Source organism: Apodemus sylvaticus, chromosome 1 (assembly GCF_947179515.1).
Source record: "Apodemus sylvaticus chromosome 1, mApoSyl1.1, whole genome shotgun sequence".
NCBI lineage: Eukaryota > Metazoa > Chordata > Mammalia > Rodentia > Muridae > Apodemus > Apodemus sylvaticus.
Window position 1 is genome coordinate 165,507,275 of NC_067472.1, and position 1,145,000 is coordinate 166,652,274.

Consider the following 1,145,000-nt stretch of genomic DNA (forward strand, 5'->3'; position numbering starts at 1 on the left):
ATTTATGTTTCTATATATTGAGTTTTCAAATATTATTGGTGCTTAAGAGTTGGCTTGCAAAAATTCTGAAGGTTTAATAATCGGCTGGCCCAACCTGGTACTTCTTCTCGGAGGCAGATGTCCACTGGCTGGTCATGTCCAGTCTTCCCTATGCCAGCATGGCACCCTCTCTGTGTGAAACCCAGCTGCCTACCCTTAAAGCCAGCACCCCGTCACATATGAACAGCACACACTCTACCATGACAGGTGCTGCTCAGTCTTCTGAAGATTTCAGTTGATGATATTCCAACCCATGGGAAGAGACTTGCCACCGCCATATTTTCCCAAAGGAGTTGTGGAGTTTTTTGGTGTTTTGATTTTGTCTAACAGTCCAGCCAGCACAAGCAAGAATGCAGTGTGTTAAGTGTTCACAGGGCTTCTGATTGGCTGAAGGGCCCCTGGATCAAAACTCCCACACGTGTTGGGGCTCTTTCCACCTGACCAGTATGCTAGACAGCAGAGCCACATGACTACAGGACAGTAAAGCTCTCAGCATTGACCATGCTGATGGAGGAGGAGGATGTTTGTGAAGCACTTACTATATACCATTCTTTTCCATGTGCTTTATGTGAATAAACCAAATTCATCCTGTGGTAGGTACATGCTGTCATCATCCTAAACCCACAGAGAAGAAAAAGAAGAAAGGCTCAGAATAAGTAGATTTAACTTCATCAACTCTAGTATCCAACCCAAGAAGGCACACTGTGAGTCATCAAGTGTCTCACCACAGTCAGGCGGAGGCATGGCCACACGAGTGAGCTGAGAAGATGTGTGTGTGTGTGTGTGCGTGTGCGTGCGGGTGCATGTAAGCTCACTAGAGTCAGAGAAGAGAGGAGAGATAGAGTTTATCAGAGCCATGACTTCTAGACTGTTTCCCGGTACCGTATGTTACCCATCCCCATGCCACCCCCTTTCTAGTGTTGTTCCGAATCCACAATTGTAGGAGGATCCTCAGAGCTGGACCCTGAGCTCTGCACGCAGAAGCACACACTGTGAGCTGGGCTGATAGTGCCTGCAGATGTCTCACAGCTGTGCTAAAGGGAGTGCAGGAGTCTTCCTCCCAGATCTATAACCCACAGTCTAATGACAAACCCCGCAGGCTCAAATTAAGGGATGCCAGTGTTATTCAAGGTGTCATAGCTAAGGAAAGACAGAGATTGAGACTGAGACAGGACACCCCCCCACCCCAGCCCACCACGTGCAGTGTGGAGTCCCAGATAGAATCCAGAAGAGGATGGTGACATAGGAACAGAGGCTGGAGTTTAGGAACTACCAGCAACACGTTAATATTTGTTTGTTCAAGTTGTGGAAGGTACCCTGATGACACAGATGCTAACACCGGGGAAAACCAGTAGAGCTTCCTCATACCCTGACATTATGACCCAGTTGTCTAGAACATTGGTGGCAGTAGTATATGCTCTCCGGCCTACTTCTGAATGGTCTCCCAAGAAATAAAGGAGAGGCTTCCCTTTCAATCAGGATAATCAAATTTTGGGTCAAGGACAGTAACCTTTTTGGACTCACAGATGACCACACAAGGCACTCCAATTGTTATTTCCTGGGTTTTGGGCACCATTGTTATGTCCATAAAAAGAGAAAGAGGTTTAGAGAATATGGTATATGGCAGTGTGGGGAAAGGGGCCCCAGCGGGCGCATGCCAAGGCATCTCTTCCCCCGAGGGACCAGACACACACACAGACATGGTATAGATTAGAGTTTATTCGGGGTAGAAGATGGGAGTTAATGGAGTAGTGGAGGCAGAAAGAGGGAGAGAGTAGAGAAGTGGAGGCTGGCCATGACCACGTGGAGAGAGGGGGGAGGGGAGGAGAGCCCAAGAGGGGCAGAGAGAAGAGAGGTGACAGTGCCAAGAGGTAAGAGAGATAAGAGAGAGAGGAGGGAGCCCAGCGCCCTCTTTTATAGGCCAGGCCTACCTGGCTGTTGACAGGCAACTATGGGGAGGGTCATATCTGGCTCTTGCCAGGTAATTGTGAGGTGGAGCTTAAACAGAATCCTAACACCAATGGTGACTCACAAGTTCCTCTCACCAGAGCTCCTGCCTTCCCCCAACTGGTATGGTAAAGCCAACTGGTCACATTGGAATGCACCTGATGGTCAGACTCAAGGTCAGAGGGCAAGGGCTGCTCTTAGAGCCTGACTAGGTGGGTCTGCTTGGACCACTGCTTAAGGATAGATTGCAAAAGATCATTTCATCTGAGGCCAAGTGTGTCTCGTGTGTGTGTGTGTGTGTGTGTGTGTGTGTGTGTGTGTGTATGTGTGTGTGTGTGTGTGTGTGTGTGTGTAAGAGAGGCAAGTGAGAGGGAGAGAAAGAAGAGAGGAAAGAGGAAAAGGGGGAGGAAAAAGGAAAGAGAAAAAGAGAGGCAAACAGAAGGAAGGGAGTTGAGGGGGGGATGGGATCCTGAGTCTGAAAGACAGAGTTTCTGGAAACACCCCAGCAGGGAGGCGCGAGTCCTTTTAGAAACCACCGAAGCAGGAAAGTGGTGTTGACCTACCTATTGTGCCTGCCCTTTCATTATCAGCAGGTAAGGCAGGGACTGAAGGCTTCCCTCAGTACCCAGGCTAATAGTCTCTGTGACTCCTGTCCCCTCCCCCTCCTCCCCTCCACTCCATTCTGTCATCTTTGGATACCAACTTTCTACTTTTCTTCTGTCAGTGACATCTGCATGCAAGTTTCTCGACGGTATCCAAGAACCCTGGTCTTTCTTTCTCCACCCGGCTTTAGTTCTTCTCTCTCTCTTCTCTCATTCTCACAGGACTGACTATTCTGTTTCCAAAATGTAATCAATCACTTGATGCTTTTTAGCCGTGCCTGTGTCCATGGTGGCACCCACAGCCCCCAAGGCACAGCCACTAGGTGCCAGACCTCCCGGGCATCTTCTGGGCCTGGGATGTGGTCGGTCAGGTCGAGTGCAGCAGTGAGTCAGTCCAGAGCCAGGGGACCAGCAAAGCACCCTCATCCTTCCTTCAGAGCAAATTTTGGTCCTAACATTAACATTCCTTTCTCTGCTGGCTCACTCGAACAGAGAGAAGTTTGGACAGGATATCAAAGAAAGCGTTGTCAGGAAACGGAAACCACATCAGGAATTTTAAGAGATTATTTGACCTGAATAGTTTTTCACCAGGAATCAGACAAAGGATGCTGTAGCTGCAGGGAGACAGGTTCAAAGGGAGAAGGAGCCACTTGTGGGAAAGGATGCTCACAGGGAGGGGAAGGTGGGGGGAGGGGGAGTGTCTTGAGAATGCTCTGAGGGGGGGAGGGAGGAAGCCAGAGCTACAATACTCTCTCCTGACGTGAGAGGTCACTGCCAAGATGAAGCACCAGGGCCTGAGTGACAGGGAGGGTCAGAGGGCCGACTGGGGTGACAGATGAGGCTAGGATAATGGTGGTGGTGACCAGAAACAAACAGGAAGGAGCACATATCCTCTCCCTCCTGCTTCCACAGCAGGTAAGCCCACTACAGCTCCAGCTGGCAAAGGAGAAGTGGAAAAGCAGAGTACCAAAGGGTGTGTGCAGTGATGGGATGTGCCTGTAATCCAACACTCAGGCAATGGAGACAGGTCAATATAGGCTGCACGGCAAGTCTGAGGCTAGTATAGGCTAGTGAGAGAGCCCTGCCTCAGAGAAGAGTAAGATTAAAAATAAAACAAATTGTGAAATGGAAGCTTATTACCCTGCAAGGAGGCAATAGAAATAGAAAGGGGAAAGGTATACACTTACGACTTACCAAGTGACTGCCGCAGCAATAAACTATGAGAAGGTATAGCCATGATGTGTGTGTCCCCGCACGTGTGTGTGTGTGTGTGTGTGTGTGTGTGTGTAAAATGCTAACTTTCAAGTTCTAGTAACAGCTAATGTTTGTAAAGACAAAAAAAAAAAAAAAAAAAAAAAAAAACCCTAATTCTTCTCTTGTAAGGACCCAAGGAGGTTCACACCCAGAGAATCTTCATCTCCAAGATCCAAACAGTGAAGACTGCAGACATTAAGGGGGCTGCTTGTGATGCCCATTAAAAGACCAGAGATCAGGCCCCATAGAGCTCACGTGCGGCCTCAGCATCCCTTGTCTGCTAAACACCACAGGTAAGAGTCTGCTCTCCCTTCCCACACTCCCAAGACCCCCCTTCCTTTCTGCTCTCCGCCCATGTGCAGTAAATAGCTCTAGGTCTGAGTTTCATCAAAGCACCACATTAAACACCGCAACAACCAAAGGGAAAGCAAAGAAAAGGGCTTACAAATTAGCGCAGCAGTACAATTCACACCCAAAGCAACTGTGCCTTAGATAGAAGCGATAACCCAGAAAGATAACAAGGAGGAACAGCTAATTACAGGGCCATGTGCTGGGCGAGGCACTGAGGTCTATTGTCTCTTTAACATACTTTATTGTCGTAAGAAACTAACCTCAAGGATCTTATCGCTGACAGCTCCACTTCACTGAGGAGGATTCCACAACACCTGAGAAGCTGTAAAACTCCAGGTGAGAGTGCTGTTCACCACTCACTGACAGGATCGCATCTGGTGCAGAATCACTGGGCAGAGCATAGGCCATGCACCACACTACCTCACCCCAGGAGAGTGAGAGACCCTCACGGTATTTAAGTCACTAAGAATGCAGTTTATAAATTAGTGTATACAGTACTTGGGAGGCAGAGGCAAGCGGATTTCTGAGTTTGAGGCCAGCCTGGTCTACAGAGTGAGTTCCAGGATAGCCAGGACTACACAGAGAAGCCCTGTCTCGAAAAAACCAAAAAGAAAGAAAGAAAGAAAGAAAGAAAGAAAGAAAGAAAGAAAGAAAGAAAGAAAGAAAGAAAGAAAGAGAGAAAGAAAGAGAGAGAGAAAGAATAAATTAGTGTATATAGTCTACCTTGTGCATATATATATGGTATGTATACTTCCGTATGTGTGTGTGTGTGTGTGTGTTTAATTTCAGTCCATGGGAAAAATTCTGGGAGGGCTTAAGATACTAATAAAGGTTAACTCAGTGAGGTGATTGATATTTTTAGGTAACTATATGGCTTTTTTACACTAAAGTTTTCATAATGACATTTTAAAGACTCTTAAAGAGATGAGTGTCTCCTTGAGCAAGCAGTCTGTCACTTGGAACAACTATAATATTTGGGATAAAAAGGAGAGGATACTTGTGTCCCTGGTAGGCAAGCACAGCAGAAATGAGACTCCAAAGTGTGTGTGTGTGTCACCTGAACAAGACAAAGAGCTGCACTAACAGCCCCCGCCCCTTACCCATGGATAAACCAGGAGCCACAGCCTGTACCCTGTTGTCAGCCTGCTCACATGAAGAAAGGTTTTCAGGTTTCCCGAATGGAAACGTGACCACTGTACTTTGAAACTCAAGCCTCCCCAGCCCTAATCATGAGACAGCTGGTTCCCGCTGGATACTGACATCTGTGCATGGATAGCATTGTCTGCTGGCTGGATGTTACCCTCTGCATCGGGAATATTCTCCGATTTCCCCCAAGCCATGTGTTGCCTTGGAAACATCATGATTCTCACAGAGATCTAAGCAAAGAGAAATAATAAAAATAATAAAGTCTCACACTTAAAAGTCTAGTTTTCGTGCCACCAAGGTATTTCGCTAACCTCTTCCTCTGGATGAAAGGACAGGCCGGCAGCGAGGCTCACACTGAGAGGCACCCAGATAATTACTAATTAGAGAAAACACACTGTTCTCTGTTCTCTGGGTAATTCGGGTCAAAGTGGAATGAGGCAGACTGGAAAGGCCAGCGCTTCTGTGAACAGATTCCGCCCCACATCTAATACTGAGACAAGAGAGACAGCTAGCTCTTCATAAGAAACCATGAAACAGCTTACGGTCTCCATGCCAACTGACACGGAAGGAAGGATGTCCAGGGATCTCCCCTCTGGGTGACTGTCCACAAACGTGTTTTGTAAAAAGGCAGATGTGGAATACCCCAGCTTTGCAGGACCCACGGACTTTGGCAGAACCACTCAGCTATACTGTAGATGATATGTAAGAAGGGATGATCTGAACAAAACTTTATTCGTAAAAACAGACCATGCCATGTTTGACCCACGGGCAGTCATTTGCTGAGCTTTCTCTAGAACAGAGGCTGGGGATTCCCTGTGGTGCTCAGGGGCGAGGCTGAGGGAAACAGGCAGGATGGTAATGCTGTCCTCATTGGCTTCTTGTATCCTGTAAGGCTGGCTCTGGCCTAAGCGTGAAGTGAACTCCCTGGAGTTTATACTTAAGACAGGGAGGCATAGTAGACAAGCGAGAACATTTCTAGTAGCGATATGTGATGTAAAGATGATAGATTAATGCAGTAGGGGAGGGGAGACAGTTTGTTCAGCACGGTCAGTGACCACTCCTATTCCAACTACCCACTAATGTGAGAGTAAAGAACAGTTGTGGCAAACATGAATATTTAGTTATCAAGTATCAAGAATCCAAGCGCAGAGCCTCAGGCAGGGGCCTGGTGAGTACCTCTACAGAACAGCAAAACCAGTCCGGCTGGAACGAACGTAACAAACAGGGAGAGTCGGTCAAGGGTTACTGCTGATGAGACCTTCCAAGTCGGAGGACAATTCTTTGACCTCACCTGGCTTCCACGGGACCCTCACCTGCAGCTCTCAGGGCCCTGAGTCTTGCTTGATGGTCCCTGTACCAGGTATGGTTAGTTCTGGGGGAGGGCGATTAGTAGGACACAATCTGTCAAATAAACACAAGAACTTTCTCTCCAGGGAATTGAGCATTCATTTAAGTAAAATAAATTGACGTGGGAATAAAATTTGAGGTTCCTACCATGAGTTATCTTATTGTTTCCCTTGATGAAAATCAATGTTGAGACCAGGAAGAAACTAGCTACCTGGTTCAGGGTCATGTTCACAGAATGAAAAAAAAAAGAAAAATCTGCTCTTATGTCCTTCAGTTTCTATTTTCACTGCCAAGGCAATCATCTTCAAAGTAGAAATCATGGAATATACAGGATAAGAAGACGCTAAAACCTAGGTAAGATGATCTTAGGCTATGTACATGAGAATACCAGGTCAGGTCCACACTGTGGTTAACCCCAGGCAGAAAGGATGCTGGAGACAATGTCCACGTCAGAACTGTGAGAACAGAAGAAGGGCCTGAACAGGCAATGCTGTTTTCAAAAAGTATAATGGGGCAAATTCCAAAACCACCACCTACCAGTTGAACATCCCTCTCCAGACAAATGAGAAAGCACCGAATGACTTTTAAAACTCAACGTTTAATGAGTGGTAGGGAAAGGTGGTCATGGCAAGCAGTTCAGTTAATGGGGACAAAAATTCTCGAGGTCACTCTATCATACTTTTGAAGGAGTGTCATGTTCAACAGAAGCTGACTGTCCCAGTGTTGAGCTTGAGCACCAGGTTACCTACTGCACAAGGCAGACACACTGTCTGCCTTCATTAGTTCAGGGAGAAGCCTTAGTCATATGACATCTGCTCTCCCCTTGGCCCTGCTCAATCCCAAGTTTCTCCCACTTTTTATCAGTGAGTTGGATAAAGACTTGGTATCCCTACCCAATTATACATTGTGTGGTGAGGTCTGGGTTTGGCTGAAACTAACAGATAAAAATGGTCAACTGGGCTGGTACATGTTTTTAATCCTAGTATGCCTGAGAGGTAGAGACAGGAAAATATCTGTGGATTGAGGGCAGCCTGGTCTATATAGTGAGTTCCAAGCTAGTTAGGGTACATATTGAGACCTGTCTAAAGATAGATAGATAGATAGATAGATAGATAGATAGATAGATAGATAGATAACTAGCCACAGATATTGATCTTTCTTCTTTTTCAGGAGAAAAGAATTGAGAAGGGGATATCAGTAGATATGATTTCAATAATTGATTGCCTGTCCAGCCCTAGAACCTTGGCAAAAAAATTAAGATTTGATCAAAGCAGCCATGTTGACAGCCAGACAGAGCCAACACAGGAGCCCTGAGCTGTCTTTCTTACTGGACATGCAGAATATAGCAGCTAAATGCTTCTACTGCCGCACCTGTCACCACCTTCCCCACAGGAAAGTCTTTTCTGAAGAAATTGAACAATTCCAAACAAAAGAATCATAGTGAAGGCTAAGTTTCCCCAAGTGCCAGCTTCCTTACCAACTGCCCAAGACTGCGGGCTGCCACAAGACAAACCATGGTGACAGGCAAAATCCATTGTGATGCCTTATTTTAGATACAGAAGGACAACCTGGAAACTCTTTGAAAATAGCCAATATGAAAAAGAGATGACGCTAAACCAACAGAAAGAAGGCAGGTGAAGAATATGGATACAACAAAGGAGTAAGAATCGGAGGAAAAAGTACACCCAGTAATTTCCTTTTAAGAAACAAACAAACAAACAACAACAACAAAAAAAAAAAACAGAAAACCATTGCAGTCAGGCACACACTTCTAATCCCAGCACTGAGAGGCAGAGGCAAGTAAAATTCTATGAGTTCAAGGCCAGTCTTGTCTATACAGTGAGCTCCTGTCTCATTCCATCCATCCACTCATCCATCCAACAAACAAACAGCTATTGCATGTCAAAAGGAGCAGAACACTATATATGAAAAAGGATCAGAGAGAGAGAGAGAGAGAGAGGGAGAGAGGGAGAGAGGGAGAGAAGGAGAGGGAGAGAGAGAGAGAGAGAGAGAGAGAGAGAGAGAATTTTAGAATTAATCATACGACACAAACAGTTAGTGGATAAAGTTGACACCTAAGAAGAAAAGAAATAACAAAAACTGAGGATCCAGCAGAGGACTCAACAAGGAGTGAGAAGGTCCTGAAGAGGAGATCAGATATTAAAGGGATGAGTAGGAAGGACAGTAACTCAAAGATGAACCACCTGGATGAAGGAGCCACATGGTCCCATCCCTGGGAATCACAAAAGATCGCACCAAGGCTTTGAAGTCCTTGTATTCAAAACCAACACCTAAAAAAGCTTGAAAGAAACCACAGGAAACTACTTATAAGAACCAAGCTGAATGGACAAAGACTCAAGAGCAAAGTTGTGTCTTCGAGACAGTAGTTTTCATCCTACATCCTAAAATGTGGCCAAGGACCAGACTCTGTTCCCAGCCTGCCAGAGAGTGCTATAAAACAGAATACAGATGAAAGACCGACACCAAAGAATTACTAACAAAAACAAATTCTGAGAAGATGCATAAATTAAAAGCCCAGCGTTATACCATCAGTCTCCGTAGACAAAATAAAAAAGGACTCAATCAAATTAACCTAAAAAGTCTTGAACATTTCTGCTTCTGTACTCCCCACAGCAGATAGAGGGCATACAGCTGACAGACAGAGCGGGGGCCAGCAAGGGCCACACTGAGCAGCGTGTGAGAGCAGAGACATCTGCAAAGATGCTTTCAAGATTCTAGTTCTCAACCTAGAGTTCGGGACTCGGATGATGGTTTGAATTGATCAGAGCAGAAAGAAAGTTAATGTTGAGTTTCAAACTAACGTAAGCCATTCATGGCTCTTCTCTCAGGACAGTACTAAAAGATATTCCAGCATAACAAAAGGGGAAAATCAGAAGTCAATGCCGACAAGCACAGGTTAGAGGCAGATGAACTGATGAACTAAGGGATCCAACTGCCTAGTTGCGCAGGCCTAAGCGACAGGTGTGAGGCCCGCCCTGTCCCCAGTGCAACCTTTCTGCCTTTCGTCTGTGCAACCTCCCTCCAAAGCCACAAGTATAAGTCTGTGCTGAGGCTTAGAGAAATTAAGATGGCCCTGTGAGCAAGGTATCAGAAAGAGGCCTACTGCCTCCGCCTTCGAGGGGCCCTCCCTGGTAGATGAGGCTCAGTCATTCTCAGGTTCAGTATCAAGGCTGCCCCTCCCTCTCAGACTTCCGGAAGACAAAGGCACAAGTGGCAGAGAGTGGGAAGGCTTGGTGCCTGTTCCCCTGAGGGTTGCTCCGTCTTCCCGTCTTTGCACACACTAGTGGTCCTACGAACAATAAAAATTGGAAAATATTTAGATTCCATTCAAGTGAACGCCATATTTTCTCTAATTATCCCTGCTGCTAAAATCATTTTGTTGTGTGCTTTTTAAGCAGGAGGAGAGGGTGGAGAACCAAATTAATTCCTTGGCAACAAAAACCTAATTAATCAAAGCCAGTTCTCATCTGTTCGGAGCCTCTGTAGCCTGTGGAAGCAGCAACCAAAAGGGAACAGGAACATTTAGCTTGACAGAAAATGGAGACAGGCGTGTCCTGGGATACCGTAGGCTTCTCAAGATGTTCAGTGGAGGCAGGGCAGCTTACAGAGAAGAGGATGTCCCGAGACTGCCTGGGATAGGCTGGAGCCCCAGATTGGTGAGGCCTGGATCCATGACTTTGAGCAAGTCTGGTTACCCATCTTTGGTGGATAATCTGCCCTGTCAGTTGATTGGGTTTAGAATCACCATGGAAACAGATGCCTGGGTGTTTCCAGAGAGCTTTAACTAAGGTGGGAGGAATCATCCCAAATACAGGCAACACTGTCCCTTAGGCTGGAGTTCCAGGGCTGTATAAAAAGAAGAAAGTGAACTGAGGACCAGCTTCTGTCTCTCTGCCTCCTCACTGCAGACAAAACGAGACCAGCTGCCTTCAGCTCCTGCAGCCACCTTCTCTACCATGAGGGGTTTGGATGTCCTTGAGCTATGCGTGGAAAAAAAAAATCCTTCCCTAAGATGCTACCTGTCTGGTATTTGGTCCCAGCAACAAGAAGTGCAACCGATATACCACTCCCTACTGCCCATTTATAAAACAGGAATAACAGCACACTCTCATGGTGTCAATCAGTGGAGAGGTGTCAGCGGCACCTTTTTGGTGATTGACACATCTCAAGCCTGGTGCTGGTGATTATTGTTATTTACCTACAAATCTGGCCGCAGTTATAGAAGTTGGCTATTTTGAGAACATTTTAAAAGTTTTCCGGGAGCCTTTTCTTTTAATTCCTTGTGTTTTTTAGACATATACTCTGAAGAAATCAAAACGGATGCACAAAGAGATCAAGCTGAAGGGATCTCCCCCATGCTGCTCACTACAACTGAAGCAAGGAAACCATCCAAGTGCTGTAAACAGGACCAGACAAGACACATCCTACTGCCCCCACAGCGAGCAAGCGCTTCTTGCTGCTCCTGGCATCCCTGCCAGGCTGGGATGTTTACTGATGAGATGTGTTTCTTATGTCTAAACAGAGATGCACAGCCAGCCAGCCACCAGCCTCCAAAGCACAGCTCCCATTTATTTTGTCAAGTATCTCCTACCTGTATACACACAGTTAGAGAAAACTTCGGGAAGGGGGAATGTCTTGTTTTGCTTTGTTCTTTGTATGGTTCCCCTTTTACTTTTAGACTTCCCTGTAACGAGCACAGTCTATGGCTCGAGAACCAACGTGTGGGTTTCAACATATGAGTGTTGCCAAAAGAGCCCTGAGCACTCGTGGAAGGGGCTGGCATTCGCTGTCACCAGGACTGCTTTACAAGGATGCTCCCTGCCTGGCCTCTAGAATACTAACTTTTCAACCCCTGTCTTCAGGATTCTGATGCCAGTGAAGACTTCCTCAGACATGAGGAAGCTTAAAGAGCTCCCTACAGCGCCCTTCCAGGACTGCCTTCACCATTCGTACAGGAACCTGGTCCTGATGCTGGCTCTCTCCTGTCAGCATGGCTGAGAAGTGTAACCAGTAAACTTTCTCTTCCTTTCCTTTCTGTCCCCACATCTCCGCTCTCCCATCTCTGGCACTCTCTCTCCTCTCCCTTCCTTCCCTCCTCTTCATTCTCAAGGTCCCAGATCAGTTAGACAAGGTATCAAGGTGACGGTTGCCCGGTGGCTTATCACCGTCACCTTCCACTTTCCTGACATCACAGAGCACCACATAGCTGCTAAGAGTTGCAGAAACCCTCTCCTATCTCGTTCTATCTTCACAGCAGCCCAGAGAGAGAGAGACAGAGAGACAGAGACAGAGACAGAGAGACAGAGACAGAGAGACAGAGACAGAGAGACAGAGAGACAGAGACAGAGAGACAGAGAGACAGAGAGACAGAGAGACAGAGAGACAGAGACAGAGAGACAGAGACAGAGACAGAGAGAGAGAGAGACAGAGAGACAGAGAGACAGAGACAGAGACAGAGCTGTCCCTACACTGTACACATGACTGGTGTGAAGCGAGGCTCGGGTAGGTCATGAGCAGGTTTTTATTCCAGCTCGGCTGTAGCTGGGTGCAGGCTCTTCCCTCAAACTGGGCTGCAGGTCAGAGTTCCTGAGGCAGCAACCTGAGCAGGAAGTGAAGTCTAAACTGTAATTGTTCTCATACCTGAGGAATGCTGGGGAATGCTGAACTGCACAGAAAAGCAGAACTGTGAATGAAGAGAACAGGGAGAAAGGGAAGAGAAAGAAGGAAACAGAAAACACATATATAAGCCACAGGTCACTACTGAAGCTCTGCCCATGTTTCCCTATGTGATTGGAGCCTAAAGTAATCCTGTGATTAAGCCTCAGGAATACAGTTTCAGGGCAGCTTGGTGACGCAGGCTTTTTATCCTAGGACTTGGAAGGCACGTGCAGGCAAGCCTCTGTGAGTTTGAAGCCAACCAATGCTATATAGTAAGACCTGTCTCAACCATCACCATCATCATCATCATTATAATAACCACTACCACCACCACTACCACCACCACCACCACCACCACCACCACCGCCATCTAGTTTCAAGATCCCCTGAACCTCCATGAAGAGTCCATGGAAAGTTCCAGAAAAAAAAATGTAAAAGCCATTATTTGAGCATAGCTAGACAAAGCAGAGAGAGGGCAATAATGTCCTAGGAATTTTTGGCTCTGATGGGGGCTTCTAAATCACACCTGAGAGCCTTTCTAATGTGTTTCCACAGACTTGTGCCAGGTAAGAAGCAGACATTGATGGTAGAATGCTATTACTGTTTGGCAACGCTGAGAACCCAACCATGCTTTACACAAGGTGGGATGTTCTATCTGTAAGAGTAAGAGAGAATACAGTGAGAAGTCAGAAGAATAATCACAGAGCCCTCAAATCAGCTAGACTCAGTTATTCTACATTTATCCATTTGATTCAACAAATGCTGCATGGATTTCAGAGTGCTGAGTGATAGATCAGGTTACGGCCGGGCCGAACTCATGAGCTCACCCTCCAGCCATAAGTTTTCCTCACTTATGTGGTGTATCAGAGTTCCTGGAAGTATCCAGCTATAGTAATAGTTGTGGTCACAGATCTTTCCAAGCTCTGCTTCTCTTCTATCCAAATCTCTCTCTCTCTCTCTCATTTTGGCTCCAGGTGAGGAGATGACAGATGAGTAGAGCCCCCATGGAACTGACGCTTCCTGTCTTCTGGAGCTGAGAGAGTGAGGAGGGCCAGACATCCGGTTTCCTTTGGGGATCTCATAATTCACAGGTGGGAAGGAAATACAAATGAGTCCATGCAGAGAGACCCCTTGGAAAGGCCGGTATAAAAAGGAAGGGAAGCCCCCAGTCCCAAGCCAGCCTCAGATGCTAGACACGGGAGTGAATGAATAGTCAGTTGTCATGGATCTTGTAGAGACTCTGGACACTCGGGATTGGACATGAGTCATTCTTCCTGTGCCTTGTCTGTGACCCATGGAGTCTGAGAAACTGATCAGTGAATTGTCCCTATGTCCCTAAGTTGTGGGGTTATTTGTTACTCAGCAATGGAAACTGTTACATCTCAGTTCTTGAGCAGAACATGGCATTGTAGAGCTCGAAGACCGTATTTTAAATCCTGGCCCTGCTGTTTCCCAGTTATGAGGTCCTAGCAAAGTTATTTCACTTGCCTAAGCCTCACTTTTCCTTCCTGTAGGAAGTGACATAGTAAGTATAACATTAACCTCACATGGCCGATTTAGAAAAAATCACCACCCTGTGCATTATGCAGCAAGGCCAGAGCTGTGGAAACAGAAGTTGCTGTGGGTAGCCTGGGAACATTCTGCCCGTTCATGGACACTGAAGTTGTCAGATAAGCATTTTTTGAAGCAATGAGATAGGTGAACCTGTCTTCACTTGGACCAGCGAAAGGAAGTCCTGGAGGCCAATGAGCCTACAGGAATTCTACCCTTGGGCTCTTCGTGCCAAGGCCAAGCCTGCACAGGGCAACCTTCTCTCTGCTTCACATACCAGCAGCACTGTCTGGGCATTACTTAGGGTCATCTGGAGTCTCTTGTTTGCTCTGGAAACCATCCTGTCCCAGTGACCTAACTTCTGCCCACTCCAAAGTCCTAGAAGACAGCTCATCAAGACAGCTCTGAGAACCCAGGAAAAGACCAGGTCATAGCCTAGGGACTCTACCTACACCTCTGGCCCCACAGCCCTCTAGCTTCAGCTTTTCCAGACAGCCATTCTCATATCTGTTCTTTGTATCTTCCAGGTTGCCTTAGCCTGAGCTGCAATGCTCTCTGATGCTTCACTCTGGTTGCCATCTGGTGGTTCCTTATACTTGATCTCAACTAAACTCTAGCATCAATAGGCAGCTAGACCACATGTCAATCACCCACACCAGACACATTCTGCATTATCTCATGTAAACCCCACAAGTCTCTGAAGTTGGAATTATTGGTCCTTCTCAAGAGGAAGAATAGATGCTACTTGGAGGAAGGAGATGATTAGATGGAGGTCATCAGCAAGCTAATGGGGAGATGCCAAAATCAGCACATTCTTTTTGTGTGTTTCTTTGTGGGTCTAGGGGTATTTTTGTTTTATTTTGAGACAGGGTCTTGTGTAGCTCATGATGTCCTTCAACTCTCTGTATAGCCAAAGTTGTTCTTGAACTCCTGATCTTCTCAGATGTTCTGATTACAGGCATGCAGCACACCCAGCTTGCTCAGGACATTCCTAACTCTGCTTTCTTACAATGAGCATGCACATTGTACCCACCCCATCTCCACAGACAGCCGTCTCAGTTATCATCATGGTCAATCTACTTCTCTCTGGCCTAGGGTCTTTCTCAAGAACTTTCAGAGAGCTGTCTGGTCATAGGCCTTTCCAGTGTTGCCTTCATGACTTTAGCTCACTGTGTAGACACAGCCAGGACAGCCAATCCCAGGATCCAGGCTCGCTAGGATGATGCAGATACTTGAAACAGAACAGCTACAGGTAATAGGAATAAGACAAGCTACAGTGAGAGAATTTTCAGCATCCGAAAGGCACAGAGGCAAGCTCTGGGATGGCTTCCCTAGCTCTGGACTTACTGTGGTGCACCTGGTCATGAGTTAGATTCATAGATAAGGTCCTACCCCAGAAGCTCTCTAGTATCTAAGGTAGATAGTGTGAAAAAGAACGTTTTTCCCAGCAGTAAATCTTTCCATTTACTGCTGCTAATTATCAAAGCAATTGCCAAGCCCTCCCCTTCAGTGCATCTGGGAAGAACTTATCTCCACCTGTCATGGAACTAACCTAACCAGGCAAGGTAACACTGTAGGTGCTAAGTAAGCACGCGCCCATGAATGCATGTGTGCACACTCTAGCTCAGCATGTGTTCCACGAGGAAGGACCAGGTCTGAGCTACCTGTCAGTATTCTCTTGAAGCCTGGCATTATTCCTTGCATAAACCTCCCCTTTCTCTTCTTACTTGGACCCTCTCCATAGTCTCTGCATGCTCCTGTGTTGCGAATATCCCTAATGCATCATGCCACATATTTTACACCCACAGCAAGGCCTTCTGTTGGCTGAAAGTAGCCACCAGATGCCAGCTAAGCGTCTTTATCTCCAGGCTAAACATGCCCAACTCCCCAGCATCCCGGTCCACGATGGGGATTTCCTCTCCTCTCTCCACTGGCTTCAATTATCACCTTTGTAGAAGGGTCCTCAGAGGATGGTTTCTTGTCTAGCTACCCCCAGACATTGTCTTGTGGTGATGCTGCCAGTCCCCTGGGATGGGGAATATTATGGTCTAGGGGTGATCTGATGAAAGTGTGGTTCTGGATCATGACAAAAGATAAGATACCCTGCTAAGAAAACCTTGGTGGACTAGACGACAGGTTTGCTTAGGAAGTAGAGAAGAGAGAACGGCTCCATATGGGCCTGTGCTTAGGCTCAAAGTAGACTCTGACCCATCAGATAAAGGACAGGAGAAGATGGTGTCTGGAAAAGGCTCAGACCTACTGTCAGGCCTGAATGGATGACTTTTAGGCAGGAGGAAAGGCTAAGGCAGGAAAGTGGAAAGGGATGTTGTATTTAAGAGATACTTAGCAGTATTGTCTCTGGACAATGTCTAGCAGTAGCTATAGGAGCCATTCTCTGGGGAACCCTCTACAAAGGGCACTGAAGAGAGGAAAGGAACTCCCCAGAACTGGATGGGATACTAGGGAGGTGGGCATGTTTAACTTAGAAATGAAGACACTTGGATGGTATCTGACAGCCACTTACAGTCATCAGAGGGGCTTGCCATGTGAGTGAAGACTGTGGCATGATGCAGCGGGAACATCAACATGGTAAGGCGTTAGGTAGGACATCTGACTGGGATACAGATGCTCAACAGCCCAGAGGTAAGAACCAGGACCAACGATGTATAGCCATAGGGGTCAGTTGGCAGTCCAGCAGCGAACATTTTCTTCTAAATATGAAACAGAGTAACAGAGATATGGATTGCTTATCGCCAAGAATCTTCCATCTGAGGTAGAAATACTGATCTCAGCAAACCTTCATCATCTGGAGTGCTCACCCCCTCACCAGCCACCCCAACTTCCAGTTACCCATCACCCTCACAACAATCAGCAGCACCTTGTCGTCAACTGCCTTTCCCTTCTTTGTATATTAACGCATCATCTCTTTCTCTCCTACCCTTATCCCTACATTATTATCAATTGTCACAAAAACAGACTGTATGGACACTGTACTGTGTCCTCCCTAAACTCACATGTGAAAGTTCTGATTCCTATGTGATGCCTTATGGAGATGGGGCCTGTTTGATCTCAGGTAGAGTCTCAGGGACAGGATTGGCATCCTGAGAAGAGAAAGAATCTGGGACTCCTGTTTTCCTCTTAGTGAAGAAGCCAGAAGGCAATGTCTGATCTGGCACAGTGACCTTGGACTCCTCAGCCTCTAGAATATGAGAAATGCGTGTCTTAGTGGTACCACCTGCAGTGGTCTGCTTCAGCACCCCGGACTGACTATTGAGAACACTCGGTGGCTCACAATGTCTGGAGCAAGAATCTGGGAGATGCTACCTGGGTCTCTCTCAGCCTTGAGTCTCCCAGGCTGTGCTGGAGATTCTGGCTGGGGCGACTGTCCTCCAAAGGGTAACTAGGTGAACCTTCTTCATGTTCTATCCCTGTGATTATTGTAGCAGTGATCCTCTGCTTTGCCACAGCCTGCTAGTCAGAGGCTGCCACCAGCTGCTTGTGCATCCGTTTTCCACCCCAGACTGTCTTCCACCATGCCAGCTGCTTCATCAGAACAAGCGAGATAAGAAGAAAAGATGCATTCCACTTCTTCCCATCAGAAGGGGGTATCCTTTCGCTCTGTGTCTAGTGAGTCACCAGGTCTGGACCACAAAGGAAAGCAGAGAATTATATTAGGCTGTGGTCACAGCACACTTATGAGCCATGTTATGAGCATCTGCACACTCTTTCCCTCATCATCTCCCAATACAAGCTTTCTGACAGCACTTCAAGTAACAGGGGCCCCTTCCATGCAAACAAGGGCTGCAGTGAGCTCGCAATGTCTCCTTCGCTTTCCTATTCAAGTGCTTGGCACAGTATATGTCCGATATACATTTAAGGAAACAAAGTAAGCTATAATATCCTCATACTACATATATATATATATATATATATATATATATATATATATATATATATATATATATATATATATGTTTGGCTTCTTTATTTTTACTTTTAACTGAGAAATAATCAAATATACTTTGGGGGGTAAATGTCATGTTTTAATATATGTGTAAGCATGGGATTATTAAATCAAGACAATAAATAGATCCACAATCCCATATACTCAACATTTTTGGCAAAGAGAAAACATTTAAAAATTTCCCTTATATTAAAAAAAAGTTTGTTTTTATTACGTGTGTGTGTGTGTGTGTGTGTGTGTGTGTGTGTGTGTGTGTGCAGTATCCACATAGGCAAGAAGAGGGTGTTGGCAGCTGGAGTCACAGACTCTTATGAGTTACCCTATGCAAGTTCGGAGAACTAGGCTAGGATCCTCTGCTCTCGCAGTACACACTCTTAACAGCTGAGCCCTTTATTTCTTCAGCCTCTGCACTATCTTAGAGGTTTTGAAGTATACGCCTTATCACCCGCTCATCGGACGAATGAGTACCCGTTGGGGAATGTTGAACTAATGCAATACCTAAGCCACTATAAAACAATTTACACAGATGAGTGGCTTTGTGACTGCCACAAACAAACAAACAAACAACCCCTCCCAAACAAACAAAAACCCCACAAAACACCAATAACACCTAAGAAACTTCAAGCAACTTAACCCCAAATCCTGTTTCCCAACCATGTGTGGAGGGGCGACATTGCAGAAGCTTAAATAACTTAGGAATCCCCCTAGATTTGTGGTGAGAGACTGCTGTCCCTGGAAAAAGAGATAGAAAGCAGACCTTTATCCTCTCCCCTGGCTGTGGTGGGGATGGGGGGGGGGGAACTCCAGAGAATTTAAATTTTAAATTTGCATAATTGTTTCCCCTTGAGTGGCTCCCCCTACCCTGCTCGGGTGATGTCCTAGAAATGCATTTCCCGGTGACAATTGTCAGCGTAGATCAGATCTGTGCACTGCAGCATGCTGATTGGCAGGCCTATTAAAAACAAAAACAAAGAGCACCCAAAATGAGCAACTTTGGGGATCAAAATGGGGAAGCTGTAAGAACACACCCTAGCCTTCTCCCACCCCCAACCCAGGCTATTAATTGTAAAGCAGTGTGTCTGGATAAATTATATGGAACAGATAAACAATTTGAGCTGTGTTTATTAAAAGAAAAGCGAGTGGCTCAGGCCTTCCTGGCTAAGCCTCACTGTGATCACTGTATTTATTTCACCCCCAAAAAGCCTATCTGGGTTTCTTTTAAGCCCGATAAACTCATTGTGTTAAGTTTCAGCCTCCATAAGAATGAAGGCTTTTCTATATGTTAATTTATTTTAGTAAATAATTATTCTGTTTGGGTGAGGGAATACATGTCTCTATAATTTAATAATTGGGAGGCTATTAACGTGTGATTAATAGGAGTCATAAATGAACACTGATAGTTTAAAATTACTTTTTTCACTCTGAATCAATGTGATAAAGAGAGCTGGTGGGGTGAGAGGGAGAGTTTCCTCCCTCCGCCTCTCACTCTGGAGAACAGATTATATTATTTCTTCTTGGTGTGCGAGCTGACTCTGACACCTACTGTGCTTCTCAGTGCACTCAGAGGTGTTCATGTGTGTGCGTGTGTATGTGTGTGTGTTTGTGTGTGCACGTATATGTGTGTTTGTATGTATGTGTGTATGTGTGTGTTTGTGTATGCGTATGTATGTGTGTATGTGTGTATTTGTGTGTGCATGTGTATGTGTGTATGTGTGTTTGTGTGTGCATAAGTATGTGTGAGGTGTGTGTGTTTGTGTATGCATGTATATGTGTGCGTTTGTGTGTATTTATGCGTGCATGTGTATGTGTGTGGGGGTATGTGTATGTGTGTGTTTGTGTGTGCAGTGTATGTGTGTGTGTATGTATGTGTGTTTGTGCGTACATGTGTTTATGTGTATGTGTGTGTGTGTATGTGTGTGTACATATTAAGAAACAGAAGAGCTAAAGAAAAATGGCAAGGTGGCAGCACAGAGTGGCCAGATCTTTCTAGGCTAGAGATCACACACACACACACACACACACACACACACCTCACCCCCATGCCCATCAACTCGTTGCCCTGGCTCTGAGGGCCAAGAAAATGGCAAATGCTGGTAAGGATATGGAGAGCCAGAATCTCTCATGTGCCCTTGGCAGATGATGAGTCAGCACAGCCTTAATAGTGTGGTGTAGACAACCCTCAGAAAACTACACTACACTGCTCGTAAGACTCACTACTCAACCACTGCGAAGCCAAAGGAGATGAAATCAGAGAAAGCCACACTGCAGGATAGTGCGGACCACAGCTCTAGTCACAGCAGCTACAGCGTGAAATCAGGGGCCAGAGCGGCTCAGGGATTTGCACCTGCTTGCTGTGCAAGCGCAAAGACCTGAGTCTGGAGCCCCAGTGTCCACTTAAAGGTCTCATCTGAAGTCTCAGCTTTGGGGCAGGTTGGGGGTGTGTCTAGACAAAGAGCTAGTTGAGGAAGAAAAGGTTTGTTTGGCTTACACTTGGAAGTCACTGTTCCTGACTGAGGAAAAGCAAGGCAGGAGCTCAGCCGGAAGTGAAACCATAGAGCAGCCCCCGACCGGCTTTCCTGTTTCATCTCATGCTCAGCCTGCTCCCCTCAACACCCCAGGCCCGCCTGTCCAGGGCTGGGCCGGGCCCTTCCACATCAATCAGCAATCAAGAACATGCCTCAGAGACATGCCAGAGGTCAATCTGATGGAGGCAGCTTATTAACAGAGATGACTCTAGTTTGTATTGGGTTGACAATAAAAAACAAATGAACAACAACAACAACAACAAAAAAAAACCAGTATAGTATATGATATCACAAAGCCTGTGTCGGGTGAGAAACAAGCTTGCAAAGAGCTATACAATACTGCAGGTGACTGTCCTCCTGTACCAGGAATAGGATGCAGAGCAGTTGCAGCAGCATTAGGGAGGGCTCCCTGCAGGAGCTATCTTCCTGGGGACCCTTACTGCATTCTCTGCCTTTCTTGTGTACTAGTAGATATACTTATTTTCTGCACTTAGATGTGGGTGTCACACCCCTACACGGAGAGAGACACACACAATCTATTATTAACCATGTCTGGTTCGCTGCTAAACTAAACAGAAAAACCGGGTGCAAAGCTGGCGTTATATTCTTCCTCCCCACAGGCCAAGGTGCTGAACCAGTCTCCAGTGACATTACAGAACCAGGGACACCATTTTTACTGGACATTTAGTATGTTTTAGTTAGTGACATGAGTAAGTGAAGTTCATTTCAAACACTGAAAGGATAGGGCCAGGAGCCTCAACAGCCAAGTATCCAGAGGAAATGGAAACCTAACCCCTTAGCATCACACCTGTGACTTCTCGGGAAAGGCAATGGCGCACTGAGTCTCTACACAGCAACTAGCCAGGAGCCATGCGGCAAGAAAGCTGTCACAGTGAGCTTGGGTGATCAGAGACGGAGGCACAGAGGAGGGGGCTCAGACCTTTTGGTTCCGCCAAGTCTGGGGTGAGGGGGTGCAGCGCATTCACCGGCCAGTGGCCCAAATGGCTCTGAATGAAGATCAGGTTTGCACAACTGTGCAGAAAGCAGAACACACCCAAGGAAGACTCACTGTGGCTTCAGAAAAAGAGGCGGAAAGAGGAGAAGGCAGACTGATGTGGATTCTGTTCACATTCACAGCCCAGAGAAGCCCCCTCAGGAAACAGGATGGTAGTGACTCAGTCATTTATTTACCCCATGAGAACTAAGAGAGAGGTGCTGTTCCAGGAGAGAACTCAGTCCCGTGAGAACTCATAAGAGGCAAAGCACAGCCGAGACTGAGAGTTCAGGTGGCACAGGTGTGTGTGTGTGGGGGTGGGGGGGCACATCCAATGAGCAGCTGCTATCTTCTCATGGAAGCCATCAGGTTGAGAACTGGGCTCTCTAACTGTTCTGAGACAATGGCACCAGATGGACCTGGCTATGTTACCCAGAGGAAGAAGTCACCTTCAAGGGGGTAGAGGAAGCGTGACCTCTGCTTACACACATCATGGTTTCCGCTGATTTGAAGCAAATCCTGTGATCTATTTTGTGGTCCAGGACCGCTTTGATCCTATTTTCCTCTCTAAAAGATCGGCCAAAAATTTGCCCTGGAAACAAGAAGAAACATTGTTACATTTTTATTGCTGTGGCAAAACACCCTGACCAGGGCAACTTACAGCAGGAAGGCATTATTTTAGCTTATTGAGGAATAAATACATGGTGGTAGGGCAGAGGCATGGCGGCAAGCTGTAGTTATGTCAGCAGGAGCAAAAAACCCGAGAGCCCACAGCTTCAAACACAAGCATGAAACAGAGAGGGCAAACTGAAAGTGGGGCATGGCTTTTTAAATCTCAGAGTCTAACCCCATGATGTCCTAGCAAGGCCACATCTCCTAAACATCCCCAGACAGCACCATCAACTGTAAGCATGTGTCTGAATACCTGAGTGTAGGGGGGCCAGGCTCAGTCAAACTGCCACACATATCCACCCTCACCTGGAATCCAGAAACACTTGACAGGGTTAGAGCCATTTTGTCTACCAAAAGGACTATCAGGACTCTTTAGAATCCTGAGATAGGATGCTGACAAGTATGCAAGAAAACTACCATCCCTATACAGCCATTGCCAGTGTACTTCTGTGGCAGAACATTTGGCCCTGTGTAGTCAGTTTTTATAATTCTGGTTACCTGTTTTCCATAACGCCACCAACCGTGATTCAGAACCACCGCTGAAGTCCAGGGTTAAGATCCTGACACAGTCCAAAGCCTCTGGTCATATTTTCATCTGCCAATCGATACATAACCCTGTTTGATGTGTTTCTGTTCGAGGCACCTTATTCTATATATACCTTCATTAAAATCGATCCTCCTCTAACAGCATTGCAGAGCTGAACAGAACCTGTCAAACACCGAACTCCTCAACTCCTCGGTAAAGCACGCCACAGCTTTGTAGGAACACTGGAGACCATGCAGCCCGTTCAGGAATGTTTCAAACAGCAGACTCGAGAGTGCACAAGTATGGAAAAAAAAATCCAAAAAGCACTGCACTAAGTCGATCACACAAAAGGCGCTTGTTTGCGACAACTGAAGCACAAAGGAAGCCATCGCCTGGCTTCACATCCCCCCTGGGAACGCTCCTGAAGAGTGACTAGAGTTTTTTTTCCCGCTGCTGTGTACATGTCTAAAACTGACCGGAAAGCACAATCAACATTGCTTGATGGGTGACCAATGCACTCCAGCAAGTGAGCAGACCCACGGATTCAGAAGCCATAGCACACAGGGGTCCAAGGTGTTCACGTAGATCCCCTGCCAGACACTCCTGTTGAAAGGCAGGGGTTGGCTTCCTGAGACTGAACAGATTCTGTTTTCAAAAATGATATGTCTGACACCCACAGTGAGGCCTGACTCTCAGAGCCACTGTGCATCTCAAGCTAAGCACTGTGGGAAGGAGAGTTAAAGGCCTCATACTTAGACCCGGGTAGAAGCCATCCCGGGTCCTCAAGCTCCCTTGTTGTGCCAGCCACCTGGGAGGAAATACCGCTGAGTTCAAACCCTCCTGCAGCGTGTGCTGAGCCCCTGGCGATGGAGTTGGCTGAGGAGCCAAAGCTCCCACCACTCTGCCTCATCTCCCCCACTCTTCCCGCTCTGACTCACTCCTAGCTGGCCTCCTTGATGTTTCCTGGAACTCCCCAAGCAAGGACAGTCCCTCCTTAGAGCCTTTGCACCTGCTGCCTGCTCTACCAAGAGGCCCTCCTAGATGGCTGCCTCCTTCCCTCTCTGCCCCACCCCACCTCCCCACTCCCTATTTTGCCTCAGTCGCACCGATTGCTACCTGTTAGAGTACCACTTTCTTCATTTTTTATCCCGCCAACAAAGGGGGGGGGGTGACGTTGGACTTTTTAAAAATGGTACCTATGTTGTGCATTTTTACCTCAGTAAGTTCTCAAAGGGCATCCGAGGACACCAGGGTCCTGGGGTCCATTATGCGATTTAGTTGGGCATTTAGATGGAAGCTGGCCTTTCCTCATTTGAGAGTCACCACACCGGTGCTTTATTGTGAGGAATCTATGGTGTCTTCTCTCCTCTCCTCTTCCTCTTCATCCCTCTTCTCCTCCTCCTCTGGCAATTGAGGTTGGTAAAAGAAAGATAACAGTAGAACATTCCAGAACAAGATCCACGCTCATGATGCCACGGCAGCATTAAGGTGCTCTCTCTATCTGTCCTACTGACTGCCCCAAGCAGGTGGGAGGCACTGAGGGTGCAGGCTTTCGCCCTAAACCTAAAGCACTGAATTGCGCTGGGTGGGCTGGATTGGAAGGGATGGGCCAGGAGAAACGTTTGGGGGAACTTGAAATCCTCTCTCTCTCGGTGCTGTAGAGGGTAAGTCTCCTCTCTTCATTTTTAGGTAATAAAATATATTCTTCCTCTGTCTAGAATGTGGTTTCGTGGCATCTCATGGAGTGACTCCTAGTGAGCTGTGGGGTCTCCTCCCTAGAGTGACCCTCCCTAAGCATCCTATCAGATGACACTGCCAGCCTGTCACCACCATGTTACCTATCACTACCACAAATAGATTGTCCTCTCTCTCTGTCTCTCTCTCTCTCCCTCCCCTTCCTTCCTTCCCTTCCTCCCTGTCTCTCCCTCCCTCTCTCTCTCCCCCCTCTCTCTCCATCATGTGTTTGTGTGTGTGCGTGTGTATGTGCTGTGTGTGTGGTGTGTGTATGTATAGTTGTGTGGTGTGTGTATGTGTGGTATGTGTGGTCTGTATGTGTGTGTGGTATGTGTATATGTGGTGTGTATTTGTGTGCGTGTGTGGTGTGTGTGTAGTATGTATGTGTGGTATGTGTTTTGTGTGTGTATGTGTGGCGTTGTGATATATGTGTATCTGTATGTGTGTGGTGTGTGTGGTGTGTATGTGGTGTGTGTGTGGTATGTATGTGGTGTGTGTGTGGTATGTGTGTATGTGTGGTGTGTGTATGGTATGTGTATGTGTGGTATGTGGTGTGTGTATATGTGTGTGTTTGTGTGTGTGTGGTGTGTGTGGAATGTATATGTGTGGTATATGTTTGTGTGTATGTGTGTGTGTGGTGTGTGTATGTGTGATGTGTGTTTGTGTATATATGTGTGTGTATGTGTGTGTGGTGTGTGTGGTATGTGTATGTGTGGTGGATGTTTGTGTGTGTGTGGTATGCATGTGTGGTGTGTGGTGTGTGTGTGGTGTGTGTGTGTGGTGTGTGTATGTATGTATGCGTAAGCATGAACTGCAATTGCAGGGCCTCTCACATGCTAGACAAGCTCTGTGCTGTTGAACTGCATCTCAATAAGGATACTTTGTTTCTATTTGATTTCTTCCCGGACTCTGCCTGCATCTAGGACCATGCTGCGTCTCTGCAGGACTGCATGGAAGAATGCGGTGAGGAGGCTGAAGAGGAAAGGGGGAAACTGACCTGAGATCAGTGCAGGACAGGGTCCATGCTGGACACCAGGTCCATGCAGTCCCTCAGCAGATGCCGTGAGCATCTCCCTCAATCAGCTGCCATGCTGGGTGCCTGGGCAGCCGGGGAAAGCCCCTCCCACAGCGGGTCCCAGCTCAGCTACAGACAGGCGTGGTCCTCCTTGTCTCCCAGCCCTTTCTTGTTGCCTGCACATTTTCCCAGCCACAAACACTCTCAGGTGGCTCTGCTGTCATGAGAGCAGATGACACCTGCTCCTGAGTTGCCAGGAAAATGCAGAGGAGTGGGACACGGAAGGGAGGGACTAGCAGGACTTCTGAGTTGTGCTAAGAAAGTAATCTATTGTTTGTCTGAAGCCTATAGGGAACGGAGCCTTTTTCTTTTCCCTCTCTTCCCTGTTTTCCCCAGTTCTAGCAATTCCATTTTAAGATGAGAAAACTGGGTCATTGAGAACAAAACAAAGAAACAAACAAAAAAACTTAAAACAGCAACAAATCTGCCGCAAAGCCCAACTGAGGAGTGAGACACCCCACCCCCCACCCCCGAAATGTAGCCAGAGAACGCGGACAAGCCCCACCCACTATTGAGCAACGGACCAAAACTTGTAAGTCGGGTACACCTGTCCTCTCCTGCTCGCTCTCTGTTCCCGTGTCAAAGGCTCTGGTGCTGCTAGGCCAAGCCAACCCACCACAGCGATTAGACCCATGTCTGGAACACTGTTGGTACTGGAGTGTCTCTGGCCTCCAGCAAGAAATGATTTCCCACATATTTCGGCATTTTAGCACTTCTGTTTACAAAGACGCTAACTCGCAAGGTTGGAGCACTGGCTCTGAGCTCCGGAGCACTGGCTCTGAGCTCCGGAGCACTGCTCTTTCAGAGTTCCGCAAATATGATTCCCAGCTCCCACACAGAAGCTCACAACAGTGTAACTCCAGTTCCGGGGGATCGGAGGATGCCCTTTTCTACCCTCTGTGGGCGCCAAACATGCATATGTGGGCACATAGACACACATGCAGACAAACACACAGGCAAAGTGCCCTTTCCCTACCCTAAATCAGATGAGTACAAAAAAATAAAACCATCAGGAGTTCCACCCTGAGCCGATATCTAACATTCTTCCAGGTCTTTCCCAGACAGTGTTAGCTCCTCACAGCATTTGGTAATACCATTCACTGGAGGTGCTAACTTATTTAGGAGGCTAATTTCCTTGGCCAGGCCTCTCACTTACCAGGAAGCCATAACACAACCAGATTTAATTCGTCCATTTATTTGAAAAGCATGGAACAATTAACATCACTAAACGGAATTAAAATAAAAATTAATGCAGCCTTTCAATGTGTCTTAGAATTTGATTTTAGGCACAGTAATGGATATGAAAATGAAAGCTTTGAACTGTATAAAAGGTTGGATCTTCTGGAAACCTGAGCGCCACCTACTGGCCACAGTCTGCAGTGATGTGCCACCTTCGCTCTCTGAGGTCTGCCTTTCTGAAAGCCAGAGCCATGGTAGCCCCCTTTCCTGTGTGGATGTGTATACTCTCCCAGGAGCTTTCCAAGCCCTCCTTTCCCCCTTGCATTTCACAGTTCCTGGAACACAGGAGTGAATTAATAAATGTTAGCTGAGTGAAAGCAAAATGGATGGATGTATGGACGGACAGATTGACGGAGGGACGGATGGATGAACACCTTTGTTCCTTATTGTTCCTTATGAAAAATAAGGGGATAATTCCTGTCCTCCCTGTTTTACAGGTTTTCCTGGAAGGGATGAGTGCTTGCCACTGATCATTGACCTTCTATTGTGACATGGTATTCTGACAAAACAGTGTGAGGATGCACCAGAGTCAAGCAGAGGCTGCCCAAAGAAGTTTCTATGTTAAACATAAGAAACCAGGACAAATGTACAATGTCTCCAGCCATGCTCTTAGCAGGTACCTGGAAATGGACAGGTGGTTCCCCTGCCCTTCTCCTACCTCACAGATCCTTCCCAATATTTAAAGCATAGAGACATGCCTCTCCTGGGCTCACTCAGAGGGAAAGTGATATGCAGTGCTTGTTGTCAGTTCTGAAAGGGTCACTGTGCTCTGGGATGTGAGCTGGCCCATCATATGCTCTACCCTCGAGTTAGGAAAAGTGGTGTTTTGAACCATGACTGTCAGCCAAACTGGCAGTGAGGTACCCATCTGAACATACCCACCATTGATGACGTTGCTTGACAAAGTGTAGTTCCAGTTTTGCTTTTAGATCCTGCCAGCAGGAGCTGTGGTCTGAATAAAAGCAACGCGATGTGGCAGAGGGGGGCCAACATGCGGTCAGAGGGCTGAGCTCCGTCACTCACTGCCTGGGTGACCTTGAACAAGTCAGCTTGTCCTTGGCCAGACACAAACTATTTCAGTAGGACAATGGAAGGGGAAAATGACCATGAAAATCCTTTGTAAAAATAAAGCTTGGGGTTTGGAGTAAGATATAGCTACCAGTTCCCCAATCAAACATCATGCTGGGGTGTGACTTGACCCCATGCAAAGGCTACATATATATATATATATATATATATATATATATATATATGTATATCCCATTCTACAGTTGTGAGAATTCAGCCATGACCCACTATGTCCTCCCCTGCTGGCTTGATAAATAGGCATACATCTTATTCATTCTTTGTCTTTAACTTAAATGTAGACATTAGGTTGCATTTCCACTAGATTTTGTGTACACACACACACACATCCTTCTGGTTTTCATGAGGCAGTTTCATTCTTTAACACTGTAGACCAGGCTGGCCTTGAACTTTTGTGCACCTTCCTGCCTCTGTCTCCCAAGTGTTGGGATTAAAGGTGTGATCCCACAACTAGCTATTAAAGTACCGCAAAAACTTCTTTGTCTGGTCCATATGTCATCTCAGCCTGCAGACGTGGTGAGGACTGAACAAGTCACCAGCATCCAACCCACTGAGGAGGTATTCCTATATCCAGAATTTACCACGATCTGGCGTGTCTATGTGACAGAGGGCAGTGAGTACCTTGACAGAAGCACCCCAGCTGCTACGGTGAGGGTGTGGGTGCATATCCAGTGGCAAGCACACAGGTTTTCCAGCTCAGGGGATATGGCAGAGGCTAACATCCAGACTGTTTGTTTTGTACACCTGTATATGTATGTGCACGTGTTTGTGTGCATATGTGCATACAACTGCATGTGCACATGTACCTAGGAGCCAGAAGTTCCTTGAGTACCGTTGCTCATACGTGGTCTGCCTTGTTCGTTTTGTTCATTTGTTCCTTTGCTTTTCACCAAGGCCTCTCATTGGTTTTGAACTTGACTAGTACCTGGCCAGGGAGCCCTGTGGGCTTATCAGCTTCCACCCAGCCAGCACTGAGATTATACATGCTTGCTACCAGGCAGGGTAACAAGGAGTTCCTGGGATCAAACTAGGGTCCTCCTGTCTGCAAGGTAACCACCTTACTTTCTGAGCTGTCTCCCCAGTCCCTGCACACCTCGGGACTGCATTTTCTGGCCACAGTGGCTCTTAATGCTTCCCTTGCTGACCTTGCTTTCTGTAAACAAACAAACAAAAAAACCCAAACAAATAGCAGTCCATAGCAGAAGGTGTCACATATCCACATATCTTCCCTGGCACAGAAACTTCAGGAGCCAGCAGCTAGGTTGCTAATGTCATTAAAGACAACATTATTTTAATTAAAATATAACATCATTTGGACGTCTTGATGCCCTGACTAAAATACATGTTCACCCACTAGGTAATGTCCCTTCCACTGGCCAGGTACTATATAGCAGGCTCCAGGGCATGTCTTAAATCAGCAGTGCAGAATCTCCTTCCCAGGGGGCGGTGCCTTCTCTATCTTGGTGGATCCTTCTTTGCTGGCCGGTCTATCTCTCAGTCAAGATCAAGGCCTGAGACTCTGCATCTCTCCACTCTGGGCTGTCCTGGGTATTCCAAACACTGGCAAGTTGCTGAGGCACAGAGTCAGGGAAAACCCAGGCCACTGGACTGTCCATGAGGTCATTGCAGTGACCCAAGCCTGGGGTCAAGAGGCATGGACTCCAGTCCAGGGCTCGTAGCTCAACAAATTTGCAAATTTGAATAAACCCCCTCTGAGCCTATTATTAAAAAGCCCAATAAAGAAGTAAGCTGAGGAAGCCGCACTTAGATTCACGTCAGCACAATATTCTATGAAGTAGGGCGTCTGTTCTCTTCTAACCTACCTTCCCGGAACAGCAAGAAAAATTCACAAAGGGGTTGGGGGGAAAGAAGAGGAAAGAACGCAGCCTGCCTTACAATGACACATCTGCCGGCAATGAACAGCCCAGAGCCTTAAACAGTAACTGAAGGATACAATTTCAAGAGTATCCTGGGACCCTTCCTGGCCTGTCACCTGATTTCTTTTAGACCCAGACTAATTTTGTCCAGACTCAAGCTCTGAGTTAATTGTCAGGCCTCATTTGAATTATTCATGAGCCTTCATACTGAGTAGTGTGAGTGCTGTTCCCTGCAGATGTGTTCAGCCTTCCACATCTTCCCTGACTGCTAATGGTGAGCCATTTGGAGAGGCGAAAACCCTTTGACATCCTTGTTTGAGTTTCGTCACTACACAGGAAGACAGTTCCGCCCTTACCTTTGACTCTAGAAGACCTTTTAGGTATGTGACTGCAGATGCCTCAAGCTGAGATTCTACATGCAGCTCGTGACAAACAGAAAGATCACACAGACAGTTAAAATGAAAATAATGAAGGCTGCCCTGCCATGTGATGACTGCACTCAGAAGGAATTATGCAATTAGCAAAGGACGTTGATCATACAACATGTGAGTCTAATTGCAGTGCAGGAAAATCTTACTAAATGAGATAAAGACAGGGTTCGCAGTCGCTCTGGTTCGCAGATTGAGTTGTAAAGTTGAGGGAAATATAAAAGTTAATTATAAGACAGGCGTGATAAGCACTGGGTGTGTGTACACGCACTGGGAGGATTAGGATTATTAAGCAAAGGCGCCAACTCATGCCAAAGGTGAAGAATGATAGAACTGCCAAGCCCAAAATCTGACTACTGCATAATGGAGACAGGACACTTTATAGGATGTGGAAAACGTGTTTTCCCTTCACACAGCACCTGCCACCCTGGGGACACCAACACTTGCAAGCAGGCCATGCTGGCTCACCAGTCTGCCTGCAGATAAAGCACATCTCAGGTTGGTCTGCACGTTTCCTTTCTGCCCTTCTTACCCAAATCCAATTTTGCAGCCATCCCATGGTTGTTATTCTTGCTCTGAGCATTTCCTTGATCTTGTGTATTTGTTGCCCAAGCTGACAGGTGTATGCTGGTACCCGAGTCTATGAAGTAGCCATTTTGAGAGTGGGTGTATCAATCTGCTGGGCTTTTCTATGCAGAGGCAAAGCCCAGGAAAGGTAGTGAGATGTTTAATCCAAATGGTCAACTTCACTACATTTGGAATCACCTAGGAGACACAGCTGGGGGTGGTGGGGGTGGTGGTCGTTGATCTGTGAAGGAAAAACTCACTCCAAATGTGGGCAGCACTTCTGGACTGAGGCCCTAGTGAAGAAAAGAGAGAGCGCAAGTGTTTATGCCCTGCTTGATAACTGTGCACACAGTGTGACTAGATGCTCAAGCTCCCACTCCCATGCCTCCCTTGGACTATTTATTCCCTCACTCAGACCAGGAGCCAGAATAATGTCTTCCTCCCCGCAAGTTTTCTCTAGTCAGGTACTTGGTTGCAACAATAAGAAAAATAACAGAGAAAGCCACAGTGGGACCTGGGGTTCTGGGGGCAGAAGACCTGGACTTGAACCCCAAACCCATCACTAGTCCTTTGACTGTTTATGCCATGGAGTCACAGAACCACCTACCTGTCAAGGCTGTCTCAAGTGAGTGATGCCTGCTACTAGGACTTTCTTAGTCATGGTCGGCAGCGGGAATCGTGCATGGTATTGTGACTGTTTCTCACTACCGTATTTCCTTCAACCATTAGTTCAGTCATTTCAAAAGGGACCACCATGTTGTTTGCACCATGAAAATGATCAGACTGGTCACATGCACAAACACAGACACACACAGACACACACATACACATACACATACCAGAGATACACAAAAACTGGAGAACATGTCCACTGGGACACACACAAACACACACCCACATTCGCACACTGGGATATACACACACCTCATACTCACTTTGAGATAAACTCTGGCATACACTGAAGCAGCATATAAGGTGTACTACTTACATATTACAACATGTTGAAGGAAGATCATTCCCCTAAAGCAGCTACAGGAAGCTTCTCTAGAGCAGTAGCTCTCAACCTTCCTAATGCTTGACCCTTTAATGCAGTTCTTCATGTTGTGGTGACCCCCAACCATAAAATTATTTTTGTTGCTACTTCATAATTAATTATGCTTCTGCTATAAATCATAATGTAAATCTGTGATATGGGACTCTTGTGAAATGATGATTCCACCTTCCAAAGGGATCACAGTCCAGGGGTTGAAAACTGTTGCTGTAAAGCTTGGCCAGGAGATTCTGAACAGAGAAGGCTGTGGGGCGGGAGGGTGTGTAACATTTTAAGAAAGGATACCACATAAGCAAAAGATTCCAAAATAAAAAACAAATAAACCAAATCACCACTAACAACCAAAAAAATAAACATTAAGAAAAAACACACCAACAAAACAAAGGCAACTATAAATTATCAGAGATTGGGATGGGTAAACCTGGGAAAGAGCTCAGAGGTGGTGAGGACATGGGAGAGTCCACATCAAGACTTCCCACTAGGTACAGTGTACCTGGCACATGCAGGGTTATAGGAAGATTGATCTGACCAGGCTGGGGGGACAGGACGGAGAACCTAGCAACAAGGGAACAGGCTTCTGCACTGGCCCAAAGTGTGCTAGTGAGGTTAAGAGTGAAGACAGGATGTAGGGACACCGAGACCAACGGATGTGACTCAGGAACCAGATGTCTATACAGGGAAAGATAGCCCCGGCCTAGTGCTACATACCTTCAAGTCCAGTATTCAGGAGTCTGAGGGAGGAGGATTGCTGTGAGTTCAAGGCCAGTCTGAGCCACACAGATTTAAACCACTGGACCTATGACAAACTCTATAACCTCTCCCTGGAGCTTAGGGGTGGGGCTGTGGCAAGACACTGCCTAGGGGTGGGGGAAAGACTGTGTGATTTTGAACCTAGCCCTCTTTTCTTCCTAGGGGAGGAGGTCAGCTGCTCCCTCCCCAGGTTCTAACCTCCCAGAGCTACTCAGCTTCTCTGGGGCAAATGAGAGCAAATGGGTGAGCCAGCTGGAGCTGACGTGACATGCCTGCAACAGGGAACACAGGGAACATTTGAAGAGAATGTCCTAAAATGCAGAATGCCCAAAGTATAATAACAGCTAAAGTTGCCCTGCTCCTGTCTGTTCATGTTTTGATGACTCAGAGGATTTTCCGGGATCCTGATGGCCATCAGCACTGTCACCCCCTGCTTAAGTCTTAAAGAAATGCTTCTCTGGGCCATAATGAAATAAGCCAGATGACTGTGTAGACCTGCAGGCAGACCTTGGGGTGGGGGCGGCCGGCAGGCACACCCCCGTGGAATGGATCTGCAGATCTGGGTAGGTTTTGGCTGTGTTCTCATCTGTCTGTCATTCTTCTTTCCCAACTCCAGCAAAGCTTCCTCCCACACGCCTTCTACGAATCCTCGCAACCGAGTTTGCGGTGACAATCCCAGGGGCTGCTGACCAGTCATCCGGTGTGCATGTGGACTTCAAAGGCCTGTTGACACAGCTGCACACCCGAGCCTGGGGTCAGAACAGCCTGAAAGGTGGCTGCTGCCACTCCCTGAGCACAGCGGAGCCCACCCAAGGGGACTGATGCTCTACCCCAGTTCTCAGAGCTTTGTGGTTTCGTCACTGGAAATTCCATACAAGGGACCTACCACAGAATCTGCAAATTACAGACAAGAATCCTGACCTGATACTTTCCAATTTTCCTTTGTCGCTGGAGACTTTTGTCCTCAAGCTGATCTCTCATTGCAGGCAATTTCCCACTTGAGTTGAACAGCTGCTAGTCACGACACCCATGGGCATACCACACTGCATAAGGAAAAGCCCATGAGCTTTCAATTCTATACAAATAAGTACAGGCAACTGAGTAAAGCTAGAAGAGAGAGAGGTGATCCTCCTCGGGGAAATGCATGCCAAATGGTTGTCTGCCAAATGGTGAGCCCTAAAATATATGTACAAGTAACAATAGATGGACCCAATGAGTTACATTTGGGAATATATATGTATAAATGCAAATACACACGTAATAACAATCGATGAAAGACAGCATAAATTTGCAGGAGAGCAGAGATGAGTATATGAGGGGGCTAAGAGAAATTCAAACTATAATCTCAAAAATAAAGAAAACCATCAAGAACAGTCTGAGGCACTCCTCTACTGGCCTGAAGGGTGTCTATCTGTAAGGCAAGGGTAGATCCCGGTTGTTAGGCTTCAGAGCCTAGCATGTTCTGGTTCCCAAGGGAGCCTGACACCAGAACCGAATTGAACAAGGTCTAGGGATTTAACTCATCAGTCTTGCTCGTGTCAGAGGCAGAAGACGGCAGCTCAGTGGGGTCTAAGATCACACAAACGCTAGCTCCTTCTGTGGAACTAATGAGCTAGGAAGGGACTTGAGCAGACTGCTAAGATTATTTCCTTATCATCAAGTAACAAGTAAGGCTTCCAAACAGTGATTTCCTCCCCCCCCCCACCCCCCCACTGTCCACCCCCATCCCCCACTGTCTGCTTGATTCCCACACTGCCGAAGAAGCTGCCTTCGCAGAGAAGATACTGAGGCTCAGAGTGGTCTGGAGCTTTCCTGGTAGGTGCTGAGGCGAAGTTGGGAGCAGGGGTCTTTGGATTCTGAGCCATTTAATGAGTTGCCAGGGACTCCAACTCCAGGGCCAGAGTTGTGCTTGCAGCGTTTAAGTGTCTGTGTTCTGGGAGCATGGACAGAGCCACACCCAGGAGAGGAGGATACTGACTGACACACAAATGAGCCAGGCAAGTTCAACCCACTCACTCACTCTGGTAAGAACACGTTATCTTAAAGCGTTCTTCAGCCTGTCTTTCTGAGGCCTTCCTAGATATTAAGTCCTTCAGACGTGTAACGAAAGCCCCTGGGCGCCAGGCTTCGAGACACTAGACACCCTCCCACCACGGGGTACCTACAGCAGACAAGGCAGGGGGAGGGGAGGGCAGAGAGTGCAGAGGCAGCCAATCAGAAGAAACAGTTTCTGGGCCAAATCTCCATGGACGTGATCTATCTAGTTACAAGGAATCTCGCTGTGGTGATTAGAACATTAAAAAAAAAAAAAAAAGACAAATCCAGATATACACATGTATGGATTGTTTTGGATTAGATTACACATGGCAATATATAATAGCTTTGAGTATTTAGCATATGCTAAACACTACTGTTTTTCATGCACCAACTCAGCTTTTCCTTAGAAGACCCCCTCAGGGGTATATTTTAATTTACCTCTTAGTATATGTATATGGAGGTTGTTGAGAAAGTGTTCAAGTCTGCAAAGTTGCAGTATTATCATGGGGCTTTAAATGCAAGGTCTGTTTTACTCCAAATCCTATGCTTTGTTTTTTATATGTGTGTGTGGGGCCAGTGACCTTGGAAGACAGAGCTGGAGTTGTTGGGAATTGAACCCAGGCAAACAAACATCTTCCTCTATGAATAAAATTATTATTTAGGTATTTGGGATGGAGCCCACATACAGTCTCATGCATGCTATGCAACCACTCTGGCCCTGATCTATCGTACCCCAGCCATCTTGTATATAATTGCATCTAACAATAAAATGGTGCAGTTTGTTCCAACGATTGGATTTGTAATAAAGCGCAGCCCATTCCAAAAGCACACAGGCAAACCCAGATGCGGCTCATCTCTGACTGCGGCTGCGAGACCATCCGTTTACTCCCAACCAGTTTCCACATTGACCAACCCCTTGAGCTTTCCCTGAACATCAGCTAGGATGCAGAGCATGACCGTGAGTGTCCTGTCTACAGAAGGAAGGATAGAACCTGTTCTGTTAACCGTAGGACAAAGTGACACAGAGAAGAGTAAATTTCTGTAACACACCTGATCATTTGGGAGATGATGGTCAAATTGGATCCTCAAATTCATACCAAAAGGGGTATTCAGAAGGTTTGGGGAGCGAGAGAGACCTGCTCAGGACTCAGGAATAGGTTGTTAAAGCTCTTGGTGAATGCCTAGAATCTCATTTGGGAAGGGCCATGATCATCATTTGGGAAGAGCCATCAGAGCCACCACCCTCCCCCATTCCCCAACTTCCCCCATGCCCCCAACCCCCATCCCGCAGCATTCAGGTCCAAGGCCAGAGAGAACACACTCAGGCTAAACAGCCTCATTTGTGCCAATGCCAGCAATGTGGGGGGTGGGGCACAGCGGCCTCCAGCGAAGCAGAAGCCACAATTCTGAAGAACCCAAACAAGCCATCGATTTGTACAACACAGGTTCACATCCCCAGAAAAGAAAAGAGAAAGGGGAGGCCGTTGAGTAAGTGGATCTGGATCTGGTGTTGGGATCCAAGGGAAGCCAGTTCGTTGATCCTGAAGCAGATGCTGAACACAGGTCCCAGTGTCCGAGCAAGAGGCAGACATCCAGATATGTTTTGTCGAGTGAAGAAGAAGCACCTAGCTAAGGTGTTTGTGTGCACACATGGACGCTCTCTCTAGCGTTTTTGAATCAGGTCGTTGTGAGAGTCACTTTTCTCACTGTGCCGAGCCCTTGGTGTGTGTTCGCAATTGCTCTTGACCCTTCAGGCAGAGAGATGAAGGGGGAAGAAGAGCATCCTCGCTACTTGACAGGATAACATTCTAAGGTAGAACCTTAACCAACCGATGTTCACTGAGCCCCTTTTCTCAGGCAGGGCTAGATGCTGGGAAGACCAAGTGAGGACAGAGTCCTCTCTCCTGTTCTCTGGGAGCTCACAGTGGGGCCAGAGGGAGGAGTCCATAGCAAAAGGCCAAGGACAGGATAGGGATTCTCTGCTCGACAGGATGTGAGGCATCTGCCTGGAGGGGATCCACACAGATCTCCCATCATGCTTCAAGCAAAAGCAGCAATGGCTCATCGGGGAGGTTACGGGGATTCTGCTCTGATTAGGGATTTTTTTGTGTGTGACCAATCCCTACCCCTACTCCTCCCCAGAACCTGTACACATACTTCTGCAGCGTCCTGGCACAAGAGGGCGTGACCTCAGTTCTATAACAGTTTTAGATTCTATGCACATTCACACAAAGACAGAATTCAGACTCCGGTTCTGTAAAAGGGGCCTTTAGAGTTTTATGTTGTTTCCTTGAGACATCTTAAAACTTTAAGGGCAATAATGGCCCAATAAACAGCAGCAACGGCAGTCCCTAGCTGCAGATATGTGCCCAGGCCCAGGGAGGAGCTGCCCACAGCCAGTATAATGGGCAGGTTTTCAGCTCTAGCTGGGGCAAACTTTGACCAAGCCGTGCTTCCACAGTCAGCAGGACCAGTGCCAGCTGTCCAATCTCCTGGGTCCCTTGTCCCTGTCCATTGTCTGGAAACACTTTCAGTCTGACTCTGACACCATTTACTCACAGATTAGCCATTTTTGTTCAAGGGACAAGGAAGGGCTGAGGTTTGGTTGTGAATAGTTGTGATTTGTATAATTTAATGCTCCCAATAGCTGGCTTTGGGTAGATATGTCAATGCGTATGACAAAGGCTAAACCCCAATCTCTACACAAAGCCGGAAATACCTATTAGGGCTAGTCACTGAAGGACCCGGGAGGAAGGGACTGTGAAAAAGAGAGGCCTCAGAACCCACCAATAGAAAACCATTTCCTTAGCCTTTCATCCTATCCTGACCTTGGGGGAGGGCTTGCCTGCCCCTCTCCCACCCATGATGATGAGAAGGAATATGATTCAGAAACCCCAAAGGTTACCATTGAATCTAGGTGCCTCAGATGACATCCATCATCTCCCTACCTTTGAAATCCTTTTTTTTCATAATACCTTATTTATTGTTGAATATGTTATACAACCTTCTGAGTTGAGCAACCCAGAAGAGTGACAGAGGGTTGGAAAAGCTAGCCCGACTCAGTGAGATACAAGCTATTGTGCAACTCAAGATGACCACACGCAAAGGCATGGAACTCTTCTTGGGTTATATAATCAATAACAGAAAAATAAGATCTGAAGGGAAAGTAAGAAAAATGACTTCAAGCTTGTCCCCCGACCCTTTGTTCGCACACTAAGCACGGAGGTTTTCCATGATCATGTTTCCTTTATAATCACACCAAACTTCAAATTGACACACTGTAATTGTGCATGATGCTGGAGATGACCCCTAGGGCCTTGAGCCTGTTAAGTCATCCCTCTGCCCTGAGCTAAATCCCAAGATTCTTGCTTCCTTTTCAAGGTCTCATGACTGACGACGTCAAGACTTCAAACTTCTCTTCGAAGCACCGTATTTTGTCCTGTCCCACGACTTTGATTACAGCTGACGGGGTAGCAACTATTAAACAAAAATGATGTATCTCACCTTCCTTCCCATGTTGAGGGAGGGCTTGAAATGACTGTGACCTGGACGACAGGTCACTCACTGACTTTGCTGTCCTGAGAATTTTCTGAGGCAAGGCACTAGGATATATGAAGTGACAAGGGGTGGGGGTTGGCGATAGGGTGGAGGTCCTGAATTCTGGCTCTAGATATAAGCTTGGGCATTACTTAATCCTTTGGAGCATTACGCGCCGATAGGTGAAAGATTTGACAGGTGACCTGACAGAGAGTGGCTTAGACAGAAGCCCACACACTACTTCTTGGTGATATATTTAAACTTAGTGCCTGCTCCGTACAGATTTATCTGTCCTTTGAGCATCCTGTCCTGCCTCATGGCGGGGCTTTATTTTACATCCAATGCTACAGCCAGTCAGCCTCTTGTACACAGAACCTGAACATCCAGGTCCAATCCTGGTATTGGGGAGCACTTGGGTGACCCTGAGCACCAGAGCTTCTGACAGCTACTAGAACTGAACAGAGACGCGAAGAAGACGTGACAGCATCTTGGAAGCCACCTTCAGGAAGAAGAGCCTGGCTCATCACCTAGACCTCCGCCCAGTGTGCATTCCCTTTCCACTTGGATACCGCGGCAGCGCTATGGCATCCATGCCCTAACCACTGCCAGGAAAACACAGTATCTAGCTTGGAGTCAGCAATGGATAGTTTACTGATGGCCAAGCTCAGTGATGGGACTTGGACAGCATGGCCCCGAGCCCTTCTGGAGGCTTAAGACACAAAGTTAAAAGCAGGAAGAGGCCAAACCACAATCTTAGATGTAAGCGGGTTGGGCAACATGCGGTCCAGGCGACCTCAGGAGTGATCAGAAAAGGGGAAATGTTGTACAAGGCAAAGGCGGGTGCAAAAGAACTCGAGCACGAAAAGGCAGAGCTGAGGTGCCGAGCTTCGTTTTCTACTTCTGCAAAATGAGAATTTTGGACCGAGATGGTCTCCTCACTCTAAAGTTCTCTAGATCTGTTCGATATACCAGGCCGATGTCAGAGGCTCATAAAAGGAAAAGGAAGAAAAGCGGGAAAGAGGAAAGAGAAGGGATCGGAAGACGCAGGACACTAGGGACAGGCTTGGCGGGTTTTCTGAATTTCTCTGCCTCCTCCCACACCTGCGTGTTCAGAGATCCGCCAACGCCCCGCATCAGTGGGCTTCGGACAACGAAGCTCTTTCTCCTCGCGTTTCCCCCCCCTGGCAACCGTGGGGCAGAAGCTGCTGAGCAGTCATGCAAAGGATGGCAGAGGGAAGAGTGTCTCTAGGGTCCAGAGGGCAGGTGAGCAGACCCGGTTGACGTGGCACCAAGCTGGGGATGGCGGGGAGCCCTCGAGTCCCAGCCGGGCAGCCCTGGACAAGCCAAATTTCATTCCCCTCAACTTCGATCTCAGATAAAGGGTGTTTGCAAAAGGAAAATAGAAAAAAGAAAGAAAAAAAAAAAAGGAAAAGTTTTTGAGGACTTTTCCCCAAGTCTGGCTATGGGCGGGGTCGGAGGGTGGTGCCTACAGCCTGATTCGCCGCGGAGGCAGTGCAGAGGCGCGGATTGGCGCGCGGGGCCCCGGGCCGGGAGAGCGGGCGTGGGGGAGGGGAGGCTCCGCGCCCGCGGGAGCCGCTCGCGCCGGGAGCGGGTTAATTTCAAATCGGGGGCTCGACTGCTCCTGGACGGCCACGCTCCCGCGGCCCGCCAGCCGGCTCCCCGCAGCCCCGGCCCCGGTGCCGTCCCCGGCACCCACCTCTGCGCGGCGGGGCTAAGCGAGTCTCCCTGAGACGCGCTGGCTCCCTGAGACGCGCAGCTAGGATTCGGGGCCACCCCGGATTGTCAGCCCTGGAAGAGGATTGACAGGTGAGCGGGAAGCAGACTGTCGCGGCGGGACTGTGGGATCCCAGGAAGGCCAGAGTGAAGGCGGCCGTTTCCCGCCTCCCGCCCCGCCGGGGCCCGTGGGGAGGAGCCGAGCTCCTGCGCAGAGGGCGGGGGAGGGGCTCGCCCGCGCTCCAGCTCCGCGCATTCGGGGGCGGTACCAGCTACGGTCCAGCTTTCCGCGCCAAATTTTTAAATCGAAGGCGGAAGGTCCGGCCCCGCCTCGGGGACCTCTGGCCAATCACAGACCTTCGCTGGGTTTACTGATTGGCTGGGAGCCGTCGCCCTGGAAACCGTGAGATGCTGTCTGGCGGCCCCCGGGGGCGGTGCAGTTGGTGGGGAGGTGGAGCCAGTGCTTGCGCCCGGCGGGAAGCGGGTTACAGCGGGGCACTGTACCAGGGACTCGGAGCGCAGCTTACCGTGCGCTTTGGCGTCACGGTGATTTCGGCACCTAGGGAACCCCTCCCTCGTCCCAGTACTTCGCGTATTGAGAGAAGCCTGAAAAAAAGGGGTCAAAATCCCAAAGCTCTCTGTAAATGCCCGGTCGTGCGCTTACAGCGCAGAGGCTGAATTGGAGGGTTGTTCTCCCGCTACTTCACAAGTCCTTCCTTCTGAGCCTGTGCACGTGTGTGTCAGGCGAGAAACTTCAGCATCTCCCTCGATGCAGGCTCGGTGTGTGCTCCATCGGAACCCGGGCTCGTGCGCTCCGTCCGCAGCCCGGATCAGTGCGCAGGTGGGTGCTTGTTACAGCCATCTCTGAACACGAGAGAGGACTGTCACTGCAGATTCTGTGTTTGCTTGAAGTCTCGTGACAGAAGGGTTTGATGGAGGAATTTACTGCTGTCTGTTGGCGCGGTCTGCCTAGAGGCGCTGCCTGCCCTCGATGGGGCAAAAATAAACCTGGTTTGTCATTTTTTTGTTTCTTTGTTTCCGGAGGCTCTTGTGTACGTGAATCATTTTCTTCAGCTCTTAATTCTCGCTTTACTCTTTTTTCCTTTTAAGGATAGTAAAAAGATTTAATCGATTGGACTTCTTAAACCACTGGAATCTTGGGAGGAACTTCATGTTTTTCGTTTTTAAAGATACACTAAATGTATGAGGAATTGACAAAATGGAGAACCAAAAGGTATTTTTTAAAAGTTCAGTCTATACTGTTGTAATGCCAAATGAAGTATCATCCTGAGTTTTTCGTTATTAAGTTTTTCGTTTTATAGTTATGAATGCTGTATCCTTTTGGTTAACTTTTACAGAAATCAAGAAGGAAATTTTAATTTTTGACGAGGAATAGGGTTGCCCAGGGTTAAAGTAACCTTTTCGTTTTAAACGTTTAGTATAAATTTCATATGGATGGGAGAAGTTGTTTTTTTTTTTTTTTAGTACTTAAAAAAGAGCAAACATGTATATGTTATTTACATGAACCATTGGAATTCAGAAAGGTAATAATTTGGTAATGGATTTCTTTGTAAGATAACATTCAAAAATGCCAACCTTTTAACCTACTGGGCCTCAGGATGCTGTTTATGACAAATCCCCCGGAAGCATTTAGATATTAGCTAAATATTGTCCTTGGCAGTTTTTACTGAGACCCCATCAGTACCTCCTGAGGGCACCATACTGAAGTGAAAATTCAGGTGCCAGTCCCATGTGACCTCCCTCTGCCTGGGGTCCTCTTCTGCTAAGTAGTAGATGCAGCAGAAATACACACTGGAAAACACTTGATGAGCCCTTAGTTTCATAGATGTAATAGAGGATAGTTAACCCATGCTCCTAAAGTTACTGTGGAAACAGTGGGTATCTCTGTTCTCTGAGTTGTTGCCTTCCAAGTTCCTTTCTTTAAGAATGGTGCACTGCCTGGTGTCTAAGAGTGAAAGGAGCCCAGTCTCTACCAGCCTTATGGCTGGTAGGCTATTAACTTACCATTGTAGCTAACTTACCTCAGCAGGAACAAGCTGTGAGGCCTTAAATGCCTAACTTTACTTCCCTTGGTCCCATTTTCTGCATTTGCACCTCAAGAGTTGGTGTTAAAAGCAGGTTTTTCTGGTCAGATGTCCTGCTGGTAGGCAGGAGGCCCTAACCACAAGGACACCCTCCCCTTGGCTGCTTGAGCCTGTTCCTGGTCATTGGCGTGTCAGTGAGCATCCATTGCATACAGCCGCTCCACTGGGTGGAGCACGGTTTGGGTTGTGAAAGCCTTAACTTGATGTACCATTAGTAGAGGCTGCTTCTAGGAATTTAAAGTGATCAGTTACTTGGAATGATTGGTTCTAGTAAGGAAAGGGAGTGAGCTCTAAACTATCTTTACAACCCTCCTTTCTCAAAATAGAATTTAAAAATAAAACCTGGAGTTAACGTGATTTATTAATTTAAATTCTTAGATCAGAGGATGAAGACATTTAGATCCACAATTTCTGCCAAGTTAAAAAAAGTGGGAAGCTTAACTATTAAATAGACAGTAGTGGCAAGGTATCGTGGGATATGCATGTAATCACAACACTCTAGAGGCTGAGGCCTCTAAATTGCAAATTTAAATTTTAAATTTAAGGTCAACTTGTTGCTATATAGTAAGTTCCAGACTGGTTGGAATGGATAGTGAGACCTTGTCTCAAGCAAAAAAGGAAAATACTGTCAAGAGATCGCTGTGATATTCTTACCCTACTTGATCAGTAGTAAAGGCAGAAAGCTTTCTGATAGGTTCTGTTTTACAATGAACTCAGTTATTAATTCCTTCTACCCAGGAAAACCTCTTTTCTGAGCCACATAAAAGGGGACTGATGAAAAGCCCCCTGCAAGAGTCCTCAAAGGCCAACGTGGTGTTGGCCGAGATCCAGCCGGACTTGGGCCCTTTAACCACACCAACCAAGCCCAAGGAAGTCTCGCAAGGAGAGCCATGGACACCCACAGCCAACCTGAAGATGCTTATCAGCGCCGTGAGCCCAGAGATCCGAAGTAGAGATCAGAAAAGGGGCCTGTCTGACAGCCGAAGCGGGTTGCCTGAAGCCAGAGACTGTTTGCACGTAGGTTTACATGCTGGGTGGTAGCTGGAGCCTTGTAGAGGAAGGGAAGGTCCGTATAGAAGCCAGAGCCGCTTGGGAAGCTGCTGTTGACCTGCTGAGCACGGGGAGTGTTTGTACCTTTGGAGCACAACACTGGGAATTGTGAACTCGGAATGAGTGATCTTTATCCCAGGCTTCCTTTAAGACCCTTCTTGTCCCCCTCTCGCTGTTGCAGCTGTTCAGACCGTGTGCATGTGTGGGTCAGAGGAGTTAGTCATCTAGCACAGATGCCCCCCATAAATCCGTCCGACTTCATTTCAGAATGAGACGTTATTTACCTCTTCCTTTGCAGGAACACTTATCTGGAGACGAATTTGAGAAATCCCAGCCAAGCCGGAAGGAGAAGAGCCTGGGATTGCTGTGCCACAAATTCTTAGCGAGGTACCCCAAGTACCCCAACCCTGCTGTGAATAACGACATCTGCCTGGATGAGGTGGCCGAGGAGCTCAGTACGTATGCCAGCCGCCGCGGCCGGCCGTTAATGATTAGAGTGAGTCTGTGGACTTAACTCTTCAGAATCCGACGGAGCTCATAGAGTCAGTCACATTATCACAGATTCAGATAAGGCCGTGTGGAAATTAGAAACCTTGCAAGCCCCGTTAATTTGAGAGTAACTCAGTCTCAGAAGCAAACAAATGTCAGTGGAGAGTTTCTGGGTTCAGGCTGTCCCTGAAGCTGTACAGGAAGGAAGTGGTGTTTTACGACTTGTTTCACAAACAGCTGTAGCTCTGACGTTCACCTTGACCCTGTCCCTGAGGACCTAGTGCATCCACAGTTGCATAAAGGCATGGTTTCTGTGACTCTGCCTCTCCGCTGTTTGAGACTGAGGATGGAATAGTTAGGTGGTTATTCTGTCTTTGACATAAGTTATGGGTGTTCTCGCTTTACCACTCTGTGAAGACCTGATTTTAGAGCTAAAGAGGAGTCTAGCAGATAGAAAGTAGCTTTGAAGTCATTAAAATACATTCTTGTGTACATGTGTAAGTATGGGCGTCTGTGTATGCCCCTGTACGTGCACAGGGCCAGAGGTCAACTTTGGGTATCTTTCCTCAGGAACCTTGGTTTCTGAGAACAGGGGTCTCCCTGGGACCTGGGGCTCACCAGTTAATCGAGGTTGGCTTTTCATTTGGGTGTCGGGGAATCAAACTCAGGCTAGCACTTTCCCAGGGGAGCCATCTCCCCAGCCTGAACGTATCTTAGTATTCAGGCTAGTGAATTAATGCGTAGCTGTCACTCCATAAAGAAGACCGCCTTTCTAAGCTGGAACGTTAATTCATGGTTTAAGAGTATGCCGCTTGGATCCGCCTGCCCTGCACAGCACGTACGCTCTCTGGCTAGGTGGCACGTCTGCTCTCTGACTACTCAGCAGGAGCTTGTCTAGATCCATAAACAGAAAGTGCAAAATTCCCATGTCAGTGGAACCTATCTTCAGTGGATCAATGGTTACCGAGGAAAGGACACAAGGCAATATATGTTACAGAACAGGAGGGGGAATTATCTAGAACATCATGAAAGGGCCAGGTGTGTGGGAGCGGTGCTTTCTGACCATAAACTGAAGACTCAGTTCAGGCCTGGCTGTCATGCAGACATCCGGTCCAGGCCTTGTAAGAAGAGAAGCAGGGGTCTGTGAGGACTGGTGGGGAAGGGCTCTTGTGGGGGGAAGGACCAGGCGGGGAAAGAACCCCTTAGGCTGGTTCTCAACTGGTAGTCACCAGGAACAGCCAGAGGTCACTAGGGGGAGCTCTATTAAGCACATTTCCAGAAAGCTTAAGATTCTGTTCAGTAATGAAATGAAATCAATAGTAAAGGTAAATTTCTGAAATAAGGAGACTCTCACCATGCAGAACACTGAACCCCCCTCTGGATTTACAAGAGCTGTAGAACTACTAATCTCGGCATCCCTGGTGGTAGGTAGAACGTGGGCCAAGTTAGACCCCAAAGAAATGTACCTTTCTGCTCTTTCATTGAGGTTTTTAAGAAATGGCATCATGGATTTTATACTTTTTTTTGAAAAAGCGTTGACTTCCTTGTAGCTGGAGTTACAGGTGACTGTGAGAGCCACTCACTATGGTGCTAGGAACTGAACTCTGGTCTCCTGGTAGAGCAGCATGCGCTCTTAACCACTGAGCCATCTCTCCTGCCTCAAATCTCAGCACTTTGTGTCTGTGATATGGGTATAGCAGGCAGGTGTGGGTACTAGCAGGGAAATAAAGGAATGGGCTCAAAATTGTGGCAGTTAGACTATTAGAGGCTTGGTCTTCCTACTCCCTAGCTATCTCTGAGGCAAGTCTGGACTTCCGTGTCTTCACCAGTAAAATACAGGTAACAATGGTCACCACTCGTGTTAGAATGCAATTGTCCTGGATGCTGCCATTTAGATCCTCCTTAGACGGCGACTCTAAATGAGCTCATTTCTGTGAGAGAGCCGTGCCTTTCTGGCCTCCACACTGCTTGCTGTGTGTATTGTATTACTGTGTTATTCAGATGCACCCGCCAACTAGTAGGAAGGGTGATTCCATTGTGAACGCACGCACAGTGAAAGTCTGTACCTTCTTGGCAGATGTCGAGCGCCGGCGGATTTACGACATCGTGAATGTACTAGAGAGCCTGCACATGGTGAGCCGCCTCGCCAAAAACAGGTACACTTGGCACGGCCGACACAATCTCACCAAAACCCTTGGGACGCTGAAGAGCGTCGGGGAAGAGAACAAGTACGCAGAGCAGATCATGATGATTAAGAGGAAGGAATATGAGCAAGAGTTCGATTTTATTAAGAGTTGTGGCATAGAGGACCACGTGATCAAGACAAATGCCGGCCAGAATGGGCATTCAGACATGTGTTTCGTAGAACTCCCTGGAGTGGAATTCCGGGCAGGTGAGAGGCGATATTGCAAGGTGCTCCTCGCTCGCAGGCTGAAAAAAAAAATGCCATGGAGACTCTGGGCAGCTAATCTGCAGCTACCATAACTTGTTCCAGGGTTGGGTTAGGTTTGAGGAGACCGTGTCTCCGTGCTCCAGTCTGGCTTTGAGTTCCTAATGGGCCTCTTGTTCCATTTTCACCAGTACTAGGGATCTGGGCGTGTGCCTCCATGCCCAGCCACCCCTGCAGCTGTTCGGCTGTGTGGGTCCAGTGGTGCTATTTTTAAGGCTTGTTACTTTTCCCTCCTTGAATGTTAATTCTCTAATCCCCATCCTTCTCCAAAGCTTCCGTAAACAGCCGCAAAGACAAGTCCTTACGCGTGATGAGCCAGAAGTTTGTGATGCTGTTCTTGGTGTCGACGCCTCAGATAGTGAGCCTGGAAATTGCTGCCAAGATTTTAATTGGGGAGGACCATGTGGAAGATCTGGATAAAAGCAAGTTTAAAAGTAAGTGTCACAACTGCCCAGGAGGCTTGGGAACCGCTCACGAACAACAGAGCTGCTTCTCGTATCGTTTGATCGGGCGCCGTGCAGATTTCTGGGTCCTTGTCTGTGTTCCATCTCTGTCCACCTACCTCACCCTACCCACATCATCCCCACCCCTCCAACGGTGCTACTGCTAACCAGTGGAATTCAGCAAGACATACAACCTTCTTACGGTCTGACACTTTGGTGCCACCTGATACTGCAACTGTGCCCATTTTACGTGGTTAGAAGCTCCCAGGACTAAAACGAGCCATCGGTTGTAAAGTAGATCCAGCTCCTGGATCTTATGTTTCCACTAAAGCTGATACGTGAGGGTGTAAGTAATTCCCAACAAATCGTCCCCTGATGGCCTTGCAACACAGATGGCTTGCCACTTGGAAAGAGTTCTAGCCAGATGGCTGCTGTGGATTTAGCTGGTTCCTAACCAGCTCTGTCTCCCCTGGTTGTGGAAGGCACTGAAGGAACCTCCCCGGGAAAAGGTGTGGGAAAGAGCTGAGCAGACAGGAGTGAGCTTCCACACGCTTGTATCCACGGGAAGATAATGCAGACAGAGCTACCGGGAGAATCAATAAAGCAGAGCTGTCCTGAGAGAGCTTGTAGGTTGTCCAGGCCTTGCCCTGAGATGCCATATCCTGTAGAGCTCTACTAGTGTGTAGAAGCAAGCCAGGCCGTCCCTGGGTTGGTAGTTCATCCACAAGATAGAATGAAGTGGAGAGTAAGGCACTAATACTGGCGGTGCTTGGAAAAAGTGTAATCCGAGGAGACACATCCTGATACTGCCAATGGGTCCCCTGCTTTTCTGAGTCACCAGGAGCTTTTCAGCTCGACACTTGCCACTGTCACAGTCACAGCCTTGGAAGCTTTTCCAAGAACTAGAGATGTGCCATTTGCCGAATCCTTGGGGGAAATAAATACAGAACCCTTTGGCAGGGCTGTGAGGCAGGGGACTCAGTTTGTAACCCCCGGACTCTGGACACTGACATAAAGGCAGACTTGTTTAAAGGCAAAGTTTTTCACCATCAGTGCGGAGTCTTTGCATATCTTTCAGGCCTAGTATATGTGTTTGTGGTATAGAACTTTGCAAGCCTGTGATACTGTGTAAATTTCATTTTAAACTATCATGGTTAGAAAAGCCATATGTTTCCAACTGCTGCGTTTCTGATTCTTCCCATTCTGACTCATGAGAAGACACCTAGGAACATGGCATTTCACAAACAGGATCATCTCACCAAGTCACTTCCAACGGAAAGCTGGACCTCCGCCCTTTCAAAACTCAAGACCAGCAGTCAGTCACTCCTGAAATATTAAAACTCCTTTTTTTGTTTGTTTCAAGCAGTGTTGCTAGAAGTTATAGTTATTTTATACATACACACATACACACACACACACATATATATATACATATACATATATATATATATATATTACAGTTATTGTTTGACTAACTTGAAAGGAGTCAGGAGTTTCTGCCTGATGCTGGCAGGGTAGCTCTTGGATACACCTGACTTTCTTAGGAGACAAAATCCTGTGGTCTTTCATTATCCTGTTTAATGCTATATATGCTTTTGTTTTTCCTCCAGCAAAAATTAGGAGGCTGTATGATATTGCTAATGTTCTGAGTAGCTTGGACCTTATCAAGAAAGTTCATGTTACAGAAGAAAGAGGTCGAAAGCCGGCTTTTAAGTGGACAGGCCCAGAAATCAGCCCAAACAACAGTGGTGTGTATGCTTTTTGTTGTTGTGGTGGTGGTTTTCATTAGTTGTTTGTCTGTTTAATCTAGAGGGATTCTCTCCCCTCCTTCCTATGTAGCCCCAAACATGTGGGAAGACCATACATAGATAATTGGAAAAGCAGTTCAAGATAAATACTCCTATAGAAAGTGGCTTCTGTGACTTTGGACAGATTTTCAGGGCGAGGTCCCTCAGTGTAGGAATTTGGAATGAAGGCTATGGATCGATAGTGATGGCTGTGTAACCCAGGCCTGAGATAGTTTCATAAAAGTGTATCCTTGGCCAGTGTCTTCTCTGGCTGGGCCCACAGATGTATTGTGGAATGCATTTCTTAAGAGGGGCCTCCCACGTGGAGCAGCCGTCAGGGTCACCAGCTTCCACCAGCCCTCACATTCCCCTGAAGAGAAAATAAACAAGATTTTTATACATCACAAGAGAGGAAAATCAATAGTGGATGCACACCAGCATTTCTCTGGTCTTGAGATACAGTCCACTCTCCATAGCCACCTGCTGAATATTGACCGTGGAACAAAAAAAAATTTTTTTGGTCTGTACTGAACATGTGCAAATGTTTTGGGGGCACTGCTCCCTAAAGAATATGTAGTGACAGCTCTTTGTAAACATGGGCGTTATATTAGGTATTTCAGGTCACCAAGAGAAGATTCAGCATAGACTGGAAGCTGTGTTTGGCATCCGTGCCATTGTATATGACATTGTATGCACTTCTGTGACTCTTTGCACGGAAGAGGCATTCCGGGACACGTCCTCCCTCAGATGTGGAGGACCAGCTGTGCAGGGCAGGGTCAGAGATGGAGCATGGAGAACTGTCTCTAACTGAGAGGTGGCCGATGCAGAGCGTTGAGAGCAGGTGCACACAGCGGGCCCCCTATGCCATTCCCCTCTGCTGCGCTTTGATTTCCTCTGTTACCGGGAAAGCAGGGTCCACGGTGCTTTCACACACCGGCCTCTTCCATTTCAGGCTCCAGCCCAGTCATGCCTCTTACCGCCTCCTTAGAGGCCGAGCAGTCTGCAAAAGAGAACTGTGCCAAAAACCTCTTTTCTACACGGGGGAAGCCCAGCTTTACTCGACACCCGTCCCTTATCAAATTGGTAAAGAGCATAGAAAGTGATCGGAGGAAGATCAGTTCGGCTCCCAGCAGCCCCGTCAAGAGCAGCAAAGGTACGTTTTTCCCAGACAATCAAGGCCCCACTCGGTATCGTCTCTGACCTGCTTTCTTTTAGCCTGCTCGATCCCTCATACATACGAGTTAAGGGTAAAAAGCGCTCTGTGGGGTTTAACTGCTGGGCGTCTAGGCGGCAGATGCATGCTTTCTGTTCCCTTGACGCCAGGATTTGCTTCCACACCAACTACTCCATCTTTACCATTGTCCATTCTCTCCCTTCTCTATTTTACCAGCTGAGAGTTCTCAAAATTCTCCACCCATCCCAAACAAAATGGCTCAGCTCGCTGCTATTTGCAAGATGCAGTTGGAAGAGCAGTCAAGGTAGGCTGGCAACGCAGCTGGAGATGAGATGCATTGCCATCTTGGTGTGGTCTTAGATGGGATCGCTTTCTGCAAGGGTAGGCATTACCCTTGGAAACTGGAGAGATGGCCTGTACAGCGTCTGGCCTCAGCCAAAACAGATCAAAAAGCGGCTGCTATTGGTATGAAAGTGTGGCTTTAACTGGGACGAAAAGTGGTAGGATGCAGGGATTGGGAAATGGTTTGGTGGGTAAGGTGCCTGGTGCTCAAACGTGAGGAGCTGAGTTGAGATCCCTGATGCCCTCATAAAAGGCCCGGCATGGCAGCCAGCACCCGTCTCTAATCACACAGCAAAGGTGTGGCCGCTGGGGGGCTCCATCGGGTTCATTATCACACCACCTCAGCTGAACTGATAACCACACCCATCTTTAACTCCCACTGTGGAGTTATGGCCCGCTGAAGGATCCTCGGAGCTCATTGGCTGGCCAGTCCAGCTAAACTGATGAACTCCAGGCTCACTGAAAAGCTGAAAGTCGCTAAGGAAGACATCTCATGTCAGCCTCCGGCCTCCACATGCCTGCATGTTCACACACATCCAGACAAGAATGCTTAGGAGCAGTGTGGTTCCATGACGTTCCATAAATCTTCTCTTTCAGTGAACCCAGGAAAAAAGTAAAAGTGAACCTAGCAACATCTGGGCACTATAAACCGCTGGCTCCCCTGGACCCTGCAGTGACCACTGAGCTGGAGCTGCTTGCACCGTCCCTTATCCAGCCCCTGGGCGTGGTCCCCCTGATCCCTAGCCCACTATCATCTGCAGTGCCTGTGATCCTACCTCAGGCCCCTTCGGGCCCATCCTATGCCATCTACTTGCAACCCGCCCAAGCCCAAATGGTGACGCCACCCCATGGCCCGAGCCCAACAGGCTGCCCCACCCAGTCCTCTAATGCTACTGGATCCAAAGACCCTACAGACGCCCCCACTGAGAAGACCACCACAGATGCCACAAAGTCCAGTGCCTCCTGCAGACCTGGAAACTTGCAGCCAGCACCAGAAAGACAAGGTGCTAAGAATCGAAGCAAGGAGACGACTGGAGACTGGAGCACCAAGAGGACGATCACCGCGGAGGACAGCGGTCCCAGTTTACTAAAGAAACCTAAAGAGGACCTGAAAGCGCTCGAGAGCATCCCCACCCCCACGGTGAGTATAGCCTCAGATGGGGTGGAGCTTTTAAGTTCTAGCAATCCCAAGGCTGACTCCACAAGAATTTGGTGGCTTGTGAAGTTTTTGCCAGAGCAAAGAACGGTCAGAAGACGAAGGATTGTCCCTTAACATCCCCTATCCAAATGAGGTCCCAGACAGCTAATCCGCACACGGATGACAGCAGGGACATTTTTAAACCTAGAGAGGAAAAGCTGACTTGCTGTCTTTTTAAAGCGTCACAAGTGGCTGTCCCTAAGTCCATTTCTCCATTCCCACACTGGAACACAAACACCTGTCGTGAGAGTCATAAATAGTTTATAAGCAGTTGTCACCACAACTGCGGGGGGATACAAAGGCCTCCCTCCCATAACTCACGCCTTCTGAGTCATTCCTCAACGTTTGCTTGATGTCATGTACCTGGCATCTGTTGGCCAGAAGAGAGTTTGCCTACCCTATCTCTTTCTTCCTCAAATTTGCCATATATTTTGTGTAAGTTGAAAGGTCAAGCTGTTCTTGTCAACCCAAAAGGTACAGTGGATGCCTTGGCTTCTAGAGATGTTGCCCTCTAGGTGATTTTTCTTTGGTAACATTAGATCAGGAAACAACTAATATTTATTGTACGACTACCCACACATTGTGTGTCGTAGACTTGAGCATCTTACTCAGAAGTCCCCCTTGGGTCACAGGACAATGGCCCATGAAACGAAGTATTGTTAACAGATACAACTAAGCACAGAAGCAGAACTCAATCTCTTCTTTTGCCCCTGCTATTAAGTTATTTGGCTTCTCCACATCTTGTTTTTTCTTTATCTGTCATGAGTTTATTCCTCTAACACCCCAATCCCTCCCTGCCATTAGAAGAAATTGCCCCAGGTCAAGTCTAACCCAGCACCCTCCTTTGATATCTGCTTCTGTGTACTCACCCCAGTTTTTGTGGGACTAGGTGAATTTATTACATGAAGAGATATACAAAGGACTTTGTGATCCCTTTAGGACACCGTATTGGCAGGATGGCATTGTCTGCCACTGCTTGTTGAGGCAGCTTGAGTCTGGAATCTTCCCCAAGGATAGCCTCATGGGAAACATTCAAATCATCAGCTATCTCATGTATTATTTTGTACTTAATGTACATGCTAGGAGGTGTGCATTGGCCCTGGCTTGACTCCAGCTTGATACCTTGATTGGTATTCCAGAAGGGTTGTAATTTCTCTAGGCCAATGTGTGTAATTTTGCAGTGCTTTCCTGGTATTCCCTGGGTACCCCAGATCAGAGGTTTTAGATTTCTCATGTTCGCCAGTTCCCATCTCTGTTGAATTCATTTTGACTCTTTAGTGAGGACCGAACAGGAAAAGAAAATGATTCAGGTGCTAAATTCATCCAATAAGCATGTTCTGAGAACCCAGACCTGTAGGGATAGAGCTGAGTCGGTATGCAAATAAATGCAACCATATCTGATAGTAGATCATAAAGACAGAAAACAAAACAGGATAAGTGATCTGGAGGTAGGGGTGCAGAGGCTGTAGGAGGCGACATTCAAGAGGAAAAACAAAATCCATTCTGCTAACTTCAAGAAATGGTATTATAGGCTAAAAGAATTATAAATGTAATTTGTCGAAATTAAGTCAGTAATCACAGTAACTTGTCCATCAGAGATGATAACTCTCAGTGACATTAGCAGCCCCATGTAAAATGCCCAAACCCAGCTATTAAGAGTTGTCAGTGCCTGCATCTTTCAAGGCACCAGCTCCCAATGACTTTGAACAATACCTGAGAAACAGTTTACATCTTGCAACCCTGGATTCTGAGTTTTCTGGTTCCCAAGAAAAAGACTGATCAAGAGCTAGGGCTCAAAGTGTTGTTTTGACAACAGAGAGAGAAGAAGGATCTGAAGGAGGATGAGAGCAGGTCCCTGCATCTAAGAGATGCTTTTAGAGTCCCCAGTCTCAGCACAGGAGGTGGGGGCAGACTTTGGGGTCACCCCAGCCACTCAAAACCCTTTGTGTTTAGGAATGTGCAGCAGTCTAACAAGGTGGGAATCACATCAACAACCGTAGTGGAGCTTGTGCCTATTGGCCTCCAGGCCTCTAATATGTACCGATTGGTGCTTCTTTTCTGCCTGTCAGCTTTGGCCTCTGGCACAGTTTGCTTTTCGTGTGAGGAGACTGCTGGGTCAGTTCTTGTAAATATTTTCCTTGTAAAAAGTACAAGGAAATAGCCTGTTTGTGCAGTTCTTAAGTTCTATAGCAGGAGTCCGAAAACCTGGAAGGTCACCTAGTACATGTGCTGGATTCCCTAGGATGTAGGTTTTCGTTTGCACCCACTCAACTCTGTCCTTGTTGGGGGTACAAACAGACCCTATACAAAGGGTGTGGCTGCATTCCAATGAAGCCTGGGGGGGGGGGGGTGGAGAGGTCGGACACGGTCTTGGGCTGTATTCAGTCACTCCTTTTACTTAACGGAGTACCTGACCCCATGTTCTTCTAGTGTGCATGTGTGTGAGGTAAATGCTTTCTCCTTATTTCATAGACCCTGTTCCCGTCAGGATACCTCATCCCTCTTACTCAGTGCTCATCCCTGGGGCCAGACTCTGTGCTGTCTAACACAGAAAACTCAGGTACACCCTCCCCAAACCACAGGATCTACGGCTCCCCAATTGCAGGTGAGTAGACACTATATCACCATTAAGAAATGAGCTGGCCTGTAGTTCAGTTACACGACGTCAGCTTCCTGAACAAATGCCTGATTTAAGACATCACCTCCGCCCCCTGTCTTTTCCAGGTGTGATCCCAGTGGCATCGTCTGAACTCACTGCTGTGAATTTTCCCCCATTCCACGTGACACCTCTGAAACTTATGGTCTCCCCAACGTCTATGGCAGCCGTACCTGTTGGGAACAGCCCGGCTCTCACCTCCAGCCACCCTGCTCCAGCCCAGAACCCAAGCTCAGCCATTGTAAACTTTACCCTGCAACACTTGGGACTCATCTCCCCTGGTGTGCAGATGTCTGCCAGCCCAGGACCTGGAGCTGGCACAGTCCCTGTGTCCCCACGTGTAGAAGCAGCCAGTGTCATACCAGATAACTTGAGCTCTCGGCAAGGGAGGGCCACCAACCATGACTCGCCAGTCCCAGGCCAAAGCCAATTAAATGGACAGCCAGTTGCTGGGACAGGGGCACAGCAGGTAAGGGTATTTGCGTATTAGGCCTAAAACTTGAAGATGACCTTGACCTTTTGAACCTCTGGCTTCTGCCTCCCAAGTTGCTGGGACTGCCATTTTATTCGATTATCTGTATCATGGGAGAGCTCATGTTTGCCTTCCTTCGTTGGAGAGGGAATTACAACAGGATGAATGACTGAGGGCAAACTTTCCTTCCAGGCCTAAGAGTGCCCAAGGAATCCATATTACTTTGTTGTCACAAGATTTTTGTCTCTTAGCAAGAGTAATTGAGAGTTCAAAGAAGTGCATTGAGGCTTACCTTGCCCATATAGGATATATTAGTCTGCCAGCAATCCAGATATCATCCAGCCCTGTCTGTGTCTTCTGGAGAGCATGGGTCACCATGTCTGATGCCTTTCTTCCTTGTTCTCTCCAATCAGCCTGTTCCTGTGACACCCAAAGGCTCCCAGTTGGTGGCTGAAAGCTTCTTCCGTACTCCAGGTGGACCAACCAAGCCTACCAGCTCATCCTACATGGATTTCGATGGTGCTAACAAAACCTCCTTTGGAACCCTCTTTGTCCCACAGCGCAAACTGGAAGTCTCAACTGAGGATGTCCACTGATTGACAGATGGTGGTCTAATTTAATTTTCTAAAGAGCTATTTCATGAGACGATATACACATACAGATGGAGAGAACACCACCTTTAAAAATACTGTAAATATTTGGGGTTTTACTCAATATCACAGCGGATATTTGTCATGCTTACATGCACGCAAACACACACATACACACACACACACATGCACACACACGCACACACATGCACATACATATACATGCGCACACATTTGTACAAGGCCAAATTCAGCCTTCAGTACTATAAAATAAAATGTTGGACTAAGGTACATTAACTTCTGGGGGGGTTCATCTTTTCACCTGTGCCTCTATTATTATGCAAAGTAACTTTATTAAAGTTTACTTCCCTTTCAGCAAATGTTTGACTTACTTAACACAGCACCTGCTCAAACTTTTTGCACAAAGGAAATGCTGTGTGATGTATTTTTACATAGGCGATAGCTATATATATATTTTTTTCTTTTGTAATTTCTTTAATCCTTTGCTGTTGCAGTCTGTCTTTTTGTAGAGTTTACAACCCTCCTCAATCAAGTCTATGGAAAAAATTATTTATAAAATGTATTTTTAATCATAAGTTGTTGAAATTAAAACTCTTCTAAAATGCAGTCAACATTTTCATTTGGCCACACAGGGCCACTCTGTGTTGGGAGAAACCGACTTCTCCCAGAGGCAGGTTCTTGGGAAGGGCTTCCTTGGATACTTGGGGGTCATAGGAAGCTTTCATGTTCTCCCAGCTCCTTTCCCTGCCACAATCCGGAGCATTGCTAGCATAGTGAACGCCCGCTGTGGAGTGGAGAGGGTAAGAGAGCAGGTGAAAGGCAGGCCGAGCTAAGGCAGGCCTGGCTCTGCCAGCATGCATCGCAGGCAGGCCTGCTCTGCAGAGAAGAGGGGAAGCCATTGTCCTTTGCCTTCTCTATGGCCCAGCTCTAGGGAAGGAAGAACAATACGGATTCTTTCCTCTTGGCAGGGAACCAAGACTTCCTACACCCCAGTGGGCTCTAGAGGGAAGACTACACTACCGTGTGCTCAAGGTGCATCTTCTTGATCCCTTAAGGGACAGGCTTCATGCTGAGAAGACAAGAGCGGCCCCTGGCCGGCATCTTTCAGGAACATACCTGTTTCCTAAGTGCTAATGTTGGCAACTACAGACATTTGGATTGGTGTATTATGAGCCCAGATCACAAAGCCACTGAGAATTTAAGGCAACAAGTCCATAGTCATTGCTAGGACTTTAGTCTTCCCATCCATCTTGGTGAATCTGAATGGCTGTGGGAGGCTCTGCACTGCTTTGTACATTCATAGGGTCACCTGTCTTTAGATAGGTACTCTGCATGGCCAAGCCCAGGTAAGATGGCAGATTTTCCTTTTGGTCTAGAGAGCCTTCTTCCTCTGTGCTAGAGAACCAGTGTAAGGAATTTCCTCCAAGAAACAACCTTTGTTTTCTATTTGCAGAACTCACAAATGATCCTGTAAGAATGACCCCTGCTTTTCTAGCATTTGAATGCATACCTGAGAAAGACATAGATCTATAAAGCATTTCCATGCACTAGGATTTCCACTGGAGATACGGAGGAAATAGTCACACAAAGGCAACTAGACTCAACTGCATACACAGCGCAGACACTAACCTGGATAGACACTGGAGCTCTCGGGGGTGGGCATCCTACACTCCCTTCCTTGGCAGCCCATGTAGACAGGGTGGCAACCAATGTTCTGCTCTGATCTTGTTATCCTCCATGTGAAGAAACTCCCTGGAAAAATCAGATGCCTGGGTAGAAAAGAGGTATGTTAGATGATATCAAGACAGCTCTAGGAACAAAATCTCTCAGTTGTTTCACTCACAGAATTGTGAGACTTCCCCCTTCACCACCACCTCCTGGTCTGCGCCCTTCTTGAGTGTGGACAGGTCCTATGCCTTGCTTCCAATCAAGAAGTCCTGAATGAGTGGAGTAGATGTAGTCTTGTGTGTGGTTATCTGCTCCTATCGGACTAGTTCACATCTTAACTTGAATCTTTCCCACTTGCTGGCTTTGAGGACTTAACTATAAGAGTCCAACATTGCAAGGACCTAGGGGTGGCCTCATGGACCTAAAGGTAGCAGACAGCTAACACAGCCAGAAGGAAACAACTCTAGTTCTGTCAGTAGCCACAAAGAAATGAATTCTGCCAGCACCCTGACGAGGTATGAAGCAGGGTATGAAGGGTCCCCCAAAGGCTCATGTGAGCTTGGTCCCCAGTGCACCAGTGTGTGGAGGGAGGGAACTAGCAGATGAGCGTGAATGATTAAACCATTGACAAATTCGTAATTTGATGAAATATGAGGAAGTGGTAGAAACCTTAGGAGGTGGGGCCTGTTTAAGAAAACTGGTTCTTTGGGTGTGTGTGTGTGTGAATGTGGTCCTTCAAAGGTACATCTGGTCCTGACCCCTTCAGCAATCCTTGACCCATGGCTGCCATGCAGAGAGCAGTTTTGCACTAGACAGCTTGCTCTCTCCTCCCGCCCTCCCCCCCAAAAAAACCAATAGTCAGCTGGGCATTGGTGGCACACGCCTTTAATCCCAGCACTCAGGAGGCAGGGGCAGGCAGATTTCTGTGTCCGAGGCTAGCCTGGTCTACAGAGTGAGTTCCAGGAAGGCCAGGGCTATACAGAGAAACCCTGTCTTGAAAAAACCAAAACAAAAAACAATAGTCAAATAAATGGCCATGTACAGGGACCGCTGAAGCTGTTAGTATCTTTAGATTTTTTTTTATTATTATTATATGAGATATTTTGTCATCGCAATAGAAAGCCAGCAAGAATCAGTCCATGGGGGAGCCTCCGAAGGACCCCGGCCCCAACAGCCACCTTGGCTGCAGCCTTGAACACCGAGCAGAGGTTCCTGGGCCCTGCCAGGTGGCTGGCACATTGACGCAGATGGTGCATGGGTGCTGTTCTAAGATACTAAGTTTGTGGTGACTCCGTTGAACAGCAACAGATATGTACAGCCACAGAGCCCGCCAGCGCCCATAAACACCCTCTTCCTGTCAGAGGATGGCCATTGTTTTATGGGCCTTGGCAGAAGGAAACGTGACTCTGTGGGCTTCTCCAGAAGCACACTCCATTTCCTCGGCTGGGAACAACTGTCAAGATACGAGGCACCACACTAATAAAACTTCTCTGAACAACATTTTTCCACTAAACTACCCTCCTATCTCTCTCCCCATTTTCCCCTTTTGAGACAGGATTTAATATAAGTCTAGGTTGGCCTCAAACTCACTATATACTGATTCTTCTGCTTCTACCTCCTGAATGATGAGCTTACAAGCCTGTCAGCACTCTTCCTTTATGCAGTGCTAGGGATCGAACCCAGGGCCTAGTGTATGCTAACCTAGCACTCTACCAACTGAACTGTATCCTCAGATCGTTTCTCCTTAAGGAATTTTATTTCCTTAGGGATGGAGCGCAGTGGCCCATAGCTGGAGGGCCACCTCATGCCTAACCAAGAGTGAGTCAGACATCCAGCCTACTCTGAACCAGAGTAGGCTGCTGAACTTCTATCAGTCGCCTTGCCATTTTGATTCCTTAGTTCACCTTGGCTGCCTCCGCAAGTGCACGCGTCACACCCTCTGCAAAGGCTCCCACCTATGTGTAAATCTGCCAATCCCCTGAGCCTTTGTCACCTGTCTAGTAAGGATTTCTTGCTCAAAGCCAAGTCATCATTTCTGTGACCGGAAAAAAACAAAGGACACCAGATCACAGAAAACCTGTGCTGAGGACTTCAGAATATCTACCTCACCAGGACTTTGTCACAATGGTCAACTTGTAGAGAAGCAGGTAGGAAACAACATCCTGCTCCAGTCAAGACATCTGAGATATGCTTAGATACTGTAGACTGTCCTTGGTTAGTGCTTTGCATTATGACTGTGGGACTTCACTATAGCATAAAAGTGGTAGGCACTCATGGGAAACAGGGCTTTAGGTTTTTGAATTTTGGTCATGTCCTGGGCCAGTGATATGCCTTGCAGTGATCTCTTGTTCTGGTCAGTGCTTGCTGCTCCTCCCAGGCTCCTGGTATTGTGAAGGAATTCAGATGTTTTTCCCCAGAGCATTCCTCTGCTGATTGATGATGCTGTTAGAAGCTTTAATGCATTACTTATTTTCGTCGTCAGCTAGGATATAAGCAGAGGCATCTGTGTGTGCAACTTTTTAAAGTCTGCATTTGACTTTACACATAGACATTTTGGTCCTGTTGTAAGAAAAAAATTCATTTATTTCGCTGTTTCATACAATATTCTCTATGTGAAAATTCTTCTGAATGGCAGTATTTTTAGGACTGGGAAGTACCTTGGTAGTGTGCTTGGCTGGTATGCACAAAGCTCTGGGTCTGATTCCTGAGTCCTGCACAAAAAAGAAATGATGGTACATATTTGTAACCCTAACACTTATGAGGTCCAGGTGAGGGGAGGATCAGAAGTTTAAATACTTCTGATGGTGACCTGGAAGCCACCTTCAGCTAACAAAACACAAGAGAAGAAAAAACACTCTTTAGATACAATAGATTAGGATCTTTCTAAAATGATAATGTAGTTCCTGGATTCCTAAAGAAGACTGCAACACAGTTTAAACTTCTCTTCACAGCTCCTAGGCTCCTGGCTACTGTTTAGGAACACAGATGCAATGACTAACACTTAGGCAACTGAAAATACCGAAGTTATTAATTGGGCAAATGAGCCTCCTTCTGAGATTTATATCCCAGGATTTTATGCTTTTCCAGTTCTATATTTTAATTTTTTATTATGTGTGTCTACTTACTAACTGATTCATTTACTTATTGTGTCTGTGTGTCCTCGCTATAGCATACTTGTGGTCAGAAGACAACTCGCAGAATCAGCTCTCTTGTTCCACCATGTGGGAGCTGGGATTTGAACTCAAGTCATCAGGCTAGGTGTCGAGTACCTTTCCCTGCTGAGCCGTCTACTGGCCTGTTGGTCCATGGTTTAGAATCTTGGTCTACAGCTTTGATGTCAGCTTCTACTTGCTTTGGCCTTCTTCCATCATGACAGATATCTTTCCTGACCTCGACACTCTGAAGACTTCCCAGGGAACTCATGCTTTCAAACTTGCTTTTATAAACCACTTCAAGAGGGGGGCTGGAGAGATGGTTCAGTGGTTAAGAGCACTGATGGCTCTTCCAGAGGTCCTGAGTTCAATTCGCAGCAACCACATGGTGGCTCACAACCATCTGTAATGGGATCCTATGCCCTCTTCTGGTGTGTCTGAAGAGAGCAACAGTGTACTCATATACATAAAATAATAAACCGCTTCAAGCTAGTAGATTACTTTCTGACAACTTAGGGAAGCTCTTTTCCTCTCTGGTGGGGCACAGAACCAGACCTTAGGTGAGACTTCCCCTGACAATCAGTGGTCCTTTTCATTATTCCAGAGGCCCAAATATGTTAACACTGGAGAGCTATAAACCTCTGTAGTACTGCAAGTATGGCAAATAATAATTTTGTATCTATATTTACCTCCAGTTCAAACCTTGGACAGGACACTCATGTCGACATAGAGATATTCTGAAAAAGAAAAAAAGTTTTAGAAGTGGGCAGACGTGAGGTTGGAAGTTGTAAGAAATAAATGTTGTTGGGCTCCTGCTGTTAGCCAGTCTGAAAGCAGCATTGCAAGATAATTATTACCAAGCCCATTTGGGGAAAGCTAATTTCGGAAAGGTAAAGGTGCCATTCTCCCTCACACAGCAGGCATGCAGGGCCAGTGTATAAGTGCAGATGTGCCTGGTGACAACATCTGCACTGAGCCCACCATATCACTTGCAGACTGTGGAGAAATTGTCTGACTCCAAGTTGCTCGTGACAAATGAGAACAGCACTGAATTTGCATTCCCCCATGGGAGGCAGCCATCGCTGCTATCTCAGGCTCCCCATCAGAGGCCATTTACTCTGTATCAAGTTACTTACTCCAGAACATTCCATCAATTTTTTGTTATGCTACGGCTGAGGTTTGAGTTTGTCCAAATGAGAATTTGCACAAGAGGTTGAAACCAGAAACAAAGTCACCATTGCTCTCTGAAGGTCACAGACATTTAATTCAGTGACAGACTTGAAGGTATCCAGGGGCTCCAATTTGCTCTCCTCTACTTCTTCAAGTTGCCAGGTTCTGCTTGGAGCAATAGCTTCTGCCTATCACCAGAAATGCTTGTTTCCCTGTTGCTGGCCCTCTTGCTGTTCTCTTCACTACCTAGACATCGTCAACTTCTCAGACCAGTATGTAGCTATGGTTTCACTGATCAAAGCAACCTGATACTTCAAACCTCCACTTCCCTCTCTCCACCCTTGTGTCAAGGTTTACGTCCTTTAAGAAGTTATTTCCAACTCACAGTAGTTCTTCTTTCCTTACTAAGTCCCAGATATATCATGTGGGGCTTACAGAGGAAATGGGTTGCCGGAGGCTGTCTGCTTCCCACAGCCCAGAGAAGAGGATGTACCTACAGGTCACAGCTTGGCAAGCTGTAGGCCATTTTACTGGCCAGTACTTTCAAAGCTGCAAATCCCAGAGCTGAAGTGTTCTTAGATCAAAGCGCCCTTTACAAATGCATCACATGGGGTTTAGTCACCTCCCAGCAGCCTCTGACACAGCCGGTGGAATTGCCTGGAACTCCCTTACCCAGGAGATGTTTGGCCAAGGAGCTGAAGTCTGGTTTTCTTGTGCTGCTTGGTGCCCTGAATAAGGAAGTTAACCTCTCAGAACGGTTGTTCTCCCCAGGAAGCAACCTCAGTGAAGCTCACTGCCTACCCCCCAACCCCCGCCACACACACACAAAGACATGAACATAGAAGAGTGACTAGTTAAGGGGAAGGGCATCAGTGGAGTAAGGGCATCAGTGGAGTAATTGGGGTGTTGGATGATGAAAACAAGATACACGTGATTGAAAATACAACAAAAGTCACTACCGTGCATGATGATTACCATATGCATAATATGGTGGTTTAAAACAAAACAAAACAAAAAGTTCCAGAAAACGAAATTACCTTGACTTTTAAAAAGTATCTCGGGCCGGAGTGAACAGGCGTGGGGGAGTCAGAGCAAGGAGGACCCGAGTCAGCCGGACCCAGAGCGATCAAGCGAGGCCCAGAGCGAGCAGGGCCAGAGCAAGAGGGAGAAGGGAAAGGGATAAATAAATAAATAAATAAATAAATAAATAAAATTAAAAAGTATCTCAAGGAGTTGTTTTTGAGGTCCTTTATGGAAAGCAAATTTATTCAAACTCACTAGAGATTCAGGGTACATAAGCAGAAAGAGCATTCAGGCAATGGTGCCAAGCAGATGAGAAATGGCCGGTCCTTAGGAGGAAAGGGGGCTCCAGGGAAACCACTAATCCTCCGACTTCAACAACAGGGCGTTCCTCTTGGCTAATACCACACAGAGCAGATTTAGAGCTGACGGCTGCTACTATTGCAGGAAGCGGCTACTTCCACCAAAGAATTCTGACACACGGAGATCCCTTTCATGCTCCTGTTGGGTTTACGCCTTAACTTTACTTCTTAGTCCTAGGCCTGCCCGCCCTCTTTGTCATATCGTCCGTGCTGTGACCCTGTAATCTAGAGCTTTAGATGGGGATTGAAGGGAGTCAGCAGCCTAGCACTTGGGGAACAAGAAGCTGTGTGAGTCGTTCTGGGTCATAGGGTCCTTCAGGTTCTGGAGATCCTACTTTGAAAGCTCAAAAGCTTCCCATTTCAACCTTAATTTTGGGTCCCCAAACCAGTGCTAGGTTGGCTGTATCAAAACCATCCAGAAGGCATGAGTAAGATGTGATCTACATTTGGGGGGTTGGGGGGGGGGAGTCTTTTTTTTACTGAGGCAAGTATAGAGTTCTTGAACCTATGGGGTTTTTGCTTGCTTGCTTGTTTGTTTGTTTTTGTTTTTTGGGTTTTTTGTTTTTATTTGTTTTTTAAAAAGATTTCTAGGTTATGTTGCTAGCTATGAAGATTAGTACTCTAGGAAAACCTTCCAGTGTCCAAATTGTCGCTGAAGACTTCTGATATTAGTCAAGACAGAGTAAAACCCCATGACCGGCTCTTTCCATCGAACGATTGCAAATATAGCTACCTGAAAGTCTGAGCAGTGTGCAATGAGCTGGGAGGATCTTTTTCTGTCACCTAGGAGACTGGAACCTCCACCCTCAGGTGAGACATCAGGTCGATTGGTGCCCAAACACACAACAAGCAAAGCAAGGTCCACTAGAAGATTTTTAATGGGGCTCATAGATTTCGTACATAATATTCAAAGTTGCTGGGTGTATCTGGAAATTAATTTGCCAACATGGAGGTAAAAGAGAAACAAAACTAAAGGAAAGGAAAGGCTGGCCAGTTCTGACAGGAAGAGATAATCAACAGACACCAAACTGAATTGAAAAAATTTTTGAAGTGAATGCTATGGTGATGCTTTTGCCAATAAAGATGAATTCTCCTGAACCAGAAACAGCCTCTCTTTAAGATACTAAAACTCTAAGAAAAGGAACAGTGGGAATTTAGACTTTAAGATACACCTGAAAAAATTGTCCATCTGGGGCTCAATAGGACAAATAGGATAATGCATTATTTTCCAGAGATATTATTAGTCTGGTCCAGAGTCAGTAGAATGGACTAAAGAGTCCAGAGATAGACTCACAGTAACTGCAGTCAGTTTTTCAGTCAGTGTAGTGCTTCAGGGGAGGAGGGACAGTGCTTTTCATCAAGTAGGGATAGAACTCTTGTGTAGACACACTCTTCAAATACAAGTACGAGCCCCTATTTGCAACTACATAAGCTTTCTCCAGAGTCTTCAACATCAGGCCAAGAAGCAAGGTAAAAGGGCGCTGCTGCTGGAGAACACCTCTATACAGTATCCCCTAGTCATCTGTGCAGGGGGGGGGGGAGAGGATAGATTCTCCAATCTCTGGGTAGTGTCTGTGTTTCCTGTATCTCTTAGTAAGTATCAGTACTGCTCTGGTTAAACAGTCAATAGGGCAATAGGAGGATGCCTGCAGCCATCTGGTTACCTGCTCTCCCACAGAGTCTGGACAAAGAAAGAAACTGATAATTGAGGGTAAGATGTGGGTGCTGTGTAACACAGAGGTCAACTCTAGCCTTCCTAGCCATGTGTAATTTAGACTGGTCTCCAGCTCCTAGCTCTGAGTGCTGGAACTACAGGTGCACACCAGCTTCTCAGCCTCACTCTTTTGACTCCTCAAAGGAATAATCCCCACTGTGAGGTGGCTTTGAAATTGAGCAAATTAATCTTACGAAATTCCAGTCTTTAAGATTAAGACATGGTAGGGAAGCTGGGGAAATAGCACACTTAGTTCACTATTTGCTATGAAACGATGAGGTCCCAAGTTCAACTCCCAGCATTTGTGTTAAAGAATCAGCCCAGTGGCGTGTACATGTAATCCTATCCCTGAGGATCTGGAGACAGTTGGATCCCTGAGATTCATTGACAAATCTGTAAGGTTTGGTCCAGTGTCAGACCTATTCCAACACAACAGGGCAGATGAGTCCTAAGGAACGATAATCATAGTTGTCCCCTGGGCTCCATGTGTATGTTAGTTAGTACTGACAGCATATAGTAAGAACTAAATAGTAGCTCTTAAGTTAGAAAATACTGGGGAGACAGATAAAGGGATCTACAAATAGTAAGGAAGAGCTAGTGCAAACCAATTTTCCTCTTAAAAAAAAAATCTACTTGTTAGGGTTTAACAACCAACCAATGGACAAGTGTTTGTTATAGTTTCATTTCCTGATGCTGGGATGAAACATCCTAACAGAAGCAACTTAGAAAAAAAAAAAGGGCAACTCTCCATGCAGTTCCACATCACAGCTCATCACAATGGAGAAATTCCAGGGCACAGGGGAGCTGGTCACATCACAACCACAACCAGAAGCAGAAAGCGACAAACACAAAAAAGAAAAAAAAAAAAAAACAAAAAACAAGTACAACCCCAAATCTTCACCCTGCAAAAATCTGTTCCATGTAGACACAGACCTAAGTATAAAACATAAACTTAACCAACATTTAGGAGAAATGCTACATTGGGTTGAGTAAAAATGTTTATGTACAACCCCAAAAGTATGACCTATGAAATTGGACGTATATAGCCTATAACCTGGACTTCAAAACGAATTTTAAAATGCTCATAAAGGATACTGTTTAAAATAGAAAAAGAGAAAGCTGGGCAGTGGTGGCACATGCCTTTAATCCCAGCATTTCGGAGGCAGAGACGGGTGGATTTCAAGGCCAGCCTGGTCTACTGTGTGAGTTCCAGGACAGCCAAGGCTACACAGAGAAACCCTGTCTCAAAAAAAAAAAAAAAAAAAAAAAAAAAAAAAAAAAAGAAGAAGAAGAAGAAGAAGAAGAAGAAGGAAAATTTGACTCAAAAGGCTGGTCTGTTGTAAAATCTGATTTATATGAAAATCTGGAAAGGGCAAAAGTTTGGGGTGGACAACAGATTAATTGTTACAGGTGATTAGGAGCAAAAGTAGATGTGACCATAGAGGAAGAGGAAATCACAGGACAATCTGGGCTTCTATTAGGGTTTCTTAGAGGAGCAGAACTAATAGAATAAATACACAAATTCAAAGAGAATTTATAAGATTGGCTGAATGATATGGTCTGGTCTTCCAACAACGGCTGTCTCACACTAAAGAGAATCCAACAGTTTCTTAGTACAGAAGACTGATTGCCCCTGTACTCTCAGATTGGTGCTGAATGCTCAGAGACTTCTTGGAGAGTGTCTGATCTTTATTACAATATAATACTACACTAATATCAGTACAGAAATGCAACAGTAACAGCCAGCAGGATAGAGGAACTCTCTAGTAAGATTGGAGGAAGACAAGCAGGCAAAAATCCAAACTTTCTGGTTCTGTCTCACTTTTATGTGGCAGAAGGGACCACCCACGTCTAGGGTGAGCCTTCTCATTTCAAATAATACAGTCTGGGAAATTCATCACAGACCTTTGCAGCAGCTTGTGTTTTAGTTGATTCCAGATCTAATCAATTCGACTAGAGTTAATCATCACCGGGGTGGTGATGGTCACCTGGGTCTATGCATTCATTAGAAATCATAAAACAATACATCAAAAGGCACATGCAGTTAGATATATTTTTAAAATTGCTGTGCCATACTCTGGGTTGTTGCCAGACCTTACCTGAAGGTTTCCCATGATAAAGCATATTCACTGATTTTAAAGATCACTGATCCCACTAAAGTAGGTCTTCTTTCCAGTTGAACTGCCAGCAATGGGTGCAGGCTCCCAAGCTGTGTGTCCTTCCAGTCTTGGGCAGGTGGAAACCACTGCACTGCCCTCCCACAGTGGGCTGTAAGAAATGCTTCATTTTCTATCACTGTTACAGAGTGGGAAAGAAACCGTTACCCTGTAAAATAGCTTACCATTTTTCCTCTATGTTAAAATAAAATCAACTCATTAGCCTCTCTGTACTCAATGGTTTTAGTTTTGTTTTGTTTTCCCCTGAAACAGAGTGCCTCTGTGTAACTTTGTCAACCTGTAACCCATTTCCAGCCATCTGAGAACAGGTTCCGTAGAACAGGCTGGCCTTGAACTCAGAGGTCCACCTACTTCTGCCTCCTGAGATCTGGGATTAAAGGTTTGGGCCACCACCACTTGCCAGTTTTCTTCCCCTTTCCCCTAGGTTTATTGTTTATGTATTTTATGTATGTGTGCTCTGTCTGACTGTACACATGCATGCCAGAAGGGGGTGTCAAATACCATTATAGAAGTTTGTGAGCCACTATGTGGGGATTGAACTCGGGACCTTTGGAAGGATTCTTATTCCCTACGCCATTTTCTTTCAGCTAATTCTCTCCAGTTCCACTTTCTTGAAAGAAATCAATTCCTTCCTTTATATGATAGTTCATCATATATTTGAAGATTTCTTGTAGGTTTCATCTCCAGGTCTTCTCTGAGTATATGTGTCTGGTTCATCAGGCTTTTCCTCTGCAATTGTCTAAGATCATCACTTCTCAGAGCATGGCCTTCATTCTCAGTATTTCTTCCCAATCACCATAATAGACTATGATATCTAATTTCCAATTACCTTCTACTTTACAAAGATAAAATGTGTCAATGTTTGTGGTCGGCCTCTACTGGCTCCAGGAATTCTTAGAGAGCTTGGAAAGCCTAGGATTGGGAGACAATCCACAATCCAAAGGAATTCATAGACATGAAATATTACCAAACAAATCAACGATAACTACTGCTCCACTCCTATCACTGTATCTCAGCAGCTATAAAAGAATCCATAGCTATAAAATGATCTGCAGCTGTCACAGCGCGTGTTTAGCCCTTTCTCGCTGTGATCCGTTAGTGACATGACCACTTTCTTTCAAATGCTATGGAGGCAAATACTTCTCATCTTCCAGGAACCAGGATGTCTTTCTTATGTCCCAGCTGATCTCAGAACAGTGTCTCTCGCCCGCATAGCTTCTGACTGTATTGGCAGTCACACCATAGCTGATAGACACTGCACTATATACAGACTCATTAAGAAATCCATTTTCTGAGTGCTGGGTCCCCAATGGAGGAGTTAGAGAAAGGACTGAAGGAGCTGAAGGGGTTTGCAACCCCATAGGAAGAACAATATCAACCAACCAGATCCCCCAGAGCTCCCAGGGACTAAGCCATCAACAAAGGAGTATACATGGAGGGACCCATGGCTCCAGCTGCATATGTAGCAGAGGATGGCCTTGTCAGGCATCAATGGGAGGAGGGGTCCTTGGTCCTATGAAGGCTTGGTCCTATAATGCCCAAGTGTAGGGGAATCGAGAGCCGGGTTGTGAGAGTGGGTGCGTGGGTGGAGGAATACCCTCATAGAAGCAGGGGGAAGGAGGATGGGGTAGGGTGTTTCCGGGAGGGAGGGAGGGAGGGAGGGAAACTGGGAAAGGGGATAACATTTGAAATGTAAATAAAGAAAAGATCCAATTTTAAAAAAAAAAGGAAATCCATGTTCCCCTCTTGGTTGGTGGAATATGAGTTGAAATCCTTTGGCCTGTGACCTAAGTAAGACACAGCAAAGCAGTTCAGAAACAAGTTTAAATTCTGCCCTCCCCACGATATCTGGTCCTCAGTGAACTTTAACAACGCATTGAATTTGATCACAACTGGTTTCTCTGAGGCTTTCAAGGAAATACAAACAAAACAAAGCCCAATTTTACTAGCACTGGTACTCATGCCGTAGTCCTAGCATCCAGGAAGTCAAAGTAGGATTACAGTAAAATCAAGGACAGCCACAGCTGTAAGCCCGAGCTACAGAGGAAAACACTGTCTCTAAAGTAAAACAAAACAGCAACAAAACAAAGGCTAGACATGTGGCTCAATTGGAAGAGTATTTACCTAGCATGCAAGGGGTCTTAGGTTTGATCCCTACCACCGCATAAACCTGGAAATGATGGTACGAGTCTGTGATCCCAGGATTTTTTTGAGGTAGAGGGAGGTGAATTACATGTTCAAAGTTATCTTCAGCTACATAGGGAGTTCCAGGCTAGCCTGGGGAACATGAGATCCTGTCTCCAAAGGAAAACAGACAAAACAAAAGACAAAACTTACAGGTTATGAGAATATAAGTTTCTATAGGGTTTCTATAGGGCACTTGGACCTTGCCACCAGCGAAATAGGCATGAGACTGGTGAGGTGGAACATGCTGAAACCTAGAAACCTCAGAGTTTGGGGCAGCAGAAGTAGAGCTAACTCCCTCTCTATTTTCATGCCTGCTTTGGGGCACATAACCTTGCCTGCCAACTAGATGATCACAGGCAATCAATTATGTAATGTAGCCCTGGAAATTCTCCCCCATGCAAATAGAGCATCACCAGCATCTTAGTCTCAGCCAATGGAATGTATTTACTCCCCAAATCCAATACCACTCCCCAAGGTTCATATAGTCCCTGTCCAGAAGAAATAAAGCCCACAATTTATTTCACCAAGGATCATCCAAAACTGGCTCTTCACTCATTCTCTCCCAGTGGGGGTGGGGGTAGGTGGAGGGGTGGGGGATGGGGAAGTGGGGGTGGAGGCTAGGGGAGGGGAAGGAATGAATGTATATCCATACTAATCAGGGGTATATGGAAACCCTGTGACTTCTACCCAGTTCTGCTGTGAATCCCAATATTTACTGAAACACAAGGACTACTTTTAAGAAATAGAAACATCAGGCATCCTTTTTATTTGTATGGAAAGGCTGTCACAGTATCCATTTGGAGCCAGACACAGTGTTTCATAACACTTTGGAAGTTTCAGCTTTAGCTGGGCGTGTGTCAGTTTCAGGCAGCTTTTTAGAAGGACCTGCATTTTAAACTCAACATCAAGTGTTTATCAGGTGTGGCAGGTGTAGACTGTCTGCCATTTTTATCTCATGAATTACCTAATATTTATTTGCTTGCTTGTTTATTAACATGTTCTTACTCATAACCCTCAGATATCCTGGAAGTCACCTTGAAGATTAGGTTGGTATTGAATTTATAGCAATCTTCCTGCCTCTGCCTCCCAGGACAGCCTCACACTCACCACGGTCGAGCTATTTCTGAAGTCTTTTCTTCTCCTTGGGTTGCTACCATCCAGCCCTAAAGCAGAAGAGGCTATTCTAGCAATACAAGAAACTTCTGTGGAGGGCACGGGGGCTCTTGATTTTACTTCTTTCCACATCTAGAGCTCCTACTCCATAAAATACCCTGTGCCTTTCCTAACACCGCATCTAATTAATAGGGCCACCAATGACAAATGACAATGTCGATTGACCACTCCTGTTGAGAAAGATCATTCACACTCAGAGGGAAGTGAAGGCTTAGCTTACATGGCTGGAAAATAAGGATGATCAAATTATAGACTTAGAGGTCTTGTCATATAGCGTGCACATCCCACAGATAACAAAACTATAACTAGAAACCCATAGCTGAGGAGCTAGGGGTGTACCTCAGTGGGAGAGCACTTCTGTACCCAGCATGGAAAAAATACACACACACACACACACACACACACACACACACACACACACACACAATGTTGTCTATTCTAATCCAGTGTTCTTGCACCATCAACACAATAAACTTAAGTAAAGCCAATACAAGCCCTCCAGCTGTTGTGAAAGCTCATTTTACCATTATTTTAATATTTTAAATGAAATGACTACACCCTTACCTAATGTTTTTGACTGAATTTTTTACATTATCGGTTGCTGCTCATCTTAGAGATGGTGGGAATTTGGCTCCTTCAGATCACTCAAAATCAAGCCTGTGAGACGGGCCAGCAGTTAAGCTGATTGCCACACAAGTTTTATGAGTGGTAAAAGGAGAGAACTGACTCCTTAAAAGTCCTCTGATCTCCACATGTACATAACTGCACACATACATACATCTCACACATAGAAATAGTAGAAATTAGCTTACAAAATTAACAAAAGCATTCAGTTATACAAATACATTTATTATGCTTTTTTTTTTTTTTTTTTGGCCAGGGAGGTACAAAGTCTTTCTATGCAATAGCCCAGGCTAGCCTCAAGTTCCCATTCCTTCTGCTTTGGCCTCTTGAATATTGAGGGTTTAACAACAACAACAACAACAACAACAACAACAACAACAACAACATCAAAAATCCAAACAAAAATCTCTAAAAACATGCTAGGGATCAAAGCCAAGAACTCATAAGTGACTAAGATCCTAACGAGCCCTTAACAAGCTCACTGAAAAATGTACCCAAAGAGGCACATTCTGCCTAGAATGGGGATGTGTAAAGGCCTAGGGGAAAAAGAATCATGTGAGTTGCTTTCTGAAGGATGAGGAAGCGCCCACCAGGGACGACGTGAAGGTGGAGGACATTCCAGGCAGAGCACAGAACATGAGCAAAGCGGAGAGGCATGAAAGCCCTGGCTATTTTGGGAGCACAGCGATTAGACTGGAGAGGCTGAAAGATAGGCTAAAGGAAGGGCCGAGGAAGCTGGAAAGCTGGTTTGGAGTAAGATGAAGAAACCCAAATGCCATGTCAAAGTTTTGAACATGACCTCATAGCAGGGGACACGAACAGAGGTCTTCCAGTTCAAAGTAGCCATGGTCATATCTGCTTCAGATGACCCTGGTGAGGAAGAGAGATGAGAGGAAGGTGGGAAAGATCTGTGAGGGCTTCTAGAAAAGTCTATCAAGACATCATAGTGAAGGCAAAGAGAGGAGCCACAGGAAGAGAGAGAAGGAACGGGCTCAGAAGACACTGAACATTTTTATTGGCATAAGTGACCAGTGCCTATTCAATCTACTGAAGTATCCCCCAAGACAGTTTCACAGACTGAATGATAGTCACATGATTTGCCTTGGTCAGTTTGCTGGCCTGTGGTAGCCACTTCAGGACTGTATTGCTCAAGAGTTTCAATATAGAAGCAGCCTCTCCTGACCACGAAAAATGGATTAAACAAAGCTTTGCTAATTTCTAATGTAAGCTGAAGTTACATTTCTCCTTTTTCTGTGCAGGCATCAGACCTAGAGTCCTCTAAGACATCGGTGTAATAACACTGTAGTGCGTTTCCCTCGAGCCACGGCCTTTGGGGTGGAGGTCCTGGGTCCAAGCTTTGACTTACTAGCAATATGCTTGAAGCTCTCAAGCCAGATTCTTCATCTGCAAAGAGGGGGTGATGGCACCTGTATTTCCCCTCTGCTTCAGAGAGAGAAAAACAGACATAAAATGACAGAGACAGAGATGAACCCAAGAGAACCCATTGCAACAGAGAGCTCTGCCGTTGAAGAGCATTGTGTAAGAACACTGTTATCACAGAACTGACCAATTAAAAATGCCCGAGTAATGTGAACAGTTGAGCTATTTTCTTTTCCTATTCTCACCTCGTTTCAGTAAAATTGACAATATTGTTACCCAGCTTTGGTGGAAACAGCCATTATAACACACTCAGGTATCTGTCCATCTGTCCATTTCTATGCCTTTCACAGACAGGATACAGGGCCAGGATCAACCTCTGAGTGGAAGGCTAGAGTGAATTCTCTTTTTGAAAGAAGAACCAAAGGCAAATATCGGACCACTGGTGCATAGAGACAGCCTCAAGCCCTAGTTACTTTAAGAACGCTGCTGACATTGAATACATCAGGGCCCAATTATGTTTCTTTTCAGAGGAGACTGGATGAGTGGATGGAAGCAGACTCCTTGTTGCTAGATTCTTCTTCGTTAAAATATTCCTTCTTTTGTGTGTCACCATTCAGAGCGGTGATTTCTAAAGTCAGGAATTGTGAGCAGCAGCCAGGGGAACGTGTGAGATAATGCAGAATGAGAAAAAGGATTAGAGATGCTATTTCATTTCCTTCCTTCCCAGTGCATAGCTTTAACATGCCTCACAACACGCATATTATAGGGATGTGTTAATAGCTTAGATATACATAATATATATGTAAATGTGAATGTTCGCATAGGCAATGTTGGTGTGTTGCTCAAAAATGCTTGCTGAATGGACCAAGATCAAGCTAACATAAGGATCATTGTGTCAAGGGCTTTGGAGTTAGATTGCCTTTGTTCCTTTGTGACTGATGTGTTCCAATGACTTGCTAAGGGTTAGCTACTTCAGGCACACCCAGGAGGGGAAGATGTGAATTCTCAGCACAAGGCTGCCGGACTCATATGTGTATTGCAAGACTGACTGCCTTAAGGAGCAGCATCTTCATTGCTCACCAATACAGTGGATGAAATAATGATACCTTGTTGACAAAGTTATTGTGTGCATTAAATAAAGACCTTATGACAGAAAGTGTTCCCCCCTTTCTGATTCCTCGTAAAACACATTTCTCTTGGTGGCTCACTCTCTCATGGGGCTTCTGTGGGAAGGACACGGCAGCAGCAGTGGGCTCAGATCTTAGCATTTCCCTTCATTCACTACTGTCAACATTAGTTCCTGTTGTCCAGGTGCCTTGCTGCATATCCCAGGCAGGCTGCATATTCTTTTTTCCCTATTGTATCTCAAACAGGACACAGGCACTTCTGCATTCTCCACATGGAGAAATTCTACAGAAGAGCAGCCCAATAGAACTGTCTATAGAGATGAACCTTTCCTCTCTACCTTATCCTCTATGTGTAGGCACCTGACACATGATCTGCAAGGAATAAGAAACCTCACATCTTATTTCAATTTAAAATGTTTCAATCTGATGGCCAAATGTGGCTACTGGCTACCCTGTTGAAGGGCATATTTAAAGACTATGGGATTCCAGGAAGCAATTTAATATGAAAAAAATTAAAAACCCCAAAATGTCGGTCATAGAGGAAAACACAGAGTGTCCATCAGAAGGTGAGGAACACAGAACGCAGAAGCTGTGGATTGCTGGGGAACGAGGACTCAAGCACAGGGCAGAGCCCAGTGCTGAGCAGGAGGGCTGCTCTGGGGAAAGTTCAAATGGAATCAGTAGAAATATAGGAGAGAAACTGTGAGGAGCACCATCACAATGAGCAAGGGAACAGGTCAAGGGCCGGTGTGGCCCAAGCTGAGGTGTCAGGAAGCCTGGGGAGATTCACAGAGAACTAGTGACCTTGAGAGCTGCTGGAAATTTCCACCCCATACCTAGATGACACAGCACAGCACTGTTCAGCAGGATCCATCCCTGCTCCACAACTGAAGTGAAATTCCATCAATTGGAAATGCTGTCTCCCAGGAAAAAAAACAAAAACAAAAACAAAAGCAAAGCAAAGCAAAACAAAAAACCAACCCAGGACTTCTCAGAATTATAAACAGACAACCAAGAGCCCTGAATACGTTAGAAAGCCAGCATTATAAGGAACCCTAAAGTCAAGGCACAAAAGAAACAACAGCCAAGAAAGCAGAGTAGAGAAAATAGACTGGTCCTCAGTGTCACTAATGTCTGTAGAGACTCGGGATGATATGCTAACCATAAAGCAAGCATGGGCTGGGTTAAAAAAATAAAAAATAAAAAAAAATTAAATGTGCTAACAGTTATATAGAGCCAAGTGCAATCACACAAAAACTTTGAGTTCAAGACCCAGCTGGGTTATGCAGTGAGACAAAATTTTGAAAAACTTACAAATGGAATTATTTTTAAATTAGCAAATGAATAAGTGGGTGGATAGACTCGGGTGTAATGCAAATTTATTTTAGGTCACTGGCTGTCAGTCTTCCTAAGGTTGTAACCTTACAATACAATTCTTCATGTGGTAGTAACCAGCAATCATAAAATTATTTTTGTTGCTACTTCATATCTGTAATTTTGCTACTGTTATTGATCAAAATGTAAATATCTTTGGTTTTTTTGATGGTCTCATGTGACCCCTGTGAAAGGGTCATCCAATTCAAAAGGGGTGACTACCCATAGGTTGAGAACCACTGTTCCAGTCAATGTTCAGCTAAGAAAATTTTGAGTAAATAAAAAAAGACAAATGTCCTAATTTCTAATGGTCATTAGAGGGAAAGAATTAATTTAAAACATTGAAATTTTCCAAAGCTTAAAAAAAAAAACAACCAAACAACCAAACAAAAAGTGGAGTTTCCAGACTGAATGACCCTCAAAATTTCAAATGATATATACTTTAAAAGACAAAAAACAAAACAAACCATGAAATTTAAGAGGTCCTAAAAGTTTCGAAAGGAAACAAATTAAGTTAATGAGGAACCCGAACAAACTGACACTATCACTATTGGCCACTACAACCCTTCTGGGCTATTACAGACGGTTCCCGCCCAGTTCTGACTAAAGGTCATTTTTGAATATAGATTTTCAGATGTAAACATGATAATCGCCCGAGTGCAGATTGAATTGGGTCCCTCTAAAATACACATTTCCATCCTTCCGACCTCGATATCTCAGAATGTGGTATTGTATTTGGAAATAGGAGCTTCAGAGAAGGAACTGGGTCATATGAGGAGGCTCTTAGACAATACAACTGGTATCCTTATAAGAAAACATGAGACTGACCACACGTACCAGAAGGAAGAGCACAGAAAGACATACGAGAGAAGACTTACCTACATGCCTGTGGTTTCAGAGAAGCCAGTCCTGTGAAATGATCACCCGGGACACTTAGATTTGTCACAGCTGAGATGCTTTCAGTTATGTAAGAAGTTGGTAAAGTTTGTACAGACTCTATTAATGAATTGACTCGGAACATTCTAATGCCCAGATTTTAAAATGTAACATTAAAACGTTTCATTTTTAATCTTGTTTTATTGACTTTATGTGTTGATGTCCCGTTTAACATTAATTATGTTAAAATATATTGAGATCAAAAACACACAAAATTTTGAAGGGTTTTGTTTTATTTCAATTTTTTTGACATGTTCATTTTTTTTTTTTGAGGCAGAATCTTATGTAGTTCTGGCTGGTTTTGAACATGTTTTGTGGCTGAAAAGGGTAACTTCCAATCTTCCTCTTCCTCCTCCTCTTCCTCCTCCTTTTTCTTCTTCTTCTTCTTCTTCTTCTTCTTCTTCTTCTTCTTCTTCTTCTTCTTCTTCTTCTTCTTCTTCTTCTCTCTCTCTCTCTCTCTCTCTCTCTCTCTCTCTCTCTCTCTCTCTCTCTCTCTCTTATCCTATAAGAATTCTTAAGATCCCCCAATCTTGTAAGGCTCTCATCACCGCTTTATTTCTCAGGCGAACAAGATATGCTGTTTTCCAAGAGAACATGGACGGAGTATATTTCATATAAAGCAATGCTATGCCCATCTTTGTGAAATTGCCATACGCCCTAATCTAAACCACGAAATAGTCCATTAGTCAGTAAAGTGACTCAAACCTTGAGAGAAAACATTTCTTAGTCAGATACACAGGCCTTTGATGATTAGCTGATGTCAACCCCACCTCTCCTGCATGCCTCCTTGAAGAGATTAGCTAAGTGTGCGCCAGGCCCCCATCACTCTTATTTTTAGCTCCGAGTTCTCACAGTGCAGTGACCTGGGTCTTGGAATTCCAAAGGGCTCCCAGGCATGGCTCATAATCCATTTGCAGGTAGCCTGCACTGATTTCCAGAACAGGCAGGGCACAGGGGGGAGTAGGGGTAGGGTGGGGAGGGGGATCGTGCTGCAGAAATGATTTTAAATATAAAACCCTTTGTACAAGTCTAAGTCTTCAGTCAGAAACTGTACACTTCACAAATGCATCCCTTGGTGCCTTAGGCAAATGGCAATTAAAATAGAACCCAACTGATTTTGTTCTCCGGGAGGCTCCGGCTGGCATGGGGGGGGGGCAGGGAACACAACTGAGGGCTTTGGTCACGGGCTATTTTTGGCAATTGTGTTACTCGTGTCTTATTCACCCCCTCTCCTCAGCCTCCCCACTGCCCTTCCCTCAGCAAGCCAAGGCTGGTGACAGCCTCTATATATTAAAGAGGACAAGAGTCCCCTTACTCAGTCCAGCTGACAGAGACCACACAGGCAGGTAAGTGGATCAAAACAGGCATTTGGGGGGGATGGTTGACTGACCGGGTGACTGGATGGGATGTTACGGAGTCCTATAGCATGGAGGTATATTTTACAACCAAGTCCCAGCATCCACTTTGGCTACATATGAGGAGGATCGAGTTATATACTTGACCCATATGTGGATCTAGCAGTTGTTTTGAACTTCCTAAAAGCAAGATTGATCCTGGGGGGGGGGCAAGACTTGGGGAGCATTGTGAAGGTGATTTCCTGGCACCCTAAAAACCAAACAACACAAAAATCTGGGAGCAATAGGCATGGGGTTAATCTAGATCTAAAGTTGTTGTCCTGATGGAATGGCCTCGTCTTCTGAGTCAGACGGCAGGAAAGCAGAGGAAAACGAAGTTCAGACGTACATCGCAGTCTCAGATTGGCCACACAAGACACAGATGAACAGCTCTAAGGAGGGTCTTGGTTACTTTTCCTCCAAGGGTTTGGTGCAAGCATAGTGACATTTCTTAAACCCACAGTACTATAGCTTCCAAGGCCCAGCGTCAGAGATCCGACAGCGTAGAAGGAAACTTTTCCCACCTCAGTTCATGAAGCGTTGCTGCTCACAAGGTGCAGGGGATACATGAGATCCCAGATTGTTTGTTTTTAAAATAGATACACACCGAAGGTGTTCAGCCACAGGCGTGTGTTTAGCCGTTTAAAGTTAATCAAAACTGGTCCTTAAAAAAGACCATCGTGATGCTGAACATTCATTAAAACCTTGTTTAATGGGAAGATGAATTCCTTGCCCGAGATGAGGGTGATTCCCAGTATTTTCTCCAGGTCTCAGTCAAGGGTTTCTTTTCGATATCCAGTCAATGAGAACAAGACATGATTTTAAGCGATGGCCTGGATGCTGTGCAGATCAAAACTGTCACCTCTGATGTCTGTTCTGGCCCTTCTCCAGGGCGGTGACTCCTCCACGGAGGAGCTGGGTGGCCATTAAAGGGGCTCATCTAATTGTAGTGTGGTTCAGAGTCAGTTAATAAGCAGTATGGACTGCCTCCTGTCTCAGGGCTGGGGACGATGGAGGCATAAGTCATGAGGTAGGGTAGGGGCATGTGGGTAGTCTGCGTCCTCAGTTTACCTTAGGGACTGAAGGTTAAGGGAAACGAGGAACATGCTATGCTGTTTTTTTTTTTTTTTTTTTTTTTAGCAAAACAAATACCAGGGGTATCTCACATGAAGCAAGGCTATGGTTATCTGCATGAAATTACCACAACCCTCTCAGTTACAAAATGCTCCATCATTTAGCCAGCTCATTACAATGTGTGTAAAACTGTCTTAGGTCCCAGAAAATGTGGAGATTTTTTTTTCTGATTTGGCTTTGGTTTATTTCTGAATAACTCTCTCATCGGTGTTCAGTGTTAGTGCCCCACACCCCACACCCCACCCCCGCGGTTAGGAGGAGATATAGCTGAGCCAGGGTTTAGTGTCTGCCCGGACATACAAAACATCTGTCAGAGGCGAGAGAGCACTGGACAGGGTGAGAGGCTGGATAGAGGCAGAGGCAGCCTGGGGGCGGAGGCTGGATGGGGGCGGGGCTGGGTGGGGGCGGAGGCTGGGTGGGGGCGGAGTCTGGGTGAAATGAGAGGCAGCCTGGGGGCAGAGTGAGAGGAACAGTGGCAGCATGCAACAGGCGGACCAGAAGGGTTCTCCCAGAAAATGGAAACAGAGCGTGATAGATGCAAACGCTTGGGAACTGTTGTAAGGAGGGCAGAGTGAACAGAGTCAAAGGCTCAAATCCTAACTCTGACTATTTCTTAGCTTCCCAGCTTTCACTTTCAGAACAGGGAAATGTAAGGATGATCACCTATCTCCAGGAGATTCATGTGGCTAACTTCCCTAACTAAGATTCAGGGAAGTACTTTACGAATTCAGTATGGCTGTAGGCACAAATGAAGCCTTTCAGAGAGGGTGCAGGGCCTCCTCTGCATTAGGAAGGATGCCCTGAGAAGTACGAGATGATGACAAAGTCTGGCAGTCAGAGTGGCTAACAAGCTGGTCGGCGGTGAAAGGCGATTGATGTGTTTGTCAGGAGAATGGACACAGGCCTAGGAGTATCGTTCACAGGAAATACAACACTAGGCAGGCAGCCTTCCAAACACATCACGCTGCCCGGATGTCTGAGAGGACTTACTGTATACAGGGTTGGTAGTCAGGTCCACAGAGAAACAGGATTCCTGCCTAGGTGGAAACTGAGCGTCTCTCCCAGGGAAAGAAGCAGCAAGAGCAGCAGGGATTGTCTACCAGCCCTGAAGCCCAGGGCCTATGCAGAGCTCCTCACAGGTCATTGTTGGACACAGCGACAGCAGCACCGACTGCTGCTTACCCGCTCTCATGCCATCTCAGAACGAGGAAGGGCTTCTTTATTCTCTAGGGGAAGAAACTGAAGTTCAGGGACTGCCGCAATCACACTGGGACACATGGCCAGAAAGCAGCAGAGCCGGGATGTGATTGGTGTACGGTGTGGTCTTTAAAGCACAAAGGTCAGAAGTAAGCATGCTACAGAGATAATTCCAGAGCAGGGCACTGCAGTTGCGCATTGCGGTCTCTCTGATCACATGTCCACCATGCCTGAGAGCCAACAGTCATGGGTATTTCTAAGCACCAAGAGCTTCCAAGGTTTTATGAAAGGTGGTAGTGGAGAGATCTCACACATACACCTGTCTTATAAGATCTGGAGGATGGGGTAGGGTGTTTCCGGGAGGGAGGGAAACTGGGAAAGGGTTATAACATTTGAAATGTAAATAAAGAAAATATCCAATTTTTTTTTATAAAAAGGAAATCCATGTTCCCCTCTTGGTTGATGGAACATGAGTTGAAATCCTTTGGCCTGTGACCTAAGATCAGAAGGAAGCCACCCACTGTCCTTGACTCCTACTGGAGGGGCAAAAAGGGTGAGCTTCTCCTCAGCCACAGGGACTCTGTATGGGCATGCTTACCTTCAAAGCTTTGGTGATTGACAAGGCAAACCCAGCAAGAGCTTCAGAGAGGTAGAGTAGGCCAGAGGCCAACACACACACACACACACACACACACACACACACACACACACACACACACACACACTGTGGGTGGGTGAGATTCTAAAAACTGGAGAGACACTTGGTTTGTGGTCTGAAATAGATTCAAACACTGTATAGCAAATCACACCAATCAACCATCATGATAGTCTAAAGGCCACAGAAAGCATTGGATCCCGGTTTGCACCAAGAATGGATATGCAGTCACTGTTATTACCTTCAGCCTTCTGAGACAAAACTGCTCATTTTGACATCCACGGGGCTGTGCTCAGGACTCTGAGCCGTGTGTCCCAGATCAGACTGTTAATGTTCTGAATGTGGCTTTAGTTCTCTCAAAAGCCTGTGCCTTTCCACACTCCATTGTCTGCCTTGCTGAACTAAGAGAAGAGATGGCACTCAAGAGGGGACACTGCTGAACAACGCTTCTGCAAAAGAGGCATGTATCGTTCATGGTTCTGGTCTTTAAATTGGTCTCAGGGCTTGAAGGACTCTGGAAGATGCTTTGCAGCATTTTAGTCACATAGATGTCCATCCCCAAAAGAGATGAGAATCAACAGTGAAAGAGACTTCCAGCTCTGGAGGAGCGGTTTCTGTGTTTGAATACCACTTATCCCTGAGATGTCCCTCATGTTACCAAGTTCAAGCCCCCAGGACTCCTCTCATCAATGCTTTCTTTTCCCCATAAAGAGATTATGGATCTGTAAGACCTCAGTTCCCACCAGATTAGATACTTGGCCACTGGACGTGCTCACTCATGTCTGTCTCCTGGAAGACAAGTTGGAGAAGCTTGCATAAGGGCACGTTAATTTGCCTTTTAAATGCAGCTCTCCCATTTATTGACTGTACGATCTTGATTGAACTATCTAGCTATCTTTCCGTATAGTTTTCTTATTTCCAGTTTAGGACCAGAACAATTTACTGTGTTGGGCTGCTATAAGTATCAAAGATAACATATGAAATGCATTAATGCAAGCACAAACAATGGTTGTCATCAGTATCAGTAGGGAACACAGCTCTGGAGGCAGAGAGTGGAGTTGCATCCTAACCATGGAATCTAGGACAGAGATGGAGACTCCCCAAGTGCGCATTTCCCTGCCTGAAAACTTGGTTTCAACAGCATCTGCCTGGAAGAGTTACCAGTCATAAATTACTGCAGTGCCTACTTCAAGGGCTGTGCTCTAGAACCTTTCACATCAGTGACAGTTTCTGAGATAGTACCAACTTAATCATAAAGTTGGTTCCTATGAGAACTGTCTCAGCCCGTGTTGACAGTTCACCTCACCATGTGGAAACTTCTGTTAGAATTGGCTGGTGAGCCAGCAGTTACTGAACAAGTTACTGAGCTGTTGGAGGTTTCTTAATCTTCTTGGCTTAAGCACCACTCCCAGATTTCTATGTATGTATGTATATATGTATGTATGTATGTATGTATGTATGTGTGTATGTGTATGTATGTATATATGTATGTATGTATGTATGTATGTATGTATGTATGTATCTATCTATCTATCTATCTATCTATCTATCATCTATCTAATTTTTTTTGAGACAGAGTTTCTTTATGTCCAGGACATATAAGGCTATCCTGGAACTCACTCTGTAGACCAGACTGGCCTCTAACTTAGAGATAGCCTCTGCTACCTTAGTGCTGGGATTAAAGGTATGCACCACTGCTGCCTGCCTGTTTCCCAGATTTTAAATGGACTCTAAGAAGAAGTAACACAACCAGTAAGTGGCTATTTTGTCTACCCCACTTTGTCCTAGGATACCACATTTTAGTCTTATGGTTTCCTGGGGTAGGTAGGAAGAGAAAGAGAGAGAAAGTAGGAGGAGGTAGAGGAAAAGGATGAAGGGAAGAAGAAAGGGAGGGAGGGAGGAAGAAAGGAGGGGAATCCAGAATATTGTCCAATGAGTGGTTTGGATTTATTTTAGAAAGTTCTGATGACTGGTGAAGGTTTAGAGTGGTAGCAGAACCAATAAGAACTTACATCTGTCACTGAGTACCATACAGTTTACAGTATGGCAGCACCAAACCTGAAGCAATTCTCTGAGCACTTCCCAAAGAGCCCTCACTTTGGAAAGGATACTAAAGGTCAGAGAGGTTAACGGCTTTCCTGGACCACAAAGCTTAGAAGAAGCTAGAAAGTACGAGATTGTGGACCCACGTCTGATCCCACTGATTCATGATAGAGAATTCCCACATAGCAACAATTCTCTTTCACAGTACTATTATTTAAGAAGCCCATTCAAGGCCATCTATCAGTGGGATCAGAGTAGCCGAGGCTGTCCAATCTGTCCTCAGCTGGTATGGTAGCCCTCACCTTCTACCCCATCCTTATAAATTCTTGTCTCTTTTTTAAACTCTGACACATGTCTTGTCTATGGCAACAGCAACCTCAGGAATAGTCCCAGAAAGCAGTGCCAGGGGGTGCGATGGTGACCCAGGTGACAAACAGCACTGACTGGCAGTCAAGCCTATATTTGGTGTCCTACCTTCAATGACCCCTGCCAGTTCCAAGTAATGCTGATAAACAAATGGCCCATCTCTTGGTGCTGTGCCAAGGTAAATACTCATCCTGAGCCCAGTTCTGGGTGTTGAAACACAGCTATTCCAAAGCAATGCAGAAGCCAAAAAGGCCATTTATAAGTCAGGACCTAAATGTACTTTCAAATCACAGTGACTTAATTAGCACACTGGAAGTGTTTGAGAAATCTGCAATAGAGAAAATAATCACAGTTGCCTTAGAATAGCTCAACACTGCTTTAAATTCCCACCATATTTCCACAGCCTTCACAAAGGTCCTGTGCACAAGAAGATATTAACATTTATTTTCCTTAAGTTCAAGTGGTAAATGGCAGTCAGAACCCATGTTTTCTGATTCAGGATATATGATGATATCTCTACCTTTTGGGCCATGTGCATTGAAAGAGGAAATCAAAGATATTTCTCTTTGGGTAGCTTCCATTGCTGTGTTTGTTCCCTTCCGGAGTGGATGTACATCTCTTAAGTGAATCCTTATGTGTTTCTATTTTGAGTTTTGAGTCCTGAGTAAGTCATAGATCTGTGATTACTTACAAACAAGGTTGTTGAGATGCATTAGTTGGTGAGGAGGTATTATATGTAATCTTACCCTCATTTTGTAAAATATACCTAGACAACTAGACAAATGCATGAACTCTCTCTCTCTCTCTCTCTCTCTCTCTCTCTCTCTCTCTCTCTTATATACTCTCCCAAGAAGCATATCAGTTTCCCATTAAATTTGCTGGGCATGCCGATGAAATCACTGGCAATAAGAAATGAGAAATGTGACCCAGGGCTGTTTGCACGGAGAGTTTCCACATCATTCATTCCACAAGGTCACTGTCATGTTCTCAAATGAAATGTATTACATTTCTTCTGTTTGGATTACGTTGAAACTCACGATCAAAATGAACATGAGCACAACTACATGATTCTGCTCTTTTCTAGAAAATGTATTATCTTTCATGAGTGAAGGATGGATCCAGGAAAAAGAAGTTAGCTAAGAATTAACCTTAAGTGTTTGCTTCTTGTGTATCCATCTTGGCTAGAGATGAGTATGCTAGACAATTTTCAAAATTCATTCCAAATAGAATCCAGTAGAAATACATAGGCTCTTTTTGGAGATAAGAAGTTACTGAGCCTTTTGATTTAATTCTTACATTTTCCTAAAATGTTCTCCCACCTTTTTGTTCTGTATCTGCTGGACTCTTGTTCACCCTTAAAAGCTATCTGAACATGGTCTCTTCTGTGTCCTGCGACTCATGGCTGTTCTCTCGCCTGAGTTACCGTAACAGTCTGGCCCAAGGTGTTCCGGCTCCTGTCTGCTCTCCTCACAGAACATGGTCTTCTCAATGCCAGGGGGCACAACTCACCATTCTTCATTTCTGTCATCTATATTTACCACTAAGTACCCAGCTACAGTGTATGGGAGAGGCAGGTAGTAAGCACGTGGTGAATGAATGAATGAATGAACGAATGATGACTTGATTCCAGCCTTTCCTCTCACTCTTTCCATTCCACTGAATCAATTAAATGGCAGAACAGAAACTTCTACAAAATGTTTTCTTTTCCTTTGAAGTTGTTTCCTAAATTTTTATTTTTTTTTAAATAGACAGAAAAGACAGAGAAGAAGCTCGGGCTGTTCTCTGACCTGATGGGAAAGGCATTTCAGGGGACTCAGATAGGGACTGTCCCTCAGCCCAGTGTCAGTTTCGGTGGTCTGTTTTCTGTTTACTCTCTGTTTCTTAGCAAAAGCTGTCATTGTTATGAGACTGCGAGACACAACCCAGAGAGCTGGCCCTAGAGGGCTTAGTGCTAATCGCAGCTATTATAGGAAGGCAACTGTCTTCCCAGAAGGGAAAGGGAAGGCCAGAACGACCTCGAGAGTGGCATGGAAGAGCTTAGTGTCCATGACATCACAACATACCAAGCTTCTAGAAAGCCAAAGGATCCTGGGAAAGTCCAGTCACCTGGCAGACAGGCAGGGCTTTGTACGTGTACCGAGTACCAACAGCTTAACTCAGCTTCGCTCTAAGGAGACTAAACCCTTGCACTCACACTTACAGGCCCACACATGAAAATTGTGGCTTACTCATTATTAACATCTCTTAAACATCATCCTCCAGTAAAAAGCTGAGAGAAGAGAGGTGTGGCTATAGGCAGAGAGTGTCTCAAAGGTACAGGAGGACAGGTCAATGCTATGAGTCTGCTGAGCTCTGAAGTCCCTTCCCACACACTGAATCACATTGTCCCCTAACAACACTGTGACACCCCAGAGAGAAGATTCTGGGATGAAGAAGAAAAAAAGCCCTGAAGCCCCTCTAGATGCACATAGCATGCTGAGGGCAGCTGAGAGAGAGTACAGCTCATCTTGCCAGAGTGCTGAGCTACTAGAGTGCTGAACTGTACGGCTGGACATGGTATTCTTTGACAACAGACATGGCACTATTTAAACAGTCTATGTTTTTGCTAACTGGATAAGCTAAGACCATAAGCCACTGTTGCAACATTCGCACTGCCTGCTCCGAGGTATTCCAAACCAGAACCTTCTCTGTATCTATCCAGATGTACGGTGGTTTGGGGAGAGTCAAGGCAGACAAGAACATCAGGTCATGTTCAGACACTAAGCCCACTTCTGGTGAGACACCTTTCAAATGCTGGATGGCAAAATATAGTATTAGCATATAATTTTATGTACACAAGACTAGCTGTCTATTCCCTCCATGAACCCAGAGAGATACACAGAGATGGATGTCACTGACATTTAACAGAGATGGAACTGAGCTGATTTGATTAATGGATTTCTCAAAGGCTCCAGGGTCGGAGCTATTTGTCCAAGGTAGCTGTTTGTTGAACAAGTGAATGAAGGCATGACTGAATGAACCGGGCTGTCCCTGGTCCTCAGATCACTGTACTTCTATGTCATTTTTTTCCTTAATGCCATCTAAACCTAGGGTATTTGCTTTAGATCCTCTTAGATTGACCTTGACCCGGAGTCTTCACCATGCCGAACTGGGGCGGAGGCGCAAAATGTGGAGCCTGTGAAAAGACGGTTTACCATGCAGAGGAAATCCAGTGCAATGGGAGGAGTTTCCACAAGACCTGCTTCCACTGCAGTGAGTTGGACAGAGCCCCTATGGGGGGCACAGGTGCCATGGGGGGGGTGTTCAGAGTTCTTATTTAGTCCCACTGCTGCCTGTCGGTGGTTCTCACGCTGTGGGCAGTGCGTGGGAGAATGACCAGGAAGCTGTGAGAAATGCTGCCTGTGGGCTCCACAAGTATTAGGCATAGTGCTCCCTGGAGCACTTTCTCTATCCCTGCACCAGTTCAGAGGTGCTTTCACCAGGCTCGAAGTCAGGACAAGTGGGTCTGGCCCTGCTCTCTGTGACATTTGCAAAGTCAGAGAGACTTAGCAGAGAAAGGAGACAAACAGTTTTCTGGAGCTAGATTAGATTTGGCTCTTGGAGTGGCCCCAGTCAGCTGTCACTGAAGCCATCTGAGACTGGTCTTCCCTAAGAAAGGACTTAGGTCAGGCAGTGGGCAGCAATTCCATTTCTGTGAATTTTGGGCTTAGGCCTCAGAACTTCTTGGAGGAAGTCTTTACCATCAGCTGCCAGACAGATTTATAAATGCCCAAACGGAGGGAGCTCTGAGCTACTGTGAGCTACCCCAGGGTCTGTCACTTGACTCTGGTCAAGTCATTTGTCATCTCTAATCCCAGGTGCCTTGCAGAGTGAGGACTAGACCCTCTAAGGGCTAGTACTTAGTCCTTTGCTGGGAGAAATGCGCTATGGCTTTGAGATGGCCACTTACGGTCTCTGCTTCTAGGTTAGAGTGATTGACAGCTCACAGGTTAGCTTTCTTCAGTATCTGGCAGAATCCATGAGCTAGGTCAGTTCTAACCCATATGTACCAGCCTAGTGGTTACACACAGAACTTCAGTGCCCAAGTTCCAAGTATGAGGATGAGAGCCATATGCTCCAAATGTATCCTCCAGAAACAGTGACCTACTGTTCTCAGCTGCAGGTCCATGGTCCTCCCCGTCTCAGCAAACAGATTTATAGAGGGAAAGGAGGGTTGGTGATCAGGTTGACAAACTTACTAGTGCTTTGGGTTTTAACAATGGGCAATTATCTTTTAAGCCATCTTATACATCCCTCATATTCATGGTTCATTTACAACTATCTAGAACTTATTATCCATTCCACAAGCTTTTCGGTCTTTCTTTAAAAATAGTTAGTGTTCTTTAAAGTGAATAGAATTGGAAAGAATACTGGAATTAAAGAAGAAATAAGGTTTGAAACTAGGACTTTTCATTCACAGTGTCACTTGGGAAGGTGTTTTACCATGGTGGGCCTCAGTTTCTCTGTCCGTAAGATGAAGATGGATCTCTCCCCATGGTTTGTTACAGGAGAAAAATGGGGCCCTATTCCTGGAAATTCAGCCTTCCAGGTTTTGTCTTGCTGTTATTAATTTTGATGCTGGTATAGGAGGTGTTGTGGATGAAAGCTTCCCACTGGGGATTGTCTTGACTTCTGTCAAGACAGATGCTGGCTATGCTCAATGGAGCCACAGGAGAAGGCTCTGAGCACTTGATAGCACATCCCACTTGCCCCGCCCATGGGTGGGGTGAGGGATGAGCAGTGTGGGCTTCAGCTGTGGGGCTCTGGGGAGAGGCACACCTTTCTATATTATCTCCAAGAGATTTACCAGACTCTAGCCAAGTGTATGCTGGCAGGAAACAGGGCTCAGAAAGGCAACCCCTCAGTTTATCCTACCAGTGTTGTTCTGACTTCTAGATAAACTCCAGAGCTGACTGAGGCTTCCATTTTAGTCTATCCAAAAGACATACATGCAAACCATATAGCATTCCATAGTACTCCCCTTGTAACCGTTCATGTAACGTTCTATAGCACTCATTGTTTTATAAGTATACTGAGAAGGAGCTAGGTAAAATCAATATTGAAATGTCTCATTTAACACAATATATAGGAGATATTTGCCCAATATATGTCTCATTACTTGTGAGATTATTTTATATTCTGTTAGTGTTCATAACATTTGAAGTTGGGTATGATTTTGTGAGCATATTAGTATATCACCCATAGCTGGTACACACACACACACACACACACACACACACACACACACACACACATACACACACACACACACACACACACACACACACACACACACACACACACACTATTTACATTTCAAATGATTTCCCCTTTCCTGGATCCCCCTCCCAATAAGTTGCTTTTAACAAAAGCTCTTTGGAAGCCAGAACTGGCCAGGACTTGGGAGCTTCTCTTCACAAGCTGTCATGGAGAGCTGAGAGTGAGAACTAGGTAAGTCACAGGAAGTGACGTCAGTGCCAGCTCTAGAATTCAATGCTAGAGGGAGTCACTGATATCTAACGACAAGTAAATTCACTCCATCGGTCACTCACCAGACATTTGCAGATCTGTGTCCTCTGTTACGGCCTGGACATGTTATGGTCCTCCGGAATTCAGCATCTAAACCATTAGCAAATGTGTTAGCAACTGTGGAGGGTAGAGACTGATGGCAGCCAAGGCAGACATGGGTCTCTGCCTCTTGTGCCTCAGTGTAAGACATTTCCTCTAAATTATTCTCCAGAGACAAGTCTGTTCTTTATTCAAAGCATTTTAAAGTCTCTCATGCTATTGGACACTCTCACAACTTGATTTTTTTTTAAAGCAAAGAATTTTTAACCAATAGGTACTTGAGTAACTTCTCTCCCCGACCCCCTCTTCCAAGCGCTATAACCTCTAACTGCTGGCCCATTCTACTGCATTGATAGCCTCAGCTTCGTCTTTTATCCCTGTTCACTTGCACTAGTTTTTAACATCAAACTGCCACTTCGGAAATACTTATAACCTACAACAACCTCACCTGTGCCAGACTGCTTACAAAGACCACTTGGAGAAACGGTTGTTGTTTTTTAAAGAAAAAAAAAATAAAAAGAATACACATGTCTTCTTATTTCTAATTTTATGATCTCATTTAAAGAGTATTACTATAAGCACTTAGCAGTCATAATTGCAAAGCACTAGAGCGTTTTGCTGAGTTGTGGAAGTTCTTTACACTGTCTTAGTGTTATGGTGTGTAAGAGGCTGTACATGTTGAGACTGTTTTCATGCTGTAGCCTCTAGTTCAGGGAACAAGCAAGGGCTGCCTGTCCAGGGCTCAGCTGTAGAATTTAGTGAGCATGAGCTGTTCAGGGAAGCTAGCTACAACTAGCTGTCCCAGATGAATGGGTAAAAGCAGGATGCCAAGAAACAATGGAATCCCTGAGTCTGTGTGAGATTAGGAACAAATAGAATTTCCAAATCAATTTATTCCTCATGTAAACTGTTAAATATTATTCAGTGATTTAGCATTTTTTTATTTACATCTTTAAGAGCCCTACCTTCAGGATTGCCTTGGTAACTCAACAGTAGATAGCTTGGTTAGTATGTCTGGCCCTTGGTTAAATTACTAGCACCATATGCACACACACACACACACACACACACACACACACACACATGCACATACAAAGCCTTTTCAAGTTTGAAACGCAATCTTTCTGTAAACTCTGTCTTTTGTTTAGTTACGTCATATTTGGAGACAAATGACATGAGGTAAGAGGTACACAGTGGCAAGGTAGCTTGAGCCAATGGTAGACTGAGGGGACCAGTGAGCCCACCTGTATCCTCCCCTCTCGCCCCTAATTCCATAACTGGACACAGTATTGCAGTGTTCTCCAAAAGCTTTGATGAAGGGTGGTAGTAGTACATTGCTTTAATCCCAACACTTAGGAGGCAGAGGTAGGTGGATCTCTGTGAGTTCAAGGCTGTCTAGTCGATAGTTCTTTTTTTTTTTTAAAGATTTATTTATTTATTTATTTATTTATTTATTTATTTATTATATGTATGTACACTGTAGCTATCTTCAGACACTCCAGGGTGTCAGATCTTGTTACAGATAGCTGTGAGCCACCATGTGGTTGCTGGGAATTGAACTCAGGGCCTTTGGAAAAGCAGTTGGTGCTCTTAACTGCTGAGCCACCTCTCCAGCCCCCTTTTTTGCTTCTGTTTTTTTGGATTTTTTTTTTTTCGAGACAGGGTTTCTCTATATAGCCCTGGCTGTCCTGGAACTCACTCTGTTGACCAGGCTGGCCTCCGAACTCAGAAATCCGCCTGCCTCTGCCTCCCAGAGTGCTGGGATTACAGGTGTGTGCCACCACTGCCCGGCTGACAGAGCTAGTTCTAAGAGAACCAAGGCTATACAAAGAAATCCTGCCTCAAAAAAAAATCTGGATAGATAGATAGATAGATAGATAGATAGATAGATAGACAGACAGAAAGAAACTTTGGTCCATAGCTCCCAACTTCCCTGACATCATTCAGCATGATTCATTTGTTGGTCAGTAGCACTGTTATGAGCAGGCCCAAGATTATACACTTTGGTGGTAGTGTTTTTTGCACCTTTTCCAGCTTGCCAAACATAACTTGTCTCTTCTCTGAGCCTCTTTCCCCATCTGCAAAATGAGGACTCTCTTGAGAGTGACTTGGAACAAACACTCTGAATATTTCTGGAATCACAGATGTGCTCTTGGCCTGGGGCTCTGAGCATCAGGTACAGAAGAGAGAGATGGGGAGCTCACCTCTAACTCCCAACCCTTCCATTCCTCTGCAGTGGCCTGCAGGAAGGCTCTGGACAGCACCACAGTGGCAGCTCATGAGTCAGAGATCTACTGTAAGGTCTGCTATGGGCGCAGGTATGGCCCCAAGGGGATCGGGTTTGGACAAGGCGCTGGCTGCCTCAGCACAGACACCGGTGAGCATCTTGGCCTGCAGTTCCAACAGTAAGTTACTGCCATGCTTCTTCTTTCTCTGTGACTCTCCAATTATCAAGACAGTTCATTCTGTTCCCATAGCAACATTTTCTAGAAGTGGGAGAATGGACTCTATTGTTGACTTGCCAACAATAGGAACACTCACTCTGACCAAGTCCTAACAATGCGTTGTCTCTCTGAAGACTTTCTTTAAATTATCTGTCTTTCTAAAGGGCAATTACTTTTACATGGCGGTTCTTGGTTTGCATGTCAAGAGAAAACCAAGACTGTACAGATGTTTCATTATTTGGCCTTTGTAAACTGCATGGAGTCTCTTTGCTTCACCCTCGAGAGCTTCTGTGTAAATCACACAAATGCAGCAGGAAAGCAATGGCCATTCTCTGTGTGCACACCATTAACGATTTCTTCCTTAGGCTGTAAGATGAGTAATGTCTGCAATGTAAAGGAAAGGGTCTGGGGATGAGTCTCTGAAGGAAAGAATCAATTCCAGTGCTTTTCGTGGTCATCCTTGACTGAAGCCCATACAGTGCTGATGCTCCCCAACACACTCCTAAAGGTGTGGGAAATCACAAGGACCACGGCCAGCTCAGGCTTCCCACCCCAAACTCCTGTGTTACTGTTGATCACCACTGACCACGAGCCAGAACTGAAAACAGTCTGAACAGCGCTGAGCCATAGCTGCTGTCTAGCCAGCTGGTGTCTGTCTGGGCTTAGCCCTATGGTGGTCGGCCAGAAAGATTAGCTCAACTGTGTTAGTCCCCCAGAGAGCAGTCCCTTAAGAATAGAGTCATCCACCATGGAGCCTGGAAACGTCTAGGGATGCTATGCTCACTGTCAACTAGGGACCTTTCCTCCTTTATTTTTTCTCATTACTCGACATCCCAGCTGGAGGCCTGTGGTTAAAGACAAGGATGTGATGCCAACTGCACTCTGTCTTAAGTCATTTAAAGTCCATTTTCTGCTATTGGGAAAACAGTGAAAAGTCTTTGGAGACCAGGGTTTCTTCCTAGATCCGCCAGCAGGAGACGGTGACCCTTATCATTGTCTGTTGGTCCCTCTTTCCCACTATCCATTTCCACTTCAAACACTGGTAAGGTTCAGGGGATACCAAGGATAAGGGAACATCAAAGAGTACATACGCAGGGCACTGAGTCTTTCCTCTATTTTGGATACTGCTCTCAAGGGGACAGGCGACTTTGGGATGAATGACAAGGGGTAAATTGTAGTAATAGGTAACAGATTTCACCACTCAGATAGTCAGCTGGCTTCATGATCATACAGAAAAATCTGAAGTAAAAAGCAAACCAACAACAGCACAACAATAACAACACATGAACATGTACAGAACACTCACCCAAGTGTGAAAGCAAAGGCGTAAAAGTTGACCCACATTTGCCCACCCACAGCAACAGGGTCTGAGTTCAGTGCTTTAACACAGTCATCATACTTAACCTGCTCAACAACTGAGGCAGGTCTCATGATTGCCCCCATTTTCCAGATGAAGAGAAAGAGGCACAGTAGAGTGAGGTACGTCACACAAGACACAATTTTTATACTGCGTGCCAAGGGAAGTCTTCATTTAATTTATGCTTTCACCAGATCCCCAAAGCCAGCGCGAGCAGCCACCACGAGCAACCCTTCCAAGTTCTTGGCGAAGTTTGGAGAATCAGAGAAGTGCCCACGATGTGGAAAGTCGGTCTACGCTGCTGAGAAGGTCATGGGAGGTGGCAAGGTGAGGTGATAGTGAGGATGCCTGGGTGAGCCAGAGCTCAGATTCTCATCTCCACTGGATCTGGGGAAGAACTGAAAGTGGGGTCCCTGGGTGGGGGCCACCCTTCATCCTCCTTAGCTCCACAACCCATTCAGAAACCACACACTTCCCAATTTTGTGACTGTTACCTAGGGCCCTTTGAAAACTACAACTAGTGTATTTTGTCACCGTAAGAATTAGTGTACTGGGGCCGGGGGAGGCATACAGTTATCTTCATGGGAACAAAGATGCACATGTCTCTCTTCCTCCTCCAATTCTGCGTCCACTCCCTCTGGAGGTATCAGCTCTGGAAATCTGTCAACACTGTCTACCTCAGCCTGGTTCTGCTGCCATACAAGTTTACTGGTACTCGTCCTGGCTTGTGGGAAAGTCATTAAGCATACACAGAAATGTGCACTGCCCTGAAGGTTCTGCTTCAAGCCTTAAGTCAGGTGGTCACCAAAGAATTGGACCAGGGTGGGGGAATGTGCTTTTTTTTTTCTAAATATGGAGAGGGGAGCCTTGAAGGGATCTAACTTGAAGTTTAGGGCTGTTCCCCCACAAAGACCTACCATTTGTAGACACACAAGAACCAAGGGCCATGCATGGCAGACGATGATGTAGCAGAGAGAGAGGCTGGAAGGCTAAGCCATGTACCTCTCTGCCATCATAGTTACAGACAGTGGAAACAAGATTGGCTTGCCTGGGTAACTGCCTGGCTCCTCGCCTCTCACTTTCTGGAACTTTGTATTTAATATAAACATCACCACTGCCTCACGGGCAAGTCTTTTTTTAACTAGTTTGTCCCCTGGACCTTGTCACTCAGGGGAAGCCCTTTTCTGTTGAGTTTATTCCCAAGAATCACACATGAAAATAGTCATAAACCCACTAGCATGATTCTAAGAATTGCTGGCTAAAGCCATTGCATCTTATTTTCTTGAAACCCCTGGGCTATTAGATGAGGGCCCCTTACATAAGAGAAAGGCTAGGGCAGTGGTATTGTGTTGTGTGCTGCTGGTCAGTGGACTTGAAATGGAACCACAGTGTATGATGCTTGCCTCCCTGATAATAACTCTCTGTGGCTCACAGCCCTGGCACAAGACCTGCTTCCGCTGTGCCATCTGTGGGAAGAGCCTGGAGTCTACAAATGTCACTGACAAGGATGGGGAGCTTTATTGCAAAGGTAAGTGGTTGTACAGACTTTTTTTTCTTTTTTTTTTTCTTATTTTTGTTTTAAAGATTTATTTATTGTTATATGTGAGTACACTGTAGCTGTATTCAGATACACCAGAAGAGGGCATCAGATCTTATTACAGGTGGTTGTGAGCCACCATGTGGTTGCTGGGATTTGAACTCAGGACCTCCGGAAGAGCACTCAGTGCTCTTAACTGCTGAGCCATCTCTCCAGCCCCTGTACAGACTTTCTTGAAGCTTGCTTTCCAAGGGTCTGAGGGGGAGAGGAAGATGTGTCACACTTAGAGGCCTGCCTGTGTCTGCCATGAATGAGGAAACTCAACTTGGCCATTTGGGCTCTTGGAAGGAAGCAATATCACCCAAGGGAGATTGTGTAGCCACTGGCTCCAATTCTGGGCTTCCCCACTGGAAGTTTGCAGATGTTCAGGGGTTGAGGACCACAGGTCCCTGGAAGGGAGAATGTTCTGCCTTAGGGCTAGAGAAACAGCATGGTAATCCCTTTGAAAACTCAAACATCTTCTTGTGGGGAGGCATATAGGGGTGCCTGGCTAAGGGGAAGGCACCCTGTCTCATCTGTATACCTCCATCTCTCCTCCTAACATTTGCTTCTGATGTTGCAAGTCATTTAGCAACCACAGGAACCAAACTGTCTTTTGTCCTGATCCTTGCAGTCCTGCCCCTCAACCTCTTCCACAACCCCTTGATCCGGTGCAGAGATGGCAAAGCCTAGCTCCCTCCTGACACCTAGTAAAGAAAGGCCATACTAGGGAACAAAGTTAATTTGTCCTCAACCCTGCAGCAGCTCTGTTCTACAGCTCAGAGGAACATCATCACCTAAGGATGGTGTTCAAATGCTTGTGGTGGACTGAGAGGAGAGTCTGTGGGGTGGGTGTTGGTGGGGGGTGTAAAGAGGGATTGGTAATTGAGACAAGGTACCAGAAATGGCAGCACATACCTGCAATCCCTACACCTGAAAGGCAGAAGCAAATCATAAGTTCAAGGCCAGGATGGATGTCTCAAACAGATCCAGAAACAACAGATTGCCAAAATTTTCTCTATGACACAGGGCAGGAATTCACGTGCTGTCTAACATATATACATATATTAATGTATTAACTTTATATTCCTATCGCAGCAGCACTCCTCTCCTCTCAATCTCCTCATCACACCACCCCTCCCTCATCTCCCTTTTCCTTCTACCCTGAGAAGGGAGAGGCCCTCTCTGCGTATCACCCTACCTTAGCACATCAAGTAGCAGCAGGACTAGGAACATTCTCTCTTATTGAGGCCAGACAAGGTAGCCCAGCTAGGGGGCTGGGACCCAAGGCAGGCAACAGATTCAGAGACAGACCCTGCTGTAGTTGTTGGGGACCCACATGAAGACCAAGCTGTGCATCTGCCGCATATGTGTGGGGGCCTAGGTTGGAGCCCAAGGGTCCAGGCTGGTTGACTCTGCTGGTCGTTTTTGGAGTTCCAATCCCTTTCAGATCCCTTGATCCTTTACCCCAACTCTTCCACAAGACTCCCAGAGCTCTGTTTAATATTTGGCTGTGGCTCTCTAAATCCATTTCCAATATCTATGTCTGTATGTCTGTCTGTCTGCCTGCCTGCCTGCCTATGGACATAGATACATATTTGGGCTTGAAGGGTAATATGGGTGTGGGACAGGCCATTCTAGGAAGAGGGAACAGCAACCTCTTAGGAAAGACATTATAGTACATTACAGGAGCTGCAAACATTTCTGAGTGCCTGATGGGCATGGCAGGGTACAAGGCTGGGCAGCAGCAGGGCAGAAGGCCGGGCAGGTGATTCTAGCTGGTTTACGTGTACTATTGTACAAGAAAGTGTTAGTAATACTGGGAAGTACAAAGACGTGACCGAAGACATGGTTATTAGCAGATCTAAGTACAGCTTTGTTTCTTTAAATGTTAAATTTACCCAAAGGTTACCACTGGCAAGTAGAAAGGATGATGTTCAGGCAGGACCTAAAATAGCAATGCTAATCAATCTATTCTCTCTTATCTTCTGTTTTCAGTCTGCTATGCCAAAAATTTTGGCCCTACAGGCATTGGGTTTGGAGGGCTTACACAGCAAGTGGAAAAGAAGGAGTGAGACAGCATGCTTTCTCACAGCCTTGCCCGTCAACAGCAGTGCTGAGTGACCCCACAGATGTAGTTTGGCCCCACAGCCTCCTTTGTAGCTGGACAGCATTTCTCTTCAGAAGCAGTCACAGGCTGCACAGAAGTAACAAGAGACCACCAGAAATGAAATCTGCAACAGATGCTTCATTATTTACTATTCTTGGGGTGGGAGAGGCAATAAATGTTTTAGTGGTACCATCTCTATCTCTGTCTTCTTTGTAGAGGGAAAGGTGAGAGAGAGAGAGAGAAAGAGAGGAGGAGAGAGAGAGGGAGGGAGGGAGAGAGAGAGGAGAAAAAAGAGGAGGAGGAGGAGGAGGAAGACGAGGAGGAGGAGAGAGAGGCAGAGAGAGAAGCAGAGAGAGAGTAGCAGAGAGAGAGAGAGAGAGAGAGAGAGAGAGAGAGAGAGAGAGAGAGAGAGAGAGAGAGAGAGAGAGAGGCAAAGGAAGATGGTGTCCCAGTGTTGGTTATGGAAGCATCTTCTCTTCCTCATAACAGAGAAGAAATCAGGAAGATACAGAGAACATGAAAGCAAATACTAAGAGGAAAAGAAAAGCTAACAGAATGCCCGAGAGGTTGATCCTTTAGTCCTAAGGCTTTCCAAACTTGTGGAAACTGGGAAATAACAGCAAGGCCTGGCTTATGGCCCTGTTACAAATGACAAGAGGATGGTTTTCTCTTACTCTTCAGTTATTTGGGGTTTAGCGAGTTTTTTTAAAACTTCTCTTACATCAAATTGCTGGCCTCCCTAATGAAACACAGGCAATTAGAAACGTCTTTCTCTGCTTCCTTGGTAGCTTGGATCTTTAAGCAACCACACCATTTTTCCTACCTCTCTGCAATTCTTTAATTACTTGAAAGCAATTAAAAATATATAAATCTCATGATAAAAAGCTATGAACACTAGGCAAATCTATCAGTTTCTCTATGCTCCAGGTTCCAAGAAAGGTTATCTTTAAAACAAGCAGTCATGTCAGGGTGGTAGCACATGACTTTAATCACAGCACTTGGGAAGCAGAGGCAGATAAATCTGAGTCTGGTCTACAGAGTGAGTTCTCTGACAGCCAGAGCTACAAAGAAAAACACTGCCTCAAAAAAAGAAAACAAAGCAATGTCCCTGCCCCAACCCAAACCCAAACCCAAACCCAAACAATAAAACCCAAGCAGTCATATACCTTCTGTGTTGAGTAGGACAAGGTTCTCTGGATTTTAAGAGCATTACACTCTTTTGGCTTGTCATAGACTCCAAGCTTGCCCAGGAGTCAAAGTCACATGTGCCGTAAGTGCAGGATAATGCAACTTCCTCTTCCTCGGCTGCAGTTCAGACACCAGCCCCACCAAGTATGTGTTCAAGAGATGAAGATAAAACTGTCACCCGTTAGCTTTGGCCTACCTCTTATCTTCTCACCCCACTTCTCAAAGTCTCTTTGCTTCAGACTCAAGGGTACTTTTAGAACACATCTCTCCATTCCCATTTGGTCTATGTATGAGTTCACTATGGCTGCTGTAATAAAGTATAACAGATAGGATGGCTCAACCATTAGATAATTTCTCCTGCACTGGAGGGTGAAAGTCCGTGATCAAGAGGTCACCATGGTTGGCTTCTTTTAAGTCTCATTCTTTGGTTTATCTGGGCTACCTCCTGTCTTCATGTGGTCTTCCCAGCCAACTGTCTAAGTCCTAAAGCTAGCTTTTAATCCTTAGGACTCTAGAGTGAATCAGGGTCTATATATCATACGGATATATGATCTGCTCCAACGCTAATTACTTCTTTAAAGGCTTTGTCTCCAAATACACTCATATTCTGAAAGATCAGATCTGAGGACTTAACGTGAATTCTGGGGAGTCAATTCTACTCAGTAAGTAAAACAGCCTGTTATTTATGGACATTCACAAATTAGTCTCAGTCTGGTCCTTCAATTTATACCTACACTCAGATTTAAATCTGTTATAACATCCCCTCAGGTGGGGTAGTCTCTGGGTGTTCTTTCCTTCAGTCTCTGCTCCACACTTTGTCTCTCCTGTATTTTCTCCTGTGAATATTTTGTACCGCCTTTTAAAGACCAAAGCATACACACTCTGGTCTTTCTTCTTCTTGAGCTTCATGTGGTCTGTGAATTGTATCTTGGGTATTCCAAGCCAGCATACAATCTCCTTGCACTGAAATTTAAATTCCAAGGGTGTTTCATCTGCCAAAGTTTCTTGGAAGAGTCTTCATGCTCTCTTCACCTCTAGACACAGAAGGTCCATTAGACATGGAAACATTCAGTAATGTTGGGTCTCAGAATGGAAAGACACCTGCTAAGAGCTAAACAGGACACAAGAAATGAGGCTTATGTTGTGTTTAGACATCAGTACTGAGAATATTTATAGCCACTGAAGAGTTACCACATTATTCCCTTGACTAATGCACACTTGACATACCAAATTCAGTACAACCATGTTAACCTATTTCCTGTTGCTTTGGTGCACTCTGTCCTTTGTAATAGTACCATTCACAAGCAATCCCTTGAAAGTATCCACAAGCCCCTCCTTGGCCTCTAAATTCTGATGTCCTATTTGCATTCCTCTGAATAGCTTTTAATGTTTGCTATATTATAGTACAGTTAGCTTCTCCTGTCTTTTACAAAGCTCTATGATTACAACAGCTCAACAAATCACTGTGGAATAACTTACAGATACATGAACTATGCTTTCCATCTGTGAATACCTGGAATATGGAGGAAGGAGGGATCCTTGAAGAACTGACCAGTGGCCCAGAGTGACATCGGTACAACAGAACAGTATCAGTTCAGGGGTGGACAGGCCATGAGGAGAAACTTAGCTTTCCCCCATGAAGAGAACCCAAGGAAGGATACAGTGAGAAAAGTAACTGGGAGAGCCATGCAGTCTACACCAAGAGCTAGGTGGATGCGGCATTCCCTCTAGAACAGGAAATTAGTAGTTACAATCACTGACCGATTGATATTTTAATGGTGCTGGACTTCATGCATTCAAAATCTAAGGGGGAAATTAAGTGAAATACTGCTTATTGGCATCAATAGTAATTTCTTTTTTTTCTTTTTTTTTATTCGATATATTTTTTATTTACATTTCAAATGATTTCCCCTTTTCTAGACCCCCACTCCCCAAAAGTCTCATCAGCCCCCTTCCCTCCCCCTGTTTTCCCACCAAACCCTTCCCACTTCCCTGTTCTGGTTTTGCCCTATACTGCTTTACTGAGTCTTTCCAGAACAAGGGGCCACTCCTCCGTTCTTCTTGTACCTCATTTGATGTGTGGATTATGTTTTGGGTATTCCAGTTTTCTAGGTTAATATCCACTTATTAGTGAGTTCATACCATGATTCATCTTTTGAGTCTGGGTTATCTCACTTAGTATGATGTTCTCCAGCTCCATCCATTTGCCTAAGAATTTCATGAATTGTTTCTAATGGCTGAATAGTACTCCATTGTGTATATATATACCACATTTTTTGCATCCACTCTTCTGTTGAGGGATACCTTGGTTCTTTCCAGCTTCTGGCAATTATAAATAGGGCTGCTATGAACATGGTGGAACATATATCCTTATTACATGCTGGGGAATCTTCTGGGTATATGCCCAGGAGTGGTATAGCAGGATCTTCTGGAACTGAGGTGCCCAGTGTTTGGAGGAACTGCCAGACTGATTTCCAGAGTGGTTGTATCAAATTGCAACCCCACCAGCAGTGGAGGAGTGTTCCTCTTTCTCCACATCCTCGCCAACATCTGCTGTCTCCTGAATTTTTAATCTTAGTCATTCTGACTGGTGTAAGGTGAAATCTCAGGGTTGTTTTGATTTGCATTTCCCTAATGACCAATGAAGTTGAGCATTTTTTAAGATGCTTCTCCGCCATCCGAAGTTCTTCAGGTGAAAATTCTTTGTTTAACTCTATACTCCATTTTTTAATAGGGTTATTTGGTTTTCTGGAGTCTAACTTCTTGAGTTCTTTACATATGTTGGATATTAGCCCTCTATCTGATGTAGGGTTGGTGAAGATCTTTTCCCAATTTGTTGGTTGCCAATTTGCCCTTTTGATGGTGTCCTTTGCCTTACAGAAACTTTGTAATTTTATGAGGTCCCATTTGTCAATTCTTGGTCTTAGAGCATAAGCTATTGGTGTTCTGTTCAGGAACTTTCCCCCTGTACCGATGTCCTCAAGGGTCTTCCCCAGTTTCTTTTCATCAATAGTAATTTCAACTCATTACTAATCATGAATTAACTTCACTATGTCAACACATTTTTTTCAAGACACTAAAGATGTTAAACATTAGAAACTAAGTCTCAAGTATAAAAATGTTTTTATTAAGTGTGAAAGCAAAACAGATACATCTATTTAAATATTCTTTACATATTTATAGATACAACAGACAAATAACTTATCAAAAATTACACATTTAAAGAGTACTATTTTTAAAAAGCCAATATAGTATTTGAAAATACTTTATTTTAACCATAATCAGTGACTATTAGGTTTTTTAAAAAGTAACTCATGTTCTTGGGGAAAATATTTCCATATTTTTTAAAAAGATGTTTGCCAGCTTGCTCAGTAACAGGCCATCTTTCTAGGTCTGACAGAGGGTACACTTTTGCTGTGGACTGTATTCCCAGATCCTTTGACTGTGGCAAGCTGAATATCTCACTTTACTTTCAGATTTCAGAGCACCAGCATAAACAAAACCAAGTCAGAGTGCATTTCCAGGTGCTTTTGTCATACAGAGCGAAGGACTTTCTCTTTGGCTGGGTGGAAAACCATGGTGTATTGGGATGTCCAATCTATGATGCAGGGCTTCACTAAGCCAAAGCAGCCACACTGAAAGAAATCTGCCAGGTTCTGTGTGAATCCAAGGCTGTAAAGAAAAGAAGACAGGACAGCTCAGCATCTCTTGTGCTGATCCTGACAACTGTTCACCCAAATCATAAGCATTCACTGAGTATCTGCAAAACCACACTCTGAAAGGACCTTTGGAAGGTAAGAGGTGAGCAGTCCAAAGCCTTAAAGCTGAAACCTAGTTCCATCTATGGACCCAAATTGCTATTTTTAGACCCCCTGACAGCAAGTCAACAACTGCAATATATGTTTCTTCATCACCTGTCTTCACTACCAGTCACTGCCATTACTAGCTGTACTCCTTCTATTCTCACTGGAATTTATCTGAGAGTTCACATAGGCTAGAGCTGTAACCAGGAAGGTGGCTGTTTCCTAAGCTTCTGAATGATGTCCCTGTCCCAGTTCCTTCCAGTTTACCTGACACACTGGAGACTGTCTTGTCCTATAGAACCCTTAATACATCCACACCCTCTTACTTTCCAAATTCAACCTTTTCAAGATACCTCTCTGCTCAGGATCCTATCCAACCTCTTCATTTTTGTATTCCAGACTATACTCAATGACACCCTTAGAAATTACTTCCCCAAACCCAGCTCTGCAAACTTTTCACTCCTATGTCAGCTGTCTTTTCATGATTGTGAACTGTGAGACTTGAACACACTCACTCACCATTATCTCTGGCTGATTCTCAAGATCTAGCCAATGTTCACAATCTTTTAGAGCCTCCATTACTGTAACTATCTTGGCATCACTTTTTCTCCATCAAAATTCCTGAAACAGTTCTATCTTACTCCAGCACAGGGAATACTTAACTCTAATGCACACACCTATGTCCTATCTTTTACCCTAAAGCCAATCTATATGCACAAAACTGTGTATGCACCTCTGGACCATCTGCTGTTAGAATGGCTTTACATGAGCATCATGCTGCTGCCTGTAAAGGATTAACCTAACCAGAGAACGTCTTTCCAGGAAGAGGGCTGCAGGTGTGGAACTGAGTGACAGTGGGGAGACATGCTGGCAATCACAGGGTCAAGCTCAAGAAATGTTACTGACTGAGCTGACAAGGGGGCAAAGGAGTAGGATCATGATTTGGACAGGAATTTGGAGGTTAGCCTCAAAGTGACTCTAAGGTCTTTAGTTCCTTCATCTCGTGTTCTTATCCTTAGCAAATAAGATTCAGCTCTCACCTGTGCTGCTCCATGGAGGCTTCTCTAGGCCTCAGCCTGCCCTCCCTCCCTTCTCTATCAGACCCTGCCTGATACAAATCTCTTCTATCTCTATCACGAGACTTCTGCATCTTAAAAATGTTGGGATTAGAGGCATGCATGCCTACCTCTGACCTGATTCTAGACTTCAATAAAGTAAATATTCATTCTTCTAGCTAAACCACCAAGACACAGACTTCTGACTGCCAGTTTGAAGTGACCATCATCAACTTTACCCTACTCTCCAGTCCTGGTCATAGTCACCTCTTCTCTCTTCCATAAATCCATGCTGTAATCTCAAACCAGTCTCTGATTCCTTTGTCTAACAGCCAAACACTAAGAGCAGGCTTTGAAACAAACTGCGCATGAGATCCGCAGTGAGTGCTCAAATCTCGAGGGCTCTGGGTGACCTCTGCCATATGCCCAACCTCCAAGACACTGATGTAGGTGGCAGGAAGATAAGCTTCAAAATCTGTTCTTTCACATCACAAGGCCAGAGTTCCTACAAAGCACTCTAATGTTCAAATTGGGAACAGGTTTTACAGAGCCCAAGTTCTGAGGAGACATATTCCAAATCCAAAAATGTAGCATTCCCCTGACCCAGGTGGGCACATTACAAAGAGAAAGAAAAGAATCGCTGGCGCTAGAAGGCCATGCTGAAGCACACTACCTGATGCTTTCTGGGAGAGAACACTGAGGGTGGCTTGTCAGACACATGCTTAACTATCTCACACTGACTCCTTGCCAGCAACACACAACCTTGTGATCACTTGGTTCAACTGGAGAATCCTCATCTTGGCAAAACTTCAAAGTAACTTATACTTGCACTGAGTCCAGTAGACCGAATTCCTGACCCTGTACACCTAACGTTGAGGCTTCCAAGAAAAGATGGGCTCAGTTCCATGAGATAGGTTATAAAAAGGAACTGGGTCGGGAAATCGCAGCTGGGAACTCTCCAAAGACTTGGTGACCAGATCAGAATTCACTTACTTGTATGGTGTTTTCCTGAGGGACAATGTCTGTTTCATGTGCCTGCTTTGCTTTAAGAGGCTGAATCTCTCATGGGAGGTTAGGCCCAGAAATGCAATCTGAAAAAAGATGGAATTTTAAGAATTACAATGTAGAATTAAGAATTATAATATCATGGCTCTACTATTCTTAAAAGTGCATTATAAGATGGTTGTAACCGGTTAGTATTCTATAAAGACAACACCCTCAGACCCTCAGCAAAAGATCACATTGAGGACCAAGAGTCACAACCTTACCCTGTATTTCGCCATGTAAATATAATGGCTAGACTTATTGTCTGGATTTTATTAACACTCAAGAAAGCACTGCACATTGACTCAGAATTATAAAATACCTTTTCATTAATTTTAGTCATGTCTTATGACCATATTTAGATTTCAACACAGGAACACACATTTGTTAAACAACCGAAACAGGGCAAGGTAGCATCAGTGCAATTATCACAGTTTTGAATTCTGAGCTTTTCTTTAAAAAGGTTAATACACCAAAGTGAAGAACATCCAAAGTCATAAATTTGAAGAGTAAGGACTATGGTGATTAAGAAACTTTGAAATCATTATAGACCATAGTAGTTCACAGGGTTAGCTAATCTAAACCTTGAAAAACTCCAAGTATCAATTTCCAATCTGTATAATGGAGTTATTAGCCACCCTCAACATACTATGTTAAGGGTCAAAGATAAATATGTAAGATGCATGCTGAGGATCAGAGGCGATGAGAATGCTCCAGGGCTGCGGAGCTAAGGGACAGGCAGGTCAGTGTGAGGACACAGATTCTGCCCCCAACCAGCAGCCTGCCTGTTCAGTTTGCTATAATGCAGATAAAAGTATCTTAAATCAGAATATTCAGGAAATCAAAGTTTTCAAAGAACCAGACTGTTCCTTAAATAAACAATTGTGCAATTCTTGTTTGTGAAAATTACCTGAAACCTTTAGTCCATTTTTCTTCCTCAGTACAGACAAATATATCAATCTTTCTTTAAATATTAATGGTATCTATCACCTGTTTGTTTTGAAGTCAGGTTTTGCTATGCAGGCCAAACTGGTCTTGAATTTATCATGCTTAACCTCTTGAGAGCTTGCATTTCTGGTGCTGAGACTCCATGCACACCTTAGCTATTGAGGATGTCTGAATATATATAGCTCCTTATCACTGGGCCTCTGGCTAGAAGCAAGATCTTGGTTAGACGCTACTTCCTCATCCATAAAATAGAGCTACTACTATGGTTTGTTCCCTATCTCGTGTGCTTGATGTGTAAATGTCTTGGAAAGTGTGCTTATAAATGATAGTATTAACTATGAGCACTTCCTGATGACACTGACTCTCACTCACTACCTGAGCAGCTAATGCCAGGAGGACAGGGAGGGCGCTCATGTTCGTCAGGGTTAATTCCTTTCCCCAGCATTTTCCTGACTTCCTTCTCTTGTCCTCTTAGGTTTATCATTATTTCCCCCATACAAGTGGGATCTGCTCTGTTTTTGCTGAATAATATTCTAAACCTCGGTATTAATAACTGATTAAAAATGATCACTGTTGCCCATTCCACACAGGCAGACCATAGTAATGGGACACAGGACAGGGAAGGAAGCTCTGCAGAAAACAGGTTGTTATTGCCCGTGTTTGAACCTTTTCAACTCATGTTCACTCATGAACCTCAGACAGGTCCACTGGTTAGTGACCTGTCTTTTGTCTTCTCTCTTGCATCTACCTAAGTGTTATATAAGGTAACAGAATCAGAAGAATTGAAGGCAATAACTGCTTTTCATGTGCATAATACTTTACAGTTTATATCATGTTTTCACACACTATATAGCTTAAACATAAGGTGACAAGAATCCTGAATGGGACTGTTAGAAGAAGCAAGTGTCCACTTGCTGGGTGACTCTGAGCAACTCAATTCCCTTTTCTGTACCATAAAATTAAAAGGCTAGATCAGACCATTCCTGAGTGGGTACAGCCTCAGCAACTTATTATTCTAACCTTTTAGCTGCTGGTGAGAATAGATGGACATTATTATCCTCATCTTACAGACAAGGAAACTGACCATGAAGAGTGGGAGATGGCACGCTAGACTACAGAAGGAGCCCTGGAGGTGGAACTGGACGCTGGTCTTCAGATCTTAAAGCCAAATCTTTCTACCCAACTATTAGTCACTGAAAATGTCATTCAAAGCCACATGAGAAATACCTGAAAGAGTTGATTTATTAATAAAAATGTTGACCATGAGAAATGGAAAGCTGCTAGCATGAAGATATACAAAACCCAGGGAGAACAGGCCACTATCTGATTGAGATAGGTCCATAGTCCATCTTCCTTGAACGTTGTGGCACAATGATTTGACCAGTCTGTAAATCCACACAGGGAAAAAGAAAGCATTATTAACAATGGCAAAAAATTAGTTATCCTCCAAGAAGATAAAATTATACAGTTCTATTTAGGGAACAATAATAGCATAGATCTAAATTCAACTTTAGGGGTGGGGAGAAAGTTCAGGGTAGAAAGTATCCTTAGCATTCATGTGCTCCTGGTCCAAGACCTAACTAAGCACAAAAATAAAACAAAAGCAGAAATCCAACTCAGAAGTTTACTTTCTAAATGCCAGCTCAGCTACTGGCAATGAGAGCGGGCCTGAGTGATCGTGAGGCTTTGATGGTACTCCACCAGCAGTCGACATGAAAAGGAATACAAATAAAACGGGCCCAGAAAATTACATTGGCCAGTCCAATGGTTGGTTGCAAGCATCTGCCTCTGTATTTGTAAGGTTGGCAGAGCCTCCCCGGGGAAGTCATATCAGGTTCCTCTCAGCAAGCATTTCTTGGTATTCATGATAGTGTTGGGGTTTGGTGTCTGTATATGGGATGATGATCCCCAGGTGGGACAGTCTCTGGATGGCCTTTGCTTCAGTCTCTGCTCTACACTTTATCTACTTATTTGCTCCTATGAGTATTTTGTTGCCCTTTTCAGAAGTACCGCCAAAGCACCCATACTTTGGTCTTCCTTCTTCTTGAACTTCATGTGGTCTGTGAATTACATCTTGGGTATTCAGAGCTTTTGGGCTAATATCCACTTATTAGTGAGTATATACCATGTGTGTTCTTTTGTGATTAGATTACCTCACTCAGGATGATATTTTATAGTTCATCGCGGGGTCCCCAGTGCAGGAGTTAGAGAAAGGACTGAAGGAGCTGAAGGGGTTTGCAACCTCATAGGAAGAACAATAATATCAACCAACCAGATCCCTCAGAGCTCCCAGGGACTAAGCCATCAACCAAGGGGTACACATGGCTCTAGCTGCATATGTAGCAGAGGATTGCCTTGTCAGGTATCAATGGGAGGAGAGGTCTTTGGTCCTGTGAAGGCTTGATGGATGCCCCAGTGTAAGGGATTTGAGGCTGGGGAGGTGAGAGGGAGGGTGGGTATAGAACACCCTCATAGACGCAGGGGGAGGGAGGATGGGATAGGGGCTATTCGAGAGGGAGGAACTGGGAAAGGGGATAACATTTGAAATGTAAATAAAAAATATATCCAATAAAAAAGAAAAAAATACACTGGCCAGGAATTTTTAAGGGCTTGACACAACTGCAAATGATGACATCTAAGCTATCTTCTTTAAGGAACGTTATGGATTAAACGAAGGATTGAATATAAACACTGAATGTTCAGATGAACAGGGACTGCTGTGGGCACAATACATAATATACAATCCAAACACATTCAGGACACAACCTGTGATGGAGAGCAGCCAGGTTTGGGGTACCTCTGATACCAGCCATAATCCTCTTAGAAAGAAAGGACAGGATAAAGGGCCTCACAAGGTAGATTTGTCTAGCACAAGGATAGAGAGCAAGATTCAAATACTAACTGCCCATTTTCTCCTCCTCCTCAAAGTCTACATGCCAACTAAAAGAGTGACCCATGAACTGAGAGCAGCTGCAAGGAGAAAACAGGTAAGAAGCAGTAGAAACAAGGAAACAGATCTTCAAGGTCATGGGCTCATGGGCACTGCAACAGTACATAAAGGGTAGATGCCTCTGAAGTGAGAATCTGCAGATTTGTACTCTGATGATTCTCCGACAATCTGTAAGCAGTTTCAGACATTCCACCAAAGCAGCATGTGCATCTCCTGGGACAGGAGGAAAATGAGTCCAAGACTGTCCATTTTAGCTTTGAATATCTATTTCTCCTTTTCTGAATTCAAACCATCTTTTATGAATACATGCCTAAAGCACCCTAAGAACCGAGTAACAATCAGTGCAGCACATTAAAGCAAATGATATATTTTAGAGCTTCTCATTAGTGTAGCAAAGGAAGAGGCATCCTATGCACCTGATGGGAGAAAGAAAAAGCAAGAATTTCCACAGCAGGTGGAAGAAACAGCTGTTGAATGGGAAGAATAGCTAGCTTCTTTTAGCTTATGGCTTTCTTCTGCTTCCTCCTGGGATGATTATTATTATTATTATTATTATTATTGATAACAGCACCATCAATAGTGACTTCACACTTAGTATCAAAGCTATGGCTGCAAGTCTACAGTATCTTATGCAAGGTAACAATAACAATTTAATCTATGCTAATGCAGCCTTCCCAGGTAGCCAATGGCTCATGACAGGGAACTCCCCCAACCCCTTGCTGAAAAGAGATTCTTTTCCTCACATAATATATCCTTATTATGTTTCCCCCTTTAATTCTCCTCTATGTCCCTTGCATTCAAATTCACCTCCTTTCATGACAGAGAATTCTTACTGCTCCACACCCATTATTCTCATCTTTAGGGAGCTCTGACACTTACACACTCCTTCCCGATATGATCTAATCCCTTTCTCCCTGTAACTTTTAGGATGCTGACTTTCTAATTCACCATTCTACTCTTAAAAAGGACCTCACAAAAGACGAAGTGGATAGAGGCTATGCTGAGACAGAAACAGCTAAGAGTGAGGGGGTGATATAGCACGACTCTAGTGATAACAACATGAATGGTAGACAAAGGAGGAGGGCAGGCAATGAGGCCTTGTTAAGAGAAACAGAGCACAAACTTGTGTTTACTGTCTAGAGAAATGATAAATGACTTAATACCTTCATTAGTGACAAAGCATGCTCAGCTGGGCTACAGAAGTGTAAGTAACTCCTCACAAAATATTGTATGAAAACTGGTCAAAGCCAGAAAAAAAACAAAGAAGGGGAAAAAAAATGTCTGTCATAAAACCACTGTATATTATGGAAAATTGCTTCTATCCTTGTCAGCATGGTGTTATGCTGGACCTTGACACCAAATAATGAGGTTATTTTTAGTAATGAGAGACAAGGGAGGTGCGAAGTCTGGCTCCTTTTGTCTTGTCAAGTCCAAGAGACAAGGTGGTTCATGGGCCAACTTAGAAGGTTTCCAAGAACAGGCTTCATGGTCAAGGCTAAGAAGGCAGCTGTCGGAGAAACTGTTAAAATCTTGAATGTTTCTGCTATAAGACAATCAATCTAAGATGGTTAAAAATGCTCAGGACTTCTATGAATTCAGACAAGGACTGAGCTCACTTTTGAGTATATTAGATCTGTCGGAGCCAGCCATGGTTATGTTTCATAAAGCATTCCCTAGAGAACAAACACCCAACCAACACATCAGGAGGAAAAGGGTCTGGCAGCGGCTGAAGCCTGAACTATGACTATATCAGAGTACAAAGCAACCCAGTCCACAGAGATACTAGCAACCTCCAAATAAGAAAACAAACAAAATAGACTCTGTAGCTGTGACTGCTTGTATAAAGGGAAGTGGGAGTTAGGGAACATTGTACAACGAGCTGTCTTAGTGCTGGTGACTGGCTTGTTTCTTAAGGTTGTTGATGCCAATTGCGATGACCCGAGTTTGGCCCCTGAAGCTTACATGTGGAAGGAGAGAACTGAGTCCTGCGAGTTATCTCCCTCCTAGCCCACCCCCACCCCACAAACAAACAGTAGATAGAAGACAACAACCCCCTGTTCCCCCACCCAAATCCCTACATTTAAACAAGGAAGAGACAGCATGAGAGGACAAGAGTGCTAAGGTTTGGGAGGTGGAAGCAAAAAGAAACACTGTGTTTCTGAGGACTTCAGCTCACAGCAATAAGCTAGGACACTAGGCCACAAGCAGAGGGGAAAACAGATGTGGAATGATCAGGAGTCAAGTCCATGACTAAGTATCCTCTGTCTTCACAATACATAAACAAATAGTTAGACCTCAAGTTCTAAATACTTAGATAAATAAATGCCAGCACTACGGGATTCTTCCCTTAGGAATCTACTTCAGGGTGTAAAGAGTGTAGTTACACAATTCTTAAGAGTTCACCAATATCCTTCAGGCTTCAGCTAAACCCTGTACTTCACCAGCCACCTCAGAACAGCCCTGCAGAATACCTAGGCACTTTTATTAAATGCTACTGAAGGTTGACTTCTGTTCCTGGACTGCAGAACAAGTGAGCCAATAATTTCTTTTCAATTGCTCCACTGTGGCAGCTTCCCCCTCGTTTCTTGGTTTTGATTCTTCTCTAATGGCCTACACTCTCAGAGCTTTGCTCTTTAATTCACTGTGACCACTATCCATCCCCATTACCTGCCCCCTTTTTTCCTCTCTTCTTTATTCCCTAAAGTGTTTTGTACTCCAGCAGCTGTTTCTCTTCACAGGAGGGTAAGCCTGTACTCAACATAATCAATTTCTGTTTTAACCACTCAGATTTATCCAGGTATTCTTTCTAAGTACTGCAGAGTTACCTCTTATTATACTTCTTGCAGTTTCCTAGTGTGAAGAGCCTTAAAGGCCTCCATTTCATTCTTTCACTAGATAGAGGTATGGTTCACACACTGGCCAGAGTGTGACAAACAAGGACTCACAAGGACAAGAACTGGATATGGGTGTGTGAGCTTATAAGAAACATTTATACTTACAGACGAAAGATCCATATATGATCCAGTCACATACCATGGAAAGGGAAAGCAAGAAGAAGATGTAATGATGATGGTTGCCAAAACCTGAGCCAGAAAGAAAACATTTGATATTTTATTCTCCTAATGACTCCCTAGACAATACTACTTTTCTGTGAAAAAATTTCCAAGTAAACAGAAACAAGGCTTGCTTTGCTTACTAAATGAGACAGCTCTGATAAGAGTCCGATGTCCATGTTAACTAATATTCCCTACTAGCCTAGAAAAAGGCAGTTTGCATAGAGCAAAGTTAATTAGGCAAAACCAGTTTTGGACTGGCCTACACTGCTAGTGGGAAGTAGCAGGCCAAATCACATCTGGTCTCTTTCCCATGGAATGCATTTAAGGACATCAAAGCCTAACTTGAAAGGGAACAGAAACAGCAAATGTGAGGAGCAGCAAGTACACATCATCCTTGGTGGACACTAGAAACAGCAGAGGAAACCACAGCCTACAAAAAGGCTGTACAAGGAAGGGGTGATGGGTAACCAAACCCCTTTCTATAATATGTTAAATGCTTGGTGGTAAATGTGGGAGCATTTTGCTGCTAACAACATAAATGGCCTTCAGTTACCACCACATCGATCTCACTTTCCTTAGAAGCAGGAATATTCAGTACTATCAATACACACTGCAACAAGTATCCCTTGTTTATGGTTACTAGCTGTGTTACTGTGGCAAAGTCATTGGTTTTCTCTGATCCCACAGTCTCAATTGTAATAGCAAGAAGAGATAAGACCCCTCTCACTTCTTAGGCCTGTGGCAACCAAACAGGACTATAGAGATGGAAACACTGTCAAACATAATTTGATAAACACACAGTAGTTGGCCCTTTATGACGGTTTCCCTATTGTCATTCAATTTAACCAGCAGAGTATCAGTCATTTCACCTTTATGACAGAATGGGGCCCAGGAAGATCGGGACCCCATTCCCAGAAGAAAAGAGGAATCTGCCTGATCTATAGCCTCAGGTTCCTCAGGGGGACAAAAGCAAATCCTTAGTGAATACAATCACAGATTAACATCTCCCATCTGAGCACTGAGTGAGGCAGGTGGAAAAGGTAAGAAAGTTAAGTCACAACCTAAGCAAAGAGTGTGACACTTGGCGTGGAGAACTAATATGACGAAGATGATCTCAATTATTTATATCCTTTGCTCTGAAATGCAGACAGTAATAACAACCTCACAGGTGTGTCCCTATGATCAAATCAGATACCACATATTAAAATACTTCATAATCTCCAAAATACTACCTGATATGACTTCTGTCATTAGCAATCTATTAGTTACTTCCCAAGTCTTTACTATAAAGATTCTTGAAGAGCTACAAAGTGGAGACCTTGGATGGCTTTTCATTTCTTTCTGCATCACATTCATAACTATACATGTGCTTAATTTCACCACAGAGGTTAAGTAAAACATTAAGTCTCTCACCTATGCAGCGTCCAGTCCAAAAGCAGTGCTGATCAAAGCGAGCCACACAAGAGTTGCACACATGACAATGGAGTGATCTTAAAGGCTTCCTTATCTGAGGACAGTTAAGAGAGGCCTAAGTAAAAATGGTCTTGGGCAGCAACAGATCATAGTAAAACTTTAATCTTACATCATAGAAGACCGGCACAAATAATTCTAAATAGATGATTCAGTCACTCAGAAGCTCTAGAAGGCCTTACTAGTATTTATTTCTGTACATGACAGGAATGAGCCTGCATTGGGATCTGAATTCAGTCTTTTCATATTGGCTAAGGAAAACACAGGCAGTGCCACATTCAGCATGGGCAATGGAGTAAGAAAATGGAGATCACAGTTCTACTTCATGTTTTTCTCATCATTTACTCCCTTCAAAGCCTCAACTCATCTGCCAAATAAGAGGTTTCAATATGTAGTTTTGAGATGATAAGGTGCTTCTGACTAGCAGTTAATTTTAACATGCACTTCTTGTCAGGAAAAGCAAATGAAAAGCACTATGGATAAGTTACAGAGATTAGCCATAGAGAGCGCCATATAATATAAATATTATTTCATAGAATATAAATATTCTTTTATATGCTCATAGTGGAAAACTGGTCTGACAGAAATATGAAATTAGAACCAGGTAAAAAGGAAAGTGCATGCACATGTCATGAGGATCGAATAAATGCTTACATAACTAATGCTACTAAGAATTTGCCTTTATTATGGAAAAGAAAGTATTAACAAAAGAGACTCACAAGACACGATGTGCAAAACGTTCTGAAGTCCAGAGAACCAGTCTCTGCAAGGGTAACAATATTCTGAAAGACAAATATGTACCTGGCCTTAGGGTACATTTAACCGGGCAGTGTCATCCATGTGCCACTCACACAGCTCTGATGCCCCCTCCAGCTTTAGAAGGAGCCAGAATAACAATGGGGAATACACCCAATCTAGTCACCCTCTTTTTGAAATAATATAACTTTTCAAGGTGTTCTTCTAGGCAGTGGCCAAGAAATCTGACTGCAAAAAATTATTCTTCTATCCCCCTTACCACCTTCTTACAAATGGCATGTACCTCCCACTTACAGCTTGCTGGGACAAGGAAAGAAACACACACACACACACACACACACACACACACACACACACACACACACACCACTTATCAAAAAAGGAACTAAATTCATGGTTAAGCACCCAAACTGAGGCTGCAAGCACAGGTCCGGGCCTTTAGGACAGGCCTTATGTGTGGAAGACAACTTCTAGATCCCAGGAACAGCTGCAAAGAGGCCATGTGTCTGGCAACTTCACACCTGAGAAAGCAAAGGGGGTACCTCCTCAGCTATTAGGGAGCAGGAGCCCGCTAAGGCACATTCTTATCACTCGGGCATGCAGGCAGCAGCCAAGACTAGAACTGTAATGAAGAGGGAGGTCCGATAACAAAACTCAAGTCTAATACAGTTTAATGAGGGATCACTGTTTACAGAAAACAGGTGTTTCTAAAACATCTTGAATACAAATGAAAATGTATAACTGAGAAATGTATAATCAAAATGAGAAATCTCATTCTGATGATCTAATCGGCCCACACTATAGATGTAGCTGTGCCAAAGGCCAGCATGGCTGTATCTCTCAGAAAAACACAAGAAGACTCACCACTTTCCTTTCTTCCTCTGAAGCCTTAGTGAAGCCTGGATCAGTTGCCCAAGTCTTGTAGAAAAAATAGAGAAAGGCCATGATGCTGAAAATAAAAGCAAAATAGAAAGGGCTGCCTGCTGCATGTTGAAGCCACGTTAAGGAACACAGCTGACTTCTACTGAGAAAAGCATCGTGTGCAAAGCAAGCAAATGTTACCACTGTCCCTGTGAACCTCTCTCCTTTATCTACCTGACTTCCCTATGTTCACACACCACCCCAAGTATCCCTCTCTCATGTTCTAATCCTACAGAAGTCTGATCCTGGTTATTCAGTAACTAAAGCTTCTTCATTATTGAAGCCCATTTTAAATACTAATGAAAGCCAGCAACCATCCTGAGGACTGAAAAACATCCAAGCCTTCCAAATATAACTTCTCAAGGTATAACCGCAACTTTCCTCAGACCATCCAGAAAAATATTCTCTGCTTTTTCACAAGACAATTCAAAGAAATGCATTTGGGTCTGAGATTTCAATGTACTTTCCCTACATGTAGAGAAATGCCTACATGAGTTTCTTACTAGAGTTTTAGTAGCCTGCCCTTGTAACTGTTCTGAATTAAAACTTGTCCTCCTGATGGCCAGATGGTGATGAAAATGGATGGGAATCTGTAATTGACAGGGCTGAGGAGGTAGGAGGCATCTCCAGGGAGAGACATAGACCTGGGATATGGGAGCCACCCAAGAATCAATGGGGGTGCCCATAGCACTGGGAATATGGGAACTGAAAAGGTCACCTCCTGTAGCCAGGCAGGAACCCCAAAGGAGCAATAGGGAAACTAACCCACCCACAAAACTTTTGACCCAAAATTTATCCTATCTACAAGAAATGCAGGGATAGGGGTGGGGTGTAGGGATGGAGCAGAAACAGAGGGAATGGCCAAGCAAAAACTGACCTAACTTTATACCCATCCCATGGTCAATCACCAATCCCTGATACTATTAATGACACTCTGTTATGTTTGCATTTGAAAGATAGAGCATTAAGTATCATGACATATTTTTTTCACTTCCAGTAAATCTATACCAATACCTGGGATATAATATAAATATTGCATCTGTTTTTGTGTTGGATAAGAAAGCAAGTAAAATTTCTATGGACAGATCCATAGCATACATTTTGTGATGCAAAAAGCTCATGTGACTGATGATGCCAGGGACTGACCCTCTGGAACCACTGAAGCACGAACCTGAAGACCATTCTTTTCTGTGTTTGTTTTCAGGCAATGAGTAAAGTGAGGTGGGGGTAAAGCTGGGGGAAATTGAGACCATACCATTATGGACATGTCTGCATTTCTGAACCTTTTCTATTAAGACAGCAAATTTTTCTGACTTTTTCCTCACAGGTACCAAACTTGTACCAGGGTGTGAAACACTGGCAGTCCACCTTCTGTTTTCTCTCTAAGTAGGATTTAGATATAATGTCTGTTATGCTTGCAGAAAGGAGTCTAGCAAGGCTGTCAGCTCAGTAGCTGACTTAAGACAGATGCAGAAACCCATAGCCAAACAGTGGATGGAGCTTGGGGACTTTTATGGATGAATAGGAGGAAGGATTATGGCCTCTAATAGGAGGAAGGATTACTGCTTTGATGTGCCTGGGTAGGAGGATACCCATGCAGGGAGAAGGGGAGGAGGGATGGAGGGATGGAGGGAAAGAATGTGGGTGGGGTGACTGGGAGGGGGGAAGTGAGTGGGATATAAAGTAAAAGAAAATACTAATAAAGAAGGAAGATCAACCTGGACCCTTGGAGCTCTCAGAGAGTGAATCACCAAGCAAAGAACACACACAAGTTGGACCTAGGCCTCCCCCAATACATGTAGCAGATATGCAGCTTGGTCTTCATGTGGGCCCAGAGCAACTGGAGTGGGGTTGGGCATGGGGCTATCCCAAAAGTGGTCACCTGTATGTGGGATATGGGTTTTTAGCTGGGCTTCCTTGTCTAGCCTCAGTGGGAGAGGATGTGCCTAGCCTCACAGAGACTTGATGTGCCAGGGTTGGGGGATACCTGGGCAGGGGGAAGGGGAGAAGGAATGGAGGGAAAGAATGTGGGAGGGGTGACTGGGAGGAGGGCAGTGAGTGGGATATAAAGTAAATAAGTAAAAGAAAATGCTAATAAATAAAAAAAATGCCCTCCTTGCAAAATGAGTATATATTATATACTATTTGGGAGAGGCTGTTAATGAGTAGGTTAATGCTGAAAAAGATTATAAGGATTAAAAACTGTTTACTTTAAAATGTTTTTAAAGTGGTACTTTTAAAATATCAAGTACCACTTTGCTCCAGAGAAGAAATGAGTGTGTAGTAGTAAGTCAATGAGACAGTAGTAAGCCTGACTTTCCCCAATGTAAATATCACTGGCCTGACACAGTTAAGTATTGCCTGACAAGGTACTACCAAGCTACCTTCTATTAACCTCAGAACAGAAACCTCAGAGGCCATAAAACAGATGTTCACCTCTTACTACTCCAAGTTGGAAACTGAACTTTGAGCTGAATGTCAACACCTGGAAGGCTAAGGCAGGAGGTTTATGAGTTGAAGCCAACTTGGGGTACAGATGGAGTTCTAGGCTAGCGTGAGCTACTTGTAAATACTATCTCAAAGATTAAACAAATATAAAGTGAAACTAAACAGCAAAAAAGTGGAGAGGAAGAGAAATAGGGAAGAACAAAAGGATGGACAGGAAGGATGGGACAGAAGGCAGGCAGTAAGTTCAACTTCAGATCTCACTCCACACCTACTGCACTACACTGGATTCAAGGAGCTCTCCCCAAACTTCTACAATGAAGTTTGAGAAACACTGACCTAACCCAGAAACTAGCACAAACACAGCTGGTTTAGACAGGCAGAATGAATCCTGCTGGCTTACTGTGCTAGCTAGTTTTAGATCAACTTGAGACAATTTCCCTCATTTGGGTAGAGGGAACCTCAAATGAGAAAATACTCCCACCAGACTGCTGCAGTGTATTTTCTTGACTGATGATTGATGCTGCAGGGCCCTGCCCTCTGTGGTGCTAGCCAGAGCTAGGTGGTCCTGGTGCTGTAAGAAAACAGGCTAAGCAAGGCAATAAACAGCACTGCCCCATGGCCTCTAGATCAGCTCCTGCCTCTAGGTCTACCCTGACTTCCCTGGAAGACGGACAACAAACGAAAAGCTGAAACATAATGTTTCCTCCCCAAGCTACTTTTGGTCACAATGTTTTATCACAGCAATAGAAACCCGGACTAAGACACTTAGTTTAGTACAACTAATACATAAATGAGACTAGTTTTAAGAAAGAGATAGAGACCAGATAAGTTGTATGAAACTGAATTGTAACAAATCTTATTTTGAATGAAGAGGAATACTTCTAAATGAGATATAAGAAAAGACTTTCTGTTAAAAAATTAGATCTAATCATCCTCCACTATGTCCCAATAACTTATACAGTACTCTTAAAATTCATTTGGTTCAGTCACAGAGCTTTCCTGCACAGTAACCTGACTCAACTTGGTATCTCCACTAATTAAGACAACTCTTAGAAACATCACTAGATTCCCTGTCCCAAATAAAAGGCTCTGTACCTCCTCACTCATCACATGAAAGGCAAACAGACTGCTTGTTTCCATGGTAATTATAAATACTTCCTACTGCCTCTTACTTCCAAAGCCAGATGTTCAAGTCCTAACTGCCTTCAAGACTCACCTTTGCTCTCTCTCTTGCTTGTCTTTTCAGATTTGTAGAAAGACTTCATCCTTTCCTGAACCCAGGGATGCTCTCTATGGCACTTAGACTTCAAAGTAAAAGTGTCTGTAGATGTGCTGGCTTCCCTGTAGGCTGGGAAGTAGGCTCTACTGCAGATGCTGGACTAATGCCTGCTCTTCTAGAACTTGTCTGACTGGCTTCATTCGTTGGATTCTGTAGTTGACACTACTGCTCTCCTTTAGATCTACCCTACATAAGCTTATTCCTCCATATGAATGGCTCTAGAGTGACAGTGACTCTCCAAATGACCCTTTCCTAGCATCTGAACCTGGGCAGCAGTGCTCTCGTTAGGACAGCAGCAATACTGTTCCCTACTAAGCAGTTTTCCAGTCATGCTCCTTTGCTTGTGTTATCGACCATTTTCTCCAAAAGAACAGAATTCTAGAGAGCAACACACTTTGGGTACATACTGACCAGTTGAGAGGATAGTGACAGGCTGTTGTCCTCTGCATGGACATATAAGTTCTTGTATTAAATCAGAGTAGGACAGCTTTCTTGAAAGCTTAGTCACAAGCCACACCAAAACCTTCATTTCAATTCTCTCTTCCCTCTTTTCCTCCTTTTTGGTATCAGACCTAGGGGTTTATGCTGCACCTGAACTCACTGGGTAGCTCAGGTTAGCCTCAAGCTTTTTATTGTCCTACCTCATCTCCCAAGTGCTGGAATTATAGGCATGACCTAAAAACTAAGTCATATCTAAGTCAAAACTAAGCTAACTCTGAAATCATATAGGGCTTTATACCTACTTATCTAGCACTTAGACTTAAGTATAGCCAGGATCATAAAGGAAGCACTCAGGGGCTCATCACTTCTTACCAAGTCTTAACTGTAGCTTGAGTCATTACTAAGGTCCTCTTTTCTTTCATCCAGTCTGTCTCATAAAATCCAAATACATTACTTACTGCACACATAAAAAGAAAATGATCACTGAGTTGTCCCTAAAACATAAAGTATTATTTATAAATACCAACTGTGCAATGAGGACTGTGTACAGCTCTTTATACATCATAGCACAATAATCCTTGCAGCTTCCCAAAGAGTTTGGTACTACTGTCCTCAACTGAAAAACAGACATGGTGAAGTTAAGTAACTTTCCCAATGGCACATTAACAAAAAGAAAAGGTCATCTTTGTTAGTGATTATCCCTGCCTATCTTGTGGGAAACTTGGGTTCAAATCCCTGACAGGGAGGAAAGCCAGCCTTTACACTGGATGCAGTAGTGCATGCCTGTAATTTTAACACTCAGGAGATGTATCTCAGTGAGTTTTAGGCCATCCTGGCCAATACAGTAAGTTCTCGGGTAGCCAGCACTACAAAGTGAGATCCTATCTGAAACAAAGTAAGAAAAAGGTCATGAGACTCAGAACTATGCTGCCTGATGGGAAGGATAATATGCTTCCACGGTGCTTTTGACCCTCTTCCCATAAGAGATCACAGGTTATGGGACAGAAGCCCTGGGCCAATCCTAATTGGTAGTCTGAGAAAAGCAAGTCTAAATATTTAGGCTATGTCTTTACAAGCAAAACAGCAGCTAATCCACGGGTTGGTTCCAGCAGCATGTAACACGCAGCCTGGAAAACACTAGCCTTGAGTGAGGTGTGCCACCTACTGGCTCGCACGCCTTTAGTCTAGCATTTGCGTTCCTCCTGACACTTAAGATTCTATCTAGCTATGAAAATCAATTCTCCTAACATAATACACCTTTACAAGTACCAAGCAGTTCCTAGTTTGCAAACAAGTGAGAATTTCTGCAAATGAGGTTAATAAACTATGATAGGATTTTATGTCTTGTTAAGTTTTGATTCTGTAAAGTCAATAATCTGATGTGTAAAATCTAGAAGTTGTTTATACTTAAAAAAATTCATCAAAACTTATAATTTCAAAAATTGTTCGTAACATAAAAGTATCAACCATCCCTTTTCAATACAATGTCCACTGTCCTAGCCTCTATGAATACTGGGTTACCAGTAAATGATCTGGTAGGAACTGTGCTAGCCTTAAGTGGAGATAAGGATGCTAGTGTTATTTAAAACCGTCACCAAATCAGTAATTATGGGACAAAGGTTAGAGGTATTTTTTTTAAGCCCAGTGATACCTATGTTACTTATACTTTCATTTAGAGTAACGAAAACAATCTATATTAGAAACAAAGCTTAGAAATAGTAAAACAGTATTAAAGCAAAAACATGGCACAAGGGCTGTAGATGTCTGCACTCTGAAAACTCACATGCCATCTTATTTGTCCCTATGGGAAAGATCCTTAAGTTCCCCTCATGCATTTCCTCGATAAACACCCGCTTTTTTTCAGAAATACCATTATTAGAAAGAGACTCAGAACACAGAAAATAAGGCAGTAAGCTAAAAAGCACATTTCTTCCCGCCCTTCCACCCTTCTTCCTGTCATATAAGCAAAGCGGTATTTCAATGGCTTCAAAGCAAGGACAAAGAAGGAAGTCTGGAAAGAGATAGAGACTGGACATGTGTATGCTATTACAAATGGATAATATTTTGTTTTGTTTTGGGTTTTGGAGATGGGATTTCTCAATGTAACCACTCCTGACTATCCTGGACTCGCTTTGGAGCCCAGGCTGGCTTAGAACTCAGAGATCTGCCTGCTTCTGTCTCCTGAGTGCTGGGATTAAAGGTATGTGCCACCATGCCCAGCTGGCATTAGTGATTTTTGAAAGTAAAACAAGATATGCATTTCATCTAAGCTTAAAGGATATCAGGAAAGAATAAGATGAACCAAGTCATAAATATCCAAAAAATGGAACTTAGTAGAAAGACTGATGGTAAGTACACAAGGTTCTTATAGCCAACCAAAAACCTGGAAAGAAAAGGGTAAAGTATGTTAGTGAAGTAAGGCACTGGTATGATTCATGTTCATTTAGTTCTAATTCCCCCAAAACAATGACAGTTACACCAGCAGCAACTTTCTTCCCTGTCAGTTTATTCTTGCACAAGAAAACTGTATAATAACCTTCCAAAATTACACATTCCAGTTCCTCTAAGCTACTCATAACTACTTCATTCATAGAAACAATACATTTCAGTGAACAGTATTTCTATTGTGATATATATATATATATATGCTTTCATATAATTTTTAAATATACCAAAATATAAAAATGTAAATACATGGAAATTCACCTTCATGGTAAGAAAGTTTTTTGGTAAGAGGGTAGCTCTATGTTTATGAACTAGCCAGTATTCAGAACCTTAGCACTGACTCTGAGCTGGTGTCAGAAGCAGTCACAACATGAAAATACACAACAGCTAGAAGGACAGTGGTCACCTCAGCAGTAACAACCTCACTCCTACAGCAGGCCGCCTGATGATCTGTATAATTTGTTCAAAAGATCAGTACTATAGTTTCAAAAGTAAAACATAGAAATGCCTTCCATATCAAAATCAATATAGTCACCTTATAAACAAATATAGTTCACCCAGATACATCTTACAATTTCCATCAGAAATGGCAAGTGGTGGATTTGAAAAAAGAGAGTGGAGAGGAAGCAAGGGCTGGCAACTGGTGCCTATAACAGGGCATTTAAAATGTTTAGTTCAAAGAAAACATGCTATGAGGGCCATCGTCATAATTATGAGAACAGCATATCTAAGAAGAACCAAGGACCTTAACCTGGCACCAGGTGCGCGCTGCAATAGGAAAAAATGGTTTTGCTGGCTGCAAGCCCCAGGTCTGAACTAGGATTTTACAGGAAAGAGTGCATCTGGTCTAACTAAATGGCTCAATTTCCAACCCTACAATAGCTCGTTATTTGTGACAGGCGTCACACAGTATGGATCAAGCAACAATCCCTGTGGCTGAGTAACAACAGAAGTGTGCAGCTGCTTACCTCCATAAAATTGAAACTCTAGAAGAACACAAGAAAAATAAGGCAGGGGACCAACCTGCCACATGCACCAGGCTTATACTTGAAATGTATTCACATGCCAATCACAGCAATTAAAGATCTCATGCAGTTCTCAAATCAAAGTTATTTCTATAGTTATTTTTTAATAATTTGGATTTAAATAAAAACATACAAATAACTAAATAAATGGTCCTGTTATGGGTGAGTTTAAATTACTAGCTAGCCCTTAGTATGTTTCAAAAACCCAGAAAAACCTAATGTCAGGTTCCTGCTATTTAGCTTAAAATGTATTTAAAAATCCAGGGGAAATTAAGAATTTTAAGTCATGTTTCTTAATCAGTTGTAGGTACTTTGCTATTTTTTTTTAGAAATTTGAACTTTTATTCCCCATTTAAATTCTGTTTGTCTGTACCTAACTCTCCTGGTCTTTGGGTGATTAAGTAAAGATGTCTCTATTACTGTTTTTCTTTCTTTCTTCTTCTTCTTTCTTTTTTTAAATGACAAAAAATAGTACATGCTTATTCCAGAAAGTACATCAGAAGGACTCTGGGATACCCACTCACAGGCGCAGACCTCAGGGTGCACGTCCTTTTGGATCTTCCCTAAGGATCATTTTGTTACATTGTGTTTCTGTGAATGAAAATGTTCGGGAGCAGGGACAAGGCCTACTTTAATAGGCTTTATATATCAGGAAGCAGCTAGTTAGACAGTAAAATGGATGATGTAGCAGACTTGCATCAGGATGTCTGAACCCTGGCCTGGGTGGGTCCTCCAGTTACAAAATGGCCCGGTGTCAAACACTTGAGGCCGGGCCACCAGCAAAGCTCAGGTGGGATCAAGGTTGTGTTCCAGAAACAGAAAGAAGGTGGAGTGCAATGTGGGAATGGAGAGGGGAGATGAGGCAGTAGGGAGGGAATGTGGTTTTAATTCTGAGCATAACAAGAAGCCTTAAGGAGACTTTAATAAGAATATGATGCAGAAATGGATCTGCCTGAGTGCTATGTGGGTACATAGAGCGGTGAAGGCAGGAGACCAGCTAGGAGGCTTGGCAGGGTAAATGTTGGGAGCGAAGGCAAGAGGAGAACCAAGGATGCAAGGGACTCAAGGATGATGCTCATGTGAGGAGCTGACATCTTATCAATAGGACAGGGAAGGGACTGCGATATGACAGGATCGACTATAAGTACAGATCACGTACCAGATACTGTTCTAAGCATTTATATGCATTAGCCATGAATTACTGCAATTATCCTCACTTGCAGATGAAACTGAGGCATAGAGAGAAATAGCAGTTTGTCTGAGATCAGACTGGTATGTGTTACGGCTAAACCTAGATCCAGGCCACACGATCCATCAGTATAATCATGCATATTTCTCTGTATGTTAGCTTTAAAGAAAACTACAATGTGTTTATTGTTTCATTACCTCCCCTCATTATAATCAGACTGCTTTACCTAAAAACAGTCAAGTAGAAAAATAACTAGTGTAAAATGAATTTAGAGATAAAAGGGAAAAAATTGCAAAAAAAAATGGGTAAATGTTTCAAGACATAAAATGGTTACAGAACTCTCTCCATCGCTGACAATTGACTGATAAAAATGTGTGGCCCACATTATTTACTTTCTATCAATTGTCAGTTCAACCACACTGCTGGGTTGAACAATTTGATTTTAGCCCAAAGCTCTGCCACCAGAGCTGAACCCTTTCTTCCTACCATCCTGAGGATGCTGACACATAGTTCAGTAATATTTATGCTTAACATCAATTTGAGACTCCAGCTGATAGAGAACAGAAGTAGGTAGTCACATTGGGAATGCAATAACCAGCATTGAAAATACTAATATACACACCTTGGAAACAAAGATGTCAGGAAAAACAATGCTGCCAGAAGACATCCTTTTAAAAGCCAAGAATCTGAATTGAAGTTCAGGATGTATCCAACAGCCCACAGGGTGACCATAGAGAGTATCAGCAGCAGGAAAAGCTATTGAGAAATTAAGAGTTTTAGAATTTTATGACTGCACTCATAACAATGATTAATTCAGTATAAGAACTACTTTGTAAGTACAGTACAACTAGTACAGTTAGTTAATGAAACTAACTTTTTTTTAAATTGCTATCAAATTTAAAAAATGATTTATACAATAGAGACAATCTTACAAATTTTGCTTAATGATATTTTGCATTGTTTTTTCCCTCAAAAATGGCATCTTAAAAAGGAAAGTGGCGGCTGGGCGGTGGTGGCGCACTCCTGTAATCCCAGTACTCTGGGAGGCAGAGGCAGGTGGACTTCTGAGTCCGAGGCCAGTCTGGTCTACAGAGTTCCAGGACAGCCAGGGCTATACAGAGAAACCCTGTCTCGAAAAAACTAAAGCCAAAAAACCAAAAAAAAGAAAAGTGGTAATAAAAATTAAAAGTATTTCCTTTTAGTTAGTATTCTACATCACCAAGAAAGCAACTGAAGAGACTATCAAAATCAATACAATCCAGACTAAACTGAAGGGCTATAGTAACTGTACCTGAGCCCTAGCTAAGTACAGTTTGACCCCTTGCTAAGAATGCCAGAGAGATAGTTCTGAAAGGCTGAGTATGGTGTGGAGCATGTGGAACTGTGAATGACTATGGACACCCAGGGCAGATCAGGAGGCAATCTGCACAATGGGCCTAGCTTTTGGCAAGTCTTGAGAGAAATCTGCAAATAGGTGGGAAAGCAGTAAATGAGGAACTTCTTCAAGACTATGAAGGCAGAAAGGAGCAGGAACCCAGAAAACATAGTCAAAGTTAGGAACGAAGCCTAATACAACTAAGAAAGACTGATCTGAAAGCCAGGCTAAAAACCTGGGAAAGGTTTCAGAGAAGCAGGAAACAAAGGAGGGGTCTTGGTACTCAGGGGGGGCAAAGACTAAAATAGTTTTTTAGAATGCTAATGCTTCAGCTTACTTTGACAATGTTAAAGGAACGAAACTGGGAGCCAACAGGCCATGGGTAGTGGTACTAGGCTCCACATTCAAGCCTTTCGGTACCTTCTTTTGAGGAAGGACTGTAAAGTTACGAGAATAAACTTATCCCACCTCAAGTTGCTTTCGGTTATGGTGGTTTTTTTTTTTTTAAAGATTTATTTATTATTATATGTAAGTACACTGTAGCTGTCTTTAGACATACCAGAAAAGGGCATCAGATCTTATTATAGATGGTTATGAGCCACCACATGGTTGCTGGGCTTTGAACTCAGGACCTTCGGAAGAGCAGTCAGTGCTCTTAACCACTGTGCTATCTCTCCAGTCCCAGTTTCAGTGTTTTATTACAGCAACAGAGACCCTAACTAAGACAGCAGGTGGCTGTCAGGATTTAGCTTTTACTCCAGAAGAATGGGAAGATACCTGGGAATCTGAGGTAAATATGACTTACATTTTCAAGGACTCATCTGCTGTACTAACATGGCATTGGAAGCGTGTGTGTGTGTGTGTGTGTGTGTGTGTGTGTGTGTGTGTGTCAAATTCTATCTATAAATGAAAGGTAGGACCAACCAGAACCACACCACTGTGAATATGGGGTAGACAGAGTGGACATTTGGAGTGTTCCTCCTGAGTTGTGAGATGAGTAAAGGTGGGAAGGAAGAAAACAGGAACTCTGGTTCTATGAGCTATCTACAGATGCCTACCGGACAACTCCTGAAGTGCTCGCTATACTGCAATGTCTATCAGATACCGAGTTGAATATGTGATTGAGTTTAGCAATCTAGATGGTCTATGCTGAAGATAGAAATCTGGGCGATGTCAAGATGCAGATGCTTCTTAGTGAACTAATAGGTAGAAAAGAAGGACTAGGACAGAATCATGGCATACCGAATTTGAAGAAGTTGGGGGAGTCTGACTTTACCCCAAGTGACAGTTAAGCACAGCATTCATAGCAGCTTTCTATGTAAAAATCTTGTAAGTGCTAATTAGTATTATTCTGAAAGTATAACTATTAATGTTACTTGAAAAGACACTATTGTATTTGAGAAAAAAACATTAATCAACCAAGTATCCATTTTATCAATGTAAATTATATTCACACAATTATGGTTTAGTTTTCTTAGCCATTTATGAAAGCTGAAGTTCCTAAATTTTTCTTTTTTTCTCTTTTCTTCTCTTTTTTTCTTTTCAACTGTTTAGCTCACTTTAAGTTTGGAACACAATAGAGAGGAATTACTAAGATTTTAAAAAAATGTGATCTTTCAATAGGAAAATAAATCTACATGAAGACTAATGTGGCATTTGTGAAGTGATGAGGTCAGGGACTAGAGACATACTGATAATAAGTAGGACCATGACAGACAGACAGGAAGAGCTAAGGAGAGGAGGAGGCTCAGTCACAGGCAGGCAGAACAGAAGGCCAGTTTTTTTTCTTTTTTTCTTTTTAATTGAATATAATCTTCATTTACATTTCAAATGCTAAAACCTTTTCCAGTTTTCCCCCTCCCTGAAAACCCTCAACCCCTCTTCCCATCCCCTTCCTCCAAGTATATGCCCCTCCACCCAACCCACTCCCCCATTTCCCTTTGTTGGGGCATCTATTGAACAGAAAGCCAGTTTTGATACTTCACATTGCAAATGTCTACTACACACTTAACTGTGCTCAAGTAGATGCTCCTCTAACAATCAAACCTATATTGCACTTCAGTCTATTCCTTAATTAGCAAATATCCACCAGGTAATACACAGTTCAGCGGCATCTACCTGAGAATTAATGTTGAACAACCAGTGAAATGCCCTATTTCTTACTTTGGCCTGTGCAAAGCATAGAAAAATGCTATTAGCAAAAGTTTAATCTTCAGTCTCCTCTGCTGCCTTAAAGACGAAGGCTAACAATTCCTATCATACACAATACCTCGCATTTTTGCAGCCATCGCCAAAGCCGAAACTTTTTGTTGGCTCTCATCTTCGCCTCTGTTCTTAGCATGTGAGTAATGAGCTGGTTTTTACTTTGTAGAGCCATATCAAGAGGTGTTTCTCCCTAAAAAAAAAATTATAAAATTATATTTATATTTTAAAATATATTACAGGTATTAAAACCTTTTTTCACCAGAATCATAGACTCAGCACCTTTATTCTAAGAGTAGTTATTATTGTTAATGTTTATCTCATGGTACTAAAACCCAAATGAATAGGTAGCTACCAGTACTTTAAATACACATCTTTTACTTGAAGATATAATGAACTAAAGAAGAGAATACCAGGTCATACCTTAGCATTTCGGATGTCTAGGCTAGAACCAGCTTCCAAAAGCTTATCAACTGCACTGACATTTCCTGCTGCAACTGCCCAGTGAAGTGGAGTGTTCTGATGTGTTTTATCAACAGCACTGAGAGAGGGATTAAACTTTAAAAGAAATCCAGTTGGTTCGGGCCTGTCTCAAAACAGTAGCAATATCACAAGGCATCAGTAAGGATGAAGATACAAGAAGAAATTGTTGAGAGAAATTTTAAGATTAGTGTATCGTTAACCAGCAAGCACTCTGAAGAACTAAGGGATCTCTTTAGAGTTCTAGTTTAGTTAACAGGAAAGATCAAAAAACCAAGAAAGATAGCCCTTAAAAAATGGCAGCTAACTGTATCCAAGACACAATTTAGATAGTAATACAGGGGATGAGAAAAATGTTCTTCATGTTGGTGTTTTATTTAGTGATTAATCTTTTTAAACTGTCTATTTAACCTTAGCCCATATGAAGTGTTGTACAATTAAGCACTAAGCATATCTCTCACTGAAGCAGATATGCATCTGACCGCAGCCTCTAATACTCTCGTTATGTACCAGCTCTATCAGTGTCTTCAGAGCAGTTAGCAACAGCAGAGCACCTCAGATTCACTGCTGCTAGAAAAGTGGGTTTATCAGAGAGATCTGTGATTATGACAACATTTAAATTTGTCATCTCTTCAGGTACAAAGGAAGAATCAGTCAATTAATCAATGAGCATATGCTAAGGAATATGAACTCAGTAAATTTTCAAACTTATACATCAAAGCTACCAAGAGAAAATATACTCAATGGTGTATTCTAAGTACAGCTCCTCATGCCCACGTGGAAAATCTTCAGCATCTCACAGACCAAAATACTTGAGAATATATTTACAGAAATCTCATAGGAACCAAGAAGCAGACCGAGAGTATCCAGTAACACTCACCCAATTACTTTGAAAGCTGACAGCATGAGAGGTGTCTGTCCGTTGACATCTGTCATATTCACACTCTAGTCAAAAAGGAATCAATTAGCAGAACTGTGAATACAGTATAAAGACTTACATTTCTTAAATACTTCTTTAACACCTTCATCTCTCTAACTGCTCAAAAATGGTTCTAATATTACTGAAGTCAAAAAAAGTGCTTTGTTCAGGGTAAAAATCCATAGATTGCTATAAAATATTCTAAAGGGAGAATATGAATGTAAAGTGTATGATGTGAAAGAAAAATGGAGGACAGCTGACAATCACCACTGAAAATGACAGAGATCCTGAAGTCATCTAGCTTAAACCCTGCTGCATTGGGTTCACACTACCGTTCATCCAATAATAGTGTATTACCTATTTTCAGAGTCACTTCTTTTTTTGCACTTGCTTTAAATAGTTAAACAAGAAAAATTCAAAGCTCTTTTTATATTTTCTGGAAGAAAAGGAAAAAGGGAATCATATCCTGATTAGGATATTGTCCTTTTATAAAACACAGTCAGTGTGAGGTACAACAATGCTCTGATCAAGTGAAAGAGTATAAGTTACTATGGATTCTTATGGCCCTGGAGAAAAAGAACTTGGGAAAAAGCACAAGGGTCTCTTTCCTCATAAATTTTAAAAACGGAAGCCCAAGAGGTTATAATTATTCCACTTCACTGAGCTGTCTGAGAGAAAGTGCTTATAGAGGGAGAATAATCAATCCAATGGCATTTGTGCAAACATGTTTCCGCACTCATTCCAGACAAGACCGTGAACACACAAACCACCTTGCTGTCAGAGCACACTCCAGCAAGCACAGTTGACAGCAGAACTCCCACTGCCGACAGCCTATAATTTAATCTGTGCTCTGAAGAACGTCATTTTCATGGAATTACTCAGAGAACAATAAATGAGATGCTCACATTCAAATTGGCCTCCCATTTGAGCTCAAATAATGAAAGCAAACGATGGGTTAATAGTGATCTGACAACCATTTCTACACTCAAGCAGAAGGAAAATACAGGCTTTGAGGTCATGTTTCTGAAAAAAACCTGAAAATTACTGGTATCATAAGAAAAACCATTACAGGCGTACAAGTTTCAGAAACATTAAATGATGTTGAGCTAAAATAACCTGTCTTTCTCCCTCTAATGAAGCCAAAAAAAAAAAAAAAAAGTGCTCAAGAGCTAAGTTGGCTTACTAAGGTAAGTTCTGAGTATCTGGATAGTCATTAACTCCAATTTAAAACTGAGGGTAAACCAGGGCCAATACACCCCCCCCCCAATATCTTCAGATTATGTTACCTGGAATATAAGATGCATGCCAAAACATACCTGTCCCTTTGAGATGAGATATGCTATGATGGGCATGTGCTGAAACAGGACTGCCAGATGGATGCTGCTGAATCCCTCTCCGTCAATCAGAGTGGGGTCTGCACCGTGCTGGAGCAATAATATGACCATAGGCAAGTGTCCTTGTCTGTGAACAGGAAATTTTCCAATGTGCTTTATTCTGTAGAAGCAGAATTCATGCAGAGAACCAAAAACTACCCAGGAAGAAACGATATGAGGGATTCTTGCTGGACAAAAGAACATTTTTTAGTAGGAAGGTGTTTTACATACTGGCAGCTGTACAAGTGACTTCTACTTGTTAAAAAAAAAAAGAACTATTTTTACTATATAGAGGTGTGTATATGTGCCCATATGTGTGCATGCCAGAGGAGGCCACAAGAAGGTGTCTGATTCCCTGGAGCTGAAGTTGCATGCAGGGAGTTGTGAATCCCCTCACAGTGGGTTCTAGGACAGAATTCTGGTCTTCCACAAGAGCAGCAAGTGCTCTTAATCACTGAGCCATTTCATGAGCTGCAAATGTCTTTTACTTAAATAGTCCAACTCAGAATTACATGACCATGCTTGAGGCAAATGGTAAACCTTGCAATCTAAATTAAGCCCTATGCTTATGTGCAAACAGTAATAGCAACGACTAATGCAAACAGTGAAAACCGTAAAACCCTACAGTCCTCACTGTCAGATTTGAAACCAAAACATGATCTTGAGCCAGAAATATTATAGCATAATATTAGGACTATGGGTACATTATAAAAGATGGGTACATTATTAAGATAAGGACCATATATATTTATAAATATTATTAATAACCATATATATAAAGAATCATATATATGAAGAAACATATCACATACATATATACATATATATGATATATATATTTCCAAACATAACTCATTTTCATGGAAACTACCTTCAGTATCTTGAAGGACCAGGGTGATGCTTAGGTTCTTCAGAACTTTTGCCTATGGCAAAAAGATTCAGCTCTCTGCTTTACCGAAACAATTTCACTTGAATTACAACCTCAGCAAGCAGAGCGAGTTAGGCAGACAGACTTAGACCCTCAGTTTCAGAGGGTCAGTGCACTTCATGGCAAAGAAAAAGATACCATAAATGCCATGTTAAGCCAGCCTACTCAAGATTATCCTGTATCAATTTCAAAGGCGTTTACTCATTTGATCTTAAGAGACAGAGATATACTTTAAGGAGATTGAGGGATTCAATCTCCTTAAAACAGCACTACACTGAGTTTCCAAATGAGTAGCTAAGGTTGAGATTTGAGATTGACTTTATAGTTGAACTACTGCGTTCATTTATACAAACCAAATAGATATTTATTCCAGTTTCAAAACAGAAATTCCAACACATTTGAGTCTGATAATCAAACGGAGCATAAGATCAAAGACTAAAACAACTCTTCTAGAAACTCCAAAGCCCTACTTTATTTTGAAAACAAACAAACAAACAAACAACCTAGGGAATGAAAGAAAACAAAAAACAAGAAAACCCACTCCCTTGCCTGCTGCTGGGGTTATGACATGCTGCCACTAGTCACATATGTCAAAACTTTGAAAGATATCTTACCGGATGGCCCAGTGAAGAGGAGTTGAATTTAAGTCACCACCCAACTGATCTATCACAGCACCTTTGGAAATATAAAACCTGTTAAAAGCAATGAAAATAAGACATGAAATATAAGATTCACATTGGGAAAGAAAAGGCTTTCTTTTATCCTCCCAGTCCCTTACAAGATAAAGTCTCATGTATCCCAGGCTGGCCTCAAACTCACAAGGCAGCCAAAGATAACTTTGAACTAACTTCTGATCCTCCTGTCTCCACTTCCTGAGCACTGGGAATGCAGGTGTGCACCACCAGACCCAGTTTTTACGTGATACTGGGTTTTAACCCAAGGCTCCGTGTCTGATAGGCAAGCACTCTATCAACCCAGTCCAACCTTTTCTTCACACTATATTATAAAACAGAAATTATAGTAACTCTCCTGAAGGGTCCTGATCTATGGAAGGCTCAAAATGATGTATGACAACATCAGACAAATTTCTGGTGAAACACTTAATAGTAAAATCAGATGTATTTTTGCTATAATTAGCATTCCTCTATCACCTACAAGCTCAACACATGGTCACTTTCCTGAATATTCTAATGACTATAGCATTCTTAAATAGCTTCAAAGTAGAAAGCAAAAGGTGAGATTATATCACTTTTAGCAGTTCATAATTAGAAGTAGCATATGGGAATAAATTCTTAAAGTAGTAAAAAATGAATTTAAAACCATTTTAGACAAATTAGAAATTATGAATGTTTCATTGTGGAAACAAAGAGTATAAGGTACTGTATATAGATAGTGAACCTATAATGTAATGAAAACAATTTTCTTCTCTACTTTAGAGTAATTTATTTCCTTACTTCAAAGATGTGCTTCGCATACACTAAAGAATATACCAAAGTCTGGCTGTTTGTATGATGTGTTAGAAAATTTTAAACTAGTTCATTTTAAGTTTTTGAAGCCTCAAGAATTTAACACATATAGTCTTCTAATTTGAAACATATGCATTCAAATCCTCACTACCCACTAGCATTTTACACACTAAATTAGAAACTGTTATACCAAATAATGTGTAGGCAGCAGGGCTTTCTTTTTGAAGAACTATATAAACCATTATATGCTCATTTCAAACTATATTCCACTTTAACTTTTTTCAAAGTCTAATTCTCTAAATATCAATTCCTCCTGATGTTATAACCCAAAATATTTCATTGCTTCTTCTAGACTTAAACTTCTATCCTGAGAAAATAATCTTATTGTCTTTTCAAAACACACCCTCTTTATCTTTATGATGGGTCTGATTTATGATTGGCCTTCTCCAATGCTATGGTAAATAAAGTATGGCAAATTCTAGGCTTTCACTTACAATAGAAGACTATAGGTTGCCTAACCCATACAAAAACAAAACAAAAGAGTTCTAGAACCATAAGGATCAGTACATGTACATAGAAGTACAAGTCTGCGTGCGCGCGCGCGCACACACACACACACACACACACACCATCTTACTTTACAAGCTCCAGCCTGTTGTTAATGGCAGCCCAGTGAAGAAGAGACACATTTTCTTTGTCTGGTTGTCTGACATCATATCCTGCTTCTACCAGCTCTTTACATCGTTCAAAAATTCCATATCTTAAATAAGAAACAGAAAAGCACAATTAATACATTAATAATTTTATGTCAAAATTTCATCCTTTTACTATGACTTTTATTTATTATTATTTTTTAAATTTTAATGCAAACAACTTTTTAGTCAACATGGAAATACAAAGCAGGTGTCCCTGGTATCCTTGGAGCCCTATATCCTGGAATCCTTCCAGATCCCAACATCTGTGCATCTGTTCAAAGCCCTTATAAAATAAGGTGTCATATATAGTAATTATGCATATCTTCCCACATACTTTATGTCATATAGGTTACTTATGCAATTCAGATACCATGTAAATAACTGCCATAGTGTATTATATAGGCAATTGCGACAGATTTAAAATTCTATGAGTGTACAGTACAAGTTTAAGTGTATTTCTTTTTTTTATTTTTGCCTTTTTTATGTTTTTTCCATTATGTTTAATCATCCATCCATCCATTCATTCATTCATCCATTCACTCATTCACTTTACATCCCAATATATGTCCCAATAATTACCCCCTCCTCTCTGTTCCTCTCTTACAGATCCTCCCCCAATTTCCCTCTCCCCTTCTCCTTTGAGAAGGGGGAGGACAACATTTTGAATGCAAGAATGACTGAAGTTGTGATTGCTGAATTCCACAATGGAGAATTCTTAGACATGGTCTAACTCTAACGCACAAAAGGAACACAGTGTAAAGCCAAACAAAAGTAAGCTCAGTGCACTCACTGATTAATTCATTCACGTGGAGCAGAAACAAACTTTCTTAAGCCTTAATCCTCACATCTGCTCTCCTTTAATAAGTTCATTTGTCTAAAAACATACAGTGTTGGCTCCTGACTACAATCTTATCTCTGAAGCAAAACACACCTAAGCAACTACCTTACAATGTAAGTGAAACCCTAAAAGCAAACTTGGGATGCGATAAATTCAACAAGAAATAGCCAGGATGTAGAGCCAGGAAAGAGTCTTTCCTTGAACTGAAACATGACACACACGCTAAAATTTAAGAAGGGAGGACAGGAAGAATAGCGCGTACAAAAACTGAGATGTGAAACACTACATAGATGTTCAGAGAAATAGAAGCAACTCAACAATGGTGAGTGTAATACAGTGGAGAGGCAAGGGCAAGGGCAAGGGCAAGGGCAAGGGAAGGGCAAGACCACACAAGGTGGCGAAGACTGTGAGTTCATCTTCAGTTCAGTGGGAAACCAAGAAAGTCATTAGAAAAGGAAAAGTGCTGAGAATCTGAGTTTTCAGAAAGATTACGTTAGTGGCAATATAGAAGAAGCAGCTTAGATCAGCATAAGAATAGAATTCAGAGACCAGCATGGGATGATAACTGTGAGTATAGATGAGAACATTAAGTGTGAGATGGACAAAGGGAACAGAAAAGGGGAGTCTAGAAGATAATCTGCTGAGTTATTTTCTAATGCTTTTATAATTTTAAAAATCATACATTAGCAACATTTCTTTTTAACAGAAACTAACCACACCATACATTTTTAGCAGTTTTTCTGAAACTTATTTCTATTTAGAAGGACCTGAGAATTGCAACTGGCCCTCAGAGGTCAAAACTCAAATCAACTGGCAAAAAGATCTTACTTTTTCACAACTAAATACAAATGTTTTGCTTGATAAAAATATGTATGTCTAAACAATACATGGAAGTTTCTGATAATGGCACATCGTCATAGAAGGACTATCCATCTTTTAAAGGTCACTTTGGACATTTTACTGGAAAAGAATATCCCTTTTATGTGAGAAATGTAGGAGAACACATTATTGGTTGCATATAACGTTTGCCTCTCTGCTTCTGTCTCCTTTCCAAATATCTATCTAAAGCATCAACCTGCGGGTAGTGACCCCTTTGGAGGTTAAACAATTCTCTTACAGGGTGTGGGGTGATGGGCTGTGAGAGGAAGTCTGGTAAGGTTGAGGTAAGGTTTGAAGCCCTGGGGACCCTGAAGTGGTGGTAGGAGCTTTGCCTGCTCCGGGAACTAGGCCCGTCAGGTAGCCACAGTCCCCCACAGGCCCCCATAGAGAGGTTTGTGGCCATCAGTCATGTAGGGGCACTACCTCAAGCACTCCCATATGTAGATAAGGTATCCCCAAGCTCTCAGACCAACCCAATAGGAAACACCTACTGTTAGACCCTGACCACCCCAAAACTGTAAATAAGGATCCTATCCAGAAGGAATAAAGGTGTGTGAGAACACATTTTACTCTGTTGTCTGAGCTGCTGCCAGGGAAGAGACCTGCTCTCCCGAAACAACGCCACAAGAAGCACCCTCAGCCTTGGTAGATCATATATAGCTGGATGGTTAGTCAGCCTCCAGCTGGCTCAGCTGGGCTACACTCAGCGCAGAGCGACCTGTGTAGTACCTTAGAGCAACAAAAGTGACGGTAGCAGCAGAAGTGGAGGCAATTCCTACTCCCTGCTCATATTCTTCCTACTTCACCTGAACCCCAGCACCTGGCCGGGCCAGAGACCTCTGTGTAAAAGCTTCCAGTACACAGGCCCATAACAGGGGACACTTAGGACCATCAGAAAACACAGGTATTTATATGACAACTCATAACAGTAGCAAAATTACAATTAAGAAATAGCAATGAAAATAATTTTATGGCTGGGGTCACTACAACGTGAGTACTGTATTAAAGGGTTGCAGCATTTGAAGGGTGAGGACCATTGGTCTAAAGATATTTCCACAATCACTTAAGAAGGTCTAATACCTAAAGGAACATCAAAGATGAGTTCTTACTGAGCTTCTCTGTGAATGTGGCTTATGTCCAGCATTTGGCACAACCAAGCTTTCCTGATGACAGAGACATTTCAATGTTCCCATTCTGATTAAAGACAATGTTCCCCTTAAGAATACTCTCATCTTCATAGCAACATAAATTATCAAATAATATTCACCCAAAGCAGTAGACCCAGGGTCTTTAAACTAACATTATATAAGTTGGTAATCAGAATAACCCACTATGGTGACTGTCAGTATATGAATAATGAACATGAACATTAGTTAGCGCAAAAGCCAAACAGGGTTTTAACACGGATGATACCAAGAGAGACAGGTAATCCTAGTTCTTTTATGGTGATTAGATGACTGTGAGTTACATTAAATGGACATTATAATGTTTATACTTGATTACTAAAATATAAATTACTACTTAATGTCTGATAAACAACATATTTCAAAATATGCTTAAAAGCAAGAGGTGAGATGGTCCCTGAAATGAACAGGTTCTATGAAGATGGCCCTGGCAATCACTGACATCATGGATATCCACACAATGGTCACTGTAAGAAGAACATTTTTAAATTCATTTCTATTTTCAGCACAAGAAACAGATCCATTAGAATATACTTCTACCTACCTGTTCTGTGTTGCCAGCAAACAAAATGCAGGAAATATATAATAATTAACGATTAATATCAACAAATGTTAGCTGCTATTCCCATTCCATTCCTGTATTAGGTTGTAGCACACTTTTTTTTTTTAAAGATTTAGTTATTTATTATATGTAAGTATACTGTATCTGTCTTCAGACACCCCAGAGGAGGGCATTAGATCTCATTAAGGATGGTTGTGAGCCACCATGTGGTTGTTGGGATTTGAACTCAGGACCTTTGGAAGAGCAGTCAGTGCTCTCAACTGCTGAGCTATCTCTCCAGCCCAGGTTGTAACACACTTTAAGTGCAGATTAGAGCCTTGTTTTAATCTTGTTCCAAATCACTCATTTTGTTCCGTAAACATTTTACCAAGTAGCTAATAAAAGACAGAAAGTGCAAAAGGCCTGGGGCTACAAAGATAAAGGAGATAAGTTCTACAGAAAAGTTGTTCACAATCTAATGGAAGTGCTGGATCTACAAACAGCCAAGGTATACTGCACTAAGTACTTCCATGCTGGAATGGCAAACACATTTGGTGCTGGTATGGAGCTGTTTGGATACAGTAACAAAGTGCCCACAGAGTGCCATCAACTGCACACCCATTATCATAACTGAAGAGACTCTAAGGATAAAACAGAGAATCCAATAGACTTACTGTGTAGCTTTGACAATGTCACAGTTACTGGAGTCCTCTATAAGAGGAAGAATTTCTTTTGCTTTCGCAAGTTCTTTGTTGTCATGCACACAGATGCCATGTCGACCAAATCCTGGAACATGGGCACCATGGCTGTGATTCCTGCACTGAAGAGTAAGAGCAATTGACAAAGCATATAGAAGAATTAATACCATAATTCAATCATGTAAATGAAGCATTTTATACCATCAACAATACCTATGCTAACAAATCAAATTGCTTTAATCTCTTACAGAAGTGTCTTAATGAAGATTTTTGTCTTCAAAGATGCTTAAAATGAGAAAAATCCAAATTATAAATGTTGTCGTAAAATAGGTCATATGAAAAGGCACAAATGTGCCTTGGTAGCTGCAGTAATAGAGTAGAGGGTCATGGACATTGACACTGAAGGCACATTACCAGGATCTTGTTTTCAGAGTTGTGGAAGCACACCCTAAAAAATATTCTCACATCCTAATGATCAAGTTGTTGCAATTTCCTGTCCCTTTGAAGATGGAAATCCCTGTGGCAAGGAATATGACAAAGGTGGTGAGATAATGTAGTCTATGACAGGGTGAATAAGACTGTCTTAGTAGCAGCCCCTATTAGTTTTACAAAAGCAGGCTGCTATGAGACAGAAGGAACTGCAAAAAGCCCAGGTGGCGAGGGCTGAGAGTAGCTTCTAGAAGTGAAAGTGAGAGACATCAAGAAAATGAAAACGGTGTATCAGGCAGCTGCAGAGACTTGAATTGTATTACTAGCTGCATGAGCTTGAGAAAGAACTCTAAGTTATATAAGGGAACACAGCTCAGCCATGACCCCAGCTTTTGAGACCCTAAGCAAAGGATCCAGGTAAGCTGTGCTTGGACTTCTGACAAGCACAAACACTGAGCCATTATATGTGTGGTCATTTGTCATGCAGTGACAGTTGGTATAGAAGTGACCAGGTTGATGTAAAATGACCCAACATTATCATACCACATCAATTTATTTATGTGGCCACTTGCTGGATCTCCCTAGCTTGGGGTTACTGCTAACAGTACTGCTGTGGTGCACACTCTTGTATATGTCTCTGAGTATTCATGCATAAACAATTCTTAAGAATATATAGCCCAAGTTTAACTGTCTGGCATTTAAGGCATGTTAAGCCCATCTTAAAATGGCCACATCAATTATGCTTTCCAGAGCAGGGCCTGGAAACTTTCATGGCTCTCATCCTCACAAACTGTCGGTATCATCAAACTCTGCTTGCTGATGCTTTAAGGGACTTCTAGCTTGTCTTAGATGGCAGCACTTAAACACACGAGTGCAAGTTCTTTTTTCAGCTATTTATAAAGTAGGGCCTTTTACTTTAGTGTACAATGTACTAACCATAATTAGATCTCACCACTGACTGTCCTTTTAAAGAATACATAGAAAACTGGTCAAAACACCGGAAATAAACGATTTTAACTATGAACAACAGGAAAGTATCCAAGAAATGAGAACTTAAGAAAGTTTGTCTTGGAGAGGGTGGGCAGCAGAGGGAGCATGGCACACATGAATGAATAAAAGGACATGGAATTGGGTAGGTGGGGAGATAGGAAAGATCTGGAAGGCATTGAGACAAGGAAAACCATGATCAGAACATAGTATGTGAAAAATGTTTTTCAATTAAAAAAAAAAAAAGCAAGGGAAGTGAGTGAACCTTACCACGGAGCCCACAATGTCAGAATTTGAGAAAATACTTTCAATATGACCAGCCTGTGGCCACTAGCCTCATGCATCTAAAGACATACAAGATGTGGCTCAAGATGACCAACAGAACACAGTAAACTTACTTAATATATTGAGATTGTTGGTGATTATTTTAGGCAACTTTGAAACAATGCTGGATTATAATGTTAAAAGGGATGCTAGAGCCTCAGGGCCTCTCTGTATAAATGAGAATGCAGAAATAATATATGCAACAGGCCGAGGTGGCTCAAGGTGGGAGCAGAGTTCAAGAGAGAAATAAGCTAAGCAGGGAAGAAAGTGTGTATGAGTGTGAGTGTGAGTGTGTGTGTGTGTGTGTGTGTGGCGGGGGCGCTGAAACTTAAGATTTGGGATAAAGTTTTGCAATGTTTCTTAAAAACAAGGACATTATTTACATATATTTTAAATCAAAAAGATTAAAAATAAGGTATTGTATGCAGGCATGTATGGTATAAACTCTACAAGGTTGGAATACCCGACTGTCTATGGAAAACTCAACTGAAACATAAAAACACACACAGATATACACAAACATTAAGCATAAGGAATGCAGTAGTTATTGGAAGATATGACAAAGCAGTGTCAACAGTAAGGAGACTTCATAATATTATAGAGCTAATTATATAAGAAGATGTAACACTGGATGTATATAGAATTCAAACGTTTAAATTCATTAAGTAAAAACAGACAGAACTGGAAAAAGAAATCAGTTCATAATTATAGGGATTATAGAAGTTAGTGAACTTCTTTCACCAACTGTAGCATGAGAGGACACAAAATAGCACAGGACAGAAAAAAACAAAAACAAAAATAACCAAAAACAATCTCGGAACCAGAAAGAGCACTATCCATCAACTGTTAGCACAACAGATATACAGTATATTTCATAAGGGTCTTAAATTACATATCCCTAAGGGCGAATGATGCTAAGCACTATTTCATGTGCTAATCTGTCTTCTGCATATCTTCTATGAAGTTTCTGTTCATGTCTTTGCTGTCCTCTCTTTTTGAGCCAAGGTCTCACAGCTAGCCTCTAACTTGTGATCTTCCTGCTTTGGCTTCCTAACAGCTGGGTTAACAGTCATGCTAGCATGTCCACCTGCTATTTTTCATCTGTGACTTTTGTTTTCTTACTGTTAAGTTTTAAGAGTTCTTGATATTAAACAATCTAGATTAGTACAAGAGACATGTGACTTTCAAAATATTTTCTCCTGGACTGTATGCAGCTTTCCTCTCCTTAAAAGAATTGTTCATTGGGTAAGTTTAAAATTTTGTTGTCCAGTTTATCAAGTTATTTCACAGATGGATTTTGGTTTTGTGCTCAATTCCAGAAATTACACTTGAAATCTCAATTATTCTGGCTACTGAGGAAAGTTCTAGCACTCAAACTGCCAAAAGATCCCTTTCTTGCTTCTTGAGTGAATTACAGTGCTCATGGAGTTCTGTCTATAGGAATGTCCTCTTCCAGGGCTCAAGTCTGTAACAGGGGCAAACCAGAGGTGACAAAGGTAAATTATCTGCTGAGATCATAAAATTTGATTTCTGGTCATCTGTAATATGATTTACCATTTACTTTTCCAAGGTCCTTCAGATGTTTAAAGTCTGTCAGACTTCATATCTACGTTCAATGGGAGAGAGAGGTGTGTTTTTATCCCTTCATCTCTCCCAGAATGACACCCATAATGCTCTTTTGAATAGGTTTGTTTGGATCTATCTGCTAAATAAGCAAACACAGAATCATATATAGCCAAAACCAACAGGTACTTACCTACATTCAAAGGAAAGTAAGAACCTTTCAGGATTCTTTCTATATCATAGTAATTATAATCTATTCAAATGGAAGAAAGCTAGCTTTAAATAGTCTATGATTCTGATCCATTTGATTTTCTCTAGTCCACCTAGGATTCCAGTTCACAAATGATTCAAGGGACCAGGAAACCATGTTTTGTTGTTTTGTTTTTATAAGATACATGGGTTGTTGTAGAGAAGAAAAAAAGGAATAATAAGAAAGACATATATAGCTAAATAGTTCTCCAGGAAGAAAAGGGTCAAAATTGAACCTTATGTATGATGTATAAGGTTACACCAGTGGCAGTTTTTGTAAGTCCCTAGTTTTCTTTTTCAAGATCAAGAGTTAGCCAGGTGGTGGTGGCACACGCCTGTAATCCCAGCACTCTGGGAGGCAGAGGCAGGCGTATTTCTGAGTTCGAGTCTAGCCTGGTCTACAGAGTGAGCTCCAGGACAGCCAGGGCTATACAGATACAGAGAAACCCTGTCTTGAAAAACCAAAAATCAAGAGTTGAAGGTCTATGTCACTCTCTCTTGACTCTAAGCTCTGTGAACTGCTTCACTAATAACACATTGTAGAAGAGCTGCTGTGCCAGTTTGCAAGCCTAGGCTTTAGAGTATGGAAGCTTCCTCTTCTTGTCTCTTAAGACATACTTCTTTTGGAATCCAGCTACCATGCAGTACAGAAGATCAGGTATTTGTTGAGAGTCAGCATCAGCTGCCAGATCTGGGAGTAAAAACACTCCTAGATAATACCAGTCCTAGCTAGCAATTCACATCTAGCTTATAAGTCTTTCCTGCTGAGGCTCTAGACACAATGGAACAAACCAACCTGAACCAGTATATTTGAATGTCTGATGCACAGGTCCGTGAGTTAACAATGGTTGTTTTCCATGCCATCACACTTTTGAGTGGTTTGCTACACATCAACAGAGCATCTTCAAACTATACAGTAATTATGGTGCAATCAAATTATTTTTAAAATAGTAAGCATTCTTGAAGTTACAGTGGATTCTAAGGGGAAATCATGATCTGGAAAACTGGCAAGGCTGACTAGCAAATAAAATGGGGGTAAGGAGGTATGACGGAAAACCACTAAAATTTGTCACAAAATTAACAGAAATATCAGAGTTAAGTTTCTAAGTTCACTATTGGGTGAACACTAGTGTTAGGTTCTTTTTTTTTTTTATGCTTGACATAAAGCAATGATTAATGCATCAGATACAAATCACTACCTTCGTGGCACTTATACTCAGCAGAGGGGAGCGAGCGCATCATCAGGATCAACAGCATATTGCATGATATCAAATGCTGGGGAGAAATATGAAACCAGGAGGGAGGTCAGGGAGTGTTACTGTTAGTGATGACAATGAGAAAGGTCTGCAATTTATAAGTATAAGGGCTCCAAAATGCTACACTGTGGTGAGATTTGTCTGAAGACATTATTGAAACGGAGGAATAAGCCACATCAATACTCAGGAGAGACTCCAGATAAAACATTCCAGCTAGAGCAAGTAAGTATTATGGCCTGCAGCCCAGTGTAGCTGGGAGTTTCTTGAGCAAACAAAACTGTAAAAGATGAGGTATTAAACACAACTGAGAACCAGGCTGGGTAGGAAAATTCTGACCAAAAAACAAAACAAAACAAAACAGCCAAAAAAAACCCAAAACCCTATCAGCACTAAGAAGCAAATTCAACAAAAGGGATGCTTTGTCTGTTTTGTTCATAAAGAATAGAGCCCAACTACCAGAAGACATTCAAAATGCATTTACTAGATGAATGAACGGAATCTTGGCTGCACCACTCAGCTTAGTTGCTCTCTAGCATGTGACTACATTTTCTTTTTTCTTTTTTTTTTTTTTTTCAAGACAGGGCTTCTCTGTGTAGCTCCAACTGTCCTGGAACTCACTCTGTAGACCAGGCTTGCCTCAAACTCGGAAATCCGCCTGCCTCTGCCTCCCAAATGCTGGGGTTAAAGGCGTGCGCCACCACCACCTGGCGTGACTACATTTTCTTGAGTGTCCATTCTCACTTTTAAAATTAGAAATAATTATTCTTACCTAGCTCACAGGTAAGTAGTAAAGACTAGGACCGGGGAATTTCTAAGAAGTGTAAGCTCTTCCCATTATAACTGAAGAAAGTAGCAACAGCAATTATCATTAACAACAGTCTATCCTGCCCCACCAACTTCAACCTCTAAAATCATCCTCTCCCTTCTGATGTCATGGAACTTGAGCAGGGTTATTTTCCCTTCAGCATGGAGGAGTAAAACCTAAGCTCTCACAGGCTTTTATTAAGGAGTGACAGTAATTAAGAAATGAGGCCTACTCTTACCAACGATTGAGCCTGAGAAAAATAACGAGACCCTGTTTCATGTAAAGAGTAGCAATTCAGGCTCCCTGCACATCTTTTTTATTTCTTTTAAAATGCAAGAACTCCCAATAAAAACACCTCAGCATGTTATTTTCCACTTAAACCTATACCAAACTGGTTGAAGAAGAAAATAGAGAGATATGAAGAACACTCTTGGGATTGGAGAAAAAAATTTTTTTTTTACAGTCCAAGCAATGTGAAGAAACTGCTTGAACTTCAAAATGCTTGAAGAAAAGCATACACACACACACACACACACACACAAACACACACATATATTCTTTTGCTTAAGGATTTTGATACTGGAATAAGAAGGTGCACATAAAAACATGCAGCACATGTTAAACATTTGCTACGATTGAAGAAGCCTGAATTAAAATATTAAGTGGGTATCTATTCAATGCCAGTGATTTAGTTTTTAGAGGTCACAATCAAAACGGACAAATTCTTAGTTCTCTTGGCTTTTATAGCTTCCCCTATGGCCTCCTCTGTCTTCGGGGACTAATCTAACCCTTCTCAGAATAGAATCCTTTGGGATTTTGCAGATGGTACCACGACGGAGCTCCCTTCCTCCTGCCTCCACAGCCTCGATGCTTTCAAGGAGTAGGAAGGATGTGGATCGGAACAAGAACTAAGACAGCATAAGGTGGAGGGAAGGCAGCAACCTAGGCGCTAGGGCTGGACATTTCTCAACAGAATCTCTCAGACTCCAGGCTCAGGTCTGCGGCTGGCTGTGCTATCAGGTGTGTCACCTGACACCTTACAGGTCCGGGCCGACTTAGGCGCTGGTGCGAGACGCCCTGTCGCCGGATGGAGGCGGGAGCAGCGCCCGGCCTCGCTTGGCGGCCACCGCAAAGGACAAGCAGCATCTTTCCCAGTGTGGTCAAGGCCCTAGGTCCCGCCGTCCTCGCGGAACCACCTCACCTGGCCGCAGCTTAGGTCCCCACCGCCGCCCACGTCCAGCCGCGCTCACCTGCGAGCCCAGGCCCGGGCCCTCCATCACAACCCGAGCCCGCCCGGCCGCGGCTCCAGCGCAAAGTGGCGACCGCCGCTCTGCGAGCACGCCTCAGCCGCCTCTCGCCCACTTCCGGCTTTCGCCCCGCCCTCCTAACTGCGCGCATCTCAGCGCTGCCAATCCGCCACGAGAAGCCAATCCCAGGCTTCTCTCTCATGGGGGCGGGACTTTCTCACCTCTAGAGAACAGCGGGTCATCTCCGCCCTCTGCCCCGCCCCCGCTAGGTTCTTTCCTTCAGCCTCTCCCTTGGCACCCCTTCAAGTTCCCACTCTGAAGGCTCTACAGGTACATGTTCAGGCTGTTATTCCAACCTCCCGAGTGGGCTTCTCCAAAGCTAGATGTCCTCGTGGAAATCTCTCCCTCACATCAGTCTTCTCAACCGTGAAATGGAGTCAAGAACAACTTCATGTAAACGTTCTGAATATTAATTGAGGAAAAGTATGCACAGTTCTTCAGCATGGTTTTTGGCAGATGAAGAGCATCCTGTCTCCTGGACAGCCTCACAGATGTTAGCTGTTAAAATGTCTGCTGCTCTTCAGTCATGTGCTCTTGAGCAAGGCACTTCTACCATCAGGGCCTGGTTCCTCATAGAAAGCAGAAGACATGAGCAGTGGTAAAGGTAGTTGCCAGCAAGTCTCACGACCTGAGTTTGTTCTCCAGGATCATGGTGGGAGGGAAAAAGTCTCAATGTTTTCCACGGATCCTGACAGAGAGAGGCTCACTCACTACACCATTCCCCACACACAAATAAATTAATAAATGAGACAAAGTAAGTTTTAAGAAAAAAGAAAGCAGGCCGGGCGGTGGTAGCACATGCCTTTAATCTGAGCACTTGGGAGGCAGAGGCAGGTGGATTTCTGAGTTCGAGGCCAGCCTGGTCTACAGAGTGAGTTCCAGGACAGCCAGGGCTACACAGAGAAACCCAGTCTCAAAAAACAAGGAAAAAAGAAAAAAAAAAAAGCAGAAAATATGAGAGTTCCACAGGGAAGATTCTACCTTCCTAAAGGACAAACTGGGCAAGTCTCACCTGTCTCTTTTGGCAGAATGTGTGGAGGAGCTGTCATGTAAGTCTTGCACAGATTGGTGGGCTATGATGAAACTAGAATACTCTTGGTTCTTACCAGTAGGGGTTCTCTCCCATCTCAGAGTCCAGAAAACAACGGGACTTTCCTGAGCCTGCACTCAACACAATTCTTTGTGATAATTCCGTGATGTGTCTGTTACCAAGCCCAGCTTGGTTAGATCCTTAGAGGCTAATTCATTATAGAATTAATATTGTGACTCTACATTCTATAAACCCTGAAATAAGTGTCTGGAAATAAAGTGCTGGGTTTACCCATGAAAAAAAATACTACCCTGAAACAGTAAAATTATAAGTGTATTATTATTGTCATTGGCACTACTTATTGGGCACACCATAGGCTACCCACAAAGCCTACACCCACTGAGAATGGGAAACATTGTGTTTGTCTAGGAACTCCCAGTGGCCAGAACAGCACTGAGACCTGGAAACATTTACCATAATTACAGTGAGTAGAAGGGCGGATGTATGAATGTGTCATGAACCTTTATAATGCTACTCAGAGCAAACTGAATGACAAATAGAAGGATGGGCAAGTGACTTCCTCCAGAGCAAGAGGAAAAAGCAGGTGATTTGGATAGCGTAGGAAGAAGCCTGGGGAAGCTTTCAAAGAGGAGAGAACCTCCTTGTAATGTGGTCACTCCCTGATCACTACCTAACCTGATGTCTGTTTATTGATCATTGATCACTTAGCGTGCATTAGCAACTGTACCGGTGCTCTGCATACATTATATCTAACCCAAGGGATGGTTTTAGCTGATTCCATAAATTCCCATTCACTTGTTTAATGCTTGGCAGAGAGAGGGTTCAATCTCATTTCTTTTATTAGTCAGTGCTTCAGCCGACGCAGTTTGGGTCTTTTGTCTTTAAGGACTCATTAAGGTGTTGTGGAGCTCAAGGGAGGCTTGAAATCTGTCTCATGCTTTGGTTTAGATGTCCTAACATACTGGAAGAGTCTGCACTGAATACATTCTGACACCCACTTCTTAGTCAGACTCTTGAATCAATGCTGCTCATTAGTTTTATCCCTCCAAGAAGTGGCTCGAGTTTAAGATAAGCATATCTGTGTCTAATTCCACTATGGAAGGGAGCCTAGTGACACAAGGGGCTGTCACCTTTGAGAGAACCTTTGTAGACATGCCCCAGTAGGCAAGCATGAGTGTGTGTGTGAGTGAGCTCCTGAAGCTGCCAGGGATTGACGCACAGCCTCAGCCTTTAGTGATTTGGTGATCTTCAAGATGCTGCTGTATCTTTGTCCTTCAGTTCTCTCATCTGTAAAGAGGACATTCAATCATGTTTACTTCATGGTACTGTTGAAAGAATTAAATGAGTTGATGTGAGTGACCTGTGTAGAGGACAGCTTGGTACACTGTAAATGGGTTAGCTACTATCGTAATTGCCTTGCTCCTCCTCAGAAGTGGGATTGGGAGAGCATTGGTTGGCACCAACTGGGTGCTGTTGTATAAAGAAGATAGGATGGAGATTCAGCGAGCCTGGCTTCTAGTTTACGTTCTGCATGTATTAGATTTTCAGGGCTGCTATAAAATAAGCAGCACTGACTGAATGGCCAAAGGGCTGTTGAACTATTGTCCTGCAGAGCTGAATGCTGGAAGCCTTAGCAGGTGTGGTCTCTTCTGAGGCTGGTCTCCTTAGCTAGCAGGTGGCCATGTTCTCCATGTGACTTCTCAGATCTCCGTTGCATGTATTTGTTTCTTAATTCCTTCTCCTTGTATGGACAGGAGACAAATTGTTTTAGAGCCCACTCTGGCCATATCTTACCATTATTACCTTATAGAAAAAGCCCTATGAAGGGGAAGAGGCAGGGCATTTGTCTGCCTGAAACACTGTGATTCTGAGCAAACCATTTCCCCTTTTTGTAGGTGTCCTCATATGTAAATTTGCACAGAAGTTGAAGCTGAAAGCACTCTTTTTTAGGTTCCTCTTAGCTTTGATCATGCAGCTTTCCTAAGATTAAGTCTTTTCTCTCCTTAATACTCTTACGTAGGTGGAACTGTCCTTACCCTACGAGCGCAGATTAACTTTCTCTTGCATACCAGATACTGCTAGGGATTGGGAAAGCATTTGAGCAAGAAAGAGGCCTGTTCTCTTGGTTCCCATGGCTTACTGTCTAACGCCAAGAGAAAGACTCTAAAACTAGCTCACCAGTACTCACCTATTAAACCCAGCCTTCTAGTTCTTGCAGAGATCGTTATCCTTCTTCATGGCTGTGGGCTATTTGTGAACATCCATTTTTATCTTCCCTCTACCATGCTTTGTACATCTGGCAAACGGGGAAGCCTAACAAGACATGTCCAAATACATAAACAAGTAACCAACCACAATGTAGAAACTGGTCTGTAAGGATGACGCCAAAGTTGGCCCAGATCCACAAATCATACTAAGTGCTTTTTTACAATGCTGAGAAATTATTTGAGTATTTCCTACTAGGATCTCCTAATGTCTGCTGTCACAGTATGGGTGACGACTGACTTTGTTCTGATTAAATTTTTGATTCCGGACTTATTTATTGCTCCTTATGGCCAGGCCATGGGCATGTTTTGAAGCAGAGGACTGTGATTGTTATCATAGTGACACCAGAATGTCCCTTTGGAATGTCAAACAAAGCAAACAAACAGTGATGATAATCAAAACAACAAAGCCCACACATTCATCTGTGGACAGCGCCTCACACGCACCAGGTAGAAAAGTGCCAATGCTCTGTGCCACAGGCTGGAGGCTGGGAAGAGAGGAGTGCTTGCTGAGACAAGTGTTGGCTGGCATCCTGATTTGTGCCAGGTACAGGCTAAGACTTTTAGAGGCTAAACGTAGTGGACAATGGTTACTGCTCTTCTGGGGGCAGTAGATAAAGAGAGGCAGAGATGGCACACACTAAAAGGAAAAAGTTCCAAGAGGCCACGGGGACCCACTTTCCTGGAAAGCAGGGTGCAATGGAGAGTTACCTTCAGAAGGTCGTGGAGCCTGCTCAGATGTCTTGCTCAATCCTTTGTCTTCTGCCTGTGGACAAGTCTCACTTATAAGTTAAAAACCTTTTATTTCATTTGTGAAACATCAAGATCTAGTCATGAGATATGAGCTATTTTAAACAGCGCCATGACTGTGTGTGTGGGGCGGTGGACTGAGGGAGGAAGCCTGGTAAGGTTGAGCTGGTTTGGAAGTTCCAGATACCCAAAGGGGACAACAGGAACTTCATCTGCTCCTGACACCAGTTCCCTGTCACATAGCCACAGCCCACCATAGAGAGAGTAATGACCATCAGTCAAGTAGGGACATGACCCCCAAGTCCCTCCACATGTAGATGATGCATCCCTAATGTCTCAGACCAAGCCAATAGGAAGCACCTGCTGTCAGACCCCCATTCCACCCCTAAACTGTATATAAGATCCTATCCAGAAGGAATAAAGGTGTGTGAGAATTACTCTATCACCTGAGAGCATCTGTCCTATAAGAGCTGTAACACTTGCTGGGAAGAGAACTCTTTTTCCTCTAGAAGTTCCCCTGCACCTTGCTTACTAACCAATGGTTGCACTTCCCCCTCCCTGCTCCTTTCCCCTTCGTTTGAATGCTCCCACCGGGCCAGGCTAGAGACCTCTGTAGATAGCATCTGGTGCACAGACTGGCAAATGTGTGCTGAGTTAGGAGCCCATGTGTGGCTTATATTTTATGTGCTAAATTAGCCAGAACCATGCATGTGTGTGTAATCATTAGTGAGTGTGGGTATGTGTGGCTGTGTGTGCACTCATGCAAATGTATGTGTATCTATGTCTATCTGTGTATAGGAGAGACAGAGATTACTGGAAGGAAAATAACAGACACAAAGTATTCTGCTATGGGCATTAAGTCTGCCTTGACTGATGGAGCTATGGCAAGACTCCCATCTCTACCTTCTAAACACATGATCATCACTAAGCATTATTTGTGGACCCAGCTTCTCAGTCTAGGTGCTCCTCAAAGACACTTAAATATCCACTCCCTGGGAGTGACCTTCCCAGATCCATAGTCCAGGTTAAGATGGCCCATTAAGTATACTAATAGCACCCTCTAATGCTTCCATTACAGCCTCAATAGAACATGAGGGCTCATTGCATTCACATTTAGAGCATCTATCTTTCTTACATATGGCACACAGTTTTGTCAGCACAGAACCTGACTTGTCTCAACATAAATTTATTCCCAACACATGACACAGTACAGGGCCCATGGGAGCTGCTACTGAAGGGTGCTTCAGTTGTTGAGTGCAAAAATAGATACCAGTCATATTTGTTTGTATCTCTGGCAGCTAGCACAATTCCCAAGTGCTCAAAACATTGATCTGTATTAAAGAATCCCATCTCTGGCTCTACAGTTAGCAAACCACATTACTCCCACTTTGCCATTTTGGTTTAGGTTTAAACAAGACTATGGGGCAACAGAGCAGGGATCAGCACCTCCCCATGACCTCAGAGTTATGCACCTCAGTGGGATAATCAGTTGTGTAAGAGCATCCAGCAAGACAATATCAAAGAGTGAAGACCAAGGATACCCAACGAGGAGGGCAGCACTGTTTCCTACTTGTAGCGCCGGCATCACAGGCACCAGGGAGAATTAAGTTCAGAATCCAGGAGCTTGCTCCAAGTTGAGAGCATTTCAAAACTGTATCCAGGTGCTTTCAGCGGCTTCTCAAGCTCACAGCTGCTCTGGAGAATCAAAGTGGGACACAGGTCACAGAGCTTCACTCTAGAAAGGCCCAACCACCCTGAGGTTCTATGATCTAATCAGTCAAGTGGCAGTACTAACAGCAACCACTTCACAGAATACAAAACGAAAGCAAAGAATGTTCTCTTAGCTCTCAGTGGTTCTCAAGCTTCCTAATTCTGGGACCCCAGAATTAATTAATTAATTAATTAGTTAATTATGTTCCTCATGTTGTACTGACCCCCCAACCATCAAATTATTTTTGTTACTACCTCAGAACATACGTTTGCTATGATTATGAATCATAATGTAAGTATCTGTGTTTTCTGGTGGCCTCAGGTGACTGCAGTGAAAGGTTCTTTCAACCCCTAAAGGGGTTGCAACTCACAGGTCGAGAACTGCTGTCCTAGAACATAAAGATAGCTCTGACTTTACGTTTCATGAGCCCATGGCCTGCTTGCCAGTCACTGAATCTATGCATTTTTATTCAGAATCTTTAAAGAGAGAGAGAAGCCACTTTGTAGTTATTTATTCAGTGGCTTACAGGTTCTCTAGTTATTTATTCTATCTTGTCCATGCAGCTGTGCTAGAGTGTCTTGTTTCTGCCAGAATCTTCAAGGGCTTTAAGTAGGAACAATTTACAGAAGAGAGAACCTACAGTACATGCAATTCTAAGCACTGAAAGTCATTTACCCCCAAATCTAAACACACCTAGGACCATTTATCAATGATCTAGGCCACGATAGAAAAATACCACAATGAGTCACTTGAAAGAATATATAATCATCACCTCCCAGCTCTATAGGCTGAAGGCCCTAAATTAGAGTATGAACAGAGCTGTGGTCTCTCTAAAGTGCTAGGGAAGGTGCCCCTGGCCATTTCTTCACGTCTGTGGTCACGAGCAAGCCTTACATACTATGTGAGTGTAGCCTTTCAACTTCTGCTTCTTCCATGCCATTTGTCCCATTTTCCTCTCTGAACTATTCTTCCCCTTTTTGTAAAGGTAGCAGCCCCTGGTTTAGGTCTCATCTTTGCCCAATGCAAACCCTATTTCGATTATTTCTATAAAACCCTATTTCCAAGTACAGTCACCTTCACAGGCACCAGGATTTAAGACTTGAACATCTGTTTTTAGAGGGAAGAATTCAACCCGCAGTAGAAAGTGAGGGGAGGAAGTGAGATCTCTCCCCATTCCTGTTGATCTGAGAAGTTTGATGTTGGAGTAATGAGAAATGAGCTAGAAATCAGTCTGAGATGAAAAGTACTTTCTAGAGAATGAGGGCAAGACAGAATGTGTATAAGGGGCTTGGAGATTAACGTGATCTGAATATGTTTAGCCAGGGAGTGGCACTAACCAGGGTTAGGAGGTGTGGCCTTGTTGGAGTAGGTATGTCACTGTGGGGGTAGGCTTTGAGACCCTAGCCACATGGGAGACAGTCTTCTTCTGGCTGCCTTTCCATCAAGATGTAGACCTCTCAGCTCCTCCTGCCCATGTCTGCCAGGACCCTGTCATGTGTCTTGATGATAATGGACTGAACCTCTGAACCTGTTAAGCCAGCCCCAATTAAATGCTGTCCTTTATAAGAGTTGCCTTGGTCATGGTGTCTCTTTACAGCAATGGAAACCCTAACTAAGACAGATACTCAAGAGACAGTAAAGGCCACTGAGATCAGAAAATTGGGAGGAAATGGATTGTCCTATCTTGGCCACGTATGTACTGTGCGAGTCACAAGGAACCAGAGTCAACTTCTCACACCATCTAGGAGAGCAGGAAAATGATAAATATTCAGAGGGAAGAGAGCCAGATGGTGATGGGAAGAACAAATGAGAGGGAGAGTGAAGAAAAAGACTTAGGGGGAGCTGGGTCCTGGGTCCTGGATAACTGCCACCTCTGTCCCACAGCAGAGCACTCTGCAATGTGTTTGCCTCAGTGTATTATACCTGTCTGTCACTGCCTCCAGTTGGTGAATAGAAGAGCCTAGGTCTCAATAAATGATTGCTGAGTGAAAAGGGTAAAACTTGGCAGACACTCTACCCTAAAGACATGGTTGAGGAAGAACAGTGGAGAAAGATATATATGCTAGAAGTTAACTAGGAGCTCCCAATGCAGCTAGTCACATGACTTACTTTGAAGAGCTGCTTAGGTCCTAGTCCCTAAAGGCTGCATTAGGAGAAGAATGGCTTACCTTCTTCCCCCTTTGCTTCAGGTTGCTGCAGGCTTCTGGTAGAAGCCCATTGTACAGGTGCTAACACCAGTCATATGATGAACTCAACTGTCTGCAAGCTTCAAATAACACAGCTGTGAAGAGCTCACAGGGCTAGTATGTCCCCAGGGTAGAGCAGTTCAGACCAGAGAAAGATACTGTGTCACTGGGTGATCTGAATGGAGGACCCTAGAGGCCAGGATTCCAGTTGTGATCAAAGCTGAGCTACTTCACAGACCCATAGAGTGTCTTTTCCTAGGTCATTTTCCTTCTCTAGTGATGTAGAAATTAAACCTGGGGAAGGAGTTGTGCTGGGCAGAGGAAGAAGAGTCAGGCAAGAGTCCCAATATCCTTCAGATATACACCAGCCATCACCTGCACAGGGCCTCAGACAAGACACTCAGTCTCTGGTCTTAAATTTCCTTTCCTGCAAAATGAATCTGTGGAGGCAGCATACCTGAGTGCATATTGCAACATGGTACGATGGGAAATCTTCCTGTGTTGTTCATCTTATGGACCAGATAGGAAAAAGAAAAAGAAAATTACCAGCTACAAGGCCAAAATAGTTTGATCCCAGCCCCAAACACCCATGGTGAATTGTCCTTCAATGAAGGAGAAGCAGGAGTCCTGGGTCTGAAAGAGATAAACACTTCCATGATGCTATTGTGCAGAATCTGGGGTGAGGGACCCATGAGCAAGGCAGAAGGAGGAAGTGCACAAGGAACACCTGCAGAAGTCTGAGCATTCTGTCCTCACTTCCTTCAGGTAGATCAAAATACTATGAGGAAGAATATAAAAATTGGTAAATAAAAAATCCCAAATAAGCAGAATTATTCTAATTGTATAAAAATGATTTCTTTTAAGCAATAAAGATAAAACTAAGAATTCTGGGAAGTCCTGTGTAGGTTAGAATAGTTACAGATTCATAGATGTTTACAAAAAACTGTCAACACAAAATTGATCATTTTTAACCAATGGGTAATTGTGATTTACAGATTTGTTTATTTGTTGTCTATTTTATTTTGAGGAATCAGTTTGCCAGCTGGGAATGACTCAGAATCATAAACCAAACTTACAAAGATATAAATCCAGGGAATGGGGTAGGTAGAACTCAGGAAGTAATTTAAGGGCAAATGTGATACCACAATGGGTAGTCCCTCCTGCCAAGGCTAAGACTGGAATTCTATTCCTGGAAAACATGTGGCAGAAGGGAAGAACTGATTTCTGCAAGTTGCTCTCTGATTTACAAATGTGTGTTTTGGCATGGCTCCTACAATCAGTCAATTCATCAATCAAGAAATGTAAAACAAAAATCTTAAAAAAAGAAATAATCTTTTCATATCTATATGGCCATTAAAAGTTCTGTACCCAGAGCTTACAAGATGGTTCAGTAGGTAAAGGGGATTGCTGTATAAGGCAGATGATCTGAGTTCAAGTCCCTGAGTCTACATAAATGTGGAAAAGGGGAAGCAACTCTACAAGGTTTCATCTCTACATAGGCACTGCAGCACCCCCACACATGCACATATGCACACATGCACACATGCACACATACACATGTACATGCATGCATGCTAAATTGCTCACTAATAATACATTTAAAGACATATGCTAGAAGTCCTCTCTTCTATATGTTCTCTGAGTCAGGGTTCTTTTACTCTGTCACATCTAGTAGAAGCTATCATCATTATCTCCAGAACACCTACAGTAATGTGTGTACGCTCTCTACCATCCATCCTTTCAGTTACATTAAGCAGAGCTCTGTATCACTATCAGTTCTGATTGTCTTCAAGGGGGCCATGAACATTTTCAGTGAAGTTTCTTTTACAGTGAAGCCTATTGATAATTGAAAGAATGATGGCACTGCCCCTTTCCAGTGTGTTGTCTTCCTGGTTAAACATCTTCAGTCGGCTCAGCCATCGGTTGTTATGGAGACAAAGGGGACTGCTGATCTGGGAGACAGATGGAGCTAGCTCTTTACTGGGGACTCTTGCCCAGGAGCTGGGTCTCCTTAGCCAAGTCACAGGTCTGCTCCTATTTTGTGAGGGGTTTTAGAAGCCTAAATGAGAGAACCATATGGCATGGTATGATACTCGGGGATGAGTGTTTTGGGTGATTGGTGGCACCAGAATCATGACTGAATTAAGGATATGTTAGTTGAAATTACTTCTTTGTCAGGAGGCGTCTATGTAAAAAAAAAAAAAAAAAAAAAAAAAAAAAGGAAAGGTATTGAAACTTCTGTGAATTAAAAAAAAAAATGGGGATATGTGACCTGGCCAGGATGAATAACAACAATGCTAGAGTCACAATGAGAAAATATGAGTCTTGGAGTCCAAAGGAGTCTGTAAAGTGAGGATGACAGGGCCTCCCACCTTCCTGGTGACTGGCATTGTAGGAACAGATTGTGTGGTATCTGTGGTTTGCAGAATGAACATTCCCCTTGCTCCCAGCTACCTTGGGTTTCCCCACATTCACGTTTATATTTTGAATTATAGACACATGTGTGCTCCACATTGCAGAGGGGATTACACATGTATATGTGATTATAACCTAGTATTACATACTATGACTGATTGGATTGTTCTGCATTAACCTTCTCCCAGTCCATGTGCCCCAGGAGTGAGTACAAGGTCGAAACGAGCAGATGTAAGTTGATTTTGACTTTCCAGAATTGCCTGAACATCAACAGAACGAGGAAAGGAGAAAGCGATGGTAACTGGGGAGGCAGAGACTTCGCAAGTCTCAGAAACATTGCTTATCACCTGACCAGCTCGCAAATGATTGATTGCCTTAGCCCCCTCTCTTCTCAATATAACCTGTCACCTAGAGATTAGATGGAAGTCAGTTTTCTAGGATGTGAATCCACTTTTCTTGCATCACTAATTTTCTGAATAAAGCATAAAAGATTCAATTTCCGTCTCTGCTGGTTGGCATCTGAGTGACAGGCAGCAGGCAGCAGGGAATGTGGGCACTCTAGTTACATGATCACGATTTGTCAATGTGTCTGTTTCTTCCTGCAGACAGTAAGTCACTGTGTTGGGGGAAGTGTTGATTCTGTCTATCAGCTTTCCCTGTCCGTGGAAACGGGCCCGCCCTTCATCCTCAGTGGTTTCAGGGGACTGCCATTCACATTCAGTTCACGTCTGTTGTCTGTTGTGAGCACTGGGCTGAGTTCATTGTCAGCCTGAACAATGAGGATTCTCTATGCCTTTGTGGTCAAAGCAAAGCCATTCAGAGTCCTACTGCTCAACTAACTCTGAAGGCTCATGAACAGGCAAGTTTCTTTCTTTTGAATTATGAATTTTGAGAATACAAACTTGGGACAAAATTGATTTAGCTAGCATATTTTGCGGGCCTAAATGCTATTACAGTTTTGGGAGGCCTCCTCATGTCAGCATATACCTCTTTAGATATTTTCAACTTAGTGAATCTAGCAGAGGTAAATGGTTATGTGGTGGTAGAGGGGCTGAGAGGAAAACCAAGACTGGGTTGATGTCAAACTTCATAATTGCTGGGGAGGCTGTCACCCCTACAGCTGGGAGGTGAAAGGCTGGAAGCCACATTGACAGATCTTGGGCCTCAGGAGAGAAAGCTTGGGCTGGACTTTCAGACACAGAGTTTTCCTAGAGGTGCCCAGGCTGAGACTGCAGTGAGTACTATGAACTGTGGGAGAACTGCTGAGGCTCTGAGGAGGTAGCTTCATGTGTAGGTGCCAGAAGTACACAAAACGTCTGTTGCTTCCCACTTCTGTGGGAGGGAGGCTAAGAGAAGCCTTTAGCTTTATTCCTGGAGAAAGCCTCTTCTTTCTTCCCCTATTCAAGTTCCATCAGAGCCATACTGGCAACGACTCTCAGAAGGCGATTTAGTAAGAAAGTGTGGGGCTTGCCTGAAGTTCTACAGTCCGAGCCTCCTCTAAACCTGAGAGAAATTAGGCAAAAGACCATCTCAATGTGTGACATACTAGGGCTCGATCTAGGGATTGGGATAACAGTAGACATGAGAGATATATATAAACCTGCTGTATAGCAGTGTGGAGGATAGAAATTAAAAAGAAAGACCATATTCAAAGAAATTTATGTGGCATTATATAAGGGAGTAGTTTTCAACCTGTAGGTCACAGATATTTACATCAGAAAATACAGATATTTACATTACTATTCAGAACAGTAACAAAATTACAGTTATGAAGTAGCAATGAAAATAATTTTATGGTTGGGAGTCACTGCATCATAAGGAACTGTATTAGGAAGGCTGAGAACCACTGAGACAAGGTATCATTTGACCTCAATTTCTAGAAACTGCAGATGAGATGGAGGTCACTTGAAGAGTGAAACTGATTGTTGACTATATGTTACCTGGGCTGAACTATAGTGATCAATTGCTTAGTCAAATACTAATTGATATATTGCTATAAAGTTATTTTTAAGATGTAGATAACATTTAAAACCAATAGACTTTAAGCCTTTGGCCATATGTGGTGTGAACAGGCTTCATCCAATCAGTTTAAGGACTTAAGAGCGAATATTTAAGCTTCCCCCACCCAAACAGAACACTCTCTTCAGCTAGCAACATAGAAATTCTAATTTTTGGATTGAAGATGGTGATATCAGCTCTTACCCAGATCTCTTTCCAACCTCTGACTTGTGTACGGCTTTCAGATATGTCATTCCAAAACTATATGAGCCACTTCCTTAAAAACCTACAAACTATGGACTCATAAACCAATGTATGTATCTCTATCAGCTATCTACTTATCTTTCATCTTCCTGTCTATCTTCTAATCATGGATAGATTAGTCACCTATCATTTACCCAGTCCTTCCTATTGGGTCTTTTTCCCTGGAGAGTCATGACTATTTCAGGCCAGGAGAGGAAGCAGAGTAGAGATGGAGTTCCAGCCAAAGCTCTCTCCACATTAAAAAAAAAAGCCATGGAGAGCTTGGCAGTGCAAATTATACTGTGAAGTTGACAAAAGAGTGGTGTTCCTAGCCGTGGGCTCAGCCAGTCCCTGGTAGTAGGCTGATGGTGCAAGTTACACCACACATACTTAGCCATTTGATCTCTCTGTCTCTGCCTCTCTCTGCCTCTCTCTGTCTCTCTCTGTCTCTCTCTGTCTCTCTCTCTCTCTCTCTCTCTCTCTCTCTCCCCCTTCTCTCTCATGTTCATTCGTGGGTACCTATATACCTATATATGGAGACAAGATATACCTATATCTATCCTGAGTACTGTTTTCCAGCTGCTGCCCACTTCTCTTGAGAAAGAGTCTCTTCATTGGCATGGATCTCACAGATGAGACTGAGCAGGCTGGCGTGAGTCCCAGCCCCAGTGATCCACCTGTCTTCAGCTCCTCAGCGTTGCAGTGAAAGCAAGAACAGCCACACTTGGATTTTTAATGTAGGATCTGGGCATTGAAAGGTCTTTCTGTTTACATGACAAGCACCAAGCCAACAGATCTAGGTACCTAGCCTGCTCCCTATTGTTTTAAGCTGTAGTAGTTTCATTCCAGAAAGTTACAAATACTTCAGGGAGAAAATAAAACAAAAATAATATAGAATGCCTTCATCATCTATTGACAAATTGAAGGTTATTTATTTATTTAGAAAACAAGCTTCAGGTCTCATATTAAGGACTTGGGGTCCAATTTATGGTTCTGGGCTTGTTAACTCTTAAAGTGACCTTCAAACATGTATGCTTACTTTTAACTTGCTTCCTGGATATTCTGGAGAGCTAGTCAAGGAAATAGCTTACTGGGCTCCACCCACTACTACTTCTGCCCCCAAACTCCTACCCTTCACTACCAGGAAAGTGGCACTTCCTCTCCAAATTACCTTTCTTCCCAGGAAGCCTCAGTTTTCTTTATGTTCCCCTTCAGGGTTCTGGGTGCCTCTTTATTATTGCATCATTGGAATAATATTGCAAAGACTTCACTTTGAGATGAATAACCACCCTGTTTTCCCCAGGTCAGAGTCTTCTTGGCAGGCTAGTATATGTGTTTGCTTCTCTTTTGTTGGGATAAACACCATAAACATAAACTTTAGGGAGGAAAGGGTTTATTTTATTTTATAGCTTATGGTCCATCATGAAGAATTTCATGGAAGACTGCTACTTACTGGCTTGCTCTCCAAGGCTCACTCTTTTATTGTTTTCTTTCTTTCTTTCTTTCTTTCTTTCTTTCTTTCTTTCTTTCTTTCTTTCTTTCTTTCTTTCTTTCTTTCTTTCTTCCTTCCTTCCTTCCTTCCTTCCTCCCTCCCTCTCTCTCCCTCCTTCCCTCCCTCCTCTCTCTCTTTCTCCCTCCCTCTCTCTCTCCCCCTCCCTCCCCCTTCTTCCTTTCATCTTTTTCTTTTCACTGAGACAGGGTGTCTTAGTCAGGGTTTCTATTCCTGCACAAACATCATAATCAAGAAGCAAGTTGGGGAGGAAAGGGTTTATTGAGCTTACACTTCCACACTGCTGTTTATCACTAAAGGAAGTCAGGATTGGAACTCAAGCAGGTCAGGAAGCAGGAGCTGATGCAGAGGCTGTGGAGGGATGTTTCTTACTGGCTTGCTTCCCCTGGCTTGCTCAGCCTGCTCTCTTATAGAACCTAAGAATACCAGCCCAGGGATGGTGCCACCCACAAGGGGCCCGCCCCCCTTGATCACTAATTGAGAAAATGTCCCACAGCTGGATCTCATGGAGGCACTTCCCCAACTGAAGCTCCTTTCTCTGTGATAACTCCAGCCTGTGTCAAGTTGACACAGAAAACCAGCTAGTACACAGGGTTTCTTTGTGTAGCCCTGGCTGCCCTGAACTTGATTTGTAGACCAGGCTGACCTTGAACTCACAAGAGATCCTCCTGCTGGGATTAAAGGCATGTGCCACCATGCCTGGTCCACTCATTCTTTTAAAACACAACCCAAGACCACCTAACCAGTAGTGGTACCACCCACAGTGGCCTGGTGTGACACCACCTGTAGTGGGCTGGGCCCTCCAACGTCAATCATCAATAGAAAAAAATTCCTCATAGTTTGATTACACACCCATTAGATAGAGGGAATTTTTTTCAATTGAAGTTCCCTCTTCCCAGAATACCCCAGTTTGTGACAAGTTGACAAAGGCCGAACCAGTACAACTGCACTTTCATTGATAAATATAGGACAAATCATCTTCAGTTTCTTTGTTTTGTCCTGACCGTGAGTCACTGGGGATATATGCTCCTGTCCTACTCAGCCTGGTATTTGTACATGCCCAGTTCATACACAGTTAAAAGCTTAACTGCCATTGGAGTTGGGAAAGTCAGGAAGCAGATAAGCTTTCCTTCTTAGAAATTCAGAACTCATTAAGCAAGAGGCGCAGAAAAGCCAGGTGGTCTGACTTTATTTGTGATAAAAACTGACAATATTAGAGAGGGGGCTTAGATCTTCTTGCTAATGACTTAATATCTCACCTCTTCAAGTATAAGTTTAGCCCATTGCAATCTTACTCCTTCTGGATCACTTCGAGCATCTCAGCACCATTCCTGAATACAGAAAATGGGATGTTCCAGGGACACAGGCAGATCCCCAAGAGGAGAATGAGAGGCTGAGTGGAGTATGCAAAGCTTGCTTCCTAAACTCTTACATGGTAAGTCACTTCTGTATTTGAGATGAGGTGAGAGAGGTGGATGGAGGCGCGGGAGACAGAAATTAGAGAGGCGCGTTATTATAGGCTTCCTCCACAAGGAAGGATGAAGCCAAGGAGAGGAAAATTACCAAAACTGCTTGAGTAAATGAATGAATGAGTGAGAACCACGGATGCTGATCATCCTCCCCTGGCCATTTGTCATGGAGACTGGATCCTGCATGCTGTAACCATCATCATCATCATCGGCATGTCTCCAAGTAGGAGAGCCTCAGCTAAATGCACTGTGCTGCCTGGAATAGTTAAGGTGCCACATTAAGAAAGTAACTCTTGTTTTCAGTTTTTTTTTTTTTTGCAGCTACTGATATATATCATTCAGTTTCAAAAATAGAACACTCATCTGTTTGCCGGATAATTTTTCTTTGCTCAGGCTGGAGGGGCTGATCTTGTTAGGATGCTTAGTGAAGTTGTATGAAGTTTTGCCTCAAGTGAGTTCCCTGTAGGGTGTGTCCCTGTGAGTACAACAGTGATGTGAGGTTATGTTAAGCCAGAGAAGATTTGCCTTGACTGAGGACTGTAGCTGTCCTGCTTCCTTCCCTGTATTCAGGTGCCCCGACTCAAGAGGAACCTCATTTTCCAACAGTAGTCAGCAGGGTCAGGTGCGAAGAGGCCAGGATCTCATAAACACCAGCTATAGATTAACTTGGTGCAGCAGGTGTTTCAGCAAGGCTATAGATGAGGCCTGGCCAGGCTCTGATGAGGAGTGTTGCCCACATACATGATGTCCAGAATGGCAGTGTGGCAGATCAAATGGTAAGGCCAGGAGTTGGGTATATATTTGTATGTCATTTGAGGCAGGGTAGTCTATGTAGCTTAGACTGGCCTTGGACAAGTTTGTGATCTGCCTGAGTGCCTGAGTGATAGGAGGGTATCATCACTACAGGGCTTAACACAAACATTTTGTTTCATGTTAGTTCATTATAGTTAATCTATCTGATGTAGGTCTTCTGAGTATTAGTCTCCTCACCTGTGAAATAAGTTGAAGAATGTTAAATACTTTCCTGAATCTCTTCCACTATAAACCACCACACCCCAGGCACCTCTACCCTTATAGAATCTTCGTTGAGTGAAATGTTTTTGTTTTTAGATATGGTTCCACACCCTCTGTGTCTTCCTGGGGCAGACATTGTATTCTGAGTGTATTAGATGAAGAATATTAATAAAGCACAGGGCACACTGACTTGAGCTGTAGTATTTGCACTGTGGTTTTCCATGATGGACATCTCCTAGATCCTGGATACTAGCATCCTGGGCATTTCTACATCATATTTCACGATGTCTCCAGACACACGGCTCCAGAAATTCCAGAATTCCATTTCTCATAATGGCTTTTTGCCCTAATTGTACTCAAAAGGCAAGGAGCTGATATTGGTTGGTTCATTGCCTCTATTTTGCTGGCCTTGGACTTTCTGCCTGTGTACTGATTTTATAGCACACCAAAGCTCTGCCTCATTTGCCAACTTCTTCCCAGAGGAGAGAACAAAACAAAAATATGCAGCCCTAACACCTTCGGAAACTAAGACAAAGCGTGTGCTGTGATGCAGAGACAAAATCTTTCTCTTAGGAAAGTGCCATTAGCTTAAAATGCTAGCATTGTGTCCATGAGCAGAAGGAAAGGCTGGACAAAACACTGTATTGACAGGATGTGGACCAAGTGGGTTAATCATTAATATAGGTACCGTAATATGTTTATGGTACGGTATTAATAAGCTCTATATTATAGTTAGTATATCTGCTTATAATAGAGACCTTTCACATTTTTAGATTTAATTTTTAAAAATTTATTTATTCAACTTTACGTCCCAGTATCAGCCCTCCCCCTCTTCTGAGAAGGGGGAGGCACCCTGGGTATCACCCCCTGCCCCCCATGGAGTCACTGCAGGACTGGGCATATCCTCTCCCACTTAGGCCAGATAAGGTGGCCTGACCCAGTTAAGGTAATGGGATCCAGGCAGCAGATTAAGGGGCAGCCCTGCTCCACTGTTGGGGAACCCACACGAAGACCAAGCTGCACATCTGCTACCATCCAGCCCATCCTCACTCTTTGGTTGGTGGTTCACTCTCCCAACCAAGAGTATAGGTTAGTGGACTCTCTTGTCTTCCTGTGGAGTCCCTGTCCTCGTTGAGTACCTCAGTCCTTTCCCCAACTCTTCCATAAGACTCCATCAAATGTTTGGCTGTGCGTCTCTGCATCTGTATTCATTGGCAATTGGGTGGAGCCTCTCAGAAGACAGTTATGCTAGGCTCCTGTCTGCAAGCATAACAGAGTGTCATAAATAGTGTCAGGGATTACTTCTTGCATATGGGATGGGTCTCAATTTGGGCCACTCATTGGTTGGCCATTCCTTCTGTCTCTGCTCTGTCTTTGTCCATGCACATTTTGTAGGCAAGACATATTTTAGATTGAAGGTTTTGTGGGTAAGTTGTTGTCCTTATCCCTCCACTGGGAGTCCTACCTGGCTACAGGAAGAGGCCACTTCAGGATCCATATCCTTTACTGCTAGGAATCTCAGCTAGAGTCACCTCTATAGACACCCTAGGGCCTCCTCTGTACCAGGTCAATAGGGATCTTTCTTGTTGGCAATGTGTCATGCATGAAAATTACATGTGTATGCACATGTGTGTGTGTGTGTGTGTGTGTATTTTGATTCACAAGGTTTGGAAGAGAAAGGAAATTAACACTTAATGAGGGTATTAGTTTCCATAGTTACTACAAACTTGATACATTGATCATTCTTCTCCAACCCAGTATCTGACAGAAAACAACAAACGTTTGTCTGGGCTTACAGATTCAGGGTATAGTTCATGGTGGGCAGGCATGGATGCAGGAGCCTGAGGTATCTGGTCATGTTTTATTCATATGAAGAAACACAGAGAGATGAAGGCTTGCTCCTATCTTCTTTTCTATACAGACATGGTCCCCTGCCCTTGGGATGGTGCCACTTACATTAAGGGTGGGTCTGCCATCCTTAATTAAATGTCTCTGAAAACATCCTCATATACATGCCTAGGTATCTCCTAGGTAATTTCAAATTCAGTCAAGTTGACATGAAAATTAATCATCATAGTTGATTAAATAAGTAAATAATTAAAAATAACAGAAACATTTTCACTCAGTCTTAGAGGGAAGTCAGCATCCTTGTGTCAAAATCAAGGCGTCAACAAGGCACAAGCCTTCTGAAGGCTCTGAAAATGAGACTTCCCAACCTCCCTTGTCTATTCTTTGAGGCTCCTAGACACACTGATCTTTGTTATATTCTGATGCTACCTTCTCCTGAGTGTGTAGAACCTATTCACCTGCCTTCCACAAGTATATACATGACTGTATTTAGGGAGCACTCTCTATAATCCAGAGTAATACCCCAATATCAAGAGCCGTAGCTTAAACGCACTGCAAAACCACTGTTCCTTCCTTTACCATATAAGGTAAAGCTCACGGACTCCAGGATTAGGACTGGAATTTCTGTCAGAGGTCACATTTTACTCCAGCATTTACTCTGCCTGACTGTAGCTCCTCTGGGAGCTTTTTGTAAGGAAAGTGCAGTAAGAAAAGACCTTGAGTTGGACTTTAAGGCCCTGAGCTTTTAGGTTACCAGCATAAGTGCCAGTACCCGCCCTTTTCTATGCCTCTCAAAGATATTAATAATTGATCACAGTGTGAATTTTTTGCCAAACCTCTGGTTTTGAGCTCAGAACTCTCAACAGGGTCTTCCAGGAATTCGGTGTCATTTGAAGCCTGTTTGATACCTCTGTTTTGAATGTTGTTTTCAATCATCTATAAAATTCTGTGCATATCTACCTCTGCATAGTGGAAGGCTCAAACAAATGTAGTAAGTTGGGGAAACAGTTTCTGAGTGCTAAATGTGAGCAAACACAGACTAAGCAGTCAGTAATGATAGCTTAAAAATAACGTCATCATGTCTGGAGAGTGTGTGCTCATGTCTTGCCTGGCTCACAGTAGCCATCTGCTATGTGTTAATTTGAAGTCAGTCCTGTACACTTGCCAGGCGTACAGCCATCAGCAGCTCTGTCAAGGGCTAGTAGCTATGCGCCCCACTAGGTAGTCTTCCTGAGCATAACAGCAAGTGCTCTCTTGTTCTAAACTCCAGCATCCCTTTGTATATCCTCCTCAAGGCTCCATGGGATAGACCCAGGTCTCTGTCTCTTCAGAGGAATACTGAAACCTCTTCTCCAAGTTTCTGAGTGTCTCATTTTTTTTCTTTCCTTCCTCTTCCTTGGCATTTTGGTGTCTTAAAATGGTTTTGATAGGGCTTGTTCTGAGATCCAGCTCCTAGTTTGCTTCTATTGCAGACCAACTTACTGTGTGATGCACTGACATGACAAAGCTTTCTCTGCTATAAAACAAGAAGTGTCTAGAACTCCTGTCCTTTCTGACTTCTAGGGATGTTGGCAAACACCCTGAACACAGGCTTGTCACATGTAAACCGTTTCAAACTTGGCTTCATTCACGGTCTAGTTGAACGACCATGACAGAGTCGTTGAAACTTGCTGGTCCACTTGCTGGTTTTTGTTTTGCCTGTAACATTAGAATGTTAATCTAAAATGGCTAGTGCAGGCAGTACGCATTGAATGCATAATACCTTCTAATGAGGCTCAGGCTCCTAAGAGCTGTTACTTTAAAGGGCTTACCCTAATCCAAAGAGATCATAAGGTCAAGCAGGAGGCACAAGCAGGCAGGGCAGGGAACTGGGATCCTACAGGAAAGCCAAGAGCAAGCACATGTGAAGTCTTTGCAGTTGGCTCAGGAAGTTGAGATCTTACAGCATGAGGGTGGATTGTGTTGAGGTAACCCTAGTGATAATGGTTACCATCTAAGACCGAATTATTCTGTGTATTTGCATGCACAAATATTGGTCAAGTATGACTTCCCTTTATAGATATGGAATAAGAAGACCAGAGAGGTCAAATGACTTAGCCAAGATCATGTAGAAGATGAAGAATTTGAAACCAGGCCTGAGTGTTGTCCTGCGCTTACCTGCAAGGGTAAGGCATCCGTGAAAGCCCCAGCACTGTGCGGGTCACAGAGTAAGGTAGTTAATGCTGTGGGCTTCTCTACTGCATGAGCAGGAGGAGCTCTGGGTCCACTGCTGGATAGGGACCTGGAGGAGGCTGGAGACCACTTCTTCAGGTTTCTAAACTGTCACTGCTCAGGTCCCTGGCTTAGGAACTAAAAAGGATAGAAGAGATTGGGAGTTTGGACTTGTTGGAAATGGTCTCTATAGACTATGCATTGCCCCTGCAGGTAAAGATGTCTGTGGAGGAAGTGTCATCTGGAAAGAACTCTGCTTTCTCACTAATCCTCCATGTTCTACAGCCTTGTTTTGAATGATTCCTTCCATCCCTACCGTGGATATAACCAGCATCTTGTCATCATAAACAACTTCGTATTGAGGATTGCAATTCTGTCTCCATTGCCTGTGTACCCAGTCCTGGCCACAAGCTGGGTTCCTGTACCTGGCTTCATACAAATTGAAACCCTGGGCAATGTGATTAAGTCTAAGGTAAGGCCACTATTATAGGAAGGAGTCATTCTTAGAAGCTAAACAGGGCCTGGCTTATGACAGTAGAAGCCCAAGGTTGGAGCCTTTCGTGTTGCAGGGCAATAGTACCTTGGAGAGAGTCAGGCTGGAACATGCCTAGCTGCTGATGCTATTTTTAAAAAGGAAGAAACTGAGGCTTGGAGACATTAAGTGGCCTGCCTGAAGGGTGCACACCTGTAATGACAGAACCATCTGTCACATCCAGGCCTTTGGTGTTGTCTTCTGTGGTCAACTCTACCATACTCTGCTATGCAACAGTCTGATTACACTTATCATTTTCTGTCTCTGATGGGTTTATCCCCCTTGGTACCACTGTTCAGCCCATTCTCTGTGTCTATAGAGGAGCCTTGCCTTATACACTATGTCTTTCCCTCCTGGAGTTCTCAGGCTCACCAGGAGGCTGGCTGAGGAGAGGAGTAGAGGCCAATAGGGGTATACAAATTGCTACACATCTTCCAGAGAGTTGGTAATACATGTCAAAAGACTTAATAACATAGGTGCTCTGAAATGCAAAAATTCCAGGACTAGAATACTGTTCTGTGGAACAACCACACAAAAAATTCAGACAACTACAAAATGGAACAGATCTTGGAAGGGACTATTGACAGTACACTTGTGAGATAGAATACTGGACTGTCATTCACAGCAATGATGTCAGTTTACATATATATATATATATATATATATATATATATATATATATATATATATACACTCTGTGGAGAGGAGTTATGTGATAAACTGAAAAATAGAATGTATCTGTAGTATGATCCTGTCTTCTGTAAATAAATTACACCGGTGTGTGAATGTGTTTACAGAGAGTGTGTTCTCTCCTACTCAAGTGCCAACCTCTCACTTATCTGACAGGTGAGTGAGTCCTCCTGTCCCCACATGGGAAGCCTCAGGCTGGCTGAGACTTCTGAGTGGAAGGCTCTGAGGCTTTGTATCCCCTCACCTGCCTTTGCTCCTGGCAGACAGCTGTGAGTTGCTTGTAGAGTTGTCCATGCAGTTATCTGCATACCAGTTTGCCTTTATTGTAATTTCACAATTAAATACTATATAAGTAGAAAACCCCCAATGTCACTTTAAAACATGAAGATGAATAATCAAGAGAAGGCAAAGGCTATTTTGTTGTGGGTAGGTAAGGTGACTATGAAGGAAACAGGGGAAGCCCTGGAGAGCCCAGAGCATCACTTCAGAATGTTTCACAGACAGTTTTAGGCTCTCTTTCTTCTTGCTTTAGTGTATCATAGACACCAACATCCTTGGTGTCCATGAGAAAGACAGCCAGACTCCCTTCAGTCGCCACTCAAACAGCAACCTTGAAACGTTGGCATGCTGTTAACAGATTATATATGAAAAACATTCTCATTATTTTCATTTTTTATTTCAGCAAAACATTTATCTTGTTAATGTTTTCAACTAATTCTTTTGCTTAGCTACCTTGACTACAGACCTCAGCACCGTCAGATTCAGTGTAGGCCTAGGAAAGGCAAGTAAAGGATATATCTAGAAGAAAACAGATGTCAATTGGATCTTACATTTTTATATCTCTCTATAATCTCTTAAAAGAATAAGGCTGTCAGTTACTTTAAGGACCAAACAATACCACCATGGAGGACAGGGCAAGCAGAAAGAAGTCCACGGTTAAAGGAATGACATGTTTAGTTTCCAGGGTGCCCTGGGCAGACTCTGCTCATCTTTGCTGGCGACAGGCAGTGTTGGGATTACTTTGGGATGCATTTAAGCTGGGATAATAAGCTTGGCTCCTTGGTTCTGCCCTATCCTGAGGGCCAGGTGATGTCAACACTCAGACATCTCAGGACTCTTAATTACTATGGGAAGAGGATACCACTGTGATGGGCATTCCTAGGTAACGATATGCCAAGGGAGCCATGAGTCAGTGAGGTCACAGCCGGGATAGACAGCGGAGAAGAACCGCTTAAATAACTCAAATTATCCTCTTTTCCCATAGGATTGCTAAGGTGTCAAAAGGTCATATTCATTAAATACACACACGCACACACACTCACTCACACACACACACACACACACACACACAGAGTCGATATTGTTTTCTTTCCTTGAAACATTTAAAGTAATACAATTCCTTTAAATTACTTATTAAAAATAACCATAAAAAATTAAAAACTGACTTCAGCTATAATCATTAATTCTAAAATTTAATAAAAGTGCTCAAAAAAAAAATCCAAACGAAACTAAACAAATTGGAGGTAGGAGATGACTTGATGGGTAAAGTACTGGCATGAAAGTGTGAGGACCTGAGTTCAAATCTCTAGCACCCATAATAATTGGACACGAAAGTACGTGCTAGTAACCCAGTGCTGGGGAGGTGGAGAAAGAGGATCCCAGGGCTTGCTGCATACCTAGTCTAATAAACTGGTGAGCTCCCAGTTCAGTGGGAGACTCTATCTCAAAAATAAGGTAGAGAACCACAGAGGAAGACAGCCAGTGTTAACCCTGACCACCCTACCACCACATGTATACACACATGTGTGCACATACACACCCTGAAGTGTACACATATGAACACACAGGCACACTTCCCCCATCCCCACACAACTAAAAGAAAACTAAACCAACTATTCCAGTGCCTTCCCATAATACCTACTGCCTCAGTTCTGGAAAGACTGGGCCTGTCTGAGATAAACAAAACAAAACAAAGTCAAATCCTAATAAGGTTGAAGTCCTACCCTTGGAAGTAGGATTGCTAATTGTCCAAGGACCTTTAGGGGCTCTGGAATTTGGAACGGCTCAAAGAGAAAAGGGAAAGGAGAGCTATGGCGGGTGGTGGGGTGGTGGTGGGGTGGTGGACACTGTACCATTTTAGTGACATCATTGTCTTTCCGAGGGCAGGGCCACAGGTTCAAATCCTATTTGCTTAACCTTTGTAATCTAGTCTGTAACAGCAAGAAGACTGTAAGCATTTGCTTACCTAGGTATTCCCAGGCACAGTGCTTATTTGAACTCTATTCAAATAAGTTGAATAAATGAACAAACTAAAGGCTTTACGTACAAGATAGAATCCATCGACTACAGGCTCCTTTACCTCTTCCTTCTCAGTCACTATTTAACATACTATGCTGAACTAATTGTGTATTCACAGGAAGTTTTGAAAACAATATAGGGAAGTCCCTTATACCTGTTGCTGAGCTACCTGCAATAGTGATGTCACATGTATTCACTTGTTTATGCCTTTGCACAATCAATACACAACTGTCCATCATCACAAAGGATCTCTCTGCTAATATTCCCACACCTCACACCCCATCTGTTTCTCTCACCTGATCCCTTGGGAGTTCCCCATCTCTACATACTGTCATTTTGTAAGTAGATTCACATAGTCTCTCACTTTTTGAGACGATCTTTTCCCATTTGCTATAGTAATTTTACAATCCATCCACATTGTTTTGTTTATTAATAATTCAGTCCTTTTTATTGCTGGGTCATTTCATGGTGTGGTCATTTTCATAGCATGTTAACCTCTACCCACTGAGTGACATATGGGTTGTTTGTGATGTTTCTCTGTTATAAATGATGCTGTTATGAACATTGTTTATCAGATTTTATGTGAAGAGTCATTTCTCTGAGACGAATGTCCATTACTGTGATTAGCAGGTCATACACTACAAACATCATTAACATTTTAAGAAACTGCTGTCCATTTCCAGAGTGTGGATCTACCACACTACATGTTCACCAAGTATCTTCAAGATCCAGTATCTCTCTCTCCTCAGCCTTTGCTTCCTCAGTATTTCTGCCATTAGCATTGTATCAAGCATTAGAATTTGTGTTTCTCTGATAGCTAGCAATGGTGGCCAACCACGTGCCTTCTGTAGGACAGCATCTGTGTTCTCTCATTTTCTAATTGCATTGCTTCTTGAGTTTGAAAGTTATTTATCTTGGATATGGCCCTTTGTCAAATACACCACTTGCAAATATTTTTTCTTCAGTGAATACTTTTCGTTCAGTCCTCTTAATGTCTTTCATAGAACAGAACAAATCTTGTTTTAATGAAGTCCAATTAATTTCCCCCTATTGCTGTGATTTGTTTGGAATTGTGTCTAGGAACCCTTTTTCTGACTAAAGACTACCAACATTGTTTTGCAGGTTGCCAGTTAAAAGTTTCATGGCTTTCCTTTTTTCCATTTAGAATCAGGCTCTAATCACATCCATGTACACTGTGTAAGAGAAGGCCAAGTCTCATCCTATTGACTGTTCACTTTCTGCCCTTTGTTTCTGCCAAGAGAGGTGTCAACATCAATTTCCTCAAGAGTCTCAGAAGAAAGATAATTTGTAGAGAGCCAGGATGTGTAAACAGCCCCTCACAAGTAACTAATTGTCTTTCCATGTTCCAGAAGGAGCTGGATGCTATAGAAACCAAACAATTGGGTGAGTCTTTTTTCTGTCATCACATTGTACAACCAAAGCTGTCAATCCTGGGTGCCCAGGAAACTCCTGCTTCCTGATGCATCATGGTGCAGCCTAAGAAAAAGGTCTGTTGGAAGTAGAGAGCAAGCACTGAAAACTCCTGTTGTACACGATAACGTATCATTTAAAGTTTGGAAATGGTGACGCTACAGGTAATTACAGACACATGCGTTATTGATTGACTCGAATTATGAGATCTGTGATAGGATGCTAACAGAGATGTGATAGGGACACCTCATCCAGATGTGGGATCCAAGAATGCTTCCTGGAGAAGTGACATGGAATCTTAGGCCTAGACAATAAATAGCAGAAAGGTAGGTGGCCTGAAAGAGGTGTGTCAGTAGTAAGAAGACCTTTCAAGGTATTGAAAGCAACATAAACAAAGGCCAACAGGCCAGAGCAAGCATGGTTGAACATAGGTTCTTAATTATCCAGTGTCCCTGTCTTATGATGTGCAAGGGAGGCAAGGTCAAAATGCAAAGACCCTCAAAGGTCATGGTTTCCCATTACTTGGGATATCAGCAATCCACTGGATGGCATCTAGATCTGTATTTCAGTGATCTTACACTTGAAACCTGGGGGCCGACCCATGGGACTCTGGGCAGCAGGTCTGGGCAGTGCTTAGGAGACTGTTGCCAGAGACATTGGAACCAGCTGGGGCATTGGGAATAGAGCACAGCTGATACATTTACAACAAGGTAGAATCATGTAGGAGGGGCATTTAGTGAGTGCTTTTAGAGATGAGAAGCTGAAGTCATATTACAGTTAAAAACCAGACACTGTGTTAACGGATTTGCTGAGGCTGGTACCTCTGACTAGACATTCCCAGTGAGAAAGTCAGTTCATCCTCCACTGTTAGATGGCCCTGCTGAGTAGAACTCTGCATCCTGTTAAGGAAGCTGTTCCTTATAAGGACAGCTACCTCTTCTATAATCATCTGGGCCACCAACACAACATTGTCCCACCCGGGAAATCTCTGGTCACCCTGGGCATTAGGAACAGGTCTGGGCCAAGAGCCTCAACCAGGGAAACAGGTTTAACAAGATTCTCTCTGACTCATCCTTTAACGCCAGGCAAGCTGGATTTGGAACCTGTGACCCAGTCACACCAGGAAGGATTTCCTGCCTCTTCTCTAGTGAGAATCAAGGGATCAGTAACTCAACATATCAATTGATCAGAAGGAAAAGGACTTAATATTGGGGGTAGAAAAAGGATCCTATAGGGTGTGGGGGATGAAGATGGGGATGGGAGGGGCATAGCAGCTAAGAAGAATCCAGGAAAGGAAAAGAAGACACTGTGGTCACATCAGAGACTATATATATGAGAAAATACTGCACAGAAAATATGGAGGATCCCAGCTCTAGAGGCTGGATTCTAATGGCTGGGAGAGTCACCAAGAGTTCATCAACTAGAGGATGAGACACAATGGCAGATGCTTTGGTGTCTGGGTGTGATATACTCTGCTATTTACAGGAGAATAGTATTCCATTGCGTCTAGAAAGGTAAAAGCCCTTCCAAGAAATGGTCCAGGAACTCTAAAGAGGACTCTTACAAGCTTTGCTTCAGTTCATTCTCAGGTCATGTCCCCATAGCTTTTATAGAGGGACACAGAGAAACACAAACTAGTCACACGAACTGGAACATTTTGAGTAGCACCAATGAAACCTTGAAACCTTGGATTTGAAAACAGAACTGACTATATGATTTTCAGGGCCCCTTGTTAACTATTAAGAATTTTAAGTTGACCACACAAAGCAAAGCCCACATCACTCACCTGTGATCCTGGTCCTGACTTGGAAAAGGATGAACACAGGTTCCTATCTAAATGCTTATGATGGATCTCAGTGAGAGTTTTATCTCTCTGTTCCCAGCAGGTGAGAGCTCAGCATTCTAGTGACCACAGTACAAGAAAAGAACAATAAACAAGGGACAGGGAGCCTAAGTTCTAATCCTGGCTTAGGTTCCAAGTTTATAAGTCATTTAACTTTTATATCTTGGTCTTCTGTCTCATTGCAAGGGTTCAGGGCTTCCCTCTCTGTCCTTTCCATAATGAAGGGCGGCTCTAGATGATGCAGCAGGGTGTGTTGTTGAGTTATCTGCAGGAAGACAGGCTTTCAATTGCATAATGGGCTGAGTCAAATGTATTTATACCCCCAAGCAACCCTTCCCCTAACCACCAAATGTGTGTGTGTGTCTGTCTCTGTGTGTGTGTGTGTGAATGTTTGGTTGTTTTTTTTTTTTTTTTTTTTTTTTTTTTTTTTTTTTTTTTTTTTTGAGACAGGGTTTCTCTTTATAGATCTGGCTGTCCTTTAACTCACTCTGTAGACCAGACTGGCCTCGAACTCAGAAATCTGCCTGCCTCTGCCTCCCAAGTGCTGGGACTAAAGGCGTGGGCCACCACCGCCCGGCTGTTTGTTTCTTTGTTGTTTGTTTTTTAAGTTACAAGAAAAATCATCTTAGGTCATCTCAGATGAATGTATTTGAAGAGAGCTCATGCCCTAACACTTTGTAGGCCAGGGGCAACTGACTTTCTATGTGCCTTAATTCCCTCTTCTCTACAATGTGAGAACTAGATCTGAAGATTGCCAAGGTTGTTTTTGTCTCTCTGTTCTGTGTTTCCTTGCATTTGTGGCCCAGCACTTAGTACCACATGGTGTTGGGATAAACGTACTTGTCTATGTCAACCAATCGTAAGCTCACTGAGCTCAAAAATGACATGTGATCCATATCTGCATCTCCAGTTTTTGGCATGGTGCCTATGATTAGGTAAGTGTTTAATGAAAAGACCAATGCACATACAGGGTCTCAGGGTGTGTATGTGTGTGTGGGACTAAAAACAAATATGCTATGGAAACAAAAACAAATATAATGCTTCGATACTGAAGAATAAGACAGTTTCTGGCTTGGCAAAGCTTCCAGGCTTCATTATTAATCCATGTGATCTCTGGGAGAATTTATCCTACTAAAGCCTAAAGGTAGGTATATCATAATGAAGAGTGGACAGCTGGCACAGATGGATCTTTCAAGAAATTCTGTGTCAAAATGTAGTATAATAAGCTTGCTACATTTGTGGTAGAATAAAAGAAAGACTCTATTTACCAGTATAATTGTTTTAAGGAGTTTCTATATTTATTAGCTAAGAAGAAAGAGGCAGGGAGGAAAAGGCTGGGGATTTTATAGAGGGAGGGTAAAAACAGCTGCTGTATTTATGTCCTATGGGGGTCAGGAAGGTGAGGGAACCAAGAACACAGCTTCCCGTTCCTGCCAGTCTCTTTTAGCTGAAAATCTGGCAAAAGTGTTCTGTGACATGCAGAGGGAACACAAACATCACTCAGGGGTTGGACAAAGTCACTTTTAAGTTTCCTTAAAATTCTGCGACCACCTTGTTGTCGGGGCACATAGCTCACAATCAGATGACAGTAGACAACATAAACCCCGAGGGAGACCAGTACTCTCAGCATGTACTCATCAATTTCACTAGTAGCTGGTGAGAGAAGATGGACTTTTGAGACAAGACTTCCCTTGTTTTGTATGGTATCCCTAGGAAGGAGTGACATATGTGGAGTGCCTCAAATGGGGGTCATAGGGCTTCAGATCATTCTCTTGTAATTCTTATGTGATCTTAGGTACAACCCATCATCTCTGTGGGTTGCAAATTTCCTTTGAAAAGCAAGAATATGAACAGGGTGACTGGTATGTTTCTGCTTCTTGGGTATTGCAGAACCATCCTGGAGGAATTAGCACTCACATAACCTCTGTGCCTCCCAGGCAGTTCCATGCTTAATGTAAATCATCCCAGTACAAGGAGAAAAACAGGTCCTTTTCAAGTCTCACCCATGTCACCAGGGAGTCACAGTGTCAACACCAGCCCCAACAGGAAAACCCACATGCCTGCCAATGACACACAGACCCTCCCATTTGGGCTACAATATGAGAAGACCATGCTTGGTAAAGAAAGGCTTAAGTCTTGACTAAGTGCACCTCACATCCTGGGGGTGGGGAGAGCTGATCCCAACTCATCTCCTAGTTCTCAGTTCATAATTTGTCCCACAATTTATCAACTAATATCCACATAGGATTATTGAGGTGAGTGATCTTTTTCACTGAGTCTGTCATGGCACATTAGCCATCTATTCATTCAACAATGTGCCTTGAACTTTTGTATACACTGACAATGTTATCGGGAATGAATGCATGGTTGAATGGATGATGGATGAGGAAGTTCATTAGGAAGGAGTCGGGCAATGCTCTGGCAGACCCAGGATCCATCCCACGGCTTGATTCGTCTGTTAGGCACAAAAGAAACTTACATCAAAGTGGTTTATGAACGGATGAAAAGGAAATGTGTTAAATCAAGTAACGGCTAAAAACTTAGCACTAGATTGCAAAATGCCCCCTACTCTGCTTAAGCTTTGTTTTCATCACCCTTAGTCTTTCCCATCCAGTAGCTGAAGGGGTCCCATGCTTGTACCCTTCTAACTTGGTAATCCCAAAGAAAAGATTGCTTTTTCCCTTAGGAGCTCCAGCAAAGTCTTCAAGAGGCTTCTTACTGGCCCAGCCTGCGCCACTTGCAAACAAATACTGTGGTTAGGAGGGGTTGTGTGCTGACTGGTTGGACTTGTTGTGGCCGTCACTGATGCACCCACAAAGTATAGAGAAAATGGTACACAGTGAAGCTCAGGGACTGAACTTGAGTGCAGGGTGACTGGCAGAAAAGACAGGGTTGGACGCTGAGCAGGAACAACCCTTATGCGTGCTTTCCTTGGACAGCTTTCTATTCACTGTCCATTTGCTATTTGCATGTTTACAGCTCTCTCCCCTGTGTTCACTGCACAGCCCTCTAGTGATCCAAAGCCCCTCTAGGATGTGGAGGTTAGCTTATTTTGCTCACTTGTGCCTTTCAGGTTACCAGCCATAGGTCTGTCTGTTGGGGACCAGCTCAAAGCTCAGGTGAGGACTAAGTTGAAGTGAAACTGTTGTGGGGTGCCAGGCTAAATCACTGTCTCCTGCATAGCTGACTAAAAAGGAGGCACACTTCCCCATCCAGTCCCTCCTCCTGACAGTCCATGAGCTAGCTCAGCAGTTGGGCACTTCCAGGCATAGGTTGGTTCTCATCTATGAACGCCAAGGTAAGAAAACTCCAGGGATTTCAGTTACCTCCTTTTCCAACACCTTATTTCTGACATTAAAAAATCAACCTCTGCCTTTCACATCCACACAGGGAAGGGTGGGGCCTGACTAATGAATGTTTGAGAAGTCCTTTGAGATCTTAGATGAAAGGCACCTTGTAAAATACAATTAAAAATAATAGGGGTAATTATTAGCCAGGTTGGTCCCTGCAGGATAATTACAGAGCTTTGGCCTGGCAAATCTTGAATTCATGCAGAAAAACATGGGTTCAACGAAGAGACTGACTTGAGATTTGGGGTCTGCTGGCTTCAAAGATGGAGTTCTTTAGTTCCTTCTGAAATCTGAGGAGCATGACAGCAGGTCAGAACTGAGACAGGACTTAAGGGTTGTCTGGACAACATATTTGAATGGCAGATGAAGCCACTGGGGCCCAGAGAGGAGATGTGATGGTTTCAAGTGACATACCAGGCATTGCAAAGGTTGCATCTCTGGAGGTTCAGCTATAGGTCATCTGAGTTCAGGGCTTTGCGTCACCACATCCCATTCAGTCCATGATCTTCGGTGGCATCAAAGAATCTTACATGAAAGTCACCAGAGTGGAGCCTATATGGTGGTAGCTCTGATATATGCGAAAGATGATAGCTAGCTAGTCAGTTTTGGGTGTCACACTCCAATAATAATATCCTCCCTGGGCTGCCACGAGGAGCCTAGGAGTGCTGTAAAGGGAAGGCTGCCTCGGATCCGCTCTATGCTGAGTGTGGGCCTCTCTGAGATTAACCTATTGATATTTCTCCATAGCCACTCCATGGTTAGTAAACATCTGTCATGAGTCAAACATTGTGCTAGGCTCTCCAGGGCTGTGATTTCTTTCAGCTGTTACCATCTTTCCCCAAGGTCAACTGTTCAAACTCAGGTTCAGGTTGATTAGTGAATTTGTCCAAGACCGTGCAGCTGAGAGGGAGGCAGGGCTTGAACCTGGGTCATACGTCACACTGCTCTCTCTTGTGAAATGAGACAGACATTTGATTGTCACCCAACTAGAACCTCACAGGGATTATCTGCTGGGGAAAGCTGGGAGACAAGGTGTGGTATTGGCCTATGAGGATGTCATGATTATTTAATTTTTCTGAAGGTCTGTTTTGATGAAAGAAGTTAAAAGACTCTCCCAAGAGGATCTGTGGGCCCCTTTCATTAGCTTTAGATTGAAGAATTCTAGAGCAGGACCTAGAAAAAGGGTTTAGTGACTAATAGCAATTGCTACTTTTTCAGAAGACTAAGGTTCTATCACTAGTTGCCGTACAGCAGCTTACAGCCAACTGTAACTTTTAAGTCCAGGGGACCTGGTGCCCTCTTCTGGACTTCAGAGACACCAAGAACATATATAGTACATATACATATATGCTAGCAAGACATTCAGAAATCTAGATCAGAGATTGAGAGGTAGCTTTGTTGCTAAAATTTTTGTTGTATAAGCATAAGGAACTAAATCCAGTCCCTAGAAGCCTCATAAAAATCCGGGAGTGGTTGTACCTATTTGTAATCCCAGCAGTGTGGAGGTATGAAGAGTTGGCTCCCTGGGGCTCATCAGCCAGCCAGTCAGCCTAGTCAGTTGACTAGTTCTAAGTGACTAGATGGATGGATTCCGAAGAATGATACTCAGGGCTTACTTACCTCTGGCCTCCAAGCACATGTGCACACAAAATGCACACAAAATACACACAAAATACACACACAGAGTGGACACACACACACACACACACACACAGAGAGAGAGAGAGAGAGAGAGAGAGAGAGAGAGAGAGAGAGATCTGGATGAGTTCCTTAGAAACTAAGAACCTCTGCATTGCCAGCACCTTAAAACATGATATGTGGGTTGTGGGAGAGGGGCCTCCAGAACCTCCTTCCATATTGGGCCTCCCAGCTTCAGTGGGGGCAATACTGGTAAGCATTTTATCCACTGGGATTCCATACCAGCATAAATCGTTGCTCTTGACATTCCAGCTTGAGAAGATTCTAGCATGAAAAATAGGTGGCCGCGCTTCAGGCTAGTGAACTTTGGCTCAACTCACCGTGTTTGCAGAGGCCAAACACAAACAGGCTGGAGCATTCATGGCTATGAGCTCAGGTTACATGATGAGAGATTGGATTTCAGGGAGGCAGACCTCTGACATTCAGTTGTAAATCCCCAGTGTGTTCCATCTCTTTCAGGGTTCCCTCAACAATGAAAGTGAAGATTAGAACCTACCACATACATGTGGAAGGGACCAGGCCTCTTCAACTGGCTAAGGTTGGCAAAGGAAGGAGAAAGCTGACTGGAGAACCACTAAGCACTCTCTGCAGATCTCCTCCACAGCTCAGACTTTCCTCAATACCTTCTAGGAACCTGGAGAGGGAACCTGTGCTTCTGAACCACTCGGATTATGTATGTTTAAGTCATTCTGGAGGATGCGCCCAGTAAGGGAACGGCAGCATCTGACACAAGCAACGGCAAAGGTAACCCAGAGGTCACTGTGCTAGCTGCCCCGGGCAGGTATTTCTTTGGGCTTTTCTGGTGATACGACATCCAGGTAACGAGTATCTTCGTATCATTGGTCCCTTGTGACAGAGTAGTATCCTCTGGTTCCAGCCATTATCCATCTCTGAGTAGGTCTCACCTACTGCTAAGGGGTCTGTCCAACTATTGGGATGAACGTGCCTCTCCTCAGAGCCACTGGTGACGGCAACTTTATTCAAGATGAAATCCTCCACGTTAGAGAGGCACGAGAGAGTGTGTTGATTTAGGCATCAGAATGACTTGGCTTTAAACGTTATCTCAACAACTCATTTACTCTGTGACTGAGAAACTCAGCCTCTCTGAGCCACAGTACAGCCATCCATAAAACAAGTCCACTTTTTTGGCATTGTGAAACTGTCACACATAGAAAACCCGTTGTCAATCATAGGCACTCAAAACCCAATAAAACATGTATTTAGTACTTATTCTTTTACTTATTTTTGCCAAGTACTTTGCTCGGTGCTGAGGACTGACTAGAAGATGAAATGTGGTATCGCGGACATGCCCATTCTCACCCGATCACTGACTAGCCTCCTGACTGAGCTAGCAGACTGACTGTGGATCCCAGGACCCTACCTCTCCAAGCCTTGTGCCCATCATCACCCCACCTCTCCTCTGTGCAGGGATGTTGTGGGACAGCGTGAGATGAGGTTTATGTGGGTATTATCCCAGTTCCTTCCTGGTGCAGATTGAGCTTGCCTCAAGAAGCCACACTTCAGGAGGTAGGGATGCCGAATACAAAATGAACCTTGTAAGGAGCATAAGGTGGGCACTTGACCTTGGGATTTTAAAGCAATCTTCCTTCATTTTATAGTTCTAAATGCTACACTCTTCATGGCTTCCCCTGTTCTCCTTCTTCCCAGAGAAGTAGACTCAGTACGGAGAGGGACGAAGTCCCATCCCTTTAGCTGGGCCATGGGCACTTAACGAAAACAGTCCTAGTGAGAAATTCTTACACACAGCCAAAGAAAGTCCAGTCCTGTCTCTGGCTCTAAGGAAGCTTCGTTAGATCCATGATGGCTTTGATAGTGCAAGCACTCAGCCTGCAGCTGGGAGATATGGAGTGTTTGACCTTCCTTGAGAGTTAAGAAGGGCGGTGATGGGGCTCAGAGTCAGCACATCTTCTGTCCTCAGCATAAGTCTAAGGCAGCCACACAGCCTGGAGGGGGTGAAGGAAGCTGTTGGCAGGAGACAGCTCAGGAGGTACAAGGGCACCTTGAAAGCTCCAGGCAGAACAGCACCAGGGCTCTGAACGCACTTCCTGGTGGCCATGCCTGCATCAGGAACTGCTCAGAACCCATTCAGTTGTGCTCTCTGATGGACCAAAAGGCAACAGTTGACAGAGTACTCAAAAATGGGTCCTCATCTTTCTCTTAGAGCAACTGGACCTTGAGAGAGGCTGGTGGAAGGAGTCTCCTTTGGTCCCAGTCTCAGACACCACAAAAACTCTTACCCCATTCCAGCTTTGGATCATGGAGACAAAGCTGTGCTTTGCAACAGGGCTAAGTCCCAGGGCGCTGGGAAAACCATGGATCCTGATGCAGGGACGTGGGAGGGGCCTGAGATTTTAATGTCTTATGAGCTACTAAGTGATGCTGAGGCAGTCTCTGAGCTCTCAGCCCATGAAACGCAGACACACAAGAAGAACATCTTTAGGGATACACTTTCCAACACCCTGGACAGACTTTAAGTCAGGAGAGCCATGCCAACATGAAGACAGATCCAACGTGTGAAGAAACTAGCAAATACTGAGGAGCGTTATGCCATTGCGTGGGATGGAACAGTTAAGCCAAAAATTTGCTAGGAAAAAAGGGAGGGCTGATACCCTCCATTAATCCCCATCTTGAGGCATGGTACAGAATTTCATTGGTGATGCTTCTGCATGAAGCAGTCCTCAGGAGTAGCTATGCCCTGGACAAAAAAGAGGGTGATCAAGAAAAAAGAAAATAAAAATCCATGTCTGCCATGATTTGGGGTAGGTGGGGGAAGAAGACTCCTCAAAACCTCCAAGATGGTCAGTTAAAAAGAACAAGTGCAGTCTGGCTGTTATCAGTGTATGTCCTGATGTCTGGCAGAAGCAATTTCAATCCTCTGCATAGGACTGTGCCTTCAAGGTAGCCCGATAAAACCACAACTCTAGAGGCTCAGAATGAAAAGCACACAAAGACACATCACCATGAGCCAGCCATAACAGAAACAGCACACTGTTGTGATGGGGAGATACCTCAGCAGGATAAGGTACCTCCATCATGTTCATAGCAGCCTTATTTGTAATAGCCAGAAGCTGGAAACAACCCGGATGTCCTTCAACCGAAGAATGGATACAGAAAGTGTGGTACATTTACACAATGGAATACTATTCATCTATTAAAAATGAGGACATCATGAATTTTGCAAGCACATGGATGGAACTAGAAAATATTATCCTGAGTGAGGTAACTCAGACCCAAAAGGACATGTATGGTATGAACTCACTGATAAGTAGATATTAGCCAAAAAGTACAGAAAACCTAAGATACAACCCACAGACCATAAGAAATGTAACATGCAGAAAGGCCCAAGTGAGGATGCTTCAATCCCACATAGAAGGGGGAATGAAATAATCATGGGAGGCAGAGGGAGGGAGGAACTGGGATGGGAGACGGGAAGGGGAGAAGAAAAGGGGAACAGGATCAGGTATTTGAGGGGGGCAGGAGAGAAGCACAGGGGGTCAAGAGAATGAATAGAAATAAGCAGTCTCAGGGAGTGAGAGGTGGGGGAACCCTCTAGAAATTACCAGAGACCTAGGAGATGAGAGACTCTAAGGACTCAGTGGGGGTAACCTTAGACAAAATGCCCAACATTGGGGAGAGGGAATTCGAAGAGTCCACCTCCAGTAGATAGATAGGGCCTCAAGTAGAGGGACAGGGTTACTCTGTCCAATTTTCTGACCCAGAAGTGTTCCTGTCTGAAAGAACTGCAGGGACAAAGATGGAAGAGAGAATGAAGGTAAGAGGGTCCAATGACCAGCCCAATTTGGGATCTATCTCACAGGAGAGCACCAAGGTCTGACGCTATTCTTGTTGCTATGGTGTGCTTACAGACGTGACCCTAGCATGGCTGTCCTCCGAGAAGCCCTACCAACAGTTGAATGAGACAGAAGCAGATACTTACACGCAACCATTGGACTGAAGTTGGGGACAACTGTGGTTGAATTAGGAAGGAAGCTGAAGGGGAGAGCGACCCCGTAGGAAGACCAGCAGTCTCTACTAACTCAGGGCCCAGGGAGCTCCCAGAGACTGAGCCACCAACCAGGAGCATACACGAGCTGGTCTGAGGCTCCTGACACATATGTAGCAGAGGTCTACCTGGTCAGGCCTCATGGGAGAAGATGAGCTTAATCCTCCAGAGACTTGAGCCCCCAAGAAAGGGGGAGGTCTGGTGTGTGTGCGCGCGTGTGTGTGTGTGCCCTCTCAGAGGCAAGAGGGGAGGAGGAATGGGGTGAGGAAGTATGGGATGGAGGACTGAGGTGGGGACAATGACTGGAATACAAATAAATAGTCTACACTCAAGTTTGATTCCTAGTACCCACCTCAGAAGCTGGGTTTGGCGCATGCCTTTGTAACAGTACAGGGGAGGAGGAGACAGGAACATCTCTAGGACTCACTGGCCAGCCGCCCAGCTGAACTAGAGAGCTCTGGACCAAGAGAGAAACCCTATGTCAAAAAATAAGGTGGATGGCACCTAAGATAATACAGGAGATTGAACTTTGGCCTCCACACAGGGGCATCAGGCATAAAGTTTGACTGGTAGGTAGGTAGGGAGGGCAGAAGGAAGGAAGATAGGTAGGTAGATAGATAGATAGATAGATAGATAAGGCATAAAGGTGGGTGGGTTGGGAGGTGGTAGAGATGGAAGGAGATGGGGGAGGGAAAATATGATCAAAATATATTGTATTAAAAAAATGCTGGGTGGTGATGGCATACTCCTTTAATCCCAGCACTCCCAAGGCAGAGAAAGTTAGATCTCTGTGAGTTTGGCTTTGGCCTTGTCTACAGTTCCGGGACAGCCAGAACTACATAGAGAAACCCTTAGTGAGCCTGTCTGAGTCTGAGGCTGGGTTAGACATCCACGGGTGGATCGTCCTTCAGTGACCCCTCTGCCTAACTCTCCCGGTCTAGTAAACCCATCTTGCTCTCAGTTTCCAGGCTCCTTCCCCAGCTCGCAGCACTGACTTCTGGTCCTCCTTCTTATTTAAGGGACACATTCAGGGACTCCCCAGGTCCTCTCTCAACTCCACATTGCACAGAGGGCACCGTCAGTACAAGGGTGTAGTGGGAAGGGGTCTCAGGTTAACCACCCTGGCAACAGTTAGGATCACAGCCCACTTTATCTCTGCCCTCTGCGTGCCCACTGACCGCTGACATTGTGAGCTTAGCTGAGACAGGCAGACACCATACTCAGCTGGAAACTGCCGGCGCCTGGGCGTACACAGCTGTGCTCGGTGGCTGCCCTTTCTCCATTATGCCGCAGCTTCCTCGAATTAGAGCCAAGTTACTCACCAACCCTCCCTCCCTTTTATTGTGCTAAATAAACCCCGACCAGCCTTTTTCAGTCTTCCAACCTTAAGTTTACCCAATGGGCTGAGAGGTCTATGGGGTCATTGCCAAGTGTAGTGTTATGATCAAGGAAATATTAATGCATGTTCCCTTAGATCAAAGGTCAGTGGAGACAAAAGTCAACCCAATACCGCAGGGTACAGGGTGCTAGGTACCAGAAGAGATAGGGCCCCTGTGAGTGCAACCTTCTTCCACCTTCATCTTTGATCAATAGAAACACACTTTTTTTTTTTAAAACGCGAAGGGCAAACACAAAAGGCCCCACAAACATGACCACAGGCACACACAGCTGGGCAGATGGAACTTTAAGGTGGATCCCCGTGAAAGAGGTCTATCAGCGCCCTCTTGTGGGAACGTTTAACAGTGCAAGGCCACACAGGCCATCGCTGCCCTTCAGAACAGTTGAGCAAGATCAGGGTCAGCAAGATCCAGTTAGACCAGGAACCCGAAGTCTTGAAGCAAAAAACGAGCCCAAGGGATCTTGGCACAGAGAAGTTCTCTTGGCAGGTGGCAGGAGCAAAAGAGGTGTTCCAGTAAGAGAGGCTATCAAGGAGTCATCCCTAGTAACACCCACATTATACTAATGGGAAGCAGGTCTATTACACTCTCCGTAACTTTGTCTTTCTTATCCCACGCCACCCCATCTATTTCTTCAGTAAGTGCACCCAGCTCTGAGCTTTTCCATGCACCTGATCTCCAGAGCCGGTTTCACGCAGAAGCCACTCAGCCTCTTTTATGCAACAAGTCAAGCCCAGACCACATGGAGCGCCTGGGAGCTAGTCATTCAATTCCTGAGCCTAAGTGGAGCTCAGATGTGTGCCTGAACCTTGGTCCTCCAGCTCTGTGGCCCAGCCCTGTGCCAAACCGTTCAGACACGCCCTGCCCCACCGCAGCACCATCTCCACCTCTCCCATACCCACCCAGGGGCCGTTAATACGCTCCCTGCCACACCCTGGCCCCGTGCTTGCTCGGAAAACCTAGGCTGGCAGGCTTCTCTAGGTGGAGTCGCTTCTGAAGGTTTCTGGGAAGAGAGTGACATGGAGGTCTCTGAGGCGTCCTGAGATTCAGAGACAGTGCGTGGTGAACCACCTGTTGAGACCTGTGGGCAGCCAGTGTCCATGGTTTGATTCCAAAAATGACAGAATTCCAAGAGCCGTGATGGTTCCTCTCTGACCTCCGTCAGAGAAGCAGCAGCGGAGGTGCAGTCTGGGGGCTTCCCTCAGTCGCAGGCCGTCAGGGAGCCTTAGCTTATTTTGCTTCTGGTGTCAGCCCTCCTCTCTGCTCTACCCTAGACTAAGCCTCAGCTGTATGCTGCATGGTCATGGATATTTGTACCCTCAAACCAGGTTTCAGAGGTTTTGGAGAAGCTCAGGAAGAAAATGGGGCAGTTAAGATGAAGAAGATGAAGGCCGCACGCTTGATGCAGTGTGATTGTTCAGTTAGCATGTTTCCCTGCACTCTGCCAAAGCTGACCAGTTAAGGATTACAAGATTTTAGCACCATTGACTGCCATCTAGTGGTCAAATATGGTAGTGTCACATTGCTTTTAGATGCCTTGGTCTGATGTGATAAGAGCTTGGTCTGTTTTACTAGTGTTAGGATCCCTAAAAGTAAGTAAATAATCAACCAACTAACCAATCAACCAACCAACCAACCAACCAACCAACCAACCAACCAACCAATCAACCAACCAACTAACCAATCAATTCAATTATTACTAAAATGAAACAGACACAGAAACACAAATACCACGTGATCTCATATGTGAACTCTACAAAAGCTAATCTCTTAACCATAGAGAGTCAAACGGGGAAGTAACAAGGATGGAAACTTACTACCAGTAGGTACTAAGTTAGTTAGATAAGAGTGATTGTTGGTGTTCCAGCACACAGTAGGATGGTTATAGAAAATGATAATACATTTTTCAAAAAATATAAAGGAATTTTTTTCATAAAGAAATGTTTTCATAAAGAAAAGTGTTTCAAAACACTTATCCTAATTTGAGCACCATATAAAATATCCATATATTTGGGTGTCATATGGCACCCTATAAATATGTACAACTTTTATAGGTCAATTAAAATACAATAATAATGTGTTTCTTACTCAGCTCTACACATGATGGTGAAACTTTTGGTGGAGGTCTTAAATATAACCTGAAACTTGGCAATGAAATTTGAGGCAGAATAACAGGACTTACCCAACATCTGTGAGACAGCTGTTCTACCAGGTAGTTTTCTCTGTATCATGTACATTTTTTGAAACTTTATTTTTTACTTATTCATTTTACATCCCACTCACTGCCCCTATGCTGGTCACCCCCTCCCACAATCCTCCCCATCCCCTCTTCTCCTCTGAGTGGGTAGGGGTCCCTGGATATTCTCTCTACCTTGACACCTCAAGTCTCTATGAAGCTAGATGCTTCTCTCCCCACTGAGGCAAGACAAGGCAGCCCAGCTAGAACATAATCCACATACTGGCAACAGCTTTTGGGGCAGCCCCACGCCCAACCTCCACTCCAGTTGTTCTTGACCCACATAAAGACCAAGTTGCACATCTGCTACATATATGGGGGGAGTCCTAGGTCCAGCCTGTGTATGTTCTTTGGTTGGTGGTTCAGTCTCTGAGAGTCCCAAGAGTCCAGGCTAGTTGACTCTGTTGGTCTTCCTGTGGAATTCCTATACCTTTGAGGCCTGCAATCCTTCTTCGAATTCTTCCATTAAGAGTCCCCAAGCCCCATCCACTGTCTGGCTGTCAGTGTCTGCATCTGTCTGAGTCAGCTGCTGGGTGAAGCCTCTCAGAGGACAACATCGAGCATAATAGAGTATCAGTGAGAGTGTGGGGGATTGGTGCTTGCCCTTGGATGGGTCTCAAGTTGTGCCCTTGTTGGTTGGCCATTCACTGGAGATGCTCCCCACCTCCTCACCCCTCTTAGTTGCAGATTTCCTTTAATTTTGTTCAGGGTGATGACTATGGATTTGTTTTCATTCTTCTACATGCAGACATCCAGTTAGACCATCACCATTTGTTGAAGATGATTTCTTTTATCATTGTATGGCTTCTTTATCAAAAATCAAGTGTCCGTAGGTCTGTGGGTTCATTTCTAGATCTTTGATTAGATTTCTTTGTTCAACGGGTCTGTTTCTTTACCAATACCAGGAAGTATTTTTTTTTTTTACCTCTGTTGCTCTGTAATACAGCTTGAGGTGAGGGATGGTGATTCCCCCCTGAAGTTCTTTTATTGTTCAGGATTTTTTTTGGCTATCGTGAATTTTTTGTTTTTGCATATGAAGTTGAGAATTACTCTTTCAAGGTCTATAAAAATGTGTTGACATTTTGATGGAGATTACATTGAATCTATATATTGTTTTTAATAAGATAGCCATGCTCACTATGTTATCATGGGAGATCTTACTATTTTCTGATATTTTCTTCAATATCTTTCTTTCTTCAGGGACTTGAAGTTCCTGTTATACAGATCTTTCACTTGCTTGGTTAGAGTTACACCAAGATGCTTTATATTCTCCATGGCTATTGTATAAAGGTGCTGTTTTCCTAATTTCTTTCTAAACCCATTTATCATTTGTATAAAGGAGGGATACTGATTCCTTTGAGTTAATTTTGTATCCAGCCACTTTGCTGAAAGGGTTTATCAGCTTTATAAGTTTTCTGGTAGAATTTTTTTTTTGGGTCGTTTATGTATATGATCATTTCATCAGCAAATAGCCATACTTTTTTCCAATTTGTACTCCATTGATCTCCTTTAGTTGTCTTATTGTTCTAGTTAGAACTTCAAATACTATATTGAATAGATAGGGAGAGAGTGGGCAGCCTCATTTGGTCCTTGATTTTATGAAACTATTTTAGTTTTTCACCATTTAGTTTGATGTCAGCTACTGGCTGCTGTATATTGTTTGATTATGTTTAGGCATGTGCCATGTATCCCTGATTTCTCTAATACCTTTAACATGTTGGGGCCTTTTACCAAAGGCCTGTAAGAATCCAATGAGATTCTGTGTGGTTTTTTCCCTTTCAGTTTGTTCATATGCTAGATTACCTTGATGGATTTTCATATACCGAACCATCCCTGAATCAACTGGAATGAAGACTACTTGTTCACAATTGATGTTTTTGTTGTGTTCCTAGATTTGGTTTGTGAGTATTTTATTGAGTGTTTATGCATCAATGGTCATAAGAGAAATTGGTTTGAGGTTTTCTTTCTTTGTCGAGTCTGTTTTAAGAATCGGGGTGACTGTGGCCTCATAGAATGATTTTGGCCATGTTCCCTCTGTTTCTATTTTGTGGACTAGTTTGAGCAGTACTGGTATTAGCTCTCTGAAAGTCTGGCATAATTCTTCATGAAAACCACCTGGCCCTGGGATTTTTTGACTGGGAGACCTTTAATGACTGCTTCTATTTCTTTAGGGGTCATAGGGATGTTTAAATAGCTTACCTGATCCTGATTTAACTTTGGTAATTGGTATCTGTCTAGAAAATTATCCATTTCCTTAAGATATTCCAGTTTTGTGGAGTATAGGCTTTTGAAGTAGTTGAATTTTCTTAGTGTCTGTTGTCATGTCTCCCTTTTCATTTATGATTTTGGTTATTTGGATACTGTCTTTCTGTCTTTTGGTTAGTTTGACTAAGAGTTTGTCTGTCTTGTCGATTTTCTCAAAGAACCGGCTCTTGGTGTCATTGATTCTTTGTATTGTTTTCTTCGTTTCTAACTGATTGATTTCACCCATGATTTTGATTATTTCCTGCTTTCTACTCCTCTTTGGGGTGCTTGCTTCTATTTTTCTAGAGCTTTCAGGCTTACTTGTAAATTGTGAGTATGCAAACTTCCTAATTTCTTTATGGAGGCACGTAGTTCTATGAACTTTGCTTTTAGCACGGCTTTCATTATGTCCCATAAAATTGGGCATGTTGTGTTTTGCTTTTCATTGATTGTAGAATGTCTTTAATTTATTTCTATATCTCTTCCCTGACTCAGAGATTGTTGAGTAGAGAGTTGTTCAATTTCCAGGAGTGTGTAGACTTTCCGATGTTTCTGTTGTTGTTGAAGTCAATAATCCATGATGGTCTGATAATATCCAAGGTATTATTTCAATTTTCTTGTATATGTTGAGGCTTGATTTGGGATTAACTATATGATCAAGTTTGAAGAAGGTTCCCTGAGGTGCTAACAAGAAGGTATATTTGTGTTTGGGGAAATATTCTATAGATGTCTGTTATGTCCATTTCATTTATAATGTCTGTTAATTTCATTATTTCTCTGTTTAGTTTTTGTCTGGATGATCTGTCAGTTGGTGAGAATGGGATATTGAAGTTAAGCTTCAGCAATGTTTCTTTTTACACATGTGGGTGCCCTTGTGTTTGGTGTACTGATATTTAGAATTGAGATATAATCTTGGTAGATTTCTCCTTTGATGAGTATGAAGTGTCCTTTCCTTTCTCTTTTGATTAATTTTGGTAGAAAGTCTAGTTTTTTATATATTAGAAGGGCTACTCCAGCTTGCTTCTTGGGTCTGTTTGCTTGGAAAACTGTTTTCCACTCCTTCATTCTGAGGTAATGCCTACCTTTATTGCTGAGGTATGTCTTTTTATATGCAGCAGTAATGGATCCTGTTTTTGCACACATTCTGTTAGTCTGTGTCTTTTTATTGGGGAATTGAGTCCACGGATGTTGAGAGATATTAATGACAAGTGATGTGTGTGTGTGTGTGTGTGTGTACACTTCCCTTTTTATTCTGGTAAAGAATTATTTATTTCCTTTGTTTTCTTGGTTGTACTTATTTTTGTTGGGTTGGAGTTTTCCTTCTAGTATTTTTTGTAGTGCTGGATTTGTAAATAGATATTGTGTGAATTTGGATTTTTTTGAAATATCTTGTTTTCTCTATCTATGGTGATTAAGAATTTGGTTGGGTATAGCAGTCTAGGTTGCCACCCATGGATTTTTAGATTTTTGCAAAATATCTGTCTTGACCTTTGTAGCTTTTAGAGTCTCTGTTGATAAGTTGGGTATAATTCTGATATGTGTTACCTGGCCTTTTCCCCTTGCTGCTTTTAATATTCTTTCCTTGTTCTGTAGATTTGTATTTTGATTATTTTGTGGTGGGATGATTTTCTTTTCAATTACCAGTCTAATTGGTATTCTATAATCTTTTTTTATGTTTATTAGGCATCTCTTTCTTTATGTTGTAAAATTTTCTTCTATGATTTTGTTGATAATATTTTCTGGGCCTTGGAGCAGGGACTGACTCTTCACCTTCTTCTATTCCTATTACTCTTAGGTTAGGTCTTTTTATGGTATCCCAGATTTCCTGGATGTTTTGTTTCCGGAATATTTAGCTTTAATATTTTCTTTGCTCGATGTATCAGTTTTTTCTATTGCATCTTCTATGCCTGAGATTCTCTCTTTCATTTCCTGTATTCTGTTGGTGGTGTTTGCATCTATTGTTCCTGCCCTCTTCCCTAGGTTTGCCATTTCTAGGATTCCCTCAGGTCGTGTTTTCTTTGTTGCTTCTCTTCCCACTTTCAGCTCTTGCACAGTTTTATTTATTTCCTTCACCTGTTTAATAGTATTTTCCTGTATGTCTTTAAGCAATTCATTTGCTTCCTCTTTGAAGACCCCTGTCTGTTTGATTGTGTTTTCCTGTATTTCTTTAAGAGATTTATTCATTTCCTCTTTAAAGGCCTCTATCATCTTTATAAAATTGAATTCAAGGTAATTTTCTTGTGTTTCAGTTGTGTTAGGATATCAGGGTTTGCTGTAGTGGGGTAACTATGCTTTGGAGGTGTCATATTGCACTGACTTTTGTTGATGGTGTTCTTTCAAGGGCCTTTTAGCCCTTTGGGAGAAGAGAAGCTTACCTGCATGTTTCAGAATCTGCAGGCCCCATGAAGGTTGGAGGAAGGGAAGAATGAAGGTCTCCTTGGGATACAGGCTGCTCAGGGAAACTTGACTTGGCTTAGAGATCTCAGAAAGCAGCTAAGATGATTGAAGGATGGGAAGCTATGGCTCAGGATCTGCAGGTCTGATGCAAGTAGGGAAAAAAGTGGTAGGAGAATGGAGTTCTCCCTGGGGTAGCAGGCTGCTCAGAGAAGGTTGGTTTGGCCGCACAGTGCTCAGTAAGTAGGGAAGATGAAGGGGCAAAGGAATACCTGTATGGTTCATGAATCTGATGAAGCTAGAGGAAGAGATGGTGGGAGAACAGAGGTACCCCTGGGAAAGTGGGCTGATCAAGGCAGCCTGGCTTGACGCAGAGGGCTTAGCCAGCAGGGAAGATGGATGGGGGAAGTGGCTTGAACCTGTATGGTTCACAAGTCTCAGGTCTGGTGAAGGTAGGAGGAGAGGTAGCAGGAGAATGGAAGTCTCCTTGGGAAAGCAGGCTCCTCAGGGCAGATTGGCTTGGCCCAGAGGGCTCAGAACAGGGAAGATGTGCAGAAGGGATGCCTACCTATATGGTCTAGGAGTCGTCAGTATGTTGATGGTGGATGCGAGATTGTGGGAGAATCTTATTCACATTTTAATTTGACAATTCTGAAAGGCACATATAATGCTGATATAATTCAAAATCAGGGCTTACTCAGATAGGTATCACACAGGATTGACAACAGCCTGGTTTGTAAAGCACAAAACTTCACTAAATGATCCACAGGGTACAGTTTGGGAACTACAAGGAGATGTTATTAGTCCAACTTTATGAAGGAGGAAAGGAGACTAAGGGGAGTGAGTCCTGCACGGCCACTTAGTACTTAGTACTTAGTACTGCTGTGAGCCACATAGCTCTGGGGTTTGTGATTGGACCATGTGTAGTATTGTGTTTGAAGTATGGTCATGAAGAAACCACTTTGTAATTTGTTCCTACAAATTTGTTCCTATCTTCCTGTAATATTATTTCCTCTTGGTTTTTTAAAAAAGCTCTGTCCTTTTCTGTGTCATTAGCCAGGCTGCCTCTATCACATGCTGAAGCTTGATGCATGAGTGGTTTATTTCCTTCACCTTCAAATGTGCTGGTTAGCATGTCTTACCCTAGATCTGTACCATATATTTACTTTTTAAATTTAAAATTAAATTAGTTTTTTTTTGTTTTAGATAGGATGCATAGCTCTGGGTGACAAGTCTGGACCTCTCCATGTAGACCACACTGGCTTCAAACTCATAGAGACCCTTCTGCCTCTGCCTCTGGTGCATTTAAGACCTGCATTACTATGCATGGCCTTGTTCTTAAAATTACAGTTTCAGGAGAAAGTGTGGGTCTTTTCTTCTCCAGAATTCTCTTGAATCATATTTTCTCTATCTGATGATTCTTTTTAATTTAAAAATCAGCTTGCCACACTTAAACATAAAACTTGTTGAAAATCAGGGGAGTAATATTGAATATACATGGAAAAATGGAAAAATTTTAATTTTCAGAATGTTTTTCCCTCTATGGACATCTGCTATCACTTCATTTATTTAGCTATTCTTTGAATTTATTGTTATTATTATTATTATTATTATTATTATTATTATATTTTATGTGTATGAGTGGTTTTGCCTGCATGTACATCATCTATGTGCATGGTGTCTACAGAGACCAGCAGAGGGCATCAAATTCCCCGGAATAGAAGGTTACAAATAGTTGTGAGCTGCCATGTGGAAGCTGGGAATTGAACCCAGGTTGTAAGAGCAGCCAAAGCACTTAGCCACTGAGCCAGATCTCCCACCTTTAAGTGGGTTTGGGGGATTGAACTCACATTGGTAGGCTGGAGATTAATTGCCTCTGCCCAATAAGACATCCTGTGGTTGCACTTTCTTTCTTTCTTTCTTTTTTTTTTAAAGACAGGTTCTTACTCTACAATCAAGGCTGGTCTGGAACTCACTATGTAATTCAGATTGACCTTGAACTCATGACAATCGAGGTTCATTTCCAATACATTTATGTTATCTTTTAAAATTATGCTTTTGATATTTTTCTTACATAGAAAATACAATAACTATTTCTTAATAAGAACAGTAACCTGTCTATCCATTTTACAGCTGTACAGTGTCAATACCACTTTATATCTCTGTTTCATATTTAGCTCAGGCTTGTTACCTGACAAGTAGCTTCCCTTTGCTTTTTATCTTTCCATTTAAGTCAATGTCTAATATATGGCATATTTTAATTCAAAAATTTGTTGAGATTTCTCCTTTTTTTGCACACATTTTTATTCTTGTTTTATTTTTTGAGTGCAGTTTTTAAGATTAGAATTTAGTTAATTTCATCTTGAACTTTTCTCTACTTAACTAAATTTCAAGCATTTCACTTATTTTAATTTCTTAGTATTTTCTTTTTTCACTGGGGTAGAGCTGGGAGTAAAGGCTACATCTTCTAAATCCACAGTGACTTCAGCACACTCTGAGATAGCCTTTCCTCTTTCATTTCATACATTCTCACTGTCCTGAATTGGCATGAGACATGGACTTGGGAGAATTCAGGAATGGAAAAGTAGGGCAGACGGCACTCTCTTTGTCCTAGGTGAAGCTCCCCTCCTTCTTTTCCCTCCTCCTTCCCCTTCCCCCTTTCCTCTTCCTTTTCTTTCTCTTCCTCTTCCTTCTTCCCCTACCACTTCTTCCTCTTCTTTTTGTTCTTCTTAAAACAAACACCACACACATCCATTTACATATACTTACTTATTAAATGCTAGCATGTGCCAGGCTCTGTTCTTCATGTGTTCATGTGTAATAATACAGAATAAGTGGTAGACATAGTAAACATTGAATTAAAAGTGAATATGTCAGCTATCGATTACCAACAGTTCCTCTGCTGAGTGGGAGGGACTTTGTATAGCTCCCCTCTCTGGTCTCCATGCTGGGATTTTTGTCTTCTTGTATGTGCTTTCAGGGCTGCTATGAGCTTATATAAACAACTCTGCTGTGTCTGGAAAACTTTTACTCATAGTCATCCACTGCTTCTGTCTCTTAAACCCTTTTTGCATCCTCCCTGCAATGATCCCCAAACCTCTCTTGAAGAGTATGGCTCCTGCAAGGTGGATAAGATGTTCACAAGAAGACCAATAGAGTCAACTAACCTGGACCCTTGGGGGGCTCTCAGAGACCGAACCATCAACCAAAAATAGCCATACCCCCACATGTAGCAGATGTGGTCTTCATGTGTGTCCCCCAGCAACTGGAGGATGGGCTGTCCCTGAACCCGTTGCCTGACTGTGAATCTCATTCCCCTAACTGGGGCACCTCATCTCTCCTCAGTGGGAAAGAAGCACCTAGTTCTGCAGTGACTTGATGTCCAGGGTAAGATGCTATTGAGAAGGGACCACCCCCTTCTCAGGGGAGAAGGGAATGGGACTGGGGAGAGGATTTGTGTGAGGGGAGCTGGGAGGAAGGGGTAGATATTAGGATGCAAAATGAATAAAGAAGTAAATTAGTAAAAAAAAAAAGAGTGTGGTTCCTGATAGGTCAAGCATGCTTTAGAAGATGATGTCTAGATACCCAAGACTATATGGGCAGCCCAAATTGGATTGGATGGATTAAAAAAGAGGACACATAGTTGGGAGGGTAGGGAAGGAGACTACCTACATCTTGGAGGAGTTGAGGGAACTGAGCATAATCAAAATGCATTCTATGGAATTCTAAGAGTTAATAAACAAATAAAAACAAACAAATAAAAATCAAAACAACAAAAAGTGAGCATGGCAGCTTAAAATCCAAATGCCTGACATATTTATTTCCACTAAACAGAAATCCATAAATATACATATAAAACAAGGCTTGGTGTAGTTGAATGAAGTTCCAGTTGATTGTTCTGCTTGGTAAGTTGATATTAAATTCAAATGCTTCCTTGTCTACATTTTCAACATTGCTAGCACCACATCTTTCTGCTTCCAGATTACTGACGATCTGGAGAAGTTCAATTACCTAATGCACTTCTATGCATCTACATCTTTGGGTCTTCATTGCCTTATAACCCTTTGTCTATGATGCTGGCTGGAACATGCTCAGTGCCATTACCTCTGAGCACAGCCTGTCCATCTAATGACACTGCGCTTCCTCCTCCTCCCCCCTCTTCTTCTCCTCCACCTCCTTTCTCCCCCCCCCTGCCCTCCTTCTCCTTCCTCTTCTCTCCCTCTACTTCTTTTTCTTCTTTTGTTTTTGTGTCTTCAGAAAGGTCTGTCTATGTAGTCCCAACTGTTTTGAATTCACTATGCAGATAGACCTTGAATTGAAGGAGATCCATCTTGCCTTTGTCTTTCAAGGTCTGAGATTAAGGGTGTGTAGTGGTACTTCTGATACAGCCCAAGATTTATATCAGACAACATGTGTGCCTTAGTCTGCACTTCCTCCCTGTGGCTAGGCACCTCAGAAGGGGACAGCCACAGCTTCCTGATTAAGGATGTTAATCAAGATTGGTGTTGAGAATTTAATTTCATCACTACTGCATGACTGATTGTTCCATCTTTGGTTTTCTGCAGGCATGGTCCAGCTCCACTCTGCAGGGTCCCACTAACCTGGCTGCAGAAGAGCATCATGCTCTGGTGTTGGTTTTCCTCCTCTTTGGACTGCCAGGATCATTCGATGTCTGCTGAGGAAAGCTACAGGGATGGGGTACGTTTGGCTCTCTTGTATCTGCTACTTCTTCTTTGGATATTATCACGAAGCATCTCTTTTTATCTTTATCTGGCGACAGTTTTCCTGCCCTGTGATAACTGTGGTGTCAGCCCTGTTACTCAATTCTCTGTTGGTTTCTTTAGGCAGTAGAAGTTGATGTGGCAGATCTTTTGAAGGCTTCTCCATGTATAGTGCTGGACCCTTTGGGGAGCAGGCTTTCCCAGTCTGGTAAGAGCCTCAGTTTTGGACACATAGATATGGCTTCAGTGTTTCCTCAATCAGTTTGGGGGAATATTTCTTTGTCTTGTTCAGTGGGTTCAGTTAACTTGAAGGCAGTTAGGGAAAGAATCATCCTCATGAGTTATGAGCTATGAAATGCCAAATAAACAACCAATCTAGCGTTTCTGCAAGTGCCTGTCTCAAGTAGAAGCAGGGAAGACCAGAATAACCAAAACATTCTGAAAAGTATGGCAGGAGGTCTCACCATACTGAATTTCCAGTTACATTACAGAACCACAGTAATTAAAAAAAAATCACAGTACTCTCACAATATAGACAAGGGGGATCAACAGAATAGAAGCAGGACTGGATGAATGGTTTCCATCTCCAGTATAAAATATAGTATGCATTGTGAGGTGGGGATAATTGTCCCGCCCATCTCTCTCTCTCTCTCTCTCTCTCTCTCTCTCTCTCTCTCTCTCTCTCTCACACACACACACACACACCATATATTATTTGTAAACTGCTGTTCAGGCTTTAACGCTTCCCAGAGGTTGACTAGCATAGCATTTGGTTTTCTATTAATTTCTCTAGTAACTCTGTCTCAACTCATATTTTGCCACGCTTGCCTTGGAGTATTCTAGGCACAACCCTTTGTCTGCTTTCCCTTCTCTCATCTCCATATCCACTCACTGCTGCTTATTGACCTGGGTGCTTTTGAGGGTTACTATGAGTTAATATAAACTGTTTTCCATTATCCACTAAGGTCCAAGGATTTTGCAGATCAATAGGAAACCAACAAATCTGTGATTTGACATGTGGCCCTAGGTCACAGTTTATGGCCTCAACTTGTAGGAAGCCTTGACTACTTAATCAGAAAAGGTCTTTGGTCCTTCCACCCAGGATGACTTCCACAGCAGAGTATAGAGGGAACTTTTTTTTTTTTATCTTCATACATTTTGCTGCTTTGAACATTTTGATGAACCACTGACCTGGACTGCTCATGACTGCCAAAGCCTCTCTGACCTTCTAATGGTCAGCTCACCATAGGACTCAGCAAAGGCACTAAAGCCTCATACCAGTATCATGGTCCTTGAAGGATCAACTTCTTTCCTAACCATTTCTATTGTGTGCACAGGGCATCAGACACCATCTCTCTTATTCCCAGTTTCTTCAGTAATTCCTGTTCTTCCTCCATTGGTAGTCATGGGAATCTCGGCCTGCTGTAATCAAGTGTTCTTGATGTTTGTGTGAGCCAACCCTTCTGGGACTGATTTCCTTCATATCATCTTGGGTTATACATCCATTTTCTTATGATGAGATGGGTAGTTAGTTATATTATTCAGTTTTTCTGCTTTCCCAGCATTCAGAATGATCCAACCCAAGCCTGGTAAGTAGGCCGTTTCAGTGATTGTTCTAAATTATTTTCCATTATAAGCAGTGCATATGCTAGGATTATATCACTATCATAGTTTGCTCTAAATCTTCAATTATTCTTAGGTGTCTCTTTACTCATGGGGAGTCCTACTTATAAAGAGGAATGCCACTCTATATTACAAAGAATGCAGATGACTTTCCCACACAGACACTTTACCTTGGAATGGCTTATCTAAGTTAACTATCTTACATTCAGGCTCATGCAGCCATCATAAAAGCAAGAATGCACACTACCACACACTACATGGGCAACCATATAATGATTCTTTTTGCAGATCTCCTCCCTCAGATGGTTCAGTTTCTGTTACATGTCTCAGCCACTATCAAAAGGGGCTTTTTTGCACTATGCAGCAGACTCATCTCTGCTTTTGTAGGTCCCTGTTAGAGTTAAAAACTTGTGATTTTTCTGGAGAATACATTCATAAACATCTTCATTAGATGATACATGTACATAAACATCTAGATCAAGATGATAAATTTGTTAACAGATGAAAGTAACAATTCCACTGAATTCAGTCTTAGCAAACAAAAATATTTATTGTGGTAACTTCCAAAAGTCTGGGACTGAGTGGTGACTAGTGGAGTATGAAAGAGGGGTTACTTACAGGAACATGGGTGACTCAGGGGCAGCTGTATCACCAAAGGCCACCCCAACATGGATGATGACTATTGAAAACTTCAGTCTTAGACTTTTGCAGGATCTGACAGCATCTGGACATGTTAATTTGAAAGAGCTCCAGTTATCTGCAGCTGACCATAGAACATCAGGAGCCTCCTTCTTCCCTTTAGAAGGGAATGCTTCAGTTAGAAGGGTCTTGGTTTACAGAAGCTCAGAGCTGTGTAGCAGCAGAATGCCATTTCTTGACACTAAAAATGAACCACTGTTTTCAAACTGAGGATATTCCTACAGAAGATGCTGTCTTAATCTGGTATCCTCAGGTACCACAGAAGCTCATGTGCTGTCCTGTGGTAAGAAAAGGTTTCACATCTACTAAGAACGACATGACAATGTTATGTCTCATGGAGAAACAGGATCCTTAACTCATTAAGAGTGAATTCCAAGTGTTCATGACATGGTTTCATTTTTTTTTTTTAACCTCCTATCCTCTTCCAATCTCTACTTCTGTTTTTTCTCTCCTCCTGTGAAGGCTGTAACTGTTCTTTACCTCTAGCTAGCAAGCTTAAATGAATTGCTTCATTTCCTCCAGCCATAATGAGAGTGTCCACAGTGACATTGTCCATACCTGGTTTTCTGGTACTGGTTATAAGAAGAGAAGAAGGTGATGGAGCTACTTCCCAAACTGTTGTTGATACCCTTAGGCTTCATTGATATTGTTACTCATGGCCATTTATCTTTGGTTATACGTCTATTTTCTTATGGTGAGATGGATAGTTAGTTACATTATAGTGATCTATAATCACCCCTCAGAAACAGAAGGCAGGAAATAAAAGGGGAACTGAACTCTCTTAAATACAAAGATGTAGGGAGAATTGAGAGAAAGATGTAGCATATTTTAGTGGACAAGCATTCCTACTGTCAGGACTGAAGGGACGAAGAGAAGTTATAAGGATCTTGAATTGGCTGTGGTTGTGGGAAAGGATTGCGTGTAAGATAGTATTGCTTTGGTACCTGTACACACACACACACACACACACACACAGACACACACACACACAGAGGGAGGGAGACAGAAAGAGGGAGAGAGAGACAGAGACAGAGGGAGAGGAAGAGGAAGAGAGAGAGGGGCATAGTCATAAGGAGAATTAAAAGCAAAACAATAAATACGCTATCAAGGTATTTTTATACTGACCACTGTAAATGAATGGCTTTACCTATGTTCAGTGAGAAGTCAGTGTGGATGAGAACCTATTGATGAGACAGACATGGTGATGTCTTTCCCTAAGATAAAAAAAAGAATATGAAATGGACATATAAGATACTGATTGACCAGCCTGACTCCATCTTAAATGATGAAAACCATTATGTTATGAGATCAGATTAAGTTCATGTTTGTTGGCTGAAAAAATTAATGCTTGACTGTGCTTTAACCTGTTTCTCAAGTTTGACATGTTCCCCACCCTGTGGAGTTTGACTCACACTTTGTATGCGCCCTGATTAGATAAGATGTTCTGCCACATAATTTTGAAACATTCAGCGAAGTTTCTACATAACCACAATTCCCCTTGAAATCTACCAAACCCTGAAACCACTCTACTCTTGCATTATATAAATCCTTTCCTATGTTTGATGCTATTTTTCCAAACACCACTTTAGGAGGATAGTCCTGTCTGACAGAAAGTCAAGCTTGGCTTAATTTGGGTAATGGTCTTTATTTTCAGTCAGTAGGATTAACCATACTAATGAAAAATTTGTGTCTTTCTGACTTTGTATCTTTCTGTGCCCATACAGTTTGTATTTCCAAGAATGTTCTCTATCTCTGTGTGACAAATTGGCTTTTCCTATTATCTTTTATCATTTTAACTACATCTTATGTAGTGTCACATCTGTGGAATGATCATATGGCCACTACAGCATTTCTAAGAATAGAAGGAAGTAAATAAAATTGTAGTACACTAGTACTTGTGTTTTTAAAACTTATTTGGTTTGGTTCTGTACAAAGGAATAGTGACTTAAATAGAAGAAAAAATTTGTAAGGTCTTGTTGCACCTGGGAAGGACTTCTTAGTCACTAGTTATCTAGTGACTAAACATGTTGTCATCTAGTATCAAGTAAGGTTGAGAATTGTCATCACTTTTTAGAGCTCGAACTCCAAGAATCACTATGCTGCAGAAGAAGACAGATGAGGAGAAATTGCAAATGTCTATAAGCTTCTGGTTGACAGTTATTTTCTATATGCATGTGAAGGTTTTTCTCAGGAACACTATACAAGTACCATTTCTCATAACTGTGTAATGGGTAAATTTATGAACATGGATCCAGGTGGCTGAAGCTGTTATTGAAACCACTCTGGACCTTGTGATTTCAGCTACATCACTGTATGCTAAACCTCAGAATCCCTAGTGCTGATGTGCTGGAGACTGGAAATACAAACACAAATACCAGACAATTCTAGACTTCATAGGGTTTTGAGTTTAATGCAGGACCTAGAGAAAGAAACCACATTCATCAATAGAGCTACAAAGTCTGTTCATTGCAAGGAATAAAAAGTCAAAGTTGTTCTGAGAGAGGATAAGAGACCTTTAGTTCCTCTACAACTAATTAGCAAGCCGAGAATCAGGACTGGAGGAGCATGGGACAGATGCATCAGCCCAGTGCTGACACTCATCTCTGATCAAAAATGCAACTTCTTTCCATTCAGAATCTTCCAGCTCAGGTGAGTCCTCAGATGTGGGTGATTGGCAGTTGAGTTTTCTGAAGCAAGAAAAAGCTCATGCATTTAGCTGTATATATCAGTTGGTCTTATTTACATTTCACTTTTTTATTTGATTTCTTCCTCTTCTTCTATTTCAGAAATTTGCTGAAACTTATCATGTGTGATAGTCCTGTTTAGATTTGAGTTGGCCATATTTTACTGTGTTCTTTCCTCCCTGTATAGTTGGCCACGAATCCTGGAAATTGATATGCAGGAGTAGTAGTAAAAGACAAGGACTCTGACATAGCCCCTTGGATACAAGTTTATATCCTTGGAACATGGTTTCAACACCTCTGAGCTTCTTCCTCCTTACCAGTAAAATGAGAATATTAAACAACAATTACCTCAATGGACTCTAAAATAACTCAGTCACCTAATATACATACTTTAATGACTCATTACTCTTTCCCAGGATAAAATTCACATGAGTATCTATGTTACCACCTACAGTCTTGCTCAGCAAACTAAGTTCCTTTTCTGTTTCCTTTCAGTTTTTTAATGAATTCTCTAATATTTAAATTGGGAGCAAAATTCTACTCTCTTCACATAGGGAAAGTAATGGGTCAATTTTATAATGAAACTGTAGAGAAGATCATTTAATAATTGCCCTCAATATTGCCTTGCCTTACCTACTTCAGCTGCATTGCCTTCCTCACATTTGCTTTAAGCTAGTGCCAGAAATACAGCTCATCATTGAACACATTCATAAAATATTGCCTTAGGTTTTCAGTAGCACCATCTACTGCACCTCCCTGTTTGGGAGACATGCTTATAAAGGATATTAGCCATATTAGCAAGTATAAGGAACTCTTTACATCTGTGGTGGTTTGATAAACTTGTCCCAATGGAAGTGGCATTATTAGGAGGTGTGACTTTGTTGGAATAGGTGTGGCCTTGTTGGAAGAAGTGTGTCATGGTTTATGTGGGCTTTGAGGTCTCCTAGTTGTCAATCTTCACTCATTGTGGAAGAGACCCTCATCCTGGCTGCCTATGGAAGAGAGTCCTATTCCTGGCTACCTTCAAACTAAGATATAGAACTCCTGCCTCCTCTAGCACCATGCCTACCTGCATGCTGCCATGCTTCATGTCATGGTGATAATGATTTTAACCTCTGAAACTGTAAGCCAGCCCCAATGAAATGAATTTTTTTTTTTTATATTTCTTGCCTTGGTCATGGTGTTTCCTCACAGCAATGAAGCCCCAACTAAGATTACAACTAACTAGAATTTTCCACAGATAGAAGCATAAAGAGTGATTTCTCATCTAGCTAAGAACTATGTGAACAACAATTCCAAACTGCTAACCAGGATGTGCCTGTTGGTGCAATAGTGGTATGACCATTATGAGAGTAATCAACTGCTCCCTGGTTGGATTTGAGGTCTGTGCCACAAGATCAAACCCAAGCATAGAACTGTAAATTCAATCAAGAATGTATGGTTGATGAGGGCTTAAGCCCTAGGTAGGAACTGGTGTATGTTATCTCTTTTGACATAGCATCAAAACACCCTCAAGTATGGATATTTACAAACTTGGTCAAAGGCTACTCTTAGTCTTATCCTGAGAAGTGCCTTTTTGAAGCGAATGCTGAGAATTAAGAGATCTATGGCTGTCCAAGGTATTCAGAATGAAGGATCGTCCATGGTTCAGCCCTAAACACCTTTATACCATCACCCTTAATGCTCAGGAAATATTACCAAAGAGGGACCTGAAATGATGTAAGAGAAGAGAGAGAGAAATACCATTTTCTAAGCATGATATGGTCAAGGTAGTCATGAACTTACTCACAGCTGTCTTGTTTACTGACACTGGGCTTGTGCAAGTTGGGTCCATGAGAAAGTCAGCCATGGATAGAAAGGGGTTTAGGATGGTCTTATCGGGCATCAGTGGGAGAGGAGGCCCTTGGTCCTGTGAAGATTCAATGCCCCAGCATAGAGGAATGTTAGTGCAGTGAGGTGGGAGTATATGGGTAGGATAGCACCTCATAGAAGCAGGGATGGGGGAGAGGAGGGGGATGGGATAGGGTGTTTGCAGAGGGGAAACTGGGAAGGGAGATAACATCTGAAATGTAAATGAATAAAATAACCAATAAATATCAATAACAGCAAAAACAATGTATGTGCATCACAAAAAAGAAGAAAATAAAAAAGAAAATAAAAGAAAGGGGACCAGAGAAGCCTGCTGCTTGCTGCTGAAATACTAGCAAATAACAGATTCTGGAAGAAAGAAAAACATTGTATCCCACCAGTAAGTGATAGATAGTTCAAAACCCATTGTACACAGATGATTCTAATTTAACTCTCTGTCTGTCTGTCTGTCTGTCTGTCTGTCTGTCTGTCTGTCTCTTTCTCTCTTTCTCTCTTTGTCTCTTTGTCTTTGTCTCTGTCTCTGTCTCTCTGTCTCTGTCTCTGTCTCTGTCTCTGTCTCTCTCTCTCTCTCTCTCTCTCTCTCTCTCTCTCTCTCTCTCTCATACACACACACTTTTTCTCCCTCTGGGAGTTATAAATATGGAAGAAGATAGTTATAAGAAAGAACTGAGACTGACAAGTATGTGAGGAAAAAGAGAAAGGGTGGAAGAAAAGAGTAACCAGAGGCATTATAAATATGTGTGATCTTGTCAAAGATCTAAATTTATTAACAAAAATATTTATGTGACAGTGACTAAAATTTTCAACTACAATGATGCTATTATGTTTTTGTTCCTTCCCCCTTTTCTTCCTGGCTTTTTCTCTTTCATTTCTTTCATTATTCATTTGTTGATCCTATATTTCATGACAACTCACTATAACCTCATATGGACACAGACTTCTGCAATTTACAATATATGTGAAAGTCTTGTCTCTATTGTCATTTCATAATTAGGAAGTATGGCCATCCCCATATCTGTCTTAGCAATCAGTTGTAGGGACAGGAACCCCAGAAATTTTGTCCTGAGATTGGCAGAAGTAGGTTTCCCACTTCACCTGGGCCTGAATGTTCCAGTGCACAAAGTCCTGACTCTCACCTTTACCTGTTACCAAAGGAGGTCACATAGCATGGAACTTCCCCTCTCCTTATAAGGTCATGTTTGGCAGTACCTGGAATTTCTCCTTAAACAAATGAGACATTCTCAGCATCGTGGCCCTGCCCAATGATGTACACCTAGCCCCATATTTCCTTCTTTTCCCCAAAGGTTTAAAAAGACTGCACCACTGTTGATAGGACAGAATGGCAACCTACAGATTTAGAAAAGATCTTCACTAATCCTGCATCCAGCAGAGGGCTAATGTCCAACATATATAAAGAACTCAGGAAGTTAGACTATTCCCCCCAAAAACCCCAAACCCAAACAAACAAAAAACTCTAAAAAACAAACAAACAACCCAATAAAATGGGGTACAAAACTAAACAGAGAATTCTTTTTTTTTTTTACTTTTTTTTTATTCGATATAATTTATTTACATTTCAAATGATTTCCCCTTTTCTAGCCCCCCCACTCCCCGATAGTCCCGTAAGCCCCCTTCTCTTCCCCTGTCCTCCCTCCCACCCCTTCCCACTTCCCCGTTCTGGTTTTGCCGAATACTGTTTCACTGAGTCTTTCCAGAACCAGGGGCCACTCCTCCTTTCTTCTTGTATCTCATTTGATGTGTGGATTATGTTTTGGGTATTCCAGTTTTCTAGGTTAATAACCACTTATTAGTGAGTACATACCATGATTCACCTTTTGAGTCTGGGTTACCTACTTAGTATGATGTTCTCTAGCTCCATCCATTTGCCTAAGAATTTCATGAATTCATTGTTTCTAATGGCTGAATAGTACTCCATTGTGTAGATATACCACATTTTTTGCATCCACTCTTCTGTTGAGGGATACCTGGGTTCTTTCCAGCATCTGGCAATTATAAATAGGGCTGCTATGAACATAGTAGAGCATGTATCCTTATTACATGGTGGGGAATCCTCTGGATATATGCCCAGGAGTGGTATAGCAGGATCTTCTGGAAGTGAGGTGCCCAGTTTTCGGAGGAACCGCCAGGCTGATTTCCAGAGTGGTTGTACCAATTTGCAACCCCACCAGCAGTGGAGGAGTGTTCCTCTTTCTCCACACCCTCTCCAACACCTGCTGTCTCCTGAATTTTTAATCTTAGCCATTCTGACTGGTGTAAGATGAAATCTTAGGGTTGTTTTGATTTGCATTTCCCTAATGACTAATGAAGTTGAGCATTTTTTAAGATGCTTCTCTGCCATCCGAAGTTCTTCAGGTGAGAATTCTTTGTTTAACTCTGTACCCCATTTTTTAATAGGGTTGTTCGGTTTTCTGGAGTCTAACTTCTTGAGTTCTTTATATATATTGGATATTAGCCCTCTATCTGATGTAGGGTTGGTGAAGATCTTTTCCCAATTTGTTGGTTGCCGATCTGTCCTCTTGATGGTGTCCTTTGCCTTACAGAAACTCTGTAATCTTATGAGGTCCCATTTGTCAATTCTTGCTCTTAGAGCATACGCTATTGGTGTTCTGTTCAGAAACTTTCTCCCTAAACAGAGAATTCTTAACAGAGGAATTTCGAATGGCCAAGAAGCACTTAAAGAAATGTTCAACACCCCTAGTCATCAGGGAAATGCAAATCAAAACTGTCCACCTTACCCCACTCAGAATGGATAGGATCAAAAACTCAAGTAACAACTGATGCTGGCAAGGAAGTTGTGAAAGGAGAACACTCCTCCATTGCTGGTGGGATTGCAAACTTGTACAAATACCCTGGAAATTAACCTGGTGGTTTCTCAAAAAAAAATTGGAAATAGTTTTACCTGAAGACCCAGCTATACCAGCCCTGGGCATATACACAAAAGATGCTCCATCCTAATACATGGTCTACTATGCTTTATTTGTTAGATACAGAAACTCGAAGCAACCCAGATGTCCCTTAACCAAAGAAAAGATATAGAAAATATGGTGGATTTACACAGTGGAATACTATTCAACCATTAAAAGCAAGGACATCATGAATTTATCAGGAAAATGGATTAAACTAGAAAATATCAGCCTGAGTAAGGTAACCTAGTCCCAAAAGGACATTCATGGTATGCACTCTCTTTTAAGTGGATGTTAGCCATAAATTACATGATGATCATGATACACCCCACAGACCCAAAGAAGTTAAACAATAAGGAAGGCCCAATCGAGGATGCTTGAATCCTACTTAGAAGGGGGAACAAAATAGTCATGGGAAACAGAGGGAGGGAGGGATGTGGGTTGGTGAGGGAAGAGTTAGCAGAATAGGGGTCCAGTATCAGACATAGGGAGAGATATGAGAGAGTCCCAGAAAGCCAGGAAAATGAATGGAAATATGCAGCTGCTAGGGATTGGGGATGGGTGGATTCTCTAAGTCCCAGAGACTGGGGATGAGGGAGGTTCTCAGTAGTCAGAGAAGGTGATCTTAGCAGAAATGAGCAACAGCTGGGATATGGAACTTGAAGGGACCTCCTCCAGTGGCCTGACAGGGCTTCCAGTGAAGGGATAGGGACACAGACCCACCTATAAACTTTTAACCCAAAATTGGCCCTGTCGTAAACAAGTGTAGAAACAAAGATGAAACAGAGACTAAAGGACTGGCTGACTAATGACTGATCCATTTTGAGACCCATCTCACGGGTAGGCACCAATCCCTCACACTATTAATTGTTGTGGATTTGATTTAATGCTTATATTATGTTAATTGCATAAGAATCCTGCATGTAAGATGCTGTGGGTCCCTGCCCCAGTTGGTTCTGATTAGTAAATAAAGTTGCTGGAGGCCAACATCTGGAGAGGGAGATAGAGGTGAGACTTGAGGATTTGTGGACAAGGGAATCAGGAGAAGAAGCAGAATTGCCATGGTGAAAGAGGAATAAGATCTGGGCTTGAATGCAGCAGGAAGAGAGGTATACCAATCATGTGAGAGCCAGAGAAGAGTGGCTCCCAGTCCCTCCACCCCCTGCCTTGGATCTGAGGTAGCAAAGATGGAATATAGATTTTAGTAATAATTCAGGAGTATCAGAAGGGAGGCATTAGCAACATGGGAGTTTGGGAGTGGCCCAGTCATTGAATTGATTAAGGTGTATTAAATATAAGGCTGTGTGTGTGTGTGTGTGTGTGTGTGTTTGTGTGTGTGTTTCATTTGAGAATCCAGAGCATTGAGGTGGGTAGCCAGAATCCAGACCATTGGGGCAGGTAGCGAGAATCCAAAGCATTAGTGTGGATAGTGAGGAACTCACACTGCTGGGGAGAGTAGAGTAGATTAATCAACTACAGCCAGCACCCACGATACACCCCACTTACCCAAAGAAGTTAAACAAAAAGGAAGGTCCAAGTAAAGATGCTTGAATCCTACATAGACAGAGGAACAAAATAGTCATGGGAGGCAGAAGGAGGGAGGAATCTGGGTGACTGAGGGGAGGACTAGGAGAATAGGCAGGCAGGATCAAGTATGAGGGGAGACAGAAAGAGTCCCATAGGGCCAGGAGAATAAATGGAAATATGCAGCTCTCAGGGTTCCTGGGATGCTCTAGGAAGTCTCATAGACCCAGGATGAGGGGAGGCTTCCAAGATTTAGTGCAAGTGATCTTAGTAGAAATGCCGAACAGTTGGGAAATGGAACTTGAAGAGACAACATCCAGTAGCCAGACTGGACCCCAGATGAGGGATGGGAACACCAACCCACCTATAAAACCTTTGACCCAAAATTGGTCCTGTCTTAAAGAAATGCAGGGACAAAGATGGGGCAGAGACTGAAAAATGGCTGACCAGTGACTGGCCCATTTTGCGACCCATCCCATAGTCAGGCAACAATCTCTCCCTCTATTATTGATGCTATGCTGTGCTTGCAGCTGACTGAGACAGATGAAGAAAACCCACAGACAAACATTGAACTGAGGTCAAGAACTCCTATGAAGAAGTTAGGGGAAGATTTGAAGACCCCCAAGGAGATAGTAAACCCACATGAAGACCAACAGCGTCAACTAACCTGGAGCCTGGGGAACTCCCAGGGACCGAGACATAGCTTCGAGACCAAGCAGTCCTGGCTCCTTTCTCTCTTGCTTTTTCAGAGGTCACTGCAACTAAATCTCTGATTTCTTGGTTTTGATTAATTTTCTTTTTTCCTTCCTTCCCATTCTAGTTGCAAGGTTTTTATTTTCTTTTTTCTTTTTCTTTTTTTATTCACTTTACACCAGTTCACAGTTCCCTCCATCCTCTCTTCCAAGTCCCACCTTTACAAATCCCTATCTACCTGTTACCACCTCTCCTTCTCCTTAGAGAAGGGGAACTCTCCCCGCTTGGGTACCATCCCACACTGGAATATTTCATCCCAGAAAGACTAGGCACATACTCTCTTACTGATGTCCAACCAGGCAGTCCAGCTAGGGAGAAGGGGATCCAGAGACAGGGAACAGAGGCCAAGCCAGTGCCCACTCTACTTGTTAGGGGACCCACATGAAGACCAAGTTGCAAATTTCCTACAAATGTATAAGTGGTTTAGGTCCAGCTCCTATATGCTTTCTTGTTGGTGTCCCAGGCTCTATGATCCCCCATGGTCCCAGGTTAGTTGACTCTGCAGGTCTTCTGATGTCCGACTTAATCACTTCCATTCACTACTCTTCCACAAGGCTCCCCCGGCTCTGCCTGATGCTTGGCTATGGGTTTCTGTATATGTTTCCACCTGCTGCTGGATGAAGCCCCTCAGGAGACATGTTAGGTTCCTGTCTGCAGTATCATCAATCAGATGATATCATCAATAATGTCAGGAGTTTGCTCTCTCCCATGGGGTGGGTCTCAAGTTGGGGCAGTTGGTTGGCTGTTCCCTCCGTCTCTGTTCTATCTTTATCCCTGCATATCTTGTAGGAAAGACACATTTGTATTAAAGGTTTGTGGGTGGATTGATGTCCCCTTCCCGTCTCTGGAAGTTCTCCCTGGCTAGAGAAGGTGACCATTTCTGTCTCTATATTTTCTTCTTGTAGAAATCTTAGCTAGGGTCACCTGCATAGACTCTTGGTATCCTCTCATGTTCTAGGACTCCAGTTAGTCACCAGAGATGCTCCCCCACTGATTTCCATTCTCACTACAAGATTTCTCTTACCTCCTTCTCCTCACATCTGAACACCTGAACTGGGATGGTCTAGTTCCCCTTCTCACTTCCTCTTCTACCCAGTTATCTCTCTCCTTCCACCTCTGATGACTATTCAGTTTCCCCTTCTGAGTGAGAGCTGTGCATCCTCCTTTGGGACCTTCTCATTACCCAGTTTCTTTGGCTCTGTGGATTGTAGCATGGTTATCGTGCACTTTATGGCAATATCCACTTCTAAGTGAGTACATACAGTGTCTTTCTGGCCCTGAGTTACCTCACTCAGAATGGCATTCTCAATTTCCATCTAATTGCCTGAAAAATTCATGATGCTTTTGTTTTAAATAGCTGAATAGTATCTCATATTTCCTTTACCCATTCTTTAGTTGAGGGACATCTAGTTTTTTTCAATTTATGGCTATTACAAATAAAGATGCAATGAATATAGTTGAGTAAATATCTTTGTGTGATGTTGGAGCATTTTTGGGAATGTGCCCAGGAGTGGTATAACACTCTACAAACTACTCCACAAATTAGAAACAGAAGGAACACTGCCAAACTTATCCTATCAGGCCACTGTCATCTTAAACCTGATACCTAAACCACAAAAGCAAATATTCAACAACAAAAAAGAGAATTTCAGACCAATTTCTCTTATAAACATTAACACAAAAATACTCATTAAAATACTTCCAAACCGAATCCATGAACACAACAAAAACATCATCCACCATGATCAAGTATGTTTCATTCTAGGGATGCAGGGATGGCTCAATATATGAAAATCCACCAACATTATCCATTACATAAACAAACTGAAAAAAATCACATAACCACCTCATTAGATGTTGTGAAACCCTTTGACAAAAGTCAATAGCTCTTCATGTGAAAAGTCTTGGAGAGATTAGGTCTACTAGGCACATACCTACACATACTCAAAGCAATATAGAGCAAGCCAATAGTCAACATCAAATTAAATGAGGAGAAACTTAAGACAATTCCACTAAAATCAGGGACAAGACAAGGCTGCCCACTCTTTCCCCTTCTATTCAATATAGTACTTGAAGTTCTAGCTAGAGCAATATGACAACTAAAGGAGATTAAGAGAATACAAGCCAAAGTATCTCTATTCATAGATATAGTATACACAAGTGACCCCCAAAATTCTACCTGAGAACTCCTACAGCTGATAAACATCTTCAGCAAAGTGGCTGGATACAGCATTAATTTAAAAAAAATCAGTAGCGCTCCTTTATATGAATAATAAATGGGCCAACAAAGAAATTAGGGAAACAACACCATTCACATTAGCTACAAATAATATAAAATGTCTTTTTGTAAGTATAACCAAGGAAATAAAAGGCCTATATGACAATAATATCAAGTCTCTGAAGAAACAGAAGAAATATCAGAAAATGGAAAGATCTTTTATTCTCATTACAATTAAGAATGAAAAAAGTTATCTCTCCAAAAGTATGATTTTAATTGAAGGTATATCCTTTCCTGCTGCCTTTTTGGTTTCCTTCATTTCTACCATTGCAAAAGAAGGTTTAGCCAGCACTCCTGCCGACCACATCTTGACTTATTTTTCATTGCCCTGCTACTGAGTGCTCCTTCTCGACCAACATAGCAGTAAGGAGGATGCCCCAGGAGTCTGCAGGCAGTACATTCCATAGATCCTTCCCTACATTTCTAACAGAGGAACTCTTCTAGTTTGAAAACTGAGAGTCCTATCTGATGTATGTTCAAATCACTGTTCTGCAAATTCATCAGATTTTATCATAATCTTTATGTTTATTGCTTTATCATTGTATAGCTTTGCAAACATAAAGGTATGCCTGATGCTCAGATAATGCTATAATCATTGGCTTACATTCCTTGGCATTGCTCACCTTCTGGATTCAAGAAATTAAAACAACAACAACAACAACAACAGCAGCAGCAGCAGCAACAACAAGAACAAGAACAAGAACAAGAACAAGAACAAGAACAAGAACAAGAACAAGAACAAGAACAAGAACTAGAGGCATTAAGAAGGAAGAGGAGCCACAGGGGTTGGTGTGAGCAGAGAATGAGAGATAGGAGCCAGGCCAAATCTTGAGAACAGGCTTGTGAAGAGCATGACTCAAAAGAGAGACATGCAAGGCAGATCCAAGTACAGTAAACTACAGGTCTTTCTTCCCCTGTTGGTCATCTTCCCACAAGCACCAGTTTTCTCTGCAGTCTCTGTGCTACAACTGTTTCCTATTGACAAATGACTCAGGGGACTCTTCTCTTTGCAACAGACCAGTTTACCACCTCTCATAAGAAGATTGGCAAAAAGGTAAGATGCTTCTTGAGACATTCTTTAAGACATTTTCCTTAGTCTGTGACCATATAACTACACCTTGAGGTGGAGAATCCAAGGAGCCTCCATGTGTTTCTGCACAAAAAGCCATAAAAAGTCCTTCATGACAGCATTGTAGGTTGGCAGGCTGGACTTCTGGAAGTCAGTGAACCAAGGTAGTTTCTATCATTTTGTACTGTTTCCCATTCTTCATTAATCATAACTGCTCAAACATGTTGCTATTGTGAGAATTCTCCCACTCTCCTTGACTAGGCAAGCATGTGGGGACAGGCAATATCTCTAAAAGCATAGTTTTAGTCAGTACCTCAGTCACCAATGTTTTCTGCAATGGAAAGTTTCCATTTCTTTGGGCATTTCTGTGTCCGTAGGAAACAGATGGCCTAAAAATGAGTGACTCAGAGGATCACAATTAATTATCATTTATCATTAACGTACATACTTAGGGAAAGTTACATTATGCATTTATGCCATTTCTGACCTTCCCTAATAATACAGACTATGGATCATTATCAATTGTAGTAGAGGTCATCTGCACTCAGAGCTGGCTGTTGCTGTGATTGCAGGGTCCCAGTGCCCTGTCTGACATTTAATACTGATTAATTGCTTTCTTTGATAATTCCATTTATGCCACAATATACCCTGATTACTCTACCTACTTCTCTCAACTATCCCTCCCATCTATGTCAATTTCCCCCTCCCAGTTCCTTTTTAAGATTATGATTTTTATTTTTTATTTTGTAACATTTGCCAGTTGGGTCATTTGAACTACCTTATTGTCATGTGATTTGATTACTAGTAGGTACCTGATTGAAGGCTATTATTTCTTTTCTCCTTTAATGTATTCTCAATTAATTATTCAGCTGGGAGAGGTATCCCTTCCAGAATCCATCCTACAACCATGCCTAGATGTTTATGGGACCTTTTCGTGCATGACCTGTGCAGATATTAACAACTGTTCTGATTCTGTGACTGGAATGACTGTCTTTTGCTGAGAAGATGTCATTTTGAAGCTTTTTTCCTTATTTTTTCTTTTCTCAGATTCCTTCTGCTTTTTCTTCTGCAATGTTACCTGAAGCTAAGGGAAGATGATATACATGACTTTCTTAGAACTCAACCATTACTTACCCTCAGTACCTTGTGCTGCCATGAATCTCTTTTTTAATAAGCATTTTCTTAAAAACAGAAGCTTCTCTGATTAAGGTTGAATTTAGTGACACGAGTAAATAGACATATTCAGAGAGCTGCTTAATTCTAGGGCAATTTAGTTCAACAACTGAATTCCATATCACTATAGTCCATATGATCTCTCTAATGTTAAATTTTTGATCTGATTTCTAGCACTAAGCAATTATTCCTTCATATGGAGTGAGCTTCAAATCTAATCAAAGTGCAGTTAGTTACCTTCATTACCATCTTACCACTCTTTGACAAGTGCGTACATGTTACCTGACTGGGTGGTCTCATAGATTACAGAATGCACAGCTGAGTAAGGATATTCAGTTTGTTCTACAGTAGCCTGCATAACACTTTCTGGGAGTGTGAAAGCTGGCTACCAGGGAGAGTTGATATACATTTATGATGGGGAAACAAAAGGAGTGACAAGTGTCTGCATTGTTTTGGGAGCCTCTGGACACACACACACACACACACACACACACACACACACACAAACACATAGCTCCTCAAACTAGCTTCCCCAGGTCCATAAAGTAGCTCCCAACAAACTAATTTTTTAAAATATAAATTATGTCTTAAAGTTTAGTTACAAGGTAGTAGGTTTGTCTATACTCTTTGTTCTGATTAATCTTCACAATCTCTGATTATTTATCTGTTCTTCCACCACTCCCCTGTGTAAATCTTTTAGTTCTCAAATTCATCTTTGTACTTTCACACTTTCTTCATTCCATTCTTTTGCATCCCTTAAGGCATCCCCTTCCAAAGACCTCTTTCTAGTGCCCTTGTTTTCCCTGGTAATCCTAGAAGAACACAAAAATTAGAAATTTGAAGCTAGCATTCACATAAGGAGAATATATGGCAGTTGGCTTTTTGTTGATCTTGGGGTTTCTACCTTAATATAAAATTTTCAATAATAACCCTCTACAAGAAAATTTCACAATATAATTTGTCTTTACAGTTCAATGAAGTACCATTGTTTATATGTACAATATTTCATTGTCCATTCATCAGTTGGTGGACATCTAGGCTGTTTATCTATCCTAGTTATTGTGAACAGAACATCAATAAACATGGCTAATAATAAAGGATTATAAAGGATTTTTTATTAGGATATAAAGCCTTTAGGATACATACCAAGACATGACATTGTCAGATACTCTCTCAGTTAGAGTTACTATTGCTGTGATGAAATACAAAGAACAAAGTAACTTGGGGAGGAAAGAATTTATGTGGTTTAAGCTTCCAGATCAGAGTTCATCATCAAAGGAAGTCAACAGGTGCTCAAGCAGAGCAGGGGCATGGGGAAGAGCTTGTACAAAGGCCTCAGAGAAGTTCTGCTTGCTGACTCAATCCTTTCAGCTTGCTCAACCTGATCCTTATAGAACCTAGGACCATCAGCCTAGAGATGGCATCATCTTTAACAGACGCTTAAGAGGCTTGTATACAGTCTGCTCTTATGGATACATTTTCTCAATTGAAGTTCCCACCTCTTTGGTGACTCTAGCTTATGTCAAGTTGACATAAAACTAGTATAATTACCAAAAGAGTTCTACTGCACTTTCTAAGGAATCATCATACTGATTGCTACAGCGGTAGCACAGCACCACTATCTATATCTATATCTATATCTATATCTATATCTATATCTATATCTATATCTATATCTACATCTACATCTACATCTACATCTACATCTACATCTACATCTACATCTACATCTACATCTACATCTACATCTATATCTATCTAGTCTATATATTTATACATATACATATATATCTATATATCTCTATCTCTATCTCTATCTCTATCTCTATCTATATCTATATCTATATCTATATGTATGTATGTGTGATTCTCACCAGCAACAGTACATTAGTGTTCTTCGTTCCCCATATCCTTGTCAGCATTTCTTGTTCTTTGTGTTCTCAATGTCCATTCTGCCTGGGATAAGATAGAGTCTCAGGGCAATTTAATTTACCTTTTCCTGATGGCCACTGATGTTAAACACTTTTTAAAATGTTGGCAGATATTCATATTTCTTCTTTGGTGATATGTCTTTATTTTTTTAATTTTTCTTAAATTTTTGAGATCTTTACTTTTTCTAGATACCAATCTTTTGCTCTATATAGAGCTGGCTGATTGTGTTGTTTTTACTTCAGTCAGGTATTTATTCCTGTCTTCTTTAAGTTCATTCAGGTGTTTATTCAAATTATCTCCTGAACATGCTTGTAGTTGTTATTTTGAATCCTGTATCTTGAGCTTCATCTAAATTATACTCACAAGGGATACATGCTATAAGATTCATGATATTTTTGTTTTTCATATTGTTTATAATTTTGTGATAGGACTTGGGCATTGATGTTTGGTTCTTAGTTATTTCTTTTGGCATACATTCTTGGCCATCATTTTGTAGTAATAGACTACATACTTTTGGGGGAATCACAAAGGAACAAAATTTTAGGAAGGGTCTCTTTTTTAATTAGTTATTTTCTTTATTTACATTTAAAATGTTATCCCCTTTCTAGTTTCCCCTCCGAAAGCACCCTATCCCATCCACCCTTCCCCTTGCTCACCAACTCCCTCCCTCCCTCTTCCCTGTCCTGGTATTCCCCTATACTGGGGCATCAAGCTTTCTCAGAGCCAAGGGCCTCTCCTCCCTTGTCAAACAAGACTATCCTCTGCTACATATGCTGATGGAGCCATGGGTCCTTCCATGGAGGAAGGGTCTCTTATCAGAGACTAAATTCCTACAGAGGAGACCTAGGAGTATCTGGGTTGATAGCTAGAGAAGTCCCAAGAGGGTGTAAACAAGGACTGTGGTTTCTGTCAGGATGGGTGTGACACTGGATTGGCAGTTATATTCTTTCAGGGTGTGGAACATACCTTTCCCTGCTCTTCCAGCTCTAAGATGTTTACAGAGAACTCTCATTTTGCTAATAGGTTTACTTTGCAAGTAAACTGCCTCATGCTCCTTCAGCATTTGCTGCACATCAACATTCTCCACTGTTGTAATGTCCATATATTTCTGTAGATTAACAGAAATCCTTAATAGTATAACATCATGGAATTTGTGTTCTGTGCTTTAGTCTGCATCTCAGACCTATCCTTTGCACAAATGATACCTAGGTCTCCAAAATTGAGGGTTTTTTTGCTTTTCTTACATCCCCCTCTATCCCTCCTTCCCCCCATCCCTTCCTTCCTTCCTCCCTCCCTTCCTGCCTTTACTCCCTTTTTCTTTCAGCCCAGGCTTTTCTGGAACTCACTATGTAGCTTAGACTGTCCTTGAACTCATCAAAATCTTCCTGACCCAACTCCTACAGTCTGGTATTCCACAATTGAGACACCACGTCTGGCAGATAGTTTCTATCAAGCTATTTTCCCTGCTTGATGTTTCTGTGTCACAATGCTCTCTATTTACCACAGTTGTTACCCTCTTCTCTCTTTTTATCTTCCTCCAAATTTGTTGTTTTATCCTTCAAGAGTGTCAGAAATTCAGTTAATCTCAGAATCAATGCCTAAATTCTGGGCTGAAACTTTTCTATGCCATCAATGTAGCCATTTACTAGATAAATGTAGCCATTTATTCTCCGGGGTTGGAGAATGACGATTGGCCATCTTGCAGCATAAGCCATTCTTCCAAACACACTAGAATTTCCTCTGTCAGAGCCATCAACATTGATATTTTCCTTGTTTTTCTATGTGTTTTCTGGTACTAAACATGCTCTAAAATATTTTCAAAGACATTTAGTCTAAATTTGTAGTGACTGTTGGGTTTATCACTAATCTATTCATTTGTGAATAATATTACATATATAATTTGTATGTGATATATGATATACATATATGTAATATATATGCATTATATATAAAATTTGTGAATAATAATAAATGAGTGAAAATTCTCAGTTACTCACTGTGTCTCAGTAGAGAGATGGACACTGGTGATACAGCAACAGACAACAGAAAAGTGCTTAGTGTCTTCAAAGGCTTCCCTTCTTTCTAGCTTCAAATATGAAATGGAGACCAAGTCATACTTGCCTACAGCTTTGGTTCTTTTCGTATTGGTCTTAGTATGACTTCGGATTTCCTTCAGGACTGTCATTCATGATTTTCATGTTTTCCCATTTGATAGCCTCTTCGTTGCCAGGACTATTGGCAGACAGTAGCTGTTGAACATACTTCTGGCTTCTGAGTTTCTGCAGTAGAGAAGAACCAGCCTTAGGACAGAAAGAAAGTTGGGTTCCGAGTTCTTTCTTTCGGACACAATCTGAGACAATGAGTGTTTATTGGGGCCACCAACTACTCTCATATCAGCACAGAACATGGGCTGCTGATAGACTATGGATTTAAATTAAATTAAGGCTCCAGAAATACTGGTTTTGATAAGTACTTAATATCTATGATCCTGTTTCTTTCCCTCATATATCAAGTCAGTCATTATCACATAGCAGTGTAGTTCTGAGAATCAGAGAGTACACAGACAGCATGTGCTCATGTCTTTATTTATTTATTTATTTATTTATTTATTTATTTATTTATTTATTTATTTATTTATTTATTTTGTTATTGCTGTTTCAGGAGCATGCATTTCCTAAGCATGGATACAAACATCTCAGCCAACATGAAAGGCTTTAAAATGTCAAAAAAAAAAAAACCCAAACAAACAAAAAACATCTCAGCCCTGGACATTAGCATCATAGCACTGAATGGAAGTAACTACACTAATACTGATGGTTGTTCCATCAAGATCCAAGTCATGAGTTTGCTTTCCCTCATCATTTCCCCTGTTGGGATGGTGCAAAATGCCATAGTGCTGTGGTTCCTGGGCTTTCAGATATGAAGGAATGCCTTCTCTGTCTACATCCTCAACCTGGCTGGGGCTGACTTTCTCTTCCTGCACTCTCAATTTTTATTTTACCTTCTTGCTATCATTTCCTCCACCTACTCCATTTTTTCCAGACCCCTTTCATTTTTGAAGTGTTGGCAAAATTTGCTTATCTTTCTGGCCTGAGCATTCTCAGCACCATCAGCATTGAGTGCTGCCTGTGAATCATGTGGCCTATGTGGTATTGCTGCCAAAGACTGAAACACACATCATCTGTCACCTGTTTCTTGCTTTGGGTTTTGTCCCTGTTGTTTGCTCTTCTGCAGGGGAAGGGATATGGCTTACTGTTTAATAGTTTTGACAAGTTTTAGTGTCTGAGATTTGATTTAATCACTTTTGCATGGTCAATTGTTTTATTTGTGGTTCTCTGTGGGTCCAGCCTCATCCTACTTGTCAGGATCTTCTGTGGCTCACAGAGGATTCCTGTGGCCAGGCTGTATGTGACCATTGCACTCACAGTGTTATTCCTCCTAATCTGCTGTCTTCCCATTGGAATCTCCTGGATCATTCAATGGAGTAAAACTTTGGAATATGTTAGAGTTTGTGATTATTTTCATGAGGGACTATTCCTATCCTATATTAATAGCTGTGCCAACCCTGTCATTTATTTCCTTGTTGGCTTTATTAGTAAGCACAAGTTCCAAAAGAAGACTCTGAAGCTGCTTCTTCAGAGAGCAGTGAAGGACACAGCTGAAGAACAAAGTGAAGACGGGTTCTTCATGAAATCCAGAAGAACTTGAAACAGTTAAGTGTAGTAACTAAGAGCTGTTTTGATCAGACAGAAATTGTATTTTAGAGAAAATTTTTTTCTTGTCTTGTGGGTCATTTTCACAATTTTGTTCAGTTTGTTTCTTGAAATTCAAACAGTTAAGAAATTAAGCATTTTTGTGAAAGTTGATAGATACAAGATTTGTCATACAAATACCGACTGTAGTATTTTTGGAGCCGTGTTACTCAGATTTCACCATCTACTTTTGATGGGACTCCATGTAAGTGTTCTGAGGTTAAGGAGATCTGTTGACCACTATTGATAACCCCCTCATTCATCTAAAGTATGTGCAGAGAAGGACTGCATTTCTTATAGTGCAAAACAAATATTTTTGCACTAAAAGATCCTGTAAAAATTCTCTGTCCATTTGGAATGCCTCCATTGTTATAATGTCCCTACATTTTTGTTTCAAGAGTTAAATAGATACACTTTATAATCCTAGTGTTTAACAATTTCTCCAGATTATAAAGAATATATGAAATTATGGTCTTTCTTATATAAATTGCTTAGTAAATATACATTCTCAAGAGAAGTCTGTTAAATCTCTATTCTCCCAGTAGAGTCCTTACCTTCAAGTTCACTGTGTCTTTAATTTTCAGCATTGGATGAGAGTTGTCAGCTTTTGTAGTGAGATCTGTCAACATCTATGTGCATATGAAGGTGGAGAGAGACTGTCCTCTGTGGCTTGCTTTACAATGCTCTGAGTATCATCTTATGGTCCAGCCTCATTTCTTTCTTTCTTGACATTGTCATGATTGCCTTTCTCTCTAGTTGCTCATGACAAATTTTCAATGAGCTCCTTTAGTCTAAGTCATTTTTAAATCAAGACTGTCAAATTTACATCATTCTTTAGTGTCTCCAGCACTTACTTCTTGAATCATACATATTTTAGAAACATTTTCTTTTCTTAAGTTAAAAAATACGAGCATTTTTCTATTTATTCATTGACATCCCAAATACTGTCCCCTCTAAGTCTCCCCTTCCTGAAACCTTCCTCCATCCAATTTACCTTTCTCCTTTGAGAGGGTGGCCCACACAAGGTAGCCCTTGTTGGGGAAAGGATATACCAGAGTTAGGCTATAGCTTTAGGGTGACCCTCCATTCCAGTTGTTGGGAGTTCCACATGGAGACTGAACTGCACATCTACTACATCTGTGCCTGGTTCCGGACCATGTGGTGTGTGTTCTTTGGTTGGTGGCTCAGTCTCTGAGAGCTCCCAGAAGTCCAGATTAGTTGACTCTGTTAGTCCTTTTGTAACGTTCTCATCCCCCTCAGGGCCTTTAATCCTTTCCTGATCTCTTCCAAAAGAATCCCTGACTTTCGTTCAATGTTTAGCTGTAGATCTCTAAATCTGTTATAGTCTACTGCTGGACAAAGCCTCACAGAGGACAGTTATGCTAGGTTCTTGTCTGCAAGCATAACAGCGTCATTGACAATGTCAGGGATTGGTGTTTGCCCATGGGATGGGTTTCAAGTTGGTCTAGTTATTGGTTGGTCATCCCTCAGTCTAATCTTTTAATAAAATAATAAAAGTATTTTAATTTTAAAGCTGCACTATGTAATATTTTCAGTTGAAGCACAATTAAGAGAGCATATGTGCAGACTGAAGAAAACTTTTGAACAAAAATTATTTTCTTAATTAGTTATTTTATTTATTTACATTTCAGATGTTGTCCCCTTCTCAGTCTCCCCTCTGCAAACCCTCTATTCCCTCTGCTTCCCCTTTGCCTCTATGAGGGTGCTCCTCCACCATTCCTGCCTTAACTCCGAACAAAAATTATTAAGTGAGTGTGCTTACAGGACTCAGAAGCAATCAAGACACAAAATTATCTTTTATCTCTACTCATTTCCATTTTCTTCCATCAAACTCTTTGCCTCAGACATCAGTACTGTCCATATTTCTGTTCTAAACTAAAACTTAGAGTGAACATTCAAAAAGTGTAACATGAAGATTATTATATATTAGGTGAAATCCTTGATTATAGTTGAACAAACTAACCGATGCATCACTTCATGCAAATACCAATCTTTTTCCTTTATTTCACATTCAGAAAAACTCCTGTGTATAGTACACTGTTGTTGCAGAGATCTCACACAGTTTTTTACTGTAATGATTTGAATGAGAATGGCTCCAGGAGGCTCATGGATTTTTACTCTTGGTTCCCATTTGGTGGAACTGCTTGCCAAAAATGAGGTGAGGCCTCTATGGAGGAGATATATCGCTGGGTGTGCAATTTGAAATTTCAAAAACACATATTATTTCTATCAGACCCTATGTATGTACAGGTGTGTGTGTGTGTGTGTGTGTGTGTGTGTGTGTGTAAGTGTGTGTGAGTGTATGTATTGGAGTGAGTGTGAGGAGTAGTGCTGTCCTATGTTTGTGGATCAGATGTATGCAATCAGCTACAGCTACAGTGCCATGCCTGCCTGTTTGCTGGTCTAATGCCATGCTCTCTGCCATGATGGTTATAGATCATAACTCTCTAGAATAATAGGATGCAATTAATTTTTTATTAGAAGTTTCCTTGGTCAGGAGAAGTAAAAATGCAACCAAAACGTAAGTCAGTACCAGAATTGGGATATTGCTTTGGTAGGTCTGACTTTAAAATGCTGATTTCAGAGGAATGTGGAAGATCTGGGAACTTTGGAATATGAAAGCACTTGAATGCTAAAAGTGGGCCTTAAGTAGAATCCTGGAAGAGAGTAATGATTCTAATAGCATGGTCTATTCAAGCGGTGTCAGAAGGGAATGACGTTAGCAACTGGGCAGAAACTATTTTTGTGATACTTTTGTACATATTGTAATTGCTTTTTTCCATTGTGCTAAGAATCTATCTGAAGCTAAACTGAAATTAAACTGCTGGGAAATTAATGGAAGAGCTGTCCCAGGGTAAGACCTCACCCAGCTCAACTTCCATCTTACAAAAGGGAAATGCCTATAGACTGCTGAAACAAAGGAAAACATATTCAACAAATGAAAGGAATGAATCAAAATTTATGGAAATGTAATTCAAGGAAGAAGACATGTCCCATACTAAGCAGGTGGCAGAACTTGGCAGCATAAGCCACGTGTTTCTGGCCTTTGACTCAAGAAAGATGTAGGAGTAAAGGGACTGTGGAATCTTCCTCCAAGGTTAAGGAAAGCCACCAAGGCCAGGCATATAGCTGGGGAGTCCCTGTATAGTGACCTGGAGAGGTCCTTGAGTGAAGCTGTGAAAATAAAGCCTAGATTTCACTGAAGACATCCAGATATTGAAGAAGCCAGAACTATGGGATACCTGCTAAGGAGAGCTGCATAGAATGAAATCAGCCTAAGAGAAAAAAGTATATTTGCTGTCACAAAGCTGAAAGTGCAGAGTCATCTCAACCTTTTGACACCAAGGCAGAGAGCTACAGAATTTGAGTTTGCCTGCTTGGTTTTGATTTTCTTTTGGCCCAGTATTTCCTCACTATGTCCTCATTCCTCTCTTTTGAGATGGTAATGTATAATCTATGTCTTTGTATGTTAGAAACATGTATTTTGCTTTTTGATTAGACGAGGGCTTCCAATGAAGAGATTGCCTTGAGTCTCAAAGGAGAGTTTGGACTTTTAAACAGTGTTGAGGCTATGTTAGACCATGGAGACTTTTGAAGTTGGCTGGAATGCATTTGATTAAGATAAGTCTATGGGGGCCAGGCAGTGAATTTGTAGACTTAGATTTTTCAAGGCCTATTTCAATAAGGGTTCTTAAATGCTTTAACTTCCCTTTTGGCCACCATCCACCCGAGGTAGTAGAAGGGAAAAGTTGATAGGGCAAATAGGGATGTGGACCTGCTTAGAAATAGTTCTTTTGGATAATTCCAATTTTCGTTGTCAGGGCATCAGCAGTTTAGTTCACATGAATCAGCAGTGGTAGCTCAAGATACTCACAAACCCCACTCATGAATAAGCAGTGGCAGTTTGATTCAGAAGAAACTGCAAAGCTCTGTTAATCTGCCTGAGTCTGCAGAAGTGGCAAAAAGTCTCTGGAACATCATGAGAAGTTCTTTGGTGCATTTATCTCTATGAAGTCATGACAAATGATGATTTGAGAAGAAGGAAAGGCAAACTGATGCCACAGCATCATCAGTGAAGACCAGCATCCAGCAAAGCCCAACAATAACCAGGAAAGAATTGGAAGGCGAATCAATGCAATAGTGTCATCATATACTCTCTGTTGGGTTATACTTATACTCTTTCCAAACATCACTTTCTTCTGAAACATCAGCTGTAGAAAAGCATCACATGCCCTTTCATTAGGCTGCTTTCAGAAAAACACCATGTTTCTGTTCTTAGCAAAACATCCTTTCATGTGTCTGCTTTAGCAAAAAAAGTCCTCTCATAAGAAAGTTTCCAGAACCACATCACGTGATACAACTGAGTCTCTAGCTAAGCCAGAAATTTCCACTTCATAAATTGTTCTTATTTGAATAAGAATAGTCCAAATAGGCTCATGTATTTGAATGATTGATTGGTCCAAAGTTTGTGAAATGTTTTGGGAAAGATCATGAAGTAAGGCCTTGTTGGAGGAAGTTTGTCACTTTAGGTGGGACATTGAGATTTTAAAAACTTGTACTGTTCCTAGTCAGTATTCTGTCTTTCTGTTTCAGTCTCTCTGATTTTATCTTTGTGTCTTTCTTTGTGTCTGCCACTGTCTCTGCATCTCTGTCCATGTCTGCCTCTCTCTGCCTTTCTCTCTCTTTCTCTTTATCCCGTTCTCTGCTTTATACTTGTGGATCAGATGTGAGCAGTTACCTACTGCTCCAGTGCCCTGGTTGCCTGCTGCTATGCTCACTCCCATGGTGGTCATATACTTTAACATTCTGGAACTGCTTGCAGTCCCGTGATTAACTGTTTTCTCCATGGTGTCTCATCACAGCCATAGAAAATGAGCTTTATCTCACACTTATGTTGCTCATTGTTATTGATCTATGCTTTTTGTTTTCTGTTCCTTACTCACCAAATATTTGTGAACCATTATCATATTGTTACTCTGTGCATATTGACTCTAAAATACACATCCCACTTGTAAATGACATTTTATGACCTTTATCCTTATATTAATTTTATAAATCATAGCATAATGTACATTAAATTACCCACACTGCAACAGATGAGCAGGTTTCCTTGCTCTCAACAGTTAGTTGAGTAATCATGTTTTGCATGTGACTGCCAGAGTTTCATGACCAATTCTTCCATTGTTCCTTGTCTGGGTTACTGCCTGCATTGTATATTAGGAATTATTCAATAAACATGCAAAAGACACTTTTTTAAAAAAAGAATTACACATCTTTGTCCATCATTGTAAGCTGAAATGGCTTTATTTATTTATTTTTTTTTATGGCAATTCTAAGGTTTTATTTTTTTTTATTCGATATAATTTATTTACATTTCAAATGATTTCCCCTTTTCTAGCCCCCCCTCCACTCCCCGAAAGTCCCGTAAGCCCCCTTCTCTTCCCCTGTCCTCCCTCCCACCCCTTCCCAGTTCCCCGTTCTGGTTTTGCCAAATACTGTTTCACTGAGTCTTTCCAGAACCAGGGACCACTCCTGCTTTCTTCTTGTATCTCATTTGATGTGTGGATTATGTTTTGGGTATTCCAGTTTTCTAGGTTAATAACCACTTATTAGTGAGTGCATACCATGATTCACCTTTTGAGTCTGGGTTACCTCACTTAGTATGATGTTCTCTAGCTCCATCCATTTGCCTAAGAATTTCATGAATTCATTGTTTCTAATGGCTGAATAGTACTCCATTGTGTAGATATACCACATTTTTTGTATCCACTCTTCTGTTGAGGGATACCTGGGTTCTTTCCAGCATCTGGCAATTATAAATAGGGCTGCTATGAACATAGTAGAGCATGTATCCTTATTACATGGTGGGGAATCCTCTGGGTATATGCCCAGGAGTGGTATAGCAGGATCTTCTGGAAGTGAGGTGCCCAGTTTTCGGAGGAACCGCCAGACTGCTTTCCAGAGTGGTTGTACCAATTTGCAACCCCACCAGCAGTGGAGGAGTGTTCCTCTTTCTCCGCACCCTCTCCAACACCTGCTGTCTCCTGAATTTTTAATCTTAGCCATTCTGACTGGTGTAAGATGAAATCTTAGGGTTGTTTTGATTTGCATTTCCCTAATGACTAATGAAGTTGAGCATTTTTTAAGATGCTTCTCCGCCATCCGAAGTTCTTCAGGTGAGAATTCTTTGTTTAACTCTGTACCCCATTTTTTAATAGGGTTGTTCGGTTTTCTGGAGTCTAACTTCTTGAGTTCTTTATATATATTGGATATTAGCCCTCTATCTGATGTAGGATTGATGAAGATCTTTTCCCACTTTGTTGGTTGCCGATCTGTCCTCTTGATGGTGTCCTTTGCCTTACAGAAACTCTGTAACCTTATGAGGTCCCATTTGTCAATTCTTGCTCTTAGAGCATACGCTATTGGTGTTCTGTTCAGAAACTTTCTCCCTGTACCGATGTCCTCAAGGGTCTTCCCCAGTTTCTTTTCTATTAGCTTCAGAGTGTCTGGCTTTATGTGGAGGTCCTTGATCCATTTGGATTTGAGCTTAGTACAAGGAGACAAGGATGGATCAATTCGCATTCTTCTGCATGCTGACCTCCAGTTGAACCAGCACCATTTGTTGAAAAGGCTATCTTTTTTCCATTGGATGTTTTCAGCCTCTTTATCGAGGATCAAGTGGCCATAGGTGTGTGGGTTCATTTCTGGATCTTCAATCCTGTTCCATTGATCCTCCTGCCTGTCACTGTACCAATACCATGCAGTTTTTAACACTATTGCTCTGTAGTATTGCTTGAGGTCAGGGATACTGCTTCCCCCAGATTTTCTTTTGTTGCTGAGAATAGTTTTAGCTATCCTGGGTTTTTTGTTGTTCCAGATGAATTTGATAATTGCTCTTTCTAACTCTGTGAAGAATTGAGTTGGGATTTTGATGGGTATTGCATTGAATCTGTATAGTGCTTTAGGCAAAATGGCCATTTTAACTATATTGATTCTACCGATCCATGAGCATGGGAGGTTTTCCCATTTTTTGAGGTCTTCTTCCATTTCCTTCTTCAGAGTCTTGAAGTTCTTGTCATACAGATCTTTCGCATGTTTGGTAAGAGTCACCCCAAGATACTTTATACTGTTTGTGGCTATTGTGAAGGGGGTCATTTCCCTAATTTCTTTCTCAGCCTGCTTATCCTTTGAGTATAGGAAGGCCACTGATTTGCTTGAGTTGATTTTGTAACCTGCCACTTTGCTGAAGTTGTTTATCAGCTGTAGGAGCTCTCTAGTGGAGTTCTTTGGGTCACTTAGGTAGACGATCATGTCGTCTGCAAATAATGATAGTTTGACTTCCTCCTTTCCAATTTGTATCCCTTTGACCTCTTTATGTTGTCGAATTGCCCGAGCTAGTACCTCAAGTACAATATTGAAAAGATAAGGAGAAAGGGGGCAGCCTTGTCTGGTCCCTGATTTCAGTGGGATTGCTTCAAGTTTCTCTCCATTTAGTTTGATGCTGGCTACCGGTTTGCTGTATATTGCTTTTACTATGTTTAGGTATGGGCCTTGAATTCCTGTTCTCTCCAAGACTTTAAGCATGAAGGGATGCTGAATTTTGTCAAATGCTTTTTCAGCATCCAATGAAATGACCATGTGGTTTTGTTCTTTGAGTTTGTTTATGTAGTGGATTGTATTGATGGATTTCCGTATATTGAACCAACCCTGCATTCCCGGGATAAAGCCTACTTGATCATGGTGGATGATCGTTTTGATGTGTTCTTGGATTCGGTTGGCAAGAATTTTATTGAGTATTTTTGCATCGATGTTCATAAGGGAAATTGGTCTGAAGTTCTCTTTCTTTGTTGGATCTTTGTGTGGCTTTGGTATCAGCGTAATTGTGGCTTCGTAGAAGGAATTGGGTAGTGTTCCTTCTGTTTCTATTTTGTGGTATAGTTTGAAGAGTATTGGTGTTAACTCTTCTTTGAAGGTCTGGTAGAATTCTGCACTGAAACCATCTGGTCCTGTGCTTTTTTTGGTTGGAAGACTTTCTATGACTCCTTCTATTTCTTTAGGCTTTATGGGACTGTTTAGATGGTCTAGTTGGTCCTGATTTAATTTTGGTATTTGGTATCTGTCAAGGAAATTGTCCATTTCCTCCAGATTCTCCAGTTGTGTTGAGTACAGGCTCTTGTAGTAGGATCTGATGATTTTTTGGATTTCCTCAGTTTCCGTTGTTATGTCTCCCTTTTCATTTCTAAGTTTGTTAATTTGGATACTTTCTCTGTGCCCTTTGGTCAGTCTGGCTAAGGGTTTATCTATCTTGTTGATTTTCTCAAAGAACCAGCTCCTGGTTTTGTTGATTTTTTGTATGGTTCTCTTTGTTTCTACTTGATTGATTTCGGCCCTGAGTTTGATGATTTCCTGCCTTCTACTCCTCCTGGGTGAAATAGCTTCTTTTTGTTCTAGGGCTTTCAGGTGTGTCATTAAGTTGGTAATGTATGCTCTCTCCATTTTCTTTTTGGAGGCACTCAGGGCTATGAGTTTTCCTCTTAGCACTGCTTTCATTGTGTCCCATAGATTTGGGTATGTTGTGTTTTCATTTTCATTGTGTTCTAAAAAGTCTTTAATTTCTTTCTTTATTTCTTCCTTGACCAAGGTGTCATTGAGTAGAGTATTGTTCAATTTCCACGTGTATGTGGGTTTTCTGTTGTTTCTGTTGCTATTGAAGACCACTTTTATTCCATAGTGATCAGATAGGAGGCATGGGATTAGTTCTATCTTCTTATATTTGTTGAGGTCTGTCTTGTGACCAATTATATGGTCGATTTTGGAGAAGGTACCATGAGGTGCTGAAAAAAAGGTATATTCTTTTGTTTTAGGATAGAATGTTCTATATATATCAGTTAAATCTAATTGGTCCAAAGCTTCAATTAGTTTCATTGTGTCCTTGTTTAGTTTCTGTTTTCCTGATTGGTCCATTGAGGAAAGTGCAGTGTTGAAGTCACCCACAATTATTGTGTTAGGTGCAATGTGTGCTTTGAGTTTTAATAAAGTTTCTTTTATGAAAGAGGGTGCCCTTGCATTTGGAGCATAGATGTTCAGGATTGAGAGTTCTTCTTGTTGTATTTTTCCTTTGACAAGCAAGAAGTGTCCCTCAGAGTCTCTTTTGATGACTTTGGGTTGAAAGTCAATTTTATCTGATATTAAAATGGCTACTCCAGCTTGTTTCCTGAGACCATTTGCTTGTAAAATTGTCTTCCAGCCTTTTACTCTAAGGTAGTGTTTGTCTTTGACCCTGAGGTGTGTTTCCTGTAAGCAGCAAAATGTAGGGTCCTGTTTACGTATCCAGTCAGTTAGTCTGTGTCTTTTTATTGGGGCATTGAGTCCATTGATGTTAAGAGATATTAAGGAATAGTGATTGTTACTTCCTATCATTTTTGACGTTATTTTTTAAATTTGATTGCTTAACTTCTTTTGGGTTTGATGAAAGGTTACTATCTTGCTTTTTTCAGGGTGAAGTTTCCCTCCTTGTATTGGTGTTGTCCTCCTATTATCCTTTTTAGGGCTGGGTTTGTGGATAGATATTGGGTGAACTTGGTTTTGTCGTGAAATATCTTAGTTTCTCCATCTATGGTGATTGAGAGTTTTGCTGGATATAGTAGTTTTGGTTGGCATTTGTGTTCTCTTAGAGTCTGCATGAGATCTGCCCAGGACCTTCTAGCCTTCATAGTCTCAGGTGAAAAGTCTGCTGTGATTCTGATAGGTCTTCCTTTATATGTTACTTGGCCTTTTTCTCTTACTGCCTTTAATATTCTTTCTTTGTTTAGAACATTTGGTGTTTTGATTATTATGTGACGGGAAGTATTTCTGTTCTGGTCCAGTCTGTTTGGAGTTCTGTAGGCTTCTTGTATATTCATGGGCATCTCTCTCTTTAGGTTAGGGAAGTTTTCTTCCATAATTTTATTGAAGATATTTGCTGGCCCTTTAAGTTGTAAATCTTCACTCTCATCTATGCCTATAATCCTTAGGTTTGGTCTTCTCATTGTGTCCTGGATTTCCTGGATATTTTGGGTTACAAGCTTTTTGCATTTTGCATTTTCTTTAACTGTTGAGTCCATGGTTTCTATGGAATCTTCAGCATCTGAGATTCTTTCTTCTATTTCTTGTATTCTGTTGTTGATATTTGCATCTCTGTCCCCTGATTTCTTCCCAAGGCTTTCTATCTCCAAAGTTGTCTCCTTTTGAGTTTTCTTAGTTGTTTCTACTTCTGTTTTTAGATCCTGGATGGTTTTGCTTAGCTCCTTCACTTGCTTGTTTGTGCTTTCCTGTAATTCTTTAAGAGATTTTTGTGTTTTTTCTTTCATGACCTCAGCCTGTTGACCAAAGTTCTCCTGTATTTCTTTCAGAGATTTTTGTGTTTCGTCTTTCATGACCTCAGCCTGTTGACCAAAGTTCTCCTGTATTTCTTTAAGTGTTTTTTGCATTTCCTCCTTGTTGGCTTTTGTATTCTCCTGGATTTCTTTCAATGATTTTTGTGTTTCCCTTGCAAGGGCTTCTAACTTTTGATCCATTTTCTCCTGAATGTCCTTCATGTGTTCCTGTACCAGCATCATGACCAGTGATTTTAAATCCAAATCTTGTTTTACTGGTGTGATGGGGTATACAGGACTTGCTGGTAGAGGAGAATTTGGTTCAGATGTTGCCATATTGCCTTGATTTCTGTTAGTGACGTTCCTGCGTTTGCCTTTTGCCATCTAGCTCTCACTGGTGTTACTTGGTCTTGTCAGTGCTGGACTCACCAGTGCAAGCTGCCCCTTCCCCGTTGGCCTCTGGTGCACAGCTTACACTCTGCACTGCCTGTAGACAGGGTGCTGTTGTCCAGGCTGTTCAGATCCCGAAGCAGGCACCTGAAGGCTCCCGCTGGGGCCCGCAGGATTTATTGGAGCACACCAACTTCTCCCAGCTGGCCGCCCGGAAGCCCCCACTAGCCTCTTGAGGGACCTGTAGATGTGGCGGCCACCCAGGCTGATCTGAAGCGGAGAGAGTTGAGCTGGGGGCTTCTGCCTGAGGCCTTGCCCCAGATTGTGTCTGTGGACCAGGTGGAACCTGTGTGCACCCCCAGGGAGCTCCGAAGGTGAATGTTGCTGTGACCTCCCCTGTGCTCCGCTCACTCCGCTGGGCAGCCGATTTCCCCAACCGGGCTGGCGCACACTAGGTTAGCCTTGTCGCCCGGGCCCTGAGTCCAGGCAAACGCCTGGGAGGCCAAGGTCCGAGCAAAGTTCCCCTAGGGCTATGTCTGTTATTTGGGTCCGCCAGGTGACCCGGATGGCGGGCGTGCGCCTCCGCGCTCCCCGAAAGCACCGGGAGAGTCTGTTGTGCTAATAACCTCCTGGGCGGGTTGACACACAGATGGCCCACCAAGCCGCCCAGTTCTTGGGGTCAGTCCTGTGCCTTTTGGGGCCTAGACCCCCGTTTTGTTAGCCTCAGGCTACGCTTGTTAGCAGTCTCTGCCCTCCCGAGCACTCTGGCTCCTGTAGGCAAAATGGCGGCGCGTGCGCCGGCCGGGGCAAAAAAAAACTCCTGGCTGGGTTGGCGCCCCGATGGCCACTCGAACAGCCCAGGGCCTGGGTGCAGGCCAACACCCATCTGGCTCAGACCCCTGCGGTGTTGGGCCTAGAATTATGTTTGTGTACCTCAGTCTGACCGATCTCTGGAGCCCGGGATCAAGATGGAGGTGAGTCTCTCCTGACTGGTGGGAAGCCGAGTTCTGAAGTGGCTTCTGTGCAGCGAAAGGCTCCGCAGAACCGCAGTTGCTTGCCGCCCGGCTGGTCAGCGAAGGTCAGTGGTCGTGTGCGCAGGGCCTAACTGGACCCTGTGTCGCCTTGGTTCCACCGCTGATGGCCCTTCAGCTGGAGCAGCCACTGCTACCGCCGCCGCCGCCGCCGCCGCCGCCGCCAATTCTCATGGCTTTATTTTTAAATAACTAGCTGGTGTCATATGTAGGTCTTTATAATTATTTTGTTTTTCTTTCATTTTGAGATTACTATTTAATAAAATATTTTCCCTTCCATTTCTTCCCTCCAAACCCTCTCATATCTCCTTTTTACATTAATCATGCCACCTTGATCAAAAATTACTGTTACATATACATATATGCATATATATCCCTAAGTATAATGTGCTCAGTCTATGTTACTTGTTTTTAATCCCTACACTGTTGTATTTTATTACCAGTTGGTGTGTTTTTCCTAGGGAAGACTATTTCTAGCACTCTTAGCATTCCTTCGTTGTATATTGTTGCTAGTGCAGGGTTTAGATCTCGTGGTTGTACCTTATTCAGATCAGCATGTTCATTGTGGCTACCCTTGTTCAGCTCATGTTTAGGTAGTCATCTTGTTGAGATATTGTGCGTGTAGCTTCTGATATTACTTGAGACACAATCTCACAGCAAATGTCTAGATCCACTTGCTCTTCAAATATTTCTCTCACCTCCTCCACACCTTGTCTTATCTCTTTTGCAATGACATTAAAGCCTTGGGTGCAAGAGTTGCATTATAGATGTATTCATTGGTACTGGGCTCCATAACTGCATTTTTGTTGGTTGTGGTTTTCTTTATCAGTCCCTCTCTGTTGAAAAGAGAAAATTGCTTGATGAGGGGTCAGGAGTATACTCATCATCTAGAATTAAGAATTATCCTTGTTTAGTAAAGTTGAGATTGGAGGTTTTCTTCCAAGATCAATGACTAGCTGTTGGTAGATGGCTAGGGGTTTACTGTCAGGCATGAGTTTCTCCTTTTTGATCTCATCTTACGTTCAATTAAAGAGCTACTGATTATTACCAAGGCACGTGTGCCACTATTCACCACTATGGTTATAATAATATCCAGGCCATTATCATGATTATAGCTAGGAAGGATTGTTGGTTGTTTCCATCCTTTGGAAGTTTATATGGTTCCTTTTCATCCCATAAAGCTAGTTCCCATGGAGAAGGCCTTCAACTCATTTTCAGCTAAGGGATTTCTGGGTTTCATGTCTAAACTGAATTGAACCCTTAGCAATAGGACCTTACCTTCCAACTATGTGAGGGAAATCAAGAGAAATATCTTACATGTTTTATTAGTCTCTTAGACAACCCTGTTTTTTCTTTACATTTAATTGCACTGCAAGTCCCTCTCTTTAGTTTCTGTATTACACAATGAATATTAAAGTGCATATTTATATAGGTAGATTACTAGTGAACAAATACACATCTCTTGGGACTTTTAACTCATTTATGTTTGTACTTCTTGGTACTGACCACAGGATCTCATGCAAAACGAGCTACATTCTCATCTCTATTCAATGTTTTTACCTTTCACATTCCAACATCTTTTGTTCCTTTTTGGCTCTACTGAATATTTTTTAATCAGTACTTTTTTTTTCTGTCCTGGCATGACATTCTTCAAAATATTCATGGGCTGGCTCAAGGGCAGAGTATCTCATGTGGAGCTTGATGACCAGAGCTCAACCTCTGAATTCCATAAGATAGCGGTAGAGAATTAACTCCTGAGAGTTTTCTTCTGATCTTGACACCTAATCTGCAGGATATATGTAGTTACATTAATAAAAATACACAAGCACATGCAAAATAAAAATTAAAGACTTTAAATATTCATTTATTTATCATCCCAGGGCTCACGATGTGTATTTGAAGTTAGAAATGAGAAGTAGAGCAACATTTTAGCTCAGTATGATTCTGAGTCACATGAAGATGTTCATTAACAACAGATTAGGAAATGGATGAAAAAGTGAAGTTTCTTATTGTAGTATAATTACAATACAGGGCACATTAATGGAGCTGGAAAGAATGGCTTGTAATACTTTCCCTAACCCTGAGCAGCATGGTGTAGACAGATATAGTAGAGGCTTGGGGAACCAACAGAAACTTAAGTCTGTTTTGAGTAGAGCTTAGTACCAGACCTTCCTTATAAAGCTCAGTGATGGTCAGAGCCTCTCTTGAATAGCTCCAAATCAGTGTTCATTGATTAGCCAATAAAGTAGCAAAAAATCTTTATCTGATACCCATCGTCCGTTGGTGTGTGGAAGTATGTGGGAGGAGCAAGATTTTACCTGCTAGAGTGTTGTAGACATCCCATGTTAAGTTTGAGATGCCTTGGACCCCCGATGATAAGAAAGGAAAACTGGCCTGGGGTACCATGTTTCAGAGTGCCAAGCCATGGCCTCTTTTGGGCCCCAGGATGAGTCTGAGAGGCCCCAAGGTCTGCTTCTTTGGAGCAAGCACCTTGTAATGCCATCTCTGCAACTATTCTTAGTACTTATCATTATCCTTATCTATTTACCATATCTTCTCTTTCCTCCTTCCTTGATTAAACTGGTATTTGGTAACCTGGCAAGATGTTGATATCCATGAAACAGATGTTACCAATAATACAAAAATGAAAGCTGTTCAATAATTCAAGAGAAATGTAACTGTAGAGGAAACTCTACAAATTTTGGAAACTTGCACCCAGGGTAAAATTGGATATGGTGATAGTATCAACATCTTTGGAAAGTTTGATATGTTATGATCATAAGGTGAAAATGAAAGTAGCCAAGAGCCTTGGGCAGACATGAGTAAATTTGTGGCTGTTCCCCAGTCTTAGTCTCAATTCTGTATAATAAAACAGGACATTTTAATTATGATACTGAGGATAGAATAACATACAGATATTTCCCACAAAGTCAGCAATAGATTCCTTGGGTTTAGGAATGGTGGTGGCAGCCTCCTCAGAATTCTCCATACAGGTTAAGTGAGGATGTTTTTGTAGACAGACAGATGGGGTACTGAGTGTTTGATTGTAGATCTTGTGGGATTATGGTATGGGACCCAGTACTAGAAAGGAATATTGGCAAAGGAACATGCCCTTTGCTATATTTTTAAGATCACCTTGGAGCACATTGCCATGGGACTGTATTCCCAAAGAAAATAGAATTAAATATCTACAAGAGGACATGGGCATAGGGGAAAAGTTCCTGAATAGAACACCAAAAGCTTACGATCTAAGATCAAGAATTGACAAATGGGACCTCATAAAACTACAAAGTTTCTGTAAGGCAAAGGACACAGTCAAAAGGACAAAATGTTAACCAACAGATTGGGAAAGGATCTTCACCAACCCTAAATCCGACAGAGGGCTAATATCTAATATATACAAAGAACTCAAGAAGGTAGAACCCAGAGAACCAAATAACCTCATTAAGTGGGGTACAGAGCTAAACAAAGAATTTTCACATGAAGAACTTCAGAGGGCTGAGAAACACCTTAAGAAATGTTCAACATCATTAATCATTAGGGAAATGCAAATCAAAACAACACTGAGATTTCACCTCACACCAGTCAGAATGGCTAAGGTCAAAAATTCAGGAGACAGCAGGTGTTGGCGAGGATGTGGAGAAAAAGGAACACTCCTCCACTGCTGGTGGGACTGCAAGATGGTGCAACCACTTTGGAAATCAGTCTGGTGGTTCCTCAGAAAACTGGGCATGACACTTCCTGAGGACCCTATTATACCACTCTGGGCATATACCCAGAGGATTCTTCAGCATGCAATAAGGACACATGCTCCACTATGTTCATAGCAGCCCTATTTGTAGTAGCCAGAAGCTGGAAAGAACCCAGGTGTCCTTCAACGGAGGAATGGATACAAAAAATGTGGTATATTTACACAATGGAGTACTATTCAGCCATTAGAAACAATGAATTCATGACATTCTTAGACAAATGGATGGAGCTAGAGAACATCATACTAAGTGAGGTAACCCAGTCTCAATCATGGTATGCACTCACTGATAAGTGGATATTAGCATAGAAACTTTGAATATCCAAGACATAATTCACATATTAAATGAGGTCCAAAAAGAATGGAGGAGTGGCCCCAGGTTCTGGAAAGACTCAGTGCAACAGTATAGGGGAATTCCAGAACAGGGAAGTGGGAAGGGGTAGATGGAGGAAAAGGGTGAGGGAAGAGGGCTTATGGGACTTGTGGGGAGTGGGGACCCAGAAAAGGGGAAATCATTTGAAATGTACATAAAAATATATCAATAAAGAAAAAAATTTAAAAAAAGAGAGAAAAGAAAAGAGAATCAAAAAAAGAAGAATTAAAATGTAGAAAATTAGAACAGCCAGGAAAATTAAATAGATGGTGTACAGATCGGTCCCAGGAAGAATTACAAGGGTTAGCAGTATGATCTCATGTTTGCCCTTTTATAAAACTGTTTTGTCTCACACATATGTGAAAGATACTGACTTTGTAACTGTAGTACTGCTTCCCTCAATCTCACTGGAGACTGGTGGTCAGGAAATATAAAAAAAAATGTACTTGCTATAAAACTTTTATGTTTGAGATTTTATAGTTCCCTTTTTCTGTTCTTAAATCTGTACTACTCTGAACCACAAGTAAATGTTGGCATAGGAAAATAGAGAAGCATTTGCCCACCTCCCTATGAACTTTGTAATCCAAATTCCATATATGATTTCAATAAAAGACTGGGGCTAAGCCAAGTTTAGAAAGCACCCCTACTACAGAGTTCAGGAGTTCTCACTGCAAGAACAGCCTGTCAGCTTGTATCTCAATTTTCTGTCTTCTTATTCATCTACCAAGTATCTCTCTTATCCTTGATGACACCTGACTTGTTTTGAGGTTGGACCCTGACACTAGAGGAACAACAGAGGGGTTTGTTGACAGCTCAGTGCCAAGCCTTTCATAAGATTGATCTACCTCTAGTAGAGAAACAAGCTCTGAACACAGGCCAGGACTGGAAACACAGCTGCCTGAAGAAGCATCTGATTGAAATCTAGGCACTCACTGGACAGGTTTGAGTATCTGCCTACATCACTGTCAGTTTTATTGTAGGCACATGTCCCTATGCAAAAGATGTATAATGGCTGTGATTATGAGAATCAAGCACATATTCATTTGTTATTAGTATTGGTGTCCTTCATTATCAGGCAATTTAACAATGACAAAGCCAATGACATAAACCAAACTTTAAAAGTGTTTTGCTCCAGTGACACAAACCATTATTTTGATTCACACCATTACCAAGTTTCTTTTGAGTTTTGGGACAATCCTAAGACTGTAACAATTCTTAAAGTCTTTTGACTTAGTACCCTCTAGGTCAGAATCAGTTAAGGTATTTAAGGGGACTGTTGTATTTATTAATTAGACTGTGATCTTGGGCTGTATACTATGTGGCAAGGCCTAATTTATTGGAGCTAAGGCATAAGAACAAGCAGACCCTTTGTCCTGGAACTTTGTACAGAATAGATAAAACCTTACACTGAGAAGATCTGTAGTATAGTCCATAGAATTACACAAGGGCCCATTCCATATAATAACTATCTGAGCCAGGGCTCAATCTAGTATTCTTGGTTCACAAGTCCATTTCAACAATTGACATCACATATTGTGGCCTTTCACACTATTTCATACTTTCATACTATTTTAGCACTGTGCTTATTTTGATGGGCTGTGACTTTATGGTGTGTTACTCTTGTTGTAACTCTGGAAATTCAGTATACTATGGGAGTTGGGGATAGTTTGTGCTTCAGGAGAAATGCTAAAGTTTGTTACTATAGTATTGTTATGAGACACAAATGTGAGACTACCCTGGTACCAGAGAGAAGCATATGTGTGTGAGAAACCTCCTATAATACCAACATCTACTTGACATCACAAAAGACATACTAGAAAGGGAATTTCTAACATATACCTAAAGAAAAAAAGTAAAGAAGGTGTCAAAGAAAAATATAGGCTAACAAGAAAGTGCAGTAGAAAGAATAAAAGAATGGGAAAACAATAATCAGTTTGGGAAAAAATGCTTCCCATTGTCCATGGCATGGATATTAAACACATGAATTTGTAGCAATTCTGGATACTATAGAAGAGCAAGCTAGTTAAAAATTGCACTTGGTCCCCATTCACTGTTAGTAGGATTGCAAACTGTTTTAGACACTATGGAAACTAGTGTGGAGGAGTCTAAAATATCTGAAAGTGATAAGTTGTATTCCCTGCTCTATTGCTCTTTGGCACATGCCCACAGAATTTGACATCCTACTACACAGATACCTTTTCAGCCATGTGCAATTAACTCTATTCACAATAGCTAGGAAATGGAAACCACCTAAATGTCCTTCAACTGGTGAGTGGATAAGTCATAGTGGAAGTGTTCTACTATAAAAAAAATGAAATTATGGAATGTGGAGTTAAATGGATGAGACTGACAGAAACAACACAGATCAAGAAATGTTTAACACAGTTAGGCTACATTTCCACCCACCTTCACCAGACTGGCTAGCCAGAACCATACAAGTTAGTTTTCATTCCTATACTAACTGCTACTGCCCACCTAGTCCTACAGGGCACACCTAGCTGCCCTGTGTAGCTTACTGTTCCCATAGGACCTTTATTGTCCAACCATCTCTCTACCTGCATTCTTCTCCCCTACAATCACCTTCTCTTTCTGTCTCCAGGGCACACCCACCTGCTAGGGGACTTGCAGTGTCCCCTGAGTTACATTGTACAGCCCCGTGTTATGCACCAGAGTCCTTCTGCACCAGCTTCATCGAGGGTAGGCCCCATCCCAATGTCTGCTACAAAAGGAACATCTAGCGACAGCCAGATGGATAAGAGACATCTCAAGAACACAATTAACAAGAACTGGGGCAATATGACACGATCAGAACACAGCTATCCTTCTACAGCAAGCATGGAATCTCCTAACACAACCAAAACAAAAGAAAATGACCTTGCATCCAATCTTATAAAGATGATAGAGGCCTTTAAAAAATGAAAAGATCCCCAAAGAAATACAGGAAAATACAATCAAACAGGTAGAGGTCATTAAAGAGGAAACAAATCCCTTGAGACTAAAGAAAAGGCCATATAGAGACTGTCCAACCTGGGGATTCATACCATATACAGTCACCAAACCCTGACACTATTGTGGATGCCAAGAAATGCTTGCTGAAAGGAGACTGATATGGCTGTCTCCTGAGAGGCCCTTCCAGAGCCTTAAGAATACAGAGGTGAATGCTCACAGTCAACCATTGGACTGAGCGTGGGGTACAAAATGGAGGAGTTAGAGAAAAGACTGAAGGAGCTGAAGGGGTTGGCAACCTCATAGGAAGAACAACAATATCAACCAAGCAGACCATCCAGAGCTCCCAGGGACTAAGCCATGAACCAACGAGTACACATGGCTCCAGCTGCATCTGTAGCAGAGGATTGCTTCTTCAGGCATCAATGGGAGGAGAAGTCCTTGGTCCTATGAAGGCTGCACATCAATGTGCTGCATACAAGGAACATACCTCAGTACTGAATATAGACATTACCTCTGAGTAAAGGGCTGGAAAAAATTTTCCAAGCAAACAGACCCAAGAAGCAAATTGGAGTAGACATTCTAATATCTAAGAAAATAGATTTTCAACCAGAAGTAATCAAAAGAGAGAGAAGGATACTTCATACTCATCAAAGGAAAAAAAATCTACCAAGATGATATCTCTCTTTTGTACATCTATGTCCCAAACATAAGGACACTTACATTTGTAAAAGAAGCAATTCTAAAGCTTAAATTACACATTAAACTTCACACATTAAGAATAGAGTGGCCCCTGGTTCTGGAAAGACTCAATGAAACAGTATTCGGCAAAACCAGAACGGGGAAGTGGGAAGGGGTGGGTGGGAGGACAGGGGAAGAGAAGGGGGCTTACGGGACTTTCGGGGAGTGGGGGGGCTAGAAAAGGGAAATCATTTGAAATGTAAATAAATTATATTGAATAAAAAAAAAGAATAGAAGGCTTAATACCCTACTCTCATCAATAGACAGGTTACTCAGACAAAAACATAATAAAAATAACCAATGGAATAATAAAAATAGCCAATGTTATTAATCAAATAGGCTTAGAAGTTATCTGCAGAACATTTCACACACACACACATACACACACACACACACACACAAATACCTTCTTCTTGGCATCTCATAGAACATTCTATTAATTGGCTATATAGTTGGCCACAAAGCAAGCCTCAACAGATACAAGACAATTGAAATAATGCCTTGTATCTCATCAGACCACCCTGGATTAAAGCTGGATTTCAACAATAACAGAAACACCAGAAAGCCTACACACTCATGGAAAGTGAACAACTCTCTACGCAATGATCTCTGGGCCAGTAAAGAAATAAAAAAATCAAAGACTTTCAAGAATTCAATGATAGCAAACACACAGTATACCCAAATTTTTGGGGCTCAATGTAAGCAGTGTTAGGAGTAAAGTTCGTAGCACTAAGTGCCTTCATGAATAAATTATAAAGTTCTCATATTAGCAATTTAAAAGTACATCTGAAAAGTGTACCAAAAAGAAGCAAACATACAAAAGAGGAGTAGAAGTCAGGAAATAATCAAAATCAGGGCTGACACCAAGCAATTAGAAACAATTCTTAGGCAAATGGATGGAACTAGAAAGTGTCATCCTGAGCAAGGTCACAGAAGAATGCACATGGTATGCACTCACTAATAAGTTGATGTTAGCCCAAAAGCTCAAAATAAACAAGTTACAATTCACCCAGCACAGGAAGCTCAAGAAGAAAGAGGACTTAAATAAGAGTGCATTGGTTCCTATGAGAAAGGGAACAAAATACAGGAGCAATACAGGAGACAATGTGTGGAGCAGAGACTGAAGTAAAGGCCACTCAGAGACTGCCCTACCTAGGGATTCAGCCTATAAACAGTCATCAAAGCCTGGCACTACTATGGACAAAAAGTGTATATACCAAAAGGAGCATGTCATGGTTGTCTCTGGAGGGGCCCTGCCAGAACCTTGCAAATACAGAGGCAGATGCTAGCAACCAACTATTGAACTGGGCATGGGGACCGCAATGGAGGAGCTGGAGGGTAGTCCGGAGGAGCTGGAGGAGTTTACAGTTGCATGGGAAGAACAATGATTTCGGCCACCCAGTTGCCCCAAGACTCCCAGGGACTGAACCAACAACCAAGGGATACACATGGTTCCAGCCAAAAATGTGGCAGAGGAAGGCCTTGTTTGGCATCAGTGGGAGGAGTAGTCCTTGGTCAGGTAAAGGCTCAATAGAGTCCTCAACAAAGGGAAACTGAGGGAGGGGGAGGTGGGAGTGTGTTGGGTGGAGGAGCATATACGTGGAGGCAGGGGAAAGTAGAATGGGTTGGGGGTCTTTGGGGAGGAGGAAAATTGGGAAAAATTCTGCCATTGGCAATGTAAATGAAGACGATATTCAATAAAAAAAGAAACAAAGAGAAGAATATAAAGAATCAAGGAAATTAAGAGGTGGTTCTTTGAGAAAATCTACAAGATAGACAAACCCTTAGCCAAAGTAACTAAAAGACAGAGAGACAGTTTACAAATAACCTAAATCAGAAATGAAAAGGGAGAGATAACAATGCACAATGAGGTTATTCAAAACACCATCAGGTCATACTTCAAAGGCAAATTGAAATTGCCTTTGGAAATTGGATAATCTTAAGGAAGTGGATGATTTTCTATACAGATACCACTTCCCAATGCTAAATAAGATTAGGTAAACTATTTAAACAGCTCTATAACACCTAAGAAAATAGAAGCAGTCATTAAAATTCTCCCAATCAATAAAATCTCAGGGCAAGATAGTTTTAGCACAGAATTCTGCCAGACTTTCAAAGAAGAGTATAATAATACTCCTTAAACTATTCCACAAAATAAAAATGGAAGGACCACTGTCAAACTCATTCTATGAAGCCTGATTCACCCTGGTACCTAAATCATACAGGCTCAACAAAGAAAGAGAATTTCAGACCAATTTCTCTTATGAACATTGATGCAATAATATTGAATAAAATACTTGCAAAACAAATACAAGAACATCAAAAACATCATCCACTGTGAGCAAGTAAGTTTCTTCCCAGGGATGCAGGGATGATTCTACATATGAAAATCCATCAGCATAATCCACATGATCATTTAATGATGAAAACTCATTTGACAAAATCCAACATGCCCTTATATTAAAAGTCTTAGAGAGATCAGGGATATAAGGCACATACATAAACATAATAAAAGCAATATACAGCAAACCAATACCCAAAATCAAATTAAATGGAGAGAAACTTAAAACAATTCCACTAAAACCAGGAACAAGACAAGGCTGCCCACTCTGTCTATTCAAGACAGTACTTGAAGTTCTTTCTAGAGCCATAAGACAAAGGAGATCCTGGGGATACAAATTGGAAAGGAAAAAAAAAGTCACAGTATCACTGTTTCTCAATGATATGATAGTGTATACAAGTCATCCCCAAAATTTTACCAGAGAACACCTACAGCTGATAAACACCTTGAAAAAAGGGAATGGAAACAAAAATAACACAAATAAATATGTAGGCCCTCTTTATCATTATTTTTATGTTTATTCCTTTATCATTGCTAATTCTGCCAGCATAGAGTCAGGTCTGATATCCAGATAATGCTACATCACTGGCTCACATTGCTTGGCATTGCTCACTTTCTGGATGCAAGAAGTTAAAAAATTGCAAGTACTACCAGGAAACAGGAGACATAGGAGTTGGTTCAACCAGAGGATTAGAGATAGGAGCCAGGCCAAATAGTGAGAACATGTTTGTGAAGAGCATGACTCAGAAGGGTGGCATTCAGGGCAGATCTGAGTATAAGAAACCACAGGTCTTTCTGCTTCTCCTGATTATCCTTCCATAAGCACCAGTTACTCTGTAGTGCTACCACACTGACTGTCTCAGGGGACTCCACTCTTTTCCACAGAGCAGCTTACCACCTCCTATAAGAAGAATGGAAGACAGGTAAGATGCTTTTGAGACATTCCTCCCAAGCTATCATCTACTTTTCTTAGTCTGTGACCATACAACTATATCTCAAGATGGAGAATCCAAAGAGCCTTGTGTTTCTGTAGCAAAAGTCATAAAAAGTTCCCCTCATGAATGCATTGTAGGTTGCATACTGGACTGTTGGAAGCCAGTGAACCAAGGAAGTGTGCTCCCTTTATAATTTTCCCCAATCTTATCTAATTATACTGCACAAACATGGTGCTATTGTGAGAATTCTCCCACTCTCCTTGACTAGGCAAGCATGTGGAGACAGGCTATACAGAGAAACCCTGTCTCGAAAAAACAAAAACAAACAGACAAAAAACACAAAACAAGGCACTATCTCTAAAAGCATAGTTTTAGTCAGTACCTCAGTCACTTTTGTTTCCTGCAATGGAAAGTTTCCATTTCTTTGTGCATTTCTGTGTCAATAGGAAACATGGTCTAAAAATGAGTGACTGGGAGGATTTCAATTAATTATCATTTATCAATAGTGTACATACTTGGGGCTGGTGAGATGGCTCTGTGGTTAATAACACTTACTGCTCTTCTGAGGAGTCCTGAGTTCAAATCCCAGCAACCACATGGTGGCTCACAACCATCTGTAATGAGATCTGACACCCTTGCCCCCTTTGGTGTATCTGAAGACAGCTATAGTGTACTTACATATAACAATAAATAAATCTTTTAAAAATAATGTACATACTTAAGGAAAGTTACATTATATGTTTAAGCCATATAACCCAATAACACGGAGTGTGGAGCCTTATTAATTGTAGTAAAGTAGAAGTAGTTTGCACCATGCTATGTTTGCATGGTCTCTGTGCTCTGTCCTGGGCATTCAATATTGATTAATTGCTTTCTTTGATAATTCCATTTATGTCACATTGTACCCTCACTACTCTTCCCCAGTTCTCTCAACTAGACCTCCCATCTTTGTCAATCTCTCCCTCTTCCAGTTCCTTTTTGAGATTAAGATTTTTATTTTTATTTTGTAACATTTATTCTGTATGCCAATTGGGTCATTTGATCTATCTATTGGCATCTGACTTGGTTACTTATGGGTACCTGATTGAAGGCCATAATTTCTGTTCTCCTTTAGTCCCTTCCATGTTAATTATTCAGCTGGGAGAGGTAGCTCTTTGAGAATTCATCCTCCATCCATGCTTGGCTGTTCTGGGGAACATTTTTTTTTTTGTGAATAATCTGTATGGGTATACTCACCTGATCTGTGTCTGTGACTGAAATGAATGTGTCTTGGGGGAGATGCCATTTTGAAGCTCCTTTCTTTCTCATATTCTTTCTGACTTTTCTTTTGTAGTATTATCCAAACTGATTTCTAACACTAAGCAATTACTTTGTATGGAGTGAGTCTCAAATCCAATCAGCATGCAGGTTACCTACATAACTATACTGCTGCCCCTATTGCACAAGTATGTACATCTAACCTGGCAGGCTGGTCTCATAGACTGCAGAATTCATAGCTGAGTAAAACCATAGATATAGTCTGTACCAGAGGAAGCTTCATAATTTTTTCAGTTATACCTACTTACATGAAAATATCACAATTTCATTTTTATAGCTGAATAAATTCTTATTGTATATATGTTCAATGTATATTGATATTACATATATATATGTTATTGATGGACTTCTAGGCTCATTATCTGTTCTAGTTTTTGTGAATAGAAGAGTAATAAACATGAAAATGAAAGATTATTTTTATTAGGGTATGAAGTCTTTAGGATACACACCAATTCATGGTATAGTCAGGTGCTATCTATACATCACTGTTGCTGTGATAAAATATCATGACAAAAGTAACTTGCAGAGGAAGTTTATGCATTTAGTTTATGCATCCACCTTCAGTTCATCACAAAAGGAAGCCAGGATAAGAACTTGGAGCCAGAAGTTCACACAGAGACCACAAGTGATGCTGCTCTCTGGCTTGCTCCATATGGACTCCTTAACCTGCCTCCTTGTAGAACCTGGGGCCACCAGTTCATTGATGGTACCTCAGATAATAGACTTGGCCCTTCCCTGTCAATCACTAAAAACATTCCCTTAAGACTCATATACAGGCTGATATTATGGAGAACTTTTTTCAACTGAGTCTCTCTTCTCTTTGACCACTCTAGTTTATGTCAAGTTGACACAAAACTAGCCAATACAATTACTACAAGAGTTCTGAGGAATCGCCATATTTGTTTCTAGAGTGGTAGCATCAGGTTGCATTCTGACAAACAACAGTAAATTAGCATTCTTCTTTCTCCATATTCTCATTAGCACTTCTTGTTCTTTGGATTCTTGATGTTACTCTGCCTAGGATAAGGTAGAATCTCAAGGTGATTTTAATTTGCATTTCCCTGATGGTCACTGATGTTAAACACTTTTCAAAATGTTTCCGATATTCATATTTATTCTTTGTGGATGTTCAAATCTATGGTACTTTCCTTGACTGGTTTGCTTCTTTATACATACACACACACACACACACACACTCACACACACACACACACATACACACACACACATACACACACATATATATATATATAGTAAAATATATAATAAAATATAATATATGTAATTTTAATATATTATATATACTTTAATATGCAATAATTATATATTAACTAAACTACATATACTAATATAAATTAAATTATAAATACTTTAATATAAATTAAATTATATATAATCTAATGTTATATATATATATATATATGTATATATATATATCTTTGGGATCTTTATGTTTTCTAAACACAAATCTTCTGCCTTATGTATAGTTTTTAAATTGTGTTATATTTACTTTAGTCAGGTATTTTATCTTACTTTCTTTCAGTTCACACAGTTGTTTTTTTCAAATCTTCTTTGAATCCCCTGAACTCCTGAACATGCTTGTAATTGTTCTTTTAAATCTTGAATCTCTAGTTTCATCTAAATTACACTCACTGGGGATACATAGTATAGGATTTATAATGTTTAGGACAGCCATATTGTTTTTATTTTCATATTGTTTGTAATTTTGTGACAGGACTCAAGCATCTGAAGTTTGGTTCTTTATTATTTCATTCAGTATAAGTTTTTGGTCTCTATTGGTGTCTAAGAATGATCTCACAGACTATCCAGACACCAATCTCAGTCAAACAGGCATGGCTTATTCATGCACATTAAAAGACTGTTTGATCAGGGAAGCAATCCAAATTCAGAAGCTGAGACTATGGCCATGAATAATTCCCTGGGCCTGTTTATAAAAGCAAATCCCACAAAAAACACACTGAAGCTAAATGCAGGTACAGAAAGCACTGCAGGGTGATTGGCTCTGACTCAAGCTATCTAAGCAAAACAGTTATAACTGGCCGTTAATTACATTGGTTTTTTTTTTTAACACATGACTTTTTGTTTATTTTCCAAAGAATTTTAATAAAATACACCTAATATAGATTACTGTGTGCTTTTAATACATTATGAACTTCAAGACAGATGACACTGTCATTATTAACACATATCTATTATAGTTGAGACTAAATGTACTGCAGAATACGGATTATACTACAAGTTATGACATGATTTTAATCTTTGTCCATACATTTCATTTTTTTATTCTTTATTTTATTTTATTTTTTATTTACATTGCAAATGATTTCCCCTTTTCTGGGTCCCCACTCCCCGCAAGTCCCATAAGCCCTCTTCCGTCCCCCTATTCTTCCATCCACCCCTTCCCACTTCCCTGTTCTGGAATTCCCCTATACTCTTGCACTGAGTCTTTCCATAACCAGGGGCCACTCTTCCATTCTTTTTGGATATCATTTAATTTGTGGATTATGTCCTGGGTATTCAAAGTTTCTAGGCTAATATCCACTTATTAGTGAGTGCATACCATGATTGATCTTTTGAGACTGGGTTACTCACTTAGTATGATGTTCTCCAGATCCATCCATTTGTCTAAGAATTTCATAAATTCATTGTTTCTAATGGCTGAATAGTACTCTATTGTGTAAATTTACCACATTTTTTTTATCCTTTCCTCCGTTGAAGGACATCTAGGTTCTTTCCAGCTTCTGGCTACTACAAATAGGGTTGCTATGAACATAGTGGAGCATGTGTCCTTATTGCATGCTGAAGAATCCTCTGGATATATGCCCAGAAGTGGTATAACAGGGTCCTCAGGAAGTGACACGCCCAGTTTTCTGAGGAACCGCCAGACTGATTTCCAAAGTGGTTGCACCATCTTGCAATCCCACCAGCAGTGGAGGAGTGTTCCTCTTTCTCCACATCCTCGCCAACACCTGCTGTCTCCTGAATTTTTAATCTTAGCCATTCTGACCGGTGTGAGGTGAAATCTCAGGGTTGTTTTGATTTGCATTTCCCTAATGACTAATGAAGTTAAGCATTTTTAAAGATGCTTTTCCACCATCCAAAGTTCTTCAGGTGAAAATTCTTTGTTTAACTCTGTACCCCATTTTTTAATAGGGTTATTTGGTTTTCTGGAGTCTAACTTCTTGAGTTCTTTGTATATATTAGATATTAGCCCTCTGTCGGATTTAGGGTTGGTGAAGATCCTTTCCCAGTCTGTTGGTTGACGTTTTGTCCTTTTGACGGTGTCCTTTGCCTTATAGAAACTTTGTAATTTTATGAGGTCCCATTTGTCAATTCTTGATCTTAGAGCGTAAGCTCTTGGTGTTCTATTCAGGAACTTTTCCCCTGTGCCCATGTCCTCCAGGGTCTTCCCCAGTTTCTTTTCTATTAGTTTCAGAGTGTCTGGCTTTATGTGGAGGTCCTTGATCCATTTGGATTTGAGCCTAGTACAAGGAGACAAGGATGGATCAATTCGCATTCTTCTGCATGCTGACCTCCAGTTGAACCAGCACCATTTGTTGAAAAGGCTATCTTTTTTCCATTGGATGTTTTCAGCCCCTTTGTCGAGGATCAAGTGGCCATAGGTGTGTGAGTTCATTTCTGGATCTTCAATCCTGTTGATCCGCCTGCCTGTCACTGTACCAATACCATGCAGTTTTTAACACTATTGCTCTGTAGTATTGCTTGAGGTCAGGGATACTGATTCCCCCAGAATTTCTTTTGTTGTTGAGAATGTTTTAGCTATCCTGGGTTTTTTGTTATTCCAGATGAATTTGAGAATTGCTTTTTCTAACTCTGTGAAGAACTGAGTTGGGATTTTGATTGGGATTGTGTTGAGTCTTTACATCGCTTTTGGCAAAATGGCCATTTTAACTATATTAATCCTGTCAATCCACGAGCATGGCAGATTTTTCCATTTCCTGAGGTCTTCTTTGATTTCCTTCTTCAGAGACCTGAAGTTCTTGTCATATAGATCTTTCACTTGTTTGGTTAGAGTCACACCAAGATACTTTATATTGTTTGTGGCTATTTTGAAGGGTGTCGTTTCCCTAACTTCTTTCTCAGCCTGCTTATCCTTTGAGTATAGGAAGGCAACTAATTTGCTTGAGTTGCTTTTATAACCAGCCACTTTGCTGAAGTTGTTTATCAGCTGTAGGAGTTCTCTGGTGGAGGTTTTCGGGTCACTTAAGTAGACTATCATGTCATCTGCAAATAGTGATAATTTGACTTCTTCCTTTCCAATTTGTATCCCCTTGACCTCCTTATGTTGTCTAATTGCTCTAGCTAGAACTTCAAGTACTATATTGAAAAGATAAGGAGAAAGGGGGCAGCCCTGTCTAGTCCATGATTTTAGTGGGATTGTTTCAAGTTTCTCTCCATTTAGTTTGATGTTGGCTACCGGTTTGCTGTATATTGCTTTAATGATGTTTAGGTATGGGCCTTGAATTCCTGTTCTTTCCGACTTTTAGGGTGAAAGGATGCTGAATTTTGTCAAATGCTTTTTCTGCATCTAATGAGATGATCATATAGTTTTTCTTTGATTTTGTTTATGTAGTGCATAGCATTGGTGGATTTCCTTATATTGAACCATCCCTGCATCCCTGGGATGAAGTCTACTTGATCATGGTGGATGATCATTTTGATGTGTTCTTGGATTCGGTTGGCAAGAATTTTATTAAGTATTTTTGCATCAGTATTCATAAGATAAATTGGCCTGAAGTTCTCTTTCTTTGTTGGATCTTTCTGTGGTTTTTGTATCAGTGTAATTGTGGCTTCATAGAAAGAGTTGGGTAGAGTTCCTTCTGTTTCTATTTTGTGGAATAGTTTGAAGAGTATTGGTTTTAGGTCTTCTATGAAGGTCGGATAGAATTCTGCACTGAAGCCATCTGGTACTGTGCTTTTTTTGGTTGGGAGACTTTCTATGACCCTTTTTATTTCTTCAGGTGTTATGGGACTGTTTAGATGATCTATTTGATCCTGATTTAGTTTTGGTGTCGGATATCTGTCTAGGAAACTGTCCATTTCCTCCAGATTCTCCAGTTGTGTTGAGTATAGGCTTTTGTAGTAGGATCTAATGATTTTTTGAATTTCCTCAGTTTCTGTTATTATATTTCCCTTTTCATTTCCAAGTTTGTTAATCTGTATATTGTCTCTGTACTCTTTGGTTAGTCTGGCTAAGGGTTTATCTATCTTGTTGATTTTCTCAGGTGAGAAGTCTGGTGTGATTCTGATAGGTCTTCCTTTATATGTTACTTGGCCTTTTTCTCTTACTGCCTTTAATATTCTTTCTTTGTTTAGTACATTTGGGGTTTTGATTATTATGTGACGGGAGGTATTTCTGTTCTGGTCCAGTCTGTTTGGAGTTCTGTAGGCTTCTTGTATATTCATGGGCATCTCTCTCTTTAGGTTAGGGAAGTTTTCTTCCATAATTTTATTGAAGATATTTGCTGGCCCTTTAAGTTGTAAATCTTCACTCTCATCTATGCCTATAATCCTTAGGTTTGGTCTTCTCATTGTGTCCTGGATTTCCTGGATGTTTTGGGTTATAAGCTTTTTGCATTTTGCTTTTTCTTTAACTGTTGAGTCCATGGTTTCTATGGTATCTTCAGCCTCTGAGATTCTTTCTTCTATCTCTTGTATTCTGTTGTTGATATTTGCATCTATGTTCCCTGATTTCTTCCCAAGGTTTTCTATCTCCAAAGTTGTCTCCCATTGAGTTTTCTTAGTTGTTTCTACTTCTGATTTTAGATCCTGAATGGTTTTGCTTAGCTCCTTCACTTTCTTGTTTGTGTTTTCCTGTAATTCTTTAATAGATTTTTGTGTTTCCTCTTTCATGACCTCAGCCTGTTGACCAAAGTTTTCCTGTATTTATTTAAGTGATTTTTGTGTTTCTTCCTTATTGGCTTTTGTATTCTCCTGAATTTCTTTCAATGATTTTTGTGTTTCCCTTGTAAGGGCTTCTAAGTTTTGATCCATTTTCTCCTGAATTTCTTTAAGTATGTCCTTCATGTGTTCCTCTACCAGCATCATGACCAGTGATTTTAAATCCAAATCTTGTTTTTCTGGTGTGATGGGGTATCCAGGATGTGCTGTTTAAGGAGAATTGGGTTCAGATGCTGTCATATTGCCTTGATTTCTGTTAGTGACGTTCCTGCGTTTGCCTTTTGCCATCTAGTTCTCACTGGTGTTAGTTGGTCTTGTCAATGCTGAACTCACCAGTACAAGCTGCCTCTTCCCAGCTGGCCTCTGGTGCACAGCTGACCTTCTGCACTGCCTGGAGACAGGGCGCTGTGGCCCAGGCTGTTCAGATCCCGAAGCAGACACCTGAAGGCTCCCGCTGGGGCCTACTGGACTCACCAGAGCACATGACTCCTCCCAGCTGGCCTCCCGGGTGCCCCTCTGGCCTCTTGCAGGGCCTGGAGATGTGGTGTTGTAGCCCAGGCTGTTCTGGATCCTGAAGTGGATATCTGAAGGCTCCTGACAGAGGCCTCAGGACTGGACTGGGCTGTGACTCTTAACTGACTTTTCCCGCTAGAACTCTGTGGCGTCCTGTAGTCAAAATGGCGGCATGCGCGCTGGGCCGGGAAAACAACCTCCTGGCCAGGTTTGCACACCGATTTTCCCCACCACCCCCAACATCTCTGGGCCTGGGTGTAGGCCAACGCCCTTCAGGCTTAGATCCCTGCGATGTTGGCCTTGGGTTATATTTAAGTACCTCAGTCTGTCTGATTTCTCTGGTACCCGAGATCCAAGATGGAGGAGAGAGTTTCGTAACTGACTGGTGGGAGTCAGAGTTCTGATGTAGCTTCTGTGGGGTGAAAGGCGCTGTAAATATGTCACCGCTTGCAGCCTGGCTGGCCAGCGAAAGTCAGTGGTAGAGGGCACAAGGCCTGCCTGGACCCTGTTACCTTGGTTCTACTGCTGACAGCCCTTCTGCTGGACCAGCTGCCGCTGCTGCTGGTGCCGCCCATATCCTCATTCCACTCTTTAGGAATAATAATGTATGATCTGTGACTTTGGATGTTGGAAACATGTACTCGGCTTTTTGAATTGACATGGGGTTACATTTAAGAGATTGCTTTGAGTTTCAAAAGATTGTGCTTTTAAACTATGTTGAGACTGTGATAGACTGTGGGGACTTTGGAAGTAGGGCTAAATGTATTTTTCCATTATGATTTGGCTACAAACCTATGGAGGTCACTGAGTGACTTGTGCTGATCTCTATGAGAATGGTCCAAATAGACTCATGCATTTGAAGTATAGTTCCAAAGTTGGTGGAATGTTTTGAGAAAGATCATGAAGTGAAGCCTTCTTTTAGGAAGTATGTCAGTGGGATGGGCTTTGGAGGTTTTAAAAATCTGTGCTATTTTCAGTTAGCACTCCCTCTGCCCCTCTGTCTTTGTCTGTCTGTCTCTCTGTGCCTCTCTGTTTCAGACTGAAGTTCAGATGTAAGATGTCACTTACTGCTCCAGTGCCATGTTTGCATGTTGCCATACTCTCTCCCATGAAGATTACGAACTCCAACCCTTTGGAACTATGAGGTCACAGATTAAATGTTTCCTTTCATAAGTTTCTTTGTTCATCGTGTCTCATCACAGCTATAGAAAGCAAACTGCAATGATTTCACTTCATCTTACATTCATGTTAGTTAATATTGTTGATCCATGCTCTTTTTTCTCAGCCCCTTACTTTCCAAAAGACTTGTCAACCATTATCATATTGTTGCTCAGTATATATTGACTCTTTCAAATACATTCCTCTTGTAAATGTGATTATATGATTTTCTTTTTACATTCATTTTATATAAAATAGCATTATGTAAACTGAATCACCCATACTGTAGCAAATGAGGATGATTCCTCACTCTGAACGATTGAGTAATCATATTGGTATGTGACTAGAACAGTTTCATGATGAATTCCTCCATTGTTTCTTGTCTGCATTATTCCCCTGCATGAATATTGGAATTAATTATTCAATAAACTTGGAAAACAAATATTATCTTTGTATAGAATGTATATCTTTGTCTATCATTTATCATTTTAAGTTGAAATATTTTTCTTTTCTTTTTTTTATTGAGTATCTTCTTCATTTACATTGCCAATGGTAAAACCTTTCCCAATTTCCCCCTTCCCAAAAGTCCCCTCCCCAAAGATTTCCTACCACTCCTTCCACCCCCTGCCTCCATATATATGCCCCTCTACCTGACACACTCCTCCCCCCCACTCCCCCACCCCCACCCGTTTCCCTTTGTTGGGGCCTCTATTGAACCTTTACCTGACCAAAGACCACTCCTCCCACTGATGCCCAACAAGGCATTCCTCTGCCACATTTCTGGCTGGAACCATGTGTACTCCTTGGTTGATGGTTCAGTCCCTGGGAGTCTTGGGGTGTCTAGGTGTCTGAACTCATTGTTCTTCCCATGTCCCTTCAAGACAGGGTTTCTCTGTGTGGCCCTGCCTGTCCTGGAACTCACTCTGTAGACCAGGCTGGCCTCGAACTCAGAAATCCGCCTCCCTCTGCCTCCCAAGTGCTGGGATTAAAGGTGTGCACCACCACCACCCATCTTTATTTTCAAGTAGGCACAAAGTGTTATTTTTAGATCTTTATAATTGTTTTATGCTTTTCTTTTTCTTTTATTTTTGGGATTATTATATAATGTCATAATTTCTCTTCCATTTCCTCCCTCCAAATATTTCCATCTTCCTATTCTTGTATTTTTTTTTTTACATTGCTACTTTTAACACTAATTGTTGTTACATTCATGTAGACAAATGTTGTTAGGGTCCTAGAAGTGCTAAATGAAGACTCCAGACTCAAATAATATGCAAAGGCAAAGAGCACTTATTCTGCAGAAATTACTGTCATGCAGGGATCAACTATTTCTCAAAATGTTGACAAAGGCACACAAACTTTTTTATAGAAAACTAGAGGAATTTTAGCTAGTGCTAGGTAATCTAAAACTTCATTGGTGGGTGCTGGTAGAAGTTACATATGTAGAGTTTTGATTGGTTACTATGTTAACATTACTATATTTGGTGAGGCCTTGAGAAAATTCTAGGAACCTACTCAGCTCCAAGCCTATAAGGCATCAGTGATTAACAGCCCACTGTCAGCTCCTTTGAGAAGTCCAATATGATTTCCTGGAAAACTCAAACTTTTTTAATTTTTATGGGGATCTCTCAATAATATGCATACACACACATATATTTATATATTCATTTTTCTTTTTTAATTAATCATTCCATTCATTTTCATCTCAAATGATATCCCGCTTCTTGGTAACCCCTCCACCAACCCTCCATCCCACATCTGCTCTCTCCCATCTCCTTTGCCTATATGAGAGTGCTCCCCCACCAACTCATACTCCACCCCACCACTCCAGCATCCCCTTATACTGGGACATCAAACCTCCCTGGGACCAAGGGCCTCTTCTCCCATTGCTGTCAGGCAAGGCTATCCTATGCTACATATGTATCTGGAGCCATGGTTCCCTCCAGATACACTCCTTGGTTAGTGGTCTAGACTCTGGGAGGACTGGATAGTCAGGCCAGCCTATGTTTCTCTCCCAATGGGGTTGCAATCCCTCCTCTGCTCCTCCAGTCCTTCCATCATCTGCCCCACCAGGTTCCCTGAGCTCAGTCTGTTGGTTGGCTCTAAGCATCTTCATCTACATTGGTCAGTTGCTGGCTGGACGTCCTAAGGAACTGCCACTCTAAGTTTCTGTCAAAAAGCACAGGTTTGGTGTCTGTAGACATGATGGATCCCTGAGCAGAACAGTCCCTGGTTGGCCCTTCCTCCAGACTTTGTTCCATTTTGTCCCTGTTCTTCCAGTGGACAGGAACATTTCTGGGTTAATAACTTTGAAATGGGTTGGTAGCCCCATCTCTAGAGCAGGAACCATGCCTATATTCTGGAGGTGGTCTCAACAGGATCTATATTCCCCTTTTCTGCTCATTTCAGCTAAAGTCATCCCCATTGGGTCCTGGGAGCCTCACTTTTCCTTGGTGTCTGGGATCCTCCAGTGGCTATCTACAGTTCCTCATGCCCCCTGTTACATATTTTTGTTTGATTCCCTGATCTTCCATACACCTCTGACATCTCCTCCAGTTTCTGATACTGCCCTCCATATTTTCTCCCCCTCTTCTCTCCATCCCAGGTCTCCCTCTCCCTCTCCCTCCCACAATAGTCCTGTTTCCCACTAAATGCAAGACTGTAGCATCTACTCTGATCTTCCTTCCTTCCTCCATGTAGTCAGTGGGTTGTATCATGGGCATTGTGAGATTTTGAATTAATATCCACTTATTAGTGAGTACATACCATGTGTGTTCTTTTGTGTCTGGGTTACCTAACTCAGGATGATATTTTCTAGTTCTATCCATTTGCCTAAGAATTTCATAAAGTCATTGTTTTAATCACTGTGTAGTACTCCATTGTGTATATGTACCACATTTTTTGTATCCATTCTTCTGTTGAGGGACATCTGGGTTGTTTCCACCTTCTGACTATTATAAGGCTGTTATAAACATGGTGGATCATGTATTTTTGTTATATGTTGAAGCATCTTTTGGGTATATGCCCAGGAGTGGTATAGCTGAGTCCTCACATAGAAGTATTTTCAATTTTCTCATGAACCACTAGAGTGATTTCCAGAGTGGCTGTACAAGCTTGCAATCCCATCCACAATGGAGGAGTATTCCAGTTTCTCCACATTCTTGCCAACATCTGTTGTTACCTGAGGATTTTTTGAAGATAGCTATCTTTATAGCCCCCCATCCCTGTGTCCTCTTTAATTTTTTTATTTTTTGATTGCATATTTTCTTTATTTACATTTCAAATGTTATCCCATTTCTTTGTCCCCCCTCCCAGAAACCCCCATATTATCTTCCCTCCTCCTGCTTTTATGAGGGTGTTCCTTCACCTACCCCACTTTCACCTCCTGCTCTCAATTCCCCTACACTAGGGCATCACAGACCACATGAAGATCAAGAAGAAGGAAGACCAAAGTTTGAGTGCTTCAGTTTTTCTGAAAAGGGGAACAAAATACTCACAGGAGCAAATATGGAGATAAAGAGTGGAACAGAGGCTGCTGGAAAGGCCATGCACAGACTGTCCCATCTGGAGATTCATCCCATATACAGTCACCAAACTCCAACACTATTGTGGATGCCAAGAAATGCTGAAAGAAGCCTCATATGGCTGTCTCCTGAGAGCCCTTTCAGAGCCTTACAAATGCAGAGGTGGATGTTCTCAGTGAACCATTGGACTAAGCACAGGGTCCCCATTGGAGCAGAAAGGACTGAAGGAGTTGAAAGAGTTTGCAATCTCATAGGAAGAACAACAATATCAACCAACCATACCCTCCAGAGCTCCAAGGGACTAAGTAATGAACCAAGGAATACACATGGCTCCAGCTGCATATGTAGCAGAGGATTGCCTTGTCAGGCAGGGGAGTACTGCTGCATTGCTGGTGGGCATTCAAGCTGTAAAACCACAATGGTGCAGGTTCTAAGTTCAACAATTGATAAATGGGGCCTCATGAAAATTAATTTTTTCTGTAAGGCAAAAGATACCATCAGTAGGACAAAATGGCAACCTACATATTGGGAAAGGATCTTCACCAACTATACATCCAGCAGAGGATTAATACCCAAATTATATAAGGAACTCAACAAGTTAGCCACCAAAAACCCAACTAAACCAATTAAATATGTGTATAGAGCTAAATAGAGAATTTTCGACAGAGAATGGCTGAGAAGCACTTAAAGACATGCTTAAAGTTCTTAGTCATCAGGGAAATGCAAATCAAAATGACTCTGAGATTGCATCTTACAATGTTCAGAATGGCTAAGATAAAAAAATCAAGTGATAGAACATGTTGGTGATTATGTGTAGCAAGGTAAACACTCCTCCATTTCTGGTAGGAGTACAGCCTTGTAAAAACACTTTGGAAACCAGTTTGACAATTTCTCAGAAAACTGGGATAGTTTACAATACCCTGAGTATATACCCAAACTATGTTCTACTGTACCCCAGTAATACTTGTTCAACTATGTTCATAGCAGCTTTATTTGTAATAGCTATGAACTAGCAATAACCTATATGTCACTCATCTGAAGAATGGATAAAGAAAATGTGTTATAACTACACAATGGAATACTATCCTGCTGTCACAAACATCATCAGTTTTTCAGGCAAATGGATGGAATTTGAGACTGTCATCCTGAATGAGTTAATCCAGAGCTAGAAAGACATGTTTGTTATGTATTCATTTATAAGTGGACATTAGCTATAAAGTACAGAATAAGCATTCAACAGACCCAGAGAAACTGGCTAATAAGGAGGTCCCAAAGGAGGCTGAGAATTTCACTCAGAAGGGGACACTACATAGTCACTGGAAGTGGATAGAGCAAGAACTCTGTAGGAGGGTGTGTGTTTGAAGAAGGGCACAGAGATGGCAATAAGCTGTGGGGTAAAAGGGAATGAGAGAGTCCTGGAAGGGGTGTGTGGGCATCTCTGGTGACTAGCTGGAGGCCTGGGATGGGAGAGAATATGGAGAGTCTATTGTGTTGAACCTAGCTTAGATTCCTACCAGAGGGAATCTAAGCTAGGTCCTGAAGTGAGGCAAGACTTCTAGAGGAGGGAGAGGTAATCAATCTACCCATAAACCATTGATCCCAAATGTATTTTGCCTACAGGATATGAAGGGTTAAAGATTGAGCAGAGCCATGAACAACCAATGACTGGCCCAACCGGAGATACATTCTGTGAAAAAGAACCAATCTCTGATACTATTAATGATTCTCTTTTATATTTGTAGCCAGGAGCCTAGCATAACTGTATCCTGAGAGGCTTCATCCAGCAGCAGATGGAAACAGATACATAGACCCACAGCTGAATATCAGGCAGTACTCAGGGCATCTTGGGAAAGTGTGAACAAGAGAGGTTAAGGACACCACAAATTCAACTATCCTGTGCCCATGGGGGATCACAGAGACTGAACCACCAACCCGAGGGCACTGGTCCTGGAAAGGCTTGATGCAGCAATGTAGGGAATTACCAGGACAGAGAAGTGGGAGGGGGTTGATTGGGGAATGGGCTGAAGGAAGAGGGCTTTTGGGACTTATGGGGGGGGTGTAACTGGACTTATGGTAAAAGGGGAAATCATTTGGAATGTAAAAGAATTTAGAAAATAAAAATCATATCAAAACTAAAACAAAAAAAAAACCCCAAAAATAAAAACAAACCCACAGGTCATGATGCTGATGAAGGGCATCATGGAGGGCTTCAAGAAGGACATAAACAACTCCCTAAGAAATACAGAAGAACACAAGTAAATAGGGAGAAGCACCTGAAGAACTAAAGGAAAACACAACAAAACAGGTGAAGGAACTGAACAAAGCCATCCAGGATCTAAAGAAGGAGGTTGAAACAATAATGAAATCACAAAGGGAGACAACTTGGGACATAGAAAATCTAGGAAAGAAGTCAGAAGTCATGGATCCAAGCATCAACAACAGAATATAAGAGATAGAAGAAAGAACATCAGATGCAGAAGATACCATAGAAAGCACTGATGCAACAGTCAAAGAAAATGAAAAATGCAAAAAGATCCTGACCCAAAACATCCAGGAAGTCCAGGACAAATGAGAAGACCAAACCTAAGGATTATAGCTATAGAAGAGAGTGAAGATTTCCAACTTAAAGAGCCAGTAAATGTCTTCAACAAAATTATAGAAGAAAACTTCACTAACCTAAAGAAAGAGATGCCCATGAACATACAAGAAGCCTACAGAACTCCAAATAGATTGGATCGGAAAAGAAATTCCTCCCTGCACATAATAATTAAAATACCAAATGTACTAAACAAAGAAAGAATATTAAAAGCAGTAAGGGAAAAAGGTCAAGTAACATATGAAGGTAGACCTATCAGAATTATACTGGACTTCTCACCAGAGATTATGAAAGCCAGAAGAGCCAGGGCAGATGTTATACAGACCCTAAGGGAACACAAATGACAACCCAGACTGCTATATCCAGCAAATATCTCAATTACCATAGATGGAGAAACCAACGGTATTTCATGACAGAAACAAATTTACACAGTATCTTTCCACTAATCCAGCCCTTCAAAGGACATTGAATGGAAAACACTAACAAAAGTAGGGAACCTGCATACTAGAAAAAGCAAGAAATTAATCTTCTTTCAACAAACCCAAAAGAACATAACCACTCAAACATAAAAATTACATAAAAATAGAAGGAAGCAACAATCACTATTCCTTAATATCTTTTAACATCAATGGACTCATTTCCCCAATAAAAAGACATAGACTAACAGACTGGATACATAAACAAGACCCAACATTTTCCTGTATACAGGAAACACATCTCAGTGTCAAAGAAAAACACTACCTCAGAATAAAAGGCTGGAAAACAGTTTTCCAAGCAAATGGCCCCAGGAAACAAGCTGGAGTAGCAATTCTAATATCCAATAAAATAGACTTTCAACCAAAAATCATCAAAAAAGACACAGAGGGACACTATATATTCATCAAAGGAAAACTCTACCTGGAAGAACTCTCAATTCTGAACATCAGTGCTCCAAATATAAGGGTGCCCTCATTTGTAAAGGAAACTGTACTAAAGCTTAAAGCACACATCGCACCCCACCCAATAATTGTGGGTGACTTCAACACCACACCCTCCTCAATGAAGTGATCAGGGAAACACAAACTAAACCGAGACATAGTGAAACTAACAGAAGTTTTGGACCAAATGGACTTAATAGATATGTATAGAACATTTCATCCTAAATTAAAAAAATATACCTTCTCAGCACATCATGGTACCTTCTCCAAAACTGACCATGTAATTGGGCACAAAACAGAACTCAACAGATAGAAGATCAAACTAATTCCATGCCTCCTCTCAGATCATGATGGTGTAAGGGTGGTCTTCAATATAACAAAAATAACAGAAAGACCACATACACACGGAAACTGAACAATGCTCTACTCAACCATACTTTGGTCAAGGAAGAAATAAAAAAAGAAATCAAAACCTTTTTAGAATTTAATGAAAATGAAAGTACAACATACCCAAATTTATGGGACACAATGAAAGCAGTGCTAAGACGAAAACTCATAGCTCTGAGTGCCTCCAAAACGAAGCTGGAGAGAGCATTCACTAACAGCTTAATAGCACACCTGAAAGTTTGAGAACAGAAAGAAGCTAATAAACCCAAGAGGAGTATGAGGGAATGTTAAACCCTCTTGGAGCAATATTCAGCAGGAAATCATCAAACTCAGGGCTAAAATCAACCAAGTTGAAACAAAAAGAATTATACAAAGAATCAACAAAACCAGGAGCTGGTTCTTTGAGAAAATCAACAAGGTAGAGAAACCTTTAGCTAGACTAACCAGAGGGCACAGAGACAGTATCCAAATTAACAAAATCAGAAATGAAAAGGGAGAAATAACAACAGAAACTGAGTAAATTAAAAAATTATCATACCCTACTACAAAAGCCTATACTCAACACAACTGGAAAGTCTGGATGAAATGGACAATTTTCTAGACAGATACCATCTACCAAAGTTTAATCAGGATCAGATAGAACATCTAAATGGTCCCATAACCCCTGAAGAAACAGAAGTAGTCATAGACAGTCTCTCAAACAACAACAACAAAAGCAAAGGACCAGACGGTTTTAGTGCAGAATTCTATCAGAACTTGAAAGAAGACCTAACACCAATTATTCTTCAAACTATTCCACAAAATAGAAACAGAAGGAACCCTATGCAATTCATTCTATGAAGCCACAATTTCACTGATACTAAAACCACACAAAGATCCAACAAGGAAAGAGAACTTTAGACCAATTTCCTTTATGAATATTGATGCAAAAATACTCAATTAAATTCTTGCCAAATGAATCCAAGAACACATCAAAATAATCACTCACCACAATCAAGTAGGCTTCATCTTAGGGATGCAGGGATGGTTCAATATATGGAAATCCATCAATGTAATCCACTACATAAACAAACTCAAAGAAAAAACCACATGGTCATTTTATTGGATGCTAAAAAAGAATTTGATAAAATTCAGCATCTTTTCATGTTAAAGGTCTTAGAAAGAACAGGAATTCAAGGCCCATACCTATACGTAATAAAAGCAATATACAGCACAATAGTAGCCAACATCAAACTAAATGGAGAGAAACTTGAAGCAATCCCACTAAAATCTTGGACTAGAGAAGGCTACTCTCTCTCTCCATATTTATTCAATATAGTTCTTGAAGTCCTAGCTAGAGCAATTAGACAACAAAAAGAGGTCTAAGGGATCCAAACTGGAAAGGAAGAAGTCAAATTATCACTATTTTCAGATGATATGATAGTATACTTAAGTGACCCAAAAAACTCCACCAGAGAACTTCTACAGCTGATAAACAACTTCGGCAAAGTGGTTGGATAAATCAACTCAAGCAAATCAGTAGCTTTCCTATACTCAAAGGATAAACAGGCTGAGAAAGAGATTAGGAAAATGACACCCTTCACAACAGCCACAAACAATGTAAAGTATCTTGGTGTGACTCTAACCAAGCAAGTGAAATATCTGTATGACAGAAACTTCAAGTCTCTGAAGAAAGAAATCCAGGAAGACCTCAGAAGATGGAAAAATCTTGATGCTTTTGGATTGGCAGGATTAATATAGTAAAAATGGCTATATTGCCAAAAGAAATATACAGATTCAATGTAATCCCCATCAAAATCCCAACTCAGTTCTTCATAGTGTTAGAAAGAGCAATTCTCAAATTCATCTGGAATTACAAAAACCCAGAAGATCTAAAAGTATTCTCAACAGTAAAAGAACTTCTGGAGGAATCAGTATCCCCGAACTCAAGCTGTACTATAGAGCAATAGTGTTAAAAACTACATGGTATTGATACAGTGATAGACAGGTAGATCAATGGAATAGAACTGAAGGCTCAGAAATGAACCCACACACCTATGGTCACTTGATCTTCAGCAAAGGAGCTACAACCACCCAGTGGAAAAAGATAGCCTTTTCAACAAATGGTGCTGGTTCAACTGGAGGTCACCATGCAGAAGAATGCAAATCGATCTATTCTTATCTCCTTGTACTAAGATCAACTCCAAGTGGATCAAGGACCTCCACATAAAGCCAGACACGCTGAAACTAATAGAAAAGAAACCGGAAGACCCTTGAGGACATGGGCACAGGAGAAAATTTCCTGAACTGAACACCAATAGCTTATGTTTTAAGATCAAGAATTGACAAATGGGACCTCATAAAATTACAAAGTTTCTGTAAGGCAGAGTACACTGTCAAAAGGACAAAATGGCAACAAACAAATTGGGAAATGATCTTTACCAACCCTACACCCAACAGAAGGCTAATATCCAATATATACAAAGAACTCAAGAAGGTAGACTCCAGAGAACCAAATAACCACATTAAAAATGGGGTACAGACAATAAAGAATTTTTATCTGAAGAATTTCGAATGGCTGAGAAGTACCTTAAGAAATGTTCAACATAATTTATCATTAGGGAAATGCAAATCAAAACAAACCTGAGATTTCACCTTCCACCAGTCAGAATGGCTAAGATTAAAAACGCAGGAGACAGCAGGTGTTGGCGAGGATGTGGAGAATGAGGAACACTCCTCCACTGCTGGTGGGATTGAAAGCTGGTACAAGCACTCTGGAAATCAGTCTGGCGGTTCCTCAGAACACTGGGCATGACACTTCTGGAGGACCTTGCTATACCACTCCTGGGCATATACCCAGAGGATTCCTGGCATGTAATAAGGACACATGCTCCCCTATGTTCATAAGCAGCCTTATTTATAATAGCCAGAAGCTGGAAAGAACCCAGATGTCCCTCAGTGGAGGAATGGATATAGAAAATGTGGTATATTTACACAATGGAATACTACTCAGCTATTAAAAACAATGAATTAATGAAATTCTTAGGCAAGTGGGTGGAACTGGAGGATGCCATCCTGAGTGAGGTGACCCAATCACATATAAACACACATGGCATGCACTCATTGACAAGAGGATATTATCCCAGAAGCTTTGAATACCCAGGAAACAATTAACATATCAAATGTTGCCCAAAAAAAGCAAGAAGTGGCCCCTGGTCCTAGGAAGGCTCAGTGCAACAGTGTAGGGGAATACCAGGATGGGGAAGCAGGAAGGGCTTGATTGTAGAACAGGGGGAGGGAAGAGGGCTTATGGGACTTTTGTGGAAGGGGGACCCAGGAAAAGAGAAACCATTTGAAATGTAAATAAAGAATATATATAGGAAAAAAAAGATTTCTGGGTTTTATCAGAAAGGAGAGTGTATATGACTAAGTTTTATCAATGAATGGAGGATGGGATCTGTATAGGATTTATTAATCTTATTGCAGGGTAGGTTTTTGGAGATTTAAAAATTTTTTTTACTCTAAAGAAAATACACTAATTTAGGATGCAAGGACTCTGACTGAAGGCTTTTTCCTTCTCGTGGTCATCTGTGGAGAAATAGAAAGTGAAAATGTGCTTCTATTATTTGAAAAGAAACTTGGCAGAAAGACAAGAAAAGCAATTTAACAGGGTTTGGGGTTTATAATGAATAATTCCCTTGCTGTGAGATAGCGCATATTGTAATAAAAGTATTGAATAAATTTATTTGAATTAAAAAAAGAAATTAAGTAATCAATAGGTCATATGTCAAAAGCCCATAAACCATGAAACTGGAAAATCTAAACGAAATGGATGAATATCTAGACAAATACCACTTACAAAGTTTAAATCAACATCCCATAACACTTAAAAAAATAAAAAGTCATTAAAAGTATCCTAATCAAAAATCAAACAAACAAGCAAACAAGCAAGCAAGCAAGCAAGCAAACAAACACAGAGCCTGAATGTTTTAGTGCAGAATTCTACCAAACTTCCAAAGAAGAGCTAATACTAGTACTTCTCAAAGTATTCTACAAAATAGAAACAGAAGGAACACTGGAAAACTCATTTTAAGAAACCACACTCACCTTGATATCTAAACTACACAAAGACTCAACAAAGAATGTGAAATTCAGACCAATTTCTCTTATGAACATTGATGTAAAAACATTAAAATACTTGCAAACCAAATCCAGGAACACACCAAAAATGCTCATCATGATCAGATAGGCATGATCCAGGCATGCAGGGATGGTTAAACATGAAAATCCACCAATTTAATATACCATACAAACAAACTGCCAGAAAAAATAATATGATCACGTAATTACATGCTGACAAAAAAATCTAATACCACTTCATGTTAACAGTTTTAAATCAAGGGTAAAAACTCTAAAGGTAATCAAAGCAATATAGACCAACCCAATAGCCAACATCAAGAAAAGGGAGAGAAATATAAAGGAATTCCACTAAAATTAGGAGCAAGACAAGGTTGCCAACTCTCTCCCAATATATTCAATAGTGTAGTAAAATTCTAGCCAGGGCAATAAGACAACTAATTGAAATTGAGGGGATAAAAATTGGAAAAGAAATCAAAGTATTGCTATTTGCAGATGACTTGATGGTATACATAAGGAACACCCCAAGTTCTACCAGAGAACTCTTACAGGTGATAACCAACTTCAGCAAAGTGGCAGGGTACAAAATTAACTCAAAGAAATCAGTAATGCACTTCTGGTCTGTGCCTTCGGCTGGGGCAGATCACCAGATTGTCTGCTCCTCTGAAGACGTCACAGTCTGAAGACCTCCCAGGAGTTCTGCTGCATGCAGATCAATAGGTAGGGCACCCTTCCAAACAACTACAGCAGCTGGGAGTCCCAAAGAGCCCAACATACTCAGGAGCCATCACTCTCCAAACACTCCCTACCCCATAATTACTCTCCTCTTTCAGACTGCACCTTCTGATGGGGAGAGCACCAGCTTGTCTGTTCTTCTGAAGAGTCTGAAGGCTTACAAGGAGTTCTGCTGCATGCAGGACAACAGGGCAACTGACCCCACAGTCTAAAGGCCTCCCTGGAGAACAGCTACACACACGGTAACAGTTTGATTGCTCCTCTGAAGACCCAGCAGTTTGAGGACCACCCAGGTAGTCTGCTACAGCCATGGCCACAGGCCTCCCAAGAGACCTGCAGCAACCCAGAGATACAGAAGGCAGGCTCTGGACAGAGACACCAACACCAGTTAACATCAGTGATAGCCAAATGGCAAAAGGTAAGCACAAGACTACAATCAACAGAAGCATCTCCAAAACCTAGTTCTCCCACCACAGCAAGTCCTGGATACACCAACACACCTGAAAATCAGGAAGCTGACCTAAAATCCTGTCTCATGAAGATAATAAAGTCCTCAAGGAGGATATAAATAGCACACTGAAAGAAATACAGGAAAACACAGGCAAATAGGATAGAATCCCTTAAAGAAGAAGCAAATAAATCCTTTAAAGAAATACAGAAAAACACAATCAAACAAGTGAAGGAAATGAACAAAGCAGTTTAAGACCTAAAAGTGGAAACAATAAGGGAAACACAAATTGAGGCAACCCTGGAAAGGGAAAACCTAGGAAAGAGGTCAGGACCTACAGATGCAAGCATTAACAACAGAATACAAGAGATAGAAGAGAGAACCTCAGATGTAAAAGAAACCTTAGAAGATACTGACAGAATGGTCCAAGAAACTTCAAAATATAAAAAACTCCTAAGCCAAAACATCTAGGAAATCTAAGAGTGCGAAGATTCCCAGCTCAAAAGACCAGAAAATGTCTTCAACAAAATCATAGAAGAAAACATCCCCAACCTTAAGAAAGAGGTGGTAATAAGTACACAAGAAGACAAATAGATTGGACTAGAAAAAAATCCTCTCATCACATAATAATCAAAACACTAAATAAACAGAACAAAGAAACAATATTAAAACCTTCAAGGGAAAAATGCCAAGTAACATATAAGGCAGACCTATTAGAATTACACCAGACATCTCAACAGAGACCCTAAATGCCAGAAGAGCCTGGACTAACATCATAAAGACCCCAAGAGAACACAAATCCTAGCCCATGCTACTATACCCAGCAAAACTCTCAATGAGCACAGCTGGGGAAACCAAAATATTCCAGGACAAAATCAAATTTAAATAATATGTATGCAGAGGATTCTAGAAGGAAAATAATAAAACAAGGAATATACCTATACCAAAGAAAAAACAAGATAATAATCATCTCAACAAAACCAAAAGGAGAGAATCACATGCACATAATGCAACCTATAACAAAGCACATAATAGAACTAACAATCATCTTACTTTAATATCTCTCAACATCAACAGATTCAATCCCCCCCAAAAAACCCCCACAAAAGCTAACAGACTGGATAAGCAAACAGAACTCAGCATTTTTTAAATCAATTGTTTTTTATTAGATATTTTCTTTATTTACATTTTGAATGTTATTCCCTTTCCTCGTTTCCCCTCTGAAAACATCCCATCCCATCCCCCCTCCCTCTGCTCACTAACTCACCCACTCCCAGTTCCCGGTCCTGGCATTCCTCAACATTCACACATTGAGCATCCATAGGACCAAGGGCCTCTTTTCTCACTGATGTCTGACAAGGCCATCCTCTGCTACATATGCAACTGGAGCCATGGGACCCTCCAGGCGTACTCTTTGGTTGGTGGTTTACTCCCTGGGAGCTCTTAGGATACTGATTTGTTCATATTGTTGTTCCTCCTATGGGTCTGCTAACCCCTTCAGCTCCTTGGGTCCTTTCTTTAGCTCCCCCATTGGGGATCCTATGCTCAGTCCAATGATTGGATGAGAACATCCACCTCTGAATTTGTCATGCACTGGCAGAGCCTCTCAGGAGACAGCTATATTAGGCTCCTGTGAGCAAGCACTTGTGGGCATCCATAGTAACATCTGAGTTTGGTAACTGTATATGGGATGGATCTCCAGGTGGGGCAGTCTCTGGATAGCCTTTCCTTCAGTCTCTGCTCCATTCTCTGTATCTCCTCCCATGGATATTTTGATCCCCCTTCTAAGGAGGACTGAAGTATCCACACTTTGGTTTTCCTTCTTCTTGAGCTTCATGTGGTCTATGAATTATGTCTTGGGTATTCTGAGCTTCTGGGCTAATATCCACTTATGAGTGAGTGCATACTGTGTGTGTTCTTTTGTGATTGGGTTACCTCACTCAGCATGATATTTTCTAGTTCCATCCATTTGCCCCAAAGCTTAGAATACCCAAGATACAACTCACAGACCCCATGAAGCTCAAGAAGAAGGAAGACCAAAGTGTGGATACTTTGATCCTTATTGGAAAATGGATCAAAATACCCATGGCTCACAGCCAAGCAATAGAATGAACACAGGGTCCCCAATGGAGCAGCTAGAAAAAGGACCCAAGGAGCTGAAGAGGTTTTTAGGTCTATAGGAGGAACAATAATATATACCAACCAGTACCCCCAGAGCTCCCAGGGACTAAACCACCATCCAAAGAGTACACATGGAAGGACCTGTGGATTCAGCTATATATGTAGCAGAAGATGATCATTTCAGACACCAATGAGAGGAGAGACCATTGGTGCTGTAAAGTTTCAATTCCCCGGAATAGGGGAATGCAAGTAAGGAAACTGGGGGAGGGGATGAGCAGGCAGAGGTGGGATGGGATAGGGGATTTTCAGATGGGTAGCATGGAAAGGGGATACCATGTGAAATGTAAATAAAGCAAATAGTTAATAAAAAATTAAAAAAGAGATATTAAGGAAAAGTGATTTGTACTCCTGTTACTTTTGTTGTTGAAGGTGGAATTATGTTTGTGTGGCTATCTTCTTTTTGGTTTGTTGAAAGAAGATTACTTTACTGCTTTTTCTAGAGTGTAGTTTCCCTCCTTGTGTTGGTATTTTCCACCCATTATCCTTTGCAGAGCTGGGTTTGTGGAAATATATTGTGTAAATTTGGTTTTGTCATGGAATATCTTGTTTTTTCTGTCTGTGGTAATTCAGAGTTTTGGTAGGTATAGTAGCCTGGGCTGACATTTAGGTTCTCTTAGTGTCTGTATGACATCTGCCCAGGATCTTCTTGCTTTCATAGTTTCTGGTGAGAAGCCTGGTCTAATTCTTATAGGTCTTCCTTGATACATTACTTGACCTTTTTCCCTTACTGATTTTAGTATTCTTTCTTTGTTTTGTGCATTCTGTGATTTGATTATTATGTGATGGGAGAAATTTCTTTTCTGGTCCAATCTATTTGGAATTCTGCAGGCTTCTTGTATGTTTATGGACATCTCTTTCTTTAGGTTAGGGAAGTTTTCTTCTATAATTTTGTTGAAGATATTTACTGGCCCTTTAAGTTGGGAGTACTCACTCTCTTCTATCCCCATTATCCTTAGTTTTAAACTTGTAATTGTGCTCTAGATTTCTTGGATGTTTTGGGTTAGGAGCTTTTTGCATTTTGCATTTTCTTTGACTGTTGTTTCAATGTTTTCTTTGGTATCTTCTGAACCTGAGATTCTCTCTTCCATCTCTTGTATTCTATTGTTGATGCTTGCATTTATGACTCCTGATTTCTTTCCTAGGTTTTCTATCTCCAGTGTTGTCTCTTTTTGTGATTTCTTTATTGCTTCAACTTCTATTTTTAGATCATGGATTTCAGCCCCTCCCCCTTCAGTCACCTGTTTGGGTTTTCCTATAATTCTTTTTTTCTATATTCTTTGTTTACATTCCAAATGCTTTCCCCTTTCCCAGTTCCCCCTCCCTATAAGTCCCATAAGTCCTCTTCTTTCTACCCATTCTCCAATCACCCCCTCCCTTTACTCTGTCCTGGTACTCCCCTACAGTGCTGGATCAAGCCTTTCCAGGATCAGGGCCCTCTCCTTCCTTCTTCATGAGAATCTTTGTTATGCTAATTGTGTCTTCAGTATTCAGAGCTTCTGGGCTAATTAATATCCACTTAGCAGTGATTGCATTCCATGTATATTCTTTTTTGATTGGGTTACCTCACTTAGGACGATATCTTTCCTGGTTAAATTTTGGTAATTGGTATCTGTCTAAGAACTGTCCATTTCCTCCAGATTCTCGTTGTGTTGAGTACAGGTTTTTGTAGTAGGATCTGATGCTTTTTGAGTTTCCTCGGTTTCTGTTGTAATATCTCCCTTTTCATTTCTAATTTTGTTAATTTGGATACTTTCTCTGTGCCCTTTTGGTTAGTCTGGCTAAGGGTTTATCTATCGTGTTGATTTTTTCAAAGAACCAGCTTTTGGTTTTGTTGATTCTTTGTATGGTTCTCTTGGTTTCTACTTGATTGATTTCAGCACTAAGTTTGATGATTTCCTGTCTTCTTCTCCTCCTGGGTGAATTAGCTTCTTTTTGTTCAAGGGCTTTCAGTTGTTCCGTTAATCTTCTAGTGTATGCTCTCTCAAATTTCTTTTTTGGAGGCACTCAAAGCTATGAGTTTTCCTCTTAGCACTGCTTTCATTGTGTCCAGTTCCAAGCATTTGCCTAAGAATTTCATGAATTCATTGCTTTTATTTGCTGGGTAGTATTCCATTGTGTAAACATACCACATTTTTTTGTATCCATTCCTCCACTGAGGGACATCTGGGTTCTTTCCAGCTTCTGGCTATTATAAATAAGGCTGCTATGAACATAGTGGAGTATTTGTCCTTATTACATGCCAGGGAATCCTCTGGGTATATGCCCAGGAGTGGTATAGCAAGGTCCTCCGGAAGTGTCATGCCCAGTTTTCTGAGGAACCGCCAGACTGATTTCCAGAGTGGTTGTGCCAACTTGCATTCCCATCAGCAGTGGAGGAGTGCTCCTCTTTCTCTGCATCCTTGCCAACACCTGCTGTCTCCTGAGGTTTTATTTTTTTATTTTTTATTTTTTGCTTTTAATCAAAAATTCTTTTTATTTACTATTTATCTTATTGCAAAAGATTTTTATACAATATATTCTTTTTTAAAATTTTCTATATTCTTTGTTTACATTCTGAATGCTTTCCACTTTCCCGGTTCCTCCTTCCCCATCAGTCTCATAGGCCCTCTTCCCTCTGCCCTTTTCCCAATCACCCCCTCCCATTTCCCTGTCCTGGTATTCCCCTATAATGCTGGATCAACTCTTTTCAGAACCAGGGCCCTCTCTTTCCCTGTTTTTGGGTATCATTTGATATGCTGACTGTGTCTTGAGAATTCAGAGCTTCTGGACTAATTAATATCCACTTATCAGTGATTGCATTCCATGTGTATTCTTTTGTGATTGGGTTACCTCACTTAGGATGATATTTTCCAGTTCCAACCATTTGCCTAAGAATTTCATGAATTCATTGTTTTAATTGTAGTACTCCATTGTGTAAATATACCACATTTTCTGTATCCATTCCTTCATTGAGGGACATTTAGGTTCTTTCCAGCTTCTGGCTATTATAAATAAGGCTGCTATGAACATAGTGGAGCATGTGTCCTTATTGCATGCTGGGGAATCCTCTGGGTATATGCCCAGGAGAGGTATAGCAGGGTCCTCGGAAGTGTCATGTCCAGTTTTCTGAGGAACCGCCAGACTAATTTCCAAAGTGGTTGTACCATCTTGCAATCCCACCAGCAGTGGAGGAGTGTTCCTTTTTCTCCACATCCTCGCCAACACCTGCTGTCTCCTGAATTTTTAATCTTAGCCAATCTCAGGGTTGTTTTGATTTGCATTTCCCTAATGACTAATGATGTTGAGCACTTCTTAAGCTGCCTCTTGGCCATCCAAATTTCTTCAGGTGAAAATTCTTTGTTTAGCTCTGTACCCAATTTTTTTTTTTTCTTTTTTTTTTATTTGATATAATTTATTTACATTTCAAATGATTTCCCCTTTTCTAGCCCCCCCCACTCCCCGAAAGTCCCGTAAGCCCCCTTCTCTTCCCCTGTCCTCCCTCCCACCCCTTCCCAGTTCCCCGTTCTGGTTTTGCCAAATACTGTTTCACTGAGTCTTTCCAGAACCAGGGACCACTCCTGCTTTCTTCTTGTATCTCATTTGATGTGTGGATTATGTTTTGGGTATTCCAGTTTTCTAGGTTAATAACCACTTATTAGTGAGTGCATACCATGATTCACCTTTTGAGTCTGGGTTACCTCACTTAGTATGATGTTCTCTAGCTCCATCCATTTGCCTAAGAATTTCATGAATTCATTGTTTCTAATGGCTGAATAGTACTCCATTGTGTAGATATACCACATTTTTTGTATCCACTCTTCTGTTGAGGGATACCTGGGTTCTTTCCAGCATCTGGCAATTATAAATAGGGCTGCTATGAACATAGTAGAGCATGTATCCTTATTACATGGTGGGGAATCCTCTGGGTATATGCCCAGGAGTGGTATAGCAGGATCTTCTGGAAGTGAGGTGCCCAGTTTTCGGAGGAACCGCCAGACTGCTTTCCAGAGTGGTTGTACCAATTTGCAACCCCACCAGCAGTGGAGGAGTGTTCCTCTTTCTCCGCACCCTCTCCAACACCTGCTGTCTCCTGAATTTTTAATCTTAGCCATTCTGACTGGTGTAAGATGAAATCTTAGGGTTGTTTTGATTTGCATTTCCCTAATGACTAATGAAGTGGAGCATTTTTTAAGATGCTTCTCCGCCATCCGAAGTTCTTCAGATGAGAATTCTTTGTTTAACTCTGTACCCCATTTTTTAATAGGGTTGTTCGGTTTTCTGGAGTCTAACTTCTTGAGTTCTTTATATATATTGGATATTAGCCCTCTATCTGATGTAGGATTGGTGAAGATCTTTTCCCAATTTGTTGGTTGCCGATCTGTCCTCTTGATGGTGTCCTTTGCCTTACAGAAACTCTGTAACCTTATGAGGTCCCATTTGTCAATTCTTGCTCTTAGAGCATACGCTATTGGTGTTCTGTTCAGAAACTTTCTCCCTGTACCGATGTCCTCAAGGGTCTTCCCCAGTTTCTTTTCTATTAGCTTCAGAGTGTCTGGCTTTATGTGGAGGTCCTTGATCCATTTGGATTTGAGCTTAGTACAAGGAGACAAGGATGGATCAATTCGCATTCTTCTGCATGCTGACCTCCAGTTGAACCAGCACCATTTGTTGAAAAGGCTATCTTTTTTCCATTGGATGTTTTCAGCCTCTTTGTCGAGGATCAAGTGGCCATAGGTGTGTGGGTTCATTTCTGGATCTTCAATCCTGTTCCATTGATCCTCCTGCCTGTCACTGTACCAATACCATGCAGTTTTTAACACTATTGCTCTGTAGTATTGCTTGAGGTCAGGGATACTGATTCCCCCAGATTTTCTTTTGTTGCTGAGAATAGTTTTAGCTATCCTGGGTTTTTTGTTGTTCCAGATGAATTTGATAATTGCTCTTTCTAACTCTGTGAAGAATTGAGTTGGGATTTTGATGGGTATTGCATTGAATCTGTATAGTGCTTTAGGCAAAATGGCCATTTTAACTATATTGATTCTACCGATCCATGAGCATGGGAGGTTTTCCCATTTTTTGAGGTCTTCTTCCATTTCCTTCTTCAGAGTCTTGAAGTTCTTGCCATACAGATCTTTCGCATGTTTGGTAAGAGTCACCCCAAGATACTTTATACTGTTTGTGGCTATTGTGAAGGGGGTCATTTCCCTAATTTCTTTCTCAGCCTGCTTATCCTTTGAGTATAGGAAGGCCACTGATTTGCTTGAGTTGATTTTGTAACCTGCCACTTTGCTGAAGTTGTTTATCAGCTGTAGGAGCTCTCTAGTGGAGTTCTTTGGGTCACTTAGGTAGACGATCATGTCGTCTGCAAATAATGATAGTTTGACTTCCTCCTTTCCAATTTGTATCCCTTTGACCTCCTTATGTTGTCGAATTGCCCGAGCTAGTACCTCAAGTACAATATTGAAAAGATAAGGAGAAAGGGGGCAGCCTTGTCTGGTCCCTGATTTCAGTGGGATTGCTTCAAGTTTCTCTCCGTTTAGTTTGATGCTGGCTACCGGTTTGCTGTATATTGCTTTTATTATGTTTAGGTATGGGCCTTGAATTCCTGTTCTCTCCAAGACTTTAAGCATGAAAGGATGCTGAATTTTGTCAAATGCTTTTTCAGCATCCAATGAAATGACCATATGATTTTGTTCTTTGAGTTTGTTTATGTAGTGGATTGTATTGATGGATTTCCGTATATTGAACCAACCCTGCATTCCCGGGATAAAGCCTACTTGATCATGGTGGATGATCGTTTTGATGTGTTCTTGGATTCGGTTGGCAAGAATTTTGTTGAGTATTTTTGCATCGATGTTCATAAGGGAAATTGGTCTGAAGTTCTCTTTCTTTGTTGGATCTTTGTGTGGCTTTGGTATCAGCGTAATTGTGGCTTCGTAGAAGGAATTGGGTAGTGTTCCTTCTGTTTCTATTTTGTGGAATAGTTTGAAGAGTATTGGTGTTAACTCTTCTTTGAAGGTCTGGTAGAATTCTGCACTGAAACCATCTGGTCCTGTGCTTTTTTTGGTTGGAAGACTTTCTATGACTCCTTCTATTTCTTTAGGCTTTATGGGACTGTTTAGATGGTCTAGTTGGTCCTGATTTAATTTTGGTATTTGGTATCTGTCAAGGAAATTGTCCATTTCCTCCAGATTCTCCAGTTGTGTTGAGTACAGGCTCTTGTAGTAGGATCTGATGATTTTTTGGATTTCCTCAGTTTCCGTTGTTATGTCTCCCTTTTCATTTCTAAGTTTGTTAATTTGGATACTTTCTCTGTGCCCTTTGGTCAGTCTGGCTAAGGGTTTATCTATCTTGTTGATTTTCTCAAAGAACCAGCTCCTAGTTTTGTTGATTTTTTGTATGGTTCTCTTTGTTTCTACTTGATTGATTTCGGCCCTGAGTTTGATGATTTCCTGCCTTCTACTCCTCCTGGGTGAAATAGCTTCTTTTTGTTCTAGGGCTTTCAGGTGTGTCATTAAGTTGGTAATGTATGCTCTCTCCATTTTCTTTTTGGAGGCACTCAGGGCTATGAGTTTTCCTCTTAGCACTGCTTTCATTGTGTCCCATAGATTTGGGTATGTTGTGTTTTCATTTTCATTGTGTTCTAAAAAGTCTTTAATTTCTTTCTTTATTTCTTCCTTGACCAAGGTGTCATTGAGTAGAGTATTGTTCAATCTCCACGTGTTTGTGGGTTTTCTGTTGTTTCTGTTGCTATTGAAGACCACTTTTATTCCATAGTGATCAGATAGGAGGCATGGGATTAGTTCTATCTTTTTATATTTGTTGAGGTCTGTCTTGTGACCAATTATATGGTCGATTTTGGAGAAGGTACCATGAGGTGCTGAAAAAAAGGTATATTCTTTTGTTTTAGGATAGAATGTTCTATATATATCAGTTAAATCTAATTGGTCCAAAGCTTCAATTAGTTTCATTGTGTCCTTGTTTAGTTTCTGTTTTCCTGATCGGTCCATTGAGGAAAGTGCAGTGTTGAAGTCACCAACAATTATTGTGTTAGGTGCAATGTGTGCTTTGAGTTTTAATAAAGTTTCTTTTATGAAAGAGGGTGCCCTTGCATTTGGAGCATAGATGTTCAGGATTGAGAGTTCTTCTTGTTGTATTTTTCCTTTGACCAGCAAGAAGTGTCCCTCAGAGTCTCTTTTGATGACTTTGGGTTGAAAGTCAATTTTATCTGATATTAAAATGGCTACTCCAGCTTGTTTCCTGAGACCATTTGCTTGTAAAATTGTCTTCCAGCCTTTTACTCTAAGGTAGTGTTTGTCTTTGACCCTTAGGTGTGTTTCCTGTAAGCAGCAAAATGTAGGGTCCTGTTTACGTATCCATTCAGTTAGTCTGTGTCTTTTTATTGGGGCATTGAGTCCATTGATGTTAAGAGATATTAAGGAATAGTGATTGTTACTTCCTATCATTTTTGACGTTATTTTTTAAATTTGATTGCTTAACTTATTTGGGTTTGATGAAAGGTTACTATCTTGCTTTTTTCAGGGTGGAGTTTCCCTCCTTGTATTGGTGTTGTCCTCCTATTATCCTTTTTAGGGCTGGGTTTGTGGATAGATATTGGGTGAACTTGGTTTTGTCGTGAAATATCTTAGTTTCTCCATCTATGGTGATTGAGAGTTTTGCTGGATATAGTAGTTTTGGTTGGCATTTGTGTTCTCTTAGAGTCTGCATGAGATCTGCCCAGGACCTTCTAGCCTTCATAGTCTCAGGTGAAAAGTCTGCTGTGATTCTGATAGGTCTTCCTTTATATGTTACTTGGCCTTTTTCTCTTACTGCCTTTAGTATTCTTTCTTTGTTTAGAACATTTGGTGTTTTGATTATTATGTGACGGGAAGTATTTCTGTTCTGGTCCAGTCTGTTTGGAGTTCTGTAGGCTTCTTGTATATTCATGGGCATCTCTCTCTTTAGGTTAGGGAAGTTTTCTTCCATAATTTTATTGAAGATATTTGCTGGCCCTTTAAGTTGTAAATCTTCACTCTCATCTATGCCTATAATCCTTAGGTTTGGTCTTCTCATTGTGTCCTGGATTTCCTGGATATTTTGGGTTACAAGCTTTTTGCACTTTGCATTTTCTTTAACTGTTGAGTCCATGGTTTCTATGGAATCTTCAGCATCTGAGATTCTTTCTTCTATCTCTTGTATTCTGTTGTTGATATTTGCATCTCTGTCCCCTGATTTCTTCCCAAGGCTTTCTATCTCCAAAGTTGTCTCCCTTTGAGTTTTCTTAGTTGTTTCTACTTCTGATTTTAGATCCTGGATGGTTTTGCTTAGCTCCTTCCCTTGCATGTTTGTGTTTTCCTGTAATTCTTTAAGAGATTTTTGTGTTTCCTCTTTCATGAGCTCAGCCTGTTGACCAAAGTTCTCCTGTATTTCTTTAAGAGATTTTTGTGTTTCGTCTTTCATGACCTCAGCCTGTTGAGCAAAGTTCTCCTGTATTTCTTTAAGTGTTTTTTGCATTTCCTCCTTGTTGGCTTTTGTATTCTCCTGGATTTCTTTCAATGATTTTTGTGTTTCCCTTGCAAGGGCTTCTAACTTTTGATCCATTTTCTCCTCAATGACCTTCATGTGTTCCTGTACCAGCATCATGACCAGTGATTTTAAATCCAAATCTTGTTTTACTGGTGTGATGGGGTATCCAGGACTTGCTGGTAGAGGAGAATTTGGTTCAGATGTTGCCATATTGCCTTGATTTCTGTTAGTGACGTTTCTGCGTTTGCCTTTTGCCATCTAGCTCTCACTGGTGTTACTTGGTCTTGTCAGTGCTGGACTCACCAGTGCAAGCTGCCCCTTCCCCGTTGGCCTCTGGTGCACAGCTTACACTCTGCACTGCCTATAGACAGGGTGCTGTTTTCCAGGCTGTTCAGATCCCAAAGCAGGCACCTGAAGGCTCCCGCTGGGGCCCGCAGGATTTATCGGAGCACACCGACTTTTCCCAGCTGGCCGCCCGGAAGCCCCCACTAGCCTCTTGAGGGACCTGGAGATGTGGCGGCCACCCAGGCTGATCTGAAGCGGAGAGATTTGAGCTGGGGGCTTCTGCCTGAGGCCTTGCCCCAGATTGTGTCTGTGGACCAGGTGGAACCCGTGTGCACCCCCAGGGAGCTCCGAAGGTGAATGTTGCTGTGACCTCCCCTGTGCTCCGCTCACTCCGCTGGGCAGCCGATTTCCCCAACCGGGCTGGCGCACACTAGGTTAGCCTTGTCGCCTGGGCCCTGAGTCCAGGCAAACGCCTGGGAGGCCAAGGTCCGAGCAAAGTTCCCCTAGGGCTATGTCTGTTATTTGGGTCCGCCAGGTGACCCGGATGGCGGGCGTGCGCGTCCGCGCTCCGCGAAAGCACCGGGAGAGTCTGTTGTGCTAATAACCTCCTGGGCTGGTTGACACACAGATGGCCCACCAAGCCGCCCAGTTCTTGGGGTCAGTCCTGTGCCTTTTGGGGCCTAGACGCCCGTTTTGTTAGCCTCAGGCTACGCTTGTTAGCAGTCTCTGCCCTCCCGAGCACTCTGGCTCCTGTAGGCAAAATGGCGGCGCGTGCACCGGCCGGGGCAAAAAAAAAAACTCCTGGCTGGGTTGGCGCCCCGATGGCCACTCGAACAGCCCAGGGCCTGGGTGCAGGCCAACGCCCGTCTGGCTCAGACCCCTGCGGTGTTGGGCCTAGGATTATGTTTGTGTACCTCAGTCTGACCGATCTCTGGAGCCCGGGATCAAGATGGCGGTGAGTCTCTCCTGACTGGCGGGCAGCCGAGTTCTGAAGTGGCTTCCGTGCAGCGAAAGGCTCCGCAGAACCGCAGTTGCTTGCCGCCCGGCTGGTCAGCGAAGGTCAGTGGTCGTGGGCGCAGGGCCTAACTGTACCCTGTGTCGCCTTGGTTCCACTGCTGATGGCCCTTCAGCTGGAGCAGCCACTGCTACCGCCGCCGCCGCCCCCCTTTTGCACCTCTGTACCCCATTTTTAATGGGGTTATTTGGCTCTCTGGAGTCTAACTTCTTGAGTTCTTTGTATATATTGGATATTAGCCCTCTGTCAGATGTAGGGTTGGTAAAGATCTTTTCCCGATTTGTTGTTTCCCATTTTGTTTTTTTTGATGGTGTCCTTTGCCTTACAGAAGCTTTGTAATTTTATGAGGTCCCATTTGCCAGTTCTTGATCTTAAAGCATAAGCTATTGGTGTTCTGTTCAGGAACTTCTCCCCTGTGCCCATGTCCTCAAATGTCTTCCCCATTTTCTTTTCTATTAGTTTCAGTGTGTCTGGTTTCATGTGGAGGTCCTTGAACCTCTTGGAGTTGAGCTTAGTACAAGGAGATAAGAATGGATCAATTCACATTCTTCTGCATGCTGACCTCCAATTGAACCAGCACCATTTGTTGAACTCTCTATTCTCAACATCTATGCTCCATATGCAAGGGCACCCTTATTCATAAAAGAAACTTTACTAAAGCTCAAAGCACACAATAATTGTGGGTGACTTCAACACCCCATTCTCCTCAGTGGACCAATCAGGAAAACAGAAACCAAACAGGGACACAGTGAAACTAATTGAAGCTTTGGACCAATTGGATTGGTCCTTTTTCTCAGCACCTCATGGTACCTTCTCCAAAATCGATCATATAATTGGTCACAAGACCGATCTCAGCAAATATAAGATCGAAATAATCCCATGCCTACTATCAGATCACTATGGAGTAAAAGTGGTCTTCAATAGCAACAAAAACAACAGAAAGCCCACTTACACGTGGAAACTGAACAATACTCAAAGATACCTTGGTCTAGGAATAAATAAAGAAAGAAATCAAAGACTTTTTAGAATTTAATGAAAATGCAGGCACAACATACCCAAATCTATGGGACACAATGAAAGCAGTGCTAAGAGGAAAACTCATAGCCCTGAGTGCCTCCAAAAAGAAAATAGAGAGAGAGCATACACTAGAAGCTTAACTGTACAATGGAAAGCCCTGGAACAAAAAGACATGTGATTTTAAATCTAACTCTTGTTTTTCCAGTATGTTGGGGTATCCAGGACTTCCTGTGGTGGGTTAACTGGGTTCTGATGTTGCCAAGTAGCCTTGGTTTCTGTTGGCAGTGTTCTTGTACTTGCCTTTCATCATCTGGTTATCTCTGGTGTTAGTTGGTCTTGTTGTCTCTGGCTGGAGCTTGCCCATCCTGCAGGCCTGTACACTTGTGCCCTTACTTCCTGGAGAACAACTCTCTTCTGGCAGGGTCTGTGAACAAAAGACTGTGGAGCCACCTGACTCTCTGGTGCAAATGGCGACCTTAAGGCTCCTGACCCAGCTGCTCCACTGATTGTATGCTGTGTGCTCCTGGCTGTTCCCCTCTAGAGAGGTATTGGAGAGAGAGAAAGTAGAGGTCTTACTTCTGTGCTCAGAAGTGAATGCACTGCTGGGAGATCACTCTCTCCTGGCAGCCTTTACACAGAAGGCTGTGGAGCCACTTGTCTCCCAGGTGCCTGAGTTTTTTTTATTGATATTAAAATTAGGATTAATATTTACTCTTACATAGGCCTTGTACCTATAGAACACATTTAAGAATAGAAACTTAGATCCAGTCCTTCTATAACTGCTATTACAAATTGTTTTTAGATGATTATGTAATATGTGTTAAGGGTCAGATAACAAACTCATGGTTCTGAGTTAATTAAAAGGGTGTTTTTGAGATATTTCAATTATAAATGACTGAGAGTAGTCAAGGCTTAACAGTTCAGAAATGCTATGTGTAGATAGATAGCCTTCAATGGCATCAGAAGTTCACAGATTATAATGTTTATGGCCATTTCTTTATTAAAGTTCGTTTGACTAGAGACATGTCTGCTCCCAACAGCACCCCTTTCTTGGATTCAAAGAAAAAAATGAAGATCAATAGAGTTGCTCTAGTTGTGTTAAGACAACCACTAGACAAGAATTGTCTCAATTCATCTACAGACAAAATACTATCCAGAAAAATGACACACTATGTGAAACAGTTGACTGACCATCTCTGCCAAGACAGAGTAATCAGTCCTTCAAAGTTCTTAGTTACAAAGGTATGAGATGATCTTGGGCCAGAAGGCTAAAGACTGATCCTCCAATGTTTTAAGGAATGAGGGACTGTCCAGGTGATCAGCAGTCTCTATAAATTGGCTAAGTTTTAGACATTATGGTTTATGTTCCTTATATTTTCAGGTAATAATAGTCACTCTCAGATTTCTGATGGAGTTAAAGAATGGTTGTAGTCTCAAGCTAACCCAAGCTGTTTAATACTGAGAAAGATGATATAGATTTTAGAGGATGTTTTCAGATGGTATAGAATTTAAAACCAGGACATACTTCAGGTGTAGAATTGTAAGCCTTTTAAGTTAGGATAGATTGTAGAGTGCTTTATCTAATTGACAAAATTAATAACTCCTTTTTGTTAAGAGTATCTTATACTTTATAAATTACAAAATGGTAATAGTTTTGCTCAATTTATATCTGAGAGAAAAGAGCCTTTTAATTGGGCAAAATGGGGGAAATGTGGATTACCCTGGTCCTGTTTGTATTTTTATGATAATTCTGCTTCTCCAAGAGGACTGCCTTGGACTAGGAGTAAATCATGTACTCAGGTGACTTCATGTGAACCTTCTCCACATTTTAACAGGTAAAATGAAGGCTAGAACCTGTGATTGGGCAGTGAAATGGAAAGGTGGAGCTTGAAGTTTTAGAGAGGGTGAGAGAGGAAGAAGGGAAGAAGGGGGAGAGATGAGGGGAGGGAGGAGAGAAAAAGACAGAAGGAGAGGATGTGGAAGGAAGATGGAACAAAAGCATGTGGCCTGGAGGAACTGAAAGTAACAAGGGATTTCATAGACGGGGCACAGAGTAATGTAGCGCTATATCTGCCAATCTAGGCATGCCGCTTGTATTCAGATTGAGTTGTATTTTCCTTGCATGGGCTTATTGGGGTTAGAGGTTTACCACAACAACTGATTATATGGTCAATTTTGGAGAAAGTTCCATGAGGTACTGAGAAAAAGGTATATTCTTCTGTGTTTGGGAGAGTTCTATACACATCTCTTAGTTTCATTATTTCTTTGTTTATGTTTTGTTTCAATGACCTGCCCATTGATCAGAGTAGAGTGTTGGAATTTCCCACTATTAATGTGTGGGCTTCTATGTACAATTTAAGCTTTAGTGATGTTTTCCTTTATGAATGTGGTTCCCTTGCATTTGGGGCATACATATTTTGAATTGAGATGTCTTCCTAGTTGATTTTTCTTTGATGAGTAGTATGTATTCTTCTCCATCGGTTTTGACTACTTTTGGTTGAAAGTATATTTTATTAGATATTAAAAAGGCTACACCAGCTTGTTTCTTGGCTTCATTTGCTTGGAAGACCTGTTTAGCCTTTTATTCTGAGGTAATGCCTGTCTTTGCTGCTGAAGTGTGTTTCCTTTATACAGTATGATGGGATCCTGTTTATGAATCCACTGTGTTAGATGGTTTCTTTTTATTTAGAAATTGAGTTCATTGATGTTGAGAGATACTAATGACCAATGATAATTCCTGTTATTTTGATCTTGGTGGTGGTAGGATGTATGCTTGTGTGTGTGTGTGTGTGTGTGTGTGTGTGTTTGTGTACATGTGTGACTCTTTGGTTTTATTGTTGTGCAATTATTTATTTCTTGTGCTTTCTTGGATATAGTTAGACTCATTGGCTAGGAATTTTCCCTCTAGAGTCCTCTGTAGGGCTAGATTTGTGGTAAGATATTGTTTAAATTTGGTTTTGTCATGGAATATCTTCTTTTCTCCAGGAATGGTCACTGAAAATTTGGCTGGATATAGTACTCTGGACTGATAACAAAGGTCTCTTAGGGCCTACTAGCTATCTGCACAATCCCTTCCTGAATTTGGATTCTCTGCTGGGAATCAGGTATAATTCTGTTTTGACTAACTCTTTAATTTCCCCCTATTTACCTATTTCACCATTGCTTCTCTATGTAAATATTCTACCCAACATCCATCTGTACTTTCATATTTTCTTTTCTTTTTTTTCTTTTTTTCTTTTTTTATTCAATATATTTTTTATTTACATTTCAAATGATTTCCCCTTTTCTAGCCCCCCACTCCCCAAAAGTCCCGCAAGCCCCCTTCTCTCCCCCTGTCCTCCCACCCACCCATTCCCACTTCCCCATTCTGGTTTTGCCGAATACTGCTTCACTGAGTCTTTCCAGAACAGGGGGCCACTCTTCCTTTCTTCTTGTACCTCATTTGATGTGTGGATTATGTTTTGGGTATTCCAGTTTTCTAGGTTAATATCCACTTATTAGTGAGTGCATACCATGATTCACCTTTTGAGTCAGGGTTACCTCACTTAGTATGATGTTCTCTAGCTCCATCCATTTGCCTAAGAATTTCATGAATTCATTGTTTCTAATGGCTGAATAGTACCCCATTGTGTAGATATACCACATTTTTTGTATCCACTCTTCTGTTGAGGGATACCTGGGTTCTTTCCAGGATCTGGCAATTATAAATAGGGCTGCTATGAACATAGTAGAGCATGTATCCTTATTACATGGTGGGGAATCCTCTGGGTATATGCCCAGGAGTGGTATAGCAGGATCTTCTGGAAGTGAGGTGCCCAGTTTTCTGAGGAACCGCCAGACTGATTTCCAGAGTGGTTGTACCAATTTGCAACCCCACCAGCAGTGGAGGAGTGTTCCTCTTTCTCCACATCCTCTCCAACACCTGCTGTCTCCTGAAGTTTTAATCTTAGCCATTCTGACTGGTGTAAGGTGAAATCTCAGGGTTGTTTTGATTTGCATTTCCCTAATGACTAATGAAGTTGAGCATTTTTTAAGATGCTTCTTCGCCATCCGAAGTTCTTCAGGTGAGAATTCTTTGTTTAACTCTGTAGGCCATTTATTAATAGGGTTGTTTGGTTTTCTGGAGTCTAACTTCTTGAGTTCTTTATATATATTGGATATTAGCCCTCTATCTGATGTAGGATTGGTGAAGATCTTTTCCCAATTTGTTGGTTGCCGATTTGTCCTCTTGATGGTATCCTTTGCCTTACAGAAACTTTGTAATTTTATGAGGTCCCATTTGGCAATTCCTGATCTTAGAGCATATGCTATTGGTGTTCTGTTCAGAAACTTTCTCCCTGTACCGATGTCCTCAAGGGTCTTCCCCAGTTTCTTTCTTTCTTTTTTTTTTTGATTTTTTTGTTCGATATAATTTATTTACATTTCAAATGATTTCCCCTTTTCTAGCCCCCCCACTCCCCGAGAGTCCCGTAAGCCCCCTTCTCTTCCCCTGTCCTCCCTCCCACCCCTTCCCAGTTCCCCGTTCTGGTTTTGCCGAATACTGTTTCACTGAGTCTTTCCAGAACCAAGGACCACTACTCCTTTCTTCTTGTATCTCATTTGATGTGTGGATTATGTTTTGGGTATTCCAGTTTTCTAGGTTAATAACCACTTATTAGTGAGTGCATACCATGATTCACCTTTTGAGTCTGTGTTACCTCACTTAGTATGATGTTCTCGAGCTCCATCCATTTGCCTAAGAATTTCATGAATTCATTGTTTCTAAGCTGAATAGTACTCCATTGTGTAGATATACCACATTATTTGCATCCACTCTTCTGTTGAGGGATACCTGGGTTCTTTCCAGCATCTGGCAATTATAAATAGGGCTGCTATGAACATAGTAGAGCATGTATCCTTATTACATGGTGGGGAATCCTCTGGGTATATGCCCAGGAGTGGTATAGCAGGATTTTCTGGAAGTGAGGTGCCCAGTTTTCGGAGGAACCGCCAGACTGATTTCCAGAGTGGTTGTACCAATTTGCAACCCCACCAGCAGTGGAGGAGTGTACCTCTTTCTCCACACCCTCTCCAACACCTGCTGTCTCCTGAATTTTTAATCTTAGCCATTCTGAGTGGTGTAAGATGAAATCTTAGGGTTGTTTTGATTTGCATTTCCCAATGATTAATGAAGTTGAGCATTTTTTAAGATGCTTCTCCGCCATCCGAAGTTCTTCAGGTGAGAATTCCTTTTTTTTTTTTTTTTATTATTCGATATAATTTATTTACATTTCAAATGATTTCCCCTTTTCTAGCCCCCCCACTCCCCGAAAGTCCCGCAAGCCCCCTTCTCTTCCCCTGTCCTCCCACCCACCCCTTCCCACTTTCCCGTTCTGGTTTTGCTGAATACTGTTTCACTGAGTCTTTCCAGAACCAGGGGCCACTCCTCCTTTCTTCTTGTACCTCATTTGATGTGTGGATTATGTTTTGGGTATTCCAGTTTTCTAGGTTAATATCCACTTATTAGTGAGTGCATACCATGATTCACCTTTTGAGTCTGGGTTACCTCACTTAGTATGATATTCTCTAGCTCCATCCATTTGCCTAAGAATTTCATGAATTCATTGTTTCTAATGGCTGAATAGTACTCCATTGTGTAGATATACCACATTTTTTGCATCCACTCTTCTGTTGAGGGATACCTGGGTTCTTTCCAGCATCTGGCAATTACAAATAGGGCTGCTATGAACATAGTAGAACATGTATCCTTATTACATGGTGGGGAGTCTTCTGGGTATATGCCCAGGAGTGGTATAGCAGGATCTTCTGGAAGTAAGGTGCCCAGTTTTCGGAGGAACCGCCAGACTGATTTCCAGAGTGGTTGTACCAATTTGCAACCCCACCAGCAGTGGAGGAGTGTTCCTCTTTCTCCACACCCTCTCCAACACCTGCTGTCTCCTGAATTTTTAATCTTAGCCATTCTGACTGGTGTAAGATGAAATCTTAGGGTTGTTTTGATTTGCATTTCCCTAATGACTAATGAAGTTGAGCATTTTTTAAGATGCTTCTCCGCCATCCGAAGTTCTTCAGGCGAGAATTCTTTGTTTAACTCTGTACCCCATTTTTTAATAGGGTTGTTTGGTTTTCTGGAGTCTAACTTCTTGAGTTCTTTATATATATTGGATATTAGCCCTCTATCTGATGTAGGATTGGTGAAGATCTTTTCCCAATTTGTTGGTTGCCGATTTGTCCTCTTGATGGTGTCCTTTGCCTTACAGAAACTTTGTAATTTTATGAGGTCCCATTTGTCAATTCTTGCTCTTAGAGCATATGCTATTGGTGTTCTGTTCAGAAACTTTCTCCCTGTGCCGATGTCCTCAAGGGTCTTCCCCAGTTTCTTTTCTATTAGCTTCAGAGTGTCTGGCTTTATGTGGAGGTCCTTGATCCATTTGGATTTGAGCTTAGTACAAGGAGACAAGGATGGATCAATTCGCATTCTTCTGCATGTTGACCTCCAGTTGAACCAGCACCATTTGTTGAAAAGGCTATCTTTTTTCCATTGGATGTTTTCAGCCTCTTTGTCGAGGATCAAGTGGCCATAGGTGTGTGGGTTCATTTCTGGATCTTCAATCCTGTTCCATTGATCCTCCTGCCTGTCACTGTACCAATACCATGCAGTTTTTAACACTATTGCTCTGTAGTATTGCTTGAGGTCAGGGGATACTGATTCCCCCAGATTTCCTTTTGTTGCTGAGAATAGTTTTAGCTATCCTGGGTTTTTTGTTGTTCCAGATGAATTTGATAATTGCTCTTTCTAACTCTGTGAAGAATTGAGTTGGGATTTTGATGGGTATTGCATTGAATCTGTATAGTGCTTTAGGCAAAATGGCCATTTTAACTATATTGATTCTACCGATCCATGAGCATGGGAGGTTTTCCCATTTTTTGAGGTCTTCTTCCATTTCCTTCTTCAGAGTCTTGAAGTTCTTGTCATACAGATCTTTCACATGTTTGGTAAGAGTCACCCCAAGATACTTTATACTGTTTGTGGCTATTGTGAAGGGGGTCATTTCCCTAATTTCTTTCTCAGCCTGCTTATCCTTTGAGTATAGGAAGGCCACTGATTTGCTTGAGTTGATTTTATAACCTGCCACTTTGCTGAAGTTGTTTATCAGCTGTAGGAGCTCTCTAGTGGAGTTCTTTGGGTCACTTAGGTAGACGATCATGTCGTCTGCAAATAATGATAGTTTGACTTCTTCCTTTCCAATTTGTATCCCTTTGACCTCCTTATGTTGTCGAATTGCCCGAGCTAGTACCTCAAGTACAATATTGAAAAGATAAGGAGAAAGGGGGCAGCCTTGTCTGGTCCCTGATTTCAGTGGGATTGCTTCAAGTTTCTCTCCATTTAGTTTGATGCTGGCTACCGGTTTGCTGTATATTGCTTTTACTATGTTTAGGTATGGGCCTTGAATTCCTGTTCTCTCCAAGACTTTAAGCATGAAGGGATGCTGAATTTTGTCAAATGCTTTTTCAGCATCCAATGAAATGACCATGTGGTTTTGTTCTTTGAGTTTGTTTATGTAGTGGATTGTATTGATGGATTTCCGTATATTGAACCAACCCTGCATTCCCGGGATAAAGCCTACTTGATCATGGTGGATGATCGTTTTGATGTGTTCTTGGATTCGGTTGGCAAGAATTTTATTGAGTATTTTTGCATCGATGTTCATAAGGGAAATTGGTCTGAAGTTCTCTTTCTTTGTTGGATCTTTGTGTGGCTTTGGTATCAGCGTAATTGTGGCTTTGTAGAAGGAATTGGGTAGTGTTCCTTCTGTTTCTATTTTGTGGAATAGTTTGAAGAGTATTGGTGTTAACTCTTCTTTGAAGGTCTGGTAGAATTCTGCACTGAAGCCATCTGGTCCTGTGCTTTTTTTGGTTGGAAGACTTTCTATGACTCCTTCTATTTCTTTAGGCATTATGGGACTGTTTAGATGGTCTAGTTGGTCCTGATTTAATTTTGGTATTTGGTATCTGTCAAGGAAATTGTCCATTTCCTCCAGATTCTCCAGTTGTGTTGAGTATAGGCTCTTGTAGTAGGATCTGATGATTTTTTGGATTTCCTCAGTTTCCGTTGTTATATCTCCCTTTTCATTTCTAAGTTTGTTAATTTGGATACTTTCTCTGTGCCCTTTTGTCATTCTGGCTAAGGGTTTATCTATCTTGTTGATTTTCTCAAAGAACCAGCTCCTGGTATTGTTGATTTTTTGTATGGTTCTCTTTGTTTCTACTTGATTGATTTCGGCCCTGAGTTTGATGATTTCCTGCCTTCTACTCCTCCTAGGCGAAATAGCTTCTTTTTGTTCTAGGGCTTTCAGGTGTGTCATTAAGCTGGTAATGTATGCTCTCTCCATTTTCTTTTTGGAGGCACTCAGGGCTATGAGTTTTCCTCTTAGCACTGCTTTCATTGTGTCCCATAGATTTGGGTATGTTGTGTTTTCATTTTCATTGTGTTCTAAAAAGTCTTTAATTTCTTTCTTTATTTCTTCCTTGACAAAGGTATCATTGAGTAGAGTATTGTTCAGTTTCCACGTGTATGTGGGCTTTCTGTTGTTTCTGTTGCTATTGAAGACCACTTTTACTCCATAGTGATCAGATAGGAGGCATGGGATTAGTTCGATCTTCTTATATTTGTTGAGGTCTGTCTTGTGACCAATTATATGGTCGATTTTGGAGAAGGTACCATGAGGTGCTGAGAAAAAGGTATATTCTTTTGTTTTAGGATAGAATGTTCTATATATATCTGTTAAATCCAATTGGTCCAAAGCTTCAATTAGTTTCATTGTGTCCCTGTTTACTTTCTGTTTTCCTGATCGGTCCATTGAGGAAAGTGCAGTGTTGAAGTCACCCACAATTATTGTGTTAGGTGCAATGTGTGCTTTTAGTTTTAATAAAGTTTCTTTTACGAAAGAGGGTGCCCTTGCGTTTGGGGCATAGATGTTCAGGATTGACAGTTCTTCTTTTTGTATTTTTCCTTTGACCAGCAAGAAGTGTCCCTCAGGGTCTCTTTTGATGACTTTGGGTTGAAAGTCAGTTTTATCTGATATTAAAATGGCTACTCCAGCTTGTTTCCTGAGACCATTTGCTTGTAAAATTGTCTTCCAGCCTTTTACTCTAAGGTAGTGTTTGTCTTTGACCCTGAGGTGTGTTTCCTGTAAGCAGCAAAATGTAGGGTCCTGTTTACGTATCCATTCAGTTAGTCTGTGTCTTTTTATTGGGGCATTAAGTCCATTGATGTTAAGAGATATTAAGGAATAGTGATTGTTATTTCCTATCATTTTTGACGTTATTTTTTAAATTTGAATGCTTAACTTCTTTTGGGTTTGATGAAAGGTTACTATCTTGCTTTTTCCAGGGTGAAGTTTCCCTCCTTGTATTGGTGTTGTCCTCCTATTATCCTTTTTAGGGCCGGGTTTGTGGATAGATATTGGGTAAACTTGGTTTTGTCATGAAATATCTTAGTTTCTCCATCTATGGTGATTGAGAGTTTTGCTGGATATAGTAGTTTTGGTTGGCATTTGTGTTCTCTTAGTGTCTGCATGAGATCTGCCCAGGACCTTCTAGCCTTCATAGTCTCAGGTGAAAAGTCTGCTGTGATTCTGATAGGTCTTCCTTTATATGTTACTTGGCCTTTTTCTCTTACTGCCTTTAGTATTCTTTCTTTGTTTAGAACATTTGGTGTTTTGATTATTATGTGACGGGAAGTATTTCTGTTCTGGTCCAGTCTGTTTGGAGTTCTGTAGGCTTCTTGTATATTCATGGGCATCTCTCTCTTTAGGTTAGGGAAGTTTTCTTCCATAATTTTATTGAAGATGTTTGCTGGCCCTTTAAGTTGTAAATCTTCACTCTCATCTATGCCTATAATCCTTAGGTTTGGTCTTCTCATTGTGTCCTGGATTTCCTGGATATTTTGGGTTACAAGCTTTTTGCATTTTGCATTTTCTTTAACTGTTGAGTCCATGGTTTCTATGGAATCTTCAGCATCTGAGATTCTTTCTTCTATCTCTTGTATTCTGTTGTTGATATTTGCATCTCTGTCTCCTGATTTCTTCCCAAGGCTTTCTATCTCCAAAGTTGTCTCCCTTTGAGTTTTCTTAGTTGTTTCTACTTCTGATTTTAGATCCTGGATGGTTTTGCTTAGCTCCTTCACTTGCATGTTTGTGTTTTCCTGTAATTCTTTAAGAGCTTTTTGTGTTTCGTCTTTCATGACCTCAGCCTGTTGACCAAAGTTCTCCTGTATTTCTTTAAGAGATTTTTGTGTTTCGTCTTTCATGACCTCAGCCTGTTGACCAAAGTTCTCCTGTATTTCTTTAAGTGTTTTTTGCATTTCCTCCTTGTTGGCTTTTGTATTCTCCTGGATTTCTTTCAATGATTTTTGTGTTTCCCTTGCAAGGGCTTCTAACTTTTGATCCATTTTCTCCTGAATTTCTTTATGTATGTCCTTCATGTGTTCCTGTACCAGCATCATGACCAGTGATTTTAAATCCAAATCTTGTTTTACTGGTGTGATGGGATATCCAGGACATGTTGGTAGAGGAGAATTGGGTTCAGATGTTGCCATATTGCCTTGATTTCTGTTAGTGACGTTCCTGCGTTTGCCTTTTGCCATCTAGTTCTCACTGGTGTTAGTTTATCTTGTCAGTGCTGGACTCACCAGTGCAAGCTGCCCCTTCCCAGTTGGCCTCTGGTGCACAGCTTACCTCCTGCACTGCTTGTAGACAGTGTGCTGCTGCCCAGGCTGTTCCGATCCCAAAGCAGGCACCCGAAGCCTCCCGCTGGGGCCCGCTGGATTCACTGGAGCACACTGACTTCTCCCAGCTGGCCACCCGGAAGCCCAGCTAGCCACTTGCAGGACTTGGAGATGTAATGCTGCCGCCCAGACTGATCTGGATCCGGAAGCGGAGAGAGTAGAGCTAAGGGCTTCTGCCTGAGGCCTTGCCCCAGATTGTGTCTGTGGACCAGATGGAGCCTGTGTGCACCCCCAGGGAGTGCCGACGGTGTATGCTACTGTGACCTCCCCTGTGTTCCGCTCACTCCGCTGGGCAGCCGATCCGCCAACCGGGCTGTCGCACACAAGGTTAGCCTGGCCGCCCAGTCCCTGAGTCCAGGCAAAAGCCTGGGAGGCCAAGGTCCGAGCAAAGTTCCCCTAGGGCTATGACTGTTAATTGGGTCTGCCAGGTGACTAGGATGGCGGGCGTGCGCGTCCGCGCTCCCTGAAAGCGCTGGGAGAGTCTGCTTTGCTAACAATCACCTGGGCGGGTTGACTCACAGATGGCCCACCAAGCCGCCCAGTTCTTGGGGTCAGTCCTGTGCCTTTTGGGGCCTGGACCCCTGCTTTGTTAGCCTTAGGCTATGCCTGTTACAGATCTGCCCGCCTGAGCTCTCTGTCGTCCTGCAGGCAAAATGGCGGCGGCGCGCTCGCAGGCCTGGGCAAAAAACCTCCTGGCTGGGTTGGCACCCCGATGGCCCCCCGACCCGCCCAGGGCCTGGGTGCAGGCCAACGCCCGTTGGGCTCAGACCACCGTGGTGTTGGCCTTGGATTATGTTTGTGTACCTTAGTCTGTCCGATCCCTGGAGTACAGAACCAAGATGGATGCACCTCTCCTGACTGGTGGGAGGCCGAGTTCTGAAGTGGCCTCCGTGCAGGAAAGGCGCCGCACAACTGCAGCTGCTTGCTGCCCGGCTGGTCAGCGAAGGTCAGTGGTCGTGGGCGCAGGGCCTAACTGGTCCCTGTGACGCCTTGGTTCCACTGCTGATGGCCCTTCAGCTGGAGCAGCCACTGCTGCCGCCGTCTCTGCCGCCGCCACCGCCGCTCTCTCCTTGATCTTCTTTCTTAAGCTGTATATTGTTTGTAGGTTGTATTGTGAGTATTCTAAGCTTTTGGGCTAATATCCACTTATCAGTGAGTACATACCATATGTGTTCTTTCGTGTCTGGGTTATCTCACTCAGGACGATATTTTCTGGCTCTATCTGTTTGCTTGTGAATTTCATGAAGTCATTGTTTTTAATAGCTGAGTAATACTCCACTGTGTGAATGTACCACACTTTTTGTATCCATTCTTCTGTTGAGGGACATCTGGGTTGTTTCCAGTTTCTGGCTATTATAAACACAATGAAGCATGTGTTCTTGCTATATGTTGTTGCATCTTTTGGGTATATATCCAGTAGTGGTATAGCTGGGGTCTTCAGGTAGAACTATTTCTAATTTTTTGAGAACTACCAGATTGATTTTCAAAGTGATTTTACTAGATTGCAGTCTCATCAGCAACAGAGAAGTGTTCCTCTTTCACCACATCCTCGCCAACACCTGATGTCACAGTTTTTTTTATCTTAGCCATTTTGATTGCTGTGAGGAAGAAACTAAAAGCTGTTTTAATTTGCATTTCCTGGTGACTAAGGATGTTGAACATTTCTTTAAGTGCTTCTCAGTCATTTGAGATTCCTTTTTTGAGAATTCTTTGTTTAGTTCTATATCCCATTTTTAGTAGGGTTATTTGGTTCTCTGGAGTCTAACTTCTTGAGTTATTTGTGCATATTGGATGTAAGCCCTCTATTGGACATAGGATTGTAAAGATCTATTCCTAGACTGTGGGTTGACGTTTTGTTCTATTGACAGTGTCCTTTGCCTTACAGAAGCTTTGCAATTTTATGAGTCCTATTTGTCAATTCTTGATCTTGGAGCATGAACCATTGGTGTTCTATTCAGGAACATTGATCCCATGTGTCTAAAATTTTACAGAATATGAAAAATTCCTTTTGCATTTTGCATTTTCTTTGACTGTTATGTCAATGCTTTCTATGGTATCTTCTACATCTGAAATTCTCTCTTCTATCTCTTGTATTCTGTTGTTGAAACTTATATCCATGGCTCCTGACTTCTTTCCTAGGTTTTCTATGTCAAGATTTGTTTCTCTTTGTGATTTCTTTATTGCTTCTACCTCCATTTTTAAATCCTGGATGGTTTTGTTCAATTTAAAACCAAACCTGTTTGGTTTTGCTTTCCTGTAATTCTTTAAAGGCTTTTACCTTATTAGCTATGTTTTGTATTTCTTTAAGGGAGTTATTTATGTCCTTCTTGAAGCCCTCTATCAGCATCATAAGCTGTGATTTTAAATCCAAATCTTACTTTTCTGGTGTGTTGGGGTAGCCAGGACTTGCTGTTGTGGGAGAATTGGGTTTGGATAGTGCCATGTTGCCTTGATTTCTGTTGGTAGCATTCCTATGCTTGCCTTTTGCCATCTCGTTATGTCTGGTGTTTATTGGTCATGCTGCTTCTGGCTGCACTTGTTCCTCCTGTCAGCCTATAAGCCTGTCTCAGCACCCCTTGGTGACCAGCTCTCCCCTGGCACAACATGCTGTGGTGAATTTTGCATTTTATTTGACTGTTGTGTCAGTGCTTTCCATGGTATCTTCTACATCTGAAATTCTCTCTTCTATCTCTTGTATTCTGTTGTTGAAGCTTATATCCATGGCTTCTGACTTTTTTCCTAGGTTTTCTATGTCCAGTTCCTGGGCACAGGTGGAGCCCTGTCTTTCCCAGTCCCAGCTGTTCTACAACTCCTGTGTTCCCTGCACTCCTAACTGTACCCACCTACTCAGTCACTGGAGAGAAGATGATGGTTTCACCTCTAAACCTGGAAGTTAAATCACTCCCTGCAGAGCATTTATTCCCTGGCAGGCTCGGTGCACAGATGGCTGTGTTACTGCCCAGCTCCTGGGTGCAGGTGTCCCCTGCACCCCCTGCTACTCTGCCACATCTGTGTTCCATGCAGTCCTGGCTGTATCTGCTTGCTCAGTCACTGGAAAGAAGATGGCACATTTAGTTATTTTCATTATAGAATCACACACCTTCCTTTCAAGCTCCTCTTTGAGTCTTTTAAAAATTTTTATTTATTTTTATTTCAAATGATATCCCTTTCCAATTGGTTTACCTTCCACAAACCCACCATCTTATCCCCTTTTCCCTTTGCCTCTATGAGGGTGCTCATTCACCCACTCCTGCCTCACTTCTCTAGCATCTCTCTACACTGGGCATCAACCTTCACAGGATTAAGGGCCTTCCCTCACACTGATGCAAGGGAAAGCCATCCTCTGCTACGTATGTAGCTGAAGCCATGGATCCATGCATGTATACTTTTTGGTTGATGATCTAGTCCCTGAGAACTCTGGGTGGTCTAGTTAGTTGATATTGTTATTGTTCTTCCTCTGGTTGCAATTCCTTTCATCTCCTTCCCCTAGCTCATCCACTGAGGTCCCTGGGCTCAGCCCAATGCTTGTCTGTGAGTATCTGCATCTGTATTGGTCAGGTGCTTGCAGAACCTCTCAGAGGACAACCATTCCAGGCTCCTGTCAGGAAGCACTTCTTGGCATCAGCAGTAGTGTTAGAGTTTGCTGATGTGAATAAACATGTACTCACCCAGCAAACCTATGAAGAGCAAAGTAACAATTCTACTAAAGTTTTGCAAGATGAACCAATTCATTTATTGGAGTGTCTTTAAGGATATGAGTGAGGCATTACAGTGGAGTATGTATGAGGGACTACTTAAAGGTGCCTGGATGACTCAGGGACAGCTGCACCTTAAAAAGGCCACCCTATCATTGCTGACAATCCATGAGAGCTGCAGCCTCACTGTTCCCTGAAGGACTTAAAAGCAGAAGGATATATTAATTTCAAGAATCTTCTCCAGGCAAACTCATCTATTCATAAATTCACAGGAAATTCCTTTTTATCTCTAGGAAGGGATTTACTTAGACAGGACTTGATTCACAAGAGTAGCTCCAAGATTCTCAGAAGCAGAAGGACATTAGGCAGGCCTACAAAAAAGGTTGCCCTCATGCCACACAGAAGCCCATGTGCCCTTCTATGGTAGGAAAATGCTCCACAGTCAGTAAGAACCTGATGTTGATATCATGTCTTAGGCCCCTTAATCAGTAATACTGGGCACTGTATGCTCATGATATTGTTCCATTTTTAATCTCTTCCTCTATGCTTAATTTTTATCTTTCTTTCCTCAGTCTCAATATTTGCTTTCTTCTCCTTCTATGGGGGTCTGTGGCTGTTCTTTACCCACAGTTAGCAAGCTTAAATGAGTTGTTCCATTTCCTCCAGCAATATGTGTGAGTGTTCACAGTTAATCTCACAATGGCTAATTTTCTGGCTCTGGGTTTAGCAAAAGGTATGGCTACTGAAGAAGAATTTCCAAATTACTGTAATATCCTCAGGCTTCTGATTTTCTTGTTATTTATAGCAAAAATTGTTTGAATTGGATATTTCTTGTTTGAGAAGTTAATTATGTCAAATAATGTTTTAGTGAAGCAGGCATGCAATAGGATATATGATATTTAGAAAGACTATAAATATGACCCCACAGACCGTAGGGGAGGCTTGGAATTGGCCACTCTAACATGAATGATGACTCATAAGAGCTGCAGCCTTGGTGTTCACTGCAGAACTGGAAGGCAGTAGGACATGTTAATTCTAAGTCTTCTCTAGTCAGCTTCTTAAAGTCAGAATCTCAGCATTTTCCTTTCCATGTCTAGGAAGGAACATTTCAGTTAGAAGGGACTTGAATCACAATAGTAGCTCTGAAATGTCTAAAGGCAAGATACCATTCTTTGACTCTAAACTGGACATATAGTATTTAGTGTGGAGCCAACTCTATATAAGAGGTTGCCTTATGTGGTGTCCTCAGGCTCCACAGAAGCAAATATTCTGCCATGTGGTAGAAAATGGCTCCACAGTCAATAATAACAAGGTGACTGGCCTTAATGTAGTAATAGTAGATTGCATGTGTTCATTACATGATTTCATGGATTTTTTAAATTTATTTTTAATTTTTATGTATTCAAGTGGTGAAGGAAATGAATAAACTGCTCAAGACCTGAAAATGTAAATAGAAACAGTAAAGAAATCACAAGCAAAGGCAACCATGGAGATAGAAAACCTAGGAAAGAGAACAAGAACCACAGACACAAGCATCACCAATGTAATACAAGAGACAGAAGAAAGCATCTCAGGTCTAGAAGATGCAATAAAAGAAATTAATACATTGGACAAAAAGTCAAAACTAAAATGTTTCTAACATAAAACATGCAAGATATTTGTGACACCATGAATAGACCAATCTAGGAAAAAATAGGAATAGAAGAAAATGAAGATTCCCAGTTCAAAGGCATTGGCCTGTGTTTCTGCCTTGCTGCTGGGATGCCAGAGTGCAGACAAATTGCTCAGGGAATGCATATTGCATGGATGTTAGGCTACATTTCTTCCTTGCTTCTAGGAATCACAAGGAGTTTAGAAAGGTGGTTCCAATTCTCCTGTGTACTCAGATGATACTGAAAACCTTGAGGAGTTTGGAATGGGGCACATGAACCCGAGACAGAGGTGGAATCTGGCGTGGCTCCAAGTGAGTGCCTGGAGTATGGAAAGGCTGGAAGAGTGGCCTTTTACAGGAGACTTAGACAGAGCTCTATATATGAAGGCCTCCATTGCCTTTCCCCTTACCCCATGGCAGACCTTGATGAAGGAGACAGTATTTGTTTATTCAAACTGTTTTATTCATGGTGGATAAAGATACACACCTCTTACTCAGTGCAGAACAGAGATTAAGTGCCTCTGTAGGAAGGAATTCACAGGAAGCTAAGCTCATTGGCTAAATACTCAGGACCTATATAGACACCTCATTAGCATGGAGAACTCTAGGTTTTTATGCTATTTGACTGGCTTTCATGGTCTTATTATTGGGGTTTCATGGGCACATGCTCCAGGCCAGGGACATGGTCAGTAGATAGTTGCAATTTTTGTTGCTCTCAATATGAGATCTACCAGGGTCCTGTAATTGCTTCAACATTACCAGTTCTTCTGTATGGTGGCACAGTTCACTGTCCCACACAAAGAGCTAGAAAATGTTTTTAACAGAATCATAAAAGAAAATCCCCTAATGTAAAGACAGAGATGGGTATAAACTACAAGAAACTTGGACCAAAAGAAAATCCTCCTAACATATAATAATCAAAACACTAAATGTATTTAACAAAGAAAGGATATTTAAATATCCAAAGGAAAAAGGAAAGTAACATATAAAGGAATAATTCTTGGAATTATACCTGACTTCTTAACAAGACCCTAAAAGCTAGGTCTTAGACAGATGTCTTACTGACCCTAAGAGTGACCACATGATTTTGTTTTTATCTCCTGTTCTCCTAAGTTTTCACATATGTATTTTTGCTCATTCTGTAGCTCTTTTCTCCTTCTCCTTCTTTCTCCTTCTCCTTCTTTCTCCTTCTCCTTCTTTCTCCTTCTCCTTCTCCTTCTCCTTTCTTCTTCTTCTTCTTCTTCTTCTTCTTCTTCTTCTTCTTCTTCTTCTTCTTCTTCTTCTTCTTCTTCTTCTTCTTCTTCTTCTTCTTCTTCTTCTTCTTCTTCCTCCTCCTCCTCCTCCTCCTCCTCCTCCTTCTCCTCCTCCTCTTCTTCTTCTTCTTCCTTCTTCCTTCTTCTCCTCCTTTTCCTTCTCCTTCTTCCTTCTTCTCCTTCTCCTTTTCCTTCTCTCTCCTTCTCCTTCTCCTCCTGCTCCTCTTCCTGCTCCTCCTCCTCACCATCCTCTTCCTTCTCCTCCTCCTTGTAATAGGCCTAAATGAGTTGTTTTATTTCATCCTACATCCTGTTATACATGTGACTGTCCAGTTAATCTAATCATGCCAGGTATTGTTGTCCTAGTTTAGGAAGAGATGTGATTGGTGAAACCAAATTTCCAAAGTATTGTAATATCTTGAATCTTCATGGAGTTTCTTCTTATTCATGGTTATTTTCTTCAACATTTGTAATATCTATCACCCCATCAGACACAGAAGGCAGGAAATAAAAGAGGAACTAAGTTAACTTCAGTGTGAATTCTTTACCAAGATGTGAGGAAGGCTGAATGAAAACATGCAGCATACTTTAGTGGAGAAATATTCCTATTATTAGCAGTGATAAGACAGAAATAATTTAAAATACTTCAGAATCGGTTTTTGGTACTTATGGGTGTGGGAATGAGTTATTAGAAACATAGTGTTTCTATGGCACTGACATTTTACAGCCTAACACACACACACACACACACACACACACACACACACACACTCACACTCACACACTTACACAGATGCACACATAGAAAGAGTGAGGCAGAGACAGATACAGAGAGATACAGATGCATAGACAGAGATTGAGGCAGAGAAATAATTATTGAGAGACATGGTGAGATAGTGAGTGAAAGAGAGAAATCTGAAGCAAAGAAAACAATAAAAAAAAAAAACTACCAAGTTGCTCTCTTTCTGACTGCTATGAAGGTCTGTCTTGACATATGTAAAATACAGATTAATTTGGCCAAGAATACATTGATGAGAAACAATCATTTCCTAGGCTGTAGAAAAGAATCAAGAGAAAGTATAAGATATGAATGGAAAACGAAAGTATTTTATGTTTTTCTGGAACCCACACCGATTCTGTACTTCCAAGGACTTTCTTTATCTCAGTATGACAAACTTTTTTTCTGTTTCCTTCTGTCTGTTTGCACGACTCTTTTAATGTAGTGTTATATGTGTGAAATTATTTTACTGCCAACACAGCTGCCATAAAAATTAGGGAACTGAAAACAATTGGAAAAAGTTGATATTTGTGTTTTAAATTAATTAAATGATGAAGTATGTTTCTTTACATATGAAGAGTGACTTAAATAATATAAAACAGTTTCTAAACCTTGACACATATGGGGAGAACTCTCATCTTCATTGTCCCATCTCACTTTGTAACATATCGGATTTTTTTCTTTAAGAAAGTGGAATCTATGTTTTTCATATAGTCACCAGGACCCAGAAGATATTTCAAAGCCTCTTGCCACCTGTATTTGTCATTATCATATTACATGATGTCATCCAGTATCAAGAGAATTTAAAAAATGGGATAATTTTTCTGAGTTTAAATGCTAAAGATTGACATTAAGGAGAAATTGGGAGTATATACAATCTTCTTGTTCACTGTCATTTTCTACATGCATGTGAAGATTTTCATACAAACACTGCACAAATATAATTTTTTTATATCTGTGTAATGGGTAAAACTAGAACATAGATCCAGGTGATCTCTTGATTTCAGCAACATAACTATATGCTGAGCCTTAGATTCTTTAATATGTTGGTTTGGGTTTAAATTGGGTTAAATGAAGGACAAAGGGAAAACAACACATTCATAAATAGACCTGTAAAATGTGCACTGCAAGGAATAAAAAGACAATATTGGCCTGAGAGGATAAGAGAACTTGTGGTTCTTCTACAACACATTAATAGACCACGGCGAAGGACTAGAAGCCAGTATAGGAGATACTTCCACCAAGAACTGACACGCATCTTTAATAAAGGGTATAACTTCTTTCTTCATATATTCTTTCACCCAGGGAAGTCTTAACTTGTGAATTACTGACAGTTGCATTTTCTGAAGCAAGTAAGAGCTCATGCATTCAGCTGCCTATATCAGTGAGTGGATAGGCATTTAGAGATCCAAGACTGCCAAGATATTAAGCACAAAGGATAGTACAGAGCTCAGCCTTAAGAAGACATTTGTACCACTCCTTTAAGTCTCAAAGAATGTTGCCAAAGAGTAGACTGAAATAATATAAGGGTGGAAGATTTGGAGTAGGGCTGTAAAATGCTATCCTATAATCATATGGTGATGTCAATATAAACTCTCAGAATCGTGCTACTGGCACAAGACCAGTGCAAGTTGGTCCCAATGGACATCCAACTTTGGATACAAAATTGGCTATCATGGCCCTGCTGCTGAATTATTGGAAGATATCTGATTCTAGAAGAAGAAAAATCAGCACATCAAGTTATGTAGCTCCTTTGAACCTATGTGACTATGATGACTAGTTCCAAAACTGTGGTCACACAAATCATCCTAGATTAATTCTGGGACACATAACAAAACATCATGAATAACAAAAAGATTTTTGTAACAAAAAATGGGGCTGACAAGGTTGAGAGGGTAGGAAAAGAGGGTGAGAAAAGACCATAGCCAGAATGAGTAACTATGTATTAACTTCTCAAAGAACTAAATTTATTAATAAAATATTTGTGTGATTTTAACTCAAATACTTAACCACAGTAAGACTCCATCTTTTTCTCCCTCCCCTTTGCTCTCTGTCTCTCCCTCCCTTGCTGTAGACCAGCTCCAGTGGAGGACAGGGCCTGAGTAGGGTGGATGTAGCTTACAGGATACTAATTAGATTGGGCCAGAAAAAATATTCCTGCAACATAATAATCAAAACACAAAGATTCATTCTACAAAACATAGAATGAATATCAAAAGCTCCAAGGGCAAAGGCCAAAAAAAAAAAAAGCATATAAAGGCAGACCTATCATAATTTTACCTGATTTCTCAACAGATACTATAAAATCTAGAAGGGACTGAATAGATTCCTTACAACCTCTAAGAAACCACAAAGTGTAACATAGACTACTATATCCAGCAAAACTGTCAATAACCATAGATGGGGAGAAAAGATATTCCAGGACAATATAAAATTTAAACAATATTTATCCACAAATACAGAAAATACTTGAAGGAAAACTTCAATCCAAGGAGGTTAATTACAGACAAGAAAACACAGGAAAAAATAATTTCACACTAGAAGATATAAAATAAGGGAAATACACACAGACACACACACACATGCACACGCATGCACACACACATGCACACACACACATTCACACACACACACACACACACACACACACACACAACCAATAACAGCACCAAATAATAACATGAATTTGAGATCATTGGTCATTATTACTCTCAACATCAAAAGATTCAATTTCCTAATAAACAGAAACAGGTTAACAGAATGGATTAAAAGAAGGGATCCATAATTGTGCTGCATGAAAGAAACACTCCTCAGAGTAAAGGGCTAGGAAAAAATACCTAGTAAATGGACCTAAGAAGCAAGCTTGAACAGCTCTTATAATATCTACTGAAATAATTTTCCATCAAAAACGAATCAAAAGAGATGGAGGAGGACACTTCATATTCATGAGAAAAGTCCACCAAGAAGACGTCTCAATTCTGAGCACCTATGCCCCAAAGGCAAATGGAAACACATTTGTAAAAGAAATATCAGTAAAGCATAAATCACAATCAAACATGAAACATTAATTGTGGGAATCTTTTTTATTGGTTATTTTCTTTTTTTTGAAAAAATTTTTAGATACATTTTTATTTACATTTAAAATGTTATCAACTTTCCCAGTCCCCCCCCCCCCACACACACACCCTGGAATGCCCTATCCCATCCCCCATTTCCCTGTCTCCACAAGGGTGTTCCCTCACCCACCCACCCACTCCTGCTTCCCCACCTCACATTCCTCTAGGGGGATCATTCAAAGGGTCATCAAATGTTCACAGGACCAAGGACTTCTTTTCCCACTGATGCTCAACATGCCACCCTCTGTTACATATGAGGCTGGAGCCATGGGTCCACCATGTGTACCCCTTGGTTAGTGACTCAGTCCCTAGGATCTCTGGGAGATTTGGTTGGTTGATATTGTTGTTCTTCTTATAAACACTTCAGCTCCTTCAATCCTTTCTCTAACTTCTCCATTGGGGACCTGGTGCTCAGTCCAATGGTTGGCTGTGAGCATCCACTTCTGTATTTGTCAGACTCTGGCAGAGCCTCTCAGGAGACAGCTATATCAGGCTCCTGTCAGCATGCACTTCTTGGCATCTACAATAGTGTCTGTGTTTGGTGACTGTTTATGGGATGAATCCTCAGGTGGAGCAGTCTCTGGATGGCCTTTCCTTCAGTCTCTGCTCCTCACTTTGTTTCTGTATTTCCTCCCATGAGTATTTTGTTACCCCTTCTAAGAAGGACTGAAGCATCCATACTTTGGTCTTCCTTCTTGAGCTTCATGTGGTCTGTGAATTGTATCTTGGCTATTCCAAGCTTTTGGGCTAATATCCACTTATTAGTGAGTGCATACCATGTGTATTCTTTAGTGATTAGGTTACCTCACTCACGATGAGGACAGAAACCAAACAGAGAAATAATCGAGGTTAAGAATCAAATGGACCTAACATATCTAAAGAACTTTGCACCCTAACACAAAAGAATACACCTTCTCAGCAACTCAGGAAATCTCCAAAATTAATCATATATTCAATCACAAGGCAAGCCTCAACATATACAGAACAATTTAAATGACTCCTTGCAGATTATCAGACCACTGTGGATTACAGTTAGATTTTGATAACAACAGAAACAATGGAAAACACATAAAATCATGGAAATAGAACAACTTTCTAAATTATATATTTAAGCCAAGCAAGGGAATGTCTTTTATGAAAAAAAATTACCCAGAAGAAAGAAATTGAAGAAATTGAATGCTCATGCATCAGTACAGAGATTGATTATCATACCATAAGCAATCTACAACAATGCAATTCCCATTAAACTTGCAGTACAATTTTTACAGAACTTGAAAAAGCAGTTCCTAATGTCACATAAGAAACAAACAAACAGAGTGAGGGCGGCGGCGGCGGTGGCGGCGGTGGCGGCGGCAGTGCAGCAGTGGCTGGTCCAGCTGAAGGGCCATCAGCAGTGGAACCAAGGCGACACAGGGTCCAGTTAGGCCCTGCGCCCATGACCACTGAGCTTCGCTGACCAGCTGGACTGCAAGCAGCTGCGGGTTTGCGGTGCCTTTTGCGGCACAGAAGCCACTTCAGAACTCGGCCTCCCGCCAGTCAGGAGAGGCTCACCTCCATCTTGGTTTCGGGCTCCAGAGAGATCAGACAGACTGAGGTACACAAACATAATCCGAGGCCAACACTGCGGGGGTCTGAGCCCGACTGGCATTGGCCTGCACCCAGGCCCTGGGCTGTTCGGGGGGCCATCAGGGTGCCAACCCAGCCAGGAGGTTTATTGCCCTGGCCTGCGTGCGCGCCTCCATTTTGCCTACAGGACGACAGAGAGCTCTGGTGAGCAGAGCCGTAACAGGCATAGCCTGAGGCTAACAAAGCGGGGGTCTAGGCCCCAAAAAGCCCAGGACCGACCCTAAGAACTGGGTGGCTTGGTGGGCCATCTGTATGTCAACCCGCCCAGGAGGTTGTTAGCACAGCAGACTCTCCCGGCGCTTTCGGGTAGTGCGAGCATGCACGCCCGCCATCCTGGTCACCTGGCAGACCCAATTAACAGTCATAGCCCTAGGGGAACTTTGCTCGGACCTTGGCCTCCCAGGCTTTTGCCTGGACACAGGGCCTGGGCGGCCAGGCTAACCTTGTGTGCGCCAGCCCGGTTGGGGGATCGACTGCCCATCGGAGTGAGCGGAACACAGGGGAGGTCCCGGCAGCATACACCGTTGGTGCTCCCTGGGGGTGCACACAGGCTCCATCTGGTCCACAGACACAATCTGGGGCAAGGCCTCAGGCGGGAGCTCAACTCTCTCCGCTTCCAGATCCAGATCAACCTGGGAGGCGGCACCACATCTCCAGGTCCTGCAAGAGGCTAGAGGGGCTTCCAGGCGGCCAGCTGGGAGAAGTCTGTGTGCTCTGGTGAATCCAGTGGGCCCCAGCGGGAGCCTTCGGGTGCCTGCTTCAGGATCTGAACAGCCTGGGAGGCAGCACCCTGTCTCCAGGCAGTGCAGGAGGTAAGCTGTGCAGCAGAGGCCAACTGGGAAGGGGCAGCTTGCACTGGCGAGTCCAGCACTGACAAGACAAACTAACACCAGTGAGAACTAGATGGCAAAAGGCAAACACAGGAACGTCACTAACAGAAATCAAGGCAATATGGCAACATCTGAACCCAATTCTCCTCTACCAACATGTTCCGGATACCCCATCACACCAGTAAAACAAGATTTGGATTTAAAATCACTGGTCATGATGCTGGTACAGGAACACATTAAGGACATACTTAAAGAAATTCAGGAGAAAATGGATCAAAAGTTAGAAGCCCTTGCAAGGGAAACACAAAAATCATTGAAAGAAATCCAGGAGAATACAAAAGCCAACAAGGAGGAAATGCAAAAAACACTTAAAGAAATACAGGAGAACTTTGGTCAACAGGCTGAGGTCATGAAAGACGAAACACAAAAATCTCTTAAAGAATTACAGGAAAGCACAAACAAGCAAGTGAAGGAGCTAAGCAAAACCATCCAGGATCTAAAATCAGAAGTAGAAACAACTAAGAAAACTCAAAGGGAGACAACTTTGGAAATAGAAAGCCTTGGGAAGAAATCAGGGGACAGAGATGCAAATATCAACAACAGAATACAAGAGAGAGAAGAAAGAATCTCAGATGCTGAAGATACCATAGAAACCATGGACTCAACAGTTAAAGAAAATGCAAAATGCAAAAAGCTTGTAACCCAAAATATCCAGGAAATCCAGGACACAATGAGAAGACCAAACCTAAGGATTATAGGCATAGATGAGAGTGAAGATTTACAACTTAAAGGGCCAGCAAATATCTTCAATAAAATTATGGAAGAAAACTTCCCTAACCTAAAAGAGAGAGATGCCCATGAATATACAAGAAGCTTACAGAACTCCAAACAGACTGGACCAGAACAGAAATACTTCCCGTCACATAATAATCAAAACACCAAATGTTCTAAACAAAGAAAGAATATTAAAGGCAGTAAGAGAAAAAGGCCAAGTAACATATAAAGGAAGACCTATCAGAATCACAGCAGACTTTTCACCTGAGACTATGAAGGCTAGAAGGTCCTGGGCAGATCTCATGCAGACACTAAGAGAACACAAATGCCAACCAAAACTACTATATCCAGCAAAACTCTCAATCACCATAGATGGAGAAACTAAGATATTTCATGACAAAACCAAGTTTACCCAATATCTATCCACAAACCCAGCCCTAAAAAGGATAATAGGAGGACAACACCAATACAAGGAGGGAAACTTCACCCTGGAAAAAGCAAGATAGTAACCTTTCATCAAACCCAAAAGGAGTTAAGCAATCAAATTTAAAAAATAACGTCAAAAATGATAGGAAGTAACAATCACTATTCCTTAATATCTCTTAACATCAATGGACTTAATGCCCCAATAAAAAGACACAGACCAACTGACTGGATACACAAACAGGACCCTACATTTTGCTGCTTACAGGAAACGCACCTCAGGGTCAAAGACAAACACTACCTTAGAGTAAAAGGCTGGAAGACAATTTTACAAGCAAATGGTCTCAGGAAACAAGCTGGAGTAGCCATGTTAATATCAGATAAAATTGACTTTCAACCCAAAGTCATCAAAAGAGACTCTGAGGGACACTTCTTGCTGGTCAAAGGAAAAATACAACAAGAAGAACTCTCAATTCTGAAAATCTATGCTCCAAATGCAAGGGCACCCTCTTCCATAAAAGAAACTTTATTAAAACTCAAAGCACACATTGCACCTAACACAATAATTGTGGGTGACTTCAACACGGCACTTTCCTCAATGGACCGATCAGGAAAACAGAAAGTAAACAGGGACACAATGAAACTAATTGAAGCTTTGGACCAATTAGATTTAACAGATATATATATAGAACATTCTATCCTAAAACAAAAGAATATACCTTTTTCTCAGCACCTCATGGCACCTTCTCCAAAATCGACCATATAATTGGTCACAAGACAGACCTCAACAAATATAGGAAGATCGAACTAATCCCATGCCTCCTATCAGATCACTATGGAGTAAAAGTGGTCTTCAATAGCAACAAAAACAACAGAAAACCCACATACACGTGGAAACTGAACAATATTCTACTCAAGGATACCTTGGTCAAGGAAGAAATAAAGAAAGAAATTAAACACTTTTTAGAACACAATGAAAATGAAAACACAACATACCCAAATCTATGGGACACAATGAAAGCAGTGCTAAGAGGAAAACTCATATCCCCGAGTGCCTCCAAAAAGAAAATGGAGAGAGCATACATTACCAGCTTAATGACACACCTGAAAGCCCTGGAACAAAAAGAAGCTATTTCACCCAGGAGGAGCAGAAGGCAGGGAATCATCAAACTCAGGGCTGAAATCAATCAGGTAGAAACAAAGAGAACCATACAAAAAATCAACAAAACCAGGAGCTGATTCTTTGAGAAAATCAACAAGATAGATAAACCCTTAGCCAGACTGAACAAAGGGCACAGAGAAAGTATCCAAATTAACAAACTTAGAAATGAAAAGGGAGATATAACAACGGAAACTGAGGAAATCCAAAAAATCATCAGATCCTACTACAAGAGCCTATACTCAACACAACTGGAGAATCTGGAGGAAATGGACAATTTCCTTGACAGATACCAAATACCAAAATTAAATCAGGACCAACTAGCCCATCTAAACAGTCCCATAATGCCTAAAGAAATAGAAGGAGTCATAGAAAGTCTTCCAACCAAAAAAAAAAAAAAAGCACAGGACCAGATGGTTTCAGTATAGAATTCTATCAGACCTTCAAAGAAGAGTTAACACCAAAACTCTTCAAACTATTCCACAAAATAGAAACAGAAGGAACACTACCGAATTCCTTCTACGAAGCCACAATTACGCTGATACCAAAGCCACACAAAGATCCAACAATGAAAGAGAATTTCAGACCAATTTCCCTTATGAACATCAATGCAAAAATACTCAATAAAATTCTTGCCAACCAAATCCAAGAACACATCAAAACGATCATCCACCATGATCAAGTAGGCTTTATCCCGGGAATGCAGGGTTGGTTCAATATATGGAAAGCCATCAATGCAATCCACTACATAAACAAACTTAAAGAATAAAACCACATGGTCATTTCATTGGATGCTGAAAAAGCATTTGACAAAATTCAGCATCCTTTCATGCTTAAAGTCTTGGAGAGAACAGGAATTCAAGGCCCATACCTAAACATAGTAAAAGCAATATACAGCAAACCAGTAGCCAGCATCAAACTAAATGGAGAGAAACTTGAAGCAATCCCACTGAAATCAGGGACCAGACAAGGCTGCCCCCTTTCTCCTTATCTTTTCAATATTGTACTTGAGGTACTAGCTCGGGCAATTCGACAACATAAGGAGGTCAAAGGGATACAAATTGGAAAGGAAGAAGTCAAACTATCATTATTTGCAGACGACATGATAGTCTACCTAAGTGACCCAAGAAAACTCCACTAGAGAGCTCCTACAGCTGATAAACAACTTCAGCAAAGTGGCAGGTCATAAGATCAACACAAGCAAATCAGTGGCCTTCCTATACTCAAAGGATAAGCAGGCTGAGAAAGAAATTAGGGAAATGACCCCCTTCACAATAGCCACAAACAGTATAAAGTATCTTGGGGTGACTCTTACCAAACATGTGAAAGATCTGTATGACAAGAACTTCAAGACTCTGAAGAAGGAAATGGAAGAAGACCTCAAAAAATGGGAAAACCTCCCATGCTCATGGATCGGTAGAATCAATATAGTTAAAATGGCCATTTTGCCAAAAGAAATATACAAATTCAATGCAATACCCATCAAAATCCCAACTCAATTCTTCACAGAGTTAGAAAGAGCAATTATCAAATTCATCTGGAACAACAAAAAACCCAGGATAGCTAAAACTATTCTCAGCAACAAAAGAAAATCTGGGGGAATCAGAATCCCTGACCTCAAGCAATACTACAGAGCAATAGTGTTAAAAACTACATGGTATTGGTACAGTGACCGTCAGGAGAATCAATGGAACAGGATTGAAGATCCAGAAATGAACCCACACACCTATGGCCACTTGATCCTCGATAAAGAGGCTGAAAACATCCAATGGAAAAAAGATAGCCTTTTCAACAAATGGTGCTGGTTCAACTGGAGGTCAGCATGCAGAAGAATGCGAATTGATCCATCCTTGTCTCCTTGTACTAAGCTCAAATCCAAATGGATCAAGGACCTCCACATAAAGCCAGACACTCTGAAGCGAATAGAAAAGAAACTGGGGAAGACCCTTGAGGACATCGGTACAGGAAGAAAGTTTCTGAACAGAACACCAATAGCGTATGCTCTAAGAGCAAGAATTGACAAATGGGACCTCATAAAATTACAAAGTTTCTGTAAGGCAAAGGACACCATCAAGAGGACAAATCGGCAACCAACAAATTGGGAAAAGATCTTCACTAATCCTACATCAGATAGAGGGCTAATATCCAATATATATAAAGAACTCAAGAAGTTAGACTCCAGAAAACCAAACAACCCTATTAAAAAATGGGGTACAGAGTTAAACAAAGAATTCTCACCTGAAGAACTTCGGATGGCGGAGAAGCATCTTAAAAAATGCTCAACTTCATTAGTCATTAGGGAAATGCAAATCAAAACAACCCTAAGATTTCATCTTACACCAGTCAGAATGGCTAAGATTAAAAATTCAGGAGACAGCAGGTGTTGGAGAGGGTGTGGAGAAAGAGGAACACTCCTCCACTGCTGGTGGGGTTGCAAATTGGTACAACCACTCTGGAAATCAGTCTGGCGGTTCCTCCGAAAACTGGGCACCTTACTTCCAGAAGATCCTGCTATACCACTCCTGGGCATATACCCAGAAGACTCCCCACCATGTAATAAGGATACATGTTCTACTATGTTCATAGCAGCCCTATTTGTAATTGCCAGATGCTGGAAAGAACCCAGGTATCCCTCAACAGAAGAGTGGATGCAAAAAATGTGGTATATCTACACAATGGAGTACTATTCAGCCATTAGAAACAATGAATTCATGAAATTCTTAGGCAAATGGATGGAGCTAGAGAATATCATACTAAGTGAGGTAACCCAGACTCAAAAGGTGAATCATGGTATGCACTCACTAATAAGTGGATATTAACCTAGAAAACTGGAATACCCAAAACATAATCCACACATCAAATGAGGTACAAGAAGAAAGGAGGAGTGGCCCCTGGTTCTGGAAAGACTCAGTGAAACAGTATTCAGCAAAACCAGAACGGGGAAGTGGGAAGGGGTGGGTGGGAGGACAGGGGAAGAGAAGGGGGCTTGCGGGACTTTCGGGGAGTGGGGGGGCTAGAAAAGGGGAAATCATTTGAAATGTAAATAAATTATATCGAATAATAAAAAAAAAGAAAAAAAAAAGAATTGACAAATGGGACCTCATAAAATTACAAAGTTTCTGTAAGGCAAAGGACACCATCAAGAGGACAAATCGGCAACCAACAAACTGGGAAAAGATCTTCACCAATCCTACATCAGATAGAGGGATAATATCCAATATATATAAAGAACTCAAGAAGTTAGACTCCAGAAAATCAAACAACCCTATTAAAAAATGGGGTACAGAGTTAAACAAAGAATTCTCACCTGAAGAACTTCGGATGGCGGAGAAGCACCTTAAAAATGCTCAACTTCAGTAGTCATTAGGGAAATGCAAATCAAAACAACCCTAAGATTTCATCTTACACCAGTCAGAATGGCTAAGATTAAAAATTCAGGAGACAGCAGGTGTTGGAGAGGGTGTGGAGAAAGAGGAACACTCCTCCACTGCTGGTGGGGTTGCAAATTGGTACAACCACTCTGGAAATCAGTCTGGCGGTTCCTCTGAAAACTGGGCACCTCACTTCCAGTAGATCCTGCTATACCACTCCTGGGCATATACCCAGAAGACTCCCCACCCTGTAATAAGGATACATGCTCTACTATGTTCATAGCAGCCCTATTCATAATTGCCAGATGCTGGAAAGAACCCAGGTATCCCTCAACAGAAGAGTGGATGCAAAAAATGTGGTATATCTACACAATGGAGTACTATTCAGCCATTAGAAACAATGAATTCATGAAATTCTTAGGCAAATGGATGGAGCTAGAGAACATCATACTAAGTGAGGTAACCCAGACTCAAAAGGTGAATCTTGGTATGCACTCACTAATAAGTGGATATTAACCTAGAACACTGGAATACCCAAAACATAATCCACACATCAAATGAGGTACAAGAAGAAAGGAGGAGTGGCCCCTGGTTCTGGAAAGACTCAGTAAAGCAGTATTTGGCAAAACCAGGACGGGGAAGTGGGAAGGGGTGGGTGGGAGGACAGGGGAAGAGAAGGGGGCTTACTGGACTTTCGGGGAGTGTGGGGCTAGAAAAGGGGAAATCATTTGAAATGTAAATAAAGTATATCGAATAAAAAAATAAAAAAAGAAACAAAAAAACAAAAAACAGGATGGCTAAAACAATCCTGAAAAATAAAAGAACTTCTAGAGGAATTATACTCTTTGATCTCAAGCTGTACTGCATAGCAATAATGATTAAAAATTGCTTGATATTGCAGAGAAATAGAGAGGTTCATCAATGGAATCTAATCAAACACCCAGAAATTAACCAACATATCTTTGGACACTTGATTTTTGACAAAGAAGCCAAACCCATACAATGGAAAATGGTATTTTCAACAAATAGTGCTGGCTGAACTGGATGTCTGCATGGAGAAAAATGCATAGATCCATATTTATTTCCCTGATTAAGTTCAAATGGATCAAGGATATCAACAGGAAACTGGACACACTAAATCTAATAGTAGAGAAAATGGGAAATAGCCTTGGGTACATTGATACATTGGTGTTCTTCCAGAAAAGAACACCTATGGCTCAGACTCTAAGATCAGACGTGGAACCCCCTGAAATTGAACAGATTCTGTAAGGCAAATGACAATGTGAATTGGACAAAAGTGCAGCCTACAAATTGAGAAGAGAGTGTCACTGACCCTACAACCAACAGAGGGCTAAAATCCAAAATGTATAAAGGACACAAGAAGTAAGACACTAAAAACAAAATAACCCAAATAAAAGTGGATGCAGAGGTAAATAGAGAATTCTCACAAGAGGAATCTCTATAGGCTAAGAACCATTTAAAAGGAACATTCAATGTTTCATCGGGAAAATGGAAATCAAAATGACCCTGAGATTCCAACTCAGTTGTCAGCACATGCTGGCAAAGATATGGAAAAAGTGAGAACTCCTCCATTGCTGGTGTCAATCTAAACTTGTACAACCACCCTAGAAATCATTCTAGTTCTTTCTCAGAATATTAGAAATAGTTTTATTTGAACACCCAGCTATACTAACTACTACTTGGCATATACCCAATAGATGCTCCACTATAACAAAAGAACACATACTCTACTATGTTCATCACAGCTTTATTCATAATAACCAGAAACTGGAAACAACCCAGATGTCCCTCCAGTGAAGAATGGGTACAGAACTCACTCAAGAAGTTAGACCCAAGGGAACCAAATAACCCTATTAAAATGGGGTACAGATCTAAACAAAGACTTTTTACCTGAAGAAATTCGGAGAAGCACCTTTAGAAATGCTCAACATCATTAGTCATTAGGGAAATGCAAATCAAAACAACCGTGAGATTTCACCTCACACCAGTCAGAATGGCTAAGGTTAAAAACTCAGGAGACAGCAGGTGTTGGCAAGGAGGTGGAGAAAGAGGAACACTCCTCCACTGCTGGTGGGATTGTAAGATGGTACAACCACTATGGAAATCAGTCTGGCGGTTCCTAAGAAAACTGGACATGACACTTCCGGAGGACCCTGCTATACCTCTCCTGGGCATATCCCAGAGGATTCCCCAGCATGCAATAAGGACACATGTTATACTATGTTCATAGCAGCCTTATTTATAATAGTCAGAAGCTGGAAAGAACCCAGATATTCCTCAATGGAGGAATGGATACAGAAAATGTGGTACACAATGGAGTACTATTCAGCAATTAAAAACAATGAATTCATGAATTTCTTTTAAGCAAATGGTTGGAACTGGAAAATATCATCCTAAGTGAGGTAACACAATCACAAAAGAATACACATGGAATGCAATCATTGATAAGTGGATATTAATTAGCTCTGAAACTCTGAATACTGAAGATACAATTAGCATATCAAATGATTCCCATGAAGAAGGAAGATTAGGGTCCTAATCCTGGAAAGGCTTGATCCAGCATTGTAGGGGAGTACGAGGACAGAGAACAGGGAGGGAGAAAGATAGGAGAATGGATGGAGAGAAGAGGACTTATGGGACTTATGGGGGGAGAACTGGGAAAGGGCAAAGCTTTTGGAATATAAACAAAGAATATAGAAAATTAAAAAAAAAAACCAAATATGTCATGAATTTTTCAAACAAATGAATGGAACTAGAAAATATCACCCTGAGTGAGGTTACCCAGACACAAAATACATGCATGGTATATACTCATTGGTAAGTGGGTAATAACCATAAAGTACTGGATACCCATGATATGCCTCACAGACACAAAGAAGTTAAACAAGAAGAAAGACCCAAGTAAGGATTGGGGATGCTTGAATCAAACTTAGTAGGGGCAATAAGATAATCATAAGAGGCAGATTGAGGGAGGGACCTGGGTGTATAGAGGATAGCTAGGGAAATTGGGGTTGGTGTCAGGAAAAGGAGTAGGGAGAGACAGGAGAGACTGACAGAGAGTCAGAAGAATAAGTAATAATAGCTAATCTGCAGATGCTGGAGTTGAGGCAGTGGAGGAAATTCTAGGAAGTCACTGCTGGGGTTTCAGTGGTTCCCAGGAGTCAACGCAGATGACCTTAGCCAATTTTTCTGACAGTGGGAACACAGAACCTAAAAAGGCAAGTTCCTGTAGCCAGGGAGGATCCCCAGTGGAAGGTTAAGGACACCAAACCACCCTCAACCGTTTGAACCAAATTTGTCCTTTCTAAAAGCAATGCAGGGACAAAGATGGTGCAGAGTAAGAGGACAACCAGTAATAGGAACAACATAAAACCCATGCCATGGGCAAGCACCAATCCCTGAAACTATTAATGATACACTGTTGTACTTCAAGACAGGAGCCTGGCATAACTGTCCTCTGAGAGGCTCTACTTAGAAGCTGCCTGAAACAGATACAGATACTCACAGCCAAACATTGGATGGAGTTTGTGAACTCGTACAGAAGAACTGGGAGAAATATTAAAGGCTCTGAAGAGGATAGGAACTCTACAGGAAGACCAATAGATTTAACTAATGTGAACTAATAGTAGCTCTCAGAGACTGAGCAACCAACCAAAGAGCATAACATGGGCTAGAACAGGGATCCCAGCACATACATATCAGAAGTGCAGTTCAGGCTCCATGTGTGTCCACCAAAAACTGGAGCAAGGGTTGTCTCTACAGCTGTTGCCTGACCAGGGAATCACTTCACTAACAGGGCTGCCTTTTCTGGCCTCAGCGAGAGAGGACAAGACTAAGCCTGCAGAGACTTGATTCACCAGGGTAGGGGAATACCCAGGGGTCCACACTATAGGGGGAGAAGGTGAGAGGGATGGGTAGAGGGACTCCTTGAGGGGGCAATGGAGGGACAGAGCATGGGAAGTAAATTAAGTAATTAATTAAAAAACAAGGCTTATAAAATAAAGGGGGTGGTGGTGAGTGCCTTTTTCATTAATATATTTAGCTATTCACTTTACATCCTGATTGCTGCCTCATCTTCTCTAGGTTCTCTGCCTCCCAGTCCCTCCTACCATGACCCCACTCCTTTGGCTATGAGATGTGGTATCAACCCCTGGGAATCACCCTACCCTGTCACACCAAGACTGCACTACTAGGTACATCCTGTCCCACTCCAGCCAGACAAGAAGAACAGGATCCTCAGGCAGGTAACAGATTTAGTGATCACCCCTACTCCAATTGTTGGGGACTTGCATGAAGACTGGTCTACACATGTGCTACCTATGTGAGGGAGGATAGGTCAGTTGCCTGTATACTCTTTGGTTGGTGTTTCAGCCTGGGAGCCCCCAATGTTTCAAGTTAGTTGACTCTGTTGGTCTTTTTGTGGAGATCCTGACCCCTCTGGGACCCTCAATCCTTCCCCCAACTCCTCTACAGGACTCTGAGATCTGTCCATTGTTTGGCTGTGGGTCTCTACATCTATTTTAGTCAGCTTCTGGCTGTATCCTTTCAGAAAACAGTAAGCTAGGCTCCCGTATGCAAGCATAACAGTATCATTTATAGTGTCAGAGTTTGATTCTTGCTAAGAGGATGCTTCTCAAATTGATCCAGCTATTGGTTGTCCATTCCCTCAGACTCTGCTCCATCTCTGTCCCAGCATCATTATAGATAGGTCACAAATTTTGAGTCAAAACTTTTGGGGATAGGTTGGTATCCTTATTCCTCCACCGGATATCTTGCCTGGCTATAGGAAATTGCCAATTCAGGTTTAATATCCCACACTGCTTTGGAGTCTCAGATGAAGTCACTACCAGAGACTTCTAGAAGTCTCCCCATTCCAGGTCACTTATGTCCTAGAGATATTTCAAACCCCTCCATCCCCTATCCCCCCATCCCCTTTATTTCCCCTATCCCCCTTCCATTCCTTCTGCTACACACTGATTTCTGTTCACTCTTTTAGCCCTCTAGCTCTCTTTCTTGTCTCTTCCATCACCTGATCCTTATGCCACCCTATTCTCCAGTCCATCCCCTCTCCTATCCAGTTCTCTCCCTCCATATCTCTCCTATGACTATTTTATTTCACCTTCTAAATGAGATTCAAGGGTCCTCATTTGGACCTTCCTTCTTGTTTAGCTTCTTTGGGTCTGTGGACTGTAAAATATGTATCCTGTACTTTATGACTAATATCCACTTATAAGTGAGTACATACTACCCATGTTCTTTTGGGTCTAGATTACCTCACTCAGCATATCTTCTACTTGCTATTCATTTGATGGCAAAATTCATGATGTCCTTGTTCTTAATAGCTGAATAGTATCTTGTTATGTAAATGAACCATATTTTCTTTATTCATCCTTCAGTTGAGGGAGATCTGGATTATTTCCTATTTCTGGCTATGATGAGTAAGACTTCTATGAACATAGTAGAACATGTGTGTACTTGAGTCTCATAAGAATAGTAACATTCACATTTTTTGCAATTATGATTGTGTATAAAATAAAATGGGCTATGTGTTAGGCAGATGCTCCATCCTGTCCTGTGAGAGCCTCTATCTGAGTTAGATGCTTTATTAGGCATCTGTGCTTCCAATCCTGCCTGTATTCCAAGATTACTTTACTACTAGTATTAGATAATTTTGTGAAATGCATTGCATTGAACTCTAAACAAAGCCCTCTCCTGTTCTTGTATTTTCAACAGTAGATTAGGTCCTGCCTCTCACTCACACTGCAACTCTCCACTGGAGGCTGGGTATTAGATGAAGATTTTTTTCCTTTTTGCTAATGCTATTTTAGTGGCTCACCTGTGAATGTTGATTTGGAGAAAGTCAAGAGGGTCTTTGTCTAACACTGAGCTTCAGAAGGAAGGCCAGGTAATGGGCTCAAAATCAAAATACATACTTAAATTTCGGTTGGTTATCCAAGCTTGTAGTATTACTGCCAATAGGATGCTGTTCTAAAATGGGGAGTGGTATTACAAGCCACTTGTTCCTTACCATCTCCACTAATAGGCAGTGCATTTTAATCATACTACAATGAGAAATTGCCTTTCCACACATTTCCTTAGTTGTTTAAATAGCTGTTTGTTTTCATGTCACTAAGGGGAAATAGCTACTAAGTTTCATACTGAGCCAAGATACTGCTCTAGTTCTCACCTTTTAAAACTCCAAACATACATTATAAATCCTAGGATTGTACATAAATGAATGTTTAAAGTTTTTATTTATTTTTTGTTATGTGTGTGTTTGAGTATATTTGTTATGACAATCACATTGATACTATGGATAATGTGTGGAGTTCAGAAGAAAACTCTCTGTAGTTAATTCTCAACTGTTATCTAATATAAACAGGAGGTCAAGTTCTGGTAATCAGACTGCAAGAGAATCTTTTGCACTTGATCCAGCTCACAGATGAATATTTTGAAGAATATCATGCTAAGACAGAAAAAAATACCAATGAAAGTATTTATTTGAGCCAAAGGATGACAAAAGACATTGTAATGCAAAAGATCAAAACATTTTATATACATGTGAATGTACTCACTATGCATGAGAACTTGTACTCAATACCCAGAAATACAAACATAAATGAATGAATGCTCCCAAACACATAAGAGCTATGTATTTGTTCAATAATTAACTATATAAATACATACTTAAATATCCATTGTCTAATACAGAAACTAAATATAAAGACTTGTAGTACCTTTAAATATAATAAGCAGCACGGTTGTCTAAGCTACTCCTAAAACATATGAAATATTTGAACTGATTTCCCTCCCAGAGACAGAAGGTAACACTATATTGCTGAGAACTCAATTCAATTTAGGCATAATACTCAGAGGTACCTAGGCTGGAACTAACTTTAATTTCTCCTCCCTAAGAACCAGGTTTATGGTATGAAAAGAAACCACAGAGAAGAGTGAAAACAACTGACAGTTCTACCCAGTTATAATTCACAACAATGTCTGACATGTCATGATAATCATAATGGTAAGTAGTGGCATGCGCATCTTGGTCTTACTCAGTACCTCTTTAATTGGAATTAAGATGAGCTCAACAAAAAGGAAATCATGCCTAACATGACTGAAAACTTAGCCATCTATTCAAGACTATTGAAGTCATAGATCTTGGAAACGAGCCTCTACCACAACGTTACTAATCCAGGATAATTCTTAACTACATTCTAGATTTTTGTGCTTATACCCACTGATGAGGATGCTCTTCTATGCCTACCCTCATCAAATAAACTTTTCTTTGCAGCAGAGGAAGACTAATATGGAAGACCACAACCAATCAAAATGCATATGAGTACATCTGGAATGCACCTAATGCTTTGATATAATTGCAGAGAAGGTGGGGTAGATGGAGTTGCCAGAAAGATTTTAAGACCAAGAAGATCAAGAGTTTTGCTATGAGATTGTGTATCTAAGTAAAATCAGAAGTTACACCCATAAACTCTCACAAATATGATTACATAAATTTGAGTAGAACAAGTACAGCAGCAATAGACAAACTTGATAGAAGACCTCAGCTCCACATAAGAAACAACAGGCAACCAAAGAATACTCAGAGTGGCAGAAATAGTCATTTGCTAGGATGCCAACTATTAATACAACAGCGTCAACTGAAAAACCAGTAATATGGACTGAGTATGTTATATTTGAGTGTGTGTATGTGTGTGTGTGTGTGTAGGACATCAATTGGTGATAAAAAGAGGCAATTAATGTGAAACAAAAAAGCAGGGAGCCATGGGATGGTTTGAAATAAGGAAAATGAAAGTAAATTATGTTATTATATAATAATCTCAAACTTAAATAACCACATAAAATAATCAAATAATTGTAATGATTTTAAAATAGCACCAAATGCCTATTCAGAAAATGAAGCCATTTAAGCTTAAATATAAGTGATGAACAAAGATATGTCATTTTATAAAATTAGTATGTTTTGCATGTTTATAGAATAATTTTTCCCAATATTTATGACAGGAAAATAACCCAGACAATGAACATTGGAGGAATCAGTCATGAAACTGTGGCAGTCACATACAAAACATATCTACTCAACTGTTAAGAGCAAGGACTCCTGGTGATTTGCTATAGTATGGGTGATTTAATGTACATTATGCCACAATATAGAAGAATGTAAGGAGAAAACTTTCACATAATCTCATTCAGAAATGGAGTGTAATTTACAGTCAATATATACAGAAAAACATGATAATGGTTAACATGTCTTTTGGTGAGAAGAGGATAGAGAACACAAAGCAGAGATCAATAATATTGTGAACCATAAATGTAAGATGAAGTAAAATCCTCATGTTAGATCATTTTCTATGGCTGTGATGAGACTGCATGAACAGGGCAATTTATCAAAGAAAACATTTAATTCGGGAACTGATAATCCTAGTGTTAGTGTACATGACTATCATGGGTGAGAACATGGGAGCAGACAAGCATGACAGTGGAGAAGTAGCTGAACCCTGACATCTATTTACAAGCATGAAGCAGAGATATAGTGAGAGAGAGAGAGAGAGAGAGAGAGAGAGAGAGAGAGAGAGAGGAGGGGGGGGAGAGGGAGAGAGACAGAGAGAGACAGAGAGAGAGAGACAGAGACACAGAGAGAGACAGAGAAAGAGACAGAGACAGATAGAGAAAGGGACAGAGACAGACAAATAGGCACACAGAGAGACAGAGACAGTGATAAAAACCACAGAGTTACAGAGACAGAAAGAGAGACAAGGCAAAAACAGGAAGATAGACAATGAGAGTTCTAACTGGAATGGAATAGATTTTTAAATCTCAAAATCTCACCCCAGTCATAGACTTCCTCTAACCAGGCCTCACATCATGATCTTTCTGACAACATTGACCCAACTTTGAACTACCCATTCAAATACAAGAGCCTCTTTGGAACATTCCCATTCAAACCAGCACTATTGACTCACTGACACATGTCCCCATACTTGTAGCTATGTCATAATTGTAAGCTGTGCTTAGTCTAACTACAAATCTTCCTGTAGTCTAACACAGTGTCAACACTGTTTAAAAGTCCAAAGTCTTTTCTGAGGCTAAGGCAATCTTTTAAATGTAACCCATTGCCAAAACAAAAGCAAAGAAAATGTTACCAAAATACAGGGGCACAGATCACACATTACCATTCCAAAAGGGTGAAATAGGGGCAAGTAAGGATACACTAGGTGAGAGAAAATAAAAATCTAGCAGGGCAATCTCCAAATTCTGCAACCCCATGTTTGCATGTCAATAGGCTGATAGGATTTCTGTACTTTCAGCTCTAGGCTTGCAGCACACTTCTCTCTCTTGAACTGATTTCACTTTCTTTTTGCAGCTCTCTTCGACAGTTCTACCATCCTGCTGACTTCTTCAAGCCATACTTGCTCGAATTTAGCTTCACTAACATTTTAGGATGGGGCAAAAAGTAGTCACATTATTTGCAAAATATTATAATAATGTACTTTAGCCTAAGGATATCTTGTTCTCTTAGACATCTCTTGAGTTTATGCTTATAGTCCATACTGTATGCAGCACAACTATCTTCCAAGCATCAACTTAAGACCCACTTATAATATTCATCTGCTTTCCTAGTCCAATATCCTCAATTCTTCCACATTATCCCAAAATTCAGCATAGTTAAACCTATCACAGCAATATCCCAATATTTTGTAATAATTTTTGTCTTGGTTTAATTTTCTACTTACCCTGACCAAGGAAACATATAAAAAACTCAGTCAAGTGCTCATGACTTCCGAGGGTCAGGATCTATGACTATTATAACAGTGAACATGGCAGTAGGGCAGAAAATATGTAAGGATGACATTTTAGCAATAGCTAATTGAATATGTCTGATCCACAGCATAATATAGACAGAGATAGAGACACATGTTCACAGTCACAGGCACACACCCACACACAGAAATATAATCACAAACAGGACAAGGTATGGATGAAATTAGCATGTGATTTTGAAGCTTAAAATACAATCCCAGTTATACATCTCCTCCAATGAGTCTTGTCTCTTTATCACTCTCAAACGGCCCACCAAGTGTGAACCAAAATTAAAGTAAATGAGCCTATGTAGGCTATTCTTACTCAAACCACCACTGAAATGAACAGCATGAAATTTCTATGAAATAACAGTGTATTCCATATAGGACTGCTTCTAATTATGATTTTTTTTTGCCACACGAAAAAATATTAGTTTATAAGTGAAATGGTATTTTAGTTAGTTTGTTCAACAATAGCAACCTTTTCACCACATCCATACCAATCTTCATGATTCACTCCTTTAATTTTCACTCTAAATTTTAGTTTACAACAGAAATATGGACAGTGCTGACCTCTGAGGCACAGAGTTATGACAAAAGGGAATGGAAATGGGGAGAGATATCTTTTTGTGTCTTGATTACTTTGGACTCTTACAATCACTCGCTTAAGAAAATATATTGAACTGTTCTGCTTTGATTAACCCATACTGTGTTCACTTAATTTTGCTTCAATTGAAATTACCACATAGTGTAGCTTTAAAATTGGAATAACATTTCACAGAAAATGTTATTAAATGTGTACACTTTAAGTAATAAATAATGTTGGTCGAAGAGAGTGTTGTAAACTTGACACAGGTTTGATTTTAAGGGAACCTAGTCTAGAGGACCTCATTGGAAATTTGTCATGAGGGAATTAGACATTCAAAGAGAGGGCTCATCATGGCAAAGACAAGAGAGGAAAGAGACAACACTCTACCATGGGATGCTAAGCATGGCACTGTGAAGAGAGAAAACCACAGAAGACAGTCTTTCTCTACCTTCAGGTGCTCACAGATGTTGGTGTATCTCATTACAAAACCTGACAGCCATCTTCCAATGTTGAAAATAAAAGATAAAGTGAACTTGAAGGTTAGTACTCCACTAGGTGAATAGAGATTCTCTTGGGAATATATATTTTATTACTAAGCAACATATATAAGAAAGACCATCACTATATATTCTTTGTAATCTGCAGAAGTCAATAAGGGCTAAGATTATATAGTGTATCTCTTTAAATCTTGAAACACTGACAAAAAATCATTTTTCTGAAATAACTTTTACAACATCTAACCATTCTTTAAGCACTATAAATTTCAGTAATTCAGGAAATGCAGCTCTTCCCTGACCTTCCTTTTGCATTCTAGTGAAGAATGGTTTTATCAACAATGATTAACAGCACCTATCATCCCCAGAATACTTGGAAATAATCCCATCAACATGGTAAAGCCCTCAATAATACAGCAACAGAAATGGCACAGTTAGTATTTGTATGACAATTCCTGTAATTTTCAACTATCACAAAGATGATGGTAATTTTTTAACTGATTGAAAATTAAGTAACAAACTGAATAATGTTCTTAAAATATCCCACAAAGATAGGAAAAACAAATTCTCTCTCAAGATCATTCTCTCTAACCAAAGCAGTTGTTATCTGCTTCACTGGACTGTCTCCAGTTCTTCATGATTTCCTTAAGAACTGCTCTCAACACCTTCATCTTCCTCAGGAGTGTCTTGCATGGCTCTCTCCAGAAATAGCTTGAGAGTCTTCATCTTGCATCTACTACGGTGTGTAATGGAGCCAACAAGAAAGTAAATGATGGGGTTGACAGAGCTGTTAATACAGGATAGAAATATTATTTCATCATAAAAATCACAATGTCTCTTAATCAAGTCAAGGAACCAGTATATCCCAAAGGGAAGACCAAATATCAGGAAGAATAGCACTGTGAGTTCAATGGTCACATACAGCCTGGTCATAGGGATCCGCTGGGAGCCACAGAAGATCCTGACAAGTAGGATGAGGCTGGACCCACAGAGAACCACAAATAAGACAATTGTCCATACAGTAAGTATGATATCAAATGTGTTACACCAAATGGAGTGAGGATCAGAAAACTGTAAAAAACATGCTTTCTGGTCCAGAAACGCAGTCATCAGGGACAGAGCCCAAAGTAAGACACAGATGACAGCTGATGTGTGTCTTGGACGTTGACAGCGATACCAGATGGGCCACATGACAGACAGGCAGCATTCAATGCTAATGGTTGTAAGAATGCTCAGGCTTGAAAGATATGGAAATGTTGGCACAAAAATTAAAAATGATAGGATATCATGGGAAATGGAATCGATGTTGTAAATGATAACAAGAACACAAAATACAAACTGAGAGAGCAGGAAGAAAATGTCAGCCACAGCAAGGTTGAAGATATAGACAAAGAAGGCATTCTTGTATATCTGGAAGCCCAGAAACCACAAAACTATGGCATTTAGTACCATCCCAAACAGGGAAATGATGAGGGAAAGCAAAATCATGGTTTGGAATTTGATATCACAATCTGAAGTATCATTGGGTTCATTAGATGCTCTGAAGTTAGTTTCCAAAGTTGAGATGCTTAGATCCTTGCTTAGGAAATCTCCAATACTGTTCCTGGAACAAAATAAACAAAATACATGAGCACATATTATGTTCTTTCTGATTCAGGAACACCCTGCTAAGTGGTAATTACTGACCTGGTTTATAAGGAGGATAAACAGGATTAGAGTGATTAAGTAATTTATCTAAACCAGTATTTCTGGAGCCCTAATTTATATTCAGATTGCATTTATTTGCATATTTATTACAATCTATGTCTTGTATGGATACCAGTATAGTTGTGTCTCTGGTATGGACACTCAGTTTCTCATGTTGTGTCAGAAAGAGATCTCTGAACCCAACTTCCTTTCTGTCCTAAGGCTGTTTATTCTCTGTTGCTTGAACTCAGTAACCAGAAAATTGACCCTCAGCTGCTCTCAGTACTGGCAGGAGTACACTATCAAATGGAGAAATATGAAAACCATGAGTGACAGTCATGAAGGGAATGCTCAGTCCTGCTAAGACCAGAATGAAAAGAACTAGTTTTATAGGCTAGAGCAACTCAGCCTCCAATTCATATTTGAAATTTGAAAGCAGAAAAGTCTTTGATGACATTAAGGATTTTTCTATTGTCTGTTGCTACATCACAAGCATAACTTTCTCTATTTGGTCATATTGAGTAACTGAGAATTTTTATTGATGTATTATTATATGCATATGTATATATGTATATATACATATAATCATAAATTATATGTGTGATAATTATTCACAAATTAATAAATTAATGATAAATCCCATGGTAGTTACAAATTTAAATGAAATGCTTTTGCAAATATTTTAGAATAAGTACCAGAAAATATGTAGAAGAATGAAAAAAATATCATTATTGGTAGTTCTGTCTAAGGAAGACATAGTAGGTTTGAAACAATTGTTTATGCTGAAAGATGGATAATGAAGGAATTTTTCATTTCCCAACACAAGAATGCTTATTAAATGGCTCTATTGATGACCTAAAAGTATTTCAGCCCAGAATTTAAGTTTTGGTTTTGAGATTAAGTGAATTTCTAACATTCTTGAGGATGAAAAACACATTTGGAGAAAAATAAAAAAGAAGGAAGAATGTAACAACTTTGAATACCCACGATTCAACTCACAAGAAGACCAAAGTGTGGATGCTTCAGTCCTACTTAGAAGTGGGAACAAAATAATCTTGGGAGGTAGAGTGTAGTAAGGACTTGAGAGGAAGAGAAAGGGGGAGGGAAAAAGGGGCAGGATCAGGTTGGGGAGGAGACAGGGGAGATGTGCAGGTTAGGAAATTGAATACAGATATGTAGCAATGGGGGATGGGGAACTGGAAGTAGCCACCAAAAAGTCCAAGATGGCAGGGAAACAAGAGTCTCTGAAGATCCAAAGGGGGTGATATTGGCTTAAATATCCAACAAAAGGGAGAGAGAACCTGCAGAGACCATATCCAGAGGTTAGGCATGGCCCCCAGTTGAGAAAGGGGGCCATCCACCCATCTCAAAAATTTTAACCCAGAATTGTTCTTATCTAAAGGAAATACAGGGACAAAATGTGGAACAGAGACCGAAGGAAAGGCCATCCAGAGACTGCTCCACTTGGAGATCCATCACATATGCAGCCAACAAACCCAAACACTATTGCTAATGACAGAAATGTTTGTTGACAGAAGCCTGGTATAGTTGTCCCCTGAGAGGCTTTGTCAGAGCCTGAGCAATACAGATGCAGATGCTTGCTGCCAGCCATTGGACTGAGCACTGGGATTCCAATCGAGAAATTAGAGGAGGGTCTGAAGGAGCTAAAGGGGTTTGTAACCCCATAGGAAGAACAACATTACCAACAACCAGACCCTCCTTACCGAGCTCTCAAGGACTAAACAATCAACCAAAGAACACACATAGAGAGATACATGGCTCCAGCTGCATATATAGCAGAGGATGGCCCTATCAGGAATCATTGGGCAGGGAGGCCCTTGTTCCTGTGAAGGCTCGATGCCCCAGCATAAGAGAATGGTAGGCTAGTGAAGTGAGAGTGGGTGGGTGGTGGAGAAACCCCCTCATAGAAGCATGGAGCGGGGAAGGAGATAGGAGGTTTGCAGAGGGGAAATTGGGAAGGGGATAACATTTGAAATGTAAATAAATAAAATAACCAATAAAAGTTATTAATGACAAAAAAAGAAAAAAAAGAAAGATGAGTTTGCAGGTAAATACTTTATGTGCCTGTGGGAATTGACTTTGAGTAGCCATGGATTGTTAGACAGATATTTTGTGATACAGGCACACACACACACACACACACACACACACACACGTATGTATGTATATATGTATGTATGTATTATGTATGCATATATTTATGTGTGTGTAAGTGTGTGTATATGTATGTGTGTGTGTGTGTGTGTATGTATGTATGTATGTATGTATGTATGTATGTATGTATGTGTATATCAGGGAGTACCTAGAGACCCAAAATCTGCACAAGTGCTGCACATTCCCTTTGTTTCCCCATCAAAACTATATGTTCAGACCCTATTGCTTAAGACACTATACATACACATTGTAAAAATTATATAGAATAATCGGGTACTGATATGAATGCATCTTGCCCTGCTGGCTAACTTTCTTAGTCCAAAAAATACTATGAAGACTCCCATGAGACAAACCATATCTATGGTCTTACTTAGCTATGAATTATGCACTCTATGAGACAAACTTGCCAGGAAAGATATATACCCTTGTGCAATTGTGGCAGTATAGTTTTGTAGGCAACTAACTGCATTTGATTAGATTTCAAGCCATAGGAAGTAGTATTTACTTACTGTTGGAAATCAGATACAAAAGGCAAGATTGGGAAAATCATATGCACTATAGTGAAACTGAATTCACATTTTGAACTAAATAGACATAACATTGAGTTGCTCTCTGAATATTTCTCTTTACACTCATGTATAAACATTACATACAGCATTAATCAGAGAAGTTTCTTTTCCAACAAGATTGTTGTAAATAAAGAGATTTATGAAACCAAAAGTTGTTGAGGACAATTGCTGTAGTTTAGCTCTAAGAAAGTAATTTAAATTATATTCCTTTAGTCTCAGGAAACTTTGCAGAAGAAAAAAGAAAAAAATATGGAAGACCAGGAAAAAGAAGGAGAAGAGTTTCAAAACGATACCTCCCCACCAAGATACACTTATTCTAGTCACAGACTCAGAGCTCTTGGGAATAGCCACAAAGGCTGTGCACAGAAATTTTCTCATTAATAGCCAGACATGAATTTTATCTCTCTCATCTAAATAATTGACTAACATCAGTCTCAAGGATAGGAGAAAGCATTGCCTTCATTCAGGTTCTCACTAGTAACCAAAATATGTCCTAATAGTTCAAATCATCCAATTGACATACATGATAAATATTAGAAAACAAAACTAGAAATCATAATCTAAAATGGAAATAATGGGAGGATATTGACAGATATGGAGGTATACTTGAGAGAGCTGGGGAGAGCAATCAGAGTACATTGTGGTCTAAATAAAATGATCAAAGAACAAAATAAATCAATATTGAATGTCTAGAGTAAAATACAGGTTCTGTGCAATCACAGTAAAAGCCAGCTCTGGGTTTTACAACATGATAAAGCTCCACACTACATGTCATTTTTTACAGTTTGGATGTAAGTTACACATGCCATGTAACTTTTCATAAATATGTACATTATTCATAAATTATATTATTTGGATTGCTTGTAATCATTCATTTTTTAAAAATGTTTCTTTTTTATTAATTGGTTATTTTATTTATTTACATTTCAAGCCTTGTCCCCCTTTCCAATCCCTCCTCCACAAACCCTCTCCCTTTCATATCTAATAGGGTGACCCCCCACCCACTCCTGCCTCACCCCTCTATTTTTCCCCTATACTAGAGCAACATGCCTCCACACATATGTTTCTTACTGAGACAGAAATCCTCAAAAACAATGTACTCTTTCCACTGCAGAAAACACAGTTGACTTGGGTAGTGGCAGAACTGAGCTTTTAAGAACAGTGCCAGTACCCATATTGGCATGTGAAGGAGAGTGGCAAAATTCTCACAATAGCAGCATATCTGAGTAGATGAGATTAGGGAAGACTGGGAAAAGCACAAGGGAGAATATTACTTTGATTCACAGGCATCCATAAGTCCAGTCTGCAACCCAAAATACTGTCATGAAGGACATTTGATGGCGTCTTCTGGAGAAACAGAAGAGACTTCCTGAATTCTCCACCTCAAGATGTAGTTATACAGTCACAGAGTAAGAAAAATACATAACAGCTTTGGGAAGAATGTCTCAAAAAGCATCTTACCTGCCCTCCATTCTTCTTATGTGTGGTGATAAGCTATCTGTGGCAAACAGATACGTCTCCTGAGTCAGTTGTCAATAAGAATTATGCTTAGTAGAGAGACTGCATGGAAGTTGGTTCTTGTGAAAGATTTCTCAGGTGAAGAATGATCTGTGGTTTCTTGTACTTGGATCTGCCCTGCGTGTCACTCCTTTGAGTCATGCTCTTCACAAGCCTGTTATCAACAATTGGCTAGTATCCTATCTTTAATTTTCTGGTCATACCAACTCCTATGGCACCTCTTCACTGTTAGTGCTTTCTTTTTACTTCTTGTGTCCAGAATGTGAGCAGTTCAAGCAATGTGAGCCAGTGCTGTAGCATTGTCTGAGTATCACATCTAAATTTTTGTTTGTATGACTAAACAATGAAGAAGCAATTAACTATGAGGATAATGATCAAATAAGGTGGAATTGCAGAATAGTGATTGAAAAATACATCATATAGGGGGTTTAGGTTTTGAAACTAGAAGATTTCCTTCTCTAAGAAATCTAGCCTAGGCAAAGATCCAGGGGATGTGTGGCTTGAAATCTCCTAGGACATCCTCCTTACTGCTAAACTGGCCAAGAATGAGGTCAACTAAGCAGTGGGCTCAGGAAGAAAGAACTCAAGATGCTGTTTCAGAGAACTGGCTAAATTTCCTTCTCCAACTGTAGAAATTAAGGAAACAAAAAAAAGCAGCAGAGAAGGACACATCTTTAATAAAATTCATGAAACTAGAATAGGAAGGGAGAAAAAGGGAAAAAAGTCAAGTCTTAGACAATGATAATTTAGTTGTAATGACTCCTGAATAGTAATTGGTGTGCCTGGCTTCTGAAAAAGCAAGGGAGAAAGGAGCCAGGTTGGCTTGGTCTCTGAGCTATGTCTTCTCAGTGAGTCTTACATCACTTTTTAAATGATGCAATATATTTTCATTAACTATTTTGCAAAGGCGAGATTAGTAGCTATAGGACATATTAAATATTTCTTAAATTTTGTTCTGTGTTTGTAGGCTTGGATTGTACTGATAAAATGGAATCTCTGACAAGTATTTATACATGTATGTGCATATGCCAATTAATACTAGACCTAGATGTCTAGAGTCTTTCTCTATCACTCTTCATCTTATATCTTGAATCAAGGACTTCAACAGGAAATCAAAGTTAACCATTGAGCTATACTTCTTAACACATGAATTTCCCTTATGAATATTGATGCAAAACTAGTCAATAAAATTCTCACAAACCAAATCCAAAGACACATCAAAACAATCAGCCATCATGATCAAGCAGGCTTCATTCCAAGCAGGAATGGTTCAATATACATAAATCAATCAATGTAATCCACTACATGAACATATTCAAAGAAAACCACATGGTCATGTCATTAGATGCTGAAAAAGCATTTGAGAAAATGCAACACCCCTTCATGATAAAAGTCTTGGAAAGATCAGGAATTCAATGACCATACGTAAACATAGTAAAAGCAATATACTGCAAAACAGTAGCCAACATCAAAATAAATGGAGAGAAACTTGAAGCAATTCCATTAAAATCAGGGACTAGACAAGGCTGCCCACTCTTTCCCTACCTATCCAATATAATACTTGAAGTACTGGCCAGAGTAATTAGACAACAAAAGGAAGTCAAAGGGATACAAATTGGAAAGGAAGAAGTCAACATATTACTATTTGCAGATGATGTGATAGTATACTTAAGTGACTCTATAAATTTCACCAGAAAGCTAATAAACAACTTCAGCAAAGTGTCTGGATATAAAATTAACTCAAACAAATCAATGGCCTTCCTCTACTCAAGGACTAAAGAGGCTGAGAAAGAAATTATGGACACAACACCCTTCACAATAGTCACAAATAATATAAAATAACTTTTTGTGACTCTAACTAAGAAAGTGAATGATCTGTATGACAAGAACTGAAGAAGTCTCTGAAGAAAGAAATCAAAAAAGATCTCAGAAGATGGAAAGATCTACCATGCTCATGGATTGGCAGGATCAGTATAGTAAAAATGGCTGTCTTGCTGAAAGCAATCTACAGATTAAATGCAATACCAATCAAAATAAATTATTCACAGTTAGAAAGAGCATTTTTCAAATTTATCTGGAATAACAAAAAACCCAGGATAGTGAAAAGTATTCTCAACAATAAAAGAAGTTCTGGCAGAATCACTATCCCTGACCTCAAGCTGTACTACAGAACAACCGTGATAAAGTCTCTGCATGGTATTGGTAAAGAGACAGGCAGGTAGACCAATAGAATAGAATTGAAGACCCAGAAATGAACCCATACACCAATGGTCACTTGATTTTTGACAAAGGATCTAAAACCATCAAGTAGAAAAAAGACAGCATTTTCAACAAATTGTTCTGGTTCAACTGGCAGTTAGCTTGTAGAAGAATACAAATCAGTCTATGCTTATCTCCTTGTATAAAGTTCACATCCAGGTGGATTAAGGACCTCCACATAAAACCAGATAAACTGGAACTAATAGAAGAGAAAATGGGGGGAAAGCCTCAAACAAATGGGCACGGGGAAAATTTCCTGAGCAGAATACCAATAACTTGATCTCTAAGATCAAGAATTGACAAATGGGACCTCATAAAATTGCAAACATTTTGTAAGGTAAAGGACACTATCAATAGGACAAAATGGCAACCAACAGATTAGGAAAAGATATTTACTAACCCTATATCTTATAGAGTGCTAATATCCAATATATACAAAGAACTCAAGAAGTTAGACTCCAGAGAACCAAAAAACTCTATTAAAATGAGGTACAGAGCTAAAGAAAGAATTCTCAATTGAGTTATACCGAATGGCTGAGAAACACCTAAGAAATGTTCAACATCCATAGTCATCAGGGCAATTCAAATAACAACAATCCTGAGATTTCACCCCACATCAGTCAGAAAGGCTAGGATCAAAATCTCAGGTGATAGCAGATGCTGGTGAGGGTGTGGCATATCCTCCATTGCTGGTGGGATTGCAATCTGGGATTGGAAATCAGTTTGATGATACCTCAAAAAAAACTGGACATAGTACTATCTGAGGACCAAGTTATACCACTCCTGGGCATATACCCAGAAGATTCTCCAACATGTAATAAGGACACATGCTCTACTATGCCAATAACAGCTTTATATATAATAGCCAGAAGCTGGAAAGAACCCCGATGTCCCTTAACAGAAGAATGGATACAGTAATGGTAGTACATTTATTTAATGGAATACTATTTATCTATTAAAAACAATGAATTCATGAGAGTTTTAGGCAAATGGATGGAACTAGAAAATATCATCCTGAGTGAGGTAACACAATTATGAAAGAACACACATGGTATGCACTCACTGATAAGTGGATATTAGCCCAGAACCTTGAAATAGCAGAGATATAATTCACAAACCACGCGAAGCTCAAGAGAAGGAAGACCAAAGTGTGGCTACTTCGGTCCTCCTTAGAAAGTGGAATAAAATACACATAGAAAGACATACAGAGTGTGGGGCAGACACTAAAGGAAAGGCCATCTAGAGACTGCCCCACCTGGGGATCCATCCCATATACAGTTATCAAACCCAGACACTATTGTAGATGCAAACAAGTGCTTGCAGACAGGAACCTGATATAACTGTCTCCTGAGAGGCCTTGCCAGTGCCCGACAAATAGAGCAGAGGATGCTGAAAGACAAATATTGGACTGAGCAAAGGGTCCCCAGTGTAGGAGCTAGAGGAAGGACTGAAGGAGTTGAAGTGGTTTGCAGCCCCATAGGAGGAACAGCAATATGAATCAACCAGTAACCCCAGAGCTCCCAGGGACTAAACCACCAATCAAAGAGTACACATGGAAGGACCCATGACTTCTGCTGCACATGTAGCAAAGGATGGCCTTGTCAAACATCAATGGGAGGAGAGGAACTTGGTCCTCTGAAGGCTTGATGCCCCAGTGTAGGGGAATGCCAGGACAGGGAAGAGGGAATGGTTGGGTTGGTGAGCAGGGGGAGGTGTGATGGGATTAGGGGTTCTCAGAGGGAAAACTAGGAAAGGGGATAACATTTAATATGTAAATAAAAATATCTCATAAAAATAAAAGAGATGAACACCTCATCTCCAGGTCCTGCAAGAGGCAAGAGGGGCTTCCGGGCAGCCAGCGGGGAGAAGTCGGTGTGCTCCGGTGAATCCAGCAGGCCCCAGCGGTAGCCTTCAGGTGTCTGCTTCGGGATCTGAACAGCCTGGGCAACAGCACCCTGTCCCCAGGCAGTGCAGGAGGTAAGTTGTGCACCAGAGGCCACCTGGGAAGGGGCAGCTTGCACTGGTGAGTCCAGCATTGACAAGACCAACTAACACCAGTGAGAACTAGATGGCAAAAGGCAAACGCAGGAACGTCACTAACAGAAATCAAGGCAATATGGCAATATCTGAACCCAATTCTCCTTTACCAGCATGTCCTGGATATCCCATCACACCAGTAAAACAATATTTGGATTTAAAATCACTGGTCATGATGCTGGTACAGGAACACATGAAGGACATACTTAAAGAAATTCAGGAGAAAATGGATCAAAAGTTAGAAGCCCTTGCAAGGGAAACACAAAAATCATTGAAAGAAATCCAGGAGAATACAAAAGCCAATAATGAAGAAATGCAAAAAACACTTAAAGAAATACAGGAGAACTTTGGTCAACAGGCTGAGGTCATGAAAGAGGAAACACAAAAATCTCTTAAAGAATTACAGGAAAGCACAAACAAGCAAGTGAAGGAGCTAAGCAAAACCATCTAGGATCTAAAATCATAAGTAGAAACAACTAAGAAAACTTTGGAGATAGAAAGCCTTGGGAAGAAATCAGGGGACATAGATGCAAATATCAACAACAGAATACAAGAGAGAGAAGAAAGAATCTCAGATGGTGAAGATACCATAGAAACCATGGACTCAACAGTTAAAGAAAATGCAAACAGAAGAGTGGATGCAAAAAATGTGGTATATCTACACAATGGAGTACTATTCAGCCATTAGAAACAATGAATTCATGAAATTCTTAGGCAAATGGATGGAGCTAGAGAATATCATACTAAGTGAGGTAACCCAGACTCAAAAGGTGAATCATGGTATGCACTCACTAATAAGTGGATATTAACCTAGAAAACTGGAATACCCAAAACATAATCCACACATCAAATGAGGTACAAGAAGAAAGGAGGAGTGGCCGCTGGTTCTGGAAAGACTCAGTGAAACAGTATTCAGCAAAACCAGAACGGGGAAGTGGGAAGGGGTGGGTGGGAGGACAGGGGAAGAGAAGGGGGCTTACGGGACTTTCGGGGAGTGGGGGGCTAGAAAAGGGGAAATCATTTGAAATGTAAATAAATTACATCGAATAATTAAAAAAATGCTATATAAAAATAAAAAGTAAAAAGTAAAAAAAAACAAAACAAAAAAAACAAACAAACAAAAAAAAAAAGAAACCATGGACTCAACAGTTAAAGAAAATGCAAAATGCAAAAAGCTTGTAACCCAAAATATCCAGGAAATTCAGGACACAATGAGAAGACCAAACCTAAGGATTATAGGCATAGATGAGAGTGAAGATTTACAACTTAAAGGGCCAGCAAATATCTTCAATAAAATTATGGAAGAAAACTTCCATAACCTAAAGAGAGAGATGCCCATGAATATACAAGAAGCCTACAGAACTCCAAACAGACTGGACCAGAACAGAAATACTTCCTGTCACATAATAATCAAAACACCAAACGTTCTAAACAAAGAAAGAATATTAAAGGCAGTAAGAGAAAAAGGCCAAGTAACATATAAAGGAAGACCTATCAGAATCACAGCAGACTTTTCACCTGAGACTATGAAGGCTAGAAGGTCCTGGGCAGATCTCATGCAGACTCTAAGAGAACACAAATGCCAGCCAAAACTACCATATCCAGCAAAACTCTCAATCACCATAGATGGAGAAACTAAGATATTCCATGACAAAACCAAGTTTACCCAATATCTATCCACAATCCCAGCCCTACAAAGGATAATAGGAGGAAAACACCAATACAAGTAGGGAAACTTCACCCTGGAAAAAGCAAGATAGTAACCTTTCATCAAACCCAAAAGAAGTTATCCAATCAAATTTAAAAAATAACATCAAAAATGACAGGAAGTAATAATCACTATTCCTTAATAACTCTTAACATCAATGGACTCAATGCCCCAATAAAAAGACATAGACTAACTGACTGGATACGTAAACAGGACCCTACATTTTGCTGCTTACAGGAAACACACCTAAGGGTGAAAGACAAACACTACCTTAGAGTAAAAGGATGGAAGACAATTTTACAAGCAAATGGTCTCAGGAAACAAGCTGGAGTAGCCATTTTAATATCAGATAAAATTGAATTTTAACTCAAAGTCATCAAAAGAGACTCTGAGGGACACTTCTTGCTGGTCAAAGGAAAAATACAACAAGAAGAACTCTCAATCCTGAACATCTATGCTCCAAATGCAAGGGCACCCTCTTTCATAAAAGAAACTTTATTAAAGCTCAAAGCACACATTGCACCTAACACAATAATTGTGGGTGTCTTCAACACTGCACTTTCCTTAATGGACCGATCGGGAAAACAGAAACTAAACAGGGACACAATGAAACTAATTGAAGCTTTGGACCAATTAGATTTAACAGATATATATAGAACATTCTATCCTAAAGCAAAAGAATATACCTTTTTCTCATCACCTCATGGTACCTTCTCCAAAATTGACCATATAATTGGTCACAAGACAGACCTCAACAAATATAAGAAGACTGAACTAATCCCATGCCTCCTATCAGATGACTATGGAGTAAAAGTGGTCTTCAATAGCAACCAAAACAAGAGAAAACCCACATACACATGGAAACTGAACAATATTCTACTCGATGATACCTTGGTCAAGGAAGAAAGAAAGAAAGAAATTAAAGACTTTTTAGAACACAATGAAAATGAAGACACAACATACCCAAATCTATGGGACACAATGAAAGCAGTACTAAGACTAAAACTCATAGCCCTGAGTACCTCCAAAAAGACAATGGAGAGAGCATACTTTACCAGCTTAATGACACACCTGAAAGCCCTGGAACAAAAAGAAGCTTTATCACCCAGGAGGAGTAGAAGGCAGGAAATCATCAAACTCAGGGCCGAAATCAATCAAGTAGAAACAAAGATAACCATACAAAGAATCAACAAAACCAGGAGCTGGTTCTTTGAGAAAATCAACAAGATAGATAGATAAACCCCTAGCCAGACTGACCAAAGGGCACCAAAGGATACTTTGACAAAGTATCCAAATTAACAAACTTAGAAATGAAAATGGAGATATAACAACGGAAACTGAGGAAATCCAAAAAATCATCAGATCCTACTACAAGAGACTGTACTCAACACAACTGGAGAATCTGGAGGAAACAGAGAATTTCCTTGACAGATACCAAATATCAAAATTAAATCAGGACCAAATAGATCATCTAAACAGTCCCATAATGCCTAAAGAAATAGAAGGAGTCATAGAAAGTCTTCCAACCAAAAAAGAAATCACAGGACCAGATGGTTTCAGTGCAGAATTCTATCAGACCTTCAAAGAAGAGTTAACACCAATACTCTTCAAACTATTCCACAAAATAAAAACAGAAGGAACAGTACCCAATTCCTTCTATGAAGCCACAATTATGCTGATACCAAAACCACACAAAGATCCAACAAAGAAAGAGAACTTCAGACCAATTTCCCTTATGAACATCGATGCAAAAATACTCAATAAAATTCTTGACAACTGAATTCAAGAACACATCAAAACGATCATCCACCATGATCAAGTTGGCTTTATCCCGGGAATGCAGGGTTGGTTCAATATAAGGAAATCCATCAATTAAATCCACTACATAAACAAACTCAAAGAAAAAAACCACATGGTCATTTCATTGGATGGTGAAAAAGCATTTGACACAATTCAGCATACTTTCATGCTTAAAGTCTTGGAAAGAACAGGAATTCAAGGCCCATACCTAAACATAGTAAAAGCAATATACAGCAAACCGGTAGCCAGCATCAAACTAAATGGAGAGAAACTTGAAGCAATCCCACTAAAATCAGGGACTAGACAGGGCTGCTCCCTTTCTCCTTATCTTTACAATATTGTACTTGAGGTACTAGCTTGGGCAATTCGACAACATAAGGAGGTCAAAGGGATACAAATTGGAAAGGAAGAAGTCAAACTATCATTATTTGTAGATGACATGATAGTCTACCTAAGTGACCCAAAAAACTCCACTAGAGAACTCCTACAGCTGATAAACAACTTCAGCAAAGTGGCAGGCTATAAAATCAACTCAAGCAAATCAGTGGCCTTCCTATACTCAAAGGATAAGCAGGCTGAGAAAGAAATTAGGGAAATGACCCCCTTCACAATAGCCACAAACTGTATAAAGTATGTTGGGGTGACTCTTACCAAACATGTGAAAGATCTGTATGACAAGAACTTCAAGACTCTGAAGAAGGAAACGGAAGAAGACCTCAAAAAATGGGAAAACCTCCCATGCTCATGGATCGGTAGAATCAATATAGTTAAAATGGCCATTTTGCCAAAAGCAATATACAGATTCAATGCAATACCCATCAAAATCCCAACTCAATTCTTCACAGAGTTAGAAAGTGCAATTATCAAATTCATCTAGAATAACAAAAAACCCAGGATAGCTAAAACTATTCTTAGCAACAAAAGAAATTCTGGGGGAATCAGTATCCCTGACCTCAAGCAATACTACAGAGCAATAATGTTAAAAACTGCATGGTACAGTGTCAGGCAGGAGGATCAATGGAACAGGATTGAAGATCCAGAAATGAACCCACACACCTATGGCCACTTGATCCTCGACAAAGAGGCTGAAAACATCCAATGGAAAAAAGATAGCCTTTTCAACAAATGGTGCTGGTTCAACTGGAGGTCAGCATGCAGAAGAATGTGAATTGATCCATCCTTGCCTCTTTGTGCTAAGCTCAAATCCAAATGGATCAAGGACCTCCACATAAAGCCAGACACTCTGAAGCTAATAGAAAAGAAACTGGGGAAGATCCTTGAGGACATCGGTACAGGGAGAACGTTTCTGAACAGAACACCAATAGTGTATGCTCTAAGATCAAGAATTGACAAATGAGACCTCATAAAATTACAAAGTTTCTGTAAGGCAAAGGACACCATCAAGAGGACAAATCAGCAACCAACAAACTGGGAAAAGATCTTCACCAATCCTACATCAGATAGAGGGCTAATATCCAATATATATAAAGAACTCAAGAAGTTAGACTCCAGAAAACCAAACAACCCTATTAAAAAATGGGGTACAGAGTTAAACAAAGAATTCACACCTGAAGAACTTCGGATGGCAGAGAAGCATCTTAAAAAATGCTCAACTTCATTAGTCATTAGGGAAATGCAAATCAAAACAACCCTGAGATTTCACCTTACACCAGTCAGAATGGCTAAGATTATAAATTCAGGAGACTGCAGGTGTTGGAGAGGGTGTGGATAAAGAGGAACACTCCTCCACTACTGGTGGGGTTGCAAATTGGTACAACCCGTCTGGAAATCAGTCTGGCGGTTCCTCCGAAAACTGGGCACCTCACTTCCAGAAGATCCTGCTATACCACTCCTGGGCATATACCCAGAGGATTCCCCACCATTTAGTAAGGATACTTGCCCTACTATGTTCATAGCAGCCCTATTTATAATTGCCAGATGCTGGAAAAACCCAGGTATCCCTCAACAGAAGAGTGGATGCAGAAAATGTGGTATATCTACACAATGGAGTACTATTCAGCCATTAGAAACAATGAATTCATGAAATTCTTAGGCAAATGGATGGAGCTAGAGAACATCATACTAAGTGAGGTAACCCTGACTCAAAAGGTGAATCATGGTATGTACTCACTAATAAGTGGATATTAACCTAGAAAACTGGAATACCCAAAACATAATCCACACATCAAATGAGGTACAAGAAGAAAGGAAGAGTGACCCCTTGTTCTGGAAAGACTCAGTGAAGCAGTATTCGGCAAGAACAGGGAAGTGGGAAGGGGTGGGTGGAAGGACAGGGGGGAGAAGGGGACTCACTGGACTTTCGGGGAGTGGGGGACTAGAAAGGGGGAAATCATTTGAAATTAAATAAAAAATATATCAAATAAAAAAATATCAAAAAAATAAAAATAAAAAATAAAAAAAATAAAATAAAATGATGAAAAAAAATAAAAGAGACAACCGAGCTGCGGGCTGCTGCCTGCAGCTAGGATCTGGGAGAACAGTGGTACCTCCGTAGGCCACCAGAAGTACGCAATCCGCCCTGCAGCAACGGCAGAGTTGCTATCTTTGTCCCCAGCCAGAGGAGACAGGCCACCCCAGGTACTCAGCTATCCTGAGTGTAAGACCTCATGGGACACAGACAACCGAGCTGCGGGCAGCTGTCTGCACCTAGGAACTGGGAGAGCAGCAGTTCCTCTGAGGGCCAGCCTGATGCGGGTACTTTGCCCTGTGGATAAGGCAGAGTCGCTGTCTTTGTCCCGAGGAGTGGAGACAGGCCACCCCAGGTACTGAGTTATCCTGAGTGTAAGACCTCAGGGGATGCAGGCAACTGAGCTGCTGGCTGCCGCCTGTGCCCAGGAACTGGGAGAGCAGTGGTTCCTCTGTGTGCCAGCCAGGTGTGGGGCCAGTGCCCTGAGGGATCCCCGCTGCCATCCTCACTCTCTGTCAGAGCAGATGGGCAGAACCAGGTTCAGTCCACAGAGACAACCCAAGCATAACATTGCTCGAGGCTGGACACACCAGGGATCCAATGGCACCCAAGAGGAGGGCAGCACATCAGCAACCTGTGACAGGGGAAACCTAGCCATCCAGTGTTGTAGAATTAGACTTATAGGCTCAAAGGAGGTTGAAGCGCCAGCCAGTGACTAGACCAACTAACACCAGTGAGAACTAGATGGCAAAAGGCAAATGTAGGAACGTTACTAACAGAAATCAAGGCAATATGGCAGCACCTGAACCCAATTCTCCATTAACAGCAAGTCCAGGATACCCCAAAACACCAGAAAAACAAGATTTGGATGTAAAAGCACTGGTCATGATGCTGTTACAGGAACACATGAAGGACATAAATAAATCTCGTAGAGAAATTCAGGAGGAAATGGATCAAAAATTAGAAGCCCTTACAAGGGAAACACAAAAGTCATTAAAAGAAATTCAGGAGAATATGGGTCAAAAGATAGAAGCCAATAAGGAGGAAATACAAAAATCATTTAAAGAAATACAGGAGAAGTTTGGTCAACAGGCTGAGATCATGAAAGATGAAACACAAAAATCTCTTAAAGAATTACAGAAAAACACAAACAAGCAAGTGAAGGAGCTGAGCAAAACCATCCAGGATCTAAAAACAGAAGTAGAAACAACTACGAAATCATAAATGGAGAAAACTATGGAGATAGAAAACCTTGGGAAGAAATCAGGGCCATAGATGCAAGTATCAACAATAGAATACAAGAGATAAGAAGAAAGAATCTCAGATGCCAAAGATACCACAGAAACCATGGACTTAACAAAGAAAATGCAAAATGCAAATAGCTTGTAACCCAAAACATTCAGGAAATCCAGGACACAATGAGAAGGCTAAACCTAAGGATCATAGGCATAGATGAAAGTGAAGATTTACAACTTAAGGGCTAGAAAATATCTTCAATAAAATTATGGAAGAAAACTTCCCTAACCTAAAGAGAGAGATGCCCATGAATATACAAGAAGTCTACAGAACTCCAAACAGACTGGACCAGAACAGAAATACCTCCTGTCACATAATAATGAAAACCCAAAATATATTAAACAAAGAAAGAATATTAAAGGCAGTGAGAGAAAAAGGCCAAGTAACATATAAAGGAATACCTATCAGAATCACACCAGACTTCTTACCAGAAACTATGAAAGCTAGAAGATCCTGGGCAGACCTCATGCAGTCTCTAAGAGAACACAGATGCCAGCCAAAACTACTATATCCAGCAAAACTCTCAATCACCACAGATGGAGAAACCAAGATATTCCATGACAAAACCAAGTTTATCAAATATCTTTCCACAAACCCAGCCCTACAAAGGAGAGAAGGAGGAAAACACCAATATAAGGAGGGAAACTTCACCCTGGAAAAAGCAAGATAGTAACCTTCCTTTATCAAACCCAAAAGAAGATAACCACTCAAATATAAAAATAACATCAAAAATGACAGGAAGTAATAATCACTATTCCTTAATAACTCTTAACATCAATGGACTCAATTCCCCAATAAAAAGACATAGACTAACCGACTGGATCCATAAACAGGACCCTACATTTTGCTGCATACAGCACCTCAGTGTCAAAGACAAACACTATCTTAGAGTAAAAGGCTGGAAGACGATTTTACAAGCAAACGGTCTCAGGAAACAAGCTGGAGTAGCCACTTTAATATCAGATAAAATTGACTTTCAACCTAAAGTTATCAAAAGAGACACTGAGGGACACTTCTTGCTGGTCAAAGAAAAAATACACCAAGAAGAACTCTCAATCCTGAATATCTATGCTTCAAATGCAAAAGCACAATAATTCATAAAAGAAACTTTACTAAAGCTCAAAGCACACATTGCACTTAACACAATAATTGTGGGTGACTTCAACACTCCACTCTCCTCAATGGACCGATCAAGAAAACAGAAATTAATCAGGGACACAGTGAAACTAATTGAAACTTGGATCAATTAGAGTTAACATATATATATATAAAACATTTCATCCTAAAGCAAAAGAATATACCTTTTTTCTCAGCACCTCATGGGACCTTCTCCAAAATCGATCATATAATGGGTTACAAGACAGACCTCAACAAATATAAGAAGATCAAAATAATCCCATGCCTCCTATCACATCACTATGGAGTAAAAGTGGTCTTAAATAGCAACAAAAACAACAGAAAGCCCACATACACATGGAAACTGAACAATACTGTACTCAATGATACCTTGGTCAAGGAAGAAATACAGAAAAAATCAAAGACTTTTTAGAATTTAATGAAAATGAAGACACAATATACCCAAATCTATGGGACACATTGAAAGCAGTGCTAAGAGGAAAACTCATAGCTCTGAGTGCCTCCAAAAAGAAAATGGAGAGAGCATACACTAGCAGCTTAATGACACACCTGAAAGTCCTGGAACAAAAAGAAGCTAATTCACCTAGGAGGAGGAGAAGACAGGAAATCATCAAACTCAGGGCTGAAATCATTCAAGTAGAAACCAAGAGAACCATACACAGAATCAACAAAACCAGGAGCTGGTTCTTTGAAAAAAATCAACAAGATAGATAAGCCCTTAACCAGACTACCGAAGCGGCACAGAGACAGTATCCAGATTAACAAAATTAGAAATGAAAAGGGAGATATAGCAACAGAAACGGAGGAAATTAAAAAAATCATCAGATCCTACTACAAAAGCCTATACTTAACACAACTGGAGAATCTGGAGGAAATGGATAGCTTTCTGGACAGATATCAAACACCAAAATTAAAACAGGTTCAAATAGACCATCTAAACAGTCCCATAATCCCTAAAGAGATAAAAGGGGTCATAGAAATTCTCCCAACCAAGAAAAGTACAGGACCAGATGGTTTTAGTGCAGAATTCTATCAGACCTTCAAAGAAGACCTAATACTCTTCAAACTATTCCACAAAATAGAAACAGAAGGAACACTTCCCAACTCATTCTACGAAGCCACAATTACGCTGATACCAACACCACACAAAGATCCTTTTTCTCTGTCCTGGTACACCCCTACAATGCTGGATCAGGCCTTTCCAGGATCAGGGCCCTCTTTTTACTTCTTCATGGGAGTCTTATGATATGCTATGAACATAGTGGAGCATGTGTCTTTATTACATGCCGGGGAATCCTCTGGGTATATGCCCAGGAGTGGTATAGCAGGGTCTTCCAGAAGGGTAACATTCAGTTTTCAGAGGAACAGATTAAAAGGAGGGAGGTGATTGGAGTATGGGTGTAGAGAAGGGTTATGGGACAAATGGGGAGGGGGGAACTGGGAAAGGTGAAAGCATTTTGGAATGTAAACAAAGAATTTAGAAAAGAAAATAAAATAAAGAAAAAAATAAATAAATGTGCAAACAGGAAAAAAATCACTCCTGCTCTGCTCTAAGCTCAATATATTTCCCAGGACAAATTGACAATCATTATCCTCACAAAAATTGGGACTCTGCCCTCCCTTTGTTTTGATGACCACCCTCCAAACTATTTAAAAAAATATCCCATAGTGGGATCCCTCTCAATATTTACCAATTGGGCAAAGTGTGTAGCTGCAGCAGTAATATACTACTCCCCTGAGGGTGAACTCCGTATTCTCTGATTCAGAGAGCTGTCTCATCAACCACCACCAAATATAAAGAAATATATACTATCTTGCTCTCAAAGAAGTAAAGAGTCCTCTTAATGTCTTTTCAGACAGTATTTGCTGTCAATTTGCTACCCTGGCTGTCAAGATCCTTTGTCAAACTAAATGCCAACCCACTTTCCCCTTACTCATACAGGTTTCCACCCTCCTACAGGAAAAAGCCTCCCTCATATACATCCAGCATGTCATATCTCACAGAGCCCTGCCAAGTCCTATATATCTGAGAGAAATGCACTCACTGACCAAACTGCCTCAGCAGGAACAGTCATAACCTCCACTGAGCAAGCAGATAAATTCCATTTGTGTGCACACACAAATACAAAGGGGCTTCATGCCTGCTTCTCTCACATCTACCTTGCTCAACTCCAAAGAATAATAAAAACATGCTCCACTTGTGCATCCCTCATTATCATTTACAAATGAAGGGCAGCAATCCCAAGGTCTCAAATCCAATGCCTTATGGCAAATTGATGTCACCCACATTCCCCAATTTGGTAGACAGAACTATGTTTTCATTACCATAGATATATACTTGCATTTTATATGGACTACAGCCCAAATGAGTGAAACCTCAAAAGGGTTGAGTCACCATATGCTCTCTACATTTGCCATCATAGGCATTCCTCAACAGATAATAGCTAATAATGGCCTTGCATTCACTAGCTCTCAATTTAAAACCTTCTGCACACTTTGGAAAATTGCCCACTGTATAGGGATTCCCCACAACCTTCAATGCCCAGGACTAATAGAAAGAACACATCAAATTCTGAAAGCCCAAGTTCTAATACAAAAGATAACTTCCTACCCCCTAATGTACAATTAATGATGGCTGTGACTACACTAAACAGTTTTAATGCCTGCAAAAACTCTTAACACTCTCCTAGTTCTCTCTATTGGCACACACTAAAGTTAACACCCCTATCCTAATACAATGGAGTGATCCTTTTTATGGAATTTGGAAGGGACCAGACCCTCTCCTTATAACTGGGAAGAGTTTCATTTGTGTTTTTCCACAGGTACACACTAAGCCTATCTGATTCCTGCCAGAAATGTCCAACACCACCCCACCAATCAAGAAGATGACCAACCTCTCACTGGCAGATCAAGGACAGAGGAAGAGGAGGAGGAAGAGGAAACACCACATCCAGAGGGACAGCAAAATCTCCTGGAAGTTAATCCATGACCTGGTGACTGCTGCCCAGGCCATTTGTCCTCCACAAGCTCCTCTTTCCTCTATTCTTATGGCTGTTTTTGTCATTTTCTTACTAATTCTGCTACTACCCAGCCTCTCTCTAGCCTTCCCAACACTTTCCACTAGAGATTCTTTGCTAGGGAAACTTTCAATGGACCCAACAAAGTCATAGGAACTCATGATTATCCACTAGAAGGATGTCAGCCCAGGATTGAGATCCCCTGAAACCCAGGTTCCATTTCCACTACCCCCAGCCCTTTCCTCTGCTCTCCTTACCAGAACACAGGTGAATGTCTCCAGGTCATCTCCCACATATGGAGGTTGCAGATATTGGAGTTGCAGAAGGGAAGCTACCTGCCAAGGTAGCACTATGCTTGCCAGCCTCAAAACTAATTTCCATAAGTGATCCATGGGATGATCATTGGTGAACTGGAGTCATGGGTAAACTTTACACTAATGGCTATGCCAAATACCTCATAGTTGACCTACATGTCTTCTGTGAGCTTGTTCTTGCCTCCAAATCAGTCTTTACCCTTGTTAATATTCCCCAACATGGAAAATAAGCCTCAGAAGGAACTCCAAGCAACCCTCTTCTGGTTACAGTATATCCAACATGCAGCTGACCTCCCACTCCAACTCCTCCCAATGCATTTTCTGTGCTTCTCTCTCCAGACCATTATTATCAGCCATTCCTATCAACATTTCTATTCATGAACTCCATGGAGCCTTAGCCACAAGGAAAGCACAAGACATTCTTCTCTTTGACCTATCTCACCACCTCTTTGCCTTATAGGGCCCTCCATAAAACCTCAACTTAATGTGCTGGTGACATCACTATCACCAAGTCAGTATGTGTTAAAACTGCTCTCTTCTGATGCAAAGGCACTACAGGTGCCTGTATTAATGCCCCTTCCCACGGCTACTGCACCCCCATGATAATTGTTCCCAGTTTTATCTATAAGAACCTTAAGAACTCACCTTGCAGATGGGGGAAGCTAAAATAAGAGAGAGATCTTCATCCCTCTGCTCATTAGACTGGGGCCTCGCTGTCTTACTGGGCATGACAAGAACTGCTGGAGCAGCCCTTGTTTAAACACAACATCTGTACAGTGCCTTCCAAGACAAGCTTGACCAGGCAATGGCCTCCGCTGTAGACAGTCTTGAATCTCTTCAGTACCAGATAACTTCCTTAGCAGGAGTTCCTCTCCAAAACCAGAAAGCCTTGGACATACAGGGAGTGAGTTGCATTTTGCTGTGGAGAGGAATGGTGCTTCTATGTCAATGAATCTGGGCCGGTAGAACAAGAGGTACAGATAGTTGAAGAGCTCTCAGGGAATATCTGGGCACACTATGCTCCCAATACCCCTAACCTTTGGTACTCTAATCCGTTGGTAGCTTGGATTCTTCCCCTCCTCAGCCCCATATTAGCCATTGGAGCTTTTCTTCTTTTTGGCATCTTGCTTCATTCAGTTTCTAAAGCAGCTGATAAGTAACATTACAAAGATCACTACTAAATAGGTCTTGGTTCAATATAAAACTGCTCCCAGCATAGGAGACAGTTTTTCTGATGACTTCTTTCATAAAAAGAAAAGGGGAAATTATGGGCCAGTGGACTGTGAGAGGAAGCCTGGTAAGGAGAAACTAACCCTTGAAACACTGGGGATCCTGAAGGGATGATAGGAGCTTCACTTGCTCCTGGCACCAGGCCTCTGTCACATAGCCACAGCTCCCACAGAGAGAACTGTGGCCATCAGTCATGTATGGGCAGTCACCTAAAGCCCCTTCTCATGTAGATGAGGCACCTAAGGCCAAGCTAATATGAAGCATCTGCTGTCAGACTCAACCCACCCCCAAACTGTATATAAAATCCTACCCTGGGCGGCGGTGGCAGCGGCGGCGGCGGCAGCAGTGCAGCAGTGGCTGGTCCAGCTGAAGGGCCATCAGCAGTGGAACCAGGGCGACACAGGGTCCAGTTAGGCCCTGCGCCCACGACCACTGACCTTCGCTGACCAGCCGGGCGGCAAGCAGCTGTGGTTGTGCAGCGCCATTCGCTGCATGGAAGCCACTTCAGAAAGCGGCCTCCCGCCAGTCAGGAGAGACTCACCTCCATCTTGATTTCGGACTCCAGAGATCGGACAGACTGAGGTACAAAAAGATAATCCGAGGCCAACACCGCAGGGGTCTGAGCCCGACGGGCGTTGGCCTGCACCCAGGCCCTGGGCTGTTCGGGTGGCCATCGGGGTGCCAACTCAGCCAGGAGGTTTTTTTGCCCTGGCCGGCGCACGCGCCGCCATTTTGCCTACCGGACCCAGAGTGCTCGGGAGGGCAGAGATGGCTAACAAGCATAGCCTGAGGCTAACAAAACGGGGGTGTAGGCCCCAAAAGGCACAGGACTGACCCCAAGAACTGGGCGGCTTGGTGGGCCATCTGTGTGTCAACCCGCCCAGGAGGTTGTTAGCACAGCAGACTCTCCCGGTGCTTTCGGGGAGCGCGGACACACACGCCGGCCATCCGGGTCACCTGGCGGACCCAATTAACAGTCATAGCCCTAGGGGAACTTTGCTCGGACCTTGGCCTCCCAGGCTTTTGCCTGGACTCAGGGCCTGGGGGACCAGGCTAACCTTGTGTGCGCCAGCCCGGTTGGGGAATCGGCTGCCCAGTGGAGTGAGCGGAACACAGGGGAGGTCACAGCAGCATACACCATCGGCGCTCCCTGGGGGTGCACATGGGCTCCATCTGGTCCACAGACACAATCTGGGGCAAGGCCTCAGGCGGAAGCCCTCAGCTCAACTCTCTCCGCTTCAGATCAGCCTGGGCGACCGCACCACATCTCCAGGTCCCTCAAGAGGCTAGCGGGGGCTTCCGGGTGGCCAGCTGGGAGAAGTCGGTGTGCTCCGGTAAATCCTGCGGGCCCCAGCGGGAGCCTTCAGGTGCCTGCTTCGGGATCTGAACAGCCTGGACAGCAGCACCCTGTCTACAGGCAGTGCAGGGTGTAAGCTGTGCACCAGAGGCCAACGGGGAAGGGGCAGCTTGCACTGGTGAGTCCAGCACTGACAAGACCAAGTAACACCAGTGAGAACTAGATGGCAAAAGGCAAATGCAGGAACGTCACTAACAGAAATCAAGGCAATATGGCAACATCTGAACCCAATTCTCCTCTACCAGCATGTCCTGGATACCCCATCACACCAGTAAAACAAGATTTGGATTTAAAATCACTGGTCATGATGCTGGTACAGGAACACATGAAGGACATACTTAAAGAAATTCAGGAGAAAATGGATCAAAAGTTAGAAGCCCGTGCTAGGGAAACACAAAAATCATTGAAAGAAATGCAAGAGAATATAAAAGCCAACAAGGAGGAAACGCAAAAATCACTTAAAGAAATACAGGAGAACTTTGGTCAACAGGCTGAGGTCATGAAAGAGGAAACACAAAAATCTCTTAAAGAATTACAGGAAAGCACAAACAAGCAAATGAAGGAGCTAAGCAAAACCATCCAGGATCTAAAATCAGAAGTAGAAACAACTAAGAAAACTCAAAGGGAGACAACTTTGGAGATAGAAAGCCTTGGGAAGAAATCAGGGGACAGAGATGCAAATATCAACAACAGAATACAAGAAATAGAAGAAAGAATCTCAGATGCTGAAGATTCCATAGAAACCATGGACTCAACAGTTAAAGAAAATGCAAAATGCAAAGAGCTTGTAACTCAAAATATCCAGGAAATCCAGGACACAATGAGAAGACCAAACCTAAGGATTATAGGCATAGATGAGAGTGAAGATTTACAACTTAAAGGGCCAGCAAATATCTTCAATAAAATTATGGAAGAAAACTTCCCTAACCTAAAGAGAGAGATGCCCATGAATATACAAGAAGCCTACAGACTGGACCAGAACAGAAATACTTCCCATCACATAATAATCAAAACACCAAATGTTCTAAACAAAGAAAGAATATTAAAGGCAGTAAGAGAAAAAGGCCAAGTAACCTATAAAGGAAGACCTATCAGAATGACAGCAGACTTTTCACCTGAGACTATGAAGGCTAGAAGGTCCTGGGCAGATCTCATGCAGACTCTAATAGAACACAAATGCCAACCAAAACTACTATATCCAGCAAAACTCTCAATCACCATAGATGGAGAAACTAAGATATTTCACGACAAAACCAAGTTTACCCAATATCTATCCACAAACCCAGCCCTAAAAAGGATAATAGGAGGGCAACACCAATACAAGGAGGGAAACTTCACCCTGGAAAAAGCAAGATAGTAAACTTTCATCAAACCCAAAAGAAGTTAAGCATTCAAATTTAAAAAAATAACGTCAAAAATGATAGGAAGTAACAATCACTATTCCTTAATATCTCTTAACATCAATGGACTTAATGCCCCAATAAAAAGACACAGACTAACTGACTGGATACGTAAACAGGACCCTACATTTTGCTGCTTACAGGAAACACACCTCAGGGTCAAAGACAAACACTACCTTAGAGTAAAAGGCTGGAAGACAATTTTACAAGCAAATGGTCTCAGGAAACAAGCTGGAGTAGCCATTTTAATATCAGATAAAATTGTCTTTCAACCTAAAGTCATCAAAAGAGACTCTGAGGGACACTTCTTGCTGGTCAAAGGAAAAATACAACAAGAAGAACTCTCAATCCTGAACATCTATGCTCCAAATGCAAGGGCACCCTCTTTCATAAAAGAAACTTTATTAAAACTCAAAGCACACATTGCGCCTAACACAATAATTGTGGGTGACTTCAACACTGCACTTTCCTCAATGGACCGATCAGGAAAACAGAAACTAAACAAGGACACAATGAAACTAATTGAAGCTTTGGACCAATTAGATTTAACAGATATATATAGAACATTCTATCCTAAAACAAAAGAATGTACCTTTTTTTCAGCACCTCATGGTACCTTCTCCAAAATCAACAATATAATTGGTCACAAGACAGACCTCAACAAATATAAGAAGATCGAACGAATCCCATGCCTCCTATCTGATCACTATGGAGTAAAAGTGGTCTTCAATAGCAACAGAAACAACAGATAACCCACATACACGTGGAAATTGAACAATACTCTACTCAATGATACCTTGGTCAAGGAAGAAATAAAGAAAGAAATTAAAGACTCTTTAGAACACAATGAAAATGAAAACACAACATACCCACATCTATGGGACACAATGAAAGCAGTGCTAAGAGGAAAACTCATAGCCCTGAGTGCCTCCAAAAAGAAAACGGAGAGAGCATACATTACCAGCTTAATGACACACCTGAAAGCCCTAGAACAAAAGAAGCTATTTCACCCAGGAGGAGTAGAAGACAGGAAATCATCAAACTCAGGGCCGAAATCAATCAAGTAGAAACAAAGAGAACCATACAAAAAATCAACAAAACCAGGAGCTGGTTCTTTGAGAAAATCAACAAGATAGATAAACCCTTAGCCAGACTGACCAAAGGGCACAGAGAAAGTATCCAAATTAACAAACTTAGAAATGAAAAGGAAGATATAACAACAGAAACTGAGGAAATCCAAAAAATCATCAGATCCTACTACAAGAGCCTGTACTCAACACAACTGGAGAATCTGGAGGAAATGGACAATTTCCTTGACAGATAGCAAATACCAAAATTAAATCAGGACCAACTAGACCATCTAAACAGTCCCATAATGCCTAAAGAAATAGAAGGAGTCATAGAAAGTCTTCCAACCAAAAAAAGCACAGGACCAGATGGCTTCAGTGCAGAATTCTACCAGACCTTCAAAGAAGAGTTAACACCAATACTCTTCAAACTATTCCACAAAATAGAAACAGAAGGAACACTACCCAATTCCTTCTACGAAGCCACAATTACGCTGATACCAAAGCCAGAAAAAGATCCAACAAAGAAAGAGAACTTCAGACCAATTTCCCTTATGAACATCGATGCAAAAATACTCAATAAAATTCTTGCCAACCGAATCCAAGAACACATGAAAACGATCATCCACCATGATCAAGTAGGCTTTATCCCGGGAATGCAGGGTTGGTTCAATATACGGAAATCCATCAATACAATCCACTACATAAACAAACTCAAAGAACAAAACCACATGGTCATTTCATTGGATGCTGAAAAAGCATTTGACAAAATTCAGCATCCTTTCATGCTTAAAGTCTTGGAGAGATCAGGAATTCAAGGCCCATACCTAAACATAGTAAAAGCAATATACAGCAAACCGGTAGCCAGCATCAAACTAAATGGAGAGAAACTTGAAGCAATCCCACTGAAATCAGGGACCAGACAAGGCTGCCCCCTTTCTCCTTATCTTTTCAATATTGTACTTGAGGTACTAGCTCGGGCAATTCGACAACATAAGGAGGTCAAAGGGATACAAATTGGAAAGGAAGAAGTTAAACTATCATTATTTGCAGATGACATGATCGTCTACCTAAGTGACCCAAAGAACTCCACTAGAGAGCTCCTACAGCTGATAAACAACTTCAGCAAAGTGGCAGGTTATAAAATCAACTCAAGCAAATCAGTGGCCTTCCTATACTCAAAGGATAAGCAGGCTGAGAAAGAAAATAGGGAAATGACCCCTTCATAATAGCCACAAACAGTATAAAGTATCTTGGGGTGACTCTTACCAAACATGTGAAAGATCTGTATGACAAGAACTTCAAGACTCTGAAGAAGGAAATGGAAGAAGACCTCAAAAAATGGGAAAACCTCCCATGCTCATGGATCGGTAGAATCAATATAGTTAAAATGGCCATTTTGCCTAAAGCACTATACAGATTCAATGCAATACCCATCAAAATCCCAACTCAATTCTTCACAGAGTTAGAAAGAGCAATTATCAAATTCATCTGGAACAACAAAAAAACCAGGATAGCTAAAACTATTCTCAGCAACAAAAGAAAATCTGGGGGAATCAGTATCCCTGACCTCAAGCAATACTACAGAGCAATAGTGTTAAAAACTGCATGGTATTGGTACAGTGACAGGCAGGAGGATCAATGGAACAGGATTGAAGATCCAGAAATGAACCCACACACCTATGGCCACTTGATCTTCGACAAAGAGGCTGAAAACATCCAATGGAAAAAAGATAGCCTTTTCAACAAATGGTGCTGGTTCAACTGGAGGTCAGCATGCAGAAGAATGCGAATTGATCCATCCTTGTCTCCTTGTACTAAGCTCAAATCCAAATGGATCAAGGACCTCCACATAAAGCCAGACACTCTGAAGCTAATAGAAAAGAAACTGGGGAAGACCCTTGAGGACATCGGTACAGGGAGAAAGTTTCTGAACAGAACACCAATAGCATATGCTCTAAGAGCAAGAATTGACAAATGGGACCTCATAAAATTACAAAGTTTCTGTAAGGCAAAGGACACCATCAAGAGGACAAATGGGAAACCAACAAATTGGGAAAAGATCTTCACCAATCCTACATCAGATAGAGGGCTAATATCCAATATATATAAAGAACTCAAGAAGTTAGACTCCAGAAAACCAAACAACCCTATTAAATAATGGGGTACAGAGTTAAACAAAGAATTCTCACCTGAAGAACTTCGGATGGCGGAGAAGCATCTTAAAAAATGCTCAACTTCATTAGTCATTAGGGAAATGCAAATCAAAACAACCCTAAGATTTCATCTTACACCAGTCAGAATGGCTAAGATTAAAAATTCAGGAGACAGCAGGTGTTGGAGAGGGTGTGGAGAAAGAGGAACACTCATCCACTGCTGGTGGGGTTGCAAATTGGTACAACCACTCTGGAAATCAGTCTGGCGGTTCCTCCGAAAACTGGGCACCTCACTTCCAGAAGATCCTGCTATACCACTCCTGGGCATATACCCAGAAGACTCCCCACCATGTAATAAGGATACATGTTCTACTATGTTCATAGCAGCCCTATTTATAATTGCCAGATGCTGGAAAGAACCCAGGTATCCCTCAACAGAAGAGTGGATGCAAAAAATGTGGTATATCTACACAATGGAGTACTATTCAGCCATTAGAAACAACGAATTCATGAAATTCTTAGGCAAATGGATGGAGCTAGAGAATATCATACTCAGTGAGGTAACCCAGACTCAAAAGGTGAATCATGGTATGCACTCACTAATAAGTGGATATTAACCTAGAAAACTGGAATACCCAAAACATAATCCACACATCAAATGAGGTACAAGAAGAAAGGAGGAGTGGCCCCTGGTCCTGGAAAGACTCAGTGAAACAGTATTCAGCAAAACCAGAACGGGGAAGTGGGAAGGGGTGGGTGGGAGGACAGGGGAAGAGAAGGGGGCTTACGGGACTTTCGGGGAGTGGGGGGGCTAGAAAAGGGGAAATCATTTGAAATGTAAATAAATTATATCGAATAAAAAAATTAAAAAAAATTCAGGAGACAGCAGGTGTTGGGGAGGGTGTGGAGAAAGAGGAACACTCCTCCACTGCTGGTGGGGTTGCAAATTGGTACAACCACTCTGGAAATCAGTCTGGTGGTTCCTCCGAAAACTGGGCACCTCACTTCCAGAAGATCCTGCTATACCACTCCTGGGCATATACCCAGAAGACTCCCCACCATGTAATAAGGACACATGTTCTACTATGTTCATAGCAGCCCTATTTATAATTGCCAGATGCTGGAAAGAACCCAGGTATCCCTCAACAGAAGAGTGGATGCAAAAAATATGGTATATCTACACAATGGAGTACTATTCAGCCATTAGAAACAATGAATTCATGAAATTCTTAGGCAAATGGATGGAGCTAGAGAATATCATACTAAGTGAGGTAACCCAGACTCAAAAGGTGAATCATGGTATGCACTCACTAATAAGTGGATATTAATCTAGAAACTGGAATACCCAAAACCTAATCCACACATCAAATGAGGTACAAGAAGAAAGGAGGAGTGGCCCCTGGTTCTGGAAAGACTCAGTGAAACAGTATTCGGCAAAACCAGAACGGGGAAGTGGGAAGGGGTGGGTGGGAGGACAGGGGAAGAGAAGGGGGCTTACGGGACTTTCAGGGAGTGGGGGGGGGCTAGAAAAGGGAAATCATTTGAAATGTAAATAAATTATATCGAATAAAAAAAAAGAACTACTAATAACACTCTATATTAATAAAATACAGAACCAGAAAAAAAATTCAGGAGACAGCAGGTGTTGGAGAGGGTGTGGAGAAAGAGGAACACTTCTCCACTGCTGGTGGGGTTGCAAATTGGTACAACCACTCTGGAAATCAGTCTGGCGGTTCCTCCGAAAACTGGGCACCTCACTTCCAGAAGATCCTGCTATACCACTCCTGGGCATATATCCAGAGGATTCCCCACCATGTAATAAGGATACATGCTCTACTATGTTCATAGCAGCCCTATTTATAATTGCCAGATGCTGGAAAGGACCCAGGTATCCCTCAACAGAAGAGTGGATGCAAAAAATGTGGTATATCTACACAATGGAGTACTATTCAGCCATTAGAAAAAATGAATTCATGAAATTCTTAGGCAAATGGATGGAGCTAGAGAACATCATACTAAGTGAGGTAACCCAGACTCAAAAGGTGAATCTTGGTATGCACTCACTAATAAGTGGTTATTAACCTAGAAAACTGGAATACCCAAAACATAATGCACACATCAAATGAGATACAAGAAGAAAGGAGGAGTGGCCCCTGGTTCTGGAAAGACTCAGTGAAACAGTATTCGGCAAAACCAGAACGGGGAAGTGGGAAGGGGTGGGAGGGAGTACAGGGGAAGAGAAGGGGGCTTACGGGGCTTTCGGGGAGGGGGGGGGGCAGAAAAGGGGAAATCATTTGAAATGTAAATAAATTATATCGAATAAAAAAAAATCCTACCCTGAAGGAATAAAGGTGTATGAGAATTACTCTGTTATCTGAAAGCATCTTTCACAGGCAGTGTAACACTGCCTTGGAAGAGAATACTTTCTCAAAGATTTTGCTGTGAGAAACTACCATGTACTTGGTTCACTAGCCAGCTCTGCTCAGTGCAACCAGTGCACTATCTCACAGCAGCAGTGGTACCAGAGGGTCAGCAGCAGCAGAGGAGGCAGCAGAGGCACTTCCCCTTCCTGCTCATGTCCTTTTCCCTTCACTTGAACCCTCTAATAGGGACAGGCCAAAGGACTTCACAGATAGACTCCAAATACACAGACTGGCATTTTCCCCTGTGCCAAAGCATTACAGGTTATGTCTCTTCAGTTAGATTCAGTGTATCTGGTTTTATGTTGAGGTACTTGATGCACTTGGACTTTAGTTTTATATAAGGTGATAAATATGGATAAATTTTCGTTCTCCTAAGTACAGACTCCCAGTGAAAACAGCACCATTTGTTAAAGATACTTTTCTTTTTCCTATGTATGGTTGTGGCTTCTTTATAAAAAATCAAGTTGTGTATAGGTATGTGGTTTAATTTCTGTGTCTTTAATTCTCCTCCAAGGATCAGCCTCCCTGTCTCTGTACCAATACCATGTAGTTTTTTTTTTTAAAAACCACTTTTATTAGTACAACTTGAAGTCAGGGATGATGATTCCCCTAGAAGCTCTTTTATTGTTGAGAATTGTCTTTGCTATACTGTTTTTTCCATATGAAGTTGAGAAATGCTCCTGTGATGTCTGTGAGGAATTGTGTTGGGATTTTAATGGAGATTGAATTGAATCTGTAGATTGGTTTTGAAAAGTCTGTCATTTTTACTATATTAATCTTACCAGTTAACAAGTTTGGTAATTTTTCCAACTTCTGACATCTTCTTTGATTTCTTTCTTCAGGAACTTGAAATTCTTGCCATACAGATCTTTCACTTGCTTAGTTAGAGTTACATTAAGGTATTTTATATTATCTATGGCTATTTTGAAGGGTGTTGTTTCCCTGATTTCTTTCTCAGAACATTTATCATTTGTACAAAGGATTTGTTTGAGTTAATTTTATATCAAGTCATTTTGCTGAAGTTGTTTATCAGCTGCAGGAATTTCCTGATAGAATTTTTGGGGTGGCTTATGTATAGTATCATATCATCCACAAATAGTGAGACCTTGAGTTTTTCCTTTCCAATTTGAATCCATTTGATCTCCTTTTGTTGTCTAATTGCTCTAGTTATTACTTCAAGTACTATATTGAATAAATAAGAGAGAGTGGCCAACTTTTTCTTGTCCCTGAGTTTAGTAGGATTGTTTCAAGTTTCTGTATATTTAATTTGATGTTGGTTGTTGTTTTGGTACATATTCCTTTTCTCATGTTTAGGATTGTGTAATGATTTTCTGATATTTCCAAGACTTAAAACATGAAGGGGTGTTGTACTTTTTCAAAGGCCTTTTCAGGAGCTAATGAAATAATCATGTGATCATCTTTGAGGTTACATATATAGTTTATTTTCATTGAGTTTCTTTATGTAGTTTATTAAGTTGGTGGATTTTCATATATTAAACCATCCCTGCATCCCTGCAATGAGACCAATTTGGTTGTGTGGAGTGATGACTTTAGTGTGTTCTCAGATTAGGTTTGCAAGAATTTTATTGAGTATTTTTGCATCATCATTAAGAGAAATTTGTCTGAAGTTCTCTTTCTTTGTTGAGTCTTTGTGTGCTTTAGGTATAAGATTAACTGTGACTTCTTAGAATGAATTAGGAAGTGTTGTTTCTGTTTCAATTTTGTGGAATAGTTTGAGGAGTATTGGTATAGCTCTTCTTTGAAGGTCTGGCCAAATTCTGTAATAAAACAAACTTCTGCCCTTCCCTGGCTTTTTTTTTATTAGTTTGGAGGTTATTTGGACAGTTTACCTTATCTTGATTTAATGTTAGTATGTGGTATCTATCTTGAAAATCATCCATTTCATCTATATTTTTCCAGTACTTTGAGTGTAGGATTTTGTAGTAAGTTCTGATAATTTTTTTTAAACTTCTTCAGTTTCTGTTGTTATGACTCCCTTTCATTACTGATTTTGTTTATTTGTTTATTTGTCTCTGTGCCCTTTAGTTAGTTTGACTACAAGTTTAAATACGTTGTTGACTTTCTCAAAGAACCGGCTGTGGATTTTGTCGATTTTTAAATTGTTTTCTTTGTTTCTAATTGGTTGATTTTAGCCCTGAGTTTGGCTATTTACCAGCACCTACTTCTCTTGGATAAGTGTGTTCACTTCTTTTTGTTCTCGAGCTTTCAGGTGTGCAGTTAAGTTGCTGGTGTATGATTTCTTCCCTTTCTTTATCAAAACACTTAGTGCTATATTTTTTCCCCTTAACACTGTTTTCATCCTGTTTCATCAAACTTATAGATGTTTATACCCATCTATTAGTTTGGTTATGCTGTACCTTCATTTTCATTCAATTCTAGAAAGTCTTTAATTTCTTCTCTGACCAAGTTATCATTGAGTAGAGTTCTTCAGTTTCCACGAGTATATGGCTTTTTGTTGTTTTTTTTTCTGTTAATGAAGTCCAGTCTTAATCTGTGGTGATCTGAGAAAATGCATGGGATTATTTCAATCTTCTTGTATCTGTTGAGGCTTGTTTTGTGTCCAATTATATGGTCAATTTTGGAGAAGGTTCCACGAGGTGCTGAGTATAAGGTGTACTTTTTATTTTTGGTTTTATGTGATTGTATCTGTAGATACTTGTGAAATTCATTTGGCCAATAAAATCTGTTAATTTCTTTAACATTAAACAAATTTAGTTAGTGTGATACTAAATATAAGAATCATTTTTTGAATATTATGTACATAGGGGTTTTGTGTGCATTTATGTACATGTAAGCACATACATATGTATATATGTATGACACGTGTGCAATGCTCATGGAGGACAAAGTAAGTATCACATCCCATGGAACTGGGACTATTGGCTGTTATAAACTGCTATGTGGGTACTGGAAATCAAACCTATGTCCGTTGAAAGAGCAGCCAGTGTTCTTGTCTACTAGGTCTTCTTTCTACACTGGAATAATTTTTTATGACCTCTAGGCTTTTAGATACCCTTGGAAGGACAGGCACACGCAACTCCATCTCATTGGTTCAAAATAGCGTTTCCTCATGAAGCCCAGGCTTAACTCAAACTTACTGTCCTGGTTCAGCTGTCTATGTGCTAGGATTCCAGGCACAGGCTACAATGCCTAGCATGGCCTTATTTCAGTTTTTTGTCCAGGTTCCCCTTGTTGTCTCTAAACAATATTCTCTGAAGACAATGCCAATTAACCATCCCCAAATACTAGGGGGGAAGAGTCACCTGGGTTACTCTGATTTGATCCCACATTTTTAGGGGGAGGATTAAGTGTCTGATATCAATGAGCTAGTATCAATAACTCTTTAGGCCCAATTTTAAGTATTTGAGGTATAGATGTGACTTTCATGTCAGGCATACATGCCATGAATTCTGTTTATCCTGTGAGTAATGTCCTAGAATCTAAAAAATGTTGTTCAGTTTCCTTTGTCAGACTATTTTCTATAGACTGTTCAGTTGTAAGGTCTTACAAAAATACAACTCCTGAGTAACAGACAAAATAGTTCATTATAAAGTTTTAAAACAACCAACAAGAGTAGAACTGTTTTGAAAATTAAGCAATTGCATTCAGATTTACATCTATCTAGTTCATTTAGAAGGCTTAAACAGTTTAAGTGGCCTCTTACGTAGAGACCTAGCAAGAATTACCATGACACAGAATTATATAAAAGCTATTTCAACAGAAAAACTTAGAAATTGTGACAGAATAAGTTTATAGCACTAGCAATCAATAATTCCAGTCTCTTATAAATATTGTATACGGTCTTGTTCATCTATTTCTTTTTATTGGGGAATTGAGTCCATTGATGTTAAGAGATATTAAGGAACAGTGCTTGTTGTTTCCTGTTATATTTATGTTTCTATGGTTACTTTCTTTTGGGTTTGTTGGAAGACGATTATATTTTTGCTTTTTATTGGGGGTAGTTTCCCTTCTTGTGTTGGCATTTTCAATCTATTATCCTTTGTAGGGCTGAATTTGTGGAAAGATATTGTGTAAATTCGGTTTTATCATGGAATATCTTTGTTTCTCCATCTATGTTGATTGAGAGTTTTGCTGGGTATAGTAATCTGGATTAGCATTTGTGTTCTCTTAGGGACTGTATAAGATCTGACTAGGATCCTCTAGCTTTCATCATGTCTGGTGAGAAGTCTGGTATAATTCTGATAGGTCTGCATTTATAAGTTACTTGGCCTTTTTCTGTTACTGCTTTTATTAATATTTCTTTGCTTAGTGCATTTGGTGTTTTGATTATTATGTGATGGGAGGAATTTCTCTTCTGCTCTAGTCTGTTTACAAATCTGTAGGTTTCTTGTATGTTCATGGGCATCTCTTTCTTTAGGTTAGGGAAGTTTTCTTCTGTAATTTTGTTGAAGATATTTACTGGCCCTTTAAGATGTAAATCACCAACAGAACTCAACAGATGTATTCAGCCACAGAATATACGATAAAATAAATTGATACATTGGTAAAATAAAATGCTGAATATAAAACGTTTCTAACACAAAACATCCAGAAAAATTGTAACAGCATAAAAAGACCAAACCCAAGAATAGGAGAAATAGAAGAAAGAGAAGATTCCCTGATCAAAGTCCCAGAAAATAACTTCAAAACAATCATAGAAGAAAACTTCCCTAACCTAAAGAAAATATGGCTATAAATGTATGAGAGTGTTAAGGAACACTGAATGGATTGAAATGAATGAAATCCTCCCACCACATAGTAATAAAAACACTAAGTGTTCAGAATAAAGAAAGAATTATATTAGATGTAAAGGATAAGTGTCATATAAAGGTAGGCCTATCAAAATTATACCTGAGTTCTTAACAGAGACTTCAAAAGAAAGAAGTGCCTGAAGAAATGTCATACAGACCCTAAGAGACCATAGATGCAGCCCAGACTACTATACTCAGGAAACTTTCAATCACTATAGATAGAAAAACCAAGATATTCCATTACAAAGCCATATTTAATAAGTATCTTTCTACTAATCTAAACCTACAGAGGATACTAGAAGGAAAACTCTAACACAAGGAGGGTAATTACACCCAAGAAAACAAAAAAGTAATGATCTCATAGCAAAACCCTATGGAGAAACACACACACACACACACACACACACACACACACACACACACACACACACTACTACCAATATCCAAATAACAGGAACTAACAATCATTGGCATTAATATCTCTCAATATCAATGGACTTATTTCACCAATAAAAAGACACAAGTTAACATAGTAGATGCATAAATAGGATCCATCACTCTGTTGCTTGCAAGAAAGACACCTTGCCTCTCCATGTTCCAGAGACAGATACACATAATCATATATAGTGTCAACCTCATCCTTTAGACACAATGATGAATGTCATAGTGAATGGATTTGGCTGCACTGGGAGCCTGATTACTCAGGCTGCCAACTCATCTAACAAAATGGAGACTGTTTCCAACAATTACTGCTTCATTTTCCTCCACTACATGGCCTACGTGTTCCAGTTAATAGAACAAAATGATAGCCTACAGACTGGGAAATTAACTTCACAAACCCTAAATCTGGCAGAGGGGTAATATCTGAAACATATTTTTAGAAACTCAACAAGTTAGACCCTGACAACCCTAATTACCAAAAATTTAACAATGGGATGCAGAGCTAGCCAGAGAATTCTCAACAGAGGAATGTTAAATGGCCAAGGAGAACTTAAAGAAATGTTCAATGTCTTTATTCATCAGGGAACCCCAAATCAAACAACCCTGAAATTCCTCACTTTATGTCTCAGGTTGGCTAAGATTGGATCATTAAACGACACCAAGTGGTGTTGAGGATGTGAGAAAGGAAATAGTCCTTCGCTGCTGGTGGGAGTGAGAACATGGACATCCACTCTTGAAATCAATTTGGTGGTTTCTCAGAAAATTGGGACTAGTTCAATGTTATGACCAAGCTATACCACTCCTGGGTATATACCCGAAAATGTTCCACCATGCCATAATGACACTTGTTCAACAGTCTTCATAGGAGGAGCTTTATTTTTAATAGTCAGAAACTGAAAGCAACGTAGATGTCACTCAACAGAAGAATAGATAAAGATATTATGGTCTATTTACAGAATGAAATACTACATAACTATTAAAAGCAAGGACATTATGAATTTTGTAGGCAATTGGATGAAACTAGAAAGTATCATCCTGAGTGAGGCAACTCAGACATAAGGATATACATAGTATGCACTCACTTATAAGTGTCTATTACCCATAATGCACTACAATCCACAGACTCAAAGAACATAAATATCAAGGAAGGCCCAAAGGAGGCTTGTTAAATCTTTTTTCAGAAGGAGAAATAAAATAGATAATGAAGGTAGTAGGAGGGAGGTCAATGGGTAGATAGGTAGGAGAGGATCAGGTGTAGTGTGAGCAGGTAAGAGAGAATGAGATCAGTGGGGTGATTGGGGAGCATCTTTAGGAGCTGGGATGCAGTGAGACTCCAGATTGTCTATGGTGTTGACTCTAGCTGAAACTTCTAGCAGTTGGGGATATGGATCCTGAAGTGACCACTTCTTGTAGACAGGAAGGACTCTCAGTGGAGGGATAAGAATAGCAACTCACCCTCAAAACTGTCTACCTAAAATGTGTTCTGCCTACAAGAGTAGAGCACAGGTGGGGGGAATGTCAAACCAACAACTGGCCCAAATTAAGAACTATCCCATGGGCAAGCATCCATCACTGGCACTATTCATGATAATCTTATGCTTACAGATAGGAGCCTAACATCACCATCCTCTAAGAGACTTCATCCATGATCTGAACAAAACATATGAAGAAGCCCAAAGCCAAATAAATATATAGAGCTTAGGGTGTCTTTTTGAGGAGTTGGAGGAAGGGATAAGGGATCTGAAGAGGATGGGAACTCCACAGGAAGACCAGCAGAGTTAACTAACCCAGACCTTTAGGGGTTCCTAGACATGGATCTACCAACCAAATAGAGAACATGGAGTAGATTAAGGCTCACTACACATATATAGCAGATGTGCAGCTTGGTTTGCATGCAGCTTCACCAATGAGGGGAGTAGGGGCTATCCCTGAATTTGCTGCCTCCCAGTGGATGCTAGTCAGCTAACTTGGCAGTTTCAGTGAGAGAAAATGTGCCTAGGCCTGCAGTAACTGATGTGCCAGGTGCGTGAGATGCAATGATACCCAGGGAGTCTCCCCATTCTCAGAGGAGAGGGAAGAATGGGAGGAAGTGTTGCAAGAAGTAGGGACTGGTAAGAAAAAGGTAAGCTGATTTTGGAATGTGAAATGAATAAATTGATTAAATAAAATGAAATAAAGTAAAATAAAATAAAATCAGAATAGTTTTCGGATACCGACAACCAAGGAATCAGCCCTAACAAGGTCTACCCCTGAGGGTGGTGAGATAGCTGATCCTGCCTCAGACTGCTTCCATGCCATTCCTCAGGAGGCTTGCTTTCAGGACAAGTTTAAAACAGCTAACACACTTAGTCCAGCATTACAGATTGTTACAGTCAGATATCCAGTAAAGCTCCAAACTTTTTCAGCACATACAGGCTGGACAACAAATGATACAGCAAGTTTTATTAATGCAACCAATTTTTCTAATTTTTTTGATCCCCAATTGTGGGGCAAATGGAACTGTTGCCAGAGAGAAAAACTGGAAACTTCAAGCATATATTTTTAAAGCTGAAGACATTTTCTCTTTTTTTTTTATTTCAAAGCTATTTATTTTAGTTTTTAAGATTTACCATTAAATAGTTTTTATTGGTTATTTTATTTATTTAAATTTCAAATGTTGACTCCTTTCCCAGTTTCTCCTCTGCAAACCCATATCCCATCTCCCCTCCTCCTGTCTCTATGAGGGTGCTCCCCCACCTACCCAGTCCTGACAAATCATCCTAGCATGCCCCTATGTTGGGTTATCAAGCATCCACAGGACCAAGGGCCTCCCCTCCCAGTGATGCCAGATAAGGCCTCTGATACATATGCATCTAGAGCCATGAGTCCCTCAATGTGTACAGTTTGGTTAGTGGTTTAGTCTCTGGGAACTCTGAGGGGTCTGGTTAGTTGGTATTATTGTTCTTCCTATGGCATTGCAATCCCATTCAGCTTCTTCAGTCCTTCCTCTAACTTCAACCATATTAAGAAACCCCAGAAAATCTCATGATTGAGGATGGTAGGCATTTGAATCTGCTCTTGACCCAGTTCCTGTTTTGTTGCACATGACCACAGCATCCCACTAAGAAAATAACTACTACTGGTTAGGTAGAATAAAGGCTAGAGTTCTCCATGTTAATGAGGTATTTAGATGGGCCCTGAGTGTTTAATCAGTAAGCTCCCCTTCCCACCCATTCCCTTCTATGAAAGGTATTTAATCTCTCACCCACCCTGAGTAGTATGTATGCATCCATTTTCTACTATGAACAAACAGTTTGGACAAGAAAGGACTGTCTTTCTCACTAAGAACCAAGGTGGGGAGGGGAAGCCTTTGATATTGAGCTGTACTGCCTAAGTGTCCCACAGAAAGCCCCTCCTCGATACTCATCCCTGAGCTAAGCTGGATTCTCCCCGACCCAAACCCTGGACCCATCACAGGACTGCTGCCCTTTTCCCAGCTCCTTACAGTTGTCAGAGGCTTGTGAGTGTCTGGGAGTATGAGAACCCCAGACTTGGCCCAGGCCTATGCCATTTCTCATCTGGGCAGAGGCCACCATTTAGGCTGCCTTCTTCCTCCTCTGAGTGGGGTGTTGACATTTTACAAGCCTACTATCCCAGTGGCAGTGAGGATGGAAAATATCCTAGTGCTCCTTTGCTTTGTCTGCCCAAGCAGTGTTCACACATGCCACTGGCAAGGCAGAATGTGGACCCACACCCAAAAAGAGAGTCTATGTTCAAAATCAGGGGGAAAAATTATAAGAAGACCATTGTCCCAATCTCTTAAGTTGGTTTTTGTCATTTTGTAAGTTATAGATATATTGCCATTTAATTGGACAGTTACAAATAGTTATTGTCTTGGACAGGGTCAAAACAAAATAAGGTTGTTAGAGCTGAGGTTTTCTATCTTTTCTTTCCTCCTCTCTTTCTGTTTAATTGATCAATCCATGGAGTGTTGAAGTCATCCACAATTATTGTGTTAGATGCAATGTGTGCTTTGAGCTTTGGTAAAGTTTCATTTATGAATGAGGGTGCTTTTGCATTTGGAGCATAGATGTTCAGAATTGAGAGTTCTTCTTGGTGTATTTTTCCTTTGATCAGAAAGAAGTGTCCCTCAGTGTATCTTTTGCTGATTTTAGGTTGAAAGTCAATTTTATCTGATATTAGAGTTGCTACTCTGGCTTGTTTCCTGAGACCATTTGCTTGTAAAATTGTCCTCCAGCATTTTACTCTAAGATAGTGTTTGTCTTTGACACTGAGGTGTGTTTCCTGTATCCAGCAAAATGTAGGGTCCTGTTTACAGATCCAGTCGGTTAGTCTATGTCTTTTTATTGGGGGAATTGAGTCCATTGATGTTAAGAGATATTAAGGAATAGTGATTATTCCTTCCTGTCATTTTTGATGTTGTTTTTTATATTTGATTGGTTATCTTCTTTTGGGTTTGATGAAAGAAGGTTACTATCGTGCTTTTTCCAGGGTGAACTTTCCCTCGTTGTATTGGTGTCTTCCTCCTACTATCCTTTGTAGGGCTGGGTTTGTTGAAAGATATTGGTTAAACTTGTTTTTGTCATGGAATATCTTGGTTTCTCCATCTATGGTGATTGAGAGTTTTGCTGGATATAGTAGTTTTGGCTGACATTTGTGTTCTCTTAGAGTCTGCATGAGGTCTACCCAGGATCTTCTAGCTTTTATAGTCTCTGGTGAGAAGTCTGGTGTGATTCTGATAGGTCTTCTTTTATATGTTACTTGGCCTTTTTTTCTCTTACTGCCTTTAATATTCTTTCTTTCTTTAGTATATTTTGGGTTTTGATTGTTATGTGACAGGAGGTAGTTCTGTTCTGGTCCAGTCTGTTTGGAGTTCTATAGGCTTCTTGTATATTCATGGGCATCTCTCTCTTTAGGTTAGGGAAGTTTTCTTCCATAATTTTATTGAAGATATTTGCTGGCCCTTTAAGTTGTAAATCTTCACTCTCATCTATGCCTATGATCCTTAGGTTTGGCCTTCTCATTGTGTCCTGGATTTCCTGGATGTTTTGGGTTACAAGCTTTTTGCATTTTGCATTTTCTTTGACTGTTGAGTCCATGGTTTCTATGGTATCTTTGGCATCTAAGATTCTCTCTTCCATCTCTTGTATTCTGTTGTTGACATTTGCATCTATGGCCACTGATTTCTTCCCAAGGTTTTCTATCTTCATAGTTGTCTCCCTTTGTGATTTCTTAGTTGTTTATACTTCTGTTTTTAGATCCTGGATGGTTTTGCTCAGCTCCTTCACTTGCTTATTTGTGTTTTCCTGTAATTGTTTAAAAGATTTTTGTGTTTCCTCTTTCATGTTCTCAGCCTGTTCACCAAACTTCTCCTGTATTCCTTTAAATGATTTTTGCGTTTCCTCCTTATTGGCTTCTATCTTTTGACCCATATTCTCCTGAATTTCTTTTAATGATTTTTGTGTTTCCCTTGTAAGGGATTCTAACTTTTGAACCATTTCCTCCTGAATTTCTCTATGAGATTTACTTATGTCCTTCATGTGTTCCTGTAACAGCATCATGACTAGTGATTTTGCATTCACATCTTGTTTTTCTGGTGTTTTGGGGTATCCTGGACTTGCTGTTAATGGAGAATTGGGTTCAGATGCTGGTATATTGCCTTGATTACTACATTTGCCTTTTGCCATCTAGTTCTCACTGGTGTTAGCTAGTCTAGCCACTGGCTGGGCTAGTGTTTCCACCTCCTTTGAGCCTATAAGGCTAATTGTACAATACTGGATGGCTGGGTTTCCCCTGTCACAGATTGCTGATGTGCTGCCCTCCTCTTGGGTGCCGTTGGAGCCCTGGTGTGTCCTGACCAAGCAATGTTATGCTTGGGTTGTTTCTGTGGACTGAACCTAGTATGTCCTGTCTGCTATGTCAGAGAGCAAGGATGACAGCGGGGATCCCTCAAGGCACCGGCCCCATGCCTGCCTGGCATACAGAGGAACCACTGCTCTACCAGTTCCTTGGCATAGGCGGCAGCCAGCAGCTCAGTTGCCTGTGTCCCCCAAGGTCTTACACTTCGGATAGCTCAGTACATGGGGTGGTCTGTCTGGTCCAGCTGGGGACACAGATCTACTTTCCATTAATTTATAGAGAGCTATATTTGTGCAAAATATTTTTTAAATTTGATTTTTTTCTTGGAATATCTTTTTTCTCCATCTATGGTGATGGAGAGTTTTGCTTAGTATACTAATCTAAACTGGAAGTTGTGGTTCCTTGAAGGCTGTAAAACATTTGTCCAGCCCCTTCTATATTTTAGAAACCACAATTAAGAAGATCTTAGACCCTAGGTAAAATTTTTCTACTGTTTCTTATCTCATTTGACAGTATAAAAATACCTCCAAATATTGATGTTTGTACACTTAGACAATGGTTATACACATCCTTAAACTGAGATGTTTCACTTGGGATTCAGAATGGAAGGATATTCAGAAACCCATGACTGTAATAGATATTCAGAATAAAGATAGCACAAGGCTCAGCCCTAAACAAGGCATAAGTATCACTCCCTTAACACTCAGCAAGGTTGCCAAAAATGAAATTATCTTAGAGTTGAATATAAGAGAATTGCTGTAACATCCCATTCTATAAGCATGATATGGTGATGTAAATGTAAACACAGAGCAATTGTGTCTACTGGAACAGTTGGATCAAAATACATCATGGTTTGCATAGAGATGGGGCTTACAAGACCCTATACTTCTTGCTGAACTATTGGCAGATAACTGATTCTGAAAAATTCAGTGTGTCAAGATATGTAGCTCCTTTGAGCTTCTAGAGATGGTATGGCTAGTTCAAACACTTGGTCCATAGATAATCCTATATTAACTGTGGAACACCAACCCCCAAAAAGTAATTATTATGGAAAAATGTAAGGTAGATATGGGACTGGCCACAGCGAGGGAAGGAATAGGTGGTAGGAAAAGAGAATAACCATAACATGTTTATGTATAAACTTCTCAAGAACTAAATTTATTAATTAAATATATTTACATGATATTGACTCAGCTTTTCAATTACAATAAGTCTCACTATATCTATCCTTCTATTACTCCATCACTCTTTCCCTCCCTCCTTTTCTTCTTTTTTTATTCAATATATTTTTATTTACATTTCAAATGATTTCCCCTTTTCTAGACCCCCCACTCCCCGAAAGTCCCATCAGCCCCCTTCCCTCCCCCTGTTTTCTCACCCAACCCTTCCCACTTCCCTGTTCTGGTTTTGCCCTATACTGCTTCATTGAGTCTTTCCAGAACAAGGGGCCACTCCTCCGTTCTTCTTGTACCTCATTTGATGTGTGGATTATGTTTTGGTATTCCAGTTTTCTAGGTTAATATACACTTATTAGTGAGTGCATACCATGATTCATCTTTTGAGTCTGGGTTACCTCACTTAGTATGATGTTCTCCAGCTCCATCCATTTGCCTAAGAATTTCATGAATTCATTGTTTCTAATGGTTGAATAGTACTCCATTGTGTATATATACCACATTTTTTTCCATCCACTCTTCTGTTGAGGGATACCTGGGTTCTTTCCAGCTTCTGGCAATTATAAATAGGGCTGTATGAGCATAGTGGAACATGTATCTTTATTACATGCTGGAGAAGCCTCTGGGTATATGCCCAGGAGTGGTATAGCAGGATTTTCTGGAAGTGAGGTGCCCAGTTTTCGGAGGAACCACCAGACTGATTTCCAGAGTGGTTGTACCAATTTGCAACCCCACCAGCAGTGGAGGAGTGTTCCTCTTTCTCCACATCCTTGCCAACACCTGCTGTCTCCTGAATTTTTAATCTTAGCCATTCTGACTGGTGTAAGGTGAAATCTCAGGGTTGTTTTGATTTGCATTTCCCTAATGACTAATGAAGTTGAGCATTTTTTTAAGATGCTTCTCCGCCATCTGAAGTTCTTCAGGTGAAAATTATTTGTTTAACTCTGTACTCCATTTTTTAAATAGGGTTATTTGGTTTTCTGGAGTCTATCTTCTTGAGTGCTTTATATATATTGGATATTAGCCCTCTATCTGATGTAGGGAAGGCGAAGATCTTTTCCCAATTTGTTGGTTGCCAATTTGCCCTTTTGATGGTGTCCTTTGCCTTACAGAAACTTTGTAATTTTATGAGATCCCATTTGTCAATTCTTTTTTTTCCCCCGTGTCCTGAGGGTTCCAGGAGGATCCCTCTTAGCAGTAGTGGTGGTTTTACCTGCACTCACATGCTTGTCCACACTCCTGGAAGGCTAGGTTTCTCCCAGTGCTATTTGGTTATGGATAGACCTTTTTAAATGTACACGTGTGTTAACCTGCTGTTTTGTGTGACTCTTTAAAAATGAATTTTACTTTTATAATTGACGTATACTTTGACATACAATTTTGACATATCAGCATTGAGTCATGGTATAAAATTTTAAGACTTATCCATTAGATAGAATAGTCTCATTTAAATTATGTTTTAAAATTATAAATATGCATTTTGTTTTTAACTTACCACACCATTCTTTGATTTTAAGGTAATTGACATGTTTAGTTTAGTAAGCATCTGTGGTTTCAAAAATGCTAAGCCTGCTCTTTGTAGTTATTAGTTGGATGCTTAAATCAGTTAGCTCTGTCTTTCTTTTGTTATTTTTTTTAGTGTCTTTTAAAAATTCGATATATTTATTTATTTATTTATTAATTATTATTATTTAATATTTTTATTTTCTATATTCTTTGTTTACATTCCAAATGATTTTCCCTTTCCTGGATCCCCCCTCCCCATATGTCCCATAAACCTTCTTCTCTCCATCCCTTCTCCAATCACCTCCCTCCTTTTCCTCTGTCCTTATATTCCCCTCCAATGCTAGATCAATCCTTTCCAGGATCAGGACCCTCTCCATACTTCTTCATGGGAGTCATTTGTTATGCAATTTGTGCCTGTATTCAGGGCTTCTGGGCTAATTAATATCCACTTACCAGAGATTGCATTCCATGTGTATTCTTTTGTGATTGGGTTACCTCACACAGGATGATATTTTCCAGATCAAACCATTTGCCTAAAAATTTTGTGAATTCATTGTTTCTAATTGCTGAGTAGTATTCCATTGTGTAAATATACCACCTTTTCTGTATCCATTCCTCCTTTGAGGGACATCTGGGTTCTTTCCAGCTTCTGACTATTATAAATAAGGCTGCTATGAACATAATGGAGGATGCGTCTTTATTGCATGCCGGAGAATCCTTTGGGTATATGCCCAGGAGAGGTAAAGCAGGGTCCTCCAGAAGTGTCATGTCCAGTTTTCTGAGGAACCTCCAGACTGATTTCCAAAGTGGTTGTACCATCTTAGAGCCTCACCAGCAGTGGAGGAGTGTTCCTTTTTCTCCACATCCTCGCCAACACCTGCTGTCTCCTGAGTTTTTGACCTTAGCCATTCTGACTGGTGTAAGGTGAAATCTCAGGGTTGTTTTGATTTGCATTATATATTGGATATTAGCCCTCTATCAGATGTAGGGTTGGTGAATATCCTTTCCCAATTTGATGGTTGCTGTTTTGTCCTTTTAACAGTGTCCTTTGCCTTACTGAAACTTTGTAATTTTATGAGGTCCCATTTGTCAATTCTTGATCTTAGAGCATAAGCTATTGGTGTTCTGTTCAGGAACTTTTCCTCTGTGCCCATGTCCTCAAGGGTCTTCCCCAGACTTCTAACCAGAGACCATGAAAGATACAAGTATAAAATTAACATAAAAAATGATAGGAAGCAATAACCACTACTCCTTAATTTCTCTTAACATCAATGGGATCCATGCCCCCCAAAAAGACATACACTAACAGACTGGATACATAAACAGGACCCTACATTTTGCTGCATACAGGAAACACACCTCAATGTCAAAGACAAACACTACCTTAGAGTAAAAGGCTGGAAGACAATTTTACAAGCAAACGGTCTCAGGAAACAAGCTGGAGTAGCGATTCTAATATCAGATAAAATTGACTTTCAACCCAAAGTCATCAAAAGAGACTCCGAGGGACACTTCTTGCTGGTCAAAGGAAAAATACAACAAGAAGAACTCTCAATCCTGAACATCTATGCTCCAAATGCAAGGGCACCCTCATTCATAAAAGAAACTTTATTAAAGCTCAAAGCACACATTGTACCTAAAACAATAATTGTGGGTGACTTTAACACTGCACCTTCCTCAATGGACCGATCAGGAAAACAGAAACTCAATAGGGACACAATGAAACTAATTGAAGCTTTGGACCAATTAGATTTAACAGATATATATAGAACATTCTATCCTAAAGCAAAAGAATATACCCTTTTCTCAGCACCTCATGGTACCTTCTCCATTTGTCAATTCTTGATATTAGAGCATAAGTTATTGGTGATCTGTTCAGAAACTTTCCCCTTGTACTGATGTCCTCAATGGTCTTCCCCAGTTTCCTTTCTATTAGTTTCAGTGTGTCAGGTTTTATGTGGAGGTCCTTGATCCATTTGGAGTTGGGCTTAGTACAAGGAGATAAGAATGGACTGATTTGCATTCTTCTGCAAGCTGACCTCCAATTGAACCAGCACCATGTGTTGAAAAGACTATCTTTTTTTTCACTGGATGCTTTCAGCTCCTTTGTCGAAGATCAAGTGAACATAGGTGCATGGGTTCATTTCCGGGTCTTCAATCCTATTCCATTAATCTGCTTGCCTGACATTGTACCAATACCATGCAGTTTTTTTTTTATCACTGTTGCTCTGTGGTAAAGTTTGAGGTCTGGGATACTGAATCCCCCTGAAGTTCTTTTACTGTTGAGAATAGTTTTACCTATCCTGGGTTTTTTGTTATTCCAGATGAATTTGAGAATTGCTCTTTCTAGCTCTATGAAGAACTTAGTTGGGATTTTGATGGGGATTGCATTGAATCTGTAGATTGCCTTTAGCAAGATGGCCATTTTAACTATATTAATCCTGCCAATCCACGAGCATGGAAGGTTTTTCCATTTTCTGAGATCTTCTTCGATTTCCTTCTTCAGAGATCTGAAGTTCTTGTTATATAGTTCTTTCACTTGTTTGGTTAGAGTCACCCCAAGATACTTTATGCTGTTTGTGGCTATTGTGAAGGGTGTCATTTCCCTAATTTCTTTCTCAGTCTTCTTATCCTTTGAGTATATAAAGGCTACTGATTTGCTTGAGTTGATTTTATAACTTGCCACTTTGCCGAAGTTGTTTATCAGCTGTAGGATTTCTCTAGTGGAGATTTTTGGGTCACTTAAGTATATTATTATATCATCTGCAAATAGTGCTAGGTTGACTTCTTCCTTTCTAATTTGTATCCCTTTGACCTCCTTATGTTGTCTAATTGCTCTAGCTAGGACTTCAAGAACTATATTGAAAAGATATGGAGAGAGGAGGCAGGCAACCTTGTCTAGTCCCTGATTTTATTGGGATCGCTTCAAGTTTCTCTCCATTTAGTTTGATGTTAGCTACCGGTTTGCTGTATATTGCTTTTACCATGTTTAGATATGGGCGTTGAATTCCTGTCCTTTCCAAGACTTTTAGCATGAAAGGATGCTGAATTTTGTCAAATGCTTTTTCAGCATCTAATGAAATGACCATGTGGTTTTGTTCTTTGAGTTTGTTTATATAGTGGATAGCATTTATGGATTTTCTTATATTGAACCATCTCTGCATCCCTGGGATGAAGTCTACTTGATCCTGGTGGATGATTGTTTTGATGTGTTCTTGGATTCAGTGGGCAAGAATTTTATTGAGTATTTTTGCATCGATATTCATAAGGGAAATTGGCCTGAAATACTCTGTCTTAGTTGGATCTTTGTGTGCTTTTGGTATCAGCATAAATTGTGGCTTCGTAGGAGCTGGGTAGTGTTCTGTCTGTTTCTATTTGGTGGAATAGTTTGAAGGGTATTGGTGTTAAGTCTTCTTTGATGGTCTGATAGAATTCTGTACTGAAACTATCTGGTCCTGTGCTTTTCTTGGTCGGAAGGCTTTCTATGATCCCTTCTATTTCTTTAGGGGTTATGGGTCTGTTTAGATGATCTATTTAATCCTGGTTTAATTTTGGTATTTGGTATCTTTCTAAACAAATTGTCCATTTCCTCCAGATTCTCCAGTTGTGTTAAGTACAGGCTTTTGTAGTAGGATCTGATGATTTTTTGAATTTCCTCAATTTCTGTTGCAATATCTCCCTTTTCATATCTAATTTTGTTAATTTGGAAACTTTCTCTGTGCCCTTTCGGTAGTCTGGCTAAAGGTTTATCTATCTTGTTGATTTTTTCAAAGAACCAGCTCCTTGTTTTGTTGATTCTTTGTATGGTTCTCTTGCTTTCTACTTGATTTATTTCAGTCCTGAGTTTGATGATTTCCTGTCTTCTCCTCCTCCTGGGTGAATTAGCTTCATTTTGTTCCAGGGCTTTCAGTTGTTCCATTAAGCTTCTAGTGTATGCTCTCCCCAATTTGTTTTTGGAGGCACTCAAAGCTATGAGTTTTCCTCTTAGCACTGCTTTCATTGTGTCTCAAAGATTTGTGTATGTTGTGACTTCATTTGAGTTAAATTCTAAAAAATCTTTGATTTCTTTCTTTATTTCTTCCTTGACCCAGGTATCATTTAGTAGAGTATTGTTCAGTTTCCATGTGTTTGTGGGCTTTCTGTTGTTTTTATTGTTATTAAATACCACTTTTGCTCCATAGTGATCTGATAGGAGGCATGGGATTATTTCAATCTTCTTATATTTGTTGAGGTCTGTCTTGTGACCAACTATATGATTGATTTTGGGAAGGTACCATGAGGTGCTGAGAAAAAGGTATATTCTTTTGCTTTGGGATGAAAAGTTCTATATATATCTGTTAAATCCAATTGGTCCAAAACTTTAATTAGTTTCACTGTCTCCCTGTTTAGTTTCTGTTTTTCTGATCGGTCCATTGATGAGAGTGGAGTTGAAGTTAGCCACAATTATTGTGTTAGGTGCAACGTCTGCTTTGAGCTTTAGTAAAATTTCTTTTATGAATGAGGGCGCCCTTGTATTTGGAGAATAGATGTTCAGGATTGAGAGTTCTTCTTGTTGGATTTTTTTCCTTTGACCAGCAAGAATTACCTTCCATGTCTCTTTTGATGACATTAGGTTGAAAGTTAATTTTATCTGATATTTGAATGGCAACTCCGGCTTGTTTCCTGAGACCATTTGCTTGTGGAATTGTCTTCCAGCCTTTTACCATAGGTAGTTTTTGTCTTTGACACTGAGGTGTGTTTCCTGTATGCAGCACAAATGAAGGGTCATGTTTATGTAACCAGTCTGTTAGTCTATGTCTTTTTATTGGGTAATTGAATCCATTGATGTTAAGAGATATTAAGGAGTAGTGGTTATTACTTCCTATCATTTTTAATGTTAATTTTATACTTGTGTGCTTATCTTCTTTTAGGTTTGATGAAAGAAGCTTAATATCCTGCTCTTTCCAGGGTATAGTTTCCCTCGTTGCAATGGTGTTTTCCTTCTATTATCCTTTGTAGGGCTGGGTTTGTGGGAAGATATTGTGTAAATTTGGTTTTGTCATGAAATATCTTGGTTTCTCCATCTATAGTGATTGAGAGTTTCACTGGGTATAGTAGTCTTGGCTGCCATTTGTGTTCTCTTAGAGTCTGCATGAGCTCTGTCCAGGATCGTCTAGGTTCATGGTTTCTGGTGAGAAGTCTGGTGTAATTCTGATGGTCTTCCTTTATATGTTACTTGCCCCTTTTCTCTTATTGCCCTAAGTATTCTCTTTGTTTAGTACATTTGGGATTTTGATTATTATGTAATGGGAGGTAGTTCTGTTCTGGTCCAGTCTGTTTGGAGTTCTGTAGGCTTCTTGTATATTCATGCGCATCCCTCTCTTTAGGTTAGGGAAGTTTTCTTCCATAATTTTGTTGAAGATATTTGCTGGCCCTTTAAGTTGTAAATCTTCACTCTCATCAATGTCTATAATCCTTAGAATTGACTTTCTCATTGTTTCCTGGATTTCCTGGATGTTTTGGTTTACAAGCTTTTTGCATTTTGCATTTTCTTTGACTGTTGAGTCCATGGTTTCTATGGTTTCCTCGGCATCTGAGATTCTTTCTTCTATCTCTTGTATTCTGTTGTTGATATTTGCATCTATGATCCCTGATTTCTTCCCAAGGTTTTCTATCTCCAAAGTTGTTTCCCTTTGTGCTTTCTTAGTTGTTTCTACTTCTGTTTTTAGATCCTGGAAGTTTTTACTCAGTTCCGTCATTTGCTTGTTTGTGTTTTCCTCTAATTCTTTGAGAGATTTTTGTGTTTCCTCTTTCATGACTTCTGCCTGTTGGTCAAAGTTCTCCTGTATTTTTAAAGTGATTCTTGCATTTCCTCCTTATTGGCTACAAACTTCTGACCCATATTGTCCTGAATTTCTTTAAGTGATTTTTGTGTTTCCCTTGTAAGGGCTTCTAGCTTTTCATCATTTTTCTCCTTAAATTTCTTTAAGAGATTTATTTATGTCCTTCATGTGTTCCTCTAACAGCATCCTTACCAGTGCTTTTAAATCCAACTCTTGTTTTTCTGGTGTGTTGGGGGTATCCAGGACTTGCTATTGTTGGAGAATTGCATTCAGATGCTGCCAAAATGCCTTGTTTTCTGTTAGTGATGTTCCTATGCTTGCCTTTAGCCATCTAGTTCTCACTGGTGTTAGATGGTCTTATTGTCACTGGCTGGTATTTCAACCTACTGTGGACCTTTAGGGCTCTTTCTGTGACTCTGGATGACTGGGTTTCCTCTGGCACAGATTACTGATATGCTGCCTTCCTCTTTTGTGCCTTTGGAGCCCTGCTCAGTCTTGCCTCAAGAAATGTTATACTTGGGTTGGCAATGTAAACCAGGTGTTCTCAGCCTGCTCTGTTATGCAGCAAAGATGGTGTGTGTGTGGGTCACTCCCTCTGTTGATTCTCACATAGGACAAAGGCCCCAGGACTGACCAGCTTGCAGATAAACTGCCTATGTTCTCAGGTCCTGGGCGCAGGCAGACCCCTGGCGATTTGCACCCCCAGAGATCTTAAGCTCAGGATAATACTGTACCTAGTGGTGTTTTTCCTCCCAGGCAGGCCACGAAGATGGCCACGGGGAGTTGCTCCCTCTGCTGTTCTCTGAGCAGGAAACAGGCCCCACGAACCCCCAGCTGGGAGATGAACCACCTGTGTGCTCAGGTTCTGGGCACAGGCAGACCTCTGGTGGTTTGCACCCCCAGAGATCTAAGGCTTGGGGTGCTAGAGTACCTAGTGATGCTTCTGCCCCAGCAGGCTGGGAATATGGCTGTGGGGATTGTCTTTCTCTGCTGCTCTCCAGGCAGGACACAGGCCCCATGCCTGGCAGACTGGCAGATGAACCACCTATGTGCTCAGTTCTTGGGTGCAGGCAGACCCTTGGCAGTTTGCACCCCCAGAGATCTAAAGCTCGGGGTGATACAGAACCTAGTCGAGATCTTTGTTTTCTAGACACAAATTTATGCTGTATATATAGCTGGCCAATTGAGATTTTTTTCAGTCAGGTATTTATTTGTTTTCTTTGGGCTAATTCAGATTTTTCTTCAATTCTATTTAAAGGCCTTGAACTAATCAACATGCTCTAAATGTTCTTTTGAACTTTTTAAAAAGGAAGTAAAAATATTTTATGATAAAATTAAAGATTTTCATGGAAAATATTTCTGATAAAATTGAAGAAATATGTAGAAAAACATGTTAAAATTGATCAAGTGTAAGAGCCCATTGTGGTTGTTGCCATCCTTTGGGCTGGAAATGTTGAGTTCTATAAAAGATCAATCTGAGCAAGGCAGAGAAAGCCTGCCAGTAAGAAACATCCCTTCATGGCCTCTGCATCAGGTCCTGCTTCCAATCCTAACTTCTTTTGGTGATTAACAGCAATGTGGAAGGTATAAGCTGAATAAACCCTTTCTTCTCCAACTTGCTTTCTTGTGCAGGAATAGAAACTGACTAAGACAAGAGGGGGTTAGCATTTGATGATTATTTATAGAAGAGAATAAGTAGGTTCTGGTTGCTAGGACCACAAAGGCTTCCAGAGTGCTGTGGTTGCTGTGGCAAGGGAAAATATTGATTGAAGTGTTGTAAGTACAAGAGAGACATGAGCTAAACTCTCACCACTGGAAAATGAAGAGTGGGGACTGTCAGCTGAAGGCCTCACAGCCAGTAACACAAGCCATCATCTGTTAGCGAAACAGGAGGTATAAAGAGGACCAGGAAATCAAAACTAAATATTTCTGATATTATACATGCTACAGAAAGAAGTGCAGCTTTGGATCTGTGTGCTAATGCCTTCCTTACCCTATCCCTAAAACGTGAATTTTACAAGTTAACCACTGGTGTTTATGGTTCATTACCTTTATGGAAAGTATGACAATAGGAATAATCTTGGGAAGAAGTGGGTTAAATTCTTAAGAATGTATTGTGGATCCAAGTATAATAGATGGGGATAGAAAAGAAGAAACAAAAATCATGGCATATGTGGAAATGTAGATGCCAGTTGTTACAGGGCATTGAATTGCTCAGCAGCTTTTGTTTCCTCATATCAAGGGCAAGGGCACTCCAGTTGAAACAACAGTTTTATTTTTATTTTATTTTATTTTATTTTTTATTTTTTATTTTTTTTGTGATTACTAGAAATCATGTGGTCTGGCATCAGAAGACACAACCCGAAAATTCCACTTCAGATAAAAGTCTACATTTCTCACCAATTCAGCTTTTTTTAATTCAATACATTCATTATTTACATTTCAAATTATTTCCCCTTTCCTTGATCCCCCCTCACAGAAAGTCCCACAAGCCCTCTTCCTTTCCTCTGTTCCCCCATCCACCCTTTCCCACTTCCCTGTTCTGGCATTCCCCTGCACTGCTGCACTGAACCTTTCCAGAACCAGGGGCCACTCCTTCCTTCTTCTGGAACATCATTTGATATGTGGATTGTGTCTTGGGTATTCCAAGCTTCTAGGCTAATATCCACTTATCAGTGAGTGCATACCATGAATGATCATTTGAGACTGTATTACCTCACTTAGGATGATGTTCTTCAGCTCCATCCATTTGTCTAAGAATTTTATGAATTCATTGTTTCTAATGGCTAAATAGTACTCCATTGTGTATATATACCACATTTTTGTATCCATTCCTCCACTGAAGCTGGAAGACAATTTACAGTTTTGAATCATATATAAGGCACACTTATATTTTCTTTCATATCCCTTTAACAAAAGCTAGCAGATTATAATACCAAAGGCACTACAGAGGTCATAAAACTTTGACAGAACTAAGATCAAGAAACAGTTTTTCTTTTCTTTCCTTTCCTTTTCTTTTCTTTCTTTCTTTCTTTATTTTATTTTAATTTTATTTTTGTTTTTTTCAAGACAGGGTTTCTCTGTGTAGCCCTGGCTGTCCTGGAACTCACTCTATAGAGCAGGCTGGTCTCAAACTCAGAAATCCGCCTGCCTCTGCCTCCCAAGTGGTGGGGTTACAGGTATGCACCAACATGCCTAGCAAGAAACAGGTTTTATAAGTAAAAAAACATCTATCAAATTATCATATGGGGATAGAAGTAGCTTCAAATATTTTTGACTGAGTAAATACAGTAGTTGAATTTAAGTTGCTACTTAGTATGTATCATATTTTATTTTATTTTATTTATTTTCTAAATTCTTTGTTTACAATCCAAATGCTTTCCTCTTTCCCAGTTCCTCCCTCCCCATATGTCCCATAGGCCCTCTTCTCTCCACCCATTCTTCAATCAGCCCCTCCCTTTTCTTTGTCCTGGTACTCCCCTACAGTGCTGGATCAAGCCTATCCAGGATCCAGGCCCTCTCCTTACTTCTTCATGGGAGTCATTTGATATGCTAACTGTATTTTGGGTATTCAGGACTTCTGGGCTAATTAATATCCACTTATCAGTGAATGCATTCCATGTGTATTCTTTTGTGATTGGGTTACCTCACTTAGGATGATATTTTCCAGTTCCAACCATTTGCTTAAAAATGTCATGAATTCATTGTTTTTAATTGCTGAGTAGTATTCCATTGTGTAAATATACCACATTTTCTGTATCCATTCCTCCATTGAGGGACATCTGGGTTCTTTCCAGCTTCTGGCTATTATGAATAAGGCTACTATGAACAGAGTGGAGCATGTGTCCTTATTGCATGCAGGGGAATCCTCTGGGTATATGCCCAGGAGTGAACTCTTTCTTCTATGTAATGTAAAGCTGATGATGCAAACAATGAAATCATATTGTAATTGATATCTTATTGTATCCTGGTTAAAGAAAATCAACCAACAGATTGAAAAACCAACCAAACAATCAAAGAATAGACTAACTAATTAACAATCCACTCAATCAATCATCCAACTAAACATTCACCCAAACACATAACTAACCAGAGAGTCACTCAACCAGGCAAAAAACTAAACCAACCAAACAATCTAATATAAATAAACTTGCCAACCCAGTAAATAATCCCATCTATTAAAAATCATTTATAATTAGAATACATGGAAGTAAGACTTTTTCCTTCAGAAAACCTAATTAAATTTGGGAGATGATTCAGAGAGGAAAACACTTTCTGTGTGATTCAAGAGTCTGAGTTTAAACCCTCATCTCCATATTGCTGCAGATTGGCAGTCTGCCATTTTATCAGCATATGGGAAACACTGAGGAAAGAGAGTTAAGGAAAATAGCTTAACAGGTAAGTTATGGTTTCAAGTGGAGATGCCTGATTCAATATATAAGGTGAAGAGGGTTAGAGCAACAACCCAGACTTTGAGCTCTGGCCATTACCAGCATGTGCACACATATGTGTGAATATTTACAAGAGCATCTATTTTACAAATATACATGAAATCCATATAAAAGTAACATTTTTTTTTAAATTTTAAATGTCCTAGAGCTACTAAATTTGCCTTCGCAAAATAGTTTATAAAAGAATATAGCGTCATAAAACAGTGAGGCAGGAATTACTAAGGAGATATTGCTTTGACATCAAGCAGACATGGCTCCTTTCTCTCCTGTTTTATCCTATGCCAGTCACTCTATATTACTATTCAACACTCTCTGCAACTAAATAAATTTGACTCTTTGATCTCTTTTTCTCCCTTCTCATGCTAATAGAATCATTCATTTCTTATCAAAGCTTTATTCATTTCTGCTGTCTCTTTGTTTTCCTTCATTATTAACTTTGTAGAGGCATGTTTGTCCAGCCCTCCTGAAGACCACATTTTGAGTTATTTTTTAAAGCCCTGTTGCTGAGTGCTGAGTTAGCCTCATTCTTGGTCATCTTAGCAGTAAGGAGGATGTTCCAAGAGCCTAAAGACTACATATTCCTGAAATCCTACTCTGGCTGGGTTTCTGACTCAAGGAATGCTTCTAGTTTCAAAGCTCAAACTCCTAACTGCTATATTTCAAGTCACTATTCTGCAACTTTATCAAATTTGCTTATTATCCCCATGTTTATTGTTCCATCATGGTCCAGATTTTCAAACATGTTATGTCTGAAAAAAATTCAGAACTGGCTCACATTGTTTGAAATATCTCACCTTCTAGATGCAAGAAGTTAAAGAAAACCCAAGCACTAAGAGGAAAGAGGAGTCATAGAATCCTTATGACCAAAGGGAAGGAGGTAGGAACCAGGCCAAATGTTCAGAACAGGCTCATGAAGAGCATGACTCAAAGGAGTGACAGTGCAGTTACAATTACAGGAAACCACATATCTTTCTTCCTCTTTTGAATATTCTTCCTCAAGCACCAGTTTCTAAGCAGTCTATGTGCTAGAACCTATTCATATAGTTGACAGCTGATTCAGAGGACTCTACTCTTTGCCACAGATGAGCTTAATATCTAACATAAGAATAATAGAACAAAGGTAAGATTTCCTTTTGAGACCTTCTTTCCAAAGTATTATCAATTGTTTATAGTCCATAACAATGTAACTATCGCCTGTGGTTGAACCCCCTCCCCCAAATGTCATGTTTCTGTAGAAGGACCTACAAAAGTTTCATGACAGCATTGTAGACTGGATTGAGGGGCCACTGAACCAAGGCAATGTCCTATTGTACTTTCCTAAATTCTTCTCTTATCCCAACAACACAATCGTCTACTGTTGTGGTAATTTTGACCCTTTCTTTGACTTAGCAAGTACATGTGATCAGGCACTGTCTATAAAATCCTAGTTATGTCAGTTCCTCAATTACCTGTGATTTCTTTAACAGAAAGTTTCCATTCCTTTGTGCATTTCACTCTCAGTAGGCAAGAGCTGGTCTAAAGTTGATTGACTGTGAGGAACACAATTAATTATAACTTATCAATGATGTACATATTTTGGGAAAGTTGCATGAAGTGTTTAACCTATCTACAACTCAAAGAAAGAACATGGGGTGTGGAGCTCTTTCTGGACTCAGAAATGGCTGTTGCTGTGATGGCAATGTACCAGTGTTCTGGCCCAGTCATTAAATATTGATCAATTCTGTTTTGTGAATATTTTATTTAAGCATAGAGTATACTCTGATTACTCTTCCAAGCTCTATCAAATATTCCTCTCATCTCTGTCAAATTCTCTCACTACCAGTTCCTTTTAGAGATTATGATATTTAGTTTTGTTTTATAAAATTAATTAGGTATGCCAATTGGGTGAATTGAACCCTCTATTGGCACTTGATTTGATTACTATTGGGAAGTTGATTGAAAGAAATGATTTCCCTTCTTGTTGAATCTGTTGTTAGTCAACTATTCAGCTTCCAGAGGTAGCCCTCCCAGAATCCACCCTTCATCAATACCTGGATGTTGATGTGAACATATTTGTGCAAAACCTGTGTAGGTATTCTAGGTTATAGTCTAGGTTCTCCCCATCAATTGCTACCCAAAGAAATGCCCTAAAGACTGGTGTACAGTCTGCTCTTATGAAGGCATTTTCTCAATTGTTGCCATTTCCTCTTTAATGACTCTAACTTATGTCAACTTGATATAAAACAAACCAGTACAGGTACTATAACAGATCTATCTCATTTTCTGAGGAATCCACATAATATTTTTTATACTGGTAGCACCAGTTTGCTTTCTCACCAATAAGAGTGAATTAGTGTTTTAATGTTCTTCTTTACTCATATCCTTATCATTATTTCTTGTTCTTTAAATTCTTGGTAATATGCATTCTTATTGAGACAAGATAGACAGTCATGGCAATTTAAAATTTCTTGATGGCCCTGATGATCATTTTTCCAAATGCTAGCATTTGAAACATGGGTATGTATCTTTTTTGTGTCTGTCTAAATATATATTTCTTCCTCTGATTGGGTTGCTATTTGATGTTTTACTCTTTGAGATATTTATGTTTCTAGAAACAATCTTCTGCTATATTGGTAGCTAAAACATTGTATTATTTTTTCTTTTATTCTGCTATTTATTCCTGTCTTCTTTATGTTCATTCATGTGGCTATTCAAATCCTTTTCGAATTCCATGAACTCCTGAATATGCTTGTATTTGTTCCTTTGAACCCTGCATCCTGAGTTTTGTTTAAATTATTCTTATTGGTGATTTATACTCTAGAATCACTGATCTTTATGGAGAGATGTATTTGTTTTATTTTTCATATATAATTTTTAGTTTGGTGATATGACACAAGCAGCTGAAATCTAGTTCTAGGTTATTTCTTTTGGTTTAAGTTTTTGCTCACCATTTTGGAGGAGTTCCTAGATGATTCATGAAATACATAATTTGGGGGAATTGAAAGGAAAAATCTTTCAGTGGAGGAGAGTTTCTTATCAAAGAAATCCGAGTTGATGCAGAGAAGATCTAGGTTGAGTATACATCCTGATAGGTAGAATAGACCCAAAGAATTTGCTTTCTGTCAGGATGGGCATAACACTTAATTTTTGAAGTTAGATTCTTTTATGGTATGAAATGGTATCTTTCCCTGATTTTCATGATCAAAGACATTTACATAGGACTGTTGTTTTGCTGATAGGTTTTGCTATGCAAGTAAACTGTCTCATGTTCATGCAGCCTTTCAGGTCAGCATTGTTCATGTGTCATTTACTTCTGACACTGATCAGCACATTTTTGTTATATAGAGGTTCATTTTTTAGCATGCTCATTTGGAATATCTCTGCATTTGTTGGAATGCCCCTATATTTGGTGGAATATCCCTATATTTTTATAGATTAAGAAAAATTTGAATCCAAGCTTAGACTATCCTTGAACTCAATGAAATCTTCCTGACCCATCTCCTAGTATCAGGTATTATTTAAAAAGCTACCATGTCCAATGGATATTTACTACCAAGTGCTGTCTTGCTCTGTAGTTGTTTCTTTCACACATGACATCTATTTAGCAGTTGTTACCTTTTCCTTCATTTTATATTACTCCAAATTTGCTTTTTAATTTCTCAAGAGTCTTAGAAATGAAGTTAATTTTAGAATCAATGTTTACATTCTCACCTGAAATATTTCTAGGTCAACAATATAGCCATTTATTGGACATTAATCCATTGCAGAATTAAGAAGTTCATCATTAGCCATATTGTAGCATAAGACATTCTTTAAATCACACTAGAACCTCACCTGAAAAAACCATAAGTAATGATATTTTCTTCATCTTTTCTCATTAACCTTTTTTTTAACTTTGTTTTAGAATAAACAGAAATGCTGATCATTAAAATAGGTGTAGATTTTTAAAATTAGGTTCGTGTTTTAAAGTATTGCCACTATGTCCTGTAATTACTTCCTTTATTTACAAGAAGTGTGTTCAAAGTGTTTTCAAACTAAAGTAATTCTGATATATAAGACACAAATGTTTGCCCTTAGGAGTTAGTTAGACTTGACTACTTGCAATGAACCACAACTGGTTACATCTCTGATTTGCATTTATTTGCATAAGAAAAAGTGATCACTTTATCATACCAACTTCTTTTATAATTTAAAACAAAAACACCACAGATCTAAAATTTTTTATAATAATTCAGTTATTTGCTTTTTTTCTTCCTTCTAAAAAGTAGAAGATAGATTTGAGGTTTTTAATCCTAAGCAAAGCCAGTAGATCATTTTAGGCAAATGGAGCAAGTTGTGATACATAATTTAATATACATTTATAGTTTTGAAAAAATTATTCGTAAAGTCTAGGACAAGTGAATTATGTCCTCATACTTTCTTTTTTTCAATGAACAACCTTATATTCTAGAGAAAAATTCTTTTCCTTTTATTGTCAATATTCAGTGCCTAATTGTAATGCCCCCTACATCATACAAATCAAGAACAAGTTATAATGTCTTACTCTCTAAAGCTGGTCATGATTGTACATGCCTGTGGTTCCAGAAAAGGAAAATAAGGGAGACAAAAACATCAGGTATTCAAGGTCATCTTTAGCTACATAGAGAACTGGAGGCTGGCATGAGCTACCAAGACTGTCTCAAAAGGAAAAGCAGAAAAGGATTTGCTATAAAGTTTTTAAATTAAATCTTCAAAGCATAAGTAAATTACTGAGCAATACTACAGAGCAATAGTGTTAAAAACTGCATGGTATTGGTACAGTGACAGGCAGGCAGATCAACGGAACAGGATTGAAGATCCAGAAATGAACCCACACACCTATGGCCACTTGATCCTCGACAAAGGGGCTGAAAACATCCAATGGAAAAAAGATAGCCTTTTCAACAAATGGTGCTGGTTCAACTGGAGGGCAGCATGCAGAAAAATGCGAATTGATCCATCCTTGTCTCCTTGTACTAAGCTCAAATCCAAATGGATCAAGGACCTCCACATAAAGCCAGATACTCTGAAGCTAATAGAAAAGAAACTGGGGAAGACCCTTGAGGACATCGGTATAGGGAGAAAGTTTCTGAACAGAACACCAATAGCTTATGCTCTAAGATCAAGAATTGACAAATGGGACCTCATAAAATTACAAAGTTTCTGTAAGGCAAAGGACACCATCAAAAGGATAAATCGGTAACCAACAAATTGGGAAAAAATCTTCACCAATCCTACATCAGATAGAGGGCTAATATCCAATATATATAAAGAACTCAAGAAGTTAGACTCCAGAAAACCAAACAACCCTATTCAAAATGGGGTACAGAGTTAAACAAAGAATTCTCACCTGAAGAACTTCGGATGGCGGAGAAGCATCTTAAAAAATGCTCAACTTCATTAGTCATTAGGGAAATGAAAATCAAAACAACCCTGAGATTTCACCTTACACCAGTCAGAATGGCTAAGAGTAAAAATTCAGGAGACAGCAGGTGTTGGAGAGGATGTGGAGAAAGAGGAACACTCCTTCACTGCTGGTGGGGTTGCAAATTGGTACAACCACTCTGGAAATCAGTCTGGCGGTTCCTCCGAAAACTGGGCACCTCACTTCCAGAAGATCCTGCTATACCACTTCTGGGCATATACCCAGAGGATTCCCCACCATGTAATAAGGATACATGCTCTACTATGTTCATAGTAGCCCTATTTATAATTGCCAGATGCTGGAAAGAACCCAGGTATCCCTCAACAGAAGAGTGGATGCAAAAAATGTGGTATATCTACACAATGGAGTACTATTCAGCCATTAGAAACAATGAATTCATGAAATTCTTAGGCAAATGGATGGAGCTAGAGAACATCACACTAAGTGAGGTAACCCAGACTCAAAAGGTGAATCTTGGTATGCACTCACTAATAAGTGGATATTAACCTAGAAAACTGGAATACCCAAAACATAATCCACACATCAAATGAGGTACAAGAAGAAGGGAGGAGTGGCCCCTTGTTCTGGAAAGACTCAGTGAAGCAGTATTCGGCAAAACCAGAACGGGGAAGTGGGAAGGGTGGGTGGGAGGACAGGGGGAGAGAAGGGGGCTTATGGGACTTTCGGGGAGTCGGGGGGGGCTAGAAAAGGGGAAATCATTTGAAATGTAAATAAAAAATATATCGAATAAAAAATGTGAAAAAAAATTACTGAGCACAGGTTTGGGTAAAAACGTAAGGAAGATTATTTTTTCAAATACAGTATTCCAGTATCTAAATTAATCTTCTTTTTGTTCTAATGGCTAGAAGAAACTTGTTCTTATTAGTTAGTCTTTCCTTAATCATGTGGACATAGCAACTTGTATACTGAAAGTACTTCTGATACCTGTGAAGTATATCCCAAAGGAAAACTGAGGCACTACTAGTTTAAGAATCCAGACTGTCATTTCCACTTGTAGAAAAAAGGATTTTCATGCTTTTGTTGCCTTACTGAAAACAGTATATATAATTTTCATTTTATTGCAAAGCACCCTATGAAGCAGACCATAGATATCCACACTTAAAAAAAATTAGTTATATCTCCGCTTCAGGATTCAGAACAGCCTGGGCTGCAACACCACATCTCCAAGCCGTCCACGAGGCCAGAGGGGCACCCTGGAGGCCAGCTGGGAGGAGTCAGTGTGCTCTGGTGAGTCCAGCAGGCCCTGGACAGGAACCTTCAGGTGTCTGCTTTGGGATCTGAACAGCCTGGGCCACAGCACTCAGTCTCCAGGAAGTGCAAGAGGCCTGGTATGCACCCGGAGGTGGACTGGGAGGACACAGTGTGCTCTGGTGGGTCGGCCTCACAGAACTTAGGTTCCAGTCCTGAGGCCTCTGGCAGGAGCCTTCAGATCTCCGCTTTGGGATCCAGAATAGCCTGGGCTACAACACCACATCTCCAGATCCTGCAAGAGGCAAGAGGGGCTTCCGGGCGGCCAGCGGGGAGAAGTCAGTGTGCTCTGCTGAATCCAGCAGGCCCAAGCAGGAGCCTTCAGGTGTCTGCTTCGGGATCTGAACAGCCTGGGCCACAGCACCCTGTCTCCAGGCAGTGCAGGAGGTCAGCTGTGCACGAGAGGCCAGCTGGGAAGAAGCAGCTTGTATTGGTGAGTCCAGAATTGACAACTCCAACTAACACCAGTGAGAACTAGATGGCAAAAGGCAAACGCAGGAACATCACTAACAGAAATCAAGGCAATATGGCAGCATCTGAACCGAATTCTCCTTTAACAGCATGTCGTAGATACCCTATCACACCAGAAAAACAAGATTTCGACTTAAAATCTCTGGTCATGATGCTGGTAGAGGAACACAGGAAGGACATACTTAAAGAAATTCAGGAGAAAATGGATCAAAAGTTAGAAGCCTTTACAAGGGAAACACAAAAATCTTTGAAAGAAATTCAGGAGAATACAAAAGCCAATAAGGAGGAAACACAAAAATCACTTAAAGAAATACAGGAGAACTTTGGTCCACAGGCTGAGGTCATGAGAGAGGAAACACAAAAATCTCTTAAAGAATTACAGGAAAACACAAACAAGAAAGTGAAGGAGCTAAGCAAAACCATCCAGGATCTAAAATCAGAAGTAGAAACAACTAAGAAAGCTCAAAGGGAGACAACTTTGGAGATAGAAAGCCTTGGGAAGAAATCAGGTGACATAGATGCAAATATCAACAACAGAATACAAGAGAGAGAAGAAAGAATCTCAGATGCTGAAGATGCCATAGAAACCATGTACTCAACAGTTAAAGAAAATGCAAAATGCAAAAAGCTTATAAGCCAAAACATCCAGGAAATCCAGGACACAATGAGAAGACCAAACCTAAGGATTATAGATATAGATGAGAATGAAGATTTACGACTTAAAGGGCCAGCAAATATCTTTTCAATAAAATTATGGAAGAAAACTTCCCAAACCTAAAGAGAGGGATGCCCATGAATATATAAGAAGCCTACAGAACTCCAAACAGACTGGACCAGAACAGAACTACCTCCTGTCACATGATAATCAAAACCCCAAAATGTACTAAACAAAGAAAGAATATTAAAGGCAGTAAGAGAAAAAGGCCAAGTAACATATAAAGGAAGACCTATCAGAATCACACCAGACTTTTCACCAGAGACTATAAAAGCTAGAGGATCCTGGGCAGATCTCATGCAGGCTCTAAGAGAACACAAATGCCAGCCAAAACTACTATACCGAGCAAAACTCTCAATCACCATAGATGGAGAAACTAAGATATTCCATGACAAAACCAAGTTTACCCAATATCTATCCACAAACCCAGCCCTACAAAGGATAATAGGAAGAAAACACCAATACAAGGAGGGAAACGTCACCCTGGAAAAAGGAAGATAGTAACCTTTTATCAAACCAAATAGAAGATAACCAATAAAATTTAAAAAATAACATCAAAAATGACAGCAAGTAATAATCACTATTCCTTAATATCTCTTAACATCAATGGGCTCAATGCCCCAATAAAAAGACATAGACTAACCGACTGGATACGTAAACAGGACCCTACATTTTGCTGCATACAGAAAACACACCTCAGGGTCAAAGACAAACACTACCTTAGAGTAAAAGGCTGGAAGACAATTTTACAAGCCAATGGTCTCAGGAAACAAGCTGGAGTAGCCATTCTAATATCAGATAAAATTGACTTTCAACCCAAAGTCATCAAAAGAGACTCTGAGGGACACTTCTTCCTGGTCAATGGAAAAATCCACCAAGAAGAACTCTCAATCCTGAACATCTATGCTCCAAATGCAAGGGCACCATCATTCATAAAAGAAATTTTACTAAAGCTCAAAGCACACATTGCATCCAACACAATAATTGTGGGTGACTTCAACACTGCAATATATATAACATTTTATCCTAAAGCAAAATAATATACCTTTTTCTCAGCACCTCATGGTACCTTCTCCAAAATTGACCATATAATTGGTCACAAGACAGACCTCAACAAATATAAGAAGATTGAATTAATCCCATGCCTCCTATCAGATCACTGTGGAGTAAAAGTGGTCTTCAATAGCAACAAAAACAACAGAAAATCCACATATACGTGGAAACTGAACAATATTCTACTCAACAATACCTTGGTCAAGGAAGAAATAAAGAAAGAAATTAAAGACTTTTTAGAACTTAATTTAAATGAAGACACAACATAACCAAATCTATGTGACACGATGAAAGCAGTGCTAAGAGGAAAACTCATAGCCCTGAGTGCCTCCAAAAAGAAAATCGAGAGAGCATACACTAACAGCTTAATGACACACCTGAAAGCCCTGGAACAAAAAGAAGCTATTTCACCCAGGAGGAGTAGAAGGCAGGAAATCATCAAACTCAGGGCTGAAATCAATCAAGTAGAAACAAAGAGAACCATACAAAGAATCAACAAAACCAGGAGCTGGTTCTTTGAGAAAATCAACAAGATAGATTAACCCTTAGCCAGACTAACAAAGGGCACAGAAACAGTATACAGATTAACAAACTTAGAAATGAATACATTTAATAATAACAGAAACTGAGGAAATTAAAAAAAACCATTAGATCCTACTACAAAAGCCTATACTCAACACAACTGGAGAATCTGGAGGAAATGGCCAGTTTCCTAGACAGATATCTGACACCAAAACTAAATCAGGAACAAATAGATCATCTAAACAGTCACTTAACACCTGAGGAAATAAAAAGGGTCACAGAAAGTCTCCCAACCAAAAAAAGTATTGGACCAGATGGCTTCAGTGAAGAATTCTATCAGACCTTCATAGAAGACCTAACACCAATACTCTTCAAACTATTCCACAAAATAGAAACAGAAGGAACTCTACCCAACTCGTTCTTTGAAGCCACAATTATGCTGATACCAAAACCACACAAAGATCCAACAAAGAAAGAGAACTTCAGGCCAATTTCCCTTATGAATATTGATGCAAAAATACTTAATAAAATCCTTGCCAACCGAATCCAAGAACACATCAAACGATCTTCCACCAGGATCAAGTAGGCTTCATCCCAGGGATGCAGGGATGGTTCAATATAAGGAAATCCATCAATGCTATCCACTACATAAACAAACTCAAGGAAAAAATGATCATCTCATTAGATGCAGAAAAAGCATTTGACAAAGTTCAGCATCCTTTCATGCTAAAAGTCTTGGAAAGAACCGGAATTCAAGGCCCATACCTAAACATCATTAAAGCAATATACAACAAACCGGTAGCCAAGATCAAACTAAACGGAGAGAAAGTTGATGCAATCCCACTAAAATCAGGGACTAGACAAGGCTGTCCTCTCTGTCCATATCTTTTCATTATAGTACTTGAAGTTCTAGCTAGAGCAATTAGACCACATAAGGAGGTCAAGGAGATACAAATTGGAAAGGAAGAAGTCAAATTATCACTATTTGCAGATGACATGATAGTCTACTTAAGTGACCCGAAAACCTCCACCAGGGAACTCCTACAGCTGATAAACAACTTCAGCAAAGTGGCTGGTTATAAAATCAACTCAAGCAAATCATTTGCCTTCCTATACTCAAAGGATAAGCAGGCTGAGAAAAAAGTTAGGGAATGACACCCTTCACAATAGCCACAAACAATATCAAGTATCTTGGTGTGACTCTAACCAAACAAGTTAAAGATCTATACTACAAGAACTTCAGGTCTCTGAAGAAGGAAATCGAAGAAGACCTCAGAAAATGGAAAAATCTGCCATGCTCATGGATCGGCAGGATTAATATAGTTAAAATGGCCATCTTGCCAAAAGCGATCTACAAATTCAACACAATCCCCATCAAAATTCCAACTCAGTTCTTCACAGAGTTAGAAAAAGCAATTCTCAAACTAATCTGGAATAACAAAAAACCCAGGATAGATAAACTATTCTCAACAACAAAAGAAATTCTGGGGGAATCAGTATCCCTGACTTCAAGCAATACTACAGAGCAATAGTGTTAAAAACTACATGGTATTGGCATAGTGACAGACAAGTGGACCAATGAAATAGAATTGAAGATCCAGAAATGAATCCACAAACCTATGGTCCCTTGATCTTTGACAAAGGAGATAAAAACATCCAGTGGAAAAAAGATAGCCTTTTCAACAAATGGTGTTGGTTCAGTTGGGGGTCAGCATGCAGATGAATGAGAATTGATCCATTCTTATCTCCATGTACTAAACTTCACTCCAAGTGGATCAAGGACCTCCATGTAAAACCAGACACACTGAAACTAATAGAAAAGAAACTGGGGAAGACCCTTGAGGACATGGGCACAGGGGATAATTTCCTGAACAGATCACCAATAGCTTATGCTCCAAGATCAAGATTTGACAAATGGGACCTCATAAAATTACAAAGTTTCTGTAAGGGAAAGGACACTCTTAAAAGGACAAAATGGCAACCATCAAATTGGGAAAGGATATTCACCAACCCTACATCTGATAGAGGGCTAATATCCAATATATACAAAGAACTCAAGAAGTTAGACTCCAGAAAACCAAATAACCCTATTAAAAATGGGGTACAGATCTAAACAAAGAATTTTCACCTGAAGAAATTCAGATGGCCGAGACACACCTTATTTATAATAGCGAGATACAGAAAATGTGGTATATTTACACAATTGAATACTACTCCGCAATTAGAAACAATGAATTCACAAAATTTTTAGGCAAATGGTTTGATCCGGAAAATATCATTCTAAGTGAAGCAACCCAATCACAAAAGAATGCACATGGAATGCAATCTCTGATAAGTGGATATTAATTAGCCCAGAAGCCCTGAATACCCAAAGCACAAATCCGATAATAAATGACTCCCATGAAGAAGTATGGAGAGGGTCCTGATCATGGGAAGTATTGATCTAGCTTTGGAGGGGTATATAATGACAGAAAAAAAGGACGGAAGTGATTGGAGAATGGATGGAGAGAAGAAGGTTTATGGGACATATGGTGAGGGGGGATCTGGGAAAGGGGAAATCATTTGGAATGTAAACAAAGAATATAGAAAATAAAAATATTTAAAAAAATAGTTATAAAGTATTAAGTATACCTGGTTAAATTAAAATCTGATTAACCATCTCTAGATTTGGAAGACACTTTACACCTACATTAGGCCTATTCTTCATGATTTCCTTCATCAAGTTAAGTCTGTTTAGTGAATCCTTTGTAAAAAGGAAGCACAGTACAAGGACGATGATTTTCTGAGTTCCCCTGAGCAAGCCAGGGAAATCAAGCCACTAAATAAAGTCCAGTCTTCTGTACAGACCACAAAGAATGTACAGGATTCTTCTGTCAATTTTCTGCTTATTAGCTGACAGTTCAGTGAATGATTAAAAAAATGATTTATCCTCATTCAAAAGCCACTGTTGTTTTTGCATTCTTAGGTTTAATTTAGAAAAGTAAAAAGTATAACCTTTTTTCTCATAATTGGAGCTATGCCATAGAAATGAAGCTTGTAATTTTTATGGGAGAAAATCAGGTCATCCTTAATGATTTAATAACTTAGTCCTTCAGGCTCAGAAAGAGTAAGTCTATAGATGCTATTTAAAATCTAGTGCAGATTGATTTTTCAAGAATCAGCAATATTAGCTTTAAAATGTTACCATTTGTGTACTGTAATAAATATTAATGTATGTAAACCAAACTACTAGACAAAAAAATGTAATCATCAAAACTGAGATTTTTTTTGTCATTTCTACTTTATTTCCAATGCATATCTTAGGTCATCCATGCCCAGCAATCTTCTTGAGTCAAAGGCCATTTACTTAATTTAGTTTTCTTCTTCCTCTTTGATAATACAAATGTAACTAATATGTGATATATATGTATGTGTATCCTTAATGTCCTCAAAGACTTTTCTTCTTTTAAGTTTCAATCTGAAATGAAGACTAGGTCACACTAGCATATAAGTCTGGTTCTTTTCAAACTGGTCTTAGTATGACTTGGCATTCTATTTATGACTGCCATTCACGAATTTTACTTTTTCCCATTTGATGATTTTTCCCCCTGCCCAAACTAGGAGCAGCTGTTTGTCATGTTTCTGGCTTCTGAGTTCCTGCGGCAAGAACCATCCTTATGAAAAAAAGAAAGGTTCAGAGTTGTGTTTCACTCTGACACAGCCTGATACCCTGAGTTCCTATATGGGTGTCATGAACTACTCTCATACCATTAAAAATCATAGGCTATAGAGGGCCCAAATAAATACCAAGTTCATTTTAATTAATGCTCCAGAAAATTAAATTAATAAAGGCTCCAGAAATACTGATGTAAATATATTACTTAACTTTTAGAGTCCTGTTTCTCCTACTTATAAACCAAGGCAGTTATTACCACATAGCTGCATCTTCCTGAATCAGAGAGTCCAAAGCATGTTCTCATGTATTTTTATTTTGTTTTACTGTTAGGAACATGAGTGGAGATTTCCTAAGCAAGAATCTAAGCATCACAGCCTGGAAAACTAACATCACAATGCTGAATGGAAACTACTACACTAATACTTCATATTGTGACATCAAGAACCAAGCCATGAATTTGCTTTCCATCATCATTTCCCTGGTTGGGATGGGACTCAATGCCATAGTCCTGTGGTTCCTGGGCATCCGTATGCATAGGAATGCCTTCTCTGTCTACATTCTCAACCTGGCTATGGCTGACTTTCTCTTCCTGTGCTCTCAGTTTGTATTTTGTCTTCTCGATGCCATTTACTTCTTCTACTCCATTTTCATTGAATTCCCTTTGGTTTTTCATATTGTGCGCATATGTGCTTATCATTCTGGTTTGAGCATCCTCAGCACCATTAGCATTGAGCGCTGCTTGTCTGTAATATGGCCCATTTGGTATCGCTGTAATCGTTCAAGACACACATCAGCTATCACATGTTTTGTGCTTTGGGCTATGTCCCTATTATTGGGTATCCTGGAAAGAATAGCATGTGACTTAATGTTTAATGGTTTTGACATTTATTGGTGTAGAATGTTTTATTTAATCGCTAGTGTATTTTCAGTTGTTTCATTTGTGGTTCTTTGTGGGTCCAGTCTCATCCTGCTTGTCAGGATCTTCTGTGGCTCACAGCGGATTCCTGTGACCAGGCTGTATATAACCATTGCATTCACTGTCTTGGTCTTCCTGATCTTTGGTCTTCCCTTTGGGATCCATTGGCTACTCCACCAATTGATGGGTGATTTACATTATTTAAACAATTGTGATTCATTTTTTTATGATACACAATTCTTATCCTGTGTTAACAGCTGTGCCAACCCCATCATTTACTTCCTCGTTGGCTCCATTAGGCACCGAAACTTCAGGAGGAAGACTCTCAAGCTACTTCTGCAGAGAGCCATGCAGGACAACCCTGAGGAAGAAGAATGTGGAGATAACAATTCTTAGGAACACTCTGATGCACTGGAAAGAGTTCAGAGCAGGAGCTGAGAGCCACTGGAAAAAAATCATTTTTGGGGAAACATTTTTCTTATTGGCATGGACCATTTTTTTACAACCTTTTCAGTTTGGTACCTCTTCTTCAATTGGTTAATTAAAGCATTAATTTTTGTAAAAATTTGAGAGAAACGGGTCTTGTCATACAAATACTGACTGTAGTATGTCTGAAGCTGTGATACTTAGGGCTTTACCATCTCCTTTTTGGGGACTCATTGTGTAAATGTTCTGTGGTAGAGAACTGCTCCTTCTGTTGACAAACTCTCCTTAATTAGAAGGCAAATAGAAGAACAAGGAAGAGCTGCATTTCTTTCGTCACTGAAATTTATAATGCTTGCACAAATGTTGTATCTTGCAAATATTCTTTTTAAACACTTTTCTCAGTGTTTAAGACTTAATTACATACACTTTAAAATCCTAGTTCTTATTAATTTCTTCAGGTTATATAAATTGTTTACTAAACAAATAAACCTTCACAAAAGAAGACTGCTAAATCTCTTTTCAATTAGCTGAGTCCTCACTATGAATATCGAGTTCGCTGTGTCTCTAAATTTTAAAATTGGATGAGTGCACTTAGATTTTGCAACGAGATCTATCAATGTCCATGAGCACATCAATTTTGAGAGTCTGACTTTTGTGTTTCTCTTCAAAATGCCTTCTTTTTCAAATTTTATTTTATTAGATGTTTGCTTTATTTAAATTTCAAGTGGTATCGACTTTCCTTGTTACTCTCCAAAAACCTCCTATCCTATCCACCCTTCCTGCTTACCTCCTCTCATCCCACTTTCCTAACCAAGAATTACCCTATAGAGTGGCATTGAGACTTCACAGGACCAAAGGCCTCTCCTCACATTGATGTCTGAAAAGGCCATCCTCTGCTACATGTGTAGCTAGAGCCATGTATCCTTCTATGTGTATTTTTTGGTTGGAGTTTTAACCCCTGTGAGCTCTGAGGCTACTTGTTGGTACATATTATTGTTCTTTTTATGGGGATGAAAAACTCTTCAGCTCTTTGGGTCCTATCTCTAGTTCTTCCATTGTGGGCCCTGTTCTCAGTCTATTGGTTGGCTGTGGGCCATGGGTATTTTGATCCACCTTCTAAGAAGAATCAAGGTATCCCACACTTTTCCTTCTTTCACTTCATGTGGTCTGTGAGTTGTACCTTGGGTATTCCGAGCTTTTGGGCTAATATCCATTTAACAGTGAGTACATATGGTGTATGTTCTTTTGTGATTGGGTTACTTCAATCAGGAAGATATTTTCTAGTTCCATCCATTTGCCTAAGAATTTCATGAATTTATTGTTTTTAATAGCTGGTTAGTATTCCATTGTGTAAATGTACCACATTTTTTTTATCCATTACTCTTGTGAGGGACATCTGGGTTCTTTCCAGCTTCTGGCTATTACAAATAAGGCTGCCATGAACATAGTGGAACATGTGTTCTTATTAAATTTTGGAGCATCTTCTGAGTATATACCCAGGAGTGGTATAGCTGGGTCCTCAGGTAGTACTATGTCCAATTTTCGGAGAAGCCACCAAACTGATATCCAGAATGGTTTTATCAGCTTGCAATCCCACCAGCAATGGAGGAGTGTTCCTCTTTCTCCATGTCCTCTCTAGGACCTGCTGTCCCCTGAGGTTTTGATTGGAGCCATTCTAACTGGTGAGGTGGAATCTTAGGGTAGTTTTGATTTGCATTTCCCTTATGATTAAGGATGTTGAGCTGATACTCTCTAGAGAACCAACAGGAGCAGGGCATTAAGTAAGAATCACCGCCAACCCCTTGAGGCCCAGAGGTGCTCTGCTCTGGGGCTCACTGCCCAGCAACCTCCAGCTCACCACTCCCTGTCTGCCCCTTCTAACCCTCCCTCCTCTCCTGTCTCTGCCCCTTTCCATCTGATGTAGAAGACCTGTACCACATCTGGCATGGAGAAGATCCTACATCCTGATACTCTCTGGAGAACTTACAGGAGCAAGGCTTTCTAGAATTGGTAGGAGCAGGGCACTTGAGAACCGGCAGTAGCAGGGCATTTGAACAGGCAGATGTGTAGCATTCGAGAACCATCATCAACAGAGCATTTGAGACCTGTTACCAGTAGATAATTTGAGAACTAGCAGCCTGCAGAACATTTGACTCTTGCCAAGTCTGCCAGAGGGGAGACCCCATCACCTGATAATTCCTGGAGAATCAGCTGTTTTCAGGGCATTGGAAAGAAAGAGAATACCAAAAGTACAGAAATACAGGCCTGCAGGACAGAGAAGATAGAGACAGCAAGACCAGCTAACATCTGAGATAACTAGGTGACCAAAGGCAAATGCAAGATTATTACCAACAGAAACCAAGGCAACATGGCATCATCAGAACCCAGTTCTCCCACAACAGAAAATCTTGCATACTTTATCACATCAGAAAAGCAAGAGCTAGATTTAAGATCACATCTCATATTGCTGATGGAAGACATAAAGCAGGACATAAATAACTCCCTTAAAGAAATACAGGAGAACATGGGTCAACAGGTAGAAGCTGTTAAAGAGGAAGCACAACAATCCTTTAAAGAAATACAAGAGAATGTGGAATCCCTTAAAGAAATACATGAGAACATGGGTCAAGAAGCCCTTAAAGAGGCAACACAAAAGTCCCATAGGAATTATGGGAGAACATGTGTCAACATGCAGAAGCTCTTAAAGAGGAATTGCGAAAATCCCTAAAAGAAACATAGGAGAACATGGGTCAACAGGTAGAAGCCCTTAACAAGGAAACACAAAAACTCCTTAAAGAATTTTAGGAAAAACACACAAACAAGTGAAGGAACTGAACAAATCTATCCAGGACCTAAAAATGGAAATAGAAACAAAAAAGAAATCGCAAAGTGAGACATCTCTGAAGATAGAAAACCTTGGAAAGAATTCAGGAGTCATAGATGCCAGCATCAATAACAGAATACAAGAGATAGAAGAAAGGATCTCGGATGCTGAAGATTCCATAGAAAACATTGACATAACAGTCAAAGAAAATAGAAAATGCAAAAATCAAAATGCAAAAAGCATGTAACCCAAAACATCCAGGATATCCAGGGCACAATGAGAAGCCCAAACCTAAGGATTATAGCTATAGAAGAAAGTGAGGATTTACATCTTAAAGGCCCAGTAAATATCCTCAACAAAATTATAGATCAAAACTTCCCTAACCTAAAGAAAGAGATGACCATGAATATACAGGAAGCCTACAGAACTCCAAACAGACTGGACCAGAACAGAAATTCCTTCCGTCACATAATAATCAAAATACCAGATGCACTAAACAAAGAAAGAATGTTAAAAGCAGTAAGGGAAAAAGACCAAGAAACATATAAAGGCAGACCTATCAGAATTACACCAGACTTCTCACCAGAGACTATGAAAGCCAGAAGATCCTGGGCAGATGTCATACAGACCTTAAGAGAACAAAAATTTCTCTTTTTTTGTTTCTCTATATAGCCCAGACTACTATACCCAGAAAAACTTTCAATTACCATAGATGGTGAAAACAAGACATTCCATGGCAAAAGCAAATTTACACAATATCTTTCCACAAATCCAGCTCTTCAAAGGATAATGTGTGAAAAATACCAATACAAGGCAGGAAATCACACCATAGAAAAATCAATAAGGTAATCTCTCAACAAACCCAATAGAAGATAGCTACATAATCAGAATTTCACATTTAACTAAGAAGATAACAGTAAGCAACAATCAGTTTTCCTTAATATCTCTTAATATCAATGGTCTCAATTCCCCTATAAAAAGACATAGACTAGCAGACTGGATACATAAACAGGGCCCAACATTCTGCATACAAAAAACCCACCTCAGTGACAATGATAGTCACTATTTAAGAGTCATAGGTTGAAAAACAATTTTCCAAGGAAATGGTCCCAAGAAACAAGCTGGAGTGGCCATTCTTATATCAGATAAAATTGATTTTCAACCAAAAGTTGTCACAAAAAATAAGGAAGGACATTTCATACTGGTCAAAGAAAAGTCTACCAGGATGGACTCTCAATTCTGAACATCTATGCTCTGAATGCAAGGGCACCCACATTCATAAAAGAAACTTTAATAAAGCTCAAAATACACATTGCACCCCCACACAAAAATAGTGGGAGACTTCAACACATCATGGAATCAGAAACTAAACAGAGATACACTGAAACTAAATGAAGTTATGGACCAAATGGATCTAACAGTTATTTATTGAACATTCCACCCTAAAGAAAAAATATACCTTCTTTTCAGTACCTCATGGTACCTTCTCCAAAATTGACCAAATAATTGGTCACAAAATGGGCCTCAACAGATACAGAAATATTGAAATTATTCCATGTATCTTATTAGATGACCACAGCCTCCTAAGACTTGTCTTAAGCTCAAACAAAAACAATGGAAAACACTCATAAATGTGGACAATGCTCTTCTCAATGATAACTTGGTCAAGGAAGAAATTAAAGACTTTTTAGAATTTAATGAAAATGAAGAAACATCATACCAAAATTTATGGGACAGAAAGTAGTGCTAAGAGGACAACTCATAGCTCTGAGTGCCTCCAAAAAGAGAATGGAGTGAGTTTACATAAAAGCTTGACAGCGCATTTGGAAGCTCTAGAACAAAAGGACACAAATACCCCAAAGAGCAGTAGATGTCAGGAAATAATCAAACTTAGTGCTGAAATCAACCAAACAGAAACAAAAAGGACTATACAAAGAAGCAACAAAACAAGGGGGTGGTTCTTTGAAAAAAAATCAACAAAATAGATAAACCCTTAGCCAGACTAACCAGAGGGCACAGAGAAAGTATCTGAATTAATAAAATCAAAAATTAAAAGGGAGAAATAATAACAGAAACTGTGGAAATTCAAAAACTCACCAGATCCTACTACAAAGGTTTATACTCAACAAAGTTTAAAATCTGGATGAAATGGACAACTTTCTAGATTCATACCAGGTGCCAAAGTTAAAACAGGATCCGATAAACCATCTAAATAGTCCCATAAGTCCTGAGGAAATAGAAGCAGTCATTAATAGTCTCCCATCAAAAATAAAGCCCAGGACCAGACCAGTTTAGATCTTCAAAGAAGAGTTAATACCAATACTCTTCAAACTATTCCATGAAATAGAAACTCAAGGAACCCTACCCAACTCATTCAATGAAGCCACATTAATGCTTATACCTAAACCCAACAAAGACCAAACAAGGAAAGAGAACTTCAGACCAATCTCCCTGATGAACACTGATGCAAAAATACTGAACAAATTCCTAGCCAACAGAATCCAAGAATACATCAAAACTATAATTCACTATGATCAGGTAGGTTTCATCCCAGGGATGCAGGGATGGTTCAATATACAGAAATCTGTCAATGTAATCCACTACATTAACAAATTAAAGGAAAAGAACCACATGGTCATTTCATTAGATGCTGAAAAGGCTTTTGACAATATCCAGCATCCCTTCATCATAAATGTCTTGGAGAGATCTGGAATTCAAGGCCCATTCCTAAACAGTGAAAGCAATATACTGTAAACCAGTAGCCAACATCAAGTTAAATGGAGAGAAACTTGAAGCAATCCCATTAAAATCTGGCATCAGACAAGGCTGCCCACTTTCTCTCTATCTATTCAATATAGTACTTGAAGTCCTAGCCAGAGAAATCAGGCAACAAAAGGAGGTCAAAGGTATACAAATTGGAAAGGAAGAAGTCAAACCATCACTATTTGCAGATGATATAATAGTATACTTAAGCGACCCAAAGACTTCCACCAGAGAAATCCTAAAGCTGATAAACAATTTTAGTAAAGTGGATGGATATAAAATTAACTCAAGCAAATCAGTAGCCTTCCTCTACTCAAAGGATAAACAAGATGAAAAAGAAATCAGGGAAATGACATCCTTCACAATAGTCCCAAATAATATTTCATACCTAGGTGTGACCTTAATGAAGCAAGTGAAAGATCTGTATGACAAGAACATCAAGCGTCTGAAGAACGAAATTGAAGAAAGTCTCAGAAGATGGAAAGATCTCCCATGTTCATGGATTGGCCAGATCAATATAGTAAAAATGTCCATCTTGCCAAAAGCAATCTACAGATTCAGTGCAATCCCCATCGAAATCCCAAATCAATTCTTTATAGATATACAAAGAACAATTCTCAAACTCATCTGGAATAACAAAAAACCCAGGATAGCTAAAACTATTCTCAACAACAAAAGAAATTCTGGGGGAATCAGTATCCCTGACTTCAAGCAATACTACAGAGCAATAGTGTTAAAAACTGCATGGTATTGGCACAGTGCCAGACAAGTGGACCAATGGAATAGAATTGAAGATCCAGAAATGAATCCACAAACCTATGGTCACTTGATCTTCGACAAAGGAGATAAAAACATCCAGTGGAAAAAAGATAGCCTTTTCAACAAATGGTGCTGGTTCAATTGGAGGTCAGCATGCAGATGAATGCGACTTGATCCATTCTTATCTCCATGTACTAAACTTCACTCCAAGTGGATCAAGGACCTCCATGTAAAACCAGACACAGTGAAACTAATAGAAAAGAAACTGGGGAAGACCCTTGAGGACATGGGCACAAGGGAAAAGTTCCTGAACATATCACCAATAGCTTATGCTCTAAGATCAAGAATTGACAAATGGGACCTCATAAAATTACAAAGTTTCTGTAAGGGAAAGGACACTGGTTTAAGTACAAGGCAATCATTTCCTTTATGGATTTTGCTTCAAATCCAGCCAGAAAACTCTGACTTACCTCCTTAACTCTGCTGCCACTATTGCACAACTATGTACATTTTGCCTGCAGGTTGTTCTCATAGACTACTGAATTAATTGCTGCTTAAGATCATAGACATCTTTAGTCCCACAGGAGCTTTCCCAGTAACTTTCGGGACTGTGAAAGTTACCCAAGAGGGAGTACACTTGTCCCATCCCGCAGGACCAACTTGTTCTATGTAATTTGTACACTAAACTTGTGCAATGTCTTGAGTAATAGGGTCTGAACATGTAATTATTATTTGAAAAGAAAAGGGAATAACTAGAGTCTATAATTGTTTTGGGAGCTCTATGGGCACTCCCTGATACGCATGAATATACCACATGCATATATGCTATCTAAGTACATTTACTAAATACATATGTATATAGATATATACATACATATATGTCTGACAATGTAATTTGTTTAACAACCCAGTAGTCATCAATGCAGCCTTTCCAGACACAAAAATTAGTTCCCTGAAAACTCATCTTCCGAAAATAATCATGTCTTCAAGTTCAGTTACAAGGTTGTGTATTTGTGTATGACTTTCATTTTGATTAATAATCTTTACCTTGCCTTATTTGCCTATTTTCACCCCTCTTCTATGTGAGTCTGTATACCACAATATCCTTATATCCTTGTTTGTACATACATATTTCTTCATTTCATTCTTTTGCCTCCCTAAAGGCATTCCCTCTCAATAGACAAACTCTTCGGTGGACTCTCATCAGCTCCTGCCTTCAGGTTTCAGACCTACTTGAACTCCTGTCTTAAGACACTTTCTACTGTCCTAGCTTTGACAAATAATCCTAGATGATAAAAAACTTAGAGATTTGAAGTTAGGATTCACAGATGAAGAATATCTGGTATTTTCTTTTAGATGTTCCTGGGGTTTTCTCTGAATACTATTTTTTTGTGATAGCCATTTATGTGAATATATATTGGAGTCATCAGTTGATTCATATCTAGGCTGATTCTCTATGGTAGGTATTGTGAATAGGACAAGATTAATGTGGATAATATAAAGTTGTTTTTTTACTAGGATAGAAAATATTTAGGAGACATGCCAAGGCACAATGTCGTCAGGTATGATCTTAGGTTTACTGTTGCTGCATTGAAATAACAGTATAAAAGCTATTTGGGGGGAAGTAAGGATTTTGTTTTGCCTTATGCTTTTATATCACACTTCATCCATCAGCAAAGGAAGTTAAGAGAGGAATTCAAGCAGGGCCAGAACCTGAAGGCAGGGGCTGATGAGAGACCTCTGAAGGGTGTGCTTATTGGTTTGCTCCTATGGCTTTCCCAAGCTGCTTAATTATAGAAGCTAGAACCAGCTGCCCAGAGACAGCACCACCTATAATAGTCTAGGTTCTCCCCATCAATTTCTAACCAAGTAAATGCCCTACAGACTTGTGTATAGTCTGATCTTCTGAAGGCATTTTATCAATTGATACTATTTCCTCGTTAGTGACTATAGTTTATGTCAAGTTCACATAAAACAAGCCAGTGCAAGTACTATAACAGATCTATCTCATTTTTTTGAGAAATCCACATAATAATTTCTATAGTGGTAGCACTAGTTTGCATTCTCACAAACAAGAGTGAATGAGTGAGTTTTCTAGTGTTCTTCTTTACTCATATACATATCATTATTTCTTGTTCTTTAAATTCTTGGTAATATCCATTCTTATTGATACAAGACTTATTCTCATGGCAATGTACTTCTTGATGGCCTTGGCAATCACTTTTCAAAGTGCTAGCATTTGAAACATGGGTATGTATCTTTGGGTGTGTGTCTGTCTAAATATATATTTCTTCTCTTGATTGGATTGCTGTTTGTTGTACTCTTTGAGATATTTATGGTTTCTGAAAACAATATTCTGTTGTATGCATAGCTAGAAAATTGCATTATTTTTTCTATTATTCTGGTATTTATTCCTTTCTTCTTTATGTTCATTCAGGTGGTTATTAAAAACTGTTTTGAGTTCCACAAACTCCTGAACATGCTTGTATTTATTGCTTTGAACCCTGTGTCCTGAGCTTTGGTTAAATTATTGTTATTGGTGATATATACTCTAGAATTCCTGATGTTTAGGAAGAGATGCATTGGGTTTATTTTTCATATATATATATATATATATATATATATATATATATATATATATATATATAAAGTTTGGTGATATGACCCAAGCATCTGAAATCTAGTTCTTGGTTATATCTTTTGATATAAGGCTTTGCTCACCATTTTGGAGGAGTCCCCTAGTGATTCATGAAATAGATACATTGGGTCAATTGAAAGGAACAATCTTTCAAAGCAGGAAAGTTTCTTATCAAAGAAATCTGAATTGATGCATAGAAGATCCAGGTTGAGTATATAGCCTGATAGGTAGAATAGACCCAAGGAATGTGCTTTCTATCAGGATGGGTATAACACTTGATTTTTGATTCTTTCTGGATGTGGAATTTTATCTTTCCCTGATTTTTCTGATCAAAGACATTTACACAGAACTGTGTGGTTTTGATGGTAGGTTTTCCTTTGCAAGTAAATTGTCTCATGTTCATGCAACCTTTAGATCAGCATTCTTTATGTGTCATTTACTTCTGACACTGGTAAACACATTTTTGCTACATATAGGTTCATTTTTAGCATGTCCATTTGGAATGTCTCTGAATTTGTTGGAATCCCCCTATATTTGGTGGAATAGCCCTATATTATGTAGATTAAGAAAAATTCTGAATTTTAGCTTTGACTATCCTTCAACTGAATGAAATCTTCCTGATTCATCCTCTAGAGTCAGGCATTACTTAAGTAAGCTTACATGACTGATAGATATTTTCTATTAAGTGCTCTCTTTCTCTGTATTAATTTCTTTGTCACAATGACTTATATTTAACAGTTGTTACCTTTACCTTCATTTTATTTTTCTCCAAATTTGCTTTTTTCTTTCTCAAGAGTCTTAGAAATAAATTCATTTAATCTCAGAACCAATGCCTAAATTCTGGCCCAAAATATTTCTAGGTCAACAATGTAGCCCTTTATTGGACATTCCTCCACTAGGCAATGAAGAAGACCATCATTAGTCATATTGCAGTATAAGAAATTATTTCAATCACACTAGAACTTCATTTGAAAGAACCATCTGTAATGATATTTTCTTCATTTTCTCATTAACCTTTTATTTATTTACTTAAATTTAGAATAAGCAGAAAAGCTGATCATTAAAAAAATATCATAGCTGTCTATTTTTAAAATTAGGATCGTGCTTTAAGGCACTGCCACTATATCCTGTACTTACATCATATATATATATATATATATATATATATATATATATATATATATAAGTGTGTGCAAAGTACTTTCAAACTATAAAATAATTCTGATATATAAGATACTAATGCTTGCCCTTAGGAGTTAGTTAGACTTGACTACTTGCAATGAATCACAACTGGTTATATCATTCATTTGTATTCTACTTATGTAAGAAAAAAGCCATCACTTTACCATACCAACTTCATTTATAATTTAAAACAAAAAATCCTCAGGTCTAATGTTTTCTATAATAATTTAATAAAATTAAATAATTTGAAAAAATAAAATTATAGCTTTAAAAAATTTATTTACATTAGGGTCTGTGACTATAAGGGAACACAAATGCCTACCCATATTGCTATAGCCAGCAAATCTCTCAATTACCATAAATGGAGAAACTAAGGTATTCCATCACAAAAACAAACTTACACAGTATCTTTCCACAAATCTAGCCCTTCAAAGGACAATGAGTAAAAAACACCAACAAAAGGAAGGAAACTGCACACTAGAAAAAGCTAGAAATTAATCTTCTTTCAACAAACCCAAAAGAAGATAACCACACAAACATAAAAAAAAATACATCAAAAATAGCAGGAAGCAACAATCACTATTCCTTAATATCTCTTAACATCAATGTACTAAATTCCCCAATAAAAAGTCAAAGATTAACAGACTGGATACATAAACAAGAACCAATATTTTGCTGCATACAGGAAACACATTCTAGTGTCAAAGACAAACACTACCTCAGAATAAAAGGCTGGAAAACAATTTTCCAAGCAAATGTTTCCAGGAAATAAGCTGGAGTAGCCATTCTAATATCCAATAAAATAGACTTTCAAGCAAAAGTCATCAAAGAAGACACAGAAGGATGCTTTATACTCATCAAAGGAAAACTTTACCAGAAAGAACTCTCAATTCTGAACATCTATCCTCCATATACAAGGGTTCCCTCATCCATAAAGGAAACTTTACTAAAGCTTAAAGCACACATCATACCCCAAACAATAATTGTTGATGACTTCAACACCCCACTCTCGTCAATTGACAGATCAGGGGAACACAAACTGAACAGAGACACAGTGAAACTAACAGATGTTTTGGACCAAATTGATTTTAGTTTAATATATATATATATATATATATATGTATATATAACATTTCATCCTAAATCAAAAGAACATACCTTCTTTTCAGCACCTCATGGTACCTTCTCCAAAACTGGCCATATAATTGGTCATAAAACAGACCTCAACAGATATAAGAAGATCAAACTAATTCCATGCCTCCTATCAGATCACTATGGACTAAGGGAGATCTTCAATAGCAGCAAAAGCAAAAGAAATTCCACATATACATGGAAACTGAACAATGCTCTACTCAGTGATAGCTTGGTCAAGGAAGAAATAAGGAAGGAAATCAAAACCGTTTTAGAGTTTAATTGAAATGAAGGGACAAATTTATGGGACACAATGAAAGCAGTGCTAAGAGGAAAACTCATAGCTCTGAGTGCCTCCAAAAAGAAGCTGGAGAGAGCATACACAAGCAGCTTAACAGCACACCAGAAAGCTTTAGAACAGAAAGAAGCTAACACATCCAAGAGGAGTAGAAGGCAGGAAATCATCAAACTCATGGCTGAAATCAAACAAGTTGAAACAAAACAAACTATACAAAGAATCAACAAAACCAGGAGCTGGTTCTTTGAGAAAATCAGCAAGATAGATAAACCTTTAGCTAGACTAACGAGAGGACAATGAGATAGTATCCAAATTAACAAATTTAGAAATGAAAATGGAGAAATAACAACAGAAACAGTGGAAATTCAAAAAAAATTTTCATATCCTACTACAAAAGCCTATACTCAACACAACTGGAAAATCTGGATGAAATGGGAAATTTTCTAGACAGATACCAAGTACCAAAGTTTAATCAGGATCAGGTAGACCATCTAAACAGTCCCACAACCCCTAAAGAAATAGGAGTGGTCACTGACAGTCTCCCAACCATAGACTTAGAAAGAGCAATTTTCAAATTCATCTGGAATAACAAAAAACCCAGGATAGCTATAACTATTCTCAATGGTAAAAGAACTTCTTGGGGAATCAGTATCCCTGACCTCCTCAGTACTACAAAGTAATTGTGTTAAAAACTGCATGTAATTGGTACAGTGACAGGCAGGTGGATCAATGGAATAGAATTGAAGACCCAGAAATGACACTTATGGTCACTTTATCTTTGGCAAAGGAGCTATAGCCATCCAGTGGAAAAAGGCTTTTCAACAAATGGTGCTGGCTCAACTGGAGGTCAGAATGCAGAAGAACACAAATTGATACATTCTTATGTTGTTGTAGTAAGCTCAAGTCCAAGTGGATCAAGGACCTCCACATAAAACCAGACACACTGAAACCAATAGAAAAAGAAACTGGGTAAGAGTCTTGAGTACATGGGCACAAGGGAAAATTTCGTGAATAGAACACCAATAGCTTATGTTCTAAGATCAAGAATTGATCAAATGGGACCAATTTGATCAAAAGAACAAATGGGACCTCATAAAATTATAAAGTTTCTGTAAGGCAAAGGACACTATCAAAAGGACAAAATGGCAACCAACAAATTGGGAAAATATCTTTATGAGCCTTACATCTAACAGAGGGCTAATATCCAAGATATACAAAGAACTCAAGAAGGTAGACTCCAGAGAACCAAATAACCCTATTAAAAATGGGGTACAGAACTAAACAAAGAATTTTCACTTGAGGAATATAGAATGGTGGAGAAACACCTAAAGAAATGTTCAATAACCTTAATCATCAGGGAAATGCAAATCAAAACAACCCTGAGGTTTCACCTCACACCAGTCAGAATGGCTAAGATCAAAAACCCAGGAGAAAACAGGTGCTGGTGAGGATGTGGAGAAAAAGGAGCACTACTCCACTGCCAATGGTGTTACAAGTTGGTATAACCACTCTGGAAATCAGACTGGTGTTTCCTCAGAAAACTGGGCATGATACTACAAGAGGACCCTGCCATACCATTCCTGGTCATATACCCAGAGGATTCCCCTGCATGTAATAAGGACACATGCTCCACTATGTTCATAGCAGCCCAATTTATAGTAGCCAGAAGCTGGAAAGGACCCAGATGTCCCTCAATGGATGAATGAATACAGAAAATGTTGTATATTTATACTATGGAATACTACTCAGCTATTAAAAACAATGAATTCATGAAATTCTTAGGCAAGTAGGTGGAACTGGAGAATGTCATCCTGAGTTAGGTGACCCAATCACAGAAGAACAGACATGGTATGCACTCACGGATAAGCAGATATTAGCCCAGAAGCTCGGAATAGCTAAAACCAATTCACATATCAAATGATGCCCAAGAAGAAGGAAGGAGAAGCCCCTGGTACTGTAAATTCTCAGTGCAGGAGTATAGTGGAATACCAGGACAGAAAGCAGGAAGGGGGTGATTGGGGAACAGGTGGAGGTAAGAGGGCTTATGGGACTTTCAGGGAGGGGAGATCCAGGAAAGGGGAAGTCCTTTGAAATGTAAATAAAGAGTAAATTGAATAAAAAATAAGAAAAAAATTATTTTCAAAGTCTAGGACAAGGAAATGATGTTCTCACACTTTTTTAAAAATTTTTTTTCTTTTTTTTCTTTTTTTATTAGATATATTTTTTATTTACATTTCAAATGATTTCCCCTTTTTAACCCCCCACTCCCTGAAAGTCCCATAAGCCCCCTTCCCTCCCCTTTTTCTCCCACGCACCCCTTCCCACTTCCCTGTTCTGGTTTTGTCCTATACTGCTTCACTGAGTCTTTCCAGAACAAGGGGCCACTCCTCCATTCTTCTTGTACCTCATTTGATGTGTGGATTATGTTTTGGGTATTCCAGGTTTCTAGGCTAATATCCACTTATTAGTGAGTGCATACCATGATTCCATCTATGCATAGATGCTTCCATCTATGACTCTTGATTTCTTTGCAAAGTTTTCTATCTCCAAAGTTGTCTCCCTTTGTGATATCTTCATTGTTTTCTACTTCCATTTTTAGATCCTGGATAGTTTTGTTCAGGTCTTCACTTGTTTGTTTGTGTATTCCTGAAATTCTTTAAAGGATTTCTCTGTTTCCTCTTTAAGGGCTAATACCTGTTTACTGATGTTTTCCTGTGATTATTTAATGGATTTTTGTGTTACTCTTCAAGGGCTTCTGCCTGATGACCCATGTTCTACTGTAATTCCCTATGGGATTTTGGTGTTGCCTCTTTAAGCACTTCTACCAGTTGATGCATTTTGTCCTGTATTTCTTTAAGGGATTTTTCTGTTTCCTATTTAAGGGCTTCTACCTTTCTTTTTTTTTATTAGATATATTCTTTATTTACATTTCAAATGATTTCCCCTTTCCTGGTTCCCCCCTTCAGAAAATTCCCATAAGCCCTCTCCCCGCTCCTCCTGTTCCCCAATTAACCCCCTCCCACTTCCCTCTCCTGGTATTCCCCTAGTCTGCTGCATCGAGCCTTTCAAGGACCAAGGTCCTCTCCTTTCTTCTTGGACATCATTGGATATGTGAATTGCGACTTAGGTATTCCGAGCTTCTGGGCTAATATCCATTTATCAGTGAGTGCATACCATGTGTGTTCTTTTGTGATTGTGTCACCTCACTTAGGATGATATTTTCCACTTTTACCCATTTGCCTAAGAATTTCATGAATTCATTGTTTTTAATAGCAGATTAGTATTCCATTGTGTAAATATATGGCATTTTCTTATCCATTCTTCCGTTGAGGAATATCTGGGTTCTTTCCAGCTTCTGGCCATTATAACTAGGTGAGCTATGAACATAGTGGAGCATGTGTCCTTATTACATGCTGCGGAATCCTCTGGGTATATGCCCAGGAGTAGAATAGCGGGGTCTTCCAGCAGTATCATGACCAGTTTCCTGAGGAACTGCCAGACTGATTTCCAGAGTGGTTGTACCAGCTTGCAATCCCACCAGCAGTGGAGGAGTGTTCCTCTTTCTCCACATCCTCACCAGTACCTGCTGTCTCCTGAGTTTTTGATCTTAGCTATTCTGACTGGTGTGAGGTGAAATCTCAGGGTTGTTTTGATTTGCATTTCCGTGATAACTAAGGATGTTGAACATTTCTTTATGCGCTTTTCAGCCATTCAATATTCCTCAGGTGAAAATTCTTTGTTTAGTTCTGTACCACATTTTTAAGAGGGTTATTTGGCTCTCTGGGGTCTAACTTCTTCAGGTTTTTTTTGTATATCTTGGATCTTAGACCTCTGTCAGATGTAGGGTTGTTAAAGGTCTTTTCTCAATTTGTTAGTTGCCATTTTGTCCTATTAACAGTGTCTTTTGACTTACAGAAACTTTGTAATTTTATGAGGTCCCATTTGTTAATTTGTACCAATTGTCAAGAATTTGCCAATTCTTGGTATTAGAGCCATAGCTATTGATGAGCTGTTCAGGAGAATTTCCCCTGTACCCATGTGCTCAATGCTCTTCCCAATTTCTTTTATATTAGGTTCAGTGTTTCTGGTTTTATGTGGATGTCCTTGGTCTACTTGGAGTTGATCTTCTTACAACTAGATAAGAATGGATCGATGTGCATTCTTCTGCATGCTGACCTCCAGTTGAACTAGGACCATTTGTTGAAAAGGCTATCCATTTTCCGCTGGATGGTTTTAGCACCTTTGTCAAAGATCAATTGACCATAAGTGTGTGGGTTCATTTCTGTGTCTTCAATTCTTTTTATTTTTTTCATTTATATTCTTTTTTTATTCAATATATTTTTATTTACATTTCAAATGATTTCCCCTTTTCTAGCCCCCCACTCACCGAAAGTCCCATAAGGCCCCTTCCCTCCCCCTGTTCTCCCACCCACCCCTTCCCACTTCCCTGTTCTAGTTTTGCCCTATACTGCTTCACTGAGTCTTTCCAGAACAAGGGGCCACTCCTATGTTCTTCTTGTACCTCATTTGATGTGTGGATTATGTTTTGGGTATTCCAGTTTTCTAGGTTAATATCCACTTATTATTGAGTGCATACCATAATTGATCTTTTGAGACTGGGTTACCTCACTTAGTATGAGGTTCTCCAGCTCTATCCATTTGCCTAAGAATTTCATGAATTCATTGTTTCTAATGGCTGAATAGTAGTCCATTGTGTATATATACCACATTTTTTGCATCCACTCTTCTGTTGAGGGATACCTGGGTTCTTTCCAGGTTCTGGCAATTATAAATAGGGATGCTATGAACATAGTGGATTATGTATCCTTATTACATGCTGGGGAATCCTCTGGATATATATATGCCCAGGAGTGGTATAGCAGGATCTTCCGGAAGTGAGGTGCGCAGTTTTCTGAGGATCCGCCAGACTGATTTCCAGAGTGGTTGTACCAATTTGCAACCCCACCAACAGTGGAGGAGTGTTCCTCTTTCTCCACATCCTCGCCAACACCTGCTGTCTCCTGAATTTTTAATCTTAGCCATTCTCACTGGTGTAAGGTAAAATCTCAGGGTTGTTTTGATTTGCATTTCCCTAATGACTAATGAAGTTGAGCATTTTTTAAGATGCTTCTCCACCATCCGAAGTTCTTCAGGTGAGAATTCTTTGTTTAACTCTGTACCCCATTTTTTTAATAGGGTTATTTGGTTTTCTGGAGTCTAACGTCTTCAGTTCTTTATATATATTGGGTATTAGCCCTCTATCAGATGTAGGGTTGGTGAAGATCTTTTCCCAATTTGTTGGTTGCCGATTTGTCCTTTTGATGGTGTCCTTTGCCTTACAGAAACTTTGTAATTTTATGACATCCCATTTGTCAATTCTTGATCTTAGAGCATACGCTATTGGTGATCTGTTCAGAAAATTTACCCCTGTACCGATGTCCTCAAGGGTCTTCCCCAGTTTCTTTTCTATTAGCGTCAGAGTGTCTGGCTTTATGTGGAGGTCCTTGATCCATTTGGATTTGAGCTTAGTACACGGAGACAAGGATGGATCAATTCACATTCTTCTGCATGCTGACCTCCAGTTGAACCAGCACCATTTGTTGAAAAGGCTATCTTTTTCCATTGGATGTTTTCAGCCCCTTTGTCGAGGATCAAGTGGCCATAGGTATGTGGGTTCATTTCTGGATATTCAGTCCTGTTACAATGATCTGCCTGCCTGTCACTGTACCAACACCATACAGTTTTTAACACTATTGCTCTGTAGTATTGCTTGAGGTCAGGGATACTGATTCCCCCAGAATTTCTTTTGTTGTTGAGAACAATTTTAGATATCCTGGGTTTTTTGTTATTCCAAATGAATTTGAGAATTTCTCTTTCTAACTCTGTGAAGAATTGAGTTGGGATTTCGATGGGTATTGCGTTGAATCTGTATATTGCTTTTGGCAAAATGGCCATTTTAACTATATTAATCCTGTCGATTCATGAGCATGGGAGGTTTTTCCATTTTTTGAGGTCTTCTTCCATTTCCTTCTTCATAGTCTTGAAGTTCTTGTCATCCAGATCTTTCACATGTTTGGTAAGAGTCACCCCAAGGTACTTTATACTGTTTGTGGCTATTGTGAATGGTGTCATTTCCCTAATTTCTTTCTCAGCCTGCTTATCCTTTGAGTATAGGAAGGTTACTGATTTGCTTGTGTTGATTTTTATAACCTGCCACTTTGCTGAAGTTGTTTATCAGCTGTAGGAGTTCTCTAGTGGAGTTTTTTGGGTCACTTAGGTAGACTATCATATCATCTGCAAATAATGATAGTTTGACTTCTTCCTTTCCAATTTGTATCCCTTTGACCTCCTTATATTGTCGAATTGCCCGAGCTAGTACCTCAAGTACAAAATTGAAAAGATAAGGAGAAAGGGGGCAGTCCTGTCTAATCCCTGATTTTAGTGGGATTGCTTCAAGTTTTTCTCCATTTAGTTTGATGCTGGCTACCGGTTTGCTGTATATTGCTTTTACTATGTTTAGGTATGGGCCTTGAATTCCTTTTCTTTCCAAGACATTAAGCATGAAAGGATGCTGAATTTTGTCAGATGCTTTTTCAGCATCCAATGAAATGACCATGTGGTTTTTCTCTTTGAGTTTGTTTATGTACTTGATTGCATTGATGGATTTCCGTATATTGAACCAACCCTGCATCCCTGGGATAAAGCCTTCTTGATCATGGTGGATGATCATTTTTTATGTGTTCTTGGATTTGGTTGGCAAGAATTTTATTGAATATTTTTGCATCGCTGTTCATAAGGGACATTGATCTGAAGTTCTCTTTCTTTGTTGGATCTTTGTGTGGTTTTGGTATCAGCATAATTGTGGCTTTGTAGAAGGAGTTGGGCAGTGTTCTTTCTGTTTCTATTTTGTGGAATAGTTTGAAGAGTATTGGTGTTAGGTCCTCTTTGAAGGTCTGATAGAATTCTGCACTGAAACCATCTGGTCCTGTGCTTTTTTTTGGTTGGAAGACTTTCTATGACCCCTTCTGTTTCTTTAGGGGTTATGGGACTGTTTAGATGATCTATTTGGTCCTGATTTAATTTTGGTATTTGGTATCTGTCAAGGAAATTGTCCATTTCCTCCAGATTCTCCAGTTGTGTTGAGTATAGGCTCTTGTAGTAGGATCTGATGATTTTTTTTGATTTCCTCAGTTTCTATTTTTATATACCCCTTTTCATTTCTAATTTTGTTAATTTGGATACTGTCTTTGTGCCCTTTGTTAGTCTGGCTAAGGGTTTATCTATCTTGTTGATTTTCTCAAAGAACCAGCTCCTGGATTTGTTGATTCTTTGTATGGTTCTCTTTGTTTCCACTTGACTGACTTTAGCCCTGAGTTTGATGATTTCCTGTCTTCTCCTCCTCCTGGGTGAATTGGCTTCTTTTTGTTCCAGGGCTTTCAGGTGTGTCATTAAGCTGCTAGTGTATGCACTCTCCATTTTCTTTTTGGAGGCACTCAGGGCTATGAGTTTTCTTCTTAGCACTGCTTTCATTGTGTCCCAAAGATTTGGGTATGTTGTGCCTTCATTTTTATTAAATTCTAAAAAGTCTCTGATTTTTTTCTTTATTTCTTCTTTGGCCAAGGTGTTATTGAGGATTGTTCAGCCTCCATGTGTATGTTGGCTTTCTGTTGTTTTTGTTGCTATTGGAGACCACTCTTACTACAGAGTGATCTGATAGGAGGCATAGGATTAGTTTAATCTTTTTATATTTGTTGAGGTCTGTCTTGTGACCAATTATATGGTCGATTTTGGAGAAGGTACCATGAGGTACTGAGAAAAAGGTCTATTCTTTTGTTTTATGTTATAATTTTATATAAATATGAGTCAAGTCCAATTGGTCCAAAGCTTCAATTAGTTTTATTGTGTCCCTGTTTAGTTTCTGTTTTCCTGATCGGTCCATTGAGGAGAGTAGAGTGTTGAAGTCACCCACAATTATTGTGTTAGGTGCAATGTGTGCTCTGAGCTTTAGTAAAGTTTCTTTTATGAATGAGGGTGCCCTTGCATTTGGCACATAGATGTTCAGAATTGAAAGTTCTTCTTAGTGGATTTTTCCTTTGACTAGCAAGAAGTGTCCTTCTGTATCTCTTTTGATGACTTTAGGTTGAAAGTCAATTTAATCTAATATTAGAATGAATACTCTGGCTCGTTTCCTGAGACCATTGGCTTGTAAAATTGTCCTCCAGCCTTTTACTTTAAGGTAGGTTTTGTCTTTGACATTGAGGTGTGTTTCCTGTATGCAGCAAAATGTAGGGTCCTGTTTCCTTATCCAGTGTGTTAGACTATGTCTTTTTATTGGGAAGTTGAGTCCATTGACATTAAGAGATATTAAGGAATAGTGATTATTACTTCCTGTCATTTTCGATGTTATGTTTATATTTGAGAGGTTATCTTCTTTTGGGTTTGATGAAAGAAGGCAACTATCTTGCTTTTTCCAGGGTGTAATTTCCCTTCTTGTATTGGAGTTTTCCTCCTTATTATTCTTTGTAGAGCTGGGTTTGTAGAAAGATATTGTGTAAATTTGGTTTTGCATGGAATATATTGGTCTCTCAATCTATTGTGATTGAGAGTTTTGCTGGGTATAGTAATCTTGGCTGACATTTGTGTTCTCTTAGAGTCTGCATGAGATCTGCCCAGGATCTTCTAGCTTTCATTGTCTCTGGTGAGAAGTCTGATATGATTTTGATAGGTCGTCCTTTATATGTTACTTGGCCTTTTTCTCTTGCTGCCTTTAATATTCTTTCTTTGTTTAGTACATTTGGCATTCTGATTATTATGTGATGAGAGGTATTTCTGCTCAGGTCCAGTCTGTTTGGAATTCTGTAGGCTTCTTGTATATTCATAGGCATCTCTCTCTTTAAGTTGGGAAAGTTTTCTTTCATAATTTTGTTGAAGATATTTGCTGGCCAGTTCAGCTGTAAATCTTCACTCTCATCTATACCTATAATCCTTAGGTTTGGTCTTCTCATTGTATCCTGGATTTCCTGGATGTTCTGTGATACCAGCTTTTTGCATTTTGCATTTTCTTTGACAGTTGAGTCAATGGTTTCTATAGTATCTTCGGCATCTGAAATTCTTTCTTCCATCTCTTGTATTCTGTTGTTTATATTTGCATCTATGGCCCCTGATTTCTTCTCAAGGTTTTCTATCTCCAAAGTTGTCTCCCTTTGTGATTTCTTGGTTGTTTCTACTTCTGTTTTTAGATCCTGGATGGTTTTGCTCAGTTTCTTCACTTGTTTGTGTTTTCTGTAATTCTTTCAGAGATTTTTGTGTTTCCTTTTTCATGTCTTCTTCCTGTTGACTCACTTTCTCCTGCATTTCTTTAAGTGATTTTTGCATTTCCTCTTTATTGGCTTCCATCTGTTGAGCCACATTCTCCTGAATTTCTTTAAGTGATTTTTTTGTTTCCATTGTAAGGGCTTCTAACTTATTCATATTCCCCTGTATTTCTTTAAGAGATTTATTTATGTCTTTTTTGTCATCCTCTAATTGAGCAGTGATTTTAAATCCAAATCTTGTTTTTCTGGTGTTTTGGTGTATCCAAGACTTGTTTTTGGATAATTGGGTTCAGATGCTGCTATATTGCCTTGATTTCTGTTAGTAACATTCCTACATTTGCCTTTTGCCATGTGATTATCTCTGGCATTTGTTGGTCTTGTTGTCAGTTGCTGGTGTTTCAACCTCCTTTGAGCCTGTAAGGCTATTTCTGCACCGCTGGATGACTGGGTTTCCCCTGGCACAGATTGGTGATGTGCTGCCCTCCTCTTGGGTGCCCTTGGAGTCCTAGTGAGTCTTGTCCTAAGTACTGCTATACTAGTGTTGTCTCTGTGAACCTGGTGCTTCCAGGTGCTCCATCAGGGAGGGAAGATGGCAGATGCTGTGGGGACCTTTTCCAAGAGCTGATCACCCTGCAGGGCAAATGACCCCTTGACAGTGTTGGCACACAGATGGCTCACAGAGCTGCCCAGGCCCTGGGTGCAGGCAAAAGCCTGACAGGCTAAGACCAAAGTGATGTTAGCCTTGGGCTATGTCTGCATCACTGGTGCTGTCTGTTAGATCTCTCTGGCCTCCGGGAGCCAAGATGGCGGAGTACCCCTTCAGCATTAGTTCTTGATCTCCTGAGTTTTTGATCTAACTGGTGTGAGGTGAAATCCCAGGGTTGTTTTGATTTGCATTTCCCTGATGACTAAGGATGTTGAACATTTCTTTAGGTGCTTCTCAACCATTTGATACTCCTCAGGTGAACATACTTTGTTTAGCTCTGCACTATTTTTTTATAGGTATATTTGGTTATTTGGAGACTATCCTCTTGATTTCTTTGTCTATATTGGATATTAGCCCTCTGTCACATGTAGGGTAGGTAAAAATCTTTCCCAAATTTGTTGTTTGCCATTTTGTCCTATTGACAATGTCCTTTGCCTTGCAGAAACTTTGTAATTTTATGATGTTCCATTTGTTAATTCTCGATCTTTGTGCATAAGTCATTGGTTTCTGTTCAGGAAATTTTCTTCTGTTCCCATGTGCTCAAGGCCCTTCCCCAGTTTCTTTTCTATTAGTTTCAGTGTGTCTGATTTTATGTGGAGGTCCTTGATCCACTTGGAGTTGAGCTTAATATAAGGAGATAAGAATGCATTGATTTGTATTCTTCTGCATGTTAGCTGTCAGTTGACCCAGCATCACTTGTTGAAAGGTTATCTTTTTCCACTTGATGGTTTTAGGTCCTTGACAATGATCAAGTGACCACAGGTGTGTGGGTTCACTTCTGGTTCTTCAATTCTTTTCCATTGATCTACCTACCTGTCACTGTACCAATAACATGCAGTTTTTTTTAAAAAAAAGATTTATGTATTTTATGTAAGTACACTGTATCTGTCTTCAGACACCCCAGAAGAGGGAGTCAGATTTTATTACGGATGGTTGTGAGCCACCATGTGGTTGCTGGGATTTGAACTCTGGACCAGCAGAAGAGCAGTCAGTGCTCTTAACTGTTGAGCCATCTCTCCAGCTCCACAGATGTTTCCATTTACTAATCTATGTCTTCTAGGGGAAACAGTCATTCATACATGGTATATATGTTCAAACCCTTTTTTCTCCTCTAAAATGATATTTTAAACTATCTTGCAAAGAAGTAGGTTTCCAAAAGTATTTTCCATATATCTTTAGTTGTGGTTAACTTATTTCCCACTGTATTATCGTCTTCTTTAAACCTTAGTATTGCCCCTTGTACTATCTTATCACAGGGGAAGGGGAAAGTAGAATGCATATGACTTGAACAGGCCATCTTATATGTCTAAAGCCAGAAGAATAAAAAGTTAAGAAAAAGTTCGTTAAGATTGGTTTCATGTCAGAATACTTTTTCAATGCGTAGGTAGGCTGCTTACAATATTCTTTTAGTATTTGTTTTTACTTTTTATCAAATCAGGGCCAGACAGTGGAAAGTGGTGGTTTGAACAAAAACAAATGTTCTACATAGGGTCATATATCTAAACACTTGATCCCCAGTTGGTAGCACTGTTTGGAGAAGTTATGGAATTTTAGAATGTGGAGCTTGCTGGAGGAAGTACTGGATGATTGGAGAACTGGCAGCTTTTTTAAAGGTATTGCTCTGTAGTACTGCATAAGGCTCAGGGATACTGATTCCCCCAGAAGTTCTTTCACTCTTGAGAATAGTTTTAGCTATCCTGGTTTTTTTGTTATTCCAGATGAATTTGAGAATTGCTCTTTGTAACTCTATGAAGAGTTGAATTGGAATTTTGATGGGGATTGCACTGAATCTGTATATTGCAGATTCAAAATTCACAAGATGTCCATTTTCACTGTATTAATTCTGCCAATCCATGAGCATGAGGGATCTTTCCATTTTCTGAAATCTTTGATTTCTTTCTTTAGAAATATGAAGTTCTAGTTATACAGATCTTTCACTTCCTTTGTTAGAGTCACAACAAGGGATTTTATATTATTTTGTGACAATTGTGAAGGGTGTTGTTTCCCTAATTTCTTTCTTAGCCTGTTTACCTTTTGAGTAGAGGAAGGCTAATGATTTGTTTGCGTTATTTTGATATTCAGCCACTTTGCTGAGGTTGTTTAATCAGTTTTAGGATTTCCCTGGTGGAATTTTTGGGATCACTTAATTATACTATCACATCACCTGTAAAAGTGATATTTTGATGTCTTCCTTTTCAATTTGTATCCCTTTGACTTCCTTTTGGTGTCTAATTGCTCTGGATAGGACTTGAAGTATTATGTTGAATATGTAGGGAGAGAATGGGCAGCTGTGTGTAGTCCCTGATTTCAGTGGAATTGCTTCAAGTTTCTCTCCATTTAGTTTAATGTTGGCTACTAGTTTGTAGTATGTTGCTTTTACTATTTTTAGGTATAGGCCTTGATTTCCTGATTTCTTCCAAGACTTTACCATGAAGGGGTGTTGAGTTTTGTAAAATGATTTCTCAGCATGTAATGAGATAATTATGTGTTTTTTCTTTGAGTTTGTTTATATGGTGCATTACATTGATGGATTTCTGTATCTTGACCATTTCCTGCATCCCTGGGATGAAGCCTACTTGATTGTGATGGATAATTTTTTTGTTGTTGTTGTGTTCTTGGATTTGGTGTTTGAGAATTTTATTGAGTATTTTTGCATTGATAATCATAAGGGAAATTAGTCTGAAGTTCTTCATGTTATTGGGTTTTTGTGTGGTTTAGGTATCAGAGTAATTGTTTCTTCATAGAATGAATTGTGTAACATTCCTTCTGTTTCTAGTTTGTGGAATAGTATGAGGAGTATTAGTATTAGGTCTTCTTTGAATGTTTGATAGAGTTGTATACTAAACCCATCTGGTCCTGGAAAATCTTGGTTTGGAGAGTTTTAACATCTACTTTGTTTTTTCTGTTACTTAAAATATGCATTTATTCATTTTTCTTTTTATTTATCATTCCATTCATTTATATCCCAAATGATATCCCATCTCCCAGTTACCCTTTCCACCGACCCCTCTTCTGACATCTGCCCTCTCCTCTCTATTTTGCCTGGATGAGATTGCTTGCCCACCCACCTACACTCTCCCAGCTCACCCACAAAAATCATGGCATATGTTGAAAAGGAGATGCAAATTGAAACAGAGCATTTAATGGCTCCACTGTTTTTCCTTATATTAAGGACAACAGTGTTCCACTAGAAACAACAAATGCTTTGGGATTACTAGAAATTATGTGGACTGGCATTAGAATACACATCCAAAAATTTCTACTTCAGATAAGACTTTACATGTCTCATGAATTCACAGTTTTACATCATCTATTGCACACACTCATATATTCTTTCATATTCCTTTAACACAAAATAGCAAATGGGAGACTACTATGACACCAGAAAGATGCTTATGAGTGTAGGAAATCTTCTAACATACTAATACCTAGTTGATATGAAAGGCATACAATTTCTGGAATTTCTAACTTAAACCTAGAAAAGAAGTCAAGATTTCAAAAAAAACATATAGGCTAAAAAATTGGAGCAGTGGAGATGAAGGTATTTGATAAAATGATACCAACTCTCCATGGCACGGCTGTTAAACACATGAACCTGCAGCAGCTGAGGATACCTACATAAGATCAAACCAGTTAAAAATTCTACTCAATCCCTATTAACTGTTAGTAGGATTGCAAACTGGTCCAGCCACTATGGAAATCACTTTTAAAAGTTCTGAAAAAATTCTGAAAGTGATCATTTGTAAGATCCAGCTATACTACCTCTTGGCCCATTCCCATCGGACTCTATATTCTACTCCAAAAATAATTGTTCAACCATGTTCAGTGACATTCTATTCACAAGAGCTAAAAATGGAAACAACCTAAATGTCCTTTGATTGATGGATGAATAAGGCATACTTGACTGTGTTCAAGTATAAAAAAAATGAAATCATGAAATTTGGCCTAAATGTGTGGAACTGAGTGAAATAGCCCAAATCAAGAATAATTATCACTACATGTTATTTCTTATTTGTGCACCATAACTTCAAATCTTTATATTTGAGTAATTAACCTGAAGGAACCATGGAGGCTAAATGTCCTCCTTTAGTTTCTATTGTTGTGGTAAAAACCACCACCAAAAGCAACATGTGAAGAAAAGTAATTATTTGACTTACATACCCTGGTTTTCGTTCATTGGGGGAAGTCAAGACAAGAACTCAGATCAATAACCTGCATTTCAAAACTGGAACAGAATGCATGAAGGACTGCTGCTTATTCCCTTGCTCTGTATGACTTGCTCTGGTTTCTTACGCTACCCAGAACCATGTTAAAAGAAGTCTCAATATCTACAGTAGTTTTACCTTCCTACACCAAATGTTTATCAGGTAAATTCCACCAAAGACAGCCTATAGACTAGTTTGATTAAGGCAATTCTTCATTTGAAACTCCTTCCATCAACATATGTCTAGGATTTTGTTAAGTATACAAATACTGATCCACCTATTATGAAGGTAGAAGGTAATCTTAGGAGTAGGGAGAAAAGGGGATCAAGAGAGGCAGCAAGTAGAACACAAGTCCTATGAAGAAGAAAATTTAAAGATGGGAGAACAATTGTAATGCATATGAGAGTTCTGTTTTCATTAGTTTGCAGGTTTTCTGTTGATTCTGTTCTTGTTGAAGTCCAGCTTTCCTACATGATGATTTGACAAGATACAAGAAGTTATTTTAATTTTCTTATATCTGCTGAGGCTTGCTTTGTGACCAACTGTATGGTCCATTTGAAGAAGGATCCATGAAATGCTGAGAAAAAGATATATTATTTTCTTTTCTTTTCTTTTCTTTTTGTTTTTTTTTGTTTTGTTTTTGTTATTGCTGTTGTTGTTTTCGAGACAGGGATTCTCTGTGTAGCCCTGGCTGTCCTGGAACTCTCACTGTAGTCCAGGCTGGCCTCGAACTCAGAAATCCACCTGTTTCTGCCTTCCAAGTGCTGGGATTAAGGGGCCACCATCGCCGGACTGATACATTCTTTTCTATTTGAGGAAAATGTTCTACAGATTCCTGTTAGGTCTCTTTAATTCGTAATCTTTTGATACATTCATTATTACTCTTATTAGTTTCTGTTTCAACAACCAGTCCATCAGTGAGAGTGAGATTTGAAGTCCTTTTTTATTATGATTTTATTATTATTATTTAATCCTGTTTTACACTCCAGCCTTCATCACCCTCTTGGTCTATCCATAAATCCCACCCTATCCCACACCTTTCCCCCTTTTTTCCAAAATGATGTTTCCCATTTCTCACACCTACCACACAAAGACTTCTGGCCTCAAGTCTCTTCAGGGTTAGGTATATGTTTTCTCACTGAGACCAGACCAGGCAGTCATCTTCTATATTTGTTGGGGGTCTCATATCTTATGGTGCATGCTCCCTTGTTGGTGGCTCACTGAAATATCTTAAGGGTCCAGGTCAGCTGAGACTACTGGTCTTTCCATTGGGCTGCCGTGGTCATCAACTTCTTTCAGCTTTTTCCCAATTCAGTCCCAGGCGTCCCCAACTTCCTTCCATTCACTAGGTGCTAGTATCTGCATCTGACTCTTTCAGCTGCTTGTTGAGCCTCTCAGAGGTCAGCCATGCTAGAATCCTGTCTGCTAGCATATGACAGCATCACTTACAGTGTCAGGGACCCAGGCCTTTCATTGAACTGAATCTGAATTTGGGCCTCCTATCTTTTGTGCTCCTCTCCATTTTTATTTCTGCAATTGCTTCAGACAGGAACAATGCTGGATCAGAACTTTTGACTGTGGGATGCCAACCATATCTGTCCACTTGATGTCCTGTCCCTCTACAAGTTTCCCCCTCCCCACTTTAGAACATTTCCTCCAGGTCCCTCCCTTTGAGTACTGAGAATATCTCACCTCTCAGGTTTCTGGTATATTCTAGAGGGTTCTCTCTTCTACTTCGTCCCAAAGTTGCCTTTTTCCATTCTTTCTGCTGGCTCTCATAGCTTCAATCCTGCTGCCTATCCCCCAATATCTGATTATGTTGCCCCCAATCCCCTCCCTGTTCCCTCCACCACACATATCCCTCCATCACTCTGCCACTGTGACTGCTTTCTTCTCCTTCCCAAGTGGGATTGAGGCATCCTCACTTGCGTCCTTTGGCTTGTTAACCTTCTTGATTCCCGTGGGTTGTGTTCTAGGTATTCTGTAATTTTTTGGCTAATATACATTTATTAGCGACATGCATGACATACCATGCATGTCATTTTGAGTCTGAGTTTCAGATTTTCTAGTTCCATCCATTTCCCTGCAAATCTCATGATATCTTCATTCTTAATAGCTGAGTTGTATTCCATTGTGTAAAGGAATCATATATTCTATAGCCACTTTTCCATCATGGGAAATCTAAGTTGTTTGCAGCTTTTAGGTATCACAAATAAGGTCATTATGAACATAGGTGGAAAACATGCCCCAGACACATAGTTGGGTATATACTCGAGTGGTGTGGTTGGGTCTCTGAAGAACTTCCAGATTGATTTCCAAAGGGGTTGTACCACTTTGATGTAGAGAGCCTTAATTGGGATGTCATGCCACCTGTCAGGAATTGTGCCCTACCCCAGCCTTTGTGTGATATTTTCAAACCTCAGGGCTATCTACTACTTCTTTGCCTTAGAAGTTCTGGCCCATTGTTCTCCAAAGAACTGGCAGCTTCCTCTGAATACCTGAGAGCCACTAGTAAACACCTGATGCTATTCTGGGGCTGAATGCTGGGATCAAGGTGAAGTCCTTTGATCTGCCAGACCTACAGTTTCTATAATCAAGCAGTGTGGCACAGTGGAGCCAACACCCTTGGAGCAGACTTTCGACGTTGGGAGGAAGAGACTTGCCCCAAAACCTTAAATTGTCAGACCCCAAATAAACTTTGAGCCTCGTGCAGGAATCTTGTCTGGTCACTGTTTCCTATCCCCAGCTTTCCTTCCAGGGAACCTGAACCATTAGTATGTAGCCACAGGCAGCTACACTTTGCAATCCCATGAACAATGCAGGAGTACTCTTCTCCACATCCTTGCCATCATGTGCTGTCATCTGAGTTTTTGATCTTAGCTCTTCTGACTAGTGTAAGGTGGGATCTCAAGGTCATTTTAATGTGCAAATCCTTGGTCATTAAGAATTTTGAACATTTATTTAATAGCTTTCGGCATTTCAAGACTCCTCTGTTGTGAATTCTTTGCTTGGTTTTATACTCATTTTTTGATTGGGTTTTTCAGTGGTTAGCTTCTTGAGTTTATTACATTTTTGAATACTAACCCTCTATTGGATGTGGGGTTAGTGAAGAACTTTTCCCAATCTATATGTTGTTTATTTGTCCTATTGGCCATGTCCTTTGCCTTACAGAAGCTTTCCAATTTCATGAATTCCCATTTATCAATTCTTGACCTTAGAGTTGTGCACATGCTTTTATTATGTTTAGGTATGGGCCTGGATTACCTGATCTTTCCAATACGTCTAACATGAAGGGGTGTTGTATTTTGTCAAATGCTTTCTCAGCATCTAATATGATGATCATGTGGTTACTTTCTTTGAGTTTGTTTATATAGTGGATTACATTAATGGATTTTTCATATATTGAGCAAATCCTGCATCCCTGTGATAAAGCCTACTTGATCATGGTGGATGATGGTTTTGTTGTGTTCCTGGAACTGGTTTTTTGAGAATTTTATTGAGTACATTTGTATGGATATTCATAAGTAAATTTTTTCTGATGTTCTCATTTTTGTTGGGTTCTAGTATGGTTTAGGTTTCAGAGTATCTATGGCTTCACAGAATGAATTAGGTAGTGTTCCTTCTGTTTATATTTTATGGAATCATTTGAGAAATATTTGTATTAGGTATGGTAGAATTCTGTACTAAAGCCACCTGTCCCTGGGCTTTCTTTGATTGGAAGGTTTTTAATGATTGTTTTTCTATTTTGTAGGGGATATGGTCCTGTTTAGATAGTTTACCTGATCTTGATTTAATTTTGGTATGTGATGTCTGTCCAGAAAATTATCCATTTCATCTAGATTCTCCAGTTTTGTTGAATATAGGTTTTTGTAGTAGAATCTGATGATTTTTTTGAATTTCCTCAGTTTCTGTTTCTTTTGTCTCCCTTTTCATTTCTGATTTTGTTGACTAGGATACTGTCTCTGAGCTCTTTAGTTAGTTTGGCTAGGGTTTTAATCTATCCTGCTGAGTTTCTTAAGAATAAAAGCAACAGTTTTTGGTTTTTTGATTTTTTTGTATAGTTCTTTTTATTTCTATTTGGTTGATTTTGGCCCTGAGTTTGACTGTTTCCTACCTTCTACTAATGTTGAGTGTGTTTGCTTCTCTTTGTCCTAGAGCTCTCAGGCTGCTGTTATGTTGCTAGTGTACGATCTCTCCAATTTCTCTACTGGGGCACTTAGTGCTATGAATTTTCCTCTTAGCATTGCCTTTTTTTGATGTATTCTTTATTTACATTCCAAGTGATTTTCCCTTTCCTGGATGCCCCCTCCCTGAAATTCCCATAAGTCCTTTTCCCTCTCCCTGTTCCCCAATCCACTCCTTCCCACTTCCCTATCCTGGTATTCCCATACACTGCTGCACTGAGCCTTTCCAGGACCAGGGGCCTGTCCTTCTTCTTGGGAATCATTTCATATGTGTATTGTGTCTTGGCTATTCCAAGCTTCTAGGCTAATATCCGCTTATCAGTGAGTGCATACCTTGAGTGTTCTTTTGAGACTGGGTTACCTCACTTAGGATTATGTTCCCCAGTTCCATCAATTTGTCTAAGAATTTCATGAATTCATTGTTTCTAATGGCCAAATAGAACTCCATTGTGTATATATACCACATTTTCTGTATCCATTCCTCTGTTTAGGGACATCTGGGTTCTTTCCAGCTTCTGGCTATCATAAATAGGGCTGCAATGAACATAGTGGAGCATGTGTCTTATTGCATGCCAGGGAATCCTCTGAGTATATGCCCAGGAGTGGTATAGTAGAGTCCTCTGGAAGTGTCATGCCCAGATTTCTGAGGAACTGCCAGACTGATTTCCAGAGTGGTAACCAGCAGTAGAGGAGTATTCCTCTTTCTCCTCATCCTTGCCAGCACCTGTTTTCTCATGAGTTTTTTATTTTAGTCATTTTGACTGGTGTGAGGTGAAATCTCAGGGTTGTTTTGATTTGCATTTCCCCGATGACTAAGGATGTTGAACATTTCTTTTGTTGTTATACACCCAGCAGCCAGCGAGGAGGAGGAGGCAGCCTCTAAGCACTGCTTTCATTGTGTCCCATAAGTTTGGGTATGCTGTCTCTTCATTTTCATTGAATTCCAGAAATTCTTAAATTTCTTTTTATTTTTCTTCCCTGACCTAGTTATCATTGAGTAGAGTTGTTCAGTTTTCATGATTACGTGGGTTTTCTGATTCTCTTTGTTGTTGTTGTTACTGAAAACCAGCCTTAGTCCATGGTGATCTGAAAGAATGCATGGGATTATTGCAATCTTCTTGTATTGGTTCAGGCTTCTTTTGTGACAAATTATATGGTTATGTGTGGGATTCGATAGGTGATTTAAACTTTAATTATGTTTTTTTTTTTTTTTTGTGAATGTGGTTACCTTTGTATTTGGGACATAGATGTTTAGGTTTGAGATGTCATCTTGGTGGATTTTTTTCTTCAAGGAATATGTGTCTTTCCTCAAAATTTTGATTAATTTTTGTTAAACATCTATTTTACTAGATATTAGAATAGGTAATCTAGCTTTCTTCTTGTGTTCACTTGCATGAAAAATTCCGTTTGAAGACCTTTACACTAAAGTAATTACTATTTTTCCAAAGTTTGTTTCTGGTATGCAGCAGAATGACATATCCTGTTTTCATGCCCATTCATCTAGCTGGTATCTTGATTGTGTCTATTGATTTTGAGAAATTATAATGACTACTAATTTCTATTAATTTAATGTTGTTGGTATGTGTGTATATGTGTATTTGTGTGTGCTTCCCTCATTTTGTTTTTAGTGGTGTGCAATTATTTATTTTCTGTGATTTCTTGTGTGTTATTTACCTCCTTGGAGTATAGTTTACTTTCAAGTTATGTATAGAGAGCTAGATTTGTACAAACTATTTTATAAATTTGATTTTTTTCTTGTAATATCTTTTTTCTCCACCAATGGTGATGTTTTACTTAGTATACCAATCTAAACTGGAAGTTGTGGTTCCTAGAAGGCTGTAGCACACTTCTCCAGCCCCTTCTATGTTTTAGAAACCGCAATTGAAAAGATCTTAGACCCTAGGTAAAAGTTTTCTACTGTTTCTTATCTCACCTGCCACAGTATCAAAATACCTTCAAATATTGGTGTTTGCATGCTCAGACAATTGCTACATATATCTTTAATCTGAGAAGTTTCACTTGGGATTCAGAATGGAAGGATATTCAGAACCTATGGCTGCAATAGGTATTCAGAATAAAGATAGCACAAGGCTCAGCCCTAAACAAGGCATTAGTATCACTCCCTCAACACTCAGCAAGGTTGCTAAAAATGAAATTATCTTAGAGCTGATTATACGAGAATTGCTGTAATATCCCATCCTATAAGCATGATATGGTGATGTCAATGTAAACACAGAGAAATTGTGTCTACTGGAACAGTTGAATCAAAATACATGCACGTTTGGATAGAGGTGGGCTCATAAGATCCTATACTTCTTGCTGAACTATTGGCAGATAACTGATTCTGAAAAAAAAATCAGTGTGTCAAGATATGTAACTTCTTTGAGCTTTTAGAGATGGTATGGCTAGTTGAAACACTTGGTCCATAGATAATCCTTTATTAACTGTGGAACACCAAACCAAACAAAAGTAATTATTATGGAAAAATGTAAGGTAGATATGGGACTGGCCAGAGCAAGGGAAGGAATAGGTGATAGGAAAAGAGAATAGCTATAACATGTTTATGTATAAACTTCTAAAGAACTAAATTTATTAATTAAAATTATTTGCATGATGTTGACTCAACTTTTCAATTTCAATAAGTCTTCTTATATCTACTCTTTTATTACGCCATCACTCTTTCCCTCCCTCCTTTCCTTTGTTCTTTTTTCTTCCTTCATTCAATTTTTCCTTTCTTCCCTCATTCTATTATTTATTTGTTGAGTGTATATTTCATGCCCATTCAGCATATCCTGTGAATGGAAATTGGCCTATGCATTACACAATATATAAAAATGATTTCATGTATATATAGCCCTCTTGTACACAAAGTATGGCTGTCTTTTATGTGCTTTATCAGGAGCTAACATTATGATAATGAATCTTCAATATTTCTTTATTATATCTTGGATGAACCTACTAAGTCACTAAGAGTAGGCATGCATAATGATTGAAAGCTCCAGATTTTCTGCCCCTGCTCCAGGACAGAAGCAGAGAGAAGGCCAGAGTTCTATCCTTATCCCATACACCCTGCTTGGGCATTTCTCCTGCTTTCAGCAGATATTATGTCTTAGGGCATTGAGTTAGAATTTTGGGACTACTCAAAGTTGTAAAGTCATTAGAGGACTTTTGTCAAAGTATACAGAACTCAATCTAAGGAATCTCTTGTGCTTACCATCAATGCCTTAGTAGAGCTGGCAGGAAATGTACTGTTCTCTGCTATTAGGAAATGGATTGTTGTCTGCTATTAGGAAGCAAGATGGAGTGGCCAATATAATATTCAAAAAATAGACTTTCAACTAAAATTAATCAAACAAACGGGAGATAACAGTTCATAAATATCAAAGTAAATATCTACCAAGAAAAATTCTCAATTCTTAACAACTATGCCACAAATGCAAGAGGACCAACACTCAACATCAAGACAGAAACTATAAAGAGAAACAATAAAATTAACTGAAGTTATAAATCAAATGGACCCAACATATAGACATTAAACATTTCACCCAATCACAATAAAAATATAAACATTCTTCTCAGCACCTAATGGAAGCATCTCCAAAACTGAACATGTACTCAGTCAGTCACAAAGCAAGTACAAACAGACAATAGAAAATTTAAATAACCCCTTTTATATTGTTAGACCACCATATACTAAGCCTGTATTTCAACAACAACAAAAAAGAAAGCTTACAAAGTAATGGAAACTGAATGATTTTCTACTGAATGATTATTGTATCAGAGAAGAAATAAAGGAAACAATAGACTTTCTACTACTCAGTAAAAATAGAGGCGAAACATAACCAAAAATTATGGGACATAATGAAAGAAGTGCTAACAGGGAAGCTCACAGCATTAATAGCCTTCACAAAGAAATTGGACAGATCTCATAATAGCCACTTAAAATGGGGTATTATGAATTCCAGTTTTATGTTTGATTCTAAATTCTTTACAAAATGATATAAAGTTGTTGCCAGTATAAGCTGGCCCATTATCTGTCTTAATGAGTTTAGGTAATCCCATAGCATTAAAGTCTTGTAAACAGTGACCAATGATGTGGAGAAAGAGGAACACTGCTCCACTGCTGGTGGGATTGCAAGATGGTACAACCACTCTTGAAATCAGTCTGGTGATTTGTTAGAAAACTGTGCATGATACTACTGGAGGACCCTATTATACCACTCCTGGGCATATACCCAGAGGATTCCCCAGCATGTAATAAGGACGCATGCTCCACTATGTTCATAGCAGCCCTATTTATGATAGCCAGAAGCTGGAAAGAACCCAGTTACTCAATGATGGAATGGATACCGAAAATGTGGCATATTTACCCTATGGAATACTACTCAGCTATTAAAATCAATGAATTCATGAAATTCTTAGGCAAATGGGTGGAACTGGAAAATATCATCCTAAGTGAGGTAACCCAATCACAAAAGAACAGGCATGATATGCACTCACTGATAAGAGGTTGTTAGCCCAGATGCTCGGAATACCCAAAACCCATTCACATATCAAATGATGCCCAAGAAGAAGGACGGACAGGCCCCTTCTTCTTGGGTCCTGGAAAGGCTCCATGTGACAGTGTAGGTGATTACCAGGACAGGGAAGTGTTAGGGGGTTGATTGGGGAACAAGGGGAAGGAAAAGGGCTTATAGGACTTTCGGGGAGTGGGGATCCAGGAAAGGGGAAATCGTTTGAAATTCTCCACAGTGGGATCTCATGGAGGCACTTCCCCAACTAAAGCTCCTTTCTCTGTGATAATTCTAGCCTGTTTCGAGTTGACACACAAAAACCAGCTAGTACATTGAGGATAATGATTATCTATAGTTCCTTTAAATCCTATTTGAGCAAGCAACTAATCCCTACTATGCTTCTTCATCCAAGTATCTTCATCTACATTAAAAGGCCGAATAATGATATCTGGTTCTTTGCCAAAATAAGTCAGCACCTGCTTCCTTCCAAGTATATACACCAGGGCTACTGTCTCATACTACGGCAGGACATAACACATAGGAGATATCCTCAAATGTAAGCACATAAGATGAGCCCTTTGATACAATAATCCTGTAGGCATATGAGTCATATTAAAAATCAAAAGACGTAAAGTCAAAGAATAATCCATATAGGTAACAGATTTTCAATAGCTCTTTCTACTTGTTGTAAGGCCAGTAATCCCTCTGAGGTTAAAGATCTAGGGCATATAGGATCAGGACTCCTTTTTAGAATATCAAATATAGGTTTTAGTTCTCCTGTAGTATGGTTTAAATAGGGGTAAATCCAATTTATATCACCTAACAAATTTTGAAAATAATTTAAAGTTTTTAAACTGTCCCTGAGAATAATAAACTTCTGGGGGAAAAACAGCATAATCTATAAGTCTAAAACCCAAATAATTATAAGGATCCTGTATTTGTACCTTTTCTGGAGCTATTTGTAGTCCTTTATCAACTAAAGCCTGGTATAAATCTCTATAACATAAAAGCAAGTCCTGAGGGTCTTTTCCTGCTAGCAGGACATCGTCAGTGTAATGAATAATGTATATCATTGGACATTGCTGTCTTACTGGCTGAATAGCTTGTGCCACAAACTTTTGACATAAGGTAAGACTATTAGCCCATGCCTTGAGGAAGAACTGCCCACTGATATTTTCTCATAGGTTTCACGAGGTTAATAGAAGAAAACAAATCTTTCACAATCCTCAGGGTGCAAAGGAATAGTAAAGAAAAAATCTTGAAAATACACCACTATTTTATAATATCCTTTAGGAACAGCCACTGGAGATGGAAGCCCAGGTTGTAAAGCTACCAAAGGTACCATGGTTTCATTAACCTTTCCTTAAATCTTGTAACAATATCCATTTACCAGAGTTTTTTCTTGATAACAAATATTGTATTATTCCATGGTGACTGAGATTATCTTAGATATTCTACCTCTAGTTGCTCCTACACTAGGGAAGAGGTAGCTTCTATTTTTTCTTTAGATAAAGATCACTGACCAATCCACACTGGAATTATTAAGCCATTGAATTTTAGCAGCATGGGATGCAGGCAAGATAGTGGCCATTATGGAAAATGCCCCAAACCTCTAGTGTCAGAGTGAGGCTAAGGACTTTCAAAATTTTAATGCCCTTTACTTTTTTCCCTAGCCCCTGAATAGGTAAAAATCCTTGTTCTAGCATGTACTAAGCCACTACTTCATTAGGCCCACACTTTATAAGAATTATCTGTGACAAGAAATCTCTTCCCCAAAAGGCAATAGGTAAATTTGGCCTAACATAAGGCTGAATTTGTCCTGAATTGCCCTCCTCCTCTCTCTAGGTTAGAAGTTTAGCACTTTGCTTTGGGTTATTGGCATAACCAATCCCTTGGAGGTGAGTGAGTGTTGAAGTCCCCCACAATTATTGTGTTAGGGGCAATGTGTGCTTTGAGCTTTAGTAAAGTTTCTTTTACGAATGAGGGTGCCCTTGCATTTGGCACATATATGTTCAGAATTGAAAGTTCTTCTTGATGGATTTTTTCTTTGACGAGCAAGACGTGTCCTTCTGTGCCTCTTTTGATGACTTTTGGTTGAAAGTCATTTTTATCTGATATTAGAATGGCTACCCCTGCTCATTTCCTGTGTCCATTGACTTGTAAGACTGTCATCCAGCCTTTTACTCTAAGGTAGTTTTTATCTTGGACACTGAGGTGTGTCTCCTGTATGCAGCAAATTGTAGGGACCTGTTTCCTTATCCAGTCTGTTAGTGTATGTCTTTTTATTGGGGAATTGAGACCATTGATATTAAGAGATATTAAGGAATAATGATTATTACTTCCTGTCATTTTTGATGTTATTTTTATATTTGAATGGTTATCTTCTTTTGGGTTTGATGAAGGAAAGTAACTATCTTGCTTTTTCCAGGGTGTAGTTCCCCTCCTTGTATTGGAGTTTTCCTCCTATTATTCTTTGCAGAGCTGGGTTCGTGGAAAGATATTGTGTAAATTTGGTTTTGTCATTGAATATCTTGATTTCTCCATCTATGGCGAGTGAGAGTTTTGCTGGGTATAGTAGTCTTTGCTGACATTTGTGTTCTCTTAGAGTCTGCATGAGATCTGCCCAGGATCTTCTAGCTTTCATGGTCTCTGGTGAGAAGTCTGGTGTGATTCTGATAGGTTTTCCTTTATATGTTACTTGGCCTTTTTCTCTTACTGCCTTTAACATTCCTTCTTTGTTTAGTGCATTTGGGGTTTTGATTATTATGTGATGGGAGGTATTTCTGCTCAGGTCCAGTCTGTTTGGCGTTCTGTAGGTTTCTTGTATATTCATAGGCATCTCTCTCTTTAAGTTGGGAAAGTTTTCTTCCATAATTTTGTTGATGATATTTGCTGGCCCTTTCTGTTGTAAATCTTCACTCTCATCTATACCTACATTCCTTAGGTTTGGTCTTCTCAATTTATCCTGGATTTCCTGGATGTTCTGGGATACAACTTTTTGCATTTTGCATTTTCTTTGACAGTTGAGTCAATGGTTTCTATGGTATCTTCAGCATCTGAGATTCTTTTTTCCATCTCTTGTATTCTGTTGTTTATATTTGCATCTATGGCCCCTGATTTCTTCTCAAGGTTTTCTATCTCCAAAGTTTTCTCCCTTTGTGATTTCTTAGTTGTTTCTACTTCTGTTTTTAGATCCAGGATGGTTTTGCTCAGTTCCATCATTTGTTTGTTTGTGTTTTTCTATAATTCTTTAAGAGATTTTTGTGTTTCCTCTTTCATGACTTCTGCCTCTTGACTCAAGTTCTCCTGCATTTCTTTACGTTTTTTTTTTTTTTTTTTTTTTTTTTTTTTTTTTTTTTTTTTTTTTGCCATTCTACTTTATTGGCTTCTATCTCTTGAGCCTTATTCTCCTGCATTTCTTTAAGTGATTTTTGTGTTTCCATTATACGGGTTTCTAGCTTATTTATGTTCCCCTGTATTTCTTTAAGAGATTCATTTATGTCCTTTTTGTGTTCTTCTAGCAGCATCATAAACAGTGATTTTAAATCCAAATCTTGTTTCTCTGGTGTGTTGGCATAACCAGGACTTGCTGATGTTGGAGAGTTTGGTTCAGATGCTGCCATATTGCCTAGATTTCTGCTAGTAGCATCCTGCATTTGCCCTTTGCCATCTTGTTCTCTGGTGCTAGTTGGTCTTGTCTCTGGCTGGTGTTTCAGCCTCCTGAGAGGCTCTAGGGCTATTTCTGCAACACTGGATGGCAGGGTTTCCCCTGCTGCAGATTGCTGATGTGCTGTCCTCCTCTTGGGTGCCCTTGCAGCCCTAGTGTGCTTTGCTCCAGATTGTGTCTGTGAACCAGATGGTGTCCGTTTGCTCCTTCAGGGAGTGCTGAGGGTGTATGCTGCAGGGACCTTTTCTGCGTGCTGATCACTCTGCTGGCCAGCAGAACTCCCAACTGGGTTGGTGCACACAAGGCTAGCCTCACTGTTCAGGCCCTGAGTCTAGGCAAAAGCCTGGCAGGCAAATGTCCGGGCAAAGTTCCCCTCAGCTGTGAGTGTTAATTGGGTCTGTCAGGTGGCCAGGATGCATGCTCCCTGAGAGTGCTGGGAGAGTCTTCTGGGCTTAGAACCTCCTGGCCAGGTCCGCACATAGATGGCCCACCGAGCAGCCCAGGGCCTGGGGACAATCCAGGGCCTGACCGTCTTAGAACCCAGCTATGTCAGCCTTGGGCTAGCCTGTTAGCTGGTTTTGCCTGCTAGGACTCTCTGGCTTCCCGTAGGCAAAATGGTGGTGGAGCCCTCACATGTGCGCGCAGACCCGGGCAAACAACCTCCTGGCTGGGTTTGCACACCGGTGGTCCCCCAACCAGCCCAGGGCCTGGGTGCAGGCCAACGCCTGTCGGGCTTAGATCCCCTCGATGTTGGTCTCGGGTTGTATTTGAGTACCTCAGTCTGTCTGATCTCTCTGGCGTCTGAGAACCAAGTTGGAGGCCAGTCTCTCGTAACTGACTGGCAGGATGCAGAGTTGTTGAACATTTCTTAAGGTGCTTCTCAGTCATCTGAAGTTCTTCATGTGAAAATTCTTTGTTTAGCTCTGTACCCCACTTTATAACCCACTTTATAATAGGGCTATTTGGTTCTCTGGTGTGTACCTTCTTGAGTTCTTTGTATATATTAGATATTAGCCCTCTGTCGGATTTAAGGTTGGTGAAGATCCTTTCCCAATCTGTTGGTTGATGTTTTGTCCTTTTGACAGTGTCCTTTGCCTTACAGAAACTTTGTAATTTAATGAGGTCCCATTTGTCAATTCTTGATCTTAGAGCACAAGCTATTGGTGTTCTGTTCAGGAACTTTTCCCCTGTGCCCATGTCCTCAAGGGTCTTCCCCATTTTCTTTTCTATTTGTTTCAGTGTGTCAGGTTTTATGTGGAGGTCCTTGATCCACTTGGAGTTGAGCTTAGTACAAGGAGATAAGAATGGATCAATTCGCATTCTTCTGCAAGCTGACCTCCAATTGAACCAACACCATTTGTTGAAAAGGCTATCCTTTTTCCACTGGATGTTTTCAGCTCTTTTGTTGATGATCAAGTGACCATAGGTGTATAGGTTCATTTCTGGGTCTTCAATCCTATTCCATTGATCCACTTGCCTGGCATTGTTCCCATACCATGCAGTTTTTATCACTATTGCTCTGTAGAAATGTTTGAGGTCTGGGATACTGATTCCACCAGAAGTTCTTTTACTTCTTTTACTAGTTTTCTATTCTAAATGAATTTGAGAATTGCTCTTTCTAACTCTATGAAGAATTGAGTTGGGATTTTGATGGGGATTGTGTTGAATCTCTAGATTGCTTTTGGCAAGATGTCCATTTTAACTATATTAACCCTGCCAATCTATGATCCTGGAAGATTTTTCCATTTTCTGAGGTCTTCTTTGATTTCCTTCTTCAGAGATCTGAAGTTCTTGTCATAAGTCTTTCACTTGTTTGGTTAGAGTCATCCCAAGATACTTTATGCTGTTTTTGGCTATTGTGAAGGGTGTCATTTACCTAATTTCTTTCTCAGTATGCTTATCCTTTGAGTATAGAAAGGCTACTGATTTGCTTGAGTTGATTTTTTAACCAGCTGCTTTGCTAAAGTTGTTTATCAGTTGTAGGAGTTCTCTGGTATAGTTTTTGGGTCACTTAAGTATACTATCATATCATCTGCAAATAGTGATAGTTTGACTTCTTCCTTTCCAATTTGTATCCATTTGACCTTCTTATGTTGTCTAATTGCTTCATTTAAGACTTCAAGAACTATATTGAAAAGATATGGAGAGAGGGGGCAGCCTTGTCTAGTCCCTGATTTTAGTGGGATTGCTTCAAGTTTCTCTCCATGTAGTTTGATGTTGGCTACCAGTTTGCTGCATATTGCTTATTACTATGTTTAGATATGGGCCTTGAATTCCTGTTCTTTCCAAGACTTTTAGCATGAAAGGATGCTGAATTTTGAAAAATGCTTTTCCTGCATCTAATGAAATGATCATGTGTTTTTTTTCATTGAGTTTGTTTATGTAGTAGATAGTATTGGTAGATTTCCTTATATTGAACCATCCCTGCATCCCTGGGATGAAGCCTACTTGATCCTGGTGGATGATCATTTTGATGTGTTCTTGGATTTTGCAGGCAAGAATTTTATTGTGTATTTTTGCATCAATATTCAGATATTGGCCTGAAATTCTCTTTCTTTGTTGGATCTTTATGTGGTTTTGTTATCAGCGTCATTGCGGCTTCATAGAATGTGTTGGGTAGTGTTCCTTCTGTTTCTATTTGGTGGAATAGTTTGAAGAGTATTGGTGTTAGGTCTTCTTTGAAGGTCTGGTAGAATTGTGCACTAAAACCATATGGTCCTGTGCTTTTTTTTGGTTGGGAGGCTTTCTATGACCCCTTCTATTTCTTTAGGGCTTATGGGTGTGTTTAGATGATCTATTTGATCCTGATTTAATTTTGGTATTTGGTATCTGTCTTAGATGCATAACTTTCATTATAAATTACATTATATATTATATTATATTATAAATATACTCATTGGAATTGGGCTCTGTCTCTAAATAAAGTCCTGAGCATTAGGGTCTTACTATTTGCAACCATGCCCCTCCATGGTCAGTCTAATGGGTCCAGAGACAACAGGTCATGTCATCAAGAGCTGCCTAGAGGCAACACATTCCCATTGTTGCCTCATTCCACATGTCCTCATGTACATACACTACATTCCTTGATAAAAGACCCCATTACTCCTCCCACCTCTTTTTTCCTCTACCTCCATCAGAGACTGCCTCTGTATCACCTTCTCCCTTCTCAAACAAACCTCTGACATGAGACCAATTCTATGGTGTAACTTCAAGGCTGAGGTCTCATGTTTTGATCCACATCCAATTTAACATGTCTATTTTTGTTGTCCTTGTTCAGATCATGTTTGGGTGTTCATGCTAGTGAGAGTTTATGTGTGCAGATTCTGATATTAGTTGGAGACACAACCTCACAGCAAACATCTAGATCTTCTTGATTCTAAAATCTTTCTGCCACCTCTCCCATGCCACCTCTTCTGCAATGCTACCAAAGCCTTAGATGCAAAATTTGCATTATAGATGTACTCATTGGTATTGGGCTCTGTGTCTAAATAACGTCCTGAGCAATAGAGTCTTACTATTAGCAACCTGCCACTCCATGGCCAGTCTAAGGGGTCTGGAGACAATAGGATATCTCATTACTAGCTGCCTAGAGGCAACACACTCCCACTGTTGCCTCATTCTAAATATGCTCCTGCACATACACTACATTCTCTGATAAAAGGACCCATTACTCCTCCCACCTCTTTTTTCCTCTACTACCATCAGAGGCAGCCTCTATATCACCTTCTGCTTCTCCATGCAAACCTTCCACCTGAGACCAATTCCATGGTGTGACTTCATGGTCACACCTGGTCTGCAGCATAGATCCAACACTTACCTTCCACCTCTAGGAGGAAAGTCAAAAGAAATATCCCCTATGTTTTAGGAGTCTCTTAGACTTCTGTTGATCTTTGTATTTAAATGAATTTAATTTAATTCTGCATTTAGTTTCTGTGTTAGACAATGCATATTTAAGTACATATTTATATAGGTAGAATATTATTAAAGAAATACACAGCTCTTATCTGCTTATCTTTCTCTTATGTGTGCTTGTACATCTGTCTATTTAGCTTAGGATCTCATGCAAAGTGAGCTATATTCTTAATCCTATTCAATATTTTGACCTTCTGCATTACAGTTTCTTTTGTTCTTAATTGGATCATTTGAATATTTTAATACCTCATTTTCTGTCCTGTACTGACATTCTTTAAAATATTAATATGTGGGCAGGACCAGGGACAGAAAATCTCTCATGCAGCCTGGTGGTTTGAGCTCAACTTCTAGATACCACAAGATAGTGATGAAGAATTAACTCGTGAGTGTATTCTTCTGACTTCTGCACTTTATTCATAGTATCTATGATACTGTATTAGCAAAAGAACAAAAGCACACAAAAATCAAAACTTTAAGATTTATTTATTTACCACTAGTATTCGCAATGTGCATTTGAAGGTAAAAATGAGAAGTAAAGCAGTATTTTAACTGAGCATGATAATGAGTTACTATTTACTCACAATCACATGAAGATGAATAGCTATTTGTTAATAATAGCCATTAATTTGTTAATGAATAGCTGTTGTTATAGCTAAGGAAATGGATGAAAAATCAACATTACTTATTGTAGTATGCAGTGCACATTAGTGAAGATGGAAATGAAAGAGTGTCTTGTAATACTTCCCCTAACTCTGTACAGCACAGTGTGGACAGGCTTATTACAAAACTGGGGAAAAATAGAAAGTTAAGTCTAGGTTTTGATTTGGAGTCCAGGACCAAGACCTCCCTCCTCATAAAGTTCAGTCAGTATTGGGCAGAGCCGCAATTCACTACTTCTAATCAATGTTCACAGGTGAGACACTAAAGTAGCATTACAAAAAATAAAATACCAGAGGGCTTTGTTTAGAGCTCAGTGGCAAGCTTTCACCAAATGATCTAGCACTAGTAGAAAAACAATATCTGAACAGAGGCCAGGGCTGAAGAGGAAGGAAGTTGCCTACAGAAACATCTGAGACCTAGGCAGTCACTGAAAAACCTCAAGTATTGCCAAACATATTGTAGGCACATGCTCCTTTGCAAAGATATTGTGTATGGTAGTGGCTATGAGACTCAGTCACATATACATTGTTTTTATTAGTCTTGGTGCTCAATGGAATGTCTCTATAATTTATTTACATTCTATCCCAGAATATCACAACAATGACCAATTCAGTGGTCATAAACCAAACTCTAAAAGTTCTTTCAAGCAAGCAAATCTCTTCTCCAGTCACAGTGATCAATTTTGTTGTACAACATCACCAGGTTTCCTTTGAGATTTGGGAAAAATCCCAAGACCTTGAATATTTATTTTTCATTTTTAATTGTATATTTTATTTATCTACATTTCAAATGTTATCCCCTTTCCTTGTTTCCCCTTTAGAAATCCCCTATCTCGTTCTCCCTCTCCTTACTTCTCTGAGGGTGCTCCCCCAACCAACCACCCACACCTACCTCTTCAGTCTGGAATTCCCCTTACACTGGTACATCGAGCCCTCCTAGGAACAAGTGCCTCTCCTCCCAGTGATGTCCAACAAGGCCATCCTGAGCCACATATGTGGCTGGAGCCATTGTTCGCTCCATGTGTACTGTTTGGTTAGTCATTCAGTCCCTGGGAGCTCTGGAGTTCTGACCAGGTGACACTGTTGCTCCCCCCTATATGGGGCTTCAAACCACCTCAGTTTCTTCAGTTCTTTCTCCATCTCCTTCCACAGGGACCCTGCACTCAGTCCAAATATCCACCTCTATATTTGTCAGGCTCTGGCAGAAACTCTCAGGAGATAGCCATATCAGGCCCCTATCAGCAAGCACTTCTTGGCATTTCCAATAGTGTCTGGGTTAGTGTCTGTATATGGGATGGATGCCCAGGTGGGGCAGTATCTGACTGGCCTTTCCTTCAGTCTCTGCTCCATGCTTTGTCTCTGTACCTCGTCCCACAGGTATTTTTATCTTCTTTTGAAGGACTGAAGCATTCACACTCTGGTCTTCCTTTTTCTTGATCTTTCTGTGGTCTGGAAATTATATCTTGGGTATTCCAAACTTTAGGGCTAATATCCATTACCACTGTGTGGGTACCATGTATGCTCTTTTGTGACTGTGTTACCTCATTCAGGATGATCATTTTTAATTCCATCCATTTATCTAATAATTTCATGAGGTCTTTTTTATTAGATATATTCTTTACTTACATTTAAAATGTTGTCCTCTTCCTGGTCCCTGCCCCTGAAAATCCTATAAGCTACCTACCATTTCTCTGTTCCCCAATCAGCCCTCTCCCTCTTCTCTGTCCTGGTACTGCCCTACACTGCAGTATTGAGTCTTTCCAGGACCAAGGGCCTCTCCTCCCTTTCATGTCCAACAAGGCCATCTTCTGCTGCCTATGTGTCTGGAGCAATGGGCAGCTCTGTGTGTACTCTTTGGTTGATGGTTTTGTCCCTGGGAGATCTGGAAGTACTGGGTGGCTCATATTGTTGTTTCTCCTATGGCGCTACAAACCCCTTCAGCTCCTTGGGTCTTTTCTCTAGCTCCTCCATAGGGGACCCTGTGCTCAGTTCAATGGCAGGCTGAAAGTGTCCCCTTATGTATTTGTCATGCACTAGCAGAGCCTCCTAGGTGACAGCTATATCTGACTCCAGTCAGCAAGTACTTGTGGGCATTGATAATAGTATCTGGGTTTTGTAACTGTATGGGATGGAGCCCTAGGTGGGGTAATCTCAGCATGGTCATTCCCGCAGACTCTGCTCCACACTTTGCCTCTGTATCTCCTTCTCTCTGTATTTTGTTCTCCCTTCTAAGAAAGACCAGAGTATCCATACTTTGTTCTTCCTTCTTCTTGCACATCATTTGATATATTAATTGTGTCATGGGTATTCCAGGCTTCTGGGCTAATGTCTACTTCAGTGAGTGCATACCATCTCTGTTCTTTTGTAATTGGGGTGCCTCACTCAGGATGATATTTTCCAGTTCTACCCATTTGTTTAAGAATTTCATGGATTCATTGTTTGGAATAGCTATGTAGTATTCCACATTTTCTGTATCCATTCCTCCATTGAGAGACATCTGGGTTTTCTCCAGCTTATGGCTATTATAAATAAAGCTGCTATGAACATAGTGGAGCATATGTCCTTATTCCATGCTGGAGAATCCTCTGCGTATATGTCCAGGAGTGGTATAATGGAGTACTCCAGTACTATCATACCCAGGTTCTGAGGCAGTGCCAGCCTGATTTCCAGCGTGCTTATACCAGCTTGAAGTCCGACCAGCAGTGGAAGAGATTCCTCTTTCTCCACATCCTCACTAGCACCTGCTGTCTCCTGAGTTTTTGATTTTAATCTTTCTGACTGGTATGAGGTGAAATCTCAGGGTTGTTTTGATTTGCATTTCCCTGATGACTTAAGGATGTTGAACATTTCTTTAGGTGCTTCTCAATCATTTGATATTCCTCAGGTGAAAATTCTTTGTTTAGCTCTGCACTATTTTTTTAATAGGGATATTTAGTTATCTGGAGTCCAACTTCTTGATTTCTTTGTATATATTGGATATTAGCCCTCTGTCAGATGTGGGGTTGGTAAAGATCTTTTCCCAATTTGTAGATTGACACTTTGTGCTAATGACACTATCTTTTGCCTTGCAGAAACTTTGTAATTTTATGAGCTTCCATTTGTCAATTCTTGATCTTTGTGCATAAAGCATTGATGTTCTGTTCAGGAAAATTTCCCCTGTGCCCATATGCTCATGATTCTCCCCCAGTTTCTTTTCTATTAGTTTCAGTGTGTCTGGTTTTATGTGGACATCCTTGATCCACTTGGAGTTGAGCTTAGTACAAGGGGATAAGAATGGACTGATTTAACGCTATTGCTCTGTAGTATTACTAATTCCCCCAGATGTTCTTTTCCTTTTGAGAATAATTTTAGCTATCCTGGGTTTTTTGTTATTTCAGATAAATTTGAGAATTGCTTTTTCTAATTCTGTGAAGAACTGAGTTGGTATTTTGATGGGGATTGAATTGAATCTGTATATTGCTTTTGGCAAGATGGCCATTTTAACTATATTAATCCTGCCAATCCATGAGCATGGAAAATTTTTCCATTTTCTGAGGTCTTCTTCGATTTCCTTCTTCAGAGACCTAAAGTTCTTGTCATATGGATCTTTCACTTGTTTGGTTAGAGTCACACCAAGATACTTTATATTGTTTGTGGCTATTGTGAAGGGTGTCATTTCCCTAACTTCTTTCTCAGCCTGCTTATCCTTTGAGTATAGGAAGGCAACTGATTTGCTTGAGTTGATTTTATAACCTGCCACTTTGCTGAAGTTATTTATCAGCTGTAGGAGTTCTCTGGTGGATTATTTTGGGTCACTTAAGTATACTATCATGTCATCTGCAAATAGTGATAATTTGACTTCTTCCTTTCCAATTTGTATCCCCTTGACCTCCTTATGTTGTCTAATTGCTCTAGCTAGAACTTCAAGTACTATATTGAAAAGATATGGAGAGAGAGGGCAGCCATGTCTAGTCTCTGATTTTGTGGGATTGCTTCAAGTTTCTCTCCATTCAGTTTGATGTTGGCTACTGGTTTGCTGTATTTTGGTTTAACGATGTTTAGATATGGGCCTTGAATTCCTGTTCTTTCCAAGACGTTTAGCATGAAAGGATGTTGAGCTTTGTCAAATGCTTTTTCAGCATCTAATGAAATGATAATATGTTTTTCTTTGAGTTTGTTTATTTAGTGGATGTCAGTGATGGATTTCCTTATATTGAACCATCCCTGCATCCCTGGGATAAAGCCCACTTGATTGTGGTGAATGATTATTTTGATGTGTTGGATTTGGTTGGCAAGAATTTTATTGAGTATTTTTGCATCGATATCCATAAGAGAAATTGTCCTGAAGTTCTCTTTATTTGTTGGATCTTTGTGTGGTTTTGGTATCAGTGTAATTGTGGCTTCTTAGAACGAGTTGGGTAGTGTTCCTTCTGTTTCTATTTTGTGGAACAGTTTGAAGAGTATTGGTGTTAGGTATTCTTTAAAGGTCTGATAGAATTCTGCACTGAAGCCATCTAGTCCCATGCTTTTTTTGGTTCGGAGACTTTCCATGTCCCCTTTTATTTCTTTAGGGGTTATGGGACTTTTTAGACGATCTATTTGATACTGATTTAATTTTGGTGTTTGGTATCTGTGTAGGAAATTTTCCATTTCCTCCAGATTCTCCAGTTGTGTTGAGTATAGGCTTTGGTAGTAAGATCTGATGATTTTTTTGAATTTCCTCAGTTTCTGTTGTTATATCTCCCTTTTCAATTCTAATTTTGTTAATCTGGATACTGTCTCTGTTCCCTTTGGTTAGTCTGGCTAAGGGTTTATCTATCTTTTTGATTTTTTTCAGAGAACCAGCTCCTGGTTTTGTTGATTCTTTGTATGGTTCTCTTAGTTTCTACTTGATTGATTTAAGTTCTGAGTTTGATGATTTCCTGCCTTCTATTCCTCCTGGGTGAATTCGCTTGTTTTTGCTCCAGGGCTTTCAGGTGTGTCATTAAGCTGCTAGTGTATGCTCTCTCCAGTTTCTTTTTGGAGGCACTCAGGGCTATACGTTTTCTTCTTAGCACTGCTTTCATTGTGTCCCGTAGATTTGGGTATGTTGTGTTTTCATTTCCATTAAATATTGGCACAGGGACAGGCAAGTGGACCAATGGAATAGATTTGAAGACCCAGAAATGAATCCACACACCTATGGTCACTTGATTTTCGACAAAGGGAGGGGGAAAGATAGGAGAATGGATGGAGAGAAGAGGACTTATGGGACATATGGTGGGGGAACTGGGAAAGGGGAAAGCTTTTGGAATGTAAACAAAGTATATAAAAAATAAAAAAAGAAACATGTACTAAAAACAGGCATTATAGAAAAACAAATCCATAGAAGAGTCACATTGTTCACTGATACAGATTCAATAAAAACAAGCTTTGCTTTATGGACAAGTTTATTAAATAAAGTTACTGTGCTGTTAATATGCAGGTCCTTTTGGATTAAAGTAATGCCTAAAACTATGAATTGCTATTACTAATTTACATAAATAAACAATGTACAAAGCAAAAAAGAAATGTAAATAAAGAATATATTGAATAAAAAAAGATTAAAAAATAAAAAAAATAAAGAATGGATTGATTTGTATTCTTCTGCATGTTAGCTGCCAGTTGATCCAGCATCATTTGTTGAGAGGCTATCTTTTACCACTGGATGGTTCTTAGGTTCTTTGCCAAAGATCAAGTGACCATGGGTGTGTGGGTTCGTTTTTGCCTCTTCAATTCTTTTCTATTTTTCTACCTACCTGTCACTGGACCAATAACATGCAGTTTTTAACAGTATTGCTCTGCAGTATTGCATACGGCTCAGGGATAGTGATTTCCCTGGGGATTCTTTTACTTTTGAGAATAGTTTTACCTATCTTTGGTTTTTTGTTATTCCAGATGAATTTGAGAATTGCTCTTTGTAACTCTATGAAGAGGTGAGTTGGGATTTTGATGGGGATTGCATTGAATATGTATATGGCTTTTGGCAAGATGGCCATTTTTTATTACATTAATCCTACCAATCTACGAGCATGGGAGATCTTTCCATATTCTGAGATCTTCTTTGGTTTCTTTCTTCAGATACTTGAAGTTCTTGTCATACAGACCTTTCACTTGTTTGGTTTGAGTCACACCAAGATACTTTATATTTTTTATGACTATTGTGAAGGGTATCATTTCCCTAATTTCTTTCTCAGCCTCTTTATCCTTTGAGTATAGGAAGGCTACTCATGTGCTTGAGTTAAGTTTATATCCATTCACTTTTCTGAAGTTGTTTATCAGCTGTAGGAGTTCTATAGTGAAGATTCGTAGATCGCTTAAGTATACTACCATATCATTTGCAAATAGTGATAATTTGAGTGCTTCTTTTCCATTTTATATCCCTTTAACTTCCTTTTGTTGTCTAATTGCTCTAGCTAGAACTTCAAGTACTATATTGAATAGTTATGCAGAGAGAGGCCACCGATGTCTAGTCCCTGATTTTAGTGGGACTGCTTCAAGTTTGTCTCCATTTAGTTTGATGTTGGCTACTGGTTTGTTGTAGATTGCATTTATAATATTTCAGTATGGGCCTTGAATTTTTGATCATTCCAAAACCTTCAACATAAAAGGATGCTGAATTTTGTCAAATGCTTTTTCAGCATCTAATGAAATGACCATGTGTTTGTTTTTTTTTCAGTTTTTTTTAATGTAGTGGATTACATTGATGCATTTCCATATATTGAACAAACCCTGTATCCCTGTGATGAATCCTACTGGATCGTGGTTAATGATCATTTTGATGTGTTCTTTGATTCGGTTGGCAAGAATTTTATTGAGTATTTTTGCATCAATGTTCATAAGGAAATTGGTCTGAAGTTCTCTTTCTTTGTTGGATCTTTGTTTGGTTTTGGTATCAGCAAAATTGTGGTTTCATGAAAGGAGTTGGGTAGTGTTCCTTCTGTTTCTGTTTGCAAATAGTGATAATTTGAGTGCTTCTTTTCCATTTTATATCCCTTTAACTTCCTTTAGTTAATAGTTTGAAGAGTATTGGTGTTAAGTCTTCTTTGAAGGTCTGATATAATTCTGTACTAAAACCATCTGGTCCTGTGCCTTTTTTGGTTGGGAGATTGTCAATGACCACTTGTATTTCTTTAGGGGTTATGGGATCATTTACAGGGTCTATCTGATGCTGATTTAACTTTAGTATTTGGTATCTGTCTATGAAATTGTCCATTTCATCCAGATTTTCCAGTTGTGTTGAATATAGGCTTTTGTAGTAGGATCTGTTATTTTTTTGAATTTCCTGTTTATGTTGCTAAATCTCTCTTCATTTATCATTGTTTTCATTTGGATACTATCTCTGTGCCCTCTGGTTAGTCTGGCTAAGGGTTTATTAATCTTCTTGATTTTTCACGGAACAAGTTATTGGTTTTGTTGATTCTTTGTGCAGTTCTTTTTGTTTCTACTTTGTTGATTTCAGCCCCGACGTTGATGATGTTTTTCCTTCTACTCCTCTTTGGTGTATTAGCTTCTTTTTGTTCTAGAGTTTTCAGGTGTGCTGTTAAGCTGCTAGTGTGTGTTTTCTCCAGTTTCTCTTTGGAGTCCCTTAGAGCTATGAGTTTTCCTCTTAGAACTGCTTTCATTGTGTTCCATAAATTTTGGTATGTTGTGCCTTCATTTTCATTGAATTCTGAACAGTCTTTGATTTCTTCCCTTATTTCTTCCTTGACCAAGTTATCATTGAGTAGAGCATTGTTTAGCTTCCATGTGTACATGGGCTTTCTTTTGTTTGAAAACCACCTTTACTCCATAGTGGTCTGATACGAGGCATGGGATTAATTCTATCTTCTTATATCTGTAGAGGTCTGTTTTGTGACTGATTATATGGTCAATTTTGGAGAAGGTATGATGAGGTGATGAGAAGAAGGTATATTCTTTTTATTTAGGGTGAAATGTTCTATATATACCTGTTAAATCCGTTTGTTCCAAAACTTCTGTTAGTTTCACTGTGTCTCTGTTTAGATTGTGTTTCCCTGATCTGTCCATTGAGGAGAGAAGGGTGTTGAAATTACCCAAAATTATTGTGTGAGGTGCAATGTGTTCTTTAAGCTTTTGTAAAATTTCTTTTACGAATGAGGGTGCCCTTGTAGCATAGATGTTCAGAATTGAGAGTTCTTCTTGGTATATTTTTCCTTTGATGTGTATGAAGTGTCCTTTTGTGTCTTTTTTGATGATTTTTGGTTGAAAGTCAAATTTATCAGCTATTATAATGGTTACTCCAGCTTGTTTCCTGAAAACATTTGCTTGGAAAATTGTTTTCTATCCTTTGCCTTGAGGCAATGTTTGTCTTTGACACTGAAGTGTGTTTCTTGTATTTAGCAAAATGCTGGGTCCTGTTTACATATACAGTCTGTTAGTCTATGGGTTTTTTTTGTGAATTGAGTCCATTGATGTCAAGAGATATTAAGGAATAGTGATTGTTGCTACCTGCTCTTTTACTGTTATTTTTATGTTTGTGTGTTTATCTTCTTTTGAGTTTGTTGAAAGAAGATTATTATTGTTTTTTTCTAGGGTATAGTTGCCCTTCTTATATTCATATTTCCCATCTATTATCCTTTGTAGGGCTGGTGTTGTGGAAAGATATTATAAATGGGTAAATTTAGTTTTATTATAGAATATCTCTTTTTCTTTTTCTATGGTGATTGAGAGTGCTAATGGTTATGGTAGTCTAGGCTGGTATTTGTGTTCTCTTAGGGTCTGTATGAGATCTGCTCAGGAACCTCTTGCTCTCATGGTCTCTGGTGAGAAGTCTGGTGTAATTCTGATAGGTCTTCCTTTATATGTTACTTGGCCTTTTTCTCTTACTGCCTTTAATATTCTTTCTTTGTTTAGTGCATTTGGGGTTTTGATTATTATGTGACAGGAGGTATTTCTGTTCTGGTCCAGTCTGTTTGGAGTTCTGTAGGCTTCTTGTATGTTTATAGGCATCTCTCTCTTTAGGTTAGGGAAGTTTTCTTCCATAATTTTGTTGAAGGTATTTACTGGCCCTTTAAGTTGTAAATCTTTGCTTTCTTCTATACTTATAATTCTTAGATTTGGTACCTGGATTTCCTGTATGTTTTGGGTTACAAGCTTTTTACCTTTTGAATTTTCTTTGACTGTTAAACAAATGTTTCCTATGTTATCCTCAGTATCTGAGATTCTCTCTTCTGTCTTTTGTATTCTGTTGTTGATATTTCCATCTATGACTCCTAATTTCTTTCCAAGGTTTTCTATCTAGAATTGTCTCCCTTTGTGATTTCTTCATTGTTTCTACTTCCATTTTTGATCCCGTATGGTTTTGTTCAGTTCCTTCACTTGTTTGTGTTTTCCTGTAATTCCTTAAGGGATTTTTGAATTTCCTCTTTAAGGGCTTCTGCCAGTTGACCCAAGTTCTGTATTTATTTAAATGTTTTTTGTGTTTCCTCTTTATGAGCTTCTATCTGTTGACCCATGTTTTCCTATATTTCTTTAAGGGACTTTTTGTGTTGCCTTTTTAAGGGCTTCTACCTGTTGACTCATGTTTTCTGGTACTTTTTAAAGGGAGTTATTTATGTCCTTCTTGATATCTTCTATTAGCATCATGAGATGTGATTTTAAATCAAGATCTTGCTTTTCTGGTGTGTTGGGATAATCAGGGCTTGCTGTTGTGGGAGAACTTGGTTCAGATAGTGCTATGTTGCCTACATTTTTGTTGGTAATGTTCTTGTGTTTGCCTTTTGCCATCTGGTTATCTCTGGTGTTAGCTGGTGTTTCAGTCTCTGACTTTGGCTTATCTGTCATGCAAATCTCTGTATCAGTGCTCCTTGGAAACACATTTTCTGTGCACACTCGTGTATAGGTACTCCTGCGAGACCCACTCTCTTGTGGTTGTATTTGGGTATGTAGCTCTGTGGCCCAGATCAGCTCTGGGTGCAGTCGGAAATTGGAAGACTCCTGTCCCAGGCTCTTCCTAGGCTCTTGTGTCCTCAGCATTTCTGGCTGTTTCCTCTGAGCAGGAAGGATGGTCATATCTGTGCTGTCTGGCCTCTCTACACTTCTGAGTAGTTAGCTACTTCTGTGCATCACTGGGATATGGTGCAGAGTGACAGAGGGTGGTCCCAAGCTTCCGCCAGAGGGTTCCGGGTGCAGGAAGATTCCTCCACATTTCTGGGTGGTTAATCTGCCACCCTGTGCCACTTGTATATGGCATGGAGTGGCAGAGGGAGAGGTAATTGTTTTTAATAGTATTACATTGTATAAATGTACCACATTTTCTTTATCCATTACTCTGTTGATGGACATCTGGGTTTTTTCTATCTTCTGGATAATATAAATAAGGTTACTATGAACATAGTAGAGCATATGTTCTTGTTATACATTGGAGTATCTTTTGGGTATATGCTCAGGAGTGGTATAACTCGGTCCTCAGGTAGTACTATATTCAATTTCCTGAGGAATCACAGACTGATTTCCAGAGTGGTTGTACCAGCTTGCAATCCCACCAACAATGTAGAAGTGTATCAGCATCTTCTGTCACCTCAGTTTTTGATTTTATCTGTCTTTCTGGTATGAGGTGGAATCTCAGTGTTGTTTTGATTTGCATTTCCCTGATGACTAAGAATGTTGACAATTTCTTTAGGTGTTCCTCAGGCATCTGTCATTCCTCAGTTGTGAATTCTCTGTTTATCTCTGTACCCATTTTTTAATAGAGTTATTTGGTTCTCTGGAGTCTCACTTCTTGAGTTCTTTGAATATATTGGATATTAGCCCTCTATAGGGTGTAGGATTAGTAAAGATCTTTTCTCAGTGTGTTGGCTGTCATTTTGTCCCATTGAGAGTGTCCTTTGCCTTACAGAAACTTTGCAATTTTATGAGGTGCCAGTTGTCAATTGTTGATCTTACCACATAAGGAAATTTTACCCTGTGCCCATGTATTTGAGGCTTTCCCCCACTTTCTTTTCTATTAGTTTTAGTGTACCTGGTTTTATGTGGATTCTCTTGATCTAATTGGACTTAATGTTTGCTCAAAGATATAAGGATGGATCATTTTGCATTACATTTCTACATCCTGACCTCCAGTTGAACCAGCACTATTTTTGAAAATAAGCTCATTTTTCCTCTGGATGGTTTTAGCTCCTTTGTCAAAGATCACGTGATCATAGGTGTGTGGCTTCATTTCTGGGTCTTCAATTCTATTCCATTTATCTACCTGTTGGTCACTGTACCACTGCCACACAGTTTTTATCACTATTTCCCTGCAGTCCACCTTGATGTCAAGGTTGGTGATTCTCCTAGAAGTTCTTTTATTGTTGATAATAATCTTCGCTATCCTGGATTTTTGGTTTTTCCAAATGAATTTGCAAATTGCTCATCCTATAGCTATGAAGAATTCAATTGGAGTTTTGATGGGGATTGCATTGAATCTGTAAATTGCTTTTGGCAAGATGGCCATTTTCACTGTATTAATTCTGCCAATCCATGAGCATGATCTTTCCATTTTCTTAAATCTTTGATTTCTTTCTTTAGAAACATGAAGTTCTAGTCATACGGATCTTTCACTTCCTTGGTTAGAGTCACACCAAAGTATTTTATATTATTTGTGACTATTGTGAAGGGTGTTGTTTCCCTAATTTCTCTCTTAGTCTGTTTATCTTTTGAGTAGAGGAAGGCTAATGATTTGTTATTTTGATATTCAGCCACTTTTCTGAGGTTGTTTATTCAGTTTTATGAGTTCCCTGGTGGAAATTTGGGGATCACTTATACTATCATATCACCTGAAATAGTGATGTTTTGACTTCTTCCTTTTCAATTTGTACCCCTTTGACCTCCTTTTGTTGTCTAAGTGCTCTGGATAGGACTTGGAGTATTATGTTGAATATGTAGGGAGAGAATGGACAGCTGTGTTTAGTCCCTGATTTTAGTGGGATTGCTTCAGGTTTCTCTGCATTTAGTTTAATGTTGGCTACTGGTTTGATGTATTTTGCTTTCACTATATTTAGCTATGGGCCTTGAATTCCTGATTTTTCCAAGAGTTTACCATGAAGGCGTGTTGAGTTTTGTCAAATGATTTCTCAGCATCTAATGAGATGCTTATGTGTTTTTTCTTTGAGTTTGTTTATATAGTGGATTACATTGATGGATTTCTGTATATTGACCCATCCCGGCATCCCTGGGATGAAGCCTACTTGATTGTGATGGATGATTTTTTTGTTGTGTTCTTGGACTTAATGTTTGAGATTTTTATTGAGTAATTTTGAATTGACATTCATAATGGAAATTGGTCTGAAGTTCTTCATGTTATTGGGGATTTTTTTTTGGCTTAGGTATCAGAGTAACTGTTTCTTCATAGAATGAATTGTGTAGTATTCCTTCTGTTTCTATTTTGTGAAACAGTATGAGGAATACTTGTATTAGGTCTTCTTTGAAATTTTGTTTTTTTTAAAATTTATTTTTTTCCTGTTTTCCTTTTTTTTTAAATTTTTTATTCGACATAATTTATTTATATTTCAAATGATTTCCCTTTTCTAGCCCCCCCCACTCCCCGAAAGTCCCGTAAGCCCCCTTCTCTTCCCCTGTCCTCCCACCCAACCCTTCACACTTCCCCGTTCTGGTTTTGCCAAATACTGTTTCACCGAGTCTTTCCAGAACCAGGGGCCACTCCTCCTTTCTTCTTGTACCTCATTTGATGTGTGGATTATGTTTTGGGTATTCCAGTTTTCTAGGTTAATATCCACTTATTAGTGAGTGCATACCATGATTCACCTTTTGAGTCTGGGTTAACTCACTTAGTATAATATTCTCTAGCTCCATCCATTTGCCTAAGAATTTCATGAATTCATTGTTTCTAATGGCTGAATAGTACTCCATTGTGTAGATATACCACATTTTTTGCATCCACTCTTCTGTTGAGGGATACCTGGGTTCTTTCCAGCATCTGGCAATTATAATTAGGGCTGCTATGAACATAGTAGAACATGTATCCTTATTACATGGTGGGGAGTCTTCTGGGTATATGCCCAGGAGTGGTATAGCAGGATCTTCTGGAAGTGAGGTGCCCAGTTTTCAGAGGAACCGCCAGACTGCTTTCCAGACTGGTTGTACCAATTTGCAACCCCACCAGCAGTGGAGGAGTGTTCCTCTTTCTCCACACCCTCTCCAACAGCTGCTGTCTCCTGAATTTTTAATCTTAGCCATTCTGACTGGTGTAAGATGAAATCTTAGGGTTGTTTTGATTTGCATTTCCCTAATGACTAATGAAGTTGAGCATTTTTTAAGATGCTTCTCCGCCATCCGAAGTTCTTCAGGTGAGAATTCTTTGTTTAACTCTGTACCCCATTTTTTAATAGGATTGTTCAGTTTTCTGGAGTCTAACTTCTTGAGTTCTTTATATATATTGGATATTAGCCCTCTATCTAATGTAGGATTGGTGAAGATCTTTTCCCAATTTGTTGGTTTCCGATTTGTCCTCTTGATGGTGTCCTTTGCCTTACAGAAACTTTGTAATTTTATGAGGTCCCATTTGTCAATTCTTGCTCTTAGAGCATACGCTATTGGTGTTCTGTTCAGAAACTTTCTCCCTGTACCGATGTCCTCAAGGATCTTCCCCAGTTTCTTTTCTATTAGCTTCAGAGTGTCTGGCTTTATGTGGAGGTCCTTGATCCATTTGGATTTGAGCTTAGTACAAGGAGACAAGGATGGATCAATTCGCATTCTTCTGCATGCTGACCTCCAGTTGAACCAGCACCATTTGTTGAAAAGGCTATCTTTTTTCCATTGGATGTTTTCAGCCTCTTTGTCGAGGATCAAGTGGCCATAGGTGTGTGGGTTCATTTCTGGATCTTCAATCCTGTTCCATTGATCCTCCTGCCTGTCACTGTACCAATACCATGCAGTTTTTAACACTATTGCTCTGTAGTATTGCTTGAGGTCAGGGATACTGATTCCCCCAGATTTTCTTTTGTTGCTGAGAATAGTTTTAGCTATCCTGGGTTTTTTGTTGTTCCAGATGAATTTGATAATTGCTCTTTCTAACTCTGTGAAGAATAGAGTTGGGATTTTGATGGGTATTGCATTGAATCTGTATAGTGCTTTAGGCAAAATGGCCATTTTAACTATATTGATTCTACCGATCCATGAGCATGGGAGGTTTTCCCCATTTTTTGAGGTCTTCTTCCATTTCCTTCTTCAGAGTCTTGAAGTTCTTGTCATACAGATCTTTCACATGTTCGGTAAGAGTCACCCCAAGATAATTTATACTGTTTGTGGCTATTGTGAAGGGGGTCATTTCCCTAATTTCTTTCTCAGCCTGCTTATCCTTTGAGTATAGGAAGGCCACTGATTTGCTTGAGTTGATTTTATAACCTGCCACTTTGCTGAAGTTGTTTATCAGCTGTAGGAGCTCTCTAGTGGAGTTCTTTGGGTCACTTAGGTAGACGATCATGTCGTCTGCAAATAATAATAGTTTGACTTCTTTTTTTCCAATTTGTATCCCTTTGACCTCCTTATGCTGTCGAATTGCCCCAGCTAGTACCTCAAGTACAATATTGAAAAGATAAGGAGAAAGGGGGCAGCCTTGTCTGGTCCCTGATTTCAGTGGGATTGCTTCAAGTTTCTCTCCATTTAGTTTGATGCTGGCTACCGGTTTGCTGTATATTGCTTTTACTATGTTTAGGTATGGGCCTTGAATTCCTGTTCTCTCCAAGACTTTAAGCATGAAGGGATGCTGAATTTTGTCAAATGCTTTTTCAGCATCCAATGAAATGACCATGTGGTTTTGTTCTTTGAGTTTGTTTATGTAGTGGATTGTATTGATGGATTTCCGTATATTGAACCAACCCTGCATTCCCGGGATAAAGCCTACTTGATCATGGTGGATGATCGTTTTGATGTGTTCTTGGATTCGGTTGGCAAGAATTTTATTGAGTATTTTTGCATCGATGTTCATAAGGGAAATTGGTCTGAAGTTCTCTTTCTTTGTTGGATCTTTTTGTGGCTTTGGTATCAGCGTAATTGTGGCTTCGTAGAAGGAATTGAGTAGTGTTCCTTCTGTTTCTATTTTGTGGAATAGTTTGAAGAGTATTGGTGTTAACTCTTCTTTGAAGGTCTGGTAGAATTCTGCACTGAAGCCATCTGGTCCTGTGCTTTTTTTGGTTGGAAGACTTTCTATGACTCCTTCTATTTCTTTAGGCATTATGGGACTGTTTAGATGGTCTAGTTGGTCCTGATTTAATTTTGGTATTTGGTATCTGTCAAGGAAATTGTCCATTTCCTCCAGATTCTCCAGTTGTGGTGAGTACAGGCTCTTGTAGTAGGATCTGATGATTTTTTGGATTTCCTCAGTTTCCGTTGTTATATCTCCCTTTTCATTTCTAAGTTTGTTAATTTGGATACTTTCTCTGAGCCCTTTGGTCAGTCTTGCTAAGGGTTTATCTATCTTGTTGATTTTCTCAAAGAACCAGCTCCTGGTTTTGTTGATTTTTTGTATGGTTCTCTTTGTTTCTACTTGATTGATTTCGGCCCTGAGTTTGATGATTTCCTGCCTTCTACTCCTCCTGGACGAAATAGCTTCTTTTTGTTCTAGGGCTTTCAGGTGTGTCATTAAGCTGGTAATGTATGCTCTCTCCATTTTCTTTTTGGAGGCACTCAGGGCTATGAGTTTTCCTCTTAGCACTGCTTTCATTATGTCCCATAGATTTGGGTATGTTGTGTTTTCAATTTCATTGTGTTCTAAAGAGTCTTTAATTTCTTTCTTTATTTCTTCCTTGACCAAGGTATCATTGAGTAGAGTATTGTTCAGTTTCCACGTGTATGTGGGTTTTCTGTTGTTTCTGTTGCTATTGAAGACCACTTTTACTCCATAGTGATCAGATAGGAGGCATGGGATTAGTTCTATCTTCTTATATTTGTTGAGGTCTGTCTTGTGACCAATTATATGGTCGATTTTTGAGAAGGTACCATGAGGTGCTGAGAAAAAGGTATATTCTTTTGTTTTAGGATAGAATGTTCTATATATATCTGTTAAATCTAATTGGTCCAAAGCTTCAATTAGTTTCATTGTGTCCCTGTTTAGTTTCTGTTTTCCTGATCGGCCCATTGAGGAAAGTGCAGTGTTGAAGTCACCCACAATTATTGTGTTAGGTGCAATGTGTGCTTTTAGTTTTAATAAAGTTTCTTTTACGAAAGAGGATGCCCTTGCATTTGGGGCATAGATGTTCAGGATTGACAGTTCTTCTTTTTGTATTTTTCCTTTGACCAGCAAGAAGTGTCCCTCAGGGTCTCTTTTGATGACTTTGGGTTGAAAGTCAATTTTATCTGATATTAAAATGGCTACACCAGCTTGTTTCCTGAGACCATTTGCTTGTAAAATTGTCTTCCAGCCTTTTACTCTAAGGTAGTGTTTGTCTTTGACCCTGAGGTGTGTTTCCTGTAAGCAGCAAAATGTAGGGTCCTGTTTACGTATCCATTCAGTTAGTCCGTGTCTTTTTATTGGGGCATTAAGTCCATTGATGTTAAGAGATATTAAGGAATAGTGATTGTTACTTCCTATCATTTTTGACGTTATTTTTTAAATTTGAATGCTTAACTTCTTTTGGGTTTGATGAAAGGTTACTATCTTGCTTTTTCCAGGGTGAAGTTTCCCTCCTTGTATTGGTGTTGTCCTCCTATTATCCTTTTTAGGGCTGGGTTTGTGGATAGATATTGGGTAAACTTGGTTTTGTCATGAAATATCTTAGTTTCTCCATCAATGGTGATTGAGAGTTTTGCTGGATATAGTAGTTTTGGTTGGCATTTGTGTTCTCTTAGAGTCTGCATGAGATCTGCCCAGGACCTTCTAGCCTTCATAGTCTCAGGTGAAAAGTCTGCTGTGTTTCTGATAGGTCTTCCTTTATATGTTACTTGGCCTTTTTCTCTTACTGCCTTTAGTATTCTTTCTTTGTTTAGAACATTTGGTGTTTTGATTATTATGTGACAGGAAGTATTTCTGTTCTGGTCCAGTGTGTTCGGAGTTCTGTAGGCTTCTTGTATATTCATGGGCATCTCTCTCTTTAGGTTAGGGAAGTTTTCTTCCATAATTTTATTGAAGATATTTGCTGGCCCTTTAAGTTGTAAATCTTCACTCTCATCTATGCCTATAATACTTAGGTTTGGTCTTCTCATTGTGTCCTGGATTTCCTGGATATTTTGGGTTACAAGCTTTTTGCATTTTGCATTTTCTTTAACTGTTGATTCCATGGTTTCTATGGAATCTTCAGCATCTGAGATTCTTTCTTCTATCTCTTGTATTCTGTTGTTGATATTTGCATCTCTGTCCCCTGATTTCTTCCCAAGGTTTTCTATCTCCAAAGTTGTCTCCCTTTGAGTTTTCTTAGTTGTTTCTACTTCTGATTTTAGATCCTGGATGGTTTTGCTTAGCTCCTTCACTTGCTTGTTTGTGCTTTCCTGTAATTCTTTAAGAGATTTTTGTGTTTCCTCTTTCATGACCTCAGCCTGTTGACCAAAGTTCTCCTGTATTTCTTTAAGAGATTTTTGTGTTTCGTCTTTCATGACCTCAGCCTGTTGACCAAAGTTCTCCTGTATTTCTTTAAGTGTTTTTTGCATTTCCTCCTTGTTGGCTTTTGTATTCTCCTGGATTTCTTTCAATGATTTTTGTGTTTCCCTTGCAAGGGCTTCTAACTTTTGATCCATTTTCTCCTGAATTTCTTTAAGTATGTCCTTCATGTGTTCCTGTACCAGCATCATGACCAGTGATTTTAAATCCAAATCTTGTTTTACTGGTGTGATGGGGTATCCAGGAAATGTTGCTAGAGGAGAATTGGGTTCAGATGTTGCCATATTGCCTTGATTTCTGTTAGTGACGTTCCTGCGTTTGTCTTTTGCCATCTAGTTCTCACTGGTGTTAGTTTTTCTTGTCAGTGCTGGACTCACCAGGGCAAGCTGCCCCTTCCCAGTTGGCCTCTGGTGCTGGCGCGCACACCACCACCATTTTGCCTAAGGGAAGCCAGGGAGACCTAGCAGGCAAAACCAAACCAGCTAACAGGCATAGCCCGAGGCAGACATAGCAGGGGTCTCAGACGGTCAGGCCCCGGACTGCCCACAGGTCCTGGGCTGCTCGGCGGGCCATCTGTGTGCCGACCCAGCCAGGAGCTTGTTTGCCTGGGCCGGCGCGCACCGCTGCCATTTTGCCTATGGGAAGCCAGAGAGACCTAGCAGGCAAAACCAAACCAGCTAACAGTCATAGCCTAAGGTGGACATAGCAGGGGTCTCAGACGGTCAGGCCCTGGACTGCCCCCAGGCCAGGACTGCTCGGTGGGCCATCTGTGTGCCGACCCGGCCAGGAGGTTGTTTACCGGGGCCGTTTGTGTACCACCGCCATTTTGCCTATGGGACGCCAGAGAGACCTAGCAGGCAAAACCAAACTGGCTAACAGGCATAGCCCAAGGCGGACATAGCAGGGGTCTCAGACGGTCAGGCCCTGGACTGCCCCCAGGTCCTGGGCTGCTCGGTGGGCCATCTGTGTGCCGACCCATCCAGGAGCTTGTTTGCCCAGGCTGGCGCTCACCGCCGCCATTTTGCCTACGGGAAGCCAGAGAGACTAGCAGACAAAACCAAACCAGCTAACAGGCATAGCCCAAGGCGGACATAGCAGGGGTCTCAGACGGTCAGGCCCTAGACTGCCCCCAGGCCCTGGGCTGCTCGGTGGGCCATCTGTGTGCCAACCCGGCCAGGAGGTTGTTTATCCGGGCCAGTTTGCGCACCACCGCCATTTTGCCTACGGGAAGCCAGAGAGAACTAGCAGGCAAAACCAAACCAGCTAACAGGTATAGCCCAAGGAGGACATAGCAGGGGTCTCAGACGGTCAGGCCCTGGACTGCCCCCAGGCCCTGGGCTGCTCGTTGGGCCATCTGTGTGCTGACCCAGCCAGGAGGTTGTTAGCCCAGCAGACTCTCCCAGCACTCTCAGGGAACTCGCGCACACCACCATCCTAGCCACCTGACACACACAATTAACACCCACAGCTGAGGGGAACTTTGCACCGACATTGGCCTGCCAGGCTTTTGCCTAGACTCAGGGCCTGAGCAGCTAGGCTAGCCTTGTGTGCACCATCCCGGTTGGGAGTTCTGCTGCCCAGATCAGCCTGGGCGGCAGCAACACATCTCCAAGTCCTGCAAGTGGCTAGCTGGGTTTCCGGGCGGCCAGCTGGGAGAAGTCAGTGTGCTCCAGTGAATCCAGCAGGCCCCAGCGGGAGCCTTCGGGTGCCTGCTTTGGGATCTGAACAGCCTGGGCAGCAGCACCCTGTCTACAAGCAGCGCAGGAGGTAAGCTGTGCACCAGAGGCCAACTGGGAAGGGGCAGCTTGCACTGGTGAGTCCAGCACTGACAAGAAAAACTAACACCAGTGAGAACTAGATGGCAAAAGACAAACGCAGGAACGTCACTAACAGAAATCAAGGCAATATGGCAACATCTGAACCCAATTCTCCTCTAGCAACATGTCCTGGATACCCCATCACACCAGTAAAACAAGATTTGGATTTAAAATCACTGGTCATGATGCTGGTACAGGAACACATGAAGGACATACTTAAAGAAATTCAGGAGAAAATGGATCAAAAGTTAGAAGCCCTTGCAAGGGAAACACAAAAATCATTGAAAGAAATCCAGGATAATACAAAAGTCAACAAGGAGGAAATGCAAAAAACACTTAAAGAAATACAGGAGAACTTTGGTCAACAGGCTGAGGTCATGAAAGAGGAAACACAAAAATCTCTTAAAGAATTACAGGAAAACACAAACATGCAAGTGAAGGAGCTAAGCAAAACCATCCAGGATCTAAAATCAGAAGTAGAAACAACTAAGAAAACTCAAAGGGAGACAACTTTGGAGATAGAAAACCTTGGGAAGAAATCAGGGGACAGAGATGCAAATATCAACAACAGAATACAAGAGATAGAAGAAAGAATCTCAGATGCTGAATGTTCCATAGAAACCATGGACTCAACAGTTAAAGAAAATGCAAAATGCAAAAAGTTTGTAACCCAAAATATCCAGGAAATCCAGGACACAATGAGAAGACCAAACCTAAGGATTATAGGCATAGATGAGAGTGAAGATTTACAACTTAAAGGGCCAGCAAAAATCTTCAATAAAATTATGGAAGAAAACTTCCCTAACCTAAAGAGAGAGATGCCCATGAATATACAAGAAGCCTACAGAACTCCAAACACACTGGACCAGAACAGAAATACTTCCTGTCACATAATAATCAAAACACCAAATGTTCTAAACAAAGAAAGAATACTAAAGGCAGTAAGAGAAAAAGGCCAAGTAACATATAAAGGAAGACCTATCAGAATCACAGCAGACTTTTCACCTGAGACTATGAAGGCTAGAAGGTCCTGGGCAGATCTCATGCAGACTCTAAGAGAACACAAATGCCAACCAAAACTACTATATTCAGCAAAACTCTCAATCACCATAGATGGAGAAACTAAGATATTTCATGACAAAACCAAGTTTACCCAATATCTATCCACAAACCCGGCCCTAAAAAGGATAATAGGAGGACAACACCAATACAAGGAGGGAAACTTCACCCTGGAAAAAGCAAGATAGTAACCTTTCATCAAACCCAAAAGAAGTTAAGCATTCAAATTTAAAAAATAACGTCAAAAATGATAGGAAGTAACAATCACTATTCCTTAATATCTCTTAACATCAATGGACTTAATGCCCCAATAAAAAGACACAGACTAACTGAATGGATACGTAAACAGGACCCTACATTTTGCTGCTTACAGGAAACACACCTCAGGGTCAAAGACAATCACTACCTTAGAGTAAAAGGCTGGAAGACAATTTTACAAGCAAATGGTCTCAGGAAACAAGCTGGAGTAGCCATTTTAATATCAGATAAAATTGACTTTCAACCCAAAGTCATCAAAAGAGACCCTGAGGGACACTTCTTGCTGGTCAAAGGAAAAATACAAAAAGAAGAACTGTCAATCCTGAACATCTATGCCCCAAATGCAAGGGCATCCTCTTTTGTAAAAGAAACTTTATTAAAACTAAAAGCACACATTGCACCTAACACAATAATTGTGGGTGACTTCAACACTGCACTTTCCTCAATGGACCGATCAGGAAAACAGAAACTAAACAGGGACAAAATGAAACTAATTGAAGCTTTGGACCAATTAGATTTAACAGATATATATAGAACATTCTATCCTAAAACAAAAGAATAAACCTTTTTCTCAGCACCTCATGGTACCTTCTCCAAAATCGACCATATAATTGGTCACAAGACAGACCTCAACAAATATAAGAAGATAGAACTATTCCCATGCCTCCTATCTGATCACTATGGAGTAAAAGTGGTCTTCAATAGCAACAGAAACAACAGAAAACCCACATACACGTGAAAACTGAACAATACTCTACTCAATGATACCTTGGTCAAGGAAGAAATAAAGAAAGAAATTAAAGACTTTTTAGAACACAATGAAAATGAAAACACAACATACCCAAATCTATGGGACACAATGAACGCAGTGCTAAGAGGAAAACTCATAGCCCTGAGTGCCTCCAAAAAGAAAATGGAGAGAGCATACATTACCAGCTTAATGACACACCTGAAAGCCCTAGAACAAAAAGAAGCTATTTCGTCCAGGAGGAGTAGAAGGCAGGAAATCATCAAAGTCAGGGCCGAAATCAATCAAGTAGAAACAAAGAGAACCATACAAAAAATCAACAAAACCAGGAGCTGGTTCTTTGAGAAAATCAACAAGATAGATAAACCCTTAGCCAGACTGACCAAAGGGCACAGAGAAAGTATCCAAATTAACAAACTTAGAAATGAAAAGGGAGATATAACAACGGAAACTGAGGAAATCCAAAAAAATCATCAGATCCTACTACAAGAGCCTGTACTCAACACAACTGGAGAATCTGGAGGAAATGGACAATTTCCTTGACAGATACCAAATACCAAAATTAAATCAGGACCAACTAGACCATCTAAACAGCCCCATAATGCCTAAAGAAATAGAAGGAGTCATAGAAAGTCTTCCAACCAAAAAAAGCACAGGACCAGATGGCTTCAGTGCAGAATTCTACCAGACCTTCAAAGAAGAGTTAACACCAATACTCTTCAAACTATTCCACAAAATAGAAACAGAAGGAACACTACCCAATTCCTTCTACGAAGCCACAATTACGCTGATACCAAAGCCACAAAAAGATCCAACAAAGAAAGAGAACTTCAGACCAATTTCCCTTATGAACATCGATGCAAAAATACTCAATAAAATTCTTGCCAACCGAATCCAAGAACACATCAAAACGATCATCCACCATGATCAAGTAGGCTTTATCCCGGGAATGCAGGGTTGGTTCAATATACGGAAATCCATCAATACAATCCACTACATAAACAAACTCAAAGAACAATACCACATGGTCATTTCATTGGATGCTGAAAAAGCATTTGACAAAATTCAGCATCCCTTCATGCTTAAAGTCTTGGAGAGAACAGGAATTCAAGTCCCATACCTAAACATAGTAAAAGCAATATACAGCAAACCGGTAGCCAGCATCAAACTAAATGGAGAGAAACTTGAAGCAATCCCACTGAAATCAGGGACCAGACAAGGCTGCCCCCTTTCTCCTTATCTTTTCAATATTGTACTTGAGGTACTAGCTCGGGCAATTTGACAACATAAGGAGGTCAAAGGGACACAAATTGGAAAGGAAGAAGTCAAACTATCATTATTTGCAGACGACATGATCGTCTACCTAAGTGTCCCAAAGAACTCCACTAGAGAGCTTCTACAGCTGATAAACAACTTCAGCAAAGTGGCAGGTTATAAAATCAACTCAAGCAAATCAGTGGCCTTCCTATACTCAAAGGATAAGCAGGCTGAGAAAGAAATTAGGGAAATGACCCCCTTCACAATAGCCTCAAACAGTATAAAGTATCTTGGGGTGACTCTTACCAAACATGTGAAAGATCTGTATGACAAGAACTTCAAGACTCTGAAGAAGGAAATGGAAGAAGACCTCAAAAAATGGGAAAACCTCCCATGCTCATGGATCGGTAGAATCAATATAGTTAAAATGGCCATTTTGCCTAAAGCACTATACAGATTCAATGCAATACCCATCAAAATCCCAACTCAATTCTTCACAGAGTTAGGAAGAGCAATTATCAAATTCATCTGGAACAACAAAAAACCCAGGATAGCTAAAACTATTCTCAGCAACAAAAGAAAATCTGGGGGAATCAGTATCCCTGACCTCAAGCAATACTACAGAGCAATAGTGTTAAAAACTGCATGGTATTGGTACAGTGACAGACAGGAGGATCAATGGAACAGGATTGAAGATCCAGAAATGAACCCACACACCTATGGCCACTTGATCCTCGACAAAGAGGCTGAAAACATCCAATGGAAAAAAGATAGACTTTTCAACAAATGGTGCTGGTTCAACTGGAGGTCAGCATGCAGAAGAATGCGAATTGATCCATCCTTGTCTCCTTGTACTAAGCTCAAATCCAAATGGATCAAGGACCTCCACATAAAGCCAGACACTCTGAAGCTAATAGAAAAGAAACTGGGGAAGACCCTTGAGGACATCGGTACAGGGAGAAAGTTTCTGAACAGAACACCAATAGCGTATGCTCTAAGAGCAAGAATTGACAAATTGGACCTCATATAATTACAAAGTTTCTGTAAGGCAAAGGACACCATCATCTGGACAAATCGGCAACCAACAAGTTGGGAAAAGATCTTTACCAATCCTACATCAGATAGAGGGCTAATATCCAATATATATAAAGAACTCAAGAAGTTAGACTCCAGAAAACCAAACAACCCTATTAAAAAATGGGGTCCAGAGTTAAACAAAGAATTCTCACCTGAAGAACTTCGGATGGCGGAGAAGCATCTTAAAAAATGCTCAGCTTCATTAGTCATTAGGGAAATGCAAATCAAAACAACCCTAAGATTTCATCTTACACCAGTCAGAATGGCTAAGATTAAAAATTCAGGAGACAGCAGGTGTTGGAGAGGGTGTGGAGAAAGAGGAACACTCCTCCACTGCTGGTGGGGTTGCAAATTGTTACAACTACTCTGGAAAGCAGTCTGGCGGTTCCTCTGAAAACTGGGCACCTCACTTCCAGAAGATCCTGCTATACCACTCCTGGGCGTATACCCAGAAGACTCCCCACCATGTAATAAGGATACATGTTCTACTATGTTCATAGCAGCCCTATTTATAATTGCTAGATGTTGGAAAGAACCCAGGTATCCCTCAACAGAAGAGTGGATGCAAAAAATGTGGTATATCTACACAATGGAGTACTATTCAGCCATTAGAAACAACGAATTCATGAAATTCTTAGGCAAATGGATGGAGCTAGAGAATATCATACTCAGTGAGGTAACCCAGACTCAAAAGGTGAATCATGGTATGCACTCACTAATAAGTGGATATTAACCTAGAAAACTGGAATACCCAAAACATAATCCACACATCAAATGAGGTACAAGAAGAAAGGAGGAGTGGCCCCTGGTTCTGGAAAGACTCAGTGAAACAGTATTCAGCAAAACCAGAACGGGGAAGTGGGAAGGGGTGGATGGGAGGACAGGGGAAGAGAAGGGGGCTTATGGGACTTTCGTTGAGTGGGGGGGCTAGAAAAGGGGAAATCATTTGAAATGTAAATAAATTATATCGAATAAAAAAAATTAAAAAAAAAAGAAATAATGAATTCATGAAATTCTTAGGCAAATGGATGGAGCTAGAGAACATCATACTAAGTGAGGTAACCCAGTCTCAAAAGGTGAATCATGGTATGAACTCACTAATAAGTGGATATTTACCTAGAAAACTGGAATACCCAAAACATAATCCACATGTCAAATGACGTACAAGAAGAAAGGAGGAGTGGCCCCTGGTTCTGGAAAGACTCAGTGAAGCAGTATAGAGCAAAATCAGAACAGGGTAGTGGGAAGGGGTGGGTGGGAAAACAGGGGGAGGTAAGGGGACTGATGGGACTTTCCGGGAGTGGGGGTTCAGTAAAGGGGAAATCATTTGAAATGTAAATAAATACATCAATAAATTAAAAAAATTGAAGATTATCATGAAAAATTTTATAGAGAAGCTGATAGGAATAAAATTATTTCTAAGTTGATTGAAAGTGGAATTATAAATATTTTCTCATAAAACCAAAGATTTACATGGAAAATATTTCTGATAAAATTCAAGAAATATGCAGAAAAACACATTAAAATCGACTCATTAATGGGATATTATAGAGACAAACTGGTAGGCATACAAATATTTCTAAGTTGTTTGAAACTTAAAGGATAAATAGGCTGAGAAAGAAGTTAGGGGAATGACACCATTCACAATAGCCACAAACAATGTAAAGTATCTTGGTGTGATTCTAACCAAACAAATAAAAAATCTGTATGAGAAGAACTTCAGGTCTCTGAAGAAGGAAATTGAAGAAGACCACAGAAAATGGAAAATTCTTCCATGCTCTTGGATTGGCAGGATTAATATAGTGAAAATGGCCATCTTGCTAAAAGCAATATACAAATTCAGTGCAATCCTCATAAAAATCCCAACTCAGTTCTTCATAGAGTTAGAAAAAGCAATTCTCAAATTCATCTGGAATAACAAAAAACCTAGGATAGCTAAAACTATTCTCAACAGTAAAAGAACTTTGGAAATCAGTATCCCAGACCTCAAGCAATGCTACAGAGCAATAGTGTTAAAAACTGAATGGTATTGGCACAGTGACAAGCAAGTGAACCAATGGAATAGAACTGAAGACCCAGAAATGAAATTATACACCTATGGTCACTTGATCTTTGACAAAGGAGCTGAAAACATCCAGTGGAAAAAAGATAGCCTTTTCCACAAATGATGTTGGTTCAACTGGAGGTGAGCATGCAGAAGATTGTGAATTGATCCATTCTTATCTCCTTGTACTAAGTTCAACTCCAAGTGCATCAAGGACCTCCACATAAAACCAGACACACTGAAACTAATAGAAAGAAAACTGGGGAAAACCCCTGAGGACATGGGCACAGGGGAAAAGTTCCTGAACAGAATACCAATAGCTTATGCTCTAAGATCAAGAATTGACAAATGGGATCTCATAAAATTACAAAGTTTCTGTAAGGCAAAGGGCACTGTCAGAAGGACAAAATGGCAACCCACATATTGGGAAAAGATCTTCACCAACCCTACATCTGATAGAGGGTTAATATTCAACATACACAAAGAACTTAAGAAGTTAGACCCCAGGGAACCAAATGACCCTATTAAAAATGGGGTACAGATCTAAACAAAGAGTTTTCACCTGAAGAAATTCGGATGGCCGAGAAGTACCTTAAGAAATGCTCAACATCATTAGTCATTAGGGAAATGCAAATCAAAACAACCCTGAGATTTCACCCCACAGCTGTCAGAATGGCTAAGGTTAAAAACTCAGGAGACAGCAGGTGTTGGTGAGGATGTGGAGAAAGAGGAACACTCCTCCACTGCTGGTGTGATTGCAAGATGGTTCAACCAGTTGGTGAGGATGTGGAGAAAGAGGAACACTCCTCCACTGCTGGTGTGATTGCAAGATGGTTCAACCACTTTGGAAATCAGTCTGGTTGTTCCTCAGAAAACTGTACATGACACTTCCATAGAACCCTGCTATACCACTCCTGGGCATACCCAGAGGATTCCCCGGCATGCATTAAGGACACATGCTCCACTATGTTCATAACAGTTTTATTTATAATATCCAGAAGCTGGAAAAAACCCAGATATTCCTCAATGGAGGAATGGATATAGAAAATGTGTTATATTTACACAATGGAAGCTACTCAGCAATTAAAAACAATAAGTTCATGAAATTGTTAGGGAAATGGTTGGAACTGGAAAATATTATCCTTAGTAAGATAAACCAATCACAAAAGAATACACATGGAATGCAATCACTGATAAGTGTGGATATTAATTCGCCCAGAAGCTCTGAATTCCCAAGATATAAGTAGCATATCAAATGATTCCCATGAAGATGTAAGGAGAGGGCCCTGATCCTGGAAAGACCTGATCCAGCATTGTAGAGGAGTACCAGAGCAAAGGAAAAGGAGGGAGGTGATTGGAGAATGGGTGAAGAGAAGTCTTATGGAACATATGGGTAGGGGGGAACCAGGAAAGGGGAAAGCATTGGGAATGTAAACAAAGAATTTAGAAAATAATAATAATAAAAACCCAAAAGATAAAAAACAGAACAAAACAAAAAAAGAAAGTGAAATAATAAACATTTTCTGATAAAACTGAAGATTTACTTAGAAAATTTATCTGATAAAATTCAAGAAGTATATATAGAAAAACACGTTAAAATTGACTATATCATGGAAAATAAAACAGATAAAATGGTATTTAAAAATATTTCTAAGTTGATTGAAAATAATTATAAACATTTTCTAATAAAATTGAAGATTTGCATAGAAATATTTCTGATAAACTTCAAGAAATATATAGAAAAACATGGTAAAATTGGCTATTTCAAGGAAAATTATACAGATAAGTTGGTAGGTATAAAAATATTTCAAAGTTGATTGAAAGTGGAATTATAAATATTTTCTGATAAAATATGTAGAATTGTAGATTTGAAGATTTGTAGATATGAAAATTTGAAGATTCATATGTAAAATATTTCTGTTAGTCTATGTCTTTTTATTGTGAAATTGAGTCCATTGATATTAAGAGATATTAAGAAATACTGATTATTGCTTTCTGTTATTTTTGTGCTTGTGTGGTTACCTTCTTTTGGGTTGTTGGAAGAAGACTGAAAGACCCTCAAAATGAGGACCCCCATGCTCCAGCTCCGGAAAGGCAGCACCCCAAATAACTCACAAGAAATGGTCTTGATGCAAACCACAAGAGGATTTTTATTCCAAGTGTGCTGGGACCTACAATCGTACACCACACAATGTAGAGGACTGCAGATCCCGAGTGCAGAATCAGGACAGCTTTTATAGGGTTTACAACAAAGGCTGCACATCTGCAAGCCAATCAGTCCTTAGCATTGAGAGCCTGGGCAGTGCAGGCCAATCGATTTGTACCACTCTATAGTTTCTAGGCCAATTATTTCAAATCATCTAAGCCCGTGCTCCATGGACCAATCAGTTTCTTTTAGTCTTGGAAGTCTGCATTTGCGCAGGGGTCAGGGGTGACAGATTGTAGTTAAGATAGGTCACAAGGACTTTCCTTCTATGGCGCAAGCAGTTTATAGAAGCCAGATAAGTGGTCAGCTCATTTCCTGTTATCTTACTAGGCCAGAATCACATACACGCTTTCACTTAGTTCCATACAGAGAGCAGGCTCTGGAACAACAAGAAATGTGACCTTTTACCTGTTTACTGGCAGAGAACAGGGTCTGGAATTTGAGGTATTTAGGGCTTCATAGGAGTGAGATAGCATTTCTAAATTTCTAACTTCTTGGAGTCATTGGAGAGTTAGGCAGTATTTCTCATCCTTTCAAGACATCTTTCTTGCTTTTTCTAAGGTGTAGTTTCCCTTCTTGTGTTGCAATTTTCCATTTATTATCCTTTGTAGGGCTGGATTTGTGGAAAGATTTTGTGTGAATTTGGTTTTATCATGGAATATCTTGGTTTCTTCATCTATAGTGATTGAGATTATTGCAGGGTATAATAGTCTGGGCAGGCATTTGTGTTCTCTTAGGATCTGTATGAGATCTGCTCAAGATTTTTTAGCTTTTATCATCTCTGGTAAGAAGTCTGGTGTAATTCTGATAGGTCTGCTTTTATAAGTTACTTGACCTTATTCCCTTGCTGCTTTTAATATTCTTTTTTTGTTTGTTTAGTGTACTTGGTGTTTTGATTATTATGTGCTAGGAGGAATTACACTTCTGGTTCAGCTTGTTTGGAGTTCTGTAGGCTTCTTGTATGTTCATGGGCATCTCTTTCTTTAGGCTATGGAAGTTTTCTTCTATAATGTTTTGAAGATATTTACTGTCCCTTCAAGTTGTAAGTCTTTGCTCTCTTCTATACTTATAATCCTTAGATTTGGTCTTCTCATTGTGTCCTGAATTTCCTGGATGCTTTGGGTTAGGAGCTTTTTTATATTTTTCATTTTCTTTGACTGTTGAGTCCATGTTTTCTATGTTATCCTCTGCATCTGAGACTCTTTCTTCTATCTCTTATATTCTGTTGTTGATCTATGACACCTGATTTTGTTCCAAGGTTTTCTACTTCCAGAGTTGTCTTCCTTTGTGATTTCTTTATTGTTTCTAATTCCATTTTTAGATCCTGGATCGTTTTGTTCAGTTCCTTCACTTGTTTGTTTGTGTTTTCTTTAAGTGATTTTTGTATTTACTCTTTAAGGCCTTCTATCTGTTGACCCATGTTCTCCTGCATTTCTTTAAGGGAGTTATGTATGTCCTTCTCAAAGTTCTCTATCAGCATCAGGAGATGTAATTTTAAATCCATCTCTTGCTTTTCTGGTTTGTTGTAGTATCCAAAACTTGCTGTGGTGGGAGAACTGGGTTCTGATGTTGCCAAGTAGCCTTGGTTTTTGTTTGTAGGATTCTTGTGCTTGCCTTTTGCCATCTGGGTATCTCTGGGTTTAGTTAGTCTTCCTGTCTCTGGCAGGACGTTGTCCCTCTTGTGGGTCTATAAGCCTTTATCTGTACTCCTGAGTGACCAACACTCTTCTGGCAGGGTCTGTGCACAGAAGACTGTGGAGCTGCCTGTCTCCCTGTTGAAAATGGTGACAGGAAGACTCCTGTCCCAGCTGCTGCTCCCCTGATTGTATGCCCTGTGTGCTCCTAGTTGTCCCCGCCAGAGGGATATTGGAGAGAAGGTAGAGATCTCACCTCCATTCTCAGAAGTGAAAGCATGGCTGGGAGATTACTATCTCCTGGTGTCCTGAGCAGGAAGGCTGGGGAGACACCTGGCTCCCTGGTGCCCTTCTTTTGCATTCTGTGTCTTTTAAGTTCATCTAAATTATACACATTGGGTAGGATTATGAACTTTAGGAGTAAAAAATATTTTCTGTTTTACATATTTTTTAATTTTTTTAATTGAATCTGGACATCTGTAGTTTGGTTTTTTGTTATTTATTTTGGTATAAGTTTATTGCCACGATTTTGGAATTGCCAGATAGATTATGGACTACATACTTTTCAGGTCCCTATGAGGTCCTAAAGAAAAAAAAAACAAGATGGAACCTCTAATTGATTAGATAGATTAGTCAAAAGTGCATAATCAAGGAGTGTAGTGTCTATCAGGGCGGTTTTGACAGGTGCACTGGCTGGCTTTGTGTGTCAACTTGACACAGGCTGAAGTTATCATGGAGAGTGGTACTTCATGTGAGGTAATGTCTCCATGAGATCCAGCCATAAAGTATTTTCTCAATTATTGATCAAGAGTGAGGGCTCATTGTGGTTGTTGCCTTCTCAGGGCTAGTAGTATTGGGTTCTATTTAAAAAACAAGCCGAGCAAGGCAGAGAAATCCTGCCAATAAGAAACATCCCTTCATGGCCTTTGCATCAGTTCCTGATTCTAGTCTGGTCTTCCTTTGGTGATCAATAGCAAAGTGGAATGTGGAAGCTGAATAAACCCTCCTCCCAAACTTGCTTCTTGGTCATGATGTTTATGCAGGAATATAAACTCTGACTAAGACAACAGGGGGTTAGCATTTGATGAGTATTTGTAGAAGAGAATAAGCAGGTTCTGGTCTGTGGTCTGCTAGGACCACAAAGGCTTCCAGAGTGCTATGGTTGCTCTGCTAAGAGAAAATATTGGTCAAAGTGTTGTAGGTCCGAAAGAAACATGAGTTAATCTCTCATCACTGGAAAATGAACAGTGGGTCTGTCAGCTGAAGGCCTCACATCCAGTAATACAATCCATCATCCTTTAGTGAAACAGGAGGTACAAAGTGGACCAGAAAATCAAAACTAAATATTTCTGATATTATCCATGCTACAGAAAGGAGTGCAGCTTTGGACCTGGGTGCAAATAACCACTGGTGTTTATGGTCCTTTATCTTTATGCAAAGTAGGACAAAAGGAATAATCTCGAGAAGTATGTTAAATTTTTAAGAATGTATTGTGTATCCAAATATGGTAGATGGGGATGGCAAAGAAGAAACAAAAATCGTAGCATATGTGGAAATGGAGATGCAAGTTGGTACAGAACATTAAATTGCTCAGCAGCATTTATTTCCCTATATCAAGGGCAAGGGACCTCTAGTTGAAAAAAACAGTTTTTTTTTTTTTTTTTGTGATTACTAGAAATCATGTGGTCTGGCATCAGAAGACACAACCTGAACATTCCACTTCAGACAAGAGTTTACATGTCTCACCAATTCAGTTTTGCATCATATATAACACACATTCATATTTTCTTTCATATCCCTTTAACAAAAAAATAGCAGATTATAAAACTGAGGGCATCATGGAGGTCATAAAACTTTGACAGAACTAAGATCAAGAAAGAGGTTTTATAAGTAAAAAAAATCTATCAAATTATCATATGGGGATAGACGTAATTTAAAATATTTTTGACTGAGTAAATACAGTAGTTGAATTTAAGTTGCCACTTAGTGTGTATCATATTTTGGACTATGAAATAAAACTCTTTCTCCTATGGAACATAAAGATGACAATGCAAACAACCAAATCATATTATAATTCATATCTTACTGTATCCTGGCTAAAGAAAGTCAACCAACAAATTGAAAACACAACCAAACAACCAAAGAATAAACTAACTAATCAGTAAACCCACTCAACCAACCATTCAACTAAACATCCAGGCAAACATCCACCCAACCACACAACTAATCAGCCAGCCACTCAATCAGCCAAACAACTACACAACAAAACAAACAACCTAATACAAATAAAATTGCCAACCTGGTAAATAATCCCATCTCTTAAAAATCATTTATATTTAGAATACAGGGAAGTAATGCTTCTTAATTCAGAAAAAAATATACCTAATTAGATTTGGAAGATGATTCAGAGAGGAAAACACTTGGTGTGCAATGTAAGAGTCTGAGTTTCAACCCTCATCCCCATATTGATGCAGATTGATAGTCTATTTTATCAGCATATGGGAAACACTGGAGAAAGAGAGTTAAGGAAAATAGCTCAACAGGTAAGTTATGGTTTCAAGTGGAGACAACTGATTCAAGATATAAGGTAAAGAGGGTGATAGGAATACCCTAGACATTAAACTCTGGACTTCATCAACACATGCTCATGTATGTATGAATATTTAAAAGAGCATCCATTTTACTAATGTACATGAAATCCATATGCAAAAACCATTGTTTTTAAAGTTGAAATGTCCTATTGCTACTAAATTTACCTTTGCAAAATAGTTTATAAAGGAATATAGCATCATAAAATAGTGAGACAGGAATTACTAATGAGACATTGCTTTGACATCAAGAAGACATGGCTCCTTTCTCTCGTGTTTTATCCTATGTCAGTCACTCTACATTACTATTCAACACTGTCTGCAACTAAATAACTTTGTCAATTTGATCTGTTTCTTTTTTTCTCCCTTCTCATGCTAGCTGATTCATTCATTTCTTATCAAAGCTTTATTCATTTCAGCTGCCTTTTTGGTTTCCTTCATTATTAACTTTGCAGAGGCAGGTTTGTCCAGCCCTCCTGCAGACCTCATTTTGAGTTATTTTCTAAAGCCCTGTTGCTGAGTGCTGAGTTAGCCTCATTCTTAGTCATCTTAGCAGTAAGTAGGATGTTCCAGGAGCCTGAAGACTACATATTCCTGAAATCCTACTCTGGCTGGGTTTCTGACTCAAGGAATGCTTCTAGTTTCAAAGCTTAGACTCCTAACTGGTATATTTCAAGTCACTATTCTGACAATTCATCAGATTTGCTTATTATCCCTATGTTTATTATTCCATAGTGGTCTAGATGTTCAAACATGTTATGTCTGAAAAAATTCAGAACTGGCTCACATTGTTTAAAATTGCTCACCTTCTAGATGCAGAAAGTTAAAGAAAACCCAAGAACTAAAAGGGAAGAGGAGCCATAGGATTCTTATGACCAAAGAGGTGGAGGTAGGAAACAGGCCAAATGTTCAGATCAGTCTCATAAAGAGCATGACTCAAAAGAGTGACAATGCAGATACAAGTACAGGAAACCACAGATCTTTCTTCCTCTTTTGAACATCCTTCCTCAAGCACCAGTTTCTATGCAGTTTATGTGCTAGAACCTATTCATATTTACAGCAGATTCAGAGAACTCTACTCTTCGCCACAGACAAGCTTAATATCTACCATAAGAATAATAGAGCAAAGGTAAGATTCCCTTTTGAGACCTTCTTCCCAAACAATTATCTATTGTTTATAGTCCATAAAAATGTAACTATATCTTGAGGTAGAAAACCACCAAAATATGTCATGTTTCTGGAGAAGGACCCACAAAAGTTTCATGACAGCATTGTAGGTTTATAGACTGGGTTGAGGGGACACTGAACCAAGGCAATGTCCTCTTGTACTTTCCTAAATTCTTCTCTTATCCTAACTACACAATCTTATACTGTTGTAATTTTGACACTTTCCTTGATTTAGCAAGTGCATGTGTTCAGGCACTATCTCTTAAATCCCATTATGTCAGTTCCTAAATTACCTGCATTTTCTTCAACAGAAAGTTTTCATTCCTTTTTGAATTTCTGTTTCAGTAGGCAACAGCTGGTCTAAAATTGAGTGACTGTGAGAAACACAATTAATTATAACTTATCAATGATGTACATATTTTTGGAAAGTTACATGAAATGTTTAACCTATCTATAACCTAAAGAAAGAGCATGGAGTGTGGAGCTCTATCTGGACTCAGAGATGGCTGTTGCTGTGATGCAATATATCAGTGTTCTGCCCCAAGCATTAAATATTAATCAATTTTGTTTTATAAATATTTTATTTAAGCATAGAGTGTACTCTGATTACTCTTCCAAGCTCTATCAAATATTCCTCTCATCTCTGTCAAATTGTCTCACTATCAGTTCATTTTAGAGATTATGATATTTAGTTTTGTTTTATAAAATTTATTCTGTATGCCAGTTGGGTGAATTGAACTCTCTATTGGCACTTAATTTGATTACTATTGGGAACTTGATTGGAAGAAATGATTTCCCCTCTTGTTGAATCTGTTGTTAGTCAATTATTCAGCTCCAGAGTTAGCCCTACCAGAAACCACCATTCATCAATGCCTGGCTGTTGATGTGAACACATTTGTGCATAACCTGTGTTGGTATTCTAGGTTATTGTCTAGGTTTGACCCATCAATTGCTACCCAAAGAAATGCCCTACAGACTGGTATACAGTCTGCTCTTATGAAGGCTTTTTATCAATTGTTGCTATTTCCTCTTTAATGACTCAATCTTATTTCAAGTTCATATAAAACGAACCAGTACAGGTACTATAACAGATCTACCTCATTTTCTGAGGAATCCACAGAATAATATTATAGTGGTAGTACCAGTTTGCATTCTCACCAACAAGAGTGAATTAGTGTTTTAGTGTTCTTCTTTACCCATATCCTTATCATTATTTCTTGTTCTTTAAATTTTTGGTAATATCCATTCTTATTGAGACAAGATAGACACTCATGGCAATTTAAAATTTCTTGATGGCACTCATGATCATTTTTCAAAATGTTAGCATTTGAAACATGGGTATGTGTCTTTGTTGTATGTCTGTCCAAATATATATTTCTTCCTGTGATTGGGTTGCTATTTGATGTTTTACTGTTTGAGATATTTATGTTTCTAACAACAATCTTCTGCCATATGGGTAGCTAGAAAATTGCATTTTTTCTTTTATTCTGGTATTTATTCCTATCTTCTTTATGTTCATTCATGTGGCTATTCAAATCCTTTTTGAACTACATGAACTCCTGAATATGTTTGTATTTGTTCCTTTGAACAAATCCTGAGCTTTCTTTAAATTATTCTCATTGGTGATATATACACTAGAATTACTGATCTTTATGGAGAGATGTATTTGTTTCTAGGTTAATATCCGCTTATCAGTGAGTGCATACCATGATTGATCTTTTGAGTTTGGGTTACCTCACTTAGTATGATCTTCTCAAGCTCCATCCATTTGTCTAAGAATTTCATGAATTCATTGTTGTATACCACATTTTTTTATCCATTCCTCCATTGAGGGACACCTGGGTTCTTTGCAGCTTCTGGCTACTACAAATAGGGCTGCTATGAACATAGTGGAGCATGTGTCCTTATTGCATGCTGGGGAATCCTGTGGGTATATGCTCAGGAGTGGTATAGCAGGGTCCTCTGGAAGTGTCATGCCCAGTTTTCTGAGGAACCTCCAGACTGATTTCCAAAGTGGTTGCACCTTCTTACAATCCCACCAGCAGTGGAGGAGTGTTCCTCTTTCTCCACATCCTTTCCAGTACCTGCTGTCTCCTGAGTTTTTGACCTTAGCCATTCTGACTGGTGTGAGGTGAAATCTCAGGGTTGTTTTGATTTGTATTTCCCTAATGATTAATGATATTGAACATTTCTTACGGTGTTTCTCAGCCCTCTAAAGTTCTTCATGTGAAGATTCTTTGTTTAGCTCGGTACCCCACTTTTAAATGGGATTATTTTATTTTCTGGGTTCTACCTTCTTGAGTTCTTTGTATATATTAGATATTAACCCTCTGTCAGATTTAGGGTTGGTGAAGATTCTTTCCCAATCTGTTGGTTGGCGTTTTGTCCTTTTGACAGTGTCCTTTGCCTTTACAGAAACTTGGTAGTTTTATGAGGTCCTATTTGTCAATTCTTGATCTTAGAGCATAAGCTATTGGTGTTCTATTCAGGAACTTTTCCCCGTGCCCATGTCCTCAAGGATCTTCCCCAGTTTCTTTTCTAGTAGTTTCTATTAGATTTTCCATAGAGATATGTACACATTTGTTGTAGCAACAGATATTAGAAAAGTGCTTAATATCCTCAAAGACTTTTCTTATTTTAAGTTTGAATCTGAAATAGAGACTAAGTCAAACTAGCATATAGGTCTGGTTATTTTTGAACTGGTATAGTATGACTTGGCATTTCATTAACGACTGCCATTCATGATTTTTATTTTTTCCCATTTGATGATTTCTCACACTGTGAAGACTAGGATGCTGTCATGCTTCTGGCTTCTGAGTTCCTGCAGCTGAAAGAACCTTCCTTATGAAAATAAGAAAGCGCCAGGCGGTGGTGGCTCACGCCTGTAGTCCCAGCACTCTGGGAGGCAGAGGCAGGTGGATTTCTGAGTTCGAGGCCAGCCTGGTCTACAGAGAGAGTTCCAGGACAGTCATGGCTATACAGAGAAACCCTGTCTTGAAAAAAACCCAAATCCAAAAAAACCAAAAACAAAAACAAAAACAACCAGCCCCCCCCCCAAAGAAAATAAGAAAGCTAGCTTTAGAGTTGTGCTTCATTCTGACACAGTATGAGATGCTGAGTTTCTATATAGATGTCATCAACTAATCTCATACCATTAAAAGTCTTAGGCTATAGACTGCCTCCCAAAAAATACCAAGCTCATTTAAATTAATGGTCCAGAAAATTGAATTAATAAAGTCTCCAGAAATACTGGTGTAAATATATCACTTAACTTCTAGAGTTCTGTTTCTCCTACTTATGAACCAGGTCAGAGATCTGTGTATTCCTGAATCAGAGTCCACAGCATGTGCTCATGTATTTTTATTTTGTTATCTTTTTTAGGAACATGAGTGGAGATTTCCTAAGCAAGAATCTAAGCATCTCAGCCTGGAAAACTAACATCACAATGCTGAATGGAAGCTACTACACTGATTCTTCATATTGTGACATCAAGATCCAAGCCATAAGTGTGCTTTCCATCATCATTTCCCCAGTTGGGATGGGACTCAATGCCAAAGTGCTGTGGCTCCTGGGCATCTGTATGCACAGGAATGCCTTCTCTGTCTACATTTTCAACCTGGCTATGGCTGACTTTCTCTTCCTGTGTTTTCAGTTTGTGTTTTCCAGTTTTATTGTCATTTACTTCCTTTACTCAATTTTCCTTGAAATACCTTTGTTCTTTTATTTTTGGAGAATATTTTCTTATCTTTCTGGTCTGAGCATTCTCAGCACCATTAGTACTGAGCGCTGCTTGTCTGTAATATGGCCTATCTGGTATCACTGTAATCGTTCAAGACGCACATCAGCTATCACATGTTTTGTGCTTTGGGCTATGTCCCTGTTATTGGGTCTCCTGGATGGGATAGCATGTGGCTTACTGTTTAATAGTTTTGATATTTATTGGTGTGTAACTTCTGATGTCATCATTAGTGTATGGTTAATTGCTTTATTTGTGGTTCTCATTGGGTGCAACCTCACCCTGCTTGTCAGGATCTTCTGTGGCTCACACCGAATTCCTGTGACCAGGCTTTATGTAACCATTGCATTCACAGTCTTGGTCTTCCTGATCTTTGGTTTTCCTTTTGGGGTCTATTGGCTACTCTATCTATGGGTTGGCGATTTTCATTATATTAGCCATTGTGATTTTTTTTATGATACACAATTCCTATACTGTATTAACAGCTGCATCAACCCCATCATTTACTTCCTCGTTGGCTCTATTAGGCACCGAATGTTCAGAAGGAAGTCTCTGAAGCTACTTCTACAGAGAGCAATGCAAGACATCCCTGAGGAGGAAGAATGTGTAGATAACAATTCTTTGGAACATCCTGAAGAACTGGAAAGAGTTCAGAGCAGCAGCTGAGAGCTGCTTGGACAAAAAAAGGTTTTGGGGGAAACATTTTTCTTATCAGCATGGACCATTTTTGCAACCTTCTTGAGTTTGTTACCTTATCTTCAATTGGTTAATTACAGCAGTAATTTTTGTAAAAGTTGAGAGAAATGGGTCTTGTCATACAAATACTGACTGTAGCATTTCTGAAGCTGTGTTACTTAGGGCTTTACCATCTCCTTTTGATGGGACTCCTTGTGTAAGTGTTCTGTGGTAGAGAACTGCTCCTACTGTTGACAAACTCTCCTTAATTAGAAGGCAAATGGAAGTACAAGGAAGGGCAGTATTTCTTTAGTCACTGAAATTTATAATGCATTCACAAATGTTGTATCTTGCAAATATTCTTTTTAAACACCCTTCTCAGTGTTTAAGACTTAAATACATACACCGTAATATCATAGTCCTTATTAATTTCTCCAGGTTTATAAATTATTTAGTAAACAAATAAACCTTCTCAAAAGAAGACTGTAAAATCTTTCTTCATCGAAATGAGTACTCACTATGAACATCAAATTCACTGTCTCTAGTTTTTAATATTGGATAAGTGCACATAGGTTTTGCAATGACATCCATCAACATCCGTGTCCACATGAATGTGGAAAGAGTCTGACTTTTGTGTTTTTCTGCACAATGCCTTCTTTTTCAAATTTTATTTTATTAGATATTTGCTTTATTTAAATTTAAATGGTATGCCCTTTCCTTGTTACCCCTCCAAAACCCCCTATTCTACCCCCCTCCCCTTATTAACAACACCCTTCCCACTTTCTTCACCTGGAATTCCCCTACTCTGGGGCATCAAGCCTTCACAGGACCAAAGGCCTCTCCTCACATTGACATCTGAAAACGCTATCCTTTGCTACATGTGTAGCTAGAGCCATGGGTCCCTCCATGTGTATTGTTTGGTTGGAGGTTTACTCCCTTAGAGCTCTCTGGCTACTTGTTGGTATGTATTATTGTTCCTCCTATGGGGATGCAAAACTCTTCAGCTCCTTGGGTCCTATTTCTAGCTCCTCCATTGGGTAACCTATGTTCAGTCTATTGGTTGGCTGTGGGCCATGGACATTTTGATCCACCTTCTAAGAAGAATCTTAGTATCCCCATTTTCTCTTCCTTCTTGTGCTTCATGTGGTCTGTGAGTTGTACCATGGGTATTCTGAGCTTTTGGGCTAATAGCCACTTATCAGTGAGTACATACCATGTGTGTTCTTTTGCGATTGGGCTACTTCACACAGGATGATATTTTCTTGTTCCATCCATTTGACTAAGAATTTCATATATTTATTGTTTTTAATAGCTGGTAGTATTCGATTATGTAAATGTACCATATTGTCTGTGTCCATTCTTCTGTTGAGGAACATCTGGGTTCTTTCCAGATTCTCACTATTACAAATAAGGCTGCTATGAACATAGTGGAACACGTGTCCTTATTACATGTTGAAGCATCTTCTGAGTATATGTCCAGTAGTGGTATAACTGGGTTCTCAGGTAGTACTGTGTCCAATTTTCTGATGAACGGCCAAACAGATTTCCAGAATGGTTTTACAGGCTTGCAATCTCACCAGCAATGTAGGCATGTTCCCCTTCCTCCACATCTTCTCTAGCATCTGCTGTGCCCTGTGTTTTTGATCCTAGACATTCTGACAGGTGTGAGGTGGAATCTTAGAGTTGTGTCCATTTGTATTCCACTGATGCTTAAAGATGTTGAATATTTCATTATGTGTTCCTCAGCCATCTTGTATTCCTCAATTGAGAATTCTTTGTTTAGCCCTGTACCCCATTTTTAATATGGTTCAGGAAATTTTCTTCTATAATTTTGTTGAAGATAATTGCCCTTCAAGTCCAGAATGTTTACTCTCTTTTAAGGGCTTCTACCTGTTTACCTGTATTTCTTTAAGGGAGTCATTTATGCCCTTCTTTAAGTCCTCTATCATCATCATCAGATGTGATTTTATGTCAGAGTCTTGATTTTCTTGTGTTGTCATATATATGCCTTGCTGTGATGGGGGAGCTTGGTTCTGATGATGTCAATAGCCTTGGTTTCTCTTGCTTAAGCTCTTGCCCTTGCCTTTTGCCATCTGGTTATCTCTGTTTTAGCTGGTTTTGCTGTCTCTGACTGTGGCTTGTTCCTTCCATAATTCTGTGTGTGAGAACTTCCTGGAGACCAGCTCTCTCACAGTGGGATCTAGGTTTGGAGGGCTGTAGCAAAGGTTCAGCTCCAGGTGCCGATGGAAACTGGTAGGATCCTGACCCAGGCTGCTCCTCAGTTCCAATATTTCAGGGCTCTGGGGTGGGTACGTTGGAGTAGAAGTTATGGTTCTAACTGTTCTCACAGGTGTGTCAACACTCGTAGGAGACAAGTTCTCTCCTGGCAGGATCTGGGTATAGAGAGCTGTGGCACAGGTTCAGTTCCAGGCACAGATGGAACCTGCAAGGATCCCATCCCGTCTGCTCCTTAGCTCCCCTCTCCTGAGGTTTCCAAGAAGGTCCCTCAGAGCAGAAGTGGTGGTCCTACCTGTACTCAGAGGTATGCCAGCACTTTTGGGAGATCAGTTTTCTCCCAGCTGAATCTGAACATGGAGAGAGTTCAACAAATTTTTATAGCCTAGTGTGGCTACAGGAGTCAGAAATAATCAAGACACAAAATAACTTTTATTTCTGTTCATTTCCATTTCCTTCAGTCAGCACTCTGTTTCAGGAGTTAGTATGATTCATATTTCTGTTCTAAACAAAATTTAGAGTGAAACATGAAAATTCAAATACATGTGGTGAAATGAATACAGTCTATAGAACTCAAAAAGTTCAACAAGCTGAATGGCCCAAGTGAGGACACCTAAGTATCACTTTGAAAGGAGAAGAAATATAGGGGAAGACAGAGAGGGACCTGGGAGGGACAGTGGATAGGGGTGAGGGGATAGGAGGAACATAATCTGGTATTGGGTGGGGGAAAGGGACTGAAACGCTGAGGTCCAGCAGAAAACTTGGAAATGGGCAACCTCAGGAAGCAGGAGGTTGGGATACCCTCTAGAATATACTAGAGACCTGAGAGGTGAGAGACTCTCAGGACTCAAAGGGAGGAACTTTATATGGAATGCCCTACAGTAGGGAGAGGGAACATGTAGAGCCTACCTCCAGCAGAAAATAGAGCATCAAGTGAGGGATGGTGTTGCCATCCCACAGTCAAAACTCTGACCCATAATTGTTCCTGTCTGAAAGAACTACAGAGATGGAAATGGAGAGAAGCCTGAGGTAAGATGGTCCAGCAACAGGCCCAAAGTGGCTTCCAGGTCAGGGGGAGGTTTCAAGACCTGACAAGGCATGGTCATAAAAACGGACCTATCATAACTGCCCTCCAAAAGACCCAACAAGCAGCTGAGAGACTCTAATGTAGATCTTTGCACTCAACCAATGGACAGTCATTGCTGATCCCTGTAGTTGAATTAGGGAAAAGCTGGAAGAAACACTGGAGGACGGTGACCATGGAGGAGAACCAGCAGTCTCAATTAATCTGGACCCCCAAAGATCTATCAAACACTGGACCACCAACCAGGCAGCATACACTAGCCCCAACACATTTAGAGCAGAGGACTTCCAGGTCTGGCTTCAGTGAGAAAAGATGGCACCTATAATCCTCAAGAGACTGGAAGCTCCAGGGAGTTTAGATGTCTGGTGAGTTTGGAGGTGTGTGGTGGGTACATTCTTTCTGGGACAGGGAATGTAGAAGAGGTATGGGATAAGGAAGTCAAAAGGTAGACCAAGAGGGTTATAAAATATGGATTGTAAAATAAATAAATGAATAAATAAATAAATAGATGAATAAATAAATAAATAAACACATACATGCCATATGTACATATGTACGTACATAATACATACATACATGCATACATACATACATACATCAACAAGTGATTAAATAAAAGAAAGAGTGAAACCAACACAAGAGAAGTATGCTGTAGTAGCAAAGCTGAAAGTAGAGTCATCTCAGCCTTTTTTCACCAGGACATGGATCTACAGGACTTAGTGTTTGTCTTATTGGAGTTTGATTTTGCTTTGTCCCAGTATTACCTCATCATGTTCCATTCCTATGTTTTGTAATGGTAATGTATGATCTGTGCCTTTATGTGTTGGAGACATTTCTCACCTTTGATTTGACCAGGGGCTATAATTAACAGATTGCCTTAAGTCTCAGCAAAAACTTTGGATAATTATGTAGCCATGAGACTGTGATAGATGATGGGGACTTTTGAAGTGGGACTGAATGCATTTTCCGTTATGATATGGTTACCAGTCTATGGAGGCCAATGTGTGAATCTTCAGATTTGAATGAGAATGGCCCAAATGTTCTCATTTATTTGAACAAAAAGTCCAAAATTGGTGAATGTTTTGAGAAAGAGGCCTTCTTGAAGGAGGAATGTCATTTGAGATGGGCTTTTGAGGTTTAAAAGTGGTGCCACTCCCAGTTGGTACTCTCACTATCTCTCTATCTCTGTCTTTGTCAGTTGCTGTATTTTTGTCTCTATCCCCCTGTCGCTGTCTGTCTCTGTAAATCTCTGTCTCTGTCTGTCTCTGTATGCCTCTGTCCTGTCTCTGTCTCTCTATCCCTTTCTCTCTTCTTCATGCTTGTGCATCAGATGTAAGCTGTCACCTACTGTTCCAGTACCATGATTGTCTGTTGCTATTGTCTTTCTCAAAATGGTTATATACTATAACATTTTGGAACTATGAGTCTCCAGATTCACCATTTTATTTTATAAGTTGCCTTGGTCATAGTGTCTCATGACATCCATGGAAAAGTAATTAAGATTTACTTCATCTTACATTTATGCTGCTTAATATTATTAATCTATGCTTTTTTCTTTCCCTTACTCACCAAAGACTTATCAACAATTATCATGTAGTTGTTCTGTATATATTGACTAAAAGATTCTTTCTATTTGTGAGATTTTGTGACTTTTTCTCCTTTCATTCATCCTATCTAACATAGCATAATGCACATTAAATCACCTATACTACAGCATATGACCAGGAGTCCTTGTTATGTATGTGACTACCAAAGTATCATGACTAATTCCTGCATTTTTCTATGTCTGGATCATTCCTCTGCCTTAACTCTTGGGAATAATTATTAAATAAACTTTGAAAACATGTCATTTTTTCAATGATATATACTTGACTATAGATTAATTTTAAGTTGATATGACTTTTCTTTCAACTAGGCATCTGGTCCCATTTGTAGGTCTTTAAATTTGTTTTTTGCTTTGTGTTTGAAATAATTAATAATAGCATAATTTCCCTCCCCTTTCCTCTCTTCAAACATTTCCATATTTCATGCCTTCTATTTTCACATTAACTATGCCACTCCTACAACTAATTTTTGTCTATCTATCTATCTATCTATCTATCTATCTATCTATCTATCTATCTATCTATCTATCTATCTATCTGTATGTCCGTCCGTCCGCCTGTCTGTATGTCTGTCTGTATGTCTGTCTGTCTGTCTATCTATCTATCTATCTATCTATCTATCTATCTATCTATCTATCTATCATCTATCTATCTGTGTGTATGTGTATATATAGTATGTCTGTGCTCAGTCTATGCAACTTATTTTTATAACCGACAGTTTTGTATTGTATAACCATTTGGTATGTTTTCCTAGTAGAAATCTTTCTTCCTCTCTCAACATTTCTAAGTTGTCTGTTGTTTCTCATGTAAGGCTGAGGTCTCACGTTCTGATCCACAAATAATTTAACATGTCTATTTTTGTTGTACTTGTTCAGCTTATGTTTGGGGATTTGTGTTAGTGAGAGTTTATATGTGCAGATTTTGATATTAGTTGGAGATGCAACCTCATAGCAAACATCTAGGTCCTCCTGATTTAAAATTTTTTCTGCCACCTCTCCCGTGTCACCTCTTCTGCAATGCTACCAAAGTTTTAGATGCAAAAATTATATTATAGATGTACTCATTGCTATTGGGCTCTATGTATAAATAAAGTTCTGAGCAATAGGGTCTTACAACAGCCAAATGGGTCCAGAGACAACAGGACATTTCATCATTAGCTGCCTAGAGACAACCCACTCCCACGGTTGTCTTATTCCACATGTCCTCCTGTACATACACTACGTTCCTTGATAAAAGGCCTCATTACTCCTATCACCTCTTCCTCTACCTCCATCAGAGGCTGCCTCTGTATCACCTTCTCCCTCCCCAAACAAACCTCCAACATGACACCCATTCCATGGTGTTACTTCATGGTCACACCTGGCCTGGAGCATAGATCCAACACTTACCTTCCACCCCTAGGAGGAAAATCAAAAGAAATATTCCCTATGGTATAGCAGTCTTTTAGACTTCTGTTGAGCTTTGTATTTAAATGAATTAAATTTAATTCTCTATTTAGTTTTTTGAATTAAACAATGCATATTTAAGTATATATTTATATAGGTAGAATATTATTGAAGAAATACACAGCTCTTATCTGCTTAACTTTCACTCATGTATGTTTGTAATCTGTATATTTTGCATAGGTTCTTATGCTAAGTGAGCTATATTCTCATTCCTATTCAATATTTTGACCTTTTGCATTACAGTTTTCTTTTGTTCTTAATTGGATCAATTGAATTTGTTATCATTTCCCTGGTGACTAAGGATGTTGAACATTTCTTCAGGTGCTTCTCAGGAATTTGGAATTCCTCAGTTGTGAATTCTTTGTTTATCTCTGTATTCATTTTTAATAGAGTTATTTAGTTCTCTGTAGTCTAATTTCTTGAGTTCTTTGCATATATTGGATATTAGCCCTCTATTGGGTAGTTTTATATGTCCTTGATCCAACTGTACTTAAGCTTTGTGTGAGGGGATAAGAATTATTAATTTGCATTCTTCTACATCCTGACCTCCAGTTGAACCTGCACCATTTGTTGAAAATGCTGTCATTTTTCTACTGGATAGTTTTAGCTGCTTTGTCAAAAATCACATGATCATAGGTGTGTGGCTTCATTTTTGCATTTTCAAATCTATTCAATTGATATAACTGCTTGTCATTGAACCATGCAGTTTTTAATACTATTGCTCTGTACTACTGCTTGAGTTCTGGGATACTCAACAGTAAAATAACTTCTACGGTTAATACTTTTCGCTATCCTGGGTCTTTTTCTCTCTTTCTCTTTCTCTGCTTTATACTTGTGGATCAGATGTAAGCTCTCACCTACTACTCCAGTGTCATGGTTGCTTGCTGCCATGCTCACTCCCATGATGGTCATGTACTATAACACTATGGAACTATGAGTACCTCAATTAAATGTTTTCTTCATGGTGTTTCATTACAGTCATAGAAAATGAGCTTCATCTCACATTTATGTTACTCATTGCTATTGATGTATGCTTTTTGTTTTCTGTTCCTTACTCACCAAATATTTGTGAACCATTATCATATTGTTGCTATTATATATTGACTCTAAAATACACATACCACTTGTATGGGATTTTATGACCTTTCTCCTTACATTCATCTTATAAATCATAGCATAATGTACATTAAATTATCTACACTGTAGCAAATGACCAGTTTTCCTTGCTCTTAACAGTTGAGTAATCATGTTTTGTATTTGACAGCCAGAGTTTCATGACCAAATCTTCCATTGTTACTTGTCTGAGTTACTTCCTGCATTGCATATTGGGAATTATTCAATAAACATGAAAAATACACTTTTTTTAGAATTATATATCTTTGTCCATCATTGTTAGCTGAAATGGTTTTATTTTCAAATAACTAACTGGTGTCATTTTTGTTTTTATAATTACTTTGTTTTTCTTTCATTTTGAGATTGCTACTTAGATTAATATTTGATAAAATATTTCCCTTCCATTTCTTTCCTCCAAACTCTTTCACATCTCCTTTTTTACATCAATCATGCAACTTTCATCAACAATTACTGTTACATATACATATATGCATATACATCTCTAAGTATATTGTGCTTAGTCTACGTTACTTGTTTTTAATACCTGACACTTTTGTATTGTATAATCAGTTGGTGTCTTTTTCCTAGGGGAAGTCTATTTCTTCCACTCTTAGCATTCCTTCGTTGTCTGTTGTTGCTAGTGCAGGGTTTAGGTCTTGTGGTTGTACCTTATTCAGATTGGCATGTTCATTGTGGCTATCCTTGTTCAACTCATGTTTAGGTAGTCATCTTGCTAAGATATTATGGGTGTAGCTTCTGGTATTACTTAAGATACAATATCACAGCAATTGCCTAGATCTTCTTGTTCTTAAAATCTTTGTGTCACCTTCTCCACACTGTGTCCCATCTCTTTTGCAATGAGACCAAAGCCTCAGGTGCAAGAGTTGCATTATAGATGTACTCATTGGTACTGATCTCCTTAACTGCATTTTGATTGGTTGTGGTTTTCTATATCAGTCCCTCTCTATTGAAAAGAGAAGCTTACTTGATGAGGGGTGAAGAGTATACTCACCATCTAGAATTAAGAATTATTCTGGTTTAGTAAAGTTGAGGTTGGAGGTTTTCTTCCAAGATCAATGACATTTCTAGCTCTTGGTAGATAGTTATAGGTTTAGTGTCAGGCATGAGTTTCTTGTTTGTTTGGTTTATCTCATCTTAAGTCCAAATTAAGAGCTACTGGTTTTCACCATGGCATGTGTGCCACTATTTACCACTATGATTATCACAATATCTGGGTAATTATTATTATTATAGCTGGGGAGGATCGTTGGTTGTTTCCATCCTCTGAAAGTTTATATGGTCCCTTTTCATCCCATAAATCTAGTTCTCAGGGAGTAGGCCTTCAACTAATTTATAGCTAAGTGATTTCTGCATTTTGTGTCTAAACTGAATTGAACTCTCAGCAATAGGGCCTTACCTTCCAACTATGTGAGGGAAATCAAAAGAAATATAGGTTTTATGAGTCTCTTAGACATCTCTGTTGTTCTTTACATTTAAATGCACTGCAAGTCTCTCTCTCTATCTTTATATTCTGTATTAGGCAATGCATATTAAAGTGCATATTTATATAGGTAGATTACTACTGAACAAATACACAGCTCTTATCTGATTGTAACTTTTAACTCATTTATGTTTGTACTTCTAGGTATTGACCACAGGATCTCATGCAAAATGAGCTATGTTCTCATCTCTATTTAATGTTTTTAACTTTCACATTCCAACATCATTTGTTTCTCTTTGTCTCTATTGAATGTTTTTAAATCAGTATTTTCAATGTTTTTTCCTGTTCTGGCATGACATTCTTCAAAATACTCATGGGCTGGCTCAAGGGCAGAGTATCACATGTGGAGCTTGATGACCAGAGCTCAACCTCTGGATTCCATAAGGTAATGGTGGAGAATTAACTCCTGAAAATTTTCTTCTGACCTTGACATCCTATCTGCAGGATATATGTAGTTACATTAGCAAAACTACACAAGCACATGCAAAATTAAAAATTAAATACTTTAAATATTAATTTATTTATCATCCCATGTTTCATGATGTGTAATTGAAGTTAGAAATGAGAATTAGAGCAGTATTTTGGCTCAGTATGATTCTGAGTTACTATTACCTCATAGTAACATGAAGATGTTCGGTAGCAACAGATTAGAAAATGGGTGAAAAAGCAAAGTTTCTTATTGTAGTATAATTACAATGCAGGGCACATTAATGGAGATGGAAAGAATGACTTGTAATATTTTCCCTAACTCTGAGCAACATGGTGTAGACAGATATAGTGGAGGCCTGGGGAACCAACAGAAACTTAAGTCTGTTTTGAGTGTTGCTTAGTACCAGACCTTCCTTGTGAAGCTCAGTGTCGGTCAGAGCCTCTCTTGAATAGCTCCAAATCAGTGTTCATTGATTAGCCAATAAAGTAGCAAAAAAATCTTTATCTAATACCCATCCTCTGTTGGTGTGTGAAAGTTTGAGGGAGGAGCAAGATTTTACCTACTAGAGTGTTGTAGACACCCAAAATTAAGCTTGAGATGCCTTGGACCCCTGATGACAAGGAAGGAAAGCCTTTCGGGGTACCATCTTTCAGAGTGTGAGGCCATGGCCTCTTTTGGGCCCCAGTATGTGTACTGAGAGGCCCCAAGGCCTGCTTCTTTGGAGCAAGCACCTTGTAATCTCATCTCTGTAACTATTCTTAGCACTTATCATTATCCTTATCTATTTACTATTCCTTCTCCTTCCTCCTTTCTTGTTTAAATCAGTATTTGGTAACTTGGCAAAACCTAGTAAGAGCCCAATTGATATGCAGGAAGTAGATATTACCAATAAAGCAAAAATGAAAGCTGTTCAATAATTCAAGAGAAATGTAACTGTAGAGGAAACTCTACGAATTTTGGAAAATTGCACCCAATGTAAAATTGGATATGGTGATAGTATAAACATCTTGGGAAGGTTTGATATATATTAATCACAAGGTGAAAATGAAAGTAACCTAGAGTCTTGGGCAGACATGAGTAAATTTACGGCTGTTCAACCAGTCTTATTCTTATTTCTGTATAAAAAAGCAGGACATTTTAATTATGATACTGAGGATGGAATAACATACAGATATTTTCCAGAAAGTCAGCAATGGGTTCTTTGGGTTCAGGAACAATGGTGGCAGCCCGCTTGGAATTCTCCATATAGGTTAAGTGAGGATGTTTTTGTAAACAGACGGATGGGGTCCTGGATGTATGAATCAGGTTGGAGATCTTGTGGGATTATGGTATGGGACCCAGTACTAGAATGGGATACTGGCAAATGAATGTGTCCTTTGCTATATATTTAAGATCACCTTAGAGCACATTGCCATGGGACTGTATTCCAAAAGAAAATAGATTTAAATATCTACAAGAAGAATTAAAATGTAGAAAATTAGAACTGCTAGGAAAATTAAATAGATGGTGCACAGGTTTCTGGGTTTAACCCAGAAAGAATTACAAAGGCTGCAGAGTTGGCAGTATGATCTCATGTTTGCCCTTTTATAAAACTGAATTGTCTCACACATATGTGAAAGATCTTGACTTTGTAACTGTAATACTGCTTCCCTCAACCTCACTGGAGACTGGTGGTCAGGAAATATAAAAAAAATTGTACTTGCTATAAAACTTTTATGTTTGAGATTTTATAGTGCCCCTTTCTGTTCTTAAATCTGTACTACTCTGAATAACATGAAAATGTTGGCATAGGAAAATAGAGAAGCATTTATCCACCTCCTATGAACTTTACAATCTTACTTCCTTGTATGATTTCAATAAGAGACTGGGGTTGAGCCAAGTCTAGACAGCACTCTGGCTCCCAAGTTCAGGAGCTTTTACTGCAAGAACAGCTTGTCAGCTTGTATATCAATTTTCTTTCCTCTTATTCCTCTACCATGCATTCCTAGTTCTTGATGATGCCTGACTTGTGTTGAGGCTAGACCCCAGCACTAGGGGAACAGCAGAGAGATTTGTTGACAGCTCAGTGCCAAACCTTTCACAATATTAATATACCACTAGTAGAGAAACAAGCTCTGAACACAAGCCAAGACTAGAGATACAGTTACCTGAATAAGCATCTAATTGAAACCCAGGCACTTACTGGACAGGCTTGAGTATTTGACTATATAACTGCCAATTTTATTGTAGGCACATATCCCTATGCAAAGGATGTGTAATGGCTATGACTATGAGAATCAAGTACACATCTATTTGCTATTAGTATTAGTGTCCTCCATTCTCAGGCAATTTAACAACAACAAAGTCAATGACATAAACCAAACTCTAAAAGTATTTTGGTCCAGTGATACAAATCATTATTTTGATGCACACCATAACCAACTTTCCTTTGAGTTTTGGGATAATTCTAAGACTCTAATTATTCTTAAAGACTTTTGACTTAGTACCCTCTAGGTCACTTCTAGGTTTAGGTGTTCAAGGAGACTGTTGTCTTTAATAATTGGACTATGATCTTGGGTTGTATACTGTGTGGTAAGGCCTAATTTATTGGAGTTGAGGCATAAGAACAAGCAGACTCTTTGTCCTGGAACGTTGTACACAGTAGATAAAACTTTATACTGGGAATACCTGTAGTATAGCCCATAAGATTATACAAGGGCCCATTCCATATAATAACTGTCTGAGCCAGGGCTCAATCTAATATTCTTGCCATTTCAACAACTGACATTACATATTGTGGCCTTTCACACTATTTCATACTTTCATACTATTTTTTATCACTGTGCGTATTTTGATGTGCTGTGACTTTATGATGTGTTACTCTTGATGTCACTCTGGAAATTCAGTATACTATGGAAGTTGGGCATAGTTTGTGCTTCAGGAGAAATGCTGAAGTTTGTTGCTATAGTCCTGTTATGAGACACAAATGTGAGACTACCCTGGTACAAGACAGATGTATTTGTGTGTGGGAAATCTCCTAAAATACCAACACCTACTTGCCATTGCAAAAGACATATTAGAAAGGGAATTTCTATCATATAAATAAAGAAAAAATAAAGAAGGTGTCAAAGAAAAATATAGGCTAACAATAGAGTGCAGCAGAAAGAATAAAAGAGCATAAAAACAATAAGCAATTTGGTAAAATGCTTCTTATTGTCCATGGCATGGATGCTAAACACATGAATTTATAGTAGCTCTGGATACTATATAGAAGAGCGAGCCAGTTAAAATTTCCATTTTGTCCCCATTTACTGTTAGTAGGATTGCAAACTGTTGTAGCCACTATGGAAAGTAGTGTGGAGGATTCTAAAATATCTGAAAGTGATCAGTTTTATTGCCTGCTATACTGCTTTTGGCACATGCCCATAGAGCATTAGATCCTATTAAACAGATACCTTCTCAGTCATGTGCAAATCACTCTATTCACAATAGCTAGGAAATAGAAACCACCTAAAAGTTATTCAACTGATGAATGGGTAAGCCACAGTGGACAGTGTTCTACTATAAAGAAAATGAAATTATGGAATATGGAGTTAAATGGATGGGACTGAATAAAACAACACAGATCAAGAAACTTTTAACACAGTCAAGGTACGTTTCCACCCACCTTCACCAGACTGGCTTGCAAGAAGCATGAAGGTTAGTTTTCATTCCTGTACCCATTGCAACTGCCCACCTAGTCCCAAGGGTTACATCTCACTGCCCTGAGCAGCTTACTCTTCCCATGGGATCTTTATTCTCCAACCATCTCTCTACCTGCCTTCCTCTCCCCTACAATCACCTTCCCTTTCTGTCTCCAGGACACACTCACCTGCTGGGGGACTTGAAATGCCTCTGGAGTTACATTGTTCAGCCCCATGTTATACACCAGAGGCCTGCTGCAGCAGCTTCATCGAGGGTAGACCCCCAACCCAATGTGTGCTACAATAGGAACGTCTAGTGACTGCCAGATGGATAAGTGATAGAACAAGAACACAATTAACAAGAACTGGCACAATATGTCCTGATCAGAACACAGCTATCCTTCTATAGCAAGCATGAAATCTCCTAAACCAAAATACAATAAAATGACCTTGCATCCAATCTTAGAAAGATAATAGAGGCCTTTAAAGAAAAAATGAAGCCCTGCAGAGTGATTGGCACTTGGAAAGGGTCCATGCTGCATCCTCCATCTTCACTCCTGGTTAAACTGGACAAACAACACCAGGTACACAGAGATATGCCATGTTTGACGTCGCTCAGGACACAGCCCGCCAGGCTTCTGCATGCGGCCAAGGTCCGGGCAGCTCTGCAGGCTGTCTGTGTGCCAGCCCTGTACTGGGACATTTGCCCTGAAGAGTAATAGGCACTTGGAGGGTGTCCTCACAGCATCTGCCATCTTAGCTCCCAGGCAGACCTGACAGGCAACACCAGGTACACAGAGAAAACACGAGTATAACATTGCTTGGGCCAAGGCACTCCAGGGCTCCAATGGCACCCAAGAGTAGGGCAGCCCATTAGCAATCTGTGCCAGGAGAAACCCAGTTATCCAGTGGTGTGCAAATAGCCTTACAAGCCCACAGGAGGTTCAAGCACTAGCCAGTGACAACAGGACCAACTAACTAATGCCAGAGATAACCAGATGGCAAAAGGCAAATGTAGGGACGTTACTAACAGAAATCAAGGCAATATGGCAGCATCTGAACCCAATTCTCCTACAAAAGCAAGTCCTGGATACCCAAACACACCAAAAAAACATGATTGGGATTTAAAATTACTTATCATGATGATATTAGAGAATTATAAGGACATAAATAAATCTCTTAAAGAAATGCGGGAGAAAATGAATAAGGTAGAAGCACTTATGAAGGAAACACAAAAATCACTTAAAGGAATTCAGGAGAATATGGGTCAACAGATAGAATCCAATAAAGAGGAAACACAAAAATCACTTAAAGAAATGCACGAGAAATTGGGTCAATAGGCAGAAGTCTTGAAAGAGGAAACACAAAAATCTCTTAAAGAACTATGGGAAAACACAAACAAGTGAAGGAACTGAACAAAACCATCCAGGATCTAAAAACAGAAGTATAAATGACTAAGAAATCACAAAGGGGCAATTTTGGAGATAAAAAATCTTGAGAAGAAATCAGGGGTCATAGGTGCAAATATCAACAACAGAATGCAAGAGATAGAAGAAAGAATCTCAGATGCCGAAGATACTATAGAAACCACTGACTCAACAGTCAAAGAAAATGCAAAATGGAAAAAGTTTGTAAGTCAAAACATACAGGAAATCCAGGACACAATGAGAAGACCAAACCTAAGGATTATAAGTAATATATGAGAGTGAAAATTTACAACTTAAAGGGCCAGCAAACATCTTCAACAAAATTATGGAAGAAAATTTCCCAAACCTTAAGAGAGAGATGCCTATGAATATACAAGAAGCCTACAGGACTCCAAACAGACAGGAGCAGAACAGAAATAACTCCTGTTACATAATAATCAAACCCCCAAATGTACTAAACAAATAAAGAATATTAAAAGCTGTAAGAGAAAAAGGCCAAGTAACATATAAAGAAAGACCTATCAGAATTACACCAGACTTCTCATCAGAGACCAAGAAAGCTAGAAATTCCTGGGCAGATCTCATACAGACTCCAAGAGAACACACATGCCAGCCAAAACTACTATACCCAGCAAAACTCTCAATCACCATAGGTAAAGACAGCAAGATATTCCATGATAAAACCAAATTTACACAATATCTTTCCAGAAACCCAGCCCTACAAAGGATAATAGGTGGAAAACACCAATACAAGGAGGGAAACTACACCCTGGAAAAGTCAAGATAGTAACCTTTTTTCATCAAACCTAAAAGAAGATAGCCACTCAAATATAAAAATAGCATCAAAAATAACAGGAAGTATTAATCACTATTCCTTAATATCTCTTAACATCAATGGCCTCAATTCCCCAATAAAAAGGCATAGACTAACAGACTGGATACATATACAGGACTCTACATTTTACTCCATACAGGAAACACACCTCAGTGTCAAAGACAAACTGTACCTCAGAATAAAAGGCTAGAAGACAATTTCATAAGCAAATGGTCTCAGGACACAAGACGGAGTAGCCATTCTAATATCAGATAAAATTGACTTTCAACCTAGAGTCATCAAAGGAGACACAGAAGGACACTTCTTAATGGTCAAAGGAAAAATCCACCAAGAGGAACTCTCTATTCTCAACATCTATGCTCCAAATTCAAGTGCATCCTCATTCATAAAAGAAACTTTACTAAAGATCAAAGAACACATTGCACCTAACACAATAATTGTGGGTGACTTCAATACTCCACTCTCCTCAATGGACTGATCATGGAAACAGAAACTAAACAGGGACACAGTGAAACTAATTGAAGCTTTGGACCAATTGGATTTAACAGATTATATATATCATTTCATTCTAAAGCAAAAGAATATACTTTTTTTCACAGCTCCTCATGGTATCTTCTCCAAAATCGACCATATAATTGGTCACAAGACAGAACTCAATAGATATAAGAAGATCGAACTAATCCCATGCCTCCTATCAGATTACTATGAAGTAAGAGTGGTTTTCAATAGCAACAAAAGCAACAGAAATCCCACATACACAGGGAATCTGAACAATACTCAATGAGACTTTGGTCAAGGAAGAAATAAAGAAAGAAATCAAAGAGTTTTTAGAATTTAATGAAAATGAAGGCACAACATTTCCAAATTTATGGGACACAATGAAGGCAGTACTAAAAGGAAAGCCCATAGCACTGAGTGTCTCCAGAAAGAAACTGAAGAGAGCATACACTAGCAGCTTAATGGCACACCTGAAAGCCCTGAACAAAAAGAAGCTAATACACCCAAGAGGAGTAGAAGACAGGAAATCATCAAACTCAGGGCTGAAATCAAACAAGTAGAAAAAAAGAACTATACAAAGAATGAACAAAATTAGGAGGTGGTTCTTTGAGAAAATCAACAAGATAGATAAACCATTAGCCAGACTAACCAGAGGGCACAGAGATAGTTTCCTAACTGACAAAATCAGAAATAAAAAGGGAAAAATAACAACAGAAACTGAGGAAATTAAAAAAAATCAGATCCTACTAAAAAGCCCATAGTCAACACAACTGGAAAATCTGGATGAAATGTACAGTTTCAGATACCAACTAGAGAGATACCAACTACTAAAGTTCAATAAGGATCAGATAGATCAGATAGACCATCTAAATGGTCCCAAAACCCCTAAAGAAATAGAAGTGGTCATTGACAGTCTCCCAAATAAAAAAAGCACAGCACTGGTTTTAGTGCAGAATTCTATCAGACCTTCGAAGAAGACCTAACACTAGTACTCTGCAAACTATTCCACAAAATAGAAACTGAAGGAACCCTACCTAACTCATTCTGAGAAGCCACAATTTTGCTGATACCAAAACTACACAAAGATCCAATAAAGAAAGAAAACTTTAGAACAATTTCCCTTATAAATATCAATGAAAAAATACTCAATAAAATTCTGGCCAACTGAATTCAAGAACACATTAAAACAATGATCTACCATGATTAAGTAGGCTTCAACCCAGGGATGCAAGGATGGTTCAATATACGGAAATTCATCAATGCAAGTCACTACACAAACAAACTCAAAGAAAAAATCCTGCATGATCATTTCATTAGATGTTGGAAAAGCATTTGACAAAATTCAGCAACCTTTCCTGCTAAAAGTCTTGGAAAGAACAGGTATTCAAGGCCCATAACTTGACATAGTAAAAGCAATATACAGCAAACCGGTAGCCAACGTCAAGCAAATGGAGAGAAACTTGAAGTAATCCCACTAAAATCAGGGACTAGACAAGGCTGCCACCTCTCTCCATATCTTTTTAATATAGTAGTTGAAGTTCTAGCTAGAGCAATTAGACAACATAAGGAGGTCAAGGGGATACAAATTGGAAAGGGAGAAGTCAAAATATTACTATTTGCAGATGATATCATACTATAATTAAGTGACCCAAAAATCTCCACTAGAGAACTCCTACAGGTGATAAACAACTTCAGCAAAGTGGCTGGTTATAAAATCAACTCAAGCAAATCAGTAGCCTTCCTATACTCAAAGGATAAGCAGGCTCAGAAAGAAATTAGGGAAATGATAACCTTCACAATAGCCACTAACAATGTAAAGACTATTGGTGTGACTCTAACCAAACAAGTGAAAGGTCTGTATGACAAAAACTTCAGGTCTCTGAAGAAGGAAGTCAAAGAAGACCTCAGAAAATGTAAAAAATCTTCCATGCTCATGGACTGGCAGGATTAATATAAGAAAAATGGCCATCTTGCCAAAAGCAATATACAGATTCAATACAATCCTCATCAAAATCCCAACTCAGTTCTTCATAGAGTTAGAAAGAGCATTCTCAAATTCATCTGGAATAACAAAAAACCCAGGATAGCTAAAACTATTCTCAACAGTAAAAGAACTTATCGGGAATCAGTATCCCAGACCTCAAGCAGTACTACAGAGCAATAGTGTTAAAAACTGCATGGTATTGGTACAGTGACAGGCAGGTAAGTTAATGGAATAGAATTGAAGACCAAGAAATGAACCCACACACCTATGGTCACTTGATCTTCGACAAAGGAGCTAAAACCATCCAGTGGAAAAAAGATAGCCTTTTCAACAAATGGTGCTGGTTCACCTGGAGGTCAGCATGCAGAAGAATGCAAATCGATTCATTCTTATCTCCTTTTACTAAGCTCCACTCCAAATCGATCAAGGACCTCCACATAAAACCAGACACACTGAAACTAATAGAAAAGAAACTGGGGAAGAGCATTGAGCACATGGACACAGGGGAAAATTTCCTGAACAGAACATCAATGCTCTAAGATCAAGAATTGACAAATGGGACCTCATAAAATTACAAAGTTTCTGTAAGGCAAAGGACACTGTCAAAAGGACAAATCAGCAACAAACAAATTGGGAAAAGATCTTTACCAATCTTCATCCTACAGAAGGCTAATATCCAAGATATACAAAGAACTCAAGAAGTTAGACTCCAGAGAGCCAAGTAACCATATTTAAAACTGGGGTACAGAGCTAAACAAAGAATTTTCACCTGAAGAACTTTGAATGGCTAAGAAACACCTTAAGAAATATTCAAAGTCACTAATCACTAGGGAAATGAAAATCAAAACAACCCTGAGATTTCATCTCACACCAGTCAGAATGGCTAAGATTAAAAACTCAGGAGCCAGCAGGTGTTGGAGAGGATGTGCAGAAAGAGGAACACTCCTCCACTGCTATTGGGATTACAAGCTGGTAGGCCCACTCTGGAAATCAATCTGGTGGTTCCTCAGAAAACTGGGCATGACACTTCCAGAGGACCCTGCTATACCACTCTTGGTCATATACCCAGAGAATTCCCCAGCATGCAATAAGGACACATACTCCACTATGTTCATAACAGCCTTATTTATAATAGTCAGAAGCTGGGAAGGACCCAGATGTCCCTCCAACGGAGAATGGATACAGAAAATGTGGTATATTTACCGAATGGAATACTACTCAGCAAATAAAAACAACGAATTTATGAAATTCTTAGGTAAATGGTTGGAACTGGAAAATATAATCCTAAGTGAGGTAACACATTCACAAAAGAACACACATGAAATGCAGTCACTGATAAGTGGATATTAGTCCAGAAGCTCTGAATACCAAAGGCACAACTCACATATCAAATCATTCCCAAGAATATGGAAGGAGAGGGCCCTGGAAGAGGCCTGGAGGCCTCCATCTCCCTGGAGGAGATGGAAAGGCTTGATGCAGCATTGTAGGGGATTACCAGGTCAGAGAAGTGGGAAAGGGTTGATTGGGGAAAGGGTGGAGGGAAGAGGGCTTATGGGACTTATGGGGAGGGGGGAACCGGGAAAGGGAAAATCATTTGAAATGTAAGCAAAGAATATAGAAAATAAAATAAAATGAAACAAATGAAAAAATTCTCTAAAGAAATACAGGGAAATACAATCAAACATGTAGAGGTCTTTAAGGAGGAAAAAAATCCCTTGGGACTAAAGGAAAGGGTATCCAGGGACTGTCCCACCTGGGGATTTATCCTTATTAAGTCACGAAACCCCAACCCTATTGTTGACGCCAAGAAATACTTGCTGAAAGGAGCCTGATATGCCTGTCTCCTGAAAGGCCCTCACAGACTCTTACAAATACAGAGGCAGATGTTCACAGCCAACCATTGGACTGAGCATGGGGTTCACAAAGGAGGAGTTAGAGAAAGGATTGAAGGAGCTGAAGGGTTTGGCAATCTCATAGGAAGAACAACAATATCACCAAACGAGATTCCCCAGAGCTCCCAGGGTCTAAGCCATGAACCAACAGTACACATGGTTCCAGCTGCATGTGTAGCAAAGGATTGCCTTGTCAGGCATCAATGGGAGGAGAAGTCCTTGGTCCTATGAAGGCCCCATTGATCCCCCAGTGTAGGGGAAGTGAAGGTGGGGAAGGTGGGAGTGGGGTGAGTGGAGGAACACCCTGATAAATGCAGGGGGGAGGATGGGATAGTGGTTTCTGGGAGCAGGGGTAGGGGAACTGGGAAAGGGGATAACATTTGAAACATAAATAAAGAAAATATGTAATAAAAATACAAAAATATACAACTAAGAGCCTGGGCTACAACACCACATCTCCAGGCCCTGAAAGAGGCCAGAGGGGCACGCGGGAAGCTGTCTGGGAGGAGTCAGTGTGCTCTGGTGAGTCCAGCAGGCCCCGGGCAGGAGCCTTCAGGTATCTGCTTTGGGATCTGAACAGCCTGGGACACAGCACCCTGTCTCCAGGCAGTGCAGGAGGTCAGCTATGCACCAGAGGCCAGCTGGGAAGAGGCAGCTTGCACTGGTGAGTCCAGCATTGACAAGACCAACTAACACCAGTGAGAACTAGATGGCAAAAGGCAAACGCAGGAAGGTCACTAACAGAAATCAAGGCAATATGGCAGCATCTGAACCCAATTCTCCTTTAACAGAATGTCCTGCCTACCCCATCACACCAGAAAAACAAGATTTGGATTTAAAATCACTGGTCATGATCCTATACAGATCCCATCCTCCATTCATTGATAAAACTTAGTCATATACGCTCTCCTTTCTGGTAAAACCCAGAAATCTTTTTTTTCTCCATATATTCTTTATTTACATTTCAAATGATTTCTCTTTTCCTGGATCACCCTTCCATAAAAGTCCCATAAGCCCTCTTTCCTCCCCCGTTCTACAATCAAGCCCTTCCTGCTTCCCCATCCTGGTATTCCCCTACACTGTTGCACTGAGCCTTCCTAGGACCAGGGGCCACCTCTTGCTTCTTTTTGGGCAACATTTGATATGTTAATTGTTTCCTGGGTATTCAAAGCTTCTGGGATAATAGCCTCTTGTCAATGAGTGCATGCCATGTGTGTTTATATGTGATTGGGTCACCTCACTCAGGATGGCATCCTCCAGTTCCACCTACTTGCCTAAGAATTTCATGAATTCATTGTTTTTAATAGCTGAGTAGTATTCCATTGTGTAAATATACCACATTTTCTATATCCATTCCTCCACTGAGGGACATCTGGGTTCTTTCCAACTTCTGGCTATTATAAATAAGGCTGCTATGAACATAGTGGAGCATGTGTCCTTATTACATGCCAGGGAATCTCCTGGGTATATGCCCAGGAGTGGTATAGCAAGGTCCTCCGGAAGTGTCATGCCCAGTGTTCCGAGGAACCGCCAGACTGATTTCCAGAGTGCTTGTACCAGCTTTCAATCCCACCAGCAGTGGAGGAGTGTTCCTCGTTCTCCACATACTCGCCAACACCTGCTGTCTCCTGAGTTTTTAATCTTAGCCATTCTGACTGGTGGAAGATGAAATCTCAGGTTTGTTTTGATTTGCATTTCCTTAATGATTAATGATGTTGAACATTTCTTAAGGTGCTTCTCAGCCATTCAAAATTCTTCAGGTGAAAATTCTTTATTGTCTGTACCCCATTTTTAATGGGGTTATTTGGTTCTCTGGAGTCTACCTTCTTGAATTCTTTGTATATATTGGATATTAACCTTCTGTTGGGTGTAGGGTTGGTGAAGATCATTTCCCAATTTGTTTGTTGCCATTTTGTCCTTTTGACAGTGTACTCTGCCTTACAGAAACTTTGTAATTTTATGAGGTCCCATTTGTCAATTCTTGATCTTAAAACATAAGCTATTGGTGTTCTGTTCAGGAAATTTTCTCCTGTGCCCATGTCCTCAAGGGTCTTCCCGTTTCTTTTCTATTAGTTTCAGCGTGTCTGGCTTTATGTGGAGGTCCTTGATCCACTTGGAGTTGATCTTAGTACAAGGAGATAAGAATAGATCGATTTGCATTCTTCTGCATGGTGACCTCCAGTTGAACCAGCACCATTTGTTGAAAAGGCTATCTTTTTCCACTGGGTGGTTGTAGCTCCTTTGCTGAAGATCAAGTGACCATAGGTGTGTGGGTTCATTTCTGAGCCTTCAGTTCTATTCCATTGATCTACCTGTCTATCACTGTATCAATACCATGAAGTTTTTAACACTATTACTCTATAGTACAGCTTGAGTTCGGGGATACCGATTCCTCCAGAAGTTCTTTTACTGTTGAGAATACGTTTAGCTCTTCTGGGTTTTTTTTTAATTCCAGATGAATTTGAGAATTGCTCTTTCTAACACTATGAAGAACTGAGTTGGGATTTTGATGGGGATTTTATTGAATCTGTATATTTCTTTTGGCAATTTAGCCATTTTTACTATATTAATCCTGACAATCCAAAAGCATCAAGATTTTTCCATCTTCTGAGGTCTTCCTGGATTTCTTTCTTCAGAGACTTGAAGTTCCTGTCATACAGATCTTTCACTTGCTTGGTTAGAGTCACACCAAGATACTTTACATTGTTTGTGGCTATTGTGAAGGGTGTCGTTTCCCTAATTTCTTTCTCAGCCTGTTTATCCTTTGAGTATAGGAAGGCTACTGATTTGCTTGAGTTGATTTATCCAACCACTTTGCCGAAGTTGTTTATCAGCTGTAGAAGTTCTCTGGTGGAGTTTTTTGGGTCACTTAAGTATACTATCATATCATCTGCAAATAGTGATAATTTGACTTCTTCCTTTCCAATTTGGATCCCTTTGACCTCTTTTTGTTGTCTAATTTCTCTAGCTAGGACTTCAAGAACTATATTGAATAAATATGGAGAGAGAGGGTAGCCTTCTCTAGTCCAAGATTTTAGTGGGACTGCTTCAAGTTTCTCTCCATTTAGTTTGATGTTGGCTACTATTGTGCTGTATATTGCTTTTATTATGTATACGTATGGGCCTTGAATTACTGTTCTTTCTAAGACCTTTAACATGAAAAGGTGCTGAATTTTATCAAATTCTTTTTTAGCATCCAGTGAAATGACCATGTAGTTTATTTCTTTGAGTTTGTTTATGTAGTGGATTACATTGATGGAATTCCATATATTGAACCATCCCTGCATCCCTAGGATGAAGCCTACTTGATTGCGGTGAGTGATGATTTTGATGTGTTCTTAGATTCGTTTGGCAAGAATTTAATTGAGTATTTTTGCATTGATATTCATAAAGGAAATTGGTCTAAAGTTCTCTTTCCTTGTTGGATCTTTGTGTGGTTTTAGTATCAGTGAAATTGTGGCTTCGTAGAATGAATTGCATAGGGTTCCTTCTGTTTCTATTTTGTGGAATAGTTTGAAGAATAATTGGTGTTAGGTCTTCTTTCAAGGTCTGATAGAATTCTGCACTAAAACCATCTGGTCCTGTGCTTTTGTTGTTGTTGTTGGCGAGACTGTCTATGACTACTATTTCTTCAGGGGTTATGGGACCATTTAGATGGTCTATCTGATCCTGATTAAACTTTGGTAGATGGTATCTGTCTAGAAAATTGTCCATTTCATCCAGACTTTCCAGATGTGTTGAGTATAGGTTTTTGTAGTAAGGTATGATAATTTTTTAATTTACTCAGTTTCTGTTGTTATTTCTCCCTTTTAATTTCTGATTTTGTTAATTTGGATACTGTCTCTGTGCCCTCTGGTTAGTCTAGCTAAAGGTTTCTCTACCTTGTTGATTTTCTCAAAGAACCAGCTCCTGGTTTTGTTGATTCTTTGTATAATTCTTTTTGTTTCAACTTGGTTGATTTTAGCCCTGAGTTTGATGGTTTCCTGCTGAATATTGCTCCAAGAGGGTTTAACATTCCCTCCTACTCCTCTTGGGTTTATTAGCTTCTTTCTGTTCTCAAACTTTCAGGTGTGTTATTAAGCTGTTAGTGTATGTTCTCTCCAGCTTCGTTTTGGAGGCACTCAGAGCTATGAGTTTTCCTCTTAGCACTGCTTTCATTGTGTCCCATAAATTTGGGTATGTTGTACCTTCATTTTCATTAAATTCTAAAAAGGTTTTGATTTCTTTTTTTTTTGATATAATTTATTTACATTTCAAATGATTTCCCCTTTTCTAGCCCCCCCACTCCCCGAAAGTCCCATAAGCCCCCTTCTCTTCCCCTGTCCTCCCACCCACCCCTTCCCACTTCCCCATTCTGGTTTTGCTGAATACTGTTTCACTGAGTTTTTCCAGAACCAGGGGCCACTCCTCGTTTCTTCTTGTACCTCATTTGATGTGTGGATTATGTTTTGGGTATTCCAGTTTTCTAGGTTAATATCCACTTATTAGTGAGTGCATACCATGATTCACCTTTTGAGTCTGGGTTACCTCACTTAGTATGATATTCTCTAGCTCCATCCATTTGCCTAAGAATTTCATGAATTCATTGTTTCTAATGGCTGAATAGTACTCCATTGTGTAGATATACCACATTTTTTGCATCCACTCTTCTGTTGAGGGCTACCTGGGTTCTTTCCAGCATCTGGCAATTATAAATAGGGCTGCTATGAACATAGTAGAACATGTATCCTTATTACATGGTGGGGAGTCTTCTGGGTATATGCCCAGGAGTGGTATAGCAGGATCTTCTGGAAGTGAGGTGCCCAGTTTTCGGAGGAACCGCCAGACTGCTTTCCAGAGTGGTTGTACCAATTTGCAACCCCACCAGCAGTGGAGGAGTGTTCCTCTTTCTCCACACCCTCTCCAACACCTGCTGTCTCCTGAATTTTTAATCTTAGCCATTCTGACTGGTGTAAGATGAAATCTTAGGGTTGTTTTGATTTGCATTTCCCTAAGGACTAATGAAGTTGAGCATTTTTTAAGATGTTTCTCCGCCATCCGAAGTTCTTCAGGTGAGAATTCTTTGTTTAACTCTGTACCCCATTTTTTAATATGGTTGTTTGGTTTTCTGGAGTCTAACTTCTTGAGTTCTTTATATATATTGGATATTAGCCCTCTATCTGATGTAGGATTGGTGAAGATCTTTTCCCAATTTGTTGGTTGCCGATTTGTCCTCTTGATGGTGTTATTTACCTTACAGAAAATTTGTAATTTTATGAGGTCCCATTTGTCAATTCTTGATCTTAGAGCATACGCTATTGGTGTTCTGTTCAGAAACTTTTTCCCTGTACTGATGTCCTCAAGGGTCTTCCCCAGTTTCTTTTCTATTAGCTTCAGAGTGTCTGGCTTTATGTGGAGGTCCTTGATCCATTTGGATTTGAGCTTAATACAAGGAGACAAGGATGGATCAATTCGCATTCTTCTGCATGCTGACCTCCAGTTGAACCAGCACCATTTGTTGAAAAGGCTATCTTTTTTCCATTGGATGTTTTCAGCCTCTTGGTCGAAGATCAAGTGGCCATAGGTGTGTGGGTTCATTTCTGGATCTTCAATCCTGTTCCATTGATCCTCCTGCCTGTCACTGTACCAATACCATGCAGTTTTTAACACTATTGCTCTGTAGTATTGCTTGAGGTCAGGGATACTGATTCCCCCAGATTTTCTTTTGTTGCTGAGAATAATTTTAGCTATCCTGGGTTTTTTGTTGTTCCAGATGAATTTGATAATTGCTCTTTCTAACTCTGTGAAGAATTGGGTTGGGATTTTGATGGGTATTGCATTGAATCTGTATAGTGCTTTAGGCAAAATGGCCATTTTAACTATATTGATTCTACCGATCCATGAGCATGGGAGGTTTTCCCATTTTTTTGAGGTCTTCTTCCATTTCCTTCTTCAGAGTCTTGAAGTTCTTGTCATACAGATCTTTCACATGTTTGGTAAGAGTCACCCCAAGATACTTTATACTGTTTGTGGCTATTGTGAAGGGGGTCATTTCCTTAATTTCTTTCTCAGCCTGCTTATCCTTTGAGTATAGGAAGGGCACTGATTTGCTTGAGTTGATTTTATAACCTGCCACTTTGCTGAAGTTGTTTATCAGCTGTAGGAGCTCTCTAGTGGAGTTCTTTGGGTCACTTAGGTAGACGATCATGTCGTCTGCAAATAATGATAGTTTGACTTCTTCCTTTCCAATTTGTATCCCTTTGACCTCCTTATGTTGTTGAATTGCCCGAGCTAGTACCTCAAGTACAATATTGAAAAGATAAGGAGAAAGGGGGCAGCCTTTTCTGGTCCCTGATTTCAGTGGGATTGCTTCAAGTTTCTCTCCATTTAGTTTGATGCTGGCTACCGGTTTGCTGTATATTGCTTTTACTATGTTTATGTATGGGCCTTGAATTCCTGTTCTCTCCAAGACTTTAAGCATGAAGGGATGCTGAATTTTGTCAAATGCTTTTTCAGCATCCAATGAAATGACCATGTGGTTTTGTTCTTTGAGTTTGTTTATGTAGTGGATTGTATTGATGGATTTCCGTATATTGAACCAACCCTGCATTCTCAGGATAAAGCCTACTTGATCGTGGTGGATGATCGTTTTGATGTGTTCTTGGATTCGGCAAGAATTTTATTGAGTATTTTTGCATCGATGTTCATAAGGGAAATTGGTCTGAAGTTCTCTTTCTTTGTTGGATCTTTTTGTGGCTTTGGTATCAGCGTAATTGTGGCTTCGTAGAAGGAATTGGTTAGTGTTCATTCTGTTTCTATTTTGTGGAATAGCTTGAAGAGTATTGGTGTTTACTCTTCTTTGAAGGTCTGGTAGAATTCTGCACTGAAGCCATCTGGTCCTGTGCTTTTTTTGGTTGGAAGACTTTCTATGACTCCTTCTATTTCTTTAGGCATTATGGGGCTGTTTAGATGGTCTAGTTGGTCCTGATTTAATTTTGGTATTTGGTATCTGTCAAGGAAATTGTCCATTTCCTCCAGATTCTCCAGTTGTGTTGAGTACAGGCTCTTGTAGTAGGATCTGATGATTTTTTGGATTTCCTCAGTTTCCGTTGTTATATCTCCCTTTTCATTTCTAAGTTTGTTAATTTGGATACTTTCTCTGTGCCCTTTTGTCAGTCTGGCTAAGGGTTTATCTATCTTGTTGATTTTCTCAAAGAACCAGCTCCTGGTTTTGTTGATTTTTTGTACGGTTCTCTTTGTTTCTACTTGATTGATTTCGGCCCTGAGTTTGATGATTTCCTGCCTTCTACTCCTCCTGGGAGAAATAGCTTCTTTTTGTTCTAGGGCTTTCAGGTGTGTCATTAAGCTGGTAATGTATGCTCTCTCCATTTTCTTTTTGGAGGCCTTCAGGGCTATGAGTTTTCCTCTTAGCACTGCTTTCATTGTGTCCCATAGATTTGGGTATGTTGTGTTTTCATTTTCATTGTGTTCTAAAAAGTCTTTAATTTCTTTCTTTCTTTCTTCCTTGACCAAGGTATCATTGAGTAGAGTATTGTTCAGTTTTCACGTGTATGTGGGTTTTCTGTTGTTTCTGTTGCTATTGAAGACCACTTTTACTCCATAGTGATCAGATAGGAGGCATGGGATTAGTTCTATCTTCTTATATTTGTTGAGGTCTGTCTTGTGACCAATTATATGGTCGATTTTGGAGAAGGTACCATGAGGTGCTGAGAAAAAGGTATATTCTTTTGTTTTAGGATAGAATGTTGTATATATATCTGTTAAATCTAATTGGTCCAAAGCTTCAATTAGTTTCATTGTGTCCCTGTTTAGTTTCTGTTTTCCTGATCAGTCCATTGAAGAAAGTGCAGTGTTGAAGTCACCCACAATTATTGTGTTAGGTGCAATGTGTGCTTTTAGTTTTAATAAAGTTTCTTTTACGAAAGAGGGTGCCCTTGCATTTGGGGCATAGATGTTCAGGATTGACAGTTCTTCTTTTTGTATTTTTCCTTTGACCAGAAAGAAGTGTCCCTCAGGGTCTCTTTTGATGACTTTGGGTTGAAAATCAATTTTATCTGATATTAAAATGGCTACTCCAGCTTGTTTCCTGAGACCATTTGCTTGTAAAATTGTCTTCCAGCCTTTTACTCTAAGATAGTGTTTGCCTTTGACCCTGAGGTGTGTTTCCTGTAAGCAGCAAAATGTAGGGTCCTGTTTACGTATCCATTCAGTTAGTCTGTGTCTTTTTATTGGGGCATTAAGTCCATTGATGTTAAGAGATATTAAGAATAGTGATTGTTACTTCCTATCATTTTTGACGTTATTTTTTAAATTTGAATGCTTAACTTCTTTTGAGTTTGATGAAAGGTTACTATCTTGGTTATTCCAGGGTGAGGTTTCCCTCCTTGTATTGGTGTTGGCCTCCTATTATCCTTTTTAGGGCCGGGTTTGTGGATAGATATTGGGTAAACTTGGTTTTGTCATGAAATATCTTAGTTTCTCCATCTATGGTGATTGAGATTTTTGCTGGATATAGTAGTTTTGGTTGGCATTTGTGTTCTCTTAGAGTGTGCATGAGATCTGCCCAGGACCTTCTAGCCTTCATAGTCTCAGGTGAAAAGTCTGCTGTGATTCTGATAGGTCTTCCTTTATATGTTACTTGGCCTTTTTCTCTTACTGCCTTTAGTATTCTTTCTTTGTTTAGAACATTTGGTGTTTTGATTATTATGTGACGGGAAGTATTTCTGTTCTGGTCCAGTCTGTTTGGAGTTCTGTAGGCTTCTTGTATATTCATGGGCATCTCTCTCTTTAGGTTAGGGAAGTTTTCTTCCATAATTTTATTGAAGATGTTTGCTGGCCCTTTAAGTTGTAAATCTTCACTCTCATCTATGCCTATAATCCTTAGGTTTGGTCTTCTCATTGTGTCCTGGATTTTCTGGATATTTTGGGTTACAAGCTTTTTGCATTTTGCATTTTCTTTAACTGTTGAGTCCATGGTTTCTATGGAATCTTCAGCATCTGAGATTCTTTCTTCTATCTCTTGTATTCTGTTGTTGATATTTGCATCTCTGTCCCCTGATTTCTTCCCAAGGCTTTCTATCTCCAAAGTTGTCTCCCTTTGAGTTTTCTTAGTTGTTTCTACTTCTGATTTTAGATCCTGGATGGTTTTGCTTAGCTCCTTCACTTGCATGTTTGTGTTTTCCTGTAATTCTTTAAGAGATTTTTGTGTTTCCTCTTTCATGACCTCAGCCTGTTGACCAAAGTTCTCCTATATTTCATTAAGAGATTTTTGTGTTTCATCTTTCATGACCTCAGCCTGTTGACCAAAGTTCTCCTGTATTTCTTTAAGTGTTTTTTGCATTTCCTCCTTGTTGGCTTTTGTATTCTTCTGGATTTCTTTCAATGATTTTTGTGTTTCCCTTGCAAGGGCTTCTAACTTTTGATCCATTTTCTCCTGAATTTCTTTAAGTATGTCCTTCATGTGTTCCTGTACCAGCATCATGACCAGTGATTTTAAATCCAAATCTTGTTTTACTGGTGTGATGGGGTATTCAGGACATGTTGGTAGAGGGGAATTGGGTTCAGATGTTGCCATATTGCCTTGATTTCTGTTAGTGACGTTCCTGCGTTTGCCTTTTGCCATCTAGTTCTCACTGGTGTTAGTTTTTCTTGTCAGTGCTGGACTCACCAGTGCAAGTTGCCCCTTCCCAGTTGGCCTATGGTGCACAGCTTACCTCCTGCACTGCTTGTAGACAGGGTGCTGCTGCCCAGGCTGTTCAGATCCCAAAGCAGGCACCCGAAGGCTTCTGCTGGGGCCCACTGGATTCACTGGAGCACACTGACTTCTCACCGCTGGCCGCCCGGAAGCCCAGCTAGCCACTTGCAGGATTTGGAGATGTGGTGCTGCCGCCCAGGCTGATCTGGATCCGGAAGCGGAGAGTAGTGCTGAGGGCTTCTGCCTGAGACCTTGCCCCAGATTGTGTCTGTGGAGCAGATGGAGCCCGTGTGCACCCCCAGGGAGTGCCGACGGTGTATGCTGCTGTGACCTCCCCTGTGTTCCACTCACTCTGCTGGGCAGCTGATCCGCCAACCGGGCTGTTTCACACAAGGTTTGCCTGTCCGCCCAGTCCCTGAGTCCAGGCAAAAGCCTGGGAGGCCAAGGTCTGAGCAAAGTTCCCATAGGGCTATGACTGTTAATTGGGTCCGCCAGGTGACTAGGATGGCGGGCGTGCGCGCCCGCGCTCCCTGAAAGCGCCGGGAGAGTCTGCTGTGCTAACAATCACCTGGGCGGGTTGACTCACATATGTCCCACCAAACCGCCCAGTTCTTGGGGTCAGCCCTGTGCCTTTTGGGGCCTAGACCCCCGCTTTGTTAGCCTCAGGCTATGCCTGTTACAGGTCTGCCCGCCAGAGCTCTCTGTCGTCCTGCAGGCAAAATGGAGGCGGCGCGCACGCAGGCCTGGGCAAAAAACCTCCTGGCTGGGTTGGCACCCCGATGGCCCCCCGACTCGCCCAGGGCCTGGGTGCAGGCTGATGCCCGTCGGGCTCAGACCACCGCAATGTTGGCCTCGGATTATGTTTGTGTACCTCAGTCTGTCCGATCCCTGGAGTATGGAACCAAGATGGATGCACCTCTCCTGACTGGTGGGAGGCCGAGTTCTGAAGTGGCTTCTGTGCAGGAAAGGCGCCGCACAACTGCAGTTGCTTGCCGCCCGGCTGGTCAGCGAAGGTCAGTGGTCGTGGGCGCAGGGCCTAACTGGTCCCTGTGTAGCCTTGGTTCCACTGCTGATGGCCCTTCAGCTGGACCAGCTACTGCTGCACTGCCACCGCCGCTACTGCCGCTTCCACCGCCGCCGCCGCCGCCGCTGCCGCTGCCGCTGGAAGTTGATTTCTTTTTTTATTTCTTCCTTGACCAAAGTATGGTTGAGTAGAGCATTGTTCAGTTTCCGTGTGTATGTGGTCTTTCTGTTGTTTTTGTTACATTGAAGACCACCCTTACACCATCATGATCTGAGAGGAGGCATGGAATTAGTTTGATCTTCTATCTGTTGAGTTCTGTTTTGTGACCAATTACATGGTCAGTTTTGGAGAAGGTACCATGATGTGCTGAGAAGGTATTTTTTTTTTTAGGATGAAATGTTCTATACATATCTATTAAGTCCATTTGGTCCAAAACTTCTGTTAGTTTCACTATGTTTCTGTTTAGTTTGTGTTTCCCTGATCAGTCCATTGAGGAGGGTGTGGTGTTGAAGTCACCCACAATTATTGGGTGGGTGCGATGTGTGCTTTAAGCTTTAGTACAGTTTCCTTTACAAATGAGGGCGCCCTTATATGTGGAGCACAGATGTTCAGAATTGAGAGTTCTTCCAGGTAGATTTTTCCTTTGATGAATATATAGTGTCCCTCTGTTTCCTTTTTGATGATTTTGGTTGAAAGTCTATTTTATTGGATATTAGAATTGCTACTCCAGCTTGTTTCCTGGGACCATTTGCTTGGAAAACTGTTTTCCAGCCTTTTACTCTGAGGTAGTGTTTTTCTTTGACACTGAGATGTGTTTCCTGTATGCAGGAAAATGTTGGGTCTTGTTTATGTATCCAGTCTGTTAGTCTATGTCTTTTTATTGGGGAAATGAGTCCATTGATGTTAAAAGATATTAAGGAATAGTGATTGTTGCTTCCTTCTATTTTTATGTAATTTTTATGTTTGAGTGGTTATGTTCTTTTGGGTTTGTTGAAAGAAGATTAATTTCTTGCTTTTTCTAGTATGCAGGTTCCCTACTTTGGTTAGTGTTTTCCATTCATTGTCCTTTGAAGGGCTGGATTAGTGGAAAGATACTGTGTAAATTTGTTTTTGTCATGAAATACCATTGGTTTCTCCATCTATGGTAATTGAGATATTTGCTGGATATAGCAGTCTGGGTTGTCATTTGTGTTCTCTTCGAGTCTGTATAACATCTGCCCAGGCTCTTCTGGCTTTCATAATCTCTGGTGAGAAGTCCAGTGTAATTCTGATAGGTCTACCTTCATATGTTACTTGACCTTTTTCCCTTACTGCTTTTAATATTCTTTCTTTGTTTAGTACATTTGGTATTTTAATTATTATGTGCAGGGAGGAATTTCTTTTCTGATCCAGTCTATTTGGAGTTCTGTAGGCTTATTGTATGTTCATGGGCATCTCTTTCTTTAGGTTAGTGAAGTTTTCTTCTATATTTTGTTGAAGACATTTACTGGCTCTTTAAGTTGGAAATCTTCACTCTCTTCTATAGCTAAAATCCTTAGGTTTGGTCTTCTCATTTGTCCTGGACTTCCTGGATGTTTTGGGTCAGGATCTTTTTGCATTTTTCATTTTCTTTGACTGTTGCATCAGTGCTTTCTATGGTATCTTCTGCATCCGATGTTCTTTCTTCTATCTCTTGTATTCTGTTGTTGATGCTTGGATCCATGACTTCTGACTTCTTTCCTAGATTTTCTATGTCCCAAGTTGTCTCCCTTTGTGATTTCATTATTGTTTCACCCTCCTTCTTTAAATCCTGGATGGCTTTGTTCAGTTCCTTCCTCTGTTTTTTTGTGTTTTCCTTTAGTTCTTCAGGGGCTTCTCCCTGTTTACTTGTGTTCTCCTGTATTTCTTTAAGGGAGTTATTTATGTCCTTCTTGAAGCCCTCCATGATGCCCTTCATCAGCATCATGACCTGTGGGTTTGTTTTTGTTTTTTGGGGTTTTTTTTGTTTGTTTTGGTTTTGATATGATTTTTATTTTCTAAATACTTTTACATTCCAAATGATTTCCCCTTTCACCATAAGTCCAGTTACCCCCCCCCCCCATAAGTCCCAAATGCCCTCTTCCTTCAGCCCATTCCCCAATCAACCCCATCCCACTTCTCTGTCCTGGTAATTTCCTACGTTGCTGCATCAAGCCTTTCCAGGACCAGTGCCCTCAGGTTTTTTGTTCAGTCTCTGTGATCCCCCATGGGCACAGGATAGTTGAATTTGTGGTGTCCTTAACCTCTCTTGTTCACCCTTTCCCAAGATGCCCTGAGTACTGCCTGATATTCAGCTGTGGGTCTATGTATCTGTTTCCATCTGCTGCTGGATGAAGCCTCTCAGGAAACAGTTATGCTAGGCTCCTGGCTACAAAATTGCAAAGTTTCTGTAAGGCAAAGGACACCATCAAGAGGACAAATTGGCAAACAACAAATTGGGAAAAGATCTTCACCAATCCTACATCAGATAGAGGGCTAATATTCAATATATATAAAGAACTCAAGAAGTTAGACTCCAGAAAACTGAACAACCCTATTAAAAAATGGGGTACAGAGTTAAACAAAGAATTCTCACCTGAAGAACTTCGGATGGCGGAGAAACATCTTAAAAAAATGCTCAGCTTCATTAGTCATTAGGGAAATGCAAGTCAAAACAACGCTAAGATTTCATCTTACACCAGTCAGAATGGCTAAGATTAAAAATTCAGGAGACAGTAGGTATTGGAGAGGGTGTGGAGAAAGAGGAACACTCCTCCACTGCTGGTGGGGCTGCAAATTGGTACAACCACTCTGGAAAGCTGTCTGGCGGATTCTCTGAAAACTGGGCCCCTCACTTCCAGAAGATCCTGCTATACCACTCCTGGGCATATACCCAGAGGATTCCCCACAATGTAATAAGGATACATGCTCTACTATGTTCATAGCAGCCCTATTTATAATTGCCAGATGCTGGAAAGAACCCAGGTATCCCTCAACAGAAGAGTGGATGCAAAAAATGTGGTATATCTACACAATGGAGTACTATTCAGCCATTAGAAACAATGAATTCATGAAATTCTTAGGCAAATGGATGGAGCTAGAGAACATCATACTAAGTGAGGTAACCCAGACTCAAAAGGTGAATCATGGTATGCACTCACTAATAAGTCGATATTAACCTAGAAAACTGGAATACCCAAAACATAATCCACACATCAAATGAGGTACAAGAAGAAAGGAAGAGTTCCCCCTTGTTCTGGAAAGACTCAGTGAAGCAGTATTCGGCAAAACCAGAACGGGGAAGTGGGAAGGGGTGGGTGGCAGGACAGGGGGAGAGAAGGGGGCTTACAGAACTTTTGGGGAGTGGGGGGCTAGAAAAGGGGAAATCATTTGAAATGTAAATAAAAATATATCGAATAAAAAAAAACAAATATAAAAGAGAATCATTAATAGTATCAGAGATTGGTTCTTTTTCACAGAATGTATCTCCGGTTGGGCCAGTCATTGGTTGTTCATGTCTCTGCTCAATCTTTATCCCTGCATATCCTGTAGGCAAAATACATTTGGGATCAATGGTCTATAGGTAGATTGATTACCTCTCCCTCCCCTAGAAGTCTTGCCTCGCTTCGGGACCTTTATATACCCCTCTGATAGGAATCTAAGCTAGGTTCAACACAATAGACTCTCCATATCCTCTCCCATCCCAGGCCTCCAGCTAGTCACCAGAGATGCCCACACACCCCTTCCAGGACTCTCTCATTCCCTTTTACCCGACAGCTGATTGCCATCTCTGTGCCCTTCTTCACACACACACACCCTCCTACAGAGTTCTTGCTCTATCCACTTCCAATGACTATGTAGTGTCCCCTTCTGAGTGAAATTCTCAGCCTCCTTTGGGACCTCCTTATTAGCCAGTTTCTCTGGGTCTGTTGAATGCTTATTCTGTACTTTATGGCTAATGTCCACTTATAAATGAGTACATAACATACATGTCTTTCTAGCTCTGGATTAACTCATTCAGGATGACACTCTCAAGTTCCATCCATTTGCCTGAAAAACTGATGATGTTTGTGACAGAAAGATAGTTTTCCATTGTGTAGTTATAACACATTTTCTTTATCCATTTTTCAGATGAGTGACATATAGGTTATTTCTAGTTCATAGCTATTACAAATAAAGCTGCTATGAACATAGTTGAACAAGTATTCCTGTGGTACAGTAGAACATAGTTTGGGTATATACTCAGGGTATTGTAAACTATCCCAGTTTTCTGAGAAATTGTCAAACTGGTTTCCAAAGTGTTTTTACAAGGCTGTACTCCTACCAGAAATGCAGGAGTGTTTACCTTGCTACACATAATCACCAACAAGTTCAATCACTTGATTTTTTTAGCCATTCTGAACATTGTAAGATGGAATCTCAGAGTCATTTTGATTTGCATTTCCCTGATGACTAAGAACTTTTAGCATGTCTTTAAGTGCTTCTCAGCCATTCTCTGTCGAAAATTCTCTATTTAGCTCTATACACATATTTAATTGGTTTAGTTGGTATTTTGGTGTCTAACTTGTTGAGTTCCTTAAATAATTTGGGTATTAATCCTCTGCTGGATGTAGAGTTGGTGAAGATCCTTTTCCAATATGTAGGTTGCCATTTTGTCCTACTGATGGTATCTTTTGCCTTACAGAAAAAATTAATTTTCATGAGGCCCCATTTATCAATTGTTGAACTTAGAACCTACACCATTGTGGTTTTACAGATTTAATTCCCACCAGCAATGCAGCAGTACTCCCCTGCCTGACAAGGCAATCCTCTGCTACATATGCAGCTGGAGCCATGTGTATTCCTTGGTTCATGACTTAGTCCCTGGGAGCTCTGGAGGGCATGGTTGGTTGATATCGTTGTTCTTTCTATGAGACTGCAAACTCTTTCAACTCCTTCAGTCCTTTCTTCTCCAATGGGGACCCTGTGCTTAGTCCAATGGTTGGCTGAGAACATCCACCTCTGCATTTGTAAGGCTCTGAAAGGGCCTCTCAGGAGACAGCCATATGAGGCTACTTTCAGCATTTCTTGGCATCCACAATAGTATTGGAGTTTGGTGACTGTATATGGGATGAATCTCCAGATGGGACAGTCTGTGCATGGCCTTTCCAGCAGCCTCTGTTCTATACTTTATCTCCATATTTGCTCCTGTGAGTATTTTGTTCCCCTTTTCAGAAAAACTGAAGCACTCAAATTTTGGTCTTCCTTCTTCTTGATCTTCATGTGGTCTGTGATGCCCTAGTGTAGGAGAATTGAAAGCAGGAGGTGGAAGTGGGGTAGGTGAAGGAACACTCTCATAAAAGCAGGAGGAGGGAAGATGATATGGGGGTTTCTGGGAGGGGGAATGAAGAAAGGGGATAATATTTGAAATGTAAATAAAGAAAATATGCAATCAAAAAATAAAAAATTAAAGAGGACACAGGGATGAGGGGGCTATAAAATAGCTATCTTCAAAAAATCCTCAGGTAACAGCAGATGTTGGCAAGAATGTGGAGAAACTGGAACACTCCTCCATTGTGGATGGGATTGCAAGCTTGTACAGCCACTCTGGAAATCACTCTGGTGGTTCCTGAGAAAATTGAAAATACTTCTATGTGAGGACTCAGCTATACCACTCCTGGGCATATACCCAAAAGATGCTGCAACATATAACAAAGATACCTGATCCACCATGTTTATAACAGCCTTATAATAGCCAGAAGGTGGAAACAACCCAGATGTCCCTCAACAGAAGAATGGATACAGAAAATGTGGTACATATACACAATGGAGAACTACACAGTGATTAAAACAATGACTTTATGAAATTCTTAGGCAAATGGATGGAACTAGAAAATATCATCCTGAGTTAGGTAACCCAGACACAAAAGAACACACATGGTATGTACTCACTAATAAGTGGATATTAATTCAAAATCTCACAATGCCCATGATACAACCCACTGACTACATGGAGGAAGGAAGGAAGATCAGGGTAGATGCTACAGTCTTGCATTTAGTGGGGAACAGGACTATTGTGGGAGGTATAGGGAGAGGGAGACCTGGGATGGAGAGAAGAGGGGGAGAAAATATGGAGGGCAGTATCAGAAACTGGAGGAGATGTCAGAGATGTATGGAAGATCAGGGAATCAAACAAAAATATGTAACAGGGGGCATGAGGAACTGTAGATAGCCACTGGAGGATCCCAGACACCAAGGAAAAGTGAGGCTCCCAGGACCCAATGGGGATGACTTTAGCTGAAATGAGCAGAGAAGGGGAATATAGATCCTGTTGAGACCACCTCCAGAAGATAGGCATGGTCCCTGCTCTAGAGATGGGGCTACCAACCTATTTCAAAGTTATTAATCCAGAAATGTTCCTGTCCACTGGAAGAACAGGGACAAAAATGGAACAAAGTCTGAAGGAAGGGCCAACCAGGGACTGTTCTGCTCAGCAATCCATCATGTCTACAGACACCAAACCTGTGGTCCAAAGGTGCTTTTTGACAGCAACTTAGAGTGGCAGTTCCTTAGGAGGTCCAGCCAGCAACTGACCGATTTAAATGAAGATGCTTAGAGCCAACCAACAGACTGAGCTCAGGGAACCTGGTGGGGCAGATGATGGAAGGACTGGAGGAGCAAAGGAGGGATTGCAACCCCACTGGGAGAGAAACATAGGCTGGCCTGACTATCCAGTCCTCCCAGAGTCTAGACCACTAACCAAGGAGTGTATCTGGAGGGAACCATGGCTCCAGATACATATGTAGCATAGGATAGCCTTGCCTGACAGCAATGGGAGAGGAGGCTCTTGGTCCCAGGGAGGTTTGATGTCCCAGTATAAGGGGATGCTGGAGGGGTAGAGTATGAGTTGGTGGGGGAGCACTCTCATATAGGCAAAGGATATGGGAGAGAGCAGATGTGGGATGGAGGGTTAGTGGAGGGGTTACCAAGAAGTGGGATATCATTTGAGATGAAAATGAATGGAATGATTAATTAAAAAAGAAAAATAAATAAATAAATATATGTGTGTGTGTGCATATTATTGAGAGATCCCCTTAAAAATAAAAAAAGTTTGAGTTTTCCAGGAAATCATATTGGACTCCTCAAAGGAGCTGACAGTGGGCTGTTAATCACTGATGCTTTATAGGCTTGGAGCTGAGTAGGTTCCTAGAATTTTCTCAAGGCCTCACCAAATATAGTAACGTTAGCATAGTAACCAATCAAAACTCTACATATGTAACTTCTACCAGCACCCACCAATGAAGTTTTAGATTACCTAGCCCTAGCTAAAATTCCTCTAGTTTTCTATAAAAAAGTTTGTGTGCCTTTGTCTGTCAACATTTTGAGAAATAGTTGATCCCTGCATGACGGTAATTTCTGCAGAATAAGTGCTCTTTGCCTTTGCATATTACTTGAGTCTGGAGTCTTCCTTTAGCACTTCTAGGATCCTAACAACATTTGTCTACATGTATGTAACAACAATTAGTGTTAAAAGTAGCAATGTAAAAAAAATACAAGAATAGGAAGATGGAAATGTTTGGAGGGAAGAAATGGAAGAGAAATTATGATATTATATAATAATCCCAAAAATAAAAGAAAAAGAAAAACATAAAACAATTATAAAGATCTAAAAGTAACACTTTGTGCCTACTTGAAAATAATGATGGGTGGTGGTGGTGCACACCTTTAATTCCAGCACTTGGGAGGCAGATTTCTGAGTTCGAGGCCAGCCTGGTCTACAGAGTGAGTTCCAGGACAGGCAGGGCCACACAGAGAAACCCTGTCTCGAAGAGACATGGGAAGAACAATGAGTTCAGACACCTAGACACCCCAAGACTCCCATGGACTGAACCATCAACCAAGGTTCCAGCCAAAAATGTGGCAGAGGAATGCCTTGTTGGGCATCAGTGGGAGGAGTGGTCTTTGGTCAGGTAAAGGTTCAATAGCGGCCCCAACAAAGGAAAACGGACGGGGGTGGGGGGTGGGGGGTGGGGGGGAGGAGTGTGTCAGGTAGAGGGGCATATATATGGAGGCAGGGAGTGGAAGGAGGGGTAGGGAATCTTTGGGGAGGGGGCTTTTGGGAAGGGGGAAATTGGGAAAGGTTTTACCATTGGCAATGTAAATGAAGAAGATACTCAATAAAAAAAGAAAAGAAAAATATTTCAATTTAAAATGATAAATGATAGACAAAGATATACATTCTATACAAAGATAATATTTGTTTTCCAAGTTTATTGAATAATTAATTCCAATATTCATGCAGGGGAATAATGCAGACAAGAAACAATGGAGGAATTCATCCTGAAACTGTTCTAGTCACATACCAATATGATTACTCAATCGTTCAGAGTGAGGAATCATCCTCATTTGCTACCGTATGGGTGATTCAGTTTACATAATGCTATTTTATATAAAACGAATGTAAGAAGAAAATCATATAATCACATTTACAAGAGGAATGTATTTGAAAGAGTCAATATATACTGAGCAACAATATGATAATGGTTGACAAGTCTTTTGGAAAGTAAGGGGCTGAGAAAAAAGAGCATGGATCAACAATATTAACTAACATGAATGTAAGATGAAGTGAAATCATTGCAGTTTGCTTTCTATAGCTGTGATGAGACACGATGAACAAAGAAACTTATGAAAGGAAACATTTAATCTGTGACCTCATAGTTCCAAAGGGTTGGAGTTCGTAATCTTCATGGGAGAGAGTATGGCAACACGCAAACATGGCACTGGAGCAGTAAGTGACATCTTACATCTGAACTTCAGTCTGAAACAGAGAGGCACAGAGAGACAGACAGACAAAGACAGAGGGGCAGAGGGAGTGCTAACTGAAAATAGCACAGATTTTTAAAACCTCCAAAGCCCATCCCACTGACATACTTCCTAAAAGAAGGCTTCACTTCATGATCTTTCTCAAAACATTCCACCAACTTTGGAACTATAATTCAAATACATGAGTCTATTTGGACCATTCTCATAGAGATCAGCACAAGTCACTCAGTGACCTCCATAGGTTTGTAGCCAAATCATAATGGAAAAATACATTTAGCCCTACATCCAAAGTCCTCATAGTCTATCACAGTCTCAACATAGTTTAAAAGCACAATCTTTTGAGACTCAAAGCAATCTCTTAAATGTAACCCCATGTCAATTCAAAAATCCGAGTACACGTTTCCAACATCCAAAGTCACAGATCATACATTATTATTCCTAAAGAGTGGAATGAGGATATAAGTGGCACCGGCAGCAGCGGCAGCTGATCCAGCGGAAGGGCTGTCAGCAGTGGAACCAAGGTGACAGGGTCCAGGCAGGCCTTGTGCCCTCTGCCACTGACCTTCGCTGGCCAGCCAGGCTGCAAGCGGTGGCATATTTACAGCACCTTTCACCCCACAGAAGCTACATCAGAACTCTGCCTCCCACCAGTCAGTTATGAGACTCTCTCCTCCATCTTGGATCTCGGGTGCCAGAGAAATCAGACAGACTGAGGTATGTAAATATAACCCAAGGCCTACACCCAGGCCCAGAGCTGTTGGGGCAGGGGACATCAGTGTGCAAACCTGGCCAGGAGATTGTTTTCCCAGCCCAGCATGTGTGCCGCCATTTTGACTACAGGACACCACAAAGTTCTAGCAGGCAAAGTCAGTTAAGAGTCATAGCCCAGTCCAGTCCTGAGGCCTCTGGCAGGAGCCTTCAGATCTATGCTTCAGAATCCAGAATAGCCTGGGCTACAACACCACATCTCCAGGCCCTGCAAGAGGCCAGAGGGGCACGCGGAAGGCCGGCTGGGAGGAGTCATGTGCTCTGGTGAGTCCAGTAGGCCCCAGTGGGAGCCTTCAGGTGTCTGTTTCAGGATCTGAAGAGCCTGGGCCACAGCGCCCTGTCTCCAGGCACTGCAGAAGGTCAGTTGTGCACCAGAGGCCAGCTGGGAAGAGGCAGCTTGTACTGGTGAGTTCAGCATTGACAAGACCAACTAACCCCAGTGAGAACTAGATGGCAAAAGGCAAATGCAGGAACGTCACTAACAGAAATCAAGGCAATATGACAGCATCTGAACCCAATTCTCCTTAAACAGCACATCCTGGATACCCCATCACACCAGAAAAACAAGATTTGGATTTAAAATCACTGGTCATGATGCTGGTAGAAGAACACATGAAGGACATACTTAAAGAAATTCAGGAGAAAATGGATCAAAACTTAGAAGCCCTTACAAGGGAAACACAAAAATCATTGAAAGAAATTCAGGAGAATACAAGAGCCAATAAGGAGGAAACACAAAAATCACTTAAAGAAATACAGGAGAACTTTGGTCAACAGGCCGAGGTCATGAAAGAGGAAACACAAAAATCTCTTAAAGAATTAGAGGAAAACACAAACAAGAAAGTGAAGGATCTAAGCAAAACCATTCAGGATCTAAAATCAGAAGTAGAAAAAACTAAGAAAACTCAATGGGAGACAACTTTGGAGATAGAAAACCTTGGGAAGAAATCAGGGGACATAGATGCAAATATCAACAACAGAATACAAGAGATAGAAGAAAGAATCTCAGATGCTGAAGATACCATAGAAACCATGGACTCAACAGTTGAAGAAAAAGCAAAATGCAAAAAGCTTGTAACCCAAGACATCCAGGAAATCCAGGACACAATGAGAAGACCAAACCTAAGGATTATAGGCATAGATGAGAGTGAAGAGTTACAACTTAAAGGGCCAGCAAATATCTTCAACAAAATTATGGAAGAAAACATCCCTAACCTAAAGAGAGAGATGCCCATGAATATACAAGAAGCCTACAGAACTCAAAACAGACTGGACCAGAACAGAAATACTTCCCATCACATAATAATCAAAACCCCAAATATACTAAACAAAGAAAGAATATTAAAGGCAATAAGAGAAAAAGGCCAAGTAACATATAAAGGAAGACCTATCAGAATCACACCAGACTTCTCACCTGAGAAAATCAACAAGATAGATAAACCCTTAGCCATACTAACCAAAGAGTATAGAGACAGTATACAGATTAACAAACTTAGAAATGATATGGGAAATATAACAACACAAAATGAGGAAATTCAAAAAATCATTAGATCCTACTACAAAAGCCTATACTCAACACAACTGGAGAATCTGGAGGAAATGGACAGTTTTCTAGACAGATATCTGACACCAAAACAAAATCAGGATCAAATAGATCATCTAAAGAGTCCCATAACACCTGAAGAAATAAAAAGGATTATAGAAAGTCTCCCAACCAAAAAAAGCACAGGACCAGATAGCTTCAGTGCAGAATTCTATCAGACCTTCATAGAAGACCTAAAACCAATACTCTTCAAACTATTCCACAAAATAGAAACAGAAGGAACTCTACCCAACTCGTTCTATGAAGCCACAATTACACTGATGCCAAAACCACAGAAAGATCCAACAAAGAAAGAGAACTTCAGGCCAATTTCTCTTATGAATACTGATGCAAAAATACTTAATAAAATTCTTGCCAACCAAATCCAAGAACACATCAAAATGATCATCCACCATGATCAAGTAGGCTTCATCCCAGGGATGCAGGGATGGTTCAATATAAGGAAATCCATCAATGCTATGCACTACATAAACAAAATCAAAGAAAAACTATATGATCATCTCATTAGATGCAGAAAAGCATTTGACAAAATTCAGCATCCTTTCATGCTAAAGGTTGGAAAGAACAGGAATTCAAGGCCCATACCTAAACATCGTTAAAGCAAGGCAGCCCATACCTAAACATCGTTAAAGCGAGGCAGAAAGACCTGTGGTTTCTTATGCTTGGATCTGCCCTGAATGCCACCCTTTTGAGTCTTGCTCTTCACAAACATGTTAATATTTGGTCTGGCTCCTATTTCTAATCCTCTATCCCAGCCAACCCCTTTGTCTCTTGTTCCCTGTTAGCATTCATTATTTTTTAACTTCTTTCATCCAAAGGGTGAGCAATGCCGAGCAATGTGAGCCAGTGATGTAGCAGGATCTTAGTATCAGACCTGACTCTATGCTGGCAGAATTAGCAACGATAATGAAACAAACATAAAAATAATGATAAAGAGGGGCTACATATTTCTTTGAGTTATTTTTGTTTCCATTCCCTTTTTTCAAGGTGCTTATCAGCTGTAGGAGTTCTTTAGTAAAATTTTGGGAATGACTTATATACACTATCGTATCATCCACAGTGATACTGTGACATTTTTCCTTTCCAATTTGTTTCCCCTGAATCTCCTTTGTCTTATGTCTCTAGCAAGAACTTCAAGTACTGTCTTGAATAGGGAGTGGGCTGCCTTGTCTCATTCCTGGTTCTAGTAGAATTGTTTTAATTTTCTCTCCACTTTGATGTTGGGTATTGGTTTGCTGTATATTGTTTTATTAGGTTTATGTATGTGCCTTGTATTGCTGATATAAGACTTTTAATATAAAGGGGTGTTGGATTTTGTCAAAGGCTTATTCAGCATTAAGTGAGATGATCATGTGGATTATTTTGATGGATTTTCATATATAGAATAATTACTGCATCCCTGGGAAGAAACCTATTTATTCTCAGTAGATGATGTTTTTGATACTCATGTATTTATTTTGCAAGTATTTCATTCAATAATTTTCCATCAGTGTTCATAAGAGAAATTGGGCTGAAATTCTCTTTCTTTGTTGAGCCTGTGTGATTTAGGTATCAGGGTAAATCAGGCCTCATAGAATGGGTTTAAAAGTGGTCCTTCCATTTCTATTTTGTGGAATAGCTTAAGAAGTATTATTATACTCTTCTTTGAAAGTCTAGCATAATTCTGTGCTAAAACTATCTTGTCCTGAGCTTTTATTGATTGAGAGAATTTTAATGACGACTTCTCTTTTCTTAGGTGTTATACAGCTGTTTAAATAGTTTATCTGACCTTGATTTAATGTTGGGAAGTGGCATCTGTATAGAAAACTATCCACTTTGTTCAGAGTTTCCAATTTTGTGGAGTACAGGTCTTTGAAGTATAACCTGATGATTTTTGAATGTCCTCATTGTGCATTGTTATCTCTCCCTTTTCATTTTTGATTTAGGTTATTTGTAAACTGTCTCTCTGTCTTTTAGTTACTTTGGCTAAGGGTTTGTCTATCTTGTAGATTTTCTCAAAGAAACACCTCTTAATTTCCTTGATTCTTTATACTCTTCTCTTGTTTCTAAGTGCTTGGTTTTGTCCCTAATTTTGATTTTGCCCTGACTTCTACTTCTCCTTTGTATGTTTGATTCTTTTTTTCTATATCTTTTCAGATATACTTTTAAATTGCTAATATGAGAACTTAATAATTTACTTATGAAGGCACTTAGTGCTATGAACATTACTCCTAGAACTGCTTATATTCTGTCCCAAAAAAATTGGGTATACTCTGTGTTATCATTGAATTCTTGAAAGTCTTTAATTTTTTATTTCTTCACTGGACCAGAGATCATTGAGTAGAGAGTTGTCCAGTTTCCGTGAGTATGTAGGCTTTCTGGTGTTTCTGTTGTTGTTGAAGTCCAGCTTTAATACAGGGTGGTCTGATAAGATACAAGGTGTTATTTCAATTGTCTTGAATCTGTTGAGGCTTGTTTTGTGACCAAATATATAGCCAATTTATAGACTGTTCTATGAGATGCTGAGAAGAAGGTATTTTCTTTTGTGTACGTGTGAAATGTTCTGCAGATATCTTCTAAGACCAATTGATTAATAATATTGGTTATTTTTATTATTTTTTCTGGATGACCTATCTATCAATGAGAGTGGGGTATTGAAGCCTTCCATTCTTAATGTGTGAAGTTTAATGTGATATTTAGGTTTTAGTAATGTTTCCTTTACAAATGTAGGTGCCCTTATGTTTTTAGCATAGATATCCAAATGTGAGATATCATTTTGGTAGATTTTTGCTTTGATGAGTATGAAGTAGGCTTCTCTCTCTGCTTACTTCTGGTTATAAATCTATTTTATTAAATATTAGAATATCTATTCCAAGTTGCTTCTTGGGTCTGTTTGCTTGGAAAGCTTTTTTCCAGCCCTTTACTCAGAGGTAATGTCTATCCTTAGTACTGAGATATGTATGCTCTTTGTATGCAGCACATTGAAGCATCCATTCTGTCAGACTATGTCTTTTTATTAAGGAATTGAGTCTATTGATGTGGAGAAATATTAGTGACAAGTAATTAATGATTCCTGTCATTTTGATGTTAATGGCATTAGTATGTGTGTATTTGTGTGTGATGTGATATATGTGTGTGTTCATACATGCATGCTTTGTGAACACCTGTTCTTCCCTTGTTTTCCTTTGATGGTATAGAATTACTGATTATCTGTTTTTGTCTTGGGTGTAGATATCCCACTTTGGTTGGAAATTTACTTTCAGTATATCTGTAGTGCTGTATTTTTGGATATAAATTTGATTTTGGTTTTGCTTGTTTTCTCCATTTAAGGTAATTGACAGTTTTGTTGAGTATAGTAGTGTAGGTTGGAATCTGTGGTTTTCTTAGAAGTTAAAAAATATCTGTCTAGACCATTCTAGCATTTCAAGTCTCTATTTAGAAGTTGAGTGTAATTCTGATAGGTCTGCCTTTTACTCTTGGAGCATTTAATATACTTTCATTCTTCTGTATATTTAGTGTTTTGATTATGTGCTGGGAATATTTTCTATTCTGGTCAAGTCTAATGTATTTGTATGTTGCTTAGCCTTTTCCTCTTGCAGCTTTTAATATTTTTCTTTGTTCTGTAGATTGGGTGTTTTGATTATTAAGTTGTGGAATGATTTTCTATTCTAGTCCAATCTAATTTGTGTTCTGTATGCTCATAGGTATCTCTTTCTTTAGGTTGGGGAAATTTTCTTCTATGATCTTGATTAAAATATTTTCTTGTCCTTGGCGTTTGACTCATCAACTTCTTCTATTCTTTTTTTTTTAATTCTCATTTTTATTGATGTATTTTTATTTACATTTCAAATGATTTCCCCTTTTCTGGGTCCCCACTCCCCGCAAGTCCCATGAGCCCTCTTCCGTCCCCCTGTTCTTCCATCCACCCCTTCCCATTTCCCTGTTCTAGAATTTCCCTGTACTCTTGCACTGAGTCTTGCCAGAACCAGGGGCCACTCCTACATTCTTTTTGGACATCATTTAATTTGTGGATTATGTCCTGGGTATTCAAAGTTCCTAGGCTAATATCCACTTATCAGTGAGTGCATACCATGATTAATCTTTTGAGTCTGGGTTACCTCACTTAGTATGATGTTCTCCAGCTCCATCCATTTCTCTAAGAATTTCATGAATTCATTGTTTCTAATGGCTGAATAGTACTCCATTGTGTAAATATACCTCATTTTTTGTATCCATTCCTCTGTTGAAGGACACCTAGGTTCTTTCCAGCTTCTGGCTACTACAAATAGGGCTGCTATGAACATAGTGGTGCGTGTGTCCTTATTGCATGCTGAAGAATCCTCTGGATATATGCCCAGGAGTGGTATAACAGAGTCCTCAGGAAGTGACATGCCCAGTTTTGTGAGGAACTGCCACACTGATTTCCAAAGTGGTTGCACCAGCTTGCAATCCCACCAGCAGTGGAGGAGTGTTTCTCTTTCTCCACATCCTCGCCAACACCTGCTGTCTCCTGAGATTTTGACCTTAGCCATTCTGACTGGTGTGAGGTGAAATCTGAGGGTTGTTTTGATTTGCATTTCCCTAATGATTAATGATGTTGAACATTTCTTAAGGTGTTTCTCAGCTCTCCGAAGTTCTTCATGTGAAAATTCTTTGTTTAACTCCGTACCCCACTTTTTAATGGGGTTATTTGTTTCTCTGGGTTCTACTTTCTTGAGTTCTTTGTATATATTAGATATTAGCCCTCTGTCAGATTTAGGGTTGGTGAAGATCCTTTCACAGTCTGTTGGTTGACGTTTTGTCCTTTTAACGGTGTCCTTTGCCTTCCAGAAACTTTGTAGTTTTATGAGGTCCCATTTGTCAATTCTTGATCTTAGAGCATAAGCTATTGGTGTTCTATTCAGGAACTTTTCCCCTGTGCCCATGTACTCCAGGGTCTTCCCCACTTTCTTTTCTGTTAGTTTCAGTGTGTCAGATTTTATGTGGAGGTCCTTGATCCTTATATTGAACCATCCCTGCATCCCTGGGATGAAGCCTACTTGATCATGGTGGATGATCGTTTTGATGTGTTCTTGGATTCGGTGGGCAAGAATTTTACTTAGTATTTTTGCATCGATATTCATAAGAGAAATTGGCCTGAAATTCTCTTTCTTAGTTGGATCTTTGTGTGGTTTTGGTATCAGCATAATAGTGGCTTCAAAGAAGGAGTTGGGTAGTGTTCCTTCTGTTTCTATTTGGTGGAATAGTTTGAAGAGTATTGGTGTTAAGTCTTCTTTGAAGTTCTGATAGAATTCTGCATTGAAACCATCTGGTCCTGTGCTTTTTTTGGTCAGAAGGCTATCTATGATCCCTTCTATTTCTTTAGGGGTTATGGGTCTGTTTAGATGGTCTATTTGATCCTGGTTTAATTTTGATAATCGGTATCTGTCTCAGAAAATGTCCATTTCCTCCAGATTCTCCAGTAATGTTGAGTACACGTTTTTGTAGTAGGATCCGATGATTTTTTGAATTTCCTCGGTTTCTGTTGTAATATCTCTGTTTTCATTTCTAATTTTGTTAATTTGGATACTTTCTCTGTGCCCTTTGGTTAGTCTGGCTAAGGGTTTATCTATCTTGTTGATTTTTTCAAAGAACCAGCTTTTTGTCTTATTGATTCTTTGTATGGTTCTCTTGGTTTCTACTTGATTGATTTCACCCCTGAGTTTGATGATTTCCTGTCTTCTTCTCTTCCTGGATTAGCTTCTTCTTGTTCCAAGGCTTTCAGCTGTTCTGTTAACCTTCTAGTGTATGCACTCTCGAATTTCTTTTTGGAGGCACTCAAAGCTATGAGTATTCCTCTTAGCACTGCTTTCATTGTGTCCCATAGATTTGTGTATATTGTGCCTTCATTTTCATTAAATTCTAAGAAATCTTTGATATCTTTCTTTATTTCTTCCTTGATCAAGGTATGAGTAGAGTATTGTTCAGTTTCCATGTGTATGTGGGCTTTCTGTTGTTTTTACTGTTACTAAAGACCACTTTTACTCCATAGTGATCTGATAGGAGGCATGGGATTTTTTCAATATTCTTATATTTGTTGAAGTCTGTCTTGTGACCAACTATATAATCTATTTTGGAGAAGGTACCATGAGGTGCTGAGAAAAAGGTATATTCTTTTGCTTTGGGATAAAAAGTTATATATATATATATATATATATATATATATATATATATATATATATTAACTCCAATTGGTTCAAAGCTTCGATTACTTACATTGTCTCCCTGTTTAGTTTCTGTTTTCTTGATTGGTCCATTGGTGAGAGTGGAGTGTTGAAGTCACCCACAATTATTGTGTTAGGTGCAATGTGTACTTTGAGCTTTAGTAAAATTTCTTTTATGAATGAGGGCACTCTTGTGTTTGAGGCATATATGTTCAGGATTGAGAGTTCTTCTTGTTGGATTTTTCCTTTGACCAGCAAGTAGTGATCTTCCATGTCTCTTTTGATGACATTAGGTTGGAAGTCAATTTTATCTGAAATTAGAATGGCAACTCTGGCTTGTTTTCTGGGACGATTTGCTTGTAGAATTGTCTTCTAGCCTTTTACTCTAAGGTAGTTTTTGTCTTTGACACTGAGGTGTGTTTCCTGTATGCAGCAAAATGTAGGGTCCTGTTTAAGTAACCAGTCTGTTAGTCTATGTCTTTTAATTGGGGGAATTGAGTCCATTGATGTTAAGAGATATCAAGGAGTAGTGGTTATTGCTTCCTATCATTTTTTATTTTTTATTTTTTATTTGATATAATTTATTTACATTTCAAATGATTTCCCCTTTTCTAGCCCCCCACTCCCCGAAAGTCCCATAAGCCCCCTTCTCTTCCCCTGTCCTCCCACACACCCCTTCCCACTTTCCCGTTCTGGTTTTGCCGAATACTGCTTCACTGAGTCTTTCCAGAACAGGGGGCCACTCCTCCTTTCTTCTTGTACCTCATTTGATGTGTGGATTATGTTTTGGGTATTCCAGTTTTCTAGGTTAATATCCACTTATTAGTGAGTGCATACCATGATTCACCTTTTGAGTCTGGGTTACCTCACTTAGTATGATGTTCTCTAGCTCCATCCATTTGCCTAAGAATTTCATGAATTCATTGTTTCTACTGGCTGAATAGTACTCCATTGTGTAGATATAGCACATTTTTTGGATCTACTCTTCTGTTGAGGGATACCTGGGTTCTTTCCAGCATCTGGCACTTATAAATAGGGCTGCTATGAACATAGTAGAGCATGTATCCTTATTACATGGTGGGGAATCCTCTGGGTATATGCCCAGGAGTGGTATAGCAGGATCTTCTGGAAGTGAGGTGCCCAGTTTTTGGAGGAACCGCCAGACTGATTTCCTGACTGGTTGTACCAATTTGCAACCCCACCAGCAGTGGAGGAGTGTTCCTCTTTCTCCACACCCTCTCCAACACCTGCTGTCTCCTGAATTTTTAATATTAGCCATTCTGACTCTTGTAAGGTGAAATCTTAGGGTTGTTTTGATTTGCATGTCCCTAATGACTAATGAAGTTGAGCATTTTTTAAGATGCTTCTCCGCCATCCGAAGTTCTTCAGGTGAGAATTCTTTGTTTAACTCTGTACTCCAATTTTTAATAGGGTTGTTTGGTTTTCTGGAGTCTAACTTCTTGAGTTCTTTATATATATTGGATATTAGCTCTCTATCTGATGTAGGATTGGTGAAGATCTTTTCCCAATTTGTTGTTTGCCGATTTGTCCTCTTGATGGTGTCCTTTGCCTTACAGAAACTTTGCAATTTTGTAGCCAGGAGCCAAGCATAACTGTCTCCTGAGAGGCTTCATCCAGCAGCAGATGGAAACAGATACATAGACCCACAGCTGAATATCAGGCAGTACTCACGGCATCTTGGGAAAGTGTGAACAAGAGAGGTTAAGGACACCACAAATTCAACTATCCTGTGCCCATGGGGGATCACAGAGACGGAACCAAAAACCTGAGGGCACTGGTCCTGGAAAGGCTTGATGCAGCAATGTAGAGAATTACCAGGACAGAGAAGTGGGAGGGGGTTGATTGGGGAATGGGCTGAAGGAAGAGGGCATTTGGGACTTATGGGGGGGGGTAACTGGACTTATGGTGAAAGGGGAAATCATTTGGAATATAAAAGTATTTAGAAAATAAAAATCATATCAAAACCAAAACAAAAAAAACCCCAAAAAACAAAAACAAACCCACAGGTCATGATGCTGATGAAGGGCATCATGGAGGGCTTCAAGAAGGACATAAATAACTCCTTTAAAGAAATACAGGAGAACACAAGTAAACAGGGAGAAGCCCCTGAAGAACTAAAGGAAAACACAACAAAACAGGGGAAGGAACTGAACAAAGCCATCCAGGATCTAAAGAAGGAGGGTGAAACAATAATGAAATCACAAAGGGAGACAACTTGGGACATAGAAAATCCAGGAAAGAAGTCAGAAGTCATGGATCCAAGCATCAACAACAGAATATAAGAGATAGAAGAAAGAACATCGGATGCAGAGGTTACCATAGAAAGCACTGATGCAACAGTCAAAGAATATGAAAAATGCAAAAAGATCCTGACCCGAAACATCCAGGAAGTCCAGGACAAATGAGAAGACCAAACCTAAGGATTATAGCTATAGAAGAGAGTGAAGATTTCCAACTTAAAGAGCCAGTAAATGTCTTCAACAAAATATAGAAGAAAACTTCACTAACCTAAAGAAAGAGATGCCTATGAACATACAAGAAGCCTACAGAACTCCAAATAGACTGGATCAGAAAAGAAATTCCTCCCTGCACATAACAATTAAAATACCAAATGTACTAAACAAAGAAAGAATATTAAAAGCAGTAAGGGAAAAAGGTCAAGTAACATATGAAGGTAGACCTATCAGAATTACACTGGACTTCTCACCAGAGATTATGAAAGCCAGAAGAGCCTGGGCAGATGTTATACAGACTCGAAGAGAACACAAATGACAACCCAGACTGCTATATCCAGCAAATATCTCAATTACCATAGATGGAGAAACCAATGGTATTTCATGACAAAAACAAATTTACACAGTATCTTTCCACTAATCCAGCCCTTCAAAGGACAATGTATGGAAAACACTAACCAAAGTAGGGAACCTGCATACTAGAAAAAGCAAGAAATTAATCTTCTTTCAACAAACCCAAAAGAACATAACCACTCAAACATAAAAATTACATAAAAATAGAAGGAAGCAACAATCACTATTCCTTAATATCTTTTAACATCAATGGACTCATTTCCCCAATAAAAAGACATAGACTAACAGACTGGATACATAAACAAGACCCAACATTTTCCTGCATACAGGAAACACATCTCAGTGTCAAAGAAAAACACTACCTCAGAGTAAAAGGCTGGAAAACAGTTTTCCAAGCAAATGGTCCCAGGAAACAAGCTGGAGTAGCAATTCTAATATCCAATAAAATAGACTTTCAACCAAAAATCATCAAAAAAGAAACAGAGGGACACTATATATTCATCAAAGGAAGAATCTACCTGGAAGAACTCTCAATTCTGAACATCTGTGCTCCAAATATAAGGGCGCCCTCATTTGTAAAGGAAACTGTACTAAAGCTTAAAGCACACATCGCACCCCACCCAATAATTGTGGGTGACTTCAACACCACACCCTCCTCAATGGACTGATCAGGGAAACACAAACTAAACAGAAACATAGTGAAACTAACAGAAGTTTTGGACCAAATGGACTTAATAGATATGTATAGAACATTTCATCCTAAATTAAAAAAAAATACCTTCTCAGCACATCACGGTACCTTCTCCAAAACTGACCATGTAATTGGTCACAAAACAGAACTCAACAGATAGAAGATCAAACTAATTCCATGCCTCCTCTCAGATTATGATGGTGTAAGGGTGGTCTTCAATGTAACAAAAACAACAGAAAGACCACATACACACAGAAACTGAACAATGCTCTACTCAATTATACTTTGGTCAAGGAAGAAATAAAAAAAGAAATCAAAACCTTTTTAGAATTTAATGAAAATGAAGGTACAACATACCCAAATTTATGGGACACAATGAAAGCAGTGCTAAGAGGAAAACTCATAGCTCTGAGTACCTCCAAAACGAAGCTGGAGAGAACATACACTAACAGCTTAATAACACACCTGAAAGTTTGAGAACAGAAAGAAGCTAATAAACCCAAGAGGAGTAGGAGGGAATGTTAAACCCTCTTGGAGCAATATTCAGCAGGAAACCATCAAACTCAGGGCTAAAATCAACCAAGTTGAAACAAAAAGAATTATACAAAGAATCAACAAAACCAGGAGCTGGTTCTTTGAGAAAATCAACAAGGTAGAGAAACCTTTAGCTAGACTAACCAGAGGGCACAGAGACAGTATCCAAATTAACAAAATCAGAAATGAAAAGGGAGAAATAACAACAGAAACTCAGTAAATTATAAAATTATCATACCCTACTACAAAAGCCTATACTCAACACATCTGGAAAGTCTGGATGAAATGGACAATTTTCTAGACAGTTACCATCTACCAAAGTTTAATCAGGATCAGATAGACCATCTAAATGGTCCCATAACCCCTGAAGAAATAGAAGTAGTCATAGACAGTCTCGCCAACAAAAACAACCAAAGCACAGGACCAGATGGTTTTAGTGCAGAATTCTATCAGACCTTGAAAGAAGACCTAACACCAATTATTCTTCAAACTATTCCACAAAATAGAAACAGAAGGAACCCTATGCAATTCATTCTACGAAGCCACAATTTCACTGATACTAAAACCACACAAAGATCCAACAAGGAAAGAGAACTTTAGACCAATTTCCTTTATGAATATCAATGCAAAAATACTCAATTAAATTCTTGCCAAACGAATCTAAGAACACATCAAAATCATCACTCACCACAATCAAGTAGGCTTCATCCTAGGGTTGCAGGGATGGTTCAATATATGGAAATCCATCAATGTAATCCACTACATAAACAAACTCAAAGAAATAAACTACATGGTCATTTCACTGGATGCTAAAAAAGAATTTGATAAAATTCAGCACCTTTTCATGTTAAAGGTCTTAGAAAGAACAGTAATTCAAGGCCCATACCTATACATAATAAAAGCAATATACAGCAACATCAAACTAAATGGAGAGAAACTTGAAGCAGTCCCACTAAAATCTTGGACTAGAGAAGGCTACCCTCTCTCTCCATATTTATTCAATATAGTTCTTGAAGTCCTAGCTAGAGAAATTAGACAGCAAAAAGAGGTCAAAGGGATCCAAATTGGAAAGGAAGAAGTCAAATTATCACTATTTGCAGATGATATGATAGTATACTTAAGTGACCCAAAAAACTCCACCAGAGAACTTCTACAGCTGATAAACAACTTTGGCAAAGTGGTTGGATAAATCAACTCAAGCACATCAGTAGCCTTCCTATACTCAAAGGATAAACAGGCTGAGAAAGAAATTAGGGAAACGACACCCTTCACAATAGCCACAAACAATGTAAAGTATCTTGGTGTGACTCTAACCAAGCAAGTGAAAGATCTGTATGACAGGAACTTCAAGTCTCTGAAGAAAGAAATCCAGGAAGACCTCAGAAGATGGAAAAATCTTGATGCTTTTGGATTGTCAGGATTAATATAGTAAAAATGGCTAAATTGCCAAAAGAAATATACAGATTCAATAAAATCCCCATCAAAATCCCAACTCAGTTCTTCATAGTGTTAGAAAGAGCAATTCTCAAATTCATCTGGAATTAAAAAAAAACCCAGAAGAGCTAAACGTATTCTCAACAGTAAAAGAACTTCTGGAGGAATCGGTATCCCCGAACTCAAGCTGTACTATAGAGTAATAGTGTTAAAAACTTCATGGTATTGATACAGTGATAGACAGGTAGATCAATGGAATAGAACTGAAGGCTCAGAAATGAACCCACACACCTATGGTCACTTGATCTTCAGCAAAGGAGCTACAACCACCCAGTGGAAAAAGATAGCCTTTTCAACAAATGGTGCTGGTTCAACTGGAGGTCACCATGCAGAAGAATGCAAATCGATCTATTCTTATCTCCTTGTACTAAGATCAACTCCAAGTGGATCAAGGACCTCCACATAAAGCCAGACACGCTGAAACTAATAGAAAAGAAACGGGAAGACCCTTGAGGACATGGGCACAGGAGAAAATTTCCTGAACAGAACACCAATAGCTTATGTTTTAAGATCAAGAATTGACAAATGGGACCTCATAAAATTACAAAGTTTCTGTAAGGCAGAGTACACTGTCAAAAGGACAAAATGGCAACAAACAAATTGGGAAATGATCTTCACCAACCCTACACCCAACAGAAGGTTAATATCCAATATATACAAAGAATTCAAGAAGGTAGACTCCAGAGAACCAAATAACCCCATTAAAAATGGGGTACAGACAATAAAGAATTTTCACCTGAAGAATTTCGAATGGCTGAGAAGCACCTTAAGAAATGTTCAACATCATTAATCATTAGGAAAATGCAAATCAAAACAAACCTGAGATTTCATCTTCCACCAGTCAGAATGGCTAAGATTAAAAACTCAGGAGACAGCAGGTGTTGGCGAGTATGTGGAGAACGAGGAACACTCCTCCACTGCTGGTGGGATTGAAAGCTGGTACAAGCACTCTGGAAATCAGTCTGGCGGTTCCTCGGAACACTGGGCATGACACTTCCGGAGGACCTTGCTATACCACTCCTGGGCATATACCCAGAGGATTCCCTGGCATGTAATAAGGACACATGCTCCACTATGTTCATAGCAGCCTTATTTATAATAGCCAGAAGCTGGAAAGAACCCAGATGTCCCTCAGTGGAGGAATGGATATAGAAAATGTGGTATATTTACACAATGGAATACTACTCAGCTATTAAAAACAATGAATTCATGAAATTCTTAGGCAAGTGGGTGGAACTGGAGGATGCCATCCTGAGTGAGGTGACCCAATCACATATAAACACACATGGCATGCACTCATTGACAAGAGGATATTATCCCAGAAGCTTTGAATACCCAGGAAACAATTAACATATCAAATGTTGCCCAAAAAGAAGCAAGAGGTGGCCCCTGGTCCTAGGAAGGCTCAGTGCAACAGTGTAGGGGAATACCAGGATGGGGAAGCAGGAAGCGCTTGATTGTCGAACAGGGGGAGGGAAGAGGGCTTATGGGACTTTTGTGGAATGGTGATCCAGGAAAAGAGAAATCATTTGAAATGTAAATAAAGAATATATGGAGAAAAAAAAGATTTCTGGGTTTTACCAGAAAGGAGAGCGTATATGACTAAGTTTTATCAATGAATGGAGGATGGGATCTGTATAGGATTTATTAATCTTATTGCAGGGTAGGTTTTTGGAGATTTTAAAATTTTTTTTACTGTAAAGAAAATACACTAACTTAAGATGCAAGGACTCTGACTGAAGGCTTTTTCCTTCTCATGGTCATCTGTGAAGAAATAGAAAGTGAAAACGTGCTTCTATCATTTGAAAAGAAACTTTTGTATTCTACAAAATAGAAACAGAAGGAACACTGGAAAACTCATTTTAAGAAACCACACTCACCTTGATATCTAAACCACACAAAGACTAAACAAAGAATGTGAAATTCAGACCAATTTCTCTTATGAACATTGATGTAAAAACATTAAAATACTTGCAAACCAAATCTAGGAACACACCAAAAATGCTCATCATGATCAGATAGGCATGATCCAGGCATGCAGGGATGGTTAAACATGAAAACCCATCAATTTAATATACCATACAAACAAACTGCCAGAAAAAATAATATGATCATGTAATTACATGCTGACAAAAAAATCTAATACCACTTCATGTTAAAAATTTTAAATCAAGGGTAAAACTCTAAAGGTAATCAAAGCAATATAGACCAACCCAATAGCCAACATCAAGAAAAGGGAGAGAAATATAAAGCCATTCCACTAAAATTAGGAGCAAGACAGGGTTGCCAACTCTCTCCCAATCTATTCAATAGTGTACTTAAAATTCTAGCCAGGGCAATAAGACAACTAATTGAAATTGAGGGGATAAAAATTGGAAAAGAAATCAAAGTATTGCTATTTGGAGATGACTTGATAGTATACATAACGAACACCCCAAGTTCTACCAGAGAACTCTTACAGGTGATAACCAACTTCAGCAAAGTGGCAGGGTACAAAATTAACTCAAAGAAATCAGTAATGCACTTCTGGTCTGTACCTTCGGCGGGGGCAGATCACCAGATTGTCTGCTCCTCTGAAGACGTCACAGTCTGAAGACCTCCCAGGAGTTCTGCTGCATGCATATCAATAGGTAGGGCACCCTTCCAAACAACTACAGCAGCTGGGAGTCCCAAAGAGCCCAACATACTCAGGATCCATCACTCTCCAAACACTTCCTACCCCATAATTTCTCTCCTCTTTCAGACTGCACCTTCTGATGGGGAGATCACCAGCTTGTCTGTTCTTCTGAAGACACCAGAGACTGAAGGCTTACAAGGAGTTCTGCTGCATGCAGGACAACAGGGCAACTGACCCCACAGTCTAAAGGCCTCCCTGGAGAACAGCTACACACACAGTAACAGTTTGATTGCTCCTCTGAAGACCCAGCAGTTTGAGGACCACCCAGGTAGTCTGCTACAGCCATGGCCACAGGCCTCCCAAGAGACCTGCAGCAACCCAGAGATACAGAAGGCAGGCTCTGGACAGAGACACCAACACCAGTTAATATCAGTGATAGCCAAATGGCAAAAGGCAAGCACAAGACTACAATCAACAGAAGCATCTCCAAAACCTAGTTCTCCCACCACAGCAAGCCCTGGATACACCAACACACCTGAAAATCAGGAAGCTGACCTAAAATCCTGTCTCATGAAGATAATAAAGTCCTCAAGGAGGATATAAATAGCACACTGAAAGAAATACAGGAAATCACAGGCAAATAGGATAGAATCCCTTAAAGAAGAAGCAAATAAATCCTTTAAAGAAATACAGAAAAACACAATCAAACAAGTGAAGGAATTGAACAAAGCAGTTTAAGACCTAAAAGTGGAAACAATAAGGGAAACACAAATTGAGGCAACCCTGGAAAGGGAAAACCTAGGAAAGTGGTCAGGAGCTACAGATGCAATCATTAACAACAGAATACAAGAGATAGAAGAGAGAACCTCAGATGTTTTCTGAGGAACCGCCAGACTGATTTCCAGAGTGGTTGTGCCAACTTGCATTCCCACCAGCAGTGGAGGAGTGTTCCTCTTTCTCCGCATCCTTGCCATCACCTGCTGTCTCCTGAGGTTTTATTTTTTTATTTTTTATTTTTTGCTTTTAATCAAAATTCTTTTTTATTTACTATTTATCTTACTGCAAAAGATTTTTATACAATATATTCTTTTTTTAAATTTTCTATATTCTTTGTTTACATTCTGAATGCTTTTCACTTTCCTGGTTCCTCCCTCCCCATCAGTCTCATAGGCCCTCTTCCCCCTGCCCTTTTCCCAATCATCCCCTCCCACTTCCCTGTCCTGGTATTCCCCTATAATGCTGGATCAACTCTTTTCAGAACCAGGGCCCTCTCTTTCCCTGTTTTTGGGTATCATTTGATATGCTGACTGTGTCTTGAGTATTCAGAGCTTCTGGACTAATTAATATCCACTTATCAGTGATTGCATTCCATGTGTATTCTTTTTGTGATTGGGTTACTTCACTTAGGATGATATTTTCCAGTTCCAACCATTTGCCTAAGAATTTCATGAATTCATTGTTTTAATTGTAGTACTCCATTGAGTAAATATACCATATTTTCTGTATCCATTCCTCCATTGAGGGACATTTAGGTTCTTTCCAGCTTCTGGCTATTATAAATAAGGCTGCTATGAACATAGTGGAGCATGTGTCCTTATTGCATGCTGGGGAATCCTCTGGGTATATGCCCAGGAGAGGTATAGCAGGGTCCTCGGAAGGGTCATGTCCAGTTTTCTGAGGAACCGCCAGACTAATTTCCAAAGTGGTTGTACCATCTTGCAATCCCACCAACAGTGGAGGAGTGTTCCTTTTTCTCCACATCCTGCCAACACCTGCTGTCTCCTGAGTTTTTAACCTTAGCCATTCTGACTGGTGTGAGGTAAAATCTCAGGGTTGTTTTGATTTGCATTTCCCTAATGACTAATGATGTTGAACATTTCTTAAGGTGCTTCTCAGCCATTCGAAGTCCTTCAGGTGAAAATTCTTTGTTTAGCTCTGTACTCCATTTTTAATGGGGTTATTTGGCTCTCTGGAGTCTAACTTCTTGAGTTCTTTGTATATATTGGATATTAGCCCTCTGTCAGATGTAGGGTTGGTGAAGATCTTTTCCCGATTTGTAGGTTCCCATTTTGTCCTTTTGATGGTGTCCTTTGCCTTACAGAAGCTTTGTAATTTTATGAGGTCCCATTTGCCAGTTCTTTTTTTTTATTCGATATAATTTAATTACATTTCAAATGATTTCCCTTTTCTAGCCCCCCCACTCCCCGAAAGTCCCGTAAGCCCCCTTCTCTTCCCCTGTCCTCCCACCCACCCCTTCCCACTTCCCCGTTCTGGTTTTGCCGAATACTGTTTCACTGAGTCTTTCCAGAACCAGGGGCCACTCCTCCTTTCTTCTTGTACCTCATTTGATGTGTGGATTATGTTTTGGGTATTCCAGTTTTCTAGGTTAATATCCACTTATTAGTGAGTGCATACCATGATTCACCTTTTGAGTCTGGGTTACCTCATTTAGTATGATATTCTCTAGCTCCATTCATTTGCCTAAGAATTTCATGAATTCATTGTTTCTAATGGCTGAATAGTACTCCATTGTGTAGATATACCACATTTTTTGCATCCACTCTTCTGTTGAGGGATACCATAATGCCAAAAGAAATAGAAGGAGTCATAGAAAGTCTTCCAACCAAAAAAAGCACAGGACCAGATGGCTTCAGTGCAGAATTCTACCAGACCTTCAAAGAAGAGTTAACACCAATACTCTTCAAACTATTCCACAAAATAGAAACAGAAGGAACACTACCCAATTCCTTCTACGAAGCCACAATTACGCTGATACCAAAGCCACAAAAAGATCCAACAAAGAAAGAGAACTTCAGACCAATTTCCCTTATGAACATCGATGCAAAAATACTCAATAAAATTCTTGCCAACCGAATCCAAGAACACATCAAAACGATCATCCACCATGATCAAGTAGGCTTTATCCCGGGAATGCAGGGCTGGTTCAATATACGGAAAGCCATCAATACAATCCACTACATAAACAAACTCAAAGAACAAAACCACATGGTCATTTCATTGGATGCTGAAAAAGCATTTGACAAAATTCAGCATCCTTTCATGCTTAAAGTCTTGGAGAGAACAGGAATTCAAGGCCCATACCTAAACATAGTAAAAGCAATATACAGCAAACCGGTAGCCAGCATCAAACTAAATGGAGAGAAACTTGAAGCAATCCCACTGAAATCAGGGACCAGACAAGGCTGCCCCCTTTCACCTTATCTTTTCAATATTGTACTTGAGGTACTAGCTCGGGCAATTCGACAACATAAGGAGGTCAAAGGGATACAAATTGGAAAGGAAGAAGTCAAACTATCATTATTTGCAGACGACATGATCGTCTACCTAAGTGACCCAAAGAACTCCACTAGAGAGCTCCTACAGCTGATAAACAACTTCAGCAAAGTGGCAGGTTATAAAATCAACTCAAGCAAATCAGTGGCCTTCCTATACTCAAAGGATAAGCAGGCTGAGAAAGAAATTAGGGAAATGACCCCCTTCACAATAGCCACAAACAGTATAAAGTATCTTGGGGTGACTCTTACCAAACATGTGAAAGATCTGTATGACAAGAACTTCAAGACTCTGAAGAAGGAAATGGAAGAAGACCTCAAAAAATGGGAAAACCTCCCATGCTCATGGATCGGTAGAATCAATATAGTTAAAATGGCCATTTTGCCTAAAGCACTATACAGACTCAATGCAATACCCATCAAAATCCCAACTCAATTCTTCACAGAGTTAGAAAGAGCAATTATCAAATTCATCTGGAACAACAAAAAACCCAGGATAGCTAAAACTATTCTCAGCAACAAAAGAAAATCTGGGGGAATCAGTATCCCTGACCTCAAGCAATACTACAGAGCAATAGTGTTAAAAACTGCATGGTATTGGTACAGTGACAGGCAGGAGGATCAATGGAACAGGATTGAAGATCCAGAAATGAACCCACACACCTATGGCCACTTGATCCTCGACAAAGAGGCTGAAAACATCCAATGGAAAAAAGATAGCCTTTTCAACAAATGGTGCTGGTTCAACTGGAGGTCAGCATGCAGAAGAATGCAAATTGATCCATCCTTGTCTCCTTGTACTAAGCTCAAATCCAAATGGATCAAGGACCTCCACATAAAGCCAGACACTCTGAAGCTAATAGAAAAGAAACTGGGGAAGACCCTTGAGGACATCGGTACAGGGAGAAAGTTTCTGAACAGAACACCAATAGCGTATGCTCTAAGAGCAAGAATTGACAAATGGGACCTCATAAAATTACAAAGTTTCTGTAAGGCAAAGGACACCATCAAGAGGACAAATCGGCAACCAACAAATTGGGAAAAGATCTTCACCAATCCTACATCAGATAGAGGGCTTATATCCAATATATATAAAGAACTCAAGAAGTTAGACTCCAGAAAACCAAACAACCCTATTAAAAAATGGGATACAGAGTTAAACAAAGAATTCTCACCTGAAGAATATCGGATGGCAGAGAAGCATCTTAAAAAATGCTCAACTTCATTAGTCATTAGGGAAATGCAAATCAAAACAACCCTAAGATTTCATCTTACACCAGTCAGAATGGCTAAGATTAAAAATTCAGGAGACAGCAGGTGTTGGAGAGGGTGGTCAGCCTGTTGACCAAAGTTCTCCTGTATTTCTTTAAGTGTTTTTTGTGTTTCCTCATTGTTGGCTTTTGTATTCTCCTGGATTTCTTTCAATGATTTTTGTGTTCCTTCATGTGTTCCTGTACCAGCATCATGACCAGTGATTTTAAATCCAAATCTTGTTTTACTGGTGTGATGGTGTATCCGGGACATGTTGGTATCATGAGCATACAGTGCCCAGTATTACTGATTAAGGGGCCTAAGACATGATATCAACATGAGGTTCTTACTGAATGTGGAGCATTTTCCTACCATAGAAGGGCACATGGGCTTCTGTGTGGCATGAGGGCAACCTTTTTTGTAGGCCTGCCTAATGTCCTTCTGCTTCTGAGAATCTTGGAGCTACTCTTGTGAATCAAGTCCTGTCTAAGTAAATCCCTTCCTAGAGATAAAAAGGAATTTCCTGTGAATTTATGAATAGATGAGTTTGCCTGGAGAAGATTCTTGAAATTAATATATCCTTCTGCTTTCAAGTCCTTCAGAGAACAGTGAGGCTGCAGCTCTCATGGATTGTCAGCAATGATAGGGTGGCCTTTTTAAGGTGCAGCTGTCCCTGAGTCATCCAGGCACCTTTAAGTAGTCCCTCATACATACTCCACTGTAATGCCTCACTCATATCCTTAAAGACACTCCAATAAATGAATTGGTTCAGCTTGCAAAACTTTAGTAGAATTGTTACTTTGCTCTTCATGGGTTTGCTGGGTGAGTACATGTTTATTCACATCAGCAAACTCTGACACTACTGCTGATGCCAAGAAGTGCTTCCTGACAGGAGCCTGGAATGGTTGTCCTTTGAGAGGTTCTGCAAGCACCTGACCAATACAGATGCAGATACTCACAGACAAGCTTTGGGCTGAGCCCAGGGACCTCAGTGGATGAGCTAGGGGAAGGAGATGAAAGGAATTGCAACCAGAGGAAGAACAATAACAATATCAACTAACTAGACCACCCAGATTTCTCAGGGACTAGATCATCAACCAAAAAGTATACATGCATGGATCCATGGCTTCAGCTACATACGTAGCAGAGGATGGCTTTCCCTGGCATCAGTGTGAGGGGAGGCCCTTAATCCTGTGAAGGTTGATGCCCAGTGTAGAGAGATGCTAGAGAAGTGAGGCAGGAGTGGGTGAATGAGCACCCTCATAGAGGCAAAGGGAAAAGGGGATAAGATGGTTGGTTTGTGGAAGGTAAACCAACTGGAAAGGGATATCATTTGAAATAAAAATAAATAAAAATTTTTAAAAGACTCAAAGAGGAGCTTGAAAGGAAGGTGTGTGATTCTATAATGAAAATAACTAAATGTGCCATCTTCTTTCCAGTGACTGAGCAGGCAGATACAGCCAGGATTGCATGGAACACAGATGTGGCAGAGTAGCAGGGGGTGCAGGGGACACCTGCACCCAGGAGCTGGGCAGTAACTCAGCCATCTGTGCACCAAGCCTGCCAGGGAATAAATGCTCTGCAGGGAGTGATTTAACTTCCAGGTTTAGAGGTGAAACCATCATCTTCTCTCCAGCGACTGAGTAGGTGGGTACAGTTAGGAGTGCAGGGAACACAGGAGTTGCAGAACAGCTGGGACTGGGTAAGTCAGGGCTCCACCTATGCCCAGGAACTGGACATAGAAAACCTAGGAAAAAAGTCAGAAGCCATGGATATAAGCTTCAACAACAGAATACAAGAGATAGAAGAGAGAATTTCAGATGTAGAAGATACCATGGAAAGCACTGACACAACAGTCAAATAAAATGCAAAATTCACCACAGCATGCTGTGCCAGGGGAGAGCTGGTCACCAAGGGGTGCTGAGACAGGCTTATAGGCTGACAGGAGGAACAAGTGCAGCCAGAGGCAGCAGGGCCAATAAACACCAGACATAACGAGATGGCAAAAGGCAAGCATAGGAATGCTACCAACAGAAATCAAGGCAACATGGCACTATCCAAACCCAATTCTCCCACAACAGCAAATCCTGGCTACCCCAACACACCAGAAAAGTAAGATTTGGATTTAAAATCACAGCTTATGATGCTGATAGAGGGCTTCAAGAAGGACATAAATAACTCCCTTAAAGAAATGCAAAACATAGCTAATAAGGTAAAAGCCTTTAAAGAATTACAGGAAAGCAAAACCAAACAGGTTTGGTTTTAAATTGAACAAAACCATCCAGGATTTAAAAATGGAGGTAGAAGCAATAAAGAAATCACAAAGAGAAACAAATCTTGACATAGAAAACCTAGGAAAGAAGTCAGGAGCCATGGATATAAGTTTCAACAACAGAATACAAGAGATAGAAGAGAGAATTTCAGATGTAGAAGATACCATAGAAAGCATTGACATAACAGTCAAAGAAAATGCAAAATGCAAAAGGAATTTTTCATATTCTGTAAAATTTTAGACACAAGGGATCAATGTTCCTGAACAGAACACCAATGGTTCATGCTCCAAGATCAAGAATTGACAAATAGAACTCATAAAATTTCAAAGCTTCTGTAAGGCAAAGGACACTGTCAATAGAACAAAACGTCAACCCACAGTCTAGGAAAAGATCTTTACAATCCTATGCCCAATAGAGGGTTTACATCCAATATGTACAAATAACTCAAGAAGTTAGACTCCAGAGAACCAAATAACCCTACTAAAAATGGGATATAGAACTAAACAAAGAATTCTCAAAAAAGGAATCTCAAATGACTGAGAAGCACTTAAAGAAATGTTCAACATCCTTAGTCACCAGGAAATGCAAATTAAAACAACTTTTAGTTTCTTCCTCACAGCAATCAAAATGGCTAAGATAAAAAAAAAAAACTCAGGTGACATCAGGTGTTGGCGAGGATGTGGTGAAAGAGGAACACTTCTCTGTTGCTGATGGGACTGCAATCTAGTAAAATCACTTTGAAAATCAATCTGGTAGTTCTCAAAAACTTAGAAATAGTACTACCTGAAGACCCCAGCTATACCACTACTGGATATATACCCAAAAGATGCAACAACATATAGCAAGAACACATGCTTCATTGTGTTTATAGTAGTTTATAAAAGCCAGAAACTGGAAACAACCAAGATGTCCCTCAACAGAAGAATGGATACAAAAAGTGTGGTACATTTACACAGTGGAGTATTACTCAGCTATTAAAAACAATGACTTCATGAAATTCATAAGCAAACAGATAGAGCCAGAAAATATCGTCCTGAGTGAGATAACCCAGACACAAAAGAACACATATGGTATGTACTCACTGATAAGTGGATATTAGCCCAAAAGCTTAGAATACTCACAATACAACCTACAAACAATATACAGCTTAAGAAGGAAGATCAAAGTGTAGATGCTTCAATCCTACATAGAAGGGTGAACGAAATAATCACAGGAGACAGAGGGAAGGAGAAAGGGAGGGAAGGAGGGAGGGACAGGTGGAGGAACCTAGGAGGAAGAAAGAAGTGGGAGGGGGAAGGGGGAGGATCAGGTCCTAGAAGGGATGGGAAAGAAGTACAGAGAGTCAGGAAACTGAATAGAAATATGTAGCAGTGGGGGATGGGGAACTGGAGATAGCCACTAGAAAATCCCATATGCCAGGAATTGCTGTTGTTGGAGAATTGGGTTCAGATGCTGCCATATTGCCTTGATTTCTCTTAGTAACATTCCTGAGTTTGCCTTTTGCCATCTGGTTATCTCTGGCTGGTGCTTGAACATCCCGTGGGCCTGTAAAGTTATTTCTACACCCCTGGATGACTGAGTTTCCCCTGGCACAGATTGCTGATGTGCTGCCCTACTCTTGGGTGCCATTGGAACCCTAGTGTGCCTTGTCTGAAGCAGTGCTATACTCGGGTTGTCTCTGTGTACCTGGTGTTGCCTGTCTGGTCTGCCCTGTAGTGAAGATGGTCAACGCTGTGAGGACCCCCTCCACGCACTGATCACACTGTAGGGCAAACTGCCCAAGACAGGGCTTACTGATGGATTTCAAATGCTGTGCTGATGCTGGTTCTCGAGTGCCCCTGCTTCTACCAAATATCCTACTGTTGTACTTTCTCTAGAGAGTATCAGGAAGTAGGATCTTCCCCATGTCAGATGTGGCACAGGTCTACCACATCCAGTGGAAAGGGGCAGTGGCAATTAACCTGCTCCTTCTGGTTCTCTAGGGAGTATTAGGAAGTGGGATCTTCCCCGTGTCAGATGTGGCTCATGTCTCTGGCTGAGCTGGCAGCTTGGTCACAGGAGCCAAAATGGTGGTGAACTCAGACAACAGGGCTCTGTCTAACCGCGGGACTCCCTGCAGGTCAGGTGTTCCCCTGGCTGAGCTGACTGCTTTGTCACTGGATCCAAGTGAAGTTCCCTTTTTTGATGAGGGTGTCATTTAGGTGTCAGAGTGACAGTGGTCTAAAACAATGGATTTGGTAATGTTACTTCCGTTTCTATTTTGTGAAATAACTTGGGGAGTATTAGTTGTAGTTCTTTTCTGAAAGTCTGGTAGACTTCTGAGCTAAAACCACGTGGTTCTTGGCTTTTGGAGTCTGGGAGACTTTTAATGACTCCTTCTGCTTTTATAGGTTACAGGAATATTTAAATATTTTACCTGCTCTTGATTTGACTTTAGTATTTATCTATCTAAAAATGCATCTGTTTTATCTAGATTTCCCAATTTGGGGGAGTATAGGCTTTTGAAGTAAGACCTAAAGATTTTGTTCTAATTTCTTCAGTGTCTGTTGTTATGTCTCCCTTTTCATATCTTATTTTATTAGTTTGAATACTGTCTCTGCATTTTTAGTTAATCTATTTTGTTGATTTTCTCAAAGAACCAGCTCTTGGTTTTGTTGATTCTTTGTATTGTTCTCTTTTTTTCTAAGTGATTGATTTCAGCTTGAAGTTTATCTATGTCCTGCCGTTTACTCCTCTTGGATGTATTTGCTTCAATTTGTCCTAGAGCTTTCAGATGAGTTTGCAAGTTGCTAGTAAGAGATCTGTCCAATTTCTTTATCAAGGCACTTAGTTGCTAGTAAGAGATCTGTCCAATTTCTTTATCAAGGCACTTTTTTTTTTTGTTTTTTTTTTTGTTTTTTTTTGAAGTCTCCAGAAATAGTTTAATCTCCTTAAAAGGTGAAGAGAAATTGCCTTTAATAATAATGTGGCTGAATAATTAATTATTTTTTTAGATCTCAAACATGCTTACATGTATAAACACACAAAGTAACAAACACAAAACCTTTAAGCTACCCGACATGCATGGTAAGAGTGTTATCATAATAACAATCTGGAAGCTGGTAACTCACCTTTCTTTTTTTTTTTTCATTCTTTTTTTTTTATTCGATATAATTTATTTACATTTCAAATGATTTCCCCTTTTCTAGCCCCCCCCACTCCCCGAAAGTCCCGTAAGCCCCCTTCTATTACCCTGTCCTCCCTCCCACCCCTTCCCAGTTCCCCGTTCTGGTTTTGCCAAATACTGTTTCACTGAGTCTTTCCAGAACCAGGGACCACTCCTGCTTTCTTCTTGTATCTCATTTGATGTGTGGATTATGTTTTGGGTATTCCAGTTTTCTAGGTTAATAACCACTTATTAGTGAGTGCATACCATGATTCACCTTTTGAGTCTGGGTTACCTCACTTAGTATGATGTTCTCTAGCTCCATCCATTTGCCTAAGAATTTCATGAATTCATTGTTTCTAATGGCTGAATAGTACTCCATTGTGTAGATATACCACATTTTTTGTATCCACTCTTCTGTTGAGGGATACCTGGGTTCTTTCCAGCATCTGGCAATTATAAATAGGGCTGCTATGAACATAGTAGAGCATGTCATCTTAGGATTCTTTTCACTGTGTCCCATAAAGTATGAATGTGTTGTGCCTACGTGTTCATTGAATTCTGGAAAGTGTTTGCTTTCTATTTTTATTTTTTCTTTGATCCAGAAGTCAGATTCTCCAAGTATAAGGTTTTACCTATTAGGTAAATTTCCAGGATGAAGAACCCTGCTTAGTCTTATGTCTTAGCTCCAATAAATTAGATCCACCACATACTATATAAGCTAACATCACAGTAATATTAATGAAGACAACAGTACCCTTGGTCATGTAGTCTGATAACGGCCTACAAGGTACTGAATACAAAAGCTTTAAGAATCTTCAAAGTTTCAGGATTGTCCCAAATTTTAAAGAAAACCTGGTTGTGATGCTGTTCATCAAAACATTGATCCTTGTCACTGGAGTAGAGATTTTCTCCTGGCCCAAAGGACTTTTAGATTTTGATTGTGACTATTTCCTTGGTTCATTGTTTTGTTACTTCAAGATGGAGGATAAGTAATAGAGACAGTCTCTTGGACACCAAGACTAATAACAAATGGATGTGTATTTGAGTCTTACAACCACAGCCATGTACACATTCTTTGAAAGGGAGCATGAACCTACAATAAGATTGGTGATGATATAGGCAGATACTCAAACCTGTACAGATAGTTCTTACTTAGGTCTGTTACATGGTTCTGCAGACATCTGTGTCTTGAGCTGCGTTCAGAGCTTAGGCTTCTGTAAGTGCTAGAACATTTTGTAAAGGACTTGGCACTGAACTCTGAAGAAAGCTCTCAGTTATTCTTGTCTTTTTCACAGAAGATAAAATCTTGCTCATTTATCACCGTGTCACTCACCACTGGAGTATGGGTATTAGATAAAGATGTTTTCTTTTGAGTAATGATATTTTAGTGACACATCTGAGAACATTGATTTGCACATATTCATGAGGGGTCCACCTAACACTGAGCTTCAAAATGAGGGACTGGCACTAGGCTCAAAATCAAAAAGTAGACCTAATTTTCTGTTGGTTACCCCAAGCTTTTAGTATGACTGTCCACACTGTACTGCTAAGACTTAGGGGAAATGTGACAAGCCACTTTTTCCTTTCCATCTTCACTAATATATCTTACATTTTAATCATATTTCAATGAGAAATTCTCCTTTTCCACCTACTTCATTAACTGTTGTTAGTGGCTGTACATCTTCATGTGACTATGAAGAAATGGTCAGCATGATATGGGGCCAAAATACTGCTCTACTTTTCACGTTACCTTCACATTTACACTGTAACTTTTATGATAGAAAATAAATTAATACTTAAAGTTTTTATTTTATTTTGCATGTGTTTATATATTTTTACTAAAGCAACCTCATAGATGCAGTGAATAAAGTGTGAAGGTCAGAAAAAGGCAAACAGGATGTAATCCTCCACTGCTATCTTGTGGAGTCCAGAGGTGAAGCTCAGGTCATCAGGCTTCATGCAAGAGTCTCTGTCCCTGAGACAGACCATAAATGAGAACTTTGGAGAATATCATGCTAGTACAAAACAATGTAATGATGAAAATATTCAATTAAGCCAAGCAAGAACAAAATATATATTGGAATTTAAAAGGTCAAAATATTGAATAAGGACGAGTAAGGATCATGCATGAGAACCTGTGCTCAATATCTAGAAGAACAAACATAAATTATTGAAAGGTTCTAAGCAGATAAGAACTGTGTATTTGTTCAATAATTATATACCTATATAAATATGTGCTAAATTGTGCATTGTGTAACACATAAGCTAAGTAGAGATACTTGTAGAATATTTAAATATAAAGACCAAGAAGATGTCTAAAAGACTCCTAAAAATATATTGGATATTTCTCTTGATTATATCCCAGAAGTAGAAGGTGGATATTCCTCTTGATTATATCCCAGAAGTAGAAGGTGAGACACTACTGCTGAAGACTTATTTCAATTTAGGCACTACATCCTGAAGCTCCTTTATTGGAACTGACTAGAATGCCTAGTCCCTGAGAACTAGACTTGTAGAATGAAAAGGAACCATGCAAACCTCCAAAGGAGGGAATAGATAACAGTCTTATTCATCTATAAATCAAAATCATGCCCAACATGTCAGGATAACCTTAAGGGTAAATAGTAGCACACATTCCTTGGTGGTAATGAGTAGCTCTGTATTTGGACTTAGGATGAGCTCAAGAAGAAGAAAATCATGCTCCACACTGAAAACCTAGTTATCTTCCCAGGGCTAGTGTTGTCATCAATCTTGAAGGAGAAGCAACAACAACAACTTTTCTAAGCCATTTGAGATTTTTGTGCCTTTTACTCACTGATGAGGATAGTCTTTATTCCTTATCAAATAAACTTTTTTTACAACAAAGGTAGACAAATAGAGAAAACTACAATGACTCAAAAGACAGTTATGCAACCCAGTCCCAATTAGTGCAACACCTGCCCTTAAGGCTTTGTTATCATTGCAAAAGGAGAGGGACTGGAGTGGTGGCAGAAAGGGTTTAAGAGCAAGAGGATCAATACTTTTGGTGTTAGATTACGTGTCCAAATAATATCAGTAACTTGACCCAAAAACTCTCAACAACCAGACTGCTTCAACATGAGCAGAACAAGTACAGTGACAATAGACATGACAAAATAGATGGGTGTAAGACTAGAAGACCCCAACTATGTGCAAAAAACAACAGGTGACTAAGAAATGCTGAGAATGAGAACAATAGTTTTCCCCTAGAAAGACCAAACAAACTGGCTATAAAATAAAGCACTGTCAGCTATAAAAACAAGTAACATAGACTGAAGTGTGTGTGTGTGTGTGTGTGTGTGTGTAAAACAACAGTTGGTGATAAACATGGTGATTAATGTAAAACAAAGCAATGAGGGAAATGTTGGAGGGTTTCAAGGTAAGAAGAGGAAGGAAAGTCATGTTATTTTATAATAATCTCAAAAAAAGTCAAACATAAAATAATTATAAAGACTTTAAAATGTCATGAGATGCCTATTTGAAAATAAAGCCATTTCAGCTTAAAATTAAATGATGGACAAAGACCATATTACAAAAAAGGGTGTCTTGCGTGTTTATTGCTCCCCCCCCAAAAAAAACTTGTAGTCATATCACATTGGAAAATCCATTCAGTCTACCTTCGGAAGTCCCCATAATCTAATGCAGTCTCAGCACTGTTTAAATGTCCAAAGAATCTTCTGAGACAAAGTCAGACTCTCAATTGTAACCCCTTCTCATATCAAAAAGCAAAATACATGTTTCCAACATACAAAGGCATGGATCATACATTACCATTCCAAAAAGATGGAATGGAGCAGAGCGAAAAATACTGGCCAAAGCAAAAGCAAAATCCAGAAATGCAAACTACATATCATGAAGCCTCATATCTTGGTCTCAAAAACTTGCTAAGAATCTGAAATTTGGGACAGCAACATGCACATTATCTTTTTGTCTCTGCCCCCCCCCCCTCTCTCTCTCTCTCTCTCTCTCTCTCTCTGGCTAGTTTTGCTTTAGTTATGCACTTCTCTTTAAGGTTATCCCATACTTATGGCTTCATTAATACCTGGTGTTCCCAGTGAAATCAACAGAGCTTAATACAGTGACATATCCAGACCATTCCACGTGTCTCGACTCAGTGTCTTTCCTTAACCTTAGAGGAAAATTCTGCAACCCCTTTACTCCTGCATTCTCTTGACTTGAAGGCCAGCTTGATCATGTGGCTAATGCTGCCAAGTTCTGATACCTGCTTACTATGGGATCTGACCTCTTCCTTAGATTAGAGTTGCATAACTTTTGATTTATTGCTTTAATTTGTTCAGGAAATATTCATTTGTTTAAGTAGACTATTTAGACATTTACTTTTCTAAAATTATCTTTACACTGTTTTTACAGTCCAGTCATTATCCCCCTCCTGGTCTGCCCTCCGACAGCTCTTCATTCCATTCTTTCTCCCCCCATCTCTAAAAGAATGTCCTTACATCCACTGCCTGGGACCTCATGTCTCTAGAGAGTTAGGTTCCGCTTCTCTCATTGAGGCCAGACCAGGTAGTACTCTGCTGTATATGTGCTAGGGGCCTCAGATAAGCTAATGTGTGGTGTCTGGTTGGTGGTTCAGTGTCTTAGAGGTCTTGGAGTTCCAGGGTAGTTGAACTTCTGGTTTTCCCATGGGGTCACCCTCCTCCTCAACTTCTTTCAGCCTTTCCGTAATTTAACCTCAGGGGTCCTCTACTTCAGGCCATTGGTTGGGTGTAAGTATCTGCATTTGGGCCTCTTGAAGAGCAGCCATGCTAGGTTCCTGTCTGTAAGCACACTGTAAGCATCAGTAATAGTGTCGGGCCTTGGAGCTTCTCCTTGAGATGAATCCCAATTTAGGCAACTCACTGGACCTCTTTTACCTGTCTCTTCTCCATTTTTGTCCCTGTACTTTTTGTAAGTTGTAAGTTTATCTAGGTAACGTCTTTCCCTGGGCCAGCATTCCAGGTATTCCTTTTCTCATCAGGCCTTGCTCTAAACTACTCATCTATTTGAGCACAGCACTTAGCACCAACATTGAATTTTCTGGTGATGTTTTGCTCTTCAAATTGTACATATTGTGATTCTTCTTGTTATGCTTGCTCTATTTCACACTTGACTTAATCCCCTCTATAAATAAAAAAGAAAATGAGACCAAAACTTTTCAATTAGTTTTAGGCACATTCTTAGGAAAAAAGGCAGCAAGTAGCCACATTGTTGGCAAAATATCACAATAATGGTCTCTAGCTCAGTTGCTATAATTTTCCCTTCAAACATATCTTGAGTTAATATTTTTGTCCATGCCATTTGCAGCATGATTATCTTTCAAGTATGTACTTAAGGCTCACGTATAACATTCAAATCCTTTCCTATTCCAATAGCTCCAAGTCTACATTCCTCCAAAAAAGCAGCAGTCAGGCTAATAATAGCAATATCCATGTCTCCTGTGCCAACTTATGTCTTGGTCAACTTTCTAAGTATCCTGGTCAAGGAAACTACTTAAAAAAACAGGGGCTCATGGTTCCAGAGCTTTAGGGTCCATGACCATTGAGGCAGAGAGTATATATTTAACAGACTTCTCTTGAGAATGTATGTTTGCTTACAAAGCAATTTACATAAGAAATATCATCACTTCATATATTCTTTATAACCTATGCAAATTAATAATGACTAGAAGTATGTCTATAGAATGGTTGAAATACTGAAAGGGGGTAAATTCTTAAAAAGAACTTTTGCAATATTTAACATTTGTTTAAACACTGTAAATTTCAGCAACTCAAGAAATGCAGCCCTTCCATGAATTTTATTTAGCCTTATGATGAAGAAAGGATTTGCCAGTTATGGTCAATACTTCTCCTAGACTGCAGAAACCTTTCAAGGAGTCCTACCAAAAGGAGATGGTGAAGGCATGGATACCATAGCTTCAGAAATGCCACAGTCAGTATTTGTATGACAATTCCTGCATCTCACAATTATCAGAAAAAAAAGACTGCTTTTTTTTTTAACTAATTGAAGATCAGGTACTAAATTGAACAAGTTATAAAAAGAGCCCACACAGAGAAGAAAAACTCTTGAAAAACCATTTCTGTTTATCAAAGCAATTGTCAGCTGCTGCATTAGACTGTTTCCAGCTCGTCACTATTTCCTAAAGAGCACCACTATACATCTTCCTCCTCATTTGAGTCCTGTATGGCTCACTGCAGAATCAGCTTCAGAGTCTTCAGCTGGAAGTTACAGTGCCTAGTAAAGCTAACAAGGAGGTAAATCAAGGTTTTGGCACAGCCATAAACACGCAATAGGAATAGTATCTCATAAAAATCACAGAGTCTAACATCTCTAATCCATTGGTGGAGCGTCCAATTGATCCCAAAAGTCAGACAGTGGGTCAGGAAGGTCTACACTATGAGAACAATGGTCATGGGAATTCTATGTGAGCCACATAAGATTCTGACAAGTAAGATGATGCTGTAGCCACAGAGAATCACAAATAAAATAACTGACCCTACAGTCATGATGATATCTCTGACACCAAATAGATTAGAATACCTAAACAGTAACAAGCATACCTTCCCCTCCAAAACTGCAAGCACAGGGACAGAACTCAAAGCAAGATACAGATGATTACTGCTATGTATCTCAAATGTTGTAAGTGAAACCAGATGGGCAATATGACAGATATGCAGTGTTCTGGTGGTGAAAATGCTCAGGCCTGAAAGATAAGAAAATGTTTCAAAACACAAAAATGATAAAATGTGGTTGGAAATCGTATCAATGGTATTAATGGCATCAAGAATGCAAACTACAAACTGAGAGCACAATAAAGGAAAGTTAGCACAGCTGGGTTGAAGATTTAGAAGAGAAGACATTCCTGTGCATCTGGAGGTCAGAAACTACATTGAAACCAGAGAAATGATGAGGAAAAACAAAATCATGGCTTGGAACTTGATGTCATAAATTGAAGTATATTTGCTTACATTCAATGCTGTGATATTAGCTTTCCAGACTGAGATGCTTAAATCCTTGCTTAGGATTTCTCCACTAGTGTCTATACAATAAAACAAAGAAAAAATAAATGAACACATGCTGTGCACTGTCTGATTCGGGATCAGACAGCTATGTGTAAAGACTGACATGGTTCTTAAGGAAGAAAAACACATTTGTAGAGATAGAGGAAATTATCAAAATGAGTAATTCTGGACTCTGAATTTGTATTTATTTGGGCTACAGGAGAGTGGTTGATGGTCCCAGTATGGGCACTCAGTGTATTAGACTGTACCAGACTGTCATAGAACTCTGAACTCAATCTCTTTCTATACTATGGCTTATTCTTATCTGTTACAGTAACTTGAAAGACAGAAGCATGGCCAACAACTTCTCAAAGACCTGGGCAGGGTTGGGAGGGTATCAAATGGGAAAATAAGAAAGTTGTGAATGACAGCCTTGAAAGGAATGCCAAGTCATACCAAAACCAGTATTCAAACCACCAGATCTATAGGCTGCTGTGACTCAGTCTCCATTTCAGATTTAAAAGTAGAAAGTAGAAAAGTCTTTGAGGACATTAAGGACTTTTCTGTTGTCTGTTGCTATAGAGACATGATGAAAAATTGAGAATTTTCACTGATTTATAATTGTGCACAAATCACATATATTATATATAATTTATATGTGTGCGCATGTGTGATAATTATGTGACATTTGATAATATTCACATATGATAAATTAATGATAAACCCAATAGTGTCTACAAGTTTAGGTTAAATGTATTTAAAAATATTTTAAACCAAATTTAGTACCACAAACACATAGAAAAATGGAGAAAATAGTATTACTGATGGTTCTGTCAAAGGAAGACCCAGTGTGTTTGAAAGAATTGTTTGTGCTTCAAGATGAATGATGAAATTTGTCATTTCCTGACAAAAGAATGTCCAATAAATAGCTATATTGATGACCTAGAAGAGTTTCAGCCCACAATATAGACATTGATTGTGAGACTGTCTGAATTTCTAACACTCTTGAGAAAGAATAAATCAAATTTGGAGAAAATTTCCAAAAGTAAGAGAGTAACAACTGCTAAATAAAAGACATTGTGACACAGAAACCTCTACAGTGGAAGAGAGGGCCTAATAGAAACTGTCTACCATACAAGGCAACTCATTTGTGTAATAACAGACTCTACAAGTTGGGCCAGAAAATTGTTGATGAGCTCACAGACAATCTAAACTATAATGAATTCCAGAAAGGCCTTGGCTAAAGGAAAAGAAAGCAGTAAATTAAGAAAAAAGTAAGAAGGAACTAAAGTAGAAAGGAAGGAAGAAAACATTTTAAATCTCAACTGTGGAGACCAGAGGTATCATTTGTCCAAAGGATGGGTCTCAGATACAAAATAAAGCACAGTAAACTAATTCCATGGCATTAGGACATTAAGGAATTTCATTAATTTAACAAATATGAACATTCCAACAATAGAGGCATTCCAAATTTAAAAAGAACCTTACATGGCAAAATGAAGTGACTAGTGTCAGAAGTAGATGACATAAAATTGCTGATGTTAAGGTTGCTGGAACATGTGACAGTCTCCAGGCAAAGTAAAACCTATCATCAAAATAGCAGAGTTCTATATCATCATCTTACAATTGAAAGAGCATGGAAGGATAATACAACACACCCTGAAAGTATATAGCTGCCAATTAAAGGTCACACCCATCCTGATAGAAACCATTTCCCTTGCTTATACACTCTAGTTATCTGGCTAGACAACCCAACTTGATTTCTCTGTAGGAACTCACTGGTCTCTGATAACAAATACTCCTGAATTTTGTTACTTTTATATTCCCCCAATGTGTGTAGTTCATGACTCACCTGGGGACTCCAAAATAGTTACCAAAAACTTATACTGAAAGAAAAAAACCCAGAACCAAACTACAGATATCTGGTCCTTTCACAAAATTCCAAATAATTTGAAAAATAAGAACAGTATGTCTCTTCTAATATTATGAATTGTGTAGTATGTATTCCCAGTGAGTATAATTTAGAAGGGGAAGACACAAATTTTAAAAGAACAATTCTAAGGATGTTTAAGAACTTAAGGGATTGAAAGAGGATTTGAATGAAATTAAAGAATACTACAATTTGACTAAAGTAGAAACAATACAATTAGCCATCTAAACATATACAGCAGAAGATTGGTGTTTACAAAACATAAAAATCTCAAAAAGTAAAAACATGATAAAAGAAAAAAATCTAGGAACAAACCATAGGTTTGAACAGACACATCCCCAGGGAAGAAATATGATTATCTGCTAATATCTGAAATGTGTTCAAAGTCACTGACCACTGGGGAGATAAAAATTAAAGTTGCCTTCAGATTTCATCTTATCACAGGCAAAATTGTATATCACCAAGAATCCAAGAACAAAAAAATGCTGATGAGGATGTAGGGAAAGAAAACCACTAATTTAGTGCTGTTGGTAAGAATGCAACATTTTGGTACCACTGCAGCAATCAGGATGGTGATTCATAATAAAATGTAATAACACAGGTATAGTATCTATACTGTCTAGTGGTATGTCAATTTGACATAATCTAGAGTCATCAAAGATAAAGGATCCTTGATTGATAAAATAAATACCTCTATAAAATCAGATTACACACAAGTAAGACATTTTCTTAGTGATTGATGGAGAAGTTCTCAGCCCATTATGGGTGGTGCAATTGCTTGGGGGGGGTCCTAAGTTATATAGAGATGAAGGTTGAGTAAACCATAAGTAGCAATCCAGTAGGTAGCACTCCTTTGTGGCACCTAAATTCCATGTCCAGGTTCCTGTCCTATTGACTTCCTGTCTCCGTTCATTTTATGATAAACCATGATGTGGAAGCTTAGGCCAAATAGCTTCCTATGTAGCTTTGATAATGGAATTTTATCACAGCAAGAGTAATCCTACTTATAGATAGGATTATATATCCTACTGATATAGTAAGATAGTACCTTACTATATCATGCTTTGGCATGTATCCTAAAGGTTTTATGTCCTAATAAAAGTTATCCTTCATTTTCCATGTCAATTGATGCTCTAGTCACAGTAAATAAGATAGATAATCAGCCCTGATGTACATCAACTGATGGCTGAACAATGAAATATTGAACAAACGTACAATGAGATTTTATTCAGAAAGGTGAATTATATTGTGAAATTTTCATAACTATAACTATAACTGAAAAAATTAATTTGAGAGAGATGCACTAGGAATAGCAAAAAAGGCAATTGCCACATATTCTCCCTCCTCTGTAGAAGCTTTGAAATTCTAATTTTATGTTATCTAAATTACCAGTGGAAGCAAGGACACTAGAAAAACTTTTCAAGAAGAGCTTCCTTAAGGAAAGCAAAATAATGGAATGAAGAAAAAATGGAAGAGGGGCTTCCGGGCAGCCAGCAGGTAGGAGTTGGTGTGCTCTGTGAATCCAGTGGGCCCCAGCGGGAGCCTTCAGGTGCCTGCTTTGGGATCTGAACAGCCTGGTCCACAGCACTCGGTCTCCAGGAAGTGCGAGAGACCTGGTGAGCACCCAGAGGCAGTCTGGGAGCTCACAGCACAGTTTCCTCCTGTGGCACAGAGCTTAGGCTCCAGTCTGGAGCCTCTGTCTGTAGCCCTCAGACCTCTCCACTTCCGGATCCAGATCAGCCTGGGCAGCAAAACCACATCTCCATGTCCTGCAAGAGGCAAGAGGGGCTTCCGGGCGGCCAGCGGGGAGAAGTCGATGTGCTCCAGTGAATCCAGCAGGGCCCAGCGGGAGCCTTCAGGTGCCTGCTTTGGGATCTGAACAGCCTGGGCCACAGCACTCAGACTCCAGGAAGTGCAGGAAACCTGGTGTGCACCCAGGGGCCACCTGGGAAGCTTGGTCTGGTGAGTCCAGCATTGACAAGACCAACTAGCACCAGTGAGAACTAGATGGCAAAAGGCAAACACAGGAACGTCACTAACAGAATTCAGGGCAATATGGCAACATCTGAACCCAATTCTCCTTTATCAGCATGTCCTGGATACCTCATCACACCAGTAAGACAAGATTTGGATTTAAAATCACTGGTCATGATGCTGGTACAGGAACACATGAAGGATATACTTAAAGAAATTGAGGAGAAAATGGATCAAAAGTTAGAAGCCCTTGCAAGGGAAACACAAAAATCATTGGAAGAAATCCAGGAGAATACAAAAGCCAATAAGGAGGAAACGCAAAAAACACTTAAAGAAATACAGGAGAACTTTGGTCAACAGGCTGAAGTCATGAAAGAGGAAACACAAAAATCTCTTAAAGAATTACAGGAAAGTACAAATAATCAAGTGAAGGAGCTAAGCAAAACTATCCAGGATCTAAAATCAGAAGTAGAAACAACTAAGAAAACTCAAAGGGAGACAACTTTGGAGATAGAAAGCCTTGGGAAGAAATCAGGGGACATACATGCAAATATCAACAACAGAATATAAGAGATAGAAGAAAGAATCTCAGATGCTGAAGATACCATAGAAACCATGGACTCAACAGTTACAGAAAATGCAAAATGCAAAAAGCTTGTAACCCAAAATATCCAGGAAATCCAGGACACAATGAGAAGACCAAACCTAAGGATTATAGGCATAGATGAGAGTGAAGATTTACAACTTAAAGGGCCAGCAAATATCTTCAATATAATTATGGAAGAAAACTTCCCTAACCTAAAGAGAGAGGTGCCCATGAATATACAAGAAGCCTACAGAACTCCAAAAAGACTGGACCAGAACAGAAATACTTCCCATCACATAATAATCAAAACACCAAATGTACTAAACAAAGAAAGAATATTAAAGGCAGTAAGAGAAAAGGGCCAAGTAACATATAAAGGAAGACCTATCAGAATCACAACAGACTTTTCACCTGAGACTATGAAGGCTAGAATATCCTGGGTAGATCTCATGCAGACTCTAAGAGAACACAAATGCCAACCAAAACTACTATATCCAGCAAAACTCTCAATCACCGTAGATGGAGAAACTAAGATATTTCATGACAAAACCAAGTTTACCCAATATCTATCCACAAACCCAGCCCTACAAAGGATAATAGGAGGAAAACACCAACAAGGAGGGAAACTTCACCCTGGAAAAAGCAAGATAGTAACCTTTCATCAAACCCAAAAGAAGTTAAGCAATCAATTTTAAAAAATAACATCAAAAATGATAGGAAGTAACAATCACTATTCCTTAATATCTCTTAACATCAATGGACTTAATGCCCCAATAAAAAGACACAGACCAACTGACTGGATACACAAACAGGACCCTACATTTTGCTGCTTACAGGAAACACACCTCAGGGTCAAAGACAAACACTACCTTAGAGTAAAAGGCTGGAAGACAATTTTACAAGCAAATGGTCTCAGGAAACAAGCTGGAGTAGCCATGTTAATATCAGATAAAATTGACTTTCAACCCAAAGTCATCAAAAGAGACTCTGAGGGACACTTCTTGCTGGTCAAAGGAAAAATACAACAAGAAGAACTCTCAATTCTGAACATCTATGCTCCAAATGCAAGGGCACCCTCTTTCATAAAAGAAACTTTATTAAAACTAAAAGCACACATTGCACCTAACACAATAATTGTGGGTGACTTCAACACGGCAGTTTCCTCAATGGACTGATCAGGAAAACAGAAAATAAACAGGGACACAATGAAACTAATTGAAGCTTTGGACCAATTAGATTTAACAGATATATATACAACATTCTATCCTAAAAAAAAGAATATACCTTTTTCTCAGCACCTCATGGCACCTTCTCCAAAATCGACCATATAATTGGTCACAAGACAGGCCTCAACAAATATAGGAAGATCGAACTAATCCCATGCCTACTATCAGATCAATATGGAGTAAAAGTGGTCTTCAATAGCAACAAAAACAACTGAAAAACAACATACACGTGGAAACTGAACAATATTCTACTCAATGATACCTTGGTCAAGGAAGAAATAAAGAAAGAAATTAAAGACTTTTTAGAACACAATGAAAATGAAAACACAACATACCCAAATCTATGGGACACAATGAAAGCAGTGCTAAGAGGAAAACTCATAGCCCTGAGTGCCTCCAAAAAGAAAATGGAGAGAGCATACATTACCAGCTTAATGACACACCTGAAAGCCCTGGAACAAAAAGAAGCTATTTCACCCAGGAGGAGCAGAAGGCAGGAAATCATCAAACTCAGGGCCGAAATCAATCAGGTAGAAACAAAGAGAACCATACAAAAAATCAACAAAACCAGGAGCTGATTCTTTGAGAAAATCAACAAGATAGATAAACCCTTAGCCAGACTGACCAAAGGGCACAGAGAAAGTATCCAAATTAACAAACTTAGAAATGAAAAGGGAGATATAACCACAGAAACTGAGGAAATCCAAAAAATCATTAGATTCTACTACAAGAGACTGTACTCAACACAACTGGAGAATCTGGAGGAAATGGACAATTTCCTTGACAGATACCAACTACCAAAATTAAATCAGGACCAACTAGACCATCTAAACAGTCCCATAATGCCTAAAGAAATAGAAGGAGTCATAGAAAGTCTTCCAACCAAAAAAAGCACAGGACCAGATGGTTTCAGTGCAGAATTCTATCAGACCTTCAAAGAAGAGTTAAAACCAATACTCTTCAAACTATTCCACAAAATAGAAACAGAAGGAACACTACCCAATTCCTTCTACGAAACCACAATTACACTGATACCAAAGCCACACAAAGATCCAACAAAGAAAGAGAACTTCAGACCAATTTCCCTTATGAACATCAAAGCAAAAATACTCAATAAAATTCTTGCCAACTGAATCCAGGAACACATCAAAACGATCATCCACGATGATCAAGTAGGCGTTTTCCCAGGAATGCAGGGTTGGTTCAATATACGGAAAGCAATCAATGCAGTCCACTACATAAACAAACTCAAAGAACAAAACCACATGGTCATTTCATTGGCTGCTGAAAAAGCATTTGGCAAAATTCAGCATCCTTTCATGCTTAAAGTCTTGGAGAGAACAGGAATTCAAGGTCCATACCTAAACATAGTAAAAGCAATATACAGCAAACCAGTAACCAGCATCAAACTAAATGGAGAGAAACTTGAAGCAATCCCACTGAAATCAGGGACCAGACAAGGCTGCCCCCTTTTTCCTTATCTTTTCAATATTGTACTTGAGGTACTAGCTCGGGCAATTCGACAACATAAGGAGGTCAAAGGGAAACAAATTGGAAAGGAAGAAGTTAAACTATCATTATTTGCAGACGGCATGATAGTCTACCTAAGTGACCCAAAAAAACTCCACTAGAGATCTCCTACAGCTGATAAAAACTTCAGCAAAGTGGCAGGTCATAAAATCAACACAAGCAAATCAGTGGCCTTCCTATACTCAAGGGATAAGCAGGCTGAGAAAGAAATTAGGGAAATGATCCCCTTCACAATAGCTACAAACAGTATAAAGTATCTTGGGGTGACTCTTAACAAACATGTGAAAGATCTGTATGACAAGAACTTCAAGACTCTGAAGAAGGAAATGGAAGAAGACCTCAAAAAATGGGAAAACCTCCCATGCTCATGGATCGGTAGAATCAATATAGTTAAAATGGCCATTTTGCCAAAAGCAATATACAGATTCAATGCAATACCCATCAAAATCCCAACTCAATTCTTCACAGAGTTAGAAAGAGCAATTATCAAATTCATCTGGAACAACAAAAAACCCAGGATAGCTAAAACTATTCTCAGCAACAAAAGAAAATCTGGGGGAATCAGTATCCCTGACCTCAAGCAATACTACAGAGCAATAGTGTTAAAAACTGCATGGTATTGGTACAGTGACAGGCAGGAGGATCAATGGAACAGGATTGAAGATCTAGAAATGAACCCACACACCTATGGCCACTTGATCCTCGACAAAGAGGCTGAAAACATCCAATGGAAAAAAGATAGCCTTTTCAACAAATGGTGTTGTTTCAACTGGAGGTCAGCATGCAGAAGAATGCGAATTGATCCATCCTTGTCTCCTTGTACTAAGCTCAAATCCAAATGGATCAAGGACCTCCACATAAAGCCAGACACTCTGAAGCTAATAGAAAAGAAACTGGGGAAGACCCTTGAGGACATCGGTACAGGGAGAAAGTTTCTGAACAGAACACCAATAGCGTATGCTCTAAGAGCAAGAATTGACAAATGGGACCTCATAAAATTACAAAGTTTCTGTAAGGCAAAGGACACCATCAAGAGGACAAATCGGTAACCAACAAATTGGGAAAAGATCTTCACCAATCCTACATCAGATAGAGGGCTAATATCCAATATATATAAAGAACTCAAGAAGTTAGACTCCAGAAAACCAAACAACCCTATTAAAAAATGGGGTACAGAGTTAAACAAAGAATTCTCACCTGAAGAACTTCGGATGGCGGAGAAGCATCTTAAAAAATGCTCAACTTCATTAGTCATTTGGGAAATGCAAATCAAAACAACCCTGAGATTTCATCTTACACCAGTCAGAATGGCTAAGATTAAAAATTCAGGAGACAGCAGGTGTTGGAGAGGGTGTGGAGAAAGAAGAACACTCCTTCACTGCTGGTGGGGTTGCAAATTGGTACAATCACTCAGGAAATCAGTCTGGCATTTCCTCCAAAAACTGGGCACCGCACTTCCAGTAGATCCTGCTATACCACTCCTGGGCATATACCCAGAGGATTCCCCACCATGTAATAAGGATACATGCTCTACTATGTTCATAGCAGCACTTTTCATAATTTCCAGATACTGGAAAGAACCCAGGTAACCCTCAACAGAAGAGTGGATGCAAAAAATGTGGTATATCTACACAATGGAGTACTATTCAGCCATTAGAAACAATGAATTCATGAAATTCTTAGGCAAATGGATGGAGCTAGAGAACATCATACTAAGTGAGGTAACCCAGACTCAAAAGGTGAATCTTGGTATGCACTCATTAATAAGTGGATATTAACCTAGAAAACTGGAATACCCAAAACATAATCCACACATCAAATGAGGTACAAGAAGAAAGGAGGAGTGGCCCCTGGTTCTGGAAAGACTCAGTAAAGCAGTTTTCGGCAAAACCAGAACGGGGAAGTGGGAAGGAGTGGGTGGGAGGACAGGGGAAGTTAAGGGGGCTTACTGGACTTTCGGGGAATGGGGGACTAGAAAAGGGGAAATCATTTGAAATGTAAATAAATTATATCGAATAAAAAAATTTAAAAAAAAGAAACAAACAAACAAAAAACAGGATGGCTAAAACAATCCTGAAAAATAAAAGAACTTCTAGAGGAATTATACTCTTTGATCTCAAGCTGCACTGCTTAGCAATAATGATTAAAAATTGCGTGATATTGCAGAGAAACAGAGAAGTTCATCAATGGAATCAAATTGAACACCCAGAAATTAACCAACATATCTTTGGACACTTGATTTTTGACAAAGAATCCAAACCCATACAATGGAAAATGGTCTTTTCAACAAATAGTGCTGGCTGAACTGGATGTCTGCATGGAGAAAAATGCATAGATCCATATTTATTTCCCTGATTAAATTCAAATGGATCAAGGATATCAACAGGAAACTGGACACACTAAATCTAATAGAAGAGAAAATGGGAAATAGCCTTGGGTACACTGATACATTGGTGTTCTTTCCAGAAAAGAACACCTATGGCTCAGACTCTAAGATCAGAAGTGGAACCCCCTGAAATTGTACAGATTCTGTAAGGCAAATGACAATGTGAATTGGACAAAAGTGCAGCCTACAAATTGAGAAGAGAGTGTCACTGACCCTACAACCAACAGAGGGCTAAAATCCAAAATGTATAAAGGACACAAGAAGTAAGACACTAAAAACAAAATAACGCAAATAAAAGTGGATGCAGAGGTAAATAGAGAATTCTCACAAGAAGAATCTCTATAGGCTAAGAACCATTTAAAAGGAACACTCAATGTTTCATCGGGAAAATAGAAATCAAAATGACCCTGAGATTCCAACTCAGTTGTCAGCACATGCTGGCAAAGATGTGGAAAAAGTGAGAACTCCTCCATTGCTGGTGTCAATCTAAACTTGTACAACCACCCTAGAAATCATTCTAGTTCTTTCTCAGAATATTAGAAATAGTTTTATTTGAACACCCAGCTATACTAACTACTACTTGGCATATACCCAATAGATGCTCCACTATAACAAAAGAACACATACTCTACTATGTTCATCACAGCTTTATTCATAATAACCAGAAATTGGAAACAGCCCAGATGTCCCTCCAGTGAAGAATGGGTACAGAACTCACTCAAGAAGTTAGACCCAAGGGAACCAAATAACCCTATTAAAATGGGGTACAGATCTAAACAAAGACTTTTTACCTGAAGAAATCAGAGAAGCACCTTAAGAAATGCTCAACATCATTAGTCATTAGGGAAATGCAAATCAAAACAACCGTGAGATTTCACCTCACACCAGTCAGAATGGCTAAGGTTAAAAACTCAGGAGACAGCAGGTGTTGGCAAGGAGGTGGAGAAAGAAGAACACTCCTTCACTGCTGGTGGGATTGTAAGATGGTACAACCACTATGGAAATCAGTCTGGCGGTTCCTAAGAAAACTGGACATGACACTTCCGGAGGACCCTGCTATACCTCTCCTCGGCATATCCCAGAGGATTCCCCAGCATGCAATAAGGACACGTGTTATACTATGTTCATAGCAGCCTTATTTATAATAGCCAGAAGCTGGAAAGAACCCAGATATTCCTCAATGGAGGAATGGATACAGAAAATGTGGTATATATATATATACACAATGGAGTACTATTCAGCAATTACAAACAATGAATTTATGAATTTCTTTTAAGCAAATGGTTGGAACTGGAAAATATCATCCTAAGCAAGGTAACACAATCACAAAAGAATACACATGGAATGCAATCATTGATAAGTGGATATTAATTAGCCCTGAAACTCTGAATACTGAAGATACAATTAGCATATCAAATGATTCCCATGAAGAAGAAAGATTAGGGTCCTAATCCTGGAAAGGCTTGATCCAGCATTGTAGGGGAGTACCAGGACAGAGAACAGGGAGGGAGAAAGATAGGAGAATGGATGGAGAGAAGAGGACTTATGGGACTTATGGGGGGAGAACTGGGAAAGGACAAAGCTTTTGGAATATAAACAAAGAATATAGAAAATTAAACAAAAACCAAATATGTCATGAATTTTTCAAACAAATGAATGGAACTAGAAAATATCACCTTGAGTGAGGTAACCCAGACACAAAATACATGCATGGTATATACTCATTGGTAAGTGGGTAATAACCATAAAGTACTGGATACCCATGTTATGCCTCACAGACACAAAGAAGTTAAACAAGAAGAAAGACCCAAGTAAGGATTGGGGATGCTTGAATCAAACTTAGTAGGGGCAATAAGATAATCATAAGAGGCAGATTGAGGGAGGGACCTGGGTGTAGAGAGGATAGCTAGGGAAATTGGGGGTGGTGTCAGGAAAAGGAGTAGGGAGAGACAGGAGAGACTGACAGAGAGTCAGAATAACTAATAATAGCTAATCTGTAGATGCTGGAGTTGAGGCAGTGGAGGAAATTCTAGGAAGTCACTGCTGGGGTTTCAGTGGTTCCCAGGAGTCAATGCAGATGACCTTAGCCAATTTTTCTGACAGTGGGAACACAGAACCTAAAAAGGCAAGTTCCTGTAGCCAGGGAGGATCCCCAGTGGAAGGTTAAGGACACCAAACCACCCTCAACCGTTTGAACCAAATTTGTCCTTTCTAAAAGCAATTCAGGGACAAAGATGGTGCAGAGTGAGAGGACAATCAGTAATAGGAACAACATAAAACCCATGCCATGGGCAAGCACCAATCCCAGAAACTATTAATGATACACTGTTGTACTTCAAGACAGGAGCCTGGCATAACTGTCCTCTGAGAGGCTCTACTTAGAAGCTGCCTGAAACAGATACAGATACTCACAGCCAAACATTGGATGGAGTTTGTGAACTCGTACAGAAGAACTGGGAGAAATATTAAAGGCTCTGAAGAGGATAGGAACTCTACAGGAAGACCAATAGATTTAACTAATGTGAACTAATAGTAGCTCTCAGAGACTGAGCAACCAACCAAAGAGCATAACATGGGCTAGAACAGGGCTCCCAGCACATACATATCAGAAGTGCAGTTCAGGCTCCATGTGTGTCCACCAAAAACTGGAGCAAGGGTTGTCTCTACAGCTGTTGCCTGACCAGGGAATCACTTCACTAACAGGGCTGCCTTTTCTGGCCTCAGCGAGAGAGGTCAAGACTAAGCCTGCAGAGACTTGATTCACCAGGGTAGGGGAATACCCAGGGGTCCACACTCTAGCGGGAGAAGGTGAGCGGGATGGGTAGAGGGACTCCTTGAGGGGGTAATGGAGGGGCAGAGCATGGGAAGTAAATTAAGTAATTCCAGTCAGAATGGCTAAGATTAAAAATTCAGGAGACAGCAGGTGTTGGAGATTGTGTGGAGAAAGAGGAACACTCCTCCACTGCTGGTGGGGTTGCAAATTGGTACAACCACTCTGGAAAGCAGTCTGGCGGTTCCTCCGAAAACTGGGCACCTCACTTCCAGAAGATCCTGCTATACCACTCCTGGGCATATACCCAGAAGACTCCCCACCATGTAATAAGGATACATGCTCTACTATGTTCATAGCAGCCCTATTTATAATTGCCAGATGCTGGAAAGAACCCAGGTATCCCTCAACAGAAGAGTGGATGCAAAAAATGTGGTATATCTACACAATGGAGTACTATTCAGCCATTAGAAACAATGAATTCATGAAATTCTTAGGCAAATGGATGGAGCTAGAGAATATCATACTAAGTGAGGTAACCCAGACTCAAAAGGTGAATCATGGTATGCACTCACTAATAAGTGGATATTAACCTAGAAAACTGGAATACCCAAAACATAATCCACACATCAAATGAGGTACAAGAAGAAAGGAGGAGTGGCCCCTGGTTCTGGAAAGACTCAGTGAAACAGTATTCGGCAAAACCAGAACGGGGAAGTGGGAAGGGGTGGGTGGGAGGACAGGGGAAGAGAAGAGGGCTTACGGGACTTTCGGGGAGTGGGGGGGGGGCTAGAAAAGGGAAATCATTTGAAATGTAAATAAATTATATCGAATAAAAAAACTATAAAAAAAAGAAAAAAAACAAGGCTTATAAAATAAAGGGGGTGGTGGTGAGTGCCTTTTTAATTAATATATTTAGCTATTCACTTTACATCCTGATTGCTGCCTCATCTTCTCCAGGTTCTCTGCCTCCCAGTCCCTCCTACCATGACCCCACTCCTTTGGCTATGAGATGTGGTATCAACCCCTGGGAATCACCCTACCCTGTCACACCAAGACTGCACTACTAGGTACATCCTGTCCCACTCCAGCCAGACAAGAAGAACAGGATCCTCAGGCAGGTAACAGATTTAGTGATCACCCCTACTCCAATTGTTGGGGACTTGCATGTAGACTGATCTACACATGTGCTATTTATGTGAGGGTGGATAGGTCAGTTGCCTGTATACTCTTTGGTTGGTGGTTCAGTCTGGAAGCCCCCAATGTTTCAAGTTAGTTGACTCTGTTAGTTGACTTTTGTGGAGATCCTGACCCCTCTGGGACCCTCAATCCTTCCCCCAACTCCTCTACAGGACTCTGAGATCTGTCCATTGTTTGGCTGTGGGTCTCTACATCTATTTTAGTCAGCTTCTTGCTGTTTCCTTTCAGAAAACAGTAAGCTAGGCTCCTGTATGCAAGCATAACAGTAACATTTATAGTGTCAGAGTTTGATTCTGGCTAAGAGGATGCTTCTCAAGTTGAGCCAGCTATTGGTTGTCCATTCCCTTCGACTCTGCTCCATCTTTGTCCCAGCATCATTATAGATAGGTCACAAATTTTGAGTCAAAACTTTTGGGGATAGGTTGGTGTCCTTATTCCTCCACTGGATATCTTGCCTAGCTGTAGGAAATGGCCAGTTCAGGTTTAATATCCCACACTGCTTCGGAGTCTCAGATAAAGTCACTACCAGAGACTTCTAGAAGTCTCCCCATTCCAGGTCACTTATGTCCTAGAGATATTCCAAACCCCTCCATCCCCTATCTCCCCTATCCCCTTTATTTCCCCTATCCCCCTTCCATTCCTTCTGCTACACACTGATTTCTGTTCACTCTTTTAGCCCTCTAGCTCTCTTTCTTGTCTCTTCCATCACCTGATCCTTATGCCACCCTATTCGCCAGTCCATCCCCTCTCCTATCCAGTTCTCTCCCTCCATATCTCTCCCATGACTATTTTATTTCACCTTCTAAATGAGATCCAAGGGTCCTCATTTGGACCTTCCTTCTTGTTTAGCTTCTTTGGGTCTGTGGACTGTAAAATATGTATCCTGTACTTTATGGCTAATATCCACTTATAAGTGAGTACATACTACCCATGTTCTTTTGGGTCTAGATTACCTCACTCAGCATATCTTCTACTTGCTATTCATTTGATGGCAAAATTCATGATGTCCTTGTTCTTAATAGCTGAATAGTATTTTGTTATGTAAATGAACCATATTTTCTTTATTCATCCTTCAGTTGAGGGAGATCTGGATTATTTCCTATTTCTGGCTATGATGAGTAAGACTTCTATGAACATAGTAGAACATGTGTGTACTTGAGTCTCATAAGAATAGTAACATTCACATTTTTTGCAATTATGATTGTGTATAAAATAAAATGTGCTATGTGTTAGGCAGATGCTCCATCCTGTCCTGTGAGAGCCTCTATCTCAGATGCTTTATTAGGCATCTGTGCTTCCAATCCTGCCTGTATTCCAAGATTGCTTTACTACTAGTATTAGATAATTTTGTGAAATGCATTGCATTGAACCCTAAACAAAGCCCTCTCCTGTTCTTGTATTTTCAACAGTAGATTAGGTCCTGCCTCTCACTCACACTGCAACTCTCCACTGGAGGCTGGGTATTAGATGAAAAATTTTTTTCCTTTTTGCTAATGCTATTTTAGTGGCTCACCTGTGAATGTTGATTTGGAGAAAGTCAAGAGGGTCTCTGTCTAACACTGAGCTTCAGAAGGAAGGCCAGGTAATGGGCTCAAAATCAAAATACATACTTAAGTTTTGGTTGGTTATCCAAGCTTGTAGTATTACTGCCAATAGTATGCTGTTCTAAAATGGGGAGTGGTATTACAAGCCACTTGTTCCTTTCCATCTCCACTAATAGGCAGTGCATTTTAATCATACTACAATGAGATATTGCCTTTTCACACATTTCCTTAGTTGTTTAAATAGCTGTTTGTTTTCATGTGACTAAGGGGAAATAGTTACTAAGATTCATACTGAGCCAAGATACTGCTCTAGTTCTCACCTTTTAAAACTCCAAACATACATTATAAATCCTAGGATTGTACATAAATGAATGTTTAAAGTTTTTATTTATTTTTTGTTATGTATGTGTTTGAGTATATTTGTTATGACAATCACATTAATACTATGGATAATGTGTGGAGTTCAGAAGAAAACTCTCTGTAGTTAATTCTCAACTGTTATCTAATACAAACAGGAGGTCAAGTTCTGGTAATCAGACTGCAAGAGAATCTTTTGCACTTGATCCAGCTCATAGATGAATATTTTGAAGAATATCATGCTAAGACAGAAACAAATACCAATGAAAGTATTTATTTGAGCCAAAGGATGACAAAAGACATTGTAATGCAAAAGATCAAAACATTTTATATACATGTGAATGTAGCTCACTATGCATAAGAACTTGTACTCAATACCCAGAAGTACAAACATAAATGAATGAATGCTCCCAAACACATAAGAGCTATGTATTTGTTCAATAATTAACTATATAAATACATACTTAAGCATCCATTGTCTAATACAGAAACTAAATATAAAGACTTGTAGTACCTTTAAATATAATAAGCAGCACGGTTGTCTAAGCTACTCCTAAAACATATGAAATATTTGAACTGATTTCCCTCCCAGAGACAGAAGGTAACACTATATTGCTGAGAACTCAATTCAATTTAGGCATAATACCCAGAGGTACCTAGGCTGGAACTAACTTTAATTTCTCCTCCCTGAGAGCCAGGTTTATGATATGAAAAGAAACCACAGAGAAGAGTGAAAACAACTGACAGTTCTACCCAGTTATAATTCACAACAATGTCTGACATGTCATGATAATCATAATGGTAAGTAGTGGCATGCACATCTTGGTCTTACTCAGTACCTCTTTAATTGGAATTAAGATGAGCTCAACAAAAAGGAAATCATGCCTAACATGACTGAAAACTTAGCCATCTATTCAAGACTATTGAAGTCATAGATCTTGGAAACGAGCCTCTACCACAACATTACTAATCCAGGATAATTCTTAACTACATTCTAGATTTTTGTGCTTATACCCACTGATGAGGATGCTCTTCTATGCCTACCCTCATCAAATAAACTTTTCTTTGCAGCAGAGGAAGACTAATATGGAAGACCACAACCAATCAAAATGCATATGAGTACATCTGGAATGCACCTAATGCTTTGATATAATTGCAGAGAAGGTGGGGTAGATGGAGTTGCCAGAAAGATTTTAAGACCAAGAAGATCAAAAGTTTTGCTATGAGATTGTGTATCTAAGTAAAATCAGAAGTTACACCCATAAACTCTCACAAATATGATTACATAAATTTGAGTAGAACAACTACAGCAGCAATAGACAAACTTGATAGAAGACATCAGCTCCACATAAGAAACAACAGGCAACCAAAGAATACTCAGATTGGCAGAAATAGTCATTTGCTAGGATACCAACTATTAATACAACAGTGTCAACTGAAAAAAACAGTAATATGGACTGAGCATGTTATATTTGAATGTGTGTGTGTGTGTGTGTGTGTGTGTGTGTGTGTAGGACATCAATTGGTGATAAAAAGAGGCAATTAATGTGAAACAAAAAAGCAGGGAGGCATGGGAGGGTTTGAAATGAAGAAAATGAAAGTAAATTATGTTATTATATAATAATCTCAAACTTAAATAACCACATAAAATAATCAAATAATTGTAATGATTTTAAAATAGCACCAAATGCCTATTCGGAAAATGAAGCCATTTAAGCTTAAATATAAGTGATGAACAAAGATATGTCATTTTATAAAATTAGTATGTTTTGCATGTTTATAGAATAATTTTTCCCAATATTTATGACAGGAAAATAACCCAGACAATGAACATTGGAGGAATCGGTCATGAAACTGTGGCAGTCACATACAAAACTTAGCTACTCAACTGTTAAGAGCAAGGACTCCTGGTGATTTGCTATAGTATGGGTGATTTAATGTACATTATGCCACAATATAGAAGAATGTAAGGAGAAAACTTTCACATAATCTCATTCAGAAATGGAGTGTAATTTACAGTCAATATATACAGAAAAACATGATAATGGTTAACATGTCATGAGAACATGTCTTGGTGAGAAGAGGATGGAGAACACAATAATATTGTGAACCATAAATGTAAGATGAAGTAAATTCCTCATGTTAGATCATTTTTTATGGCTGTGATGAGACTGCATGAACAGGGCAATTTATCAAAGAAAACATTTAATTTGGGAACTGATAATCCTAGTGTTAGTGTACATGACTATCATGGGTGAGAACATGGGAGCAGACAAGCATGACAGTGGAGAAGTAGCTGAAACCTGACATCTATTTACAAGCATGAAGCAGAGATATAGTGAGAGAGAGAGAGAGAGAGAGAGAGAGAGAGAGAGAGAGAGAGAGAGAGAGAGAGAGAGAGACAGAGAGACAGAGAGAGACAGATACACAGAGAGAGACAGAGAAAGAGACAGAGACAGATAGAGAAAGGGACAGAGACAGACAAATAGGCACACAGAGAGACAGAGACAGTGATAAAAACCACAGAGTTACAGAGACAGAGAGACAAGACAAAAACAGAAAGATAGACAATGAGAGTTCTAACTGGAATGGAATAGATTTTTAAATCTGAAAATCTCACCCCAGTCATAGACTTCCTCTAACCAGGCCTCACATCACGATCTTTCTGACAACATTGACCCAACTTTGAACTACCCATTCAAATACAAGAGCCTGTTTGGAACATTCCCATTCAAACCAGCACTATTGACTCACTGACACATGTCCCCATACTTGTAGCTATGTCATAATTGTAAGCTGTGCTTAGTCTAACTACAAATCTTCCTGTAGTCTAACACAGTGTCAAAACTGTTTAAAAGTCCAAAGTCTTTTCTGAGGCTAAGGCACTCTTTTAAATGTAACCCATTGCCAAAACAAAAGCAAAGAAAATGTTACCAAAATACAGGGGCACAGATCACACATTACCATTCCAAAAGGGTGGAATAGGGGCAAGTAAGGATACACTAGGTGAGAGAAAATCAAAATCTAGCAGGGCAATCTCCAAATTCTGCAACCCCATGTTTGCATGTCAATAGGCTGATAAGATTTCTGTACTTTCAGCTCTAGGCTTGCAGCACACTTCTCTCTCTTGAACTGATTTCACTTTCTTTATGTAGCTCTCTCTGACAGTTCTACCATCCTGCTGACTTCTTCAAGCCTTACTTGCTCAAATTTAGCTTCACTAACATTTTAGGACGGGGCAAAAAGTAGTCACATTATTTGCAAAATATTATAATAATGTACTTTAGTCCAAGGATATCTTGTTCTCTTAGATATCTCTTGAGTTTATGTTTATAGTCCATACTGTATGCAGCACAATTATCTTCCAAGCATCAACTTAAGACCCACTTATAATATTCATCTGCTTTCCTAGTCCAATATCCTCAATTCTTCCACATTATTCCAAAATTCAGCATAGTTAAACCTATCACAGCAATATCCCAATATTTTGTAATAATTTTTGTCTTGGTTTAATTTTCTACTTACCCTGACCAAGGAAACATCTAAAAAACTCAGTCAAGTGCTCATGACTTCCGAGGGTCAGGATCTATGAATATTATAACAGTGAACATGGCAGTAGGGCATAAAATATGTAAGGATGACATTGTAGCAATAACTAATTGAATATGTCTGATCCACAAGCATAATATAGACAGAGATAGAGACACATGTTCACCGTCACAGGCACACACCCACACACAGAAATATAATCACAAACAGGGCAAGGTATGGATGAAATTAGCATGTGATTTTGAAACTTAAAATACAATCCCAGTTATACATCTCCTCCAATGAGTCTTGTCTTTTTATCACTCTCAAACGGCCCACCAAGTGTGAACCAAAATTAAAGTAAATGAGACTATGTAGGCTATTCTTACTCAAACCACCACTGAAATGAACAGCATGAAATTTCTATGAAATAACAGTGTATTCCATATAGGACTGCTTCTAATTATGATTTTTTTGCCACAAGAAAAAATATTAGTTTGTAAGTGAAATGGTATTTTAGTTAGTTTGTTCAACAATAGCAACCTTTTCACCACATCGATACCAATCTTCATGATTTCCTCCTTTAATTTTCACTCTAAATTTTAGTTTACAACAGAAATATGGACAGTGCTGACCTCTGAGGCACAGAGTTATGACAAAAGGGAATGGAAATGGGGAGAGATATCTTTTTGTGTCTTGATTACTTTGGACTCTTACAATCACTCGCTTAAGAAAATGTATTGAACTGTTCTGCTTTGATTAATCCATACTGTGTTCACTTAATTTTGCCTCAATTGAAATTATCACATAGTGTAGCTTTAAAATTGGAATAACATTTCATAGAAAATGTTATTAAATTTGTACACTTTAAGTAATAAATAATGTTGGTCGAAGAGAGTGTTGTAAACTTGACACAGGTTTGATTTTAAGGGAACCTAGTCTAGAGGACCTCATTGGAAATTTGTCATGAGGGAATTAGACATTCAAAGAGAGGGCTCATCATGGCGAAGACAAGAGAGGAAAGAGACAACACTCTACCATGGGTTGCTAAGCATGGCACTGTGAAGAGAAAAAACCACAGAAGACAGTCTTTCTCTACCTTCAGGTGCTCACAGATGTTGGTGTATCTCATTACAAAACCTGAAAGCCATTTTCCAATGTTGAAAATAAAAGATAAAGTGAACTTGAAGGTGAGTACTCCACTAGGTGAATAGAGATTCTCTTGGGAATATATATTTTATTACTAAGCAACATATATAAGAAAGACCATCACTATATATTCTTTGTAATCTGCAGAAGTCAATAAGGGCTAAGATTATATAGTGTATCTCTTTAACTCTTGAAACACTGACAAAAAATCATTTTTCTGAAATAACTTTTGCAACATCTAACCATTCTTTAAGCACTATAAATTTCAGTAATTCAGGAAATGCAGCTCTTCCCTGACCTTCCTTTTGCATTCTAGTGAAGAATGGTTTTATCAACAATGATTAGCAGCACTTATCATCCCCAGAATACTTGGAAATAATACTATCAAGATGGTAAAGCCCTCAGTAATACAGCAACAGAAATGGCACAGTTAGTATTTGTATGACAATTCCTGTAATTTTCAACTATCACAAAGATGATGGTAATTTTTTAACTGATCGAAATTAAGTAACAAACTGAATAATGTTCTTAAAATATCCCACAAAGATAGGAAAAACAAATTCTCTCTCAAGATCATTCTCTCTAACCAAAGCAGTTGTTATCTGCTTCACTGGACTGTCTCCAGTTCTTCATGATTTCCTTAAGAACTACTCTCAACACCTTCATCTTCCTCAGGAGTGTCTTGCATGGCTCTCTCCAGAAATAGCTTGAGAGTCTTCATCTTGCATCTACTACGGTGTGTAATGGAGCCAACAAGAAAGTAAATGATGGGGTTGACAGAGCTGTTAATACAGGATAGAAAAATTATTTCATCATAAAAATCACAATGTCTCTTAATCAAGTCAAGGAACCAGTATATCCCAAAGGGAAGACCAAATATCAGGAAGAATAGCACTGTGAGTTCAATGGTCACATACAACCTGGTCATAGGGATCCGCTGGGAGCCACAGAAGATCCTGACAAGTAGGATGAGGCTGGACCCACAGAGAACCACAAATAAGACAATTGTCCATACAGTAAGTATGATATCAAATGTGTTACACCAAATGGAGTGAGGATCAGAAAACTGTAAAAAACATGCTTTCTGATCCAGAAACGCAGTCATCAGGGACAGAGCCCAAAGCAAGACACAGATGACAGCTGATGTGTGTCTTGGACGTTGACAGCGATACCAGATGGGCCACATGACAGACAGGCAGCATTCAATGCTAATGGTTGTAAGAATGCTCAGGCTTGAAAGATATGGAAATGTTGGCACAAAAATTAAAAATGATAGGATATCATGGGAAATGGAATCGATGCTGTAAATGATAACAAGAACACAAAATACAAACTGAGAGAGCAGGAAGAAAATGTCAGCCACAGCAAGGTTGAAGATATAGACAAAGAAGGCATTCTTGTATATCTGGAAGCCCAGAAACCACAAAACTATTGCATTTAGTACCATCCCAAACAGGGAAATGATGAGAGAAAGCAAAATCATGGTTTGAAACTTGATATCACAATCTGAAGTATCATTGGGTTCATTAGATGCTCTGAAGTTAGTTTCCAAAGTTGAGATGCTTAGATCCTTGCTTAGGAAATCTCCAATACTGTTCCTGGAACAAAATAAACAAAATACATGAGCACATATTATGTTCTTTCTGATTCAGGAACACCCTGCTAAGTGGTAATTACTGACCTGGTTTATAAGGAGGATAAACAGGATTAGAGTGATTAAGTAATTTATCTAAACCAGTATTTCTGGAGCCTTAATTTATATTCAGATTGCATTTATTTGCATATTTATTACAATCTATGTCTTGTATGGATACCAGTATAGTTGTGTCTCTGGTATGGACACTCAGTTTCTCATGTTGTGTCAGAAAGAGATCTCTGAACCCAACTTCCTTTCTGTCCTAAGGCTGTTTATTCTCTGTTGCTTGAACTTAGTAACCAGAAAATTGACCCTCAGCTGCTCTCAGTACTGGCAGGAGTACACTATCAAATGGAGAAATATGAAAACCATGAGTGACAGTCATGAAGGGAATGCTCAGTCCTGCTAAGACCAGAATGAAAAGAACTAGTTTTATAGGCTAGAGCAACTCAGCCTCCAATTCATATTAGAAATTTGAAAGCAGAAAAGTCTTTGATGACATTAAGGATTTTTCTATTGTCTGTTGCTACATCACAAGCATAACTTTCTCTATTTGGTCATATTGAGTAACTGAGAATTTTTATTGATGTATTATTATTAAAAAGTATATATGTATATACATATGCATATGTATATATGTATATATACATATAATCATAAATTATATGTGTGATAATTATTCACAAATTAATAAATTAATGATAAATCCCATGGTAGTTACAAATTTAAATTAAATGCTTTTGCAAATATTTTAGAATAAGTACCAGAAAATATGTAGAAGAATGAAAAAAATATCATTATTGGTAGTTCTGTCTAAGGAAGACATAGTAGGTTTGAAACAATTGTTTATGCTGAAAGATGGATAATGAAGGAATTTTTCATTTCCCAACACAAGAATGCTTATTAAATGGCTCTATTGATGACCTAAAAGTATTTCAGCCCAGAATTTAGGTTTTGGTTTTGAGATTAAGTGAATTTCTAACATTCTTGAGGATGAAAAACACATTTGGAGAAAAATAAAAAAGAAGGAAGAATGTAACAACTTTGAATACGCACGATTCAACTCACAAGAAGACCAAAGTGTGGATGCTTCAGTCCTACTTAGAAGTGGGAACAAAATAATCTTGGGAGGTAGAGTGTGGTAAGGACTTGAGAGGAAGAGAAAGGGGGAGGGAAAAAGGGGCAGGATCAGGTTGGGGAGGAGACAGGGGAGATGTGCAGGTTAGGAAATTGAATACAGATATGTAGCAATGGGGGATGGGGAACTGGAAGTAGCCACCAAAAAGTCCAGGATGCCAGGGAAACAAGAGTCTCTGAAGATCCAAAGGGGGTGATATTGGCTTAAATATCCAACAAAAGGGAGAGAGAACCTGCAGAGACCATATCCAGAGGTTAGGCATGGCCCCCAGTTGAGAAAGGGGGCCATCCACCCATCTCAAAAATTTTAACCCAGAATTGTTCTTATCTAAAGGAAATACAGGGACAAAATGTGGAACAGAGACTGAAGGAAAGGCCATCCAGAGACTGCTCCACTTGGAGATCCATCACATATGCAGCCAACAAACCCAAACACTATTGCTGATGACAGAAATGTTTGTTGACAGAAGCCTGGTATAGTTGCCCCCTGAGAGGCTTTGTCAGAGCCTGAGCAATACAGATGCAGATGCTTGCTGCCAGCCATTGGACTGAGCACTGGGATTCCAATCGAGAAATTAGAGGAGGGTCTGAAGGAGCTAAAGGGGTTTGTAACCCCATAGGAAGAACAACATTACCAACAACCAGACCCCCCTTACCGAGCTCTCAAGGACTAAACAATCAACCAAAGAACACACATAGAGAGATACATGGCTCCAGCTGCATATATAGCAGAGGATGGCCCTATCAGGAATCATTGGGCAGGGAGGCCCTTGTTCCTGTGAAGGCTCGATGCCCCAGCATAAGAGAATGGTAGGCTAGTGAAGTGAGAGTGGGTGGGTGGTGGAGAAACCCCCTCATAGAAGCAGATTTTGTGTACACTATACATACACATGGAGCGGGGAAGGAGATAGGAGGTTTGCAGAGGGGAAATTGGGAAGGGGATAGCATTTGAAATGTAAATAAATAAAATAACCAATAAAAGTTATTAATGACAAAAAAAGAAAAAAAAAGAAAGATGAGTTTGCAGGTAAATACTTTATGTGCCTGTGGGAATGGACTTTGAGTAGCCATGGATTGTTAGACAGATATTTTGTGATACAGGCACACACACACACACACACACACACACACACACACGTATGTATGTATGTATATATGTATGTATGTATTATGTATGCATATATTTATGTGTGTGTAAGTGTGTGTATATGTATGTGTGTGTGTATGTATGTATGTATGTATGTACGTATGTATGTATGTGTATATCAGGGAGTACCTAGAGACCCAAAATCTGCACAAGTGCTGCACATTCCCTTTGTTTCCCCATCATAACTATATGTTCAGACCCTATTGCTTAAGACACTATACATACACATTGTAAAAATTATATAGAATAATCGGGTACTGATATGAATGCATCTTGCCCTGCTGGCTAACTTTCTTAGTCCAAAAAATACTATGAAGGCTCCCATGAGACAAACCATATCTATGGTCTTACTTAGCTATGAATTATGCACTCTATGAGACAAACTTGCCAGGAAAGATATACACCCTTGTGCAATTGTGGCAGTATAGTTTTGTAGGTAACTAACTGCATTTGATTAGATTTCAAGCCATAGGAAGTAGTATTTACTTACTGTTGGAAATCAGATACAAAAGGCAAGGTTGGGAAAATCATATGCACTATAGTGAAACTGAATTCACATTTTGAACTAAATAGACATAACATTGAGTTGCTCTCTGAATATTTCTCTTTACACTCATGTATAAACATTACATACAACCTTAATCAGAGAAGTTTCTTTTCCAACAAGATTGTTGTAATAAAGAGATTTATGAAACCAAAAGTTGTTGAGGACAATTGCTGTAGTTTAGCTCTAAGAAAGTAATTTAAATTTTCTTCCTTTAGCCTCAGGAAACTTTGCAGAAGAAAAAAAGAAAAAAATATGGAAGACCAGGAAAAAGAAGGAGAAGAGTTTCAAAACGATACCTCCCCACCAACATACACTTATTCTAGTCACAGACTCAGAGCTCTTGGGAATAGCCACAAAGGCTGTGCACAGAAATTTTCTCATTAATAGCCAGACATGAATTTTATCTCTCTCATCTAAATAATTGACTAACATCAGTCTCAAGGATAGGAGAAAGCATTGCCTTCATTCAGGTTCTCACTAGTAACCAAAATATGTCCTAATAGTTCAAATCATCCAATTGACATACATGATAAATATTAGAAAACAAAACTAGAAATTATAATCTAAAATGGAAATAATGGGAGGATATTGACAGATATGGAGGTATACTTGAGAGAGCTGGGGAGAGCAATCAGAGTACATTGTGGCCTAAATAAAATGATCAACGAACAAAATAAATCAATATTGAATGTCTAGAGCAAAACACAGGTTCTGTGCAATCACAGTAAAAGCCAGCTCTGGGTTTTACAACATGATAAAGCTCCACACTACATGTCATTTTTTACAGTTTGGATGTAAGTTACACATGCCATGTAACTTTTCATAAATATGTACATTATTCATAAATTATATTATTTGGATTGCTTGTAATCATTCATTTTTTTAAAAATGTTTCTTTTTTATTAATTGGTTATTTTATTTATTTACATTTCAAGCCTTGTCCCCCTTTCCAATCCCTCCTCCACAAACCCGCTCCCTTTCATATCTAATAGGGTGACCCCCCACCCACTCCTGCCTCACCCCTCTATTTTTCCCCTATACTAGAGCAACATGCCTCCACACATATGTTTCTTACTGAGACAGAAATCCTCAAAAACAATGTACTCTTTCCACTGCAGAAAACACAGTTGACTTGGGTAGTGGCAGAACCGAGCTTTTAAGAACAGTGCCAGTACCCATATTGGCATGTGAAGGAGAGTGGCAAAATTCTCACAATAGCAGCATATCTGAGTAGATGAGATTAGAGAAGACTGGGAAAAGCACAAGGGAGAATATTACTTTGATTCACAGGCATCCATAAGTCCAGTCTGCAACCCAAAATACTGTCATGAAGGACATTTGATGGCGTCTTCTGGAGAAACAGAAGAGACTTCCTGAATTCTCCACCTCAAGATGTAGTTATACAGTCACAGAGTAAGAAAAATACATAACAGCTTTGGGAAGAATGTCTCAAAAAGCATCTTACCTGCCCTCCATTCTTCTTATGTGTGGTGATAAGCTATCTGTGGCAAACAGATACGTCTCCTGAGTCAGTTGTCAATAAGAATTATGCTTAGTAGAGAGACTGCATGGAAGCTGGTTCTTGTGAAAGATTTCTCAGGTGAAGAATGATCTGTGGTTTCTTGTACTTGGATCTGCCCTGCGTGTCACTCCTTTGAGTCATGCTCTTCACAAGCCTGTTATCAACAATTGGCTAGTATCCTATCTTTAATTTTCTGGTCATACCAACTCCTATGGCACCTCTTCACTGTTAGTGCTTTCTTTTTACTTCTTGTGTCCAGAATGTGAGCAGTTCAAGCAATGTGAGCCAGTGCTGTAGCATTGTCTGAGTATCACATCTAAATTTTTGTTTGTATGACTAAACAATGAAGAAGCAATTAACTATGAGGATAATGATCAAATAAGGTGGAATTGCAGAATAGTGATTGAAAAATACATCATATAGGGGGTTTAGGTTTTGAAACTAGAAGATTTCCTTCTCTAAGAAATCTAGCCTAGGCAAAGATCCAGGGGATGTGTGGCTTGCAATCTTCTAGGACATCCTCCTTACTGCTAAACTGGCCAAGAATGAGGTCAACTAAGCAGTGGGCTCAGGAAGAAAGAACTCAAGATGCTGTTTCAGAGAACTGGCTAAATTTCCTTCTCCAACTGTAGAAATTAAGGAAACAAAAAAAAAAGCAGCAGAGAAGGACACATCTTTAATAAAATTCATGAAACTAGAATAGGAAGGGAGAAAAAGGGAAAAAAGTCAAGTCTTAGACAATGATAATTTAGTTGTAATGACTCCTGAATAGTAATTGGTGTGCCTGGCTTCTGAAAAAGCAAGGGAGAAAGGAGCCAGGTTGGCTTGGTCTCTGAGCTATGTCTTCTCAGTGAGTCTTACATCACTTTTTAAATGATGCAATATATTTTCATTAACTATTTTGCAAAGGCGAGATTAGTAGCTATAGGACATATTAAATATTTCTTAAATTTTGTTCTGTGTTTGTAGGCTTGGATTGTACTGATAAAATGGAATCTCTGACAAGTATTTATACATGTATGTGCATATGCCAATTAATACTAGACCTAGATGTCTAGAGTCTTTCTCTATCACTCTTCATCTTATATCTTGAATCAAGGACTTCAACAGGAAATCAAAGTTAACCATTGAGCTATACTTCTTAACACATGAATTTCCCTTATGAATATTGATGCAAAACTAGTCAATAAAATTCTCACAAACTGAATCCAAAGACACATCAAAACAATCAGCCATCATGATCAAGCAGGCTTCATCCCAAGCAGGAATGGTTCAATATACATAAATCAATCAATATAATCCACTACATGAATATATTCAAAGAAAACCACATGGTCATGTCATTAGATGCTGAAAAAGCATTTGAGAAAATGCAACACCCCTTCATGATAAAAGTCTTGGAAAGATCAGGAATTCAATGACCATACGTAAACATAGTAAAAGCAATATACTGCAAAACAGTAGCCAACATCAAACTAAATGGAGAGAAACTTGAAGCAATTCCATTAAAATCAGGGACTAGACAAGGCTGCCCACTCTTTCCCTACCTATCCAATATAATACTTGAAGTACTGGCCAGAGTAATTAGACAACAAAAGGAGGTCAAAGGGATACAAATTGGAAAGGAAGAAGTCAACATATTACTATTTGCAGATGATGTAATAGTATACTTAAGTGACTCTATAAATTTCACCAGAAAGCTAATAAACAACTTCAGCAAAGTGTCTGGATATAAAATTAACTCAAACAAATCAATGGCCTTCCTCTACTCAAGGACTAAAGAGGCTGAGAAAGAAATTATGGACACGACACCCTTCACAATAGTCACAAATAATATAAAATACCTTTTTGTGACTCTAACTAAGAAAGTGAATGATCTGTATGACAAGAACTGAAGAAGTCTCTGAAGAAAGAAATCAAAAAAGATCTCAGAAGATGGAAAGATCTACCATGCTCATGGATTGGCAGGATCAGTATAGTAAAAATGGCTGTCTTGCTGAAAGCAATCTACAGATTCAATGCAATACCAATCAAAATAAATTATTCACCGTTAGAAAGAGCATTTTTCAAATTTATCTGGAATAACAAAAAACCCAGGATAGTGAAAAGTATTCTCAACAATAAAAGAAGTTCTGGCAGAATCACTATCCCTGACCTCAAGCTGTACTACAGAACAACCGTGATAAAATCTCTGCATGGTATTGGTAAAGAGACAGGCAGGTAGACCAATAGAATAGAATTGAAGACCCAGAAATGAACCCATACACCAATGGTCACTTGATTTTTGACAAAGTATCTAAAACCATCAAGTAGAAAAAAGACAGCATTTTCAACAAATTGTTCTGGTTCAACTGGCAGTTAGCTTGTAGAAGAATACAAATCAGTCTATGCTTATCTCCTTGTATAAAGTTCACATCCAGGTGGATTAAGGACCTCCACATAAAACCAGATAAACTGGAACTAATAGAAGAGAAAATGGGGGGAAAGCCTCAAACAAATGGGCACGGGGAAAATTTCCTGAGCAGAATACCAATTACTTGATCTCTAAGATCAAGAATTGACAAATGGGACCTCATAAAATTGCAAACATTTTGTAAGGTAAAGGACACTATCAATAGGACAAAATGGCAACCAACAGATTAGGAAAAGATATTTACTAACCCTATATCTTATAGAGTGCTAATATCCAATATATACAAAGAACTCAAGAAGTTAGACTCCAGAGAACCAAAAAACTCTATTAAAATGAGGTACAGAGCTAAAGAAAGAATTCTCAATTGAGTTATACCGAATGGCTGAGAAACACCTAAGAAATGTTCAACATCCATAGTCATCAGGGCAATTCAAATAACAACAATCCTGAGATTTCACCCCACATCACTCAGAAAGGCTAGTATCAAAACCTCAGGTGATAGCAGATGCTGGTGAGGATGTGGCATATCCTCCATTGCTGGTGGGATTGCAATCTGGGATTGGAAATCAGTTTGATGATACCTCAAAAAAACTGGACATAGTACTATCTGAAGACCAAGTTATACCACTCCTGGGCATATACCCAGAAGATTCTCCAACATGTAATAAGGACACATGCTCTACTATGCCAATAACAGCTTTATATATAATAGGCAGAAGCTGGAAAGAACCCCGATGTCCCTTAACAGAAGAATGGATACAGTAATGGTAGTACATTTATTTAATGGAATACTATTTATCTATTAAAAACAATGAATTCATGAGAGTTTTAGGCAAATGGATGGAACTAGAAAATATCATCCTGAGTGAGGTAACACAATTATGAAAGAACACACATGGTATGCACTCACTGATAAGTGGATATTAGCCCAGAACCTTGAAATAGCAGAGATATAATTCACAAACCACACGAAGCTCAAGAGAAGGAAGACCAAAGTGTGGCTACTTCGGTCCTTCTTAGAAAGTGGAATAAAATACACATAGAAAGACATACAGAGTGTGGGGCAGACACTAAAGGAAAGGCCATCTAGAGACTGCCCCACTTGTGGATCCATCCCATATACAGTTATCAAACCCAGACACTATTGTAGATGCAAACAAGTGCTTGCAGACAGGAACCTGATATAACTGTCTCCTGAGAGGCCTTGCCAGTGCCCGACAAATAGAGCAGAGGATGCTGAAAGACAAATATTGGACTGAGCAAAGGGTCCCCAGTGTAGGAGCTAGAGGAAGGACTGAAGGAGTTGAAGTGGTTTGCAGCCCCATAGGAGGAACAGCAATATGAATCAACCAGTAACCCCAGAGCTCCCAGGGACTAAACCACCAATCAAAGAGTACACATGGAAGGACCCATGACTTCTGCTGCACATGTAGCAAAGGATGGCCTTGTCAAACATCAATGGGAGGAGAGGAACTTGGTCCTCTGAAGGCTTGATGCCCCAGTGTAGGGGAATGCCAGGACAGGGAAGAGGGAATGGTTGGGTTGGTGAGCAGGGGGAGGTGTGATGGGATTAGGGGTTCTCAGAAGGAAAACTAGGAAAGGGGATAACATTTAATATGTAAATAAAAAATATCTCATAAAAAATAAAAGAGATGAACACACCATCTCCAGGTCCTGCAAGAGGCAAGAGGGGCTTCCGGGCAGCCAGCGGGGAGAAGTCGGTGTGCTCCGGTGAATCCAGCAGGCCCCAGTGGTAGCCTTCAGGTGTCTGCTTCGGGATCTGAACAGCCTGGGCAACAGCACCCTGTCCCCAGGCAGTGCAGGAGGTAAGTTGTGCACCAGAGGCCACCTGGGAAGGGGCAGCTTGCACTGGTGAGTCCAGCATTGACAAGAACAACTAACACCAGTGAGAACTAGATGGCAAAAGGCAAACGCAGGAACGTCACTAACAGAAATCAAGGCAATATGGCAACATCTGAACCCAATTCTCCTCTACCAGCATGTCCTGGATACCCCATCACACCAGTAAAACAATATTTGGATTTAAAATCACTGGTCATGATGCTGGTACAGGAACACATGAAGGACATACTTAAAGAAATTCAGGAGAAAATGGATCAAAAGTTAGAAGCCCTTGCAAGGGAAACACAAAAATCATTGAAAGAAATCCAGGAGAATACAAAAGCCAATAATGAGGAAATGCAAAAAACACTTAAAGAAATACAGGAGAACTTTGGTCAACAGGCTGAGGTCATGAAAGAGGAAACACAAAAATCTCTTAAAGAATTACAGGAAAGCACAAACAAGCAAGTGAAGGAGCTAAGCAAAACCATCTAGGATCTAAAATCAGAAGTAGAAACAACTAAGAAAACTCAAAGGGAGACAACTTTGGAGATAGAAAGCCTTGGGAAGAAATCAGGGGACAGAGATGCAAATATCAACAACAGAATACAAGAGAGAGAAGAAAGAATCTCAGATGGTGAAGATACCATAGAAACCATGGACTCAACAGTTAAAGAAAATGCAAAATGCAAAAAGCTTGTAACCCAAAATATCCAGGAAATCCAGGACACCATGAGAAGACCAAACCTAAGGATTATAGGCATAGATGAGAGTGAAGATCTACAACTTAAAGGGCCAGCAAATATCTTCAATAAAATTATGGAAGAAAACTTCCCTAACCTAAAAGAGAGAGATGCCCATGAATATACAAGAAGCCTACAGAACTCCAAACAGACTGGACCAGAACAGAAATACATCCTGTCACATAATAATCAAAACACCAAATGTTCTAAACAAAGAAAGAATATTAAAGGCAGTAAGAGAAAAAGGCCAAGTAACATATAAAGGAAGACCTATCAGAATCACAGCAGACTTTTCACCTGAGACTATGAAGGCTAGAAGGTCCTGGGCAGATCTCATGCAGACTCTAAGAGAACACAAATGCCAGCCAAAACTACTATATCCAGCAAAACTCTCAATCACCATAGATGGAGAAACTAAGATATTCCATGACAAAACCAAGTTTACCCAATATCTATCCACAATTCCAGCCGTACAAAGGGTAATAGGAGGAAAACACGAATACAAGGAGGGAAACTTCACCCTGGAAAAAGCAAGATAGTAACCTTTCATCAAACCCAAAAGAAGTTATCCAATCAAATTTAAAAAATAACATCAAAAATGACAGGAAGTAATAATCACTGTTCCTTAATAACTCTTAACATCAATGGACTCAATGCCCCAATAAAAAGACATAGACTAACTGACTGGATATGTAAACAGGACCCTACATTTTGCTGCTTACAGGAAACACACCTAAGGGTGAAAGACAAACACTACCTTAGAGTAAAAGGATGGAAGACAATTTTACAAGCAAATGGTCTCAGGAAACAAGCTGGAGTAGCCATTTTAATATCAGATAAAATTGAATTTTAACCCAAAGTCATCAAAAGAGACTCTGAGGGACACTTCTTGCTGGTCAAAGGAAAAATACAACAAGAAGAACTCTCAATCCTGAACATCTATGCTCCAAATGCAAGGGCACCCTCTTTCATAAAAGAAACTTTATTAAAGCTCAAAGCACACATTGCACCTAACACAATAATTGTGGGTGACTTCAACACTGCACTTTCCTTAATGGACCGATCGGGAAAACAGAAACTAAACAGGGACACAATGAAACTAATTGAAGCTTTGGACCAATTAGATTTAACAGATATATATAGAACATTCTATCCTAAAACAAAAGAATATACCTTTTTCTCATCACCTCATGGTACCTTCTCCAAAATTGACCATATAATTGGTCACAAGACAGACCTCAACAAATATAAGAAGATTGAACTAATCCCATGCCTCCTATCAGATGACTATGGAGTAAAAGTGGTCTTCAATAGCAACAAAAACAAGAGAAAACCCACATACACATGGAAACTGAACAATATTCTACTCGATGATACCTTGGTCAAGGAAGAAAGAAAGAAAGAAATTAAAGACTTTTTAGAACACAATGAAAATTAAGACACAACATACCCAAATCTATGGGACACAATGAAAGCAGTACTAAGACTAAAACTCATAGCCCCGAGTGCCTCCAAAAAGAAAATGGAGAGAGCATACTTTACCAGCTTAATGACACACCTGAAAGCCCTGGAACAAAAAGAAGCTTTATCACCCAGGAGGAGTAGAAGGCAGGAAATCATCAAACTCAGGGCCGAAATCAATCAAGTAGAAACAAAGAGAACCATACAAAGAATCAACAAAACCAGGAGCTGGTTCTTTGAGAAAATCAACAAGATAGATAGATAAACCCCTAGCCAGACTGACCAAAGGGCACCAAAGGATACTTTGACAAAGTATCCAAATTAACAAACTTAGAAATGAAAATGGAGATATAACAACGGAAACTGAGGAAATCCAAAAAATCATCAGATCCTACTACAAGAGCCTGTACTCAACACAACTGGAGAATCTGGAGGAAACAGAGAATTTCTTTGACAGATACCAAATACCAAAATTAAATCAGGACCAAATAGATCATCTAAACAGTCCCATAATGCCTAAAGAAATAGAAGGAGTTATAGAAAGTCTTCCAACCAAAAAAAAGCACAGGACCAGATGGTTTCAGTGCAGAATTCTATCAGACCTTCAAAGAAGAGTTAACACCAATACTCTTCAAACTATTCCACAAAATAAAAACAGAAGGAACAGTACCCAATTCCTTCTATGAAGCCACAATTATGCTGATACCAAAACCACACAAAGATCCAACAAAGAAAGAGAACTTCAGACCAATTTCCCTTATGAACATCGATGCAAAAATACTCAATAAAATTCTTGACAACTGAATTCAAGAACACATCAAAACGATCATCCACCATGATCATGTTGGCTTTATCCCGGGAATGCAGGTTTGGTTCAATATAAGGAAATCCATCAATGCAATCCACTACATAAACAAACTCAAAGAAAAAAACAATATGGTCATTTCATTGGATGGTGAAAAAGCATTTGACAAAATTCAGCATACTTTCATGCTTAAAGTCTTGGAAAGAACAGGAATTCAAGGCCCATACCTAAACATAGTAAAAGCAATATACAGCAAACCCATAGCCAGCATCAAACTAAATGGAGAGAAACTTGAAGCAATCCCACTAAAATCAGGGACTAGACAGGGCTGCCCCCTTTCTCCTTATCTTTACAATATTGTACTTGAGGTACTAGCTTGGGCAATTCGACAACATAAGGAGGTCAAAGGGATACAAATTGGAAAGGAAGAAGTCAAACTATCATTATTTGCAGATGACATGATAGTCTACCTAAGTGACCCAAAAAACTCCACTAGAGAACTCCTACAGCTGATAAACAACTTCAGCAAAGTGGCAGGCTATAAAATCAACTCAAGCAAATCAGTGGCCTTCCTATACTCAAAGGATAAGCAGGCTGAGAAAGAAATTAGGGAAATGACCCCCTTCACAATAGCCACAAACTGTATAAAGTATGTTGGGGTGACTCTTACCAAACATGTGAAAGATCTGTATGACAAGAACTTCAAGACTCTGAAGAAGGAAATGGAAGAAGACCTCAAAAAATGGGAAAACCTCCCATGCTCATGGATCGGTAGAATCAATATAGTTAAAATGGCCATTTTGCCAAAAGCAATATACAGATTCAATGCAATACCCACCAAAATCCCAACACAATTCTTCACAGAGTTAGAAAGTGCAATTATCAAATTCATCTAGAATAACAAAAAACCCAGGATAGCTAAAACTATTCTTAGCAACAAAAGAAATTCTGGGGGAATCAGTATCCCTGACCTCAAGCAATACTACAGAGCAATAATGTTAAAAACTGCATGGTACAGTGTCAGGCAGGAGGATTAATGGAACAGGATTGAAGATCCAAAAATGAACCCACACACCTATGGCCACTTGATCCTCGACAAAGAGGCTGAAAACATCCAATGGAATAAAGATAGCCTTTTCAACAAATGGTGCTGGTTCAACTGGAGGTCAGCATGCAGAAGAATGCGAATTGATCCATCCTTGCCTCTTTGTACTAAGCTCAAATCCAAATGGATCAAGGACCTCCACATAAAGCCAGACACTCTGAAGCTAATAGAAAAGAAACTGGGGAAGATCCTTGAAGACATCGGTACAGGGAGAAAGTTTCTGAACAGAACACCAATAGCGTATGCTCTAAGATCAAGAATTGACAAATGAGATCTCATAAAATTACAAAGTTTCTGTAAGGCAAAGGACACCATCAAGAGGACAAATCGGCAACCAACAAATTGGGAAAAGATCTTCACCAATCCTACATCAGATAGAGTGCTAATATCCAATATATATAAAGAACTCAAGAAGTTAGACTCCAGAAAACCAAACAACCCTATTAAAAAATGGGATACAAACTTAAACAAAGAATTCTCACCTGAAGAACTTCGGATGGCAGAGAAGCATCTTAAAAAATGCTCAACTTCATTAGTCATTAGGGAAATGCAAATCAAAACAACCCTGAGATTTCACCTTACACCAGTCAGAATGGTTAAGATTATAAATTCAGGAGACAGCAGGTGTTGGAGAGGGTGTGGATAAAGAGGAACACTCCTCCACTGCTGGTGGGGTTGCAAATTGGTACAACCCATCTGGAAATCAGTCTGGCGGTTCCTCCAAAAACTGGGCACCTCACTTCCAGAAGATCCTGCTATACCACTCCTGGGCATATACCCAGAGGATTCCCCACCATTTAGTAAGGATACTTGCTCTACTATGTTCATAGCAGCCCTATTTATAATTGCCAGATGCTGGAAAGAACCCAGGTATCCCTCAACAGAAGAGTGGATGCAGAAAATGTGGTATATCTACACAATGGAGTACTATTCAGCCATTAGAAACAATGAATTCATGAAATTCTTAGGCAAATGGATGGAGCTAGAGAACATCATACTAAGTGAGGTAACCCTGACTCAAAAGGTGAATCATGGTATGTACTCACTAATAAGTGGATATTAATCTAGAAAACTGGAATACCCAAAACATAATCCACACATCAAATGAGGTACAAGAAGAAAGGAAGAGTGGCTCCTTGTTCTGGAAAGACTCAGTGAAGCAGTATTCGGCAAGAACAGGGAAGTGGGAAGGGGTGGGTGGGAGGACAGGGCGGGAGAAGGGGACTTACTGGACTTTCGGGGAGTGGGGGGCTAGAAAGGGGGAAATCATTTGAAATTAAATAAAAAATATATCGAATAAAAAAATATCAAAAAAATAAAAAATAAAAAAATAAAAAAATAAAATAAAATGATGAAAAAAAAATAAAAGAGACAACCGAGCTGCGGGCTGCTGCCTGCAGCTAGGATCTGGGAGAACAGTGGTACCTCCATAGGCCACCAGAAGTACGTAATCTGCCCTGCAGAAGAGGCAGAGTTGCTATCTTTGTCCCCAGCCAGAGGAGACAGGCCACCCCAGGTACTCAGCTATCCTGAGTGTAAGACCTCATGGGACACAGACAACCGAGCTGCGGGCAGCTGTCTGCACCTAGGAACTGGGAGAGCAGCAGTTCCTCTGAGGGCCAGCCTGATGCGGGTACTTTGCCCTGTGGATAAGGCAGAGTCGCTGTCTTTGTCCCAAGGAGTGGAGACAGGCCACCCCAGGTACTGAGTTATCCTGAGTGTAAGACCTCAGGGGATGCAGGCATCTGAGCTGCTGGCTGCCGCATGCGCCCAGGAACTGGGAGAGCAGTGGTTCCTCTGTGTGCCAGCCAGGTGTGGGGCCAGTGCCCTGAGGGATCCCTGCTGCCATCCTCACTCTCTGTCAGAGCAGATGGGCAGAACCAGGTTCAGTCCACAGAGACAAGGCAAGCATAACATTGCCTGAGGCAGGACACACCAGGGATCCAATGGCACCCAAGAGGAGGGCAGCACATCAGCAACCTGTGACAGGGGAAACCTAGCCATCCAGTGTTGTAGAATTAGACTTATAGGCTCAAAGGAGGTTGAAGCGCCAGCCAGTGACTAGACCAACTAACACCAGTGAGAACTAGATGGCAAAAGGCAAATGTAGGAACGTTACTAACAGAAATCAAGGCAATATGGCAGCACCTGAACCCAATTCTCCATTAACAGCAAGTCCAGGATACCCCAAAACACCAGAAAAACAAGATTTGGATATAAAAGCATTGGTCATGATGCTGTTACAGGAACACATGAAGGACATAAATAAATCTCGTAGAGAAATTCAGGAGGAAATGGATCAAAAGTTAGAAGCCCTTACAAGGGAAACACAAAAGTCATTAAAAGAAATTCAGGAGAATATGGGTCAAAAGATAGAAGCCAATAAGGAGGAAATACAAAAATCATTTAAAGAAATACAGGAGAAGTTTGGTCAACAGACTGAGATCATGAAAGATGAAACACAAAAATCTCTTAAAGAATTACAGAAAAACACAAACAAGCAAGTGAAGGAGCTGAGCAAAACCATCCAGGATCTAAAAACAGAAGTAGAAACAACTACGAAATCATAAATGGAGAAAACTATGGAGATAGAAAACCTTGGGAAGAAATCAGGGCCATAGATGCAAGTATCAACAATAGAATACAAGAGATAAGAAGAAAGAATCTCAGATGCCAAAGATACCATAGAAACCATGGACTCAACAAAGAAAATGCAAAATGCAAATAGCTTGTAACCCAAAACATTCAGGAAATCCAGGACACAATGAGAAGGCTAAACCTAAGGATCATAGGCATAGATGAAAGTGAAGATTTACAACTTAAGGGCTAGAAAATATCTTCAATAAAATTATGGAAGAAAACTTCCCTAACCTAAAGAGAGAGATGCCCATGAATATACAAGAAGTCTACAGAACTCCAAACAGACTGGCCCAGAACAGAAATACCTCCTGTCACATAATAATGAAAACCCAAAATATATTAAACAAAGAAAGAATATTAAAGGCAGTGAGAGAAAAAGGCCAAGTAACATATAAAGGAATACCTATCAGAATCACACCAGACTTCTTACCAGAAACTATGAAAGCTAGAAGATCCTGGGCAGACCTCATGCAGTCTCTAAGAGAACACAGATGCCAGCCAAAGCTACTATATCCAGCAAAACTCTCAATCACCACAGATGGAGAAACCAAGATATTCCATGACAAAACCAAGTTTATCAAATATCTTTCCACAAACCCAGCCCTACAAAGGAGAGTAGGAGGAAAACACCAATGTAAGGAGGGAAACTTCACCCTGGAAAAAGCAAGATAGTAACCTTCCTTTATCAAACCCAAAAGAAGATAACCACTCAAATATAAAAATAACATCAAAAATGACAGGAAGTAATAATCACTATTCCTTAATAACTCTTAACATCAATGGACTCAATTCCCCAATAAAAAGACATAGACTAACCGACTGGATCCATAAATAGGACCCTACATTTTGCTGCATACAGCACCTCAGTGTCAAAGACAAACACTATCTTAGAGTAAAAGGCTGGAAGACGATTTTACAAGCAAACGGTCTCAGGAAACAAGCTGGAGTAGCCACTTTAATATCAGATAAAATTGACTTTCAACCTAAAGTTATCAAAAGAGACACTGAGGGACACTTCTTGCTGGTCAAAGAAAAAATACACCAAGAAGAACTCTCAATCCTGAATATCTATGCTCCAAATGCAAAAGCACAATAATTCATAAAAGAAACTTTACTAAAGCTCAAAGCACACATTGCACTTAACACAATAATTGTGGGTGACTTCAACACTCCACTCTCCTCAATGGACCGATCAAGAAAACAGAAATTAATCAGGGACACAGTGAAACTAATTGAAACTTGGACCAATTAGAGTTAACATATATATATAAAACATTTCATCCTAAAGCAAAAGAATATACCTTTTTTCTCAGCACCTCATGGGACCTTCTCCAAAATCGATCATATAATGGGTTACAAGACAGACCTCAACAAATATAAGAAGATCAAAATAATCCCATGCCTCCTATCACATCACTATGGAGTAAAAGTGGTCTTAAATAGCAAGAAAAAAACAGAAAGCCCACATACACATGGAAACTGAACAATACTGTACTCAATGATACCTTGGTCAAGGAAGAAATACAGAAAAAATCAAAGACTTTTTAGAATTTAATGAAAATGAGGACACAATATACCCAAATCTATGGGACACATTGAAAGCAGTGCTAAGAGGAAAACTCATAGCTCTGAGTGCCTCCAAAAAGAAAATGGAGAGAGCATACACTAGCAGCTTAATGACATACCCGAAAGCCCTGGAACAAAAAGAAGCTAATTCACGTAGGAGGAGGAGAAGACAGGAAATCATCAAACTCAGGGCTGAAATCATTCAAGTAGAAACCAAGAGAACTGTACAAAGAATCAACAAAACCAGGAGCTGGTTCTTTGAAAAAAATCAACAAGATAGATAAGCCCTTAACCAGACTACTGAAGCGGCACAGAGACAGTATCCAGATTAACAAAATTAGAAATGAAAAGGGAGATATAGCAACAGAAACGGAGGAAATTAAAAAAATCATCAGATCCTACTACAAAAGCCTATACTTAACACAACTGGAGAATCTGGAGGAAATGGATAGCTTTCTGGACAGATATCAAACACCAAAATTAAAACAGGATCAAATAGACCATCTAAACAGTTCCATAATCCCTAAAGAGATAAAAGGGGTCATAGAAATTCTCCCAACCAAGAAAAGTACAGGACCAGATGGTTTTAGTGCAGAATTCTATCAGACCTTCAAAGAAGACCTAATACTCTTCAAACTATTCCACAAAATAGAAACAGAAGGAACACTTCCCAACTCATTCTACGAAGCCACAATTACGCTGATACCAACACCACACAAAGATCCTTTTTCTCTGTCCTGGTACACCCCTACAATGCTGGATCAGGCCTTTCCAGGATCAGGGCCCTCTTTTTACTTCTTCATGGGAGCCTTATGATATGCTATGAACATAGTGGAGCATGTGTCTTTATTACATGCCGGGGAATCCTCTGGGTATATGCCCAGGAGTGGTATAGCAGGGTCTTCCAGAAGGGTAACATTCAGTTTTCAGAGGAACAGATTAAAAGGAGGGAGGTGATTGGAGTATGGGTGTAGAGAAGGGTTATGGGACAAATGGGGAGGGGGGAACTGGGAAAGGTGAAAGCATTTTGGAATGTAAACAAAGAATTTAGAAAAGAAAATAAAATAAAGAAAAAAATAAATAAATGTGCAAACAGGAAAAAAATCACTCCTGCTCTGCTCTAAGCTCAATATATTTCCCAGGACAAATTGACAATCATTATCCTCACAAAAATTGGGACTCTGCCCTCCCTTTGTTTTGATGACCACCCTCCAAACTATTTAAAAAAATATCCCATAGTGGGATCCCTCTCAATATTTACCAATTGGGCAAAGTGTGTAGCTGCAGCAGTAATATACTACTCCCCTGAGGGTGAACTCCTTATTCTCTGATTCAGAGAGCTGTCTCATCAACCACCAGCAAATATAAAGAAATATATACTATCTTGCTCTCAAAGAAGTAAAGAGTCCTCTTAATGTCTTTTCAGACAGTATTTGCTGTCAATTTGCTACCCTGGCTGTCAAGATCCTTTGTCAAACTAAATGCCAACCCACTTTCCCCTTACTCATACAGGTTTCCACCCTCCTACAGGAAAAAGCCTCCCTCATATACATCCAGCATGTCATATCTCACAGAGCCCTGCCAAGTCCTATATATCTGAGAGAAATGCACTCACTGACCAAACTGCCTCAGCAGGAACAGTCATAACCTCCACTGAGCAAGCAGATAAATTCCATTTGTGCGCACACACAAATACAAAGGGGCTTCATGCCTGCTTCTCTCACATCTACCTTGCTCAACTCCAAAGAATAATAAAAACATGCTCCACTTGTGCATCCCTCATTATCATTTACAAATGAAGGGCAGCAATCCCAAGGTCTCAAATCCAATGCCTTATGGCAAATTGATGTCACCCACATTCCCCAATTTGGTAGACAGAACTATGTTTTCATTACCATAGATATATACTTGCATTTTATATGGACTACAGCCCAAATGAGTGAAACCTCAAAAGGGTTGAGTCACCATATGCTCTCTACATTTGCCATCATAGGCATTCCTCAACAGATAATAGCTAATAATGGCCTTGCATTCACTAGCTCTCAATTTAAAACCTTCTGCACACTTTGGAAAATTGCCCACTGTATAGGGATTCCCCACAACCTTCAATGCCCAGGAGTAATAGAAAGAACACATCATATCCTAAAAGCCCAAGTTCTAATACAAAAGATAACTTCCTACCCCCTAATGTACAATTAATGATGGCTGTGACTACACTAAACAGTTTTAATGCCTGCAAAAACTCTTAACACTCCTAGTTCTCTCTATTGGCACACACTAAAGTTAACACCCCTATCCTAATACAATGGAGTGATCCTTTTTATGGAATTTGGAAGGGACCAGACCCTCTCCTTATAACTGGGAAGAGTTTCATTTGTGTTTTTCCACAGGTACCGACTAAGCCTATCTGGGTTCCTGCCAGAAATGTCCAATACCACCCCACCAATCAAGAAGATGGCCAACCTCTCACTGGCAGATCAAGGACAGAGGAAGAGGAGGAGGAAGAGGAAACACCATATCCAGAGGGACAGCAAAATCTCCTGGAAGTTAATCCATGACCTGGTGACTGCTGCCCAGGCCATTTGTCCTCCACAAGCTCCTCTTTCCTCTATTCTTATGGCTGTTTTTGTCATTTTCTTACTAATTCTGCTACTACCCAGCCTCTCTCTAGCCTTCCCAACACTTTCCACTAGAGATTCTTTGCTAGGGAAACCTTCAATGGACCCAACAAAGTCATAGGAACTCATGATTATCCACTAGAAGGATGTCAGCCCAGGATTGAGATCCCCTGAAACCCAGGTTCCATTTCCACTACACCCAGCCCTTTCCTCTGCTCTCCTTACCAGAACACAGGTGAATGTCTCCAGTTCATCTCCCACATATGGAGGTTGCAGATATTGGAGTTGCAGAAGGGAAGCTACCTGCCAAGGTAGCACTATGCTTGCCAGCCTCAAAACTAATTTCCATAAGGGATCCATGGGATGATCATTGGTGAACTGGAGTCATGGGTAAACTTTACACTAATGGCTATGCCAAATACCTCATAGTTGACCTACATGTCTTCTGTGAGCTTGTTCTTGCCTCCAAATCAGTCTTTACCCTTGTTAATATTCCCCAACATGGAAAATAAGCCTCAGAAGGAACTCCAAGCAACCCTTTTCTGGCTACAGTATATCCAACATGCAGCTGACCTCCCACTCCAACTCCTCCCAATGCATTTTCTGTGCTTCTCTCTCCAGACCATTATTATCAGTCATTCCTATCAACATTTCTATTCATGAACTCCATGGAGCCTTAGCCACAAGGAAAGCACAAGACATTCTTCTCTTTGACCTATCTTACCACCTCTTTGCCTTATAGGGCCCTCCATAAAACCTCAACTTAATGTGCTGGTGACATCACTATCACCAAGTCAGTATGTGCTGCTCTCTTCTGATGCAAAGGCACTACAGGTGGCTGTATTAATGCCCCTTCCCACGGCTACTGCACCCCCATGATAATTGTTCCCAGTTTTATCTATAAGAACCTTAAGAACTCACCTTGCAGATGGGGGAAGCTAAAATAAGAGAGAGATCTTCATCCCTCTGCTCATTAGACTGGGGCTCGCTGTCTTACTGGGCATGACAGGAACTACTGGAGCAGCTCTTGTTTAAACACAACATCTGTACAGTGCCTTCCAAGACAAGCTTGACCAGGCAATGGCCTCCGCTGTAGACAGTCTTGAATCTCTTCAGTACCAGATAACTTCCTTAGCAGGAGTTCCTCTCCAAAACCAGAAAGCCTTGGACATACAGGGAGTGAGTTGCATTTTGCTGTGGAGAGGAATGGTGCTTCTATGTCAATAAATCTGGGCTGGTAGAATAAGAGGTACAGATAGTTGAAGAGCTCTCAGGGAATATCTGGGCACACTATGCTCCCAATACCCCTAACCTTTGGTACTCTAATCCGTTGGTAGCTTGGATTCTTCCCCTCCTCAGCCCCATATTAGCCATTGGAGCTTTTCTTCTTTTTGGCACCTTGCTTCATTCAGTTTCTAAAGCATCTGATAAGTAACATTACAAAGATCACTACTAAATAGGTCTTGGTCCAATATAAAACTGCTCCCAGCATAGGAGACAGTTTTTCTGATGACTTCTTTCATAAAAAGAAAAGGGGAAATTGTGGGCCAGTGGACTGTGAGAGGAAGCCTGGTAAGGAGAAACTAAGGCTTGAAACACTGGGGATCCTGAAGGGATGATAGGAGCTTCACTTGCTCCTGGCACCAGGCCTCTGTCACATAGCCACAGCTCCCACAGAGAGAATTGTGGCCATCAGTCGTGTATGGGCAGTCACCTAAAGCCCCTTCTCATGTAGATGAGGCACCTAAGGCCAAGCTAATATGAAGCATCTGCTGTCAGACTCAACCCACCCCCAAACTGTATATAAAATCCTACCCTGGGTGGCAGCGGCGGCGGCGGCAGCAGTGCAGCAGTGGCTGGTCCAGCTGAAGGGCCATCAGCAGTGGAACCAAGGCGACACAGGGTCCAGTTAGGCCCTGCGCCCATGACCACTGACCTTCGCTGACCAGCCGGGCGGCAAGCAGCTGCGATTGTGCGGCGCCTTTCGCTGCACGGAAGCCACTTCAGAACGCGGCCTCCCACCAGTCAGGAGAGACTCACCTCCATCTTGATTTCGGACTCCAGAGATCGGACAGACTGAGGTACACAAACATAATCCGAGGCCAACACCGCAGGGGTCTGAGCCCGACGGGCGTTGGCCTGCACCCAGGCCCTGGGCTGTTCGGGTGGCCATTGGGGTGCCAACTCAGCCAGGAGGTTTTTTTGCCCTGGCCGCCGCACGCGCCGCCATTTTGCCTACAGGACCCAGAGTGCTCAGGAGGGCAGAGATGGCTAACAAGCATAGCCTGAGGCTAACAAAATGGGGGTGTAGGCCCCAAAAGGCACAGGACTGACCCCAAGAACTGGGCGGCTTGGTGGGCCATCTGTGTGTCAACCCGCCCAGGAGGTTGTTAGCACAGCAGACTCTCCCGGTGCTTTCGGGGAGCGCGGACGCACACGCCGGCCATCCGGGTCACCTGGCGGACCCAATTAACAGTCATAGCCCTAGGGGAACTTTGCTTGGACCTTGGCCTCCCAGGCTTTTGCCTGGACTCAGGGCCTGGGCGACCAGGCTAACCTTGTGTGCACCAGCCCGGTTGGGGAATTGGCTGCCCAGTGGAGTGAGCGGAACACAGGGGAGGTCACAGCAGCATACACCTTCGGCGCTCCATGGGGGTGCACATGGGCTCCATCTGGTCCACAGACACAATCTGGGGCAAGGCCTCAGGCGAAAGCCCTCAGCTCAACTCTCTCCGCTTCAGATCAGCCTGGGCGGCAGCACCACATCTCCAGGTCCCTCAAGAGGCTAGCGGGGGCTTCTGGGTGGCCAGCTGGGAGAAGTCGGTGTGCTCCGGTAAATCCTGCAGGCCCCAGCTGGAGCCTTCAGGTGCCTGCTTCGGGATCTGAACAGCCTGGACAGCAGCACCCTGTCTACAGGCAGTGCAGGGTGTAAGCTGTGCACCAGAGGCCAACGGGGAAGGGGCAGCTTGCACTGGTGAGTCCAGCACTGACAAGACCAAGTAACACCAGTGAGAACTAGATGGCAAAAGGCAAACGCAGGAACGTCACTAACAGAAATCAAGGCAATATGGCAACATCTGAACCCAATTCTCCTCTACCAGCATGTCCTGGATACCTCATCACACCAGTAAAACAAGATTTGGATTTAAAATCACTGGTCATGATGCTGGTACAGGAACACATGAAGGACATACTTAAAGAAATTCAGGAGAAAATGGATCAAAAGTTAGAAGCCCTTGCTAGGGAAACACAAAAATCATTGAAAGAAATCCAAGAGAATATAAAAGCCAACAAGGAGGAAACGCAAAAATCACTTAAAGAAATACAGGAGAACTTTGGTCAACAGGCTGAGGTCATGTAAGAGGAAACACAAAAATCTCTTAAAGAATTACAGGAAAGCACAAACAAGCAAGTGAAGGAGCTAAGCAAAACCATCCAGGATCTAAAATCATAAGTAGAAACAACTAAGAAAACTCAAAGGGAGACAACTTTGGAGATAGAAAGCCTTGGAAAGAAATCAGGGGACAGAGATGCAAATATCAACAACAGAATACAAGAAATAGAAGAAAGAATCTCAGATGCTGAAGATTCCATAGAAACCATGGACTCAACAGTTAAAGAAAATGCAAAATGCAAAAAGCTTGTAACTCAAAATATCCAGGAAATCCAGGACACAATGAGAAGACCAAACCTAAGGATTATAGGCATAGATGAGAGTGAAGGTTTACAACTTAAAGGGCCAGCAAATATCTTCAATAAAATTATGGAAGAAAACTTCCCTAACCTAAAGAGAGAGATGCCCATGAATATACAAGAAGCCTACAGACTGGACCAGAACAGAAATACTTCCCGTCACATAATAATCAAAACACCAAATGTTCTAAACAAAGAAAGAATATTAAAGGCAGTAAGAGAAAAAGGCCAAGTAACATATAAAGGAAGACCTATCAGAATCACAGCAGACTTTTCACCTGAGACTATGAAGGCTAGAAGGTCCTGGGCAGATCTCATGCAGACTCTAAGAGAATACAAATGCCAACCAAAACTACTATATCCAGCAAAACTCTCAATCACCATAGATGGAGAAACTAAGATATTTCACGACAAAACCAAGTTTACCCAATATCTATCCACAAACCCAGCCCTAAAAAGGATAATAGGAGGGCAACACCAATACAAGGAGGGAAACTTCACCCTGGAAAAAGCAAGATAGTAACCTTTCATCAAAAAGAAGTTAAGCAATCAAATTTAAAAAAATAACGTTAAAAATGACAGGAAGTAACAGTCACTATTCCTTAATATCTCTTAACATCAATGGACTTAATGCCCCAATAAAAAGACACAGACTAACTGACTGGATACGTAAACAGGACCCTACATTTTGCTGCTTACTGGAAACACACCTCAGGGTCAAAGACAAACAACACTACCTTAGAGTAAAAGGCTGGAAGACAATTTTACAAGCAAATGGTCTCAGGAAACAAGCTGGAGTAGCCATTTTAATATCAGATAAAATTGACTTTCAACCCAAAGTCATCAAAAGAGACTCTGAGGGACACTTCTTGCTGGTCAAAGGAAAAATACAACAAGAAGAACTCTCAATCCTGAACATCTATGCTCCAAATGCAAGGGCACCCTCTTTCATAAAAGAAACTTTATTAAAACTCAAAGCACACATTGCACCTAACACAATAATTGTGGGTGACTTCAACACTGCACTTTCCTCAATGGACCGATCAGGAAAACAGAAACTAAACAGGGACACAATGAAACTAATTGAAGCTTTGGACCAATTAGATTTAACAGATATATATATAGAACATTCTATCCTAAAACAAAAGAATATACCTTTTTTTCAGCACCTCATGGTACCTTCTCCAAAATCGACCATATAATTGGTCACAAGACAGACCTCAACAAATATAAGAAGATCGAACTAATCCCATGCCTCCTATCTGATCACTATGGAGTAAAAGTAGTCTTCAATAGCAACAGAAACAACAGAAAACCCACATACACGTGGAAATTGAACAATACTCTACTCAATGATACCTTGGTCAAGGAAGAAATAAAGAAAGAAATTAAAGACTTTTTAGAACACAATGAAAATGAAAACACAACATACCCACATCTATGGGACACAATGAAAGCAGTGCTAAGAGGAAAACTCATAGCCCTGAGTGCCTCCAAAAAGAAAATGGAGAGAGCATACATTACCAGCTTAATGACACACCTGAAAGCCCTAGAACAAAAAGAAGCTATTTCACCCAGGAGGAGTAGAAGGCAGGAAATCATCAAACTCAGGGCCGAAATCAATCAAGTAGAAACAAAGAGAACCATACAAAAAATCAACAAAACCAGGAGCTGGTTCTTTGAGAAAATCAACAAGATAGATAAACCCTTAGCCAGACTGACCAAAGTGCACAGAGAAAGTATCTAAAGTAACAAACTTAGAAATGAAAAGGGAGATATAACAACGGAAACTGAGGAAATCCAAAAAATCATCAGATCCTACTACAAGAGCCTGTACTCAACACAACAGGAGAATATGGAGGAAATGGACAATTTCCTTGACAGATACCAAATACCAAAATTAAATCAGAACCAACTAGACCATCTAAACAGTCCCATAATGCCTAAAGAAATAGAAGGAGTCATAGAAAGTCTTCCAACCAAAAAAAGCACAGGACCAGATGGCTTCAGTGCAGACTTCTACCAGACCTTCAAAGAAGAGTTAACACCAATACTCTTCAAACTATTCCACAAAATAGAAACAGAAGGAACACTACCCAATTCCTTCTACGAAGCCACAATTACGCTGATACCAAAGCCACAAAAAGATCCAACAAAGAAAGAGAACTTCAGACCAATTTCCCTTATGAACATCGATGCAAAAATACTCAATAAAATTCTTGCCAACCGAATCCAAGAACACATCAAAACGATCATCCACCATGATCAAGTAGGTTTTATCCCGGGAATGCAGGGTTGGTTCAATATACGGAAATCCATCAATACAATCCACTACATAAACAAACTCAAAGAACAAAACCACATGGTCATTCATTGGATGCTGAAAAAGCATTTGACAAAATTCAGCATCCTTTCATGCTTAAAGTCTTGGAGAGAACAGGAATTCAAGGTCCATACCCAAACATAGTAAAAGCAATATACAGCAAACCAGTAGCCAGCATCAAACTAAATGGAGAGAAACTTGAAGCAATCCCACTGAAATCAGGGACCAGACAAGGTTGCCCCCTTTCTCCTTATCTTTTCAATATTGTACTTGAGGTACTAGCTCAGGCAATTCGACAACATAAGGAGGTCAAAGGGATACAAATTGGAAAGGAAGAAGTCAAACTATCATTATTTGCAGACGACATGATAGTCTACCTAAATGACCCAAAGAACTCCACTAGAGAGCGCCTACAGCTGATAAACAACTTCAGCAAAGTGGCAGGTTATAAAATCAACTCAAGCAAATCAGTGGCCTTCCTATACTCAAAGGATAAGCAGGCTGAGAAAGAAATTAGGGAAATGACCCCCTTCACAATAGCCACAAACAGTATAAAGTATCTTGGGGTGACTCTTACCAAACATGTGAAAGATCTGTATGACAAGAACTTCAAGACTCTGAAGAAGGAAATGGAAGAAGACCTCAAAAAATGGGAAAACCTCCCATGCTCATGGATCGGTAGGATCAATATAGTTAAAATGGCCATTTTGCCAAAAGCAATATACAGATTCAATGCAATACCCATCAAAATCCCAACTCAATTCTTCACAGAGTTAGAAAGAGCAATTCTCAAATTCATCTGGAATAACAAAAAACCCAGGATATCTAAAACTATTTTCAGCAACAAAAGAAAATCTGGGGGAATCAGTATCCTTGACCTCAAGCAATACTACAGAGCAATAGTGTTAAAAACTGCATGGTATTGGTACAGTGACAGGCAGGAGGATCAATGGAACAGGATTGAAGATCCAGAAATGAACCCACACACCTATGGCCACTTGGTCCTCGACAGAGAGGCTGAAAACATCCGATGGAAAAAAGATAGCCTTTTCAACAAATGGTGCTGGTTCAACTGGAGGTCAGCATGCAGAAGAATGCGAATTGATCCATCCTTGTCTCCTTGTACTAAGCTCAAATCCAAATGGATCAAGGACCTCCACATAAAGCCAGACACTCTGAAGCTAATAGAAAAGAAACTGGGGAAGACCCTTGAGGACATCGGCACAGGGAGAAAGTTTCTGAACAGAACACCAATAGCGTATGCTCTAAGAGCAAGAATTGACAAATGGGACCTCATAAAATTACAAAGTTTCTGTAAGGCAAAGGACACCATCAAGAGGACAAATCGGCAACCAACAAATTGGGAAAAGATCTTCACCAATCCTACATCAGATAGAGGGCTAATATCCAATATATATAAAGAACTCAAGAAGTTAGACTCCAGAAAACCAAACAACCCTATTAAAAAATGGGGTACAGAGTTAAACAAAGAATTCTCACCTGAAGAACTTCGGATGGCGGTGAAGCATCTTAAAAAATGCTCAACTTCATTAGTCATTAGGGAAATGCAAATGAAAACAACCCTAAGATTTCATCTTACACCAGTCAGAATGGCTAAGATTAAAAATTCAGGAGACAGCAGGTGTTGGAGAGGGTGTGGATAAAGAGGAACACTCCTCCACTGCTGGTGGGGTTGAAAATTGGTACAACCACTCTGGAAATCAGTCTGGCGTTTCCTCCGAAAACTGGGCACCTCACTTCCAGAAGATCCTGCTATACCACTCCTGGGCATATATCCAGAGGATTCCCCACCATGTAAAAAGGATACATGCTCTACTATGTTCATAGCAGCCCTATTTATAATTGCCAGATGCTGGAAAGGACCCAGGTTTCCCTCAACAGAAGAGTGGATGCAAAAAATGTGGTATATCTACACAATGGAGTACTATTCAGCCATTAGAAACAATGAGTTCATGAAATTCTTAGGCAAATGGATGGAGCTAGAGAACATCATACTAAGTGAGGTAACCCAGACTCAAAGGTGAATCATGGTATGCACTCACTAATAAGTGGTTATTAACCTAGAAAACTGGAATACCCAAAACATAATCAACACATCAAATGAGATACAAGAAGAAAGGAGGAGTGGCCCCTGGTTCTGGAAAGACTCGGTGAAACAGTATTCGGCAAAACCAGAACGGGGAAGTGGGAAGGGGTGGGAGGGAGTACAGGGGAAGAGAAGGGGGCTTACAGGACTTTCGGGGAGGGAGGGCAGAAAAGGGGAAATCATTTGAAATGTAAATAAATTATATCGAATAAAAAAAAATCCTACCCTGAAGGAATAAAGGTGTATGAGAATTACTCTGTTATCTGAAAGCATCTTTCACAGGCAGTGTAACACGGCCTTGGAAGAGAATACTTTCTCAAAGCTTTTGCTGCTAGAAACTCCCATGTACTTGGTTCACTAGCCAGCTCTGCTCAGTGCAACCAGTGCACTATCTCACAGCAGCAGTGGTACCCGAAGGTCAGCAGCAGCAGAGGAGGCAGCAGAGGCACTTCCCCTTCCTGCTCATGTCCTTTTCCCTTCACTTGAACCCTCTAATAGGGACAGGCCAAAGGACTTCACAGATAGCCTCCAAATACACAGACTGGCATTTTCCCCTGTGCCAAAGCATTACAGGTTATGTCTCTTCAGTTAGATTCAGTGTATCTGGTTTTATGTTGAGGTACTTGATGCACTTGGACTTTAGTTTTATATAAGGTGATAAATATGGATAAATTTTCGTTCTCCTAAGTACAGACTCCCAGTGAAAACAGCACCATTTGTTAAAGATACTTTTCTTTTTCCTATGTATGGTTGTGGCTTCTTTATAAAAAATCAAGTTGTGTATAGGTATATGGTTTAATTTCTGTGTCTTTAATTCTCCTCCAAGGATCAGCCTCCCTGTCTCTGTACCAATACCATGTAGTTTTTTTTTTTTTAAAAACCACTTTTATTAGTACAACTTGAAGTCAGGGATGATGATTCCCCTAGAAGCTCTTTTATTGTTGAGAATTGTCTTTGCTATACTGTTTTTTCCATATGAAGTTGAGAAATGCTCCTGTGATGTCTGTGAGGAATTGTGTTGGGATTTTAATGGAGATTGAATTGAATCTGTAGATTGGTTTTGAAAAGTCTGTCATTTTTACTATATTAATCTTACCAGTTAACAAGTTTGGTAATTTTTCCAACTTCTGACATCTTCTTTGATTTCTTTCTTCAGGAACTTGAAATTCTTGCCATACAGATCTTTCACTTGCTTAGTTAGAGTTACATTAAGGTATTTTATATTATCTATGGCTATTTTGAAGGGTGTCGTTTCCCTGATTTCTTTCTCAGAACATTTATCATTTGTACAAAGGATTTGTTTGAGTTAATTTTATATCAAGTCATTTTGCTGAAGTTGTTTATCAGCTGCAGGAATTTCCTGATAGAATTTTTGGGGTGGCTTATGTATAGTATCATATCATCCACAAATAGTGAGACCTTGAGTTTTTCCTTTCCAATTTGAATCCATTTGATCTCCTTTTGTTGTCTAATTGCTCTAGTTATTACTTCAAGTACTATATTGAATAAATAAGAGAGAGTGGCCAACTTTTTCTTGTCCCTGAGTTTAGTAGGATTGTTTCAAGTTTCTGTATATTTAATTTGATGTTGGTTGTTGTTTTGGTACATATTCCTTTTCTCATGTTTAGGATTGTGTAATGATTTTCTGATATTTCCAAGACTTAAAACATGAAGGGGTGTTGTACTTTTTCAAAGGCCTTTTCAGGAGCTAATGAAATAATCATGTGATCATCTTTGAGGTTACATATATAGTTTATTTTCATTGAGTTTCTTTATGTAGTTTATTAAGTTGGTGGATTTTCATATATTAAACCATCTCTGCATCCCTGCAATGAGACCAATTTGGTTGTGTGGAGTGATGACTTTAGTGTGTTCTCAGATTAGGTTTGCAAGAATTTTATTGAGTATTTTTGCATCATCATTAAGAGAAATTTGTCTGAAGTTCTCTTTCTTTGTTGAGTCTTTGTGTGCTTTAGGTATAAGATTAACTGTGACTTCTTAGAATGAATTAGGAAGTGTTGTTTCTGTTTCAATTTTGTGGAATAGTTTGAGGAGTATTGGTATAGCTCTTCTTTGAAGGTCTGACCAAATTCTGTAATAAAACAAACTTCTGCCCTTCCCTGGCTTTTTTTTTTATTAGTTTGGAGGTTATTTGGACAGTTTACCTTATCTTGATTTAATGTTAGTATGTGGTATCTATCTTGAAAATCATCCATTTCATCTATATTTTTCCAGTACTTTGAGTGTAGGATTTTGTAGTAAGTTCTGATAATTTTTTTTAAACTTCTTCAGTTTCTGTTGTTATGACTCCCTTTCATTACTGATTTTGTTTATTTGTTTATTTGTCTCTGTGCCCTTTAGTTAGTTTGACTACAAGTTTAAATACGTTGTTGACTTTCTCAAAGAACCAGCTGTGGATTTTGTCGATTTTTAAATTGTTTTCTTTGTTTCTAATTGGTTGATTTTAGCCCTGAGTTTGGCTATTTCCCAGCACCTACTTCTCTTGGATAAGTGTGTTCACTTCTTTTTGTTCTCGAGCTTTCAGGTGTGCAGTTAAGTTGCTAGTGTATGATTTCTTCCCTTTCTTTATCAAAACACTTAGTGCTATATTTTTTCCCCTTAACACTGTTTTCATCCTGTTTCATCAAACTTATAGATGTTTATACCCATCTATTAGTTTGGTTATGCTGTACCTTCATTTTCATTCAATTCTAGAAAGTCTTTAATTTCTTCTCTGACCAAGTTATCATTGAGTAGAGTTCTTCAGTTTCCACGAGTATATGGGCTTTTTGTTGTTTTTTTTTCTGTTAATGAAGTCCAGTCTTAATCTGTGGTGATCTGAGAAAATGCATGGGATTATTTCAATCTTCTTGTATCTGTTGAGGCTTGTTTTGTGTCCAATTATATGGTCAATTTTGGAGAAGGTTCCACGAGGTGCTGAGTATAAGGTGTACTTTTTATTTTTGGTTTTATGTGATTGTATCTGTAGATACTTGTGAAATTCATTTGGCCAATAAAATCTGTTAATTTCTTTAACATTAAACAAATTTAGTTAGTGTGATACTAAATATAAGAATCATTTTTTGAATATTATGTACATAGGGGTTTTGTGTGCATTTATGTACATGTAAGCACATACATATGTATATATGTATGACACGTGTGCAATGCTCATGGAGGACAAAGTAAGTATCACATCCCATGGAACTGGGACTATTGGCTGTTATAAACTGCTATGTGGGTACTGGAAATCAAACCTATGTCCGTTGAAAGAGCAGCCAGTGTTCTTGTCTACTAGGTCTTCTTTCTACACTGGAATAATTTTTTATGACCTCTAGGCTTTTAGATACCCTTGGAAGGACAGGCACACGCAACTCCATCTCATTGGTTCAAAATAGCGTTTCCTCATGAAGCCCAGGCTTAACTCAAACTTACTGTCCTGGTTCAGCTGTCTATGTGCTAGGATTCCAGGCACAGGCTACAATGCCTAGCATGGCCTTATTTCAGTTTTTTGTCCAGGTTCCCCTTGTTGTCTCTAAACAATATTCTCTGAAGACAATGCCAATTAACCATCCCCAAATACTAGGGGGGAAGAGTCACCTGGGTTACTCTGATTTGATCCCACATTTTTAGGGGGAGGATTAAGTGTCTGATATCAATGAGCTAGTATCAATAACTCTTTAGGCCCAATTTTAAGTATTTGAGGTATAGATGTGACTTTCATGTCAGGCATACATGCCATGAATTCTGTTTATCCTGTGAGTAATGTCCTAGAATCTAAAAAATGTTGTTCAGTTTCCTTTGTCAGACTATTTTCTATAGACTGTTCAGTTGTAAGGTCTTACAAAAATACAACTCCTGAGTAACAGACAAAATAGTTCATTATAAAGTTTTAAAACAACCAACAAGAGTAGAACTGTTTTGAAAATTAAGCAATTGCATTCAGATTTACATCTATCTAGTTCATTTAGAAGGCTTAAACTGTTTAAGTGGCCTCTTACGTAGAGACCTAGCAAGAATTACCATGACACAGAATTATATAAAAGCTATTTCAACAGAAAAACTTAGAAATTGTGACAGAATAAGTTTATAGCACTAGCAATCAATAATTCCAGTCTCTTATAAATATTGTATACGGTCTTGTTCATCTATTTCTTTTTATTGGGGAATTGAGTCCATTGATGTTAAGAGATATTAAGGAACAGTGCTTGTTGTTTCCTGTTATATTTATGTTTCTATGGTTACTTTCTTTTGGGTTTGTTGGAAGACGATTATATTTTTGCTTTTTATTGGGGGTAGTTTCCCTTCTTGTGTTGGCATTTTCAATCTATTATCCTTTGTAGGGCTGAATTTGTGGAAAGATATTGTGTAAATTCGGTTTTATCATGGAATATCTTTGTTTCTCCATCTATGTTGATTGAGAGTTTTGCTGGGTATAGTAATCTGGATTAGCATTTGTGTTCTCTTAGGGGCTGTATAAGATCTGACTAGGATCCTCTAGCTTTCATCATGTCTGGTGAGAAGTCTGGTATAATTCTGATAGGTCTGCATTTATAAGTTACTTGGCCTTTTTCTGTTACTGCTTTTATTAATATTTCTTTGCTTAGTGCATTTGGTGTTTTGATTATTATGTGATGGGAGGAATTTCTCTTCTGCTCTAGTCTGTTTACAAATCTGTAGGTTTCTTGTATGTTCATGGGCATCTCTTTCTTTAGGTTAGGGAAGTTTTCTTCTGTAATTTTGTTGAAGATATTTACTGGCCCTTTAAGATGTAAATCACCAACAGAACTCAACAGATGTATTCAGCCACAGAATATACCATAAAAGAAATTGATACATTGGTAAAATAAAATGCTGAATATAAAACGTTTCTAACACAAAACATCCAGAAAAATTGTAACAGCATAAAAAGACCAAACCCAAGAATAGGAGAAATAGAAGAAAGAGAAGATTCCCTGATCAAAGTCCCAGAAAATAACTTCAAAACAATCATAGAAGAAAACTTCCCTAACCTAAAGAAAATATGGCTATAAATGTATGAGAGTGTTAAGGAACACTGAATGGATTGAAATGAATGAAATCCTCCCACCACATAGTAATAAAAACACTAAGTGTTCAGAATAAAGAAAGAATTATATTAGATGTAAAGGATAAGTGTCATATAAAGGTAGGCCTATCAAAATTATACCTGAGTTCTTAACAGAGACTTCAAAAGAAAGAAGTGCCTGAAGAAATGTCATACAGACCCTAAGAGACCATAGATGCAGCCCAGACTACTATACTCAGGAAACTTTCAATCACTATAGATAGAAAAACCAAGATATTCCATTACAAAGCCATATTTAATAAGTATCTTTCTACTAATCTAAACCTACAGAGGATACTAGAAGGAAAACTCTAACACAAGGAGGGTAATTACACCCAAGAAAACAAAAAAAGTAATGATCTCATAGCAAAACCCTATGGAGAAACACACACACACACACACACACACACACACACACACACACACACACACACACACTACTACCAATATCCAAATAACAGGAACTAACAATCATTGGCATTAATATCTCTCAATATCAATGGACTTATTTCACCAATAAAAAGACACAAGTTAACATAGTAGATGCATAAATAGGATCCATCACTCTGTTGCTTGCAAGAAAGACACCTTGCCTCTCCATGTTCCAGAGACAGATACACATAATCATATATAGTGTCAACCTCATCCTTTAGACACAATGATGAATGTCATAGTGAATGGATTTGGCTGCACTGGGAGCCTGATTACTCAGGCTACCAACTCATCTAACAAAATGGAGACTGTTTCCAACAATTACTGCTTCATTTTCCTCCACTACATGGCCTACGTGTTCCAGTTAATAGAACAAAATGATAGCCTACAGACTGGGAAATTAACTTCACAAACCCTAAATCTGGCAGAGGGGTAATATCTGAAACATATTTTTAGAAACTCAACAAGTTAGACCCTGACAACCCTAATTACCAAAAATTTAACAATGGGATGCAGAGCTAGCCAGAGAATTCTCAACAGAGGAATGTTAAATGGCCAAGGAGAACTTAAAGAAATGTTCAATGTCTTTATTCATCAGGGAACCCCAAATCAAACAACCCTGAAATTCCTTACTTTATGTCTCAGGTTGGCTAAGATTGGATCATTAAATGACACCAAGTGGTGTTGAGGATGTGAGAAAGGAAATAGTCCTTCACTGCTGGTGGGAGTGAGAACATGGACATCCACTCTTGAAATCAATTTGGTGGTTTCTCAGAAAATTGGGACTAGTTCAATGTTATGACCAAGCTATACCACTCCTGGGTATATACCCGAAAATGTTCCACCATGCCATAATGACACTTGTTCAACAGTCTTCATAGGAGGAGCTTTATTTTTAATAGTCAGAAACTGAAAGCAACGTAGATGTCACTCAACAGAAGAATAGATAAAGATATTATGGTCTATTTACAGAATGAAATACTACATAACTATTAAAAGCAAGGACATTATGAATTTTGTAGGCAATTGGATGAAACTAGAAAGTATCATCCTGAGTGAGGCAACTCAGACATAAGGATATACATAGTATGCACTCACTTATAAGTGTCTATTACCCATAATGCACTACAATCCACAGACTCAAAGAACATAAATATCAAGGAAGGCCCAAAGGAGGCTTGTTAAATCTTTTTTCAGAAGGAGAAATAAAATAGATAATGAAGGTAGTAGGAGGGAGGTCAATGGGTAGATAGGTAGGAGAGGATCAGGTGTAGTGTGAGCAGGTAAGAGAGAATGAGATCAGTGGGGTGATTGGGGAGCATCTTTAGGAGCTGGGATGCAGTGAGACTCCAGATTGTCTATGGTGTTGACTCTAGCTGAAACTTCTAGCAGTTGGGGATATGGATCCTGAAGTGACCACTTCTTGTAGACAGGAAGGACTCTCAGTGGAGGGATAAGAATAGCAACTCACCCTCAAAACTGTCTACCTAAAATGTGTTCTGCCTACAAGAGTAGAGCACAGGTGGGGGGAATGTCAAACCAACAACTGGCCCAAATTAAGAACTATCCCATGGGCAAGCATCCATCACTGGCACTATTCATGATAATCTTATGCTTACAGATAGGAGCCTAACATCACCATCCTCTAAGAGACTTCATCCATGATCTGAACAAAACATATGAAGAAGCCCAAAGCCAAATAAATATATAGAGCTTAGGGTGTCTTTTTGAGGAGTTGGAGGAAGGGATAAGGGATCTGAAGAGGATGGGAACTCCACAGGAAGACCAGCAGAGTTAACTAACCCAGACCTTTAGGGGTTCCTAGACATGGATCTACCAACCAAATAGAGAACATGGAGTAGATTAAGGCTCACTACACATATATAGCAGATGTGCAGCTTGGTTTGCATGCAGCTCCACCAATGAGGGGAGTAGGGGCTATCCCTGAATTTGCTGCCTCCCAGTGGATGCTAGTCAGCTAACTTGGCAGTTTCAGTGAGAGAAAATGTGCCTAGGCCTGCAGTAACTGATGTGCCAGGTGCGTGAGATGCAATGATACCCAGGGAGTCTCCCCATTCTCAGAGGAGAGGGAAGAATGGGAGGAAGTGTTGCAAGAAGTAGGGACTGGTAAGAAAAAGGTAAGCTGATTTTGGAATGTGAAATGAATAAATTGATTAAATAAAATGAAATAAAGTAAAATAAAATAAAATCAGAATAGTTTTCGGATACCGACAACCAAGGAATCAGCCCTAACAAGATCTACCCCTGAGGGTGGTGAGATAGCTGATCCTGCCTCAGACTGCTTCCATGCCATTCCTCAGGAGGCTTGCTTTCAGGACAAGTTTAAAACAGCTAACACACTTAGTCCAGCATTACAGACTGTTACAGTCAGATATCCAGTAAAGCTCCAAACTTTTTCAGCACATACAGGCTGGACAACAAATGATACAGCAAGTTTTATTAATGCACCCAATTTTTCTAATTTTTTTGATCCCCAATTGTGGGGCAAATGGAACTGTTGCCAGAGAGAAAAACTGGAAACTTCAAGCATATATTTTTAAAGCTGAAGACATTTTCTCTTTTTTTTTATTTCAAAGCTATTTATTTTAGTTTTTAAGATTTACCATTAAATAGTTTTTATTAGTTATTTTATTTATTTAAATTTCAAATGTTGACTCCTTTCCCAGTTTCTCCTCTGCAAACCCATATCCCATCTCCCCTCCTCCTGTCTCTATGAGGGTGCTCCCCCACCTACCCAGTCCTGACAAATCATCCTAGCATGCCCCTATGTTGGGTTATCAAGCATCCACAGGACCAAGGGCCTCCCCTCCCAGTGATGCCAGATAAGGCCTCTGATACATATGCATCTAGAGCCATGAGTCCCTCAATGTGTACAGTTTGGTTAGTGGTTTAGTCTCTGGGAACTCTGAAGGGTCTGGTTAGTTGGTATTATTGTTCTTCCTATGGCATTGCAATCCCATTCAGCTTCTTCAGTCCTTCCTCTAACTTCAACCATATTAAGAAACCCCAGAAAATCTCATGATTGAGGATGGTAGGCATTTGAATCTGCTCTTGACCCAGTTCCTGTTTTGTTGCACATGACCACAGCATCCCACTAAGAAAATAACTACTACTGGTTAGGTAGAATAAAGGCTAGAGTTCTCCATGTTAATGAGGTATTTAGATGGGCCCTGAGTGTTTAATCAGTAAGCTCCCCTTCCCACCCATTCCCTTCTATGAAAGGTATTTAATCTCTCACCCACCCTGAGTAGTATGTATGCATCCATTTTCTACTATGAACAAACAGTTTGGACAAGAAAGGACTGTCTTTCTCACTAAGAACCAAGGTGGGGAGGGGAAGCCTTTGATATTGAGCTGTACTGCCTAAGTGTCCCACAGAAAGCCCCTCCTCGATACTCATCCCTGAGCTAAGCTGGATTCTCCCCGACCCAAACCCTGGACCCATCACAGGACTGCTGCCCTTTTCCCAGCTCCTTACAGTTGTCAGAGGCTTGTGAGTGTCTGGGAGTATGAGAACCCCAGACTTGGCCCAGGCCTATGCCATTTCTCATCTGGGCAGAGGCCACCATTTAGGCTGCCTTCTTCCTCCTCTGAGTGGGGTGTTGACATTTTACAAGCCTACTATCCCAGTGGCAGTGAGGATGGAAAATATCCTAGTGCTCCTGTGCTTTGTCTGCCCAAGCAGTGTTCACACATGCCACTGGCAAGGCAGAATGTGGACCCACACCCAAAAAGAGAGTCTATGTTCAAAATCAGGGGGAAAAATTATAAGAAGACCATTGTCCCAATCTCTTAAGTTGGTTTTTGTCATTTTGTAAGTTATAGATATATTGCCATTTAATTGGACAGTTACAAATAGTCATTGTCTTGGACAGGGTCAAAACAAAATAAGGTTGTTAGAGCTGAGGTTTTCTATCTTTTCTTTCCTCCTCTCTTTCTGTTTAATTGATCAATCCATGGAGTGTTGAAGTCATCCACAATTATTGTGTTAGATGCAATGTGTGCTTTGAGCTTTGGTAAAGTTTCATTTATGAATGAGGGTGCTTTTGCATTTGGAGCATAGATGTTCAGAATTGAGAGTTCTTCTTGGTGTATTTTTCCTTTGATCAGAAAGAAGTGTCCCTCAGTGTATCTTTTGCTGATTTTAGGTTGAAAGTCAATTTTATCTGATATTAGAGTTGCTACTCTGGCTTGTTTCCTGAGACCATTTGCTTGTAAAATTGTCCTCCAGCATTTTACTCTAAGATAGTGTTTGTCTTTGACACTGAGGTGTGTTTCCTGTATCCAGCAAAATGTAGGGTCCTGTTTACAGATCCAGTCGGTTAGTCTATGTCTTTTTATTGGGGGAATTGAGTCCATTGATGTTAAGAGATATTAAGGAATAGTGATTATTCCTTCCTGTCATTTTTGATGTTGTTTTTTATATTTGATTGGTTATCTTCTTTTGGGTTTGATGAAAGAAGGTTACTATCGTGCTTTTTCCAGGGTGAACTTTCCCTCGTTGTATTGGTGTCTTCCTCCTACTATCCTTTGTAGGGCTGGGTTTGTTGAAAGATATTGGTTAAACTTGTTTTTGTCATGGAATATCTTGGTTTCTCCATCTATGGTGATTGAGAGTTTTGCTGGATATAGTAGTTTTGGCTGACATTTGTGTTCTCTTAGAGTCTGCATGAGGTCTACCCAGGATCTTCTAGCTTTTATAGTCTCTGGTGAGAAGTCTGGTGTGATTCTGATAGGTCTTCTTTTATATGTTACTTGGCCTTTTTTTCTCTTACTGCCTTTAATATTCTTTCTTTCTTTAGTATATTTTGGGTTTTGATTGTTATGTGACAGGAGGTAGTTCTGTTCTGGTCCAGTCTGTTTGGAGTTCTATAGGCTTCTTGTATATTCATGGGCATCTCTCTCTTTAGGTTAGGGAAGTTTTCTTCCATAATTTTATTGAAGATATTTGCTGGCCCTTTAAGTTGTAAATCTTCACTCTCATCTATGCCTATGATCCTTAGGTTTGGCCTTCTCATTGTGTCCTGGATTTCCTGGATGTTTTGGGTTACAAGCTTTTTGCATTTTGCATTTTCTTTGACTGTTGAGTCCATGGTTTCTATGGTATCTTTGGCATCTAAGATTCTCTCTTCCATCTCTTGTATTCTGTTGTTGACATTTGCATCTATGGCCACTGATTTCTTCCCAAGGTTTTCTATCTTCATAGTTGTCTCCCTTTGTGATTTCTTAGTTGTTTATACTTCTGTTTTTAGATCCTGGATGGTTTTGCTCAGCTCCTTCACTTGCTTATTTGTGTTTTCCTGTAATTGTTTAAAAGATTTTTGTGTTTCCTCTTTCATGATCTCAGCCTGTTCACCAAACTTCTCCTGTATTCCTTTAAATGATTTTTGCGTTTCCTCCTTATTGGCTTCTATCTTTTGACCCATATTCTCCTGAATTTCTTTTAATGATTTTTGTGTTTCCCTTGTAAGGGCTTCTAACTTTTGAACCATTTCCTCCTGAATTTCTCTATGAGATTTACTTATGTCCTTCATGTGTTCCTGTAACAGCATCATGACTAGTGATTTTGCATTCACATCTTGTTTTTCTGGTGTTTTGGGGTATCCTGGACTTGCTGTTAATGGAGAATTGGGTTCAGATGCTGGTATATTGCCTTGATTACTACATTTGCCTTTTGCCATCTAGTTCTCACTGGTGTTAGCTAGTCTAGCCACTGGCTGGGCTAGTGTTTCCACCTCCTTTGAGCCTATAAGGCTAATTGTACAATACTGGATGGCTGGGTTTCCCCTGTCACAGATTGCTGATGTGCTGCCCTCCTCTTGGGTGCCATTGGAGCCCTGGTGTGTCCTGACCAAGCAATGTTAGGCTTGGGTTGTTTCTGTGGACTGAACCTAGTATGTCCTGTCTGCTATGTCAGAGAGCAAGGATGACAGCGGGGATCCCTCAGGGCACCGGCCCCATGCCTGCCTGGCATACAGAGGAACCACTGCTCTACCAGTTCCTTGGCATAGGCGGCAGCCAGCAGCTCAGTTGCCTGTGTCCCCCAAGGTCTTACACTTCGGATAGCTCAGTACATGGGGTGGTCTGTCTGGTCCAGCTGGGGACACAGATCTACTTTCCATTAATTTATAGAGAGCTATATTTGTGCAAAATATTTTTTAAATTTGATTTTTTTCTTGGAATATATTTTTTCTCCATCTATGGTGATGGAGAGTTTTGCTTAGTATACTAATCTAAACTGGAAGTTGTGGTTCCTTGAAGGCTGTAAAACATTTGTCCAGCCCCTTCTATATTTTAGAAACCACAATTAAGAAGATCTTAGACCCTAGGTAAAATTTTTCTACTGTTTCTTATCTCATTTGACAGTATAAAAATACCTCCAAATATTGATGTTTGTACACTTAGACAATGGTTATACACATCCTTAAACTGAGATGTTTCACTTGGGATTCAGAATGGAAGGATATTCAGAAACCCATGACTGTAATAGATATTCAGAATAAAGATAGCACAAGGCTCAGCCCTAAACAAGGCATAAGTATCACTCCCTTAACACTCAGCAAGGTTGCCAAAAATGAAATTATCTTAGAGTTGAATATAAGAGAATTGCTGTAACATCCCATTCTATAAGCATGATATGGTGATGTAAATGTAAACACAGAGCAATTGTGTCTACTGGAACAGTTGGATCAAAATACATCATGGTTTGCATAGAGATGGGGCTTACAAGACCCTATACTTCTTGCTGAACTATTGGCAGATAACTGATTCTGAAAAATTCAGTGTGTCAAGATATGTAGCTCCTTTGAGCTTCTAGAGATGGTATGGCTAGTTCAAACACTTGGTCCATAGATAATCCTATATTTACTGTGGAACACCAACCCCCAAAAAGTAATTATTATGGAAAAATGTAAGGTAGATATGGGACTGGCCACAGCGAGGGAAGGAATAGGTGGTAGGAAAAGAGAATAACCATAACATGTTTATGTATAAACTTCTCAAGAACTAAATTTATTAATTAAATATATTTACATGATATTGACTCAACTTTTCAATTACAATAAGTCTCACTATATCTATCCTTCTATTACTCCATCACTCTTTCCCTCCCTCCTTTTCTTCTTTTTTTTATTCAATATATTTTTATTTACATTTCAAATGATTTCCCCTTTTCTAGATCCCCCACTCCCCGAAAGTCCCATCAGCCCCCTTCCCTCCCCCTGTTTTCTCACCCAACCCTTCCCACTTCCCTGTTCTGGTTTTGCCCTATACTGCTTCATTGAGTCTTTCCAGAACAAGGGGCCACTCCTCCGTTCTTCTTGTACCTCATTTGATGTGTGGATTTTGTTTTGGTATTCCAGTTTTCTAGGTTAATATACACTTATTAGTGAGTGCATACCATGATTCATCTTTTGAGTCTGGGTTACCTCACTTAGTATGATGTTCTCCAGCTCCATCCATTTGCCTAAGAATTTCATGAATTCATTGTTTCTAATGGTTGAATAGTACTCCATTGTGTATATATACCACATTTTTTTCCATCCACTCTTCTGTTGAGGGATACCTGGGTTCTTTCCAGCTTCTGGCAATTATAAATAGGGCTGTATGAGCATAGTGGAACATGTATCTTTATTACATGCTGGAGAAGCCTCTGGGTATATGCCCAGGAGTGGTATAGCAGGATTTTCTGGAAGTGAGGTGCCCAGTTTTCGGAGGAACCACCAGACTGATTTCCAGAGTGGTTGTACCAATTTGCAACCCCACCAGCAGTGGAGGAGTGTTCCTCTTTCTCCACATCCTTGCCAACACCTGCTGTCTCCTGAATTTTTAATCTTAGCCATTCTGACTGGTGTAAGGTGAAATCTCAGGGTTGTTTTGATTTGCATTTCCCTAATGACTAATGAAGTTGAGCATTTTTTTAAGATGCTTCTCCGCCATCTGAAGTTCTTCAGGTGAAAATTATTTGTTTAACTCTGTACTCCATTTTTTAAATAGGGTTATTTGGTTTTCTGGAGTCTATTTTCTTGAGTGCTTTATATATATTGGATATTAGCCCTCTATCTGATGTAGGGAAGGCGAAGATCTTTTCCCAATTTGTTGGTTGCCAATTTGCCCTTTTGATGGTGTCCTTTGCCTTACAGAAACTTTGTAATTTTATGAGATCCCATTTGTCAATTCTTTTTTCCCCCCCGTGTCCTGAGGGTTCCAGGAGGATCCCTCTTAGCAGTAGTGGTGGTTTTACCTGCACTCACATGCTTGTCCACACTCCTGGAAGGCTAGGTCTCTCCCAGTGCTATTTGGTTATGGATAGACCTTTTTAAATGTACACGTGTGTTAACCTGCTGTTTTGTGTGACTCTTTAAAAATGAATTTTACTTTTATAATTGACGTATACTTTGACATACAATTTTGACATATCAGCATTGAGTCATGGTATAAAATTTTAAGACTTATCCATTAGATAGAATAGTCTCATTTAAATTATGTTTTAAAATTATAAATATGCATTTTGTTTTTAACTTACCACACCATTCTTTGATTTTAAGGTAATTGACATGTTTAGTTTAGTAAGCATCTGTGGTTTCAAAAATGCTAAGCCTGCTCTTTGTAGTTATTAGTTGGATGCTTAAATCAGTTAGCTCTGTCTTTCTTTTGTTATTTTTTTTAGTGACTTTTAAAAATTCGATATATTTATTTATTTATTTATTTATTATTATTATTTAATATTTTTATTTTCTATATTCTTTGTTTACATTCCAAATGATTTTCCCTTTCCTGGATCCCCCCTCCCCATATGTCCCATAAACCTTCTTCTCTCCATCCCTTCTCCAATCACCTCCCTCCTTTTCCTCTGTCCTTATATTCCCCTCCAATGCTAGATCAATCCTTTCCAGGATCAGGACCCTCTCCATACTTCTTCATGGGAGTCATTTGTTATGCAATTTGTGCCTGTATTCAGGGCTTCTGGGCTAATTAATATCCACTTACCAGAGATTGCATTCCATGTGTATTCTTTTGTGATTGGGTTACCTCACACAGGATGATATTTTCCAGATCAAACCATTTGCCTAAAAATTTTGTGAATTCATTGTTTCTAATTGCTGAGTAGTATTCCATTGTGTAAATATACCACCTTTTCTGTATCCATTCCTCCTTTGAGGGACATCTGGGTTCTTTCCAGCTTCTGACTATTATAAATAAGGCTGCTATGAACATAATGGAGGATGCGTCTTTATTGCATGCCGGAGAATCCTTTGGGTATATGCCCAGGAGAGGTAAAGCAGGGTCCTCCAGAAGTGTCATGTCCAGTTTTCTGAGGAACCTCCAGACTGATTTCCAAAGTGGTTGTACCATCTTAGAGCCTCACCAGCAGTGGAGGAGTGTTCCTTTTTCTCCACATCCTCGCCAACACCTGCTGTCTCCTGAGTTTTTGACCTTAGCCATTCTGACTGGTATAAGGTGAAATCTCAGGGTTGTTTTGATTTGCATTATATATTGGATATTAGCCCTCTATCAGATGTAGGGTTGGTGAATATCCTTTCCCAATTTGATGGTTGCTGTTTTGTCCTTTTAACAGTGTCCTTTGCCTTACTGAAACTTTGTAATTTTATGAGGTCCCATTTGTCAATTCTTGATCTTAGAGCATAAGCTATTGGTGTTCTGTTCAGGAACTTTTCCTCTGTGCCCATGTCCTCAAGGGTCTTCCCCAGACTTCTAACCAGAGACCATGAAAGATACAAGTATAAAATTAACATAAAAAATGATAGGAAGCAATAACCACTACTCCTTAATTTCTCTTAACATCAATGGGATCCATGCCCCCAAAAAAGACATACACTAACAGACTGGATACATAAACAGGACCCTACATTTTGCTGCATACAGGAAACACACCCCAATGTCAAAGACAAACACTACCTTAGAGTAAAAGGCTGGAAGACAATTTTACAAGCAAACGGTCTCAGGAAACAAGCTGGAGTAGCGATTCTAATATCAGATAAAATTGACTTTCAACCCAAAGTCATCAAAAGAGACTCCGAGGGACACTTCTTGCTGGTCAAAGGAAAAATACAACAAGAAGAACTCTCAATCCTGAACATCTATGCTCCAAATGCAAGGGCACCCTCATTCATAAAAGAAACTTTATTAAAGCTCAAAGCACACATTGTACCTAAAACAATAATTGTGGGTGACTTTAACACTGCACCTTCCTCAATGGACCGATCAGGAAAACAGAAACTCAATAGGGACACAATGAAACTAATTGAAGCTTTGGACCAATTAGATTTAACAGATATATATAGAACATTCTATCCTAAAGCAAAAGAATATACCCTTTTCTCAGCACCTCATGGTACCTTCTCCATTTGTCAATTCTTGATATTAGAGCATAAGTTATTGGTGATCTGTTCAGAAACTTTCCCCTTGTACTGATGTCCTCAATGGTCTTCCCCAGTTTCCTTTCTATTAGTTTCAGTGTGTCAGGTTTTATGTGGAGGTCCTTGATCCATTTGGAGTTGGGCTTAGTACAAGGAGATAAGAATGGACTGATTTGCATTCTTCTGCAAGCTGACCTCCAATTGAACCAGCACCATGTGTTGAAAAGACTATCTTTTTTTTCACTGGATGCTTTCAGCTCCTTTGTCAAAGATCAAGTGAACATAGGTGCATGGGTTCATTTCCGGGTCTTCAATCCTATTCCATTAATCTGCTTGCCTGACATTGTACCAATACCATGCAGTTTTTTTTTTTTTATCACTGTTGCTCTGTGGTAAAGTTTGAGGTCTGGGATACTGAATCCCCCTGAAGTTCTTTTACTGTTGAGAATAGTTTTACCTATCCTGGGTTTTTTGTTATTCCAGATGAATTTGAGAATTGCTCTTTCTAGCTCTATGAAGAACTTAGTTGGGATTTTGATGGGGATTGCATTGAATCTGTAGATTGCCTTTAGCAAGATGGCCATTTTAACTATATTAATCCTGCCAATCCACGAGCATGGAAGGTTTTTCCATTTTCTGAGATCTTCTTCGATTTCCTTCTTCAGAGATCTGAAGTTCTTGTTATATAGTTCTTTCACTTGTTTGGTTAGAGTCACCCCAAGATACTTTATGCTGTTTGTGGCTATTGTGAAGGGTGTCATTTCCCTAATTTCTTTCTCAGTCTTCTTATCCTTTGAGTATATAAAGGCTACTGATTTGCTTGAGTTGATTTTATAACTTGCCACTTTGCCGAAGTTGTTTATCAGCTGTAGGATTTCTCTAGTGGAGATTTTTGGGTCACTTAAGTATATTATTATATCATCTGCAAATAGTGCTAGGTTGACTTCTTCCTTTCTAATTTGTATCCCTTTGACCTCCTTATGTTGTCTAATTGCTCTAGCTAGGACTTCAAGAACTATATTGAAAAGATATGGAGAGAGGAGGCAGGCAACCTTGTCTAGTCCCTGATTTTATTGGGATCGCTTCAAGTTTCTCTCCATTTAGTTTGATGTTAGCTACCGGTTTGCTGTATATTGCTTTTACCATGTTTAGATATGGGCGTTGAATTCCTGTCCTTTCCAAGACTTTTAGCATGAAAGGATGCTGAATTTTGTCAAATGCTTTTTCAGCATCTAATGAAATGACCATGTGGTTTTGTTCTTTGAGTTTGTTTATATAGTGGATAGCATTTATGGATTTTCTTATATTGAACCATCTCTGCATCCCTGGGATGAAGCCTACTTGATCCTGGTGGATGATTGTTTTGATGTGTTCTTGGATTCAGTGGGCAAGAATTTTATTGAGTATTTTTGCATCGATATTCATAAGGGAAATTGGCCTGAAATACTCTGTCTTAGTTGGATCTTTGTGTGCTTTTGGTATCAGCATAAATTGTGGCTTCGTAGGAGCTGGGTAGTGTTCTGTCTGTTTCTATTTGGTGGAATAGTTTGAAGGGTATTGGTGTTAAGTCTTCTTTGATGGTCTGATAGAATTCTGTACTGAAACTATCTGGTCCTGTGCTTTTCTTGGTCGGAAGGCTTTCTATGACCCCTTCTATTTCTTTAGGGGTTATGGGTCTGTTTAGATGATCTATTTAATCCTGGTTTAATTTTGGTATTTGGTATCTTTCTAAACAAATTGTCCATTTCCTCCAGATTCTCCAGTTGTGTTAAGTACAGGCTTTTGTAGTAGGATCTGATGATTTTTTGAATTTCCTCAATTTCTGTTGCAATATCTCCCTTTTCATATTTAATTTTGTTAATTTGGAAACTTTCTCTGTGCCCTTTCGGTAGTCTGGCTAAAGGTTTATCTATCTTGTTGATTTTTTCAAAGAACCAGCTCCTTGTTTTGTTGATTCTTTGTATGGTTCTCTTGCTTTCTCCTTGATTTATTTCAGTACTGAGTTTGATTTCCTGTCTTCTCCTCCTCCTGGGTGAATTAGCTTCATTTTGTTCCAGGGCTTTCAGTTGTTCCATTAAGCTTCTAGTGTATGCTCTCCCCAATTTGTTTTTGGAGGCACTCAAAGCTATGAGTTTTCCTCTTAGCACTGCTTTCATTGTGTCTCAAAGATTTGTGTATGTTGTGACTTCATTTGAGTTAAATTCTAAAAAATCTTTGATTTCTTTCTTTATTTCTTCCTTGACCCAGGTATCATTTAGTAGAGTATTGTTCAGTTTCCATGTGTTTGTGGGCTTTCTGTTGTTTTTATTGTTATTAAATACCACTTTTGCTCCATAGTGATCTGATAGGAGGCATGGGATTATTTCAATCTTCTTATATTTGTTGAGGTCTGTCTTGTGACCAACTATATGATTGATTTTGGGAAGGTACCATGAGGTGCTGAGAAAAAGGTATATTCTTTTGCTTTGGGATGAAAAGTTCTATATATATCTGTTAAATCCAATTGGTCCAAAACTTTAATTAGTTTCACTGTCTCCCTGTTTAGTTTCTGTTTTTCTGATCGGTCCATTGATGAGAGTGGAGTTGAAGTTAGCCACAATTATTGTGTTAGGTGCAACGTCTGCTTTGAGCTTTAGTAAAATTTCTTTTATGAATGAGGGCGCCCTTGTATTTGGAGAATAGATGTTCAGGATTGAGAGTTCTTCTTGTTGGATTTTTTTCCTTTGACCAGCAAGAATTACCTTCCATGTCTCTTTTTGATGACATTAGGTTGAAAGTTAATTTTATCTGATATTTGAATGGCAACTCCGGCTTGTTTCCTGAGACCATTTGCTTGTGGAATTGTCTTCCAGCCTTTTACCATAGGTAGTTTTTGTCTTTGACACTGAGGTGTGTTTCCTGTATGCAGCACAAATGTAGGGTCATGTTTATGTAACCAGTCTGTTAGTCTATGTCTTTTTATTGGGTAATTGAATCCATTGATGTTAAGAGATATTAAGGAGTAGTGGTTATTACTTCCTATCATTTTTAATGTTAATTTTATACTTGTGTGCTTATCTTCTTTTAGGTTTGATGAAAGAAGCTTAATATCCTGCTCTTTCCAGGGTATAGTTTCCCTCGTTGCAATGGTGTTTTCCTTCTATTATCCTTTGTAGGGCTGGGTTTGTGGGAAGATATTGTGTAAATTTGGTTTTGTCATGAAATATCTTGGTTTCTCCATCTATAGTGATTGAGAGTTTCACTGGGTATAGTAGTCTTGGCTGCCATTTGTGTTCTCTTAGAGTCTGCATGAGCTCTGTCCAGGATCGTCTAGGTTCATGGTTTCTGGTGAGAAGTCTGGTGTAATTCTGATGGTCTTCCTTTATATGTTACTTGCCCCTTTTCTCTTATTGCCCTAAGTATTCTCTTTGTTTAGTACATTTGGGATTTTGATTATTATGTAATGGGAGGTAGTTCTGTTCTGGTCCAGTCTGTTTGGAGTTCTGTAGGCTTCTTGTATATTCATGCGCATCCCTCTCTTTAGGTTAGGGAAGTTTTCTTCCATAATTTTGTTGAAGATATTTGCTGGCCCTTTAAGTTGTAAATCTTCACTCTCATCAATGTCTATAATCCTTAGAATTGACTTTCTCATTGTTTCCTGGATTTCCTGGATGTTTTGGTTTACAAGCTTTTTGCATTTTGCATTTTCTTTGACTGTTGAGTCCATGGTTTCTATGGTTTCCTCGGCATCTGAGATTCTTTCTTCTATCTCTTGTATTCTGTTGTTGATATTTGCATCTATGATCCCTGATTTCTTCCCAAGGTTTTCTATCTCCAAAGTTGTTTCCCTTTGTGCTTTCTTAGTTGTTTCTACTTCTGTTTTTAGATCCTGGAAGTTTTTACTCAGTTCCGTCATTTGCTTGTTTGTGTTTTCCTCTAATTCTTTGAGAGATTTTTGTGTTTCCTCTTTCATGACTTCTGCCTGTTGGTCAAAGTTCTCCTGTATTTTTAAAGTGATTCTTGCATTTCCTCCTTATTGGCTACAAACTTCTGACCCATATTGTCCTGAATTTCTTTAAGTGATTTTTGTGTTTCCCTTGTAAGGGCTTCTAGCTTTTCATCATTTTTCTCCTTAAATTTCTTTAAGAGATTTATTTATGTCCTTCATGTGTTCCTCTAACAGCATCCTTACCAGTGCTTTTAAATCCAACTCTTGTTTTTCTGGTGTGTTGAGGGTATCCAGGACTTGCTATTGTTGGAGAATTGCATTCAGATGCTGCCAAAATGCCTTGTTTTCTGTTAGTGATGTTCCCATGCTTGCCTTTAGCCATCTAGTTCTCACTGGTGTTAGATGGTCTTATTGTCACTGGCTGGTATTTCAACCTACTGTGGACCTTTAGGGCTCTTTCTGTGACTCTGGATGACTGGGTTTCCTCTGGCACAGATTACTGATATGCTGCCTTCCTCTTTTGTGCCTTTGGAGCCCTGCTCAGTCTTGCCTCAAGAAATGTTATACTTGGGTTGGCAATGTAAACCAGGTGTTCTCAGCCTGCTCTGTTATGCAGCAAAGATGGTGTGTGTGTGTGGGTCACTCCCTCTGTTGATTCTCACATAGGACAAAGGCCCCAGGACTGACCAGCTTGCAGATAAACTGCCTATGTTCTCAGGTCCTGGGCGCAGGCAGACCCCTGGCGATTTGCACCCCCAGAGATCTTAAGCTCAGGATAATACTGTACCTAGTGGTGTTTTTCCTCCCAGGCAGGCCACGAAGATGGCCACGGGGAGTTGCTCCCTCTGCTGTTCTCTGAGCAGGAAACAGGCCCCACGACCTCCCAGCTGGGAGATGAACCACCTGTGTGCTCAGGTTCTGGGCACAGGCAGACCTCTGGTGGTTTGCACCCCCAGAGATCTAAGGCTTGGGGTGCTAGAGTACCTAGTGATGCTTCTGCCCCAGCAGGCTGGGAATATGGCTGTGGGGATTGTCTTCCTCTGCTGCTCTCCAGGCAGGACACAGGCCCCATGCCTGGCAGACTGGCAGATGAACCACCTATGTGCTCAGTTCTTGGGTGCAGGCAGACCCTTGGCAGTTTGCACCCCCAGAGATCTAAAGCTCGGGGTGATACAGTACCTAGTCGAGATCTTTGTTTTCTAGACACAAATTTATGCTGTATATATAGCTGGCCAATTGAGATTTTTTTTCAGTCAGGTATTTATTTGTTTTCTTTGGGCTAATTCAGATTTTTCTTCAATTCTATTTAAAGGCCTTGAACTAATCAACATGCTCTAAATGTTCTTTTGAACTTTTTAAAAAGGAAGTAAAAATATTTTATGATAAAATTAAAGATTTTCATGGAAAATATTTCTGATAAAATTGAAGAAATATGTAGAAAAACATGTTAAAATTGATCAAGTGTAAGAGCCCATTGTGGTTGTTGCCATCCTTTGGGCTGGAAATGTTGAGTTCTATAAAAGATCAATCTGAGCAAGGCAGAGAAAGCCTGCCAGTAAGAAACATCCCTTCATGGCCTCTGCATCAGGTCCTGCTTCCAATCCTAACTTCTTTTGGTGATTAACAGCAATGTGGAAGGTATAAGCTGAATAAACCCTTTCTTCTCCAACTTGCTTTCTTGTGCAGGAATAGAAACTGACTAAGACAAGAGGGGGTTAGCATTTGATGATTATTTATAGAAGAGAATAAGTAGGTTCTGGTTGCTAGGACCACAAAGGCTTCCAGAGTGCTGTGGTTGCTGTGGCAAGGGAAAATATTGATTGAAGTGTTGTAAGTACAAGAGAGACATGAGCTAAACTCTCACCACTGGAAAATGAAGAGTGGGGACTGTCAGCTGAAGGCCTCACAGCCAGTAACACAAGCCATCATCTGTTAGTGAAACAGGAGGTATAAAGAGGACCAGGAAATCAAAACTAAATATTTCTGATATTATACATGCTACAGAAAGAAGTGCAGCTTTGGATCTGGGTGCTAATGCCTTCCTTACCCTATCCCTAAAACGTGAATTTTACAAGTTAACCACTGGTGTTTATGGTTCATTACCTTTATGGAAAGTATGACAATAGGAATAATCTTGGGAAGAAGTGGGTTAAATTCTTAAGAATGTATTGTGGATCCAAGTATAATAGATGGGGATAGAAAAGAAGAAACAAAAATCATGGCATATGTGGAAATGTAGATGCCAGTTGTTACAGGGCATTGAATTGCTCAGCAGCTTTTGTTTCCTCATATCAAGGGCAAGGGCACTCCAGTTGAAACAACAGTTTTATTTTTATTTTATTTTATTTTATTTTATTTTTTATTTTTTATTTTTTTTGTGATTACTAGAAATCATGTGGTCTGGCATCAGAAGACACAACCCGAAAATTCCACTTCAGATAAAAGTCTACATTTCTCACCAATTCAGCTTTTTTTAATTCAATACATTCATTATTTACATTTCAAATTATTTCCCCTTTCCTTGATCCCCCCTCACAGAAAGTCCCACAAGCCCTCTTCCTTTCCTCTGTTCCCCCATCCACCCTTTCCCACTTCCCTGTTCTGGCATTCCCCTGCACTTCTGCACTGAACCTTTCCAGAACCAGGGGCCACTCCTTCCTTCTTCTGGAACATCATTTGATATGTGGATTGTGTCTTGGGTATTCCAAGCTTCTAGGCTAATATCCACTTATCAGTGAGTGCATACCATGAATGATCATTTGAGACTGTATTACCTCACTTAGGATGATGTTCTTTAGCTCCATCCATTTGTCTAAGAATTTTATGAATTCATTGTTTCTAATGGCTAAATAGTACTCCATTGTGTATATATACCACATTTTTGTATCCATTCCTCCACTGAAGCTGGAAGACAATTTACAGTTTTGAATCATATATAAGGCACACTTATATTTTCTTTCATATCCCTTTAACAAAAGCTAGCAGATTATAATACCAAAGGCACTACAGAGGTCATAAAACTTTGACAGAACTAAGATCAAGAAACAGTTTTTCTTTTCTTTCCTTTCCTTTTCTTTTCTTTCTTTCTTTCTTTATTTTATTTTATTTTATTTTATTTTATTTTATTTTTGTTTTTTTCAAGACAGGGTTTCTCTGTGTAGCCCTGGCTGTCCTGGAACTCACTCTATAGAGCAGGCTGGTCTCAAACTCAGAAATCCGCCTGCCTCTGCCTCCCAAGTGGTGGGGTTACAGGTATGCACCACCATGCCTAGCAAGAAACAGGTTTTATAAGTAAAAAAACATCTATCAAATTATCATATGGGGATAGAAGTAGCTTCAAATATTTTTGACTGAGTAAATACAGTAGTTGAATTTAAGTTGCTACTTAGTATGTATCATATTTTATTTTATTTTATTTATTTTCTAAATTCTTTGTTTACAATCCAAATGCTTTCCTCTTTCCCAGTTCCTCCCTCCCCATATGTCCCATAGGCCCTCTTCTCTCCACCCATTCTTCAATCAGCCCCTCCCTTTTCTTTGTCCTGGTACTCCCCTACAATGCTGGATCAAGCCTATCCAGGATCCAGGCCCTCTCCTTACTTCTTCATGGGAGTCATTTGATATGCTAACTGTATTTTGGGTATTCAGGACTTCTGGGCTAATTAATATCCACTTATCAGTGAATGCATTCCATGTGTATTCTTTTGTGATTGGGTTACCTCACTTAGGATGATATTTTCCAGTTCCAACCATTTGCTTAAAAATGTCATGAATTCATTGTTTTTAATTGCTGAGTAGTATTCCATTGTGTAAATATACCACATTTTCTGTATCCATTCCTCCATTGAGGGACATCTGGGTTCTTTCCAGCTTCTGGCTATTATGAATAAGGCTACTATGAACATAGTGGAGCATGTGTCCTTATTGCATGCAGGGGAATCCTCTGGGTATATGCCCAGGAGTGAACTCTTTCTTCTATGTAATGTAAAGCTGATGATGCAAACAATGAAATCATATTGTAATTGATATCTTATTGTATCCTGGTTAAAGAAAATCAACCAACAGATTGAAAAACCAACCAAACAATCAAAGAATAGACTAACTAATTAACAATCCACTCAATCAATCATCCAACTAAACATTCACCCAAACACATAACTAACCAGAGAGTCACTCAACCAGGCAAAAAACTAAACCAACCAAACAATCTAATATAAATAAACTTGCCAACCCAGTAAATAATCCCATCTATTAAAAATCATTTATAATTAGAATACATGGAAGTAAGACTTTTTCCTTCAGAAAACCTAATTAAATTTGGGAGATGATTCAGAGAGGAAAACACTTTCTGTGTGATTCAAGAGTCTGAGTTTAAACCCTCATCTCCATATTGCTGCAGATTGGCAGTCTGCCATTTTATCAGCATATGGGAAACACTGAGGAAAGAGAGTTAAGGAAAATAGCTTAACAGGTAAGTTATGGTTTCAAGTGGAGATGCCTGATTCAATATATAAGGTGAAGAGGGTTAGAGCAACAACCCAGACTTTGAGCTCTGGCCATTACCAGCATGTGCACACATATGTGTGAATATTTACAAGAGCATCTATTTTACAAATATACATGAAATCCATATAAAAGTAACATTTTTTTTTAAATTTGAAATGTCCTAGAGCTACTAAATTTGCCTTCGCAAAATAGTTTATAAAAGAATATAGCGTCATAAAACAGTGAGGCAGGAATTACTAAGGAGATATTGCTTTGACATCAAGCAGACATGGCTCCTTTCTCTCCTGTTTTATCCTATGCCAGTCACTCTATATTACTATTCAACACTCTCTGCAACTAAATAAATTTGACTCTTTGATCTCTTTTTCTCCCTTCTCATGCTAATAGAATCATTCATTTCTTATCAAAGCTTTATTCATTTCTGCTGTCTCTTTGTTTTCCTTCATTATTAACTTTGTAGAGGCATGTTTGTCCAGCCCTCCCGAAGACCACATTTTGAGTTATTTTTTAAAGCCCTGTTGCTGAGTGCTGAGTTAGCGTCATTCTTGGTCATCTTAGCAGTAAGGAGGATGTTCCAAGAGCCTAAAGACGACATATTCCTGAAATCCTACTCTGGCTGGGTTTCTGACTCAAGGAATGCTTCTAGTTTCAAAGCTCAAACTCCTAACTGCTATATTTCAAGTCACTATTCTGCAACTTTATCAAATTTGCTTATTATCCCCATGTTTATTGTTCCATCATGGTCCAGATTTTCAAACATGTTATGTCTGAAAAAAATTCAGAACTGGCTCACATTGTTTGAAATATCTCACCTTCTAGATGCAAGAAGTTAAAGAAAACCCAAGCACTAAGAGGAAAGAGGAGTCATAGAATCCTTATGACCAAAGGGAAGGAGGTAGGAACCAGGCCAAATGTTCAGAACAGGCTCATGAAGAGCATGACTCAAAGGAGTGACAGTGCAGATACAATTACAGGAAACCACATATCTTTCTTCCTCTTTTGAATATTCTTCCTCAAGCACCAGTTTCTAAGCAGTCTATGTGCTAGAACCTATTCATATAGTTGACAGCTGATTCAGAGGACTCTACTCTTTGCCACAGACGAGCTTAATATCTAACATAAGAATAATAGAACAAAGGTAAGATTTCCTTTTGAGACCTTCTTTCCAAAGTATTATCAATTGTTTATAGTCCATAACAATGTAACTATCGCCTGTGGTTGAACCCCCTCCCCCAAATGTCATGTTTCTGTAGAAGGACCTACAAAAGTTTCATGACAGCATTGTAGACTGGATTGAGGGGCCACTGAACCAAGGCAATGTCCTATTGTACTTTCCTAAATTCTTCTCTTATCCCAACAACACAATCGTCTACTGTTGTGGTAATTTTGACCCTTTCTTTGACTTAGCAAGTACATGTGATCAGGCACTGTCTATAAAATCCTAGTTATGTCAGTTCCTCAATTACCTGTCTTTTCTTTAACAGAAAGTTTCCATTCCTTTGTGCATTTCACTCTCAGTAGGCAAGAGCTGGTCTAAAGTTGATTGACTGTGAGGAACACAATTAATTATAACTTATCAATGATGTACATATTTTGGGAAAGTTGCATGAAGTGTTTAACCTATCTACAACTCAAAGAAAGAACATGGGGTGTGGAGCTCTTTCTGGACTCAGAAATGGCTGTTGCTGTGATGGCAATGTACCAGTGTTCTGGCCCAGTCATTAAATATTGATCAATTCTGTTTTGTGAATATTTTATTTAAGCATAGAGTATACTCTGATTACTCTTCCAAGCTCTATCAAATATTCCTCTCATCTCTGTCAAATTCTCTCACTACCAGTTCCTTTTAGAGATTATGATATTTAGTTTTGTTTTATAAAATTAATTAGGTATGCCAATTGGGTGAATTGAACCCTCTATTGGCACTTGATTTGATTACTATTGGGAAGTTGATTGAAAGAAATGATTTCCCTTCTTGTTGAATCTGTTGTTAGTCAACTATTCAGCTTCCAGAGGTAGCCCTCCCAGAATCCACCCTTCATCAATACCTGGATGTTGATATGAACATATTTGTGCAAAACCTGTGTAGGTATTCTAGGTTATAGTCTAGGTTCTCCCCATCAATTGCTACCCAAAGAAATGCCCTAAAGACTGGTGTACAGTCTGCTCTTATGAAGGCATTTTCTCAATTGTTGCCATTTCCTCTTTAATGACTCTAACTTATGTCAACTTGATATAAAACAAACCAGTACAGGTACTATAACAGATCTATCTCATTTTCTGAGGAATCCACATAATATTTTTTATACTGGTAGCACCAGTTTGCTTTCTCACCAATAAGAGTGAATTAGTGTTTTAATGTTCTTCTTTACTCATATCCTTATCATTATTTCTTGTTCTTTAAATTCTTGGTAATATGCATTCTTATTGAGACAAGATAGACAGTCATGGCAATTCAAAATTTCTTGATGGCCCTGATGATCATTTTTCCAAATGCTAGCATTTGAAACATGGGTATGTATCTTTTTTGTGTCTGTCTAAATATATATTTCTTCCTCTGATTGGGTTGCTATTTGATGTTTTACTCTTTGAGATATTTATGTTTCTAGAAACAATCTTCTGCTATATTGGTAGCTAAAACATTGTATTATTTTTTCTTTTATTCTGCTATTTATTCCTGTCTTCTTTATGTTCATTCATGTGGCTATTCAAATCCTTTTCGAATTCCATGAACTCCTGAATATGCTTGTATTTGTTCCTTTGAACCCTGCATCCTGAGTTTTGTTTAAATTATTCTTATTGGTGATTTATACTCTAGAATCACTGATCTTTATGGAGAGATGTATTTGTTTTATTTTTCATATATAATTTTTAGTTTGGTGATATGACACAAGCAGCTGAAATCTAGTTCTAGGTTATTTCTTTTGGTTTAAGTTTTTGCTCACCATTTTGGAGGAGTTCCTAGATGATTCATGAAATACATAATTTGGGGGAATTGAAAGGAAAAATCTTTCAGTGGAGGAGAGTTTCTTATCAAAGAAATCCGAGTTGATGCAGAGAAGATCTAGGTTGAGTATACATCCTGATAGGTAGAATAGACCCAAAGAATTTGCTTTCTGTCAGGATGGGCATAACACTTAATTTTTGAAGTTAGATTCTTTTATGGTATGAAATGGTATCTTTCCCTGATTTTCATGATCAAAGACATTTACATAGGACTGTTGTTTTGCTGATAGGTTTTGCTATGCAAGTAAACTGTCTCATGTTCATGCAGCCTTTCAGGTCAGCATTGTTCATGTGTCATTTACTTCTGACACTGATCAGCACATTTTTGTTATATAGAGGTTCATTTTTTAGCATGCTCATTTGGAATATCTCTGCATTTGTTGGAATGCCCCTATATTTGGTGGAATATCCCTATATTTTTATAGATTAAGAAAAATTTGAATCCAAGCTTAGACTATCCTTGAACTCAATGAAATCTTCCTGACCCATCTCCTAGTATCAGGTATTATTTAAAAAGCTACCATGTCCGATGGATATTTACTACCAAGTGCTGTCTTGCTCTGTAGTTGTTTCTTTCACACATGACATCTATTTAGCAGTTGTTACCTTTTCCTTCATTTTATATTACTCCAAATTTGCTTTTTAATTTCTCAAGAGTCTTAGAAATGAAGTTAATTTTAGAATCAATGTTTACATTCTCACCTGAAATATTTCTAGGTCAACAATATAGCCATTTATTGGACATTAATCCATTGCAGAATTAAGAAGTTCATCATTAGCCATATTGTAGCATAAGACATTCTTTAAATCACACTAGAACCTCACCTGAAAAAACCATAAGTAATGATATTTTCTTCATCTTTTCTCATTAACCTTTTTTTTTAACTTTGTTTTAGAATAAACAGAAATGCTGATCATTAAAATAGGTGTAGATTTTTAAAATTAGGTTCGTGTTTTAAAGTATTGCCACTATGTCCTGTAATTACTTCCTTTATTTACAAGAAGTGTGTTCAAAGTGTTTTCAAACTAAAGTAATTCTGATATATAAGACACAAATGTTTGCCCTTAGGAGTTAGTTAGACTTGACTACTTGCAATGAACCACAACTGGTTACATCTCTGATTTGCATTTATTTGCATAAGAAAAAGTGATCACTTTATCATACCAACTTCTTTTATAAGTTAAAACAAAAACACCACAGATCTAAAATTTTTTATAATAATTCAGTTATTTGCTTTTTTTCTTCCTTCTAAAAAGTAGAAGATAGATTTGAGGTTTTTAATCCTAAGCAAAGCCAGTAGATCATTTTAGGCAAATGGAGCAAGTTGTGATACATAATTTAATATACATTTATAGTTTTGAAAAAATTATTCGTAAAGTCTAGGACAAGTGAATTATGTCCTCATACTTTCTTTTTTTCAATGAACAACCTTATATTCTAGAGAAAAATTCTTTTCCTTTTATTGTCAATATTCAGTGCCTAATTGTAATGCCCCCTACATCATACAAATCAAGAACAAGTTATAATGTCTTACTCTCTAAAGCTGGTCATGATTGTACATGCCTGTGGTTCCAGAAAAGGAAAATAAGGGAGACAAAAACATCAGGTATTCAAGGTCATCTTTAGCTACATAGAGAACTGGAGGCTGGCATGAGCTACCAAGACTGTCTCAAAAGGAAAAGCAGAAAAGGATTTGCTATAAAGTTTTTAAATTAAATCTTCAAAGCATAAGTAAATTACTGAGCAATATTACAGAGCAATAGTGTTAAAAACTGCATGGTATTGGTACAGTGACAGGCAGGCAGATCAACGGAACAGGATTGAAGATCCAGAAATGAACCCACACACCTATGGCCACTTGATCCTCGACAAAGGGGCTGAAAACATCCAATGGAAAAAAGATAGCCTTTTCAACAAATGGTGCTGGTTCAACTGGAGGGCAGCATGCAGAAAAATGCGAATTGATCCATCCTTGTCTCCTTGTACTAAGCTCAAATCCAAATGGATCAAGGACCTCCACATAAAGCCAGATACTCTGAAGCTAATAGAAAAGAAACTGGGAAAGACCCTTGAGGACATCGGTATAGGGAGAAAGTTTCTGAACAGAACACCAATAGCTTATGCTCTAAGATCAAGAATTGACAAATGGGACCTCATAAAATTACAAAGTTTCTGTAAGGCAAAGGACACCATCAAAAGGACAAATCGGTAACCAACAAATTGGGAAAAAATCTTCACCAATCCTACATCAGATAGAGGGCTAATATCCAATATATATAAAGAACTCAAGAAGTTAGACTCCAGAAAACCAAACAACCCTATTCAAAATGGGGTACAGAGTTAAACAAAGAATTCTCACCTGAAGAACTTCGGATGGCGGAGAAGCATCTTAAAAAATGCTCAACTTCATTAGTCATTAGGGAAATGAAAATCAAAACAACCCTGAGATTTCACCTTACACCAGTCAGAATGGCTAAGATTAAAAATTCAGGAGACAGCAGGTGTTGGAGAGGATGTGGAGAAAGAGGAACACTCCTTCACTGCTGGTGGGGTTGCAAATTGGTACAACCACTCTGGAAATCAGTCTGGCGGTTCCTCCGAAAACTGGGCACCTCACTTCCAGAAGATCCTGCTATACCACTTCTGGGCATATACCCAGAGGATTCCCCACCATGTAATAAGGATACATGCTCTACTATGTTCATAGTAGCCCTATTTATAATTGCCAGATGCTGGAAAGAACCCAGGTGTCCCTCAACAGAAGAGTGGATGCAAAAAATGTGGTATATCTACACAATGGAGTACTATTCAGCCATTAGAAACAATGAATTCATGAAATTCTTAGGCAAATGGATGGAGCTAGAGAACATCATACTAAGTGAGGTAACCCAGACTCAAACGGTGAATCTTGGTATGCATTCACTAATAAGTGGATATTAACCTAGAAAACTGGAATACCCAAAACATAATCCACACATCAAATGAGGTACAAGAAGAAGGGAGGAGTGGCCCCTTGTTCTGGAAAGACTCAGTGAAGCAGTATTCGGCAAAACCAGAACGGGGAAGTGGGAAGGGGTGGGTGGGAGGACAGGGGGAGAGAAGGGGGCTTATGGGACTTTCGGGGAGTCGGGGGGGGCTAGAAAAGGGGAAATCATTTGAAATGTAAATAAAAAATATATCGAATAAAAAATGTGAAAAAAAATTACTGAGCACAGGTTTGGGTAAAAACGTAAGGAAGATTATTTTTTCAAATACAGTCTTCCAGTATCTAAATTAATCTTCTTTTTGTTCTAATGGCTAGAAGAAACTTGTTCTTATTAGTTAGTCATTCCTTAATCATGTGGACATAGCAACTTGTATACTGAAAGTACTTCTGATACCTGTGAAGTATATCCCAAAGGAAAACTGAGGCACTACTAGCTTAAGAATCCAGACTGTCATTTCCACTTGTAGAAAAAAGGATTTTCATGCTTTTGTTGCCTTACTGAAAACAGTATATATAATTTTCATTTTATTGCAAAGCACCCTATGAAGCAGACCATAGATATCCACACTTAAAAAAAATTAGTTATATCTCCGCTTCAGGATTCAGAACAGCCTGGGCTGCAACACCACATCTCCAAGCCGTCCACGAGGCCAGAGGGGCACCCGGGAGGCCAGCTGGGAGGAGTCAGTGTGCTCTGGTGAGTCCAGCAGGCCCTGGACAGGAACCTTCAGGTGTCTGCTTTGGGATCTGAACAGCCTGGGCCACAGCACTCAGTCTCCAGGAAGTGCAAGAGGCCTGGTATGCAGCCGGAGGTGGACTGGGAGGACACAGTGTGCTCTGGTGGGTCGGCCCCACAGAACTTAGGTTCCAGTCCTGAGGCCTCTGGCAGGAGCCTTCAGATCTCCGCTTTGGGATCCAGAATAGCCTGGGCTACAACACCACATCTCCAGATCCTGCAAGAGGCAAGAGGGGCTTCCGGGCGGCCAGCGGGGAGAAGTCAGTGTGCTCTGCTGAATCCAGCAGGCCCAAGCAGGAGCCTTCAGGTGTCTGCTTCGGGATCTGAACAGCCTGGGCCACAGCACCCTGTCTCCAGGCAGTGCAGGAGGTCAGCTGTGCACGAGAGGCCAGCTGGGAAGAAGCAGCTTGTATTGGTGAGTCCAGAATTGACAACTCCAACTAACACCAGTGAGAACTAGATGGCAAAAGGCAAACGCAGGAACATCACTAACAGAAATCAAGGCAATATGGCAGCATCTGAACCCAATTCTCCTTTAACAGCATGTCGTAGATACCCTATCACACCAGAAAAACAAGATTTCGACTTAAAATCTCTGGTCATGATGCTGGTAGAGGAACACAGGAAGGACATACTTAAAGAAATTCAGGAGAAAATGGATCAAAAGTTAGAAGCCTTTACAAGGGAAACACAAAAATCTTTGAAAGAAATTCAGGAGAATACAAAAGCCAATAAGGAGGAAACACAAAAATCACTTAAAGAAATACAGGAGAACTTTGGTCCACAGGCTGAGGTCATGAGAGAGGAAACACAAAAATCTCTTAAAGAATTACAGGAAAACACAAACAAGAAAGTGAAGGAGCTAAGCAAAACCATCCAGGATCTAAAATCAGAAGTAGAAACAACTAAGAAAGCTCAAAGGGAGACAACTTTGGAGATAGAAAGCCTTGGGAAGAAATCAGGTGACATAGATGCAAATATCAACAACAGAATACAAGAGAGAGAAGAAAGAATCTCAGATGCTGAAGATGCCATAGAAACCATGTACTCAACAGTTAAAGAAAATGCAAAATGCAAAAAGCTTATAAGCCAAAACATCCAGGAAATCCAGGACACAATGAGAAGACCAAACCTAAGGATTATAGATATAGATGAGAATGAAGATTTACGACTTAAAGGGCCAGCAAATATCTTCAATAAAATTATGGAAGAAAACTTCCCAAACCTAAAGAGAGGGATGCCCATGAATATATAAGAAGCCTACAGAACTCCAAACAGACTGGACCAGAACAGAACTACCTCCTGTCACATGATAATCAAAACCCCAAAATGTACTAAACAAAGAAAGAATATTAAAGGCAGTAAGAGAAAAAGGCCAAGTAACATATAAAGGAAGACCTATCAGAATCACACCAGACTTTTCACCAGAGACTATAAAAGCTAGAGGATCCTGGGCAGATCTCATGCAGGCTCTAAGAGAACACAAATGCCAGCCAAAACTACTATACCGAGCAAAACTCTCAATCACCATAGATGGAGAAACTAAGATATTCCATGACAAAACCAAGTTTACCTAATATCTATCCACAAACCCAGCCCTACAAAGGATAATAGGAAGAAAACACCAATACAAGGAGGGAAACGTCACCCTGGAAAAAGGAAGATAGTAACCTTTTATCAAACCAAATAGAAGATAACCAATAAAATTTAAAAAATAACATCAAAAATGACAGCAAGTAATAATCACTATTCCTTAATATCTCTTAACATCAATGGGCTCAATGCCCCAATAAAAAGACATAGACTAACCGACTGGATACGTAAACAGGACCCTACATTTTGCTGCATACAGAAAACACACCTCAGGGTCAAAGACAAACACTACCTTAGAGTAAAAGGCTGGAAGACAATTTTACAAGCCAATGGTCTCAGGAAACAAGCTGGAGTAGCCATTCTAATATCAGATAAAATTGACTTTCAACCCAAAGTCATCAAAAGAGACTCTGAGGGACACTTCTTCCTGGTCAATGGAAAAATCCACCAAGAAGAACTCTCAATCCTGAACATCTATGCTCCAAATGCAAGGGCACCATCATTCATAAAAGAAATTTTACTAAAGCTCAAAGCACACATTGCACCCAACACAATAATTGTGGGTGACTTCAACACTGCAATTTCCTCAATGGACCCATCAGGAAAACAGAAACTGAACAGGGACACAGTAAAACTAATTGAAGCTTTGGACCAATTAGATTTTATATATATATATATATATATATATATATATATATATATATATATATATATATATATATATATAACATTTTATCCTAAAGCAAAATAATATACCTTTTTCTCAGCACCTCATGGTACCTTCTCCAAAATTGACCATATAATTGGTCACAAAACAGACCTCAACAAATATAAGAAGATTGAATTAATCCCATGCCTCCTATCAGATCACTGTGGAGTAAAAGTGGTCTTCAATAGCAACAAAAACAACAGAAAATCCACATATACGTGGAAACTGAACAATATTCTACTCAACAATACCTTGGTCAAGGAAGAAATAAAGAAAGAAATTAAAGACTTTTTAGAACTTAATTTAAATGAAGACACAACATAACCAAATCTATGGGACACGATGAAAGCAGTGCTAAGAGGAAAACTCATAGCCCTGAGTGCCTCCAAAAAGAAAATCGAGAGAGCATACACTAACAGCTTAATGACACACCTGAAAGCCCTGGAACAAAAAGAAGCTATTTCACCCAGGAGGAGTAGAAGGCAGGAAATCATCAAACTCAGGGCTGAAATCAATCAAGTAGAAACAAAGAGAACCATACAAAGAATCAACAAAACCAGGAGCTGGTTCTTTGAGAAAATCAACAAGATAGATTAACCCTTAGCCAGACTAACAAAGGGCACAGAAACAGTATACAGATTAACAAACTTAGAAATGAATACATTTAATAATAACAGAAACTGAGGAAATTAAAAAAAACCATTAGATCCTACTACAAAAGCCTATACTCAACACAACTGGAGAATCTGGAGGAAATGGCCAGTTTCCTAGACAGATATCTGACACCAAAACTAAATCAGGAACAAATAGATCATCTAAACAGTCACTTAACACCTGAGGAAATAAAAAGGGTCACAGAAAGTCTCCCAACCAAAAAAAGTATTGGACCAGATGGCTTCAGTGAAGAATTCTATCAGACCTTCATAGAAGACCTAACACCAATACTCTTCAAACTATTCCACAAAATAGAAACAGAAGGAACTCTACCCAACTCGTTCTTTGAAGCCACAATTATGCTGATACCAAAACCACACAAAGATCCAACAAAGAAAGAGAACTTCAGGCCAATTTCCCTTATGAATATTGATGCAAAAATACTTAATAAAATCCTTGCCAACCGAATCCAAGAACACATCAAACGATCTTCCACCAGGATCAAGTAGGCTTCATCCCAGGGATGCAGGGATGGTTCAATATAAGGAAATCCATCAATGCTATCCACTACATAAACAAACTCAAGGAAAAAAATGATCATCTCATTAGATGCAGAAAAAGCATTTGACAAAGTTCAGCATCCTTTCATGCTAAAAGTCTTGGAAAGAACCGGAATTCAAGGCCCATACCTAAACATCATTAAAGCAATATACAACAAACCGGTAGCCAAGATCAAACTAAACGGAGAGAAAGTTGATGCAATCCCACTAAAATCAGGGACTAGACAAGGCTGTCCTCTCTGTCCATATCTTTTCATTATAGTACTTGAAGTTCTAGCTAGAGCAATTAGACCACATAAGGAGGTCAAGGAGATACAAATTGGAAAGGAAGAAGTCAAATTATCACTATTTGCAGATGACATGATAGTCTACTTAAGTGACCCGAAAACCTCCACCAGGGAACTCCTACAGCTGATAAACAACTTCAGCAAAGTGGCTGGTTATAAAATCAACTCAAGCAAATCATTTGCCTTCCTATACTCAAAGGATAAGCAGGCTGAGAAAAAAGTTAGGGAATGACACCCTTCACAATAGCCACAAACAATATCAAGTATCTTGGTGTGACTCTAACCAAACAAGTTAAAGATCTATACTACAAGAACTTCAGGTCTCTGAAGAAGGAAATCGAAGAAGACCTCAGAAAATGGAAAAATCTGCCATGCTCATGGATCGGCAGGATTAATATAGTTAAAATGGCCATCTTGCCAAAAGCGATCTACAAATTCAACGCAATCCCCATCAAAATTCCAACTCAGTTCTTCACAGAGTTAGAAAAAGCAATTCTCAAACTAATCTGGAATAACAAAAAACCCAGGATAGATAAACTATTCTCAACAACAAAAGAAATTCTGGGGGAATCAGTATCCCTGACTTCAAGCAATACTACAGAGCAATAGTGTTAAAAACTACATGGTATTGGCATAGTGACAGACAAGTGGACCAATGAAATAGAATTGAAGATCCAGAAATGAATCCACAAACCTATGGTCCCTTGATCTTTGACAAAGGAGATAAAAACATCCAGTGGAAAAAAGATAGCCTTTTCAACAAATGGTGTTGGTTCAATTGGAGGTCAGCATGCAGATGAATGAGAATTGATCCATTCTTATCTCCATGTACTAAACTTCACTCCAAGTGGATCAAGGACCTCCATGTAAAACCAGACACACTGAAACTAATAGAAAAGAAACTGGGGAAGACCCTTGAGGACATGGGCACAGGGGATAATTTCCTGAACAGATCACCAATAGCTTATGCTCCAAGATCAAGATTTGACAAATGGGACCTCATAAAATTACAAAGTTTCTGTAAGGGAAAGGACACTCTTAAAAGGACAAAATGGCAACCATCAAATTGGGAAAGGATATTCACCAACCCTACATCTGATAGAGGGCTAATATCCAATATATACAAAGAACTCAAGAAGTTAGACTCCAGAAAACCAAATAACCCTATTAAAAATGGGGTACAGATCTAAACAAAGAATTTTCACCTGAAGAAATTCAGATGGCCGAGACACACCTTATTTATAATAGCGAGAAGCTGGAAAGAACCCAGATGCCCCTCAAAGGAGGAATGGATACAGAAAATGTGGTATATTTACACAATTGAATACTACTCCGCAATTAGAAACAATGAATTCACAAAATTTTTAGGCAAATGGTTTGATCTGGAAAATATCATTCTAAGTGAAGCAACCCAATCACAAAAGAATGCACATGGAATGCAATCTCTGATAAGTGGATATTAATTAGCCCAGAAGCCCTGAATACCCAAAGCACAAATCCGATAATAAATGACTCCCATGAAGAAGTATGGAGAGGGTCCTGATCATGGGAAGTATTGATCTAGCTTTGGAGGGGTATATAATGACAGAAAAAAAGGACGGAAGTGATTGGAGAATGGATGGAGAGAAGAAGGTTTATGGGACATATGGTGAGGGGGGATCTGGGAAAGGGGAAATCATTTGGAATGTAAACAAAGAATATAGAAAATAAAAATATTTAAAAAAATAGTTATAAAGTATTAAGTATACCTGGTTAAATTAAAATCTGATTAACCATCTCTAGATTTGGAAGACACTTTACACCTACATTAGGCCTATTCTTCATGATTTCCTTCATCAAGTTAAGTCTGTTTAGTGAATCCTTTGTAAAAAGGAAGCACAGTACAAGGACGATGATTTTCTGAGTTCCCCTGAGCAAGCCAGGGAAATCAAGCCACTAAATAAAGTCCAGTCTTCTGTACAGACCACAAAGAATGTACAGGATTCTTCTGTCAATTTTCTGCTTATTAGCTGACAGTTCAGTGAATGATTAAAAAAATGATTTATCCTCATTCAAAAGCCACTGTTGCTTTTGCATTCTTAGGTTTAATTTAGAAAAGTAAAAAGTATAACCTTTTTTCTCATAATTGGAGCTATGCCATAGAAATGAAGCTTGTAATTTTTATGGGAGAAAATCAGGTCATCCTTAATGATTTAATAACTTAGTCCTTCAGGCTCAGAAAGAGTAAGTCTATAGATGCTATTTAAAATCTAGTGCAGATTGATTTTTCAAGAATCAGCAATATTAGCTTTAAAATGTTACCATTTGTGTACTGTAATAAATATTAATGTATGTAAACCAAACTACTAGACAAAAAATGTAATCATCAAAACTGAGATTTTTTTGTCATTTCTACTTTATTTCCAATGCATATCTTAGGTCATCCATGCCCAGCAATCTTCTTGAGTCAAAGGCCATTTACTTAATTTAGTTTTCTTCTTCCTCTTTGATAATACAAATGTAACTAATATGTGATATATATGTATGTGTATCCTTAATGTCCTCAAAGACTTTTCTTCTTTTAAGTTTCAATCTGAAATGAAGACTAGGTCACACTAGCATATAAGTCTGGTTCTTTTCAAACTGGTCTTAGTATGACTTGGCATTCTATTTATGACTGCCATTCACGAATTTTACTTTTTCCCATTTGATGATTTTTTCCCCCTGCCCAAACTAGGAGCAGCTGTTTGTCATGTTTCTGGCTTCTGAGTTCCTGCGGCAAGAACCATCCTTATGAAAAAAAGAAAGGTTCAGAGTTGTGTTTCACTCTGACACAGCCTGATACCCTGAGTTCCTATATGGGTGTCATGAACTACTCTCATACCATTAAAAATCATAGGCTATAGAGGGCCCAAATAAATACCAAGTTCATTTTAATTAATGCTCCAGAAAATGAAATTAATAAAGGCTCCAGAAATACTGATGTAAATATATTACTTAACTTTTAGAGTCCTGTTTCTCCTACTTATAAACCAAGGCAGTTATTACCACATAGCTGCATCTTCCTGAATCAGAGAGTCCAAAGCATGTTCTCATGTATTTTTATTTTGTTTTACTGTTAGGAACATGAGTGGAGATTTCCTAAGCAAGAATCTAAGCATCACAGCCTGGAAAACTAACATCACAATGCTGAATGGAAACTACTACACTAATACTTCATATTGTGACATCAAGAACCAAGCCATGAATTTGCTTTCCATCATCATTTCCCTGGTTGGGATGGGACTCAATGCCATAGTCCTGTGGTTCCTGGGCATCCGTATGCATAGGAATGCCTTCTCTGTCTACATTCTCAACCTGGCTATGGCTGACTTTCTCTTCCTGTGCTCTCAGTTTGTATTTTGTCTTCTCGATGCCATTTACTTCTTCTACTCCATTTTCATTGAATTCCCTTTGGTTTTTCATATTGTGCGCATATGTGCTTATCATTCTGGTTTGAGCATCCTCAGCACCATTAGCATTGAGCGCTGCTTGTCTGTAATATGGCCCATTTGGTATCGCTGTAATCGTTCAAGACACACATCAGCTATCACATGTTTTGTGCTTTGGGCTATGTCCCTATTATTGGGTATCCTGGAAAGAAAAGCATGTGACTTAATGTTTAATGGTTTTGACATTTATTGGTGTAGAATGTTTTATTTAATCGCTAGTGTATTTTCAGTTGTTTCATTTGTGGTTCTTTGTGGGTCCAGTCTCATCCTGCTTGTCAGGATCTTCTGTGGCTCACAGCGGATTCCTGTGACCAGGCTGTATATAACCATTGAATTCACTGTCTTGGTCTTCCTGATCTTTGGTCTTCCCTTTGGGATCCATTGGCTACTCCACCAATTGATGGGTGATTTACATTATTTAAACAATTGTGATTCATTTTTTTATGATACACAATTCTTATCCTGTGTTAACAGCTGTGCCAACCCCATCATTTACTTCCTCGTTGGCTCCATTAGGCACCGAAACTTCAGGAGGAAGACTCTCAAGCTACTTCTGCAGAGAGCCATGCAGGACAACCCTGAGGAAGAAGAATGTGGAGATAACAATTCTTAGGAACACTCTGATGCACTGGAAAGAGTTCAGAGCAGGAGCTGAGAGCCACTGGAAAAAAAATCATTTTGGGGGAAACATTTTTCTTATTGGCATGGACCATTTTTTTACAACCTTTTCAGTTTGGTACCTCTTCTTCAATTGGTTAATTAAAGCATTAATTTTTGTAAAAATTTGAGAGAAACGGGTCTTGTCATACAAATACTGACTGTAGTATGTCTGAAGCTGTGATACTTAGGGCTTTACCATCTCCTTTTTGGGGACTCATTGTGTAAATGTTCTGTGGTAGAGAACTGCTCCTTCTGTTGACAAACTCTCCTTAATTAGAAGGCAAATAGAAGAACAAGGAAGAGCTGCATTTCTTTCGTCACTGAAATTTATAATGCTTGCACAAATGTTGTATCTTGCAAATATTCTTTTTAAACACTTTTCTCAGTGTTTAAGACTTAATTACATACACTTTAAAATCCTAGTTCTTATTAATTTCTTCAGGTTATATAAATTGTTTACTAAACAAATAAACCTTCACAAAAGAAGACTGCTAAATCTCTTTTCAATTAGCTGAGTCCTCACTATGAATATCGAGTTCACTGTGTCTCTAAATTTTAAAATTGGATGAGTGCACTTAGATTTTGCAACGAGATCTATCAATGTCCATGAGCACATGAATTTTGAGAGTCTGACTTTTGTGTTTCTCTTCAAAATGCCTTCTTTTTCAAATTTTATTTTATTAGATGTTTGCTTTATTTAAATTTCAAGTGGTATCGACTTTCCTTGTTACTCTCCAAAAACCTCCTATCCTATCCACCCTTCCTGCTTACCTCCTCTTATCCCACTTTCCTAACCAAGAATTACCCTATAGAGTGGCATTGAGACTTCACAGGACCAAAGGCCTCTCCTCACATTGATGTCTGAAAAGGCCATCCTCTGCTACATGTGTAGCTAGAGCCATGTATCCTTCCATGTGTATTTTTTGGTTGGAGTTTTAACCCCTGTGAGCTCTGAGGCTACTTGTTGGTACATATTATTGTTCTTTTTATGGGGATGAAAAACTCTTCAGCTCTTTGGGTCCTATCTCTAGTTCTTCCATTGTGGGCCCTGTTCTCAGTCTATTGGTTGGCTGTGGGCCATAGGTATTTTGATCCACCTTCTAAGAAGAATCAAGGTATCCCACACTTTTCCTTCTTTCACTTCATGTGGTCTGTGAGTTGTACCTTGGGTATTCCGAGCTTTTGGGCTAATATCCATTTAACAGTGAGTACATATGGTGTATGTTCTTTTGTGATTGGGTTACTTCAATCAGGAAGATATTTTCTAGTTCCATCCATTTGCCTAAGAATTTCATGAATTTATTGTTTTTAATAGCTGGTTAGTATTCCATTGTGTAAATGTACCACATTTTTTTTATCCATTACTCTTGTGAGGGACATCTGGGTTCTTTCCAGCTTCTGGCTATTACAAATAAGGCTGCCATGAACATAGTGGAACATGTGTTCTTATTAAATTTTGGAGCATCTTCTGAGTATATACCCAGGAGTGGTATAGCTGGGTCCTCAGGTAGTACTATGTCCAATTTTCGGAGAAGCCACCAAACTGATATCCAGAATGGTTTTATCAGCTTGCAATCCCACCAGCAATGGAGGAGTGTTCCTCTTTCTCCATGTCCTCTCTAGGACCTGCTGTCCCCTGAGGTTTTGATTGGAGCCATTCTAACTGGTGAGGCGGAATCTTAGGGTAGTTTTGATTTGCATTTCCCTTATGATTAAGGATGTTGAGCTGATACTCTCTAGAGAACCAACAGGAGCAGGGCATTAAGTAAGAATCACCGCCAACCCCTTGAGGCCCAGAGGTGCTCTGCTCTGGGGCTCACTGCCCAGCAACCTCCAGATCACCACTCCCTGTCTGCCCCTTCTAACCCTCCCTCCTCTCCTGTCTCTGCCCCTTTCCATCTGATGTAGAAGACCTGTACCACATCTGGCATGGAGAAGATCCTACATCCTGATACTCTCTGGAGAACTTATAGGAGCAAGGCTTTCTAGAATTGGTAGGAGCAGGGCACTTGAGAACCGGCAGTAGCAGGGCATTTGAACAGGCAGATGTGTAGCATTCGAGAACCAGCATCAACAGAGCATTTGAGACCTGTTACCAGTAGATAATTTGAGAACTAGCAGCCTGCAGAACATTTGACTCTTGCCAAGTCTGCCAGAGGGGAGACCCCATCATCTGATAATTCCTGGAGAATCAGCTGTTTTCAGGGCATTGGAAAGAAAGAGAATACCAAAAGTACAGAAATACAGGCCTGCAGGACAGAGAAGATAGAGACAGCAAGACCAGCTAACATCTGAGATAACTAGGTGACCAAAGGCAAATGCAAGATTATTACCAACAGAAACCAAGGCAACATGGCATCATCAGAACCCAGTTCTCCCACAACAGAAAATCTTGCATACTTTATCACATCAGAAAAGCAAGAGCTAGATTTAAGATCACATCTCATATTGCTGATGGAAGACATAAAGCAGGACATAAATAACTCCCTTAAAGAAATACAGGAGAACATGGGTCAACAGGTAGAAGCTATTAAAGAGGAAGCACAACAATCCTTTAAAGAAATACAAGAGAATGTGGAATCCCTTAAAGAAATACATGAGAACATGGGTCAAGAAGCCCTTAAAGAGGCAACACAAAAGTCCCATAGGAATTATGGGAGAACATGTGTCAACATGCAGAAGCTCTTAAAGAGGAATTGCGAAAATCCCTAAAAGAAACATAGGAGAACATGGGTCAACAGGTAGAAGCCCTTAACAAGGAAACACAAAAACTCCTTAAAGAATTTTAGGAAAAACACACAAACAAGTGAAGGAACTGAACAAATCTATCCAGGACCTAAAAATGGAAATAGAAACAAAAAAGAAATCGCAAAGTGAGACATCTCTGAAGATAGAAAACCTTGGAAAGAATTCAGGAGTCATAGATGCCAGCATCAATAACAGAATACAAGAGATAGAAGAAAGGATCTCGGATGCTGAAGATTCCATAGAAAACATTGACATAACAGTCAAAGAAAATAGAAAATGCAAAAATCAAAATGCAAAAAGCATGTAACCCAAAACATCCAGGATATCCAGGGCACAATGAGAAGCCCAAACCTAAGGATTATAGCTATAGAAGAAAGTGAGGATTTACATCTTAAAGGCCCAGTAAATATCCTCAACAAAATTATAGATCAAAACTTCCCTAACCTAAAGAAAGAGATGACCATGAATATACAGGAAGCCTACAGAACTCCAAACAGACTGGACCAGAACAGAAATTCCTTCCGTCACATAATAATCAAAATACCAGATGCACTAAACAAAGAAAGAATGTTAAAAGCAGTAAGGGAAAAAGACCAAGAAACATATAAAGGCAGACTTATCAGAATTACACCAGACTTCTCACCAGAGACTATGAAAGCCAGAAGATCCTGGGCAGATGTCATACAGACCTTAAGAGAACAAAAATTTCTCTTTTTTTGTTTCTCTATATAGCCCAGACTACTATACCCAGAAAAACTTTCAATTACTATAGATGGTGAAAACAAGACATTCCATGGCAAAAGCAAATTTACACAATATCTTTCCACAAATCCAGCTCTTCAAAGGATAATGTGTGAAAAATACCAATACAAGGCAGGAAATCACACCATAGAAAAATCAATAAGGTAATCTCTCAACAAACCCAATAGAAGATAGCTACATAATCAGAATTTCACATTTAACTAAGAAGATAACAGTAAGCAACAATCAGTTTTCCTTAATATCTCTTAATATCAATGGTCTCAATTCCCCTATAAAAAGACATAGACTAGCAGACTGGATACATAAACAGGGCCCAACATTCTGCATACAAAAAACCCACCTCAGTGACAATGATAGTCACTATTTAAGAGTCATAGGTTGAAAAACAATTTTCCAAGGAAATGGTCCCAAGAAACAAGCTGGAGTGGCCATTCTTATATCAGATAAAATTGCTTTTCAACCAAAAGTTGTCACAAAAAATAAGGAAGGACATTTCATACTGGTCAAAGAAAAGTCTACCAGGATGGACTCTCAATTCTGAACATCTATGCTCTGAATGCAAGGGCACCCACATTCATAAAAGAAACTTTAATAAAGCTCAAAATACACATTGCACCCCCACACAAAAATAGTGGGAGACTTCAACACATCATGGAATCAGAAACTAAACAGAGATACACTGAAACTAAATGAAGTTATGGACCAAATGGATCTAACAGATATTTATTGAACATTCCACCCTAAAGAAAAAATATACCTTCTTTTCAGTACCTCATGGTACCTTCTCCAACATTGACCAAATAATTGGTCACAAAATGGGCCTCAACAGATACAGAAATATTGAAATTATTCCATGTATCTTATTAGATGACCACAGCCTCCTAAGACTTGTCTTAAGCTCAAACAAAAACAATGGAAAACACTCATAAATGTGGACAATGCTCTTCTCAATGATAACTTGGTCAAGGAAGAAATTAAAGACTTTTTAGAATTTAATGAAAACGAAGAAACATCATACCAAAATTTATGGGACAGAAAGTAGTGCTAAGAGGACAACTCATAGCTCTGAGTGCCTCCAAAAAGAGAATGGAGTGAGTTTACATAAAAGCTTCACAGCGCATTTGGAAGCTCTAGAACAAAAGGACACAAATACCCCAAAGAGCTGTAGATGTCAGGAAATAATCAAACTTAGTGCTGAAATCAACCAAACAGAAACAAAAAGGACTATACAAAGAAGCAACAAAACAAGGGGGTGGTTCTTTGAAAAAAAATCAACAAAATAGATAAACCCTTAGCCAGACTAACCAGAGGGCACAGAGAAAGTATCTGAATTAATAAAATCAAAAATTAAAAGGGAGAAATAATAACAGAAACTGTGGAAATTCAAAAACTCACCAGATCCTACTACAAAGGTTTATACTCAACAAAGTTTAAAATCTGGATGAAATGGACAACTTTCTAGATTCATACCAGGTGCCAAAGTTAAAACAGGATCTGATAAACCATCTAAATAGTCCCATAAGTCCTGAGGAAATAGAAGCAGTCATTAATAGTCTCCCATCAAAAATAAAGCCCAGGACCAGACCAGTTTAGATCTTCAAAGAAGAGTTAATACCAATACTCTTCAAACTATTCCATGAAATAGAAACTCAAGGAACCCTACCCAACTCATTCAATGAAGCCACATTAATGCTTATACCTAAACCCAACAAAGACCAAACAAGGAAAGAGAACTTCAGACCAATCTCCCTGATGAACACTGATGCAAAAATACTGAACAAATTCCTAGCCAACAGAATCCAAGAATACATCAAAACTATAATTCACTATGATCAGGTAGGTTTCATCCCAGGGATGCAGGGATGGTTCAATATACAGAAATCTGTCAATGTAATCCACTACATTAACAAATTAAAGGAAAAGAACCACACGGTCATTTCATTAGATGCTGAAAAGGCTTTTGACAATATCCAGCATCCCTTCATCATAAATGTCTTGGAGAGATCTGGAATTCAAGGCCCATTCCTAAACAGTGAAAGCAATATACTGTAAACCAGTAGCCAACATCAAGTTAAATGGAGAGAAACTTGAAGCAATCCCATTAAAATCTGGCATCAGACAAGGCTGCCCACTTTCTCTCTATCTATTCAATATAGTACTTGAAGTCCTAGCCAGAGAAATCAGGCAACAAAAGGAGGTCAAAGGTATACAAATTGGAAAGGAAGAAGTCAAACCATCACTATTTGCAGATGATATAATAGTATACTTAAGCGACCCAAAGACTTCCACCAGAGAAATCCTAAAGCTGATAAACAACTTTAGCAAAGTGGATGGATATAAAATTAACTCAAGCAAATCAGTAGCCTTCCTCTACTCAAAGGATAAACAAGATGAAAAAGAAATCAGGGAAATGACATCCTTCACAATAGTCCCAAATAATATTTCATACCTAGGTGTGACCTTAATGAAGCAAGTGAAAGATCTGTATGACAAGAACATCAAGCGTCTGAAGAACGAAATTGAAGAAAGTCTCAGAAGATGGAAAGATCTCCCATGTTCATGGATTGGCCAGATCAATATAGTAAAAATGTCCATCTTGCCAAAAGCAATCTACAGATTCAGTGCAATCCTCATCGAAATCCCAAATCAATTCTTTATAGATATACAAAGAACAATTCTCAAACTCATCTGGAATAACAAAAAACCCAGGATAGCTAAAACTATTCTCAACAACAAAAGAAATTCTGGGGGAATCAGTATCCCTGACTTCAAGCAATACTACAGAGCAATAGTGTTAAAAACTGCATGGTATTGGCACAGTGCCAGACAAGTGGACCAATGGAATAGAATTGAAGATCCAGAAATGAATCCACAAACCTATGGTCACTTGATCTTCGACAAAGAAGATAAAAACATCCAGTGGAAAAAAGATAGCCTTTTCAACAAATGGTGCTGGTTCAATTGGAGGTCAGCATGCAGATGAATGCGACTTGATCCATTCTTATCTCCATGTACTAAACTTCACTCCAAGTGGATCAAGGACCTCCATGTAAAACCAGACACAGTGAAACTAATAGAAAAGAAACTGGGGAAGACCCTTGAGGACATGGGCACAAGGGAAAAGTTCCTGAACATATCACCAATAGCTTATGCTCTAAGATCAAGAATTGACAAATGGGACCTCATAAAATTACAAAGTTTCTGTAAGGGAAAGGACACTGGTTTAAGTACAAGGCAATCATTTCCTTTATGGATTTTGCTTCAAATCCAGCCAGAAAACTCTGACTTACCTCCTTAACTCTGCTGCCACTATTGCACAACTATGTACATTTTGCCTGCAGGTTGTTCTCATAGACTACTGAATTAATTGCTGCTTAAGATCATAGACATCTTTAGTCCCACAGGAGCTTTCCCAGTAACTTTCGGGACTGTGAAAGTTACCCAAGAGGGAGTACACTTGTCCCATCCCGCAGGACCAACTTGTTCTATGTAATTTGTACACTAAACTTGTGCAATGTCTTGAGTAATAGGGTCTGAACATGTAATTATTATTTGAAAAGAAAAGGGAATAACTAGAGTCTATAATTGTTTTGGGAGCTCTATGGGCACTCCCTGATACGCATGAATATACCACATGCATATATGCTATCTAAGTACATTTACTAAATATATATGTATATAGATATATACATACATATATGTCTGACAATGTAATTTGTTTAACAACCCAGTAGTCATCAATGCAGCCTTTCCAGACACAAAAATTAGTTCCCTGAAAACTCATCTTCCGAAAATAATCATGTCTTCAAGTTCAGTTACAAGGTTGTGTATTTGTGTATGACTTTCATTTTGATTAATAATCTTTACCTTGCCTTATTTGCCTATTTTCACCCCTCTTCTATGTGAGTCTGTATACCACAATATCATTATATCCTTGTTTGTACATACATATTTCTTCATTTCATTCTTTTGCTTCCCTAAAGGCATTCCCTCTCAATAGACAAACTCTTCGGTGGACTCTCATCAGCTCCTGCCTTCAGGTTTCAGACCTACTTGAACTCCTGTCTTAAGACACTTTCTACTGTCCTAGCTTTGACAAATAATCCTAGATGATAAAAAACTTAGAGATTTGAAGTTAGGATTCACAGATGAAGAATATCTGGTATTTTCTTTTAGATGTTCCTGGGGTTTTCTCTGAATACTATTTTTTTGTGATAGCCATTTATGTGAATATATATTGGAGTCATCAGTTGATTCATATCTAGGCTGATTCTCTATGGTAGGTATTGTGAATAGGACAAGATTAATGTGGATAATATAAAGTTGTTTTTTTACTAGGATAGAAAATATTTAGGAGATATGCCAAGGCACAATGTCGTCAGGTATGATCTTAGGTTTACTGTTGCTGCATTGAAATAACAGTATAAAAGCTATTTGGGGGGAAGTAAGGATTTTGTTTTGCCTTATGCTTTTATATCACACTTCATCCATCAGCAAAGGAAGTTAAGAGAGGAATTCAAGCAGGGCCAGAACCTGAAGGCAGGGGCTGATGAGAGACCACTGAAGGGTGTGCTTATTGGTTTGCTCCTATGGCTTTCCCAAGCTGCTTAATTATAGAAGCTAGAACCAGCTGCCCAGAGACAGCACCACCTATAATAGTCTAGGTTCTCCCCATCAATTTCTAACCAAGTAAATGCCCTACAGACTTGTGTATAGTCTGATCTTCTGAAGGCATTTTATCAATTGATACTATTTCCTCGTTAGTGACTATAGTTTATGTCAAGTTCACATAAAACAAGCCAGTGCAAGTACTATAACAGATCTATCTCATTTTTTTGAGAAATCCACATAATAATTTCTATAGTGGTAGCACTAGTTTGCATTCTCACAAACAAGAGTGAATGAGTGAGTTTTCTAGTGTTCTTCTTTACTCATATACATATCATTATTTCTTGTTCTTTAAATTCTTGGTAATATCCATTCTTATTGATACAAGACTTATTCTCATGGCAATGTACTTCTTGATGGCCTTGGCAATCACTTTTCAAAGTGCTAGCATTTGAAACATGGGTATGTATCTTTGGGTGTGTGTCTGTCTAAATATATATTTCTTCTCTTGATTGGATTGCTGTTTGTTGTACTCTTTGAGATATTTATGGTTTCTGAAAACAATATTCTGTTGTATGCATAGCTAGAAAATTGTATTATTTTTTCTATTATTCTGGTATTTATTCCTTTCTTCTTTATGTTCATTCAGGTGGTTATTAAAAACTGTTTTGAGTTCCACAAACTCCTGAACATGCTTGTATTTATTGCTTTGAACCCTGTGTCCTGAGCTTTGGTTAAATTATTGTTATTGGTGATATATACTCTAGAATTCCTGATGTTTAGGAAGAGATGCATTGGGTTTATTTTTCATATATATATATATATATATATATATATATATATAAAGTTTGGTGATATGACCCAAGCATCTGAAATCTAGTTCTTGGTTATATCTTTTGATATAAGGCTTTGCTCACCATTTTGGAGGAGTCCCCTAGTGATTCATGAAATAGATACATTGGGTCAATTGAAAGGAACAATCTTTCAAAGCAGGAAAGTTTCTTATCAAAGAAATCTGAATTGATGCATAGAAGATCCAGGTTGAGTATATAGCCTGATAGGTAGAATAGACCCAAGGAATGTGCTTTCTATCAGGATGGGTATAACACTTGATTTTTGATTCTTTCTGGATGTGGAATTTTATCTTTCCCTGATTTTTCTGATCAAAGACATTTACACAGAACTGTGTGGTTTTGATGGTAGGTTTTCCTTTGCAAGTAAATTGTCTCATGTTCATGCAACCTTTAGATCAGCATTCTTTATGTGTCATTTACTTCTGACACTGGTAAACACATTTTTGCTACTTATAGGTTCATTTTTAGCATGTCCATTTGGAATGTCTCTGAATTTGTTGGAATCCCCCTATATTTGGTGGAATAGCCCTATATTATGTAGATTAAGAAAAATTCTGAATTTTAGCTTTGACTATCCTTCAACTGAATGAAATCTTCCTGATTCATCCTCTAGAGTCAGGCATTACTTAAGTAAGCTTACATGACTGATAGATATTTTCTATTAAGTGCTCTCTTTCTCTGTATTAATTTCTTTGTCACAATGACTTATATTTAACAGTTGTTACCTTTACCTTCATTTTATTTTTCTCCAAATTTGCTTTTTTCTTTCTCAAGAGTCTTAGAAATAAATTCATTTAATCTCAGAACCAATGCCTAAATTCTGGCCCAAAATATTTCTAGGTCAACAATGTAGCCCTTTATTGGACATTCCTCCACTAGGCAATGAAGAAGACCATCATTAGTCATATTGCAGTATAAGAAATTATTTCAATCACACTAGAACTTCATTTGAAAGAACCATCTGTAATGATATTTTCTTCATTTTCTCATTAACCTTTTATTTATTTACTTAAATTTAGAATAAACAGAAAAGCTGATCATTAAAAAAATATCATAGCTGTCTATTTTTAAAATTAGGATCGTGCTTTAAGGCACTGCCACTATATCCTGTACTTACATCATATATATATATAAGTGTGTGCAAAGTACTTTCAAACTATAAAATAATTCTGGCTTCCTGCTTGCTTCTCTCTTACCCTCTGGGGCCTTCCCTCTGCCCTTCCCTCTCTCTCCAGTGCTCATGGCCAGGGCCAGCCTCCACTTCTCTACTCTGTCCCTCACTCTGCCTTCCTCTGCCTGTGCCTTCCGTTAAGAACTCTTAACCGCTCGGCTGCCCGCCAGTCAGGAGAGACCCACCGCCATCTTGATCCCGGGCTCCAGAGATCGGTCAGACTGAGGTACACAAACATAATCCTAGGCCCAACACCGCAGGGGTCTGAGCCAGACGGGCGTTGGCCTGCACCCAGGCCCTGGGCTGTTCGAGTGGCCATCGGGGCGCCAACCCAGCCAGGAGTTTTTTTTTTTTTTTGCCCCGGCCGGTGCACGCGCCGCCATTTTGCCTACAGGAGCCAGAGTGCTCGGGAGGGCAGAGACTGCTAACAAGCGTAGCCTGAGGCTAACAAAACGGGGGTCTAGGCCCCAAAAGGCACAGGACTGACCCCAAGAACTGGGCGGCTTGGTGGGCCATCTGTGTGTCAACCAGCCCAGGAGGTTATTAGCACAACAGACTCTCCCGGTGCTTTCGCGGAGCGCGGACGCGCACGCCCGCCATCCGGGTCACCTGGCGGACCCAAATAACAGACATAGCCCTAGGGGAACTTTGCTCGGACCTTGGCCTCCCAGGCATTTGCCTGGACTCAGGGCCCGGGCGACAAGGCTAACCTAGTGTGCGCCAGCCCGGTTGGGGAAATCGGCTGCCCAGCGGAGTGAGCGGAGCACAGGGGAGGTCACAGCAACATTCACCTTCGGAGCTCCCTGGGGGTGCACACGGGTTCCACCTGGTCCACAGACACAATCTGGGGCAAGGCCTCAGGCAGAAGCCCCCAGCTCAACTCTCTCCGCTTCAGATCAGCCTGGGTGGCCGCCACATCTCCAGGTCCCTCAAGAGGCTAGTGGGGGCTTCCGGGCGGCCAGCTGGGAGAAGTCGGTGTGCTCCAATAAATCCTGCGGGCCCCAGCGGGAGCCTTCAGGTGCCTGCTTCGGGATCTGAACAGCCTGGACAACAGCACCCTGTCTATAGGCAGTGCAGAGTGTAAGCTGTGCACCAGAGGCCAACGGGGAAGGGGCAGCTTGCACTGGTGAGTCCAGCACTGACAAGACCAAGTAACACCAGTGAGAGCTAGATGGCAAAAGGCAAACGCAGAAACGTCACTAACAGAAATCAAGGCAATATGGCAACATCTGAACCAAATTCTCCTCTACCAGCAAGTCCTGGATACCCCATCACACCAGTAAAACAAGATTTGGATTTAAAATCACTGGTCATGATGCTGGTACAGGAACACATGAAGGACATTGAGGAGAAAATGGATCAAAAGTTAGAAGCCCTTGCAAGGGAAACACAAAAATCATTGAAAGAAATCCAGGAGAATACAAAAGCCAACAAGGAGGAAATGCAAAAAACACTTAAAGAAATACAGGAGAACTTTGCTCAACAGGCTGAGGTCATGAAAGACGAAACACAAAAATCTCTTAAAGAAATACAGGAGAACTTTGGTCAACAGGCTGAGCTCATGAAAGAGGAAACACAAAAATCTCTTAAAGAATTACAGGAAAACACAAACATGCAAGGGAAGGAGCTAAGCAAAACCATCCAGGATCTAAAATCAGAAGTAGAAACAACTAAGAAAACTCAAAGGGAGACAACTTTGGAGATAGAAAGCCTTGGGAAGAAATCAGGGGACAGAGATGCAAATATCAACAACAGAATACAAGAGATAGAAGAAAGAATCTCAGATGCTGAAGATTCCATAGAAACCATGGACTCAACAGTTAAAGAAAATGCAAAGTGCAAAAAGCTTGTAACCCAAAATATCCAGGAAATCCAGGACACAATGAGAAGACCAAACCTAAGGATTATAGGCATAGATGAGAGTGAAGATTTACAACTTAAAGGGCCAGCAAATATCTTCAATAAAATTATGGAAGAAAACTTCCCTAACCTAAAGAGAGAGATGCCCATGAATATACAAGAAGCCTACAGAACTCCAAACAGACTGGACCAGAACAGAAATACTTCCCGTCACATAATAATCAAAACACCAAATGTTCTAAACAAAGAAAGAATACTAAAGGCAGTAAGAGAAAAAGGCCAAGTAACATATAAAGGAAGACCTATCAGAATCACAGCAGACTTTTCACCTGAGACTATGAAGGCTAGAAGGTCCTGGGCAGATCTCATGCAGACTCTAAGAGAACACAAATGCCAACCAAAACTACTATATCCAGCAAAACTCTCAATCACCATAGATGGAGAAACTAAGATATTTCACGACAAAACCAAGTTCACCCAATATCTATCCACAAACCCAGCCCTAAAAAGGATAATAGGAGGACAACACCAATACAAGGAGGGAAACTCCACCCTGAAAAAAGCAAGATAGTAACCTTTCATCAAACCCAAATAAGTTAAGCAATCAAATTTAAAAAATAACGTCAAAAATGATAGGAAGTAACAATCACTATTCCTTAATATCTCTTAACATCAATGGACTCAATGCCCCAATAAAAAGACACAGACTAACTGACTGGATACGTAAACAGGACCCTACATTTTGCTGCTTACAGGAAACACACCTCAGGGTCAAAGACAAACACTACCTTAGAGTAAAAGGCTGGAAGACAATTTTACAAGCAAATGGTCTCAGGAAACAAGCTGGAGTAGCCATTTTAATATCAGATAAAATTGACTTTCAACCCAAAGTCATCAAAAGAGACTCTGAGGGACACTTCTTGCTGGTCAAAGGAAAAATACAACAAGAAGAACTCTCAATCCTGAACATCTATGCTCCAAATGCAAGGGCACCCTCTTTCATAAAAGAAACTTTATTAAAACTCAAAGCACACATTGCACCTAACACAATAATTGTGGGTGACTTCAACACTGCACTTTCCTCAATGGACCGATCAGGAAAACAGAAACTAAACAAGGACACAATGAAACTAATTGAAGCTTTGGACCAATTAGATTTAACTGATATATATAGAACATTCTATCCTAAAACAAAAGAATATACCTTTTTTTCAGCACCTCATGGTACCTTCTCCAAAATCGACCATATAATTGGTCACAAGACAGACCTCAACAAATATAAAAAGATAGAACTAATCCCATGCCTCCTATCTGATCACTATGGAATAAAAGTGGTCTTCAATAGCAACAGAAACAACAGAAAACCCACAAACACGTGGAGATTGAACAATACTCTACTCAATGACACCTTGGTCAAGGAAGAAATAAAGAAAGAAATTAAAGACTTTTTAGAACACAATGAAAATGAAAACACAACATACCCAAATCTATGGGACACAATGAAAGCAGTGCTAAGAGGAAAACTCATAGCCCTGAGTGCCTCCAAAAAGAAAATGGAGAGAGCATACATTACCAACTTAATGACACACCTGAAAGCCCTAGAACAAAAAGAAGCTATTTCACCCAGGAGGAGTAGAAGGCAGGAAATCATCAAACTCAGGGCCGAAATCAATCAAGTAGAAACAAAGAGAACCATACAAAAAAATCAACAAAACTAGGAGCTGGTTCTTTGAGAAAATCAACAAGATAGATAAACCCTTAGCCAGACTGACCAAAGGGCACAGAGAAAGTATCCAAATTAACAAACTTAGAAATGAAAAGGGAGACATAACAACGGAAACTGAGGAAATCCAAAAAATCATCAGATCCTACTACAAGAGCCTGTACTCAACACAACTGGAGAATCTGGAGGAAATGGACAATTTCCTTGACAGATACCAAATACCAAAATTAAATCAGGACCAACTAGACCATCTAAACAGTCCCATAAAGCCTAAAGAAATAGAAGGAGTCATAGAAAGTCTTCCAACCAAAAAAAGCACAGGACCAGATGGTTTCAGTGCAGAATTCTACCAGACCTTCAAAGAAGAGTTAACACCAATACTCTTCAAACTATTCCACAAAATAGAAACAGAAGGAACACTACCCAATTCCTTCTACGAAGCCACAATTACGCTGATACAAAAGCCACACAAAGATCCAACAAAGAAAGAGAACTTCAGACCAATTTCCCTTATGAACATCGATGCAAAAATACTCAACAAAATTCTTGCCAACCGAATCCAAGAACACATCAAAACGATCATCCACCATGATCAAGTAGGCTTTATCCCGGGAATGCAGGGTTGGTTCAATATACGGAAATCCATCAATACAATCCACTACATAAACAAACTCAAAGAACAAAACCACATGGTCATTTCATTGGATGCTGAAAAAGCATTTGACAAAATTCAGCATCCTTTCATGCTTAAAGTCTTGGAGAGAACAGGAATTCAAGGCCCATACCTAAACATAGTAAAAGCAATATACAGCAAACCGGTAGCCAGCATCAAACTAAACGGAGAGAAACTTGAAGCAATCCCACTGAAATCAGGGACCAGACAAGGCTGCCCCCTTTCTCCTTATCTTTTCAATATTGTACTTGAGGTACTAGCTCGGGCAATTCGACAACATAAGGAGGTCAAAGGGATACAAATTGGAAAGGAGGAAGTCAAACTATCATTATTTGCAGACGACATGATCGTCTACCTAAGTGACCCAAAGAACTCCACTAGAGAGCTCCTACAGCTGATAAACAACTTCAGCAAAGTGGCAGGTTACAAAATCAACTCAAGCAAATCAGTGGCCTTCCTATACTCAAAGGATAAGCAGGCTGAGAAAGAAATTAGGGAAATGACCCCCTTCACAATAGCCACAAACAGTATAAAGTATCTTGGGGTGACTCTTACCAAACATGCGAAAGATCTGTATGGCAAGAACTTCAAGACTCTGAAGAAGGAAATGGAAGAAGACCTCAAAAAATGGGAAAACCTCCCATGCTCATGGATCGGTAGAATCAATATAGTTAAAATGGCCATTTTGCCTAAAGCACTATACAGATTCAATGCAATACCCATCAAAATCCCAACTCAATTCTTCACAGAGTTAGAAAGAGCAATTATCAAATTCATCTGGAACAACAAAAAACCCAGGATAGCTAAAACTATTCTCAGCAACAAAAGAAAATCTGGGGGAATCAGTATCCCTGACCTCAAGCAATACTACAGAGCAATAGTGTTAAAAACTGCATGGTATTGGTACAGTGACAGGCAGGAGGATCAATGGAACAGGATTGAAGATCCAGAAATGAACCCACACACCTATGGCCACTTGATCCTCGACAAAGAGGCTGAAAACATCCAATGGAAAAAAGATAGCCTTTTCAACAAATGGTGCTGGTTCAACTGGAGGTCAGCATGCAGAAGAATGCGAATTGATCCATCCTTGTCTCCTTGTACTAAGCTCAAATCCAAATGGATCAAGGACCTCCACATAAAGCCAGACACTCTGAAGCTAATAGAAAAGAAACTGGGGAAGACCCTTGAGGACATCGGTACAGGGAGAAAGTTTCTGAACAGAACACCAATAGCGTATGCTCTAAGAGCAAGAATTGACAAATGGGACCTCATAAGGTTACAGAGTTTCTGTAAGGCAAAGGACACCATCAAGAGGACAGATCGGCAACCAACAAATTGGGAAAAGATCTTCACCAATCCTACATCAGATAGAGGGCTAATATCCAATATATATAAAGAACTCAAGAAGTTAGACTCCAGAAAACCGAACAACCCTATTAAAAATGGGGTACAGAGTTAAACAAAGAATTCTCACCTGAAGAACTTCGGATGGCGGAGAAGCATCTTAAAAAATGCTCCACTTCATTAGTCATTAGGGAAATGCAAATCAAAACAACCCTAAGATTTCATCTTACACCAGTCAGAATGGCTAAGATTAAAAATTCAGGAGACAGCAGGTGTTGGAGAGGATGCGGAGAAAGAGGAACACTCCTCCACTGCTGGTGGGGTTGCAAATTGGTACAACCACTCTGGAAAGCAGTCTGGCGGTTCCTCCGAAAACTGGGCGAAGATCCTGCTATACCACTCCTGGGCATATACCCAGAGGATTCCCCACCATGTAATAAGGATACATGTTCTACTATGTTCATAGCAGCCCTATTTATAATTGCCAGATGCTGGAAAGAACCCAGGTATCCCTCAACAGAAGAGTGGATACAAAAAATGTGGTATATCTACACAATGGAGTACTATTCAGCCATTAGAAACAATGAATTCATGAAATTCTTAGGCAAATGGATGGAGCTAGAGAACATCATACTAAGTGAGGTAACCCAGACTCAAAAGGTGAATCATGGTATGCACTCACTAATAAGTGGTTATTAACCTAGAAAACTGGAATACCCAAAACATAATCCACACATCAAATGAGATACAAGAAGAAAGCAGGAGTGGCCCCTGGTTCTGGAAAGACTCAGTGAAACAGTATTTGGCAAAACCAGAACGGGGAACTGGGAAGGGGTGGGAGGGAGGACAGGGGAAGAGAAGGGGGCTTACGGGACTTTTGGGGAGTGGGGGGGGCTAGAAAAGGGGAAATCATTTGAAATGTAAATAAATTATATCAAATAAAAAAAAGACAAAAAAAAATAATTCTGATATATAAGATACTAATGCTTGCCCTTAGGAGTTAGTTAGACTTGACTACTTGCAATGAATCACAACTGGTTATATCATTCATTTGTATTCTACTTATGTAAGAAAAAAGCCATCACTTTACCATACCAACTTCATTTATAATTTAAAACAAAAAATCCTCAGGTCTAATGTTTTCTATAATAATTTAATAAAATTAAATAATTTGAAAAAATAAAATTATAGCTTTAAAAAATTTATTTACATTAGGGTCTGTGACTATAAGGGAACACAAATGCCTACCCATATTGCTATAGCCAGCAAATCTCTCAATTACCATAAATGGAGAAACTAAGGTATTCCATCACAAAAACAAACTTACACAGTATCTTTCCACAAATCTAGCCCTTCAAAGGACAATGAGTAAAAAACACCAACAAAAGGAAGGAAACTGCACACTAGAAAAAGCTAGAAATTAATCTTCTTTCAACAAACCCAAAAGAAGATAACCACACAAACATAAAAAAAATACATCAAAAATAGCAGGAAGCAACAATCACTATTCCTTAATATCTCTTAACATCAATGTACTAAATTCCCCAATAAAAAGTCAAAGATTAACAGACTGGATACATAAACAAGAACCAATATTTTGCTGCATACAGGAAACACATTCTAGTGTCAAAGACAAACACTACCTCAGAATAAAAGGCTGGAAAACAATTTTCCAAGCAAATGTTTCCAGGAAATAAGCTGGAGTAGCCATTCTAATATCCAATAAAATAGACTTTCAAGCAAAAGTCATCAAAGAAGACACAGAAGGATGCTTTATACTCATCAAAGGAAAACTTTACCAGAAAGAACTCTCAATTCTGAACATCTATCCTCCATATACAAGGGTTCCCTCATCCATAAAGGAAACTTTACTAAAGCTTAAAGCACACATCATACCCCACACAATAATTGTTGATGACTTCAACACCCCACTCTCGTCAATTGACAGATCAGGGGAACACAAACTGAACAGAGACACAGTGAAACTAACAGATGTTTTGGACCAAATTGATTTTAGTTTAATATATATATATATATATATATATATATATATATATATATATATATATATATATATATATATAACATTTCATCCTAAATCAAAAGAACATACTTTCTTTTCAGCACCTCATGGTACCTTCTCCAAAACTGGCCATATAATTGGTCATAAAACAGACCTCAACAGATATAAGAAGATCAAACTAATTCCATGCCTCCTATCAGATCACTATGGACTAAGGGAGATCTTCAATAGCAGCAAAAGCAAAAGAAATTCCACATATACATGGAAACTGAACAATGCTCTACTCAGTGATAGCTTGGTCAAGGAAGAAATAAGGAAGGAAATCAAAACCGTTTTAGAGTTTAATTGAAATGAAGGGACACATTTATGGGACACAATGAAAGCAGTGCTAAGAGGAAAACTCATAGCTCTGAGTGCCTCCAAAAAGAAGCTGGAGAGAGCATACACAAGCAGCTTAACAGCACACCAGAAAGCTTTAGAACAGAAAGAAGCTAACACATCCAAGAGGAGTAGAAGGCAGGAAATCATCAAACTCATGGCTGAAATCAAACAAGTTGAAACAAAACAAACTATACAAAGAATCAACAAAACCAGGAGCTGGTTCTTTGAGAAAATCAGCAAGATAGATAAACCTTTAGCTAGACTAACGAGAGGACACAGAGATAGTATCCAAATTAACAAATTTAGAAATGAAAATGGAGAAATAACAACAGAAACAGTGGAAATTCAAAAAAATTTTTCATATCCTACTACAAAAGCCTATACTCAACACAACTGGAAAATCTGGATGAAATGGGAAATTTTCTAGACAGATACCAAGTACCAAAGTTTAATCAGGATCAGGTAGGCCATCTAAACAGTCCCACAACCCCTAAAGAAATAGGAGTGGTCACTGACAGTCTCCCAACCATAGACTTAGAAAGAGCAATTTTCAAATTCATCTGGAATAACAAAAAACCCAGGATAGCTATAACTATTCTCAATGGTAAAAGAACTTCTTGGGGAATCAGTATCCCTGACCTCCTCAGTACTACAAAGTAATTGTGTTAAAAACTGCATGTAATTGGTACAGTGACAGGCAGGTGGATCAATGGAATAGAATTGAAGACCCAGAAATGACACTTATGGTCACTTTATCTTTGGCAAAGGAGCTATAGCCATCCAGTGGAAAAAGGCTTTTCAACAAATGGTGCTGGCTCAACTGGAGGTCAGAATGCAGAAGAACACAAATTGATACATTCTTATGTTGTTGTAGTAAGCTCAAGTCCAAGTGGATCAAGGACCTCCACATAAAACCAGACACACTGAAACCAATAGAAAAAGAAACTGGGGAAGAGTCTTGAGTACATGGGCACAAGGGAAAATTTCGTGAATAGAACACCAATAGCTTATGTTCTAAGATCAAGAATTGATCAAATGGGACCAATTTGATCAAAAGAACAAATGGGACCTCATAAAATTATAAAGTTTCTGTAAGGCAAAGGACACTATCAAAAGGACAAAATGGCAACCAACAAATTGGGAAAATATCTTTATGAGCCTTACATCTAACAGAGGGCTAATATCCAAGATATACAAAGAACTCAAGAAGGTAGACTCCAGAGAACCAAATAACCCTATTAAAAATGGGGTACAGAACTAAACAAAGAATTTTCACTTGAGGAATATAGAATGGTGGAGAAACACCTAAAGAAATGTTCAATAACCTTAATCATCAGGGAAATGCAAATCAAAACAACCCTGAGGTTTCACCTCACACCAGTCAGAATGGCTAAGATCAAAAACCCAGGAGAAAACAGGTGCTGGTGAGGATGTGGAGAAAAAGGAGCACTACTCCACTGCCAATGGTGTTACAAGTTGGTATAACCACTCTGGAAATCAGACTGGTGTTTCCTCAGAAAACTGGGCATGATACTACAAGAGGACCCTGCCATACCATTCCTAGTCATATACCCAGAGGATTCCCCTGCATGTAATAAGGGCACATGCTCCACTATGTTCATAGCAGCCCAATTTATAGTAGCCAGAAGCTGGAAAGGACCCAGATGTCCCTCAATGGATGAATGAATACAGAAAATGTTGTATATTTATACTATGGAATACTACTCAGCTATTAAAAACAATGAATTCATGAAATTCTTAGGCAAGTAGGTGGAACTGGAGAATGTCATCCTGAGTTAGGTGACCCAATCACAGAAGAACAGACATGGTATGCACTCACAGATAAGCAGATATTAGCCCAGAAGCTCGGAATAGCTAAAACCAATTCACATATCAAATGATGCCCAAGAAGAAGGAAGGAGAAGCCCCTGGTACTGTAAATTCTCAGTGCAGGAGTATAGTGGAATACCAGGACAGAAAGCAGGAAGGGGGTGATTGGGGAACAGGTGGAGGTAAGAGGGCTCATGGGACTTTCAGGGAGGGGAGATCCAGGAAAGGGGAAGTCCTTTGAAATGTAAATAAAGAGTAAATTGAATAAAAAATAAGAAAAAAATTATTTTCAAAGTCTAGGACAAGGAAATGATGTTCTCACACTTTTTTAAAAATTTTTTTTCTTTTTTTTCTTTTTTTATTAGATATATTTTTTATTTACATTTCAAATGATTTCCCCTTTTTAACCCCCCACTCCCTGAAAGTCCCATAAGCCCCCTTCCCTCCCCTTTTTCTCCCACGCACCCCTTCCCACTTCCCTGTTCTGGTTTTGTCCTATACTGCTTCACTGAGTCTTTCCAGAACAAGGGGCCACTCCTCCATTCTTCTTGTACCTCATTTGATGTGTGGATTATGTTTTGGGTATTCCAGGTTTCTAGGCTAATATCCACTTATTAGTGAGTGCATACCATGATTCCATCTATGCATAGATGCTTCCATCTATGACTCTTGATTTCTTTGCAAAGTTTTCTATCTCCAAAGTTGTCTCCCTTTGTGATATCTTCATTGTTTCTACTTCCATTTTTAGATCCTGGATAGTTTTTGTTCAGGTCTTCACTTGTTTGTTTGTGTATTCCTGAAATTCTTTAAAGGATTTCTCTGTTTCCTCTTTAAGGGCTAATACCTGTTTACTGATGTTTTCCTGTGATTCTTTAATGGATTTTTGTGTTACTCTTCAAGGGCTTCTGCCTGATGACCCATGTTCTACTGTAATTCCCTATGGGATTTTGGTGTTGCCTCTTTAAGCACTTCTACCAGTTGATGCATTTTGTCCTGTATTTCTTTAAGGGATTTTTCAGTTTCCTATTTAAGGGCTTCTACCTGTCTTTTTTTATTAGATATATTCTTTATTTACATTTCAAATGATTTCCCCTTTCCTGGTTCCCCCCTTCAGAAAATTCCCATAAGCCCTCTCCCCGCTCCTCCTGTTCCCCAATTAACCCCCTCCCACTTCCCTCTCCTGGTATTCCCCTAGTCTGCTGCATCGAGCCTTTCAAGGACCAAGGTCCTCTCCTTTCTTCTTGGACATCATTGGATATGTGAATTGCGACTTAGGTATTCCGAGCTTCTGGGCTAATACCCATTTATCAGTGAGTGCATACCATGTGTGTTCTTTTGTGATTGTGTCACCTCACTTAGGATGATATTTTCCACTTTTACCCATTTGCCTAAGAATTTCATGAATTCATTGTTTTTAATAGCAGATTAGTATTCCATTGTGTAAATATATGGCATTTTCTTATCCATTGTTCCGTTGAGGAATATCTGGGTTCTTTCCAGCTTCTGGCTATTATAACTAGGTGAGCTATGAACATAGTGGAGCATGTGTCCTTATTACATGCTGCGGAATCCTCTGGGTATATGCCCAGGAGTAGAATAGCGGGGTCTTCCAGCAGTATCATGACCAGTTTCCTGAGGAAATGCCAGACTGATTTCCAGAGTGGTTGTACCAGCTTGCAATCCCACCAGCAGTGGAGGAGTGTTCCTCTTTCTCCACATCCTCACCAGCACCTGCTGTCTCCTGAGTTTTTGATCTTAGCTATTCTGACTGGTGTGAGGTGAAATCTCAGGGTTGTTTTGATTTGCATTTCCGTGATAACTAAGGATGTTGAACATTTCTTTATGTGCTTTTCAGCCATTCAATATTCCTCAGGTGAAAATTCTTTGTTTAGTTCTGTACCACATTTTTAAGAGGGTTATTTGGCTCTCTGGGGTCTAACTTCTTCAGGTTTTTTTTCTATATCTTGGATCTTAGACCTCTGTCAGATGTAGGGTTGTTAAAGGTCTTTTCTCAATTTGTTAGTTGCCATTTTGTCCTATTAACAGTGTCTTTTGACTTACAGAAACTTTGTAATTTTATGAGGTCCCATTTGTTAATTTGTACCAATTGTCAAGAATTTGTCAATTCTTGATATTAGAGCCATAGCTATTGATGAGCTGTTCAGGAGAATTTCCCCTGTACCCATGTGCTCAATGCTCTTCCCAGTTTCTTTTCTATTAATTTCAGTGTTTCTGGTTTTATGTGGATGTCCTTGGTCTACTTGGAGTTGATCTTCTTACAACTAGATAAGAATGGATCGATGTGCATTCTTCTGCATGCTGACCTCCAGTTGAACCAGGACCATTTGTTGAAAAGGCTATCCATTTTCCGCTGGATGGTTTTAGCACCTTTGTCAAAGATCAATTGACCATAAGTGTGTTAGTTCATTTCTGTGTCTTCAATTCTTTTTATTTTTTTCATTTATATTCTTTTTTTATTCAATATATTTTTATTTACATTTCAAATGATTTCCCTTTTTCTAGCCCCCCACTCACCGAAAGTCCCATAAGCCCCCTTCCCTCCCCCTGTTCTCCCACCCACCTCTTCCCACTTCCCTGTTCTAGTTTTGCCCTATACTGCTTCACTGAGTCTTTCCAGAACAAGGGGCCACTCCTATGTTCTTCTTGTACCTCATTTGATGTGTGGATTATGTTTTGGGTATTCCAGTTTTCTAGGTTGATATCCACTTATTATTGAGTGCATACCATAATTGATCTTTTGAGACTGGGTTACCTCACTTAGTATGAGGTTCTCCAGCTCCATCCATTTGCCTAAGAATTTCATGAATTCATTGTTTCTAATGGCTGAATAGTAGTCCATTGTGTATATATACCACATTTTTTGCATCCACTCTTCTGTTGAGGGATACCTGGGTTCTTTCCAGGTTCTGGCAATTATAAATAGGGCTGCTATGAACATAATGGATTATGTATCCTTATTACATGATGGGGAATCCTCTGGATATATATATATATATGCCCAGGAGTGGTATAGCAGGATCTTCCGGAAGTGAGGTGCGCAGTTTTCTGAGGAACCGCCAGACTGATTTCCAGAGTGGTTGTACCAATTTGCAACCCCACCAGCAGTGGAGGAGTGTTCCTCTTTCTCCACATCCTCGCCAACACCTGCTGTCTCCTGAATTTTTAATCTTAGCCATTCTGACTGGTGTAAGGTAAAATCTCAGGGTTGTTTTGATTTGCATTTCCCTAATGACTAATGAAGTTGAGCATTTTTTAAGATGCTTCTCCACCATCCGAAGTTCTTCAGGTGAGAATTCTTTGTTTAACTCTGTACCCCATTTTTTTAAATAGGGTTATTTGGTTTTCTGGAGTCTAACTTCTTCAGTTCTTTATATATATTGGGTATTAGCCCTCTATCAGATGTAGGGTTGGTGAAGATCTTTTCCCAATTTGTTGGTTGCCGATTTGTCCTTTTGATGGTGTCCTTTGCCTTACAGAAACTTTGTAATTTTATGACATCCCATTTGTCAGTTCTTGATCTTAGAGCATACGCTATTGGTGATCTGTTCAGAAAATTTACCCCTGTACCGATGTCCTCAAGGGTCTTCCCCAGTTTCTTTTCTATTAGCTTCAGAGTGTCTGGCTTTATGTGGAGGTCCTTGATCCATTTGGATTTGAGCTTAGTACACGGAGACAAGGATGGATCAATTCCCATTCTTCTGCATGCTGACCTCCAGTTGAACCAGCACCATTTGTTGAAAAGGCTATCTTTTTCCATTGGATGTTTTCAGCCCCTTTGTCAAGGATCAAGTGGCCATAGGTATGTGGGTTCATTTCTGGATATTCGGTCCTGTTACATTGATCTGCCTGCCTGTCACTGTACCAATACCATACAGTTTTTAACACTATTGCTCTGTAGTATTGCATGAGGTTAGGGATACTGATTCCCCCAGAATTTCTTTTGTTGTTGAGAATAATTTTAGATATCCTGGGTTTTTTGTTATTCCAAATGAATTTGAGAATTTCTCTTTCTAACTCTGTGAAGAATTGAGTTGGGATTTCGATGGATATTGCATTGAATTTGTATATTGCTTTTGGCAAAATGGCCATTTTAACTATATTAATCCTGTCGATTCATGAGCATGGGAGGTTTTTCCATTTTTTGAGCTCTTCTTCCATTTCCTTCTTCATAGTCTTGAAGTTCTTGTCATACAGATCTTTCACATGTTTGGTAAGAGTCACCCCAAGGTACTTTATACTGTTTGTGGCTATTGTGAAGGGTGTCATTTCCCTAATTTCTTTCTCAGCCTGCTTATCCTTTGAGTATAGGAAGGTTACTGATTTGCTTGTGTTGATTTTATAACCTGCCACTTTGCTGAAGTTGTTTATCAGCTGTAGGAGTTTTCTAGTGGAGTTTTTTGGGTCACTTAGGTAGACTATCATATCATCTGCAAATAATGATAGTTTGACTTCTTCCTTTCCAATTTGTATCCCTTTGACCTCCTTATGTTGTCGAATTGCCCGAGCTAGTACCTCAAGTACAAAATTGAAAAGATAAGGAGAAAGGGGGCAGCCCTGTCTAATCCCTGATTTTAGTGGGATTGCTTCAAGTTTTTCCCCATTTAGTTTGATGCTGGCTACCGGTTTGCTGTATATTGCTTTTACTATGTTTAGGTATGGGCCTTGAATTCCTTTTCTTTCCAAGACATTAAGCATGAAAGGATGCTGAATTTTGTCAGATGCTTTTTCAGCATCCAATGAAATGACCATGTGGTTTTTCTCTTTGAGTTTGTTTATGTACTTGATTGCATTGATGGATTTCCGTATATTGAACCAACCCTGCATCCCTGGGATAAAGCCTTCTTGATCATGGTGGATGATCATTTTTTATGTGTTCTTGGATTTGGTGGGCACGAATTTTATTGAATATTTTTGCATCGCTGTTCATAAGGGACATTGATCTGAAGTTCTCTTTCTTTGTTGGATCTTTGTGTGGTTTTGGTATCAGCATAATTGTGGCTTTGTAGAAGGAGTTGGGTAGTGTTCTTTCTGTTTCTATTTTGTGGAATAGTTTGAAGAGTATTGGTGTTAGGTCCTCTTTGAAGGTCTGATAGAAATCTGCACTGAAACCATCTGGTCCTGTGCTTTTTTTTGGTTGGAAGACTTTCTATGACCCCTTCTGTTTCTTTAGGGGTTATGGGACTGTTTAGATGATCTATTTGGTCCTGATTTAATTTTGGTATTTGGTATCTGTCAAGGAAATTGTCCATTTCCTCCAGATTCTCCAGTTGTGTTGAGTATAGGCTCTTGTAGTAGGATCTGATGATTTTTTTTTGATTTCCTCAGTTTCTATTTTTATATACCCCTTTTCATTTCTAATTTTGTTAATTTGGATACTGTCTCTGTGCCCTTTGTTAGTCTGGCTAAGGGTTTATCTATCTTGTTGATTTTCTCAAAGAACCAGCTCCTGGATTTGTTGATTCTTTGTATGGTTCTCTTTGTTTCCACTTGACTGATTTTAGCCCTGAGTTTGATGATTTCCTGTCTTCTCCTCCTCCTGGGTGAATTGGCTTCTTTTTGTTCCAGGGCTTTCAGGTGTGTCATTAAGCTGCTAATGTATGCACTCTCCATTTTCTTTTTGGAGGCACTCAGGGCTATGAGTTTTCTTCTTAGCACTGCTTTCATTGTGTCCCAAAGATTTGGGTATGTTGTGCCTTTATTTTTATTAAATTCTAAAAAGTCTCTGATTTCTTTCTTTATTTCTTCTTTGGCCAAGGTGTTATTGAGGATTGTTCAGCCTCCATGTGTATGTTGGCTTTCTGTTGTTTTTGTTGCTATTGGAGACCACTCTTACTACAGAGTGATCTGATAGGAGGCATAGGATTAGTTTAATCTTTTTATATTTGTTGAGGTCTGTCTTGTGACCAATTATATGGTCGATTTTGGAGAAGGTACCATGAGGTACTGAGAAAAAGGTCTATTCTTTTGTTTTATGTTGAAATTTTATATAAATATGAGTCAAGCCCAAATGGTCCAAAGCTTCAATTAGTTTTATTGTGTCCCTGTTTAGTTTCTGTTTTTCTGATCGGTCCATTGAGGAGAGTAGAGTGTTGAAGTCACCCACAATTATTGTGTTAGGTGCAATGTGTGCTCTGAGCTTTAGTAAAGTTTCTTTTATGAATGAGGGTGCCCTTGCATTTGGCACATAGATGTTCAGAATTGAAAGTTCTTCTTAGTGGATTTTTCCTTTGACTAGCAAGAAGTGTCCTTCTGTATCTCTTTTGATGACTTTAGGTTGAAAGTCAATTTAATCTAATATTAGAATGGATACTCTGGCTCGTTTCCTGAGACCATTGGCTTGTAAAATTGTCCTCCAGCCTTTTACTCTAAGGTAGTTTTTGTCTTTGACACTGAGGTGTGTTTCCTGTATGCAGCAAAATGTAGGGTCCTGTTTCCTTATCCAGTGTGTTAGACTATGTCTTTTTATTGGGAAGTTGAGTCCATTGACATTAAGAGATATTAAGGAATAGTGATTATTACTTCCTGTCATTTTCGATGTTATGTTTATATTTGAGAGGTTATCTTCTTTTGGGTTTGATGAAAGAAGGCAACTATCTTGCTTTTTCCAGGGTGTCATTTCCCTCCTTGTATTGGAGTTTTCCTCCTTATTATTCTTTGTAGAGCTGGGTTTGTAGAAAGATATTGTGTAAATTTGGTTTTGCATGGAATATCTTGGTCTCTCAATCTATTGTGATTGAGAGTTTTGCTGGGTATAGTAGTCTTGGCTGACATTTGTGTTCTCTTAGAGTCTGCATGAGATCTGCCCAGGATCTTCTAGCTTTCATGGTCTCTGGTGAGAAGTCTGATATGATTCTGATAGGTCGTCCTTTATATGTTACTTGGCCTTTTTCTCTTGCTGCCTTTAATATTCTTTCTTTGTTTAGTACATTTGGCATTCTGATTATTATGTGACGAGAGGTATTTCTGCTCAGGTCCAGTCTGTTTGGAATTCTGTAGGCTTCTTGTATATTCATAGGCATCTCTCTCTTTAAGTTGGGAAAGTTTTCTTTCATAATTTTGTTGAAGATATTTGCTGGCCAGTTCAGCTGTAAATCTTCACTCTCATCTATACCTATAATCCTTAGGTTTGGTCTTCTCATTGTATCCTGGATTTCCTGGATGTTCTGTGATACCAGCTTTTTGCATTTTGCATTTTCTTTGACAGTTGAGTCAATGGTTTCTATGGTATCTTCGGCATCTGAAATTCTTTCTTCCATCTCTTGTATTCTGTTGTTTATATTTGCATCTATGGCCCCTGATTTCTTCTCAAGGTTTTCTATCTCCAAAGTTGTCTCCCTTTGTGATTTCTTGGTTGTTTCTACTTCTGTTTTTAGATCCTGGATGGTTTTGCTCAGTTTCTTCACTTGTTTGTGTTTTCCTGTAATTCTTTCAAAGATTTTTGTGTTTCCTTTTTCATGTCTTCTTCCTGTTGACTCACTTTCTCCTGCATTTCTTTAAGTGATTTTTGCATTTCCTCTTTATTGGCTTCCATCTGTTGAGCCACATTCTCCTGAAATTCTTTAAGTGATTTTTTTGTTTCCATTGTAAGGGCTTCTAACTTATTCATATTCCCCTGTATTTCTTTAAGAGATTTATTTATGTCCTTTTTGTCATCCTCTAATTGAGCAGTGATTTTAAATCCAAATGTTGTTTTTCTGGTGTTTTGGTGTATCCAAGACTTGTTTTCGGATAATTGGGTTCAGATGCTGCTATATTGCCTTGATTTCTGTTAGTAACATTCCTACATTTGCCTTTTGCCATGTGATTATCTCTGGCATTTGTTGGTCTTGTTGTCAGTTGCTGGTGTTTCAACCTCCTTTGAGCCTGTAAGGCTATTTCTGCACCGCTGGATGACTGGGTTTCCCCTGGCACAGATTGGTGATGTGCTGTCCTCCTCTTGGATGCCCTTGGAGTCCTAGTGTGTCTTGTCCTAAGTACTGCTATACTAGTGTTGTCTCTGTGAACCTGGTGCTTCCAGGTGCTCCATCAGGGAGGGAAGATGGCAGATGCTGTGGGGACCTTTTCCAAGAGCTGATCACCCTGCAGGGCAAATGACCCCTTGACAGTGTTGGCCCACAGATGGCTCACAGAGCTGCCCAGGCCCTGGGTGCAGGCAAAAGCCTGACAGGCTGAGACCAAAGTGATGTTAGCCTTGGGCTATGTCTGCATCACTGGTGCTGTCTGTTAGATCTCTCTGGCCTCCGGGAGCCAAGATGGCGGAGTACCCCTTCAGCATTAGTTCTTGATCTCCTCCTGAGTTTTTGATCTAACTGGTGTGAGGTGAAATCCCAGGGTTGTTTTGATTTGCATTTCCCTGATGACTAAGGATGTTGAACATTTCTTTAGGTGCTTCTCAACCATTTGATACTCCTCAGGTGAACATACTTTGTTTAGCTCTGCACTATTTTTTTATAGGTATATTTGGTTATTTGGAGACTATCCTCTTGATTTCTTTGTCTATATTGGATATTAGCCCTCTGTCACATGTAGGGTAGGTAAAAATCTTTCCCAAATTTGTTGTTTGCCATTTTGTCCTATTGACAATGTCCTTTGCCTTGCAGAAACTTTGTAATTTTATGATGTTCCATTTGTTAATTCTCGATCTTTGTGCATAAGTCATTGGTTTCTGTTCAGGAAATTTTTTTCTGTTCCCATGTGCTCAAGGCCCTTCCCCAGTTTCTTTTCTATTAGTTTCAGTGTGTCTGATTTTATGTGGAGGTCCTTGATCCACTTGGAGTTGAGCTTAATACAAGGAGATAAGAATGGATTGATTTGTATTCTTCTGCATGTTAGCTGTCAGTTGACCCAGCATCACTTGTTGAAAGGTTATCTTTTTCCACTTGATGGTTTTAGGTCCTTGACAATGATCAAGTGACCACAGGTGTGTGGGTTCACTTCTGGTTCTTCAATTCTTTTCCATTGATCTACCTACCTGTCACTGTACCAATAACATGCAGTTTTTTTTTAAAAAAAAGATTTATGTATTTTATGTAAGTACACTGTATCTGTCTTCAGACACCCCAGAAGAGGGAGTCAGATTTTATTACGGATGGTTGTGAGCCACCATGTGGTTGCTGGTATTTGAACTCTGGACCTGCAGAAGAGCAGTCAGTGCTCTTAACCGTTGAGCCATCTCTCCAGCCCCACAGATATTTCCATTTACTAATCTATGTCTTCTAGGGGAAATAGTCATTCATACATGGTATATATGTTCAAACCCTTTTTTCTCCTCTAAAATGATATTTTAAACTATCTTGCAAAGAAGTAGGTTTCCAAAAGTATTTTCCATATATCTTTAGTTGTGGTTAACTTATTTCCCACTGTATTATCGTCTTCTTTAAACCTTAGTATTGCCCCTTGTACTATCTTATCACAGGGGAAGGGGAAAGTAGAATACATATGACTTGAACAGGCCCTCTTATATGTCTAAAGCCAGAAGAATAAAAAGTTAAGAAAAAGTTCGTTAAGATTGGTTTCATGTCAGAATACTTTTTCAATGCGTCGGTAGGCTGCTTACAATATTCTTTTAGTATTTTTTTTTTTTACTTTTTATCAAATCAGGGCCAGACAGTGGAAAGTGGTGGTTTGAACAAAAACAAATGTTCTACATAGGCTCATATATCTAAACACTTGATCCCCAGTTGGTAGCACTGTTTGGCGAAGTTATGGAATTTTAGAATGTGGAGCTTGCTGGAGGAAGTACTGGATGATTGGAGAACTGGCAGCTTTTTTAAAGGTATTGCTCTGTAGTACTGCATAAGGCTCAGGGATACTGATTCCCCCAGAAGTTCTTTCACTGTTAAGAATAGTTTCAGCTATCCTGGGTTTTTTGTTATTCCAGATGAATTTGAGAATTGCTCTTTGTAACTCTATGAAGAGTTGAATTGGGATTTTGATGGGGATTGCACTGAATCTGTATATTGCAGATTCAAAATTCACAAGATGTCCATTTTCACTGTATTAATTCTGCCAATCCATAAGCATGAGGGATCTTTCCATTTTCTGAAATCTTTGATTTCTTTCTTTAGAAATATGAAGTTCTAGTTATACAGATCTTTCACTTCCTTTGTTAGAGTCACAACAAGGGATTTTATATTATTTTGTGACAATTGTGAAGGGTGTTGTTTCCCTAATTTCTTTCTTAGCCTGTTTACCTTTTGAGTAGAGGAAGGCTAATGATTTGTTTGAGTTATTTTGATATTCAGCCACTTTGCTGAGGTTGTTTAATCAGTTTTAGGATTTCCCTGGTGGAATTTTTGGGATCACTTAAGTATACTATCACATCACCTGTAAAAGTGATATTTTGATGTCTTCCTTTTCAATTTGTATCCCTTTGACTTCCTTTTGTTGTCTAATTGCTCTGGATAGGACTTGAAGTATTATGTTGAATATGTAGGGAGAGAATGGGCAGCTGTGTGTAGAGCCTGATTTCAGTGGAATTGCTTCAAGTTTCTCTCCATTTAGTTTAATGTTGGCTACTAGTTTGTAGTATGTTGCTTTTACTATTTTTAGGTATAGGCCTTGATTTCCTGATTTCTTCTAAGACTTTACCATGAAGGGGTGTTGAGTTTTGTAAAATGATTTCTCAGCATGTAATGAGATAATTATGTGTTTTTTCTTTGAGTTTGTTTATATGGTGCATTACATTGATGGATTTCTGTATCTTGACCATTTCCTGCATCCCTGGGATGAAGCCTACTTGATTGTGATGGATAATTTTTTTTTGTTGTTGTGTTCTTGGATTTGGTGTTTGAGAATTTTATTGAGTATTTTTTGCATTGATAATCATAAGGGAAATTAGTCTGAAGTTCTTCATGTTATTGGGTTTTTGTGTGGTTTAGGTATCAGAGTAATTGTTTCTTCATAGAATGAATTGTGTAACATTCCTTCTGTTTCTAGTTTGTGGAATAGTATGAGGAGTATTAGTATTAGGTCTTCTTTGAATGTTTGATAGAGTTGTACACTAAACCCATCTGGTCCTGGAAAATCTTGGTTTGGAGAGTTTTAACATCTACTTCGTTTTTTCTGTTACTTAAAATATGCATTTATTCATTTTTCTTTTTATTTATCATTCCATTCATTTATATCCCAAATGATATCCCATCTCCCAGTTACCCCTTCCACCGACCCCTCTTCTGACATCTGCCCTCTCCTCTCTATTTTGCCTGGATGAGATTGCTTGCCCACCCACCTACACTCTCCCAGCTCACCCACAAAAATCATGGCATATGTTGAAAAGGAGATGCAAATTGATACATAGCATTTAATGGCTCCACTGTTTTTCCTTATATTAAGGACAACAGTGTTCCACTAGAAACAACAAATGCTTTGGGATTACTAGAAATTATGTGGACTGGCATTAGAATACACATCCAAAAATTTCTACTTCAGATAAGACTTTACATGTCTCATGAATTCACAGTTTTACATCATCTATTGCACACACTCATATATTCTTTCATATTCCTTTAACACAAAATAGCAAATGGGAGACTACTATGACACCAGAAAGATGCTTATGAGTGTAGGAAATCTTCTAACATACTAATACCTAGTTGATATGAAAGGCATACAATTTCTGGAATTTCTAACTTAAACCTAGAAAAGAAGTCAAGATTTCAAAAAAAACATATAGGCTAAAAAATTGGAGCAGTGGAGATGAAGGTATTTGATAAAATGGTACCAACTCTCCATGGCACGGCTGTTAAACACATGAACCTGCAGCAGCTGAGGATACCTACATAAGATCAAACCAGTTAAAAATTCTACTCAATCCCTATTAACTGTTAGTAGGATTGCAAACTGGTCCAGCCACTATGGAAATCACTTTTAAAAGTTCTGAAAAAATTCTGAAAGTGATCATTTGTAAGATCCAGCTATACTACCTCTTGGCCCATTCCCATCGGACTCTATATTCTACTCCAAAAATAATTGTTCAACCATGTTCAGTGACATTCTATTCACAAGAGCTAAAAATGGAAACAACCTAAATGTCCTTTGATTGATGGATGAATAAAGCATACTTGACTGTGTTCAAGTATAAAAAAAATGAAATCATGAAATTTGGCCTAAATGTGTGGAACTGAGTGAAATAGCCCAAATCAAGAATAATTATCACTACATGTTATTTCTTATTTGTGCACCATAACTTCAAATCTTTATATTTGAGTAATTAACCTGAAGGAACCATGGAGGCTAAATGTCCTCCTTTAGTTTCTATTGTTGTGGTAAAAACCACCACCAAAAGCAACATGTGAAGAAAAGTAATTATTTGACTTACATATCCTGGTTTTCGTTCATTGGGGGAAGTCAAGACAAGAACTCAGATCAATAACCTGCATTTCAAAACTGGAACAGAATGCATGAAGGACTGCTGCTTATTCCCTTGCTCTGTATGACTTGCTCTGGTTTCTTACGCTACCCAGAACCATGTTAAAAGAAGTCTCAATATCTACAGTAGTTTTACCTTCCTACACCAAATGTTTATCAGGTAAATTCCACCAAAGACAGCCTATAGACTAGTTTGATTAAGGCAATTCTTCATTTGAAACTCCTTCCATCAACATATGTCTAGGATTTTGTTAAGTATACAAATACTGATCCACCTATTATGAAGGTAGAAGGTAATCTTAGGAGTAGGGAGAAAAGGGGATCAAGAGAGGCAGCAAGTAGAACACAAGTCCTATGAAGAAGAAAATTTAAAGATGGGAGAACAATTGTAATGCATATGAGAGTTCTGTTTTCATTAGTTTGCAGGTTTTCTGTTGATTCTGTTCTTGTTGAAGTCCAGCTTTCCTACATGATGATTTGACAAGATACAAGAAGTTATTTTAATTTTCTTATATCTGCTGAGGCTTGCTTTGTGACCAACTGTAGGGTCCATTTGAAGAAGGATCCATGAAATGCTGAGAAAAAGATATATTATTTTCTTTTCTTTTCTTTTCTTTTGGTTTTTTTTGTTTTGTTTTTGTTATTGTTGTTGTTGTTTTCGAGACAGGGATTCTCTGTGTAGCCCTGGCTGTCCTGGAACTCTCACTGTAGTCCAGGCTGGCCTCGAACTCAGAAATCCACCTGTTTCTGCCTTCCAAGTGCTGGGATTAAGGGGCCACCATCGCCGGACTGATACATTCTTTTCTATTTGAGGAAAATGTTCTACAGATTCCTGTTAGGTCTCTTTAATTCGTAATCTTTTGATACATTCATTATTACTCTTATTAGTTTCTGTTTCAACAACCAGTCCATCAGTGAGAGTGAGATTTGAAGTCCTTTTTTATTATGATTTTATTATTATTATTTAATCCTGTTTTACACTCCAGCCTTCATCACCCTCTTGGTCTATCCATAAATCCCACCCTATCCCACACCTTTCCCCCTTTTTTCCAAAATGATGTTTCCCATTTCTCACACCTACCACACAAAGACTTCTGGCCTCAAGTCTCTTCAGGGTTAGGTATATGTTTTCTCACTGAGACCAGACCAGGCAGTCATCTTCTATATTTGTTGGGGGTCTCATATCTTATGGTGCATGCTCCCTTGTTGGTGGCTCACTGAAATATCTTAAGGGTCCAGGTCAGCTGAGACTACTGGTCTTTCCATTGGGCTGCCGTGGTCATCAACTTCTTTCAGCTTTTTCCCAATTCAGTCCCAGGCGTCCCCAACTTCCTTCCATTCACTAGGTGCTAGTATCTGCATCTGACTCTTTCAGCTGCTTGTTGAGCCTCTCAGAGGTCAGCCATGCTAGAATCCTGTCTGCTAGCATATGACAGCATCACTTACAGTGTCAGGGACCCAGGCCTTTCATTGAACTGAATCTGAATTTGGGCCTCCTATCTTTTGTGCTCCTCTCCATTTTTATTTCTGCAATTGCTTCAGACAGGAACAATGCTGGATCAGAACTTTTGACTGTGGGATGCCAACCATATCTGTCCACTTGATGTCCTGTCCCTCTACAAGTTTCCCCCTCCCCACTTTAGAACATTTCCTCCAGGTCCCTCCCTTTGAGTACTGAGAATATCTCACCTCTCAGGTTTCTGGTATATTCTAGAGGGTTCTCTCTTCTACTTCGTCCCAAAGTTGCCTTTTTCCATTCTTTCTGCTGGCTCTCATAGCTTCAATCCTGCTGCCTATCCCCCAATATCTGATTATGTTGCCCCCAATCCCCTCCCTGTTCCCTCCACCACACATATCCCTCCATCACTCTGCCACTGTGACTGCTTTCTTCTCCTTCCCAAGTGGGATTGAGGCATCCTCACTTGCGTCCTTTGGCTTGTTAACCTTCTTGATTCCTGTGGGTTGTGTTCTAGGTATTCTGTAATTTTTTGGCTAATATACATTTATTAGCGACATGCATGACATACCATGCATGTCATTTTGAGTCTGAGTTTCAGATTTTCTAGTTCCATCCATTTCCCTGCAAATCTCATGATATCTTCATTCTTAATAGCTGAGTTGTATTCCATTGTGTAAAGGAATCATATATTCTATAGCCACTTTTCCATCATGGGAAATCTAAGTTGTTTGCAGCTTTTAGGTATCACAAATAAGGTCATTATGAACATAGGTGGAAAACATGCCCCAGACACATAGTTGGGTATATACTCGAGTGGTGTGGTTGGGTCTCTGAAGAACTTCCAGATTGATTTCCAAAGGGGTTGTACCACTTTGATGTAGAGAGCCTTAATTGGGATGTTATGCCACCTGTCAGGAATTGTGCCCTACCCCAGCCTTTGTGTGATATTTTCAAACCTCAGGGCTATCTACTACTTCTTTGCCTTAGAAGTTCTGGCCCATTGTTCTCCAAAGAACTGGCAGCTTCCTCTGAATACCTGAGAGCCACTAGTAAACACCTGATGCTATTCTGGGGCTGAATGCTGGGATCAAGGTGAAGTCCTTTGATCTGCCAGACCTACAGTTTCTATAATCAAGCAGTGTGGCACAGTGGAGCCAACACCCTTGGAGCAGACTTTCGACGTTGGGAGGAAGAGACTTGCCCCAAAACCTTAAATTGTCAGACCCCAAATAAACTTTGAGCCTCGTGCAGGAATCTTGTCTGGTCACTGTTTCCTATCCCCAGCTTTCCTTCCAGGGAACCTGAACCATTAGTATGTAGCCACAGGCAGCTACACTTTGCAATCCCATGAACAATGCAGGAGTACTCTTCTCCACATCCTTGCCATCATGTGCTGTCATCTGAGTTTTTGATCTTAGCTCTTCTGACTAGTGTAAGGTGGGATCTCAAGGTCATTTTAATGTGCAAATCCTTGGTCATTAAGAATTTTGAACATTTATTTAATAGCTTTCGGCATTTCAAGACTCCTCTGTTGTGAATTCTCTGCTTGGTTTTATACCTCATTTTTTGATTGGGTTTTTCAGTGGTTAGCTTCTTGAGTTTATTACATTTTTGAATACTAACCCTCTATTGGATGTGGGGTTAGTGAAGAACTTTTCCCAATCTATATGTTGTTTATTTGTCCTATTGGCCATGTCCTTTGCCTTACAGAAGCTTTCCAATTTCATGAATTCCCATTTATCAATTCTTGACCTTAGAGTTGTGCACATGCTTTTATTATGTTTAGGTATGGGCCTGGATTACCTGATCTTTCCAATACGTCTAACATGAAGGGGTGTTGTATTTTGTCAAATGCTTTCTCAGCATCTAATATGATGATCATGTGGTTACTTTCTTTGAGTTTATATAGTGGATTACATTAATGGATTTTTCATATATTGAGCAAATCCTGCATCCCTGTGATAAAGCCTACTTGATCATGGTGGATGATGGTTTTGTTGTGTTCCTGGAACTGGTTTTTTGAGAATTTTATTGAGTACATTTGTATGGATATTCATAAGTAAATTTTTTCTGATGTTCTCATTTTTGTTGGGTTCTAGTATGGTTTAGGTTTCAGAGTATCTATGGCTTCACAGAATGAATTAGGTAGTGTTCCTTCTGTTTATATTTTATGGAATCATTTGAGAAATATTTGTATTAGGTATGGTAGAATTCTGTACTAAAGCCACCTGTCCCTGGGCTTTCTTTGATTGGAAGGTTTTTAATGATTGTTTTTCTATTTTGTAGGGGATATGGTCCTGTTTAGATAGTTTACCTGATCTTGATTTAATTTTGGTATGTGATGTCTGTCCAGAAAATTATCCATTTCATCTAGATTCTCCAGTTTTGTTGAATATAGGTTTTTGTAGTAGAATCTGATGATTTTTTTGAATTTCCTCAGTTTCTGTTTCTTTTGTCTCCCTTTTCATTTCTGATTTTGTTGACTAGGATACTGTCTCTGAGCTCTTTAGTTTGTTTGGCTAGGGTTTTAATCTATCCTGTTGAGTTTCTTAAGAATAAAAGCAACAGTTTTTGGTTTTTTGATTTTTTTGTATAGTTCTTTTTATTTCTATTTGGTTGATTTTGGCCCTGAGTTTGACTGTTTCCTACCTTCTACTAATGTTGAGTGTGTTTGCTTCTCTTTGTCCTAGAGCTCTCAGGCTGCTGTTATGTTGCTAGTGTACGATCTCTCCAATTTCTCTACTGGGGCACTTAGTGCTATGAATTTTCCTCTTAGCATTGCCTTTTTTTGATGCATTCTTTATTTACATTCCAAGTGATTTTCCCTTTCCTGGATGCCCCCTCCCTGAAATTCCCATAAGTCCTTTTCCCTCTCCCTGTTCCCCAATCCACTCCTTCCCACTTCCCTATCCTGGTATTCCCATACACTGCTGCACTGAGCCTTTCCAGGACCAGGGGCCTGTCCTTCTTCTTGGGAATCATTTCATATGTGTATTGTGTCTTGGCTATTCCAAGCTTCTAGGCTAATATCCGCTTATCAGTGAGTGCATACCTTGAGTGTTCTTTTGAGACTGGGTTACCTCACTTAGGATTATATTCCCCAGTTCCATCAATTTGTCTAAGAATTTCATGAATTCATTGTTTCTAATGGCCAAATAGAACTCCATTGTGTATATATACCACATTTTCTGTATCCATTCCTCTGTTTAGGGACATCTGGGTTCTTTCCAGCTTCTGGCTATCATAAATAGGGCTGCAATGAACATAGTGGAGCATGTGTCTTATTGCATGCCAGGGAATCCTCTGAGTATATGCCCAGGAGTGGTATAGTAGAGTCCTCTGGAAGTGTCATGCCCAGATTTCTGAGGAACTGCCAGACTGATTTCCAGAGTGGTAACCAGCAGTAGAGGAGTATTCCTCTTTCTCCTCATCCTTGCCAGCACCTGTTTTCTCATGAGTTTTTTATTTTAGTCATTTTGACTGGTGTGAGGTGAAATCTCAGGGTTGTTTTGATTTGCATTTCCCCGATGACTAAGGATGTTGAACATTTCTTTTGTTGTTATACACCCAGGAGCCAGCGAGGAGGAGGAGGCAGCCTCTAAGCACTGCTTTCATTGTGTCCCATAAGTTTGGGTATGCTGTCTCTTCATTTTCATTGAATTCCAGAAATTCTTAAATTTCTTTTTATTTTTCTTCCCTGACCTAGTTATCATTGAGTAGAGTTGTTCAGTTTTCATGATTACGTGGGTTTTCTGATTCTCTTTGTTGTTGTTGTTACTGAAAACCAGCCTTAGTCCATGGTGATCTGAAAGAATGCATGGGATTATTGCAATCTTCTTGTATTGGTTCAGGCTTCTTTTGTGACAAATTATATGGTTATGTGTGGGATTCGATAGGTGATTTAAACTTTAATTATGTTTTTTTTTTGTGAATGTGGTTACCTTTGTATTTGGGACATAGATGTTTAGGTTTGAGATGTCATCTTGGTGGATTTTTTTCTTCAAGGAATATGTGTCTTTCCTCAAAATTTTGATTAATTTTTGTTAAACATCTATTTTACTAGATATTAGAATAGGTAATCTAGCTTTCTTCTTGTGTTCACTTGCATGAAAAATTCCGTTTGAAGACCTTTACACTAAAGTAATTACTATTTTTCCAAAGTTTGTTTCTGGTATGCAGCAGAATGACATATCCTGTTTTCATGCCCATTCATCTAGCTGGTATCTTGATTGTGTCTATTGATTTTGAGAAATTATAATGACTACTAATTTCTATTAATTTAATGTTGTTGGTGTGTGTGTATATGTGTATTTGTGTGTGCTTCCCTCATTTTGTTTTTAGTGGTGTGCAATTATTTATTTTCTGTGATTTCTTGTGTGTTATTTACCTCCTTGGAGTATAGTTTACTTTCAAGTTATGTATAGAGAGCTAGATTTGTACAAACTATTTTATAAATTTGATTTTTTTCTTGTAATATCTTTTTTCTCCACCAATGGTGATGTTTTACTTAGTATACCAATCTAAACTGGAAGTTGTGGTTCCTAGAAGGCTGTAGCACACTTCTCCAGCCCCTTCTATGTTTTAGAAACCGCAATTGAAAAGATCTTAGACCCTAGGTAAAAGTTTTCTACTGTTTCTTATCTCACCTGCCACAGTATCAAAATACCTTCAAATATTGGTGTTTGCATGCTCAGACAATTGCTACATATATCTTTAATCTGAGAAGTTTCACTTGGGATTCAGAATGGAAGGATATTCAGAACCTATGGCTGCAATAGGTATTCAGAATAAAGATAGCACAAGGCTCAGCCCTAAACAAGGCATTAGTATCACTCCCTTAACACTCAGCAAGGTTGCTAAAAATGAAATTATCTTAGAGCTGATTATACGAGAATTGCTGTAATATCCCATCCTATAAGCATGATATGGTGATGTCAATGTAAACACAGAGAAATTGTGTCTACTGGAACAGTTGAATCAAAATACATGCACGTTTGGATAGAGGTGGGCTCATAAGATCCTATACTTCTTGCTGAACTATTGGCAGATAACTGATTCTGAAAAAAAAATCAGTGTGTCAAGATATGTAACTTCTTTGAGCTTTTAGAGATGGTATGGCTAGTTGAAACACTTGGTCCATAGATAATCCTTTATTAACTGTGGAACACCAAACCAAACAAAAGTAATTATTATGGAAAAATGTAAGGTAGATATGGGACTGGCCAGAGCAAGGGAAGGAATAGGTGATAGGAAAAGAGAATAGCTATAACATGTTTATGTATAAACTTCTAAAGAACTAAATTTATTAATTAAAATTATTTGCATGATGTTGACTCAACTTTTCAATTTCAATAAGTCTTCTTATATCTACTCTTTTATTACGCCATCACTCTTTCCCTCCCTCCTTTCCTTTGTTCTTTTTTCTTCCTTCATTCAATTTTTCCTTTCTTCCCTCATTCTATTATTTATTTGTTGAGTGTATATTTCATGCCCATTCAGCATAACCTGTGAATGGAAATTGGCCTATGCATTACACAATATATAAAAATGATTTCATGTATATATAGCCCTCTTGTACACAAAGTACGGCTGTCTTTTATGTGCTTTATCAGGAGCTAACATTATGATAATGAATCTTCAATATTTCTTTATTATATCTTGGATGAACCTACTAAGTCACTAAGAGTAGGCATGCATAATGATTGAAAGCTCCAGATTTTCTGCCCCTGCTCCAGGACAGAAGCAGAGAGAAGGCCAGAGTTCTATCCTTATCCCATACACCCTGCTTGGGCATTTCTCCTGCTTTCAGCAGATATTATGTCTTAGGGCATTGAGTTAGAATTTTGGGACTACTCAAAGTTGTAAAGTCATTAGAGGACTTTTGTCAAAGTATACAGAACTCAATCTAAGGAATCTCTTGTGCTTACCATCAATGCCTTAGTAGAGCTGGCAGGAAATGTACTGTTCTCTGCTATTAGGAAATGGATTGTTGTCTGCTATTAGGAAGCAAGATGGAGTGGCCAATATAATATTCAAAAAATAGACTTTCAACTAAAATTAATCAAACAAACGGGAGATAACAGTTCATAAATATCAAAGTAAATATCTACCAAGAAAAATTCTCAATTCTTAACAACTATGCCACAAATGCAAGAGGACCAACACTCATCATCAAGACAGGAACTATAAAGAGAAACAATAAAATTAACTGAAGTTATAAATCAAATGGACCCAACATATAGACATTAAACATTTCACCCAATCACAATAAAAATATAAACATTCTTCTCAGCACCTAATGGAAGCATCTCCAAAACTGAACATGTACTCAGTCAGTCACAAAGCAAGTACAAACAGACAATAGAAAATTTAAATAACTCCTTTTATATTGTTAGACCACCATATACTAAACCTGTATTTCAACAACAACAAAAAAGAAAGCTTACAAAGTAATGGAAACTGAATGATTTTCTACTGAATGATTATTGTATCAGAGAAGAAATAAAGGAAACAATAGACTTTCTACTACTCAGTAAAAATAGAGGCGAAACATAACCAAAAATTATGGGACATAATGAAAGAAGTGCTAACAGGGAAGCTCACAGCATTAATAGCCTTCACAAAGAAATTGGACAGATCTCATAATAGCCACTTAAAATGGGGTATTATGAATTCCAGTTTTATGTTTGATTCTAAATTCTTTAGAAAATGATATAAAGTTGTTGCCAGTATAAGCTGGCCCATTATCTGTCTTAATGAGTTTAGGTAATCCCATAGCATTAAAGTCTTGTAAAGAGTGACCAATGATGTGGAGAAAGAGGAACACTGCTCCACTACTGGTGGGATTGCAAGATGGTACAACCACTCTTGAAATCAGTCTGGTGATTTGTTAGAAAACTGTGCATGATACTACTGGAGGACCCTATTATACCACTCCTGGGCATATACCCAGAGGATTCCCCAGCATGTAATAAGGACGCATGCTCCACTATGTTCATAGCAGCCCTATTTATGATAGCCAGAAGCTGGAAAGAACCCAGTTACTCAATGATGGAATGGATACCGAAAATGTGGCATATTTACCCTATGGAATACTACTCAGCTATTAAAATCAATGAATTCATGAAATTCTTAGGCAAATAGGTGGAACTGGAAAATATCATCCTAAGTGAGGTAACCCAATCACAAAAGAACAGGCATGATATGCACTCACTGATAAGAGGTTGTTAGCCCAGATGCTCGGAATACCCAAAACCCATTCACATATCAAATGATGCCCAAGAAGAAGGACGGACAGGCCTCTTCTTCTTGGGTCCTGGAAAGGCTCCATGTGACAATGTAGGGGATTACCAGGACAGGGAAGTGTTAGGGGGTTGATTGGGGAACAAGGAGAAGGAAAAGGGCTTATAGGACTTTCGGGGAGTGGGGATCCAGGAAAGGGGAAATTGTTTGAAATTCTCCACAGTGGGATCTCATGGAGGCACTTCCCCAACTAAAGCTCCTTTCTCTGTGATAATTCTAGCCTGTTTCGAGTTGACACACAAAAACCAGCTAGTACATTGAGGATAATGATTATCTATAGTTCCTTTAAATCCTATTTGAGCAAGCAACTAATCCTTACTATGCTTCTTCATCCAAGTATCTTCATCTACATTAAAAGGCCGAATAATGATAACTGGTTCTTTGCCAAAATAAGTCAGCACCTGCTTCCTTCCAAGTATATACACCAGGGCTACTGTCTCATACTACGGCAGGACATAACACATAGGAGATATCCTCAAATGTAAGCACATAAGATGAGCCCTTTGATACAATAATCCTGTAGGCATATGAGTCATATTAAAAATCAAAAGACGTAAAGTCAAAGAATAATCCATATAGGTAACAGATTTTCAATAGCTCTTTCTACTTGTTGTAAGGCCAGTAATCCCTCTGAGGTTAAAGATCTAGGGCATATAGGATCAGGACTCCTTTTTAGAATATCAAATATAGGTTTTAGTTCTCCTGTAGTATGGTTTAAATAGGGGTAAATCCAATTTATATCACCTAACAAATTTTGAAAATAATTTAAAGTTTTTAAACTGTCCCTGAGAATAATAAACTTCTGGGGGAAAAACAGCATAATCTATAAGTCTAAAACCCAAATAATTATAAGGATCCTGTATTTGTACCTTTTCTGGAGCTATTTGTAGTCCTTTATCAACTAAAGCCTGGTATAAATCTCTATAACATAAAAGCAAGTCCTGAGGGTCTTTTCCTACTAGCAGGACATCGTCAGTGTAATGAATAATGTATATCATTGGACATTGCTGTCTTACTGGCTGAATAGCTTGTGCCACAAACTTTTGACATAAGGTAAGACTATTAGCCCATGCCTTGAGGAAGAACTGCCCACTGATATTTTCTCATAGGTTTCACGAGGTTAATAGAAGAAAACAAATCTTTCACAATCCTCAGGGTGCAAAGGAATAGTAAAGAAAAAATCTTGAAAATACACCACTATTTTATAATATCCTTTAGGAACAGCCACTGGAGATGGAAGCCCAGGTTGTAAAGCTACCAAAGGTACCATGGTTTCATTAACCTTTCCTTAAATCTTGTAACAATATCCATTTACCAGAGTTTTTTCTTGATAACAAATATTGTATTATTCCATGGTGACTGAGATTATCTTAGATATTCTACCTCTAGTTGCTCCTACACTAGGGAAGAGGTAGCTTCTATTTTTTCTTTAGATAAAGATCACTGACCAATCCACACTGGAATTATTAAGCCATTGAATTTTAGCAGCATGGGATGCAGGCAAGATAGTGGCCATTATGGAAAATGCCCCAAACCTCTAGTGTCAGAGTGAGGCTAAGGACTTTCAAAATTTTAATGCCCTTTACTTTTTTCCCTAGCCCCTGAATAGGTAAAAATCCTTGTTCTAGCATGTACTAAGCCACTACTTCATTAGGCCCACACTTTATAAGAATTATCTGTGACAAGAAATCTCTTCCCCAAAAGGCAATAGGTAAATTTGGCCTAACATAAGGCTGAATTTGTCCTGAATTGCCCTCCTCCTCTCTCTAGGTTAGAAGTTTAGCACTTTGCTTTGGGTTATTGGCATAACCAATCCCTTGGAGGTGAGTGAGTGAATCTGACAAGGGCCAAGTTGAAGGACAAACTTGTCCTCTAATAACTGCCACATCAGCTCCAGTATCTCTTAATACTTCAAAGCTTTTTCCCTCAAATGTTAATTTAAGGTTAGGTCTCTTACTAGTAATAGATTGAATCCAATACATATCAGAAGAACCAAAGACAAAGTCCTCTGTCACTCTTGATGAATCTGGAAGGTAGGAGATGCTAGGGAACTATGATTAGTTTGAATAAGTTTATAAATTCTGTGGTTAGCAGGTAGTAATAATACCATGAGGGGAAGCATCCATAATCTTAATTTCTCCCTCTACCATTATTATCTATGACACCTGGATAAATCTGCAGACCTTTTAAAATTGAACTGCTTTGTCCTGGACGCAATCCCCAAGTTTCTGTATGCAAGGATCTAAAAATTCCTGTAGGCAGGGTCTGAATTCCCATTTCTGGGGTTAATACTGCATGGGAGGTGGAATTGTTATACAATTCTGAGCTTCCTGCTGTTGCCCTGATAAGTTTAAAAACAGATTTCCCTGGTCTGGCAGCAGCTTCATGGCTCCATAAGCTGCTGGCTGTGGACATCTGGGACCCTGAGGATGGCCCCTCTGCTAATATCCTGACACGGGACCGCCCTGAATATCTGTCTAAGATTTACATTTCTGGTCCAGTGGTTACCTTTCCTGCATTGAGGACCAACTTCTGGGGCATAATGTGATTGCCTGCTCATGGCACCTGTGTTCCTAGGACAATAATTACTAAAATGACCCAAACCTCCAAATTTAAAACATGCTTTATTCCTTGTCACTGTCAAAGTATTGCTTGCACATTGGATCCTTGCAAGGATGACTTTTAGTTAGGTTCGTTAAGGGTTTGTTAATCTTGTTGAATTTCTCAAAAAACATTCTTTGTTTTCTTGAATATTGTGTTCTCCTTTTTGTTTCTAATTGTTTGATTTCAGGTATGAGTTTGACTATTTCCATCTTCAATTTCTCTTAGGTTTATTTTGCTTCTATATGCTTTAGGGCATCCAGGTGTCCTTTTAAGTTGCTATTATGTGCTCTCTCCAATGTCTTTATGAAGGCACTTAATATTATGAAACTTCCTCTTAGAACTGCTTTCATTGTGTCCAGTAAATGTGGTTATGTTTTTTCTTCATTTTTATTGAATTCTAGGATGTCTTTAAATCTTTCTTTCTTTCTTTCATAATAATTAGTCATTAAATAGAGAGTGTCTCAATTTCCATAAGTATGTTGGCCTTTTGTTGTTTCACTTGATGTTATAGCACAGCTTTAACCCATGGTGATCTGATAAGAAGCAAGACCTTATTTCAATCTTATTATATCTGATGAGTACTTGGTACCCAATTACATGGTCAATTTTGAATAATGTTCCATGAGGTGCTGAGAATAGGGTATATTCTTTTAATATTAATATTTAATTAATATTATTAATAGATTTAATTTAATAATTAACAATTAAATAATTAAATTAATAAATTTAATTAATATTATTAATTTAATTAATGTTAATTAACATTAATATTAATTAGCCCAGAAGCCCTGAATACCCAAGACACAATTAGCATATCAAATGACTCCTATGAAGAAGTAAGGAGAGGGCCCAGATCCTGGATAGGCTTGATCCAGCATTGTAGGGGAGTACGAGGACAGAGAAAAGGGAAGGGGTGATTGGAGAATGGGTGAAGAGAAGAGGGCTTATGGGACATATGGGGAGGGGGAACCGGGAAAGGGGAAAGTATTTGTAATGTAAGCAAAGAATTTAGAAAAAAAAAGTCATAAGATATAGAGGGCCCAAATAAATACCAAGTTCACTTAAATTTATACTCCAGAAAATTAAATTACTAAAGCCTCCAGTAATACTGATATAAATTAAGTACTTAACTTCTAGAGTCATGTTTCTCCTCCTTATGAACCAGGTCAGGCATTACCACACAGCTGTGTGTTCCTGAATCAGAGATTCATCAGCATGTGCTCATGTATTTTTATTTTGTTATTGTTTCAGGAACATGAGTGGAGATTTTCTAAGCAAGAATCTAAGCATCTCAGACTTGAAAATTAACTACACAGTACTGAAAGAAAGTGACTACACTGATACTTCATTTTGCCTCATCAAGATCCAAGCCATAAGTTTGCTTTCCATCATCATTTTCTTGGTTGGGATGGGACTCAATGCCATAGTCCTGTGGTTCCTGGGCATCCATATGCACAGAAATACCTTCTCTGTCTACATTCTCAACCTGGCTCTGGCTGATTTTCTCTTCCTGTGCTCTCAGTTTGTAGTTTGCCTTCTAATTGTCATTAACATCTTCTACTCCATTTTCATTGAAATCCCTTTGTTTTTTATGTTGTGTGAATATTTGCTTATCTTTCTAGTCTGAGCATTCTTAGTGCCATTAACATTGTGCACTGCTTATCTATAATATGGCCATCTGGTTTCACTGTTATCGTTCAAGACACACATCAACTATCACATGTTTTGTGCTTTGGGATATTTCCCTGTTGTTGGGTCTCCTGGGAGGGATGACATGTGGCTCACTGTTTAGTAGTTTTGGCTTTTATTTGTGTAGAAGCTTTCATGTAATCAATAGTGTATTTTCAATTTTTTTTATGGTTCTTTGTGGGTCCAGCCTCACCCTGCTTGTTGGGATCTTCTGTGCCTCACAGTGGATTCCTGTGACCAGGCTATATGTAACCATTGCATTTACAGTCTTGGTATTCCTGATCTTTGTTCTTCCCTTTGGGATCCATTGCTACTCTATAAATGGTTTGTCAAATTTCCTAATGTTCAACATTGTGGTTTTTTTCATGAGATACAATTCCTATCCAGTGTTTACAGCTGTGCCAACCCCATCATTTACTTCCTTTTTGGCTTCATTAGGCACAGAAGTTTCAGGAGGAAGACTCTCAAGCTACTTCTGCAGAGAGCCATGCAGGACTCCACTGAGGAGGAAGAATGTGGAGATAACAATTCTTCAGAACACCCTGAAGAACTGGAAAGAGTTCAGAACAGGAGCTGAGAGCTGCTTGATCAGCAAAAAATGGTTTTGGGGATAACGGTTTTCTTATTGGTGTGGACCATTTTTACAACCTTCTTCAGTTTGTTGCCTCATCTTAATTGGTTAATTTAAGCAGTAATTTTGGTAAAAGTTGAGAGAAATGAGTCTTGTCATACAAATATTGACTGTAGCATTTCTGAAGCTGTGTTACTTAGGGCTTTACCATCTCCTTTTGATGAAACTCCAAAAGGAGTGTAAGTGTTCTGTAAGTGTTCTGTGGTAGAGAACTGCTCCTATTGTTGACAAACTCTCCTTAATTAGAAGGCAAATGGAAGTACAAGGAAGGATTGTAATTCTTTAGATGTAAAGTCCAGCTGCTACAGTCTAATGGTGGGTTCCCTGGAAGGAGAGATGGGAATTGGACAGGTAGGCAAGAGAAAACACGTGGACAAGTAGTTGCTGCACCGAGGACAAAGAAAGCAATACATAGAAAGGGATGGGCACCTGTAATGTAATTAAATCTATTTTCCTTCTCTCTCTTTTCGTTCATATTTCTAGAAATTTTGTTTTTGTTTTTTACTCTTTTTATTTTGTTTCATATTATTTTATGCCCTATTTCTCTTGCCTGGTACAGTTCTTAGACTGTGGACAAAGTGCCCAACTAAATTAATTCCCTGTTCCATTTCATTGTCACACCCTAGCTTATATCAACATTGGGCCTACACTGATTCAGTCTAGCCTGTATCTGTACACACTTGCTTACCGTGCAGGATACATAAACTTTTTTCCTTTTTCCATGGAGTTCCCCATTCAAAACAACAAACCCTATTCAGCCTCCCCATTTCCAGTTCCAGTCCATTGGGTGCCATATGTAGAGTCCAGTGCTACATTCTAACGGTGGGTTCCCTGGAAGGAGAGATGGGATTTGGACAAGGTGGCAAGAGAAAACATGTGGAGACAGACATGGCTTCTGGTTCAAGTCTCCACATTTAAATGCGCCTCTCCCAAGATCCAAAGGCAGGCCAAGTCCCTCCCCTGAAGGCTGGAAACCAGTTCTTCTTGTTCTTTTAGAGGCCGGTGGTCAGGTTGCTGGATGCTATTCTTTGAGAACAGTGGGCTGGGGGAGGTCACATTTAGTCACTGAAATTTATAATGCTTATACAAATGCTGTATCTTGCAAATATTCTTTGTAAAAACACCTTTCTCAGTGTTTAAGACTTAAATTCATATACTTTATAATCCTAGTCCTTATTAATTACTTCAGGATATAAAGAATATATGAAGCAATATTCTTTCTTATATAAATTGTTTACTAAAGAAATAAACCTTCTCAAAAGAAGACTGTTTTTCCAGAACCAGGGGCCACTCCTCAACTCTTTTTGGATATCATTTAATATGTGGATTATGTCTTGCGTATTCCACGTTTCTAGGCTAATATCCACTTATCAGTGAGTGCATACCATGATTGATCTCTTGAGACTGGGTTACCTCATTTAGTATGATGTTCTCCAGCTCCATCCATTTGTCTAAAAATTTCATGAATTCATTGTTTCTAAAGGCAGAATAGTACCCAATTGTGTAAATATACCACATTTTTTTGCATCCATTCCTCCATTGAGGGTTCTTTCCAGCTTCTGGCTATTACAAATATGGCTGCTATGAACATAGTGGAGCATGTGTCCTTATTGCATTCTAGGGAATCCTCTGAGTATATGCCCAGGAGTGGTATAGCAGGGTCCTTCAGAAGTGTCTTGCCCAGATATCTGAGGAACTGCTAGACAGATTTAAAAAGTGGTTTTAACATCTTGAAATCCCACCAGCAACGGAGGAGTGTTCCTCTTTCTCCACATCCTCACCAACACCTGCTGTCTCCTGAGTTTTTAACCTTAGCCATTCTGACTGGTGTGAGGTGAAATCTCAGGGATATTTCAATTTGCATTTCCCTAATGACTAATGATGTTGAACATTTCTTTTTTTTCGATATATTTTTTATTTACATTTCAAATGATTTCCCCTTTTCTAGCCTCCCACTCCCCGAAAGTCCCATAAGCCCCCTTCTCTCCCCCTGTCCTCCCACCACCCCTTCCCACTTCCCCTTTCTTGTTTTGCCCTATACTGCTTCACTGAGTCTTTCCAGAACAAGGGGCCACTCCTCCATGCTTCTTGTACTTCATTTGATGTGGGGATTATGTTTTTGGTATTCCAGTTTTCTAGGTTAATATCCACTTATTAGTGAGTGCATACCATTATTCATCTTTTGAGTCTGGGTTACCTCACTTAGTATGATGTTCTCCAGCTCCATCCATTTGCCTAAGAATTTCATGAGTTCATTGTTTCTAATGGCTGAATAGTACTCCATTGTGTATATATACCACATTTTTTGCATCCACTCTTCTGTTGAGGGATACCTGGGTTCTTTCCAGCTTATGGCAATTATAAATAGGGCTGCTATGAGCATAGTGGAACATGTATCCTTATTACATGCTGGGGAATCTTCTGGGTATATGCCCAGGAGTGGTATAGCAGGATCTTCTGGAAGTGAGGTGCCCAGTTTTTGGAGGAACCGCCAGACTGATTTCCAGAGTGGTTGTACCAATTTGCAACCCCACAAGCAGTGGAGGAGTGTTACTCTTTCTCCACATCCTTGCTAACACCTGCTGTCTCCTGAATTTTTAATCTTAGCCATTCTGACTGGTATAAGATGAAATCTCAGGGTTGTTTTGATTTGCATTTCCCTAATGACTAATGAAGTTGAGCATTTTTTAAGATGCTTCTCTGCCATCCGAAGTTCTTCAGGTGAGAATTCTTTGTTTAACTCTGTACCCCATTTTTTAATAGGGTTGTTTGGTTTTCTGGAGTCTAACTTCTTGAGTTCTTTATATATATTGGATATTAGCCCTCTATCTGATGTAGGATTGGTGAAGATCTTTTCCCAATTTGTTGGTTGCCGATTTGTCCTTTTGATGGTGTCCTTTGCCTTACAGAAACTTTGTATTTTTATGAGGTCCCATTTGTCAATTCTTGATCTTAGAGCATAAGCTATTGGTGTTCTGTTCAGAAACTTTCTCCCTGTACCAATGTCCTCAAGGGTCTTCCCCATTTTCTTTTCTATTAGCTTCAGAGTGTCTGGCTTTATGTGGAGGTCCTTGATCCATTTGGAGTTGAGCTTAGTACAAGGAGACAAGGATGGATCAATTCGCATTTTTCTACATGCTGACCTCCAGTTGAACCAGCACCATTTGTTGAAAAGGCTATCTCTTTTCCATTGGATGTTTTCAGCCCCTTTGTTGAGGATCAAGTGGCCATAGGTGTGTGGGTTCATTTCTGTATCTTCAATCCTGTTACATTGATCTGCCTGCCTGTCACTGTACCAATACCATGCAGTTTTTAACACTATTGCTCTGTAGTATTGCTTGAGGTCAGGGATACTGATTCCCCCAGAATTTCTTTTGTTGCTGAGAATAATTTTAGCTATCCTGGGTTTTTTGTTATTCCAGATGAATTTGAGAATTGCTCTCTCTAACTCTGTGAAGAATTGAGTTGGGATTTTGATGGGTATTGCATTGAATCTGTATATTGCCTTTGGCAAAATGACCATTTTAATTATATTGATCCTGCTGATCCATGAGCATGGGAGGTTTTCCCATTTTCTGAGATCTTCTATTTCCTTCTTCAGAGTCTTGAACTTCTTGTGATACAGATTTTTCACATGTTTGTTAAGAGTCACCCCAAGGTACTTCATACTATTTGTGGCTATTGTGAAGGGTGTCATTTCCCCAATTTCTTTCTCAGCCTGCTTATCCTTTGAATATAGGAAGGCCACTGATTTGCTTGAGTTGATTTTATAACCTGCCATTTTGCTGAAGTTGTTTATCAGCTGTAGGAGTTCTCCAGTGGCGTTTTATGGGTCACCTAGGTAGACTATCATGTCATCTGCAAATAATGATAGTTTGACTTCTTCCTTTCCAATTTGTATCCCTTTGACCTCCTTATGCCCGAATTGCCCGAGCTAGTACCTCATGTACAATATTGAAATGATAAGGAGAAAGGGGGCAGCCCTGTCTAGTCCCTGATTTTAGTGGGGTTGCTTCAAGTTTCTCTCCATTTAGTTTGATGCTGTATATTTCTTTTACTATGTTTGGGTATGGGCCTTGAATTCCTGTTCTTTCCAAGACTTTAAGCATGAAAGGATGCTGAATTTTGTCAAATGCTTTTTCAGCATCCAATGAAATGACCATGTGGTATTTTTCTTTAAGTTTGTTTATGTAGTGGATTGCATTGATGGATTTCCATATATTGAACCAACCCTGCATCCCTGGGATAAAGCTTACTTGATCATGGTGGATGATCGTTTTGATGTGTCCATGGATTTGGTTGGCAAGAATTTTATTGAGTATTTTTGCATCGATGTTCATAAGGGAAATTGGTCTGAAGTTCTCTTTTTTTGTTGGATCTTTGTGTGGGTTTGAAGAGTATTGGTGTTAGGTCTTCTTTGAAGGTCTGATATAATTCTGCATTGAAATCATCTGGCCCTGTGCATTTTTGGTTGGAAGACTTTCTATGACTCCTTCTATGTCTTTAGGGGTTATGGGACTGTTTAGATGATCTACTTGGTCCTGATTTAATTTTGGTATTTGGTATCTGTCAAGGAAATTGTCCATTTCCTCCAGATTCTCCAGTTGTGTTGGGTATAGGCTCTTGTAGTAGGATCTGATAATTTTTTGGATTTCCTCAGTTTCTGTTGTTATATCTCCTTTTTCATTTTTAAGTTTGTTAATTTGGATACTCTCTCTGTGCCCTTTGGTCAGTCTGACTAAGGGTTTATCTATCTTGTTGATTTTCTCAAAGAACCAGCTCCTGGATTCGTTGATTCTTTGTACAGTTCTCTTTGTTTCCACTTGATTGATTTCAACCCTGAGTTTGATGATTTCCTGTCTTCTACTCCTTTTGGATGAATTAGCTTCTTTTTCTTCCAGGACTTTCAGGTGTGTCGTTAAGCTGCTAGTATATGCTCTCTCCATTTTCTTTTTGGAAGCACTCAGGGCTATGAGTTTTCCTCTTAGCACTGCTTTCATTGTGTCCCAAAGTTTTGGGTATGTTGTGCCTTCATTTTCATTAAATTCTAAAAAGTCTCTGATTTCTTTCTTTATTTTTTCTTTGGCCAATGTGTCATTGAGTAGAGTATTATTCAGCCTCCATGTGTATGTGGGCTTTCTCTTGTTTTTGTTGCTATTGAAAACCACTCCTACACCATAGTGATCTGATAGGAGGCATGGGATTAGTTTGATCATCTTATATTGTTGAGGTCTGCCTTGTGTCCAATTATATGGTCGATTTTGGAAAAGGTACCATGAGGTGCTGAGAAAAAGGTATATTCTTTTGCTTTAGGGTGAAATGCTCTATAAATATCAGTCAAATCCAATTGGTCCAAAACTTCAATTAGTTTTACTGTGTCCCTGTTTAGTTTCTGTTTTCCTGATTGGTCCATTGAAGAGAGTGGAGTGTTGAAGTCCCCCACAATTATTGTGTTAGGGGCAATGTGTGCTTTGAGCTTTAGTAAAGTTTCTTTTACGAATGAGGGTGCCCTTGCATTTGGCACATATATGTTCAGAATTGAAAGTTCTTCTTGATGGATTTTTTCTTTGACCAGCAAGAAGTGTCCTTCTGTGCCTCTTTTGATGACTTTTGGTTGAAAGTCATTTTTATCTGATATTAGAATGGCTACCCCTGCTCATTTCCTGTGTCCATTGACTTGTAAGACTGTCATCCAGCCTTTTACTCTAAGGTAGTTTTTATCTTGGACACTGAGGTGTGTCTCCTGTACGCAGCAAATTGTAGGGACCTGTTTCCTTATCCCGTCTGTTAGTGTATGTCTTTTTATTGGGGAATTGAGACCATTGATATTAAGAGATATTAAGGAATAGTGATTATTACTTCCTGTCATTTTTGATGTTATTTTTATATTTGAGTGGTTATCTTCTTTTGGGTTTGATGAAGGAAAGTAACTATCTTGCTTTTTCCAGGGTGTAGTTCCCCTCCTTGTATTGGAGTTTTCTTCCTATTATTCTTTGCAGAGCTGGGTTCGTGGAAAGATATTGTGTAAATTTGGTTTTGTCATTGAATATCTTGATTTCTCCATCTATGGCGAGTGAGAGTTTTGCTGGGCATAGTAGTCTTTGCTGACATTTGATTTCTCTTAGAGTCTGCATGAGATCTGCCCGGGATCTTCTAGCTTTCATGGTCTCTGGTGAGAAGTCTGGTGTGATTCTGATAGGTTTTCCTTTATATGTTACTTGGCCTTTTTCTCTTACTGCCTTTAACATTCCTTCTTTGTTTAGTGCATTTGGGGTTTTGATTATTATGTGATGGGAGGTATTTCTGCTCAGGTCCAGTCTGTTTGGCGTTCTGTAGGTTTCTTGTATATTCATAGGCATCTCTCTCTTTAAGTTGGGAAAGTTTTCTTCCATAATTTTGTTGATGATATTTGCTGGCCCTTTCTGTTGTAAATCTTCACTCTCATCTATACCTACATTCCTTAGGTTTGGTCTTCTCAATTTATCCTGGATTTCCTGGATGTTCTGGGATACAAGCTTTTTGCATTTTGCATTTTCTTTGACAGTTGAGTCAATGGTTTCTATGGTATCTTCAGCATCTGAGATTCTTTCTTCCATCTCTTGTATTCTGTTGTTTATATTTGCATCTATGGCCCCTGATTTCTTCTCAAGGTTTTCTATCTCCAAAGTTTTCTCCCTTTGTGATTTCTTAGTTGTTTCTACTTCTGTTTTTAGATCCAGGATGGTTTTGCTCAGTTCCATCATTTGTTTGTTTGTGTTTTTCTATAATTCTTTAAGAGATTTTTGTGTTTCCTCTTTCATGACTTCTGCCTCTTGACTCAAGTTCTCCTGCATTTCTTTACGTTTTTTTTTTTTTTTTTTTTTTTTTTTTTTTTTTTTTTTTTTTTGCCATTCTACTTTATTGGCTTCTATCTCTTGAGCCTTATTCTCCTGCATTTTGTGTTTCCATTATACGGGTTTCTAGCTTATTTATGTTCCCCTGTATTTCTTTAAGAGATTCATTTATGTCCTTTTTGTGTTCTTCTAGCAGCATCATAAACAGTGATTTTAAATCCAAATCTTGTTTCTCTGGTGTGTTGGCATAACCAGGACTTGCTGATGTTGGAGAGTTTGGTTCAGATGCTGCCATATTGCCTAGATTTCTGCTAGTAGCATCCTGCATTTGCCCTTTGCCATCTTGTTCTCTGGTGCTAGTTGGTCTTGTCTCTGGCTGGTGTTTCAGCCTCCTGAGAGGCTCTAGGGCTATTTCTGCAACACTGGATGGCAGGGTTTCCCCTGCTGCAGATTGCTGATGTGCTGTCCACCTCTTGGGTGCCCTTGCAGCCCTAGTGTGCTTTGCTCCAGATTGTGTCTGTGAACCAGATGGTGTCCGTTTGCTCCTTCAGGGAGTGCTGAGGGTGTATGCTGCAGGGACCTTTTCTGCGTGCTGATCACTCTGCTGGCCAGCGGAACTCCCAACTGGGTTGGTGCACACAAGGCTAGCCTCACTGTTCAGGCCCTGAGTCTAGGCAAAAGCCTGGCAGGCAAATGTCCGAGCAAAGTTCCCCTCAGCTGTGAGTGTTAATTGGGTCTGTCAGGTGGCCAGGATGCATGCTCCCTGAGAGTGCTGGGAGAGTCTTCTGGGCTTAGAACCTCCTGGCCAGGTCCGCACATAGATGGCCCACCGAGCAGCCCAGGGCCTGGGGACAATCCAGGGCCTGACCGTCTTAGAACCCAGGTATGTCAGCCTTGGGCTAGCCTGTTAGCTGGTTTTGCCTGCTAGGACTCTCTGGCTTCCCGTAGGCAAAATGGTGGTGGAGCCCTCACATGTGCGCGCAGACCCGGGCAAACAACCTCCTGGCTGGGTTTGCACACCGGTGGTCCCCCAACCAGCCCAGGGCCTGGGTGCAGGCCAACGCCTGTTGGGCTTAGATCCCCTCGATGTTGGTCTCGGGTTGTATTTGAGTACCTCAGTCTGTCTGATCTCTCTGGCATCTGAGAACCAAGTTGGAGGCCAGTCTCTCGTAACTGACTGGCAGGATGCAGAGTTGATGTTGAACATTTCTTAAGGTGCTTCTCAGTCATCTGAAGTTCTTCATGTGAAAATTCTTTGTTTAGCTCTGTACCCCACTTTATAACCCACTTTATAATAGGGCTATTTGGTTCTCTGGTGTGTACCTTCTTGAGTTCTTTGTATATATTAGATATTAGCCCTCTGTCGGATTTAAGGTTGGTGAAGATCCTTTCCCAATCTGTTGGTTGATGTTTTGTCCTTTTGACAGTGTCCTTTGCCTTACAGAAACTTTGTAATTTAATGAGGTCCCATTTGTCAATTCTTGATCTTAGAGCACAAGCTATTGGTGTTCTGTTCAGGAACTTTTCCCCTGTGCCCATGTCCTCAAGGGTCTTCCCCATTTTCTTTTCTATTTGTTTCAGTGTGTCAGGTTTTATGTGGAGGTCCTTGATCTACTTGGAGTTGAGCTTAGTACAAGGAGATAAGAATGGATCAATTCGCATTCTTCTGCAAGCTGACCTCAAATTGAACCAACACCATTTGTTGAAAAGGCTATCCTTTTTCCACTGGATGTTTTCAGCTCTTTTGTTGATGATCAAGTGACCATAGGTGTATAGGTTCATTTCTGGGTCTTCAATCCTATTCCATTGATCCACTTGCCTGGCATTGTTCCCATACCATGCAGTTTTTATCACTATTGCTCTGTAGAAATGTTTGAGGTCTGGGATACTGATTCCACCAGAAGTTCTTTTACTTCTTTTACTAGTTTTCTATTCCAGATGAATTTGAGAATTGCTCTTTCTAACTCTATGAAGAATTGAATTGGGATTTTGATGGGGATTGTGTTGAATCTCTAGATTGCTTTTGGCAAGATGTCCATTTTAACTATATTAACCCTGCCAATCTATGATCCTGGAAGATTTTTCCATTTTCTGAGGTCTTCTTTGATTTCCTTCTTCAGAGATCTGAAGTTCTTGTCATAAGTCTTTCACTTGTTTGGTTAGAGTCATCCCAAGATACTTTATGCTGTTTTTGGCTATTGTGAAGGGTGTCATTTACCTAATTTCTTTCTCAGTATGCTTATCCTTTGAGTATAGAAAGGCTACTGATTTGCTTGAGTTGATTTTTTAACCAGCTGCTTTGCTAAAGTTGTTTATCAGTTGTAGGAGTTCTCTGGTATAGTTTTTGGGTCACTTAAGTATACTATCATATCATCTGCAAATAGTGATAGTTTGACTTCTTCCTTTCCAATTTGTATCCATTTGACCTTCTTATGTTGTCTAATTGCTTCATTTAAGACTTCAAGAACTATATTGAAAAGATATGGAGAGAGGGGGCAGCCTTGTCTAGTCCCTGATTTTAGTGGGATTGCTTCAAGTTTCTTTCCATGTAGTTTGATGTTGGCTACCAGTTTGCTGCATATTGCTTATTACTATGTTTAGATATGGGCCTTGAATTCCTGTTCTTTCCAAGACTTTTAGCATGAAAGGATGCTGAATTTTGAAAAATGCTTTTCCTGCATCTAATGAAATGATCATATGTTTTTTTTCATTGAGTTTGTTTATGTAGTAGATAGTATTGGTAGATTTCCTTTTATTGAACCATCCCTGCATCCCTGGGATGAAGCCTACTTGATCCTGGTGGATGATCGTTTTGATGTGTTCTTGGATTTTGCAGGCAAGAATTTTAGTGTGTATTTTTGCATCAATATTCAGATATTGGCCTGAAATTCTCTTTCTTTGTTGGATCTTTATGTGGTTTTGTTATCAGCGTCATTGCGGCTTCATAGAATGTGTTGGGTAGTGTTCCTTCTGTTTCTATTTGGTGGAATAGTTTGAAGAGTATTGGTGTTAGGTCTTCTTTGAAGGTCTGGTAGAATTATGCACTAAAACCATATGGTCCTGTGCTTTTTTTTGGTTGGGAGGCTTTCTATGACCCCTTCTATTTCTTTAGGGCTTATGGGTGTGTTTAGATGATCTATTTGATCCTGATTTAATTTTGGTATTTGGTATCTGTCTTAGATGCATAAATTTCATTATAAATTACATTATATATTATATTATAAATATACTCATTGGAATTGGGCTCTGTCTCTAAATAAAGTCCTGAGCATTAGGGTCTTACTATTTACAACCATGCCCCTCCATGGTCAGTCTAATGGGTCCAGAGACAACAGGTCATGTCATCAAGAGCTGCCTAGAGGCAACACATTCCCATTGTTGCCTCATTCCACATGTCCTCATGTACATACACTACATTCCTTGATAAAAGACCCCATTACTCCTCCCACCTCTTTTTTCCTCTACCTCCATCAGAGACTGCCTCTGTATCACCTTCTCCCTTCTCAAACAAACCTCTGACATGAGACCAATTCTATGGTGTGACTTCAAGGCTGAGGTCTCATGTTTTGATCCACATCCAATTTAACATGTCTATTTTTGTTGTCCTTGTTCAGATCATGTTTGGGTGTTCATGCTAGTGAGAGTTTATGTGTGCAGATTCTGATATTAGTTGGAGACACAACCTCACAGCAAACATCTAGATCTTCTTGATTCTAAAATCTTTCTGCCACCTCTCCCATGCCACCTCTTCTGCAATGCTACCAAAGCCTTAGATGCAAAATTTGCATTATAGATGTACTCATTGGTATTGGGCTCTGTGTCTAAATAACGTCCTGAGCAATAGAGTCTTACTATTAGCAACCTGCCACTCCATGGCCAGTCTAAGGGGTCTGGAGACAATAGGATATCTCATTACTAGCTGCCTAGAGGCAACACACTCCCACTGTTGCCTCATTCTAAATATGCTCCTGCACATACACTACATTCTCTGATAAAAGGACCCATTACTCCTCCCACCTCTTTTTTCCTCTACTACCATCAGAGGCAGCCTCTATATCACCTTCTGCTTCTCCATGCAAACCTTCCACCTGAGACCAATTCCATGGTGTGACTTCATGGTCACACCTGGTCTGCAGCATAGATCCAACACTTACCTTCCACCTCTAGGAGGAAAGTCAAAAGAAATATCCCCTATGTTTTAGGAGTCTCTTAGACTTCTGTTGATCTTTGTATTTAAATGAATTTAATTTAATTCTGCATTTAGTTTCTGTGTTAGACAATGCATATTTAAGTACATATTTATATAGGTAGAATATTATTAAAGAAATACACAGCTCTTATCTGCTTATCTTTCTCTTATGTGTGCTTGTACATCTGTCTATTTAGCTTAGGATCTCATGCAAAGTGAGCTATACTCTCAATCCTATTCAATATTTTGACCTTCTGCATTACAGTTTCTTTTGTTCTTAATTGGATCATTTGAATATTTTAATACCTCATTTTCTGTCCTGTACTGACATTCTTTAAAATATTAATATATGGGCAGGACCAGGGACAGAAAATCTCTCATGCAGCCTGGTGGTTTGAGCTCAACTTCTAGATACCACAAGATAGTGACGGAGAATTAACTCGTGAGTGTATTCTTCTGACTTCTGCACTTTATTCATAGTATCTATGATGCTGTATTAGCAAAAGAACAAAAGCACACAAAAATCAAAACTTTAAGATTTATTTATTTACCACTAGTATTCGCAATGTGCATTTGAAGGTAAAAATGAGAAGTAAAGCAGTATTTTAACTTAGCATGATAATGAGTTACTATTTACTCACAATCACATGAAGATGAATAGCTATTTGTTAATAATAGCCATTAATTTGTTAATGAATAGCTGTTGTTATAGCTAAGGAAATGGATGAAAAATCAACATTACTTATTGTAGTATGCAGTGCACATTAGTGAAGATGGAAATGAAAGAGTGTCTTGTAATACTTCCCCTAACTCTGTACAGCACAGTGTGGACAGGCTTATTACAAAACTGGGGAAAAATAGAAAGTTAAGTCTAGGTTTTGATTTGGAGTCCAGGACCAAGACCTCCCTCCTCATAAAGTTCAGTCAGTATTGGGCAGAGCCGCAATTCACTACTTCTAATCAGTGTTCACAGGTGAGACACTAAAGTAGCATTACAAAAAATAAAATACCAGAGGGCTTTGTTTAGAGCTCAGTGGCAAGCTTTCACCAAATGATCTAGCACTAGTAGAAAAACAATATCTGAACAGAGGCCAGGGCTGAAGAGGAAGGAAGTTGCCTACAGAAACATCTGAGACCTAGGCAGTCACTGAAAAACCTCAAGTATTGCCAAACATATTGTAGGCACATGCTCCTTTGCAAAGATATTGTGTATGGTAGTGGCTATGAGACTCAGTCACATATACATTGTTTTTATTAGTCTTGGTGCTCAATGGAATGTCTCTATAATTTATTTACATTCTATCCCAGAATATCACAACAATGACCAATTCAGTGGTCATAAACCAAACTTTAAAAGTTCTTTCAAGCAAGCAAATCTCTTCTCCAGTCACAGTGATCAATTTTGTTGTACAACATCACCAGGTTTCCTTTGAGATTTGGGAAAAATCCCAAGACCTTGAATATTTATTTTTCATTTTTAATTGTATATTTTATTTATCTACATTTCAAATGTTATCCCCTTTCCTTGTTTCCCCTTTAGAAATCCCCTATCTCGTTCTCCCTCTCCTTACTTCTCTGAGGGTGCTCCCCCAACCAACCACCCACACCTACCTCTTCAGTCTGGAATTCCCCTTACACTGGTACATCGAGCCCTCCTAGGAACAAGTGCCTCTCCTCCCAGTGATGTCCAACAAGGCCATCCTGAGCCACATATGTGGCTGGAGCCATTGTTCGCTCCATGTGTACTGTTTGGTTAGTCATTCAGTCCCTGGGAGCTCTGGAGTTCTGACCAGGTGACACTGTTGCTCCCCCCTATATGGGGCTTCAAACCACCTCAGTTTCTTCAGTTCTTTCTCCATCTCCTTCCACAGGGACCCTGCACTCAGTCCAAATATCCACCTCTATATTTGTCAGGCTCTGGCAGAAACTCTCAGGAGATAGCCATATCAGGCCCCTATCAGCAAGCACTTCTTGGCATTTCCAATAGTGTCTGGGTTAGTGTCTGTATATGGGATGGATGCCCAGGTGGGGCAGTATCTGACTGGCCTTTTCTTCAGTCTCTGCTCCATGCTTTGTCTCTGTACCTCATCCCACAGGTATTTTTATCTTCTTTTGAAGGACTGAAGCATTCACACTCTGGTCTTCCTTTTTCTTGATCTTTCTGTGGTCTGGAAATTATATCTTGGGTATTCCAAACTTTAGGGCTAATATCCATTACCACTGTGTGGGTACCATGTATGCTCTTTTGTGACTGTGTTACCTCATTCAGGATGATCATTTCTAATTCCATCCATTTATCTAATAATTTCATGAGGTCTTTTTTATTAGATATATTCTTTACTTACATTTAAAATGTTGTCCTCTTCCTGGTCCCTGCCCCTGAAAATCCTATAAGCTACCTACCGTTTCCCTGTTCCCCAATCAGCCCTCTCCCTCTTCTCTGTCCTGGTACTGCTCTACACTGCAGTATTGAGCCTTTCCAGGACCAAGGGCCTCTCCTCCCTTTCATGTCCAACAAGGCCATCTTCTGCTGCCTATGTGTCTGGAGCAATGGGCAGCTCTGTGTGTACTCTTTGGTTGATGGTTTTGTCCCTGGGAGATCTGGAAGTACTGGGTGGCTCATATTGTTGTTTCTCCTATGGCGCTACAAACCCCTTCAGCTCCTTGGGTCTTTTCTCTAGCTCCTCCATAGGGGACCCTGTGCTCAGCTCAATGGCAGGCTGAAAGTGTCCCCTTATGTATTTGTCATGCACTAGCAGAGCCTCCTAGGTGACAGCTATATCTGACTCCAGTCAGCAAGTACTTGTGGGCATTGATAATAGTATCTGGGTTTTGTAACTGTATGGGATGGATCCCTAGGTGGGGTAATCTCAGCATGGTCATTCCCGCAGACTCTGCTCCACACTTTGCCTCTGTATCTCCTTCTCTCTGTATTTTGTTCTCCCTTCTAAGAAAGACCAGAGTATCCATACTTTGTTCTTCCTTCTTCTTGCACATCATTTGATATATTAATTGTGTCATGGGTATTCCAGGCTTCTGAGCTAATGTCTACTTCAGTGAGTGCATACCATCTCTGTTCTTTTGTGATGGGGTGCCTCACTCAGGATGATATTTTCCAGTTCTACCCATTTGTTTAAGAATTTCATGGATTCATTGTTTGGAATAGCTATGTAGTATTCCACATTTTCTGTATCCATTCCTCCATTGAGAGACATCTGGGTTTTATCCAGCTTATGGCTATTATAAATAAAGCTGCTATGAACATAGTGGAGCATATGTCCTTATTCCATGCTGGAGAATCCTCTGGGTATATGTCCAGGAGTGGTATAATGGAGTACTCCTGTACTATCATACCCAGGTTCTGAGGCAGTGCCAGCCTGATTTCCAGAGTGCTTACACCAGCTTGAAGTCCGACCAGCAGTGGAAGAGATTCCTCTTTCTCCACATCCTCACTAGCACCTGCTGTCTCCTGAGTTTTTGATTTTAATCTTTCTGACTGGTATGAGGTGAAATCTCAGGGTTGTTTTGATTTGCATTTCCCTGATGACTTAAGGATGTTGAACATTTCTTTAGGTGCTTCTCAATCATTTGATATTCCTCAGGTGAAAATTCTTTGTTTAGCTCTGCACTATTTTTTTAATAGGGATATTTAGTTATCTGGAGTCCAACTTCTTGATTTCTTTGTATATATTGGATATTAGCCCTCTGTCAGATGTGGGGTTGGTAAAGATCTTTTCCCAATTTGTAGATTGACACTTTGTGCTAATGACACTATCTTTTGCCTTGCAGAAACTTTGTAATTTTATGAGCTTCCATTTGTGGAATGGAATTCTTGATCTTTGTGCATAAAGCATTGATGTTCTGTTCAGGAAAATTTCCCCTGTGCCCATATGCTCATGATTCTCCCCCAGTTTCTTTTCTATTAGTTTCAGTGTGTCTGGTTTTATGTGGACATCCTTGATCCACTTGGAGTTGAGCTTAGTACAAGGGGATAAGAATGGACTGATTTAACGCTATTGCTCTGTAGTATTACTAATTCCCCCAGATGTTCTTTTCCTGTTGAGAATAATTTTAGCTATCCTGGGTTTTTTGTTATTTCAGATAAATTTGAGAATTGCTTTTTCTAACTCTGTGAAGAACTGAGTTGGTATTTTGATGGGGATTGAATTGAATCTGTATATTGCTTTTGGCAAGATGGCCATTTTAACTATATTAATCCTGCCAATCCATGAGCATGGAAAATTTTTCCATTTTCTGAGGTCTTCTTCGATTTCCTTCTTCAGAGACCTAAAGTTCTTGTCATATGGATCTTTCACTTGTTTGGTTAGAGTCACACCAAGATACTTTATATTGTTTGTGGCTATTGTGAAGGGTGTCATTTCCCTAACTTCTTTCTCAGCCTGCTTATCCTTTGAGTATAGGAAGGCAACTGATTTGCTTGAGTTGATTTTATAACCTGCCACTTTGCTGAAGTTATTTATCAGCTGTAGGAGTTCTCTGGTGGATTATTTTGGGTCACTTAAGTATACTATCATGTCATCTGCAAATAGTGATAATTTGACTTCTTCCTTTCCAATTTGTATCCCCTTGACCTCCTTATGTTGTCTAATTGCTCTAGCTAGAACTTCAAGTACTATATTGAAAAGATATGGAGAGAGAGGGCAGCCATGTCTAGTCTCTGATTTTGTGGGATTGCTTCAAGTTTCTCTCCATTCAGTTTGATGTTGGCTACTGGTTTGCTGTATTTTGGTTTAACGATGTTTAGATATGGGCCTTGAATTCCTGTTCTTTCCAAGACGTTTAGCATGAAAGGATGTTGAGCTTTGTCAAATGCTTTTTCAGCATCTAATGAAATGATAATATGTTTTTCTTTGAGTTTGTTTATTTAGTGGATGTCAGTGATGGATTTCCTTATATTGAACCATCCCTGCATCCCTGGGATAAAGCCCACTTGATTGTGGTGGATGATTATTTTGATGTGTTGGATTTGGTTGGCAAGAATTTTATTGAGTATTTTTGCATCGATATCCATAAGAGAAATTGTCCTGAAGTTCTCTTTATTTGTTGGATCTTTGTGTGGTTTTGGTATCAGTGTAATTGTGGCTTCTTAGAACGAGTTGGGTAGTGTTCCTTCTGTTTCTATTTTGTGGAACAGTTTGAAGAGTATTGGTGTTAGGTATTCTTTAAAGGTCTGATAGAATTCTGCACTGAAGCCATCTAGTCCCATGCTTTTTTTGGTTCGGAGACTTTCCATGTCCCCTTTTATTTCTTTAGGGGTTATGGGACTTTTTAGACGATCTATTTGATACTGATTTAATTTTGGTGTTTGGTATCTGTGTAGGAAATTTTCCATTTCCTCCAGATTCTCCAGTTGTGTTGAGTATAGGCTTTGGTAGTAAGATCTGATGATTTTTTTTGAATTTCCTCAGTTTCTGTTGTTATATCTCCCTTTTCAATTCTAATTTTGTTAATCTGGATACTGTCTCTGTTCCCTTTGGTTAGTCTGGCTAAGGGTTTATCTATCTTTTTGATTTTTTTCAGAGAACCAGCTCCTGGTTTTGTTGATTCTTTGTATGGTTCTCTTAGTTTCTACTTGATTGATTTCAGTTCTGAGTTTGATGATTTCCTGCCTTCTATTCCTCCTGGGTGAATTCGCTTCTTTTTGCTCCAGGGCTTTCAGGTGTGTCATTAAGCTGCTAGTGTATGCTCTCTCCATTTTCTTTTTGGAGGCACTCAGGGCTATACGTTTTCTTCTTAGCACTGCTTTCATTGTGTCCCATAGATTTGGGTATGTTGTGTTTTCATTTCCATTAAATATTGGCACAGGGACAGGCAAGTGGACCAATGGAATAGATTTGAAGACCCAGAAATGAATCCACACACCTATGGTCAATTGATTTTCGACAAAGGGAGGGGGAAAGATAGGAGAATGGATGGAGAGAAGAGGACTTATGGGACATATGGTGGGGGAACTGGGAAAGGGGAAAGCTTTTGGAATGTAAACAAAGTATATAGAAAATAAAAAAAGAAACAGGTACTAAAAACAGGCATTATAGAAAAACAAATCCATAGAAGAGTCACATTGTTCACTGATACAGATTCAATAAAAACAAGCTTTGCTTTATGGACGAGTTTATTAAATAAAGTTACTGTGCTGTTAATATGCAGGTCCTTTTGGATTAAAGTAATGCCTAAAACTATGAATTGCTATTACTAATTTACATAAATAAACAATGTACAAAGCAAAAAAGAAATGTAAATAAAGAATATATTGAATAAAAAAAGATTAAAAAATAAAAAAAATAAAGAATGGATTGATTTGTATTCTTCTGCATGTTAGCTGCCAGTTGATCCAGCATCATTTGTTGAGAGGCTATCTTTTACCACTGGATGGTTCTTAGGTTCTTTGCCAAAGATCAAGTGACCATGGGTGTGTGGGTTCGTTTTTGCCTCTTCAATTCTTTTCTATTTTTCTACCTACCTGTCACTGGACCAATAACATGCAGTTTTTAACAGTATTACTCTGCAGTATTGCATACGGCTCAGGGATAGTGATTTCCCTGGGGGTTCTTTTACTTTTGAGAATAGTTTTACCTATCTTTGGTTTTTTGTTATTCCAGATGAATTTGAGAATTGCTCTTTGTAACTCTATGAAGAGGTGAGTTGGGATTTTGATGGGGATTGCATTGAATATGTATATGGCTTTTGGCAAGATGGCCATTTTTTATTACATTAATCCTACCAATCTACGAGCATGGGAGATCTTTCCATATTCTGAGATCTTCTTTGGTTTCTTTCTTCAGATACTTGAAGTTCTTGTCATACAGACCTTTCACTTGTTTGGTTTGAGTCACACCAAGATACTTTATATTTTTTATGACTATTGTGAAGGGTATCATTTCCCTAATTTCTTTCTCAGCCTCTTTATCCTTTGAGTATAGGAAGGCTACTCATGTGCTTGAGTTAAGTTTATATCCATTCACTTTTCTGAAGTTGTTTATCAGCTGTAGGAGTTCTATAGTGGAGATTCGTAGCTCGCTTAAGTATACTACCATATCATTTGCAAATAGTGATAATTTGAGTGCTTCTTTTCCATTTTATATCCCTTTAACTTCCTTTTGTTGTCTAATTGCTCTAGCTAGAACTTCAAGTACTATATTGAATAGTTATGCAGAGAGAGGCCACCGATGTCTAGTCCCTGATTTTAGTGAGACTGCTTCAAGTTTGTCTCCATTTAGTTTGATGTTGGCTACTGGTTTGTTGTAGATTGCATTTATAATATTTCAGTATGGGCCTTGAATTTTTGATCATTCCAAAACCTTCAACATAAAAGGATGCTGAATTTTGTCAAATGCTTTTTCAGCATCTAATGAAATGACCATGTGTTTGTTTTTTTTCAGTTTTTTTTTAATGTAGTGGATTACATTGATGCATTTCCATATATTGAACAAACCCTGTATCCCTGTGATGAATCCTACTGGATCGTGGTTAATGATCATTTTGATGTGTTCTTTGATTCGGTTGGCAAGAATTTTATTGAGTATTTTTGCATCAATGTTCATAAGGAAATTGGTCTGAAGTTCTCTTTCTTTGTTGGATCTTTGTTTGGTTTTGGTATCAGCAAAATTGTGGTTTCATGAAAGGAGTTGGGTAGTGTTCCTTCTGTTTCTGTTTGCAAATAGTGATAATTTGAGTGCTTCTTTTCCATTTTATATCCCTTTAACTTCCTTTAGTTAATAGTTTGAAGAGTATTGGTGTTAAGTCTTCTTTGAAGGTCTGATATAATTCTGTACTAAAACCATCTGGTCCTGTGCCTTTTTTTGGTTGGGAGATTGTCAATGACCACTTGTATTTCTTTAGGGCTTATGGGATCATTTACAGGGTCTATCTGATGCTGATTTAACTTTAGTATTTGGTATCTGTCTATGAAATTGTCCATTTCATCCAGATTTTCCAGTTGTGTTGAATATAGGCTTTTGTAGTAGGATCTGTTATTTTTTTGAATTTCCTGTTTATGTTGCTAAATCTCTCTTCATTTATCATTGTTTTCATTTGGATACTATCTCTGTGCCCTCTGGTTAGTCTGGCTAAGGGTTTATTAATCTTCTTGATTTTTCACGGAACAAGTTATTGGTTTTGTTGATTCTTTGTGCAGTTCTTTTTGTTTCTACTTTGTTGATTTCAGCCCCGACGTTGATGATGTTTTTCCTTCTACTCCTCTTTGGTGTATTAGCTTCTTTTTGTTCTAGAGTTTTCAGGTGTGCTGTTAAGCTGCTAGTGTGTGTTTTCTCCAGTTTCTCTTTGGAGTCCCTTAGAGCTATGAGTTTTCCTCTTAGAACTGCTTTCATTGTGTTCCATAAATTTTGGTATGTTGTGCCTTCATTTTCATTGAATTCTAAACAGTCTTTGATTTCTTCCCTTATTTCTTCCTTGACCAAGTTATCATTGAGTAGAGCATTGTTTAGCTTCCATGTGTACATGGGCTTTCTTTTGTTTGAAAACCACCTTTACTCCATAGTGGTCTGATACGAGGCATGGGATTAATTCTATCTTCTTATATCTGTAGAGGTCTGTTTTGTGACTGATTATATGGTCAATTTTGGAGAAGGTATGATGAGGTGATGAGAAGAAGGTATATTCTTTTTATTTAGGGTGAAATGTTCTATATATACCTGTTAAATCCATTTGTTCCAAAACTTCTGTTAGTTTCACTGTGTCTCTGTTTAGATTGTGTTTCCCTGATCTGTCCATTGAGGAGAGAAGGGTGTTGAAATTACCCAAAATTATTGTGTGAGGTGCAATGTGTTCTTTAAGCTTTTGTAAAATTTCTTTTACCAATGAGGGTGCCCTTGTAGCATAGATATTCAGAATTGAGAGTTCTTCTTGGTATATTTTTCCTTTGATGTGTATGAAGTGTCCTTTTGTGTCTTTTTTGATGATTTTTGGTTGAAAGTCAAATTTATCAGCTATTATAATGGTTACTCCAGCTTGTTTCCTGAAAACATTTGCTTGGAAAATTGTTTTCTATCCTTTGCCTTGAGGCAATGTTTGTCTTTGACACTGAAGTGTGTTTCTTGTATTTAGCAAAATGCTGGGTCCTGTTTACATATACAGTCTGTTAGTCTATGGTTTTTTTTTTTTGTGAATTGAGTCCATTGATGTCAAGAGATATTAAGGAATAGTGATTGTTGCTACCTGCTCTTTTACTGTTATTTTTATGTTTGTGTGTTTATCTTCTTTTGAGTTTGTTGAAAGAAGATTATTATTGTTTTTTTCTAGGGTATAGTTGCCCTTCTTATATTCGTATTTCCCATCTATTATCCTTTGTAGGGCTGGTGTTGTGGAAAGATATTATAAATGGGTAAATTTAGTTTTATTATAGAATATCTCTTTTTCTTTTTCTATGGTGATTGAGAGTGCTAATGGTTATGGTAGTCTAGGCTGGTATTTGTGTTCTCTTAGGGTCTGTATGAGATCTGCTCAGGAACCTCTTGCTCTCATGGTCTCTGGTGAGAAGTCTGGTGTAATTCTGATAGGTCTTCCTTTATATGTTACTTGGTCTTTTTCTCTTACTGCCTTTAATATTCTTTCTTTGTTTAGTGCATTTGGGGTTTTGATTATTATGTGACAGGAGGTATTTCTGTTCTGGTCCAGTCTGTTTGGAGTTCTGTAGGCTTCTTGTATGTTTATAGGCATCTCTCTCTTTAGGTTAGGGAAGTTTTCTTCCATAATTTTGTTGAAGGTATTTACTGGCCCTTTAAGTTGTAAATCTTTGCTTTCTTCTATACTTATAATTCTTAGATTTGGTACCTGGATTTCCTGTATGTTTTGGGTTACAAGCTTTTTACCTTTTGAATTTTCTTTGACTGTTAAACAAATGTTTCCTATGTTATCCTCAGTATCTGAGATTCTCTCTTCTGTCTTTTGTATTCTGTTGTTGATATTTCCATCTATGACTCCTAATTTCTTTCCAAGGTTTTCTATCTAGAATTGTCTCCCTTTGTGATTTCTTCATTGTTTCTACTTCCATTTTTGATCCCATATGGTTTTGTTCAGTTCCTTCACTTGTTTGTGTTTTCCTGTAATTCCTTAAGGGATTTTTGAATTTCCTCTTTAAGGGCTTCTGCCAGTTGACCCAAGTTTCCTCTTTATGAGCTTCTATCTGTTGACCCATGTTTTCCTATATTTCTTTAAGGGACTTTTTGTGTTGCCTTTTTAAGGGCTTCTACCTGTTGACTCATGTTTTCTGGTACTTTTTAAAGGGAGTTATTTATGTCCTTCTTGATATCTTCTATCAGCATCATGAGATGTGATTTTAAATCAAGATCTTGCTTTTCTGGTGTGTTGGGATAATCAGGGCTTGCTGTTGTGGGAGAACTTGGTTCAGATAGTGCTATGTTGCCTACATTTTTGTTGGTAATGTTCTTGTGTTTGCCTTTTGCCATCTGGTTATCTCTGGTGTTAGCTGGTGTTTCAGTCTCTGACTTTGGCTTATCTGTCATGCAAATCTCTGTATCAGTGCTCCTTGGAAACACATTTTCTGTGCACACTCGTGTATAGGTACTCCTGCGAGACCCACTCTCTTGTGGTTGTATTTGGGTATGTAGCTCTGTGGCCCAGATCAACTCTGGGTGCAGTCGGAAATTGGAAGACTCCTGTCCCAGGCTCTTCCTAGGCTCTTGTGTCCTCAGCATTTCTGGCTGTTTCCTCTGAGCAGGAAGGATGGTCATATCTGTGCTGTCTGGCCTCTCTACACTTCTGAGTAGTTAGCTACTTCTGTGCATCACTGGGATATGGTGCAGAGTGACAGAGGGTGGTCCCAAGCTTCCGCCAGAGGGTTCCGGGTGCAGGAAGATTCCTCCACATTTCTGGGTGGTTAATCTGCTACCCTGTGGCACTTGTATATGGCATGGAGTGGCAGAGGGAGAGGTAATTGTTTTTAATAGTATTACATTGTATAAATGTACCACATTTTCTGGGTTTTTTCTATCTTCTGGATAATATAAATAAGGTTACTATGAACATAGTAGAGCATATGTTCTTGTTATACATTGGAGTATCTTTTGGGTATATGCTCAGGAGTGGTATAACTCGGTCCTCAGGTAGTACTATATTCAATTTCCTGAGGAATCACAGACTGATTTCCAGAGTGGTTGTACCAGCTTGCAATCCCACCAACAATGTAGAAGTGTATCAGCATCTTCTGTCACCTCAGTTTTTGATTTTATCTGTCTTTCTGGTATGAGGTGGAATCTCAGTGTTGTTTTGATTTGCATTTCCCTGATGACTAAGAATGTTGACAATTTCTTTAGGTGTTCCTCAGGCATCTGTCATTCCTCAGTTGTGAATTCTCTGTTTATCTCTGTACCCATTTTTTAATAGAGTTATTTGGTTCTCTGGAGTCTCACTTCTTGAGTTCTTTGAATATATTGGATATTAGCCCTCTATAGGGTGTAGGATTAGTAAAGATCTTTTCTCAGTGTGTTGGCTGTCATTTTGTCCCATTGAGAGTGTCCTTTGCCTTACAGAAACTTTGCAATTTTATGAGGTGCCAGTTGTCAATTGTTGATCTTACCACATAAGGAAATTTTACCCTGTGCCCATGTATTTGAGGCTTTCCCCCACTTTCTCTTCTATTAGTTTTAGTGTACCTGGTTTTATGTGGATTCTCTTGATCTAATTGGACTTAATGTTTGCTCAAAGATATAAGGATGGATCATTTTGCATTACATTTCTACATCCTGACCTCCAGTTGAACCAGCACTATTTTTGAAAATAAGCTCATTTTTCCTCTGGATGGTTTTAGCTCCTTTGTCAAAGATCACGTGATCATAGGTGTGTGGCTTCATTTCTGGGTCTTCAATTCTATTCCATTTATCTACCTGTTGGTCACTGTACCACTGCCACACAGTTTTTATCACTATTTCCCTGCAGTCCACCTTGATGTCAAGGTTGGTGATTCTCCTAGAAGTTCTTTTATTGTTGATAATAATCTTCGCTATCCTGGATTTTTGGTTTTTCCAAATGAATTTGCAAATTGCTCATCCTATAGCTATGAAGAATTCAATTGGAGTTTTGATGGGGATTGCATTGAATCTGTAAATTGCTTTAGGCAAGATGGCCATTTTCACTGTATTAATTCTGCCAATCCATGAGCATGATCTTTCCATTTTCTTAAATCTTTGATTTCTTTCTTTAGAAACATGAAGTTCTAGTCATATGGATCTTTCACTTCCTTGGTTAGAGTCACACCAAAGTATTTTATATTATTTGTGACTATTGTGAAGGGTGTTGTTTCCCTAATTTCTCTCTTAGTCTGTTTATCTTTTGAGTAGAGGAAGGCTAATGATTTGTTATTTTGATATTCAGCCACTTTTCTGAGGTTGTTTATTCAGTTTTATGAGTTCCCTGGTGGAAATTTGGGGATAACTTATACTATCATATCACCTGAAATAGTGATGTTTTGACTTCTTCCTTTTCAATTTGTACCCCTTTGACCTCCTTTTGTTGTCTAAGTGCTCTGGATAGGACTTGGAGTATTATGTTGAATATGTAGGGAGAGAATGGACAGCTGTGTTTAGTCCCTGATTTTAGTGGGATTGCTTCAGGTTTCTCTGCATTTAGTTTAATGTTGGCTACTGGTTTGATGTATTTTGCTTTCACTATATTTAGCTATGGGCCTTGAATTCCTGATTTTTCCAAGAGTTTACCATGAAGGCGTGTTGAGTTTTGTCAAATGATTTCTCAGCATCTAATGAGATGCTTATGTGTTTTTTCATTGAGTTTGTTTATATAGTGGATTACATTGATGGATTTCTGTATATTGACCCATCCCGGCATCCCTGGGATGAAGCCTACTTGATTGTGATGGATGATTTTTTTGTTGTGTTCTTGGACTTAATGTTTGAGATTTTTATTGAGTAATTTTGAATTGACATTCATAATGGAAATTGGTCTGAAGTTCTTCATGTTATTGGGGATTTTTTTTTTTGGCTTAGGTATCAGAGTAACTGTTTCTTCATAGAATGAATTGTGTAGTATTCCTTCTGTTTCTATTTTGTGAAACAGTATGAGGAATACTTGTCTTAGGTCTTCTTTGAAATTTTGTTTTTTTTAAATTTATTTTTTTCCTGTTTTCCTTTTTTTTAAAATTTTTTATTCGACAAAATTTATTTATATTTCAAATGATTTCCCTTTTCTAGCCCCCCCACGCCCCGAAAGTCCCGTAAGCCCCCTTCTCTTCCCCTGTCCTCCCACCCAACCCTTCACACTTCCCCGTTCTGGTTTTGCCAAATACTGTTTCACCGAGTCTTTCCAGAACCAGGGGCCACTCCTCCTTTCTTCTTGTACCTCATTTGATGTGTGGATTATGTTTTGGGTATTCCAGTTTTCTAGGTTAATATCCACTTATTAGTGAGTGCATACCATGATTCACCTTTTGAGTCTGGGTTACCTCACTGAGTATGATATTCTCTAGCTCCATCCATTTGCCTAAGAATTTCATGAATTCATTGTTTCTAATGGCTGAATAGTACTCCATTGTGTAGATATACCACATATTTTGCATCCACTGTTCTGTTGAGGGATACCTGGGTTCTTTCCAGCATCTGGCAATTATAAATAGGGCTGCTATGAACATAGTAGAACATGTATCCTTATTACATGGTGGGGAGTCTTCTGGGTATATGCCCAGGAGTGGTATAGCAGGATCTTCTGGAAGTGAGGTGCCCAGTTTTCGGAGGAACCGCCAGACTGCTTTCCAGACTGGTTGTACCAATTTGCAACCCCACCAGCAGTGGAGGAGTGTTCCTCTTTCTCCACACCCTCTCCAACACCTGCTGTCTCCTGAATTTTTAATCTTAGACATTCTGACTGGTGTAAGATGAAATCTTAGGGTTGTTTAGATTTGCATTTCCCTAATGACTAATGAAGTTGAGCATTTTTTAAGATGCTTCTCCGCCATCCGAAGTTCTTCAGGTGAGAATTCTTTGTTTAACTCTGTACCCCATTTTTTAATAGGGTTGTTCAGTTTTCTGGGGTCTAACTTCTTGAGTTCTTTATATATACTGGATATTAGCCCTCTATCTAATATAGGATTGGTAAAGATCTTTTCCCAATTTGTTGGTTTCCGATTTGTCCTCTTGATGGTGTCCTTTGCCTTACAGAAACTTTGTAATTTTATGAGGTCCCATTTGTCAATTCTTGCTCTTAGAGCATACGCTATTGGTGTTCTGTTCAGAAACTTTCTCCCTGTACCGATGTCCTCAAGGGTCTTCCCCAGTTTCTTTTCTAGTAGCTTCAGAGTGTCTGGCTTTATGTGGAGGTCCTTGATCCATTTGGATTTGAGCTTAGTACAAGGAGACAAGGATGGATCAATTCGCATTCTTCTGCATGCTGACCTCCAGTTGAACCAGCACCATTTGTTGAAAAGGCTATCTTTTTTCCATTGGATGTTTTCAGCCTCTTTGTCGAGGATCAAGTGGCCATAGGTGTGTGGGTTCATTTCTGGATCTTCAATCCTGTTCCATTGATCCTCCTGCCTGTCACTGTACCAATACCATGCAGTTTTTAACACTATTGCTCTGTAGTGTTGCTTGAGGTCAGGGATACTGATTCCCCCAGATTTTCTTTTGTTGCTGAGAATAGTTTTAGCTATCCTGGGTTTTTTGTTGTTCCAGATGAATTTGATAATTGCTCTTTCTAACTCTGTGAAGAATAGAGTTGGGATTTTGATGGGTATTACATTGAATCTGTATAGTGCTTTAGGCAAAATGGCCATTTTAACTATATTGATTCTACCGATCCATGAGCATGGGAGGTTTTCCCATTTTTTGAGGTCTTCTTCCATTTCCTTCTTCAGAGTCTTGAAGTTTTTGTCATACAGATCTTTCACATGTTTGGTAAGAGTCACCCCAAGATACTTTATACTGTTTGTGGCTATTGTGAAGGGGGTCATTTCCCTAATTTCTTTCTCAGCCTGCTTATCCTTTGAGTATAGGAAGGCCACTGATTTGCTTGAGTTGATTTTATAACCTGCCACTTTGCTGAAGTTGTCAGCTGTAGGAGCTCTCTAGTGGAGTTCTTTGGGTCACTTAGGTAGACGATCATGTCGTCTGAAAATAATAATAGTTTGACTTCTTCTTTTCCAATTTGTATCCCTTTGACCTCCTTATGCTGTCGAATTGCCCCAGCTAGTACCTCAAGTACAATATTGAAAAGATAAGTAGAAAGGGGGCAGCCTTGTCTGGTCCCTGATTTCAGTGGGATTGCTTCAAGTTTCTCTCCATTTAGTTTGATGCTGGCTACCGGTTTGCTGTATATTGCTTTTACTATGTTTAGGTATGGGCCTTGAATTCCTGTTCTCTCCAAGACTTTAAGCATGAAGGGATGCTGAATTTTGTCAAATGCTTTTTCAGCATCCAATGAAATGACCATGTGGTTTTGTTCTTTGAGTTTGTTTATGTAGTGGATTGTATTGATGGATTTCCGTATATTGAACCAACCCTGCATTCCCGGGATAAAGCCTACTTGATCATGGTGGATGATCGTTTTGATGTGTTCTTGGATTCGGTTGGCAAGAATTTTATTGAGTATTTTTGCATCGATGTTCATAAGCGAAATTGGTCTGAAGTTCTCTTTCTTTGTTGGATCTTTTTGTGGCTTTGGTATCAGCGTAATTGTGGCTTCGTAGAAGGAATTGGGTAGTGTTCCTTCTGTTTCTATTTTGTGGAATAGTTTGAAGAGTATTGGTGTTAACTCTTCTTTGAAGGTCTGGTAGAATTCTGCACTGAAGCCATCTGGTCCTGTGATTTTTTTGGTTGGAAGACTTTCTATGACTCCTTCTATTTCTTTAGGCATTATGGGACTGTTTAGATGGTCTAGTTGGTCCTGATTTAATTTTGGTATTTGGTATCTGTCAAGGAAATTGTCCATTTCCTCCAGATTCTCCAGTTGTGTTGAGTACAGGCTCTTGTAGTAGGATCTGATGATTTTTTGGATTTCCTCAGTTTCCGTTGTTATATCTCCCTTTTCATTTCTAAGTTTGTTAATTTGGATACTTTCTCTGTGCCCTTTGGTCAGTCTGGCTAAGGGTTTATCTATCTTGTTGATGTTCTCAAAGAACCAGCTCCTGGTTTTGTTGATTTTTTGTACGGTTCTCTTTGTTTCTACTTGATTGATTTCGGCCCTGAGTTTGATGATTTCCTGCCTTCTACTCCTCCTGGACGAAATAGCTTCTTTTTGTTCTAGGGCTTTCAGGTGTGTCATTAAGCTGGTAATGTATGCTCTCTCCATTTTCTTTTTGGAGGCACTCAGGGCTATGAGTTTTCCTCTTAGCACTGCTTTCATTGTGTCCCATAGATTTGGGTATGTTGTGTTTTCATTTTCATTGTGTTCTAAAAAGTCTTTAATTTCTTTCTTTATTTCTTCCTTGACCAAGGTATCATTGAGTAGAGTATTGTTCAGTTTCCACGTGTATGTGGGTTTTCTGTTGTTTTTGTTGCTATTGAAGACCACTTTTACTCCATAGTGATCAGATAGGAGGCATGGGATTAATTCTATCTTCTTATATTTGTTGAGGTCTGTCTTGTGACCAATTATATGGTCGATTTTGGAGAAGGTACCATGAGGTGCTGAGAAAAAGGTATATTCTTTTGTTTTAGGATAGAATGTTCTATATATATCTGTTAAATCTAATTGGTCCAAAGCTTCAATTAGTTTCATTGTGTCCCTGTTTAGTTTCTGTTTTCCTGATCGGCCCATTGAGGAAAGTGCAGTGTTGAAGTCACCCACAATTATTGTGTTAGGTGCAATGTGTGCTTTTAGTTTTAATAAAGTTTCTTTTACGAAAGAGGGTGCCCTTGCATTTGGGGCATAGATGTTCAGGATTGACAGTTCTTCTTTTTGTATTTTTCCTTTGACCAGCAAGAAGTGTCCCTCAGGGTCTCTTTTGATGACTTTGGGTTGAAAGTCAATTTTATCTGATATTAAAATGGCTACTCCAGCTTGTTTCCTGAGACCATTTGCTTGTAAAATTGTCTTCCAGCCTTTTACTCTAAGGTAGTGTTTGTCTTTGACCCTGAGGTGTGTTTCCTGTAAGCAGCAAAATGTAGGGTCCTGTTTACGTATCCATTCAGTTAGTCCGTGTCTTTTTATTGGGGCATTAAATCCATTGATGTTAAGAGATATTAAGGAATAGTGATTGTTACTTCCTATCATTTTTGACGTTATTTTTTAAATTTGAATGCTTAACTTCTTTTGGGTTTGATGAAAGGTTACTATCTTGCTTTTTCCAGGGTGAAGTTTCCCTCCTTGTATTGGTGTTGTCCTCCTATTATCCTTTTTAGGGCCGGGTTTGTGGATAGATATTGGGTAAACTTGGTTTTGTCATGAAATATCTTAGTTTCTCCATCTATGGTGATTGAGAGTTTTGCTGGATATAGTAGTTTTGGTTGGCATTTGTGTTCTCTTAGAGTCTCCATGAGATCTGCGCAGGACCTTCTAGCCTTCATAGTCTCAGGTGAAAAGTCTGCTGTCTTTCTGATAGGTCTTCCTTTATATGTTACTTGGCCTTTTTCTCTTACTGCCTTTAGTATTCTTTCTTTGTTTAGAACATTTGGTGTTTTGATTATTATGTGACGGGAAGTATTTCTGTTCTGGTCCAGTCTGTTTGGAGTTCTGTAGGCTTCTTGTATATTCATGGGCATCTCTCTCTTTAGGTTAGGGAAGTTTTCTTCCATAATTTTATTGAAGATATTTGCTGGCCCTTTAAGTTGTAAATCTTCACTCTCATCTATGCCTATAATCCTTAGGTTTGGTCTTCTCATTGTGTCCTGGATTTCCTGGATATTTTGGGTTACAAGCTTTTTGCATTTTGCATTTTCTTTAACTGTTGAGTCCATGGTTTCTATGGAATCTTCAGCATCTGAGATTCTTTCTTCTATCTCTTGTATTCTGTTGTTGATATTTGCATCTCTGTCCCCTGATTTCTTCCCAAGGTTTTCTATCTCCAAAGTTGTCTCCCTTTGAGTTTTCTTAGTTGTTTCTACTTCTGATTTTAGATCCTGGATGGTTTTGCTTAGCTCCTTCACTTGCTTGTTTGTGCTTTCCTGTAATTCTTTAAGAGATTTTTGTATTTCCTCTTTCATGACCTCAGCCTGTTGACCAAAGTTCTCCTGTATTTCTTTAAGAGATTTTTGTGTTTCCTCTTTCATGACCTCAGCCTGTTGACCAAAGTTCTCGTGTATTTCTTTAAGTGTTTTTTGCATTTCCTCCTTGTTGGCTTTTGTATTCTCCTGGATTTCTTTCAATGATTTTTGTGTTTCCCTTGCAAGGGCTTCTAACTTTTGATCCATTTTCTCCTGAATTTCTTTAAGTATGTCCTTCATGTGTTCCTGTACCAGCATCATGACCAGTGATTTTAAATCCAAATCTTGTTTTACTGGTGTGATGGGGTATCCAGGACATGTTGGTAGAGGAGAATTGGGTTCAGATGTTGCCATATTGCCTTGATTTCTGTTAGTGACGTTCCTGCGTTTGTCTTTTGCCATCTAGTTCTCGCTGGTGTTAGTTTTTCTTGTCAGTGCTGGACTCACCAGTGCAAGCTGCCCCTTCCCAGTTGGCCTCTGGTGCTGGAGCGCACACCACCACCATTTTGCCTAAGGGAAGCCAGGGAGACCTAGCAGGCAAAACCAAACCAGCTAACAGGCATAGCCCGAGGCGGACTTAGCAGGGGTCTCAGACGGTCAGGCCCCGGACTGCCCCCAGGTCCTGGGCTGCTCGGCGGGCCATCTGTGTGCCGACCCAGCCAGGAGCTTGTTTGCCTGGGCCGGCGCGCACTGCCGCCATTTTGCCTATGGGAAGCCAGAGAGACCTAGCAGGCAAAACCAAACCAGCTAACATGCATAGCCCAAGGCGGACATAGCAGGGTCTCAGACGGTCAGGCCCTGGACTGCCCCCAGGCCCAGGACTGCTCGGTGGGCCATCTGTGTGCCGACCCAGCCAGGAGCTTGTTTGCCCAGGCTGGCGCTCACCGCTGCCATTTTGCCTACGGGAAGCCAGAGAGACTAGCAGACAAAACCAAACCAGCTAACAGGCATAGCCCAAGGCAGACATAGCAGGGGTCTCAGACGGTAAGGCCCTGGACTGCCCCCAGGCCCTGGGGTGCTCGGTGGGCCATCTGTGTGCCAACCCGGCCAGGAGGTTGTTTATCCGGGCCAGTTTGCGCACCACCGCCATTTTGCCTACGGGAAGCCAGAGAGACCTAGCAGGCAAAACCAAACCAGCTAACAGGTATAGCCCAAGGAGGACATAGCAGGGGTCTCAGACGGTCAGGCTCTGGACTGCCCCCAGGCCCTGGGCTGCTCGTTGGGCCATCTGTGTGCTGACCCAGCCAGGAGGTTGTTAGCCCAGCAGACTCTCCCAGCACTCTCAGGGAACTCGCGCACGCCACCATCCTAGCCACCTGACACACCCAACTAACACCCACAGCTGAGGGGAACTTTGCACCGACATTGGCCTGCCAGGCTTTTGCCTAGACTCAGGGCCTGAGCAGCTAGGCTAGCCTTGTGTGCACCAACCCGGTTGGGAGTTCTGCTGCCCAGATCAGCCTGGGCGGCAGCACCACATCTCCAAGTCCTGCAAGTGGCTAGCTGGGTTTCTGGGCGGCCAGCTGGGAGAAGTCAGTGTGCTCCAGTGAATCCAGCGGGCCCCAGCGGGAGCCTTCGGGTGCCTGCTTTGGGATCTGAACAGCCTGGGTAGCAGCACCCTGTCTACAAGCAGCGCAGGAGGTAAGCTGTGCACCAGAGGCCAACTGGGAAGGGGCAGCTTGCACTGGTGAGTCCAGCACTGACAAGAAAAACTAACACCAGTGAGAACTAGATGGCAAAAGGCAAACGCAGGAACGTCACTAACAGAAATCAAGGCAATATGGCAACATCTGAACCCAATTCTCCTCTACCAACATGTCCTGGATACCCCATCACACCAGTAAAACAAGATTTGGATTTAAAATCACTGGTCATGATGCTGGTACAGGAACACATGAAGGACATACTTAAAGAAATTCAGGAGAAAATGGATCAAAAGTTAGAAGCCCTTGCAAGGGAAACACAAAAATCATTGAAAGAAATCCAGGATAATACAAAAGTCAACAAGGAGGAAATGCAAAAAACACTTGAAGAAATACAGGAGAACTTTGGTCAACAGGCTGAGGTCATGAAAGACGAAACACAAAAATCTCTTAAAGAAATACAGGAGAACTTTGGTCAACAGGCTGAGGTCATGAAAGACGAAACACAAAAATCTCTTAAAGAATTACAGGAAAACACAAACATGCAAGTGAAGGAGCTAAGCAAAACCATCCAGGATCTAAAATCAGAAGTAGAAACAACTAAGAAAACTCAAAGGGAGACAACTTTGGAGATAGAAAACCTTGGGAAGAAATCAGGGGACAGAGATACAAATATCAACAACAGAATACAAGAGATAGAAGAAAGAATCTCAGATGCTGAAGATTCCATAGAAACCATGGACTCAACAGTTAAAGAAAATGCAAAATGCAAAAAGCTTGTAACCCAAAATATCCAGGAAATCCAGGACACAATGAGAAGACCAAACCTAAGGATTATAGGCATAGATGAGAGTGAAGATTTACAACTTAAAGGGCCAGCAAATATCTTCAATAAAATTATGGAAGAAAACTTCCCTAACCTAAAGAGAGAGATGCCCATGAATATACAAGAAGCCTACAGAACTCCAAACAGACTGGACCAGAACAGAAATACTTCCCGTCACATAATAATCAAAACACCAAATGTTCTAAACAAAGAAAGAATACTAAAGGCAGTAAGAGAAAAAGGCCAAGTAACAAATAAAGGAAGACCTATCAGAATCACAGCAGACTTTTCACCTGAGACTATGAAGGCTAGAAGGTCCTGGGCAGATCTCATGCAGACTCTAAGAGAACACAAATGCCAACCAAAACTACTATATCCAGCAAAACTCTCAATCACCATAGATGGAGAAACTAAGATATTTCATGACAAAACCAAGTTTACCCAATATCTATCCACAAACCCGGCCCTAAAAAGGATAATAGGAGGACAACACCAATACAAGGAGGGAAACTTCACCCTGGAAAAAGCAAGATAGTAACCTTTCATCAAACCCAAAAGAAGTTAAGCATTCAAATTTAAAAAATAACGTCAAAAATGATAGGAAGTAACAATCACTATTCCTTAATATCTCTTAACATCAATGGACTTAATGCCCCAATAAAAAGACACGGACTAACTGAATGGATACGTAAACAGGACCCTACATTTTGCTGCTTACAGGAAACACACCTCAGGGTCAAAGACAAACACTACCTTAGAGTAAAAGGCTGGAAGACAATTTTACAAGCAAATGGTCTCAGGAAACAAGCTGGAGTAGCCATTTTAATATCAGATAAAATTGACTTTCAACCCAAAGTCATCAAAAGAGACCCTGAGGGACACTTCTTGCTGGTCAAAGGAAAAATACAAAAAGAAGAACTGTCAATCCTGAACATCTATGCCCCAAATGCAAGGGCATCCTCTTTTGTAAAAGAAACTTTATTAAAACTAAAAGCACACATTGCACCTAACACAATAATTGTGGGTGACTTCAACACTGCACTTTCCTCAATGGACCGATCAGGAAAACAGAAACTAAACAGGGACACAATGAAACTAATTGAAGCTTTGGACCAATTAGATTTAACAGATATATATAGAACATTCTATCCTAAAACAAAAGAATATACCTTTTTCTCAGCACCTCATGGTACCTTCTCCAAAATCGACCATATAATTGGTCACAAGACAGACCTCAACAAATATAAGAAGATAGAACTAATCCCATGCCTCCTATCTGATCACTATGGAGTAAAAGTGGTCTTCAATAGCAACAGAAACAACAGAAAACCCACATACACGTGGAAACTGAACAATACTCTACTCAATGATACCTTGGTCAAGGAAGAAATAAAGAAAGAAATTAAAGACTTTTTAGAACACAATGAAAATGAAAACACAACATACCCAAATCTATGGGACACAATGAAAGCAGTGCTAAGAGTAAAACTCAAAGCCCTGAGTGCCTCCAAAAAGAAAATGGAGAGAGCATACATTACCAGCTTAATGACACACCTGAAAGCCCTAGAACAAAAAGAAGCTATTTCGTCCAGGAGGAGTAGAAGGCAGGAAATCATCAAACTCAGGGCCGAAATCAATCAAGTAGAAACAAAGAGAACCATACAAAAAAATCAACAAAACCAGGAGCTGGTTCTTTGAGAACATCAACAAGATAGATAAACCCTTAGCCAGACTGACCAAAGGGCACAGAGAAAGTATCCAAATTAACAAACTTAGAAATGAAAAGGGAGATATAACAACGGAAACTGAGGAAATCCAAAAAATCATCAGATCCTACTACAAGAGCCTGTACTCAACACAACTGGAGAATCTGGAGGAAATGGACAATTTCCTTGACAGATACCAAATACCAAAATTAAATCAGGACCAACTAGACCATCTAAACAGTCCCATAATGCCTAAAGAAATAGAAGGAGTCATAGAAAGTCTTCCAACCAAAAAAATCACAGGACCAGATGGCTTCAGTGCAGAATTCTACCAGACCTTCAAAGAAGAGTTAACACCAATACTCTTCAAACTATTCTACAAAATAGAAACAGAAGGAACACTACCCAATTCCTTCTACGAAGCCACAATTACGCTGATACCAAAGCCACAAAAAGATCCAACAAAGAAAGAGAACTTCAGACCAATTTCCCTTATGAACATCGATGCAAAAATACTCAATAAAATTCTTGCCAACCGAATCCAAGAACACATCAAAACGATCATCCACCATGATCAAGTAGGCTTTATCCTGGGAATGCAGGGTTGGTTCAATATACGGAAATCCATCAATACAATCCACTACATAAACAAACTCAAAGAACAAAACCACATGGTCATTTCATTGGATGCTGAAAAAGCATTTGACAAAATTCAGCATCCCTTCATGCTTAAAGTCTTGGAGAGAACAGGAATTCAAGGCCCATACCTAAACATAGTAAAAGCAATATACAGCAAACCGGTAGCCAGCATCAAACTAAATGGAGAAAAACTTGAAGCAATCCCACTGAAATCAGGGACCAGACAAGGCTGCCCCCTTTCTACTTATCTTTTCAATATTGTACTTGAGGTACTAGCTCGGGCAATTCGACAACATAAGGAGGTCAAAGGGATACAAATTGGAAAGGAAGAAGTCAAACTATCATTATTTGCAGACGACATGATCGTCTACCTAAGTGACCCAAAGAACTCCACTAGAGAGCTCCTACAGCTGATAAACAACTTCAGCAAAGTGGCAGGTTATAAAATCAACTCCAGCAAATCAGTGGCCTTCCTATACTCAAAGGATAAGCAGGCTGAGAAAGAAATTAGGGAAATGACCCCCTTCACAATAGCCTCAAACAGTATAAAGTATCTTGGGGTGACTCTTACCAAACATGTGAAAGATCTGTATGACAAGAACTTCAAGACTCTGAAGAAGGAAATGGAAGAAGACCTCAAAAAATGGGAAAACCTCCCATGCTCATGGATCGGTAGAATCAATATAGTTAAAATGGCCATTTTGCCTAAAGCACTATACAGATTCAATGCAATACCCATCAAAATCCCAACTCAATTCTTCACAGAGTTAGAAAGAGCAATTATCAAATTCATCTGGAACAACAAAAAACCCAGGATAGCTAAAACTATTCTCAGCAACAAAAGAAAATCTGGGGGAATCAGTATCCCTGACCTCAAGCAATACTACAGAGCAATAGTGTTAAAAACTGCATGGTATTGGTACAGTGACAGGCAGGAGGATCAATGGAACAGGATTGAAGATCCAGAAATGAACCCACACACCTATGGCCACTTGATCCTCGACAAAGAGGCTGAAAATATCCAATGGACAAAAGATAGCCTTTTCAATAAATGGTGCTGGTTCAACTGGAGGTCAGCATGCAGAAGAATGCGAATTGATCCATCCTTGTCTCCTTGTACTAAGCTCAAATCCAAATGGATCAAGGACCTCCACATAAAGCCAGACACTCTGAAGCTAATAGAAAAGAAAATGGGGAAGACCCTTGAGGACATCGGTACAGGGAGAAAGTTTCTGAACAGAACACCAATAGCGTATGCTCTAAGAGCAAGAATTGACAAATGGGACCTCATATAATTACAAAGTTTCTGTAAGGCAAAGGACACCATCATCTGGACAAATCAGCAACCAACAAGTTGGGAAAAGATCTTTACCAATCCTACATCAGATAGAGGGCTAATATCCAATATATATAAAGAACTCAAGAAGTTAGACTCCAGAAAACCAAACAACCCTATTAAAAAACGGGGTCCAGAGTTAAACAAAGAATTCTCACCTGAAGAACTTCGGATGGCGGAGAAGCATCTTAAAAAATGCTCAACTTCATTAGTCATTAGGGAAATGCAAATCAAAACAACCCTAAGATTTCATCTTACACCAGTCAGAATGGCTAAGATTAAAAATTCAGGAGACAGCAGGTGTTGGAGAGGGTGTGGAGAAAGAGGAACACTCCTCCACTGCTGGTGGGGTTGCAAATTGGTACAACTACTCTGGAAAGCAGTCTGGCGGTTCCTCTGAAAACTGGGCACCTCACTTCCAGAAGATCCTGCTATACCACTCCTGGGCATATACCCAGAAGACTCCCCACCATGTAATAAGGATACATGTTCTACTATGTTCATAGCAGCCCTATTTATAATTGCCAGATGCTGGAAAGAACCCAGGTATCCCTCAACAGAAGAGTGGATGCAAAAAATGTGGTATATCTACACAATGGAGTACTATTCAGCCAGTAGAAACAACGAATTCATGAAATTCTTAGGCAAATGGATGGAGCTAGAGAATATCATACTCAGTGAGGTAACCCAGACTCAAAAGGTGAATCATGGTATGCACTCACTAATAAGTGGATATTAACCTAGAAAACTGGAATACCCAAAACATAATCCACACATCAAATGAGGTACAAGAAGAAAGGAGGAGTGGCCCCTGGTTCTGGAAAGACTCAGTGAAACAGTATTCAGCAAAACCAGAACGGGGAAGTGGGAAGGGGTGGATGGGAGGACAGGGGAAGAGAAGGGGGCTTACGGGACTTTCGTGGAGTGGGGGGGCTAGAAAAGGGGAAATCATTTGAAATGTAAATAAATTATATCGAATAAAAAATTAAAAAAAAAAAGAAATAATGAATTCATGAAATTCTTAGGCAAATGGATGGAGCTAGAGAACATCATACTAAGTGAGGTAACCCAGTCTCAAAAGGTGAATCATGGTATGAACTCACTAATAAGTGGATATTTACCTAGAAACCTGGAATACCCAAAACATAATCCACACGTCAAATGACGTACAAGAAGAAAGGAGGAGTGGCCCCTGGTTCTGGAAAGACTCAGTGAAGCAGTATAGAGCAAAATCAGAACAGGGTAGTGGGAAGGGGTGGGTGGGAAAACAGGGGGAGGTAAGGGGACTGATGGGACTTTCCGGGAGTGGGGGTTCAGAAAAGGGGAAATCATTTGAAATGTAAATAAATACATCAATAAATTAAAAAATTGAAGATTATCATGAAAAAATTTATAGAGAAGCTGATAGGAATAAAATTATTTCTAAGTTGATTGAAAGTGGAATTATAAATATTTTCTCATAAAACCAAAGGTTTACATGGAAAATATTTCTGATAAAATTCAAATAATATGCAGAAAAACACATTAAAATCGACTCATTAATGGGATATTATAGAGACAAACTGGTAGGCATACAAATATTTCTAAGTTGTTTGAAACTTAAAGGATAAATAGGCTGAGAAAGAAGTTAGGGGAATGACACCATTCACAATAGCCACAAACAATGTAAAGTATCTTGGTGTGATTCTAACCAAACAAATAAAAAATCTGTATGAGAAGAACTTCAGGTCTCTGAAGAAGGAAATTGAAGAAGACCACAGAAAATGGAAAATTCTTCCATGCTCTTGGATTGGCAGGATTAATATAGTTAAAATGGCCATCTTGCTAAAAGCAATATACAAATTCAGTGCAATCCTCATAAAAATCCCAACTCAGTTCTTCATAGAGTTAGAAAAAGCAATTCTCAAATTCATCTGGAATAACAAAAAACCTAGGATAGCTAAAACTATTCTCAACAGTAAAAGAACTTTGGAAATCAGTATCCCAGACCTCAAGCAATGCTACAGAGCAATAGTGTTAAAAACTGAATGGTATTGGCACAGTGACAAGCAAGTGAACCAATGGAATAGAACTGAAGACCCAGAAATGAAATTATACACCTATGGTCACTTGATCTTTGACAAAGGAGCTGAAAACATCTAGTGGAAAAAAGATAGCCTTTTCCACAAATGATGTTGGTTCAACTGGAGGTGAGCATGCAGAAGATTGTGAATTGATCCATTCTTATCTCCTTGTACTAAGTTCAACTCCAAGTGCATCAAGGACCTCCACATAAAACCAGACACACTGAAACTAATAGAAAGAAAACTGGGGAAAACCCCTGAGGACATGGGCACAGGGGAAAAGTTCCTGAACAGAATACCAATAGCTTATGCTCTAAGATCAAGAATTGACAAATGGGATCTCATAAAATTACAAAGTTTCTGTAAGGCAAAGGGCACTGTCAAAAGGACAAAATGGCAACCCACATATTGGGAAAAGATCTTCACCAACCCTACATCTGATAGAGGGTTAATATTCAACATACACAAAGAACTTAAGAAGTTAGACCCCAGGGAACCAAATGACCCTATTAAAAATGGGGTACAGATCTAAACAAAGAGTTTTCACCTGAAGAAATTCGGATGGCCGAGAAGTACCTTAAGAAATGCTCAACATCATTAGGCATTAGGGAAATGCAAATCAAAACAACCCTGAGATTTCACCTCACAGCTGTCAGAATGGCTAAGGTTAAAAACTCAGGAGACAGCAGGTGTTGGTGAGGATGTGGAGAAAGAGGAACACTCCTCCACTGCTGGTGTGATTGCAAGATGGTTCAACCAGTTGGTGAGGATGTGGAGAAAGAGGAACACTCCTCCACTGCTGGTGTGATTGCAAGATGGTTCAACCACTTTGGAAATCAGTCTGGTTGTTCCTCAGAAAACTGTACATGACACTTCCATAGAACCCTGCTATACCACTCCTGGGCATACCCAGAGGATTCCCCGGCATGCATTAAGGACACATACTCCACTATGTTCATAACAGTTTTATTTATAATAGCCAGAAGCTGGAAAAAACCCAGATATTCCTCAATGGAGGAATGGATATAGAAAATGTGTTATATTTACACAATGGAAGCTACTCAGCAATTAAAAACAATAAGTTCATGAAATTGTTAGGGAAATGGTTGGAACTGGAAAATATTATCCTTAGTGAGGTAAACCAATCACAAAAGAATACACATGGAATGCAATCACTGATAAGTGTGGATATTAATTCGCCCAGAAGCTCTGAATTCCCAAGATATAAGTAGCATATCAAATGATTCCCATGAAGATGTAAGGAGAGGGCCCTGATCCTGGAAAGACCTGATCCAGCATTGTAGAGGAGTACCAGAGCAAAGGAAAAGGAGGGAGGTGATTGGAGAATGGGTGAAGAGAAGTCTTATGGAACATATGGGTAGGGGGGAACCAGGAAAGGGGAAAGCATTGGGAATGTAAACAAAGAATTTAGAAAATAATAATAATAAAAACCCAAAAGATAAAAAACAGAACAAAACAAAAAAAGAAAGTAAAATAATAAACATTTTCTGATAAAACTGAAGATTTACTTAGAAAATTTATCTGATAAAATTCAAGAAGTATATATAGAAAAACACGTTAAAATTGACTATATCATGGAAAATAAAACAGATAAAATGGTATTTAAAAATATTTCTAAGTTGATTGAAAATAATTATAAACATTTTCTAATAAAATTGAAGATTTGCATAGAAATATTTCTGATAAACTTCAAGAAATATATAGAAAAACATGGTAAAATTGGCTATTTCAAGGAAAATTATACAGATAAGTTGGTAGGTATAAAAATATTTCAAAGTTGATTGAAAGTGGAATTATAAATATTTTCTGATAAAATATGTAGAATTGTAGATTTGAAGATTTGTAGATATGAAAATTTGAAGATTCATATGTAAAATATTTCTGTTAGTCTGTCTTTTTATTGTGAAATTGAGTCCATTGATATTAAGAGATATTAAGAAATACTGATTATTGCTTTCTGTTATTTTTGTGCTTGTGTGGTTACCTTCTTTTGGGTTGTTGGAAGAAGACTGAAAGACCCTCAAAATGAGGACCCCCATGCTCCAGCTCCGGAAAGGCAGCACCCCAAATAACTCACAAGAAATGGTCTTGATGCAAACCACAAGAGGATTTTTATTCCAAGTGTGCTGGGACCTACAATCGTACACCACACAATGTAGAGGACTGCAGATCCCGAGTGCAGAATCAGGACAGCTTTTATAGGGTTTACAACAAAGGCTGCACATCTGCAAGCCAATCAGTCCTTAGCATTGAGAGCCTGGGCAGTGCAGGCCAATCGATTTGTACCACTCTATAGTTTCTAGGCCAGTTATTTCAAATCATCTAAGCCCGTGCTCCATGGACCAATCAGTTTCTTTTAGTCTTGGAAGTCTGCATTTGCGCAGGGGTCAGGGGTGACAGATTGTAGTTAAGATAGGTCACAAGGACTTTCCTTCTATGGCGCAAGCAGTTTATAGAAGCCAGATAAGTGGTCAGCTCATTTCCTGTTATCTTACTAGGCCAGAATCACATACACGCTTTCACTTAGTTCCATACAGAGAGCAGGCTCTGGAACAACAAGAAATGTGACCTTTTACCTGTTTACTGGCAGAGAACAGGGTCTGGAATTTGAGGTATTTAGGGCTTCATAGGAGTGAGATAGCATTTCTAAATTTCTAACTTCTTGGAGTCATTGGAGAGTTAGGCAGTATTTCTCATCCTTTCAAGACATCTTTCTTGCTTTTTCTAAGGTGTAGTTTCGCTTCTTGTGTTGCAATTTTCCATTTATTATCCTTTGTAGGGCTGGATTTGTGGAAAGATTTTGTGTGAATTTGGTTTTATCATGGAATATCTTGGTTTCTTCATCTATAGTGATTGAGATTATTGCAGGGTATAATAGTCTGGGCAGGCATTTGTGTTCTCTTAGGATCTGTATGAGATCTGCTCAAGATTTTTTAGCTTTTATCATCTCTGGTAAGAAGTCTGGTGTAATTCTGATAGGTCTGCTTTTATAAGTTACTTGACCTTATTCCCTTGCTGCTTTTAATATTCTTTTTTTGTTTGTTTAGTGTACTTGGTGTTTTGATTATTATGTGCTAGGAGGAATTACACTTCTGGTTCAGCTTGTTTGGAGTTCTGTAGGCTTCTTGTATGTTCATGGGCATCTCTTTCTTTAGGCTATGGAAGTTTTCTTCTATAATGTTTTGAAGATATTTACTGTCCCTTCAAGTTGTAAGTCTTTGCTCTCTTCTATACTTATAATCCTTAGATTTGGTCTTCTCATTGTGTCCTGAATTTCCTGGATGCTTTGGGTTAGGAGCTTTTTTATATTTTTCATTTTCTTTGACTGTTGAGTCCATGTTTTCTATGTTATCCTCTGCATCTGAGACTCTTTCTTCTATCTCTTATATTCTGTTGTTGATCTATGACACCTGATTTTGTTCCAAGGTTTTCTACTTCCAGAGTTGTCTTCCTTTGTGATTTCTTTATTGTTTCTAATTCCATTTTTAGATCCTGGATCGTTTTGTTCAGTTCCTTCACTTGTTTGTTTGTGTTTTCTTTAAGTGATTTTTGTATTTACTCTTTAAGGCCTTCTATCTGTTGACCCATGTTCTCCTGCATTTCTTTAAGGGAGTTATGTATGTCCTTCTCAAAGTTCTCTATCAGCATCAGGAGATGTAATTTTAAATCCATCTCTTGCTTTTCTGGTTTGTTGTAGTATCCAAAACTTGCTGTGGTGGGAGAACTGGGTTCTGATGTTGCCAAGTAGCCTTGGTTTTTGTTTGTAGGATTCTTGTGCTTGCCTTTTGCCATCTGGGTATCTCTGGGTTTAGTTAGTCTTCCTGTCTCTGGCAGGACGTTGTCCCTCTTGTGGGTCTATAAGCCTTTATCTGTACTCCTGAGTGACCAACACTCTTCTGGCAGGGTCTGTGCACAGAAGACTGTGGAGCTGCCTGTCTCCCTGTTGAAAATGGTGACAGGGAGCTGCTCCCCTGATTGTATGCCCTGTGTGCTCCTAGTTGTACCCGCCAGAGGGATATTGGAGAGAAGGTAGAGATCTCACCTCCATTCTCAGAAGTGAAAGCATGGCTGGGAGATTACTATGTCCTGGTGTCCTGAGCAGGAAGGCTGGGGAGACACCTGGCTCCCTGGTGCCCTTCTTTTGCATTCTGTGTCTTTTAAGTTCATCTAAATTATACACATTGGGTAGGATTATGAACTTTAGGAGTAAAAAATATTTTCTGTTTTACATATTTTTTAATTTTTTTGATTGAATCTGGACATCTGTAGTTTGGTTTTTTGTTATTTATTTTGGTATAAGTTTATTGCCACGATTTTGGAATTGCCAGATAGATTATGGACTACATACTTTTCAGGCCCCTATGAGGTCCTAAAGAAAAAAAAACAAGATGGAACCTCTAACTGATTAGATAGATTAGTCAAAAGTGCATAATCAAGGAGTATAGTGTCTATCAGGGCGGTTTTGACAGGTGCACTGGCTGGCTTTGTGTGTCAACTTGACACAGGCTGAAGTTATCATGGAGAGTGGTACTTCATGTGAGGTAATGTCTCCATGAGATCCAGCCATAAAGTATTTTCTCAATTATTGATCAAGAGTGAGGGCTCATTGTGGTTGTTGCCTTCTCAGGGCTAGTAGTATTGGGTTCTATTTAAAAAAACAAGCTGAGCAAGGCAGAGAAATCCTGCCAATAAGAAACATCCCTTCATGGCCTTTGCATCAGTTCCTGATTCTAGTCTGGTCTTCCTTTGGTGATCAATAGCAAAGTGGAATGTGGAAGCTGAATAAACCCTCCTCCCAAACTTGCTTCTTGGTCATGATGTTTATGCAGGAATATAAACTCTGACTAAGACAACAGGGGGTTAGCATTTGATGAGTATTTGTAGAAGAGAATAAGCAGGTTGTGGTCTGTGGTCTGCTAGGACCACAAAGGCTTCCAGAGTGCTATGGTTGCTCTGCTAAGAGAAAATATTGGTCAAAGTGTTGTAGGTCCGAAAGATACATGAGTTAATCTCTCATCACCGGAAATGAACAGTGGGTCTGTCATCTGAAGGCCTCACATCCAGTAATACAAGCCATCATCCTTTAGTGAAACAGGAGGTACAAAGTGGACCAGAAAATCAAAACTAAATATTTCTGATATTATCCATGCTACAGAAAGGAGTGCAGCTTTGGACCTGGGTGCAAATAACCACTGGTGTTTATGGTCCTTTATCTTTATGCAAAGTAGGACAAAAGGAATAATCTCGAGAAGTATGTTAAATTTTTAAGAATGTATTGTGTATCCAAATATGGTAGATGGGGATGGCAAAGAAGAAACAAAAATCGTGGCATATGTGGAAATGGAGATGCAAGTTGGTACAGAACATTAAATTGCTCAGCAGCATTTATTTCCCTATATCAAGGGCAAGGGACCTCTAGTTGAAAAAAACAGTTTTTTTTTTTGTGATTACTAGAAATCATGTGGTCTGGCATCAGAAGACACAACCTGAACATTCCACTTCAGACAAGAGTTTACATGTCTCACCAATTCAGTTTTGCATCATATATAACACACATTCATATTTTCTTTCATATCCCTTTAACAAAAAAATAGCAGATTATAAAACTAAGGGCATCATGGAGGTCATAAAACTTTGACAGAACTAAGGTCAAGAAAGAGGTTTTATAAGTAAAAAAAAAATCTATCAAATTATCATATGGGGATAGACGTAATTTAAAATATTTTTGACTGAGTAAATACAGTAGTTGAATTTAAGTTGCCACTTAGTGTGTATCATATTTTGGACTATGAAATAAAACTCTTTCTCCTATGGAACATAAAGATGACAATGCAAACAACCAAATCATATTATAATTCATATCTTACTGTATCCTGGCTAAAGAAAGTCAACCAACAAATTGAAAACACAACCAAACAACCAAAGAATAAACTAACTAATCAGTAAACCCACTCAACCAACCATTCAACTAAACATCCAGGCAAACACCCACCCAACCACACAACTAATCAGCCAGCCACTCAATCAGCCAAACAACTAAACAACAAAACAAACAACCTAATACAAATAAAATTGCCAACCTGGTAAATAATCCCATCTCTTAAAAATCATTTATATTTAGAATACAGGGAAGTAATGCTTCTTAATTCAGAAAAAAATATACCTAATTAGATTTGGAAGATGATTCAGAGAGGAAAACACTTGGTGTGCAATGTAAGAGTCTGAGTTTCAACCCTCATCCCCATATTGATGCAGATTGATAGTCTATTTTATCAGCATATGGGAAACACTGGAGAAAGAGAGTAAAGGAAAATAGCTCAACAGGTAAGTTATGGTTTCAAGTGGAGACAACTGATTCAAGATATAAGGTAAAGAGGGTGATAGGAATATCCCAGACATTAAACTCTGGACTTCATCAACACATGCTCATATATGTATGAATATTTAAAAGAGCATCCATTTTACTAATGTACATGAAATCCATATGCAAAAACCATTGTTTTTAAAGTTGAAATGTCCTATTGCTACTAAATTTACCTTTGCAAAATAGTTTATAAAGGAATATAGCATCATAAAATAGTGAGACAGGAATTACTAATGAGACATTGCTTTGACATCAAGAAGACATGGCTCCTTTCTCTCGTGTTTTATCCTATGTCAGTCACTCTACATTACTATTCAACACTGTCTGCACCTAAATAACTTTGTCAATTTGATCTGTTTCTTTTTTTCTCCCTTCTCATGCTAGCTGATTCATTCATTTCTTATCAAAGCTTTATTCATTTCAGCTGCCTTTTTGGTTTCCTTCATTATTAACTTTGCAGAGGCAGGTTTGTCCAGCCCTCCTGCAGACCTCATTTTGAGTTATTTTCTAAAGCCCTGTTGCTGAGTGCTGAGTTAGCCTCATTCTTAGTCATCTTAGCAGTAAGTAGGATGTTCCAGGAGCCTGAAGACTACATATTCCTGAAATCCTACTCTGGCTGGGTTTCTGACTCAAGGAATGCTTCTAGTTTCAAAGCTTAGACTCCTAACTGGTATATTTCAAGTCACTATTCTGACAATTCATCAGATTTGCTTATTATCCCTATGTTTATTATTCCATAGTGGTCTAGATGTTCAAACATGTTATGTCTGAAAAAATTCAGAACTGGCTCACATTGTTTAAAATTGCTCACCTTCTAGATGCAGAAAGTTAAAGAAAACCCAAGAACTAAAAGGGAAGAGGAGCCATAGGATTCTTATGACCAAAGAGGTGGAGGTAGGAAACAGGCCAAATGTTCAGATCAGTCTCATAAAGAGCATGACTCAAAGGAGTGACAATGCAGATACAAGTACAGGAAACCACAGATCTTTCTTCCTCTTTTGATCATCCTTCCTCAAGCACCAGTTTCTATGCAGTTTATGTGCTAGAACCTATTCATATTTACAGCAGATTCAGAGAACTCTACTCTTCGCCACAGACAAGCTTAATATCTACCATAAGAATAATAGAGCAAAGGTAAGATTCCCTTTTGAGACCTTCTTCCCAAACAATTATCTATTGTTTATAGTCCATAAAAATGTAACTATATCTTGAGGTAGAAAACCACCAAAATATGTCATGTTTCTGGAGAAGGACCCACAAAAGTTTCATGACAGCATTGTAGGTTTATAGACTGGGTTGAGGGGACACTGAACCAAGGCAATGTCCTCTTGTACTTTCCTAAATTCTTCTCTTATCCTAACTACACAATCTTATACTGTTGTAATTTTGACACTTTCCTTGATTTAGCAAGTACATGTGTTCAGGCACTATCTCTTAAATCCCATTTATGTCAGTTCCTAAATTACCTGCATTTTCTTCAACAGAAAGTTTTAATTCCTTTGTGCATTTCTGTTTCAGTAGGCAACAGCTGGTCTAAAATTGAGTGACTGTGAGAAACACAATTAATTATAACTTATCAATGATGTACATATTTTTGGAAAGTTACATGAAATGTTTAACCTATCTATAACCTAAAGAAAGAGCATGGAGTGTGGAGCTCTATCTGGACTCAGAGATGGCTGTTGCTGTGATGCAATATATCAGTGTTCTGCCCCAAGCATTAAATATTAATCAATTTTGTTTTATAAATATTTTATTTAAGCATAGAGTGTACTCTGATTACTCTTCCAAGCTCTATCAAATATTCCTCTCATCTCTGTCAAATTGTCTCACTATCAGTTCATTTTAGAGATTATGATATTTAGTTTTGTTTTATAAAATTTATTCTGTATGCCAGTTGGGTGAATTGAACTCTCTATTGGCACTTAATTTGATTACTATTGGGAACTTGATTGGAAGAAATGATTTCCCCTCTTGTTGAATCTGTTGTTAGTCAATTATTCAGCTCCAGAGTTAGCCCTACCAGAAACCACCATTCATCAATGCCTGGCTGTTGATGTGAACACATTTGTGCATAACCTGTGTTGGTATTCTAGGTTATTGTCTAGGTTTGACCCATCAATTGCTACCAAAAGAAATGCCCTACAGACTGGTATACAGTCTGCTCTTATGAAGGCTTTTTATCAATTGTTGCTATTTCCTCTTTAATGACTCAATCTTATTTCAAGTTCATATAAAACGAACCAGTACAGGTACTATAAAAGATCTACCTCATTTTCTGAGGAATCCACAGAATAATATTATAGTGGTAGTACCAGTTTGCATTCTCACCAACAAGAGTGAATTAGTGTTTTAGTGTTCTTCTTTACCCATATCCTTATCATTATTTCTTGTTCTTTAAATTTTTGGTAATATCCATTCTTATTGAGACAAGATAGACACTCATGGCAATTTAAAATTTCTTGATGGCACTCATGATCATTTTTCAAAATGTTAGCATTTGAAACATGGGTATGTGTCTTTGTTGTATGTCTGTCCAAATATATATTTCTTCCTGTGATTGGGTTGCTATTTGATGTTTTACTGTTTGAGATATTTATGTTTCTAACAACAATCTTCTGCTATATGGGTAGCTAGAAAATTGCATTTTTTCTTTTATTCTGGTATTTATTCCTATCTTCTTTATGTTCATTCATGTGGCTATTCAAATCCTTTTTGAACTACATGAACTCCTGAATATGTTTGTATTTGTTCCTTTGAACAAATCCTGAGCTTTCTTTAAATTATTCTCATTGGTGATATATACACTAGAATTACTGATCTTTATGGAGAGATGTATTTGTTTCTAGGTTAATATCCGCTTATCAGTGAGTGCATACCATGATTGATCTTTTGAGTTTGGGTTACCTCACTTAGTATGATCTTCTCAAGCTCCATCCATTTGTCTAAGAATTTCATGAATTCATTGTTATATACCACATTTTTTTATCCATTCCTCCATTGAGGGACACCTGGGTTCTTTGCAGCTTCTGGCTACTGCAAATAGGGCTGCTATGAACATAGTGGAGCATGTGTCCTTATTGCATGCTGGGGAATCCTGTGGGTATATGCTCAGGAGTGGTATAGCAGGGTCCTCTGGAAGTGTCATGCCCAGTTTTCTGAGGAACCTCCAGACTGATTTCTAAAGTGGTTGCACCTTCTTACAATCCCACCAGCAGTGGAGGAGTGTTCCTCTTTCTCCACATCCTTTCCAGCACCTTCTGTCTCCTGAGTTTTTGACCTTAGCCATTCTGACTGGTGTGAGGTGAAATCTCAGGGTTGTTTTGATTTGTATTTCCCTAATGATTAATGATATTGAACATTTCTTACGGTGTTTCTCAGCCCTCTAAAGTTCTTCATGTGAAAATTCTTTGTTTAGCTTGGTACCCTACTTTTAAATGGGATTATTTTATTTTCTGGGTTCTACCTTCTTGAGTTCTTTGTATATATTAGATATTAACCCTCTGTCAGATTTAGGGTTGGTGAAGATTCTTTCCCAATCTGTTGGTTGACGTTTTGTCCTTTTGACAGTGTCCTTTGCCTTTACAGAAACTTGGTAGTTTTATGAGGTCCTATTTGTCAATTCTTGATCTTAGAGCATAAGCTATTGGTGTTCTATTCAGGAACTTTTCCCCGTGCCCATGTCCTCAAGGATCTTCCCCAGTTTCTTTTCTAGTAGTTTCTATTAGATTTTCCATAGAGATATGTACACATTTGTTGTAGCAACAGATATTAGAAAAGTGCTTAATATCCTCAAAGACTTTTCTTATTTTAAGTTTGAATCTGAAATAGAGACTAAGTCAAACTAGCATATAGGTCTGGTTATTTTCGAACTGGTATAGTATGACTTGGCATTTCATTAACGACTGCCATTCATGATTTTTATTTTTTCCCATTTGATGATTTCTCACACTGTGCAGACTAGGATGCTGTCATGCTTCTGGCTTCTGAGTTCCTGCAGCTGAAAGAACCTTCCTTATGAAAATAAGAAAGCGCCAGGCGGTGGTGGCTCACGCCTGTAGTCCCAGCACTCTGGGAGGCAGAGGCAGGTGGATTTCTGAGTTCGAGGCCAGCCTGGTCTACAGAGAGAGTTCCAGGACAGTCATGGCTATACAGAGAAACCCTGTCTTGAAAAAAACCCAAATCCAAAAAAACCAAACCAAAAACAAAAACAACCAGCCCCCCCCAAAGAAAATAAGAAAGCTAGCTTTAGAGTTGAGCTTCATTCTGACACAGTATGAGATGCTGAGTTTCTATATAGATGTCATCAACTAATCTCATACCATTAAAAGTCTTAGGCTATAGACTGCCTCCCAAAAAATACCAAGCTCATTTAAATTAATGGTCCAGAAAATTGAATTAATAAAGTCTCCAGAAATACTGGTGTAAATATATCACTTAACTTCTAGAGTTCTGTTTCTCCTACTTATGAACCAGGTCAGAGATCTGTGTATTCCTGAATCAGAGTCCACAGCATGTGCTCATGTATTTTTATTTTGTTATCTTTTTTAGGAACATGAGTGGAGATTTCCTAAGCAAGAATCTAAGCATCTCAGCCTGGAAAACTAACATCACAATGCTGAATGGAAGCTACTACACTGATTCTTCATATTGTGACATCAAGATCCAAGCCATAAGTGTGCTTTCCATCATCATTTCCCCAGTTGGGATGGGACTCAATGCCAAAGTGCTGTGGCTCCTGGGCATCTGTATGCACAGGAATGCCTTCTCTGTCTACATTTTCAACCTGGCTATGGCTGACTTTCTCTTCCTGTGTTTTCAGTTTGTGTTTTCCAGTTTTATTGTCATTTACTTCCTTTACTCAATTTTCCTTGAAATACCTTTGTTCTTTTATTTTTGGAGAATATTTTCTTATCTTTCTGGTCTGAGCATTCTCAGCACCATTAGTACTGAGCGCTGCTTGTCTGTAATATGGCCTATCTGGTATCACTGTAATCGTTCAAGACGCACATCAGCTATCACATGTTTTGTGCTTTGGGCTATGTCCCTGTTATTGGGTCTCCTGGATGGGATGGCATGTGGCTTACTGTTTAATAGTTTTGATATTTATTGGTGTGTAACTTCTGATGTCATCATTAGTGTATGGTTAATTGCTTTATTTGTGGTTCTCATTGGGTGCAACCTCACCCTGCTTGTCAGGATCTTCTGTGGCTCACACCGAATTCCTGTGACCAGGCTTTATGTAACCATTGCATTCACAGTCTTGGTCTTCCTGATCTTTGGTTTTCCTTTTGGGGTCTATTGGCTACTCTATCTATGGGTTGGCGATTTTCATTATATTAGCCATTGTGATGTTTTTTATGATACACAATTCCTATACTGTATTAACAGCTGCATCAACCCCATCATTTACTTCCTCGTTGGCTCTATTAGGCACCGAATGTTCAGAAGGAAGTCTCTGAAGCTACTTCTACAGAGAGCAATGCAAGACATCCCTGAGGAGGAAGAATGTGTAGATAACAATTCTTTGGAACACCCTGAAGAACTGGAAAGAGTTCAGAGCAGCAGCTGAGAGCTGCTTGGACAAAAAAAGGTTTTGGGGGAAACATTTTTCTTATCAGAATGGACCATTTTTGCAACCTTCTTGAGTTTGTTACCTCATCTTCAATTGGTTAATTACAGCAGTAATTTTTGTAAAAGTTGAGAGAAATGGGTCTTGTCATACAAATACTGACTGTAGCATTTCTGAAGCTGTGTTACTTAGGGCTTTACCATCTCCTTTTGATGGGACTCCTTGTGTAAGTGTTCTGTGGTAGAGAACTGCTCCTACTGTTGACAAACTCTCCTTAATTAGAAGGCAAATGGAAGTACAAGGAAGGGCAGTATTTCTTTAGTCACTGAAATTTATAATGCATTCACAAATGTTGTATCTTGCAAATATTCTTTTTAAACACCCTTCTCAGTGTTTAAGACTTAAATACATACACCGTAATATCATAGTCCTTATTAATTTCTCCAGGTTTATAAATTATTCAGTAAACAAATAAACCTTCTCAAAAGAAGACTGTAAAATCTTTCTTCATCGAGATGAGTACTCACTATGAACATCAAATTCACTGTCTCTAGTTTTTAAAATTGGATAAGTGCACATAGGTTTTGCAATGACATCCATCAACATCCGTGTCCACATGAATGTGGAAAGAGTCTGACTTTTGTGTTTTTCTGCACAATGCCTTCTTTTTCAAATTTTATTTTATTAGATATTTGCTTTATTTAAATTTAAATGGTATGCCCTTTCCTTGTTACCCCTCCAAAACCCCCTATTCTTCCCCCCTCCCCTTATTAACAACACCCTTCCCACTTTCTTCACCTGGAATTCCCCTACTCTGGGGCATCAAGCCTTCACAGGACCAAAGGCCTCTCCTCACATTGACATCTGAAAACGCTATCCTTTGCTACATGTGTAGCTAGAGCCATGGGTCCATCCATGTGTATTGTTTGGTTGGAGGTTTACTCCCTTAGAGCTCTCTGGCTACTTGTTGGTATGTATTATTGTTCCTCCTATGGGGATGCAAAACTCTTCAGCTCCTTGGGTCCTATTTCTAGCTCCTCCATTGGGTAACCTATGTTCAGTCTATTGGTTGGCTGTGGGCCATGGACATTTTGATCCACCTTCTAAGAAGAATCTTAGTATCCCCATTTTCTCTTCCTTCTTCTTGTGCTTCATGTGGTCTGTGAGTTGTACCTTGGGTATTCTGAGCTTTTGGGCTAATAGCCACTTATCAGTGAATACATACCATGTGTGTTCTTTTGTGATTGGGTTACTTCACACAGGATGATATTTTCTTGTTCCATCCATTTGACCAAGAATTTCATATATTTATTGTTTTTAATAGCTGGTAGTATTCGATTATGTAAATGTACCATATTGTCTGTGTCCATTCTTCTGTTGAGGAACATATGGGTTCTTTCCAGATTCTCACTATTACAAATAAGGCTGCTATGAACATAGTGGAACACGTGTCCTTATTACATGTTGAAGCATCTTCTGAGTATATGTCCAGGAGTGGTATAACTGGGTTCTCAGGTAGTACTGTGTCCAATTTTCTGATGAACGGCCAAACAGATTTCCAGAATGGTTTTACAGGCTTGCAATCTCACCAGCAATGTAGGCATGTTCCCCTTCCTCCACATCTTCTCTAGCATCTGCTGTGCCCTGTGTTTTTGATCCTAGACATTCTGACAGGTGTGAGGTGGAATCTTAGAGTTGTGTCCATTTGTATTCCACTGATGCTTAAAGATGTTGAATATTTCATTATGTGTTCCTCAGCCATCTTGTATTCCTCAATTGAGAATTCTTTGTTTAGCCCTTTACCCCATTTTTAATATGGTTCAGGAAATTTTCTTCTATAATTTTGTTGAAGATAATTGCCCTTCAAGTCCAGAATGTTTACTCTCTTTTAAGGGCTTCTACCTGTTTACCTGTATTTCTTTAAGGGAGTCATTTATGCCCTTCTTTAAGTCCTCTATCATCATCATCAGATGTGATTTTATGTCAGAGTCTTGATTTTCTTGTGTTGTCATATATATGCCTTGCTGTGATGGGGGAGCTTGGTTCTGATGATGTCAATAGCCTTGGTTTCTCTTGCTTAAGCTCTTGCCCTTGCCTTTTGCCATCTGGTTATCTCTGTTTTAGCTGGTTTTGCTGTCTCTGACTGTGGCTTGTTCCTTCCATAATTCTGTGTGTGAGAACTTCCTGGAGACCAGCTCTCTCACAGTGGGATCTAGGTTTGGAGGGCTGTAGCAAAGGTTCAGCTCCAGGTGCCGATGGAAACTGGTAGGATCCTGACCCAGGCTGCTCCTCAGTTCCAATATTTCAGGGCTCTGGGGTGGGTACGTTGGAGTAGAAGTTATGGTTCTAACTGTTCTCACAGGTGTGTCAACACTCGTAGGAGACAAGTTCTCTCCTGGCAGGATCTGGGTATAGAGAGCTGTGGCACAGGTTCAGTTCCAGGCACAGATGGAACCTGCAAGGATCCCATCCCGTCTGCTCCTTAGCTCCCCTCTCCTGAGGTTTCCAAGAAGGTCCCTCAGAGCAGAAGTGGTGGTCCTACCTGTACTCAGAGGTATGCCAGCACTTTTGGGAGATCAGTTTTCTCCCAGCTGAATCTGAACATGGAGAGAGTTCAACAAATTTTTATAGCCTAGTGTGGCTACAGGAGTCAGAAATAATCAAGACACAAAATAACTTTTATTTCTGTTCTTTTCCATTTCCTTCAGTCAGCACTCTGTTTCAGGAGTTAGTATGATTCATATTTCTGTTCTAAACAAAATTTAGAGTGAAACATGAAAATTCAAATACACGTGGTGAAATGAATACAGTCTATAGAACTCAAAAAGTTCAACAAGCTGAATGGCCCAAGTGAGGACACCTAAGTATCACTTTGAAAGGAGAAGAAATATAGGGGAAGACAGAGAGGGACCTGGGAGGGACAGTGGATAGGGGTGAGGGGATAGGAGGAACATAATCTGGTATTGGGTGGGGGAAAGGGACTGAAACGCTGAGGTCCAGCAGAAAACTTGGAAATGGGCAACCTCAGGAAGCAGGAGGTTGGGATACCCTCTAGAATATACTAGAGACCTGAGAGGTGAGAGACTCTCAGGACTCAAAGGGAGGAACTTTATATGGAATGCCCTACAGTAGGGAGAGGGAACATGTAGAGCCTACCTCCAGCAGAAAATAGAGCATCAAGTGAGGGATGGTGTTGCCATCCCACAGTCAAAACTCTGACCCATAATTGTTCCTGTCTGAAAGAACTACAGAGATGGAAATGGAGAGAAGCCTGAGGTAAGATGGTCCAGCAACAGGCCCAAAGTGGCTTCCAGGTCAGGGGGAGGTTTCAAGACCTGACAAGGCATGGTCATAAAAACGGACCTATCATAACTGCCCTCCAAAAGACCCAACAAGCAGCTGAGAGACTCTAATGTAGATCTTTGCACTCAACCAATGGACAGTCATTGCTGATCCCTGTAGTTGAATTAGGGAAAAGCTGGAAGAAACACTGGAGGACGGTGACCATGGAGGAGAACCAGCAGTCTCAATTAATCTGGACCCCCAAAGATCTATCAAACACTGGACCACCAACCAGGCAGCATACACTAGCCCCAACACATTTAGAGCAGAGGACTTCCAGGTCTGGCTTCAGTGAGAAAAGATGGCACCTATAATCCTCAAGAGACTGGAAGCTCCAGGGAGTTTAGATGTCTGGTGAGTTTGGAGGTGTGTGGTGGGTACATTCTTTCTGGGACAGGGAATGTAGAAGAGGTATGGGATAAGGAAGTCAAAAGGTAGACCAAGAGGGTTATAAAATATGGATTGTAAAATAAATAAATGAATAAATAAATAAATAGATGAATAAATAAATAAATAAACACATACATGCCATATGTACATATGTACGCACATAATACATACATACATGCATACATACATACATACATCAACAAGTGATTAAATAAAAGAAAGAGTGAAACCAACACAAGAGAAGTATGCTGTAGTAGCAAAGCTGAAAGTAGAGTCATCTCAGCCTTTTTTCACCAGGACATGGATCTACAGGACTTAGTGTTTGTCTTATTGGAGTTTGATTTTGCTTTGTCCCAGTATTACCTCATCATGTTCCATTCCTATGTTTTGTAATGGTAATGTATGATCTGTGCCTTTATGTGTTGGAGACATTTCTCACCTTTGATTTGACCAGGGGCTATAATTAACAGATTGCCTTAAGTCTCAGCAAAAACTTTGGATAATTATGTAGCCATGAGACTGTGATAGATGATGGGGACTTTTGAAGTGGGACTGAATGCATTTTCCATTATGATATGGTTACCAGTCTATGGAGGCCAATGTGTGAATCTTCAGATTTGAATGAGAATGGCCCAAATGTTCTCATTTATTTGAACAAAAAGTCCAAAATTGGTGAATGTTTTGAGAAAGAGGCCTTCTTGAAGGAGGAATGTCATTTGAGATGGGCTTTTGAGGTTTAAAAGTGGTGCCACTCCCAGTTGGTACTCTCACTATCTCTCTATCTCTGTCTTTGTCTGTCAGTTGCTGTATTTTTGTCTCTATCCCCCTGTCTCTGTCTGTCTCTGTAAATCTCTGTCTCTGTCTGTCTCTGTATGCCTCTGTCCTGTCTCTGTCTCTCTATCCCTTTCTCTCTTCTTCATGCTTGTGCATCAGATGTAAGCTGTCACCTACTGTTCCAGTACCATGATTGTCTGTTGCTATTGTCTTTCTCAAAATGGTTATGTACTATAACATTTTGGAACTATGAGTCTCCAGATTCACCGTTTTATTTTATAAGTTGCCTTGGTCATAGTGTCTCATGACATCCATGGAAAAGTAATTAAGATTTACTTCATCTTACATTTATGTTGCTTAATATTATTAATCTATGCTTTTTTCTTTCCCTTACTCACCAAAGACTTATCAACAATTATCATGTAGTTGTTCTGTATATATTGACTAAAAGATTCTTTCTATTTGTGAGATTTTGTGACTTTTCCTCCTTTCATTCATCCTATCTAACATAGCATAATGCACATTAAATCACCTATACTACAGCATATGACCAGGAGTCCTTGTTATGTATGTGACTACCAAAGTATCATGACTAATTCCTGCATTTTTCTATGTCTGGATCATTCCTCTGCCTTAACTCTTGGGAATAATTATTAAATAAACTTTGAAAACATGTCATTTTTTCAATGATATATACTTGACTATAGATTAATTTTAAGTTGATATGACTTTTCTTTCAACTAGGCATCTGGTCCCATTTGTAGGTCTTTAAATTTGTTTTTTGCTTTGTGTTTGAAATAATTAATAATAGCATAATTTCCCTCCCCTTTCCTCTCTTCAAACATTTCCATATTTCATGCCTTCTATTTTCACATTAACTATGCCACTCCTACAACTAATTTTTGTCTATCTATCTATCTATCTATCTATCTATCTATCTATCTATCTATCTATCTATCTATCTATCTATCTATCTGTATGTCCGTCCGTCCGCCCGTCTGTATGTCTGTCTATCTATCTATCTATCTATCTATCTATCTATCTATCTATCTATCTATCTATCTATCTATCTATCATCTATCTATCTATCATCTATCTATCTGTGTGTATGTGTATATATAGTATGTCTGTGCTCAGTCTATGCAACTTATTTTTATAACCGACAGTTTTGTATTGTATAACCATTTGGTATGTTTTCCTAGTAGAAATCTTTCTTCCTCTCTCAACATTTCTCAGTTGTCTGTTGTTTCTCATGTAAGGCTGAGGTCTCACGTTCTGATCCACAAATAATTTAACATGTCTATTTTTGTTGTACTTGTTCAGCTTATGTTTGGGGATTTGTGTTAGTGAGAGTTTATATGTGCAGATTTTGATATTAGTTGGAGATGCAACCTCATAGCAAACATCTAGGTCCTCCTGATTTAAAATTTTTTCTGCCACCTCTCCCGTGTCACCTCTTCTGCAATGCTACCAAAGTTTTAGATGCAAAAATTATATTATAGATGTACTCATTGGTATTGGGCTCTATGTATAAATAAAGTTCTGAGCAATAGGGTCTTACAACAGCCAAATGGGTCCAGAGACAACAGGACATTTCATCATTAGCTGCCTAGAGACAACCCACTCCCAGGGTTGTCTTATTCCACATGTCCTCCTGTACATACACTACGTTCCTTGATAAAAGGCCTCATTACTCCTATCACCTCTTCCTCTACCTCCATCAGAGGCTGCCTCTGTATCACCTTCTCCCTCCCCAAACAAACCTCCAACACGACACCCATTCCATGGTGTTACTTCATGGTCACACCTGGCCTGGAGCATAGATCCAACACTTACCTTCCACCCCTAGGAGGAAAATCAAAAGAAATATTCCCTATGGTATAGCAGTCTTTTAGACTTCTGTTGAGCTTTGTATTTAAATGAATTAAATTTAATTCTCTATTTAGTTTTTTGAATTAAACAATGCATATTTAAGTATATATTTATATAGGTAGAATATTATTGAAGAAATACACAGCTCTTATCTGCTTAACTTTCACTCATGTATGTTTGTAATCTGTATATTTTGCATAGGTTCTTATGCTAAGTGAGCTATATTCTCATTCCTATTCAATATTTTGACCTTTTGCATTACAGTTTTCTTTTGTTCTTAATTGGATCAATTGAATTTGTTATCATTTCCCTGGTGACTAAGGATGTTGAAGAAAGGTGACATTTCTTCAGGTGCTTCTCAGGAATTTGGAATTCCTCAGTTGTGAATTCTTTGTTTATCTCTGTATTCATTTTTAATAGAGTTATTTAGTTCTCTGTAGTCTAATTTCTTGAGTTCTTTGCATATATTGGATATTAGCCCTCTATTGGGTAGTTTTATATGTCCTTGATCCAACTGTACTTAAGCTTTGTGTGAGGGGATAAGAATTATTAATTTGCATTCTTCTACATCCTGACCTCCAGTTGAACCTGCACCATTTGTTGAAAATGCTGTCATTTTTCTACTGGATAGTTTTAGCTGCTTTGTCAAAAATCACATGATCATAGGTGTGTGGCTTCATTTTTGCATTTTCAAATCTATTCAATTGATATAACTGCTTGTCATTGAACCATGCAGTTTTTAATACTATTGCTCTGTACTACTGCTTGAGTTCTGGGATACTCAACAGTAAAATAACTTCTACGGTTAATACTTTTCGCTATCCTGGGTCTTTTTCTCTCTTTCTCTTTCTCTGCTTTATACTTGTGGATCAGATGTAAGCTCTCACCTACTACTCCAGTGTCATGGTTGCTTGCTGCCATGCTCACTCCCATGATGGTCATGTACTATAACACTATGGAACTATGAGTACCTCAATTAAATGTTTTCTTCATGGTGTTTCATTACAGTCATAGAAAATGAGCTTCATCTCACATTTATGTTACTCATTGCTATTGATCTATGCTTTTTGTTTTCTGTTCCTTACTTACCAAATATTTGTGAACCATTATCATATTGTTGCTATTATATATTGACTCTAAAATACACATACCACTTGTATGGGATTTTATGACCTTTCTCCTTACATTCATCTTATAAATCATAGCATAATGTACATTAAATTATCTACACTGCAGCAAATGACCAGTTTTCCTTGCTCTTAACAGTTGAGTAATCATGTTTTGTATTTGACCGCCAGAGTTTCATGACCAAATCTTCCATTGTTACTTGTCTGAGTTACTTCCTGCATTGCATATTGGGAATTATTCAATAAACATGAAAAATACACTTTTTTTTAGAATTATATATCTTTGTCCATCATTGTTAGCTGAAATGGTTTTATTTTCAAATAACTAACTGGTGTCATTTTTGTTTTTATAATTACTTTGTTTTTCTTTCATTTTGAGATTGCTACTTAGATTAATATTTGATAAAATATTTCCCTTCCATTTCTTTCCTCCAAACTCTTTCACATCTCCTTTTTTACATCAATCATGCAACTTTCATCAACAATTACTGTTACATATACATATATGCATATACATCTCTAAGTATATTGTGCTTAGTCTACGTTACTTATTTTTAATACCTGACACTTTTGTATTGTATAATCAGTTGGTGTCTTTTTCCTAGGGGAAGTCTATTTCTTCCACTCTTAGCATTCCTTCGTTGTCTGTTGTTGCTAGTGCAGGGTTTAGGTCTTGTGGTTGTACCTTATTCAGATTGGCATGTTCATTGTGGCTGTCCTTGTTCAACTCATGTTTAGGTAGTCATCTTGCTAAGATATTATGGGTGTAGCTTCTGGTATTACTTAAGATACAATATCACAGCAATTGCCTAGATCTTCTTGTTCTTAAAATCTTTGTGTCACCTTCTCCACACTGTGTCCCATCTCTTTTGCAATGAGACCAAAGCCTCAGGTGCAAGAGTTGCATTATAGATATACTCATTGGTACTGATCTCCTTAACTGCATTTTGATTGGTTGTGGTTTTCTATATCAGTCCCTCTCTATTGAAAAGAGAAGCTTACTTGATGAGGGGTGAAGAGTATACTCACCATCTAGAATTAAGAATTATTCTGGTTTAGTAAAGTTGAGGTTGGAGGTTTTCTTCCAAGATCAATGACATTTCTAGCTCTTGGTAGATAGTTATAGGTTTAGTGTCAGGCATGAGTTTCTTGTTTGTTTGTTTTATCTCATCTTAAGTCCAAATTAAGAGCTACTGGTTTTCACCATGGCATGTGTGCCACTATTTACCACTATGATTATCACAATATCTGGGTAATTATTATTATTATAGCTGGGGAGGATCGTTGGTTGTTTCCATCCTCTGAAAGTATATATGGTCCCTTTTCATCCCATAAATCTAGTTCTCAGGGAGTAGGCCTTCAACTAATTTATAGCTAAGTGATTTCTGCATTTTGTGTCTAAACTGAATTGAACTCTCAGCAATAGGGCCTTACCTTCCAACTATGTGAGGGAAATCAAAAGAAATATAGGTTTTATGAGTCTCTTAGACATCTCTGTTGTTCTTTACATTTAAATGCACTGCAAGTCTCTCTCTATCTTTATATTCTGTATTAGGCAATGCATATTAAAGTGCATATTTATATAGGTAGATTACTACTGAACAAATACACAGCTCTTATCTGATTGTAACTTTTAACTCATTTATGTTTGTACTTCTAGGTATTGACCACAGGATCTCATGCAAAATGAGCTATGTTCTCATCTCTATTTAATGTTTTTAACTTTCACATTCCAACATCATTTGTTTCTCTTTGTCTCTATTGAATGTTTTTAAATCAGTATTTTCAATGTTTTTTCCTGTTCTGGCATGACATTCTTCAAAATACTCATGGGCTGGCTCAAGGGCAGAGTATCTCATGTGGAGCTTGATGACCAGAGCTCAACCTCTGGATTCCATAAGGTAATGGTGGAGAATTAACTCCTGAGAATTTTCTTCTGACCTTGACATCCTATCTGCAGGATATATGTAGTTACATTAGCAAAACTACACAAGCACATGCAAAATTAAAAATTAAATACTTTAAATATTAATTTATTTATCATCCCATGTTTCATGATGTGTAATTGAAGTTAGAAATGAGAATTAGAGCAGTATTTTGGCTCAGTATGATTCTGAGTTACTATTACCTCATAGTAACATGAAGATGTTCGGTAGCAACAGATTAGAAAATGGGTGAAAAAGCAAAGTTTCTTATTGTAGTATAATTACAATGCAGGGCACATTAATGGAGATGGAAAGAATGACTTGTAATATTTTCCCTAACTCTGAGCAACATGGTGTAGACAGATATAGTGGAGGCCTGGGGAACCAACAGAAACTTAAGTCTGTTTTGAGTGGTGCTTAGTACCAGACCTTCCTTGTGAAGCTCAGTGTCGGTCAGAGCCTCTCTTGAATAGCTCCAAATCAGTGTTCATTGATTAGCCAATAAAGTAGCAAAAAAAATCTTTATCTAATACCCATCCTCTGTTGGTGTGTGAAAGTTTGAGGGAGGAGCAAGATTTTACCTACTAGAGTGTTGTAGACACCCAAAATTAAGCTTGAGATGCCTTGGACCCCTGATGACAAGGAAGGAAAGCCTTTCGGGGTACCATCTTTCAGAGTGTGAGGCCATGGCCTCTTTTGGGCCCCAGTATGTGTACTGAGAGGCCCCAAGGCCTGCTTCTTTGGAGCAAGCACCTTGTAATCTCATCTCTGTAACTATTCTTAGCACTTATCATTATCCTTATCTATTTACTATTCCTTCTCTTTCCTCCTTTCTTGTTTAAATCAGTATTTGGTAACTTGGCAAAACCTAGTAAGAGCCCAATTGATATGCAGGAAGTAGATATTACCAATAAAGCAAAAATGAAAGCTGTTCAATAATTCAAGAGAAATGTAACTGTAGAGGAAACTCTACGAATTTTGGAAAATTGCACCCAATGTAAAATTGGATATGGTGATAGTATAAACATCTTGGGAAGGTTTGATATATATTAATCACAAGGTGAAAATGAAAATAACCTAGAGTCTTGGGCAGACATGAGTAAATTTACGGCTGTTCAACCAGTCTTATTCTTATTTCTGTATAAAAAAGCAGGACATTTTAATTATGATACTGAGGATGGAATAACATACAGATATTTTCCAGAAAGTCAGCAATGGGTTCTTTGGGTTCAGGAACAATGGTGGCAGCCCGCTTGGAATTCTCCATATAGGTTAAGTGAGGATGTTTTTGTAAATCCAGACGGATGGGGTCCTGGATGTATGAATCAGGTTGGAGATCTTGTGGGATTATGGTATGGGACCCAGTACTAGAATGGGATACTGGCAAATGAATGTGTCCTTTGCTATATATTTAAGATCACCTTAGAGCACATTGCCATGGGACTGTATTCCAAAAGAAAATAGATTTAAATATCTACAAGAAGAATTAAAATGTAGAAAATTAGAACTGCTAGGAAAATTAAATAGATGGTGCACAGGTTTCTGGGTTGAACCCAGAAAGAATTACAAAGGCTGCAGAGTTGGCAGTTATGATCTCATGTTTGCCCTTTTATAAAACTGAATTGTCTCACACATATGTGAAAGATCTTGACTTTGTAACTGTAATACTGCTTCCCTCAACCTCACTGGAGACTGGTGGTCAGGAAATATAAAAAAAATTGTACTTGCTATAAAACTTTTATGTTTGAGATTTTATAGTGCCCCTTTCTGTTCTTAAATCTGTACTACTCTGAATAACATGAAAATGTTGGCATAGGAAAATAGAGAAGCATTTATCCACCTCCTATGAACTTTACAATCTTACTTCCTTGTATGATTTCAATAAGAGACTGGGGTTGAGCCAAGTCTAGACAGCACTCTGACTCCCAAGTTCAGGAGCTTTTACTGCAAGAACAGCTTGTCAGCTTGTATATCAATTTTCTTTCCTCTTATTCCTCTACCATGCATTCCTAGTTCTTGATGATGCCTGACTTGTGTTGAGGCTAGACCCCAGCACTAGGGGAACAGCAGAGAGATTTGTTGACAGCTCAGTGCCAAACCTTTCACAATATTAATATACCACTAGTAGAGAAACAAGCTCTGAACACAAGCCAAGACTAGAGATACAGTTACCTGAATAAGCATCTAATTGAAACCCAGGCACTTACTGGACAGGCTTGAGTATTTGACTATATAACTGCCAATTTTATTGTAGGCACATATCCCTATGCAAAGGATGTGTAATGGCTATGACTATGAGAATCAAGTACACATCTATTTGCTATTAGTATTAGTGTCCTCCATTCTCAGGCAATTTAACAACAACAAAGTCAATGACATAAACCAAACTCTAAAAGTATTTTGGTCCAGTGATACAAATCATTATTTTGATGCACACCATAACCAACTTTCCTTTGAGTTTTGGGATAATTCTAAGACTCTAATTATTCTTAAAGACTTTTGACTTAGTACCCTCTAGGTCACTTCTAGGTTTAGGTGTTCAAGGAGACTGTTGTCTTTAATAATTGGACTATGATCTTGGGTTGTATACTGTGTGGTAAGGCCTAATTTATTGGAGTTGAGGCATAAGAACAAGCAGACTCTTTGTCCTGGAACGTTGTACACAGTAGATAAAACTTTATACTGGGAATACCTGTAGTATAGCCCATAAGATTATACAAGGGCCCATTCCATATAATAACTGTCTGAGCCAGGGCTCAATCTAATATTCTTGCCATTTCAACAACTGACATTACATATTGTGGCCTTTCACACTATTTCATACTTTCATACTATTTTTTATCACTGTGCGTATTTTGATGTGCTGTGACTTTATGATGTGTTACTCTTGATGTCACTCTGGAAATTCAGTATACTATGGGAGTTGGGCATAGTTTGTGCTTCAGGGGAAATGCTGAAGTTTGTTGCTATAGTCCTGTTATGAGACACAAATGTGAGACTACCCTGGTACAAGACAGATGTATTTGTGTGTGGGAAATCTCCTAAAATACCAACACCTACATGCCATTGCAAAAGACATATTAGAAAGGGAATTTCTATCATATAAATAAAGAAAAATAAAGAAGGTGTCAAAGAAAAATATAGGCTAACAATAGAGTGCAGCAGAAAGAATAAAAGAGCATAAAAACAATAAGCAATTTGGTAAAATGCTTCTTATTGTCCATGGCATGGATGCTAAACACATGAATTTATAGTAGCTCTGGATACTATATAGAAGAGCGAGCCAGTTAAAATTTCCATTTTGTCCCCATTTACTGTTAGTAGGATTGCAAACTGTTGTAGCCACTATGGAAAGTAGTGTGGAGGATTCTAAAATATCTGAAAGTGATCAGTTTTATTGCCTGCTATACTGCTTTTGGCACATGCCCATAGAGCATTAGATCCTATTAAACAGATACCTTCTCAGTCATGTGCAAATCACTCTATTCACAATAGCTAGGAAATAGAAACCACCTAAAAGTTATTCAACTGATGAATGGGTAAGCCACAGTGGACAGTGTTCTACTATAAAGAAAATGAAATTATGGAATTTGGAGTTAAATGGATGGGACTGAATAAAACAACACAGATCAAGAAACTTTTAACACAGTCAAGGTACGTTTCCACCCACCTTCACCAGACTGGCTTGCAAGAAGCATGAAAGTTAGTTTTCATTCCTGTACCCATTGCAACTGCCCACCTAGTCCCAAGGGTTACATCTCACTGCCCTGAGCAGCTTACTGTTCCCATGGGATCTTTATTCTCCAACCATCTCTCTACCTGCCTTCCTCTCCCCTACAATCACCTTCCCTTTCTGTCTCCAGGACACACTCACCTGCTGGGGGACTTGAAATGCCTCTGGAGTTACATTGTTCAGCCCCATGTTATACACCAGAGGCCTGCTGCAGCAGCTTCATCGAGGGTAGACCCCCAACCCAATGTGTGCTACAATAGGAACGTCTAGTGACTGCCAGATGGATAAGTGATAGAACAAGAACACAATTAACAAGAACTGGCACAATATGTCCTGATCAGAACACAGCTATCCTTCTATAGCAAGCATGAAATCTCCTAAACCAAAATAAAATAAAATGACCTTGCATCCAATCTTAGAAAGATAATAGAGGCCTTTAAAGAAAAAAAGAAGCCCTGCAGAGTGATTGACACTTGGAAAGGGTCCATGCTGCATCCTCCATCTTCACTCCTGGTTAAACTGGACAAACAACACCAGGTACACAGAGATATGCCATGTTTGACGTCGCTCAGGACACAGCCCGCCAGGCTTCTGCATGCGGCCAAGGTCCGGGCAGCTCTGCAGTCTGTCTGTGTGCCAGCCCTGTACTGGTACATTTGCCCTGAAGAGTAATAGGCACTTGGAGGGTGTCCTCACAGCATCTGCCATCTTAGCTCCCAGGCAGACCTGACAGGCAACACCAGGTACACAGAGAAAACACGAGTATAACATTGCTTGGGCCAAGGCACTCCAGGGCTCCAATGGCACCCAAGAGTAGGGCAGCCCATTAGCAATCTGTGCCAGGAGAAACCCAGTTATCCAGTGGTGTGCAAATAGCCTTACAAGCCCACAGGAGGTTCAAGCACTAGCCAGTGACAACAGGACCAACTAACTAATGCCAGAGATAACCAGATGGCAAAAGGCAAATGTAGGGACGTTACTAACAGAAATCAAGGCAATATGGCAGCATCTGAACCCAATTCTCCTACAAAAGCAAGTCCTGGATACCCAAACACACCAAAAAAACATGATTTGGATTTAAAATTACTTATCATGATGATATTAGAGAATTATAAGGACATAAATAAATCTCTTAAAGAAATGCATGAGAAAATGAATAAGGTAGAAGCACTTATGAAGGAAACACAAAAATCACTTAAAGGAATTCAGGAGAATATGGATCAACAGATAGAATCCAATAAAGAGGAAACACAAAAATCACTTAAAGAAATGCACGAGAAATTGGGTCAATAGGCAGAAGTCTTGAAAGAGGAAACACAAAAATCTCTTAAAGAACTATGGGAAAACACAAACAAGTGAAGGAACTGAACAAAACCATCCAGGATCTAAAAACAGAAGTATAAATGACTAAGAAATCACAAAGGGGCAATTTTGGAGATAAAAAATCTTGAGAAGAAATCAGGGGTCATAGGTGCAAATATCAACAACAGAATGCAAGAGATAGAAGAAAGAATCTCAGATGCCGAAGATACTATAGAAACCACTGACTCAACAGTCAAAGAAAATGCAAAATGGAAAAAGTTTGTAAGTCAAAACATACAGGAAATCCAGGACACAATGAGAAGACCAAACCTAAGGATTATAAGTAATATATGAGAGTGAAAATTTACAACTTAAAGGGCCAGCAAACATCTTCAACAAAATTATGGAAGAAAATTTCCCAAACCTTAAGAGAGAGATGCCTATTAATATACAAGAAGCCTACAGGACTCCAAACAGACTGGAGCAGAACAGAAATAACTCCTGTTACATAATAAACAAACCCCCAAATGTACTAAACAAATAAAGAATATTAAAAGCTGTAAGAGAAAAAGGCCAAGTAACATATAAAGAAAGACCTATCAGAATTACACCAGACTTCTCATCAGAGACCAAGAAAGCTAGAAGTTCCTGGGCAGATCTCATACAGACTCCAAGAGAACACACATGCCAGCCAAAACTACTATACCCAGCAAAACTCTCAATCACCATAGGTAAAGACAGCAAGATATTCCATGATAAAACCAAATTTACACAATATCTTTCCAGAAACCCAGCCCTACAAAGGATAATAGGTGGAAAACACCAATACAAGGAGGGAAACTACACCCTGGAAAAGTCAAGATAGTAACCTTTTTTCATCAAACCTAAAAGAAGATAGCCACTCAAATATAAAAAATAGCATCAAAAATAACAGGAAGTATTAATCACTATTCCTTAATATCTCTTAACATCAATGGCCTTAATTCCCCAATAAAAAGGCATAGACTAACAGACTGGATACATATACAGGACTCTACATTTTACTCCATACAGGAAACACACCTCAGTGTCAAAGACAAACTGTACCTCAGAATAAAAGGCTAGAAGACAATTTCATAAGCAAATGGTCTCAGGACACAAGACGGAGTAGCCATTCTAATATCAGATAAAATTGACTTTCAACCTAGAGTCATCAAAAGAGACACAGAAGGACACTTCTTAATGGTCAAAGGAAAAATCCACCAAGAGGAACTCTCTATTCTCAACATCTATGCTCCAAATTCAAGTGCATCCTCATTCATAAAAGAAACTTTACTAAAGATCAAAGAACACATTGCACCTAACACAATAATTGTGGGTGACTTCAATACTCCACTCTCCTCAATGGACTGATCATGGAAACAGAAACTAAACAGGGACACAGTGAAACTAATTGAAGCTTTGGACCAATTGGATTTAACAGATTATATATATCATTTCATTCTAAAGCAAAAGAATATACTTTTTTCACAGCACCTCATGGTATCTTCTCCAAAATCGACCATATAATTGGTCACAAGACAGAACTCAATAGATATAAGAAGATCGAACTAATCCCATGCCTCCTATCAGATTACTATGAAGTAAGAGTGGTTTTCAATAGCAACAAAAGCAACAGAAATCCCACATACACAGGGAATCTGAACAATACTCAATGAGACTTTGGTCAAGGAAGAAATAAAGAAAGAAATCAAAGAGTTTTTAGAATTTAATGAAAATGAAGGCACAACATTTCCAAATTTATGGGACACAATGAAGGCAGTACTAAAAGGAAAGCCCATAGCACTGAGTGTCTCCAGAAAGAAACTGAAGAGAGCATACACTAGCAGCTTAATGGCACACCTGAAAGCCCTGAACAAAAAGAAGCTAATACACCCAAGAGGAGTAGAAGACAGGAAATCATCAAACTCGGGGCTGAAATCAAACAAGTAGAAAAAAAGAACAATACAAAGAATGAACAAAATTAGGAGGTGGTTCTTTGAGAAAATCAACAAGATAGATAAACCATTAGCCAGACTAACCAGAGGGCACAGAGATAGTTTCCTAACTGACAAAATCAGAAATAAAAAGGGAAAAATAACAACAGAAACTGAGGAAATTAAAAAAAAATCAGATCCTACTAAAAAGCCCATAGTCAACACAACTGGAAAATCTGGATGAAATGTACAGTTTCAGATACCAACTAGAGAGATACCAACTACTAAAGTTCAATAAGGATCAGATAGACCATTTAAATGGTCCCAAAACCCCTAAAGAAATAGAAGTGGTCATTGACAGTCTCCCAAATAAAAAAAGCACAGCACTGGTTTTAGTGCAGAATTCTATCAGACCTTCGAAGAAGACCTAACACTAGTACTCTGCAAACTATTCCACAAAATAGAAACTGAAGGAACCCTACCTAACTCATTCCGAGAAGCCACAATTTCGCTGATACCAAAACTACACAAAGATCCAATAAAGAAAGAAAACTTTAGAACAATTTCCCTTATAAATATCAATGAAAAAATACTCAATAAAATTCTGGCCAACTGAATCCAAGAACACATTAAAACAATGATCTACCATGATTAAGTAGGCTTCAACCCAGGGATGCAAGGATGGTTCAATATACGGAAATTCATCAATGCAAGTCACTACATAAACAAACTCAAAGAAAAAATCCTGCATGATCATTTCATTAGATGTTGGAAAAGCATTTGACAAAATTCAGCAACCTTTCCTGCTAAAAGTCTTGGAAAGAACAGGTATTCAAGGCCCATAACTTGACATAGTAAAAGCAATATACAGCAAACCGGTAGCCAACGTCAAGCAAATGGAGAGAAACTTGAAGTAATCCCACTAAAATCAGGGACTAGACAAGGCTGCCACCTCTCTCCATATCTTTTTAATATAGTAGTTGAAGTTCTAGCTAGAGCAATTAGACAACATAAGGAGGTCAAGGGGATACAAATTGGAAAGGGAGAAGTCAAAATATTACTATTTGCAGATGATATCATACTATAATTAAGTGACCCAAAAATCTCCACTAGAGAACTCCTACAGGTGATAAACAACTTCAGCAAAGTGGCTGGTTATAAAATCAACTCAAGCAAATCAGTAGCCTTCCTGTACTCAAAGGATAAGCAGGCTCAGAAAGAAATTAGGGAAATGATAACCTTCACAATAGCCACTAGCAATGTAAAGACTATTGGTGTGACTCTAACCAAACAAGTGAAAGGTCTGTATGACAAAAACTTCAGGTCTCTGAAGAAGGAAGTCAAAGAAGACCTCAGAAAATGTAAAAAATCTTCCATGCTCATGGACTGGCAGGATTAATATAAGAAAAATGGCCATCTTGCCAAAAGCAATATACAGATTCAATACAATCCTCATCAAAATCCCAACTCAGTTCTTCATAGAGTTAGAAAGAGCATTCTCAAATTCATCTGGAATAACAAAAAACCCAGGATAGCTAAAACTATTCTCAACAGTAAAAGAACTTATCGGGAATCAGTATCCCAGACCTCAAGCAGTACTACAGAGCAATAGTGTTAAAAACTGCATGGTATTGGTACAGTGACAGGCAGGTAAGTTAATGGAATAGAATTGAAGACCAAGAAATGAACCCACACACCTATGGTCACTTGATCTTCGACAAAGGAGCTAAAACCATCCAGTGGAAAAAAGATAGCCTTTTCAACAAATGGTGCTGGTTCACCTGGAGGTCAGCATGCAGAAGAATGCAAATCGATTCATTCTTATCTCCTTTTACTAAGCTCCACTCCAAATCGATCAAGGACCTCCACATAAAACCAGACACACTGAAACTAATAGAAAAGAAACTGGGGAAGAGCATTGAGCACATGGACACAGGGGAAAATTTCCTGAACAGAACATCAATGCTCTAAGATCAAGAATTGACAAATGGGACCTCGTAAAATTATAAAGTTTCTGTAAGGCAAAGGACACTGTCAAAAGGACAAATCAGCAACAAACAAATTGGGAAAAGATCTTTACCAATCTTCATCCTACAGAAGGCTAATATCCAAGATATACAAAGAACTCAAGAAGTTAGACTCCAGAGAGCCAAGTAACCATATTTAAAACTGGGGTACAGAGCTAAACAAAGAATTTTCACCTGAAGAACTTTGAATGGCTAAGAAACACCTTAAGAAATATTCAAAGTCACTAATCACTAGGGAAATGAAAATCCAAACAACCCTGAGATTTCATCTCACACCAGTCAGAATGGCTAAGATTAAAAACTCAGGAGCCAGCAGGTGTTGGAGAGGATGTGCAGAAAGAGGAACACTCCTCCACTGCTATTGGGATTACAAGCTGGTAGGACCACTCTGGAAATCAATCTGGTGGTTCCTCAGAAAACTGGGCATGACACTTCCAGAGGACCCTGCTATACCACTCTTGGTCATATACCCAGAGAATTCCCCAGCATGCAATAAGGACACATACTCCAATATGTTCATAACAGCCTTATTTATAATAGTCAGAAGCTGGAAAGGACCCAGATGTCCCTCCAACGGAGAATGGATACAGAAAATGTGGTATATTTACCCAATGGAATACTACTCAGCAAATAAAAACAACGAATTTATGAAATTCTTAGGGAAATGGTTGGAACTGGAAAATATAATCCTAAGTGAGGTAACACATTCACAAAAGAACACACATGAAATGCAGTCACTGATAAGTGGATATTAGTCCAGAAGCTCTGATTACCAAAGGCACAACTCACATATCAAATCATTCCCAAGAATATGGAAGGAGAGGGCCCTGGAAGAGGCCTGGAGGCCTCCATCTCCCTGGAGGAGATGGAAAGGCTTGATGCAGCATTGTAGGGGATTACCAGGTCAGAGAAGTGGGAAAGGGTTGATTGGGGCAAGGGTGGAGGGAAGAGGGCTTATGGGACTTATGGGGAGGGGGGAACCGGGAAAGGGAAAATCATTTGAAATGTAAGCAAAGAATATAGAAAATAAAATAAAATGAAACAAATGAAAAAATTCTCTAAAGAAATACAGGGAAATACAATCAAACATGTAGAGGTATTTAAGGAGGAAAAAAATCCCTTGGGACTAAAGGAAAGGGTATCCAGGGACTGTCCCACCTGGGGATTTATCCTTATTAAGTCACGAAACCCCAACCCTATTGTTGATGCCAAGAAATACTTGCTGAAAGGAGCCTGATATGCCTGTCTCCTGAAAGGCCCTCACAGACTCTTACAAATACAGAGGCAGATGTTCACAGCCAACCATTGGACTGAGCATGGGGTTCACAAAGGAGGAGTTAGAGAAAGGATTGAAGGAGCTGAAGGGTTTGGCAATCTCATAGGAAGAACAACAATATCACCAAACGAGATTCCCCAGAGCTCCCAGGGTCTAAGCCATGAACCAACAGTACACATGGTTCCAGCTGCATGTGTAGCAAAGGATTGCCTTGTCAGGCATCAATGGGAGGAGAAGTCCTTGGTCCTATGAAGGCCCGATTGATCCCCCAGTGTAGGGGAAGTGAAGGTGGGGAAGGTGGGAGTGGGGTGAGTGGAGTAACACCCTGATAAATGCAGGGGGGGAGGATGGGATAGTGGTTTCTGGGAGCAGGGGTAGGGGAACTGGGAAAGGGGATAACATTTGAAACATAAATAAAGAAAATATCTAATAAAAATACAAAAATATACAATTAAGAGCCTGGTCTACAACACCACATCTCCAGGCCCTGAAAGAGGCCAGAGGGGCACGTGGGAAGCTGTCTGGGAGGAGTCAGTGTGCTCTGGTGAGTCCAGCAGGCCCCGGGCAGGAGCCTTCAGGTGTCTGCTTTGGGATCTGAACAGCCTGGGACACAGCACCCTGTCTCCAGGCAGTGCAGGAGGTCAGCTATGCACCAGAGGCCAGCTGGGAAGAGGCAGCTTGCACTGGTGAGTCCAGCATTGACAAGACCAACTAACACCAGTGAGAACTAGATGGCAAAAGGCAAACGCAGGAAGGTCACTAACAGAAATCAAGGCAATATGGCAGCATCTGAACCCAATTCTCCTTTAACAGAATGTCCTGCCTACCCCATCACACCAGAAAAACAAGATTTGGATTTAAAATCACTGGTCATGATCCTATACAGATCCCATCCTCCATTCATTGATAAAACTTAGTCATATACGCTCTCCTTTCTGGTAAAACCCAGAAATCTTTTTTTTCTCCATATATTCTTTATTTACATTTCAAATGATTTCTCTTTTCCTGGATCACCCTTCCATAAAAGTCCCATAAGCCCTCTTTCCTCCCCCGTTCTACAATCAAGCCCTTCCTGCTTCCCCATCCTGGTATTCCCCTACACTGTTGCACTGAGCCTTCCTAGGACCAGGGGCCACCTCTTGCTTCTTTTTGGGCAACATTTGATATGTTAATTGTTTCCTGAGTATTCAAAGCTTCTGGGATAATATCCTCTTGTCAATGAGTGCATGCCATGTGTGTTTATATGTGATTGGGTCACCTCACTCAGGATGGCATCCTCCAGTTCCACCTATTTGCCTAAGAATTTCATGAATTCATTGTTTTTAATAGCTGAGTAGTATTCCATTGTGTAAATATACCACATTTTCTATATCCATTCCTCCACTGAGGGACATCTGGGTTCTTTCCAACTTCTGGCTATTATAAATAAGGCTGCTATGAACATAGTGGAGCATGTGTCCTTATTACATGCCAGGGAATCCTCTGGGTATATGCCCAGGAGTGGTATAGCAAGGTCCTCCGGAAGTGTCATGCCCAGTGTTCCGAGGAACCGCCAGACTGATTTCCAGAGTGCTTGTACCAGCTTTCAATCCCACCAGCAGTGGAGGAGTGTTCCTCGTTCTCCACATACTCGCCAACACCTGCTGTCTCCTGAGTTTTTAATCTTAGCCATTCTGACTGGTGGAAGATGAAATCTCAGGTTTGTTTTGATTTGCATTTCCCTAATGATTAATGATGTTGAACATTTCTTAAGGTGCTTCTCAGCCATTCGAAATTCTTCAGGTGAAAATTCTTTATTGTCTGTACCCCATTTTTAATGGGGTTATTTGGTTCTCTGGAGTCTACCTTCTTGAATTCTTTGTATATATTGGATATTAACCTTCTGTTGGGTGTAGGGTTGGTGAAGATCATTTCCCAATTTGTTTGTTGCCATTTTGTCCTTTTGACAGTGTACTCTGCCTTACAGAAACTTTGTAATTTTATGAGGTCCCATTTGTCAATTCTTGATCTTAAAACATAAGCTATTGGTGTTCTGTTCAGGAAATTTTCTCCTGTGCCCATGTCCTCAAGGGTCTTCCCGTTTCTTTTCTATTAGTTTCAGCGTGTCTGGCTTTATGTGGAGGTCCTTGATCCACTTGGAGTTGATCTTAGTACAAGGAGATAAGAATAGATCGATTTGCATTCTTCTGCATGGTGACCTCCAGTTGAACCAGCACCATTTGTTGAAAAGGCTATCTTTTTCCACTGGGTGGTTGTAGCTCCTTTGCTGAAGATCAAGTGACCATAGGTGTGTGGGTTCATTTCTGAGCCTTCAGTTCTATTCCATTGATCTACCTGTCTATCACTGTATCAATACCATGAAGTTTTTAACACTATTACTCTATAGTACAGCTTGAGTTCGGGGATACCGATTCCTCCAGAAGTTCTTTTACTGTTGAGAATACTTTTAGCTCTTCTGGGTTTTTTTTTTTTTAATTCCAGATGAATTTGAGAATTGCTCTTTCTAACACTATGAAGAACTGAGTTGGGATTTTGATGGGGATTTTATTGAATCTGTATATTTCTTTTGGCAATTTAGCCATTTTTACTATATTAATCCTGACAATCCAAAAGCATCAAGATTTTTCCATCTTCTGAGGTCTTCCTGGATTTCTTTCTTCAGAGACTTGAAGTTCCTGTCATACAGATCATTCACTTGCTTGGTTAGAGTCACACCAAGATACTTTACATTGTTTGTGGCTATTGTGAAGGGTGTCGTTTCCCTAATTTCTTTCTCAGCCTGTTTATCCTTTGAGTATAGGAAGGCTACTGATTTGCTTGAGTTGATTTATCCAACCACTTTGCCGAAGTTGTTTATCAGCTGTAGAAGTTCTCTGGTGGAGTTTTTTGGGTCACTTAAGTATACTATCATATCATCTGCAAATAGTGGTAATTTGACTTCTTCCTTTCCAATTTGGATCCCTTTGACCTCTTTTTGCTGTCTAATTTCTCTAGCTAGGACTTCAAGAACTATATTGAATAAATATGGAGAGAGAGGGTAGCCTTCTCTAGTCCAAGATTTTAGTGGGACTGCTTCAAGTTTCTCTCCATTTAGTTTGATGTTGGCTACTATTGTGCTGTATATTGCTTTTATTATGTATAGGTATGGGCCTTGAATTACTGTTCTTTCTAAGACCTTTAACATGAAAAGGTGCTGAATTTTATCAAATTCTTTTTTAGCATCCAGTGAAATGACCATGTAGTTTATTTCTTTGAGTTTGTTTATGTAGTGGATTACATTGATGGATTTCCATATATTGAACCATCCCTGCATCCCTAGGATGAAGCCTACTTGATTGTGGTGAGTGATGATTTTGATGTGTTCTTAGATTCGTTTGGCAAGAATTTAATTGAGTATTTTTGCATTGATATTCATAAAGGAAATTGGTCTAAAGTTCTCTTTCCTTGTTGGATCTTTGTGTGGTTTTAGTATCAGTGAAATTGTGGCTTCGTAGAATGAATTGCATAGGGTTCCTTCTGTTTCTATTTTGTGGAATAGTTTGAAGAATAATTGGTGTTAGGTCTTCTTTCAAGGTCTGATAGAATTCTGCACTAAAACCATCTGGTCCTGTGCTTTGGTTGTTGTTGTTGGCGAGACTGTCTATGACTACTTCTATTTCTTCAGGGGTTATGGGACCATTTAGATGGTCTATCTGATCCTGATTAAACTTTGGTAGATGGTATCTGTCTAGAAAATTGTCCATTTCATCCAGACTTTCCAGATGTGTTGAGTATAGGCTTTTGTAGTAAGGTATGATAATTTTTTAATTTACTCAGTTTCTGTTGTTATTTCTCCCTTTTCATTTCTGATTTTGTTAATTTGGATACTGTCTCTGTGCCCTCTGGTTAGTCTAGCTAAAGGTTTCTCTACCTTGTTGATTTTCTCAAAGAACCAGCTCCTGGTTTTGTTGATTCTTTGTATAATTCTTTTTGTTTCAACTTGGTTGATTTTAGCCCTGAGTTTGATGGTTTCCTGCTGAATATTGCTCCAAGAGGGTTTAACATTCCCTCCTACTCCTCTTGGGTTTATTAGCTTCTTTCTGTTCTCAAACTTTCAGGTGTGTTATTAAGCTGTTAGTGTATGTTCTCTCCAGCTTCGTTTTGGAGGCACTCAGAGCTATGAGTTTTCCTCTTAGCACTGCTTTCATTGTGTCCCATAAATTTGGGTATGTTGTACCTTCATTTTCATTAAATTCTAAAAAGGTTTTGATTTCTTTTTTTTTGATATAATTTATTTACATTTCAAATGATTTTCCTTTTTCTAGCCCCCCCACTCCCTGAAAGTCCCATAAGCCCCCTTCTCTTCCCCTGTCCTCCCACCCACCCCTTCCCACTTCCCCATTCGGGTTTTGCTGAATACTGTTTCACTGAGTTTTTCCAGAACCAGGGGCCACTCCTACTTTCTTCTTGTACCTCATTTGATGTGTGGATTATGTTTTGGGTATTCCAGTTTTCTAGGTTAATATCCACTTATTAGTGAGTGCATACCATGATTCACCTTTTGAGTCTGGGTTACCTCACTTAGTATGATATTCTCTAGCTCCATCCATTTGCCTAAGAATTTCATGAATTCATTGTTTCTAATGGCTGAATAGTACTCCATTGTGTAGATATACCACATTTTTTGCATCCATTCTTCTGTTGAGGGATACCTGGGTTCTTTCCAGCATCTGGCAATTATAAATAGGGCTGCTATGAACATAGTAGAACATGTATCCTTATTACATGGTGGGGAATCTTCTGGGTATATGCCCAGGAGGGGTATAGCAGGATCTTCTGGAAGTGAGGTGCCCAGTTTTCGGAGGAACCGCCAGACTGATTTCCAGAGTGGTTGTACCAATTTGCAACCCCACCAGCAGTGGAGGAGTGTTCCTCTTTCTTCACACCCTCTCCAACACCTGCTGTCTCCTGAATTTTTAATCTTAGCCATTCTGACTGGTGTAAGATGAAATCTTAGGGTTGTTTTGATTTGCATTTCCCTAAGGACTAATGAAGTTGAGCATTTTTTAAGATGTTTCTCCGCCATCCGAAGTTCTTCAGGTGAGAATTCTTTGTTTAACTCTGTACCCCATTTTTTAATAGGGTTGTTTGGTTTTCTGGAGTCTAACTTCTTGAGTTCTTTATATATATTGGATATTAGCCCTTTATCTGATGTAGGATTGGTGAAGATCTTTTCCCAATTTGTTGGTTGCCGATTTGTCCTCTTGATGGTATCCTTTGCCTTACAGAAACTTTGTAATTTTATGAGGTCCCATTTGTCAATTCTTGCTCTTAGAGCATACGCTATTGGTGTTCTGTTCAGAAACTTTCTCCCTGTACTGATGTCCTCAAGGGTCTTCCCCAGTTTCTTTTCTATTAGCTTCAGAGTGTCTGGCTTTATGTGGAGGTCCTTGATCCATTTGGATTTGAGCTTAGTACAAGGAGACAAGGATGGATCAATTCGCATTCTTCTGCATGCTGACCTCCAGTTGAGCCAGCACCATTTGTTGAAAAGGCTATCTTTTTTCCATTGGATGTTTTCAGCCTCTTTGTCGAAGATCAAGTGGCCATAGGTGTGTGGGTTCATTTCTGGATCTTCAATCCTGTTCCATTGATCCTCCTGCCTGTCACTGTACCAATACCATGCAGTTTTTAACACTATTGCTCTGTAGTATTGCTTGAGGTCAGGGATACTGATTCCCCCAGATTTTCTTTTGTTGCTGAGAATAATTTTAGCTATCCTGGGTTTTTTGTTGTTCCAGATGAATTTGATAATTGCTCTTTCTAACTCTGTGAAGAATTGGGTTGGGATTTTGATGGGTATTGCATTGAATCTGTATAGTGCTTTAGGCAAAATGGCCATTTTAACTATATTGATTCTACCGATCCATGAGCATGGGAGGTTTTCCCATTTTTTTGAGGTCTTCTTCCATTTCCTTCTTCAGAGTCTTGAAGTTCTTGTCATACAGATCTTTCACATGTTTGGTAAGAGTCACCCCAAGATACGTTATACTGTTTGTGGCTATTGTGAAGGGGGTCATTTCCTTAATTTCTTTCTCAGCCTGCTTATCCTTTGAGTATAGGAAGGGCACTGATTTGCTTGAGTTGATTTTATAACCTGCCACTTTGCTGAAGTTGTTTATCAGCTGTAGGAGCTCTCTAGTGGAGTTCTTTGGGTCACTTAGGTAGACGATCATGTCGTCTGCAAATAATGATAGTTTGACTTCTTCCTTTCCAATTTGTATCCCTTTGACCTCCTTATGTTGTCGAATTGCCCGAGCTAGTACCTCAAGTACAATATTGAAAAGATAAGGAGAAAGGGGGCAGCCTTGTCTGGTCCCTGATTTCAGTGGGATTGCTTCAAGTTTCTCTCCATTTAGTTTGATGCTGGCTACCGGTTTGCTGTATATTGCTTTTACTATGTTTATGTATGGGCCTTGAATTCCTGTTCTCTCCAAGGCTTTAAGCATGAAGGGATGCTGAATTTTGTCAAATGCTTTTTCAGCATCCAATGAAATGACCATGTGGTTTTGTTCTTTGAGTTTGTTTATGTAGTGGATTTTATTGATGGATTTCCGTATATTGAACCAACCCTGCATTCTCGGGATAAAGCCTACTTGATCGTGGTGGATGATCGTTTTGATGTGTTCTTGGATTCGGCAAGAATTTTATTGAGTATTTTTGCATCGATGTACATAAGGGAAATTGGTCTGAAGTTCTCTTTCTTTGTTGGATCTTTTTGTGGCTTTGGTATCAGCGTAATTGTGGCTTCGTAGAAGGAATTGGTTAGTGTTCATTCTGTTTCTATTTTGTGGAATAGCTTGAAGAGTATTGGTGTTACCTCTTCTTTGAAGGTCTGGTAGAATTCTGCACTGAAGCCATCTGGTCCTGTGCTTTTTTTGGTTGGAAGACTTTCTATGACTCCTTCTATTTCTTTAGGCATTATGGGGCTGTTTAGATGGTCTAGTTGGTCCTGATTTAATTTTGGTATTTGGTATCTGTCAAGGAAATTGTCCATTTCCTCCAGATTCTCCAGTTGTGTTGAGTACATGCTCTTGTAGTAGGATCTGATGATTTTTTGGATTTCCTCAGTTTCCGTTGTTATATCTCCCTTTTCATTTCTAAGTTTGTTAATTTGGATACTTTCTCTGTGCCCTTTGGTCAGTCTGGCTAAGGGTTTATCTTACTTGTTGATTTTCTCAAAGAACCAGCTGGTTTTGTTGATTTTTTGTACGGTTCTCTTTGTTTCTACTTGATTGATTTCGGCCCTGAGTTTGATGATTTCCTGCCTTCTACTCCTCCTGGGAGAAATAGCTTCTTTTTGTTCTAGGGCTTTCAGGTGTGTCATTAAGCTGGTAATGTATGCTCTCTCCATTTTCTTTTTGGAGGCACTCAGGGCTATGAGTTTTCCTCTTAGCACTGCTTTCATTTTGTCCCATAGATTTGGGTATGTTGTGTTTTCATTTTCATTGTGTTCTAAAAAGTCTTTAATTACTTTCTTTATTTCTTCCTTGACCAAGGTATCATTGAGTAGAGTATTGTTCAGTTTTCACGTGTATGTGGGTTTTCTGTTGTTTCTGTTGCTATTGAAGACCACTTTTACTCCATAGTGATCAGATAGGAGGCATGGGATTAGTTCTATCTTCTTATATTTGTTGAGGTCTGTCTTGTGACCAATTATATGGTCGATTTTGGAGAAGGTACCATGAGGTGCTGAGAAAAAGGTATATTCTTTTGTTTTAGGATAGAATGTTGTATATATATCTGTTAAATCTAATTGGTCCAAAGCTTCAATTAGCTTCATTGTGTCCCTGTTTAGTTTCTGTTTTCCTGATCAGTCCATTGAGGAAAGTGCAGTGTTGAAGTCACCCACAATTATTGTGTTAGGTGCAATGTGTCCTTTTAGTTTTAATAAAGTTTCTTTTACGAAAGAGGGTGCCCTTGCATTTGGGGCATAGATGTTCAGGATTGACAGTTCTTCTTTTTGTATTTTTCCTTTGACCAGCAAGAAGTGTCCCTCAGGGTCTCTTTTGATGACTTTGGGTTGAAAGTCAATATTATCTGATATTAAAATGGCTACTCCAGCTTGTTTCCTGAGACCATTTGCTTGTAAAATTGTCTTCCAGCCTTTTACTCTAAGGTAGTGTTTGTCTTTGACCCTGAGGTGTGTTTCCTGTAAGCAGCAAAATATAGGGTCCTGTTTACGTATCCATTCAGTTAGTCTGTGTCTTTTTATTGGGGCATTAAGTCCATTGATGTTAAGAGATATTAAGGAATAGTAATTGTTACTTCCTATCATTTTTGACGTTATTTTTTAAATTTGAATGCTTAACTTCTTTTGGGTTTGATGAAAGGTTACTATCTTGGTTTTTCCAGGGTGAGGTTTCCCTCCTTGTATTGGTGTTGGCCTCCTATTATCCTTTTTAGGGCCGGGTTTGTGGATAGATATTGGGTAAACTTGGTTTTGTCATGAAATATCTTAGTTTCTCCATCTATGGTGATTGAGATTTTTGCTGGATATAGTAGTTTTGGTTGGCATTTGTGTTCTCTTAGAGTGTGCATGAGATCTGCCCAGGACCTTCTAGCCTTCATAGTCTCAGGTGAAAAGTCTGCTGTGATTCTGATAGGTCTTCCTTTATATGTTACTTGGCCTTTTTCTCTTACTGCCTTTAGTATTCTTTCTTTGTTTAGAACATTTGGTGTTTTGATTATTATGTGACGGGAAGTATTTCTGTTCTGGTCCAGTCTGTTTGGAGTTCTGTAGGCTTCTTGTATATTCATGGGCATCTCTCTCTTTAGGTTAGGGAAGTTTTCTTCCATAATTTTATTGAAGATGTTTGCTGGCCCTTTAAGTTGTAAATCTTCACTTTCATCTATGCCTATAATCCTTAGGTTTGGTCTTCTCATTGTGTCCTGGATTTCCTGGATATTTTGGGTTACAAGCTTTTTGCATTTTGCATTTTCTTTAACTGTTGAGTCCATGGTTTCTATGGAATCTTCAGCATCTGAGATTCTTTCTTCTATCTCTTGTATTCTGTTGTTGATATTTGCATCTCTGTCCCCTGATTTCTTCCCAAGGCTTTCTATCTCCAAAGTTGTCTCCCTTTGAGTTTTCTTAGTTGTTTCTACTTCTGATTTTAGATCCTGGATGGTTTTGCTTAGCTCCTTCACTTGCATGTTTGTGTTTTCCTGTAATTCTTTAAGAGATTTTTGTGTTTCCTCTTTCATGACCTCAGCCTGTTGACCAAAGTTCTCCTGTATTTCTTTAAGAGATTTTTGTGTTTCATCTTTCATGACCTCAGCCTGTTGACCAAAGTTCTCCTGTATTTCTTTAAGTGTTTTTTGCATTTCCTCCTTGTTGGCTTTTGTATTCTCCTGGATTTCTTTCAATGATTTTTGTGTTTCCCTTGCAAGGGCTTCTAACTTTTGATCCATTTTCTCCTGAATTTCTTTAAGTATGTCCTTCATGTGTTCCTGTACCAGCATCATGACCAGTGATTTTAAATCCAAATCTTGTTTTACTGGTGTGATGGGGTATTCAGGACATGTTGGTAGAGGGGAATTGGGTTCAGATGTTGCCATATTGCCTTGATTTCTGTTAGTGACGTTCCTGCGTTTGCCTTTTGCCATCTAGTTCTCACTGGTGTTAGTTTTTCTTGTCAGTGCTGGACTCACCAGTGCAAGCTGCCCCTTCCCAGTTGGCCTCTGGTGCACAGCTTACCTCCTGCACTGCTTGTAGACAGGGTGCTGCTGCCCAGGCTGTTCAGATCCCAAAGCAGGCACCCAAAGGCTTCTGTTGGGGCCCGCTGGATTCACTGGAGCACACTGACTTTCACCGCTGGCCGCCCGGAAGCCCAGCTAGCCACTTGCAGGATTTGGAGATGTGGTGCTGCCGCCCAGACTGATCTGGATCCGGAAGCGGAGAGTAGTGCTGAGGGCTTCTGCCTGAGGCCTTGCCCCAGATTGTGTCTGTGGAGCAGATGGAGCCCGTGTGCACCCCCAGGGAGTGCCGACGGTGTATGCTGCTGTGACCTCCCCTGTGTTCTGCTCACTCTGCTGGGCAGCCGATCCGCCAACCGGGCTGTTTCACACAAGGTTAGCCTGTCCGCCCAGTCCTTGAGTCCAGGCAAAAGCCTGGGAGGCCAAGGTCTGAGCAAAGTTCCCATAGGGCTATGACTGTTAATTGGGTCCGCCAGGTGACTAGGATGGCGGGCGTGCGCGCCCGCGCTCCCTGAAAGCGCCGGGAGAGTCTGCTGTGCTAACAATCACCTGGGCGGGTTGACTCACATATGTCCCACCAAACCGCCCAGTTCTTGGGGTCAGCCCTGTGCCTTTTGGGGCCTAGACCCCAGCTTTGTTAGCCTCAGGTTATGCCTGTTACAGGTCTGCCCGCCAGAGCTCTCTGTCGTCCTGCAGGCAAAATGGAGGCGGCGCGCACGCAGGCCTGGGCAAAAAACCTCCTGGCTGGGTTGGCACCCCGAAGGCCCCCCGACTCGCCCAGGGCCTGGGTGCAGGCCGACACTCGTCGGGCTCAGACCACCGCAGTGTTGGCCTCGGATTATGTTTGTGTACCTCAGTCTGTCCGATCCCTGGAGTATGGAACCAAGATGGATGCACCTCTCCTGACTGGTGGGAGGCCGAGTTCTGAAGTGGCTTCTGTGCAGGAAAGGCGCCGCACAACTGCAGTTGCTTGCCGCCCGGCAGGTCAGCGAAGGTCAGTGGTCGTGGGCACAGGGCCTAAGTGGTCCCTGTGTCGCCTTGGTTCCACTGCTGATGGCCCTTCAGCTGGACCAGCTACTGCTGCACTGCTGCCGCCGCCGCTGCCGCTGGAAGATGATTTCTTTTTTTATTTCTTCCTTGACCAAAGTATGGCTGAGTAGAGCATTGTTCAGTTTCCGTGTGTATGTGGTCTTTCTGTTGTTTTTGTTACATTGAAGACCACCCTTACACCATCATGATCTGAGAGGAGGCATGGAATTAGTTTGATCTTCTATCTGTTGAGTTCTGTTTTGTGACCAATTTCATGGTCAGTTTTGGAGAAGGTACCATGATGTGCTGAGAAGGTATTTTTTTTTAATTTAGGATGAAATGTTCTATACATATCTATTAAGTCCATTTGGTCCAAAACTTCTGTTAGTTTCACTATGTTTCTGTTTAGTTTGTGTTTCCCTGATCAGTCCATTGAGGAGGGTGTGGTGTTGAAGTCATCCACAATTAATTGGGTGGGGTGCGATGTGTGCTTTAAGCTTTAGTACAGTTTCCTTTACAAATGAGGGCGCCCTTATATTTGGAGCACAGATGTTCAGAATTGAGAGTTCTTCCAGGTAGATTTTTCCTTTGATGAATATATAGTGTCCCTCTGTTTCTTTTTTGATGATTTTTGGTTGAAAGTCTATTTTATTGGATATTAGAATTGCTACTCCAGCTTGTTTCCTGGGACCATTTGCTTGGAAAACTGTTTTCCAGCCTTTTACTCTGAGGTAGTGTTTTTCTTTGACACTGAGATGTGTTTCCTGTATGCAGGAAAATGTTGGGTCTTGTTTATGTATCCAGTCTGTTAGTCTATGTCTTTTTATTGGGGAAATGAGTCCATTGATGTTAAAAGATATTAAGGAATAGTGATTGTTGCTTCCTTCTATTTTTATGTAATTTTTATGTTTGAGTGGTTATGTTCTTTTGGGTTTGTTGAAAGAAGATTAATTTCTTGCTTTTCCTAGAATGCAGGTTCCCTACTTTGGTTAGTGTTTTCCATTCATTGTCCTTTGAAGGGCTGGATTAGTGGAAAGATACTGTGTAAATTTGTTTTTGTCATGAAATACCATTGGTTTCTCCATCTATGGTAATTGAGATATTTGCTGGATATAGCAGTCTGGGTTGTCATTTGTGTTCTCTTCGAGTCTGTATAACATCTGCCCAGGCTCTTCTGGCTTTCATAATCTCTGGTGAGAAGTCCAGTGTAATTCTGATAGGTCTACCTTCATATGTTACTTGACCTTTTTCCCTTACTGCTTTTAATATTCTTTCTTTGTTTAGTACATTTGGTATTTTAATTGTTATGTGCCGGGAGGAATTTCTTTTCTGATCCAGTCTATTTGGAGTTCTGTAGGCTTTTTGTATGTTCATGGGCATCTCTTTCTTTAGGTTAGTGAAGTTTTCTTCTATATTTTGTTGAAGACATTTACTGGCTCTTTAAGTTGGAAATCTTCACTCTCTTCTATAGCTAAAATCCTTAGGTTTGGTCTTCTTATTTGTCCTGGACTTCCTGGATGTTTTGGGTCAGGATCTTTTTGCATTTTTCATTTTCTTTGACTGTTGCATCAGTGCTTTCTATGGTATCTTCTGCATCCGATGTTCTTTCTTCTATCTCTTGTATTCTGTTGTTGATGCTTGGATCCATGACTTCTGACTTCTTTCCTAGATTTTCTATGTCCCAAGTTGTCTCCCTTTGTGATTTCATTATTGTTTCACCCTCCTTCTTTAAATCCTGGATGGCTTTGTTCAGTTCCTTCCCCTGTTTTGTTGTGTTTTCCTTTAGTTCTTCAGGGGCTTCTCCCTGTTTACTTGTGTTCTCCTGTATTTCTTTAAGGGAGTTATTTATGTCCTTCTTGAAGCCCTCCATGATGCCCTTCATCAGCATCATGACCTGTGGGTTTGTTTTTGTTTTTGGGGTTTTTTTTTGTTTGTTTTGGTTTTGATATGATTTTTATTTTCTAAATACTTTTACATTCCAAATGATTTCCCCTTTCACCATAAGTCCAGTTACCCCCCCCCCATAAGTCCCAAATGCCCTCTTCCTTCAGCCCATTCCCCAATCAACCCCCTCCCACTTCTCTGTCCTGGTAATTCCCTACATTGCTGCATCAAGCCTTTCCAGGACCAGTGCCCTCAGGTTTTTTGTTCAGTCTCTGTGATCCCCCATGGGCACAGGATAGTTGAATTTGTGGTGTCCTTAACCTCTCTTGTTCACACTTTCGCAAGATGCCCTGAGTACTGCCTGATATTCAGCTGTGGGTCTATGTATCTGTTTCCATCTGCTGCTGGATGAAGCCTCTCAGGAAACAGTTATGCTAGGCTCCTGACTACAAAATTGTAAAGTTTCTGTAAGGCAAAGGACACCATCAAGAGGACAAATCGGCAAACAACAAATTGGGAAAAGATCTTCACCAATCCTACATCAGATAGAGGGCTAATATTCAATATATATAAAGAACTCAAGAAGTTAGACTCCAGAAAACCGAACAACCCTATTAAAAAATGGGGTACAGAGTTAAACAAAGAATTCTCACCTGAAGAACTTCGGATGGCGGAGAAACATCTTAAAAAATGCTCAACTTCATTAGTCATTAGGGAAATGCAAGTCAAAACAACGCTAAGATTTCATCTTACACCAGTCAGAATGGCTAAGATTAAAAATTCAGGAGACAGCAGGTGTTGGAGAGGGTGTGGAGAAGGAGGAACACTCCTCCACTGCTGGTTGGGTTGCAAATTGGTACAACCACCCTGGAAAGCTGTCTGGCGGATTCTCTGAAAACTGGGCCCCTCACTTCCAGAAGATCCTGCTATACCACTCCTGGGCATATACCCAGAGGATTCCCCACAATGTAATAAGGATACATGCTCTACTATGTTCATAGCAGCCCTATTTATAATTGCCAGATGCTGGAAAGAACCCAGGTATCCCTCAACAGAAGAGTGGATGCAAAAAATGTGGTATATCTACACAATGGAGTACTATTCAGCCATTAGAAACAATGAATTCATGAAATTCTTAGGCAAATGGATGGAGCTAGAGAACATCATACTAAGTGAGGTAACCCAGACTCAAAAGGTGAATCATGGTATGCACTCACTAATAAGTGGATATTAACCTAGAAAACTGGAATACCCAAAACATAATCTATACATCAAATGAGGTACAAGAAGAAAGGAAGAGTTCCCCCTTGTTCTGGAAAGACTCAGTGAAGCAGTATTCGGCAAAACCAGAACGGGGAAGTGGGAAGGGGTGGGTGGGAGGACAGGGGGAGAGAAGGGGGCTTACAGAACTTTCGGGAGTGGGGGGCTAGAAAAGGGGAAATCATTTGAAATGTAAATAAAAATATATCGAATAAAAAAAACAAATATAAAAGAGAATCATTAATAGTATCAGAGATTGGTTCTTTTTCACAGAATGTATCTCCGGTTGGGCCAGTCATTGGTTGTTCATGTCTCTGCTCAATCTTTATCCCTGCATATCCTGTAGGCAAAATACATTTGGGATCAATGGCCTATAGGTAGATTGATTACCTCTCCTTCCCCTAGAAGTCTTGCCTCACTTCGGGACCTTTATATACCCCTCTGGTAGGAATCTAAGCTAGGTTCAACACAATAGACTCTCCATATCCTCTCCCATCCCAGGCCTCCAGCTAGTCACCAGAGATGCCCACACACCCCTTCCAGGACTCTCTCATTCCCTTTACCCAACAGCTGATTGCCATCTCTGTGCCCTTCTTCACACACACACACCCTCCTACAGAGTTCTTGCTCTATCCACTTCCAATGACTATGTAGTGTCCCCTTCTGAGTGAAATTCTCAGCCTCCTTTGGGACCTCCTTATTAGCCAGTTTCTCTGGGTCTGTTGAATGCTTATTCTGTACTTTATGGCTAATGTCCACTTATAAATGAGTACATAATATACATGTCTTTCTAGCTATGGATTAACTCATTCAGGATGACACTCTCAAGTTCCATCCATTTGCCTGAAAAACTGATGATGTTTGTGACAGAAAGATAGTATTCCATTGTGTAGTTATAACACATTTTCTTTATCCATTTTTCAGATGAGTGACATATAGGTTATTTCTAGTTCATAGCTATTACAAATAAAGCTGCTATGAACATAGTTGAACAAGTATTCCTGTGGTACAGTAGAACATAGTTTGGGTATATACTCAGGGTATTGTAAACTATCCCAGTTTTCTGAGAAATTGTCAAACTGGTTTCCAAAGTGTTTTTACAAGGCTGTACTCCTACCAGAAATGCAGGAGTGTTTACCTTGCTACACATAATCACCAACATGTTCAATCACTTGATTTTTTTAGCCATTCTGAACATTGTAAGATGGAATCTCAGAGTCATTTGGATTTGCATTTCCCTGATGACTAAGAACTTTTAGCATGTCTTTAAGTGCTTCTCAGTCATTCTCTGTCGAAAATTCTCTATTTAGCTCTATACACATATTTAATTGGTTTAGTTGGTATTTTGGTGTCTAACTTGTTGAGTTCCTTAAATAATTTGGGTATTAATCCTCTGCTGGATGTAGAGTTGTTGAAGATCCTTTTCCAATATGTAGGTTGCATTTTGTCCTACTGATGGTATCTTTTGCCTTACAGAAAAAATTAATTTTCATGAGGCCCCATTTATCAATTGTTGAACTTAGAACCTACACCATTGTGGTTTTACAGATTTAATTCCCACCAGCAATGCAGCAGTACTCCCCTGCCTGACAAGGCAATCCTCTGCTACATATGCAGCTGGAGCCATGTGTATTCCTTGGTTCATGACTTAGTCCCTGGGAGCTCTGGAGGGCATGGTTGGTTGATATCGTTGTTCTTTCTATGAGACTGCAAACTCTTTCAACTCCTTCAGTCCTTTCTTCTCCAATGGGGACCCTGTGCTTAGTCCAATGGTTGGCTGAGAACATCCACCTCTGCATTTGTAAGGCTCTGAAAGGGCCTCTCAGGAGACAGCCATATGAGGCTCCTTTCAGCATTTCTTGGCATCCACAATAGTATTGGAGTTTGGTGACTGTATATGGGATGAATCTCCAGATGGGACAGTCTGTGCATGGCCTTTCCAGCAGCCTCTGTTCTATACTTTATCTCCATATTTGCTCCTGTGAGTATTTTGTTCCCCTTTTCAGAAAAACTGAAGCACTCAAATTTTGGTCTTCCTTCTTCTTGATCTTCATGTGGTCTGTGATGCCCTAGTGTAGGAGAATTGAAAGCAGGAGGTGGAAGTGGGGTAGGTGAAGGAACACTCTCATAAAAGCAGGAGGAGGGAAGATGATATGGGGGTTTCTGGGAGGGGGAACGAAGAAAGGGGATAACATTTGAAATGTAAATAAAGAAAATATGCAATCAAAAAATAAAAAATTAAAGAGGACACAGGGATGAGGGGGCTATAAAAATAGCTATCTTCAAAAAATCCTCAGGTACCAGCAGATGTTGGCAAGAATGTGGAGAAACTGGAACACTCCTCTATTGTGGATGGGATTGCAAGCTTGTACAGCCACTCTGGAAATCACTCTGGTGGTTCCTGAGAAAATTGAAAATACTTCTATGTGAGGACTCAGCTATACCACTCCTGGGCATATACCCAAAAGATGCTTCAACATATAACAAAGATACCTGATCCACCATGTTTATAACAGCCTTATAATAGCCAGAAGGTGGAAACAACCCAGATGTCCCTCAACAGAAGAATGGATACAGAAAATGTGGTACATATACACAATGGAGAACTACACAGTGATTAAAACAATGACTTTATGAAATTCTTAGGCAAATGGATGGAACTAGAAAATATCATCCTGAGTTAGGTAACCCAGACACAAAAGAACACACATGGTATGTACTCACTAATAAGTGGATATTAATTCAAAATCTCACAATGCCCATGATACAACCCACTGACTACATGGAGGAAGGAAGGAAGATCAGGGTAGATGCTACAGTCTTGCATTTAGTGGGGAATAGGACTATTGTGGGAGGTAGAGGGAGAGGGAGACCTGGGATGGAGAGAAGAGGGGGAGAAAATATGGAGGGCAGTATCAGAAACTGGAGGAGATGTCAGAGATGTATGGAAGATCAGGGAATCAAACAAAAATATGTAACAGGGGGCATGAGGAACTGTAGATAGCCACTGGAGGATCCCAGACACCAAGGAAAAGTGAGGCTCCCAGGACCCAATGGGGATGACTTTAGCTGAAATGAGCAGAGAAGGGGAATATAGATCCTGTTGAGACCACCTCCAGAAGATAGGCATGGTCCCTGCTCTAGAGATGGGGCTACCAACCTATTTCAAAGTTATTAACCCAGAAATGTTCCTGTCCACTGGAAGAACAGGGACAAAAATGGAACAAAGTCTGAAGGAAGGGCCAACCAGGGACTGTTCTGCTCAGCAATCCATCATGTCTACAGACACCAAACCTGTGGTCAAAAGGTGCTTTTTGACAGCAACTTAGAGTGGCAGTTCCTTAGGAGGTCCAGCCAGCAACTGACCGATTTAGATGAAGATGCTTAGAGCCAACCAACAGACTGAGCTCAGGGAACCTGGTGGGGCAGATGATGGAAGGACTGGAGGAGCAGAGGAGGGATTGCAACCCCACTGGGAGAGAAACATAGGCTGGCCTGACTATCCAGTCCTCCCAGAGTCTAGACCACTAACCAAGGAGTGTATCTGGAGGGAACCATGGCTCCAGATACATATGTAGCATAGGATAGCCTTGCCTGACAGCAATGGGAGAGGAGGCTCTTGGTCCCAGGGAGGTTTGATGTCCCAGTATAAGGGGATGCTGGAGGGGTAGAGTATGAGTTTGTAGGGGAGCACTCTCATATAGGCAAAGGATATGGGAGAGAGCAGATGTGGGATGGAGGGTTAGTGGAGGGGTTACCAAGAAGTGGGATATCATTTGAGATGAAAATGAATGGAATGATTAATTAAAAAAGAAAAATAAATAAATAAATATATGTGTGTGTGCATATTATTGAGAGATCCCCTTAAAAATAAAAAAAGTTTGAGTTTTCCAGGAAATCATATTGGACTCCTCAAAGGAGCTGACAGTGGGCTGTTAATCACTGATGCTTTATAGGCTTGGAGCTGAGTAGGTTCCTAGAATTTTCTCAAGGCCTCACCAAATATAGTAACGTTAGCATAGTAACCAATCAAAACTCTACATATGTAACTTCTACCAGCACCCACCAATGAAGTTTTAGATTACCTAGCCCTAGCTAAAATTCCTCTAGTTTTCTATAAAAAAGTTTGTGTGCCTTTGTCTGTCAACATTTTGAGAAATAGTTGATCCCTGCATGACGGTAATTTCTGCAGAATAAGTGCTCTTTGCCTTTGCATATTACTTGAGTCTGGAGTCATCCTTTAGCACTTCTAGGATCCTAACAACATTTGTCTACATGTATATAACAACAATTAGTGTTAAAAGTAGCAATGTAAAAAAAAATACAAGAATAGGAAGATGGAAATGTTTGGAGGGAAGAAATGGAAGAGAAATTATGATATTATATAATAATCCCAAAAATAAAAGAAAAACATAAAACAATTATAAAGATCTAAAAGTAACACTTTGTGCCTACTTGAAAATAATGATGGGTGGTGGTGGTGCACACCTTTAATTCCAGCACTTGGGAGGCAGATTTCTGAGTTCGAGGCCAGCCTGGTCTACAGAGTGAGTTCCAGGACAGGCAGGGCCACACAGAGAAACCCTGTCTCAAAGAGACATGGGAAGAACAATGAGTTCAGACACCTAGACACCCCAAGACTCCCATGGACTGAACCATCAACCAAGGTTCCAGCCAAAAATGTGGCAGAGGAATGCCTTGTTGGGCATCAGTGGGAGGAGTGGTCTTTGGTCAGGTAAAGGTTCAATAGAGGCCCCAACAAAGGGAAACAGATGGGGGTGGGGGGTGGGGGGTGGGGGGGAGGAGTGTGTCAGGTAGAGGGGCATATATATGGAGGCAGGGAGTGGAAGGAGGGGTAGGGAATCTTTGGGGAGGGGGCTTTTGGGAAGGGGGAAATTGGGAAAGGTTTTACCATTGGCAATGTAAATGAAGAAGATACTCAATAAAAAAAGAAAAGAAAAATATTTCAATTTAAAATGATAAATGATAGACAAAGATATACATTCTATACAAAGATAATATTTGTTTTCCAAGTTTATTGAATAATTAATTCCAATATTCATGCAGGGGAATAATGCAGACAAGAAACAATGGAGGAATTCATCCTGAAACTGTTCTAGTCACATACCAATATGATTACTCAATCGTTCAGAGTGAGGAATCATCCTCATTTGCTACCGTATGGGTGATTCAGTTTACATAATGCTATTTTATATAAAACGAATGTAAGAAGAAAATCATATAATCACATTTACAAGAGGAATGTATTCGAAAGAGTCAATATATACTGAGCAACAATATGATAATGGTTGACAAGTCTTTTGGAAAGTAAGGGGCTGAGAAAAAAGAGCATGGATCAACAATATTAACTAACATGAATGTAAGATGAAGTGAAATCATTGCAGTTTGCTTTCTATAGCTGTGATGAGACACGATGAACAAAGAAACTTATGAAAGGAAACATTTAATCTGTGACCTCATAGTTCCAAAGGGTTGGAGTTCATAATCTTCATGGGAGAGAATATGGCAACTTGCAAACATGGCACTGGAGCAGTAAGTGACATCTTACATCTGAACTTCAGTCTGAAACAGAGAGGCACAGAGAGACAGACAGACAAAGACAGAGAGGCAGAGAGAGTGCTAACTGAAAATAGCACAGATTTTTAAAACCTCCAAAGCCCATCCCACTGACATACTTCCTAAAAGAAGGCTTCACTTCATGATCTTTCTCAAAACATTCCACCAACTTTGGAACTATAATTCAAATACATGAGTCTATTTGGACCATTCTCATAGAGATCAGCACAAGTCACTCAGTGACCTCCATAGGTTTGTAGCCAAATCATAATGGAAAAATACATTTAGCCCTACATCCAAAGTCCTCATAGTCTATCACAGTCTCAACATAGTTTAAAAGCACAATCTTTTGAGACTCAAAGCAATCTCTTAAATGTAACCCCATGTCAATTCAAAAAGCCGAGTACACGTTTCCAACATCCAAAGTCACAGATCATACATTATTATTCCTAAAGAGTGGAATGAGGATATAAGTGGCACCGGCAGCAGCGGCAGCTGATCCAGCGGAAGGGCTGTCAGCAGTGGAACCAAGGTGACAGGGTCCAGGCAGGCCTTGTGCCCTCTGCCACTGACCTTCGCTGGCCAGCCAGGCTGCAAGCGGTGGCATATTTACAGCGCCTTTCACCCCACAGAAGCTACATCAGAACTCTGCCTCCCACCAGTCAGTTATGAGACTCTCTCCTCCATCTTGGATCTCGGGTGCCAGAGAAATCAGACAGACTGAGGTATGTAAATATAACCCAAGGCCAACATCGCGGGGGTCTATGCCTGAAGGGCATTGGCCTACACCCAGGCCCAGAGCTGTTGGGGCAGGGGACATCAGTGTGCAAACCTGGCCAGGAGATTGTTTTCCCAGCCCAGCATGTGTGCCGCCATTTTGACTACAGGACACCACAAAGTTCTAGCAGGCAAAGTCAGTTAAGAGTCATAGCCCAGTCCAGTCCTGAGGCCTCTGGCAGGAGCCTTCAGATCTATGCTTCAGAATCCAGAATAGCCTGGGCTACAACACCACATCTCCAGGCCCTGCAAGAGGCCAGAGGGGCACGCGGAAGGCCGGCTGGGAGGAGTCATGTGCTCTGGTGAGTCCAGTAGGCCCCAGTGGGAGCCTTCAGGTGTCTGTTTCAGGATCTGAAGAGCCTGGGCCACAGCGCCCTGTCTCCAGGCACTGCAGAAGGTCAGTTGTGCACCAGAGGCCAGCTGGGAAGAGGCAGCTTGTACTGGTGAGTTCAGCATTGACAAGACCAACTAACCCCAGTGAGAACTAGATGGCAAAAGGCAAATGCAGGAACGTCACTAACAGAAATCAAGGCAATATGACAGCATCTGAACCCAATTCTCCTTAAACAGCACATCCTGGATACCCCATCACACCAGAAAAACAAGATTTGGATTTAAAATCACTGGTCATGATGCTGGTAGAAGAACACATGAAGGACATACTTAAAGAAATTCAGGAGAAAATGGATCAAAACTTAGAAGCCCTTACAAGGGAAACACAAAAATCATTGAAAGAAATTCAGGAGAATACAAGAGCCAATAAGGAGGAAACACAAAAATCACTTAAAGAAATACAGGAGAACTTTGGTCAACAGGCCGAGGTCATGAAAGAGGAAACACAAAAATCTCTTAAAGAATTAGAGGAAAACACAAACAAGAAAGTGAAGGAGCTAAGCAAAACCATTCAGGATCTAAAATCAGAAGTAGAAAAAACTAAGAAAACTCAATGGGAGACAACTTTGGAGATAGAAAACCTTGGGAAGAAATCAGGGGACATAGATGCAAATATCAACAACAGAATACAAGAGATAGAAGAAAGAATCTCAGATGCTGAAGATACCATAGAAACCATGGACTCAACAGTTGAAGAAAAAGCAAAATGCAAAAAGCTTGTAACCCAAGACATCCAGGAAATCCAGGACACAATGAGAAGACCAAACCTAAGGATTATAGGCATAGATGAGAGTGAAGAGTTACAACTTAAAGGGCCAGCAAATATCTTCAACAAAATTATGGAAGAAAACATCCCTAACCTAAAGAGAGAGATGCCCATGAATATACAAGAAGCCTACAGAACTCAAAACAGACTGGACCAGAACAGAAATACTTCCCATCACATAATAATCAAAACCCCAAATATACTAAACAAAGAAAGAATATTAAAGGCAATAAGAGAAAAAGGCCAAGTAACATATAAAGGAAGACCTATCAGAATCACACCAGACTTCTCACCTGAGAAAATCAACAAGATAGATAAACCCTTAGCCATACTAACCAAAGAGTATAGAGACAGTATACAGATTAACAAACTTAGAAATGATATGGGAAATATAACAACACAAAATGAGGAAATTCAAAAAATCATTAGATCCTACTACAAAAGCCTATACTCAACACAACTGGAGAATCTGGAGGAAATGGACAGTTTTCTAGACAGATATCTGACACCAAAACAAAATCAGGATCAAATAGATCATCTAAAGAGTCCCATAACACCTGAAGAAATAAAAAGGATTATAGAAAGTCTCCCAACCAAAAAAAGCACAGGACCAGATAGCTTCAGTGCAGAATTCTATCAGACCTTCATAGAAGACCTAAAACCAATACTCTTCAAACTATTCCACAAAATAGAAACAGAAGGAACTCTACCCAACTCGTTCTATGAAGCCACAATTACACTGATGCCAAAACCACAGAAAGATCCAACAAAGAAAGATAACTTCAGGCCAATTTCTCTTATGAATACTGATGCAAAAATACTTAATAAAATTCTTGCCAACCAAATCCAAGAACACATCAAAATGATCATCCACCATGATCAAGTAGGCTTCATCCCAGGGATGCAGGGATGGTTCAATATAAGGAAATCCATCAATGCTATGCACTACATAAACAAAATCAAAGAAAAACTATATGATCATCTCATTAGATGCAGAAAAGCATTTGACAAAATTCAGCATCCTTTCATGCTAAAGGTTGGAAAGAACAGGAATTCAAGGCCCATACCTAAACATCGTTAAAGCAAGGCAGCCCATACCTAAACATCGTTAAAGCGAGGCAGAAAGACCTGTGGTTTCTTATGCTTGGATCTGCCCTGAATGCCACCCTTTTGAGTCTTACTCTTCACAAACCTGTTAATATTTGGTCTGGCTCCTATTTCTAATCCTCTATCCCAGCCAACCCCTTGTCTCCTGTTGCATGTTAGCATTCATTATTTTTTAACTTCTTTCATCCAAAGGGTGAGCAATGCCGACCAATGTGAGCCAGTGATGTAGCAGGATCTTAGTATCAGACCTGACTCTATGCTGGCAGAATTAGCAACGATAATGAAACAAACATAAAAATAATGATAAAGAGGGGCTACATATTTCTTTGAGTTATTTTTGTTTCCATTCCCTTTTTTCAAGGTGCTTATCAGCTGTAGGAGTTCTTTAGTAAAATTTTGGGAATGACTTATATACACTATCGTATCATCCACAGTGATACTGTGACATTTTTCCTTTCCAATTTGTTTCCCCTGAATCTCCTTTGTCTTATGTCTCTAGCAAGAACTTCAAGTACTGTCTTGAATAGGGAGTGGGCTGCCTTGTCTCATTCCTGGTTCTAGTAGAATTGTTTTAATTTTCTCTCCACTTTGATGTTGGGTATTGGTTTGTTGTATATTGCTTTTATTAGGTTTATGTATGTGCCTTGTATCGCTGATATAAGACTTTTAATATAAAGGGGTGTTGGAATTTGTCAAAGGCTTATTCAGCATTAAGTGAGATGATCATGTGGATTATTTTGATGGATTTTCATATATAGAATAATTACTGCATCCCTGGGAAGAAACCTATTTATTCTCAGTAGATGATGTTTTTGATGCTCATGTATTTATTTTGCAAGTATTTCATTCAATAATTTTCCATCAGTGTTCATAAGAGAAATTGGGCTGAAATTCTCTTTCTTTGTTGAGCCTGTGTGATTTAGGTATCAGGGTAAATCAGGCCTCATAGAATGGGTTTAAAGTGGTCCTTCCATTTCTATTTTGTGGAATAGCTTAAGAAGTATTATTATACTCTTCTTTGAAAGTCTAGCATAATTCTGTGCTAAAACTATCTTGTCCTGAGCTTTTATTGATTGAGAGAATTTTAATGACTACTTCTATTTTCTTAGGTTTTATACAGCTGTTTAAATAGTTTATCTGACCTTGATTTAATGTTGGGAAGTGGCATCTGTATAGAAAACTATCCACTTTGTTCAGATTTTCCAATTTTGTGGAGTACAGGTCTTTGAAGTATAACCTGATGATTTTTGAATGTCCTCATTGTGCATTGTTATCTCTCCCTTTTCATTTTTGATTTAGGTTATTTGTAAACTGTCTCTCTGTCTTTTAGTTACTTTGGCTAAGGGTTTGTCTATCTTGTAGATTTTCTCAAAGAAACACCTCTTAATTTCCTTGATTCTTTATACTCTTCTCTTGTTTCTAAGTGCTTGGTTTTGTCCCTAATTTTGATTTTGCCCTGACTTCTACTTCTCCTTTGTATGTTTGATTCTTTTTTCTATATCTTTTCAGATATACTTTTAAATTGCTAATATGAGAACTTAATAATTTACTTATGAAGGCACTTAGTGCTATGAACATTACTCCTAGAACTGCTTATATTCTGTCCCAAAAAAATTGGGTATACTCTGTTTTATCATTGAATTCTTGAAAGTCTTTAATTTTTTATTTCTTCACTGGACCAGAGATCATTGAGCAGAGAGTTGTCCAGTTTCCGTGAGTATGTAGGCTTTCTGGTGTTTCTGTTGTTGTTGAAGTCCAGCTTTAATACAGGGTGGTCTGATAAGATACAAGGTGTTATTTCAATTGTCTTGAATCTGTTGAGGCTTGTTTTGTGACCAAATATATAGCCAATTTATAGACTGTTCTATGAGATGCTGAGAAGAAGGTATTTTCTTTTGTGTACGTGTGAAATGTTCTGCAGATATCTTCTAAGACCAATTGATTAATAATATTGGTTATTTTTATTATTTTTTCTGGATGACCTATCTATCGATGAGAGTGGGGTATTGAAGCCTTCCATTCTTAATGTGTGAAGTTTAATGTGATATTTAGGTTTTAGTAATGTTTCCTTTACAAATGTAGGTGCCCTTATGTTTTTAGCATAGATGTCCAAATGTGAGATATCATTTTGGTAGATTTTTGCTTTGATGAGTATGAAGTAGGCTTCTCTCTCTGCTTACTTCTGGTTATAAATCTATTTTATTAAATATTAGAATATCTATTCCAAGTTGCTTCTTGGGTCTGTTTGCTTGGAAAGCTTTTTTCCAGCCCTTTACTCAGAGGTAATGTCTATCTTTAGTACTGAGATATGTATGCTCTTTGTATGCAGCACATTGAAGCATCCATTCTGTCAGACTATGTCTTTTTATTAAGGAATTGAGTCTATTGATGTGGAGAAATATTAGTGACAAGTAATTAATGATTCCTGTCATTTTGATGTTAATGGCATTAGTATGTGTGTATTTGTGTGTGATGTGATATATGTGTGTGTTCATACATGCATGCTTTGTGAACACCTGTTCTTCCCTTGTTTTCCTTTGATGGTATAGAATTACTGATTATCTGTTTTTGTCTTGGGTGTAGATATCCCACTTTGGTTGGAAATTTACTTTCAGTATATCTGTAGTGCTGTATTTTTGGATATAAATTTGATTTTGGTTTTGCTTGTTTTCTCCATTTAAGGTAATTGACAGTTTTGTTGAGTATAGTAGTGTAGGTTGGAATCTGTGGTTTTCTTAGAAGTTAAAAAATATCTGTCCAGACCATTCTAGCATTTCAAGTCTCTATTTAGAAGTTGAGTGTAATTCTGATAGGTCTGCCTTTTACTCTTGGAGCATTTAATATACTTTCATTCTTCTGTATATTTAGTGTTTTGATTATGTGCTGGGAATATTTTCTATTCTGGTCAAGTCTAATGTATTTGTATGTTGCTTAGCCTTTTCCTCTTGCAGCTTTTAATATTTTTCTTTGTTCTGTAGATTGGGTGTTTTGATTATTAAGTTGTGGAATGATTTTCTATTCTAGTCCAATCTAATTTGTGTTCTGTATGCTCATAGGTATCTCTTTCTTTAGGTTGGGGAAATTTTCTTCTATGATCTTGATTAAAATATTTTCTTGTCCTTGGCGTTTGACTCATCAACTTCTTCTATTCTTTTTTTTTAATTCTCATTTTTATTGATGTATTTTTATTTACATTTCAAATGATTTCCCCTTTTCTGGGTCCCCACTCCCCGCAAGTCCCATGAGCCCTCTTCCGTCCCCCTGTTCTTCCATCCACCCCTTCCCATTTCCCTGTTCTGGAATTTCCCTATACTCTTGCACTGAGTCTTGCCAGAACCAGGGGCCACTCCTACATTCTTTTTGGACATCATTTAATTTGTGGATTATGTCCTGGGTATTCAAAGTTCCTAGGCTAATATCCACTTATCAGTGAGTGCATACCATGATTAATCTTTTGAGTCTGGGTTACCTCACTTAGTATGATGTTCTCCAGCTCCATCCATTTCTCTAAGAATTTCATGAATTCATTGTTTCTAATGGCTGAATAGTACTCCATTGTGTAAATATACCTCATTTTTTGTATCCATTCCTCTGTTGAAGGACACCTAGGTTCTTTCCAGCTTCTGGCTACTACAAATAGGGCTGCTATGAACATAGTGGTGCGTGTGTCCTTATTGCATGCTGAAGAATCCTCTGGATATATGCCCAGGAGTGGTATAACAGAGTCCTCAGGAAGTGACATGCCCAGTTTTGTGAGGAACTGCCATACTGATTTCCAAAGTGGTTGCACCAGCTTGCAATCCCACCAGCAGTGGAGGAGTGTTCCTCTTTCTCCACATCCTCGCCAACACCTGCTGTCTCCTGAGATTTTGACCTTAGCCATTCTGACTGGTGTGAGGTGAAATCTGAGGGTTGTTTTGATTTGCATTTCCCTAATGATTAATGATGTTGAACATTTCTTAAGGTGTTTCTCAGCTCTCCGAAGTTCTTCATGTGAAAATTCTTTAACTCCGTACCCCACTTTTTAATGGGGTTATTTGTTTCTCTGGGTTCTACTTTCTTGAGTTCTTTGTATATATTAGATATTAGCCCTCTGTCAGATTTAGGGTTGGTGAAGATCCTTTCACAGTCTGTTGGTTGACGTTTTGTCCTTTTAACGGTGTCCTTTGCCTTCCAGAAACTTTGTAGTTTTATGAGGTCCCATTTGTCAATTCTTGATCTTAGAGCATAAGCTATTGGTGTTCTATTCAGGAACTTTTCCCCTGTGCCCATGTACTCCAGGGTCTTCCCCACTTTCTTTTCTGTTAGTTTCAGTGTGTCAGATTTTATGTGGAGGTCCTTGATCCTTATATTGAACCATCCCTGCATCCCTGGGATGAAGCCTACTTGATCATGGTGGATGATCGTTTTGATGTGTTCTTGGATTCGGTGGGCAAGAATTTTACTTAGTATTTTTGCATCGATATTCATAAGAGAAATTGGCCTGAAATTCTCTTTCTTAGTTGGATCTTTGTGTGGTTTTGGTATCAGCATAATAGTGGCTTCAAAGAAGGAGTTGGGTAGTGTTCCTTCTGTTTCTATTTGGTGGAATAGTTTGAAGAGTATTGGTGTTAAGTCTTCTTTGAAGTTCTGATAGAATTCTGCATTGAAACCATCTGGTCCTGTGCTTTTTTTGGTCAGAAGGCTATCTATGATCCCTTCTATTTCTTTAGGGGTTATGGGTCTGTTTAGATGGTCTATTTGATCCTGGTTTAATTTTGATAATCGGTATCTGTCTCAGAAAATGTCCATTTCCTCCAGATTCTCCAGTAATGTTGAGTACACGTTTTTGTAGTAGGATCCGATGATTTTTTGAATTTCCTCGGTTTCTGTTGTAATATCTCTGTTTTCATTTCTAATTTTGTTAATTTGGATACTTTCTCTGTGCCCTTGGTTAGTCTGGCTAAGGGTTTATCTATCTTGTTGATTTTTTCAAAGAACCAGCTTTTTGTCTTATTGATTCTTTGTATGGTTCTCTTGGTTTCTACTTGATTGATTTCACCCCTGAGTTTGATGATTTCCTGTCTTCTTCTCTTCCTGGATTAGCTTCTTCTTGTTCCAAGGCTTTCAGCTGTTCTGTTAACCTTCTAGTGTATGCACTCTCGAATTTCTTTTTGGAGGCACTCAAAGCTATGAGTATTCCTCTTAGCACTGCTTTCATTGTGTCCCATAGATTTGTGTATGTTGTGCCTTCATTTTCATTAAATTCTAAGAAATCTTTGATATCTTTCTTTATTTCTTCCTTGATCAAGGTATCATTGAGTAGAGTATTGTTCAGTTTCCATGTGTATGTGGGCTTTCTGTTGTTTTTACTGTTACTAAAGACCACTTTTACTCCATAGTGATCTGATAGGAGGCATGGGATTTTTTCAATATTCTTATATTTGTTGAAGTCTGTCTTGTGACCAACTATATAATCTATTTTGGAGAAGGTACCATGAGGTGCTGAGAAAAAGGTATATTCTTTTGCTTTGGGATAAAAAGTTATATATATATATATATATATATATATATATATATATATATTAACTCCAATTGGTTCAAAGCTTCGATTACTTACATTGTCTCCCTGTTTAGTTTCTGTTTTCCTGATTGGTCCATTGGTGAGAGTGGAGTGTTGAAGTCACCCACAATTATTGTGTTAGGTGCAATGTGTACTTTGAGCTTTAGTAAAATTTCTTTTATGAATGAGGGCACCCTTGTGTTTGAGGCATATATGTTCAGGATTGAGAGTTCTTCTTGTTGGATTTTTCCTTTGACCAGCAAGTAGTGATCTTCCATGTCTCTTTTGATGACATTAGGTTGGAAGTCAATTTTATCTGAAATTAGAATGGCAACTCTGGCTTGTTTTCTGGGACGATTTGCTTGTAGAATTGTCTTCTAGCCTTTTACTCTAAGGTAGTTTTTGTCTTTGACACTGAGGTGTGTTTCCTGTATGCAGCAAAATGTAGGGTCCTGTTTAAGTAACCAGTCTGTTAGTCTATGTCTTTTAATTGGGGAATTGAGTCCATTGATGTTAAGAGATATCAAGGAGTAGTGGTTATTGCTTCCTATCATTTTTTATTTTTTATTTTTTATTTGATATAATTTATTTACATTTCAAATGATTTCCCCTTTTCTAGCCCCCCACTCCCCGAAAGTCCCATAAGCCCCCTTCTCTTCCCCTGTCCTCCCACACACCCCTTCCCACTTTCCCGTTCTGGTTTTGCCGAATACTGCTTCACTGAGTCTTTCCAGAACAGGGGGCCACTCCTCCTTTCTTCTTGTACCTCATTTGATGTGTGGATTATGTTTTGGGTATTCCAGTTTTCTAGGTTAATATCCACTTATTAGTGAGTGCATACCATGATTCACCTTTTGAGTCTGGGTTACCTCACTTAGTATGATGTTCTCTAGCTCCATCCATTTGCCTAAGAATTTCATGAATTCATTGTTTCTACTGGCTGAATAGTACTCCATTGTGTAGATATAGCACATTTTTTGGATCTACTCTTCTGTTGAGGGATACCTGAGTTCTTTCCAGCATCTGGCACTTATAAATAGGGCTGCTATGAACATAGTAGAGCATGTATCCTTATTACATGGTGGGGAATCCTCTGGGTATATGCCCAGGAGTGGTATAGCAGGATCTTCTGGAAGTGAGGTGCCCAGTTTTTGGAGGAACCGCCAGACTGATTTCCTGAGTGGTTGTACCAATTTGCAACCCCACCAGCAGTGGAGGAGTGTTCCTCTTTCTCCACACCCTCTCCAACACCTGCTGTCTCCTGAATTTTTAATCTTAGCCATTCTGACTCTTGTAAGGTGAAATCTCAGGGTTGTTTTGATTTGCATTTCCCTAATGACTAATGAAGTTGAGCATTTTTTAAGATGCTTCTCCGCCATCCGAAGTTCTTCAGGTGAGAATTCTTTGTTTAACTCTGTACTCCATTTTTTAATAGGGTTGTTTGGTTTTCTGGAGTCTAACTTCTTGAGTTCTTTATATATATTGGATATTAGCTCTCTATCTGATGTAGGATTGGTGAAGATCTTTTCCCAATTTGTTGTTTGCCGATTTGTCCTCTTGATGGTGTCCTTTGCCTTACAGAAACTTTGCAATTTTGTAGCCAGGAGCCAAGCATAACTGTCTCCTGAGAGGCTTCATCCAGCAGCAGATGGAAACAGATACATAGACCCACAGCTGAATATCAGGCAGTACTCACGGCATCTTGGGAAAGTGTGAACAAGAGAGGTTAAGGACACCACAAATTCAACTATCCTGTGCCCATGGGGGATCACAGAGACGTAACCAAAAACCTGAGGGCACTGGTCCTGGAAAGGCTTGATGCAGCAATGTAGAGAATTACCAGGACAGAGAAGTGGGAGGGGGTTGATTGGGGAATGGGCTGAAGGAAGAGGGCATTTGGGACTTATGGGGGGGTAACTGGACTTATGGTGAAAGGGGAAATCATTTGGAATATAAAAGTATTTAGAAAATAAAAATCATATCAAAACCAAAACAAAAAAAAAACCCCAAAAAACAAAAACAAACCCACAGGTCATGATGCTGATGAAGGGCATCATGGAGGGCTTCAAGAAGGACATAAATAACTCCTTTAAAGAAATACAGGAGAACACAAGTAAACAGGGAGAAGCCCCTGAAGAACTAAAGGAAAACACAACAAAACAGGGGAAGGAACTGAACAAAGCCATCCAGGATCTAAAGAAGGAGGGTGAAACAATAATGAAATCACAAAGGGAGACAACTTGGGACATAGAAAATCCAGGAAAGAAGTCAGAAGTCATGGATCCAAGCATCAACAACAGAATATAAGAGATAGAAGAAAGAACATCGGATGCAGAGGTTACCATAGAAAGCACTGATGCAACAGTCAAAGAATATGAAAAATGCAAAAAGATCCTGACCCGAAACATCCAGGAAGTCCAGGACAAATGAGAAGACCAAACCTAAGGATTATAGCTATAGAAGAGAGTGAAGATTTCCAACTTAAAGAGCCAGTAAATGTCTTCAACAAAATATAGAAGAAAACTTCACTAACCTAAAGAAAGAGATGCCCATGAACATACAAGAAGCCTACAGAACTCCAAATAGACTGGATCAGAAAAGAAATTCCTCCCTGCACATAACAATTAAAATACCAAATGTACTAAACAAAGAAAGAATATTAAAAGCAGTAAGGGAAAAAGGTCAAGTAACATATGAAGGTAGACCTATCAGAATTACACTGGACTTCTCACCAGAGATTATGAAAGCCAGAAGAGCCTGGGCAGATGTTATACAGACTCGAAGAGAACACAAATGACAACCCAGACTGCTATATCCAGCAAATATCTCAATTACCATAGATGGAGAAACCAATGGTATTTCATGACAAAAACAAATTTACACAGTATCTTTCCACTAATCCAGCCCTTCAAAGGACAATGTATGGAAAACACTAACCAAAGTAGGGAACCTGCATACTAGAAAAAGCAAGAAATTAATCTTCTTTCAACAAACCCAAAAGAACATAACCACTCAAACATAAAAATTACATAAAAATAGAAGGAAGCAACAATCACTATTCCTTAATATCTTTTAACATCAATGGACTCATTTCCCCAATAAAAAGACATAGACTAACAGACTGGATACATAAACAAGACCCAACATTTTCCTGCATGCAGGAAACACATCTCAGTGTCAAAGAAAAACACTACCTCAGAGTAAAAGGCTGGAAAACAGTTTTCCAAGCAAATGGTCCCAGGAAACAAGCTGGAGTAGCAATTCTAATATCCAATAAAATAGACTTTCAACCAAAAATCATCAAAAAAGAAACAGAGGGACACTATATATTCATCAAAGGAAAAATCTACCTGGAAGAACTCTCAATTCTGAACATCTGTGCTCCAAATATAAGGGCGCCCTCATTTGTTTTTTTTTTTTTTTGTTTTTTGTTTTTTTTTTTTTTTTTTTTTTTTTCTTTGAACAATCTTTTTTTTTTTTTTTTTTTTTTATTTGATATAATTTATTTACATTTCAAATGATTTCCCCTTTTCTAGCCCCCCCCCCCCCACTCCCCGAAAGTCCCGTAAGCCCCCTTCTCTTCCCCTGTCCTCCCTCCCACCCCTTCCCAGTTCCCCGTTCTGGTTTTGCCAAATACTGTTTCACTGAGTCTTTCCAGAACCAGGGACCACTCCTGCTTTCTTCTTGTATCTCATTTGATGTGTGGATTATGTTTTGGGTATTCCAGTTTTCTAGGTTAATAACCACTTATTAGTGAGTGCATACCATGATTCACCTTTTGAGTCTGGGTTACCTCACTTAGTATGATGTTCTCTAGCTCCATCCATTTGCCTAAGAATTTCATGAATTCATTGTTTCTAATGGCTGAATAGTACTCCATTGTGTAGATATACCACATTTTTTGTATCCACTCTTCTGTTGAGGGATACCTGGGTTCTTTCCAGCATCTGGCAATTATAAATAGGGCTGCTATGAACATAGTAGAGCATGTATCCTTATTACATGGTGGGGAATCCTCTGGGTATATGCCCAGGAGTGGTATAGCAGGATCTTCTGGAAGTGAGGTGCCCAGTTTTCGGAGGAACCGCCAGACTGCTTTCCAGAGTGGTTGTACCAATTTGCAACCCCACCAGCAGTGGAGGAGTGTTCCTCTTTCTCCGCACCCTCTCCAACACCTGCTGTCTCCTGAATTTTTAATCTTAGCCATTCTGACTGGTGTAAGATGAAATCTTAGGGTTGTTTTGATTTGCATTTCCCTAATGACTAATGAAGTGGAGCATTTTTTAAGATGCTTCTCCGCCATCCGAAGTTCTTCAGGTGAGAATTCTTTGTTTAACTCTGTACCCCATTTTTTAATAGGGTTGTTCGGTTTTCTGGAGTCTAACTTCTTGAGTTCTTTATATATATTGGATATTAGCCCTCTATCTGATGTAGGATTGGTGAAGATCTTTTCCCAATTTGTTGGTTGCCGATCTGTCCTCTTGATGGTGTCCTTTGCCTTACAGAAACTCTGTAACCTTATGAGGTCCCATTTGTCAATTCTTGCTCTTAGAGCATACGCTATTGGTGTTCTGTTCAGAAACTTTCTCCCTGTACCGATGTCCTCAAGGGTCTTCCCCAGTTTCTTTTCTATTAGCTTCAGAGTGTCTGGCTTTATGTGGAGGTCCTTGATCCATTTGGATTTGAGCTTAGTACAAGGAGACAAGGATGGATCAATTCGCATTCTTCTGCATGCTGACCTCCAGTTGAACCAGCACCATTTGTTGAAAAGGCTATCTTTTTTCCATTGGATGTTTTCAGCCTCTTTGTCGAGGATCAAGTGGCCATAGGTGTGTGGGTTCATTTCTGGATCTTCAATCCTGTTCCATTGATCCTCCTGCCTGTCACTGTACCAATACCATGCAGTTTTTAACACTATTGCTCTGTAGTATTGCTTGAGGTCAGGGATACTGATTCCCCCAGATTTTCTTTTGTTGCTGAGAATAGTTTTAGCTATCCTGGGTTTTTTGTTGTTCCAGATGAATTTGATAATTGCTCTTTCTAACTCTGTGAAGAATTGAGTTGGGATTTTGATGGGTATTGCATTGAATCTGTATAGTGCTTTAGGCAAAATGGCCATTTTAACTATATTGATTCTACCGATCCATGAGCATGGGAGGTTTTCCCATTTTTTGAGGTCTTCTTCCATTTCCTTCTTCAGAGTCTTGAAGTTCTTGCCATACAGATCTTTCGCATGTTTGGTAAGAGTCACCCCAAGATACTTTATACTGTTTGTGGCTATTGTGAAGGGGGTCATTTCCCTAATTTCTTTCTCAGCCTGTTTATCCTTTGAGTATAGGAAGGCCACTGATTTGCTTGAGTTGATTTTGTAACCTGCCACTTTGCTGAAGTTGTTTATCAGCTGTAGGAGCTCTCTAGTGGAGTTCTTTGGGTCACTTAGGTAGACGATCATGTCGTCTGCAAATAATGATAGTTTGACTTCCTCCTTTCCAATTTGTATCCCTTTGACCTCCTTATGTTGTCGAATTGCCCGAGCTAGTACCTCAAGTACAATATTGAAAAGATAAGGAGAAAGGGGGCAGCCTTGTCTGGTCCCTGATTTCAGTGGGATTGCTTCAAGTTTCTCTCCGTTTAGTTTGATGCTGGCTACCGGTTTGCTGTATATTGCTTTTACTATGTTTAGGTATGGGCCTTGAATTCCTGTTCTCTCCAAGACTTTAAGCATGAAAGGATGCTGAATTTTGTCAAATGCTTTTTCAGCATCCAATGAAATGACCATGTGGTTTTGTTCTTTGAGTTTGTTTATGTAGTGGATTGTATTGATGGATTTCCGTATATTGAACCAACCCTGCATTCCCGGGATAAAGCCTACTTGATCATGGTGGATGATCGTTTTGATGTGTTCTTGGATTCGGTAGGCAAGAATTTTGTTGAGTATTTTTGCATCGATGTTCATAAGGGAAATTGGTCTGAAGTTCTCTTTCTTTGTTGGATCTTTGTGTGGCTTTGGTATCAGCGTAATTGTGGCTTCGTAGAAGGAATTGGGTAGTGTTCCTTCTGTTTCTATTTTGTGGAATAGTTTGAAGAGTATTGGTGTTAACTCTTCTTTGAAGGTCTGGTAGAATTCTGCACTGAAACCATCTGGTCCTGTGATTTTTTTGGTTGGAAGACTTTCTATGACTCCTTCTATTTCTTTAGGCTTTATGGGACTGTTTAGATGGTCTAGTTGGTCCTGATTTAATTTTGGTATTTGGTATCTGTCAAGGAAATTGTCCATTTCCTCCAGATTCTCCAGTTGTGTTGAGTACAGGCTCTTGTAGTAGGATCTGATGATTTTTTGGATTTCCTCAGTTTCCGTTGTTATGTCTCCCTTTTCATTTCTAAGTTTGTTAATTTGGATACTTTCTCTGTGCCCTTTGGTCAGTCTGGCTAAGGGTTTATCTATCTTGTTGATTTTCTCAAAGAACCAGCTCCTAGTTTTGTTGATTTTTTGTATGGTTCTCTTTGTTTCTACTTGATTGATTTCGGCCCTGAGTTTGATGATTTCCTGCCTTCTACTCCTCCTGGGTGAAATAGCTTCTTTTTGTTCTAGGGCTTTCAGGTGTGTCATTAAGTTGGTAATGTATGCTCTCTCCATTTTCTTTTTGGAGGCACTCAGGGCTATGAGTTTTCCTCTTAGCACTGCTTTCATTGTGTCCCATAGATTTGGGTATGTTGTGTTTTGATTTTCATTGTGTTCTAAAAAGTCTTTAATTTCTTTCTTTATTTCTTCCTTGACCAAGGTGTCATTGAGTAGAATATTGTTCAATTTCCACGTGTATGTGGGTTTTCTGTTGTTTCTGTTGCTATTGAAGACCACTTTTATTCCATAGTGATCAGATAGGAGGCATGGGATTAGTTCTATCTTTTTATATTTGTTGAGGTCTGTCTTGTGACCAATTATATGGTCGATTTTGGAGAAGGTACCATGAGGTGCTGAAAAAAAGGTATATTCTTTTGTTTTAGGATAGAATGTTCTATATATATCAGTTAAGTCTAATTGGTCCAAAGCTTCAATTAGTTTCATTGTGTCCTTGTTTAGTTTCTGTTTTCCTGATCGGTCCATTGAGGAAAGTGCAGTGTTGAAGTCACCCACAATTATTGTGTTAGGTGTAATGTGTGCTTTGAGTTTTAATAGAGTTTCTTTTATGAAAGAGGGTGCCCTTGCATTTGGAGCATAGATGTTCAGGATTGAGAGTTCTTCTTGTTGTATTTTTCCTTTGACCAGCAAGAAGTGTCCCTCAGAGTCTCTTTTGATGACTTTGGGTTGAAAGTCAATTTTATCTGATATTAAAATGGCTACTCCAGCTTGTTTCCTGAGACCATTTGCTTGTAAAATTGTCTTCCAGCCTTTTACTCTAAGGTAGTGTTTGTCTTTGACCCTGAGGTGTGTTTCCTGTAAGCAGCAAAATGTAGGGTCCTGTTTACGTATCCAGTCAGTTAGTCTGTGTCTTTTTATTGGGGCATTGAGTCCATTGATGTTAAGAGATATTAAGGAATAGTGATTGTTACTTCCTATCATTTTTGACGTTATTTTTTAAATTTGATTGCTTAACTTCTTTTGGGTTTGATGAAAGGTTACTATCTTGCTTTTTTCAGGGTGGAGTTTCCCTCCTTGTATTGGTGTTGTCCTCCTATTATCCTTTTTAGGGCTGGGTTTGTGGATAGATATTGGGTGAACTTGGTTTTGTCGTGAAATATCTTAGTTTCTCCATCTATGGTGATTGAGAGTTTTGCTGGATATAGTAGTTTTGGTTGGCATTTGTGTTCTCTTAGAGTCTGCATGAGATCTGCCCAGGACCTTCTAGCCTTCATAGTCTCAGGTGAAAAGTCTGCTGTGATTCTGATAGGTCTTCCTTTATATGTTACTTGGCCTTTTTCTCTTACTGCCTTTAGTATTCTTTCTTTGTTTAGAACATTTGGTGTTTTGATTATTATGTGACGGGAAGTATTTCTGTTCTGGTCCAGTCTGTTTGGAGTTCTGTAGGCTTCTTGTATATTCATGGGCATCTCTCTCTTTAGGTTAGGGAAGTTTTCTTCCATAATTTTATTGAAGATATTTGCTGGCCCTTTAAGTTGTAAATCTTCACTCTCATCTATGCCTATAATCCTTAGGTTTGGTCTTCTCATTGTGTCCTGGATTTCCTGGATATTTTGGGTTACAAGCTTTTTGCACTTTGCATTTTCTTTAACTGTTGAGTCCATGGTTTCTATGGAATCTTCAGCGTCTGAGATTCTTTCTTCTATCTCTTGTATTCTGTTGTTGATATTTGCATCTCTGTCCCCTGATTTCTTCCCAAGGCTTTCTATCTCCAAAGTTGTCTCCCTTTGAGTTTTCTTAGTTGTTTCTACTTCTGATTTTAGATCCTGGATGGTTTTGCTTAGCTCCTTCCCTTGCATGTTTGTGTTTTCCTGTAATTCTTTAAGAGATTTTTGTGTTTCCTCTTTCATGAGCTCAGCCTGTTGACCAAAGTTCTCCTGTATTTCTTTAAGAGATTTTTGTGTTTCGTCTTTCATGACCTCAGCCTGTTGAGCAAAGTTCTCCTGTATTTCTTTAAGTGTTTTTTGCATTTCCTCCTTGTTGGCTTTTGTATTCTCCTGGATTTCTTTCAATGATTTTTGTGTTTCCCTTGCAAGGGCTTCTAACTTTTGATCCATTTTCTCCTCAATGGCCTTCATGTGTTCCTGTACCAGCATCATGACCAGTGATTTTAAATCCAAATCTTGTTTTACTGGTGTGATGGGGTATCCAGGACTTGCTGGTAGAGGAGAATTTGGTTCAGATGTTGCCATATTGCCTTGATTTCTGTTAGTGACGTTTCTGCGTTTGCCTTTTGCCATCTAGCTCTCACTGGTGTTACTTGGTCTTGTCAGTGCTGGACTCACCAGTGCAAGCTGCCCCTTCCCCGTTGGCCTCTGGTGCACAGCTTACACTCTGCACTGCCTATAGACAGGGTGCTGTTGTCCAGGCTGTTCAGATCCCGAAGCAGGCACCTGAAGGCTCCCGCTGGGGCCCGCAGGATTTATTGGAGCACACCGACTTCTCCCAGCTGGCCGCCCGGAAGCCCCCACTAGCCTCTTGAGGGACCTGGAGATGTGGCGGCCACCCAGGCTGATCTGAAGCGGAGAGAGTTGGGCTGGGGGCTTCTGCCTGAGGCCTTGCCCCAGATTGTGTCTGTGGACCAGGTGGAACCCGTGTGCACCCCCAGGGAGCTCCGAAGGTGAATGTTGCTGTGACCTCCCCTGTGCTCCGCTCACTCCGCTGGGCAGCCGATTTCCCCAACCGGGCTGGCGCACACTAGGTTAGCCTTGTCGCCTGGGCCCTGAGTCCAGGCAAACGCCTGGGAGGCCAAGGTCCGAGCAAAGTTCCCCTAGGGCTATGTCTGTTATTTGGGTCCGCCAGGTGACCCGGATGGCGGGCGTGCGCGTCCGCGCTCCGCGAAAGCACCGGGAGAGTCTGTTGTGCTAATAACCTCCTGGGCTGGTTGACACACAGATGGCCCACCAAGCCGCCCAGTTCTTGGGGTCAGTCCTGTGCCTTTTGGGGCCTAGACCCCCGTTTTGTTAGCCTCAGGCTACGCTTGTTAGCAGTCTCTGCCCTCCCAAGCACTCTGGCTCCTGTAGGCAAAATGGCGGCGCGTGCACCGGCCGGGGCAAAAAAAAAAACTCCTGGCTGGGTTGGCGCCCCGATGGCCACTCGAACAGCCCAGGGCCTGGGTGCAGGCCAACGCCCGTCTGGCTCCGACCCCTGCGGTGTTGGGCCTAGGATTATGTTTGTGTACCTCGGTCTGACCGATCTCTGGAGCCCGGGATCAAGATGGCGGTGAGTCTCTCCTGACTGGCGGGCAGCCGAGTTCTGAAGTGGCTTCCGTGCAGCGAAAGGCTCCGCAGAACCGCAGTTGCTTGCCGCCCGGCTGGTCAGCGAAGGTCAGTGGTCGTGGGCGCAGGGCCTAACTGGACCCTGTGTCGCCTTGGTTCCACCGCTGATGGCCCTTCAGCTGGAGCAGCCACTGCTACCGCCGCCGCCGCCGCCGCCGCCGCCCTCTTTCGGGCGCCCTCATTTGTAAAGGAAACTGTACTAAAGCTTAAAGCACACATCGCACCCCACCCAATAATTGTGGATGACTTCAACACCACACCCTCCTCAATGGACTGATCAGGGAAACACAAACTAAACAGAAACATAGTGAAACTAACAGAAGTTTTGGACCAAATGGACTTAATAGATATGTATAGAACATTTCATCCTAAATTAAAAAAAAATACCTTCTCAGCACATCATGGTACCTTCTCCAAAACTGACCATGTAATTGGTCACAAAACAGAACTCAACAGATAGAAGATCAAACTAATTCCATGCCTCCTCTCAGATTATGATGTTGTAAGGGTGGTCTTCAATGTAACAAAAACAACAGAAAGACCACATACACACGGAAACTGAACAATGCTCTACTCAATTATACTTTGGTCAAGGAAGAAATAAAAAAAGAAATCAAAACCTTTTTAGAATTTAATGAAAATGAAGGTACAACATACCCAAATTTATGGGACACAATGAAAGCAGTGCTAAGAGGAAAACTCATAGCTCTGAGTGCCTCCAAAACGAAGCTGGAGAGAACATACACTAACAGCTTAATAACACACCTGAAAGTTTGAGAACAGAAAGAAGCTAATAAACCCAAGAGGAGTAGGAGGGAATGTTAAACCCTCTTGGAGCAATATTCAGCAGGAAACCATCAAACTCAGGGCTAAAATCAACCAAGTTGAAACAAAAAGAATTATACAAAGAATCAACAAAACCAGGAGCTGGTTCTTTGAGAAAATCAACAAGGTAGAGAAACCTTTAGCTAGACTAACAAGAGGGCACAGAGACAGTATCCAAATTAACAAAATCAGAAATTAAAAGGGAGAAATAACAACAGAAACTCAGTAAATTATAAAATTATCATACCCTACTACAAAAGCCTATACTCAACACATCTGGAAAGTCTGGATGAAATGGACAATTTTCTAGACAGTTACCATCTACCAAAGTTTAATCAGGATCAGATAGACCATCTAAATGGTCCCATAACCCCTGAAGAAATAGAAGTAGTCATAGACAGTCTCGCCAACAACAACAACCAAAGCACAGGACCAGATGGTTTTAGTGCAGAATTCTATCAGACCTTGAAAGAAGACCTAACACCAATTATTCTTCAAACTATTCCACAAAATAGAAACAGAAGGAACCCTATGCAATTCATTCTACGAAGCCACAATTTCACTGATACTAAAACCAAACAAAGATCCAACAAGGAAAGAGAACTTTAGACCAATTTCCTTTATGAATATCAATGCAAAAATACTCAATTAAATTCTTGCCAAACGAATCTAAGAACACATCAAAATCATCACTCACCACAATCAAGTAGGCTTCATCCTAGGGTTGCAGGGATGGTTCAATATATGGAAATCCATCAATGTAATCCACTACATAAACAAACTCAAAGAAATAAACTACATGGTCATTTCACTGGATGCTAAAAAAGAATTTGATAAAATTCAGCACCTTTTCATGTTAAAGGTCTTAGAAAGAACAGTAATTCAAGGCCCATACCTATACATAATAAAAGCAATATACAGCACAATAGTAGCCAACATCAAACTAAATGGAGAGAAACTTGAAGCAGTCCCACTAAAATCTTGGACTAGAGAAGGCTACCCTCTCTCTCCATATTTATTCAATATAGTTCTTGAAGTCCTAGCTAGAGAAATTAGACAGCAAAAAGAGGTCAAAGGGATCCAAATTGGAAAGGAAGAAGTCAAATTATCACTATTTGCAGATGATATGATAGTATACTTAAGTGACCCAAAAACCTCCACCAGAGAACTTCTACAGCTGATAAACAACTTCGGCAAAGTGGTTGGATAAATCAACTCAAGCAAATCAGTAGCCTTCCTATACTCAAAGGATAAACAGGCTGAGAAAGAAATTAGGGAAACGACACCCTTCACAATAGCCACAAACAATGTAAAGTATCTTGGTGTGACTCTAACCAAGCAAGTGAAAGATCTGTATGACAGGAACTTCAAGTCTCTGAAGAAAGAAATCCAGGAAGACCTCAGAAGATGGAAAAATCTTGATGCTTTTGGATTGTCAGGATTAATATAGTAAAAATGGCTAAATTGCCAAAAGAAATATACAGATTCAATAAAATCCCCATCAAAATCCCAACTCAGTTCTTCATAGTGTTAGAAGGAGCAATTCTCAAATTCATCTGGAATTAAAAAAAAACCCAGAAGAGCTAAACGTATTCTCAACAGTAAAAGAACTTCTGGAGGAATCGGTATCCCCGAACTCAAGCTGTACTATAGAGTAATAGTGTTAAAAACTTCATGGTATTGATACAGTGATAGACAGGTAGATCAATGGAATAGAACTGAAGGCTCAGAAATGAACCCACACACCTATGGTCACTTGATCTTCAGCAAAGGAGCTACAACCACCCAGTGGAAAAAGATAGCCTTTTCAACAAATGGTGCTGGTTCAACTGGAGGTCACCATGCAGAAGAATGCAAATTGATCTATTCTTATCTCCTTGTACTAAGATCAACTCCAAGTGGATCAAGGACCTCCACATAAAGCCAGACACGCTGAAACTAATAGAAAAGAAACGGGAAGACCCTTGAGGACATGGGCACAGGAGAAAATTTCCTGAACAGAACACCAATAGCTTATGTTTTAAGATCAAGAATTGACAAATGGGACCTCATAAAATTACAAAGTTTCTGTAAGGCAGAGTACACTGTCAAAAGGACAAAATGGCAACAAACAAATTGGGAAATGATCTTCACCAACCCTACACCCAACAGAAGGTTAATATCCAATATATACAAAGAATTCAAGAAGGTAGACTCCAGAGAACCAAATAACCCCATTAAAAATGGGGTACAGACAATAAAGAATTTTCACCTGAAGAATTTCGAATGGCTGAGAAGCACCTTAAGAAATGTTCAACATCATTAATCATTAGGGAAATGCAAATCAAAACAAACCTGAGATTTCATCTTCCACCAGTCAGAATGGCTAAGATTAAAAACTCAGGAGACAGCAGGTGTTGGCGAGTATGTGGAGAACGAGGAACACTCCTCCACTGCTGGTGGGATTGAAAGCTGGTACAAGCACTCTGGAAATCAGTCTGGCGGTTCCTCGGAACACTGGGCATGACACTTCCGGAGGACCTTGCTATACCACTCCTGGGCATATACCCAGAGGATTCCCTGGCATGTAATAAGGACACATGCTCCACTATGTTCATAGCAGCCTTATTTATAATAGCCAGAAGCTGGAAAGAACCCAGATGTCCCTCAGTGGAGGAATGGATATAGAAAATGTGGTATATTTACACAATGGAATACTACTCAGCTATTAAAAACAATGAATTCATGAAATTCTTAGGCAAGTGGGTGGAACTGGAGGATGCCATCCTGAGTGAGGTGACCCAATCACATATAAACACACATGGCATGCACTCATTGACAAGAGGATATTATCCCAGAAGCTTTGAATACCCAGGAAACAATTAACATATCAAATGTTGCCCAAAAAGAAGCAAGAGGTGGCCCCTGGTCCTAGGAAGGCTCAGTGCAACAGTGTAGGGGAATACCAGGATGGGGAAGCAGGAAGCGCTTGATTGTCGAACAGGGGGAGGGAAGAGGGCTTATGGGACTTTTGTGGAATGGTGATCCAGGAAAAGAGAAATCATTTGAAATGTAAATAAAGAATATATGGAGAAAAAAAAGATTTCTGGGTTTTACCAGAAAGGAGAGCGTATATGACTAAGTTTTATCAATGAATGGAGGATGGGATCTGTATAGGATTTATTAATCTTATTGCAGGGTAGGTTTTTGGAGATTTTAAAATTTTTTTTACTGTAAAGAAAATACACTAACTTAAGATGCAAGGACTCTGACTGAAGGCTTTTTCCTTCTCATGGTCATCTGTGAAGAAATAGAAAGTGAAAACGTGCTTCTATCATTTGAAAAGAAACTTTTGTATTCTACAAAATAGAAACAGAAGGAACACTGGAAAACTCATTTTAAGAAACCACACTCACCTTGATATCTAAACCACACAAAGACTAAACAAAGAATGTGAAATTCAGACCAATTTCTCTTATGAACATTGATGTAAAAACATTAAAATACTTGCAAACCAAATCTAGGAACACACCAAAAATGCTCATCAGGATCAGATAGGCATGATCCAGGCATGCAGGGATGGTTAAACATGAAAACCCATCAATTTAATATACCATACAAACAAACTGCCAGAAAAAATAATATGATCATGTAATTACATGCTGACAAAAAAATCTAATACCACTTCATGTTAAAAGTTTTAAATCAAGGGTAAAACTCTAAAGGTAATCAAAGCAATATAGACCAACCCAATAGCCAACATCAAGAAAAGGGAGAGAAATATAAAGCCATTCCACTAAAATTAGGAGCAAGACAGGGTTGCCAACTCTCTCCCAATCTATTCAATAGTGTACTTAAAATTCTAGCCAGGGCAATAAGACAACTAATTGAAATTGAGGGGATAAAAATTGGAAAAGAAATCAAAGTATTGCTATTTGGAGATGACTTGATAGTATACATAACGAACACCCCAAGTTCTACCAGAGAACTCTTACAGGTGATAACCAACTTCAGCAAAGTGGCAGGGTACAAAATTAACTCAAAGAAATCAGTAATGCACTTCTGGTCTGTACCTTGGGCGGGGGCAGATCACCAGATTGTCTGCTCCTCTGAAGACGTCACAGTCTGAAGACCTCCCAGGAGTTCTGCTGCATGCATATCAATAGGTAGGGCACCCTTCCAAACAACTACAGCAGCTGGGAGTCCCAAAGAGCCCAACATACTCAGGATCCATCACTCTCCAAACACTTCCTACCCCATAATTTCTCTCCTCTTTCAGACTGCACCTTCTGATGGGGAGATCACCAGCTTGTCTGTTCTTCTGAAGACACCAGAGTCTGAAGGCTTACAAGGAGTTCTGCTGCATGCAGGACAACAGGGCAACTGACCCCACAGTCTAAAGGCCTCCCTGGAGAACAGCTACACACACAGTAACAGTTTGATTGCTCCTCTGAAGACCCAGCAGTTTGAGGACCACCCAGGTAGTCTGCTACAGCCATGGCCACAGGCCTCCCAAGAGACCTGCAGCAACCCAGAGATACAGAAGGCAGGCTCTGGACAGAGACACCAACACCAGTTAACATCAGTGATAGCCAAATGGCAAAAGGCAAGCACAAGACTACAATCAACAGAAGCATCTCCAAAACCTAGTTCTCCCACCACAGCAAGCCCTGGATACACCAACACACCTGAAAATCAGGAAGCTGACCTAAAATCCTGTCTCATGAAGATAATAAAGTCCTCACGGAGGATATAAATAGCACACTGAAAGAAATACAGGAAATCACAGGCAAATAGGATAGAATCCCTTAAAGAAGAAGCAAATAAATCCTTTAAAGAAATACAGAAAAACACAATCAAACAAGTGAAGGAATTGAACAAAGCAGTTTAAGACCTAAAAGTGGAAACAATAAGGGAAACACAAATTGAGGCAACCCTGGAAAGGGAAAACCTAGGAAAGTGGTCAGGAGCTACAGATGCAATCATTAACAACAGAATACAAGAGATAGAAGAGAGAACCTCAGATGTTTTCTGAGGAACCGCCAGACTGATTTCCAGAGTGGTTGTGCCAACTTGCATTCCCACCAGCAGTGGAGGAGTGTTCCTCTTTCTCCGCATCCTTGCCATCACCTGCTGTCTCCTGAGGTTTTATTTTTTTATTTTTTATTTTTTGCTTTTAATCAAAATTCTTTTTTATTTACTATTTATCTTACTGCAAAAGATTTTTATACAATATATTCTTTTTTTAAATTTTCTATATTCTTTGTTTACATTCTGAATGCTTTTCACTTTCCTGGTTCCTCCCTCCCCATCAGTCTCATAGGCCCTCTTCCCCCTGCCCTTTTCCCAATCACCCCCTCCCACTTCCCTGTCCTGGTATTCCCCTATAATGCTGGATCAACTCTTTTCAGAACCAGGGCCCTCTCTTTCCCTGTTTTTGGGTATCATTTGATATGCTGACTGTGTCTTGAGTATTCAGAACTTCTGGACTAATTAATATCCACTTATCAGTGATTGCATTCCATGTGTATTCTTTTGTGATTGGGTTAACTCACTTAGGATGATATTTTCCAGTTCCAACCATTTGCCTAAGAATTTCATGAATTCATTGTTTTAATTGTAGTACTCCATTGTGTAAATATACTATATTTTCTGTATCCATTCCTCCATTGAGGGACATTTAGGTTCTTTCCAGCTTCTGGCTATTATAAATAAGGCTGCTATGAACATAGTGGAGCATGTGTCCTTATTGCATGCTGGGGAATCCTCTGGGTATATGCCCAGGAGAGGTATAGCAGGGTCCTCGGAAGGGTCATGTCCAGTTTTCTGAGGAACCGCCAGACTAATTTCCAAAGTGGTTGTACCATCTTGCAATCCCACCAACAGTGGAGGAGTGTTCCTTTTTCTCCACATCCTGCCAACACCTGCTGTCTCCTGAGTTTTTAACCTTAGCCATTCTGACTGGTGTGAGGTAAAATCTCAGGGTTGTTTTGATTTGCATTTCCCTAATGACTAATGATGTTGAACATTTCTTAAGGTGCTTCTCAGCCATTCGAAGTCCTTCAGGTGAAAATTCTTTGTTTAGCTCTGTACTCCATTTTTAATGGGGTTATTTGGCTCTCTGGAGTCTAACTTCTTGAGTTCTTTGTATATATTGGATATTAGCCCTCTGTCAGATGTAGGGTTGGTGAAGATCTTTTCCCGATTTGTAGGTTCCCATTTTGTCCTTTTGATGGTGTCCTTTGCCTTACAGAAGCTTTGTAATTTTATGAGGTCCCATTTGCCAGTTCTTTTTTTTTATTCGATATAATTTAATTACACTTCAAATGATTTCCCTTTTCTAGCCCCCCCCCCACTCCCCGAAAGTCCCGTAAGCCCCCTTCTCTTCCCCTGTCCTCCCACCCACCCCTTCCCACTTCCCCGTTCTGGTTTTGCCGAATACTGTTTCACTGAGTCTTTCCAGAACCAGGGGCCACTCCTCCTTTCTTCTTGTACCTCATTTGATGTGTGGATTATGTTTTGGGTATTCCAGTTTTCTAGGTTAATATCCACTTATTAGTGAGTGCATACCATGATTCACCTTTTGAGTCTGGGTTACCTCACTTAGTATGATATTCTCTAGCTCCATTCATTTGCCTAAGAATTTCATGAATTCATTGTTTCTAATGGCTGAATAGTACTCCATTGTGTAGATATACCACATTTTTTGCATCCACTCTTCTGTTGAGGGATACCATAATGCCAAAAGAAATAGAAGGAGTCATAGAAAGTCTTCCAACCAAAAAAAGCACAGGACCAGATGGCTTCAGTGCAGAATTCTACCAGACCTTCAAAGAAGAGTTAACACCAATACTCTTCAAACTATTCCACAAAATAGAAACAGAAGGAACACTACCCAATTCCTTCTACGAAGCCACAATTACGCTGATACCAAAGCCACAAAAAGATCCAACAAAGAAAGAGAACTTCAGACCAATTTCCCTTATGAACATCGATGCAAAAATACTCAATAAAATTCTTGCCAACCGAATCCAAGAACACATCAAAACGATCATCCACCATGATCAAGTAGGCTTTATCCCGGGAATGCAGGGTTGGTTCAATATACGGAAAGCCATCAATACAATCCACTACATAAACAAACTCAAAGAACAAAACCACATGGTCATTTCATTGGATGCTGAAAAAGCATTTGACAAAATTCAGCATCCTTTCATGCTTAAAGTCTTGGAGAGAACAGGAATTCAAGGCCCAAACCTAAACATAGTAAAAGCAATATACAGCAAACCGGTAGCCAGCATCAAACTAAATGGAGAGAAACTTGAAGCAATCCCACTGAAATCAGGGACCAGACAAGGCTGCCCCCTTTCACCTTATCTTTTCAATATTGTACTTGAGGTACTAGCTCGGGCAATTCGACAACATAAGGAGGTCAAAGGGATACAAATTGGAAAGGAAGAAGTCAAACTATCATTATTTGCAGACGACATGATCGTCTACCTAAGTGACCCAAAGAACTCCACTAGAGAGCTCCTACAGCTGATAAACAACTTCAGCAAAGTGGCAGGTTATAAAATCAACTCAAGCAAATCAGTGGCCTTCCTATACTCAAAGGATAAGCAGGCTGAGAAAGAAATTAGGGAAATGACCCCCTTCACAATAGCCATAAACAGTATAAATTATCTTGGGGTGACTCTTACCAAACATGTGAAAGATCTGTATGACAAGAACTTCAAGACTCTGAAGAAGGAAATGGAAGAAGACCTCAAAAAATGGGAAAACCTCCCATGCTCATGGATCGGTAGAATCAATATAGTTAAAATGGCCATTTTGCCTAAAGCACTATACAGATTCAATGCAATACCCATCAAAATCCCAACTCAATTCTTCACAGAGTTAGAAAGAGCAATTATCAAATTCATCTGGAACAACAAAAAACCCAGGATAGCTAAAACTATTCTCAGCAACAAAAGAAAATCTGGGGGAATCAGTATCCCTGACCTCAAGCAATACTACAGAGCAATAGTGTTAAAAACTGCATGGTATTGGTACAGTGACAGGCAGGAGGATGAATGGAACAGGATTGAAGATCCAGAAATGAACCCACACACCTATGGCCACTTGATCCTCGACAAAGAGGCTGAAAACATCCAATGGAAAAAAGATAGCCTTTTCAACAAATGGTGCTGGTTCAACTGGAGGTCAGCATGCAGAAGAATGCAAATTGATCCATCCTTGTCTCCTTGTACTAAGCTCAAATCCAAATGGATCAAGGACCTCCACATAAAGCCAGACACTCTGAAGCTAATAGAAAAGAAACTGGGGAAGACCCTTGAGGACATCGGTACAGGGAGAAAGTTTCTGAACAGAACACCAATAGCGTATGCTCTAAGAGCAAGAATTGACAAATGGGACCTCATAAAATTACAAAGTTTCTGTAAGGCAAAGGACACCATCAAGAGGACAAATCGGCAACCAACAAATTGGGAAAAGATCTTCACCAATCCTACATCAGATAGAGGGCTCATATCCAATATATATAAAGAACTCAAGAAGTTAGACTCCAGAAAACCAAACAACCCTATTAAAAAATGGGATACAGAGTTAAACAAAGAATTCTCACCTGAAGAATATCGGATGGCAGAGAAGCATCTTAAAAAATGCTCAACTTCATTAGTCATTAGGGAAATGCAAATCAAAACAACCCTAAGATTTCATCTTACACCAGTCAGAATGGCTAAGATTAAAAATTCAGGAGACAGCAGGTGTTGGAGAGGGTGGTCAGCCTGTTGACCAAAGTTCTCCTGTATTTCTTTAAGTGTTTTTTGTGTTTCCTCATTGTTGGCTTTTGTATTCTCCTGGATTTCTTTCAATGATTTTTGTGTTCCTTCATGTGTTCCTGTACCAGCATCATGACCAGTGATTTTAAATCCAAATCTTGTTTTACTGGTGTGATGGTGTATCCGGGACATGTTGGTATCATGAGCATACAGTGCCCAGTATTACTGATTAAGGGGCCTAAGACATGATATCAACATGAGGTTCTTACTGAATGTGGAGCATTTTCCTACCATAGAAGGGCACATGGGCTTCTGTGTGGCATGAGGGCAACCTTTTTTGTAGGCCTGCCTAATGTCCTTCTGCTTCTGAGAATCTTGGAGCTACTCTTGTGAATCAAGTCCTGTCTAAGTAAATCCCTTCCTAGAGATAAAAAGGAATTTCCTGTGAATTTATGAATAGATGAGTTTGCCTGGAGAAGATTCTTGAAATTAATATATCCTTCTGCTTTCAAGTCCTTCAGAGAACAGTGAGGCTGCAGCTCTCATGGATTGTCAGCAATGATAGGGTGGCCTTTTTAAGGTGCAGCTGTCCCTGAGTCATCCAGGCACCTTTAAGTAGTCCCTCATACATACTCCACTGTAATGCCTCACTCATATCCTTAAAGACACTCCAATAAATGAATTGGTTCAGCTTGCAAAACTTTAGTAGAATTGTTACTTTGCTCTTCATGGGTTTGCTGGGTGAGTACATGTTTATTCACATCAGCAAACTCTGACACTACTGCTGATGCCAAGAAGTGCTTCCTGACAGGAGCCTGGAATGGTTGTCCTCTGAGAGGTTCTGCAAGCACCTGACCAATACAGATGCAGATACTCACAGACAAGCTTTGGGCTGAGCCCAGGGACCTCAGTGGATGAGCTAGGGGAAGGAGATGAAAGGAATTGCAACCAGAGGAAGAACAATAACAATATCAACTAACTAGACCACCCAGATTTCTCAGGGACTAGATCATCAACCAAAAAGTATACATGCATGGATCCATGGCTTCAGCTACATACGTAGCAGAGGATGGCTTTCCCTGGCATCAGTGTGAGGGGAGGCCCTTAATCCTGTGAAGGTTGATGCCCAGTGTAGAGAGATGCTAGAGAAGTGAGGCAGGAGTGGGTGAATGAGCACCCTCATAGAGGCAAAGGGAAAAGGGGATAAGATGGTTGGTTTGTGGAAGGCAAACCAACTGGAAAGGGATATCATTTGAAATAAAAATAAATAAAAATTTTTAAAAGACTCAAAGAGGAGCTTGAAAGGAAGGTGTGTGATTCTATAATGAAAATAACTAAATGTGCCATCTTCTTTCCAGTGACTGAGCAGGCAGATACAGCCAGGATTGCATGGAACACAGATGTGGCAGAGTAGCAGGGGGTGCAGGGGACACCTGCACCCAGGAGCTGGGCAGTAACTCAGCCATCTGTGCACCAAGCCTGCCAGGGAATAAATGCTCTGCAGGGAGTGATTTAACTTCCAGGTTTAGAGGTGAAACCATCATCTTCTCTCCAGCGACTGAGTAGGTGGGTACAGTTAGGAGTGCAGGGAACACAGGAGTTGCAGAACAGCTGGGACTGGGTAAGTCAGGGCTCCACCTATGCCCAGGAACTGGACATAGAAAACCTAGGAAAAAAGTCAGAAGCCATGGATATAAGCTTCAACAGAATACAAGAGATAGAAGAGAGAATTTCAGATGTAGAAGATACCATGGAAAGCACTGACACAACAGTCAAATAAAATGCAAAATTCACCACAGCATGCTGTGCCAGGGGAGAGCTGGTCACCAAGGGGTGCTGAGACAGGCTTATAGGCTGACAGGAGGAACAAGTGCAGCCAGAGGCAGCAGGGCCAATAAACACCAGACATAACGAGATGGCAAAAGGCAAGCATAGGAATGCTACCAACAGAAATCAAGGCAACATGGCACTATCCAAACCCAATTCTCCCACAACAGCAAGTCCTGGCTACCCCAACACACCAGAAAAGTAAGATTTGGATTTAAAATCACAGCTTATGATGCTGATAGAGGGCTTCAAGAAGGACATAAATAACTCCCTTAAAGAAATGCAAAACATAGCTAATAAGGTAAAAGCCTTTAAAGAATTACAGGAAAGCAAAACCAAACAGGTTTGGTTTTAAATTGAACAAAACCATCCAGGATTTAAAAATGGAGGTAGAAGCAATAAAGAAATCACAAAGAGAAACAAATCTTGACATAGAAAACCTAGGAAAGAAGTCAGGAGCCATGGATATAAGTTTCAACAACAGAATACAAGAGATAGAAGAGAGAATTTCAGATGTAGAAGATACCATAGAAAGCATTGACATAACAGTCAAAGAAAATGCAAAATGCAAAAGGAATTTTTCATATTCTGTAAAATTTTAGACACAAGGGATCAATGTTCCTGAACAGAACACCAATGGTTCATGCTCCAAGATCAAGAATTGACAAATAGAACTCATAAAATTTCAAAGCTTCTGTAAGGCAAAGGACACTGTCAATAGAACAAAACATCAACCCACAGTCTAGGAAAAGATCTTTACAATCCTATGCCCAATAGAGGGTTTACATCCAATATGTACAAATAACTCAAGAAGTTAGACTCCAGAGAACCAAATAACCCTACTAAAAATGGGATATAGAACTAAACAAAGAATTCTCAAAAAAGGAATCTCAAATGACTGAGAAGCACTTAAAGAAATGTTCAACATCCTTAGTCACCAGGAAATGCAAATTAAAACAGCTTTTAGTTTCTTCCTCACAGCAATCAAAATGGCTAAGATAAAAAAAAACTCAGGTGACATCAGGTGTTGGCGAGGATGTGGTGAAAGAGGAACACTTCTCTGTTGCTGATGGGACTGCAATCTAGTAAAATCACTTTGAAAATCAATCTGGTAGTTCTCAAAAACTTAGAAATAGTACTACCTGAAGACCCCAGCTATACCACTACTGGATATATACCCAAAAGATGCAACAACATATAGCAAGAACACATGCTTCATTGTGTTTATAGTAGTTTATAAAAGCCAGAAACTGGAAACAACCAAGATGTCCCTCAACAGAAGAATGGATACAAAAAGTGTGGTACATTTACACAGTGGAGTATTACTCAGCTATTAAAAACAATGACTTCATGAAATTCATAAGCAAACAGATAGAGCCAGAAAATATCGTCCTGAGTGAGATAACCCAGACACAAAAGAACACATATGGTATGTACTCACTGATAAGTGGATATTAGCCCAAAAGCTTAGAATACTCACAATACAACCTACAAACAATATACAGCTTAAGAAGGAAGATCAAAGTGTAGATGCTTCAATCCTACATAGAAGGGTGAACGAAATAATCACAGGAGACAGAGGGAAGGAGAAAGGGAGGGAAGGAGGGAGGGACAGGTGGAGGAACCTAGGAGGAAGAAAGAAGTGGGAGGGGGAAGGGGGAGGATCAGGTCCTAGAAGGGATGGGAAAGAAGTACAGAGAGTCAGGAAACTGAATAGAAATATGTAGCAGTGGGGGATGGGGAACTGGAGATAGCCACTAGAAAATCCCATATGCCAGGAATTGCTGTTGTTGGAGAATTGGGTTCAGATGCTGCCATATTGCCTTGATTTCTCTTAGTAACATTCCTGAGTTTGCCTTTTGCCATCTGGTTATCTCTGGCTGGTGCTTGAACATCCCGTGGGCCTGTAAAGTTATTTCTACACCCCTGGATGACTGAGTTTCCCCTGGCACAGATTGCTGATGTGCTGCCCTACTCTTGGGTGCCATTGGAACCCTAGTGTGCCTTGTCTGAAGCAGTGCTATACTCGGGTTGTCTCTGTGTACCTGGTGTTGCCTGTCTGGTCTGCCCTGTAGTGAAGATGGTCAACGCTGTGAGGACCCCCTCCACGCACTGATCACACTGTAGGGCAAACTGCCCAAGACAGGGCTTACTGATGGATTTCAAATGCTGTGCTGATGCTGGTTCTCGAGTGCCCCTGCTTCTACCAAATATCCTACTGTTGTACTTTCTCTAGAGAGTATCAGGAAGTAGGATCTTCCCCATGTCAGATGTGGCACAGGTCTACCACATCCAGTGGAAAGGGGCAGTGGCAATTAACCTGCTCCTTCTGGTTCTCTAGGGAGTATTAGGAAGTGGGATCTTCCCCGTGTCAGATGTGGCTCATGTCTCTGGCTGAGCTGGCAGCTTGGTCACAGGAGCCAAAATGGTGGTGAACTCGGACAACAGGGCTCTGTCTAACCGCGGGACTCCCTGCAGGTCAGGTGTTCCCCTGGCTGAGCTGACTGCTTTGTCACTGGATCCAAGTGAAGTTCCCTTTTTTGATGAGGGTGTCATTTAGGTGTCAGAGTGACAGTGGTCTAAAACAATGGATTTGGTAATGTTACTTCCGTTTCTATTTTGTGAAATAACTTGGGGAGTATTAGTTGTAGTTCTTTTCTGAAAGTCTGGTAGACTTCTGAGCTAAAACCACGTGGTTCTTGGCTTTTGGAGTCTGGGAGACTTTTAATGACTCCTTCTGCTTTTATAGGTTACAGGAATATTTAAATATTTTACCTGCTCTTGATTTGACTTTAGTATTTATCTATCTAAAAATGCATCTGTTTTATCTAGATTTCCCAATTTGGGGGAGTATAGGCTTTTGAAGTAAGACCTAAAGATTTTGTTCTAATTTCTTCAGTGTCTGTTGTTATGTCTCCCTTTTCATATCTTATTTTATTAGTTTGAATACTGTCTCTGCATTTTTTTTGTGACAGATTTTTTTTATTCGATATAATTTATTTACATTTCAAATGATCTCCCCTTTTCTAGCCCCCCCACTCCCCGAAAGTCCCGCAAACCCCCTTCTCTTCCCCTGTCCTCCCACCCACCCCTTCCCCACTTCCCGGTTCTGGTTTTGCTGAATACTGTTTCACTGAGTCTTTCCAGAACCAGGGGCCACTCCTCCTTTCTTCTTGTACCTCATTTGATGTGTGGATTATGTTTTGGGTATTCCAGTTTTCTAGGTTAATATCCACTTATTAGTGAGTGCATACCATGATTCACCTTTTGAGTCTGAGTTACCTCACTTAGTATGATATTCTCTAGCTCCATCCATTTGCCTAAGAATTTCATGAATTCATTGTTTCTAATGGCTGAATAGTACTCCATTGTGTAGATATACCACATTTTTTGCATCCACTCTTCTGTTGAGGGATACCTGGGTTCTTTCCAGCATCTGGCAATTACAAATAGGGCTGCTATGAACATAGTAGAACATGTATCCTTATTACATGGTGGGGAGTCTTCTGGGTATATGCCCAGGAGTGGTATAGCAGGATCTTCTGGAAGTAAGTTGCCCAGTTTTCGGAGGAAACGCCAGACTGATTTCCAGAGTGGTTGTACCAATTTGCAACCCCACCAGCAGTGGAGGAGTGTTCCTCTTTCTCCACACCCTCTCCAACACCTGCTGTCTCCTGAATTTTTAATCTTAGCCATTCTGACTGGTGTAAGATGAAATCTTAGGGTTGTTTTGATTTGCATTTCCCTAATGACTAATGAAGTTGAACATTTTTTAAGATGCTTCTCCGCCATCCGAAGTTCTTCAGGCGAGAATTCTTTGTTTAACTCTGTACCCCATTTTTTAATAGGGTTGTTTGGTTTTCTGGAGTCTAACTTCTTGAGTTCTTTATATATATTGGATATTAGCCCTCTATCTGATGTAGGATTGGTGAAGATCTTTTCCCAATTTGTTGGTTGCCGATTTGTCCTCTTGATGGTGTCCTTTGCCTTACAGAAACTTTGTAATTTTATGAGGTCCCATTTGTCAATTCTTGCTCTTAGAGCATACGCTATTGGTGTTCTGTTCAGAAACTTTCTCCCTGTGCCGATGTCCTCAAGGGTCTTCCCCAGTTTCTTTTCTATTAGCTTCAGAGTGTCTGGCTTTATGTGGAGGTCCTTGATCCATTTGGATTTGAGCTTAGTACAAGGAGACAAGGATGGATCAATTCGCATTCTTCTGCATGCTGACCTCCAGTTGAACCAGCACCATTTGTTGAAAAGGCTATCTTTTTTCCATTGGAAGTTTTCAGCCTCTTTGTCGAGGATCAAGTGGCCATAGGTGTGTGGGTTCATTTCTGGATCTTCAATCCTGTTCCATTGATCCTCCTGCCTGTCACTGTACCAATACCATGCAGTTTTTAACACTATTGCTCTGTAGTATTGCTTGAGGTCAGGGATACTGATTCCCCCAGATTTTCTTTTGTTGCTGAGAATAGTTTTAGCTATCCTGGGTTTTTTGTTGTTCCAGATGAATTTGATAATTGCTCTTTCTAACTCTGTGAAGAATTGAGTTGGGATTTTGATGGGTATTGCATTGAAACTGTATAGTGCTTTAGGCAAAATGGCCATTTTAACTATATTGATTCTACCAATCCATGAGCTTGGGAGGTTTTCCCATTTTTTGAGGTCTTCTTCCATTTCCTTCTTCAGAGTCTTGAAGTTCTTGTCATACAGATCGTTCACATGTTTGGTAAGAGTCACCCCAAGATACTTTATACTGTTTGTGGCTATTGTGAAGGGGGTCATTTCCCTAATTTCTTTCTCAGCCTGCTTATCCTTTGAGTATAGGAAGGCCACTGATTTGCTGGAGTTGATTTTATAACCTGCCACTTTGCTGAAGTTGTTTATCAGCTGTAGGAGCTCTCTAGTGGAGTTCTTTGGGTCACTTAGGTAGACGATCATGTCGTCTGCAAATAATGATAGTTTGACTTCTTCCTTTCCAATTTGTATCCCTTTGACCTCCTTATGTTGTCGAATTGCCCGAGCTAGTACCTCAAGTACAATATTGAAAAGATAAGGAGAAAGGGGGCAGCCTTGTCTGGTCCCTGATTTCAGTGGGATTGCTTCAAGTTTCTCTCCATTTAGTTTGATGCTGGCTACCGGTTTACTGTATATTGCTTTTACTATATTTAGGTATGGGCCTTGAATTCCTGTTCTCTCCAAGACTTTAAGCATGAAGGGATGCTGAATTTTGTCAAATGCTTTTTCAGCATCCAATGAAATGACCATGTGGTTTTGTTCTTTGAGTCTGTTTATGTAGTGGATTGTATTGATGGATTTCCGTATATTGAACCAACCCTGCATTCCCGGGATAAAGCCTACTTGATCATGGTGGATGATCGTTTTGATGTGTTCTTGGATTCGGTTGGCAAGAATTTTATTGAGTATTTTTGCATCGATGTTCATAAGGGAAATTGGTCTGAAGTTCTCTTTCTTTGTTGGATCTTTGTGTGGCTTTGGTATCAGCGTAATTGTGGCTTCGTAGAAGGAATTGGGTAGTGTTCCTTCTGTTTCTATTTTGTGGAATAGTTTGAAGAGTATTGGTGTTAACTCTTCTTTGAAGGTCTGGTAGAATTCTGCACTGAAGCCATCTGGTCCTGTGCTTTTTTTGGTTGGAAGACTTTCTATGACTCCTTCTATTTCTTTAGGCATTATGGGACTGTTTAGATGGTCTAGTTGGTCCTGAGTTAATTTTGGTATTTGGTATCTGTCAAGGAAATTGTCCATTTCCTCCAGATTCTCTAGTTGTGTTGAGTATAGGCTCTTGTAGTAGGATCTGATGATTTTTTGGATTTCCTCAGTTTCCGTTGTTATATCTCCCTTTTCATTTCTAAGTTTGTTAATTTGGATACTTTCTCTGTGCCCTTTGGTCAGTCTGGCTAAGGGTTTATCTATCTTGTTGATTTTCTCAAAGAACCAGCTCCTGGTATTGTTGATTTTTTGTATGGTTCTCTTTGTTTCTACTTGATTGATTTCGGCCCTGAGTTTGATGATTTCCTGCCTTCTACTCCTCCTGGGCGAAATAGCTTCTTTTTGTTCTAGGGCTTTCAGGTGTGTCATTAAGCTGGTAATGTATGCTCTCTCCATTTTCTTTTTGGAGGCACTCAGGGCTATGAGTTTTCCTCTTAGCACTGCTTTCATTGTGTCCCATAGATTTGGGTATGTTGTGTTTTCATTTTCATTGTGTTCTAAAAAGTCTTTAATTTCTTTCTTTATTTCTTCCTTGACCAAGGTATCATTGAGTAGAATATTGTTCAGTTTCCACGTGTATGTTGTTTTTCAGTTGTTTTTGTTGCTATTGAAGACCACTTTTACTCCATATTGATCTGATAGTAGGCATGGGATTAGTTCGATCTTCCTATATTTGTTGAGGTCTGTCTTGTGACCAATTATATGGTCGATTTTGGAGAAGGTGCCATGAGGTGCTGAGAAAAAGGTATATTCTTTTTTTTTAGGATAGAATGTTGTATATATATCTGTTAAATCTAATTGGTCCAAAGCTTCAATTAGTTTCATTGTGTCCCTGTTTAGTTTCTGTTTTCCTGATCAGTCCATTGAGGAAAGTGCCGTGTTGAAGTCACCCACAATTATTGTGTTAGGTGCAATGTGTGCTTTGAGTTTTAATAAAGTTTCTTTTATGAAAGAGGGTGCCCTTGCATTTGGAGCATAGATGTTCAGAATTGAGAGTTCTTCTTGTTGTATTTTTTCTTTGACCAGCAAGAAGTGTCCCTCAGAGTCTCTTTTGATGACTTTGGGTTGAAAGTCAATTTTATCTGATATTAACATGGCTACTCCAGCTTGTTTCCTGAGACCATTTGCTTGTAAAATTGTCTTCCAGCCTTTTACTCTAAGGTAGTGTTTGTCTTTGACCCTGAGGTGTGTTTCCTGTAAGCAGCAAAATGTAGGGTCCTGTTTGTGTATCCAGTCAGTTGGTCTGTGTCTTTTTATTGGGGCATTAAGTCCATTGATGTTAAGAGATATTAAGGAATAGTGATTGTTACTTCCTATCATTTTTGATGTTATTTTTTAAAATTGATTGCTTAACTTCTTTTGGGTTTGATGAAAGGTTACTATCTTGCTTTTTCCAGGGTGAAGTTTCCCTCCTTGTTGGTGTTTTCCTCCTATTATCCTTTGTAGGGCTGGGTTTGTGGATAGATATTGGGTAAACTTGGTTTTGTCATGAAATATCTTAGTTTCTCCATCTACGGTGATTGAGAGTTTTGCTGGATATAGTAGTTTTGGTTGGCATTTGTGTTCTCTTAGAGTCTGCATGAGATCTACCCAGGATATTCTAGCCTTCATAGTCTCAGGTGAAAAGTCTGTTGTGATTCTGATAGGTCTTCCTTTATATGTTACTTGGCCCTTTTCTCTTACTGCCTTTAATATTCTTTCTTTGTTTAGTACATTTGGTGTTTTGATTATTATGTGATGGGAAGTATTTCTGTTCTGGTCCAGTCTTTTTGGAGTTCTGTAGGCTTCTTGTGTATTCATGGGCACCTCTCTCTTTAGGTTAGGGAAGTTTTCTTCCATAATTATATTGAAGATATTTGCTAGCCCTTTAAGTTGTAAATCTTCACTCTCATCTATGCCTATAATCCTTAGGTTTGGTCTTCTCATTGTGTCCTGGATTTCCTGGATATTTTGGGTTACAAGCTTTTTGCATTTTGCATTTTCTATAATTGTTGAGTCCATGGTTTCTATGGTATCTTCAGCATCTGAGATTCTTTCTTCTATCTCTTATATTCTGTTGTTGATATTTGCATGTATGTCCCCTGATTTCTTCCCAAGGCTTTCTATCTCCAAAGTTGTCTCCCTTTGAGTTTTCTTAGTTGTTTCTACTTCTGATTTTAGATCCTGGATGGTTTTGCTTAGCTCCTTCACTTGCATGTTTGTGTTTTCCTGTAATTCTTTAAGAGATTTTTGTGTTTCGTCTTTCATGACCTCAGCCTGTTGACCAAAGTTCTCCTGTATTTCTTTAAGAGATTTTTGTATTTCGTCTTTCATGACCTCAGCCTGTTGACCAAAGTTCTCCTGTATTTCTTTAAGTGTTTTTTGCATTTCCTCCTTGTTGGCTTTTGTATTCTCCTGGATTTCTTTCAATGATTTTTGTGTTTCCCTTGCAAGGGCTTCTAACTTTTGATCCATTTTCTCCTGAATTTCTTTATGTATGTCCTTCATGTGTTCCTGTACCAGCATCATGACCAGTGATTTTAAATCCAAATCTTGTTTTACTGGTGTGATGGGGTATCCAGGACATGTTGGTAGAGGAGAATTGGGTTCAGATGTTGCCATATTGCCTTGATTTCTGTTAGTGACGTTCCTGCGTTTGCCTTTTGCCATCTAGTTCTCACTGGTGTTAGTTTATCTTGTCAGTGCTGGACTCACCAGTGCAAGCTGCCCCTTCCCAGTTGGCCTCTGGTGCACAGCTTACCTCCTGCACTGCTTGTAGATAGTGTGCTGCTGCCCAGGCTGTTCCGATCCCAAAGCAGGCACCCGAAGGCTCCCGCTGGGGCCCGCTGGATTCACTGGAGCACACTGACTTCTCCCAGCTGGCCACCCGGAAGCCCAGCTAGCCACTTGCAGGACTTGGAGATGTAATGCTGCCGCCCAGACTGATCTGGATCCGGAAGCGGAGAGAGTAGAGCTAAGGGCTTCTGCCTGAGGCCTTGCCCCAGATTGTGTCTGTGGACCAGATGGAGCCTGTGTGCACCCCCAGGGAGTGCGGACGGTGTATGCTACTGTGACCTCCCCTGTGTTCCGCTCACTCCGCTGGGCAGCCGATCTGCCAACTGGGCTGTCGCACACAAGGTTAGCCTGGCCGCCCAGTCCCTGAGTCCAGGCAAAAGCCTGGGAGGCCAAGGTCCGAGCAAAGTTCCCCTAGGGCTATGACTGTTAATTGGGTCTGCCAGGTGACTAGGATGGCGGGCAGGCGTGCGCGCCCGCGCTCCCTGAAAGCGCCGGGAGAGTCTGCTTTGCTAACAATCACCTGGGCGGGTTGACTCACAGATGGCCCACCAAGCCGCCCAGTTCCTGGGGTCAGTCCTGTGCCCTCTGGGGCCTGGACCCCCGCTCTGCTAGCTTTAGGCTATGCCTGTCACAGGTCTGCCTGCCCGAGCTCTCTGTCGTCCTGCAGACAAAATGGCGGCGGCGCGCTCGCAGCCCCGGGCAAAAAACCTCCTGGCTGGGTTGGCACCCCGACGGTCCCCCGACCCGCCCAGGGCCTGGGTGCAGGCCAACGCCCGTCGGGCTCAGACCACCGCGGTGTTGGCCTCGGACTATGTTTGTGTACCTCAGTCTGTCCGCTCCCCGGAGGCCGGAACCAAGATGGATGCACCTCTCCTGACTGGTGGGAGGCCGAGCTCCGAAGTGGCCTCCGTGCAGGAAAGGTGCCGCACAACTGCAGCTGCTTGCTGCCCGGCTGGTCAGCGAAGGTCAGTGGTCGTGGGCGCAGGGCCTAACTGGTCCCTGTGATGCCTTGGTTCCACTGCTGATGGCCCTTCAGCTGGAGCAGCCACTGCTGCCGCTGCCGCCGCCGCCGCCGCCGCCGCCGCCGCCCTGTCTCTGCATTTTTAGTTAATCTATTTTGTTGATTTTCTCAAAGAACCAGCTCTTGGTTTTGTTGATTCTTTGTATTGTTCTCTTTGTTTCTAAGTGATTGATTTCAGCTTGAAGTTTACCTATGTCCTGCCGTTTACTCCTCTTGGATGTATTTGCTTCAATTTGTCCTAGAGCTTTCAGATGAGTTTGCAAGTTGCTAGTAAGAGATCTGTCCAATTTCTTTATCAAGGCACTTTGTTTTTTTTTTTTTTTTTTGAAGTCTCCAGAAATAGTTTAATCTCCTTAAAAGGTGAAGAGAAATTGCCTTTAATAATAATGTGGCTGAATAATTAATTATTTTTTTAGATCTCAAACATGCTTACATGTATAAACACACAAAGTAACAAACACAAAACCTTTAAGCTACCCGACATGCATGGTAAGAGTGTTATCATAATAACAATCTGGAAGCTGGTAACTCACCTTTCTTTTTTTTTTTTTTTTCCATTCTTTTTTTTTATTCGATATAATTTATTTACATTTCAAATGATTTCCCCTTTTCTAGCCCCCCCCTCCCCGAAAGTCCCGTAAGCCCCCTTCTATTCCCCTGTCCTCCCTCCCACCCCTTCCCAGTTCCCCGTTCTGGTTTTGCCAAATACTGTTTCACTGAGTCTTTCCAGAACCAGGGACCACTCCTGCTTTCTTCTTGTATCTCATTTGATGTGTGGATTATGTTTTGGGTATTCCAGTTTTCTAGGTTAATAACCACTTATTAGTGAGTGCATACCATGATTCACCTTTTGAGTCTGGGTTACCTCACTTAGTATGATGTTCTCTAGCTCCATCCATTTGCCTAAGAATTTCATGAATTCATTGTTTCTAATGGCTGAATAGTACTCCATTGTGTAGATATACCACATTTTTTGTATCCACTCTTCTGTTGAGGGATACCTGGGTTCTTTCCAGCATCTGGCAATTATAAATAGGGCTGCTATGAACATAGTAGAGCATGTCATCTTAGGATTCTTTTCACTGTGTCCCATAAAGTATGAATGTGTTGTGCCTACGTGTTCATTGAATTCTGGAAAGTGTTTGCTTTCTATTTTTATTTTTTTCTTTGATCCAGAAGTCAGATTCTCCAAGTATAAGGTTTTACCTATTAGGTAAATTTCCAGGATGAAGAACCCTGCTTAGTCTTATGTCTTAGCTCCAATAAATTAGATCCACCACATACTATATAAGCTAACATCACAGTAATATTAATGAAGACAACAGTATCCTTGGTCATGTAGTCTGATAACGGCCTACAAGGTACTGAATACAAAAGCTTTAAGAATCTTCAAAGTTTCAGGATTGTCCCAAATTTTAAAGAAAACCTGGTTGTGATGCTGTTCATCAAAACATTGATCCTTGTCACTGGAGCAGAGATTTTCTCCTGGCCCAAAGGACTTTTAGATTTTGATTGTGACTATTTCCTTGGTTCACTGTTTTGTTACTTCAAGATGGAGGATAAGTAATAGAGACAGTCTCTTGGACACCAAGACTAATAACAAATGGATGTGTATTTGAGTCTTACAACCACAGCCATGTACACATTCTTTGAAAGGGAGCATGAACCTACAATAAGATTGGTGATGATATAGGCAGATACTCAAACCTGTACAGATAGTTCTTACTTAGGTCTGTTACATGGTTCTGCAGACATCTGTGTCTTGAGCTGCGTTCAGAGCTTAGGCTTCTGTAAGTGCTAGAACATTTTGTAAAGGACTTGGCACTGAACTCTGAAGAAAGCTCTCAGTTATTCTTGTCTTTTTCACAGAAGATAAAATCTTGCTCATTTATCACCGTGTCACTCACCACTGGAGTATGGGTATTAGGTAAAGATGTTTTCTTTTGAGTAATGATATTTTAGTGACACATCTGAGAACATTGATTTGCACATATTCATGAGGGGTCCACCTAACACTGAGCTTCAAAATGAGGGACTGGCACTAGGCTCAAAATCAAAAAGTAGACCTAATTTTCTGTTGGTTACCCCAAGCTTTTAGTATGACTGTCCACACTGTACTGCTAAGACTTAGGGGAAATGTGACAAGCCACTTTTTCCTTTCCATCTTCACTAATATATCTTACATTTTAATCATATTTCAATGAGAAATTCTCCTTTTCCACCTACTTCATTAACTGTTGTTAGTGGCTGTACATCTTCATGTGACTATGAAGAAATGGTCAGCATGATATGGGGCCAAAATACTGCTCTACTTTTCACATTACCTTCACATTTACACTGTAACTTTTATGATAGAAAATAAATTAATACTTAAAGTTTTTATTTTATTTTGCATGTGTTTATATATTTTTACTAAAGCAACCTCATAGATGCAGTGAATAAAGTGTGAAGGTCAGAAAAAGGCAAACAGGATGTAATCCTCCACTGCTATCTTGTGGAGTCCAGAGGTGAAGCTCAGGTCATCAGGCTTCATGCAAGAGTCTCTGTCCCTGAGACAGACCATAAATGAGAACTTTGGAGAATATCATGCTAGTACAAAACAATGTAATGATGAAAATATTCAATTAAGCCAAGCAAGAACAAAATATATATTGGAATTTAAAAGGTCAAAATATTGAATAAGGACGAATAAGGATCATGCATGAGAACCTGTGCTCAATATCTAGAAGAACAAACATAAATTATTGAAAGGTTCTAAGCAGATAAGAACTGTGTATTTGTTCAATAATTATATACCTATATAAATATGTGCTAAATTGTGCATTGTGTAACACATAAGCTAAGTAGAGATACTTGTAGAATATTTAAATATAAAGACCAAGAAGATGTCTAAAAGACTCCTAAAAATATATTGGATATTTCTCTTAATTATATCCCAGAAGTAGAAGGTGGATATTCCTCTTGATTATATCCCAGAAGTAGAAGGTGAGACACTACTGCTGAAGACTTATTTCAATTTAGGCACTACATCCTGAAGCTCCTTTATTGGAACTGACTAGAATGCCTAGTCCCTGAGAACTAGACTTGTAGAATGAAAAGGAACCATGCAAACCTCCAAAGGAGGGAATAGATAACAGTCTTATTCATCTATAAATCAAAATCATGCCCAACATGTCAGGATAACCTTAAGGGTAAATAGTAGCACACATTCCTTGGTGGTAATGAGTAGCTCTGTATTTGGACTTAGGATGAGCTCAAGAAGAAGAAAATCATGCTCCACACTGAAAACCTAGTTATCTTCCCAGGGCTAGTGTTGTCATCAATCTTGAAGGAGAAGCAACAACAACAATTTTTCTAAGCCATTTGAGATTTTTGTGCCTTTTACTCACTGATGAGGATAGTCTTTATTCCTTATCAAATAAACTTTTTTTACAACAAAGGTAGACAAATAGAGAAAACTACAATGACTCAAAAGACAGTTATGCAACCCAGTCCCAATTAGTGCAACACCTGCCCTTAAGGCTTTGTTATCATTGCAAAAGGAGAGGGACTGGAGTGGTGGCAGAAAGGGTTTAAGAGCAAGAGGATCAATACTTTTGGTGTTAGATTACGTGTCCAAATAATATCAGTAACTTGACCCAAAAACTCTCAACAACCAGACTGCTTCAACATGAGCAGAACAAGTACAGTGACAATAGACATGACAAAATGGATGGGTGTAAGACTAGAAGACCCCAACTATGTGCAAAAAACAACAGGTGACTAAGAAATGCTGAGAATGAGAACAATAGTTTTCCCCTAGAAAGACCAAACAAACTGGCTATAAAATAAAGCACTGTCAGCTATAAAAACAAGTAACATAGACTGAAGTGTGTGTGTGTGTGTGTGTGTGTGTGTGTAAAACAACAGTTGGTGATAAACATGGTGATTAATGTAAAACAAAGCAATGAGGGAAATGTTGGAGGGTTTCAAGGTAAGAAGAGGAAGGAAAGTCATGTTATTTTATAATAATCTCAAAAAAAGTCAAACATAAAATAATTATAAAGACTTTAAAATGTCATGAGATGCCTATTTGAAAATAAAGCCATTTCAGCTTAAAATTAAATGATGGACAAAGACCATTTTACAAAAAAGGGTGTCTTGCGTGTTTATTGCCCCCCCCCCAAAAAAAAAACTTGTAGTCATATCACATTGGAAAATCCATTCAGTCTACCTTCGGAAGTCCCCATAATCTAATGCAGTCTCAGCACTGTTTAAATGTCCAAAGACTCTTCTGAGACAAAGTCAGACTCTCAATTGTAACCCCTTCTCATATCAAAAAGCAAAATACATGTTTCCAACATACAAAGGCATGGATCATACATTACCATTCCAAAAAGATGGAATGGAGCAGAGCGAAAAATACTGGCCAAAGCAAAAGCAAAATCCAGAAATGCAAACTACATATCATGAAGCCTCATGTCTTGGTCTCAAAAACTTGCTAAGAATCTGAAATTTGGGACAGCAACATGCACATTATCTTTTTGTCTCTGCCTCTCTCTCTCTCTCTCTCTCTCTCTCTCTCTCTCTCTCTCTCTCTCTCTCTCTCTCTCTCTGGCTAGTTTTGCTTTAGTTATGCACTTCTCTTTAAGGTTATCCCATACTTATGGCTTCATTAATACCTGGTGTTCCCAGTGAAATCAACAGAGCTTAATACAGTGACATATCCAGACCATTCCACGTGTCTCGACTCAGTGTCTTTCTTTAACCTTAGAGGAAAATTCTGCAACCCCTTTACTCCTGCATTCTCTTGACTTGAAGGCCAGCTTGATCATGTGGCTAATGCTGCCAAGTTCTGATACGTGCTTACTATGGGATCTGACCTCTTCCTTAGATTAGAGTTGCATAACTTTTGATTTATTGCTTTAATTTGTTCAGGAAATATTCATTTGTTTAAGTAGACTATTTAGACATTTACTTTTCTAAAATTATCTTTACACTGTTTTTACAGTCCCGTCATTATCCCCCTCCTGGTCTGCCCTCCGACAGCTCTTCATTCCATTCTTTCTCCCCCCATCTCTAAAAGAATGTCCTTACATCCACTGCCTGGGACCTCATGTCTCTAGAGAGTTAGGTTCCGCTTCTCTCATTGAGGCCAGACCAGGTAGTACTCTGCTGTATATGTGCTAGGGGCCTCAGATAAGCTAATGTGTGGTGTCTGGTTGGTGGTTCAGTGTCTTAGAGGTCTTGGAGTTCCAGGGTAGTTGAACTTCTGGTTTTCCCATGGGGTCACCCTCCTCCTCAACTTCTTTCAGCCTTTCCGTAATTTAACCTCAGGGGTCCTCTACTTCAGGCCATTGGTTGGGTGTAAGTATCTGCATTTGGGCCTCTTGAAGAGCAGCCATGCTAGGTTCCTGTCTGTAAGCACACTGTAAGCATCAGTAATAGTGTCGGGCCTTGGAGCTTCTCCTTGAGATGAATCCCAATTTAGGCAACTCACTGGACCTCTTTTACCTGTCTCTTCTCCATTTTTGTCCCTGTACTTTTTGTAAGTTGTAAGTTTATCTAGGTAACGTCTTTCCCTGGGCCAGCATTCCAGGTATTCCTTTTCTCATCAGGCCTTGCTCTAAACTACTCATCTATTTGAGCACAGCACTTAGCACCAACATTGAATTTTCTGGTGATGTTTTGCTCTTCAAATTGTACATATTGTGATTCTTCTTGTTATGCTTGCTCTATTTCACACTTGACTTAATCTCCTCTATAAATAAAAAAGAAAATGAGACCAAAACTTTTCAATTAGTTTTAGGCACATTCTTAGGAAAAAAGGCAGCAAGTAGCCACATTGTTGGCAAAATATCACAATAATGGTCTCTAGCTCAGTTGCTATAATTTTCCCTTCAAACATATCTTGAGTTAATATTTTTGTCCATGCCATTTGCAGCATGATTATCTTTCAAGTATGTACTTAAGGCTCACGTATAACATTCAAATCCTTTCCTATTCCAATAGCTCCAAGTCTACATTCCTCCAAAAAAGCAGCAGTCAGGCTAATAATAGCAATATCCATGTCTCTTGTGCCAACTTATGTCTTGGTCAACTTTCTAAGTATCCTGGTCAAGGAAACTACTTAAAAAAACAGGGGCTCATGGTTCCAGAGCTTTAGGGTCCATGACCATTGAGGCAGAGAGTATATATTTAACAGACTTCTCTTGAGAATGTATGTTTGCTTACAAAGCAATTTACATAAGAAATATCATCACTTCATATATTCTTTATAACCTATGCAAATTAATAATGACTAGAAGTATGTCTATAGAATGGTTGAAATACTGAAAGGGGGTAAATTCTTAAAAAGAACTTTTGCAATATTTAACATTTGTTTAAACACTGTAAATTTCAGCAACTCAAGAAATGCAGCCCTTCCATGAATTTTATTTAGCCTTATGATGAAGAAAGGATTTGCCAGTTATGGTCAATACTTCTCCTAGACTGCAGAAACCTTTCAAGGAGTCCTACCAAAAGGAGATGGTGAAGGCATGAATACCATAGCTTCAGAAATGCCACAGTCAGTATTTGTATGACAATTCCTGCATCTCACAATTATCAGAAAAAAAAGACTGTTTTTTTTTTTAACTAATTGAAGATCAGGTACTAAATTGAACAAGTTATAAAAAGAGCCCACACAGAGAAGAAAAACTCTTGAAAAACCATTTCTGTTTATCAAAGCATTTGTCAGCTGCTGCATTAGACTGTTTCCAGCTCGTCACTATTTCCTAAAGAGCACCACTATACATCTTCCTCCTCATTTGAGTCCTGTATGGCTCGCTGCAGAATCAGCTTCAGAGTCTTCAGCTGGAAGTTACAGTGCCTAGTAAAGCTAACAAGGAGGTAAATCAAGGTTTTGGCACAGCCATAAACACGCAATAGGAATAGTATCTCATAAAAATCACAGAGTCTAACATCTCTAATCCATTGGTGGAGCGTCCAATTGATCCCAAAAGTCAGACAGTGGGTCAGGAAGGTCTACACTATGAGAACAATGGTCATGGGAATTCTATGTGAGCCACATAAGATCCTGACAAGTAAGATGATGCTGTAGCCACAGAGAATCACAAATAAAATAACTGACCCTACAGTCATGATGATATCTCTGACACCAAATAGATTAGAATACCTAAACAGTAACAAGCATACCTTCCCCTCCAAAACTGCAAGCACAGGGACAGAACTCAAAGCAAGATACAGATGATTACTGCTATGTATCTCAAATGTTGTAAGTGAAACCAGATGGGCAATATGACAGATATGCAGTGTTCTGGTGGTGAAAATGCTCAGGCCTGAAAGATAAGAAAATGTTTCAAAACACAAAAATGATAAAATGTGGTTGGAAATCGTATCAATGGTATTAATGGCATCAAGAATGCAAACTACAAACTGAGAGCACAATAAAGGAAAGCTAGCACAGCTGGGTTGAAGATTTAGAAGAGAAGACATTCCTGTGCATCTGGAGGTCAGAAACTACATTGAAACCAGAGAAATGATGAGGAAAAACAAAATCATGGCTTGGAACTTGATGTCATAAATTGAAGTATCTTTGCTTACATTCAATGCTGTGATATTAGCTTTCCAGACTGAGATGCTTAAATCCTTGCTTAGGATTTCTCTACTAGTGTCTATACATTAAAACAAAGAAAAAATAAATGAACACATGCTGTGCACTGTCTGATTCGGGATCAGACAGCTATGTGTAAAGACTGACATGGTTCTTAAGGAAGAAAAACACATTTGTATAGATAGAGGAAATTATCAAAATGAGTAATTCTGGACTCTGAATTTGTATTTATTTGGGCTACAGGAGAGTGGTTGATGGTCCCAGTATGGGCACTCAGTGTATTAGACTGTACCAGACTGTCATAGAACTCTGAACTCAATCTCTTTCTATACTATGGCTTATTCTTATCTGTTACAGTAACTTGAAAGACAGAAGCATGGCCAACAACTTCTCAAAGACCTGGGCAGGGTTGGGAGGGTATCAAATGGGAAAATAAGAAAGTTGTGAATGACAGCCTTGAAAGGAATGCCAAGTCATACCAAAACCAGTATTCAAACCACCAGACCTATAGGCTACTGTGACTCAGTCTCCATTTCAGATTTAAAAGTAGAAAGTAGAAAAGTCTTTGAGGACATTAAGGACTTTTCTGTTGTCTGTTGCTATAGAGACATGATGAAAAATTGAGAATTTTCACTGATTTATAATTGTGCACAAATCACATATATTATATATAATTTATATGTGTGCGCATGTGTGATAATTATGTGACATTTGATAATATTCACATATGATAAATTAATGATAAACCCAATAGTGTCTACAAGTTTAGGTTAAATGTATTTAAAAATATTTTAAACCAAATTTAGTACCACAAACACATAGAAAAATGGAGAAAATAGTATTACTGATGGTTCTGTCAAAGGAAGACCCAGTGTGTTTGAAAGAATTGTTTGTGCTTCAAGATGAATGATGAAATTTGTCATTTCCTGACAAAAGAATGTCCAATAAATAGCTATATTGATGACCTAGAAGAGTTTCAGCCCACAATATAGACACTGATTGTGAGATTGTCTGAATTTCTAACACTCTTGAGAAAGAATAAATCAAATTTGGAGAAAATTTCCAAAAGTAAGAGAGTAACAACTGCTAAATAAAAGACATTGTGACACAGAAACCTCTACAGTGGAAGAGAGGGCCTAATAGAAACTGTCTACCATACAAGGCAACTCATTTGTGTAATAACAGACTCTACAAGTTGGGCCAGAAAATTGTTGATGAGCTCACAGACAATCTAAACTATAATGAATTCCAGAAAGGCCTTGGCTAAAGGAAAAGAAAGCAGTAAATTAAGAAAAAAGTAAGAAGGAACTAAAGTAGAAAGGAAGGAAGAAAACATTTTAAATCTCAACTGTGGAGACCAGAGGTATCATTTGTCCAAAGGATGGATCTCAGATACAAAATAAAGCACAGTAAACTAATTCCATGGCATTAGGACATTAAGGAATTTCATTAATTTAACAAATATGAACATTCCAACAATAGAGGCATTCCAAATTTAAAAAGAACCTTACATGGCAAAATGAAGTGACTAGTGTCAGAAGTAGATGACATAAAAATGCTGATGTTAAGGTTGCTGGAACATGTGACAGTCTCCAGGCAAAGTAAAACCTATCATCAAAATAGCAGAGTTCTATATCATCATCTTACAATTGAAAGAGCATGGAAGGATAATACAACACACCCTGAAAGTATATAGCTGCCAATTAAAGGTCACACCCATCCTGATAGAAACCATTTCCCTTGCTTATACACTCTAGTTATCTGGCTAGACAACCCAACTTGATTTCTCTGTAGGAACTCACTGGTCTCTGATAACAAATACTCCTGAATTTTGTTACTTTTATATTCCCCCAATGTGTGTAGTTCATGACTCACCTGGGGACTCCAAAATAGTTACCAAAAACTTATACTGAAAGAAAAAAACCCAGAACCAAACTACAGATATCTGGTCCTTTCACAAAATTCCAAATAATTTGAAAAATAAGAACAGTATGTCTCTTCTAATATTATGAATTGTGTAGTATGTATTCCCAGTGAGTATAATTTAGAAGGGGAAGACACAAATTTTAAAAGAACAATTCTAAGGATGTTTAAGAACTTAAGGGATTGAAAGAGGATTTGAATGAAATTAAAGAATACTACAATTTGACTAAAGTAGAAACAATACAATTAGCCATCTAAACATATACAGCAGAAGATTGGTGTTTACAAAACATAAAAATCTCAAAAAGTAAAAACATGATAAAAGAAAAAAATCTAGGAACAAACCATAGGTTTGAACAGACACATCCCCAGGGAAGAAATATGATTATCTGCTAATATCTGAAATGTGTTCAAAGTCACTGACCACTGGGGAGATAAAAATTAAAGTTGCCTTCAGATTTCATCTTATCACAGGCAAAATTGTATATCACCAAGAATCCAAGAACAAAAAAATGCTGATGAGGATGTAGGGAAAGAAAACCACTAATTTAGTGCTGTTGGTAAGAATGCAACATTTTGGTACCACTGCAGCAATCAGGATGGTGATTCATAATAAAATGTAATAACACAGGTATAGTATCTATACTGTCTAGTGGTATGTCAATTTGACATAATCTAGAGTCATCAAAGATAAAGGATCCTTGATTGATAAAATAAATACCTCTATAAAATCAGATTACACACAAGTATGACATTTTCTTAGTGATTGATGGAGAAGTTCTCAGCCCATTATGGGTGGTGCAATTGCTTGGGGGGGGGTCCTAAGTTATATAGAGATGAAGGTTGAGTAAACCATAAGTAGCAATCCAGTAGGTAGCACTCCTTTGTGGCACCTAAATTCCATGTCCAGGTTCCTGTCCTATTGACTTCCTGTCTCCGTTCATTTTATGATAAACCATGATGTGGAAGCTTAGGCCAAATAGCTTCCTATGTAGCTTTGATAATGGAATTTTATCACAGCAAGAGTAATCCTACTTATAGATAGGATTATATATCCTACTGATATAGTAAGATAGTACCTTACTATATCATGCTTTGGCATGTATCCTAAAGGTTTTATGTCCTAATAAAAGTTATCCTTCATTTTCCATGTCAATTGATGCTCTAGTCACAGTAAATAAGATAGATAATCAGCCCTGATGTACATCAACTGATGGCTGAACAATGAAATATTGAACAAACGTACAATGAGATTTTATTCAGAAAGATGAATTATATTGTGAAATTTTCATAACTATAACTATAACTGAAAAAATTAATTTGAGAGAGATGCACTAGGAATAGCAAAAAAGGCAATTGCCACATATTCTCCCTCCTCTGTAGAAGCTTTGAAATTCTAATTTTATGTTATCTAAATTACCAGTGGAAGCAAGGACACTAGAAAAACTTTTCAAGAAGAGCTTCCTTAAGGAAAGCAAAATAATGGAATGAAGAAAAAATGGAAGAGGGGCTTCCGGGCAGCCAGCAGGTAGAAGTTGGTGTGCTCTGTGAATCCAGTGGGCCCCAGCGGGAGCCTTCAGGTGCCTGCTTTGGGATCTGAACAGCCTGGTCCACAGCACTCGGTCTCCAGGAAGTGCGAGAGACCTGGTGAGCACCCAGAGGCAGTCTGGGAGCTCACAGCACAGTTTCCTCCTGTGGCACAGAGCTTAGGCTCCAGTCTGGAGCCTCTGGCTGTAGCCCTCAGACCTCTCCACTTCCGGATCCAGATCAGCCTGGGCAGCAAAACCACATCTCCATGTCCTGCAAGAGGCAAGAGGGGCTTCCGGGCGGCCAGCGGGGAGAAGTCGATGTGCTCCAGTGAATCCAGCAGGGCCCAGCGGGAGCCTTCAGGTGCCCGCTTTGGGATCTGAACAGCCTGGGCCACAGCACTCAGACTCCAGGAAGTGCAGGAAACCTGGTGTGCACCCAGGGGCCACCTGGGAAGGGGCAGCTTGGTCTGGTGAGTCCAGCATTGACAAGACCAACTAGCACCAGTGAGAACTAGATGGCAAAAGGCAAACACAGGAACGTCACTAACAGAATTCAAGGCAATATGGCAACATCTGAACCCAATTCTCCTTTATCAGCATGTCCTGGATACCTCATCACACCAGTAAGACAAGATTTGGATTTAAAATCACTGGTCATGATGCTGGTACAGGAACACATGAAGGATATACTTAAAGAAATTGAGGAGAAAATGGATCAAAAGTTAGAAGCCCTTGCAAGGGAAACACAAAAATCATTGGAAGAAATCCAGGAGAATACAAAAGCCAATAAGGAGGAAACGCAAAAAACACTTAAAGAAATACAGGAGAACTTTGGTCAACAGGCTGAAGTCATGAAAGAGGAAACACAAAAATCTCTTAAAGAATTACAGGAAAGTACAAATAATCAAGTGAAGGAGCTAAGCAAAACTATCCAGGATCTAAAATCAGAAGTAGAAACAACTAAGAAAACTCAAAGGGAGACAACTTTGGAGATAGAAAGCCTTGGGAAGAAATCAGGGGACATACATGCAAATATCAACAACAGAATATAAGAGATAGAAGAAAGAATCTCAGATGCTGAAGATACCATAGAAACCATGGACTCAACAATTATAGAAAATGCAAAATGCAAAAAGCTTGTAACCCAAAATATCCAGGAAATCCAGGACACAATGAGAAGACCAAACCTAAGGATTATAGGCATAGATGAGAGTGAAGATTTACAACTTAAAGGGCTAGCAAATATCTTCAATATAATTATGGAAGAAAACTTCCCTAACCTAAAGAGAGAGGTGCCCATGAATACACAAGAAGCCTACAGAACTCCAAAAAGACTGGACCAGAACAGAAATACTTCCCATCACATAATAATCAAAACACCAAATGTACTAAACAAAGAAAGAATATTAAAGGCAGTAAGAGAAAAGGGCCAAGTAACATATAAAGGAAGACCTATCAGAATCACAACAGACTTTTCACCTGAGACTATGAAGGCTAGAATATCCTGGGTAGATCTCATGCAGACTCTAAGAGAACACAAATGCCAACCAAAACTACTATATCCAGCAAAACTCTCAATCACCGTAGATGGAGAAACTAAGATATTTCATGACAAAACCAAGTTTACCCAATATCTATCCACAAACCCAGCCCTACAAAGGATAATAGGAGGAAAACACCAACAAGGAGGGAAACTTCACCCTGGAAAAAGCAAGATAGTAACCTTTCATCAAACCCAAAAGAAGTTAAGCAATCAATTTTAAAAAATAACATCAAAAATGATAGGAAGTAACAATCACTATTCCTTAATATCTCTTAACATCAATGGACTTAATGCCCCAATAAAAAGACACAGACCAACTGACTGGATACACAAACAGGACCCTACATTTTGCTGCTTACAGGAAACACACCTCAGGGTCAAAGACAAACACTACCTTAGAGTAAAAGGCTGGAAGACAATTTTACAAGCAAATGGTCTCAGGAAACAAGCTGGAGTAGCCATGTTAATATCAGATAAAATTGACTTTCAACCCAAAGTCATCAAAAGAGACTCTGAGGGACACTTCTTGCTGGTCAAAGGAAAAATACAACAAGAAGAACTCTCAATTCTGAACATCTATGCTCCAAATGCAAGGGCACCCTCTTTCATAAAAGAAACTTTATTAAAACTCAAAGCACACATTGCACCTAACACAATAATTGTGGGTGACTTCAACACGGCACTTTCCTCAATGGACTGATCAGGAAAACAGAAACTAAACAGGGACACAATGAAACTAATTGAAGCTTTGGACCAATTAGATTTAACAGATATATATACAACATTCTATCCTAAAAAAAAAGAATATACCTTTTTCTCAGCACCTCATGGCACCTTCTCCAAAATCGACCATATAATTGGTCACAAGACAGACCTCAACAAATATAGGAAGATCGAACTAATCCCATGCCTACTATCAGATCAATATGGAGTAAAAGTGGTCTTCAATAGCAACAAAAACAACTGAAAAACAACATACACGTGGAAACTGAACAATATTCTACTCAATGATACCTTGGTCAAGGAAGAAATAAAGAAAGAAATTAAAGACTTTTTAGAACACAATGAAAATGAAAACACAACATACCCAAATCTATGGGACACAATGAAAGCAGTGCTAAGAGGAAAACTCATAGCCCTGAGTGCCTCCAAAAAGAAAATGGAGAGAGCATACATTACCAGCTTAATGACACACCTGAAAGCCCTGGAACAAAAAGAAGCTATTTCACCCAGGAGGAGCAGAAGGCAGGAAATCATCAAACTCAGGGCCGAAATCAATCAGGTAGAAACAAAGAGAACCATACAAAAAATCAACAAAACCAGGAGCTGATTCTTTGAGAAAATCAACAAGATAGATAAACCCTTAGCCAGACTGACCAAAGGGCACAGAGAAAGTATCCAAATTAACAAACTTAGAAATGAAAAGGGAGATATAACCACAGAAACTGAGGAAATCCAAAAAATCATTAGATTCTACTACAAGAGACTGTACTCAACACAACTGGAGAATCTGGAGGAAATGGACAATTTCCTTGACAGATACCAACTACCAAAATTAAATCAGGACCAACTAGACCATCTAAACAGTCCCATAATGCCTAAAGAAATAGAAGGAGTCATAGAAAGTCTTCCAACCAAAAAAAGCACAGGACCAGATGGTTTCAGTGCAGAATTCTATCAGACCTTCAAAGAAGAGTTAAAACCAATACTCTTCAAACTATTCCACAAAATAGAAACAGAAGGAACACTACCCAATTCCTTCTACGAAACCACAATTACAGTGATACCAAAGCCACACAAAGATCCAACAAAGAAAGAGAACTTCAGACCAATTTCCCTTATGAACATCAAAGCAAAAATACTCAATAAAATTCTTGCCAACTGAATCCAGGAACACATCAAAACGATCATCCACGATGATCAAGTAGGCGTTTTCCCAGGAATGCAGGGTTGGTTCAATATACGGAAAGCAATCAATGCAATCCACTACATAAACAAACTCAAAGAACAAAACCACATGGTCATTTCATTGGATGCTGAAAAAGCATTTGGCAAAATTCAGCATCCTTTCATGCTTAAAGTCTTGGAGAGAACAGGAATTCAAGGTCCATACCTAAACATAGTAAAAGCAATATACAGTAAACCAGTAGCCAGCATCAAACTAAATGGAGAGAAACTTGAAGCAATCCCACTGAAATCAGGGACCAGACAAGGCTGCCCCCTTTTTCCTTATCTTTTCAATATTGTACTTGAGGTACTAGCTCGGGCAATTCGACAACATAAGGAGGTCAAAGGGAAACAAATTGGAAAGGAAGAAGTTAAACTATCATTATTTGCAGACGGCATGATAGTCTACCTAAGTGACCCAAAAAAATTCCACTAGAGATCTCCTACAGCTGATAAAAAACTTCAGCAAAGTGGCAGGTCATAAAATCAACACAAGCAAATCAGTGGCCTTCCTATACTCAAGGGATAAGCAGGCTGAGAAAGAAATTAGGGAAATGACCCCCTTCACAATAGCTACAAACAGTATAAAGTATCTTGGGGTGACTCTTAACAAACATGTGAAAGATGTGTATGACAAGAACTTCAAGACTCTGAAGAAGGAAATGGAAGAAGACCTCAAAAAATGGGAAAACCTCTCATGCTCATGGATCGGTAGAATCAATATAGTTAAAATGGCCATTTTGCCAAAAGCAATATACAGATTCAATGCAATACCCATCAAAATCCCAACTCAATTCTTCACAGAGTTAGAAAGAGCAATTATCAAATTCATCTGGAACAACAAAAAACCCAGGATAGCTAAAACTATTCTCAGCAACAAAAGAAAATCTGGGGGAATCAGTATCCCTGACCTCAAGCAATACTACAGAGCAATAGTGTTAAAAACTGCATGGTATTGGTACAGTGACAGGCAGGAGGATCAATGGAACAGGATTGAAGATCTAGAAATGAACCCACACACCTATGGCCGCTTGATCCTCGACAAAGAGGCTGAAAACATCCAATGGAAAAAAGCTAGCCTTTTCAACAAATGGTGTTGTTTCAACTGGAGGTCAGCATGCAGAAGAATGCGAATTGATCCATCCTTGTCTCCTTGTACTAAGCTCAAATCCAAATGGATCAAGGACCTCCACATAAAGCCTGACACTCTGAAGCTAATAGAAAAGAAACTGGGGAAGACCCTTGAGGACATCGGTACAGGGAGAAAGTTTCTGAACAGAACAACAATAGCGTATGCTCTAAGAGCAAGAATTGACAAATGGGACCTCATAAAATTACAAAGTTTCTGTAAGGCAAAGGACACCATCAAGAGGACAAATCGGTAACCAACAAATTGGGAAAAGATCTTCACCAATCCTACATCAGATAGAGGGCTAATATCCAATATATATAAAGAACTCAAGAAGTTAGACTCCAGAAAACCAAACAACCCTATTAAAAAATGGGGTACAGAGTTAAACAAAGAATTCTCACCTGAAGAACTTCGGATGGCGGAGAAGCATCTTAAAAAATGCTCAACTTCATTAGTCATTTGGGAAATGCAAATCAAAACAACCCTGCGATTTCATCTTACACCAGTCAGAATGGCTAAGATTAAAAATTCAGGAGACAGCAGGTGTTGGAGAGGGTGTGGAGAAAGAGGAACACTCCTTCACTGCTGGTGGGGTTGCAAATTGGTACAATCACTCAGGAAATCAGTCTGGCATTTCCTCCAAAAACTGGGCACCGCACTTCCAGTAGATCCTGCTATACCACTCCTGGGCATATACCCAGAGGATTCCCCACCATGTAATAAGGATACATGCTCTACTATGTTCATAGCAGCACTTTTCATAATTTCCAGATACTGGAAAGAACCCAGGTAACCCTCAACAGAAGAGTGGATGCAAAAAATGTGGTATATCTACACAATGGAGTACTATTCAGCCATTAGAAACAATGAATTCATGAAATTCTTAGGCAAATGGATGGAGCTAGAGAACATCATACTAAGTGAGGTAACCCAGACTCAAAAGGTGAATCTTGGTATGCACTCATTAATAAGTGGATATTAACCTAGAAAACTGGAATACCCAAAACATAATCCACACATCAAATGAGGTACAAGAAGAAAGGAGGAGTGGCCCCTGGTTCTGGAAAGACTCAGTAAAGCAGTTTTCGGCAAAACCAGAACGGGGAAGTGGGAAGGAGTGGGTGGGAGGACAGGGGAATTAAGGGGGCTTACTGGACTTTCGGGGAGTGGGGGACTAGAAAAGGGGAAATCATTTGAAATGTAAATAAATTATATCGAATAAAAAAATTTAAAAAAAAGAAACAAACAAACAAAAAACAGGATGGCTAAAACAATCCTGAAAAATAAAAGAACTTCTAGAGGAATTATACTCTTTGATCTCAAGCTGCACTGCTTAGCAATAATGATTAAAAATTTCGTGATATTGCTGAGAAACAGAGAAGTTCATCAATGGAATCAAATTGAACACCCAGAAATTAACCAACATATCTTTGGACACTTGATTTTTGACAAAGAATCCAAACCCATACAATGGAAAATGTTCTTTTCAACAAATAGTGCTGGCTGAACTGGATGTCTGCATGGAGAAAAATGCATAGATCCATATTTATTTCCCTGATTAAATTCAAATGGATCAAGGATATCAACAGGAAACTGGACACACTAAATCTAATAGAAGAGAAAATGGGAAATAGCCTTGGGTACACGGATACATTGGTGTTCTTTCCAGAAAAGAACACCTATGGCTCAGACTCTAAGATCAGAAGTGGAACCCCCTGAAATTGTACAGATTCTGTAAGGCAAATGACAATGTGAATTGGACAAAAGTGCAGCCTACAAATTGAGAAGAGAGTGTCACTGACCCTACAACCAACAGAGGGCTAAAATCCAAAATGTATAAAGGACACAAGAAGTAAGACACTAAAAACAAAATAACCCAAATAAAAGTGGATGCAGAGGTAAATAGAGAATTCTCACAAGAGGAATCTCTATAGGCTAAGAACCATTTAAAAGGAACACTCAATGTTTCATCGGGAAAATAGAAATCAAAATGACCCTGAGATTCCAACTCAGTTGTCAGCACATGCTGGCAAAGATGTGGAAAAAGTAAGAACTCCTCCATTGCTGGTGTCAATCTAAACTTGTACAACCACCCTAGAAATCATTCTAGTTCTTTCTCAGAATATTAGAAATAGTTTTATTTGAACACCCAGCTATACTAACTACTACTTGGCATATACCCAATAGATGCTCCACTATAACAAAAGAACACATACTCTACTATGTTCATCACAGCTTTATTCATAATAACCAGAAATTGGAAACAGCCCAGATGTCCCTCCAGTGAAGAATGGGTACAGAACTCACTCAAGAAGTTAGACCCAAGGGAACCAAATAACCCTATTAAAATGGGGTACAGATCTAAACAAAGACTTTTTACCTGAAGAAATTGGAGAAGCACCTTAAGAAATGCTCAACATCATTAGTCATTAGGGAAATGCAAATCAAAACAACCGTGAGATTTCACCTCACACCAGTCAGAATGGCTAAGGTTAAAAACTCAGGAGACAGCAGGTGTTGGCAAGGAGGTGGAGAAAGAAGAACACTACTTCACTGCTGGTGGGATTGTAAGATGGTACAACCACTATGGAAATCAGTCTGGCGGTTCCTAAGAAAACTGGACATGACACTTCCGGAGGACCCTGCTATACCTCTCCTCGGCATATCCCAGAGGATTCCCCAGCATGCAATAAGGACACGTGTTATACTATGTTCATAGCAGCCTTATTTATAATAGCCAGAAGCTGGAAAGAACCCAGATATTCCTCAATGGAGGAATGGATACAGAAAATGTGGTATATATATATATATATACACACAATGGAGTACTATTCAGCAATTAAAAACAATGAATTTATGAATTTCTTTTAAGCAAATGGTTGGAACTGGAAAATATCATCCTAAGCAAGGTAACACAATCACAAAAGAATACACATGGAATGCAATCATTGATAAGTGGATATTAATTAGCCCTGAAACTCTGAATACTGAAGATACAATTAGCATATCAAATGATTCCCATGAAGAAGAAAGATTAGGGTCCTAATCCTGGAAAGGCTTGATCCAGCATTGTAGGGGAGTACCAGGACAGAGAACAGGGAGGGAGAAAGATAGGAGAATGGATGGAGAGAAGAGGACTTATGGGACTTATGGGGGGAGAACTGGGAAAGGACAAAGCTTTTGGAATATAAACAAAGAATATAGAAAATTAAACAAAAACCAAATATGTCATGAATTTTTCAAACAAATGAATGGAACTAGAAAATATCACCTTGAGTGAGGTAACCCAGACACAAAATACATGCATGGTATATACTCATTGGTAAGTGGGTAATAACCATAAAGTACTGGATACCCATGTTATGCCTCACAGACACAAAGAAGTTAAACAAGAAGAAAGACCCAAGTAAGGATTGGGGATGCTTGAATCAAACTTAGTAGGGGCAATAAGATAATCATAAGAGGCAGATTGAGGGAGGGACCTGGGTGTAGAGAGGATAGCTAGGGAAATTGGGGGTGGTGTCAGGAAAAGGAGTAGGGAGAGACAGGAGAGACTGACAGAGAGTCAGAAGAATAACTAATAATAGCTAATCTGTAGATGCTGGAGTTGAGGCAGTGGAGGAAATTCTAGGAAGTCACTGCTGGGGTTTCAGTGGTTCCCAGGAGTCAATGCAGATGACCTTAGCCAATTTTTCTGACAGTGGGAACACAGAACCTAAAAAGGCAAGTTCCTGTAGCCAGGGAGGATCCCCAGTGGAAGGTTAAGGACACCAAACCACCCTCAACCGTTTGAACCAAATTTGTCCTTTCTAAAAGCAATTCAGGGACAAAGATGGTGCAGAGTGAGAGGACAATCAGTAATAGGAACAACATAAAACCCATGCCATGGGCAAGCACCAATCCCTGAAACTATTAATGATACACTATTGTACTTCAAGACAGGAGCCTGGCATAACTGTCCTCTGAGAGGCTCTACTTAGAAGCTGCCTGAAACAGATACAGATACTCACAGCCAAACATTGGATGGAGTTTGTGAACTCGTACAGAAGAACTGGGAGAAATATTAAAGGCTCTGAAGAGGATAGGAACTCTACAGGAAGACCAATAGATTTAACTAATGTGAACTAATAGTAGCTCTCAGAGAATGAGCAACCAACCAAAGAGCATAACATGGGCTAGAACAGGGCTCCCAGCACATACTTATCAGAAGTGCAGTTCAGGCTCCATGTGTGTCCACCAAAAACTGGAGCAAGGGTTGTCTCTACAGCTGTTGCCTGACCAGGGAATCACTTCACTAACAGGGCTGCCTTTTCTGGCCTCAGCGAGAGAGGACAAGACTAAGCCTGCAGAGACTTGATTCACCAGGGTAGGGGAATACCCAGGGGTCCACACTCTAGCGGGAGAAGGTGAGCGGGATGGGTAGAGGGACTCCTTGAGGGGGTAATGGAGGGGCAGAGCATGGGAAGTAAATTAAGTAATTCCAGTCAGAATGGCTAAGATTAAAAATTCAGGAGACAGCAGGTGTTGGAGAGGGTGTGGAGAAAGAGGAACACTCCTCCACTGCTGGTGGGGTTGCAAATTGGTACAACCACTCTGGAAAGCAGTCTGGCGGTTCCTCCGAAAACTGGGCACCTCACTTCCAGAAGATCCTGCTATACCACTCCTGGGCATATACCCAGAAGACTCCCCACCATGTAATAAGGATACATGCTCTACTATGTTCATAGCAGCCCTATTTATAATTGCCAGATGCTGGAAAGAACCCAGGTATCCCTCAACAGAAGAGTGGATGCAAAAAATGATGTGGTATATCTACACAATGGAGTACTATTCAGCCATTAGAAACAATGAATTCATGAAATTCTTAGGCAAATGGATGGAACTAGAGAATATCATACTAAGTGAGGTAACCCAGACTCAAAAGGTGAATCATGGTATGCACTCACTAATAAGTGGATATTAACCTAGAAAACTGGAATACCCAAAACATAATCCACACAGCAAATGAGGTACAAGAAGAAAGGAGGAGTGGCCCCTGGTTCTGGAAAGACTCAGTGAAACAGGCAAAACCAGAACGGGGAAGTGGGAAGGGGTGGGTGGGAGGACAGGGGAAGAGAAGAGGGCTTACGGGACTTTCGGGGAGTGGGGGGGGGGCTAGAAAAGGGAAATCATTTGAAATGTAAATAAATTATATCGAATAAAAAACTATAAAAAAAAGAAAAAAAACAAGGCTTATAAAATAAAGGGGGTGGTGGTGAGTGCCTTTTTAATTAATATATTTAGCTATTCACTTTACATCCTGATTGCTGCCTCATCTTCTCCAGGTTCTCTGCCTCCCAGTCCCTCCTACCATGACCCCACTCCTTTGGCTATGAGATGTGGTATCAACCCCTGGGAATCACCCTACCCTGTCACACCAAGACTGCACTACTAGGTACATCCTGTCCCACTCCAGCCAGACAAGAAGAACAGGATCCTCAGGCAGGTAACAGATTTAGTGATCACCCCTACTCCAATTGTTGGGGACTTGCATGTAGACTGATCTACACATGTGCTATTTATGTGAGGGTGGATAGGTCAGTTGCCTGTATACTCTTTGGTTGGTGGTTCAGTCTGGAAGCCCCCAATGTTTCAAGTTAGTTGACTCTGTTAGTTGACTTTTGTGGAGATCCTGACCCCTCTGGGACCCTCAATCCTTCCCCCAACTCCTCTACAGGACTCTGAGATCTGTCCATTGTTTGGCTGTGGGTCTCTACATCTATTTTAGTCAGCTTCTTGCTGTTTCCTTTCAGAAAACAGTAAGCTAGGCTCCTGTATGCAAGCATAACAGTATCATTTATAGTGTCAGAGTTTGATTCTGGCTAAGAGGATGCTTCTCAAGTTGAGCCAGCTATTGGTTGTCCATTCCCTTCGACTCTGCTCCATCTTTGTCCCAGCATCATTATAGATAGGTCACAAATTTTGAGTCAAAACTTTTGGGGATAGGTTGGTGTCCTTATTCCTCCACTGGATATCTTGCCTAGCTGTAGGAAATGGCCAGTTCAGGTTTAATATCCCACACTGCTTCGGAGTCTCAGATAAAGTCACTACCAGAGACTTCTAGAAGTCTCCCCATTCCAGGTCACTTATGTCCTAGAGATATTCCAAACCCCTCCATCCCCTATCTCCCCTATCCCCTTTATTTCCCCTATCCCCCTTCCATTCCTTCTGCTACACACTGATTTCTGTTCACTCTTTTAGCCCTCTAGCTTTCTTTCTTGTCTCTTCCATCACCTGATCCTTATGCCACCCTATTCGCCAGTCCATCCCCTCTCCTATCCAGTTCTCTCCCTCCATATCTCTCCCATGACTATTTTATTTCACCTTCTAAATGAGATCCAAGGGTCCTCATTTGGACCTTCCTTCTTGTTTAGCTTCTTTGGGTCTGTGGACTGTAAAATATGTATCCTGTACTTTATGGCTAATATCCACTTATAAGTGAGTACATACTACCCATGTTCTTTTGGGTCTAGATTACCTCACTCAGCATATCTTCTACTTGCTATTCATTTGATGGCAAAATTCATGATGTCCTTGTTCTTAATAGCTGAATAGTATCTTGTTATGTAAATGAACCATATTTTCTTTATTCATCCTTCAGTTGAGGGAGATCTGGATTATTTCCTATTTCTGGCTATGATGAGTAAGACTTCTATGAACATAGTAGAACATGCGTGTACTTGAGTCTCATAAGAATAGTAACATACACATTTTTTGCAATTATGATTGTGTATAAAATAAAATGTGCTATGTGTTAGGCAGATGCTCCATCCTGTCCTGTGAGAGCCTCTATCTCAGATGCTTTATTAGGCATCTGTGCTTCCAATCCTGCCTGTATTCCAAGATTGCTTTACTACTAGTATTAGATAATTTTGTGAAATGCATTGCATTGAACTCTAAACAAAGCCCTCTCCTGTTCTTGTATTTTCAACAGTAGATTAGGTCCTGCCTCTCACTCACACTGCAACTCTCCACTGGAGGCTGGGTATTAGATGAAAATTTTTTTTCCTTTTTGCTAATGCTATTTTAGTGGCTCACCTGTGAATGTTGATTTGGAGAAAGTCAAGAGAGTCTCTGTCTAACACTGAGCTTCAGAAGGAAGGCCAGGTAATGGGCTCAAAATCAAAATACATACTTAAGTTTTGGCTGGTTATCCAAGCTTGTAGTATTACTGCCAATAGTATGCTGTTCTAAAATGGTGAGTGGTATTACAAGCCACTTGTTCCTTTCCATCTCCACTAATAGGCAGTGCATTTTAATCATACTACAATGAGATATTGCCTTTTCACACATTTCCTTAGTTGTTTAAATAGCTGTTTGTTTTCATGTGACTAAGGGGAAATAGTTACTAAGATTCATACTGAGCCAAGATACTGCTCTAGTTCTCACCTTTTAAAACTCCAAACATACATTATAAATCCTAGGATTGTACATAAATGAATGTTTAAAGTTTTTATTTATTTTTTGTTATGTATGTGTTTGAGTATATTTGTTATGACAATCACATTAATACTATGGATAATGTGTGGAGTTCAGAAGAAAACTCTCTGTAGTTAATTCTCAACTGTTATCTAATACAAACAGGAGGTCAAGTTCTGGTAATCAGACTGCAAGAGAATCTTTTGCACTTGATCCAGCTCATAGATGAATATTTTGAAGAATATCATGCTAAGACAGAAACAAATACCAATGAAAGTATTTATTTGAGCCAAAGGATGACAAAAGACATTGTAATGCAAAAGATCAAAACATTTTATATACATGTGAATGTAGCTCACTATGCATAAGAACTTGTACTCAATACCCAGAAGTACAAACATAAATGAATGAATGCTCCCAAACACATAAGAGCTATGTATTTGTTCAATAATTAACTATATAAATACATACTTAAGTATCCATTGTCTAATACAGAAACTAAATATAAAGACTTGTAGTACCTTTAAATATAATAAGCAGCACGGTTGTCTAAGCTACTCCTAAAACATATGAAATATTTGAACTGATTTCCCTCCCAGAGACAGAAGGTAAAACTATATTGCTGAGAACTCAATTCAATTTAGGCATAATACCCAGAGGTACCTAGGCTGGAACTAACTTTAATTTCTCCTCCCTGAGAGCCAGGTTTATGATATGAAAAGAAACCACAGAGAAGAGTGAAAACAACTGACAGTTCTACCCAGTTATAATTCACAACAATGTCTGACATGTCATGATAATCATAATGGTAAGTAGTGGCATGCACATCTTGGTCTTACTCAGTACCTCTTTAATTGGAATTAAGATGAGCTCAACAAAAAGGAAATCATGCCTAACATGACTGAAAACTTAGCCATCTATTCAAGACTATTGAAGTCATAGATCTTGGAAACGAGCCTCTACCACAACATTACTAATCCAGGATAATTCTTAACTACATTCTAGATTTTTGTGCTTATACCCACTGATGAGAATGCTCTTCTATGCCTACCCTCATCAAATAAACTTTTCTTTGCAGCAGAGGAAGACTAATATGGAAGACCACAACCAATCAAAATGCATATGAGTACATCTGGAATGCACCTAATGCTTTGATATAATTGCAGAGAAGGTGGGGTAGATGGAGTTGCCAGAAAGATTTTAAGACCAAGAAGATCAAGCGTTTTGCTATGAGATTGTGTATCTAAGTAAAATCAGAAGTTACACCCATAAACTCTCACAAATATGATTACATAAATTTGAGTAGAACAACTACAGCAGCAATAGACAAACTTGATAGAAGACCTCAGCTCCACATAAGAAACAACAGGCAACCAAAGAATACTCAGATTGGCAGAAATAGTCATTTGCTAGGATACCAACTATTAATACAACAGTGTCAACTGAAAAAAACAGTAATATGGACTGAGCATGTTATATTTGAATGTGTGTGTGTGTGTGTGTGTAGGGCATCAATTGGTGATAAAAAGAGGCAATTAATGTGAAACAAAAAAGCAGGGAGGCATGGGAGGGTTTGAAATGAAGAAAATGAAAGTAAATTATGTTATTATATAATAATCTCAAACTTAAATAACCACATAAAATAATCAAATAATTGTAATGATTTTAAAATAGCACCAAATGCCTATTCGGAAAATGAAGCCATTTAAGCTTAAATATAAGTGATGAACAAAGATATGTCATTTTATAAAATTAGTATGTTTTGCATGTTTATAGAATAATTTTTCCCAATATTTATGACAGGAAAATAACCCAGACAATGAACATTGGAGGAATCGGTCATGAAACTGTGGCAGTCACATACAAAACTTAGCTACTCAACTGTTAAGAGCAAGGACTCCTGGTGATTTGCTATAGTATGGGTGATTTAATGTACATTATGCCACAATATAGAAGAATGTAAGGAGAAAACTTTCACATAATCTCATTCAGAAATGGAGTGTAATTTACAGTCAATATATACAGAAAAACATGATAATGGTTAACATGTCATGAGAACATGTCTTGGTGAGAAGAGGATGGAGAACACAATAATATTGTGAACCATAAATGTAAGATGAAGTAAATTCCTCATGTTAGATCATTTTTTATGGCTGTGATGAGACTGCATGAACAGGGCAATTTATCAAAGAAAACATTTAATTTGGGAACTGATAATCCTAGTGTTAGTGTACATGACTATCATGGGTGAGAACATGGGAGCAGACAAGCATGACAGTGGAGAAGTAGCTGAAACCTGACATCTATTTACAAGCATGAAGCAGAGATATAGTGAGAGAGAGAGAGAGAGAGAGAGAGAGAGAGAGAGAGAGAGAGAGAGAGAGAGAGAGACAGAGACAGAGACAGAGAGAGACAGATACACAGAGAGAGACAGAGAAAGAGACAGAGACAGATAAAGGGACAGAGACAGACAAATAGGCACACAGAGAGACAGAGACAGTGATAAAAACCACAGAGTTACAGAGACAGAGAGACAAGACAAAAACAGAAAGATAGACAATGAGAGTTCTAACTGGAATGGAATAGATTTTTAAATCTGAAAATCTCACCCCAGTCATAGACTTCCTCTAACCAGGCCTCACATCACGATCTTTCTGACAACATTGACCCAACTTTGAACTACCCATTCAAATACAAGAGCCTCTTTGGAACATTCCCATTCAAACCAGCACTATTGACTCACTGACACATGTCCCCATACTTGTAGCTATGTCATAATTGTAAGCTGTGCTTAGTCTAACTACAAATCTTCCTGTAGTCTAACACAGTGTCAAAACTGTTTAAAAGTCCAAAGTCTTTTCTGAGGCTAAGGCACTCTTTTAAATGTAACCCATTGCCAAAACAAAAGTAAAGAAAATGTTACCAAAATACAGGGGCACAGATCACACATTACCATTCCAAAAGGGTGGAATAGGGGCAAGTAAGGATACACTAGGTGAGAGAAAATCAAAATCTAGCAGGGCAATCTCCAAATTCTGCAACCCCATGTTTGCATGTCAATAGGCTGATAAGATTTCTGTACTTTCAGCTCTAGGCTTGCAGCACACTTCTCTCTCTTGAACTGATTTCACTTTCTTTATGTAGCTCTCTCTGACAGTTCTACCATCCTGCTGACTTCTTCAAGCCTTACTTGCTCAAATTTAGCTTCACTAACATTTTAGGACGGGGCAAAAAGTAGTCACATTATTTGCAAAATATTATAATAATGTACTTTAGTCCAAGGATATCTTGTTCTCTTAGATATCTCTTGAGTTTATGTTTATAGTCCATACTGTATGCAGCACAATTATCTTCCAAGCATCAACTTAAGACCCACTTATAATATTCATCTGCTTTCCTAGTCCAATATCCTCAATTCTTCCACATTATTCCAAAATTCAGCATAGTTAAACCTATCACAGCAATATCCCAATATTTTGTAATAATTTTTGTCTTGGTTTAATTTTCTACTTACCCTGACCAAGGAAACATCTAAAAAACTCAGTCAAGTGCTCATGACTTCCGAGGGTCAGGATCTATGAATATTATAACAGTGAACATGGCAGTAGGGCATAAAATATGTAAGGATGACATTGTAGCAATAACTAATTGAATATGTCTGATCCACAAGCATAATATAGACAGAGATAGAGACACATGTTCACCGTCACAGGCACACACCCACACACAGAAATATAATCACAAACAGGGCAAGGTATGGATGAAATTAGCATGTGATTTTGAAACTTAAAATACAATCCCAGTTATACATCTCCTCCAATGAGTCTTGTCTTTTTATCACTCTCAAACGGCCCACCAAGTGTGAACCAAAATTAAAGTAAATGAGACTATGTAGGCTATTCTTACTCAAACCACCACTGAAATGAACAGCATGAAATTTCTATGAAATAACAGTGTATTCCATATAGGACTGCTTCTAATTATGATTTTTTTGCCACAAGAAAAAATATTAGTTTGTAAGTGAAATGGTATTTTAGTTAGTTTGTTCAACAATAGCAACCTTTTCACCACATCGATACCAATCTTCATGATTTCCTCCTTTAATTTTTCACTCTAAATTTTAGTTTACAACAGAAATATGGACAGTGCTGACCTCTGAGGCACAGAGTTATGACAAAAGGGAATGGAAATGGGGAGAGATATCTTTTTGTGTCCTGATTACTTTGGACTCTTACAATCACTCGCTTAAGAAAATGTATTAAACTGTTCTGCTTTGATTAATCCATACTGTGTTCACTTAATTTTGCCTCAATTGAAATTATCACATAGTGTAGCTTTAAAATTGGAATAACATTTCATAGAAAATGTTATTAAATTTGTACACTTTAAGTAATAAATAATGTTGGTCGAAGAGAGTGTTGTAAACTTGACACAGGTTTGATTTTAAGGGAACCTAGTCTAGAGGACCTCATTGGAAATTTGTCATGAGGGAATTAGACATTCAAAGAGAGGGCTCATCATGGCGAAGACAAGAGAGGAAAGAGACAACACTCTACCATGGGTTGCTAAGCATGGCACTGTGAAGAGAAAAAAACACAGAAGACAGTCTTTCTCTACCTTCAGGTGCTCACAGATGTTGGTGTATCTCATTACAAACCCTGAAAGCCATCTTCCAATGTTGAAAATAAAAGATAAAGTGAACTTGAAGGTGAGTACTCCACTAGGTGAATAGAGATTCTCTTGGGAATATATATTTTATTACTAAGCAACATATATAAGAAAGACCATCACTATATATTCTTTGTAATCTGCAGAAGTCAATAAGGGCTAAGATTATATAGTGTATCTCTTTAACTCTTGAAACACTGACAAAAAATCATTTTTCTGAAATAACTTTTGCAACATCTAACCATTCTTTAAGCACTATAAATTTCAGTAATTCAGGAAATGCAGCTCTTCCCTGACCTTCCTTTTGCATTCTAGTGAAGAATGGTTTTATCAACAATGATTAGCAGCACTTATCATCCCCAGAATACTTGGAAATAATACTATCAAGATGGTAAAGCCCTCAGTAATACAGCAACAGAAATGGCACAGTTAGTATTTGTATGACAATTCCTGTAATTTTCAACTATCACAAAGATGATGGTAATTTTTTAACTGATTGAAAATTAAGTAACAAACTGAATAATGTTCTTAAAATATCCCACAAAGATAGGAAAAACAAATTCTCTCTCAAGACCATTCTCTCTAACCAAAGCAGTTGTTATCTGCTGCACTGGACTGTCTCCAGTTCTTCATGATTTCCTTAAGAACCACTCTCAACACCTTCATCTTCCTCAGGAGTGTCTTGCATGGCTCTCTCCAGAAATAGTTTGAGAGTCTTCATCTTGAATCTACTACGGTGTGTAATGGAGCCAACAAGAAAGTAAATGATGGGGTTGACAGAGCTGTTAATACAGGATAGAAAAATTATTTCATCATAAAAATCACAATGTCTCTTAATCCATTGGTCAAGGAACCAGTATATCCCAAAGGGAAGACCAAATATCAGGAAGAATAGCACTGTGAGTGCAATGGTCACATACAGCCTGGTCACAGGGATCCGCTGGGAGCCACAGAAGATCCTGACAAGTAGGATGAGGCTGGACCCACAGAGAACCACAAATAAGACAATTGTCCATACAGCAATTATGATATTAAATGTGTTACACAAAATGGAGTGAGGAACATTAAACAGTTCAGAACATGCCTTCCCATCCAGAAACGCAAACATCAGGGACAGAGCCCAAAGCAAGACACAGGTGACAGCTGATGTGTGTCTTGGACGTTGACAGCGATACCAGATGGGCCACATGACAGACAGGCAGCGTTCAATGCTAATGGTTGTAAGAATGCTCAGGCTTGAAAGATATGGAAATGTTGGCACAAAAATTAAAAATGATAGGATATCACTGGAAATGGAATTGGTGTAAATGATAACAAGAACACAATATACAAACTGAGAGAGCAGGAAGAAAATGTCAGCCACAGCAAGGTTGAAGATATAGACAAAGAAGGCATTCTTATACATCTGGAAGCCCAGCAACCACAAAACTATGGCATTTAGTACCATCCCAAACAGGGAAATGATGAGGGAAAGCAAAATCATGGTTTGGAACTTGATATGACAATCTGAAGTATCATTGGGTTCATTAGATGCTCTGAAGTTAGTTTCCAAAGTTGAGATGCTTAGATCCTTGCTTAGGAAATCTCCAATACTGTTCCTGGAACAAAATAAACAAAAGACATGAGCGCATATTATGTTCTTTCTGATTCCGGAACACCCTGCTAAGTGGTAATTACTGACCTGGTTTATAAGGAGGATAAACAGGATTAGCGTGATTAAGTAATTTATCTAAACCAGTATTTCTGGAGCCTTAATTTATATTCAGATTGCATTTACTTGCATGTTTATTACAATCTATGTCTTGTATGGATACTAGTATAGTTGTGTCTCCAGTATGGACACTCAGTTTCTCATGTTGTGTCAGAAAGAGATCTCTGAACCCAACTTCCTTTCTGTCCTAAGGCTGTTTATTCTCTGTTGCTTGAACTCAGTAACCAGAAGATTTACCCTCAGCTGCTCTCAGTACTGGCAGGAGTATACTATCAAGTGGAGAAATATGGAAACCTTGAGTGACAGTCATGAAGGGAATGCTCAGTCCTGCTAAGACCAGAATGAAAAGAACTAGTTGTATAGGCTAGAGCAACTCAGCCTTCAATTCAGATTTGAAATTTGAAAGCAGGAAAGTCTTTGATGACATTAAGGATTTTTCTGTTGTCTGTTGCTACATCATAAGTGTACATTTCTCTATTTGGTCACATTGAGTAATTGAGAATTTTTATTGATTTATTATTATTAAAAAGTATATATGTATATATATGCATATGTATATATGTATATGTACATATAATCATAAATTATATGTGTGATAATTATTCACAAATTAATAAATTAATGATAAATCCTATGGTAGTTACAAATTTAAATGAAATACTTTTGCAAATATTTTAGAATAAGTACCAGAAAATATGTAGAAGAATGAAAAAATATTATTATTGGTAGTTCTGTCTAAGGAAGACATAGTAGGTTTGAAACAATTGTTTATGCTGAAGGATGGATAATGAAGGACTTTTTCATTTCCCAACACAAGAATGCTTATTAAATGGCTCTACTGATGACCTAAAAGTATTTCAGCCCAGAATTTAGGTTTTGGTTTTGAGATTAAATGAATTTCTAACATTCTTGAGGATGAAAAAACACATTTGGAGAAAAATAAAAAAGAAGGAAGAATGTAACAACTTTGAATACCCATGATTCAACTCACAAGAAGACAAAAATGTGGATGCTTCAGTCCTACTTAGAAGTGGGAACAAAATAATCTTGGGAGGTGGAGTTTGGTAAGGACTTGAGAGGAAGAGAAAAGGGGAGGGAAAAAGGGGCAGGATCAGGTTGGGGAGGAGACAGGGTGCAGGTTAGGAAATTGAATACAGGTATGTAGCAATGGGGGATGGGGAACTGGAAGTAGCCACCAAAAAGTCCAAGATGCCAGGGAAACAAGAGTCTCTGAAGATCCAAAGGGGATGACATTGGCTGAAATATCCAACAAAAGGGAGAGAGAACCTGCAGAGACCATATCCAGAGGTTAGGCATGGCCCCCAGTTGAGAAAGGGGTCCATCCACCCATCTCAAAAATTTTAACCCAGAATTGTTCTTATCTAAAGGAAATACAGGAACAAAATGTGGAACGGAGAATGAAGGAAAGGCCATCCAGAGACTGCTCCACCTGGAGATCCATCACATATGCAGCCAACAAACCCAAACACTATTGCTGATAACAGAAATGTTTGTTGACAGAAGCCTGGTATAGTTGTCCCCTGAGAGGCTCTGTCAGAGCCTGAGCAATACAGATGTACATGCTTGCTGCCAGCCATTGGACTGAGCACTGGGATTCCAATCGAGGAATTAGAGGAGGGTATGAAGGAGCTAAAGGGGTTTGTAACCCCATAGGAAGAACAACATTACCAACAACCAGACCCCCCCTTACCGAGCTCTCAATGACTAAACAATCAACCAAAGAATACACATAGAGAGATACATGGCTCCAGCTGCATATGTAGCAGAGGATGGCCCTATCAGGAATCATTAGGCAGGGAGGCCCTATCTCCTGTGAAAGCTTGATGCCCCAGCACAAGAGAATGGTAGGCTAGTGAAGTGAGAATGGGTGGGTGGTGGAGAAACCCCCTCATAGAAGCATGGGGTGGGAAGGAGATAGGTTTGCAGAGGGGAAATTGGGAAGGGGGATAACATTTTAAATGTAAACAAATAAAATAACAAATAAAAATTATTAATGACAAAAAAAGAAAAAAAAAGAAAGATGAGTTTGCAGGTAAATACTTTATGTGCCTGTGGGAATTGACTTTGAGTAGCCATGGATTGTTAGACAGATATTTTGTGATACATGCATGCACACACACACACACACACACACACACACATGTATGTATATATGTATGTATGTATTATATATGCATATATTTATGTGTGTGTAAGTGTGTGTATATGTATGTATGTGTGTGTGTATGTATGTATGTATGTATGTATGTATGTATGTATGTATGTATGTATATATGTGTATATCAGGGAGTACTTAGAGACCCAAAATCTGCACAGGTGCTGCACATTTCCTTTGTTTCCCCATCATAACTGTATGTTCAGACCCTATTGCTTAAGACACTGTACATACACATTGTAAAAATTATATAGAATAAGCGGGTACTGATATGAATGCTTCTTGCCCTGCTGGCTAATTTTCTTAGTCCAAGAAAATACTATGAAGGCTCCCATGAGACAAAGCATATCTATGGTCTTACTTAGCTATGAATTCTGCACTCTATGAGACAAACTTGCCAGGAAAGATATAAACCCTTATGCAATTGTGGCAGTATAGTTTTGTAGGTAACTAATTGCATTATGATTAGATTTCAAGCCATAGGAAGTAGTATTTACTTACTGTTGGAAATCAGATACAAAAGGCAAGACTGGGGAAATCATATGTACTATAGTGAAACTGAATTCACATTTTGAACTAAATAGACATACCATTGAGTTGCTCTCTGAATATTTCTCTTTACACTCATGTATAAACATTACATACACCCTTAATCAGAGAAGCTTCTTTTCCAACAAGATTGTTCTAAATAAAGAGATTTATGAAACCAAACGTTTTTGAGGACAATTGCTGTGGTTTAGTTCTAAGAAAGTAATTTAAATTATCTTCCTTTAGTCTCAGGAAACTTTGCAGAAGAAAAAAGAAAAAAATATGGAAGACCAGGAAAAGTAAGGAGAAGAGTTTCAAAATGATACCTCCCCACCAAGATACACTTATTCTAGTCACAGACTCAGAGCCCTTGGGAATACCCACAAAGGCTATGCACAGAAATTTTCTCATTAATAGCCAGATATGAATTTTATCTCTCTCATCTAAATAATTGACTAACATCAGTCTCAAGGATAGGAGAAAGCATTGCCTTCATTCAGGTTCTCACTAGTAACCAAAATATGTCCTAATAGATAGTTCAAATCATGCAATTGACATACATGATAAATATTAGAAAACAAAGCTAGAAATAATGATCTAAAATGGAAATAATGGGAGGATATTGACAGATATGGAGGTATACTTGAGAGAGCTGGGGAGAGCAATCAGAGTACATTGTGGCCTAAATAAAATGATCAAAGAACAAAATAAATCAATATTGAATGTCTAGAGCAAAACACAGGTTCTGTGCAATCACAGTAAAAGCCAGCTCTGGGTTTTACAACATGATAAAGCTCTACACTACATGTCAATTTTTACAGATTGGATGTAAGGTACACATGCCATGTAACTTTTCATAAATATGTACATTATTCATAAATTATATTATTTGGACTGCTTGTAATCATTCATTTTTTAAAAAAATGTTTCTTTTTTATTAATTGGTTATTTTATTTATTTACATTTCAAGCCTTGTCCCCCTTTCCAGTACCTCCTCCACAAACCCACTCCCTTTCATATCTAAGAGGGTGACCCCCCACCCATTCCTGCCTCACCCCTCTATTTTTCACCTACACTAGAGCAACATGCCTCCACACATATGTTTCTTACTGAGACAGAAATCCTCAAAAACAATGTGCTCTTTCCACTGCAGAAAACACAGTTGACTTGGGTAGTGGCAGAACTGAGCTTTTAAGAACAGTGCCAGTACCCATATTGGCATGTCAAGGAGAGTGGCAAAATTCTCACAATAGCAGCATGTCTGAGTAGATGAGATTAGAGAAGATTAGGAAAAGCACAAAGGAGAATATTACTTAGATTCACAGGCATCCATAAGTCCAGTCTGCAACCCAAAATACTGTCATGAAGGACATTTGATGGTGTCTTCTGGAGAAACACAAGAGACTTCCTGAATTCTCCACCTCAAGATGTAGTTATACAGTCACAGAGTAAGAAAAATACATAACAGCTTTGGGAAGAATGTCTCAAAAAGCATCTTACCTGCCCTCCATTCTTCTTATGTGTGGTGATAAGCTATCTGTGGCAAACAGATACGTCTTCTGAGTCAGTTGTCAATAAGAATTATGCTTAGTAGAGAGACTGCATGGAAGCTGGTTCTTGTGAAAGATTTCTCAGGTGAAGAATGATCTGTGGTTTCTTGTACTTGGATCTGCCCTGCGTGTCACTCCTTTGAGTCATGCTCTTCACAAGCCTGTTATCAACAATTGGCTAGTATCCTATCTTTAATTTTCTGGTCATACCAACTCCTATGGCACCTTTTCACTGTTTGTTTTTTGTTTTTTGACTTCTGGTGTCCAGAATGTGAGCAGTTCAAGCAATGTGAGCCAGTGCTGTAGCATTGTCTGAGTATCACATCTAAATTTTTGTTTGTATGACTAAACAATGAAGAAGCAATTAACTATGAGGCTAATGATCAAATAAGGTGGAATTGCAGAATAGCGATTGAAAAATACATCATATAGGGGGTTTAGGTTTTGAAACTAGAAGATTTCCTTCTCTAAGAAATCTAGCCTAGGCAATGATCCAGGGCATGTGTGGCTTGCAATCTCCTAGGACATCCTCCTTACTGCTAAACTGGCCAAGAATGAGGTCAACTAAGCAGTGGGCTCAGGAAGAAAGAACTCAAGATGCTGTTGCAGAGAACTGACTAAATTTCCTTCTCCAACTGTAGAAATTAAGGAAACAAAAAAAGCAGCAGAGAAGGACACATCTTTAATAAATTTCATGAAACTAGAATAGGAAGGGAGAAAAAGGGAAAAAGGTCAAGTCTAAGACAATGATAATTTAGTTGTAATGACTACTGAATAGTATTGGTGTGCCTGGCTTCTGAAAAAGCAAGAGAGAAAGGAGCCAGGTTGGCTTGGTCTCTGAGCTATGTCTTCTCAGTGAGTCTTACATCACTTTTTAAATGATGCAATATATTTTCATTAACTATTTTGCAAAGGCAAGATTAGTAGCTATAGGGCATATTAAATATTTCTTAAATTTTGTTCTGTGTTTGTAGGCTTGGATTTTACTGATAAAATGGAATCTCTGACAAATATTTATACATGTATGTGCATATGCCAATTAATACTAGACCTAGATGTCTAGAGCCTTTCTCTATCACTCTTCATCTTATATCTTGAATCAAGGACTTCAACAGGAAATCAAAAGTTAACCATTGAGCTATATTTCTTAACACATGAATTTCCCTTACGAATATTGATGCAAAACTAGTCAATAAAATTCTCACAAACCAAATCCAAAGACACATCAAAACAATCAGCCATCATGATCAAGCAGGCTTCATCCCAAGCAGGAATGGTTCAATATACATAAATCAATCAATGTAATCCACTACATGAGCATATTCAAAGAAAACCACATGGTCATGTCATTAGATGCTGAAAAAGCATTTGAGAAAATGCAACACCCCTTGATGATAAAAGTCTTGGAAAGATCAGGAATTCAATGACCATACATAAACATAGTAAAAGCAATATACTGTAAAACAGTAGCCAACATCAAACTAAATGGAGAGAAACTTGAAGCAATTCCATTAAAACCAGGGACTAGACAAGGCTGCCCACTCTTTCCCTACCTATCCAATATAATACTTGAAGTACTGGCCAGAGCAATTAGACAACAAAAGGAGGTCAAAGGGATACAAATTGGAAAGGAAGAAGTCAACATATTACTATTTGCAGATGATGTGATAGTATACTTAAGTGACTCTATAAATTTCACCAGAGATCCCCTAAAGCTAATAAACAACTTCAGCAAAGTGTCTGGATATAAAATTAACTCAAACAAATCAATGACCTTCCTCTACTCAAGGACTAAAGAGGCTTAGAAAGAAATTATGGACACAACACCCTTCACAATAGTCACAAATAATATAAAATAACTTTTTGTGACTCTAACTAAGAAAGCGAATGATCTGTATGACAAGAACTGAAGAAGTCTCTGAAGAAAGAAAGCAAAAAAGATCTCAGAAGATGGAAAGATCTACCATGCTCATGGATTGGCAGGATCAGTATAGTAAAAATGGCTGTCTTGCTGAAAGCAATCTACAGATTCAATGCAATACCAATCAAAATAAATTATTCACAGTTAGAAAGAGGATTTTTCAAATTTATCAGGAATAACAAAAAACCCAGGATAGTGAAAAGTATTCTCAACAATAAAAGAAGTTCTGGCAGAATCACTATCCCTGACCTCAAGCTGTACTACAGAACAACCGTGATAAAATCTCTTCATGGTATTGGTAAAGAGACAGGCAGGTAGACCAATAGAATAGAATTGAAGACCCAGAAATGAACCCATACACCAATGGTCACTTGATTTTTGACAAAGGATCTACAACCATCAAGTAGAAAAAAGACAGCATTTTCAACAAATTGTTCTGGTTCAACTGGAAGTTAGCTTGTAGAAGAATGCAAATCAGTCTATGTTTATCTCCTTGTATAAAGTTCACATCCAGGTGGATTAAGGACCTCCACATAAAACCAGATAAACTGAAACTAATAGAAGAGAAAATGGGGGGAAAGCCTCAAACAAATGGGCACGGGGAAAATTTCCTGAGCAGAACACCAATAACTTGATCTCTAAGATCAAGATTTGACAAATGGGACCTCATAAAATTGCAAACATTTTGTAAGGTAAAGGACACTATCAATAGGACAAAATGGCAACCAACAGATTAGGAAAAGATATTTACTAACCCTATATCTTATAGAGTGCTAATATCCAATATATACAAAGAATTCAAGAAGTTAGACTCCAGAGAACCAAAAAACTCTATTAAAAATGAGGTACAGAGGTGTTGGAGAGGGTGTGGAGAAAGAGGAACACTCCTCCACTGCTGGTGGGGTTGCAAATTGGTACAACCACTCTGGAAAGCAGTCTGGCGGTTCCTCCGAAAACTGGGCACCTCACTTCCAGAAGATCCTGCTATACCACTCCTGGGCATATACCCAGAAGACTCCCCACCATGTAATAAGGATACATGTTCTACTATGTTCATAGCAGCCCTATTTATAATTGCCAGATGCTAGAAAGAACCCAGGTATCCCTCAACAGAAGAGTGGATGCAAAAAATGTGGTATATCTACACAATGGAGTACTATTCAGCCATTAGAAACAATGAATTCATGAAATTCTTAGGAAAATGGATGGAGCTAGAGAATATCATACTAAGTGAGGTAACCCAGACTCAAAAGGTGAATCATGGTATGCACTCACTAATAAGTGGATATTAACCTAGAAAACTGGAATACCCAAAACATAATCCACACATCAAATGAGGTACAAGAAGAAAGGAGGAGTGGCCCCTGGTTCTGGAAAGACTCAGTGAAACAGTATTCAGCAAAACCAGAACGGGGAAGTGGGAAGGGGTGGGTGGGAGGACAGGGGAAGAGAAGGGGGCTTACAGGACTTTCGGGGAGTGGGGGGGGGCTAGAAAAGGGAAATCATTTGAAATGTAAATAAATTATATCGAATAAAAAAAATGAGGTACAGAGCTAAAGAAAGAATTCTCTATTGAGTTATACCGAATGGCTGAGAAACACCTAAGAAATGTTCAACATCCATAGTCATCAGGGCAATTCAAATAACAACAATCCTGAGATTTCACCCCACATCAGTCAGAAAGGCTAGGATCAAAACCTCAGGTGATAGCAGATGCTGGTGAGGATGTGGCATATCCTCCATTGCTGGTGGGATTGCAATCTGGGACTGGAAATCAGTTTGATGATACCTCGAAAAAATTGGACATAGTACTACCTGAGGACCAAGTTATACCACTTCTGGGCATATACCCAGAAGATTCTCCAACATATAATAAGGACACATGCTCTACTATGCCCATAACAGCTTTATATATAATAGCCAGAAGCTGGAAAGAACCCCGATGTCCCTTAACAGAAGAATGGATACAGTAATGGTAGTACATTTATTTAATGGAATACTATTTATCTATTAAAAACAATGAATTCATGAGAGTTTTAGGCAAATGGATGGAATTAGAAAATATCATCCTGAGTGAGGTAACACAATTATGAAAGAACACACATGGTATGCACTCATTGATAAGTGGATATTAGCCCAGAACCTTGAAATAGCAAAGATATAATTCACAAACCACATGAAGCTCAAGAAGAAGGAAGACCAAAGTGTGGCTACCTCGGTCCTTCTTAGAAAGTGGAACAAAATACACATAGGAAGACATACAGAGACAAAGTGTGGGGCAGAGACTAAAGGAAAGGCCATCTAGAGACTGCCCCACCTGGGGACCCATCCCATATATAGTTATCAAACCCAGACACTATTGTAGATGCAAACAAGTGCTTGCAGACAGGAACCTGATATAACTGTCTCCTGAGAGGCCTTGCCAATGCCCGACAAATAGAGCAGAGGATGCTGAAAGCCAAACATTGGACTGAGCAAAGGGTCCCCAGTGTAGGAGCTAGAGAAAGAACTGAAGGAGTTGAAGTGGTTTGCAGCCCCATAGGAGAAACAGCAATATGAATCAACCAGTAACCACAGAGTTCCCAGGGACTAAACCACCAATCAAAGAGTACACATGGAAGGACCCATGACTTCTGCTGCATATGTAGCAAAGGATGGCCTTGTCAAACATCAATGGGAGGAGAGGAACTTGGTCCTCTGAAGGCTTGATGCCCTAGTGTAGGGGAATGCCAGGACAGGGAAGAGGGAATGGTTGGGTTGGTGAGCAGGGGGAGGCATGATGGAATTACGGGTCCTCAGAAGAAAAACTAGGAAAGGGGATAACATTTAATACGTAAATAAAAAATATCTCATAAAAAATAAAAGAGACAACTGAGCTGCGGGTTGCCGCCTGCACCTAGGATCTGGGAGAACAGTGGTACCTCCGTGGGCCACCAGAAGTGGGTAATCTGCCCTGCAGCAAAGGCAGAGTTGCTATCTTTGTCCCCAGTCAGAGGAGACAAACCACCCCAGGTACTCAGCTCTCCCGAGTGTAAGACCTCGTGGGACGCAGACAACCGAGCTGCAGGCTGCTGTGGGACGCAGACAACCGAGCTGCAGGCTGCTGCCTGCACCTAGGAACTGGGAGAGCAGCAGTTCCTCTGAGGGCCAGCCTGATGTGGGTACTCTGCCCTGTGGAGAAGGCAGAGTCGCCATCTTTGTCCCCAGGAGTGGAGACAGGCCACCCCAGGTACTGAGTTATCCCGAGTGTAAGACCTCAGGGGACGCAGGCAACTGAGCTGCTGGCTGCCACCTGCGCCCAGGAACTGGGAGAGCAGTGGTTTCTCTGTGTGCCAGCCAGGTGTGGGGCCAGTGCCCTGAGGGATCCCCGCTGCCATCCTCGCTCTCTGTCAGAGCAGATGGGCAGAACCAGGTTCAATCCACAGAGACAACCCAAGCATAACATTGCTCGAGGCAGGACACACCAGGGATCCAATGGCACCCAAGAGGAGGGCAGCATATCAGCAATCTGTGACAGGGGAAACCTAGCCATACAGTGTTGTAGAATTAGCCTTATAGGCTCAAAGGAGGTTGAAGCGCCAGCCAGTGACTAGACCAACTAACACCAGTGAGAACTAGATGGCAAAAGGCACATGTAGGAGCATTACTAACAGAAATCAAGGCAATATGGCAGTACCTGAACTCAATTCTCCATTAACAGCAAGTCCAGGATACCCAAAACACCAGAAAAACAAGATTTGGATGTAAAAGCACTGGTCATGATGCTGTTACAGGAACACATGAAGGACATAAATAAATATTGTAGAGAAATTCAGGAGGAAATGGATCAAAAGTTAGAAGCCCTTACAAGGGAAACACAAAAATCATTAAAAGAAATTCAGGAGAATATGGGTCAAAAGATAGAAGCCAATAAGGAGGAAATACAAAAATCATTTAAAGAAATACAGGAGAAGTTTAGTCAACAGGCTGAGATCATGAAAGAGGAAACACAAAATTCTCTTAAAGAATTACAGAAAAACACAAAAAAGCAAGTGAAGGAGCTGAGGAAAACCATCCAGGATCTAAAAACAGAAGTAGAAACAACTAAAAAATCACAAAGGGAGACAACTATGGAGATAGAAAACCTTGGGAAGAAATCAGGGCCATAGATGCAAATATCAACAATAGAATACAAGAGATAAGAAGAAGGAATCTCAGATGCCAAAGATACCATAGAAACCATGGACTCAACAAAGAAAATGCAAAATGCAAAAAGCTTGTAACCCAAAACATCCAGGAAATCCAGGACACAATGAGAAGGCCAAACCTAAGGATCATAGGCATAGATGAAAGTGAAGATTTACAACTTAAGGGCCAGAAAATATCTTCAATAAAATTATGGAAGAAAACTTCCCTAACCTAAAGAGAGAGATGCCCATGAATATACAAGAAGTCTACAGAACTCCAAACAGACTGGACCAGAACAGAAATACCTCCTGTCACATAATAATCAAAACCCAAAATATACTAAACAAAGAAAGAATATTAAAGGCAGTGAGAGAAAAAGGCCAAGTAACATATAAAGGAAGACCTATCAGAATCACACCAGACTTCTCACCAGAAACTATGAAAGCTAGAAGATCCTGGGCAGACCTCATGCAGTCTCTAAGAGAACACCGATGCCAGCCAAAACTACTATATCCAGCAAAACTCTCAATCACCACAGATGGATAAACCAAGATATTCCATGACAAAACCAAGTTTAACAAATATCTTTCCACAAACCCAGCCCTACAAAGGACAGTAGGAGGAAAACACCAATACAAGGAGGGAAACTTCACCCTGGAAAAAGCAAGATAGTAACCTTCCTTCATCAAACTCAAAAGAAGATAAACACTCAAATATAAAAATAACATCAAAAATGACAGGAAGTAATAATCACTATTCCTTAATAACTCTTAACATCAATAGACTCAATTCCCCAATAAAAAGACATAGACTGACCGACTGGATCCATAAACAGGACCCTACATTCTGCTGCATACAGCACCTCAGTGTCAAAGACACACACTATCTTAGAGTAAAAGGCTAGAAGACGATTTTACAAGCAAACGGTCTCAGGAAACAAGCCGGAGTGGCCATTCTAATTTCAGATAAAATTGACTTTCAACCTAAATTATCAAAAGAGACACTGAGGGACACTTCTTGCTGGTTAAAGAAAAAATATACCAAGAAGAACTCTCAATCCTGAACATCTATGCTCCAAATGCAAGTCCACCTCTTTCGTAAAAGAAACTTTACTAAAGCTCACAGCACACATTGCACTTAACACAATAATTGTGGGTGACTTCAACACTCCACTCTCCTTAATGGACCGATCAAGAAAACAGAAACTAATCACACACACACACACACACACACACACACACACATATAACATTTCATCCTAAAGCAAAAGAATATACCTTTTTCTCAGCACCTCATGGGACCTTCTCCAAAATCGATCATATAATGGGTTACAACAGACCTCAACAAATATAAGAAGATCGAAATAATCCCAGTGAAAGGCGCTGTAAATCTGCCACCGCTTGCAGCCCAGCTGGTGAAGGTTAGTGGCCTGCCTGGACTCTGTCACCTTGGTTCCACTGCTTGATGGCCCTTCTGCTGGACCAGCTGCTGCTGTTGCTGCCACTGCTGCTGCCGCCTCCCCTGACCTCAAGCAATCCTACTGAGCAATAGTGTTAAAAACTGCATGGTATTGGTACAGTGACAGGCAAGTGGATCAATGGAACAGGATTGAAGATCCAGAAATGAACCCACACACCTATGGCCACTTGATCCTCGAAAAAGGGGCTGAAAGCATCCAATGGAAAAAAGATAGCCTTTTCAACAAATGGTGCTGGTTCAACTGGAGGTCAGCATGCAGAAGAATGCGAATTGATCTATCCTTGTCTCCTTGTACTAAGCTCAACTTCAAATGGATCAAGGACCTCCACATAAAGCCAGATACTCTGAAGCTAAAAGAAAAGAAACTGGGGAAGACCCTTGAGGACATTGGTACAGGGGGAAAATTCCTGAACAGAACACCAATAGCGTATGCTCTAAGATCAACAATTGACAAATGGGACCTCATAAAATTACAAAGTTTCTGGAAAGCAAAGGACACCATCAAAAGGACAAATCGGCAACCAACAAATTGGGAAAAGATCTTCACCAACCCTACATCAGATAGAGGGCTAATATCCAATGTATACAAAGAACTCAAGAAGTTAGACCCCAGAAAACCAAATAACCCTATTAAAAAATGGGGTACAGAGTTAAACAAAGAATTCTCACCTGAAGAACTTTGGATGGAGAAGAAGCATCTTAAAAAATGCTCAACTTCATTAGTCATCAGGGAAATGCAAATCAAAACAACCCTGAGATTTCACCTTACACCAGTCAGAATGGCCAAGATTAAAAATTCAGGAGACAGCAGGTGTTGGAGAAGATGTGGAGAAAGAGGAACACTCCTCCACTGCTGGTGGGGTTGCAAATTGGTACAATCACTCTGGAAATCAGTCTGGCGGTTCCTCCGAAAACTGGGCACCTCACTTCCAGAAGATCCTGCTATACCACTCCTGGGCATATACCCAGGGGATTCCCCAGCATGTAATAAGGATATATGCTCCACTATGTTCATAGCAGCCCTATTTATAACAGCCAGAACTGGAAAGAACCCAGGTATCCCTCAACAGAAGAGTGGATGCAAAAAAATGTGGTATATATACACAATGGATTACTATTGAGCCATTAGAAATAATGAATTCATGAAATTCTTAGGCAAATGGATGTATCTGGAGAACATCATACAAAGTGATGTAATCCAGGAGTACTATTCAGCCATTAGAAACAATGAATTCATGAAATTCTTAGGCAAATGGATGGAGCTAGAAAACATCATACTAAGTGAGGTAACCCAGACTCAAAAGGTGACTCATGGTATGCACTCAGTAATAAGTGGATATTAACCTAGAAAACTGGAATACCCCAAACATAATCCATACATCAAATGAGGTACAAGAAGAAAGGAGGAGTGGCCCCTTGTTCTGGAAAGACTCAGTGAAGAAGTATAGGTCAAAACCAGAACGGGGCAGTGGGAAGTGGTGGGTGGGAGGACAGAGTGAGAGAAGGGGGCTTATGGGACTTTCGGGGAGTGGGGGGCTAGAAAAGGGGAAATCATTTGAAATGTAAATAAAAATATATCGAATAAAAAATAAAAAAAATCAAAAGATAATCACGGTATGCACTCACTAATAAGTGGATATTAGTCTGGAAAACTGGAATACCCAAAACATAATCCACACATCAAATGAGGTACAAGAAGAATGGAGAAGTGGCCCCTGGATCTGGAAAGACTCAGTGTAGCAGTGTAAGGCAAAACCAGAACAGGGAAGTGGGAAGGGGTGGATGTGAGAACAGGGGGAGGGAAGGGAGCTTATGTGACTTTTGGGGAGTGGGGGGCCAGAAAAGGGGAAATTATTTGAAATGTAAATAAAAAATATATCGAATAAAAAAAAAGAATTGAAGACCCAGAAATGAATCCACACACCTATGGTCACTTGATCTTCGACAAAGGAGCAGAAAACATCCAGTGGAAAAAAGATAGCCTTTTCAACAAATGGTCCTGGTTCAAGTGGAGGTCAGCATGCAGGAAAATGTGAATTGATTCATTCTTATCTCCTTGTACTAAGCTCAACTCCAAGTGGATCAAGGATCTCCACGTAAAACCAGACACACTGAAACTAATAGAAAAGAAACTGGAGAAAACCCTGGAGGACATGGGCACAGGAGAAAAGTTCCTGAATAGAACACCAATAGCTTATGCTCTAAGATCAAGAAATAACAAATGAGACCTCGTAAAATTACAAAGTGTCTGTAAGGCAAAGGAAACTGTCAAAAGGACAAAATGGCAACCAACAAACTGGGAAAAGATCTTCACCAACCCTACATCAGATAGAGGGCTAATATCCAATATATACAAAGAACTCAAGAAGTTAGACCCCAGAAAACCAAACAACCCTATTAAAAATGGGGTGCAGATCTAAATAAAGAATTTTCACCTGAAGAAAATCGGATGGCTGAGAAGCACCTTAAGAAATGCTCATCATCGTTAGTCATTACAGAAATGCAAATCAAAACAACCCTAAGATTTCACCTCACACCAGTCAGAATGGCTAAGTTTAAAAACTCAGGAGATAACAGGTGTTGGTGAGGATGTGAAGAAAGAGAAACACTCCTCCACTGCTGGTGGGATTGCAAGAAGGTATAACCACTCTGGAAATCAGTCTGGAGGTTCCTCAGAAAACTGAATGTGACCCTTCTGGAAGACCCTGCTATACCACTCCTGGGCATATACCCAGAGGATTCCCTGGCATGTAATAAAGACACATGCTCCACTATGTTCATAGCAACCTTATTTATAATAGCCAGAAGCTGGAAAGAACCCAGATGTCCCTCAGTCGAGGAATGGATACAGAAAATGTGGTATATTTACCCAATGGAAACTACTCAGCAATTAAAAACAATGAATTCATGAAATTTGTAGGCAAATGGTTGGAACTGGAAAATATCATCCTAAGTGAGGTAACCCAATCACAAAAGAATATACATGGAATGCAATCACTGATAAGTAGATATTAACTAGCCCAGAATCTCTGAATACCCAAGACACAAGTAGCATATCAAATGACTCCCATGAAGAAGTAAAAAGAGGGCCCTGATCCTGGAAAGGCCTGATCCAGCATTGTAGGGGTGTACCAGGACAGAGAAAAAGGAAGGAGGTGATTGGAGTATGGGTGTAGAGAAGGGTTATGGGACAAATGGGGAGGGGGGAACTGGAAATGGGGAAAACATTTTGTAATGTAAACAAAGCATTTAGAAAAGAAAAAAAAGAAAAAAAGAAATAAATATGCAAACAGGAAAAAATCACTCCTGCTCTGCTCTAAGCTCAATATGATTCCCAGGACAAATTGACAATCATTATCCTCACAAAAATTGGGACTTTGCCCTCCCTTTGTTTTGATGACCGCCCTCCAAACTATTTAAAAAAAATCCCATAGTGGGATCCCTCTCAATATTTACCAATTGGGCAAAGTGTGTAACTGAAGCAGTAATATACTACTCCCCTGAGGGTGAACTCCTTATTCTCTGATTCAGAGAGCTGTCTCATGAACCACCACCAAATATAAAGAAATATATACTATCTCGCTCTCAAAGAAGTAAAGAGTCCTCTTAATGTCTTTTCAGACAGTATTTGCTGTCAATTTGCTACCCTGGCTGTCAAGATCCTTTGTCAAACTAAATGCCAACCCACTTTCCCCCTACTCATACAGGTTTCCACCCTCCTACAGGAGAAAGCCTCCTTCATATACATCCAGCATGCCATATCTCACAGAGCCCTGCCAAATTCTATATATCTGAGAGAAATGCACTCACTGACCGAACTGCCTCAGCAGGAAGAGTCATAACCTCCACTGAGCAAGCAGATAAATTCCATTGTGCGCACACACAAATACAAAGGGGCTTCATGCCTGCTTCTCACACATCTACCTTGCTCAACTCCAAAGGATAATAAAAACATGCTCCACTTGTGCATCCCTCATTATTTACAAATGAAGGGCAGCAATCCCAAGGCCTCAAATCCAATGCCTTATGGCAAATTGATGTCACCCACATTCCCCAATTTGGAAGACAGAACTATGTTTTCGTTACCATAGATATATACTTGCATTTTATATGGACTACAGCCCAAATGAGTGAAACCTCAAAAGGGTTGAGTTACCATATGCTCTCTACATTTGCCATCATAGGCATTCCTCGACAGATAATAGCTAATAATGGCCTTGCATTCACTAGCTCTCAATTCAAAACCTTCTGCACACTTTGGAAAATTGCCCACCATATAGGGATTCCCCACAACCCTCAATGCGCAGGACTAATAGAAAGAACACATCAAATCCAAAAGCCCAAGTTCTAATACAAAAGATAACCACCTACCCCCTAATGAACAATTAATGATGGCTGTGACTACACTAAACAGTTTTAACACCTGTAAAATCTCTGAACACTCTCCTATTTCTCTCTATTGGCACACACTAAAGTTAACACCCCCTATCCTAATATGACAGAGTGATCCTTTTTATGGAATTTGGAAGGGACCAGACCCTCTCCTTATAACTGGGAAGAGTTTCATTTGTGTTTTTCCACAGGTACACATTAAGCCTATCTAATTCCTGCCAGAAATGTCCAACACCACCCCACCAATCAAGAAGATGGCCAACCTCTCACTGGCAGATCAAGGACAGAGGAAGAGGAGGAGGAAGAGGAAACACCACATCCAGAGGGACAGCAAAATCTCCTGGAAGTTAATCCATGACCTGGTGACTGCTGTCCAGGCCATGAGTCCTCCACAAGCTCCTCTTTCCTCTATTCTTATGGCTGTTTTTGTCATTTTCTTACTAATTCTGCTACTGCCCAGCCTCTTTCTAGCCTTTCCAACACTTTCCACTGGAGATTCTTTGCTAGAGAGACCTTCAATGGACTCAACAATGTCATAGGAACTCAGGATTACCCACTAGAAGGATGTCAGCCCAGGATTGAGATCCCCTGAAACCCAGGTTCCATTTCCACTACCCCCAGCCCTTTCCTCTGCTCTCCTTACCAGAACACAGGTGAATGTCTCCAGGTCATCTCCCACATATGGAGGTTGCAGATATTGGAGTTGCAGAAGGGAAGCTACCTGCCAAGGTAGCACTATGCTTGCCAGCCTCAAAACTAATTTCCATAAGGGATCCATGGGATGATCATTGGTGAACTGGAGTCATGGGGAAACTTTACACTAATGGCTATGCCAAATACCTCATAGTTGACCTACATGTCTTCTGTGAGCTTGTTCTTGTGTCCAAATCAATCTTTACCCTTGTTAATATTCCCCAACATGGAAAATAAGCCTCAGAAGGAACTCCAAGCAACCCTCTTCTGGATACAGTATATCCAACATGCAGCTGACCTCCCACTCCAACTCCTCCCAATGCATTTTCTGTGCTTCTCTCTCCAGACCATTATTATCAGCCATTCCTATCAACATTTCTATTCATGAACTCCATGGAGCCTTAGCCACAAGGAAAGCACAAGACATTCTTCTCTTTGACCTATCTCACCACCTCTTTGCCTTATAGGGCCCTCCATAAAACCTCAACTTAATGTGCTGGTGACATCACTATCACCAAGTCAGTATGTGTTAAAACTGCTCTCTTCTGATGCAAAGGCACTACAGGTGCCTGTATTAATGCCCCTTCCCATGGCTACTGCACCCCCATGATAATTGTTACCAGTTTTATCTATAAGAACCTTAAGAACTCACCTTGCAGATGGGGGAAGCTAAAATAAGAGAGAGATCTTCATCCCTCTGCTCATTAGACTGGGCCTCACTGTCTTACTGGGCATGACAAGAACTGCTGGAGCAGCCCTTGTTTAAACACAACATCTGTACAGTGCCTTCCAAGACAAGCTTGACCAGGCACTGGCCTCCGCTGTAGACAGTCTTGAATCTCTTCAGTACCAGATAACTTCCTTAGCAGGAGTTCCTCTCCAAAACCAGAAAGCCTTGGACATACTACTGCTGAACAGGGAGTGAGTTGCATTTTGCTGTGGAGAGTAATGGTGCTTCTATGTCAATGAATCTGGGCCGGTAGAACAAGAGGTACAGATAGTTGAAGAACTCTCAGGGAATATCTGGGCATACTATGCTCCCAATACCCCTACCCTTTGGTACTCTAATCCGTTGGTAGCTTGGATTCTTCCCCTCCTCAGCCCCATATTAGCCATTGGAGCTTTTCTTCTTTTGGCACCTTGCTTCATTCAGTTTCTAAAGCAGCTGATAAGTAACATTACAAAGATCACTACTAAATAGGTGTTGGTTCAATATAAAACTGCTCCCAGCATAGGAGACAGTTTTTCTGATGACTTCTTTCATAAAAAGAAAAGGGGAAATTGTGGGCCAGTGGACTGTGAGAGGAAGCCTGGTAAGGAGAAACTAAGGCTTGAAACACTGGGGATCCTGAAGGGATGATAGGAGCTTCACTTGCTCCTGGCACCAGGCCTCTGTCACATAGCCACAGCTCCCACAGAGAGAGTTGTGGCCATCAGTCATGTATGGGCAGTCACCTCAAGTCCCTTCTCATATAGATGAGGCACCTAAGGCCAAGCTAATATGAAGCATCTGCTGTCAGACTCAACCCACCCCTAAACTGTATATAAAATCCTACCCTGAAGGAATAAAGGTGTATGAGAATTACTCTGTTATCTGAAAGCATCTTTCACAGGCAGTGTAACACTGCCTTGGAAGAGAACACTTTCTCAAAGCTTTTGCTGCTAGAAACTCCCATGTACTTGGTTCACTAGCCAGCTCTGCTCAGTGCAACCAGTGCACTATCTCACAGCAGCAGTGGTACCCGAAGGTCAGCAGCAGCAGAGGAGGCAGCAGAGGCACTTCCCCTTCCTGCTCATGTCCTTTTCCCTTCACTTGAACCCTCTAATAGGGACAGGCCAAAGGACTTCACAGATAGCTTCCAAATACACAGACTGGCATTTTCCCCTGTGCCAAAGCATTACAGGTTATGTCTCTTCAGTTAGATTCAGTGTATCTGGTTTTATGTTGAGGTACTTGATGCACTTGGACTTTAGTTTTATATAAGGTGATAAATATGGATAAATTTTTGTTCTCCTAAGTACAGACTCCCAGTGAAAACAGCACCATTTGTTAAAGATACTTTTCTTTTTCCTAGGTATGGTTGTGGCTTCTTTATAAAAAATCAAGTTGTGTATAGGTATGTGGTTTAATTTCTGTGTCTTTAATTCTCCTCCAAGGATCAGCCTCCCTGTCTCTGTACCAATACCATATAGTTTTTTAAAAACCACTATTATTAGTACAACTTGAAGTCAGGGATGATGATTCCCCTAGAAGCTCTTTTATTGTTGAGAATTGTCTTTGCTATACTGCTTTTTCCATATGAAGTTGAGAAATGCTCTTGTGATGTCTGTGAGGAATTGTGTTGGGATTTTAATGGAGATTGAATTGAATCTGTAGATTGGTTTTGAAAAGACTGTCATTTTTACTATATTATTCTTACCAATTAACATGTTTGGTAATTTTTCCAACTTCTGACGTCTTCTTTGATTTCTTTCTTCAGGAATTTGAAATTTTTGCCATATAGATCTTTCACTTGCTTAGTTAGAGTTACATTAAGGTATTTTATATTATCTGTGGCTATTTTGAAGGATGTTGTTTCCCTGATTTCTTTCTCAGAACATTTATCATTTGTACAAAGGATTTGTTTGAGTTAATTTTATATCAAGCCATTTTGCTGAAGTTGTTTATCAGCTGCAAGAATTTTCTGATAGAATTTTTAGGGTGGCTTATGTATAGTATCATATCATCCACAAATAGTGAGACCTTGAGTTTTTACTTTCCAATTTGAATCCATTTGATCTCCTTTTGTTGTCTAATTGCTTTAGTTATTACTTCAAGCACTATATTGAATAAATAAGAGAGAGTGGCCAACTTTTTCTTGTCCCTGAGTTTAGTAGGATTGTTTCAAGTTTCTGTACATTTAATTTGATGTTGGTTGTTGTTTTGGTACATATTGCTTTTCTCATGTTTAGGATTGTGTAATGATTTTCTGATATCTCCAAGACTTATAACATGAAGGGGTGTTGTACTTTTTCAAAAGCCTTTTCAGGAGCTAATGAAATAATCATGTGATCATCTTTGAGGTTACATATATAGTTTATTTTCATTGAGTTTCTTTATGTAGTTTATTAAGTTGGTGGATTTTCATATATTAAACCATCTCTGCATCCCTGCAATGAGACCTATTTGGTTGTGTGGAGTGATGATTTTAGTGTGTTCTCAGATTAGGTTTGCAAGAATTTTATTGAGTATTTTTGCATCATCATTAAGAGAAATTTGTCTGAAGTTCTCTTTCTTTGTTGAGTCCTTGTGTGCTTTAGGTATCAACTTCTTAGAATGAATTAGGAAGTTTTATTTCTGTTTCAATTTTGTTGAATAGTTTGAGGAGTATTGGTATAGCTCTTCTTTGAAGGTCTGGCCAAATTCTGTAATAAAACAAATTTCTGCCCTTCCCTGGCTTTTTTTAATTAGTTTGGAGGTTATTTGGACAGTTTACCTTATCTTGATTTAATGTTAGTATGTGGTATCTATCTTGAAAATCGTCCATTTCATCTATATTTTTCCAGTAGTTTGAGTGTAGGATTTTGTAGTAAGTTCTGATAATTTTTTTAAACTTCTTCAGTTTCTGTTGTTATGACTCCCTTTCATTACTGATTTTGTTTATTTGTTTATTTGTCTCTGTGCCCTTTAGTTAGTTTGACTACAAGTTTAAATACATTGTTGACTTTCTCAAAGAACCGGCTGTGGATTTTGTCGATTTTTAAATTGTTTTCTTTGTTTCTAATTGGTTGATTTCAGCCCTGAGTTTGGCTATTTCCCAGCACCTATTCCTCTTGGAGAAGTGTGTTCACTTCTTTTTGTTCTCGAGCTTTCAGGTGTGCAGATAAGTTGCTAGTGTATGATTTCTTCCCTTTCTTTATCAAAACACTTAGTATATTTTTCCCCTTAACACTGTTTTCATCCTGTTTATACCCATCTATAAGTTTAGTTATGCTGTACCTTCATTTTCATTCAATTCTAGAAAGTCGTTAATTTCTTCTCTGACCAAGTTATCATTGAGTAGAGTTCTTCAGTTTCCACGAGTATATGGGCTTTTTGTTGTTTTTTTTTTTTTTTTTTCTGTTAATGAAGTCCAGTCTTAATCTGTGGTGATCTGAGAAAATGCATGGGATTATTTCAATCTTCTTGTATCTGTTGAGGCTTGTTTTGTGTCCAATTATATGGTCAATTTTGGAGAAGGTTCCACGAGGTGCTGAGAATAAGGTGTACTTTTTATTTTTGGTTTTATGTGATTGTATCTGTAGATACTTGTGAAATTCATTTGGCCAATAAAATCTGTTAATTTCTTTAACATTAGAACAAATTTAGTTAGTGTGATACTAAATATAAGAATCATTTTTCTTTTTTGAATATTATGTACATAGGGGTTTTGTGTGCATTTATGTACATGTAAGCACATACATATGTATATATGTATGACACGTGTGCAATGCTCATGGAGGACAAAGTAAGTATCACATCCCATGGAACTGGGACTATTGGATGTTATAAACTGCTATGTGGGTACTGGAAATCAAACCTATGCCCGTTGAAAGAGCAGCCAGTGTTCTTGTCTATTAGGTCTTCTTTCTACACTGGAATCATTTTTTATGACCTCTAGGCTTTTAGATACCCTTGGAAGGACAGGCACACGCAACTCCATCTCATTGGTTCAAAATAGTGTTTCCTCATGAAGCCCAGGCTTAACTCAAACTTACTGTCCTGGTTCAGCTGTCCATGTGCTAGGATTCCAGGCACAGGCTACAATGCCTAGCATGGCCTTATTTCAGTTTTTTTGTCCAGGTTCCCCCTTGTTGTCTCTAAACAATATTCTCTGAAGACAATGCCAATTAACCATCCCCAAATACTAGGGGGGAAGAGTCACCTGGGTTACTCTGATTTGATCCCACATTTTTAGGGGGAGGATTAAGTGTCTGATATCAATGAGCTAGTATCAATAACTCTTTAGGCCCAATTTTAAGTATTTGAGGTATAGATGTGACTTTCATGTCAGGCATACATGCCATGAATTCTGTTTATCCTGTGAGTAATGTCCTAGAATCTAAAAAATGTTGTTCAGTTTCCTTTGTCAGACTATTTTCTATAGACTGTTCAGTTGTAAGGTCTTACAAAAATACAACTCCTGAGTAACAGACAAAATAGTTCATTATAAAGTTTTAAAACAACCAACAAGAGTAGAACTGTTTTGAAAATTAAGCAATTGTATTCAGATTTACATCTATCTAGTTCATTTAGAAGGCTTAAACAGTTTAAGTGGCCTCTTACATAGAGACTTAGCAAGAATTACCATGACACAGAATTATATAAAAGCTATTTCAACAGAAAAACTTAGAAATTGTGACAGAATAAGTTTATAGCACTAGCAATCAATAATTCCAGTCTCTTATAAATATTGTATACGGTCTTGTTCATCTATTTCTTTTTATTGGGGAATTGAGTCCATTGATGTTAAGAGATATTAAGGAACAGTGCTTGTTGTTTCCTGTTATATTTATGTTTCTATGGTTACTTTCTTTTGGGTTTGTTGGAAGACGATTATATTTTTGCTTTTTATTGGGGGTAGTTTCCCTTCTTGTGTTGGCATTTTCAATCTATTATCCTTTGTAGGGCTGAATTTGTGGAAAGATATTGTGTAAATTCGGTTTTATCATGGAATATCTTTGTTTCTCCATCTATGTTGATTGAGAGTTTTGCTGGGTATAGTAATCTGGATTATCATTTGTGTTCTCTTAGAGGCTGTATAAGATCTGACTAGGATCCTCTAGCTTTCACCATGTCTGGTGAGAAGTCTGGTATAATTCTGATAGGTCTGCATTTATAAGTTACTTGGCCTTTTTCTGTTACTGCTTTTATTAATATTTCTTTGCTTAGTGCATTTGGTGTTTTGATTATTATGTGATGGGAGGAATTTCTCTTCTGCTCTAGTCAGTTTACAATTCTGTTGGTTTCTTGTATGTTCATGGGCATCTCTTTCTTTAGGTTAGGGAAGTTTTCTTCTGTAATTTTGTTGAAGATATTTACTGGCCCTTTAAGATGTAAATCACCAACAGAACTCAACAGATGTATTCAGCCACAGAATATACCATAAAAGAAATTGATACATTGGTAAAATAAAATGCTGAATATAAAACGTTTCTAACACAAAACATCCAGAAAAATTGTAACAGCATAAAAAGACCAAACCCAAGAATAGGAGAAATAGAAGAAAGAGAAGATTCCCTGATCAAAGTCCCAGAAAATAACTTCAAAACAATCATAGAAGAAAACTTCCCTAACCTAAAGAAAATATGGCTATAAATGTATGAGAGTGTTAAGGAACACTGAATGGATTGAAATGAATGAAATCCTCCCACCACATAGTAATAAAAACACTAAGTGTTCAGAATAAAGAAAGAATTATATTAGATGTAAAGGATAAGTGTCATATAAAGGTAGGCCTATCAAAACTATACCTGAGTTCTTAACAGAGACTTCAAAAGAAAGAAGTGCCTGAAGAAATGTCATACAGACCCTAAGAGACCATAGATGCCAGCCCAGACTACTATACTCAGGAAACTTTCAATCACTATAGATAGAAAAATCAAGATATTCCATTACAAAGCCATATTTAATAAGTATCTTTCTACTAATCTAAACCTACAGAGGATACTAGAAGGAAAACTCTAACACAAGGAGGGTAATTACACCCGAGAAAACAAAAAAAGTAATGATCTCATAGCAAAACCCTATGAAGAAACACACACACACACACACACACACACACACACACACACACAAACACATATACACACACATACACACTAATACTACCAATATCCAAATAACAGGAACTAACAATCATTGGCATTAATATCTCTCAATATCAATGGACTTATTTCACCAATAAAAAGACACAAGTTAGCATAGTAGATGGATAAATAGGATCCATCACTCTGTTGCTTGCAAGAAACACACCTTGCCTCTCCATGTTCCAGAGACAGATACATATAATCATATATAGTGTCAACCTCATCCTTTAGACACAATGGTGAATGTCACAGTGAATGGATTTGGCTGTACTGGGAGCCTGATTACTCTGGCTGCCAACTCATCTAACAAAATGGAGACTGTTTCCAACAATTACTGCTTCATTTTCCTCCACTACATGGCCTACGTGTTCCAGTTAATAGAACAAAATGATAGCCTACAGACTGGGAAATTATCTTCACAAACCCTAAATCTGACAGAGGGGTAATATCTGAAACATATTTTTAGAAACTCAACAAGTTAGACCCTGACAACCCTAATTACCAAAAATTTAACAATGGGATGCAGAGCTAGCCAGAGAATTCTCAACAGAGGAATGTTAAATGGCCAAGGAGAACTTAAAGAAATGTTCAATGTCTTTATTCATCAGGGAACCCCAAATAAAACAACCCTGAAATTCCTCACTTTATGTCTCAGGTTGGCTAAGATTGGATCATTAAACGATACCACGTGGTGTTGAGGATGTGAGAAAGGAAATAGTCCTTCACTGCTGGTGGGAGTGAGAACATGGACATCCACTCTTGAAATCAATTTGGTGGTTTCTCAGAAAATTGGGACTAGTTCAATGTTATGACCAAGCTATACCACTCCTGGGTATATACCCGAAAATGTTCCACCATGCCATAATGACACTTGTTCAACAGTCTTCATAGGAGGAGCTTTATTTTTAATAGTCAGAAACTGAAAGCAACGTAGATGTCACTCAACAGAAGAATAGATAAAGATATTATGGTCTATTTACAGAATGAAATTCTGCATAACTATTAAAAGCAAGGACATTATGAATTTTGTAGGCAATTGGATGAAACTAGAAAGTATCATCCTGAGTGAGGCAACTCAGACATAAGGATATTCATAGTATGCACTCACTTATAAGTGTCTATTACCCATAATGCACTACAATCCACAGACTCAAAGAACATAAATATCAAGGAAGGCCCAAAAGAGGCTTGTTAAATCTTTTTTCAGAAGGAGAAATAAAATAGATAATGAAGATAGTAGGAGGGAGGTCAATGGGTAGATAGGTAGGAGAGGATCAGGTGTAGTGTGAGCAGGTAAGAGAGAATGAGATCAGTGGGGTGATTGGGGAGCATCTTTAGGAGCTGGGATGCAGTGAGACTCCAGATTGTCTATGGTGTTGACTCTAGCTGAAACTTCTAGCAGTTGGGGATATTGATCCTGAAGTGACCACTTCTTGCAGACAGGAAGGACTCTCAGTGGAGGGATAAGAATAGCAACTCACCCTCAAAACTGTCTACCTAAAATGTGTTCTGCCTACAACTGGTACCATTTCTTTAAGTTTTGCAACCATTTTTTCTAGAGCACAGTTGGGGGGAAATGTCAAACCAACAACTGGCCCAAATTAAGAACTACCCCATGGGCAAGAATCCATCACTGACACTATTATTCATGATAATCTTATGCTTACAGATAGGAGCCTAACATCACCATCCTCTAAGATACTTCATCCATGATCTGAACAAAACATATGAAGAAGCCCAAAGCCACATAAATATATAGAGCTTAGGGTGTCTTTTTGAGGAGTCGGGGGAAGGGATAAGGGATCTGAAGAGGATAGGAACTCCACAGGAAGACCAGCAGAGTTAACTAACCCAGACCTTTAGGGGTTCCTAGACATGGATCTACCAACCAAATAGAAAGCATGGAGTAGATTAAGGCTCACTACACATATATAGCAGATGTGCAGCTTGGTTTGCATGTAGCTCCACCAATGAGGGGAGTAGGGGCTGTCCTTGAATTTGCTGCCTCCCAGTGGATACTAGTCAGCCAACTTGGTTGACTTGGCAGTTTCAGTAAGAGAAAATGTGCCTAGGCTTGCAGTAACTGATGTGCCAGGTGCGTGAGATGCAATGATACCCAGAGAGTCTCCCCATTCACAGAGGAGAGGGAAGAATGGGAGGAAGAGTTGCAAGAAGTAGGGACTGGTAAGAAAAAGGTAAGCTGATTTTGGAATGTGAAGTGAATAAATTGATTAAATAAAATGAAATAAAGTAAAATAAAATAAAAATAGTTTTCATCTACCGACAACCAAAGAATCAGCCCTAACAAGATCTACCCCTGAGGGTGGTGAGATAGCTGATCCTGCCTCAGACTGCTTCCATGCCATTCCTCAGGAGACTTGCTTCCAGGACAAGTTTAAAACAGCTAACACACTTAGTCCAGCATTACAGACTGTTACAGTCAGATATCCAGTAAAGCCCTAAACTTTTTCAGCACATACAGGCTGGACAACAAATGATACAGCAAGTTTTATTAATTTTTGCAACCATTTTTTCTAATTTTTTTGATCCCCAAATGTGGGACAAATGGAACTGTTACCAGACAGAAAAACTGGAAACTTCAAGCATATATTTTTAAAGCTGAAGACATTTTCTCTCTCTTTTTTATTTCAAAGCTATGTATTTTAGTTTTTAAGATTTACCATTAAGTAGTTTTTATTGGTTATTTTATTTATTTACATTTCAAATGTTGATTCCTTTCCCAGTTTCTCCTCTGCAAACCCATATCCCATCTCTCCTCCTCCTGTCTCTATGAGGGTGCTCCCCCCACCTACCCAGTTCTGACAAATCATCCTAGCATGCTCCTATGTTGGGTTATCAAGCATCCACAGGACCAAGGGCCTCCCCTCCCATTGATGCCAGATAAGGCCTCTGCTACATATGCAGCTAGAGCCATGAGTCCCTCATTGTGTACTGTTTGGTTAGTGGTTTAGTCTCTGGGAACTCTGAGGGGTCTGGTTAGTTGGTATTATTGTTCTTTCTATGGCATTGCAATCTCATTCAGCTTCTTCAGTCCTTCTCTAACTTCAACCATAAAATCTCATGATTGAGAATGGTAGGCATTTGAATCTGCTCTTGACCCAGTTCCTGTTTTGTTGCACACATGACCACAGCATCCCACTAAGAAAATAATGGCAACTGGTTAGGTAGAATAAAGGCCAGAGTTCTCCATGTTAATGAGGTATCTAGATGGGCCCTGAGGGTTTAATCAGTAAGCTCCCCTTCCTACCCATTCCCTTCTATGAAAGGTTAATCTCTCATACACCCTGAGTAGTATGTATGCATCCATTTTCTACTATGAATAAACAGTTTGGGCAAGAAAGGACTGTCTTTCTCACTAAGAACCACTGTGGGGAGGGGAAGCCATTGATATTGAGCTGTACTGCCTAAGTGTCCCACAGAAAGCCCCTCCTTGATACTCATCCCTGAACTAAGCTGGATTCTCCCCGACCCCAACCCTGGACTCATCACAGGACTGTTGCCCTTTTCCCAGCTCCTTACATTTGTCAGAGGCTTGTGAGTGTCTGGGAGTATGAGAACCCCAGACTTGGCCCAGGCCTATGACATTTCTCATCTGGGCAGAGGCCACCATTTAGGCTGCCTTCTTCCTCCTCTGAGCGGGGTGTTGACATTTTACTAGCCTACTATCCCAGTGGCAGTGAGGATGGAAAATATCCTAGTGCCCCTGTGCTTTGTCTGCCCAAGCAGTGTTCACACATGCCACTGGTAAGGCAGAATGTGGACCCACACCCAAAAAGAGAGTCTATGTTCAAAATCAGGAGGAAAAAAATATAAGAAGATCATTGTCCCAATCTCTTAAGTTGGTTTTTGTCATTTTGTAAGTTATATATATATTGTCATTTAATTGGACAGTTACAAATAGTTATTGTCTTGGACAGGGTCAAAACAAAATAAGGGTGTTAGAGCTGAGGTTGTCTATCTTTTCTTTCCTCCTCTCGTTCTTTCTTTCCTCCTTTCGTTCTTTCTTTCTTCCTCTCGTTCTTTCTTTCCTCCTCTCTTTCTTTCTTTCTTTCTTTCTTTCTTTCTTTCTTTCTTTCTTTCTTTCTTTCTTTCTTTCTTTCTTTCTTTCTTTCTTTCCTTCCTTCCTTCCTTCCTTCCTTCCTTCCTTCCTTCCTTCCTTCCTTCCTTCTTTCTTTCTTTCTTTCTTTCTTTCTTTCTTTCTTTCTTTCTTTCTTTCTTTCTTTCTTTCTTTCTTTCTTTCTTTCTTTCTTTCTTTCTTTCTTTCTTTCTTTCTTAGATAAGGGAAAGTGGGTTGAGGAGAAAAAGGGAGAATATAGAATTATATAGAAAGAATAGGAAAAAAGTGTAAATTATTGAATCTATTCTTCAGTAGATTCTACTCAACCATAGAGCTGTTGCTATTCTCAAATAAGATTATTTTATTTATATTAATATGTATCATTGTATATTGATTGATTCAGGTTTAAGGCTTTCATTGGTATAAATTTTTGAATATTGATACAAAGTTTAAGATTAATTTTTACAACATAATATATGCATGTTTTAACTATCATATAGGTATTATGCATATGCAACTCATTTTAAAATACAAGGATTAATTCCAGTCTTTTTGCTAGATGTTACTGCAAATGGTTAGGAATGGTTGAGAAATGCAAGTTGCTTGTCAGATAGTCAAACTCATGGTTTTGTCAGATAATTTGTCTGGATTGTCACAAAAGTATACATTCTGGGTAGAATTGATAATAAGCAACTGGAGGCAGACAATATTTGTTTGTTTAGATATGTTATGAATAGATGGTCTTCAAAAACCTCAAAGACTCACAGAATATGGAATTTAAACATGTTTTTAATAATTTAAATCTTTTTGGTGTTGAGAGATGTCAGCTCCTGGCAGCACCCCATTCAACTTAGAAGAAGATGATGTACATTTAAAAACCTACCTTGGTTATGGCATCATTTGTACCAAGCTAGCTTCCAGGCAAAGAAATTGCCCTTCAGACTGTTGTCCTGAGAGAACAAATAGACGTGGAGAAGTTGACTGCTGAGCTCTACCAAGATAAGTCCTTCATAATTCCTGCTTCACAAAAGGTCAGATATTCTGGGCCAGAAGACTAAAGCTGATGACACAATATTTTAGAGAATATTGGGAACAATCTAAGCAGTCAGGTGTCTCTGTTGTTCTATAATTTTTGAAAGCACTGTTCCCCTACCTCCTACCTACTCAAGTAATATTCATTCCCTCTCAGTGTTCTGATGGGGTTGAAGACTAGATAGTTATAGTCTTACTATAAACTTAAATTGTTTAAATTTAATATTGTTAAAATATTCTAGGTCTAGATAAATGTTTTAGGCTGATAATACAAGATAGGATAGATAATACATTTTTCCTTAGTTTCCAAAATCTATAGACTGGACACTGTTAATGTATATCATAACTTATAGTTTCATAATTATTATAATTATATTTAATTTATATTTGAAAGAAAAATGGCCGTTCATTGATGAAAAGGGGGAATTCTAGAGAAAATATCTTATGTGTTATCTTGATGCATCACCTGCCAATGAATAAAAATACATGACTTCTATGAAAATGGAGAATAGAAGGTGTGGCATGTGGGAGGCAGAAGTAATTCTGAAATAGGGCCAGGCATTGGAGATTTGCTCAGGAATATGTGAAGAGATGGATGTTGGATGTGTGAGTTAATCATACATCCACATGGTAGAATGCAAATTAGAATCAATGGGATAATTTTAGTTATGATCTTATGAGAAAACAGTCTAGCTACATGAACAGGGTATTTATAAATTTGAAAAATGAGAAGTAGAGCAGTGTTTTAGCTCAGTATGATTCTTCATAGTCACATGAAGATGCACAGCCATTAGCAGCAGCTACAGAAATGGGTGAAAACTAGTTTCTCATTGTACTATGATTAAAATGTAGGGAACATTAGTGGAAATGGGAAAGAAAGGATCTTGTAATATTTAACTTACTTTGAGCAGCACACTGTGTACAGGGATATCACAAGCTTGGGGAACCAACAGAAAATTGGCTATGTTTTGATTTTGAGTCCAGTACCAGGCCTTCTTTGTGAAGGTCAGTGTTGGGAAGAGCCCCGATAAATACTTCCAAACTAATGTTCAAAGGTGAACCACTAAAGTAGCATTAGTAAAATGAAAAGCATCTTCATTTAATACCCATATTCCAGTGGTGAATAGCAGAGTAATGGAGGAACAAGATTTTATCTACTGTGCAAAAGGCAAGAATAAGAGCAGAGAGGATTTTGTTTAGAGCTCAGTGAAAAAAACTTTCAAAAACTGATCTAGCAGTAGTAGCAAAACAAGCTCTGAACTCAGACCAGGACTGAAGGAAATTCTGCCTGCAGAATCATCTAACAGAACCCTAGGTAATCACTGGACAGGTTTGAGTATTTGCCTGTATCACTGACAATAATTTTGTAGGCACATGTTCCCTTTGCAAAGAATGTGAATATGACTGTGATTATGAGTCAACTATACATCCTATTGTTAATACTTTTGGTGGTCAAGAGACTGTTTCTCTCACTTACCATCCATTCTAAGGTAACACAAAAATGAACCTAAGCAATGGTCACAAAACAAATTCTAAAAGTGCTTTGGACTAGGCAGAAAGCTTTGCTCCAGTAACAGGGATCAATGTTATAATACACAGCATCACTATTATTCCTTTGAGATTTTGGAAGATTCCAAGATTCTGAAGATTCTTCAAGATTTTTGACTCAGTACCTATAGGCCAGAATCAATCTAGGTGTCCAAGACTGTTGTCTTTATTAATAATTCTGTGAACTTTGTTGTGTAGTGTGTGGTAAGACCTAATTTTTTTAAGCTAAGATAGAAAGATAATCTGAGTTCTTCATCCTGGAGCTTTATACTGAGTATGTAAAACCGTATACAAGGAGGATCTGTAATAAAATCCACAGGATTACATCCCTCCATGGCCTCTACATCAGCTCCTGCTTCCTGACCTGCTTGAGTTCCAGTCCTGACTTCCTTTAATGATGAACTGCAACGTGAAAGTATAAGCTCAATAAACCCTTTCCTCCCCAACTTGCTTCTTGGTCATGATGTCTGTGCAGGAATAGAAACCCTGACTAAGACAAATTGGTACCAGGAGTGGGATATTCCTGTGACAACCTGACCATGTTTTGGGGAGGACTGTGGAAGGACTTTGGAACTTTGGGCTAGATGATCCATTTGGTGTTAAGAGCTCTGTGGAATGTTCTATAGGAGCTTGGATGACAATGTTAAGAACAGTGCAAAAGATGGAGGCCTGGCTTGTGAAATTTCAGAGGGAAGATTAAAGACTCTTACAGTAGCCATGTTTTGATTGTGAAGATTCTGTGGTTTTGGTTAGCTAGGGCTGAAGAATCAGCTGTGAGTAACAAGATACCAGAACCTCTAAAGCAAACCTTTGTGTTACTGGGACTACTGATGCTAGATAGCTGGAGCTAAGAAATTAGTGGTGATTGAGAAGAGACCAGCATCACTGAGATGAAATCTTCTTGGAAGTGTTTTCTGAGAGCACAGAGAGTGTGTTCCAGAGATAGCCACAGTTGTATGATGGATTTCCGTATATTGAACCAACCCTGCATCCCTGGGATAAAGCCTACTTGATCCTGGTGGATGATCATTTTGATGTGTTCTTGGATTCGGTTGGTAAGAATTTTATTGAGTATTTTTGCATCGATGTTCATAAGGGAAATTGGTCTGAAGTTCTCTTTCTTTGTTGGATCTTTGTGTGGTTTTGGTATCAGCGTAATTGTGGCTTCTTAGAAGGAACTGGGTAGTGTTCCTTATTTTTCTATTTTGTGGAATAGTTTGAAGAGTATTGGTGTTAGGCCTTCTTTAAAGGTCTGATAGAATTCTGCGCTGAAACCATCTGGTCCTGTGCTTTTTTTGGTTGGAAGACTATGACCCCTTCTATTTCTTTAGGGGTTATGGGACTGTTTAGATGATCTATTTGGTCCTGATTTAATTTTGGTATTTGGTATCTGTCAAGGAAATTGTCCATTTCCTCCAGATTCTCCAGTTGTGTTGAGTATAGGCTTTTGTAGTAAGGATCTGATGATTTTTTGGATTTCCTCAGTTTCTGTTGTTATATCCCCCTTTTCATTTCTAATTTTGTTAATTTGGATACTTTCTCTCTGCCCTTTGGTCAGTCTGGATAGGGGTTTATCTATCTTGTTGATTTTCTCAATGAACCAGCTCCTAGATTCGTTGATTCTTGGTATGGTTCTCTTTGTTTCCACTTGATTGATTTCAGCCCTGAGTTTGATGGTTTCCTGTCTTCTACTCCTCCTGGGGGAATTGGCTTCTTTTTGTTCCAGGGCTTTCAGGTGTGTCGTTAAGCTGCTAGTGTATGCTTTCTACATTTTCTTTTGGAGGCACTCAGGGCTATGAGTTTTCCTCTTAGCACTGCTTTCATTGTGTCCCAAAGATTTGGTTATGTTGTGCCTTCATTTCATTAAATTCTAAAAAGTCTCTGATTTCTTTCTTTATTTCTTCTTTGGTCAAGGTGTCATTGAGTAGAGTTTTGTTCAGCGTCCATGTGTATGTGGGCTTTCTGTTGTTTTTGTTGCTATTGAAAACCACTCTTACACCATAGTGATCTCATAAGAGGCATGGGATTAGTTCGATCTTCTTGTATTTTTTGAGGTCTGTCTTGTGACCAATTATATGGTCGATTTTGGAGAAGGTACCATGAGGTGCTGAGAAAAAGGTATATTCTTTTGCTTTAGGGTGAAATGTTCTATAAATATCAGTCACATCCAATTGGTCCAAAGGTTCAATTAGTTTTACTGTGTCCCTGTTTAGCTTCTGTTTTCCTGACTGGTCCATTGAGCAGAGTGGAGTGTTGAAGTCCTCCACAATTATTGTGTTAGGTGAAATGTGTGCTTTGAGCTTTAGTAAAGTTTCTTTTATGAATGAGGGTGCCCTTGCATTTGGCACATCGATGTTCAGAATTGAAAGTTCTTCTTGGTGGGTTTTTCCTTTGACCATCAAGAATGTCCCTCAGCGTCTCTTTTGATGACTTTAGGCTGAAAGTAAATTTTATCTGATATTAGAATGGCTACTCTGGCTCATTTCCCGAGACAATTGGCTTGTAAAATTGTCTTTCAGCCGTTTACTCTAAGGTAGTTTTTGTCTTTGATATTTAGGTGTGTTTCCTGCATGCAGCAAAATGTAGGGTCCTGTTTCCTTATCCAGTCTGTTAGTCTTTGTCTTTTTATGGGGGGATTGAGTTCACTGATGTTAAGAGATATTAAGGAATAGTGATTATTACTTCCTGTCATTTTTTATGTTCTTTTTATATTTGAGTGGTTATCTTCTTTCGGGTTTGATGAAGGAAGGTTATTATCTTGCTTTTTCCAGAGTGTAGTTTCCCTCCTTATATTGGAGTTTTCCTCCTATTATTCTTTGCAGAGCTGGGTTCGAGGAAAGATATTGTGTAAATTTGGTTTTGTCATGGAATGTCTTGGCTTCTCCATCTATTGTGATTGAGAGTTTTGCTGGGTATAGTAGTCTTGGCTGACATTTGTGTTCTCTTAGAGTCTGCATGAGATCTGTCCAGGATCTTCTAGCTTTCATGGTCTCTGGTTAGAAGTCTGGTGTGATTATGATAGGTCTTCCTTTATATGTTACTTGGCCTTTTTCTCTTACTGCCTTTAATATTCTTTGTTTTGTGCATTTGGGGTTTTAATTATTATGTGGCAAGAGGTATTTCTGCTCAGATCCAGTCTGTTTGGAGTTCTGTAGGCTTCTTGTATATTCATAGGCATCTCTCTCTTTAAGTTGGGAAAGTTTTCTTCCATAATTTTGTTGAAGATATTTGCTGGCCCTTTCAGTTGTAAATCTTCACTCTCATCTATACCTATGATACTTAGGTTTGATCTTCTCATTGTATCCCAGATTTCCTGGATTTTCTGGGATACAAGCTTTTTGCATTTCACATTTTCTTTGACTGTTGAGTCAATGGTTTCTATGGTATCTTCGGCATCTGAGATTCTTTCTTCCATCTCTTGTATTCTGTTGTTTATATTTGCATCTATTGCCCCCGATTTCTTCTCAAGGTTTTCTATCTCCAAAGTTGTCTCCCTTTGTGATTTCTTAGTTGTTTCTACTTCTGTTTTTAGATCCAGGATGGTTTTGCTCAGTTCCATCATTTGTTTGTTTGTGTTTTCCTGTAATTCTTTAAGAGATTTTTGTGTTTCTTCTTTCATGACTTCTGCCTCTTGACTCAAGTTCTCCTGCATTTCTCTAAGTTTTTTTTTTTTTTTTTTTTTTTGTATTTCTTCTTTATTGGCTTCTATCTCTTGAGCCTTATTCTCCTGCATTTCTTTAAGTGATTTTTGTGTTTCCATTATATGGGTTTCTAGCTTATTCATGTTCCCCTGTATTTCTTTAAGGGATTCATTTATATCCTTTTTGTCTTCTTCTAGCAGCATCATGACCATTGATTTTAAATTCAAATCTTGTTTCTCTGGTGTGTTGGCATAACCAGGACTTGCTGATGTTGGAGAGTTTGGATCAGATGCTGCCATATTGCCTAGATTTCTGTTAGTATCATTCCTGCCTGTGCCCTTTGCCATTTTGTTCTCTGGAGTTAGTTGGTTTTATCTCTGGCTGGTGTTTGAGCCTCCTGAGGGGCTCTGGGGCTATTTCTGCAGTACTGGATGGCTGGGTTTCCCCTGTAGCAGATTGCTGATGTGCTGTCCTCCTCTTGGATGTCCTTGCAGCCCTAGTGTGTTTTGCCCCAGATTGTGTCTGTGCACCAGATGGTGCCCGTTTGCTCCTTCAGGGAGTGCTGAAGGGTGTATGCTGTGGGGACCCTTTTCCGCATGCTGATCACTCTGCTGGGCAGCCGATCTCCCAACCAGGTTGGTGCACACAAGGCTAGCCTAACTGCTCAGGTCCTGAGTCTAGGCAAAAGCCTGGGAGGCCAAGCTCAGAGCAAAGTTCCCCTCGGGCTATGACTGTTAATTGGGTCTGTCAGGTGGCCAGGATGGCCGGCGTGCACAAACTCCCTGAAAGTGCTGGGAGAGTCTGCTGGGCTAACAACCTCCTGTCCGGGTTGACACACAGATGGCCCACTGAGCAGCCCAGTTCTTCGGGTCAGTCCTTGGCCTGTTGGGGCCTAGACCCCCGCTATGTTAGCCTGAGGCTATGCCTGTTAGCCAGCTTTGCGTACTAGAGCTCTCTTGCGTCCTGTAGGCAAAATGGTGGCACATGTGCCAGGCCCAGGTAAAAAACTTCCTGCCTGGGTTGGCACCCCGATGCCCCCCCCCCAACAGCCCAGGGCCTGGGTGCAGGCCAATGCCCATCAGGCTTATACCCCCCGCAATGTTAGCCTGGGGTTATGTTTGCGTACCTCAGGCTGTCTGATCTCTCTGGAGTCCGAGAACCAAGATGGAGGCGAGTCTCTCATGACTGGCGGGAGGCACAGTTCTGAAGTTGCTTCTGTGCGGTGAAAGGCACCGTAAATCAGCCGCTGCTTGCAGCCTGGCTGGCCAGAGAAGGTCAGTGGTCGTGAGCACAGGGCCTGCCTAGACCCTGTCACCTTGGTTCCACTGCTGATGGCCCTTCAGCTGGACCAGCCACTCCTGCCACTGCTGCCGCCATTGCCGCCCCCTCTTTCCTTTTCTTTGTTCTGTTTCCTTCCTTCATTCAATTTTTCCATTCTTCCCTAATACTATTATTTATTTGTTGAGTGTATATTTCATGCCTACTCAGCATAACATGTGAATGGAAATTGGTCTATGTAGTACACAATATATAAAAAATGATTTCATGTATATATAGCCCTTTTGTACACAAAGTATGACTGCTTTTTCATGTGCTTTATCAAGAGGAAACATTATGATAATGAATCTTCATCATTTCCTTATCATATCTTCGATGAACCTACCAAGTCACTAAGAGTAGGCCTGCATAATGATTAAGAGTTCCAGATTTTCTGCCCCTGCTCCAGGACAGAAGCAGAGAGAAGGCCAGAGTTCTATCCCTATCCCACACACCCTGCTTGGACATTTCTCCTGCTTTCAACAGATATTAAGTCTTAGTGCATTGAGTTAGAATTTTGGGACTACTCAAAATTCTAAAGTCATTAGAGGACTTTTGTCAAAGTATACAGAACCCAATCTATGGAATCTCATGTGCTTACCATCAATGCCTTAGTAGGCCTGGCAGGAAATGGACTGTTCTCTGCTTTTAGGAAATGAACTGTTGTCTGCTATCAGGAAGAAAGCTGGAGTGGCCAATATAATATTCAAAAAATAGACTTTCAAGTAAAATTAATCAAAACTAATGGGGATAACCATTTATATTCATTAAAGAAAATATCTACCAAGAAAAAGTCTCAATTCTTAACAACATGCCACAAATGCAAGAGGACTCATCATCAAGACAGAAACTATAAAGAGAAACAATAAAATGAACAGAGGTTATAAATCAAATGGACCTAACACATAGATATTGAAAATTTCACCCAATCACACTCAAAAAAATATACATTCTACTCAGCACCTAATGGAAACTTCTCCAAAATTGACCATGTACTCAGTCACAAAACAAGTACCAACAGACACATGAACATTTAAATAATCCCCTTTATCTTGTTAGATCACCATATACTGAACCTGGGCTTCAACAAGAACAAAAAGAAAGCCTACAATGTAATGGAAACTGTATAACTTTCTACAGAATGATTACTGTATCAGAGAAGAAATAAAGAAAAATTAGACTTTCTACTACTCAATGAAAATAGAGGCCAAACATAACCAAAAATTATGGGACACAATGAAAGAAATGCTAACTGAGAAATTCACAGCATTAATGGCCTTCATAAAGAAATTGGACAGATCTCAAAACAGCCACTTAAAATGGGTTATAATGAATTCCAGTTTTATGTTTTATTCAAAATTCTTTATAAAATTATATAAAGTTGTTGTAAATATAAGCTAGCCCATTATCTTTGTTAATGACATTAGGTAATCTCATAGCATTAAAGGCTTGTAAACAATGATCAATGATGTGGAGAATGAGGAACACTCCTCCACTGCTGGTGGGATTGCAAGCTGGTATAACCACTCTGGAAATCAGTCTGGTGGTTCCTTAGAAAACTGGGCATGATACTACTGGAAGACCCTTAATGGAGGAATGGATACAGAAAATGTGGTATGATGTATAAGCATCACAGCCCAACACAGAGAATCACAGATCTCCTCTGCTCTGGGACTCACTACCCAACAACCTCCAGTTTGCCTATTCTCTTCTGCTCCTTCTACCCCTCCATTCTCCCTTGTCACCGCCCCTTTCTGTAGGATGTGGGAGACCTGTGCAACATCTGACACAGAGAGGACACCACTTCCTGATACTCTCTAGAGAACCATCAGGAGCAGGGTATTAGAGAACCTACAGGAGCAGGACGTTCGAGAATTGGCAGGAGCAGGGTGTTCAACCTTTGCCAAGTCTGCCACAGGGAGACCCCATTGCCTGAAACTTCATGAAGCATCAGCTGTTTGCAGGGCATTGGACAGAAAGAGAATCCCAGGAGTACAGAAACACAGGCCTGCAGGATAGAGAAGATAGTGTCAGCAAGACCAGTTAACACCAGAGATAATGAGATGGCCAAAGGCAAATGCAAGATCATTACCAACAGAAACCAAGGCAACATGGCACCATCAGAACCCAGCTCTCCCACAAAAGCAAATCCTGCATACGCCATCACATCAGAAAAGCAAGAACCAGATTTAAAATCACATCTTATATCGCTGATGGAGGACTTCAAGAAGGACATAAATAACTCCCTTAAAGAAATACAAGAGAACATGGGTCAACAGGTAGAAGCACAAAAATCCCTTAAAGAAAGACAAGAGAATATGGATCAAAAGGTAGAAGCCCTTAAAGAGGAAACACAAAAATCTCTTAAAGAAATATGGGAGAATATGGGTCAATAGCTTTCAGCCCTTAAAGAGGCAATACAAAAATCCCATAGGGAATTATGGGAGAACATAGGTCAACATGAAGAAACTCTTAAAGAGGAATCACAAAAAATCTCTAAAAGAAACACAGGAGAACATGGACCAACAGGTAAAAGCTCTTAAAGCTGAAATACAAAAATCCTTAAAAGAAACACAGGAGAACATGGATCAACAGGTAGAAGCCCTTAAAGAGGAAACACAAAAATTCCTTAAAGGATTTCAGGAGAAAACAAACAAACAAGTGAAGGAACTGAACAAAACTATCCAGGATCTAAACCTGGAAATAGAATTAGCAAAGAAATCACAAAGTGAGATATCTCTGAAAATAGAAAACCTGGGAAAGAATTCAGGAGTCATAGATGCAAGCATCATGAGATAGAAAGAATGTCAGATGCTGAAGATTCCATAGAAATCATTGACTCAACAGTCAAAGAAAATGCAAAATGCAAAAATCTTGTAACCCCAAACATCCAGGAACTCCAGGACACAATGAGAAGACCAAACCTAAGGATTATAGGAATAGAAGAAAGTGAGGATTTACATCTTAAAGGCCCAATAAATACACTCAACAAAATTATATAAGAAAACTTCCCTAACCTAAAGAAAGAGATGCCCATGAATATACAGGAAGCCTACAGAACTCCAAACAGATTGAACCAGAGCAGAAATTCCTCCCGTCACATAGTAATCACAACACCAAATGCACTAAACAAAGAAAGAATACTAAAAGCAGCAAGAGAAAAAGGTCTAGTAACATATAAAGGCAGACCTATCAGAATTACACCAGACTTCTCATCAGAGACTATGAAAGCCAGAGAGCCTGGGCAGATGTCATACAGACCCTAAGAGAACATAAATGTCAGCCCAGACAACTATACCCAGCAAAACATTCAATTACCATTGAATGGTGAAAACAAGACATTCCACCACGACAAAAGCAAATTTACACAGTATCTTTCCACAAATCCAGCTCTGCAAAGGATAATGGGTGGAAAATATCAACACAAGACAGCATACCACACTGTAAAGAAATCAATAGGGTAATCTTTCATCAAACCCAATAGAAGATAGCTACACAACCAGAATGTCACCTTTAACTATGAAGATAACAATAAGCAACATTAATATCTCTTAATATCAATGGTCTCAATTCCCCTATGAAAAGACATAGACTAATGGGCTGTATATGTAAACAGGTCCCAACATTTTGCTGTATACAAGAAACCCACCTCAGTGACAAAGACAGGACTATTTAAGAGTCAAAGGATGGAATACAATTTTCCAAGAAAATGGTCCCAAGAAACAAGCTGGAGTGGCCATTCTTATATCAGATAAAATTGACTTTCCACTAAAAGTTGTCAAAAAAGATAAGGAGGGACACTTCATACTGGTCAAAGGAAAAGTCTACCAAGATGAACTCTCAATTCTGAACATCCATGCTCTGAATGCTAGGGCACCCACATTCATAAAAGAAACTTTACTAAAGCTCAAAGCACACATTGCACCCCACATAATAATAGTGGGAGACTTCAACACCCCAATGTCAAAAATGGACAAGTCATGGAACCAGAAACTAAACAGAGACACAGTGAAACTAACTGAAGTTATGGACCAACTAGATCTAACAGATATTTATAGAACATTCCATCCTAAAGCAAAAGAATATGCCTTCTTCTTAGCACCTCATGGTACCTTCTCCAAAATTGACCATATAATTGGTCATAAAGCAGGCCTCAACAGATATAGAAATATTGAAGTTATTCAATGTATCTTATCAGACCACTATGGCCTAAGGCTGGTCTTAAGCTCAAACAAAAGCAATGGAAAACACACATACACATGGACTTTAAACAATTCTCTTCTCAATGATAGCTTGGTCAAGGAAGAAATACAAAAAGCAATTAAAGACTTTTTAGAATTCAATGAAAATGAAGACACATCATACCAAAATTTATGGGACACAATGCAAGCAGTGCTAAGAGGAAAACTCGTAGCTCTGAGTGCCTCCAAAAAGAGAATGGAGAGAGTTTACACTAACAGCTTGACAGTGCACTTGAAGGCTCTAGAACAAAAGGAAGCAAATACTCCCAAGAGGAGTAGATGGCAGTAAATAATCAAACGTAGAGCAGATATCAATCAAGCAGAAACAAAAAGAGCTATACAAAGAATCAACATAACAAGGAGCTAGTTCTTTGAAAAAAAATCAACAAGATAGACAAACCCTTACCAGACTAACCAGGGGGCACAGAGAGAATATCCAAATTAATAAAATCAGAAATGAACAGAGAGATATAACAACTGAAACTGGGGAAATTAAAAAATCATCAGATCCTATTACAAGAATTTACACTTAACAAAGTTTGAAAACCTGGATACAATAGATAACTTTCTAGATACATACCAGGTGCCAATGCTAAAACAGGATCAGATAAACCACCATCAGATAAACCTAAATAGCCCCATAAGCCCCAAGGTAATAGAAGCAGTCATTATAGTCTCCTTTCAAAAAAAAAAAAAAAAAAAAAAAAAAAGCTCAGGACCAGATGGGTTTATCAGGGAATTCTATCAGATCTTCAAAAAAGAGTTAATACCAATACTCTTCAAATTTTTCCACGAAATAGAAACTTAAGGAACACTATACAACTCATTCTATGAAGCCACAATCATGCTTATAACTAAACCAAAGACCAAACAAGGAAGGAGAACTTCAGACCAATCTTCCTGATGAACATTGATGCAAAAATACTGAACAACATCCCGGCCAACCGAATCCAAGAATGCATCAGAAATATAATTCACCGTGATCAGGTAGGCTTCATCCCAGGAATGCAGGGATGGTTCAATATACAGAAATTCGTCAATGTAATTCACTACATAAACAAACTAAAGGAAAAAAAAACACATGGTCATTTCATTAGATGCTGAAAGGGCTTTTGACAAAATACAGCATCCCTTCATGATAAGTCTTGGAGAGATCAGGAATCCAAGGCCCATACCTAAACATAGTGAAAACAATATACTGCAAACTGGTAGCCAACATTAAACTAAATGGAGAGAAACTTAATGCAATCCCACTAAAATCAGGGACCAGACAAGGCTGCCCACTCTCTCCCTATCTATTCAATATACTATTTGAAGTCCTAACCAGAGCAATCAGGCAGCAAAAAGAGGTCAAAGGTATACAAATTGGAAAGGAAGAAGTCAAAATATCACTATTTGTAGATGATATGATAGTATACTTAAGTGAGCCCAAGACTTCCACTAGAGAACTCCCAAGGCTGATAAACAACTTCAGCAAAGTGACTGGATACAAAATTAACTTAAGCAAATCAGTAGTCTTCCTTTACTCAAAGAATTAACAAGATGAGAAAGAAATTAGGGAAATGACAACCTTCACAATAGTCCCAAATAATATTTCATACCTAGGTGTGACCCTGATGAAGCAAGTGAAGGGTCTATATGACAAGAACTTTAAGCTTCTGAAGAAAGAAATCAAAGAAAGTCTCAGAAGAAGGAAAGATCTCCCATGTTCATGGATTGGCAGGATCAATAGAGTAAAAATGACCATCTTGCCGAAAGCAATCTACAGATTCAATGTAATCCCCATGAAAATTCCAAGTCAATTCTTCATAGATCTAGAAAAACCAATTCTCAGATTCACCTGAAATAACAAAAAAATCCAGAATAGCAAAAACTATTCTCCACAACAAAAGATATTCTGGGGGGGATCACCATCCCTGACCTTAAGCTCTACTACAGAGCGATAGTGATAAAAACTGGTATTGGTAAGCAAACAGGCAGGAAGATCAATGGAATAGAATAGAAGACCCAGAAAAGAACCCACACACATATGGTCACTTGATATTTGACAAAGGAGCTAAAAACATCCAGTGGAAAAAAGACGGCATTTTTAAAAAATGGTGCTGGATCAACTGGAGGTCTGTATGCAGAAAAATGCAAATCGACCTATTCTTATCTCCTTGTACAAAGCTCAAGTCCAAGTGGATCAAAGATCTACATGTAAAATTAGACACACTGAAACTTATAGAGGAGAAAGTGGGGACAAACCTTGAACATATGGGAACAGGGGAAAAGTTTCTGAACAGAACACTAAGGGCTTATGCTCTAAGAACAAGAATTGACAAATGGGACCTCATAAGACTGCAAAGCTTTTGTAAGGCAAAGGACATAGTCAATAGGACAAAACGGCAACCAACAAATTGTGAAAAGATCTTTACTAACCCTACATCCAATAGAGGGCTAATATCCAATGTATACAAGAACTCAAGAAGTTAGTCTTCAGAGAATCAAATAACCCTATTAAAAATGGGGTACAGAGCTAAACAGGGAATTCTCAACTGAGGAAACTCAAATGGTTCTAAGGCACCCAAAGAAATGTTCAGCATCCTTAGTTATCAGGGAAATGCAAATCAAAACAACACTGAGATTCAATCTTACACCAGTCAGAATGGCAAGGATGAAAAACTCAGGGGACAGCATATGCTGGAGAGAATGTGGGGAAAGAGGAACACTTTTCCATTGTTGGTGGGATTACAAGCTGGTAAAACCACTCTGGAAATCAGTTTGGCGATCCCTCAGAAAATTAGACATAGTACTACCTGTGGACCCAGCTATACCACTCCTGGGCATATATCCAGAAGGTGCTCCTACATGTAATAAGGACACATGCTCCACTATGTTCATAGCTACCTTATTTATTATAGCCAGAAGCTGGAAAGAACCCAGATGTCCCTCAACAGAGAATGGATACAGAAACTGTGGTATATACACACAATGAAGTACTATTCAGCTATTAAAAACAATGAATTCACGAAATTCTTAGGCAAATGGATTGAAATAGAAAGTGTCATCCTGAACGAGGTAACCAAGTCACAAAAGAACTCACATGGTACACATTCACTAATAAGCGGATGTTAGCCCAAAAGCTCAAAATAAACAATTTACAATTCACCCAGCACAGGAAGCTCAAGAAGAAGGAGGGCTTAAGTGAGGGTGCTATGGTTCCTCTGAGAAAGAGAAAATAATACTCACAGGAGCAATAAGGGAGGCAATGTGTGGAGCAGAGTCTGAAGTAAAGGCCACCCACCTAGTACCCTACCTGGGGATTTATCCTATAAACAGCCACCAAACCCCGACACTGTGACAAGAAGCATGTACCAAAAGGAGCATGCCATGGTTGTCTCCAGAGGGGCCTTGCCAGAGCCTTAAAAATACAGAGGCAGAAACTAGCAACAAACTATTGGACTGGTCTTGGGGTCTCCAACGGAGGATCTGGAGGGTGGTCTGGAGGAGCTGAAGGGGTTTATAGCCCTATGGGAAGAACAATGACTTCAGACACCCAGACACCCCAAGATTCCCAGGGACTGAACCATCAACTAAGGGGTACACATGGTTCCAGCCAAAAATGTCGCAGAAGAATGCCTTGTTGGGCATCAGTGGGAGGAGTTGTCTTTGGTCAGGTAAATGCTCTATAGAGGCCCCAAGAAAGGGAAATGAATGGGGTGTGGGTGGATGGGGGGGGTAGGTGGGAGTGTGTCAGGTATAGGGGCATATACATGGAGGCAGGGGGTGGGAGGAGGGGAAGAGAATCTTTGGGGAAGGGGTTTTGGGAGGGGGATATTGGAAAAGGTTTTACCATTGGCAATGTAAATGAAGAACATAATAAAAAAAAAGAAAAAAAACATAAGTGGATAGTAGACCAGAAGCTCAGAATACCCAAGAAACAATTCACATATCAAATGATATCCAAGAAGAAGGAAGGAAAGTTCCCTGGTCCTGGAAAGTCTTGATGTGGTAGTGTAGGGGATTACTAGGACAGGGAAGTGGGAGGGGGGTTGATTGGGGAACAGGGGGATGGAAGAGGGCCTATGGGACTTTCTTGGATTGGGGAACCAGGAAAGGGGAAATCATTTGAAATGTAATTAAAGAATATATCTAATAAAAAAGAGACAAAGATCCTGCTGCTGTATTAAAATTAAATGTACCAGAAGTTTCTAGTAGAGGAACAGATTCAGCCACATACAAACTGACAGTAAAAAGATTAAAAGTATCATCTAAAGATTGAAAAACATTTAGTACTGCTGTCAGTTCTGCTAACTGAGCTGAGAGCCCAAGCATCTCTATTACTACCTGCTGATTATTCATAAGATATTCAGCTCATCTTTTACAGGAATGGTACATGAAAATCAAAAGAACATTAGTCAGCAGATGTAAATATGTCATATTAGGAAATACAAACTTATGCCCATTTAAAAATTTTATCAACCTATCTTGAGTGTCTTAGTCAGGGTTTCTATTCGTGCACAAACATCATGACCAAGAAGCAAGTTGGGGAGGAAAGGGTCTATGCAGCTTACAATTCTATATTGCTATTTATCACCAAAGGAGGTCAGGGCTGGAACTCAAGCAGGTCAGGAAGAAGTAGCTGATGCAGAGGCCATGGAAGGTTGTTTCTTACTGTCTTGCTTCCCATGGCTTGCTCAGCCTGCTTTCTTATAGAATTGAAGACTACCAGCCCAAAGATGGTATCACACAGAAGGGGTCCTCCCCCTTGATCACTAATTGAGAAAATGCTCCACAGCTGGATCTCATGGAGGCACTTCCCCAACTCAAGCTCCTTTCTCTGTGATAACTCCAACCTGTGTCAAGTTGACACACAAAACCAGCCAGGACATTGAGGATAATGATTATCTATAGTTCCTTTAAATCCTACTTGAGCAAGCAACCAATCCCTACTATGCTTCTTCATCCAAGTATCTTTATCTACATTAAAAGGCTGAATAATGATATCTGGTTCTTTGCCAAAATAAGTCAGCACCTGCTTCCTTCCAAGTATAATCATCTGAGCTACCATCTCAAACTATGGCAAGATATAACACATAGGAGATATCCTCAAAGGTGTCCACATAAGAGGAGCCCTTTGATACAATAATCCTGTAGGGGCATGTGTCATATTAAAAATCAAAAGATGTAAAGTCAAAGAATAATCCATATAGGTAGCATATTGTTTTTCAATAGCTCTTTCTACTTGTTGTAAGGCCAGTAATCCTTCTGAGGTTAAAGATCTAGGGGATGTAGGATCAGCACTTCTTTTTAGAATATCAAATAAAGGTTTTAATTCTCCTGTAGTACTGTTTAAATAGGGGCAAAACCAATTGATATCACATAACAATTTTTGAAAATCATTCAAAGTTTTTAAACTGTCCCTGTAAATAATAAACTTCTAGGGAATAACAGCGTAATCTATAAGTCTAAAGCCCAAATAATTATAAGAATCCTGAGTTTGTAACTTTTCTGGAGCTATTTGTAGTCCTTTATCAGTTAAAACCTTCTGTAAATCTCTATAACATAAAAGCAAGTCCTGAGGATCTTTTCCTGCTGTCAGGATATCTTCAGTGTAATGAATAATGTATACCACTGGCCTTTGCTGTCTTACTGGCTGAATAGCTTGTGCCACAAACTTTTGACATAAAGTAGGACTATTAGCCACGCCCATTGGTATCTTCTCATAGGTTCTAGGAGGTTAATAGAAAGGACACTGAAAACAAATCTTTCACAATCCTCAGGGTGCAAAGGAATAGTAAAGCAACACTCTTTCAAATCTACCACTATTTTATAATATTCTTTAGGAACAGCCGCTGGAGATGGAATTCCAGGTTGTAAAACTCCCATAGATGCCATGGTTTCATTAACCTTTCCTTAGATCGTGTAAATATCTCCATTTACCAGACTTTTTCTTGATAACAAATGTTGTAGTATTCCATGTTGACTGAGATTCTCTTAGATATCCTGCCTCTAGTTGCTCCTGCACTAGGGAAGAGGCAGCTTCTATTTTTTCTTTATATAAAGATCACTGACCAACCCACACTGGAATTATTAAGCCAATGAATTTTATCAGCATAGGATGCAGGCATGGAAAATGCCCTAAACCTCTAGTGTCAGAGTGAGGCTAAGGATTTTCAAACTTTTTAATGCCTTGTACTTCTTTTCCTAAACCCTGACCAGGTAAAAATCCTTGTTCTAGCATGTGCTTAGCCAATACTTCATTAGGAATATACTTTATAAGAAACATCTGTAATAAGAGATCTCTTCCCCAAAGAGTAATAGGTAAATTTGGCATAGCATAAGGCTGAATTTGTCCTGAATTGCCCTCCTCCTCTCTCTAGGTTAGAAATTTAGTGCTTTTCTTTGGGTTTTGGCATAACTGATCCCTTGAAGGTGAGTGAGTGAATCTGACAAGGGCTACATTGAAGGCCAATCTTGTTCTCTAATAATTGCCACATCAGCTCCAGTATCTCTTAATACTTTAAAGCTTTTACCCTCAAATGTTAATTTAAAGTTAGTCTCTTACTAGTAATAGATTGAGCCCAATACATATCAGAGGAACCAAAGACACTCTGTCCTCTCTCACTCATGATGAATCTGGAAGGTAGGAGATGCTAGGGAACTATTATTAGTTGGAATAAGTTTATAAATTCTATGCTTAGCAGGTAGTTATAGTACCATGAGGGGGAAGCAGCCATAATCTTAATTTCTCCCTCACCATCATTATCTATGATACCTGGATAAATCTGCAGACCTTTTAGAATGGAACTGGTTTGTCCTAGATGTAATCCCCAGATTTCTGCAGGCAAAGGTCTAAAAACTCCTGTAGGCAGGGTCTGAACTCCTATTTCTGGGGTAAATCCGGCATGGAAGGTAGAATAGTGGTACAACCCTGAGCTTCCTGGTGTTGCCTTGATAAGTTCAAAAGCAGATTTCCCTGGCCTGGCAGCAGCTTCATGGCTCCATAACCTGCTGGCTGTGGGCATCTGGGGGCCTGAGGATGGCCCTTCTGCTTATTTCCTGACACAGGGTGGCCCCGAATATTTGTCTTAGATTTACACTCCTGGCCCAGTGGTTACCTTTCCTGCATTGAGGACAAACTCCTGGGGCATAATGTGATTGCCAGCTCACGGCACCTCTGTCCTAGGACAATCATTTCTAACATGACCCAACCCTCCAAATTTAAACATGCTTTATTTCCTTGTCACTGTCAAAGTATTGCTTGCACATTGGTTCCTTGCAAGGCTGCAGCCATGACTAGACCTTCATTGTACAAAGGCCCAATCTGTGCACAAAGGCAGTTATACCCAGATAATTCTGTCTGTGCCTTGTAAGGTTTTTAATAGTGGGACAACAGGCTGCATTAGCATTCTCATAAAGCAATTGTATAACAAAAGGATTTCCTGCTTGAGAATCTCCAAAATTTCTATTAGTTGCTATTTGTAGCCTATCTACAAATCCTGAAAAAGTTCATCAGGAGCCTATCTAAGAAGAGCTAAATTTCCACTGAGATCCCCTTTAGTCGGTAATTGATTCCATTGCAACCAGTGCATACACTTCATCAGGAAACCCAATCTTGTTAGCATTGCTTTCATATTAACCTCCTAAAAGTATGTTAGCATCCCAATCTGGATTACCTGTCTGAGCATTCATAGTGACAGTTCTCTTACTAGCTTCTCACCATTCAGAAAGCCAAAGTAAGAAATATCCTCTTGACAAAGTAGCCTTACATAGTCTTCCAATCTTGGGGTGGTCAAATTTGGCTCCACCACAGTATCCAACAAAGCTTGTATAAAAGGAGCCATAGGGCCATACTGTGTTTTTAATTCTTCTATCACTTTGAACTCCAAGGTCTGATATTGTCTAACTCTATTGTTCTGCTGGTCCATGATCTCAATGATAGGGAAGGCCAGTATGTCAGATATATCTTGCTGTTTCTCTTGATCCTGACTCACAGCTCTTTCTAGTGGCAATTGGTACATCTCAGAATCACTGCTCTTTCCTGCACTTGCTACCCGTTTTAGCTCCTGTAGCTCATTACTCAATTTCTGCAACTTATTTTCAAACTCCAATTTATGTAGTAAATCTGGATATCATCGTGTGCAGTAAAGGCCACAGATGGAGTAGAAGATGTGCTAGGAGGCCAATCCTCACCATGATATTTGGCAGTTCATTTATCTGAATGAGCTTCTTCCTCTAATGTTAACTCATCAGTAGTATCTCTATATACTTCTAATTTGGGGTTGAGAGAGAGAAAAGTCCTCCGAGAAAGTCCTCTGGCAGGCATTCTTCCTCAGAATCCTCAAGTTCTCCTTGGGTGCTGTCTGATGCCTGCGAGGTCTCTTTGTCAATAGCATCTTTTATGAGCACCAGTGGCAGAGGGCATTATTATCTGCTTTGGTGGTTATTAGTGCTTCTACAGGTTCTCTATTTAAAAGTTTTTTTCTTCTCAAAACCATGGGAACAAGAATCTATCTGATCTAAAAGGTCTTCTAATCATTGTTCTTCAAACCTCTCACCGGAAGCAGCTCTTAAAGGCTGTAGACAAATGCCTGTTTAGAAGTTTCCTGTCCTATTTTCCACTCTCAATCCCTAAGTGAGCTCAGAATTGTGTTGACACTGTCCCAACTTAGCCTCTATCCTTCTGCACCTACAACAACAGCTTTAAAAAGATGACATTTAAGACTAGCACTAGTATTTAGTGTTGTATGTTGCTTACCATTCAGGAATCAATCTTCCTTTGCAGAGTTTTCTGCAGAGCTCTGTCAGGACAGTGTCCCTCACATGATCTCCTCCTGTCCAGCCACATGTTTGGGTGCCAATCTGAAGGTGCTTGCAGCTACATCAAATGGGTTACATGGAGAGGGACTTGGGATGGACGGTAAGAATAGAAGAGTTAAGATTGAGACCAGGACAAGGTATTGCTGATCAAGGCCCAAATTTTAATGACTGACTTAGAATTTAAAGGTGGGGACTAAACCCTTCCCCCAAAATTCCAGGGTCTGTTCAGGAGAACCAGTTTGGCTGCTCAGCAGGGGGCTGGCTTTACTACTTGGTGGGATGCCAGGTTAGTGCAGGAAACTGAAGATCTGGAAGAACAATAGATTTCAACTTGGTCTGAGAGCTCCACACTAGGTGGAAGGCTGAATTTCTCACTCAAAGACTGGGAGAAGGGCTCATAGGATGGATTCAAAGATGGCTTGGTCAGTGGTCAGCCATTCATTCTGTCTCTACCTCAATTTTGTCCCTGAATTTCTTATAGATAATAACTAATTTGGGTATAATTACCTTAGGTGGTCTTTCAATATTCCATATCCCCACTGTTGGGTGTTTTGGCTAAGATCACACATATTGAGCCCTGGAAGCCTCCACAACCTCAGGTGTCTGGAACATTCTAGATGTCTAGGGTCCTCCACCCTTCAACCCTTACTCCCAGCATCTGGATGTTTTCAGTCATTCTGGCCCTCTAGGTGCCTTTCCTGTTTCCCCTCATGTGTGATCCTGCCTTCCTTTTTGTTTCTCCTCCCTTCTCCCACCTAGGTCCCTCATATCTTTGTTGTGTATTTTAATTTCTTTGTTCATAATTGAGGTTGGTCTGAAGTTCTCTTTCTTTGTTGAGTTTTTGTGTGGTTTGGTTATCAAGAAGATTGTGGTCCCAAAGGATGAATTTGGTAGTGTTACTTCTATTTCTATTTTGTGCAATATTTGAAGAATATTGGTATTGCCTCTTCTTAAAAAGTGTGGTAGAATTCTGCACTAAAACCATCTGGCCCTTCTTTTATTTTTACTATTTCTTTCAGGTTTAGAGAACTGTTTAGATAGTGTATTTGATCTTAATTTAACTTTGGTAAGTGGCAGCTGTCTAGAAAATCATTGATTTCATTTAAAAATTGTCAATTTTGTGGAGTGTGGGCTTTTGAAAAAAGACATAATCATTTTATTTTAAATCCATCAGTTTCTTTTGTTATGACTACCTTTTAACTTCTGATTTTTTTTAATTTGGATATTATCTCTTTGACTTTTAGTTAGGTTCATTAAGGGTTTGTAAATCTTGTTGAATTTCTCAAAGAAACAGTCTTCGTTTTCTTGAATATTGTATTCTTTTTGTTTCTAATTGATTGATTTCAGGTATGAGTTTGACTATTTCCATCTTCAGTTTCTCTTATGTTTATTTTGCTTCTTTTTGCTCTAGGGCATCCAGGTGTCCTGTTAAATTGCTATTATGAGCTCTCTCCCATGTCTTTATGAAGGCACTTAATATTATGAAACTTCCTCTTAGAATCACTTTCACTGTATCCCATAAATGTGGGTATGTTTTGTCTCCATTTTCATTGAATTCTAGGATGTCTTTAAATTCTTTATTTATTTCTTCCATGATTAATTAATTGATTAATTGAATAGAGAGTTTCTCAATTTCCATAAGTATGTGAGCCTTCTGTTGTTTCACTTGTTGTTGTAGTACAGCATTAACCCATGGTGATCTGATAAGAAGCAAGACCTTATTTCAATCTTATTATATCTGATGAGGCTTCCTTGGTACCCAATTACATGGTCAATTTTGAATAATGTTCCATGAGGTAGTGAGAATAGGATCTATTCTTTTGGTTTTGGGTGATTGTAGATATCTGTTAAATTCATTTGGCTCATATCTTAGTTTCATTTAGCTTCTCTTTTGATTTCTTACCCATTGTTGAGAGTTGTGTGTTTGAGTTTCCCACTACTATAGGGTAGGATTATTCAATGTGTATTTTAAGCTTTAGTAAAGGTTCTTGTATGAATGTGTGTGCCCTTGCATTTGGGACATAGATGTACAAAAAGAGGTCATCTTTGTGGAATTTTCTTTTGATATTTATTAAATGTCCTCCTTCATCTGTTTTGATTATTTTTTATTGAAGACCTATCTTATTAGATATTAGAATGGCTACTCCAGCTTGTTTCTTTGGTCTGTTTGCTTGTAAAAACTGTTTTGAGCCCTTGACTATGGGATGGGATAAGCTCTATCATTGTTTCTAAGTTGTGTTTCTTGTATAGAGAAAAAGAATGGATCCTGTTTACATACCTAGTTTGTTAGCCTGTGTCCTTTTATTGGTGAAATGAGTCAACTGATATTGATAGATATTAATGACCAGTGATTGTTAGCTCCTGTTATTTTAATGTTGGTGGAAGTTGTGTGTGTGTGTGTGTGTGTGTGTGTGTGTGTGTGTGTGATACCCTTTGCTTTGTTTTGCTATAAGATCATTAAATCTTTGGCATAGTCACTCTCCTTTTATTAGACTTATCCTTCTACTATTCTCCATAGTGCTGGATTAGTATAAAGGTATAGTTCAATTTTGTTTTCTCATGCAATGAATGTATTTGTTTCTCCATTTATGTTGATTGTGAGCTTTGCTGGAAATAGTAGTCTGGGCTGGGATCTGTGGTTTCTTATAGTCTGTTGAGAAGTCTGCTGTAATTGTGATAGTTCTGCCTTTATATGTTACTTGGCCATTTCCACTTGCTGCTTTTAGTATTTTTTCTTTGTTTTGTAGTTAGTGTTTTTCTTATTTTGTGGGGGGAAGAATTTCTATTCAGATTCAATGTATTTGGTGTTCTGTAATGTTCTTGAATGTTTATAGCTATCTCTTATTTTATGTTAAGAAAGTTTCCTTCTATTATTTTGTTGAAGATATTTTCTGACCCTTTGAGCTGGAAATCTCTACCCTTTTCTACCCCTAGTATTTATTGATTCAGTCTTTTTTTTTTTTTAGTGTCCCAAATATCCTCTCTGTTAGGAACTCTTAACATTTGACACTTCTTTGACAGGTATATCAATTTGTTCTACATGTTTTATGCTTGAAATTCTTGCTTTCTTCTCTAGTACTTTTTTGACAATGCTTGCAACTATTGTTTCTGTTCACTTCCTTAGTTTTTTCCATCTCCATAACTGCCTCCATTTTTGTTTTCTTTATTTTTTCTCTTTCCATTTTTAGCTCTTGGATGATTTTATTAATTTCCAGCACATATTTGGTTATATTTTCTTGTATTTATTTAAGGTACTTTTTTCCTCCTTAAGAGCTTCTACCTATTTCATCTTCTTTTCCTGATTTCACTAAGGGATTTATTTATATCTTGTTTAAAGACTCCTATCATTTTCATGTCATGAGATTTAAGGTCAAATCCTTGATCTTCAGAATTTTTTGTGTATTCATGGCTGGCTATTATAGGCAATCTGGATTCTGATGGTGCTATATTTTGTTAACTATATATTTTTTTGTCTTTCATCATTTGATTGCGTCTGTTTGTTGACTGTCCTGTTAGCCTCTGTGTGTCACACATTGGAGAAGGCTTCACTAAAACAAGACAGAGCTGTGATTTGGCAAGTGGTGTGCTGATGACTGATTTCAGGTGAAGCTGTGGCATACACTTTTCAATATATTTTCAGATATTTATTATTCTTGTATGAGGATGAATTTATTCATATCTATGGTTCATCTAGTTATTTCATTGTTTTACATTCCTGATGTTTTACTCATTGAGATCTTTGTTTTCTTTTATTTTATTTGATGTATTCTTTATTTACATTTCAAATGATTTCCTTTTTTCTGGGTCCCCACACCCTGCAAGTCCCATAAGCCCTCTTCCCTCCCCTGTTCCTCCATCTACTCCTTCCCAATTCCCTGATCTGGTATTCCCCTATACTGTTGCACTGAGTCTTTCTAGGACCAGGGGTCACTCTTCCGTTCTTTTTGGACATCATTTAATATGTGGATTATTTCTTGGGTATTCCATGCTTCTAGGTTAATATCCACTTTTCAGTGAGTTCATACCATGATTGATCTTTTGAGACTGGGTTACTTCACTTAGTATGATGTTCTCCAGCTCCATCCATTTGTCTAAGAATTTCATAAATTCATTGTTTCTAATGGCTGAATAGTACTCCATTGTGTAAATATACCACATTTTTTTATATCCATTCCTCCATTGAGGGACACCTGGATTCTTTCCAGCTTCTAGCTATTACAAATAGGGCTGCTATGAACATAGTGGAGCATGTGTCCTTATTGCATGCTGAAGAATCCTCTGGGTATATGCCCCGGAGTGGTATAGCAGGGTCCTCCGTAAGTGTCATGCTCAGTTTTCTGAGGAATCTCCAGACTGATTTCCAAAGTGGTTGCACCATCTTACAATCTCACCAGCACTGTAGGTGTGTTCCTCTTTCTCCACATTCTCGCCAGCACCTGCTGTCTCCTGAGTTTTTGACTTTAGCCATTCTGACTGGTATGAGGTGAAATATCAGGGTTATTTTGATTTGCATTTCCCTAATAATGTTGAACATTTCTTAAGGTGTTTCTCAGCCCTCCAAAGTTCTTCATGTGAAAATTCTTTGTTTAGCTCAGTACCCCACTTTTTAATGGGGTTATTTGGTTCTCTGGGTTCTACCTTCTTGAGTTCTTTGTATATATTAGATATTAACCCTCTGTCAGATTTAGGGTTGGTGAAGATCCTTTCCCAGTCTGTTGGTTGACTTTTTGTCCTTTTGACAGTGCCCTTTTCCTTACAGAAACTTTGTAGTTTTATGAGGTCCCATTTGTCAATTCTTGGTCTTAGAGCATAAGCTATTGGTGTTCTATTCAGGAAGGCTTCCCCAGTGCCCATGTCCTCAAGGGTCTTCCCCAGTTTCTTTTCTTTCTTTCTTTTTTTATTTTTTATTTGATATATTTTTTATTTATATTTCAAATGATTTCCCCTTTTCTGGCCCCTCACTCCCCGAAAGTCCCATAAGCCCCCTTCCATCTGCCTGTTCTCCCACCCACCCCATCCCATTTTCCTGTTCTGGTTTTGCCCTATACTGCTTCACTGAGTCTTTCCAGAACAAGGGGCCACTCATCTGTTCTTCTTGTACCTCATTTGATGTGTGGATTATGTGTTGGGTATTCCAGTTTTCTAGGTTAATATCCACTTATTAGTGAGTGCATACCATGATTGATCTTTTGAGACTAGGTTACCTCACTCAGTATGATGTTCTCCAGCTCTTTATCTGATGTAGGGTTGGTGAAGATCTTTTCCCAATTTGTTGGTTACCTCACTCAGTATGATGTTCTCCAGCTCTTTATCTGATGTAGGGTTGGTGAAGATCTTTTCCCAATTTGTTGGTTGCCGATTTGTCCTTTTGATGGTGTCCTTTGCCTTACATAAACTTTGTAATTTTATAAGGTCCCATTTGTCAATTCTTGATCTTAGAGCATATACTATTGGTGATCTGTTCAGAAACTTTCCCCTTGTACTGATGTCCTCAAGGGTCTTCTCCAGTTTCTTTTCTATTAGTTTAAGTGTGTCAGGTTTTATATGGAGGTCCTTGATCCATTTGGAGTTGGGCTTAGTACAAGGAGATAAGAATGGACTGATTTGCATTCTTCTGCAAGCTGACCTCCAATTGAACCAGCACCATGTGTTGAAAAGACTATCTTTTTTTTCACTGGATGCTTTCAGCTCCTTTGTCGAAGATCAAGTGAACATAGGTGCATGGGTTCATTTCTGGGTCTTCAATCCTATTCCATTAATCTGCTTGCCTGACATTGTACTAATACCATGCAGTTTTTTATCACTGTTGCTCTGTGGTAAAGTTTGAGGTCTGGGATACTGAATCCCCCTGAAGTTCTTTTACTGTTGAGAATAGTTTCAGCTATCCTGGGTTTTTTGTTATTCCAGATGAATTTGAGAATTGCTCTTTCTAGCTCTATGAAGAACTTAGTTGGGATTTTGATTGGGATTGCATTGAATCTGTAGATTGCCTTTGGCAAGATGGCCATTTTAACTATATTAATCCTGCCAATCCATGAGCATGGAAGGTTTTTCCATTTTCTGAGATCTTCTTCGATTTCCTTCTTCAGAGATCTGAAGTTCTTGTTATATAGTTCTTTCACTTGTTTGGTTAGAGTCACCCCAAGATACTTTATGCTGTTTGTGGCTATTGTGAAGGGTGTCATTTCCTTAATTTCTTTCTCAGTCTTCTTATCCTTTGAGTATATAAAGGCTACTGATTTGCTTGAGTTGATTTTATAACTTGCCACTTTGCTGAAGTTGTTTATCAGCTGTAGGATTTCTCTAGTGAAGTTTTTTGGGTCACTTAAGTATATTATTATATCATCTGCAAATAGTGCTAGGTTGACTTTTTCCTTTCTAATTTGTATCCCTTTGACCTCCTTATGTTGTCTAATTGCTCTAGCTAGGACTTCAAGAACTATATTGAAAAGATATGGAGAGAGGAGGCAGGCAACCTTGTCTAGTCCCTGATTTTATTGGGAACGCTTCAAGTTTCTCTCCATTTAGTTTGATGTTAGCTACCGGTTTGCTGTATATTGCTTTTACCATGTTTAGATATGGGCGTTGAATTCCTGTCCTTTCCAAGACTTTTAGCATGAAAGGATGCTGAATTTTGTCAAATGCTTTTTCAGCATCTAATGAAATGGTCATGTGGTTTTTTTCTTTGAGTTTGTTTATATAGTGGATAGCATTTATGGATTTTCTTATATTGAACCATCCCTGCATCCCTGGGATGAAGCCTACTTGATCCTGGTGGATGATTGTTTTGATGTGTTCTTGGATTCAGTGGGCAAGAATTTTATTGAGTATTTTTGCATCGATATTCATAAGGGAAATTGGCCTGAAATACTCTTTCTTAGTTGGATCTTTGTGTGCTTTTGGTATCAGCATAAATTGTGGCTTCGTAGGAGCTGGGTAGTGTTCTGTCTGTTTCTATTTGGTGAAATAGTTTGAAGGGTATTGGTGTTAAGTCTTTGATGGTCTGATAGAATTCTGTACTGAAACCATCTGGTCCTGTGCTTTTCTTGGTCGGAAGGCTTTCTATGACCCCTTCTATTTCTTTAGGGGTTATGGGTCTGTTTAGATGATCTATTTAATCCTGGTTTAATTTTGGTATTTGGTATCTGTCTAAAAAAATTGTCCATTTCCTCCAGATTCTCCAGTTGTGTTGAGTACAGGCTTTTGTAGTAGGATCTGATGATTTTTTGAATTTCCTCAATTTCTGTTGCAATATCTCCTTTTTCATATCTAATTTTGTTAATTTGGAAACTTTCTCTGTGCCCTTTCCGTAGTCTGGCTAAAGGTTTATCTATCTTGTTGATTTTTTCAAAGAACCAGCTCCTTGTTTTGTTGATTCTTTGTATGGTTCTCTTGCTTTCTACTTGATTTATTTCAGTCCTGAGTTTGATGATTTCCTGTCTTCTCCTCCTCCTGGGTGAATTAGCTTCATTTTGTTCCAGGGCTTTCAGTTGTTCCATTAAGCTTCTAGTTTATGCTCTCCCCAATTTGTTTTTGGAGGCACTCAAAGCTATGAGTTTTCCTCTTAGCACTGCTTTCATTGTGTCTCAAAGATTTGTGTATGTTGTGACTTCATTTGAGTTAAATTCTAAAAAATCTTTGATTTCTTTCTTTATTTCTTCCTTGACCCAGGTATTATTTAGTAGAGTATTGTTCAGTTTCCATGTGTTTGTGGGCTTTCTGTTGTTTTTATTGTTATTAAATACCACTTTTGCTCCATAGTGATCTGATAGTAGGCATGGGATTATTTCAATCTTCTTATATTTGTTGAGGTCTGTCTTGTGGCCAACTATATGATTGATTTTGGGAAGGTACCATGAGGTGCTGAGAAAAAGGTATATTCTTTTGCTTTGGGATGAAAAGTTCTATATATATATCTGTTAAATCCAATTGGTCCAAAACTTTAATTAGTTTCACTGTCTCCCTGTTTAGTTTCTGTTTTTCTGATCGGTCCATTGATGAGAGTGGAGTGTTGAAGTTAGCCACAATTATTGTGTTAGGTGCAACGTCTGCTTTGAGCTTTAGTAAAATTTCTTTTATGAATGAGGGCGCCCTTGTATTTGGAGAATAGATGTTCAGGATTGAGAGTTCTTCTTGTTGGATTTTTTCCTTTGACCAGCAAGAATTACCTTCCATGTCTCTTTTGATGACATTAGGTTGAAAGTTAATTTTATCTGATATTAGAATGGCAACTCCGGCTTGTTTCCTGAGACCATTTGCTTGTGGAATTGTCTTCCAGCCTTTTACTCTAAGGTAGTTTTTGTCTTTGACACTGAGGTGTGTTTCCTGTATGCAGCACAAATGTAGGGTCATGTTTATGTAACCAGTCCGTTAGTCTATGTCTTTTTATTGGGTAATTGAATCCATTGATGTTAAGAGATATTAAGGAGTAGTGGTTATTACTTCCTATCATTTTTAATGTTAATTTTATACTTGTGTGCTTATCTTCTTTTAGGTTTGATGAAAGAAGCTTAATATCCTGCTCTTTCCAGGGTATAGTTTCCCTCGTTGCAATGGTGTTTTCCTTCTATTATCCTTTGTAGGGCTGGGTTTGTGGAAAGATATTGTGTAAATTTGGTTTTGTCATGAAATATCTTGGTTTCTCCATCTATAGTGATTGAGAGTTTCGCTGGGTATAGTAGTCATGGCTGCCATTTGTGTTCTCTTAGAGTCTGCATGAGCTCTGTCCAGGATCTTCTAGGTTCATGGTTTCTGGTGAGAAGTCTGGTGTAATTCTGATGGTCTTCCTTTATATGTTACTTGCCCCTTTTCTCTTATTGCCCTAAGTATTCTCTTTGTTTAGTACATTTGGGATTTTGATTATTATGTAATGGGAGGTAGTTCTGTTCTGGTCCAGTCTGTTTGGAGTTCTGTAGGCTTCTTGTATATTCATGCACATCCCTCTCTTTAGGTTAGGGGAGTTTTCTTCCATAATTTTGTTGAAGATATTTGCTGGCCCTTTAAGTTGTAAACCTTCACTCTCATCAATGTCTATAATCCTTAGAATTGACTTTCTCATTGTTTCCTGGATTTCCTGGATGTTTTGGTTTACAAGCTTTTTGCATTTTGCATTTTCTTTGACTGTTGAGTCCATGGTTTCTATGGTTTCCTCGGCATCTGAGATTCTTTCTTCTATCTCTTGTATTTTGTTGTTGATATTTGCATCTATGATCCCTGATTTCTTCCCAAGGTTTTCTATCTCCAAAGTTGTCTCCCTTTGTGCTTTCTTAGTTGTTTCTACTTCTGTTTTTAGATCCTGGAAGTTTTTACTCAGTTCTGTCATTTGCTTGTTTGTGTTTTCCTCTAATTCTTTGAGAGATTTTTGTGTTTCCTCTTTCATGACTTCCGCCTGTTGGTCAAAGTTCTCCTGTATTTTTTAAAGTGATTTTTGCATTTCCTCCTTATTGGCTACAAACTTCTGACCCATATTGTTCTGAATTTCTTTAAGTGATTTTTGTGTTTCCCTTGTAAGGGCTTCTAGCTTTTGATCATTTTTCTCCTTAAATTTCTTTAAGAGATTTATTTATGTCCTTCATGTGTTCCTCTAACAGCATCCTTACCAGTGCTTTTAAATCCAACTCTTGTTTTTCTGGTGTGTTGGGGGTATCCAGGACTTGCTATTGTTGGAGAATTGCATTCAGATGCTGCCATAATGCCTTGTTTTCTGTTAGTGATGTTCCTATGCTTGCCTTTAGCCATCTAGTTCTCACTGGTGTTAGATGGTCTTATTGTCACTGGCTGTTATTTCAACCTACTGTGGACCTTTAGGGCTCTTTCTGTGACTCCGGATGACTGGGTTTCATCTGGCACAGATTACTGATATGCTGCCTTCCTCTTTTGTGCCTTTGGAACCCTGCTCAGTCTTGCCTCAAGAAATGTTATACTTGGGTTGGCAAGGTGAACCAGGTGTTCTCAGCCTGCTCTGTTATGCAGCAAAGATGGTGTGTGTGGGGGTCACTCCCACTGTTGATTCTCACATAGGACAAAGGCCCCATGACTGACCAGCTTGCAGATAAACTGCCTATGTTCTCAGGTCCTGGGCGCAGGCAGACCCCTGGCGATTTGCATCCCCAGAGATCTTAAGCTCAGGATAATACTGTACCTAGTGGTGTTTTTCCTCCCAGGCAGGCCACGAAGATGGCCACGGGGAATTGCTCCCTCTGCTGTTCTCTGAGCAGGAAACAGGCCCCACGACCTACCAGCTGGGAGATGAACCACCTGTGTGCTCAGGTCCTGGGCACAGGCAGACCTCTGGTGGTTTGCACCCCCAGAGATCTAAGGCTCGGGGTGCTAGAGTACCTAGTGATGCTTCTGCCCCAGCAGGCTGGGAATATGGCTGTGGGGATTGTCTTCCTCTGCTGCTCTCCAGGCAGGACACAGGCCCCATGCCTGGCAGACTGGCAGATGAACCACCTATGTGCTCAGTTCTTGGGTTCAGGCAGACCCTTGGCAGTTTGCACCCCCAGAGATCTAAAGCTCGGGGTGATACAGTACCTAGTCGAGATCTTTGTTTTCTAGACAAAAATTTATGCTGTATACATAGCTGGCCAATTGAGATTTTTTTCAGTCAGGTATTTATTTGTTTTCTTTGGGCTAATTCAGATTTTTCTTCAATTCTATTTAAAGGCCTTGAACTAATCAACATGCTCTAAATGTTCTTTTGAACTTTTAAAAAAGGAAGTAAAAATATTTTATGATAAAATTAAAGATTTTCATGGAAAATATTTCTGATAAAATTGAAGAAATATGTAGAAAAACATGTTAAAATTGAGTTTTCATGGAAAGTTAAAGAGAAAAATGGTAGACATAAAAACATGGCTAAATTAATTGAAAAAAGTAAGTAGAAACATTTTATGGTAGAATTGAAGATTTACATGGAAAGTATTTCTGATAAAATTGTAGAAAATATAGAATAACATGTTAAAATTGAATAATCATGGAAAATTACACAGAAAAACTGGTAGGCATAAAAATATTTCTAGGTTGACCGAACGTGGAATTATAAATATTTTCTGATAAGATTTAAGATTTACTTGAAAAATATTTCTGTTAGTCTATGTCTTTTTATTGGGGAATTGAGTCCATTAATATTAAGTGATATTAAGGAATTGTAATTGTTGCTTCATGTTATTTTTGATGTTATTTTTATGTTTGTGTGGTTATCTTCTTTTGGGTTTGTTGGAAGAGGATTACTTTCTTGCTGTTTTTAGGGTGTAGTTTCCCTCACTGTTTTGGCATTTTCCATCTATTATCCTTTGTAGGGATGGATTTGTGAAAAGATATTGTGTAAATTTGGTTATATTGTGGAATATCTTGGATTCTTCATCTATAGTGATTGAGATTATTGCAGAGCATAGTAGTCTGGGCTGGCATTTGTGTTCTTTTAGGGTCTGTGTGAGATCTGCTCAAGGTCTTCTAGCTTTTATCATCTCTGGTGAGAAGGCTGGTGTAATTTTGAAAGGTCTGCTTTTATAAGTTACATGACCTTATTCCCTTACAGATTTTAATATTCTTTGTTTAGTGCACTTGGTGTTTTGATTATTATGTGCCAGGACTTTCTGTTCTGGTTCAGCCTGTTTGGAGTTCAATAGGCTTCTTATATGTTCATGGGCATCTCTTTGTTTTAGGTTATGGAATTTTTCTTCTATAATTTTGTTGAAGATATTTACTGTCCCTTTAAGTTGTAAGTCTTTGCTCTCTTCTATATCAGTAATCCTTAGGTTTGATTTTTCTCATTGTGCCCCGGATTTCATGGATATTTTGGGATAGGAAGTTTCTGCATTTTGCATTTATTTGGCTGTTGAGTCAATGTTTTATATGGTATGTTCTGAATCTGAGATTCTTTCTTCAATCTCTTGTATTCTGTTAATGATACTTGCATCTATGACACCTGATTTCCTTCTAAGGTTTTCTACCTCCAGAGTTGTCTCCCTTTGTGATTTCTTCGTTGTTTCTACTTCCATTTTTAGATCCTGGATGGCTTTGTTCAGTGCCTTCACTTGTTTTTTTGTGTTTTCCCATAATTCTTTAAGGGAGTTTTGTGTTTCCTATTTAACGGCTACTATCTGTTGACCCATGTTCTCCAGGATTTCTTTAAGAGAGTTATTTATGTCCTTCTTGAAGTCCTCTATCACCATCAGGAGATGCAATTTTAAATCTATCACTTGCTTTTCTGGTGTGTTGGGGTATCCGGTACTTGCTGTGTTGGGAGAATTGGGTTCTGATGTTGCCAAGTAGCCTTGGTTTCTGTTGGCAGGATTCTTGCACATGCCTTTTGCCATCTGGTATCTCTGGGGTTAGTTCGTGTTCCTGTCTCTGGCAGAAAATTTTCCCTCCTGTCGGCCTGTAAGCCTGTTGTCTGTACTCCTGGGTCTGTGTACAGAAGTCTTTGGAGCTGCCTGGATCCCTGGTGAAAACTGTGGCACAAAGACTCCTGTCCCAGCTGTTCCTCCACTGATTGTATGCCCTGTGTGCTCCTAGCTGTTCCCCTCCAGAGAGATATTGGTGTGAAGGTAAAGAGATCTTACCTCTGGGCTCAGAAGTGAAAATGCTGCTGGGAGATCACTCTCTTGGTGGGATGTGCACAGCAAGCTGTGGAGCCACCGGGCTCCCTGGTGCCTTTCTTTTGAATTCTGTGTCTTGAAGTTCATCTAAATTCTACCTATTGGATATGATTATGAACTTTAGGAGTAAAAAATATTTTCTGTTTTTCATTTTTTTAAAAAATATTTTGATTGTATCTGGATATCTGGAGTTTGGTTATTTGTTATTTATTTTGGTAGAAGTTTTTTTGTCACAATTTTGAAATTCCTAGACAGACTATGGACTACTTACTTATCAGGTCCCTATGAGTTCCTAAATTAAAAAAAAACAAGATGGATCCTCAGGCTGATTAGATAGATTAGTCAAAAGAGTTATAATCAGAGTGATTTTGACAGATGCACTGACTGGCTTTGTGTGTCAACTTGACATGGGCTGAAGTTGTCACAGAGAGTGGAACTTCAGGTGAGAAAGTACCTCCATGAGATCCAGCTGTAAGTTATTTTCCCAATTATTGATCAAGTGTGAGAGCCCATTGTGGTTGTTGCCATCCTTTGGGCTGGAAATGTTGAGGTCTATAAAAGATCAATCTGAGCAAGGCAGAGAAAGCCTGCCAGTAAGAAACATCCCTTCATGGCCTCTGCATCAGGTCCTGCTTCCAATCCTGACTTCTTTTGGTGATTAACAGCAATGTGGAAGGTATAAGCTGAATAAACCCTTTCTTCTCCAACTTGCTTTCTTGTGCAGGAATAGAAACTGACTAAGACAAGAGGGGGTTAGCATTTGATGATTATTTATAGAAAAGAATAAGTAGGTTCTGGTTGCTAGGACCACAAAGGCTTCCAGAGTGCTGTGGTTGCTGTGGCAAGGGAAAATATTGATCAAAGTGTTGTAAGTACAAGAGAGACATGAGCTAAACTCTCACCACTGGAAAATGAAGAGTGGGGACTGTCAGCTGAAGGCCTCACAGCCAGTAACACAAGCCATCATCCGTTAGCAAAACAGGAGGTATCAAGTAGACCAGGAAATCAAAACTAAATATTTCTGATATTATACATGCTACAGAAAAAAGTGCAGCTTTGGATCTGGGTGCTAATGCCTTCCTTACCCTATCCCTAAAACATGAATTTTACAAGTTAACCACTGGTGTTTATGGTTCATTACCTTTATGGAAAGTATGACAATAGGAATAATCTTGGGAAGAAGTGGGTTAGATTCTTAAGAATGTATTGTGGATCCAAGTATAGTAGATGGGGATAGCAAAGAAGAAACAAAAATCATGGCATATGTGGAAATGTAGATGCCAGTTGTTACAGGGCATTGAATTGCTCAGCAGCTTTTGTTTCCTCATATCAAGGGCAAGGGCACTCCAGTTGAAACAACAGTTTTTTCAATTTTTATTTTTATTTATTTTTATTTATTTATTTATTTATTTATTTTTTGTGATTACTAGAAATCATGTGGTCTGGCATCAGAAGACGCAACCCGAAAATTCCACTTCAGATAAAAGTCTACATTTCTCACCAATTCAGCTTTTTTTTTAATTCGATATATTCGTTATTTACATTTCAAATTATTTCCCCTTTCCTTGATCCCCCCTCACAGAAAGTCCCACAAGCCCTCTTCCTTTCCTCTGTTCCCCCATCCACCCTTTCCCACTTCCCTGTTCTGGAATTCCCATGCACTGCTGCACTGAACCTTTCCAGAACCAGGGACCACTCCTTCCTTCTTCTGGGACATCATTTGATATGTAGATTGTGTCTTAGGTATTCCAAGCTTCTAGGCTAATATCCACTTATCAGTGAGTGCATACCATGAATGATCATTTGAGACTGGATTACCTCACTTAGGATGATGTTCTTCAGTTCCATCCATTTGTCTAAGAATTTTATGAATTCATTGTTTCTAATGGCTAAATAGTACTCCATTGTGTATATATACCACATTTTTGTATCAATTCCTCCACTGAAGCTGGAAGACAATTCACAGTTTTGAATCATATATAAGACACACTTATATTTTCTTTCATATACCTTAAACAAAAGCTAGCAGACTGTAATACCAAAGGCACTACAGAGGTCATAAAACTTTGACCGAACTAAGATCAAGAAACAGTTTTTCTTTTCTTTCCTTTCCTTTTTTTTTCTTTTTTATTTTTGTTTTGTTTTTTGTTTTTTTGTTTATTGTTTGTTTTTTTCAAGACAGGGTTTCTCTGTGTAGCCCTGGCTGTCCTGGAACTCACTCTATAGAGCAGGCTGGTCTCAAACTCAGAAATCCGCCTGCCTCTGCCTCCCAAGTGGTGGGGTTACAGGTATGCCTAGCAAGAAACAGGTTTTATAAGTAAAAAAAAAAATCTATCAAATTATCATATGGGGATAGAAGTAGCTTCAAATATTTTTGACTGAGTAAATACAGTAGTTGAATTTAAGTTGCTACTTAGTATGTATATTTTATTTTATTTTATTTATTTTCTAAATTCTTTGTTTACAATCCAAATGCTTTCCTCTTTCCCGGTTCCTCCCTCCCCATATGTCCCATAGGCCCTCTTCTCTCCACCCATTCTTCAATCACCCCCTCCCTTTTCTTTCTCCTGGTACTCCCCTACAATGCTGGATCAAGCCTATCCAGGATCCTGGCCCTCTTCTTACTTCTTCATTGGAGTCATTTGATATGCTAACTGTGTTTTGGGTATTCAGGACTTCTGGGCTAATTAATATCCACTTACAGTGAATGCATTCCATGTGTATTCTTTTGTGATTGGGTTACCTCACTTAGGATGATATTTTCCAGTTCTAACCATTTGCTTAAAAATGTCATGAATTCATTGTTTTTAATTGCTGAGTAGTATTCCATTGTGTAAATATACCACATTTTCTGTATCCATTCCTCCATTGAGGGACATCTGGGTTCTTTCCAGCTTCTGGCTATTATGAATAAGGCTACTATGAACAGAGTGGAGCATGTGTCCTTATTGCATGCAGGGGAATCCTCTGGGTATATGCCCAGGAGTGAACTCTTTCTTCTATGTAATGTAAAGCTGATGATGCAACAATGAAATCATATTGTAATTGATATCTTACTGTATCCTGGTTAAAGAAAGTCAACCAACAGATTGAAAAAACAACCAAACAATCAAAGAATAGACTAACCAATTAACAACCCACTCAATCAATCATCCAACTAAACATTCACCCAAACACATAACTAACCAGAGAGCCACTCAACCAGGCAAACAACTAAACCAACCAAACAATATAATATAAATAAACTTGCCAACCCAGTAAATAATCCCATCTATTAAAAATCATTTATAATTAGAATACATGGAAGTAAGACTTTTTCCTTCAGAAAACCTAATTAAATTTGGGAGATGATTCAGAGAGGAAAACACTTTCTGTGTGATTCAAGAGTCTGAGTTTAAACCCTTATCTCCATATTGCTGCAGATTGGCAGTCTGCCATTTTATCAGCATATGGGAAACACTGAGGAAAGAGAGTTAAGGAAAATAGCTTAACAGGTAAGTTATGGTTTCAAGTGGAGATACCTGATTCAATATATAAGGTGAAGAGGGTTAGAGCAACAACCCAGACTTTGAGCTCTGGCCTTTACCAGCATGTGCACACATATGTGTGAATATTTACAAGAGCATCTATTTTATAAATGTACATGAAATCCATATAAAAGGAACATTTTTTTTAAATTTGAAATGTCCTAGAGCTACTAAATTTGCCTTCGCAAAATAGTTTATAAAAGAATATAGAATCATAAAATAGTGAGGCAGGAATTACTAAGGAGATATTGCTTTGACATCAAGCAGACATGGTTCCTTTCTCTCCTGTATTATCCTATGCCAGTCACTCTATATTACTATTCAACACTCTTTGCAACTAAATAAATTTGACTCTTTGATCTATTTCTTTTTTTCTCCCTTCTCCTGCTAATAGATTCATTCATTTCTTATCAAAGCTTTATTCATTTCTGATGCCTCTTTGTTTTCCTTCATTATTAACTTTGTAGAGGCATGTTTGTCCAGCCCTCCTGCAGACCACATTTTGAGTTATTTTTTAAAGCCCTGTTGCTGAGTGCTGAGTTAGCGTCATTCTTGGTCATCTTAGCAGTAAGGAGGATGTTCCAAGAGCCTAAAGACTACATATTCCTGAAATCCTACTCTGGCTGGGTTTCTGACTCAAGGAATGCTTCTAGTTTCAAAGCTCAAACTCCTAACTGCTATATTTCAAGTCACTATTCTGCAACTTTATCAAATTTGCTTATTATCCCCAAGTTGATTGTTCCATCATGGTCCAGATTTTCAAACATGTTATATTTGAAAAAAATTCAGAACTGGCTCACATTGTTTGAAATATCTCACCTTCTAGATGCAAGAAGTTAAAGAAAACCCAAGCACTAAGAGGAATGAGGAGCCATAGAATCCTTATGACCAAAGGGAAGGAGGTAGGAACCAGGCCAAATGTTCAGAACAGGCTCATGAAGAGCATGACTCAAAGGAGTGACAGGGCAGATACAATTACAGAAAACCACATATCTTTCTTCCTCTTTTGAATATTCTTCCTCAAGCACCAGTTTCTAAGCACTCTATGTGCTAGAACCTATTTATATAGTTGACAGCTGATTCAGAGGACTCTACTCTTTGCCACAGACGAGCTTAATATCTACCATAAGAATAATAGAACAAAGGTAAGATTCCCTTTTGAGACCTTCTTTCCAAAGTATTATCAATTGTTTATAGTCCATAACAATGTAACTATCTCTTGTGGTTGAACCCCCCCCCCCCCCGCAAATGTCATGTTTCTGTAGAAGGACCTACAAAAGTTTCATGACAGCATTGTAGACTGGGTTGAGGGGACACTGAACCAAGGCAATGTCCTATTGTACTTTCCTAAATTCATCTCTTATCCCAACAACACAATCGTCTACTGTTGTGGTAATTTTGACCCTTTTTTTTTGACTTAGCAAGTACATGTGATCAGGCACTATCTATAAAATCCTAGTTATGTCAGTTCCTCAATTACCTGTGATTTCTTTAACAGAAAGTTTCCATTCCTTTGTGCATTTCACTCTCAGTAGGCAAGAGCTGGTCTAAAATTGATTGACTGTGAGGAACACAATTAATTATAACTTATCAATGATGTACATATTTTGGGAAAGTTGCATGAAGTGTTTAACCTATCTACAACTCAAAGAAAGAACATGGAGTGTGGAGCTCTATCTGGACTCAGAAATGGCTGTTGCTGTGATGGCAATGTACCAGTGTTCTTGCCCAGTCATTAAATATTGATCAATTCTGTTTTGTGAATATTTTATTTAAGCATAGAGTACACTCTGATTACTCTTCCAAGCTCTATCAGATATTCCTCTCATCTCTGTCAAATTCTCTCACTACCAGTTCCTTTTAGAGATTATGATATTTAATTTTGTTTTATAAAATTAATTTGGTATGCCAGTTGGGTGAATTGAACCTTCTATTGGCACTTGATTTGATTACTATTGGGAACTTGATTGAAAGAAATGATTTCCCTTCTTGTTGAATCTGTTGTTAGTCAACTATTCAGCTTCCAGAGGTAGCCCTCCCAGAATCCACCCTTCATCAATACCTGGATGTTGATGTGAACATATTTGTGCAAAACCTGTGTAGGTATTCTAGGTTATAGTCTAGGTTCTCCCCATCAATTGCTACCCAAAGAAATGCCCTAAAGACTGGTGTACAGTCTGCTCTTATGAAGGCATTTTCTCAATTGTTGCCATTTCCTCTTTAATGACTCTAACTTATGTCAACTTGATATAAAACAAACCAGTACAGGTACTATAGCAGATGTATCTCATTTTCTGAGGAATCCACAGAATATTTTTTATAGTGGTAGCACCAGTTTGCTTTCTCACCAACAAGAGTGAATTAGTGTTTTAGTGTTCTTCTTTACTCATATCCTTATCATTATTTCTTGTTCTTTAAATTTTTGGTAATATCCATTCTTCTTGAGACAAGATAGACAGTCATGGCAATTTAAAATTTCTTGATGGCCCTGATGATCATTTTTCCAAATGGTAGCATTTGAAACATGGGTATGTATCTTTTTTGTGTCTGTCCAAATATATATTTCTTCCTCTGATTGGGTTGCTGTTTGATGTTTTACTCTTTGAGATATTTATGTTTCTAGAAACAATCTTCTGCTATATTGGTAGCTAAAAAATTGTATTATTTTTTCATTTATTCTGCTATTTATTCCTGTCTTCTTTATGTTCATTCATGTGGCTACTCAAATCCTGTTCGAATTCCATGAACTCCTGAATATGCTTGTATTTGTTCCTTTGAACCCTGCATCCTGAGTTTTGTTTAAATTATTCTTATTGGTGATATATACTCTAGAATCACTGATCTTTATGGAGAGATGTATTTGTTTTATTTTTCATATATAATTTTTAGTTTGGTGATATGACACAAGCAGCTGAAATCTAGTTCTAGGTTATTTCTTTTGGTTTAAATTTTTGCTCACCATTTTGGAGGAGTTCCCAGTTGATTCATGAAATACATAATTTGGGGGAATTGAAAGGAAAAATCTTTCAGTGGAGGAGAGTTTCTTATCAAAGAAATCTGAGTTGATGCAGAGAAGATCTAGGTTGGGTATACATCCTGATAGGTAGAATAGACCCAAGGAATTTGCTTTCTGTCAGGATGGGCATAACACTTAATTTTTGAAGTTAGATTCTTTTATGATATGAAATGGCATCTTTCCCTGATTTTCATGATCAAAGACATTTACATAGGACTGTTGTTTTGCTGATAGGTTTTGCTATGCAAGTAAACTGTCTCATGTTCATGCAGCCTTTCAGGTCAGCATTGTTCATGTGCCATTTACTTCTGACACTGATCAACACATTTTTGTTATATAGAGGTTCATTTTTTAGCATGCTCATTTGGAATATCTCTGCATTTGTTGGAATGCCCCCTATATTTGGTGGAATATCCCTATATTTTTATAGATTAAGAAAATTTTGAATCCAAGCTTAGACTATCCTTGAACTCAATGAAATCTTCCTGACCCATCTCCTAGTATCAGGTATTTTTTAAGAAAGCTACTATGTCCGATGGATATTTACTACTAAGTGCTCTCTTGCTCTGTAGTTGTTTCTTTCACACATGACATCTATTTAGCAGTTGTTACCTTTTCCTTCATTTTATATTACTCCAAATTTGCTTTTAATTTCTCAAGAGTCTTAGAAATGAAGTTAATTTTAGAATCAATGCTTACATTCTCACCTGTAATATTTCTAGGTCAACAATATAGCCATTTATTGGACATTAATCCATTGCAGAATTAAGAAGTTCATCATTAGCCATATTGTAGCATAAGACATTATTTAAATCACACTAGAACCTCACCTGAAAAAACCATAAGTAATGATATTTTCTTCATCTTTTCTCATTAACCTTTTATTTTTAACTTTGTTTTAGAATAAACAGAAATGCTGATCATTAAAATAGGAGATTTTTAAAATTAGGTTCATGTTTTAAAGTATTGCCACTATGTCCTGTAAATACTTCCTTTATTTACAAGAAGTGTGTTCAAAGTGTTTTCAAACTAAAGTAATTCTGATATATAAGACACAAGTGTTTGGCCTTAGGAGTTATTTAGACTTGACTACTTGCAATGAATCACAACTGGTTACATCTCTGATTTGCATTCTATTTGCATAAAAAAGTGATCACTTTATCATACCAACTTCTTTTATAATTTAAAACAAAAACACCACAGATCTAAAATTTTTTATAATAATTCAGTGACTTGCTTTTTTTCTTCCTTCTAAAAAGTAGAAGAGCAAAGCCAGTAGATCATTTTAGGCAAATGGAGCAAGTTGTGATACATAATTTAATATAAATTTATAGTTCTGAAAAAATTATTCGTAAAGTGAACTATGTCCTCATACTTTCTTTTTTTCAATGAACAACATTATATTCTAGAGAAAAATTCTTTTCCTTTTACTGTCAATATTCAGTGCCTAATTGTAATGCTCCCTACATCATACAAATCAAGAACAAGTTAAAATGTTTTACTCTCTAAAGCTGGTCATGATTGTACATGCCTGTGGTTCCAGAAAAGGAAAATAAGGGAGACAAAAACATCAGGTATTCAAGGTCATCTTTAGCGACATAGAGAACTGGAGGCTGGCATGAGCTACCAAGACTGTCTCAAAAGGAAAAGCAGAAAAGGATTTGCTATAATTTTTTTAAATTAAATCTTCAAAGCATAATTAAATTACTGAGCACAGGTTTGGGTAAAAACATAAGGAAGATTATTTTTTCAAATACAGTCTTCCAGTATCTAAATTAATCTTCTTTTTGTTCTAATGGCTAGAAGAAACTTGTTCCTATTAGTTAGTCATTCCTTAATCATATGGACATAGCAACTTGTAGACTGAAAGTACTTCTGATACCTGTGAAGTATATCCCAAAGGAAAACTGAGGCACTACTGGCTTGAGAATCCAGACTGTCATTTACCACTTGTAGAAAAAAGATTTTCATGCTTTTGTTGCCTTACTGAAAACAGTATATATAAGTTTTCTTTTTATTGCAAAGCACCCTATGAAGCAGACCATAGATATCCACACTTAAAAAAAATAGTTATATCTCCGCTTCAGGATTCAGAACAGCCTGGGCTGCAACACCACACCTCCAAGCCCTGCAAGAGGCCAGAGGGGCACCCGGGGAGGCCAGCTGGGAGGAGTCAGTGTGCTCTGTTGAGTCCAGCAGGCCCCGGGCAGGAGCCTTCAGGTGTCTGCTTTGGGATCTGAACAGCCTGGGCCACAGCACTCGGTCTCCAGGAAGTGCAAGAGGCCTGGTATGCACCCGGAGGTGGACTGGGAGGACACAGTGTGCTCTGGTGGGTCGGCCCCGCAGAGCTTAGGTTCCAGTCCTGAGGCCTCTGGCAGGAGCCTTCAGATCTCCGCTTTGGGATCCAGAATAGCCTGGGCTAAAACACCACATCTCCAGGCCCTGCAAGAGGCCAGAGGGCACGCAGGAGACTGGCTGGGAGTAGTCAGTGTGCTCTGGCAAGTCAAGTAGGCCCCAAGCGGGAGCCTTCAGGTGTCTGCTTCAGGATCTGAAAAGCCTGGGCCACAGCACCCTGTCTCCAGGCAGTGCAGGAGGTCAGCTGTGCACCACAGGCCATCTGGGAAGAAGCAGCTTGTACTGGTGAGTCCAGAATTGACAACTCCAACTAACAACAGTAAGAACTAGATGGCAAAAGGCAAACGCAGGAACGCCCCTAACAGAAATCAAGGCAATATGGCAGCATCTGAACCCAATTCTCCTTTAACAGCATGTCCTAGATACCCTATCACACCAGAAAAACAAGATTTGGACTTAAAATCTCTGGTCATGATGCTGATAGAGGAACACATGAAGGACATACTTAAAGAAATTCAGGAGAAAATGGATCAAAAGTTAGAAGCCCTTACAAGGGAAACACAAAAATCATTGAAAGAAATTCAGGAGAATACAAAAGCCAATAAGGAGGAAACACAAAAAATCACTTAAAGAAATACAGGAGAACTTTGGTCAACAGGCTGAGGTCATGAGAGAGGAAACACAAAAATCTCTTAAAGAATTACAGGAAAACACAAACAAGAAAGTGAAGGAGCTAAGCAAAACCATCCAGGATCTAAAATCAGAAGTAGAAACAACTAAGAAAGCTCAAAGGGAGACAACTTTGGAGATAGAAAACCTTGGGAAGAAATCAGGTGACATAGTTGCAAATATCAACAACAGAATACAAGAGAGAGAAGAAAGAATCTCAGATGCTGAAGATACCATAGAAACCATGGACTCAACAGTTAAAGAAAATGCAAAATGCAAAAAGTTTGTAACCCAAAACATCCAGGAAATCCAGGACACAATGAGAAGACCAAACCTAAGGATTATAGGAATAGATGAGAATGAAGATTTACGACTTAAAGGGCCAGCAAATATCTTCAATAAAATTATGGAAGAAAATTTCCCTAACCTAAAGAGAGAGATGCCCATGAATATACAAGAAGCCTACAGAACTCCAAACAGACTGGACCAGAACAGAACTACCTCCTGTCACATAATAATCCAAACCCCAAAATGTACTAAACAAAGAAAGAATATTAAAGTCAGTAAGAGAAAAAGGCCAAGTAACATACAAAGGAAGACATATCAGAATCACACCAGACTTCTCACCAGAGACTATAAAAGGTAGAAGATCCTGGACAGATCTCATGCAGACTCTAAGAGAACACAAATGCCAGCCAAAACTACTATATCCAGCAAAACTCTCAATCACCATAGATGGAGAAACTAAGATATTCCATGACAAAACCAAGTTTACCCAATATCTATCCACAAACCCAGCCCTACAAAGGATAATAGGAAGAAAACACCAATACAAGGAGGGAAACGTCACCCTGGAAAAAGGAAGATAGTAACCTTTTATCAAACCAAAAAGAAGATAACCAATCAAATTTAAAAAATAACATCAAAAATGACAGGAAGTAATAATCACTATTCCTTAATATCTCTTAACAGCAATGGACTCAATGCCCCAATAAAAAGACATAGACTAACCGACTGGATATGTAAACAGGACCCTACATTTTGCTGCATACAGAAAACATACCTCAGGGTCAAAGACAAACACTACCTTAGAGTAAAAGGCTGGAAGACAATTTTACAAGCCAATGGTCTCAGGAAACAAGCTGGAGTAGCCATTCAAATATCAGATAAAATTGACTTTCAACCCAAAGTCATCAAAAGAGACTCGGAGGGACACTTCTTCCTGGTCAGAGGAAAAATATAACAAGAAGAACTCTCAATCCTGAACATCTATGCTCCAAATGCAAGGGCACCCTCATTCATAAAAGAAATTTTACTAAAGCTCAAAGCACACATTGCACCTAACACAATAATTGTGGGTGACTTCAACACTGCACTTTCCTCAATGGACCGATCAGGAAAACAGAAACTGAACAGGGACACAGTGACAGTGAAACTAATTGAAGCTTTATACCAATTAGATTTAACATATATATATATATATATATATATATATATATATATATATATATATATATATATATATAACATTTTATCCTAAAGCAAAATAATATACCTTTTTGTCAGCACCTCATGGTACCTTCTCCAAAATCGACCATATAATTGGTCACAAGACAGACCTCAACAAATATAAGAAGATTGAACTAATCCCATGCCTCCTATCAGATCACTGTGGAGTAAAAGTGGTCTTCAATAGCAACAAAAACAACAGAAAATCCACATATACATGGAAACTGAACAATATTCTACTCAACGATACCTTGGTCAAGGAAGAAATAAAGAAAGAAATTAAAGACTTTTTAGAACTTAATGAAAATGAAGGCACAACATACCCAAATCTATGGGACACAATGAAAGCAGTGCTAAGAGGAAACTCATAGCCCTGAGTGCCTCCTAAAAGAAAATCGAGAGAGCATACACTAACAGCTTAATGGCACACCTGAAAGCCCTGGAACAAAAAGAAGCTATTTCACCCAGGAGGAGTAGAAGGCAGGAAATCATCAAACTCAGGGCTGAAATCAATCAAGTAGAAACAAAGAGAACCATACAAAGAATCAACAAAACCAGGAGCTGGTTCTTTGAGAAAACCAACAAGATTTATAAACCCTTAGCCAGACTAACAAAGGGCACAGATACAGTATACATATTAAAAAATTTAGAAATGAAAGGGGAGATATAACAGAAACTGAGGAAATTTAAAAAAAAACATTAGATCCTACTACAAAAGCCTATACTCAACATAACTGGAGAATCTGGAGGAAATGGCCAGTTTCCTAGACAGATATCTGACACCAAAACTAAATCAGGAACAAATAAATCATCTAAACAGTCAGATAACACCTGAAGAAATAAAAAGGGTCATAGAAAGTCTCCCAACCAAAAAAAAGTATTGGACCAGATGGCTTCAGTGCAGAATTCTATCAGACCTTCATAGAAGACCTAACACCAATACTCGTCAAACTATTCCACAAAATAGAAACAGAAGAAACACTACCCAATTCCTTCTATGAAGCCACAATTATGCTGATACCAAAACTACACAAAGATCCAACAAAGAAAGAGAACTTCAGGCCAATTTCCCTTATGAATATTGATGCAAAAATACTTAATAAAATTCTTGCCAACCGAATCCAAGAACACATCAAACGATCGTCCACAAGGATCAAGTATGCTTCATCCCAGGGATGCAGGGATGGTTCAATATAAGGAAATCCATCAATGCTATCCACTACATAAACAAACTCAACGAAAAAAAAACATATGATCATCTCATTAGATGAAGAAAAGGCATTTGACGAAATTCAGCATCCTTTCATGCTAAAAGTCTTGGAAAGAACCGGAATTCAAGGCCCATACCTTAACATCATTAAAGCAATATACAGCAAACCGGTAGCCAACATCAAACTAAACGGAGAGAAAGTTGATGCAATCCCACTAAAATCAGGGACTAGACAAGGCTGTCCTCTCTCTCCATATCTTTTCAATATAGTCCTTGAGGTTCTAGCTAGAGCAATTAGACCACATAAGGAGGTCAAGGGGATACAATTTGGAAAGGATGAAGTCAAATTATCACTATTTGCAGATGACATGATAGTCTACTTACCTGACCCAAAAACCTCCACCGGAGAATTCCTACAGCTGATAAACAACTTCAGCAAAGTGGCTGGTTATAAAATCAACTCAAGCAAATCAGTTGCCTTCCTATACTCAAAGGATAAGCAGGCTGAGAAAAAAGTTAGGGAATGACACCCTTCACAATAGCCACAAACAATATAAAGTATCTTGCTGTGACTCTAACCAAAAAAGTGAAAGATCTGTACTACAAGAACTTCAGGTCTCTGAAGAAGGAAATCAAAGAAGACCTCAGAAAATGGAAAAATCTGCCATGCTCATGGATTGGCCGGATTAATATAGTTAAAATGGCCATCTTGCCAAAAGTGATCTATAGATTCAACACAATCCCCATCAAAACTCCAACTCAGTTCTTCACAGAGTTAGAAAAAGCAATTCTCAAATTCATCTGGAATAACAAAAAACCTAGGATAGCTAAAACTATTCTCAACAACAAAAGAAATTCTAGAGGAATCAGTATCCCTGACTTCAAGTAATACTACAGAGCAATAGTGTTAAAAACTGCATGGTATTGGCACAGTGACAGACAAGTGAACCAATGGAATAGAATTGAAGATCCAGAAATGAATCCACAAACCTATGGTCACTTGATCTTCGACAAAGGAGATAAAAAACATCCAGTGGAGAAAAGATAGCCTTTTCAACAAATGGTGCTGGTTCAATTGGAGGTCAGCATGCACATGAATGCGAATTGATCCATTCTTATCTCCATGTACTAAACTTCACTCCAAGTGGATCAAGGACCTCCATGTAAAACCAGACACACTGAAACTAATAGAAAAGAAACTGGGGAAGACTCTTGAGAACATGGGCACAGGGGAAAAGTTCCTGAACAGATCGCCAATAGCTTATGCTGTAAGATCAAGATTTGACAAATGGGACCTCATAAAATTACAAAGTTTCTGTAAGGGAAAGGACACTGTTAAAAGGACAAAATGGCAACAATCAAATTGGGAAAGGTTATTCACCAACCCTACATCTGATAGAGGGCTAATATCCAATATATACAAAGAACTCAAGAAGTTAGACTCCAGAAAACCAAATAACCCTATTAAAAATTGGGTACAGATCTAAACAAAGAATTTTCACCTGAAGAAATTCGGATGGCAGAGATGTGCCTTATTTATAATAGCGAGAAGCTGGAAAGAACCCAGATGCCGCTCAAAGGAGGAATGGATACAGAAAATGTGGTATATTTACACAATTGAATACTACTCAGCAATTAGAAACAATGAATTCACAAAAATTTTAGGCAAATGGTTTGATCTGGAAAATATCATTCTAAGTGAGGTAACCCAATCACAAAATAATGCACATGGAATGCAATCTCTGATAAGTGGATATTAATTCGCCCAGAAGCCCTGAATACCCAAAGTACAAATCAGAAAACAAATGACTCCCATGAAGAAGTATGGAGAGGGTCCTTATCATGGAAAGTATTGATCTAGCTTTGGAGGGGTATATAATAACAGAGAAAAAGGACAGAGGTGATTGGAGAATGGATGGAGAGAAGAAGGTTTATGGGACATATGGGGAGGGGGGATCTGGGAAAGGGGAAATCATTTGGAATGTAAACAAAGAATATAGAAAATAAAAATATTTAAAAAAATAGTTATAAAGTATTAAGTGTATCTGGTTAAATTAAAATCTGATTAACCATCTCTAGATTTGGATGACACTTTACACCTACATTAGGCCTATTCTTCATGATTTCCTTCATCAAGTTAAGTCTGTTTAGTGAATCCTTTGTAAAAAGGAAGCACAGTACAAGGACGATGATTTTTCTGAGTTCCCCTGAGCAAGCCAGGGAAATCAAGCCACTAAATAAAGCCCAGTCTTCTGTACAGACCACAAAGAATGTACAGGATTCTTCTGTCAATTTTCTGCTTATTAGCTGACAGTTCAGTGAACGATAAAAAAAAAAATTGATTTATCCTCATTCAAAAGCCACTGTTGTTTTTGCATTCTTTCTTAGGTTTAATTTAGAAAAGTAAAAAGTATAACCTTTTTTCTCATAATTGGAGCTATGCCATAGAAATGCAGCTTGTAATTTTATGAGAAAATCAGGTCATCCTTAATGATTTAATAACTTAGTCCTTCAGGCTCAGAAAGAGTAAGTCTATAGATGCTATTTAAAATCTAGTGCAGATTGATTTTTCAAGAATCAGCAATATTAGCTTTAAAATGTTACCATTTGTGTACTGTAATAAATATTAATGTATGTAAACCAAACTACTAGACAAAAAAATGTAATCATCAAAACTGAGATTTTCTTGTTATTTCTACTTTATTTCCAATCCATATCTTAGGTCATCCATGCCCAGCAATCTTCTTGAGTCAAAGGCCATTTACTTAATTTAGTTTTCTTCTTCTTTGATAATACAAATGTAACTAATATGTGATATATATGTATGTGTATCCTTAATGTCCTCAAAGACTTTTCTTCTTTTAAGTTTCAATCTGAAATGAAGACTAAGTCACACTAGCATATAAGTCTGGTTCTTTTCAAACTGGTCTTAGTATGACTTGGCATTCCATTCATGACTGCCATTCACGAATTTTATTTTTTCCCATTTGATGACTTCTCCCCCTGCCCAAACTAGGAGCAGCTGTTTGTCATGTTTCTGGCTTCTGAGTTCCTGCAGCAGGAACCATCCGTATGAAAAAAAAAAAAGAAAGGTTCAGAGTTGTGTTTCACTCTGACACAGCCTGATACCCTGAGGTCCTATATGGGTGTCATGAACTACTCTCATACCATTAAAAATCATAGGCTATAGAGAACCCAAATAAATACCAAGTTCATTTTAATTAATGCTCCAGAAAATTAAATTAATAAAGGCTCCAGAAATACTGATGTAAATATATTATTTAACTTTTAGAGTCCTGTTTCTCCTACTTATAAACCAAGGCAGTTATTACCACATAGCTGCATCTTCCTGAATCAGAGAGTCCAAAGCATGTTCTCAAGTATTTTTATTTTGTTTTACTGTTAGGAACATGAGTGGAGATTTCCTAAGCAAGAATCTAAGCACTGCAGCCTGGAAAACTAACATCACAATGCTGAATGGAAACTACTACACTAATACTTCATATTGTGACATCAAGAACCAAGCCATGAATTTGCTTTCCATCATCATTTCCCTGGTTGGGATGGGACTCAATGCCATAGTCCTGTGGTTCCTGGGCATCCGTATGCATAGGAATGCCTTCTCTGTCTACATTCTCAACCTGGCTATGGCTGACTTTCTCTTCCTGTGCTCTCAGTTTGTATTTTGTCCTCTCGATGCCATTTACTTCTTCTACTCCATTTTCATTGAATTCCCTTTGGTTTTTCAAATTGTGCAAACATTTGCTTATCATTCTGGTCTGAGCATTCTCAGCACCATTAGCATTGAGCACGGCATGTCTGTAATATGGCTCATTTGGTATCGCGGTAATCATTCAAGACACACATCAGCTATCACATGTTTTGTGCTTTGGGCTATGTCCCTATTATTGGGTATCCTGGAAAGAAAGGCATGTGACTTAATGTTTAATGGTTTTGACATTTATTGGTGTAGAATGTTTTATTTAATCGCTAGTGTATTTTCAATTGTTTCATTTGTGGTTCTTTGTGGGTCCAGTCTCATCCTGCTTGTCAGGATCTTCTGTGGCTCACAGCGGATTCCTGTGACCAGGCTGTATATAACCATTGCATTCACTGTCTTGGTCTTCCTGATTTTTGGTCTTCCCTTTGGGATCCATTGGCTACTCCACCAATTGATGGGTGATTTACATTATTTTAACAATTGTGATTCATTTTTTTATGATACACAATTCTTATCCTGTGTTAACAGCTGTGCCAACCCCATCATTTACTTCCTTGTTGGCTCCATTAGGCACCGAAACTTCAGAAGGAAGACTCTTAAGCTACTCCTGCAGAGAGCCATGCAGGACAACCCTTAGGAAGAAGAATGTGGAGATAACAATTCTTAGGAACACTCTGATGAACTGGAAAGAGTTCAGAGCAGAAGCTGAGAGCCACTGGAAAAAAAATCATTTGGGGGGAAATATTTTTCTTATTGGCATGGATCATTTTTTTTGCAACCTTTTCAGTTTGTTACCTCTTCTTCAATTGGTTAATTAAAGCATTAATTTTTGTAAAAATTTGAGAGAAATGGGTCTTGTCATACAAATGCTGACTGTAGTATGTCTGAAGCTGTGATACTTAGGGCTTTACCATCTCCTTTTTGGGGACTCCTTGTGTAAATGTTCTGTGGTGGAGAACTGCTCCTTCTGTTGACAAACTCTCCTTAATTAGAAGGCAAATAGAAGAACAAGGAAGAGCTGCATTTCTTTAGTCAGTGAAATTTATAATGCTTGCACAAATGTTGTATCTTGCAAATATTCTTTTTAAACACTTTTCTCAGTGTTTAAGACTTAATTACATACATTTTAAAATCCTAGTTCTTATTAATTTCTTCAGGTTATATAAATTGTTTACTAAACAAATAAACCTTCACAAAAGAAGACTGCTAAATTGCTCTTCAATTAGCTGAGTCCTCACTATGAATATCGAGTTCACTGTGTCTCTAATTTTTAAAATTTGATGAGTGTACTTAGATTTTGCAACGAGATCTATCAATGTCCATGAGCACATGAATTTTGAGAGTCTGACTTTTGTGTTTCTCTTCAAAATGCCTTCTTTTTCAAATTTTATTTTATTTGATGTTTGCTTTATTTAAATTTCAAGTGGTATCAACTTTCCTTGTTACGCTCCAACAACCTCCTGTCCTATCCATCCTTCCTGCTTACCTCCTCTTATCCCACTTTCCTGACCAAGAATTACTATAGTGTGGCATTGAGCTTTCACAGGACCAAAGGCCTCTCCTCACATTGATGTCTGAAAAGGCCATCCTCTGCTACACTATACATGCTAGAGTCATGTATCCTTCCATATGTATTTTTTGGTTGGAGTTTTAGCCCCTGTGAGCTCTGAGGCTACTTGTTGGTACATATTATTGTTCTTTTTATGGGGATGAAAAACTTCAGCTCTTTGGGTCCTATCTCTAGTTCTTCCATTGTGGGCCCTATTCTCAGTCTATTGGTTGGCTCTGGGCCATGGGTATTTTGATCCACCTTCTAAGAAGAATCAAGGTATCCCACACTGTTCCTTCTTTAACTTCATGTGGTCTGTGAGTTGTACCTTGGGTATTCTGAGCTTTTGGGCTAATATCCACTTAACAGTGAGTACATATGGTGTATGTTCTTTTATGATTGGGTTACTTCAATCAGAAAGATATTTTCTAGTTCCATCCATTTGCCTAAGAATTTCACGAATTTATTGTTTTTAATAGCTGGTTAGTATTCCATTGTGTAAATGTACCACTTTTTTTTTTTTTATCCATTACTCTTGTGAGGGATATCTGCGTTCTTTCCAGCTTCTGGCTATTACAAATAAGGCTGCCATGTATATAGTGGAACATGTGTCCTTATTACATTTTGGAGCATCTTCTGAGTATATATACCCAGGAGTGGTATAGCTGGGTCCTCAGGTAGTACTATGTCCAATTTTCTGATAAGCCACCAAAGTGATATCCAGAATGATTTTATCAGCTTGCAATCCCACCAGCAATGGAGGAGTGTTCCTCTTTCTCCATGTCCTCTCTAGCACCTGCTGTCCCCTGAGGTTTTGATTGGAGCCATTCTAACTGGTGAGGCAGAATCTTAGGGTAGTTTAGATTTGCATTTCCCTTATGATTAAGGATGTTGAGCTGATACTTTCTAGAGAACCAACAGGAGCAGGGCATTAAGTAAGAATCACTGCCAACCCCTTGAGGCCCAGAGGTGCTCTGCTCTGGGACTCACTGCCCAGCAACCTCCAGATCACCACTCCCTGTCTGCCACTTCTAACCCTCCCTCCTCTCCTGTCTCTGCCCCTTTCCATCTGATGTAGAAGACCTGTGCCACATCTGGCATGGAGAAGACCTTACATCCTGATACTCTTTGGAGAACTGACAGGAGCAAGGCTTTTGAGAATTGGCAGGAGCAGGGCACTTGAGAACCAGCAGTAGCAGGGCATTTGAACAGGCAGATGTGTAGCATTCGAGAACCAGCATCAACAGAGCACTTGAAACCTGTTGCCAGTAGATAATTTGAGAACTAGCAGCCTGCAGGACATTTGACTCTTGCCAAGTCTGCCAGAGGGGAGACCCCATCACCTGATAATTCCTGGAGAATCAGCTGTTTGCAGGGCATTGGAAAGAAAGAGAATACCAAAAGTACAGAAATACAGGCCTGCAGGACAGAGAAGATAGAGACAGCAGGACCAACTAACATCTGAGATAACTAGGTGTCCAAAGGCAAATGCAAGATTATTACCAACAGAAACCAAGGCAACATGGCATCATCATAACCCAGTTCTCCAGCAACAGAAAATCTTGCATACTTTATCACATCAGAAAAGCAAGAGCTAGATTTAAGATCACATCTCATATTGCTGATGGAAGACATAAAGCAGGACATAAATAACTCCCTTAGAGAAATACAGGAGAACATGGGTCAACAGGTAGAAGATGTTAAAGAGGAAGCACAACAAGATAGATAAACCCTTAGCAAGACTGACCAAAGGGCAGAGAGAAAGTATCCAAATTAACAAACTTAGAAATGAAAAGGGAGATATAACAACGGAAACTGAGGAAATCCAAAAAAATCATCAGATCCTACTACAAGAGACTGTACTCAACACAACTGGAGAATGTGGAGGAAATGGACAATTTCCTTGACAGATACCAAATACCAAAATTAAATCGGAACCAAATAGATCATCTAAACAGTCCCATAATGCCTAAAGAAATAGAAGGAGTCATAGAAAGACTTCCAACCAAAACAAGCACAGGACCAGATGGTTTCAGTGCAGAATTCTATCAGACCTTCAAAGAAGAGTTAACACCAATACTCTTCAAACTATTCCACAAAATAGAAACAGAAGGAACACTACCCAATTCCTTCTACGAAGCCACAATTACGCTGATACCAAAACCACACAAAGATCCAACAAAGAAAGAGAAATTCAGACCAATTTCCCTTATGAACATCGATGCAAAAATACTCAATAAAATTCTTGCCAACCGAATCCAAGAACACATCAAAACGAACATCCACCATGATAAAGTAGGCTTTATCCCGGGAATACAGGGTTGGTTCAATATACGGAAATCCATCAATGCAATCCACTACATAAACAAACTCAAAGAAAAAACCCAATGGTCATTTCATTGGATACTGAATAAGCATTTGACAAAATTCAGCATCCTTTCATGCTTAAAGTCTTGGAAAGAACTGGAATTCAAGGCCCATACCTAAACATAGTAAAAGCAATATGCAGCAAACCGGTAGCCAGCATCAAACTAAATGGAGAGAAACTTGAAGCAATCCCACTAAAATCAGGGACTATACAGGGCTGCTCCCTTTCTCCTTATCTTTTCAATATTGTACTTGAGGTACTAGCTCTGGCAATTCGACAACATAAGAGGTCAAAGGGATACAAATTGGAAAGGAAGAAGTCAAACTATCATTATTTGCAGATGACAAGATAGTCTACCTAAGTGACCCAAAAAACTCCACTAGAGAACTCCTACAGCTGATAAACAACTTCAGCAAAGTGGCAGGTTATAAAATCAACTCAAGCAAATCAGTGGCCTTCCTATACTCAAAGGATAAGCAGGCTGAGAAAGAAATTAGGGAAATGACCCCCTTCACAATAGCCACAAACAGTATAAAGTATCTTGGGGTGACTCTTACCAAACATGTGAAAGATCTTTATGACAAGAACTTCAAGACTCTGAAGAAGGAAATGGAAGAAGACCTCAAAAAATGGGAAAACCTCCCATGCTCATGGATCGGCAGGATCAATATAGTTAAAATGGCCATTTTGCCAAAAGTAATATACAGATTCAATGCAATACCCATCAAAATCCCAACTCAATTCTTCACAGTGTTAGAAAGAGCAATTATCAAATTCATCTGGAATAACAAAAAACCCAGAATAGCTAAAACTATTCTGAGCAACAAAAGAAATTCTGGGGGAATCAGTATCCCTGACCTCAAGCAATACTACAGAGCAATAGTGTTAAAAACTGCATGGTATTGGTACAGTGACAGGCACGCAGATCAATGGAACAGGATTGAAGATCCAGAAATGAACCCACACACCTATGGCCACTTGATCCTCGACAAAGGGGCTGGAAACATCCAGTGGAAAAAAGATAGCCTTTTCAACAAATGGTGCTGGTTCAACTGGAGGTCAGCATGTAGAAAAATGCAAATTGATCCATTCTTGTCTCCTTGTACTAAGCTCAAATCCAAATGGATCAAGGACCTCCACATAAATCCAGACACTCTGAAGCTAATAGAAAAGAAACTGGGGAAGACCCTTGAGGACATTGGTACAGGGAGAAAGTTTCTGAACAGAACACCAATAGCATATGCTCTAAGATCAAGATTTGATAAATGGGACCTCATAAAATTACAAAGTTTCTGTAAGGCAAAGGACACGATCAAGAGGACAAATTGGCAACCAAGAAATTGGGAAAAGATCTTCACTTATCCTACATAAGATAGAGGGCTAATATCCAATGTATATAAAGAACTCAAGATGTTAGACTCCAGAAAACCAAATAACCCTATTAAAAAATGGGGTACAGGGTTAAACAAAGAATTCTCAACTGAAGAACTTCGGATGGCAGAGAAGCATCTTAAAAAAATGCTCAACTTCATTAGACATTAGGGAAATGCAAATCAAAACAACACTGAGATTTCACATTACACCAGTCAGAATGGCTAAGATTAAAAATTCAGGAGACAGCAGGTGTTGGCGAGGATGTGGAGAAAGAGGAACACTCCTCCACTGCTGGTGGGGTTCAAATTGGTACAACCACTCTGGAAATCAGTCTGGCGGTTCCTCCAAAAACTGGGCACCTCACTTCCAGAAGATCCTGCTATACCACTCCTGGGCATATACCCAGAGGATTCCCCACCATGTAATAAGGATACATGCTCTACTATGTTCATAGCAGCCCTATTTATAATCGCCAGATGCTGGAAAGAACCCAGGTATCCCTCAACAGAAGAGTGGATGCAAAAAATGTGGTATATCTACACAATGGAGTACTATTCAGCCATTAGAAACAATGAATTCATGAAATTCTTAGGCAAATGGATGGAGCTAGAGAACATCATACTAAGTGAGGTAACCCTGACTCATAAGGTGAATCATGGTATGCACTCACTAATAAGTGGATATTAACCTAGAAAACTGGAATACCCAAAACAATCCACATATTAAATGAGGTACAAGAAGAAAGGAAGAGTGGCCCCCTGTTCTGGAAAGCCTCAGTGAAGCAGTATTCGGCAAAACCAGAACGGGTAAGTGGGAAGGGGTGGGCGGGAGGACAGGGGGAGAGAATGGGGCTTGTGGGACTTTTGGGGAGTGGGGGGCTAGAAAAGGGGAAATCATTTGAAATGTAAATAAAAAATATTTCGAATTAAAAAATACACTTAAAAAAAACTGAGCCACATTCCAAACATATAGGTATATTTTGATAAAGATAATTATCTGCTTTAATGCAATAAAAATGCTCTATGATAAGTAGATTTCTAGCAGCAGAGAAAACATTAGTTTTTTAAAGTTACCTACAAAAATAACACAGTAACAATAAAAAATGTATGATTAAGTTACAAAAGTAATTGTTGCCAGGGTATGTAACCCTGGAGAACAAAATTATTTTTAAAAACTCTTGCATTACAGATAATTTTTCTCTTCATTTAATTTCCTGAATACATATAGCATAATACATCAACTAAAAATATTTAAAATGTACCTAGATGTGATTATACGAGGTAATAAAATGTTTGGTTGTTTGGTTAAAAAAAGAAAGAAAGAAAAAGAAATACTGATTGTTGCTTTCTGTTATATTTTTGCTTTTGTGGTTACCTTCTTTTGGGTTGTTGGAAGAAGACTGAAAGACCCTCAAAATGAGGACCCCCATGCTCCAGCTCCAGAATGGTGACACCCCAAATAACTCACAAGAAATGATCTTGATGCAAACCGCAAGAGGATTTTTATTCCAAGTGTGCTGGGACCTACAATCGTACACCACACAATGTAGAGGACTGCAGACCCCGAATGCAGAATCAGGACAGCTTTTATAGGGTTTACAAAAAAGGCTGCACATCTGCAAGCCAAGCAGTTCTTAGCATTGAAAGCCTGGGCAGTGCAGGCCAATTGATTTTTACCACTCTATAGTTTCTAGGCCAGTCATTTCAAATCATCTAAGCCCATGCTCCATGGACCAATCAGTTTCCTTTAGTCTTGGAAGTCTGCATTTGCACAAGGGTCGGGGGTGACAGATTGTAGTTAAGATAGGTCACAAGGACTTTCCTTCTATGGCGCAAGCAGTTTATAGAAGCCAGATAAGTGGTCAACTCATTTCCTGTTATCTTACTAGGCCAGAATCACATACAAGCTTTCACTTAGTTCCATACAGAGAGCAGGCTCTGGAACAACAAGAAATGTGACCTTTTACCTGTTTACTGGCAGAGGGCAGGGTCTGGAATTTGAGGTATTTAGGGCTTCATAGGAGTGAAATAGCATTTCTAAATTTCTAACTTCTTGGGGTCATTGGAGAGTTAGGCATTTGGTGTTAGACAGTATTTCTCATCCTTTCAAGACATCTTTCTTGCTTTTTCTAAGGTGTAGTTTCCCTTCATGTGTTGTCATTTTCCATTTATTATCCTTTGTAGGGCTGGATTTGTGGAAAGATTTTGTGTGAATTTGGTTTTATCATGGAATATCTTGGTTTCTTCATCTATAGTGATTGAGATTATTGCAGGGTATAATAGTCTGGGCAGGCATTTGTATTCTCTTAGGATCTGTATGAGATCTGCTCAAGATTTTTTAGCTTTTGTCATCTCTGGTAAGAAGTCTGGTGTAATTCTGATAGGTCTGCTTTTATAAGTTACTTGACCTTATTCCCTTGCTGCTTTTAATATTCTTTCTTTGTTTAGTGTATTTGGTGTTTTGATTATTATGGAGGAATTTCTCTTCTGGTTCAGCTTGTTTGGAGTTCTGTAGGCTTCTTGTATGTTCATGGGCATCTCTTTCTTTAGGCTATGGAAGTTTTGTTCTATAATTTTTTGAAGATATTTACTGTCTCTTTAAGTTGTAAGTCTTTGCTCTCTTCTATACTTATAATCCTTTTTTTAATTTATTGATATATTTATTTATATTTCAAATGATTTCCCCTTTTCTGGACCCTCACTCCCCAAAAGTCCCATCAGTCTCCTTCCTTCCCCCTGTTTTCCCACCCAACCCTTCCCACTTCCCTGTTCTGATTTTGCTCTATACTGCTTCACTGAGTCTTTTCAGAACAAGGGGCCACTCCTCCGTTCTTCTTGTACCTCATTTGATGTGTGGATTATGTTTTGGGTATTCCAGTTTTCTAGGTTAATATCCACTTATTAGTGAGTGCATACCATGATTCACCTTTGGAGTCTGGGTTACGTCACTTAATATGATGTTCTCTAGCTCCATCCATTTGCCTAAGAATTTCGTGAATTCATTGTTTCTAATGGCTGAATAGTACTCCATTGTGTAGATATACCACATTTTTTGCATCCACTCTTCCGTTGAGGGATACCTGGGTTCTTTCCAGCATCTGGCAATTATAAATAGGGCTGCTATGAACATAGTAGAGCATGTATCCTTATTACATGGTGGGGAATCCTCTGGGTATATGCCCAGGAGTGGTATAGCAGGATCTTCTGGAAGTGAGGTGCCCAGGTTTCAGAGGAATCACCAGACTGCTTTCCAGAGTGGTTGTACCAATTTGAAACCCCACCAGCAGTGGAGGAGTGTTCCTCTTTCTCCACACCCTCACCAACACCTGCTGTCTCCTGAATTTTTAATATTAGCCATTCTGACTGGTGTAAGGTGAAATCTCAGGGTTGTTTTGATTTGCATTTCCCTAATGACTAATGAAGCTGAGCATTTTTTAAGATGTTTCTCTGCCATCCGAAGTTCTTCAGGTGAGAATTCTTTGTTTAACTCTGTACTCCATTTTTTTAAAACATATTTTTTATTTACATTTCAAATGACTTCACCTTTTCTAACACCCCACTCCCCAAAAGTCCCATAAGCCCCCTTCTCTCCCCCTGTCGTCCCACACACCCCTTCCCGCTTCCCTGTTCTGGTTTTGCCCAATGCTGCTTCACTGAGTCTTTCCAGAACAAGGGGCCACTCCTCCTTTCTTCTTGTACCTCATTTGATGTGTGGATTATGTTTTGGGTATTCCAGTTTTCTAGATTAGTATCCAATTATTAGTGAGTGCATACCATGATTCACCTTTTGAGTCTGGGTTACCTCACTTAGTATGATGTTTTCTAGCTCCATCCATTTGCCTAAGAATTTCATGAATTCATTGTTTCTAATGGCTGAATAGTACTCCATTGTGTAGATATACCACATTTTTTGTATCCACTCTTCTGTTGAGGGATACCTGGGTTCTTTCCAGCATCTGTCAATTATAAATAGGGCTGCTATGAACATAGTAGAGCATGTATCCTTATTACATTGGTGGGGAATCCTCTGGGTATATGCCCAGGAGTGGTATAGCAGGATCTTCTGGAAGTGAGGTGGGCAGTGTTTGGAGGAACCGCCAGACTGATTTCCAGAGTGGTTGTACCAATTTGCAACCCCACCAGCAGTGAAGGAGTGTTCCTCTTTCTCCACATCCTCGCCAACACCTGCTGTCTCCTGAATTTTTAAACGTAGCCATTCTGACTGTTGTAAGGTGAAATTTCAGGGTTGCTTTGACTTGCATTTCCCTAATGACTAATGAAGTTGAGCATTTTTCAAGATGCTTCTCGGCCATCCGAAGTTCTTCAGGTGAGAATTCTTTGTTTAACTCTGTACCCCATTTTTTAATAGGGTTGTTTGGTTTTCTGGAGTCTAACTTCTTGAGTTCTTTATATATATTTTGGGTATTAGCCCTCTATCTGATGTAGGATTGTTGAAGATCTTTTCCCAATTTGTTGGTTGCCGATTTGTCCTTTTGATGGTTTCCTTTGCCATACAGAAACTTTGTAATTTTATGAGGTCCCATTTGTCAATTCTTGATCTTAGAGCATGTGCTTTTGGTGTTCTGTTCATAAACTTTCTCCCTGTACCGATGTCCTCAAGGGTCTTCCCCAGTTTTTTTTCTATTAGCTTCAGAGTGTCTGGCTTTATGTGGAGGTCCTTGATCCATTTGGATTTGAGCTTAGTACAAGGAGACGAGGATGGATCAATTTGCATTCTTCTGCATGCTGACCTCCAGTTGAACCAGCACCATTTGTTGAAAAGGCTTTTTTTCCACTGGATGTTTTCAGCCCCTTTGTCGAGGATCAAGTGGCCATAGGTGTGTGGGTTCATTTCTGGATCTTCAATCCTGTTCCATTGATCCGCCTGCCTGACACTGTACCAATACCATGCAGTTTTTAACACTATTGCTCTGTAGTTTTGCTTGAGGTCAGGGATACTGATTCCTCCAGAATTTCTTTTGTTGCTCAGAATATTTTTAGCTATTCTGGGTTTTTTGTTATTCCAGATGAATTTGATAATTGCTCTTTCTAACTCTGTGAAGAATTGAGTTGGGATTTTGATGGGTATTGCATTGAATCTGTATATTACTTTTGGCAAAATGGCCATTTTAACTATATTGATCCTGCCGATCCATGAGCATGGGAGATTTTTCCATTTTTTTTTATTCGATATAATTTATTACATTTCAAATGATTTCCCTTTTCTAGCCCCCCACTCCCCGAAAGTCCCGTAAGCCCCCTTCTCTTCCCCTGTCCTCCCACCCACCCCTTCCCACTTCCCCGTTCTGGTTTTGCCGAATACTGTTTCACTGAGTCTTTCCAGAACCAGGGGCCACTCCTCCTTTTTTCTTGTACCTCATTTGATGTGTGGATTATGTTTTGGGTATTCCAGTTTTCTAGGTTAATATCCACTTATTAGTGAGTGCATACCATGATTCACCTTTTGAGTCTGGGTTACCTCACTTAGTATGATATTCTCTAGCTCCATCCATTTGCCTAAGAATTTCATGAATTCATTGTTTCTAATGGCTGAATAGTACTCCATTGTGTAGATATACCACATTTTTTGCATCCACTCTTCTGTTGAGGGATACCTGGGTTCTTTCCAGCATCTGGCAATTATAAATAGGGCTTCTATGAACATAGTAGAACATGTATCCTTATTACATGGTGGAGAGTCTTCTGGGTATATGCCCAGGAGTGGTATAGCAGGATCTTCTGGAAGTGAGGTGCCCAGTTTTCGGAGGAACCGCCAGACTGCTTTCCAGAGTGGTTGTACCAATTTGCAACCCCACCAGCAGTGGAACCATCTGGTCCTGTGCTTGTTTTGGTTGGAAGACTTTCTATGACTCCTTCTATTTCTTTAGGCATTATGGGACTATTTAGATGATCTATTTGGTCCTGATTTAATTTTGGTATTTGGTATCTGTTAAGCAAATTGTCCATTTCCTCCAGATTCTCCAGTTGTTTTGAGTACAGGCTCTTGTAGTAGGATCTGATGATTTTTTGGATTTCCCCAGTTTCTGTTGTTATATCTCCCCTTTCATTTCTAAGTTTGTTAATTTGGATACTTTCTCTGTCCCCTTTGGTCAGTCTGGCTAAGGGTTTATCTATCTTGTTGATTTTCTCAAAGAACCAGCTCCTGGTTTTGTTGATTGTTTGTATGGTTCTCTTTGTTTCTACTTGATTGATTTCGGCCCTGAGTTTGATGATTTCCTGCCTTCTACTCCTCCTGGGTGAAATAGTTTCTTTCTGTTCCAGGGCTTTCAGGTGTGTCATTAAGCTGGTAATGTATGCTCTCTCCATTTTTTTCTTTTTGGAGGCACTCAGGGCTATGAGTTTTCCTCTTACCAGTGCTTTCATTGTGTCCCATAGATTTGGTTATGTTGTGTCTTCATTTTCATTGTGTTCTAAAAAGTTTTTAATTTCTTTCTTCATTTCTTCCTTGACCAAGGTATTATTGAGTAGAATATTGTTCAGTTTCCACGTGTATGTGGGTTTTTTGTTGTTTTTGTTGCTATTGAAGACCAATTTTACTCCATAGTGATCTGATAGGAGGCATGGTATTAGTTCAATCTTCTTATATTTGTTGAGGTCCGTCTTGTGACCAATTATATGGTCGATTTTGGAGAAGGTACCATGAGGTGCTGAGATAAAGGTATATTCTTTTGCTTTAGGATAGAATGTTCTATATATATTTGTTAAATCTAATTGGTCCAAAGCTTCAATTAGTTTCATTGTGTCTCTGTTTAGTTTCTGTTATCCTGATCGGTCCATTGAGGAAAGTGCAGTGTTGAAGTCACCCACAATTATTGTGTTAGGTGCAATGTGTGCTTTGAGCTTTAATAAAGTTTCTTTTACGAAAGAGGGTGCCCTTGCATTTGGAGCATGTTCAGGATTGAGAGTTCTTCTTGTTGTATTTTTCCTTTGACCAGCCAGAAGTCTCCCTCAGAGTCTCTTTTGAAGACTTTGGGTTGAAAGTCAATTTTATCTGATATTAAAATGGCTACTGCAGCTTGTTTCCTGAGACCATTTGCTTGTAAAATTGTCTTCCAGCCTTTTACTCTAAGGTAGTGTTTGTCTTTGACCCTTGGGTGTGTTTTCTGTAAGCAGCAAAATGTAGGGTCCTGTTTATATATCCAGTCAGTTAGTCTATGTCTTTTTATTGGGGCATTGAGTCCATTGATGTTAAGAGATATTAAGGAATAGTGATTGTTACTTCCTGTCATTTTTGATGTTATTTTTAAAATTTGATTGGTTAACTTCTTTCGGGTTTGATGAAAGCTTACTATCTTGCTTTTTCCAGGGTTAAGTTTCCCTCCTTGTATTGGTGTTTTCCTCCTATTATCCTTTGTAGGGCTTGGTTTGTGGAAAGATATTGTGTAAATTTGGTTTTGTCATGGAATATCTTGGTTTCTCCATCTATGGTGATTGAGAGTTTTGCTGGATATAGTAGTTTTGGCTGGCATTTGTGTTCTCTTAGAGTCTGCATGAGATCTGCCCAGGATCTTCTAACCTTCATAGTCTCAGGTGAAAAGTCTGCTGTGATTCTGATAGGTCTTCCTTTATATGTTACTTGGCCTTTCTCTCTTACTGCCTTTAATATTTTTCTTTGTTTAGTGCATTTGGGGTTTTGATTATTATGTGATGGGAGGTATTTCTGCTCAGGTCCAGTCTGTTTGGAGTTCTGTAGGCTTCTTGTAGATTCATAGGCACCTCTCTCTTTAAGTTAGGAAAGTTTTCTTCCATAATTTTGTTGAAGATATTTGCTGGTCCTTTCTGTTATAAATTTTCACTCTCATCTATACCTATAATCCTTAGGTTTGGTCTTCTCATTGTATCCTGGATTTCCTGGATGTTCTGGGATACAAGCTTTTTGCATTTTGCCTTTTCTTTTATAGTTGAGTCACTGGTTTATGGTATCTTCGGCATCTGAGATTCTTTCTTCCATCTCTTGTATTCTGTTGTTTATATTTGCATCTATGGCCCCTAATTTCTTCTCAAGGTTTTCTATCTACAAAGTTGTCTCCCTTTGTGATTTCTTAGTTGTTTCTACTTCTGTTTTTAGATCCAGGATGGTTTTGCTCTGTTCCATCATTTGTTTGTTTGTGTTTTCCTGTAATTCTTTAAGAGATTTTTGTGTTTCCTCTTTCATGACTTCTGCCTGTTGACTCAAGTTCTCTTGCATTTCTTTAAGATTTTTTTTTGCCTTTCTTCTTTATTGGCTTCTATCTCTTGGGCCTTATTCTCCTGCATTTCTTTAAGAGATTTTTGTGTTTCCATTATACGGGTTTCTAGCTTATTCATGTTCCCCTGTATTTCTTTAAGAGATTCATTCATGTCCTTTTTGTGTTCTTCTAGCAGCATCATGAACAGTGATTTTAAATCCAAATCTTGTTTCTCTGGTGTGTTGGCATAACCAGGACTTGCTGATGTTGGAGAGTTTGGTTCAGATGCTTCCATATTGCCTAGATTTCTGTTAGTCGTGTACCTGAGCTTGCCCTTTGCCATCTTGTTCTCTGAAGCCAATTGGTCTTGTCTCTGGCTGGTGTTTCAGCCTCCTGAGAGGCTCTAGGGCTATTTCTGCAACACTGGATGGCAGGGTTTCCCCTGTTGCAGATTGCTGATGTGCTTTCCTCCTCTTGGGTGCCCTTGCAGCCCTAGTGTTCTTTGCCCCAGATTGTGTCTGTGAGCCAGATGGTGCCCATTTGCTCCTTCAGGGAGTGCTGAGGCTGTATTCTGCAGGGACCTTTTCTGCGTGCTGCTCACTCTCCTGGGCAGCGGAACTCCCAACCGGGATGGTGCACACAAGGCCAGCCTAGCTGCTTAGGCCCTGAGTCTAGGCAAAAGCCTGGCAGGCCAATGTCTGAGCAAAGTTCCCCTCAGCTGTGAGTGTTAATTGGGTCTGACAGATGGCTAGGATGGTGGCATGCACGCGCTCCCTGAGAGTGCTGGGAGAGTCTGCTGGGCTAACAACCTCCTGGCCGGGTCAGCACACAGATAGCCCACTGAGCAGCCCAGGGCCTGGGGGCAGTCCAGGGGCTGACCTTCTGAGACCCCTGCTATGTCCGCCTCAGGCTATGCCTGTTAGCTGGTTTGGTTTTGCCTGCTAGGTCTCTCTGGCTTCCCATAGGCAAAATGCCGGCGGTGCGTGCGCCAGCCTGGGCAAACAACCTCCTTGCCGGGTTTGCACCCCGTTGTCCCCCCAGCCCCCCCATCAGCCCAGGGCTGCGATGTTGGTCTCTGGTTATATTTGTGTACCTCAGTCTGATTTCTCTGGCGACCAAGAACCAATATGGAAGCCTCGTGTACTCCATTTTTTAATAGGGTTGTTTGGTTTTCTGGAGTCTAACTTCTTGAGTTCTTTATATATATTGGATATTAGCCCTCTATCTGATGTAGAATTGGTGAAGATCTTTTCCCAATTTGTTGGTTGCCGATTTGTCCTTTTGATGGTGTCCTTTGCCATACAGAAACTTTGTAATTTTATGAGGTCCCATTTGTCAATTCTTGCTCTTAGAGCATATGCTATTGGTGTTCTGTTCAGAAACTTTCTCCCTATACCGATGTCCTCAAGGGTCTTCCCCAGTTTCTTTTCTATTAGCTTCAGAGTGTCTGGCTTTATGTGGAGGTCCTTGATCCATTTGGATTTGAGCTTAGTACAAGGAGACAAGGATGGATCAATTCGCATTCTTCTGCATGCTGACCTCCAGTTGAACCAGCACCATTTGTTGAAAAGGCTATCTTTTTTCCATTGGATGTTTTCAGCCCCTTTGTCGAGGATCAAGTGGCCATAGGTGTGTGGGTTCATTTCTGGATCTTCAATCCTGTTCCATTGATCTGCTTGCCGGTCACTGAACCAATACCATACAGTTTTTAACACTATTGCTCTGTAGTATTTCTTGAGGTCAGGGATACTGATTCCCCAGAATTTGCTTTTGTTGCTGAGAATCGTTTTAGCTATCCTGTGTTTTTTGTTATTCCAGATGAATTTGAGAATTGCTCTTTCTAACTCTGTGAAGAAATGAGTTGGGATTTTGATGGGTATTGCATTGAATCTGTAGATTGTTTTTGGCAAAATGGCCATTTTAACTATATTGATCCTGCCGATCCATGAGCATGGGAGATTTTCCCATTTTTTGAGGTCTTCTTCCATTTCCTTCTTCAGAGTCTTGACGTTCTTGTCATACAGATCTTTCACATGTTTGGTAAGAGTCACCCCAAGGTACTTTATACTGTTTGTGGCTATTGTGAAGGGAGTCATTTCCCTAATTTCTTTCTCAGCCTGGTTATCCTTTGATTATAGGAAGGCCACTGATTTGCTTGAGTTGATTTTATAACCTGCCACTTTGCTGAAGTTGTTTATTAGCTGTAGCAGTTCTCTAGTGGAGTTTTTTTGGATCACTTAGGTAGACTATCATGTCATCTGCAAATAATGATAGTTTGACTTCTTCCTTTCCAATTTGTATCCCTTTGACCTCCTTATTTGTCTAATTGCCCAAGCTAGTACCTCAAGTACAATATTGAAAAGATAAGGAGAAAGGGAGCAGCCCTGTCTAGTCCCAGATTTTAGTGGGATTACTTCAAGTTTCTCTCCATTTAGTTTGATACTGGCTACCGGTTTGCTGTATATTGCTTTTACTATGTTTAGGTATGGGCCTTGAATTCCTGTTCTTTCCAAGACTTTAAGCATGAATGGATGCTGAATTTTGTCAAATGCTTTTTCAGAATCCAATGAAATTACCATGTGGTTTTTTTCTTTGAGTTTGTTTATGTAGTGGATTGCATTGATGGATTTCCATATATTGAACCAACCCTGCATCCCTGGGATAAAGCCTACTTGATCATGGTGGATGATCAGGTTTGGTCTTCTCATTGTGTCCTGAATTTCCTGGATGCTTTGGGTTAGGAGTGTTTTTATATTTTTCATTTTCTTTGACTGTTGAGTCCATGTTTTCTATGTTATCCTCTGCATCTGAGACTCTTTCTTCTATCTCTTATATTCTGTTGTTGATCTATGACACCTGATTTTGTTCCAAGGTTTTCTACTTCCAGAGTTGTCTTCCTTTGTGATTTCTTCATTGTTTCTAATTCCATTTTTAGATCCTGGATGGTTTTGTTCAGTTCCTTCACTTGTTTGTTTGTGTTTTCTTTAAGTGATTATTGTATTTATTCTTTAAGGCCTTCTATCTGCTGACCCATGTTCTCCTGCATTTCTTTAGGGGAGTTATTTATGTCCTTCTCGAAGTTCTCTATCAGCATCATGAGATGTAATTTTAAATCTATCTCTTGCTTTTCTGGTTTGTTGGAGTATCCAGAACTTGCTGTGGTGGGAGAACTGGGTTCTGATGTTGCCAAGTAGCCTTGGTTTTTGTTGGTAGGATTCTTGTGCTTGACTTTTGCCATCTGGGTATCTCTGGATTTAGTTGTTTTTCCTGTCTCTGGCAGGACATTGTCCCTCTTGTGGGTCTATAAGCCTTTATCTGTACTCCTGAGTGACCAATACTCTTCTGGCAGGGTCTGTGCACAGAAGACTGTGGAGCTGCCTGTCTCCCTGTTGAAAATGGTGACAGGAAGACTCCTGTCCCAGCTGCTGCTCCCCTGATTGTATGCCCTGTGTGCTCCTAGTTGTCCCCTCCAGAGGGATATTGGAGAGAAGGTAGAGATCTCACCTCCATTCTCAGAAGTGAAAGCATGGCTGGGAGATTACTCTTTCCTGGTGTCCTGAGCAGGAAGGCTGTGGAGACACCTGGCTCCCTGGTGTCCTTCTTTTGCATTCTGTGTCTTTTAAGTTCATCTAAATTATACATGTAGGGTAGGATTATGAACTTTAAGAGTAAAAAATATTTTCTGTTTTACATATTTTTTAATTTTTTTGATTGAATCTGGGCACCTGGAGTTTTTTTTTTTTTTTTTTTTTTTTTTTGTTATTTACTTTGGTATAAGTTTATTGCCAGATTTTGAAATTGCCAGATAGATTATGGACTACATACTTTTCAGGTCCCTATGAGGTCCTAAAGAAAAAAAACAAGATGGAACTTCTAGCTGATTATATAGATTAGTCAAAAGTGCATAATCAAGGAGTGTAGTGTCTATCAGGGCGGTTTTAACAGGTGCACTGGCTGGCTTTGTGTGTCAACTTGACACAGGCTGAAGTTATCATGGAGAGTGGTACTTCATGTGAGGTAATGTCTCCATGAGATCCAGCCGTAAAGTATTTTCTCAATTATTGATCAAGAGTGAGGGCTCATTGTGGTTGTTGCCTTCTTTGGGCTAGTAGTATTGGGTTCTATTTAAAAAACAAGCTGAGCAAGGCAGAGAAATCCTGCCAATAAGAAACATCCCTCCATGGCCTTTGCATCAGTTCCTGATTCTAGTCTGGACTTCCTTTGGTGATCAATAGCAAAGTGGAATGTGGAAGCTGGATAAACCCTCCTCCCAAATTTGCTTCTTGGTCATGATGTTTATGCAGGAATATAAACTCTGACTAAGACAACAGGGGGTTAGCATTTGATGAGTATTTGTAGAAGAAAATAAGCAGGTTCTGGTTGCTAGGACCACAAAGGCTTCCAGAGTGCTGTGGTTGCTCTGGTAAGAGAAAATATTGGTCTAAGTGTTGTAGGTCCGAAAGAAACATGAGCTAATCTCTCATCACTGGAAGATGAACAGTGGGTCTGTCAGCTGAAGGCCTCACATCCAGTAATACAAGCCATAATCCTTTAGTGAAACAGGAGGTACAAAGTGGACCAGAAAATCAAAACTAAATATTTCTGATATTATCCATGCTACAGAAAGGAGCGCAGCTTTGGACCTGGGTGCAAATAACCACTGGTGTTTATGGTCCTTTATCTTTATGCAAAGTAGGACAAAAGGAATAATCTTGAGAAGTATGTTAAATTTTAAAGAATGTATTGTGTATCCAAATATGATAGATGGGGATAGCAAAGAAGAAACAAAAATCATGGCATATGTGGAAATGGAGATGCAAGTTGGTACAGGAGATTAAATTGCTCAGCAGCATTTATTTCCCTATATCAACGGCAAGGGACCTCTAGCTGAAAAAACAGGGTTTTTTTTGTGATTACTAGAAATCATATGGTCTGGCCTCAGAAGACACAAGCTGAAAATTCCACTTCAGACAAGAGTTTACTTGTCTCACTAATTCAGTTTTGTATCATATATAACACACATTCATATTTTGTTTCATATCCCTTTAACAAAAAAATAGCATATTATAAAACTGAGGGCATCATGGAGGTCATAAAACTTTGACAGAACTAAGATCAAGAATCAGGTTTTATAAGTAAAAAATCTATCAAATTATCATATGGGGATAGAAGTAATTTAAGATATTTTTGACTGAGTAAATACAGTATTTGAATTTAAGTTGCCACTTAGTATGTATCATATTTTGGACTATGAAATAAAACTCTTTCTCCTATGGAGCATAAATATGACAATGCAAACAACCAAATCATATTATAATTCATATGTTACTGTATCCTGGCTAAAGAAAGTCAACCAACAAATTGAAAACACAACCAACCAACCAAAGAATGAACTAACTAATCAGTAAACCCACTCAACCATCCATCCAACTAAACATCCAGGCAAACACCCACCCAACCACACAACTAACCAGCCAGCCACTCAATCAGCTAAACAACTAAACAACAAAACAAACAACCTAATACAAATAAAATTGCCAACCTGGTAAATAATCCCATCTCTTAAAAATCATTTATATTTAGAATACAGGGAAGTAATGCTTCTTAATTCAGAAAAAATGTAGCTAATTAGATTTGGAAGATGATTCAGAAAGGAAAACACTTGGTGTGCAATGCAAGAGTCTGAGTTTAAACCCTCATCCCCATATTGATGCAGATTGATAGTCTGTCTATTTTATCAGCATATGGGAAACACTGGAGAAAGAGAGTTAAGGAAAATAGCTCAACAGGTAAGTTATGGTTTCAAGTGGAGACAACTGATTCAAGATACAAGGTAAAGAGGGTGATAGGAATACCCCAGACATTAAACTCTGGACTTCATCAACACGTGCTCATGTATGTATGAATATTTAAAAGAGCATCCATTTTACTAATGTACATGAAATCCATATGCAAAAAACATTTTTTTTTAAAAAATTGAAATGTCCTATAGCTACTAAATTTACCTTTGCAAAATAGTTTATAAAAGACTATAGCATCATAAAATAGTGAGACAGGAATTACTAATGAGACATTGCTTTGACATCAAGAAGACATGGCTCCTTTCTCTCGTGTTTTATCCTATGCCAGTCACTCTACATTACTATTCAACACTGTCTGCAACTAAATAACTTTGTCAATTTGATCTGTTTCTTTTTCTCTCCCTTCTCATGCTAGCTGGTTCATTCATTTCTTATCAAAGCTTTATTCATTTCAGCTGCCTTTTTGGTTTCCTTCATTATTAACTTTGCAGAGGCAGGTTTGTCCAGCCCTCCTACAGACTTCATTTTGAGTTATTTTTTAAAGCCCTGTTGCTGAGTGCTGAGTTAGCCTCATTCTTAGTCATCTTAGCAGTAAGGAGGATGTTCCAGGAGCCTGAAGACTACATATTCCTGAAATCCTACTCTGGCTGGGTTTCTGACTCAAGGAATGCTTCTAGTTTCAAAGTTCAGACTCCTAACTGGTATATTTCAAGTCACTATTCTGCAACTTTATCAAATTTGCTTATTAACACTATGTTTATTATTCCATAGTGGTCTAGATGTTCAAACATCTTATGTCTGAAAAAATTCAGAACTGGCTCACATTGTTTAAAATTGCTCACCTTCTAGATGCAGAAAGTTAAAGAAAACCCAAGAACTAAAAGGGAAGAGGAGCCATAGGATTCTTATGACCAAAGAGATGGAGGTAGGAACCAGGCCAAATGTTCAGATCAATCTCATGAAGAGCATGACTCAAAGGAGTGACAATGCAGATACAAGTACAGGAAACCACAGTTCTTTCTTCCTCTTTTGAACATCCTTCCTCAAGCACCAGTTTTTATGCAGTTTATGTGCTAGAAGCTATTCATATTGACAGCAGATTCAGAGAACTCTTCGCCACAGACAAGCTTAATATCTACCATAAGAATAATAGAGCAAAGGTAAGATTCTCTTTTGAGACCTTCTTCCCAAGCCATTATCTATTGTTTATAGTCCATAAAAATGTAACTATATCTTGAGGTAGAAAACCACCAAAATATGTCATGTTTCTGAGAAGGACCCACAAAAGTCTCATGACAGCATTGTAGGTTTATAGCCTGGGTTGAGCGGACACTGAACCAAGGCAATGTCCTCTTGTACTTTCCTAAACTCTTCTCTTATCCTAACTACACAATCTTATACTGTTGTAATTTTGACCCTTTCCTTGATTTAGCAAATACATGTGTTCAGGCACTATCTCTTAAATCCCATTTATGTCAGTTCCTAAATTACCTGCATTTTCTTCAACAGAAAGTTTTCATTACTTTGTGCATTTCTGTTTCAGTGGGCAACAGCTGGTATAAAATTGAGTGAGTGTGAGAAACACAATTAATTATAACTTATCAATGATGTACATATTTTGGGAAAGTTACATGAAATGTTTAACCTATCTATAACCCAAAGAAAGAGCATGGAGTGTGGAGCTCTATCTGGACTCAGAGATGGCTGTTGCTATGATGCAATATACCAGTGTTCTACCCCAAGCATTAAATATTGATCAATTTTCTTTTATAAATATTTTATTTAAGCAGAGTGTACTCTGATTACTCTTCCAAGCTCTATCAAATATTCCTCTCATCTCTGTCAAATTCTCTCACTATCAGTTCCTTTTAGAGATTATGATATTTAGTTTTGTTTTATAAAATTTATTCTGTATGCCAGTTGGGTGAATTGAACTCTCTATTGGCACTTAATTTGATTACTATTGGGAACTTGATTGGAAGAAATGATTTCCCCTCTTGTTGAATCTGTTGTTAGTCAATTATTCAGCTCCAGAGTTAGCCCTACCAGAAACCACCATTCATCAATGCCTGGCTGTTGATGTGAACACATTTGTGCATAACCTGTGTTGGTATTCTAGGTTATTGTCTAGGTTTGACCCATCAATTGCTACCCAAAGAATTGCCCTACAGACTGGTGTATAGTCTGCTCTTATGAAGGCTTTTTCTCAATTGTTGCTTTTCCTCTTTAATGACTCCAGCTTATTTCAAGTTCATATAAAACAAACCAGTACAGGTACTATAACAGATCTACCTCATTTTCTGAGGAATCCACAGAATAATATTATAGTGGTAGTACCAGTTTGCATTCTCACCAACAAGAGTGAATTAGTGTTTTAGTGTTCTTCTTTACCCATATCCTTATCATTATTTCTTGTTCTTTAAATTTTTGGTAATATCCATTCCTATTGAGACAAGATAGATAGACACTCATGGCAATTTAAAATTTCTTGATGGCATTAATGATCATTTTTCAAAATGTTAGCATTTGAAACATGGGTATGTGTCTTTGTTGTACGTCTGTCCAAATATATATTTCTTCCTGTGATTGGGTTGCTATTTGATGTTTTACTGTGTGAGATATTTATGTTTCTAACAACAATCTTCTGCTATATGGGTAGCTAGAAAATTGCATTTTTTCTTTTATTCTGGTATTTATTCCTGTCTTCTTTATGTTCATTCATGTGGCTATTCAAATCCTTTTTGAATTACATGAACTCTCGAATATGTTTGTATTTGTTCCTTTGAACAAATCCTGAGCTTTCTTTAAATTATTCTCCTTGGTGATATATACACGAGAATCACTGATCTTTATGGAGAGATGTATTTGTGTTATTTTTCATATACATTTTTTAGTTTGGTGATATGACCCAAGCATCTGAAATCTAGTTCTTGGTTATTTCTTTTGGTATAAGTTTTTGCTCACCATTTGGAGGAGTCCCCAGGTGATTCATAAAATATATACTTTGGGGGAAGTGACAGGAAAAGTCTTTCAGAGCAGGAGATTTTCTTATCAAAGACATCTGAGTTGATGCAGAGAAGATCCAGGTTGGGTATACAGCCTGATAGGTAGAATAGACCCAAGGGATTTGCTCTCTGTCAGGATGGGTATAAGACTTAATTTTTCTTTCTTCCCCAGGAGAAACACAGAAAGAGAACATTGTATAAGATTGCCAATACTTCAGTATGAAATAGATTTATGAGAGATGATTTTGCCCCACTGGGAGCTAAGATGAGCACTCAGAGTTTGGTTCGCGTGTGTGTGTGAGACCTAGGGTATGATATTTAATAGATAGCAGTATTTAGCAAACATTTCACTTAAAATACTTTCAGTCTGTGATGTGTGTGTGTGTGTGTGTGTGTGTGTGTGTGTGTACATGTGTGTGTTTCTGTCTTTCATGCACAAATTCAAATTGCTCTTTGGTGGGTGATTAGGAGCTTGACCCTCTGGGAGTCAAATCGCCAAGGATGGCACACAATGTGGTAGGTAAGAACTCACTTTTAAAATTATTCAGAGATTCTTAGATGGAACTCACTCTCTCTCTCTCTCTCTCTCTCTCTCTCTCTCTCTCTCTCTCTCTCTCTCACACACACACACACACACACACACACACATACAAAGAAAAAAAGACTTAATTTTTGAAGTTAGATTCTTTCATGATATAAAATGTTATCTTTCCCTGATTTTCCTGATCAAAGACATTCATTTACACAGGACTGTTGTTTTGCTGATAGGTTTTGCTATACAAGTAAACTGTCTCATGTTTATGCAGCCTTTCAGATCAGCATTCTTTATGTGTCGTTTACTTCAGAAACTGGTTAACACATTTTTGTTATATAGAGGTTCATTTTTTTAGCTTGTTCATTTGGAATGACCTTATGTTTGGTGGAATGTCCCTATATTTTTATAGATTAAGAAAAATTTTGAATCTTAACTTATACTATCCTCCCTGACCCATCCCCTAGTGTGAGGTATTTTTTTAAGAAAGTTACCATGTCTGATAGATATTTACTACTAAGTGCTCTCTTGCTCTGTAGTTGTTTCTTTCACACATGACATCTATTTAGCAGTTGTTACCTTTTCCTTCATTTTATATAACTCCAAATTTGCTTTTTAATTTCTCAAGAGTCTTAGAAATTAAGTTAATCTTAGAACCAATGCTTACATTCTCACCTGAAATATTTCGAAGTCAACAATATAGTCATTTACTGGACATTTCTTCACTGCAGAATGAAGAATTCCATCATTAGCCATATTACAGCATAAGACATTCTTTCAATCATACTAGAACTTCACCTGAAAAAACCATCAGTAATGATATTTTTTTCATTTTTTCTCATTAAACTTTTATCTTTTAACTTAGTTTTAGAATAAACAGAAAAGCTGATCATTAAAACAATACCATAGCTGTCGATTTTTAAAATTAGGTTCATGTTTTAAAGCACTGCCACTATGTCGTGTAATTGCATCCTTTATATACAAAATGTGTCTGCAAAGTGCTTTCAAACTATAAAGTAATTCTGTTATATAAGACACAAATGTTTACCCTTAGGAGTTAGCTAGACTTGACTAATTGTAATGAAAATGAATCACAACTGGCTACATCTCTGACTTGCATTCTATTTGGATAAGGAAAAAAGGGATCAGTTTATCATACCAACAAGTTTTATAATTTAAAACAAAAAAAACTCCACAGATCTAAAATTTTCTATAATAATTCAGTTATTTGCTTTTTTTTTCTTCCTTCTAAAAAGTAAAAGATAGATTTGAGGTTTTTAATCCTAAGCAAAGCCAGTAGATCATTTTAGGAAAATGGAGCAAGTTGTGATACATAATTTAATATAAATTTACAGTTTTAAAAAATTTATTCATAAAGTCTAGGATTTTTTTTTCAACGAACAACCTTATATTCTGGAGATAAATTTTTTTCCATTTACTGACAATATTCAGTGCCTAATTGTAAAGCCCCCAAACATCATACAAATCAAGAACAAATTAAAATGTTTTACTCTCTAAAGCTGGACATGATTGTACATGCCTGTGGTTCCAGAAACTGAAAAGAAGGGAGACAGAAACATCAGGTATTCAAGGTCATGTTTAGCTACATAGAGAACTGGAGGCTGGTATGAGCTACTAAGCCTTTGTCTCAAAAAGAAAAGCAGGAAATGATTTGCTATAAAGTTTTTAAATTAAATCTTCAAAGCATAATTAAATTACTGAACATAGGTTTGGAAAAATATAAGGAAGCTTATTTTTTAAAATACAGTTTTCCAGGATCTAAATTAATCTTTCTTTTGTTCTAATGGCTAGAAGGAACTTGTTTCCATTAGTAAGGCCTTCCTTAATCATGTGGAAATAGAGACCTGTAGACTGAAATTACCTCTGATACCTGGGAAGTACACCCCAAAGGAAAACTGAGGCACTACAGGGTTAAGAATCAAGACTGTTGGGATGGAGAGAAGAAGGTTTATGGGACATATGGTGAGGGGGGATCCAGGAAATAGGAAATCATTTGGAATGTAAACAAAGAATATAGAAAATAAAAATATTTAAAAAAGACTGTTGTTTACCACTTGTAGAAAAAATTATTTCATGATTTTGTTACCTTAGTAGAAACATTATACATAAATTTTCATTTTATTGCAAAGCACCATATGAAGCAGACCATAGATATCCACACTTAAATGAAAAATAGTTATAAAGTATTAAGTGTGTCTGCTTAAATTAAAATCTGATTAACCATCTCTAGATTTGGAAGACACTTTACACCTGCATTAGGCCTATTCTTCATCATTTCCTTCATCAAGTTAAGTCTGTTCAGTGAATCCTTTGTAAAAAGTAAGCACAGTATAAGGGCAATGATTTTTCTGAGTTCCCCTGAGCAAGCCAGGGAAATCAAGCCACTAAATAAAGCCCAGTCTTCTGTACAGGCCACAAACAATGTACAGGGTTCTTCTGTCAGTTTTCTGCTACTTAGCTGACATTTTAGAGACTGATATGAAATAAATTTAACCTCATTCAAAAGCCACTCTTGTTTTTGCATTCTTTCTTGTGTTTAATTTAAAAAGTAAAATGTATACAATTTATCTCATAATTGGAGCTATAACTTAAAAAGGCAGCTTGTAATTCTTATGGGAGAAAATCAGGTGATCATCAATGAATCATTGAACTTAGTCCTTAGGGCTCAAAAAGAATAAGTCTATAGATGCTATTTAAAATCTAGTGCAGATTGAATTTTCAAGTATCACCAATATTAGTTTTAAAATGTTACCATTTGTAGAGTACAATGAATAGTTATGTATATAAACTAAACAACTATATAAAAAAGAAAAACTGAGAACTTCTTGCAAATTCCACTTTATTTATAATCCATCTCTTAGGTCATCCAGTCACAGCAGTCTTCTTGTGTAAAAGGCCATTTCTTTAATTTAGTTTTCTTATCCTTCTTTGATAATACAAATGTAACTTATTTGTGATATATATATATATATATATATCCACATATAATGGAGAGAGAGAGAGAATGAGGGAGAAAGCAAGTATATAATTCATGAATAATGATAAATCAGTGAACATTTTCAATTACCTACTGTGTCTCCATAGAGAAATGTACACATGTGTTGTAGCAACAGACAATAGAAAACTGCTTAATATCCTCAAAGTCTTTTATTCTTTTAAGTTCGAATCTGAAATAGAGACTAAGTCATACTAGCATATAGGTCTGGTTATTTTCAAACTGGTCTTAGTATGACTTGGCATTCCATTCACGATTTTTATTTTTTCACAATTGATGACTTCTCACCCTGCCCAGACTAGGAGGAGCTGTTTGATATGCTTCTGGCTTCTGAGTTCCTGCAGTGGAAAGAACCTTCCTCATGAAAATAAGAAAGCTAGGTTCAGAGTTGTGCTTCATTCTGACACAGTATGAGATGCTGAGTTTCTATGTAGATGTCATCAACTACTCTCATACCATTAAAAGTCACAGGCTATAGACTGCCCCCCCAAAATACCAAGATCATTTAAATTAATGCTCCAGAAAATTAAATTAATAAAGCCTCCAGAAATACTGGTATAAATATATTACTTAACTTCTAGAGTTCTGTTTCTCCTACTTATGAACCAGGTCAGGCATTACCACAGAGCTGTGTGTTCCTGAATCAGAGAGTCCACAGCATGTGCTCATGTATTTTTATTTTGTTATATTTTTAGGAACATGAGTGGAGATTTCCTAAGCAAGAATCTAAGCATCTCAGCCTTGAAAACTAACATCACAATGCTGAATGGAAGCTACTACACTGATTCTTCATATTGCAAAGTCAAGATCCAAGCCATAAGTGTGCTTTCCATCATCATTTCCCTGCTTGGGATGGGACTCAATGCCAAAGTGATGTGGCTTCTGGGCATACGTATGCATAGGAATGCCTTCTCTGTCTACATCTTCAACCTGGCTATGGCTGACTTTCTCTTCCTGTGCTCTCAGTTTGTGTTTTCCCTTCTTTTTGCCATTTACTTTCTTTACTCGATTTTTCTTGAAATCCCTTTGGTTTTTTATGTTTTGAGAATATTTTTTTATCTTTCTGGTCTGAGCATTCTCAGCACCATTAGTATTGAACGCTGCTTGTCTGTAATATGGCCCATCTGGTATCACTGTAATCGTTCAAAACGCACATCAGCTATCACATGTTTTGTGCTTTGGGCTATGTCCCTGTTGTCGGGTCTCCTGGAAGGGATGGCATGTGGCTTACTGTTTAATAGTTTTGACATTTATTGGTGTCTAGCTTCTGATGTCATCACTAGTGTATGGTTAATTGCTTCATTTGTTGTTCTCATTGGGTCGAACCTCACCCTGCTTGTCAGGATCTTCTGTGGCTCACAGCGAATTCCTGTGACCAGGCTTTATGTAACCATTGCATTCACAGTGTTGGTCTTCCTGATCTTTGGTCTTCCCTTTGAGGTCTATTGGCTACTCTATCTATGGGTTGGTGATTTACATTACATTAACAATTGTGATGTTTTTTATGATACACAATTCCTATCCTGTGTTAACAGCTGCACCAACCCCATCATTTACTTCCTCGTTGGCTCTATTAGGCGCCGAAGGTTCAGAAGGAAGACTCTGAAGCTACTTCTGCAGAGAGCCATGCAGGACATCCCTGAGGAGGAAGAATGTGTAGATAACAATGCTTTGGAGCACCCTGAAGAACTGGAAAGAGTTCAGAGCAGCAGCTGAGAGCTGCTTGAACGATAAAAGGTTTTGGGGGAAACATTTTTCTTATCAGCGTGGACCATTTTTGCAACCTTCTTCAGTTTGTTACCTCATCTTCAATTGGTTAATTACAGCAGTAATTTTTGTAAAAGTTGAGAGAAATGGGTCTTGTCATACAAATACTGACTGTGGCATTTCTGAAGCTGTGTTACTTAGGGCTTTACAATCTTCTTTTGATGGGACTCCTTGTGTAAGTGTTCTGTGGTAGAGAACTGCTCCTACTGTTGACAAACTCTCCTTAATTACAAGGCAAATGGAAGTATAAGGAAGGGCAGTAGTCACTGAAATTTATAATGCTTTCACAAATGTTGTATCTTGCAAATATTCTTTTTAAACACCCTTCTCAGTGTTTAAGACTTAAATACATACAGTTTAATATCATAGTCCTTATTAATTTCTCCAGGTTTATAAATTATTTAGTAAAAAATAAACCTTCTCAAAGGAAGACTGTTAAATCTTTCTTCATCCAAATGAGTACTCACTCTGGACAACAAATTCACTGTCTCTAATTTTTAAAATTGGATAAGTGCACATATGTTTTGCAATGAGATCCATCAACATCCATGTCCACATGAATGTGGAAAGAGTCGGACTTTTGTGTTTTTCTGCACAATGCCTTCAAGTTTTATTTTATTAGATATTTTCATTATTTAAATTTAAATGGTATCCCCTTTCTTTGTTACTCCTCTAAAACCTCCCTATCCCACCCCCTTCCTCTGATTACCAACCCCCTTCTCACTTTCCTGACCTGGAATTTCCCTACACTGGGGCATTAAGCCTTCATAGGACCAAAGGCCTCTCCTCACATTAATGCCTGAAAAGACCATCCCCTGCTACATGTGTAGCTACAGTCATGGGTCCCTCCATGTGTATTCTTTGGTTGGAGGTTTAGTCCCTTGGAGCTCTCTGGCTACATGTTGGTACATATTATTGTTCTTCCTATGGGGCTGCAAAACTCTTCAGCTCCTTGGGTCCTATTTCTAACTCCTCCATTTGGGACCCTATGCTCAATCTATTGGTTGACTGTGGGCCATGGGCATTTTGATCCACCTTCTAAGAGGAATCTTAATATCCCCACTTTTCTCTTCCTTCTTCTTGTGCTTCCTGTGGTCTGTGAGTTGTATCTTGGGTATTCTGAGCTTTTGGGCTAATAGCCACTTATCAGTGAGTACATACCATGTGTGTTCTTTTGTGATTGGGTTACTTCACACAGGATGATATTTTCTTGTTCCATCCATTTGACCAAGAATTTCATATATTTATTGTTTTTAATAGCTGGATAGTATTCGATTATGTAAATGTAACATATTGTCTGTTTCCATTCTTCTGTTGAGGAACATCTGGGCTCTTTCTAGATTCTGGCTATTACAAATAAGGCTGCTATGAACATAGTGGAACATGTGTCCTTATTACATGTTGAAGCATCTTCTGAGTATATGTCCAGGAGTGGTATAGCTGGGTTCTCAGGTAGTACTATGTCCAGTTTTCTGATGAATGGCCAAACAGATTTCCAGAATGGTTTTACCAGCTTGAAATCCCACCAGCAATGTAGGCATGTTCACCTTCCTCCACATCCTCTCTAGCATTTGTTGTGCCCTGTGTTTTTGATCCTAGCCATTATGACTGGTGTGAGGTGGAATCTTAGAGTTGGGTTCATTTGTATTCCCCTGATGATTAAAGATGTTGAATATTTCATTATATGTTTCTCAGCCATCTGGTATTCCTCAACTGAGAATTCTTTGTTTAATCCTGTACCCCATTTTTAATATGGTTCGGGAAATTTTCTTCTATCATTTTGTTGAAGATAATTGCCCTTCAAGTCTAGAATCTTCACTCTCTTTTAAGGGCTTCTACCTGTTTACCTGTGTTCTCCTGTATTTCTTTAAGTGAGTCATTTATGTCCTTCTTTAAGTCCTCTATCATCACCATCAGATGTGATTTTATGTCAGAGTCTTGCTTTTCTTGTGTTGTCATATCTATGGATTGCTGTGATGGGTGAGCTTGGTTCTGATGATGCCAATAGCCTTGGTTTCTCTTGCTTAAACTCTTACCCTTGACTTTTACCATCTGGTTATCTCTGTTTTAGCTGGTTTTGCTGTCTCTGACTGTGGCTTGTCCCTTCTGTAATTCTGTGTGTAAGCACTCCTTGGAGACCAGCTCTCCCACAGTGGGATCTAGGTTTGGAGGGCTGTAGCAAAGGTTCAGCTCCAGGTGCAGATGGAAACTGGTAGGATCATGTCCCAGGCTGCTCCTCGGTTCCAATATTTCAGGGCTCTGGGTTGTAGAAGTTGTGGTTCTACCTGTTCTCATATGTGTGTCAAAACTCACAGGAGACAAGCTCTCTCCTGGCAGGATCTGGGTATAGAGAGCCGTAGCAGACGTTCAATTCCCGGCACAAATGGAACCTACAAGGATCCTATCCCAGGCTGCTCCTCAGTTCCCCTCTCCTGAGGTTTCCAAGAAGGTCCCTCAGAGCAGAAGTGGTGGTCCTACCTGTACTCAGAGGTATGTCAGCACTTTTGGGAGATCAGTTTTCTCCCAGCCGAATCTGGATATGGAGAGAGTTCAACAAATTTTTATAATTTAGTGTGGCTACAGGAGTCAGAATTAATCAAGTCACAAAATAACTTTTATTTCTCTTCATTTCCATTTCCTTCAGTCAGCACTCTGTTTCAGGAGTTAGTATGGTTCATATTTCTGTTCTAAACAAAATTTAGAGTGAAATATGGAAACTCAAATACATGTGGTGAAATGAATACAGTCTATAGAATTCAAAAAAGTTCAACAAGCTGAATGGTCCAAGTGAGGACACCTAAGTCTCACTTCGAAAGGAGAAGAAATAAAGGGGAAAACAGAGAGGGACCTGGGAGGAGCAGTGGATAGGGGTGAGGGTATAGGGGGAACATGATCTGGTATTGGGTGGGGGAAAGAGACTGAAATGCTGAGGTCGAGAAGAAAGCATGGAAATGGGCAACCTCAGGAAGCAGGAGGTTGGGGGACCCTCTAGAATATACCAGAGACCTGAGAGGTGAGAGACTCTCAGGACTCAAAGGGAGGGCCTTTATATGGAATGCCCTACAGTGGGGAGAGGGAACTTGTAGAGCCTACCTCCAGTAGAAAGACAGAGCATCAAGTGGGGAATGGGGTTGCCATCCCACAGTCAAAATTCTGACCCATAATTGTTCCTGTCTAAAAGAACTGCAGAGATGGAAATGGAGAGGAGCCTGAGGTAAGATAGTCCAGCAACAGGCCCAAAGTGGCTTCCAGGTGAGGGGGAGGTTCCAAGACCTGACACTATTATTGAGGCTAAGGAGTGCTCATAAAAACAGACCTATCATAAGTGCCCTCCAAAAAACCCAACAAGCAGCTGAGAGAGTCTGATGTAGATATTTGCATTCAACCAATGGACAGATGCTGTTGATCTCTGTGGTTGAATTAGGGTAAAGCTGGAAGAAACACTGGAGGAGGGTGACCATGGAGGAGAACCAGCAGTCTCAATTAATCTGGACCCCCAAATATCTATCAAACACCAGACCACCAACCAGGCAGCATACACTAGCTGAAATGAGGCCCCCAACACATATAGAGCAGAGGACTTCCTGGTCTGGCTTCAGTGAGAAAAGATGGCATCTATAATCCTCAAGAGACAGGAAGCTCCAGGGAGTTTAGAGGTCTGGTTAGTTTGGAGGTGTGTGGTGGGTACATTCTTTCTGGGACAGGGAATGTAGAAGAGGTATGGGATAAGGAAGTGAGAAGATAGACAAAGAGGGTTATAAAATCTGGATTGTAAAATGAATAAATAAATAAATAAATAAATAAATAAATAAATAAATAAATAAACACATGCCATATGTACATATGTTCGTACATAATACACACATACATACACACATCAACAAATAATTAAATAAAAAAAGAGTGAAACCAACACGAGAGAAGTGTGCTGCAGGAGCAAAGCTGAAAGTAGAGTCATCTCAGCCTTTTTTCACCAAGACATGGATCTACAGGACTTAGCGTTTGTCTTATTGGAGTTTGATTTTGCTTTGGCCCAGTGTTACCACATAATGTCCCATTCCTCTGTTTTGGAATGGTGATGTATGATCTGTGCCTTTACATGTTGGAAACATTTATCGCCTTTGATTTGACCAGGGACTACAATTAACAGATTGCCTTAAGTCTTAGCAAAAATTTTGGATGATTAGCTAGCCATGAGACTGTGATAGATGATGGAGACTTTTGAAGTGGGACTGAATGCATTTTCCATTATGATATGGTTACAAGTCTGTGGAGGCCAATGTGTGAATCTGCAGATTTGAATGAGAATGGCCCAAATGTTCTCATGTATTTGAACAAAAAGTCCAAAATTGGTTAACGTTTTGGGAAAGAGGCCTTCTTGAAGGAGGAATGTCATTTGGGATGGGCTTTTGAGGTTTAAAAGTGGTGCCACTCCCAGTTGACACTCTCACTATCTCTCTATCTCTTTCTGTCTCTGTCTGTCAGTTGCTGTATTTTTTTCTCTATCCCTCTGTCTCTGTCTGTCTCTGTAAGTATATGTCTCTGTCTCTGTAAATCTCTGTCTCTGTCTGTCTCTGTATGCCTCTGTCCTGTCTCTGTCTCTCTCTCCCTTTCTCTCTTCTTCATGCTTGTGCATCAGATGTAAGCTGTCACCTCCTATTCCAGTACCATGATTGTCTGTTGCTATTGTCTTTCTCAAAATGGTTATGTGCTATAACATTTTGGAACTATGAGTTCCCAGATTCACCATTTACTTTTATAAGTTGCCTTGGTCATGGTGTCTCATGACATCCGTGGAAAAACAACTAAAATTTACTTCATCTTACATTTATGTTGCTTAATATTATTAATCTATGCTTTTTTCTTTCCCTTACTCACCAAAGTAAGTTTCACCAAACACTTATCATGTAGTTGTTCTGTATATATTGACTAAACGATTCTTTCTACTTGTGAGATTGTGTGACTTTTTCCTCCTTTCATTCATCCTATCTAACATAGCATAATGAACATTAAATCACCTATACTACAGCATATGACCAGGAGTCCTTGTTCTGTATGTGACTACCAAAGTATCATGACTAATTCCTGCATCGTTCTGTATCTGGGTCATTCCTCTGCCTTAACTCTTGGGAATAATTATTCAATAAACTTTAAAAATATGTCATTTTTTCAATGATATTACTTGACTATAAATTAATTTTAAGTTGATATGACTTTTCTTTCAAATAGCCATCTGGTGCCATTTGTAGGTCTTTAAATTTGTTTTGTTTTGTTTTGCTTTGTGTTTGAAATAATTATATAATAGCATAATTTCCCTCCCCTTTCCTGTCTTCAAACATTTCCATATCTCATGCCTTGTATTTTCACATTAATTATGCCACTCCTATCACTAATTTTGTCCATCCATCCATCTATCTATCTATCTATCTATCTATCTATCTGTCTGTCTGTCTGTCTGTCTGTCTGTCTGTCTGTCTGTCTGTCTGTCTGTCTGTGTGTCTGTCTGTCTGTCTGTCTGTCCGTCCGTCTGTCCGTCCGTCCGTCTGTCTCTCTGTCCATCTGTCTGTCTCTCTGTCCGTCCGTCTGTCCGTCTATCTATCTATCTATCTATCTATCTATCTATCTATCTATCTATCTATCTATGTGTATGTGTATATATAGTATGTCTGTGCTCAATCTATGCAACTTATTTTTATAACTGACAGTTTTGTATTGTATAACCATTTGGTATATTTTCCTAGTAGAAAACTTTCCCCCTCTCTCAGCATTTCTCAGTTGCCTGTTATTTCTCATGTAAGGATGAGGTCTCATGTTCTGATCGGCATCCAATTTAACATGTCTATTTTTGCTGTCCTTGTTCAGCTTTTATTTGGGGATTCATGTTAGTGAGAGTTTATGTGTGCAGATTCTGATATTAGTTGGAGATACAACCTCATAGCAAACATCAAGATCCTCTTGATTTTAAAATTTTTCTGCCAACTCTCCCATGTCACCTCTTCTGCAATGCTACCAAAGCCTTAGATGCAGAAATTACATTATAGATGTACTCATTGGTATTTTGCTCTGTGTCTAAATAAAGTTCTGAGCAATAGGGTCTTACTATTAGCAACCTGCTACTCCATGGCCAGCCTAATGGGTCCAGAGACAACAGACCATGTCATCATTAGCTGCCTAGAGACAACCCACTCCCAAGGTTGTCTTACTTCACATGTCCTCCTTTACATACACTACATTCCTTGATAAAAAGGCCCCATTAATCCTCCCACCTCTTTTTTCCTCTACCTCCATCAGAGGCTGCCTCTGTATCAGCTTCTACCTCCCCAAACAAACCTCCGACATGAGACTCAATCCATGGTGTTACTTCATGGTCACACCTGGCCTGGAGCATAGATCCAACACTTACCTTTCACCTCTAGGAGGAAAATCAAAAAAAAATCCCCTATGGTATAGCAGTCTTTTAGACTTCTGTTGAGCTTTGTATTTAAATGAATTGAATTCAATTCTCTATTTAGTTTTTGCATTAAACAATGCATATTTAAGTATATATTTATATAGGTAGAATATTATTGAAGAAATACACAGCTCTTATCGGCTTAACTTTCATGCATGTATGTTTGTACATCTGTATATTTTGCATAGGCTCTCATGCTAAGTGAGCTATATTCTCATTCCTATTCAATATTTTGACCTTTTGCATTACAGTTTTCTTTTGTTCTTAATTGGATCAATTGAATTTTTTTATTATTTCCCTGATGACTAAGGATGTTGAACACTTCTTCAGGTGCTTCTCAGGAATTTGGATTTCCTCAGTTGTGAATTCTTTATTTATTTCTGTATCTATTTTAATAGAGTTATTTAGTTCTCTGGAGTCTAATTTCTTGAGTTCTTTGCATATTTTGGATATTAGCCCTCTATAGGGTAGTTTTATATGTCCTTGATCCAATTGTACTTAAGCTTTGTGCGAGGAGATAAGAATGATCAATTTGCATTCTTCTACATCCTGACCTCCAGTTGAACCTGCGCCATTTGTTGAAAATGCTGTCATTTTTCTGCTGGATGGTTTTAGCTCCTTTGTCAAAAATCACATGATCATAGGTGTGTGGCTTCATTTATGGATCTTCAAATCCATTCCATTGATATAATTGCCTGTCACTGTACCATGCAGTTTTTAATACTGTTGCTCTGTACTACTGCTTGAGTTCTGGGATACTGATTCCTCCAGAAATTCTTTTACTGTTGAGAATACTTTTCGCTATTCTGGGTCTTTTTCTCTTTCTCTGCTTTATACTTGTGTATCAGATGTAAGCTCTCATCTACTACTCCAGTGTCATGGTTTCCTGCTGCCATGCTCCCTCCCATGGTGGTCATGTACCATAACACCATAAAACTATGAGTACCTCAATTAAATGTTTTCTTCATGGTGTCTCATTACAGCCATAGAAAATTAGCTTCATCTTACATTTATGTTACTCATTGTTATTGATCTATGCTTTTTGTTTTCTGTTCCTTACTCACCAAATATTTGTGAACCATTATCATATTGTTGGTCTTATATATTGACTCTAAAATACACATACCACTTGTATGGGATTTTATGACCTTTCTCCTTACATTCATCTTATAAATCATAGCATAATGTACATTAAATTACCTACACTTCAGCAAAGGACCAGTTTTCCTTGCTCTCAACAATTGAGTAATCATGTTTTGTATTTGACTGCCAGAGATTCATGACCAACTCTACCATTGTTATTTGTCTGAATTACTCCCTGTATTGCATATTGGGAATTATTCACTAAATATGAAAAACACACCTTTTTTTAGAATTATATATCTTTGTCCATCATTGTTAGCTGAAATGGTTTTATTTTCAAATAACTAACTGGTGTCATTTTTATGTTTTTATAATTACTTTGTTTTTCTTTCATTTTGAGATTATTACTTAGATTAATATTTAATAAAATATTTTCCCTTCCATTTCTTCCCTCCAAACTCTTTCACATCTATTTTTTACATCAATCATGCAACTTTCATCCAAAATTATTGTTACATATACATATATGCATATATATTCCCAAGTATATTGTGCTTAGCCTATGTTACTTGTTTTTAATACCTGATACTGTTGTATTGTATTATCAGTTTGTGTGTTTTTCCTAGGGAAAACTATTTCTACCACTCTTAGCAGTCCTTAGTTGTCTGTTTTTTCTTGTGCAGGGTTTAGATCTCGTGGTTGCACCTTATTCAGATTGGCATGTTCATTGTGGCTATCCTTGTTCAGCTCATGTTTAGTTAGTCATCTTGTTGAGATATTATGTGTGTAACTTCTGATATTACTTGAGACACAATCTCACAACAAATGCCTAGATCCTCTTGTTCTTAAATCTTTGTGTCACCTCCCCCACACTGTATCCCATCTCTTTTGCAATGAGACCAAAGCCTCAGGTGCAAGAGTTGCATTATAGATGTACTCATTGGTACTGGTCTCCTTAACTGCATTTTGATTAGTGGTGCTTTTCTATATCAGTCCCTCTCTATTGAAAAGAGAAACTTACTTGATGAGGGGTGAGGAGTATACTCACCATATAGAATTAAGAATTATCCTGGTTTAGTAAAGTTGAGGTTGCGGGTTTTCTTCCAAGATCAATAACGTTTCTAACTCTTGGTAGATGGTTACCGGTTTATTGTCAGGCATGAGTTTCTTCTTGTTTTTTTTTTTTTTTATTTTATTTATTATATTTTTTATATTTCATCTTAAGTTCAAATAAAGAGCTACTGGTTTTCACCATGGCATGTGTGCCATTATTTACCACTATGATTATCACAATATCTGGGTCATTATTGTGATTATAGCTGGGGAGGATCGTTGATTGTTTCCATCCTCTGGAAGTTTATATGGTTCCTTTTCATCCCATAAAGCTAGTTCTCAGGGCGTAGGCCTTCAACTCATTTACAGCTAAGTGATTTCTGGATTTTGTGTCTAAACTGAACTGAACTCTCAGCAATAGGGCCTGACCTTCCAACTATGTGAGGGAAATCAAAAGAAATACAGGTTTTATGAGTCTCTTAGAAAACTATGTTGTTCTTTACATTTAAATGGACTGCAAGTCTCTCTCTTTATATTCTGTATTAGGCAATGCATATTAAAGTGCATATTTATATAATTAGATTACTATTGAACAAATACACAGCTCTTATCTGATTGTAAATTTTAACTCATTTATGTTTGTACTTCTAGGTATTGACCACAGGATTTTATGCAAAATGGGCTACATATTCATTTCTATTTAATATTTTTAACATTCACATTCCAACATCATTTGTTTCTCTTTGGCTCTATTGAATGTTTTTTAATCAGTACATTTTTTCCTGTCCTGGCATGACATTCTTCAAAATACTCATGGGCTGGCTCAAGGGCAGAGTATCTCATGTGGAACTTGATGACCAGAGCTCAACCTCTGGATTCCATAAAGTAGTGGTGGAGACTTAACTCCTGAGAGTTTTCTTTTGACCTTGACATCCTATCTGCTGGATATATGTAGTTACATTAGCAAAACTACACAAGCACATGCAAAATTAAAAATTAAATACTTTAAATATTGATTTATTTATCACCCCATGTTTCATGATGTGTATTTGAAGTTAGAAATGAGAAGTAGAACAGTATTTTGGCTCAGTATGATCCTGAGTTACTGTTACCTCATAGTTACATGAAGATGTTCAGTAGCAACAGATTAGGAAATGGGTGAAAAAGCAAAGTTTCTTATTGTAGTATAATTACAATGCAGGGCACATTAATGGAGATGCAAAGAATGGCTTGTAATATTTTCCCTAACTCTGAGCAGCATGGTATAGAAAGATATAGTAGAGGCCTGGTGAACCAACAGAAACTTAAGTCTGTTTTGAGTGGAGCTCAGTACCAGATCTTCCTCGTGAAGCTCAGTGTTGGTCAGAACCTCTCTTGAATAGCTCCAAATCAGTGTTCATTGATTAGCCAATAAAGTAGCAAAAAATCTTTATCTAATACCCATCCTCTGTTGGTGTGTGGAAGTTTGAGGGAGGAGCAATATTTTACCTACTAGAGTGTTGTAGACATCCAAAATTAAGCTTGAGATGCCTTTGGCCCCTGATGACAAGGAAGGAAAACCTCCCTGGGTACCATGTTTCAGAGTGTGAGGCCATGGCCTCTTTTGGGCCCCAGTATGAGTACTGAGAGGCCCCAAGGCCTGCTTCTTTAGAGTAAGCACCTTGTAATGTCATCTCTGCAAATATTCTTTTCTTTGCTATATTTATTTACATTTCAAATGATTTCCCCTTTTCTGGACCCCCACTCCCCGAAAGTCCCATCAGTCCCCTTCCCTCCCCCTGTTTTCCCACCCAACCCTTCCCACTTCCCTGTTGTGATTTTGCTCTATACTGCTTCACTGGGTCTTTCAGAACAAGGGGCCACTCCTCCGTTCTTCTTGTACCTCATTTGATGTGTGGATTATGTTTTGGGTATTCCAGATTTCTAGGTTAATATCCACTTAGCACTTATCCTTATCCTTATATATTTACTATTCCTTCTCTTTCCTCCTTTCTTGTTTAAAGCAGTATTTGGTAACTTGGCAAAACCTAGTAGGAGCCCAATTGAAATGCAGAACATAGATATTACCAATAAAACAAAAATGAAAGCTGTTCAATAATTCAAGAGAAATATAACTGTAGAGGAAACTCTACAAATTTTGGAAAATTGCACCCAATGTAAAATTGGATATGGTGATAGTATCAGCATCTTAGCAAGGTTTGATATATATTAATCACAAGGTGAAAATAAAAGTAGAGCCTTGGGCAGACATGAGTAAATTTATGGCAGTTCAACCAGTCTTATTCTTATTTCTATATAAAAAGCAAGACATTTTAATTATGATACTGAGGATGGAATGACATACAGATATTTTCCAGAAAGTCAGCAATGGGTTCTTTGGGTTCAGGAAAAATGGTGGCAGCCTGCTTGGAATTCTCCATATAGGTTAAGTGAGAATGTTTTTGTAGACAGGCAGATGGGGTCCTGGATGTTTGAACCAGGTTGGAGATCTTGTAGGATTATGGTGTGGGGCCCAGGACTAGAATGGGATACTGGCAGAAGAGTGTGTCCTTTGCTATATATTTAAGATCACCTTAGAGCACATTGCTATGGGACTGTATTCCAAAAGAAAATAGATTTAAATATCTACAAGAAGAATTAAAATGTAGAAAATTAGTACTGCTAGGAAAATTAAATAGATGGTGCACGTGTTGAAGCCAGAAAGAATTACAAAGACTGCAGTGTTGGCAGTATGGTCTCATGTTTGCCCTTTTATAAAACTGTATTGTCTCACACATATGTGAAAGATATTGACTTTGTAACTGTAATACTGCTTCCCTCAACCTCACTGGAGACTGGTGGTCAGGAAATATAAAAAAAATGTACTTGGTATAATACTTTTATGTTTGAGATTTTATATGCCCCTTTTATGTTCTCAAATCTGTACTACTCTGAATTACAAGAAAATGTTGGCATAGGAAAATAGAGAAGCATTTACATACCCCCTTTGAACTTTGAAATCTTACTTCCTTGTATGATTCCAATAAAAGACTGGGGATGAGCCAAGTCTAGACAGCACTCTGACTCCCAAGTTCAGGAGCTTTTACTGCAAGAACAGCCTGTCAGCTTGTATCTCAATTTTCTTTCTTCTTATTCATCTACCATGCATCCCTAGTTCTTGATAATGCCTGACTTGTGATGAGGCTGGACCCCAGAACTAGGGGAACAGCAGAGAGATTTGTTGACAGCTCAGTGCCAAGCCTTTCACAATATTGATATACCACTAGTGGAGAAACAAGCTCTGAACACAAGCCAAGACTAGAGACAGTTACCTGAATAAGCATCTAATTGAAACACAGGCACTTACTGGACAGGCTTGAGTATTTGCCTACATCACTGCCAATTTTATTGGAGGCACATATCCCTAAGCAAAGGATGTGTAATGGCTGTGACTATGAGAATCAAGTACACATCCCTTTATTATTAATATTAGTGTCCTCCATTCTCAGGCAATTTAACAACAACAAAGCCAATGACATAAACCAAACCAAGTGTTTTGGTCCAGTGACACAAATCATTATTTTGATGCACACCATAACCAAGTTTCCTTTGAGTTTTGGGATAGTTCTAAGACTCTAATAATTCTTAAAGACTTTTGACTTAGTACCCTCTAGGTCACCTCTAGGTCTAGGTGTTCAAGGGGACTGTTGTCTTTAATAATTGGACTATGATCTTGGGTTGTATACTGTGTGGTAAGGTCAAATTATTGGAGTTGAGGCATAAGAACAAGCAGACTCTTTGTCCTGGAACTTTGTGCACAGTAGATAAAACCTTACACTGGGAAGACCTGTAGTATAGCCCATAAGATTACACAAGGGCCCATTCCATATAATAACTGTCTGAGCCAGGGCTCAATCTAATATTCTTGCCATTTCAACAATTGACATTACATATTATGGCCTTTCACACTATTTCATACTTTCTTACTATTTTTATCACTGTGCGTATTTTGATGTGCTGTGACTTTATGATGTGTTACTCTTGATGTCACTCTGGAAATTCAGTATACTATGGGAGTTGGGCATTTGTGCTTCAGGAGAAATGCTAAAGTTTGTTACTATAATCCTGTTATGAGACACAAATGTGAGACTATGCTGTTACAAGAGAGATGTATATGTGTGTAAGTAACCTCCTAAAATACCAACACCTACTTGTCATTGCAAAAGACATACTAGAAAGGGAATTTCTATCATATAAATAAAGCAAAATAAAGAAGGTGTCAAATAAAAGTATATGCTAATGAGAGAGTGCAGCAGAAAGAATAAAAGAGCATGAAAACAATAAGCAATTTAGTAAAATGCTTCTTATTGTCCATGGCATGGATGTTAAACACATGAATTTATAGTAGCTCTGGATACTATATAGAAGAGTGAACCAGTTAAAAATTCCACTTTGTCCCCATTTACTGTTAGTAGGGTTGAAAACTGTTGTAGACACTATAGAAACTAATGTGGAGGATTCTAAAATATCTGAAAGTGATCAGTTTTATTGCCTGCTATACTGGTTTTGGCACATGCCCATAGAACATGAGAGCCTATTAAACAGATACCTTCTCAGTCATGTGAAAATCACTCTATTCACAATAGCTAGGAAATAGAAATCACCTAAAAGCTATTAAACTGACTAATGGGTAAGCCACAGTGGACAGTGTTCTACTATAAAGAAAATGAAATTATGGAATTTGGAGTTAAATGGATGGGACTGACTGAAACAACACAGATCAAGAAACTTAACACAGTCAGGGTATGTTTCCACCCACCTTCACCAGACTGGCTTGCAAGAAGCATAAAGGTTAGTTTTCATTCCTGTACCCATTGCTACTGCCCACCTAGTCCCATGGGCTACATCTCACTGCCCTGAGCAGCTTACTGTTCCCATGGGGCCTTTATTCTTCAACCATCTCTCTACCTGCTTTCCTCTCCCCTACAAGCACGTTCCCTTTCTGTCTCCAGGGCACACCCACCTGCTGGGGGACTTGAAATGCCCCTGGAGTTACATTGTTCAGCCCCATGTTATGCAGGTACCAGAGACCTGCTGCATCAGCTTCATCGAGGGTAGACCCCAACCCAAAGTGTGCTACAATAGGAACATCTAGCAACTGCCAGATGGATAAGAGATAGCACAAGAACACAATTAACAAGAACCGGCACAATATAACCTGATCGGAACACAGCTATCCTTCTATAGCAAACATGGAATCTCCTAACACAACCAAAAGAAAATAAAATGACCTTGCATCCAATTTTATAAAGATAATAGAGGCCTTTAAAGAAAAAAAATGAAGCCCTGCAGAGTGATTGGCACTTGGAAAGGGTCCCTGCTGCATCCTCCATCTTCACTCCTGGTTAAACTGGACAGACAACACCAGGTACACAGAGGTATGCCATGTTTGACATCACTCAGGACGCAGCCCGCCAGGCTTGTGCATGTGTCCAAGACCTGGGAAGCTCTGCAGGCTGTCTGTATGCCAGCCCTGTCCTGGGACATTTGCCCTGCAGAGTAATTGGCACTTGGAGGGGGTCCTCGCAGCATCTGCCATCTTAGCTCCCGGGCAGACCTGGCAGGCAATACCAGGTACACAGAGACAACACGAGTATAGCATTGCTTGGGGCAAGGCACTCCAGGGCTCCAATGGCACCCAAGAGTAAGGCAGACCATTAGCAATCTGTTCCAGGAGAAACCCAGATATCCAGTGGTGTGCAAATAGCCTTACAAGCCCACAGGAGGTTCAAGCACTGGCCATTGACAACAGGACCAACTAATACTAGAGATAAGCAGATGGCAAAAGGCAAATGTAGGGATGTTACTAACAGAAATCAAGGCAATATGGCAGCATTTGAACCCAATTCTCCTACAAAAGCAAGTCCTGGATACCCCAACACACACACACACACACACACACACACACACACACACACACACACACAAACATGATTTGGATTTAAAATTACTTATCATGATGATATTAGAGAATTACAAGAAGGACATAAATAAATCTCTTAAAGAAATGCAGGAGAAAATGAATAAGAGAGAAGCACTTATGAAGGAAACACAAAAATCACTTAAAGGAATTCAGGAGAATATGGGTCAACAGATAGAATCCAATAAAGAGGAAACACAAAAATCACTTAAAGAAATGCAAGAGAAATTGGGTCAACTGGCAGAACTCTTGAAAGAGGAATCACAAAAATCTCTTAAAGAACTATAGGAAAACACAAACAAGTGAAGGAACTGAGCAAACCAATTCAGGATCTAAAAACAGAAGTAGAAATGACTAAGAAATCACAAAGGGGCAATTTTGGAGACAGAAATTTTTGGGAAGAAATCAGGGGTCATAGATGCAAATATCAACAACAGAATGCAAGAGATAGAAGAAAGAATCTCAGATGCCAAAGATACTATAGAAACCATTGACTCAACAGTTAAAGAAAATGTAAAATGCAAAAAGCTTGTAACCCAAAACATCCAGGAAATCCAGGACAATGAGAAGACCAAACATATATTATAAGTATATATGAGAGTGAAAATTTCCAACTTAAAGGGCCAGCAAACATCTTCAACAAAATTATGGAAGAAAACTTCCCTAACCTTAAGAGAGAGATGCCCGTGAATATACAAGAAGCCTTCAGAACTCCAAACAGACTGGACCAGAAAAGAAATAACTCCTGTCACATAATAATCAAACCCCCAAAATGTACTAAACAAAGAAAGAATATTAAAAGCTGTAAGAGAAAAAGGCCAAGTAACATATAAAGAAAGACATATCAGAATTACATCAGACTTCTCACCTGAGACCAAGAAAGCTAGAAGATCCTGGGCAGATCTCATACAGACTCTAAGAGAACACAAATGCCAGCCAAGACTACTATACCCAGCAAAACTCTCAATCACCACAGGTAAAGACACCAAGATATTTCATGAAAAAACCAAATTTACACAATATCTTTCCAGAAATCAAGCCCTACAAAGGATAATAGGTGGAAAACACCAATACAAGGAGGGAAACTACACCCTGGAAAAGTCAAGATAGTAACATTTCATCAAACCCAAAAGAAGATAACCAGTCAAATATAAAAGTAACATCAAAAATAACAGGAAGTATTGATCACTATTCCTTAATATCTCTTAACCTCAGTGGCCTCAATTCCCTAATAAAAAGACATAGACTAACAGACTGGATACATATACAGGACCCTACATTTTGCTCCATACAGGAAACACACCTCAGTGTCAAAGACAAAGTATACCTCAGAATAAAAGGCTAGAAGACAATTTTATAAGCAAATGGTCTCAGGAAACAAGATGGAGTAGCCGTTCTAATATCAGATAAAATTGACTTTCAACCTAGAGTCATCAAAAGAGACATGGAAGGACAATTCTTACTGGTCAAAGGAAAAATCCACCAAGAGGAACTCTCTATTCTCAACATCTATGCTCCAAATGCAAGGGCACCCTCATTCATAAAAGAAACTTTACTAAAGATCAAAGAACACGTTGCACCTAACACAATAATTGTGTGTGACTTCAATACTCCACTCTGCTCAATGGACCGATCATGGAAACAGAAACTAAACAGGGACACAGTGAAGCTAATTGAAGCTTTGGACCAATTGGATTTAACAGATTATATATTACATTTCATTCTAAAGCAAAAGAATATACTTTTTTTCACAGCACCTCATTGTATCTTCTCCAAAATCGACCATATAGTTAGTCACAAGACAGAACTCAACAGATATAATAAGATTGAACTAACCCCATACCTCTTATCAGATTACTATGAAGTAAGAGTGGTCTTCAATAGCAACAAAAACAACAGAAATCCCACATACACATGGAAGCTGAACAATACTCTACTCAATGAGACCTTGGTCAAGGAAGAAATAAATAAAGAAATCAAAGAGTTCTTCGAATTTAATGAAAATGAAGGCACAGCATTCCCAAATTTATGGGACACAATGAAGGCAGTGCTAAGAGGAAAGCCCATAGCACTGAGTGTCTCCCAAAAAGAAACTGGAGAGAGCATACACTAGCAGCTTAATGGCACACCTGAAAGCCCTGGAACAAAAAGAATCTAATACACCCAGGAGGAGTAGAAGACAGGAAATCATCAAACTCAGGGCTGAAATCAACCAAGGAGAAAAAAAGAACTATACAAAGAATCAACAAAATTAGGAGCTGGATCTTTGAGAAAATCAACAAGATAGATAAACCATTAGCCAGACTAACCAGAGGGCACAGAGATAGTTTCCTAACTGACAAAATCAGAAATAAAAAGGGAAAATAACAACAGAAACTGAGGAAATTAAAAAAAAAATCAGATCCTACTAAAAAAGCCTATAGTTAACACAACTGGAAAATCTGGATGAACTGTACAGTTTCAGATACCAACTAGAGAGATACCAACTACTAAAGTTCAATAAGGATCAGATAGAGCATCTAAATGGTCCCATAACCCCTAACGAAATACAAGTGGTAATTGACAGTCTCCCAACCAAAAAAAGCACAGGACCAGATGGTTTTAGAGCAGAATTCTATCAGACTTTCAAAGAAGACCTTACACCAGTACTCTGCAAACTATTCCACAAAATAGAAACTGAAGGCACCCTAACAAACTCATTCTGAGAAGCCACAATTTTGCTGATACCAAAACTACACAAAGATCCAACAAAGAAAGAGAACTTTAGAACAATTTCCCTTATAAATATCAATGCAAAAATACTCAATAAAATTCTTGCCAACTGAATCCAAGAACACATCAAAACAATGATCTACCATGATCAAGTAGGCTTCAACCCAGGGATGCAAGGATGGCTCAATATACAGAAATTCATCAATGCAATCCACTACATAAACAAACTAAAAGAAAAAACCCTGCATGGTCATTTCATTACATGCTGAAAAAGCATTTGACAAAATTCAGCAACCTTTCATGCTAAAAGTCTTGGAAAAAACAGGTATTCAAGGCCGAAAACTTGACATAGTAAAAGTAATATACAGCAAACTAGTAGCCAGCGTCAAACTAAATGGGGAGAAACTTGAAGTAATCCCACTAAAATCAGGGACTAGACAAGGCTGCCACCTCTCTCCATATCTTTTCAATATAGTACTTGAAGTTCTAGCTAGAGCAATTAGGAAACATAAGGAGGTCAAAGGGATACAAATTAGAAAGGAAGAAGTCAAACTATCACTATTTGCAGATGATATCATACTATACTTAAGTGACCCAAAAATCTCCACTAGAGAACTCCTACAGCTGATAAACAACTTCAGCAAAGTGGCTGGTTATAAAATCAACTCAAGCAATTCAGTAGCCTTCCTATACTCAAGGGATAAGCAGGCTCAGAAAGAAATTAGGGAAATGATAGCCCTTCTCAATAGCCACTAACAATATAAAGTCTATTGTTGTGACTCTAACCAAACAAGTGAAAGGTCTGTATGACAAGAACTTCAGGTCTCTGAAGAAGGAAATCTAAGAAAACCTCAGAAAATGTAAAAAATTTTCCAACTCGTGGACTGGCAGGATTAATATAGGAAAAATGGCCATCTTGCCAAAAGCAATATACAGATTCAATACAATCCTCATCAAAATCCCAACTCAGTTCTTTATAGAGTTAGAAAGAGCAACTCTCAAATTCATCTGGAATAACAAAAAACCCAAGATAACGAAAACTATTCTCAACAGTTAAAGAACTTATTTGGGAATCAGTATCCCAGACCTCAAGCAGTATTACAGAGCAATGTTAAAAACTGCATGCTGCTGGTACAGTGACAGGCAGGTAAGTTAATGGAATAGAATCGAAGACCAAGAAATGAACCCACACACCTATGGTCACTTGATCTTCCATAAAGGAGCTGAAACCATCCAGTGGAAAAAAAGGTAGCCTTTTCAACAAATGGTGCTGGTTCACCTGGAGGTCAGCATGCAGAAGAATGCAAATTGATTTATTCTTATCTCCTTTTACTAAGCTCCACTCCAAATTGATCAAGGACCTCCACCTAAAACCAGTCACACTGAAACTAATAGAAAACAAACTGGGGAAGAGCATCGAGCACATGGGCACAGGGGAAAATTTCCTGAACAGAACACCAATAGGTTATGCTCTAAGATCAAGAATTAGCAAATGGAACCTCATAAAATTACAAAGTTTCTGTAAGGCAAAGGACACTGTCAAAAGGACAAATCAGCAGCAAACAAATTGGGAAAATGTCTTTATCAATCATACATCCAACAGAGGTGTAATATCCAAGATATAGAAAGAACTCAAGAAGGTAGACTCCAGAGAGCCAAGTAACCATATTTAAAAATGGGGTACAGAGCTAAACAAAGAATTTTCACTTGAAGAACTTTGAATGGCTAAGAAACACCTTAAGAAATATTCAAAGTCATTAGTCATTAGGGAAATGAAAACCAAAACAACTCCGATATTTCATCTCACACCAGTCAGAATGGCTAAGATTAAAAACTCAGGAGCCAGAAGGTGTTGGAGAGGATGTGCAGAAAGAGGAACACTCCTTCACTGCTATTGGGATTATAAGCTGGTAGGACCACTGTGGAAGTCAATCTGGTGGTTCCTCAGAAAACTGGGCATGACACTTCCGGAGGGCACTACTATACCACTCCTGGTCATATATCCAGAGGATTTCCCGGCATGCAATAAGGACACATGCTCCACTATGTTCATAACAGCCTTATTTATAATAGCCAGAAGCTGGAAAGAATCCAGATGTCCCTCCAACGGAGGTATGGATACAGAAAATGTAGTATATTTACCCAATGGAATACTACTCAGCAATTAAAAACAATGAATTCATGAAATTCTTGGCAAATGGTTGGAACTGGAAAATATAATCCTAAGTGAGGTAACACATTCACAAAAGAACACACATGAAATGCAGTCACTGATAAGTGGATATTAGTCCAGAAGCTCTGAATACCAAAGGCACAACTCACATATCAAATCATTCCCAAGAAGATGGAAAGAGAGGGCTCTGGTCCTGGAAAGGCTTGATGCAGCATTGTAGGGGATTACCAGGTCAGAGAAGTGAGAAAGGGTTTATTAGGAAAAGGGTGGAGGGAAGAGGGCTTATGGGACTTATGGGGAGGGGGGAACTGGGAAAGGGAAAATCATTTGAAATGTAAGCAAAGAATATAGAAAATAAAATAAAATGAAATAAATGAAGAAATTCTCTAAAGAAATACAGGGAAATACAATCAAACATGTAGAGGTCTTTAAGGAGGAAACAAATCCCTTGGGAGTAAAGGAAAGGGCATCCAGGGACTGTCCCACCTGGGGATTCATCCTTATTAAGTCACCAACCCCCAACACTATTGTTGATGCTAGGAAATACGTGCTGAAAGGAGCCTGATATGGCTATCTCCTGAAAGGCCCTCACAGACTCTTACAAATACAGAGGTAGAAGTTCACAGCTAACCATCGGACTGAGCATGGGGTCCACAATGGAGGAGTTAGAGAAAGGACTGAAGGAGCTGAAGGGATTAGCAACCTCATAGGAAGAACAACATTATCACCAAATGAGATTCCCCAGAGCTCCCTGGGACTAAGCCATGAACCAACAGTACACATGGCTCCAGCTGCATATGTTGCAGAGGATTGCCTTGTCAGGCATCAATGGGAGGAGAAGTCCTTGGTCCTATGAAGGCTCCATAGATCCCCCAGTGTAGGGGAAGTGAAGGTGTGGAAGGTGGGAGTGGGGTGGGTGGAGAAACACCCTGATAAATGCAGGGGGAAGATGGGATAGTGGTTTCTGGGAGCAGGGGTAGGGGAACTGGGAAAGGGGATAATATTTGAAATATAAATAAAGAAAATATCTAATAAAAATACAAAAATATACAATTAAAAGGTGAAGGAAATAAAACTTCGTGAACGTTCTAAACATGGAAATAGAAGCAATAAAGACAATGCAAACTGAGGGAATCCTGGAGATGGAAACACAAGAGAAGAGAAGAGAAACAACAGATACAGGCATCACTAACAGAATACAGAAGTAAATGGAATCTCAGGTGTAGAAGATACAATAGGAGAAATAGATAAATCAATCAAAGAAAATGTTAAATCTAAAATTCTCCTGAAAGATAAGATCCCAGAAATCTGGGATATCATTAAAACTCTAACCTAAGAATAGAAGAAGTTGATGAGTCAAACTCCAAGGGCAAGACAATATTTTAATCAAGATCACAGAAGAAAATTTCCCCAACCTAAAGAAAGAGATACCTATGAACATACAGAACATAAATTCAACTGGACTAGAATAGAAAATCATTCCACAACTTAATAATCAAAACACCCAATCTACAGAACAAAGAAAAATATTAAAAGCTGCAAGAGGAAAAGGCTAAGTAACATACAAATACATTAGACTGGACCAGAATAGAAAATATCCCCAGCATATAATCAAAACACTAAATCTAAGGAAGAATGAAAGTATATTAAAAGCTGCAAGAGTAAGAGGCACACCTATCAGAATTACACTCAACTTCTAAATAGAGACTTGAAATGCTAGAAAGGCCTGGACAGATATCTTTTAACTTTTAAGAAAACCACAGATTGGCGGGAGACCTGGTGTGCACCCAGAGGCAGTCTGGAAGCTCACAGCACAGCTTGCTCCCGTGACACGGAGCTTAGGCTTCAGTCCTGAGGCCTCTGGCTGTAGCTCTCAGACCTCTCCTCTTCCGGACCCAGATCAGCCTAGGTGGCAATACCACATCTCCAAGTCCTGCAAGAGGCAAGAGGGGCTTCCGGGCGGCCAGCAGGGAGAAGTCAGTGTGCTCCGGTGAATCCAGCGGGCCCCAGAAGGAGCCTTCAGGTGCCTGCTTTGGGATCTGAACAGCCTGGGCCACAGCACTCGGTCTCCAGGAAGTGTGGGAGACCTGGTGTGCACCCAGAGGCAGTCTGGGAGTGCACAGCACAGCTTGCTCCTGTGACATGGAGCTTAGGCTTCAGTCCTGAGGCCTCTGGCTGTAGCTCTCAGACCTCTCTGCTTCTGTATCCAGATCAGCCTGGGCAGCAACACCACATCTCCAGATCCTGCAAGAGGCAAGAGGGGCTTCCGGGAGGGCCAGAAGGGAGGAGTTGGTGTGCTCTGGTGAATCCAGCAGGCCCCAGCAGGAGCCTTCAGGTGTCTGCTTCTGGGTCTGAACAGCCTGGGCAATAGCACCCTGTCTCGAGGCAGTGCAGGAGGTAAGCTGTGCACCAGAGGCCACCTGGGAAGGGGCAGCTTGCACTGGTGAGTCCAGCATTGACAAGACCAACTAACACCAGTGAGAACTAGATGGCAAAAGGCAAACGCAGGAACGTCACTAACAGAAATGAAGGCAATATGGCAACATCTGAACCCAATTCTGTTTTACCAGCATGTCCTGGATACCCAATCACACCAGTAAAACAAGATTTGGATTTAAAATCACTGGCCATGATGCTGGTACAGGAACACATGAAAGACATACTTAAAGAAATTCAGGAGAAAATGGATCAAAAGTTAAAAGCCCTTGCAAGGGAAACACAAAAATCATTGAAAGAAAACCAGGAGAATACAAAAGCCAATAAGGAGGAAACGCAAAAAACACTTAAAGAAATACAGGAGAACTTTGGTAAACAGGCTGAGGTCATGAAAGAGGAAACACAAAAATCTCTTAAAGAATTACAGGAAAGCACAAACAAGCAAGTAAAGGAGCTAAGCAAAACCATCCAGGATCTAAAATCAGAAGTAGAAACAACTAAGAAAACTCAAAGGGAGACAACTTTGGAGATAGAAAGCCTTGGGAAGAAATCATGGGACATAGATGCAAATATCAACAACAGAATACAAGAGATAGAAGAAAGAATCTCAGATGCTGAAGATACCATAGAAACCATGGACTCAACAGTTAAAGAAAATGCAAATTGCAAAAAGCTTGTAACCCAAAATATCCAGGAAATCCAGGACACAATGAGAAGACCAAACCTAAGGATTATAGGCATAGATGAGAGTGAAGATTTACAACTTAAAGGGACAGCAAATATCTTCAATAAAAATATGGAAGAAAACTTCCCTAACCTAAAGAGAGAGATGCCCATGAATATACAAGAAGCCTATAGAACTCCAAACAGCCTGGACCAGAACAGAAATACTTCCCGCCACATAATAATCAAAACACCAAATGTACTAAACAAAGAAAGAATATTAAAGGCAATAAGAGAAAAAGGCCAAGTAACATAAAGGAAGACCTATCAGAATTACAGCAGACTTTTCACCTGAGATTATGAAGGCTAGAAGATCCTGGGAAGATCTCATGCAGACTCTAAGAGAACACAAATGCCAGCCAAAACTACTATACCCAGCAAAACTGTCAATCACCATAGATGGAGAAACTAAGATATTCCATGACAAAACCAAGTTTACCCAATATCTATCCACAAACCCAGCCCTACAAAGGATAATAGGAGGAAAACAGCAATACAAGGAAGGAAACTTCACCCTGGAAAAAGCAAGATAGTAAGCTTTCATCAAACCCAAAAGAAGTTAACCAATCAAATTTTAAAAATAAGGTCAAAAATGACAGGAAGTAACAATCAGTATTCTTTAATATCTCTTAACATCAATGGACTCAATGCCCCAATAAAAAGTCATAGACTAACCGACTGGATACGCAAACAGGACCCTACATTTTGCTGCTTACAGGAAACACACCTAAGGGTCAAAGACAAACACTACCTTAGAGTAAAAGGCTGGAAGACAATTTTACAAGCAAATGGTCTCAGGAAACAAGCTGGAGTAGCAATTTTAATACCAGATAAAATTGACTTTCAACCCAAAGTCATCAAAAGATACTCCGAGGGACACTTCTTGCTGGTCAAAGGAAAAATACAACAAGAAGAACTCTCAATCCTGAACATCTATGCTCCAAATGCAAGGGCATCCTCTTTAGTAAAAGAAACTTTATTAAAGCTCAAAGCACACATTGCACCACCTAACACAATAATTGTGGGTGACTTCCACACTGCACTTTCCTCAATGGACCGATCAGGAAAACAGAAACTAAACAGGGACACAATGAAACTAATTGAAGCTTTGGACCAATTAGAGTTAACAGATATATATATAGAACATTCTATCCTAAAGCAAAAGAATATACCTTTTTCTCAGCACCTCATGGTACCTTCTCCAAAATCAACCATATAATTGGTCACAAGACAGACCTCAACAAATATAAGAAGATCGAACTAATCCCATGACTCCTATCAGATCACTATGGAGTAAAAGTGGTCTTCAATAGCAACAAAAACAACAGAAAACCCACATACACGTGGAAAATGAACAATATTCTACTCAATGATACCTTGGTCAAGGAAGAAATAAAGAAAGAAATTAAAGACTTTTGAGAACACAATGAAAACGAAGACACAACATACACAAATCTATGAGACACAATGAAAGCAGTGCTAAGAGGAAAACTCATAGCCCTGAGTGCCTCCAAAAAGAAAATGGAGAGAGCATACATTACCAGCTTAATGACACACCTGAAAGCCCTGGAACAAAAAGAAGCTATTTCACCCATGAGGAGTATAAGGCAGGAAATCATCAAACTCAGGGCCAAAATCAATCAAGTAGAAACAAAGAGAACCATACAAAGAATCAACAAAACCAGGAGCTGGTTCTTTGAGAAAATCAACAAGATAGATAAACCCTTAGCCAGACTGACCAAAGGGCACAGAGAAAGTATCCAAATTAACAAACTTAGAAATGAAAAGGGAGGTATAACAACAGAAACTGAGGAAATCCAAAAAAAATCATCAGATCCTACTACAAGAGCCTGTACTCTACACAACTGGAGAATCTGGAGGAAATGGAGAATTTCCTTGACAGATACCAAATACCAAAATTAAATCAGGACCAAATAGATCATCTAAACAGTCCCATAATGCCTAAAGAAATAGAAGGAGTCATAGAAAGTCTTCCAACAAAAAAAAGCACAGGACCAGATGGTTTCAGTGCAGAATTCTATCAGACCTTCAAAGAAGAGTTAAGACTAATACTCTTCAAATTATTCCACAAAATAGAAACAGAAGGAACACTACCCAATTCCTTCTACGAAGCCACAATTATGCTGATACCAAAACCACACAAAGATCCAAAAAAGAAAGAGAAATTCAGACCAATTTCCCTTATGAACATCGATGCAAAAATACTCAATAAAATTCTTGCCAACCGAATCCAAGAACACATCAAAACGATCATCCACCATGATAAAGGAGGTTTTATCCCGGGAATGCAGGGTTGGTTCAATATTCAGAAATCCAACAATGCAATCCACCACATAAGCAAACTCAAAGAAAAAACCCGCATGGTCATTTCATTGGATGCTGAAAAAGCATTTGACAAAATTCAGCATCTTTTCATGCTTAAAGTCTTGGAAAGAACAGGAATTCAAGGTCCGTACCTAAACATAGTAAAAGCAATATACAGCAAACCGGTAGCCAGCATCAAACTAAATGGAGAGAAACTTGAAGCAATCCCACTAAATTCAGGGACTAGACATGGCTGCCCCCTTTCTCCTTATCTTTTCAATATTGTACTTGAGGTACAAGCTCGGGCAATTTGGCAACATAAGGAGGTCAAAGGAATACAAATTGGAAAGGAAGAAGTCAAACTATCATTATTTGCAGATGACATGATAGTCTGCGACCCAAAAAACTCTACTAGAGAACTCCTACAGCTGATAAACAACTTCAGCAAAGTGACAGGTTATAAAATCAACTCAACCAAACCAGTGGCCTTCCTATACTCAAAGGATAAACAGGCTGAGAAAGAAATTAGGGAAATGACCCCCTTCACAATAGCCACAAACAGTATAAAGTATCTTGGGGTGACTCTTACCAAACATGTGAAAGATCTGTATGACAAGAATTTCAATACTCTGAAGAAGGAAATGGAAGAAGACCTTAAAAAATGGGAAAACCTCCCATGCTCCTGAATCAGTAGAATCAATATAGTTAAAATGGCCATTTTGCCAAAAGCAATATACAGATTCAATGCAATACCCATCAAAATCCCAACTCAATTCTTCACAGAGTTAGAAAGAGAAATTATCAAATTCATCTGGAATAACAAAAAACCCAGGATAGCTAAAACTATTCTCAGCAACAAAAGAAAGTCTGGGGGAATCAGTATCCCTGACCTCAAGGAATACTACAGAACAATAGTGTTAAAAACTGCATGGTATTGGTACAGTGACCGGCAGGTAGATCAATGGAACAGGATTGAAGATCCAGAAATGAACCCACACACCTATGGCCTCTTGATCCTGGACAAAGAGGCTGAAAATATCCAATGGAAAAAAAGATAGCCTTTTCAACAAATGGTGCTGGTTCAACTGGAGGTCAGCATGTAGAAGAATGCGAATTGACCCATCCTTGTCTCCTTGTACTAAGCTCAAATCCAAACGGATCAAGGACCTCCACATAAAGTCAGACACTCTGAAGCTAATAGAAAAGAAGCTGGGGAAGACCCTTGAGGACATCGGTACAGGGAGAAAGTTTCTGAACAGAACACCAATAGCATATACTCTAAGATCAAGAATTGAGAAATGGGACCTCATAAAATTACAAAGTTTCTGTACGGCAAAGGATACCATCAAGAGGACAAATCGGCAATCAACAAATTGGGAAAAGATCTTCACCAATCCTACATCAGATAGAGGGCTAATATCCAATATATATAAAGAACTCAAGAAGTTAGACTCCAGAAAACCAAACAACCCTATTAAAAATGGGGTACAGAGTTAAACAAAGAATTCTCACCTGAAGAACTTCGGATGGCAGAGAAGCATCTTAAAAAATGTTCAACTTCATTAGTCATTAGGGAAATGCAAATCAAAACAACCCTGAGATTTCACCTTACATCAGTCAGAATGGTTAGATTAAAAATTCAGGAGATAGCAGGTGTTGGAGAAGGTGTGGAGAAAGAGAAACACTCATCCACTGCTGGTGGGGTTGCAAATTGGTACAACCATTCTGGAAATCAGTTTGGCGGTTCCTCCGAAAACTGTGCACCTCACTTCCAGAAGATCCTGCTATACCACTTCTGGGCATATATCCAGAGGATTCCCCACCATGTAATAAGGATACATGCTCTACTATGTCCATAGCAGCCCTATTTATAATTGCCAGATGCTGGACAGAACCCAGGTATCCCTCAACAGAAGAGTGGATGCAAAAAATGTGGTATATCTACACAATGGAGTACTATTCAGCCATTAGCAACAATGAATTCATGAAATTCTTAGGCAAATGGATGGAGCTAGAGAACATCCTACTAAGTGAGGTAACCCAGACTCAAAAGGTGAATCTTGGTATTCACTCACTAATATGTGGTTATTAACCTAGATAACTGGAATACCCAAAACATAATCTACACATCAAATGAGGTACAAGAAGAAAGGAAGAGTGGCCCCTTGTTCTGGAAAGACTCAGTGAAGCATTATTCGGCAAAACCAGAATGGGGAAGTGGGAAGGGGTGGGTGGGGGAGAGGGGGAGAGAAGGGGGCTTATGGGACTTTCGGGGAGTGGGGGGCTAGAAAAGGGAAATCATTTGAAATGTAAATAAAATGTATATCGAATTAAAAAAAAAAGAAAACCACAGATTCCAACCTACACTACTATACCCAACAAAATTGTCAATTACCTTAAATGGAGAAAACAAGCAAAACCATATTCAAATATATATCCAAAAATTCAGCACTACAGACAGATATACTGAAAGGAAATTTCCAACCAAAGTGGGATATCTACACCCAAGTAAAAAACAGAAAATAAGTAATTCTATACCATGAAAAGCAAAACAAGGGAGGAACAGGTGTTCACAAGCATGCATGTATGAACACTCACATATATCACATCACACACAAATATACACATACTAATGCCATTAACATCAAAATGGCAGGAATCATTAATTACTGTTCACTAATATTTCTCCACATCTATAGACTCAATTCCTTATTAAAAAGACATAGTCTGACAGAATGGGTTTGAAAACCGGATGCTTCAATGTGCTGCATACAAAGAACATACATGTCTCAGTACTAAAGATAGACATTACCTCTGAGTAAAGGGCTGTAAAAAAATTTTCCAAGCAAACAAACCCAAGAAGCAACTTGGCATAGATATTCTAATATCTAATAAAATAGATTTACAACCAGAAGTAAGCAGAGAGAGAAGCCTACTTCATACTCATCAAAGGAAAAATCTACCGAGATGATATCTCACATTTGTACATCTATGCTACAAACATAAGGACACCTACATTTGTAAAGGAAACATTACTAAAACCTAAATAATACATTAAACTTTACACATTAAGAATAGAAGGCTTCAATACCCCATTCTCATCAATAGATAGGTCATCCAGAAAAAATAATAAAAATAACCAATGTTATTAATCAATTGGACTTAGAAGATATCTGCAGAACATTTCACACGTACACAAAAGAAAATACCTTCTTCTCAGCATCTCATAGAACAGTCTATAAATTGGCTATATATTTGGTCACAAAGCAAGCTCCAACAGATTCAAGACAATTGAAATAACACCTTGTATCTTATCAAACCACCCTGTATTAAAGCTGGACTTCAACAACAACAGAAACACCAGAAAGCCTACATACTCACGGAAACTGGACAACTCTCTACTCAATGATCTCTGGTCCAGTGAAGAAATAAAAAATTAAAGACTTTCAAGAATTCAATGATAACAAACACAGAGTATACCCAATTTTTTGGGACATAATATAAGCAGTTCTAGGAGTAATGTTCATAGCACCAAGTGCCTTCATAAGTAAATTATTAAGTTCTCATATTAGCAATTTAAAAGTACATCTGAAAAGATATAGAAAAAAGAATCTAACATACAAAAAAGGAGTAGAAGTCAGGGCAAAATCAAAATTAGGGACAAAACCAAGCAGTTAGAAACAAAGAGAAGAGTATAAAGAATCAAGGAAATTAAGAGGTGGTTCTTTGAGAAAATCTACAAGATAGACAAACCCTTAGCCAAAGTAACTAAAAGACAGAGAGACAGTTTACAAATAACCTAAATCAAAAATGAAAAGGGAGAGATAACAATGCACAATGAGGACATTCAAAAATCATCAGGTTATTCTTCAAAGAACTGTACTCCACAAAATTGGAAAATCTGAACAAAGTGGATAGTTTTCTATACAGATGCCACTTCCCAACATTAAATCAAGGTCAGATAAAGTATTTAAACAGCTGTATAACACCTAAGAAAATAGAAGTAGTCATTAAAATTCTCTCAATCAATAAAAGAAGAGTATAATAATACTTCTTAAGCTATTCCACAGAATAGAAATGGAAGGACCACTTTTAAACCCATTCTATGAGGCCTGATTTACTCTGATACCTAAATCACACAGGCTCAACAAAGAAAGAGAATTTCAGCCCAATTTCTCTTATGAACACTGATGGAAAAATATTGAATTAAATACTTGCAAAATAAATACATGAGCATCAAAAACATCATCTACTGAGAATAAATAGGTTTCTTCCCAGGGATGCAGTAATTATTCTATATATGAAAATCCATCAAAATAATCCACATGATCATCTCACTTAATGCTGAATAAGCCTTTGACAAAATCCAACATGCTTTTATATTAAAAGTCTTATATCAGCGATACAAGGTACATACATAAGCCTAATAAAACAATATACAGCAAACCAATACCCAACATCAAATTAAGTGGAGAGAAAATTAAAACAATTCTACTAAAACCAGGAATGAGACAAGGCAGCCCACTTTGTCTATTCAAGACAGTACTTGAAGTTCTTGCTAGAGCCATAAGACAAAGGAGATCCTGGGGATACAAATTGGAAAGGAAAAAATGTCACAGTATCACTGTGGATGATGCGATAATGTATATAAGTCATTCCCAAAATTTTACTAAAGAACTCCTACAGCTGATAAACACCTTGAAAAAAGGGAATGGAAACAAAAAATAACTCAAAAATATGTAGCCCCTCTTTATCATTATTTTTATGTTTGTTTCGTTATTGTTGCTAATTCTGCCAGCATAGAGTTAGGTCTGATACTAAGATCCTGCTCCATCACTGGCTCACATTGCTTGGCATTGCTCACCTTTTGGATGAAAGAAGTTAAAAAAATAATGCATGCTAACAGGCAACAGGAGACAAAGGGGTTGGCTGGGATAGAGGATTAGAGATAGGAGCCAGGCCAAATATTAACAGGTTTGTGAAGAGCAAGACTCAAAAGGGTGGCATTCAGGGCAGATCTGAGTATAAGAAACCACAGGTCTTTCTGCCTCTCCTGATTATCCTTCCATAAGCACCAGTTACTCTGTAGTGCTACCACACTGACTGTCTCAGGGGACTCCACTCTTTTCCCCAGAGCAGCTTACCACCTCCTATAAGAAGAATGGAGGACAGGTAAGATGCTTTTGAGACATTCCTCTCAAGCTATCATCTACTTTTCTTAGTCTGTGACCAACAAATATATCTCAAGATGGAGAATCCAAAGAGCCATGTGTTTCTGCAGCAAAAGTCATAAAAAGTTCCTCATGACTTCTTTGTAGGTATACATACTGGGCTGCTGGAAGCAAGTGGACCTAGGAAGTCTGCTCCCTTTACAATTTTCCCCCATCTTCACTAAATATACTGCTGAAACATGGTGCTATTGTGAGAATTCCCCCAACTAAAGTCATTCCCTTGATTAAACAAGCAAGCATGTGGTGACAGGCATTGTCTCTAAAAGCATAGTTTTAGTAAGTACCTCAGTCTCTTGTGTTTCCTGAAATGGAAAGTTTCCATTTTTTAATGCATTTCTCTGTCAATAGGAAATATGATCTAAAAATGAGTGACTAGGAGGATCACAATTAATTATTATTTATCAGTAATGTACATACTTGGGGCTGGTGAGATGGCTCAGTGTTTAAGAACACGGACTACTCTTCCAAAGGTCCTGAGTTCAAATCCCTACAACCACATGGTGGCTCATAACCATATGTAATGGGATCTGGTGCCCTGTTCTGGTGTGTTTGAAGACAGATACACTGTACTTATATATAACAATAAGTAAATATTTAAAAAAAATAATGTACATACTTAAGGAAAGTTACTTTATATGTTTAAAGCATCTCTGACCTCCCACCCCCAATAACAAGGAGTGTGGAACCTTATTAATTGTAGTAAAGTAGAAGTAGTTTGCACCTAGAGCTGTCTGTTGCTGTGTTTGCATGGTCCATGTGCTCTACTCTGGGCATTCAATATTGATTAATTGCTTTCTTTGATAATTCCGCTTATGCCCAATGTACACTGACTACTCTATCCCAGTTCTCTCAACTATCCCTCCCATCTCTGTCGATCTCCCCCTCTCCAACTTCCTTTTTGAGATTATGATTTTTTATTTTATTTTGTAACATTTATTCTGTATGCCAATTGGGTCATTTGATCTATCTATTGTCACCTGATTTGGTTACTAATGGGTACCTGATTGAAGGCCATGATTTCTGCTCTCCTTTAATCCCTTCCATATTAATTATTCAGCTGGGAGAATTCTCTCTTTGAGAATTCATCCTCCCTCCATGCTTGGCTGTTCTGGGGGTCATTTTTTTGTGAATAATCTGTGTGAGTATACTCACCTGCTTTGTGTCTGTGACTGAAATGACTGTGTCTTGGGGAGGAGATGCTACTTTGAAGCTCCTTTCTTTCTCATATTCTTTCTGACTTTTCTTCTGCAGTGTTATTTGAACTGATTTCTAACACTAAGAGATTATTACTTTGTATAGAGTGAACTTCAAATCCAATCAGCATGCAAGTTACTTACATAACTATACCTATTGCACAAGTGTGTACATCTAACTTGGTAGGCTGGCCTCATAGATTGCAGAATTCATAGCTAAGTAAGACCATAGATACAGTCTGTACCAGAGAAGGAGTCATAACTTTTTCAGTTACAGCTACTTACATGAAAATTTCACAATTTCATTTTTACAGCTGAATAAATTCTCACTGTATATATGTTCAATGTATATTGATATTGTGTATATGTATGTTGTTGATGGACTTCTAGGCTCATTATCTGTTCTAGTTTTTGTGAATAGAAGAGTAGTAAACATGAAAATGGATAACTATTGTTATTAGGATATGAAGTCTTTAGGATACGTGGCAATTCATGGTATAGTCAGGTACTATCTTACCATCACTGTTGCTGTGATAAATATCATAACCAAAGTACGTTACAGAGGAAGGGTTTATTTGGCTTATGCATCCACATTTCAGTTCATCATAAAAGGATGTCAAGATAGGAACTTGGAACTAGAAGTTCATGCAGAGACCACAAGTAATGCTGCTTTCTGGCTTGCTCCTTATGGACTCCTCAATCTGCCTCCTTATAGAACCTGGGACCACCAGTCCACTGATAGCACCTCAGATAATGGACTTGCCCCTTCCCTGTCAATCACTAAAAACATTCCCTTAAGACTTATGTACAGGCTGATCTTCTTTTTTTCTTTCTTTTTTTTTTTTTTTTGATTCGATATGTTTTTTATTTACATTTCAAATTATTTCCCCTTTTCTGGACCCCCACTCCCTGAAAGTCCCATCAGCCCCCATCCCTTCCCCTGTTTTCCCACCCAACCCTTCCCACTTCCCTGTTCTGGTTTTGCCCTATACTGCTTCACTGAGTCTTTCCAGAAAAGGGGGGCCAATCCTTCATTCTTCTTGTACCTCATTTGATGTGTGGATTATGTTTTGGATATTCCAGTTTTCTAGGTTAACCCCCACTTATTAGTGAGTGCATACCATAATTCATCTTTTGAGTCTGGGTTACCTCACTTAGTATGTTCTCTTAGAGTCTGCATGAGATCTGCTCAGGATCTTCTAGCTTTCATGGTCTCTGGTGAGAAGTCTGGTGTGATTCTGATAGGTCTTCCTTTGTATGTTACTTTACCTTTTTCTCTTACTGCCTTTAATATTCTTTCTTTGTTTAGTACATTTGGGGCTTTAATTATTATGTGGCAAGAGGTATTTCTGCTCAGATCCAGTCTGTTTGGAGTTCTGTAGGCTTCTTGTATATTCATAGGCATCTCTCTCTTTAAGTTGGGAAAGTTTTCTTCCATAATTTTGTTGAAGATATTTGCTGGCCCTTTCAGTTGTAAATCTTTACTCTCATCTATGCCTATAATCCTTAGGTTTGGTCTTCTCATTGTGTCCTGGATTTCCTGGATGTTCTGGAATACCAGCTTTTTGCATTTTGCATTTTCTTTGACTGTTGAGTCAATGGTTTCTATGGTATCTTCGGCATCTGAAATTCTTTCTTCCATCTCTTGTATTCTGTTGTTTATATTTGCATCTATGGCCCCTGATTTCTTCTCAAGGTTTTCTATCTCCAAAGTTGTCTCCCTTTGTGCTTTGTTAGTTGTTTCTACTTCTGTTTTTAGATCCAGGATGGTTTTGCTCAGTTCTATCATTTGTTTGTTTGTGTTTTCCTCTAATTCTTTAAGAGATTTTTGTGTTTCCTCTTTCATGACTTCTGCCTCTTCACTCAAGTTCTCCTGCATTTTTTTTTGCATTTCTTCTTTATTGGCTTCTATCTCTTGAGCCTTATTCTCCTGCATTTCTTTAAGTGAGTTTTGTGTTTCCATTATACGGGTTTCTAGCTTATTCATGTTCCCCTGTATTTCTTTAAGAGATTCATTTATGTCCTTTTTGTGTTCTTCTAGCAGCATAATGACCAGTGATTTTAAATCCAAATCTTGTTTCTCTGGTGTGTTGGCATAACCAGGAATTGCTGATGTTGGAGAGTTTGGTTCAGATGCTGCCATATTGCCTAGATTTCTTTTAGTAGCATTCCTGTGTTTGCCCTTTGCCATCTTGTTCTCTGGAGTTATTTGGTCTTGTCTCTGGCTGGTCTTTGGGCTTCCTGAGGGGCTCTGGGGCTATTACTGCAACACTATATGGCTGGGTTTCCCCTGTAGCAGATTGCTGATGTGCTGTTCTCCTCTTGGGTGCCCTTGCAGCCCTAGTGTGCTTTGCCCCAGATTGTGACTGTGAACCAGATGGTGCCCGTTTGCACCTTCATGGAGTGCTGAATGTTGCATGCTGCCGGGACCTTTTCCGAGTGCTGATCACTCTGCAGCAAAGTTCCCCTTGGGCTATGACTGTTAATTCGGTCTGAAAGTGCCGGGAGAGTCTGCTGGGCTAACAACCTCCTGGCCGGGTTGACACACAGATGGTCCACCGAGCAGCCCAGTTCTTGGGGTCAGTCCAGGGCCTGTTGGAGCCTACCTTGGGCTATGCTTACTAGCTGGCTTTGCCTGCTAGAGCTCTCTGGCATCTTGTAGGCAAAATGGCGGCGTGTGCTCCGGGCCCGGGCCAAAAACTTCCTGGCTGGTTGGCACCCCGATGGCCCCCCGATAGAAAAATATGGAATAAATCCATATTTTTCCATTGGATACCCTGCCCCCACAAGCCAGAACTGTAAACAGTTCTTGGTCATGCTTCTAGCTTCCAATTTACCTAAGCATAAAACATCTATTCTTATGACTGAAATTTGAGTTCAGAGTTCTATTTCTAATATAGACTGTGACACTGAATGTTTTACACTGAGGGTGCCAGCTACTCTCATAACAGTAGAAAGGCATGACTTGTAGATAGCCAAGATAAATACAAAATGGATTTAAATTAAGAATTCAGAAATACTGGTTTTGATAAGTCCTTAATGTCTACAATACTGTTTCACTTCTTAGTTACCAAGTTAGTCATTAGTGCATAGCAGGGAGTTACCGAGTATCAGGGAGTACACAGACAGCATATGCTCATATCAATTTTATTTATTTACTTGTTTATTTATTTATTTATTCATTCATTCATTCATTCATTTACAGTAACACTAGTGGAGCTTTCCTAAGTATGGATCTAAGAACCTCACTAAGAATCTCCATAGCACTGAATAAAACTGACATTCATACTTCACTTTGTTCCATCAAGTTACAAGTCATGAATTTTCTTTCCCTCATCATTTCCCCTGTTGGGATGGGACTCCATGTCATAGTGCGGTGGCTCCTGTGCTTCCACATGCACAGGAATGCCTTCTCTCCCTATATCCTCAACCTGGCTGTGGCTGACTTTCTCTTCCTGTGTCCTCACTGTATATTTTCCCCTTTTATTGTCCGCAGTCACTACTATATTATATTGTACATTAGACAGATTTTGGATACTGTGACAATATTTGCTTATCTTTTTGGCCTGAGCATTATCACAATCATTAGCATTGAGTAGTGCCTGTCTGTCATGTGGCCCATCTGGTATCACTGCCAATGTCTGAGACACACATCAACTGTCACCTGTGTCTTACTTTGGGGTCTATCCTCGTTGTTTCCTGTTCTGCAGATGAAGGCATGTAGTTTCCTATCTAATACCTTTGACGACTCTTGGTGCGGTATAATCAATATAATCTCTAGTGCATGGTTAATAGTTTTATTTGTGGTTCTCTGTGGGTTCAGCTTCATTCTGCTTCTGAGGATCACAGCAGAACCGTGTGATCAGGCTGTATGTGACCATTGCACTCAGAGTTCTGTTCTGCTTAATCTTTGTTATTCCCTTCGGGATCTACTAGATAGTTGACCAATGGAATGAAGAAAAATTTTCCATTAGAGCTTGTTGTTTTTCACATGATATTCTATACCTATACTTTATTAACATCTGTGCCAATGCTACCATTTACTTCCCTGTTGGCTCCATTAGGCATGGCAAGCTCCAGAGGGTGACTCTGAAGCTGATTCTGCAGAGAGTCATACAGGACATCCCTGAGGAAGAAAGTGGAAAGAGGCATCCTTCACGAAATCCCAAGGAACTGGGAACACTCTAGTGCAGCAACTGAGAGCTGCTTTGATAATATAGATGTGTTTTGAAGATAGAAATAGTTCTTCCTATTTATGGAGCCTCTTTTCACAACCTTGTTCAGTTTGTTACTTAATCTTTCATCAGTTATAAAAGAGAACAGTCATTTATGGAATGTTGAGACATTCATGATTTGTCCTACACTGTAGCATTTTTGAAGCTATGTTCCTGAGGGCTCTACCATCTTATTTTAATTGGACTCCTTATAAGTGTTTGGGGGCTGTTGATGATGAATGACAATCCATTCTTCATTGGAAGGCTAAAGGAAGGGTGGCATTTCTTTAGTCACTGAAATTTATTGTGTTTAAAAAATGTTATATCTTGCAAATTTTTATTTGTTTAAAAACGCCTCTTTCTCAGTGGTTCAAAAGTTAATAGATAAGTTAATAGATACACTTTATAATCCTAGTCCTTATTAATTCTGCAAGTTATAAAGAATCTATGGAGTGATGGTCTTTCTCATATAAATTACTTAGAAAACAAATATACATTTTCAATACAGGTTTGTTAAATCTCTAGTTACCCACTGGAGTAACCCATCAAGTTCACCATGTCTTTAATTTTTGTCATTGTAAGGGTTCTGTCATGTTTTTGTAATGAAATTCATCAACCTCTATGAACATGGGAAGATGGAGAATCTCTATTGTTTTCATCAAAATGCCTTGCTTGGCATTCTGTTGTCATGTCTTTTCACTTTCCTCTCTTGGCTTTGCCATGATTCCCATCTCTCTAACTTTCTAATTTCTCATGACAGATTTCCAATGAGATTCTTTACATTATGTTCCTTTGAAATCAAACTTGCTCAGGTTTACATAATTTTATTGAGCCTACACCATTTATTAATTGAATTGTGAATATTTAATAACATTTTCTATTATTTCTTTTCAGTTTTGAAATTCAGTATGTGGTGTTTTCAATTAAAGCACAATTAGGTGTGCATAATATGTACAGATCAAAAGAAGCTGGTCAACAAAGATTTCTAAGTGTGTGGTTCTATAGGATCTGGAAGCCACCCAGAGCGCGCGCGCACACACACACACACACACACACACACACACACACACACATACACACACACAGGGAGAGAGAGAGAGAGAGAGAGAGAGAGAGAGAGAGAGAGAGAGAGAGAGAGAGAGAGAGAGAGAGAAGGGAGGGAGAGAGAATGAGAGAGGGAGAAAGGTATAGAGGGAGGGAGGGGGAAGGAGAGGGAGGGGGGGAGAACACCTCTCATCTCCATTTCATCTCCATTTCCTTCAATCATGACTCTTTGCCTCAGTGGTCAACATTGTTCACATTTCTGTTCCAATATTTTGGAGTCCAATTTTAAGAGGGTAGCATGAAGATTGGTGTACATGTGGTAAAATGGTTGTTATAGTTGAACAAAGTAACAAATACATCATCTCATGAAAGTATTAGTTTTCAAAAATCTCATATTAGGAAAAGTCCTGTTTGCAATGCACTGCTATTTCATAAGGATCTCATGCTGTCAATTACTGTAGTGATTTGTATGAGAACTGCCCCCATAGGCTCATGGGATTTTAATTCTTGGTCTCCACTTGGTGGAATTTTGGGAATGATAAGGAGGTAAGGCCTCATTGAAGATGTGTCACTGGTTGTAAGGTGCAATATGTTTGCCAACAGGGTTGGCTGACACACTTTTGGCTGCAGGAACACTGTCAAACTAAATAATTCATCTCTGGATTTCTAGTGTACTGTGTCATTGCTCTTTCTTGTATACTTGTTTGTTTTGCCCTTTTCTATACCATATTTGTCCTCAAATACAACTTTGTTAAAAATTTCTGGGAAAGGGGTTGAGGACATTACTAGGGAAAGGAATGGCTTTGATGTCTGTGGGAACAATCTGCTCTGGCCCTGGCCATTCAATCAGCCAACACAGGCACAGTGGGACAAGGGATTCTGGAGGTGAAGGGTAAATGTCTTAATTGGTCTCTGGGAAATATTAGGGCACTCATGATGACTAAATTGTACCAGAAAATATTTGAAGTAGGAAATGTTTTTGAGAAATCTGTAGTTTTAGTAGTTAAGAAAATTGAAGACCTCAAGGAACTGGAACACTGGACCTGATCACTAAGGAGAGGTCCATAGAAAATACAAGGGACAAGATAGAGGAAGAAATAGCTGGGTCTACTAGATTAGTGAGCAATGGTAAGAGGCTCATGAAGAGGAATCTACAATAATTGAAAATTTGATCCATAAATATTATAGAGGAATAGTTGGAATATAAAATATAATATATGATATAATATAACATAATATAATGTGATATGATATGATGTGATGTGATGTGATATGATATGGCATAATATCATATCATATCATATATCATATCACATCATACAATATATTAAAATAAAAGGATAGAAGAGTTTGTACCCTGTGAGAAGGCTGTTGAATTAGTGAACTGACCTTCCTGGGAAGATCAGAACATACTGATTTGACCCCTTGGTGTTGTCTTTCTCAGTAAATTAGGTTGCAAGTACTAAGAAATAGAATTTGGGCTTATGAAGGATCCCTGGGAGAAGCTGCAAGAAGAATTAATATTGCATATGGAAAAGAGTTTGAAAAACATTGTACAAATAGCTATTTGGATGAGCTTAATAAAGAGATTTTGCAAATTTAAGACAATTTAGAAATATTAATATTACTTTCACTTGTTTTTCACCTTTCTGTTTATGTGAATGCTGTAGCCATGTTTATGCCCAGATAACCTGTAATTTGGAGCTTTTTTTCTGAAAGTTAAAAGTTCATGTATAAACTTTTGCAGACACTGAACTGTGACTTTGTGTGTATTGTGCTTTCTTGTGACATAGTAACATGGGTTTTTCAGGAAAAAATAATGGATTAAAGGAAAATAATGAAAAGACTTTTCTTCAAGTATTATTGTATAACAAGGACATGTGTAACTAATGAAATACTGAAGTGAACTCAGAGGGAAAAAACCTAGAGGAGAGAGAGAGTCAGGGAGAGGGAGAGAGAGAGGGAGAGGGAAAGGGAGAGAGAGGGAGACTGCAAGCTGTCTCCAAGTGCAGGTTCAGAACAGTAATGAGTTACCTGTCAACTCGGACCTGCATTTTTACTTCAGATTGATTTTGAACCAATTCAATTATTCCATTCCTGAGAACCCGAAAACAACTGAGGCTGATCTTCAGAAACTATGGATGCACTTTGGGTCTTCAAACGCATACATTTCCTCTATCCTTTACTCTGTGTTTGTGTGTGTATGTGTGTTAGTGTGTATCTGTCATATGTTTGTGGATCATATGTATACAATCTGCCATGGCTACATTGACATGCCTGTTTAGTTGCTGGCATACTGCCATGATCTCTGCTATGAAAGTCATAGTCTTAACCCTATGGAACCATAAGCCCCCAATTATTTTTTGTAGAAGTTTTCTTGGTTAGGGTAAATAGAAATGTAACCAAGATATAAGTTTCAAAAAGTGACTGAGATATTGGTGTGATAGACCTGACTATGCTGTCTTTTGAAAAATTGTGAGAGAATTGTGGACATTCAAATGGTAAAATAGTTCCTTGCTATAAGTGGGCCTTAAGTACAGTCTTGGAAAACTGCAATGCTGTAAACAGTATGGATGATACAGACCAACTCAAGAGGTGTCAGAAGGGAACAATGTTGGCATCTTGCTAGACAGCATTATTAAGATATTAAGATATTATTAAGATAGTGACCACTGCTTACCCTTTTCCTAAAAATCTGCCTGAAGCTAAATTGAACAATTTTGGAGTAATTTTTTGCATAGAGGATTAGGCAACCATAAAAAAAGAAAACGCAAGCTAAAAAGAATCCCAAAATGTACAATTTGAGGAGCAAAAGAAGACCAGGGAATTTAATGTTAGAGCTATGTGTCTCAAAGAGATGAGAAGTTCAATGAATTTTCTGATGGGAATTGAAATAAAGGCAGTGCTGTTCCATAGAAAGATCATACCCAGCTCAGCTTCCAACTCACAGAAAGAAAATGCCTCAGACTCACCTAAAACAACAAATGAAAGGAACAAATCAAATTTTATGGAAATGTAATACGAGGAGAAGTCAGATCCTATACTAAGCAGGTAGCAGAATTTGGGAGCATCATCCAAGTGCTTCTGGCCTTCATGTCATGAAGGATGTAGGAGTAATTAAGTTGTAGACTCTTCCTCCAAAGTTAAGGAAGGTTGTGGAAGCCAGGCCTATGGCTGGGGAGTCCCTGCATGGGACTGGAGAGGCCATTGCAAGAAACTGAAACTGAAACCTTTATCTCTCTGGAGGCGCTAGTGCTTTAGATACTAAAATAATGGGGTGCATGTCAAGGAGAGCTGCACAGAGAGAGTGAATCCAGTTCAAGAGAGAGAAGTTTGTTACAGTCGTGAAGCTGAAAGTGCAGAGTAATCTGAGTCTTTTGACACTAAGACATGACACGGACACCAAGGCAGGATTTGGAGTTTGCCCTGCTGGAGTTTGATTTTACTTTTCTCTAGTATTTCTTCACTATTCCCCCATTCAACTATTTTATTTTATTCGATGTATTCTTTATTTACATTTCAAATAATTTCCCCCTTTCTGGGTCCCCACTCCCCACAAGTCCCATAAGTCCTCTTCCCATCCCCTGTTCCTCCATAAACTTCTTCCCACTTCCCTGTTCTGGTATTCCCCTATACTGTTGCACTGAGTCTTTCCAGAACCAGGGCCACTCCTCCATTCTTCTTGGACATCATTTAATATGTGAATTATGTCTTGGGAATTCCAAGTTTCTAAGCTAATATACACTTATCAGTGTAGTGCATACCATGATTGATATTTTGAGACTGGGTTACCTCACTCAGTATGATGTTCTCCAGCTCCATCCATTTGTCTAAGAATTTCATGAATTCATTGTTTCTAATGGCTGAATAGTATTCCATTGTGTAAATATACCACATTTTTTTGTATCCATTCCTCCACTGAGGGACACCTAGGTTCTTTCCAGCTTCTGGCTACTACAAATAGGGCTGCTATGAACATAGTGGAGCATGTGTCCTTATCGCATGTCAGGGAATCTTCTGGGTATATGCCCAGGAGTGGTATAGTAGGGTTCTCCGGAAGTGTCACACCCAGTTTTCTGAGGAACTTACAGACTGATTTCCACAGTGATTACACCATCTTACAATCACATCAGCAGTGGAGGAGTGTTCCTCTTTCTCTACATCCTCATCAGCACCTGCTGTCTCCTGAGTTTTTGACCTTAGCCATTCTGACTGGTGTGAGGTGAAATCTCAGGGTTGTTTTGATTTGCATTTCCCTAATGATTAATGATGTTGAACATTTCTTAAAGTGTTTCTCAGCCCTCCGAAGTTCTTCATGTGAAAATTCTTTGTTTAGCTCGATACCCCACTTTTTAATGGAGTTATTTGGTTTTCTGGGTTCTACCTTCTTGAATTCTTTGTATATATTAGATATTAGCCCTCTGTCAGATTTAGGGTTGGTGAAGATCCTTTCCCAATCTGTTGGTTGATGTTTTGTCCTTCTGACAGTGTCCTTTGCCTTACAGAAACTTTGTAGTTTTATGAGGTCCCATTTGTCAATCCTTGATCTTAGAGCATAAGCTATTGGTGTTCTATTCAGGAACTTTTCCCCTGTGCCCATGTCCTCAAGGGTCTTCCCCAGTTTCCTTACTATTAGTTTCAGTGTGTCAGGTTTTATGTGGAGGTCCTTGATACATTTGGAGTTGAGCTTAGTACAAAGAGGTAAGAATGGATGATTCACATTCTTCTGCATGCTGACATCCAATTGAACCAGCACCATTTGTTGAAAAGACTATCTTTTTTCCACTGGATGCTTTCAGCTCCTTTGTCGAAGATCAAGTGACCATATAGGTATGTGGGTTCATTTCTGGGTCTTCAATCCTATTCCATTGATCCGCTTGCCTGACATTGTACCAATGCCATGCAGTTTTTATCACTATTGCTCTGTACTAAAGTTTGAGGTCTGGGATACTGAATCCCCCTGAAGTTCTTTTACTGTTGAGAATAGTTTTAGCTATCCTGGGTGTTTTGTCATTTCAGATGAATTTGAGAATTGCTCTTTCTAGCTCTATGAAGAACTGGGTTGGGATTTTAATGGAGATTGCATTGAATCTGCAGATTGCCTTTGGCAAGATGTCCATTTTAACTATATTAATCCTGCCAATCCATGAGCATGGAAGATTTTTCCATTTTCTGAGATCTTCTTTGATTTCCTTCTTCAGAGTTCTGAAGTTCTTGTCATATAGGTTTTTCACTTGTTTGGTTAGAGTTACCCCAAGATACTTTATGTTGTTCGTGGCTATTGTGAAGGGTGTCATTTCCCTAATTTCTTTCTCAGTCTGCTTATCCTTTGAGTATATAAAGGGTACTGATTTGCTTGCATTGATTTTGTAGCCAGCCACTTTGCTGAAGTTGTTTATCAGCTGTAGGAGTTCTCTAGTAGAGTTTTTTGGGTCACTAAAGTATACTATCATATCATCTGCAAATAGTGATAGTTTGACTTCTTCCTTTCCAATTTGTATCAATTTGACCTCCTTATGTTGTCTAATTGCTCTAGGGAGGATGTCAAGAACTGTATTGAAAAGATATGTTCAATATCTTTTTTAGTTCCTATCTTGTCTAGTCCCTGATGTTAGTGGTATTGCTTCAAGTTTCTCTGCATTTAGTTTGATGATGGCTACCGGTTTGCTGTATATTGCTTTTACTATGTTTAGATATGGGCCTTGAATTCCTGTCCTTTCCAAGACTTTTAGCATGAAAAGATGCTGAATTTTGTCAAATGCTTTTTCAGCATCTAATGAAATGATCATGTGTGTTTTTTTTCCTTGAGTTTGTTTGTACTGGATAGAAGTTATGGATTTCCTTATATTGAACCATCCCTGCATCCCTGGGATGAAGCCTACTTGATCATGGTGGATGATCGTTTTGATGTGTTCTTGGAATCGGTGGGCAAGAATTTTATTGAGTATTTTTGCATCAATATTCATAAGGGAAATTGGCGTGAAATTCTCTTTCTTAGTTGGGTCTTTGTGTGGTTTTGGTATCAGTGTAATTGTGGCTTCGTAGAAGGAGTTGGGTAGTGTTCCTTCTGTTTCTATTCGGTGGAATTGTTTGAAGAGTATTGGTGTTAAGTCTTCTTTGAAGGTTTGATAGAATTCTGCATTGAAACCATCTGGTCCTCTGCTTTTCTTGGTCGGAAGGCTATCTATGACCCCTTCTATTTATTTAGGGGTTATGGGTCTGTTTAGATGCTTTATTTGATCCTGGTTAATTTTCATATTTGGTATTTGTCTAAGAAATTGTTCATTTCCTCCAGATACTCCAGTTTTGTTGAGTACAGGCTTTTGTAGTAGGATCTGATGATTTTTTGAATTTTCTCAATTTCTGTTGTAATAGCTCCCTTTTCATTTCTAATTTTGTTAATTTGGATACTTTCTCTGTGCCCTTTGGTTAGTCTGGCTAAGGGTTTATCTTGTTGATTTTTTCAAAGAACCAGCTTCTGGTTTTGTTGATTCTTTGTATGGTTCTCTTGGTTTCTACTTGATTGACTTCAGCCCTGAGTTTGATGATTTCCTGTCTTCTCCTCCTCCTGGATGAATTAGCTTCATTTTGTTCCAGGGCTCTCAGTTGTTCCAATAATCTTCTAGTGTATGCTCTCTTGAATGTTTTTTTTTTTTTTTGGAGGCACTCAAAGCTATGAGTGTTCCTCTTAGCACTGCTTTCATTGTGTCCCATAGATTTTTGTATGTTGTGCCTTCATTTTCATTAAAATCTAAAAGATCTTTGATTTCTTTCTTTATTTCTTCCTTGACCAAGGTATCATTGAGTATTGTTTCATTTCCCTGTGTATGTGGGCTTTCTGTTGTTTTTATTGTTATTAAATACCAGTTTTACTCCACAGTGATCTGATAGGAGGCATGGGATTATTTCAATCTTCTTATATTTGTTGAGGTCTGTCTTGTGACCAACTATATGATCGATTTTGGAGAAGGTACCATGAGGTGCTGAGAAAAAGGTATATTCATTTGCTTTGGGATGAAAAGTTATATATATATATATATATATATATATATATATATATATATATATATATATATATATATATATGTTAAATTCAATTAATCCAAAGCATCAATTAGTTTCACTGTCTCCCTGTTTAGTTTATGTTTTCCTGATCGGTCCATTGATGAGAGTGGAGTGTTGAAGTCACCCACAATTATTGTGTTAGGTGAAATGTGTGCTTTGAGCCTTAGTAAAGTTTCTTTTATGATTGAGGGCGCCCTTGGGTTTGGAGCATACATGTTCAGGATTGAGGATTCTTCTTGTTGGCTTTTCCTTTGACCATCAAGAAGTGACCTTCTATGTCTCTTTTGATGACATTAGGTTGAAAGTCAATTTTATCTGATATTAGAATGGCTACTCTGGCTTGTTTCCTGAGACCATTTGCTTGTAGAATTATCTTCCAGCCTTTTACTCTAAGGTAATTTTTGTCTTTGACACTGAGGTGTGTTTCCTGTATGCAGCAAAATGTAGGGTCCTCTTTACATAACCACTCTATTAGTCTATGTCTTTTTTCATATGTAAATGCAGTCTATTTTAATCATTTCCAAATTTATGACATTAAATTAATTATTATTATTTTAAGTGAACACATATTTTTCTGTGTAATTGTTGTCTATAATCACAAAGAAATGGTATAGAGTCTAGCTTGCTGGCACATATTTTGAAACTTCATTTCTCATCTAATAAGAGGGCATAATAATGTCTTTCGAATTGATTCCATTGCTGTTAAGAGATATTAAGGAGTAGTGGTTATTGTTTCCTATCATTTTTGATGTTAATTTTATACTGTGTGGTTATTTTCTTTTGGGTTTGAAGAAAGAAGTTTAATATCCTGCTTTTTCAAGGGTATAGTTTCCCTCGTTGTAATGGTGTTTTCCCCCTATTATCCTTGGTAGGGCTGGGTTTGTGGAAAGATAATTTTTAAATTTGGTTTTGTCAGGGAATATCTTGGTTTCTCCATCTATAGTGATTGTGAGTTTCACTGGATATAGTAGTCTTGGCTGGCATTTGTGTTCTCTTAGAGTTTGCATGAGCTCTGCCCAGGATCTTCTAGCTTTCATGGTCTCTGGTGAGAAGTCTGGTGTGATTCTGGTAGGTCTTCCTTTATATATTACTTGCCCTTTTTCTCTTACTGCCTTTAGTATTCTCTCTTTGTTGAGTACATTTGGGGTTGTGATTATTATGTGATGAGAGATAGTTCTGTTCTGGTTCAGTCTGTTTGAAGTTCTGTAGGCTTCTTTTATATTCATGGGTATCTCTCTTTAGGTTAGGGAAGTTTTCTTTCATAATTTTGTTGAAGATATTTACTGGCCCTTTCAGTTGTAAATCTTCACTCTCATCAATGTCTATAATCCTTACATTCGGCTTTCTCATTGTGTCCTGGATTTCCTGGATATTTTGAGTTATAAGCTTTTTGCATTTTGCATTTTCTTTGACTGTTGAGTCCATGGTTTCTATGGTATCTTTGGCATCTGAGATTCTTTCTTCTATATCTTATATTCTGTTGTTGATATTTGCATCTATGGTCCCTGATCTCTTCCCAAGGTTTTATATCTCCAAAGTTGTCCTTTGTGCTTTCTTAGTTGTTTCTACTTATGTTTTTAGATCCTGGAATTTTTTTGCTCATTTCAGTCATTTACTTGTTTGTGTTTTCCTCTAATTGTCCGAGAGATTTTTGTTTTTCCTCTTTCGTGACTTCTGTCTGTGGATCAAAGTTCTCCTGTATTTTTTTAAGTGATTTTTGCATTTCCTCATTGGCTACAAACTTCTGACCCATATTGTCCTGAATTTCTAGCTTCTAGCTTTTGGTCATTTTTCTCCTGAATTTCTTTAAGAGATTTATTTATGTCCTTCATGTGTTCCTCTAACAGCATCCTTACCAGTGCTTTTAAATCCAACTCTTATTTTTCTGGTGTGTTGGGGTATCCAGGACTTGCTGTTGTTAGAGAATTGGGTTCAGATGCTGCCATAATGCCTTGTTTTCTGTTAGTAACATTCCTACGCTTGCCTTTAGCCATCTAGTTCTCACTGGTAATAGATGGTCTTATTGTCACTGGCTGGTGCTTCAACCTACTGTGGTACTTTAAGGCTATTTATGTGACACTGGATGTCACAGATTACTGATATGCTGCCTTCCTCTTTTGTGCCTTTGGAGCCCTGCTCAGTCTTGCCTCAAGAAAGGTTATACTTGGGTTGTCAAGGTGAACCAGTTGCTCTCAGACTGCTCTGTTATGGAGCAAAGATGGTTTGGGGGGGATTCACCCCCTCTGTTGATTCTCATGTAGGACACAGGCCCCATGATAAACCGCCTATGTTCTCAGGTCCTGGGTGCAGGCAGACCCCTGGAGATTTGTACCCCTAGAGATCTTAAACTCAGGATAAAACAGTACCAAGTGATGTTTTTCTGCCCTGGCAGGCCACGAAGATGGCCACGGGGCATTGTTCCCTCTGCTGCTCTCCGCGCAGGACACAGGTCCCATGACCTACCAGCTGGGTGATGAACCACCTGTTTGCTCAGGTCCTGGGCACAGGCAGACCTCTGGCGGTTTGTACCCCCAGAGATCTTAAGCTCGGGGTGATACAGTACCTAGTGATGCTTTTCTGCCCAGGCAGGCAGCAAATATGGCTGTGGGGATTCTCTTCTTCTGCTCTCCAGGCAGGACACAGGCCCCACGCCAGGCAGACTGGCAGACTTGCAGATGAACCACCTATGTGCTCAGTTCTTGGTTGCAGGTAGACTCCTGGTGGTTTGCACCCCCAGAGATCTAAAGCTCAGGGTGATACAATACCTACTGAAACTCTTCTGCCCCAGCAGGCAGCAAATATGGCCGTGGGGATTCTCTCATCTGCTGCTCTCCAGGCAGGACACACGCCCGGAGGTCTGGCAGACGGAACTGCCTATGTGCTCAGTTTCTGAGTGCAGGCAGACCCCTGGTGGTTTTCACCTCCAGAGATCTAAAGCTTGGGTGCTACAATGCCTAGTGACACTCTTCTGCCCCGGCAGGCAGCGAATATGGCTGTGGGGATTCTCTTCCTCTGCTGCTCTCCAGGCAGGACACAGGCCCCACCCATTCCACTCTTTAGGAATGATAATATATGATCTGTGACTTTGGATGTTGGAAGCATGAACTCGGCTTTTTGAATTGACATGGGGTTACATTTGAGAGATTGCTTTGTATCTCAAGAGATTAGACTTTTAAACCATGTTGAGACTGTGATAGACTATGGGTATTTTTGAAGTTGGGCTAAATGTATTTTTCCATTATGATATGGCTTCAAATCTATGGAGGTCAGTGAGTGAATTGTGCTGGTCTACATGAGAATTGTCCAAATACTCATGTACTTGAATGATAGTTCTAATGTTGGTAGAATGTTTGAGAAAGATCATGAGGTGAAGCCTTGTTTTAGGATGTATGTCAGTAGGATGGGCTTTTGAAGTTTTAAAAATCTGTGTTATTTTCGGTTAGCGCTCTTTCTGCCTCTTTGTCTCTGTTTGTCTGTCTCTCTGTGCCTCGCTGCTTCAGACTTGTGGTTCAGATGAAAGATGTCACCTACTGATCCAGTGCCATATTTGCACATTGTCATACTCCCTCCCATGATGATTATGGACTCCAACCCTCTGGAACTATGAGGCCACAGATTAAATAATTTGCCTTGTTCATTATTTCTCATTGTAGCTATAGCCAGGAAAGTACAATGATTTCACTTCATTTTACATTAATGTTAGTTAATATTTTTGATCCATGCTTTTTTTCTATACCCCTTACTTGCCAAAAGACTTGTCAACCATTATCATATTGTTGCTAAGTATATGTTGACTCTTTAAAATACATTCCCCCTGTAAATGTGATCATATGATTTTTCTTCTTACATTTATCTTATTTAACATAGCATAATGTAAATTGAATTACCTATAGTATAGCAAGTGAGGAGGACTCCTCCCTCTTAACCATTGACTAATCATATTGGTATGTGACTGGGACAGTTTCATGATGAAGTCCTCCATTGCTTCTTGTCTGCATTATTCTCCTGACTGCATATTGAAAATAATTATTAAAGAGACTTGGAAAACAAATACCATCTTTGTGTGAATATATGTTTGTCTGTCATTTAATTTTAAGTTGAAATATCTTTAATTTCAAATAGGCATGTAGTGTTATTTGTAGATCTTTATAATCATTTTATGTTTTTCTTTTCTTTCTGGAATTATTATATAATATAATTTCTTTTCCATTTACTCCCTCCAAACATTTCCATATCTATCTTATTGTACTGTTTATATTAATTGCTACTTTTAACACTAATTATTGTTATATACATATAGACACATGTTGTTGGGGTCCAAGAATTGCTGAAGGAAGACTCCAGACTCAAATAATATGCAAAGGCAAAGAGCTCTTATTCTGCAGAAATTACTATCATGCAGGGATCAACTATATCTCAAAATGGTGATGACAGAAAAAGGGATACAAGTTTTTCATAGAAAACTAGGGGAATTTTAGCTAGGGCTAGGTAATCTAAAACTTCATTGGTGGGAGGAAGTTACATATGTAGATTTTTGATTGGGTAATATGTTAGTTTTACTATATTTGGTGAGGCCTTCGGGAAATTCCAGGAACTTCCTCAGCTCTAAGCTTATAGAGGTATCAATGATTAAACCAATATGCTTTCATGGAAAACGTGAACATTTTTTTAAGGGTTTTACTTTTTAGGGGACCTCTCAATGTATATACACCCATATATATATACATTTATGTATGTCTTTTTTCTTTTTTAAATTAATTTTTACATTTTACTTTTTTACCTTTTACATTTTTATTTGATATATTCTTTATTTATATTTCAAATGATTTCCCCTTTCATTGATCCCCCATCCCCGCAAGTCCCACAAACCCTCTTCCCTCCCCCTATTTCCCCATCCTCCCCTTCCCACTTTTCTGTTCTGGCATTCCCGTACACTGCTGCACTGAGCCTTTCCAGAACCAGGGGCCACTCCTTCCTTCTTCTTGGACATCATTTGATATGTGGAATGTGTCTTGGGTATTCCAAGCTTCTACGCTAATATCTGCTTATCAGTGAGTGCATACCATGAGTGTTCTTTTGAGAGTGGGTTACCTCACTTAGGATGATGTTCTCCAGGTCCATCCATTTGTCTAAGAATTTCATGAATTCATTGTTTCTAATGGCCAAATAGTACTCCATTGTGTATATATACCACATTTTTTGTATCCATTCCTCCATTGAGGGACATCTGGGTTCTTTCCAGCTTCTGGCTATTATAAATAGGGCTGCTATGAACATAGTGGAGCATGTATCCTTATTACATGGTGGGGAATCCTCTGGGTATATGCCCAGGAGTTGTATAGCATGGTCTTCCAAAAGTGTTGTGCCCAGTTTTCTGAGGAACTGCCAGACTGATTCCAGAGTGGTTGTACTAGCTTGCAATCTCACCAGCAGTGGAGGAGTGTTCCTCTTTCTCCACATCCTCACCAACACCTGCTGTCTCCTGAGTTTTTAATCTTAGCCATCCGGACTGGTATGTGGTGAAATCTCAGGCTTGTTTGATTTGCATTTCCCTAATGACTAATTGTGTTGAACATTTTTTTAAGGTGATTCTCAGTCATTCAAAATTCTTCTGGTGAAAATTCTTTGTTTAGCTCTGTACCCCGTTTCCTAATAGGGTTATTTTGTTTTCTGGGCTCTTACTTCATGATTTCTTTGTATATATTGGATATCAGCCCTCTGTCAGATATAGGGTTGGTGAAGATCTTTTCTCAATTAGTTGGTTACCCATTTGTCCTTTTGAAGGTGTCCTTTGCCTTACAGAAACTTTGTAATTTTATGAGGTGAAATTTGTCAATTCTTGATCTTAGAACAAAAGTTATAATACTTGAGGTACGAGCTAGAGCTATTAGACAATGTAAGGAGGTCAAGGGGATACAAATTGGAAAGGAAGAAGTCAAACTATCACTATTTGCAGATGATACAATAGTATACTTAAGTGATCAAAAAAAAAAAAAACTCCACCAGAGAACTCCTACAGCTGATAAACAGCTTCAGCAAAGTTTCTGGTTATAAAATCAACTCAAGCAAATCAGTAGCCTTCCTATACTCAAAAGATAAGCAGGCTGAGAAAGAAATTAGGGAAATGACACCCTTCACAATAGCCACAAACAATATAAAGTATTTTGGTATGACTCTAACCAAACAAGTGAAAGATCTGTATGACAAAATCTTCAGGTCTCTGAAGAAGTAAATTGAAGAAGACCTCAGAAAATGGAAAAATCCTTCATGCTCATAGACTGCCACGATTAATATAGTTAAAATGGCCATCTTGCCAAAAGCAATATACAGATTCAATGCAATCCCCATCAAAATCCTAACTCACTTCTTCATAGAGTTAGAAAGAGCAATTCTCAAATTCATCTGGAATAACAAAAAACCCAGGATACCTAAAACTATTCTCAACAGTAAAAGAACTTCCGTGGGAATCAGTATCCCGGACCTCAAGCAATACTACAGAGCAATAGTGTTAAAAACTGCATGCTATTGGTACAGTGACAGGCAGGTGGATCAATGGAATAGGATTGAACTCCCAGAAATGAACCCACACATCTATGGTCACTTGATCTTCGACAAAGGAGCTGAAAACATCCAGTGGAAAAAGCCTTTTCAACAAATGGTGCTGATTCAATTGGAGGTCAGGATGGAGAAGAATTTGAATTGATCCATCCTTATCTCTTTGTACTAAACTCAACTCCAAGTGGATCAAGGACCTCCACATAAACCCAGACACCCTGAAACTAATAGAATACTAATAGAAAAGAAACTTGGAAAGACCCTTGAGGATGTGGGTACAGGGGGAAAGTTCCTGAGCAGTACATTTTACCTTTTTACATTCGTTTACATCTCAAATGATATCCCACTTCTTAGTTACCCTCCACCAACATCCCATCCCTCACCTGCTCTTCCCCATCTGTTTTGTGAATGCTCCCCCACCAACCCACACTCTCCCACCCCACCACTCCAGCATTCCCCTACAATGGAGCATCAAATATCCCTTGGATCAAATGCCTCCCCTAATGTTGCTGACAGGCAAGCTCATCCTCTGCTACATATGTATCTGGGACCATGAATCTCTCCAAGTATACTCATCGGTTTATGGTCGAGACTGGGTAATCAGGCCAGCCTATTTTGTTCTTCCAATGGGGTTGCAATCCCCCTCTGATCCTCCAGTCCTTCTGCCAGCTGCCCCACCAGGTTCCCTGAGCTCAGTCTGATGGTTGGCTCTAAGCATCCTCATCTGCATTGGTCAGTTGATGGCCAGACTTCCCAAGGAACTAACACACTAAGTTACTGTCAGCAAGCACCTCTTGACCACAGCAACATTGTTGAGTTTGGTGTCTGCAGACATGATGGATCCCCTGGTTCGGCAATCCCTGGTTGGTCCTTCAGTCTTTTTTCCATTTTTTTTTTGTTCCTGTTCTTCCTTTGGACAGAAATATTTCTGTTTTAAAAACTTTGTGATGATTGGATGGTCCCATCCCTAGACCAGGGGCCATGCCTATCTATTGGAGATGGTCTAAACAGGTTCTATCTTCCCTGTCTCTGTGCATTTCAGCTAACGTCACCCCATTGGGTCCCGGGAGCTTCACCTTTCCCTGGTGTCTGGGTCTCCAGTGACTATCCCCAGTTCCTTATGCCCCCTACTACATGTTTTGTTTGATCTCCTGATCTTCTGTACATCTCTGACATCTCCTCCTGTTCCTAATACTGCCCTCCTTATTTACTCCCCTCATCTCTCCGTCTTAGGTCCCCCTTTCCTTCTACCTCCCACAATAGTTCTGTTTCCCACTAAATGCAGGACTGAAGCATCTACACCCTTGTCTTCTTTCCTTCTATGCTTCATGTGGTCTGTGGCTTGTAACATGGGCATTGTGAGCTTTTGGCCTAATATCCACTTATTAGTGAGTACATACCATGTGTATTCTTTTGTTTCTGGGTTTTCTCACTCAAGATGATATTTTCCATTTCCACCTATTTGCCTAAGATTTGCCTAAGTGATTGTTTTAATCTCTGTGTAGTACTCCATTGTGTACATGTACCACATTTTCTGTATCCATTCTTCTGTTGAGGGACATCTGGGTTGTTTCCAGCTTCTGGCTATTATAAATAAGGATGCTATAAATATATTGGATCATGTGTTCTTATTATATGTTGGAGCATCTTTTGGGTATTTGCCCAGGAGTGGTATAGTTGGGTCCTCAGAACTATTTCCAATTTTCTCAGGAACCACCAGAGTGATTTACAGAGTAGTTGTATAAGCTTGCAATCCCATCCACAGTGCAGGAATGTCCCCCTTTCTCCACATCCTTGCCAACATCTGCTGTCACCTGAGGTTTTTTTTGAAGATAGCTATCTTTATATCCTCCTCATCCCATTAATTTTTTAATGTTTTTAATTTATTGGATATTTCCTTTATTTACAGTTCAAATGTTATCCCCTTTCCCAGTTTCCCCTCCCAGAAACCCCCATAGCATCTTCCCTCCTTCTGCTTTTATGGGGTGTTCCTCCACTCACCCCATTTCCATCTCCCTGCCCCAAATTTCTCTACACGGAGGCATCACAGACCACATGAAGCTCAAGAAGAAGGAAGACAAAAGTGTGAGTGCTTCAGTCCTTCTGATAAGGGGAACAAAATACTCACAGGGGCAAATCTAGAGAAAGTGTAGAGCAGAGACAGCTGGAAGTATCTTGCACAGACTGTCCTACCAGGGAATTCATCCTATACACAGTCACCAAACCCCGACATTATTATAGATGCCAAGAAATGCTGAAAGGAGCCTGATATGGCTGTCTCTTGAGAAGCCCTTTCAGAGCCTTATAAATACAGAGGTGGATGCTCTCAGCCCACCATTGGATTAAGTACAGGGTCTCAATAGAGGAGTTAGAGAAAGGACTGAAAAAGTTGAAAGGATTTGTAACCTCAAAGGAAGAACAGCAATATCAAACAACTAGACACCCCCCTGCCCCGCCAGAGCTCCCAGGGGCTAAGTCATGAACCAAGGAGTACACATGGCTCTAGCTGCATATGTAACAGAGTATTGCCTTGTCAGGCATCAATCAGGGGAAAGGCATCTGAGTTTTTGAACTTAGCCATTCTGATTGGCATAAGGTGGAATCTCAGGGTTAGTTTGACTTGCATTTCCCTGATGGCTATAGATGTTGAACATTTCTTTAAGTGCCTCTCATTCGTTTGAGATTCCTTGGTTGAGAGTTCTCTTTTTAGCTTGGCACTACATTTTTTAATAGGGTTATTTGATTCTCTGGAGTCTACCTTCTTGAGTTCTTTGTATATTTTGGATATTTGCCCTCTATAAAATGTAGGGTTGGCCAACATTGTTTTCTCAATATATAGATTGCTGTTTTGTCCTATTGACAGTATCCTTTGCTTTACAGAAACTTTGAGTTTTATAAGGTCCCATTTGTTGGTCATTTCTCTTAAAGCACAAGTCATTGGAGTTCTTTTCAGGAAAATTTCCCCTGTGCCCAGTTATTCAAGGTTCTTTCCAAATTTCTCTTCTATAAGATTCAGAATATCTGGTTTTATATGGTGATCTACTTGGACTTGAACTTTGTACAAGGAGATAAGAATGAATCAATTTGCATTCTTCTACATGCAGACCTCCAGCTGAACCAGCACCATTTGTTGAAAATGCTGTCTTTTCTCCACTAGATGGTTTTTAGCTCCTTTGCCAAAGATCAAGTGACCCTGGGTGTGTGGGTTCATTTCTAAGTCTTCAATTCTATTCCATTGATCTACTTTCATGTCGCTGTACTAATACCATACAGTTTTTTTCCACTTTTGCTCTGGAGTACAGCTTGAGGTCGAGGATGGTGATTTCCCCAGAAGTCCTATTATTGTTAATGATAGTTTTTGCTATCCTATGTTTTTTGTTATTCCAAATGAATTTGAGAATTGCTCTTTCTAAGTATATGAATAATTGTGTTTGAATTTTGATGGGGATTGCATTGATCTATAGATTGCTTTTGGCAAGATGGCCATTTTTACTATATTAATCCTGCTGATTCATGATCATGGGAGATCTTTCCATCTTCTGAGATCTTTGATTTCTTTCTTTGGGGATTTGAAGTTCTTCTCATACAGATCTTTTACTTGCTTAGTTAGAACCACACTAAAATATTTTATATTATTTGTGACTATTGTGAAGGATATTGTTTCCCTAATTTCTTTCTCAGCCTCTTTTATCCCTTGTGTAGAGGAAGGCTACTGATTTTTGTGAATTAATTTTATACCCAGACACTTTGCTGAAGCTGTTTATGAGCTCTAGGAGCTCTCTGATGGGATTTTTGAGGTTGCTCATATACACTATCATATTGTCTTCAAATAGTGATATCTTGATTTCCTCCTTCCAAGTTTTTATCTCTTTGATCTCTAATTGTTCTTTAATTGCCCAGGCTAGAACTTGAGTACTATATTGCAAAGGTAAGGAGAGAGTGTGTAACCTTCTGTAGTCCCTGATTTTAGTGGATTGTTTCAAGTTTCTCTCCATTTAGTTTGATGTAGGCTACTGGTTTGCTGTATATTGCTTTTACTATGTTTAGGTATGGTTTTTGGGTTATGATCTTTTCAAGTGTTTTAAAGCATTGAATTTTGTCAAATGCTTTTTTCAGCATCTAATGAGATGATCATGTGATTTTGTTTTCTTCAAGTTTGTTTGCATAGTGGATTACATTGATGAACTTCTGTATGTTGCAATCCTGGGATGAAGCCTACTTGATCATGGTGGATGATGGTTTTGCTGTGTTTACATTTGGTTTGCAAGAATTTTTTTAGATAAATTCTTTACTTAATTTCAAATGTTGTCCACTTTCCTGGTTCCTCCTACCTGAAAATCCCCTACCACATTCCTGCTTCCCTGCTCATCAATCTACCCACTCCTGAATCCCTGTCCTAGCATTCCTCTATATTGAAGCATTTAGCCTTCTCAGGTCCAAGAATCCCTCCTCCCTTTGATGTCCAACAAGTCCATCCTCTGCAGCATGTGCATCTGGAGCCATGGGTCCCTCCATGTGTACTCTTTGGTTCATAGTTTAGTCCCTGGGAGCTCTGGGGGTACTGGGTGGTTCATATTGTTGTTCCTCCTATGGGACTGCAAACATCTTCAGCAGCTTGGGTCCTTTCTCTAGCTCTTCCAGTGAGGATCCTGAGCTCAGTTCAATGGTTGGTTGAGAGTGTCACCCTCAGTATTTGTCATGCACTAGCAGAGCCTTCCAGGTGACAGCTATATCAGGCTCCTATTGGCAAGCCCTTGTTGGCATCTACTATAGTATCTGCATTTTGTAATTGTATATGAGATGGATCCCTAGGGGGTGCAGCCTCTGTATGCCTTTCCTTCAGGCTCTGCTCCACATTTTGTCACTGAATCTCCTCCTGTGGGAATTTTGTACCCCCTTCTAAGAAGGACCAGAGTATCCATACATTGTTGTTCCTTCTTCGTGAACTTCATTTGGTTTGCAAATTGTATCTTGGCTATTCTAGGCTTCTGGGCTAATATCCATTTATCAGTGAGAAAGAGATGCCAATGATCACAAAAGAAACCTACAGATCTCCAAAAAGACTGGAATAGAACAGAAAGACCCCTGTCACATAATAATCAAAACACCAAATGCAATAAGCAAAAAGAATAATAAAAGCACTAAGAGAAAAATGGTCAAGTAACATATAAAGGCAGACCTATCAGAATTACACCAGACTTCTACCAAGAGACCATAAAGCTAGACAACCCTGGGGAGATCTCATACAGACCCTAAGAGAACACAAATGTGAGCTTAGACTACTAGGCGCAGCAAAATACTCAATAACCCTAGCTGGAGAAACCAAGATATTCCATAATAAAACCAAATTTATACAATATCATTCCACAAATCCAGCCCTACAAAGAATAATAGAAAACACCAACATGAGGGAGGAATTAAACCCTAGAAAAAGCAAGAAAATAATCTTCTTTCAATAAACCCGAAAGAAAATAATTTCACAGACATAAAAATTACATCAAAAATAACAGGAAGCAACAATCACTATTTCTTAATATCTCTTAACATCAATGCACTCAATTGCCCAATAAAAAGACATAGACTGGATACATCAACAGGACTCAGCATTTTGCTGCGTACTGGAAACACATATCAGTGTCAAAGACAAACACTACCTCAGAGTAAAAGGCTAGGAAACAATTTTCCAAGGAAATGGTCCCAGGAAACAAGCTGGAGTAGCCATTCTAATATCAGATAAAATCGACTTTCAACCAAATGCCATCAAAAAAGTCACAGATGTACACTTTATACTCCTCAAAGGAAAAAAAAATCTACCAAGAATAATTCTCAATTCTGAATATCTATGCTCCATATGCAAGGGTCCCCACATTTGTAAAAAGCACGTCCCTAAACCTCAAAGCATACACCACACCTCACATTATAATTGTGGATGATTTCAACACCCCACTCCCCTTACTGGACAGCTCATGGAAACACAAACTAAACAGAGACACAGTGAAACTGACAGAAGTTTTGGACCAAATGGATTTAATATATATCTATAGAACATTCCCTCCTAAATCAAAAGAATATGCCTTCTTCTCAGCACCTCATGATACTTTTTCGAAAATCAAGTAGCCTATACAACTCCAAATAGATTTGACCAGAAAAGAAATTCCTCCTATCACATAGTAATTAAAACACCAAATTTACTAACCAAAGAAATAATATTAAAAGCAGTAAGGGAAAAAGGTCAAGTAACATATGAAGGTGGATATATCAGAATTACACCAGATTTCTCACCAGAGACTATGAAAGCCAGAAGACCTTGGGCAAATACAGGCCCTAAGGGAACAGGATTGGCAACCCAGGCTGCTATAACCATCAAATCTCTCAATTACTATAGATGGAGAAATTGAGGTATTCCATAACAAAAACAAATTTACACAATATTTTTCCACAAATTCAGTCCTGTACTACAAAGGATAATAGATGGAAAATGCCAACACAAGGAAGGAAACTACACCGTAGAAAAAGCAAGAAAATAATCTTCTTCCAACAAAGCCAAAGGAAAATAATCACACAGACATGAAAATTACATCAAAATAACAGGAAGCAACACTGACTATTTCTTAATATTTCTTAACATCGATTCACTCAATTGCCCAATAAAAGAGATAGACTGTATACATCAACAGGACCTAGCATTTTACTGCATACAGGAAACACAACTCAGTGTCCAAGAGAAACACTGCCTCAGAGTAAAAGGCTGGGAAACAATTTTCCAAGGAAATGGTCCCAGGAAACAAGCTAGAGTAGCCATTCTAATATCAGATAAAATTGACTTTCAACAAAAAGTCATCAAAAAAGACATGGAAAGATACTCTATACTTCTCAAAGGAAAAGTGTACCAAGAACTCTCAATTCTGAAGGTCTATGCTCCAAATTCAGGGGCACCCAAATTTGTAAAAGACACTTTCCTCAAGCTCAAAACATACATTGCACCTCACAATAAATGTGGGTGACTTCAACACCCCACTCTTCTTAATGGACAGATCAGGGAAACACAAACTAATCAGAGACATGATGAAACTATCAGAACTTTTGGACCAAATGGATTTAATAGATATCTATAGAACATTTCATCCTAAATCAAAAGACTATGCCTTCTTCTCAGCACTTAATGGTATTTTCTCCAAAATCGACAATACAATTTGTCACAAAACACTGGTCAAAAGATATGAAAATATTGAAATAATCCCATGCCTCCTATCAGATCATTATGGAGTAAGGGTGGTCTTCAATAGCAACAAAAACAACAGAATGCCCATATACACGTGGAAGCTGAGCAATGCTCTACTCAATGATACCTTGATAAAGGATGAAATAAGGAAAGAAATAAAAGATTTTTTAGAATTTATTGTAATGAAGGCAACACATACTCAAATTTATGGGACAAAATGGAATTAGGGCTAAGAGGAAAACTCATAGCTCTGAGTGCCTCCACACAGAAGCTGGAGAAAGCATACACGAGCACCTTAGCAGTGCACCTGAAAACTTTAGAACTGAAAGAAGCTAATACACATAAAAGGAGTAGAAGGGAGGAAATCATCAAACTTATGGTTGAAATCAACCAATTAGAAACAAAAAGAACTATATAAAGGATCAATAAAACCAAGATCTGGTTCTTGGAGAAAATCAACAAGATAGATCAACCCTTATCCAGACTCACTAGAGGGCAAAGAGAAACTATCCAAATTAACAGAATTAGAATCGAAAATGGAGATATAACAATAGAAACCAAGGAAATTAAAAAAATAATCAGATCCTACTATAAAAGCCTATACTCAACACAACTAGAAAATCTTTATGAAATGTACAAGTTCCTAAATTTGGTATTGATACCAAATACCAAGGTTAAATCTGGATCAGACAGACTATCTAAAGAATTCCATAACCCCTAAATAAATAGAAGTGGTCATTGAAAGTCTCCCAATGGGAAGGACCAGATGGTTTTAGTGCAGAATTCTATGAGACCTTCAACAAAGACATATGACCAATTCTTTTCAAACTATTTCTTAAAATATAAACAGAAGGAACACTATCCATCTCTTTGTATGAAGCCGCAATTACACTGATGCCAAAACCACACAAAGATCCAACAAAGAAAGAGAACTTCATACCAATTCCCTTACAAATATCTATGCAAAAATACTCAATAAAATTCGTGCCAACCAAATCCAAGAACACATCAAAGCGATCATCCACCATGATCAAGTAGGCTTCATCCCAGGGATTCAGGGCTGGTTCAATATATGGAAATCCAGCAATGTAATCCATTACATAAATGAACTCAAAGGAAAAAAACCACATGCTCATTTCATTAGATGCTGAAAAAGCATTTGACAAAATTCAGCATCCTTTCATGTTACAAGTCTTGGAAAGAACAAGAATTCATAGCTAAACATAGTAAAAGCAATATACAGCAAACCAGTAGCCAACAAATGGAGAGAAACTTGAAGCAATCCAACTAAAATCAGGGACTAGACAAGGCTGCCCCCTCTCTCCATATTTATTCAATATAGTACTTGAAGTTCTAACCACAGCAATTAGACAATAAAAGGAGTTCAAATGGATACAAATTGGAAAGGTAGAAGTCAAATTATCACTATTTGCAGATGACAAGATAGTATACTGAAGTGACCCATAAACCTCCATCAGACAACTCCTACAGCTGAAAAACAACTTCAACAATGTGGCCAGATATAAAATAAATTCAAACAAATCAGTAGTCTTCCTATACCCAAAGGATAAACAGGCTGGGAAAGAAATTAGGGAAGCAATAATCCAAATAATACAAAGTATCTTGGTGTGACTCTAACCAAACAAGTAAAAGATCTGCATGACAAGAATGTTAAGTCTCTGAAGAAAGGAATGGAAGAGAGTTCAGAATATGGAAATATCTACCATGCTCTTGAATTGTCAGGATTAATATAGTAGAAATTGCCATCTTGCCAAAAGCGATATACAGATTCAATGCAATCCTCATCAAAATCCCAACTCAAGTCTTCTTAGAGTTAGAAAAATAAATTCTTACATTCATCATGAATAACAAAAAACCCAGCATAGCTAAAACTATTCTCAACTGTAAAAATCTTCTGGGGGAATCCATATCCCAGACCTCAAGCAGTACTACAGAGCAATAGTGATAAAAACTGCATGGTATTTGTACAGTGACAGGCAGGTAGATCAATGAAATCGAATTGAAGAAATTAACCCACACACCTATGGTCACTTGATCTTTGACAAAGTAGCTAAATCCATCCAGTGGATAAAAAGATAACTTTTTCAACAAATGGTGCTGGATCAATTGGCAGATAGCATGCAGAATATTGCAAATTGATCCATTCTTATCTCCTTGTACTAAGCTCACATCCAAGTGGATCAAAGAGCTCCACATAAAACTAGACACACTGAAACTAATAGAAAGGAATCTGGAGAATAGCCTTTGGCACATGGGCACAGGGGAAAATTTCATGAACAGAACACCAATAGCTTATGCTCTAAGATCAAGAATTGACAAATGAGACCTCATAAAATCACAAAGTTTTTGTAAGGCAAAGGACATTGTCAATAGGACAAAACAGCAACCAACAAATTGGGAAAAAATCTTTACCAATCCTACATCTGTCAGAGGGCTAATATCCAATATATACAAAGAACTCAAGAAGTTAGATTCCAGAGAGCCAAATAACCCATAAAAAATGGGGTACAGAGCTAAACAAAGAGTTTTCACCTGAGGAATATCAAATGGCTGAGAAGCACCTAAAGAAATGTTCAACATCCTTCGTCATCAGGGAAATGCAAATCAAAACAACTCTGAGATTTCACCTCACACCAGGCAAAACGGCTAAGATTAAAAACTCTGGAGAAAACAGGTGCCAGCAAGGATGTGCAGAAAGAGGAACACCCCTCCACTGCCGGGGGGCGGGAGGGGGTGTCTGAAAACTGGTCCAACCACTCTGGAAATCAGTCTGGTGGTTCCTCAGAAAACTGGGCATGATACTAACAGAGGACCCCATTATACCACTCCTGGGCATATACCCAGAGGATTCCCCAGCATGTAATAAGGCAGCATGTAATAAGGACACATGCTCCATTATGTTCATAGCAGCCCTATTTACAATAGTCAGATCTGGAAAGAACCCAAATCATTCAACCACAGAGGAATGGATACAGAAAATGTAGTATATTTAAACTATGGAGTACTGCTCAGCTATTAAAAATAATGGATTCATGAAATTCTTAGTCAAGTTGTTGGAATTGGAGAATGTCATCCTGAGTTTGGTGACCAAATCATAAAAGAACACACATGTTATGCACTCACTGATAAGCATGTATTAGCCCAGAAGCTCGGAATACCCAAGAAACAATTCACATATCAAATGATGCCCAAGAAGAAGGACGAACGAAGTATGCATATTCTAGTCCTTCTTAGAAGGGGGAACGATATACCCACAGAAGGAGATACAGAGAGAAAGTGAGGAGCAGACCCTGAGGGAAAGACCACTCAAATACTACCCCACCTAGGAATCCATCCCATATACAGTTACAGAACCCAGCTACACTTATCAATGCCCACAATTACTTGCTGACTTGAGCAGGATATATCTGTCACATGGGAGGCTTTGCTAGTGCATGACAAATACAGAGGGGGACACTCTCAGCCAGCAATTGAACTGAGCACAGGGTCCCCAATGGTGGAGCCAGAGAAAGGACCCAAGTAATTGAAGGGTTTTGCAGCACCCTGGAAGGAATAACGATATGAGCCACACAGTATCCCCAGAGCTCCCAGGGACAAAATATTCAACCAGATATCACTCCACCTTGTCCTTGAACTCACATAGATACATTTACCTCTGTCTTCCAAGTGCTGGTATTAAAGGCTTGTACCACTAGGCTATGCTATGTTCTTTCTCAATAAGCTGTCCTGAAAGATGTAGTGTTTCAGTCTCTAGGAAAAGAAAACAATTATGAAAGATTAAGAAACACAATAAAGATAAGACATCAAGGCACAGAGACACAGAAATTTGTCCAGCAAAATTTCTGTGAAGCAGTTTCTATTTAAAAGCCATGGGGAGAAGGCTCCTGAAGAGCTAGTATGCACTTTCTGTACTCCTTCTAGAGTGGCTAAACTACTTTTAGGTTCCAATGTTGGCAAGGATTTGAAAAATCTGAGTTTTCATACACTGTCAATGGGAAAGTAACAATTTAGCATCACGGAAAGTACTTTTGCATTTTCTGGAAAATCAAATATGTACTTCTTATTCTACCCAACGTTCACATATCCCAGGAAATGGAAAATGATGGTCACTTAAAAATCTGGACAAACACACTGAATTCATTTTCATTTATAAAAGCTAGTCTGGAAACAATTCAAGCGTCCTCTCACTTGTGACCCATGGAAAAAGGTGTGTGAACTTATCATAGAATCCTGATCTATAACAGAAAAGAATAATCACCAATGGATTATTGGTATATGCTGAAACTTAGATGCATCCTAAGGATGTTGTGATGATTGTCGGAATCCATTTCCAGAACACTTGAAATATTGAGATCTAGGATGGGCCTGGGAAGGGAGCTGGGCCAGTAAGGCATTTTCTTTGCAAGTGTGAGCGCCTAAGTTCAGATCCACAGAATCTGTATGTGTTATTGTTAATATTTAATGCTAATTGGGTAGGATCTGGAATCACTTAGAAGACAAGGGGTTGTCTGTATCATGTTAATCTCTGGGAACATCTGTGAGGGATTATCTAGATCAGGTTAAGTGAAGCGGGAAGTCCATCCTGAAGGTGGTTATCACTGCTCCATGGGCTGAGATTCAGGACTGACCGAAAAGACCTCCAGATGAGCATGGAACACTCATTGCTCTCTGCTTCCTGACCAAGGGTGTAGTGTAAGCATCAGCCTCATGCTTTTGTTATCATAACTGCTTTGTCAGGCTAGACCTGGCCTTGAACTGTAAGCCAAAAGAGACCCTTTCTTCCTCAAAGTATTTTGATCAGATATTTTGTTGCAATAACAAGTAACTAATACACCATGTACAAAGCAGTGTGTGGTGGCTCAGGCCTGTGACCAGTGCTGCCAGATGGGAATGAGGATGGGGATAATCCCAGGAAACTTGAGAGCTAACCATCCTGCCCTGTGTAGTCAATCCCAGGCTAACTGGTGGTGGTAGTTTAAACAAAGGATGAAAGGCATCACACACACACACAGACACACAGACACACAGACAAACATACTCACATACATGCACACATGTACCAATGTATGCACCCAGACATGGCGGTGCCAAGTGTCCTGAAGGCACTGTTTGACAAAGTCCTAATACTTGGAGTGACCCTTCACAGTCCTTGGTGGAAATTTGCTATACACCTTTTGCATACACTTATGTTCCTCACTGTTAAAGGCCTCTCTCCAAAAGCTAGAGCTGGGATAACAATAAATTGGTGCCAACAAGAATGAAACTAATGGAAGTTCCTCTGGAAGAACAGTTATGTAGAAAATTGAATCTTTCTTAGAACTTATTACTTAGGTCATTATTACTTAGGTCATATCGTGTTAACAATCAACAGGTGGTCGTAGAAACGCCTGGGTTATCCGCTCAGTTATCGGAGCTTACAGCAGTGCTGTGTGTTTTTCAAACTGTAAATAGTACGTTTAATCTCTTTACTGACAGTGCTTATGTTGCATTTTCTATACCGCAACTAGAAACCTGTGGCACGTTTAATTTTAATATGCCAGCTGGATCCTTGTTTTCACAATTGCAAGGTATCATTCTTGCTAGAAAAAATCCTTTTTATATAGGACATATTAGATCTCACTCGGGTCTCCCTGGACCTCTGGCTCAGGGCAATGAGTGCATTGACAAGGCATTAATTGGTCAAGTCTTGGCACTCACACCCATAGAATTGGCAAAACGTGATCATGATAAATTTCATCTTTCTAGTCATACGTTGAGGCTCCGTCATAAAATCACAAAGGAGCAAGCTAGAATGATCGTAAAGCAATGCCCTAATTGTCTCACTTTAGCACCAGTGCCCCATTTAGGGGTTAACCCACGTGGCCTCGTGCCCAATCAAATTTGGCAAATGGATGTAACTCACTATGCGGAGTTTGGGAAATTAAAATTTATACATGTTTGCATTGATACGTGCTCAGGACTTATTTTTGCTTCCCTGCATACGGGAGAAGCCTCTAGAAATGTAATTGATCATTGTTTACAAGCCTTTAATACCATGGGGGTACCTAAGGTCATTAAGACAGACAATGGACCAGCCTACACTGGTAAGAACTTTATCTCATTTTGTAAAGAATTTAATATAAAACTTAAAACTGGAATTCCTTATAATCCAATGGGGCAAGGAATAGTGGAGCGCGCCCATCACACGCTTAAAAATTTGCTTATTAAAACTAAGAAGGGAAATTTATATCCCCCTCGGTCCCCAAAGTGACATCATCTTGCCTTTGTTTTATTCGTTTTATTTATTTTTTCTCCAAACGGATGCGAAAGGCCAGTCTGCCGCTGACAGACATTGGCATCCGGCTACTTCCAATTCCTACGCCATGGTTAAGTGGCGGGATCCTTTAAATAATTCATGGAAAGGCCCAGACCCCGTTTTGATTTGGGGAAGAGGCGCGGTATGCGTTTTCTCACAGGAACAGGATGAGGCGCGTTGGTTGCCAGAGAGATTGGTAAGACAAGTGGATTCGACCCCAAAAACGGTTGGTAAGTATAATTAATCCAAAGGCTGTTTTTCAAGCCACCTCCCATTCACTTGGGGAGATATAGTTCCTTTGTGTTCTTGCAAACTAAGTTGCAAGCCAGGCCTCTTCCCTGAGGCCACTGAATTTCAATTAAACAAAAACCGGTTTGAGCTCCCAAGACTAACCAGACAGGTTCTCTTAATCTCCTTTTATATTTTAAGCAGATAACACTCAGAAGACGAAATTCCTTCAGTGATGGCCCTAGGTGAAGGTTGAGGTGGAGGATGGGTAGCCCTTTCAGCCAGCCAGCGCTTAGCCGCAGAGAATTTACTCTGCCAGTGGAATTCCTCGGAGATGAGGCTGCATGATACTCGGAATCATGCGTGTTTGTTATCACAACAAACATGGGCATCAGTTGAGGTGCGAGGCGAGGCACTGCAAGGGAAAGGGAAAAAATTCCTGGCTCCGAGTTTCCCTGAAAAGCACGCCCAGCTGCATGGGGGTTTGACATCGTAAGACTGTCCTAAAAAAGGCGGTCTGCCCCCCCCCCCCGAAAAAGATGTCCGTAACGCTTAAGGGGGCTGAAGGCCACTGCTTTCACTCACTGGTGAATGCCCGTCATCCATTGGATGAACTTAATCATTTCCACTGAGTTGTTTTAAATTAATAATTAAGGGGGAATTGTCTCCTCCCCCCCTGCAACTAAGTTGGCTGGCGGGCACCCAACTCTTCCGATGGCTACCTCCAGCCTTTGTTCTGTGAACAATAAGGCTCCACACCTCGGCTATCGACACCGCCCCCAAGCTGGCGTTTACCTGAGCCACCAGGCTGAAGGCAGACGACCCGCTGAGACCTGGAGCCAGAGGATTCACAGCACCGCCTTTGAAGCTACCGACTTCTGGGGGGTTGGCCGATCCCCCAAATGTCTATATAACCTGTCTTAAATTTATTAAAACCAGTCTTGACCAGAATACCTGCCTTGACTCAAATCCCTTTTGTCTCTGTCCCTGTACCCCAAGATTCTCTCAACAGGTAACCTGGTTCACATGTAGCTGCTGGCGGTTACAAGTAAACATGAGACAGAGGATTTGAGAAAAAAATATTAGAGAAGAAAAACTTAGGGATATTCTAGAGACTGGCAACTTTAATTGAATCACAAAGCTTTTATGTTCAGTTTCAGAAATAAGGAAGTAGTATGAATAGGAAGAAATTGTTATTACATGTAGTGGCTATTCCTGGTTGTCAACTTGACTATATCTGGAATGAACTACAGTCTAGAATTGGAAGGCTCACCTATGATCCTAATTTGGAGGCTCAAAGATATAAGTTTCTGACCTGGATCTTGGCATGGAGACCTTGAAGCATAGTGGCTAAGACAAAGAGATCTCCGACTTCAAGATCATTTGGGATTAAAGGCATGGATGCACACACCTTTAATCTGGGCCACACCATCTGCTGGAGACCCACACGCCAATAATCTGGGCCACACCCTCCGTTGGAGACCTACAGCCTTTAATCTGGGCTACACCCTCTCCTGGAGATATATAAGGACATTGGAAGAAGGAAGATTCTCTCTCACTCTTCCTTGCCTGCCTGCTTCATGGGACTGAGAAACTGATAGATCCTTGGACTTCCATCCACAGCTGCTGCTGATCATTGTTGTGGAGTTGGACTGTAGACTGTAAGTCATTGACAAATTCCCTAACTATATAAAGACTAGCCATACATTCTGTGACTCCAGAGAACCCAAACAAATACAGAAGTTGGTTCCAGGAGTGGTTCTAGAGGAGCAGAAGTATAAGGATGAATGTTTCAAAATTTTGGAGTTGGTTGGTTGATCCAATAGCACCTTCAACTACTGAAACTTCTCCAGATTCTCTCCCTCCTGGGAACTTGGAGAATATTGAAGACCCGTGGATGAAACTATATCTCAAGCTTAAAGAAGCTAATGCCTTTGATTGTCTTGATGAATTAGGTGATTCGGTGGTATACAATACTTTCTCCAAGTTGGGGGAAAAAATCAGAAAATGATTTTGCTGGATGGTTCCTCTTAGCATCTCAGGAAAAAACAATGAAGGAAAGGAAGGAGTTGTGTAATAAAATTGAAGAGCTCCAGACTCAAGTAAACAATCTAAAAGTTGCTAAGTGTGCCCTTGAAGAGAATCTACTCTCTAGAAGCCGTAGAGCTCAAGTAGCTCAAAATCAAACTGAAGCCCTCATTATAAGGTGGCTGAATTACAGCGAAAATTTAAGTCTCAACCTCAGAAGGTGCCAGCAGTTAAAGTAAGGACATTAATTGGCAAAGAATGGGATCCTATAACTTGGGATGGGGATGTATGGGAAGACCCTGTTGAAATTGAGAATTTTGAATCTTCAGATTTTCAAGAATTTGCTCCATCCAAAGAAGTAGTACCCTCAGCCCCACCCCTTGAAATAATGCCTTCTCCACCTGAGGAAATTAATCCCTCAAAGCCTGATAATCCAGCAGTGACTCTTGCTGACAATACTGATGTTTCTCAGGGCCCACCAATAGTTTCTTCTAGACCTATAACCAGACTCAAGGCAAAGCAGGCCCCTAAAGGGGAGGTAGAAAGTGTAGTCCATGAGGAAATACAGTATACTAATAAGGAGCTTAATGAGATTACTAATTCATTCAAGCAGAAGTCTGGGCAATATGTGTGGAAATGGATTTTAAGGGTGTAGGATAATGGAGGAAGGAACATAAAACTAGAGCAGGCTGAGTTTATTGGCATGGGTCCTCTGAGTGGAGATTCTAGGTTTAATATGGAAGCTCACACAGTTCAAAAAGGTGTCAAAAGTTTGTTTGATTGGTTGACTGAAGTATTTATCAAAAGATGGCCTACTGAAAAGGAGTTGGAGATGCCTGATATCCCTTGGCTTAGTGTTGATGAAGGGATTTTACGGCTTAGGGAAATTGCAATGCTAGAGTGGATATGTTGTGTAAAACCTAATCCTCCACAGTGGGAAGGTCCAGAAGATATGCCCTTCACCTGTCCTATAAGACGCAAACTGGTGAGAGGGGCACCAGCACATTTAAAGAGTTTTGTTCTTGCCCTTTTCCTTGTGCCAGACCTTAGAGTTGGAGATGCTGCTGCTCAATTAGATGAATTAAATTCAATGGGTTTAATTGGGCCCCAAGTTAACAAGGGCCAGGTGGCAGCATTAAATCGCCAGAGACAAGGTGATCGTAGTTATAATGGACAGCGTAGACAAAACAATGTTTATAATGACATACCCTGTAATGGGCAGAGAGGTGGAATTTATAATGGTATTACTCGTCTGGACCTTTGGTGCTGGCTAATCGATCATGATGTTTCCAGGGATGAAATACATAGGAAACCTACTGCATATCTGTTTGATCTGTATAAACAGAAAAATCCTGAAACAAATGATAGAAAGGCTGCATTGGATTGTGGCAAAAGGCAATCTCAGCCAGTGAATCAATTTCCAGACGTGAGCCAATTTACAGATCCAGAACCCCTTGAATGAAGGGGTGGCCGGGTTCCCCTGAGGAAGTATCTTGATAAGACACCTAAAAGTTTTGTGGTTAGTCTTTCTCCAATTCTTCCTCAGAGGGACCTAGGGCCTTTTAAAAGGGTAACTGTACACTGGGGAAAGGAAATAATCAGACTTTCTGGGGGCTATTGGATACTGGTTCTGAATTGACACTGATCCCAGGAGATCCCAAGAAACATTGTGGCCCTCCAGTTAGAATAGAGGCTTATGGAGGACAGGTGATTAAAGGAGATTTGACTGATGCGCGACTCACAGTAGGTCCAGTGGGTCCCCGAACACATCGTGTGGTCATTTCCCCAGTTCCAGAATGTATAATTGGGATAGATATACTCAGAAATTGGCAGAATTCTCATATTGGTTCTCTGACCGTGTAGTGAGGGCTATTAGGGTTGGAAAGGCAAAATGGAAGCCTTTAGAATTGCCTCTGCCAAAGAAAATAGTGAATCAAAACCAATATCGTATTCTTGGAGGAATTGCAGAAATTACTGCCACAATCAAGGACTTGAAAGATGCGGGGAGGGGGGGTGGCTCCCACCACATCTCCCTTTAACTCTCCCATCTGGCCAGTGCAGAAGACAGATGGATCATGGAGAATGACAGTTGACTATCAAAAATTAAATCAGGTAGTAACTCCAATTGCAGCTGCTATACCAGATGTAGTTTCATTACTTGAGCAAATTCACACATCTCCTGGAACCTGGTATGCAGTTATTGACCTGGCAAATGCCTTCTTCTCAGTACCTGTACATAAGGACCACCACAAGCAATTTGCTTTCAGTTGGCAAGGCCAGCAGTATACCTTTACAGTTTTGCCTCAAGGATATATTAACTCTCCTGCCCTGTGTCATAACTTAGTTAGAAGGGACCTTGATCATTTGTCTCTTCCACAAAATATCACATTGTTGAGCTATATTGATGATATTATGCTGATTGGACCAAGTGAGCAGGAAGTAGCAACCACTTTGGATTCATTGGTAACACATATGCGTATCAGAGGATGGGAAATAAATCCAACCAAGATTCAAGTACCATCTACTTCAGTGAAATTCTTAGGAGTACAGTGGTGTGGGGGCATGCAGAGATATTCCTTCTAAAGTGAAAGATAAGTTATTACACCTTGCCCCTCCCACCACCAAGAAAGAAGCACAACGTTTAGTGGGTCTATTTGGATTCTGGAGACAGCACGTTCCTCACTTAGGTGTGTTACTCAGTTCTATTTACCAAGTGACTCAGAAAGCTGCTAGCTTTGTGTGGGGCCCAGAACAGGAGAAGGCTCTTCAACAGGTCCAGGCTGCTGTGCAGGCTGCGCTACCACTGGGACCATATGATCCAGTAGACCCAATGGTACTTGAGGTGTCAGTGGCAGATAGAGATGCTATTTGGAGCCTCTGGCAGGCCCCTGTAGGTGAATCACAGAAGAGACCTTTGGGATTTTGGAGCAAAGCTCTACCGTCATCTGCAGACAACTACTCTCCCTTTAAAAAACAGCTCTTGGCCTGCTATTGGGTCTTAGTGGAAACTGAACATTTGACAATAGGACACCAAGTTACTATGCGACCTGAACTGCCCATCATGAGCTGGGTGTTATAAGAACCTCCAAGTCATAAAGTAGGGTGTGCACAATAGCAGTCTACTATCAAATGGAAGTGGTATATACGTGATTGGGCTAGAGCAGGTCCTCAAGGTACAAGCAAGTTACATGAAGAAGTTGCTCAGATGCCTATGGTTTCTACTCCTGTTACAATGCCATCTGCTGCCAAGCATGCGCCTATAGCCTCATGGGGTGTTCCCTATGACCAGTTGACTGAAGAAGAGAAGACTAGGACCTTGTTTACTGATGGCTCTGCACGTTATGCAGGCACCACCCAGAAGTGGACAGCTGCAGCATTACAACCCCTTTCTGGGACAAGCCTGAAAGATACAGGTGAAGGAAAATCTTCACAGTGTGCAGAACTTCGGGCAGTACACATGGTATTACAGTTTGTTTGGAAGAAGAAATGGCCAGATGTACGATTGTTCACTGACTCATGGGCTGTAGCCAATGGATTGGCTGGATGGTCAGGGACGTGGAAAGATCACAATTGGAAAATTGGTGAGAAAGACATCTGGGGAAGAAGTATGTGGATAGATCTCTCCAAATGGGCAAAGGATGTGAAGATATTTGTGTCCCATGTAAATGCTCACCAAAAAGTGACTTCAGCTGAGGAGGAGTTCAATAATCAAGTGGATAAGATGACCTGTTCTGTGGACAGTTAGCCTCTTTCCCCAGCCATCCCAGTTATTGCCCAGAGGGCACATGAACAAAGTGGCCATAGTGGCCGAGATGGAGGTTATGCTTGGGCTCAGCAACACAAACTTCCACTCACCAAGGCTGACCTGGCTACAGCTGCTGCTGAATGACAGATCTGCCAACAGCAGAAACCAACACTGAGCCCCAGATATGGCACCATTCCTTGAGGTTACCAGCTAGCAACCTGGTGGCAGGTTGACTATATTGGACCACTTCCCCCGTGGGAAGGACAGCGATTTGTTCTTACTGGAGTAGATACTTATTCTGGTTATGGATTTGACTTTCTTGCACGTAGTGCTTCTGCCAAAACTACCATCCGTGGACTCATAGAATGCCTTATCTATCATCATGGTATTCCACACAGTATTGTTTCTGACCAAGGAACTCATTTCACAACCAAAGAAGTGTGACAGTGGGCCTACAATTATGGAATTCACTGGTCTTACCATGTTCCCCATCATCCTGAAGCAGCTGGTCTGATAGAAAGATGGAATGGCCTTTTGAAGACACAGTTACGGCGCCAATTAGGTGGCAACAGCATGGAGGGTTTGGGCAGAGTTCTTCAGAAGGCAGTATATGCTTTGAATCAGCGTTCAATATATGGTACAGTTTCTCCCATAGCCAGGATCCATGGGTCCAGGAATCAAGGGGTGGAAAAGGGAATAGTTCCACTCACTATCCCTTCTAGTGACCCTCTTGGAAAATTTTTGCTTCCTGTCCCCACAAATTTAGGTTCTGCTGGCCTAGAAATTTTGGTTCCAGAGAGAGGAGTGCTCCTACCAGGAGCCACAAGAAACATTCCATTGACCTGGAAGCTCAGATTTCCCCCTGGCCATTTTGGGCTTCTAATGCCCTTAAACCAACAGGGTAAGAAAGGAATAACAGTGTTAGGAGGGGTAATAGATCAAGATTACCATGGGGAAATTGGATTGCCTCTCCACAATGGAGGTAAGCAGGATTATGTCTGGAGTGCAGGAGATTCCCTAGGGCGTCTCTTAGTACTACCATGTCCTGTGATTAAAGTCCATGGAAAACTACAACAGCCTAATCCAAGCAGGATGACAAAGGATACAGACCTATCAGGAATGAAGGTATGGGTCAATCCTCCAGGAAAAGAGCCAAGACCTGCTGAGGTGCTTGCCGAAGGTGAAGGAAATACAGAATGGGTAGCAGAGGAAGGTAATTATAAATACCAGCTAAGGCCACATAACCAGTTGCAGAAACGAGGATTATAAGTAATATGACTGCTTCTATCTTATTTTGTTGAAGATACATTTGTCTTTCTTCCAATCCCTTTAACATCAATTGGTACTGAAACACTAAAAGAATGTTCCCAAGGGACATTTCCCCATTGTAAATTTACAAATATGTTTGCGATTGTACGAGGAATAGTTATATCATGTTAGGCATATTCACAATCTTGTTATTGTTTCATGTGGACATGAGACATTATTTGTGTCAAGTTGACAAGGGGTGGATTGTAGTGGCTATTCCTGGTTGTCAACTTGACTATATCTGGAATGAACTACAGTCTAGAATTGGAAGGCTCACCCAGAGATATAATTCTCTGACCTGGATCTTGGCATGGAGACCTTGAAGCATAGTGGCTAAGACAAGGAGATCTCTGAGTTCAAGATCATTTGGGATTAAAGGCATGGATGCACACACCTTTAATATGGGCCACACCCTCTGCTGGAGACCTACAGCCTTTAATCTGGGCTACACCCTCTCCTGGAGATATATAAGGACATTGGAAGAAGGAAGATTCTCTCTCACTCTTCCTTGCCTTCTTGCTTCGTGGGACTGAGAAACTGATAGATCCTTGGACTTCCATCCACAGCTGCTGCTGAACATTGTTGGGGAGTTGGACTATAGACTATAAGTTATTGACAAATTCCCTAACTATATAAAGACTATCCATACGTTCTGTGACTCTAGAGAACCCAAACTAATACATTCCACAATTAATGACAACCCTTGCTACCTTCCTGCAGGCAGAAGTTACCAGTTTTAGGGATTCTGATGTTCTTCTGTTCTTTACAGAATTATGATAAAGATAGGAATGGTATTGAAACAAGGGTTCATGACAGAGACACAGAGGAAAATACTTTGACTCAGTGAGCTGTCTGCCTTCCTGAACAGACTTGTCAGACCAGAACATTTCTGATATTATAGCAAAACAAAGAACAAACCGCTTTTGCTTAAGCGAGGGCTGCACAACACTTTAAAACTCAAGGAAAAATTGCAGTGGTCTTATGCCATATATATAAAAAAAAACCGAGGAAGAATTAAAGAGGGATCAGAGAGACTGATCTTTTGCAGAAAGCCAAGCTTGATATAACAGGTAGTAGGAAATATCTTTTGATCTACTAATTTGGTGTCAAAATGAAACAGAATCAAATTCTGTCTAGTATTTTTGTAACCACAAGGCCTTATGACACAAGTCTTATGGAAGAAGATATTGAGTTAAAAGGACATTAATTTTTATCATAATGCTAACTTTTTTTTATTCGATATAATTTATTTACATTTCAAATGATTTCCCTTTTCTAGCCCCCCCACTCCCCGAAAGTCCCGTAAGCCCCCTTCTCTTCCCCTGTCCTCCCACCCACCCCTTCCCAATTCCCCGTTCTGGTTTTGCCAAATACTGTTTCACTGAGTCTTTCCAGAACCAGGGGCCACTCCTCCTTTCTTCTTGTACCTCATTTGATGTGTGGATTATGTTTTGGGTATTCCAGTTTTCTAGGTTAATATCCACTTATTAGTGAGTGAATACCATGATTCACCTTTTGAGTCTGGGTTACCTCACTTAGTATGATATTCTCTAGCTCCATCCATTTGCCTAAGAATTTCATGAATTCATTGTTTCTAATGGCTGAATAGTACTCCATTGTGTAGATATACCACATTTTTTGCATCCACTCTTCTGTTGAGGGATACCTGGGTTCTTTCCAGCATCTGGCAATTATAAATAGGGCTGCTATGAACATAGAAGAACATGTATCCTTATTACATGGTGGGGAGTCTTCTGGGTATATGCCCAGGAGTGGTATAGCAGGATCTTCTGGAAGTGAGGTGCCCAGTTTTCGGAGGAACCGCCAGGCTGATTTCCAGAGTGGTTGTACCAATTTGCAACCCCACCAGCAGTGGAGGAGTGTTCCTCTTTCTCCACACCCTCTCCAACACCTGCTGTCTCCTGAATTTTTAATCTTAGCCATTCTGACTGGTGTAAGATGAAATCTTAGGGTTGTTTTGATTTGCATTTCCCTAATGACTAATGAGGTTGAGCATTTTTTAAGATGCTTCTCCGCCATCCGAAGTTCTTCAGGTGAGAATTCTTTGTTTAACTCTGTACCCCATTTTTTAATAGGGTTGTTTGGTTTTCTGGAGTCTAACTTCTTGAGTTCTTTATATATATATTGGATATTAGCCCTCTATCTGATGTAGGATTGGTAAAGATCTTTTCCCAATTTGTTGGTTGCCGATTTGTCCTCTTGATGGTGTCCTTTGCCTTACAGAAACTTTGTAATTTTATGAGGTCCCATTTCTCAATTCTTGATCTTAGAGTATATGCTATTGGTGTTCTGTTCAGAAACTTTCTCCCTGTACCGATGTCCTCAAGGGTCTTCCCCAGTTTCTTTTCTATTAGCTTCAGAGTGTCTGGCTTTATGTGGAGGTCCTTGATCCATTTGGATTTGAGCTTAGTACAAGGAGACAAGGATGGATCAATTCGCATTCTTCTACATGCTGACCTCCAGTTGAACCAGCACCATTTGTTGAAAAGGCTATCTTTTTTCCATTGGATGTTTTCTGCCCCTTTGTCCAACTTTTTAGTTTTTTGCTAACTTTTAGTTCTCATAAAATTGCTGACTGCTTGCTTTGCTCCTCTTTCAATATCCTCATGTAATCAAGAAAGATGTTAGAAGTAAATATATTTTGAAGAGCTGTGTGATCAATGAATAAAGTTTCTGAGGAAATGATTTTATGTATAAATAAAGCCTGTGAGAGACACAGGCTGTCAGAGTAGGTCAAGCCATACCAAAATGTTCTTCCTCTCTGTCCTGCCTCTCATGAAATGAAACTGAATGCTTTCCTGTGTCTGATTCTGTCCTTGCTGTTCTTACACCCACCCACTCCAAGCCCTGCCCTCAGCCTGGGTTGGTCCCAGGTGTGCACACGTGCACATATACAAACACACAGACACACACACACACACAGACACACACACAGACACACAAACACACAGACACACACACACACACACACACACACACACACACACACACAAGCATGTGCCTACAATTAAGCCAGAATACAATGTTATAAAACAACAGACAGCACAGTTTGTAGATGGACCACCCGCATGGATATCAGTCACCACTAATGAGGACACTGGTTTTCTGGACAGATGTTAACCACACACCTAGGTAGTAAAAAAATGTCACAGGGACTTATGGTAATTATGCAACATTTGCATTTCTATCTTTTCTCTCAATAGCTTTGGAAGGGAATGTATGGAAAGGTACAGAGAGAGCACAGCATGGGCAAGCTGTGTCTCTTTCTCCCACTGTCCTCTCAGACCATCAGAAGCAGATCTGCTCTGTTGTCACAAGTGTAGCAAACTGTTACAGAGGGCTAACCTGGTGTGAGTGCTGTAGTTCAGTGGCAAAGTTCTTCATTACACCCACAAAGAAAAAATTGTCTATCCTGAATATACAAAGACCTTCTCAAATAGGGAGTTTCCGTTAGGTTGTTATCAACTCTTAAGCCAATATTTAGAGTTAAAGGTTATGCAGGGAATGAAATGCTAAATTTACTCCAAGTCTGGAGCTCTTTCCTCTGCTCCCAAAAAGACTGTACCAGGGAAGAGGGGAGATTCTGCTTGATTCCCACTGCTTATTTCCCAAATCCCCCCAATTTTATTTTTTATCAACTCTTCTGAAGCTGGTGGAACAGCAGGGATGGAGATATCCTTGGGAGGAGGGTTGAGAGAAAGGATGGGAGGAGAGGTTGCTGCTTTGACGTGGTGACTGCAGGGCTGAGAGCTCTGTCTGATTTGCCATTATTTTAGAGTTGACTTTAGCTGTTTTTGCAAATCTATGACAAGACCTGTCTGTTCAGAGTCATTATGGGCATTACAGCCTAGAATCCTTGTTGCAGCTAAGACCAAGGATCTGGCAGATGCCCAGGATAATAGTAAAGGTGTGTGTGTGTATGTGTGTGTGTGTTGATAACAATTCTCTGAAGAATCTTAAGGTTTATTATTATTATCATCATCATCATTAACAATGCCACAATGAATTCTCTCTTCTCCCATTTTATTGTGTCTTGACTGTTTAATCTTTCCACACCTGCCACAAAAAATTTAATATGGTGGTCAAAATTGTAGAGTCATCAATTCAGATTCCAAGAATCCCAGGAAACCATTCCCAATTTACCCATCTCAATTGCATGGTTGTAACTCTAGTTTATAAACAAGATACTCTATTTCTTTTCATATATCTTTGTTTTACCCTGGATGGATTCAGAGTCAGTTGTATCTGTATAACAGATTTGTGTAAGTCTTCTATACTGCTGAGAGCCCCTGATACTAGGAACAAAAATCACATCTATTTTTATGGCTAAAACTGTCATGGTAACATTGATGCCTGACATGCACTATCTCCACATATAGAAAGAACATGTCACAGCAGTCGCTCCAAATGCCAGGCATCTGTCAGTCAGGTACAAAGAATATGTGCTCATTTCAATTATAATCATGATAGAGAGGATAAATTTCTCGGGTCTTTTGTAATCAATATGGTTCTTATATTTAGGCCATGATATAGTAAAGTCAAATCTCACAGCCTTGTTAATAAAACAGGGCCCACATTTCTTTTTCTTATAGCCCTGGCTGTCCTGCAACTCATTCCATAGACCAGGCTGTCCTCGAACTCAGAAATATGCCTGTCTCTGCCTCCCAAGTGCTCATATAAAAGGCATATGCCACCACTGCCCAGTAGGGCCCACATTTTTTATGGAATAAGATCAGACCAGTGACATTTTATAACTCCCTTTCCTTCTTTTTTTTCCCCATGGATGGACAGGAGACCTAAGGTCATTATCTTAAGGTGATTGAATCAGCTGAAAAATATAGTCTCAGTGCTCTTCATCACTTAAAACTCACAATATCTATATCCTCAGGCACTCAAGACTTCTGGCTGCTGGGACCAGCTGGCTGCAGACATGGGAGTCTTCTGCTGCAGCACAGGTCCAGAGAGTGTTTAATGTAGTGTGGTGTCTGGACCTCACATCTGTCTTTGTAAATTGTGTATAACTTACGCTGTTATCAGCATGGTGAGCACTGTGATTGGATGGGTGTAAAACATTTTTGTTGAGGGTCTGAGGATGTTTCACAGGAAACCACGGGGCTCCTTTGTCTTTATGTTGAGGCACAGAACAATCACAGACAAGACAGTCATGGTTTCAGACCTGGGCCATTCCCATAGCAATGAAAGTTGCAAAGAAAGTGAAAGAAAGGCTCAGAGGAAGTTAGCATGAGAATTTTATTAATGTCAAGAAGGACGCAGATGCGATACTTTCTGATTAATGCTTTTACTCAGGAGAGGTAGAAAAACTAATAGCTGTTGGAGATGTTGGTGGAGTACTGAGGCATGTCGAGTCCCTCCCGAGGCTGGGAGGAGCGTGGGCAGTGGTCAAGTGCAGCAGGCAGTGCTTGCCCCAGAGCCACCTCTGAGGTCCAGGCAGAGGCTCTTCATCACGGCTCTGCTTTGCTGCTTGACATCTCCACTATGTTTTCGGCTGTCTCGGGAGTGTCCTGCAGCGCCCTCTGGAGAACCATTTTGAGGGTCTGGTGCTTTAACTGATGCCTGAAGTAGCCCACGAAGAAGTAAATGATGGGGTTGGCACAGCTGTTAACAGCTGTCAGGACGAGTGTTACCAGATAAAGAGTATAAGCAAACACACCGTAATCGATCTTAATCCAGATTAACAGGAACCAGTGGATGCCGAAGGGCAACCCGCAGAGGAGAAAAACCAAAACGGTCAGCATGATGGTCACGTACAATCTGGTGAGCTTCATCTGCCCAGCGCCACAGAACAACCTGGCCAGCAGAGCCAGGCTGGACAGAAAAAGGACCACAAACAAAAAGATCAGGCATGCAGCAGTAAAGAAGTTCGATGCCAGACACAGGTTGTCATTTTTGTCTTTGGTATCTTCTAAGAAGACACAAAAATACCTATTCAGAATGCAGATCAACAGTGACAGGACCCAGATCGCAGAACACATGACAGTGGATGTGTGTTTTGGGCGGCAGAAGCGATACCAGATGGGGCAGAGGACAGACAGGCAGCGCTCCGTGCTGATGGCGCTGAGCATGCTCAGACCCACGATGTAGGGAACCATCATGACGGTGTTAAAGCACGGGAGAAAGATAATGTCGGGGTATAAAAACTTGCGGAGCAGCAGCGTGGAATCTATGATGTGACAGAGTAGGAAGAGGAAGTCAGCCAGGGCCAAGTTTAGGATGTAGACCGAGAAGGCATTCCTGCGCACACGGAAGCCCAGGAGCCAGAACACAATGGCATTTCCTGTCAGCCCAACCAGTCCAGAGATGATAATGATCAAGTTTGGGATCAGGGTCCTGCTGTTGAAACTTCCAGGTATGATTTTGTCTATTGGATTTGTTGACATGACTGCCATTGGCGAGGCTGAGGTGTTTAGGGCCAGAAACCCTACATCTGTGCTGCTGGGAACAGAAAGAAGATATGAGGCCTTCCGTATGAACACACCTTTTGTTAAAGACATATTTTATTAACACATATTTGTTGGGAACAAGCAAAAGAAACTTATTATACCCACTACCATTCCATTTTCAGACTCCATTTAATCATAGAGAGAAAGTAAATTCAAGGTCTCAGGATCTAGGAGGAGCTGGGGACTTCCCAAAAGCTAAAACAGCTCCTATTATAAGGAAATAGTTGTCATAGTCCAGATATCTCAGGGACAGCTTGTAAAGGAACAGCTGCCTGAGCCCAGACACCTCAAGGGCAACGCCTCCATCTTACTGGCAGCATTAACTAAGTGTCTATTCCCAGGTCCAGGAACTTACTCTCAATCTGTTTGGTGAAAACTCCCTTGCTCAACCCCTTATGTCAAAACATAATTGGACAGTGCTGCAGCCCATCCCGGTCCCCTATCATTAAGGTTTAATTCCTTAAATAAGCTGTATGATATTCCTTCAGGGTTCAGCTCTTGAGTCTGTTCTACAGCTCCAATAGACCAGAATCAGCTTGCTTACAATAAATTTTTGTCATCTGCATTAACATATTTTGAGATGTTGGATTTATGTTGGATTTAAGCAGACTCCACAACATATTAACTTTATTAGATGATGAATTTTATTATGAGATTTTTCAGATATTTATTATGTGCTTTTTAATGACCATTAATTGATTTTTAGGCCTAGCTTGCCTGTTAGGAATAATGGTTTTTGTGTTTTAGGGGAGGTGATACAGATTGTCAGAGGGCAAGCAAGTTATTAAGAACCCAAAAGCCCTGGAACCCACTTCCTCACCTTTGAGCAGTCCTTTGGAATCATCACCACGGTGTATTGATTATATGTGGATGGGAGAAAAACCAGAGAAGAAATATTTAAGCTCAGTTTTAGATGGAAGTCTATACTGTAGGTTAAGAAACCACCCATCTTAAAGAAAGTACAGAAAGAGTGAGGAGAAGAAGTTAACATGGGATGGAATAGCAGTTGTCCAGGAAGAAACAATCAGAGTCTGGAAGCTTTCTTTATGAGTTCTGGAATCCACAGAGGCCTCCAGACCAAAGACGGATGCAGACAGGCATCCACACAGCTTCCTCCTTGTGCTCTCTAAGAGACACCAGGCACTATGATCCAAACGGAATAGAAAAGGAAGCAAATGGAAACCCAGTAAATCTTTTACTTCCAAATAGGGAGGTTAGAAATGTTCAAGGCTAATTTTAGGACCTGAGGTATTTGTCTGTTATATTGAACTTCAATAGGAACAAATTATATTTAGTTTGTTGAGTAGGGTACTTGGGTTTGTAAAATCCTTATGGCTGAAACAAAACCTAAGACTTAATCAGACAAAGGAATAATCTCCTTATCATACCATGCAAGCCATTTTAATACCAATCCCTGATCTCTTGCAGTATTGGTCAAGGCTCTGTCTTCTCACATCACTACATGATCCTACTATGATGCCCTTCACCACTACACACTCTCCCCATGATGCCTGCATCACTACACACTCCTCCCTTGGTGCTAATCATCATGACACACTCCCATTGTGATACTCGACAATACTTCACACAATGACATGGCACTCTACCCCTCTACACAATCCCACCATGATGCCCTGTATCACCACACAATCCCACCATGATGCTATAACTACACACTTCCACTGTGATGCTCTAAAATCACTATGCACACCAACACAATACTCAGAATCACTACAGAATTCCATAATGCTCTACATCACCATGTGGATGCTGGGATTTGAACTCAGGACCTTCAGAAGAACAGTGAGTGCTCTTAACAGCTGAGTCATCTCTCCTGCTGATTCTCTACATCACATGGGGTGCCATACTTAACAAATTTGCCACTTGAGGATTGCTCAGTCAGCAGTGTGTGGCCCTTTTGAATTAACCACTAGTCAAGAAAATGCCTATGGAGTTGCCTGCCACCCAATCTGATGGAGACATTTCTCAGTTCTCTTTTGTTTTGGTTTGGTTTGTGTTGAGTTGACATAAGTCCCAACCATACCCAACCCAACATAACCAACCCAACCCAACATAATCAAACCAAACCAAACCAAACCAACCAAACAAGAAACACTAAGGCAATAAATAGAAATATTCCTGCGAGCATTTCTAGATTCTCTAGCCAGACTCTATCCATTTCATGTTCAAGCGTACAAACAGGTACATTAATTTGAAAGACTTTCCTGTGAAACCAATGGGACTCCAGGACATTCTTACACCAGTGGGAATGGTTTCTCAGGTTAATTTGCTGAGGTTCTCAGAGGTTATTGAAATTATGACCCTTGGGAGTTTAGATATTGCTCTGGTTGGTATTAGACATATCCATTGTTCTTGTGGTGTATCCAGAATACAAAAGTTACTGGATCATGAAATTTTCCACTGAAATTTCAAAGGAAAGAAAAAAATCTGTCAGTGTGCAGCAGGGTGGCATTATTTACAGAGGAACCCTCACGCCCCCAAGAGTGTGATAAGTGAACCTTTAGGGTAAAGCCTAAACTGCAATGGCAATCCAAGGATGTTGGAGATACCACAGGAAAAGAATTCTGTAGAGGAAAGGCACAAGTACCAGAGAGAGGCCAAGTGGGCTACAAATGGCAAGACTCTTAGAACTTAGCTGCCCAAGCCTGTCAGTGCTTAGATCATGATACTGTATGCTCTAGATATTGGACATGGAGACACGGTGTGCTAATGGAGATCTCTCTATGGGAGATCACAATTTAGGTGACCCATGAAATCTCAGCGATAGGATTGCTTAATCAGGACCTCATAATGACAGCATCAGTTGACATGCCAATGTGGACAGGGGAAATCCCACAAGACTCACCTCTAAGTGAAGAGCTCCAGGTAATCCATGGCTCTCAAAAGAGTGGGAGAATCAGTTCTCTTCAGGGATAAGTCCCTTGATAGATTATCCAATCCCAAGTCATCAGTCCTAAACACATATCCAATCAAGCAATACTAAATGATTTTAGTATGTTGTACATGTGTGTACATACATCCATGCATCCATGTATATATATACATGGATGCATGGATGTATATATACGGAATTTTAGGGGGAGCACATGGTAGGAGGAGAGAAGAGGAGTTGGAGTGGGGGAGATGAGAGGTAGAAACAACGTAAATATAGTACTCATGTATTAAATTCTCAAAAAGTTAAATAACGCATTTCTTTACATATACAAAATAAATTGAAATGATTTCTTTTATCTTACAAGATCATAGTATAATAAACCAAGAAACCAATAGAAAAGAAACTATGAAGACTTAAAAACACATGGAGATAGAAACTTTTCTACAATGAAGAAACTACAGAGTAAATAAAAGATAACAGTGCCAAAAAGTCAGCCCTAAAACATACATACAAATGATACTATATGGACCACAAAGGTTGTATTTAGGAATATATATATATAATTTCATTTTCCTATGTATGTAGGTACATATGTATGTATGTATAGGATATGTATGTGTGTAACCTATACACATAGATACATATATGCATGAAATGACAATTAGGTTAAAAAAAGAGAAGGATGAGGAGTGATATGTGGGAGGGTTTGGAGAGAAAAAATGAAAGGAAGAAATGTAACTAAATCATAATTTCAAGAATAAAAATAATATTGGACAAAAAAAATGACAAAACTTGATATTTTGCAAAAACAAAAAACAAAAAAAAAACATTCCTAGAATCATGTGAAAATCAAAACAGAATGTACATAAGTTTCATATATAGTGAATGCAGTGCTAAGTGGTAGTTTATTGCTAGGAGTGTTTTTGTTAAAAAAAATCAGAGCAAACTAAAACAACTTAATGATGTACTTCCAAAGTCTTAGAAAACTGAGAACAAGCCCACCAGGACACCACTTGCACCCAGGAGCTTGACAGCACCATAACCAGCTGGGCTCCTACCATGCCAGTGGTCATCTGCCCTGCAGGGAGGCAGTTAGAGGAAGTCCAGTCCTAAGAGGTGAGGCATCATCATCTTTGCTCCTGTGACTGTGTAGAGGTGCAGACAGGTACACAGGGATCACCTGAGTAGAAGAGCACTTGGGACAGACTCCTCCAGGGTCCCACCTGCACTCAGGAGTTAGGCAGTGCTTCTACAGCCATCTGTGCACCTAGTCTGCTAGGGGATATCTGCTCTGCATTGAGTCCCATGATTAGAGGTGAGGCCAACATCTTCTCTCATGTGAGTGGGTTGTTGCAACCAATAACACAGAGAACACCCGACTGTAAGATCATTTGGGACTTGGTCTGACAGGGCCAGACCTGCACCCAGGAGCTGGGAAATTCCAAATCAATCTGTACCAGGGAAAAGCTGGTAACCTAGAGGTGCTGAGATAGGCTTGCAGGCACACAAAAGGGACAAGCACCAGCCAGTGACAGCAGGACCAACTAACACCAGAGATAAGCAGATGGCAAAAGGCAAACTTAGGAATATTACTAACAGAAGTCAAGGCAATATGACACCATCCAAACCCAATTCTCCCACAACAGCAAGTCCTAGATAACCCCAACAAACCTGAAAAGTAAGATTTCGATTTAAAATCACAGGTCATGATGCTAATGAGGGTTTCATTTAGCGCTTCAAGAAGGATATAAATAACTCCCTTAAAGAAATACAGGACAACACAAGTAAACAGGGAGAAGCCCTTGAAGAACTAAGGGAAAACACAGCAAAACAAGTGAAGGAATTAAACAAAGCATCCAGAATCTAAAGAAGAAGGTAGAAACAATAACAAATTCACAAAGGGAGACAACTTGGGACATAGAAAACCTAGGAAAGCAGTCAGGAGTCATGGGTCCAAGCATCAATAACAGAATACAAGAGATAGAATATGAGAGATAAAAGAGAAAATCTCAGATGCAGAAGATATCATAGAAAACATTGATACAATAGTCAAAGAAAATGAAAAATGCAAAAGGCTCCTAACCCAAATTATCCAGGAAATCTAGCACAATATGAGAAAACCAAACCTAAGGATTATAGGCATAGAAGAGAGTGATGATTTCTAACTTAAAGGGCCAGTAAATGTCTTAAACAAAATTATAGAAGAAAACTTCCCTAACATAAAGAAAGAGATGCACATGAACATAAAAGAAGCCTACAGAACTCCAAATAGATTTGACAAGAAAAGAAATTCCTCCCATCACATAATAATTAAAACACAGAATATACTAAACAAACAAAGAATATTAAAAGCAGTAAGGTAAAAAGGTCAAGTATTGTACAAAGGTAGACCTATCAGAATTACATTGGATTTCTCACCAGAAACTATCAAAGCCAGAAGAGCCTGGGCAGATGTGATATGGAAACTAATGGAACACAAATGCCAACCAGATTGATATATCCAGCAAATCTCTCAATTACCATAAGTGGAGAAACCAAAGTATTTCATGACAAAATCAAATTTACACAGTATCTTTCCACAAATCCAGCCCTTAAAAGGAAAATAAAAGGAAAACACCAACAAAGGGAGGGAAACTACACACTAGAAAAAGCAAGAAATTAATCTTCCTTCAACAAACCCAAAAGAAGATAACCACACAAATATAAAAATTACATCAAAAATATTAGGAAGCAACAATTACTATTCCTTAATATCTCTTAACATCAATGGAATCAGTTCCCCAATAAAAAGACATAGACTCACAGACTGAATATGTAAAGAGGATCCAAAATTTTGCTGCATAGAGGAAACACATCTCAGTGTCAGAGACAAACACTACCTCAGAGTAAAAGGCTGGAATACAGTATTCCAAGCAAATGGTTCCAGGAAACAAGCTAGAACATCCATCTTAATATCCAATAAAATAGACTTTCAAGCAAAAGTCATCAACAAAGACACTTAGGGACCCGTTATGCTCATCAAAAGAAAAATCTACCAGGAAGAACTCTCAATTCTGAACATCTTTGCTCCAAATACAAGGGCACCCTCATTCATAAAGGAAACTTTACTAAACCTTAAAGCACACACATATTGTACCTCACACAATAATTGTTTGTGACTTCAACACCCCACTCTCCTGAATGGACAGATCAGGGAAACTCAACCTAAACAGAGACACAGTGAAACTAACAGAAGGTTTGGACCAAAGGGATTTAATAGATATCTATAGAAAATTTCAACCTAAATCAAAGGAATATAACTTCTTCTCAGCACCTCATGGTACCTTCTCCAAAATTGACCTTACAATTGGTCACAAAACACAGCTCAAGAAATATGAGAAGATTGGAATCATCCCATGCCTCCTATCAGATCACTATGGAATAAAGGTGGTATTCAATAACAACAAAACAACAGAAAACCCGCATACACCTGGATGCTGAACAATGCTCTACTCAATGATACCTTGATCAAGGACAAAATAAGGAAAGAAATCAAAGACTTTTTAGAATTTGATGAAAATGAAGGCACAACATCCCCCAATTTATGGGACACAATGAAAGCAGTGCTAAGAGGAAAACTCATATCTCTGAGTGGCTCCAAAAAGAAGTTGGAGAGAGCATATACTAGCAGCTTAACAGCACAACTGAAAGCTTTAGAACAGAAAGAAGCTAATTCATCCAAGAGGAATAGAAGCCAGGAAATCATCAAACTCAGGGCTGAAATCAACCAAGTAGAAACAAAAAGAATTATACAAAGAATCAACAAAACCAGGAGCTGGTTCTTTGAGAAAATCAACAAGATAGATAAACCTTTGGCCAGATTAACCAGGGGGCACAGACACAGTATCCAAATTAACAAAATCAGAAATGAAAAGGGAGAAATAACAACAGAAACTGAGGAAATTCAAAAATTAAGAGATCCTATTACAAAAGCGTATACTCAACAAAATTGGAAAATCTGGATGAAATGGACCAACTACCTAGTTGGTATCCTAGAAAGATACCAATTACCAAAGTTTAATGAGGATCAGATAGATCATCTAAATAGTCTCATAATCCCGAAATAAATAAAAGTGGTCATTGACAGTCTTCCAACCCCCCCCCCCAAAAGGCACAGGAGCAAATGGTTTTAGTACAGAATTCTATCAGACCTTCAAGGTAGACCTAACACCAATAGTCTTCAAAGTATTGCACAAAATACAAAATAGAAACAAAAGGAACACTACCCAGATCGTTCTGTGAAGCCACAATTTTGCTGATTCCAAAACCACACAAAGATTCAACAAAGAAAGAGAACTTTTGACCAATTTCCCTTATGAATATCAATGCAAAAATATTCAATAAAATTCTTGCCAACCGAACCCAAGAACACATCAAAACGATTATTCACCATGATCAAGTAGGCTTCATCCCAGGGATGCAGGGATGGTTCAATATAAGGAAATCCAGCAAAGTAATCCACTACATAAAAAAACTCACATGGTCATTTCATTAGACGCTGAAAAAGCATTTGACAAAATTCAGCTTCCTTTCATTTTAAAGGTCTTGGAAAGAACAGGAATTAAGGGCCCATACCTAAACATAGTAGAAAACAATATACAGCAAACCGGTAGCCAACATCAAACTAAATGGAGAGAAACTTGAAGCAATCCCACTAAAATCTGGGACTAGACAAGGCTGCCCTTTCTCTCCATATTTATTTAATATAGTACATGAAGTTTTAGCTAGAGCAATTGGACAAGATAAGGAGGTCAAAGGACAGAAATTGGAAAGGAAGAAATCAAATTATCACTATTTGCAGATGATATGATAGTATACTTACGCAACCCAAAAAACTCCACCAGAGAACTGTTACAGCTGATAAGCAACTTCAGGAAAGTGTCCGGATATAAAATTAAATCAAGAAAACCAGTAGTCTTCCTATACTCAAAGGATAAACTGGCTGAGAAAGAAATTAGTGAAATGACACCCTACACAATAGCCACAAACAATATAAAGTATCTTGGTGCAACTCCAACCAAACAAGTGAAAGATATGTATGACAAGAACTTCAATTCTCTGAAGAAAGAAATTGAAGAAGACCTCAGAAAATGGAAACATCTTCCATGGTCTTGGGTTGGCAGGATTAATACAGTATAAATGGCTATCTTGCCAAAAGCAATCTGCAGATTCAATGCAATCCCATCTAAATCCCAACTCAGTTCTTTATAAAGTTAGAAAGAGCAATTCTCAAATTCATCTGGAATAACAAAAAACCCAGGATAGCCAAAACTATTCTCAACAGTAAAAGAACTTATTGGGGAATCAGTATCCCTGACCTCAAGCAGTACTACAGAGCAGTAATGTTAAAAAACAAAACAAAACAAAACAAAACAAAACAAAACAAAACAAAAAAACCCTGCATGATATTGGCACAGTGACAGGCATGTAAATCAATGGAATGGAATTGAAGACCTAGAAATGAACCCACACGCCCATGGTCACTTGATCTTTGACAAGGGAGTTGCAACCATCCTTTGGAAAAAAAGATAGGTATTTCAACAAATGGTGCTAGTTCAACTGGAGGTCAGCAGTTGAAGAATGCAAATTGATTCATTCTTATTTCCTCGTGCTAAGCTCAAGTCCAAGTGGATCAAGGAACTCCATATAAAACCAGACACACTGAAATTTATAGTAAAGCAACTGCGGAAGAGGTTTGAGCACATGCACACAGGGGAAAATTTCCTGAACAGAACACAAATAGCTTATGCTCTAAGATCAAGAATTGACAAATGGGACCTCATAAAATTACAAAGTTTCTGTAAAGCAAAGGACACTGTTAATAGGACAAAATGGCAACCGACAAATTGGGAAAAGATCTTTACCATTCGTACATCTGACAGAGGGCTAATATCCAAAGATATTACATGAAGAATACATGTAATACATGTGGTATACAAAGAACTCATGAAGTTAGACTCCAGAGAGCCAAATAGCCCTATTAAAACTAGAGTATAGAGTTAAACAAAGAATTTTTACCTGAGGAATATCGAATGGCTGAGAAGCACCTGAAGAAATGTTCAACATCATTAGCTATCAGGGAAATGCAAATGAAAACAACTCTGAGATTTCACCTCACACCTGTCAGAATAGCTAAGATCAAACACTGAGAAGAAAACAGGTGCTGGTGAGGATGTGCAGAAATAGGATCACTCCACTGCTAGTGTGGTTGCGAGCTATTACAATCACTCTGGAAATCAGTCTGGTGGTTCTTCAGAAAACTGGGCAAGTAGTACTGGACGACCCCATTATACCACTCCTGGGCATATACCCAGAGGGTTCCCCAGCATGTAATAAGGGCACATGCTCCATTATGTTTATAGCAACCCTATTTATAATAGCCACAAGCTGGATAGAACCCAGATGTCCCTCTACAGAGTAATGCATACAGAAAATGTGGTATATTTACACAATGGAATACTACTCAGCCATTAAAAACAATGAATTCATGAAAGTCTTAGTCAAATTGGTGGAATTGAAGAATGTCATCCTTAGTGAGGTGACCCAATCATAAAAGAAAACACATGTTATGCAGTCACAGATAAGCAGGTATTAGCTCAGATGCTTGGAATACCCAAGTAACAATTCACATATCAAATGATGCCCAAGAATAATGAGGGAGAAGTCCCTAGACCTGGAAAGGCTCAATGCAGTACTGTAGGGGAATACTAGGAGAGGGAATTGGGAAGGGATTGGGAACATGCAGAAAGAAGAGGGTTTATGGGACTTTCGGGGAGGGGAGATCCTTGAAAGGGGAAATCATTCAAAATATAAATAAAGAATATATCGAGTAAAAGTAAAAAAGAAAACCCAGAACAAGACAAATCCTAATTGATAGACAGAGGCAATAAAGATCAGGGCAAGGTAAATGAAGTGACCACTAAAGGAATCCAATAAAATGAACTTGTATTCTGAGAAGCTAATTCAACATCAGTACCAACAGTCAAACAAACCTAAAGTGATGGAGATAAGACCAAATAAAATTAGATTTTAAAGAGGAGGTATAATGACAGAGGATTACTAGGGAATATTTTGAAGAGTTTTTATCTGATAAATTGGAAAAAATCTAGAAGAAATGGATAAACTTACAGAAAATATTAAAAATGTAGTAGTTTTCTTATGTAGCAGTTGGAAATGTCTTAGGGTTTTATTGCTGTGAATAGACACCAGAGCAAAGCAACTCTGATAACGACAACATTTGGGGCTGGCTTACAGATTCAGAGGTTCAGTCAATAATCATCAAGGCAGGAACATGGCAGCATCCAGGTAGGCATAGTGCAGGTAGAGCTGAGAGTTCTACATCTTCATCTGAAGGCCTCTAGGAGAAGATTGGCTTCCAGACAGCTAAGTTGTAGGACTTAAAACTCACACCCACAATAACACACTTCTTCTAACAAGGCTACACCTCCTTATAGTGTCACTCCCTGGGCCAAGCATATATACATCATTACAGTAAATATACTGAAGAAGAAATCAGGGCAATCATCATAGTCAGTGACCCAGGAAATTCCTAGGAGTAAGTATAACCAGGGTCAGAAAGAATGAAAGAGTGAAATAGGCTCAGAGGAAAGAAATTGATGAAGATGCTTAAAGCTTTGGAAAGGCCCATATCTGTCTATTGCCTATATCGGTAATTTGAAAATAGATTCAGTGGAGTCTCCACAATTGCATTCTTGCACAAATAGGAGTAAAATCCCTAAAATTCATACAGAAGCACAAAAGTCCCCATGTGATCATGGTAATCCTGAGCAAGAACAGAGATAGAAGCATCGCAGTGTCTGGTTTCAAATGGTAATAATGACCTGTATCAATGAACCAAGAGCAATAGCAGTCCAAGAAATGGAAACCAGTGTCATAGATTAGAGGATGCAGCTGTAAAACCACAAAGCTACTTCCATCTGACCCTCAACAAAGGTAAGTAAGATAGCTTCTTCAGCAAACAATGCTATCAAACAGGAAATCCACAGGTAGAAGACTGAAACTACCCCCCAGCTCTCATGCTGCACAAAAATCAATTCAAATGATCATCCTGGTCAAATTGAACATCACCAAGTCAATAAACAGCAATGGATGCTGGTGAGGACGCAGTGAAAATGGACCCATTGACTATTGGAGAGAATATAAGTTATTGCAGCCAGTAAGGCAATCAGTTTGCTATGATTCAAAAACTAGAGCTAAAGTTGCCCTAGGTTCCATGTAGGTTGCTTTTGGGTGCATAGCTGAAGAAATCAAAGTCAGTATAAAATAGAGACAATTATAGCTATTATAACCATTACAGTTATAATTATGGTTATTTTTTGTCTTATTCACAATAGCCAAATTATGGATTCAACCTACATACACATAAAAGGTTGTATGTATAAAGGAAACATACCACCCTCCCACATGATAGAGGAAAAAATGAGGTGCTGGGGATTTGGCTCAATGGATCACGTGCTTGGGTTCAGATCCTCAGTCCTCTTGTAAAAGACCATGCATATTTGTGAGTGACTGTAATCTCAGAGCTGGAGGTGTAGATAAGTGAATCTAGTGTGAGCTAGTTTAGCCAATCTCTGAATTCCACATTCACTGAGAGACACTGTCTCAAAACATGTGGTGGCTGGGGAGATAGTTCAGTGGATAATGTACTTGTTGTGCAAACATTAGGAGTAGAGATCAGATCTCCAGAACCTACTTCTAAGCTGGATAGATGTGTCAGCCTCCTGCAATCCAAGCACTTGGGAAGCAGAAACAAGCTATGCTGGCTAATTTTATGCCAACTTGATACAAGCTAGAGTCATCTGAAAGGAGGGAATCACAATAATACCTCCCTAAGATCCAGTTGTAGGATATTTTCTTAATGATTGATGTAGGGTGGGTCTGGCTCATTGTTGTAGTGCCATCCCTGGTCTGGTGGTCCTGGGTTCCATAAGAAAGCACGCTGAGCAAGCCTTGAGAAGCAAGGCAGTAAGCAGCCTCCCTCCATGGCTTTTGCAAGTCTTCTGTCTCAAGGTCCTTGCCCTGCTTGAGTTCCTGTCTTCACAGTTTCTGATGATGAACTGGGAGCAAGTTGCCCTTTCCTTCCCAAGTCACTTTTAGTCATGGTTTCATCACAGCAATAGTTCCCCAGAGCAAGATGGCAAGTTAGACTAACTGTATTTGGCTAGCTCTAGGTTTAGTGAGAGACCTTGACTCTTTAATAAAGTATATGTGAGGGGGGTGATCAAGGAAGATACCTTATTTCTACTTCTAACATATACACACATGTATGTGAGCAATTATTTTTGATTGATGAAAAGCAAGGGGGTTGGAATACTGAAAAGAAAACACGTAACAGTATGATGTGGGATTATTTAGGGGATGGTGGGGAAGAGTAAGAGGAGGGAGGAAAAAGTGAGTGGTGAAGATGTGAATCCTATCCAGGTACTGCGTTTACATATGAAATATCATTAGCAAAACCAATCATTTTGTGTGATTAATATATTCTGATGAAAAAGATAGCTCTTCAAATTTGTGTTTCAATGAGGAGATGGTTGCTTATTCAGCTGCTGTTTCTCTCATACCTTAGTTTATTTATTGTCTTCATATCCGTGAACCTCACTGACAGTTTTAAGGAGGATTGGGCTGGTGTGGATTTCCTATCATTTCTCTCCCTGCTTTAAAATCAATGCTGCTGTAGCTTTGTTAGTGTCTTTGTGAGTTCCAGAGAACTCACAATTTCTTGAGGTATGTCTATTTTTTCCCTGATGGTTGGACATTTATGGAGACAGACACTTCTTTTTCATTTTTCCTGGTGTTCTTTGGCAGGGACAGACTCCCCCCACACCTCAGTGTCTAATCTTTTATTCTATAGGCAGCTACTGATGGCTGAGCAGTCAGAGCATGCTTTCTGTTTCTCTGGAGATATGGGCAATTCCCTTGATGTTGAATTTGGGTGGGGTAGCTGACTGGGCTCTGTTGTTTGGCAAGAACACTTGCTGACATCTGCAACCTGACTGAGCAAGAGGATGCGCACTGAAGTTGCCTCAAGTCTGCTGGAACACCGTGCATTCTCTGACCAAGAGGTTCTGTGATTTGAGCTCATTTGTTGAGCAGGTTACCAGCAAAAGCTTTAGTGGTAGGGAGATCAGGATAGAGTCTCACGAATCAGGATAAGTCTCATTAGCAACTTCTGACCACTCACTGTCCAGCCTGTCTGCACTAAAGTCACCAAAAGGGATTTGCACGGTGCTCATCTTTTCCTCTCAAGGTCCTCATAGCAGCTTGAATATGCTGCCACAGTATGGAGTTATGTGGATATAAGCACACAAAAGTTATAACAATAGATTAGGAAATAAATTCTATACAGACTCTTACCTTTTCCCCATTCTTCGTGCTGGATGTAGCAAGCTGGCTTGTGTGGAAGGAAGGTTCCAGTCACTACAGGATATTTCTTTGCTCTGGAGAAGTGCATTTAAAAGCTGAAAGGAAGTAAAGTTTATCAATACCCCAGATAGCCCTGTGGTTTCCTGCTCAGAGTCCTATTGGCAAGTGGGAGTGTAAGATCTGTGACGTCATGTTCCTCCTAAGACATTTCTTAATCTCTAGTATTTTTATGCTTTTATCTCTCAACTTGCACGCATCACAACCCCACTGTGTCCTCCTTCCTGTAAGTTACTATTTCTTGGAGTTCCTGCCACCTGGACAATAATGCCAAGCAACGTGAGCAGTGTTATCAAGTACTCAGTAGGGATGGAAGAAAGTCTCTAGCTGTTACTTCATACTTCCCTTGGCCTGGCGTCTCTTCTTTGCTAAAGGAGTGATATCCGCACATTTCCAGTTTCTTCCAAATAACACAGAAATGTAACAAAAGAGAAGCAAGTGTCTTTCAAAACATTGTTTTTTGGAAGCAATTGCTTGTTAAGTTATTTATTCCTAAGTATCTTAGTAGCTGAGCTTTTAGTTTTGATCAGCAAACATTCATTTTTTATTTTTATTTTAGAATTTGTATTTGTAAACAATTATACAATCCAACCCCATGAGGTGTAAAGATATTCTATGTATACTTAACATACTGAGGAGTGACTAAAAGATATATATATCATCTGTCTGTTCATCCATCCATCCACATTCATCCATCATTTACCCATTCATTCATCTACCCACTCACCCACCTACCCTATCTCTATCTATCTATCTCTATCTATCTATCTATCTATCTATCTATCTATCTATCTATCTATCATCTAGATAATGGGATGGGATCTCATATATTCCAAGATGGCCTCAAACTTGCTATATACCTGAGAATGACCTTGAGCTTCTGATTTTCTTGTCTTTTTCTTCCAATGCTGGGATAATGAGCATATGCCATCACATACAATTTATGTGATGCTAGGAAACAAATCCAGGGATTCATACATGTCAGGGAAATGGTTTATAAACTGAAACATATCCTCCTCCCAGCCCAGGAGTGAGATTTAAATTGGTGGTCTGTGTCTGGTATGTGAGCAGTGGTGAGTGGAGCAAGGGCACCAAGAGTTTGTGCAAAGTCTTGAATATAAGAACACATTGTGGAATCTGAATGTAGTAAGCATGAAATTGGCAGATATTAGCAAGAGACTGAATTGGATGTGGGGAGGCCATTGGAGCAGAAGCTTTAGGAAAAAACAGCTACATAGAGGAGAGGAGGATTGAGCAGATGTGTAAATGAAGATTTGGCAGTCCTACTAATGTGGAGGTTGACTAGATACAGAACAGGTGATTATATGGAGTGGGTGATACATTTGATTAGAATACAGAGAGAGGATTGACCATCTATATGGATATGGTAGTTGCTATAAATGAGGACAGGGATGGTGCTCAATAAATATGTAATCCAGACAGGCCATAATCTAATATGGTAAACAGTTACATCCCCATTAGTGACATTAAGAATGTAATTTTTTTATTTTCTACCAATTTCTTTAAAAATAAAAAAGACCACCTGTCTAACTAACATCCTGGCTGTGCATCACTGTTTCCTCTATTACTTTCAGATGTTACAATTGTGTGCCTCACTGAAGGCATGTACTACAGTTATGTTGGGAAAACAAGCTTTTTCACAAAAAGCAAGGTGATATAAAAACACACTGGATATGAACTTTATTACATACATAATTTAATAATAAAGATGTTAATAACAGGTTGCACAGTTGATAAGACACTGTCAACATTAAAATACAAAAAGATTCAGAGTGTAGTTCTGTGTGATTTAGCTTAAAGATGAATTGTTCACCTCTTTTAATTTGGGGTTACTCAATAGGTCTTTGAATGGTAGGAAACACTTTAGGAAAAATCATGTAACTGACAAAAATCACAAACACCTAAGTTTTACAATAAGCAGAGCTACCAATGACATCACATCATGATACCTTGCCTGTGCTTGAATTTGTGGCATTTTTATAGAATTCCTTTTTTATCTGGTGGGTATCATAAAGGCCAAACACTTCTATAGCATTTGGACATATGCTGCCTAGTTTCTGTCAACTTGGCACATACCTAGACATATCTGGGAAGAGGGACTATTAACTGAGCATTTGCCTTCATCAGATTGTCCTGTGGGCATGTTGATGGGAAATTTTCGTAATGAATAATAATAAAACATGAAGATGTAGCTCATGGTGGGTAGTACCAATTATGGACAGGTGGGCTGGGTTGCATGAGAGAACACATTGAACAAGACATGAAGAGCGAGCCAGGAAGTAGTTGTCCTCCATGGTCTTTTCTCCAGTTCCTGACACCAGGTTCTTGCCTTGACTTCCCTGTGGTGGACTGTTATCTGTAAGCCAAATAAACTCTTACCTCTCCAGTTTAGTTTTGGCCAATGTTTTATCATAGTAGCAGACAAGAAAATTAGGTCAGAAACATGGAAAACAGAATGATCAGAGTTCTGGATTGGGGAGAACTTTGAAGCCAAGGAAACTGAATTTGCAGCATTGAATCATAAAGGCTTCAAACGGGGAGGGTATGTGTGTGTGTGTGTGTGTGTGTGTGTGTGTGTGTAGTGAATCCTTGGGCTAAATGAGTTTTAATAGATAATGCATGATATACTTACATGAAAATATATTTTTCAGACCCATTACTATATCTAATGAATATACCATTAAAAAAGAGTCGTGAATATACTTGATTGGACAATTTGAAAACTGGATGCTACAATTTTATAACTATTTTTAAAAGACCCCAATTTTATTTTTTACTTGTGTGTGTGTGTTTGTGTGTGTGTGTGTGTGTGTGTGTGTGTGCTTGTGTCTGTGTATGTGCACATAAGTGCAGGCCCTTGCAGAGGTCAGAACAGGACACTGGAGCCCCTGAAGCTGGAGTTATAGGCAGGTGTGAGCTAACTGATGTGAGTACTCGAAACTAAATTCTTTGGATGAGCACTAAGCACTCTTAGCCAAAAAACCATTTATTAAGATCCTCATACCTATTTTTGAAAACTATGTTCTGAGTATTCACAGTCTACTTGCTAACCTCTGCAAAGGTTTATATATAGAGACTGCTGTCTACAGAGATGCTGTGTTGTATTAGCACCTCAGAGTTCTCCCTTCTATATACATGGGTTCTTTGTAGGATGAATAACAACTAGTACTAAAAAGTCTTAAACAATTTTTTTGTTTTTGTTTTTTTTCAAGACAGGGTTTCTCTGACCTCTGCAGGGTTCCAGCACTGACTGTCCTGGAACTTACTCTGTAGACCAGGCTGGCCTTGAACTCAGAAATCCACCTGCCTCTGCCTCCCAAGTGCTGGGATTAAAGGCGTGTTCCACCACCACCTGGCAGTCTTAAGCTCTTGACATTAGTTTTTACCAATATGATAAACACAACTGTGGAAGTGTTGGTTGGTTTAAAATCCACCCCCTCAATAGGGCTGACAATTTAGACTGAGCAAGAGTCATAGAAAATTGGTACAAAGCTTTGAAATGTTTATGGTCTCAAAGCATGTAATAAATGTGTAAACTATTAATAAATGGTTTCCAGGATATGCTTTATTTGAAATAAACATGGAGATTGCAAGATTAGAATGATTGAGATTGGACTTAAATATTTGTAGGGTTCACAGTGATCCGGGTGAAAACTAAATAGATAACAATTATCAAGGGTAAAGACTGGTTTTCCAATCTACAAGCAAGTGGCCTCTGTGTCAGAGACAAATGTCTCCACAGCGCTTATACAAATCCTCCTGGGTTATTCCTATTTCAGGTGTGAAGGCCATCTTCAATATATTGTATTCTGAAGATTTGTCAATAAAATGAGATCCTGGGACTCATTCACTCAGAAACAAGCTATCTACCTGCAGCAACTGCCAATTAGAAGATGAACTATGATTGCTCTGACAACAGAGTCTGAGAGAAAAATAAGGAATTATAGTTTCTACTGTCATATTTACAACAACTACAAACAGAACTTTATGGTTTTGGTAAGGGACTTTTCGTTGCAGTGAAAGTTAAAAGTGCTGAATAAGAAATGATTTAGAAAACACAACTTATTGTTCTTCTTTTGTATAGATGGATCAAAGCATTCTACTTTAGACTAATGCTTTCTCAAAGAAAGTCATGAGAAGCCAGAATAAAATAAATCCATGTTGTGGGATCCCTGACGCACCTCACCCACATGATAGCTGTTGAATATGGCAGGACAGCACCCACTTCACAGCTCTATCTGATGTTCAAACTAAGCTCTTCATCCTTGCCACACTCTGTGATCTGACACCCCGGAATTCCCTAAGAAAGGCTTCCTCCATGTTCATAATCCTCAAGAATGTCTGGAATAACACTCTGGGGAAGCAGCTTGAGCATTTCCTGATTCAACTGCTAATTCGAGTTCCAGTAAAATTAGTTATGATGTCTATACATTGGTATTCAGGGCAGGACAAGTAATATAATGAGCTTAATGAGGAATGAGCTATAATAAAGTTTGAACCTAAAACATAAGGGGTCTTGGTGCAATTTTGTGAGCTACAAGACAGGAATATGAGGACAGGATGGTCCTCTTCTGGCTTCTCATGACCAGGTCACATGGATCCTGGTCTGTTGCATAATTGAAACACACAGTCAGGTCGGGATCTACAGAAAACCACAGGGAAGAATGTTAGCAACGTGCTGATGCAGAAATAAAGTGCTTCAAGACCTGCATAAGACTGTACTGGTCAATACTCCAGGAGGGGAAAGTGAAGGCAAACCACCCCCAGTTGAAGAACTACAGGCAGTCAATGCTGCTGAGTTATGGGGGTGGGCTTTCCACAGGGACAAGACACCAGGACATTTTGCCCATGTCTAAGTAGTCAGCCTTATACCTACACTTTTGGATTCAGCAGGTTACATATGTATAAAAAATAATAAAAACCTTGTAGTTCCTGCTCTATTCTATTGCTGTGAGTAGACACCATGGCCCAGGTAACTCTTAGAAAACATCTAATTGGGGGCTTAATTATAGCTTTAGAGGGTGAGTTCATGATTGTCTCACAGCAGACAGGCATGGTGCTAGAGCAGTAGCTGTTAGTTTTACACTCCTAATCTGAAGTCAGGCAACAGGCAGAGAAAAGGGGGAGACAGACAGACAGACAGACAGACACACACACACACACACACAGACACACAAAAAGATGCACAGAGAAAGACAGAGATAAAGAGACAAAGAGACAGAGAGATAGAAAGAGTGGCAGATACACAGAGACAGACAGACAGACACTCACAGACACAGACACAGACACACACACACACACACACACACAGATCCTTGTGCTTTTGAAACATCAAAATCCATACCCAAGTGACACACTTGTTCCAAAAGGGCCACACCTCCTATTTCTTCTCAAATAGTTCCAGTCTTTGTTGATGAAGCTCATGAAAATATATGAGTTTGTGGTGTCCATTCTCATTTAAACCATCACATACAGAAGATGACATGAACTAGAGATGGGCAATGGGTGGGGGACACAGAATTAGTAGGAATAGTGGAGGGAGTTGTTTAATAATGAAAACACGTTGCATTGCACTCATATATAAAATTCTCGACCTTGCCATTGTAATGAAATTAAGTCTTTAATAGCAAGCAAAATCATAACACTCAGATAGGAGGCCATAATAGCTACCTTACAAGATGTTTATCAATAGGGATATGGGACAGAGCAGGGCACAGTGGGTGATGAGTATCTAGCTAGTATCACGGCTCTAGTACTGGATGGAGCAAGACATGAAATGGTGCTGAGCATGGATGTTGAAATGGAGATGAGATAAAGAAGCTGAAAATTTCTCCAGGAAATTTGTACCTTGAAATCACAAGGATAAGAAGGGAACCATAGCCAGGGTTAGGGTGCAGATGGAGAAGGCATTTCTGAGTGGTCAGAAGTCCCACAGCCAGAACATAACTGCACTTTCTGCTAGCCCACCCCAGGCAGTGATGCTCAGGCAACCCAAACCAGGGTCTTTATTTATGCTTATTCAATGACTACTTGGGATCATTTTAAACTTTAGCTATTTGCTTTTGTCATTGCCCCCATCTTACTTATAGGAAAGTAGATATGCAAGGCAATTCAGAAGTTGCTCCAGGCTATCTTAGTTAGGGTTTTATTGCCATGTATAGACACCATGACCAAGGCAACTCAAATAAGGACATTTAACTGGGGTTGGCTTACATGTTCAGAGGTTCAGTCCATTTTCATCAATGCAAGAACATGGCAGCATCGAGGCAGGCATAGTGCAGGAGGAGCTTAGAGTTCTACAGCTTCATCTGAAGGCTGCTAGCAGAATACTTGAATTCCAGGCAGTGAGAATGAGGGTCTTAAAGTTCACACCCACAGTGTGACACACCTACTTCAGCAAGGCCACACCAAATAGTGCCACTCCCTGGGCTGAGCATATACAAACCATCACACAGGCCTCACCTTAAAAATGGTGTAGTCTGTATTCAACCTAGGAGTCTGAATCAGGATCTGTATTCTTCATCATTCCAGTAGCCATACTGCCAGGTCCACTAAACATGCCACAGCAGAGGTAGGTGATGAGATCCTTACACACAGGGATTATGAAATGGCAGTTCACATATATTAGAAGAGAAAATGTCAATTTGTAATCCATTGAGAACATTAGTTCAGGAAATAGTAACAGTGCTTGTGTGGAGAACAGAGGGAGACTCCAGAGCCTGAGATGTCTTCATATCTCTGAAAAGCCCTGCTCAGTATAGACTGCCTGGGCCTCCATAGGACAGAAGGATGTGAGTTTAAGGTGTCAAGAACCTTGATATATCAAGAATGAATGCATGCATCCATAATGAGCTTCCCTGGTTTCTGCCACCCTGCTTAGCTTGAGGAGGATGTGGAGGAAAAGTCACAACTTCTGTTATTGTCTTGCAGGGAACACTGGTATTTTGCTTTGAGCTACTTTTGTTAGAAACTGTTCTCATTACTAGGACCATATCCCTGACAAAAAGCGATTTGTGAGTGGAAAGATTTTTTTCTTCTGGCTCAGTCTGAAAAAGTAGGGTCTGTCATGGCTTAGGTTGTGGGATTATCTGTGTTTCCTTCTAGCCAGAGCCACTGTGTGTCATGTGGTACTAAGAGAAGTCATGCATAAGTATGACTCTGATTCCGCATCACAAAGTTCCTATGACCCCTTAGCCTTATGCCGCAATATTTAGATTTCTTCTGGGGCTTCTCTGGCTGTGTAATGAGCAGAATGAGCTGAAGTTATCAGAAAAAAGCTGCACATGTGTTGGAGTCCATGGGAGCTGATGGCTTAGAACCGTGACTGTAGAAGGTACAAATGTCACAGCTCTAGACTAGCTAAATTGTGTTGGGCTACATTTATCTTTCCTATTATCCATTCATTGCACTTCTCTGTACTTGACTTAACCTCCTTAACATTAGGTCTTAGTATACTAACAGGTCATGCATGTCCACCAACCTAAAGACTAAGAATGCTATCAGAGAACATCTGAGGCCTATAGCAGTGATTTCCTGCTTGGATTTGACTTGCCTAACCGAGGTTTCCATTGGTGTGTTTAAAATTTATGCCTTCCCTGCCTCCTGTAATTCTGTTACTGTAGAAATCTCACAAAGTTGTTTCTAAATTGAAACATGACATTTGGGGAAATTCTAACCTGCGTTCTTGAGCCATAGACCTCATATGTGGCTTAGAATAAGCTCTCTCACATTCCCTTGATGTGAGAATGGTGTTTTGTGTGAATGATGGACTGATCTGTCTATCTACAATTCTTACTAGATGCTATATGACTCATATATACATCTCTTGGTAATTTCACTTCTTAAAATAGTTTGTTGTACATATGGAGTAAACCAGGGCTATGAATACCCTCATAGAAGCAGGGAGAGAGGGGATGGGTTAGGGAGTTTCCAGAGAGGAAACCCAGAAAGAGGCTAACATTTAAATATAAATAAATAGAATAGTCGATAAAAAATAGTTTGTTGTAGAAAGGGCTTTTGCGAGGGCCTAAATATCTTTAACTTGCCTTCCAATTCGGTAGACATGAAGGATCCCCAATTTAAGGAACACACTCACTTTCTGGAGGTACATGTAAAAGTTGAAAGGATTTTCTACCATTAGCAACTGTAGTATTTAGAAAATCCTATCCCTATGTAACCCACAAGTTCAGGTGGAATTAAGAATAAATGTCGTGTAAAGTAAGATACAAAGTAAGTATGAATGGGAAGGTAAATGTCTTTGGTGGCTGTGTTTCTTAATTTGTAGTTAGAATTTGCTCTCTTGGCCTGTCTACCTCTCTGTTCCTTGGATTCTATTTGGTCATCAGGCTAGTCAGTTGCTTTGTGTTATGATAGAGCACTGGCCAAAATAAACCTGACAAGAAACGGTATATTTCACTTTAAAATTGGTGCTATCTTCAATGAAGTCAGGGAAGGAACCTAATTAGGGACCCAGAAGCAGAAATAGAAGTAGAAACGAAGAGAGGGGTGTTTTTCACTGGCTTTTTCTCTGTAGCTTGCTGTGCTTGCTTTCTTATACACATCAGGACCACCTTCTCAGGGGTGGCACCAGCCACAGTGGGATGGCTCTCCCATGTCATTCATTGATTAAGAAAATGCCCCACAAGCAAGCCCACACATCAGTTTGGTGGAGGCAATTTCTTAATCAAAGTTTCCTCTTCCCAGATGACCATAGTTTGTGTCCACTTGACAAAAGCTAGCCAGAACAGCTAGGGAATGTATTATGATGAACTCACTTCCCTTTGCATGATATGAAACATCTTATTGAAAAAATAGACTGTGCTGTTTCAGTGAGCAATCAACTGTCAATCAGAACTTGTAGCTAGAGTTTCAGAAACAGTTGATTAATGAATTCTCGAGAGTGCTCTAAAATGGAGGGGTAATGTTGGATGCACTCTGTAAATGATAGCTATTCACTGAGTACCTGCTGTGCTCCACAAAGTGTTCTCAGTGATACAGTGCACAAATGTGAACCAAACAGACTTAAGAGGCTATATTCTATTGGAGGGAAACTGGCAACTACTGCATGTCTTTCCAGTTTGTCCATCTCTGGTTCTTCTGGTTCTCTGATCCATGACCACTGTGTTTTCATGTCTCTGACACATTTTACATCAGTCTCATTGCATCTGGCCATCTTCACTAAGACAACAGAAACTGCCGGGGAAAGGTAAATGTCTTATAGGTCCACTTCTCTCTATAGTGTCCCATAGAGTCTTTTATTATGTTTTCTGCCTTTGCTCCTGGTACTCTACCTGAAGCATTGCTGCTTCCATTAAGGCCATTCTTATAAGATAGCAGGACACTGGAGTCTGAAGCCTCATTCAGAGGATATTGAAAGTTTGACACAGGTCACGGTTACCCATGTTAAAGTGCTGTACCACTTGACACTTTGGATAAGTAAAAGAATTAGCATTTGATCACTCTTCTCCTTTCCTGGTTTCTTCTGTTACCTTCCATTTCCTGGTCCAAGGAAGCATATCCATGTATACAGCAAAAGATGTTTCCTGAAAACACAGAGAGAAACAAGTATACAAAGATGGGATTGGAGAGAGCAGATGAGGAACACAAAGATGACCCACAATGATGATCTCCAAATTTATATCCCTAGCAGGACACTTTAGAATAATTTCACAAAACATAAACAGAAGGAACTTCACATAATTCCTTTTATGAGGCCACTGTTATTCTGCTATCTAAACCACACAATGACCCAGCAGCAAAAGAGAATTATAGACTTATTTTCCTTTTTTAACATAGATGTAGAAATTCCCTGTTGCTTTTATTGTTGTTGAAGTTCAGCATAACACTTACCAAAGTTAAATCAAGATCAGGTAATTAGGACTGATTTTAGGACTATTTAGATAGTTCTTAGAAAATAGAAGAAGTCATTAAAAGTCTCCCAAACAAACAAAAAAATCCCAGGGCCAGATGGTTTAGTGCAGAAATCTATAAGACTTTCAAGGAATATATAATACCCCTAAAACTATTTCACAAAATAGAAAAAGAAGCCATATTTCAAAACTCATTCTATAAATCCATAGTCACCCTGGTAGCTAAACTATGGAAACACTCAACAAAGAAAGAGAATTTGAGACTGTTTTCTCTTACGAACATAGATGTAAAAAAATACTCAATAAAATTCTCACAACCAAATCCAAGAACGCATCAAAACTGTCATTTACCATTGTCAAGTAGGCTTGATCCCAGGGATGCAGGGATGGTTCAATATATGGAAATTCGTAAATGCAAGCTACTACATAAACAAACTCAAAGGGAAAAAAAACATGATCATCTCATTAGATGAGGAAAAAGCCTTTGATAAAATCCAACACCTGTTAAAAGTCTTGGAGAGATCATGGATACAAGGTACATACCTGAACAAAATAAAGGCATTATAAAACAAGACAATAGTTAATATTAAGTTAAATAGCGAGAAACATAAAGCAATTTCCCTGAAATCAATGATAAGACAAGGCTGTTCACTCTCCATATCTCTTCAGTATAGTACTTGAAGTTCTAGCCAGAGCAATTTGACAACTAAAGGATATCAAGGGGATTAAAATTGGAAGGAAGAAGGAATGATACTTTCGGAGGACCTGCTATACCACTGCTGGGCATATACCCAGAAGTTTCCCTAGCATGTAATAAGGATACATGCTCCATTATGTTCATAGCAGCCCTACTTATAATAGCCAGAAGTTGGAAAGAACCCAGATGTCCCTCAACAGAGGCAAAGATACAGGAAATGTGGCATATATACACAATTAAGTACTATTCAGCCATTAGAAACAATGGATTCATGAAATTCTTAGACAAATGGATGGAGCTGGAGAACATCATCCTAAGTGAGATAACCCAGTCTCAAAAGAACACTCATAGTATTCACTCACTGGTAAATGGATATTAGCCTAGAAGCTTGGAATACCCAAGATACAATTCACATATCAAATGATGTCCAAGAATAAGGAAGGAGTGGCCCTTGGTCCTGGAAAGTCTCAGTGCAGCAGTGTAGGGGAATACCAGGACAAGGAAGTGGGAAAGGGTGGTTTGGGGAACAGGGGGAGGGAAGAGTGCTTATGTGACTTTCAGCGAGGCAGGATCCAGGAAAGGGAAAATAACTTGAAATGTAAATAAAGAATATATCAAATAAAAAAATAAAATAAATTGGAAGGAAGAAGTAAAAGTATCTATTTGTGGGAGAACATGATACTATACCTAAGTGCCCCCGCAATTCTACCAGAGAGCTCCTACAGCTGATAAAGACCTTCAACAAGTGGTTAAATAAAAAATTAACTCAAAGAAATCAGTAGCTCTTGTTTATATAAAGGATAAATTAGCTGAGAAAGAAGTTAGGGAGATAAGAACTTTTACAATAGCCAAAAATATTATAAAATATCTTGGTGCAACTCTAAGCAAATGAAAGACATGTATGACAAGGACTTCAAGTTCCCTAAGGAAAGAAAATTGAGGAAAATATCAGAAGATGGAAAGATCTTCTATGCTCATGGATCAGTAGGGTTATATAGTAAAAATAGCCATCTTACCAAAAGCAATGTAAAGATTCCGTGCAATTCCCATCAAAATTCCCACACAATTATTTAAAGACCATGAAAGAACAATTCTCAATGTCATATGGAAAAACAAAACAAAACACTCAAGATAGCTAAAATGATCCTGAATAATAAACAAAATTCTGGAGGTATCACCATTTCTGACCTTAAGCTGTACTACAGAGCAATGGTAATAAAAACTGTATGGTATTATATAGAAACAGACAGATTGATCTGGAAATAAATTCACACACCTATGAATACTAGATTTTTGACAAAGAAGCCAAAGCCATACAATGGAAAAGGGAGAGCATTTTCAACAAATGGCCTTTGTCTAACTACATGTCTGCATGTAGAAGAATGCAAACAGGTCAATATTTATCACCCTACACAAAACTCAAGTCCAATTGATAAAAGACATCAACATAAGTCTACATACACTAAATCTGATAGATAAGAAACTGGGGAATAGCCTTGAATTCATTGGCACAGGAGACAACTTCCTGAACAGAACTCCCATAGCTCAAGCTTGGGATCAAAGATCAACATTGATAAACAGGACCTCATGAGACTGCAGAGCTTCTGTAAGGCATAGGACACTGACAATAGGACAAAATGACAGCCTAAAGATTATGGAAAGATATTCACCAACCTTAAATCTGACCGAGGGCTAATATCCAAAAACATAAAAACTCCAAGAAGTTAGATACCCAAAACCCATATAACCCAATTACAATGTGCAGGTTCATGGTTCCTCTACCCTTATGGTGGCTTCCTCCTCCTTCTCTTTTTTCTTTCCCCCATCTTTCCTCCTCCCACCAGGTCACTCCTAACCCACCTATCTCTAATTCTTCCAGTAATTAGCTGTAGTCAATTTTATTAAAATGGTAGTTTTAATCAAAGAACAAGGTTTACACAATAAAAGCTTGTAAACATAAGAAGTCACTCATAGGCCTAGCCCTTTGGGTATAGAATTTAGCGTTACAATGCATAGCTGTAGAGCAAACCTCAACACCCAACCATGTTCATAGTTTTATTTGTAATAGCCAGAAATTGGAAGCAACCCAGATGTCCCTCAACTGAAGAATGGATAAAGAATATGTGCTTCATTTACATAATGGAACACTATTTAGCTATTAACAGCAAGTTCATCATTAAATTTGCAGGCAAATGGGTGCAACTAGAAAATGTCATTCTGAATGAGGTACCCCAAGCCCCAAAGGGGTATGTACTCACATCTAAGTGGATATTTGCTATCAAGTACATAATAACCATGCCCCAAACCACAGACCCAAAGAGCCAAATAAGAAGGATGTCCCAAAGGAGGATGATTGAATTTCTCAGAAGGGAAAATAAAATAAATGTAGGAGTTGGGTGGAGGGAGGGAACTGGGTGGTAGAGAAGATGGGGCAGGGAGCAGGGCAGGAGTTAGAATCAGGTGTAGGGGGAGCAGGAGAGAGGGAATTGAAATCTGAGGCTGTTGGGGGCAGGTGGCAGATACAAATCTAGGAAGTGCCAGAGTCCTGAATCAGAATTGTGAAGCAGGAGGCCCCAGGGAGTTTATAGGGCTAATTCCTGCTGAGATACCTAGAAGTGAGTAATATGAAGCCTGAAGTGTCCACCCCTTGTAGCCAGGTAGGACTCCCAGTAGAAGGATAAAGACAGCAAACCATCCACAAAACCTTCGACCCAAAATGTGTCCTGCCTACAAAATGTTTAGTGACAAAGATGGATTAGAGACTGATGAAATATCCTACCAATGATTGGCCCAACTTGAGACACACCCCATGGGTAAGAACAAATCCTTGAGACTATTAAAGATATTCTTTTAATTCTTGCAGACAGGAGCCTAGTATAGCCATCCTCTGAGAGGCTCCACCCAACAGCTGACTGAAACATATGCAGAGACCCCAAACCAAATGTTAGATGGAGCTTAGGGAGTCTTGTGGAAAAGTTGGTGCAAGGATTGAGGGTCTTGAAGAGGGTAGAGACTCCACAGGAAGATCAAAGAGTCAACTAACCTGGACCCTTGGAAATTCACACAGATTGAACCAACAACCAAAGAACATGGGCTGTGCCTAGGCCTTCTGACCATGTGTAGCAGATGTGCAGCTTGGTTTTCATATTGGTCCTCAACAACTGGAGCAGGGGCTGTTTCAGATCCTGTTGCCTGCTTTTGTAGCCCATTCCAGTAACTCGGTTGCCTTTTCTGACCTCAGTGGGAGAGGATAAAAGGGGTGGGGTTGAGATACATGGAGGGTGATATGCAGGAAGAGCAGGGCTTCTCCTACTCAAAGGACAATGTAATGGGGGAATTGGGTTATGAGATATGTGAGAGGGGATTGGCAGGAGAGAGGGGACTGATATTAGGATGTTAAAATGAATAAATTAATTAATTAATAAAAAAAGAAAAGTTTTAGGAGGTGTGGCCTTGTTGGAGGAAGTGTGTCTCTAGGGGGTGGGCTTTGATGTCTCAAAAAGGATAATGAATGGAAAACACCAACAAAAGAAGGGAAACTACACACTAGAAAAAGCAAGAAATTAATCTTTCAACAAACCAAAAAGAAAATAACCACACAAACATAAAAAATACATCAAAAAAAGGAAGCAACAATCACTACTTCTTAATATCTCTTAACATCAATAGACTCAATTGCCCAATAAGAAAACATAGACTAACAGACTGGATACATAAACAGGACCCAACAATTTGCTGCCTTCAGGAAACACATCTCATTGTCAAAGACAAACGCTACCTCAGAGTAAAAGGCTGGAAAACAATTTTCTAAGCAAATGGTCCCACGAAAAAAGCTGGAGTAGCCATTCTAATATCAGAAAAAAAATGACTTTCAACCAAAAGTCATCAAAAAAGACACAGAAGGACACTTTATAGACATCAAATGAAAAATCTACCAAGAAGAACTCTCATTTCTGAACATCTATACTCCAAATATAAGGCCACCCTCGTTGGTGAAAGAAAATTTACTAAAGCTTAAAGCACACATTATACCTCACACAATAATTGTGGGTGATCCCACTCTTCTCAATTGACAGATCAGAGCAACACAAAATAAACAGACACAGTGAAGCTAACAGAAGTTTGGGACAAAATGGATGTAATAGGTATCTATAGACCATTTCATCCTAAATCAAAAAAAAAATATACCTTCTTCTCAGCACCTCATGGTACTTTTTCCAAAATTAATAATATAATTGGTCACGAAACAGACCTCAATAAATATAAGAAGATTGAAATAATTCCATGCCTCCTATCAGATCACCATTGAGTAATGGTGGTCTTCAATAGTAACAAAAAACAACAGAAAGCCCACATACACATGCAAGCTGAACAATGTTCTACTCAATAATACCTTGATCAAAGAAGAAATAGGGAAAGAAATCAAAGACTTTTTGGAATTTAATGAAAACGAAGGCACAACATACCAAAATTTATGGGACACAATGAAAGCAGTATTAAGTGGAAAATACACAGCTCTGGGTGACTCCAAAAAGAAGCTACAGAAAACATACACTAGCATCTTAATAGCACACCTGAAAGCTTTAGAACAGAATGATGCTAGTACAGCCAAGAGGAGTAGAAGACAGGAAATCATCAAACTCGGGGCTGAAATCAACAAATTAGAAACAAAAAGAAGTATAAAAGGATCCACAAAAGGAGAAGCTTGTTCTTTGAAAAAATCAACAAGATTGATATACCCTTCTCCAGACTAATCAGGAGGCACAGAGACAGTATCCAAATTAACAACAACAACAACAACAACAAACACCATGTACCTCACCTCCATGTATAGCTCCAACTAGAGGGATCTAATGCCTCTGGTGTTCATAAGTACATGTTGTAGCAACAAACAGACATGTATAGACACAAACACACAATAGACACAGATACACAGACATACAGAAACAGAGACATGCACAGCAAAAGAGAGAGATGTATACATGAAATGAAATCATAAGAAAAAAAAAGTAATACTGAGTCTCCTAACTCTTCCATTGGGGTCTTTGAGTTCAGTCCATTGGTCAGCTGCTGATTGAACCTCTCAGTGAACAACCATACCAGGCTGCTGTCAGGAAGCTCTTCTTGGTATCAGCAATAGTGTCAGGGTTTGGTGTCTGCAAATGGGATGGGCCCTTAGATGGGGCCGTCTCTGGATAGCCTTTCCCTTAGTCTTTTTTTTTCCATTTTTGTCCTTGTCTTCCTTTTGGACAGGAATATTTGTGGGTTAACAATTTTGAGATGGGTGGGTGGACCCATCCTTCAATTGAGGATGGGCATGCCAATCAACTGGAGGTAGTCTCTACAAGTTTTATTTCCCCCTTATTATATATTTCAGCTAAAGTCATCCCCATTAGGTCCTGTAAGCCTCTTGCTTCCCTGGCATTTGGGAATTTCTGGTGGCTATATCCAGTTCCCCATCCCCCACTGCTACATATTTCTATTCAATTTCCCAACTCTCTGTACTTCTTTCCTTTCCCTTCTAGTACTTGATCCTCCCCTTTTGGATTTTGCCATCTCTCTGCCTTCTAGGTTCCTTCCTCCTTCCCTCTGCCTCCTGTGATTATTTTGTCCACCCTTCTATGTAGGATTGAGGCATCCACTCTTTGGTCTTCCTTCTTCTTAAGCTGCACATGGTTTGTGCGTGTATAGTGAGTATTCTAAGCTTTTGGGATAATATCCACTTATCAGTGAGTACATAGCATATGTGTTCTTTTGTGTCTTGACAATCTCACTCATGATGACATTTTCTGGTTCTATCCATTTGCCTGAGAATTTCATGAAGTCATTAGTTTTTGTTTTGTTTTGTTTTATGTGTCTTAGGGTTTTATTGCTGTGGAGAGACACCATAAGCACAACAAGTTATATAAAGAAAAACATTTAATTAGGACTGGCCTTCAGTTCAGAGGCTTAGTCCATGATCATCATTTCTGGAAGTATGGCAGCCAGAAGGCAGAGATGGTTCTGGAAAAGTAACTGAGAGTTCTACATCTTGATCATAAGGCAGCAGAAAGAGAGTGCCACACTAGGCATAAATTCAGCATCTGAGACATCGAAGGTTACCCAGGTCCTGGATAGATGTCTTATAGACTCTAAGAAACCACAGATGGTATATGTTGGAACATCTTTTGGGTATATACCCACAAGTAGTATAGTTGGGTCCTCATGTAATAATACTATGTCCTATTTTCTGAGGAACCACCAGACTAATTTCCAGAGTGATTGTACCACCTTGCAATCCCACCAACAATGGAGGAATGATCCTCTTTCTCCACATCCTCACCAGCATCTGCTGTCACCTGAGTTTTTTTAAATTAGATATTTTCTTTATTTACATTTCAAATGTTATCCCCTTTCCTGGTTTCCTCTCTGAAAACCGCTTACCTTACCCCCTCCCCCTGCTCACCAACACAAGCACTCCCACTTCCCTGTCATTGCATTCCCCTGTACTGGGGCATCAAGCCTTCTCAGGACCAAGGGCCTCTCCTCCCTTTGATGTCCAACAAGGCCATCCTCTGTTACATATGCAGCTGGAACCTCCACATGTACTCTTTGGTTGGTTGGTGGTTTAGTCCCTGGGAACTCTAGGGGTACTGGTTAGTTCATATTGTTGTTCCTTCTATGGGGCTGCAAACTCCTTCAGATCCTTGGGTCCTTCCTCTAACTCCTCCATTGGGGACCCTGTAGTCAGTTCAGTGGTTGGCTGGGAGTATCCCCCCTCTGTATTTGTAAGGCACTGGCAGAGCCTCTCAGGAGACAGTTATATCAGGCTCCTCCTGTCAGCAAGCACTTGTTGGCATCCACAATAGTGTCTGGGTTTTGTAACTGTATATGGTATGCATTCCCAGGTGAGGCAGTCTCTGGATGGTCTTTCCTTCAGTTTCTGATCCACACTTTGTCTCTGTATCTCCTCCTATGGGTATTTTGTTTCACCTTCTTTTTTAATATTTTTATTTTTTTATATTCTTTGTTTACATTCCAAATGATTTCCCCTTTCCCAGATCCCCCCTCCCCATATGTCCCATAAACCTTCTTCTCTCCACCCATTCTCCAATCACCTCTCTCCTTTTTCTCTGTCCTTATACTCCCCTCCAATGCTAGCTTATGCTCTAAGATCAAGAATTGACAAATGGGACCTCATAAAATTACAAAGTTTCTGTAAGGTAAAGGACATTGTTAAAAGGACAAAACGGCAACCAACAAATTGGGAAAGGATATTCACCAACCCTACATCTGATAAAGGGCTAATATCCAATATATACAAAGAACTCAAGAAGTTAGACCCCAGGGAACCAAATAACCCTATTAAAAATGGGGTACAGATCTAAACAAAGAATTTTCATCTGAAGAAATTCAGATGGCCGAGAGACACCTTAAGAAGTGCTCAACATCATTAGTCATTACTGAAATGCAAATCAAAACAACCCTGAGATATCACTTTACACCAATCAGAATGGCTAAGGTCAAAAACTCAGGAGACAGCAGGTGTTGGCGAGGATGTGGAGAAAAAGGAACACTCCTCCACTGCTGGTGGGGTACAACCACTTTGGAAAGCAGTCTGACGGTTTCTCAGAAAACTGGACATGACACTTCCACAGGACCCTGCTATACCTGTCCTGGGCATATACCCAAAGGATTCCCTGGCATGTAATAAAGACACATGCTCCACTATGTTCATAGCAGGCTTATTTATAATAGCCAGAAGCTGGAAAGAACCCAAATGCCCCTCAAAGGAGGAATGGATACAGAAAATGTGGTATATTTACACAATGGAATACTATTCAGCAATTAGAAACAATGAATTCACAAAATTTTTAGGTGAATGGTTTGATCTGGAAAATATCATCCTAAGTGAGGTAACCCAATCACAAAAGAATACACATGGAATACAATCTCTGATAAGTGGATATTAATTAGCCCAGAAGCCCTGAATACCCAAGTCACAAATAGCATAACAAATGACTACCATGAAGAAGTATGGAGAGGGTCCTGATCCTGGAAAGGAAGTCATTGCTTTTAATAGCTGAGTAGTACTCCATTGTGTAAATGTACCACAATTTTTGTATCTCTTCTTCTGTTGAGGGACTTCTGGCTTGTTGCCAGCTTCTGGCTATTTTAAATAAAGCTGCTATAAACACAGTGGATCATGTGTCCTTGCTATATGTTGTATCTTTCGGGTATATGTCCAGTAGTGGTATATCTGAGTTCTTCAGGTAGAAGTATTTCCAATTTTCTAAGGAACCACCACATTGATTTCCAAAATGGTTTTACCAGATTGCAGTCCCACCAGCAATGGGGAAGTGCTCCTCTTTCACCACATCCTCATCAACATCTGCTGTCACCTGAGTTTTTGATCTTAGCCATTTTGATTGCTTTGAGGTAGAAACTCAGGGCTGTTTTAATGTGCATTTCCCAGATGACTAAGGTTGTTGAACATTTCTTTAAGTGCTTCTCAGCCATTTGATATTCCTCTTTTGAGAACTCTTTGTTTAGCCTTGCATCCCATTTTTAATAGGGTTATCTGGTTCTTTGGATTCTAACTTCTTGAGTTCTTTGTATATATTGGATGTAATCCCTCTATTGGACATAGGGTTGTAATGAGTTTTTCCAAATCTGTGTGTTGATGTTTTGTCCTATTGGCAGTGTCCTTTGCCTTACAGAATCTTTGCAATTGTATGAGGTCCCATTGGTCAACTCTTGATATTGGATCATGAGCCATTGGTTTTCTGTTTAGGAACTTTGATCCCCTGTTTCAAAAATTTTACAGAATATGTAAAATGCTTTTTGCATTTGGAATTTTCTTTAACCGTTGTGTCAATGCTTTCTGTGGTATTTTCTGCATCTGAGATTTTCTCTTCTATCTCTTGTATTCTCTTGTTGATTCTTAGATCAATGATTCCTGACTTCTTTCCTAGGTTTTCTATGTGGAGAGTTGTTTCCCTTTGTGATTTCTTCATTGTTTCTACCACCATTTTTACACACTGAATGGTTTTGTTTAATTCCTTCACCTGTTTGGATTTGCTTTCCTGTAATTCTCTAAGGGCTTCTACCTGTTTACCTGTATTCTGTATTTTTTTCAGGGAGTTATTTACATCCTTCTTGAAGCCCTCTATCGGCATCATGAGCTGTGATTTTAAATCCAAATCTTTATTTTCCAGTGTGTTAGGGTATCCATGACTTGCTGTTGTGGGAGAATTGGGTTCAGATGGTGCCATGTTGCCTTGATTTCTGTTGGTAATGTTTCTACATTTTGTCATCTGGTTATCTCTGGTGTTAGTTGGTCCTGCTATCTCTGACTGTTGTTTGTCCCTCCTGTGTGCCTGCAAGCCTGTCTCATCACCCCCGGGTGACTGGCTCTTCCCTGGCACAGCATCACAACTGTTCTGCCACTCCTGTGTTCTCTGAGTTCCGGGCTGTACCCATTTGCTCAGTTGCTGGAGAGAAGATGATGGCCCTACCTCTAGACCCAGAAGCCAAATCATTCCCTTCACTCCAGTTCTCCCCTGGCAGGCTCAGCACAAAGATGGCTGTGCCTCTGACCAGCTCCTGGGTGCAGGTGGAGCCTGGATGGACACTGGCCTCACTGCTCTGCCACTCCTGTGTTTCCTGTGCTCCTGGCTGTTCCTGCCTGCTCAGTCACCTGAGAGAAGATGGCACATGTAGTTATTTTCATTGAAGAATCACACACCCTCCTTTCAAGCTTCTCTTTGATTCTTTTTAAATTTTTTATTCATTTTCATTTCAAATGATATCCCATTCCTGGTTGGTTTCCCCTCCACAACACCCGCCCCCCATCTTTTCCCCTTTTCCTCTATGAGGACGTTCATCCACCCACTCCTGCCTCACTTCTCTAGCATCTCTTCTACACTGGGGCATCAACCTTCACAGGAACAAGGGCCACCCTTCCATTGATGCCATATAAGGCCATTCTCTGCAACATATGTAGCTTGAGCCATGGATCACTGCATGTATACTTTTTGGTTGGTGGATTAGTTCCTAGAAGCTCTGGGTGGTCTAGTTAGCTGATATTTTTCTTCCTATGGGCTGCAATTCCTTTAATCACCTTTCCCTAGCTCTTCCATTGGGGTTCCTGGGCTCAGTCCAATGCTTTGCTGTGAGGATCTGCATCTGTATTGGCCAGGTGCTGGCAGAACCTCTCAGAGGACAACCATCCAGGATCCTGTCAGGAAGCACTTCTTGGTATCAGCACTTGTGTCAGAGTTTGTCAATGTAAATAAACATCTACTCATCTTGCAAACCCATGAAGAACAAAGTAACAAATCTACTAAAGTTTTACATACTGAACCAATTCATTTATCAGAGTGTCTTTAAGGACTGTGGGTAAGGGATTACAGTGGAGTATGTATGAGGGACTGCTTAAATGAGCCTGGAAAACTCAGGGTCATCCGCACCTTAAAAAGGTCATCCTATCAAGGATGGCAGTCCATGAGAGCTGCAGCCTCACTGCTCCCTGAAGGACTTGAAGGCAAAAGAACATATTAATTTCAAGAGTTTTCTCCTGACAGATTCTTCTGTTCAGAAATTCACAGGAAACTCCTTTTTATCTCTAGGAAGGGTTTTACCTAGAAGGAACTTGCTTTACAAGAGTAGATCCTACTTCTCAGAAGCAGGAGGCCATTATGCAGTCCTACAAAAGAGGTTTTTCCCAAGTCACACAAAAGCCCATGTGCCCTTCTGTGGTAGGAAAATGCTACACATACAGTAAGAACCTGATGTTGATATGATGTCTTATGCCTCTTAATCAGTAATACTGGGTCCCATGTATCAGGAGTCATTCTCACTTAGATATAAAAACCTCCTCCTTTCAGCCATCTTACATGCTCAAGCCTACCTTTAGATGGAAAATATTTTTTTTTAATTTTTTTTATTCGATATAATTTATTTACATTTCAAATGATTTCCCCTTTTCTAGCCCCCCCTCCCCGAAAGTCCCGTAAGCCCCCTTCTCGTCCCCTGTCCTCCCACCCACCCCTTCCCACTTCCCTGTTCTGGTTTTGCCGAATACTGTTTCACTGAGTCTTTCCAGAACCAGGGGCCACTCCTCCTTTCTTCTTGTACCTCACTTGATGTGTGGATTATGTTTTGGGTATTCCAGTTTTCTAGGTTAATATCCACTTATTAGTGAGTGCATACCATGATTCACCTTTTGAGTCTGGGTTACCTCACTTAGTATGATGTTCTCTAGAAGGAAAATATTAGATTTCAGGTTTGCAAATATCAAGTTGGTCAGCATATATAGAGCTAATGTTGGTTAGAACAAACAGAGCTCACCTGCAGTTAGGTTATTATAACAAACTCTTTCTACTTCACCTCCTCATGATCATTTTAGTTTGCCAGCTTCCTTGAAGCCCAAGCCAGTGTTGTCATGAGATTCTGAGAGAAAGTTCAGAAAGACTACTTCCTGGAGACAATGTTTAGAGACAGTGTTTGCTCCTTGAGAGACTGTTCCCTGATGACAATGTTTGCCCCCCTCATACCCTCTCCCTACATCCTGCTTGCTTTCCTTTATGTTGCAGTTTGTAAAACAATAAAGTTTGACAGCTTGACCAGAATACTGTCTTGCTGTCTGTCTCTCATATCTCTTGTCTCTTGTCCTTTCCTAGGTGGTCCAGGGACCCTGATGACTGACCTGAGGGCCACGACACTCTGGCGCCCATCAGTGAGGCCCCTGTGGAATCATCAAGGAGAGGAAGGCCATAGGACACTAAGGAAGGTCCCTTATGTGCAGCTCCAGGAGCGGATAGGTCAAGGCATGGTTGACCCTGGTGCTCGGCCAGGGAATAATCTCCACAGCAACATGGGACAAGCATTTACTCAGACTGTTTTATGGCTTAAGGATTCTCTCAAGATGCAAGGGTCTAGGGTGAAGAAAATTGTTGGACAAATTTGTCCCTCATTCCAGAAGGAAGGAATGATAGATAAAAAAAACATGGGCTAGAGTAGGTGATTGTTTTAGAGATTACTATGCAACTTTTGGTCTGGAAAAAATTCTGGTTACTCCCTTTTCTACTGGTCTTTGATTAATGATATTATTCAGAATTCCTCCCTCTTCCAGGATCCAGTTTCTGAGGGAGAGCATTCTCTGAAAAAGTGCTCATCTGGACACTGTGTATGTTCTCTCTTACCCTTCCTGCCTCTGTGGTGATTGATATGGTGGGGGGACATTTAAAGTGGTCTCTGTCTATGTCTGCTCTTTCCCCTAATTTCTCAAAAAGACAATGTATCAGGAAAGTTTATCCTTCTCTACAAACTCTGAAATCTAGTCATAATTCAGGTGCTGACACTCTATCTCCTGGGGAGGAAGCCAGCTTGGAGGAGAAAGCTGCCTGCCTGGAGAACCACTGAAGAAACTTCTTCTCTCCACCAAATGGTAGAATGCTGCAGGGAGCAAGTAGCCCTCTTAAAGGTGTTATGAAATTTAGAGAGACAAATGGCCACTCTAACTTCAGGATTTAATTCAAAGACAGAAATCCAGAAAAAGCCAGAGCCAAAATTCTTGCAAGAAAATCCAGTCCTGGTTTTCCCACTCTCTTTATGCAGCTGGGCACTGTTCCCCGTGAAGCCCCTGACAGTAGAGTCTGGGTGAGAATGAAGGAGAGGAGGAGGGAGAAATAGGACATCAATCTCCAGGTACTCCAATCCTGCACTCCCTGGATACTCTGACCCCAGATGAAGGCAGGGATGGTCATGAATCAAATTACTCCTATCAGCCCCTTGACTTTAAAATTTTAGATAAATTAAAGTCCGCAGTCACTGCCTATGGGACAACTGCTCCTTTCACTTTGGGAGTCTCCCAACAAGGGCTGGCTCACACCTAAGGAATTTATCCAGCTTGCTCGAGCCGCACTCTCTGGGGGAAAATTTGTTCTCTGGAAGTCAGAGGCTGCTGAAGCGGCCAGAGAAATCTAAAGTAAAAACCACTCACAGGCAGAGTGTAAGTCCTGGACTGCAAAGAAACACTTGGGCTCTCCTCCCCTCCCACCTCTCTCCACATGGTCATGGCTGGCCTCTACTTCTCTCTTGTAATCCGCCTGCGGCTACATGTGAACTGGGTTGCCTGAAAGAGAATTTTGAGGTTAAGGTGAAAGAGATTTGAGTCAAGGCGGTGTAATCCGGTCAAGACTGACTTTAATATTTTTAAGGCATGTCATATAGTCTTGGGGGAATCGACCACCCCTCCCAGAAGTCGGTCACAACAAAGGCGGAGCTGTGAATCTTCTTTGGCTCCAGGTCTCAGTGGGTCGCCTACCTTCAGACTGGTGAGTCTGTGTTGGGAGTCAGGTGAAACCGCCTTGGGGCGGTGTCGGTAGTCGATGTGAGGCACCTTATTGTTCACAGGAACAAAGGCTGGAGGTAGCCCATCGGAAGAGTTGGGGGTTGCCAGCCAGCTTAGTTGTGGAGGAAGAGACAATTCCCCCTTAATTATTTATTTTTAACAACTCAGTGGATACAAGTAAGTTTATCCAAAGGATGACGGGCTTTAACCAGTGAGGGAAAGCAGAGGCCCAAGCCCTTAAACGTTAAGGACATCTTTTTCGGGGGGGGGGGGGAATAGACTGCCTTTTTAAATTCAAGGACAGTCTTTCAATGTCAAACCCCCATGCAGCTGGGCATGCTTTTCAGGGAAATTCGGAGACAGGATTTTTTTTCCTTTTCCCCTGCAGTGCCTCGCCTCGCACCTCAACTGATGCCATGTTTGTTATATTAACAAACATGCATAGTTCCGAATACCATGCAGCCTCCTGACGGATCCACTCGCAGAGTAAATGCTCTGCTGATAAGCTCTGGCTGGCTGTAATAACCACCCATCCCCAACCTGGGGCCATTGCTGAAGGAGTTTATCTTCTGAGCATTATCTGCTTGAAATATAAAAGGAGATTAAGAGAAAAACCAGTTTGGTTAGTATCTGAAAGCTCAAAACGTTTAGTTTAATTGAAATTCAGTGTCTTCAGGCCAGAGGCCTGGCTTGCAACTTAATTTGCAAGGACACAAAGGAACTTTACTTTCCCAAGTAAGTGGGAAGCGGCTTGAAAACAGCCTTTTGAATTAAATATACTTACCAACAGTTTCAGGGCGTGTTTACCTGCCGTACCAATCTCTCCGGGAGACAACGTGCACCGTCTTCTTCCTGAGAGAAAATGCAGACGGACCCCCTTCCCCAGATTAAAACGGGGTCCGGGCCCTTCCATGTATTATTTAAAGGGTCCCGCCACTTAACCAGGGCGTAGGAATTGGAAGTAGCTGGGTGTCAGTGTTGGTCTGCTGCAGACTGACCTTTAGCATCCATTTGGAGAAAATTTAAAACAAATAAAACAAAGGCAAGATGTGATTTAGGGGACCTAGGAGGATATAGATTCCCCTTCTTAGTTTTAAGAAGCCAGTTTTTAAGGGTGCGATGAGCACGCTCCACGATTCCTTGCCCCATTGGATTATAAGGAATTCCAGTTTTAAGTTTTATATTAAATTCCTTGCAAAATGAGATAAAGTTCTTACCAGTGTAGGCTGGTCCATTGTCTGTCTTAATGACTTTGTGTAATCCCATGGTATTAAAGGCTTGTAAACAATGATCAATTAAATTTTTAGAGGCTTCTCCCGTATGCAGGGAGGCAAAAATGTGTCCCGAGCACGTATCAATGCAAACATGTATAAATTTTAATTTCCCAAATTCTGCATAGTGAGTTACATCCATTTGCCAAATTTGATTGGGCATAAGACCACGTGGATTAACCCCTAAGTGGGGCACTGGTGCTAAAGTGAGACAATTAGGGCATTGTTTTACAATCATTCTAGCTTGCTCCTTTGTGATCTTATGACGGAGTCTCAACGTATGACTAGAAAGATGAAATTTATCATGATCACATTTTTGCCAGTTCTATGGGTGTGAGTGCCAAAGCTTGTCCTATAAGCACTTTGTCAATGCACTCATTACCCTGAGCCAGAGGTCCAGGAAGACCTGAGTGTGCTCGGATGTGACCAATATAAAAAGGATTTTTCCTAGCAAGAATGATACCTTGCAATTGTGAAAACAAGGATCCAGCTGGCATATTAAAATTAAACGTGCCACAGGTTTCTAATTGTGGTATAGAAAATGCAACATAAGCACTGTCAGTAAAAAGATTAAACGTACTATTTACAGATTGAAAGACACACAACACCGCTGTCAGCTCTGATAACTGAGCAGACAGCCCAGGGAGTCTCTACGACCACCTGCTGATTGTTAATACTATATCCGGCTCTTCCATTGGAAGAGCCATCTGTGAAAATTAAGAGGGCATTATGCAACGGCTCTAAAGATGTCATTTTAGGAAATACAACCTCATGCATATTTAAAAACTTTATCAATTTGTCTTGAGGATAATGATTATCTATACACCCTTCAAAGCCTATTTGAGCTAGCAACCAGTCCGTGCTATGCTGTTTTAGCCATTCATCCTGATTTACACTGTAAGGTTGTATAATAACATCTGGTTCTTTGCCAAAATAAGTTAGCGCTTGCTTTCTACCAAGCATAATTACTTGGGCCACCGCCTCAAAATATGGCAAAATATTACGCCTTGAAGACACCCTCAAATGAATCCACATCAGAGGAGCCGTTTGCCATAGTAAACCTGTAGACGAGTGAGTAGTATTAAAAATTAGCAGATGCAAAGGTAAAGAATAATCTATATAGGTAACAAATTGATTTTCAATAGCTTTCTCCACTGTCTGTAAAGCCAAAAGTCCTTCTGAAGTTAATAACCTAGGAGATGTCAGATCAGCATCCCCTTTAAGAATATCAAATAAATGTTGCAATTCTCTTGTTGTAAGCTTTAAATATGGCCGAAGCCAGTTAATGTCACCCAATAACTTCTGAAAATCATTTAAAGTTTTCAGATTGTCCCTGCGGATAATTATCTTCTGGGAAAAAACTGCCTGGTCTGTAAGTTTAAAACCCAGATAATTATACGGCTGCTGGGTCTGAACTTTTTCCAGTGCTATTTGCAATCCTTTAGCGACCAAAGCCTGCTGTAAATCTTTAAAACATAAAATCAAGGTCTGAGGATTTTTTCCTGCAATTAGAAAATCATCTGTGAAATGGATAAAGTAAATATCTGGCCATTTCTGTCTCACAGGCTGAATAGCCTGTGCTACAAATTTCTGGCATAAAGCTGGACTATTAGCCATGCCCTGAGGAAGTACTGTCCACTGATATCTCTTCATAGGCTCTATAAAGTTAATATAAGGAACGCTGAACGGGAACCTTTTGCAATCCTCAGGGTGCAATGGAATAGTAAAGAAACAATCTTTTAAATCTATGACTATTTTATGAAACCCTTTCGGGATAGCCACAGGGGATGGAAGACCAGCTTGTAAGGTTCCCGTGGGCAACATTGTTTCATTAACTTTTCTTAAATCCTGCAACAATCTCCATTTGCCGGATTTTTTTTTTAATGACAAATATTGGCGTGTTCCATGGAGATAAAGACTCTATTAAATGTCTCGCCTTCAATTGTTCCTGCACTAGCAAAGAGGCGGCTTCCAATTTCTCCTTAGATAAAGACCACTGATCAACCCACACAGGATTATCACTAAGCCAATGAATTTTATCGGCGTGGGATGCAGGCAAGATAGTGGCCATTACCGAAAATGCCCCAGACTTCTAGAGTTAGAGTTTGGCTGGGGGGTTTTAAACTTTCTAGTGCCTTGCTCTTCAGTCCCAAGCCCCTGAGCAGGTAAGGATTCTGACTCTGTCTTTTGCTTAGAGGCGATTTCATTTGGACTGCACATAATTAGATTCATCTGTGATAGAAGGTCTCTACCCCAAAGCGTAGTAGGCAAATTCTGCATAACAAAAGGCCGAATTTGCCCTGAGTTTCCCTCTGTATCTTTCCAAGTTAGAAGTCTCGCGCTCTGTTTAGGATTATTTGCATATCCGATGCCTTGGAGATGCTGTAAGAGTCTCCGTCAGTGGCCAGCTACACGGCCAATCCTGTCCTTTAATAATAGTAACATCAGCTCCCGTATCTATTAATCCTTCAAAACTCTTTCCTTCAATAGTCAATTTAAGGTTAGGTCTTTTATTGGTGATAGATTGAACCCAATACACTCTGGAGGAGCCAAAGCCCTCCTTTCCTCTTTTATCTTTAATGAATTTGGAAGGCAGTGGATGTAAAGGAACCAAAACAATCTGAGCAATTCTTTGATTAGCAGGTATAGTTATGACACCATGAGGGGAAGCAGCCATAATTTTTATTTCTCCCTCATAGTCACTGTCTATGACACCTGGATAAATCTGCAGTCCTTTTACAGTAGAACTGCTTCATCCTAACAGCAATCCCCAAGTTCCTTCAGGTAACGGTCCAAAGACTCCCGTAGGCAGGACCTGAACGCCCATTTCTGGGGCTAAAACGGCATGGAATATACAGCAGAGGTCCAATCCTGCACTTCCTGGTGTAGCTCTGGCGAGTTCAAAGATAGATTTCCTTGGCTCGGCAGCAGCTGTGTTGCCCCACGGACTGTCTGTCCTGAATGCATCGGGGCCTGGGGTGGGCCCCGCCCCTCCCCCCGTTTCCCGACACGGGTCTGCCTTGAAAATTAGTTTTGGACTTGCATCCCTTCACCCAATGATTTCCTTTTCTACACTTAGGGCATGTTCCTGGTGAACCACCTGATTGCCCGTTTATAGTAGTCCTGTTATCAGGGCAATCACTTTTAAAATGACCCAGACTTCCACATTTAAAACACCTTCTATTTCCTCGTCTCTGCAAAAGAATTCCCTGAATGGTGGTTCCCGGCAGCGCTGCAGCCATAGCTAAACCCTGATTATACAAGGGACCGATTTCAGAACAAAGATGAATATAACCAGCTAAGTCTGTCTTTCCCCTATGAGGTCTAATCGCCTCCTGGCAGGCCGCATTAGCATTCTTGTAGGCTAGTTGAGTAACCAGCGGATTTTCTGCCTGAGAATTTCCGAAAATTCTATTAGCTGTTTTTAGCAATCGATCCATGAAATCCTGAAAAAGTTCATCGGGAGCTTGTTTGACACCTGTTAGATTCCCACTAGGATCTCCCTTTGATGATAAAAGATTCCAAGCATGGCGGTCAGCCACCGCAATCTGCGCATACACTGCGATGGGAAACCCCATCTGGTTAGTATTTCCTTCATATACACCTTCCCCCAGTAACATATCAGCATTCCATTCTGGATGGCCTGCCTGAGTATTAGTGGTGGCAGTTCTTTTGCTAGCCTCACGCCATTCAGAACTCCAAAGCAAGAAATCTCCCCCCCCCCCCCCCCGACAACGTGGCCTTACACAGCGTTCTCCAATCCTGTGGAGTTAAATTCGACTCTATCACAGTATCCAATAACGCCTGTGTAAAAAGAGCTGTCGGGCCGTACTGGGCTACGGCTAGCTTTAATTCTTTTATCACTTTAAATTCCAAAGTCTGATATTGTCAAATCACATTGTCCTGGTCTTCTATCTCAAGGACTGGAAAAGCTAAGATTTCTGACGTATCCTGCCCCTCCCCGCGAGCCTGGCTTATAACTCTTTCTAGTGGCGACTGGCGGGTCTCAGATTTATTGTTCTCTCTAGTATTAGACACCCTTTTTAGCTCCTGTAATTCATTAGTCAATTTCTGCAATTTAATTTCAAACTCCAACTTTTGTAACTGCATGCCTTTCTGGATCTCGTCTCCTGTCATCAAGGTCATAGGCGGAGCAGATGGCGCTACAGGGGGCCATTCTTCTCCATGAGATTCTGTTGCTCTTTTCTTGGGATGAGCTGTCTTTTTTACAATAGGCTCATCAGCACTGTCTCTGCGTTTATGAGACTTAGGGTGTAGAGGGTCCTCTCTTACAGGGATCCTCTCTGTGAGGCTTTCTTCTTGAGATTCCTCAATTTCTTGAATGATATCTAATTCTTCCAAACCTCCTTCATCTATAATATCCTTTATAAGTGTCCAGAGGCAGAGAGTAATATTGTCTGCCTTGGCTGCTTTAGCGAATTACCAATTCTTACCCAAGTTCTCTCATTTAACGTTCGTTTTTCTTGGAACCAAGGACAGCAAGAATATATCTGGTCCAAGAAATCCTCCAGTCTTTCTTCTTCAAACCCTATCCCTTTCGCCTGAAGCAACTCTTGAATGTTGCGGGCGCAAATTTCACGCGAACTTTCCTGTCCCATATTTCCCTATCTTTCAATCCAAGCGGCCACTATGCCGGGTCAGCACAGTTTTGCTTGCAAAACCCGTATCCCTCTGCACTCACAACAATAGAAAATTTTTTTACGCTAGCGCTAGCATTTGACCTCTACGTTGCTTACCGTGTGGATACCATTTCCTTTTCACCTTTTCTGCGAAGCTTCGCTAGATAGGGTTACCTCAGGAAATTCTCCCGTACCAGGTCTTCCCACGTTCTGGCGCCAATATGTAGTCCGCCTGCAGCTACATGTGAACTGGGTTGCCTGAAAGAGAATTTTGAGGTTAAGGCGAGAGAGATTTGAGTCAAGGCGGTGTAATCCGGTCAAGACTGACTTTAATATTTTTAAGGCATGTTATATAGTCTTGGGGGAATCGACCACCCCTCCCAGAAGTTGGTCACATCAAAGGCGGGGCTGTGAATCTTCGTTGGCTCCAGGTCTCAGCGGGTCGCCTGCCTTCAGACTAGCAAGTCTGTGTTGGGAGTCAGGTGAAACCGCCTTGGGGCGGTGTCAGTAGTCGAGGTGAGGCGCCTTATTGTTCACAGGAACAAAGGCCGGAGGTAGCCCATCGGAAGAGTGAGTTGGGGGTTGCCAGCCAGCTTAGTTGTGGAGGAAGAGACTCTCTCTCTCTCTCTCTCTCTCTCTCTCTCTCTCTCTCTCTCTCTCTCTCTCTCTCCCTCTTTGAATTTCTCTCCCTCCACTACCACATCCTTTTTTAACAGATGTTAAAAAAGCAGGGCACTGGGGAGCTGCCACTGTGCCTCCTCTCCCTTCTTTGACAGAATTCCCAGAAGAAGTAGGAGACAAAGAGGTAAATCTTAAACAAGAGAAAAAAAGGGGGAAAAGTAAAATCAGGTTTCAGAAAAGTAGTTGTTCTACATGCAGGACGTTGTATCAAAAAATGGATACAAGCTATTTCAAAACTCTCCTGGGGAGGAGAGAAAAGAGGTAGATGTCCTACTTCCTCTCCAGATCCTACTTGAGATACCCTTAGTTCTAGTAAGGATATTTAAATCTCTCTGGGACATCAAGTCCTCTTCCCTTTCTTTATGTTGTCTGTCTATTAGTGTACCAATCCATCTATATATCTGTCAATTTATGTTTGTCTGTCTTTGTTGTTTGAGTGATTGTTGTTTGATGGTTCATGTTGAAAAGAAAAAATGGTAAAAAAGTTATCTGCTGGCAGTTCCGCCAGTTGCAGTTTAAATAGCAGAAACTGATTTATGGTGACTCACATTCTTAACTAGGAATCAAACACAGCTGAAGAAAAAGCTACTACTTAAAGGGCCAGCAGCCTCAAGCTCTAGGACAAGTGGGAATGGTTAATTCTCCTAGAAAATTTTCTACAATGGTAAAGATGGGGTTCAAAGTGCCTTTTTCTCTTGAAATTACAAAAAAGAAGAAGAAAAATTGTTTGGTTGAAATTTATGAAATTCGTTTAATTGCTTCATTTTTATTTCTAATCGGCCTTAAAAGTTTTACATGTCTTGACTCATAAGTTATTGGATATAATTTAAAAGGTACAATGATGATAAGGAAAGTTAGTTTAAAACTGATAATCTGGTTAGATAGAGCCCCACAGACTGAAGTTGCCAGCCACCATCTTGGCTCTTGCATCTTAGTCAGGGAAGCACCTGACTTGCAGAGGGTCCTGCAGTTAGATGGAGGCCCACAGTCTGAGGTTGCCAGCCACCATCTTGCACAGGCAGTTCAACCAGGTATGCAGAGGGCACCAGAGTGAAGGAGTGCCCAAGACACAGCCTGCCTGGGTTCCTTCCACAAAGGGAAGCCAGGCAGCTCAACAGCTGCCTGGGTATGCATCCTGCCAGGAGTGTCTGGCCTGCAGAGGGTCCTGCAGCTAGACAGAACCTCACAGTCCGAGGTAGCCAGCCACCATCTTGACTCCAGCAGCTCAACCAGGTATGCAGAGGGCACAAGAATGAAGGATTGCCCAGGACACCACCTGCCTGAGTTCCTTCCACAACAGGGAGCTGGGCAGCTCTACAGCTGCCTGGGTATGCATCCTGTGGGGAGCATCTGACCTGCACAAAGTCACATGGTTAGACAGAGCCCCATGGTCCAAGGTAGCCAGCCACCATCTTGATTCCAGCAGCTCAGCCAGGGATGTGCCTGACCTGCAAAGGGTCCCTAAGTTAGATGGAGGCCAGTGGTCCAAGGTTGCCAGTCACCATCCTGGCTCCAGAAGCTCAGCCAGGGAAGTGCCTGACCTTCAGGGAATCCTGGGGTTTGACGGAGCCTTACAGTTTGAGGTATCCACCATCTTGGCTCCTGTGACCAAGCAGCCAGTTCAGCCAGAGACCTGTGCCACATCTGACATGGGGAAGATCCCACTTCCTAATACTCTCTAGAGAACCAGCAGGAGCAGATTAATCTCCACTGCCCCGTTCCATTGGATGTGGTAGACCTGTGACACATCTGATATGGAGAAGATCCTACTTCCTGAAATTCACTCAAGAACAGGCAGGATCAGGGTAATTGGTAGAAGGGAGGATTGGAGAACCAGCATCAGCAGAGCATTTGACACCCAGCAATGAGCCTTATCCTGGGTTGTTGGTCCTACAGAGTGATCAGCTCTTGGAGGGGGTCCACATGGTGTCTACCATCTTTACTACTGGGCAGACCAGATAGGTAACACTAGGTACACAGAGACAACCCAAGTATAGCATTGCTTGTGGCAGGACACACTAGGGCTTCAACGACACCAGCACATCAGCAATCTGTGCCATGGGAAACCCAGTTTTCCAATGGTGAGGAAATACTTTTACAGGCCCACAGGATGTTCAAGCACCAGCCAGTTGCTGTCACTAACCAACTAAAGTCAAAGATAACCAGATGGCAAAAGGAAAATGCAGGAACATTATTAACAGAAATCAAGGCAATATGGCAGCAGCTGAATTCCCAAACAGCATCAAGTCCTGGATATCCCAACACACCAGAAAAACAAGATTTGGATTTAAAATCACTGGTCATAATGCTGCTAGAGGAACACATGAAGGACATAAATAAAGCTCTTAAAGAAATACAGGGAAACATGAATAAGTTAGAGGCCCTTACAATGGAAACACAGAAAAACATTTAAAGAAATTCAGGAGAATAGGGGTCAACAGATAGAAGCCAATAGAGAAGAAACAGAAAAATACCCAAAACATAATCCACACATCAAATGAGATACAAGAAGAAAGCAGGAGTGGCCCCTGGTTCTGGAAAGACTCAGTGAAGCAGTATTCGACAAAACCAGAACGGGGAAGTGGGAAGGGGTGGGTGGGAGGACAGGAGAAGAGAAGGGGGCTTACGGGACTTTCGGGGAGTGGGGGGCTAGAAAAGGGGAAATCATTTGAAATGTAAATAAATTATATCGAATAAAAAAAAAAAGAAATACAGGGAAACATGAATAAGTTAGAGGCCCTTACAATGGAAACACAAAAAAACACTTAAAGAAATTCAGGAGAATAGGGGTCAACAGATAGAAGCCAATAGAGAAGAAACAGAAAAATCACTTAAAGAAATTCAGGAGAAATTAAGCCAATAGGCAGAAGTCATGAAAGAGGAAACACAAAAATATATTAAAGAAATTAAATAAAATGCAAACAAACAAGTAAAGGAACTGAACGAAATCATCCTGGATGTAAAAAGAGAAGTAGAAACAATTAAGAAATCACAAAGGGAGGCAACCTTGGAGATAGAAAACCTTAGGAAGAAATCAGGGTCCATAGATGCAAATATCAACAACAGAATACAAGAGATAGAAGAAAGAATCTCAGATGCTGAAGATACCATAGAAATCATTGATTCGACAGTGAAAGAAAATGCAAAAAGCAAAATGCTTGTAACCCCAAACATCCAGGAAATCCAGAACACAATGAGAAATCCAAACCTAAGGATTATAGGTATAGATGAGAGTGAAGATTTACTACTTAAAGTGCCAGCAAATATCTTCAACAAAATTATGGAAGAAAACTTCCCTAACCTAAAAAGAGAGTTGCCCAAGAATATACAAGAAGCCTACAGAACTACAGACTGGACCAGATGACTCCCGTCTCATAATAATCAAAACCCTATGTTTTGTGTAAACAAAACAAAGAAAGAATATTAAGAGCAGTAAGAGAAAAAGACCAAGTAATGTATAAAGGAAGACCAATTAGAATTACACCAGACTTCTCCAGAGACCATGAAAGCTAGAAGATCCTGGGCTGATCTAATGCAGACTCTACGAGAAAACAAATGCCAGTCAAGACTACTATACCCAGCAAAAATCTCAATCACCATAGATGGAGAAACCACAATATTCCATGATAAAACCAAATTCATACAATATCTATCCACAAACCCAGCCATACAAAGGATAATAGGTGGAAAACACCAATATAAGGAGGGAAACTACACCATGGAAAAAGGAAGATAGTAAACTTCTTTCATCAAGCCCAAAAGAAGGTAACTACTCAAATATAAATATAACATCAAAAATAACAGAAAGTAATAATCACTATTCCTTAAAATCTCTTAACATCAATGGACTCAATTCCCCAATAAAAAGACATAGACTAACAGACTGGCTACATAAATAGGACCCTACATTTTGCTGCTTACAGGAAACATACCTCAAGGCCGAAGACAAACACTACCTCAGAGTAAAGGGCTGGAAAACAATTTTAAAAGCAAATGGTCTTAGGAAACAAGCCGGAGTAGCCATCCTAATATCAGATTAAATTGACTTTCAACCTAAAGACTTTCAAAAGAGACATGGAAGAACACTTCTTACTGGTCAAAGGAAAAATCCACCATGAAGAACTCTCAATTCTGAACATCTATGCTCTAAATGCAAGGGCACTCCCATTCGTAAAAGAACTTTACTAAAGCTCAAAGTCCACATTGCACCTAACAATAATAGTGGACAACTTCAACACTCCACTCTCCTCAGTGGACAGATCAAGAAAACAGAAACTAAACAGGGACACAGTGAAAGCAATTGAAGCATCTGGCCAATTGGATCTAACATCTATCTATCTATCTATCTATCTATCTATCTATCTATCTATCTATCTATCTATCTATCTATCTATTTATCTATCTATAACATTTCACTCTAAAGCAAAAGAATGTACCTTTTTCTCAGCACCTCATGGTACCTTCTCAAAAATCGACCATATAATTGGTCACAAGATAGTCCTCAACAAATATATGATCAAAATAATCCCATGCTTCCTATCAGATTACTATGGAATAAGAGTGGTTTTCAATAGCAACAAAAACAACAGAAAGCTGACATACACATGGAGGCTGAACAATGCTCTACTCAATGATACATTGGCCAAAGAAGAAATAAAGAAATAAATAAAATACTTTTTAGAATTTAATGAAAATGAAGGGACAACATACCCAAATTTATGAGACACAATGAAAGCAGTGCTAAGAGGAAAACTCATAGTCCTGAGTGCCTCCAAAAAGAAACTTGAGAGAGCATACACTAGCAGCTTAATTGCACACCTGAAAGCCCTGGAATAAAAAGAAGCTAACTCACCCAAGAGGAGTAGAAGACAGGAAATCATCAAACTCAGTGCTGAAATCAATCAAGTAGAAACAAAGAAAACCAACTGTACAAAGAATCAACAAAACCAGGAGCTGGTTCCTTGAGAAAATCAACAAGATAGATAAACCCTTAGCCATACTGACCAAAGGGCACAGAGATAGTATCCAAATTAACAAAATTAGAAATGAAAATGGAGATATAACAACAGAAATGAAGGAAATTCAAAAAATAATCAGATCCTACTACAAACGTTTATATGCAACACAACTGGAAAATGTGGAGGAAATGGACAATTTTCTAGACAGATACCAAATATTAAAAATAAATCAGGATCAAATAGATCAAATAAACAGTCCCATAACCCCTAAGGAAATAAAGGACGTCATAGAAAGTCTCCCAACCAAAAAAAAAAGGCAAAGGACCAGATGGTTTTAGTGCACAATTCTATCAGAAATTCAAAGAACACCTAACAACAGTGCTCCTCAAATTTTTCCACAAAATAGAAACAGAAGGACCACTACCAAACTCGTTCCATGAAGCCACAATTACGCTGATACCAAAACCACACAAAGATCCAACAAAGAAAGAGAACTTCAGGCCAATTTCCCATACAAATATAGATGCAAAAATACTGAATAAAATTCTTGCCAACCAAATCCAAGAACTCATCAAAATGATCATCCACCATGATCAAGTAGGCTTTATCCCAGGGATGCAGGGATGGTTCAATATAAGGAAATCCATCAATGCTATCCACTACATAAACAAACTCAATGAAAAAAACCTGTGGTCATTTCATTAGATGCTGAAAAAGCATTTGACAAAATTCAGCATCCTTTCATGCTAAATGTCTTGGAAAGAACAGGAATTCAAGGCTCATACCTAAACACAGTAAAAGCAATATAGAGCAAACCAATAGTCAACATCAAAGTAAATGGAGAGAAACTTGAAGCAATCCCACTAAAATCAGGGACTAGACAAGGTTGCCCCCTCTCTTCATATCTTTTTAATATAGTACTTGAAGTCTTAGCTAGAGCAATTAGAAAACATAAGGAGATCAAAGGGATACAAATTGGAAAGGAAGAAGTCAAACAATCACTATTTGCAGATAGGATAGTATACTTAACTGACCCAAGAAACTCTAACAGAGAACTCCTACAGCTGATAAACAACTTCAGCAAAGTGGCTGGTTATAAAATCAACTCAAGCAAATCAGTAGCCTTCTTATACTCAAAGGATAAGCAGACTGAGAAAGACATTAGGGAAATGACACCCTTCACAATACCCACTAACAATATAAAGTATTTTGGTGTGACTCAAACCAAACAAGTGAAAGATCTGTATGAGAAGAACTTCAGGTCTCTGAAGTAGGACATTGAAGAAGACCTCAGAAAATGGAAAAAATTTTCCTTGCTCATGGATTGGCAGGATTAATAGAGTAAAAAAATGGCCATCTTACCAAAAGCAATCTACAGATTCAATGCATTCCCCATCAAAATCCCAATTCAGTTCTTCGTAGAGTTAGAAAGAGCAATTCTCAAATTCATCTGAAAACAAAAACAAAAACAAAAACAAAAACAAAAACCAGGAGAGCTAAAACTATCCCGGAAGTAAAAGAACTTCAGGGGGAATCAGTATCCCGAACCTCAAGTAGTACTACAGAGCAATAGTGTTAAAAACTGCATGGTACTGGTACAGTGACAGGCAGGTAGATCAGTGGAATAGGATTGAAGACCCAGAAGTGAACCCACACACCTGTGGTCAATTGATCTTTGACAAAAGAACTGAAACCATCCAGTGGGAAAAAAGATAGCCTTTCAACAAATGATGCTGGCTCAACTGGATGTCAACTTGTAGAAGAATACGAATTGATCCATTCTTATCTCTGTGTACTAAGCTCAACTCCAAGTGGATGAAGGACCTCCACATAAAACTAGACACACTGAAACTAATAGGAAAGAAATTGGGGAAGACCCTTGAGGAGATGTGCACAGGGGAAAAGTTCCTGAATAGAACACCAATAGCTTATGCTCTAAGATCAAGAATGGAACCTCATAAAATTACAAAAAATTTTTAAAGCAAAGGACACTGTCAAGTGGACAAAACAGCAACCAACAAATTGGGAAAAGATCTTCACCAACCCTACATCTGACAGAGGGCTAACATCCAATATATACAAAAAACTCAAGAAGTTAGACCACAGAAAACCAAATAACCCTATTAAAAATGGGGTACAGAACTAAACAAAGAATTTTCACCTGAAGAACTTTGAATGGCTGAGAAGCACCTTAAAAAATGTTCAGCATCATTAGTCATTAGGGAAATGCAAATCAAAATAACCCTGAGATTTCACCTCACACCCATCAGAATGGCTAACATTAAAAACTCAGGAGACGACCAGGCGGTGGTGGCACATGCCTGTAATCCCAGCACTCTGGGAGACAGAGGCAGGCGGATTTCTAAGTTCGAGGCCAGCCTGGTCTACTGAGTAAGTTCCAGGACAGCCAGGGCAATATAGAGAAACCCTGTCTCAGGAAATAAAAAAAAAAAAAAAACTCAGGAGACAGTATGTGTTGGCAAGGATGTGGAGAAAGAGGAACACTCCTCCACTGCTGGTGGGAATGCAAGTTGATACAACCACTCTGGAAATAAGTCTGGTTGTTCCTCAGAAAACTGGGCATATCACTTCCGGAGGACCCTGCAATACCACTTTTGGGCATATACCCAGAGAATTCCCTGGCATGCAATTAGGACACATGCTCCACTCTGTTCATAGCAGCCCTATTTATAATAAGCAGAAGCTAGAAAGAACCCAGATGTCCCTCAATGGAGGAGTGGATACAGAAAATGTGGTATATTTACACAATGGAATGCTACTCAGCAATTAAAAACAATGAATTCATGAAATTCTTAGGCAAATGGTTGGATCTGGAAAATATCATCCTAAGTGAGGTAACCCAATCACAAAAGAATACACATAGAATACAGTCACTGATAAGTTGGTATTAGATCAGAAACTCTGAATAACCAAGACTCAATTCGCATATCAATGACTCCCAAGAAGGAGGAAAGAGAGGCCCCTAGTCCTGAAAATGCTTGTTCCAGCATTGTAGGGGAATACAAGGACAGAGAAGTAGGAGGGTGTTGATAGGAGAATGCGCAGAAGGAAGAGGGCTTAGAGAACTTATGGGGAGGGGGGAACTGGGAAAGGGAAAATCATTTTGAATGTAAACAAAGAATATTGAAAATAAAAAAAATTATTAAAAAAAACCCTGATAATCTAGGGTTAGAGCTATTTTAAGCAACACCTGGCATGACACAACCCAAGAAAAACAGACCTCTAAGATATTTCCAAATTGACATAATGTTTCATGTTTTTCTTATACTAGAAATTAGACTGATAAGAAATAAGATTTAAAATAATGTCTCTTCAATAAGTTACACTGTCATACATTCAAACATACAAGCTGATAGACAAACTTTGCAATGTGAAAGTAATGTGTTTGCCATTATTTTTAAGGAGAAAAGATTGTTTAAAACTGGGTTTTGCTTTCAAAATTGTAGTTATGATTTAATATTATAAGTTCCTTTTGCTATTTGACTTTCATACAATGGGGTCTGGTTACAGGCTACTCCTTGCAGGACCGGTGGGTGTAGGTCTGGTCTTATCTTGCAGGCTTCACCTAGAGAGTTTCTGGTCAAAAGAACATTTTTAGCAGATTCATAAAGATGTGGTTCAAAATAAAGTTCAAACTTAGATCTGTGAAATATTAATAAGGTTATAGAGAAATTATGAAAGCATTAAAATTTGGCCAACCTACTACATACAAAATTATTATAGAATTAAAGGGTTGTTTTTGCTTTGCAGATACTGATAATTTTAAAAGAGCATAGGTTAACTTTAAAAAAACCAATAAAATAATTTCATTCGAAAGTTCTTTCTCAAAAAATGGCGAATAGTCTTACCTAATGTAAAAAAATTGGTTTGTATCTGCTTCAATACAAGAAGCTAATATCTTAAAATTTTCAATATATATATATATTATTTATAGAATTTTATTACAGGCCTTTGCTCTTAACAATGGACTTTGAAATTTTTATATAAATGGTTTTCAAAAGCTGGTAAGACAAATTATTTGGCTAAGACACTGTTTTAAGCTTGCCAGAAGAGGATTTAAGCCTCTGATGTTCTCAAGGTAAATGCAAAATAAATAAAGAGACATAACTTGGGGAAAACTACCATAAATATTTGTCAACAGTTTATGATATGTGTTCACTTCCATTCCTTGACAAAGAGAACATTAATGTAAAATTTCTCCAAATAAAGTTTTAACATCCTCCAATAAAGATTTTTTTGTGATAATAAAGTGTTGCAAGATACAATCATAAAATTTTTTTAAAAATTTGTTTTAAGAGCCTGATGAAATGTTTGTTCCTTATTTCAAACAGCAATCAAATTAATTATTATTGATAGCTTAATCTATTACATGGTAAGCGTTCTTTGACAAAATTAATAATTATGACCCAAATGTTAAATTGTTAAAATTTGCTTTCATACATGTTTTTATATTTCTATATATGCATTCTATAAAATGTACATCTACTGTAGGAGTAAAGGTCATGTCATTAGATCACATGTTTATTCTTCTCAGTTTCCCCTTGCTTTAGCACAGATAATTTAATTGAGTGATGTAACTGCTATTTTTGAATATATATATATACATATACATATACATATACATATACATATACAATAGCTTACATTTGCTTACATCAGGCTTTACAATTGCTCAAAATTGTTTCTTTTTTTTAAATTCTGCCAATTCCTAAATTTTACAATTATTTATACTAATACAATTCAAGTTTAAAAATTAAAAAATATACATATGAATATTGACAGCTTTTCAAGCTTTCTAGTTACAACTATTTTAACAGAAGAAACAACAAAAAATAAATAAAATTAGTAATTACATATGTTATTTTTCTATACTAAATGTCTCAGAAGGAACTTTTCACTTAGAAGGCACTTGAATCACAATAGCAACTCTGAAATGCCTAGAAGCAGGAAGGCATTCCTTGACTCTAAACTGGACATATAATTTTCAGTATGGAGCCAGCTCTATAGAAGAGGTTGCCTTACATGGTGTCCTCAGAAATGTATGTTCTGTCATGTGGTAGAAAATGGCTCCACAGTTAGTAATAACAAGATGACTCTATGATATACTGGCCTTAATGTAGTAATAGTAGACCACATGTGCTCATGACATGATTTCATAAATTTTTATTTTTTTATGAATTTAGCTGGTAAAGGAAAAGAATAAAACTGAAAAATAGAAAAAGAAACAATAAAGAAATCACAAACAAAGGCATCCCTTGAGATTCTAAACCTAGGAAAGAGAACCGGAACAATAGATACAAGTATCACCAATGTAATACAAGAGACAGAAGAAAGCATCTCAGGTATAGAAGATGCGATAGAAGAAATTAATACATTGGTCAAAAAAAGCCAAAGCTAAAATGTTTCTAACAAAAAACATGTTGGATATTTGTGACACCACCAATAGACCAAATCTAGGAAAAATAGGAATAGAAGAAACAGAAGTTTCCCAGTTCAAAGGCATTGGTCTATGTTTCTGCCTTGCTTCTGGGAAGCCAGAGTGCAGACAAATTGCTCATTGAAAACATATTGCATGTACTTTAAGCTGCATTTCTTTCTTGCTTCTAGGAACCACAAGGAATTTAGAAAAGTGGTTCCCATTCTCCTGTGTACTCAGATGATGCTGGAAACCTTGAGGAGTTTGGAATTGTGCTTGCCATGAGCCCGAGATGGGTGGAATTTGACCTGCCTCCAAGTGAGTGCCTGGAGTATGGAAAGGCTGGAAGAGTGGCCTTTTACAGGAGACTTAAACAGAGCTTTCTCTGTATATGAAGGCCTTCCTTGCTTCCCTTCCTCCATGGTGAACCTTGATGAAGGAGACAATATTTGTTTATCCAAACTGTTTTATTCATGATGGAGAAGGATACATCTTACTCAGGGCAGACCAAAGATTAGGTGCCTCTGTAGGAAGGAATTCACAGGAAGAGAAGCTCATTGGCTAAATACTCAGAACCTATCTAGACACCTCATTAGCATGGGGAACTCTAGGTTTTTATGCTATTTGGCTGTATTTCATGTTCTTCTTATGGGGTGTCATGGTCACATGCTCCAGGCCAGGGACATGGTTAGTAGCTAGTTGTAATTTTTGCTATTCTAAATATGAGATTTACCAGGGTCCTGAACTTGCTTTAACATTACCAATTCTTCTGTATGGTGGCACAGTCCACTGTCCCACAATATGAGACAGAAAAAGTCTTCAACATAATCTTAGAAGAAAATCCCCTAATATAAAGATGGAGATGGGTATAAACTACAAGAAGCTTAGGCCAGAAAAGAAAAATCCTCCTAATTTATAATAATCAATACACTAAATATACAGAACAAAGGAAGAATATTTAAATATCCAAGGGAAAAAGCCAAGTATATAAAGAGTGACTTAAACAATAGACAACAGCTTTTGGACCTTGTACTTCCCTGTTCCATCTCACTTTGTAATTCATTAGATTTTTTGTTTAAGTCGGCAACCAACAAATTGGGAAAAGATCTTCACCAATCCTACATCAGATAGAGGGCTAATATCCAATATATATAAAGAACTCAAGAAGTTAGACTCCAGAAAACCAAACAACCCTATTAAAAAATGGGGTACAGAGTTAAACAAAGAATTCTCACCTGAAGAACTTCGGATGGCGGAGAAGCATCTTAAAAAATGCTCAACTTCATTAGTCATTAGGGAAATGCAAATCAAAACAACCCTAAGATTTCATCTTACACCAGTCAAAATGGCTAAGATTAAAAATTCAGGAGACAGCAGGTGTTGGAGAGGGTGTGGAGAAAGAGGAACACTCCTCCACTGCTGGTGGGGTTGCAAATTGGTACAACCACTCTGGAAATCAGTCTGGCGGTTCCTCCGAAAACTGGGCACCTTACTTCCAGAAGATCCTGCTATACCACTCCTGGGCATATACCCAGAAGACTCCCCACCATGTAATAAGGATACATGTTCTACTATGTTCATAGCAGCCCTATTTGTAATTGCCAGATGCTGGAAAGAACCCAGGTATCCCTCAACAGAAGAGTGGATGCAAAAAATGTGGTATATCTACACAATGGAGTACTATTCAGCCATTAGAAACAATGAATTCATGAAATTCTTAGGCAAATGGATGGAGCTAGAGAATATCATACTAAGTGAGGTAACCCAGACTCAAAAGGTGAATCATGGTATGCACTCACTAATAAGTGGATATTAACCTAGAAAACTGGAATACCCAAAACATAATCCACACATCAAATGAGGTACAAGAAGAAAGGAGGAGTGGCCCCTGGTTCTGGAAAGACTCAGTGTCACAGTATTCAGCAAAACCAGAACGGGGAAGTGGGAAGGGGTGGGTGGGAGGACAGGGGAAGAGAAGGGGGCTTGCGGGACTTTCGGGGAGTGGGGGGGCTAGAAAAGGGGAAATCATTTGAAATGTAAATAAATTATATCGAATAATAATAAAAAAAAGTAAAGTAAAAAGTAAAAAAAAAAAAAAAAAAAAAAAAAAAAAAAAAAAGAAAGAGGAATCTCTATTTCTCACACAGTCACCAAGACCCAGAAAAAATTTCACAACCTCTTGCCATCTGTATTTGTCATCATCAAGTTGCATGATATCATACAGTATCAAGAGAGTTAAAAAATCTGGATAATTTTTCTGAGCGTAAATGCAAAAAGCTGACATTAAGAGAAATTGGGAGTATATATAATCTTCTATTTTACAGTCATTTTCTACATGAATCTGAAGATTTTCTTTTTTATTAGATATATTATTTATTTGCATTTCAGATGATTTCCCATTTCCTCGTTCCACCCTGGGTAACTGCCTGCAGTTACATTGAATGGGTTACCTGGAAGGGAAGCTGGGGATGTATGGGAAGGCAGCAACAAAAGAAGGGAGACCAAGATAACATCTGCTATTCAAGATCTCAAAGTTTTATGAAGAACTCCCAGTATATATAGGCAGGGGGAAAAGGCTGGAAGTGTCTCAGCAGAATCAGTTCAGTTGTTCCACAGGTGGTTAGTGCAGGGGACTGCAGGTCCTTGAAGAACAATAGGCTTCACCTTTGTCTGAGAACTCCACCCTAGGTGGAGGGGATTATGGCTAACACAGGAGTTCCTGCTCAAAGGCTGGGAGAGGAACTTCACATTGGTCAATGTCAAGTTCCTGCCAGGTGGCATGGCACCTCAATAAGGCTCTCTACAGGCCTCCCTGAAAGTCCCATAAACCTTCTACCACCCCCCTGTCCCCAATCAACCCTCTTCTGATTCCCTGTCCTGGTATTCCACTACACTTTGGCACTGAGCTTTTCTAGGACCAGGGGCCTCTCCTTCCTTCTTCTTGGGCATCATTTGATATGTGAATTTTGTCTTGAGTATTGTGAGCTTCTGGGATAATATCCAATTATCAGTGAGTGCATACCATGTGTTTTCTTTCATGATTGGATTACCTCACTTAAGATGATCTTTCCCAGATCCACCCATTTAGCTAAGAATTTCATGAATTCGTTGTTTTTAATAACTGAGTAGTATTCCATAGTGTAAATATACCATGAAAGAATAGAAAATACAGCCTAACTCCAGCCTTCTAAGGAGCCCCAAACACTTCACATTCCAGAGCCTGCTCTTTGTGTCCTTTGTTAGAAACTAGGTAAAAGTTCACAGTCCAGAGCCTGCCCTTTAAGAGTTAGGCAGAAAGGCCTTGAATAGGTGATCCTGGCCCCATAAGATAACTGGAAATGAGCTAAGCTTATCTTGCTTCTGTAAACTGCTTACGCCATTACCCCTATCCAGGAGTTCACACAGCTATAGACATCCAAGAAAATAGGAAACTAATTGTTCCACTGAGCACAGGCTCCAATAATTTAAACTGATTGGCCTAAAAACTATGGAGTGGTACAAATTGGTTGGCTTGCTCTGCGCGGGCTCTCCATGCTAAGAAATGATTGGATTGTGATTCGTGAGTTTTGTTGTAAACTTATAAAAGCTGTCACAATTCAGCACTCGGGGTCCATAGTCCTCTACCCCTGCATGGTGTATGGCTGTGGAACCTAGAATTCTGGAATAAAAAAAAAATCCTCATGTTATTGCATCGAGACCTTTTCTTGTGAGTGATTTGGGTGTCGCCTTTTGAGGCATGGGGTGCTGGAGTGCCCTCGGTTTTGGGGGGGTCTTACAACCACATTTTCTGTATCCATTCCTCTGTTGAATGACATCTGTGTTCTTTCCAGATTCTAGCTATTTTAAATAGGGCCGCTATGAACATAGTAGAGCATGTATCTTTGTGTCCTTATTACATGCTGGAGAATCCTCTGGGTATATGACCAGGAGTGGTGTTATGGGGTCCTCTGGTAGTATCATGCTCAGTTATCTGAGAAAATGCCAGACTGATTTCCGGAGAGGTTCTACCAGCTTGCAATCCCACCAGCAGTGGAGGAGTGTTCCTCTTTCTCCACATCCTCTCTAGCACCTTCTGTCTCCTGAGCTTTTGATCTTAGCCATTCTGACTGGTATAAGTTGAAATCTCACGGTTGTTTTGTTTTGCATTTCCCTGATGACTAAGGATGTTGAACATTTCTTTAGTTGCTTCTCAGCCATTCGATATTCCTCAGGTAAAAATTCTTTATTTAGCTCCATGCCCCGGTTTTTAATATTTACCTCTCTGGAATATACCTTCTTGAGTTATTTGTATATCTTGGATATTAGCTTTCTGTCAGATACAGGATTAGTAAAGATATTTCCCAATTTTTCAGTTGCTATTTAGTCCTATTGTCAGTGTCCTTTGCCTTACAAAATCTTTGTAATTTTATGAGGTCCCATTTGTTAATTCTTGATTGGTGTTCTGTTCAGTAAATTTTGCCTGTGCCCATTTGTTCAAGACTCTTCCCCATTTTCTTTTCTATTAGTTTTCATGTGTCTGGTTTTATGTGGTGCTCCTTGATCCACTTGTACTTGAGCTTAGTACAAGAGGATAAGAATGTATCGATTTTGATGGGGATTGCGTTGAATCTGTATATTGTTTATGGCAAGATGGCCATTTTAACTATATTAATTCTGCCAATCCACGAGCATGGCAGATTTTTCCATTTTCTGAGGTCTTCTTCGATTTCCTTCTTCAGGACCTGAAGTACTTATCATATAGATCTTTCCCTTGTTTGTTTAGAGTCACACCAAGATACTTTATATTGTTTGTGGCTATTGTGAAGGGTGTCATTTCCCTAATTTCTTTCTCAGCCTGCTTATCCTTTGAGTATAGGAAGACTACTGATTTGTTTTAGTTGATTTTATAACCAGTCACATTGCTGAAGTTGTTTATCAGCTGTAGGAGTTCTCTGGTGGAATTTTTTGGGTCACTTAAGTATACTATCATATCATCTGAAAATAGTGATAGTTTGACTTCTTCCTTTCCAATTTGTATCCCTTTGACCTCCTTATGTTGTCTAATTGTTCTAGCTAGTACCTCAAATACTATATTGAAATGATATGGAGAGAGGGGACAGCCTTGTCTAGTCCCTGATTTTAGTCAGTTCTTCATAGAGTTAGAAAGAGCAATTCTCAAATTCATCTAGAATAACAAATAATCCAGGATAGCTAAAACTATTCTCAACAGTAAAAGAATTTGTGCAGGATTCAGTATCCCAGATCTCAAGCAATACTACAGATCAAGAGTGTTAAAAACTGCATGGTACTGGCACAGTGTCAGGCAGGTGCATCAATGGAATAGGATTGAAGACCCAGAAATGAACCCACACACCTATGGTCACTTCATCTTCAACAAAGGAGCTCATCTGGATTAACAAAAGGCCCAGAATAGCTAAAACAATTTTCAACAGTGAAAGAACTTCCAGGGAAATCATTATTCCATACCTTAAGCAGTACTACAGAGCAATAGTATTAAAAATTGCATGGTATTGGTGCAGTGATAGGCACGTAGACCAATGGAATAGAATTAAAGTCCAGAAATGAACCCACACTTATAAGGTCACTTGACCTTTGACTAAGGAGCTAAATCTATCCAGTTGAAAGAAAATAGCCTTTTCAACAAATGGTGATGGTTCAACTGCTGGCTAGCATGTAGAAAAATGCAAATCAATACATTCTTTTTTATTATGTATATTCATTATTTACATTTCAAATGATTTCCCCTTTCCTTGATCTCCCCTCCCTACAAGTCCCATAAGCCCTCTTCCCTCCCCCTGTTCCCCCATCCACCACTTCCCACTTACCTGTTGTGGTATTCCCCTACACTGCTGCACTGAGCCTTTCCAGAACCAGGGGCCACTCCTTCCTTCTTCTTGGGCATCATTTGATATGTGGACTGTGTCTTGGGTATTCCAAGCTTCTAGGCTAATATCTGCTTCTCAGTGAGTGCATACCACGAGTGTTCTTTTGAGATTGGGTTACCTCACTTAGGATGGTGTGCTCCAGCTCCATCCATTTGTCTATGAATTTCATGAATTCATTGTTTCTAATGGCTGAATAGTACTTCATTGTGTATATATACCACATTTTTGTATCCATTACTCCATTTAGGGACATCTGGGTTCTTTCCAGCTTCTGGTTATTATAACTAGGGCTGCTATGAACATAGTGGAGCATGTATCCTTATTACATGCTGAGGAATCCCCTGGGTATATGCCCAGGAGTGGTATAGCACGGCCCTCCGGAAGTGTCATGCCCAGTTTTCTGAGTAACGGCCAGAAAGATTTCCAGAGTGGTTGTTTCAGTTTGCAATCCCACCAGCAGTGGAGGAGTATTCCTCTTTCTCCACATCCTCGCCAACACCTGCTGTCTCCTGAGTTTTTAACCTTAGCCCGTCTGACTGGTGTGAGGCGAAATCTCAGGGTTGTTTTGATTTGCATTTTCCTAATGACTAATGATGTTGAACTTTTCTTAAGGTGCTTCTCAGCCATCCGAAGTTCTTCAGGTGAAAATTCTTTGTTTAGATCTGTACCACATTTCTTAATAGGGTTATTTGGTTTCCTGGGGTCTAACTTCTTGAGTTCTTTGTATATATTGTATATTATTCCTCTGTCAGATGTACGGTTGGTGAAGATCTTTTCCAGTTTGTTGGTTGCCGATTTGTCCTTTTGACAGTGTCCTTTGCCTTTCAGAATCTCTGTAATTTTATGAGGTCCCATTTGTCAATTCTTGATCTTAGAGAAAAAGCTATTAGTGTTCTGTTCAGGAACTTTTCCCCTGTGCCCATGTCCTCAAGGGTCTTCCCCAGTTTCTTTTCTATTAGTTTCAGTTTTGCTTTATGTGGAGGTCCTTTATCCAATTGGAGTTGATCCACTTGGAGTACAGAGAGATAAGAATGCATCAATTCACATTTTTCTGCATGCTGACCTCCAATTGAACCATCACCATATTTTGAAAAGGCTATCTTCTTTTAACTGGATAGATTTAGCTCCTTAGTCGAAAGTCACGTGACCATATAAGTGTGGGTTCATTTCTGGACTTTAATTCTATTCCATTAATCTACCTGCCTGTCACTGCACCAATACCATGCAATTTTTAATACTATGGCTCTGTAGTACTGCTTGAGGTCTGGAATACTGATTTCCCCAGAAGTTCTTTTACTGTTGAAAATTGTTTTAGCTATTCTGGGCTTTTTGTTAATCCAGATGAATTTGAGAATTGCTCTTTCTAACTTTTTGAAGAATTGAATTGGGATTTTGATAGGGATTGCATTGAATCTGTATATTGCTTTTGGCAAGATGGCCATTTTTACTATATTAATTTTTCTAATTCATGAGCATCAAAGATTCTTCCAGATTCTGAGGTCTTCTTTGATTTCTTTCTTCAGCGACTTGAAATTCTTGTCATACAGACCTTTCACTTGTTTGGTTAGAGTTACACCAAGATAAATTATATTGTTTGTGGTTATTGTGAAGGGTGTCATTTCCCTAATTTCTTTCTCAGCCTGTTTATCCTTTGAGTATAGAAAGGCTACTGATTTGCTTGAGTTAATTTTATATCAGGCCACTTGGATAAAGTTGTTTATCACCTCTAAGTGATCTCTGGTGTAGGATTTTGGCTCGCTTAAGTATACTATCATATCATCTGCAAATAGTGATAATTTGACTTCTTGCTTTCCAATTTGTATCCCTTTGACCTCTTTTTGTTGTCTAATTGCTCTAGCTAGAACTTCAAGTACTATATTGAATAAATATGGAAAGAGAGGGTAGCCTTCTCTGGTTCATGATTTTAGTGGGATTGCTTCAAATTTATCTCCATTTAGTTTGATGTTGACTACTGGTTTTCTGTATATTGCTTTTAGTATGTTTAGGTATGGGCCTTGGATTCCTCTTCTTTCTAAGACTTTCAACATGAAAGGATGCTGAATTTTGTCAAATGCTTTTTCAGTATCTAATGAAATGACCATGTGTTTTTTTTTCATTGATTTTTTTATGTAGTGGATTACATTACTGTATTTCTCTATATTGAACCAACCTGCATCCCTGGGATGAGGTCTACTTGATCATTGTGAATTATTGTTTGATGTGTTCTTGTATTCAGTCGGCAAGAATTTTATTGAGTATTTTTGCATGGATATTCATAAGAGAAGTTGTTCTGATGATCTCTTTCTTTGTTGGATCTTTATGTGGTTTTATTATCAGTGAAGTTGTAGCTTCATAAAATGAGTTGGGTAGTGTTCCTTCTGTTTCTATTTTGTGGAATAGTCTGAAGAGTATTGGTTTTAGGTATTCTTTGAAGCTCTGATAGAATTCTCCACTAAAACGATATGATCCTGGGCTTTTTTTGGTTGGGAGACTGTCAATGACCACTTCTATTACTTCAGGGGTTATTTGACCATTTAGATAATCTACGTGATCCTGCTTTAACATTGAAATTTGATGTCTGTCTAGGAAATTGTCCATTTCATCCAGATTTTCCAGTTTTGTTGAGTATATGCTTTTGTAGGAGGATCTGATGATTTCTTGAATTTCATCAGTTTCTGTTCTTATTTCTTCCTTTTCATTTCTGATATCATTAATTTGGATACTGTGTCTGTCCCCTGGGGTTAGCTTGGCTAAAGGTATATCTATCTTGTTGATTTTCTCAAAGAACCAGCTCCTGGTTTTGTTGATTATTTGTAAAGTTCTTTTTGTTTCTGCTTCATTGATTTCAGCCCTGAGTTTGATGATTTCCTGCCTTCTGCTCCTCTTGGGTGAATTAGTTTCTTTCTTTTCTAAAGCTTTCAGGTGTGCTGTTAAGCTGCTAGTGTATGTTCTCCCAGCTTCTTTTTGAAGACACTTATAGCTATGAGTTTTCCTCTTAGCATTGCTTTCCTTGTGTCCCATAAATTTGGTTATGATGTACCTTCATTTTCATTAAATTTTAAAAACTCTTTTATTTTTTCCTTATTTCTTCCTTGACCAAGGTATCATTGAGTAGAGCATTGTTCAGCTTCCATGTGTATGTGGGCTTTCTGTTGTTTTTGTTGTATTGAAGACCACCCTTACTCCATAGTGATCTGATAAGAGGCATGGGATTAGTTCAATCTTCTTATATCTGTTGAGGTATATTTTGTGACCAAGTTTATGGTCAGTTTTGGAGAAGGTACTATGAGGTGCTGAGAAGAAGGTATATTCTTTTGATTTAGGATGAAATGTTCTATAGATATCTATTAAATCCATATGGTCCAAAACTTTTGTTAGTTTCCCTGTACCTCTGTTTAGTTTGTTTCCTTGATCTGTCCATTGAGGAGAGTGGGGTGCTGAAGTCACCCACAATTATTGTGTGAGGTACAATGTGTACTTCAATCTTTAGTAAAGTTTCTTTTAGGAATGTGGTTGCCCTTGTATTTGGAGCATAAATATTCAGAATTGAGAGTTCTTCCTGGTAGATTTTTTTGTTTGTTTGTTTGATGAGCATAAAATTTCCTTCTGTGTATTTTTTGATGACCTTTGGCTGAACGTCTATTTTATTGGATATTAGAATGGCTACTCCAGCTTGTTTCCTGGGACAATTTGCTTGGAAAACTGTTTTCCAGCATTTTTCTGATGTAGTATTTGTCTTTGACAGTGAGATACATTTCCTGTATGCAGCAACCTTTTGGGTCCTATTTATGTATCCAGTCTGTTAGTCTATGTCGTTTTATTGTGCAATTGTGTCCATTGATGTTAAGAGATATTAAGGAATAGTAATTGTTGCTTCCTGCTATTTTTGATGTAATTTTTACATTTGTGTGGTTATCTTCTTTTGGGTTTGTGGAAAGAAGATTAATTTCTTGCTTTTTCTACTGTGTAGTTTCCCTTCTTTTGTTGGTGTTTTCCATTCATTATCCTTTGAAGAACCAGATTTGTGGAAAGATACTGTGTAAATTTGTTTTTGTCATGAATTACCTTTGTTTCTCCATCTATGGTAATTGAGAGATTTGCTGGATATATCAATCTGGGTTGGCATTTGTTTCCCCTTAGAGTCTTTATGACATCTGCCCAGGAACTTCTGGCTTTCATATTCTCTTGTGAGAAGTCTGGTGTAATTCTGATAGGTCTACCTTTATATGTTACTTGACCTTTTTCCCTTGCTTCTTTTAACATTCTTTCTTTGTTTAGTACATTTGATGTTTTAATTATTATTTGATGGGAAGACTTTCTTTTCTAGTCAAATTTATTTGGAGTTCTGTAGGCTTCTTGTATGTTTATGGGCATCTCTTTCTTTGGGTTATGGACATTTCTTCTATATTTTTTGAACTCATTTAGTGGCCCTTTACATTGGAAATCTTCACTCTCTTCTATACCTCTAACCCTTAGGTTTGGTCTTTTCATTTTTTCCCTAGGATTTCCTGGATGTTTTGGGTTAGGCACTTTTTGCATTTTGCATTTTATTTGATTGTTGTGTCAGTGCTTTCTATAGTACCTTCTGCATCTGAGATTCTCTCTTCTATCTCTTGTATTCTGTTATTGATGCTTAGATTCATGACTCCTGACTTCTTTCCTAGGTTTTCTATGTCCAGATTTGCTTCCCTTCATGATTACTTTATTGTTTCTACCACCCTTTTCTGATCCTGGATGGTTGTGTTCAATTCCTTCACCTGCTTTGTTTTGCTTTCCTGTAGTTCTTTAAGGGCTTCTCCTGGTTTACTTGTGTTCTCCTGTATTTCTTTAAGGGAGTTATTTATGTCCTTCTTGAAGCCTTCTATCAGCATCATGAGCTGTGATTTTAAACCAAATCTTGCTTTTCTGGTGTGTTGGGTTACCAGGTCTTGTTGCTGTGGGAGAATTAGGTTTAGATGGTGCCATATTGCCTTGATTTCTGTTAGTAACGTTCCTATGTTTGCCTTTTGTCATTTGCTTATGTCTGATATTAGTTTGTCCTCCTGTGTCTGTCTTGTGCTTGTCCCTCCTGTGTGCCTGCAATCCTATCTCGGCACTCCTATGTGACTGGCTTTCCCCTGGCACAGAGTGCTGTTGGACTGCCCAGTTCCTGGTTGCAGATGGGGCCCTGGCAGACTGAGTCCCAAGTGATCTTACACTTCAGTGTTCTCTATGTCCCTGACTGTAACAGCCCACTCAGCTGCAGGAGTGAAGATGGTGGACTCACCTTTAACCGTGGTACTCCCTGCAGTGCAGATGTCCCCTGGCAGACTAGGTGCCTAGATGGCTGTGGTGGTGCTGCCCATCTCCTGGGTGTAGGTGTGGCCCTGGTGCACAGTGTCCCAAATGATCTTACACTCCAATGTTCCATGCATATCAGTCTACACTTGTCTGCTTAGCCACAAGAACAAAGATTGCAGTCGCACCTCTAAAGGATGGACTCCCTCTAATCGTGTGACTCCATGCAAGGCAGATGTCTCCTGGCAGGTTAGGTGCACAGACAGCTGTGGACCGGCCCATTCCTGGGTGCAGGTGGGGCCCTGGAGGTCTGAGCCCCAAGTGATCTTACACTCAGGTGTTCTCTGCATTCATGGCTGTAACAGTGTGCTCAGTTACAGGAGTGAAGTTAGTGGCCTCGCCTCTAACCTCAGGACTCCCTGCAGAGTAGATGTCCCCTAGCACACTAGGTGTACAGATGGCTGTGGTGGCACTTCCCAGCTCCTGGGTGCAGGTGGGGTTCTGGCGGACTGTGTACAAGTGATCTTCCTGGATTTTCCTGCATATCTCAGATTTTCTTACAAACACAGCACAAGTATCATTTTTATATCTGTTTAATGGATAACATTAGAACATAGATTCAGGTGACCTTTTGATTTCAGCAACATAGTTGTGAGCTGAGCCTTAGATTTTAATGTGTTGGTTTGGATTTAATTCATTGGGTGAAATGAAGGACCAAGGAAAATAACACACTCATAAATAGACCTGTAAAATGTGCACTGCAAGGAATAAAAAGATAACATTTTCCTGAGGGGATAAGAGAACGTGTGGTCTTTCTCATTAAAAGGCCATGATGAAGAACTAGAAGTGAATATGGGAGATGAGATGCTTCAACCCAGAACTGACACTTATCTTTTTATTTTTTTATTTTTTGGATTTTTTGAGACAGGTTTTCTCTGTGTAGCCCTGGCTGTCCTGAAACTCACTCTGTAGACCAGGCTGACCTTAAACTCAGAAATCCACCTGCCTCTGCCTTCCACGTGTTGGGATTAAAGGTGTGTGCCACCATTGCCAGGCTTACACTTATTTTAATAAAGCATATAACTCCTTCCTCCATAGATTCTTTCAGCCAGGGAAGTGTTCAGTTGTGAATGAGTGACAGCTGTATTTTCTGAAGCAAGCAAGAGCTCATGCATTCAACTGCCTATATCAGTGAATGGACAGGCATTCAGAGATCCAAGACTGCCAAGATATTAAGCACAAAGGACATTACAAGGTTCAGTCCTAGGAAGGCATTTGTGCCACTCTTTTAAGACTCAAGAAATGTTGCCAAGGAGTAGAATGAAATAATATAAGGGTGGAAGATTTGGAAGAGGGCCGTAAAATGCTATCCTATAATCATGACAAGGTGATGTCAATATCAACTCTCAGAATTGTGCTACTGGTATAGGACCAGCATCAGTTGGTGCCACTGGACATCCAGCTTTGGATTCAAAATTTGCTATCATGGTCCTGTCAATGTTGCTGAATTATTTGAAGATATTTGATTCTGTAAGAATTAAAATCAGTGCATCAAGTTATGTAGCTCCTCTGAACCCATCCAACTGTGATGACTACTTCCAAAATTGTGGTCACACAGATCTTCCTAAATTAACTCTGTGACACAAAAAAATCCATCTTGCATACCAAAAAGATTTTTGTAACAAAGAAATAGGGCTGACAAGGTTGAGAGGGAAGGAAAAGAGGTTGAGAAAAGACCATAGCCAGAATTCATAACTATGCATTAACTTCTCAAAGAACTAAATTTATTAATAAAGTGTGTAATTTTAAATTAAATCTTAACTACAGTAAGACTTCATCCTTTCGTTCCTCCCCTTTGTCCTCTGTCCCTCCCTTCCTTGCTGGAGACCAACTCTACAGAGAACAGGGCCTGAGTAGGGTGTATGTAGCTTACAGAACACTAATTAGATTGGGCCAGAAAAAATATTCCTGCAACATAATAATCAAAATACAAAATCTACAGAACATGGAATAAATATTAAAAACTCCAAGGGCAAAGCCCTCCACCCAAAAACATATAAAGTCTGACCTATCAGAATTGTACCTGACTTCTCAGCAGACACTCTAAAAGCTAGAAGGGGCTGAATAGATTCCTTACAGCCTCCAAGAAACCACAAATGCTAATATAGACTACTATATCCAGCAAAACTGTCAATAACCATGGATGGAGAAGAACATATTCCAAGACAATATAAAACTTTAAGAATATCTATCCACAAATACAGATCTACAGAAAATACTTGAAGAAAAACTTCAATCCAAGGAGGTTAATTATACACAAGAAAACACAGAAAATAAATAATTCCACACCAGCATAAATAAAGTAAGTGAAACACACACACACACACACACACACACACTACCAATAACAGCACCAAATAATAACATGAATTTAAGATCATTGGTAATTATTACTCTGAACATCAATAGACTTGATTTTCCAATAAACAGACACAGGCTAACAGAATGGATTAAAAAAATGGATCCATAATTTTGCTGAATGAAAGAAACACCTCATCATGAAAGAGACATTACCTCAGAGTAAAAGGCTAGAAAAGTTTTCAAGTAAATGGACCTAAGAAGCAAGCTGGACAGGCTCTTATAATATTGAGTGAAATAATTTTCCATGATAAACTAATCAAAAGAGATGGAGAAGGACCCTTCATATTCATGAAAAACAAGTCCACCAAGAACACATCTCAATTCCAAACACTTATGCTCCAAATGCAAATGTATACACATTTGTAAAAGGAATATTACTAAATCATAAATCACACATCAAAGGCCAGACATTAATAGTGGGAAACGTTTTTATTGGATATTTTCCTTTTTTTGGAAAAAATTATTAGATATTTTCTTTATTTACATTTCAAATGTTACCCCCTTTCCAAGTCCCCCCTCTTTGGGAAGCCCCCTATCCCATCCTTTCTCCACCTTCCTCCATGAGGATGTTCCCTCACTGACCCACACACTCCTACCTCCACACCGTGGCATTCCCCTACCCTGGGGCATTGGACCTTCATAGGACCAAGGGCCTTTTTTTGCCATCGATGCCCAACAAAGCCACCCTCTGCTATATATGAGGTTGGAGACATGAATTACTCCATGTGTACCCCTTGATTGGTGGCTCAGTCCCTAGGAGCTCTGGGACGTCTGGTTGGTTGATATTGTTCTTTCGATAGGGTTGCAAAGCCATTCAGCTCCTTCAATCCTTTCTCTAACACTTCCACTGGGGACACTGTGCTAAGTGCAATTGTTGGCTGTGAGCATTGGCCTCTGTATTTGTCAGGCTCTGGCAGAGCCTTCCAGGAGACAGTTATATCAGGCTTCTGTCAGCATGTACTTCTTGGCATCCATAATAAAGTCTGTGTTTGGTTACTGTATATGGGATGGATCCCCAGGTGGAGCAGTCTCTGAATGGCCTTTCCTTCAATCTCTGCTCCACAATTTGTCACAATTTCCTCCCATGAGTATTTTGTTACCCCTTCTAAGAATAACTGAAGCACCCACACTTTGGTCTTCCTTCTTCTTGAGTTTCATGTGGTCTTTCCATGTATCTTGGGTATTCTAAGATATTGGGCTAATATTCACTTATCAGTGAGTGTATACCATGTGTGTTCTTTTGTGATTGGGTTATCATACTCAGGATGAACTTTAACACCACATTCTCAGCAGGGACCAAGTCATTGAGTCAGAAACCAAACAGAGAAATAACCTAGGTTAAGAATTCAATGGATATAACATGTCTAAAGAACCTTCCACCTAACACAAGAGAATATACCTTCTTCTCAGCAATTTAGGAAATCTTCTCCAAAAATTGATCATATATTCACTCACAAGACAAACCTCAACAAATACAAGACAATTAAAATGACTCCTTGCAGATTATCAGACCACCATGAATTAAAGTTAGACTTTGATAACAACAGAAATAATGGAAAGCATATAACAACATGGAAATAGAACAATTTTCTGAATTATGTATTTAAATCAAGCAAGTGAAAGTTTTTTATGAAAAAAATTTACGCAGAAGAAAAAATTGAAGAAGATATCAGAAGATGGAAAGATCTACAATGCTCATGGATTACTACAGAAAATTGTCATCTTTCCAAATGCTATCTATAGATTCAATGCAATTCCCATTAACCTTGTGACATAATTTTTAAGGAGCTTGAAAGTGCAATTCACAACTTCACATAAAAAAAAGAATAAACCAACCAAACAAAAACCTGATAACTAAAATAATCCTGTAAAATAAAAGAACTTCTAGAGGAAATATAATCCTTGATCTCAAGCTGTACTACACATTAATAATGATTAAAAACTACATGATATTGGTACAGAAACAGTCAGGTTGATCGATGGAATCAAATCAAACACCCAGATATTAACCAACATACCTATGGACAATTGATTTTTGACAAAGAATCCAAACCAATAAAAAGGAAAATGGTCTCTTCAACAAATAGTGCTAGCCAAACTGGATGTCTGCATGGAGAAGAATGCAAATAGATCCATATATATCACCGAACACAATCTTCAAGTCCAAATGGATCAAGGATCTCAACAGAAATCTGGACACACTAAATCTAATAGAAGAGAAAATGGGAAATAGCCTTGGGCACATTGGAACAGGAGACAATTTCCAGAAAGAACACCAAAGGCTCAGGCTGTAAGATAAAAAGCAGGACCTCATGATATCGAAAAGCTTCTGTAAGACAAATGACAATGTGAATTGGACAAAACAGCAGCCTGCAAATTGGGTAGAGAGTGTCACTGACCCTACAACCAACAGAGGACTAATATCCAAAATGCATAAAGAACATAAGTGACACATCCAGCAGGTCCAGTTATTCAGGGTTCCAAAGACGTGCTACTTGAGGATCAAAGGGGGAGAGAGAAGGAGACCAGGCAGGGTTCAATTGTCGAGGTCTCCTTTAATTTTCCAGGGTTCACAGGTTTTTTGGCTTTCAGAGGAAGAGCTTGCCTCAAGGCAAGAACAGAGAAGGGAGGGACGAAGGCATTCTTAGCAGTTTCAGCAGGATGAGATAAGGGTAGTCCAGTGGAGACATCCAATATTTACACAGGCTGGAACATCCAGAGGTTTATCTCAGAACTTCCCTTTAACCGGCAGTTCATGGGAGAGACTCTTCTTTGTTTTACTCAGGACCTTTGCCCTGCCAGCCCTCCAGGCTGTTGGTGAGGGTTGATTATAGCCTTCCACACATAAGAAGTAAGGCTTTAAAAGCAAAATAACCCAAGTAAAAGTGGGGTGCAGAGGTAAATAGAGTATTCTCACATGAGGAATCTCTAAAGGCTAAGAACCACTTAAAAGGAACATTCAATGTTCCATCAGGGGAATGGAAATCAACATGACCCTGGGATTCTAATTCAACTGACAGCAGATGCTGGGAAGGATGTGGGGAAAGCAAACACTCCTCTATTACTGATGGGATTATAAACTTGTACAACCACCATGAAAATAAATCCAGTGCTTTCTCAGAATATTGGAAATAATTTTATTTGAACACCCAGCTATACTAATACTGGGCATATATCCAATAAATGCCTCATTATAATAGAAGGACACATGCCTTACTATGTTCATCACAGCTTTATTCATAATAACCTGAAACTGGAAACAACCCAGATGTCCCTCAACTGAAGAATGGATACAGAAAATGTATTCATCTGTAAAAAAAACAAGGACATCATGAATTTTGCAGGCAATGAGTAGAACTAGAAAATATTCTGAGTGAGGTAACCCAGACACAAAATACATGCCTGGTGTATACTCATTGATAAGTGGGTAATAAGCATAAAGTACAGGATACCCATGATATACCTCACAGACACAAAGAAGTAAAACAAGAAGGAAGACCAAGGTAAGGATTGAGGATGCTTGAATCAAACTCAGTAGGGGGAATAAGATAATCATAAGGGGTAGATGGAGGGAGGGAACTGGCTGGTAGAGAGCATAGCTGAGGGGGTGGTATCAGTAAAAGGACTGTGGAGAAACAAGAGAGACTGACAGAGAGTCAGAAAAATAACTAGAAATCTGAAGATGCTGGGGTTGGGGCAGTAGAGTAAATTCTAGGAAGTCACAGAAACTTGGGTTGCAGTGGTTCCCAGAAGTCAATGCAGATATCACCTTAGCCAAGTTTTCTGACAGTGGGAACACAGAACCTAAAGGAGCAAGTTCCTGCAGCCAGGCAAGATTCCCATTGGAAAGTTATGGACACCAAACCAACCACAGCATTTTGAACCAAATTTTTCCTGTCTAAAAGCAATGCAGGGACAAGGATGGTGCAGAGAAAGATGGCATGGACAACCAATAGCAGTCCCAGCATAAAACTCATCTCATGGGCAAGCACTAATCCCTGAAACTATTAATGATACTCTGTTGTACTTCAAGACAGGAGCCTGACATAACTGTCCTCTGAAAGGTTCTATACAGAAGCTGACTGAAACAGGTGCAAAGGCTCACAGCCAAACATTGGATGTAGTTGTGAACTCATATGAGAAGAGTTGGGAGAAGTATTAAAGGCCCTGAAGAGGATAGGAACTCTACCAGAAAACCAATAGATTCAACTAACTTGGACTAATGGTAGCTATCAGAGACTGAGCAACCAACCAAAGAGCATAACATGGGTTGGAATGTGGCTCCCAGAACATGTGTACCAGGAATGCCACCCAGGTTCCATGTATCCATCAAGAACTGGGACAAGAGCTATCTTTACAGCTGTTGTCTGACCAGGGAATCACTTTACCAACAGTCCTATCTGGCCTCAATAAGAGGACAGGCCTAAGCCTGTGGAGACTTGATGCACCAGCATAGGGGAATACCCAGGGGTCCATACTCTCTTGGAGGAGAAGGTGGGAGGGATGGGTAGAGGGACTCCTTGAGAGGGTAAAGGAGGGACAGAGTGTGGTATGTAAATTAAGTAATTAATTTAAAAACAAGGCTTATAAAAGACAGGGTGTGATGATTAGTGCCTTTTTCATTAATATATTTAGTTATTCACTTTACATCCTGATTGCTGCCCCATCTTCTCCAGGTCTTCTGCTTACCAGTCCCTCCCACCATGACCCTACTCTTTCGGATATGAGATGTGGTATCACCCCCTGGTTATCACCCCACCGTGTCACATCAAAACTGGAGTACTAGGTACATCCTCTCCCACTGAGGCCAGACAAGAAGAACAGGATCCTCAGGCAGGTAACAGATTTAGTGATCGCCCCTACTCCAATTGTTGGGTACTTGCATGAAGACTGAGTTACACATGTGCTACCTATGTGAGGGTTGATAGGTCAGTTGCCTGTATATTCTTTGATTGGTGCTTCAGTCTCTGGAAGTCCCCAGGGTTTCAAGTTAGTTGACTCTGTTGGTCTTCCTGTGGAGTTTCTGTCCCCTCTGGGACCCTCAATCCTTTCTCCAACTTTTCCACAGGACTCTGAGATCTGTCCATTGTTTGACTGTGGGTATCTACATATATTTTAGTCAGCTGCTGTCTAGATCCTTTCAGAAGACAGTAATCTAGGCTCTTATAGGCAAAAATAGTGTCAGAGTTTGATTCTTACTAATGGGATGCTTCTAACGGGTTGAGCCATCCATTGGTTGTCTATTTCCTCAGACTCTGCTCCATCTTTGTCCCTGCATAATTTTACAGAGGTCAAAATTTTGGCTCAAAACTTTTGTGGACAGGTCGGTGTCCTTATCCCTCCACTGGGTATCTCGTCTGGCTATAGGAAATGGCCAGTTCATGTTTCATATCCCAGACTGCTAGTAGTCTCAGATAAAGTCACTCCTGGAGACTTCTGGAAGTCTCCCCATCCCAGGTCACTGTTATGTTCTTGAGTTACATCCAATCCTTCCATCCCCTATCCCCCCCCCATAGCCCCCTTTCTGTCCTTCTGCTACACACTGATTTCTGTTTGCTCTTCTAACTAACCTCTTGGGCCTCTTTCTTGTCTCTTCCATCACCTGATCCTGAAGCCACCCTATTCTCCTGCCAATCCCCTCTCCTACCCATTTCCCTCCCTCCATCTGCCTCCTATGACTATTTTATTCGACCTTCTAAGTGAGATTAATGGATCCTTACTTGGATCTTCCTTCTTGTTTAGCTTCTTTGGGTCTGTGGAGTGTGGCATGTGTATCCTGTACTTTATAGCTAATATCCACTTACAAGTGAGTACATACCACCCATGTCCTTTTGCGTCTTCATTACCTTACTCAGCGTATCTTCTACTTTCTATTTATTTGACCACAAAATTCATGATGTCCTTGTTCTTAATAGCTAAATAGTATTTTTATGTAAATGAACCACATTTTCTTTATATATTTTTCAGTTGAGGGACATCTGACTTGTTTCCTATTTCTGGCTATAATGAATAAAACTTCTATGAACATAGTAGAGCATATATGTACTTGAGTCTCATAAGAACAGCAACACTCACATTCTATGCAAGGGTGCCTGTGTGTAAAATAGAATTCACTATGATGAAGGTCGATACTCAATCCTATCCTGTGAGGGCCTCCATCTTAGTTAAATGATTTCCCAGACATCTGTGTTTCCATTCCTGCTTATTTACCAAGATTGCTTTACTTCTAGTACTAGATCATTTTGTGAAATGCTTGACATTGAACTCTAAACAAAGCCCTCTCCTGTTCTTGCATTCTCAACAGTAAATAAAGTCCTGCCTCTCAATCATTCTGTAACTCTCCACCGGAGGCTGTGTATTAGATGAAGATTTTTTCCTTTCTGCTAATGCTATTTTAGAGGGCCACCTGTGAATGTTGATTTGGAGAAAGTCAAGAGGGTCTCTGCCTAACACTGAGCTTCAGAAGGAAGGCCTGAAATGGGCTCAAAATCAAAAATACATACTTACATTTCTGTTGGTATACAAACTTGTAGTATCACTGACAATAGTGTACTGTTCAGAAATGTGGAGTGGTGTAGAGAGTCTTATTGGGGTGCCATGCCACCTAGCAGTAACTTGACATTGACCAAGGTGAAGTTCCTATCCCAGCTTTTGGGTGGGAATTCCTGTGTTAGCCATAATGCCCTCCCCGCACCCCCCCCCCACACACACACCTAGTGTTGAGTGTTCAGACCAAGGTGAAGCCCATTGTTCTTCAAAGACCTGCAGTTTTCGAAGAGACACTAGCCATCTGCTGAGCAAGCAAACCGGTTCTATGGACAAGTTTCCAGCCTTTGGGGGAAGGGTTCCCCCCACCTTTATATTTGTAGTCCTCCATTAAACCTTGAGACTTTTAACAGCAGCTGTTGTCTTGGCCTTCTTTTCCTCTCACAGACCCGTTCTTTTCCGTCCCCAGCTTTCCTTCCAGGTAACCCATTCGATAGAACTGTGGACAGCTACAGATTGGCACCTGAACAGGGACCTGGAAATGGAGAGACCAACTGAGGGATGCTATCTTGAGTGGATCCCCACAGGAATTAAAAAAAAAAGTTATGTATCTGGCATGGTAAGCAACATAGAGCATTAATGTTATACACTATAAATGTCACTTATTGAAGGCTGTTGTTGCAGGGGTGCAAAAGGGATACAGGCTAGAATAAATCAGCATAGGCCCAATGCTGAGATCAGCTAGGTTCTGATAGTGAATTGGGACAGCAAATTTTATTAGACAAATTGTCTGCAGTCTAGAACTGCATCAGGCAAGAGGAATAGGACATAAAATAAAATAAAATAAATAAAATAAAATAAAGTGGAAAAAACAAAAATCATCATCAACAACAACAAACTGATTTTAGAAACATTAGAGTGAAAGAGAAAGAGAGAAGGAAAATGGATTTGAAAACTCTCCTAGGGAAAAGGGGAAATTTGGGGACATCCTGCTTCCTGTATGGACCCCACTGGAGATATGCTTAGTACTGTACAACGAGTGCTCTTCCTTTCTCGTATATTGTTTGTCTTTTGTGCACCAATTTGTCCACATGTCAAATTGTGTCTGTGTTTGTTTCATTGTTTGAATGAATTTTGTTTTATGTTTGTTCTTGAAATAAATGGTAAAAGCTTTATCTGTTGGCAGTCCATCTCTTAATCCAGTCTCAGTTTACACAGTGGAGGCTGATTTAAGCTGCCCCACATTCTTACTAGGAGTCAAACACAGCTGGAGAAAAGGCTGCTTTTCAAAGGGTCAGCAGCTTCTCAAATTTTAGGGCAAGTAGGCTGAAGGTTATTTCTCCTAGAGAAATCTCTACAATTGTGATAACTGGGTCCAAAGTACGTTTTCTCTTGATATTACAGCTGGGAAAAAAAGTTGTTTGGTTTAAGTTTATAAGATTCATGTAGTTCTTTCATTTTTGTTTCTGATTGTTCTTAAAGGTATAACTGTGTTTTACATGTTTTGACTGTAGAGTATTGGCTTATAAGTTATTGGACATAATTAAAAATTATTACATTGGTAACAAAAAGTTAGTTTAAAATTGGTAACAGGGTTGGAGTCATCTTAAATAACACATGGTATCACCCAACCCAGGAAAAACAGTCTTCTAAAGATACTTCTAAATTGGCATAATATTTTATGTAATTCTTATTCTAGAAATTAGAGTTATAAGGGATAAGATTTAAACCAATGTCTCTTTAATGAGGTATTATAAGTTACACTGTCATGCATTCAAACATAAGAACTGTCAGACAAAATTTATAATGTGAAAGTAATGCTTTCTAAGACCTTTGCGGATTCAGAAAACCAATCTACTGGCTGCTGTCTGCACCCAGGACCTGGGAAAGCAGCCGTTCATCTGTGTCCCAACCAGGTGCGGGTACTCTGCCCTGTGGAGAGGTTAGAGCCACCATCTTTGCCTTCAGCCTGATGAAACAGGTGACCCCAGGTACTGAGATATCACGAGTCTAAGACCTCTGGTGATGTAGACAACCTAGTTGCTGGCTGCTGCCTGCGAATAGGACCTGGAAGAGCAGTGGTTCCTCTGTGTGCGAGCCAGGTGCAGGTACTCTGCCCTGCAGAAAGGTCAGAGCCACCATATTTGTCCCTAGCCAGATGGGAAAGGAGACCCCAGGTACTGAGTTATCCTGAGTCTAAGACCTCTGGAGATGCAGACAACTGAGTTGCTGGCTGCTGCCTTTGCACAGGACCTGGGAGAACAGCAGTTCATCTGTGTCCCAGTCAGGTGTGGGTACTCTGCCCTGCAGAGAGGTTGGAGCCACCATCTTTGTCCCCAGCCAGACGGAACAGGCAACCCCAGGTACTGAGCTATCCTGAGTCTAAGTCCTCTGGGGACGCAGACAACCAATCTGAAGTCTGCTGACTGCGCCCAGGACCTGGGAGAGCAGTGGTTCATCTGTGTGACAGCCTGGCGCGGGTACTCTGACCCGTGTAAAGGTTGAAGCCTGCATCTTTGTCCCCAGCTGGATGGGACAGGCAACAACAGGTACTGAGCTATCCCGAGCCTAAGACCTCTGGGGACACAGACTGCCGAGCTGCTGGCTGCTGCCTGTGCCCAGGACCTGGGCAGAGCAGTGGTTCCTCTGCATGCCAGTCAGGCATGGGGCCAGTGCCCTGCAGAATCCCTGCTGCCATCTTCGCTCCCTGACAGAGCGGACGGACAGTACCAGGTTCAGTCCACAGAGATAACACGAGCATAACATTGTTTGGGACAGGACACACCAGGGCTCAAACACCACACAAGAGGAGGGCAGCATATCAGCAATCTGTGCCAAGGGAAACCCAGCCATTAAGTGTTGTGGAAAGAGCCTTACAGGCTCAAAGGAGGTTGATGCACAAGCCAGTGACAACAAGACCAACTAACACCAGTGAGAAATAGATGGCAAAAGGCAAATGTAGGAATGTTACTAACAAATCAAGGCAATATGGCAGCATCTGAATCCAATTCCCCATTAACAGCAAGTCCTGAATACCCCAACACACCAGAAAAACAAGATTTGGACTTAAAATCACTGGTCATGATGCTGGTACAGGAACACATGAAGGACATAAATAAATCTCTCAGAAAAATTCAGGAGAAAATGGACCAAAAGTTAGAAGCCCTTACAAGGGAAACACAAAAATCATTAAAAGAAATTGAGGAGAATATGGGTCAAAAGATAGAAGCCAATAAGGAGGAAACGCAAAAATCACTTAAAGAAATACAGGAGAACTTTGGTCAACAAGCTGAGATCATGAAAGAGGAAACACAAAAATCTCTTAAAGAATTACAGGAAAACACAAACAAGCAAATGAATGAGCTGAGCAAAACCATCCAGGATCTAAAAACAGAAGTAGAAGCAACTAAGAAATCACAAAGGGAGACAACTTTGGAGATAGAAAACCCTGGGAAGAAATCAGGGGCCATAGATGCAAATATCAACAACAGAATGCAAGAGATAGAAGAATCTCAGATGCTGAAGATACCATAGAAACCATGCACTCAACATGTAAAGAAAATGCAAAATGCAAAAAGCTTGCAACCCAAAACATCCAGGAAATCCAGGACACAATGAGAAGGCCGAACCTAAGGATTATAGGCATAGATGAGAGTGAACATTTACAACTTAATGGGCCAGCAAATATCTTCAATAAAATTATTGAAGAAAACTTTCCTAAACTTAAGAGAGAGATGCCCAAGAATATACAAGAAGCCTACAGAACTTCAAACCGACTGGACCAGAACAGACATACCTCCCATCACATAATAATCAAAACCCCACATGTACTAAACAAAGAAAGAATATTAAAGGCAGTAAGAGAAAAAGGCCAAGTAACATATAAAGGAAGACTGATCAGAATCACACCAGACTTCTCACCAGAGACTATGAAATCTAGAAGATTCTCGGCAAATCTCATGCAGACTCTAAGAGACCTCAAATGCCAGCCAAAACTACTATACCCAGCAAAACTCTCAATCACCATAGATGGAGAAACCAAGATCTTCCATGACAAAACCAAGGTTAACTAATATCTTTCTACAAACCCAGCTCTACAAAGGATAGTAGGAGGAAAACACCAATACAAGGAGGGAACCTTTCCCCTGGAAAGAGCAAGATAGTAACCTTCTTTCATCAAACCCAAAAGAAGTTAACCAATCTAATATAAAAAATAACATTAAAAATGACAGGAACTAATAATCACTATTCCTTAATATCTCTTAACATCAATGGACTCAATTCCCAAATAAAAAAAACATAGACTAACAGACTGGAAACGTAAACAGGATCCTACATTCTACTGCATACAGGAAACACACCTCAGTGTCAAAGACAAACACTACCTTAGAGTAAAAGGCTGGAAGACCATTCTACAAGCAAATGGTCTCAGGAAACAAGCTGGAGTAGCCACTCTTTTTTTTTTTTTTTTTGATTCTTTAAATTTTATTTATTCACTTTACAACCCCAAATCTGCCCTTTCTCTTTCCCCAGTACCCCATCATGCAATTCCCCTTCCCCATTCCACCTTTCTTTTCTTTTTTTCTTTTTTATTAATTTTCTATATTCTTTGTTTACATTCTAGAAGCCTTCCCCTTTCCAAGCCCCCCGCCCCATATGTTCCATAAGTCCTCTTCTCTCCATCCATATTAGATAAAATTGACTTTCTACCTAAAGTCATCAAAAGAGACACTGAGTGACACTTCTTGCTGGTCAAAGGAAAAATACAACAAGAAGAACTCTCAATCCTGAACATCTATGCTCCAAATGCAAGAGCACTCTCATTCATTAAAAAAAAAAAAAAAAAAAAAAAACCATTAGTAAAGCTCAAAGCACACATTGTACCTAACACAATAGTTGTGGGTGACTTCAACGCTCCACTCTCATCAATGGACTGCTCAGAAGACCGGAAATTAAACAGGGACACAGTGAAACTAACTGAAGCTTTGGACCAATTAGAGTTATCAGATATATATAGAACATTTCATCCTAAAGCAAAAGAATATATCTTTTTCTCAGCACCTCAAGGTACCTTCTCCAAAATCGATCATATAATTGGTCACAAGACAGACCTCAACAAATATAAGAAGATCGAAATAATCCCATGCCTCCTATCAGATAACTATGGAGTAAAAGTGGTCTTCAATAGCAACAAAAAGAACAGTAAGCCCACATACACATGGAAACTGGACAATACTAAATGATACCTTGGTCAAGGAAGAAAGAAAGAAATCAAAGACTTTTTAGAATGTAATGAAAATGAAGACACAACATACCCAAATCTATGGGACACAATGAAAGTAGTGCTAAGAGGAAAATTCATAGCCCTGAGTGCCTCCAAAAAGAAACTGGAAAGAGCTTACACTAGCAGCTTAAGGAAACACCTGAAAGCCCTGGAACGAAAAGAAGCTAATTCACCCAAAAGGAGTAGAGGACAGGAAATCATCAAACTCAGGGCTGAAATCAATCAAGTAGAAACAAAGAGAGCCATACAAAGAATCAACAAAACCATGAGCTGGTTCCTTGAGAAAATCAACAAGATAGATAAATCCTTAGACAGACTGACCAAAGGGCACAGAGACAGTATCCAGATTAACAACATTAGAAATAAAAAGGGAGATATAACCACAGAAACTGAGGAAATTCAAAAAAAATCATCAGATCCTACTATAAAAGCCTATAGTCAGCACAACTGGAGAATCTGGAGGAAATGGACAGTTTCCTATACAGATATCAAACACCAAAATAAAATCAGGATCAAATAAATCATCTAAACAGACCCATTACCCCTAAGGAAATAGAAAAGGTCATAGAAAGTCTTCCATTGGAAAAAAGCACAGGATCAGATGGTTTAGTGCAGAATTCTATCACACATTCAAAGAAGACCTAACACCAATACTCTTCAAACTATTCCACAAAATATAAACAGAAGGAACACTAATTCTATGAAGCCACAATTACGCTGATAGCAAAACCACACAAAGATCCAACAAAGAAAGAGAACTTCAGGCCAATTTCCCTTATGACTATCGATGCAAAAATATTAAATAAAATTCTTGTCAACCGAATATAAGAACACATCAAAATGCTCATCTACCATGATCAAGTAGGCTTCATCCCAGGGATGCAGGGATGGTTCAATATAACAAAATCCATCAATGCAATCCACTACATAAATAAACTCAAAGAACAAAACACATGATCATTTCATTAGCTTCTGAAAAAGCATTTAACAAAATTCAACATCCTTTCATGCTGAAAGTCTTAGAAAGAACAGGAATTCAAGGCCCATACCTAAACATATTAAAAGGAATGTACAGCAAACCGGTAGCCAATATCAAACTAAATGGATAGAAACTTGAAGCAATCCCACTAAAATCAGGGACTAGACAAGGTTGCCCTTTGTCTCCATATCTTTTCAATATAGTACTTGAAGTTCTAGCTACAGCAATTAGACAACATAAGGATGTCAAAGGGATACAAATTGGAAAGGAAGAAATCAAATTATCACTCTTTGCAAATGATATGATAGTATATTTAAATGACCCAAAAAACTTCACTAGAGAACTCCTACAGCTGATAAACAACTTCAGCAAAGTGGCTGGTTATAAAATCAATTCAAGCAAACCAGTAGCCTTCCTGTACTGAAATGATAAAGAGGCTGAAAAAGGAGTTAGGGAAATGACACCCTTCACAATAGCCACAAACAGCATAAAGTATCTTGGTGTGACTCTAACCAAATAAGTAAAAGATCTTTTAAACGAGAACTTCAGGTCTCTGAAGAAGGAAATTGAAGAAGACCTCAGAAAATGGAAAAATCTTCCATGTTCTTGCATTAGCAGGATTAATATAGTAAAAATGGCCATCTTGCCAAAAGCATTTTCAGATTCAACACAATCCCCATCAAAATCCCAACTCAGTTCTTCATAGAGTTAGAAAAAGCAATTCTCAAATTCATCTGGAATAACAAAAAAAACCCAGAAGAGCTAAAACTATTCTCAACACTAAAAGAACTTCAGGGGGAATCAATATCCCAGACCTTAAGCAATACTACAGAGTAATAGTTTTAAAAAACTGCATGGTATTGGCACAGCAAAAGGCAAGTGAACCAATGGAATAGAAATGAAGACCCAGAAATGAATCCACACACCCATTGTCACTTGATCTTCGACAAAGGAGCTGAAAACATCCAGTGGAAAAAAGATAGCCTTTTCAACAAATGATGCTGTTTCAACTGTAGGTTAGCATGCAGAAGATTGCAAATTGATCCATTCTTATCTCCTTGTACTAAGCTCAACTCCAAGTAGATCAAGGTTCTCCAAATAAAACCAGACACACTGAAACTAATAAAGAAACTGGGGGAAACCCTTAAGGACATGTGCACTGGGGAAAAGTTCTTGAACAGAACACCAATAGCTTATGCTCTAAGATCAAGAATTGACAAATGGGACCTCATAAAATTACAAAGTTTCTGTAAGGCAAAGGACACTGTCAATAGGACAAAATGGCAGCCAACAAATTAGGAAAAGATTTTCACCAACCCTACATCTGACAGAGTGCTAATATCCAATATATACAAAGAAATCAAGTTAAACCCCAGGGAACCAACCAACCCTATTAAAAAATGGGGTACAGATCTGAACAAAGAATTTTCACCTGAAGAAATTTGCATGGCCGAGAAGCACCTTAAGAAATGCTCAACATCATTAGTCATTAGGGAAATGCAAATCAAAACAACCCTGAGATTTCACCCTGTACCCATCAGAATAGCTATGTTTAATAACTCAGGAGACAGCAGGTACTGGCGAGGATGTGGAGAAAGAGGAACACTCCTCCACTGCAAGTGGTATTGCAAGATGGTAAAACCACTTTGGAAATCAGTATGGCAGTTCCTCAGAAAACTGGGCATGACATTTCTGGAGGACCCTGCTATACCACTCCTGGGCATATACCCAGAGGATTCCCTAGCATGCAACAAGGACACATGCTCCACTATGTTCATAGCAGCCTTATTTATAATAGCCAGAAGCTGGAAAGAACCCACATGTCCCTCAAAGGAGGAATGGATACAGAAAATGTGGTATATTTACACAATGGAATACTACTCAGCAATTAAAAACAATGATTTCATGAAATATTTAGGCAAATGTTTGAAACTGGAAAATATCATCCTAGTGAGGTAACCCAATCACAAAAGAATACATGCGGAATGCAATCACTGATAAGTGGATATTAATTAGCTCAGAAGCTCTTAATACCCAAGATACAAGTAGCATATCAAATGTCTTCCATGAAGAAGTAAGGAGAGGGCCCTGATCCTGGAAAGGCCTGATCCAACATTTTAGGGGAGTATCAGTACAGAGAAAAAGAAGGAGGTGATTGGAGAATGGTGGAGAGAAGGCTTATGGGACATATGGGGAGGGGAGAGCCGGGAAAGGGGAAAGCATTTGGAATGTAAACAGAGAATGTAGAAAATAAAAAAAAATAAAAATAAAAGGAAGAAAGTAATGCTTTTGTTATTGATTTTAAAGAAAATAGATTGTTTGAAATTGGATTTTGCTTTCCAATGTTGTAGTGATGCTCTAACATTGTAAGAGAAAGTTAAGAATTATGGTTAATAGCATCCAATGTACCATTGACTGCAGTTTGCAGTATGATTGAAGGCTTACAATTCTTAACTCACCCATAATTTTTAATTAAGATAATTTCAAGAGTGTTAAATGTTAAAAACAGCTGTGGCCAGTATAGGCTTGTTGCCACTTTTTCACAAGTTTATCAGATATAGTGGTAGCAACAAAATTTAATGCCATCCCCTCCCAAGATTGGAAAGGAGATCTCAGTGGAAATTTATTTGGTATCAAACTGGCTACTTTAAAACTTTAAAAATTTGTAGATAAGATGATTAAGATTAGCTAATAAAAATTTTCAGGAAACCCTCAAATGTTCCTTTAGTTATTGGACATACAATGGGGTCTGGTTGCAGGCTGCTGCCCTGTTGGACAGGTGGGTATTGGGTCTGATTTTGACAATAGGCTCAGATTAGAAAATATTTACATTTGAGTCAATGCAAAGCTCAGTGCTGCCTCAGTGGAGGCTTGTAAAGCACTGTTTTTGTCTTGAAAATCCCACCTAGAATGTTTCAGGCCAAAAACAACCTTACTGACAGATCTATTCAGGTGTGGTTGTAAATACAGTTTAAAGGCATTAAAATCTGGCCTTTATACTCCATACAAAATTATTATGGATTCAGAAGGTTGTTTTTTGCTTTGCAACCTGATAATTATAAAAGCATTTGCTTCTAATGAGCTAATTAAAAAAAAAAAACAATAAAGGAATCTCATTGGAAAGGTTTTCCTCAAGTAATGGCTGATAGCCATACCTTATGTGAGAAAAAATGTTTTGTCTCTGCTTCAATATAAGAAGCTAGGATTTTAAATCTTGTATTGTATATTATACATACAATTTTATAACAGGCCTTTATTATAGTAAAAATTACAGGCCTTTATTACAGGAAAAGAACCTTTGACTACAAAGTTACTAGTCCAGGATAATTCTTAACTATATTATAGATTTTTGTGCTTATAACCACTGATGAGCATGGTCTTCAATGCTTCCCCTCATCAAATAAACTTTTCTTTGCAACAGAGGAAGACTAATATGGAAGACCACAACCAATCAAAATGCAAAACTATGGAGTCCAGTCTCAATGAGTACTTCTGGAATATACCTAATGCTTTGATATTGTAAGACCCCCCCCCCCCAAAAACCGAGGGCGCCCCAGTGTCCCACACCTCGGAAGGCGACACTCACATCACTTGCAAGAAATGGTCTCGATGCAATAGCAAGAAGATTTTTTTATTCCAGAATTCTGCGTTCCACAGCCGTATACCAAGCAGGGTTAGAGGACTGTGGACCCCGAGTGCAGAATTGTGACAGCTTTTATAAGTTGACAACAAAGCCCGAGAATCACAAGCCGATCATTCCTTAGCATCGAGAGCCCGCATAGTGCGAACCAATTGATTTGTACCACTCTATAGTTTTTAGGCTAATCAGTTTAAATTATCGGAGTCCACTCTCAGTGGACCAATTAGTTTCCTATCTTCTATAGCTGCGTGAACTTCTGGATGTGGGTAATGGCGTAAGCAGTTTACAGAAGCAAGATAAGCGAATAATTAGCTCATTTCCAGTTACCTTACAGGGCTAGGATTACCTATTTAGAAGAATGTAAGGAGAAAATATTAACATAATCTCATTCAGAAATGGAGTGTAATTTGCACTCAATATATACAGAAAAGCATCATAATGGTTAACATGTATTTTGCTGAGAAGAGAGAGGATGGAGAACACAAAGCAGAGATCAATAATATTGTGAACCATAAATGTAAGATGAAGTAAAATCCTCATCTTAGATCATTTTTATGGCTATGATGAGACTTTAGGAACAGGGAAATTTATCAAAGAAAACATTTAATTTGGGAACTGATAATCCTTGTGTTAGAGTACATGACTATCATGGGTGAGTGCATGGGAACAGACAAGCATGACAGTGGACAAGTGCTGATACCTGACATGTATCCTTCATGTAAGCATGAAGCAGAGATATAGTGATGGAGAGAGAGAGAGAGAGAGAGAGAGAGAGAGAGAGAGAGAGAGAGAGAGAGAGAGAGAGAGAGAGAGAAAGAGACAGAGAGACAGAGAGAGAGAGACAGAGAGAGACAGAGAGACAGAGAGAGATAGAGATAGAGAGGCAGAGACATACAGAGACAGACAGACAGGGAGACAGGGGAGACAGAGACAGACAGGGAGACAGAGGAGACAGAGAGAAAGAGACAGAGGAGACAGAGAGAAAGAGACAGAGGAGACAGAGGAAAAGAGACTGAGACACATAGAGAGACACACAGAAACAGAGACAGACAGAGACAGGGATAAAACTACAGACAGAGAAACTTAGAAAGAAAGAGAGACAAGACAAAAACAGAGAAAGATAGACAATGAGAGTTCCAACTGGAATGGAATAGATTTTTAAATCTCAAAAGCTCACCCCAGTCACAGACTTCTTCCAACCAGGCCTCACATCATGATCTTTCTGACAACACTGACCCAACTTTGGACCACCCATTCAAATACAAGAGCCTATTTGGAACATTCTCATTCAAACCAGCACAAGTGACTCACTGATACCTGCCTCCATACTTGTAGGTATGTTATAATTGAAACTGTGTTTAGTCCAACTGTAAATCTTCCTGTAGTCTAACAGTGTCAACACTCTTTAAAAAGTCCAAAGTCTTTTCTGAGGCTAAGGCAATCTTTTAATTATAATTCATTGCCAAATCAAAAACAAAGAAAATGTTTCCAAAATACAGAGGCATAGATCACCCATTACGGTTCCAAGAAGGTGGAATGGGGGCAAGTGATGATACACTAGGTGAGAGCAAATCAAAATCTAGCAAGGCAATCTCCAAATTCTGCAACCACATGTCTGCATGTCAATAGGCTGATAAGATTTCTGTACTTTCAGCTCTAGGCTTGCAGCACACTTCTCTCTCTTGAACTGATTTTGCTTTCTCTATGCAGCTCTCTTTGACAGTTATACCATCCTGCTGACTTCTTCAAGCCATACTTGCTCTAATTTAGCTTCACTAACATTTTAGGATGGGGGCAAAAAGCATTGCAAAATATCACAATAATGGACGTTAGCACAGGAAGATCATTTTTCTCTTCTAACATCTATTGAGTTGATGTTTATAGTCCATACTGTATGCAACACAACTATCTTCCAATCATCTACTTAAAAGCCATTTATAACATTAAATTGCTTTCCTAGTTCAATATCCCCAATTATTCCACATTATCTCTAAATGCAGCATAGTTAAGCCGATCACAGCAATATCTCAATCTTTTGTAATAACTTTTGTATTGGTTAATTTTTGCTTACCCTGGCCAAGGAAACTTCTAAAAAACCCAATTAAGTGCTCATGATACCCAAGGGTCAGGATCCATGGCTATAACAGAGAACATGGCAGTACGGCAAAAAATATGTAAGGATGACATTGTAGAAATCGATAATATTGAATGTCTGATACACAAGCATAATATAGACAGAGAGAAAGACACATGGACAGACAGACACACACACACACACACACACACAGAGAGAGAGAGAGAGATAGATACAGAGAGAGAGAGAGAGAGAGAGAGAGAGAGAGAGAGAGAGAGAGAGAGAGAGAGAGAGAGAGAGAGACTCGCACACAGGGCAAGGTATAGAAATAGGATCTGCTTTTGAAACTCAAAATATAATCGCAGTTATACATCTCCTCCAATGAGTCCTATCTCTTTATCATACTCAAACAGCCTCACCATGTGTGGGCCAAAATTGAAGTAAATGAGCCCATGTAGGCTAGTCTCACTCAAACCACCACCGAAATGAACAGCATAAAATTTCTATGAAATAACAGTGCATTGCATATATCACTGTTTCCAATTATTCTTTTTTGCCACCAGGAAAAATATTAGTTTATAAGTGAAATGGTGTTAAGTTAGTTTGTTCAACAATAACAACTTTTTGACCACATCCATGCCAATCTTCATGATATATTCCTTCACTTTTCACTCTAAATTTTAGTTTAGAACAGAAATATGGACAGTGCTAATCTCTGAGGCAAAGTGTTATGACAAAAGGGAATGAAAATGGGGAGAGATACATTTTGCATGAATACGTTGGACTTTTATAGTCATATTCGCTTAAGAAAATGTATTGAACTCTTCTGCTTTGATTAAACCATACTGTGTTCACTTAATTTTGCTTCAATTGAAAATAGAACATAGTGTAACTTTAAAATTGGAATATCATTTCATAGAAAATATTCTTAAGTGTGCACAATTTAAGTAATAAATGCTGTTGGTTAAAGAGAATGTTGTAAACTTCATATAGGTTTGATTTCAAGGGAACCTAGTCTAGAGGACTTCATTGGCAATTTTTCATGAGGTAATTAAACATTCAGAAAGAAGGCTCATCATGGCAAAGACAAGATAGGAAAGAGACAATACTCTACCATGGGATACTGAGCATGGCATTGTGAAAAGAGAAAACCACAGAGGACAGTCTCTTTCGACCTTCAGTTGCTCATGGATGTTGATGTATCTCATTACAAAACCTGACAGCCCTCTTCCAATGCTGAAAATAAAAGATACAGTGAACTTGAAGATGAGAACTCCACTGGGTGAATAGAGATTTAATAGACTTCTCTTGACAAAAAGGCATTTTTTTCTGAAATAACTTTCGCAACATCTAACCATTCTTTAAGCACTATAAATTTCAGTAAATCAAGAAATGCTGCTCTTCCCTGACCTTCCTTTTGCCTTCTAGTGAAGATTGGTTTGATCAAAAATGGTCAACAGCACTCCTCATCCCCAGAATACTTGGAAAGAGTCCCATCAAAAGGAGATGGTAAAGCACTCAGTAACACAGCAACAGAAATGGCACATTAGATTCGGTGGGCAAGAATTTTATTTAGTATTTTTGCATCAATATTCATAAGGGAAATTGGCCTGAAATTCTCTTTCTTTGTTGTATCTTTGTGTGGTTTTGGTATCAGCTTAATAGTGGCTTCGAAGAAGGAGTTGGGTAGTGTTCCTTATGTTTCTATTTGGTGGAAAAGTTTGAAGAGTATTGGTGTTAAGTCTTCTTTGGAGGTCTGATAGAATTCTGCACTGAAACCATCTGGTTCTGGGCTTTTTTTGGTTGGAAGCCTATCTATGACCCTTTCTATTTCTTTAGGGGTTATGGGTCTGTTTAGATGGTCTATTTGATCCTGGTTTAATTTTGGTAATTGGTATCTGTCTAAGAAAATGTCCATTTCCTCCAGATTCTCCAGGTGTTGAGTACAGGTTTTTGTAGTAGGATCTGATGATTTTTTGAATTTCCTCAGTTTCTGTTGTAGTATCTCCGTTTTCATTTCTAATTTTGTTAATTTGGATACTTTCTCTGTGCCATTTGGTTAGTCTGGCTAAGGGTTTATCTATCTTGTTGATTTTTTCAAAGAACCAACTTTGGTTTTGTTGATTCTTTGTATGGTTCTCTTGGTTTCTACTTGATTGATTTCAGCCCTGAGTTTGATGATTTCCTGTCTTCTCCTCCTGGGTGAATTAGCTTCTTCTTGTTCCAGGGCTTTCAATTGTTCTGTTAATCTTCTAGTGTATGCTCTCTCAAATTTCTTTTTGGAGGCACTCAAAGCTATGAGTTTTCCTCTTAGCACTGCTTTCATTGTGTCCCATAGATTTTTGTATGTTGTGCCTTAATTTTCATTAAATTCTAAGAAATCTTTGATTTCTTTCTTTATTTCTTCCTTGACCAAGGTGTCATTGAGTAGAGTATTGTTCAGTTTCCATGTTTATGTGGGCTTTCTGTTGTTTTTACTGTTATTAAAGACCACTTTTCCTCCATAGTGATCTGATAGGAGTCATGGGATTATTTCAATCTTCTTATATTTGTTGAGGTCTGTCTTGTGACCAACTATATGATCTATTTTGGAGAAGGTACCATGAGGTGCTGAGAAAAAGGTATATTCTTTTGCTTTGGGATGAAAAGTTCTATATATATCTGTTAACTCCAATTGGTTCAAAGCTTCAATTAGTTTCACTGTCTTCCTGTTTAGTTTCTGTTTTCCTGATCGGCCCATTGATGAGAGTGGAGTGTTGAAGACACCCACAATTATTGTGTTAGGTGCAATGTGTGCTTTGAGCTTTAGTAAAGTTTCTTTTATGAATGAGGGCGCCCTTGTATTTGGGGCATAGATGTTCAGGATTGAGAGTTCTTCTTGTTGGATTTTTCCTTTGACCAGCAAGTAGTGACCTTCCATGTCTCTTTTGATGACATTAGGTTGAAAGTCAATTTTATCTGAAATTAGAATGGCAACTCTGGCTTATTTTCTGGGACCATTTGCTTGTAGAATTGTCTTCCAGCCTTTTATTCTAAAGTAGGTTTTGTCTTTGACACCGAGGTGTGTTTCCTGTAAGCAGCAAAATATAGGGTCCTGCATACGTAACCAGTCTGTTAGTCTATGTATTTTTATTGGGGAATTGAGTCCATTGATGTTAAGAGATATCATGGAGTAGTGGTTATTGCTTCCTATCATTTTTTATTTTAATTTTATACTTGTGTGGTTTGATGAAAGAAGCTCAATATCCTGCTTTTTCCAGGGTATAGTTTCCCTAGTTGTAATGGTGTTTTCCACCTATTATCCTTTGTAGGGCTGGGATTGTAGAACGATATTGTGTAAATTTGGTTTTGTCATGGAGTATCTTTGTTTCTCCATCTAGAGTAATTGAGAGTTTCACTGGGTATAGTAGTCTCGGCTGGCATTTGTGTTCTCTTAGAGTCTGCATGAGCTCCGCCCAGGATCTTCTAGTTTTCATGGTCTCTGGTGAGAAATCTCGTGTAATTCTGATAGGTCTTCCTTATATGGTACTTCCCCTTTTTCTCTTAGGGCCCTAAGTATTCTTTCTTTGTTTAGTACATTTGGGGTTTTGATTATTATGTGATGGGAGGTAGTTCTGTTCTGGTCCAGTCTGTATGGAGTTCTGTAGGCTTCTTGTATATTCATGGGCATCTCTCTCTTTAGGTTAGGGAAGTTTTCTTCCACAATTTTGTTGAAGATATTTGCTGGCCTTTTAAGTTGTAAAACCAGAATAGGGAAGTGGGAAGGGGTGGGCGGGAGGTCAGGTGGAGAGAAGGGGGCTTACGGGACTTTCGGGGAGTGGGGGGTGTCTAGAAAAGGGGAAATCATTTGAAATGTAAATAAAAAATATATCGAATAAAAAAATGAAAAAAAAAGTTGTAAATCTTCACTCTCATCAATGCCTATAATCCTTAGATTTGGCTTTCTCCTTGTGTCCTGGATTTCCTGGATGTTTTGGGTTACAAGCTTTTTGCATTTTGCATTTTCTTTAACTGTTGAGTCCATGGATTCTATGGTATCTTCGGCATCTTAGATTCTTTCTTCTATCTCTTGTATTCTGTTGTTGATATTTGCGTCTATGGTCCCTGATTTCTTCCCAAGGTTTTCTATCTCCAAAGTTGTCTCCCATTGTGCTTTCTTAGTTATTTCTACTTCTGTTTTTAGATCTTGGAAGTTTTTGCTCAGTTCCGTCAAGAATGCGAATCGATCCCTTTGTATCTCCTTGTACTAAGCTCAACTCCAAATGGATCAAGGACCTCCACATAAAACCTGACACACTGAAACTAATCGAAAAGAAACTGGGGAAGACCCTGGAGGACATGGGCACAGGGGAAAAGTTCCTGAATAGAACACCAATAGCTTATGCTCTAAGATCAAGAATTGACAAATGGGACCTCATAAAACTACAAAGTTTCTGTAAGGCAAAGGACACTGTCAAAAGGACAAAACGACAACCAACAGATTGGGAAAGGATCTTCACCAACCCTAAATATGACTGAGGGCTAATATCTGATATATACAAAGAACTCAAGAAAGTAAAACCCAGAGAACCAAATAACCCCATTAAAAAGTGAAGTACCGAGCTAACAAAAGATTTTTCACATGAAGAGCTTTGGAGAGCTGAGAAACACCTTAAGAAATGTTCAACATCATTAATCATTAGGGAAATGCACATCAAAACAACCCTGGGATTTCACCTCACACCAGTCAGAATAGCTAAGATCAAAAACTCAGGAGACAGCAGGTGTTGGCGAGGTTTTGGAGAAACAAGAACACTCTTCCACTGCTGGTGGAATTGCAAGATGGTGCAACCACTTTGGAAATCAGTCTGGCGGTTCTTCTGAAAACTGGGCACCTCACTTCCAGAAGATCCTGCTATACCACTCCTGGGCATATACCCAGAGCATTCCCCACCATGTAATAAGGACACATGCTCTACTATGTTCATAGCAGCCCTATTTATAATTGCCAGATGCTGGAAAGAACCCAGGTATCCCTCAACAGAAGAGTGGATGCAAAAAATGTGGTATATCTACCCAATGGAGTACTATTCAGCCATTAGAAACAATGAATTCATGAAATTCTTAGGCAAATGGATGGAGCTAGAGAACATCATACTAAGTGAGGTAACCCAGACTCAAAAGGTGAATCATGGTATGCACTCACTAATAAGTGGTTATTAACCTAGAAAACTGGAAGCAGTATTTGGCAAAACCAGAATGGGGAAGTGGGAAGGGGTGGGTGGGAGGACAGGGGAGAGAAGGGGACTTATGGGACTTTCAGAGAGTGGGGGGGCTAGAAAAGGGGAAATCATTTGAAATGTAAATAAAAGTATATCGAATAAAAAAATAAAAAAATAAATATTAAATAAAAAAAGAATTGGCACATTAAGTATTTTTATGACAATTCCTGTATTTTCAACTATCACAACAATGATTATAATTTTTTAAATGATTGAAAATTAAGTAACAAATTAAATAAGGTCATTAAAATTTCCCACAAAGAGAAGAAAAACAAATTCTCTCTCAAGACCATTTCTGTCTAATCAAAGTAGTTATTATCTGCTGCACTGGACTGTCTCCAGTTCTTCATGATTTTCTTAAGAACCACTCTCAACACATTCATCCTCTTTAGGAATGTCTTGTATGGCTCTTTCCAGACATAGTTTGAGAGTCTTCATCTTGAATCTCCTACAGTGTGTAATGAACCCAACAAGAAAGTAAATAATGGGATTGACAGAGCTGTTAATACAGGATAGAAAAATTATTTCATCAAAATTTATGACAGCTCTTAATCCATTGGTCAAGGAGCCAGTAGATCTTAAAGGGAAGACCAAATATCAGGAAGAATAGCACTGTGAGTGCAATAATCACATACAGCCTGCTCATAGGGATCTACTGCGAGCCACAGAACATCCTAACAAGTAGAATGAGGCTGGACCCACAGAAAACCACAAATAAAACAATTGTCCATACAGTAATTATGATATCAGTTGTATGACACCAAATAGAGTCACGGTCATGAAACAGTAAAAAACATGCCTTCCCATCAAGAAACATAAACACCAGGGACAGAGCCCAAGTAATACACAGATGATGACTGATGTATGCCTTGGACATTGACAGCAATACCAGATGGGCCACAAGACAGACAGGCAGATAAACAGGATTAGAGTGATTGATGCTAATGGTTGTGAGAATGATCAGGCTTGAAAGATATGGAAATGTTGGTACAAAACTTAAAAATGATAGGATGTCATTAGAAATGGAGTCAATGGTGTAAATGATAACAAGAACACAAAATACAAACTGAAAAAGCAGGAAGAAAATGTCAGGGACAGCAAGGTTGAGGCTATAGACAAATAAGGCATTCCTGTACATATGGAAGTCCAGCAACCATAGAACTATTGGATTTAGTACCATCCCAAACAGGAAAATGATGAGGGAAAGCAAAATCATGGTTTGAAACTTGATATCACAATCAGAAGTATCATTGTGTTCACTAGATGCTCTGAGGTTACTTTCCAAAGTTGAGATGCTTAGATCCTTACTTAGGAAATCTCCAATACTGTTACTGGAACAAAATAAACAAAACACATGAGCACATGCTATGTTCTTTCCAATTCAGGAACATCCTGCTAAGTGTTAATTACCGACCTGATTTATAAGGAGGATAAACAGGATTAGAATGATTAAGTCATTTATCTAAACCAGTATTTGTGGAACTTTAATTTATATTCAGAATGCATTTATTTGCACAATGTACAGTTTATGTCCTATATGGATATTAGTATAGTTGTGTCTCCAGTATGGACACTCAGTTTCTCATGTTATATCAAAAAGAGATCTCTGAACCCAACTTCCTTTCTGTCCTAAGGCTGTTTATTCTCTATTGCATGAACTCAGGAACAAGAAGAATGACTTTCAGCTGCTCTCAATGCTGGCAGGAATACACTATCAAATGGAGAAATATGGAAACCATAAGTGACAGTTATGAAGGAAGTGCTCAGTCCTGCTAAGACCAGAATTTAAAGAACTAGATGTATAGGCTACAGCAACTCAGTCTCCAATTCAGATTTGAAATTTGAAAGCAGGATAGTCTTTGATGACATCAAGTACTTTTCTATTGTCTGTTGCTACATCACAAGTGTACATTTCTCTATTGAGTCACAATGAGTAACTGACCCATCTAGCAGATCCAGTTATTCCAGGGTCCTGAAGAGGTGCTACCTAAGGGTCAAAGGGGGGAGAGAAAGAAGGAAGCCAGGTAAGGGGCGTTCAATTGTCGAGGCTTCGTTTAATGTTCTGGGGTTCACAGGTTTTAAGCTCTCAGAGGAAGAGCTCTTCTCAAGGCAAGAACAAAGGAGGGAGGGGCAATCTTAGCAGTTTCAGTGGCAAGAGATAAGGGTCCTCAGGTGGATACATCTGATGTTTGCATTGTCTGGAGCACCTTGCAGTTATCTCAGAACTTCCTTCCACCTGCAATCATGGGAGAGGCTCTTCTTTGTTTTACTCAGGACCTTTGCCCTGTCAGACCTCCGGGCCAAAGTGAGGATCTCTAATGGCTTCCCACCATTTCCTCCCTTTCCTTACATTAAAAGTGGAAAGGTTTGGGCAGAAATACTGGGCAAGGGGGTCAGACTGAAAATGTGTAGCTGTCTCTCGTCTTAGGATCGACCTTTCTTATCCCTCAGCCTTACCCATCGTAGGGTTACATTATCATCCTCACGGCCCCATGTCTTAGGTTGATCAGGGGATGGAGGAAATTGCCTGTCCTTAAGATGGCTACCTTGGGTCAGCTCCCCCTTCAGACAAGCCCAGGGATGAATAATTGGGAGCCAAACAGAGTCTCCCAAAAGGAGCTTATTGAAATTAAGCCTCTCTGCGGCAGGTGCTGTGGTTGTTTCTGCCGAGCCATCTCTTCTCCCAGGGTCCATCATTTCTCCTGTGTCCAGCCGATAATACTGTACCAAGACATAATTCTTGGGTAGGATAGAGTCTATTTGTTATTTAATTGTTGAAAAGCCCAGGGACCAAAGGAGATTAACAGTAATAACCCTAAGAAGGGTCCTAGAATAGAAGGTAGTAGGGTGGAAAGCCACGGGGACATGTAGGACCATTTTTTATACCGAGACTCCTGTTGTTCTCGTTCGCTTCTGCGTTTCTCTAGACTCTCTTTTACTCTCCTCAGACTGTCATCTACCAGTCCTGTCTTGTCTACATAAACACAGCATTCTTCCCTTAAGGCTGCACAAAGTCCTCCCTGTTGAAAGAAGAGCAAATCAAGACCTCTCCTATTCTGTAATACTACTTCTGATAAGGAGGCAACAGAATCTTTTAAATTGGCTAAACCATCTCTGAGTTCAGCCGGGTCCTCATCAATGGCAGCACTAAGTAAATGATATTGTTGTCGATTCTGTTGAGAGGTAACAAGTGAGGGGGTGCCTGTGCCTAGAATAACAGCAAGGGTGACAGCCGTAATAGGTTCTCTCTTCCCCTTATGGGGCATCTCAACGTTATCATCCCAGAAGTTTAAATGGTCTCTTGGCTCATGAATGCTAAGTCTTGGAAGTATTTGTACCAGCAAGCAATAATCGTGACACTGTTTGAATTCAGATATTATAATATAGGTAGTCAATCCTGAGGAGCATGCCAAATAGGTATAATTTGGGGCTAGCAAATACTCATAATGATTGTCAATAGTTATGGTATCGCTGCATATCTTTAACAATTGTTGAGGGGGAGCATATGTTCTCCCAGAACGCAGCTTCCTACTCCAGATACCTCTGTGAGGGTGAATCCTAAGAAATTTTCATTTAAACCCTCAGAATCATTGGTATATGTAAAATTTCCAAAAAGAGCAACACCCTCATAGAATGGAGGAGAGGCCAGAAAAACATATCCAGCATTCCACATATTTTGATAAATTAGCCTTCTGTTCCTTAAGGAGCAAAGCAGAGGTAGATGCATTAAGGATGGAAAGAATTACCTGAGATGATAGCACGGGGGATGGTAGGTTGGAACAAAGTAGTCAAGGAAGAATTATGTGAAGCCTGTGTGGCTGATGGATTCCTAGACTCTGGGGCTTCTCTGGGTTACAAGGGGGAAAAATTAAGTAATTGATGATTAGGGCCAATGGAGGTTTGATGTATATAGGGTAACGTCTTTTCCAACTGCACTTTAAAGGAAAGACATGGGTGTCTGCCTGCTCTATAGGTACATAGGCCCCACTCAGCTCCTGTGAAACTTCTAAGGCAAATTCTTTCCCTGGCCTGTAAAGGTTATTTGTAAGGTATTATACCAGGACTCACATTGTGGGAAGTAAGGCATGGGCCCTCCTGAGTGGGTGTTCCCTCGCCACTGGTCGTAGGTTTGGCCTTGTGAAGGGTTATATCTCTTGACCTGAATGAGGTCCCAAGAAAAGGAGGGATTCTAATAGGTGTCACCTGTGGTCTCACAGCCCCAGGAGGCACAAAAGGAGGTTATTTATCATGGTAACCACATTTCTGTTCTAAGGATCAGTCTTGGTGGCCTCCAGGGCAGACATAAATAGGTATAACGGCCAAGAAAGATCGGGCCCATTTATTCTGACACCCAGGGACAACTCTATAACCTTCCAGGTTGTTGACCAGTGTAGTTCGTGGCATGTAGTGGCTGGGGGTACCCCAGGCTATTCCAGCTGCCAGGGCCTATTGGCATAAATCTACAAATAGGGGTTCACAATAAGGACATCCCCCAAGTGTGGACGAAGCTTTTACTACATCACCAGCCTCATTACAGACAATCCAAGTGTAGTTGAAGGTCCAGTAGGGTGACATGCTCCATTGATCATCAAGGTAGGAGGAGAAGGCACACCCCAACCCAGCGGCAGGCCATTTTCTAAAAAACAAAATTATTTTGTTCTTAGGTGCCACCCTGGAATTTGTTATACTGCTTTATCAATCTTTCAGGGAGCCATCTGGCTTCCCCTTCTTTAGAATTATGAATACAGGTGGACCCTTTTCCCCAGATGATAACAGGGTCTGGCCCCTTCCATCTTCCGGATAGGGGGTCTTTCCCCAGGGCTTGTGCATAATCCATATTTGTTGTGGGATGCCATAGGCAGTCAGCAGTGGAGTGCCCTTGCTTATCTAGAGTTAAAAAATTTAAAACAAACAGGGCATGGGATAATAGGAGCTTAACATTGCCTTTAAAGGAATAAAGGGTTTCCTGAGCAGTGAGCTTTAAAAGGGTATTTTTAAGTGTTTGATTGGCATGTTCAACAATCCCTTGACCCTGGGGATTGTAGGGGATGGCTGTAGTATGTTTTATCTGTATTTGAGAACAAAATTGCTTAAATTTTTGACTGGTATAATCAGGCCCATTGTCTGTCTTAAGTATTTTGGGTTGGCCAATAACAGTGAGGGTAAATAACATATGAGAAATAACATTTTTCGTGGCCTCTCCCATCTGTGCAGAGGCACATAAAAATCCGCTAAAGGTATCAACAGTCGCATGTACAAATTTAAGTTTTCCAAAAGAGGGAACATGAATAACATCCATTTGCCAAAGTTCTCCGGGGACAAGGCCCCTGGGATTGATTCCCAGATGCGGCTCAGGAAGTAATGTTAGACAATTTTTTTACAGCCTTTTATAATTTGTCTAGCCTGTTCCTGAGTTATTTTATATCTAAGTCTTAATGTTTGAGCATTTACGTGATGAAGGGAATGAGCCATCTGAGCCTCTCGAAGTGAATCAGTGAGGGAGGCCAATACTACTAAGCGGGTAGCTTTATCAGCCAAATCGTTTCCCTTAGTTAGAGGACCAGGTAGGTTTGTATGGGCCCTTATGTGCCCTACAAAGAATGGGCTCGTTCGAGCCCTTATGTGCTGTTGTATCTCGAAAAACAACGAGAAGGTTGGTAACGAAGGCTGTATAATGAGGACAACTTCAAGAACTTGGAGGGCTCTGACTACATAATGGCTATCCGAATAAAGAATAAAACTCTCATCAATTGTTTTAAATACCTCAAGGGTGCCTCATAATTCTACTAATTGAGTAGAGGCGTAGGGCATGTTAATATGAGAGGCCCAATTTCCAATGACAAAGGAAGCCCTTCCATTTTTTGATCCATCTATAAAGACAGTTAAAACATCCCTTATAGGTTTTAATCGCATAACTTTTGGAAAAACAAAGGGGGTGTTATGGAGAAATTGTATTAGTTTATCTCCTGGTAGGTGGGTATCAAACTTCCCTTGATAGCTGGATAATAAAACAGTCCATTCATCATCTCTCTGTTGTAGCCAAGCAAGCTGCTCTTGTGAATAGGGTGAAATAATTATCTCTGGATAGTGACCAAAATAGCAGACAGCTGTTCTGAGCCTGAGAAATATGGCCTAGCAAACTAGGGAAGGGTAAGTAGGGAGTATTTTAGGGTCAGTGGCTGGTAGGTGAACCCACATAAATGGCTGTCCACTCTGCCATAGAAGGCCTATTGGTGTAAATGTTGTTGGGAAAATAATTTAAAAAAATATTTTTGGATGGGTCAAAATATCCTATAAATTGTTGGCTAATAGCCTGCTCCACTAATTTTAAAGAACTTTCAGCCTCCGGGGTCAAAAAAAAAATAAAAGGATCAGCACTGCCTTTCAGAATATCAAAGAGGGGTTTAAGATCACCAGTGTTCAGCTTAAGATATGGTCTGAGCCAGTTAATGTCACATAAAGTTTTTGAAAATCATTTAAGGTCTGCAATTGCGATCTTCTGATTGTCAACTTTGGAGAGCAGACAGTAATAGGTCCTAGTTGAAATCCCAGAAACAAGAAGGGAAACTGTGTCTGAATTTTCTCGGGAGCTATAACAAAGCCTCTCTATTGTAAGGCAAGAACCAATTCTTGGGCTATTTTTGGGGTTTCTGATAGATTGGCTGATGAAACCAGTACATCATCCATGTAGTGAATGATATAGGCGATTGGATGGCATATCCTTATTGGATCTATAGTCTGTGCCACATAACGTTGGCACAGGGTAGGACTATTAGCCATTCCTTGTGGTAATACACACCATTGAAAGTGGGGATTTGGACCTGCATGGTTAGTAATAGGGATAGAAAAGGCAAAACGAGCCCAATCCTCAGGATGAAGGGGAATGGAGAAAAAGCAGTCTTTTATTTCAATTACTATTTTATGAAAGCCTTTGGGAATAGCTATTTAGGAGGGCAACCCAGGCTGCAGTGCCCTCATGGAGATCATGATTTTGTTGACCTCTTGGAGATCTTGTAATAACCTCCAGTTGCCATTTTTTCTTTTTTATGACAATATAGGAGTGTTCCATGGGCAGGGGGAGGGTTCAAGGTGCCCCAGCAATAATTGTTCCTGTACCAACCTTAGGGCAGCCTGAACCTTTTCTTTAGGCATGGACCACTGATCGATCCAGACTGGGTCGTTTGATTTCCAAGATATTTTATCAGCCTGGGGTGCAGGGGGATTAGCAGTCCTTATGAAAAAAGGTCCGCACCCAAGCCTTTCTTATCTGTATTAGGGGTGGGAGCCAGGGGTTCTGTTATTCCTTGTTCATATTTACCCAATCCTTTTCCAGGGAGGAACCCCATTTTTAACATTTGATTTGTAATAATTTCGTTAGGATTGCACATCATCATCCCCATTTGGGATAGAATATCTCTCCCCCCAAAGTTTAACAGGGAGTCTAGGTACTACAAATGGCCTAACTGTTCCTGTATTCTTTTCCTTATCCCTCCAAGTTAGAAGCCTTGAACTTTGTAATGTATCTTGTGACTGTCCTATTCACTTTAAATGTGTGACCGTGGCCTCAAGAGTCCAAGCTGAAGGCTAGTGCCTGGAGGAAAGCACTTTTGGGTCGGTCCCAGTATCCAATAGGCCCTGAAACTCTTTGCCATCTAGCCATAGCGTCATCATGGGCCTCTCCTCGGTCAGCTTCTGAATCCAGTAGATATCAGAAGAACCAGGGGAGGAAGAGCCATGCCCTTCTCTTTTGTGGGGAAAATGTCCTATCAAAGGAAGGGGCAACACTTATGCATTGTGTTGTCCAGCTCTGAGTGTTAGTGGGCCCTTAGTGGCAGTGGCAAGAAACTTGATATCTCCTGAATAGTCAGCATCTATTATAGAAGGGAGTATAATAAGGCCTTGAAGGGAGCTTGAAGCTCATCCAATTATCAAGAAAAACATACCAGAAGGTGGGGGCCCAAACTTTCCAGATTCTATAATAACAGTCCCTTCCTCGGGGCTTATAAGCCGGGTGATAGATGAACATAGGTCTAATCCTGTGCTCCTAGGTGTTGCCCTAGATAAGGCATCGGCACTGGTGTTTCCTCCTGTATTTGGGGGTATGCTGTGGACTGAGCGTAAGGGCCCCGATGTGGGGACTTCGGCCTGTTTCTTGGGACCACAGTAAGGGCTTGCCCATGGGCGTCGGTCCTAGAATGGCATTCGTTAGCTCAGTGTCTGCCTCTTTTTCAGGCGCCACTATGACCCGTCCAGCAGGTCCAGTTATTCTAAGGTTCCTAAGAGGTGCTAATTGAGGGTCAAAGGGGGCAGAGAAAGAAGGGAGCCAGGCAAGGGGGTTCAATTGTCGAGGCTTCGTTTAATGTTATAGGTTATACAGGTTTTAAGCTCTCAGAGAAAGAGCTCTTCTCAAGGCAAGAACAAAGGAGGGAGGGGCAATCTTAGCAGTTTCAGCGGGAAGAGATAAGGGTCCTCAGGTGGAGACACCTGATGTTTGCATTGTCTGGAGCACCCTGCAGGCAGTTATCTCAGGACTTCCTTCCACCTGCAATCACGGGAGAGGCTCTTCTTTGTTTTACTCAGGACCTTTGCCCTGTCAGCCCTCTGAGCCCAAGTGAGGATCTCTAATGGCTTCCTACAAGTAATTGAGAATGTTTCCTGATTTATTATTATTAAAAAGTATATATACATGTATATGTATATATGTATATTTACATATAATCATAAGTTATATGTGTTATATTTATTTATAGATAATTTATAGATAATTATTCACAAATGAATAAATTAATGACAAATCCCAGAGTAGTTACAAATTTAAATGGAAAGTTTTTGAAAATATTTTAGAGTAAGTACCACAAAATACATACAAGAATGAAAAAAATATCATTACTGGTAGTTCTGTCCAAGGAAGACACAGTAGGTTTGAATAAAATTATGCTGAAAGATGGATAATGAAGGAAATTTTCATTCCCTTACACAAGAATGCTTATTAAGTGACTATACTGATGACCTAAAAGTATTTCAGCCCAGAATTAATTTTTGGTTTTGAGATTAAGTGAATTTCTAACATTCTTGAGGATTACAAAACACATTTGGAGAAAAATATAAAAAGAAGGAAGAATGTAACAACTTTGAATATCCATGATACAACTCACAAGAAGGCCAAAGTGTTAATGCTTCAGTCCTACTTAGAAGAGGGAACAAAATAATTATGGCAGGTGGAGTGTGGGAGGGACTTGAGAGGAAGAGGAAAGGGGGAGGGGGAAAGGGGCAGGATCAGGTTGGTGAGGAGACAGGGGAGATGTTCAGAAGGTTAGGAAATTGAATACAGGTATATAGCAATGGGGGATGGGGAACTGGAAGTAGTCACCAAAAAGTCGGAGATGCCTGTAAAACAAGAGTCTCCGAAGACCCAATGAGGATGACATTAGCTGAAATATCCAACAAAAGGGAGAGAGAAGCTGCAGAGACCATATCCGGAGGTTAGGCATGGCCCCCAGTTGAGAAAGGGGACCACCCACCCATCTCAAAAAATTTTAACGCGGAATTGCTCTTATCTAAAGGAAATACAGGGACAAAATGTGGAACAGAGACTGAAGGAAAGAACATCCAAAGACTGCTCCACCTGGGGATCCATCACATATGCAGCCAACAAATCCAAACACTATTGCTAATGTCAGAAATGCTTGTTGACAGAAGCCTGGTATAATTGTCCTCTGAAAGGCTCTGTCAGAGCCTGATCAATACAGACACGGATGCTTGCTGCCAACCATTGGACTGAATACTGGGATTCCAATCGAGGAATAGAGGAAGGTCTGAAGGACCTAAAGGGTTTAGTAATCCCATAGGAAGAACAACATTATCAACAACCAGACTCCCTCCTCCCCCAGCTCTCAAGGACAAAACAGTCAACCAAAGAATACACATGGGGAGATACATGGCTCAGCTGCATATGTAGCAGAGGATGGCCTTATCAGGAATCACTGGGTGGGGAGGCCCTTGGTCCTGTGAAAGCTCAATGCCCCAGCATAAGAGAATGGTAGGCCAGTGAAGTGAGAGTGGGTGGGTGGTGGGGGAACCGCCTCATAGAAGCATGGGGAGGGGAAGGAGATAGGAGGTTTGCAGAGGAGACACTGGGAAGGGGGATAACATTTGAAATGTAAATAGACAAAATAGCCAATAAAATTATTAATAACAAAAAAGAAAAATAAAAAAGAAAAATGAGTTTGCAGGTAAATACTTTATGTGCCTGTGGGAATCGACTTTGCACAGCCATGGATTGTTAGACAGATATTTTGTGATACATGCATACACACACACAAACAAACACACACATATGTATATATGTATGTGCATGTATGTATTTATGTATGTATGTATAATATGAGGGAGTACCTAGAGACCCAAAATCTGCACAGGTACTGCACATTCCCTTTGTTTCCCCATCATAACTATATGTTCAGACCCTATTGCTCAAGACACTATACATACACATTGACTGTCAAAATTATATAGAATAAGCTGGTGCTGATATGAAAGCTTCTTGCCCTGCTGGCTAACTTTCTTAGTTCAAGAAAATGCTATGAAGGCTCCCACGAGACAAACCATATCTATGGTCTTATTTAGCTATGAATTCTACACTGTATGAGACAAACTTGCCAAGTAAGATATATACCCTTCTGCAATTATTGCAGTTTAGTTTTGTAGGTAACTAATTGCAGTATAATTGGATTTCAAGCCATAGAATGTAGCATTTACTTAGCATTGGAAATCAGATACAAAACCCAAAATTGGGGAAATCATATGCACTATAGTGAAACTAAATTCACATTTTGAACTAAATAGACATAACACTTAGATGCTCTCTGAATATTTCTCATCATTTAAAGAAATTCAGAAGAATATGGCTCAACAGAGAGAAGCCAATAAAGAGGAAATGCAAAAATCACTTAAAGAAATGCAGAAGAAATTGGGTCAACAGGCAGAACTCATGAAAGAGGAAACACAAAAATCTCTTAAAGCACTACAGGAAAACACAAACAAGTGAAGGAACTGAGCAAAACCATCCAGAATCTAAAAACAGAAGTATAAATGACTAAGAAATCACAAAGGGAAAAAACTTTGGAGATAGAAAACCTTGGGAAGAAATCAGGGGTCATAGATGTAAATATCAACAACAGAATACAAGAGATAGAAGAAAGAATCTCAGATGCCAAAGATACCATAGAAAGCATTGACTCAACAGTCAAAGAAAATGCAAAATGCAAAAAGCTTGTAACCCAAAATATCTAGGAAATCCAGGACACAATGAGAAGACCAAACCTAAAGATTTCAGGTATAGATAAGAGTGAACATTTACAACTTAAAGGGCCAGCAAATCTCTTCAACAAAATTATGGAAGCAAACTAACCTAACTTAAAGAGAGAGATGCCCATGAACACACAAGAAGCCTACAGAACTCCAAACAGACTGGACCAGAACAGAAATAACTCCCATCACACAATAATCAAAACCCCAAAAGTACTGAAAAAAGAAAAAAATATTAAAGGAAGTAAGAGAAAAAGGCCAAGTAATACATAAAGGAAGACCTATCAGAATTACACCAGACTTCTCACCAGAGACCAAGATAGATAGAAGATCCTGGGCAGATCTCATACAGACTCTAAGAGAACACAAATGCCAGCCAAGACTACAATACCCAGCACAACTTCCAATCACCATAGATGGAGAAACCAAGATATTCCATGATAAAACCAAATTTACATAATACCTTTCCACAAACCCAGACATACAAAGGATAATAGGTGGAAAACTCCAATACAAGGAGGAAATATACACCCTGGAAAAGGCAAGAGAGAAACCTTCTTTCATCAAACCCAAAAGAAGATAACCACTCAAACATAAAAATAACATCAAAAATAACAGGAAGTTATAATCACTATTCCTTAATATCTTGTAACATCAATGGACTCAATTCCCTAGTACAAAGACATAGACTAACAGACTGGATACATAAACAGGACCCTACATTTTGCTGCATACAAGAAGCACACTTCAATGTCAAAGAAAAACACTACCTCAGAGTAAAAGGCTGGAAAACAATTTTTTTTAATATTTTTATTTTCTATATTATTTGTTTACATTCCAAATGATTTCCCCTTTCCCGGATCCCCCCTCCCCATGTGTCCCATAAACCTTCTTCTCTCCGTTCCTTCTCCAATCACCTCCCTCCTTTTTCTCTGTCCTTATAATCCCCTCCAATGCTAGATCAATCCTTTCCAGGATCAGGACCCTCTCCATACTTCTTCATGGGAGTCATTTGTTATGCGATTTGTGCCTTGGGTATTCAGGGCTTCTGGGCTAATTAATATCCACTTATCAGAGATTGCATTCCATGTGTATTCTTTTGTGATTGGGTTACCTCAATTAGGATGATATTTTCCAGATCAAATAATTTGCCTAAAAATTTTGTGAATTCATTGTTTCTAATTGCTGAGTAGTATTTCATTGTGTAAATATACCACATTTTCTGTATCCATTCCTCATTTGAGGGGAATCTGGGTTCTTTCCAGCTTCTGGCTATTATAAATAAGGCTGCTATGAACATAATGGAGCATGTGTCTTTATTGCATGCTGGGGAATCCTTTGGGTATATGCCCAGGAGATGTATAGCAGGGTCCTCCGGAAGTGTCATGTCCAGTTTTCTGAGGAACCTCCAAACTGATTTTCAAAGTGGTTGTACCATCTTATAGCCCCACCAGCAGTGGAAGAGTGTTCCTCTTTCTCCACATCCTCGCCAACACCTGCTGTCTCCTGAGTTTTTGACCTTAGCCATTCTGACTGGGTGTAAGGTGAAATCTCAGGGTGGGGAAAACAATTTTAAAAGCAAGTGGTCTCAGGAAACAAGTCAGAGTAGCCATTCTAATACCAGATAAAATTGACTTTCAACCTAAAGTCATCAAAAGGGATACAGAAGAATACTTTTTTTTTGGTCAAAGGAAAAATCCAGCAAGAAGAACTCTGAATTCTGAGGCACCCTCTTTTATACAAGAAACTTTACTAAAGCTCAAAGCACACATTGCACCTGATACAATAATTGTGGTTGAGTTAAACACTCCACTCTCCGCAAAGGACCAATCAGGAAAACAGAAACTAAACAGGGACACAGTGAAAGTAATTGAAACTTTGGACCAATTGGATTTAACAGATATATAGGGAACATTTCATCCTAAAGCAAAAGAATATACCTTTTTCTCAGCACCCCATGGCACCTTCTCCAAAGTCAAGCATATAATTGGTCACAATACAGACCTCAACTGATATAAGAAGTTCAAACTAATCCCATGTCTCCTATCAGATCACTATGGAGTAAGAGTGGTCTTCAACAGTAACAAAAACAAGAAAATCCCATATAAATATGGAAGCTGAACAATACTCTACTCAATGATAATTTGGTCAAGTAAGAAATAAAGAAAGAAATCAAAGACTTTCTAGAATTTAATGAAAATGAAGGCACAACATACCCAAATTTATGGGACTCAACAAAAGCAGTGCTAAGAGGAAAACTCATAGCCCCGAGTGCCTCCAAAAAGAAACTCAAGAGTGCATACACTAGCAGTTTAATGGCACTCCTGAAAGCCCTGGAACAAAAAGAATCTAATTAACCCAAGAGGAGTAGAAGACAGGAAATCATCAAACTCAGGTCTGAATTCAATCAAATAGAAACAAAGAGAACCATACAAAGAATCAACAAAATCAGGAGCTGGTTCTTTGAGAAAATCAACATGATAGATATTTCCTTAGACAGACTTATCAGAGGGCACATAGACAGTATCCAAATTAACAAAATTCGAAATGAAAAGGGAGATGTAACAACAGAATCTGAGAAAATTCAAGAAATTATCAGATCCTACTACAAAAACCAATATTCAGCACAACTGGAGAATCTAGAGGAAATGGACAACTTCCTAGAAAGTTATCAAATAGATTATCTAAACAGTCCCGTAACCCCTACAGAAATAGAAGTGATCATTGAAAGTTTTCCAACCAAAAAAAGCACAGGACCAGATGGTTTTATTGCAGACATCTTTGTAGAAAAATATAGAATAGCATGTTAAAATAGAATATTATCATGGGAAATTATACTTACAAACTGGTAGGCATAAAAATATTTCTAAGTTGATTGAAAGTGGAATTATAAATGTTTTCTGATAAAACTGAAGATTTACATTGAAAATATGTCTAACAAAATTCATGTAATATATAGAAAAGATTAGAATTGGCCATTTCATGGAAAATTATACAGATAAAATGGTAGGCATAAAAATATTTCTAGGTTGATGGAAAGTAGATTTTTAAACATTTTTCTGATAAGAGTTAAGATTTACATGAAAAATATTTCTGTTAGTCTATGTCTTTATTGGGAATTGAGTCCATTAATAGTAAGAGATATTAAGGAATTGTGATTGTTGCTTCCTGTTATTTTTAATGTTGTTTTATTTATGTTTGTGTGGTTACCTTTTTTGGGTTTGTTGGAAGAAGATTACTTTCTTCCATTTTATGGGTGTAGTTTCCCTCCTTGTATTGGTGTTTTCCATCTATTATTCTTTGTAGGGCTGGATTTGTGAAAAAATATTGTGTGAATTTGGTTTTATTGTGGAATATCTAGTTTTCTTCATCTATAGTGATTGAGATTATTGCAGGGCATAGTAGTCTGGGCTGGCTTTTGTGTTCTTTTAGGGTTTGTATGAGATCTGCTCAAGATTTTCTAGCTTCTACCATCTCTGGTGAGAAGTTTGGTGCAATTCTGATAGGTCTTCCTTTATAAGTTACTTAACTTTATTCCCTTACTGTTTTTAATATTCTTTCTTTTTTTAGTGCACTTGGTGTTTTGATTATTATGTACCAGAAGACTTTCTGTTCTGCTTTAGCCTGTTTGGAGTTCGGTAGGATTCTTATATATCATGGGAATCTCTTTCTTTAGATTATGGAAGTTTTCTTCTATGATTGTGTTGAAGATATTTACTGTCCCTTTAAGTTGTCTTTGCTCTCTTTTATACCTATAATCTTTAGGTTTGGTCTTCTCATCGTGTCCTAGATTTCCTGGATGTTTTGGGTTATAAGATTTTTGCATTTTGCATTTTCTTTGACTGTTGAGTCAAGGTTTTATATATCTTCTGCATCTGTGATTCTTTATTCTCTCTTGTATTCCATTGATGATACCTGCATCTATGACACCTGATTTCATTCTTAGGTTTTCTACCTCCAGAGTTGTCTCCCTTTGTGATTTCTTCATTGTTTCTACTTCCATTTTTAGATACTAGATGTTTTTGTTTAGTCTCTTCCCTTGTTTGTGTTTTCCCGTAATTCTTTAAGGGATTTTTGTGTTTCCTCTTGAAGGGCTAGTATCTGTTGACCCATGTTCTCCTGTATTTCTCTAGGGGAGTTATTTATGTCCTTCTTGAAGTCCTCTATCAGCATCAGGAAATGAATTTTTAAATCCATATCTTGCTTTCGTGGTGTGTTGGGGTATCTGGGACTTGCCGTGTTGGGAGAACGGGGTTCTGATGTTGCCAAGTAGCCTTGGTTTCTGATGGTAGGATTCTTGCACTTGCCTTTTGCCATCTCGTTATTTCGGGGGTTAGTTTGTCTTCCTATCTTTGGCAGGATATTGCCTGTACTGTGGGCCTGTAAGTCAGTGTCTGTACTCTTGGGTGACCAACACTCTTCTGGTAGGGTGTGTGCACAGAAGGCTGAGAGAATCCCTGACTCCTTGATGAAAATGGTGGCAGGAAGTCTCGTGTCCCAGCTGCTGCTCCACCATTTGAATGCCCTATGTGCTCCTAGCTGTTCCTCTCTAGATAGATATTGGTGAGAAGGTAGAGATCTCACCTCCATACTCAGAGGTGAAACCGATGGTGGAGATCATTCTCTCCCTATGGGATGTGTAGAAAATGCTGTGGTGCTACTGGGCTCCCTGGGTGCCCTTCTTTTGAATTCTGTGTCTTGAAGTTCATCTAAATTATACCCATTGGATAGGATTAGGAACTTTAGGAGTAAAAAATATTTTATATTTTTAATTTTTTGATTGTATGTGGACATCTGGTGTTTGGTCCTTTGTTATTTATTTTGGTAAAAGTTTTTTTTTTTTTTTGCCGCAATTTTAGAATTCCCAGATAGATTATGGACTACATACTTGTCAGATATCTATGAGTTCCTAAAGAAAAAAAGAATAAGATGGAACATTTAGCTGATTAGATAGATTAATCAAAAGAGTGTATAATCAAGGAGAGTAGTGTCCTGACAGGTGCACTGCCTGGCTTTTGTGTCAACTTGACACAGCTGAAGTTACCATAGAGAGTGGAACTTCATGTGAGGTAATGTCTCCATGAGATCCAGATGTAAGTTATTTTCTCAATTAATGATCAAGTGTAAGGGCCCATTGTGGTTGATGCCTTCCCTAGGCTGGTAGTGTTGGGTTCTATAAAAAACCAAGCTGAGCAAGGCAGAGAAAGTTTTCTAGTAAGAAACACCTCTCCATGGTCTCTGCATCAGGTCCTGTTTCCAATTCTGACTTCTTTTGGTGATCAACAGCAATGTGAAAGGTGTAAGCTGAATAAACCATTTCTTCTCCAATTTGTTTTCTTATACAGGAATGGAAACTTTGACTAAGACAACAGGGGGTTAGCATTAGATGATTATTTGTAGAAGAGAACAAGTAGGTTCTGGTTGCTAGGACCACAAAGGCTTCCAGAGTGCTGTGGTTGCTGTGGTAAGGGAAAATATTGGTCAGCGTGTTGTAGGTACAAGAGAGACATGAACTAAACTCTCACCACTGGAAAATGAAGAGTGGGGACTGTCATCTGAAGGCCTCACAGTAATGCAAGCCATCATCCTTTAGCAAAACAGGAGGTACAAAGTGGACCAGGAAATCAAGACTAAATATTTCTGATATGATACATGCTACAGAAAGGAGTGTAGCTTTGGATTTGAGTGCAGATACCTTTCTTACACTATCCCTAAAACGTGAATTTTACAAGTTAACCACTGGTGTTTATGGTTCGTTACCTTTATGGAAAGTATGACAATAGGAATAATCTTGGGAAGAAGTGGGTTAAATTCTTAAGGATTTATTGTGCATCCAAGTATAGTAGATTGGGATAGCAAAGAAGAAACAAAAATCATGGCATATGTGGAAATGTAGATTTCAGTTGTTACAGGGCATTGAATTACTCAGCAGCTTTTGTTTCCTCATATCATAAGCAAGCACACTCCAGTTGAAACAACAGGCTTTTTCATGATTACTAGAAATCATCTGGTCTGTCCTCAGAAGACCCAACCAGAAAATTCCACTTCAGATAAGATCTTACATCTCTCACCAATTCAGTTTTGAATCACAGTTATAATACACACTCATATTTTCTTTCATATCCCTTTAACAAAAAATAGCAGATTGTAATACCAAGGGCACTACAGAGGTCATAAAAATTTGACAGCACTAAGATCAATAAACAGGTTTTATAAGTAAAAAAAAATCTATCAAAATATCATATGGGGATAAAAGTAGTTTAAAATAATTTTGACCGAGTAAATGCAGTAGTTGAATTTAAGTTGCTACTTAGTATGTATCATATTTTAGACTATGAAATTAAACACTTTCTTCTATGGAATGTAAAGCTGATGATGCACACCGAATCATATTGTAATTCATATCTTAACGTATTCTGGTTAAAGAAAGTCAACCAACAGATTGAAAAACCGACCAAACAACCAAAGAATAAACTAACAACCCATTCAACCAAACATCCAACTAAACATCCAGGGTAACGCACACCCAACCACACAACTAGCCAGCCAGCCACTCAACCAGGAAAACAACTAAACAACCAAACCAACAACCTAATACAAATAAACTTGCCAACCCAGTAAATAATCCCATCTATTAAAAATCCTTTATATTTAGAATACAGGGAAGTAAGACTTCTTCCTTCAGAAAACATGTACCTAATTAGATTTAGGAGATGATTCAGAGAGGGAAACACTTTCTGTGCAATTTGAAACTCTGAGTTTAAACCTTCATCCCCATATTGATGCAGATTGGTAGTCTGCCATTTTATCAGCACATTGGAGACACTGGGAAAAGAGAATTAAGATAATAGCTTAACAGATAAGTTATGGTTTCAAGTGGAGACACCTAATTCAAGATATAAGATGCAGATGGTTAGAGCACACCCTAGACGCTGAGCTCTGGCCTTTACCAGCATGTGCACACATATGTGTGAATATTTACAAGAGCATCCATTTTACTAATGTACATGAAATCCATATACAAGGAACATTATTTTTTAAAATTAAATGTCCTAGAGCTACAAAATTTGCCTTTGCAAAATAGTTTATAAAAGAATATAGCATCATAAAATAGTGAGGCAGGAATTACCAAGGAGACATTGCTTTGACATCAAGGAGACAGACATGGCTCTTTTCTCTCCTGTATTCTCCAATATCAGTCACTCTCCATTATTATTCAACACTCTCTGCAACTAACTACATTTGTTGATTTGATCTGTTTCTTTTTTTATCCCTTCTCATGCTAATTAATTCATTCATTTCTTATCAAAGCTTTGTTCATTTCTGTTGCCTTTTTGGTTTCTTTCATTATTAACTTTGCAGAGGCAGGTTTGTCTTGCCCTGCTACAGACCACATCTTGAGTTATTTTTTTAAAACCCTGTTGCTGAGTGCTTAGTTATCCTAATTCTCGGTCATCTTAGCAGTCAGGAGGATGTTCCAGGAGCCTAAAGGATACGCATTCCTGAAATCATACTGGGATTCTGACTTGCTGTGTTTCTGACTCAAGGAATGCTTCTAGTTTAAAAGCTCAGACTCATAACTGATATATTTCAAGTCACTGTTCTGCAAATTCATAGAATTTGCGTATTAACCCCATGTTCATTTTTCCATTTTTGTTCAGTTTTTCAAAGAGTTATGTCTGAAAAATATTCAGAACTGGCTCACATGGTTTGAAATTGCTCACTGTCTAGATGCAAATGTTAAAGAAAACCCAAGCACTAAGAAGGAAGTGGAGTCGTAGGAGTCTTATGACCAAAGGGAAGGAGATAGGAACTAGGGCAAATGTGCAGAACAGTCTCATGAAAAGCATGACTCAAAGTAGTGACAGTGTAGATACAAGTATAGGAAACCACAGATATTTCTTCCTCTTTTGAACATTCTTCCTCAAACACCAGTTGCTCAACAGTCTATGTGCTTGGACCTATTCACATTGACAACTCGATCAGAGGACTCTTTTCTTTGCTACAGACTAGCTTAACATCTACCATAAGAATAATAGATCCAAGGTAAGATGCCTTTTTGAGACCTTCTTCCCAAATTATTATCTATTGTTTATGATCCGTGACCATGTAACTATATCTTAAGGTGGAAAGCCAAAAAAATGTCATATGTCTGCAGAAGGACCCATAAAAGTCTCATGACAGCACTGTAGGTTTGTAGACTGGGTTGAGGGAAGACTGAACCAAAACAATGTCCTCTTGTGCTTTCCTAAATTCTACTCTCATCCCAACTACTCAATCTTCCACTGTTGTGGTAATTTTGACTCTTTCCTTGACTTAGCATGTATATGTATTCAGGCACTGCCTTTAAAATCCCAGTTATGTCAGTCTCTCTATTACCTGTGTTTTCTTCAAGGGAAAGTTTCCATTCCTTTGTGCATTTCAGTCTCAGTAGGCAACAGCTGGTCTAAAATCGAGTGATTGTGAGGAACACAATTAATTATTACTTATCTATAATGTACACATTTTTGGAAAGTTATATGAAGTTTTTATCCTATCTACAACCCAAAGAAAGAATATATAATGTGTAGCTATATTTGAACTCAAGAGATGACTATTGCTGTGATGGCAATGTACCTGTGTTCTTCCCCAGGCATTAAATATTGATCAATTTTGTTTTCTAAATATTTGATTTAGGCATACAGTATACTATGATTACTCTTCCAAATTCTTATCAAATATTCCTCTCATCTCTGTCAAATTCTTTCTCTACCCATTTGTTTTTGTGATTGTGATATTTAGTTTTGTTTTATAAAATTTATTCTGTATGCCAGTTGGGTGAATAGAACTATCTATTGGCACTTGATTTTATTAATATTGGTAACCTGATTGAAAGAAATTATTTCCACTCTTGTTGATTCTGTTGTTAATCAATTATTCAGCTTCTAGAGGTAGCCCTTCCACAATCCACCCTTCATCAATGCCTGGCTATTGATGGGAACATACTTATGCATAAGTTGCGTAGGTATTCGTAAATGCTCTGAGTCAGTGACTGGAAAGAGCATGTTTTGGCAAGTAAATATCATTTTTGAAGCTCTTCTTATGTTTCCATATCTTACATTTTTCTGCTTTTTCTTCTGCAATGTTTCCTGATCCTTGTAGAAGATGATATAAATGGCTTTCAGGGTCAAACACTGGAATGCTACTAGCTTTCAGTATCTCACACTGCTGTGAACTCTTACAAGTATTTTCTTGAAAACAGAAGCTTCACTGTTAAAGTTTGAGTGTAGTGTCAATACAGGTGTATAAATATTATAATCAGAGAGCAGCTCAATGCTATGTCAATACAGTTCAACAACTGACCTCAATTTCACTATAGTGTCTATGATATCCAAACTGTTGTGAGTTTTATCCTATGTTAAGCATTAGGGAATAATTTCCTCTATGGATTTTGCTTCAAATCAAGCCAAAAGGCAGGTACTTACCCTACAAACCTGCTGCCACTATTGCACAGCTATGTACACCTTGACTGCAGGTTGTTCTCATAGACTACTGAATTCATTGCTGCTTAAGACCATAGACATTTTTAGTCCCATGAGAGCCTTCACAGTACCTTTTGAGACTGTGAAAGTTATTCAAGAGTGAGTAAGCTTGTCCCACCCCCAGGGCCAACTTGTTTTATGTAATTTGTACACCAAACATATGCAGAGTCTTGAGTAATAGGGTCTGAACATATAATTATTATTTGAATAGAAAAGAATAATTAGAGTCTGTAATTATTTTGGGAGCTCTCTTGGCACAACCTGATATGCACAAATATATCACATAATATATGATATATATGTACATATACTAAAAAGTATATGTACACAGATATATACATACATATATTCTGACAGTGTATTTCCTTAAACAACCCAGTAGTCACCAAAGCAGCCTTCCAAGGTACAAAAAATAGCTCGCTGAAAATTCATGTTTCAAAAATAATCATGTCTGCAAGCTTAGTTATAAGGTAGTAAATTTCTGTATGCCTTCATTTTGATTAATAATCTTGATCTTGCCTTATTTACCAATTCCCCCCCCCCCATTCTATGTATGTGAGTCTGTATACCCCAATATCCCTATATCCTTGTTTGTACACTCATATTTTTTCATTTCACTCTTTTTGCCTCTCTAAAGGTATCCCCTCTCAAAAGACAGACTGTTGTGTGGACTTTCATTAACTCCTGCCTTCAGGTTCTAGCCCTAATGAATTCCTGTCTTAACACTGTTTCTACTGTCCTGGCTTCCACAAATAATCCTATATGAAAAAAAAACCCTAGAGATTTGAAACTAGTATTCACAGAAAAATAATATCTGGTATTTCCTTTTTGCTGTTCCTGGGATTTTTCTTTGAATACAATTTTGTTTGTGATAGCCATTTACATGAATATATATATATATATATATATATATATATATATATATATATATATATATATTCATTGCACCCCTAAGGGGCTTCTCCACAGGATGACCAACAGATCCAACAACCTGGATTCTTGGCGCTCTCAGAGACTGAACAACCAACCAAAGATCATCCACTTTATATAGTGGATGATATATATATTCACCAAGAAGAGTGAATTAGTGTTCTAGTGTTCTTCTTTCCCCATATCCTTGTCATTTTTCTCATTCTTTAAATTTTTAGTAATATCCATTATTATTGAGACAAGACAGACTCTCATAGCAATTTACAATTTCTTGATGGCCCTGACAATCACTTTTCAAAATGTTACCATTTGAAACATGAGTATGTGTCTTTGGGTATTTGTCTGTCCAAACATATATTTCTTCCCTTGATAGGGTTGCTACTTGGTATTTTATTCTTTGAGATATTTATGACTTCTAGCAACAATCTTCTGCTGTATGTATAACTAGAAAATTGTAGTACTTTTTCCTTTAATCTGGTATTTATTTCTCTTTTCTTCATGTTCGTTCAGGTAGCTATTCCAATCCCTTTTGAATTCCACAAAATCCTGAACATGCTTGTATTTGTTGCTTTGAACCCTGTGTCCTGAACTTTCCTTAAATTATTGTTTTTGGAGATATATACTCCAGAATTCCTGATTTTTAGGAAGTGATGTATTGGTGTCTTAGTCAGGGTTTCTATTCCTGCACAAACAGCATGACCAAGAAGCAAGTTGGAGAGGAAAGGGTTTATTCAGCTTACACTTCTGCATTGCTGTTCATCACAAAAGGAAGTCAGGACTGGAACTCAAGCAAGGTTGGAAGCAGGAGCTGATGCAGAGGCCGTGGAGAGATGTTCCTTACTGGCTTGCTTCCCCTGGCTTGCTCAGCCTGCTCTCTTATAGAACCCAAGAATACCAGACCAGAGATCATAGCACCCACAAGGGGACCTTGATCACTAATTGAGAAAATGTCCCACAGCTGGATCTCATGGAGGCACTTCCCTAACTGAAGCTCCTTTCTCTGTGAAAGCTCCACCCTGTGTCCAGTTGACAAAAATCCAGGTAGTACAATTGGTATTATTTTTCACATATATTTTTTAGTTTGATGATATGACCCAAGCATCCAGAGTCTAGTTCTTGATTATTTCTTTTGGAATAAGTTTTTGCTCAACATTTTGGATGAGTCCCCAGGTGATTTGGGGGAGTTGAAAGGAACAATCTAAACTTCTGGGGGAATCAGTATCCCTGACCTCAATTAATACTACATAGCAATAGTGTTAAAAACTGCATGGTATTGGTACAGTCACAGGCAGGTAGATCAATGGAATAGGATTGACGACTCAGAAATGAACCCACACACCTATAGTCACTTGATCTTTGACAAAGGAGCTGAAACCATCCAGTGGAAAAAGATAACCTTTTCAACAAATTCTGTTGGCTCAAATGGAGGTCAGATTGTAGAAGAATGTCAATTGAACCATTCTTATCTCCTTGTACTAAGCTCAACCCCATGTGGATCAAGGACATCCACATAAAACCCGATACACTGAAACTAATAGAAAAGAAACTGGGGAAGACCCTTGAAGACATGGGCACAGGGGAAAAGTTCCTGAACAGATCACCAATAGCTTATACTCTAAGTTCAAAAATTGACGAATGGAACCTCATAAAATTACAAAGTTTCTGTAAGGCAAAGGACACTGTCAAAAGGACAAAATGGCAATAAACAAATTGGGAAAAGATGTTCACCAACCCTATATCTGACAGAGGGCTAATATCCAATATATACAAAGAAGTCAAGAAGGTAGACTCCAGAGATCAAAATAACCCTATTAAAAATGGGGTACAGAGCTAAACAAAGAATTTTCACCTGAAGAATATTAAATGGCTGATCTGAGAACCACCTTAAGAAATGTTTAACATCATTAATCATTAGGGAAATGCAAATCAAAACAACCCTGAGATTCACCTCACACCAGTTAGAATGGCTAAGATTAAAAACTCAGGAGACAGCAGGTGTTGGCGAGGATGTGGAGAAAGAGGAACACTCCTCTACTGCTGGTGGGATTGCAAGCTGATACAACCACTCTGGAAATCAGTCTGATGGTTCCTCAGAAAACCAGGGCATAATAATTCTGGAGGACCCCGTTATACCACTCCTGGACATATATCCAGAAGATTCCCCGGCATGCAATAAAGACACATGCTCCTCCATGTTCATAGCAGTCTTATTTAAAATAGCTAGAAACTGGAAAGAACCCAGATGCCCCTCAATGGAGGAATGGATACAGAAAATTTGGTATTTTTACACAATGGAATACAACTCAGCAATTAAAAACAATGAAATCATGAAATTTTTAGGCAAATGGTTGGAACTGGAAAATATCATCCTAAGTGAGGTTACCAAATCACAAAAGTATATAAATGGAATGGAGACACTGAAAATTGTATATTAATTAGCCCAGAAGCTCTGAATACTCAAGACACAGTTAACATATCAAATGATTCCCAAGAAGAAGGAAGGAGAGGGCCCTGGTCCTGGAAATGCTTGATGCAGCATTGTAGAGGATTACCAGGAGAGAGAAATGAGAGGGGGGTGATTGGGGAATGGGCATAGGAAGAGGGCATATAAGACTTATGGGGGTGGAAACCTGGAAATAGGAAATTATTTGAAATGTAAAGTAATTATATAGAAAATAAAAAACAAAAAACCCCAAAAAACAAACAAACAAACAAACAAACAAAGAAGAATCTAGACTGTCACTTACCATTTGGAGAAAATAAAGAATTTCATGCTTTTGTTACCTTAGTAAAAGCAGTATATATAAGTATATATAAGTTTTGTATAAAAGTTTTCATCTTATTGCAAAGCACCCTATGAAGGAGACTGTAGATATCCTCACTTAAAAGAAAAATATTTACAAGGTATTAAATGTGTATTAAAAAGTATTAAAAGTAAAAAGTATAAATGGTTAAAATAAAATCTGATTAACCATCTCTAGATTTGGAATACACTTTTACACCTGCATTAGGCCTATTCTTCATCATTTCCTTCATCAAGTTAAGTCTGTTCAGTGAATCTTTGGAAGCAGTAAGCACAGTACAAGGACGGTGATTTTCTGAGTCCCTTGATCAAGCCAGGGAAATCAAGCCACTAAATAAAGCCAAGTCTTCTGTACAAAGAATGTAGAGGAATCCTCTGTTAGTTTTCTGCTACCTAGCTGATGGTTCAGTGAATGATACAAAATTAATTTAACCTTATTCAAAAACTACTCTTGTTTTTGCATTCTTTCTTGTGTTTAATTTAGAAAAGTAAGAAGTATAATTAGAGCTATGCATTAGAAATGCAGCTTATAATTCTTATGGAAGAAAATCAAGTGATCATCACTTAATTAATAACAGTCCTTCAGGCTCAAAAAGAGTAAGTCTATGGATGCTATTTAAAACCTAGTGCAGATTGATTTTTTCAAGTATCAGCAATATTAGTTTTAAAAATTTACAATTTGTGTAGTATAATGAATATATATGTATATAAACCAAACTACTAGACAAAAAAGAAAAACTGAAAATTTCTTGTGAATTCCAATTTATTTATAATCCATCTCTTAGGTCATCCAGGCCCAGCAGTCTTCTCCTGGAAAAGGTCATTTATTCAATTTAGTTTTCTTCTCCTTCTTTGATAATACAAATGTAACTTGTATGTGATATGTATGTATGTATACATACATACATAGAAAGAGTGTATAATTCATGAATAATGATAAATCACTAAAGATTCTCAATTACCTACTGTGTTTCAATAGAGATGCATACACATGTGATATAGCAACAGGTAATAGAAAAGTTTTTAATGTCCTCAAAGACTTTTCTTCTTTTAAGTTTCAATCTGAAATGGAGACTAAGTCACACTAGCATATAGGTCTGGTTCTTTTCAAGCTGGTCTAAGTATGACTTGACATTTCATCACAACTGCCATTCATGATTTTTATTTTTTTCCATTTGATGACTTGTCCCCCTGTCCAGACTTGGAGGAGCTGTTTTTCATGCTTCTGACTTCTTAGTTCCTGCAGCACAAAAGAACCTTCTTTATGAAAAAAGAAAGTTAGGTTAAGAGTTGTGCTTCATTCTGACACAGCCTAAGACCCTGATTTTCTATGTAAATGTCATCAACTACTCTCATACCACTAAAAGTCATAGGCTATAGAGGGTCCAAATAGATAGCAAGTGCATTGAAAACAATACTCCAGAAAATTAAATTAACAAAGGCTCCAGAAGTACTGGTGTAAATATATTACTTGTCTTCTAGAGTCCTGCTTCATCTACTTATGAACCAGATCTGGCATTACCAGGTAGCTGTGTATTTCTGAATCAGAGAGTCCACAGCATGTGCTCATGTATTTTTATTTTGTTACAGTTTCAGGAACATGACTGGAGATTTCCTAAGTGAGAATGAAGCCTCTTAGCCTGGAAAGATGGATTCATAGTGCTGAATGGAAGCTACAACAGTGATTCTTCATATTACAATGTCAAGAACCAAGCCATGATTTTGCTTTCCATCATCATTTCCATGATTGGGATGGGACTCAATGCCACAGTGCTTTGGTTCCTGTGCATCTCTATGCACAGGAATGCCTTCTCTGCCTATATCCTCAACCTGGCTGTGGCTGACTTTCTCTTCCTGTGCTCTCAGTTTGTAGATGGCCTTCTCTCTGCCATTGACTTCTTCTACTCCACCTTTATTAAAATCCCTTTGTTTTTTTATGTTGTTCCAATATTTGCTTATCTTTCTGGTTTGAGCATTCTCAGCACCATTAGCACTGAGCGCTGCTTGTCTGTAATATGGCCCATCTGGTATCGCTGTAAACGTTCAAGACACACATCAGCTATCACATGTTTTGTGCTTTGGGCTATGTCCCTGCAGTTGGGTCTCCTGGAAGGGAAGGCATGTGGCTTACTGCTTAATAGTTTTGTCTTGCATTGGTGTGAAACTTTTGATGTCATCACTAATGTATGTTCAGTCATTTTATTTGTGGTTCTCTGTGGTTTCTGACTCACCTTGCTTGTGAAGATCTTCTGTGGCTCACAGCAGATTCCTGTGACCAGGCTATATGTAACCATTGCATTCACAGTCTTGGTCATCCTGATCTTTGGTCTTCCCTTTGGGATCTGTTGGCTGCTAAATCAGTGGGTTGGCAATTTTCATTATTTTAACAGTTGTAATTTTTTTATGAAATACAATTCCTATCCTGTGTTAACAGCTGTGCCAACACCATCATTTACTTCCTTGTTGACTCCATTAGGCATCGAAGTTTCAGGAGGAAGACTTTCAAGCTACTTCTGCAGAGAGCCATGCAGGACACACCTGAGGAAGAAGAATGTGGAGAAAACAGTTCTTTGGAACACCCTCAAGAACTGGAAAGTGTTCAGAGCAGGATCTGAGCGCTGCATGAATGGAAAAAATGGTTTTAGGGGAAACATTTTTTTTATTGGTGTGGACCATTTGTTACCTCATCTTCAACTGGTTAGTTAAAATAGTGTTTTTTGTAAACGTTGAGATAAATGAGTCTTGTCATACAAATACTGACTGTAGCATTTTGGAATCTGTGTAACTTAGGGCATTGCCATCTCCTTTTGTGGGAACTCCTTGTGTAAGTGTTCTTTCTTAGAGAACTGCTCCCATTGTTGACAAACTTTCCTTATTTAGAAGGCAAATGGAAGTACAGGGAAGGGCTATATTTCTTTAGTCATTGAAATTTATAATGCTTACACAAATGTTGTATCTTGCAAATATTCTTTTTTAAACACTTCCCAATGTTTAAGACTTAAATACATACACTTTATACTCGTATTCCTTATTAATTTCTTCAGGTTATAAAGAAAATATGAAGCAATAACCTTTCTAATGTAAATTGTTTACTAAACAAATGAAAAGAAACAGTCACAAAAAAGACTGTTAAATCTTTCTTCATCCAACTGAATACTCACTATGAATCTCTAATTTTTAAAATTGGGTGAGTGCACTTAGATATTGCAATGAGATCCATCAAAGTCCATGTCCACATGAAGGTGGAGAGAGTCTGACTTTTGTGTTTCTCTTCACAATGCCTTCTTTTGCATTTGATTAGATATTTGCTTTATTTAAATTTAAAATGGTATCCCCTTTCCTTGTTACCCCTCCAAAAATTCCCTATCCTATCCACCCTGCTCTGCTTATCAAACCCCTTTCTCAATTTCCTTACCTGGAATTCCTCTGTACTGTGGTATCTAGCCTTCACAGGCCCAAAGGTCTCTCCTCACATTGATGTATGAAAAGGTCATCCTCTGCTACATGTGTAGCTAGAGCCATGGGTCCTTCCCTGTGTACTCTTTGGTTGGAGGTTTAGTCTCTGGGAACTCTGGGTCTACTTGTTGGTACAAATTATTGTTCTTGTTATGGGGCTCTGAAACTTTTCAGCTCCTTGGGTCCTATATCCATTGGTGAACCTATGGTCAGTCTATTGGCTGGCTGTGGGCAAAGGGTATTTTGATCCACCTTCTAAGAAGAATTGAAGTATCCCACAACTTTCTCTTCCTTCTTCTTGTGCATTATGTGTTCTGTGAGTTGTATCTTGGGTACTCCAAGCTTTTGGGCTAATATCCACTTATCAGTGAGTGCATATCATGTGTGTTCTTTTGTGATTGGGTTGCTTCACTCAGGATGATATTTTCTAGTTCCATTCATTTGCCCAAGAGTTTCATGAATTTATTGTTTTTATAAGTTGGATAGTATTTCATTGTCTAAATGTAACACATTTTCCGTCTACATTCTTCCATTGAGGGATATCTGGGTTCTTTCCAGATTCTGGTTATTACAAATAAGGCTGATGAACAGCAGCGGCGGCGGCGGCGGTGGCGGCAGTGGCGGCAGTGCAGCAGTGGCTGGTCCAGCCGAAGGGCCATCAGCAGTGGAACCAAGGCGACACAGGGTCCAGTTAGTCCCTGTGCCCACGGCTACTGACCTTCGCTGGCCAGCCGGGCTGCAAGAACCTGCAGATTTACGGTGCCTTTCACCACACAGAAGCCACATCAGAACTCTGCTTCCCACCATTCACTAGAGACTCGCCTCCATCTTGGTTTCGGACTCCAGAGAGATCGGAGAGACTGAGGTACACAAACATAACCCGAGGCCAACATTGAGGGGGTCTAAGCCCGACAGGCATTGGCCTGCATCTAGGCCCCGGGCTGTTCGGGGGGCCATCGGGGTGCCAACCCAGCCAGGAGGTTTTTTTGACCACGCCAGCTCGAGTGCGCTGCCATTTTGCCTACAGGACACCAGAGAGCTCTAGCAGGCACAGCCTTAACAGGCATAGCCTGAGGCTAACAAAGCGGAGTTCTAGGCCCCAACAGGCCCTGGACTGACCCCAAGAACTGGGCGGCTTGGTGGGCCATCTGTGTGTCAACCCGCCCAGGAGGTTGTTAGCCCAGCAGACTCTCCCGACATTTTCAGGGAGCGCGAGCACACACGCCCACCATCCTGGCCACCTGACAGACCCAATTAACAGTCATAGCCCGAGGGGAACTTTACTCGGACCTTGGCCTCCCAGGCTTCTACCTGGACCCAGGGCCTGAGCAACCAGGCTAGCCTTGTGTTCACCAACCCGGTTGGGAGATTGGCTGCCCAGCAGAGTGATCAGCAGGCAGAAGAGGTCCTGGCAGCATACACCATCAGCACTCCCTGAAGGTGCAAACGGGCTCCATCAGGTTCACAGACACAATCTGGGGCAAAGCACACTAGAGCTGCAAGGGCACCCAAGAGGAAGACAGAACATCAGCAATCAGCTACAGGGGCAACCCAGCCATATAGTGTTGCAGTAATAGCCCCAGAGCCCTTCAGGAGGCCCAAACACCAGCCAGGGACAAGACCAACTAACTCCAGAGAACAAGATGGCAAAGGGCAAACACAGGGACGCTACTAACAGAAATCTAGGCAATATGGCAGCATCTGAACCAAACTCTCCAACATCAGCAAGCCCTGGTCATGCCAACACACCAGAGAAACAAGATTTGGATTTAAAATCACTGATTATGATGCTGCTAGAAGAACACAAAAAGGACATAAATGAATCTCTTAAAGAAATACAGGGGAACATGAATAAGCTAGAAACCCGTATAATGGAAACAGAAAAATCACTTAAAGAAATGCAGGAGAACTTGAGTCAAGAGGCAGAAGTCATGAAAGAGGAAACACAAAAATCTCTTAAAAAATTACAGGAAAACACAAACAAACAAATGGTGGAACTGAGCAAAACCATCCTGGATCTAAAAACAGAAGTAGAAACAACTAAGAAATCACAAAGTGAGACAACTTTGGAGATAGAAAACCTTGAGAAGAAACCAGGAGCCATAGATGCAAATATAAACAACAGAATACTAGAGATGGAAGAAAGAATTTCAGATGCCGAAGATACTATAGAAACCATTGACTCAAAAGTCAAAGAAAATGCAAAATGCAAAAAGCTTGTATCCCAGAACATCCAGGAAATCCAGGATACAATGAGAAGACCAAACCTAAGGATTATAGGTATAGATGAGAGTGAAGATTTACAACTGAAAGGGCCAGCAAATATCTAACAAAATTATGGACGAAAACTTTCGCAACTTAAAGAGAGAGATACCTATGAATATACAAGAAGCCTACAGAACTCCAAACAGACTGGATCTGAGCAGAAATACCTCTCGCCACATGATAATTAAAACCCCAAATGCACTAAACAAAGAAAGAATATTAAAGGCAGTAAGAGAAAAAGGCCCAGTAACATATAAAGTAAGACCTATCAGAATCACACCAGATTTCTAACCAGAGACCATGAAAGCTAGAAGATCCTAGGCAGATCTCATGCAGAATCTAAGAGAACACAAATGTCAGCCAAGACTACTATACCCAGCAAAACTCTCAATCACAATAGATGGAGAAACCAAGACATTCCATGACAAAACCAAATTTACACAATATCTTTCCACAAACCCAGCTCTACAAAGAATAATAGGAGGAAAACTCCAATACAAGGAGGGAAACTACACCCTGGAAAAAGGAAGATAGTAACCTTCCTTCATCAAACCTAAAAGAAGATAATCACTCAAATATAAAAATAACATCAAAAATGACAGGAAGTAATAATCTCTATTCCTTAATATCTCTTAACATCAATGGACTCAATTACCCAATAAAAAGACATAGACTAACAGACTGGATAAGGAAATAGGACCCTACATTTTGCTGCATACAGGAAACACACCTAAATGTCAAAGACAAAAACTACCTTAGAGTAAAAGGCTGGAAGACAATTTTACAAGCCAATGGTCTCAGGAAACGAGCTGGAGTAGCCATTCTAATATCAGATAAAATCGACTTTCAACCTAAAGTCATCAAAAGAGACACTGAGGGACACTTCTTGCTGGTCAAAGGAAAAATCCACCAAGAAGAACTTTCAATTCTGAACATCTATGCTCCAAATACAAGGGCACCCTCATTCGTAAAAGAAACTTTACTAAAGCTCAAAGCACACATTGCACCTAACACAATAATTGTGGGGGACTTCAACACTCCACTCTCCTCAATGGACCGATCAGGAAAACAGAAACTAAACAGGGACACAGTAAAACTACTTGAAGCTTTAGACCAATTGGATTTGACGGATATTTATAGAACATTTCACCCTAAAGCAAAAGAATATACCTTTTTCTCAGCACCTCATGGTACCTTCTCCAAAATCGACCATAAAATTGGTCACAAGAAAGACCTCAACAAATACAAGAAGATCGAACTAATCCCATGCCTCCTATCAGATCACTATGGTGTAAGAGTGGTTTTCAATAGCAACAAAAACAACAGAAAGCCCACATACACATGGAGGCTGAACAATACTCTACTCAATGACACCTTGGCCAAAGAAGAAATAAAGAAAGAAATCGGAGACTTTTTAGAATTTAATGAAAGTAAAGGCACAACATACCCAAATCTTTGGGACATAATGAAAGCAGTGCTAAGAGGAAAACTCATATCCATGAGTGCTTCCAAAAAGAAAATGGAGAGAGCATATACTAGCAACTTAGTGACACACCTGAAAGCCCTGGAACAAAAAGAAGCTATTTCACCCAGGAGGAGTAGAAGACAGGAAATCATCAAACTCAAGGCTGAAATCAATCAAGTGGAAACAAAGAGAACCATGCAAAGAACCAACGAGTCCAAGAGCTGGTTCTTTGAGAAAATCAACAAGATAGATAAACCCTTAGCCAGACTGACCAAAGGGCACGGAGAAAGTATCCAAATCAACAAAATTAGAAATGAAAAGGGAGATATTACAAAAGAAACTGAGGAAATCCAAAAAATCATCAGATCCTACTACAAAAGCCTATACTCAACACAACTGGAGAATCTGGAGGAAATGGACAATTTCCTAGACAGATACCAAATACCAAAATTAAGTCAGGACCAAATACATCATCTAAACAGTCCCATAACCCCTAAAGAAATAGAAGGAGTCATAGAAAGTCTTCCAACCAAAAAAGCACAGGACCAGATGGTTTCAGGGCAGAATTCTATCAGACCTTCAAAGAAGACCTAACACCAATACTCTTCAAACTATTCACAAAATAGAAACAGAAGGAACCCTACCCAATTCCTTCTACGAAGCCACAATTACGCTGATACCAAAACCACACAAAGATCCAACAAAGAAAGAAAACTTCAGACCAATCTCCCTTATGAACATCAATGCAAAAATACTCAATAAAATTCTTGCCAACCGAATCCAAGAACAAATCAAAATGATCATCCACCATGATCAAGTAGGCTTTATCCCAGGGATGCAGGGTTAGTTCAATATACGGAAATCCATCAATGCAATCCACTACATAAAAAAAAAAAAACTCAAAGAAAAAAACTACATGGTCATTTCATTGGATGTTGAAATAGCATTTGAAAAAATTCAACATCCCTTCATGCTTAAAGTATTGGAAAGAACAGGAATTCAAGGCCCATACCTAAACATAGTAAAAACAATATACAGCAAACCGGTAGCCAGCATCAAACTAAATGGAGAGAAACTTGAAGCAATCCCTCTAAAATCAGGGACTAGACAGGGCTGCCCCCTTTCTCCTTATCTTTTCAATATTGTACTTGAGGTACTAGCTCGGCAATTTGACAATATAAGGAGGTCAAAGGGATACAAATTGGAAAGGAAGAAGTCAAACTATCATTATTTGCAGATGACATGATAGTCTACCTAAGTGACCCAAAAAACTCCACTAGAGAACTCCTACAGCTGATAAACAACTTCAGCAAAGTGGCAGGTAATAAAATCAATCAAGCAAATCAGTGGCTTTCCTGTACTCAAAGGATAAGCAGGCTGAGAAAGAAATTAGGGAAATGACCCCCTTCACAATAGCCACAAACAGTATAAAGTATCTTGGGGTGACTCTTACCAAACATGTGAAAGATCTGTATGACAAGAACTTCAAGACTCTGAAGAAGGAAGTGGAAGAAGACCTCAAAAAATGGGAAAACCTCCCATGCTTATGGATCGGTAGAATCAATATACTTAAAATTGTCATTTTGCCAAAAGCAATATACAGATTCAATGCAATATCCATCAAAATCCCAACTCAATTCTTCACAGAGTTAGAAAGAGCAATTATCAAATTCATCTGGAATAACAAAAAGCCCAGGATAGCTAAAACTCTTCTCAGCAACAAAAGAAATTCTGGGAGAATCAGTATCCCTGACCTCAAGCAATACTATAGAGCAATAGTGTTAAAACTGCATGGTATTGGTACAGTGAGAGGCAGGCAGATCAATGGAACAGGATTGTAGATCCAGAAATGAACCCACACACCTATGGCCACTTGATCCTCGACAAAGGGGCTGAAAACATCCAATGGAAAAAAGATAGCCTTCTCAACAAATGGTGCTGGTTCAACTGGAGGTCAGCATGCAGAACAATGTGAATTGATCCATCCTTGTCTCCTTGTACTAAGCTCAAATCCAAATGGATCAAGGACCTCCACATAAAGCCAGACACTCTGAAGCTAATAGAAAAGAAACTGGGGAAGACCCTTGAGGACATCAGTACAGGGAGAAAGTTTCTGAACAGAACACCAATAGCATATGCTCTGAGATCAAGAATTGACAAATGGGACCTCATAAAATTACAAAGTTTCTGTATGGCAAAGGACACAATCAAAGGACAAATCGGCAACCAACAAATTGGGAAAAGATCTTCACCAATCCTACATCAGATAGTGGGCTAATATCCAATATATATAAAGAACTCAAGAAGTTAGACTCCAGAAAACCAAACAACCCTATTAAAAGAGTTAAGCAAAGAATTCTCACCTGAAGAACTTCTGATGGCAGAGAAGCATCTTAAAAAATGATCAACTTCAATAGTCATTAGGGAAATGCAAATCAAAACAACCCTGAGATTTCACCTTACACAAGTCAGAATGGCTAAGATTAAAAACTCAGAAAACAGTAGGTGTTGGCGAGGCTGTGGAGAAAGAGGAACACTACTTCACCGCTGGTGGGGTTGCAAATTGGTACAACCACTCTGGAAATCAGTCTGGCTGGCGGTTCCTCCGAAAACTGGGCACCTCACTTCCAGGAGATCCTGCTATACCACTCCTGGGCATATACCCAAAAGATTCCCCAGCATGTAATAAGGATACATGTTGTACTGTGTTCATAGCAGCCCTATTTATAATTGCCAGATGTTGGAAAGAGCCCAGTTATCCCTCAACAGAGGAGTGGATGCAAAAAATGTGGAATATATTGTACAATGGAGTACTATTCAGCCATTAGAAACAATGAATTCATGAAATTCTTAGGCAAATGGATGGAGCTGGAGAACATCATACTAAGTGAGGTAACCCAGACTCAAAAGATGAATCATGGTATGCACTCAATAATAAGTGGATATTAACCTAGAAAACTGGAATACCCAAAACATAATCCACACATCAAATGAGGTACAAGAAGAACGGCGGAGTGGCCCCTTGTTCTGGAAAGACTCAGTGAAGCAATATAGAACAAAATCAGGACAGGGATGTGTGAAGGGTTGGGTGGGAAAACAGGGGGAGGGAAGGGGGCTGATGGGACTTTGATGGAGTGGGGGTCCAGAAAGGGGGAAATCATTTGAAATGTAAATAAATTAAAAAATTCAAAACCTCAAAAAAAAAAAAACCTACATAAGGCTGATATGAACATAGTGGAACATGTGTCCTTATTACATGTTGGAGCATCTTCTTAGTATATGCCCAGGAGTGGTATAGCTGGTTCCTCAGGTAGTACTATGTGAAATTTTCTGAGAAACTACCAAACTGATTTCCATAATGGTTTTACAAGCTTGAAATCCCACCAACAATTGGAGTGTCCCACTTTCTCAGCATCCTCTCTAGCATCTGCTGTCCTCTGAGTTTTTGATCCTAATAATTCTGACTGGTGTGGGGTGTATTCTTAGGATTCCTTTGATTTGCATTTCTCTGATGATTAAGGATATTGATTATTTCATTAGATGTTTCTCGGGCATCCAGTATTCCTCAGTTGAGAATTCTTCATTTAGCTCTGTACCCCATTTTTTAATAAGGTTTGGGAGATTTGTTCTATAATTTTGTGAAGATAATTACTGGCCCTTTAAGTTCAGAGTCCTCACTCTTTTTTAAAGGCTTCTACTTGTTTACTTGTGTACTCCTGTATTTCTTTAAGGGAGTTATTTATGTCCTTCTTTAAATCCTCTATCATCACCATGAGATGTGATTTTAAGTCAGAGTCTTACTTTTTTGGTGTGTTGTGTTATGAATGGATTTCTGTGATGGGAGAGCTTGGTTCTGATGATGCCAAGTAGCCTTGGTTTCTCTGCTTATATTCTTGCCCTTGCCTTTTGCCATCTGGTTATCTCTGGTTTAGCTGGTCTTGCTGCTTCTGACTGTGGCTTGTCCTTTCTGTCATTCTGCGTGTCAACACTCCTGGGAGACCTGCTTTCTCACAGTGGGATCTGGGTTTGGGGAGCTATGGCACAGGGTCAGCTCCAGGAGCAGATGGAACCTGGCAGGATCCTGTTCCAGGCTGCTCCTCAGTTCCTGTGTCCTGAGTACTCTGGGGTTGGTCCTTTGTAGTAGAAGTTGTGGTTCTACCTGTTCTCTCAGGTGTGGCAACACTCCTATGAGACGAGCTCTCTCCTGGCAGGACCTGGGTATGGAGAGCTGTGGCAAAGGGTCAGCTCCAGGCACAGATAGAAACTGGAAGGATCCATCCCAGGCTGCTCCTCAGTTCCCATGTCCTGAGGGTTCCAAACATGTCCTTTGGAGCAGAAGTGGTGGTCCTACATGTACTCACAGGTGTGCCAGTCCTTCTCAGAGATCAGCTTTCTCTGAGCCTAATCTGGATACGGAGAGATTTCAACAAATTTTTATAGGCATGTGTGGCTACAGGAGTTAGAAATGATTAAAGCACAAAAAGATCTTTTATATCTCTTCATTTCCATTTCTTTCTGTCAGAACTGTGTCTCAGGAGTTAATGTCATCATATTTCTATTCTAAATGAAATTTAGAGTGAAATATGAAGAATGGAATACATGTGGTGAAATGGATACACTCTATAGAACTCAAAAAGATCAACACGCTGAATGTCCCAACTGAGTATACCTCAGTCTCACTTGAGAAGGAGCAGAAACAAGGGGGAAGAAGAGGGATCTGGGAGGGAAAGTAGATAGGGGTTGGAGGTGGAGAGGGGAGCATGATCTGGTATTGTGTGGGGGAAAGGGACTGGCCCCTGAGGGCCAGCCAAAAGCATGGAAATGGGCAACCTCATGAGGCAGCAGGTTGGGGGACCCTCTAGAGGTGAGACTCTCAGGCCTCAAGGGGCTGAACTTTAGATTCCCTACAGTGGGGAGAGGGAACTTGTAGAGCCTACCTCCAACAGAAAGATAGGGCATCGAATGAGAGATGGGATTGACATCCCACAGTCAAATTTCTGACGCATAATTGTTCCTGTCTGAAAGAACTGCAGGGATGGAAGTGGAGAGAAGGATGAGGACAGATGGTTCAGCAACAGGCCCAAAGTGAGTTCCAGATCAGTGGGAGGTCCCAAGGCCAGACACTCTTACTGAAGCCATGGAGTGCTCATAAAAATGGACCTATCATGACTACCTTCCTAAAGACCCAACAAGCAGCTGAGAGAGTCTGATGCAGATATTTGCACCTAACCAATGGACAGATGATGCTGACCCCTGTGGTTGAATTAGAGAAAAGCTGGAAGAAGTACTGTAGGAGGACCAGCACTCTCAATTAGCCTGGACCCCCAAAGATCTATCAAACACTGGACCACCCACCAGGACACATATGGCAGCTGATATGAGGGCCATAAAACATATATAGCAGAGGACTGCCAGGCCTGGCTTCAGTGAGAAAAGATGGCACCTAACCCTCAAGACACTGGAGGCTCCAGGGAGTTTAGATGTCTGATGAGGTTGGAGGTGTGTGGTGGGTAAATCCTTTTGGAGACAGGAGATACAGAGGAGGTATGGACCAGGAGGGGAATAAAATCTGAATTGTAAAATAAATAAATAAATAAATAAATAAATAAATAAATAAATAAATAAATAAATGATTTAATAAAAGGAATGAGTGAAACCAGCACAGCTTTGTTGTGCTGCAGTAGCAAAGCTGAAAGTAGAGTCATCTCAACCTTTTTCACCAAGATATGGCCCTGCAGGATTTAGAGTTTGTCTTATTAGAATTTGATTTTGTTTTAGCCCAATATTTCCTCATCATGTCCCATTCCTCATTTTGGAATGTTAATGTATGACCTGTGCCTTTACATGTTGTAAACATTTATAGTCTTTGATATGACCAGGGCTTACAATTATCAGCTTACCTTAAGTCTCAGCTAAAACTTTAGATGTTTAGATAGCCATGAGACTGTGATAGATGATGGGGATTTTTTTTTTTTGCTGGTCCATTTCTTTATTCCTTTATCATTCTAAATTCCAGACCAGAGTTCATTAGGGGACCTCATTGAAAAGCTGGCTTAAGAACCCTGAAACTAGTTGACCTAGATAAGACCCAGTCACCAACATTAACTTCCTCGCTCAACGCCTTGTGTCAAAATATGATTGGTCAATGCAGCAAGCAGTCTACCCTGCTACTCTTGCCTTGTATTCCCATCCTATAAAAACGAACAATCTCCCTTTGTGCCATGGTTCAGATTTTGAGCTGGCCACCTCCCTACCTGCACAGAAAATAGCTTTTCTTTTTAAGTTACTGTGTTTGAAATTAGTTTTCTCAGCTTCCAACCCAAACCCAACAAAACCATAATAACCACTAATGGCCAGTCATGTAATCAGTCAGACCTGTAAAATAAAGTCTCCATAAAAATCACAAAAGAACAGGGTTTGTAGAACATTTAATTTAACTATGTACTAGGAGGGTGGTACTCCCTGATGGGGACTTTTGAAGTGGGACTGAATGCATTTTCCATTATATGGTTAGAAGCCTACGGAAGCCAATGTGTGAATCTGTGGATTTGAATGAGAATGGCCCAAATATTCTCATGTATTTGATTTGAATGAAAAGTTTGAAATTGGTGAATGTTTTGGGAAAGATCATGAGGTGAGGCCTACTTGAAGGAGGAATGTCGTTTGGGGTGGGCTTTTGAGGTTTAAAACTTGTGCCACTCTCTGTTAGCACTCTCACTGTCCTTCTATCACTTTCTGACTCTGTCAGTTTCTGTATCTGTTTGTCTCTCTCTGCCCCTGTCTCTCTGTCTCTCTGAAGTCTCTGTTTCTCTATCTCCCTGTCTCTGTCTCTGTCTCTGTCTCTGTCTCTATCTGCCTCTGTCTCTCTCTACCTCTCTTCTTCATGCTTGTGCATCAGATGTAAACTTTCACCTACTTCTCCAGTACCATGCTTGTCTGTTGTTATGGTCTTTCTCAAGATAGTTATGGACTATGACATTTTGGAACTATGGGTCCCCAGATTCACCATTTTCTTTTATAAGTTGCCTTCTTCATGGTGTCTTGTGACAGCCATGGAAAATGAACTAAGATGATGATTTTGCTTCATCTTATATTTATGTTACTCTATAGTATTGAGCTATGCTTTTTTCAGTCCCTTACTCACCAAAAACTTATCAACAGTTGATATAGTTGTCATATATATATATATATATATATATATATATATATATATATATACTCTAAAATACTTTCTACTTATGAGATTGTATTAGTTTTTCCTCCTTTCATTTATCTTACTTAACATAGCATGATGTACATTAAATCACCTATACTACAGCAAATGACCAGGAATCCTTGTTCTGTATGTGACTGCCACAGTATCATGCCTAATTCCTCCATTATTTCTTGTCGTTATAATTCTCTGCATTAACTCTTGGGAATAAATTATTCAATAAACTTTAAAATTATGTCATTTTTACACTGATATATGCTTGACAATAAATTAATTTTGAATTGATATGAGTTTTCTTTTAAATAGGCATCTGGTACTATTTGTAGGTCTTTTTTGTTTGTTTGTTTGGTTTTGGTTTTTTGAGACAGAGTTTCTCTGTGTAGCCATGGCTGTCCTGGAACTCACTCTGTAGACCAGGCTGGCCTTGAATTCAGAAATCCACCTGCCTCTGCCTCCAAGTGCTGCGATTAAAGGCATGCACCACCACTGCCCTGCTCATTTGTAGGTCTTTAAAAATTGTTTTGCCTTCCTTTTGTTTTTGGAATTATAATTTAATAACATAATTTCCCTTCCCTTCCCTCTCCTCAAACATTTCCATATCTCACTCCTTGCTATTTTTCACATTAATCTTGCCACTCCTGTCACTAATTGTTGATATCTATCTATATCTATCTATGTATCATCTATCTATCTATCTATCTATCCATCCATCCATCCATCCATCCATCCACCCACCCACCCACCCACCCACCCACCCACCCATCCATCCATCCATCCATCCATCCATCCATCCATCCATCCATCCATCCATCCATCCATCTATCTATCTATCTATCTATCTATCTATCTATCTATCTATCTATCTATCTAATCTATCTATCTATCTATCTATCTATCTATCTATCTATCTAATCTAATCTAATCTATCTCTGTGTGTATTTTTATGTATGTTCATATATAGTATGTTTGTGCTCAGTCCATGCAATTTATATTTATAGCTAACATTTTGGTATTGTATAACCAATTTGTATGTCTTTCTAGTGAAAGACTTTCTCCCTCTCTCATCATTCCTTCGTTGCCAGTTGTTTCTCATGTAAGGCTGAGGTCTCGTTGTCTGGTCCACATCCAGTTTGACATGTCTTTTTTGTTATCCTTGTTTAGCTCATGTTTGGGGATTCATGTTAGTGAGAGTTTACGTGTGTAGATTCTGATATTAGTTGAAGACACAATCTTGTATCAAACTTCTAGATCCTCTTGATTTTAAGGTCTTTCTGCCATCTCTGCCATGCCACCTATTCTGCAATGATACCAAAGTCTTAGATGCAGAAATTGCATTATAGATGTACTCATTCGTAATGGGCTCTCTGTCTAAATGAAGTCCTGAGCAATAGGGTCTTACTATTAGCAACCAGGTACCTCCATGGCTATCCTAATGGGTTCTGAGACAACAGGTCATGTCATCACTAGGTTTCTAGAGACAGCACACACACACTGTTGTCTTATTCTACATGTTCTCTTGCATATGCATGATATTTCCCGAGAAAAGGCCCCATTCTTCCTCCCACCCCTTTTCCCTCTACCTCCATCAGAGACATCATCTGTATCCCCTCTTCCCTTCCCAAATAAACCTCCAACATGAGGCCCATTCCATGGTGTGACTTCATGGTGATACATGGCCTGGGGAATAGATCCATCACTTACTTTCCACTTCTAGGAGGAAAGTCAAAAGAAATATCCCCTATGGTTTAGGAGTCTCTTAGACTTCTGTTGATCTTTGTATTTAAATGAATTGAATTTAAATCTCTATTTAATTTCTGTGTTAGACAATGCAAATTTAATTACATATTTATATAGATAGAATATTATTGAAGAAATACACAGCCGTTATTTGCATAACTTTCACTCATGTATGTTTTTACACCTGGGTATTTAGCATAGGTTCTCATGCAGAATGAGCTATATTATCATTCCTATTCAATATTTTGACCGTTTGCATTTCAGTTTTCTTTTGTTCTTGTTTGGACCAATTACATATTTTATCACTACATTTTCTGTCCTTTAACATATATTAATATTTTAACATCCTTTAAAATATTAATATATGGGCAGGACCAGGGACAGACACTCATGCAGCTTGCTAACCTGAGCACAACCTCTAGATACCAGAAGGTAGAGATGGAGAATTAACTTCTGAATAGATTCTTCTGGCTTCTGCACTTTATTCAGAGTATCTACAAGGTTGTATTAACAAAAATACACAAGCACACAAACATATTTAAAAATTTAAAACTTTAAGACTCATTTATTTACAACTAGTGTTTGCAATGTGCATTTGAAGGTAAAAATGACAAGTAAAGCAGTTTTTTAGCTTAGCATGATTCTGAGTTACTATTTATTCACAGTCAAATGACATGAATAGCCATTAACAACAGCTAAGAAAATGGATGAAAGGGAACACATACGATGTGATTTCTTCTGTGATTGGGCTACCGTGCTTAGGAAGACTCTTTCTAGTTCCATCCATTTGCCGAAGAATTTCATGAATTCATAGTTTTTAATAGCGGAATAGTACTCCATTGTGTATATATACCACAGTTTCTGTATCCATCCCTCTGTTAAAGGACATCTGTGTTCTTTCCAGCTTCTGGCTAGTCTAAGTGGATATTAGCCAAAAAGTTCAAAATAAACAAGTTACAAATCACTCAGCACAGGAAGATCAAGAAGAAGGAGGACTTAAGTGAGGGTGTTTTGGTTCCTCTGAGAAAGGGGTCTAAATACTCACAGGAGCAATAAGGGAGACAAAGTGTGAAACAGAGACTTAAGGTAAGGCCACCCAGAGACTGCCCTACCTTGGGATTCATCCTATAAACAGTCACCAAAACCCGAGTATACTATGGATGATAAGAAGTGTATTCCAAAAGGACCATGCCATGGTTGTCTCTGGAGCGGACCTGACAGAGCATTACCAATACAGAGGCAGATACTAGCAGCCAACCATTGGACTGGGCACGGGGTCCCCAATGTAGAAGCTGGAGGGTGGTTCAGAGGAGCTGAAGGGGTTTACAGCCCCATGGGAAGAACAATGATTTCAGCCACCCAGATGCCCCAGGACTCCCAGGGACTAAATCATCAACCAAGAGGCACAAATAGTTCCAGCCAAAAATGTGGCAGAGGAATGCCTTGTTGGGCATCAGTGGGAGGAGTGGTCCTTGGTCAGGTGAAGGCTCAATAGATGTCCCAACAAAGGGAAATCAAAGGGGGGAGGTTGGAGGGCCATATAGGTAGAAGCAGGGGGTGGGAGGAGGGGTTGGGGTCTTTGAGGAGGGAGGAAATCCGGAAAGGTTTTACCATTGGCAATGTAAATGAAGATGACATCCAATAAATTTAAAAAAGGAAATAGATAAAAAAATAAATGCTACTTATTGTAGTATGAGTAACTGTAGGGAATATTACTGGAGAAGGAAAGGAAAGAGTGTCTTGTAATATGTCTGCTAACTCTGTATAGCTCAGTGTGGACAGGGATATTTTCTGATTCAGGAATAAACAGAAAGTTAAGTTGAGGCTGTGATTTGGAGCCCATTATCAAGACCTCCTCCCTCCTCGTGAAGTTCAGTCAGTGTTGGGTAGAGCCCTAATTCACTACTTCCCAACAATGTTCACAGATGAGCCACCAAAGTAGCATTAGAAAAAATAAGCACTAGCTGCCTTTGCTTAGTGCTCAGTGCCAAGCTTTCACAAAATGATCTAGCACTAGTAGAAAAAAAAAAGTTCTGAACAAGAGAAATGTGTTATAAATTCAATGCTTATCTTCTCCTGATAGTCACATGTTGAAGCCCTAACTTTTATCTGATGTTATTACCCCTGGGAGGCAATTCAATTCATATTATATCCTGAGGGTGGCACACCATAATAGGATGAGCTCTTCATGAGAAGAGGAGACACTGTGGAGATAGTGAAAGAGGGCAATTGACTACAACCTGTTAGAACCCATGCCTCTATATTGGATCTGGCTTCAGATTTCACAGCTGGAAAGAATCAAGTCATATGCCTACTAAAGCTCTGTATGGGACAGAGGATTAGGGAGTAGTCTGTGTTGGAAGTCAACAGCCATCAATTTACAGTGCTTTGATCTCTGTTGAACCAAATCATGTGATGTGAAACTTCTAGCAACCACAAAGAGGTTAATGAAAGTCATTTTTTCTTTTGTTCTCAAAAACAAACAAACAAACAAACAAACAAACAAAGAAAAACACCAAAGGGCTTTGCTTAGAGCTTGGTGCCAAGCTTTCACAAAATTATTTAGCACTAGTAGGAAAACATGCTCTGAACAGAGGTCAGGGCTGGAGAGGAAGCTGCCTACAGCTACATTTGAGACCTAGGCACTCACTGGACAGGCTCGAGTATCCAAATACATCACTGCCAAGCATATTGTAGACCAATGTTCCTTTGCAAAAAATATTGTATATGACAGTGGTTATGAGACTCAGTCACATACACATTGGTTTTTTTATTAGTCTTGGTGCTCAATGGAATGTCTCTATAATTTACATTCTATTCTAGAATAACACAACAATGGCCAAGCCAGTGGTCATACACCAAATTTTATAAGTTCTTTCAAGCAAGCAGAAAGCTCTGCTTGAGTGACACAGATCATTTTTTTGTATACAGCATCACCAGGTCTCCTTTGAGCTTTAGGAAAAATCCCAAGACTCTGAACATTTTTTGTTTCCTTTTTTAATTGGATATTTTATTTATTTGCATTTCACATGTTATCCCCTTTCTTGGCTTCCCCTTAGGCCACCCCCTCTCCCTGCTTCAATGAGGGTGCTCCCCCACCCAACCACTCACTCCTGCCTATCCACTCTGGAATTACCCTATACTGGTACATCAAGCCTTCCCACGAACAAGGGCCTCTCCTCCCACTGATGTCCAACGAGGCCATACTCTGCCACATATGTAGCTGGAGCCATGGGTCCCACCATGTGTACTGTTTGGTTGGTGGTTCAGTTCCCATAAACTCTGGGTGTCCTGCCATTTGACACTGTTGCCACCCAAACATGGGGGCTTTAAACCCCATCAGCTCCTTCAGTCCTTTCTCCAACTCCTCTATCAGGGACCCGGCTGAATTGACCTCTGTGTTTGTCAGGCTTTGGTAGAGCCTCTAAGGTAAGAGCCATATCAGGCTCCTGTCAGCAAGCACTTCTTGGAATTTTCCATTAGTGTCTGGGTTTGGTATCTGTATATGGCATGGATCCACAGGTGAGGCAGTCTCTGGATGGCCTTTCCTTCAGTCTCTGCTCCACAGTTTGTCTCTGTATCTCCACTCATGAATATTTTGTTCCCCCTTCTAAGAAGAATTGAAGCATCCACACTCTCATCTTCTATATTGAACTTCATGTTGTCTGGGAATTGTATCTTGGGTTTTCCAAACTTTTGGGCTAATAACCATCATTAATGTCTTCATACCACATAAGCTCTTTTGTGACTAGGTTATATCATTCAGGGTGATATTTTCTAATTCCATCCATTTGTCTAATAATTTCATGAGGTCATTGTTTTTAATAGCAGAGTAGTATTCCATTGTATAAATGCACTACATTTTCTGTATCCATTCCTCTGTTGATAGACATATGGGTTCTTTCAAGTTTCTGACAAATAAGGCTGCCAAGAACATAGGAGAGCATGTGTTCTTTTTATACATTGGAGCATCTTTTGGATACATTCCCAGGAGAGGTATAGTTGGGTCCTCAGGTAGTACTATCTCCAATTTTCTGCAAATCCACCAGACTGATTTCCAGAGTGGTTGTACTAGCTGCAAGCCTTTTGTTCCTCTTTCTCCACACCCTTGCCAGCATCTGCTGTCACCTGATTTTTTTTATTTTATTCATCTTATTGGTGTGAGGTAGAAACTCAGGGTTGTTTTGATTTGCGTTTCCCTGATGACTCAGGATGTTGAACATTTCTATAGGTGTTTTTCAGGCATTTGGTATTCCTCAGTTGTGAATTCTTTGTTTATCTCTG

General features: G+C 39.9%; 13 protein-coding genes and 5 pseudogenes across 20 annotated transcripts; 12 read left to right on the forward strand and 6 right to left on the reverse strand.

Annotated features, from left to right (window-relative positions):
* The first annotated feature begins 39,514 nt into the window (after window positions 1-39,514).
* E2f8 (E2F transcription factor 8) lies at window positions 39,515-55,094 on the forward strand. 4 transcript variants are annotated; one of them, XM_052162042.1, is made up of 13 exons: window positions 39,515-39,805; window positions 40,823-40,946; window positions 42,556-42,834; window positions 43,166-43,322; window positions 45,434-45,748; window positions 46,078-46,239; window positions 47,859-47,996; window positions 48,988-49,188; window positions 49,426-49,513; window positions 50,149-50,692; window positions 53,222-53,354; window positions 53,474-53,874; window positions 54,291-55,094. In XM_052162042.1, exons 2-13 carry the CDS (start codon window positions 40,932-40,934, stop codon window positions 54,471-54,473), a joined length of 2,616 nt encoding a protein of 871 aa, XP_052018002.1. In that variant the 5' UTR covers window positions 39,515-39,805; window positions 40,823-40,931; the 3' UTR covers window positions 54,474-55,094. The 4 variants fall into 4 exon arrangements, with proteins under 4 accessions (XP_052018002.1, XP_052018018.1, XP_052017994.1 ...); XM_052162058.1 differs by having other exon boundaries at window positions 40,828-40,946; XM_052162034.1 differs by lacking the exon at window positions 39,515-39,805 and adding an exon at window positions 40,162-40,553.
* A 29,387-nt stretch (window positions 55,095-84,481) lies between these two features.
* On the forward strand, window positions 84,482-94,400 carry Csrp3 (cysteine and glycine rich protein 3). The gene is made up of 5 exons (XM_052178587.1): window positions 84,482-84,593; window positions 89,185-89,353; window positions 90,944-91,076; window positions 92,184-92,277; window positions 94,324-94,400. The coding sequence occupies exons 1-5, from the start codon at window positions 84,482-84,484 to the stop codon at window positions 94,398-94,400; spliced, it is 585 nt and encodes a 194-aa protein (XP_052034547.1).
* A 4,472-nt stretch (window positions 94,401-98,872) lies between these two features.
* Zdhhc13 (zinc finger DHHC-type palmitoyltransferase 13) lies at window positions 98,873-141,006 on the reverse strand. 2 transcript variants are annotated; one of them, XM_052162071.1, is made up of 17 exons: window positions 140,895-141,006; window positions 134,008-134,153; window positions 129,834-129,956; window positions 128,345-128,422; window positions 126,746-126,890; window positions 125,391-125,455; window positions 124,454-124,616; window positions 124,098-124,223; window positions 121,076-121,209; window positions 118,075-118,177; window positions 111,570-111,692; window positions 110,669-110,731; window positions 109,893-109,986; window positions 108,423-108,506; window positions 103,701-103,858; window positions 101,475-101,572; window positions 98,873-99,295 (listed from the first exon to the last, which is right to left on the reverse strand). In XM_052162071.1, exons 1-17 carry the CDS (start codon window positions 140,919-140,921, stop codon window positions 99,157-99,159), a joined length of 1,869 nt encoding a protein of 622 aa, XP_052018031.1. In that variant the 5' UTR covers window positions 140,922-141,006; the 3' UTR covers window positions 98,873-99,156. The 2 variants fall into 2 exon arrangements, with proteins under 2 accessions (XP_052018031.1, XP_052018041.1); XM_052162081.1 differs by lacking the exons at window positions 134,008-134,153; window positions 140,895-141,006 and having other exon boundaries at window positions 128,345-128,405; window positions 129,834-129,919.
* A 64,812-nt stretch (window positions 141,007-205,818) lies between these two features.
* On the forward strand, window positions 205,819-212,715 carry LOC127690596 (mas-related G-protein coupled receptor member B2-like; annotated as a pseudogene).
* A 98,611-nt stretch (window positions 212,716-311,326) lies between these two features.
* Window positions 311,327-316,583, reverse strand: LOC127690664 (mas-related G-protein coupled receptor member B2-like). Its single transcript, XM_052190264.1, has 2 exons — window positions 316,573-316,583; window positions 311,327-312,284 (listed from the first exon to the last, which is right to left on the reverse strand). Exons 1-2 carry the CDS (start codon window positions 316,581-316,583, stop codon window positions 311,327-311,329), a joined length of 969 nt encoding a protein of 322 aa, XP_052046224.1.
* Window positions 316,584-379,725: 63,142 nt separating this feature from the next.
* On the forward strand, window positions 379,726-380,898 carry LOC127682207 (mas-related G-protein coupled receptor member B2-like). The gene has a single exon (XM_052178596.1). It carries the CDS (start codon window positions 379,726-379,728, stop codon window positions 380,701-380,703), a length of 978 nt encoding a protein of 325 aa, XP_052034556.1. The 3' UTR covers window positions 380,704-380,898.
* Window positions 380,899-456,780: 75,882 nt separating this feature from the next.
* On the forward strand, window positions 456,781-461,737 carry LOC127668449 (mas-related G-protein coupled receptor member B2-like). Its single transcript, XM_052162092.1, has 2 exons — window positions 456,781-456,854; window positions 460,274-461,737. Exon 2 carries the CDS (start codon window positions 460,278-460,280, stop codon window positions 461,292-461,294), a length of 1,017 nt encoding a protein of 338 aa, XP_052018052.1. The 5' UTR covers window positions 456,781-456,854; window positions 460,274-460,277; the 3' UTR covers window positions 461,295-461,737.
* On the forward strand, window positions 456,781-622,764 carry LOC127668493 (mas-related G-protein coupled receptor member B2-like). 2 transcript variants are annotated; one of them, XM_052162135.1, is made up of 2 exons: window positions 456,781-456,854; window positions 621,699-622,764. In XM_052162135.1, exon 2 carries the CDS (start codon window positions 621,703-621,705, stop codon window positions 622,678-622,680), a length of 978 nt encoding a protein of 325 aa, XP_052018095.1. In that variant the 5' UTR covers window positions 456,781-456,854; window positions 621,699-621,702; the 3' UTR covers window positions 622,681-622,764. The 2 variants fall into 2 exon arrangements, with proteins under 2 accessions (XP_052018095.1, XP_052018099.1); XM_052162139.1 differs by lacking the exon at window positions 456,781-456,854 and adding an exon at window positions 609,135-609,203.
* LOC127668453 (mas-related G-protein coupled receptor member B2-like) lies at window positions 456,781-718,563 on the forward strand. 2 transcript variants are annotated; one of them, XM_052162112.1, is made up of 2 exons: window positions 456,781-456,854; window positions 717,100-718,563. In XM_052162112.1, exon 2 carries the CDS (start codon window positions 717,104-717,106, stop codon window positions 718,118-718,120), a length of 1,017 nt encoding a protein of 338 aa, XP_052018072.1. In that variant the 5' UTR covers window positions 456,781-456,854; window positions 717,100-717,103; the 3' UTR covers window positions 718,121-718,563. The 2 variants fall into 2 exon arrangements, with proteins under 2 accessions (XP_052018072.1, XP_052018066.1); XM_052162106.1 differs by lacking the exon at window positions 456,781-456,854 and adding an exon at window positions 713,609-713,682.
* Window positions 456,797-668,728, forward strand: LOC127668482 (mas-related G-protein coupled receptor member B2-like; annotated as a pseudogene).
* Window positions 555,049-560,351, reverse strand: LOC127690767 (mas-related G-protein coupled receptor member B2-like). The gene is made up of 2 exons (XM_052190310.1): window positions 560,341-560,351; window positions 555,049-556,006 (listed from the first exon to the last, which is right to left on the reverse strand). The coding sequence occupies exons 1-2, from the start codon at window positions 560,349-560,351 to the stop codon at window positions 555,049-555,051; spliced, it is 969 nt and encodes a 322-aa protein (XP_052046270.1).
* LOC127668465 (mas-related G-protein coupled receptor member B2-like) lies at window positions 713,623-931,423 on the forward strand. Of its 2 annotated transcripts, none has more exons than XM_052162121.1 (2): window positions 713,623-713,682; window positions 929,810-931,423. In XM_052162121.1, the coding sequence occupies exon 2, from the start codon at window positions 929,814-929,816 to the stop codon at window positions 930,828-930,830; it is 1,017 nt and encodes a 338-aa protein (XP_052018081.1). In that variant the 5' UTR covers window positions 713,623-713,682; window positions 929,810-929,813; the 3' UTR covers window positions 930,831-931,423. The 2 variants fall into 2 exon arrangements, with proteins under 2 accessions (XP_052018081.1, XP_052018085.1); XM_052162125.1 differs by lacking the exon at window positions 713,623-713,682 and adding an exon at window positions 923,677-923,721.
* On the forward strand, window positions 713,626-903,918 carry LOC127668511 (mas-related G-protein coupled receptor member B2-like). The gene is made up of 2 exons (XM_052162146.1): window positions 713,626-713,682; window positions 902,967-903,918. The coding sequence occupies exon 2, from the start codon at window positions 902,971-902,973 to the stop codon at window positions 903,916-903,918; it is 948 nt and encodes a 315-aa protein (XP_052018106.1). The 5' UTR covers window positions 713,626-713,682; window positions 902,967-902,970.
* LOC127690866 (mas-related G-protein coupled receptor member B2-like) lies at window positions 825,206-830,491 on the reverse strand. The gene is made up of 2 exons (XM_052190393.1): window positions 830,481-830,491; window positions 825,206-826,163 (listed from the first exon to the last, which is right to left on the reverse strand). Exons 1-2 carry the CDS (start codon window positions 830,489-830,491, stop codon window positions 825,206-825,208), a joined length of 969 nt encoding a protein of 322 aa, XP_052046353.1.
* A 34,027-nt stretch (window positions 931,424-965,450) lies between the features above and the next one.
* LOC127690913 (mas-related G-protein coupled receptor member B3-like) lies at window positions 965,451-966,408 on the forward strand (annotated as a pseudogene).
* A 40,784-nt stretch (window positions 966,409-1,007,192) lies between these two features.
* On the reverse strand, window positions 1,007,193-1,021,800 carry LOC127682218 (mas-related G-protein coupled receptor member A-like). Its single transcript, XM_052178607.1, has 2 exons — window positions 1,021,737-1,021,800; window positions 1,007,193-1,008,419 (listed from the first exon to the last, which is right to left on the reverse strand). Exons 1-2 carry the CDS (start codon window positions 1,021,745-1,021,747, stop codon window positions 1,007,429-1,007,431), a joined length of 1,002 nt encoding a protein of 333 aa, XP_052034567.1. The 5' UTR covers window positions 1,021,748-1,021,800; the 3' UTR covers window positions 1,007,193-1,007,428.
* Window positions 1,021,801-1,100,376: 78,576 nt separating this feature from the next.
* LOC127691002 (mas-related G-protein coupled receptor member B2-like) lies at window positions 1,100,377-1,101,235 on the reverse strand (annotated as a pseudogene).
* A 24,945-nt stretch (window positions 1,101,236-1,126,180) lies between these two features.
* LOC127691075 (mas-related G-protein coupled receptor member B2-like) lies at window positions 1,126,181-1,127,195 on the forward strand (annotated as a pseudogene).
* Window positions 1,127,196-1,145,000: the final 17,805 nt, after the last annotated feature.

Coding starts and splice junctions, on each gene's coding strand:
- LOC127668493 (XM_052162135.1), top strand. CDS start 621,703: ATGAGTGGAGATTTCCTAAGCAAGAATCTAAGCATCACAGCCTGGAAA.
- LOC127668449 (XM_052162092.1), top strand. CDS start 460,278: ATGAGTGGAGATTTCCTAAGCAAGAATCTAAGCATCTCAGCCTGGAAA.
- LOC127668465 (XM_052162121.1), top strand. CDS start 929,814: ATGAGTGGAGATTTCCTAAGCAAGAATCTAAGCATCTCAGCCTTGAAA.
- Zdhhc13 (XM_052162071.1), bottom strand. CDS start 140,921: ATGGAGGGCCCGGGCCTGGGCTCGCAG. Junction 124,224..124,453: donor TAGACATCCGAAATGCTAAG/GTATGACCTGGT, acceptor TTTTTTTTTTAG/GGAGAAACACCTCTTGATAT. Junction 109,987..110,668: donor CGTTTTGCACATCGTGTCTT/GTGAGTCTCTTT, acceptor AACTGTCCTCAG/ATAAGGAAGCCTTTAAGATC.
- LOC127668511 (XM_052162146.1), top strand. CDS start 902,971: ATGAGTGGAGATTTCCTAAGCAAGAATCTAAGCACTGCAGCCTGGAAA.
- Csrp3 (XM_052178587.1), top strand. CDS start 84,482: ATGCCGAACTGGGGCGGAGGCGCAAAATGTGGAGCCTGTGAAAAGACG. Junction 84,594..89,184: donor CAAGACCTGCTTCCACTGCA/GTGAGTTGGACA, acceptor ATTCCTCTGCAG/TGGCCTGCAGGAAGGCTCTG. Junction 89,354..90,943: donor CTTGGCCTGCAGTTCCAACA/GTAAGTTACTGC, acceptor TGCTTTCACCAG/ATCCCCAAAGCCAGCGCGAG.
- LOC127682207 (XM_052178596.1), top strand. CDS start 379,726: ATGAGTGGAGATTTCCTAAGCAAGAATCTAAGCATCACAGCCTGGAAA.
- LOC127668453 (XM_052162112.1), top strand. CDS start 717,104: ATGAGTGGAGATTTCCTAAGCAAGAATCTAAGCATCTCAGCCTGGAAA.
- E2f8 (XM_052162042.1), top strand. Junction 43,323..45,433: donor TGAGGTGGCCGAGGAGCTCA/GTACGTATGCCA, acceptor CCTTCTTGGCAG/ATGTCGAGCGCCGGCGGATT. Junction 47,997..48,987: donor AATCAGCCCAAACAACAGTG/GTGTGTATGCTT, acceptor CTTCCATTTCAG/GCTCCAGCCCAGTCATGCCT.